The sequence below is a fragment of the Myotis yumanensis genome, unplaced genomic scaffold (genome assembly GCF_028538775.1).
Source record: "Myotis yumanensis isolate MYYU_CA2020_CCGP unplaced genomic scaffold, mMyoYum1.0.hap1 SCAF_8, whole genome shotgun sequence".
Classification (NCBI taxonomy): Eukaryota; Metazoa; Chordata; class Mammalia; order Chiroptera; family Vespertilionidae; genus Myotis; species Myotis yumanensis.
The window spans coordinates 10,235,914-11,369,651 of NW_027223759.1; the positions used below are offsets into that span (position 1 = coordinate 10,235,914).

Genomic DNA, 1,133,738 nt, shown 5'->3' on the forward strand with positions numbered 1-1,133,738 from the left:
CGCCGGCCCCACCCGGCCCTCGCGGGTTCGGGCGAGACACCCACGGAGGCCGCCGAGTCGCCCCGGCAGCCCCCGAGCGAAGGGCGGGGCCGGGCGGGGCCGCGCGCGCAGGCGCAGTGCGGGCCTCCTCGCGCCGCCGCCGCCGCCGCCTCCCGCGCTGCACCGCAGGCCCGAGACGGACGAGGTCGGGAAGAGCCGGAGACTGAGGAGGAGGCGGGGCGGCGGCGGAGGCGGGGCGATCCCGGGTCGGGAGCGCCGCCGACTGGCAGCTGCGGCGACTCCCCCCTTTGTGTCTCCTCTGCCCGGAGCCACTGGAAGTGCTTCCCGGAGGGGCGCTGCGTGCCTCGCCGCCTTGCCCGCCGCCTCCCCTCCCCAGCCGTCTACATCCGCTCTTCCGCCGCCCCCCGCCCGCGGCCTCGACGCCCCAGCTGCGCCCGGAGCCCAGAGCTGCGGGCTGACGAGGCGGCGGCGGCTGCTGCTTCGGGGCTTGTGATTCGCTGGTCACCGGAGCCATTGACGGGCGAAGACGCGGCTTCCATGGTGGCATTTACCTCAGGCGAGACCGAGCGGCCGCAGTAGGAAAAGAGCGAGCGAGCCGCGCACCGGGCGGGCTGGGAAGGGCAGCCGCCCGGCTCCTCGCCTCCGCCCGCGCTCTCGGGGGGCGCCGGGCCCCGCCTGCCGGCCCCCCTGCCCCCGCTCCCCACCGCCCCGCCGTCCCCCGGCCCGACCCTCACGGGATTCTTCCGCGGAGGCTGCGGGCTCGTCCATGGAGCCCGACCCCCGCTGCCGCCCGTTTGAGAAGGAGGGTTTGTTGTCGTTGAAGCCGGAGTGAAGGCAGCGCCGGAGCGAAACTCGGCCAGGAACCCTGCGCTCCCGGAGCCGCGGGCGATGCGCCTCGGGCCGCCGGGGGCCGCCGCCGCCGCCCGCCGGGCTTCGCCTTCGCCGCCGGGAACGAACTAGTCGCGCCCCTCGGCCCCCCACCCGCGGCGCCCCGGCTATGTCTTCTCCCCGACCCGGCTGCTTCTTCGACATCGTGAAACTCCGAGGGAAATAATCGCGGCGGCTCGCTTCTCGTCCCCCGGCGTCTCCCCCCACGGACATGCCTTCCGCTCGGGGGGCCGAGGCACCCCGTCCCCGGCGAAGGAACGCCCCCGGCCGCGAGGGCGAGGACTGAAGCGGGGATCCCCGCGGCGGCATGAGCGCTCTGCGGCCCGGCCCTCCCGCCTGCCGTGCGTCCTTCCAGACGGCGCTGTGACCCGGCCGGCCAGTCCGGCGGGGAAGCCGAGCCTCCCGGGCGGCCCGCGCCTGCGCCCGCCTCTCCTCCTCCCCGCGTTTCTTCGCTCCGCGCTCCCGCTTCGGGGCTCACCGCCCGGGGATGACGGCCTCGCGGCTGCGGCCCCGGCGGGTGCCCTGGCTGCTGGGGGCCGTCCTGCTGGTCAGCGCAGCGGCCGGTGAGTAGCCCGGCGGGCGCGTCGGGGCCACCCGTCCCGGGGGTTGGGGGGGGGTGCGGGGGAGAAGGGGGGGGCGCCCGCAGAGGCCGCGGCCTGCGCTCGCCCTTCGCGGCGCCCCGGGCCGGTGGGGAGGGAGCCGCGGGCACCGTGCTCCCTGCGCTCCTCGCCCATCCCTCCGGGGGGTCACCTTGTCGGGGGTCGTGTCGTTTCGAGTCTCCACTCCCCCATTTCCCACCCCCTCCCACCTCCCGCGGCGGGGAAAAGACATGTTGGGTGTGGTTTCTTGACATTTTTAGCCGTGAGGTAATGCAAGGATTAAAAATAATATTTTAATCACCAGTGGATGGTGTCTACGATGAGGTCTTTGGGAACAGAGCTGTAGTTCGTTGTGGTGGTTGTTTTAAATTTAATATAAAGAAGCGGATTTGGCTTACTGGAAAAAGGACATGGACTATGAAGCACACACTGGAACCTTAGTTTTAGGTTTCTGTAGATCACCCTTGGGGAATCCATGTTCCTTTCATTATTCAAACATGTTACTGAATGGGTTGAATACAACATTGAGGAAGCCATGACTGCGAGGTTCCTAATAGGTCGGATATTAAGTGTAGGATCATTAGTGTTACTTCACTCCAGAGTATTCGAGTCATAGTATGTCCGTCCATCTTTCGGTCCGGACCCGGGTGTTTTCTATGCTTTGGGAGCTGCTGTTGGGTTTAAAAGGGTTTTCGATCTCTTTACATTTAGTCGTCTGGCATTTATTGGCCGTCTTGTCATTGGGACAACTTTGACCTCGCTTCAGACTTCTACTTAGGAGATTTGAGTCTGAAAGTTCTTTGTCATTTTACCGAATTGTAAAGAGAAATGGTAGTCATCCTTTCCTTAGGATAGTTTCCTTGTAGTCCTCAGACATCTTAAAGAAAGCCTCATGTTCCTTTTGCAAGCAGTCTTTTGGTGATAGGTTTTTTTTTTTTAGAAAATTTCAGGAATGAATTGTACATATAATCCTTAAATTTGGTTTAGGGTGGCCAAATGGATTATGCCTTTAAAAATGAGTCAAGGACAACATGACAGTTTTCAATTACTTTCTTATTTTTATAAGTGTACTTTTCATATTCAATAAATTTCTCATCGCCATGTTAGGGATTGCTTGCTTATTTCCATTTAAGAAATCTACATTGGGAAAATACTAAAAGAAAATTTGAAGTTTCCTTTTGTGCTGTTGATTTTTTTTTTTATTAATGTCTATTATGTTTATGACACATCTATATAGTTGTGTTAAAATAACTGGAATTTCTGAATTGTATATATTTGGGAACTTATATTTTAATATTATTAGCCACTACAAGTTCTTTGGGGATAAAAAATGATTTTTATTAGATTTCTTTATATTGTGTTAGCTATTTAAATTCTCTAGCCATAAATCACGTGGTTGCTGTAAAATATGTAGAGAGTAAAAGGCCTTAAGCTTAAGCAGTCATTCTAAGAGCAAAAATCTCAGAGCATAGACTTTTAAGTGTTCTTTGTTATTTTTTACCTTTTTAGCATCTAGATTCTCATTTATGGTTGACAAGCTTACTATTTTGTGATCAGAGCTGATAAAAGAAGAGAAAGAACATTGATTTGAAAATAAACTTAATGTCTATTTGGTAAATAAAATATTAGAATAATGTCCCTTAAAAGGGATGCATTAAAAGAGTCACTGTTTAAAAAGTGGTTTAGACTTCTTTTTTCTTTAGTATTACATAGCAGCAGATGCCCACATTTGTGAAGCTTTATTTCAGAGTAATAATAATAATAATAATAATAATAGCAGCTAGTATTTATTAAGTGCTTGCTGTGTGCCAGCCAACTATTCTAATAGGTTTACAGGTATTTTCTCATTTCATCCTCAATTCTATACTGCAGGCTTAATTATGCTCTTTTTACAGAGAGGGTGAGTGAAGTACAGAGAATTTAAATAACTCACCACACAGTCAGTAAATTGTGGAGTCAGAATTATAGCCTGGACTCTTACTTAAAACATTAATGATAACAACTTCTCACTCTAATTGGGAACATGAGATAGAGTAGTGCCTTCACCAGATCAGCTTTTGCAAAGAAGTAGAGACACTTGACATGATCTTTGTACTGCAGTGATTATGTATGCAAATGTCATGGTTCTAAGTGTGAAAAAGTTTGCTTAATATTGGAGTGGCTAGTGCAGTTTCATTAAATGCAGGTGACTAAAGAGGGGTTGTGTAGATTTGGGGATATATAGATGCAGTGATGTAACCAAACAGGTACAAATAGTGCAGCTGAAAGGAAAAAATACTGGAAGGCACACTGATACCACATTCATCTTTGGGAGTCATGGTTAAATCTTTTATTTATTTACTAGAGGCCTGGTGCATGAAATTCGTGCACGGGTAGGGTCCCTAGGCCTGGCTGGTGATCAGGGCCGATCTGTGGGGTGACCAGTGGGGTGATTGGGGACCCCTGCTGGCACCCGCCTTGGCTGGTCTGGCACTGCCCGCTTGCCGGCACCGCCCCTGGCTGCAGCCGCCTGTCGCTTCCTTCTGTGGGGCAACTGGCAGGGTGATCTGGGGGGCCACTGCTTGCACCTGCCTTGGCTGGCCTGGGGCCTGTGGGATGGGGGCAGCTCCTGCGTTGAGCGTCTGCTCCCTGGTGGTCAGTGTGCGTCATAGTGACTGGTTGTTCCACCAGTCTTTCTGCTGTTCGGTCAATTTGCATATTAGGCTTTTATTATATAGGATTTAATTATTTAAAAAATATTTTTATTTCAGAGAGGAAGGAAGAGGAAGAGAGAGATAGAAATATCAATGATGAGAGGGAATCATTGGTCTGCTGCCTCCTGTATGCCCCCCACTGGGGATTGAACCCACAACCCAGGCATATGTGCCCTTGACCGAAATTGAACCTGAGACCCTTCAGTCTGCAGGCTGATGCTCTGTCCACTGAGCCAAACCAGCCAGGGCAATCCTTTATTTATTTTGAATCCCACTTTCCCACTTATTCTATCTAGTTCTTGGCTTCCTTAATTCTAAATAATGGGTATGCAAAACATTAGAATTTATAAAAATATGATGTGCTTTTTTGGTTTAAAATGAATTCTTTATTTTAATAAAAAGATACAGTACAATACCATACTTATTTAAGGGTCAGCTTCTGTAAGAAAAAAAATTTTTCTTTGAGAAAAAAAAGTTGTCACGCTTTATTTAGGTGGTAATAGTTAGAGATAACATATCTAACTCTATATCCCACCCCACCCAATGCAATCCCTTGTGCAGGTTTAATTACCCTTTACTTCCAGTCTTAGTTCCTGTCCTTCTTATTCATGCCATTGTCAGGATTTAGGAAATTTTCCTTTTATCCCTTTAGTTGGCTGGTTGAATAATTAAAATGATTTACAACAAATTAACAGGAGAAAATAATATTTTAGTACATGTGCATGGTAAATTCACATAAGCATGAAAATTCTGAAGACAGGCAAATGAGGTATATATGTCATTCTTTTTTTAAAATTGATTTTAGAGAGGAAGGGAGAGGGAGAGATAGATACAAACATCAGTGATGAGAGAGAATCACTGATTGGCTGCCTCCTGCATATCTCCCTACTGGGGACTGAGCCTGCAACCTGGGCATGTGCCCTTGACCAGAATTGAACCTGGGACCCTTCAGTCCGCAGGCCAACGCTCTATCCACTGAGCCAAACCGGCTAGGGCAGTGATGGCGAACCTATGACATGCGTGTCAGAGGTGACACGCGAACTCATTTTTTTGGTTGATTTTTCTTTGTTAAATGGCATTTAAATATATAAAATAAATATCAAAAATATAAGTCTTTGTTTTACTATGGTTGCAAATATCAAAAAATTTCTATATGTGACACAGCACCAGAGTTAAGTTAGGGTTTTTCAAAATGCTGACACGCCGAGCTCAAAAGGTTTGCCATCACTGGGCTAGGGCTATATGTCATTCTGAACTAAGGAGGGGGGAAGTAGACAGTTCATAAATGCTACGGTGAAAATGCTAAGGTTCCTTTCCTGAAGCAGGTTTTTCTATCTGAATCTTTTTAGGCAGGTAAAGGGGAGATAACAAACTCTTTTTGAGTTTGTTGGGCTTTAATTATCATATCGAAATAATCAGCCCTAACCGGTTTGGCTCAATGGATAGAGCGTCAGCCTGCGGACTGAAAGGTCCCAGGTTTGATTCCAGTCAAGGGCATGTACCTAGGTTGCGGGCACATTCCCAGTGGGGAGTGTGCAGGAGGCAGCTGATCGATGTTTCTCTCTCATCGATGTTTCTAACTCTCTATCCCTCTCTCTTCCTCTCTGTAAAAAAATCAATAAAATATATTTTTAAAAAAAAGAAGAAATAATCAGTATGCTAAGGTGGCACATTTTGGGGAGACTCACTCCTGACTCCTACACCTACCTCCTTGGTCAGCTAGGAGGCCAGGAAGCCCATGGCATTCTTTTCCCCCATGGCATTTGAGTGGCCTCATTGTTGGGATCCATACGTGGAAGGGCCTCCAGGACACTCTTAAGGAACTCAGGGTCCTACATCACATCATAATTCTCTTCCTTCTCGACTGGCTCAGATGTGTCCATGGCTGAATTGGCATCAATGTCAGCTGATTCTTCCTGCATTTGAAAGAATTCACTTGACTAGGTTTCAGTTTTAGATACATTTTTTAATGGAACACATACATTCTCAAAAAAGATTAACCTATTTGGTTAGTGTTCTTGAGCAATTAATGAATATTGTTGAGGAACTGGAAATTTAGTAGTTTTTATTTTAGTGTTTTTTAAGATGTGGGCACTACAACAGGATCACCTTTGCTTTTTTAAAAAAATATATTTTTATTGATTTCAGAGAGAAAGGGAGAGGGGGAGAGAGATTGAAACATCAATGCTGAGAGAGAATCATTGATCTGCTGCCTCTGCACTCCGCACACTGGGGATCAAACCGACAACCTGGGCATGTACGCTGACCGGGAATCGAACCATAATCTCCTGGTTAATAGGTTGACGCTCAACCACTGAGCCATGCCAGCTAGGCACCTTTGCTGCTTTTTAAATTTTTTAAATATATTTTAGTGATTTTTTTACAGAGAGGAAGGGAGAGGGATAGAGAGCCAGAAACATCGATGAGAAACATCGATCAGCTGCCTCCTGCACACTCCCCACTGGGCACGTGCCCGCAACCAAGGCTCATGCCCCTGACCAGAATTGAACCCGGGACCCCCGAGTCCGCAGGCCGACACTCTATCCATTGAGCCAAACCAGTTAGGGCCACCTTTGCTTCTTAATAAAATGTGTATTCCTGGCCCCACAGTCTAGATGTACTGAATGGATCTCTCTGGGGCCTATATATATTTTTAAAACTTAAACCCCTAAAGATTCTCACTCAGGCAAGTTTGAGGACCACTGCTGTATATAATTAATTAATCTTATTTGGACTTTGAAATATTGTGATTCAGTCAGCTTTTGCTGGATAATAATTGGAAACCACAAAATCATAGTGGTATATACAGCAATAAGCATTTGTTCTGCTTCGCTTGTCTCATTCTGGGGCCCAGGCTGGAGGGAAGGGTAACATCTCTCTGGGGAAACTTGTCTCATGGCAATGATAGTACAAGAGGATAACCCCAGTCCCACCAGCCATTTCCAGACTCTGGTCCTATAACATCTCGTTGGCCAAGCCCAAAGACAAGGGGTAGCAAAGTACACTTTGCCTATAAGGAGACGGTGGTATTATATGGATGTATGATACTATTGTGGGGGAATGAGGAAATGGGACCTTTGATCTACCACATATGATCAGGAATATGGTCCAGAAGGGGAGCTTCTCTTTACCATTTGAACAGAGTCAAACTCTTAATTAGGCCTTTGCATAAAAATTATATCAGCTTGGGTCTCTACAAAGCTATACATGCTTGTGGGATGTTGTGCTGGTAGTGATATTAGTGTTGGTTGTATGGAACATGGGGAGAGAGATACTTACTCCACACCTTTACTAAAGGTGAACCTTCTTATCAGTGAAAGGGGAGAATTTGTATTTTTCTCTAGTGAATAAATTCTAGCTACAAATAAAAGATACAGAGTGAAGTCAGTGTAAATTGGTTAATTTTATAATTGGCCAAAACATTTATTTTGGCACTTACTCATATATTGCCTTGCTGTTGAATATCAGTTTTATGTATTTGCCTTGTCCTCCTAACCAATAATTGCTTCTAGAGGACAGGGTTCATATCTTAGACTATAGGCCCAGTGCACGAATTTGTGCATGAGTGGGGTCCCTTGGGGTAGCCTGTGGGGATTGGGCCCTAACTTGCACCCCCAGGCTCACAGCCACAGCTTGCGCCCCCAGCCTTGCAGCTCTGCAGCCCTGCCTGGCACCCTGCTGTGGCCTGGCGCTGCCCCCTCACCTGCCCCACCATCCCACTTGCGGGGCGATCAGTGGGGGTCGGGGCCTCCTGCCTGGCTCCCTCAGCACCTGGGAGCCGGGTGAAGGCCCTGCCCCTTGCCGCTGCCGCTGGTCGCCATCTGCGGGGCGATTGGCGGGGCGATTAGGCCCCAGCTCGCACCCACCTTGGCCTGGCACCGCCCGTTCACCTGCTCCATCATCCTCCCGCGGTCCCGCTCTTGTTGGGGCCCATCAGGGCTGGCAGCGCCGCCACTGCCACCGGCTGTCAGCGCTGTGCCACCGACGTCTGCCATGTTCCATGCCTCTCACTGGTGGTCAGTGCACATCATAGTGAGCAGTTGAACTCCTGGTCTCCCGGTCGAACTTCCGGATGAATGACCGCCAGAGGGGACAATTTGAATATTAGGCTTTTATTATATAGGATTGTTTTGTAATCTACCATCTTGTTATGTACATAGATATTTAAAAAATACTAAATGAAGCCCGGCTGGAGTGGCTCAGTGGTTGAGTGTCAGCCTATCATCCAGGAGGTCAAGGTTTGATTCCTGGTCCGGACACATGCCTAGGTTGCAGGCTTGGTCCCCAGTGTGGGACATGTGGGAGGGAGCCGATCAATGATTCTCTCTCATCATTGATATTTCTCTCTCTCCTTTTCCTCTCTGAAATCAATAAAAATATCTTTAAAATTACTAAATGAATAAATAATAAAAAAGGAATTGGAGCCAGGAAGTATTCTAAGATTGCTCATTTACTCAAATAATGGTTTAGTAATTCTTTGTTCCTTCAGCTGTAAGGTAGTTTTAAGTGGAGTAGTAGGAAGACCATTGTCTTGAGTTCATGAGACCTGGATTCTATGTGATTCTACGCAAACAGATTACTTAATATAGTTTTCTCAATTGTAATATTATGGGGTTGAACTAAATTGTTTGAAATGCAAATTCTTGCACCACCCCAGACCCACTTAATCTGAATATATGGACAGTGAGTTTTAGAATCTACATCTTAAAAAAACATTTCCCAAGTAAATTTTATGTACTCTAAAGTTTGAGAGCTATTATATCTAAGATTCCTTTTAACTGTCAGGTTTTACTTTATTTTATTTTTTACTTTTTGTGCTAATTATAACCTATTGTGGATCTTTTATTCAGTCAACATTTGTATCAAATATTTATTATTTTATGCTTTAGGCAACTAGCATGTAATTCAGTGTTTTTGTTTTTTTAAATAAAATTTTTATTGATTTTTAGAGAGAGGAAGGGAGAGGGAGAGAGAAACATCAATGTGTGAGAGCAAACTATCCATTGACTGCCTCCTCTATGTTCCCCAGGGGGATCAAGGGTGAACCCGGGCATGTGCCCTGACTGGGAATCCAACCAGCAACCTTTCATTTCAGTGCACTGGTCGACACCCAACCAACTGAGCCACACGGGCTGGGGCTCTTGCAAGAAATCTTTTAATGAACTTTTTTCATGTATTAAAACTAATGTTTTAGAACATATCTATATTTAAATCCTCATCCTTCTCTCCCCTCCCCTTCCACCTCCTCTCCTCTCCTCTCCTCCCCTCTCCTCTCCTCCCCTCCCCTCCCCTCCCCTCCCCTCCCCTCCCCTCCCCTCCTCTTTTCACATTCACCAGTAGTCTGATAGCAAAAACTTTTGGCTCCACCTTTAAAATATATTTAGAGTCTACCTCCTTCTTACCACTTTCACTGCTTCCACATAATCTAAAATCCATCATCTTCCTGTCACTTGTTATTTTTTCAGTAGTCTCTGATTTCTCTAAAATCTTTGCTTTATTACAGTTGCTTTCTTTTTTCTTTCTTTCTTTTTATATTTTTAATCATCACTGGAGGATATGCTCTCATTGATTCTTAGAGAAGGATAAAGAGGGAGAAAGAACTAGGGAAACATCGATGTAAAAGAGAAACTTTGATTGGTTGCCTCCCGTACATACCGGGACTTGAGGTTGAACTCAAAATCTAGGTATGTGTCCTGACCTGAATTGAACCCACACCCTTTTGTTGCACCAGAAGAGGCTTCAACCTACTGAGCCACCTGACCAAGGCTACAATTGCTTTTCAATATGTATTCTGGGTCATCCTTTTCAACCATAACAGATCATGACATATCTCTGCTTAAAACTCTCTAGTGTCTCCCCATCTCACTCAGAATAAAAGTCATAATCATTAAAAATATTCTACACAAGCAGGCCCCTACTACTTTTTTTTTTCCTAAGGAGGAGAAATTAATATATTAAAAAAAATATAACTATGAAAAAGTAGTAACAGTATTATAAATGAAGAGTTTTCTGAGTTCATAGAATCTGTTATTCTTCACGCCTCAGTTTCCACCCAGTTTTTGTGGGTACAGTTTTCATATATAACATTTGTAAATGAATTTGAAACCTCTTAGGACAGCCTTGCCTTTTCGGTTTGTCATGTCCTGGGCAATCCTATTGGGACATGGAGCTGTCTGGGTCCAGGTTCTTCTCTAGGACACAGAGAATGTCCTGTGGCATCTTGGCAGTGGCTCCTACTACTTTTGACCACATCTGCTGATTTCTCTTCTTGCTAAACTTTTATTTGCTTTTAACTTTACAAGAATTACAAATTCAGCAAATTAAATGTATTTGAATAGGTTAGATTTAAGATACTTTATATAATTTGATAGTGGCTATAATTAGTGAGTAAATCTACATATTGGGAGATAAGAGAGGAGATAACATGAACATTTCTTGAGCCTTTGATGTAGGGTGGAGCAAAAGTAGGTTTACAGTTGTGAGTATGGATTAGTTTATTCTTGTATTATTATTTATTAATTATTGTATATTCCATATGTAAACCCACTTTTGCCCCACCCTGTATATCCATAAGTGCTTACTCTGTTATCTCATTAACCTCTAAACCAGTGGTTCTCAACCTTCCTAATGCCACGACCCTTTAATACAGTTCCTCATGTTGTGGTGACCCCCAATTTCATTGTTATAAATTGAACATAATTAAAGCATAGTGATTAATCACAAAAACAATATGTAATTATATATGTGTTTTCCGATGGTCTTAGGTGACCCCTGTGAAAGGGTCGTTCGACCCCCAAAGGGGTCGCGACCCACAGGTTGAGAACCTCTGCTCTAAACAGACTAATTAGAACTATTATTTTCCCTTATTTTAGAGAGGAGTAAACTGAGTAAAAGGGAGACTTAGAATTCAGGCTCAGGCCTCTATAACTCGAAAGCACAACATTAATATAATATATACAGTGTTAGCCTGAAGGTATAAAATACTCGGAATATTTTAGGCATCTGAAAATCTTATTGACATTTTAATCATTCAGCATTACTTGCCCAGACTGAACTCTGCCTCAGTTATGGTTTCTTATTTGGCTGTAAATGACAACAGATGTTTTAGGTTTTGTGTGCACTGTTCAAATGTTGATGGATAATAAAAATTTCACTGAAGATTCAAAGCTTCAGTTTTGGGAAGAAGCATCAGTTAGATGAGAAGAGTGATGATGACATATTTAGTTGAGGATAAGTGTTTAATGTTTCCATCTGTTGTTAGTGATTAGAATCCCTAGGGGCCTTTTTAGTGTGAAGAGTAAATTTTTATATTTAGTTACTACATAAAGGGCCATATTGTGGTGACAAGAAAGGCAAGATGAAAAACAGCCAAATGATATCAAGAGATGAAATTATTCATGTTACTTATTGAAACAACATTTTTTGTGGGAGATAATTTTTCTGGGATATTTAATTATTTTCCCCCTTTTCCCAATGTGTTAGCTAGATGAAATATCATGAAAAATGTTGATCTATAAATTCATTTAGCCTTTAGCACCAACTTTTTCCATTTATCCAGCTCTTCTCTAGTAATCATTGTTTTATCCATTTATTTAGGCTTATCAGATATTCAGTTTTACTGATCCTTGCTGCTAAGAGCAAAATAGTAGTCTTAGGTTTGTACTAAGTCAGTTTAGATTTGTACACTAAATAGCTAATAGGCTTTATATTTCACATCACCCTGTTAATGAAAATTAATCAAATTCACTAACTGAAAATAGATTAAATTCTAGTTACTTGCAAGTAAATGCCAGTGTGTTAAGGCATGGTTTATGGAAGTTTATTAATTGCATTGGCTAGGTTATTCTAAGATAGCAGCAGTTATTTCTTTTTCTTAATCTTTTAAAAAAATATTTTTGTTGATTTCAGAGAGAAAGGGAGTGGGAGAGAGAGATAGAAACATCAATGATGAGAGAGAATCATTGATCGGCCGCCTCCTTCACATCCCCCACTGGGAATCGTTCCCGCAACCTGGGCATGTGCTCTTGATCAGAATTGAACCTGGGACCATTCAGTCCGCAGGCTGATGCCCTACCCACTGAGCCAAACCAGCTAGGGTGCAGTGGTTATTTCTTGCTCACCCATTGAGGACTGGCAGGGTACTCTGTTCATCATTCAGGAATCTGGGATGATAGAGTGTTACCATCTTGAAAGTTGCTGGTTGCTGTGCTACAGGTAAAAAAGAAAGTATAAGAAAATCTTGCATGACAATCATGTGCTCTGCCCAGAAAAATTCTTATCACTTCTACTTACAACTCACTATTCAGTCTCATGGTCTCCCCCAACCTCTAGGAAATGTGATCTTTTTATTTGTAAAAGGAGTTTGGGACATAGAACTAATGGTGACTGTAGGAAATAATAATAAGATAAATTTGTATTGGCTTTGTATTTTAAGACTTGTTTTTTGCTTTTGGACTTTGACTTTATTTCTTTAAAAAAAAATTTTTTTTTTTTACAATCCTAAAGTTGTATTACAAAATATTTGTAATGATAGTGAAAATAAAAAGACCCATATCCTTCTTTACTTTTTCTCTAATCCCATTCTGATGTAGCCACTGTTAACAGTTTGGTGTATAATCTCTCACACTTTTTTGATATGCACTATAAATAAACATTTTTGTATAATTAGAGGTTTTTTATTTTATTTATTTTTTTAAATATATTTTATTGATTTTTTACAGAGAGGAAGGGAAAGAGATAGAGAGTTAGAAACATCGATGAGAGAGAAACATTGATCAGCTGCCTCCTGCACACCTCCCACCGGGGATGTGCCCGAAACCCAGGTACATGCCCTCGACCGGAATCGAACCTGGGACCCTTCAGTCGGCAGGCCGACGCTCTATCCACTGAGCCAAACCGGTTTTGGCTTTTTATTTTATTTTTAAAATTAAAATTATTGGGCTAACATTGTTTAATAAGATTATATAGGTTTCAAGTGTACATTTCTATGATACATGATATGCACTGAGTGCTCAACACCAAGAGTCAAATCATCTTCCATCACCGTATATTTGGCCCCCTTACCCTTGTCATCGCCAGTCACAATTCGATGCAAAAAAGACTTTCTTTTGTGCTGTTGAAGCAACATTTTACTGGTAACTTCTCTGGTTTCCATTTGTCTTTAGTCCAGTTGATATAGCACTCATTTTCCTTTTTTTAAAATCTTTCCCATTCCTTGTAAATGATCGGAAATTGTTTGCTGAGCAACGTTTAATCTTTCTGCAAATTGTTTTTGAGTTTGACTCTTATTTTCATCCAATAATGCTTTTAATTGTTGGTCTTCAAACTTTTTTGGTTGACCTGGATGTTCTTTGTCTTTCACATTGAAATCATCACTTTTAAAGCATTTAAACCAGCGTTCACAAGTATCTTGAGATGGAGCATGTTCACCATAAGCTTCCCGAAGTATATAACTTTTTCTTCAAAATAAAGTAATGAATTAAAACTTCTTGCACATGCTCTTTTTTTGGGGCACAAAATTCGACATTTTTAAGTGTAAAAATATCTATGTTAACACCTTCAGCAAATTTGACATGCAGTTTTGAAGCTTGCTGTCAATACAACAAAATAACATACATATCAAATTGCATATATATCAACATATGTGTAACTCCATCTATTGAAAAAAATCCGCATTATTTTTTATTTTATTTTTTTTTAGGAAAACATCTAACAAATCAAGGATTTTATTTTTTATAAGTTTTTGTCTATGTTTGAAATTTATATAAAAACTTAACTAACAAAGTTCTTTAAGACTAATAGAAGAATCTCTAAGTGAGGAGCAAATTCTTTCTAAAGAAACAGTAAGAAGAAAAAAAAGGACAACACCATGGAACTATGAAGAAGAAACTATTCTTTTTTTTAAAAAGCCGTTGATTTTTAACAATCACACGCACACACAAAAGGTTTCTCATCATTTGTGTATTTGGAAAAGGGATAATCTCTTGGCTTTCCAATTTCACTCTTGATTTTTTTCAACATTATGGCTGTGAAATACCCGTCGTCATGACCTGTAATAATCTCATAACTACTTGCTCAAAAATCCACATTATTAACTGGTACACCTAGTATATTGAAAAGAGAACTCTGAACAGTTAAGTAAATGGCAGTATCAGAGGGAAGTTTATATAGTCAGCAGTACTACAATTACTGTAGGTTGCATTTTTCATCCTGTTACTTGGGTGAGTTGATTCTTGAAATCTTTTCAGCTCATTTTACTTATTTAGGTCACTAATTAGAGAATTTGTTGTCTAGAAGGTGGCATCTAATTAAGGTGTTTGGAAAGATTCCTGTGAGACTCAACTGAGTCATGTCCTCAATAATTATCTTGAGAATTATGTTGGAGAAGCATTAAATTTCTGTAGCTAATGAATATTTCATTACTGTTTAAAGGAACCTGTTGTATAAAAAATTTATGGCCCTGACTGGTTTGGCTCAGTGGATAGAGCGTCAGCCTGAGGACTCAAGGGTCCCAGGTTCGATTCTGGTCAAGGGCATGTACCTTGGCTGTGGGCACATCCCCAGTAGGGGGAGTGCAGGAGGCAGCTGATGGATGTTTCTCTCTCATCGATGTTTCTAACTCTCTATTCCTCTCCCTTCCTCTCTGTAAAAAATCAATAAAATATATTAAAAAAAATTTATGAAAAATATGTGACATTAATAAAGTAATACTTGAATACAGAGGACTATATTAAATGCTATTGCAAGCAACAAAATGAAATAGCTATTGTTTAATAACAGTAACATCCCTCTTTATGAATGCCTACTGTATATCAATCATAACAGAGTATTTTTACATATATTCTTTTCTAATCAGAGTAGTTGAAAGGTAGGAATTTTTTCTATTTTAGAATTAGGAAAACAGACTAAATACTTTGTCTAGTGATATATACTTATAGTAATCACTAGTTACTTATTGAATTATTTATTGAATACCTCCTTGTGACAGGCATTATGCTAAGTTTTTAAACTTTATTTCATGTGATCCTTACATCAGCTTTGCTGAAATAGATACTATTTTTTTTTCTTTGATGAGGAAACTGAGGTGCACAGAGGTTAAATAAATCACCCAAAGCCATATACTTAGAAAGTGGCAGGACTGGAATTCAAACTAAGGTCTTCTTGATTTCCGAGAGTCTCTACTCTTAACCATATTTTCTCTTAAGACTGTTTTGTGTCATCAGAGAGAATCAATCGCATTGAAATGCCTTTCAAATTTGAAATTCTGTGAATTGTTCTCTGTAAAGTCATAAGGTTAGGATAAATTAATAACTTTACATCAGTTGTGTAATAAGAATATTTGATTCATTAAGAGACACTTGATCGCCGAAACCGGTTTGGCTCAGTGGATAGAGCGTCGGCCTGCGGACTGAAGGGTCCCGGGTTCGATTCCGGTCAAGGGCATGTACCTGGGTTGCGGGCACATCCCCAGTGGGAGATGTGCAGGAGGCAGCTGATCGATGTTTCTCTCTCATCAATGTTTCTAACTCTCTATCTCTCTCCCTTCCTCCCTGTAAAAAAATCAATAAAATATATTAAAAAAAAAAAAAAAAAAGACCTGGGCCTTTTTTAAAAAAAAAAAAAATAAAAAAGAGACACTTGATCACTTCTGTTTTCATGTGACATACATTGAATATGAATACCCCAACTGTGTTAGAGTATGAAGAAGTATGAATCATGGTGCCAATATTTGACAAACTTACCCTGTTATAGGACAACACCATAAATACAATGGTGTATGCTCAATTGCTGACAGGATCAAAAATGCAAATTTGAAATAAGATATACAGAATGCATATAAGCAGTAATAAAAAAAAAAGTAATAAATTGAGCAATGGTAAGTCATTGTGGCTGTAGAGCTCACAGTTCTCTTGAGGGTGGGCTAAGGGAACTAGCCTGATTATGGAGATACTTTTTAGAAGAGCAGCCAGGTGGCCAAGGCATGGTGATCGAATGTGTGGTAAAATAGGTGTGAGCAGGGACAGAGACTGAGAGGCCCAGTCAAATGGGCCTGACTGTATAAAAAATGAGGAGGGGAAAATTCAGCAACCTGAGTAAATCCTCTGTCATTCTACTGAGCCCTGGATGAGCTGAAGGTGGTGGTTAAGGATGAGGTTATTTGGTGTGTATATATTGTGCCTTATTTAAGATTGGCTCAGTTGTTCTGTTCAGCTCTGAAGACTTGAGATCTGCCTAATGCGTATCATCCTTTGTGTGGTAAAGTTTGTGAGGGGAGTATAGATGGTTAAGGAGGTAACAATAAAAGTAGTGGTCCCGAACAGAGGTATACATGTAAGAGCTTGCTGATACTTTTTAGAGTTGTAATTACCAACTGTGTTTCTCTCACTACTTTTATTCTTGATAGTTGGAGTTTTGGGGATATCTTGCTACATCTACTTGTTTGACCTCAGAATTTAAATCAGATAAGAAAGAGGAAACACTTGAAATGAAAAACAAATAATAAAAGACAAAGGATATCATAAAGAGATGTAGGAAAAGAAGTTCCATTTTAATTATTAGGTAATGTGTTTTATGATATATATACTAAATGGTTCATCAGAGATATTGTATGCTTGAAGTTTTGGGATTTTACAGATACAGCAACAATATATTTCCTTGAGGTGAGTGCCTTACAGTTTTCTTGAGCACAAAACTTTTATTGATAACTTAAATCTTTAGTATACTAAGATTGAGAACAGGGTAAGTAACTTTTCCCCTAAAAAGTACCATGTTTCACTAAACTTGAAAACGTTTTAAAAAATATTTTTAAATTCATTTTTTTCTCGCCCATTTATGGATAATAAAGACCATAATAAACTTTTGAACAAAAACAGATACAGAGGCAGAGCTGCCTCGAACAGACTGTCGAACTACAGCGGGAAGGCCGGGGAGGGTTGGGGGGCAGGAGGGGGGGGTAAGAGATCAACCGAAGGACTTGTATGCATGCATATAAGCATAACCAATGGACATAAGACACTGGGGGGTAGGGGAGGCCGGGGGATTGTCAAGGGCAGGGAAAAAAAAAAAAGGAGACATATGTAATACTCTTTGTAATACTTTAAGCAATAAAAAAAATAAAAATAAAAAAATAAAAAAATATTTTTAAATTCATTTTTAGACAGAGAGGGAGAGGGAGAGAGAGGAACATTAATGTGAAAGCGAAACATAGATTGGCTGCCTCCTGCATATCCCCCTACCAGGAATCCAGCTGAAATCCAGGCATGTGCCCTGACCAGGAATCAGATTGGCAACCTTTTGGTGTGTGGGGCAACACCCAACCAACTGAGCCACACCTGCCAGGGGTAAACTTGAAAACTTTTGATCTATAATCTCAGGTAAGCAGATCAAAATAATAAGAGAAAACGATTCTTTGGTTTCAGTGTCTTATGACTACCTTTCTACAGAGAAAAGTGTAGATAATTTAAATTAAAAATGCTTTTTCATATTGTCATGAGAATTTTCTTTTGCAGTGTTTTTGAGGAAATTTCTCACTCAGCTCTTTTAAAATTACATGTGAAAAAAATCTGACTATATAAAAAAGGGCTGTATGTGAAGCAAATTATATGCTGTGATGCACCTAATATTGCCAACTACACTTAATGAAGGAGGCGGGGAGGCTACTTAGCCATCCAGGGAGGCAACTCAGCCTAGTGCTTTTCTATCAGGAAGCAGTGAAAATAAGTTTGGAGACTTCATAAATTTAAGGAGAAGAAAAGTTTGTAATACTCCTGAAATGAACTAAAGATAAAATACCTGCTGATTTTTGAATATTCTTGTGGTTTTCTTATTTCTTATGGAGTATGAACACTTGTTTAGTAGTTTCGTAAGGAGATTCAGCAAAAACAGGTAGGAAACCTTACATTCTGTACTGTATGTAGCTTTTACATGTTGTGTTTATGAAGATTAGTGTTAGGTTAAGAGATTATCATAGTATCTTGTAGCTATTAACAAAGTATTTGGATCCCTGCCTCCAATAGCACTTACTTGTTGAGAAGACAGAGCATAAATAACTAGTAAATACATAAATGTACCAGGTAATAGAGATTATGATAAATGCCACAAGGCTATGTTAGAGGGTACTTGGGGAAGGCCACTTTAGTTAAGGTGTCAGTGAGCCTTCCTGACAGAGGTGATATCTAAAGAATTAAAATGAGCCAGATATGTGAATAATTAGAGGAAGAGCATTTCAGGTAGAGGAACAAAAAGTACAAAGGCTGGGAGGTAGGAAAGAGCTTGTTGTTTTATGGGATAAGAAAAGTGACTGGTATGGCTAGAGTAGTGTTGAGTGGAGAGAGCGGTGTGGCAAGGGGGTTAGGCAAACAGAAGCCAAATCCTGTGGAGTCTCTTAGGCCATGGCAGAAAGATGAAGAGTTTGAACTTCATTCGCAGGAAATGGGAAATGCTGTTGAAAGATTTTAAGCAGGGTAACTTCATGATCTAATTTTCATTTTTCAAAGATAGATTTGGCTTGTAGTGGGAAAAGGATTGGAGAGGAGCTACTGGTATAGGAGAAACAGGAAGACTGGTAGGCAGTTTAACAGTCAAGATGGACAAGGGAGGTGGCAGGTTGGAGTTTTCCCCCTGGTACTGTCAAGTAACATTTTAGTATCATTACTCTCCTACTTCTGTGATACACTGTTTTGTTTTTGAATATATTTTTATTGATTTCAGAGAGGAAGGGAGAGGGAGAGAGAGATAGAAACATCAATGATGAGAGAGAATCATCGATTGGCTGCCTCCTGCATACCCCACACTGGGGATCGAGCCCACAACCTGGGCATGTGCCCTTGGCTGGAATCGAACCTAGGACCCTCAGTCCACAGGCTGACGCTCTACCCACTGAGCAAAACCGGCCAGGGCTGTGATAAACTGTTTTTAAATAGGAAGGACTATTTCTAGATTTAGGATACATACACACACACACACACACACACACACGCACACATATATATACACATATGTATACATATATCTGTGAATTAGTTTTGAAAACCTATTTCCCTCAATGCTTGTGTTATTTCAAGTTTTCAGTAAACACTATAAATATGTATTAGTTTTATCTGTACTTTCTTATTTATTTAGAAAAGTGTAAACTTGGAAAATATTTTGCCTCAAGGAATAATTCAAAGTATGGGGTTAGAGTCCGTCTCCCTGGACTCCCTTTATGATGCAGAAAATACAGACTACAAAAATAATTTCTAGTCACACTGTCCTTTGTAAATGAGGACTTTCCTGTTTGTCCTGTTCTCAATAGGCTTATTATTGCAATGTTTGAAGACTTGGGTCACGTCTCATTTGTATTCTCATTTAAAGCACATGTAATCTTTTTTCTCCCCATGTAGGCATGTAAGCATTGTGTATCATTTTGAGATTTTTGTTGTTTTTTGTTGGTAGTCTTCTTTCCCCCTCATTTCATAAGGAAGTGTTCATTCATATATCCCTAGTAGTGTTTTATCAGTGCATCTTTTTCTCATCCTTAGTTACTTTCAAATAATATTGGAAACTACTGGTTTTCATACTTGAACTCTAGAATAAAGTTGACATAACTGCAGTCTTTAATTATAAAAATTCTTCTTACTAGACTTTAAATTATGGGCAGTAACAGAGTTTGACTACTAGTAAAGGTCTTTTATAGTAAATGAAAACCTTTATAAGGCAACAGAATAATGGGAGCAAGAATTAGGGTGAAATTTAAATGAAATGAAGGTTTTATGGTGAACTGCCTAAAGATCTCAGATAGCTGGCAGATCATTTGTATTACAGTTTTCTGATGCCTCAGCAGCAAAAGTTTACCATTTTAATTGTAGATTTCTAAATATTCACAAGAGAATATAGTTTTCTTCTATTATTTAAAAGCCAGATGATGTACAGAGAGTGTAAATTTAAAGAAAGGTTTTCCATCAGTTTTCCTTTTTAGCCTCTCAGAAGAAGCTTTTCTAGCCTATAATATCCCAATATATTAAGGTTTTTAATTGTTTTCTCTAAAGGAAATTTTCATATCCTTTTAAAAACTATCTTGAATTAAGAGAATTGTTTATTTTCTTTTTGTTAGTTGTTTACAATTAATACCTCTGTGGGGGCAGCATTATTGTTCATTTCCCAGACCTTTAATTTAAAAAATTTTTTTAAATTGATTTCAGAGAAGAAGGGAGAGGGATAGAGCGGCAGAAACATCAATGATGAGAGAGAATCATTGATTAGCCCGCAACCTGGGCATGTGCCCTGACTGGGAATTGAACTGTGACCTCCTGATTTGTAGGTCAATGCTCAACCACTGACCCACACAGGCCGGGCTCCCAGACCTTTAATTTAGAAAGATAAAGGTTATTTTATATATGAAAGTCTCATAAAGAAAAACAGTTAAGTCCAAACAAATTGAAGATTAACTTTTAAGAGCCAAATTCTATCCATATTTGACTTTTTAAAGTATATGGCAAGTGCATAAATCCTAAATACATAGATAGCATGATGAACATATCACTTAGCCCTCCTCCTGGGGATGAGGACTATGATTTGTGATTGTGCTGAAGTTTTACTGAAAAAACTAAATGGGCAGAGTCGATTAGCTTTTTGATGTCTTTGAGGGTATGAAGTAAAACCTGAAGATTAGTAGGTAATATCAGATATAACCAAGTGCTAATACCTTCAATATTCCTAGAAATCCATCCTTGGGAAACTTAAGAGATACATGAAAGAGTAAGAGTGAAGAAAACACCTTCATAGGCAGTTGTTATTTTAACAGAGGCAACATTTTCACATTTTATAACAGGTGTAAAATCTGTCAATTTTGCCAGTAAATGAAGCTTATATTTTTCTCTGCTTATATTTTCTGTTCTTACTTTAGTCAGACAACTTTTCCCTAATTCTTAGTTTTAAAAAAGACCAGGCTCCAAGGTGTAGTAGTTCTTTCCAGTCTCAAAATAACATTTCATCATGCTTTACTATATGATTAGTACCTCGATGGAGAGAGCTGCAGAATCCAATACAAAATGCATACTCTTTCCAAATTCTAAACAAAAAGGTTTTCAGCTATAATCATTTGTGATATCTCTGCTATTTGGCTCTCTTTTTCAACTTGCTATTTGTCCAGCTAAACTTCTATGTTCAGTGAAAGCTATTGCACTTCCATTTGCCACCAAGCCAGTCCTTTATATTTTGTTTATAGTTTCCATAATCCATAACTACTGCAGAGTTTGAAATGTTGCATGAAAGTATTTATTTAACATCCTGAACCCTCAACAGTCATACTCCCTGATATGCTCTTATTCTACTTTATCCTCCCATGAAATAATTCCTTGGCTATTCTGCTGATGCGGAGCCTTTCTGTACTGAGCCTCACTGCACTGGTGGAGGGGACTGTACTTCTAGGTCTAGCTAGCTATTAAGTGTTATTGTCGGGAACAACACTAAAAATACTTTATATTTTGTGGTTATTTTAACTTATAATAAGTTGCAGCAATAATAGAATTTCTGCATATATGGGGAAGAATTCCTAGCTTCCCAGATGTTAATATTTTACTACCTTTGTCTTATCATTTTCTTTATATGTTCATATTGCCTTTTTTTTCTTTAAAGTACTTGCGCCTATATATTTGCTTTCAGAGACAGGAAGGGAGAGGGAGAGAGAGAGAGAAACAGCCACTGATCAGCTGCCTCCTGCACCCCCTCTTGGAGATCGAGCTCCCAACCCAGACATGTGCCCTGACTGGGAATTGAACCAGCAACCTCTCCGTGCATGGGATGATAATGCTCAGCCAACTGAGGCAGACCAGTCAGTCATATTGTCTTTTTCTGAAACATTTAAGTGCAAATTGCAGAAATGACACCCACTTACCCCTAAATAATTCGTCAGTGTATTTCATAAGAAATGAAGACATTTTCTTTTTTTTTTCTTTCCCCAATCTCACCCAAGGATATATTTTACTGATTTTTAGAGAGAAGGGACTAGGGTCGAGGTGGGGAGAGAGAGGGAGGGAAGAGGGACACAGAGAGAGAAACATTGGTGTATGAGAGAAACATCGATCAGTTGCCTCCTGTATGTGCCCCCACTGGGGATCAAACCCGTATCCTAGGGAATCAAACCGAAGACCTTTTGATGCACAGGACGATGTTCCCAACCAGTTGAACCATATAGGCCAGAGCTGAAGACATTTTCTTATATAACCACATGCAGTGATCAAAATCAGGAAACTAACATTGATACAATACCATTTTCTAATCTACAGACCTTCCAATATCATTTATTGTTCTTATAGCTAAAGGAAAATTTTTTTCTGGTTCAGGAAACAGGATCATGCATTACATTTAGTTATGTCTTATTTATAGTTACTCAGTCTGTCTTTTATGACCTTGACGTACTTGAAGAGTACAGATCAATTATTTTGTTGAATGTTCCTCAATTTGAATTTATCTGATGTTTCCCCATGCTTAGAGTCAGGTAATGCATTTTGGCAGAAATATCACAGAAGTAATTGTGGGATCTGCTCAGTGCATCATATCAGGGGCACATGATGTTAATTTGCTTTATTACTCTTGGTGTTAACTTTTATTGCTTGGTTAAGGTGATATCTGCCAGATTAAGTTACAATTTTTTTCTTTGTAATTAAAAAGCAACTTGTAAAGAGATATTTGAGACTATGTGACTATCTTGTTTCTCATCAGACTAGTTTCAGCATTCATTGGTGATTCTTGTCTAAACCTAATATTCCTTCTACACTTATTAATTGTCATGCTACCATAAGGAAAAACCATCCTTCCTCCTCAATTATTTTATTCATTTATTTAATGGTTATATTAAATCTAAGAAGAAATTTTAAATTTGTGTTTTTATTCTTACATGGTGATTTTCATAACAAATGATACTATGCCCAAGTCTCAAAATAAATTAACAAAGTAGTGTGTATAGTTTTAAATTAAAAAAATTTATTATTTATTTTTTAATCCTCACCCGAGGATATTTTTCCATTAATTTTTATCTTCTTTTTTTAAAATCTTTTTTTAAAAATTGATTTTCAGAGAGTGAAGGGAGAGGGAAAGACAGAGAGAAATATTGATGTGAGAGAAAGACATCGATTGTTAGCCTCCTGCAGCCCTCGACCCGTATCGAACCCGGGACTCTTTGGTCTGCAGGCCGATGCTCTATCCACTGAGCCAAACCGGCTAGGGCAGTAGTGTATAGTTTTAAAATCTTTAACCTTACCACTAAAAATTCTCTTAATGTTTAATTTACTACTGTGAAAGTTACTTTTGATTAATTTTTGTGTGTCCTTTTATTGAGGTAAAGCAGTTCAAACTTTTTATTTAAATTAATTCTACTTCTATAATCTATAATTCTAATACCAAATTTTGAACTCCTCAATTACGCTTGATTTAGATAAAATAGTTTTGAACTAGTAACTTAAAAAAATACAACTATTTCAAAATAATACACATACATAAACAAATGAATTCAAATTGTATGAAAGGGCATACAATGATATGAACATCTTATAACATTCTTATTATCTAAGGCAAAAGTTGGCATCTTCCTTTCAATTAGATGTCACTCAACCTATTAGGTATGCAAATGTCTTTTGTTTGCTTGCGATCTAGGTCAGGGGTGGGCAATCCCTGGCACGCGTGCCAAACATGGCACGCCAGTAACTTTTGCTGGCACGCGAAACCTTCTCTTATAATCTTCCATTTACAATTTTTGTGAACATTTGAATGACTTAAATGTTAAATTACAAGGAACTGGCAAGACACTTGATGTTATGTTTGGTTACATAAAGGCTTTTGAAAAGATACTGGAAGTCTTTAAGAGGGATGTGGATGGTGAGAGATTTAGATATTTCCCAAACCTCAAGAGGCACATCAAAGGCCTCCCAAAAGATGACAGAACAGACTGTCAAAGTCTTCAAAAGCTGTTTTTATTTTTTTTATTTTTTATTTTTTTAAATATATTTTATTGATTTTTTACAGAGAGGAAGGGAGAGGGATAGAGAGTTAGAAACATCGATGAGAGAGAAGCATCGATCAGCTGCCTCCTGCACACCCCCTACTGGGGATGTGCCTGCAACCAAGGTACATGCCTTTGACCGGAATCGAACCTGGGACCCTTCAGTCCGCAGGCCGACGCTCTATCCACTGAGCCAAACCGGCTAGGGCCAAAAGCTGTTTTTAAACATCATCGAGTCAACTATTGAGCAGTTCTTCTCGAGATTTGCGAAATTCAGAGAACTGGAAGAGACAGCAAAATTCATGAGGTTTCCAGACAGCATGAAACTGGAGGAACTAAACTTACAAATGTTTTCATGGATAGACATGGCTGACTTTGAAATGCAGTTGATTGAATTTCAGAGTAGCTCAATTTGGAAGCAGAAATTTATTGACCTTAGAGTTGACTTGGAAAACATTGAAAAAAAGCTATTAGAGACAGGAGTACCAGAGAGAAGTGTCAAAAACGAACTATTGAGGACTTGGAATGCCATTCCAGAAAATTTTTTCTGTTTAAAAAACTTTGCAGCAACGTTACTCTCCATGTTTTCATCCACATATGCTTGTGAATCTTTGTTCTCAGTGACGAATTTTGTTAAGTCTCGTGATAGGAGTAGCCTGACGGATGAAAGTAGTAGCTCGTGCATATCTCTGAAGGTCATGAAATATAAACCTGATGTAAAATCTCTGTCATCCATGATGCAGCAGCAAAAGTCCCACTGATAATATCAAACAGAGTCATGAAGTTTTCTGTCGGACTATCAGTGTACATGTATACATTAAAAAATAAATGTATTTTTCATCATCATATACTGTGTTTTTGTCGCTCGAATGAATTTTATTATTTCTTCAAGGTTCTTCACATATGTACACCTTAAGAGATATCAAGTAGGCGTAACATGTTCTCAAAAAATTAGGGTTGGCACGCAGAAGAATTTTGAGTCAGAGATTTTGCTGGTTTTGGCACGCACTCACAAAAAGATTGCCCACCCCTGATCTAGGTCAACTGTAGAGTGAGGGGGAAATGGTGAAGATTGCCAACAGTGCCTCACATCTCATCTCTCCTGTAATCATAAAGTTGGATGGCACGTGGTGGCAATAAGGAACATGTTCTAAAAGTGAGTTAAATGAATTAAAGTGTTTTTTTTAATCAGTTGTCGATTTTTTTTTTTTACTGTATACTAAGAACTTTGCTGAAGCATTTCAAAGCGGAGGTTTTGCAAAAGAGAATAGATAACTAATGACTTTATTTTGTTAATGAATTTTGGAGCTATCTTTCAGTAAGGCCACATTTACTTCCAAGTTTTGCATACTAATTAAAATGGCTTCATCTATATAGGTTGCTAATTTTTTTAAATTTTTAATATATTTTATTGATTTTTTACAGAGAGGAAGGGAGAGAGATAGTTAGAAACATCGATGAGAGAGAAATATCGATCAGCTGCCTCCTGCACATCTCCCACTGGGGATGTGCCTGCAACCCAGGTACATGCTCTTGACTGGAATCGAACCTGGGACCTTTCAGTCCGCAGGACGACGCTCTATCCACTGAGCCAAACTGGTTTCGGCTAGGTTGCTAATTTTTAATATATTATGCATATTTAGTCAATGTTTTCTTTGGTATAAGTCAATAAGGTGATAAATCTTAATTATCTAACAATAATACATATAGTTTACAAAAATTTATTGAACTAACAGATTATGTGGCAGTAACCAAGGAGTCTCAACATATTAATTAAACCAGCTTCTTAAAAAATAAATATAATTTAATTTTTATCATTGAATGATTTTAAGACTATCTACATTTTCCTTTTAGGATTGTTCTGTAATTATGATGCAGTAAAATGTTGGAAATCACAGTGGTTGTTTAAAATGAACATGCAGCAAAAAGGATTCAGGGGTGCTTTTTGTAAAGAGTTCTGTTGTTAGCACAATTTTGCCTGTGGTTCTTCTCTTTTAGGAGAAGGCTGTAATGCCCCAAATTTGCCAGGACTTCATTAAGCTGATGTTGGATTTACAGCCAAACATTCAGTTGGTCAAGACCCCAGCCAGCCTCCTCTGAGATCCAAGAGGAGCAGGTGGGAAAAGGAGTGAGGTAGGAGTGGGAGGTAGTAACTTGTGTATTTATTATGTCAAGTGGGGTTTGTAGACTTTTAGAAATTAATTTAAATCTTTAAAGCCCTCTAAACTTTTTCTACATTAACATTTTTATGATTGGCCTTTCCATTTCTTCAGTTAATGAGAAACATTGGAAAGATTTGCATTTTTTCTTATGTGGTTTTGAACAAACTAATATTTATTTTTCACTTTAAATTGGAATTCTGATTAGATTGATATTCTAGAAAGTTAATTTTTAATTCATTTTAAGAAAGTAAGAGTATAACAAGGAAATCTTATTCAGATTCCTGGGATTTTATACACACACACACACACACACACACACTTAAATAATTTTTGAAATTGACTTTTAGAGAGAAGGATAGGAAGGGAGAGGGAGAGGAAGAGAGTGAGAGAAGGAGAGAGAGAGAGAGAGAAAGAGAAACATTGATCAGCTCCACCCCTGGACGACCCCCATCGGGTATGAAGCTCAAAACCCTGGCTTGTGCCTCAACCAGAATCGAACCAGTGGCCTCTTAGTGCATGGGGTGATGCTCAACTGAGCCATATCAGCCAGGGCTGTTTTCTTGAATTTGAATGAAGAGATCTTGTGATTTCAAGGGAATCAGCTGAAAGAATTTATTACCAGTAATAAAATTTGAGCTTTCAAAGTAAAAAAATACTAGTAGAGTTTTGGAAAACTTGTATCTCTCATCAAGATGTTGATAAGTAGTTAAAGACTTTTTTAGAGACTTCCAGTCAAGACAACAGAGTAGGTAAACTCTGTGCTCATCTCCTCCCATGACTTCATGAAAATTACAACTGAATTTTAAAACAACCATCATTTAGAACAGTGGTTCTCAACCTGTGGGTCGCGACCCCTTTTGTGGTCAAACGACCCTTTCACAGGGGTCGTTCAAGACCATCCTACATATCAGATATTTACATTACGATTCATAACAGTAGCAACACTACAGTTATGAAGTAGCAATGAAAATAATTTTATGGTTGGGTCACAACATGAGGAACTGTATTTAAAGGGCCAGAGGGTTGAGAACCACTGATTTAGAACCATCTGAAGACTAGCTGAACAGAATTCTTATAATCCTATATAATAAAAGCATAGTATGCAAATTGTCCCCTCGACCTGGAGGTTCAACCAGGGGACGGGGCCGGCTGGGGGAAGGGAAGGAGGCCCCGGTCAGTGGCAGCGGTGGCAGGCGGCCAGGAGAAGGGAGGGAGGCCCTGGCTGATGGTGGCTGCCAGGGGAAGGGAGGGAATACTCAGCCGGCAGCCACTAGGGACCCTACCAGTGCTCAAATTTCGTGCACTGGGCCTCTAGTGAAGGATATAAATAAGAAGCCCCGTTGAGACTGGTAGAATGGTCTTACCCCTGTGGTGATTAAGCATTAGGAGGGATATCTCAACTGTGAAGATTTCCCCTGAGGAGTGAGGGGCTCCAGCCCCACACTAGGTTCCCCAAATCGGGCCATCAGTGCCATGAAAAGGAGTCCCCATGACATCTGGCTGTGCAAATCAGCCAGTATTGCATGTGAGAAAGACAAAGGGCTGTGGGAAACCAAGGTGTTGGTCTTAAAGGGATCTTGCACAGACTCACTTGCTCACAAATTCACTTGCTTTAAGCTCCAGTGCAGGGGCAGCAGCTCAAAAAGTGTCAGGGACATACTAAAGTGATATAGGGGAGGAATTAAATTGACTAGCTTCAGGGTGAGGGCTAGAGGGGCCATTGTTCCTTTGTTGAGCCCTCCCCCCAACCAGCTTGCCAGGTGCAGGTGGACACCAAATCTTTGCTTCTCCATTAACCTGATTAATACTTTTTACCCTGTCCTGGTGATTCCCTGCGGCCCCGACTCCCTCAACTCTAACTAGAGCTCAAAGGGGTTCCTCTACACAAGCAGGCATGCCTTGGCTCACTGTTTGGACTTTCCCTAAGTCTCTCAAAGGTCCACAAACACCAAACAAGTGGCAGCCTGCCTCAGTGTGCCTTGTTGATCTTGCTAAGTGGCCCCAAGCCCAGCACAAATAGTGACTGGTCTCAACTTGCATTGTAACTCGCATTAGGCGGCCCCAAGCCTGGCATTAAGTGGCAGTCAGTCTTAGCCTGGAACGTGGTTTTAACTCAGTGGCCACAAACCCAGCACAAGTGGCCACTGGCCTCATCTCACATCATGTTGCTCTCCAAAAGGTCCCAAGCCCAGCATAAGTGGAAGCTGGCCTCAGTTCACAGTAGCTCCGAGTCCAGCACAGGTGGCAAGCAATCATGTATTACTTTGTAGCTCCTACCAAGTGATCCCAAGCCCCACACAAGTGGCTGCTGATTTTGGCTTTCATCAGAGCCCCTCCCAGGGGCTACAGGTCCAACATACCCAGGGCCTGCTTCAGACCATACCAGAGCACCACCCAACTAAGTAACACACCCAAAAGTGGACTTGGCTGTCACCAGAGCCCCACTAAGCGACTCATTCTTTGTGGGGTTACTCCCCATAAGACAGCTTATCCATTGTATTGGCCAGCCCTCACAGCAGCCACCTAGAGGGTCAACCTCACCCATTGACATGCAAACAGAAATGGAGGCCCAATTATAGCAGAAAGTCACAGAACCCACACAAGGGACACCCCTGGAGGATCCATCTCAGGTGACCAGGGAGACTGTGCCACTGGGCTCCACAGGAGACTTCTCCATAAGGCCATTCTGTCAAGACCAGGAGAAATAAACACAGGGAGTGGACCATAATCAGGAGACACAAAGGACATGCCCCAAATGAAAGAACAAGACAAGCCCTAGCTTGTTTGGCTCAGTGGAGAGAGTGTTGGCCTGTGGGCTGAAAGGTCCTGGGTTCGATTCTGGTCAAGGGCACATGCTCAGGTTGCAGGCTTGATCGCCAGTAGGGGGCATGCAAGAGGCAGCCGATCAGTGATTCTCATCATTGATATTTCTTTCTCTCCCTTCCTCTCTCTCTAAAAATCAATAATAATATAAAAAAAAGAATAAGACAGAAATCCAGAAAAAGAACTAAATGAAATGGAGACAAGCAGTCTACCAGATACAGAGTTCAAAACACTGGTTAAAAGGGTCTTAATGAACTTAGAGGAAGAATAGATGAACTCAGTGAAAAGTTCAACAAAGAGAACACATAAAAAAGAACCAGTTAGAAATGAAGAAGGAGGGAGTCAGTAGTTGATTAGATGAAGCAACAGATCAAATCAGCTATCTGGAAGACAAGGTAACAGAAAACACCCAATCTGAACAGCAGAAAGAAAATAAAATTTTTAGAAAATGAGATTTTAAAGGGCCTCTGGGACAACATCAAATTTATCAACATTCACATCACCAGGGTACCAGAAGGAAGAGAGAGTGCAAGGATTGAAAACCTAGTTGAAGAAATAACTACTGAAAACTTACCTAATCTTAGAAAGGAAATAGACATACAAGTCTGGGAAGTACAGAAAGTCCCAAACTAGATAAACCCAAAGAGGCCTGCAATTACAGAAGTAACAAAGGATATGATAGGGTTCCTTGGTTGTTCATGTTTCTTAGAACACATTGCCTTCTGTAGCCTCTTGAGGTTGTGAACACCCTCCTCCCAGGATGGGAATTAATATAATTTTCTTTATATTTGTGGCTGGGGAAGAGACTTGTTTTTCTAAGGATCCTTGCTCGTCTTTTTTTGTAGATCATCATCATAAGGACCCCATGTTGTAACCAGTGAGTTAAGGAAATTGACTATGTGCTATTAACCATTTGCACAGAATAAAATTGATTAATAGGAATATAAAACCAGTCCAGAACAGGAGACTTACTGTTCTGTTTTCTGGGACATGAACATAATTTCATGAGTGTGGAATATTTTTAGCAAGTTAAAATTGCACTCTAGCTACAGCTAACTAATCCATTATGGTTTGACCCTCATTTTAAGGGGAGATCATACAAAGCATCAATGAATAAATAAACCTCTGTGCCGGAGATTGGCAGACTTTTTGGGTTGTGGTGTCATTCCAACTTAGAGTTTAGTACATGTTAGGGGCTATGACTTGGTAATTCAAGTGTTTCACTTTATTACTATTGTGCCCTGGCTGCTATGCAAGGATGGCAAGAATGGTCTAATAAACTTAGAGATGTGGTGATGCTGTAATTGATATTAGTAGTAGCTGGGGTGTGGGTTAGTATACCTGAGCAATCCTGTTCAGTCATCATTTTCCATGCTTATATTTGTCCATTTGAGACAAGTTGTTGGTTATTGTAAATAAATACTGGTATGATCAAACTAGTTCAGGTACTTCATCCCCGCCCCCCCCCCCAATATATTTTTATTGATTTTAGAGAGGAAGGGGGAGGGAAAGAGATAGGAACATCAATGATGAGAGAAAATAATTGATAGGCTGTCTCCTGCATGCCCCACACTGGGGATCAAGCCCGCATCCCAGGCATATGCCCTGACTGGGAATCGAACTGTGACCTCCTGGTTCATAGGTCAATGCTCAACCACTTAGCCATGCCCACTGGGCTAGTTCAGGCACTTAAAAAAAAATTCTTTATTGTTGAAAGTATTACAAATGTCCCTGTTTTCCCCCATTAACCCTCTTCTGCCCACCCATGCCCCCAGTTCAGGTACTTATTAATACTGTTTTTACATTGTATTCTGCGTATATATTATACACTGGAGTTGTACAACTAGTGTTTTTTTTTTGTTGTTGTTAATCCTCACCTGATATTTTTCTATTTAATTTTAGAGAGAGTAGAAGGGAGAGGCAGAGACAGGGAGAGAGAAACATCCATGTGAGAGAGACACATTGATTGGTTGCCTTCCACATGTGCTCCGGGGATCCCGCTCTTGATAGGAATCAAATCTGGGACCCTTCAATCCGTGGGCCAACACTCTATCCACTAAGCCAAACCAGCTAGGGCAACTAGTGGATTCTTTTAACTCAGAATTTCATAAGGAAAACATAGAGGATTGATTGAGAAAAAATTAGTCTATTGTATAAAAATAAAGTATAACTCTTGACTATAATAGTATTTGGGATGATGAGTAAAATGCTAAAAGATTTAATGACTGGGTCTTGATGTCCAAAAGTTTGTGGGTTATAAAATACCTTCTGTGAAGTACTTTTTAAAAGCTTTGCAGTTTTAGGTGGCAAAATTATTTCATATGCTCATTTCCTCACAGAAACCGGTATTATGGTTTCTTCTTAGCTCTAACTATCCAATATTCACTCATCTGCACCAGTAGATTCAGTTGCTTCTCATAAAATATGGGTTTTGACAAATCTTTGCTGTTAGCTTTTCATTATCACTAGATGTTGATTGTACTGGCATAATAGTGTATAAAATCTAGGGAGAAAACAAATCAATTTGAACCATAACAGAATTAATGGGTCTTCCCAAATGCTCTCATTTAATTAGATAAATGTATGTAAAATATTTATCACTGCCTGGGACAGCAGATGCATGCAACAAGTGTTTTTAAAATAAACATTTAGATTCTTTTAGACATTAGTATTAATTATATTAGGATTTTCAGGCGCTAATCAGTGTTCTATCTTTGAGATTTGAAAGAAGCAGGAAATAGGGCGTAGGACCTACAAGGAAATAGGAAGTCTACCCATGTTTTTATTTCACATTCCACTTCAACTATCTTGGAAACACAGGGTAAGACATCAAACAATGGTTTTATAAGTTTTTTTGTTGTTTGTTTCTTTTTATCTATCTCTTTATCTACTTTGTATTATATTTGTATTTTAGGATACTGGGGATGGAATATCCTATGTCTAGACATGTCTGGAATGTCTTGAATTGATTCATTAATATCAGGAACAGTATGAGTGTTTCTTTGTCAAGGAGATAATGAGTTTTCTTCCTATTCCCATTCATTAGTCAAAGAAACAAAGTACTCTTCTTTTTTTATTTCTTTTATTTTTTTATTGTTTAAAGTATTACAAATCGTAGTACATATATCTCCTTTTTTTCCCCAATTGACCTTCCCCCAGCCTCCCCTACCTCCTGGCACATGCCCTCACCCCCCTCCCAGTGTCTTGCGTCCATTGGTTATGCTTATGTGCATACATACAAGTTCTTTGGTCGATCTCTTACCTCCCCACCGCCCCCCAACCTTCCCCAGCCTTCCCGCTGTCGTTTGGCAGTCTGTTTGATGCTTCTCTGCCTCTGTATCTATTTTTGTTCATCAGTTTATAATGTTCTTTATTATCCATAAATGAGTGAGGTCATGTGGTATTTTTCTTTCACTGACTGGCTTATTTCACTTAGCATAATGCTCTCCCAAAGTACTCTTCTTAAATGTTCATTAAAACAGATGTGTGATTCAAAAAATAAATAAGTTATTCAGATCAAACAGGATATGAAGAGAACGAAAAAATATATAAATAATAACAAATGAACCTAATTGTCCTGTAAATGAATAATATAATAACACCGAAGAGGGTTAAGAAGTAAAGAACTAGCCTAAGTTTCTTTCTGAAAGAGGCATGGGTTAGCATTTCTGAATTGTTATTAGCAATTTTACTTTAATATATACTTTTATTGAACAAATAAATAAAAACATTGTGGATAATAAGATCTAGGTTTTTAAATCTCCCCACTGAGAGGTAACAGTACTACAGAATCAGTGAACACACTGCTGCCCAGATCTTGGTTTCTAAATAACATTCTCCAATAAAAGGAATCCTGGAGAAATGATTGGTCCCAGGTCTGGGTCAGGGGAATAAAGAAGAACCTGGAATATTTAATGGAACCAGAATGTAATGATGAGGGTATGTTAGAAGGATATAGCCAGATTGAAAGCACTTGCACTGTCCAGAGCTGGGATGAAGTATGTAATGATAGCTTTGGATCAAAATCCATATAATAAACTATCTATGAGTCCATACTATCATAAGAATACAATGGAGGAACAGCTCTTTTTATTTAAAAAAATAATAAAATTCATATTTTAGAGCAGTTTTAGGTTCATAGCAACATTGAGGGACAGCTCTTTTTAAATAGAATTCCAGTCAATAAGTGGAGAATGAATGATGGAAATAAAAATGTCATCGTTGTGAATAGAGAGTATTTTCAACCTAGAGAGGAGAGGTGCTGTATTAGAGTACAGAAAGCAAATGGTTGAGAAGAAAGAACATCTAGATGTTTGAGTCATGTAAATGAGAGAGATGAGATTAGTAATTAGGATCTATAGGTGGAATGGTTTGAGGTTGTGGGGGAAAATTGGGAATATTTAACTTTCTGGTGTAGAGACTGCAGGATAAGATGGAGACTCAAGTTGTAAGGAAAGTTTTAAAATAAGACAGGAGGGAACTTCTGTGGGATATGTTGATCAAAATAGAAAGGTTTTGCTTAGAGAAGCAGAATATACATTTCTTTTAAAAATATATGTACTTTTTTTTTTTATTGATTTCAAAGAGGAAGGGAGAGAGAGATAGAAACATCAGTGATGAGAAAATCATTGATCAGCTGCCTCCTGCCTGCCCCCCACAGGAGACTGAGCCTGCAACCTGGGTATGTGACCTAATCAGGAATCGAACCACAACCTCCTGGTTCATAGTCAGTGTTCAACCACTAAGCCGTACCAGCTGGGCCTGAATATGCATTTCTGAGTATAATAAAGGCCAGTCAAGAAATTTCTAAGAGAATTGTCTGTGTCAGAAATTTTTGAAATGTAAGTTTAACCTGAAAACAAAAAAAGAATTAAATCAGTGAATCAGACATTGTAAGACTCTACCTGGTATGTCAAACTTTATAGATGGCTTCTCTTGTACTTGTACACATGTACAGGTGCTTTTGTGCTACGTCTTTGTCATTTTAGGATGGCTAAAATAAAAGCCTTTAAAAAACTTTGTGCTTTGGTATGGTATCCGTGCACAACATGAGTTGTCTTCCCATTATAGTTAAGATTTTAAAAGAAAAAAAAAAAGAGAACTCACAGACATTGTCACTAGTATGGTGATTGCAGGGATGGGCGGTGGTGGAGGTGGAAGAGGGCATAGAGGGGATAAATGGTGATGGAAAGAAAAGATTCCTTTTTTGTGCTAAATCTCACAAATCTTGGTGTTTCCAACAGTTACTGATTTACCAGTTTCTGTTTGATGCAAGAATCATTATAGATGTTGAAATCTATACTTCCTTTTCTGTTGTCTTTGTTTACATAGGCTTTTTTTCAGTTCAACTTGAAATTTTAGATTGAGAATCTGTCACATGTTGCAAGCATAGAATGATATTGTAGGGTAGGAAAAATTTTTTCCTTCTATTTTTCTAGGTTCTCTGCTCACGCTTTGTAACAAAAAAACAGATAAACTAGAAAAGCATACAAACTTAACATGAAACTTGAGCGTTTGTAAGGAAATGAAGGCCCAAAGAAGGTTTGATAGAAGAGTAGAAAGTTGAAAAAATGTGATAGGACAAAAGGAAAGAGCTAAATGTAATAACTTGAGGGAAACGTAGCAAAGGCCTATCTGTTTGGATTCCTCTTGGTGTCTCTCTGTCTGTAGAGATAAGGATGCTTCTTTACTAAAGGGAGGGTACCTCTCACATGAGGGTCTTATGATCTGCTTCAGGGGATAAGGGGCAAGTCAGAGAGTCCTTTCTACACCTGCCACTTCTAAAATTTCTTCAGCTTAAAATGTTCAATATGCCAAGGTACCATATTTTGGAGTAGCATGTCCCAACCCCATCAATATCACAGATGACAAATACTGTTTATGGTCAGCAACTTAGAACTCTTCACATTAAACTATTGGCCCAAAGATAGGTCATTAGAGTATAACTATTATTCCATAAGTTATGTATTACTAATTTAGTGTTATATGTACTAAAATTCCTCTATGTTGGCATCTGTCTAATACCTTTGGCTCTAGCTTTATTTACTTACTAGAGGCCTGGTGCACAAAAATTTGTGCGGGGGGGGGGGGTCCCCTCAGCCTGGCCCATGTCCTCTTGCAGTCTGGGACCCCTCGGAGGATGTCCACCTGCTGGCCTGGGGGATCGGGCCCAAGCTGGCAGTCAGACATCCCTCTGGCAGCCTGGCAGCCTGGCAGCCCTTGGGGGATGTCCACTTACCAGCAGGGAGCAGACCTAAGCTGCAGTCGGACATCCTTAGCGCTACTGAGGAGGCGGGAGAGGCTCCCACCACCACCACTGTGCTGGCAGCCATCAGCCTGGCTTGTGGCTGAGCAGAGCTCCCCCTGTGGGAGCGCACTGACCACTAGGGGGCAGCTCCTGCATTGAGCATCTGCCCCCTGGTGGTCAGTGTGTGTCATAGTGACCAGTCATTCCCAGTGGTTCTGCTGTTAGGGTTAATTTGCATATTACCCTTTTATTATATAGGATAGAGGCCTGGTGCACGGGTGGGGGCTGGCTGGTTTGCCCTGAAGGGTGTCCCGGATCAGGGTGGGGGTCCCGCTTGGGTGCCTGGCCAGCCTGGGTGAGGGGCTGATGGGTGTTTGCAGGCTGGTCACACCCCCTTCAGGGTGGGGGGTCCCCACTGGGATTCCTGGCCAGTCTGGGTAAGGGGCTGAGGGCCATTTTCAGGCTGGCCAAGCCCCCCGGTGACGGAAGCTCCCAGCTTCTCCTTTTTTTCTTTTTCTTTTTATTCTGGGATTTATTTACCTTGTATAATTGAAACTTTGTAGCCTTGAGTGGAGCTCAGAGCCGGCCAGGGCGGGCGGGAAGCTTGGCTTCCTCCATCGCCAGGGGACAACCCAAGCCTCCTGCTTGTTCCAGCTCCGTGGCCACGGCCAGCTGAAAGCAGGTATCTGGGGTTTATTTATCTTCTATAATTGAAACTTTGTTGCCTTGAGTGGAGCTCAGAGCTGGCCAGGGCAGGCAGGAAGCTTGGCTTCCTCCATTGCCAGGGGACAGCCCAAGCCTCCTGCTTGCTCCAGCTCGATGGCCATGGCCGGCTGAAAGCAGGCATCTGGGGTTTATTTATCTTCTATAATTGAAACTTTGTTGCCTTGAGTGGAGCTCAGAGCTGGCCGCAGCAGGCAGGAAGCTTGGCTTCCTGCATCACTGGGGCAACCAAGCCTCCTGCTTGTTCCAGCTCCGTGGCTGCCGGCCGCCAGCTTGGTTGGGTTAATTTGCATATAGTCGCTCTGATTGGTTGGTGGGCATGGCTTAAGATGTAGCGAAGGTACGGTCAATTTGTGTGTTTGTCTTTTATTAGTGTAGATTTATTTTTATTAAATTTATTGGGGGTGACATTAGTTAATAAGATCATAAGGTTTCAAGTGTACATTTCTGTGATATGTGATTTGCTTATTGCATTGTGTGCCCAGCACCCAGTCAAATCATCTTCCACCACCATATATTTGCCCCCATTTTCCCTTTTCTGCCCCCCAAACCCCTTCACTCTGGTAACCACCATACTGTTTTCTGTGTCTATGAGTTTAAGTTTTATAGCCTTATACTAGGGGCCCAGTGCACGAATTCATGCACCTTGAAAGGAACTGTGGGCTGTGAGGCTGTGGTGGGCACAGGGGCAGGTCTTGGCCATCCTCCGTGCACCCACCCGGTCCCTCCCTCCGTGGCCCCCGGTCCCCTGCCTGCCAGCAGCCCCACTCCCGCCGCCGCCGCTCCCATGTGCTGACGGTGCTGGCCCGCACCGCTGACAGCACGGAGCAATTGGGGCCAGCGCCAGCAGTGGGTGCAAGTGGGATTGGTGCCATCAGTGGGTACGAGCGGCAGCTGCTGCCCTGATCACCCCTCAGGAGCAGGGGGAGGTAGAGAAGCCCGCAGGGGCAATTGGGGCCAGCAGCGGGTGCAAGCAGGGCCAGTGCCGGCAGCAGGTGCAAGTGCCAGGTGGGACTGCGGCATGTGGGCCAAAGAATTTTCAGTAACCACTAGAGGCTTGCCCCGATGACAGCAACCAGCGCTCCACTTTGGTCTGGTGCCCCCGCTCACCTGCTCCACCATCCTGCCGCGGCCGACGCCCGCCATGTTCCGCATGCAACCCCTGGTGGTCAGCACATGTCATACCAGCCGGTTGTTTGGTTGTTCTGCCATTCGGTCTGTTTGCATATTAGGCTTTTATATATATAGATGAGTGAGCTTTTTCCGACTGACTTATTTTGCCTAGCATAATATTCTCAAGCTCCATCCATATTGTTACAAATGGCAATATTTCATCTTTTCTTATGGCTGAGTAGTATTCCATAGTGTATATGTACCACATCTTCTTTATCTGATCCTTTATTGAAGGACACTTTTGTTGTCTCCATGTCTTGGCCACCATGAATAATGCTGCAATGAACATAGGGGTGCATATATCTTTGAGAATAAATGTTTTTGAGTTTCTCGGGTACATACCCAGAAGAGGGATTGCTGGGTCATATGGTAACTCATATTCTTAAATTTTTGAGGAACCTCCATACTGGTTTCCATAGTGGCTGTACCAGTTTACATTCCCACCAGCAGTGAATGAGGGTTCCTTTTTCTCCACAACTTCTTCAATACTTGTTCTTACCTGTCTGGTTGATAATAGTCATTCTAACAGGTGTGACATAGTATCTCGTTGTTTTTATTTGCCATTTTCCTAATAGCTGGTGAAATTGAACATCTTTTCATATATCTGTTGGCCATTTGTCTAGAGGTTTCTGTTCAGGTCCTCTGCCCTTTTTGTTTGTTTGTTTGTTTTTTTAATTAAATCTTTATTGTTCAGATTACATTTGTTCCTCCTTTTTTCCCCCCCATAACTCCTCCTCCCAGTTCCCGCCCCACCCTCCGCCCTCACTCCCCACCCACTGTCCTCATCCATAGGTGCACGATTTTTGTCCAGTCTCTTCCCGCATCTCCTACACCCCTTTCCCCCACAAGAATAGTCAGTCCATTCCCTTTCTATGTCTCTGATTCATTATAATCACCAGTTCATTCTGTACATCAGATTATTTATTCACTTGATTCTTAGATTCACTTGTTGATAGATGCATGTTTGTTGTTCATAATTTGTATCTTTACCTTTTTCTTCTTCTTCCTCTTCTTAAAGGATACCTTTCAGCATTTCGTATAATACTGGTTTAGTGGTGATAAACTCCTTTAGCTTTTCCTTATCTGTGAAGCTCTTTGTCTGACCTTCAATTCTGAATGATAGCTTTGCTGGATAAAGTAATCTTGGTTGTAGGTTCTTGGTATTCATCACTTTGAATATTTCTTGCCATTCCCTTCTGGCCTGCAAAGTTTCTGTTGAGAAATCAGCTGACAGTCGTATGGGTATTCCCTTGTAGGTAATTGAGTCTCTTTCTCTTGCTGCTTTTAAGATTCTCTCTTTGTCTTTTGCTCTTGGCATTTTAATTATGATGTGTCTTGGTGTGGTCCTCTTTGGATTCCTTTTGTTTGGGGTTCTCTGCGCTTCTTGGACCTGTAAGTCCATTTCTTTCACCAGGTGGGGGAAGTTTTCTGTCATTATTTCTTCAAATAGGTTTTCAATATCTTGCTGTCTCTCATCTTCTGGCACCCCTATAATTCTGATGTTTGTACACTTGAAGCTGTCCCAGAGGCTCCTTACACTATCTTCGTAGTTTTGGATTCTTTTTTCATTTTGCTTTTCCGGTTGGGTGTTTTTTGCTTCTTCGCATTTCAAATCTTTGACTTGATTCTTGCGCTCTTCTGGTCTGCTATTGGGTGTCTGTATAATATTCTTTATTTCAGTCAGTGTATGCTTAATTTCTAGTTGGTTCTTTATCACAGCATCAAGGGTCTCATTAGATTTCGTGAGGCTCTCATCAAGTTTATTGGCAGCTTCTAGCACATTATTGCAAGCCCTCAAAATTGCGTTTTTTAGCTCTATATCCTCCATTTCTGTCATGTATTTTTGTCTCCGCATTTTTTATGCTTTCTTGGTGCACCCCCTTGTGGTCTTTATGTGCAGTCTTGTTCTAGTTAAGCCTTGATTGTTGTAGTTAATATTAGAGGGATTTGACCACCAGGCCAACTGGCTGTGAGAATCACCTTTATCTGCAGTGGGAAAACTTCTGTCCTCTGGAGAGGTGCTAATCTAGCCTTTGCCTGAGGCTATCCGGCAAATGGCTCTGCGCAGGGCTTGGGCGGGGCGGGTCGCATAGGATCAACAGGGCGGGCGGAGGGAGCAGTTATGGCTGCTCTCAGTCCCGTTCCCAGAGGCTCTGCTTCTCAGAACCCCAGCAACCGCTGCAAACCTCGGAGAGAAAGCTGCCCTCACATTCCAACTGATGCCAGACAATCCTGCCTCTCCCGTTTGAGTCTGAGTTCCTAGAGACTCGCCGGGATCTGGAGCTCAGAGTCTGAGACTCCCTCCTGATTGAAAACGACAACCGCGCCCTCAGCCACCAGCCTGCTTTGTGCGCGCACCTCCGCACCTTTGTATTTTCCACACTGCGCCTCCTCTGAGCCTCGGTATGCTGTTCTCTTTCCTTCTAGTTGAAGAGACTCTCCTCAGCCAGCTTTCCTGTGGTTCTGGGTGATGTCCATTCTCTCTTTTAGTTGTATTTTTGAAGTGGTTGTTTGCGGCAGCAATCTTCGGTGTTTACCTATGCCGCCATCTTGGTCTTCCTCTGTCTGCCCATTTTTAAATTAGATTGTTTGTTTGGTGTTGAGTTATAAGTTGTTTATATATTTTGGATATTAATCCCTTGTTGGAACTGTTTGCAAATATCTCCCATTTGGTTAGTTGACTTTTTGTTTTGTTGTCAGTTTCTTTTGTTGTACAGAAACTTTTTAGTTTGATATACAGTGGGGCCTTGACTTATGAGTTTAATTCGTTCCGTGATGGAGCTCGTTACTCAAATTACTCGTATGTCAAATCAAAAAGTGAACGAGTGAGACACGTGATGCTGGGCTGATGTTGTGGCGTTCACTGTGACGTTCGCTGCGCCAATGAAGCTGGCTCGTAACCTGAATTTTAGCTTGCAACTCAAAGCAAAAAAATCAGCCGAGAGATGGCTCGTATCTCGAAAAACTCGTTAGTCGGGACACTCGTAAGTCAAGGCCTCACTGTAGTCCCATTCATTTATTTTTGCCTTTACTTCCCTTGTCTTTGGGGTCAGATTCATAAAATGTTCCCAAAGCCAAGGTCCATAAGTTTAGTACCTGTGTTTTCTTCTATGTTATTTATTGTTTTAGATCTTATATTTATGTCTTTGATCTATTTTGAATTAATTTTTGTACATTGGGACAGACTATAATCTAGTTTCATTTTTTTGCATGTGGTTTTCCAGTTTTCCCAGCACAATTTATTGAAGAGGTTTTCTTTTCTCCATTGTGTGTTTTTGGCTTCTTAGTCTAAAATTATTTAGCTCAGTGAATAGAGCATCAGCCTGTGGACCAAAGGGTCCAGGGTTCGATTCCGGTCAAGGGGCATATACCTTGGTTGCAGGTTCCTCCCTGGCCCCAGCCCTGGTCAGTGCACGTGTAGGAGGCATCCAATCAATGTGTTTCTCTCACATCAATATTTCTCTCTGTCTTTCTCTCTCTCTTCCACCCTCTAAAAATCAATGGAAAAATATCCTCGGGTGAGATTAAAAAAATAAATAAATAAAAAATTTATTTGCCCATATACATGCAGTTTTATTTCTGGGTTCTCAATTTTGTTCCATTGGCCTGTGTGTCTATTTTTTTTCTTTTATCAGTACCATGCTGTTTTAATTGTTATAGCTCTGCAGTATAATTTGAAGTCAGGTAGTATGATACTTCCAGCTTTCTTCTTTTTTCTGAGGATTGCTTTGGCTTTGGAGTCTTTTGTGGTTCCATACAAACCTGATGATTTAATGTTATATGCACTAAAATTGCTCTATATTGGCACGTTTCTGTTTAACACTGTTAGCTCCAGCTTTAGAGTAGAATTTTGTTGGAGCCTGCCTGGGTATGCAAATGTAGTTTTCTGAATAGTCTCCATAGTGAGCCAACATCTTCTACTTGTTACAGTGTTATTTAAATGTCTGTGGAAATGGACTCCAGCATAGTTCAGGCTTCTCCATTATCTACTAACTTAATTTTGAAATGGCTAATTTATAACAGTGCTACCTTCCTATTGGCTTTATGCAAATAGGGTGAGTTTTCTTACTTTTAGCTTAGAATGTATGTCTTATTATATTTGAAGTCATATAAAATATCTATTATATTCTAGGGAACTTTGCTAAGATTAAAGATTATCACTTTGAATTTTAGTAGCATTTTATAGTATTCAAAATGTTCTTACATGTATTTTTTCATTTTTGGATTGTTAATGCACATAACCTAGTTTATTTTGACTCATGCAAAGGAAGTAAATGACTTTGAGACTGCGATGAGGATAGGCTTAAGTTTATGTCTGGTATACCTTTAAATTGTTATGTACTTGTATTACCTATTTAAAAAAGTACAGTTAGCCCTAGCTGGTTTGGCTCAGTGGCTAGAGCATCAGCCTGCGGACTGAAAGATCCCAGGTTCAATTCCAGTCAAGGGCACATGCCCGGGTTGTGGGCTCGATCCCCAGCAGGGGGCGTGCAGGAGGCAGCCAATCAATGATTCTCTCTCATCATTGATGTTTCTTTCTCTCTCTCTCTCTCCCTTCCTCTCTGAGATCAATCAAAATATATTTTTTAAAAAAGTACAATTACTATGGTTGCCATATAGAAACTTGTTTATGAGAGGATGTGGAAAAATTAGTAAATAGACTATCAAAGTTGTTCAGGCAAAAGATGAGGATAGCCAAAACTAGAATGGCGCATTGGATAGAGATTGATATATATACATGGAATCTAGAGATATTTTGGAGGTAAAATTCATTGCACTTGGTGATTAATTGGATGTTATGTATTTCTGCAATGGAAGTTTTATAGTGAGCATGTAATACTTTTGTATGCCCAAAATGAAGTTAAGTAAAAAGGAAAGAACTTCTAGCTAGAGGCCTATAACAAGGTTTCATTATCTCCTGAGGCTTGAAACTTTTTCATTCCTATATTATCATTTCTCTGGGATAGTTTCATTTCTTCACTTCACTTGTAACTTTATTTCCATTATCATAGCACCTCTCCAGTTAAGAATTTTATTATGGCTCCACTGCATCATTATACAACATACCTTTTATTATTGCTTCACCCAGCATCTATTTATTCCCACTATAGTTCTTCCATATTTTGAGCAGTCTAATGTTCCGTAGGTGTAATTGCAGTATCAGTTTTTACATGCTCCAAGAACTATAGCAGCCTCCTATCTAAAGTCCAAAGTTTAGGATAGAGTATAACATTCTACCTTACTAACCTTACCTTTTCCTGTTACTCCTTCTCTTAACACATACACACCCCTCACACTCTCTATAGTTCATCAGAATTTAATGATTTATTGTTCTTTTTTTCTTTATTGATTAAGGTATTATAAATGTGTCCTTATCCCCTCATTGTCCCCCCATCCCCCCAGTCCTGCCCTCACCCTCACCCTCACCCCCTGTTGTCTGCGTCCATCGCTTATGCTTATATGCATGCATGCAAGTCCTTTGGTTGATCTCTCCCCCTTACCCCCACCCTCCCCTACCTTCCCTCTGAGCATCTGATCAATGTTTCTCTGTCTAAAAATATGGAATGCTTCACAAATTTGCGTGTCGTCCTTGCACAGGGGCCATGCTAACCTTCTCTGTATCGTTCCAATTTTAGTATATGTGCTGCCGAAGCAAGCACGATTTATTGTTCTTATTCTGGTGGTTTTCTTTTCATAATGTCTTTGAATGATGTCTTTGTACCTCTTTTTAGTGATAGGTACTTATTTATTGCCATTTTTATTCTTTATGCCTATGTTTCTCTCCATCTCTGTTAAAATATTTTATTATTGATTGATAGAGAGAAAGGAAGGAGGGGGAGAGAGAGAGAGAGAGAGAGAGAGAAAAGAGAGAAACATTGATTTGTTGTTCCATGTAATTATGCATTCATTGGTTGATTCTTGTATGTGCCCTGACCAGGGATCAAATCTGCAACCTTGGCGTATCCAGACGATGGTCTAACCCAGTGGTCGGCAAACTGCGGCTTGCGAGCCACATGCGGCTCTTTGGCCCCTTGAGTGTGGCTCTTCCACAAAATACCGACTTCTGCGCATGGGCCACGAAGTTTCAATCGCACTGTACATTCGTGCCCACATGTGGTATTTTGCGGAAGAGCCACACTCAAGGGGCCAAAGAGCCGCATGTGGCTTGCAAGCCGCAGTTTGCCGACGACTGGTCTAACCAATTGGACTAACCGACCAGGGTGCCTTTTTACCTCTTGGCTATTTTTTTGGGTTCATCACAAATCCTCCATCTTTCCTCATGCCTTAGCTATAAGTTTTTGTTTGTTCCTATATTATCTTATTTACTTCTGTCATGGTACCTTTCCTTCCAAAATTATTCTTTCTTTATTTCCTGGCTAAATTATTAACACGACTACTTACCCTATAGCCTAGGCCACAAACACAGGGGTGATATTTGGATCTTGATTATTCTCTTAATTTTCATTCCTGTTTTCAGCAGAATGTCCAACTAGAAACCAAGGTAATTCTATCATTATTAAACTCAATAGTATATGTGGCATACAGAAGTTATTTTCTTAACTCTTACAATAACCTTTAGGAATTTTTAAAATTCCCATTATACAGATAAGGAAACTAAAATTCAAAGAGAGTAAGTAAGATTAAATGTTAAATTTTTTGTGTGACATCAAGGCCTGTGCAAAATTCATTTGACCCCATCAATATTTCTCTAATCCTTCTCTTCTCCTTTTTTCTCTCTGTTCCTCTCTTTATCATTTTTCTGTCTGGATTATTCCAGCAATAGCTTTCTAACTGGTACAGTGCCTCTCTTCTTTCCCTCCCCCAATCTTTTTTTCATACTCTGCCAAATACAAAGCTGTTCATTTTATTCCCCTGCTTAAAATTCCTCAGTGGTTCCCTGTGGCCCACAAAATGAAGATCAGACTCCTTATCATGGCACATCCATCATCTGGTTCCTGCTTACATTTTCAGCATCATTTCCTACTACTTTCCCTTTCCTGGTCTACATTCTGGCAATATTGAACTATTTATGGTTATTAGAACTTAATGAGTTCTCTCCAAGCTTTTGCTTTTGGAATTTTCCTCTTGCTTGGAATTTCCTTCTCTCCTGCTCTGCCTTTGGGAATCCTTCCTTAGCTATTACAATTCATTTTAAACAGTATTTCTGTGATGTGGACATTTAAAAATATTCCTTGATATTCCCTAGAAAAATGAGGCAGTATTAGGCTTGTCTAAGTCCTCTATTTTTTATTTTTATTTTTTTGCTTCTAGGAGAGCATTTATCACATTGTACTCTTACCTATTAGAGAGTGGAATCCTTAAAAGCAGAATTTTTTTCTTGAGCTCAGGATGAGTATCTTTTAACTCTAGTCCCTAATGTTGTTTCTGACACGTATTTGTATTGATCTGCTTAATACAAAATTACATAACAAAGTACCATAGACTGGGTGGCTTGTTAAACAACAGAAACTTATTTTTCCACAGTTCTGGAGGATTGAAGTCTGAGACCGGGTGCCAGCATGGTCAGGTTCTGGTGAGGGCTCTCTGCTCACTGTGTGCCACCGTGGCCTTTCCTTGGTATGTGTGTGTAGAGAGAGGAATTGTTCTTTTCTTATAAGACCAACAATGCTATTGGATTAGGACCCTACCCTTATGATCTCATGTAACTTTATCCGAAAAGCCCTATCTCCAAATACAGTCACAGTGGGGGTTTTTACTGAATTTTGGGGGGATTCACCACAGTTAGTATTCAATATTTGTTAAAATAATTGTTAAATTTTTTTTATTTTGTGATTCACTGTTTACACAATTGTTTTTGCCATTAGATTATACATTTCTTAAGAGGAGGGAGGGACTGTTTCCTCTTTTTGTATATTTTGGACTTTGAATATATAGATTTTCAAGAGTTGTTGAATGAGCTAAGTTAATTGCATTATAGAATGAGATTGATATTGCGTTATTTAAGTCAGGTGCCTAACAAGGGCTTCTGGGTTACTAATTTTCAGTGACTTTTTTTTCTACTCCAAATCTCTTATTCTTTGTCTTCATATTTCAAGGTAATTATTGTTACCACTTTCTTACATCCTTTCAGAAGTATCCTATTTATATATAAGTATTATACATATTTATCACTGTAGGGCAGTGGTTCTCAACCTTCCTAATGCCTTGACCCTTTAATACAGTTGCTCATGTTGTGGTGACCCCCAACCATAAAATTATTTTCGTTGCTACTTCATAACTGTAATTTTGCTACTGTTATGAATCGTAATGTAAATATCTGATAGGCAGGATGTATTTTCATTGTTACAAATTGAACATAATTAAAGCATAATGATTAATCACAAAAACAATATGTAATTATATATGTGTTTTCTGATGGTCTTAGGTGACCCCTGTGAAAGGGTGGTTCGACCCCTAAAGGGGTCGCGACCCACAGGTTGAGAACCACTGCTGTAGGGTTTTTAATCATTAAAGATAATAAGTTATAGAAAATAATTAGCATGATGTAGTATAGTATAGTAGATTTTATATAAAAAATGTTAGTTTCCTTCCACTTCCTTCCAGGAAGAGATGGCTTCTTAAGGAGACAGTCAGAAATTCCTTTAGGATTTGTTTTCATTTTATAGTTTAAAATACTCTTAATTTTCAGTCTACAAAGGTTCTTCATATTCACATATAAGTAGAAAGTAATACCTAATATAAGGTAATGACTTCTTACCAGTATTTGAAGTTATTCTGTATCATGATGTTTCATTTTATTAGCACGGTGCTTGGTACTAAACTAGGGGTGATTTTTGTTCCTAGGACAGCGGTTCTCAACCTGTGGGTTGCGACGTCTTTGAGGGTTGAACAACCCTTTCACAGGGGTCACCTAAGACCATCAGAAAACACATATATAATTACATATTGTTTTTGTGATTAATCACTATGCTTTAATTATGTTCAATTTGTAACAATGAAAATACATCCTGACTATCAGATATTTACATTACGATTTATAACAGTAGCAAAATTACAGTTATGAAGTAGCAACGAAAATAATTTTATGGTTGGGGGTCACCACAACATGAGCAACTGTGTTAAAGGGTCACGGCATTAGGAAGGTTGAGAACCACTGTCCTAGGACATTTGGCAGTATTTGGAGACAGTTTTTGGTTGTAACAACTAGGGGATGCTATTGACATTTATTTATTGGATAGAAGTCAGAGATGCTGCCAAACATTCTACAAGATGCAGGACAAACTGCCACAGCAAAGAATTATCTGGCCCAAAATACCAGAAATGCTGAAATAGAAAAACCCTGCATTAGCATTAATTGACTATAAGTCGTGGCCTCTCTCATTCTTTCTGTAATTATTGTCTGTGTTGACTATTCATTTTGTAATTATATAATTTTAAATCTAATGTGATACTAAATTAGATATCTAATGTGTAACAGATATGTACATGTTTCTCAGATTTTATTTTATTTTATTTTTTTAATTTTTACATTTTTAAAAAATTGTTTTATTCAGATTTTAATTTAAAATCATTTTATCAGATAGTGTTGGCATTTGCTTTGCAAGTTTTCACTTTAATTAAAAAAACATACTAAAGGCAGCAGCAGATCTGTCTTTCTTAAATTAAAACAATAAAGTGATTCTTAACTGTTCATTGTACTTTGCTACTTTGAAGTTTGACCTGACCGTATTCTATAGCCCAGTGAGGTTGAAATTATATAACCATCTGCCAGTTAGGTAAGGTAGCAGCTGTCTAGGATGTTAAAGAGTGTTGCTTTACTGGATTGGAGGCAAGCAAGGTTTATGTGTAAATGTTATCTTTATTGGACCTCCAGGTTCTTTAGGGCTATTAAGTGTAATTTTTTCATTGGATGTTGTCATTTTGGTGAAGGTGGTTCCTGGTGGAAATGAAATCATGAGGACTAGGTGACAGGAACATCTCTAGGTTGATTTTCAAGAAAATGAGAATTTCAGGGGGAAAATGAGGCAGAGATTAATGATGTCATCCTATATAATAAAAGCCTAATATGCTAAATGTCCAGCCAACCAGTCAGCCATTCAACCAATCAAAGCATAATATGCTAATGATATGCTAAGGCTGCTCAACCACACGCTATAAGTGCACTGACCACCAGGGGCAGACACTCCAACTGGTAGGTTTGCTTGCTGCTGGGGTCTGGCCGATCGATTGGGACTGAGCGAGATGGGCCAGACATGCCCTGGAGCCCTCATGCGGTCCTTCCCCAGCTGGCCAATCTCCCATGTCTCTCCCCGGCCCCAAACGTGCACCTGTGGGGTCCCTCGGCCTGACCTGTGCCCTCTCGCAATCCGGGACCCCTCAGGGAATGTCGGAGAGCTGGTTTTGACCCGATCCTGTAGGCCAGGCCAAGGTATCCCACTGGTGCATGAATTCGTGCCATGGGCCTCTAGTATAATATTTGGCTTAATTTTTGCTTTGAGAAAGATATACTGCTAAAACTATAAGGTCACACAACTAGTAACTGAGGAGCTGAGATTTAAATCCATGCAGTCTAGCTCTAAAGTCTGTGCTCTAACCTTAACACAACACTGTACTCCCTGGCAGTTATCATCCTCCCTATGACCTTTTCACACCTCCCTGCTCCGCCCGCCCCCCCACCCCCCATCTCCATTTGAAAACGGAGAGAGAGGGAAAATGATGAATTCATTGTGGAAAATTCTGAGTGTAAGGTGGTTTATGAATTACCAAGTTAAAACATCTGAACAACCCTAGCTAGTTTGGCTCAGTGGATAGACCATCAGCCTGTGGACTGAAGGGTTCCAGGTTTGATTCTGGTCAAGGGCTCATGCTTGGGTTGTAGGCTCAATCCCCACTAGGGGTTGTGCAGGAGGCAGCTGATCAGTGAGTGATTCTCTCTCATCATTGATGTTTCTCTTTCTCCCTCTTCCTTCCTCTCTGAAATCAATAAAAATATTAAAACAAACAAACCAAAACAAAAGATCTGAACAGTTATTTAATATACTAATCTGGAGTTCAGGAAAAAGGTTTAAGTTTGAGATTTGTAAGTCATTAGTGAACAGTTAGGGAGTTGTGCAGGGGATGAAATGTAGAGTAAATAAAAAACAATTCAGAGATTACCAACATTTATAGGAAGTTCATAGAGTTGGTGGAGGAGCTTGAAAAATAGGTTAAGAAGTGACCAGAGAGATAAGAAAATCAAGATTAAAAATTAAGGTTAAAAGCCAAGAAGGAATGTATGATGCCAGATGTCTTAAAGGCATGCCCTGCTGGCGTGGCTCAGTGGTTGAGCATTGACCTATGAGCTAGGAGGTCACATGATTCGATTCCCTCTTAAGGCACATACCCAGGTTGTGGGTTTGATTTTCGGTCCAAGTGCATAGAGGGAGCAATTCATCAAACACTCTCTCTCTCTCTCTCTCTCTCTCTCTCTCTCCCCCTCTCTTTCTCCTCCCTCCCCCCCCTCCTCTTTTTCTAAGAATCAATAAAAAATAATATCCTCGGGTGAGGAATTAAAAAAAAACTTGAAAGGCAATTTGGGGGCTTAAGAGCATCCATATTTAAAATTTTTTATATAAAACACCAAGTTGCTCTCTAGGAAAGCTGTGGCTAATTATGTAGATAAAGAATATTTTTAGGATATTCTATAATTTACTTTTCTTGTAAGAGTAGCTACTGGGAATGACCACTGATTGTAACATGAGAGAAAAACTGAGTCATGCAAAGCCTTCCCATGAAATTCTTATATATTTATTTGGTTATAATTTTCAGGGCTAGGAAACTTATCCTTTACCCTTTAGTTCCTCTGGCTAGTCAAATAATTTAAACGATATATAGCAAATTAATAGGAGAAAATAAAATTTTAATACATGTGCACGGGGCATTCATGTAAGCATTAAATTCCAAAGACAGTGAGGCAAAAAGAGGTATATGTGTCACTTTGGACAAAGGAGAAAAGTAGGGAAGAGGTTCCAGATTTGAAAGGGGCAGTAGACAATTCACAGGTAGCCAACTCAGAAACAGTGGGATAGAGGGGAATCCAGTGAACAGATATTTGCATAGAATTTTCCAGTCTGTCATATTTTTTTTTAAATTAAATCTTTATTGTTCAGACTATTACAGTTGTTCCTCTTTTTTCCCCCCATAGCTCCCCTCCACCCGGTTCCCCTCCCACCCACCTCCCTCACCCCCCTACCACTGTCCTCATTCATAGGTGCATGATTTTTGTCCAGTCTCTTCCCACATCCCCCACACCCCTTTCCCCTTCAAGAATAGTCAGTCCACTACCTTTCTATGCCCCTGATTCTATTATAATCACCAGTTTATTCTGATCATCAGATTATTTATTCACTTGATTTTTAGATTCACTTGTTGATGGATGTGTATTTGTTGTTCATAATTTGTATCTTTACCTTTTTCTTCTTCTTCCTCTTCTTAAAAGATACCTTTTTTTCATATAATACTGGTTTAGTGGTGATGAACTCCTTTAGCTTTTCCTTATCTGTGAAGCTCTTTATCTGACCTTCAATTCTGAATGATAGCTTTGCTGGATAAAGTAATCTTGGTTGTAGGTTCTTGGTATTCATCACTTTGAATATTTCTTGCCATTCCCTTCTGGCCTGCAAAGTTTCTGTTAAGAAATCAGCTGACAGTCCTATGGGTACTCCCTTGTAGGTAATTGACTGTCTTTCTCTTGCTGCTTTTAAGATTCTCTCTTTGTCTTTTGCTCTTGGCATTTTAATTATGATGTGTCTTGGTGTGGTCCTCTTGGGATTCCTTTTGTTTGGGGTTCTCTTCGCTTCCTGGACTTGTAAGTCTATTTCTTTCACCAGGAAGGGGAAATTTTCTGTCATTATTTCTTCAAATAGGTTTTCAATATCTTGCTATCTTCTTCTGGCACCCCCATAATTCGGATGTTGGTACACTTGAAGCTGTCCCAGAGGCTCCTTACGCTATCTTCGTATTTTTGGATTCTTTTTTCATTTTGCTTTTCCGGTTGGGTGTTTTTTGCTTCTTCGTATTTCAAATCTTTGACTTGATTCTTGTGCTCCTCTGGTCTGCTGTTGGGAGTCTGTATAATATTCTTTATTTCAGTCAGTGTATGCTTAATTTCTAGCTGGTCCTTTATCACAACATCGAGGGTCTCACTAGATTTCTTGAGGGTCTTGCTACATTTATTGGCGGTTTCTAGAAAATTCTTGAAAAACCTTAAAAGTGTGGTTTTGAACTCTGTATCCAGTAGTTTGCTTTCCTCCATTTCTGTCATTTGTGTCCTGTTTCTTTGTCTCGGCATTTTTTATGCTTCGCTGTGTCGATAGAGTGGCTTTCTGTGCTAAGTGTCCTATAGGGCCTAGTGTCTCAGCTTCCACAATTACCTGAGGTGGACACTCTTGGTGCACCCCCTTGTGGGCTTTGTGCACAGTCTTGTTGTAGTTAATCCTTGATTGTTGTAGGTAACACTGGGAGGATTTGACCTCCAGGCCAATTGGCTGTGAGAATCAGCTGTGTCTACGGTGGGAGAACTTCTGTGCTGAAGACACCCTTATGGGGCAAGACTTGCTTCAGTGGGGCTTTGGTGCTGAGTCTGCCCCCTGAGTGTGTCCCTTATGAATCTGAGGAATTGTAATTGGATGGTCCCACTCTGACCACCAGGCACACTGGCTCCTGGATCTCTAAGGAGGTGCTAATCTAGCCTCTGCCTGAGGCTACCCAGCAGAAACCAGCTGTAAAGCAATGCAAGTTGCCCTGGGGCCTTGGGGCAGCTTCAGTTTGTTAAGTAATTTTCAGATTACAAAGGGCCGGGCCTTTCATATGCAAAAGCCTCCGTGCACGGCTTGGGCGGGGCGGGATCCCAGGGGATCAGCAGGGCGGGCGGAGCGAGCAGTTATGGCTGCTCTCAGTCCTGCCCTCAGAGGCCCGGCAATCGCTGCGAGCGCCTCCGAGAGAAAGCTGCCCTCGAGTTCCGACTGATGCCAGACAGTCCCGCTCATCCCGTATGAGTCTGGGTCCCCAGAGACTCATCCGGAACTGGAGCTTAGAGCTTGAGACTCCCTCCCGATTGAAAAAGACAATCGTGTCCTCAGCCGCCAGCCTTCTCCCCATGCACCTCCGCACCTTTGTATTTTACTTCCGCACCGCACCTCCTCTGAGTCTCGGTATGCTTTTCTCTTTCCTTCTAGTTGTAGAATTTCCACTCAGCCAGCCTTCCTGTGGTTCTGGATGATGTCCGTTCCGTCTTTTAGTTGTATTTTTGAAGTGGTTGTGCAAGGTAGCAATCTCCGGTGTTTACCTATGCTGCCATCTTGGTTTTCCCCCCCAGTCTGTCATATTAATTCATATGTGCTAAAGTGAATATGCTGTGGTGATTATGCTAAGGTTCCTTTCTTGAAGCAGATTTTTCAGTCTGACTCTCTTTAAGAAGGAAAGAGAGGGGTAAAAAACTCTTCCTGAGTTTGTTGGACTTTAATTGTTTTCAGCCAAAATAATCTGTCTGTCAGGGTGGTACTGTGGGAGACTCACTCCCAATTCCCACACAGTGTTATAACTTGTCTCTATTACTAGGACTTAAGAACTTTGAGACTGGGGGCACTGTCTGTTTTGTTATGTATATAAACTGCATCTTATTACCATCATATCTCCAGGTTTAGGATAGTCCCTGGCATAGCTATAATAATAAAAGCATAATATGCTAATTAGACTAGGTAGCCGAATGACCTTCCAGACGTCACTCTGGACGTCCTTCCAGATGAAGCCGCTGCAGCGGGGGGCCGAAGTAGAGGTGGTTAGGGGGGATCAGGCAGGCAGGTAAGCAGTTAGGGGTGATCAGGCAGGCAGTCAGGCAGAGTAGTTAGGGGCAATCAGGCAGGCAGGCGAGCAGTTAGGGGTGATCAGGCAGGCAGGCAGGCGAATGGTTAGGGGTGACCAGGCAGACAGAGTGGTTAGGGGCAATCACGCAGGCAGGCAGAGTGTTTAGGGGTGATCAGGCAGGCAGGCAGGTGAGTGGTTAGGAGCCAGCGATCCTGGATTGCAAGAGAGATGTCCGACCACAGGCTGGATCGGACCTAAACCAGCAATCGGACATCCCCCGAGGGGTCCTGGATTGCAAGAGGGTGCAGGCTGGGCTGAGGGGGACCCCCCCCCCCCCCCAGGCCTCTAGTAACTTAATAAATATTTGACTGACTCTTTAGTAACTGATTGCCACTAAAGAGTCAGGCCCCAGGATGTATGTCTCTCAGAGGCTTGGGCCTAATTTATCTACGGTTTGCTGTTGCTCTAAATTAGGGGAGAACAATCTATCTCATCACTGTTTGGGAGAGCTTGGATTACCTGACATTTTATCAGCTCAGAGTTGTCGTTGAGTATGTGGGTTTTTGTTTGTTTTAATCAGCTTTTGGTTGCCTTTCTCTTTAGGTATGTATGCATGATGGAGTTAACATAGCCGGCTTGCTATCCTTAGAAAGATCTGCTTACAAGATTGGCCCTTGGCTGGCATCTGAGAAATTGGATTTTGGGAGCATTCCCACCATTTCATAACCGATAAGGGTTGTTTACTATGCCTGAACTGTTTGTACAAACAATATGATTTATTTTGAGCACCTCCTTTTCTTCCGAAAGTCTGGAACTTTTGTATGTGCTAGGCAGAGAAATGCCTACATAACCAGTCTCCCAATAAAAACTTGGGATGCCGAGTCTCTAATGAACTTTCTTAGTTAGACAACATTTTACATGTGTTGTCACAATTTAGTGCTGGATGAATTAAGTGCATTCTGTAGGGCTCCATCAAGAAAAGACTCTAGGAAGCTTGTACTTGGTTACCTCTGGACATAACCTCAAATGGCTTTTCCCTTTGCTGATTTTAGTTTGTTATTATTTTGCTGTAATAAATCATAGCTGTGAGCACAGTGATGTGCTGAGTCCTGTGGGTCTTCCCAGTGAATCACCAACTCTGGGCTGGTTTCAGGGACTCCTGACATAGCATAAAATTTAGAAACATCCCAAAGAAGCATCTTATGAAGACTGTAATCTTCTCACTCTACTCTCTCCTTGATATTACCAGAAGCAGAATGACGGTTTAACCTGTTGTAATCTGGATGTAGAAATATATACATTAAGGGACAGTTATTTCATTTTTGAAAGATTGGAAAATAAGGAACTTCCTTATTTGATTTATTATAGTTGAATTTAGAAATTTGAGTTTACACCACATTTTATATGGACATTTTTATTAGGTTAAGACACTTTGTAATTTTTGTAATAGAATTGTAGTGATACTTTGAAATCTCAATTGTGCTTGTCCTGAGAAATTTGTGTTCTAGGAAAGGGATACTATTGCTTCAGTTATTCAGTTATGCGTTCCATTACTGCAAAGTTCCTGTGTTGTATATTTTAGATAGTTTATTTTGACACTTAGATAAACAGAAGCCAAACACATGCATACCCAGAATTAGTCCCTGAACTTTGTTCCAGGGTAAAGATAAGGCATTTAGACTTCTCCAGTGCAGATAAATACATTATTGCTACTGAAAAATGAGTGTTATGTGATTCTTGGGTTGTTTATATAGACAGTGAAGGTCTTAAAAAATTCCTGCCAACAAAACTTAAGGAAAATTTATATTCATCCATAAAACCTGCTTTTAAGAGTATAGGTTAGGCACGAGATTCTGTAACTCAGTAAAACATTTCTCTATATAATTTGTTTACAACATGCATGAAAAATTCACCTGAACGATGTTGTCCTGTTCTTGTCCAGCTTTATATTATGTTTCTGCCTTTTAAAACATAGACTTAGTTAAGGTATAAATTGTATATGTCTAAGCTGTACAATTTGATAAATTTTTATAAGTTGTAATGCTTGTGAAAACCCCCACCACAGCCAGCATACAAAACATTTTCTTTCTTTTCTTTTTTTAATTAAAAAAAACCACGATTTGCCCTAACTGGTTTGGCTCAGTGGATAGGGCGTCGGCCTGCAGACTGAAAGATCCCAGGTTCGATTCCGGCCAAGGGCATGTACCTTGGTTGCGGGCACATCCCCAGTAGGAGGTGTGCAGGAGGCAACTGATGGATGTTACTCTCTCATCGATGTTTCTAACTCTCTATCCCTCTCCCTTCCTCTCTGTGAAAAATCAATAAAATATATTAAAAAAAAACACCACGATTTTACTTTTTTTTTTCAAGTATTATTCTAAATATGTGTTTTACAGACAAGGGTAAATATGGGTCATAAATGTACTATAGAAGAAAGTATTTTTATAGACATTGAAAATAATTTTTAAAAAGAAAACACTCATATTTATCTAGATGTGGCTATGTTACACAGGAAGATTTCAGCATCCAAAGTACAAAGACAAAATGACTGTGGCTTTTTTTGCCACACAAAATATTGACAGTCTCCCCTGTAGCCTACTCTTAATTGTTAGTTGGGATGCCAAATAGACAGCATACTGACCTCTAGGGCTCCATTGGACAGACAGGCTCAAACATCAGAATGAATTCAACTTATGAACAACCTGGCCTTGAACCCAACCAAATCCAGAGTCCAGCCAGAGGCCCATTAGAGATAAATACTAGTACAATTGTAGTGTCACTTTTTCAAGCAAAATATTTTTATCGTCCCTCAAAGATTGCACTTTGTAGTCTGTTTCCCCCCCTGCCCTAGCACCAGGCAACCACTGATGTGCTTTAGATTACTTTGTATTTTCTATAAATTGTATCATATGATATAGACTTCCGTGTAGTGTCTTGCATTCAGCACAGTGATACTGAGATTTATCCATCTTGTTGCATGTATCAGTAGTTGATTCCTTTTACTGCCCAGTAGTATTTTATAGATATATTTTGTTGAACCTGTCACCAATTTATGGGTACTTGAATTACTGGTATTCCATTTTGTGACTGTTGTAAATAAATCTATTGTATTAGTTTTTGCATGGACATAGAGTTTCATTTTGTTGGTGTGCCCTACCCTTTTTTATTTAAAAAATTAATGCCAGTAATCCTTTTTGTCCCTGGCAAAACAAGGGGAAGATAACACATCAATCATTCACTTATTCAATAAACATATATTAAATGCCAGGTATAATGAATGCAGTGTGCTGAAGACACAGTGGTGCACAAGAACTCAAGCTTTTTTCTCATAGAGCTCATAATTTGTTGAATAAGCCAGGCACATTATAAGTACTAAAAAGTGTGGAAATTGTGTGAAGTATAGGACGCTATGGAACATATGATAGATGTTCTACACTCCCTGGTCTGGGTTGATTAGGAAAAGAGTCTTTGAAGAAGAAATACTAATATAAATAGGAGTTAAGTACATAAAGCATTCTAGGTAAGAGGAAGAGAGTGCACGAAGGCTCCTAAGAGGAGTGAGGTATTCCGTCCATTAGATTTTCTTTTTTTTTAAAATATATTTTATTGATTTTTTACAGAGAGGAAGGGAGAGAGATAGAGAGCTAGAAACATCAATGAGAGAGAAACATCGATCAGCTGCCTCCTGCACATCTCCCACTGGGGAGGTGCCCGCAACCCAGGTACATGCCCTTGACTGGAATCGAACCTGGGACCCTTCAGTCCGCAGGCCGACGCTCTATCCACTGAGCCAAACCGGTTTCGGCTCGTCCATTAGATTTACTTTGTGGATGTGACTTTCAAAGAGTAAGCCTAGTTTATATTAAGAAGAATGTTTTATGGGGAATTTTTTCCATACAGCTTCAGGCTTTACTTTTGTGATATTTAAGACTTGTATAGTAGAATTAAATATTTGTATGACTGTATCTCTGAGGAAATTGGCATGTTGAATATATGTGGTAATAAGAAAGAAGTTGCTTTAGTCAGTTTGGCTCAGTGGATAGAGCATTGGCCTGCAGACTGAAGGGTCCTGGGTTCGATTCTGGTCAGGGGCACATACCTCAGTTGCAGGCTTCTCCCTGGCCTGGGCCCTGGTTGGGGCTCATGCAGAAGGCAACCAATCGATGTGTTTCTCTCACATCGATATTTCTCTCTGTTTTTCCCTCTCTCTTCCACTCTCCCTAAAAATCAATGGAAAAGATATCCCTGGGTGAGGATTTAAAAAAAAAAAAAAAAGAGGTTGATGTGAGGAAGAGATAAAGAGAGATGGATGGAGTGTGAGAAGGATAAAGTATATGGTTGGATATTTTGGTCTCTTATCTATCACTGATTATTACAACAGAAAGGATGCTCAATTTCACTAGTTATAAGGGAAATGCACATCAAAACCATAATGATATACCATCTCACATCTGTTAAAATGGCTATTATCAGTAAGATAATAAGAAATAATAAGTGTTGGAGAGAATGTGGAGGGAGAAAGGGGAACCCCCTTGTACATTGCTGGTGGGAATATAAATTGGTGTAGCCTCTATAGAAAACAGTATGGAGGTTCCTCAAAAAATTAAATATAGAGTTACCATATGATCTAGTGATTTCTTTTCTGGATATCTACCCCAAAATTTGAAAACACTTATTTGTAAAGGTATTTATACCCCTTTGTTCATTGCAGTTTTATTCACAATAGCCAAGACATAAAAATACCCTAAGTGTCCTTCAACTGATGATGATTGGATAAAGAAGTGGTATTTTTTTTTTTTTTTTAGCATTTTATTTTATTTTATTGATTTTTTACAGAGAGGAAGGGGGAGAGAGATAGAGAGTTAGAAACATCGATGAGAGAGAAACATCGACCAGCTGCCTCCTGCACATCTCCTACTGGGGATGTGCCCGCAACCCAGGTACATGCCCTTGACCGGAATCGAACCTGGGACCTTTCAGTCCGCAGGCTGACGCTCTATCCACTGAGCCAAACCGGTTTCGGCAAGAAGTGGTATTTTTATACAATGGAATACTAACCCATAAAAAAGATGAAATACTCCCATTTTCAACAACATGGATGGATCTCATCTCAGATATTTAATGACATATTTAGATGGTATTTATTTTGCTACATTTTACTTTGCTTACATATAAGGAATATTACATGAATAATTCTTTAACCCAAGATTCCATAGCAAAGCCAGTTTCTCCCAGTACTAGAAGTTCTTGATCTGAGGAAGTTAAAGAGTTTGTATGTTTTGTAAATGGACAAATGTATATGATGGGACACAATGTATTTTGTTTGTAGAGAACATGGTCTTAATGTCAAATTGCTTTTTGTGGACGTCATACTTTATTTTTCAAGGAAATTATTCTTATTTTAAATAAACAAAATTTCTGTTAAAATAGAAATATACACAGATGTTTATAGCAGTTTTATTTCTAATAGCCCCAAACTGGAAAATACCCAAATGACCTTGAAAGGGTGAAAAGTTAAACAGATTGTGGTACAACCATACCATGAATATTACTCCATGAAAATTAATGAACTATTCATACATACAACAACTTGGATGAACCTCCAGGAAATTTTGCTTGGTGAAAAAAGCCAATCTCGCCGAAACCGATTTGGCTCAGTGGATAGAGCATTGGCCTGGGGACTGAAGGGTCCCGGGTTCGATTCTGGTCAAGGGCATGTACTTGGGTTGCGGGCACATCCCCAGTGGGAGATGTGCAGGAGGCAGCTGATTGATGTTTCTCTCTCATCGATGTTTCTAACTCTCTATCTCTCTCCTTTCCTCTCTGTAAAAAATCAATAAAATATATTAAAGAAAAAAAAGAAAAAAAAAGAAAAAAGCCAATCTCAAATAGATATGTATTGAATGATTTCATTTTTGTAACAATCATGAAATAACATAATTATCCAGTTGGAGAACAAATTGGTGGTTGCTCTTGGTTAGGAATGGGATGAAGAGATGGTGACTATAAAGTTTTAACATAAGGGAGTCGTGATAATACAGTTAAGTATTTTGATTGTAATAATATGTGACAATTGCATATATTTACACTCACATACACAGATGAGTGCTTGTATAAAGTGAAATCTGGATAAGCTCAATGGATTGTGCTAATGTCAATTTCATGATTTTGATACTGTACAGTTACTGTGTCAGATGTTCACACTGAGGAGAGATGCATTGGACTTTTGTCAGGATCTATTTCATTTAAACTACCTATGAATTTGTAGATATTTCAAAATGAAAAAAATTGGATGTAAAAGTAAGTAATTCAAGGACACCTTTGATTTTGATATATATATATATATATAAAATACATGACTATATTTTCATGAAAATTCAAGTAATGTAAGCTTACTTGGTAAAAAGGGGAAAGAGCAAATAATTAACATTTTCAGAATAAGCATTTTTTTCTTCTCTCATAAAAGGAAATAAGTATTTTTCATTATATGCATAATACTTATTACAGATTTATGTCTATACTGACAGTTAACTGATACAGACATGATCAAATTATGCTATACCTTTACACTCTACTTTCTTGTGGTAGTGTTGTAGCATGGAGTGGGAAATTCAAGACAGCTGAGTATTCTAGACATGTTGCATCTGTTCCTGGGAATTAAATGCTGCATATGGTTAGCAAATACTGATTCAGTAAGCATATGTAAACAAAAAATGATTACTTTATTCTCAGTAATTTGGCTAGATATGAGAGGGAAAATAATATTGCCTCTACATTCATACTACATTTACTGTTTCATTTATTGTAGTATGGTAGAAGGATGAGATGATTATTGCTTAGATTTTGGTAACATTTGAATGGGAATGGGCTATTGAGTACAATATATGTAGATATGTAAACTGTCTGCTCATAACAATGTTGGAGATTAGTGCTATACAAAATGAGTTAAATAAACCCGATCTTGCTCTTGGAACAAATGAAGTCAGCCTCTGGCTTGGTTGGGGAGGCACACAGGTTAACAGATAAAATATAATGCTGAGACATATATGAGTTAAGTTTTGGGAATGCAGAGCACATCATTTAATAGTCTATAGACTTCACTGAAGAGCAGGGAAAATGGCATTTGGATAGTGGGAACATTATAGTAGGTCAGGAAAGGCCTTGCCATATTATGTGGTGGGAACTGAGTATAAAGAAGTGAGATGAATGGCAAAAGGTAGGTTACCCATTAAGACTGTAGGCACAGGGACAAAGACCCACAGTATTTGTGGCGGTCCATGAAAATATTTTCTTTTCTTTTAAAGTCAGAAGGAAAAAATGGACTTTTAGGTTGAAGAAAATGTTGTAGTATATAATACTAATACGTTCTCTTTATACCAATGCATTTATAAAATATAATTTTTTTAAAATATAATTTTCAATAGTTTTTATGGAGAAAGGGACTTATGAAAACAGAAGTTCCCAGGCCTCTAAAGTGATCAAGCAGCTCTGTTGGATATCCTCTTATATAATAAAGAGCTAATTTGTAATTAGACCGAACAGCAGACAACTGTCTGGACGACACTGGGGCTGCGAGGCAGCCAGGGTTGTGAGGTCTGAGCCCCTTGCACGAATTTCGTGCATTGGGCCTCTAGTATATCATAAAGGACCCTATATGCACACATAGTGTTTGGATTTAATTCTAGGAGCATCAGGGAGCTAACAGATTTTTAGCATCATCAGATCAGCTCTGTTTTTTATGATGATGCCTCTATCAGCAGTTTGGATGAGATTCTTTTTAGTTTAATGTAGTTATGTTAATCAAAATTGTTTTAATACTTATTATAACCAAATACCACCTGTTTAAAATGAGAGCAATTAAAAAAAAATCCATCTCTAATCAGTATACCTGGTTAAGGATGTCCCTTAAAAGAGCTAATCGACCATACTTGACTGAATAAAAGTTGTCTAGCTGTTAACAAATTTAGAACACTGACTTGTAAATGATCAGGTCTCTGTATGTGATCTGTGACAAAATAATGCTAGGCTATACTGTTTCTTGTACTCTTTGTTTCATCCCTACTTTTCCTACATTATTTATGAAGAATTCAAAACTTTGTACAGAGATATTGCTAGGACTCATTCCACAAAGAGCATTTAAAAAGCTACAAACACTGTTTTACAAAATAAACTTTCTTTGTTTTGACCAGGGCAGTTTAGTTAGAATTCTTGCTAGAATACCTTTATATTGTATAAGAATTTGCTGAATCATAATTTGGAAAGTTACTCTTAAAATATCACATTATAATTGACTTGTACTAATGTCACTATCATAAAATAATTCCTGAAAAGTAGGCTCAAGTTATTTTAAGAAAAAAATTATTTAGTGAAAACTGAGGGATATTAAAGATATAATTTAGTCCCTTCCAATTGTATCTCTATTGCTTTGATAATCAATTCAGCTTAGTTGGGGGCGGAGCAGGGGAGAGGGAAACACAGGGGAGATTGGATTTGTTTATTTTTGTCTTTTTTTATAAGGAGGAATTTTAGGTTTCAATCATCAAATTATTTAATAAGTAGAGGTCCGATGCACAAAATTCGTGCAAGGGCTCGGCCTTGACTGCCGCCGCGGCAGCCAGTCCTCTGCCTTGGTCCCTGCCCACCGCAGCGGCTGCCTCGGCCCTTGCAGCCCAGGCTTTGTCTGGAAGGATGTCCGAAAGGACGTCCGGTCTAATTAGCATATTATGCTTTTATTATTATAGATGTCACTAAAAAGTTTTGATGTATTCTGGCCTTTAGCTACTTTTCAGTTGTAAAGGAGATCCAGGAAGAGCAAAAATTTTCATTTTGTATCTATTCTTTCACAAGGATATACATTTTCTTTTTCTTTTTAAATTAAACGAGGCACTTATTTATGTATGATCTTTATACTTCCAAGTACAGTTAGATTCATTAACTCAGTAGTCAACGCAAAGTTCTAGTCAAAATGGATAACAGAAAAAGAGAAGGGAAAAAAGGGATATTTTGGTTGTGGAAAACAAGAGATATTGAGTTCAGAAGTTTATTCTGTCCTTTCTAACAATCAAGACAAAAAGGGAAAACGAGTGGGTTATATAGCTTCACTATCTGGTATTAGGTAAGAAGCATTTAACTTAAGAAATGGAGTGGGGAGTAGTACCTTCCGGCCTGGATGACCGTATTTCCCGTGCTGTACCACGGCCTCCTCTTTCTCTTCCGGTCCCTGGGGGTCTGCGGGCTTTGGTGCAGAGATGGCCAAGTCCAAGAACCACACCACGCTCAAGCAGTCCTGAAAATGGCACAGAAACGGCATCAAGAAACCCCACCACAAAGATACGAATCTCTTAAGGGAGTAGACCCCAAGTTCCTAAGGAACATGGCGCTTTGCCAAGAAGCACAAGAAGGGCCTGAAGAAGATGCAAGCCAACAAGGCCATGAGCGCACGCTGAGGCCATCAGGCCTGGTCAAGCCCAAGGAGGTCAGGCCCAATATTTCAAAGGGCAGCAGCTGCGAGCTCAGTCGACCTGCCTACATCGCTCACCCCAAACTTGGGAAACGTGCTTGTGCCCGCATTGCCATGGGGCTCAGGCTCTGCCGGCCAAAGGCCAAGGCCGAAACCAAGCCCCAGGCTGCGGATGCAGCTGCAGCTCAGGCTCCCAAAGGGGCTCAGGCTCCTACCCCGCAAAGTGTCCAGGCTCTCGCTCCCAAAGGTGCCCAGGCCCCCACGAAGGCTGCACAGTAGAAGCCTCTGACTGCCAATGTGAGGACAGAAGGACTGGTGGGCTCCCTGGGCTGCTGACTGCATGGAGCTGGTGTCCTCCTGTGCTATTTGTACAAATAAACCTGAGGCAGGATCTGTCAAAAAAGAAAAGAAAAGAAATGGAGTAGGACAGGGAAAAGAAATTATGCCTCATAGGCATGTTTTTTCACATTACAGAGTTTATGTTTGTAGTTTGAATCTTTTAAGTATGAATTTGTGTTACATGTACTTTGTATGTAGAAATATTTTTAATTTTTATAATTTGGTAAAGTTTGCAAATTAGGGGATAATCTAAGGAAATACTGGTATTTAATGTATAAGAGAATCTAAAATATAATTAAGATTGTCATTAAAGGAATTTGAATATGTGAGTACATGTGGTAAAAATATGGTAGAATTATAATTAGGTTCATACCTTAGAGTTATTTTTTACTATATTTTCTGGACATTTAGTTGATATTAATAAATATCTTCTAGAAGATTGCCTGAAGTGGTTTTAAATTGTTGAAATCAAGTCACATTTATTTTTCAGTAATTATCATCTGATTACTAAATTTAGTAATTATTGTCTGTGTCCAAAAAGACCATTATAAGGTACTTGAGAACTCTGTATTATCTACTTGTGAATACCCTAGTGCTCTAGCTCAACACTTTGAAGGTGCTTTCTGTTGTGATATGACAGGGCTAGGAGTCTAAATTGGCTTGGGCACACAGTTGTTGGCTTTTTCATTCCTTCTCCAGAGTTTGGTCCTTAGTTTTGTGGGTTCAGAAACGTTTTAATGAATCATCTCCAGTGCTCAGGTGCTAGTGAATTAAGCCACACTAAATAAGATACACCCAAAATTAAGAAATAAATCAGAAGCCCATGAGGAATATATTGGCCAAGTGTAATAGTTCTGGCTAGTTAAACACATTAGGAAAGTCTACTTTAAGAAACCAAATAAAGATCAGCTGTTGCTTTTGAAAACCTTTTACTTCTTTGGTATTCTCAGTAATGTTGGTAAATATTTGTTAGCTGATGAATTATGTGGCAAATGTTCTCTTGAAATTAGCTAAATTAGATTATGTTTATGGAAAAAGATTGATTGGTATTGAAACTAAATTGGGTTGTCGCTTCAGTATAAGTGATTATTGAGCATTTCTTCTTCTGGCTATCATATTGATATTTTTAATAACAGAAAGTCATTTTCTTTTGATCACTAGTAGCCATAGCTTTTTAAAACATACATTTTTTTTTTATTGATTTCAGAGAGGAAGGGAGAGAGAGAGAGAGAGAGAGAGAGAGATAGAAACATCAATGATGAGAGAATCATTGATGGGCTGCCTCCTGCATGACCCCTACTAGGGATCTAGGCTGCAATCCCGGCATGTGCCCTTGATCAAAATCGAACCCGGGACCCTTCAGTCCACAGGCCAACACTATACTGGTATCTACTGAGCCAAACCGGCTTGGGCAGTAGCCATAGTTTTTAAAAACAAATATATTAAGATATAATTTATATAACATGAAATTCACTCATTTTAGGTGAACAACGACTTTTTGTAAATTTATTTCTTTAGTTATTTTTAAATACGTGTTTTGTTGATTTTGGGGGAGGAAGGGAGAGGAAGAGAGATAGAAACATCAATGATGAGAGAATCATTGATCGGCTGCCTCCTGCACACCCCACACTGGGGATTGAGTCTGCAACAGGGCATGTGCTCTGACTGGGAATCAAACTGACCTCTTGGTTCATAGGTCAATGCTCAACCACTGAGCCATGCCAGCCAGGCACTTTTTGTAAATTTATAGAGTTGTGCAACCATTACTACAGTCTAATTTTAGAACATTTTCATCTCCCCCAAAGGAAATCATATATCCATTTGTAGTCACTCTTCTCATCCTTAGTTTACCATGTCTAATGATGCATATTTAGCTTCCCGTAGCTGACTGTAAAATATGAGAAAAGTGAATACTATATTTCCTGAATTTTTTTATTTTATTTTTATTTTATTTTATTTTTTATTTTATTTTTATTTTTTTTAATATTTTAATAATTTTTATTTCTTAAAGTATTACAAAGAGTATTACATATGTCTCCTTTTTTCCCCCCCTTGATATTCCCCCGGCCCCTACCCCCCGCACCCCCCGCCCCGTGTCTTGTGTCCATTGGTTAATCTTATATGCATGCATATAAGTCCTTCAGTTGGTCTCTTAATCCCCCCCCCCCCCCCAACCCTCCCCAGGCTTCCCACTGTAGTTTAACATTCTGTTCAATGTTGCTCTGCTTCTGTATCTACCCCTGTTCATCAGTCCATACTGGTCCCCTTTATTTGTCCCAACCTCACTGGAGTAGTCTCAACCTCACCAGGGCCGTTTCAACCTCACCGGGGCCGTCCCTACCTCACGGGGGCCGTTTCAACCTCACCGGGGTCGTCCCTACCTCACGGGGGCCGTTTCAACCTCACCGGGGTCGTCCCTACCACACCGGGGCCGTTTCAACCTGACCGGGGTTGTCCCTACCACACCGGGGCCGTTTCGACCTGACTGGGGTCGTCCCTACCTCACGGGGACCGTTTCAAACTCACCGGGGTCGTCCCTACCTCACGGGGGCCGTTTCAACCTCACCGGGGTTGTCCCTACCACACCGGGGCCGTTTCGACCTGACCAGGGTCGTCCCTACCTCACGGGGGCCGTTTCAACCTCACCGGGGTCGTCCCTACCACACCGGGGTCGTCCCTACCACACCGGGGCCGTTTCAACCTGACCGGGGTTGTCCCTACCACACCGGGGCCGTTTCGACCTGACTGGGGTTGTCCCTACCTCATGGGGGCCGTTTCAACCTCACCGGGGTCGTCCCTACCTCACGGGGGCCGTTTCAACCTGACCGGGGTTGTCCCTACCACACCGGGGCCGTTTCGACCTGACCGGGGTTGTCCCTACCAGACTGGGGTCGTCCCTACCTCACGGGGGCTGTTTCAACCTCACCGGGGTCGTCCCTACCTCACGGGGGCCGTTTCAACCTCACCGGGGTCGTCCCTACCTCACGGGGGCCGTTTCAACCTGACCGGGGTTGTCCCTACCACACCGGGGCTGTTTCAACCTGACCGGGGTTGTCCCTACCACACCGGGGTCATTTCGACCTGACTGGGGTCGTCCCTACCTCACGGGGGCTGTTTCAACCTGACCGGGGTTGTCCCTACCACACCGGGGCCGTTTCAACCTCACCGGGGCCATCCCAGCCTTACCGGGGAAACAGGAAGTTTGGCCCTCTGTCCCCTGCCGGCGGCTCCCCACCAGACAAAATCTCCAGGCGTTCCTGGTGGTTGAACATCCAGCACTCCTGCCCTCCACCAAGTGCACAGACTGCCTGTCTGCTGTCCCCCAGCGCCCCACAAGAGACTGGGACCAGTGGGCATGTTTGTGCGCTTGCTGGTACAGCAGTTCCACAGTGCCGGCCGAGTCAGGCCCAGCCCTGGCCGGCCCCGGACCCGACTCTGCCCCCCGATTGCGTCCCTCCCAGATGCAAGGAGCTGAAATCTGCAGCCTGCTGGGATGGGCTCTGTACTTGGTGCCTCTGCACATCCTACTCAGTCTCAATGCGCTTCTTTCTATGCGAGGAGTTGAAATCTGCAGTTTGTTGGGTTGGGCTCTGTACTTGGTGTCACATCCTACTCAGTCTCAATGTTCTTTCTCTCCTTCCAGTTGTAGAGCTTCCACTGGGCCAACTTTCCCATGGTTCTGTATGATAGGTGTTTGTCTGATATTTGGTAGTTTCGATGTTGTTGTGTGAGGTAGCACGCACAGGTCTCTTCCTTATGCCGCCATCCTGGTTCTCCTGGGTCTGCTTCTTGAGTGTGTCTCCCATGGCTGTGAGCAGTTGAAGTCTGCAATTTGTTGGGATAGGCTGCAAAAGCGCAGGTGGGTCTTTTTGTGCATCTGGCACAGCTTGGATGGGGATGTAAATTGATTAGGGCTGAGACTCAGGGAGTCGCCCTGGCGGAGCAAATAGCACTGGCTGAGTCTCCGCGGCCCCTTGAATCTCTGCCAGGGCTTTGTGTCCCCCAGTGCCAGCGAGCAGCTGTGCAACAGAGTCTCCCTCGCTTTCTAATGGCTGCAAGGCCGTGCTGCCTCTCCCGGTAGGGTCTGGTGCCTCATGATCCCGCCTGAACCAGCTCAGTGGATTTGAAAGTTTGCAGTAGCAAAGGCGTTTCTACTTGTGAGTCTGGCACAGCCCAGATGGGATTGTAAATTGCGTAGGGCGGGGTCACAGGGAGTCGCCGGGGCGGAGACTCAGCGGCCCCTTGCCTATCCAGGACTCCAGGACTTTGTGTCCCCCAGTGCCGGCGAGCAGCCGAGCGCCAGAGCCTCCCTCGCTTTCTGACCGCTGGAAGGCCGTGCCGTCTCTCGCCTTGGGACCTGGGGCCTCAGAGACCCGCCCGAACCAGCTCAGTGGATTTGAGAGTTTGTAAAAGCACAGTCATTCCCTCTTGTGCCTCTGGCACAGCCCTGAGGGTAGGGCGGGGTCACAGGGAGTCGCCAGCGTGGAGGAAATAGCGATGGCGGCGTCTCCGCGCCCCTCGCCTCCCCGGGACACCAGGACTTCTTGTCCCTCAGTGCCGGCGAGCAGCCGCGTGTCAGAGCTTCCCTCGCTCTCCGACCACTGCAAGGCAGTGGCCGCCTCTCCCTGTGGGATCTGGGGCCTCAGAGACCCGCCCCGAGCAAGCCCAGAGGATTCGAGGGTTCGTAAAAAACCGAGAATCCATTTGCAGCCCGAGTGGCGTGTGACTGCGTACCTCTGGTTTTGGTGCCTCCGTAGCTCCCACTCAGTCTCACTGCGCTTCTTTCTTTTCCTCCAGTTGTAGATCTCCCACTGGGCCAACTTCCCCATGGTTCTGAGTGGCGGTTGTTTACTTCATAGTTGATAGTTTCAATGATGCTGTGAGAGAGCAGCACATACAGGTCCGCTCCCTACGCCGCCATCTTGGTTCTCCTCGAGAAAAGTGAATACTATAGAATTTCCCAAAATTATTTAGCCCTCTTGGCTGGTTCATTTGTTTGTTTTAGAGGTTTGATAATTCAGAGCATGGACATTTTTTGTTGATGTTAATTCTCACTGGAGGATATTTTTTCCATTGATTTTTTTTTAAGAGGGTGGAAGGCGGGGTGGGGGAGAGAGGAGAGAGAGAGAGAGAGGAAAAAGGGGGGGGGGACATCGATGTGAGATACATCTATTGGTTGCCTGCAGCATGTACCCCGACCAGGGTGGATGTGCCTTTGACCAGGAATCGAACCCGAGATCCTCTGATGCACAGTCCAGCACTCTAACCACAGAGCCACACTGGCCAGAGCTAGAGCATGGACATTTTTAAAAAATATATTTTTATTGATTTCAGCGAGGAAGGGCGAGGGGGAGAGAGAGAGAGAAACATCAATGATGAGAGAGAATCATTGATTGGCCACCTCCTGCACACCCCCTACTGGGGATCGAACCTGCAACCCAGGCACCTGCCCTTGACTGGAATCGAACCCGGGACACCTCAGTCCGCAGGTTGATGCTCTATCCACTGAGCCAAACCAGCTAGGGCCATGGACATTTTTGGATATTTCTTTATTCAGACACAAATTATTTAATAGGAGAAAGTGGTAATAATTTGTGTAAGAGTGGAGTTGCTTTTGGGAAATGAATTTTCAAGTTTGCTTCTTGTTTGGAGGTTACAAATTAATTAATGGAAAGAGAGAAGTAATTGAATAAATATGAAACTACAAATTTATTCAACCCTTGTTAGGAATTTAGTAGGAAACTTTACAATGCCTTTTAAAAAGACTTAAGATTTTACATAATAATGTTTTGCAAATTTTACCATAAAATTAATGACATTCTTTTATTTTCTTTAATTTAGCTTCTCAGAATCAAGAACGTCTATGTGCATTTAAAGATCCATATCAACAAGACCTTGGGATAGGCGAGAGTCGAATCTCTCATGAAAATGGAACCATATTATGCTCAAAAGGTAGCACCTGCTATGGACTCTGGGAGAAGTCAAAAGGGGACATCAATCTCGTAAAACAAGGCAAGTACTACTTTTCTTACCTGAAATAACTTTGTGTTTCATAAAATTGAAGTTTATCTGAAAAGCATGGAGGTAGGTTAAAACCCTCTCCTGGAAAACAGTAATTTAGAAGAATATATCCATGTATATATATTCACTCACAAAGCCCAAATTTATAAATGGAATTGATTTTTAGGTGATTTAAATAATATCTTTCTTATTATAATAGCCTTATTGTATGAAATTTAGAAAATACAGAAAGCTAAGAAAAACAAACATGTACAATTTCATACTCCTAAGAATTTTTTTAATTCTACTAATTTATTCTATTAGGTGTGTTTCCTGTGTCCCTCTATGTTTACATGTGTGTGTACTTTTTGTTACCCAAAGTTAGGATAAACTATAAATAATTTCACACCAATTATATATTTTTAAAAATTTTTATTGATTGATTTGGGAGAGTTATATATCATGAATGTTTCACCAAGACTGTGAGTGTGTGTGTGTGTATGTGTATATATAAAGCATTTTTAACCTCTGCACAATATTTCATTGTATTCACATATGGCAATTTACTTACACATTACGCTGTTGGTCATTGTGTTGTTTTCTGATTTTCACTATAATACATACTACTTCAGTGAACATCTTTGAACATAAATCTTTGATCTTATCTAATTATTTCTTTGGAATCGATACCTCAAAGTAGAATTAATTAGATTTTAAAACATGAATATTTTAAAGGCTGTTCAGAAAAATTGCCATCTGGTTTTCCAGAAATGCTATATACATTTACATTCCCTCCAACAGTGTGTGAGAGTGTTATTGATTCCTTGTTACAGTAGTATATTATTACTTTTTAAACTTAGATCAATTTAATGTAGACAAAAATGAAATCTACTGTTGCTTTAATAATTCTTATATTAATGATGCAGTTAAACATTTTGTTGTTGGCTCCCCCGCCCCATGAAATGCCTATTTAAACTTTGCCATTTTCCTGTTATTTAAAAAAATTGTCTCCTATTGATTTGCGAAAGTATTTTATAACTGATGAGTACTCACTCTAACATTGATTGCAATTATTTCAATTATTTCTTAGTTTGTTTTCATTTAATTTTTTTTATCGTATTGACCCTTAACATTATAAGGGTCAATGTTTACATTTATATCAATTTGTAGGATGTTGGTCTCACCTTGGAGATCCTGAAGAGTGTCACCATGAAGAATGCATTGTAACTACCACCCCTCCCTCAATTCAGAATGGAACATATCGTTTCTGCTGCTGTAGCACAGACTTGTGTAATGTCAACTTTACTGAGAATTTTCCACCTCCAGATACAACACCACTAAGTAAGTAACTAAAGTAACTTATTTTTCCTTGTAATTCCTTTCTCCAGAAATTTGCAAAATTAAAAAATATATACAAACAGCCATGGCTGGTTTGGTTCAGTGGATAGAGCAATTGGCCTATGGACTGAAGGGTCCCAGGTTCGATTCCAGTCAAGGGCACAAACCTCAGTTGCAGGCTCCTCCCTGGCCCGGGGCCCTGGTCAGGGCACGTGCAGGAGACAACCAGTCTATGTGTTTCTCTCACATTGTATTTTTCTCTATCTTTCCCTCTCTTTTCCACTCTCTCTAAAAATCAATGGGAAAATATCCTTAGGTGAGGATATATATATAGATATATCATTCAGGTTTGGCAGGAGTGAGAGGGAGAGTTCTAGCATCATGAGACTATATTTAGGTACACCTGAAATCCAAAAGCAGTGCACCAGGATTTCCAAGGTTTTGGTATATTACCAAGTGAGTCAACATATAGTACATTCCAGCCCCTGAGGAGGAGAATTTGGCAATATTAAGAAAACTGCATGTGTGCTTACTCTTTCATCCAGTACCCCCATTTGTTAAGAATTTGAAGAGACACCTCCAAGAGTATGAAAATATATATGCATAGTGTTATCCATTACAGTATTATTTGTAACTGCATAATGGAAATTTTCCAAATGTCTAAGAATAGCAGATTACTTGAAGTACATTACGGTACATACCTGTAATGGAGTACTAACTATGCAGCTGTAAGAAAAAAAATTAGTAAGATCTTTATGAACTGATATGGAGTGATTTCTAGAGATAATGTTAGATGAATAAAAAGCATATACAGTATGCTGTCTTTCATGAAGGTCAGAAAGCTTATCTTTACAAAAAGAAGCAAAGAAAGGATAAGCCAGGAAATAATGAAGTTTATTACTTACAAGGGATAGAGGGGGTGGAGTGGAAAGGATACAGGAAGTAGTGACAGTTCTCTGAGTATAGCCTTTTATATGTAGTTTTGACTTTTGGAATCATGATACTAATATATATATATATATATATATATATATATATGCAAAAAATGAAATTAAATCAATAAGGAAGGGAAGGGAGGAACCCCCAAACTAAAATAAAACTGAAACAAATGAGCCCAATTGTATCATAATCACACTTAAGGAAAAAGGAAAGAACTAATATACGGATTTTTACAAAGATAGTTTTGGCTATATATATTCTTTTGGGTGAGATGGGATATAAGAGATGGGGGAAGAACTGCAAACAAATACTGAACTCTTTTTAGATTTGTTTTCAGTAATGTGGACAAAGCAATTCTAAAACAATTGTGGATGTATTATTATAGGATTAAGAAAATGACTAGCCCTAGCTGGTTTGGCTCAGTGGATAGTGTCAGCCTGGGGACTGAAGGGTCCCGGGTTCGATTCCAGTGAAGGGCACATGCCCAGGCTGTGGGCTCGATCCCCAGTCGGGGAGTGTGCAAGAGACAGCCAATCAATGATTCTCTCTCGTCAGTGATGTTTCTATCTCTCACTCTCTCCCCCTCCCTCCCTTCCTCTCTGAAATCAATAAAAATATATATATATATAAAAAATGACTATATGTGTTGATGTTCTTGGAGCCAGTGTTCTTACTGAAGAAGAGGAACACAGTTACATATGGGGAAGACAAGAGAATCTTATGAGGCCTAAACCGGTTTGGCTCAGTGGATAGAGCGTCGGCCTGCGGACTGAAAGGTCCCAGGTTCGATTCCGGTCAAGGGCATGTACCTTGGTTGCAGGCATATCCCCAGTAGGAGATGTGCAGGAGGCAGCTGATCGATGTTTCTCTCTCATCGATGTTTCTAACTCTCTATCTCTCTCCCTTCCTCTCTGTGAAAAATCAATAAAATATATTAAAAAAAAAAAAAGAGAATCTTATGAGAATAGATTTTAATTCAAGGTATCAGTATGGATTTATGACTTTAAAAATATGTATATGTATATATTACATGCATGTATATGTGGTCATGTATATATGTATATGTGTACATATATATTTATATACATGTGTATGTAATATATGCATATATATATTCACATATACTTCTTAGTTCAATTTGTTGAAAAGGACAAGAAGCAAAAGCACCCCAGTAGCAATGAACTTACATGAAACCCTGATTTAGTTTCTAATACAACTAACTCTCCACTCAAAGAAACTTGGACTTCTTGGAAAAGTGGCTTATTTTAGGACAAGAGTAGGATAGAAGCTAGATCAGTCTGAAACAGCTTCTAACATTAGAAAGTAAGGAAAGAAATGCCCCCAAATAGGATGGAGACTTGTCACAAGGACACAGGAGCCAGCTTGAAGGAACTCCCACTGGCCAAATTAGAGATAATTTGAGTGCTAAAACAGTACAGTAATAAATTGTAAGCTATCGGAAGGAAAACAAATTAATGAGTCTATGCTGGCAGTAGAGAAGGGAAAAGAGAGAGCCCTTGCTTATAGTAGAATGCCAAGTGCCAATGGATAGATGGAGGAGGGCAGCAGTTGGAAAATTATTATTCTGCAAATATCATTATAAGGACTGGATTAGGCAGGAATCATCAAGAGATCCAAATTTAGGGGCAGCAGGATATTTGCATTATTCTAAAGTATTTCCCACATATTAACAGAAAAATTTTAGTAATTATAAAGTGAGGAAATTGGACAACAGCATGATGAGGTAGTTAAGATTAACACAGTTAATGCAGGGCAGATGAAAATCCGTGATATCCAGAGCAAGACGCAGTGTCGCTCATATAGTACTATTTTTTAGCCAAGAATACATACCCTGAATCTAATCATGAGGGAATATTAGACATATATTTGTATATATAAAATTAAATTACAATTTCCATAATTGTAATTTCTGTATCCGATAATAAAAATAATAAAGTTCCTCATATATTATCAAATAGCTTTTGGTAAAAACAGTTCACATTTCCATCAGTGGTATACAAGAGTGCATATTTCATTTATTTTTATCAGCACTAGTATTATGAAAATAAAACTTTGCTGTGATCATTTTGAAAAATGATTTGCTTTGTTTTTATTAGTGAGGTTCACATATTTTTTGTTTGTTTTCTATTTTAAATTTTCTTATATTTATTGCCCATTTGTACTGTTATTTTTCAAGAATGAAGCTAACTAGCTTTGAAATAAATGATTTAAAATAGTCTGAAATTTAGTCATTTCATCCCTTCCTTGCCTGTTTCTGTTGATACTGATAGTTTCTATTGATAGGGATGACAGGAGCTACATTTTAAGTAATAGTTTAATATGTTCTCCCATTCAGTGGGTTGTCTTTCATTTTGTTGATAGTTTCCTTTGTTGTGCAAAAACTCTTTAGAGAACATATTCACCAGTGATACATCTGATAAGGGTTTAGTATCCAAAATTTATAAAGAACTTATGAAACTCAACACCAAAAAAAACAAACAATCCAATTTTAAAAATGGGCAAAAGACCCGAATACACACTTCTCCAAAGAGGATATACAGATGGCCAATAGACATAAGAAAAGATACTCACGTCACTAATCATCAGAGAAATGCAAATTAAAACCACAATGAGATATCACCTCACACCTATCAGAATGGCTATCAGCAGTAAATTAACAAACAACAAGTGTTGGTTAGGATATAGAGAAAAGGGAACCCTTGTGCACAATAATTTTTAAAACATGCAACACCTGACTGTTTATTCAGGGACACTGATCTCTTTTCCCTTAGATTGTCAAATAAAAAAAAATGACAATAGCCAACACAACAATAGCTGTCCAGTGTGAATGAATCAAAATTATACCTATATTTTTTTGTCAAGTTGGCAAAAATGTCTTTTCTGGGGAGCTGCAGAATTTTAGTTATTAGTTTATGTGTGCCATGAGATGGAAAAGGTTGAAAACTACTGCTCTAGGGAACAACAGAGGATACCTAATGTTCTCTGTTAATCTTCTTATGTCTCTACATTGTTTTCAGATGAACAGTTTACTTGCTGACTTCAAGCCATTCATTGCATTAGTGGAATTATATTGTTCTCATTAAGTATGCATTTACACAATATCCACCATCACATTTACTTGCCTTCTCACCGCTAGAACTTGCACATTCAGTAGGGTCAGACCCAGTAGCAATGAAGGAATGTATGGATGGCTGAGAATAACAAGATATAGCTCTCTTCCCTCAGAAAAATGTTGTTTTGTGTGTTTCTTTCCCACCCACAGTTGCAGGTGAAGATCATGAGATACGTAAGTGATACAAACCAAAGCATATGGTAGCAGTGGATCTTCTTTTCTTTTTTAGCAGTGGATCTTTAAGAATAATGAGGGGGGATTGTCAGGAAAAACCTGACAGACTAACCACATGACCATAAGTAAATGTATTTTGTTGAGCCACAGAATTTCACATTAAAATCATTCAAGGATACTTTGATGTAGAATTAGGGGATTGAAGCAAGGTTACTCCACTTCCATCCAGTTCTAAATTTTTTTTTTAATTACAGATTTTGTGCAGTCTTAAGAACTGCCTTACATAGTTTTTTTGGAGGTAATTAGGGCACAAATAAATGAAATCTCCTTAGACTATTTATTCTGGCTGTTGTTTCCTAAAAAATTTAACAAAATGGGAAGTCTGATGTTTTTTGTAGAGACATGAATGAAATGTTTGTTTAAACATAATTAAATAATTAATTATTAAAGTTGGAAAAAGGTATGTGAGCATTGTTATGTGCCATAAAAATTAAGGTTCTATTTGAACCATAAATCACCAATGACTTCTGGCAACTAGCTATCTGTTCTCAAAAAAAGCTTTTTCCTCTGATCTCAGCATCTGAAGTAGACTATACATGTTGTTTTCCTCCATTTAGAAGAATTATTACCCTTTAAAATAAAAAGGGAAATAATGGAAAAAGAACTTCTGATATTTAGAAATAGATGCCAGTTGTTTCGCTGATCTGAGGTTCAGGTCTGAGGTTTCCATCAGAGTCCTTATAGCATGTATTCAGCCAGAAACCACATTATCAGATAATTCTCCCAAGACAAAACTGACTATAAGTGAGGAGATTTATGGATTGATAACTCATATTCTAGGTCTTAATACCTCCATTATTATTTTTTCAAAGATTTCCTCTTATACTAGCAACTTTAAAAAATACTTGCTAGTAGTTCTGTGCCTATTTAGAATATAGTTAGAAGTAGACTTGAATCTACACGTAATTTTGGAATTAAAGGAGATTAGGTACTTTTCTTCTTTTTTAAAAAAAATATATTTTATTGATTTTTTACAGAGAGGAAGGGAGAGGGATAGATAGTTAGAAACATCGGTCAGCTGCCTCCTTCACGCCCCCTACTGGGAATGTGCCCGCAGCCAAGGTACATGCCCTTGACTGGAATCGAACCTGGAACCCTTGAATCCGCAGGCTGACGCTCTATCCACTGAGCCAAAGCGGTTAGGGCGGTACTTTTCTTCTTTTGAGATCTTATTTTCTGAGGCCTTTATTTTTTCTTAGAAAACCATTCCTCTTTGTAACCAGGTAACCTTTTCAGGCACTGTTCTTCCTTTCCCCATCAACAAACGCTGTTCTTAGTTCTCTTTCCCCTTGGCCTTAAGATACTGGTGTTAGATATTTATTTAATGGGTCTTGCTTCATAAAATACTTCAAGAAAATGTAAGATTCTTAGGAAATATTATTCCAGATGGGATAAATCTAGTAGTGAAATTTTAACTCACTTTATCAGGATTATAATTATTAGAATGAGCAGGCTTTTTAAAGTAAACATAAAGGGAATTCAGGCATTTAATATATAGTGAAATCAATACTAAGTAACATTTTTAGTACTCATTGTGTGCTTATAATGTTCTTCTATATGCCTTAAACCTTTCTACTTAACCCTTACAGAAGCATATGAGATGGTTACTCTTATGTTCTTATTTTACGTTGAGAACACTAAGGCACAGATACATAATTTACCAAGTCATACAGTTAATAAGTGGTAGAGCCAAAATTAAAATCTAGATGTTTTGCCTCCAGAGTATATTAGCCATTACTTTCTATTGGTTTTAGCCATTACTCTGTATACGCAGTTGTTATATAACCACTTCACTTAAACAGGGGACCTGTTTATATTTGTTTGTTAATTCATTTGGGAGGGGGAGAAAAAGGATATTTTGAAAATACTTGATTACATTTCCTAAAATTCAAGGACCACTTTATGATTTTTTCACATTACAAATGTTTTCTATATTTACATTACACATTATTTAATATTTTTGTTTGATCATCTCATTAAAAAGCATATATTTTAAAGGGAAACATCATCATACTGTAAATGTAAAGCCAATATCATAAATAGAGGGTAACTTTAAAAAGTATTTATTTAAAAATTAGTAAGATGAAAACAAAACCCTCTTATTAACTAGCCAGATATTGTTGCTTGCCAAATTGTGTGATACTTAAAGCTCCCGTTCTCTGTTAAAAGGGAGAATAGCAAATGTTTGAGAGTTATAGAGATCTACTGTTACCAGGTTGAGATTTTCTACCTCAGTAAGTGGACAAAAGAGAGAAAACTTTTACTGATACATGTCCACATACTACCTAAAACCAGAAATCTTGACACTTTAGGAAAGTGAACTGTTCCCTGCCAGTGTGGATCAGTGGTTGAGTATGGACCCATGAACCAGGAGGTCACGGTTCAATTCCCAGTCAGGGCACATGACTGGGTTGCAGGCTTGACCCCAAATAAGGGGTGTGCAAGAGGCAGCCCATTGATGATTCTCTCTCATTATTGATGTTTCTATCTTTTCCTTTTCCTTCCTTTCTCTGAAATCAATAAAAACATTTTTTTTTAAAAAAAGGGAAGTAAACTATATTATTCTAAGTCTCTTCCAACCATGAGAGACTTTGCAGTACCTACTCTGTTTAAAAAGAAAGTCAGCCTTTAGTTTAAATAAATGAATTTATATCTACAGTATTCTTTTACTTGCTTAATTCATCCTAATGTGTTTGTAACTTTCCAGAGTAGAAAGAAGTGTATAATATTGCAAGATTTGGACACTTATTTTGTAAGAATTCTTGATAAGATTTCTGGAGTTGGTATAATTAACCTCCCTAACTATAAAGTAAACAAAATAACCAAGTTAGAAAAGCTGGCAAAAAATTTGTCTTTTATAAAAGACAAACTAAATAAACCCAGTTCATTGCATTTAGTATTAAAGGTTTTTGGATGACCGTAGTATAAAAATATACTTTTATTTTAAAAGAAAATTATTCATTAAGTTGATGAGAAAAGATTGAATTGCATCTAGAACTGGGTTTAAGAAATTTATTTTTAAAAGAAAATTATTCATTACGTTGATGAGAAAAGATTGAATTGCATCTAGAATTGGGTTTAAGAAATCACATTCTAATTTATGCTGTGCTGTTAAGATTAGAAATTCTAATTCCAGTGTCTGGCAGCAAATGTCTTCATCTCACACCAAGCTGAAAAGAAAGCCTACAAAGAAGCTGATATTGGCATAAGGCCACAGATAGGTTTGTAGCTATTGTGAATATAGAATGATTTTTCAGTTTTTACTGCTTCTGTGATTGCTTTAAAGTGATTGAATAGATAGAAAATGGCTAAGTATAGCTAAAAAAAGACTTTGCTTAGTACTTTATGAAGCATTTTAGCAAGAGGCAAAATAAAATGTTTCTTTTTATAGTTGTTAAAAATATTAGAGGAGAATGTACAAGAGAAATAAAGAAGAGCATGTATCCTTTAAAGATATTCTTTAATGCAGTAGTAGCAAGATTCTATTTACACGTGTTATGTAGTGTTGGCCAGACAGTTTTCATTCTGAAGTTTAGTTAGCTCTGCGCTCTTGAATATCAATTCCGCCCCATACCTACCTGCTTTGCTCCTATTTCCTCAAAAAAGAGAGTGGAAGGGAGAAAGGAAGAGTGAGAGAGAGAAAAAACATCAGTGTGAGAGAGAGACATCGATTGGTTGCTTCTGACTTGCTGGGGATAGAATCTGCAACCTAGGTAAGTGCCCTTGACAGGGAATCGAACCCTCGACCCATCGGTGTGTGGGCTGACACTCTATCCACTGAGTCACATCGACTAGGGCAGTAATTTTTCTTTTTTGTTAGGTCAGTGTTTTTAGTTGATGATTTTTGAAAGTGTTGGATCTATCAAAGTATTGGAGCTATTGAACAATCACTCATTTAAAAAGATTAATGTGGTTTGTGTTGCTATTTGATGTAAAATATTTTTTTTTTAACTTGAATTGCTTTTATCTCACCTTTACCTCACAAAGATTGTAACTAAGGTTTTTTGTTTGAAAACCATGAAAGAGTTGGACTGAAAATAAAACTTCCTGGAATTGCTTCATTGCTTTTAAGCAGGACACGTGGGTGCCTCTAGGACAGGTTTTCAGACAGGAATATATACAGGGACAAAGAAGGGAACATAAAATAGAAAGTTAAGTTAAAAAGGGAGAGCTTAGGTTAAAGAAGAGCTAATGGGATGGGAAAAAGCAGTGCCTATGTTGGAGAATGATACAGTCCCAGCAGTAATAATTCTAAACTCCGTTTGTCTCACCACTGCCCTAGGTTTTCTCTCACTTTAACTCTCTACTCTTACTACATACGGAGTGGGATTTGTAGGAACTGAGGATTTATTTATGGACAGTCTGGGTTAGAATCATCAGTGGTGATCTGATGAAAACACTATCCCTTTTATTGTCCTTTCATGGAACACCAGATGTGTATGTTTAGAAGGTCCCTTTTAAAGAATTGTCAGATGAGGGCAGGGGATAACAGAATAACCTGGGAACTATGGAAGAGATGAATTTCAAGGATTCCAATGGTTTCAGATAAAGGTTTCCTCTGCTATCTGAAAGTATAGTGTTCCTATGAAATATTTTGTAGGCTGAACTGGTGTAAAGCAAAGAAGCAATTACCTTAGGACACATCTTGTTGCTAACAGATGCACAAAATAAATCAAGGTAAAGCACAGATGTTCACAGACATGGTTCAGAGCTATGGCAGTTGATGCTGAGCTGCTGAGTGTAGTTCCCGAGGAAGGAGGTTGGCAGTGCCACTCTCTGCTCAGGTCTGCGCTGCCTCTGTAACGGCTCACTGCACAACAAACGCTGGACTCTATATTCACTTACTGCCTTTTTCATAAAAGTGAAAATCCTCTTCAGATTTCTTTTGGCTAATGAAAACAGGTATTAATGTAAACATTTTCTAAAAGTAGAGTGGCATAAAGCAAACTTTAAAAAAGCTTTTATTTCTGCTCAGTCCCTATCCAAGAGTGTATCTTTTATTAACTCTGGCTTTCTTGGCTCCTAGCTACTGCCTCTGCTGCCCCAAAATTAGAAACAGCAAGAGGATATGCAGTCTTTTCATTTGTCTGCTTTGTTTAATATTTTTCTCTTACCAACAAAATTGGATACTTTAAAAGTACTAAATAGAACAATCTAAATATATTCATTTATGGAGTGTTTCTATGATGCTTAATAGGGATTAGCTGTAGTGATTATTTAATTAGCATTATAAATTCTAGATTCATTACAAGGAAAAATAACTGCATTTGTTACATAGAAAAGAAACCCTGATTGAATTTTATATGCACACAACAGCATGGTTAACTCTTCAAAGCATTATTAAACAAAAAGCAAGGCACAGAAATTCCATTTTCATAGAATTCAGAAATAGGCAAACTTAAGCACACAGAGAATGTAATATTATTAAGAAAAGTGAGAAAATGATTAACACAAGTCTGGCTATCTCTGGAGAGGAGGAAAGCTGTTATGACCAAGAAGGAGCAGGTAGGTGGGAAGGTGGTTTTGGGGATTATGGATGTTCTATTTCTTGGCCCAGCTGGTAGCTATGTGAGTGTTTATTTACTTCATAATAATTTATTAAACTGTACATTTGCATTATAAACACTTTTATGTGTATGGCTTATGTTTTATAATTTAAAAATGCTTTGAAAGAAGGAACAATATGGGAAAAACTAGAAAAAAAACTAATTTTTTTCTACATGTAGACATGCTTTCCTTATCAAAGTGAGTGCAAGTTGTTATCATAATTTAAAGAACATCAAATGGGGGAGGTAGTTATCTGTACAGTGCCAAACATATTTTTTGGTCTAGTCAGCAAATAACTAGAAAATATAACTTCCATTTTTTATAGTCAAATTATTTCATGGTCATTTTCTGAGAATAATGGTTTTTTGTATGATACTTTTTAAGTATCATTTTTATATAGACCAGTTAGGAAATTTGACTAGGGATCTCTGAATGATTCAATTCTTTGGTTTGATTCTGTATTCTAAGGATTTTTATTTGATTTTAATAACGAATAGTGCAGTGATTAGATTTCTATCTTTTCTAATTATAATGGATTTAAAAAAAATGTAGCATAGGCTGCAGATTAATCTTCTATTTTTTGTTTTTACTAAAAATTCTTTATATATATATTTTTTTTTTTTATTGATTTTTTTTACAGAGAGGAAGGGAGTGGGATAGAGAGAGTCAAAAACATCGATGAGAGAGAAACATCGATCAGCTGCCTCCTGCACACTCCCCACTGGGTATGTGCCCGCAACCGAGGTACATGCCCTTGACCAGAATCAAACCTGGGACCCTTGAGTCCGCAGGCCGACGCTCTATCTACTGAGCCAAACTGGTTAGGGCTTTACTAAAAATTCTTAATCTATTTACTTAAATGCTATTTTTACACTTATTTAATGACTTTATTCTGATGAAATATAATTAACTTTGTTAGTTTTAATCCGTTCTTGAATAAAAGAAACACAGTGCTGAAAATCAATCTCTTTTAATCACAAAACACCTATTTTAAAGAAATTAAAATTATAAACCTTACTAAGCTAGAAGTTAATAAGAAAGCTAGGCATTGAATGTCTTTCCTGTTGTCTTTTTAAACTTTTTGTTGTTGTTTAATTCAACTGTTTCTCTCTCTCTCCTTTAGTTTTCCATTTTATAATTCAGCCATAAAATGTCTGGACTTAGCAGATTATGGACTGTTTTTGTTTATTGTTGTTATTTGTTTCTAACAAACAAAGTCTATTCATAATGATTGAGGCAAGTTAACTTTAAGTCTTAAATAGTATTAAATACCAACTTGAAAAAAAAGAAATATGCCTCCTATTAATTTGTTTTTAGGACATTAAACATAAACATTACTGTGATCATGATTGCTGTATATTTGCCATTCTAAAAATAGTAATTAAAATAAAATTGTTTATTTCTTATAGAAATATTTGTTCAAAACATTGAACTGTGTAATATATCATTATCACAGACACAGTATTTGGCAATCTAAGTTATTTTGCTAAGGAATTAATTTAATTGTAATCACATTAATTGTTTTGATTTTAATGTTTTTCCTCTGCTTTTATGAAAAGTACATTGCTTAAAAAATTAAAAACAAGAACAGATTCCTAATTTGCTTTTTCATGCAGAGTTGTAAAAGATTTAGGAGCCAAATAACCATCAGTTAAACATTCTTTTGTTGCTTGCTGCACATGCAACGATGTTGTTCTTTCTTTCACACAGACCCAGACAAAGGCTGAGTGTAGCAAGGAAGCAAACAGCACTGACTCCAGTAGTGGCCCCTGCCTGGCTCCAGGGTTTGTAAACAGAAACATCCTAGGCTCCAATGAGGCAGACAGCAGTTCCCTGTCTGTTCTGCGTTCAGGAAGCGCTTGCTTGTATAATCTGAGCCATTGCACGCAGGCATACATAGCAATGTTTACATTTGGCTGAGTATTTAACTGAGAGAGCTAATAGGGAGGAAGAAGAGGGTTTATTAGAGCTAGGGGAACAAAACAATTTCAGATATAGCATATATATAGCATATATGCAAAAAAGAAAGAATTTAAAAAAGGAACAAAAATAAAGAGTTTTCTGGTTCAAGGCCTCTTTTATTGCACACATATATGAATATACATTGAAATATTTTTTTCTGGCAGTTTTTCAGGGGTCTCATATTTTTAGACCATGTGACATGTCCTGGAAAGTTTTCCATTTGAAACATTTAACCACTAGCATGTGTGTTTTTTTTTTAAATAGTTTAAAGATCTACTTAACACTTTTTCATCCTCCCTGTATATGAATTAACATTTCCTACTTCAGATTTTGGGTTAATGAATATTTTATGTAAAAGTTATGTTGCATTTTCTTTGTAAATTTGGGAATAAAAGTAAAGAGAATACTGAGGTTCAAGAAACATTAAAAGAGTTATACAGAATTTTGGGATTAGAAGGACCTTAAAGTCACCTAGCATAACCAACTTTTAAAAAATAGTTTAATAGGGGGGCAGGCAGTGGTGGGGAAGAAAAAAAAGTAGTTTAATATGTTTTAATAGTGAAGTTATAGGAACAGCATAGAAGAAAAACATTAAAGACATCTAGTTGCATGTAGGAAAACTCAGGAAAAGTATAGTGAATGGACAGAATTGATGTTATGATAAAAATGCTACTTAGTTGCTGTCATTAAGAAATTTAATTGTTTTTAAAAATCCAGTTGTTGTCATTCTCTAGAAACATTTATGGGAGTGGGGGGAAGGACGGGGGTGGAGGGTAGGGTTCCAGGTGCAACTGGAGGTCAAAATTTTCTCCTATGCTTCTGCTGTATGCTTTGTGGTTTTGGTCTGCTGTCTGGGCAAAGCAATTCAGTATCTTGTTAGAAACAGGATAGGTCGACTTTGAGATAGGTCTGTGGTTACACAGTTGACCTTCCATATTCCTAGATTTTACATCTGCAGATTCAACCAACCATGGATCAAAAACAGTATTTTCTGTGTGCTGTCCTTGGAACACTCACTAATTGGATCATGTTATTCTTTCTAGCTACAAATGTATTTTTCCACATGAAGACGGCTATCGTATGCTCTTAAATTTTCTCTTTTTGTATACCAGACACTTTCATTTTTCTCTGCCCATCACATTTCAGTGTTCTCATACCTTCATGTCTTCTGGACATACTCCAGTTGGTGGACACCCATCCTAAAGGGTGTTTCTCTGGGCATGATCTGATTGATGGAAGGAACTAACACATAAAATGGTGTACCTGCTCATAATAGCCCTGTGGTTTAGATATGTATGTTCCCTTTCTGCAAGTGAATAAACTTAGGCTCAGACAGGTGAAGAAATTTTCTGAAGGTCATACAATAAGTGAAGAACTGAATTTTTTTTGTTTGTTTGTTTTTAAGATAATTGATTTCAGAGAGGGAGGGGAAGGGAGAGAAAGATAGAAACATCAGTGATGAGAGAGAATCATTGATAGGCTGCCTCCTGCACACCCCCCAACCTCCCACTGGGGATTGAGCCTGCAACCTGGGCATGTGCCCTTGATCAGAATCAAACCCAGGACCCCTCAGTCCGCAGGCCGACACTCTATCCACTAAGCCAAACCGGAGAGGGTGAAGAACTGAGTTTTAAGTCCAGTTCAGGTTTAACTACCAGCAAAGCCACACTCTCTTAATCATAATATTAATATTGGTAAACATAACTACTATTATTGCATAGATAATACATTCTCAACACTATACCGAGTACTCAGATTTCCATCTAAGCCACATAGAAGATTTGTGAGGTAGAGATTATTATTTTTACAAATGTGAGAATTGAATATCAGAAAAGTCAAATAACTTGCTAAAGGTCACTGAAAGAGTGGTGTAGAGTCAAGATTTAAAACCAAATGTGAGTCCAGCCGGAGTGGCTCAGTTGGTTGAGCATCTCCCCATGAGCCGAAGGTCACTGGTTTGATTCCTGAACAGGACCTATGCTCAGGTTGTGGGTTCAATCCCCAGTAGGGGGTGCTCAGGAGGCAACCAATCAATGTTTCTCTCTCACATTGATGTTTCTGTCTCTCTGTACCTCTCCCTTCCTCTCTCTAAAATCTTATTAGAAAAAGACACCAAATGTGATTCCAAAGACTATTCTGTTAAATATACTCTTCTGTCTGTGCTGTTCCATGATGTAGTTAATCTATAGTAATAAAAGCATAATATGCTAATTAGACCAGATGTGCTTCCAGAAGACCTTTTGGACAAAGCCAAGGCTGCGAGGGAAGCCCAGATCCTGGGTGCCAGAGGGAAGCTGGTGCTGGCAGCCGGGGGAAGGAAGGCCTACTCTTGCATGAATTTCGTGCATTGGGCCTCTAGTATTTTAAGAATTAGGAATGTAACTAACAGGTATTTCAGTGTCCTAAATGTATATAATCTTATAAAATAATCTGATGAAATATATATTTTTCAGTTATTAAAATTTATTAATTTTTTATTTCCTTTGATGCAAAAACATTGCAGATTCAACTATATAGTGATACAGTCTTTCTGTCACTATTTAACAAAATACTAAAAAAACCATAACTATATTTTTACATTAAAAAATTTTAAATTACATTTGACATTCACTATTATATTAGTTTCAGGTGTACAGCATAGTAGTTAGACATTTATATAATTTATGAAGTGATCCCCCAATAAGTCAACTACCTACATGATACCATACTTAGCTATTATAATATTATTAACTATATCTCTTACGCTATATTTTAAATCACTGTGACTATTTTGTAACTGCCAATTTTTACTTATTTCCTTTACCATATTATTGTTTTGTTTTGTTAATCCTCACCTGAGAATGTTTTCCCAGTGATTTTTAGAGAGAGTGGAAGGGAGGGGGAGAGACAGAGAGAAACACTGATGTGAGACATATCGATTGGTTGCTTTCCGCATGCCCTGACCAGGGCCCGGGATCCAGCCTGCAACCAAGGTACATGCCCTTGACCGGAATCAAACCCGGGTCCCTTCAGTCCATGGGCCCAATGCTCTCTCCACTGAGCCAAATTGGCTAGGGCTCCTTCACTATTTTAATCATCCCTCTCAAACCCCTCTTCCATCTGGCAACCATCATTTTTTTCTCAGTATTTGAGTTTATTTCTGTTTTGTTTATTTTGTTTTTTAGATTCCACTTATAAATGAAATAACATGGTATTTGTCTTTGTCTGACTTATTTCCCTTAGCATAATACCCTCTAGGTCCACCCACCTATCACAAATGGCAAGATTTCATTCTTTTTTTTTTTTAATGACCAAGTAATATTCTATTGTAAATATGTACATCTTCTTTAATGATAACTATATTTTAAAATTTGTTTTCTTTTAGGTCCACCTCATTCATTTAACCGAGATGAAACAATAATCATTGCTTTAGCATCAGTCTCTGTATTAGCTGTTTTGATAGTTGCCTTATGCTTCGGATACAGGATGCTGACAGGTAAAAATATAACTTCTTATTCTGTTGTTTATTAAACATGCCATTTAGTTGATACTTATTTTCTCCTTTTTAAAATCTTTATGCTAAAAAACATTGTGTGGTACAGTAGCTCCCATTTTTCTCTCTTAACAATCCTTTTTCCTTTAGTGTTTATGAAAAGTTTCAAACATATACAAAATACTTATCACGCAATTTCAACAATTATCACATCTATACATCATCCATCTATAGCCCCACTCACTACACCTTTCTGTGCCACTGGATTATTTTTAAAAAATCACATGCCATTTATGTATAAATACTTTAGTATTATTGCTGAAATAGAAGGACTTAAAATATATATAACCACAATACCATTTCCAAATTTTAAAAAGTAACAGTAATTTCTCAGTATCATCAAATGTTCAGTTGTTTCTAATAAACTTTAGGTTCTATGAACTTTTAGGAAATCAGCACTCATTCATTTATTTGAATAACTAATAAAACTACCTTTAATGTCTTGGCAGTATTTTTGAAGGTTTTAAACTAGGTCTGTTACTGGAATCATCTCCCAGAATTCAGATTTCATGTTATTCATCACTCATCTTAATTTATAGATAATTCTTAGTTTACTAAATAGTTTTACACCCATTGACATTAGGTATAAGCCTTGCTGCCTACGCTTCTGTAGCTCTTCTTTTTAATGGTAATATAATAAAAAGTATAGTAAAATCTTCACTTTAAGAGAAGCACACAGTAACTACTTCTGCCTATTCCTATAGGAGACCGTAAACAAGGTCTGCACAGTATGAACATGATGGAGGCAGCAGCATCAGAGCCTTCTCTTGACCTAGATAATCTGAAACTGTTGGAGGTAAGATTGCTCTTAGATTATGGACCATTCTTCTGCTCCCATATCTGAGACAGTGACTTTATTCACTCACTGAATCATTTGTTTATTTATTCAATAAGCATTTATTGAATATCAGTTTAGTGCCAAGACTATTCTAGGCACTGAGAATATAGCTGAACAATATAGATAACCCTCTTGAGACTTACATTGTAGTGGGAGAGAGTCTATAAACAGGTAAACCAATGTATATTATTTCAAGTAATAGTAAGTGCTATGGAGAAAAATAAAATGGACAAGAAGGTTAGAAAGTTATGGAAAAGGGGTTATTAAATAAAGTATATTTAGTAAGGAATTGACCTTTGAGTACAGATTTCAACAGAGTTTGGGAATAAGGATGTGAAATTCTGAGAAGTATGTGCCAGGCAAGGAATCCATATTAGATTCAAGTAAATATTCCTTGTCTGTAAATATATTATATATTTTTATAGGCCCATAGGACTATTATATAATCCATAGAACTTAATTTTTATTTGGCAATTTCTCAGAAGTTATGTTAAAAGTTAATTTTTTTTCTTTTAATTTCAGAGAGGAAGGGAGAGGGATAGAGAGATAGAAACATTAATGATGAGAGAGAATCATTGATCGTCTGCCTCCTGCACTACCCCTCACTGGGGATCAAACCTGAAACCTGGGCATATGCCCTGGCCAAGAATTGAACTGTGACCTGGTTCATAGGTTGGTGCTCAACCACTGAGCCATACTGGCTGGACTTTGTTAAAAGTTTTATCATTACGAATGTTTTATTCTTTATTAGGATAAATAAATAAACTATGATCCCCAAACCAGAGACGGTAATATAATAGATATATAAATCTGATCCTCAAACTACAGAGACTGTTAAATAGTAGACATGGTAGATTTGATAATGTAAAACTTTTTAAGAACCTTACATTTGGGAGTAAAATATAACAAAGTTAAAAGCCAGATACAAAAAAAGTATTTCAACACAGAAACAAAAAATTGCTACAGAACTAGTATAAGTCATATGAAGAAATAATTCATTTAAAAAAATGGACAAAAGAAATGAACTGTCAATTCACAAAATAAATGTGGCTAGTAAATGTATTATAATTAAGTGTACAATTTACTACATTGAAAAAAAAAACAACTTATTAAAAACCATAGGATTTTATCCTGGATTGAGTAAAAGAGACACTCCCAAACATTGCTGATTTAACCAGGTATTGATAAATCTTTCTAAAAAACAGTCTGTTTGTTAAATTTTAACTTAGAAACAGTGAGTGAAATATAACAAATATCCTTAAATTGATGATAAAAGTGAGGTGTACGGGACACCTGCCCGGCCCCCGCCTGGGCACAGCCTGGGGGCAGCCGTGGGGTCCAAAAAAAAAGTGAGAGAAATCCCCAGAAGCCAAAAAATGAGGAGAACAGGTTGCATTTTGCTGGTTGTATGTGTATTAAGTAACTTTTAATTTTATATCGTGGGTATTGTGAATATGAATATGATGCAGACCCTATGTTCTTTAGATTCTTCTGAAGTGTGTTTACTTTCAATGTTTGTTTTAGTAGGCAGTTGTTTTAGTAGGCAGTTATCTTGGTTGGACACACTGCAAACTCTTAGACGGAAGCTCAAATCTCAGTTCAGTTACTTTGTCTCTAGCAGGAATTTGTCCCATGCATTCACTCCATTTCCCCTTCTCTGATTCTCCTTTCTGAAAATTTCCCTTCACTTTCCAGCAGCTGTGATTACCCCAAATTCTGTCCTCTGGTTCCTGGGGCCAGAAAGATTATAGATTTTCTGTTCTGTTTTTAGCTCCAATGCACAGAGCTGACTGCAGCCTGCCCTCAGGCTAAAAGCTATAAAAGGGGGTAACCGGTAACTCATGCCATTCCTTTCTTCTAAGTGTTGACTCCCCTCACTATCTAATTCCTTTTCTTCATTCTCCAGCACTTTTAGTTTCCTTTTACATTTTTTTTTCAGAGTTTATTGTTGCTGTCTTTGGGAAGGCTGGGTCTAGTAGTTGCTTCCTGAGCCATATAAAATGTGGACTTGATTAGTTCCTTGTCAGTGGCATAATTTAACCTTTAAGCAATAGAGAACTGTGGCACACTTATGGATGTACACTTTATTTAGTAAATTTGATTTTTCCATTGTGATTTGAATTAATACCTTGCTTGCTTCAAAACAAATTTGCAGCTGATTGGCCGGGGTCGATATGGAGCAGTATATAAAGGTTCCTTAGATGAGCGTCCAGTTGCTGTAAAAATGTTTTCCTTCGCAAACCGTCAAAATTTTATCAATGAAAAGAACATTTACAGAGTGCCTTTGATGGAACATGACAACATTGCTCGCTTTATAGTTGGAGATGAAAGAGTCACTGCCGATGGACGCATGGAGTATTTGCTTGTGATGGAGTACTATCCCAATGTAAGTTCTTCATTCAAATAAACTGAGATTTATAAAAGTAGTTAATCAGATATTCAGTAGAACATCGCTGGTTTGCAAACTAGTTTAAGGGTCTGCAATGAGAAAGGGATCTCACACAGAATGTGAATTAACTGTCACTAGTTAACTGTTTAGTACCCCTTTATCTCTCCATCCCTTCCCTCCCCCGACCCTCGCACCCTTCCACAAGACTTTCTTGATGAAGGAAGCAGTGCTTTGATTGACATTCATTCTGGTGCAAACTCCATATCCCAGGCTGGTTGATAATTAATACCTTGTGGACGAGCACTTTGAGTAGCACTGGCATATACATATTTACAAAAATCTATTCCCTATTTGTAAAACATAACGATATAATTTGTATTTGTACTGATAAGAGGTATAGTGTAAAGAAAGAGTCTAAAAGACTCATTTTCTATCTTAATTTGAAATTAAAGAAGTATTTAAAATGAAATAACTTCATAATTTTAAATATTGGAAAAATCAATATTGATCATGTTTAAATTCTTTTTTTTCCTTTCTCTCTACCCAAGGAAATGTCTTACTCCTTCGAGATCCTGAAATGCCATAATTTATTAGATATCCATGGAATCCTAACCTATGCAAGTCCTTTATAAGACTTATAACTTATCTTCTAATCAAGTAAATTAATTGCAGTTTTTTTCTCTTTTTTATTTTATTTTGTCTTCTAAATAGGGATCTCTATGCAAGTATCTTAGTCTCCATACAAGTGATTGGGTAAGCTCTTGCCGTCTGGCTCATTCTGTGACTAGAGGACTGGCTTATCTTCATACAGAATTACCACGAGGAGGTAAGACAGTGACTAGAAGAGGAATGATACTCATGTGGAGTCAAAATTAAAGGGAAACTTTATTCATATCTTCAAAGTAAAAGTATATTTTATATAGCAGATTTATTACCCAGCCATTTGAAAGATCTGACATCAGAACTGTATTTTAAATCTAATAGAAAGAATGAGAAAAAGAATTTCAGGACTCTAGAGGGGTCATGGATACCATTAAGAATTTGATTAAAGCTCTGAACACTGTCCCTGCAAAGATACTCGTATAGGTATACTTTAAAAAATGTTCTTTTAATACAGTTGCTGCCTGGCTGGCATGGCTCAGTGGTTGACCATAGACCTATGAACCAGGAGGTCATAGTTTGATTCCTGGTCAGGGCACATGCCCAGGTTGTAGGCTCAATCCCCAGTGTGGAGCATGTAGGAGGCAGCTGATCAATGATTCTCTCTCATCACTGATGTTTCTGTCTGTCTTTCCTTCTCCCTTTCTCTCTGAAATCAATAAAAAAATATTTTAAAATAAAAAAAATACATTTGTTTTCTGACTTTGTTACAAAATACACCTCATATCATAGGCAGCTCTAAATTAGCTTTGCTGTGAAAATCTGTCTTTGTGCTTTCTCAAGCTTTCATCCCTTTACAGCATTTTCCTGTCATAATACAGCCCAGAACATTGTTTTTTCAGTGTCTCTGACCTCTGTAGTGAAGAGAATTCTTAATGTAACAATTTCTTAGATCTTCTTCCAATGTATAATAGCATGGGTCATCTTTTCTAGCTGCTGCTTCATATATAAATAATTTCTCCTGAATAATTTAGCAATTCATTTATCTTGACATCTTGCTTTTCCTGAATACAGAATTGACCAATGTTATTACCTGTGTAGCAACTTGATGCACTCACTCACTTTAGTGCTTTAGCACATTAACCATCTGGACTGTGTTTCCTTATTCTTACTCTTAAATATTGTTATAGCTCCTTTAATAAGCTGGCTTAGCACAGAACTTAAAAGTATCTTCCTAATCCCTCTTGTCAAGGCTTGCCTAATTCAGCAAGGTTTCAAGTCAAACATTGGCTGAAAAGAAGGATTGCCATCAAGTAAGAGTTTTATTTAAGTGCATATCTTAGTCTTAAACATTACTTAATATTTTCACTAGTTTACCTTTTTAAAAAAATGAATATATATGTATATGCTATTGCAAGAAAGTATGGTAGCTGTGTGAACTTAAGATTTTACCTATTATTTTAAAAATAGTCCAACTATACTATACTGTTTCAAAACATTTAAGAGGTAATTTCATCCCCCTTTCCCCCCTGAGAACTCAGTATCTTCAAATATAACAGCCAACACAACACAATAGCCATCCAGTGTGCATGAATAAAAATTATACCTTTTTTTGGAGTCAGATTGGCAAAAATACATATTTTTTGGTGTGCCACAGGATATGTGTGCATAAGATGAAAAAGGTTGAAAAATCACTGCCCTAAAATGAAGAGGAAAAAAAAAACCAAGTATGTATTAAAATTAGAAGCAACAGCATGTTGGCTATTACTTACAGTTGAAGTTTAAAACTTCATTAATTATACATACAACAGGAGTTATGTTGTAAAATGTAACTTAAAATAATAATGATTTTGAGTTAAAATTTTGATTTCTTGTGTTCTTTTTTGTTATTAGGAAATAAATAGGTAGAAAAAAAAAACACACCACTACCTTTTATAGTTATGTTGTAGTCCCTGTTACTTGCATACTCATTTCATGTCCAGTAGTGCTATTTAAGCATTAATGAATATTTGAAATTATCCAAACAGATCATTATAAACCTGCAATTTCCCATCGAGATTTAAACAGCAGAAATGTCCTGGTGAAAAATGATGGAACTTGTGTTATTAGTGACTTTGGGTTGTCCATGAGGCTGACTGGAAATAGACTGGTACGCCCAGGAGAAGAAGATAATGCAGCCATAAGTGAGGTGCGTGTATACAAGAAGAATCATACAGACATACTTTGAAGACATTATGAATTGCATTTAAGAATCCACTACCTTGATAACTACTCGTGATAATTATCCTTATACTAGGGGCCCAGTGCACGAATTCGTGCACCTTGAAAGGCACTGTGGGCAGTGAGGCTGTGGTAGGCACAGGGGCGGGTCTCGGCCCATCCTCCACACCCCTGCCTGGCACCTCCCACTGTGGCCCCTGGTCCCCTTTTTGCCGGCAGCCCCACTCCCACTGCCGCTGCACTCATGTGCTGACAGCATTGGCCCTGCTTGCACCCACTGAAGGCACAGAGCGATTGGGGCCAGCGCCATTAGCAGTGTGAGCAGGGCCGGAGCTGTCAGCGGCTGCGAGCGGCAGCTGCTGCCTTGATCGCCCCTCAGGAGCAGGGGAGGTGGAGAAGCTCTCAGGGGTGGTCAGGGCCATCAGCCGCCACTCACACCCACTGATGGCGCCGAGCGATTGGGACCAGCATTGGGCACCGGCAGCGGGTGCAAGCGGGGCTGGCACTGGCAGTGGGTGTGAGTGGCGGTTCCGGCACTGTGTGCGAGTGGGGCCGTTGCCGGCAGCAGGCAGGAGAGGTGGCTGCCGGCCCTGATCTCCCCTCAGGAGCAGGGGGAGGTGTAGAAGCCCTAAGGGGTGATCTGGGCCAGCAGCCGCTGCTCTCACCCGTTGACGGCACCCAGCAATTGGCACCGAGTGGGGCTGGCTCCAGCAGTAGGTGCAAGTGCTGGGCGGGACCATGGTGCACGGGAGCAAAGAATTTTTAGTAACAACCAGAGGCTCGCCCTGATGGCAGCGACCAGTGCCCCGCCTTGGTCTGGCGCCCCTGCTCACCTGCTCTACCATCCTGCCATGACCGACGCCCGCCATGTTCCGCGCACATCCTCTGGTGGTCAGTGCACGTCATAGCTACTGGTTGTTCAGTTGTTCCGCCATTCGTTCTATTTGCATATTAGCCTTTTATTATATAGGATTCCACCAATTATAGCATTTTAGGAATTACAAAATTAAGAAATACCAAAGACACTGCATAGAGTTCATCAGTTTATTATGGAAGTCACTGCCATTCAAGTTCATTTTTTATAAGCATTAGGAAGAAATTTGTAGGAACTGATTTTTGAAGTAGGAGTAAAATTATCAAGGTGAGACAGGACCTAGTCACCTTCTGATAAATCACTATTACAATGTGGAGCATATCCTTCTGTGGCCTTTTTCTCTGCATTTACATATATAGGTCTATACATACATTTATATTTTTGTGACTTTTTAAAAACATTAAGTGGTATACATATTGTTTTGCATTTTTCTCACTGTGTCTTAAAGGTGTTGTTTTTTATATTGATATGCAATGGAAGATCTAGCTCATTATTTTTTATTGATTCTGTGCAATAGGATGTATTGACCACAGTTTAATTATTCAAGGGCATTTTATAGATTAAAAAAATCAGGTATGAACAGTTTCAGTAACATAGTTAGGGTACAATAACTTATTAACATCTTGTTGATATGAAATTGATGTATAATTTCTGTCTAATGTGTGTCCTTCATTCTCATTCTGAAAATTGTTGCTCTAATTTTTCAGGTTGGTACAATCCGATATATGGCACCAGAAGTTCTAGAAGGAGCTGTGAACCTGAGGGACTGTGAATCAGCTTTGAAACAAGTAGACATGTATGCTCTTGGACTAATCTATTGGGAGATATTTATGAGATGTACAGACCTCTTCCCAGGTAAGAGATCTATCAAAAATTGATATATGAATTTTATGCAAAGCAGTTATATCTGCTTTTTCTACCTATATTAAAAAAAGTCAACTTTGTGTTTTTACTTTCTCTTTTTTAATATTTTTTTAGTGTTGATGGTATTATAGATTTTTACTTGCATTTAAACCTTTAGTTTAGTGCCATCTAGTGTTCAGAAACATTATTAGCCAGAAGGAAAAACTTATTAAAAGGACTCCATGTTTGCATTGAGTGCAATTTAATTAATTGCTCACAATAGCTTATCTAACCATATTTAGTTTGGTCTCTGATTGCTTTAGCAGTCATAATTTTCCTTATGCACCCTCAGAGCATTTGATAAGCTACACTTACATTCTGTCCTAAATTGACTCAATAAGGAATTAGAAGCAATGAATAAACCACTGGAACACTTTTTTCTTTCTGTCTTTCTTTTTTTTATTCTCTCTTCATGTTTTCTTATATTCCTTCATCCTTTCAATGAAAGAACATTCATCTAATGTGAATGCTATGTTTTGTTTGAGGCTTACTTGAATTAACCAGATGAGTTTATGTTTTTTCCTTTTGTAGGTATTTTTTACATCACTATCATGTAGAATCTTAACTACATGGGGTACAAAATGATTTGATATAAATGGTCTCTATTTTATAGGAATAACACTATTAAAAATATAGAAAAAGGAAAAACAGACAATTGAATCACCATTGGACAAATTTATGAAATGGAACTATTTCATAAAAACAGAGATAAATAGTAGGGTTGAAATTTTTTACTTTAAAAACAGTAAGCATTTAACAATAGTTTATAATTCTAAAATATGATGAAATTAATTATTTAGATTAACCAGGGTCTGTTATTTCTTATTTGGAAGTATATTTTTTAGTTAATTGGAAGTACAGTGTACTCAGTTGAAGTATTTTTCTGCAAATTGCAGGAACTGTAATAGAATCATAGTATTATTGGAACTTTGGAACTTTTTATTTCTAGTATTGAAACTTAGGCCACAGATTTTTAAAAATATCATAACCCAGAATTGTTGTTTTATAGAAGTATGTCTGACTAAATGACTCTTAAAGTAGCAGCATTAGTATACTGCCATCAGCAACATTTTTAAGCAACTACTGCATTCAAAGAATAACTATTGCTTTTCATCTGGTAAATAATAAAGAACAATATTAGATGTTTATAAAGGGGAAAGGCAAAATTTTGGGAGAATTATAATAGAACTAGAAGGAGTTTTTAAAAGGAAAAAGAGATAGGGTATTATTGTTTAATAATACAGAGTTTCAATTTGAAAAGATAAAAAAATTCTGGAGATTGATGGTAGTGATGGTTGCACAACATCATGAATATTCTTAGTGCCATAGAACTGTACACTTGAAAATGGTTAAAATGGTCAATTTTATGTTATATATATTTAACCACAATAAAAATAAAGGGAAAAAAAGAGTTGCATTGAGATACCTTATAATCTTGGATATAGGTTTAATCTCCAACATTTATAGGGAACTCATACAACTTAACAAAAGGAAGATAAACAATCCAATCAAAAAATGGGCAAAGGATCTAAATAGACACCTTTCAAAAGAGGACATTCAGAAAGCCAAGAGACATATGAAAACATGCTCAAAGTCACTAATCATCCGAGAGATGCAAATCAAAACAACAATGAGGTACCATCTCACACCTGTCAGAATGGCTATTATCAGCAAATCAACAAACGACAAGTGCTGGAGAGGATGTGGAGAAAAAGGAACACTTGTGCACTGCTGGTGGGAATGCAGACTGGTGCAGCCACTATGGAGGACAGTATGGAGTTTTCTTAAAAAGCTGGAAATGGAACTCCCATTTGACCCTGTGATCCCACTTCTAGGAATATATCCCAAGAAACCAGAAACACCAATCAGAAAGGATATGTGCGCCCATATGTTCATAGCAGCACAATTCACCATAGCTAAGATCTGGAAACAGCCTAAGTGCCCATCAGTAGATGAATGGATTAGAAAACAGTGGTACATCTACACGATGGAATACTGTGCTGCTGTAAAAAAGAAGGAACTCTTACCATTTGCAACAGCATGGATGGAACTGGAGAGCATTATGCTAAGTGAAATAAGCCAGTCAATGAAGGAAAAATACCACATGATCTCACTCATTCATGGATAATAGAGACCATTACAAACTTTTGAACAATAATAGATACAGAGGCAGAGCTGCCTCAAACTGATTGTCAAACTGCAGTGGGAAGGCCAGAGAGGGTTGGGGGGCAGGAGGGAGGGGAGTAAGAGATCAACCGAAGGACTTGTATGCATGCATATAAGCATAACTAATGGACATAAGACACTGGGAGGTAAGGGAGGGCAGGGGATTGTCAAGGGTGGGGGGGGAGGAAGGACACATATGTAATACCCTTTGTAATTTAGCAAAAAAAAAGAGCAAGAAGATGCACATGTGAGAGAAAAGGTAGAAGAGGAATCTGTGGTTTTAATTAACTATTAGAAGAAAGTTTAAGGAATTGAGAAATATTCAGAGATATGAGAAATAGTGAGGATGGCAGTCAGGAACTTAGGAAAAATCGTGGCTTACACTGGGAAGATCAGTAAATTATGGAGGCTTTTGGATAAAGTATTGAAGACAACTTAAGAAAAATTTTAAAAGCATTTAAAAGAAGAGGCTATTGATAGAACTAAGGTTAAAATGATTATTTAGGAATTGTCTACACCAGTGGTTCTTAACCTTCTGGCCCTTTAAATACAGTTCCTCATGTTGTGACCCAACCATAAAATTATTTTTGTTGCTACTTCATAACTGTAATGTTGCTACTGTTATGAATTGTAATGTAAATATCTGATAAGCAGGATGGTCTTAGGCGACCCCTGTGAAAGGGTCGATTGATCGCCAATGGGGTCACGACCCACAGGTTGAGAACCGCTGGTCTACACAGACCTGGTCATTGGAAACTTAAGAATGGATGTACTTCTTTAAGAGAACATATGAAGAGAGGAAAAATTGTTGAATAAAGACTGAATATTGCCTGGCTGGCATGGCTCAGTGGTTGAGCGTGGACATATGAACCCATTCAGGGCATATGCCCGGGTTGTGAGCTTGATCCCCAGTGTGGGGCGTGCAGGAGGCCAGTGATGCTCTCTTATCATTGATGTTTCTCTCTCTCTCTCTCTCTCCCTTCCTCTCTGAAACAAAAATATATAAATTTTTAAAAAGACTGAATATTAGGCCCTCCCCAAATAGGTTAGTTATGAAGACAAATGGTCAGAAAAAGTGAGAAAACTGAGAAATCATAGTATCTGAAAAGTCAGTGTTAGAAAGTGTTAAGAACAAAGATTGATAGCAATAAATGTAATCGAAAGGTCAAAAGGAAATAGAACTGACAAATAATCTTTGAATTTGAATAATAGGAGGTCACTGATATTCTCAGAGGAGTTTCTGTGAAATAGAGAAGAGAGATATTACAGAGTATAGGAGGGGAACATATTAACACATTGTATGCGGGAAACGTATTTATACGTTTTACGTTGACTGTAAGAAGTAGAGCCACCTGTTAGCGCGCAATAAAAACTATCCACAAACAATGTATTAAGCACAGATAGAGGATACAGGGCACTTAAATTTTAACAATGAAATGGGGTGGAAGTTAAAAAAAGAAAGAATACCATAAACATATTAATAAGCCTAAAGAATAGCATCTAATCTAATAAAAGAGAAACATGCAAATTGACCATACCTCCGCTACACCTACAAACCATGCCCACAAGCCACATCCACCAGCCAATCAGGAGCGAATATGCAAATTAACACAACTAAGATGGCAGCGGCCACGGAGCTGGAGTGAGCAGGAGGCTTGGGTTGCCCCAGGTGATGGAAAAAGCCAAGCTTCCCACCTGCCCTGCGGGCCCTGAGCTCTGCTCAAGGCTACAAAGTTTCAATTATAGAAGATAAATAAATCCCAGATACCTGCTTCCAGCCCTCGGCCATGGCCAGCCTGAAAACGGCCATAAGCCCCTCACCCAGGCTGGCCAGGCACCCCAGTGGGGACCCCCACCCTGAAGGGGCTGTGGCCAGCCTGAAAACGGCCCTCAGCCCCTCACCCAGGCTGGCCAGGCACCCCAGCGGGACCCCCCCACCCTTGAAGGGGCTGTGGCCAGCCTGCAAACAGCTATCAGTCCCTCACCAAGGCTGGCCAGGCACCCCAGCGGGAACTTCCACCCTGAAGGGGGTGTGGCCAGCCTGAAAACAGCCCTCAGCTCCTCACCCAGGCTGGCCACATCCCCATGGGGTGAGGGTCCCCACTGGGGGGCTTGGCCAGCCTGCAAACGGCCATCAGCCCCTCACCCAGGCTGGCCAGGCACCCCAGTGGGGACCCCCACCCTGATCCAGGACACCCTTCAGGGCAAACCAGCTGGCCCCCACCCATGCACCAGGCCTCTATCTTATATAATAAAAGGGTAATATGCAAATTGACCCTAACAACAGAACCACTGGGAATGACTGGTCACTATGACACACACTGACCACCAGGGGGCAGATGCTCAATGGAGGAGCTGCCCCCTGGTGGTCAGTGCATTCCCACAGGGGGAGCTCTGCTCAGCCACAAGCCAGGCTGACGGCTGCCAGCACAGTGGTGGTGGTGGGAGCCTCTCCTGCCGCCTCAGCAACGCTAAGGATGTCCGACTGCAGCTTAGGTCTGCTCCCTGCTGGCAAGTGGACATCCCCCGAGGGGTCCCAGATTGAGAGAGGCCACAGGCCGGGCTGAGGGACCCCCCTGAGTGCACAAACTTTTGTGCACCGGGCCTCTAGTATAATAATAACAAAATTCTTGTAAAACATTAAAAACATTTTTTAAAATTTACTGGTTTTTGGGAGAGAAGAACGGAGTGGGGAGGAGACAGAGAAACTATGTACCCTGATCGGGGATCGAACCCTCAACCTTGGAGTATTAGGATGATGCTCTAACCAGCTGAGATACCTGGCCTGGGCTTGTAAAATATTTTTTAAATTAATATGATATATTTCCAAATGCAGTACATGTGTGTTTTTTTTTAAAAAAATATATTTTTATTGATTTCAGAGAGGAACAGAGAGGGAGAGAGAGAAATAGAAACATCAATGACGAGAGAATCATTAATCGGCTGCCTCCTGGGGATCAAGCCTGCAACTGGGGCATGTGCCCTTGACCAAAATTGAACCCAGGACCCTTAAGTCTGCAGGTTGACGCTTTATCCACTGAGCCAAACCAGCTAGGGCAGTACATGTTTTATTAATAAATGGACACACTATGGAAGCTGACTGCAAAATACAGGTGGAGGAGGGTAGGGGAGAATAAATGGTGAAGGATGGACTTGGAGGGGTGAATACGCAATTTAGTATACAGATAATGTGTTGTAGAATTGTGCACCTGAAACCTGTATAATTTTGTTAACCAGTGTCACTCCAGTAAATTCAATAAAAGGGAAAAAATATTAGCAAAACAAATGAATAAGGTATTTCTATTACAAAGGAAGAATAAAATGCTGCCAAATTTATACACAGGAGGGAGAAAGAAGAAAAAAAGAAGGCAAGAGAAAGAAAAAAGGAAGAGAAAAGTGTAATTTAAGTAAGGGACTAAAATGCCTAACTGCTTAGAGGCATAATTAACAAGTAGCAAGTGTTGTGAGAAGCAAGGAATGGCATCTGATAGTCTTAGATATTTATCTATTTTGGACAGTTTGAGAGAAAATAGGATTATAAAACTTCCCTTAAGCAATTCAGTGATTATAAAGTTTAAGGCAGTCATTCCAATGCCTGATACGAAGTTAGCTCTACACAACTACCTATGGAACAATTAGATTTAGAACCATGAAAATTTAGTAGAAATTTAATAATTCTTAATGTTATTCAAATCACAAGACAAGATTGTGCCTCAGATTCATTTAGCAAGTTTTCTCATTGTGATATAGACCTGATTAAAAAAAATAAGTAAAATTGTGTATTTTCACTTGTTCTACTAAACCAACATTTGAAGAAAAAAATAGCTAATAAATAACACTGGGAGGGTATTATGTGGGTTGTGTATATATGTCAAAGAGATAAGATATACTAGTAAATATCTTACAGTTCAAAGATGGTATGGATTGAGGTTTTATCATACGAGGATTCATGAAAGTTTTATACTAACTGGCAATGTTAAATCCTTTAGTTTTGTCTTTCAAGTTCATTGTTGATGGTTATTGATAAAAAATAAGTATCAGCTGAAATGTTTAGAGTATGCGAAAATATCACTTGTATTTATAGATAGTGCAATATTCCAAAAAATCTTGGGCTATGCTTTATAGATTATAGAATTATTCTTTGTAAATATCCTATATAATAAAAGCATAGTATGCAAATTGCCCCCTTGACCTGGAGTTCATTCGGGAGTTTGACCAGGGGGCGGGGCCGGCCAGGGGAAGGGAGGGAAGCCCTGGCCTGCGGCTGTGGCGGTGGTGGCAGGTGACTGGGGGAAGGGAGGGAGGCCCCAGCTGGCAGCCGGCAGCCTCTAGGGACCCTACCAATGCATGAATTTCCTGCACTGGGCCTCTAGTGTATATATATAAAAGCCTAAGTGACCAGCTGGTAGCTATGACATGCACTGACCACCAGGGGGCAGACACTCAACGCAGGAGCTGCCAAGCAATAGCAACTTTGTAGAGTGCCCTCTTGCACTCGGGGGATGTTGGACTGCCGGTTTCGGCCCAGTCCCTGCAGGCCAGGCCATAGGACACCACCTCTAGTTTCTTAATATTGGTGGAGGATAGTGTTTATAAGTTCTTTTTAGTATTCAAATTGAAACATAAAACTTAAATTACGTGTTTTTTCTATCTCAGTCATTATAACTTTTGTATTATTTCTAAGTGAGTGAAATAAGGAAGGGTGAATATTGCCATTTTGCTAAGGAGAAAACGGAAACACAGAACAGTTAAAAATGACTTTGCAAGGTAGAGAGGAAGCCAAGATTAGGAACTAAGTGCCTTATCATGGTGTCTTCCTTCTAAGTTATCCTGTCATTTTAATTGGGGTGGGGGGGTGGGGAGGGGGGGTGGCAGTGGCGAGGAGACAGAAAGGTCTTTATTTCCCCAGAGGTATTTGCCAAGATTTTTACTAGATGATTTGTTTTCTGAATGTTGGTCCCAGAGGTCTTCTGTGTAGCTCAATATGTTTATTAAGTTTACTTTGATCACATTTTGTAAAAATTACAAGCCTCTCATTACAAGCCCCAGATTGTGCTTCTTGGGCAGTGGTAGAATACTTAATGATACTTAAAAATCCTTGCTCTAAAAAGGAAAGAAAAATCCTTGATCTAGAAACTGTTTGATAAGAAACTGTTTAAATGCTTTTAAAGATCAGTATATTGATTTTCCTGTCAAATGGTCATTATCATACAAATTTTTGTGACATTTGATACAGATTTTATCAATCTAGCTGTATTATAATAGAGAAAATGATATAATTAGATATGATGACTGTACACCCCTCCCAGTTATGTTCGTGTTTGTTGTGCTAGATCCTGGGCATCTCCTCATATTCAGTATCCTTGATCCCTATATGCGATAAGAATTCAAGCGTATTAATATGTATATATGAAAAAATCTCTTCCCTCCAAATTTTGTAATGCTAGAACCATTTAAAAATACCTTTTCAACATTGAAAGTACTGTTTAACTTATTAAAAAACATTTAATTTATCAGAGACTATTCTAAGTGAAACATTTATTAATAATGCATTAAACCCACAAAGGGGTTTCTTTAGAATTTCCAAATATGGGAAAGGATTAAGAAAAAAAAGATTGTGAGTTTCTTTGCTTGCTTAGTATCTAATACTCCTGTATTTATATCATTTTATGATAATTGGACATTTTACTCTGTCCTTTTTAAAAAATTCACAGGTGAATCTGTACCAGAATACCAGATGGCTTTTCAGACAGAAGTTGGAAACCATCCCACTTTTGAAGATATGCAGGTTCTGGTGTCTAGGGAAAAACAGAGACCGAAGTTCCCAGAAGCTTGGAAAGAAAATAGCCTGGTAAGAAAAACTAAATTATTAAAAACATGACTTAACGACTATGTTTTAATGTTGTTTGAAGCAAAAAAAGACTGTTAATAATGTTAATAGTTTTATAGACTTGTCTAATGCCAAAAATCCAACCTACTTGATTTTATTTTTAAATCAACTTACTTGATTTTTGTTGTTATGTGTTTTAAAATTTTTCAGTATAAAAAGTCCCCTTTTTTGGTTCAGTTTCAGTTTTTTCCAAGTATAAAATTTATTTAAAGAGACTATTATGTGTTGTTCGTCAGATTGGGTAACAACTGGAATAATTAACAAGTTAATATTTGAAACGTTATTGAAATTCCATCTTACTCTCTTGAGAATGGTACTAAAAGTGTTAATTAGTGCAGACTTACCAATTCAGTGGCTAAGGGAAATTTAAGTTGCACCAAAAAGAAAGCAAGGTACAGCCTGTAAATACTGCATATTAAATGCAGCTCACAACATTGAAATATCTTCAGAGGCTCCTATCATTTCAGTAAATTATTGCCATGATACTGAAAACATCTTACAAACATTTACGTACACACACATACCCACTCTCTGTCTCATATAAGTTTTTATTTTTTTTTAATTATTTTTTATTATTGCTAAAAGTATTACAAAGGGTATTACATATGTGTCCTCCCCCCCCCCCCCCCCCGCCCTTGACAATCCCCTGGCCTCCCTTACCCCCCAGTGTCTTATGTCCATTGGTTATGCTTATCATATAAGTTTTTTACATAAGTGGGAGTATCTCATTATTTACTATAATTTCTGAAGCTTTATTCTTTTAATATGGACAGTTTTCATGTCAGTACATATAGATGTTTCTCTTTATCCCCATTTGACAGTATGCCATTGTGTGTTATATCATAATTATCCCTTATTGATGACAGTACCCTGGATTTCATATTTTAAACAGTTTTTTGAAAGAATTAAAGTTATGCTTATGCATAGTAAACGAAACCCAATTAAATAGAAGGGTATAAAAAAGAAAATGGAAAAGACTACCCGTCCCCACCACCATTCTTCAAAAATAACTCTCATTAACATTGTTCTGCAGTTTTTGTTTTTGTTTTTAATTTATTTTTTTGTTTTTAATGTTCTCTTCTAGAAGTTACCATTATAATGTTACTATATTTATTCTTATTTCTTTTTTAAAAATAAGTCTTTATTCAGATTATTACAGTTGTTCCTCTTTTTTCTCCCCATGTCTCCCCTCCACCCAGTTCCCACCCTACCCCATGCCCTTACCCTCCCCATTGTCCTTGTCCATAGGTGTTAGATTTTTGTCCAGTCTCTTCCCGCACCCCCCATACCCCCTTCCCCCGAGAATTGTCAGTCCACTCCCTTTCTATGCCCCCGATTCTATTATATTCACCAGTTTATTCTGTTCATTATATTTTTTAATCACTTGATTTTTAGATTCACGTGTTGGTAGATATGTATTTGTTGTCACTTTGTTGTTCCTAATTTTTATCTTTACCTTTTTTCTTCTTCCTCCTCTTCTTAAAGAATACCCTTCAGCATTTCATATAATACTGGTTTGGTGGTGATGAACTGCTTTAGCTTGTTCTTTTTTTTTTTTAATAAATCTTTATTGTTCATATAATTACAGATGTTCCTCTTTTTTCCCCCCATAGCTCCCCTCCACCCGGTTCCCAACCAAACCCTTGCCCTTACCCCCCGCCACTGTCCTCATCCATAGGTGTAAGATTTTTGTTCAAACTCTTCCCACACCCTTCACACCCCCTTCCCCCTGAGAATTGTCAGTCCACTCCCTTTCTATGCCCCCACTTCTATTATATTCACCAGTTTATTCTGTTCATCAGATTTTTTTTATTGACTTAATTTTTAGATTCACTTGTTGATAGATATGTATTTGTTGTCCCTTTGTTGTTCCTAATTTTTATCTTGACCTTTTTCTTCTTCCTCTTCTTAAAGAATAACCTTCAGCATTTCATATAATACTGGTTTGGTGGTGATGAACTCCTTTAGCTTTTTCTTCTCTGTGAAGCTCTTTATCTGACCTTCAATTCTGAATGATAGCTTTGCTGGGTAGAGTAATCTTGGTTGTAGGTTCTTATTATTCATCACTTTGAATATTTCTTGCCACTCCTTTCTGGCTTGCATGGTTTCTGTTGAGAAATCAGCTGACAGTCGTATGGGTACTCCCTTGTAGGTAACTGTTTTTCTCTTGCTGCTTTTAAGATTCTCTCTTTGTCTTTTGCTCTTGGCATTTTAATTATGATGTGTCTTGGTGTGGTCCTCTTTGGATTCCTCTTATTTGGGGTTCTCTTCACTTCCTGAACTTGTAAGTCCATTTCTTTCACCAGGTCAGGGAAGTTTTCTGTCATTATTTCTTCTAATAGGCTTTCAAAATCTTGCTCTCTCTCTTCTTCTGGCACCCCTATAATTCGGATGTTGGTACGTTTGAAGTTGTCCCAGAGGCTCCTTACACTATCTTCATATATTTGGATTCTTTTTTCTTTCTGCTTTTCCGGTTGGGCGTTTTTTGCTTCTTCATATTTCAAATCTTTGACTTGATTCTTGGGATCCTCTAGTCTTCTGTTGGATCTCTGTATATTATTCTTTATTTCAGTCAGTGTATGCTTAATTTCTGACTGGTCCTTTTCCATTTTTTTTGCATTCTCATTAAGATCCTTGAAGGTCTCACTAAGTTCCTTGGAGGTTTGTAGAAGATTCTTGAGTAACCTTATAACTGTGGTTTTGAACTCTAAATCCAGTAATTTGCTTTCCTCTATTTCTTTCATTTGTGACATGTTTCTTTGTGTCCACATTTTGGCTGCTTCCCTGTGTTGATAGAGTGGCTTTGTGTGGTAGGTGTCCTATTGGGCCCAGTGGCTCAGCCCTGCCAATCACCTGAGGTGGAAACTCTTGGTGCACCCCTTTGTGGGCTGGGTGTACAGTCTTGTTGTAGTTAAGCCTTGATTGCTGTTGGTATCCCTGGGAGGAAATGACCTCCAGGCCAATTGATTGCAAGGACCCGCTGTGTCTATAGTGGAAGAACTGCTGTGCTGGAGACACCCTTATGGGGCAGGACTTGCTTCAGTGGGGCTTTGGTGCTCACTGAGTCTGCCCCCTGAGTGTGTCTCTTATGGATCTGAAGAGTTGTAATCTGGATGGTCCCACTCTGACCACTGGGTACACTGGCTCTTGGATCTCCAAGGAGGTGCAAAGTCAGCCTCTGCCTGAGGCCACCCAGCAGGAGCTACAGAGATATCTGCTGATTCCTCCTCTTTGTTTGGGGTTTGGAGGTGCCCAGATAAGGCACAGCTGTGAAGCAATGCAGGCTGCTGACGAGCCTTAGGCCTTCTTTTGGAAGCTCTGGGGTTCTCTGACCCAGCTACAGTTTGACAGGTTTTTAGGCGGAGAAAGGCTAGGCCATTTGTATGCAAAAGCCTCTGTGCACAGCTTGGGTGGGGTTGTAAATTGGGTGGGGTGGGGTTTCAGGGAATCACGGGGTAGTGCAAACAGCAATGGTTGCCCATAGACCCTGCCCCGGATAGGTCCCTGGGTCTCTGTGTCCTGTGGCCCCGTTGCAGGAACAGTGAACTCTGTGAGCACCTCAGAGAAAGCTGCCCTCGTGGTCCGGTCAATGCCAGGCAGTCCAGTTTCTCCCCATATGAGTCTGGGTCCCCAGAGACTCGCCCGGAACTGGAGTTCAGAGCCGTGGGGAGCTTGAGACTCTCTCCGGACTGAAGAAGACCTCAGTTGCCAGCCCTTTCCGCGCGCCTCCGTACTTCTGCACTTTACTTCCGCACCTCCTCTGAGTCTCAGTTTGCTTTTCTTTTTCTTTCCAGCTGTAGAATTTCCACTCAGCCAGTCTTCCTGTGGTTCTGGATGATGTCCGTTTTGACTTTTAGTTGTATTTTTGAAGTGGCTGTGCGAGGCAGCAATTTCAGGTGTTTACCTATGCCGCTATCTTGGTTTCTCGCATTCATGAATTTTTTGAAGTTCCTTTTTAAATAATGTGTGTTAGTTATGTACATGGGTAGTAAACATTATGAATCCTTGCACATTAAAAAATGTTTCTATCTTGTCCTCACATTTGAGTAATAATTTGGCTATGTAATAGTTTCAAGATCAAAATCATTTCCTCACAACTTTGAAACCACTACTCACTTGTCCTCTAGCATCCAGATGTGTTAATGAGAATTCCAGCACCAACTAGTATCCTTCAATTGCTTTTTGTTTTATTCTCTTATTTTCTTTTCTCTATAAGCTATTAAGCCTTTTACTTCATCATTGGAATTATGTAGGCATGGATCTTTTCACACCTTTCGCTTTATACTGGACAGGTTTTCAGCTTGAAAATTGGGAAGTTCCTTCAATTCAGAGGAATTTTTTTATATTATTAAAAAAATTATTTCCTCTTATTTCTTCCTTATGGAATTCTCATTAGACAAATATTGGACCACCTGACATTTAGGTCTCAGTTCTTTTCCTTGCATTTTTCAATTTTTGTTGTTGTAAATTGTTTAAATTTACTCAGCTTTACCTTTGAAATCATTCATTTGTTTTCACCTTTTCCATTCTACTTGTTATCTGTTCATTAAAATTTTACTTTCCACAGTCATACGTATAATTTCTAGATATTTTTATTGTTTGCTTTTTCCAGAGCAATCTATTCTTGTTTTAAGAATATAATAGGCATTTTATTATTTCTGAAGGTGTACATTTGAATTTTTGACACTTTACGCAGTTTTCTTGATGTATAATTAAAGAACAAAAATGAAAACATTTTAATTATGTAATTTAAATCTTTTTACTATGTATTTTCACATTTTAATTTTAGGTTGTCTTGGTAGGATTAGAATATTTTCATTCTGGCCCTGTCTGGTTTGGCTCAGTGGCTAGAGCTTTGGCCTGCAGTCTGAAGGGTCCTGGGTTCGATTCCGGTAAAGGGCACATGCTCTGGTTGTGGACTTGGTCCCCAGTGGGGGGCATGCAGGAGGCAACCGAACATGATTCTCTCTTATCATTGGTGTTTCTGTCTCTCTCCCCCTCTTCCTGCCTCTCTGAAATCAATTAAAAAATATTTTTTAAAAGAATATTTTCATTCTGGATCATGACTTATATGGGGTGTTGGCACATCAGAGAGAGGCTAGAAAGATGTTATATGTTTCCATACAGATTTAGATTAAATATTTTCTCCATTGGTCATCTTTGTCAGTAGATTACCTTCAAGGAAGGCTTCTGCTTCAAATGAGATTGCAATTTTCTTCAAGTATGAGGGAATTAAAGATCTATTGCCAATCACGTATGCCCAAGATTGCCTCCAAACTGGAGTCCTGCTGTGGGAAGTGGGACAGATCTTAAAGAGGTCCCTGGCAGCAGGTGAGAGGCTGAATCCTTTACAGCCTCACAGTAGAGCACCCTCAAAGAAAAAAATCTTGTGAAATTTTACCTCATCAAATACTTTATCTTCCTTAACTTGTTTATTTCACCAGAGAAATTGGACTCTGATTTTGAAGTATTTCTTGGCAACCCTACCATTATGGGATATGCATCATATGCATATTTACTTGAAAACTTTTTACTCCAAATTTAGACTAGGTTTCTAAGTAAGGGATGAAGTAATTCTTGGTTCACTTGCAATGAATCCATTTAATGTGTTACAGTCTGTAGATCTGCCTATCTGCAGTGACAATCCAGTACTAGAGTTATATAGCAAGTGCATGGTTTATAAAAATAGAGAGGAATTCCCCTGTGTGGAAAAGAAAACACCTTTGCTTCATAGTTGCATTAAAATAAAAACACACACATTTTTATAGTAACAAAACTCAGACTCTTGCCAGAACTGGTTTAGCTCAGTGGATAGAGTGTCGGCCTGCGACTCAAGGGTCCCAGGTTCGATTCCCGTCAAGGGCATGTACCTTGGTTGCAGGCACATCCCCAGTGCGGGGCGTGCAGGAGGCGGCTGATTGTTTCTCTCTCATCGATGTTTCTAACTCTCTATTCCTCTCCCTTCCTCTCTGTAGAAAATCAATAAAACATATTAAAAAAAAAAAAAACTCAGACGCTTTCAAATATTAATGAATGTAAAAACTAGTTTTAAAAACTACCAGAGACACAAGCATAGTTCAGTCAGTAATTGGGGGAAGAATAATTTTCTGATGAAAATGAAAGTCTAGAAAATACTTTCTGAGAAAACAATATGGAAATGTTAGCTATAGTTACCACTGAATATTAGATTTATGAATAACTTTCCCCCTATACTTTTAGAATTTATAGTAAAAATGAACTATTGTAACAATTGCACAGATAGTTTAAGGCTGCTTTTTATATTAACATATTTTAAATTAGGAAAACAAAAAATTATAGGTCGTAGTTTTTTAAATAACTTTTTCTTTCATATGTAAAACAATAAAAATATTTATTTAAAAAAAGAATATTAGTTCCAGTTTTATAGTAAGAGTACCAGCTCAGTTAAAGGCCTGGTTTCAAATCTTGGCTCTACTTACTAGTGATAAATTAAAAGAAGATCTATTTTTACTTATCACATTAACAAAGTGTTGGTGATGGGAAAGCAGATACTTTTTTTGTTGTTGGCAGTGCCATCAATTTGGAGGGTAACCTGGCAATAACAAATTTTAAATGTATTTTACCCTTTGATCCAGCAATAATATCTCCAGGAATTTGTTCCTCAACTGCACTTACACACATATAGAAAAATGCATGTGTAAGATGTTCAATGCAGTGTCATTTATACCAGCAAAAACTGGAAACTATCTATCCTCTTATAAGGATCAGGCTAAAAACTTATGATATAATGGATACTATGCAGCATTAAAAGAATTAGGAAGATGTATATGTTCGTGATTGCTAAATAAAAGTAGTATGGCTAAGTGAGTATAGTAATTCTCATTTGTATGTTAGAAAAAAATATTAAAAAACATGTAGCCTTGTAATGCATAGAGCTTGCTCTTATGTATATTTCTTCAAGGAGTTAAGTTAAAGCTTCCATGCTTACTTGCTACTCACCATTTGAGAAATGTGACCCTTTATAAATCTCTGAAATCTAAAAAGTTTTATTATAGTTATGTAAAATATTTGTTAAAGAAAAATATTTTTATCCTACTTCATATCATTAAAAACTCAATACTTTTTTCGTTAAAGATACACTGTTTGACATGTGCTTTTTTACAGGCAGTGAGGTCACTCAAGGAGACAATCGAAGACTGTTGGGACCAGGATGCAGAGGCTCGGCTTACTGCACAGTGTGCTGAGGAGAGGATGGCTGAACTTATGATGATATGGGAAAGAAACAAGTCCGTGAGCCCAACAGTCAATCCGATGTCTACTGCAATGCAGAATGAGCGGTAAGACCCACAGGGATTGACACCCATCAGTCAGTATTGAAAACTGAGACCAAACAGAATAGGAAATAAACATTTTTATCAGTATAATAGTGCAGTGATTAATCCAATCTAAAGTCAAAATTTTTCTTTCAATATTCCTGCTATTTTACTGAAGATTTTTGATATAAATACAAGATGGAATCTGTGGGGTTTTTAGTATCTTAAAGATACAGTAAAAGAGGTTAGTTTTTCTCTATTAATGCTCCAGTTTCCCTACAATAATAAAGGTAAAACATTTTCGTAGTTCCAAAAGTTTATAAGCACTTCCTCAGATATTACATTTATTCTTTGTTATTAATCCTCCTGTCCCTGCTGTTTGTTTGTTTAATGAAAATGGAATATGATCTTGCCTACGTATTGAACCTGTTTCATTGGAGACTATTATTTCCAGACTTCTTATCCAATGTTCTTTCTTATAGAATATACTACTACTACTTTTATAGGAGAGCAGTTCATAAGGTCTTTCTATCCCATCATGAACGTTATTTTATACTTGTGTTTTTGTTAGAGCTATGGTGTTTGGTTCTAAATAAAAGGGCTATTTATTTATTTATTTATTTATGCAAAGGTGGAAATTTATTGAAGAACAGGTACAGACTCCCACGTGGGGAAGAGGAAAGAATCTCACAGCACAGACTCGCACGTGGGGAGTGGGAGAGTCCCCTAAAAGGGCTTATTAAAAGATTCCTAAAACTTGGAACTTTCAGACTATATCACCTGAGTTTCTTTGTTTCACGTTTGGGGAAAAGTGTTCTCACAAATTTGTCATTTTATCTAATATATGTTAAAAATGTTTAGAGAGGCATCAAGGAAAAAGTTACCAGAGAAAATTGAGATAAAAGTATACTTGAGGCCCTGGCAGGGTAGTTCAGTTGGTTAGAGCGTCGTCCTGATAAGCCAGGGTTGCAGGTTTGATCTCCTGGTCAAGGCCCAAACAAAACAAGGAACCAATGAATGCATAAATGGGTGGAACAACAAATCTCTCTCTTCCTCTCTCTCTCTCTCTCTCTCTCTCTCTTTTCCCCCTCCCTTCTCCCCTCCTTCCCTCCCTCTCACCCTCCTCCCTTCTCTCCCTTCCCCTTCTTTCTAAAAAAGCAATCAATCAATAAAAAAATACACCTGATTCTTGAATAATTTTCTGTGCTCTTTTCTATTCCAATTTTAAGAGCAATTTGAATAGGCCTCAAATTGGGTTTACACTACTTATAATTAGGTAAATTAACTTCAGCATATAAACCCTTATGCTTTATATATCAGCCAGTCAAGGAAGGTCGAGACTAGCAATTCTAAGTATACATTTTCTCACTTTGTACATACCTAAAGGTAGATAATCTGCTTTCTTCTCACCTTACCTTTGTCTTATCTGTGTGCTCTAGTATGCTATTTGTCTCTCTCTCAAGAGTCAGCTACTTTTAAGTGTTTTTGAACTTTTCTTGAATTGTAAGAAGAAACCCTTGATGCTCCCCTTTGCTTTGCCATTTTTTTTGCCTTCTGTGTCATTTAGTTCTACTCCTTACATGCGTTCTCTCATGCCCTGTCACTTCTAAGTAGTTTCCCCTAAATAGAAGTTCATGCCATTATATTCCACTCTAGGTTTCATTGTATTGACTCTTACCCTCCATACCTCCTAGACTTCCTTTTCTTGTTCAGTACAACACCTTTTTACTTCTCCCCTTCCTGTCACTCCCCTCACAAACTCATCAGTCTTTCTTTGTAGTACTTCCTCCTTTAGCTGTTGCTTTTCTCCTACAACACTTGTATCTATTAATGTTCCCAATGTTTATACTTTTATTGTTAAAGCTACCCCTGGTTTTTTTATTTTAAATAACATACACATATTACAGTGATGCTCAAGAACCATCACTCTCAAGGTGTGATGATGACTGAAGAACCCTTGATAACGAGAACATTTCTGAATCTTTGATCATTTATCTGAGTGTCACATTAATACTCTAGGACAGTGATGGTGAACCTATGACACGCGTGTCAGAGGTGACACGCGAACTCATTTTTTTGGTTGATTTTTCTTTGTTAAATGGCATTTAAATATATAAAATAAATATAAAAAATATAAATCTTTGCTTTACTATGGTTGCAAATATAAAAAAAATCTATATGTGACACGGCACCAGAGTTAAGTTAGGGTTTTTCAAAATGCTGACACACCGAGCTCAAAAGGTTCGCCATCACTGCTCTAGGATCTAGGGCTTTCATTGATATGGCTCAGTCTACCCCAAGGAATACATTCTATTGCTAGGCTAAGCCTCCTCATAGAAGCATTTTGGAACAACCTATTAGTTGTTGCTGTTTGGTCATTGGAACTTAACTGGTAACATATTCGTAGAGTAGCCACTATCTATCTAGAATTGTGATAGCACAAAGGGAACGTATGCCATGGTTCCTCCTTTCATGAAACTTTGTTGTGCACATATACAATTGATAAAGATAATTTGGTAATGTTCTAAAACTATAGGAGAGATTTTTTTAAAAAGATGTTTTTATTGATTTCAGAGAGGAAGGGAGAGGGATAGAGAAAGAGAAACATCAATGATGAGAGAGAATCATTGATAGGCTGCCTCCTGCACGCCCCCAACTGGGGACCGAGCCCACAACCCAGGCATGTGCACTTGACTGGAATTGAACCCAGGACCCTTCAGTCCGCAAGCCAACGCTCAATCCACTGAGCCAAATCAGCCAGGGCTAGGAGAGATTTTATAAGCCAAAGTAATGAACACCCATAAAAATCATATCTAGATCCACATAGGTTTTTCAGTAGGCTCAAATAATATAAAGCATTTAGTAAGTTATTGACAATTGATTATTTGATTAGAATTTTTAAATAACTTTGAGAATGATATGGGTTAGAAATAAAATAAAAAGCAGTTTATACTTTAAAAACAGATGATAGATGTGGAGAACCAGTTTGTCATAAATGTACATTCTCAATGTGGCACTTTTTTCTTTCTTTAAGCAACCTGTCACACAGTAGGCGTGTGCCAAAGATTGGCCCTTATCCAGATTATTCTTCTTCCTCATACATTGAAGACTCTATCCATCACACTGACAGCATTGTGAAGAATATTTCCTCTGAGCATTCGATGTCTAGCACACCTTTGACCACAGGGGAAAAGAACCGAAACTCAATTAACTACGAACGACAGCAAGCACAAGCTCGAATTCCTAGCCCTGAAACAAGTGTCACCAGCCTGTCCACCAACACAACCACCACCAACACCACTGGCCTCACTCCCAGCACTGGCATGACCACTATATCGGAGATGCCATACCCAGATGAAACAAATCTTCATGCCACCAATGTTTCACAGCCAATTGGGCCAACCCCTGTCTGCTTACAGTTGACAGAAGAAGACTTGGAGACCAACAAGCTAGACCCTAAAGAAGTTGATAAGAACCTCAAAGAAAGTTCTGATGAGAATCTCATGGAGCATTCTCTTAAGCAGTTCAGTGGGCCAGACCCACTGAGCAGTACCAGTTCTAGCTTGCTTTACCCACTAATAAAGCTTGCAGTAGAAGTCACTGGGCAGCAGGATTTCACACAGGCTGCCAATGGCCAAGCATGTTTAATTCCTGATGTCCCACCTGCTCAGCTCTATCCTCTCCCCAAGCAACAGAACCTTCCCAAGAGACCTACTAGTTTGCCTTTAAACACCAAAAATTCAACAAAGGAGCCCCGGCTGAAATTTGGCAGCAAGCACAAATCAAACTTGAAACAAGTAGAAACTGGAGTTGCCAAGATGAACACCATCAATGCTGTAGAACCTCATGTGGTTACGGTTACCATGAATGGGGTGGCAGGTAGAAATCACAACGTTAACTCCCATGCTGCCACTGCTCAGTATGCGAATGGGGCAATACCATCTGGCCAGACAGCCAACACAGTGGCACATAGGGCCCAAGAAATGCTGCAGAATCAGTTCATTGTTGAGGACACCAGGCTGAATATTAATTCCAGTCCTGATGAGCATGAACCTTTATTGAGGCGAGAGCAACAGGCTGGCCATGATGAAGGTGTTCTGGATCGTCTTGTGGACAGGAGGGAACGGCCACTGGAAGGTGGCCGAACTAATTCCAATAACAACAACAGTAATCCATGTTTAGAGCAAGATGTTCTTACACAGGGTGTTCCAAGCACAGTAGTAGATCCTGGACCATCAAAACCCAGAAGAGCACAGAGACCTAATTCTTTAGATCTTTCAGCCACAAATATCCTTGATGGCAGCGGTTTGCAATGTAAGTGAGGGGGTTGTGTAATCTCTCCTGCTTATCTTTTGGGACCATTTAAGTAACTACTTAGAATCAGATTGTGTTTCAACTAACAATTATCTAGTTTTGTACTTTCAGAAATAAAATAAGCCATTTGGCTGGACCTAAAAAGTAATTAGACTATTGTAAAGAAAAACTTTTTTTTGTTATTGATAATTAAAAAATCAGTGTCACAATAAGATAATTACCAATTCAATGTGTGTCTTAAGTAGCTACTAGTTTATAATGCAACTCATATTTGCTGTGAATGAGTAAGATTAAATAAATATCAGTTTAAAACCTCCAAGTAAAATGATGCCAGTAAAATGATACAACTTTTGAAAGTTTGTTGAACATATTAATATCTATTATATACACATTTAGATTTTATCAGACTTAATAAATCTTGAAAGTCCAGAGAGAATTCAGAAAAGTCACTATAAAGTTGCTCTTGGTTTTTTAGTGTCATTTTTTTCAAGAGTTATGTATTGAGTCTCTCACATGCCTACAGCATTGTGCTATGGGCCCCCTAACAATTTAAACAAATAACTTAAACAACTTGATACTTAGTTTCTGGCCCTAAAAGGATTATAACACAAAACAAGAGAGCTCACCAAAATCTTTAACAGTCATCATTTACAAAATAATTTCTCTTTTAGACCTTACGAAGAAAAACAAAGTCACGTTTTATGGTTGTCAAAGACTACAAAATGGGCTGAAAGGAATTTAGCTCTCAAAAATCAATCAGTAGAATCTAGCCCGTGCTTGAGTGGTTTCTATTGTAGACCACTTGACCTATGGCAGGGCTCCATGTCAGTAAAATGTTTTGTCATGTATGGGGAATTACTAGAAAGTTTGTATTCTAGGATTTCTGTCATTCTTCTGTAAACTGTCATGTGCCAGTGCCTTTATAATTTGATTCACTTTGAACATTAAATAGAATGATTAAATGCATTTTGCTAAGTTAGGATTGATAGCAGTAACCAAAGGATTTGAGAATGCAGCTAAGAACTTTGCATTTTCTCCTCTGTTTTTGCTTTTAGTGTTTTTTAAATATTTTCTTTCTTGTCCTATAGAATAATTCAATTATAAAAACATTAGGCTTAAAGAGCCTCAAAAATAATTTAAGTTTTGCCTCGAAAAATACTGCCTGGAGTCATCAACTTTAAGAAATGTCTATTAGCACCTCTTGTAGACATTAGTTTGATCTCTTCTTGAATTGCAACTCTAAGTTTTTACTTTTTTAGTACTTTCTTTATATATAGTTCATTTTTCTATACTTTTATTTTCAGTAGGTGAGTCAACACAAGATGGCAAATCAGGATCTGGTGAAAAGATCAAGAAACGTGTGAAAACTCCGTATTCTCTTAAGCGGTGGCGCCCCTCCACCTGGGTTATCTCCACTGAACAGCTGGACTATGAGGTCAACAACAATGGCAGTGACAGGGCAGCCCATTCCAAATCTAGCACCACCGTTTACCTTGCAGACGGAGGCACTGCCACCACCATGGTGTCTAAAGATGTAGGAATGAACTGTCTGTGAAATGTTTTCAAGCCTATGGAGTGAAATTATTTTTCGCATCATTTAAACCTGCAGAAGACGTTTTTTAAAAACTGCTTTATCCTCCTGTCAGTACCCCACCCTTGCAACAGGACTTGCTTTAAATAGATTTCAGCTATGCAGAAAATTTAGCTTATGCTTCCATATTTTTTAATTTTGTTTTTTTAAGTTTTGCACTTTTGTTTAGTCTCACTAAAGTTATATTTGTCTGTTATGACCACAGAATTATATGTGTGTGTATCAAAAGTGGTCTCAAAATATTTTTTTAAGAAAAAAAAGCAAAAACAATGTATTGCTGATAATCAGTTTGAAACGGTTTCTAAAGGTCATTAAAACAGAAGCAAATTAAGACAGATTTGACTTCAGTGGTGTCCGGTATCCATGTTTTATTTCTGGGCACAAGCTAGTTTATTTTATATGTTGTTCCGTTCCTAACATATTATCTGTTGGACATTCTTTTCTCTTGTGTTTTGTTTGAATGTGCAATAGTCTGTAGCCACAAATAAGCTTTCTTGTAAGCTCTCTTCCTAACAGAGCACACATTCTTCCATAATATGAACATTTTTCTCCCTCCAACTTTTGTCAGGTTTGTTTTATGACAGTGAATTTTGCAGAAGAGAAAGCAACTACCTGATTTTTTGCTTTCTTTCTCTTTGTGGAAAATGCAGAAACATTGTCTCAAAGGGCTCTAAAGAAGGAACAACCAAAACCTAATTTGAAATGCTATTTCTTTTAACCTTCCAAATCCTAAATGTTTCCTTCCAGGCATTTTAACAAATGTATTTGGTTCTGGTTTTAAAAGTTCATAAGAGAGCATAGAACAAAGTAGAAGAAGTCCTAATATTAGCCTTTTTCCATTTTATTTTATTTTTATATGTATGTTATGTTCCATTTTCATTTATTTAAGAAGCACATTTTTATCAGAAAACTTATAGAGCTATACTTATATGGAATTTTTAAGTAGGTAGATGGTTAAGACAATATAGTGTTATATCCTTTATTCTCTAAGTAGGCCACCTTTGACTCAAATAAAATTACATTTCCTGATTAAGATAACTTCAAAAGTAATTCCTAGTTTTGAACCTGCAGTGTCTTTTTAGCCTCTTCACAAGCAAAGCCTGATGACTGTCTGAAAAAGATTCCTCTCTTCTTCCCGTGACCTATAACACTGTGTGGAAAAAAATTGTTTGACTGGCATGCCAAATCCCTGTGGAAGGAAGGGTTGCTGCCAAACCTATCATCTCTGAGCAGACAGAGACTTTCCTCTCTCTTTTCAAAGCTGGGTGTGTGTTTTTTTCACTAATCCTATTTTCATAAATTCTCCTTTTGCCAATTTTTCACATGATTTTTGATATGTGAACAGCATTTGTTATTTACATTATATTCAGAATATACCTTTTAGTGATAACATGTTATGTATCCATCAAGTGATATTGTTTTTAAAGCTTCTTTTGCCTCTTCATTACTCATAATCATTTCTAAAACAACCTCTGCATTTTTAAAAATAAAGCACTTTATGTCAAATAAGGGACTGTTTTTTATAAGCACAAATTATTTTCTATCAATTTTCAAACAGCGATGATCTCACTTATTTTTTACAGATTCTCAGAGTACTTAGTACTTATTATCTAATTAAGTTCTGTGATTTCTCTGGGAGATAAAAAGCTAAGAGACAAACAAAAATTCTGAACAATATTTTCTCATTCAGATTCCTCTGTCTTCATCATTTAGCTAAAAACAACCTAAATTTCCCAATTTGACTTGTATCAAATTTCCAAAACACTTGACTTGTATATAAGCCTTTTCTTGTTTGCCATCTGCGATGGTCTTGAGTTGGGTGTTGCAGCACTTACCATTTATTCAGCTAGATGGCTGAGCACAGTTTTGAATTTTTAGAATGAAGATTCTTTTAGTAGTGCCCAGGATTTCTACCTTTTGTGTTTTAATGGCCCTTATCTTGATTCAGACTCTTAACATATTTTTCAGTCTTACAGCATAAAATATTTTCATCCAGTTAGTCTTTTATAATGTAACAAATTATTTATATCTTTCCCAGGAAATTTTACTTCGTTCCCTTGCCCTTAAATGTCTTTCAGTTGTGTTTCAGGGCATTATTTTCAAACATTTGTAGGACATCTTTGAATAAAAATAAACTATAGTCCTTCTTCAGTTGGAGGGTAAGTGACCATGTGAGGTCTGACTGATTTTTTCCTGACGGAAGAAGAGTTATCCTACATTATACTGTACTTTGTGTTCAAGCCAGTTGATTGTTTTTCAGCATTTTTTGATACTTAGTAATAAAATACTTTTAAAAGTTAACATACCAAATTAAAAGAACTCCTATAGTTTCCCATTTTCCATGATGTTTAAGACAAATAATTTCCTTTCCCCAGTTTGTTTAATAGACTCCTGAAAAAGTAGAAAGTGTAGGTCATTTTAATAAATTTTAAATTAAATTGTACATCAGACTCATTTACTTTTAGGATCTATTTATAATATACAAGCAAACAAAATGACTTAAAATGCTTGTTTGCCAATTTTTTTCATCTAATATTAAAGGTGTCTTAAAGCTAATATTTAACTGCTATCATAACATTTTGCATGTATAAAAACATTTGATTCCTTTTGAATAAAAGGCTATTAATGAAAAAATATTAAATTCATTTTCAGGAGAGTATTACAATCTTAAAAACATTATAATAGGTAATTAAAGAATAATATTAATTCCCTTAACTATTGTCATTATATGTCAGAACTAAGCCATTGAAAGAACCTGATTTGAATTGTGTTTAGTCAAAAATGACTTAATTATAATTCTTAAAAGTGTTCCCCCTTTAAAAATGTATAATTGGGGGAAACCCTGATATCAGTGTAAAAAGTTTTGGGAAGGTGCAGGAGTGAAATAATACTAATTGACCATTTGTTGTAAACGGAATGTTGGGATATGCATACACCATCTCTTTTAGTCCTCATAGCAACTATATAAGAATTACAGTTAATATATCCCCTTTACAGATGAGTAAACTGAAGCTAGGAGAAACTAAGTAATTTGCCCAAGGTCCACACCTAGTAATAGGCAAAGATGAATTTTAACTTAGGTTTGCCTGTCTCCACATCTCTCATCCATACCATATTGCCTACACACTATGACAGGATGTATAATGTCCTGACATTTTGTAAGAAATTAGTCATTATGGCTTATATATAAACCAAACCCAGATACCTTAATGACTTTAAAAGGCAGCCATAAGACGACGTGTGGACATACCTATGTTGATTGTGCTTGAGAAGTAATTACTAATTTAAGACAAAATTCAATCCCACCTCTGCCATCATGAATCTTCAAACCACTTCACTCCTAACATCTTTATATTGAAGAACTAAGGTAAAGTAAAATTTAAGGGAAAAGTGAAGATGGCTTATGGGAACAGACACTTTTTCATAGATTGATTCCATACTTGATTTGGAGAAGTTGATTTAACATAGACTTTTAGTCTAATCAACCCTTTCACTCCACCTTGAAAATTTCTGCTTTTAGTGACTTTGGAAAATGTTACTAATCCAGAAAACGAGTTAAGGGGGATGTAGGAAGGATACAAGGATAATGTCCTAATAAAGCAATTTGTATAGTTTTCTTACATGTATCCACGTGTTCCAGAAAATGTACGTTGGTTCTGAATGTGAAAACAATTTTAAAAAGGCACACATAAAATACGTGTTTCAGTGGGAATTATCACAAAATTTGGCAAGTATTTTCTTTAAAAGCTTTAAAAATTTAGATTCTATAGCCAAATGAAATACCTGGTAGGCTTTAGCTCTTTACTGAACTTTCCATTCCCTGTAAACCTCTTTTCAAAGTCACTTAAAATGGAAAAACATTTCAATAAACTTTTTGGTGTTTTCTCATATTTATGGAGATGAATAATATTTCATTGGAGGTGGTTAGATTTTAGAACTTGAGATTACTTACATTTCTATACATTTTATAAATTTATGTTGAACTTATTACCAATTAAATGCAGGTTATTACATAACTATTCACAGATTGCTTTATATAATACATTCTCTTCCAAGCTGACTCCTTAAAGTTACAATCAACATTAGTTGATTGTCTAGATCAGTGACTCTAGAAATTATATAACAGTCCTACGTACGCCCCAGGAGTCTTTTTCAGACTAGGATGTTTCTAAAGATTCATACCTTTTACTGTCAATTTGCTCTTCAGGAGGTAAAATTGCATTTTAACTTTTAGATTCTGAACTATGCAAACCAGCCAAAAGTACCCTGCGTGACCCGCTCCTACATATACTTTAGTAAATCTGGCAAATCACAGTTTGAGCTAGTTACGCAAATGTTACTCTCAAAAGAAGGTTTTTATGTAGGTTCCCAGATTAAACTTACATCAAGGAAGGGAGACCCAGGGCCCTCTGATGCACCTACACATTACTTTCCTTCAGTCACCTTAGTTTGTATCTGACTTACTCTATCCCTTGGTTATCTGACTTGTGATATGTGTCAGGAAAGGGTTTTTTAAAAAAATATTTATTCTGCGTACCTCCTGTTTTTATTTTTTATCCATTTTTCTTATCCAGTAGTTAAAAAAAAAATGTTGGTTATCTTCTTCAACATTGTCATTCTTCAATATGCTTCAGGCATCTCATTTAACACCTAAGTCTCAGTTTTTCAGACAAAATTGCTTTAGTTTCTTTAGCATTTTATCCTCAGTCCTATTTCAATAACTATTTATATTTAAGAACACCTAAAATTATATTTTGTTATATTCAAGTTCATTACTCTAGTTAATAGTTCAATAGGATAGAATTGAGAATTAAGATGTTACCATTTGACAATGGATCCAACCAACCGGTTGTCAGAAAGTCACTGAGTTCAAGTTTTGTATCTAACATTTTCTCAGTTGCTGAGTTTTATGATTTTATATTCTAATTAGTTACAACTAATGCATACAGAATTGTATATAATTTGCCATTAAAAAATTCTAACCTCTATTACAGCAAGCTTAGCCTTATGATTGAGCCACACAAAGCATATATATGTTTTACATATTTCTTTGTATCAAATATTAAGACACAAAGTGCAACCTTAAGTTTCAAAAGCAAACCCTACAATATCAGGTATTTATGAACATTTTTGCAGACCATTTTTGAAATATTTACCATTATTTTGCAACATAGACTAGACAGTAACTTTCATTTAATTTTTAAGTGACTGGTTAAATTGAGTATTTGTGCATGTAAAATTTAGGATTTTATCTCATGGCTGATACATTTTAAAGTAAATACTTAAGAATGTATGCTGTGTATTAAAATTATGCCCAAAATAAATCTATCATGTTTTGAAAATTCCAATTCCGTTATTAACTGTGATGTTCGTAGTATTACTATAAAGCATGTGACAGTCATTTTTTTAAACTTAACTTGAAACCCAGATTTTAAAATCTGGGTAAGAGAGGAGGAATCTTTAGAAATAAATCACGTCATTAGGATATCCAGTTTATGATTGAATTTTAAAGCAAATAACTTTTAAACTACAACTTGAGGTTTTTTGTTTTGTTTTAAAAGATAATGTGGGTTTAGATTTCAGAAACATCTTCATGTTTAGACTCACTCTATAGACATAATATTACTTAAAAACTCAGGGCCCTTTCATCCCTCTGCACATTGCAAAAGTTCAATTGGTAGTAAACAAGCAATTAGATCCAGTTGAATATTTAAAGTGTTTGTTGTACACACAATTCATTTAATGTTTCATCTTATGATTTGACTTAATTTACATATAGACAATATTAGATTTCATTAATCATAAAACGAGCCCAGTTCTATAATTACTGAAGAAAAATGGAAACAATCCAACTAGTTGACTACATATTGCAGCATATTTATGTCTAGAGTTGAAGCATCGTCTTCAAACTAATGTCCTTTGGTCAAGTGGTTATCATGATGTGACAAATTATTTTATATTATTTTTTAATGGGAGAACTTAGTAACATAGTTCCTCTGAGATAAAACATTTTTTCAGGAGGTAAACAGTATAAAACTGTGTTCTAAAAGTGAACTAAAGACTTTATAGCTTTAGTAATAGCTTGGGTGATTTTGAAAAGGTAACCTATGGTAACCTATTGTTAGGTCCAAATGGAATTTTTCTTTAAATCAGTTAAGTTCAAGCTCCAAATTGGTATGATGTACACTTAAAATCCTAGCAGTGAAGTTATTTGTAACCAGTCTCTTGTCTCAGGCTCTCCACCTTATTACCAATTCTTGTAAGTATGGTAGGAAAGCATTTTTAAAGAAACTTAATAAGAAAACTAAATTACTAAAATATGCAATTCAAAGATAAGTTCTGGTTTAACATTGAATTGCTTGGCTTCTGTGGCTTTTCTTTTTCTGGTCACATTTATTTATTTAAACAGTTTTGTATGCCTTGTTGTCATGGAGATTATATTGTATAAGTGTTTGTATAAGCTGGAATCATCCTTAATTTTCTGTTGGTAGTTTTTCAGATGAAGATAAGGGGATAATTGTATAATACACTAATGTAGGGTGTTGTAGCTGAAACATGGAGATGTGTAGCTACTATGCTTTTTTTCTGAGTAGACAGGAGAAACAAGCTACAGAGTATTCATTTCTGAGGATGCTTTTCTGGAATAAGAAAGGCTGAAAAATATTGTCAATTCCTCAGAACCCTCTTTCTTGTTAACGGGTATCTTTTGTTTGGTGTGTTTTGCTCTTACATTACAGATAGAACATCATATATGAATTTATGAATCAGTTCAGTTATTTTGCTTTTGTATAAGCTGTCTGAGACCTTGCTATGCTGTATAAGCTGTGTTTGATGGATCAGTGTATGAAATAAAGCAAATCACTTTTTTTTTGTATTATCTATGGATGCCACTATGAAAGCTGACATTAAGCCACTAAAGAGTTTTCTATGAATAATTGTAAGTAAATGCTTTGCTATATATAAACCTAAATAAAAAGGTTGTATTGATACAGATACATTGGAGAAGGAGATTTTAAGACAGTTCTTTAGGTTTAAAAAAGGCTTGCTGTAAATGGTGCATTATTCCATTTATTAAAGATCATATTAATGACAACAGTAATCGTATCTTTTTTTTTTTAATCCTCAGCTGAGGATATGTTTTACTGATTTTAGAGAGAGGTGAAAGGAGAGGGAAGGAGGGAGGGAGGGAAAGAGAGATCCATGCATAAGAGAAACATCAACCAGTGGTCCCGTCGTCCCCCCCCCCCCCCCCAGCCCCGTACTCACCCCCACCAGGGATTGAACCAGCAACCTTTCCATGCATAGGAGGACACTTCAACCAACTGAGCCACACCAGCCAGGGCAGTAATTGTATCTTTTGATTTTATCATGTCACCGGAAGTTATGATTGTTAGTGTGATATTTTAGGTATTTTACAACTAATATTAAGTGTTCTAATATGACTTTTCATTCAGTATGATACATAAGAAATCACCTAACATTAATAGTTGTATACCTACTATATGCCAGACACTGTTAGTTATTTTATATATGTTGTTAATTCTCACAGTAATCCTACAAAATACATATTACTGTCCCCATTTTATAAATTAAAAAACTGAGGCTCAGAGAAGTTAAATACATTACCTTAAGCCACAGAACTGGTAAAGATGAGATTCTAATGTATTTTCCATTTTTCTTTGAACTACAGTTTTCAAGCTCTGGTTATGGCACAAGAAACTCAAAAATGAAAATGGCTCAGTGGTAGTATCCAAGAACATGAAGCAATTTGAGGTTACTGAAATGCGACCAGGTACAAAAACAACTGTCTCTATTGGCCCAACATTCTGTTTGTGCTTCACACCATTAAACAATCCTTTTAGTTAGACCTTCGTACCTTTAGGGAGCCTTATTAAAACCGAATATAAATTTGTGAAGGGAACACATTGTTTCTGACTCTAGATTAATTCAGTATATTAACTAAGTGTCCTGGAGTAGAATCCTATGTCAATTCACAGGACAACCATGATTTAAAAGTGTTCTGGATCACTCTTACCTAGATGCCAAGGGAATTTTTGTTTGAGGAAAAGCATGGCCTACTCCCATAGACTCTGTTGTCACCTGAAATAATCTAGTATTTTAGAGATAATAGATCTGGAGTACCGTTTTGGTTTTGATTCACATGCCAAATCTTATAATGTAAGATCATGTTACAGGGTGTCATTGCAATTCTCTACAGAACCCACTACGTAACATTCCAGACGGTAACTAAATGTCCTCAGAAAAAATAGATAACCTGGGAGATAGGCATAACAGTGACCTGCTGGTTGTTTCAATAATGACTGACCACAAGGGACCTTACTCTCGCTGGCACCTACGCCTGTCTGACCCATCTTCCAAGTTTACATCCTTCCCTGCAAAAGGACTAACTTAAGCTAGCGATTAACCTTCCTCTTTACTTGCTAGTGTTTTTCAAATTAAAGGCCAAGTTCTATATGTGGACAACTTTCATTTTGTTGGTATAATTATTCACTTTCTTGAAATTGAATCTTCACTGCTATATCGATACCAAAAAGTATGATATGATTCCCCCCAAGAACTTAAATCACCTTGTGGAAGGGAGGCCTATCCAGGAAATGGTTACATCCCAGCAAGATGATATGCATGTGCTCAAATAAGTGGTAAGCTATATGTTCAATACGTGTTTGAAGAGCCAGGGAAGACTTCAGTGAGAAAATGATTACTGAGCAGGGTCTTTGAAAGGACAGGTGGGATTTCAATAGGAAAAGTGAAGGCAGGATATTTGAAGTGACCAGAGATAAGGGAGAATAGGGACTGGAAATAAAGTAGAACAAGTAGATCCAAACAGACAAAACTATTTTTTAAAAACAGACTATGATTATATTTAACGCACAACCTTATATTTGATACAACCAAAAAGTAAAACACCAGAGTAAAATAGTAACAAAAAACATGGTATATCATTTGCAATGCATGAGAAATGGTTATCATCTTTAGTTATAAACAAGCTCTTAAAATCCAGTGACACTATAATGATGCAAGGAAGCTGGAAAAAATGAAAAAGTACAAGTGATGATTAAGCAGTGAGCATATATGATTTTGCTGAGCAGTGATGGAGAATAACTTCTCTGCAGTGTCAGTGAGCAGAATAAAGACAATGACACCTAATAGTCTACAGCTTTGAACAGTGTTGTGCAGTTTGAAGTCTCAAACAGGGGGAGGCAGAATAAAGAGAAGGACCTAGAATGAGGGGAAAGCTAACTTTTACAGATAAAACTTTTGAAAGCTAGACCCAGGTGTCTGGATTTGCTGTCATAGACAATAGGGAGCCAAAGGTTTCTTAGGAAGGAAGACTTTGATAAAGGCAATTTGAAAAAGTTTAGCCTGACCAGTGTGCATGATAGATTAGAAAGGAGAGTGATTGGATGGGGTCACAAGAAAAATTGCAAATAAAATGCAATTTCCATTATGACCAATAAGTTCTTTTTTCAGAGGGGCATAAAAAATCTTTTTGAACACCTAATGTGTAGCAAGCACTGTAGTAGGAAATAAGAGACACAGTGTCTCCCTCAAATTGCTCTCAGTAGATTTGGAGAAAATGATAGTACAGATTATAAGTATTATGACAGAGCGGAAACCCAGGGTAGTATGGAAGTGCATGACAAAGAAACTTAGTCCAAAAAAAGAAATGAAAAAAAAAGAAAAGAAAAGAAAAAGAAAAAGAAAAAGGAAAGAAAAACATAAAACAAAAAGAAAAGAATAAAAAAAAAAAACCTAGTTCAATCTTATAAGTCAGAGGCAATTTCTCCTTTCTGAGTTAAGGTTCCTAACCTAATTCCTATTTTAAAATATGAAAGGAATTAGTTAAGATGAGCAGTGCCCCTCTAAACAGAAGTTGCAACATCACAAAGCCCTAGAGGCCTGAGAGGGTGGAGCTTCTTCAAGGGGATGGGAGGATGTTAGATAAGAGTAGGGGTTGGGAGGCTAAATGAAAATATGGGAAGAAGACCTAGAGGAGCCGAGATGACTCCGGTGGGACTATATCACAGAAGGACTTGCATGCTATGCTAAGAGTTTGGATTTATCCTGAAGTCAATGGAAGAATTAAACAGGGGGTTTCAGATTAGGTAACTCAGCAGGTAGTCTACAAAGAATGGATTGAGCCCAACTAGCATGGTTCTGTGGTTGAGAGTCAACCTATGAACCAGGAAGTGATGGTTTGATTCCCAGTCAGGGCACAGTGTGGAGTGTGCAGGAGGCAGCCGATCGATGATTCTCTCATCATTGATGTTTCTATCTCCCTCTCCCTTCCTCTCTGAAATCAATAAAAATGTCTTAAAGAAAAAAAAAAAAAGAATGGGCGAGACGGAGTTAAATATAGAGAAGGAGTTGTATAGCATCGACAAAAGATAATGAGAGCCCAAACCAAGGTTGAGTCAGTGGTGGTAGAGATGAGGATGTAGATTGGGTTAGGGTTAAAGAGAATCAGTGGGACCACTAAGATGAATGAACACAGGAGAGGTAAATACCTTAACTTCAAGGTCTAATTTGGCAAAACACTGATCATCCCTCAGAGAAATTAAAAATCCAAGGAGTGTGCAGCTAACAGAGGAAACTGCCTTTATAGGTTTTAAAAACAGAACAGTTTTGACATCATGTGTTCAAATACACGGGTTCCAAAAATATATGCAGACAGCTTTTACCTATTATCCATAGAAGTTCAATTTGTTCTTGTTGAGTTAGTGCCTTATTAGACCAATTTGTTACAGAATTTTAGTAGGACATTTTAAGGCTGGCCCTGTCCCTGCCCTATAAAAATGAGTATCAGAAACTGCCTTACAAGGAACAACAGAAACAAAAAGGTATCCTAAAATGGTGGGTGGTGGGAAGATAATGAGAAGGTTGTGTTGAATGTAGACATGTGATCTTCCAAGAAGAGCTACCCTTCTCTTGCCCAGTGCTTACCTCTCCCATCAAGTTCTCAACCAGCTTAACTTCTCAACCCTAGAGTTCTTCCTTTCCTCTCTACTTAATTAGAAGGGAGGTAGAAAAGTCCAGAAACTATTTCCTATTCAAGGAAACAAACATCCCAAATGTGTGGTTGTTTTCTTGGTAATTGTCATGAATGGAACAGATAAAAAGTGTTGACTGTAAACAAAAAGCCAGCTTTTATTCAGGAACAACAGAGTATTGCAATCTGCAACACACAGTGATGGGGCGGGAGGGGGGGTGGGGGGGGTGGGGGGGGGCGGGGAGCGGGGGACGGTGCATGCAAGTCTGGAGAAGCAAGGGAGAGGAAGCTCTTTTATGGACGGAAAAAAGAAACTGAAATGGCAGTTACATACAAAGAGATTCCCCCGTTGGGCTTTGTCATGACCTAGGGTGTGAGAGCTCCCCCTTCTGGCCTCTCTACTTCACTTTAAATGATTTTGTTTATTAATTTTTACAAAGGGAAAATGTCCTTTGCTTAGCAACCTTTCCCTAGATCGAAGCAATCAATAATTTATGTAAGAGGCCATGGGAAGAAACAAATTATTCTCTAAGAACATCAGAACTACTTGGGTTTTTAAAATAAAAATTTTATTTCGTTTTTAAAGTAAATAAATTTATTAAACTACCTTTCATAACATTGGTGATGCCTTCTAGGAGTCACATCTTCTTACATTTAGAAAAGAAAAATTTTTTTCAGTAAAATTTAAAAGTAGAGACTCTTACATCTATCTCTTCTTAACTCTACGGCACCAAAAAACCCACTCATTACATGCCAATGAGCTGTTACAATTGGCTTTCAGTCCTCCTGTTTTCATTTCTCCCTACTCCAAGCCAACTTATACTCTGCTGCCACTCATCTTGTCACAACTCTTGTCAGGTGACCAATGAATGATTCAAGCTCCTCAAGCTGAAATGCCAAAATGTCTACCATGCAGCAACCACTTACTTCTCCAACCTTTTGCCACTCCACCCTAGAGTGTATAGCTGCTGTTTACTTCATTTCCTTACTAGGTTGTCAGCCTTTCGCATCAGGAAAGGAGTCTTATCAGTTTTTTTTTCTGAAGTAAAAATTGTAATTGATTGATATGCTGATATCAAAATAGTTCTTATAGTTTTTTATTATTTTTTAAAATATGTTTTTATTGATTTCAGAGGGGAAGGGCGAGGGAGCGAGAGACAGAAACATCAATGATGAGAGAGAATCACTGATCGGCTGTCTCCTGCATGCCTCACACTGGGGACCAAGCCTGCAACCCAAGCATGTGCCCTTGACCAGAATCGAACCCAGAACCCTTCAGTCCGCAGGCTGATGCTCTATCCACTGAGCCAAACCAGCTAAGGCTCTTATAATTCTTTTTAAAAGTAGATTATCTTTTAATTTCTATTAACCAGGGATCTTTTTTTTTTTTTTTTTTTTTTTTTTTTTTATTAATAATTTTTATTTCTTAAAGTATTACAAAGAGTATTACATATGTCTCCTTTTTCCCCCCCATGACATTCCCCCAGCCCCTACCCCCCGCCCCCCCCCCCGCCCCGTGTCTTGTGTCCATTGGTTAATCTTATATGCATGCATATAAGTCCTTCAGTTGGTCTCTTAATCCCCCCCCCAACCCTCCCCAGGCTCCCCATTGTAGTTTAACATTCTGTTCAATGTTGCTCTGCTTCTGTATCTACACCTGTTCATCAGTCCATACTGGTCCCCTTTATTTGTCCCAACCTCACTGGAGTAGTCTCAACCTCACCAGGGCCGTCTGAGCCTCACCAGGGCCATTTCAACCTCACCGGGGTCGTCCCTACCTCACGGGGGCCGTTTCAACCTGACCGGGGTTGTCCCTACCACGCCGGGGCCGTTTCGACCTGACTGGGGTCGTCCCTACCTCACGGGGGCTGTTTCAACCTCACCGGGGTCGTCCCTACCTCACGGGGGCCGTTTCAACCTGACCGGGGTTGTCCCTACCACGCCGGGGCCGTTTCGACCTGACTGGGGTCGTCCCTACCTCACGGGGGCTGTTTCAACCTCACCGGGGTCGTCCCTACCTCACGGGGGCCGTTTCAACCTGACCGGGGTTGTCCCTACCACGCCGGGGCCGTTTCGACCTGACTGGGGTCGTCCCTACCTCACGGGGGCCGATTCAACCTCACCGGGGTTGTCCCTACCACACCGGGGCTGTTTCAACCTGACCGGAGTTGTCCCTACCACACCGGGGCCGTTTCGACCTGACTGGGGTCGTCCCTACCTCACGGGGGCCGTTTCAACCTGACCGGGGTTGTCCCTACCACGCCGGGGCCGTTTCGACCTCACCGGGGTCGTCCCTACCTCACGGGGGCCGTTTCAACCTGACCGGGGTTGTCCCTACCACGCCGGGGCCGTTTCGACCTGACTGGGGTCGTCCCTACCTCACGGGGGCTGTTTCAACCTCACCGGGGTCGTCCCTACCTCACGGGGGCCGTTTCAACCTGACCGGGGTTGTCCCTACCACGCCGGGGCCGTTTCGACCTGACTGGGGTCGTCCCTACCTCACGGGGGCTGTTTCAACCTCACCGGGGTCGTCCCTACCTCACGGGGGCCGTTTCAACCTGACCGGGGTTGTCCCTACCACGCCGGGGCCTTAACCAGGGATCTTAGTACCTCTGAGTTCTCTATGTGTTTGGAAGTAATTTAACTACAGGTCATTCAATAAGTTATTCTGTGAGATTTGTGGCACATTTTTAAGGTTAAAATTGACCAAATGATAGCACTGAGAGAGAGAGAGAGAAAGAGAGAGAGAGAAAGAGAGAGAGAGAGAGAATTTTGTGTGTGTGTGTGTGTTGGCTATTGTAATTTTTTTTATTTAACAACCTAAGGGAAAAGAGGTCAGTGCCCCTGACTAATCGGGTACTGCATGTTTTAAAAATTCTTGCAACAAACAGGTTGAAAATCGCTCATTTAAGCCATTGATTTGGGTGCCACTGATACTGGGAAATTTCCTACAACAAAAAGGGATTCAGAGCTTGATTAAGTCAAAGGTCTACTTTTGCTGGACAGCTCGGCCAATTCTTTCCTGATGTGCTGTATTGAAACCTCATCTCCTTTGAGCTCTGCTTGCTTCAGTGCGTCCTGGCAGATCTCTTTTGCTTGTGCATATGGTTCTCTGTGCATCAGAACTGCAGCCGGAGTACTCAGCACCATGTGCAGCTCAGGATGTCCTCCTTGTCTTGCCAGATCTGACGCCCTCTGCACGTACGCACAGGCCTCATCAAAGAGGCCTTGTGCATCCAGGGTGGTAGCCAGGTCACTCAGCACAATGGTCTGTGGGTGTCTTTCTCCTAGTATTTCTTCATAAATATGAAAAGCTTTTCCATACATCCTTTGTGCCTGCGACGATGCTCGGAGAACAGAAGGTAGCGAGCATAAGCATCTAAGCACGTGCCCAGGAGGAGGTGGGTGTGGGCTTTCTCTTCCACTGACAAAATGTCTTCGCTAATTCCTTTTCTCTTTCAATTTTTCCCTCTAGAGTTGAGATGCAGAATTCATAGCCAGCAAGAGCAAATTCCTGCCGATTCTGAGCAGCATAGATACTGGCCAACTTTAGAGAGATTTCAATTATTGCATTGTCTTCCTGTTGCATGCCCCCTCCAAGCAGGTAACTCATGGTTGCTTTAAAAAGTTTTTCTGCATTTTCAAGCTGACCCCGTATAAATGCTCAGTTGGCCATCAAATCGTAAGTGTAAACGATGGCCTTCTTGTTATCACTCTGAACGGCAAGACGAAGTGCCTCGTGCAAAATTAGCTCAGCCTCTTCTGGCTCATCTTTCATGATGCTCAACTTGGCTCGCTTCAGCAGCCGGATGAGCTCGGCCTCGGTCTCGTCCTCCTCCCCGGCTCCTCCGCCGCCGCGAGCCTCGAGAACCACGCAAGCGCTGCGGGAGGGACTCCGCGTCAGCGCCGCCCGGCCCCGCGCCCCTCACCTGCCAGCAGCGGCAGCAGGCCCGGCCCGCCCTGCGGAGTGACTCGGGGCGGCGGCACCCCCACCGCTGGCGCCTGGCCTCCTGCCGGCCCGGGGGCAGGTGCGCCCAGCAGCGCGGGCCCTGCCGCAGGAGCCGGCGCCCAGGAGCCCGAACAGGCCCGCGCCGCGTCCTCTGCGCCCGGCAGGCCCGGCCGGTCCCGCCCGCAGCGCCCAGCGCATCCCTAGAGAGAGAGAAATTTTAAGTAAATGAGTACCACTAGTATTACCATAAACTACATTCAGCAGGTATGGTTTTAATAATGAAGTAAGTGGGTTTAGGAAGTAGGTCCTTCACCGAAATGCTTTTCCCTTTTGTTTTTTTGCTGTCGTGTTTTTACTCCTTCCCTTCTCTGCCCTGTTAACCACACAGTAAACGCGCTCTTCCTCGGGGCCTAGCGGCAGGTCTGTGCACCACTTTGACCACCAGGCGGCTCTCCTTTCCTGTTCCAAGAACTGGAGGCCTCCATTCTTCCCAATGTCTAGGTGTCTCTTGTCAATTCATAATGATTCCTTATTGATTATGAGTAATCAGCAGGAAGGCTCTGTGAACACTCTTTACATTAGAAGAGTCCAGTGCTTTTTATTGGCTGAGAAGATTTGGCTAGGAGACAGAACGTCTACAGGTTACCCCTTATTGCCAGAACAGGACAAATACCATAGCCGGGACCTAACAAATATGATTTTCTTATGGCTTCACTTTAGTCTTGCAGTGAAACGTAATTTACAGTTCCTAAGACATTGAAAGAGGTGTCTAACCCAGAGTTGTTAGAATATTTTCATACTAGCATTTGCCAGGATTCTATCAAAGTTTAGCAGAATTCTATGAAGGAATTTCATAAGCAAACTTAGGTTTTAGATTTTTTAAATCATTATTGATTTTGGCTTTCTTGATATTTAATTTTTGAGAAAACTATTTCTGATTTTGTCTCCTTATTTTCTCTTCTCTGATTATTTTCTATCTTAAAAATTGCGTTCTTATCAATATTCAGAATTGTTTAACAGCCTTCAGTATTACTCTGTATATAATAAGAAGGGGAAAAGGAACCGCTTTTCTATTACTATAAAGCTTTTGTGTTCTTTAAGTTTCCATTAAGATGCCTTCAGATGCTGACAGTTCTCCAATTATCAGAACTTATTCGGAAATTTTAGGTAGTAAATGCATCTACTGATATTTCTTTTATGAAAGATGAAAATAAAATAGTAAGAGAAGAATGAGACATTTTGATAAGCCAAAATACCCCCAAAATGATCAGGGGAGTTTTGAACTATCATAGATCATATCTGACTCAAATATGACTTCAGGTTACCTATTTTAGAAGTGTTGAATAATTTTCTTTTCTTTTTAAAAAATATATTTTTATTTATTTCAGAGAGGAAGGGAGAGGAAGACAGAGATAGAACCATCAGTGATGAGAGAGAATCATTGATCGGCTGCCTCCTGCATGACCCCTATTAGGGATCGAGCCTGCAACCAGGCATGTGCCCTGACCAGGAATCGAACCGTGACCTCCTGGTTCATGGGTTGCGCTCAACCACTGAGCCACGCCAACCTGGCAAATGTTGAATAATTTTCAATATTATTTTGTTTTGTTTTTTTATGTAAATCTGAGCCACTATTTTCTTCTGTTCTTAAAAGAGAAATTATTTCCCTCATCTTCCAAAAGCAATGGATTTGAAGGCTATTTCTACCGTAACAAATTCAGAACTGCCATGTGATTTAAAACAGGACCTCTTGCCGAACCGGTTTGGCTCAGTGGATAGAGCGCCGGCCTGCGGACTCAGGGGTCCCGGGTTCGATTCCGGTCAAGGGCATGTACCTTGGTTGCGGGCACGTCCCCACTGGGGGGCGAGCAGGAGGCAGCTGATCTATCTCATCGATGTTTCTGGCTCTCTATCCCTCTCCCTTCTTCTCTGTAGAAAATCAGTAAAATATATTTAAAAAAAAATAAAATAAAATAAAACAGGACCTCTTTTAGCAGCATCAAGAATGATATCCTCCGCCAAAACCGGTTTGGCTCAGTGGATAGAGCGTCGGCCTGCGGACTGAAAGGTCCCAGGTTCGATTCCGGTCAAAGGCATGTACCTGGGTTGCGGGCACATCCCCAGTAGGAGATGTGCAGGAGGCAGCTGATCGATGTTTCTCTCTCATCGATGTTTCTAACTCTCTATCTCTCTCCCTTCCTCTCTGTAAAAAATCAATAAAATATATTAAAAAAAAAAAAAAAAGAATGATATCCTCCCATGTACTGTGTAGGCAAACACCAAAAAGGGCAGTAATTTACATTTGACCTATGGAGGGTGGGGTGAGAAGTGCCATCTCTTTCAAAGAGATTTACTCAAAATTATTTTCTTTTCCCCAGCTCAAAACTGATTTGAAGGATTAAAATAAGAAATCAGAATCAGGATTGCTTTAATTCACAGTTTGACTAAAATTCTGGAAATAGCCTCTCCCAAGGTATGTACAATCTCAGTAAATCATGCTCTATCTAGATCTTCCTCTTAATTACTTTTTATTTTCTACATACAAAAGGAGAATACTTTAATCCCTATTGTCTAGGAAAGGAATAAAAACCATGATGAGCCTAGAGCTCAATGTAGCCAGCCAGCAGAGTTATGTTTGGCCTGCAAATATGTACAATTTGCTGTTATTTGAACGTCTTTTAGGTGGGACCTGCAATCTCTCCAAAGCCAGTAATTCCCGTCTTCTACCCAATAAGCTTTACTCATTTCTATTACCTTCTGGTTTGCGCCCCCTGTTCCAGGAAATTCCAATTCAGCCATAACACGGATCTAGGACTTAGCGGAAATGCTTGGCATATGGGAATAAACTTGAGCAGAGAGGCAGCCTTGGCTAAAACTGTGGAGTAAGGCAGTTTGCTCCCTCCTTGTGTGAGCACTTCTTTTCCTCCATAGAAAAGTCCACAGCTGTCTTATTTCTCCATTCCTTCCCAATCTCCCATTGAAACCTGCTCATGGGTAAGGTCCAATATTCATTCATGGGATAAATGACGACTTAAAAAAAATTTTTAAAGCCATGCTATCCTGCTCCGCTGGAGTGACTCGGTTGGTTGAATGTTGTCCTGTACATTGAAAGGTTACCAGTTGGATTCCCAGTCATACCTGGGTTGGGGGTTCAATCCCTGGTCGGGCATGTGAGGAGGGCAACCCCTCTCTCTCTCTGTCTCTCTGTCTCTGTCTCTCTCTCTCTCCCTCTCTCCCGCTCCCCCCCCACCCTCCTCTCTCTGTCTCCCTTCCTCTCCCTAAGCATGTACTCACATGAGGATTTTTTTTAAAGTTATGTTATCCTGTCCCAACATGTCTTTCTTGAAGTCAAAACAAACTTTGCACCACCAAGCAAAATCATCCCATACTTGAACCCTGCTTGGTCGTTTTATAGAGACTTCTCTCTCTTACTATTGTTGTTTTTCTTTTTCTTCTTTAACTTGGTAAGAGAGATGGTTAGGAAAAGTAGAAAAAGAAGGCCACTCAATTAAGGAAAGTAGACAGAAGGAGTTTCAATCCAGCCTTTTAGAATGGTAGGAACAGAGAAAATAGGAATTCACAAATCATTTGCTTTAAGTCTCTTGCTTCAGGGCAAACAGTCAGAGAAGTGTGGAGCTGAGTGCTATACTGACCTTCTCAGAACTTACCTATGTGTCCTTCACTTTCACAGTCAAGACTTCTTTTTACTCTTTCTCACCTAAACTTTTTCTGGTTATATTTATCCTGGGATATTTATTCTTTTAGTTGTTCATGTAAAAGAAAACAGTTGGTGATAGTCTTTTAAATCAGCGTTCTCAACCTGTGGGTCGCAAACAATGAAAATACATCCTGCATATCAGATATTTACATGAGGATTCATAACAGTAGCAAAATTACAGTTATGAAGTAGCAACAAAAATAATTTTATGGTTGGGGGTCACTACCACACGAGGAACTGTATTGAAGAGTCATGGCATTAGGAAGGTTGAGAACCACTATATAGATATATTTCAAAACTAAGGTAAAATCTCCCCTATAGTTTTTCTCCAAACTGTAATATCCCCGTCTACCTTCCTGTTAGCCTCTTTAAAAATTTTTTTAAATCGATTTCAGAGAGGCAGGGAGAAGGAAAGAGAGATAGAAACGTCAATGATGAGAGAGAATCATTGATTAGCTGCCTCCTGCACGCCCCACACTGGGGATTGAGTGTGGGGCATGTGCCCTGACTGGGAATCGAACCGTCACCTCCTGGTTCATAGGTCAGCGCTCAACCACTGAGCCACACCTGTTCATTTTGAAATGCTCTCCTTATTTATTGCTATCCTACTCTGATATGTTTCCACTTAAATTGTGGGAGCCCAAATCAGACCTTTAGTACCTTCAACTTTAATATACAATAAATAACTTCAAGTTTCATTTTGGGGGAAAAGTTATTGATGCTACTAATCCTGCTAAACTGGCTTTTTAGACCAAAACTTGAGTGAAATTCAGTCTAGAATTCAAAATATGTATGTTTTATTATACAAAATACAGCTATGCCTTTGTTTAGTCAAATCTACCTGGAAACCTGCTTTATAAAATAGACAGTGATTCTTCAATTAAAAGGATTCACCAATACTTAAAAAAAATTGATTCTAGTCTTTTTAGTTACACATTTATCACTCAAATTAACATGTACTTCTATAAATTGAGAGTGAAAAGAAAACTATGTGAAAATTGAAGGGGTATCAAAGCTGGTAATTTTATAGAAAGTTATGGTATGTTTCTGTGTCATGTTACTCTACATTATGTTACTCTACACTTCTCCTTCCTGCACCTTAGTCTCCACCCAAAAGAAAAATTTAAAGGGCTTCATTTCTGCTATCCTCTACTTAAGTAAATAAATTCCTCCCCAAACAGATAGTAGGTAAATAGAAAGGAAATAAACTGCTTAATTTAAAAAAAGGAAAAAGTGGGACCTGCAGGTACCAACCGTGTGGACAAATGAAAAATGCCTTTGTCTGCAAATTGCAGTGATCCTACATAAACATGGAGGTCTCTGTCTGGCTTAGCACAGCTGGCTAAGTTTGATCGTTCCCCTCCATACAAGCAAAAAAAAAAAAAAAAAAAAAAAAAAAGGAAAAAGTAAACACAGTACTTATTAATCTTTCTTCCTTTTTAGGTTTCAAGATAATTAAGTTGATTTGGACTCTGACTTTACTTTTTAAGATTACATTTTAACTAAAACAGACAAAGCAAGAACTTGCCTTATAATTCAAACAGTTCCTTGAATTTTTCAGATAAGCCCCACCCTTGGCAGCACTGGCATCTCAAACGTGTGAGCCAACACCTTTGTAGCTGCAATGGGAGAAAAATATTTCCTTACCGTGTGTGTGTGTGTGTGTGTGTGTGTGTGTATGTGTGTGTATGAGAGAGAGACAGAGAGATAGACATAAAAACTGAGAGAGACAGAGAGACAGACATTAAAACTGAGAAAACAGAAACAGTGTGTGGAATTCATAAAGCTCAAAGCCCAGAACCCCTTTGAGCCCTAGAGCAGTGGAAAATCCATCTCATTTACATGGTTATCCAAAAGTTAGAAGTGACAAAACATAGGGAACTTACTATCCTGGAAACATAGCAGGGTACAGTCACAAGGGTAAAAGGAAGTGGTGGTTTGAGTAGGCTGCTGCAACCACCTACTTTTTTGCTGAAAACAAACAAACAAACAAACAAACAAACACAACCAAAACCATTTTCTCCCCATCTTTTCCCAGGGAACTAACTGCAGGAGATTCAGTGCTTCTCTCTCTACTCCCCAATTCTATACTTTTGTCTGGTAAACTCAGGAGAGTCCATTTCCAAATTGGGTGGCTTAGTTCACAGAATTTATGGGTCCTTTTAAAATAGTTGCTTTGTTGCATATAAGATTAACCAATGGACACAAGACACGGGGCGGGGGGGGGCGGGGGGTAGGGGCCGGGGGAATGTCAAGGGGGGGAAAAAAGGAGACATATGTAATACTCTTTGTAATACTTTAAGAAATAAAAATTATTAAAATAAAAAAAAAATAAATAAATAAAATAGTTGCTTTGTGATTATGGTCTAGGCCAGTGGTCAGCAAACTTCGGCTCGCGAGCCACATGCGGCTCTTTGGCCCCTTGAGTGTGGCTCTTCTACAAAATACCACGTGCGGGCGCGCAAGTACAGTGCGATTGAAACTTCGTGGTCCATGTGCCGAAGTCGGTTTTCGGCCTGGGCGAGTCTATTTTGAAGTGGCGTTAGAAGAAGTGGGGGGTGTCGGCAACAGGGGACCCGGCGCAGGCGGGCCTCGGGATATGCAGCGTGGGGGAGGTACATTGTTTTGAGGTACGTTCGCTGAGGTCGACCCCTTCCAACTCGACCATCCACACTTGTCTATCTGAAACAAGTATACAAGACGAGTGTGGATGGGAGATTTGGAAGGGGTCAACCTCAGCGAACGTACCTCAATCAGATTGAGGACGTTTTTAGCAAAGGCCAGCTTAGGAGTACCCTAATTAAGTTAATAACAATGTACCTACCTATATAGCTTAAGTTTAAAAAATTTGGCTCTCAAAAGAAATTTCAGTCGTTGTACTCTTGATATTTGGCTCTGTTGACTAATGAGTTTGCTGACCACTGCCCTAGACCTAGACCTGCACTAGGATTGGGATCCTTGCTTGACAGTAAAGCTTCTTCCATTCATTTCTCAACCCTTAGTTTCTTAGTCATTTTTTTTTTTAATATATTTTATTGATTTTTTTACAGAGAGGAAGGGAGAGAGAGATAGAGAGTTAGAAACATCGATGAGAGAGAAACACCGACCAGCTGCCTCCTGCAACCCAGGTACATGCCCTTTACCGGAATCGAACCCGGGACCCTTCAGTCCGCAGGCCGACGCTCTATCCACTGAGCCAAACCGGTTTCGGCAGTCATTTTTTTTTTTACAAGAGTTCTTCCCTGTTCCCTGATCTGATATTCTTTTATCCATTGTTGTGTCCTCTATCTGTGCCAGGACTCCATCCCTTCTCCTCTCTTCTATAGCTCCTGAGAATCTCCCACTCCCCACCCCAAATGCCATGATTTCTATTTCTCACTACAGGTCTCTCTAACACTGTATCTCAGGTACTTAGCACATGGTGGCAATTAGTATAAATTTTTTAGTGAATGAATAAATGAATTGTTGAATTTGAGTCATTGATGTTTTTCTAAAATGTATTATTTAAAAACACACACACACACACACACACATTATATATTATTGATTTCAGAGAGGAAGGAAGAAGAAGAGAAAGAAACATCAATGATGAGCTCCTGCATGCCCCCTACTGGGGATTGAACCCGAAACCCAGGCATGTGTCCTGACCAGGAATTGGACCATGACCTCCTGGTTCATAGGTCAACACTCAACCACTGAGCAACACGAGCCAGGCGATGTATTTTTCTTTTAGTTTCTTTAAGAGAGAAGGAAAGACAGAGAGAAAAGAATCAATTGGTTGCCTCCTACATGTGCCCTGATCAGGGCCCGGTTCAGGGAGGAACCTGCAACCGAGGTACATGCCCTTGGCTGGTATCGAACCCAGAACCCTTCAGTCTGCAGGCCAATGCTCTATCCACTGAGCCAAACTGGCTAGGGCTGTATTATTCTTTAGCCTCAGTAACATGGGGCTGCTTTTCTGTTTACAGGGTCATTCATTCATTGTCTTATCCCTGGGAATACAAAGATAAATACAAATAGAATAAACATTTTCTCCTATGCTATTCAAGAACTTAAGGCATTTCCCCTTTTGGGATAAGTTTTGCCAGCCCAAAGGGTTCTATAAAATTCAACATCTAGGAGTACAAGCTACTGTCAAATGTAATAATTAAGACTCCAGGTCTGCCAGTCCAGGAGTGATAGGATTCCTTTCTTTTGTGAAATACAGCATTCTCATTGTTTTCTCCTAAAAGAGACACTTAAATTTGCTTCCCACCAGGTTTGAAGCTGGTGCCTAATGTGGCAAAAAATATTATTGAGCCCAGCGAGGAAATCCAATGCCCTGGGCTGGGGGCTGAATGGCACCCTTGTTTCCAAGGGCACTCTCCTTTGTCTGCTGGGATCACAAATGACATGTTTGGACACAAAGCCTCTTAGGTAGAAATTACTACATTTGCAGGCGTTCCTAATTTGGAGCGAGGATTATTATTTCAAAGTCTTTTTTCCAGATTAGACTTCAATGAAATTTTACAGCTAAGTCTCAACCCTTATTTTAACATAAGTTTTTTCTCTCTCTCTCTCTCTTTCTTTCTCTCTCTCTCTCTCTCTCTCTCTCATCTTTGGCTGAATTCGAACCTCAGGCCCTGTAATCCCCGGGCCGATGCTCTATCCACTGAGCCAAACCAATCTGCACTCTTCTCCTCTCTTTTTTTTTAGGGCCTAAAGTAGAGGATTTCAATCACCTTCTTTTTTCCTGGTAGGTTCATCTAGGACCACTTGTGGAGGTTAAAGCACTCACATTTGCCTCTTGTTGATCACTGAGAGAGAAAGAATTCTACCGGGCCCCTGTATTTAAATTGTGAAATCCCTACATGAGAGAGAAAAGGAGACTATGTCATTTTGTTTCATGTCTCTAATATTCAGAAATATTCCCCCAAGAATATTGGGGAGAAGATACAGGGAATGAGGTTATGTGTGCCTAGCTCCTGATAAACCTTCTCAAACTCTGAAAGAATAACAGGATAACTCCCTGTGGACTAAAAGGCATCTCTGGTCAGCCTCGGTCTTGAAGAATGTCTTGGCTTAATAGTGCTTTTCCAGAGAGCAGGTTGCCTAACTTAGTGAAGAAGTTGCACCGTGTGCATGTTTTCCATCCCATTCCTCTGACCTCATCCTCTTAGATTTCCTCTCCGCAAAGCCAATTGAACAGTTGTATCTCAGACTCAGGCTCAAAAACCTCTCGGATGAGTTGTCACACCTGTATCCTACTCTCACCTCACCCTAGCATAACCATGTGTATATGTTTATCTAGAATAAAAGATGGTGAGAACATCAAGAGAGACTATTGGGAGAGCTATGGGTATATTGACTACTTATTATCTCATCCTAATCTCTAGTTTATTATTGCAGTTCTTCCAGAGCAGTCCAAATAAGAACCCAGAGGCTTGAAATAGTGTACAACTTGGGGAATTATGATGTGTTCCAACCATAAAGTGAAAGAAAGGATGGAAGGAGATGAGGTTGGAGAAAGGGCTCCCAGGGTGGCCATAACAAAGCACCACAGACTGGGTGGCTTACACAACAGAAATTTATTTCTCACAATTCTGTAGTCCAGAAATACAACATGAAAGCATCTGTAGGTTTGGTTTCTTCTGAGCCGTCTCTCCTTGGCTGTAGATGGCCATCTTTTCCCTGTATTTTCATATAGTCTCCCCTCAGTGTATGTCTCTGTCCAAATGCCCTCTTCTCTTAAGGACACTAGTCAGAGTGGATTAGGGCCCACCCAAATGACCTACTTTTTAACTTAATTATCTTTTTAACTCAAGCTCTAAATGCAGTCACACTCTGATATCCAGGGGGTTAGGACTTCAACATATAAATTTTAGGGGGACGTGATTCAGCCCATAACACAACCTCATCCAAGAATTGGGAATTAATTAAATAACTTATGATGTATTCACACAATGGTACATCCATGCTTTCTAGTTCATGTACAAATTTCCAATATTGCTATTAGAATAGCCCTAGAGCCATGGCTGGTGTGGCTCAGTTGGTTGAGCGTTGTCCCATGCCTGTTTGAGTCCCAGTCAGGTTCGATACCCTGTTGGGGTGTGTATGGAAGGCAACCAAGGCAACCGATGGATGATTCTCTCTCACGTTTCTCTCTCTCTCTTTCTCTCTCCCTCTCCCTTCCTCTAGAAAAAAAATCAATAAAAACATATTTGTAGCTCTAGCAGGTTTGGCTCAATAGATACAGCATTGGCCTGTGGACTGAGGGGTCCCAGGTTCGATTCCGGCCAAGGGCACATGCCTGGGTTGCGGGCTCGATCCCCAGTAGGGGGCGTGCAGGAGGCAGCCAATCAATGATTCTCTCTCATCATTGATGTTTCTATCTCTCTCTCCCTCTCCCTTCCTCTCTGAAATCAATAAAATATATTAAACAAAACAAAACATATTTTCAAAAAATAGCCCTAGAAATATATATGTATGAAAGAATTTCATGATCTATGTTGAACAGGATACAAAATAATATGTGCAGTATGATTCTTGTTTTTTCTGTGTGAAATACATGCACAAATGCACCGAAAAAATGGCTAGAAAAGTTAATGGCAATTAGATTTTGGGTATGATATGGGTGATTTTCCTTTGATTTACATATAAAGTGACCAGTTAGCCCTTATTACTTGTAATACTTGGGAGTTGGTGGAGATGTAAGAAGGAAAAACTAACCAGGAAGTTGCCTCCCAAGGTGCCTCTGGCAAAAACACTTCTTGTCTGATCTTTGGTCAGACAGGATAGTGCTTAGTTAAGAGACAGTCTGTGAAGAGTGAGTCTTATAGGTCTTTCCTCTGGGCTGATTGATTGCATAATTGTACATTTTTATTGATTCATTGATTGCATAATTGTACATTTTTATTTTTTTCACAATAAGTTTGTGCAATATTTAAAAAGAACCCTCTAAGATGACACAAACACCCCCAAAAAAAGAAAGAAGAGGGGAAATCTACCCAATGCCTAAAGCATGTTTTAGAGAACAGTTCTCAAGTGATATAGTTTTCCTGTAGCCATTTCTGCTTTCCTGCCACTAAGGTGAGTTTCAGTGGGATATGAAAGCTTACTCAATGTTCTGTCCTGTTGGTAATGGCCTGCTCGTTTAATGTGCAATGAAGTGCGCCGTGTGCTTTTATACTTTTTTTTTTGAGGCTGTTGGGAGATGTTTTTGCTCAATCAGAAGACATTGCTAAAGCCAGTGGCTTTATGACCGAATGACTCATATTGGTTTAGGGCTTATGATCAGACAAGCTCTGAACTCTATTTTCAAATCTGTAGAGAAAAAACGTTTTAGTGGGGTGGGTTCCCAAAAAGAGAGGAGGGTGAATATGTTTAGAGTCCTGAACTTCGTGGTTTCTAGCCTCTTTACGGCACCCTCTCATTCATGGGAGACTTGATGGTCAGGGTTTTTCTTCTCAAGTTTGTTATTTCCTCAGAGGCTGCACCTACCACTCCAGTTATTTTCTTCTAGGCCTGCCCGTCTTCCCCTTCCCCTCACTTCTGTAGCTTGGGTAATTTATGCACAAACTATGCACTGTTTGAATAAAAGGACAATCCCTAAGTTAAGACATAATAAAGTAATTTGAGGTGATCTGTGTACACTTTGTACAATATACCTACATGGCCATTAAAATTGTTGTTTGGTAAACTGAAATGTAGCTACTCCCCTACTAGTTACTTGGAGTCATAATAGATTCGTGTATAATGCATATTATACAGATCCCTGTAGAAGTAGGTAGTAGACAATAATAGCAGAACTTGTACATTTAGTCTCATAATAGAGTGGGTACCTTGTATGAAGCACCTTGCTTACACTCTGACAGGTTTTGAGAGCACCTCTAGAACTGGGAACCCTCTGCAGCCACATATTTCACATATTCCACAGGACACTTCCTGTCCTCAATTTCTCAAATGAGATGCTTATACTGATTTGTCCATTTTCAGAGCAGGGTAATGGACACCCATTCCAGATCCTTAGCATTTTGCTTTGATGCCGGATAAAATTTGAGCTAATGACTATTTGTAACTCTTATTTACAATACTCTTGGTGAACAGCTTTGATATGATAGTGTCTGACCTACCATGCTTTGGCCAGAAAACATGAGTTAGGGATGCTGTTCAGTGGGTTCTTACAGTGATCAGTTAGCCCTTATTACTTGTAATACTTGGGAGTTGGTGGAGTTGTAAGAAGGAAAAACTAACCAGGAAGTTGCCTCCCAAGGTGCCTCAGGCTAAAACACTTCTTGTCTGATCTTTGGTGAGACGGGATAGTACTTCGTTAAGAGACAGTCTGTGAAGAGTGAGTCTTATAGGTCTTTCCTCTGGGCTGACAGCTAGCTTCTCAAGAGCAAAGGCCATATCTTCTTTGTCTTGAGAGTCCTAGGCAGGGGCACAAAATAAATATCTGTTTAATTGAATGCACTATCAGCCACCTACATTTTATATATTTTTTCTGTTACTAAACTTGGATGTGATAAAAATCTATTAGTGTAATTATTCTTGAATACTATTCTAATATTTGAGGTGAAAGAGACCTTAAAATAATTTACAGTAGAATGCCTTCTTTTTGCAGATGGGAAACTGAGGCCCAGAGAGATTAAATGACTTGTCAAGAGATAGAAGCAGGTCCCCCTGGCTCCTAGTTTGCATCTAAACACCCCTAAGCCACCAAGAAGACTGCCTCTGCTGTAGGTTATACTGTTGTTATTTTTTCTTTTTCTTTCTCTTTCTTTTCACATGTGCCCCCCCCCCAACCCCCACATACTTGAACATGAGCTCAACATGCAAATCAGAGAACTTGGAAATTTTTAGCAAAACTGTGTTGTGTTGTGGCCCAGCATGGTGGAGGTGGAACTTTATCTTTCTGGAAAGATATGTATTTATCCATGTTCTCTTGGCTTTAGTTGAATGTGGGATGCTAAGCGCAGGCATCTTTACTGCTCAGTGAATGTACCTTGCACTGTAGCATGAGGAGACCTGGGCTCTCACCTTGGCTCTGTCACCACTCCTGTGGCTTGGGAGAGTTAATTTTCCTCTCCGGGTCTCAGTTCCTCTTTATAAACCGTGCTACTTGGATTCCATGAGCTCTAATAGCCTGTGATTCTACCTGTTTCTACTTCTGAACTATGAATAACTAATTTTTTTTTTCTATTTTAAAGTAATAGCCACACCTAACCCCCATGGAATTTGCTCAGCCTTATATTTTTGTGAGGGTTGACAGGCCTTCTGTGCCGTGTTTGGTGTAACTGGAACAATTTCATTTGCATTTTAGTTATTATCTTCCTCTTGTCATTCTACCAAAGAAGTGTTTGCCACCATTGTTAAAGGTGATCTGTGACTCAGTTCCTTTGGGTCTCGTTTCACGTGCTCCTCTGAAAACCTCCAGAGTTCCTCCTCTGGGTCTGTCCCTCATCTGGAGTTAGATGGTGTCCATGGATCCTGTCTTCTTTTGTTTCTTGCAGCACTGGGAGAGAGGACGTCAGGTCTCTCAGGATCGAGGATCCGGGGAGGTGCCTGGAAGGGGGAACGTTTTCTCTCAGTAGGGAAGAAAAAGCTGCCAGGTTGCTAACTGTGCTGTAGTAGGTAAGGAGTTAGTTGCAACCTGACTCCTCTCCCCTCTGTTATCACAGCAAAGTCCTTTAGACAAGTCATGGCAGCCTGTTCCTTGCCTTCTTCTGCCTGCATGCCTACACGCCCAGGAATGGAGAATCAAGAGATCAGCTTTCTGGCTGCTGTTGAAAGGATGCCCTAATTGTCAGAGGCAAATGGCTTGCCTTATTCTGAAAATTACCTTGATGTGCAAAGCTGCAGAACGCACCGCGTTTTGTTACCTGCACTTAAAGGAACACAAGCTCCAGTGTCGCGTTACTTTGTTTGCCTCTAACAGACCTTTCTCTTTTGCATCCACTGTTTCACGCCATCAATCACTCAACAGCATCTATGAAGCACTTGCCTTACTAGTAAGCAGGAAGGAAAGGTTGAAAAGGAAGGAAAACCATGAGAGAAGACAAGAATGCATAAAAACACTACCACACCAACCAGTATGAATCAACATGTTGCAGAGTATTTCCAGACATGTTTAGGAGTGCATTGGCATGATCAAGCTTGGGTGGAGTTAATCAGAGATGCCTTTTTAGACGGATAATCCCTGTATATTTAATTGAATAGATTAACATTGTTACCTAGAGAACCAGGGCCATTTTACAAAGGGTTTACATGATAAAGACCCACTGAATCATAGTCCAGAGAACACAAAGGATGCAAACTAAGAAAGCATACGGCAAGCTATGTGCAAAGGGCTTGAGTAGAGACAGGACGAGGACGCTAAACAAGGGGATTTGTAGAGACATACCTGGAAGCCAAGTTGAGAAATTTGGATCTGATAGAATTTGCAATAGGGAGCCACTGGAGGTTCTTGAGCTTGGAAATGACATACGAAATTGTCCGAGGATGATTACTCTTCCTGCTGTATGTAAACTAGTATGGAAAAGCTAGTGGCAGGGCCCATCTAAAGCTGCAGCTGTGAAAATGAAGTGACGATGAATTGCAGGGATGAGATGGAACCAATTAGCAGGACTTGGTCAAAGCTTGGACAGTAACAATAGCCAACATTCACCAAGTGTCTTCCATGTTCGGGTCACAGGGCTGAGAGCTTGTCCCGTGAATTAATGAGTTTAAGCCTCAACAGAACTGTCTGAGATGAAAGTAAATAACTTGCTCCAGATGGTGCAACTGTAAGTGTGAAACTGGAATTTGAATCCAGGTACTCTGGCTCCAAAGCCGCTATACTGCTATGCTAGACTGTGTTTCTGAAATAATTTAAAAAAAGGGGTGGGGGTGGGGGTGGAAATTGCTCTAGTGCAGTGGTTGGGAGTGTGTATGACCTTTAGATTCAGACTCCCTGCAATTTCATCCTGCCTGTGGCAGTGACTCCTGGACGATCTACTTAAAATTCTATCCCTCCTTTTCTTTACCTATAAAAATGGGGATAATAGTACTCATGGATAGAGTTGTTGTAGAGGGTAAATCTGTTATAGTGTGTACAGTACTTGGCCCAGTGCCACACACATAGCGAGTATTCAGTAAATGTTAACTGTCAATAAGATTGTCATTATCATCCTCTGTCTTACAATCTGCCAGAATAAGAATAAGGGGACATTTAGTTTAAGGTTATTTACCACCAACAACTCCCTTGCTCTTGGGTTACAGAAGCTTTTGGTTCAGTAGAATCACACGAAGGGAAGTTCCTAGTAGAAGAACGAACTGAAAATGCCAGTCTTGCCGAGGACTGAAGAAAAATCGTGCCAGAAGTGGAGGAAAGAGAGGGAAGCTAAGGCTTTGGTTAGTGTGGAGGGAGGAGTGGAATCGCTCTTTTATTAACATATATTGAGCATGAATTTAACTTTCCTTTTGGTTTCCGCTTTTTCATCCCTACTATTAATAAGCTATGCACATATTGAGAAGTAATCTATGCTGCAACTCTCTCTCAGAACTTCATATACTTAAAATGCAGTTAGGAGAGTAGATTTTAAAAAGGACATTGCTTTAAAAAATATCACAAAAGAATAAAATAATAGGCGAGTGTCATCCTTCATAGGTCAAATTGCTAGTCCTCCGAAGTCCTGTGCTCCCCAGAGAGATCTCTAAGAAGAGGTCTTTGTGCTCCAGTGTGTAATGAGTACTTAGGAGCTGAGTCAAACAAGGAGTCTTAGTTTTCTGGATACCAAGTCTGGGCAGGCCTATGCTCTCAATACATGGGAGAGACAGGTGGTTAAGTTTCTTCACCTGTTAGCTGCCTAAGTCATCTCACAGGGTATCATGGCTCAGTTAATTCTCCCAGCTCACTGGAGACACATAGTTGGGGGACTAAACCACTTCCCATTGTGTGTAACAGGAAGTAGTGTCTTGAATTCACTTTGCCCTTTGCCCTTTGAATTCACTCTGCATTATGGCATAGCTAAGAGATATTGAGAAAAGATACCAGAAATCATTGGTAATATAAGTGCTCTTAAAATCATTTATTCACAAATACAGGGGTGGGCAAAAGTAGGTTAATAATAATAATTAATAATACAATAATAAATAATAATACAAGAAGAAACTGCATACTCATATGCAGGGAAGGAGGGAGGAGGAGCGAGAAAGACAGAAACATCGATGTGAGAGAATTATATCGATTATCAACTGGGGGCGGGGGACCAAACCTGCAACCCAGGTATGTGCCCTTGACCAGGAATTGAACCTGAGAGCCTTAGGTCTGCAGGCCAATGCTCTAACCACTGAGATGCCAGCTGTAAACCTCCTTTTGACTACCCCTGTATTTATTGACAATGGTGAGTATATGCATAGGACTGGCATGTGGTACATAGTAGATGCAAAAATTTTGTTGCCTATGAACCCAGTGCTTGGCCTGTACATTTGCAGATATACAGAATTTAACTGCATTTCTTTAAGCAAAATTCAACGACATCTACAGAGTAAAAGAATAAGTAAGAAGGAATGATTAGGTACAATGTAGATTGGATGTTTTTTTTTTTCTCTTCAGTTTCCCTCTGTTATGAAATCCAAGCTCCAATGCAGCAATGGTAGAGTGATTGCTATTCCATAGCAACAACTGGTGTCTGTGAGTGCACGCTGAGTGGTTGTTACAGAATTTGAAAGGGCAAGGCGTATTTCACGTCCCAGTCGTTAACTCTCTCCATCAAGCTGTTACCATAGAGACAGAAAACTTAAAGACTTCCTTACAATCATTTTGGAAGGGAAATGTCTATTTCTGGATGAGACTTAGATTCCCTGGAGTAGAGTTTATAAAGAGTTTTCACTGTCTGCTATGTAGTGAGGAACCTAGGACAAAATATGGAGCAACCTTATGGGGTAAGATGATCAGCAATTTTTTAAAAAAAGAAAAACTTACTTTGATTAGCATGGAGCTAGTTCCTACAGGTCAGTTATGACCTGGATATAATTTAGGTACCCTAGAAATAATATCCTCATGTTCTGTGGACTGTCTCTCTCTGGACTGTGGTTAAATAGTTTCTTGCCCTAATTATTCTCATAACCTACAGAGCAATCACCATCCTGAGATAAATCTCCCACAAACCGTTGTCATAAACTCAAATATCAGTTACCAAAGATCATCTGGTTAAGCAACTATTTTTAGTTGCTACTTCCTTAGATCCTTATGATAGATAAGACCAAGTGCCTCTTTATAGATTTCAATTTTTGCCTCTATTGCAATACCAATCAAATGACATTGGGAGGGATCTAATTTTGTCTTCTAGAAAGATGGGAAATTTTCAAATAGGCTATGTTGGCACTAATTCTGAAGGTAAGTAGAACCATGGAAAAGAAGAATTCATTTCAGTCTATTTTACTTCTTGAAACATTAAGGAAAGTACTTTATTAAGTTCTGCTGACATTTACAGCTTATAAAATGTGTTTGCTTGTTTTTTTTTTAAACCACATTAAACTTTTTTCTTTGGATGCTTCCAAAATTGCATTGGAATCTATCAAATTTTAAAATGCATACCCTTGGATTCCACAATTTTACTTCAAGGAATTTCTTCCAGAAAAAAATATTCCCATTAAATGAAAGTCTGTTCTGAATTTGAAGCTGTAATTCCTGCACTTGGTTCCAAAAATACCAGACAAGAGATTGGTGGATTCTCTTCTGGAAAAATTTAACATCACAAGAGAAATGACATTTGGGGACCCTATAATGAAGGAGGTGGATTCCTGCTTGTTCACCCCCAAAGTAAAGCCCACCAAGGGACAAGCCCCATTTGAGTACACAGAGTTAACAATAAGCTATTATGTGAGAGTCATTTGACATATATCTCCATCATGAAAGGCAGACACCAAAACAAAAGAATTTTGGGAAAACAGAGACAATACAGGAAGACAAATAAATTATATCCATGAAATAATGGAACACTATAATAATGACAGGATAAAGGAGCTCTTGGAAATGAAAAACATGATTGCTGAAATAAGAAATTCATAGAGGGGTTGGAAGGTGAAGATAAAGAAATTCCCCAGGAGATTCATGAAAGAGATGACTTAGAAATGGGAAATAGAAAAAAAAGTTAGAGGGCTAGTGCAGGAAGCTCAATATTTCTTGGAAAATGGAGAGAGAAAGAGAGAGAGAGAGAGAGAGAGAGAGAGAGAGAGAGAGAAGACTATCTGTATCATTCAGAATCCCTAAAACAAACAATTCACCCCACATGGTTCAGATAAAGAGACTTTTACAAAGTGACTCTTATAGAAGTGTTAGCAGGAAGGATTACGGGAACACATAAGGGTGGTATAGTGTCCAGATAGCAGCAGTGAGAAGCTATTCCACTCCCAGGGCTGAAGGGGCAAGGTTGGAGGAGGTCGTGTAAATGCAGCCCAGTGAGAACTGGAGTCCAGGAGAAAGGACCTCCCAGTGGGAGATATAGCTACTGCCTGAGAGATACTGCAGGAGATTCAGCTCTGCCTCAGGAAAAGGAGACTCTGACTTCTCTCTCTTCCTGCATTTTGATCTCCCATTGGCCAAACCTAACCTGAAACCAGCTGATTATATATATACTAGAGGCCCAGTGCACAAAAATTTGTGCACTCGGGGTGGGGGTCCCTCAGCCTGGCCTGTGCCCTCTTGCAGTCTGGGACCCCTTGAGTATGACCACCTGCTGGCTTAGGCCTGCTCCCCAGGGGATTGGGCCTAAGCTGGCAATCAGACATCCCTCTTGCAGCCCGGCAGCCCTCAGGGGATGTCCACTTGTGAGTGGGGAGCAGACCTAAGCTGCAGTAGGACATCCTTAGCGCTGCTGAGGAGGTGGGAGAGGCTCCCACCACCACCACCACTGTACTGGCAGCTGTCAGCCTGGCTTGTGGCTGAGCAAAGATTCCCCCATGTGGGAGCGCACTGACCACCAGGGGGCAGCTCCTGCATTGAGCATCTGCCCCCTGGTGGTCAGTGTGTGTCATAGTGACCAGTCATTCCCAGTCTTTGTGCTGTTAGGGTCAGTTTGCATATTACCCTTTTACTATATAGGATAGAGGCCTGGTGCACCGGTGGGGGCTGGCTGGTTTGCCCTGAAGGGTGTCCCGGATCAGGGTGGGGGTCCCGCTTGGGTGCCTGGCCAGCCTGGGTGAGGGGCTGATGGCTGTTTGCAGCTGGTCACACCCCCTTCAGGGTGGGGGTCCCCACTGGGGTGCCTGGCCAGCCTGGATGAGGGGCTGATGGCTGTTTTCAGGCTGGCCACACCCCCTTTAGGGTGCGGGTCCCCACTGGGGTGCCTGGCCAGTCTGGGTGAGGAGCTGAGGGCCATTTTCAGGCTGGCCGGCTACTGAAACTCCCAGCTCTCCTTTTTTTCTTTTTCTTTTTTTTTTATTCTGGGATTTATTTACCTTCTATAATTGAAACTTTGTTGCCATCACTGGAGCTGAGAGCCACTCCTGCTCACTCCAGCTCTGAGGACACGGCCTGCTGAAAGCAGGTATCTGGGGTTTGTTTACCTTCTATAATTGAAACTTTGTTGCTTTCGGAGCTCAGAGCCAGGCCACGGCAGGCGGGGAACCTTGGCTTCCTCCATCACTGGATCAAGCAAGCCTCCTGCTCACTTCAGCTGTGTGGCTGCCGGCTGCCATCTTGGTTGGGTTAATTTGCATATCGTGCTGATTAGCCAATGGGAGGCATAGCGAAGGTATGGTTAATTACCATGTTTGTCTATTATTAGATAGGATATATATTCCAAAGAGGTCATTCAGGAAGGGAAGGGCTAGTATGTGAAGGGAAACAAAATGATTGAAGAATAATACAATAACATTTTCCCATCTGAAAAACAGCTGGTGTCCATCCTAGGATATTTAATAAAACCCCAGCATAGTGAGTTTTCAGAACACCATTAACACAGAGAAGATTCTAAAGAAAAACCACATCATACATAAAGGATGAGAAATCGCAATGGCATTGGATTGCTCAACAGCAACAATGAATGCTATGTGACAGTGAAATAATGTTTTCAACCGCCTAAGGAGATATTCTTTCTAAGCCATCTAAGGATGAGATAAAGACATTTGAAAACTTGCAATGTCTTAAAAAAAATTTACCTTCTGTACACCATTAGGAAGCTATTACAAAAAAAAAAAAAAAAAAAGCCATACACAGGAAATAAACAAACGGAAGACCTTGAGTAGAAGGGACATAATGTACACACACCCAAGAAGTGAAGGGAAATTCCAGGTTGGCAGCTACACAGAAGTCCTGGAACATATCTAGTTTAAAAAGAACGGAAGAAAGGAAGGCTCCATTAAGATTTCTTTCTTTCTTTCTTTTTTTTTTTTTTTAAGGAAAAAACAAACCACTAATCATTATCAAAGAGACTTAATCCTTTGGAGGGCTTGGGAGGGGCAATGACAAATCAGCCTTCTAAAGCTGTTTGGTTTCCTATTCTGTGCATACACATTGCTTTTATGCAACATTAAATTTTAAATGCTCTCAAAAGAATGCAAAATGTAAATGCGAAGATATCATTAGACTATTGTATGTTATATCAAAAAGATGAAATTAACCTAAATGTCCATCAATAGGAGATTGGTTAAATTATGGTACAGCCATGCACTGCATGGCAACGTTTCAGTCAACAATGGAAGCTGAAAGACAATGGAAGCTGAACAATTCCTATTGCCTAGTGCAGTGGTCGGCAAACTGTGGCTCGTGAGCCACATGCGGCTCTTTGGCCCCTTGAGTGTGGCCACGAAGTTTCAATCACACTGTACGTGTGCACCCGCACGTGGTGTTTTGTGGAAAAGCCACACTAAAGGGGTCGCAGTTTGCCGACCACTGGCCTAGTGGCATCATAGCCATTGCAAGGCTGTAGCACCAAGGATTACTCTTGTGTTTGTGGTAATGCTGGTGTAAACAAACCTACTGTGCTGCCAGTCCTATAAAAGTATAGGCATACCCCCTTTTATTGCAATATTTGCTTTATTGTGGTGGTTTGGAACGGAACCCAAAATATCTCAGAGTTATGCCTTTATATAGCACGTGCAATGTATTATTGATTAATGATAATAAATGGGGATTGGTTTTTGTATTATACTACACTTTTTATCTTTATTTTTTGATATATTATTATTGATTTCAGAGAGGAAGGGAGAGGGAGGGAGATAGAAACATCAATGATGAGAGAGAATCATTGATTGGCTGCCTCCTGCATGCCCTCTACGGGGGATGAAGCCCGCAATCCAGGCATGTGCCCTTGACCGGAATTGAACCCAGGACCTTTCAGTTTGCAGGCCAACGCTCTATCCACTGAGCCAAACCAGCTAGGGCATTATTTTTACTTAGAATGTACTGTTTCTACTTATTAAAAAAAAATGTTTGCTGTAAAACAGTGCCATATTACACCAGCAGCAGCCTCATGGATTTCATGTTTATGTGTTTCTTGATTGCATCACTTTCTTTTGTGCTTGATTTAATCTTGTGTTGTTTTGTGCAGTAACATGCTGTACAGGTTTGTAGCCTCGGAGCAATAGGCTATTCCATGTAGCCCAGGTGTGTAGTGGGCTACACCATCTAGGTTTGTGTACATGCAATCTGCAATGTTTGCACAGCGATGAAATTGCCAACTGGTGCATTTTTCAGAACACATCTCCATCGTTAAGCAGCGCTGGACTCTCCTGCCAAATGATGGAATACTATATATAAGAGAGAATCTAGATACAAACTGAGTGAAAGATGACCTAGATACATACAGTATTTAAAGGAAAAAGATGGGTTTTAAAACTTGTATGTGATCCTGTTTTTTAAAGTAAAAATTCTCATGAATGTAGGTTATTTTATACATAGAAAAATGAAAGCTTGGGGAACTGTGAATTTTATTTTCTAAGTAAATTTTTTTCTATTGAATTGTTTATAATGAGAATGGAATTTGTGTACTCAGAAAAATCAACATGTGAATTTTAAATAAGATTACTTTGGGGCTTAGAAATCAATTTTTCTATACTTGCAGTTAATAATATTCATTCATCAAACTATTGTGTTTCATAGTGGAGAGATAGAGGTGAGTAAAATATATTTCCTGCTTTCAATTTTATCACAGTCTAGTGGAATGGTTTTTTAAACTGCCCTGTGTTTTAGGGGTGGAATAAATGATTTGAATTTCATTTTCGAATATATTTTAAATATTGAAACACCTGTAATAAAATCAATTAATTTAATATAATACTACAAGTGGTTTTTTGGGACCACCACTGGCTAATGTCCACCATCAGGTAAACTATTTTTTTTGTGTGTGTAGCTGTTAGTGTTAAATTTTTCCTGTCATTGCTGAGCTACATTTAAATTTATTGTAAACCTGTCATTACTTAGAAAGGTTGCAGCTTTACATTGGTCTTTTAAAAAATCAGCCTGCATATTTCTGCTTATAGAAAAATCTACAGGTGACTATGCAACCACAGCACGTATATGCTGAGCACAATGAAATATACAGCAAAGTTCAAGTTCATCTGCTTGATATATAGTCTTATGTGCAATAACAAATAAATGTCTAACATGTCAGGTTGGGTAGATAAGGTTTTTCAGATTCTTAAATTCAGAGCTTTATAAGTTCTTGGTGTTTTTCTGGCTTTTATAATAAGGCATGGGTGAAGTTGTTGGCTATTTTTTGTGAACCAATTTTTAAAACATTTTATTATAGACACTTTGAAACAGACAAAAAGTAACCCCTAGAATAATGAACAAGTCTGTACTTATCACCCAACTTCAACAATTATCAATATCCTGCCATTCTGTGTCCCCCAAATCTCAATGTTTCCCACTTTATTACTTATTTCTGACAAACATTTTCCATGATTCCTGTTTCCACTTTTTGAATCTGCCTGGTTGAAGATCAATTAAAAGAACACTGCTACCATTTGCAATTACGTATTTTTGTGGACAAGGATTTTCTCAATATTATTTAACCTAAACAAAATCCAGAAATATTTTGGGTACTGATGCTTATATGAGACTGTGATGATCATTAATAAATCCCAATTTCAAACTTAAGGTTCACTAAAATAAACCGGTTTTCTGAGATTAAGTTTTTACATTCAATTTTTTTCTAAAACTAATATGTGAAAAAACATTAAAGAAAGCTAATATGTGAACGTGCATTGAAAACCTCAAAAATAGTAAAAAGGGTATGCATAAAAAAAGGATCTAAAGTCCTTCCCACCATATCTTTCTCTCCCCGCCTCTCCCAGTTCCTCTTTTCAGAGGCCAGTGTCTTGGGAGAATTTCCAGAAATACTCTATGCATGCACATACAAGCATGTATATAACTGTAATCCTTAAAGGAGGAGGAAAGCGCCGTTGTGTACCATGCCTTCGTTCATTAACATATCTTTTAATACAGGAAGATTTTCTGAAAGGATACAAAACTGCTGGTATAATGGGAACCATATCTCTGACAGCACAACATCAGTGAACAAAGGGAGGAGGGAGCCAATATCTTGCTTTGGCAAGTGGAAAAGGCCATATGATATTTCACCTGAATTTGGATGGAAAAGTTTGCATGGCAGAATAGCAGAAGATTGCTTTAAGTTGTAATACCACTTCCAAACCTATGTTTTTAGGTGTGTTTTTCCTCTCTCTTCACAGCCTATGCTAATTGGTAGGTACAACATATCTCCAGCAGCTGCTGGTCTGTTGAAAGTGAGTCCTACTCTGGTGAAGGAATGCTGGAATATAAATCAAAAGACGTAGGCTGTAGTTTTAGGCAAGCCATGGAACCTCTTTAGTTTCCTCTTTTATATAACGAAATACCATGAACTTGCTTTTCTCACCTAGCTTTTGAGACTATCTGCTGAACTAGAGAGAGCACCATCCTATGGTGAAAGCAAATGGACTTTGGTTTCTGAGGGACATGGGATTGAAATCACTGTTTTGCTGCTGTGAATGGTACAGTTGCTAAACCATTCATTCCATTCACAGGAAATTATTGAGTACCTACCATATGCCAGACCCTGTCCTAGGCATGAGGACACAAGGGAGAACAAGACAGACAGACAGGAGCTTAAATTATAATGTTTTTGAGCACTTAGAGTGTACCTGGCACTGTGCTAAGACCGAGAAGTAGCAGGAAGTCCTTAGGCGATCTCATTTGCTCACACAGCCACAAATAACATCTATCTGCCCCAAATCCCAAATTTATACCTCCCGGACTGACCTCTCAGAACTTGTCTTATATGTATAGCTGCCTTTTCAATGTCTCCTTTTAAATAATTCATAATAGACCCAAACATAATACATCCAAACCTAGACTGATTTTGATCCAAAGACTGTCCCTCTCTCCTCTCTTTCTATCTCCGTAAACAGGCCACCACCCACCAAGGTGTTCAAGCCAGAGACCTGGGGACACTCCTGACAACTCCTCTCCCTCACCCTATCACCTACAAGACAAATGAGTTCTACCTGGAAGGTGGATTTTTAATCCATCCACTGTTTTCCTCTCTGCAACGCCCCTTGCTCGAACTTCTTTGCAATAGGCGCCACATTATTTGCCTTGCTGCTTCTTGCTCCACTATAAGCCATTCTCTGCACAGTGGCCAGAGTGGATTCCCAGTGTGAAAGCAACATCAAACAGTAGTGATAACAAACACAAACAAAACAAATTTAAAAACCAGAAAATGTAAGTATTCTTTCATTCTTACACCTTTCTGGGAAGACCCTACTCCTGGGTTCTGGAGTAGAGATGCAGAAATGGTGAGGTCAGAAAGGATAGAGCAAGAATGGACTTTTGAAGGTGAGAGAATGAGGCCAAAGAAAGAAGATTCAGGTTCAGGTCTGACCTAGGTTTTTTGTTTGTTTGTTTTTTGTTTTTTGAGGGGGTAATATTTAGAGAGAAGAGAGATTGGAGACTATTGCTGTGCTGAGTAGAACTTAGATGGATCAAGATTTTTAAAATCATGTTTACTGAGACTCATGCCCAGAAATTTTCCTTTTGTACCTTTCATAGACTTCAGTAAATATTGGATTGCTTTTCATTTTTAGTTTTGTTATCTGTTGTTTCTTTTGAATGAGATGCTATGCTGATACAGGCAATGAGTGAACTCAGCTTTATTCAAGATCACCATTGCATTTATAAATGAATAAAATTTGAATCCATTACCAGGGCCTAAAAGTCTCTATATCATCTAGCCTCTTCAGTCTTATCTCTGAACTACTCTCCCCTTTGCTGACACTGGTCTTACTTGGGTTCCTTAAACACACAGAGCATTTTCCTTTCTCAGTCTCTATGCAACTATTTCCTGTTTGGAATGCTCTTCCCATGAATAGCACCTTCTTATATTTCAGGTCTCATCTTAAATGTCACCTTTTCAGAAAGTCCTTCCGACCTAGCTTAGCTATATCTCCATTGTTCTCCTTCTTGGCACTCTATGGCTTCCTTTACAGGACTTTGCAATCGGTACTTTACTCACGTGTGTGGTGATGTGTGCGCGCCCATGCCTGTTTTGTTCATTGTTTCCAACAGATGTATGTTCAAGAGGACAAGGAGCTTGTGGGTTGTTCATGGCTGTAGAGCCAATGTCTCTCACAGTGCTCTGCGCATAGAAGGCAGCCAAGAGCTTAACATTAAGAAGAAAAATAGAGACTGAACAGATCATTGTGTTATAATAACTACAACAGGGAAGCATGGCAAATGTTGTAAATGTGAGAAAGCTAGTTTAAGTGGCCTCCCTCATCTAAAAACTGATCAAGAGTTGGCCAAGTGACGAGAGTGAGGACTGTTGGCAGCAGAGGAAGTAAATGTGAAGGCCTCTGGATGGGAGTATGGAGTATTTGGGGGGAAATCACAGGAGACCAGCATGGCTGGAGCTCAGAGGGGAACAGGTGGGCCTATGGATTATGTGGTAAACCTCAGGATTGGGTGCATCTTCCTAAGAGGAATGGAAAGCTCCAGGCTTTAGAGTGAGGTGATTAAGTTCGTGTGTGTGTGTGTGTGTGTGTGTGTGTGTGTGTGTTTAATCCTCACTGGAGGGTATTTTTATTTATCTTAGAGACGGGGGTGGGGAGAGAGAGAGAGCAATGGGTTGCCTCCCATACACGCCTGACTGGGGACAGAACCCACAACCTAAGTATGGGACAATGCTCCAACCAACTGAGCCACCAGACTGGGACAAAGTTTGTGTTTTTAAAAGACCACTATAGATGTATGGGGACTGGATTGCAGGTGAGAAATGGGGAACTTGGGAAAGTTGGGTGCTTGGAGAAGTAAACTGGGGCATAAATGATCTAGGGAGACTGGCTAGGTAACTATAAGAAAGAGCACATGTCAGAGAAGATGAGAACCATGGCTAGAAGAGATGGTGAGTTTGGAGGATAGTGGTAGATTCACAAGAGATTTAGAAGCTAGAGTAGTTAAGAAATGAATCACTGAACCTGCCACAAGGGAGCCGGAGAGCCAAGATGACTTCAGGGTTTTAATTTAGACCACTGAGTAGATAGTGGATCCATATACTGAGATAATAGAACACTGGACGAGCCACCAGTTGTTGCTGGGTGAATGGTGGGAAGATGACAAATTCAGGTGTGGACAATATTTGAGGCATCTGTGAGACATACAAGGAGAGATGTCAAGCAGGCAGTTGAGTAGATGGCAATGTGATGGTTGTAAAATTTTATGTACAAATGAAGCTCTCTGGTTAGGGAATGAGTAGAGGGAAGACTTGGGATGGAGTCCTGAGGCACTCTCATCATTTAAGGGTCAGGTTGAGGAGGAGCCAGTGAAAGTGACCAAGGCGTAGTCAGAGAGGTAAGAGTAACACTGGAGTGTGTAGTGCTATAGAAGGCCTTGATGAACTAGTCTAGACCAAAGTCTCAGTAAAGTAGATTTTAAGTAGAGGATATCACTTTGCAATTTAAGTTCTGATAATTCTGCCCTTTTATTAGGAAATCATATATCAATATTTCTTGGGGGGAAAAACACCTTCCCAAATCCCACATAAAAAATGACTGTTTTATTTTCATATCAGTATTTTATCCTCCAATATCTACACTAATAAAAGAGAAATATGTAAATTGGCCATCACTCCACTACACCTACTGACCAATCAGGATGAGTATGCAAATCAGCCCAACAAAGATGGCGGGTTAATTTGCATATGCAGGCACAGAGCAAAGACTGAAGGCTCCGGCCTGAGCGAAGACTGAGGACGACTGAGGACTGAAGAGGCTTGGCTTCTCCGCTGCGGCTGGACCAAAGGCCTGGGTCCCAGGTGCTGGAGGAAAACCGGTGCCGGCAGCCAGGGGAAGGAAGGCCTATTGCGTAAATCTTCGTGCAATGGGCCTCTAGTTTGTTTATAATGCATGAACATTTTTGTATTATTGCAGCTACAATGAATTTTTGTATATATGCAGCTGAATGCATAATTTTCATTTTTTCTATTTTAAAATGAAAGGAACTTAAGACTTCATAATTATCATTTTAGTGGCTGTAGAGTGTTCCATTCAATGACATTAATTTAGAGATTTATAAAAGAATATGGCTAATTCTACTAAAACCATGGGAAGAAAAAAAAACCTACAAAGTTTTTCTTAAAATCCACCTTCCTTTACCATAACAAGATCATTTTAAAGAGTTAAAAAAGCACAGAAGCAAATGAGCCTATTAATTTTGCCTTCTGGAGTTTAAATATAGATAAACCAATTCCAATATGTTGCTTCTTCAGCTTCATATACTCACATTTCAACCCTGGAGAGCAAATGGAAAATCTGAATGATATCTTAAGAACAGGGTTAAAGGGTTAGGCCGGAGGGAGATGTTTATTTTGTTGGTCTTTGAAATACAAGGACACTCTTCATAGCTATACTAGCAAACTGAAGACTAATACATCACCTTGATGCATTGTTTTGAATCTTCAATGACAGATAATGAAGTCAAGTACATGATGCTTTTATGCATTGCCATTAAATCTTAAACTGAGACCAAAAAGTTCTAAAGTATCCGAGTTTTTTTTTTTTTTGCATTCTTGAATGATTTCATATCTTCCAAGTTTTGTTTACAAGTCATCACAAATATCCTTTGGTACAAAGGGGGCTGAAATGGCTAACACCTGCTTCAGCTGACATGCTCTCACTTAGGTAAGACCGAGACTGTCAAGATGAAAAAGAGCATTTTCTGGAGCTACAGAGTTTTCGGTTTCCACAGGAAACATGACTAGAAGCAAAAGGTGAACTCATGATTGAGCCAAGGACATTTTAATGCTTTAAAATATATATATATATATATATATATATATATATATATATATATATATATAATTGATTTTTTACAGAGGAAGGGAGAGGGATAGAGTGTTAGAAACACCAATCAGCTGCCTCCTGCACACTTCCTACTGGGGATATGCCTGCAACCAAGGTACATGCCCTTGACCGGAATCAAACCTGGGACTCTTCAGTCGCAGGCCCGATGCTCTATCCACTGAGCCAAACCAGTTAAGGCCATTTTAACTCTTTGATCTAACAAACTGCTGTGCTGACATTAGTACTTTAGCTCAGAAAAGCTAAAAGTCTCTTGCTTTCAACAAATAGGTCTCTAGTTTGGTAACATCAGAAGTGATTGATCAGGCATGGGGAAAGGGGCAGGGTAGAAGGTGTCAATGGAGGAAAAAAGGGGACACATGTAATACTTTTAAAGTACATATATTTTTATTGATTTCAGACGAAGGGAGAGATAGAAACATCAATGATGAGAGAGAATCACTGATTGGCTGACTCCATGCCCCACAGTGGGGATGAAGCCCACAACCTGGGCACATGCCCTGACAGGTAATCGAACCATGACCTCCTGGTTCATAGGGCAACACTCAACCACTGAGCCATGCCAGCAGGCTGTAATACTTTCAACAATAAAGATTTAATTTAAAAAAGTGATTGATCAGGAAGCCTAAGACACTAGGGCTGCTGAACTCTTGCAGTTTAATTCAGTAAATATATAGAGCTCCTACTTGGTGCAGGACATGAAATCCTTATTTAAAGGCTTATCGTCTCTCCTGTGTTAAGACTAGCCTTATCGCTCTGCCTGGATCTTGCGGGCAGGTTCCTGTATGTCCTGTCTAGTGAGAAGCTATTTTTGTTTTCACTCCAGGTTGTGGGAATGGTAGTGATGTCAGGTCTATCCAGCCAACGAGGTATTTTCTGGGACTTGGGGCCTCTCTGCGGTGGGAGAGAGGAGGAATAGGCAAAAAGGAGAGACGTGGACCCCTGAATCACTGGGAGACCCCAGAACGGCGAGTGCCTTCTACATACCACATGCTCCTTGACCCCGTGGCTGCTAATCACAACCATCGGATGGATGAAAGAGGAGGCGTTGTTTTTTTTTTTTCTTGTGTTTTTTTTTCTTTTTTTATTTTATTATCTGTGTCCATGTGTTGAGGAGGCATTGTTGAGCTGCATTTTACAGGTCAGGGAACTGGCCAGGGACCTGTGAAAGGTCACGGAGGCGGTGGTGGATCTGGGATCTGAGTCTCTAGGTCCTCACAGGCTTCCCACCGCAACGCACAGGGACCCAGTGGAATTTCGGGTCCAGAGCAAATCATCCCGCACCGTCCACTCTCACATTTTTACAAGATGAAATCTGTCTAGAATGGACATTTAATAAAGTCGCAAAGGGGAAGCAATCGATAGCCCGACAGGTGAGTATGTGCGGTAAGATTCCACCATTTTTTTTAAATTAATTTTTTTGTCTTCACGAGGAGCCCCTAAGGTTCTGTTAGCACTAACGTTGCTGCCTGTCTTCCCGAGTGCTTGCCCGGCACACAGAGACCTGCTTCCTGCACCAGACGACAACGTGGACGGCCCGCCCAGTTCTGCCTCAAATAATGACCGTGAAGATCAAACGAGGCCCTTGGTAAACCGAGGCCCTTCACAAAGTTGCAGGGTAGCGGACATCTTCCCCAGGAACCCGGGGACTGGGCAGCAGCGGATGAAAAGAAATTCCCGATGACTCGAGGTGCAGGGCGGGTGGTAACAGCGTTGGATAACCGGACCTCGTGGATACAACCTCCAAGTGCACGCTGACCAGCAGGCCTGGCCTCCCGGGGACTTGGCTCTTTGTAAAGATGAATTAAAAGGGACACGAGGTGCAACATGCCATTCAGATGAACGCAATCTTTCCTCCTGTGAGCCCTGCCCAAACGGTGATGGCTTTAGGACAGAACAAAAAGATCCAGAGAAAAGGCCAGGGACCCGGCCTCGGTCGGGGCACACGGAGGGGAGAGGAGACAAGTGAGGACAGACTCGGGACATCCCCGGGGACGGCTCCGGCTCGGGACATTCTCGTTGGCAACGTTCCAGCCCGAGCGCCCGGGGCTGCCCTGCGTGGACCGGAGGCGCGCGGGGCCAGGCGCGCGCACGCGCACTCACATGTACACACACTGGCGCGCGCGCACGCGCTACACATACACACGGCCGGCTCCCCGCTCCCCCCCACCCCTCCCCGGGGGCGGGCTGCTCTTGTTAAAGAGCGGACGGTATCCGCGCAAAGCCAGGCTCTGTTAGGCCCCGGGGGCCAGGGCCCGAGCTGCCGGCAGCCAATGGGCGCGGCGGAGCGGCTCGAGCGCGGCTGACGCTGCACCAATGGGCGTGCGCGGGGGGCGGGGGCAGCGGCGGAGACACTATTGTTGATGAGGAGAAGCGGCGGCGGCGGCTGCACCACCTCCTCGCTACCCGCCGCGGCCCCGGCGCCCCCCGCACCCCGGATTCCGGCTTCGTCACCCCATCGCGGGGGCCTTCACTTCGGCCTCGAGGACCTTTCCCCCTTCAACCCAGCAACGGCCCCCGCCCCCGCCCCCGCCTCGCCCAGTCACCGGGGAGGGTGGACCATGTCCCAGCGGATGAGGCGCAATGGGTCCCCCACGCCGGCCGGCGCCCTCGGGGGCGGTGCGGTCGCCACGGCCGGGGGGGCCGGGAGCCGCCTGCAGCCCATGAGGGCGACGGTTCCGTTCCAGCTGAAGCAGCAGCAGCAGCAACATGGCAGCCCCACGCGGAGCAGCGGCGGCGGCGGCGGCAACAACAACGGCGGCGGCTGTGGCGGCGCCTCAGGCCCCTCGGGCGGCGGGGGCCTGCGCACGGCCTCGCGCAGCACCAGCCCCACTCGTGGCGGCGGGAGTGCGGCCACGCGCACCAGCCCCACCGTGGCCACGCAGACGGGCGCGTCAGCCACCTCCACGCGAGGCACCAGCCCCACGCGCGGCGCCGCGCCCGGAGCCCGCGGGAGCCCCCCGCGGCCGCCGCCCCCGCCGCCGCTGCTGGGCACCGTCTCGTCGCCGTGCTCGTCGCCCACCCACCTGTGGACGGGCGAGGTGAGCGCGGCCCCACCCCCGGCCCGCGTCCGCCACCGGAGGCGGTCCCCGGAGCAGAGCCGCTGCTCCCCGGAGAGGCGGAGCCCCAGCGCCCCGGTCTGCAAAGCAGGTACGTGCTGGGGGCCGGGCGGCGCGGGGCAGGGGCCGGGGCGCGCGTCGCTACCGCGCGGGGACTGCGGCGCTGCGGCGGGGCCGGGGCGGCCGGGGGCGGGGCCCGAGTGGGGCGGACCGGCCTGCCCCGCGGCCCCCCCATCCCGCAGGTCCCCGCCCGCCTCATTCATCCCTCGCCGCAGCCAGTCCGCGCTTGTCCGCGCCCGCGGCGGGGCCGCCGCTCACCTGCGCTTGTTCTGATGTGTGTGGACGGTAAACCGGGGCCCCTGGCCGCTTCCTGCGGACCTGCCCACCCTCCGCTGGCGGTGGGGCGGGGAGCGGGCTGTCCCCTCGTCCGAGTGACATGGTTCATGTGAAGATGGCACGCGGCTGCTGAGTATTTCTCTCCCCACACAGCCCAGATTTGCGGGACTGAAAACGTCAGCGTGGCAGCTGCGGGTCCCCGCAGAGTCTGAGGCCGGGAGAGTGTGAGCATGTCCGAGCCTCGGAAGGGGCTGGCGCGGAGCGCAGGGAAGGAAGCAGCTTCCTCTGGAACAGTGGTTCTCAACCTTCTGGCCCTTTCAATACAGTTCCTCATGCTGTGACCCAACCATAAAATTATTTTCGTTGCTACTTCATAACTGTAATGTTGCTACTGTGATGAATCGTCATGTAAATATCTGATATGCAGGATGGTCTTAGGCGACCCCGGTGAAAGGGTCGTTCGACCGCCAAAAGGGTCGCGACCCACAGGTTGAGAACCGCTGCTCTGGAAGGTTATGGGCTTTGTCCGAGGGTCTACGTGTCTTTCTCGTATACCGACTGATTCTGTGCTTAGGATGTAAAACCATTCCTTTGTTTTTCTAAAAAAAAAACAACAACAAAAAAAACAAAAAAAAAAGAAAGAAAAAGAAAATCCGGGGTTTTTCTGTGATCATTTTCCGGACCTAAAATTGGTTGTTTTTCTCTACACCTGAGCAAGGTCCCTGGAAAGGTCCTGAAGGGAGTTGTTGGGTTCTCGTGGAATCATTCATAAAGAGAAACTCAATAGAGACATTCGGATTGGGGAAACAGAGGTAAAATTTATTATCTGATTGCCTTCCTGTTAGGACCTAGTGAAGAAAGATATGGGTGGTTTTTAGCTTGCATGTTAATACTGTCAACATAGACCTTTGTCTTTCCTTTTTCTGGGGAATTTCTGTTAAAATCTTTCAGGCAGAATGGCTGGGAATTTCAGGAAACTTTGTACAGTACTTCCTAACCAAATAAAGCAGATGAAGTGATTTCAAAGGTTCATTCAGAAATGCAGGGAGCAGGGTGAATCCTTCCTATTTATTTTATCAGATTTTTTGGAGAGAATTGCCCTGAAAAATGATCAATAGTGTTTTCTAATTAGAGCAAGAGTACTGACTTAAATATTTTGAAAATGCACAGTGCTTTTTAAAAACTGATTGTTAAAAGTACTAGAACATCCTCTTCTTCAAATAATAGCTACCACTTTACTGAGCTTCTGCTATAATGGTGGTGATTTACCTACAAGTTCTCATTTTAATTTTCACAGTAGGTTTTAAAGAGCTTAAGTAACAACTATTAGAGTTGATATTTGAACTCTGCTGCGAGATATTTCAACCTCTTTGACCTTATATCAAGGAGGTAGCTTTATGATGTATGAGATAGAACCTGGGAAATAATAGCACAGCAAAGTTGCATGTGCTTAGTTTTTAAAGTAACTCTTTGAGATACCTGGTGACCATAATTGCTTCAGTTTACCTTCAGCCCTCTGGAGCTGGCATAGTGCGTGGAAGGTAGAAGGGAAGAGAGCTGCTTAAGTGGGCATAGAGGTGGAGGTAGGTGGGTAGGAGGTGGTGACTGCATTCTGAGAATAGACTCTGGCTACCTTCTTAACGGTTTGACCCTTGAAGCAGAGTGGCAGTCTAGGGGGAGAGGGTAGACTTAGGTATTGGCAGTGTGTGGAGAAAGGTGCTCTTTCCTTCTGATCTCTAGAATGGAGTTGTTGGATTTCCAGGGATCTCAGGCTCCTGACGTGCCATTCTTCATGCTTCCCATAGCTCCCTTCCCTCAGATCTGTTAATCCTTAGAGTATTCATGCTGTTAAGTTAACCCTCTCTCACTACCCACCCTCCAAAAAACCCAGCAAAAGTAAAAAAAACTTTTTCCTCTAATGCAGCACTCTCAACTGAAAAGGGATACCATCTGTTACTAAGTTATGCTGAAGTGAATGTCTGATAGCTTCCTTCCCAGGATTGTGTTCTTGTTTCACGCTAGTGAACTTCCATGCAGAGTAGAACAAACAATTGTCAGATTTCAAGTCTTCGTAGCACAAACTAGACCATTTGCATTTTGCTTTTTTTCTCAGACTAAAACTAGAAAGAGAGAAAAGGAAAAAGAGTATTTATTTTGATTGATTTCAGGAAGGGAGAGGGAGAGATAGAAACATCAAAGATGAGAGAGACCCTAGCTGGTTTGTCTCAGTGGATAAAGTGCTGGCCTGCGGATTGAAGGGTCCCAGGTTCGATGCCGGTCAAGGGCACATGCCTGGGTTGTGGGCTCATCCCTAGTAGGGGACGTTCAGGAGGCAGCCAATCAAATGATTCTCTCTCATCATTGATGTTTCTATCTCTCCCCTCTCCTTTCCTCTCTGAAATCAATAAAAATATATTTTAAAAAAATGATGAGAGAATCACTGATTGGCTGCCTCCTGCATGACCCCTACGGGGATCGAGCATGTGTCCTTGACCGGAATTGAACCCGGGACCTTCAGTCTGAAGGCCGACACTCTATCCACTGAGCCAAACCGGGTAGGGCTATTTTACTTATTGATTGATTTTAGAGAGAGGAAGGGAGACAGAGAGAAAGAGGGAGAGAGAGAGAGAGAGAAAGAAAACATTGCTTTGTTATTCTACTGATTTATGCATTCCTTGGTTGTTTCATGTATGTGCCCTGACTGGAGATCAAACCCTAACCTTAGCTTTTTGGGATGATGCTTTGATCTCTAACTGAGCTAAAAAGCCAGGGCCTAAGGAAGAGTCTTTTAGATTAGAGGTCAGTTTACAGCCTCAGTGAAATTTAGAAATCTTTACTGGTAGAGGGGAAGTGTCCACCTTATATAGTTTTGTAAACCTCATCTGACTCAAATTCCAGGGTCCATGTAGATCAGGCTACCACTTTCTGGGTGTCTCTGAGATGAACTGGATGCCATAACCTCTATTAGGGATCCAGTATCTAAAAGTCCCTGAGTTGAAGGTCTCAGGATCCTTTTAGGATTGGATTCCTACACGGTTGCCTTATTCCTCCAGGTTTAGAGCTAATCATTGGCTCTTTGAGAACTCCCCTTTTCTTGACTACTATTTGGCAGTGATTTTCAACCAGTGTGCCGCAAGAATTTTTAAAACATGCAATACCTGACTAGTCACAGGCCCTGAACTCTTTTCCCTTAGATTGTGAAATAAAAAAAATGACAATAGCTAACACAACAATAGCCATCTGGTGTGAATGAATCAAAATTATACCTATTTTTTTTGTCAGATCAGCATAAAATATATTTTTTTGGTGTGCCACAGAATTTTAGTAATTAGTTTATGTGCCATGAGATGAAAAGGGTTGAAAATCTCTGTGATAAGGTAATCCAAGCACCCATCTCCGACAGATAATTAATTTTTTTCAATTGCATCCCATATTATTCTGTATTTGTTTCAGATGTACAGCAAAGTGGTTTGAAAATCATGTACCACTGCTTCAAGTACCCACCTGGCCCCATACAGTTATCATTGATATTACTGACTACATTCCCTATGCTGTAATCTACATCTCGGCGACTGTACTGTAACTACCAATTTCTACTTTTTCACCCAGCTCTCCAACCCCTCTCCCGTCTAATAACTGTCATTCTGTTCTCTGCATCTATGAGTCTGTTTCTATTTTGTTTGTTTATTTTGTTCATTAGATTTCACATATAAGTGAAATCATATGGTATTTCTCTTTCTGAGTTATTTAACTTAGCATAGTACTCTCTAGGTCCATCCATGCTGTCACAAAATGTAAGATTTCATTATTTTTTTAAGCCCGATTGGTATTCCATTGTGTAAATGTACCGCAGCCTTTTTATTCATCTCTGGATGGGCACTTGAGTTGCTTCCATAGCTTGAATGTCCTAATATATAAAAATCCAGGGGCTCTCATGACTGAAACAACTGGATGGACAACCAAACAGCAGGCTGCATGGGGCGACCAGGCAGGCAGGGGGTTAGTGAGGGACGACCAAACTACTGAACAAACAGCCTGCATGGGGCGATCAGGCTGGCAGGGGGGTTAGTGAGGGACAACCAAATGACTGAACAGCAGGCTGCGTGGGGTGACCATGCCGGCAGGGGTGGATATTGGGGATGACCAGGCCAGCGGGGGGGCAGTTGGGAGCGACCTGGCCAGCTGGGGGGGGGGGCAGTTGGGGCGACCAGGTCAGCAGGAGGGCAGTAAGGGGCGACCAGGCCCACAGAGGGGGGCAGTTGGGGGCGACCAGGCTGGGTGGCAGTTAGGGATGACCAGGCCAGCAGGGGATGGGGGCAGTTAGGGGTGACCAGGCTGGCAAGGGGGGAAATTGGGGGTGACCAGGCAGGCATGGGGGGGCAGTTAAGGGTGATCAGGCTGGCAGGCAGAGGCGGTTAGGGGTGATCATGCTGGCTGGGCGGGACAGGTAGGGTCAATCAGGCAGGCAGGCAGATGAGCAGTTAGGAGCCAGCGGTCCTGGGTTGTGAGAGGAATTTCCGGCTGCCGATCCCGGGGATCGGGCCTAAACTGGCAGTTGGATATCCTCTGGGGAGTCCCGGATTAGAGAGGGTGAAGGCTGGACTGAGGGGACGACCCCCATGCATGAATTTTGTGCACTGGACCTCTAGTCTATAATAATAAAAGCATAATATGCTAACTAGACTGGACAGCCGAACTATCTTGCCGATGTCCTTCTGGATGAAGCCGGGGCTGCCAGGGGCGAGGCAAGCCGCCTCAGCTGTGAGGGCCGAGGCAGGTTGCCGCGGCTGCGAGAGCTGAGCCCCTTGCACAGATTTCGTGCATTAGGCCTCTAGTTGTAAATAATGCTGCAATGAACATAGGGGGTTGCATATATTATTTTGAATTAGTGTTTTAGGTTCCTTTGGATATATTCACAAAAGTGGAATCACTGGGTCATAAGGAAATTTTGTTTTTAATATTTTCTTAAAATCCTCACCTGAGGATTTTTACTGATTTTTTTTTTGGGGGGGGGGGGGGGCGGGGAAGAAACATTGATTGGTTGCCTCCTGCATGAACCTCAACAAGGCCCAGGGATCAAACCCATAACCTAGGCATGTGTCCTAAATGGGAATCAAATCTGGGACCTTTCGATGACACTCCTACCACTGACCTACCACTGGCCAGGGCCCATTTTTAAATTTTTGATGAACCTCCTCAGTGTCATTTTTAATTTTTTGATGAACCGCCTCAGTGTCTTCCATAATGGCCGCAGCAATCTGTGTTCCCACCTTCAGTGCCTGCTGTGTCCATGGCAGTGTGGTTTGTCATTAGGAACTGAGAAAGGTAAGTTGGCAACAGTGTTAACTGTAGATAAAATAATGAAGAAGGTGAGGTTTGTTTTTGTGCCTTCCCTCTTTTTACCCCATTTTGTCTTAATAAAATGTCAAATATCCTGTCTAATAAAATAGTAATATGCAAATTGACCATCACTCCACACACAACATGGCCACCCCATGTGGTCAAAGATGGCTGTCCCCACGTGGACACAAAATGGTCGGCAGGGGAGGAGAGTTGGGGGGGGGACCAGGCCAACAGGGGACGGCAGTTGGGGACAATCAGGCTGGCAGGGGAGCAGTTAGGCGTTGATCAGGCTGGCAGGGGAGTGGTTAGAGGGTGATCAGACTGTCAGGCAGAAGCAGTTAGGGGTAATCAGGCAGGGAGGCAGGCGAGTGGTTGGGAGCCAGCAGTCCTGGATTATGAAAGAGATGTCCGACTGCCTTTTTAGGCCCGATCCCACTGGGCAGTTGGACATTCCTCGAGAGGTCCCAGATTGGAGAGGGTGCAGGCTGGGCTGAGGGACATCCCACCCCCCCTTTTGTGCACAAATTTTGTGCACCGGGCCTCAAATATATATTATAAATGGAGAGGTAGCATAACATGGAGGTTGGGAGCATAGGCTTTGGGTAGACAGTCTGGGTTTAATACCTGTGTTTTGCCACCTAGAAACCATGTGATATTGGAAAGTGAATAACTTTCTGACCCTTATCTTTCTCATCTGTATGAAAAAGGTAATGATGGATATCATTTTCATCTGGTGGTAAGGATTACATGAGAGAAAATTTTAAAATAGTACTATACCTCATCATAAAAGTTGGCTATTGTGTATCATATTAGTTTGCTTCTAGTTTTAGTGGATATAACATAAATTGCCAATGTAGCCTTAGTTTTCGTGGTTGTATGAAATTTCATGTTGGAGAGAATATTGCCTGTGAACATCCAGAACTGTTTCTCAGAGTGTGGTCTAGTTCATCTTTATCAGAATTACTTAGAGTCCTTGGTAAAAATGCAGGTTACCAGACTCTAGTACAGACCTTAAAAGTCTCATCTCTACCACTGTGATTTTGCTGTACTCTAAACCAAAAAAAGTGACTAGAAGCACCAAAAGAAAAATCTGAAAACTCATCATTAGAAAAAATGGCTTTAGTACAGTATGTGTAAGTTATTTTTTGCAGTGTGGCTGATACGTAGATAGCAAGTTGTGTTTTTGCTAATTTCTCCCTTACTTTGGATGTATTATGTTGTGTATGAATTTGGTTGGTTGTTGGGGTGGAGGAAGTGGCAAGAGCAACAACAAGAGATGGAGGTCTCTAGACTAATAATCAGGAGAAAGTAGGGTATCAGAACTTAATATTTGCAGCATTTAGACTTGTACTGTACTTTTGTTGTTTTGAATCCTCACCTGAGGATATTTTTCCTATTTTAAAAAAATATGTTTTTATTGATTTTTTTCTTTTTAGAGAGAGAGGGAGAGAGAAGGAGAGAGAGAAAAAGAAACATCAGTGATAAGAGAGAATCATTGATCGGCTGCCTCCTGCATGCTCCACACGGGATTGAACCCACAACCTGGGCATGTGTCCTGACTAGGAATCGAACCGTGACCTCCTGGTTCATGGTTTAACCACTGAGCCACACTTGCTAGGGTTTCCCCCCTTTTTGAACAAATAATTATGTCTAGTATATCCCTTCTTCTTGTTAAATGATTTTGTGGATAACAGGAACTACAGCCTTTAAATAAGTAGCTGATCAGGTTTCAGAACCTTTATAATGTAATACCTAGGGCCATGGTTTGGGATGCTCTACTGTTATTGAAGCAACACAGGAACCAGTTGAACTAGTACAGGTGGTTTGGGAGTTCCAAACTCCTATGACTGAAACTTATAATGCCACACCCTATTGTAGTTAACTTCTGTAAAGATTTGATTTTCTTTTTTTTTAAATTGAGGTATAATTAACAAAATTGCAAGACATTTAAAGTATACATTGTGATTTGGTATCCATTGTAAAAGGATTCCTCCAATCTAGTTTATTCGTCACCTCACATATTTTTCTCCTCCTCTTCCTTTTGCTATGCATCTTCCTCCTTCTTTTGTGAGAACATTTAAGTTCTATTTCTTAGCACATTTCAATTATACAACAGTGTTGTCACCATCTATATATATAGTGAGAGTCCACAATGTCCAAAACGACCAAAGGGACGACTGAATGCCAGGCTGCATGCGCAGCAGGCTCGGGTGGGCAGGGACTGGCGAGTGGGCTGAACTGCTCACCTCTCGGAGACAGAGAGAGGCCCCAGGCAGCAGCCGCCCTAGGCCTTGCCAGCAGCTGAGCATCTCTCTCTCTGAGAGGTCAGCAGTTCAGCCCTCTCGCTCGCCAGCCAGCAGCCTGGAGCGGCTGCTGATCAGCCCCGCCTCTCTGATCAGTCCCGGAGATAAGCCCAGAGGTGCTGACTGGCATAGAAACCGACCAATCAGAACCAAATCTGGGAGAACTGCGAGGAGCCAATGGCTGCCTAGGAGGCGGAGCTTTTGGCGCTGACTGGCATAGAAACCAACCAATCAGAACCTAATCTGGTTGAACTGCAAAGGCAGAACCTAAGGTTGGGGCTGAGAAGCGGTTTTAAGGGCAACAGCTGTGTGGTGTAAGGTGTAAGAAAGCAGTTCAATTGTTTAATGACCAGTTTGGCAGTACAGTGCATATGGCTGGCTATCAGTCCAGATATAGGGATTATGTATTTTTGTCTGCCAAGAGCATCTCCTCCTGCTGAAAAAGCCCCCCCCCCCCCCATTTAAGCAATCCTATCCCTATATAATCTATCTATACTAATAAAAGGATAATATACTTATTAGACCGGGTCGACCGGCCATCTTCCGGATGTCCGACTTCCTTCCGGACAAAGCCATGGTGGTGGGGGCCGAACAGATGCAGTTAAGGTGATAAGGTCTGCAGGGGAGGGCAGTTGGGGGCGAGATCAGGCTGGCAGGAGAGGGCAGTTAGGGGTGATCAGGCAGGCAGAGGCAGTTAGGGGTGATCAGGCAGGCAGAGGCAGTTAGGGGCGATCAGGCCAGGAGGGGAGAGCAGTTAGGGGTGAAATCGGGCTGGCAGGGGAGGGCAATTAGGGATGATCAGACAGGCAGGGAGGTGAGCGGTTAGGAGCCAGTGGTCCCAGATTAAGAGAGGGATGTCTGACTGCCTGTTTAGGGATCAGGCCTAAACCAGCAGTCAGACATTCCACAAGGGGTCCCTGATTGGAGAGGGTGCAGGCTGGGCTGAGGGAACATCCCCCCTCCCTGTGCATGAATTTTGTGCACTGGGCCACTAGTATTATACATAAGATCTCAGACCTTACGTACTTATAGCTGAAAGTTTGTACTCTTTCATCAACCTCTCCCTCTCACTTTGCCCCCTTTCACACCCTTCTGGCAACTTCTTTTCCTTCTCTGTTTCTATGAGTTTGACTTTTTTTTTCTTCTTATTTCATGTATAAGTGATACCATGCAATATTTGTCAATTTACTTTGGAATAACAGAATAGTATCTGAATTTAATGCATGTACTTGCCCTTGTTTGAGAAGTATAGTAACAGTAGAAGTCATTCTTTTTTCTGTCTATATGTTAAGTGCTGTCTTAGTTATTGGGATGAGGAAAAGTAAAACATCTGCTCTCCAATATCTATCTCACTATCTCGTGGAGCACTAGAACTGTCAAGAGACCATTTCAGTGATGGCAGCAAATAAGAGGGCTTTTGACCTAGAAGTTGATGTGTTTCCTAAACATGCATTAGCCAAACCAAGGAAAGGACATGAAAGTAATCTAATAGAGACAAAGGCCCGGAGGCCTGGAGGCATGCAAGAGCATGGCACATGTTGGGAACTGAAAGTTGATCAATGTGGTAGGGATTGAGGTAGTACAGCCAAGAAAGTGAGGCTGGAGAGGCCAGATGATAAAGGGTCTTGTCAGCTATCAGAGAGTCTCTTCCTCTGGGCTTCCTTATAAATACACCTTCTGTTCATGTAGGCTGGGAATCTTTGAGTTATCCTTGATTCTTGAAGTTCCGTTTCCCCCTTTTAACTTCCTCATAATTAGGCACCAAATCCTCTCAATTTTGAGAAACTGTATTGAAATGGAATAATGACAAGCTAGATGTAGACTGTGTGCTCTTTAGAGCAGACTTAAACTTAGTTTTTTTTTAAAAAAGTTTTTAGGGCCTAGTAAAATATTAGACCCTTAGTAAATGTTTAAATGAATGGGTTTTTAGGACGGTAGCTCAAAAGAGAAAATGTTTGGTATTTTTACGTGTGACCATGTATAACTTTTGTAAATCTCCATTTAATTATAGAAAATCTAATAGTCATAGGAGGCCTAGTTAAAAGGTCCACTCTTAGATTCGTAATTTTTAACTGGTGTGCCGTGTTGAATTTTTATATTTTTAATATATTTTAAAATTGACTTCAGAGAGGAAGGGAGAGGGAGAAAGAGATAAAAACATCAGTGATGAGAGAGAATCATTGATTGGCTGCCTCCTGCAAGCCCCCACTAGTGATTGAGTCTGTACTCCACGCATGTGCCTGACCAGGAATCAAACTTTGACTTTCTGGTTCATAGGTCGATGCTCATCTACTGAGCCATGTTGGTCAGCACCATGTTGAATTTTAAAACATGCAGTACCTGACTATTTAATCAGGCACACTGATCTCTTTTCCCTTAGATCAGGGGTGGGCAACCTTTTTGTGAGTGCGTGTCAAAACCAGCAAAATCTCTGACTCAAAATTCTTCTGCGTGCCAACCAGGCAGGCAGGCAGGTGGGCAGTTAGGAGTCAGCAGTCCCCGATTGTGAGAAAGATGTCCGACTGCCTGTTTAGGCTCGATCCCTGTGGGGGCAGTTGGACATTCCCTGAGGGATCCCAGATTGGAGAGGGTGCAGGCCGGGCTGCAGGGACCCCTGCCATGCACGAATTTCATGCACCGGGCCACTAGTCTCATAATAAGGTTGCATCTGATTGGTTAATGGGTGGTACCAGAAATCCTTATATACAATTATAGGCACTTGATTTTTTAAAAAAATCACTTTGGAGCGAAAAAGGTAGGTAATTACTGTTATTATTTACAGTATATAATTACCTATGTAATTTTGCTTTTGTCAGGTCAGCAAAAAAAAAATATTCTTTGGTGTGCTGCAGAATTTTAGTAAGTAGTTTATGTGTGTCATGAGATGAAAAAAGGTGAAAATTGCTGCCTTAGATCATTAAAAATCTTGAAAATTGAATCAGAACCATTAGTAAGGTCTGTTTGATTAGTTGTACTGGTGGGTGACTGACAAGATCATAGTTAGGGAAGAAAAGTGCCAAACAACCTTTTAGCAATTTGATTTTAATGAATATTTACCAATTTACAAGAGTGTGCCTTTTTTATCCCTAGCTAAGAACAATCTTCTTGTGACTGTCTCAATAGAGATTTATTTTAGAGGAAAAATGGTGAACGTGTGTGTATTTATTGCTTTTCACTTGTCACAGTTAATAATATGGGCACATATGTTTTCTTGAACTTATGGATATGTACTACATATCTTTTCTGTTTACTATAAAAGGGAAGACTGTATCAGAGATGGTTAATGTTTGCAACAATTGTTTTAGTGAAAGAATTGTGCCATTTTGAAAGCTAATTAAGTGACTAACGCATATCTGTAAAGTAGCCTTAATGATTATCAGCAACACAGCTGCTGTAACTGTTATGTTAGTGGAATTTAATCTTTTGTTATTTGGATCACATAACCAGCAACAGAACTTTTATACTTGTAACTGTGCAAGACCCTTATTAAGACATAATGTAATACAGGTAAAAGAGAGGTGTGTTAAGGTGTTTACATAAATGGCTTTCAGAAGTGCTAGGTATTTGTTATATGGAACTAGAATGATATCTAATATATATATAAAAGGCTAATATGCTAAGTGTCCCTCCGACTGTTCAACTGGTTGCTATGACGTGAACTGACCACCAGGAGGCAGACGCTCAACACAGGAGCTGTCATGATGCACCCTGGCCATTTACAAAGAAACGGCAGCACGGACCTGGTGCCAACAAAGCAACACTTGACTTCTCCCAAGTGGGACACAGAACTCACCACCACCCCGGAGCGATAGCCCACCAAATTGCATTCGCATTCAACGCTGCCGAGAATCCCACGGTGCAAAATGCCGCCCACAGCCCAGCCCAGCCGGGAAACGGTTCCTGTGGGCAATGGGTAATGATGTCATGAAGCAACGCCCGGCTTCCTCTCCCTAGTGACAACTAGCCTCCTTGCAGTTTCTTCAGCCCAGGAGCACCACTTGCTTTATAGCTAGGTGCAAACATTTCACAGTTTAACCAAATATCTGTGAAGCATTTTCCCATGCCTCATCTCATTTGGTCCTCACAGAAGTCCTGGAGTAGGAGTTGGTGGAATCCTATTTTCTTTTCATTAGCCAGAAAACGGAGATTTAGAAAGTTTAGAAACTTGACCCGACTGAAAAGAAGAAATGGTGGACCTCAAAAATGATTTCAGGTTTTCTCACTGTGCAGAATATAGTCAAATACTGCTGCAGTCATATATTATACCCTTTGTTCTCCCTGTGTGATCTACAGTAATAATCTGCTTCATGTTGATATTTACTGCTGTGTTGCTGACAACTGCCTGGACGAACACTTAGTATATTAGCCTTTTATATATATACTAGAGGCCCGGTGCACAAAAATTTGTGCACTTGGGGAGGGGGGGGGGGGTGTCCCCCAGCCCGGCCTATGCCCTCTCGCAGTCTGGGACCCCTCGGGAGATAACAACCTGCTGGCTTAGGCCTGCTCCCGGGTGGCAGAGGGCACGCCCAATCCCTAGGTGCAGCCCCTGGTCAGACTCAGAGCAGGGCCGATTGGGGAGTTGGGGCGCCACCCCGTCATGCACAGAGCAGGGCGGATCGGGAGGTTGCGATGCCACCCTCAGTCACGCTCAGGGCAGGGCCGATTGGGGGGTTGGGGCACTGCCCCCTGTCACACTCAAGGCAGGGTCGATGGGGAGGTTGCGGCGCCACACCCTGTCACGCACAGAGCAGGGCCAATCAGGGGGTTGGGGAGCTCCCCCCTGTCACTCACAGAGCAGGGCCCATCAGGGGGGTTGGGGCTCCGTACCCTGTCACACACACAGCAAGGTCGATCAGGGGGTTGGGGAGCTCCCCCCTGTCATGCACAGAGCAGGGCCGATCAGGGGGTTGAGGAGCTCCCCCCTGTCACTCACAGAGTAGGGCCGATAGGGGAGCTGGGGCACCGCCCCCTGTCACACACAGAGCAGGGCCGATCAGGGGGTTGAGGAGCTCCCCCCTGTCACTCACAGAGTAGGGCCGATAGGGGAGCTGGGGCACCGCCCCCTGTCACACACAGAGCAGGGCGGATCAGGGGGTTGGGGCGCTGCACCCTGTCACACTCAGGGCAGGGCCAATGGGGAGGTTATGGCTCTACCCTGTCACACACAGAGCAAGGCCCGTGGAGGGGGGTTGGGGCGCCACCCTCTATCACCCACAGAGCAGGGCCGATCAGGGGGTTGGGGCGCCACCACTGTCACACTCAGGGCAGGGCCGATGGAGAGGTTATGGCTCTACCCTGTCACACACAGAGCAGGGCCCGTGGGGGGGGCCGCCGCACCTTATCACACACAGAGCAGGGCCGATCAGGGGATTGGGGCGCCGCACCATGTCAAACACAGAGCCACAGGGCAATCAGGGGATTGGGGAGCTACCCCCTATCAGGCACAGAGCAGGGCTGATCAGGGGGTTGGGGCGCCTTCCCCTGTCACACACAGAGCCGCAGGGCAATCAGGGGATTGGGGAGCTCCCCCCTATCAGGCACAGAGCAGGGCGGATAGAGAGGTTGTGGCCCTGCCCCCTGTCACACACAGAGCCACAGGGCGATCAGGGGGTTTGGGCGCTGCCCCCTGTCACGCTGATCCCGAGGCCGGGAGACCTCACGGCTCCGCTGATCCCGGTGCTGGGAGGCATATTACCCTTTTACTATATAGGATAGAGGCCTGGTGCACGGGTGGGGGCTGGCTGGTTTGCCCTGAAGGGTGTCCTGGATCAGGGTGGGGGTCCCGCTGGGGTGCCTGGCCAGCCTGGATGAGGGGATTGATGGCTGTTTGCAGCTGGTCACACCCCCTTCAGGGTGGGGGTCCCCACTGGGGTTCCTGGCCAGTCTGGGTGAGGGGCTGAGGGCTGTTTTCAGGCTGGTGGGTGACTGAAGCTCCCAACCGCTTCTTTTTTTCTTTTTCTTTTTTATTCTGGGCCAGCTTTAGCTCTGAGGCTTGGCTTCAGCTCTTAGGCCTCGGCTGCTGAAAGCAGGTATGTGGTTTGTTTGGGTTCTATAATCGAAACACTGTTTCAACTCCAGCTCTGAGATCCCGGCTGTCCGAAAGCAGGTTTCTGGGGTTTTGTTTAGCTTCTATATTTGTAACAATGTTTCAAACTGCAAGCTCAGAGGCCGGCAGTAGCAGGCGGGGAACGTCAGAGTCCTCCGTCACTGAAGCAAGCAAGCTTCATGTTCGCTTCAAGCTGCCTGGCTGCCGGCCGCCATCTTGGCTGGCAGTTAATTTGCATATCGCCCTGATTAGCCAATGGGAAGGCTAGCGGACGTATGGCTAATTACCATGTTTCTCTTTTATTAGATAGGATGGCCTGTTGCTAGAGACAGGTAGTCCAGCGTTGCTATGTGACATCATTACCTTGCACCCAGGATGGGCCGGGCTGGGCTGTGGGCTGCAGTTACGCCATGGGGTTTTGGCAGTGTTGGCTGCAATTTGGTGGGCTGTTGCTCTGGGGTAGTGGTGGGGCCTGTGTCCCACTTGGGGGAAGCTGAGTGTTGCTTTGTCAGTGCCAAGTCTGCGCTACCGTTTCTTGGTAAATGGCAAGTGAACGTCATGGCAGCTTCTGCATTGAGCGTCTGCCCCCTGGTGGTCAGTGCGTGTCATAGCGACCGGTCGGACAGTGGGACACTTAGCATATTAGCCTCATATATATACTAGTAGCCCATTGCTCAATATTGTGCATTGTAGGCCACCCACTGTTTCCGCGGGAGTCAGTAGGAACTGCAGCCAGGAGCCGTGCTACTTCCCGTTCAGCTTCCCGTGGAAGCAAGCCACTGGTGCTCATGGGAGCCAGGAGGGAGCCGCGCCACTTTCACAGGAGCCGGGAGGTAGCTGTGCCACTTCCACGAGAGCTGGGTGGGACCCGCGCCGCTTCACTGGGAGGTGGGAGGGAGCTGCACTGCATTCTGTGGGAGGCGGGCCCGCCATCTCCTCTCTCGGCCTGCACTTGGCTGCAGAGGCTGCAGGCTGGACCCCCTGTCCCTGTCTGTGTCCGATCCAGCTCTGGGGGGCCTTCCCCGCCCTTCTCTGCCACTCCTACCCCACCTGTCTCTGCCATTCCTACCCTGCCCTTCTCTGCCGCTTCTCTCCCGCCTGTCTCCGCTACCTCGGCTCCCTTGCTTGGCTTCCTTCTATGGTGTCTTCAGTCTTCGCTCCCAGCCGGTATATGCATATTAGCCGCCATCTTTGTTGGCAGTTAATTTGCATATCACTCTGATTAGCCAATGGTGGGTGTAGTGAAGGTACGGTCAATTTGCATCTTTGTCTGTTATTAGATAGGGTACTAGTGGCCCAGTGCGCGAAATTCGTGCACATTGAAAGGGAATTAATTAGAGGAACGTAATTTGGACTCACCACCTAATATCAATAACATGTGAGTGTAAAGTAGTCCGCGTTTCTGAAATTCAATAACATGAATTTCAGCTATTACTCTGCCAAATAAATGGAATTTACAGATATCATTTAAAAGAGCATTCAGGATCAGAAACCAAGATGGCAGCATAGGTAAACACCGGAAATTGCTGCCTCCCACAACAAATTAAAAAATACAACTAAAAGACAAAACGGACATAATCCAGAACCACAGGAAGGCTGGCTGAGTTGAAATTCTACAACTAGAAGGAAAGAGAAAAGCACACTGAGACTCAGAGGAGGTGCGGAAGTGCAGAGGAACGGAGGCGCACGCAGCAAGGGCTGGCAACTGAGGACGCAACTGTTTGAATTGGGAGGGAGTCACAAGCCCCTGACTGCTCTGAACTCCAGTTCCGGGTGAGTCTCTGGGGACCTAGACTCATACGGGGAGAAACTGGACTGTCTGGCAGCGGGCAGAACTTGGAACTCGAGGGCGGCATTGTCTCAAAGGTGCTTGCAGCGATTACCGGGACACTGAGACGTGGGGCCCCTTAGGGCAGGGCTGAGGATCAGCCATAGCTGCTTGCTCTGCCCTGTTGATTCCCTGAGACCCTGCCCCACCCAAGCTGCGGCAGAGGCTTTTGCATATGAATGCCCTGGCCCTTTGCAATCTGAAAATTACCTAACAAACTGCAGCTGGGCCAGACAGACCCAGAACTTCCAAGAGAAGGCCCAAGGCCCCACAGCAGCTTGCATTGCTTCACAGCTGGGCCTCATTTGGGCACCTCCAAACCCCAAACAAGGAAGGGGAATCTGCAGATCTCTTTGTAGCTTCTGCTGGGTAGCCTCAGGCAGAGGCTAAATTAGCAACCCCCTTAGATCCAAGAGCCAGTGTACCCAGTGGTCAGAGTGGGACCATCCAGATTACAACTCCTCAGGTCCATAAGGGACACACTCAGGAGGCAGACTCAGTGAGCACCAAAGCCCCACTGAAGCAAGTCTTGCCTCATAAGGGTGTCTTCAGCATAGAAGTTCTCCCACTGTAGACACAGCTGATTCTCAAGGCCAGTTGGCCTGGAGGTCAATTCCTCCCAGTAATACCTACAACAATCAAGGCTTAACTACAACAAGATTGTGCACAAAGCCCACAAGGGGTGCACCAAGAGTGTCCACCTCAGGTAATTGGGGAGGCTGAGCCACTGGGCCCAATAGGACACCTAGCACACAAAGCCACTCTACCAACACAGGGAAGCATAAAAAATGCGGAGACAAAGAAACAGGTCACAGATGACAGAAATAGAGGAAAGCAAATGACTGGATATAGAGTTCAAAACCACACCTTTAAGGTTTTTCAAGAACTTTCTAGAAACCACTGATAAATTTAGTAAGACCCTCAAAAGAACTGGTGAGACCGCCGATAAATGTAGTGAGACCCTCAAGAAATCTAGTGAGACCCTTGAGGATATGAAAAAGGACCAACTAGAAATTAAGCATACACTGACTGAAATAAAGGATATTATGCAGAGTTCCAACAGCAGACTAGAGGATCACAAGAATCAAGTCAAAGATTTGAAATATGAAGAAGCAAAAAACACCCAACCGGAAAAGCAAAATGAAAAAAGAACCCAAAAATACGAAGATAGTGTAAGGAGCCTCTGGGACAGCTTCAAGTGTACCAACATCCGAATTATGGGGGTGCCAGAAGAAGAGAGAGAGCAAGATACTGAAAACCTATTTGAAGAAATAATGACAGAAAACTTCCCCTACCTGGTGAAAGAAATAGACTTACAAGTCCAGGAAGTGCAGAGAACCCCAAATAAACGGTATCCAAAGAGTACCGCACCAAGACACATCATAATTAAAATTCCAAGAGCAAAAGACAAAGAGAGACTCTTAAAAGCAGCAAGAGAAAGACAGTCACCTACAAGGTAGTACCCATACCACTGTCAGCTGATTTCTCAACAGAAACTTTGCAGGCCAGAAGGGAGTGGCAAGAAATATTCAAAGTGATGAATGCCAAGAATCTACAATCAAGATTACTTTATCTAGCAAAGCTATCATTCAGAATTGAAGGTCAGATAAAGAGCTTCACAGATAAGGAAAAGCTAAAGGAGTTCATCACCACCAAACCAGTATTATATGAAATGCTGAAAGGTATTCTTTAAGAAGAGGGAGAAGAAAAAGGTAAATATAAAAATTATGAACAACAAATACACATCAACAAGTGAATCTAAAAATCAAGTGAATAAATAATCTGATGAACAGAATAAACTGGTGATTATAATAGCATCAGGAGCATAGAAAGGGAGTGGACTGACTATTCTTGTTGAGGAAAGGGGTGTGGGGGATGCGGGAAGAGACTGGACAGAAATCGTGCACCAATGGATGAGGACAGTGGGGGGAGGGGGGGTCGGTGAGGGCGGAGGTTCGGGTGGGAACCGGGTGGAGGGGAGGTATGGGGGGAAAAAAGAGGAACAACTGTAATAATCTGAACAATAAAGATTTAATTAAAAAAATAAAAAAATAAAAGAGCATTCAGCTTAATATTAAAAACTCTGTCCACCATGTCAGGTCTGTTTTCAACTTTTTGCCAATGTTGTAAATTGTTTGCAATATCTGCCCATTTGGGGTTGCACGTCATAGTTATGAATGAACCGGGCTTGCCATACCTTGTTACAATTGCCATAGCATCCTGATATCGCCGCTGCATATTTCTGGGACTATCCTCAGAAGATGATGGAAGTATTATCATTTTACCAATTGGCACATGGTCGTTTTCAGATCTAGATTTGAGATAATCCATCAAACCACTATATTTTTCAATTCTCAACATAGATTGGTTGCTTTGATGAAATTTATCTGAATGGCCTCCATTTTTGAATATGAATCCACGATAAACTGTTGAGTTAATTTTCCTGCGTTTAAAATAGGACTGAACGTGTCCCGCACAGAGAGATGAATTCCATAATAATACATTTGTGTGACTCGTGTCCTTACATTTTGTCTAGCATTATTGTCTATTACACTGTTGTTTCTGAGTCTTAAGGCAATATCGTTTCCCCAGCCTTTTTCACCATGTGGAAAAAGAATAGGATATGTCATTGCATCTAATGTAGGAAACAGGATATTGATTTGTTTCATTTTAGTGGTGTTTGGATTATTGGGATCTGGTTTATAATGAATGAGCAAGTCTCTTTCAAAAGGAGGTTCTCCATCTTCATTTCTTAATATGACAGCAACCTCGGTTACACGGGGAGAATTATATCTACCTGGGTCACCGTTACGATTGTATTTAATCACCATTGTTACTTCTGTGTGAGCAGTACCTTTTGCTGCTGCTTCAGATTGGGCTTCCTTTTCTACCTCATGTAGCATCTTGTATGATTTTGTTAATTCATTGATTTCATGCATGAGGTTGTTGATGTTGATCATGAGTCTTTCTGAGCAGCCCTGGTTTTATGGCATTGCTAATCTTTTACTTGTAGCTTTGAGTGTGTCCAAAATATAGAGTTGAGCAAGCTTCCGAGAAACACCATCCGAAGGATGTAAGTTCCAGTACGGTGATAAACTTGTCTGTGTATTCTAAAACAGTATGGCCCATATCCTGATGGCGATGCAATGTTTGCACCCATGGAAGCAAAAGCAAGAGAACTATTTATGGAACTAATATTTTCCATGAAATCTTTACTTGTCAGAATCTTCGTTTGTCATTAATCTTTTTAAATATGCCAGGTAATCTGGAAAATGTATATCATTTGGACAGACTTTCCCTTTGCTACAACATCAAGTAAATTTCCCATCGGATGGTTTTTCATCAGAGAAATTTAGTGATAGGCAAAATTCACATCGAATAGTCATTCCACCACAACTATGTTCGAGAATTGCATCCTCATGTACTCCATTTTTGCTGAGAAGACACTGCATTCTGTCGCAGGTGCCGCCTTCTTTCAAGATAAGATGCCAGTTGCTCTTCAGATATTTTCTGTGGATAACGCTGGCATCTTTTGGCTGCAGAGCTACCTTGTATCAACAGTTATTCTTTAGACATAGTCCCACCTCTCTACTGTCATGGTCTGAGATGCAGGTGAATGAGAGTCCTGGCTGTCAGGCCACTGAGAGCTGTCTGACCAATGGCTGATTCTGGCTGATTCTGTGGGGGTGGGACTTCCTCCTCCCTGCTGTCAGTTTCCACAGTTGTGATGAGGAAGCTGGGTTGACAGAGGGAGCCACACCCTCCAAGCTGCCCTCTCTCTCGCTCTGCTCTATGTCCAGCAGCCTCCTCTGCCAAGTCCTCTAAACCTCCTGCTCTCCGCTTCCTCTCCCTTTCTGCTCTCCATCAGCGAAGGTCCCGGGAGCCCGCGGGTGTGGCTTGGCGCAGCCGACGAAGATCCTGGGAGCCCATGGCTCCCGTCGCCTTCCGGTGCGCTTGACACCTGTGTATGCAAATTAACCTGCCACCTTTTCCAGGTTAATTTGCATACGCACTCCTGATTGGCTGTTGAGCATAGTGGAGGGACAGTCAATTTACATGTTTCTCTTTTATTATATAGGAGGACTAGAGGCCCAGTGTGTGAAATTTGTGCGCTGGGATGGGGGGGTCCCCTCAGCTCAGCCTGCACTCTCTCCAATCCAGGACCCCTTGGGGGATGTCTGACTGACCGTTTAGGCACGATCCTGGGGATCAGTCCTAAACTGGCAGTCGGACATCCCTCTCACAATCCTGGACTGCTGGCTCCTAATCACTAACCTGCCTGCCGGACTGGTCGCTCCTAACTGCCCCCCTGCCGGCCTGATCACCACTCACTGCCTCTGCATGCTGGCCTGATCACCCTTAACTGCCCCTCCTGCTGGCCTGGTCATCCCTTACTGACCCCTGCTACTGGTCTGGTCATCCCCAACTGCCCCCTCCTGCCAGCCTGGTTGCCCCAACTGCGCCCCCCCTTGCCGGCCTACTCTCCCCTCACTGCTCCCCCTGCCAGCCTAATTGCCCCCAATTGTCCCCCCTGCTAGCCTGGTCGTCCCCAACTGCACCCCTCCGCCGGCCTGGTCACCCCTAACTGCTCCCCCTGCTGGTCTGGTTGCCTCTTACTGCCTCCCCTGCTGGCCTGATCACCCCTAACTGCCCCCCTCTGCTGGCCTGGTCGCCCCTAACTGCCCTCCCTGCCAGCCTGGTCGCCCCCAACTGCCCCCCCTGCTGGCCTGGTTGCCACTCACGGCTCCCCCGCTGGCCTGGTTGCCCCACGCAGCCTGCTGTTCAGTCATTTGGTCATCCCTCACTAACCCCCCCACCGGCCTGGTCGCCCCACACAGCCTGCTTGTTCAGTCATTTGGTCATCCCTCACTAACCTCCCTGCTGGCCTGATCACCCCTCACTGCCTCTGTGTGCAGGCCTGGTCACTCCTAACTGCCCCTTCCCCCCCACTGGCCTGGTCACTCCTTACTTCCCCCCTGCCAGCCTGGTGGCCCCCAACTCCCCCTCTCTGCTGCAGGTCACCCCTAGCTGCCCCCCCATCAGCCTAGCACCCCCAACTGCCCCCCCACTGGCCTAGTCACCCCTCCTTGCCCCCCTGCCAGCCTAATTGCCCCCAACTGCCTCCTCCCACTGGCCTAGTTGCCGCTCACTGCCCCCCCCCCCTGCCAGCCTGGTGGCCCCCAACTCCCCCTCTCTGCTGCAGGTCACCCCTAGCTGCCCCCCCATCAGCCTAGCACCCCCAACTGCCCCCCCACTGGCCCAGTCACCCCTCCTTGCCCCCCTGCCAGCCTAATTGCCCCCAACTGCCTCCTCCCACTGGCCTAGTTGCCGCTCACTGCCCCCCTCCTGCCAGCCTGGTTGCCCCCAACTGCCTCCCCGCTGACCTGGTTGCCCTAATGGCCCCCCATGCTGGCCTAGTTGCCCCTCATGTCCACCCCACCAGCCTGGTCGCCCCACGCAGCCTGCTGATCAGTTGTTTGGTCATCCCTCACTAATTCCCCTGCCAGCCTGGTCACCCCATGCAGCCTGCTGTTCGGTTGTTACTGTGAGGGCGTCCTGACCAATTTGCACATTACCCTTTTATTAGTATAGATATATAAATCCCTTATAGGCAAATAGACCGAACGGCAGAACAACCGAACAACCAGTCGCTATGATGTGCGCTGACCATCAGGGGCACGTGTGGAACGTGGCGGGTGTCAGCAGCAGGCTGCAGAGCATGGAACATGGCGAGCAGCAGCTGTGGCAGGATGGTGGAGCAGGTGAGCGGGGGTGCCAGACCAAGGCAGGGCGCACCAGTCGCTGTCATCAGGGTGAGCCTCTGGTGGTTCCTCAAAATTCTTTGCTCCGTTGGTGTGAGCAGCAGCTGGCAGCCCTGATCTCCCCTGGAGGCTTTTCTACCTCCCCCTGCTCCTGAGTGGCGATCAGGGCAGCAGCCGCCGCTCGCACCCACTGATGGCACTGGCCCCTTTTGCACCCACTGCTGGTGCTGGCCCCAATTGCTGCACGCTGTCAGTGGGTGAAAGCAGGGCCAGCGGTGGCAACGGGAGCAGGGCTGCTGGCAGACAGGGGACTGGGGGCCACAGCAGGAGGGGGCCGGGCAGGGGCATGGAGGATGGGCCGAGACCTGCCCCTGTGCCCACCACAGCCTCGCGACCACAGTTCCTTGCAAGGTGCATGAATTCGTTCACTGGGCCCCTAGTACATAGATAAAAGGCTAAGTTGACTTGCACATGCATGATACATATAAAGCTTTCGCTGGTGCCAGTTGCACGGGTGTGTTTCGATCTGTCATTGTCAATCGTGAATTTGGTTGACACTTCTATTATAAAGAGTGAATAGCGATATTAAAATATTTCTTCTAATTAATTTCCTTTCAATGTGCACGGATCCGTGCACTGGGCCACTAGTAGTATTATAATTTTATGAATGCATATATTTATGTTTAATATATTTAAGCTTCTTAATTTTCTTTAATTTACAGCATAAATTAGCTAAGTCTACGCCTAACCCACATCAAAAAAAAAAAGGAGATATGAGGGTGTTTCTTCTGCATCACCTCTAACTTCCTATTACCTCTAGTATCTTGCTTTTGGTTTACATCTAAGTATATAGCGATCAGTATCTTGAAATGCAAAAATTTTTACATATGTGGCTTTAATTAGAACTTTTGTAGCCTGGTTAATATGGTTTCTTGCAGTGTATTTATTGTAACAAAATCTCACTAAGATAATGGTTTTTATAGAAGTAGATTAAAATATAATTTTAACTTTATCTTAACTGCCTTATATCCTTTTGAGTATAGATGGTATAATGATGAATGAGTATTTTACATATCATACCAATTTAATTTTAAAACCCAGATGAACACTTTTTAAATTGATAGACATACCTTTGTCTTTTCTGTGTGTGTGTGTGTTTATAGGGATAATTGCAGTTGTAAGAAATTGCAGTTGTACACTTTGCCTGGGTTCCCCAAATGACACTTTGTAGAACTATTACTCTACAACGTTATATCCAGAATATTGACATTGTGCAATTCACTGCTTTTTCAGATGTCTTCAATTTTACTTGTATTCTTTTATGTGTGTGTGTAATTCTATACTTTTACTCTTGTTTGTATGCTTCTATATCTGCCACTTCAGTCAAGATACTGAATACTTCCTTATCACAAGGGTCCCTGCTTCTCTCCCAGTACTTTTATTTTTCCTCCCTTATCTCTAACCCCTGGCAACCACTAATCTTCCATCATTTCTAAAATGTTGTCATTTCAAAAATGTTAAATAAATGAAATCATGTATTTGAGATTGACTGTTTTCACTTAGTATAATTCCCTGGACATTCATCCAATGTTGTGTGAGTAAATCTATATATAAAAAGCTAATATGTAAATTGTCCCCATGGGAGTTTGACGGGAGATTAATCACTTGCTATGACGTGTGATGACCACCAGGGGGTGGCGTGGAACGAAGGAAGGCCCCAGCCGGCAGCTGGGGAAGGGAGGCCCTGGCCGGCCCTGATCTCTGGCCACGCCTGGGGACACTACCCATGCATGAATTTCGTGCACCATGCCTCTAGTAGTTTATAATTGTTTTTTGTTATATATATTTTATATTTTAGTTGGAAAACTCCTGACTGTTTTAAAACTTAGTTTCTACTTTTTTTCTTCTTTCATCTATTTTTAAAATAAATATATTTGCCTTAAATTTAGGTGACAAAACACGACCGCCTTCCTCAAGCCCCTCTACTATTATTCGCCGCACTTCCTCTCTGGATACACTTGCTGCTCCATACCTTGCAGGGCACTGGCCTCGTGATAATCATGGTCAAACTGCTCCTTGCATGAAGGACAAAGCTACACAGGTAGGTGTATTACAGGTCTTATCCTGAAGTGTTTTATTCTGAGACTGTTTCTCATAGTTTTTATTTTCGTTTCTCATAATTATTTGTTTTGGTCTGTGATCAAATTCTTAAAACATCCTCATATCTTAGAATAATCTGAAGCTTATCAAAAGAGCAGATTCCCAGGCCTGATCTCCAGATATTCCAGTGATGGCGAGCCTATGACACGCGTGTCAGGAGTGACACGCGAACTCATTTTTTTGGTTGATTTTTCTTTGTTAAATGGCATTTAAATATATAAAATAAATACCAAAATATAAGTCTTTGTTTTACTATGGTTGCAAATATCAAGAAATTTCTATATGTGACACGGCACTGGAGTTAAGTTAGGGTTTTTCAAAATGCTGACATGCCGAGCTCAAAAGGTTCGCCATCACTGAGATATTCTGTAGTAGATTTTGGTTGAGGCTTGAGAATGTACATTTTAAAGATTTCCCCCTACTGGTCTTAAACGGAATTTTTCATATATTGCTACCTCTGAAATACTATCACCGGCTAACTGCTTTTTGTTTATTAACAAAAGTTTTTCTACCTTTTCAATTGCCTATGGTTGTTGTTTTGTGAGCACTTTCACACCCTTTGTAACATTAGCACTCTCGATGGCCTTTTTATGTTTTAAAAGCATTCTCTCCTTTGTTGCCTGAGAGATGCTTCTTATCATGCATGAATGGGCTGTCACGTTGAAAACTGAAGTTTTGTTCCACAACCAAGATGTTTTTTCCGTGAACAACGTGGTCGAGAATGGAATTGTTCTAGATGGGAGACGTTTGACTGAATTCTATTACTTATTCTTCATTTCTGAGTTGTTCTTTTATGTGGTTTCTGTGTCCTTTTTGATGCTTATATCTTTTTGTTTAAAGTCTCACTGGGATATCCATTCTTCCCCTAAGGTCGAGAGCATCTTTAAAACCATTGTCTTAAATTCTGCCTCTGGTATTTTGATTGCTTCATTTAATTTAATTCTTTGGGTATTTTTCTTACTCTTTAACTTGGGACATATTTATTTATTTCCCCATTTTGTCTCTGAGTATTAAGTAGATCGGGTACAACTCCCAAACTTGTTATGGTGGCTTTATGATGAAGGTGTTGGGCTCAGTGGCAAAACCTTCCAGAGCACCTCAGCTCCGTGCTCCAGGAATATTTCTTGTTTGTTATGTGCACCCTCCTGTTGTAGTTTAGTTTTGAATGCTGTTTAGCCTTTTGTGGGTGGACTTAACCCTTCAGGCTGGCTGACTGTAAGGATAAACCTCAATCACTGTGTGAGGTGTTGTGCAGGGGCTGTCCCCTAAGGTGAAGTTGTTTCCAGCAGGGCCTAGTGCCTACCAGAATTCCCTTTTGGGTGTGCCAATTGTTTGGCTAGTTGGGTTGAGCTCTGGTATGGTCTGAAGTCCACCACTGGTTTTGTTGGTTCTGAGCCCACTTGGGTGGGGTTCATGTCAGATGTTATGCTTAACCAGCATTGGGCTACCTGTCTGGAGCTACTATGGTTTTCACCTTTGTGGCTGCATCTCCTTGGCCTGGGTGTTTGTGGGAGAAGCCAGTCTATATATATAAAAGCCTAATATGCAAACTGTCCCCACAGGAGTTCAACCAGGAGACCAGTCGCTTGCTATGACATGTGCTGACTACTAGGGGGTGGCACAGAATGAAGGAAGGCCCTGGCCAGCAGCCAGCAACTGGGGAAGGGAGGCCCCGGGCAGCAGCTGGAAGGCCCCGATCGGCCCTGATTGCCGGCCAGGCTTAGGTACCCTACCTGTGCACGAATTTCATGCACCGGGCCTCTAGTCTGTGTATAAGGATCAGTTTCCTTCAACTTTGAGCTGGGGGCATGTAAGAGGACAGGTTCTCTGAGGTCCACCTCTCCTTGTCAGCTACTCCACCTCTCCCTGGGGTTGTCTAATCTTCCTCCAGAGTCTTCTGAAGAATGGTTGGAGATTGTGCCCAGGCTGGCCGCAACCCACAGCCCCTTCCACAAGTTGCAAGCTTGGTAGGGGTGGGTAACCAGAGCTAGTGGGTCCCCTCTTGGAGGTCATGTGGTCAGGCACTCAATGAGAGGAAAAGTGGTCTCTACTCCAGAGCCAAACCACTCAGTCTCTGCCAGAGTCTCCAACTCTGGTTCACCCAGGAGGGGCACGCTGCAGGTTTAAGTTGGGTGCAGCCAGCCATCCTCTCTGCATGAGTCAGCTCCGCTGGGCAGAGCCACTGGACTCAGGAGGACCGATCAAGAGTCTCCCGTTGGGATTGATGCTGGCCCAGCTCGCAGGAATGGGCTAAGTACTTTTTCCTGGTCGCAGACAGTAGCCTCTGAGGGACTCACACTCTAATATTCCAGCTCTGAGCAGCTCTCCCTTCCCTCTGCAGAACTGAGCTCAGCCAGGTTTGGTGTCTGGGACTTGGAAGGGCAGATCCAAACAGACTCCCATTGGGGGGTGGTGCCTGCAAGCCTGTAGTAGGGGGGCAGGCACTTCTTCCCCTTCTTGGGGAGGGTGTGGTGAGTTTGCAGAGAAGATAAGTGGGGCTTCCTGTTGATATAGCTACACAGACCAGCACCCAACCTTCTAATTCTTAAACAAAAGCTTCCCTGGGAGCCCTGGCCTGCTGGCTTAGTTTGTTGGAGCGTTGTCTTGTACGCTCATTGAGTGCCTGACCACATGACCTCCAATCAATTGATGTCTCTTTTTTTCTTTCCTCCCTGATCTCCCTCTAAAATCAGTAAACATATCCTGGAGTGGGGATTACATAAAAAAATAAATAAGTAAATAATTTTTAAAAAGCTTCTCTGGGAGGCACACTATGAAAGTGCCAGCTCTGCACAACACTCTGATGCCCCTGCACAGCTGACCTCAGCAGGACAAGGCTGGCCAAGTAATTCAACAGGTGGGGTTGGGAGGCACTGGCTGTGCTCAAGGTGGGGGAGATTGGCCCCCTTTCCAAAGGCACACAGTCTAGTCACTGTCTAAGTCTGCGTCAAGAGCCTCCTGAGAAAAAGGGGGCCCAGCACAGCAGAGTGGTCTCGTCAGCAGTTGGGGACTAGGCAGTGTATTCCCCAGGCTGGTGCTATAACAACAGGAGTGCTCTTACCTGGGGAGATGTCTGTGTCTTTAGCAGACTCACTTGTCTCCCAGGCAGACTGAACTCCACCGATTTTCACCAGCAGATGCTCATCTGTGCAGGTTCCTCTTTCCATCACTGTTGCTCTGTGTTGGGGATCCTTCTGTGGGTTAAGACCCCACGCTCCTGGGGGAAAGGAGTTTCTGTTTCCCTATCTTTTTGTTGAAGTTCTCACTGAGATCATTGAGCATCCTTATTACCAGAGTTTTGACCTCTGCATCAGATAGATTGCTTGTCTCCAATTTGTTTAATTCTTTTTTTTGGAGTTCTGTTCTTTCATTTGGGACATGGTTTTTTGTCTCCTCATTTTGGCTGCCTGTTTTGGTAAGCGTGTTTTTATGTAGCAAGTGTCCTGTGTGGCTCAGTGGCACATGCTTTCAGTTCACCTGAGCCAGGCACTCAAGGTGTGTTCCTCGTGTGGGTCCTATGTGCCCTCCAGTGTAGTTGAGCCTTGATTGCTGTTGGCATGTCAATGGGAGGGAATTGACCCTCAGACTGGCTTGAGGACTGGTTGTGACTATTGCAGAGGAGATACTGTGCAAAGGCTAATCCTGTGGAGCTGGATTCGCTTTCGTGGGGTTCTGGTGCCTGCCCAGTCTGCCTTTTGAGTGTGTTGTTTGTGGAAGTGGTGCTCTGGTGGAGTCTGAAGTTGGGCACTGTGTATGTTGGTTCTCAGGCCTCTTGGAAGGTGCAGGCCAAGGTCAGCCACTGCCTGTGCCCTGCTTGGGGGCCTCCTGCTCTGAGCTATAAAGTGACCTGCCGATGGTTGCCCCTTGTGCTGGATTTGGTGGTGCCTGAGAGAGGCCAAGTTTTGAACCAAGTCTGGCTGCCACAAGTGTCTAGCCTGAGGCCACTTATCAAGCAATACAGGGCACATTGAGGCCAAATTCCATATGTTTATGGTTTGTGAGCCTTTAAGTGATTTTAGGAAAGTCTCCTGTATGAGCCAAGACAGGCCATTTGTATAGAAAACCACTGGAAGAGGCTTGCTTGGGCCCACAAGTTGGGTGGGTCAGGGTCTCACGGAATCACCAGGTCAGGGTCGATGGTGTTAGCCAGGGTGATGGATACTCAGATATAGTGCCTGCCTGCACCTGTAGGGGGAGAACTTAGCAAAGGAATAATGGCCTCTGTTAGCACTTCTAAGAGAAAGCTGCACCTCTAGTCCTTGATGTAAAGACAGACAATTTAGTACCTTCTTGTGTATCCCTGGTGCCTTTTGAGCTGCCAGAGCTCAAAATGAGTGAGCCTGTCAGCAAATAAGTTTGTGCTGGCCCTTTAAGAGGAATGACTGGGACTCCAGAAGCCCTCCATCACAGCCACAATCTCTGCTGATTTTCACAGCCAGAACTTATGGGAACTTCTCTTCCTGGCACTAAAACCCTGGGCTGGAGGACCTGATGGGGGGTTGGGAGCCCTCACTCCTTAAGGGGGAACCTCTGCCCCCAGGATAACCCTTCTGATTTATTTATTTATTTTTTATTTTTATTGATTTCAGAGAGGAAGGGATAGAGATAGAAACATTAATGATAAGAGAGCATCATTGATCAGCTGCCTCCTGCATGCCCCCTACTGGGGATTGAGCCCGCAACCCAGGCATGTGTCCTGACTGGGAATCAAACCTTGACCTCCTGGTTTCTAGGTCGATGCTCAACCACAGAGCCACACAGGCTGGCCTAGCTTCAGTTGTTTCAAGCTTTATACCTCACACCATAACATCCAGGACAAGAAAGAGCATCTCTTTTCCTTACCATCATACTTAAGAATCAGACTTCACCTTAGAGCAGATACCTAGCCCTGAACCATCACTCTGAGCTCTAGGATAAGTGAGGTCTATATGATGATTTGGCTTAAATCATAGGTTACCAGCCCGTCCTTTAGCCTATTACATTGTCAGGGATGCTTTCTCATATTTGCCTTAGGCTGATGAGGTTTAAAGTACAGATGAGAGTGGAATCAACCAACCATAAACCACATGGCTGCTCTGCATGGTGACAAGGTAGATTGGCACCTAGAGAAGCAACCAACCAGCCTAATTCAGTTAGGAAGAGTGTGGCGGTTCCACTGTTTACTCTCCCTGCCCCATTATTTTGACCTTTTCCTCCCTCTCCCATCTCAACTTTATTTTGCAAAAATTTTGACATGTGCAGGTGCACTAGGTTCATAAGGATGTTCTCTTCGCCAGTCCCCCCTATCTCAGCTCTCTAAACAAACTAGAACTCAGTCCCTTTTCCCTAGTTTAATCCTATAAGTTGCTGTACTAGGAAACTAAAATCTAACAATGAAAAGGGTAAACTTGTGGAATCAAATTAGGAAGACAAAATTTTCAAGCTCAGAAGGCAGTGATGATCTTTCTCTTCCTCACTACTTTATACTCAATATGTCCCTGCTGCATAGAAAGTGCTTAAGAATTATTTTTGGAATTAATTAATGAAGTGATTGAAGTCTAGTCATGGATATATCAACTTACACTGCAGTTTGTGCTGAAGTTGAACAAAGTGACACTCTGCCTTCTTATTTTAGTTCTCACACTATAAACAGGTGTCCCTTTCATGGTCTATTTAGTGCCACATTTTTTTTTTTTGCTTTGTGTTGGTAATTTAGATGTTTAAAATATCCCTAAAACAGTGCAGATGAGCTTTCTAGTATTCCTAAGCACAAACAGACTGTAATATGTCTTAAAGAGGAAATGTATAGGTAGATATGCTTTGTTCCGGCATGAGTTACAGTGTTGTGGGCCATGAGATCAGTGTTAATAAATCTACAATACAGTCAGTAGGCCTGGAAAAAAGCAAAGGAATTTGCTGATCTGTATGTGGAGCTGCTCACAACGTGCTGAAGTAACATTTATAATGCTATGATTAAGCTATGGAATAGATGCAGAAGGAACTGGATTTGTGAATTCATGGTAAAATGACTATTTTTGTTTTTTTAAAGCATAATAGCCCAGCTGTATGGCTAAAAGTAAAAAACACTTACAATTACGTTGCCCAGGGTCAGGAAAAGGTAAAACACACTTGGCTGGTGTTCTGTTATTTAAAAAATGCAACCCTCACACTGTGGTTCAGTGGATTGAGCGCCATGCCAGGCACCAGAAAGTCACAGCTCTATTCCTTGTGGGCTCGATCCCCAGTTGGGGTGCTTGCAGGAGGTGGCAGATTGCTGTTTCTCTCTCACATTGATGTTTCTTTCTCTCTCTTCCTCTCCCTTCCTCTCTCTCAAATCAATAAAAACATTAAAAAATACTACATGCAATAAATAAATTATTTGAAATTATATCTATGGTAAAAAAGGTGTCTTTAAACAGAAACACATATAAACAGCTGTGTGTGTATTTAGTTGATCAAATGGTTTAACCAGAAATTTATAGGAGCATAACCCTGTAACAAATGTTACCCTCACATCAGTGTTCCTCGGTTATTTCCCTAGGAGCAGTGGCTCAGCATTCATTAACTCAGTGATCACAGTGTCCTTAACACAACCACCATAAATAGCAAGAATGTACTGTATGTACTCTCCTTGCTTTGGTCTCACTTCAGTCCTGTCAACACGCTGTTCTCTTTTCTTGACCATTTTCTTTTTGCTTCTGTGACATGCTTATACTGCTACCTCTCAGACTACACCAATATCACTGCTTTTCAAATTTTAATGTACCTATGAATCCCTTTTGATTTTGCTAAAATGCAATTATGATTCAGTAAGTCTGAGGTGTGAGGTCCAAGAATATAGGTTTCTAACAAATTCCAAGGTGATAACTCAGCTGTTTGTCCCTGAACCACACTAAATAGCAAGGACTATATCCTTCCTTCCTCTTTTTGTTTAAAATACTTGGAGCAAAACTTTCACACCAGTAGGTCTCTACAGTTAAATTATAAGAATGGTCAGAGGTGCCCTAGCCCGTTTAGCTCAGTGGCTGGAGTATCAACCCGTGAACTGAAGGGTTTCAGGTTTGATTTTGGTCAAGGGCATGTACCTCAGTTGCAGGTTCAAACCCCAGCCCAGGTTGGGGCGCATGCAATAGGTAACCAATAGATGTGTCTCTCACATCAGTGTTTCTCTCTCTGTCTCTACCCTCCTCGCTCTCTAAAAATCAATGGAAAAAATATCCTCCGGTGAGGATTAACAAAAAAATAAAAAAAGAATGATCAGAGGCAAAATTGTGTTTCTCCTCAGAACTCAGAGAAGTAAGTTACTAAGGAACTAGTACACGGTGAAGACTAAACAAAAAGAGCATAAAATGTCCCAATTACAACAAACATGTCAGGAAGATAAAGAACAAGAAAAGACTATATATTTGGCGTAAATTTAACACAGACTTTTATTGAAAACATACTACATTCATTTAATACACTTTGTAAATGATACAAACTTTAAAAAAGATATAGACTTTGTTCTTAAGAAGCTTAAAAATCCAAAGAGGAAAAAGGGCCTACATAAACTGCAACAAAGGATAAAAAGTGAGAAGTAGATTCAGCAAAGTACGCTGAAAAGTATGGTGGGAGTTCAGACGCTGCTTCCACTTGTGAATCAGGGAAGGCCCCCATAGAGGCGTGACATCTGAAATGGGCCTGAGATTCATTAATGTTTCAATAAGTAGCGGTTGCTAGGATCTCATTTTATCCAGAGTTAAAATAAGACTTTTTATCTCTGAGCCAGGTCAGAAAGCAAGTCCTGCAAAATTACCTTTACCTTATCTTAATAATGGATCATTAAACAAACATAAATAAACAATAACAGCTGTACCAGGAGAGTTGAAAGCATATTATCACCATGTGCATTCAAATATGTCCTGAGTCCTTGGGCTGCTGGAATCTCATTCCAAAGGAAGAGTGGCAGGAGGCTCACAGTGTGACCTAATAAGAACAGAGATGAAAGTTACTCTGCATGAGGTGGAGGTGAGAATTGAAGAATAGAAGGAAAGGGACTGGGGAAAGAAGAACTAAGAAGAGAGAAGGGGTGGGGAGAGGGAGGCAAGGAGGGAGGAGGTAAGTAGGGAGTGGATAAAAGAACAGGAAAGATGGGCATAAAAAACTCACCAGCGCTTCCTAAGCCAAAATGCAAGACATGTCAAAAGCACCAGGGGCACCATCACTGCCAAGATGATCCAGCTCATAGAGCCTTGATGATGTTCTGTGGGTTTGGGTGCACACAAGGTGTCATTTCAAACCCACCCCTGTTTACTGCATTTCCCTGGTCTGCCTTTTTTCTTTGGAATGTTCTCATTAATCTCCTTTTTTCCTCTTTCTTCTCTCATCCCTCTTCAGAAATGAATCTTTCACCTCAACATCTTCCTACATCTGCAGGTCTCTCATTTTTAACTCTTCTATTTATTGAATTATTTTAATTCTTTTGGGTCTGGAGTCCATAAATCCCAAATCTTATTTGGCTCTCCTGCTCTGCTTGTAGACCGCTATCTACTCCCCTTCCCAGTGTGGGCCCCAGTTTTTCTTACCCAAGTAGAGGAGGATGTCCTGGCCTCCTAGGCTGCTATGTCTCACCCGGCAATACAGTCCAGATGTCTCAGTGGCTTCCACATCCAAGAAAACCTGAAGGTACCATGTCCCATCAGCATTGGGCAAGATACCACTTTGTTGAGTGCCCTGTTGTACCTGTTCACCTCGCATCCACTTTACCCAAATTGGCTTTGGATGGAAGCCAGAGACATGGCAAACCAGCATCTGACGGTCAGGACCAGGATTAGAGCCAGTGGACAGCCAGGCCTCAGGTTTTACTGCAGAGAACAGGAGAGATACTCAGATAAGGACTCTAACACAGACTTGGAGGTTCATATCTTCACATCAGTTTAGAAGGACACATCTGTCACATGCTGGGAATTGATAGATGTGTCTGTGTAAACTTATGTGAAGATATGAACCTCCTCAATGTAAAGGGGAGGTAGGAAGGTAAATTTTAGAATAGAAAATGCTTGGAGGAAGGATGTGAGACTGACCTTTTCTCTGAAGATCTGCCTTCCCTGCATCAAAGAGGCCCAAAAGGAAACGTGGGCAGGTGTCCCTGAGCAGCCTCTGTATTATTATGTTGACGACATGGCGCCGATTGAATAGTCTACACACCTCCTGAGCTCTTGTTCCACCCTTTGAAGATGGCAGCCATGAATTGTTCTGGAAGGTCAGGAGCTCTGATCCTTGGTAAGCAAATTGCAGGAAGACTACCTTGCCTTCCCGAGGGTGCAGCTCACAGCCTCCTGTCATCTGTACCTCAAAGGGATCTAGGGAAGAAGGCTTGTAAATTAGAGGAAAGAGGGAGTAAAGATGAAATTAGTGGAAGCGAAAAAAGGAAGTAGAAGAGAGAATTTTGGGGTATTAGAGGTAATGGAACAAAGTTTAGTTTGATCAGAAGTTCAGAGAAAGCATAATTGGTGGTAGTTGAAGGTGGGAAAAAAAAAAAGAACGACATATTTTTTGGAAATGGCAGGGAGCAAATTGAAAAAAGGTGACATAAATGATGAGAGCAAGAGAATAAAGAAGGCTTTGGTGTGAGAGAGTTATGATTATATCTAGGGCAGCGGTCACCAACCAGTGGTCTGTGGACCACTGGTGGTCCGTGAGGTCCAAAAGATTGGCGACCGCTGGTTTAGGGAAACCTTTGGAGCAGCGGTCGCCAACTGATGGTCCATGGACCACTGGTAGTCTATGAAGTCTGAAAGCTTGGTGACCGCTGATGTAGGGTGAATGTAATACCGTAGGTTACAGTGAATGTACAGACAGAGATTGCTGAAGTAATTGAATGCAGGGAAAAATCGGAATGGGAAACTCACTGAGACACGCACATCCCACCCACATGGCACCTCCCCATTTTGGGAATTGAACTTACACTCAAACTTCCATTCACTGGCATGTTTGCGAATTAAAGGCGGCAATTCGATGTGTAACCTTCGGAAGAACTTTTCCATTTCTGTTATTTCCTTGTTGCTGAAGTTGCCCTTGGACCAAGGCCGCAGGAAAATAACACTGTAAGAGTTACTGTTCCAGCCAAGAATCTGCAACTCACCCAACCAACCAGAGCCCCAATTTTGTGTCCAGGAATGATTGTAGAAGGATGAGATATGGATCATGTGGAAGGAGATCTGCTCCTGGAAGGCTGTGTCAAAAGAACAGACAGAATGTGGAGAAAAAATGAAGAAAGGTGTCAGAAAGGGAAAACTCAAGAGTCTGGATAAGGGAAGCCATTGTTACCTCAGCAAACATTCACCTGCCCAAGGCCCCATGCTTTACGTACAACCTTCAGAAGAGCACAGGGTCCTAGAGTATGGCATATTCAGAATGGAACTATGCTGACATATTCTCACTCTCCAGGTATGCCGTGAGGACAATGTGCGCACGCACGTGCAAACACACACACACACACACACACACACACACACACACACCATGTTCCCCTCACCCCCAACCCTGAACTGGGCAGTTGCTAGAATTCTTACCATCTTCATTGTCACCAGCTGCGAGGAGAACTGCTAGGAATGTAATCTGCAGAAACAGCATTTCAGTTACAGATGTTATTTCTTTCTCTCAGAAAGTTTGTCTTCAATTTGTGTTTTAAATAAACCTACCCCACAATACCTCTATTCTGACTTCCTTCTTCTACCAATAAACCACCAAAAAATACCACACACACACAAAAAAACAGTGCTCCTTCCCTAAACCCTAGACACCAATTCAGCTTCTCATTTCCCCTTCAGTTCTGACTCTCTTCTTTGGCTTTCAGCATCTCCCCTCATTATCATCCTTCATTCTGTTCATCTTTCTCTAATTCAGCCTCTGTAGAATAAATAAGTCTTATGTGGCATTGGAAAGCCAATTTACCTCTGGGGACATTCTATTTTCATTCATACAATAAAAGGATAAAACTAATTAGCTTTCCTATCCCTACCTGATGTTCTTATGTCCCTGCTCTTTTCTGTCACTCTGTCTTTTTCTTGCCAAATTTAAATATTCCCTGAATAATTTCTTCTATCTAAGCCACGTCCCACCTCATTCATATCTGACATCTCATTGGTGGCTTTATTTGATTTTCAGAATCTCCTGATTACCCTTTATAACAGTATAAACTACTACTCCATTATCCTTAGGGGAGAACCAGTAGCCATCACAGAGACCACAGGAACCTGGAAACATAAAGAAAAATCTCCTCTGACTTGCATTGATATATACCCAAATGAATGTTTACCCAAAAGTCACTTCACACCTGCCTGGATACAAACACCTTGCAACACTCATGAATATATAGTGGTATACAGGGCAATCACTTTATTCAAGGAGCTTTTATTCTACTTAAGAAGGAAGCACATAAACCAAGAATTATAAATCTTGGCATGCTGGATTTTATTATAATGTAGAGAATCTAGACTCTAGACAAAAACAAGCCTTCTCAAAACAATATTTTGTAAAGTGGCAATCCTTAACTGATGTTGCTCACTCAGAATCTTGACTTCAGTGGTTTGCTGAGGGTGTTAGATCTACCTACCTCTGCTGTACAGGGTCCCCAACGCTCACAGAAGTCCTCCTGGCAAGGTGCTGAATGAATAATTTTGAATGATTAAATAATTTGGTTCAGGCATCCAATTTTTTTAATTATACAGATTTTTAATAATTTTTTAAGACATCAGAAATCATTACTTGTATTTCTACTTGATGAAATGAGAATCTTATAAAGTTTTATTTTGAATTAAAATATATGCTAATAAGCATTATGTTTACACAGAGGGTTATGCTGTAAATCTCCCCCATTAGTAACACTTTTTAAAAACCAGTGATAAGCCCTAGCTGGTTTGGCTCAGCGGATAGAGTTGGCCTGTGGACTGAAGGGTCCCGGGTGTGATTCTGGTCAGGGGCACATGCCCGGGTTGCAAGTTTAATCCCCAGTGGTGGGCATGCAGGAGGCAGCCAGTCGGTGATTCTCATCATTGATGTTTCTATCCCTCTCTCCCCCTTCCTTCCTCTCTGAAATCAATAAAAGCATGTTTTACAAAAAACAAACAGTGATAATTTATGGGATGAAATTAATAGACTATTCTGGAGTTATTTGTCCAGGATATCATTCTTATTGGCCATGCTTGGATATTCCATGATTGTCTTATCATACATAAACTATTCCTTGTTGGGCATGCTGACCCTCCTCTCTGATGCTGTTTATAATGGTTAAAAGGCTCTAAAATTTTGTTTTTCTTTGTAACTTCTAGATAAATGTGCTTTGGCTATTATTTTGTTACTAGAGGCCTGGTGCACAAAATTCGTGCACGGGGGCAGGGAGGCGGGGTCCCTCAGCCCAGCCTGCACTCTCTCGCAATCTGGGACCCCTTGGAGGATGTCTGGTTGCCGGTTTAGGCCTGATCCCACCGGCAGTCAGACATCCCTCTCGTAATCTGGAACCATTGGCTCCTAATCGCTCATCTGCCTGCCTGCCTGCCTGTTCGCCCCTAACCTCTCTGCCTGCCTGCCTGATTGCCCCTAACCGCCTCTGCCCCCACGGCTTAGTTTGGAAGGACATCCCAAATGACACCTGGAAGGTCGTTCAGCTGTCCGGTCTGATTAGTGTATTACCCTTTTATGATAGACTAGAGGCCTAGTGCATGAAAATTCATGTACTAGAGGAGGGGGTTCCTCAGCCCAACCTCCCCGTCTCACAGTCCGGGAGCTCTCAGGGGTGGGAGGCGACCCAGTGATCAGGGGAAGGCGATGCCCTATCACACATCTGCTGCTGCCACTGCTGGCTGCGCAAGCCTCGACCAGCCCTGGTTACCTGAGCCTCAGGTGGCCTTGGGCAGCTGGCTTGCCTGCTCCTTGGGCCGGCCCTGGGCGGCTGGGGGGCTGAGGGGACTGGGGGACTCTGGAGGCAGGAGCGTGAAGTGGCTGGGCCCGCCCGGGGGTGGGCCTGGCCTTGCTGTGCCCCTGCCGCCCCAGTGGGGCTGAGGGGACTGGGTGCCACCATCTTGTGGCTGTGGGCACCACCATCTTTGAGGGTGGGGCAGTCACTTAGCATATTTCCTTCTTATTGGCTGTGGGCACTGCCGTCTTCGAGGGTGGGGCAGTCAAATAGCATATTCCCTTCTTATTGGCTGTGGGCGCCGCCATCTTTGTGACAGCGTGGGGGTCCATTAGCATATTCCCTCTTTATTAGATAGGATTTATTTTTGCACAAGTAAACAAATTATCTGAGGCTAATTTAAGAAATAGTATTTTGGAAAAAGTTAAGATTATCTTAATATATAACTTACAAAGCAAAATGAGATTCAATAAGGGTTTATTTGGGATCAAAGAATTACAACTGGGGGAAGCATAGATTCAAGCAGAAACCAACATAATGTCCTGATTATAGGGTGAGAGCAAGAGGATTTTATGAGAAAAGAATGGGATAATTTCATGAATACAAAAAAGGTGTTTCTATTGGTGCTAACAAGCTGATTAGCTAAATTACTCTTTAGCTATTTTAGGGGTTCAGAACACGTCTCCCCAAAATGTACCACTTTAGCATTTAAATTACTTTGAGCTGAAGGCAATTAAGATCCTGCAGGCTTATGAGAAACTTTTTCTCTCTCTTTAAAAATTTAAATTAGAGGTCTTGCCCATAATAAGCTACCACCAGAAATAACTTTTTGTTTTTAAACCAATATACATGGCAGGACAAACTATTAATTACTGAACATCTCTTATTAGCCTGCAACTGGAGGCCCAGTGCATGAAATTTGTACACTGGTAGGGTCCCTAGCGGCTGCTGGCTGCCGGCCAGGTACTCCCTCCCTTCCCCTGGCTGGCCCTGCCCCCTGGTTGAACTCCTGGTCTGGGCAACAATTTGCACACTACACTTTTATTATATAGGACTAGAGACCCGGTGCACAAAATTTGTGCACTTGGGGGGGGAGGAGGGGCCCCTCAGCCCAGCCTGTGCTCTCTCACAGTCTGGGACCCCTTGGGGGATGACCACCTGCTGGCTTAGGCCCATTCCCGGGGGGGATTGGGCCTAAGATGGCAATCAGACATCCCTCTGGCAGCCCAGCAGCCCTCGGGGGATGTCCACTTGCCAGCGGGGAGCAGGCCTAAATTGCAGTTGGACATCCTTAGCGCTGCTGAGGAGGCAGGAGAAGCCCCCACCACCACTGCTGTACTGGCAGCCATCAGCCTGGCTTGTGGCTGAGGAGAGCTCCTCCCACGTGAGAGCGCCCTGACCACCAGAGGGCAGCTCCTGCATTGAGCATCTGCCCCCTGGTGGTCAGTGTGTGTCATAGTGACCAGTCATTCCCAGTCCTTCTGCTGTTAGGGTCAGTTTGCATATTACCCTTTTACTATATAGGATAGAGGCCTGGTGCACGGGTGGGGGCCGGCTGGTTTGCCCTGAAGGGTGTCCCAGATCAGGGTGGGGGTCCCGCTTGGGTGCCTGGCCAGCCTGGATGAGGGGATGATGGCTGTTTGCAGCTGGTCACACCCCCTTCATGGTGGGGATCCCGCTTGGGTGCCTGGCCAGCCTGGATGAGAGGCTGATGGCTGTTTGCAGCTGGTCACACCCGCTTCAGGGTGGGGGGTCCCCACTGGGGTGCCTGGCCAGTCTGGGTGAGGGGCTGAGGGCCGTTTTCAGGCTGGTGGGTGACTGAGCTCCCAACCTCTCCTTTTTTTCTTTTTTCTTTTTATTCTGGGATTTATTTACCTTCTATAGCTGTCACTGGAACTGAGAGCCGGCTTTAGCTCTGAGGCTCGGCTCCAGCTCTGAGACCTCGGCTGCTGAAAGCAGGTATCTGGGTTTGTTTGGCTTCTATAATTGAAACACTGTTGCAATTCTAGCTCTGAGGCCTGGCTGGCTGAAAGCAGGTTTCTGGGGTTTGTTTAGCTTCTATAATTGTAACATTGTGCATCTAGAACAATGTGCATCATTGAAATGTTAAAAGTAATCTTTCCCAGACCCCTCTCTAAGGGGTAACCACCATCAAGAGAGCACATAATTTTGTTAATATCCTGTCCCACTTTCATGTAATCTTCTGTAAGTTTCCTCCTTGATTTGAAATTTATAAAAAGGACTCCAAAACTGTCATTCTCTGGAGCATTTGAGAGTTTGCTTCCCAGAATGTCATGCTATCAGTTTGACTTAAATAAATTCATAAAAATTCTCTACAAGTTTGGATGTTCTTACATCGACATAACTTTCCTTGAGTCTCTCATGTATGTGGGTTCTCTGACTCTTTCATGTATGTGTGATACCCATGTGTACATATTTATTAAATTTGATGATTTTCTCTTGTTAATCTGACTCATGTTAATTTACTTATTAGACCCACGGAAAGAACCTAGGAGGGTAGAGGAAAGTTTCTTCTTCCCCTACACTACACATAGATGGTTACTAATTCTGTCTTCAGAAAGAAAGTTTTGGACAACAAAAAAGGTCTTCTATGCAAAGTAACCTCAAAGGCTGATCTGATCATAAGTTCTTAGTTGAGCAGGTCCTGGTTGATAGTCATTTTCCAGGCATATAATCTCTTTAGTAAAAAGTGTATCTTTGCCTAAGTAAGCCCTGTCTATTGTTTCTGTACATCTAGGTTAATACACCTTTGAAATAAGCTGTAAACACCATCAAGAGAGCATACGATCATGTTAATTATCCTGTATTCCAGTCCTCCCGCCTCCATGTAATCTTATGTTTCCTTCTTAATTTTAATGCTTAAAAGAAGGTGCAAAACTGTTATTCTTTGAAGTATTTGAGATCTTGCTCCCTAATATATGTCATCAGTTTCACTCATACTTTTATAAAAATTCCCTACAGGTTTGGACATTCTTACATTGACAGAGTCTATAATAATTAGTCCTTGTGGTCAAAATGTCTGCTTTCTTGTTAGCTTTGCAAACAGTTATTTGAAAGACAATACTGGTTTGACCAGTCCAAAGATCTGGCCCAGTTCAAGCATTCTAAAGTTTTTAAGGAGTAAAATGTGAAATGTAGTACCTTTGGAATGGCTGCTCTGGTTTCATTTTAAAACTAGAGGCCCAGTGCATGAAATTTGAATATGGGGGGTGGGGGTTCCTCAGCCCGGCCTGCACCCTATCCAATCCGGGACCCCTCGGGGGATGTCCGACTGCCTCTTGCAATCCGGGACTGCTGGCTCCTAACCGCTCGCCTGCCTGCTTGCCTGATCTCCCCTAACCGCCTCTGCCTCGCCCCACACCCAGGACCCAGGATTCCCTCCTCCGGCCAGTCGCAGGCACCCGGGATCTGGACTTCCCTCCCTCTGGCCGGCCACAGGCACCCAAGATCCGGGCCAGCTTCGCCTGGGCCAGCTGAAGCCGCAGGGGACTGAGGGCAGGCAACTTCACCCAGGCCGCAGCTGCAGGCGCCCGGGACCGCGGGATGGGCGGCTTGTCCCTCTCCCAGGCCGCAGATGCAGACACAGCCGCTGGTGCCTGGGACTGTGGGGAGTGCGATTTGTCTCTCTCCCATGCCACAGGCGTAGCCACTGGCGCCTGGGACTGTGGGGTGGGCAGTTTGTCCCTCTCCTGGGCCGCAGCCTGGCTGGTCCCCATTCCCTCTTGCGAGCTCATTTGTGCCTGGCTGGTCTCCATTCCTCTCTCCCCAGTGTTGAGTGTCTGAGCCATTACGGCATGAGGGCATGATGACCATTTGCATATTAGCTCTTTATATAGGATGGCTCCATTTAGACAATTTTTCACAATTATAACATATATAGCTGGAAAGAGACTCATTCTTTACTTACAATTATAAAATAAGCTGGATAATCAAAATTACAAATTTTCTTGAACCATTGGAGAACTGAAGTGTCAAGGCAATCAACTCGAAATATAGGGACAAACAGACATCATCAAGGAAATAGGGATGCATATGCTTGCTTACTTATGCTAGATGCCAGATGCTATATAAGCTAGTAAGAATAACTCAGCTAAAATTAATACTGGGGTTCAGAGTTGGCTGCCCCAAGATTTTCCACAGAGACATATTATTTTGAACTAAAAATCACCTGAGTAGCAAAAAGAGCAGGAAGAGCTCTGTGACCCTTCTCTATCCACTTAAAAGAAGGACGCAAATTTCCATGATAGGTGCCTTCCCCATTCCTGAAGCACCAAGAGAGAACTTTTTCACAAGAGTTATAAAATCCAGAGTAAAAAAAGTGTGTATAAACAAATCTTGTAGTGCCTTTACTAATTTACTACCTGAGCTCAGATTTTGTTTAGTTTCCTCAAAAACAAATACTCAAACCTGCTTAGAATGAGCACTAGCTTTATTTTTCCTCTAAATTTCTGACAAATGAATGAACTAGGTACCATTTTATACCTTTTAGATGAAGAAACAATAAATTTGTCAGAAATAGGACAGAAAGCTCAATAGCAGTGGTTCTCAACCTTCTGGCCCTTTAAATACAGTTCCTCATGTTGTGACCCAACCATAAAATTATTTTTGTTGCTACTTCATAACTGCAGTGTTGCTACTATTATGAATTGTAATGTAAATATCTGATATGCAGGATGGTCTTAGGCGACCCTTGTGAAAGGGTCGTTCGACCGCCAAAGGGGTCGCGACCCACAGGTTGAGAACCGCTGCTCTATAGCTTTCAAGGTACAGGTAAAGATGCGCTGCAGCTTAGGAAAAGGAGAAAGGACAGTAAAACACCCTGTCCTAGACTATATGAGGTTTCATACTGCTGAGAGAAAGTCAGGACCCTTGGAAGACTTAATTCCAAAAATCAAAAATCAAAGCACCTGCCTAAAGATGAGAAATTTAAGTAAACACATAGCAAAGAGTTTCTTCACCCACTTTCTATTTTATATATATCCTATCTAATAATAGACAAACATGGTAATTAACCATACCTCTGCTACGCTTCCTATTGGCTAATCAGCAGGATATGCAAATTAACTGCCAACAAAGATGGCGGCCGGCAGCCACGCAGCTGAAGTGAACAGGAGGCTTGCTTGCTCCAGTGATGGAGGAAGCCAAGGTTCCCCGCCTGCCGTGGCCCAGCTCTGAGCTCCGGGTGCAACAATCTTGCAATTATAGAAGCTAAACAAACCCCAGGTACCAGCTTTCAGCCGGAAGCGGGCTCAGAGCTTAGAGCGCCAGTGATGGCAACAGAGTTTCAATTATAGAAGCTAAACAAACTCCAGATACCAGCCATGGCCTCAGAGCTGGAGCCGGCTCTCAGCTCCTGTGACAGCTATAAAAGGTAAATAAATCCCAGAATTAAAAAAAAAAAAGAAAAAAAAAGAGGCTGGGAGCTTCAGTCGCCCGCCAGCCTGAAAACGGCCCTCAGCCCCTCACCCAGACTGGCCAGGCACCCCAGTGGGGACCCCCACCCTGAAGGGGGTGTGACCAGCTACAAACAGCCATCAGCCCCTCATCCAGGCTGGCCAGGCACCCCACTGGGGACCCCCACCCTGAAGGGGGTGTGATCAGCTACAAACAGCTATCATCCCCTCACCCAGGCTGGCCAGGGTCCAGGACACCCTTCAGAGCAAATCAGCCGGCCCCCTCCCATGCACCAGGCCTCTATCCTATATAATAAAAGGGTAATATGCAAACTGACCCTAACAGCACAAAGACTGGGAATGACTGGTCACTATGACACACACTGACCACCAGGGGGCAGATGCTCAATGCAGGAGCTGCCCTCAGGTGGTTTGTGCGCTCTCACAGCGGGGAGCTCTGCTCAGCCACAAGGCAGGCTGACGGCTGCCAGTACAGCAGTGGTGGTGGGGGCTTCTCCTGCCTCCTCAGCAGCACTGAGGATGTCTGACTGCAGCTTAGGTCTGCTCCCTGGTGGCAAGTGGACATCCCCCGAGGGCTGCCGGGCTGCCAGAGGGATGTCTGATTGCCATCTTAGGCCCAATCCTCCGGGGAGCAGGCCTAAGCCAGCAAGTGGTCACCCCCGAGGGGTTCCAGACTGCGAAAGGGCACAGGCCGGGCAGAGGGATCCCCTACCCCCGAGTGCACAAGTTTTTGTGCACCGGGCCTCTAGTATATATATGAGAGGCTAATATGAAAAGTGTCCCCTCAGGGGTTCGACCGGGAGACTGGGAATTCGATGGCTTGCTGTGATGTAAACTGACCACCAGGAGGCAGTGCGGAACATGGCGGGCAACCAGCAGTGGCCGTGGGGTGCTGAGGGAGTAAAGGAAGCAGGAGGCTAGGAACCGTGCGGGCAGCAAGGGAAGGAGGAGGCGGGGAGGCGGGGAACTTGATCGTCCCTGATCGCCAGCCAGGCCTAGAGATCCTACCTGTGAATGAATTTCGTGCACCGGGCCTCTAGTATATATAAAACCCTAAGTGACTATTACAACCAAATGACCAGAACAACCGGTCAACCACTTGCTATGATGCACACTGACCACCTGGGGCATACGCTCAACACAGGAACTGCCCCCTGGTGGTCAGTGTGCTCCTACAGCCAACCTTCTTCAGCCAGCCAACTGCCCGCGGTCCCTCCCCCCAGCTGGCTGGCTCCCATCGGCCCCTGGTGCTAAACCATTCATAGACGACCTGCTTCTGGGTTGGGGTTTTGTACATAGCAGAGCAGCTCCCTCGCCGTGATCTATTGAAAGTCAACCCTCAACACAAGGGTTTGTCTCGCTCCCATCCTCTCCCTTCCCCAGGGAGCCTTGGCAATGAGGGAAGGAGAAGTGGGGAGGCGGGTAACTGCTCGGTGGCGAGGCAGCGTCGGCATCTGGTGTCTGTTCCTTCTGTGCCTGGCCCAGTGACCGTCGCCTCCTCTCCCAAGTCTGCTGGGGCTTTTAGGCCCCAGGCTGAGATGGGGAACCGGGGGTGGGTGGTGGCAGATGCAGCCCCTTCCCCAGGGGCGACGATGGCTGGCTCCCTCCTCGGTGCCACCGGCCAACCTCCCACGATTCCCTCCCTCTGTGCACAAATTTGTGCACCGGGCCTCTATTCTGATAAGAGCCATGACAAAATATATTAGAAAGAGAGAAAAGATTAAATGCAGTCAGTACTAAAAGAGGCCAAAATTAAGAGATAAAAACAGGGGTGAAGAAAGGCAACCAGAAGCAGTAAAAGAAAAAGAAAAAAAGAGTTGGTAGAGAAGGAGTTTTCTGTTCAGGTCACTATTAATTGTGTGCTCCCTTGACACAGAAAGCCCCAGAGGAGAGAACTGAGATAAATGGGATATATCCTGATTAGAACTTAACAAGGCAGGGTACCCAGCTACCCTAGGGAAGTCCATCATTTTCCCCTGTGTTTTCAGACCTTCCTGGGGATCCCTCCTTTTGATCCACTGCACTGGTGCTTAGGCTACAGGCATGCTTATGCTCTTTCTAACAGCTGCTATGTGGTGCTTCCTCAAACACCATCAGAGCTCTGGGATTTCTCTGTCCTCTGAAGCTCTCCTCAGAACCCAGACGGGAGCTCCCCTCCCACACAGTCTCACATTCATCTGAACTCCCCCTCCCCAGGAGCAGTAACCTCAACTTCCCTGCTAGAGAAACCCACTGCCTGTAACACTCATGTACCTTTTACTGAACTTCTTCTTTTCCCTCCCACTTGACTTCAAGCTTCTCTATCCTCTTTCTGGCCTCTAGTATCTCTGTGTATCTGATGTGAGTGCTTCTTGCCCTTCACAGCAAATCTCTTGCCCTAAAAGGATCTTAGGACGGAGAGTCAAGATACATTCCTGGATGAGACACCTGCTGGATGCAGTGAATTGGAAAAAACACATCAGCATTCTGGCCTCAGTTTTCTTATCTGTAAAATAACTGGGTTGAAAGAAGTAAATGTTTTCTAACCTTGAAACCTTTCCCTCTAGCATTCTGTGTGTCTTACTGGGCTCCCTTTTATCCCCATCCGTGTGCTCTTTTTTCCCACTCTACTTTTCCCTCCTTTTTTTAAACTTTATTTTTCAATTACAGCTTACATTGAGTATGATTTAGTTTTAGGTGTATAGTATAGTGGTGAGATAATCATATCCTTACAAAGTAGTCCCTCCAATATTTTCAGTACCCACCTGGCACCATACATAGTTACTACAATATTGTTGACTATATTCCCTATGCTGTACTTTACATCCTTGTGATTATTTTGTAACTATTGATTTGTAATTCTTTTTTTTTTTTTTTTTTTTTAAATACAGGTTTATTGATTTTGGAGAGGGAGAGAGAGATAGCAACGTCCATGATGAGAGAGAATCATGGATCGGCTACCTTCTGCACGCCCCCTACTGGGGATCAAGCCCACAACCTGGGCATGTGCCCTTGCTCAGGAATCGAACCAGGGACTGCCCAGTCCTCAGGCCGGCGCTTTTTTCACTGAGCCAAACCAGCCAGGACTGTTTTGTAATTCTTTTTTCTTTTTAATTGTTCCTTTTTTAAAATATATATTTTTTCTTTATTGATTAAGGTATTATATATGTGTCCTTATTCCCCCATTGCCCCCCCACCTCACCGCTCATGTCCTCACCCCCTTAGTGTCTGTGTCCATTGGTTATGCTTATATGCATGCATACAAGTCCTTTGGTTGATCTCTCCCTTCCCCCGACCCTCCCCTGCCTTCCCTCTGAGGTTTGACGGTCTAATCCAATGGTTCTCAACCTTCCTAATGCCATGACCCTTTAATACAGCTCCTCGTGTTGTGGTGACCCCAACCATAAAATTATTTTCGTTGCTACTTCATAACTTTTGCTAATATAATTTTGCTACTGTTAGGAATCATAATGTAAATATCTGACATGCAGGATGTATTTTCATTGTTCGCAACCCACAAGTTGAGAACTGCTGGATGCTTCTCTATCTTTGGATCTGTTTTTGTTCATTAGTTTATGTTGTTCATTATTTTCCACAAATAAGTGAGATCATGTGATATTTATCTTTCTCTGACTGACATATTTCGCTAATGCTCTCCAGGTTCATCCACGCTGTTGCAAATGATAGCATAGTATCCCATTGCATAGATGTACCACAGTTTTTACAGCAGCATAGTATCCCATTGCATAGATGTACCACAGTTTTTTTTTAAATGTATATATATTTTTTATTGATTTTTCACAGAGAGGAAGGGAGAGAGATAGAGAGTTAGAAACATCGATGAGAGAGAAGTATCGATCAGCTGCCTCCTGCACATCTCCTACTAGGGATATGCCCGCAACCAAGGTACATGCCCTTGACCGGAATCGAACCTGGGATCTTTCGGTCCGCAGGCCGACGCTCTATCCACTGAGCCAAACTGGTTTTGGCGTACCACAGTTTTTTAATGCACTCATCTGCTGATGGGCATTTAGGCTGTTTCCAAATCTTAGCTATTGTAAATTGTGCTGATATGAACATAGGGGTGCATATATCCTTTCTGATTGGTGTTTCTGGTTTCTTGGGATATATTCCTAGAAGTGGGATCACTGGATCAAATGGGAGTTCCATTTTTACTTTTTTGAGGAAACTCCATACTGTTCTCCACAGTGGCTGCACCAATCTGCATTCCCACCAGCAGTGCACAAGGGTTCCTTTTTCTCCACATCCTCGCCAGCACTTGTCATTCGTTGATTTGTTGATGATAGCCATTCTGACAGGTGCCTCATTGTCGTTTTGATTTGCATCTCTCAGATGATTAGTGACTTTGAGCATGGTTTCATATGTCTCTTGGCTTTCTGTATGTCCTCTTTCGAAAAGTATCTATTTAGATCCTTTGCCCATTTTTTGATTGGATTGTTTATTTTCCTTTTGTTAAGTTGTATGAGTTCCCTGTAAATGTTGGAGATTAAACCCTTATCGGAGATAACATTGGCAAATATGTTCTCCCATGCAGTGAGCTTCTTGATGGTTTCTTTTGCTGTGTAGAAGCTTTTTATTTTGATGTAGTCCCATTTGTTTATTTTCTCTTTAGTTTCCATTGCCCTAGGACAGCGGTTCTCAACCTGTGGGTCGCAACCCCTTTGGGGGTCGAATGACCCTTTCACAGGGGTCGCCTGAGACCATCGGAAAACACATATATGATTACATATTGTTTTTGTGATTAATCACTATGCTTTAATTATTGTCAATTTGTAACAATGAAATTGGGGGTCACCACAACATGAGGAACTGTATTAAAGGGTCGTGGCATTAGGAAGGTTGAGAGCCACTGCCCTAGGAGCTCTATTGGTGAAGATATTGCTTCGGCATATGTCTGAGATTTTGCTGCCTGTGGATTCCTAGATTTTTATGGTTTCCCGTCTTACATTTAAGTCCTTTATCCATTTTGAGTTTATTTTTGTGTATGGTGTATGTTGGTGGTCTAGTTTCATTTTTTTGCAAGTATCTGTGCAATATTCCCAACACCATTTATTGAAGAGACTGTCTTGACTCCATTGTATGCACTTGCCTCCTTTGTCAAATATTAATTGAGCATATTGGTTCGGGCTAATTTCTGGACTCTCTATTCTATTCCATTGATCTATATGTCTGTTCTTGTGCCAGTGCCAGGCAGTTTTGAGAACAGTGGCTTTGTAATAGAGCTTGACATCTGGTATTGAGATCCCTTCTACTTTGTTCTTCTTTCTCAGGGTTGCTGCAGCTATCGGGGTCTTTTTATATTCCAGATAAATTTTTGGAGAGTTCATTTGATTTGTAATTCTTAATTGCTTCACTTTTCTCACCCACTCCTCCAATCCCCTCCCCTCAGGCAACCATTAGTCTGTTCTCTATCAGTTGTTTCAATTTTGTTTGTTTTGTTTTTTAGATTCCATATATAAGTGAAATCATATGGTATTTATCTTTCTCTGGCTGGCTTATTTCACTGAGCATAATATCCCTCAAAGTCAAGGATTGTGTCAGGGGGTGTTAATTCCGACACATTTGCAGTTTTGAGCACCCACAAATGATCATCAGCTTCTCACAGGTGTCCCAACCACGTCATGTAAAAGCCTTAGTAAAACAACGAGAAACACATGCAGTGCAGCTAAAGTTCAGTTCCGTTGCCTTGTAATCACTAAGGGGGGGGAAGTGGACTGAGAAAATGTGAGACAGGACAGAAGAGGTGATTGATACAAGCAGGTTTTTTAAATTTATCTTCTGAGTAAACACATAAAATATATGTACACAAAATCATTTTTTTAATAGAAAATATTCGATATGCCAGTGTGTTCAGTAACTGTTTAACACACAGTGACACCTATTCAAATACAGAAAACTATTTAAATACAGACATTCACAAGCATCAAGTTTCATCTCTTTAATGCTGTCTAAAAAGAAGTTCCTGTGAAATTCTGTGTTGCTCACCTTCACTCTATTCTGAATTAAAAACCCAGTGTCTGGTGTGCAGCTGTTCACCTGCAGTAACAGCTGTTCATCTGTTGGGACCGTTACCCTAACCCACCACTCTGAGAAGATAAGGCAAACTCAGTATGGAACCTTGCAAATGAACTATATTGATGTGGGCAGCTTGACTCTGGTGTACTTACCCCATGTATTTTCCCCATACTTAAAGGCAGCCTCACATGAAATCTCTATATTGCACTGTAATCTGAAAGTCTTAATTTCTCCAGTTTTGTTACTCTCCTTTAATCTCCCAATTAAAGTATGTATAAGAAATTATACCAAGTAAATTCCTGTAACCAAGGTAATTTCATTATTCTAAAACCACAGTTACATAATTTCTGCTTATTTTATTAAAAGTATATTCAGATGAATCAGTCCTTTTTCATATAAAAAATTATACATGGTAAAAACTAATTGGAAATCAAATGTTGATATTTACCTGTAAAGGATTTGCTTTTGAAAATTATCTTTTGTAGCCATTATTTCTACAAAAATGCAATTTTCCCTGATTGGCTTGTATAGATCAAAATATTACTGTATGCAATTGTATCCATTAAGTATTTTATTTTGTTTTGGTTTTGCTGCTATTCATATTTAGTTTAAAGTTTATATAAAGCAAAAATAGTTTAGATCATTGTCCTTTGTCTTAGATTAGTTTATTATATTGCTAATTTGGTTTTCCAGCAAACTTTTCAAATTAACTATACAGGCTCTGAACTGATAAAAGAGCATATAGAATTGTTCTCTGTTATATAGACTATCATGTCCCCTACAAATAAAGATAGTTAAGCTACTTGTTATATATTTGTTTGTTTTGTTGTTTCAATCTTCTTGTTTTATAATCTTTATAACTTTAATTTCTTATTTTGTTACATTAATTCTTAAAAAGATTGGAACATTCACTACAGTGATTAATACAAATGGTGAGCACAGACAGACGTCCTTGCCTTCTTCCCAGCCTTGGAAGAAAAGCAAAAAAAGTCACCATTTAGTAGGATGTTAGCTGTTGTTTTTAAATTCTCTTTATGAAATTGAGAAGGTGCCCTTTCATTCCTAGTTTATTGGAAGTTTTTGCCTCAAAAAGGTGCTGAATGTTTCAAATGTTTTATTTCTACCTATAGAGATAAATATGGTTATTCTCCTATATTCTGTTACCATGGTGAATTATAATGCTAGATTTTTAAATTTAAAATAAATCTTTCTTATCTGGGATAAACCCACATAGTCACCATATAGTAACCTTTTTATACACTCTTTTTGTTCTTACCTTTTAATGTGGAAGCTTAGATTACTACTGATTTTAAACATTCCTTGTTGTTATTTGATGTAAACATTTGAACTTTGAGGTTTCTCTTGTACGTTTTGAAGTATCTCACATAGTTTAATATGTTACATTTTCATTATCATTAGGTTCAAACTATTTTCTAATCTCTTTTGAATCCGACTGATGAGTCAATTTCTTTAGAATTGTGTTGATTACTTTTCATATATTTTCTTGATGTCTTATTATTACTGAGTTCAAATTCAATTCCATTGTGATCAGAGAATATACTCAGTGATTTGAATCCTCTGATTATTTACTGAGACATCTCTATGGTCTAGCACCGTGGTCGGCAAACTGCGGCTTGCAAGCCACATGCAGCTCTTTGGCCCCTTGAGTGAGGCTCTTCCACAAAGTACCATGTGCGGGCGCACACAGACAGTGCGATTGAAACTTCGTGGCTCATGCGCAGAAGTTGGTATTTTGTGGAAGAGCTGGTATTTTGTGGAAGAGCCACACTCAAGGGGCCAAAGAGCCACATGTGGCTCGCGAGCCGTGGTTTGCCGAGCCACAGTTTGCCGACCACTGGTCTAGCATATGGTCTATGATGATAAATGTTTCATGCATGCTGGGATAAAGAAACCATATGTTCAGAATTTATAAGGTGTAATGTTCAATGAGTATATATTGGGTCATATTGGTTATAGTGTTCAAAACTTCTGTCTCATTGATTTTTTTAAATATTTTTTTTTCTGACATTAGAGAGGAAGGGAGAGGGAGAGAAAGAAACATCAACTTTCAAATATACTATACAGCTGTGGGAATTATAACCTTTATGTTGTACATTATATTTCTAGTACTTATTTCTCTTATAAATGTATGTTTGTACCTTTTGTGCACCTTCATCCAAGTCCCCTACAAACCTATCCCCTGGCTCTGATAACTACGAATCTGATCTCTTTTGTATGTTTGGGTTTTTTTAGAATCCACATACAGTATTTGTCTTTCTCTGTCTCACTTTTTTCATTTAGCATAATGCCCTGAAGGTCCATCCATGTTGTGGCAAATGTGGTATATATTATTGTTAAATGATTCTTTTATTAAAATTTCCCTTCCCCCTTTTTCTCATTATAGACAGAGAGTGCATGGGCCGAAGAATATTTTGAAAAGAAGAAAGGGTCTCACAAGCGTTCAGCATCCTGGGGCAGTACAGATCAACTTAAGGAGGTCAGGAAAATGATTCCAAGAAAGTGGGTGTGGAAACTTGATTCCTTCGTTGGCTAGTTCCTTGAAATTGTGGGCAGCAGAGATTTGTCAGTTTCCATTGTGTGTGGGGTTTGTGTGTTTGTTTTTATCTTAGTTCTGTTTACTTGAGAATTAACAACAGAAAAACAGTTATGTTAATTGAATAAAGATTTGAATGGAGAAATGTACACATTACTTATCTGATAGTGTGTTTTTCCTTTTTAAAAAAAGAGCATCTATACCTATTAATATAAATATCAGATATATAAATTTTAGTGATATAACAAATTCACATGTATTATTTCTGTATATTATGGTAGTGATTCTACTATTTAGTAACCCAGTATAACTAAGTTGATTTTGCCCCTGTGCTATGATTACCTGATTACCATTTTCTGTCTACAATTATAACATTTTCATTTTAGATATAATGTAGGAAAAAAGACCAGGAAAATTCAGTCCAGAAATAACATGGGATATTGATTAAAATTTTATTTGGTATTTTTAAAGATTATATCTGTGAGTGCATTTTGTGGCTTGAATTGATATTCAAATAGTTTAATTTTTGGAGCTGTTGAAGGTCACAAGTTTGATAAAGAAATCTAAATAAAATGTGACTTATGAGGGCAATGAGAGAATAAGTATGAATTTTTAATTCTTTGTGAAAGTTGTAATATAATTTATTCTAAATGCTGAAAACTTCACTTGTTTAGTACTTGGAATATCTCTTTATATATGCATGTGTATATACAATAAGATTTTGTGATACAGTTTAAAAATTCAAAACTTTTATTAAGACTGAATTTTTCTGGTTCTTAAGCAAGGATGCTTTATGTAGTATGGGAAACACTCTGATGCATGTGTTGTTTTTTCCCTTTGCAGATTGCAAAATTACGCCAGCAATTGCAGAGAAGTAAGCATAGCAGTCGACATCATCGAGATAAAGAAAGACAGTCACCATTCCATGGCAACCATTCAGCCATTAACCAGTGTCAGGTAGGAGCACAGATAACACAAGATGCAGACGAGATTTTTTATTTTGCAGGTGATTTGTTATTTTATAGGTGACTGTGGGACAGAATAGCCAAAAGCACATTTGAAACTGATTAGTACTGAATCATAACCTTCATAAAAATAAACTGAAAAAAAGAAACCAGAATATTAAATTGACAAAATGGTATTTTCCTTTGGTGATCTGTGATATGACTTCTAAGAGACATAGCTAATTTTTCATATTTTGACTTACTGTACTTTTGTATCTATCGATTTAGTATGTTGGAGGCAGAATAATAGAGATATGCACTGGCTGTGGAATCAGACCTTGGACAGGTAACCTGCTCTAAGTCTCGGTTTCCTCATCTGAGGATTGAGGATGATAACGATACCTGTCTCATAAAGTCATTTACTAGGGAACACGTTTAGCTGCTCTGCTTCCTTAGTAGAATCCTATAAACTACTCTTGATGGCTCGCACCGGGAACATTTCTCTTTAACTGAATTGAAATTGGATGGGGTCCTTAGGCAAGGAGAAACAAGGAAAAGTTTGCCAACACCTTTTCTAGGTTGATACCTTCTGATGATTGTCAAGTATATTCGGATTGTTTTCAAGAGAAAGTATTGGTAGAGGTATATATTTTTTCAAACTAATTTTGTCCTAAAATATTGGTACATGGGTCAAATTTGATTTCATAAATTTAAAGTTTGGTTGTAATTTCCAACAGCTCAGCAGGGCAGGGTGATGGAGTCATAAGGGGGGGGCTAGTGCATTTATCTAGGCTGATGCAGTATGGAGGGGAGTGCTTGACCCAGGAAAGATGTCATCTGTGAGTGTTGTCTGAGAGGAACTTGGCATAGAAGCCCTGGCAGCGGTCCCTTCAGCTCTTTCCCTGGAGCCTCACACCCTGTTTGTCCTCCCACATCTCCAGTTTGCTCTGATCTTCGCTCTCTCTGCTGGAGCCCAGACTAAGTGGCCACGAATGAGATTTTGTGTGCTGTTCCTTTAAGAGGGCACCTGGGTTTTGAGCAGAGTACTGTCTCTCCCTGGCAGACAGAATCCCCATTAATTTTCACAGCCAGATGTTATATGGGCTCATCTACCCGCATGCACATGCGTTTGATTGAGACCCCTTGCTCCTCAGGGGGTAACTTTTGCAGCTGAGATGTCCCTCCAGATTCCCAGCTGCTGTACATGGATGTGGGGCCAGCCCTTTTCATGTCTCTGCCCTTTCTACCAGTCTCAAAGTGGCTTCTTCTATAAATCCTTGGTTACAAGACTTCTGCTCAGCTAGTCTTCAGTTGGCTATTCAGGTGGAGTGTTCTGTAATTTAGTTGTAATTCCAATTTGGACCTGGGAGGAGGGTGAGTGTAACTTCCACCTACTCTGCCTCTTGTATTTTTATTTCAGCCATTCGAATAGATGTGTAGTGGTATTGTACTTGATAAAAATTTGCACTGTCACATTTTTCTAAGACTATTTGCTATATGTAAATCCTCTTTAATGAATGTATGTTCAAGTTTTTTGCCCATATTTAAATTGGGCTGTTTGTTTTATTATATATTTGAGAGATCGTTATATATTTTGGATACAAGTCCTTTGTTGGCTTTGCGAATTCCAAATATTTTCTCCCAGTCTGAATTAGTTTTTCATTCTCTTAACAGGGTCTTTCACAGAGAAAAAATTATTTTCAAATAATTTTGAAGAAGTCCAGTGTATCATTCCCCCCACCTCAGCTTTATAGCAATATAATTGATATTTAACATTGTGCATTTAAGCTATTCATTTTGATGACTTGATATATGTATAATATTGTAAAAATATTACCACAATAAGGTTAGTTAAGACATCCCTCATTTCACATAGTTACCTTTTTATTTCTTTTCTGGTGAGAACTTTTAAGATCTGTCTCAGCAAGTTCCAAGTATACAATACATTATTAACTGTCATCACCATGCTGTACATTAGATCCCCAAAGCATATTCATCTTATAACTAGAAGTTTGTATTCTTTGACCATGTTCACCCATTTCTCCTACCTATCTGTTCCTGGCAACCATCCATCTTCTCCTGTTTCTATGAGGTGGGGTTTTTTTTTGTTTTTTTTTAAGATTCCACATATAAGTAACATCACACAGTATTTGTCTTTCTCCGACTTATTTCACTTAACCTAATGTCTTCTAGGTTCATCCATGTTGTTGCAATTGGCAGGATTTCCTCTTTCATGGCTGAATAATATTTCATTGTTTGTGTGTATAATCCTATTTTTTATCCATTTATTTGTTAGTGGACACTTAGGTTGTTAACATGTCTTGGCTCTCAGAAATATTGCTGCAGTGAACACGAAGTGCAGATACTGTGAGGAGTAAAAAATGTTTTTGCCGATTAATTTAGCAGTATGAATCAAAGTCCTGAAAATCTTTTCTGTACATTGAGTCAGTAGTCCCTCCGGCTCAAGAATTTATCCTAAGGAAATATTTATATTTGTATGCAATATTTATTTAAGAGGATGTTCATAGTGGCATTTTTTTTTGAGTAGTGAAAAATTGGAAACTATTTGTCCAATAGCAAAGCATTTATTTCTTAATATATTTATTTATACAACAAAATACCATTCAGCTATGAATGTTACTTGGTAAATAATAATTTTAAAGCATAGAAAGATGTTAGAGATAGAGGAAATTAAAAAAAAATAACACGTTACAATCTGAGGTGGTTGTGTTCCCGTATTACGTGAGGAAAGTGGGACGCAGGGGCCCAGCAGTAAGCAGTGAAGAAGCGCTGCCTCGGCACTCCAGATTGAAGCTTCCCCTTGGATCTTTCTCACCAGTTCCTTGCCTGTTCCGAGGATTGTTAATGTGTTATGCTTAATTTTTAAAAATATCAATTATAATGGTGAGCAGGAATAAAAGAGGAGGAATACAGGTTTAACACTAAGTTCTATGTCAGAGGACAGGGTTGTCCATTGAATGGAACTAGTGATAATTGATCAAAGGCCCTGTTACCTTTTTGCTTACCCACCTTCCTCAGAAAGACAAGTTTTTCAAAGAAACCTCCAAGTGAATGGTGGGTTAATCACATTTTTTTACCAGGCAGCAGGGCAATTTACAAGAGATCTCAGGCACACTGTTGCATTGAACTTTGGCGGATATTTTTGCAATTCTTTTTTTTTTTAATCCTCACCCAAGGATATGTTTTTATTGATTTTATAGAGAGAGGAACATTGATTGGTTGTCTCCTGTACTCTCCCCCACTGGGTTTTGAACCCGCACCTAGATACGTGCCCTGACTGGGAATCGAACCCACAACCTTTTCAGTGTATGGGACAACGCTCCAAGCAGCTGAGCCAACCAGTCAGGGCCTTTGCAATTCTTGTCTCATATTTAATTTTGAGTATTTTGTCAAGAAACCAAGTAATGCCCTAACCGGTTTGGCTCATTGGATAGAGCGTCAGCCTGTGGACTCAAGGGCCCCAGGTTCGATTCCGGTCAAGGGCATGTACCTTGGTTGCGGGCACATCCCCAGTGGGGAGTGTGCAGGAGGCAGCTGATTGGTGTTTCTCTCTTATCGATGTTTCTAACTCTCTATTCCTCTCCCTTCCTCTCTGTAAAAAATCAATAAAATATTAAAAAAAAAGAAACCGAGTAATATCCTATAATTATGTTATCAGTTACTTCTTTTCAAAAGCAATAACTGTCAGTGAAAAAAAATGTTTTTTTAAGTTAGAGATAGGCTTTGGAAAAAAAAAGAAAATAAATCATAGCATTTTCATTCCTTAAAAAAACATTAAAATCATTACAATGGAAGTATAAGTAAGTAAATTTTACAGGAATATTCCCATCGAAGTCTTGCTATAAATACAGTTAATTGTGTCACTAGAGGACTTTAAAGTTATGTGTGAAATTAGAACTCTGTTACAATCATACAATAATTTGAGATTGAAATTCTTTTAGTATTCTTTTATCCGTTTTCCCTTTATAGTTCCTCATAGATGTGAATATACTTCTGAAAGTCTATCTTGATTGTCTGGGTCTTTATCTTTAAATTGTTTTTAATGTACAGTATACTGAGAAGGAGATTTGGTCACTCACACTTTTTACGAGGCCTATAGACTGTATTTTTATTTTATTTCAGAGTTACTCATGTAAATTAATAGTATGTTTTTTTTTTTTTTTTAATAGCTTAAACAAACCTCTTTATTATCTCAAAGGTCAGAAATCTGGGTACTTTATTTTTGTTTTGTTATTTTTTTTTAATTGCTAAAAGTATTACAAAGGGTATTACATATGTGTCTTTTCTACTCCCACCCCCCCCCCCCCCCCCCCCGCCCTTGACAATCCCCTGGCCTCCCTTACCCCCCAGTGTCTTATGTCCATTAGTTATGCTTATATGCATGCATACAAGTCCTTCGGTTGATCTCTTAATCCCCTCTCTCCTGCCCCCCAACCCTCCCTGGCCTTCCCACTGCAGTTTGACAATCAGTTTGAGGCAGCTCTGCCTCTGTATCTATTATTGTTCAAAAGTTTGTAATGGTCTTTATTATCCATGAATGAGTGAGATCATGTGGTATTTTTCCTTCATTGACTGGCTTATTTCACTTAGCATAATGCTCTCCAGGTCCATCGATGCTGTTGCAAATGGTAAGAGTTCCTTCTTTTTTACAGCAGCATAGTATTCCATCGTGTAGATGTACCACAGTTTTCTAATCCATTCATCTACTGATGGGCACTTAGGCTGTTTCCAGATCTTAGCTATGGTGAATTGTGCTGCTATGAACATATGGGTGCACATATCCTTTCTGATTGGTGTTTCTGTTTTCTTGGGATATATTACTAGAAGTGGGATCACAGGGTCAAATGGGAGTTCCATTTCCAGCTTTTTGAGGAAACTCCATACTGTCTTCCATAGTGGCTGCACCAGTCTGCATTCCCACCAGCAGTGCACAAGTGTTCCTTTTTCTCCACATCCTCTCCAGCACTTGTCGTTTGTTGATTTGTTGATGATAGCCATCCTGACAGGTGTGAGATGGTACCTCATTGTTGTTTTGATTTGCATCTCTCGGATGATTAGCGACTTTGAGCATGTTTTCATATGTCTCTTGGCTTTCTGAATGTCCTCTTTTGAAAGGTGTCTATTTAGATCCTTTGCCCATTTTTTGATTGGATTGTTTATCTTCCTTTTGTTAAGTTGTATGAGTTCCCTATAAATGTTGGAGATTAGGCCCTTATCAGATACGACGTTGGCAAATACGTTTTCCCACGCAGTGGGTTTTCTTGTTGTTTTGTTGATGGTTTCTTTTGCTGTGCAGAAGCTTTTTATTTTGATGTAGTCCCATTTGTTCATTTTCTCTTTAGTTTCAACTGCCCTGGGAGCTGTATCAGTGAAGAAATTGCTTCTGCATATGTCTGAGATTTTGTTGCCTTTGGATTCTTCTAGAATTTTTATGGTTTCCTGTCGTACATTTAAGTCCTTTATCCATTTTGAGTTTATTTTTGTGTATGGTGTAAGTTGGTGGTCTAGTTTCATTTTCTTGCATATATCTGTCCAATTTTCCCAACACCATTTATTGAAGAGACTATCTTGGCTCCATTGTATGTTCTTGCCTCCTTTGTCAAATATTAATTGAGCATATTGGTTCGGGCTAATTTCTGGACTCTCTATTCTATTCCATTGATCTATATGTCTGTTCTTGTGCCAGTACCAGGCAGTTTTGAGAACAGTGGCTTTGTAATACAGCTTGATATCTGGTATTGAGATCCCACCTACTTTGTTCTTTCTCAGGATCGCTGCAGCTGTTCGGGGTCTTTTTTTATTCCAGATGAATTTTTGGAGAGTTCGTTCTAGATCTTTGAAGTAGGCCATTGGTATTTTAATGGGAAGTGCGTTGAATTTATAGATTGCTTTGGGTAGAATGGACATTTTAATGATGTTGATTCTACCAATCCAAGAACATGGTATGTTCTTCCATCTCTTTATGTCTTCCTTATCTCTTTTTTCAACGTCCTGTAGTTTTCTGAGTAGAGGTCTTTTACCTCTTTAGTTAAGTTTATTCCTAGGTATCTTAATTTTTTTTGGTGCGATGGTAAATGGTATTGTTTTTATAATCTCTCTTTCTGAAAGTTCACTATTGGTGTATAGAAATGCCTCAGATTTCTTGGAGTTAATTTTGTATCCTGCTACATTGCCAAATTCATGTATTAAGTCTAGTAGTTTTTTGATGGAGTCTCTAGGGTTTTGTATGTATAGTATCATGTCTTCTGCAAATAAGGACAGTTTTACTTCCTCTTTTCCAATTTGGATGCCTTTTATTTCTTCTTCTTGTCTAATTGCAATGGCTAATACTTCCAGGACTATGTTGAACAGGAGTGGTGAGAGTGGGCATCCCTGTCTTGTTCCTGTTCTTAGGGGAAATGGTGTTAGTTTTTGTCCATTGAGTATGATGTTGGCTGTGGGCCTGTCATATGTGGCTTTTATTATGTTGAGGTATGATCCTTCTATTCCCACCTTGCTGAGAGTTTTTATCAAAAATGGGTGTTGGATTTTGTCGAATGCTTTTTCTGCATCAGTTGATATGACCATGTGGTTTTTTTTCTTTCAATTTGTTTATTTGATGTATCACGTTTATTGATTTACGGATGTTGTACCATCCTTGCATCCCTGGGATAAATCCTACTTGGTCATGGTGTATGATCCTTCTGATGTACTGCTGGATCCGATTTGCTAAGATTTTGTTGAGGATTTTGGCATCTATGTTCATGAGGGATATTGCCCAGTAATTCTCTTTCATTGTGTTATCTTTACCTGGTTTTGGTATTAGGGTGATGCTAGCTTCATAGAATGAGCTTGGAAGTGTTCCTTCCTCTTGAATTTTTTGTAGTAGTCTGAGGAGGATAGGTTTTAGTTCTTCCTTGAATGTTTGGTAAAACTCCCCTGTGAAGCCGTCTGGTCTGGGCTTTTGTTTGCTGGAAGCTTTTTGATGACTGCTTCAATTTCTTCCATAGTTATTGGCCTATTGAGATTTTTAGATTCTTCCAGATTGAGTGCTGGAATGTTGTATTTTTCTAGGAATTTGTCCATTTCCTCCAGGTTGTCTAGTTTGTTGGAGTAGAGTTGTCCATAGTATTGTTTAACAATCATTTGTATTTCTGTGGGGTCTGTTGTTATTTCGCCTCTATGGTTTCTGATTTGGTTTATTTGGGTCCTCTCTCTGCTTCTTGGTCAGCCTGGCTAGAGGTTTGTCAATCTTGTTTATCCTTTCAACGAACCAGCTCTTGGTTTCATTGATTTTCTGTAATGTTTTTTTGGTCTCTATGTCATTTATTTCTGCTCTAATCTTTATTATCTCCTTCCTTCTGCTCACTCTGGGCTTTTCTTGTTGTTCTCTTTCTAATTCTTTGAGTTGAAGAGTTAGATGATTTACTACCATTTTTTCTTGTTTTTTGAGATAGGCCTGTAGAGCTATAAACTTCCCTCTCAGGACTGCTTTCATTGTGTCCCATAGGTTTTGGATTGTTGTGTTTTCATTGTCATTAGTGTCCAGGATGTTTTTAATTTCTTCTTTGATCTCATTGGTAACCCAATCAATATTTAATAACATGCTATTCAGCTTCCAAGTGTTTGAGTATTTTGGGTTGTTTTTATTGTAGTTTATTTCTAACATTATGCCATCGTGGTCTGAGAAGATGCTTTTTATGATTTCAATCTTCTTGAATTTGTGGAGGCTTTGCTTGTGACCCAATATGTGGTCTGTTTTTGAATATGTCCCATGAGCACCTGAGAGGAATGTATATTCCGCAGCTGTGGGGTGAAGTGTTCTGAAATGTCAATTAAGTCCATCTGATCTAATGAGTCATTTAGGATTGCTGTTTCTTTGCTGATTGTTTGTCTAGAGGACTTATCCAGTGATGTCAGTGGTGTATTAAAGTCCCCTACTATGATTGTATTGTTGTCGATCTCTCCTTTGATATCTTCCAGGAGATTTTTTATGAATTTGGGTGCTCCTGCATTGGGTGCATATATGTTTACCAGGGTTATATCTTCTTGTTGTATTGATCACTTTAGTATTATGAAGTGGCCTTCCTTATCTTTTGTTATGGCCTTCACTTTGAGATGTATTTTGTCCGATATAAGTATTGCTACCCCAGCTTTCTTTTCCTTTCCATTTGCCTGAAAGATATTTTTCCATCCCTTCACTTTCAGTCTGTGTGAGTCCCTTCTAATGAGGTGGGTCTCTTGTAGACAGCAGATGTATGGGTCATGTTTTTTTATCCATTCAGCCACTCGATGTCTTTTGGTTGGAGCATTTAGTCCGTTTAAGTTTAAAGTTATTATTGAAAGGTACTTGTTTGTAGCCATTTCTTTTTTTGTGTGTGGCTGTTTTCTTTCTGAGCTTTTTATTTCTTCTTTTTACACCAGTCCCTTTAGCATTTCTTGCATGGCTGGCTTGGTGGTGATAAACTCCCTCAGCCTTTTTTTGTCTGTGAAGCTTCTTATTTCCCCTTCAGTTGTGAATGATAGCCTTGCTGGATAGAGTATTCTTGGATTCAGTCCTTTGCTTTGCATCACTTTGTAAATTTCCGTCCATTCTTTTCTGGCCTGATGTGTTTCTGTTGAGAAATCATTTGATAATCTAATGGGAGATCCCTTGTATGTAACTTTCCGTCTCTCTCTTGCAGCCTGTAAGATTTTCTCTTTGTCCTGAACATTTGCCATGGTAATTATGATGTGTCTTGGTGTGGGTCTTTTCGGGTTCACCTTGTTTGGGACTCTCTGGGCTTGTGTGACTTTTTTCTTCCCCACCACAGGGAAGTTTTCTGATATTATTTCTTCAAATAGGTTTTCTAATCCTTGTTCATCTTTCTGTTGTTCTGGCACCCCTATTATTCGTATGTTGTTTCGTTTCATGTTGTCCCAAACCTCCCTTAGGCTCTCCTCCTGTCTTAATTTTTTTCTCCAATTGCAGTACAGTTTGAGTGTGTTTTGCTTCCTTGTCTTCTAATTCACTAATTCGGTCCTCCACTTCTCCTATTCTACTGTTGATACTTTCAATGGTGTTTTTTATTGCAGCTATATCGCTCTTCATTTCTTCTTGGGACTTATTTAAGTTGTTGATTTTTTCATCTGTTTCTTCTAGCTTCTTGCATATGGTATTGATTTTTTCCTCCGTCCGGTGCATGTACTCTAGGACCCTTATTCTGAATTCTTTTTCCGTCATGTTGCATGCCTCTGTCTCACTTAGCTGCTTTTCTGGCGAGTCCTCCTTTTCTTTCCTTTGGGGGTTTCTTTGTCTACCCATGTTTGATCTCACTGACATCTAGTTGTTGAGTTGTTCAGTGGCTGCTCCCTGGGTGGCAGTGGCTGCTCCCTGGGTGGCAGTCACTCCTTGGGCTGTGGTTGCTCCTTGGGCGGTTGTGGTAGCAGCTGCTCCTCCGTTGGTAGCAGGGCCTCTGGTGGGTGCTGTTCACAGCTGTGGTGGCTCTTCTGGCTGGTGGAGGAAGGCTTCACACACTGTAACTGTTCCCCAGACAGAGCATGTGGTGATCAGGAGGCCGCTGTTGCTTGAATCTGCTGCGTTGATTTAAAGGCACAGAATACAACACAACAAGGCACAACGTACCAGGCACTGAACACGAATGTATTTACGATATTAATAACCCCAAATAAAGGTGGCCACCCGAGCTAAGAGAGTTAGGAGATAAGGAAGAAAGAAGAGAAAAAGATAGAAGAGAAAAAAGAAAGAAAGAAAAAAGAAAGGAAGAAAAAAAAGGAGTGCAAAAATGAAATTAGAAAAAGGGAGGGGAAAAAAGAAGAAGAAAAAAAAAGAGAAAAGAGAATGAAGTAGAAGAGGGGAGGAGACTATTTATATGAGGAGAAAACTCCTATAGAACCGCCACTAATCCCAACAAATTACAGCAACAGATTCCTGGAGATGAATACAAACAACCAATAATATCAAGTGACGCAAGGGAAAACAGAAGCACAGAAATAACCGGGGGGGGGGGGGGGGGGGGGGGGAGGGCAGAAAAATAAAAAGAATAAGCAGAATAGCCTCACAAACAATCCTAAAAAAAAACCCCCCAATATACTCGACAATCAAGCAAACAACAATAAAACAATAGAGAGAGAAAAGAAGAAGAAAAAATTTGGATAGTGAAGGAAGATAAGGGAAGGGTGTATAAGGATTTAGAGCAGGGGATTGGACATAGGATATATAAGTAGGGTGAAATTTTGACAGGGGGTAAAAAGAATAGGGAAAATCTAAAGCTGGAGTAGGGTAAGAGAAACAGGACAACAAAAGTGAAAAAGTGGGGAAGAGGGTTTTAGCACAGAGGCAAAATTGAGGTAGAGAAAAATGTTGCTAAAGGAACGATGAAAATAAATGGAGAACATTAGTCCCAAAATAAAATAAAGACAAAATAAAATGACACTTTAAAAAATGGTAAAATGGTAGCAGTAATAATACTAGTTAAAAATAAAAATGTAGTAATTGAAAGGGTAAAATCAGGTGATGGGGAAAAAAAAAGAAAAAAAGGAAGAAAAAGAAAAAAATGGTTTCTTAAAAGGTGAACAAATAATTTAAAAAAATAAAAATGTGCAGTAATGCAGGTGCTTCAGATCTTCTACTCTTCTTTTTGGCACGCCCGGAATTGAGGAGAATGTTGAATTTCCCTCTGATACTCTGTTCCTCTGTGTTGTAAGCCACAGTCCTGATTTTAAGGCAGGCCGTATTGGTTCCCCATACTGCCTATATCTGTATTTACAGAAGAGTCAGTTCGTGGCTCTGCCTCTGGGTGGCAGTGTGTTTGGATTGACCTCCAAGGCTATAAGTCCTCTCTGACCAGGAGTTCTCTATTGTACCTGACCCAGTCGCCACTCCCAGCTCTGTTTCCCAGGCTCCCCCAAAACAATCTTCCCCTACAGGCTCTATTAGCGACCCCAACTGGGTAATCCCGTGCACTGGGTTCAACAATCAAACTCACAGATTTAAGAGGAAGTGTCTAAACACGAGCCTGGGAACCTGTGTGAACTCGCAGGGCTCCACCTTCCATATCTGCGCGGAGTCTCTGCGCGCGCTCCGGCCCCTGGCACCAAGTAGCCGGCCAGCTGGCAGAATCTGAGGCTGCCCCTTTGCATCCAGTCCAACTATGGGCTTATTTAGAGTGTTCCCTTCTGCCAGCAGCCCTGCGGGAGCCCTTCCCCACTTGCGGGTCACGCTGGCCTCAAGGGGCGCGGACTTTGTGGGCATGCGCGCATCCCTCGCTCCAATCTGAATTGCATACCACACCTTTGGGGGAAGTCTAACCTTTCCGTGGGGGGAAGCAGGTCTCCTCTGAGTTCATGTAGTCGCGCTGCTTGAGAGCTCTTGCCTCCGGGTTAGTAGCCGATCTCTGGATGCAGATAACAGCTACTCAAGATGGCGCGGTCTCGCGGCTGAGCCGGCGCCCAGGGGGAGGTTTCAGCCTCAGTCTCTAACCGTCCCCATTTTCTAGGAGTTCGCTGTCTTTCCTGGCAGCAGACGGTCTCTCAGCTGAATCTCCTCTGCTTATTTGGGCTGTATGTTACCCGTTTCAGCTGCTCGCCCTTATCTGCTCTGGGACAAAGCATCTACACGTCCGTCTAAACCTCCACCATTTTTTCTCTCTAAAAGTATGTTTCAAATGAGTGTTAAACCTCTCTTCTCCCTGCTTTATTTCCTCTTCTCAAGGCTCCTGTTCCAAAGAGTACTCTTATTCCAGCAGTTCCCATCACCAAATCAACAGGCTCCCGGTTCCGGAACAGTGTGGAAGGATTGAATCAGGAGATTGAAATAATAATTAAAGAGACAGGGGAAAAGGAAGAACAACTTATAGTAAGTAATCCTTACTCATTAACTTTTCTACCTATTAAAAAATTTATGATTTTGTTTTTCATATTTACTTAGGTTTCTTCCTTCTTGTTGAGAGAAAATGACAATTTTTATCTTTTGAAAAACTAAGTGAGTGAAAGTTTTCATTTCTTTGCATGTCATAGAGACAACTGATATGACTTAAATTTGGATCCTTGAACAGAAGCTATTTTTTATTTATCTGTTTTTGAAAAGCACCAGACAGATGGTATAATTCTAATTATTATAACTCCATTTAAGAAAAGATTAGGCTACTAATTTGTTGGGGAGAGAGGGATATGACATCAAATTCTAAGCGTGAACTGTTTCTTCTTTTTTTAAATACTCTAGGATATGTTGAGAGAGAGAGAGAGAGAGAGAGAGAAAGGTTGAGAGAGAGAGAAACATTGATCAGTTGCCTCCCATATGCACGCGGACTGGGGATCAAACCCACAACCTAGGTACGTGCCCTGACCCGGAGTCGATCCAGTGCATAAACTTTTGATGCACTACAATGCTCCAACCAAGCCATCTGGCCAGGGCTACCTGTTTATTGTTTGTCACTTACTATTTCAAAGGTTAATGAGAACATCATGAAGTGTAGTTCTTACCTATCATGCACAGAAGACTGTGTACTCTTCTACCAACTTTAATACACATAAGAATGACTCATATGTAAGACAGAAAATTTCCTGTTTGTATTTAAAACCATGTCACAGAGTATACTAAGCTTTTTTCTTCAGTGAATGAATTGAAGAGTTTTAAGTAGTATTTCATTGATGCTTAAGATTAAAGGTTTGTTTAGATTAGAGAAAACACAACTCCTCACACCCTCTTCTCCATGCTGCATGGTAGGGAAACTTTCCCTCGTAATAAATGTCTATGAGGCACAGGTAAACACGTTCCTGGTTTCCCTCAAAAGTGAGCCCCGCAAGCTTTTTAGAATTGTTCCCCTTGATTCCCCCCTATAATTAGCACTGTTGTGATGAACTTTTTCCTCATGTAGCAGAGTTTCTTTGAAAAAACTCAGAATTGGCAGGGGAGAAGGTAACGGCCTAACATCAGGTATCTGAAGTTCCCACAATGGATAACCTTTTCTTCTAATAATGGAATTGAGTGTTACACCTAGAATTCTCATTTTACCACGGCCCCTCTTCATAAATTTTAAATACTATTTAGCACATGGTAAGTAACTTTAATTGATCATTCAGTAAGCATTGGCCACCTGTCAGGTGCCAGTTCCTGGAAAGAGAGTCTGCCCAGGCTGCTCGGTGTCCAGTGGGGGAGTCAGATTAGGCAGGGATGTCACTAATGGAGCAACACAAAGGCTTCTTTCTCATTAGGCTCATAAGTAGGGGATTTCTGACTAGGTCTTCTGGAACCACAGGGGAAGGTCAATATTGGGCGCATTTCTGGCTGAGTTTCAAAATCAGTGATAAATACGCATATTTTTACAACTTTTATAACAGCCACAAGATATTCCAGATGGCCATCGTGCACCTCCTCCCCTTGTACAGAGAAGTAGCAGCACACGCAGCATCGACACGCAGACTCCTGCTGGGGCAGACAGGGGGAGCAACAACAGCAGCCGCTCCCAGTCTGTGTCCCCCGCGTCATTCCTCACCATCTCCAATGAAGGCAGCGAAGAGAGCCCTTGTTCAGCTGATGACCTGCTCGTTGATCCCAGAGATAAAGGTACAGTACAGGAGTAATTTACCACCGGATGATAAGGCAATACCACCTGTGTTACCATTTATTCTATTTTCTAGCAGAACACACACACTTAAAGCTGCACTAAGGTAATTAGTTTGAGGTGTTTCAAAACAGATTTTTAAAAATTGGAGTACAAAACAGGTTTTATTGTGGTGTGTTCGTTGATGGTCAAGTTGGGTGAGTTTATGGGTTTTTATTCTTTTTTTTTTCTTCTTTGTGCTTATTAATACAAGTGTCTTATTAGTGAGAAACATTCTTTTGGGTATAAATGAGATGAACATTGGTCTTGAAGAGCCCTTTATTCTCTGTCGTTTAGTAGTAATGTTTTTACTACCCACTACTTTTTTTTTTTTTAATATATTTTATTGATTTTTTACAGAGAGGAAGGGAGAGAGATAGAGAGTTAGAAACATCGATGAGAGAGAAACATCGATCAGCTGCCTCCTGCACATCTCCTACTGGGGATGTGCCCACAACCCAGGTACATGCCCCTGACCGGAATCGAACCTGGGACCTTTCAGTCCGCAGGCCGACGCTCTATCCACTGAGCCAAACCGGTTTCGGCTACCCACTACTTTTTAATTAAATGTGAAACCTTTAAGTTAGTGTTTTTTAGGATCTATACTTGTGATATTTCTAGAAGGAGTAGAGCTGATTTATATCATGCAAAATGACTATTCAAGGGAAGCCTGGAGGGCTACTTACAGTATTAAACTACTTATGCAACTTGAAAAATAACATGGTGACCTAAGCAATTTGAATATTAATTACTAGTATTCTTACCTTTTAAAACAAATAGGACCTTTCGTAAGTCTGTATCAGGGCAATATTTTGGTCTGCGGAGATAGGGCCCCAGCTCACACCCCCAACCTTGCAGCCGCCTGGCATCCACCTTGGCCTGACACCATCCCCTCATCTGCTCCACCATCCCGCCTGTGGGTGATCAATTGGTGCCGGAGCCCCATACCCCCCCCCCCCGCCCCCCCCCCCCGCCCCGTGCTGCTGCCGGTTGCCATCTGCGGGGATTGGTTGGGGCCCGGCCCCCTCTGCTGCCCCCCTCTGCTGCCGCTGGTTGCCATCTGTGGGGCGATCGGCGGGGTGATCGGACCCCTACTCGCACCTGCCTTGGCCTGGTGCCGCCTGCTCACTTGCTCCACCATCCCACCATGGTCCCACTCTCGTCAGAGCCCTTTGGGGCCAGCAGCGCTGACACCCACTATGTTCCATGCCACCCCCTGGTGGTCAGTGTACGTCATAGCGAGCGGTCGAACTCCCCGTCTCCTGGTTGAAGGATCGCCCGAGGGGACAATTTGCATATTAAGCTTTTATTAATAGGATTCTACAGCTCAGTTCAGTAGTCATTTATTTAGGACCTCATACAGTGTGTTGAACATCCTAAAATGTTTCATTGTTACAGCTGACTGTTACTACCAAACACTTAACTTATTGAGACGTGCAGAGGACATAAGGTTTTCTGAAGAAGTCACTTCAAACTATGGGCCATTGTAAAATATTATTATTTGAAGCCTTTTATGCCAGCTTCTAGGTTAAATAAAGTATGACTGTTCCAGGCCAACACCCAGACCAATTAAATCACAGCCCCTGGGGGTTGTAGGAATAGGCACTAGGAGATGCTCCGTGATTCCAATGTGCACACAAGCTTGACACCCACTCAGTTAAGTCCCTTGATTGGGCCATGTGTTTCTTGTCAGGAATCTGCATAATAATTCTTATGTTTATTGTGAGGATTAAATGAGGTAGTGAATGCAAACCATTTAGCTAACTTTTGGTACTTAGGCTCAATCAAATGTACCCTCCAACATTTAAAAAGTCGTGGCCATTAAAATCTGCCCTTTAGCAGCATGTCAAAGTTTGTGTCCTGCTGCATTTGGTTTTAGGAGATTAGTGACTGACTAGCTGCTCTGAATTTCTTTTGTAAGAAAACAGAGCCACTGTGCTACTCTTGGCAAGGAATTTGTAGCTTAGCGAACACAAGCTGAAAACTCAGAACACTTACATAACGTATCAAGAAATTTTAAGTTAATACGTATAAACCGAGGACATCAGCACTGAACAGGAATACCAAAGTAAGAAGTGTTCCCTTTGATATAATTAATTTGGAAGGGTTTTAAAAACTTTGAGCCAGACTTTGAAGGCAGTTGTGGGAAATCAGCAGAGGAAAATCTCTTAGGCATGGAGAAGTTCATAGGCAAAAGGACAGTGCAGATGGCGTACAGTGCAGATGGCTCTGCCTTCCTGGAGCAGAGATGGTAACTGGAGGAGCCGAGAAATCAACTGAGAAATTCTGAAGGGTAGCACAGGAGAGCATGATAAGCAAACAGTTACTTGTACTGGAAAGAATGGTAGTGCGATTGGAGTCTGTGTGCTGTGTATGGAATAAAAATAAATCAGAGACGGGCCTAGGAGGTGGTGATTATAAGTGAAAAAGACATAAAAATCTTTGATTTGTTTATGCATTTATTTAACGAACATTCTCTTCTCTTTACCAGGAATTAGATATTGGGTTGGTGTTGATGAGTAAAACACTGTTTCTATCCTCAAGTGGCTCATGGGGGGTGGGGGTGGGGGCAAGAATAATTTATTACAGTATGACTAAGCATTTATGTAGTAGCATTTTTTAGTAATCCAGCATGTTGTTTATTGCAGAGAATGGGAACAACTCTCCTTTGCCCAAATATGCAACTTCACCAAAACCCAACAACAGTTATATGTTCAAAAGGGAACCTCCAGAGGGCTGTGAAAGGGTCAAAGTCTTTGAGGAATGCTCGTAAGTACACTCCTCCCCCCAAATTCAAGCTTTTATTGTGAGAATTTTTATTATGAAAATTGAAGAATAGTACAGTGATCACCCATATAACCACTCCCTATGTTCTGTAATAAAATGTTGCTGTATTTGCTTTGTTTGTGGTAATGTTTTTGCTGAACTGCTTGAAAGTAATTTGCAGGCACCATGACTTTACTACACCTTAAATACAATGTAATAGGTGTTTCTTAAAAGTAACCACACTACTCCTACATAACCAAAATACCATTATCACACCAAAGAAAATTAACAGTAATGTTTAATATCCAATTGTCATTCACCTTTTCTAACTTCTTTCCACTGTATCATTTGTGGCTGTTATTTTTGAACCTGTATGCAGTCAACATCACACTTTGAATTTAGCAGTATATTTATTCAAGATATACCATAGATCTTACCCAGTGTGGTTTCCCTCTTTCAAGAATTGAATTTCCTTTGGTTTTTATCTACTCTTGTTCTTCATTTTGTTAAATAGTTTTAAAAAATATTTTGTTTGCCAGTATAGGAAACAGGATCCTGTTACTTTGCCGAATCATGTTACTATGATGAAGACAGTAAGAAGTAAAATTTTCAACAGTGTCTGGTACTTTTGGTGTGTGATCACCTATGCTCCTATTCTGTTGACTGGTACTCATCAAGTATTCCAATTTTAGACTCAAAAGTTGCTCAGAAAGTATTATAGCCTTGGGTTTTCAGTAGCTGAAATGTTCTTTGCTTTATAAGTGGTGGCTGCAGGGTTGTAAGTGTAAATACGATGAGCAAATAGGTGATGAACATTATTTGGGAATATGGTGATAGTACTTACCTTCCAATCACACTATGGTTGCTAGTGTAAGAGGCTCTTTTCTGGCTTTTTCTCACTATGAAACCTAAAATACAATGTGGATAATATCCAACCTTGTCCGATTCACATAATTTATCTTTTTCCTCCATTATGAACATCTTGGAATCATTTTGAAATCTGGTATCCTTCTGTTCCTTTATGAGAGAATGAGGAGAGAAATGAGAGATGAGAGACAATTGAGTGAATGAGGAGAGAAACCAGAGGTCTGAGAAAATTGAGAGAATGAGGATTGATCAGAACACGTTGATTGGACCAGTTGATTGGATTAAGCTGTTCACTCAGTCCAATTGGATTGTGTTGACTGGATCAGCTGATTAGATTAAATTGCTTACTGGTCAGGCCACATGCCTGGTTTGTAGGCTTTCTCCAGTAGGAAGTTTGCAGATGGCAGCCAGTTGTTACACTCTCACATCGAAGTTTCTCTCCCTCTCCCTTCCTATCTAAAAATCAATAAAAATATTTCTTTAAAAAATAAATAAAATTAAACAACTCAGAATTTAAAAATTAGTCTCTTTTTGCACTAGCTATGTCAAAATTAGAGCAAATGCACTGGATTCACTGGCATTAAAGCAAAGGTCAATTATTGGCTCTAATTAAAAATGTTTTGCTTCATTATTCTTTAAAGAATACTCTTCTAAGTCTTACTTTTTGTTTAAGGGAAGTAACTGACTTCAACTAGAGGTTAGAGTGGGTATTTAAAGTATTGCATAAGTCTCCTTTCCCCCGCAGTGATCTCTCCCTGGCCACGCTTCCTCCCCTTCTGTGTCCATTGGTTATGCTCATATGCATGCATATAAGTCCTTTGGTTGATCTCGTACCCGGACCTCCCGCCTTCCCTCATAGGTTGGACACTGTATTCATTGCTTCTCTGTCTCTGGATCTATTTTTGTTCATCAGTTTATGTTGTTCATTATATTCCATAAATAAGTGAGATCATGTGATATTTATCTTTCTCTGACTGGCTTACTTCACTTAGCATAATGTTCTCCAGTTCCATCCATGCTGTTGCAAATGGTAAGAATTCCTTTTTTACAGTAGCGTAGTATTCCATTGTGTAGATGTATCACAGTTTTTTAATCCACTCATCTGCTGATGGGCACTTAGGCTGTTTCCAAATGAACATAGGGGTACATATATCCTTTCTGATTGGTGTTCTGTTTTCTTGGGATACATTCCTAGAAGTGGGATTACTGCGTCAACTGGATGTTCCATTTTTAATTTTTTGAGGAAACTCCATACCGTTCTCCACAGTGGCTACACCAGTCTGCATTCCCACCAGCAGTTCACCAGGGTTCCTTTTTCTCTGCATCCTCGCCAGCACTTGTCATTTGTTGATTTGTTGATGATAGCCTTTCTAACAGGTGTGAGATGGTACCTCATTGTCGTTTTGATTTGCATCTCTCGGGTGATTAGTGATTTTGAGCATGTTTTCATATGTCTCTTGGCCTTCTGTATGTCCTCTTTTGAAAAGTGTCTATTTAGGCCCATTGCCCATTTTTTGATTGGGTTCTTTATCTTCCTTTTGTTAAGTTGTATGAGTTCCCTGTAAATGTTGGAGATTAAACCCTTATCGGAGATAACATTGACAAATATGTTCTCCCATGCAGTGGGCTTCTTGATGGTTTCTTTTGCTGTGCAGGAGCTTTTTATTTTAATGTAGTAGTCCCATTTGTTTATTTTCTCTTTAGTTTCCATTGCCTTAGGAGCTGTATCAGTAAAGATATTTTTACAACATATGTCTGCTATTTTGCTGACTATGGCTTCTAAGTTTCTTATGGTTTCCCGTCTTACGTTTAAGTCGTTGATCCATTTTATTTTTGTATATGGTGTAAGTTGGTGGTCTAGTTTCATTTTTTTGCATGTATCCAATTTTCACAACACCATTTATTGAAGAGATTGTCTTGACTCCATTGTATGCTCTTGCCTCCTTTGTCAAATATTAATTGAGCATAATGGTTTGGGTCAATTTCTGGGTTCTCTATTCTATTCCATTGGTCTATTTGTCTGTTCTTGTGCCAGTACCAGGCCGTTTTGAGAACAGTGGCTTTGTAATATAGCTTGATATCTGGTATTGTGAGCCCTCCAACATTATTCTTCTTTCTCAGGATCGCTGCAGCTATTTGGGGTCTTTTTTTACTCTAGATGAATTTTTAGAGAGTTTGTTCTAGGTCTTTGAAATATGCTGTTGGTATTTTAATGGGGAGTGCACTGAATCTATAGATTGCTTTGGGTAGTATGGACATTTTAATGATGTTGATTCTACCAATTCATGAACATGGTATATTCTTCCATTTGTTTATGTCTTCCTCTATCTCTTTTTTCAGCATCCTGTAATTTTCTGATTACAGGTCCTTTACCTCCTTGGTCAGATTTATTCCTAGGTATCTTAATTTTTTGTTGCAATGGTAAATGGGATTGTTTTTTTAGTTTCTCTTCCTATGAGTTCTTTATCCATATATATAAAGTCAGGAGCCGTCACGACCGAAACAACCGGACGGACGACTGTACAGCAGGCTGCGTGGGGCAACCAGGCCAGCAGGGGTGCAGTGAGGGACGACCAAATGACTGAACAGCAGGCTGCATGGGGCGACCAGGTTGGTGGGGGTTAGTTGGGGGCGACCAGGCCGGCAAGGGGGGACAGTTGGGGGCGATCATGCCAGCAGCGGGGGCAGTGAGAGCAACTAGGCCGGCAGTGGGGGGCAGTTGTGGGTGATCAGGCCAGCAGGCAGAGGCAGTTAGGGGTGACCAGGTCAGCAGGGGTTGGGGGCAGTAGGGGCAATCAGGCAGGCAGGTAAGTGAGCGATTGTGAGAAGGATGTCTGATTGCCGATTTAGGCCCAATCCCGTAGGGTCCTGGATTGGAGAGGGTGCAGGCTGGGCTGTGGGGACCCACCCCTGTGCACGAATTTCGTGCACCGACCTCTAGTCTATCCTATATAATAAAAGTCTAATATGCTAAGTGTCCTACTGTTCGTTCGACCAGTCGCTATGACATGTACTGACCACCAGGGGGCAGACGCTCCACCCAGTAGGTCGGCTTGCTGCAGGGGTCCGGCTGGCCGGGAATGGGCGAGATGGGCCAGACACGCCCTGGAGTCCTCCCTGCAGTCCCTCTCCGGCCCTGATAGTGCACCCGTGGGGTCTTTCAGCCTGACCTGTACCCTCTGGCAATGCAGAACCCCTTGGAGGATTTTAGAGGTTTAGCCTGATCCCCACAGGCCAGGCCAAGGGACCCCACCAGTGCATGAATCTGTGCACCAGGCCTCTAGTTCTATCTAATAATAGACAAACATGGTAATTAACCATACCTCCGCTACGCTTCCCATTGGCTAATCAGGGCGATATGCAAACTAACTGCCAACCAAGATGGTGGCCGGCAGCCAGACAGCTGAAGTGAACAGGAGGCTTGCTTGCTTCAGTGATGGAGGAAGCCAAGGTTCCCCGCCTGCCGCAGCCCGGCTCTGAGCTCCAGTCTAAGCAACAATGTTGCAATTTTAGAAGCTAAACAAACCCCAGATACCTGCTTTCAGCCAGCTGGCCTCAAAGCTGGAGCCGCAACAAAGTTTCAATTACAGAAGGTAAATAAATTCCAGAATAAAAAAGAAGAAAAGGAGAGACTGGGAGCTTCAGTTGCAGGCTTGGCCCGCCTGAAAACAGCCCTCAGCCCCTCATCCAGGCTGGCCAAACATCCCAGTGGGGACCCCTCATCCTGAAAGGGGTGTGGGCAGCCTGAAAACAGCCCTCAGCCCCTCATCCAGGCTGGCCAGGCACCCCAGTGGGGACCCCCACCCTAAAGGAAGTGTGGGCAGCCTGAAAACAGCCATCAGCCCCTCATCCAGGCTGGCCAGGCACCCCAGTTGGGACCCCCACCCTAAAGGGGGTGCAGGCAGCCTGCAAACAGCCATCAGCCCCTCACCCAGGCTGGCCAGGCACCCAAGCGAGACCCCCACCCTCATCCAGGACACCATTCAGGGCAAACCAGCCGGCCCCCACCCATGCACCAGGCCTCTATCCTATATAGTAAAAGGGTAATATGCAAACTGGCCCTAACAGCACAAAGACTGGGAATGACTGGCCACTATGACACACACTGACCACCAGGGGGCAGACGCTCAATGAAGGAGCTGCCCTTTGGTGGTCAGTGTGCTCTCACATGGGGAGCTCTGCCTAGCCACAAGGCAGGCTGACGGCTGCCAGTACAGCGGTGGTGGTAGAAGCCTCTCCTGCCTCCTCAGCAGCGCTAAGGATGTCCGACTGCAACTTAGGTCTGCTCCCTGGTGGCAAGTGGACATCCCCCGAGGGCTGCCGGGCTGCCAGAGGGATGTCTGATTGCCAGCTTAGGCCCAATCCCCTGGGGAGCAGGCCTAAGCTAGCAAGTGGTCATCCCCCGAGGGGTCCCAGACTGCAAGAGGGCACAGGCCGGGCTGAGGGACCTCTTCCCCCCACCCACCCGAGTGCACCAGGCCTCTAGTCTTCACTAATAAAAGAGAAACATGGTAATTAGCGTACGACCACTACCCTTCCCATCGGCTAATCAGCATATCCTTATGCAAATTAACTGTCAGCCAAGATGGCGGCCGGCAGCCATGCACTGAAGCGAGCAGGGAGGCTTGCTTCCTCCAGTAACGACGAACTCCAACGTTCCCCGCCTGCCGCTGCCGGCCTCTCAGCTGCAACTCTAAGCAACTATGTACTATGTTACAAATAAGAAGCTAAACAAAACCCCAGAAACCGGCTTTCATTCAGCCAGGTTCAGCCAGCCGGACCGAAACATTGTATTGATGTTTTCAGCAGTGAAGCCTCAGAGCTAAAGCTGGCCCAGAATAAAAAAAAAAGAAAGAAAAAAAGGAGCAGTTGGGAGCTTCAGTCACCCGCTTCTGGAAAACAGTCCTCAGCCCCTCACCCAGACTGGCCAGGCACCCCAGTGGGGACCCCCACCCTGATCCAGGACACCCTTCAGGGCAAACCAGCCAGCCCCCACCCGTGCACCAGGCCTCTATCCTATATAGTAAAAGGGTAATATGCCTCCTGGCACCGGGATCAGCGGAGCAGCGAGGCTCCCGGCACCGGGATCAGCGTGACAGGGGGGCAGCGCCCAAACCCCCTGATCAGCCCTGCTCTGTGCCTGATAGGGGGGAGCTCCCCAATCCCCTGATCGCCCTGTGGCTCTGTGTGTGACAGGGGGCGGGGCCACAACCTCCCTATCCGCCCTGCTCTGTTCGTGACAGGGGAAGGCACCCCAACCCCCTGATCAGCCCTGCTCTGTGCCTGATAGCGTGGAGCTCCCCAATCCCCTGATTGCCCTGCGGCTCTGTGTTTGACATGGTGCGGCGCCCCAATCCCCTGATCGGTCCTGCTCTGTGGGTGACAGAGGGTGGCGCCCCAATCCCCCTTCAGGGGCGTTGCTCTGTGTGTGACAGGGTAGAGCCATAACCTCCCCATTGGCCCTGCCCTGAGTGTGACAGGGTGCAGCACCCCAACCCCCTGATCCGCCCTGCTCTGTGTGTGACAGGGGGCGGTGCCCCAGCTCCCCTATCGGCCCTACTCTGTGAGTGACAGGGGGGAGCTCCTCAACCCCCTGATCGGCCCTGCTCTGTGTGTGACAGGGGGGAGCTCCCCAACCCCCTGATCGACCCTGCTCTGTGTGTTACGGTACGGAGCCCCAACCCCCCTGATGGACCCTGCTCTGTGAATGACAGGGGACAGCGCCCCAACCTCCTGATCGGCCCTGCTCTGTGTGTGACAGGGTATGGAGCCCCAACCCCCCCTGATCGACCCTGCTCTGTGAGTGACAGGGGGCAGCGCCCCAACCCCCTGATTGGCCCTGCTCTGTGCATGACAGGGGGTGATGCCACAACTTCCCTATCGACCCTGCCTTGAGTGTGACAGGGGGCGGTGCCCCAACCCCCCAATCAGCCCTACCCTGAGCGTGACTGAGGGTGGCATCGCAACCTCCTGATCCGCCCTGCACTGTGCATGATGGGGCGGCACCCCAACTCCCCAATTGGCCCTGCTCTGAGCCTGACCAGGGGCTGCACCTAGGGATTGGGCGTGCCCTCTGCCACCCGGGAGCAGGCCTAAGCCAGCAGGTTGTTATCTCCCGAGGGGTCCCAGACTGGGAGAAGGCACAGGCCGGGCTGGGGGACCCCTCCCCCCCCCGAGTGCACAAATTTTTGTGCACTGGGCCTCTAATATATATATATAAAAGCCTAAGCGACCGGTCGACCGGCCAGTAGCTATGATGTGCACTGACCACCAGGGGGCAGACACTCATTGCAGGAGCTGCCCCTGGTGGTCAGTTTACTTCCACAGCCAATCTCCCACGGCCGGCCAACCTCCCGTGACCCCTTCCCCTGGCTGGCAGGGTGGTCATTATGCTCGCACAGCCAATCCCCTGCAGCCAGACAACCTCCCGCGGTCCATCCCTCCGGACTAGGGAAGATGGCCCCTATCAACCCCAATCGCTGGCCAGACTGAGGGACCCCATCCATGCATAATCTTGTGCACCAGGCCTCTAGTTGGTGTATAAAAAAAACCATAGATTTTTGGGTGTTAACCCTTTGCACTCCGAACCATTCTGGACATTGGCTACCAGCTACTCGACGCTACTTTGCGGCAGAAACGTGCATTTACAGACCCTCGTATTATTTAGTATAATTTTGGAACCAAGTAACGTATTATAATGATATTGGACTTATATGAATTGGGTGACATCGAGGAATGTATATTTGCAAAAAAACCAGTATTTTATTGTTTATAATTTTGTACAGTATGATAAGTTTTGTAACACTCCCCAATATGCATTGCAGGCTGATTAGTGCATGTTTGACAGTAATAAGTGGTTTGACGCCTGCCACCAGGTGTTTTCCTGTTAGAACACACAATGCAGTCCCGTTTTCTTTGTCCCACATCGGGAATATGTAGTTTATTGTTTAATCCGACACAAAACCCGCTGACATTTCTTGTATATATCTTAGTAATTTTACGATATTTTGATTTAATTTCTTGTGCCATTTCAAGATAAAACTTCAGGGAAACATGCATGTCTCAAAAAATTGAGTTGAAATAACTCAATTCCCCATAATCACTAATAAACTGCAATGTCCCCTGAGAGGGGACATCTGAGTGATATGCTAGAATTCCGATGTCCCCTGAGAGGGGACAGCGGAGTGCAAAGGGTTAATTTTGTATCCTGCTACATTGCCGAATTCATTTATTAAGCCTAGTAGCCTTTTGGTGAAGTCTTTAGGGTTTTCGATGTACAATATCATATCATCTGCGAATGACAGTTTTATGTCCTCTTTTCCAATTTGGATGCCTTTTATATCTTTTTCTTGTTTGATCACTATGGCTAGCACTTCCAGTACTGTGTCGAATAGGAGTGGTGAAAGAGGTCATCCCTGTCTTTTTCCTGTTCTTAGGGGAAATGGTTTTAGTTTTTGCCCATTGAGTATGATGTTGGCTGTAGGTTTGTCATATAAGGCTTTTATTATGTTGAGGTATGATCTCTCTATTTCCACTTGGCTGAGAGTTTTTATCAGAAAAGGGTGTTGGATTTGGTCAGGTGCCTTTTCTGCATCAATTGATGTGATTTTTGTCTCTCAATTTTTTTATATTATGTTTCATGTTTATTGATTTGCGGATATTATACCAGTCTTGCATCTCTGGAATAAATCCCACTTGGTCATGGTGTATGATCTTTCAAATGTAATGCTGGATCCAGTTTGCTAGAATTTTGTTGAGGATTTTAATTTTAGCATGTATGTTCATCAGAAATATTGGCCTGTAATTCTCTTTCTTTTTTTTTTTTTTTTTTTAAAGATACAAACAGTGTTTGAAAATTACTTTGTTCATTTTACTTTTTTTTAAAAAATATTTTTATTGATTTTTTACAGAGAGGAAGGGAGAGACACAGAGAGTTAGAAACATCGATGAGAGAGAAACATCGATCAGCTGCCTCTTGCACATCTCCCACTGGGGATATGCCCGCAACCAAGGTACATGCCCTTGACCGGAATCGAACCTGGGACCTTTCAGTCCGCAGGCCGACGCTCTATCCACTGAGCCAAACCGGTTTCGGCTAATTCTCTTTCTTTATAGTGTCTTCATCTGATTTGAGATTAGGGTAATGCTGGCTTCATAGAAAGAGCTTGGAAGTGTGCTTTCCTCTTGAGTTTTTTGGAATAGTTTGAGGATAGCTTTTAGTTCTTCTTAAATGTTTGGTAAAATGCCCCTGTGAAGCCATTGGTTCAGGGCTTTTGTTTGCTGGAAACTTTTTGATTTTTGTTTCAATTTCATCTGTACTTATTGGCCTATTCAGGTTTTTTGATTCTTTCTGATTGAGTTTTGGAAGGTTGTATTTTTCTAGGAATATGTCCATTTCGTCGAGGATGTCCAGTTTGTTGGAGTAGAGTAGTTCGTAGTATTTTTTTACAATCCTTTGTATGTCTCTGGGGTCGATTGTTACTTTACCTCTCTCATTTCTGATTTTGTTTATTTGGGTCCTCTCTCTTTGTTTCTTGGTGAGCCTGGCTAGACAGTTCATCATTCTTGTTTATCCTTTCAAAGAACCAGCTCTTGGTTTCATTGATCTTTTGTATTGTATTTTTGGTCTCTATGTCATATATTTCTGCTCTGATCTTTATTATTTCCTTCCTTCTGGTTCCTCTGGGGTTTTCTTGTTGCTCTCTTTCTAACTCTTTAATTTGCAAGGTTAGATAATTTATTACCATTTTTTCTTGTTTTTTTGAGGTAGGCTTGTAGAGCTATGAACTTCCCTCTCAGGACTGCTTTCTCTGTGTCCCATAGATTTTGGATTGTTATGTTTTCATTGTCATTTGTTTCAGGATGCATTTTCTTCTTTGATCTCTTTGGTAACCCAATCCTTGTTTAATAGCATGCTATTTAGCCTGCAAGTGTTTTATTTTTTTCATCGTTTTTATTGTAGTTGATTTCTGATTTTATGCCATTGTGATCTGATAAGATGTTTGGTATGATTTCTATCTTCTTGAATTTGAAGAGACTTTGCCTGTGTCTTAAAATGTGGTCTGTCTTTGAAAATGATAACTTCTTAAGGAAAAATGATAAATTTTTAAGGAAAAACAAAATTTTAAAACTGTTTCTGAGATTTTTTTTTTGGTAGTTAGGGTTCTTGAGTTGAGAAGAAAGGTTTTGTATAATATGAATACTTACACCTTCTATTACCAAAAGTATAAGTCATACACTCCCAGGGGTTGGTAGTGTGATTCTTAGGTAATATGTTTCTAGAAGTTAAGTGTTAGAGGTCAGGAATGATTCCTCTTGATGGTTTGGTGCTTTTTGGTGCTTTTTACTGTTAATGTCCTGTTTTCTTGATCTGGGTGCTAGTTAGACAAAGTTACTGTTTATATTATTTTGTGTAAATATTTTCATAAATGTTTTTATGAAAGCAACAGGAAATTAAGCTTTTTAGATTCTCTCATTAAAAAATATCAGTCAGGCCCTAGCAGATTTGGCTCAGTTAATAGAGCATCAGCCTGCAGACTGAAGGGTTCCAGGTTTGATTCTGGTCAAGGGCACATTCCTGGGTTGCGGGCTCGATCCCGGGAGGGGGGGGGAGGGGGGGAGGGAGGCGTGCAGGAAGCAGCTCATCAATGGTTCTCTCTCATTATTGATGTTTCTCTCTCTTCTTCTCTGAAATCAATAAAAAATATATATATAGTTCACACACTCCTGATTGGGGGTTTAATCAGCAACTAGGTATGTGCCCTGTACAGTAATTGAAACGGTGACATTCCGGTACACAGGATGACACTACAGCTAACTCAGTCATACCAGCCAGTGCTTGTCTTAGGTCATTTTTAAGAGGATAAACTCAGCCCTGGCCAGTGTGGCTCAGTTGGTTGGAGCATCGTCCCATATACCAAAACCGTGGTGGTTCAGTTCTGGTCAAGGCACATACAGGTTGCAGGTACAGTCCCTGATCAGGGTGCAAGGCAACTAATCAGTGTTTCTTTCTCACATCTATGTTTTTTCTCTCTTTCTCCTTCCTCCTCCTTCCCTCCCTCTCTATCTCTATCTCTATCTCTATCTCTCACCCACCCCATCTCTAAAAGCAATTTTTAAAAATAAAATTTAAATTTTAAAAGAAGATAGCTTCTACCTGAACCGGTTTGGCTAAGTGGATAGAGCAGCGGCCTGCGGACTGAAAGGTCCCAGGTGCGATTCCAGTCAAGTGCATGTACCTTGGTTGTGGGCACATCCCCAGTAGGGGGTGTGCAGGAGGCGGCTGGTCGATGTTTCTCTCTCATCGATGTTTCTAATTCTCTAAACCTCTCCTTTCCTCTCTGTAAAAAATCTGTAAAATATATTTTAAAAAATAAAATAAAAGAAGATAGCCTCAAACAAATTAAATAATTAAAAACCTAGGACTTGCCCAGCTGGTGTGGTTCAGTGGTTGAACATCGACCTATGATCTCTGTCAGGGCACATACCTGATTTGTGGGCTCAATCCCCAGTAGAGGGCATGTAGGAGGCAGCTGATCAGTGATTCTCTCTCATCATTGATGTTTCTGTCTGTCTCTCCCTCTTTCTTCATCTCTAAAGTAAAAAAATATATATTTAATAAAGAAAATTAAGCCTCCCCGGTTTGGTTCAGTGGATAGAGCGTTGGCCTGTGGACTGAAGGGTCCTGGATTCAGTTCTGGTTAAGTGCACGTACCTTGGTTGCAGGCTCCTCCCCTGCCCTGGCCCTGGTCAGGGCTCATGCATGCAGGAGGCAGCCAGTCCATGTGTTTCTCTCATATTGATATTCCTCCCTGTCTTTCCCTCTCTCTTCCACTCTCTCTCTAAAAATCAATGGAAAATATCCTCAAATGAGGATTTAAAAAAAGAAAAAGAAAAACATACTCTCAGATAGTAAAAATAGAGGAGTGTGTCCTCTTAACAGCAGCTATCCAAACACATTTGTGGGCCTAAAAGTACTCAATGAGTTAAGTTTCTATTTTATTTAAGAAACAATTTAAATGATGTAATTTTTAAATGTAATAATATGTTTCATGTAACCCAATGTACCAGACATATGTCATTTCAACATGTAGTCAATGTAAAACGTTATTCATTATTTTGCATTCCTTTTAGGTACCAGGTTGCCAGAATCTGGTGTATATTTCACACTGATGACACTTCTCAATTCTGACGGGCCACATTTCCAGTGTTCAGTAGCCACATTTCATGACTTTTCTGGTGGAGAGAGCAGATCTAGACCCTTCCAGGAGAGGCGTGGGCTAGTATATCCATATGTCCCACACTGAGAGAGGGCCTTGCCATCTATTGAACACTTACTGTGTGCCAACACTGGGATTTATCTAATTAAGTCCCAACAACAAGGCTGGGAGGTAGCGGGTGTTCAACCCATCTCATAGCTGAGACAACTGAGGCTCAGAGGGCTGAAGACACACAGTGGTGGAACCAAGGTCTGCTGCCCCAGGCTTCTGCTGCCAGAGCCCTCAGGGGGAGGCTTAGGCCAGGAGAGGACCAGTGAGGTGGCAGCTGGAGCTGGGCCTGTCTACATGAGCCCACTCCCTCATGTAATATCTTTATTCGTAAATTACTACATTTGTCAGAGCTGTTCACGCGCAGTATTCACTGTTCATCGATAAAATCTGCCACCCAAAGCGTTGTCCACTTGACACTCCTTTCTTTTTGCACCCACTCCCAAGGCCTGTTTATTCATTCTTTACCACCCAGCTCAGGTGTGACTTCCTTTGGAAGGCTGCTTCTCCCCAAACTCTCCCTCCTCCTTTGTGCACTGGTTGTCACTCCCTGTGCTCCTTGTAAGCCTTTTACAAGCCATTTTATCACATCTCTCAGCCCCTCCTGTAGGAGCTCTTTACCTGTTTTGTGCTGTGTACCCTTTTGGCAGCCTGGGAAAGCTTATGGTACACAGGGCTCGCCAGGGAACTGACAGCAGCAAGGTGAATGGTGTCCTCCCGGTGTTCTGAAATACAGATTCTGAATCATGTGTCTAATCCCCCTTTGGTCCATAACATTTGAAGCTTTTGACGTAGCTTGAATTTTGTGTTCCTTATGTGTGCCTGTTATCTGCTTTTAAAAAATAATAGTAAAGGAATGTATTTCCACTGTTCTGTGACTTAAATGCATTGGATTGTCTGTTCTATATCTAGGCCAAAACAACTTCATGAAATCCCAGCCTTTTACTGTCCTGACAAAAACAAGGTGAATTTCATTCCTAAAAGCGGCTCTGCTTTCTGCCTCGTCAGCATCCTCAAGCCACTCCTTCCCACGCCAGATCTTACCCTCAAGGGCTCTGGCCACAGCCTGACGGTCACCACTGGCATGACGACCACTCTGCTGCAGCCCATCGCCATGGCCTCCCTGTCTGCAGAGCAAGACCGAGTCTCCCGAGGAACAAGTACAATCATGCCATCGGCCTCGCTACTCACACCACCCGAACCAATTGAGGAGGCTGAAGGGTAGGTCCCAGTGCTGCGAAGCCACTGCTCCCTCAGATCTCCCGACTGTGATGGCACCTTGCGCTCGCGCTCAGTTGGCTGTGCCCTGCTCAGGCTTCCAGGGTGACTCCCAGCACAGCTTCTGGAAGAACACCCTCTGGTGGCCGGCTCGCTGAAAGGCCAGCCCTCAGTGCTTAGCCTGCTTTCTCCTAAAGCGCCAGTTGGAACAGAAAGGTCTCATTCTTTGCTTTTGGTGGGCTGATACCACTTTTTTTGTTGTTGTTGTTGTTTTGTTTTCAAATTAAACTTCGTTAGAAACAAAAACACAACAAAACACTGACCCCTGCAAATGATTCCTGGAGACGTGACTGATGCTGCAAGAACCATCTTTTATATGATAATGACTATTTTATAAAACCAATGTGACATTTTCTGAAACGTAGCAAACAGATGTTCAAAAGAGTCTTTGGTGGCCTCTGTTTCTTGTTTCCCTTTCTCAATGTGTGCTTTTCTCAGCTGTTTTCAGCTTTGGGACCAAAGGGATTGTTGACATTTTCCCAGCAATCTTATTCTCATGACTGTGTTCTCCTCCCAAACAAGAATTGATAAGTAAATGCGTTGAATAAGTATATAAAAAAAGAAATAAAAAGCAATATTAGTACATGATGTGATTTATGTTTTTTGATGTCAGAAGTTTGTGCTTTGGGTGAAATATTTGTAAAACTGCTGTTCTCTTCACTACTCCTGTGTACATTCCACCATGTGCTCAGAAAAATTGTAGTCTGGAGATGAGTGCTTAACAAGTTCTCACCCATCATTGGAAGTTGGTTTGAAAGTACATGAGCCAATAGGAAGCTGCGCAGTGTTGATTGCTAGCTAGGAGTAATAAGCCCCTTTGGTTTTCTGCACAGTATTTGTCATATGATCTCCTTTTACCACAGGTATCCTACCTTTCATCATCACTGTATCATAGTCCCAGAGATCCTAAAATGATGGTGCATGGATTTCCTTCTTTGCTTTTGTGATGTTGTTGTCTTGTGGACTTGGTCCGGGTTGGTAGTTTGCCAGGAGCCTAATCCATTGAATAGCAATCCGTAGTCACAGAATCTTGCGACTGACAGTTTATTTACGTAGTTGGCGCTGAGATGTTACCTACAGGTTTTGCTAGTTGTCCGTCCAACATTCCACACAGTGGGAAACAGGCAAAGAGAGCTTTGGGGCATAAGCAACAGGAACCTTCGAAAAATCCATCCAGTTTTGGATTTAGGTTCATCCTAGTACAGTTACTGCCAGTGTCATGTGTCAGCAGTATTTCATGTGTGGGAATGTGGTAGTAAAATTAAGGAGCAGCTCTTTTAAAAAGTGAGTTCCAGCAAACTGTGTTGGCAGCAAGCATCCTTCTGAGGTCTTCATATACTACCTTATGATGCAATGCTGTAATGTTCTTACACATATTAAAGGGAGAAAAATTTAAATACTTGTTAAAGGAGACAGTTTAAAGGGTTAACTATGTCAGTTTATCCAGACATATCCCATCAAGGAAAACCTAGTGGTAGCAATACATCTTCTGCAAGGACTTCATATACTCATGCAACTTTAAAATATCTAAGTAATGAAAAGCATGCCCTGTTAAAGTTAAAATGAAGATGTATTTAGGGAAGTTAGATAAATTCAAACATAAGTCTGTCAGGTTAGTTGGTGAGACTGATGAATTTTGGTACCTTTTTTGTTTAAAATTAATTTACTTGGAATTTGTACATGTGGCTTCTAAGTCAGTTATATAGGATCTAAATGTTCTGTTTGGTTTACTAAGAAGTTTGATTCTTTGCCTTTGACTTTACCATTGCACCACAGAGAACTGCTCTATCAGCAGTACAGGAAAGGTAAAAGTGAGGGTCAGGTGAGTTAGTGTAAAAGGCAGGAACAGGAAGTTAAAGACAAGGTTAAAAATCACGCACACAGCTGTTTTTGGATGACTTGAGTTCTGTTAAATCTGTGTTCTTTTCTTTGCCTCACACTTAACTTTCTTGTGTCTCCATCCCTAAACTTACAAGGGTATTTTACAGTTAGAATGCCTCTTGGTAAAGTTTTTCCTTTTACTCTGTTGTGCATGTTGGTCTGTTTCGCATTTTTCTGTAGAGTTTCATATATCCTTAATCTAAAGTAATTTAAATAGGAATGGGATAACTTTATTATTTACATAGTCTTGTAAATGGAACTTGTAATGTCTGGTTGTAAGGAGAATGTGAATTTGTAGGTAAATGAATTTTATGGCAACCAAGCATATCCCCTGGATTTAGGAGAGATAGAGCCTGAGATTTGAAGAAGAAGAAAAAAAAGGTAAAAATTAAAAACAACTCTAACTGCCAGCGCCAAAGGGCTAATTTTAAACATGGGAGCTTTATCGCAGTTTAGAAAAAATGCTAAGGTCCATTCCACTTTATTTAACCCATAGTTCACAAGGGGTTGATTTTTTTTTAATGGGTCTCAATAGGGTTTTCTAAAATTACTTTCTACAATTGTTATTCTATAGAAAACTGTACAGGAAGTCAGTAAATTAGAATAACTTCAATGGGAATATAATTTAATTTTTTTATAATTTTAAATAAATATGTTTCCATTGTAGTAAAAGAAATAGGTGGCATGTACATTTTTGCAAAAGGAGCTATTATGTGGTTAATTACTTTATCAGTCTTAAGTTATTGTTTTTTACCCTTAAAGAATTGGTTGTGGTAAAAACATGTGAATTTACTGGTTTTGATCATGACTGAGTCTGTTGCTTGTCGTGTTTCTGTGTGAGCAGTTATGTTTTTAAAAATATCTGTTTTTCCTTTTTGATTAATATGAGCATGGATGCCAAAATTGTTTTTACTCTAGATTCTTCTTGTGTAAAATGTTTCTTAACACTTATGACAAGCCAAATCCACATTTTAGAAGGTGCTATTGCTACCTGTGGGATAACTGGCAACAAGACAGGCTTTTTCTTTTCAATGGTTGGCTGTTACTCGAAGGTATTAAAAAAATGGCAGAATTTGTAGCCTTGGGGGTATGTCCAAGTTTAGGACTGAGTTGTCAAGATTTTCTTTTGTTAAGGAAATAACAGGAAAATTGCCACTACTGAATTTACTATACTATTCTAAACTTAAGATTCATTCCTTGATGCGTTGACCAGTGGAGGTATCCGGACCAGTGGAAGTGCTGAATTTGCATTAAACTAAGAATACTTAACTCCGCACTTTAAGGTTTAAGTTTTACTCTGCCTTAAATTAATGATAGGCAGAGCAGCCCTGAACAATATATGTTGTTTATGCAATCCTGTTGAAGAATATAATTTATTTTTTTTAAAGTTTGTATCTTTCATCTCTGTTGAAGCTGTTTAAACCTTTTTTAAATGCAATTTTTAAAATTTTTGTTTTTCTAATAAAATTATCTCTAAAAGAACAGCATTTCCAATGGTGATAAATATTGTTACTATATACTTATGTATTCCCTGTATCTGAACACTTGTTGCTGCCTCACAGGAAAATAGAACTTTTATGTTAAAATAAAGTCTGTCCTTCTTGAGTTTTTTCCTGTGTACTTTTATGGATATTGCCTCAAATTTTCTTTTCATACACCTCGAGGCTGAATTAACTTTAAATAGTATATTCTTTTTCACAAATTGATAGAAAAATGCGTTTGTGTTAAGTAGCAGGATATATAATATTGTCGCTTGTTACTTCCTTGTTTTCTCCTTCCTTGCTCTAGAAATTCAGGTACCTGATCTTAGTGGTAAAAGCTAAGCAAACTTAACACAGGCTTTTATTGAAAGCATATTACATACAGTTATACACTTTGTAAATGATACGAATTTCAAAAAGACATAGACTTTGCTCTCAGGCTTAAAAATTAGAAGGTGAAAAGGGGCCTACATGAGTATAAAAACGGATAAAAAGTGAGAAGTAGATTCAGCAACGTCCACTGAAAAGTGTGGCGGGAGTTCAGATGCTGCCTCCACTTGTGAATCAGGGAAAGCCCCTATAGAGAAGTGACATCTGAAGGGGGCCTGAGATTCATCAGTTTTTTCAATATGTAGCGGTTGCTAGGATCTAATTTCATCCAGAGTTAAAATATGACTTTTTATCTCTGAGCCAGGTCAGAAAGCAAGTCCTGCAAAATTACCTTTAGCTCATATTACTAACTAACCATTAAACACACAAATAACATATAAGCAACCAAAGGTGTACATGGAGAGCTGAACGGACATTGTCGCCATGCTGCATTTAAATATGTCTGGAATCCCAGGGCTGCTGGATCTCATTTCAAAGGCAGAAGATTGGCAGGAGGCTCACAATGTGACCTAATAAGAATAAAGATGAAAATTACTCTGCGTGAGGTGAAGGTGAGAATTGAAGAATAGAAGGAAATGGACTGAGGAAAGAAGGTCTAAGAGGAGAGAGAAGAAAGGTGGGAAGACAAGTAGGGAGTGGATGAAAGAACAGGAAAGATGGGCAGAAAAAACTCACCATGGCTTCCTAAGCCAAAATGCAAGAGCTGTCAGAAGCACCAGGGGCACCATCACTGCCAAGATGATCAAGCCCACGGAGTTATGAGGATGTTCTGTGGGTTTGGGTGCACACAAGGTGTCATTGCAAATCCACCCCCTGTTTACTGCATCCCTGGTCTGTCTGTTTTGTTATAGTGTTCGCCTCACTAATCTTTGTTCTTGTTTCCTCTCTCTTCCCTCTTCAGAGATGAATCTTTCATCTAACCCTCAACATCTTCCTAGTTCTGCAGGTCTCATTTTCAATTCTTTTATTTGTTGAACTAGTTTCATTCTTTTGGGTCTGGAGTCCATAAATCCCATTTTTTTTACTTGGCTCTCCTGCTCTGCTTGTGGGCCATCTACCCCTATTCCCAGTGATGGCCCCAGTTTTTCTTACCCAAGTAGAGGAGGATGTCCTGGCCTCCTAGGCTGCTATGTCTCACCCGGCAATACAGGCCAGATGTCTCAGTGGCTTCCACATCCAAGAAAACCTGAAGGTACCATGTGCCATCAGCATTGGGCAAGATACCACTTTGTTGAGTGCCCTGTTGTACCTGTTCACCTCGCATCCACTTTACCCAAATTGGCTTTGGATGGAAGCCAGAGACATGGCAAACCAGCATCTGACGGTCAGGACCAGGATTAGGGCCAGTGGACAGCCAGGCCTCTGGTTTTACTGCAGAGAACAGGAGAGATACTCAGATAAGGACTCTAACACAGACTTGGAGGTTCATATCTTCACATCAGCTTAGACGGACACATCTATCCCATGCTGGGAATTGATCACGCATTATCCTTCTCCCTCTTGACTCCTTATCTTTTAATTTAGAGGGAAGGTGGGAAGGTATAATTTTAGAAAATTCTTGGAGGAAGGATATGGGACTGACCTTCTCTCTGGAGATCTGCCTTCCCTGCATCAAGCATACTCAAGAGGAAACGTGGGCAGGTGTCACTGAGAATCCTCTGTATTATTTTGTTGGCAACATGATACTGATTGAATCGTCTGCTCATAAGCTGAGCTCTAATTTCATCCTTTACAGATGGCCACCATGAACTGTTCTGGAAGTGCAGGAGCTCTGATCCTTGATAAGCGAATCGATAGAAGGCTACTATGGCTCCCCCAGGGTGCAGCTCACAGCCTGCTGTTAGCTGTACCTCAAAGGGATCTAGGGAAGAAGGGTTGTAAATTAGAGGAAAGGGAGTAAAGATGAAATTATTGGAAGCAAAAAAAAAGGAAATAAAAGAAGTGTGCGGGATTTGAGGTAATGGAACAAATTTTGGTTTGATGAGAAGTTCAGAAAAAGTGTAATTGGTGGTAGTTGAAGGTAGAGGAAAAAATGAATGCTTCCCTTTTTTTGAAAATAGAAGTGAGCAAATTATTGAAAGAAGGAGACATAAATGCTGAGAGCAAGAGAATAAGGAAGCACGTAGTATAAGTTGTAAATAACCCAGACTGAATGATGCAATAGGTTACAATAAATGTACAGACAGAGAATGCTGAAGAGATTGAATGTAGGGGAAAATTGGAATAAGGAACTCATTGAGACGCACACCCCTCACCCAGCAGATTGCACCTCTCCATTTTGGGAATTGAACTTACATTTAAGCTGCCATTGACTGGCACGTCTCTGAAGTTCGATCCGCAATTCAATGAAGAGTGCATGGTTGAACTCTAGCAGTTCTTTTATCTCTTCCTTGCTCAAGTTGCCCTTGGACCAAGGACGCAGGAAAGTAATTCTGCCAGAGTTTGTGTCCCAGCCATGAGTCTGCAAGTCACCCAGCCAACCTGATTGCCTACTTTTCACCCAGGAATGGTTGTAGAAGGATGAGCTGTGGATAATTTTGAAGGAGATCTCCTCCTGGAAGGCTGTGGCAAAAGAACAAACAGAATGAGGAGAAGAAAAGGCATCGGGAAGGAGAGAGAATGAAGAAAGGTGCCAGGAAGGGAACACTCAGAAGGTGGAGATTAGGGAAGTCATGGCTACCTCAGCAGACATTCAGCTGCCAGGGCCCCAGGCTTTACAAACAACCTTCAGAAGGGCACAGGGTCCCAGAGTACAGGATACTCAGAACTGTGCTGACATTCTCCTCTCCAGGTATGTTCCGAGGACACCACACCACACAGAAACACACACACACACACACACACACACACACACACACACACACACACCCTTTTGCATCCAACAGGGCAGTTGCCAGAGTTCTTACCATATTCATTGTCACCAGCAGTTACGAGAAGAACAGTTAGCAATGGAATTTGCAGAAACGGCATTTCAGTTACAGATGTTATTTCTTTCTCAGGAAAGTTTGTCTTTAGCTTCTGTTTTAAATAAATCTACTCTACAATACCTCTATTCTGACTTCCTTCTTCTACGAACAAACCACCACCAAAAAAAAAAAAAATAGTGCTCCTTCCCTAAACTCTAGGCACTGATTCAGCCTCTCATTTTCCCTGCACTTCTGACTTTCAACTTCTCCCCTTGGTACCAGCCTTCATCCTGTTCATCTTTCTCTAATTCAGCCTCTATGAACTAAGTCTTATGTGGCATTGAAAAGTCAGTTTACCTCTGGAGACATTTTCTTCTCATTCAGACAATGAAAGCATAAAACTAAATGGTTTTCCAATTCCTACCTGATGTTCTGTTGTCCCTGCTCTTTCCTGTCACTCTGTCCTTTTCTTGCCAAATTTAAATACTCTTCAAATACTCTCTTCTTCTGTCTAAGCCCCACCCCATTGTATCATATCTCTGACATCTCATTGGCTGCTTTATTTGATTTTCAGGATCTCCTACGGTTGCCCTGTGTAACATTATAAACTGCTACTTCATTATCCTTAGAGAAGAACCGGTAGCCATCACACAGACCACAGGAACCTGCAAACATAAAGAAAAATCTCCTCTGTTTGACTGGCATTGATATATATTCATTTACCCAAGAGTCAGTCAGCACCTGCCTGGATACAAGCATCTTGCAACACTCATGAGTATCTAGTGGTCTACAAGGCAATCACTTTATTCAAGAAGCTTTTATTCTACTTAAGAAGGAAGCACAGAAACTAAGGACTATAAACCTTGGTGTGCTGGGTTTTATTATAATGTAGAGACTAGACAAAAACAAGCCTTCTTGAAACCAAGTCCCAACCCCTAACTGACGTTGCCCAGGCAGAATCTTGGCTTCAGTGATTTTCTCAGGGTGTTAGGTCTATATACCTGTGTTGTGCTGGGTCCCCAACTCTAGCAGAATGCCTCCTGGCCAGGTGCTCAGTGAATAAGTTTGAATGATTGAATAATTGGGTTCAGGCTTCCAATTATTTTTTTCATTAGACAGATTTTTAACATTATTTTTTAAGGTATCAGAAATCTTTGCTTGTATTTCTACTTGGTGAAATGAGAATCTTATACAGTTTTATGTAGAATTAAAATATATGCTAATATGCATGACGTTTACACAGAGGATTATGCTGTAAATCTATTAGTTATAATTTTTTAAAAACAGTGATAATTTGTGGGAAATTAAATTAATAGAACATTCTGGAGTTCTTTATCCAAGATTTCCTTCTTACTGGCCCCACTTGGATGGTCCAGCTTATTTTATCACACACTGGTCTTTGCTGGCCATGCTGACCCTGTTCTTTCATGCTTATCGTGTTTAAAAGGCTCTTAAAATGTTGTCTTCCTTTGTAACTTCTAGATAAATGTGCTCTGGCTATTTTGTTATTTATTTGTATACAAGTAAGTTATCTAAGACTAATTCTTAGAATATTTTGGGAAAAAGTTAAGATTATCTTAACCTAAAATTAAAAAGCCAACGGGAGGCAGTAAGGGTTTATTTGTATTTCAATTTGGGACACACAGATTCAAGCAGAAACCACCTAGTGTCCTGATTTCAGGGTGAGAGGAAGGGAATTTTAGGAAAAAAGACTGGGATAATTTCATGAATACAAAAAAAAAAAGATTTCTATTGGTGCTAACAAACTGATAAGATAAATTACTCTATGGCTATTGTAGGGGTTCAGAACAGGCCTCCCCAGATTGTGCCACTATGGCATTCGTATTATTTTGAGCCTTAGCATTGGAATTATGTTGAGCCAAAGACAACGAAGGACCTACAGGTGAATAAGAATCTTTTACTTCTTCCTTAAAGAATTTAAATGAGGGACTTGCCCATAATAAGCTTTTAGCAGAAACATTTTTTAACTAATCTTCATGGCAGGGCAGACTACTGGTTACTGAACATCTCTTATTATCAACATTTTGAAGCCTCAAGCTTTCCTACCTCATCTTTACCTCAGAATTGGCTCTCATACCTCAATTTAAAAAGTGCCATGTGGTAAATCTGACAAGTTCAGTGACAGAAAGTAGCCTCACTGGGTGACCTGTCATAACTTGCTAAGTAGGTAGGTCACAATGGGTAGTCATGCTCTTGGTTTATATAAAAGGTGTATCTTTGCCTTAAGCAAGCTCTGTCCATTGTTCTTGTGCATCTAGGTCAGTGATGGTGAACCTATGACACACCTGTCAGAGGTGACAAGTGAACTCATTTTTTTGGGTGATTTTTCTTTGTTAAATGGCATTTAAATATATAAAATAATTATCAAAAATATAAGTCTTTGTTTTACTATGGTTGCAAATATCAACAAATTTCTATATGTGACACGGCACCAGAGTTAAGTTAGGGTTTTTCAAAATGCTGACACACCGAGCTCAAAGGTTCACCATCACTGATCTAGGTTAAAACACCTTTGAAATGTCAAAGGTAATCTTTCCCAGACCCCTCTCAGGTGTAACCACCTCAAGGGAGCACATACTCTTGTTAACTGTCCTGCCCCCCTTTTGGTGCCCGGGACTACCCTCCATGAACTGAGCCACACTGGCCAGGGCAGGACGCCCTTGTTTTCCCCTGTGTCTTCAGACCTCCCTGGAAATCCCTCTTGATCCATCGGTGCTTAGGCTACAAGCATGCTCCTGTTCTAACAGCTGTTACGTGGTGCTCCTCAAACACCATCAGAGCTCTGGAATTTCTCTGTCCTCTGAAGCTTTCCTCAGAACCCAGACGGGAGCTCCCCTCCCACACAGTGTCACAGACTCGGAACTCCCACTCCCCAGCAGCAGTAACCTCAACTTCCCTGCTAGAGAAACCCACTGCCTCTTACAGTCAGGTGCCTTTTACTGAGCTTCTTCTTTTTCCTCTAACCTCTTTCTGGCGTTCAGCATCTCTGTGTATCTGGTGTTGCTGCTTGCCCTTCAAAGCAAGTCTCTTGCCCTAAAAGGATCTTCGGACTAAGAGTCAAGATACATTCCTGGATGAGACACCTGCTGGATGCAGTGAATTGGAAAAAACACATCAGCATTCTGGCCTCAGTTTTCTTATCTGTAATATAACTGGGTTGAAAGAAATAAATATTTTCTAATCTTGTCGTCTTTGGCTCTAGCATTCTGTGTGTCTTACTGGGCTCCCTTTTTTCCTCACCCATGTGCTCTTCCTCCCCATTTTGCTTTTCCCTCATTTTTAAACTTTACTTTTCAATTAGTTTATGTTAAATATTTAGTACTAGAGGCCCGGTGATCAGGGCTGTTCATGGGCCCAGTCTCGATCCCAATCCTGGGAGCTTCCTAATGGCTCTCACCTCACACCTCACTTTCCAGTACAGCCCACCAGTGCCTGAAGCAAGCTAACCTATTGGTTGGAGCGTCTGCCCCCTGGTGTTCAGTTTATGTCATAGCAACTGGTCGAGCAATGGAACTCCCAGCAGAACTTAAGTAGAGGGACAATTTGCATATTAGGCTTTTATTATATGGGACTAGAGGCCCGGTGCACAAAAATTTGTGCACTCGGGGGGGAAGGGGGGGAGGTCCCTCAGCCCGGCCTGTGCCCTCTCGCAGTCTGGGACCCCTCAGGAGATAACAACCTGCTGGCTTAGGCCTGCTCCCAGGTGGCAGAGGGCAGGCCCAATCCCTAGGTGCAACCCCTGGTCGGGCTCAGAGCAGGGCTGATTGGGGAGTTGGGGCGCTGCCCCCTGTCATGCACAGAGCAGGGCGGATTGGGAGGTTGTGATGCCACCCTCAGTCACGCTCAGGGTAGGGCTGATTGGGGGGTTGGGGCACTGCCCCCTGTCACACTTAAGGCAGGGTCGATGGGGAGGTTGTGGCACCACCCCCTGTCATGCACAGAGCAGGGCCCATCAGGGCGTTGGGCGCTGCCCCCTGTTATGCACAGAGCAGGGCCCATCAGGGGGTTGGGGAGCTCCCCCCTGTCACGCACAGAGTAGGGCCGATAGGGGAGTTAGGGCACCGCCCCCTGTCACACACAGAGCAGGGCTGATCAGGGGGTTGGGGCGCTGCCACTGTCACACTCAGGGCAGAGCCAATGGGGAGGTTATGGCTCTACCCCATCACACACAGAGCAGGGCCCGTCGAGGAGGGGAGGGGGGGTTGGGGCACTGCCCTCTATCACCCACAGAGCAGGGCCGATCAGGGGGTTGGGGCGCAGCCACTGTCACACTCAGGGCAGGGCCGATGGGGAGATTATGGCTCTACCCTGTCACACACAGAGCAGGGCCTGTGGGGGGACCGCACCCTGTCACACACAGAGCAGGGCCGATCAGGGGGTTGGGACACCGCACCCTGTCACACACAGAGTCGCAGGGCGATCAGGGGGTTTGGGCGCTGCCCCCTGTCACGCTGATCCGGTGCCAGGAGGCCTCGCGGCTCCGCTGATCCTGGTGCTGGGAGGCATGTTACCCTTTTACTATATAGGATAGAGGCCTGGGGGCAGGCTGGTTTGCCCTGAAGGGTGTCCTGGATCAGGGTGTGGGTCCCCACTGGGGTGCCTGGCCAGCCTGGGTGAGGGGCTGAGGGCTACCTTCAGGCTGGCGATTGACTGAAGCTCCCAACCGCTCCCTTTTTTCTTTTTTCTTTTTTATTCTGGGCCAGCTTTAGCTCTGGCTCTAGCTCTGAGGCCTGGGCTGCTGAAAGCTGGTATCTGGTTTGTTTCGGTTCTATAATCGAAACAATGTATAACTCCAGCTCTGAGATTTGTTTAGCTTCTATATTTGTTACAAAGTTTCAAACTGCCAGCTCAGAGGCCGGCAGCGCAGGCGGGGAACGTTGGAGTCCTCCTTCACTGAAGCAAGCAAGCCTCATGTTCGCTTCCAGCTACCTGGCTGCCGGCCGCCATCTTGGCTGACAGTTAATTTGCATAAGGATTTGCTGATTAGCCAATGGGAAGGGTAGTGGTCGTACGCTAATTACCATGTTTCTCTTTTATTAGTGTAGATTAGTTTTAGGTGTAGAACATAATGGGAAGACAATTATATCCTTATAAGGTGTTTCTATTTAGTAATATTAGTTTCAGGTGTACAGCATAGTGATGAGACAATTATATCCTTACAAAGTGTTCCCTCCAGTATTTTCAGTACCCACCTGGCTCCATACATAGTTACTACAGTATTACTAACTCTATTCCCTGTGTTGTACTTTACATCCCTGTGACTATTTTGTAACTATCAATTTTACTTCTTTAAAAAAAAATTTTTTTTTTATTGATTTCAGAGAGATAGGGAGAGGGAAAGAGAAATATAGAAACATCAATGATGAGAGAGAATCATTGATTGGCTGCCCCCTGCATACCCCACACTGGGGAGCGAGCTGACGACACTGGCATGTGCCCTAACTGGAATTGAACCATGACCTCCTGGTTCATAGGTCGTTGCTCAATCACTGAGCCACCAGAGCTGGGCTCAATTTTACTTCTTAATCTCTTTACTTTTTTCACCCACTCATCCAATCTTCCTCCCCTCTGGCAACTGTCAGAGTCTGTTCCTGTGAGTTTGTTTCAATTTTGTTCTTTAGATTCCATGTATAAAAGTATTGATTTTTCTCTGACTGGCTTATTTCACTTAACATAATACTTTATGGACCCACCCATGCTGTCACAAATTGTAAGATTTCATTCTTTTTTTATGGCCGTGTAATATTCCATTGTATATTTATGCTACCACCTTCTTACCCATCCTCTATTCATGGGCACTTGACTTGTTTCCATATCTTGGTCCTTCCTTGTTTCTCACTTCTGCATGTCTTAGCAGTCATTCTCCATTTAGCCCCAGCACAGCTCCCAGCCTCCTCTCCAGTTTTTCATAGTCCCCATCCATTCACTATCATCTCAGTCTTTTCTTTCTGACTCACTTTGAACACTAAAGCCTTGTTTTATTGCGTGGCCCTTAAATTCCTGTGTGTAATATGTAAATCACAGTTATGGATTTTATTTCTGGAATGATAGCACAAAACATAACTTGAGAAGACTGTGATAATTCTCATGTGAGGGAAAGTACAGGGATGGAATGAGTCTCAAATGTTTTATCTTTCCCGCCAGTGTGGCTCAGTGGTTGAGCACTGACCCATGAACCAAGGGGTCCCAGGTTCAATTCCTGGTCAGGGCACATACCCAGGTTGCAGCCTCAGACCCCATTAGGAGGACGTGCAGGAGGCAGTTGATTGATGTCTCTCTCATTGATGTTTCTCTCTCGCTCTCCCTCTCCCTCCCTCTCTCTGTAAAAAAAAATCAATGAAAACATATTTAAAAAAAATTTTTTTAATTGCTTAAAATATTACAAAGAGTATTACATAGGTCTCCTTTTTTTTCCCCTCCCCTTGACATTCCCCCGGGCTCCCCTATCCCCCAGTGTCTTATGTCCATTGGTTATGCTTATATGCATGCATACAAGTTCTTCGGTTGATCTCTTACCCCTCTTTCTGCCCCCCAATCCTCCCCAGCCTTCCTGCTGTAGTTTGACAGTCTGTTTGATGCTGCTCTGTTTCTGTATCTATTTTTGCTCATCAGTTTATAATGGTCTTAATTATACATAAATGAGTGAGATCATGTGGTATTTTTCCTTCATTGACTGGCTTATTTCACTTAGCATAATGTTCTCCAGTTCCATCCATGCTGTTGCAAATGGTAAGAATCCTTTTTTTTACAGCAGCATAGTATTCCATCGTGTAGATGTACCACTGTTTTCTAATCCATTCATCTGCTGATGGGCATTTAGGCTGTTTCCAGATCTTAGCTATGGTAAATTGTGCTGATATGAACATAGGGGTGCATATATCCTTTCTGATTGGTGTTTCTGGTTTCTTGGGATATATTCCTAGCAGTGGGATCACTGGGTCAAATGGGAGTTCCATTTTTAACTTTTTGAGGAAACTCCATACTGTCTTCCATAGTGGCTGCACCAGTCTGCATTCCCACCAGCAGTGCACGAGTGTTCCTTTTTCTCTACATCCTCTCCAGCACTTGTTGTTTGTTGATTTGTTGATGATAGCCATTCTGATAGGTGTGAGATGGTACCTCATTGTTGTTTTGATTTGCATTTCTCGGATGATTAGTGACTTTGAGCATGTTTTCATATATCTCATGGCTTTCTGAATGTCCTCTTTCGAAAAGTGTCTATTTAGGTTGTTTGCCCATTTTTTGATTGGATTGTTTATCTTCCTTTAGTTAAGTTGATGAGTTCCCTATAAATTTTGGAGATTAAATCCTTATTGGTGATTACATTGGCAAATATGTTTTCCCACGGAGTGGGCTTTCTTGTTGTTTTGTTGATGGTTTCTTTTGCTGTGCATAAGCTTTTTATTTTGATGTAGTCCCATTTGTTTATTTTCTGTTTAGTTTCCAATGCCCTAGGAGATGTATCGGTGAAGAAATTGCTTCAGCATATGTCTGAGATTTTGTTGCCTTTGGATTCCTCTAGTATTTTTATGGTTTAAGTCCTTTATCCATTTTGAGTTTATTTTTGTGTATGGTGTAAGTTGGTGGTCTATTTTCATTTTTTTGCATGTACCTATACAATTTTCCCAACACCATTTATTGAAGAGACTGTCTTGACTCCACTGTATGTTCTTTTCTCATTTCGCAAATATTAATTGAGCATATTGCTTCAGGTCGATTTCTGAGCTCTCTATTCTATTCCATTGATCTATATGTCTGTTCTTGTGCCAGTACCAGGCAGTTTTGAGAACAGTGGCTTTGTAGTACAGCTTGATATCTGGTATTGAGATCCCACCTACTTTGTTCTTCTTTCTCCGGATTGCTGCAGCTATTCGGGTTTTTTTTTTTTTTTTTTATTCCAGATGAATTTTTGGAGAGTTCGTTCTAAGTCTGTGAAATATGCCGTTGGCATTTTAATGGGAAGTGCATTGAATTTATAGATTGCTTTGGGTAGTATGTACACTTTAATGATGTTGATTCTACCATTCCGAGAACATGGTATGTTCTTCCATCTGTTTATGTCTTCCTCTATCTCTTTTTTCAATATCCTGTAGTTTTCTGAGTAGAGGTCTTTTACCTCTTTAGTTAAGTTTATTCCTAGGTATCTTAATTTTTTTGGTGCGATGGTAAATGGGATTGCTTTTTTAGTCTCATTTTCTGTAAGTTCACTATTGGTGTATCCTGCTACATTGCCAAATTCATTTATTAAGTCTAATAGTTTTTTTGATGGAGTCTTTAGGGTTTTTTATGTATAATATCATGTTATCTGCGAATAAGGACTGTTTTACTTCTTCTTTTCCAATTTGGATGCCTTTTATTTCATCTTCATGTCTAATTGCAATGGCTAATATTTCCAGTACTATGTCGAACAGGAGTGGTGAGAGTGGGCATCCCTGTCTTGTTCCTGTTCTTAGGGGATGAAAACGTATTTTTTAAAGATCTGTTTTATCTACTGTATATTTGTACTACTTATGTGGCTTTGCTCAATCTAAGCACCAGAATATTGGCTGCAATGATTATGTCAGACCTCGGCAGTGAGACCCGTAAATCCATGAAAATATTTCAACTGGTTTTTAATTTATAAAGATACCTAAAGTATTAAAACTAAACCTACATAACAAGCAACAATACCTGTATGTTAGATATAACCTAACTCCTCAATTAAAAACTGATGAGAATTCTTGGTTTGAAAATATTTATTGGTTATATTGCTTAATAGTTCTCACTGTTCTAGCAATCACTAGACAGGGATAAAAATTCACACCTGCCAGGTGCCTCTTTTGGTAAATTGCATTTAATATTTTCTTTCTTTTTCTAATTTATTTTGTCAAGGCTCTTATTATAAGATAGAAAGTAGGTGAAGAAACTCTTTGCTATATGTTTTTAAGACGATTTTGATATTTCCCTAATATGTTCTGAAAATGCTGCCTTAATATTTAATTATTATCCTGCAATGCCTGTTATATACTTGTTCCTACTTTGCTTAATGACTAATCATCTAGAAGAAAACTTTGCCAACACCCGATGTGTTGGTTTGCTAGGGTTGCCATAGCTACTTGCAGACTGAGTAACTCAGACACCAAAAATGTATTTCTTAGAGTTTCAGAGGATGGAGTTTAAGATCAAGGTGTCAGCAGGTTTGTTTCTCTTGAGGCCTCTCTCTTTGGCTTTTGGATGGGCCATCTTCTTGCTGTGTGCTCACATCACCGTTCTGTTGTTCACACCCTTCCCTGGTCCTGGTGTCTGTGTGTTCAATTTTTTTTCTTAGAAGGATACCATTCAGAATGGATTAGGGCTCATCACAAAGGCCTGGTTTTAATTGAATGATCTCCATAAAGGCCTTTTGTCAAAATACAGTCACATTCTTACATACTGGGGGTTAGGACTTCACCATATACATTTTAGGGAGAACAAATTCAACCCATACACTGGATATTTTCACTTTTCAAAATCTTATTTACTTTTCTTCTTTACTTTTCAAAATCTTCTTGACTTGCAAATGTGTTTTCTTTTTAACAGAGTTGTCTCACGGACATTTAGACTTCAGAGACAGTAAGTAACCCTTAGCTTCCAAAAAGCCTGTACTTCTGTATTGTTTTCTTACAATTTTTCCTCTTCTTTTACAAGATACACTCGAAGAAAAACAACAACAACAACATAGTAGGAAGAGTAGTGGTTATCAAGATTTATGAAATCTAAAGTAATTAAGATTACTCTATTACATTACATTGGCACAAAGGTAGACTCGCAGAAGAATGGAACAAAAGAAGAAGTTCAGCCCTAGCTGGTTTTGCTCAATGGATAGAGCATCTGCCTGCGGGCTGAAGGGTCCTGGGTTTGATTCCGGCCAAGGGCACATGCCTGGGTTGCGGCTCAATCCCTTGTGTGGGGTTTTCAGGAGGCTGCCAATCAATGATTCTCTCTCATCCTTGATGTTTCTATCTCTCTCTCCCTCTCCCTCTCTAAAATCAATAATTATATATGTATGTAAAGAAGTTCAGCAACAGGTCAGTATACATACAGGCACTTATATTACAACATATTTGGTGCTGTATATCATTGTTATTAGTCAATTGACTATCATGGAAAAAATTAAATTTTATCCCCATTTCATAGCACACACAAAAATTAATTCCAGGCATATTGCATATCTAAATGCAAAAGGTAAGCTTCTTAAAGATATTAGTAAAGTGGTTTTCAAAGTGTGATCCTCAGACCAACAGAATTAGCATCATCTGAAAGTTGTAAAAAAATGGAAATTCTTAGGTCTTTTTCCTGACCTAAAGAACTAGACATTCTGGAGGTATGTAAAAAATTTTTTTTTCTTTTTTTCTTTAAAAACAAAACAAAACACCTTCATGATGCTGCTGATTCCAACTCAAGTTTGAGCACCACAGTTTAAGGAGAATATCTCATGACTTTGGAGAAGGAGTAAATAATTTACAGGAGTAAATAACAATCATCGTAAAGAACAATATCAATCAATTGTATCGCATTTAAAATTCTTTCCATCACAATCCAAGTTTAAGAGAGTAAAATATAAACCAGAGACTGTTAGAAAATATTCACAATACATATATTCAGCAAAGGACTAGTATACAGTCATTATAAAGACCTTCAATCAATAAGAAAAAGACCGACATCCTCCCCCCACTCCCCCCCCCCCCCACCACAAATAGCTAAAAATTTAAACTGGTACTTCACAAAAGAGTGCATCTAAATTACTAATAGACATATGTTAAGTACCATTAGTCAACAGGAAATACAAACCATAAACAACAATTAGATAACCAAAAATACCCACACGAGAATAGCTAAAATTAAAGGGGTTAATAATCTATAATAATAAAAGTGTAATATGCTAATTAGACTGGATATCCTTGAAAGCCAGGGCTGTGAGGGAAGCCCGGGTCCCCGGTGCCAGAGGGAAGCAGGTGCTGGCACCTGGGGGAAGGAAGGCCTTCTCTTGCACAAATTTCGTGCATCAGGCCTCTAGTATCAAATATGAGTGAGTTTGTGGAGAAGATGAAAGGGAGACTGGTAGAAGCACTGTGAAAACCTGTTTCTATTAAATGTAAAAATATGTACCTCCTGTGACCCAGCAATTCTATTTCTATGCATATTCTTATGAGAAATGAATGTTTATGTTATCAGTATATACACATAAAAATGTTCAATGATCCACACCCTGCAAATTCAAGGACTGTCCTTGAGGTGTTAATCCCCCCACATCTGCAGCTTCGAGCACCCCCAGGTGATAATCCCTTCTCACAGGTGTCATTCCACATCGTGTAAAAACCTTAGGACACAATGGGAAAGACTTGCAGTGCAGCTAAAGTTCAGGGCTCTTGCCTTGCAGTCGCTGGGGGGGAAATGGACTGAGAAAATGAGAGGCAGGACAGAAGAGTGACTGATACAAGCAGGTTTTATTACTAGCAGGTCTTTATGAATAAACATATAAAATATAATATATACACAAAACCAATTATTTTTTATAGGAAATCTTCCATAGGCCAGTCTGTTCAGTTACTGTTTAACTCCCAGTTTCTAAAATACAGACATTCACAAGCATCAAGTTACAGCTCTTTAACGCTGTCTAAGGAGAAATTCCTGTGAAACTCAATGTTGCTCACCTTCACTCTATTAGAAATTAAAAACCAGTGCCTGCCTGGCTGGTGTGGCTCAGTGGTTGAGGGTTGACCTATGAACCAGGAGGTCTCAGTTCCATTGCAGTCAGGGCACATGCCCAGGTTGCAGGTTGGATCCCCAGTGTGGAGTTTGCAGGAGGCAGCCAATCAATGCTTCTCTCTCATTAATGTTTCTGTATCTATCTCCCCCTCCCTTCCTCTCTGAAATCAATAAAAGTATATTTAAAAAAAAATAAGGACAATGAGTTAAATACAAAACAAAACACCTTTGCCTGCTGTGCAGCTGTTCACCTGCAGTAACAGCTGTTCATCTGTTGGGACCGTTACCCTAACCCACCACTCTGAGAAGATAAGGCAAACTCAGTATGGAACCTTGCAAGTGAACTATTGATGTGGGCAGCTTGACTCTGGTGTACTTACCCCATGTAGCTTCCCCATGCTTAAAGGCAGCCTCACATGAAATCTCTATATTGCACTGTAATCTGAAAGTCTTAACTTCTCCAGTTTTTGTTAGTTACTCTCCTTTAATCTCCAAATTAATGTATAAGAAATTATAGCAAGTAAATTCCTGTAAACCAATTTAATTTCATTATTCTAAAACCACAGTTACATAATTTCTACTTATTCAACTTGCATTATATTTTATTAAAAGTATCTTCAGGCAGATCAATTCTTATTCATATTAAATTATACACGGTAAAAACTAACTGGCAAATCAACTCTTGAATTTTACCTGTAAAGGGTTTGCTTTTAAAAGTTACCTTTTGTAGCCATTATTTCTACAAAAATTCAGTTTCCCCTGATTGACTTGTATAGATCTAAATAGTACTATATGCAGTTGTATCCACTAAGTATTTCACTTTGTTTGGTTTTGCTGCTAGTTATATTTAGTTTAAGATGTAGATAAAGCAAACATAGTCCTCTGTTTTGGATTAGTTTATTACATTGCTAATTAGGTTCTCCAACAAACTTTGCAAACTGTGTACTAACTATACAGACTCTGAACTGATGAAAGAGCATATAGAACAGGAGTAAATGTTCTCTGTTATACAGACTATCATGTCCTCTACAAATAAAGATTGTTAAACTTCTTGGTTTATAATCTTATGGCTTTAATTTCTTACATTGTCATATTAATTCTTAATTAATAAGATTGGGGCATTCACTACAATGATGAATACAAAAGGACTTAGGAGAGAAGCCAAAAGTGTCACCATTTACTGGGATGTTAGCAGTTTTGGTTTTTTCCCCTCTTTATGAAATTGAGATAGTGCCCTTTCATTCCTAGTTCACTGGAAATTTTTGACATGAGAAGGTGCTCAATGTTTCAAATGTTTTATTTCCACCTATTGAGGTAAAACATGATTATTCCCCTCTATTCTGTCACCATGGAGAATTATAATGATTGATTTTTAAATTTAAAAAATCTTCCTCATCTGGGATAAACCCAAATAATCATCATATAATAAACTTTTTGTACAGTGCCGGATTCTATTACATTTGTTAGGAATTTTACATCTATGTTTATAAGAAATATTGGTGAATAGTTTGATTTTCTTGCAATTATCTTGTAAGTTTTTAATGGTAGCAATATGCTGACCTCATAAAGTAAATTAAGAATGCCTTCTTTGTTTTCTAAAAGATTTTAATATAAAACTGGTATTTCTTCATCTTTAAATGTTTGGATTCAACAATCTTTCTGAGCCACAGTTTTCTTTGTGGGAGAGTTTTAATAACAAATTATTTTAATATTTATTATTATTTATCTGTCCACTATATTTTTTATATAATATTTAACAATTATATTACATACTAGAGGCCCGGTGCACAAAAATTTGTGCACTCGGGGGGTCTCTCAGCCCAACCTGTGCCCTCTAGCAGTCTGGGACCCCTCAGGGGATGTCCACCTGCTGGCTTAGGCCCGCTCCCCAGAGGAGCAGGCCCAAGCTGGCAGTCAGATATCCCTCTGGCAGCCCAGGAGCCCTTGGGGGATGTCAACTTGCCAGCAGGGAGCAGGCCTAAGCTGCAATCGGACATCCTTAGTGCTGCTGAGGAGGCGGGAGAGGCTCCTGCCACCACCGCTGTACTGGTAGCCATCAGCCTGGCTTGTGGCTGAGCAGAGCTCCCCCTGTGGGAGCACTGACCACCAGGGGGCAGCTCCTGCATTGACTGTCTGTACCCTGGTGGTTAGTGTGTGTCATAGTGACCAGTCATTCCCAGTCATTCTGCTGTTAGGGTCAATTTACATATTACCCTTTTATTATATAGGATAGAGGCCTGGTGCATGGGTGGAGGCCGGCTTGTTTGCCCTGAAAGGGTGTCCTGGATCAGGGTGGGGGTCCCGCTGGGGTGCCTGGCCAGCCTGGGTGAGGGGCTGAGGGCTGTTTTCAGGCTGGCCACACTCCTTCAAGGTGGGGGTCACCACTGGGGTGCCTGGCCAGCCTCAGTGAGAGGCTGATGGCTGTTTGCAGGCTGGCCAAGCCCCCCTGCAGGGATCCTCAACCCATGGGGGTGTGACTAGCCTGGGTGAGGAGCTGAGGGCCATTTTCAGGCTAGCCATGCCCCCCGGCAAACCAAGTTCCCTGCCTCTCCTTTTTTTTTTCTTGGATTTATTTATCTTCTATAATTGAAACTTTGTAGTTTTGAGCATAGCCCAGGGCTGGCCAGGGCAGGTGGGAAGCTTGGCTTCCTCCATCACCAGGGGCAACCGAAGCCTCCTGCTCGCTCCAGCTCTGTAGCTGCTGCCATCTTAGTTGGGTTAATTTGCATAGTCACTCCTGATTGGTGGTGGGCGTGGCTTTTGGGTGTGGCTTGAGCATAGCAGAGGGATAGTTAATTTGCATGTTTCTCTTTTATTATATAGGACTAGAGGCCCGGTGCACAAAAATTTGTGCACTCGGGGGAGGGAGGGGGGTCCCCCAGCCCGGCCTGTGCCCTCTTGCAGTCTGCGACCCCTCGGGAGATAACGACCTGCTGGCTTAGGCCTGCTCCTGGGTGGCAGAGGGCAGGCCCAATCCCTAGGTGCAGCCCCTGGTCAGGCTCAGAGCAGGGCCGATTGGGGAGTTGTGGCGCCGCCCCATCATGCACAGAGCAGGGCAGATCGGGAGGTTGCGATGCCACCCTCAGTCACGCTCAGGGTAGGGCCGATCAGGGGGTTGGTGCGCCGCACCCTGTCAAACACAGAGCCGCAGGGCAATCAGGGGATTGGGGAGCTCCCCCCTATCAGGCACAGAGCAGGGCTGATCAGAGGGTTGGGGCGCCTTCCCCTGTCACAAACAGAGCAGGGCGGATAGGGAGGTTGTGGCCCTGCCCCCTGTCACACACAGAGCGGCAGGGCGATCAGGGGATTGGGGAGCTCCCTGTATCAGGCACAGAGCAGGGCTGATCAGGGGGTTTGGGCGCTGCCCCCTGTCACGCTGATCCCAGTGCCGGAAGCCTCGCTGCTCCTCTGATCCCAGTGCCGGGAAGCATATTACCCTTTTACTATATAGGATAGAGGCCTGGTGCACGGGTGGGGGCCGGCTGGTTTGCCCTGAAGGGTATCCTGGATCAGGGTGGGGGTCCCCACTGGGGTGCCTGGCCAGTCTGGGTGAGGGGCTGAGGGCTGTTTTCCAGCTGGCGAGTGACTGAAGCTCCCAACCGCTCCTTGTTTTCTTTTTTTTTTTTTTTCTATTCTGGGCCAGCTTTAGCTCTGAGGCCTCGCTGCTGAAAACATCGATACAATGTTGCGGTCCGGCTGGCTTTTGGGGTTTTGTTTAGCTTCTTATTTGCAACATAGTACATAGTTGCTTAGAGTTGCAGCTGAGAGGCCGGCAAGGTGGGGAACATTGGAGTCTGCTGTCACTGGAGCAAGCAAGCCTCCCTGCTCGCTTCAGTGCATGGCTGCCGGCCGCCATCTTGGCTGACAGTTAATTTGCATAAGGATATGCTGATTAGCCAATGGGAAGGGTAGCGGTCGTACGCTAATTACCATGTTTCTCTTTTATTAGTGTAGATTTTATTAATACCAGCCTAATCAGAGGTTATCTTCTTACCTCAGTTAAAACTGTGTTTTAAGGAACTTTTTAAAAAGAATTAAATCTTTATTATTGAAAGTATTACATATATTCCATATTTCCCCCCAGTGACCCCTTCTAGACCATTACTGTCCCCCAGGCCAATCCCCCTCGCTCCTGGCCTACATCACCCTATTGTCTGTGTCCACAGGTTATGCATATATGCATGCAAGGTCTTTGGTTGATCTCCTCCTACCCATCTATTCCCACCACCCCACCTTCACTCTGAGGTTTTGAAGTCTGTTCTATGCTTCTATATCTCTGGATCTATTTTGTTCATCAATTTATTTTGTTCTATAGATTCCAGTCATGAGTGAGATCATGTGATACTTGTCTTTCTCTGACTGGCTTATTTCACTTAGCATAATACTCTTCAGGTCCCTCCATACTGTCTCAAAGGGTAAGAGACAGTATGGAGGGACCTGCTGCATAGTATTCCATGGTGTAAATGTACGAAAGCTTTTTTATCCACTCATCTACTGATGGCACTTGGGCAGTTTCCAGATCTTAGCTATTGTAAATTGCCCTCCTGTGAACATAGGGGTGCATGTATTCTTTCTGATTGGTGTTTCTGGTTCCTTAGGATATATTCCTAGAAGTGGGATCACTGGGTCAAATGACAGTTTCATATTTAATTTTTTAAGGAAATTCCATATTGTTTTCTGTAGTGGCTGCACCAGTCTGCATTCCCAGCAGCAGTGCACTAGGGTTCCCTTTTCCCCACATCCTCACCAGCACTTGCCATACTTTTTATAATATCAATCCAGATAAATAATTTCATATGAATCTATTTTTGCAATTCTTTTTTTAAAATCCTCACCCAAGGATATATTTTTATTGAGTTTAGAGAGAGAGAAACATTGATTGCTGCTTCCTGCATTGGCCCTGACTGGGTTTCAAACGCGCAACCACGGTATGTGCCCTGACCATGATCAAACCCACAACCTTTCGGTGTATGGGACAACGCTCCAAGCAGCTGAGCCATCCGTGCAGGGTCTTTGCAATTCTTGTCTCATATTTTATTTGGAGTATTTTTTCAAGAAACCAAGTCCTATCCATAATTATATCATCAGTTATTTCTTTTCAAAAGTAATAACTGTTGCCCTGGCCAGTTTGTACAGTAGTTGGAGCATCGTCCCATACACCAAAAAGGTGGTGGTTTAGTTCTGGTCAGGACGCATGCAGGTTGCAGTTCAGGCCCGGATCAGGGTGCAAGGCAACTAATCAGTGTTTCTTTCTCACATCGATGTTTCTCCTTCCTTCTCTCTCTCTCTCTCTCTCTGCCCCACACCCCCATCTCTAAAATCAATTTTTAAAAATAAAATTTAAATTTTAAAAGAAGATAGCTTCAAAAAAATTAAATAATTAAAAACGTAGGAGTCGCCCAGCTGGTGTGGCCCACTGGTTGAACATCGACCTATGATCCCTGTCAGGGCACATGCATGGGTTTGTTGGCTCAGTCCCCAGTAGAGGGCCGCTAGGAGGCAGCTGATCAGTGATTCTCATCATTGATGTTTCTGTCTCTCCCTCTCCCTTCCTCTCTAAAGTAAAAGAATATATATTAAAAAAAGAAAACCAGCCCTACCCGGTTTGGTTCAGTGGATAGAGCGTTGGCCTGTAGACTGAAGGGTCCTGGATTTGATTCCAGTTAAGGGCACGTACCTTGGTTGCAGGCTCCGCCCCTGCCCTGGCCCTGGTCAGGGCTCATGCATGCAGGAGGCAGCCAGTAGATTTGTTTCTCTCATATTGATGTTCCTCCCTGTCTTTCCCTCTCTCTTCCACTCTCTCTATAAAAATCAATAGAAAAATAACCTTGAATGAGGATTTAAAAAAAGAGAAGGAACAACATACTATAAGATAGTAAACATAGAGGAGTGTGTCCTCTTAACAGCAGCATATCCAAACACATTTGTGGGCCTAAAAGTACTCAATGAGTTGAGTTTCTATTTTATTCACGAAACAACTTAAATGATGTAATTTTTAAATTTAATGTTTCGTGTAATTCAATGTACCAGACATATGTCATTTCAACATGTAGTCAATGTAAAACGTTATTCATGAGGTATTTTGCATTCCTTTTAGGTACCAGGTTGCCAGAATCCACTGTATATTTCACTCTGATGACACATCTCAATTCTGACTGGCCACATTTCCAGTGTTCAGTAGCCACATGGGGTTCATGACTTTTCTGGTGGACAGAGCAGATCTAGACCCTTCCAGGCGAGGCGTGGGGCTAGTATCTCCATAGATCCCACACAGAGAGAGGGCCTTGCCATCTATTGAACACTTACTGTATGCCAGCCACTGGGATTTATCTCCTTAAGTCCCAGCGACAAGGCTGGGAGGTAGGGGGTGTTCAACCCATCTCATAGCTGAGACAACTGAGGCTCAGGGTGGTGAGTCACACAGTGGTGGAACCAAGGTCCGCTGCCCCAGGCCTCTGCTGCCGGAGCCCTCAGGGGAGGCTTAGGCCAGGAGAGGACCAGCAAGGTGGCAGCTGGAGCGGGGACTGTCTTCATGAGCCCACTCCCTCATGTAATGTCTTTATTCATAAATTATTACATTTGCCAGAGCTGTTCATGGGTAGTATTCACTGTTCATCGGTAAAATCTGCCACCCAAAACATTGTCTACTTGACACTCTTTTCTTTTTGCAACCACTCCCAAGGCCTGTTTCTTCATTCTTTACCACCCAGCTCAGGTGTGACTTCCTTTGGAAGGCTGCTTCTCCCCAAACTCTCCCTCCTCCTTTGTGCACTGGTGGTCACTCCCTGTGCTCCTTGTAAGCCTTTTACAAGCCGTTTTATCACATCTCTCAGCCCCTCCTGCGGGGGCTCTTTACCTGTTTTGTGCTATGGACCCTTTTGGCTACCTGGGAAAGCTTATGGTGCACAGGGCTCGCCAGGGAACTGACAGCAGCAAGGTGAATGGTGTCCTCCCGGCGTTCTGAAATACAGATTTTGAATCGTGTGTCTAATCCGCTTTGGTCCATAGCATTTGAAGCTTTGATGTAGCTTGAATTTTGTATTCCTTATATGTGCCTGTTATCTGCTTTTAAAAAATAATAGTAAAGGAATGTATTTCCACTGTTCTGTGACCTAAATGCATGGGGTTGTCTGTTCCATATCTAGGCCAAAACAACTTCACGAAATCCCAGACTTTTACTGTCCTGACAAAAACAACGTGAATTTCATTCCTAAAAGCAGCTCTGCTTTCTGCCTCGTCAACATCCTCAAGCCACTCCTTTCCACTCCAGACCTTACCCTCAAGGGCTCTGGCCACAGCCTGACAGTCACATGATCTGCCTTAACCACAGGTATCATCCTACCTTTCATCATCACTGTATCACAGTCCCAGAGATCCTAAATGACGGTGCATGGATTTCCTCCTTTGCTTTTGTGATGTTGTTGTCTTGTGGACTTGGTCCAGGTTAGTAGTTTGCCAGGAGCCTAATCCATTGAATAGCAATCCGTAGTCACAGAATCTTGCGACTGACATTTTCTTTATGTAGTTGGCACTGAGGTGGTACCTACAGGTTTTGCTAGTTGTCCGTCCAACAATCCACACAGTGGGGAGTACAGGCCAAGGAGGGTTTTGGGGCATAAGCTACAGGAACCTTTGAAAAATCCATCCTTTTTGGATTTAGGTTCACCCTAATACAGTTACTGCCAGTGTCCTGTGTCAGCAGTATTTCATGTCTGGGAATGTGGTAGTAAAATTAAGGAGCAGCTCTTTTAAAGGTGAGTTTCAGCAAACTGTGTTGGTAACAAGCATTCTTCTGAGGTCTTCATATACTGACTTATGATGCAATGATGTAATGTTCTTATACATTTTAAAGGGAGAAAAAATTTAAGTACTTGTAAAATGGATACAGTTGAGAGGGTTACTATGTTAGTTTATGCAGACATATCCCATCAAGAAAACCTAGTGGTAGCAATACATCTTCTGCAAGGACTTCTTATACTCATGCAACTTTAAAATATCTAAGGAATGAAAAGCATGCCCTGTTAAAGTTAAAATGGAGATGTATTTAGGGAAGTTAGATAAATTCAAACATAAGTCTATCAGGTTAGTTGGTGAGTCAGATGAATTTTGGTACCTTTTTTGTTCAAAACTAATTTACCTGGAATTAGTACATTTGTCTTCTAAGTCAGTAATAGCCCAGTTATTCAGGATCTAAATATTCTGGTTGGTTTACTGAGAACTTGGATTCTTTGCCTTTGACTTGACCATTTCCCCACAGAGAACTGCTCTGTCAGCAGTACAGGAAAGGTAAAACTGAAGTCAGGTGAGTTAGTGTAAAAGGCAGGAATAAGAAGTTAAAGACAAGGTTAAAACACACATGCCTGTTTTTGGATGACTTGCGTTCTGTTAAATCCGTGTTCTTTTCTTTGCCTCACACTTAACTTTCTTGTGTCTCCGTCCCTACAAGTATGAGGGTATATTACAGCTAGAATGCCACTTGTTAGTTTTTCCTTTTACTCTGTTGTGCATGTTGGTCTAATTCATATTTTTGTAGAGTTTCATATACCTTAATCTAAGGTAATTTAAAATAGGAATGGGATAACTTTATTATTTACATATTCTTGTAAATGGAACTTGTAATGTCTGGTTGCAAGAAGAATGTGAATTTGTATGTAAATGAATTGTATGGCAACCAAGCAGATCCCCTGGATTTGGGAGAAATAGAGCCTGACATTTGAAGATAAGAAAAAAAAAGGTGCAAATTACAAACAACTTTAACTGCCAGTGCCAATGCGCTCATTTTAAACATAGGAACTTTATCGCAGTCTTGAAAAAATACTAATCTTAGGTCCATTCCACTTTATTTAACCCTTAGCTCACAAGGAGTTGATTTTTTTTTTTAAATTAAATCTTTATTGTTCTGATTACATTTGTTCCTCTTTTTTTCCCATAACTCCCCTTCTCCCAGGTCCCGCCCCACCCTCCGCCGTCACTCCCCACCCACTGTCCTCATCCATAGGTGCACGATTTTTGTCCAGTCTCTTCCCGCATCTCCCATTCCCCTCCCTTCACCCCCCAAGAATAGTCAGTCCATTCCCCTTCTATGTCCCTGATTCATTGTAATCACCAGTTCATTCTGTACATCAGATTATTTATTCACTTGATTCTTAGATTCACTTGTTGATAGATGCATGTTTGTTGTTCATAATTTGTATCTTTACCTTTTTCTTCTTCCTCTTCTTAAAGGAAACCTTTCAGCATTTCGTATAATACTGGTTTAGTGGTGATGAAGTCCTTTAGCTTTTCATTATCTGTGAAGCTCTTTATCTGACCTTCAATGGGGTTGATTTTTTTTAATGGGTCTCAATATTTTCTTCTAAAATTACAATCTATAATTGTTTTTCTATAGAAAACTGTACAGGAAGTAAGTAAATTAGAATAACTTCAATGGGAATATAACTTAATTTTTTTTCAATTTTAAATAAATGTGTTTCCATTGCAGTAAAAGAAATAGGTGGCATGTATATATTGGTAAAGGAGCTATTCTGTGGTTATTTACTTTATCAGTCTTAAGTTATTTTTTTACCCTTAAAGAATTTGTTGTGATAAAGACATGTAAATTTACTGGATTTGATCATGACTGAGTGTGTTGCTTGTCATGTTTTTTTGTGAGCAGTTATGTTTTTAAAAGTATTGTTTTTATTTTTTGGTTAATATTGTGAGCATGGATGCCAACATTATTTTTGCTCTAGATTCTTCATGTTGTTTAAAATGTTTCTTACATGTATGACAAGCCAAATCCACCTTTCAGAAGGTGATATTGCTACCTGTGGGATAACTGGCAACAAGACAGGCTTTTTCTTTTCAATGGTTGACTTTTGCTCGAAGGTATTTAAAAAAAATGGTAGTATTTGTAGTCTTGGGTATGTCCAAGATTGGGACTGGTTTGTCAAGATTTTCTTTTGTTAAAGGAAAAAACAAGAAAATTGCCACTACTGAATTTACTGTACTATTCTAAACTTTAAGATTCATTCCTTGATGCTTGGACCAGTGGAGAGAATCAGACCAGTAGAAGTGCTGAATTTCCTGTGTAATTTTATGAATATTGTCTCAAATTTTCTTTTCATACACTTTGAGCCTGAATTTACTTATAAATAGTATATTCTTTTGCACATAATGATAGAAAAATGTGTTTGTGTTAAGTAGCAGGATATAAAATATTGTCACTTGTAACTTCCTTGCTTCCCCTTTCCTTGCTCTAGAACTTCAGGTACCTGATTTTAGTGGTAAATGCTAAGCAAACTTAACACAGGCTTTTATTGAAAGCAAATTACATACAGTTATACACTTTGTAAATGATACAAATTTCAAAAAGACATAGACTTTGTTCTCAAGCTTAAGAATCAGAAGGTGAAAAAGGGCCTACATGATTGCACCAACAGATAAAAAGTGAGAAGTATGCAGGGACCCAGGCCCAGCATCTCGAAGTTGGGGATGGGAGGTGGGATTAGAAGCTCAGAGATAATGGCTGAACAACTGGCACATTGTTTAACGGTAGGTGTTTTTTTTTTTTTTACTACATAAAATTTTAATATTTCTGCATAAAAGGACAACGTTGATAAAGGCAAGCCATTGAGATAAAGAATATAATTTCAAGAACATGTAATGTAAACTACTATTACAAATAAACAAAAAGTCAAACAGGAGTTGTGTACACACAACAGAGAAGAGAACCTAAATGAGTATATGAAAAAAACACACAAAAATAAATAAACTTTGGCAAGTTCTGTCCAGATAATAACAGTAGAAAGATACAACTAAACAATGTTGGAGATAAGAGAAGAGAAAAAACTACATATATGAATATAATTTTAAATTATACAAGAAAACTACATGTGATTTTAAACTAAAAATTTGAAATTCTGATGAAATACATGATTTATTAAAAAAAATTGAGAAGTAGACTCAGCAAAGTCCACTGAAAAGTGTGGTGGGAGTTCAGACGCTGCCTCCACTAGTGAATCAGGGAAGGCCCCCATAGAGAAGTGACATCTGAAATGGCCTGAGATTCATCAATTTTTCAATATGTAGCGGTTACTAGGATCTCACTTTATCCAGAGTTAAAATAAGACTTTTATCTCTGAACCAGGTCAGAAAGCAAGTCCTGCAAAATTACCTTTAGCTCATATTAATAACTAACCATTAAACACACAAATAACATATAAACCACCAAAGTTGTACATGGAGAGCTGAACGGACATTATTGCCATGCTGCGTTTAAATATGTCTGTAATCCCAGGGCTGCTGGAATCTCATTCCAAAGGAAGAAGACTGGCAGGAGGCTCACAGTGTGACCTAATAAGAATAGTGATGAAAGTTACTCTGCATGAGGTGGAGGTGAGAATTGAAGAGTAAAAGGAAAGGGACTGAGGAAAGAAGAACTAAGAGGAGAGGAGAGAGAGAAAGAGAGGGAGAGAGAGAGAGAGAGAGAGAGAGAGAGAGAGAGAGAGAAGTGGGAAGACAAGTTGGGAGTAGATGAAAGAACAGGAAAGATGGGCACAAAAAACTCACCAGCGCTTCCTAAGCCAAAATGCAAGAGCTGTCAGAAGCACCAGGGGCACCATCACTGCCAAGATGATCCAGCCCACGGAGCCTTGATGATGTTCTGTGGGTTTGGGTGAACACAAGGTGTCATTTCAAACTCACCCCCTGTTTACTGCAGTTCCCTGGTCTGCCTTTTTTTTTTTTTAATTTTATTTTCTGCCTTTTTTATTTGAGTGTTCGCCTCACTAGTCTTTGTTCTTGTTCCCTCTCTCTTCCCTCTTCAGAGTTGAATCTATCATCTAACCCTCAACATCTTCCTACTTCTGCTGGTCTCTCATTTTTAACTCTTCTATTTATTGAACTATTTTCATTCTTTTGGGTCTGGAGGCCATAAATCCCAAATTTTACGGGGCTCTCCTGCTCTGCTTGTAGACTGTTATCTGCTCCCATTCCCAGTGTGGGCCCCAGTTTTTCTTACCCAGGTAGAGGAGGATGTCCTGGCCTCCTAGGCTGCTATGTCTCACCCGGCAATACAGGCCAGATGTCTCAGTGGCTTCCACATCCAGGAAAACCTGAAGGTACCATGTGCCATCAGCATTGGGCAAGATACCACTTTGTTGAGTGCCCTGTTGTACCTGTTCACCTCGCATCCACTTTACCCAAATTGGCTTTGGATGGAAGCCAGAGACATGGCAAACCAGCATCTGACGGTCAGGACCAGGATTAGAGCCGGTGGACAGCCAGGCCTCTGGTTTTACTGCAGAGAACAGGAGAGATACTCAGATAAGGACTCTAACACAGACTTGGAGGTTCATATCTTCACGTCAGTTTAGAAGGACACATCTGTCACATGCTGGGAATTCATCACGCATTATCCTTCTCCCTCTTGACCCCTTATCTTTAATTTAGAGGGAAGGTGGGAAGGTGTAATTTTAGGAAGAATATGGGACTGACCTTGTCTCTGGAGATCGGCCTTCCCTGCATGAAGAATACTCAATAGGAAACGTGGGCAGGTGTCAGTGAGAATGATCTGTACTGTTTCCTTGCTGGCATGATACTGATTGAATACTCTGCTCACATCCTGAGCTCTTGTTCCACCCTTTGCAGTTGGTAGCCATGAATTGTTTTGGAAGTGCAAGAGGTCTGATCCTTGATAAGCCAATCGATGGAAGCCTACAATGGCTCCCCCAGGGTCCAGCTCACAGCCCAATGTTACCTGAACCTCAAAGGGATCTAGAAAAGATGGATTGTAAATTAGAGGAAAGAGGAAATAAAAAGATTAAATTAGTGGAAGCAAAAAAAGGAAATAAAAGAAGTTTGGGGGTTTTGAGATCATGGAACAAAGTCTTGTTTGATCAGAAATTTAGAAAAAGTGTTATTGGTGGTAGTTGAAGGTGGAAGAAAAAATGATTTTTTTTTTTTGAAATAGAAGTGAGCAAATTGTTGAAAGAAGGTGTCATAAATGGTAAGAGTAAGAGAATAAGGAAGCACTTATTATGAAAGAGTTGTGATTATAACCTAGGTGAATGAAATTCAATAGGTTACAATAAATGTACAGACAGAGAATGCTGATGAGATTGAATGTGGGAAAAATTGGAATGAAGAACTCATTGAGACACACACCCCTCACCCAGCACATTGCACCTTCCCATTTTGGGAATTGAACTTACATTTAAGCTGCCATTCACTGGCATGTCTGTGAGTTACTTGAGGCATTAGAATGGAGAATCCATGGAAGAATTCTTCCAGGTCTTTTATCTCTTTCTTGCTCAAGTTGCCCTTGGACCAAGGACGCAGGAAAATAATTCTGCCAGAGTTGGTATCCCAACCATGGGTCTTCAAGTCATCCAACCAAGCAGAGTTCTGAATTTTCACCCAGGAACGGTTGTAGAAGGAAGAACTCTGGATCATTTTGAAGGAGATCTCCTCCTGGGAGGCTGTAGCTAAAGAACAGGTAGAATGAGGAGAAGAAAGGCATCAGAAAGGAGAGAGAATGAAGAAAGGTGCCAGAAAGGAAACACTCAGAATCTGGAGATAAGGGAAGCCATGGCTACCTCAGCAGACACTCAGCTACCCAGGGCCCCAGGCTTTACAAACAACCTTCAGAAGGGCACAGGGTCCCAGAGTACGGGATACTCAGAACTACGCTGACATTCTCCTCTCCAGGTATGTTCTGGGGACACTGCACCACACAGAAACACACACACACACACACACACACACACACACACACACATACACACACACATATCCCTTTTGCACCCGACAGGGCAGTTGCCAGAGTTCTTACCCTCTTCATTGTCACCAGCTGCGAGGAGAACTGCTAGCAATGAAATTTGCAGAAACAGCATTTCAGTTACAGATGTTATTTCTTTCTCAGGAAAGTCTGTCTTTAGCTTCTGTTTTAAATAAATCTACTCCACAATACCTCTAATCTGACTTCCTTCTTTTACCAACAAACCACCACCAAAAAAAAAAAAAAGAAAGAAAAAGTGCTCCTTCCATAAACTGTAGGCACTGATTCAGCCTCTCATTTCCCCTCCACTTCTGACTTTCAACTTCTCCCCTTGCTACCAGCCTTCATTCTGTTCACCTTCCTATAATTCAGCCTCTATGGACTATGTCTTATGCGCTATTGAAAAGTCAGTTTACCTCTGGGGACATGTTCTTCTCACTCAGACAATGAGAGCATAAAACCAAATGGCTTTCCAATTCCTACCTGATGTTCTGTTGTCCCTGCTCTTTCCTGTCACTCTGTCCTTCTCTTGCCAAATTTAAATTTTCTTCAAGTACTCTTCTTCTATCTGAGCCCCACCCTATCACATTTATATCTTTGACCTCTCATTGATTTTTTTAATTTTGATTTTCAGAATCTCCTATGATTGCCCTGTGTAACAGTATAAACTACTACTCCATTATCCTTAGGGAAGAACCAGTAGCCATCACAGAGACCACAGGAACCTGGAAACATAAGGAAATATCTTCTCTGACTTGCATTGATATATACCCAAAAGAAATTTTACCCAGATGTCACTTAGCACCTGCCTAGATACAAGGACCTTGCAACACTCTTGAATGTATAGTGGTCTACAGGCACTTTATTCAAGGAAATCTTATTCTACTTAGGAAGAAAACACATAAACTAAGGACTATACTCCTTGGTGTGCGGGGTTTTATTATAATGTATAAACTAGACAAAAACAAGTCTTCTTGAAACAAAGTCCCAACCCTTAACTGATGTTGCCCACTCAGAATCTTGGCCTCAGGGTGATAGGTCTGTATTCCGCTGTTGTACTGGGTCCCCAGTTCAACGGAATGCCTGGTAAGGTGCTCAATGAATAAGTTTGAATGATTGAATAATTGGGTTCAGGCATCCAATTATTTTTTTTCATTAGATTTGTAGCATAATTGTTTAAAGGATCAGAAATCATTATTTGTATTTCTAGTTGGTGAAATGAGAATCTTACATAGTTTTATTTAGGATTAAAATATATGCTAATAAGCATGAAGTATACAGAGAGGTTATGCTGTAAATCTCCTATTATAATATTTAAGAAACAGTGATACTTTGTGGGAAACTAAATTAATAGAATATTCTGCAGTTCTTTATTCTAGATTTCCTTCTTATTGGCCCTGCTTGGATGTTCCATGCTTGTTTTATCATAAGTTGGTCTTTGCTGGCCATGCTGACCCTCATTTTTATAATGTTTAAAAGGCTCTTAAAATGTTGTTTTCCTTTGTAACTCCTAGATAAATGTGCTCTGGCTGTTATTTTGTTATTTATTTATGTACAAGGAAACAAATTATCTAAGACTAATTCTTAGAATATTTTGGAAAAAAGTTAAGGCTATCTTAACCTAAAATTAAAAAGCCAAACGGGAGGCAGTAAGGGTTTATTTGTATTCCAATTTGGGAAGCACAGATTCAAGCAGAAACCACCTAGTGTCCTGATTACAGGGTGAGAGGAAGGGAATTTTAGGAGAAAAGAATGGGATAATTGCATGAATAAAAAAAAAGATTTCTATTGGTGCTAACAAGCTGATAAGATAAATTACTCTATGGCTATTGTAGGGGTTCAGAACAGGCCTCCACAGAATGTGCCACTTTAACATTTGCATTATTTTGAGCCTTAGCATTGGAATTATGTTGAACCAAAGACAATTAAGACCCTGCACGCTTATAAGAAATTTTTACTTCTCCCTTAAAGAATTTAAATGAGGGGACTTGCCCATAATAAGCTTTCAGCAAAAACATTTTTTAACCAATCTACATGGCAGGACAGACTACTGGTTACTGAACATCTCTTATTACCAACCTTTTGAAGCCCCAACCATTCCTACCTCATCTTTACCTCAGAATTGCCTCTCATACCTCAATTTTAAAAGTGCCATGTGGTAAATCTGACAAGTTCAGTGACAGAAAGTAGCCTCACAGGGTGACCTGTCATAACTTGCTAACTAGGCAGGTCACAATGGGTAGTCATGCTCCAGGTCTATAACAGGTGTATCTATGCCTTAAGCAAGCTGTCCATTGTTCTTGTGCATTTAGGTGAACACACCTTTGAAATGTCAAAGGTAATCTTTTGCAGACCCGTCTCAGGTGTAACCACCTCAAGGGAGCACATAATCTTGTTAACTGTCCTGCCCCCCTTTTGGTGCCCGGGACTACCCTCCATGAACTGAGCCACACTGGCCAGAGCAGGATGCCCCTGTTTTCCCCTGTGTCTTCAGACCTCCCTGGAAATCTGTCCTCTTGGTCCATTGGTGCTTAGGCTACAAGCATGCTCATGTTCTAACAGCTGTTACATGGTGCTCCTCAAACACCATCAGAGCTCTGGAATTTCTCTGTCCTCTAAAGCTCTCCTCAGAACCCAGACGGGAGCTCCCCTCCCACACAGTCTCTCAGACTCATCTGAACTCCCGCTCCCCAGGAGCAGTAACCTCAACTTCCCTGCTAGAGAAACCCACTGCCTCTTACACTCATGTGCCTTTTACTGAGCTTCTTCTTTTCCCTCCCACTGGCTTCACGTTTTTCTATCCTCTTTCTGGCAGCTAGCATCTCTCTGTATCTGATGTGAGTCCTTCTTGCCCTTCACAGCAAGCCACTTGCACGAAAAGAATCTTAGGACTGAGAGTCAAGATACATTTCTGGATGAGACACCTGCTGGATGCAGTGAATTGGAAAAAACACATCAGCATTCTGGCCTCAGTTTTCTTCTCTGTAAAAAAACTGGGTTGAAAGAAGTAAATGTTTTCTAATGTTGTCACCTTTCCTTCTAGCATTCTGTGTGTCTTCCTTGGCTCCCATTTCTCCCCATTCCCATGCTCTTCCTCCCCATTTTGCTTTCCCCTCATTTTTTAAAACTTACTTTTCAATTAGTTTATGTTAAATATTATTTAGTATTAGTTTTCGGTGTACAACATAGTGGTCAGACAATCATATCCTTATAAAGTGTTTCTATTTAGGAGTATTAGTTTCAGGTGTACAGCATAGTGATGAGACAATTATGTCCTTACAAAGTGTTCCCTCCAGTATTTTCAGTACCCACCTGGCACCTTATATAGTTACTACGGTATTACTATATTCCCTGTGTTGTACTTTACATCCCTATGACTATTTTGGAACTATCAATTTTACTTCTTATTAAAAAAATATTTTTATTGATTTCAGAGAGGTAGGGAGAGGGAGAGAGAAATACAGAAACATCAATGATGAAAGAGAATCATTGATCAGCTGGCTCTAGCTCGCCCTACACTGGGGAGCTCACAACCGGGGCATGTGTCCTAACCAGAATTGAACCATGACCTCCTGGTTCATAGGTTGTTGCTCAATCTCTGAGCCAAGCCAGCCGGGCTCAATGTTACTTCTTAATCTTTTTACTTTTTTCACCCACTCATCCAATCCTACCCCCTCTGGCAACTGTCAGTCTCTTCCCTGTACCTATGAGTTCGTTTCAATTTTGTTCTTTAGATTTCATGTATAAGTGAAGTCATGTGGTATTTCTTTTTCTCTGCTGACTCTTTTTACTTAGCTTTATACCTTCTAGATCCACCCACACTGTCACAAATGGTAAGATTTCATTCTTTTTTATGGCTGAGCAATATTCCATTGTATATCTGTGCTACCACCTTCTTACCCATCCTCTATTGATGGCCACTTAACTTGTTTCCATATCTTGGTCCTTCCTTGTTTCTCCTTCTGCATGTCTTAGCAGCCATTCTCCATTTAGCCCCAGCACAGCTCCCAGCCTCCTCTCCATTTATCATAGTCCCTGTCCATTCACTATCATCTCAGTCTTTCCTTCCTCCCTCACTTTCAGCTAAAGCATTGTTTTATTGTGTGACCCTGAAATTCCTGTGTGTAATATGTAAATCACAGTTATGGATTTAACTTCTGGAATGATGGCACAAAACATAACTTGAGAAGACTGTGATAATTCTCATGTGAGGGAAAGTACAGGGATGGAATGAGTCTCATATGTTTTATCTTTCCAGCCAGTGTGGCTCAGTGGTTGAGCACTAACCTATGAACCAAGAGGTCCCAGGTTCAATTCCTGGTCAGGACACATACCCAGGTTGACGCCTCAGTCCCCATTAGGAGGACATACAGGAGGCAGTTGATTGATGTGTCTCTCATTGATGTTTCTATCTCCCTCTCCCTCTCCCTTCCTCTCTTAAAAAAATCAATAAAAACATATTTAAAAAAAAATCTGTTTTATCTACTATATATTTGCACTACTTATGTGGCTTTGCTCAATCTGAGCACCAGAATATTGGCTGCAATGATTATGTCAGACCTGGGCAGTGAGACCTGTATATTCATGAAAATATTTCAACTGGTTTTTAATTTATAAAGATACCTAAAGTATTAAAACTAAACCTACATAACAAGCAACAATACATAACACCTGTGTGTTAGATATAACCTAGATCCTCAATTAAAAACTGATGAGAACTCTTGGTCTGAGAACATTGATTGGTTATACTGCTGAATAGTTCTCACTGTTCTAGCAATCACTAGATAGTGGTAAAAATTCACATACCTGCCAGGGGCCTCTTTTGGTAGAGTGCATATAATATTTTCTTTCTTTTCCTAATTTATTTCGTCAAGGCTCTTATTATCAGATAGAAAGTAGGTGAAGAAAACTCTTTGTTATATGTTTTAAGAAGATTTTGATATTTTCCTAATATGTTCTGAAAATCCTGCCTAAATATTTAGTTATTATCCCGCAATGCCTGTTATATACTTGTTCCTATTTTGCTTAATGACTAATCATCTAGAAGAAAACTTTGCCAACACCAGATGTGTTGGTTTTCTAGGGTTGCCATAGCTACTCACAGACTGAGTAACTCAGACACCAAAAATGTATTTCTCAGAGTTTCAGGGGACGGAGTTTAAGATCAAGGTGTCAGCAGGTTTGTTTCTCCTGAGGCCTCTCTCTTTGGCTTTTGGACGGGCCATCTTCTTGCTGTGTGCTCACATCACCGTTCCCTTGTGCACACACCCATCCCTGGTCCTGGAGTCTGTGTGTCCAATTTTTTTCCTAGAAGGATACCATTCGGAATGGATTAGGGCTCATCATAAGGGCCTGGTTTTAATGGAATGATCTCCATAAAGGCCTTTTTATCAAATTCATTCACATTCTGAGATATTGGGGCTTAGGACTTCAGGAGATAAATTTTAGGGAGAGCAAATTCAGCCCATACACTGGATATTTTCACTTTTCAAAATCTTATTTACTTTTCTTCTTTACTTTTCAAAATCATCTTGACTTGCAGATGTATTTTCTTTTTAACAGAGGTGTCTCACAGATATTTAGACTTCAGAGACAGTAAGTAACCCTTAGCTTCCAAAAAGCCTGTATTTCTGTATTGTTTTCTTACAATTTTTCCTCTTCTTTTACAAGATACACTTGAAAAAGAACAACAACAACATAGTAGGAAGAGTAGTGGTTATCAAGATTTATTAAATCTAAAGTAATTAAGATTACTCTATTACATTACATTGGCTAAGGATAGACTCACAAAAGATTGGAACAAAATAAGGAGTTCAGCAAGAGGTCAGTATACATATAGGCACTTAAATTACAACATAATTGGTGCTGCATGTCATGTTTAGTCAGTTGATTTACATGGGAAAATTTAACTTTTATCTCCATTTCATAGCACACACAAAAATCAAGTTCAGACATATTGTATATCTAAAAGTAAAAGTTAAGCTTCTTAATGATAAAATGGTTTTCAAAGTGTGATCCTCAGACCACCAGAATCAGCATCATCTGAAAGTTGTAAAAAAAATGCAAATTCTTTTTTTAAAAAATATATTTTATTGATTTTTCACAGAGAGGAAGGGAGAGAGATAGAGAGTAAGAAACATCGATGAGAGAAAAACATCGATCAGCTGCCTCCTGCACATCTCCCACTCGGGATGTGCCCGCAACCCACATACATGCCCTTGACTGGAATCGAACCTGGGACCCTTCAGTCTGCAGGCCGACGCTCTATCCACTGAGCCAAACCGGTTTCAGCAAAGCAAATTCTTAGACCTCTTTTCTGACACAAAGAACTAAACATTCTGGAGGTAAACAAACGTTTCTTTAAAAAAACAAACACCTTGCAGATGCAGTGGATACTCACTCAAGTTTGAGCACCACAGTTTAAGGAGAATGTCTCATGACCTTGGAGAAGGAGTAAATAACTTACAGGAGTAAATAACGATCATCATAAAGAACAATATAAATTAATTGTATCCCATTGAAAATTATTTCCATCACAATACAAGTTTAAGAGAGTAAAATGTAAACCAGAGACTGGTAAAAAATATTCACAATACATACATTCAGCAGAGGACAAGTATACAGACATTATAAAGAAGTTCAAATCAGTAAGAAAAAGACCAACATTCTCCCTCACCACACACACACACACACACACACACACAGCTAAAAATTTAAAGTAGTACTTCACAAAAAAGTGTATCTAAATGGCTAATAGGCATATGTTAAGTACTATTAGTCAACAGGAAAAAACAAACCCTAAACAACAATTAGATAACCAAAAATACCGACACAAGAATGGCTAAAATTAAAGGGGTTATAATATCAAACAAGAGTGAGTTTGTGGAGAAGATAAAAGGGAAACTGGTAGAAGCACTGTGAAAACCTGTTTCTATTAAATGTAAAAATATGTACCTTCTGTGACCCAGAAATTCCATTTCTATGATATTCTTATGACAAATGAATGTTTATGTTATCAGTATACATGCATAAATATGTTCAATGATCCGCACCCTGCAAAGTCAAGGACTGTCCTTGAGGTGCTAATGCCCCCACGTCTGAAGTCTTGAGCACCCACAGCTGAAAATCCCTTCTCACAGGTGTCCCGACCACATCATGTAAAAGCCTTAGGATGCAATGGGACAGACTTGCAGTGCAGCTAAAGTTCAGGGCTGTTGCCTTGCAGTCGCTGGGGGTTGGAGTGGGGGGGCGGGAGAATTGTACTAAGAAAATGTGAGGCAGGACAGAAGAGGTGACTGATACAAGTAGGTTTTTCAAAAATTAATCTTTATAACAAGCAGGTCTTTATGAGTAAACAAAAATATAATATATATACAAACCAATTATTTTTTTGCTTTATTTATTTATTTATATTTTTTTGCTTAAAATATTACAAAGAGTATCACATATGTCTCCTTCCCCCCCACCCCCGCCCTTGACAATCCCCTGGTCTCCCCTACCTCCCAGTGTCTTATACCCAATTATTTTTTTTTATAGGAATCTTATATAGGCCAGTCTGTTCAGTAACTGTTTAACTCTCAGTTATTCAAATACAGATGCCTATTCAAAAACAGACATTCACAAGCATCAAGTTACAGCTCTTTAATGCTGTCTAAAGAGAAATGCCTGTGAAACTCTATGTTGATCACCTTCACTCTATTGGAAATTAAAAACCAGTGCCTGCCTGGCTGGCGTGGCTTAGTGGTTGAGCATCGACCTATGAACCAGGAGGTCACAGTTCGATTGCAGTCAGGGCACAAGCCCAGGTTGCAGGCTGGATCCCCAGTGTGTGGTTTGCAGGAGGCAGCTAATCAATGCTTCTCTCTCATCAGTGTTTCTATCTCTTTCTCCCTCTCCTTCCCTCTCTGAAATCAATAAAATATATTTAAAAAAATAAGGCCAGTGAGTTAAAAAACAAAACAACACACCCTTTGCCTGCTGTGCAGCTGTTCACCTGCAGTAACAGCTGTTTATCTGTTGGGTCCGTTACCCTAACCCACCACTCTGAGAAGATAAGGCAAACTCAGTATGGAACCTTGCAAGTGAACTATATTGATGTGGGCAGCTTGACTCTGGTGTACTTACCCCATGTAGCTTCCCCATACTTAAAGGCAGCCTCACATGAAATCTCTATATTGCACTGTAATCTGAAAGTCTTAATTTCTCCAGTTTTTGTTAGTTACTCTCCTTTAATCTCCAAATTAAAGTATGTATAAGAAATTATACTGAGCTAACTGGTTTGGCTCAGTGGATAGAGCACCAGCCTGTGGACTGAAGTGTCCCAGATTCGATTCTCATGAAGGGCATGTACCCAGTAGGGGATGTGCAGGAGGCAGCTGATCGACGTTTCTTTCTCATTAATGTTTCTAACTCTCTACCCCTCTCTCTTCCTCTCTATAAAAAGTAAATTCCTATAAACCAATTTAATTTCATTGTTCTAAAACCGCAGTTACATAATTTCTACTTATCCAACTTGCATTATATTTTATTAAAATTTTCTTCAGACAGATCAATTCTTAAATAAAAATTATACATGGTAAAAAGTAATTGGCAAATCAAATCTTGAATTTTACCTGTAAAAGGTTTGCTTTTGAAAGTTAACTTCTATAGCCATTATTTATACAAAAATTCAGTTTCCCCTGATTGACTTGCATAGATCTAAATAGTACTATCTGCAGTTGTATCCACTAAGTATTTCACTTTGTTTGGTTTTGCTGCTATTTATATTTATTTTAAGATGTAGATAAAGCAAACATAGTCCTTTGTTTTGAATTAGTTTATTACATTGCTAATTAGGTTCTCCAACAAACTTTGCAAACTGTGTACTAACTATGCAGACTCTGAACTGATAAAAGAGCATATAGAACAGGAGTAAATGTTCTCTGTTATACAGACTATCATGTCCTCTACAAATAAAGATGGTTGAGCTTCTTGGTTTATAATCTTCTTGCTTTAATTTTTTATTTTGTCATATTAATTCTTAATAAGATTGGGGCATTCACTACAATGATGAATACAAAAGGCCTTAGGAGAGAAGCCAAAAGTGTCACCATTTAGTGGGATGTTCGCTGTTTTGGTTTTTTCCCTCTTTATGAAATTGAGAAGGTGCCCTTTCGTTCCTAGTTTACTGGAAGTTTTTGACACAAAAAGGTGTTCAATGTTTCAAATGTTTATTTCTACCTATTGAGATAAAACATGATTGTTCCCCTCTATTCTATTACCATGGTGAATTATAATGATTGATTTTAAATCTTCGTCTGGAATAAACCCAAATAGTCATTTTATACCTTTTTATACAGTGCTAGATTCTATTACTTTTTGTTAGGAATTTTGTATCTATGTTTATAAGAAATATTGGTATGTAGTTTGATTTTCTTGCAATTATCTTGTAAGTTTTTTTAAAAATTGGAATAATTTATTCTAACAAAAGTACAAAGTATGGAAAAATTAGTGTGTTTGAATGATTTCAGAGAGTAGAGAAAGGTTCACACTAGCAGGTTGAGTGTTTAGCACCTTTGAACAGAGATATTCAGAGTGCGGACACGTGGCAGTCCAGGTTCCGACTGCCCAAGAACGATCCGTGATTGAGGGTGTGCTGATCACAGGACAGTGTGGTCATTTGGGTTTTTCTCTGCATGTTGAGAGTGCCACAGAAAACAAAGAGTGGGAAAGCTGTTCACTGAATTCATGGCTGGTGGTTAGAAGGTCGGAGAGAAATGTTGAGACAGAGGAGAAAGAGCCTGGGGGGATGAGGTGGTCAGTCAGATGGACAGTCCGAAGGCGCTGATGATGCAGTACATGGTCTTGTTCTCCCATCGCACGGTGCAGCTCCCGTCAGTAGAGCTGTCCCAGAGGCAAGACCTTGCCGTGTGTAGTCCCGCTCAGTTCTTCTGCATAATTATACAGGTCACAATGTATTTGAATGGTTTTCCCAGCTTGGTGAGTTGGCTTAAAGTTTGTTCTACGACATTTGTGGTCCACTGATTGACTTTGCTGTGCTGATAGTCGTTGCCTCCGATGGCACTTTCTATAGCCTCTTTCACAATGTTGCTCACTTCGTCAACAACAAAAGTGGTCTCTTCGGCAGTCTGGTAGTCTTCCATCTTCCCCGGCCTCCGCCGCCCTCTTGTAAGTTTTTAATGGTAGAAATATGCTGACCTCATAAAGTAAATTAGGAATGCCTTCTTCGTATTCTGAAAGGTTTTAATATAAGGCTGGTGTTTCTTCTTCTTTAAATGTTTGAATTCAACAATCTTTCTGAGCCACAGGTTTTCTTTGTGGGAGAGTTTTAATAACACATTACTTAAATATTTATAATTTTTTATGTTTGTCCACTATATTTTATATATGATATTTAACAATTATATTACATATTTTATTAACACCAACCTATTCAGATGTTATCTTCTTACCTCAGTTCAAAATGTATTTTAAGGAATTTTTAAAAAACAATTAAATCTTTATTATTGAAAGTGTTACATATAACCCACTTCAGCTACCTCCTCCCTTATCCCTAACAGAACATCACCACCGCACACCGCCCGCCCGCCCCCCCCTCCCCCCCCCCTCCCCCGCCCACCCACTGCCCCAGGCCTTCATCACCCTATTGTCTGTGTCCACAGGTTATCCATATATGCATACAAGGTCTTTGGTTGATCTCCTCCTACCCCCAACCCCCACCTTCCTTCTGAGATTCTGCAGTCTGTTCTATGCTTCTATAGGGTGTCCCAAATTCACGCAAGATTTGCCATTCAATTCAAATGCAAATCTTGCGTGAATTTTGGGACACCCTATATGTCTCTGGATCTATTTTGTTCATCAATTTATTTTGTTCATGAGATTCCACACATGAGTGAGATCATGTTACACTTGTCTTTCTCTGACTGGGTTATTTTGCTTAGCATAATACTCTCAAGGTCCCTTCATACCGTCTCAACGAATAACAGACAGTATGGAGGGACCTGTTGCATAGTATTCCATGGTGTAAATGTACCCCAGTTTTTTTAATCCACTCATCTATTGATGGCCCTTGGGCTGTTTCCAGATCTTAGCTATTGTAAATTGCCTTCCTATGAACATTGGGGTGCATATATTCTTTTTGATGGATGTTTCTGGTTTCTTAGGATATATTCCTAGAAGAGGGATCACTGTGTCAAATGGCAGTTCCATATTTAATTTTTTAAGGAAATTTCGTATTGTTTTCCATAGTGGCTGCACCAGTCTGCATTCCCAGCAGCAGTGCACTAGGGTTCCCTTTTCCCCACATCCTCTCCAGCACTTGCCATACTTTTTATAATATCCATCCAGATAAATAATTTTATATGAATGTATTTTTGCAATTCTTTTCTTAAAATCCTCACCTGGAGATATATTTTTATTGATTTGAGAGAGACAGAGAAACATTGATTGCTGCCTCCTGCATTGGCCATGTCTGGGATTCGAACCCAAAACATTGGTATGTGCCCTGACCAGGATTGAACCTGAAACCTTTCAGTGTATGGAACAATGCTCCAACCAGCTAAGCTATTCGTCTAGGGCCTTTGCAATTCTTGTCTCATATTTTATTTGGAGTATTTTGTCAAGAAACCAAGTACTATCCAGTAATTATATCATCAGTTACTTCTTTTCAAAAGTATTAACTATCGGTCTAGCCACTTTTGCTCAGTGCTTGGAGCATCATCCCATACACCAAAAAGGTGTCGGTTCAGTTCTGGTCAGGGCACCTGCAGGTTGCAGTCCAGTCCCTGATCAGGGTGTAAGGCAACTAATCAGTGTTCTTTGCTCACATCAATGTTTCTCTCTCTCTCTCTCTCTCTCTCTCTCTCTCTCTCTCTCATCTCTCTCTATCTTAATCTCTCTTCCTCTCTAAAAAACCCCATATATTTAAAAAAGAAAACTAGCCCAATCTGGTTTGGTTCAATGGATAGAGCGTTGGCCTATGGGCTGAAGGGTCTTGAGTTTGATTTTGGTTGACAGGTACTTTGGTTGCAGGCTCCTCCCCTGCCCTGGCCCTGGTCAGGGCTCATGCATGCAGGAGGCAGCCAGGCTATGTGTTTCTCTCATATTGATGTTCCTCCCTGTCTTTCCCTCTCTCTTCCACTCTCTCTCTAAAAATTAATGGAAAATTATCCTCGAATGAGAATTTAAAAAAAGAAAAGAAAAACATACTCTCAGATAATAAAAATAGAGGAGTGTGTCCTCTTAACAGCAGCTATCCAAACACATTTGTTGGCTTAAAAGTACTCAATGACTTAAGTTTCTATTTTATTCAAGAAACAATTTAAATGATGTAATTTTTAAATGTAATAATATGTTGCATGTAAGCCAATGTACCAGACATGTCATTTCAACATGTACTCAATATAACACGTTATTTATGAGATATTTTGCATTCCTTTTAGGTACCAAGTTACCAAAATCTGCTGTATATTTCACACTGATGACACATCTCAACTCTGACTGGCTACATATTCAGTGTTCAGTAGCCACATGGGGTTCATGACTTTTCTAGTGGACAGTATACATCTAGACCCTTCCAAGTGACCCGTGAGGCTAGTATCTCTGTACATCCCACACAGAGAGGGGGCATTGCCATGTATTGAACACTTACTGTGTGCCAGGCATTGGAATTTTTCTCATTAAGTCCCAATGACAGGCTGGGAGGTAGGGGGTGTTCAACCCATCTCATAGCTGAGACAACTGAGGCTCAGAGGGGTGAGGTCACACAGTGGCTGGAACCAAGGTCTGCTGGCCCAGGCCTCTGCTGCCAGAGCCCTCAGGGGGAGGCCGAGGCCAGGAGAGGACCAGCGAGGAGGCAGCTGGAGCGGGGCCTGTCTACATGAGCCATGTGATCAAAAAAATTGTATTTTGGAAATAAGTGCTTAATAAGTTCTCAACCATCATTGGAAGTTGGTTTGAAAGTCAGTGAACCAATAGGAAGCTACCCAGTGTTGATTGCTAGCTAGGAGTAAGGAGCCCCTTTGGTTTTCTGCACAGTATTTGTCATATGATCTCCCTTTACCACAGGTATCATCCTACCTTTCATCATCACTGTATCACAGTCCCAGAGATCCTAAATGACGGTGCATGGATTTCCTCCTTTGCTTTTGTGATGTTGTTGTCTTGTGGACTTGGTCCGGGGATAGTTTGCCAGGAGTGTAATCCATTGAATAGCAAAACGTAGTCACAGAATCGTGCAACTGACATTTTCTTTGTGTAGTTGGCACTGAGATGGTACCTACAGGTTTGGCTAGTTGTCCGTCCAACATTCCACACAGTGGGAAACAGGCAAAGGAGAGCTTTGGGGCATAAGCAACAGGAACCTTTGAAAAATCCATCCTTTTTTGCATTTAGGCTCATCCTAATATAGTTACTGCCAGTGTCACGTGTCAGCAGTATTTCATGTCTGGGAATGTGGTAGTAAAATTAAGGTGAGTTCCAGCAAACTGTGTTGGTAACAAGCATCCTTCTGAGGTCTTCATATACTACCTTATGATGCAAAGACTTAATGTTCTTATACATATTAAAGGGAGAAAAAATTTACTTACAGCGGTTCTCAACCTGTGGGTCATAAACAATGAAAATGCATCCTGCATATCAGATATTTACATTACGATTCATAACAGTAGCTAAATTACAGTTATGAAGTAGCAACGAAAATAATTTTATGCTTGGACGTCACCACAACATGAGGAACTGTATTAAAGGGTCTCGGCATTCGGAAGGTTGAGAACCACTGAAGGGTTACTACATCAGTTTATCCAGACATATCCCATCAAAGAAAACATAGTGGTAGCAATACATCTTCTGAAAGGACGTCTTATACTCATGCAACTTTAAAATATCTAAGTAATGAAAAGCATGTCCTGTTAAAGTTAAAATGGAGATGTATTTAGGGAAGTTAGATAAATTCAAACATAAGTCTGTCAGGTTAGTTGGTGAGTCAGATGAATTTTGGTACCTTTTTTGTTCAAAATTAATTTACTTGGAATTAGTACATGTGGCTTCTAAGTCAGTAACAGCCCAGTTATTCAGGATCTAAATATTCTGGTTGGTTTACTGAGAACTTTGATTCTTTGCCTTTAACTTGACCATTTCCCCACAGAGGACTGCTCTGTCAGCAGTACAGGAAAGGTAAAACTGAGGTCAGGTGAGTTAGTGTAAAAGGCAGGAAGAAGAAGTTAAAAACAAGGTTAAAAAACACACAGGTCTGTTTCTGGATGACTTGAGTTCTGTTAAATCCTCGTTCTCTTCTTTGTCCCACACTTAACTTTCTTGTGTCTCCGTCCCTACAAGTTACGAGGGTATTTTACAGCTAGAATGCCACTTGGTAAAGTTTTTCCTTTTACTCTGTTGTGCATGTTGGTCTATTTCACATTTTTCTGTAGAGTTTCATATATCCTTAACCTAAAGTAATTTAAAATGGGAATGGGATAACTTTATTATTTACATAGTCTTGTAAATGGAACTTGTAATGTCTGGTTGTAAGGAGAATGTGAACTTGTAGGTAAATGAATTGTATGGCACCCAAGCACATCCCGTGGATTTGGGAGAGATAGAGCCTCAGATTTGAAGAAGAAGAAGAAAAAAATGTACAAGGTACAAACAACTTTAACTGGTTGTGCCAAAGGGCTCATTTTAAACATAGGAAATTTATTGCAGTCTAGAAAAAAATACTAATCTTAGGTCCATTCCACTTTATTTAATCCTTAGTTCAAAAGTGGTTGATTTTTTTTAATGGGTCTCAATACTGTTTTCTAAAATTACAATCTATAATTGTTATTCTATAGAAAACTGTACAGGAAGTAAGTAAATTAGAATCACTTCAATTGGAATATAACAAATTTTTAAAAATTTTAAATAAATGTGTTTCCATTGCAGTAAAAGAAATAGGTGGCATGTATATTTTGGCAAACGGAGCTATTCTGTGGTTATTTACTTTATCAGTCTTAAGTTATATTTTTACCCTTAAAGAATTTGTTGTGATAAAAACCTGTAAATTTTCTGGTTTTGATCATGACTGAGTGTGTTGCTTGTCGTGTTTTTTGTGAGCAGTTATGTTTTTACAATATTTGTTTTTCCTTTTTGGTTAATATTGGGAGCATGGATACCAAAATTATTTTTTCTTTAGAATCTTAATGTTGTTTAAAATGTTTCTTACACTTATGACAAACCAAATGCGCCTTTTAGAAGGTGCTATTGCTACCTGTGGAATAACTAGCAACAAGACAGACTTTTTCTTTTCAATGGTTGGCTTTTACTCGAAGGTAATTAAAAAAATGGCAGATTTTGTCGCCTTGGGTATGTCCAAGATTAGCAGTGGGTTGTCAAGATTTTCTTTTGTTAAAGGAAATAACAGGAAAATTGCCACTACTAAATTTACTGTACTATTCTAAACTTAAGATTCATTCCTTGATGCTTGGGCCAGTGGAGTGAACCAGACCAATGAAGTGCTGAATTTTCCTGTGTACTTTTATGAATATTGCCTCAAATTTTCTTTTCATACATCTGAGCCTGAATTAACTTATTAATAGTATATTCTTTTTCACAAATGGATAGAAAATGTGTTTGTGTTAAGTAGCAGGATATATAATACAGTGGGGCCTTGACGTACGAGTTTAATTTGTTCTGTGACCGAGCTCGTTAAGGAGCTTGTTAACTCAAATTACTCTGTCAACTCAAAGCAAAAAATCCGCTGAGAGACAGCTGGTATCTCAAACAACTTGTTAGTCAGGACACTCATAACTCAAGGCCCCACTGTATTGTCACTTGTTACTTCCTTATTTTCTCCTTCCTTGCTCTAGAACTCAGGTACCTGATCTTAGTGGTAAATGCTAAGCAAACTTAACACAGGCTTTTATTGAAAGCATATTACATACAGTTATACACTTTGTAAATGATACAGATTTTAAAAAGACATAGACTTTGCTCTCAGACTTAAAAATTAGAAGGTGAAAAGGGGCCTATATGACTGCAACAACGGATAAAAAATGAGAAAGTACATTCAGCAACGTCCACTGAAAAGGGTGGTGGGAGTTCAGACACTGCTTCCACTTGTGAATCAGGGACGGCCCCATAAAGAGGTGACATCTGGCCGAAACTGGTTTGGCTCAGTGGATAGAGCGTCGGCCTGCAGACTGAAAGGTCCTGGGTTCGATTCCGGTCAAGGGCATGTACCTCGGTTGCGGGCACATCCCCAGTAGGAGATGTGCAGGAGGCAGCTGGTCGATGTTTCTCTCTCATCGATGTTTCTAACTCTCTGTCTCTCTCCCTTCCTCTCTGTGAAAAATCAATAAAATATATTAAAAAAAAAAAAAAGAGGTGACATCTGAAATGGGCCTGAGATTCATCAATTTTTAAATATGTAGCAGTTGCTGGAATCTCATTTTAAAATAAGACTTTTTATCTCTGAACCAGGTCAGAAAGCAAGTCCTGCAAAATTACCTTTAGTTTATATTAATAATTAACCATTAAACACACAAATAACAACACATAAACAACCAACGTTGTACATGGAGAGCTGAACGGACATTATCGCCATGCTGCGTTTAAATGTGTCAGGAATCCCAAGGCTGCTTGATCTCATTCCAAAGGAAGAAGACTGGCAGGAGGCTCACAGTGTGACCTAATAAGAACAGAGATGGAAGTTACTCTGCATGAGGTGGAGGTGAGAATTGAAGAGTAGAAGGAAAGGGACTGAGGAAAGAAGGACTAAGAGGAGAGAGAAGAAAGGTGGGAAGACAAGTAGGGAGTGAGTGAAAGAACAGGAAATATGGGCACAAAAAACTCACCAGCGCTTCCTAAGCCAAAATGCAAGAGCTGTGAGAAGCACCAGGGGCACCATCACTGTCAAGATGATCCAGCCCATGGAGCCTTGATGATGTTCTGTGGGTTTGGGTGCACACAAGGTGTCATTTCAAACCCACCCCCTGTTTACTGCCTTTCCCTGGTCTGCCTTTTTTATTTGAGTGTTCGCCTCACTAATCTTTGTTCTTGTGTCCTCTCTCTCTCTTCAGAGTTGAATCTTTCATCTAACCCTCAACCTCTTCCTACTTCTGCAGGTCTCTCATTTTCAATTCTTCTATTTATTGAACTAGTTATTTTCATTTTTTTGGGTCTGGAGTCCATAAATCCTAATTTTATTACTTGGCTCCCCTGATCTCCTTGTGGACCATCTACCCATACCCCAGTGTGGGCCCCAGTGTTTCTTACCCAAGTAGAGGAGGATGTCCTGGCCTCCTAGGCTGCTATGTCTCACCCGGCAATACAGTCCAGATGTCTCAGTGGCTTCCACATCCAGGAAAACCTGAAGGTACCATGTGCCATCAGCATTGGGCAAGAATCCACTTTGTTGAGTGCCCTGTTGTACCTGTTCACCTCGCATCCACTTTACCCAAATTGGCTTTGGATGGAAGCCAGAGACATGGCAAACCAGCATCTGACGGTCAGGACCAGGATTAGAGCCGGTGGACAGCCAGGCCTCTGGTTTTACTGCAGAGAACAGGAGAGATACTCAGATAAGGACTCTAACACAGACTTGGAGGTTCATATCGTCATATCAGCTTAGACAGACACATCTGTCCCACACTGGGAATTCACGCATTATCCTTCTCCCTCTTGACCCCTTATTCACAATTTAGAGGGAAGATGGAAAGGTTTTAATTTAGAAAATTCTTGGAGGAAGGATATGGGACTGACCTTGTCTCTGGAGATCTTCCTTCCCTGCATCAAGAATACTCAAGAGGAAACGTGGGCAGGTGTCACTGAGAGTCCTCTGTACTATACTCTTGATGTCCTGGTACTGATCGAATAGTCTGCACATATCCTGAGCTCTTGTTCCACCCTTTGGTGATGGCAACCATGAATTGTTCTGGAAGTGCAGGAGCTCTGATCCTTGATAAGCAAATCGAAAGAAGGCTGCTGTGGCTCCCCCAGGGTGCAGCTCACAGCCTCCTGTTGCCTGTATCTCAAAGGGATCTAGGGAAGAAGGGTTATAAATTAGAGGAAAGGGAGTAAAGATGAAATTAGTGGAATCAAAAAAAAGAGAAAAGAAGTTTGGGGGATTTGAGGTAATGGAACAAAGTTTGGTTTGATCAGAAGTTTAGAAAAAGTGTAATTGGTGGTAGTTGAAGCTAGAGGAAAAAATGAATGACTTCTTTTTTTAGAAATAGAAGTGAGCAAATTGTTGAAAGATGGTGATGTAAATGGTGAGAGCAAGACAATAAGGAAGCACGTAGTGTGAAAGAGTTGTGATTATAATAACCCAGGGTGAATGAAATACAATAGGTTACAAAAAATATATAGACAGAGAATGCTGAAGAGCTTGAATGTGGCGAAATTGGAATAAGAAACTCATTGAGACCCACACCCCTCACCCAGCACATTGCGTCTCCCCATTTTGGGAATTGAACTTACATTTAAGCTGCCATTGACTGGCATGTCTGTGAAGTTTGGGCGGCATTTCAGTGGTGAGCACATGGTGGTACATTACCAGTTCATTTATCTCTTCCTTGCTCAAGTTTCCATTGGACCAAGGACGCAGGAAAATAATTGTGCAAGAGTTATCCATACCATGAGTCTGCAAATCACCCAACCAAGCTGAGTTATGACTTTTCACCCAGGAATGGTTGTAGAAGGATGAGCTGTAGATAATTTTGAAGGAGATCTCCTCCTGGAAGGCTGTGGCAAAAGAACAGGTAGAATGCGGAGAAGAAAAGGCATCGGGAAGGAGAGAGAATGAAGAAAGGCGCCAGGAAGGAAACACTCAAAATCAGGAGATTAGGGAAGTCATGGCTACCTCAGCAGACATTTAGCTGCCCAGGGCCCCAGGCTTTACAAACAACCTTCAGAAGGGCACAGGGTCCCAGAGTACGGGATACTGAGAACTACGCTGACATTCTCCTCTCCAGGTATGTTCTGAGGACACCACACCACACAGAAACACACACACACACACACACACACACACACACACACATACACATACATACACCCACCCATTTGCACCCAACAGGGCAGTGGCCAGAGTTCTTACCCTCATCGTTGTCACCAGCTGCGAGGAGAACTGCTAACAATGGAATTTGCAGAAACAGCATTTCATTTACAGACGTTATTTCTTTCTCAGGAAAGTTTGTCTTTAGCTTCTGTTTTAAATAAAACCACTCCACAATACCTCTATTCTGACTTCCTTCATCTAACAACAGACCAAAAAAACAAAACAAAACAAAAAACCAGTGCAACTTCCCTAAGCTCTAGACACCAATTCAGCCTCTCATTTCCCCTCCACTTCTCACTCTCTTATCTGGCTTTCAGCATCTTCCTTGTTCAGCCTTCATTCTGTTCATCTTTCTCTAACTCAGCCTCTATGGGATAAGTCTAATGCACCATTGAAAAGCTAGTTTATCTCTGGAGATATTTTCATCTCATTCAGACAATGAAAGTATAAAACTAAAAGTTTTTGCAATTCCTACCTAATGTTCTGTTGTCCCTCTGTCCCGTCACTCTGTCCTTTTCTTCCCAAATTTCAATACTCTTCAAATACTCCCTTCTTCTATCTGAGCCCCACCCCATTGTATCATATCTCTGACATCTCATTTGCTGCTTTATTTGATTTTCAGAATCTCCTGATTGCCCTGTGTAACAGTATAAACCACTACTCCATTATCCTTAGGGAAGAACCAGTAGCCATCACAGAGACCACAGGAACCTGGAAACATAAAGAAAAATCTTACCCTAGCTGGTTAGCTCAGTGGATAGAGCATCGCCCTGCGGACTCAAGGGAAACAGGTTCGATTCTGGTCAAGGGCATGTACCTTGGTTGTGGGCACATACCCAGTAGAGCATGTGCAGGAGGCAGCTGATCGATGTTTCTCTCTCATCGATGTTTCTAACTCTATATCCTGCCCCCTTCTTCTCTGTAAAAAATCAATATATTTTTTTTTTAAAAAGAAAATCTTCTCCGTTTGACTTGCATTGATATATATTTATTTACCCAAGAGGCACGCAGCATCTGCCTGGATACAAGCATCTTTCAACACTCGTGAATATCTAGTGGTCTTCAAGGCAATCACTTTATTCAAGGAGCTTTCATTCTACTTAAGAAGGAAGCACATAAACTAAGGACTATAAACCTTGGTGTGCTGGGTTTTATTATAATGTATAGACTAGACAAATACAAGCCTCTTGAAACAAAGTCCCGACCCCTAACTGATGTTGCCCAGGCAGAATCTTGGCTCCAGTGATTTTCTCAGGGTGTTAGGTCTGTATACCTGTGTTGTGCTGGGTCCCCAACTCTAGCAGAATGCCTCCTGGCCAGGTGCTCTGTGAATAAGTTTGAATGATTGAATAATTGGGTTCAGGTTTCTAATGATTTTTTCATTAGACATATTTTAAACATCATTGTTTAAGGTATCAGAAATCTTTGCTTGTATTTCTACTTGGTGAAATGAGAATCTTACACAGTTTTATTTAGGATTAAAATATGTGCTCATAAGCATGAAGCTTACATAGAGGGTTATGCTGCAAATCTATTAGTTATATTTATTTAAAAACAGTGATAATTTGTGGAAATTTAAGTTAATAGAACATTCTGGAGTTCTTTATCCAAGATTTCCTTCTTACTGGCCCTGCTTGGTTGGTCCAGCTTATTTTATCACACACTGGTCTTTGCTGGCCATGCTGACCCTGTCCTTTCATGCTTATCGTGTTTAAAAGGCTCTTAAAATGTTCTTTTCCTTTGTAACTTCTAGATAAATGTGCTCTGGCCGTTTTGTTATTTATTTATATATGTACAAGTAAACAGAAATTATCTAAGGCTAACTCTGAAAATATCTTGGAAAAAAGTTAAGATTATCTTAACCTAAAATTAAAAAGCCAAAACGCAAGGCAATAAGAGTTTATTTGTATTGCAATTTGGGACGCACAGATTCAAGCAGAAACCACATACGGTTTTGATTGCAGGGTGAGGGCAAGGGAATTTTAGGAGAAAAGAATGGGATAATTGCATGAATACAAAAAAAAGATTTCTAGCTGTAACCAGTTTGGCTCAGTGGATAGAGCGTCGGTCTGAGGACTGAAAGGTCCCAGGTTTGATTCCCGTCAAGGGCATGTACTTTGGTTGCGGGCACATCCCCAATAGGAGGTATGCAGGAGGCAGCTGGTCGATGTTTCTCTCTCATCGATGTTTCTAACTCTCTATCCCTCTCCCTTCCTCTCTGTAAAAAATCAATAAAATATATTTTAAAAAAAAGATTTCTATTGGTGCTAACAAGCTGATAAGCTAAATTACTCTATGGCTATTGTAGGGGTTCAGAACAGGCCTCTCCAGAATGTGCCACTTTTTTAAAATTAAATCTTTATTGTTCAGATTATTACAGTTGTTCCTCTTTTTTTCCCCCCATAGCTCCCCTCCACCCGTTTCCCACCCCACCCTCCGCCTTCACCCCCCGCCCCAATGTCCTCATCCATAGGTGCAAGATTTTTGTCCAGTCTCTTCCCGCATCCCCCACACCCCTTTTCCCCCCAAGAATAGTCAGTCCACTCCCTTTCTATGCTCCTGATTCTATTATAATCACCAGTTTATTCTGTTCATCAGATTATTTATTCACTTGATTTTTAGATTCACTTGTTGATAGATGTGTATTTGATGTTCATAATTTGTATCTTTACCTTTTTCTTCTTCTTCCTCTTCTTAAAGGATACCTTTCAGCATTTCATATAATACTGGTTTGGTGGTGATGAACTCCTTTAGCTTTTCCTTATCTGTGAAGCTCTGTATCTGACCTTCAATTCTGAATGATAGCTTTGCTGGGTAAAGTAATCTTGGTTGTAGGTTCTTGGTATTCATCACTTTGAATATTTCTTGCCACTCCCTTCTAGCCTGCAAAGTTTCTGTTGAGAAATCAGCTGACAGTCATATGGGTATTCCCTTGTAGGTAATTGAGTCTCTTTCTCTTGCTGCTTTTAAGATTCTCTCCTTGTCTTTTGCTCTTGGCATTTTAATTATGATGTGTCTTGGTGTGGTCCTCCTTGGATTCCTTTTGTTTGGGATTCTCTGTGCTTCCTGGACTTGTAAGTCTATTTCTTTCACCAGGTAGGGGAAGTTTTCTGACATTATTTCTTCAAATATGTTTTCAATATCTTGCTCTCTCCTTCTGGCACCCCTATAATTTGGATGTTGGTACTCTTGAAGCTGTCCCAGAAGCTCCTTACGCTATCTTCATATTTTTGGATTCTTTTTTCATTTTGCTTTTCCGGTTGGGTGTTTTTTGCTTCTTCGTATTTCAAATCTTTGACTTGATTCTTGCGATCCTCTAGTCTGCTGTTGGAACTCTGCATAATATCCTTTATTTCAGTCAGTGTATGCTTAATTTCTAGTTGGTCCTTTTTCATAACCTCAAGGATCTCACTAGATTTATTGAGGGTCTCACTACATTTATCGGCGGTCTCAGCTGACTTTTTTAGGGTCTTACTAAATATATCAGCAGTTTCTAGAAAGTTCTTGAAAAACCTTAAAAGTGTGGTTTTGAACTCTATATCCAGTCATTTTCTTTCCTCCATTTCTGTCATTTGTGTCCTGTTTCTTTGTCTCCACATTTTTTATGCTTCCCTGTGTTGGTAGAGTAGCTTTGTGTGCTAGGTGTCCTATAGAGCCCAGTGGGTCAGCCTCCCCAATTACCTAGCCTCCCCAATTACCTGAGGTGGACACTCTTGGTGCACCCCTTTGTGGGCTTTGTGCACAGTCTTATTATAGTTAAGCCTTGATTGTTGTAGGTATCACTGGGAGGAATTGGCTCCAGGAATTGTCCAGGCCAACTGGCTGTGAGAATCAGCTGTGTCTACAGTGGGAGAACTTCTGTGCTGAAGACACCCTTCTGGGGCAAGACTTGCTTCAGTGGGGCTTTGGTGCTCACTGAGTCTGCCCCCTGAGTGTGTCCCTTATGGATCTGAGGAGTTGTAATCTGGATGGTCCCACTCTGACCACTGGGTACACTGGCTCTTGAATCTAAGGAGGTGCTAATTTATCCTCTGCCTGAGGCTACCCAGCAGGAGATACGAAGAGATCTGCAGATTCTTCTTCCTTGTTTGGGGTTTGGAGGTGCCCAAATGAGGCCCAGCTGTGAAGCAATGCAAGCTGCTGTGAGGCCTTGGGCCTTCTCTTGGAAGTTCTGGGTCTGTCTGGCCTAGCTGCAGTTTGTTAGGTAATTTTCAGATTGCAGAGGGCCAGGGCATTCATATGCAAAAGCCTCTGCCGCAGCTTGGGTGGGGCAGGATCTCAGGGGATCAACAGGGTGGAGCAAGCAGCTATGGCTGATCCTCAGCCCTGCCCTACGGGACCCCGAGTCTCAGTGTCCCGGTAATTGCTTCAAGCACCTCCGAGAGAAAGCCGCCCTCGAGTTCCGAGTTCTACCCGCTGCCAGACCGTCCAGTCTCTTCCCGCACGAGACCAGGTCCCAAGAGACTTCCCAGAACTGGAGTTCAGAGCAATCGGAGGCTTGAGACTCCCCCCCGATTCAAAAAGACAGCCGCATCTTCAGTTGCCAGCCCCTGCCGCGTGCGCCTCCGTACCTCTGCACTTTCGCACCTCCTCTGAGTCTCAGTGTGCTTTTCTCTTAGAATTTCCACAAAGCCAGCCTTCCTGTGGTTTTGGATGATGTCCGTTTTGTCTTTTAGTTGTATTTTTGAATTTTTGGGAGGCAGCAATTTCTGGTGTTTACCTATGCCGCCATCTTGGTTTTCCATAATGTGCCACTTTAGCATTTGTATTATTTTGAGCCTTAGCATTTGAATTATGTTGAGCCAAAAACAATTAAGACCCTGCAGGTTTATGAGAAACTTTTACTTCGTCTTTAAAGAATTTAAATGAGAGGACTTGCCCATAATAAACTTTCATCAGAATCATTTTTTAAAATATATTTCTATTGATTTTTTTTACAGAGAGGAAGGGAGAGGGATAGAGAGTTAGAAACATCGATCAGCTGCCTCCTACACACGTCCTACTAGGGATGTGCCCGCAACCAAGGTACATGCCCTTGAACCAATCTACATGGCAGGGCCAACTGTTAGTTACTGAACATCTCTTATTATCAACCTTTTGAAGCCCCAACCATTCCTACCTCATCTTTATCTCAAAATTGCCTCTCCTACCTCAGTTTTAAAAAGTGCCATGTGGTAAATCTGACAAGTTCAGTGGCAGAAAGTAGCCTCACAGGGTGACCTGATCATAACTTGGTAACTAGGCAGGTCACAGTGGGTAGTCAAGCTCCAGGTCTATAAAAGGTGTCTTTGCCTTAAGCAAGCTCTGTCCATTGTTCTTGTGCATCTAGGTTAACACACCTTTGAAATGTCAAAAGTAATCTTTTCCAGACCCCTCTTAGGTGTAACCACCTCAGGGGAGCACATAATCTTGTTAACTGTCCTGCCCCCTTTTGGTGCCCGGGACTACCCTCCATGAACTGAGCCACACTGGCCAGGGCAGGACGCCCTTTTTTGCCTCTGTGTCTCCAGACCTCATGGAAATCCGTCCTCTTGATCCATTGGTGCTTAGGCTACAAGCATGCTCATGTTCTAACAGCTGTTATGTGGTGCTTCTTCAAACACCATCAGAGCTCTGGGATTTCTCTGTCCTCTAAAGCGGAAGTCGCCAACCTGTGGTCCATAAGGTCTGAACGGTTGGCTACCGCTGCCCTAAAGCTCTCCTCAGAACCCAGATGGGAGCTCCCCTCCCACACAGTGTTACACACTCACCTGAACTCCGCCTCCCCAGCAGCAGTAACCTCAACTTCCCTCTAGAGAAACCCACTGCCTCTTACACTCATGTGCCTTTTACTGAGCTTCTCCTTTTCCCTCTGCTTGGCTTCACGTTTTTCTATCCTCTTTCTGGCTTCCAGCCTTTATGTGTATCTGGTGTGAGTGCTTCTTGCCCTTCAAAGCAAGTCTCTTGCACTAAAAGGATCTTAGGACGGAGAGTCAAGATAAATTTCTGGATGAGACACCTGCTGGATGCAGTGAATTGGAAAAAACACATCAGCATTCTGGCCTCAGTTTTCTTATCTGTAATATAACTAGGTTGAAAGAAGTAAATGTTTTCTAATCTTTTCACCTTTCCCTCTAGCACAGCCGTGGGCAAACTACAGCTCGCGGGCCGGATCCGGCCCGTTTGAAATGAATAAAACTAAAAAAAAAAAAAAGACCGTACCATTTTATGTAATGATGTTTACTTTGAATTTATATTAGTTCACACAAACACTCCATCCATGCTTTTGTTCTGGCCCTCCGGTCCAGTTTAAGAACCTCGAGTCAAAAAGTTTGCCCACCCCTGCTCTAGCATTCTGTGTGTCTTACTGGACTCCCATTTGTCCCCATTCATGTGCTCTTCCTCCCCATTTTACTTTTCCCTCATTTTTTTAAACTTTACTTTTTCAATTACGGTTTATGTTAAATATTATTTAGTACTAGAGGCCTGGTGCACAGATTCGTGCATGGGTGGGGTCCCTCGTCCTGGCCTGCGGGGATTGGGCCAAAGCTGGCTCTCTGACACCCCCTGAGGAGTCCCGGATTGCAAGAGGGTGGTTCTCAAGTGACACACCCCAGAATCAGGTTCCCTCCTCTCTGGTTGTGGGTGCGTCACCCAAGAACTGCAGCTGCCAAGTCACCACAGCTTGGCAGCTCCTGCGTTGAGCATCTTCCTCCCGGTGGTCAGTGCACATCATAGTTACCAGCGGGCTGGTTCGCTGGCCAGTTGGTCAGTCACTTAGGATTTTATATATATAGATCAGTTCTAGGTGTACAACATAGTGATAAGACAATCATATCCTTATAAGGTGTTTCTATTTAGTAGTATTAATTTCAGGTGTACAGCATAGGGATGAGACAATTATATCCTTACAAAGTGTTCCTTCCAATATTCTTACTACCCACCTAGCACCTTATATAATTACTAGAGTATTACTAACTATATTCCCTGTGTTGTGCTTTACGTCCTTATGACTATTTTGTAACTATCAATTTTACTTCCTTTTAAAAAATGTATTTTTATTGATTTCAAAGAGGAATGGAGAAGGAGAGAGAGAAAGAAACATCAGTGATGAGAGAGAATCATTGATCGGCTGCCTCCTGCATGCCCCACACTGGGGAGCGAGCCCACAACCCAGGCATGTGCTCTAACTGGAATCAAACCATGACCTCCTGGATCATAGGTCAATACTCAACTACTAAGCCACTCCAGCGAGGCTCAATTTTGCTTCTTAATCTCTTTACTTTTTTCACCCACTCATCCAATTCTCCTCCCCTCTGACAACTGTCAGTCTGTTCCCTGTATCTATGGGTTTGTTTCAATTTTGTTCTTTAGATTTCATGTATAAGTGAAGTCATGTGGTAATTGTTTTTCTCTGATTGGCTTATTTCATTTAGCATAATACAAACTAGACTCACCCATGCTGCCACAAAGGGTAAGATTTTATTCTTTTTTATGGCCGGGTAATATTCCATTGTATATCTGTACTACCACTTTCTTACCCACTGCTCTATTGATGGGCACTTGACTTTTTTCCATATCTTGGTCCTTCCTTGTTTCTCACTTCTGCATGACTTAGCAGTCATTCTCCATTTAGCCTCCAGCACAGCTCCCAGCTTCCTCTCCATTTCTCATTGTCCCTGTCCATTCACTATCATCTCAGCCTTTCCTTCCTCACTCACGTTCAAACCAAAGTTTTGTTTACTTACATGACCCTTCTATTCCTGTGGGTAATATGTAAATCACATTCATTACTGAAATGGATTTCATTACTAGAATGAGGCATACACATAACTTGAGAAGACTGTGATAACTCTCATGTGAGGGAAAGTACAGGGATGGAATGAGCCTCAATTAAATGTTATATCTGCCTGGCCTGTATGGCTCTGTGGTTGAGCATCAACCCATGAGCCAAGCGGTCCCAGGTTCAGTTCCTGGTCAGGGCACATGCCCCAGTTGCAGGATGGATCCCCATTAGGAAAGTATTCAGGAAGGCAGTTGATTGATGTCTCTCTCATTGACGTTTCTATCTTGCTCTCCCTCTCCCTTTCCCTACCTGTCTCTAAAAAAAAAATTCAATGAAAACATATTTTTTAAAAATCTGTTTTATCTACTATACTAGAGGCCCAGTGCATAAAAATTTTTGCACTTGGGTGGGGGGGTGGGGTACCTCAGCCCGGCCTGTGCCCTCTCACAGTCTGGGACCCCTTGGAGGATGTCCACCTGCTGACTTAGGCCCGCTCCCCGGGGGATCAGGCCTAAGCTGGCAGTTAGATATACCTCTGGCAGCCAGGGAGCCCATGTGGGATGTCCACTTGCCAGTGGGGAGCAGGCCTAAGCTGTAGTCGGACATCCTTAGTGCTACTAAGGAGGCGGGAGAGGCTCCCACCATCACCGCTGTCCTGGCAGCCATCAGCCTGGTGTGTGGCTGAGCAGAGCTCCCCCTGTGAGAGCGCACTGACCACCAGGGGGCAGCTCCTGTTTTGAGCATCTACCCCCTGGTGGTCAGTGTGTGTCATAGTGACCAGTCATTCCCAGTCGTTCTGCTGTTAGGATCAATTTGCATATTACCCTTTTATTATATAGGATAGAAGCCTGGTGCATGGGTGGGGGCCACCTGGTTTGCCCTGAAGGGTGTCCTGGATCAGGGTGGGATTCTTGCTGGGGTGCCTGGCCAGCCTGGGTGAGGTGCTGATGGCTGGTTGCAGGCTGGCCAAGCCCCCCAGCGGAGACCCTCACCCCGTGGGGGTGTGGCCAGCCTGGGTGAGGGGCTGAGGGCTTTTCTCAGGCTGGCCACACCCCCTTCAGGGTGGAGGTCCCCACTGGGGTGCCTGGCCAGCCTGGGTGAGGGGCTGATAACTGTTTGCAGGCTGGTCAAGCCCCCCAGTGGGGACCCTCACCCCATGGGGGTGTGGTCAGCCTGGGTGAGGGGCTGAGGGCTTTTTTTCAGGCTGGCCACACCCCCTTCAGGGTGGAGGTCCCCGCTAGTGTGCCTGGCCATCCTGGGTGAGGGGTTGAGGGCCATTTTCAGGCTGGCCACACCCCATACAGGTTGGGGGTCCCCACTGGGGTGCCCGGCCAGCCTGGGTGAGGGGCTGATAACTGTTTGCAGGCTGGTCAAGCCCCCCAGTGGGGACCCTCATCCCATAGGGATTTGGCCAGCCTGGGTGAGGGGCTGATGGCCGTTTTCAGGCTGGCCACAGCCCCTTCAGGGTGGGGGGCCCTACTGGGGTACCTGGCCAGCCTGGGTGAGGGGCTGATAGCCATTTTCAGGCTGGCCATGGCCACGGGCTGGAAGCAGGTATCTGGAATTTATTTATCTTCTATAATTGAAACTTTGTAGCCTTGAGCAGAGCTCAGGGCTGGCAGCGTCGGCGGGAAGCTTGGCTTCCTTCATTGCCGGGGGCAACCCAAGCCTCCTGCTCACTCCAGCTCCGTGGCTGCAGCCATCTTAGTTGGGTTAATTTGCATATCTGCTCACATTCTGAGATACTGGGTGTTAGGACTTCAGCATATAAATTTTAGGAAGAACAAATTCAGCTCATACACTGGATATTTTCACTTTTCAAAATCTTATTTACTTTTCAAAATGCTCTTGACTTGCAAATGTGTTTTCTTTTTAACGGAGGTGTCTCACAGATATTTAGACTTCAGAGACAGTAATTCTTAGCTTCCAAAAAGGCTGTACTGCTATATTGTTTTCTTACAATTTTTCCTATTCTTTTACAAGATACACTTGAAGAAAAACAACAACAACATAGTAGGAAGAGTAGTGGTTATCAAGATTTATTAAATCTAAAGTAATTAAGATTACTCGATTACATTACATTGGCACAAGGATAGACTCACAGAAGAATGGAACAAAATAAGGAGTTCAGCAAGAGGTCAGTATACATTTAGGCACTTATATTACAACATAATTGGTGCTGCATGTCATTATTAGTTGACTAACATGGAAAATTTTAACTTTTATCCCCATTTCATAGCACACACAAAAATCAAGTCCAGGCATATTGTATATCTAAATGTAAAAGGTAAGCTTCTCAAAGATAAGTGGTTTTCAAAGTGTGATCCTCAGACCACCAGAATCAGCATCATCTGAAAGTTGTAAAAAAAATGCAAATTCTTAAACCTCTTTCCTGACCTAAAGACCTAGACATTGTGGAGGTATGTAAAAAAACATTTATTTAAAAAAATAAAACACAAAACACCTCACAGATGCTGCTGACGCCCACTCAAGTTTGAGCACCACAGTTCAAGGACAATATCTTGTGACCTTGGAGAAGGATTAAATAATTTATATGAGTAAATAACAATCATTATAAAGAACAATATACTGCTGTACCGATTTTTCGGTAATTTCCACACAAAGGTGAGATATTGGCGCTAGATGAAAGGTAGATGAAAGGTAGACCTATTTTCTGCAATGTCTCCAAGTTCCATCTTATTCTAACCACTTGTTTGCATGTAACTAACATTTTTCTATATCATGTTGGTTTTTTCTCTTTAATGCTCAGGAGCCCAGGTATAGGGGACAGTTAGGTTCAGGGCCTCAGGTCTGGTAGACTTAATCAATTGTATCCCATTAAAAATTCTTTCCATCACAATACAAGTTTAAGAGAGTAAAATGTAAACCAGAGTCTGGTAGAAAATATTCACAATACCTACATTCAGCAAAGGACTAGTATACAGACATTATAAAGAACTTCAAATCAATAAGAAAAAGACCAACATCCTCCCTCACTACACACACACACACACACACACACAAATAGCTAAAAGTTTAAAATGGTACTTCACAAAAGAGTGTATCTAAATGGCTAATAGGTATATGTTATGTACCATTAGTCAACAGGGAAATATAAACCCTAAACAACAATTAGATAACCAAAAATATCCACACAAGAATGGCTAAAATTAAAGGGGTTCACAATCTATACTAATCAAAGGGTAATATGCTAATTAGGCCAGATGTCTTCTGGTTGTCCTTCCAGATGTCCTTCAAGACAAAGCCATAGCGGCTGCAAGGGCCTAGGACCAGCATCCATGGAAGTTGTAAGGGCTGAGGGCCGGTCCAGCACTGCAGTCCCTTTTGCAGAGGTCGTGGGAGAAGGTACAAGGGGAAAGGCCAGCGCATGGGAGAAGGCAGAAGGGAGAAGGCCAGCGCTGCTCCCAAGAAGGGAGAAGGGAGAAGGCTGGCACCGCAGGAGAGGGCAGAAGGGAGGAGGCCAGTGACACGGAAGAAGGAAGAAGGGAGAAGGTGGCAGTTAGGGGGATCAGGCCAGCAGGGGAGAATAGTTAGGCAATTGGGGGAATCAGGCCGGCAGGGGAGAGCAGATAGGGGGATCAGGCAGGCAAGCAGGTGAGCAGTTAGTAGCCAGTGATTCCAGATTGCAAGAGGGATCTGGATTGTAGAGGGTGCAGTTAGGCTGAGGGACCCTCCCCCCATGCACAAATTTCAGGCACCAGGCCTCTAGTCTATAATAATGAAAGTGTAATATGTTAATTAGACCGGACATCCTTCCAGACGAAGCCAGAGCTGTGAGGGAAACCCGAATCCCGAGTGCCAGAGGGAAGACGGTGCTGGCAGCCGGGGGGAAAGAAGGCCTACTCTTGCATGAATTTTGTGCATCGGGCCTCTAGTATCAAATATGAGTGAGTTTTTGGAGAAGATGAAAGGTAGACTGGTAGAAGCACTGTGAAAACCTGTTCACCAGTATCTATTAAATGTAAAAATACGTACCTCCTGTGACCCAGCAATTCCATTTCTGTGCATATTCTTATGAGAAATGTTTTGTTATCAGTGTACACGCACAAAAATGTTCAATGATCTGCACTCCACAAAGTCAAGGACTGTCCTTGAGGTGTTAATCCCCTCTCATCTTCAGCTTTGAGCATCCACAGCTGATAATCCCTTCTCACAGGTTACCGACGATATCGTGTAAAAGCCTTAGTACACAATGCAGAAGACTTGCAGTGCAGCTAAAGTTCGAGCTGTTGCCTTGCAGTGGCTGGGGGGAAAATGGACTGAGAAAATGTGAGGCAGGACAGAAGAGGTGACTGATACAAGCAGGTTTTTAAAAAATTTATCTTTATTACCAGCAGGTCTTTATGGATAAACATATAAAATATAATATATACACAAAATCAATGATTTTTTAGCATTGTTTTATTATTTTTTAAATTTTATTTTATTGTTTAAAGTATTACAGATAGTAGTACAGATTCCCCCTTTTTTTTCTCCCATTGACCTCCCCCCAGCCTCCCCTACCCCCTGGCACATGCCCTCCTCCCTCCCCCCCAGTGTCTTGTGCCCATTGGTTATGCTTATATGCATGCATAAAAGTCCTTCGGTTGATCTCTTACCTCCCCCCAACCCCCAACACTCCCCAGCCTTCCCACTGTAATTTGACAGTCTGTTCCATGCTTCTCTGCCTCTGTATCTATCTTTTTGTTCATCAGGTTATAATGTTCTTTATTATCCATAAATGAGTGAGATCACGTGGTGTTTTTCTTTCACTTCCTGGCTTAATTCACTTAGCATAATGCTCTCCAGTTCCATCTATGCTGCTGCAAATGGTAAGAATTCCTTCTTTTTTATAGCAGCGTAGTATTCCATTCTGTAGATGTACCACAGTTTTCTAATCCACTCATCTGTAGACAGGCATTTAGGCTGTTTCCAAATCTTGGCTATTGTAAATTGTGCTGCTATGAACATAGGGGTGCATATATGCTTTCTGATCAGTGTTTCTGGTTTCTTGGGATATATTCCTAGAAGTGGGATCACTGGGTCAAATGGGAGTTACATTTTTTAAATTTTTGAGGAAACGCCATACTGTTTTTCACAGTGTCTGCACCAGTCTGCATTCCCACCAGCAGTGAAGGAGGGTTCCTTTTTCTCCACATCCTCGCCAGCACTTGTCATTTGTTGATTTGTTGATGATAGCCATTCTGACCGGTGTGAGGTGGTACCTCATTGTTGTTTGATTTGCATCTCTCAGATGATTAGTGACTTTGAGCATGTTTTCACGTGTCTCTTGGCTTTCTGAGTGTCCTCTTTCGAAAAGATTCTACTTAGGTCCTTTGCCCATTTTTTGATTGGATTGTTTATTTTCCTTTTGTTGCGTTGTATGAGTTCCCTGTAAATGTTGGAGATTAAACCCTTATCGGAGATAACATTAGCAAATATGTTCTCCCACGCAGTGGGCTTTCTTGTTGTTTTGTTGATGGTTTTTTTGCTGTGCAGAAGCTTTTTATTTTGATGTAATCCCATTTGTTTATTTTCTTCTTAGTCTCTCTCGCCCTAGGATCTGTGTCTATAAAGATATTGCTAAGACACATGTCTGCAATTTTGCTACCTATGGAATCTTGTAGGATTTTTATGGTTTCCCGTCTTACATTCAAGTCCTTTAGCCATTTTGAGTTTGTTTTTGTGTATGGTGTAAGGTGGTGATCTAGTTTCATTTTTTTGCATGTATCTCACCAAATTTCCCAGCACCATTTATTAAAGAGGCTGTTTTGACTCTATTGTATGCTCTTGCCTCCTTTGTCAAATATTAATTGAGTATAATGGCTTGGGTCAATTTCTGGGTCCTCTATTCTGCTCCATTGGTCTATATGTCTGTTCTTGTGCCAGTACTAGGCAGTTTTGAGAACCGTGGCTTTGTAATATAGTTTGATGTCTGGTATTGTGATCCCTTCAACTTTGTTCTTATTTCTCAGGATAGCTGTTGCTATTCGGGGTCTTTTTTTATTCCAGATAAATTTTTGGAGAGTTTGTTCTACATCTTTGAAATATGCCATTGGTATTTTAATAGGTATTGCACTGAATCTATACATTGCTTTAGGTAGTATGGACATTTTAATGATGTTGATTCTGCCAATCCATGAACATGGTATGTTCTTACATTTGTTTATGTCTTCCTCTATCTCTTTTTTCAATGTCCTGTAATTTTCCGAGTACAGGTCTTTTACGTCCTTGGGTTAAATTTATTCCTAGGTATCTTAGTTTTTTTTGGTGCAATGGTAAATGGGATTTTTTTTTTCATTTCTCTTTCTGTGAGTTCATTATTGGTGTATAAAAAGGCCATAGATTTCTGGGTGTTAATTTTATATCCTGCTACATTGCCAAATTCATTTATTAGTTCTAACAGGTTTTTGATGGAATCTTTCGGGTTTTCTATGTTTAATATCATGTCGTCTGCAAATAAGGATAGTTTTACTTCGTATTTTCCAATTTGGATGCCTTTTATTTTTCCTTCTTGTCTGATCGCTATGGCTAGTACTTCTAGTACTATGTCAAACAGGAGTGGTGAAAGTGGGCATCCTTTTCTTGTTCCTGTTTTTAGGGGAAATGAATTTAGTTTTTGCCCAGTGAGTATGATGTTGGCTGTGGGTTTGTCATATAGGGCTTTTATTATGTTGAGGTATGATCCCTCTATTCCCACTTTGCTGAGAGTTTTTATACCAATTAATTTTTAAAGGAAATCTTCCATAGGCTGGTCTGTTCAGTAGCTGTTTAACTCCCAGTTATTCGAATACAGACGCCTATTCTAGTACAGACATTCACAAGCATCATGTTATAGCTCTTTAATGCTGCTAAAGAGAACTTCCTGTGAAACTCTACGTTGTTCACCTACACTCTATTTGAAATTAAAAACCAGTGCCTGCCCGGCTGGGGAAGTTTAGTGGTTGAGCATTGACCTGTGAACCAGGAGGTCACAGTTTGATTGCAGTCAGGGCACAAGCCCAGGTTGCAGGCTGTATCCCCAGTGTGGGGTTTGCAGGAGGCAGACAATCAATGATTCTCTCATTAATGTTTCTATCTTTCTTCCTTTCCCTTCCACTCTGAAATCAATAAAAAAATATTTTAAAAAAATAAGACCAGTGAGTTAAAAAACAACACACACCCTTTGCCTGCTGTGCAGCTGTTCACCTGCAGTAACAGCTGTTCATCTGTTGGGACCGTTACTCTAACCCAGAACTCTGAGAAGATAAGGCTAACTCAGTATGGAACCTTGCAAGTAAACTATTGATGTGGGCAGCTTGACTCTGGTGTACTTACCCCAGGTACTTTCCCCATAGTTACAGTCAGCCTCACATGAAATCTCTATATTGCAATGTAATCTGAAAGTCTTAATTCCTCAAGTTTTTGTTACTCTCCTTTAATCTCCAAATTAAAGTATGTATAAGAAATTATACAACGCTAACCAGTTTGGCTCAGTGGAGAGAGCGTCAGCCTGCGGACTGAAGGGTCCCCAGTGCGATTCCGATGAAGGGCTTGTACCATGGTTGCGGGCACATTCCTAGAAGGGAGTGTGCAGGGGGCAGCTTATCGATGCTTCTCTCTCATTGATTTTTCTACCTCTTTATCCCTCTCCCTTTTTCTCTCTAAAAAATCAATAAAATATATTTTTTTAAAAGAAATTATACCAAGTGACAGTATGGAAGGACCTGCTGCATAGTATTCCATGGTATAAATGTACCCCAGCTTTTTTATCCACTCATCTACTGATGGCACTTGGGCTGTTTCCAGATCTTAGCTATTGTAATTGCCCTCCTGTGAACATAGGGGTGCATATATTCTTTCTGATTAGTGTTTCTGGTTTCTTAAGATATATTCCTAGAAGAGGGATCACTGGGTCAAATGGCAGTTCCATATTTAATTTTTTGAGGACATTCCATATTGTTTTCTGTAGTGGCTGCACCAGTCTGTATAAACAGTAGCAGTGCACTAGGGTTCTCTTTTCCCCACATCCTCGCCAGTACTTGCCATACTTTTTACAATATCAATCCAGATAAATAATTTCATATTAATGTATTTTTGCAATTCTTTTTTTAACCCTCACCCAAGGATATATTTTTATTGATTTTAGAGAGAGAGAAATATTGATTGCTGCCTCCTGCATTGGCCCTGACTGGGTTTGAACCCGCAAAATTGGTATGTGCCCTGACCATGATGGAACCTGAAACCTTTCGGTGTATGGGACAACGCTCCAAGCAGCTGAGCCATCCAGCCAGGGCCAGTGTAATTCTTGTCTCATATTTTATATGGGGGTATTTTGTCAGGAAACCAAGCACTATCCACTAATTATATCATCAGTTATTTCTTTTCAAAAGTAATAACTGTCGCTCTAGCCAGTTTTGCTCAGTGGTAGGAGCATCATCCCATACACCAAAAAGGTGGCGTTTCAGTTCTGCTCAGGGCACATACAGGTTGCAGTTCCAGCCCTGATCAGGGTGCAAGGCAACTAATCAGTGTTCTTTTCTCACATCGATGTTTCTCTCTCTCCTTCCTTCTCTCTCTCTCTCTCCTACCCAATCTCTAAAATCAATTTTTAAAAATAAATTTAAAGTTTAAAAGAAGATAGCTTCAAATAAATTAAATAATTAAAAATCTAGGACTCACCCAGCTGGTGTGGCTCAGTGTTTGAACATCAACCTATGATCCCTGTCAGGGCACATGCATGGGTTGCCGGATAAATCCCCAGTAGAAGGCATGTAGGAGGCAGCTGATCAGTGATTCTCTCTCATCATTGATATTTCTGTCTCTATCTCCCTCTCCCTTCCTCTCTAAAGTAAAAATATATATTAAAAAAAGAAAACTAGCCCTACCTGCTTTGGTTCATTGAATACAGCATTGGCCTATAGACTGAAGGGTCCTGGATTAGATTCCGGTCAAGGGCACGTACCTTGGTTGTAGGCTCCTCTCCTGCTCTGGCCATGGTCAGGGCTCATGAATGCAGGAGTCAGCCTGTTGATGTGTTTCTCTCATATTGATGTTCCTCCCTGTCTTTCACTCTCTCTTCCAATCTCTCTCTAAAAACCAATGGAAAAATATCCTCGAATGAGGATTACAAAGAGAAAATAAAGAAAAACATACTCTCAGATAGTAAAAATAGAGGAGTGTGTCCTCTTAACAGCAGCATATCCAAACACATTTGTGGGCCTAAAAGTACTCAATGAGTTAAGTTTCTATTTTATTCAAGGAACAATTTAGATGATGTAATTTTTAAATTTAATGTTTTATGTAACCCAATGTACCAGGCATATGTCATTTCAACATGTAGTCAATGTAAAACATTCATGAGATACTTTGCATTCCTTTTAGGTACCAGGTTGCCAGAATCCGCTGTATATTTCACTCTGATGACACTTCTCAGTTCTGACTGCCCACATTTCCAGTATTCAGTAGCCACATGGGGTCCATGACTTTTCAGGTGGACAGTGCATATCTAGACCCTTCCAGGCGAGGCGTGGACTAGTATCTCCATAGGTCCCACACAGAGAGAGGGCCTTGCCATCTATTGAACACTTACTGTGTGCCAGTCACTGGGATTTATCTCATTAAGTCCCAACAACAAGGCTGGGAGGAAGGGAGTGTTCAACCCATCTCATAGCTGAGACAACTGAGGCTCAGAGGGCTGAAGTCACACAGTGGTGGAACCAAGGTCCGCTACCCCAGGCCTCTGCTGCCAGAGCCCTCAGGGGGAGGCCGAGGCCAGGAGAGGACCAGCGAGGTGGCAGCTGGAGCTGGGCCTGTCTACATGAGCCCACTCCCTCATGTAATGTCTTTATTCGTAAATTATTACATTTGTCAGAGCTGTTCATGGGTAGTATTCACTGTTCATCGGTAAAATCTGCCACCCAAAGGAGTGTCAATTAGACAATGCTTGACACTCCTTTCTTTTGCACCCACTTCCAAGGCCTGTTTCTTCATTCTTTACCACCCAGCTCAGGTGTGACTTCCTTTGGAAGGCTGCTTCTCCCCAAACTCGCCCTCCTCCTTTGTGCACTGGTTGTCACTCCCTGTGCTCCTTGTAAGCCTTTTACAAGCCGTTTTATCATCTCTCAGACCCTCTTGCAGGAGCTCTTTACCTGTTTTGTGCTGTGGACCCTTTTGGCAGCCTGGGAAAGCTTATGGTGCACAGGGCTCGCCAGGGAACTGACAGCAGCAAGGTGAATGGTGTCCTCCCGGCGTTCTGAAATACAGATTTTGAATCATGTGTCTAATCCCGCTTTGGTCCATAGCATTTGAAACTTTTGACATAGCTTGAATTTTGTATTCCTTATGTGTGTCTGTTATCTGCTTTTAAAAAATAATAATAAAGGAATGTATTTCCACTGTTCTGTGACATAAATGCATGGGGTTGTCTGTTCTATATCTAGGCCAAAACAACTTCATGAAATCTCAGCCTTTTACTGTCCTGAAAAAAAACAAGGTGAATTTCATTCCTAAAAGAGGCTCTGCTTTCTGCCTGTCAGCATCCTCAAGCCACTCCTTCCCACGCCAGATCTTACCCTCAAGGGCTCTGGCCACAGCCTGACAGTCACATGATCTGCCTTAACCACTGGTATCATCCTACCTTTGATCATCACTGTATCACAGTCCCAGAGATCCTAAATGACGGTGCATGGATTTCCTCCTTTGCTTTTGTGATGTTGTTGTCTTGTGGAGTTGATCTGGGTTAGTAGTTTGCCAGGAGTGTAACCTATTGAATAGCAATCTGTAGTCACAGAATCTTGCGACTGACATTTTCTTTATGTAGTTGGCACTGAGATGGTACCTACACGTTTCACTAGTTGTCCGTCCAACATTCCACACAGTGGGGAATACAGGCAAAGGACAGCTTTGGGGCATAAGCAACAGGAACCTTTGAAAATCCATCCTATTTTGGATTTAGGCTCATCCTAATACCGTTATTGCCAATGTCACATGTCTGCAGTATTTCATGTCTGGGAATGTGGTAGTAAAATTAAGAAGCAGCTCTTTTAGGAAGAAGAAGAAAAAGGTAAAGATACAAATTATGAACAACAAATATGCATCTATCAACAAATGAATCTAAGAATCAAGTGAATAAATAACCTGATGTACAGAATGAACTGGTGATTATAATAGAATCAGGGACATAGAAAGGGAATGGACTGACTATTCTTGGGGGGAAAAGGGGTGTGGGAGATGCGGGAAGAGACTGGACAAAAATCATGCACCTATGGATGAGGAAAGTGGGTGGGGAGTGAGGGCGGAGGGTGGGGTGGGAGCTGGAAGGAGGGGAGTTATGGGGGGAAAAAAGAGGAACAACTGTAATAATCTGAACAATAAAGATTTAATTAAAAAAAAAAGAAGCAGCTCTTTTAAAAAGTGAGTTCCAGCAAACTGTGTTGGTAACCAGCATCCTTCTGAGGTCTTCATATACTACCTTATGATGCAAAGACTTAATGTTCTTATACATATTAAAGGGTGAAAAAATTTAAATACTTGTAAAGGTATACAGTTTATAGGGTTACTATGTTAGTTTATCCAGACATATCTCGTCAAGGAAAACCTAGTGGCAGCAATACATCTTCTGAAAGGACTTCTTATACTCATGCAACTTTAAAATATCAACTTTATATCTAATGAAAAGCATGCCCTGTTAAAGTTAAAATGGAGATGTATTTAGGGAAGTTAGATAAATTCAAACATAAGTCTGTCAGGTTAGGTGGTGAGTCCGATCAATTTTGGTACCTTTTTTGTTCTAAACTAATTTACCTGTAATTAGTACATGTGGCTTCTAATTCAGTAACAGCCCAGTTATTCGGGATCTAAATGTTCTATTTGGTTTACTGAGAACTTTGATTCTTTGCCTTTGACTTGACCATTTCACCACAGAGAACTGCTCTGTCAGCAGTATAGGAAAGGTAAAACTGAAGTCAGGTGAGTTAGTGTAAAAGGCAGGAAGAAGAATTTAAAGACAAGGTTAAAACACACACACGCGTGTTAAATTCGTGTTCTTTTCTTTGCCTCACACTTAACTTTCTTGTGTCTCCGTTCCTACAAGTTATGAGCGTTTTTTACAGTTAGAATGCTACTTGGTAAAGTTTTTCCTTTTGCTCTGTTGTGCATGTTTGTCTATTTCACATTTTTCTGTAGAGTTTCATATATCCTTAACCTAAAGTAATTTAAATAGGAATGGGATAACTTTATTATTTACATAGTCTTGTAAATGGAACTTGTAATGTCTGGTTGTAAGGAGAATGTGAATTTGTAGGCAAATGAATTGTATGGCAACCAAGCATATCCCCTGGATTTGGGAGAGATAGAGCCTGAGATTTGAAGAAGAAGAAAAAAAGGTACAAATTACAAACAACTTTAACTGCCAGCGCCAAAGGGCTAATTTTATACATAGGAGTTTTATCGCAGTCTAGAAAAAATACTAACCTTAGGTCCATTCCACTCTATTTAACCCTTAGTTCACAAGGGATTGATTTTTTTAATGGGTTTCAACATTGTTTTCTAAAATTACATTCTATAATTGTTATTCTATAGAAAACTGTACAGTAAGTAAATGAGAATAACTTCAGTGGGAATATAACTTACATTTTTAAAAATTTTAAATGTGTTTCCATTGCAGTAAAAGAAATGGGTGGCATGTATATTTTAGAAAAAGGAGCTATTTTGTGGTTATTTACTTTATCAGTCTTAAGTTATTCTTTTACCCTTAAGGAATTTGTGATAAAGACATGTAAATTTACTGGTTTTGATCATGACTGAGTCTGTTACTTGTCGTGTTTTTTTTTGTGAGCAGTTATGTTTTTAAAAATATCTTTTTTTCCTTTTAGGTTACTATAGTGAGGATGGATGCCAAAATTATTGTTGCTCTAGATTCTTTATGTTGTTTAAAAAGTTTCTTACACTGATGGCAAGCCAAATCTACCTTTTAGAAGGTGCTGTTGCTACCTGTGGAGTAACTGGCAACAAGACAGGCTTTTTCTTTTCAATGGTTGGCTTTTACTGGAAGGAATTAAAAAAATGGCAGAATTTGTAGCCTGGGGTATGTCCGAGATTAGGACTGGGTTGTCAAGATTTTCTTTTGTTTAAGGAATAACAAAAAAATAACAAGAAAATTGCCATTACTGCATTTACTGTACTATTGTAAACTTAAGATTCATTCCTTGATGCTTGGACCAGTGGAGTGATCCAGACCAATGGAAGTGCTGAATTTCCTGTGTAATTTTGTGAATACAACCTCAAATTTTCTTTTCATACACTTTGAGCCTGAATGTACTTATAAATAGTATATTCTTTTTCACATATTGATGGAAAAATGCATTTGTGTTAAGTAGCAAGATATATAATATTGTCACTCATTACTTCCTTGCTTCCTCCTTTTTTGCTCTAGAACTTTAGGTACCTGATCTTAGTGGTAAATGCTAAGCAAACTTAACACAGCTTTTATTGAAAGCATATTACATACAGTTATATACTTTGAAAATGATACAAATTTTAAAAAGACATAGACTTTGCTCTCAAGGTTAAAAATTAGAAGATGAAAAAGGGCCTACATGACTGCAATAATGATAAAAAGTGAGAAGTAAATTCAGCAAAGTCCACTGAAAATGTGGTGGGAGTTCAGACGCTGCTTCCACTTGTGAATCAGTGAAGGCCCCCATAAAGAGGTGACATCTGAAATGGCCTGAGATTCATCAATTTTTCAATATGTAGCGGTTGCTAGGATCTGATTTTATCCAGAGTTAAAAATCAACTTTTATCTCAGAACCAGGTCAGAAAGCAAGTCCTGCAAAATTACCTTTAGCTCATATTAATAATGAACCATTAAACACACAAATAACACATAAACAACCAAAGGTGTACATGGAGAGCTGAACGGACATTATCGCCATGCTGCGTTTAAATATGTCTGGAATCCCAGGGCTGCTGGATCTCATTCCAAAGGAAGAAGAGTGGCAGGCGGCTTACAGTGTGACCTGATAAGAATAGAGATGGAAGTTACTCTGCATGAGGTGGAGGTGAGAATTGAAGAGTAGAAGGAAAGGGACTGAGGAAAGAAGGACTAAGGAGAGAGAGAAGAAAGGTGGGAAGACAAGTAGGGAGTGGATGAAAGAACAGGAAAGATGGGCAGAAAAAACTCACCAGCGCTTCCTAAGCCAAAATGCAAGAGCTGTCAGAAGCACCAGGGGCACCATCACTGCCAAGATGATCAAGCTCACGGAGCCTTGATGATGTTCTGTGGATTTTGGTGCACACAAGGTGTCGTTTCAAACCCACCCCCTGTTTACTGCCTTTCCCTGGTCTGCCTTTTTTATTTGAGTGTTCGCCTCACTAATCTTTGTTCTTGTTTCCTCTCTCCTTACTCTTCAGAGTTGAATCTTTCATCTAACCCTCAACATCATCCTACTTCTGCAAGTCTCTCATTTTCAGTTCTCCTCTTTATTGAATTAATTATTTTCATCCTTTTGGGTCTGGAGTTCATAAATCCCAAATGTTTTACTTGGGTCTCCTGCTCTGCTGTGGACCATCTACCTCTACTCCCAGTGTGGGCCCCAGTCTTTCTTACCCAAGTAGAGGAGGATGTCCTGGCCTCCTAGGCTGCTATGTCTCACCCGGCAATATAGACCAGATGTCTCAGTGGCTTCCACATCCAGGAAAACCTGAAGGTACCATGTCCCATCAGCATTGGGCAAGATATCACTTTGTTGAGTGCCCTGTTGTACCTGTTCACCTCGCATCCACTTTGCCCAAATTGGCTTTGGATGGAAGCCAGAGACATGGCAAACCAGCATCTGATGGTCAGGACCAGGATTAGAGCCGGTGGACAGCCAGGCCTCTGGTTTTACTGCAGAGAACAGGAGAGATACTCAGATAAGGACTCTAACACAGACTTGGAGGTTCATATCTTCACATCAGCCTTGACCAGTGGTCGGCAAACTCATTAGTCAACAGAGCCAAATATCAACAGTACAACGATTGAAATTTCTTTTGAGAGCCAAATATTTTAAACTTAAAATATATAGGTAGGTACATTGTTATTAACTTAATTAGGATTCTTTTAAGGCTTAGGAAGAGCCACACTCAAGGGGCCAAAGAGCCGCATGTGGATCGTGAGCCGCAGTTTGCCTACCCCGGGCTTAGACGAACACATCTATCACATGCTGGGAATTCACTCATTACCCTTCTTCCTCTTATCCTCAATTAAAAGGGATGGTGGGAAGGTGTAATTTTAGAAAATTCTTGGAGGAAAGATATGGGACTGACCTTGTCTCTGGAGATCTGCCTTCCATGCATCAAGAATACTCAAGAGTAAGCGTGGGCAGGTGTCACTGAGAATCCTCTGTACTATATACTTGGCGACATGGTTCTCATTGAATACTCTGTACACATCCTGAGCTCTTGTTCCACCCTTTGGAGATGGCAACAATGAATTGTTTTGGGAGTGAAAGAGCTCTGATCCTTGATAAGCAAATCCATAGAAGCTTCCTATGGCTCCCCCAGGGTGCAGCTCACAGCCCAGTGTTACCTGAATCTCAAAGGGATCTAGGAAAGAGGGTTGTAAATTAGAGGAAAGAGGGAATAAAAAGATCAAAGTAGTAGAAGTGAAAAAAAAGAAATAAAAGAAGTTTGATGGCTTTGAAACAATGGAACTAACTTTGGTTTGATCTGAAGTTAAAAAAAGTGTAATTTGTCCTTGTTGAAGGTGGAAGAAATAATGACTTTTTTGAGAAATCGAAGTGAGCAAATGGTTGAAACATGGTGACATAAACAGTGAGAGCAAGAGAATAAGGAAGCATGTAGTGTGAGAGTTGAGATTATAATAACCCAGGGAGAATGAAATGCAATAGGATACAGTAAATGTATAGACAGAGAATGCTGAAGAGAATGAATGTGGGGGAAATTGGGATAAGGAACTCATTGAGACACACACCCCTCACCCAGCACATTGCGTCTCCCCATTTTGGGAGTTGAACTTACATTTAAGCTGCCATTCACTGGCATGTCTGTGAATTAATTGAGGCATTATAATGATGCCCACCCGGTAGAATTCTTCCAGGTCTTTTATCTCTTTCTTGCTCAAGTTGCCCTTGGACCAAGGACGCAGGAATATAATTCTGCTAGAGTTGTTGTCCCAGCCATGAGTCTGCAAGTCACCCAACCAAGCAGAGTGCCGATTTTTCACCCAGGAATGGTTGTAGAAGGATGAGCTGTAGATCATTTTGAAGGATATCTCCTCCTGGAAGGCTGTGGCAAAAGAACAAACTGAATGAGGAGAAGAAAAGGCATCGGGAAGGAGAGAGAATGAAGAAAGGTGCCAGGAAGGAAACACTCAGAATCTGGATATTAGGGAAGCCATGGCTACCTCAGCAGACACTCAGCTGCCCAGGGCCCCAGGCTTTACAAACAACCTTCAGAAGGGCACAGGGTCCCAGAGTACAGGATACTGAGAACTACGCTGACATTCTCCTCTCCAGGTATGTTCTGGGGACACTGCACCACACAGGAACACACACACACACACACGCACACACACACACACACACACACACGCACACACACACACACACACACATCCCTTTTGCTCCCAACAGGACAGTGGCCTACCTGAGTTCTTACCCTCTTCATTGTCACCAGTTGTGAGGAGAATTGCTAGCAATGGAATTTGCAGAAACAACATTTCCTTTACAGATGTTATTTCTTTCTCAAGAAAGTTTGTCTTTAGTTTCTGTTTTAAACAAATCTACTCCACAATACCTCTATTCTGACTTCCTTCTTCTACCAACAAACCACCACCAAAAAAAAAAGAAAAGGGGCTACTTCCCTAAACTGTAGGCACTGATTCAGCCTCTCATTTCCCCTCCAATTCTGACTTTCAACTTCTCCCCTTGCTACCAGCCTTCATTCTGTTCATCTTTCTCTAATTCAGCCTCTATGGACTAAGTGTTATGCGCTATTGAAAAGTCAGTTTACTTCTGGGAACATTTTCTTCTCATTCAGACAATGAAAGCATAAAACCAAATAGCTTTCCAATTCTCACCTAATGTTCTGTTGTCCCTGCTCTTTCCTGTCACTCTGTCCTTCTCTTGCCAAATTTAAATTTTCTTCAAATAAACTCTTCTGTCTGAGCCCCACCCCATCGCATTCATATCTCTGACATCACTTTGGTGGCTTTATTTGATTTTCAGAATCTCCTATGATTGCCCTGTGTAACAGTATAAACTACTACTCCATTATCCTTAGGGAAGAACCAGTAGCCATCACAGAGACCACAGGAACCTGGAAACATAAAGAAAAATCTCCTCTGACTTGCATTGATATATACCCAAAAGAAATTTTACCCAAATGTCACTTAGCACCTGCCTAGATACAAGGACCTTGCAACACTCTTGAACGTATAGTGGTCTATAGGCACTTTATTCAAGGAGCTCTTATTCAACTTAGGAAGAAAACCCATAAACTAAGGACTATACTCCTTGGTGTGCGGGGTTTTATTATAATGTATAAACTGGACAAAAACAAGTCTTCTTGAAACAAAGTCCCAACCCTTAACTGATGTTGCCCACTCAGAATCTTGTCCTCAGTGTGTTAGGTCTGTATACCTCTGTTGTACTGGGTCCCCAGTTCAATGGAATGCCTGGCAAGGTGCTCAATGAATAAGTTTGTGTGATTGAATAATTTGGTTCAGGCATCCAATTATTTTTTAATTAGATATTTTTCATAATTGTTTAAAGAATCAGAAATCATTATTTTATTTCTACTTGATGAAATGAGAATCTAATATTTTTATTTAGGATTAAAATATATGCCAATAATCATGAAGTTTACACAAAGGTTATGCTGTAAATCTCCTATTATACTTTTTAAAAAACAGTGATAATTTGTTAGAAATTAAATTAATAGGATATTCTGGAGTTCTTTATCCAAGATTTCCTTCTTTTTGGCCCTGCTTGGATGTTTCATGCTTGTTTTTTTCTTTTAAATATATTTTATGGGTTTTTACAGAGAGGAAGGGAGAGAGTTAGAGAGCCAGAAACATCGATCAGCTGCCTCCTGTACACCTCCTACTGGGGATGTGCCCCCAACCAAGGTACATGCCCTTGACTGGAATCGAACCTGGGACCCTTCAGTCCACAGGCCAACACTGTATCCACTGAGCCAAACCGGCTAGGCCCATGCTTGTTTTATCATAAGTTGGTCTTTGTTGGCCATGCTGACCCTCATTCTTATAATGTTTAAAAGGCTCTTAAAATGTTGTTTTCCTTTTTAACTTCTACATAAATGTGCTCTGGCTATTATTTTGTTATTAATTTATTTATGTACAAGTAAATAGAAATTATCCAAGGCTAATTCTTAAAATATTTTGGAAAAAGCTTAAGATTATCTTAACCTAAAATTGAAAAGCCAAACTGCGAGCCAATAAGGTTTATTTGGGATCAAAATATTGCAATTTGGGAAGCACAGATTCAAGCAGAAATCCACCTAGTGTCCTGATTACAGGGTGAGAGGAAGGGAATTTTAGGAGAAAAGATTGGGATAATTGCATGAATAAAAAAAAAGATTTCTATTAGTGCTAACAAGCTGATAGGATAAATTACTGAGTAGCTATTGTAGGGGTTCAGAACAGGCCTCCCCAGAATGTGCCACTTTAGCATTTGTCTTATTTTGAGCCTTAGCATTGGTATTATGTTGAGCCAAAGACAATTAAGTACCTGCAGGTTTATAAGAATCTTTTACATCTCCCTTAAAGAATTTAAATTAGGGGACTTGCCCATAATAAGCTTTTAGCAGATACATTTTTAAACCAATCTACATGGCAGGACAGACTAGTGGTTAACTGAACATCTCTCTATATCAACCTTTTGAAGCCCCAACCATTCCTACCTCATCTTTACCTCAGAATTGCCTCTCATACCTCAATTTTAAAAGTGCCATGTGGTAAATATGACAAGTTCAATGACAGAAAGTAGCCTCAATGTGACCTGTCATAACTTGATAACTAGGCAGGTCATAATGGGTAGTCATGCTCCAGGTGTATGAAAGGTGTATCTTTGCCTTAAGCAAGCTCTGTCCATTGTTCTTGTGCATTTAGGTGAACACACCTTTGAAATGTCAAAAGTAATCTTTTCCAGACCCCTCTCAGATGTAACCACCTCAAGGGAGCACATAATCTTGTTAACTGTCCTGCCCCGTTTTGGTGCCCAGGACTACACTCCATGAACTGAGCCACACTGGCCAGGACAGGATGCCAATGTTTTCCCCTGTGTCTTCATCCTCCCTGGAAATCCCTCCCCTTGATCCACTGGTGCTTAGGCTACAAGCATGCTCACGTTCTAACAGCTGTTACATGGTGCTCCTCAAACACCATCAGAGCTCTGGAATGTCTCTGTCCTCTGAAGCTCTCCTCAGAACCCAGACTGGAGCTCCCCTCCCACACAGTGTCACAGACTCATCTGAACTTTCACTCCCCAGCAGCAGTAACCTCAACTTCCCTGCTAGAGAAACCCACTGCCTCTTACACTCATGTGCCTTTTACTGACCTTCTTGTTTTTCCTTTTACTTGGCTTCAAGCTTCTCTATCCTCTTTCTGGCGTTCAGAATCTCTGTGTATCTGGTGTGAGTGCTTCTTGCCCTTCAAAGCAAGTCTCTTGCACTAAAAGGATCTTAGGACTGAGAGTCAAGATAAATTCCTGGATGAGACACCTGCTGGATGCAGTGAATTGGAAAAAACACATCAGCATTCTGACCTCAGTTTTCTTTTCTTTTTTAAAAAAATTTATTTTCCCTTTATTGATTAAGATATTACAAATGTGTCCTTATCCCCCCAATGTCCTCTCATCCCCCCAATCCAGCCCTCACCCTCACCCCCTGTTGTCCACATCCATCGCTTATGCTTATATGCATGCATACAAGTCCTCTGGTTGATCTCTCCCCCTCACTCCCACCCTCCCCTATCTTCCCTTTGAGTTTTGAGCATCTGATCCATGCTTTTCTGTCTCTACATCTGTTTTAGTTCATGGTTTATGTTGTTCATTATAATCCACAAATGAATGAGAGCATGTGATATTTATCTTTCTCTGACTGACTTATTTCACTTAGCATAATGTTCTCCAGCTCCATCCATGCTGTTGCAAATGGTAGGAGTTCCTTCCTTTTTACAGCAGCGTAGTATTCCATTGTGTAGATGTGTTAAAGTTTTTTAATCCATTCATCTGCTGATGGGCACTTTGGCTGATTCCAAATCTTAGCTATTGTAAATTGTGCTGCTATGAACATAGGGTTGCATATATGCTTTCTGATTGGTGTTTCTGGTTTCTTGAGATATAGAAGTGGGATCACTTGGTCACATGGGAGTTCCATTTTTAACTTTTTGAGGAAACTCCATACTGTTCTCCACAGTGGCTGCACCAGTCTGCATTCCCACCAGCAGTGCACGAGGGTTCCTTTCTCTCTGCATCCTCGCCAGCATTTATCATTTGTAGATTTGTTGATGATAGCCATTCTGACAGGTGTGAGATGGTACCTCATTGTCGTTTTGATTTGCATCTCTCAAATGATTAGTGACTTTGAGCATGTTTTCATATGTCTCTCAGCCTTATGTATGTTCTCTTTCAAAAAGTGTCTATTTAGGTCAGTTGCCCATTTTTTGATTGGTTTGTTTATTTTCCTTTTGTTAAGTTGTATGAGTTCCCTGTTAATGTTGGAGATTAAACCTTTATCAGAGATATCATTGGCAAATATGTTCTCCCATGCAGTGGGTTTTCTTGTTGTTTTGTTGATGGTTTCTTTTGCTGTGCAGAAGCTTTTTATTTTGATATAGTCCCATTGTTTATTTTCCCTTTAGTTTCCATTGCCCTATGAGCTGTGTCAGTGAAGAAATTCCTTCGGCATATATCATATCTGAGATTTTGCTACCTTTGGATTCCTCTAATATTTTTATGGTTTCCCGTCTTACGTTTAAGTCCTTTATCTATTTTGAGTTTATTTTTGTGTACGGTGTAAGTTAGTGGTATAGTTTCATTTTTTTGCATGTGTCTGACCAAATTTCCCAGCACCATTTATTGAAGAGACTGTCTTGACTCCATTGTATGTTCTTGCCTCCTTTGTCAAATATTAATTGAGCATAGTTGTTTGGGTCGATTTTTGGGCTCTCTATTCTATTTCATTTGTCTATATGTCTGTTCTTGTGCCAGTACCAGGCAGTTTTGAGAACAGTGGCTTTGTAATAAAGCTTGATATCTGGTATTGAGATCCCACCTACTTTGTTCTTCTTTCTTAGGATAGCAGCAGCTATTCAGGTTTTGTGTGTGTGTGTTTTTTATTCCAGATAAATTTTTGGAGAGTTCTTTCTAGATCTGTGAGATATGCCATTTGTAATTTAATGGGGAGTGCATTGAATCTATAGATTGCTTCTGATAGTATGGACATTTTGATGATGTTGATTCTGCCAATCCATGAACATGGTATGTTCTTCCATCTGTTTATGTCTTCCTCTATCTCTTTTTTCAATGTCCTGTAGTTTTCTGGGTAGAGGTCTTTTACCTCCTTAATTAAGTTTATTCCTAGATATCTTAATTTTTTTGGTGCAATGGTAAATGGGATTGTTTTTTTTAAATTTCTCTTTCTGTAAGTTCACTATTGGCATATAAAAATGCCATAGATTTCTTGGCATTAATTTTGTATCCTGCTACATTGCAAAATTCATTTATTAGGTCTAATAATTTTTGATGGAGTCTTTAGGGTTTTCTAAGTACAGTATAATGTAATCTGTGAATCATGACAATTTTACTTCTTCTTTTCCAATTTTGATGCCTTTTATTTCTTCTTGTCTGATCGCTTTGGCTAGCACTTCCAGTACTATGTCAAACAAGAGTGGTGAAAGTGGGCATCCTGTCTTGTTCCTGTTCTTAAGGGAAATGATTTTAGTTTTTTCCCATTGAGTATGATGTTGGCTGTAGGTTTGTCATATAAGGCTTTTATTATGTTGAGGTATGATCCCTCTATTCCCATTTTGCTGAGAGTTTTTATCAAGAAAGGGTGTTGGACATTGTCTAATGCCTTTTCTGCATCAATCGATATGATTATGTGATTTTTGTCTCTCAACTTGTTTATGTGATGTATCACTGCTGGGGTCCAGGCCCATGGGGTCCAGGGGTTCCCAAAGGTGTGGACGGAGTCGGCGAAGAAGGTTTTACACAGAGACAGTGTTCAGAACTCTCTAGCTTTCCTCAGTCTCCATGGATCTTCCCTGTGCCTGGTTGAGGCCACAGAGAGAGATTCCCAAGGCAAGCTGAGCCTTTATTTTATAGTGAGCGGTAAACAAGGTAGTGGTTTCCATAGTCACACAGTAAGTTACACTGTTGTAAGTTTCACTTGTTTTTGTTCTTGTAAGTTTCACTTGTTTACACTGCTCTTGTAAGTTTCACTTGTTTTTGTTCTTGTTGCACTTCCCTCAGCCCATTAACTTCCCGAGTAAGATCTAGGGAGCTTTATACAAGGTCAAGCCTAATTATGCTAAGAGGACTGTGCTCTCTAAGCTGGGAATTGTTTATGACTTTGCCCACAGGTCAGTCCGAGGCTTAACCCTATATCAGTTCCCCACATATCACGTTTATTGATTTGCGGATATTGTACCAGCCTTGCATTCCTGCAATAAATCCCACTTGTTCATGGTGTATGATCTTTCTAATATAATGCTGGATCCGGTTTGCTAGAATTTTGTTGAGGATTTTGACATCTATGTTCATCAGGGATATTGGCCTGTAATTCTCTTTCTTTGTGGTGTCTTTATCTGGTTTTGGGATTAGGGTAATGCTGGCTTCAAAGAAGGAGCTTGGAAGTGTGCCTTCCTCTTGAATTTTTTGGAATAGTCTGAGGAGGATTGGCTTTAGTTCTTCTTTGAATGTTCGGTAAAACTCCCCTGTGAAGCCATCTGGTCCAGGGCTTTTGTTTGCTGGAAGCTTTTTGATGACTGCTTCAATTTCTTCCATAGTTATTGGCCTATTCAGGTTTTTTGATTCTTCCTGATTGAGTTTTAGAAGCTTGTATTTTTCTAGGAATATGTCCATTTCATCGAGGTTATCCAGTTTGTTGGAGTAGAGTTGTTCGTAGTATTTTTTGACAATCCTTTGTATATCTGTAGGGTCTGTTGTTACTTCACCTCTTTCATTTCTGATTTTGTTTATTTGGGTCCCCTCACTTTGTTTCTTGGTGAGCCTGGCGAGAGGTTCATCAATCTTGTTAATCCTTTCAAAGAACCAGCTCTTGGTTTCATTGATCTTTTGTATGTTTTTTTGGTCTCTATGTTGTTTATTTCTGCTCTGATCTTTATTATTTCCTTCCTTCTGGAAACTGTGGGCTTTTCTTGTTGCTCTCTTTCTAACTCTTTGAGTTGTAGGGTTAGATAATTTATTACCAGTTTTTCTTGTTTTTTGAGGTAGGCCTGTAGAGCTATGAACTTCCCTCTCAGGACTGCTTTCATTGTGTCCCATAGATTTTGGATTGTTGTATTTTCATTGTCATTTGTTTCCAGGATGCTTTTTATTTCTTCTTTGATCTTTCTGGTAACCCAGTCATTGTTTAATAGCATGCTATTTAGCCTCCAAATGTTTGATTTTTTTCAATGTTTTTATTGTAGTTGATTTCTAGTTCTATGCCATTTTGATCTGAGAAGATTCTTGTTATGATTTTTATTCTCTTGTATTTAAAGAGACTTTGCCTGTGTCCTAATATATGGTCTATCCTTGAAAATGACCCATGTGCACTGGAGAAGAATGTATATTCTGTAGCTTTGGGGTGGAATATTCTGAAGATGTCAATTAAGTCCATCTGATCTAGTGAGTCATTTAGGATTGCTGTTTCTTTGCTGATTTTTGTTTAGAGGATTTATCAGGTAGTGTCAGTAGGGTATTAAAGTCCCCTACTATGACTGTATTGCTATTGATCTCTCCCTTGATATCTTCCAGAAGTTGTTTTATGTATTTGGGTGCTCCTGCATTGGGTGCATATATGTTTACCAGAGTTATATCTTCTTGTTGAACTGCTCCCTTTAATATTATGTAGTGGCCTTCCTTATCTCTTGTTATGGCCTTTACTTTGAGGTCTATTTTGTCAGGTATAAGTATCGCAACCCCAGCTTTTTCCTCATTTCCATTTGCCTGAAAATTTTTTTGCCATCCCTTCACTCTCAGTCTGTGTGAATCCTTTGTTCCATTGTAGACAGCAAATACATGGGTCTTTTTTTTTTTTTTATCCATTCAGCTACCCTGTGCCTTTTGATTGTAGCATTGAGTCCATTTACATTTAATGTTATTATTGAGAAGTACTTGTTTGTGGTCATTTTTATTCTTAATGTTTGTGTTTCTTTTTGTCTTTCTGTTTCTTCTTTTTACAGTGGTCCCTTTAGCATTTCATGCATTGCCGGTTTGGTGGTAATAAACTCTCTTAGCACTTTTTTGTCTGTGAAGCTCCTGATTCCACCTTCAATTTTGAATGATAGTGTTGCTGGGTATAATATTCTTGGATTAATTCCCTTGCTTTGCATCACTTTGTATATATTTTTTTAATTAAATCTTTATTGTTCAGATTATATTTGTTCCTCTTTTTTCCCCCCCCCATAACTCCCCTCCTCCCAGTTCCCGCCCCACCCTCCGCCCTCACTCCCCACCCACTGTCCTCATCCATAGGTGCACGATTTTTGTCCAGTCTCTTCCCGCATCTCCCACTCCCCTTTCCCCCCCAAGAATAGTCAGTCCATTCCCTTTCTATGTCCCTGATTCATTATAATCACCAGTTCATTCTGTACATCAGGTTATTTATTCACTTGATTCTTAGATTCACTTGTTGATAGATGCATGTTTGTTGTTCATAATTTTTATCTTTACCTTTTTCTTCTTCTTCCTCTTCTTAAAGGATACCTTTCAGCATTTCGTAGAATACTGGTTTAGTGGTGATGAACTCCTTTAGCTTTTCCTTATCTGTGAAGCTCTTTATCTGACCTTCAATTCTGAATGATAGCTTTGCTGGATAAAGTAATCTTGGTTGTAGGTTCTTGGTATTCAGCACTTTGAATATTTCTTGCCATTCCCTTCTGGCCTGCAAAGTTTCTGTTGAGAAATCAGCTGACAGTCGTATGGGTATTCCCTTGTAGGTAGTTGAGTCTCTTTCTCTTGCTGCTTTTAAGAGTCTCTCTTTGTCTTTTGCTCTTGGCATTTTAATTATGATGTGTCTTGGTGTGGTCCTCTTTGGATTCCTTTTGTTTGCGGTTCTGTGCGCTTCTTGGACCTGTAAGTCCATTTCTTTCACCTGGTGGGGGAAGTTTTCTGCCATTATTTCTTCAAATAGGTTTTCAATATCTTGCTGTCTCTCATCTTCTGGCACCCCTATAATTCTGATGTTTGTACGCTTGAAGCTGTCCCAGAGGCTCCTTACACTATCTTCGTATTTTCGGATTCTTTTTTCATTTTGCTTTTCCGGTTGGGTGTTTTTTACTTCTTCACATTTCAGATCTTTGACTTGATTCTTGCGCTCCTCTGGTCTGCTGTTGGGTGTCTGTATAATATTCTTTATTTCAGTCAGTGTATTCTTAATTTCTAGTTGGTTCTTTATCACAGCATCGAGGGTCTCATTAGATTTCGTGAGGCTCTCATCAAGTTTATTGGCAGCTTCTAGCACATTATTGCAAGCCCTCAAAATTGCGTTTTTTAGCTCTATATCCTCCATTTCTGTCATGTATTTTTGTCTCCGCATTTTTTATGCTTTCTTGGTGCACCCCCTTGTGGTCTTTGTGTGCAGTCTTGTTCTAGTTAAGCCTTGATTGTTGTAGTTAATACTAGAGGGATTTGACCACCAGGCCGACTGGCTGTGGGAATCACCTGTATTTGCAGTGGGAAAACTTCTGTCCTCTGGAGAGGTGCTAATCTAGCCTTTGCCTGAGGCTATCCAGCAAATGGCTCTGCGCAAGGCTTGGGCGGGGCGGGCTCAACAGGGCGGGCGGAGGGAGCGGTTATGGCTGCTCTCAGTCCCGTTTCCAGAGGCTCTGCTTCTCAGAACCCCAGCAAGGGCTGCAAACCTCGGAGAGAAGGCTGCCCTCACGTTCCAACTGATGCCAGACAATCCCGCCTCTCCCATTTGAGTCTGTGTCCCTAGAGACTCGCCCAGATCTGGAGCTCAGAGTCTGAGACTCCCTCCTGATTGAAAACGACAACCGCGCCCTCAGCCACCAGCCCGCTTTGCGCGCGCACCTCCGTACCTTTGTATTTTCCACACTGCGCCTCCTCTGAGCCTCGGTATGCTGTTCTCTTTCCTTCTAGTTGAAGAGTCCCTCCTCAGCCAGCCTTCCTGTGGTTCTGGGTGATGTCCGTTCCGTCTTTTAGTTGTATTTTTGAAGCGGTTGTTTGCGGCAGCAATCTCCAGTGTTTACCTATGCCGCCATCTTGGTCTCTCCCACTTTGTATATTTCATTCCATTCTCTTCTTGCCTGGTTTGTGTCTGGTGAGAAGTCAGCTGATATTCTAATAGGAGATCCTTTGTAGGTAACTTTCTGTCTCTCTCTGGCAGCCTTTAAGATTCTTAGTTTGTCGTTGGTGTTTGCCAATTTAAGTATGATGTGTCTTGGTGTTGGTCTTTTGGGGTTCATCTTGTTTGGCACTCTATGTGCTTTTTGGACTTGTGTAGTTTTTTTATTGCCAGTATCAGGGAAGTTTTCTGTCATTATTTCTTCAAACACATTTTCTATTCCTTGCTTCTCCTCCTCTCCTTCTGGTACCCCTATTAAGCAAATGTTGTTTCATTTTGCGTTTTCCCAAAGCTCCCTTAGGCTCTCTTCTTGCTTTTTAAGTTTTTTTTCCAGTTGCTCCTGTGTTTGTGTGTTTTTTCCTACCTTGTCTTCCAATTCACTGATGCGGTCCTCAGCCTCTTCTAGTCTGCTGTTTAAGCCTTTCATTGTGTTCTTTATTGCAGCTATGTCATTCTTCATTTCCTCTTGGTTCCTTTTCATGTTGGTGACATTCTCATTCAGCTCCTTATAATTCTCATTGAGTTGTATATATTTGTCATCCAGCCGTTTGAGCATCCTTATAACCATTACTCTGAATCCTTTCTCTGATAAGTTAGTAGCCTCAATTTCATTTAACTCCCTTTCTGGTGATTACTCTTTTCCTTTCCTTTGTGGATTGCTTTTTTGTCTTCCCATGCTTTGCTGTAATGTTTTAATTGTAGCTCCGATTGCTTTGCTACCCAGTTTCTTTTGGGTATGGTGCTACTGGTGTGACCTCTCAGGTCTCCTGGGCTTGGTAGTCTAGTGTAGCTCCCTACTTGAGCTATTTGGGTTCTCTTGATGTAGGCCTGCGAGCTGGAAAGGTGCAACTGAGGTGTCTAGAAGTGAGCAGCCATGGATGGGGTGTCCCAATTTTTGCTGTCTTGTGCCCTTGGTTGAAATCATGCGTGCCCAAGTGGGACTCACAGTGGCACCGAGGAACCATCTGTTGGGGTGGTGGGGCTCAGGAGGCCTGCGTTCTGGAAAGGCGTGACTGTGGTGTCCAGAGTTCTATAGTTGTGGGGTGGGCAGACTCAGCTTTTGCTGCTGCCTCCGTGGTTGGATACAGGGGATCCCAGCGGCAGTTCCCAGGGGCACCTGTGGTGTGTTTGCCTGCAGGGTGTACTGATACTCTCTGAAGGGCCCTGGCACTGAAGCCACTGGATTGCAGTGTCTGTGGGCAGGTATCCCAGAAGAGAGAATTCAGCGTTTCTACAGCCCAGCAGTGCACCCCTGTTTGTTTAAGTGTGTGTCCAGCAGGGCTCACAGCGGGGCCCCAGGCCTGCCTGTGGAGCGGTAGTCTTGGGAGACCTGGACACTGGAAAAGCATGCAACTGTAGTGTCCAGAGTTCTGCAGCTGTGGGGTGGGGAAACTCAGTTTTTGCTGATGCACCTGTGGTGGATTGGTGCGCGTTCCTAGTGGTGGCACACAGGAGCACCGCAGTGAGTTTGCTAGCGCAGGTGCACTGAAGCACTCTGAAGGGCCCTGGCACGCTTAATTGAGGCATCTTTGGGGAGGTATCCAGGATGGGTGAATTCAGAATTTCTACTGCCCAGGGGAGTGCGTCCCTATTTGTCCAAGATCGGACCCAGCGGAGGCTCACTGCGGCTTCCCAAAGTGCCCTGTGGATACATGGGCTCAGGGGGAGTGAGGAACTGTGGCAGTGCATTTGCTGGGTGCTGAGCTCTGATGTACTCTGAGGGGCCCTGGCGCTGAAGGACCCTGACACTTAAATTGTGTAGCTGTGTGTGTGGGGGCAGTTATTCAGGCAGAGAGAATTCAGAATTTCTACTGGGGTGTAATGCGCCTGTGTGTGTACAAAATCACACCCAGCTGAGGCTCACAGTGACTCCTAAGAGAAGTCTATGGAGTGGTATGCCTCAGAGACCTTCCTGCTGGAGACATGCGAATGTGATGTTGGAGTTCTGCCACTGGGGAGGAGGAGGCTGCACTTACTGCTGCGGGCACGGTGCTCCTTTGGAGGTGAGATCCCAGGGTCTGCAAGTCTGCGGGTGTGGCTGCAGGATTTTGGCTGGAGTGGCTGCTGGGTCGCGGGCAGTATCCCAGGCCTGTCTGGGTGGTGGTGCTGATGAGTTCCTAGAAGAGGCCGCTCTCCCCTTCAAGATGGCGTGGGCTCCGTGCCCGAGTCCTGCAGTCCGGGGAGTGCCACAGTGATGATAGTCTCTCCCTGTCCCAGGGAGCCTGGTCTGCCAGCCTCTGCTGCTCCTGCCAGATTTAACTGTCCCTCACTCACTCACACACACACCACACACATCCACACACTCTTTTCATCCCCTCACTCACTCACTTCCTATCCCTCACCTCTGTCCTACCAACTGCCATCTTTTTGGCCTCAGTTTTCTTATCTGTAAAATAACTGGGTTGAAAGAAGTAAATGTTTTCTAATCTTGTTACCTTTCCCTCTAGCATTCTGTGTGTCTTAGTGGGCTCCTTTTCTCCCCATTCATGTGCTCTTCCTCCCCATTTTGCTTTTCCCTCATTTTTTTAAACTTTACTTTTCAATTAGTTCATGTTGAATATTATTTAGTATTAGTTTTAGGTGTACAACATAGTTGTAAGACGATTATCCTATATAATAAAGGAGGAACATGTAAATGGACCAGCCCTTCACTACGCTCACCAGCCAATCAGGGTGAATAGGTGAATATGCAAAGTAACCCGACAAAGATGGTGGGTTGATTTGCATACATAGGCGCTGGGCGGAGAGCAGAAGCAGGAGAGCGGGCAGCTTGCGGGGACATGGCTTCCTCAGTTGCTCCCTCGGTCGTTCCCTTGGGGGGATGTAGCTCCCTCGGTTGCTGGGTGGAGTGCAGAGCAGGAGAGCCAGAGGCTTGGGGGGCTGTGGCTAACCTCAGTTGCTCCCAGTGTGGGGAGCACCAGGAATTCTGGGAATAGTAGTTCTGATGGCAGCCCCAGGACTGCAAGTGGAAGCCCAGAGCACAGGGAGCTCCAACAATGCTGGGAATCATAGTTCTGGTGGCAGACTGATTTCCTAGACACTAGAGGAAAGTGAGCCTGGAGCAAGTTACTGTTGCAGTGGGGGATGGAGGGAAAGCAAAGATGAGAGACATAAGTAAAATCAGAGTGTCTAGGAAAAATTAAAGGGAAGATATCCTAAAACTTCTAGGAAATCTCCACCAATGAAGCAAAAAAAAAAAAAAAAAAAAAAAATGCTTCTGTTATTCTGTGAGCAACAAACCAAACTGGGTTGGGGATCTCTGACAATTCATTCATATGATTGCAAAGACAGACAGAAACTCCTGGATATGAGAGGGCTCCCCTGAGGGCTCCCAGATTGGAGAGGGTGCAGGTTGGGCTGAGAGCCTCCCCACCCCCACCCCATGCACGAATCTTCGTGCACCAGGCCCCTAGTATCCTTATAAAGTGTTTCTATTTAGTAGTATTAATTTCAGGTGTACAGCATAGTGATGAGACAATTATGTCCTTACGAAGTGTTCCCTCCAATATTTTCAGTACCCACCTGGCACCTTATATAGTTACCACAGTATTATTAACTATATTCCCTGTGTTGTACTTTACATTCCTGTGACTATTTTGTAACTATCAATTTTACTTCTTTTTAAAAAATATATTTTTATTGATTTCAGATGCATAGGGAGAAGGAGAGAGAAATATGGAAACATCAATGAAGAAAGAGAATCATTGATTGGCTGCCTCCTGCACACCCCACAATGGGGAGGGAGCCCACAGGCCAGGCATGTGCCCTAACCAGAATTGAACCATGACCTTCTGGCTCATTGGTTGCTCAATCACTGAGCCACACCAGTTGGGCTCAATTTTACTTCTTAATCTCTCTTTTATTTTTTCCACCCATTCCTCCAATCCTCCCCTCTGGCAACTGGCAGTCTGTTTCCTGTATCTATGAGTTTGTTTCAATTTTGTTCTCTAGATTCCATGTATAAGTGAAGTCATTTGGTATTTGTTTTTCTCTGATTGACTTAATTCAGTTAGCATAATACCTTCTAGACCCAACCACGCTGTCACAAATGGTAAGATTTCATTCTTTTTTTTATGCCCGTGTAATATTCCATTGTATATCTGTGCTACCACTTTCTTACCCATCCTCTATTGATGGGCACTTGACTTGTTTCCATATCTTGGTCCTTCCTTGTTTCTCACTTCTGCATGTCTTAGAAGTCATTCTCCATTTAGCCCCAGCACAGCTCCCAGCCTGCTCTCCATTTTCTCATATTCTCTGTCTGTTCACTATTACCTCAGTCTTTCCTTCCTCACTCACTTTCAAACCTAAAGCATTGTTTAGGGTGTGACCCTAAAATTCTTGTGTGTAATATGCAAATCACAGGTATGAATTTTATTTCTGGAATGATGGCACAAAACATAACTTGAGAAGACTGTGATAATTTTCATGTGATGGAAAGTACAGGGATGGAATGAGTCTCAAATGTTTTATCTTTCCAGCCAGTGTGGCTCAGTGGTTGAGCACTGACCCATGAACCAAGGGGTCCCAGGTTCAATTCCTAGTCGGGGCACATACCCAGGCTGCCGCCTCAGTCCCTATTAGGAGGACATGCAGGAAGGCAGTTGATTGATGTCTCTCTCATTGATGTTTCTATCACGCTCTCCCTCTCCCTTCCTCTCTAAAAAAAATCAATAAAAACACATTTTTTAAAAATATGTTTTATCTACTATATATTTGCAATACTTACGTGGCTTTGTTCAATTAGAGCATCAGATTATTGGCTGCAATGATTATGTCAGACCTTGGCAGTGAGACCCGTATATCCATGAAAATATTTCAACTGGTTTTTAATTTATAAAGATAACTAAAGTATTAAATCTAAACCTACATAACAATCAACAATACCTGTGTGTTAGATATAACCTAACTCCTCAATTAAAAACTGATGAGAATTCTTGGTCTGAGAACGTTGATTGGTTATACTGCATAATAGTTCTCACCTGTTCTAGCAATCACTAGATAGTGATAAAAATTCACATACCTGTCAAGTGCCTCTTTTGGTAGATTGCATTTAGTATTTTCTTTCTTTTTCTAATTTATTTTGTCAAGGCTCTTATTATCAGATAGAAAGTAGGTAAAGAGACTCTTCGTTATATGTTTTTAAGACTATTTTGTTATTTCCCTAATATGTTCTGAAAATGCTGCCTTAATATTTAATTATTATCCTGCAATGCCTGTTATATACTTGTTCCTACTTTGCTTAATGACTAATCATCTAGAAGAAAACTTTGCCAACAATAGATATATTGGTTTCCTAGGGTTGTTAGGGTTGCCATAGACTGAGTGACTCAAACAACAAAAATGTATTTCTTAGAGTTTCAGAGGACAGAATTTAAGATCAAGGTGTCAGCAGGTTTGTTTCTCCTGAGGCCTCTCTCTTTGGCTGTTGAACGGGTCGTCTTCTTGCTGTGTGCTCACATCACCATTCCGTTGTGCACACCCATCTCTGGTCCTGGTGTCTGTGTGACCAATTTTTTTCTTAGAAGGATACCATTCAGAATGGATTAAGGCTTATCACAAAGGCCTGGTTTTAATTAAATGATCTCCATAAAGGCCTTTTCTCAAAATACAGTCACATTCTGAGATACTGGGGATTAGGACTTTGGCATATAAATTTTAGGGAGAATAAATTCAGTTCATACACTGGACATTTTCACTTTTCAAAATCTTATTTTCTTCACTTTTCAAAATCCTCTTGACTTGCAAATGTATTTTTTAAAAAATATATTTTATTGATTTTTTACAGAGAGGAAAGAAGAGGGATAGAGAGTTAGAAACATCGATGATAGAGAAACATCGATCAGCTGCCTCCTGCACACCACCTACTGGGGATGTGCCTGCAACCAAGGTACATGCCCTTGACCAGAATCGAACCTGGGACCATTGAGTCCGCAGGTCGACGCTCTATCCATTGAGCCAAACCAGTTAGGGCTGTATTTTCTTTTTAACAGAGATGTCTCACAGATATTTAGACTTCAGAGACAGTAAGCAACCCTTAGCTTCCAAAAAGCCTGTATTTCTGAATTGTTTTCTTACAATTTTTCCTCTTTTACAAGATACACTTGAAAAAAAACAACAACAAACAACATAGCTGGATGAGTAGTGGTTATCAAGATTTATTAAATCTAAACTAGGTAAGATTACTCAATTACATTACATTGGCACAAGGATAGACTCACAGAATATTGGGAAAAAATAAGGAGTTCAGCAACAGGTCATTATACATATAGGCACTTAATTTACAACATAATTGGTGCTTCATATCATCATTTTTAGTCAATTGACTAACATGGAAAAAATTAACTTTTATCCCCATTTCATAGCACACACAAAAATCAAGTCCAGGCATATTGTATATCTAAATGTAAAAGGTAAGCTTCTTAAAGATAAAGTGATTTTCAAAGTGTGATCCTCAGACCACCAGAATAAGCATCATCTGAAAGTTGTATAAAAATGCAAATTTTTAAACCTCTTTCCTGACCTACTGTAAAGAACTAGACATTCTGGAAGTATGTAAAATTTTTTTTTAAAGAAACAAAACACCTCCATGATGCTGCTGATTTCCACTCAAGTTTGAATATCACAGTTTAAGGAGAATATCTCATGACTTTGGAGAAGGAGTAAATAATTTACAGGAGTAGATAACAATCATCATAAAGAACAATATTAGTTAACTAGAGGCCTGGTGCACGAAATTCATGCAGGGGGCGGGCCCCCTCAGCCCGGCCTGCACCCTCTCACAATCCAGAACCCATCAGGGGATGTCTGACTGCCGGTTTAGGCCTGCTCCTGCTGGCAGGATCAGGCCTATATCAGCAGTCGGACATCCCTCTCGTAATCTGGGACCACTGGCTAGTAACTGCTCACCTGCCTGCTTGCCTGATCACCCCTAACCACTTCTGCCTGCCTCCCTGCCTGATCGCCCCTAACTGCTCCCCTTCCGGCCTGATCACCCCTAACCACATTTACCGTGGCCCCAGCACCCAGGACCCAGGTTTCCCTCCTCTGGCCAGCCACAGGCTCCCGGGACCTGAGTTTCCCTTTCTCTGGCTGGCTGCAAGCACCTGGGACCTGGGCCAGCTTCGCCCAGGCTGGCCACAGCCACAGGCGCCCAGGACCGTGAGTGGCTTTGCCCAGGCCAGCCACAGGCGCCTGGGACCCCAGATGTCTTCGCCTGGGCCCAACTTTGTCAAGAAGGACATCCGGAAGGCTGTCCAGAAGAGGTCTGGTCTAATTAGCATATTACCCTTTTATTAAATAGATGTATCCCATTAAAAATTCTTTCCATCACAATACAAGTTTAAGAGAGTAAAATGTTAACAAGAAACTGGTAGAAAATATTCACAATACATATATTCAGCAAAGGACTAGTATGCAGACAGTATAAAGAACTTCAAGCCCCGACCAGTTTGGCTCAGTGGATAGAATGTCGGTCTGCAGACTCGGGGGTCCCACGTTCGATTCCGGTCAAGGGCATGTACTTTGGTTGTGGGCACATACCCAGTGGGGGGTGTGCAGGAGGCAGCTGATCGATGTTTCTCTCTCACCGATGTTTCTAACTCTCTAACCATCACTCTTCCTCTCTGTAAAAAGTCAATAAAATATATTGTTTTTAAAAAAGAACTTCAATAAGAAAAAGACCAACATTCTCCCTCACCACACACACAAACACACACACACGCAAATAGCTAAAAATTTAAACTGGTACATCACAAAAGACTGTTTCAAAATGTCATATAGGTATATGTTAAGTATCACTAGTCAACAGGAAAATACAAACCATAAACAACAATTAGATAACTAAAAATACCCACACAAGAATGGCTCAAATTAAAGGGGTTAATAATCTATAATAATAAAAGTGTATTATGCTAATTAGACCAGATGTCCTTGCGGATGAAGCCGGGGCAGCCAGGGAAGCCCGGGTCTGGGCAGCTGCGGGGAAGGAAGGCCTTCTCTTCCATGAATTTCGTGCATCGGGCCTCTAGTATCAAATATGAGTGAGTTTGTGGAGAAGATGAAAGGGAGACTGGTAGAAGCACTGTGAAAACCTGTTTCTATTAAATGTAAAAATATGTACCTCCTGTGACCCAGAAATTCCACTTCTATGTATATTCTTATGAGAAATGAATGTTTATGTTATCAGTATACACGCACAAAAATGTTCAATGATCCGCACTCCACAAAGTCAAGGACTGTCCTTGAGGTGTTAATTTCCCCACATCTGCAGTTTTGAGAACCCACAGCTGATAATCCCTTCTCACAGGTGTCCGACCACATCGTGTAAAAGCCTTAGGACGCAATGCAGAAGACTTGCAGTGCAGCTAAAGTTAAGGGCTGTTGCTTTGCAGTTGCTGGGAATTGTGAGGCAGGACAGAAGAGGTGACTGGTACAAGCAGGTTTTAAAACATTTTATCTTTATAACAAGCAGGTCTTTATGAGTAAACAAAAATATAAAATCTACACAAAACCAATTATTTTTTATAGGAAATCTTCCATAGGCTGGTCTGTTCAGTAACTGTTTAACTCCCAGTTATTCAAATACAGACACCTATTCAAATACAGACATTCACAAGCATCAAGTTACAGCTCTTTAATGCTGTCTAAGGAGAACTTCCTGTGAAACTCTATGTGGCTCACCTTCACTCTATTCGAAATTAAAAACCAGTGCCTGCCTGGCTGGTGTGGCTCCGTGGTTGAGCATCGACCTATGAACCAGGAGGTCACAGTTCGATTGCAGTCAGGGCACATGCCCTGGTTGCAGGCTGGATCCCCAGTGTGTGGTTTGCAGGAGGCAGCTAATCAATGTTTCTCTCTCATCAATGTTTCTATCTCTTTCTCCCTCTTCCTCTGAAATCAATAAAAATATATTTAAAAAAATAAGGCCAGTGAGTTAAAAAAGAAAACAAAACACCCTTTGCCTGCTGTGCAGCTGTTCACCTGCAGTAACAGCTGTTCATCTGGTGGGACCATTACCCTAACCCACCACTCTGAGAAGATAAGGCAAACTCAGTATGGAACCTTGCAAGTGAACTATTGATGTGGGCAGCTTGACTCAGGTGTACTTACCCCATGTAGCTTCCCCATACTTAAGTCAGCCTCACATGAAATCACTATATTGCACTGTAATCTGAAAGTTTTAATTTCTCCAGTTTTTGTTAGCTAAATGCTAAGCAAACTTAACACAGGCTTTTATTGAAAGCATATTGCATATGTTTATACACTTTGTAAATGATACAAATTTTAAAAAGACAGACTTTGCTCTCAGGCTTAAATATTAGAAGATGAAAAGGGGCCTACATGACTGCAACAACGGATAAAAACTGAGAAGTAGATTCAGCAAAGTCCACTGAAAAGCGTGGTGGGAGTTCAGACGCTGCTTCCATTTGTGAATCAGGGACGGCCCCATAAAGAGGTGACATCTGAAATGGCCTGAGATTCATCAATTTTTCAATATGTAGCGGTTGCTAGGATCTCATTTTAACCAGAGTTAAAATAATAGTTTTATAATCTCAGAACCAGGTTAGAAAGCAAAATTATCTTTAGCTCATACGAATAACTAATCGTTAAACACACAAATAACAAAACATAAACAACCAAAGTTGTACATGGAGAGCTGGACGAACATTATCGCCATGCTGCGTTTAAGTATGTCTGGAATCCCAGGGCTGCTGGATCTCATTCCAAAGGAAGTAGAATGGCAAGAGGTTCACAGTGTGACCTAATAAGAAGAGAGATGAAAGTTACTCTGCATGAGGTGGAGGTGAGTATTGAAGAGTAAAAGGAAACGGACTGATGAAAGGGCTAAGAGGAGAGAGAGAGACAAGAAAGCCGGCAAGACAAGTAGGGAGTAGATGAAAGAACAGGAAAGATGGGCACAAAAAACTCACCAGCGCTTCCTAAACCAAAATGCAAGAGCTGTCAGAAGCACCAGGGGCACCATCACTGCCAAGATGATCCAGCCCACGGAGCCTTGACGATGTTCTGTGGGTTTGGGTGCACACAAGGTGTCATTTCAAACCCACCCCCTGTTTATTGCATTTCCCTGGTCTTTTTTGAGGTTTGCCTCACTAATGTTTGTTCTTATTTCCTCTCTCCTCCCTCTTCAGAGTCGAATCTTTCATCTAACCCTCAACATCTTCCTACTTCTGCAGGTCTCTCATTTTCAACCCTTTTATTTATTGAACTAGAGGCCCAGTGCACAAAAATTTGTGCACTCGGAGGGAGGGGGGGTCCCTCAGCCTGGCCTGTGCCCTCTCTCAGTCTGGGACCCCTCGGGAGATAACGACCTGCTGGCTTAGGCCCGCTCCTGGGTGGCAGAGGGCAGGCCCAATCCCTAGGTGCAGCCCCTGGTCAGGCTCAGAGCAGGGCCGATTGGGGAGTTGGGGCACCGCCCCCTGCCATGCACAGAGCAGGGCGGATCGGGCGGTTGTGATGCCACCCCTAGTCACGCTCAAGTTAGGGTCGATTGGGGGGTTGGGGCACCGCCCCCTGTCACACTCAAGGCAGGGTCGATGGGGAGGTTGCGGCGCCACCCCCTGTCACTCACAGAGCAGGGCCCATCAGGGGGGTTGGGGCTCCGTACCCTGTCACGCACAGAGCAGGGTCGATCAGGGGTTTGGGGCACCACCCCCTATCACCCACAGAGCAGGGCCCATCAGGGGGTTGAGGAGCTCCCCCCTGTCACTCACAGAGTAGGGCCAATAAGGGAGTTGGGGCACCGCCCCCTGTCACACACAGAGCAGGGTGGATCAGGGGGTTGGGGTGCCGCCCTCTATCACCCACAGAGCAGGGCGGATCAGGGGGTTGGGGTGCCGCACCCTGTCACACTCAGCGCAGGGCCGATGGGGAGGTTATGGCTCTACCCCGTCACACACAGAGCAGGGCCCGTGGGGTGAGGGGGTTTGGGCGCCGCACTTTGTCACACACAGAGCCGCAGGGCCGATCAGGGGGTTGGGGAGCTCCCCCCTATCAGGCACAGAGCAGGGCTGATCAGGGGGTTGGGGCGCCTTCCCCTGTCACGAACAGAGCAGGGCGGATAGGGAGGTTGTGGCCCCGCCCCCTGTCACACACAGAGCCGCAGGGCGATCAAGGAGTTTGGGCGCTGCCCCCTGTCATGCTGATCCTGGTGCCAGGAGGCCTCGCTGTTCCGCTGATCCCGGTGCTGGGAGGCATATTACCCTTTTACTATATAGGATAGAGGCCTGGTGCACGGGTGGGGGCCGGCTGGTTTGCCCTGAAGGGTGTCCTGGATGAGGGTGGGGGTCCCCACTGGGATGCCTGGCCAGCCTGGGTGAGGGGATGATGGCTGTTTGCATCTGGTCACACCCCCTTCAGGGTGGGGGTCCCCACTGGGGTGCCTGGCCAGACTGGGTGAGGGGCTGAGGGCCGTTTTCAGGCTAGCGGGTGACTGAAGCTCCCAACCACTCCTTTTTTTCTTTTTTTAAAATTCTGGGCCACCTTTAGCTCTGAGGCTCGGCTCCAGCTATGAGGCCTCCGTTGCTGAAAGCAGGTTTCTGGCCTTTGTTTACCTTCTGTATTTGAAAAAATGTTGTGATCCTGCTGGCTGAAGCCTGGCTGACTAAAGCAGGTTTCTGGGGTTTTGTTTAGCTTCTATATTTGTAACAATGTTTCAAATTGCAAGCTCAGAGGCCGGCAGCAGCAGGCGGGGAACCTGGCTTCCTCCGTCACTGGAGCAAGCAAGCCTCCCTGTTTGCATCAGCTGCCTGGCTGCCGGCCGCCATCTTGGCTGGCAGTTAATTTGCATAAGGATATGCTGATTAGCCAATGGGAAGGGTAGCAGAGGTACGGCTAATTACCATGTTTCTCTTTTATTGATTGGATTATTTTCATTCTTTTGGGTTTGGAGGCCATCAGTTCCAAAGTTTTTCCTTGGCTCTCCTTCTCTGCTTGTGGACCATCTACTCCCATTCCCAGTGTGGGCCCCAGTCTTTCTTACCCAAGTAGAGGAGGATGTCCTGGCCTCCTAGGCTGCTATGTCTCACCCGGCAATATAGGCCAGATGTCTCAGTGGCTTCCACATCCAAGAAAACTTGAAGGTACCATGTCCCGTCAGCACTGGGCAAGATACCACTTTGTTGAGTGCCCAGTTGTACGTGTTCACCTCGCATCCACTTTACCCAAATTGGCTTTGGATGGAAGCCAGAGACATGGCAAACCAGCATCTGACGGTCAGGACCAGGATTAGAGCCAGTGGACAGCCAGGCCTCTGGTTTTACTGCAGAGAACAGGAGAGATACTCAGATAAGGACTCTAACACAGACTTGGAGGTTCATATCTTCACATCAGCTTAGAAGGACACATCTATCCCATGCTGGGAATTCATCACACATTATCCTTCTCCCTCTTGACCCCTTATTCTCAACTTAAAGGGAAGGTGGGAAGGTGTAATTTTAGAAAATTCTTGGATGAAGGATCTGGGACTGACCTTGTCTCTGGAGATCGGCCTTCCCTGCCTCAAGAATACTCGAGAGGAAACGTGGGCAGGTGTCACTGAGCATCCTCTGTACTATTCTGTTGGTGATGTGGAACTGATTGACTCGTCTACACACAAGCTGAGCTCTAATTTCATCCTGTACAGATGGCCACCATGAATTGTTCTGGAAGTGCATGAGCTCTGATCCTTGATAAGCAACTTGCAAGAAGACTACCTTGCCTTCCCCAGGGTGCAGCTCACAGCCTCCTGTTATCTGAATCTCAAAGGGATCTAGGGAAGAAGGGTTGTAAATTAGAGGAAGAGGGGGTAAAGATGAAAGTAGAGGAAGCAAAAAAAGTCAATAAAAGCAGTTTGGGGGATTTGAGGTAATGGAACAAATTTTGGTTTGATCAGAAGTTCAGAAAAAGTGTAATGGGTGGTAGTTGAAGGTAGAGGAAAAAAATGAATGACTTCTTTTTTTTTGGAAATAGAAGTGAGCAAGTTGAAAGAAGATGACATAAATGGTGAGAGCAAGAGAATAAGGAAGCACGTAGTATGAGTTGTGATTATAATAACCCAGGGTGAATGATGCAATAGGATACAATAAATGTACAGACAGAGAATGCTGAAGAGATTGAATGTGGGGAAAATTGGAATAAGGAACTCATTGAGACACACACCCCTCACCCAGCACATTGGGTCTCCCCATTTTGGGAATTGAACTTACAATTAAGCTGCCATTGACTGGCATGTCTATGAAGTTCGTGCGGCATTTCAAAGGAGAACAAACGGTGGAACTCTATCACATCATTTATCTCTTTCTTGCTTAAGTTGCCCTTGGACCAAGGACGCAGGAAAATAAGACTGCCAGAGTTGGTGTCCCAGCAATGAGTCTGCAAGTCACCCAACCAAGCAGAGTTCTGAATTTTCACCCAGGAATGATTGTAGAAGGATGAGCTGTAGATCACTTTGAAGATCTCCTCCTGGAAGGCTGTGGCAAAAGAACACAGAGAATGAGGAGAAGAAAAGGCATCGGGAAGGAGAGAGAATGAAGAAAGGTGCCAGGAAGGAAACACTCAGAATCTAGAGATAAGGGAAGCCATGGCTACCTCAGCAGATATTCAGCTGCCCAGGGCCCCAGGCTTTACAAACAACCTTCAGAAGGGCACAGGGTCCAAGTACGGGATACTGAGAACTACACTGACATTCTCCTCTCCAGGTATGTTCTGGGGACACCACACAACACAGAAACACACACACACACACACACACACACACACACACACACACACACACACATCCCTTTTGCACCCAACAGGGCAGTGGCCAGAGTTCTTACCATCTTCATTGTTACCACCTGTAAGGAGAACAACTAGCAATAGGATTTGCAGAAACAGCATTTCAGTTACAGATGTTATTTCTTTCTCAGGAAAGTTTGGCTTCTGTTTTAAATAAAACCACTCCACACTACCTCTATTCTGACTTCCTTCATCTAACAACAGACACACACAAAAACCAAACAAAAAAAAACACAGCAAATAAACCAAAACAGTGCTCCTTCCCTAAACTCTAGACACTGATTCAGCCTCTCATTTCCCCTCCACTTCTGACTCTCTTATCTGGCTTTCAGCATCTTCCTTGTTCAGCCTTCATTCTGTTCATCTTTCTCAAAATCAGCCTCTATGCAATAAGTGTTATGCGCCATTGAAAAGTCAGTTTATCTCTGGAGATATTTCCTTCTCATTCAGACAATGAAAGCATAAAACTAAATGGTTTTCCAATTCCTACCTAATGTTCTGTTGTCCCTGCTCTTTCCTGTCACTCTGTTCTTTTCTGGCCAAATTTAAATTTTCTTCAAATACTCTTCTTCTGTCTAAGCCCCACCCCATTGTATCATATCTCTGACATCTCATTGGCTGCTTTAATTGATTTTCAGGATCTCCTGATTGCCCTGTGTAACATTATAAACTGCTACTTCATTATCCTTAGGGAAGAACCAGTAGCCATCACAGAGACCACAGGAACCTGGAAAAATAAAGAAAAATCTGTTTGACCTGCATTGATATATACTCATTTACCCAAGAGTTACTCAGCACTTGCCTGGATACAAGCATCTTGCAACACTTGTGAGTATCTAGTGGTCTACAAGGCAATCACTTTATTCAAGGAGTTTTTATTCTACTTAAGAAGGAAGCACATAAACTAAGGACTATAAAACCTTGGTGTGCTGGGTTTCATTATAATGTATAGACTAGTCAAAAACAAGCCTCTTGAAACAAAGTCCCAATCCTTGACTGATGTTGCCCACGCAGAATCTTGGCTCCAGTGATTTGCTCAGGGTGTCAGGTCTGTATACCTCTGTGGTACTGGGTCCCCAACTCTAGCAGAATGCCTCCTGGCCAGGTGCTCAATGAATAAGTTTGAATGATTGAATAATTGGGTTCAGGCTTCCAATTATTTTTTTCATTAGACAGATTTTTAACATTATTGTTTAAGGCAGGGGTCCTCAAACTTTTTAAACAGGGGTCCAGTTCACTGTCCCTCAGACCGTTGGAGGGCCGGACTATAGTTTTAAAAAAAACTGAACAAATTCCTATGCACACTGCACATATCTTATTTTGAAGTAAAAAAGCAAAACGGGAACAAATACAATATTTGTATTTGCATGTGGCCCACGGGCCGTAGTTTGAGGACCCCTCGTTTAAGGTATCAGAAATCTCTGCTTGTATTTCTACTTGGTGAAATGAGAATTTTACAGTTTTATTTAGGATTAAAATATATGCTAATAAGCATGAAGTTTACATAGAGCTTTATGCTGTAAATCTATTAGGTATAATTTTTAAAAACAGTGATAATTTGTGGGAAATTAAATTAATAGAATATTCTGAAGTTCTTTATCCAAGATTTCCTTCTTACTGGCCCCGCTTGGATGGTCCAGCTTATTTTATCACACACTGGTCTTTGCTGGCCATGCTGACCCTGTTCTTTCATGCTTATCCTGTTTAAAAGGCTCTTAAAATGTTTTCCTTTGTAACTTATAGATAAATGTGCTCCGGCTGTTTTGTTATTTATTCGTATAAAGTAAACAAATTATCTAAGGCTAATTCTTAAAATATTTTGGAAAAATTTAAGATTATCTCAACGTAAAATTAAAAAGCCAAAAAGCGAGGCAATAAGGGTTTATTTGTATTGCAATTTGGGAAACACAGATTCAAGCAGAAATCACATAGGGTTCTGATTACAGGGTGAGAGGAAGGGAATTTTAGGAGAAAAGAATGGGATAATTGAATGAATACAAAAAAAAGATTTCTATTGGTGCTAACAAGCTGATAAGATAAATTACTCTATGGCTATTGTAGGGGTTCAGAACACGTCTCCCGAGATTCTGCCACTGTAGCATTTGTATTATTTTGGGCCTTAGCATTGGAATTATGTTGAGCCAAAGACAATGAAGACCCTGCAGGCATATAGGAAACTTTTACTTCTCCCTTAAAGAATTTAAATTAGGGGACATGCCCATAATAAGCTTTCAGCAGAAGTATTTTTAAACTAAAATGTTTAAAATGTTTAATCTTCATGGCAGGGCAAACTACTAGTTGCTGAACATCTCTTATTATCAAATTTGAAGCCCCAAGCTTTCCTACCTCATCTTTACCTCAGAATTGCCTCTCATACCTCAATTTAAAAAGTGTCATGTGGTAAATCTGACAAGTTCAGTGACAGAAAGTAGCCTCACAGGGTGACCTGTCATAACTTGCTAACTAGGCAGGTCACAATGGGTAGTCATGCTCCAGGTCTATAAAAGGTGTATCTTTGCCTTAAGCAAGCTCTGTCCATTGTTCTTGTGCATCTAGGTCAGTGGTTCTCAATCTTCCTAATGCCAGGGCCCTTTAATACAGTTCCTCATGTTGTGACCCCCAAGCATAAAATTATTTTCGTTGCTACTTCATAACTGTAATTTTGCTACTGTCATGAATCATAATGTAAATATCTTATATGCAGGATGTATTTTCATTGTTACAAATTGAACATAATTAAAGCATAGTGATTAATCACAAAAACAATATGTAATTATATATGTGTTTTCGGATGGTCTTAGGCGACTCCTGTGAAAGGGTCGTTCGACTCCAAAGGGGTCGCGACCCACAGGTTGAGAACCACAGATCTAGGTTAAAACACCTTTGAAATGTCGAAAGCAATCTTGTCCAGACCCCTCTCAGATGTAACCACCTCAAGGGAGCACATACTCTTGTTAACTGTCCTGCCCCCCTTTTGGTGCCCGGGACTAACCTCCATGAACTGAGCCACACTGGCCAGGAGAGGACACCCCTGTTTTCCCCTGTGTCTTCAGACCTCCCTGGAAATCCCTCCTCTTGGTCCATTGGTGCTTAGGCTACAAGCATGCTCATGTTCTAACAGCTGTTACATGGTGCTCCTCAAACACCATCAGAGCTCTGGAATTTCTCTGTCCTCTGAAGCTCTCCTCAGAACCTAGATGGGAGCTCCCCTCCCACAGTGTCACACACTCATCTGAATTCCCCCGCCCCAGCAGCAGTAACCTCAACTTCCCTGCTAGAGAAACCCACTGCCTCTTACACTCATGTGCCTTTTACTGAGCTTCTTCTTTTCCCTCCCACTTGGCTTCAAGCTTCTCTATCCTCTTTCTGGCTTCCAGCCTCTATGTGTATCTGATGAGAGTGCTTCTTGCACTAACAGGATCTTAGGACGGAGAGTCAAGATAAATTCCTGGATGAGACACCTGCTGGATGCAGTGAATTGGAAAAAACACATCAGTGTTCTGGCCTCTGTATTTTATCTGTAGAATAACTGGGTTGAAAGAAGTAAATGTTTTCTGTCTTGTCACCTTTCCCTCTAGCATTCTGTGTGTCTTCCTGGGCTCCCTTTTCTCCCCATCCATGTGTTCTTCCTTCCCATTTTGTTTTTCCCTCATTTTTTAAACTTTACTTTTCAATTAGTTTATGTTAAATATTATTTAGTACTAGTTTTAGGTGTATAACATAGTGGTAAGATAGTTATATCCTTATAAGGCAGTGGTTCTCAACCTTGGCTGCACATTAGAATCACCTGGGAATCTTTTTAAAATCCTGATTTTTGGGCCTCATCCTCCAGAAATTCTGTTTCTTTGTTATGGAGAGGGGCCACAACATTAGTAACAAAGAAACAGAATTTCCATAGGATGAGGCCCAGAATTAGGATTTTATTTTATTTTTAAAAATATATTTTATTGATTTTTTTACAGAGAGGAAGCGAGAGGGATAGAGAGTTAGAAACATCAATTAGAGAGAAGCATTGATCAGCTGCCTCCTGCACACCCCCCACTGGTGATGTGCCTGCAACCAAGGTACATGCCCTTGACCGGAATCGAACTTGGGACCTGTAAGTCTCCCGGCCCATGCTCTATCCAGTGAGCCAAACCAGCTAGGGCGAAATCAGGATTTTAAAAAGCTTGCCAGGTGATTCTAATGTGCAGCCAAGGTTGGGAACCACTGGTCTAGACCCACCCATGCTTTCACAAATTATAAGATTTCGTTCTTTTTTATGGCTGTGTAATATTCCATTGTATATCTGTGCTACCACTTTCTTACCCATCCTCTATCGATGGCCACTTGACTTGTTTCCATATCTTGGTCCTTCCTTGCTTCTCCTTCTACATGTCTTAGCAGCCATTCTCCATTTAGCCTCCAACACAGCTCCCAGCCTCATCTCCATTTATCATAGTCCCTGTCCATTCACTATCATCTCAGTCTTTCCTTATTGACTCACTTTCAATGCTAAAGCATTGTTTCATTGCGTGAACTTTAATTCCTGTGTATAATATGTAGATCACAGTTATGGAATTCATTTCTGGAATGATGGCACAAAACATAACTTGAGAAGACTGTGATAATTCTCATGTGAGGGAAAGTACAGGGATGGAATGAGTCTCAAATGTTTTATCTTTCCAGCCAGTGTGGCTCATTGGTTGAGCACTGAGCCATGAACCAAGAGGTACCAGGTTCAATTCCTAGTCGGGGCACATACCCAGGTTGCCACCTCAGTCCCCATTAGGAAGACGTGCAGGAGGCAGTTGACAGATATCTCTCTCATTGATGTTTCTCTCTCACTCTCCCTCTCCCTACATGCACAAAAATGTTCATTGATCCACACTCCACAAAGTCGAGGACTGTCCTTGAGGTGTTAATACCCCCACATCTGCAGCTTTGAGCACCCACACCTGAAAATCCCTTCTCACAGGTTCCCGACCACGTCATGTAAAAGACTTAGGACACAATGGGAAAGACTTGCAGTGCAGCTAAAGTTCAGGGCTGTTGCCTTGCAGTCGCTGAGGCGGGAAATGGACTGAGAAAATGTGAGACAGGACAGAAGAGGTGACTGATACAAGCAGCTTTTAAAAAATTTATCTTTATTACTAGCAGGTCTTTATGAATAAACATATAAAATATAATATATACACAAAATCAATTATTTTTTATAGGAAATCTTCCATAGGCCAGTTTGTTCAGTAACTGTTTAACTCCCAGTTATTCAATTACAGCTGCCTATTTAAATACAGACATTCACAAGCATCAAGTTACAGCTCTTTAACGCTGTCTAAGGAGAAATTCCTGTGAAACTCTATGTTGCTCACCTTCACTCTATTCAATTGCAGTCAGGGCACATGCCCAGGTTGCAGGCTGGATCCCCAGTGTCAGCCAATCAATGCTTCTCTCTCATCAGTGTTTCTATCTCTTTCTCCCTCTCCTTTCCTCTCTGAAATCAATAAAAATATATTTTAAAAAATAAGGCCAGTGAGTTAAAAAACAACAAAACACCCTTTGCCTGATGTGCAGCTGTTCACCTGCAGTAACAGCTGTTCATCTGTTGGGACCGTTACCCTAACCCACCACTCTGAGAAGATAAGGCAAACTCAGTATGGAACCTTGCAAGTGAACTATATTGATATGGGCAGCTTGACTCTGGTGTACTTACCCCATGTAGCTTCCCCATACTTACAGGCAGCCTCACATGAAATCTCTATATTGCACTGTAATCTGAAAGTCTTAATTTCTCCAGTTTTTGTTAGTTCCTTTCCTTTAATCTCCAAATTAAGTATGGATAAGAAATTATACCAAGTAAATTCCTGTAAACCAATTTAATTTCATTATTCTAAAACTACAGTTACATAATTTCTACTTATCCAACTTGCATTATATTTTATTAAAAGTATCGTCAGACAGATCATTTCATATTCATATAAAAATTATACAAGGTAAAAACTAATTGATAAATCAAATCTTGAATTTTACCTGTAAAAGGTTGCTTTTGTCAGTAGCCATTATTTTTGTAGCCATTATTTTTGTAGCCATTATTTCTACAAAAATTCAGTATCCCCTGATTGACTTGTATAGATCTAAAAAGTACCATATGCAGTTGTATCCACTAAGTATTTCACTTTGTTTGGTTTTGCTGCTATCTATATTTATTTTAAGATGTAGATAAAGCAAAAGTAGTTTTCTGTTTTGGATTAGTTTATTACATTTCTAAGTAGGTTCTCCAACAAACTTTGCAAACTGTGTACTAACTATGCAGACTCTGAACTGATAAAAGAGCATATAGAACAGGAGTAAATGTTCTTTGTTATATAGACTATCATGTCCCCTACAAATAAAGATGGTTAAGCTTCTTGGTTTATAATCTTATGGCTTTAATTTCTTATTTTGTCATATTAATTCTTAATTAATAAGGTTGGGACATTCACTACAATGATGAATACAAAAGGCCTTAGGAGAGAAGCCAAAAGTGTCACCATTTAGTGGGATGTTAGCTGTTTTGGTTTTTTTCCCTCTTCATGAAATTGAGAAGGTGCCCTTTCATTCCTAGTTTACTGGACGTTTTTGTCACCAGAAGGTGCTCAATGTGTCAAATGTTTTACCTATTCAGGTAAAATATGATTATTCCCCTCTATTCTGTCACCATGGTGAATTATAATGATTGATTTTTAAATTTAAAAAAATCTTCCTCATTTGGGATAAACCCAAATAGTCATCATAAAATAACCTTTTTGTACAGTGCTAGATTCTATTACATTTTGTTAGGAATTTTGTATCTATGTTTATAAGAAATGTTGCTGTATAGTTTGATTTTCTTGTAATTATCTTGTAAGTTTTTAATGGTAGCAATATGCTGACCTCATATAGTAAATTAGGAATGCCATCTTTGTTTTCTAAAAGGTTTTAATATAGGGCTGGTGTTTATTCATCTTTAAATGTTTGGATTCAACAATCTTTCTGAGCCACAGTTTTCATTGTGGGAGAGTTTTAATAACAAATTATTTTAATATTTATTATTATTTATGTTTGTCCACCATATTTGATATACGATATTTAACCATTATATTACACTAGAGGCCCGGTGCATGAAGTTCATGCACAGAGGGGGAGGAGGGGGTGGAGAGGGGGGAGGTCCCTCAGTCCAACCTACACCCTCTCCAATTCGGGAGCCCTCAGGTGATGTGCTACTGACAGTTTGGGCCCACTCCCTGTGGTTCTCTGCTAGCTGTGGGGCCTCCCTGCTCCACACCACCAGGATTGGCAAGCAGGCCCTGCTGGGTGCTGACTGTAGGTCCACTTGCCTGCACGCCGATCACTGCCACCGCCCAGCAGGCCCTTCTGGTGCTGCCTGCAGGCCCAATTGCCTGCTGGGCTCATGTTGCCTGCCCAGCCTCTATGGGCGCCACCATCTTTGTCATGGAGTGATGGTTAATTTGCATATTATGCTTTTATTAGATAGGATATCTTATAAATACCAGCCTAATCAGAGGTTACCTTCTTACCTCAGTTAAAACTGTGTTTTAAGGAACTATTTAAAAACAATAAATCTTTATTATTGAAAGTATTACATATATCACACATTTTCCCCCAGTGACCCCTTCTAGACCGCCCCCCTGCCCCCCTGCCCGCCTCGCCCCCCTCCCCAGCCCCCAGGCCTTCATCACCCTATTGTCTGTTTCCACAGGTTATGCATATATGCATACAAGGTCTTTGGTTGATCTCTTCCTACCCACCTACCCCCCTCGCCCCCCTTCCCTCTGAGGTTTTGCAGTGCTCTATGATTCTATATCTCTGGATCTATTTTGTTCATCAATTTATTTTGTTCATTAGATTACACACATGAACGAGATAATGTGATACCTGTCTTTCTCTGACTGGCTTATTTTGCTTAGCATAATACTCTTCAGGTCCCTCCATAATGTCTGAAAGGGTAAGAGACAGTATGGAGGGACCTGCTGCATAGTATTCCATGGTATAAATGTACCCCAGCTTTTTTATCCACTCATCTACTGATGGCACTTGGGATGTTTCCAGATCTTAGCTATTGTAAATTGCCCTCCTGTGAACATAGGGGTGCATATATCCTTTCTGATTGGTGTTTCTGGTTTCTTAGGATACATTCCTAGAAGTGGAATCACTGGGTCAAATGGCAGTTCCATATTTAATTTTTTGAGGACATTCCATATTGTTTTCTGTAGTGGCTGCACCAGTCTGCATTCCCAGCAGCAGTGCACAGGGTTCCCTTTTCCCCACATCCTCGCCAGCACTTGTCATACTTTTTATCATATCAATCCAGATAAATAATTTTATATGAATGTATTTTTGCAGTTCCTTTTTTAAAATCCTCATCTTAGGATATATTTTTATTGAGTTTAGAGAGAGAGAAACATTGATAGCTGCCTCCTGCATTGGCCCCAACTGGGTATGAACCCACAACCTCAGTATGTACCTGACCATGATCGAACCCACAATCTTTCAGTGTATGGGACAATGCTCAAAGCAGCTGAGCCCTCCGGCCAGGGCCTTTGTAATTCTTGTCTCATATTTTATTTGGAGTATTTTGTCAAGAAACCAAGTACTATCCATAATTATATCATCAATTCTTATTTTCAAAACTAATAACTGTCGCCCTGGCCAGTTTGTATAGTAGTTGGAGCATCATCCCATACACCAAAAAAGTGGCTGTTCGGTTCTGGTCAGGACACATGCAGGTTACAGGTTCAATCCCTGATCAAGGTGCAAGGCAACTAATCAGTGTTTATTCCTCACATCGATGTTTCTCTCTCTCTCCTTCCTTCTCTCTCTCTCTCTCTCCTCCCCAATCCCTAAAATCAATTTTTAAAAATAAAATTTAAAGTTTAAAAGAAGATAGCTTCAAACAAATTAACTAATTAAAAACCTAGGACTTGCCCAGCTGGTGTGGCCCTGTGGTTGAATATCGACTAATAATCCCTGTCAGAGCACATGCCCGGCTTGCATACTTAATCCCTAGTAAAGGGCATGTAGGGGGCAGCTGTTCAGTGATTCCAATCATTGATGTTTCTGTCTCTCCCTCTTCCTTCCTCTCTAAAGTAAAAGAAATATATATTTAATAAAAAAAACTAGCCCTACCCAATTTGGTTCAGTAGATAGAGTGTTGGCCTGTGGACTAAAGGGTCCCGGGTTTGATTCCAGTTAAGGGCACGTACCTTGGTTGCAGGCTCCGCCCCTACCCTGGTCTTGGTTAGGGCTCATGCATGCAGGAGGCAGCCAGTCAATGTGTTTTTCTCATATTGATGTTCCTCCCTGTCTTTCCCTCTCTCTTCCACTCTGTCTCTAAAAATCAATGGAAAAATATCCTCAAATGAGGATTAAAAAGAAAAGATAAAGAAAACCATACTCTCAGATAGTAAAAATAGAGGAGTGTGTCCTCTTAACAGCAGCATATCCAAATACATTTGTGGGCCTAAAAGTACTCAATGAGTTAAGTTCCTGTTTTATTCAAGAAACAACATAAATGATGTAATTTTTAAATGTAATAATATGTTTCATGTAACCCAATGTACCAGACACATGTCATTAGAACATGTAGTCAATGTAACACATTATTCATGAGGTATTTTGCATTCATTTTACGTATCAGGTTGCCAGAATCTGCTGTATATTTCACTCGGATGACACATCTCAATTCTGACTGGCCACATTTCCAGTGTTCAGTAGCCACATGGGGTCCATGACTTTTCTGGTGGACAGAGCAGATCTAGACCCTTCCAGGCGAGGCATGGGCTAGTATCTCCATAGATCCCACACAGAGAGAGGGCCTTGCCATCTATTGAACACTTACTGTGTGCCAGGCACTGGGATTTATCTCATTAAGTCCCAAGGACAATGCTGGGAGTTAGGGGGTGTCCAACCCATCTCATAGCTGAGACAACTGAGGCTCAGAGGGCTGAAGACACACAGTGGTGGAACCAAGGTCTGCTGCCCCAGGCCTCTGCTGCCAGAGCCCTCAGGGGGAGGCTGAGGCCAGGAGAGGACCAGCGAGGTGGCAGCTGGAGCTGGGCCTGTCTTCATGAGCCCACTCCCTCATGTAATGTCTTTATTCGTAAATTATTACATTTGTCAAGCTGTTCACGGGTAGTAGTCACTGTTCATCGATAAAATCTGCCACCCAAAGCATTGCTACTTGACACTCCTTTCTTTTTGCACTCACTCCCGAGGCCTGTTTCTTCATTCTTTACCACCCAGCTCAGGTGTGACTTCCTTTGGAAGGCTGCTTCTCCCCAAACTCTCCCTCCTCCTTTGTGCACTGGTTGTCACTCCCTGTGCTCCTTGTAAGCCTTTTACAAGTCGTTTTATCACATCTCTCAGCCCCTCTTGCAGGAGCTCTTTACCTGTTTTGTGCTATGGACCCTTTTGGCAGCCTGGGAAAGCTATGGTGCACCGGGCTCACCAGGGAACTGACAGCAGCAAGGTGAATGGGGTCCTCCCAGCGTTCTGAAATACAGATTTTGAATCATGTGTCTAATCCTGCTTTGGTCCATAACATTTGAAACTTTTGACGTACGTTGAATTTTGTATTCCTTGTATGTGTCTGTTCTCTGCTTTTAAAAAATAATAGTAAAGGAATGTATTTCCACTGATCTGTGACTTAAATGCATTAGGTTGTCTGTTCCATATCTAGGCCAAAACAACTTCACGAAATCCCAGCCTTTTACTGTCCTTACAAAAACAAGGTGAATTTCATTCCTAAAAGCGGCTCTGCTTTCTGCCTCGTCAGCATCCTCAAGCCACTCCTTCCCATGCCAGATCTGACCCTCAAGGGCTCTGGCCACAGCCTGACGGTCACATGATCTGCCTTAACCACAGGTATCATCCTACCTTTGATCATCACTGTATCATAGTCCCAGAGATCCTAAATGACAGTGCTTGGATTTCCCCCTTTGTTTTTATGATGTTGTTGTCTTGTGGACTCGGTCCGGGGTAGTTTGCCAGGAGTGTAATCCATTGAATAGCCATTCATAATCACAGAATCTTGCGACTGACATTTTCTTTATGTAGTTGGCACTGAGATGTTACCTACATGTTTTGCTAGTTGTCCATGCAACATTCCACACAGTTGGGAGTATAGGCAAAGGAGGGTTTGGGGGCATAAGCAACAGGAGCCTTTGAAAATCCATCCTTTTTGGATTTAGGCTCATCCTAATATAGTTACTGCCAGTGTCCTGTGTCAGCAGTATTTCATGTCTGGGAATGTGGTAGTAAAATTAAGGAGCAGCTCTTTTAAAGGTGAGTTCCAGCAAACTGTGTTGGTAACAAGCATCCTTCTGAGGTCTAAATAAACTACCTTATGATGCAAAGACTTAATGTTCTTATACATATTAAAGGGAGAAAAAATTTAAATACTTGTAAAGGTATACAGTTTAGAGGGTTACTATATCAGTTTATCCAGACATATCCCATCAAGGAAAACCTAGTGGTAGCAATACATCTTCTGAAAGGACTTCTTATACTCATGCAACTTTAAAATATCAACTTTAAAATATCTAATGAAAAGCATGCCCTGTTAAAGTTAAAATGGAGAGGTATTTAGGGAAGTTAGATAAATTCAAACATAAGTCTGTCAGGTTAGTTGGTGAGTCCATTGAATTTTGGTACCTTTTTTGTTCGAAACTAATTTATCTGTAATTAGTACATGTGGCTTCTAATTCAGTAACAGCCCAGTTATTCGGGATCTAAATGTTCTATTTGGTTTACTGAGAACTTTGATTCTTTGCCTTTGACTTGACCATTTGATCACAGAGAACTGCTCTGTCACAAGTACAGGAAAGGTAAAACTTAAAGTCAGGTGAGTTAGTGTAAAAGGCAGGAACAGGAACTTAAAGACAAGGTTAAAAAACACACATGCCTGTGTTTGGATGACTTGCGTTCTGTTAAATCCGTGTTCTTTTCTTTGCCTCACACTTAACTTTCTTGTGTCTCCATCCCTACAAGTTACAAGGGTATTTTACAGCTAGAATGCCACTTGGTAAAGTTTTCCCTTTAACTCTGTTGTGCATGTTGGTCTATTTCACATTTTTCTGTAGAGTTTCATATATCCTTACTCTAAAGTAATTTAAAATAGGGATGGGGATAACTTTATTATTTACATAGTCTTTCAAATGGAACTTTAATGTCTGGTTGTAAGGAGAATGTGAATTTGTAGGTAAATGAATTGTATGGCAGCCAAGCATATCCCGTGGATTTGGGAGAAAAAGAGCCTGAGATTTGAAGGGAAAAATAAGGTACAAATTACAAACAACTTTAACAGCCAGCCCCAAAGGGCTAATTTTAAACATAGGAGTTTTATCACAGTCTAGAAAAAATACTAATCTTAGGCCCATTCCACTATATTTAACCCTTAGTTCACAAGGGGTTGATTTTAAAAATGGGTTTCAATATTGTTTTCTAAAATTACATTCTATATTTGTTATTCTATAGAAAACTGTACAGCAAGTAAATTAGAATAACTTCAATGGGAATATAACTTAAATTTTTTAAAATTTTAAATAATTGTATTTCCATTGCAGTAAAAGAAATAGGTGGCATGTATATTTTGGCAAAAGGAGCTATTCTGTGGTTATTTACTTTATCAGTCTTAAGTTATTATTTTACCCTTAAAGAATTTGTGGTAAAGACATGTAAATTACTGGTTTTGATCATGACTGAGTCTGTTGCTTATCATGTGTTTTATGAGCAGTTATGTTTTTAAAAATATCTGTTTTTACGTTTTGGTTAATATTGTGAGCATGGATGCCAAGATTATTTTTGCTCTAGATTTTTTATGTTGTTTAAATGTCTCTTACACTTATGACAAGCCAAATGCACCTTTTAGAAGGTGATATTGCTACCTGTGGGATAACTGGCAACAAGACAGGCCTTTTCTTTTCAATGGTTGGCTTTTACTAGAAGGAATTCAAAAAATGTCAGAATTTGTAGCCTTGGGGGTATGTCGGAGATTGGGACTGGTTTGTCAAGTTTTTCTTTTGTTAAAGGAAATAACAGGAAATTTGCCACTACTGCATTTACTGTACTATTCTAAACTTAAGATTCATTCCTTGATGCTTGGACCAGTGGAGAGAATCAGACCAATGGAAGTGCTGAATTTCCTGTGTAATTTTGTGAATATTGCCTCAAATTTTCTTTTCATACACTTCGAGCATGAATTTACTTATAAATAGTACATTCTTTTTCACACATTGATAGAAAAATGCATTTGTGTTAAGTAGCAGGATATATAATATTGTCCCTTGTTACTTTCTTGCTTCCTCCTCTTTTGCTCTAGAACCTCAGTTACCTGATTTTAATGGTAAATGCTAAGCAAACTTAACACAGGCTTTTATTGAAAGCATATTACATACAGTTATACACTTTGTAAATGATACGAATTTTAAAAAGACAGACTTTGCTCTCAGGCTTAAAAATTAGAAGGTGAACAGGGGCCTACATGACTGCAACAATGGATAAAAGGTGAGAAGTAGATTCAGCAAAGTCCACTGAAAAGCGTGGTGGGAGTTCAGACGCTGCTTCCACTTGTGAATCAGGGAAGGCCCCATAAAGAGGTGACATCTGAAATGGCCTGAGATTCATCAATTTTTCAATATGTAGCGGTTGCTAGGATCTCATTTTATCTAGAGTTAAAATAAGAGTTTTATAATCTCAGACCCAGGTCAGAAAGCAAAATTACCTTTAGTTTATATTAATAACTAACCATTAAACATATAAATAACAAAACACAAACAACAAAAATTGTACATGGAGAGCTGAACGGACATTGTCGCCATGCTGCATTTAAATATGTCTGGAATCCCAGGGCTGCTGGATCTCATTCCAAAGGAAGAAGACTGGCAGGAGGCTCACAGTGTGACCTGATAAAAACAGAGATGAAAGTTACTCTGCATGAGGTGGAGATGAGAATTGAAGAGTAGAAGGAAAGAGACTGAGAAAAGAAGGACTAAGAGGAGGGAGAGATAAGAAAGGTGGGAAGACAAGTAGGGAGTGGATGAAAGAACAGGAAATATGGGCACAAAAACTCACCAGCGCTTCCTAAGCCAAAATGCAAGGCATGTCAGAAGCACCAGCGGCACCATCACTGCCAAGATGATCCAGCCCACGGAGCCTTGATGATGTTCTGTGGGTTTGGGTGCACACAAGGTGTCATTTCAAACCCACCCCCTGTTTACTGCATTTCCCTGGTCTAACATATTTATTTGAGTGTTCGCCTCAGTAATCTTTGTTCTTGTTTGCTCTCTCCTCCCTCTGTAGAGTTGAATCTTTCATCTAACCCTCAACATCTTCCTACTTCTCAGGTCTCTCATTTTCCACTCTTTTATTTATTGATCTATTGTCATTCTTTTGGGTTTGGAGGCCATAAGTCCCAGATTTTACTTGGCTCTCCTGCTCTGCTTGTAGACCGTTATCCACTCCTATTCCCAGTGTTTCTTACCCAAGTAGAGGAGGATGTCCTGGCCTCCTAGGCTGCTATGTCTCACCTGGCAATACAGGCCAGATGTCTCAGTGGCTTCCACATCCAAGAAAACCTGAAGGTACCATGTCCCATCAGCATTGGGCAAGATACCACTTTGTTGAGTGCCCTGTTGTACCTGTTCACCTCGCATCCACTTTACCCAAATTGGCTTTGGATGGAAGCCAGAGACATGGCAAACCAGCATCTGACGGTCAGGACCAGGATTAGAGTCAGTGGACAGCCAGGCCTCTGGTTTTACTGCAGAGAACAGGAGAGAAACTCAGATAAGGACTCTAACACAGACTTGGAGGTTCATATCTTCACATCAGCTTAGACAGACACATCTGCCACATGCTGGGAACTCATCACGCCTTATCCTTCTCCCTCTTGACTCCTTATCCTCAATTTAAAGGGAAGGTTGGAAGGTATAATTTTAGAAAATTCTTGGAGGAAGGATGTGGGACTGACCTTCTCTCTGGAGATCTGCCTTCCCTGCCTCAGGGATACTCAGGAGGAATCGTGGGCAGGTGTCACTGAGAATCCTCTGTACTACATTCTTGACGACCAGGTACTGATTGAATCGTCTGCACATATCCTGAGCTCTTGTTCCACCCTTTGGAGATGGCCACCATGAATTGTTCCGGAAGTGCAGGAGCTCTGATCCTTGATAAGCAAATCCATAGAAGTCTACTATGGCTCCCCCAGGGTGCAGCCCACAGCCCATTCTTATCTGAATCTCAAAGGGATCTAGGAAAGACGGATGATAAATTAGAGGAAAGAGGGAATAAAAAGATGAAATTATTGGAATCAAAAAAAGGAAATAGAAGAAGTATGGGGGCTTTGAGATAACGGAAGAAACTTTGGTTTGATCAGAAGTTCAGAAAAAGTATAATTGGTGGTAGTTGAAGGAAGAGGAAAAAAATGACCTTTTTTGGGAAAATGAAGTGAGCAAATTGTTGAAAGAATGTGACATAAATGGTGAGAGCAAGAGAATAAGGAAGCACGTAGTGTGAAAGAGTTGTGATTATAATAATCCAGGGTGAATGTAGTGCAATAGGTTACAATAACTGTACAGACAGAGAATGCTGAAGGGATTGAATGTGGGGGATATTGGAATAAGGAACGCATTGAGACTCACATCCCTCACCCAGCACATTGCACCTCCCCATTTTGGGAATTGAACTTACATTTAAACTTCCATTCACTGGCATGTCTGTGAAGTTCGTGCGGCATTTCAATGGAGAAAGCACGGAAGAATTCTTCCAGTTCTTTTATCTCTTCCTTGCCCAAGTTGCCCTTGGACCAAGGACGCAGGAAAATAATTCTGCCAGAGTTGGTGTCCCAGCCATGAGTCTGCAAGTCACCCAACCAAGCAGAGTACCGAATTTTCACCCAGGAATGGTTGTAGAAGGATGAGCTGTGGATCATTTTGAAGGAGATCTCCTCCTGGAAGGCTGTGGCTAAAGAACAGATAGAATGAGGAGAAAAAAAGCATCGGGAAGGAGAGAGAATGAAGAAAGGTGCCAGGAAGGAAACACTGAGAATCTGGAGATAAGGGAAGTCATGGCTACCTCAGCAGACACTCAGCTGCCCCGGGCCCCAGGCTTTACAAACAACCTTCAGAAGGGCACAGGGTCCCAGAGTACAGGATACTGAGAACTACGCTGGCATTCTCCTCCCCAGGTATGTTCTGAGGACACCACACAACACAGCACACAGAAACACACACACACACACATGCACGCACACACACACACACACACACACACATATTTTGCACCCAACAGTGCAGTGGCCAGAGTTCTTACCATCTTCATTGTCACCAGCAGCTAGGAGAAGAACAGTTAGCAATGGAATTTGCAGAAACAGCATTTCAGTTACAGATGTTATTTCTTTCTCTGGAAAGTCTGTCTTTAGCTTCTGTTTTAAATAAATCTACTCTACAATACCTCTATTCTGACTTCCTTCTTCTACCAACAAACCACCACCAAAAAAAAGAAAAAAAATATGCTCCTTCCCTAAACTCTAGGCACTGATTCAGCCTCTCATTTCCCCTCCACTTCTGACTTTCAACTTCTCCCCTTGCTACCAGCCTTCATTCTGTTCATCTTTCTCTAATTCAGCCTCTATGGATTAAGTCCTATGCGCTATTGAAAAGTCAGTTTACCTCTGGGTATATTTCCTTCTCACTCAGACAATGAAAGCATAAAACCAAATGGCTTTCCAATTCCTACCTAATGTTCTGTTGTCCCTGCTCTTTCCTGTCACTCTGTCCTTCTCTTGCCAAATTTAAATTTTCTTCAAGTACTCTTCTTCTATCTGAGCCCCACCCCACTACGTTCATATCTCTGACATCTCATTGGTTTTTTCAATTCGATTTTCAGAATCTCCTGACTGCCCTGTGTAACAGTATAAACTACTACTCCTTTATCCTTAGGGAAGAACCAGTAGCCAACCCAGAGACCACAGGAACCTGGAAACATAAAGAAAAATCTCCTCTGTTTGACTTGCATGGATAAATACCCAAATGAATGTTTACCCAAATGTCACGCAGCCCCTGCCTGGATACAAACACCTTGCAATACTTGTATCTAGTGGTCTACAGACAATTTATTTATTCAAGGAGCTTTTATTCTACTAAAGAAGCAAACACATAAACTAAAGATTATACTCCTTGGTGTGCGGGGTTTTATTATAATATTAGTAACATATCGCACGATATCGCGGTCAATAGGCCACCCACCGCTTCCACAAGAGCCGGCGGGAACAGCAACTCGCTGCTAAGAGCCACGCTGCTTCCACGGGAGCCATGTACCTTAAGCGGCAGGCGGAATCGAGTTGCCCGCACCCATGGGAGCTGGGAGGGCGCTCTGCCGCCTCTGTGGGAGCTGGGACAGACCCACGCTGCCTCTGCCGGAGGTGGGCCCGCCGTCTCCTCTCCAGGCCTGTGCTCGGCCGCAGAGCCTGCGGGCTGGCCCCCCTGACCCTGTCTGTGTCCGCTCTGGCTCTGGGGGACCTGCTGGAGCCGGGGCCCAGCGGCTTGACAGCTCCTGTCTCTGTCTCCGTCTCTGCTCCGGGTCTCCCCTGCATGCGCAATCTCCTCCCGTCTGGTCGTGACCCGTTATGGCGTCCTGGTCTAATTTGCATATTTCCTCTTTATATAGGTAGGCTAGTATCCCTGTGCATGAATCCGTGCACCAGTAGCTCGCTGATGCCCTCCAGTAGCTCTCCACCTGCTGCCCTGCCCTCCTGTAGTGCCCTCCGCCTCCCCACTCTCCCTCATTGCTTGCTGTCCTGCCCCCTCCTGTAGCTCTCCGCTGCCGCTTGTAGCTTGCTGCCCACCCTCTTGCTGGTCGCTGATCTGGTCCTGACACAGTCAGTTGTTACGCCAATACATAATGATCATTTGCATATCACATCTTTATTATATAGGATATAGACTAGTCAAATACAAGCCTCTTGAAACAAAGTCCGAACCCCTAACTGATGTTGCCCACGCAGAATCTTGGCTCCAGTGATTTTCTCAGGGCGTTAGGTCTGTATACCTCTGTTGTGCTTGGTCCTCAAATCTAGCAGAATGACTCCTGGCAAGGTGCTCAGTGAATAAGTTTGAATGATTGAATAATTGGGTTCAGGCTTCCAATTATTTTTTTCATTAGATTTTTAACATAATTGTTTAAAGCATCAGAAATCATTACTTGTATTTCTACTTGGTGAAATGAGAATCTTGTATAGTTTTATTTAGGATTAAAATATATGCTAAAGGCCCTAGCTGGTTTGGCTCATGAATAGAGCGTCGGCCTGCGGACTAAACGGTCCCAGGTTTGATTCTGGCCAAGGGCACATGCCCAGGTTGCAGGCTCGATCTAGTAGGGGGCGTGCAGGAGGCAGCTGATCAATGATTCTCTCTCATCATTGATGTTTCTATCTGTCTCTCCCTCTCTCTTCCTCTCTGAAATCAATACATTTTTTAAAAAATTAAAATATATGCTAATAAGCATGAAGTTTACACAGAGGGTTATGCTGTAAATCTCCTATTATAATTTTTAAGAAACAGTGATAATTTGTGGGAAATTAAATTAATAGAATATTCTGGAGTTCTTTATCCTAGATTTCCTTCTCATTGGCCCTGCTTGGATGTTCCATGCTTGTTTCATCATAAGTTGGTCTTTGCTGGCCATGCTGACCCTCATTCTTATAATGTTTAAAAGGCTCTTAAAATTTTCTTTTCCTTTGTAACTTCTAGATAAATGTGTTCAGGCTGTTATTTATGTCAAGTAAACAGAAATTATCTAAGGCTAATTCTTTTTTTTAAAATATATTTTATTGATTTTTTACATAGAGGAAGGGAGAGGGATAGAGAGTTAGAAACATCGATGAGAGAGAAACATGGATCAGCTGCTTCCTGGACACTTCCCACCGGGGATGTGCCCGCAACCAAGGTACATTCCCTTGACCAGAATCGAACCTGGGACCCTTGAGTCTGCAGGCCGACGCTCTATCCGCTGAGCCAAACCAGTTAGGGCTCTAAGGCTAATTCTTAAAATATATTGGAAAAAAGTTAAGATTTATCTTAACCTAAAATTAAAAAGACAAAATGGGAAGCGCTAAGGGTTTATTTGGGATAAAAATATTGCAATTTGGGAAGCACAGATTCAAGCAGAAACCAACATAGTGTCTTGATTACAGGGTGAGATCAAGGGAATTTTAGGAGAAAGAATGGGATAATTGCATGAATACAAAAAGAAAAGATTTCTATTGGTGCTAACAAGCTGATAGGCTAAATTATTCTATGGCTATTGTAGGGGTTCAGAACAAACTTCCCCAGAATGTGCCACTGTAGCATTTGTAGTATTTTGAGCCTTAGCATTGGAATTTTGTTGAGCCAAAGACAATTGAAACCCTGCAGCTTTATAAGAATCTTTTACTTCTTCCTTAAAGAATTTAAATGAGGGGAGTTGCCCATAATAAGCTTTTAGCAGAAACATTTTTAAACCAATCTACATGGCAGGGCAGGCTACTGGTTACTGAACATCTCTTATTACCAACCTTTTGAAGCCCCAACCATTCCTACCTCATCTTTACCTCAGAATTGCCTCTCATACCTCAATTTAAAAAGTGCCATGTGGTAAATCTGACAAGTTCAGTGACAGAAAGTAGCCTCACAGGGTGACCTGTCATAACTTGCTAACTAGGCAGGTCACAATGGGTAGTCATGCTCCAGGTCTATAAAAGGTGTATCTTTGCTTTAAGCAGGCTTTGTCCATTGTTCTTGTGCATATAGGTGAACACACCTTTGAAATGTCAAAGGTAATCTTTTGCAGACCCCTCTCAGGTGTAACCACCTCAGGGGAGCACATACTCTTATTAACTGTCCTGCCCCCTTTTGGTGCCCGGGACTACCCTCCATGAACTGAGCCACACTGGCCAGGGCAGGACGCTCCTGTTTTCCCCTGTGTCTTCATCCTCCCTGGAAATCCGTCCTCTTGGTCCATTGGTGCTTAGGCTACAAGCATGCTCATGTTCTAACAGCTGCTACATGGTGTTTCCTCAAACACCATCAGAGCTCTGGGATTTCTCTGTCCCCTAAAGTTCTCCTCAGAACCCAGATGGGAGCTCCCCTCACACACAGTGTCACACACTCACTTGAATTCCCGCTCCCCAGCAGCAGTAACCTCAACTTCCCTGCTGGAGACATCCACTGCCTCTTGCAATTATGTGCCTTTTACTGAGCTTCTTCTTTTCCCTCCCACTTGGCTTCAAGCTTCTCTATCCTCTTTCTGGCTTCAAGCCTCTATGTGTATCTGATGTGAGTGCTTCTTGCCCTTCACAGCAAGTCTCTTGCCCTAAAAGGATCTGAGGACGGAGAGTCAAGATAAATTCCTGGATGAGACACCTGCTGGATGCAGTGAATTGGAAAAAACACATCAGCATTCTGGCCTCAGTTTTCTTATCTGTAATAAAACTGAGTTGAAAGAAGTAAATGGTTTCTAATCTTGTCATCTTTGGCTCTAGCATTCTGTGAGTCTTTGTGGGCTCCCATTTCTCCCCATTCATGTGCTCTTCCTCCCCATTTTGCTTTTTCCTCATTTTTTAAACTTTACTTTTCAATAAGTTTATGTTAAAATACTAGAGGCCCGGTGCACAAAATTCATGTATAGGGATGGGAGGTGGGTCCCTCAGCCTAGCCTGCACTCTCTCCAATCCGGGATGCCTCGGGTGATGTTTGACTGCCGGATCAGGCCCGATCCCTCTCACAATCTTTGACCGCTGGCTCCTAACTGCTCACAAGTCTGCCGGCCTGATTGCCCCTAACTCTGCTCCCCTGCCAGCCTGGTTGCCCCTGACCACTGCTGCCTCAGCCCCCGCCACTGTGGCTCTGTGAGCAAGGACATCTGGATTGATGTCCGGAAGATGTCCAGTCTAATTAGCATATTACCCTTTTATTAGTATAGATTATACAACATAAGCTTTAAGATAGAATTGCATTGGTAGAAATGAAGAGACACTTCATTAAAAAATGTATATTGGTTTGATATGATTCAAATCTACTTATTTCTGGCAAAAATCAAGTCTTTGAGAATAGGATTGCTTTCCCTAGCTGGTTTGGCTCAGTGGCTAGAGATTCAGCCTGAGGACTGAAGGGTCCCAGGTTTGATTCTGGTCAAGGGCACATGCCTGGGTTGCGGGCTCAATCCCCAGTAGGGCACATGCAGGAGGCAGCTGATCAATCATTCTCTCTCATCATTGATGTTTCTATCTCTCTCCCCCTCCCTTCCTCTCTGAAATCAATAAAAATCTATTTAAAAATAAAAGAATAAGATTGCTCTGTTATCAAAGCCAAGTAACGTGTGTCATTCATTGTCCCTGATGAAGTCTGAGCAGCTCATTTGCTAAGTGACTTCGCTGGGTTCTTATCAAATAAAATCCATGAAGAAGCAACTAAGCCCACCATGCATTTTTAGGCTGTAAAGACCGAAAGTTGGGGAGGACAGAGTGCTCCTGGGGTAGGAGACAGTGAGGGTCAGTGGCTGGGAGGCAGGGAAGACACAGGAATGCCCAGTGCCTGGAAGTACCTGAGGGTCTGGGATATGCAAATCTGCTGGGAGCAGAGTCATGCCTTGCGCTCCAACAGTTCAGGTCCTGAGGGAGGGCAGGGGTGAGGTTCCAGGGAATCCCCCTCCTGCAAGGCTCCTCCTCCTCCCCTTAACCCCCTACCAGTGGTCGGCAGACTCATTAGTCAACAGAGCCAAATATCAACAGTACAACGATTGAAATTTCTTTTGAGAGCCAAATATTTTAAACTTAAGCTATATAGGTAGGTACATTGGTATTAACTTAATTAGGGTACTCCTACGGCTTAGGAAGAGCCACACTCAAGGGGCCAAAGAGCCGCATGTGGCTCTTGAGCTGCAGTTTGCTGACCACGGCCCTAACCTGTCCATTTGGATAAAGGTGTGGGAAGCAGGTACACAATGCCTAGGCAGGACGCCCCTCAGTCCCGGTTCTCTCCTGAGTGGGGGAATGGTGTTTGCATTGGTTTATTTGACTCTTCTTACACATTGAAGGAGGTGGCAGGGGAGTGCCTGCCAGACATGGTTTCCTTCTGCTTGCTTGCCAGAGCTGCCCATGTGATGACTTTTCCCTTCCTTCCCCTCTGCCCTGAGGTAATGCGCATGAGATTGCCAGGGATGAAACTGAGGCCTGGTTGTATTGCATGGAGATTGTGCTACACAGGAACCTGCCTGATCCAGAGAGGGTTGGGGTCTTTCACTGGGGAAAGGCTCAATTTAAACCAAGCCTCTGCTTGCTGCCGCTTGCTTGCCGCTGCTTAGATAGGCGCCAGCTGAGCCATTTGTGGAGTCTTTATCATCCCTTCTGGCTATTTCCTTGGAAACCAAAAACTCAAGATAGCAGAGCCCTGCTGCATGCTTCTCAGTTGCTGAATTTTCTTGAAGGATGTAAAATAATTTTTAAATGATACTAAAGTGTGTACAATTAGGTCAAAGCATTATGCAATTGTTTCCTATTAATTTGTTCGATCGAGGGTCCTGAGTGTTTGAGGATGTCAGCTCTCACAGAGCATAGTGATTTTAACTATTGAATTTAACCAAAGTCTCCAGTGACTCTTTCAGCAGAGTGGCCTCTGGGCCAGCAGCATGGTGTGCCTGCTCACGCTTCTGCCAGTGGCCACTTCCACCAGGGACTGCTCCACCTCAGCACAGGGCAGGGACGCCGGGGGCCTGCTCGCAACCCCTGGTCAGGCAGCCTCGGGGCTGGGCAACCCCGTGGGTCCATGTACACTCCACCGGTGGCCACTTCCACCAGGGGCCGCTCCCAGGCTGTGCCTGACCGGTCGTGACTATTACAAACTTGACTGGTTGTGACTGCTAAGGCGTCCAGGCTAATTAGCATATCCCTCAATTATTATATAGGACTAGAGGCCCGGTGCATGAAAATTCATGCACTAGAGGGGGGCCCCCTAAGCCAAGCCTGCCCCCTCTCACAGTCCAGGAGCCCTCAGGGGTGGGAGACGACCCAGCGATGAGGGGAAGGCAACACCACTGCCGGCAGCACAAGCCTTAGCCGGCCCTGGTTACCTGAGCCCCGGGCGGCCCTGGACGGCTGGGCAGCCACCATCAAGGCTTGCCTGCACCTCGGGCGGGCCCTGGGCAGCGGAGGGAGTGAGGGGACTGGGGAACTCGGGAGGCAGGAGCGCAGGGGTGGGCCTTGCTGCATGCCTACCACCCCAGTGGGGCCCAGGGGACTGGGCGCTGCCATCTTGTGGCTGTGGGCGCCACCATCTTTGAGGGTGTGGCAGTCAATTAGCATATTCCCTCCTTATTGGATGTGGGTGCCACCATCTTTAAGGGCCTGGCAGTCAGTTTGCATATTCGCTCCTTATTGGCTGTGGGTGCCACCATCTTTGAAGGTGGGGAAGTCAATTAGCATATTCCCTCCATATTAGCTGTGGGCACTGCCATCTTTGTGATGGCATGAGGGTCAATTAGCATATCCCTCTTTATTAGCTAGGATTATTTAGTATTAGTTTTAGGTGTACAACATAGTGGTAAGACAATCAAATCCTTATAAGGTTTTTCTATTTAGTAGTATTAGTTTCAGGTGTACAGCATACTGATGAGACAATTATGAGCCATAAATTGGAGTGTTCGCTCCAATATTTTCAGTACCCACCTGGCTCCATACATAGTAACTACAGTATTATTAACTATATTCCCTGTGTTGTACTTTACACCACTGTGACTATTTCGTAAGAATCAATTTTACTTCTTTTAAAAAAATATTTTTATTGATTTTAGGGAGGTAGAGAAAGAGAGAGAGAGATATAGAAACATCAATGATGAGAGAGAATCATTGATCGGCTGCCTCCTGCATGCCCCACACTGGGAAGCGAGCCCACAACCCTGGCATGTGCCCTAACCAGAATCGAACCATGACCTCCTGATTCATAGGTCGTTGCTCAATCACTGAGCCACGCCAGCCGGGCTGAATTTTATTTCTTAATCTCTTTACTTTCACCCATTCCTCCAATCCTCTTCCCCTCTGGCAACTGGCAGTCTGATCCTGTACCTCTGAGTTTGTTTCAATTTTGTTTTTTAGATTCCATGTATAAGAGAAATCATGCAGTATTTCTTTTTCTCTGACTGGCTTGTTTCACTTAGCATAATACCTTCTAGACCCACCCATGCTGTCACAAATGGTAAGATTTCATTCTTTTTTTATGGCCGAGTAATATTCCTTTGTAGATCTGTGCTACCACCTTCTTACCCATCCTCTATTGATGGCCACTTGACTTGTTTCCATTACTTGGTCCTTCCTTTTTTCTCCTTCTACATGTCGTAGCAGTCATTCTCCATTTAGCCCCAGCACAGCTTCCAGCTTCCTCTCCATTTTATCTTACTCCTTGTTCATTCAGTATCATCTTAGTCTTTCCTTCCTGACTCCCTTTCAAACCTAAAGCATTGTTTCATTGCATGACCTTAAATTCCTGAGTGTAATATGTAAATCACAGTTATGGATTTTATTTCTGGAATGATGGCACAAAACATAACTTGAGAAGACTGTGATAATTCTCATGTGAGGGAAAGTACAGGGATGGAATGATTCTCAAATGTTTTATTTTTATTTATTTATTTTTTAAAATATATATTTTATTAATTTTTCACAGAGAGGAAGGGAGAAGGATAGTCAGAAACATCAATGATAGAAAAACATCAATCAGCTGCCTCCCACACTCCCCTACTTGGGATGTGCCTGCAACCAAGGTACATGCCCTTGACCAGAATTGAACCTGGGACCCCCTCAGTCCGCAGGCCAACACTCTATCCACTGAGCCAAACCTGTTTGGGTGAGTCTCAAATGTTTTATCTTTTTAGCCAGTGTGGCTCAGTGGTTGAGCACTGACCCATGAACCAAGAGGTTCCAGGTTCAATTCCTGGTCAGGGCACATACCCAGGTTGCAGCCTCAGTCCCCATTAGTAGGGTGTTGCAGGAGGCAGTTGATCGATATCTCTCTCATTGATGTTTCTGTCTCACTCTTTCTCTCCCTTCCTCTCTCTCTAAAAAAAAATTTAATAAAAACTTATATTTTAAAAATCTATTTTTTCTACTATGTATTAACACTACTTATGTGTCTTTACTCTATCTAAGCACCAGAATATTGGCTGCAATGATTATGTCAGACCTGGGCAGTGAGACCCTTATATCCATGAAAATATTTCAACTATTTTTTAATTTATAAAGATACCTGAAGTATTAAAACTCCATCTATATAAAAAAACTAAAGGCCCGGTGCACAGAATTTGTGCAAGGGCTTTGGGGTGGTCCCTCAGCCCGACCTGATCACTCTTCAGTCTGGGAGTCCTCAGGGGATATCCTAGTGACTTCTTGGGCCTGCTCCCCATGGTTCTCTGCTCTTTTCGGGACCTGCCTGCTCCACACCACAATGACAGGCAAGCAGGCCCTACTGGGTGCTGCCTGTGGGCTGTGCTTGCCTGCTTGTGGGTTAATGTGGTGACAACAAGCAGGCCCTGCTGGGTGCTACCTGCCAGCCATGCTAGCCTGCTCGTGGGTCGCCACAGCAGTGGCTGCTGGGCTCATGTTGCCGGGGTGACACCGCCTGCATCCTGCCCAGGCAGCTATGGGCACCGCCATATTTGTCGCGGAGTGATGGTTAATTTGCATATTTCTCTCTTATTAGCTAGGATAATACACAACACCTGTGTGTTAAATATAACCTAACTCCTCAATTAAAAACTGATGAGAATCTTGGTCTGAGAACATTGATTGGTTATACTGCTTAATAGTTCTCACCTGTTCTAGCAATCACTAGATAGTGATAAAAATTCACATACCTGCCAGGTCATCTTTTGGTAGATTACATTTAATATTTTCTTTCTTTTTCTAATTTATTTTGCCAAGGCTCTTATTATCAGATAGAAAGTAGGTAAAGAAACTCTTTGTTATATGGTTACTCAAATTTCTTCTTAAGAGCTTTCCCTACAAAAACTATTTTAAGATGATTTTGATATTTCTGTAATATGTTCTGAAAATTTTGCCTAAATATTTAGTTATTATCCTGCAATGCCTGTTATACACTTGTTCCTACTTTGCTTAATGACTAATCATCTAGAAGAAAACTTTGCAAACACCAGAGGTCTTGGTTTGCTAGGGTTGCCATAACTACTCACAGACTGAGTGACTCAAGCACCAAAAATGTATTTCTTAGAGTTTCAGAGGATAGAAGTTTAAGATCAAGGTGTCAGCAGGTAATTAAGATTACTCTATTACATTACATTGGCAAAGGATAGACTAACGAAAGAATGGAACAAAATAAGAACTTCAGCAACCGGTCATTATACATATAGGCACTTAAATTACAACATAATTGGTGCAGTATATCATTATTAATCAGTTGACTAACATGGAAAAATTTAACTTTTATCCCCATTTTATAGCACACACAAAAATCAAGTCCAGGCATATTGTAAAAGTATATCTAAATGTAAACGGTAAGCTTCTTAAAGATAAAATGGTTTTCAAAGTGTGATGCTCAAACCACCAGAATCAGCATCATCTGAAAGTTGTAAAAAAATGCAAATTCTTAGGCCTCTTTTCTGACCTAAAGAACTAGACATTCTGGAGGTATGTAAAAAAACACACAAACAAAACACCTCACAGATGCTGCTGATGCCCACTCACGTTTGAGCACCACAGTTCAAGGACAATATCTCATGACTTTGGAGAAGGAGTAAATAATTTACAGGAGTAAATAACTATCATCATAAAGAGCAATATTAATCAATTGTATCCCATTAAAAATTCTTTCCATCACACTACAAGTTTAAGAGAGTAAAACGTAAACCAGAGTCTGGAAGAAAATATTCACAATAAATATATTCATCAAAAGACTAGTATACAGACATTATGAAGAACTTCAAATCAATAAAAAAAAGACTGACATCCTACCTCACCACACACACACACACACACACACACACACACACAGCTAAAAATTTAAACTGTTACTTCACAAAAAAGTGTATCTAAATGGCTAATAGGCATATGTTAAGTACCATTAGTCAACAGGAAAATACAAACCATAAACAACAATTAGATGACCAAAAATACCCACACAAGAATGGCTCAAATTAAAGGGGTTAAAATCTATAATAATAAAAGTGTAATATGCTAATTAGACCAGATGTCCTTCTGAATGAAGCCAGGGCTGGAAAGGAAACCCAGGTCCGGGGTACCGGAGGGAAGCCGGTGCCGCAGGCATGGGAAGGAAGGCCTACTCTTGCACGAATTTCGGGCATCCGGCCTCTAGTATAAATTATGAGTGAGTTTGTGCAGAAGATGAAAGATAGACTGGTAGAAGCACTGTGAAAACCTGTTCACCAGTATCTATTAAATGTAAAAATATGTACCTCCTGTGATTCAGCAATTCTATTTCTGTGTATATTCTTATGAGAAATGAATGTTTATGTTATCAGTATACACGCACAAAAATGTTCAAAGATCCACACTCTGCAAAGTCAAGGATTGTCCTTGAGGTGCTAATGCCCCCACATCTGCAGTTTTGAGCACCCACAGCTGATAATCCCTTCTCACAGGTGTCCCGACCACATCATGTAACAATGGGAAAGACTTGCACTGCAGCTAAAGGACAGGGCTGTTGCCTTGTAGTCTCTGAGTGGGAAATGCACTGAGAAAATGTGAGGCGGGACAGAAGAGGTGACTGATACAAGCAGCTTTTTAAAAAAATGATCTTTATTACAAGCAGTACTTTATGAGTATATATTATATATAATATATACACAAAACCAATTATTTTTTATAGGAAATCGTTCATAGGCTGGTCTGTTCAGTAACTGTTTAACTCCCAGTTACTAAAATAGACACCTATTTAAGTACAGACAGTCACAAGCATCAAATTACAGCTCTTTAACGCTGTTTAAGGAAAAATTCCTGTGAAACTCTATGTGGCTCACCTTCACTCTATTCAAAATTAAAAACCAATGCCTGCCTGGCTGGTGTGGCTCAGTGGTTGAGCATCGACCTATGAACCAGGAAGTCTAGTTTGATTGCAGTCAGGGCACATGCCCAGGTTGCAGGCTGGATCCCCAGTGGGGGGTTTGCAGGAGGCAGCCTATCAATGCTTCTCTCTCATCAATAGTTCTATCTCTTTCTCCCTCTCCCTTCCTCTCTGAAATCAATAAAAATATATTTAAAAAATAAGGCCAGTGAATTCAAAAAACAACAACAACACACCCTTTGCCTGCTGTGCAGCTGTTCACCTGCAGTAACAGCTGTTCATCTGTTGGGTCCGTTACCCTAACCCACCACTCTGAGAAGATAAGGCAAACTCAGTATGGAACCTTGCAAGTGAACTATATTGATGTGGGCAGCTTGACTCTGGTGTACTTACCCCATGTAGCTTCCCCATACTTAAAGGCAGCCTCACATGAAATCTCTATATTGCACTGTAATCTGAAAGTCTTAATTTCTCCAGTTTTTGTTAGTTACTCTCCCTTAATCTCCAAATTAAAATATGTATAAGAAATTACACGAAGAAAACTCCTGTAATTCAATTTAATTTCATTATTCTAAAACCAAAGTTACATAATTTCTACTTATCCAACTTGCATTATATTTTATTAAAAGTATCTTCAGACAGATCATTTCATATTCATATAAAAATTATACACAGTAAAAACTATTTGTCAAATCAAGTCTTGAATTTTACCTGTAAAGGGGTTTCTTTTGAAAGTTATCTTTTGTAGCCAGGATTTCTACAAAAATTCACTTTCCCCTGATTGACTTGTATAGATCTAAATAGTACTATATGCAGTTGTATCCACTAAGTATTTCACTTTGTTTGGTTTTGCTGCTATTTGTATTTATTTTAAGATGTAGATAAAGCAAAAGTAGTCCTCTGTTTTGGATTAGTTTATTACATTGCTAATTAGCTTTTCCAACAAACTTTGCAAACTGTGTACTAACTATTCAGACTCTAAACTGATGAAAGAGCATATAGAAGAGGAGTAAATGTTCTCTGGTATACAGACTATCATGTCCTCTACAAATAAAGATGGTTAAACTTCTTGGTTTATAATCTTACTAGAGGCCTGGTACACAAAAATTTGTGCACTTGGGGGGGGGGCTCCCTCAGCTCGGCCTGTGCCCTCTCGCAGTCTGGGACCCCTCAGGGGATGACCACTTGCTGGCTTAGGCCTGCTCCCCAGGGGATTGGGCCTAAGATGGCAATCAGACATCCCTCTGGCAGCCCAGCAGCCCTCACGGGATGTCCACTTGCCAGCGGGGAGCAGGCCTAAACTTCAGTTGGACATTCTTAGCGCTGCTTAGGAGGCAGGAGAGGCTCCCACCACCACCGCTGTACTGGCAGCCATCAGCCTGGCTTGTGGCTGGGCAGAGCTCCCCATGTGAGAGCGCACTGACCACCAGAGGGCAGCTCCTGCATTGAGCGTCTGCCCCCTGGTGGTCAGTGTGTGTCATAGTGACCAGTCATTCCCAGTCTTTCTGGTGTTAGGGTCAGTTTGCATATTACCCTTTTACTATATGGTATAGAGGCCTGGTGCATGGGTGGGGGCCAGCTGGTTTGCCCTGAAGGGTGTCCTGGATCAGGGTGGGGGTCCCGCTTGGGTGCCTGGCCAGCCTGGATGAGGGGCTGATGGGTGTTTTCAGCTAGTCACACCCCCTTCAGGGTGGAGGTCCCCACTGGGGTGCCTGGCCAGTCTGGGTGTGGGGCTGAGGGCCTTTTTCAGGCTGGTGGGTGACTGAAGCTCCCAACCTCTCCTTTTTTTCTTTCTCTTTTTTATTCTTGGATTTATTTACCTTCTATGGCTGTCACTGGAGCTGAGAGCCAGCTCCAGCTCCAGCTCTGAGGCCCGGCTCCAGCTTGAGGCCTCGGCTGCTGAAAGCAGGTATCTGGGGTTTGTTTGGCTTCTATAATTGAAACACTGTTGCTTTCAGAACTGTTGTTTTCAGGCTCAGAGCTGGGACAGGGCAGGCGGGGAACCTTGGCTTCCTCCATCACTGGAGCAAGCAAACCTCCTGTTCACTTCAGCTGCGTGGCTGCCGGCCGCCTTCTTGGTTGGCAGTTAATTTGCATATCGCCCTGATTAGCCAATGGGAAGCGTATGGGAGGTATGGTTAATTACCCTATTTGTCTTTTATTAGATAGAATGGCTTTGATGTCTTATTTTGTCATATTAATTCTTAATAAGTTGGGACATTCACTACATTGATGATTACAAATGGCCTTAGGAGAGACGCCAAAAGTGTCACCATTTACTAGGATGTTAGCTGTTTTGGTTTTTCCCCTCATTATGAAATTGAGAAGGTGCCCTTTCATTCCTAGTTCACTGGAAGTTTTGGACATGAGAAGGTGCTCAATGTTTCAAATGTTTTATTTCCACCCATTGAGATAAAACATGATTATTCCCCTCTGTTCAGTCACCATGGAGAATTATAATGATTGATTTTTAAATTTAAAAAAATCTTCCTCATGTGGGATAAACCCAAATAGTCATTATATATTAACGTCTTTATACAGTGCTAGATTCTATTACATTTTGCTAGGAATTTTGTATCTATGTTTATAAGAAATATTGGTGTATAGTTTGATTTTCTTGCAATTATCTTGTAAGTTTTTAATGATAGAAATATGCTTACCTCATAAAGTAAATTAGGAATGCCTTTTTCATTTTCTGAAAGGTTTTACTATACGGCTGGTATTCCTTCTTCTTTAAATGTTTGGATTCAACAATCTTTCTGAACCACAGGTTTTCTTTGTGGGAGAGTTTTAATAACAAATTATTTTAATATTTATTATTATTTAGGTTTGTCCACTATATTTTATATATAATATTTAATAATTATATTACATATTTTATTAATACCAACCTAATCAGATGTTATCTCCTTAGCTCAGTTAAAACTGTTTTTTAAGCACTTTTTAAAATCAATTAAATATTTATTATTGAAAGTATTCCATATATCCCACATTTCCCCACAGTGACCCCTTCTAGACCGTGCCTGCACCGCCCCCCCAACCACCCCATCCAGGCCTGCATCACCCCATTGTCTGTGTCCACAGGTTTTGCATATATGCATACAAGTTCTTTGGTTGATCTTTTCCTCTGAATTCTGCAGTCTATTCTATGCTTCTGTATCTCTGGGTCTATTTTGTTCATCAATTTATTTTGTTCATTAGATTCCACACATGAGTGAGATCATGTGATACTTGTCTTTCCCAGCAGCAGTGCACTAGGGTTCCCTTTCCCCCACATCCTCTCCAGCACTTGCCATACTTTTTATAATATCAATCCAGATAAATGATTTGATATGAATGTATTTTTGCAATTCCTTTTTTAAAATCCTCACCTGAGGACATATTTATATTGATTCTACAGAGAGAGACATTGATTGCTGCCTCCTGCATTGGCCCTGACTGGGTTTGAACTCACAACCTCAGTATGTGCCGTCTGTGATGGAACAGGAAAACTTTCGGTGTATGTGAAAGTGCTCCAAGCAGCTGAGCCATCTGACCAGGGCCTTTGTAATTCTTGTCTCATATTTTATTTGGAGTATTTTGTCAAGAAACCAAGTCCTATCCATAATTATATCATCAGTTATTTCTCTTCAAAAGTAATAACTGTGGCCCTGGCCAGTTTTTCTCAGCGGTTGGAGCATCATCCCATACACCAAAAAGGTGGTGGTTCAGTTCTGGTCAGGGCTCATGCAGGTTGCAGTTCAGGCCCTGATCAGGATGCAAGGCAACTAATCAGTGTTCTTTTATCACATCGATGTTTCTCTCTCTTTCTCTTTCTCCTCCTCCTCCTCCTCCTCCTCCTCCTCCTCCTCCTCCTCCTCCTCCTCCTCCTCCTCCTTCTTCTTCTTCTTCTTCTTCTTTTTCTTCTTCTTCTTCTCTCTCTCTCTCTCTCTCTCTCTCTCTCTCTCTCTCTCCTTTCCTATCTAAAGTAAAAAAATATAGATTTAAAAAAGAAAACTAGCCTTACCCAGTTTGGTTCAGTTGATAGATCATAGGCCTGTGGACTGAAGGGTCCTGGGTTCAATTCTGGTTAAGGGCACATACCTTGGTTGCAGGCTCCTCTCCTGCCCTGGTCATGGTCAGGGCTCGTGCATTCAGGAGGCAACCAGTCGGTGTTTTCTCTCATATTGATGTTCCTCCCTGTCTTTTTCTCTCTCTTCCACTCTCTCTCTAAAAGTCAATGTAAATATATCCTCAAATGAGGATTAAAATAAGAAAAAGAAAAACATACCCTCAGATAGTAAAAATACAGTAGTGTGTCCTCTTAACAGTAGCATATCCAAATACATTTGTGGGCCTAAAAGTACTGAATGAGTTAAGGTTCTATTTTATTCAAGAGACAACTTAAATGATGTAAGTTTTAAATTTAATAATATGTTTCATGTAACCCAATGTACCAGACATATGTCATTTCAACATGTAGTCAATGTAAAACGTTATTCATGAGGTATTTTGCATTCCTTTTAGGTACCAGGTTGCCAGAATCCACTGTATATTTCACTCTGATGACACATCTCAATTCTGACTGGCCACATTTCCAGTGTTCAGGAGCCACATGGGGTTCATGACTTTTCTGGTGGACAGAGCAGATCTAGACCATTCCAGGCGAGGCGTGGGACTAGTATCTCTATATGTCCCACACAGAGAGGGGGCCTTGCCATCTATTGAACTCTTACTGTGTGCCAGGCACTGGGATTTATCTCATTAAGTCCCAACCACTGGGTGGTAGGGGGTGTTCAACCCATCTCATAGCTGAGACAACTGAGGCTCAGAGGGCTGAAGACACACAGTGGCTGGAAACCAATGTCCGCTGCCCCAGGCCTCTGCTGCCAGAGCCCTCAGGGGGAGGCCGAGGCCAGGAGAGGACCAGCAAGGTGGCAGCTGGAGCGGGGACTGTCTTCATGAGCCCACTCCCTCATGTAATGACTATATTCTTAAATTATTACATTTGTCAGAGCTGATCATGGCAGTATTCACTGTTCATCGATAAAATCTGCCACCCAAACCCAAAGCATTGTTACTTGACACTCCTTTCTTTTGCACCCACTCCCAAGGCCTGTTTCTTCATTCTTTACACCCAGCTCAGGTGTGACTTCCTTTGGAAGGCTGCTTCTCCCCAAACTCTCCCTCCTCCTTTGTGCACTGGTTGTCACTCCCTGTGCTCCTTGTAAGCCTTTTACAAGCCATTTTATCACATCTCTCAGCCCCTCTTGCAGGAGCTCTTTACCTGTTTTGTGCTATGGACCCTTTTGGCAGCCTGGGAAAGCTTATGGTGCACCGGGCTCACCAGGGAACTGACAGCAGCAAGGTGAATGGTGTCCTCCCGGCGTTCTGAAATACAGATTTTGAATCGTGTGTCTAATCCCGCTTTGGTCCATAGCGTTTGAAGCTTTTGACATAGCTTGAATTTTGTATTCCCTATATGAGTCTGTTATCTGCTTTTAAAAAATAATAATAAAGGAATGTATTTCCGCTGTTCTGTGACTTAAATGCATTGGGTTGTCTGTTCTATATCTAGGCCAAAACAACTTCATGAAATCCCAGCCTTTTACTGTCCTGACAAAAACAAGGTGAATTTCATTCCTAAAAGCGGCTCTGCTTTCTTCCTTGTCAGCATCCTCAAGCCACTCCTTCCTACGCTAGATCTTACCCTCAAGGGCTCTCGCCACAGCCTGACAGTCACATGATCTGCCTTTACCACAGGTATCATGCTACCTTTCATCATCACTGTATCACAGTCCCAGAGATCCTAAATGACAGTGCATGGATTTCCTCCTATGCTTTTGTGATGTTGTTGTCTTGTGGACTTGGTCCGGGTTGGTAGTTTGCCAGGAGCCTAATCCATTGAATAGCAATCCTTAGTCACAGAATCTTGGGACTGACATTTTCTTTATGTAGTTGGCACTGAGATGTTACCTACAGGTTTGCTAGTTGTGTGTCCAACATTCCACACAGTGGGGAGTACAGGCAAAGGAGAGCTTTTGGGCATAAGCAACAGGAACCTTTGAAAAATCCATCCTTTTTTGATTTAGGCTCATCCTAATACAGTTACTGCCAATGTCACGTGTCAGCAGTATTTCATGTCTGGGAATGTGGTAGTAAAAAGAGGAGCAGCCCTTTTAAAAAGTGAGTTCCAGCAAACTGTGTTGGTAACAAGCATCCCTCCGAGGTCTTCATATACTACCTTAGGATGCAATGATTTCATGTTCTCATACATATTAAAGGGAGAAAAAATTTAAATATTTGTAAAGGGGATACAGTTTAGAGGGTTACTATGTCAGTTTATCCAGACATATCCCGACAAGGAAAACCTTCTGGTAGAAATACATATTCTGAAAGGACTTCTTATACTCATGCAACTTTAAAATATCTAATGAAAAGCATGCCCTGTTAAAGTTAAAATGGAGATGTATTTAGGGAAGTTAGATAAATTCAAACATAAGTCTGTCAGGTTAGTTGGTGAGTCCATTGAATTTTGGTACCTTTTTTGTTCAAAACTAATTTACCTGGAATTAGCACATGTGGCTTCTAAATCAGTAACAGCCCAGTTATTCGGATTCTAAATGTTCTGGTTGGTTTACTGGGAACTTTGATTCTTTGCCTTTGACTTTACCATTGCACCACAGAGAACTGCTCTGTCAGCAGTACAGGAAAGGTAAAACTGGAGTCAGGTGAGTTAGTGTAAAAGGCAGGAAGAAGAAGTTAAAGACAAGGTTAAAACACACATGCCTGTTTTTGGATGACTTGCGTTCTGTTAAATCCATGTTCTTATCTTTGTCCCACACTTAACTTTCTTGTGTCTCCATCCCTACAAGTTACAAGGGTATTTTACAGCTAGAATGCCACTTGGTAAAGTTTTTCCTTTTACTCTGTTTTGCATGTTGGTCTAATTCACATTTTTCTGTAGAGTTTCATATATCTTTAATCTAAAGTAATTTAAATAGGAATGGGATAACTTTATTACTTACATATTCTTATTAATGGAACTTGTACTGTCTGGTTGTAAGGAGAATGTGAATTTGTAGGTAAATGAATTGTATGGCAACCAAGCATATCCCATCGATTTGGGAGAGATAAAACCTGAGATCTGAAGGAGAAGAAAAAAAGGTGCGAGGTACAAACAACTTTAACTGCCAGCGCCAAAGGGCTAATTTTAAACATAGGAGTTTTATCGCAGTCTTGAAAAACTACCAAGGTCCATTCCACTTTATTTAACTCTTAGTTCTCAAGGGGTTGATTTTTTTTAATGGGTCTCAATACTGTTTTCTAAAATAACATTCTATAATTGTTATTCTATAGAAAACTGTACAGGAAGTAAGTAAATTAGAATAACTTCAATGGCAATATAATTTAATTTTTTTTAAATTTTAAATAAGTTTATTTCCATTGCAGTAAAGAAATAGGTGGCATGTTTATTTTGGCAAAAGGACCTATTCTCTGGTTATTTACTTTATCAGTCTTAAGTTATTTTTTTTTACCCTTAAAAAATTTGTTGTGCTGAAGCCGGTTTGGCTCAGTGGATAGAGCGTCGGCCTGCGGACTGAAAGGTCCCAGGTTCGATTCCGGTCAAGGGCATGTACCTGGGTTGCGGGCACATCCCCAGTGGAGGATGTGCAGGAGGCAGCTGATCGATGTTTCTAACTATCTCTCTCTCTCCCTTCCTCTCTGTAAAAAATCAATAAAATAAAAAAAAAAATTTGTTGTGATAAAAACATGTAAATTTACTGGTTTTGATCATGTCTGAGTCTGTTGCTTGTGTGATTTTTGTGAGCAGTTATGTTTTTAAAAATATCTGTTTTTCCTTTTTGGCTAATACTGTGAGCATGGATGCCAAAATTATTTTTGCTTTAGATTCTTCATGTTGTTTAAAATGTTTCTTACACTTATGACAAGCCAAATCTGCCTTATACAAGGTGTTATTGCTGCCTGTGGAATAACTGACAACAAGACAGGCTTTTTCTTTTCAATGGTTGGCTTTTACTCAAAGGAATTCAAAAATGGCAGAATTTGTAGCCTGGGGTATGTCCGAGATTGGGACTGGTTTGTCAAGATTTTCTTTTTTTAAAGGAAATAACAAGAAAATTGCCACTACTGCATTTACTGTACTATTCTAAACTTTAAGATTCATTCCTTGATGCTTGGGCCAGTGAAGTGAACCGAATCAGTGAAAGTGCTGAATTTTCCTCTGCACTTTTATGAATATTGCCTCAATTTTTCTTTTCTTTAACTTAGAGCGTGAATTAACTTATAAATAGCATATTTTTCCCCCAAATTGATAGAAAAATGTGTTTGTGTTAAGTAGCAGGATATATAATATGGTCACTTGTTACTTCCTTGTTTTCTCCTTCCTTGTTCTAGAACCTCAGGTACCTGATCTTAGTGGTAAATGCTAAGCAAACTTAACACAGGCTTTTATTAAAAGTATATTACATATAGTTGTGCACTTTGTAAATGATACAAATTTTAAAAAGACATAGACTTTGCTCTTAGACTTAAGAATCAGAAGTTTAAAGGGGGCCTATATGACTGCTACAAAGGATAAAAAGTGAGAAGTAGATTCAGCAAAGTCCACTGAAAAGCGTGGTGGGAGTTGAGACGCTGCTTCCACTTGTGAATCAGGGAAGGCGCCCATAAAGAGGTGACATCTGAAATGGCCAGAGATTCATCAATTTTCCAATATGTAAAATTGATAGGATCTCATTTCACTAAGAGTTAAAAAAGGACTTTTTATCTCTGAACCAGATCAGAAGCAAGTCCTGCAAAATTACCTTTAGCTCATATTAATAACTAACCATTAAACTCACAAATAACATATAAGCAACCGAAGTTGTACATGGAGAGCTGAACGGACATTATCGCCATGCTGTGTTTAAATGTGTCTGGAATCCCAGGGCTGCTGGAATCTCATTCCAAAGGAAGAAGCCGGGCCAGTGGCTCATAATGTGACCTAATCAGAACAGAGATGAAAGTTACTCTGCATGAGGTGGAGGTGAGAATTGAAGATAAAAGGGAAGGGACTGAGGAAAGAAGAACTAAGGAGAGAGAAAAGAAAGGTGGGAAGACAAGTAGGGAGAGGATGAAAGAACAGGAAAGTTGGGCACAAGGAGAAACCAAGATGGCAGCATAAGTAAACACCTGAAATTGCTGCCTCGCACAACCACTTCAAAAATACAACTAAAAAAGAGAGAAACCTAGATGGCGGCATAGGTAAACACTGGAAATAGCTGCCTCATACAACCACTTCAAAAATACAAATAAAGATAAAACGGACATCATCCAGAACCACAGGAAGGCTGGCTGAGTGGATATTCGACAACTAGAAGGAAAGAGAAAAGCACACTGAGACTCAGAGGAGGTGCGGAAGTAAAGTGCAGAGGTACGTAGGCGCACGAGGAAAGGGCTGGCAACTGAGGAAACGGTTCTTTTTCAATCAGGAGGGAGTCACAAGCTCCCGACTGCTCTGAACTCCAGTTCCAGGAAGCCTCTGGGGACCCAGACTCATATGGGGAGAAACTGGACTGTCTGGCATCAGGTGGAACTCGAGGCGGCTTTCTTTCAGAGGTGCTTGCAGCGATTACCACGGGACATTGAGAACTGGGCCTCTTAGGGCAGGGCTGAGGATCTGCCATAGCTGTTTGCTCTGCCCTGTTGATTCCCTGAGACCCCACCCCACCCAAGCTGTGGGCAGAGGCTTTTGCATATGAAAGGCCTGGCCCTTTGCAATCTGAAAATTACCTAACGAACTGGAGCTGGGTCAGAGAGACCCAGAACTTCTAAAAGAAGGCCCAAGACCCTACAGCAGCTTGCATTGCTTCACAGATGGGCCTCATCTGGGCACCTCCAAACCCCAAACAAGGAAGGGGAATCTGCTGATCTCTTCGTAGCTCCTGCTGGGTAGCCTCAGGCAGAGGATAAATTAGCACCTCCTTAGATCCAAGAGCCAGTGTACCCAGTGGTCAGAGTGGGACCATCCAGATTACAACTCCTCAGATTCATAAGGGACACACTCAAGGGGCAGATTCAGTGAGCACCAAAGCCCCACTGAAGCAAGTCTTGCCCCAGAAGGGTGTCTTCAGCACAGAAGTTCTCCCACTGTAGACACAGCTGATTCTAAAGGCCAAATGACCTGGAGGTCAATTCCTCCCAGTGATACCTACAACAATCAAGGCTTAACCACAACAAGACTGTGCACAAAGCCCACTTAGGTGTGCACCAATAGTGTCTACCTCAGGTAATTGGGGAGGCTAAGCCACTGGGCCCTATAGGACACCTAGCACACAAAGCCACTCTACCAACACAGGGAAGCATAAAAAATGCGGAGACAAAGAAACAGGAAACAAATGACATAAATGGAGGAAAGCAAATTACTGGATATAGAGTTCAAAACCACAGTTTTAAGGTTTTTCAAGAATTTTCTAGAAAATGCTGATAAATTTAGTGAGACCCTCAAGAAATCTCATAAGACCCTCGAAGATATGAAAAAGGACCAACTAGAAATTAAGCATACACTGACTGAAATAAAGAATATTATACAGAGTTCCAACAGCAGACTAGATGATCACAAGAATCAAGTCAAAGATTTGAAATATGAAGAAGCAAAAAACAACCAACCAGAAAAGCAAAATGAAAAAAGAATCCGAAAATACCAAGATAGTGTAAGGAGCCTCTGGGACAACTTCAAGCATACCAACATCAGAATTATAGGGGTACCAGAAGAAGAGAGAGGGCAAGATATTGAAAACCTATTTGAAGAAATAATGACAGAATACTTCCCCTACCTGGTGAAAGAAATAGACTTACAAGTCTAGGAAGTGCAGAGAACCCCAAACCAAAGGAATCCAAGGAGGACCACACCAAGACACATCATAATTAAAATGCCAAGAGCAAAAGACAAGGAGAGAATCTTAAAAGTAGCAAGCGAAAAAAAAGTCAGTTACCTACAAGGGAGTACCCATACGACTATCAGCTGATTTCTCAACAGAAACTATACAGGCCAGAAGGGAGTGGCAAGAAATATTCAAAGTGATAAATAGCAAGAACCTACAACCAAGATTACTTTACCAGCAAAGCTATCATTCAGAATTGAAGGTCAGATACAGAGCTTCACAGATAAGGAAAAGCTAAAGGAGTTCATCACCACCAAACCAGTATTATATGAAATGCTGAAAGGTATTCTTTAAGAAGAGAAAGAAGAAGAAAAAGGTAAAGATAAAAATTATGAACAACAAATACATATCTATCAACATGTGAATTTAAAAATCAAGTGAATAAAAAATCTGATGAACAGAATAAACTGGTGAATATAATTGAATCAGGGGCATAGAAAGGGAGTGGGCTGACAATTCTCAGGCGAAAGGAGTGTGGGGAGTGGGGGAAAAGACTGGACAAAAATTGTACACCTATGGATGAGGACAGTGGGGGGGGGGGGGTGTGAGGGCAGAGGGTGGGGTGGAAACCAGGTGTAGCGGAGCTAAGGGGGAAAAAAGAGGAACAACTGTAATAATCTGAGCAATATAGATGGAAAAAAAAAGAAAGGAATTAAAAGATGGAAAAAAAAAAAAGATGGGCAGGAAATACTCACCAGCGCTTCCTAAGCCAAAATGCAAGAGCTGTCAGAAGCACCACGGACACCATCACTGCCAAGATGATCCAGCCCACGGAGTTATGAGGATGTTCTGTGGGTTTGGGTGCACACAAGGTGTCATTTCAATCCCACCCCATTTACTGCCTTTCCCTGGTCTGCCTTTTTTATTTGAGTGTTCGCCTCACTAATCTTTGTTCTTGTTTCCTCTCCTCCCTCTTCAGAGTTGAATCTTTGATCTAACCCTCAACATCTTCCTACTTCTGCAGGTCTCTCAATTTCAGTTCTTCTATTTGTTGAATTAGTTTCATTCTTTTGGTTCTGGAGTCCATAAATCCCAAATTTTTCTCTGGGGTCTCCTGCTCTGCTGTGGGACCATCTACTCGCATTCCCAATGTGGGCCCCAGTATTTCTTACCCAAATAGAGGAGGATGTCCTGGCCTCCTAGGCTGCTATGTCTCACTCGGCAATACAGGCCAGATGTCTCAGTGGCTTCCACCTCCAGGAAAACCTGAAGGTACCATGTGCCATCAGCATTGGGCAGGATATCACTTTGTTGAGTGCCCTGTTGTACCTGTTCACCTCGCATCCACTTTACCCAAATTGGCTTTGGATGGAAGCCAGAGACATGGCAAACCAGCATCTGACGGTCAGGACCAGGATTAGAGTCAGTGGACAGCCAGGCCTCTGGTTTTACTGCAGGGAACAGGAGAGATACTGAGATAAGGACTCTAACACAGACTTGGAGGTTCATATCTTCACATCAGCTTAGACAGACACATCTATCCCAAGCTGGGAATTCATCACGCATTATCCTTCTCCCTCTTGACTCCTTATCTTTAATTTAGAGGGAAGGTGGGAAGGTATAATTTTAGAAAATTCTTGGAGGAAGGATATGGGACTGACCTTGTCTCTGGAGATCGGCCTTCCCTGCATCAAGAATACTCAAGAGGAAACGTGGGCAGGTGTCACTGAGAAGCCTCTGTACTGTTTCCTTCATGGCATGATTCTGATTGAATAGTCTGCTCATATCCTGAGCTCTTGTTCCACCCTTTGCAGATGGTAGCCATGAATTGTTTTGGAAGTACAAGAGATCGGATCCTTGATAAGCGAATTGGTGGAAGCCTACAATGGCTCCCCCACGGTTCAGCTCACAGCCCAATGTTACCTGAATCTCATAGGGATCTAGGAAAGATGGATTGTAAATTAGAGGAAAGAGGGAATAAAAAGATGAAATTAGTGGAAGCAAAAAAAAGGAAATAAAAGAAGATTGGGGGTTTTGTGATCATGAAACAATGTCTTGTTTGATCAGAAATTTAGAAAAAGTGTAATTGGTGGTAGTTGAAGATGGAAGAAATAATGACTTTTTTTGGAAATTGAAGTGAGCAAATTGTTGAAAGATGGTGACATAAATGGTGAGAGCAAGAGAATAAGGAAGCACTTAGTGTGAAAGAGTTGTGCTTATAATAACCCAGGGTGAATGAAATGCAATAGGTTACAATACACGTACAGACAGAGAATGCTGAAGAGATCGAGTGTGGGGGAAATTGGAATAAGGAACTCATTGAGACACACACCCCTCACCCAGCATATTGCACCTCCCCATTTTGGGAATTGAACTTACATTTAAGCTGCCATTGACTGGCATATCGGTGAATTACTTGAGGCATTACAATAGAGAACCCACGGAAGAATTCTTCCAGTTTCTTTATCTCTTCCTTCCTCAAATTGCCCTTGGACCAAGGACGCAGGAAAATAATTCTGCCAGAGTTGGTGTCCCAGCCATGAGTCTGCAAGTCATCCAACCAAGCAGAGTTCTGAATTTTCACCCAGGAATCATTGTAGAAGGATGCGGTGTGGATCATTTTGAAGGAGATCTTCTCCTGGAAGGCTGTGGCAAAAGAACAAACAGAATGAGAAGAGCCCTCACCAGTTTGGCTCAGTGGATAGAGCATTGGCGTGCGGAGTGAAGGGTCCCAGGTTCGATTCTGATCAAGGAGATGTACCTTGGTTGCGGCACATCCCCAGTAGTGGTGTGCAGGAGGCAACTGATCCATGTTTATCTCTCATCAATGTTTCTAACTCTCTATCCCTCTCCCTTCCTTTCTGTAAAAAAATCAATGAAATATTTTTTTTTAAAAAATGAGGAGAAGAAAAGGCATCGGGAAGAATAGAGAATGAAGAAAGGTGCCAGGAAGGAAACACTCAGAATCTAGAGATTAGGGACAGTGGCTACCTCAGCAGACATTCAGCTGCCCAGGGCCCAAGCTTTACAAACAACCTTCAGAAGGGCACAGGGTCCCAGAGTACGGGACACTGAGAACTATGCTGACATTCTCCTCTCCAGGTATGTTCTGGGGACACCACACCACACAGAAACACACACACACACACACACACACCCCTTTTGCACTCAACAGAGGATTGGCCAGAGTTCTTACCATCTTCATTGTCATCAGTTTCGAGGAGAACAGCTAGCAATAAAATTTGCAGAAACAGCATTTCATCTACAGATGTTACTTCTTTCTCAAGAAACTTTGTCTTTAGTTTCTGTTTTAAATAAATCTACTCTACAATACCTCTATTCTGACTTCCTTCTTCTACCAACAAACCACCACCAAAAAAAAAAAAGAAAGAAAGAAAAAAAAGAGGGCTATTTCCCTAAACTCTAGGCACTGATTCAGCCTCTCATTTCCCTTCCACTTCTGACTTTCAACTTCTCCCCTTGCTACCAGCCTTCATTGTGTTCATCTTTCTCTAATTCAGCCTCTATGGACTATGTCTTATGCGCTATTGAAAAGTCAGTTTACCTCTGGGTATATTTCCTTCTCACTCAGACAATGAAAGCATAAAACCAATTGGCTTTCCAATTCCTACCTGATGTTCTGTTGTCCCTGCTCTTCTCTGTCACTCTGTCCTTCTCTGGCCAAATTTAAATTTTCTTCAAGTACTCTTCTATCTGAGCCCCACCCCACCTCATTAATATCTCTGACATCTCATTGGTTTTTTTTCAATTTGATTTTCAGAATCTCCTGACTGCCCTGTGTAACAGTATAAACTACTACTCCATTATCCTTAGGGAAGAACCAGTAGCCATCACAGAGACCACAGGAACCTGGAAACATAAAGAAAAATCTCCTCTGACTTGCATTGATATATACCCAAAAGAAATTTTACCCAAATGTCACTTAGCACCTGCCTAGATACAAGGACCTTGCAACACTCTTGAATGTATAGTGGTCTACAGGCACTTTATTCAAGGAGATCTTATTCAACTTTGGAAGAAAACACATAAACTTAGGACTATACTCCTTGGTGTGGGGGGTTTTATTATAATGTATAAACTGGACAAAAACAAGTCTTCTTGAAACAAAGTCCCAACCCTTAACTGATGTTGCCCACTCAGAATCTTGGCCTCAGTGTGTTAGGTCTGTATACCTCTGTTGTACTGGGTCCCCAGTTCAATGGAATCCCTGGCAAGGTGCTCAATGAATAAGTTTGAATGATTGAATAATTTGGTTCAGGCATCCAATTATTTTTTTTTATTAGATTTTTAGCATAGTTGTTTAAAGGATCAGAAATCATTATTTGTATTTCTACTTGGTGAAATGAGAATCTTATATAGTTTTATTTATGATAAAAATATATGCTGATAAGCATGAAGTTTACACAGAGGTTATGCTGTAAATCTCCTATTATAATTTTTAAGAAACAGTGATAATTTGTGGGAAACTAAATTAATAGGATATTCTGGAGTTCTTGATCCTAGATTTCCTTCTCATTGGCCCTGCTTGGATGTTCCATGCTTGTTTTATCATAAGTTGGTCTTTGCTGGCCGTGCTGACCCTCATTTTTATAATGTTTAAAGGGCTCTCAAAATGTTGTTTTCCGCCGAAACCGGTTTGGCTCAGTGGATAGAGCGTCAGCCTGTGGACTCAAGGGTCCTGGGTTCGATTCCGGTCAAGGGCATGTGCCTGGGTTGCGGGCACATCCCCAGTGGGAGTTGTGCAGGAGGCAGCTGGTCGATGTTTCTCTCTCATCGATGTTTCTAACTCTCTATCTCTCTCCCTTCCTCTCTGTAAAAAATCAATAAAATATATTTTTAAAAAAATGTTGTTTTCCTTTGTAACTCCTAGATAAATGAGCTCTGGCTGTTATTTTGTTATTTATTTATGTACAAGGAAACAGAAATTATCCAAGGCTAATTCTTAAAATATATTGGAAAAAAGTTAAGATTATCTTAACCTAAAATTAAAAAGTCACAATGCGAGGCAATAAGGGTTTATTTGGGATCAAAATATTGTAATTTGGAAGCACAGATTCAAGCAGAAACCCACCTAGTGTTTTGATTACAGGGTGAGAGCAAAGGAATTTTAGGAGAAAAGAATGGGATAATTGTATGAATACAAAAAAGGTTTCTATTGGTGCTAACAAGCTGATAAGCTAAATTACTCTATGGCTATTGTAGGGGTTCAGAACAGGCCTCCCCAGAATGTGCCATGGTAGCATTTGTATTATTTTGAGCCTTAGCATTGGAATTATGTTGAGCCAAAGACAATTAAGACCCTGCAGGCTTATAAGAAACTTTTACTTCCCCCTTAAAGAATTTAAATTAGGGGACTTGCCCATAATAAGCTTTCAGCAGAAACATTTTTTAACCAATCTACATGGCAGGGCAGACTACTAGTTATTGAACATCTCTTATTACCAACCTTTTGAAGCCCCAACCATTCCTACCTTATCTTTACCTCAGAATTGCCTCTCATACCTCAATTTAAAAAGTGCCATGTGGTAAATCTGACAAGTTCAGTGACAGAAAGTAGCCTCACAGGCTGACCTGTCATAACTTGCTAACCAGGCAGGTCACAATGGGCAGTCATGCTCCAGGTCTATAACAGGTGTATCTTTGCTTTAAGCAAGCTCTGTCCATTGTTCTTGTGCATCTAGGTGAACACACCTTTGAAATGTCAAAAGTAATCTTTTCCAGACCCCTCTCAGGTGTAACCACCTCAGGGGAGCACATACTCTTGTTAACTGTCCTGCCCCCCTTTTGGTGCCCAGGACTAACCTCCATGAACTGAGCCACACTGGCCCGGACAGGACGCCCTGTTTTCCCCTGTTTTCAGGACCTCCCTGGAAATCCCTCCTCTTGATCCACTGGTGCTTAGGCTACAAGCATGCTCATGTTCTAAGAGCTGTTACATGGTGCGCCTCAAACACCATCAGAGCTCTGGAATGTCTCTGTCCTCTAAAGTTCTCCTCAGAACCCTGACCGGAGCTCCCCTCCCACACAGTGTCACAGACTCATCTGAACTTTCACTCCCCAGCAGCAGTAACCTCAACTTCCCTGCTAGAGGAATCCACTGCCTCTTACCTGAACCCCCCCTCCCCAGCAACAGTAACCTCAACTTCCCTGCTAGAGAAACCCACTGCCTCTTACACTCATGTGCCTTTTACTGACCTTCTTTTCCCTCCCACTTGGCTTCAACCTTCTCTATCCTCTTTCTATGTGTATCTGATGTGAGTGCTTCTTGCCCTTCAAAGCAAGTCTCTTGACCTAACAGGATCTTAGGACTGAGAGTCAAGACACATTCCTGGATGAGACACCTGCTGGATGCAATGAATTGGAAAAAAACACATCAGCATTCTGGCCTCAGTTTTCTTATCTGCAGAATAGCTGGGTTGAAAGAAATAAATGTTTTCTAATCTTGTCACCTTTCCTTCTAGCATTCTGTGTGTCCTACTGGGCTCCCTTTTCTCCCCATCCATGAGCTCTTTCTTCTCATCTACTTTTTTCTCCTTTTTTAAACTTTATTTTTCAATTTCAGCTTTCATTCAGTATTATTTAGTACTAGAAGCCTGGTGCATGAAATTCATGCATGGGGGGGAGAGGTCTTTCAGCCCAGCCTGCACCCTCTCCAATCTGGGACCACTCGGGGGATGTCCAACTGTGGGTTGTGCACAGGGATCGGGCCTAAACCAACAGTCAGACATCCCTCTCACAATCTAGGACTGCTGACTCCCAATCGCTTGCCTGCCTATCTGCCTGATTGCTCCTAACTGCTTCTGCCAGCCAGCCTGATTACCCCTAACCACTCCCCTGTCATCCTGATAGATGCCAAACTGCTCTCCTGCCAGTCCGAATGCCCTGAATTGCCGTCCCCTGTTGGCAAAGTTGCCTCCAACTGCCCTCCCCTGCAGGCCTGGTTGCTCCTAACTGCCCTCTCCTGCTGGCCAAGACAGACACTTCTCATCACCACGCCCCAGCGGCCCAGAGCTCACAGACCTTACTTGCCCCTGTGCCTAGGTGGCCTGGGCCCACAGATCACGCCCACCATCATGCCCCAGACGACCCCAGCCCACAGACCACTCCTGCCGCACACCCCAGTGGCCAGGGCCCACAGATCGCTCCCGGGGCCCACAGATTGCTCCCACCATCATGCCCCAGAGGCCCAGAGCCCACAGACCCTGACCATCTGAGTGCCTCCGCGGCCAGGGGCCCACTGCTCAGTCCTCAGTCCTGTCCATGACGGCCCTAGCCTATTATTAGTATAGAGTAGTTTTAGGTGTATAGCATAGTGGTGAGATAATCATATCCTTACAAAGTGCTCCCTCCAGTATTTTCAGTACCCACCTGGCACCTTTTAGAGTTACTACAGTATTATTAACTATATTCCCTGTGTTGTAGTTTACATCCCTATGACTATTCTGTAACTATCAATTTTACTTCTTTTTAAAAAAAAATTTTTGGCGGCACAGCCTCCCACCCTCCCGGCTGCTGTTAAGGCCCGGACGGCGAGCTCTGCGCTCCGCCCCTCAAGTCCCCGGCAGCGGCAGACGAGTGGGGACCGATCCCCCGGTTCTCCATGATCCCGCTGGCCGGGGCCGTTTCCCCAGAGCAGAGAGGTATCTGCTGCGCCTGAGATGAGTAAACTGTCGTTTCGGGCGCGGGCGCTAGACGCCTCGAAGCCGCTGCCGGTTTTCCGCTGTGAGGATCTGCCCGACCTGCACGAATACGCCTCGATAAACTGAGCCGTGCCGCAGATGCCCACCGGAATGGAGAAGGAAGAGGAGTCGGAGAACCAAGATGGCGGCGTAGGGAGCGGACCTGTGTGTGCTGCTCTCTCACAGCATCATTGAAACTATCAACTATGAAGTAAACAACCGCCACTCAGAACCATGGGGAAGTTGGCCCAGTGGGAGATCTACAACTGGAGGAAAAGAAAGAAGCGCAGTGAGACTGAGTGGGAGCTACGGAGGCACCAAAACCAGAGGTACGCAGTCACACGCCACGCGGGCTGCAAATGGATTCTCGGTTTTTTACGAACCCTCGAATCCTCTGGGCTTGCTCGGGGCGGGTCTCTGAGGCCCCAGATCCCACAGGGAGAGGCGGCCACGGCCTTGCAGTGGTCGGAGAGCGAGGGAAGCTCTGATACGCGGCTGCTCGCCGGCACCGAGGGACAAGAAGTCCTGGTGTCCCGGAGAGGCGAGGGGCGCGGAGACGCCGCCATCGCTATTTCCTCCACGCTGGTGACTCCCTGTGACCCCGCCCTACCCTCAGGGCTGTGCCAGAGGCACAAGAGGGAATGACTGTGCTTTTACAAACTCTCAAATCCACTGAGCTGGTTCGGGCGGGTCTCTGAGGCCCCAGGCCCCAAGGCGAGAGACGGCACGGCCTTCCAGCGGTCAGGAAGCGAGGGAGGCTCTGGCGCTCGGCTGCTCGCCGGCACTGGGGGACGCAAAGCCCTGGTGTCCTGGATAGGCAAGGGGCCACTGAGTCTCCACCCCGGCGACTCCCTGTGATCCCGCCCTACGCAATTTACATTCCCATCTGGGGTGTGCCAGACCCACAAGTAGAAGCGCCTTCTTCTGCAAACTTTCAAATCCACTGAGCTGGTTCAGGCGGGATCATGAAGCACCAGACCCTACGGGGAGAGGCAGCACGGCCTTGCAGCCATCAGAAAGCGAGGGAGACTCTGTTGCACAGCTGCTCGCCGGCACTGGGGGACACAAAGCCCTGGCAGAGAGTCAAGGGGCCGCGGAGACTCAGCCAGTGCTATTTGCTCCGCCATGGCGACTCCCTGAGACTCAGCCCTAATCAATTTACATCCCCATCCAAGCTGTGCCAGGTGCACAAAAAGACCCACCTGCGCTTTTGCAGCCTATCCCAACAAATTGCAGACTTCAACTGCTCGCAGCCATGAGAGACACACTCAAGAAGCAGACCCAGGAGAACCAGGATGGCGGCATAAGGAAGAGACCTGTGCGTGCTACCTCACACAACAACATCGAAACTACCAAATATCAGACAAACACCTATCATACAGAACCATGGGAAACTTGGCCCAGTGGAAGCTCTACAACTGGAAGGAGAGAAAGAACATTGAGACTGAGTAGGATGTGACACCAAGTACAGAGCCCAACCCAACAAACTGCAGATTTCAACTCCTCGCATAGAAAGAAGCGCATAGAGACTGAGTAGGATGTGCTGAAGCACCAAGTACAGAGCCCATCCCAGCAGGCTGCAGATTTCAGCTCCTTGCATCTGGGAGGGACGCAATCGGGGGGCAGAGTCGGGTCCGGGGCCGGCCAGGGCTGGGCTTGACTCGGCCGGCACTGTGGAACTGCTGTACCAGCAAGCGCACAAACATGCCCACTGGTCCCAGTCTCTGGTGGGGCGCTGCGGGACAGCAGACAAGCAGTCTGTGCACTTGGTGGAGGGCAGGAGCGCTGGATGTGCAACCACCAGGAACGCCTGGAGATTTTGTCTAGTGGGGAGCCGCCGGCAGGGGACAGAAGGCCAAACTTCCTGTTTCCCCGGTAAGGCTGGGATGGCCCCGGTGAGGTTGAAACAGCCCCCGTGAGGTAGGGACGACCCCAGTCAGGTCGAAACAGCCCCGGTGTGGTAGGGACAACCCCGGTGAGGTTGAAACGGCCCCCGTGAGGTAGGGACGACCCCAGTCAGGTCGAAACGGCCCCGGCGTGGTAGGGACAACCCCAGTCAGGTTGAAACGGCCCCCGTGAGGTAGGGACGACCCCGGTGAGGTTGAAACAGCCCCCGTGAGGTAGGGACGACCCCAGTCAGGTCGAAACGGCCCCGGCGTGGTAGGGACAACCCCGGTCAGGTTGAAACGGCCCCGGTGTGGTAGGGACAACCCCGGTGAGGTTGAAACAGCCCCCGTGAGGTAGGGACGACCCCAGTCAGGTCGATACGGCCCCGGTGTGGTAGGGACGACCCCGGTGAGGTTGAAACAGCCCCCGTGAGGTAGGGACGACCCCAGTCAGGTCGAAACAGCCCCCGTGAGGTAGGGACGACCCCAGTCAGGTTGAAACGGCCCCCGTGAGGTAGGGACGACCCCAGTCAGGTCCAAACGGCCCCGGCGTGGTAGGGACAACCCCAGTCAGGTTGAAACGGCCCCCGTGAGGTAGGGACGACCCCGGTGAGGTTGAAACAGCCCCCGTGAGGTAGGGACGAACCCAGTCAGGTCGAAACGGCCCCGGCGTGGTAGGGACAACCCCGGTCAGGTTGAAACGGCCCCGGTGTGGTAGGGACAACCCCGGTGAGGTTGAAACAGCCCCCGAGAGGTAGGGACGACCCCAGTCAGGTCGAAACGGCCCCGGTGTGGTAGGGACGACCCCGGTGAGGTTGAAACAGCCCCCGTGAGGTAGGGACGACCCCAGTCAGGTCGAAACGGCCCCGGTGTGGTAGGGACGACCCCGGTGAGGTTGAAACAGCCCCCGTGAGGTAGGGACGACCCCAGTCAGGTCGAAACGGCCCCGGTGTGGTAGGGACGACCCCGGTGAGGTTGAAACAGCCCCCGTGAGGTAGGGACGACCCCAGTCAGGTCGAAACGGCCCCGGTGTGGTAGGGACGACCCCGGTGAGGTTGAAACAGCCCCCGTGAGGTAGGGACGACCCCAGTCAGGTCGAAACGGCCCCGGTGTGGTAGGGACAACCCTAGTCAGGTTGAAACGGCCCCCGTGAGGTAGGGACGACCCCGGTGAGGTTGAAACAGCCCCCGTGAGGTAGGGACGACCCCAGTCAGGTCGAAACGGCCCCGGCGTGGTAGGGACAACCCCGGTCAGGTTGAAACAGCCCCGGTGTGGTAGGGACAACCCCGGTGAGGTTGAAACAGCCCCCGTGAGGTAGGGACGACCCCAGTCAGGTCGAAACGGCCCCGGCGTGGTAGGGACAACCCCAGTCAGGTTGAAACGGCCCCCGTGAGGTAGGGACGACCCCGGTGAGGTTGAAACAGCCCCCGTGAGGTAGGGACGACCCCAGTCAGGTCGAAACGGCCCCGGCGTGGTAGGGACAACCCCGGTCAGGTTGAAACAGCCCCGGTGTGGTAGGGACAACCCCGGTGAGGTTGAAACAGCCCCCGTGAGGTAGGGACGACCCCAGTCAGGTCGAAACGGCCCCGGTGTGGTAGGGACGACCCCGGTGAGGTTGAAACAGCCCCCGTGAGGTAGGGACGACCCCAGTCAGGTCGAAACGGCCCCGGTGTGGTAGGGACGACCCCGGTGAGGTTGAAACAGCCCCCGTGAGGTAGGGACGACCCCAGTCAGGTCGAAACGGCCCCGGTGTGGTAGGGACGACCCCGGTGAGGTTGAAACAGCCCCCGTGAGGTAGGGACGACCCCAGTCAGGTCGAAACGGCCCCGGCGTGGTAGGGACAACCCCGGTGAGGTTGAAACGGCCCCCGTGAGGTAGGGACGACCCCAGTCAGGTCGAAACGGCCCCGGTGTGGTAGGGACGACCCCGGTGAGGTTGAAACAGCCCCCGTGAGGTAGGGACGACCCCAGTCAGGTCGAAACGGCCCCGGCGTGGTAGGGACAACCCCAGTCAGGTTGAAACGGCCCCCGTGAGGTAGGGACAACCCCAGTCAGGTTGAAATGGCCCCGGTGTGGTAGGGACAACTCCGGTCAGGTTGAAACAGCCCCGGTGTGGTAGGGACAACCCCGGTGAGGTTGAAACGGCCCCCGTGAGGTAGGGACGACCCCAGTCAGGTCGAAACGGCCCCGGCGTGGTAGGGACAACCCCGGCCAGGATGAAACGGCCCCCGTGAGGTAGGGACGACCCCAGTCAGGTCGAAACAGCCCCGGTGTGGTAGGGACAACCCCGGTGATGTTGAAACGGCCCCCGTGAGGTAGGGACGACCCCAGTCAGGTCGAAACGGCCCCGGTGTGGTAGGGACGACCCCGGTGAGGTTGAAACAGCCCCCGTGAGGTAGGGACGACCCCAGTCAGGTCGAAACGGCCCCGGCGTGGTAGGGACAACCCCAGTCAGGTTGAAACGGCCCCCGTGAGGTAGGGACGACCCCGGTTAGGTTGAAACAGCCCCCGTGAGGTAGGGACGACCCCAGTCAGGTCGAAACGGCCCCGGCGTGGTAGGGACAACCCCGGTCAGGTTGAAACGGCCCCGGTGTGGTAGGGACAACCCCAGTCAGGTTGAAACAGCCCCGGTGTGGTAGGGATAACCCCGGTGAGGTTGAAACAGCCCCCGTGAGGTAGGGACGACCCCAGTCAGGTCGAAACGGCCCCGGCGTGGTAGGGACGACCCCGGTGAGGTTCAAACAGCCCCCGTGAGGTAGGGACGACCCCAGTCAGGTCGAAACGGCCCCGGCGTGGTAGGGACAACCCCGGTGAGGTTGTAACGGCCCCCGTGAGGTAGGGACGACCCCAGTCAGGTCGAAACGGCCCCGGTGTGGTAGGGACGACCCCGGTGAGGTTGAAACGGCCCCCGTGAGGTAGGGACGACCCCAGTCAGGTCGAAACGGCCCCGGCGTGGTAGGGACAACCCCAGTCAGGTTGAAACGGCCCCCGTGAGGTAGGGACGACCCCGGTCAGGTTGAAACGGCCCCGGTGTGGTAGGGACAACTCCAGTCAGGTTGTAACAGCCCCGGTGTGGTAGGGACAACCCCGGTGAGGTTGAAACGGCCCCCGTGAGGTAGGGACGACCCCAGTCAGGTCGAAACGGCCCCGGCGTGGTAGGGACAACCCCGGTCAGGTTGAAACGGCCCCCGTGAGGTAGGGACGACCCCGGTGAGGTTGAAACGGCCCTGGTGAGGCTCAGACGGCCCTGGTGAGGTTGAGACTGCTCCAGTGAGGCTGGGACAAATAAAGGGGACCAGTATGGACTGATGAACAGGTGTAGATACAGAAGCAGAGCAACATTGAACAGAATGTTAAACTACAATGGGGAGCCTGGGAAGGGTTGGGGGGGGGATTAAGAGACCAACTGAAGGACCTATATGCATGCATATAAGATTAACCAATGGACACAAGACACGGGACGGGGGGGGGGCGGGGGGTAGGGGCCGAGGGAATGTCATGGGGGGGAAAAAGGAGACATATGTAACACTCTTTGTAATACTTTAAGAAATAAAAATTATTATAAAAAAAAAAAAAAAAAAAAAAAAAAAAAAAAAAGATAATTTTCACTAATAAAAATAAACAATGTAACTATTTTTAAAAAAAAAAAAAAAAAAAAAATTTTTTTATTGACTTCATAGAGGTAAAGAGAGGGAGAGAGAAATATAGTAACAACAATGATGAAAGAGCCCTAGCCGGTTTGGCTCAGTGGATAGAGCATCAGCCTGCGAACTCAAAGGTCCCAGGTTCGATTCAGGTCAAGGACACGTACCTTGGTTGCAGGCACATCCCCAGTGGGGAGTGTGCAGGAGGCAGCTGATCGATGTTTCTCTCTCATCCTTGTTTCTAACTCCCTATCCCTCTCCCTTCCTCTCTGTAAAAAATCAATAAAATATATTAAATTAAAAATAAACAATGATGAAATAGAATCATTGATTGGCTGCCTCCTGCACGCCCCACGCCCCACACTGGGGAGCGAGCCCACAACCCAGGTTGTACACTAACTGGAATTGAACCATGACATCCTGGTTCATAGGTTGTTGCTCAATCACGGAACCATCACAGCGGGCTCAATTTTACTTCTTAATCTCTACTTTTTTCACCCATTCCTCCAATCCTCCTCCCCTTTGGCAACTGTCAGTCTGTACCTATACCTCTGAGATTGTTTCAATTTTGTTTTTTAGATTCCATATATAAGTTTAGTCATGTGGTATTTGTTTTTCTCTGACAGGCTTATTTCACTTGGCATAATACCTTCTAGACCCACCCAGGCTGTCACAAATGGTAAGATTTCATTCTTTTTTTTATGGCCATTTAATATTCCATTGTATATCTGTGCTACCCCTTTCTTACCCATCCTCTATTGATGGGAACTTGACTTGTTTCCATATCTTGGTCCTTCCTTGTTTCTCCTTCTGCATGTCTTAGCAGTCATTCTCCATTTAGCCCCAGCACAGCTCCCAGCCTCCTCTCCATTTTCTCAGAGTCCCTGTCTATACCATATCACCTCAGTCTTTCCTTCCTCACTCACTTTCAAAGCTAAAGCATTGTTTCATTGCGTAACCCTTAAATTCCTGTGAGTAATATGTAAATCACAGTTATGGATTTTATTTCTGGGATGATGCCACAAAACATAACTTGAGAAGACCATGATAATTCTCATGTGAGGGAAAGTACAGGGATGGAATGAGTCTCAAATGTTTTATCTTTCCAGCCATTGTGGCTCAGTGGTTGAGCACTGACCCATGAACCAAGGGGTCCCAGGTTCAATTCCTGGGCAAGGCATATACCCAGATTGCTGCCTCAGTCCCCATTAGGAGGACGTGCAGGAGGCAGTTGATCGATATCTCTCTCATTGATGTTTCTCTCTCACTCTCCCTCTCCCTTCCTCTCTCTCTAAAAAAAATCAATTAAAACATATTTTTTTAAAAATCCCATTTATCTACTATGTATTTACACTACTTATGTGGCTTTGCTCAATCCAAGCACCAGAATATTGGCTGCAATGATCATGTCAGACCTCGGCAGTCAGACCCGTATATCCATGAAAATATTATAACTGGTTTTTAATTCATAAAGATAACTAAAGTATTAAAACTAAACCTATATAACAAGCAACAATACACAACACCTGTGTGTTAGATATAACCTAACTCCTCAATCAAAAACTGATGAGAATTCTTGGTCTAAGAACATTTTTGGTTTTACTGCTGAATAGTGCTCACTTGATAGTGATAAAAATTCACATACATGCCAGGGGCCTCTTTTGGTAGATTGCACTTAATATTTTCTTTCTTTTTTGAATTTATTTTGTCAAGGCTCTTATTACCAGATAGAAAGTAAGTGAAGAAACTCTTTGTTAAATGTTTTTAAGACGATTTTGATATTTCCCTAATATGTTCTGAAAATGCTGCCTTAATATTTAATTATTATCCTGCAATGCCTGTTATACACTTGTTCCTACTTTGCTTAATGGCTAATCATCTAGAAGAAAACTTTGCCAACACCAGATGTGTTGGTTTGCTAGGGTCACCATAGCTACTCACAGAGTGAGTGACTCAAACACCAAAAATGTATTTCTTAGAGTTTCAGAGGACAGAATTTAAGATCAAGGTGTCAGCAGGTTTGTTTCTCCTGAGGCCTCTCTCTTTGGCTATTGGACGGGCCATCTTCTTGCTGTGTGCTCACATCACCGTTCCCTTGTGCACACCCATCTCTGGTCCTGGTGTCTGTGTGTCCAATTTTATTCTTAGAAGGATACCATTCAGAGTGGATTAGGGCTCATCATAAGGACCTGGTTTTAATTGAATGGTCTCCATAAAGGCCTTTTGTCAAATACAGTCACGTTCTGAGATACTGGGGGTTAGAACTTCAGCATTTAAATTTTAGGAAGAAGAAATTCAGCCCATACACTGGGCATTTTCACTTTTCAAAATCTCAGTTCCCTTTCTTCTTTACTTTTCAAAATCCTCTTGACTTGCAAATGTGTTTTCTTTTTAACAGAGTTGTCTCACAGCTATTTAGACTTCAGAGATAGTAAGTAACCCTTAGCTTCCAAAAAGCCTGTACTTATGTATTGTTTTCTTATAATTTTTCCTCTTCTTTTACAAAATACACTTGAAGAAAAACAACAACAACAACATAATAGGAAGAGTAGTGGTTATCAAGAATTATTAAATCTAAAGTAATTAAGATTACTCTATTACATTACATTGGCACAAGAATAGACTCATAGAAGAATGGAACAAAATATGGAGTCAGCAACAGGTCAGTGTACATATAGGCACTTAAATTACAACATAATTGGTGCTGCATATCATTGTTGTTAGTCAATTGACTAACATGGAAAAAATTAACTTTATCCCCATTTCATAGCACACACAAAAATCAAGTCCAGGCATATTGTACCAGTATATCTGAATGTAAAGGTAAGCTTCTTAAAGATAAAGTGGTGTTCAAAGTGTGACCCTCAGACCACCAGAATCAGCATCATTTGAAAGTTGCAAAAAAATGCAAATTCTTAGGCCTCTTTTCTGACCTAAAGAACTAGACATTCTGGAGGTATGTAAAAAACATTTCCTTTTTTAGAAAAAATCACGAAACACCTCGCAGATGCTGCTGATGCCCATTCACGTTCGAGCACCACAGTTAAAGGAGAATATCTCATGACCTTGGAGAAGGAGTAAATAATTTACAGGAGTAAATAACTATCACCGTAAAGAGCAATATTAATCCATTGCATCCCATTAAAAATTCTTTCCATCACAATACAAGTTTAAGAGAGTAAAATGTAAACCAGAGTCTGGTAGAAAATATTCACAATACCTACATTCAGCAAAGGACTAGTACACAGACATTATAAAGAACTTCAAATCAATAAGAAAAAGACCGACATCCTCCCTCATTACACACACACACACACACACACACACACGCACAAATAGCTAAAAATTTAAACTGTTACTTCACAAAAAAGTGTATCTAAATGGCTAATAGGCATATGTTAAGTATCATTAGTCAATAGGAAAATACAAACCATAAACAACAATTAGATAACCAAAAATACCCACACAAGAATGGCTCAAATTAAAGGGGTTAAAATCTATAATAATAAAAGTGTAATATGCTAATTAGACCAGATGTCCTTCTGAATGAAGCCAGGGCTGGAAAGGAGGCCCAGGTCCCGGGTGACAGAGGGAAGCCGGTGCCGCAGGCATGGGAAGGAAGGCCTACTCTTGCACGAATTTCGTGCATCGGGCCTCTAGTATCAATTATGAGTGAGTTTGTGGAGAAGATGAAAGGTAGACTGGTAGAAGCACTGTGAAAACCTGTTCCCCAGTATCTATTAAATGTAAAAATATGTACCTCCTGTGATCCAGCAATTCTATTTCTGTGTATATTCTTATGAGAAATGAATGTTTATGTTCTCAGTATACACACACAAAAATGTTCAATGATCCACACCCTGCAAAGTCAAGGATTGTCCTTGAGGTGCTAATGCCCCCACATCTGCAGTTTTGAGCACCCACAGCTGATAATCCCTTCTCACAGGTGTCCCGACCACATCATGTAACAATGGGAAAGACTTGCACTGCAGCTAAAGGACAGGGCTGTTGCCTTGTAGTCTCTGAGGGGGAAATGCACTGAGAAAATGTGAGGCGGGACAGAAGAGGTGACTGATACAAGCAGCTTTAAAAAAAATTATCTTTATTACAAGCAGGACTTTATGAGTATATATTATATATAATATATACACATAACCAAGTATTTTTTATGGGAAATCATTCATAGGCTGGTCTGTTCAGTAACTGTTTAACTCCCAGTTACTAAAATAGAGACACCTATTTAAGTACAGTCACAAGCATCAAGTTACAGCTTTTTAATGCTGTCTAAGGAGAAATTCCTGTGAAACTCTATGTTGCTCACCTTGACTCTATTCGAAACTAAAAACCAATGTCTGCCTGGCTGGTGTGGCTCAGTGATTGAACGTTGACCTATGAACCAGGAAGTCTAGTTTGATTGCAGTCAGGGCACATACTCAGGTTGCAGGCTGGATCCCCAGTGTGGGGTTTGCAGGAGGCAGCCTATCAATGATTCTCTCTCATCAATATTTCTATCTCTTTCCCCCTCTCCCTTCCTCTCTGAAATCAATTAAAATACATTTAAAAAATACGGCCAGTGAATTAAAAGAAATACAACAACACACCCTTTGCCTGCTGTGCAGCTGTTCACCTGCAGTAACAGCTGTTCATCTGTTGGGTCCGTTACCCTAACCCACCACTCTGAGAAGATAAGGCAAACTCAGTATGGAACCTTGCAAGTGAACTATATTGATGTGGGCAGCTTGACTCTGGTGTACTTACCCCATGTAGCTTCCCCATGCTTAAAGGCAGCCTCACATGAAATCTCTATATTGCACTGTAATCTGAAAGTCTTAATTTCTCCAGTTTTTGTTAGTTACTCTCCTTTAATCTCCCAATTAAAATATGTATAAGAAATTATATGAGCCAAAGCCGGTTTGGCTCAGTGGATAGAGCGTCAGCCTGCGGACTGAAAGGTCCCAGGTTTGATTCCGGTCAAGGGCATGTACCTGGGTTGCGGGTACATCCCCAATGGGGGATGTGCAGGAGACAGCTGATCGATGTTTCTCTCTCATCAATGTTTCTAACCCTCTATCTCTCTCCCTTCCTCTCTGTAAAAAATCAATAAAATATATTTAAAAAATTATTTAAAAAATTATACAAAGAAAACTCCTGTAATTCAATTTAATTTCATGATTCTAAAACCACCGTTACATAATTTCTACTTATCCAACTTGCATTATATTTTATTAAAAGTATCTTCAGACAGATCATTTCATATTCATATAAAAATTATACACAGTAAAAACTATTTGGCAAATCAACTCTTGAATTGTACCTGTAAAGGGTTTGCTTTTGAAAGTTATCTTTTGTAGCCATCATTTCTACAAAAATTCAGTTTCCCCTGATTGACTTGTATAGATCTAAATAGTACTATATGCAGTTGTATCCACTAAGTATTTCACTTTGTTTGGTTTTGCTGCTATTTATATTTATTTTAAAATGTATTTAAAGCAAAAGTAGTCCTCTCTTTTGGATTAATTTATTACATTGCTATTTAGCTTCTCCAACAAAGTTTGCAAACTGTGTACTAACTATGCAGACTCTGAACTGATGAAAGAGCATATAGAACAGGAGTAAATGTTCTCTGGTATACAGACTATCATGTCCTCTACAAATAAAGATTATTGAACTTATTGGTTTATAATTTTACTAGAGGCCCGGTGCACAAAAATTTGTGCACTTGGGGGGGGAAGTAGTCCCTCAGCCGGCCGGTGCCCTCTCGCAGTCTGGGACCCCTCGGGGGATGACCACTTGCTTGCTGCCTTAGGCCTGCTCCCCAGGGGATTGGGCCTAAGATGGCAATCAGACATCCCTCTGGCAGCCCTACAGCCCTCCGGGGATGTCCACTTGCCAGCGGGGAGCAGGCCTAAACTGCAGTTGGACATCCTCAGCGCCACTTAGGAGGCAGGAGAGGCTCCCATCACCACCGCTGTACTGGCAGCCATCAGCCTGGCTTGTGGCTGGGCAGAGCTCCCCATGTGAGAGTGCCCTGACCACCAGAGGACAGCTCCTGCATTGAGCATCTGCCCCTGGTGGTCAGTGTGTGTCATAGTGACCAGTCATTCCCAGTCTTTCTGGTGTTAGGGTCAGTTTGCATATTACCCTTTTACTATATGGTATAGAGGCCTGGTGCATGGGTGGGAGCCAGCTGGATTGCTCTGAAGGGTGTCCTGGATCAGGGTGGGGGTCACGCTTGGGTGCCTGGCCAGTCTGGGTGAGGGGCTGAGGGCCTTTTTCAGGCTGGTGGGTGACTGAAGCTCCCAACCTCTCCGTTTTTTCTTTTCTTTTTTATTCTGGGATTTATTTACCTTCTATGGCTGTCACTGGAGCTGAGAGCCAGCTCCAGCTCCAGCTCTGAGGCCTGGCTCCAGTTTGAGGCCTCGGCAGCTGAAAGCAGGTATCTGGGGTTTGTTTGGCTTCTATAATTGAAACACTGTTGCTTTAGAAGCTGTTGCTTTCAGGCTCAGAGCTGGGCCGTGGCAGGCGGGGAACCTTGGCTTCCCCCATCACTGGAGCAAGCAAACCTCCTGTTTGCTTCAGCTGCGAGGCTGCCGGCCGCCATCTTGGATGGCAGTTAATTTGCATATCGCCCTGATTAGCCAATGGGAAGCGTATGGGAGGTACGGTTAATTACCCTATTTGTCTTTTTTTAGATAGGATGGCTTTGATGTCTTATTTTGTCATATTAATTCTTAATAAGTTGGGACATTCACTACAATGATGAATACTGAAGGCCTTAGGAGAGACGCCAAAAGTGTCACCATTTAGTGGGATGTTAGCTGTTTTGGTTTCCCCCCTCATTATGAAATTGAGAAGGTGCCCTTTCATTCCTAGTTCACTGGAAGTTTTTGACATGAGAAGGTGCTCAATGTTTTAAATATTTTATTTTTACCTATTGAGGTAAAATAAGATTATTCCCCTCTATTCTGTTACCATGGTGAATTATAATGATTGATTTTTAAATTTAAAAAATCTTCCTCATGTGGGATAAACCCAAATATTTATTATATATTAACCTCTTTATACAGTGCTAGATTCTAATACATTTTGTTAGGAATTTTATATCTATGTTTATAAGAAATATTGGTGTATAGTTTGATTTTCTTGCAATTATCTTCTAAGTTTTTAATGAAAGAAATACGCTGACCTCATAAAGTAAATTAGGAATGCCTTCTTCATTTTCTAAAAGGTTTTAATATACGGCTGGTATTTCTTCTTCTTTAAATGTTTGGATTCACAGGGACATAGAAAGGGAATGGACTGACTATTCTTGGGGGGGAAAGGGGAATGGGAGATTCGGGAAGAGACTGGACAAAAATCGTGCACCTATGGATGAGGACAGTGGGTGGGGAGTAAGGGCGGAGGGTGGGGCGGGAACTGGACGGAGGGGAGTTATGGGGGGGGGGGGAAGAGGAACAAATGTAATCTGAACAATAAAAATTTAATAAAGAAATAAAAATAAATAAATAAATAAATGTTTGGATTCAACAATCTTTCTGAACCATAGGTTTTCTTTGTGGGAGAGTTATAATAACAAATTATTTTAATATTTATTATTATTTAGGTTTGTCCACTATATTTTATATATAATATTTAATAATTATATTACATATTTTATTAATACCAACCTAATCAGATGTTATCTCCTTAGCTCAGTTAAAACTGTTTTTTAAGCACTTTTTAAAATCAATTAAATATTTATTATTGAAAGTATTCCATATATCCCACATTTCCCCACAGTGACCCCTTCTAGACCGCGCCTGCACCCCGCCCCCAACCACCCCACTCCAGGCATTCATCACCCCATTGTCTGTGTCCACAGGTTTTGCATATATGCATACAAGTTCTTTGGTTGATCTTTTCCTCTGAATTCTGCAGTCTATTCTATGCTTCTGTATCTCTGGGTCTATTTTGTTCATCAATTTATTTTGTTCATTAGATTCCACACATGAGTGAGATCATGTGATACTTGTCTTTCTCAGCAGCAGTGCACTAGGGTTCCCTTTCCCCCACATCCTCTCCAGCACTTGCCATACTTTTTATAATATCAATCCAGATAAATGATTTGATATGAATGTATTTTTGCAATTCCTTTTTTAAAATCCTCACCTGAGGACATATTTATATTGATTCTACAGAGAGAGACATTGATTGCTGCCTCCTGCATTGGCCCTGACTGGGTTTGAACTCACAGCCTCAGTATGTGCCGTCTGTGATGGAACAGGAAAACTTTCGGTGTATGTGAAAGTGCTCCAAGCAGCTGAGCCATCTGACCAGGGCCTTTGTAATTCTTGTCTCATATTTTATTTGGAGTATTTTGTCAAGAAACCAAGTCCTATCCATAATTATATCATCAGTTATTTCTCTTCAAAAGTAATAACTGTGGCCCTGGCCAGTTTTTCTCAGTGGTTGGAGCATCATCCCATACACCAAAAAGGTGGTGGTTCAGTTCTGGTCAGGGCACATGCAGGTTGCCGTTCAGGTCCTGATCAGGATGCAAGGCAACTAATCAGTGTTCTTTTATCACATCGATGTTTCTCTCTCTCTTTCTCTTTCTTCTTCTTCTCCTTCTTCTTCTTCTTCTTCTTCTTCTTCTTCTTCTTCTTCTTCTTCTTCTTCTTCTTCTTCTTCTTCCTCTCCTCCTCCTCCTCCTCCTCCTCCTCCTCCTCCTCCTCCTCCTCCTCCTTCTTCTTCTCTTCTTCTTTTCTCTCTCTCTCTCTCTCTCTCTCTCTCTCTGTCTCTCTCTGCCCCTCTCCCTTCCTCTCCAAAGTAAAAAAAACATAGATTTAAAAAAGAAAACTAGCCTTACCCAGTTTGGTTCAATGGATAGAGCATAGGCCTGTGGACTGAAGGGTCCTGGGTTCGATTCTGGTTAAGGGCACATACGTTGGTTGCAGGCTCCTCCCCTGCCCTGGTCATGGTCAGGGCTCATGCATGCAGGAGGCAACCAGTCGGTGTTTTCTCTCATATTGATGTTCCTTCCTGTCTTTTCCTCTCTCTTCCACTCTCTCTCTAAAAGTCAATGTAAATATATCCTCAAATGAGGATTAAAATAAGAAAAAGAAAAACATACCCTCAGATAGTAAAAATAGAGGAGTGTGTCCTCTTAACAGTAGCATATCCAAATCCATTTGTGGGCCTAAAAGTACTGAATGAGTTAAGGTTCTATTTTATTCAAGAAACAACTTAAATGATGTAAGTTTTAAATTTAATAATATGTTTCATGTAACCCAATATACCAGACATATGTCATTACAACAACATGTACTCAATGTAAAACGTTATTCATGAGGTATTTTGCATTCCTTTTAGGTACCAGGTTGCCAGAATCCACTGTATATTTCACTCTGATGACACATCTCAATTCTGACTGGCCACATTTCCAGTGTTCAGTAGCCACATGGGGTTCATGACTTTTCTGGTGGACAGAGCAGATCTAGACCCTTCCAGGAGAGGCGTGGGCTAGTATCTCCATAGATCCCACACAGAGAGAGGGCCTTGCCATCTATTGACCACTTACTGTATGCCAGGCACTGGGATTTATCTCATTAAGTCCCAAGGACAATGCTGGGAGATAGGGGGTGTTCAACCCATCTCATAGCTGAGACAACTGAGGCTCAGAGGGCTGAAGACACACAGCGGTGGAACCAAGTTCCACTTCCCCAGGCCTCTGCTGCCAGAGTCCTCAGGGGGAGGCCGAGGCCAGGATAGGACCAGGATGTTGGTCTAATTCACATTTTTCTGTAGAGTTTCATATATCTTTAATCTAAAGTAATTTAAATAGGTGGGATAACTTAATTATTTGCTTATTCTTGTAAATGGAAATTGTAATGTCTGGTTGTAAGGAGAATGTGAATTTGTAGGTAAATAAATTGTATGGCAACCAAGCATATCCCCTGGATTTGGGAGAGATAGAGCCTGAGATTTGATGAAGAAGGAAAAAAAAGGTGCAAGGTACAAACGACTTTAACTGCCAGCGCCCAAGGGCTAATTTTAAACATAGGAGTTTTATCGCAATCTTGAAAAAATACTAAGGTCCATTCCACTTTATTTAACCCTTAGTTCTCAAGGGGTTGATTTTTTTTATTGGGTCTCAATACTGTTTTCTAAAATAACATTCTATAATTGTTATTCTATAGAAAACTGTACAGGAAGTAAGTAAATTAGAGTAACTTCAATGGCAATATAACTTAATTTTTTTTTCAATTTTAAATAAGTGTATTTCCATTGCAGTAAAGAAATAGGTGGCATGTTTATTTTGGCAAAAGGACCTATTCTCTGGTTATTTACTTTATCACTCTTAAGTTATTTTTTTACTCTTAAAATATTTGTTGTGATAAAAACATGTAAATTTACTGGTTTTGATCATGACTGAGTCTGTTGCTTGTGTGATTTTTGTGAGCAGTTATGTTTTTAAAAATATCTGGTTTTCCTTTTTGGCTAATACTGTGAGCATGGATGCCAAAATTATTTTTGCTTTAGATTCTTCATGTTGTTTAAAATGTTTCTTACACTTATGACAAGCCAAATCTCCCTTATACAAGGTGTTATTGCTACTTGTGGAATAACTGGCAACAAGACAGGCTTTTTCTTTTCAATGGTTGGCTTTTACTCAAAGAAATTCAAAAATGGCAGAATTTGTAGCCTTGTGTATGTCCGAGATTGGGACTGGTTTGTCAAGATTTTCTTTTGTTAAAGGATATAACAAGAAAATTGCCACTACTGTATTTGCTGTACTATTCTAAACTTTAAGATTCATTCCTTGATGGTTGGGCCAGCCGAGTGAACCGAATCAGTGAAAGTGCTGAATTTTCCTCTGTATTTTATTGAATATTGCCTCAATTTTTCTTTTCTTACACTTAGAGTGTGAATTAACTCATAAATAGCATATTTTCCCCCAAATTGATAGAAAAATGTGTTTGTGTTAAGTAGCAGGATATATAATATGGTCACTTGTTACTTCCTTGTTTTCTCCTTCCTTGCTCTAGAACCTCAGGTACCTGATCTTAGTGGTAAATGCTAAGCAAACTTAACACAGGCTTTTATTAATAGTATATTACATATAGTTGTACACTTTGTAAATGATACAAATTTTAAAAAGACATAGACTTTGCTCTTAAGCTTAAGAATCAGAAAGTGAAAGGGGGCCTATCTGACTGCTACAAACGATAAAAAGTGAGAAGTAGATTCAGCAAAGTCCCTGAAAATCGTGGTGGGAATTCAGACGCTGCCTCCACTTGTGATTCAAGGAAGGCCCCCATAAAGAGGTGACATCTGAAATGGCCAGAGATTCATCAATTTTTCAATATGTAAAATTGATAGGATCTCATTTCACTAAGAGTTAAAAAGGATTTTTTATCTCTGAACCAGGTCAGAAGCAAGTCCTGCAAAATTACCTTTAGCTCATATTAATAACTAACCATTAAACACACAAATAACATATAAGCAACCAAAGTTGTACATGCAGAGCTGAACGGACATTATCGCCATGCTGTGTTTAAATGTGTCTGGAATCCCAGGGCTGCTGTAATCTCATTCCAAAGGAAGATGCCGGGCCAGTGGCTCATAATGTGACCTAATCAGAACAGAGATGAAAGTTACTCTGCATGAGGTGGAGGTGAGAATTGAAGAGTAAAAGGAAAGGGACTGAGGAAAGAAGAACTAAGGAGAGAGAGAAGAAAGGTGGGAAGACAAGTAGGGAGAGGATGAAAGAACAGGAAAGTTGGGCACAAGGAGAAACCAAGATGGCAGCATAAGTAAACACCTGAAATTGCTGCCTCGCACAACCAGTTCAAAAATACAACTAAAAAAGAGAGAAACCAAGATGGCAGCATAGGTAAACACCGGAAATTGCTGCCTCACACAACCACTTCAAAAATACAACTAAAAGACAAAACGGACATCATCCAGAACCACAGGAAGGCTGGCTGTGTGGATATTCTACAACTAGAAGGAAAGAGAAAAGCAAACTGAGACTCAGAGAAGGTGCAGAAGTAAAGTACAGAGGTAAGGGCTGGCAACTGAGGACACCGTTGTCTTTTTCAATCAGGAGGGAGTCTCAAGCTTCCGAATGCTCTGAACTCCAGTTCCAGGGCAAGTCTCTGGGGACCCAGATTCATATGGGGAGAAACTAGACTGTCTGGCATCAGGAGGAACTCGAGAGCGGCTTTCTCTCAGAGGTGCTTACAGCGATTACCACAGGACATTGAGACCGGGGACCTCTTAGGGTAGGACTGAGGATCTGCCATAGGTCTTTGCTCCACCCTGTTGATTCCCTAAGACCCTCCCCCCCCACCCAAGCTGTGGGCAGAGGCTTTTGCATATAAAAAGCCTGGCCCTTTTCAATCTGAAAATTACCTAGCAAACTGCAGCTGGGTCAGAGAGACCCAGAACTTCCAAAAGAAGGCCCAAGGCCCCACAGCAGCTTGCATTGCTTCACAGCTAGGCCTCATCTGGGCACCTCCAAATTCCAAAGAAGAGGAATCTGCAGATCTCTCCACAGCACCTGCTGGGTAGCCTCAGGCAGAGGATAAATTAGCACCTCCTTAGAGATCCAAGAGCCAGTGTACCCAGTGGTCAGAGTGGGACCATCCAGATTAAAACTCCTCAGATCCATAAGGGACACACTCAGGGGGCAGACTCAGTGAGCACCAAAGCCCCATTGAAACAAGTCTTGCCCTAGAAGGGTGTCTTCGGCACAGAAGTTCTCCCACTGTAGACACAGCTGATTCTCACAGCCAATTGGCCTGGAGGTCAATTCCTCCCAGTGTTACCTACAACAATCAAGGCTTAACTACAACAAGACTGTGCACAAAGCCCACAAGGGGGTGCACCAAGAGTGTCCACCTCAGGTAATTGGGAAAGCTGAGTCACTGGGCTCTATAGGACACCTAGCACAGAAAGTCACTCTATCAACACAGGGAATCATACAAAATGAGGAGACAAAGAAACAGGTCACAAATAAAAGAAATGGAGGAAAGAAAACTACTGGATAAAGGGTTCAAAACCAAACTTATAAGGTTTTTCAAGAATTTTCTAGAACATGCCGATAAATTTAGTGAGATCCTCAAGAAATCTAGTAAGACCCTCGAGGATATGAAAAAGGACCAACTAGAAATTAAGCATACACTGACTGAAATAAAGAATATTATACAGAGTCTCAACAGCAAACTAGATGATCACAAGAATCAAGTCAAAGATTTGAAATATGAAGAAGCAAAAATCACCCAACCAGAATAGCAAAAATAAAAAACAATCCAAAAATATGAAGATAGTGTAAGGAGCCTCTGGGACAACTTCAAGTGTACCAACATCTGAATTATGGGGGGGCCAGAAGAAGAGAGAGAGCAAGATATTGAAAACCTATATGAAGAAATAATGACAGAATACTTCCCCTACCTGGTGGAAGAAATAGACTTACAAGTCCAGGAAGCGCGGAGAACCCCAAACCAAAGGAATCCAAGGAGGACCACACCAAGACACATCATAATTAAAATGCCAAGAGCAAAAGACAAAGAGAGAATCTTAAAAGTAGCAAGAGAAAAATAGTTAACTACAAGGGAGTACCCATACAACTATCAGATGATTTATCAACAGGAACTTTGCAGGGCAGAAGGGAGTGGCAAGAAATATTCAAAGTGATGAATAGCAAGAACCTACAACCAAGATTACTTTTCCCAGCAAAGCTATCATTCAGAATTGAAGGTCAGATAAAGTGTTTCACAGATAAGGAAAAGCTAAAGGAGTTCATCACCACCAAACCAGTATTACATGAAATGCTGAAAGGTATTCTTTAAGAAGAGGACGAAGAAGAAAAAGGTAAAGATACAAATTATGAACAACAAATACACATCTATCAACAAGTGAATCTAAAATTCAAGTGAATAAAAAATCTGTTGAACAGAATAAACTGGTGAAAATAATAGAATCAAGGGCATAGAAAGGGAGTGGACTGACAATTCTTGGGGGTAAAGGGGTGTGGGGGATATGAGTAGAGACTGGACAAAAATAATACACCTATGGATGTGGACAGTGTTGGGGGGTAAGGGCAGAAGGTGGTTGGAAACCAGGTAGAGGGGAGCTATGGGGAGAAAAAAGAGGAACAACTGTAATAATCTGAACAATAAAGATGAAAAAAAAAGATGGGCACAAAATACTCACCAGCGCTTCCTAAGCCAAAATGCAAGAGCTGTCAGAAGCACCACAGACACCATCACTGCCAAGATGATCCAGGCCACGGAGACATGATGATGTTCTGTGGGTTTGGGTGCACACAAGGTGTCATTTCAAACCCACCCCCTGTTTACTGCCTTTCCCTGGTCTGCCTTTTTAATTTGAGTGTTTGCCTCACTAATCTTTGTTCTTGTTTCCTCTCTCCTCCCTCTTCAGAGTTGAATCTTTCATCTAACCCTCAACATCTTCCTACTTCTGCAGGTCTCTCAATTTCTTTTTTCTCTTTGTTGAACTAGTTTCATTCTTTTGGATCTGGAGTCCATAAATCCCAAATGTTTTACTTGGGTCTCCTGCTCTGCTGTGGACCATCTGCTCCCCTTCCCAGTGTGGGCCCCAGTATTTCTTACCCAAATAGAGGAGGATGTCCTGGCCTCCTAGGCTGCTATGTCTCACCCGGCAATACAGGCCAGATGTCTCAGTGGCTTCCACCTCCAGGAAAACTTGAAGGTACCATGTGCCATCAGCATTGGGCAAGATACCACTTTGTTGAGTGTCCTGTTGTACCTGTTCACCTCGCATCCACTTTACCCAAATAGGCTTTGGATGGAAGCCAGAGACATGGCAAACCAGCATCTGATGGTCAGGACCAGGATTAGAGTCAGTGGACAGCCAGGCCTCTGGTTTTACTGCAGGGAACAGGAGAGATACTGAGATAAGGACTCTAAAACAGATTTGGAGGTTCATATCTTCACATCAGCTTAGACAGACACATCTATCCCACGCTGGGAATTCACGCATTATCCTTCTCCCTCTTGACCCCTTATTCTCATTTTAAAGGGAAGGTGGGAAGGTGTAATTCTAGAAAATTCTTGGATGAAGAATCTGGGACTGACCTTGTCTCTGGAGATCGGCCTTCCCTGCATCAAGAATACTCAAGAGGAAACGTGGGCAGGTGTCACTGAGAAGCCTCTGTACTGTTTCCTTCATGGCATGATTCTGATTGAATAGTCTGCTCATATCCTGAGCTCTTGTTCCACCCTCTGCAGATGGTAGCCATGAATTGTTTTGGAAGTACAAGAGATCAGATCCTTGATAAGCGAATTGATGGAAGCCTACAATGGCTCCCCCACGGTTCAGCTCACAGCCCAATGTTACCTGAATCTCAAAGGGATCTAGGAAAGATGGATTGTAAATTAGAGGAAAGAGGGAATAAAAAGATGAAATTAGTGGAAGCACAAAAAAAGGAAATAAAAGAAGTTTGGGGGTTTTGAGATCATGGAACAAAGTCTTGTTTGATCAGAAATTCAGAAAAAGTGTAATTGGTGGTAGTTGAAGATGGAAGAAATAATGACTTTTTTTGGAAATTGAAGTGAGCAAATTGTTGAAAGATGGTGACATAAATGGTGAGAGCAGAGAATAAGGAAGCACTTAGTGTGAAAGAGTTGTGATTATAATAACCCAGGGTGAATGTAGTGCAATAGGTTACAATAAATGTACAGACAGAGAATGCTGAAGAGATTGAATGTGGGGGAAATTGGAATAAGGAACTCATTGAGACACACACCCCTCACCCAGCATATTGCACCTCCCCATTTTGGGAATTGAACTTACATTTAAGCTGCCATTGACTGGCATATCGGTGAATTACTTGAGGCATTACAATAGAGAACCCATGGAAGAATTCTTCATGTTCCTTTATCTCTTCCTTGCTCAAGTTGCCCTTGGACCAAGGACGCAGGAAAATAATTCTGCCAGAGTTGGTGTCCCAGCCATGAGTCTGCAAGTCATCCAACCAAGCAGAGTTCTGAATTTTCACCCAGGAATCATTGTAGAAGGATTCGGTGTGAATCATTTTGAAGGAGATCTTCTCCTGGAAGGCTGTGGCAAAAGAACAAACAAAATGAGAAGAGCCCTCACCGGTTTGGCTCAGTGGATAGAGCGTTGGCGTGCAGACTGAAGGGTCCCAGGTTCAATTCTGATCAAGGGCATGTACCTTGGTTGCGACACATCCCAAGTAGGGGTGTGCAGGAGTCAGTTGATCCATGTTTCTCTCACATCAGTGTTTCTAACTCTCTATCCCTCTCCCTTCCTTTCTGTAAAAAAATCAATAAAATATATTTTTTTAAAAAAATGAGGAGAAGAAAAGGCATTGGGAAGAAGAGAGAATGAAGAAAGGTGGCAGGAAGGAAACACTCAGAATCTAGAGATAAGGGAAACCGTGGCTACCTCAGCAGACATTCAGCTGCCCAGGGCCCAGGCTTTACAAACAACCTTCAGAAGGGCACAGGGTCCCAGAGGACGGGATACTGAGAACTACGCTGACATTCTCCTCTCCAGGTATGTTCTGAGGACACCACACCACACAGAAACACACACACACACACACACACACACACACACACACACACACACACACATCCCTCTTGCACTCAACAAGGGATTGGCCAGAGTTCTTACCATCTTCATTGTCATCAGTTGCGAGGAGAACAGCTAGCAATAAAATTTGCAGAAACAGCATTTCAGTTACAGATGTTATTTCTTTCTCAAGAAAGTTTGTCTTTAGCTTCTGTTTTAAATAAATCTACTCCACAATACCTCTATTCTGACTTCCTTCTTCTACCAACAAACCACCACCAAAAAAAAAAAAAAGAAAAAAAGAAAAGGGGCTACTTCCCTAAACTCTAGGCACTGATTCAGCCTCTCATTTCCCCTCCACTTCTGACTTTCAACTTCTCCCCTTGCTACCAGCCTTCATTCTGTTCATCTTTCTCTAATTCAGCCTCTGGACTAAGTGTTATGCGCTGTTGAAAAGTCAGTTTACCTCTGGGTATATTTCCTTCTCACTCAGACAATGAAAGCATAAAACCAATTGGCTTTCCAATTCCTACCTGATGTTCTGTTGTCCCTGCTCTTTCCTGTCACTCTGTCCTTCTCTTGCCAAATTTAAATTTTCTTCAAGTACTCTTCTTCTATCTGAGTCCCACCCAACCACATTCATATCTCTGACATCTCATTGGTTTTTTTTCAATTTGATTTTCAGACTCTCCTGACTGCCCTGTGTAACAGTATAAACTACTACTCCATTATCCTTAGGGAAGAACCAGTTGCCATCACAGACACCACAAAACCTGGAAGCATAAAGAAAAATCTCCTCTGACTTGCATTGATATATACCCAAAAGAAATTTTACCCAAATGTCACTTAGCACCTGCCTAGATACAAGGACCTTGCAACACTCTTGAATGTATAGTGGTCTACAGGCACTTTATTGAAGGAGCTCTTATTCTACTTAGGAAGAAAACCCATAAACTAAGGACTATACTCTTTGGTGTGCGGGGTTTTATTATAATGTATAAACTAGACAAAAACAAGTCTTCTTGAAACAAAGTCCCAACCCTTAACTGATGTTGCCCACTCAGAATCTTGGCCTCTGTGTGTTAGGTCTGTATACCTCTGTTGTACTGGGTCTCCAGTTCAATGGAATCCCTGGCAAGGTGCTCAATGAATAAGTTTGTGTGATTGAATAATTGGGTTTAGGCATCCAATTTTTTTTTCTTTATATTTTCAGCATAGTTGTTTAAAGGATCTGAAATCATTAATTGTATTTCTGCTTGGTGAAATGAGAATCTTATATAGTTTTATTTATGATAAAAATATATGCTAATAAGCATGAAGTTTACACAGAGGTTATGCTGTAAATCTCCTATTATAATTTTTAAGAAACAGTGATAATTTGTGGGAAACTAAATTAATAGAATATTCTGGAGTTCTTGATCCTAGATTTCCTTCTCATTGGCCCTGCTTGGATGTTCCATGCTTGTTTTATCATAAGTTGGTCTTTGCTGGCCGTGCTGACCCTCATTTTTATAATGTTTAAAAGGCTCTTAAAATGTTGTTTTCCTTCGTAACTTCTAGATAAATGTGCTCTGGCTGTTATTTTGTTATTTATTTATGTACAAGGAAACAGAAATTATCCAAGGCTAATTCTTAAAATATATTGGAAAAAAGTTAAGATTATCTTAACCTAAAATTAAAAAGTGAAAATGCGAGGCAATAAGGGTTTATTTGGGACCAAAATATTGTAATTTGGAAGCACAGATTCAAGCAGAAACCCACCTAGTGTCCTGATTACAGAGTGAAAGCAAGGGAATATTAGGAGAAAAGAATGGGATAATTGTATGAATACAAAAAAGGTTTCTATTGGTGCTAACAAGCTGATAAGCTAAATTACTCTATGGCTATTGTAGGGGTTCAGAACAGACCTCCCAGAATGTGCCATGGTAGCATTTGTATTATTTTGAGCCTTAGCATTGGAATTATGTTGAGCCCATGACAATTATGACCCTGCAGGCTTATAAGAAACTTTTACTTCCCCCTTAAAGAATTTAAATTAGGGGACTTGCCCATAATAAGCTTTCAGCAGAAACATTTTTTAACCAATCTACATGGCAGGGCAGACTACTAGTTATTGAACATCTCTTATTACCAACCTTTTGAATCCTCGACCATTCCTACCTCATCTTTACCTCAGAATTGCCTCTAATACCTCAATTTAAAAAGTGCCATGTGGTAAATCTGACAAGTTCAGTGACAGAAAGTAGCCTCACAGGCTGACCTGTCATAACTTGCTAACTAGGCAGGTCACAATGGGTAGTCATGCTCCAGGTCTATAACAGGTGTATCTTTGCCTTAAGCAAGCTCTGTCCGTTCTTCTTGTGCATTTAGGTGAATACACCTTTGAAATGTCAAAGGTAATCTTTTCCAGACCCCTCTCAGGTGTAACCACCTCAGGGGAGCACATAATCTTATTAACTGTCCTGCCCCCCTTTCGGTGCCTGGGACTACCCTCCATGAACTGAGCCACACTGGCCAGGGCAAGACGCTCCTGTTTTCCCCTGTGTCTTCAGACCTCCCTGAAAATCGCTCCTCTTGGTCCATTGGTGCTTAGGCTACAAGCATGCTCATGTTCTAAGAGCTGTTACATGGTGCTCCTCAAACACCATCAGAGCTCTGGGATTTCTCTGTCCTCTGAAGCTCTCCTCAGAACCCTGACCGGAGCTCCCCTCCCACACAGTCTCACAGACTCATCTCAACTCCCACTCCCCAGCAGCAGTAATCTCAACTTCCCCTGCTAGAGAAATTCACTGCCTCTTACATTCATGTGCCTTTTACTGAGCTTCTTCTTTTCCCTCCCACTTGGCTTCAAGCTTCTCTATCCTCTTTCTGGCTTCCAGCCTCTATGTGTATCTGCTGAGAGTGCTTCTTGCCCTTCAAAGCAAGTCTCTTGCACTAACAGGATCTTAGGACTGAGAGTCAAGATAAATTCCTGGATGAGACACCTGCTGGATGCAGTGAATTGGAAAAAAACACATCAGCATTCTGGCCTCAGTTTTCTTATCTGCAGAATAGCTGGGTTGAAAGAAATAAATATTTTCTAATCTTGTCACCTTTCCCTCTAGCATTCTGTGTGTCCTACTGGGCTCCCTTTTCTCCCCATCCATGAGTTCTTTCTTCTCATCTACTTTTTTCTCCTTTTTTTAAACTTTATTTTTCAATTACAGCTTACATTCAGTATTATTTTGTACTAGAAGCCTGGTGGATGAAATCGTGCACGGAAGTGGGGGCGGGGGGTGTGTCTCTCAGCCCAGCCTGCACCCTCTCCTATCTGGGACCGCTCAGGGGATGTCCAAATGTGAGTTGTCCACAGGAATCAGGCCTAAACCAACAGTCAGACATCCCTCTCACAATCTAGGACTGTTGACTCCCAACCGCTCACCTGCCTGCCTGCCTGATTGCCCCTAACTGCTTCTGCCTGCCAGCCTGATTACCCCTAACCACTACCCTGTCATCCTGATTGACGCCTAACTGTTCTCCTGCCAGTCTGATTGCCCTGAATTGCCCTCCCCTGCTGGCCCAGTTGCCCCCAACTGCCCTCCCCTGCAGGCCTGGTTGCTCCTAACTGCCCTCTCCTGCTGGCCACTACAGACACTTCTCATCACCACGCCCCAGCAGCCCAGAGCCCACAGACCTTACTTGCCCCTGCGCCTAGGTGGCCCACAGATCACTCCCGGGGCCCACAGATTGCTCCCACCATCATGCCCCAGAGGCCCAGAGCCCACAGACCCTGACCATCTGAGTGCCTCCGCGGCCAGGGGCCCACTGCTCAGTCCTCAGTCCTGTCCATGACGGCCCTAGCCTATTATTAGTATAGAGTAGTTTTAGGTGTATAGCATAGTGGTGAGATAATCATATCCTTACAAAGTGCTCCCTCCAGTATTTTCAGTACCCACCTGGCACCTTTTAGAGTTACTACAGTATTATTAACTATATTCCCTGTGTTGTACTTTACGTCCCTATGACTATTCTGTAACTATCAATTTTACTTCTTTTTAAAAAAAAATTTTTTTTATTGACTTCAGAGAGGTAAAGAGAGGGAGAGAGAAATATAGTAACAACAATGATGAAAGAGCCCTTACTGGTTTGGCTCAGTGGATAGAGCATCGGCCTGCAGAATCAAGGGTCCCAGGTTCCATTCCAGTCAAGGACAGGTACCTTGGTTGCGGGCACATCCCCAGTGGGGAGTGTGCAGGAGGCAGCTGATCGATGTTTCTCTTTCATCCAGGTATCTAACTCCCTATCCCTCTCCCTTCCTCTCTGTAAAAAATCAATAAAATATTTATATTTTAAAAAAGCAATGATGAAAGAGAATCATTGATTGGCTGCTACCTGCACGCCCCACACTGGGGAGCGAGCCCACAACCCAGGTTGTACACTAACTGGAATTGAACCATGACATCCTGGTTCATAGGTTGTTGCTCAATCACGGAACCACCACAGCGGGCTCAATTTTACTTCTTAATCTCTACTTTTTTCACCCATTCCTCCAATCCTCCTCCCCTTTGGCAACTGTCAGTCTGTACCTATACCTCTGAGATTGTTTCAATTTTGTTTTTTAGATTCCATATATAAGTGAAGTCATGTGGTATTTGTTTTTCTCTGACAGGCTTATTTCACTTGGCATAATATCTTCCAGACCCACCCACGCTGTCACAAATGGTAAGATTTCATTCTTTTTTATGGCTGTGTAATTTTCCATTGTATATCTGTGCTACCCCTTTCTTACCCATCCTTTGTTGATGGGAACTTGACTTGTTTCCATATCTTGGTCCTTCCTTGTTTCTCACTTCTGCATGTCTTAGCAGTCATTCTCCATTTAGCCCCAGCACAGCTCCCAGCCTCCTCTCCATTTTCTCATAGTCCCTGTCCATACCATATCACCTCAGTCTTTCCTTCCTCACTCACTTTCAAAGCTAAAGCATTGTTTCATTGCCTGACCCTTAAATTCCTGTGTGTAATATGTAAATCACAGTTATGGATTATATTTCTGAGATGATGCCACAAAACATAACTTGAGAAGACCATGATAATTCTCATGTGAGGGAAAGTACAGGGATGGAATGAGTCTCAAATGTTTTATCTTTCCAGCCATTGTGGCTCAGTGGTTGAGCACTGACCCATGAACCAAGGGGTCCCAGGTTCAATTCCTGGGCAGGGCATATACCCAGGTTGCTGCCTCAGTCCCCATTAGGAGGACGTGCAGGAGGCAGTTGATTGATGTTTCTCTCATTGATGTTTCTATCTAGCTCTCCCTCTCCCTTCCTCTCTCTCTAAAAAAAATCAATTAAAACATATTTTTAAAAAATCTATTTCATCTACTATGTATTTACACTACTTATGTGGCTTTGCTCAATCCAAGCACCAGAATATTGGCTGCAATGATCATGTCAGACCTCGGCAGTCAGACCCGTATATCCATGAAGATATTATAACTGGTTTTTAATTCATAAAGATAACTAAAGTATTAAAACTAAACCTATATAACAAGCAACAATACACAGCACCTGTGTGTTAGATATAACCTAACTGCTCAATCAAAAACTGATGAGAATTCTTGGTCTGAGAACATTTTTGGTTTTACTGCTGAATAGTGCTCACTTGATAGTGATAAAATTCACATACCTGCCAGGGGCCTCTTTTGGTAGATTGCACTTAATATTTTCTTTCTTTTTTGAATTTATTTTGTCAAGGCTCTTATTACCAGATAGAAAGTAGGTGAAGAAACTCTTTGTTAAATGTTTTTAAGACGATTTTGATATTTCCCTAATATGTTCTGAAAATGCAGCCTTAATATTTAATTATTATCCTGCAATGCCTGTTATACACTTGTTCCTACTTTGCTTAATGGCTAATCATCTAGAAGAAAACTTTGCCAACACCAGATGTGTTGGTTTGCTAGGGTCACCATAGCTACTCACAGAGTGAGTGACTCAAACACCAAAAATGTATTTCTTAGAGTTTCAGAGGACAGAGTTTAAGATCAAGGTGTCAGCAGGTTTGTTTCTTCTGAGGCCTCTCTCTTTGGCTGTTGGACAGGCCATCTTCTTGGTGTGTGCTCATATCACCGTTCTGTTGTGCACACACCCATCCCTGGTCCTGGTGTCTGTGTGTCCAATTTTTTTCTTAGAAGGATACCATTCAGAATGGATTAGGACTCATCATAAGGACCTGGTTTTAATTGAATGGTCTCCATAAAGGCCTTTTGTCAAATACAGTCACGTTCTGAGATACTGGGGGTTAGAACTTCAGCATTTAAATTTTAGGAAGAAAAATTCAGCCCATACACTGGGCATTTTCACTTTTCAAAATCTTAGTTCCCTTTCTTCTTCACTTTTCAAAATCCTCTTGACTTGCAAATGTGTTTTCTTTTTAACGGAGTTGTCTCACAGCTATTTAGACTTCAGAGACAGTAACTAACCCTTAGCTTCCAAAAAGTCTGTACTTCTGTATTGTTTTCTTATAAATTTTCCTCTTCTTTTACAAAATACGCTTGAAGAAAAACAACAACAACATAGTAGGAAGAGTAGTGGTTATCAAGATTTATTAAATCTATAGTAAGTAAGATTACTCAATTACATTACATTGGCCAAGGATAGACTCATAGAAGAATGGAACAAAATATGGAGTTCAGCAACAGGTCAGTGTACATATAGGCACTTAAATTACAACATAATTGGTGCTGCATATCATTGTTGTTAGTCAATTGACTAACATGGAAAAAATTAACTTTTATCCCCATTTCATAGCACACACAAAAATCAAGTCCAGGAATATTGTACCACTATATCTGAATGTAAACGGTAAGCTTCTTAAAGATAAATGGTTTTCAAAGTGTGATTCTCAGACCACCAGAATCAGCATCATTTGAAAGTTGCAAAAAATGCAAATTCTTAGGCCTCTTTTCTGACCTAAAGAACTAGACATTCTGGAGGTATGTAAAAAAAAATTTCCTTTTTTAGAAAATATCACAAAACACCTTGCAGATGCTGCTGATGCCCACTCACGCTCGAGCACCACAGTTAAAGGAGAATATCTCATGACCTTGGAGAAGGAGTAAATAATTTACAGGAGTAAATAACTATCATCATAAAGAGCAATATTAATCAATTGTATCCCATTAAAAATTCTTTCCATCACAATACAAGTTTAAGAGAGTAAAATGTAAACCAAAGTCCGGTAGAAAATATTCACAATACGTACATTCAGCAAAGGACTAGTATACAGACATTATAAAGAACTTCAAATCAATAAGTAAAACACCAACATTCTCCCTCATTACACACACACACACACACACACACACACACACACGCGCGCGCGCGCAAATAGCTAAAAATGTAAACTGGTACTTCACAAAAGAGTGTATCTAAATGGCTGATAGGCATATGTTAAGTACCGTTAGTCAACAGGAAAATACAAACCATAAACAACAATTAGATGACCAAAAATACAGACACAAAAATGGCTAAAATTAAAGGGGTTAATGATGTAAAATATGAGTGAGTTTGTGGAGAAGATGAAAGGGAGACTGGTAGAAGCACTGTGAAAACCTGTTCACCAGTATCTATTAAATGTAAAAATATGTACCTCATGTGACCCAGCAATTCTATTTCTGTGTATGTTCTTATGAGAAATGAATGTTTATGTTATCAGTATACACGCACAAAAATGTTCAATGATCCACACCCTGCAAAGTCAAGGACTGTCTTTGAGGTATTCTAATGCCCCCACATCTGCAGCTTTGAGCTCCCACAGCTGATAATCCCTTCTCACAGGTGTCCCGAGACCAGATCGTGTAAAAGCCTTCGGATACAATGAAGAAGACTTGCAGTGCAGCTAAAGTTCAGGGCTGTTGCCTTGCAGTCGCTGGGGAGGAAATGGACTGAGAAAATGTGAGGCAGGACAGAAGAGGTGCCTGATACAAGCAGCTTTTAAAAAATTATCTTTATTACAAGCAGGTCTTTATGAACAAACATATAAAATATAATATATACACAAAACCAATTATTTTTTTATCGGAAATCTTCCATAGGCCAGTCTGTTCAGTAACTGTTTAACTCCCAGTTATTCAAATACAGACAACTACTCAAATACAGACATTCACAAGCATCAAGTTACAGCTCTTTAATGCTGTCTAAGGAGAAATTCCTGTGAAACTCTATGTTGCTCACCTTCACTCTATTCGAAATTAAAAACCAGTGCCTGCCCGGCTGGTGTGGCTCAGTGGTTGAGCATCGACCTATGAACCAGGAAGTCTAGTTTGATTGCAGTCAGGGCACATACTCAGGTTGCAGGCTGGATCCTCAGTGTGGGGTTTGCAGGAGGCAGACAATCAATGTTTCTCTCTCATCAATGTTTCTATCTCTTTCTCCCTCTCCTTTCCTCTCTGAAATCAATAAAAATATATTTAAAAAATAATGCCAGTGAGTTAAAAACAAACAAACAACAAAAAAACACCCTTTGCCTGCTGTGCAGCTGTTCACCTGCAGTAACAGCTGTTCATCTGTTGGGACCGTTACTCTAATCCACCACTCTGAGAAGATAAGGCAAACTCAGTATGGAACCTTGCAAGTGAACTATATTGATGTGGGCAGCTTGACTCTGGTGTACTTACCCCATGTAGCTTCCCCATACTTAAAGGCAGCCTCACATGAAATCTCTATATTGCACTGTAATCTGAAAGTCTTAATTTCTCCAGTTTTTATTAGTTACTCTCCTTTAATCTCCAAATTAAAGTATGTATAAGAAATTATTCCAAGTGAATTCCTGTAAACCAATTTAATTTCATTATTCTAAAACTACAGTTACATAATTTCTACTTATCCAACTTGTATTATATTTTATTAAAAGTATCTTCAGATAGATCAATTCTTATTCATATAAAAATTATACAAGGTAAAAACTAATTGGGAAATCAAATATTGAATTTTACCTGTAAAAGGTTGCTTTTGAAAGTTATCTTTTATAGCCACCATTTCTACAGAAATTCAGTATCCCCTGATGGACTTGTATAGATCTAAATACTACTATATGCAGTTGTATCCACTAAGTATTTCACTTTGTTTGGTTTTACTGCTATTTATATTTATTTTAAGATGTAGATAAAGCAAAAGTAGTCCTCTGTTTTGGATTAGTTTATTACATTGCTAATTAGGTTCTCCAACAAAATTTGCAAACTGTGTACTAACTATGCAGACTCTGAACTGATGAAAGAGCATATAGAACAGGAGTAAATGTTCTTTGTTATATAGACTATCATGTCCTCTACAAATAGATGGTTAAGTTTCGTGGTTTATAATCTTATGGCTTTGATTTCTTACTTTGTCATATTAATTCTTAATTAATAAGATTGGGACATTCACTACAATGATGAACACAAATGGCCTTAGAAGAGAAGCCAAAAATGTCACCATTTAGTGCAGTGGTTCTCAACCTGTGGGTCGCGACCCTTTGGCAGTCAAAGGACCCTTTCAAAAGGGTCGCCTAAGACAATCCTGCATATCAGATATTTACATTACAATTCATAAGAGTAACAACATTACAGTTATGAAGTAGCAACAAAAATAATTTTATGGTTGTGTCACAACATGAGGAACTGTATTTAAAGGGCCAGAAAGTTGAGAACCACTGATTTAGTAGGATTTTAGCTGTTTTGGTTTTTTCCCCTTTTTATGAAATTGAGAAGGTATCCATTTCGTTCCTAGTTCACTGGAAGTTTTCTACACAAGAAGGTGCTCAATGTTTCAAATGTTTATTTTTAACTGTTGAAGTAAAATATGATTGTTCCCCTCTATTCTGTTACCAAGGTGAATTATAATGATTGATTTTTAAATTTAAAAAAATCTTCCTCATCTGGTATAAACCCAAATAGTCATCATATAATAAGCTTTTTCTACACTGCTAGATTCTATTATATTTTGTTAGGAATTTTATATCTGTATTTATAAGAAATGTTGGTATATAATTTGATTTTCTTGCAATTATCTTGTAAGTTGTTAATGATAGAAATATGCTGACTTCATAAAGTAAATTAGGAATGCCTTCTTCGTTTTCTAAAACATTTTAATATAAGGCTGGTATTTCTTCTTTAAATGTTTGGATTTAACAATCTTTCTGAGCCATAGGTTTTCTTTGTGGGAGAGTTTTAATAACACATTACTTTAATATTTATTATTATTTATGTTTGTCCATTATATTTTATATATGATATTTAACAATTATATTACATATCTTAATACCAACCTAATCAGATGTTATCTTCCTACTTCAGTTAAAACACTTTTATAAGGAACATTTTAAAAACAAGTATTTATTATTGAAAGTATTACATATAGCCCACTTCCCTTCCCCAACCCCGTGACCCCTTATAGAACATCACCGGCCCCCCAACCCCTACATCCCCTACACCCCCCGCCCGCTGCCCCAGGCCTTCATCACCCTATTGTCTGTGTCCACAGGTTATGCCTATATGCATACAAGTTCTTTGGTTGATCTCCTCCTACACACCTACCCTCCCCCCCCCCCCCCCCCCCCCCCCCGCCCCACACCTTCCCTCTGAGATTCTGCTGTCTGTTCTATGCTTCTATATCTCTGGATCTACTTTGTTCATGAATTTATTTTGTTCATTAGATTCCACACATTGGTGAGATCATGTGATACTTGTCTTTCTCTGACTGGCTTATTTCACGAATAACACTCTCCAGGTCCCTCCATACTAACTGAAAGGGTAAGAGACAGTATGGAGGGACCTGCTACATAGTATTCCATGGTGTAAATGTACCCCAGCTTTTTTATCCACTCATCTACTGATGGCAGTTGGGCTGTTTCCAGATCTTAGCTATTGTAAATTGCCCTCCTGTGAACATAGGGGTGCATATATTCTTTCTGATTGGTGTTTCTGGTTTCTTAGGATACATTCCTAGAAGAGGAATCACTGGGTCAAATGGCAGTTCCTTATTTAATTTTTTGAGGACATTCCATACTGTTTTCCATAGTGGCCGCACCAGTCTGCATTCCCAGCAGCAGTGCACTAGGGTTCCCTTTTCTCCACATCCTCGCCAGCACTTGTCATACTTTTTATAATATTCATCCAGATAAATAATTGTATATGAATGTATTTTTTCAATTCTTTTCTTAAAATTTTTACCCGAGGATATATTCTTTTTGATTTGAGCGAGAGAGAGAAAAATTGATTGCTGCCTCCTGCATTGGCCCTGACTGGGTTTGGAACCCAAAACATTGGTATGTGCTCTGATCATGATCGAACCTGAAACCTCTCGGTGTAGGGGACAATGCACCAAGCAGCTCAGCTATCCATCCAGGGCCTTTGCAATTCTTGTTTCATATTTTATTTGGAATATTTAGTCAAGAAACCAAGTACTATCCATAATTAAATCATCAGTTATTTCTTTTCAAAAGTAATAGCTGTCGCCATGGCCAGTTTTGCTCACTGGTTGGAGCATCATCCCATACACCAAAAAGGTGGCGGTTCAGTTCTGGTCAGGGCACAGGCAGGTTGCAGTTCAGTCCGTCATCAGGGTGCAAGGCAACTAATCAGTGTTTTTTTCTCACATCGATGTTTCTCTCTCTCTCTCCTTCTCTCTCTCTGTCTCCCTCTCTAAAAAAAAAAACCACCCAAAACCCATATATTTAAAAAAGAAAACTAGCCCAACCTGGTTTGGTTCAATGGATAGAGCGTTGACCTATAGACTGAAGGGTCTTGAGTTTGATTTCGGTTGGCATGTACTTTGGTTGCAGGCTCCTCCCCTGCTCTGGCCCTGGTCAGGGCTCATGCATGCAAGAGGCAGCCAGTCGATGTGCTTCTCTCATGTGGATGTTCCTCCCTGTCTTTCCCTCTCTCTTCCACTCTCTCTCTAAAAATCAATGGAAAAATATCCTCAAATGAGAATTTAAAAAAAAGAAAAAGAAAAACATACCCTCAGATAGTAAAAATAGAGTAGTGTGTCCTCTTAACAGTAGCATATCCAAATCCATTTGTGGGCCTAAAAGTACTCAATGAGTTAAGGTTCTATTTTATTCAAGAAACAACTTAAATGATGTAAGTTTTAAATTTAATAATATGTTTCATGTTACCCAATGTACCAGACATATGTCATTCAACATGTAGTCAATGTAAAACGTTATTCATGAGATATTTTGCATTCCTTTTAGGTACCAGGTTGCCAGAATCCACTGTATATTTCACTCTGATGACACATCTCAATTCTGACTGGCCACATTTCCAGTGTTCAGTAGCCACATGGGTTTCATGACTTTTCTGGTGGACAGTGCAGATCTAGACCCTTCCAGGCGACGCGTGGGGCTTGAATCTCCATAGATCCCACACAGAGAGAGGGCCTTGCCATCTATTGAACACTTACTGTGTCCCAGGCATTGGGATTTATCTCATTAAGTCCCAATGACAGGCTGGGAGGTAGGGGGTGTTCAACCCATCTCATAGCTGAGACAACTGAGGCTCAGAGGGGTGAGGTCACACAGTGGCTGGAACCAAGGTCCGCTGGCCCAGGCCTCTGCTGCCAGAGCCCTCAGGGGGAGGCCGAGGCCAGGAGAGGACCAGTGAGGTGGCAGCTGGAGCGGGGCCTGTCTACATGAGCCATCTGCTCAGAAAAATTGTAGTTTGGAGATAAGTGTTTAATAAGTTCACCCATCATTGGAAGTTGGTTTGAAAGTCAGTGGACCAATAGGAAGCTACCCAGTGTTGATTGCTAGGTAGGAGTAAGGATCCCCTTTTGTTTTCTGCACAGTATTTGTCACGTGATCTCCCTTTACTACAGGTATCATCCTACCTTTCATCATCACTGTATCACAGTCCCAGAGATCCTAAATGACGGTGCATGGATTTCCTCCTTCGCTTTTGTGATGTTGTTGTCTTGTGGACTTGGTCCCGGTTAGTAGTTTGTCAGGAGCCGAATCCATTGAATAGCAATCCGTAGTCACAGAATCTTGCGACTGACATTTTCTTTATGTAGTTGGCACTGAGATGGTACCTACATGTTTTGCTAGTTGTCCGTCCAACATTCCACACAGTGGGGAAAACAGGCAAAGGAGAGCTTTGGGGCATAAGCAACAGGAACCTTTGAAAAATCCATCCTTTTTTGATTTAGGCTCATCCTAATACAGTTACTGCCAATGTCACGTGTCAGCAGTATTTCATGTCTGGGAATGTGGTAGTAAAATTAAGGAGCAGCTCTTTTAAAAAGTGAGTTCCAGCAATCTGTGTTGGTAACAAGCATCCTTCTGAGGTCTTCATATACTGCCTTATGATGCAATGATTTCATGTTCTTATACATATTAAAGGGAGAAAAAATTTAAATACTTATAAAGGGATACAATTTAGAAGGTTTCTATACCAGTTTATCCAGAAATATCCCGTCAAGGCAAACCTAGTGGTAGCAATACATCTTCTGAAAGGACTTCTTATACTCATGCAACTTTAAAATATCTAACTAATGAAAAGCATGCCCTGTTAAAGTTAAAATGGAGATGTATTTAGGGAAGTTAGATAAATTCAAGCATAAGTCTGTCAGGTTAGTTGGTGAGTCCATTGAATTTTGGTACCTTTTTTGTTCAAAACTAATTTACCTGGAATTAGCACATGTGGCTGCTAAGTCAGTAACAGCCCAGTTATTCAGGATCTGGTTTACTGAGTACTTTGATTCTTTGCCTTTGACTTGACCATTTCCCCACAGAGAACTGCTCTGTCAGCAGTACAGGAAAGGTAAAACTGGAGTCAGGTGAGTTAGTGTAAAAGGCAGGAAGAAGAAGTTAAAGACAAGGTTAAAACACACATGCCTGTTTTTGGATGACGTGAGTTCTCTTAAATCCACGTTCTTTTCTTTGCGTCACACTTAACTTTCTTGTGTCTCCGTCCCTACAAGTTATGTGGGTATATTACAGCTAGAATGCCACTTGGTAAAGTTTTTCCTTTTACTCTGTTGTGCATGTTGGTCTAATTCACATTTTTCTGTAGAGTTTCATCTATCCTTAACCTAAAGTAATTTAAATAGGAATGGGATAACTTTATTATTTACATAGTTTTGTAAATGGAACTTGTAATGTCTGGTTGTAAGGAGAATGTGAATTTGTAGGTAAATGAATTGTATGGCAACCAAGCATATCCCATGGATTTGGGAGAGAGAGAGCCTGAGATTTGAAGAAGGAAAAAAAAAGGTGCAAGGTACAAACAACTTTAACTGGCAGCGCCAAAGGTCTAATTTTAAACATAGGAGCTTTATCGCAGTCTAGAAAAAATACGAATCTTAGGTCCATTCTACTTTATTTAACCCATAGTTCACAAGGGGTTGATTTTTTTTAATGGGTCTCAATATTGTTTTTCTAAAATTACATTCTATAATTGTTATTCTATAGAAAACTGTACAGGAAGTAAGTAAATTAAAATAACTTCAATGGGAATATAACTTAAATTTTTTAAAATTTTAAATAAATGTGTTTCCATTGCAGTAAAAAATAAAATAGGTGGCATATATATTTTGGCAAAAGGAGCTATTCTGTGCTTATTTACTTTATCAGCCTTAAGTTATTTTTTTACCCTTAAAGAATTGGTTGTGATAAAACGTGTAAACTTACTGGTTTTGATTAAGACTGAGTCTGTTGCTTGTCATGTTTTTGTGAGCAGTTACGTTCTTTAAAATATCTGTTTTTCCTTTTTGGTTAATATTGTGAGCATGGATGCCAACATTATTTTTGCTCTAGATTCTTCCTTTTGTTTAAAATGTTTCTTACACTTATGACAAGCCAAATCAGCATTTTAGAAGGCGCTATTGCTACCTGTGGAATAACTGGCAACAAGACAGGCTTTTTCTTTTCAATGGTTGGCTGTTACTTGAAGGTATTACAAAATGGTAGTATTTGTAGCCTTGGGTATGTCCAAGATTAGGACTGGGTTGTCAAGATTTTCTTTTGTTAAAGGAAATAACAGGAAAATTGCCACTACTGCATTTACTGAACTATTCTAAACTTAAGATTCATTCCTTGATGCTTGGGCCAGTGGAGTGAACCAGACCAATGAAGTGCTGAATTTCCTGTGTACTTTTATGAACATTGCCTCAAAATTTCTTTTCATACATATCGAGCCTGAATTAACTTATTAATAGTATATTCTTTTTCACAAATTGATAGAAAAATGTGTTTGTGTTAAGTAGCAGGATATATAATATGTTTTCTCCTTCCTTGCTCTAGAACCTCAGGTACCTGATTTTAATGGTAAATGCTAAGCAAACTTAACACAGGCTTTTATTGAAAGCATATTACATACAGTTATACACTTTGTAAATGATACGAATTTTAAAAAGACAGACTTTGCTCTCAGGCTTAAAAATTAGAAGGTGAAAAGGGGCCTACATGACTGCAACAACGGATAAAAACTGAGAAGTAGATTCAGCAAAGTCCACTGAAAAGCGTGGTGGGAGTTCAGACGCTGCTTCCACTTGTGAATCAGAGAAGGCCCCCATAAAGAGGTGACATGTGAAATGGCCTGAGATTCATCAGTTTTTCAATATGTAGCGGTTGCTAGGATCTCATTTTATCCAGAGTTAAAATAAGAGTTTTATAATCTCAGACCCAGGTCAGAAAGCAAAATTACCTTTAGTTTATATTAATAAGTAACTGTTAAACACACAAATAACAACACATAAACAACCAAAGTTGTACATGGAGAGCTGAACGGACATTATCGCCATGCTGTGTTTAAATGTGTCAGGAATCCCAGGGCTGCTGGATCTCATTCCAAAGGAAGAAGTCTGACAGGTGGCTTACAGTGTGACCTAATAAGAACAGAAATGAAAGTTACTCGGCATGAGGTGGAGGTGAGAATTGAAGAGTAAGAGGAAAGGGACTGAGGAAAGAAGGACTAAGGAGAGAGAGAAGAAAGGTGGGAAGACAAGTAGGGAGTGGATGAAAGAACAGGAAAGATGGGCACAAAAAACTCACCAGCGCTTCCTAAGCCAAAATGCAAGAGCTGTCAGAAGCACCAGGGGCACCATCACTGCCAAGATGATCCAGCCCATGGAGTTATGAGGATGTTCTGTGGGTTTGGGTGAACACAAGGTGTCATTCAAACCCACCCCCTGTTTACTGCCTTTCCCTGGTCTGCCTTTTTTATTTGAGTGTTCGCCTCACTAATCTTTGTTCTTGTGTCCTCTCTCTCTCTTCAGAGTTGAATCTTTCATCTAACTCTCAACATTTCCTACTTCTGCCGGTCTCTCATTTTCAACTCTTTTTTATTGAACTATTTTCATTCTTTTGGGTCTGGAGTCCATAAATCCCAAATGTTTTACTGGGCTCTCCTACTCTGCTTGTAGACTGCTATCTACTCCCAGTGCGGCCCCCAGTTTTTCTTACTCAGGTAGAGGAGGATGTCCTGGCCTCCTAGGCTGCTATGTCTCACCCGGCAATATAGGCCAGATGTCGCAGTGGCTTCCACATCCAGGAAAACCTGAAGGTACCATGTCCCATCAGCATTGGGCAAGATATCACTTTGTTGAGTGCCCTGTTGTACCTGTTCACCTCGCATCCACTTTACCCAAATTGGCTTTGGATGGAAGCCAGAGACATGGCAAACCAGCATCTGACGGTCAGGACCAGGATTGGAGCCAGTGGACAGCCAGGCCTCTGGTTTTACTACAGAGAACAGGAGAGATACTCAGATAAGGACTCTAACACAGATTTGGAGGTTCATATCTTCATATCAGCCTAGACCAGTGGTTCTCAACTTATGGGTCTCTACCCCTTTGGCGGTCCAATGACCCTTTCACACGGGTCGCCTAAGACCATCCTGCATATCAGATATTTACATTAGGATTCATAACAGTAGCAACATTACAGTTATGAAGTAGCAACGAAAATAATTTTATGGTTGGGTCACAACATGAAGAACTATGTTTAAAGTGCCAGAAGGTTGAGAACCTCTGGTTAACAGACACATCTGTCACATGCTGGGAATGCATCACCCATTATCCTTCTTCCTCTTCACCCCTTATCCTCAATTTGAAGGGAAGGTGGGAAGGTATAATTTTACAAAATTCTTGGAGGAAGGATATGGGACTGACCTTGTCTCTGGAGATCTGCCTTCCCTGCATCAAGAATACTCAAGAGTAATCGTGGGCAGGTGTCACTGAGAATCTTCTGTACTATTTTCTTGTTGGCATGATTCTGATTAAATAGTCTGTACACATCCTGAGCTCTTGTTCCTCCATTTGGAGATGGAAACAATGAATTGTTCTGGGTGTGCAAGAGCTCTGATCCTTGATAAGCAAATCTATAGAAGCTTCCTATGGCTCCCGCAGGGTGTAGCTCACAGCCCATTGTTATCTGAATCTCAAAGGGATCTAGGAAAGAGGGTTGTAAATTAGAGGAAAGAGGGAATAAAAAGATAAAATTAGTAGAAGCAAAAAAAAAAAAAAGGAAATAGAAGAAGTAAGGCGGCTCTGAGATAATGGAACAAACTTTGGTTTGATCTGAAGTTCAGAATAAGTGTAATTGGTGGTAGTTGAAGGTGGAGGAAAAAATGACTTTTTTTGGAAATTGAAGTGAGCAAATGGTTGAAAGAATGTGACATAAATGGTGAGAGCAAGAGAATAAGGAAGCACGTAGTGTGAAAGAGTTGTGATTATAATAACCCAGGGTGAATGAAATTCTATAGGTTACAATAACTGTAAAGACAGAGAATGCAAAAGAGATCAACTGTGGGGAAAATTGGAATAAGGAACATATTGAGACACACATCCCTCACCCAGCACATTGCACCTCCCCATTTTGGGAATTGAACTTACATTTAAACTTCCACTGACTGGCATATCTGTGAATTACTTGAGGCATTACAATAGAGAACCCATGGAAGAATTCTTCCAGGTCTTTTATCTCTTCCTTGCTCAAGTTGCCCTTGGACCAAGGATACAGGAAAATAATTCTGCCAGAGTTGGTGTCCCAGCCATGAGTCTGCAAGTCACCCATCCAAGCAGAGTTCTGACTTTTCACCCAGGAATTGTTGTAGAAGGATGAGCTATGAATCATTTTGAAGGAGATCTCCTCCTGGAAGGCTGTGGCAAAAGAAGAGATAAAATGAGAAGAAGAAAAGGCATCGGGAAGGAGAGAGAATGAAGAAAGGTGCCAGGAAGAAAACACTAGAATCTAGAGATTAGGGAAGTCATGGCTACTTCAGCAGACATTCAGCTGCCCAGGGCCCCAGGCTTTACAAACAACCTTCAGAAGGGCACAGGGTCCCAGAGTACGAGATACTGAGAACTACGCTGACATTCTCCTCTCCAGGTATGTTATGAGGACACCATACCACACAGAAACACACACACACACACACACACACACACACACACACACACACACTTTTGCACCCAACAGGGCAGTGGCCAGAGTTCTTACCATCTTCATTGTCACCAGTTGCGAGGAGAACTGCTAGCAATGGAATTTTCAGAAACAGCATTTCCTTTACAGATATTATTTCTTCTTCAGGAAAGTTGGTCTTTAGCTTCTGTTTTAAATAAAACTACTCCACAATACCTCTATTCTGACTTCCTTCTTCTACCAACAAACCACCACCAAACAAACCAAAAACAAAAAGCCAGTGCTCCTTCCCTAAACTGTAGGCACTGATTCAGCCTCTCATTTCCCCTCCACTTCTGACTTTCAACTTCTCCCCTTGCTACCAGCCTTCATTGTGTTCATCTTTCTCTAATTCAGCCTCTGGACTAAGTCTTATGTGGCATTGAAAAGTCATTTTACCTCTGGGGACATTTTCTTTTCATTCAGACAATGAAAGCATAAAACCAAGCGGCTTTCCAGTTCCTACTAATGTTCTATTGTCCCTGTGCTTTCCTGTCACTCTGTCCTTCTCTTGCCAAATTTAAATACTCTTCAAATACTCTCTTCTTCTATCTGAGCCCCACCCCATTGCATCATATCTCTGACATCTCATTGGCTGCTTTATTTGATTTTCAGGATCTCCTATGATTGCCCTGTGTAACACTGTAAACTACTACTCCATTATCCTTAGGGAAGAACCAGTAGCCATCACAGAGACCACAGGAACCTGGAAACATAAAGAAAAATCTCCTCTGTTTGACTTGCATTGTTATATATTCATTTACCCAGAGTCACTGAGCACCTGCCTGGATACAAGCATCTTGCAGCACTCATGAATATCTAGTGGTCTACAAGGCAATCACTTTATTCAAGGAGATTTTTCCTACTTAAGAAGGAAGGACATAAACTAAAGACTATAAACTTTAGTGTATGGGGTTTTGTTATAATGTATAGACTAGACAAAACAAGCCTTCTTGAAGCAAAGTAGCAACCCTTAACTGATGTTGCCCACGCAGAATCTTGGCCTCAGTGATTTGCTCAGGGTGTTGGGTCTTGTGGGAATAAACAAGCCTTCTTTTATGTCAAAGGACAGTTTAGACAGCTGCCATTTTGGACTGTGTGACTTGGCAGCCGCCATGTTGGCTGCACGGCTTGAGCTCCCCTGGGGGCTGCCATCTTGAAACAGCAAATGCCAGCTCCTCCCTTTGAATTAGCCTATTGCAAAAGACTGTGCACCTGAGCAAGGGACAGGTCACGTGCATCAGGGATTATAAATCCTGAGCAGACAGCCTGCTCGGTGTATGCATACTTCCAGACCACGTGTGCTCTCCCTTCTATGTAGATGTAAAGATGTTTGCCTTGCTGCATAGCTCCCGAGTATGTTTTGTGTTCTACTAGAACCCCTGACTTCGGGGGCTTGTCTTATTTCTAACAATTTGGGGGCTCATCCAGGATACCGTGTATTGCCACAGGGAAATTATACCCCTCTCCTGAGGAGGTGCACCCTGTTGCCAAGTTGCGGCGGCCTCGGCGAGGAGTGACAGCTATTACCCCTGGGCCAACTATGAGCTTGGGATCGAGAGTCAAACAGCAACGCAGGAAGGGCCCAAGCAAGACCCGTGGCAATCAGGTAACCTCATGCATGAGCCAAGGTGGGAAACTGGACTGAGTACTACTTTGGTGATTGGGTACCCTCGGAGGTCAGGAATATGTGACTGGAATGTGTCTTGGACATAAAGCGAGTGCAGAGTTCTGATCTGTGGTTCCATTCTCCTGCGAGGGAAGTGACCAGAGAGGGACAAAGCAGATCTCAGGGAGTATGAGAAACCTCCAACATGAGGGGTTGAGTACATAGTCACAAGGGTCCTGCCAAGGATGGGAAACAGAAATTCTAGGCCTAGGGAATACATTCCCCCAAAATAGTCCATTGGGAGAATGCTGAGGTTTTAGGGAGGCAAGTTCCCAAACCAGGGATAGAGACATTGCTCTCGATGTAAACTTTTATTGCTGCTCGTGCCTGTATGAGAGTGTATGTTGATGTTTTATGTCTGGCTTTTTTGTTTGATTTGTTTAAAGATGGGGCAGAACCTGCCTTGGGGGAAGCTCAGTTGTGTGTGGTGGGCCTGAACCCATGACAGAGATTGCAGGAAAGTCCCAGCAGCTGCCAAGAATCCTTATTCTTGGGGATTCATCCTGCTCTCCCTGGCAGGGTGTTGGTCCACCAGAAATTCTTAGCTAGTTAAGATTTCTGTCTTTATGTCTGTAAAGTAGAGACTTTAATTTGCTCTTCCCTGATTTATGATTTTCTGTGCTGGGGTTAAAATTTTAAGATTCTAAGATTAATTTAAAAGTGTAAAATTTGTAAAGGTTGCAATCCAGGGGAGTTTAAAACAAAGGCCAGCCAGTTCCAAGACTGCTTGTGGTTAACAAACCATTATCTTCCCCACCTGAGGCAAAGCGGGAGGGGAAAGGAAAAAAAAAAAAACACAAAGAAGCCAGAGGTTTCCAAGTGGCAGAATGGGAGGCGGTACTTGGGTGCTTGCAGAACTCGGCAGGGTGGAGAAATTTGCAAAGTCCCACCCAGCATCACGTCCATTAAACATCCAGTTGTCAGCGTTGGTATTAACTGGGATGGGACGGGAAGAGGGTGGCCTGCTTGTGATGTCACAAACCCGCACAGGCCAGCTGAGGTGAAACTAAGGCTGACCTTGGGGGCATGACAGCAAGAGAATGGGCGGTTCTTGAATGAGGATGGACCACATTCCAAGGGTGGTTCTGGAGGCATAAGACTCCCAGCCAGATTAGTGTGTCCTTTCTTTGAACAGAAAGGGCAATCATAGTTAACAGCATCTATACTAATAAAAGGGTAATATGCTAATTAGACTGGGTGACCGGCCATTTTCCGGATGTCTGAGTTCCTTCTGGACAAAGCCACGGTGGTGGGGGCCAAGGCAAAGGCGGTTAGGGGCAATAGGCCAACAGAGGAGGGCAGTTGGGAGCCCTCAGGCCAGGAGGGGAGGGCAGTTAGGGGTCATCAGGCTGGCAGAGGAGGGCAGTTGGGGGCCATCAGGAGGGCAGAGGTGGTTAGGGGCGATCAGGCAGGCAGGCAGGTGCATGGTTAGGAGCCAGTGGTCCTGGATTGTGAGAGGGATGTCAGACTGCTGGTTTGGGTCTGATCCCACAGGACAGTCTGACATCCTCTGAGGTTTCCCAGATTGGAGAGGGTGCCGGCCGGGCTGAAGGACATCACCCCCCATTCACAAATTTTGTGCACCGGGCTTCTAGTAATTCAAATAAAATGGTACTTTCACTTGCCATACTTTTTATCATATCAATCCAGATAAATAATTTTATAGGAATGTATTTTTGCAATTCTTTTTATAAAATCCTCACCCGAGGATATATTTTTATTGATTTTAGAGTGAGAGAAACATTGATTGTTGCCTCCTGCATTGGTCCTGACTGGGTTTCAAACCCACAACCTTGGTATGTGCCCTGACCATGATCAAACCTGAAACCTTTCGGTGTATAGGACAACACTCTAAGCAGCTGAGCCATCTGACCAGGGCCTTTGCAATTCTTGTTTTATATTTTATTTGGAGTATTTTATCAAGAGACTAAGTAATATCCAGTAATTATATAATCAGTTATTTCTTTTCAAAAGATAGTCAAGGCTGTTGAGCAGAAATCATCATAAAATTAGGTAACCCTTACTGATCATTTAACGAGACACTTTATATGTAACTGTTTAGCATAACCTTTATAATAACCCTCTGAAGCCAGGTACTGCTGTTTTTACTGCCTCATATAATAGAATTGGAATTAGATTCAGTGACTTATCCATGGCAATACATCTGGAAAATGTCAGAGTCTGCCCTTAACCAAGACTGACTGTAGAATTCAAACTTGACCACAGAGCCGTATGCCGTGGTGTTTTCCTGTGACAGTGACAGTGGTAAACAGAGGTGTTTCCGTTTCACTGCAGATGATGGGCCATTGGACCGCTGCCCTGTTTGTTCTCTGTGGCTTCTCGTTCAGTAGCTGGCAGCGCAGTGCAGAGGGCGAGGGAAAGCCAGCTGGGGAGATGCCGGTTCCTGAGCAAGCAGGTCAGTGGCACGGGCCCTCCAGCTCTCTGGGTTTTAATGTTGCTGGAGCTGTAAAATTTCAAGAGAAACCGTCTCTTTAATGTGGGGGCTCATCTTTTAGAGAGGCAGAAAGGGACTTCGGTTACATTTTTGGTGGGTTTTTTTTTTAATTTACTTTTCCAGGAAAAGCCTTACAAAAGTAATTTCTTCAATCTCAGTAACTTGGTATGCCCATGTTAGATGGAGAAAACAATAAAATAAATCATCTGGATCATAATTCAAATCCCATATGAGGTCAAAGGCAATACAGAGTAACGTGTGATGTAACAGTGGTTATGCCTGGATGACGGGGCTGTGGAGGACTTCTTTTTCTACGTTCCAGTGTTTTGCAGACTGTGGGGTATTACTTTGAAATGGGAAAAAGGAAACAACTTTCTTTAATGTAAAAACAATGCCCTTCAAAATCTTACCTGTATCTACATATAGGCCTTTGGTGTTTACACTTTGGGTACTGAACCGTTTATTTTTACATCACCGAGAGAAGAACCACGACTTCACTTTAAATGCCAAGGACAGTTTTTATTGAGATTTTTAGTCTCCTTTTCAATGGCACACAAAAGGTAGAAGAAGATATTTTATGTTGGGCTTATGGATATGACCCATCTGGACCAACAAACATTTTTCTTCCCATACTGTCCCATAGCTTTTCTTTGCCCACTTAAACAACTTATACATTGTACTAGAAGCCCGGTGCACAAAATTCGTGCATGGATACGGTCCCTAGGTGCAGCCTGCCATCAGGGCCATCTTCCCCAGCTGCTGGCAGCCAGCCCCGCCTCCCACCACCACCCACCCGGGTTCACAGTTTGCCATCAGGCGATCAAAGCCTGTGGGCTGGGGGGAGGGACCAAGAAGTCAGCCATTCCCACCCGCTCGCCAGCCCTAACCCCGCTGTCGGTTGTCCTCTGTGTATGGGGCAACCGGCAGGGCAGGGTCCTTGGCCTGGCCCCACCTGCATCCCCTGCCACCCACCCTCAGGTCCCCATTCACCACTGGGTGATGGGAGCCTGCTGGCCAGGGAAAGGGACTAAAAGGTGGTCAGTGCACCTCATAGTGACTGGTCAAGCGTTCGTTCTGGTCATTATGGTTGCTGGGCTTTTATTATATAGAATGTTTTAAGCACCTGAGTGCACTACTTTTTAAAAAAATCTTTATTTTGAAAGTATTACATATGCCTCCTTTTTCTCTTCCCCCATTGACTGCCTCCAACAATGCACTGCTTTCAATACTCCTGAGTTAATAATATTTTAAAGTTTGTATTTCCATCCTAGCTTAATTTGTTTTGTTTTTGTTGTTTTTCACTTGTTTGTTTGGTGTGGGTTTTTTGTTTGTTTGTTTTTTTAGTTTAATTTCTGTACCCGAAGATTCTGGGGCTGCTTTATTGCTCAAGGTAAGGAAATGCGATGCCCGGGGCCCATTCTGGCTTCCTTCTTTTTTATTTCCTGCCTCAGCAAATCAGGTTAAATGCTACGGCTTAGATTTCATTGGTTATTGCTTCTGAGCCCACGTTGTTGATATTGGATAGCTTGTATTTTGTTACTGAGAGTATTTATACAAAGAACACATTCTGTTATGTCCCATATCTTCCAGTGCCCCTTCTGTAAGGAGTAAATGAGAAAGAATGAGTCTCACAAGGATATTACTTGCCCTGGTTTTATTTTCATTCTGTGGTGGATACACACACCAGTTCAAAGGACCTTCTCACTCCTGCAGTCCTCAGGTAAAACCCATGTTTTGAAACAGGGCAACAATAATGGGATCTGCATGGAGTACGTTAGGAAATAAAGTTTTCCGTTTATGCCATCTCATACTCTTTGTTAAAAGAGGCTCAGAAAAATAGAGCACATTCAAACTTCATTTGTCCTTACGCTGTGAGACCTCTACGTTTCCAGATGGTCTGTAAAGATAGTTATGTGAAATAAACATCCATAGTTGAAATATAAACACTATATTGTGCAAATACTGAAACCTGTTTTGCTAAAATACAGTTTGTTTCTAACCATATCAGAACTATGTTTTACAATTAATGAAAGATTCCAAGAAATATAAAGTTTCACCTTCTGATCTTAATATGCCCTGGTATTCCTGCCCTTCTTGTGAAGTGGTTGTAGCGAGATTAGACAAAATTTCATTCTGTGGCTTGTCTAAGGTTAAATGCATTCTTATTTGGAATTAAAAGGTATATCTCCCCCCCCCCCCCCCCCTTAATATAGAAAGCATCCATTTACTTTGAAAGCCTACGCTTAGTTAAGGTTAATTTGCTTTTTATTCCATGGTTGATCTAGATTTAGACAAATAGTAACTGTTCTGTAGTTTCCTTCACTCTCTACTGAATATGTGGCTGTCTTTCTTTATTAGCAATCTAAGCATAAAAACAATCATATTTCTGTTTCTGGCCCCTAAATGAATGAATGAGCTTCAAATAAGTAATCTTGAGAAAAATAGGGTTACCTTCATTTTAATAACAAAGTTCCCAATGTGCTCTTCAAAAACATAGTTGCTAAGACCTGCTGAAGGTATAACTAGACTTGCTAAAAGAGCAGTTAACATTGCATTTGGGTTAAATGGACAGCTACATACTCTATTGTGTTGAAAATGTCAGAGACACAAGAACTGAATAATAAAAATCCCTTGTATTTTTCTTTTCTTGTCTTTCTTTTTGTTGTTGTGGTTTGTTTGTTTGTTTGTTTGTTTGAGAACCTTTGCTCTTGGGAAATTGAGGGCAGTATCTCCTCACTTTCATAGTCTGGTATTCGGGATTCTGGCTTGGAGAGACTAGTGCTTTTCCTCTGTGTCATGGTGTCTTCGTTTGCACGAGATAACAGGGTATGCATGTGAGGAAGATAAATATATTTGAACTAATGCAATAGTGAAATAAATTAGTAAAGGAAAAATGACACAAACTGAAGGCATAGAGTCAGCGTTTTCTGAAATACTCAAAGTGAGAGCAGAGTCACCACGGGTATAAAATTTAGATTGTGAATCGTAATCATAACCCCTGGTGACTGGATCTTGGCAGAACAGAGACAGTATTGCATTCTGGGAAATTTCACTGAATAAAAAAAGAAGAGTTAAAAAAATACTTCTGAAGGGATAAGCAAATAAAGAAACAGGAAGAAGCATGTGAAAAGATTTCACGGAAAGACGTCATAGCCTTTTCCTGGGTCCGTGTTTCTGACACTCAGATAAGATCTTTCCCGCCTACCCAGTCCTTGGCCACAGTGGTGGGGTGTTTTGGGGAGCCCGTGGGCAGTTCCATCGTGAGGCCTGACCCTCTGGGTGAGCTGTGGGCTGCATTTTACCTATGCCGGTCCATACAGCGACTCCAACTTGACAAGCAGTTCTCTTGTAAATAATAAGCAAGCCTCTTCAGAACTAAGAGCATACTGAAACTTCTGTGAACAGCTAAGCTCAGTGTTTTCCCATGGAGATGCAATGGTCTGGATGACAAAGACAGCACACTTGGGGAACTGCCCCCAAAAGAAAAGGTCAGAAGAAAAGAGAGCAGTTGAGTGATTGATGTGTGTGTACGGCGGCTCTGTGTTCATCAGCTTCCACTACCTTCAATGAAATACCCTCCCCTCTAGTACTTAGGCTCAAAACGCTCTGAGTTTAACAGGTTTTCCTGGGCGATCAAAGACACCTCAGATGGTGCCGCTCAAATGGAAAAGGGAAGGATAAGACACTCCCTTAGGGATCAGCTTTCTGTGATTCCGGCAGGAAGTACTCTGTGATAAAAACACGTCAAGAAATATGTAAACATGCAAATAGGTACGAGGATAGGGTGTTTAGGCTGTCTCCCTCATTCAGAGAGAAGTTCCTGGGTAATTTCAGGAACACAGTTGTTAGTTGCCTAGGGCGTGCCCCGCCGGCCCCCCCCCCCTCCCCCCCCCCCCCCCCCCCCCCGCATCAGGAATGTGAATACTGCCGATTACATTGGCAATGTGTCTGGACACTCTTGTGGTTGATGGCAGGGAGAGAGATTTTTGTTTCTACAGTGGATGGACCTAGCAAATAAGTCATCCTGCTACTTCCCCACGAAAACTGGATAATGGATTGAGGGGTGTCCATGATTTTCTATGAAGGAAATTTTAATATTACATTTTAGTCTCTTAAGTGGAGAAAACAAGCACCAAGTTTCTCTGTGAAATTAAAGCAAATTGAGTTCTCAAGCCTTATCCTACCTTTCTAACTAAAGACAAAACTGGCCTGGTTCTAGTGCTGTTTTCCATAACAGAGAACTCTCCTTGCCACTGTTTTATTTAAAATCCAACCCTAAATCACAACCCAATTTACCTGCTGTCCTTTATCCACATAAAGAATACTCACAGCCAGCAAAGCAGCCTGAATAAAAGGCTCTCCAGAGAAATAAGCCCAGCCCCTTACAGAAGAATTCTTCCCAGCTGTTCTTTCAAAATAAACTTCTAAATCTATTTCAAACTAAGGAGTTCCTAATATTTCCCACATATTATCAACAGCTGCAAATCCAAGCTGTTAAAGAGACAAGTGTATTCAAATGTGGTCCTTACCATCTGTCTAAAGCTGGCTGACAAGGGTTATATATTCACAAGCAATGCTTTTGTGTATGGATTCAATAAGAACTCCTTTCCACAAAGGCAATATGTGGAGAAATTGATGTCTCAAGGCCTCTGAAGTGGCATCGGAACGTCAGTCAAGCATTAAGAAGTTCATCATCCGAGTGTCCAATGGCATCTGGGTTTGAAAGCGGATCCATGTCTGCAAATAGGTTGAACCAGGCTGACATGCCTTGGTTACCATGGTTGGGAGCTATTAAAAAAACACACACATGTTAACGAGTCTCGGGTTTTTGAAATCACATTATTGTACCACTTTCATTATTTTAAAGTAGATGCTCCTTTTGAATAAAAAAAAAAATTTAAGGCAACTGATAAGAATAAACTACCAATTACATCTCCTTAAGGATAGTTTTGACAAACTAATGCAGATACCTGTACTTGGCTGAGGCTCTTATGTCTAAGTGATTGCATGCTGCTCTGAGAAAAGGCCTGATTAAAAGTGCAAAGGCAGCAGTAGTCAAGTCTTCTGTGGTAAGTTTGCACGGTGACAGACGATTGCTAGAATTAGTGGGGTGATCACATTGTAAGGTATAAAATGTCAAATCACTATACTGTACACCTGAAACTAATATTACCAACTATGCTTAAATTAAAAATTTAATTAAAAATTTGCAAAAAAAAAGAATACCTGAATTTAATCACATGGAGCCCTCGCTAAAATTGAAATAAGAAGCATTCCAGTAAAAACAAAAAACAGTAGGACAGATGGACTATATTCTATCAAAAAGCCCATATCCAAACATTTTTGAAAAGCTGTGTGTAACTGTTTCAGATTAAATAGGTTAGGGACAAGTGACATGGCAAACGAATACAATCCATGACCCTGAACTTGCTCTGCCAGAGAGGGTAGTGCTACAAAGGACGTTACTGGGCCAACTCACCAAACTGGAACACAAACATGGCAGATTATAGAAAAGTATTATCTTAATATGAAGTTTCCCAAAGTTTATCATCATACTTTGTTCGTGCAAAACAATATACCTGTTCTTAGGAAACACAAATTGAAGTATTTACAGGTAAATGGTCATGATGTATGTAACTTATCCTCAATTGGTTCAGAAATAAATAACACAGAGAGGCCTCCATAAAGAAAGTGGGGTAAAACACTAACAATAGGAGAATCTGAGTAATGGGTATACACGTGTTCTTTGTGGTATTTTCATTTATGCAACGTTTCTATACATTTGAAATTCTCTCAGATTAAAAAAGCTTTAAGAAATCAACATCAGTGCCTAAGATTAATATGTATCTAAAATTCTGCAAGACAGAATGTGTCTGTTTTCTATGTATACCCATATGGTAATTATAACATGGATACGCTCTGCAGACACCAATATGTCAGTATGCAATATGTTAGCAATTACTATATACCAGGCCCTATGCTAATGAGCGCCTTATTTGTCAACAGGCATCCTGTAATCAAAGAGCATCTTCTGTTCCCAGTGGTATTATCCACCATCAACGAACCTTCACACCAAAAAGAAAAGATTACAGAACTTAGTTTACCATGGCAAGATCACAAATTTCCATTCAGTTATTTCTACGGTGAGTGGTATTCAGGTACAGCTTTCATTATAATTTATAAAGTATTATTTTATTAATTTATATTTATAAAATATTTTTCTGGATACATTGTCTAAATTTATCTGAATTTGACTACTTGTTAATATGATAGCAAAGACCATAAATACATAACTTACCTTTTGTTGATTTCTTTGGACTCTGTGAAGGCACTGGCTGACTATCAGTGTGTGAGAGAGGAGGTTCGAATCCCCCTCTGGAGGCCCAGCCTGGGGGGCGGGGGAAAGGAAAGAATCATCCATTGCTAATCAAATAGGAAGCAGCATCCGAAAAACAAGAAAAGGTAAAAATATCTAATAAGTCCTCCAGTCTTCATACCAGGGTAAGATTCTACAGTATAAGAGGCATAAAACACTTAGAATTTATCTGCAATTATGTATTTTATTCAAATAATATGTTTAGTCCCAGCTAGATTTAGATTAGACTGCCTTCCATTTTTCAAAGTGCTTTTGAAATACGGTCACGTGCTACATAAGACACTTTGGCCACTGACAGAGACCCCATACACCACAGTGGTCCCATAACATTATAATGGAGCTGAAAGATTCATTCTTTCTGCTGCTTGGAGAGAGAACTGGAGGATGCGGGGAAGATGGACGAGGGTTTGGGAGATCTGTGAGGAGGACTGTAGCACAAACCCAGGAAGCCAAATGAGGCTCTAAGGGGCGCTGGTAGCAGAGGCAGAGAGGACCGTGGGAAACTTGAGACATGTTTCAGAAAGAGATCAGACGGGACTTAGCAACCAATATGAAGTGGGGAGCAAAGTGACCCCAAGGTGCTGGGTTGGACACAGGATGGAGGAACCGTGTGAGCAGAGAGAGTTCTCCATATATAAACAAAGCAGGCGACCCTTTCCTCAGGAAAACAGCCCGCCCCCAGCTCTCTGCTGCGGTCCCCATGCCGCAGGCTTGCCCACAAGGCAGCCACAGAGCCAGCCTCCAGAGCTGGGAACCCACAGACAGCACCTGCCTGCCCTTGGCCAGGGTGGCTTAGCAAGTCAAGAGTTTCAGACAAGACCCTGGTTTTCCATGTGGAGAAGATACCCGGGAACGTCAGAGAAGAAAGGGGGGGCTGGTGGAGGGGCAGGAAAGCAGCCCCCGTTTCACTCTTGTGCACAGACTCCAATGGTGGGGTATGTGTTACTTTCCCAGCTGACTGGTGTGACTGCAGATTTTACCTCGTAGTACTGAAGTCAACTAAAATCAGTCTTATCGACTTTAGCATCCATATGCACAATGGTTTGTTTCACAAAGATAAATAAGTCATGGGTGTCCAAATGTGGCCGAGACACTCACTGTTGAAGGCTCCAGCAGCATGAAGGCCAAGGTCGAAGAGCTGGGAAGGAAGGAATCGTTGGGAATGAGCAAGGGGCTCGGACCCCACGGGAGGCTCCTGGAACGTGAGGCTCCCAAAGGCAGTCTGGCATTCTTGAGTAAATTCACTAGAACTTGAAGAAGCAGGACTTAGGAGGTTGTTCAGAAATGAGAATTCCTTCTCAAAATCATCTTCCAGTGAATCTCCAGGTAAATCTTTTGCAACTGTCGAGTGACAACAAAAACAGATTGGCTTTTTTCTTTTTGAAGGAATGAGAGTAGGATGTAGGGCAAGCCAAATTTGTTTCATTGCTCTCATATTTTATTAACATAATTTTAATAAACTGATAGGAAGCATATATGAAAATTATTTCTAATTAGATCAAAATGACCACATTTCACAATGAAGATATAACAGTTATGCATATCTACATGTAAAATAATTAACCAACCACCTATGTAAGACAGACTACAGGAGATGCAAGGAGAAATACAGATTAATAATAGGAGACTTTAATATATCACTCAGTAAAAAATAGTCCAAGAGGAGAAAAGATCTAAACAGCATAATCAACAAAGGTAGTTGTTTTGAATATATATAAACCCTAGTAGAAAATATACCTTCTTCTCAAGCACACACTGAAATTCACAAAAATTAATTATACTAAGGGGCAAAAATCAGTGACTTTCATAAAGTAGAAATATTACAAACAACATGCTCTGATTACAATGCAATAAAATAAAATCATTTAAAAAACAAAACCAAAAAACTAAAAGGCTCTTCCTCCTATAAATTTTAATACGTTCTATTAACACTTGGTTCCAAGTGGAATGGAATTTCTGAAAAATAATGATAAAGAAGACATTTTATATTACAGGGTGGGGCAAAAGTAGGTCTATAGTTGTTCATGTGGAAAATAATACAATAATTAATAATAAGAATAAAACTTTGTTTTACATACTCACAACTGTAAACCTACTTTTGCCATACCCTGAATAATCCATGGGATACTTAAATAGCAATTAACAGAGGAAAAATCCTGACCCTAAACACCTTTATTAAATAAAAAAGAAAAAGAGGGGCTTCCAGCATGATAGTGAGGAGGCCTATGGACCTGCACACCAGTTTTTAAATAACTGGTGGAAATTATTTTTAAAATAACTATTTAAAATTCTCTAGAAATGGTTCCAAAAGCACACATCAAATGAAGAAAAATTTATTCAAAAAACCAATTAAAATTCAGAACAAATGAGAGACTGGCTCATGGGTCCACACTCAGTCACCAAGCCACACTGGCTGGGCAGCATATTAACTATTAATTAACAATTAATACTTGACAGTGGCTAAGAGAGTATATCTTAAATGTTCTTACCCCCAAAATAAATATGGTAACTATGAGAGCTGATAGATGTGTTGCCTAATCTTGTTATGATAATAATTTTGTGACATCTATATAGTCATCACAGTATACACCTTAAACTTACACAGTATTACAACTCAAAAAGCTAGAAAAAAATAAAGCTAACTCAAAAGTATTTGTACACAAGAGATTTGTAAAGTGACTTAAGGGGAGAGGCTTTCACAGACTGGGTGAATAAGGTGAAGGGATCGAGAAGTACAAATTGGTTACACAACAGGCCCGAGATGTAAAGGACAGCATAGAGCAGGGGTCCTCAAACTACGGCCCGTGGGCCACATGCAAATACAAATATTGTATTTGTTCCCGTTTTGTTTTTTTACTTCAAAATAAGATATGTGCAGTGTGCATAGGAATTTATTCATAGTTTTTTTTTAAACTATAGTCCGGCCCTCCAACGGTCTGAGGGACAGTGAACTGGCCCCCTGTTTAAAAAGTTTGGGGACCCCTGGCATAGGGAGTAAAGTCAATAATACATAGTGAAAAATATCGCGTTACCTACGTATGTATAGTCAATAATATCTTGCTTTATTTGTCAGTTTTTTTAAAAATGTGACAAACTGTTTTGACATTTAAAATGTGATCGTTTCACATTTTAATGAATTTACCATCTTACCTGATTCACTTCTCAAGTTCACTTCCTCATCTGACAAAACTAACCTAAAGTGAAAACCAAAAAATGTAAAGATTTTGGTTAAAATACATTTGGGACTCATATTCCAGTTTTACATTGTGTGTGTGTGTGTGTGTGTGTGTGTGTGTGTGTGTGTGTGTGTTGTTTCGTTTTCAATTTTAAACTGGTTGTCCGGTAGATCTCTTAAAATCGGTCTCAGACAAATCCTGTTTCTCTATATCCACACAGACTGTGAACATAACCTTTCACCCCTTATTCATCCCGTAAACATTTACTGAGAATTAACAAAGCGCTGGGCACATGTTCAGCACTGCAGGCACTATGCTAGTGCTATATTATAGAAAACATCTGTCACCAAAGCCATTGAGTATAAAGTTTAGCTTTCAAGCACTGGAGGGTTTTTACTCAACAACACTTGGGAACTAAAGAGAGGGGACGAAAACCTGTAGAAAAAATGGAGTACTCCAATTTGAACAACAAAGTGATGGTTGCAAAATAACGCATTTGCCTAAAATATTGTCAATCAATGCTAACTTTGAATGTTTATATCATCTATCTGGTGTAAAAATAAAAAACTGAGACAAAGATGCCCAGCCTGCGTGACTCGGTTGAGCATCGTCCCATGAACCAAGAGGTAACTGGTTTGATTCCCGCTCAGGGCACATACAAGAATCAACCAATGAATGCATGAATAAGCGGGTCAACAAATTGATGTTTCTCTCTCTCTGTACCTCTCTCTCTCTCTCTCAAGTCAATTTTAAAAAGAAGAAAAGTATGAAACAAAGAAATTGCACACAGATTTAGTCATTATTTCTGGAATATAGCCTGTTTTTAATAAGTTTTTCAGGTTATTTAAAATGCAATACGGTATTTAATTGCAAATATCAAAATAAGCCTACAGAGCCAATTCAATTCATACTTATGACTTAGAAGGAAACTTCCCGTCTACATACATGGCTGTTTAAGCAACTTGGTTGGGAGAGAAAGTGAGGTGCTTTGGGATCTGTTAACTCAAAAAGGAGGCTCTCATAACCTGAAGATACTATATGAGGAGATTTGGAATGAAAATTTCATGAAATGTGATAATAGAAAAAATTTACTAAGTTAATATATCTAAATATGTATGATTTAACATATGATTTTAAATGTCAATGCAGAAGTAAAATTTAATTTATAACTATACATTTGATTATTTAATCTACATCCTAATATGTTTATAAATTCAAGTTAGCCAGAAAATTTGTTTCCCCACAGAGAAAAAAAGGGAAATGCTTATATTACAGATCCCCTTCCACTCAACAGAAAATGGTTTATAATTGTTTGGGCCTTATTTCTGGGTTCCTTATTATACTCAGTGCAATCGGGTTAAAATGAGAAGTAAAGGGCAGCTCTGAAAGGAAAACAAAGAGAATGTGTAATGGCAGGGAGATGTGCACAGCCCGGCCTCCATGTCCAGGGATCCAGGCCCAGGCCCAGCTGTGGGTTTTGAGGATTTATTTTCTTTTTTTTCTTTATTGATTGAGGTATTACATACGTGTCCTTATCCTCCCATGCCCCCCCCCCCCCCCACTCATGCCCTCACCCCCTTGTTGTCTGTGTCCATTGGTTAGGCTTATATGCACTTGTATAGGCATATAAGTCCTTTGGTTGATCTCTACCCCTTACCCCCACCCTCCCCTACCTTCCCTCTGAGGTTTGATGGTCTGACCGATGCTTCTCTGTCTCTGGATCTGTTTTTGTTCATCAGTTTATGTTGTTCATTATATTCTATAAATGAGTGAGATCATGTGATATTTATCTTTCTCTGACTGGCTTACTTCACTTAGCATAATGCTCTCCAGTTCCATCCACACTGTTGCAAATGTAAGAATTCCTTCTCCCTCTCTCTCTCTCTCTCTCTCTCTCTCTCTCTCTTTTTTTTTTTTACCGCAGCATTGAGGATTGATTTTCAATAGCTTTTGTCCTCAGAGCTGCTGGCACCTGTCCCTGCCTTTTGCAAGCTGCCCCTTCTGGGAGTCACTGGGTGGAGACTCTTATTCAAGGCTCAGTCTCCTCTTAAACTATAGAATTTGAAGCTATCAGCCCAATCTGTTCGCACTCCTATCTTTGACTTTGCCCACCATGTTAAAAGCGAGAGGAAAAAATAAGGCTTCGAAACAAATTTTTAATGTTCATTGGAAGAATGACGTAGAAATAAGTATTCGATGAGCCAGAGAAGAAACAACTCCAAGCACACAGGGTGTCCAGGGCTTGCACGATACGATATGTAACTTTTGACTGCGTACCTGCTGAGGTTCTCAGTGAGTGGACTGTTTTCTACTTGTTCTTCTTTGTGGTCTCCCTCAAGCTTACTCGAAGTGTCTTGTAGTTGCTAAGGATAAGAAATTCCACGTTAAGTAGGTGAAAAGAGTTTGTTCCTCTTGTTGTGCAAAGAAAATGAGAATAAACATTCTAAAGAACGACATAAAATAGAACAGAAAACAAAAACACAAATTCAGAGGTATCAGACTGCAATATGCTATGTCAGAACACGACTTACAAAATCCAGACCAAGCCCCAGGAATATACAGTTGCAAAATGTGAATCCATCACAGATACCATATCTAGCTTGAACAGAGCTACCAACAAATTTTCAAGCTCTACTGAAAATAAGGTAGGAGGGTAAATTCGAAAGCGCTGAACCCTAGCCTACCAAGGTGATTACCACAGGGTGGTAAGCCAGCTGCAGAGAGGGTGGACAGGAAGATATGCAAATCTCAAAAGTATTCTAATCATAGGCCGAGGGTACCTTTTATCTGCAGGTGTCACAGAAAGAGCTGGTCTTGTCAGCCGCAATCACACATATATAATGACCCAACTGGCATAAGTTTCCTATCATGAATCATATCTAAAATATGAGTGTGAAAATAAAGCAAGAAATGTGTTCTTTAGCCTATAAAACTGTCAGATAGGTACTCTGATCATTTTGTGAACCATCCTCTTAAGTTTTTACTTTCCATAATCTTTTATCTCTTGCATTTTCTTTTTCTTTTCACATTCTACCTCTTTTTATTACCTCCTACTGTTATGTTGAGCCAACCAGCAATACTCCCAAGTATTTTTTTTTTATGTTGCTGATACATTTGGAATCAGGGAAGTGCAGAAAAATGACTGGCTGAAGGAGTGTGAAAAATGTTTGCCAATGTCTTGTAAATTTGAAATTAGGCTTAGCAAAAAATAATTTCAATGTTATTACTCAAATGAAGTGTAACATATCTAACAAATGAACATGGAAAGAAATGTACCTTGAGGGCCACAAAGTCATATGGATGTAAGCCAATGTAGGCCCCGTAGATTTGGGACATCGTTCGAGCTGTTTTCTCCCAGAATCCCAGCAGTGTTCTCTGCAGAAAAAGAAAGGTGACACTGGAGTGCTGCTTCTTCTCCATGATTTGTGATTTGTTTTGGTGCCATTTTTCCTCCCTAGTGTAGCAGGTGAATAGTTGCCGGATAATAGGCAGAAACTGAAATCCATTTCCAGGTTTGGGGAACCAGAAGATGCAGTAAATAGTAATTTTGCATAAGAATTGGCTCTGTATCTGCATGTGTGTGTGCTAGCTGTCTACAGCGCTGGAATGTACGTTAGAGCCAGCAGAGAGTAAGTACAGCCAAGAGCATGAAACTGGAGGATTAGAACACCTTCGGAGGAATCCAAAAGAAATGATAAAAACACAAAGACCCCCTATTTGCATTAGGGGTATGTGTAGATTTTTATGAGAAATCTTAGAGGAAGGTAATATGTACCACTAAATTTGGCCTTTCATTTAGGGTTCAAGAAAGACTTGCTCCAAAAATGTGTCCTCAAGGCAACACCATCCAATAGACCAATTTCCTTGCTGCTTTAAGGTTCCTGTTCAGAGTGAGGGGGGTGAATGGAGAGAATAAAGGAGAACTGAACTAGCAGCTACTGTGTTTCAGGCATTATGCTACACACTGTCAAACACTTTTATTTTCCAGCGCATCCTTTTTTTGGTTCTTGAATCCCACAGTGCTGAAGTGAATTAGGTAGAGTCCCTAGAAGCAGCAGTGAATGTCCATTTCCTTTCGTTTATTATTCTTTTTTATATAAATGCGGTTTGTGCTCTTATTTTGCCATTTACAAATACATGTTAAAATCAGTAACTGCTACTTATTAATATCTGTCTTATTCACTGTATGCTATTTGTGTGTGATTTGGGTTAGTCATATAAGCGCAAGCGAGACTTTTGAGGTTACAGTGAGGTAGATGGCAACCCTGGCAGGATAAAAAGAACACACAACGCCATAACCGGTTTGGCTCAGCAGATAGAGCGTCGGCCTGCGGACTGAAGGGTCCCAGGTTCGATTCCGGTCAAGGGCATGTACTATGGTTGCGGGCACATCCCCAGTGGGGGGTGTGCAGGAGGTAGCTGATTGATGTTTCTCTCTCATCGATGTTTCTGACTCTCTGTTCCTCTCCCTCTCTGTAAAAAAATCAATAAAATACATTAAAAAAAAAAAAAAAAGAACACACAACCTAGAATGAGAGAACGTAGGTTTTTAAGCCCAAAATTTCCATTCCCTTTCATTCTCATAAGTTGCACTTTCCTCATCCATACAATGACAGAAAATTAAAAAAATTGGGGGGCCACAGCATCTTTGCTTCCAATGAAATTATATGTAGAAGTTCAAAGTGGAGGAGCTGAAACCCTGCCGCCTCAGCGTTCCCCTCCCCTGCCCAGGACCGGCTCCAGGTCTCTCTTTCTCTCCTAGGACTCCGAAGAGAATCATGTGCAGCTACTGAATAGGCGATCCCTAACCAAGGTCCTTTTCGGTCTGGGATTCTATGATTTTCTGACTGCCACAACCTCCACGAGTCAATTCTAGCAAATAAAAGGAATTGGATAATTATGTATTCTGTTACATCCTTTGGACAACTTTTAAAAAGGAATCTCACCACTCATCTTTACTGCAAGGGCATGCTGGCCATGGGGTGGGTACCTGGTAGGTAGCGAGTGAGTGGGAGAGCATGTTGCAGCGACTGGCTCCAAGCAGATCCACTTTCTGACAAACATCCATCTTCAACTTGTCAAAAGAAACTTTGCTGCTTCTCACTTGGATCTGGACCTGGAACCACAAAAAATGTTCACTATGATTACTGATAATGCAGATTATAAATGTTCCATAAAGTTTCATGATATATATTTTCAGACACATCCTATCTAATAATAGACAAACATGGTAATTGACCATACCTTCGCTATGCCTCCCATTGGCTAATCAGCAAGATATGAAAATTAACCACCAACAAAGATGGCGATTAATTTGCATACGTAGGCGCGAAGCAGCAGAGCGAAGACTGAAGGCGGCTCCGGCTGGAGCAGCGAAGGCTTGAAGGCGGCTCCGGCCGGAGCGAAGGCCTGGGTCCCAGGTGCCGGAGAAAAACCGATGCCGGCAGTCAGGGGAAGGGAAGGCCTATTGCACGAATCTTTTCGTGCAACAGGCCTCTAGTGAAATTACAATAAAGAAACAAATTCATTTTCCCCATATTATTATTTCATGATTAGTGGTCAAGGTTTTGGCTATTTTTAGTAATTATATGAGATTCTTTCCTGATGTCTTTATGCTGAGAAAGTATTCAATGATAGATGGAAAGTATATAGTTATGAAGAAAAAACAGATTCCAAATAAAAAGTAACATCTAAAATTAATGATGGGTAATATTCAGGTAAGAGTAGAAGAATAAATGGAAAGGGGACATAAAGTATTGAGAAGCATTAATAGTAGTGCTAAGTCATGAAGATATATTTATACATTTAAATACATTCCTATTTTTTTCTATACATAAGTTGAGTCATATGTCACCAAGTAGTGTGAATACTCAACTTTTAAATATACGCACTCATTCAACAAATATGTATAAAGCAGCTATTAAGTGCCATGCTCCGTGCTGGCACTGGGATATTGTGGTGAACAAAACAGAGTTCATCCTCATCCTCACCATCCCTGAGTGTGAAGCATAGGAAAAAAAGAATAAATAGTGACGATAATCTCAAACTGTGAAGATAACAGATGAATGCACAGAAATGGTGACTACTTTTTAAAATATTTTTTTTTTCATTGATTTCAGAGAGGAAGGGAGAGGGAGGGAGGGAGGGAGGGAGGGAGGGAGAGAGAGAGAGAATATCATTGATTGGCCGTCTCCTGCACGCCCCCCACTGGGGATCAAGCCTGCAACCTGGGCATGTGCCCTTGACTGGAATCAAACCCGGGATCCTTCAGTCCACAGGCTGATGGTCTATCCACTGAGCCACACCAGCCAGGGCTGGGTGACTACTTTTGATAAGATAACCATGGAAGCCCTTGGTGGCTTGGTGGCTTGGTGTTTGAACTGGGACACAAAGGTGGTGAGCGGGCCATGCCAAGACCCAGAGGAGGGCATTCCGGGCCCCGGGACAAGAGTCCTGGGTGTGGGAGGTGGGTGAGGACCTTACGTTTGCCGAACAGGAAGGAACAGAGTAGAACGTACTCCTTGCTGGAGCATAAAAAGGAAGTTCAAGATGTGGCCGCAGAGGGTCCAAGGATCAGACTGCGCAGGGCTTACTGGGGTCCAGATAAGAGGTTTGGATTGTATTCTTTTGTTGGTTTATTTGTTTAAATTGAGGTGAAAGTCACATAACATAACACCTAACCATTTAAAAATTTACAGTTAACTGACATTAATGCATTCACAATGTTGTGCAACCCCTGCCTTGGACTGTATTCTAATTGCCAAGAATTATAAAGGGAACAGAATTACAGGTTGCCGTGGCCTGAGGCCATGTGTCCACCTACTTCCCAGATCTGTTGGGAGTAATCAGTGAGGCAAACCACTTGTAACTTCTGGTCTAGAACCAAGGCTTCAGCAACAGTGAATATAATTTTTACTATAGGTACTCCAAATATTTATGAAATGAGTGAATGAATTTTATTAATCGTGTACGGTAAATTTAAGTAATGCAATTTATAATAAGGAGTGTATTCAGAAAAACATATGTCTGTACATAGGTAGTTGCTTTAAAAGTTTGTGGTCAAACTACGTATTGTGGCAGAATGAAAAGTGTGATCACTTTTCTTATAATTCATAATCATTTTACCTGAATTTTTACGTATATATTTTTCCTCGTTAATAAACTATTTCCCTCCTGCAAAAAAAAAAAAAAAAAAAAAAAAAGCCCCGAAGTCCAGGTAAGCAATGTTTAAAAGGATCTATTATGAGGGAGATAAAGAAATTAATAGACAAGATCCACTGGTGGGGGATGCCACTCAAAAGGTAAAACAAAAAGTGTGGCAACCTTTTGTACTTTGATCAAAGATCTCCAAGCAACCAGGAATTTATAACATACCATTTTGTCAAAAGTAGTCTGATCTTATGAAGTGATTCAGTAGAAGTTAAACAGGTGTGTGCACCAGGAAAAGAAGGGTGTGTTTTCATACTTTTCTGAACTTTTCCATTTGCTTTAAGGTGTCTGGGTCCAGCTCCTGGGACACGTCCTTCATCCACAGCAGAGCCCCTCTGTACTCCGTGCGTGCCTGCTCCATGCGATTAATTGTCGTCAAGGTATCGGATACCGCCCTTTGACTGAATGTTGCTACTTCTTGCTTAAGACGAGACAGGGGAGTGTACAGGGCCAATCTAATGGCAAAGGGGTGAAAATCAGGGGGTTGTGCACGCCATAAGCCAAAAAAAGCAAAAACAAAGGTTTATAACAACCATAAAGCGTATTTGCTGTCCAGATGAGTCTGTACATAGTAAATTATTAAGATGCCTAGAGGGCTTTAGAAAGCAAATAAGGATCACATAGCCAAGTTGGAATTGTTAATAACGATGTGTCCATATCTTTCTCTTTTCTTATTTTAGAAAACATATCATTTTTTGCAACATGTTGGATGTTAATCCACATAGAAATAACCTCTCAAGTACATTTGCCATTTCTAAAAGAGTTCATGGGTAAAAGAGACCCTGTATTTATAAAGAATTATCTTATAAACAGAAAACCTTTTAATTGACAAATTTAGGGAAAACCTGGGTGTGGAAAAGCGGATAAATACTAGAAGAACTAATGAGGATTGGGCTCTTAGCAGCTGAGGATGAGGACAAAGAAACAAGGATTTAAGAAGCATCAGTGCAACCCGGCTCCTCTGGTCTGCTTTTGACATTAGATAAAGCGTCCCACTGTATTGAGTGTCTCTTTGTCACATCCTTAAGGATGAACTTGGGCACTGAGGTGGTGTTTCAGAATAAAACCGCTTAAGTTACATATGGTCATTGCAGGTCTGAGAAGGCCTGATTTTATTTTCTTTGGAAAGTGCAAAGATTTTGGCTGTCTTTAGTAACTGCTGGAGATTCTTTGCAGCACATATTTTAAGGTAAAAAACTGCAAGATGATAAATGCAAAGTAAATAATTAAAAGAAAAAATTTCCTCTGCTTAAAAAGAAAAGTTTGAATGTATTCATAGATAGTATAGTACCCAAAAAAGTGAAAAATATATACCTATATCTATTTAAATTTTAGCTATGCGATGCCGCTGTTACATTAAACCCCTTAAGAAATTTAAATACAGGCCTAAAGTCAATTTCTAGGAATTAAACAACTGAGTGTCAATTTTTAAATAATTATCTAAAATACAAAATAAATAAGAGTTAGGTTTCAAAACAATTACATACTGCAATATATTTCTCCTTTAGCCCTCGATTGGAATGATCAGTAACCTTTTCAACATGCACATTTAGGCACATACATCAAACCGTCACAGTGACTACAGATTTAAGGATGATGCAAAACCAGGTAACCTTTGCTTGGCTGAGGAACAGAGTGCCTTGCCAGTGGCATCCATCAGTTTGCCAGCTTGCGTTGCATCTCGTTCTGCTTGAAACTTTAAAAAGAGCCCTAGTTCATTTTCTTCCTCTGATACAACTAGGGAAAAAATTACAGTATAGTTAATTGTTTCATTTTTATCATCTGTTTAAAACACACACATCACTAAAATTCTCACAGAACTAATGATCTATGCATAAGAATTACTTGGGGGAAGAAGAAGACATTTTTAAGATGCAACTCCTGGGCTCCATTTCCAGAGATTCTGCTTTTTTTTTTTTTTAGAGAGAGAGAGGAAGGGAGAAGGGAGAGGGAGAGAGAAAATCGATAGGCTGCCTCCTGTATGTGCCCCGATTGGGGATCAAATGCGCAACTTGGGTATGAGGCCCAACCAGGAATCGAACCGGCAACCTTTTGGTGCATGGGACAATGCTCAATCAACTGAACCCACCGGCCAGGGCCAGATGGTTTGATGCAGTGACTCCATGGAACTTGTTTTGGGAAAGATTGGTCCTTAGTAAAACATAAAAATAAAAATGACAAAATAAAACCACAAATGATGCATTTTCAAACGTGCAGATATGCATTTTAGGATTTGACCATTTTTTATTACAAAAGCAACTTAGTAAGGGTTGGGGATGCAGACTTAACTGGAGTGAGTGCAGAGAAAGTGGAAGGACAGGAATTAAGACTGTGCATACAGACGATATGTCCAAATTTTCTGTTAAGGAGCAGAGGAATGGCATGGTAACTGCACAGGCAACTGGTGGGGGGTGTCGAGAGAGAGTTTTTAAGTGATGGAAGCAAATCCACTTAAGACTCTGAGCAGGAAAACCGAGCTCAGCAAAATGAATGTGTTGGAGAACTCTGGGACTTTAAGAACAGGTCCCCGTAAATATTTCTATGTCATCATAAGAAACTGTTCCTAAAAACAGCTCAAGAAACTATTTTTACATCAAACATTTCATTCAAATAAGGGTTTCCATTACATTGGGATTACAGGATATGTGTCTATGATTTCATACCATTGAGTCTTAGCTGGTACTTCTCAACTATCTTCAGAAGTTCAGTGCATGTCTCTTGAATGGAGTGAAAAACCTTGGAGACATAAATGTTGTTAGGACAGTTTAGAGAACCATAAACAAACACAAAATATCTGTTATAAGCACTTCAAAAGCGGAACCTTTTCGTGTACGTATTATGTCTATTTTCCTGGACTGGGATGCACTTCAGTTTGGGTTTTGTTTCTGATGTAGAAAGCACATTGAGATTTCCCTCAGCATGTTTGGGGAAGAAATGGTGATCAATACATGGGAGCTAATAGAAATTTCAAACTGTGGAGTTTGTCCTCCCCTCAGCTCCAAAATGGCAAATCCAATGAAAACCGCATCCAGCATTGCCAACCACAGATCAGAGAGTATAGATAACCTTAGCAAACGTTAACTCGGGCCCTGGCTCTTTTCCAATATTGGTCTAAGCAAGAGAGGCCAGTGAATTTACCATACAAATTAATAATGTGTTATGACATTACAAATAAATTACCTGTAAATTATTTTTGTTTAGAAGTTTCCGTGTAATGCCCTTATTACTGCTGTGGCTAACAGCTCACAGAAAAGCTTACCTCTAGTTTAGCATCCAGTTCTGCGTCAGATGCCACCACGTGCTCATCCTCCTTCTTCCCTGTGGCTTTGATGAGGACCTGTTTAGTCTTCCAGTATCTCTTTTGCATTCTGCTGACTACTGACTGGTTATCTTCTGCTCTAGGTTGCCCAAAGGAATCCATGGAGTGACTACAAGGAACAAACTAAAAGTAAAGGTATTTCTTTATTTAATTTATCTTTATTGTTGAAAGTATTACAAGTGTCCCCCATTTCCCCCAGTGACACCCTCCACCCTGCTCCTGCCCTAAAATTAAAGGTCTTTTAAAAATATTTTCAGCCCTGGCTGGTTTGGCTCAGTGGATGGAGTGTCGGCCTGCGGACTGAAAGGTCCCAGGTTCGATTCCGGTCAAGGGCATGTACCTTGGTTGCGGGCACATCCCCAGTAGGGGGTGTGCAGGAGGCGGCTGGTCGATGTTTCTCTCTCATCGATGTTTCTAATTCTCTATCCCTCTCCCTTCCTCTCTGTGAAAAATCAATAAAATATATTTGAAAAAAATATTTTCAATAATAAATACTTGTTAGCCAACTGTTAATCTAATTAAAAAACTAAAAAAAGATGCTAAGTAGAATATTCATGTTAATAGCTAAACATGCTAATGTTGGCTTTGTATGAGCTAAATAATTATAACTTGCACAAGGAGCAGGCAAAAAGATTAATGATACGTAAGTCCAGTTGGGTGACAAAAGCAATAAAACTGTTATGATTTTGCAGTAATGGCTGGAAATAATTCTATTTTATCTGACCAATTTTCTATTTGTTGACATTTATCAGTTTCTAACATTTGTAATAATACTGCAAAATGAACTTGAACACACATCTTTGCATATCACTATCATTTCCTTAGGAAAACACCCTTTAGTTATAACTATGTCAGAAGAATACACATTTTGTTTAAAAGATTTTTTTATTGATTTCAGATAGGAAGGGGAAGGCATAGAGAGAGAGACGTCAATGATGAGAGAGAATCATCCATGGGCTGCCTCCTGCACCCCCCCTATTGGGGATTGAGCCCTGACTGGGAATTGAACTGTGACCCCCTGCTCCATAGGTAGATGCTCAACCCCTGAGCTACATCAGCCAGGCAGAGAATATATATTTAATAAATATTCTCAGATATGCAGAGATTCAAATACATACTCTTCTTTAAAAATCACTCAAAGAGCCCTAACCTGTTTTGCTCAGTGGTTAGAGTGTCAACCCACGGACTGAAGGGTCATGGGTTTGATTCTGGTCTCTCTCTCTTCCCCCTCCCTTCCACTCTCACTAAAAAAAAAAAAAAAAAAATCAGTGAGTGGAAAAAAATATCCTCTGGTGAGGATTAACAAACAAACAAATAAAAAAAATCTCTCAAAGAAATACTTTAGTATCCAAAAATAAATATCTTAGGTACAAGGGACATCTCTTATAACAAGAGATAGAGATGGAAATTGTAACCTGTAAGATTAAAAATTAATGTTGAAGTGATTGTTCTGAACATGGTTAACATGACTATATAAGGAAAGGCACATGTGGAAAAGTGTTCCTTAAGGAGAAGTAAGTAAAGAAATAATAATAGTTTTTAAAGCCCAAATTATTCTGATAAATGGTGGGAAGTAGGACAAAGGGAGTTACTAAACTATGTGACTCATTATTTCCAAGGGAATCAATTGATACTGATGTATTCTTAATGTTGGTAAGGAAATAGAGGTTCACTTTCTTTTTTTAAAAAGTAATTACTAATTAAATAAAAATAGGATTCATTTATAAATTACTAATTTATAAATTACTAGGGGAAAAACAAGAAAAACTAGCAAAAGCAGGGTGGGAAAAACAGTACAAACTAAGATGACAAAATAAGAACAATTACACTATTTAGTATGATAAATGCAAACTTCCTCTTAAAGTCAAAGAACCTTAAATCATAGAAAACAAAATACTATATCCAACTAACTGTATGCTATTTGGGATCCACCTAAAACAGCAAACAGTATTATGTTGTTATAATGCATTAGACAGTATTAGACAGAGCAAGCAGCATTATACTGTTTTGACTCATAGTCTTGAGGGAAAACTTGCAGTTCCTCTTTCCCCTCCAATTTCTCTCGCTTTTGGTTGCCTTTGACTTGCTCTTGATTAGTTCCCCCACCCCAGATTGTTATTAGCGTGAGGATCAGTCCAATTGCATGACAAACTACTGATCTCTTCCTAAGTGGACTGCAGGCTTAGGCCCAATCAATGAAGAGAACAAAATCTAGGGAGGATCAGAAGAGAACATCTATTCCCTCCCTCGACTTCATGCGGATGGAGCTCAGGCAGTATTCTCCTGGCCTTTTTCCACTCCCTCACTATCTCCTTGGTGGGAAGAATGAGTCACTTATCTGACTAGGTTTGAGAGCAATAAACTTCGTCTTCCTTTTCCTCTCTGGAAGCTATCCTACTTGCAGAGTGCAGGCAGTCCCTGCAAGGGGAGGACATTAGCTGGTGGGTAAATCTGCAAACAGTGACATTTGCATATTTGTGTTTTTGTGACTGAGGGCAATGCTATATACGCTTGCCACTGGGGACAGGTTGAGCAGAAAACCAAACCTTGCTGGTTTGACATATCAGATGATAGAGGTTGTGGTTTTGACCTTGGTCAGGGCACATACAAGAATCAACCAATGAATGCATAAATAAGTGGCACAACAAAGCGATTCTCTTTTCTCTTCTCCCCTCCCCTCCCCTCCCCTCCCCTCCCCTTCCCTCCCCTCCCCTCTCCTCTCCTCTCCTCTCTTCTCCTCTCCTCCCCTCCCCTCCCTCCCTCCCTCTCTCTCTCTCCCCACTCTCATCCTCTCTCTCTCAAAAAAAAAAAAAAAAAAAAAAAAAAAGTCTGGGATCAAACTGTCCCTCCTTTAAAATAAGCTTTATTTTCCCCTTTAAATATTTTAGAGAGCTACTGTCCCCTCAAATATTTTCAGCCATAATTTCTTCTTTTTATCTGAGTCTATTAGGTATTATTCTTTATGTCTTAATGGCTCATTTTATGTGTCTCTGTGCTATATTTTTGAATAGATTCCTCACTACAATCTTCCAATTTATGAATTCTCTCTTCAACTCTGCTCAGTGTAGAGTTGATCCCAGCTTTTGAGGGGTTTTTTTTAATTCAGTGATTTCTTTAAAAAAAAATTCTGAGACATCTAAGTGATTCTTCTTCATATTCTCCTAATTTCTTATCCTTTTAAATGGCTTTTATTCCATAATTTTTCTCTTTGTACCCTAAATGTATAGAATTTTTAGACTTTCCATAAAATTATTTTCATTTGTAGTGAATTATTGTTTCAAATTTTGATTTTGTTGGCTAAATTTTGCAGGCTCATTATGAGTACAGGTTAATTTCTTCCCTTTTTCTTCTCTGTGGTTATTCCTCCTTATCTAGTGGTTATGAAGTCTTCTCTACTTCACTTTCGGGGGGTTCCACAGTGTATTACACTGATATGTTAGGGGCCCTGGTACAGCCATATCTGAACTGCTGCTTCTGTAATCAGCGAGTTGAAGGAACTGTTGCATGGGGAACATCTCATTTCCACTAGCCTGCAGGGACTGAACACGCAGGTGCCAGGGCCCACTCTTCCAGTGAGAGCTCAGCCCTCCCGCTGTAGCACCGCTCACCACTTTGTCTTTCTATTTTGTTTCTGGTGCATGTGTATCTTATTATCTAGCCAGGGCACATATTTTGGGTTTGTTTTTTGAATGACTATTATGAGTTTGGAGCAAACCTTACAATGTCATCTAAATAGAAATCTCCTTTATTTCTAAAAAGAGCACTGTTTGTTCTTTTACTTGAACGCAGTCATCACATAGAAGACTTTCATTTTTGTCCTTTATAATAGTTAAATTTTTAGCTATCTCCTGGCTTTAGAGTACAAATCTTTTGTTTGTTTGTTTGTTTTTGTTAATCCTCACCCAAGGATTTTTTCCATTGATTTTTAGGGAGACTGGAAGAGAGAGGGAAAGACAGAGAGAAACATCCATGTGAGAGAAACACATTGATTGGTCGCCTCCTGCACGTGCCCTGACCAGGGCCCAGGCCCGGGAGGAGCCTGCAACCAAGGCACGTGCCCTTGACCAGAATCGAACCCGGGACCCTTTGATCCTCAGGCCAATGCTCTATCCATTGAGCCAAACCAGCTAGGGCTAGAGTACAAATCTTAAAACAAATCAATATTCACTTTAGCAGCAGTTCTGTACTCACTTTACTTATAATATCCCATTACTGTGACAACACTGAAAAGCAAGCAAAACAGACTGAAGGTAATGTGCAAACTGAAGCGCCGAAATCCCCTTGAGTAATATCATCTGTGAAGGCTTTTGACTAAATATAACATTACTGTTTAATGCAATTAGGAAAATGCACTAGACAGGTTTGCTGTTTAATATTAATGCAGTATTCCTGATTACTCTGGCTCCCAAGCCATGAATTTTCTCATAAACACAATCAGCATTTCCTCAGAATCAGAGTTTGTTAATGATTCAACTTTGGGGTGGAGGGCAATTGTTGTATGACAATTATAATTGTTAAAGATGTTTACTTGATTGTCAGGACAGTTATATCTTTTTTATTTTGTCTTTTAATATTTTATTTATTATTACTATGCAACACTAGCACGCCTTTATTCAAAGATGAGAGTCACTCATTCATTCATTTATTGTTAAATATATCTTAAGTACTTACACTTTTATGTAGCAACTTTACTTATCTGAAAATTGACTAGAATTAGTAAGTTCATAAAAAGTCTGAGACATTAAAATAGTTATTACACAGACTATGTATTAAATCACATATATGTTACTTATAAGAAAGCTCCTATTCTCCTCTCCTGCCAACAATATCAAACCTAATTAATAACAGAAATAGGATTAGAATTCAGGTGTGCTGGCTACCATGAGTGAAATATTGAAGAAAAGCAGAGATTTTAATAGCATGAGGCAAGGAAATGTCATTCCAAATATTGACTAAAGAAGAGAAAGGTAGATTGATGATTGTAGAGATCTCTAAACTCTAACAGATAATAAAGGTTTTGAAGTCAATAAAGGTTTTGTTTTGTTTGTTTTATATATATTTTTTTATTTCAAAGAGAGGAAGGAGAAGGAAAGAGAGATAGAAAGATTGTTGAGAAACATCAATGAAGAGAGAGAATTATTGTCTGTCTCCTGCACACCCCTTATTAGGGATCCAGCCCACAACCCAGGTATGTGACTGGGAATCCAACCCTTGACCTCCTGGTGCATGGCGTGACGTTCAACCAACTGATTCTTAGGGGTTGGACCCAATGAAGGTTTGTGAGTAGCAGAAAGACTAAACAGAAAGTTCAAACAATCTTCCCATATTCTAGACATGATCTAGTAAGAGACTGGACCAAACCTGGCCCAGGCCCTGGGGTTGGGGGCTCGACCCCCAGTGGGGGGGCGTGCAGGAGACAGTCAACCAATAATTCTCTCCCTTCACTGATGTTTCTAACTCTCTCTTTCTCTCTGAAATCAATAAAAATATATTTTTTAAAAGAAAACAAAAGTCTGTTACACATCATCTGTTGTTAGAGAATATTAATTTTATTGTTTTATAATAAATATTTGTAATAAAAATGTGGCTTCCTAGTTTTCCCACCAGGCCATTTGCAGTTTTTGCACTTTGGACTGGCTGATCTGTATGCCCTCATCTGTCTCTAAAATTATAATGATTTGTTCAACAACTATAATTAGTTGTAATTAAAACAGTCTTCCACATAACTGTTTCAATGGCTAGATGTACAGTAATTTTGCACTATTAAACAGATACAGACATTTCAAAGAATACTCGGTATGTTAGGCACAACCATTATCAAACGATTAAAAATTTGTCACATAACAATATGTACATACCATTAGATGACTATTTTGCCCACAAATGTATAATTAAGTCCTACTAAAGGATGAGGCACCGGTGGCTACCATAAATATTCATGTGAAGACGATTAACGTAATATCATCTTACAGTACGTTGCCTAACTCAGAACTAAATAAATCAATACATAAATATTTAGAGAAAACCAAAAACCACGGGTAAACGTTTTCTTCCCAAGAAGCGATTTCACAGTGACCTACAGTTCATAATACCTTTTTTGCTCTGTGCCTCAAGATCATCTATTTAGATAATCCCACCCCCCCTACCGGCGAACCCGCGGCATTCGCAGGGTCGGTTGCTAGGATGGGTTTTTTTCTCTCCATCTTTCTCAGGGCATCAGGTATCTGACCAATGACATCATTTGGGCACCTGACCAGATGATCGGTGTTTCCACAAGCAGGATCCCTGCGTGCGGCTGGGTTCAGGGCCTTGTGTGTAAGATTTGTGCGCGGACCCCCACCCCCACCCTCACCCCCACCCCCGCTCGTGCATTCCGCTGTGCGCCGTAAACCGCTCATTCACTGATGTTTTGTTTGTACCCATCGCTTGCCACTTAGTTTCTGAAGACATATCCGAATAATGACTTAAAAATGAGCACAGCAGGAGGTCAGCAGGCCAGCACCTACAGGCTGTGAGCATTTGCCTCTAATGGAAGGATCTCCACCTTAGAGAGAAATCACCCAAACCAGCCTCAGGCCCCGCGCGCGCTCGCGCGGGTGGACGCGCCGTTGGTCCCGAGAGGACCCGGCGCCGCCAAACCCACTCCCTGCGGGTTCTGCCCAGAGGAGATCGGACCAGGAGGGAGGGCCCAGGGGCCGCGGACCCCGAGGGAACCGCCGAGGCCGGCGAGGCCCCGAGAGATCCCGTGCGTGCGGGACGGGCGCCTCCCGCGGCGTCTGCACCTTGGGGCGTCGCCATGGAAACCAAGGGTTTAGAAGAGGCTGGGCCCGGGTGGTCCGCGGAGGGCGCGGCCGGTGCCGCCGGGGGTGAAGCGGGCAAGGGAGGCGCACTCACCGCCACGCCGGAGTCTGCTCGTCGCGCACGGCCGCGCGGAGGTCCGTCCCCGCGGCCCCCGTTCCCGCAGCCGCCGCCCGCGAACCCCGCGACGCCGCCCGGTCGCTCCCGCAGGCCGTGGCCCGCCCCCCCCCACCCCCAACCCCCCCTCCCGCACCGCTGCGCGGAGGTGTCGGGCTTCGGTTGCGGGAGGCGGGAGATTTAAACCCCGCAGCCCGGCGCCCCCGCGGGGTGCCCGCCTAACCCGACGGCCCCACCTCGGGCTCTCAGTCGGTTCTCGGATAAACCCAGGACCCTCTCCGGCCTCTTTACTGAACCGGGTGAAATGACAAGTCAGAAGCCGGCAGAACTGAGAGTGAGACCTCGGAGCGGGTAAGTGGACGGGGTTCTCGGCTTCCTCTTCTGAGCCCATAGCGCGGGCCCCCCCAGCCCGCTCCCCGTCTCCCTAGGTCCCTCCTGCACCTGCCGGACACTCCGGGGGGCCCCCTCTCCCCCGAGCAAGGCCATGCGCTGAGCCTTGCTCATTCCTGAGTCCTGGGAGCTTTCGGTACCCGCGCCAGCACGTGGGAAATGTTCACGTGCTGTATCGGTATTTAACTCTAAAGATTTAACGGGGATTAAGTTAACAACGGTTAATAACTGATCTCGAATGCACATAATTTGTTGTCATAAATGTCTTCATGAGCAAAAAGTAAAATTTGAGCCTAAAAACCTCAAGGAGGAAAATGGAAATAAGGCAAAAGAATTACGTTACTGATGGAAAATAATTTAAATTCAAAGTGACTCAAAAAAAATTATCAGCTGTCCTAATGTCACAAAATATGAATTATTTACAACTACGACGACGTATAGGCTAGTAAGTGGAAAAAGCTTAGGTTTGAAGTGATAAGTCTAATATCATGAGAGGTAAGATGGGGTGATATTGTAGAATATTACAAAGTACTTACCTTAAGAACCTGAAAAAAAAGTAGTTTTAGAACAGAAAAAAGCGTAGGCTATTTATACTATAGAATTAATTTGGACTGAAAATACTAAGATGTCTTTAGGAATTTTAAAAAAATATGTATATTTTTCAGAGGGATAGGAACATCAACGAGAATCATTGATTGGCTGCCTCCTGCACGCCCCCTACTGGGGATAGAGCCCACAACCCTGGTTGGGAATCAAACCCTGAACCCTTCAGTCTGCAGGCCGCTCTATCCAGAGTCAAACTGGCTAGGCTAGGGCAAAATATTTTTAATAACACTGCCTGAAAGGCTCATTCAGAGACCACCCAGGACAGAAATATAAATTTATCCCTGTTCTCTGAAAATTAAAATATTTTCAGAAACGACAGATATAAAATTTACAGGTCTTCACTAGATGAGAAAAAAAAAATGTAACTGGAGCTCTAGCTCTTGGTCCATATTATGGGGGTAGAGGGTGCATGCTGGAGTCCCTAAGGAATGTGGAACAAAAACCACCGCACTAGCCCTGGACAGCTACACACAAGAGAATTAAATTTACACCTGGTTTAATCCACTGTTAATCTGGCTCTCAACTACAGCCAGATGGGTAACTAGATTTATTGGTGTGATTACTTCGTAAGTTCTCTCTCTAATCACAGAATTATGTACCTAAAACATATAATATTGTATGCCAACTCTAATTTAAAAATTAAAACAAGATTCAAAAAAAAGATATATTGTACCCTGGTTGGTGTGGCTCAGTTGATTAGAGCATTGTCCTGTGCACTGAAGGGTCGTGGGTCTGATCCCGGGCAGGGCACAAGGGAGGCTTTTGATCGATGTTTCTTTCACATTGATGTTTCTCTCTCCCCACCTCCGTTTCCCTCTCTAGAATCAATGAAAAACATCCCTTTGGGTGAGGATTAAAATATATATATATATATATATATATATATTGCATTAGAGTCTAATGATATGATCAAACGAATTCTCCATATATTACTCAGAAGGGGAAGTGCTCTGCTTGAGGAATGCCAATCCATTAAAGATGGAAGAGGGCATTTACTTTAAATATTTGGTATATCACACATGAATGTAGACAACTGCTATACCATTTGTAGAAAGTTTGTATCTAATACTGACTGAAAGGTTTGGTCCAAAGAATCTGTTCTTATACACAAGAGTAAGTATGGTAGACGGATTCCTTGTTACCATGAAATCTGTATGCAGTTTCTCGCAGTGGTTCTCAACCTTCCTAATGCCGTGACCCTTTAATACAGTTCCTCATGTTGTGGTGACCCCCAACCATAAAATTATTTTCGTTGCTACTTCATAACTGTAATTTTGCTATTGATATGAATCATAATGTAAATATCTGATATGCAGGATCTATTTTTATTGTTCGCGACCCACAGGTTGAGAACTGCTGTAAGGATGGTGACATCTTTAATATGAAGTACCTCACTTAGAATATTTCAAGAAATTAATAAATTGGCAACATCTACATGTTCTAATGTTCTGAATACCTTCAAAGTCTTTACAGTTAGACATCACTTATTTTAACAAATGCAAATTGCATTTCTAAATTTTTCTGTATTACATTTTATTTTTTAGATGCTTTTTAAAAACAACTAACTTTAAAAAGTTGTTTCTCTATCAGAAGTTAAAAAACAACCACCACTGGACAAGTACTGTATTTTTAATATATGCTTTTATAGTATTTCAAAAGCAAATTTTAATTCAAACTAGTACCTTTAAAAAGAAATAATAAACTCAGTTTTATTTCAAGAGTTTACATAGGTAGAGAATGCAAGCCACATTTTATATTTTATAAATGCACAATGTTATACAATAAATACAAAATAAAAAGACGGTAAGAACTATTATAAAGGGTGATCTGCACTGATGTACTCTGAGGATTCTCTATAATTACATTTACAGAATCTCTGTAGTCAAGTTTATCATTCACTTTCATGCCCCCACATGGGAAGTGGTAGGTGAATATCTGTAGGAATACAACTTATTGTCTGCTCCTCCACTCAGAAGTAACTGCATAAAAGGAGAGAAAAAAAAACACACAAATAGAAGACAGTTATTTCATATGATAGTAAACCTAAGTAAATACTGGTGGTTCAGATTACAGAGAAATTATGAATGAGCAGTTAACTTGCATTGTGAGTTTATACTTAAATGGACTGGTTACATCAGTTTTCACTATATTATAATACAGTATATTAAAGCTTTAAAAGTGATCATTTGAATTTGGTTAAGGTGTAATTTTCTATGAAGGATTTGCTAAGAAATATAATAAAAAGTTTGAAGGGTAATATAGTTTTATCCATTTAGAAAAATTAAGTTTTTAAAGGAAAGCACATTGTTTGCCAGTAAATGGATATTACAAATTATACACGTAGCCCTATGACCTATATTTGAAAAGAATTCTTAGGCAATAGAGCTAATGTATATACATAAAAATAATTAAACTATAATTATTTAAACACATTTTATAATCTAGATTCATTATATAAGATTTTTCTAAATGGGAAATACTTTGATCCAATTAGTCTAAAGTAGCAAGTTTATGGATTTGAAACATGTCATTAAAATACTCATAAGAACAAAAGTGCTTCATATTTTCTATTCCTAATATTAATGGACAAATTTGTTCCTTCTTTGAATGGAGTCTGAGATTTTATGAATAATATTAATGGAAACTTAGAATAGAGAATTATAAATATCAGATATATGAAATACAACAAACACCAGACTTATTCTAATGATATATTTTCCTCTTCACCAAATAACTAATAACATCTTACCCCTGTGTCTGTCCAGTCCACACTCAGAACTTTGTCTTCATGAGCAGCCAAGTCATAGAGAGGAGCCTTACAACTAAAAGATAAAAATGTTGACATGTTATGTGCATATCATAATACTAAAACAAATATATATGAATGATCAGCTAAACTTTCCTGGAAACTTTAACATTCACCATCCCTGCCTTTGTAACCACTAAGTATTAAAATTCTGGGTATTTACTTGACCACCTCTCCTGTTTTCTTACATCATTAGCAAGTGACCAAGACTTACTACAAACAAGTATATTCAGGAAAAATGCTATTTATTTATAAAAATTTATAATTAGGCCCATCTTCACACTTCCTTGACTACTTTACTTTTACTTCCGAATCATGGCTTTATATACCGTTGATCTATTCATCTATATCAGTGACGGCGAACCTTTTGAGCTCGGCTTGCCAGCATTTTGAAAAACCCTAACTTAACTCTGGTGCCGTGTCACATATAGAAATTTTTTGATATTTGCAACCATAGTAAAACAAAGACTTATATTTTTGATATTTATTTTATATATTTAAATGCCATTTAACAAAGAAAAATCAACCAAAAAAATGAGTTCGCATGTCACCTCTGACACGCGTGTCATAGGTTCGCCATCACTGATCTATACGCTGGTAACTCCCAAATTTATATTTTAGCCAAATTTCTCCCGAGTTTGATATGTATATCCAATTGGGTGACGGCTCAATGTCTGGGCACTACACATTTAAAACAACCAAAAAACTATTGATTTCCCCCTATAAACCTTTTTTTCCTACTCTTTCCCATTATAGCAAATGGCACCAATAATTACCCAGTTGCTCAGTAGAAAATACAGGCATTATCCTAGACCCGTGGTCGGCAAACTCATTAGTCAACAGAGCCAAATATCAACAGTACAACGATTGAAATTTCTTTTGAGAGCCAAATTTTTTAAACTTAAACTATATAGGTAGGTACATTGTTATTAACTTAATTAGGGTACTCCTAAGGCTTAGGAAGAGCCACACTCAAGGGGCCAAAGAGCGGCATGTGGCTCGCGAGCCGCAGTTTGCCGACCACTGTCCTAGACTCCTATTTCTACTTTCAGTTTCTGAGCCAATCCTGACAAAGTGCTATCTTGCCCTAGCCAGTTTGGCTCAGTGGATAGTGTTGGCCTGCGGAATAAAGAGTCCCGGGTTCGATTCCAGCCAAGGGCACATGCCTGGGTTGCAGGCTCGATCCCCAGTGTGGGGTGTGCAGGAGGCAGCCTATCAGTGATTCTCTTTCCTCACTGATGTTTCTATCTTCCTCTCTCTTCCTTCCTCTCTGAAATAAAAATATATTAAAAAAACAAACAAAATCCCAAAGAGCTATCTTTAAAATATACTTAAAATCCAACCACTTATCTCTAATGCTACCCCCATAGTCCAAATTACTATTCTGACTCGAATTATATTAGCCTCTCTGCTTTCATTCTTGCCCCCCTGCTCAAAAATTTCCAAAGCCTTCCTCATCATACTTAGAGTGAAATCTAAATTCCTTACCGTGGCCTACAAGGTCCTGCTCAATATCACCACCATCTGCCTCATGTGCAGCCACTCTCCTCCTTGCTTACTCCACTCTATCACGGACTCCCTTGCTATTTTGTCGATATGCAATGACTTTCCCGCCTTATCTGCTTTTTCCGCTCGTACCTTCACCTTGTTCAATTCATTATTAGAATACTGCTTTCAAAGAGAGGCCTCCCCCAAAGAGTGTCCCCTTTACTCTGCTTGATTTTCTTCATGGCACTTAACTATTAGTATCAGAAACTATATAAAGTAGTCAATTAAAAATATACACCTTCTAGATATTAATAATTCATGTATCATAAGGCAGTATAAGGATGTCAGAAAGCAGATTTAAGGTAAATAACAAGCATGCATTTTTATTAACATAATTTATAACTTGATCACAGTTCTATTTATTCAGAGACCACTGGCCTTCTTCTATAGTTATATTTATAATAAAGTTCAGGATAGTTTTTCTAACCTGTCTTTTCTTGTCTTACATACATATCAAGGTCAGAAAGATGTATTTTTATATACTTGTGGATTTTTTTGTGTGTCCAAAAACCCCCCACAACTACCACAAATTCTTTCAGTCTGCAAAAAAAACGTTAACAAAAGAAAATGCCTTTGATTCTGGTCTTTCTTTTTGACATCAATATTTATCATTTCAGTATTCACTTTGTATTCTCTGTATACAATAGGCAATTGACATATCTCTTTTGTGGACCGTAAATAGGACTTACCTCCTTGTATCCCACAGCTTGACAATGTTATCTAAAGAACCTGAGATCAGCTGCTGCTCATGGGTAGGAGACCACTTTACTGCTGTCACCCAGCCGGTATGTGAGGTTAGGGACAGCGACACCAAAGAACCATCTGAACAAAGCAAAAAAGATAACCATTACTGAATATTAGAAGCAGGCAGAAAAAAATCTAAAAAGAAATATGTAGAAAGTTAGCTTTTTATACACCTCTCTATTGAAAAGAGAAATTGATGCTGTTTATACATTTCTCCTCCAGTGGTTTACATGACTCACCTTTAGTCCGGGGATCCCACAGTCTGATATGCCTATCTGTACTTCCAGATGCTAAACGTTTACAAAGTGGAGAGTAGGAGATACAATTAAATACTTTATTTCCTGTCTGGGGAAAAAAAAAGGGAAGGACATTTAACCAGGGTGGGTTAAAATTAATCATCTCTAGAAGCTTATCACTTAAAAGCTCAAAGTTAATCCGAGAACCACTGAGGCTGTAAATCTTACCAAGGTTGACTTAAGACTGCCAGACTCAACATCCCATACTCTAATTGTGTGGTCCCAGGATGCACTGCAGATTTCTTCAGCATCTGACCACAGAACCGAGGAAATTGCTTCTTTATGACCAGACAGAGTCACGATGGGCGTCTAAAAATGAAAGACAGATGAAACTAATCTAAGGTGATACAAGTCACAACAGTGATTATCTTTAGGGTCTACTTATTTTAAGGGAGGCTAGAGGGAGTCTTCCGGGTATTGGTAATTCTCAATGTAGTGATTACTTGGGTATTGTAAAAATTCATTGAGTTGTATACGTAACTGTATGTATGCCAAACTTCAATGAAAGGAAAGGTTATAAAAAAAAAGAGGCCACCTTCGCCCTACCTGGTTTGGCTCAGTGGTTAGAGCATTGTCCCTCAGACTGAAGGGTCCCAGCTCAATTCCGGTCAAGGGCACGTACCTTGGTTGCAGGCTCGATCCTCAACCCTGGTTGGGCATGTGCAGGAGGCAACCAATCGACCTCTCACATTGATGTTTTTCTCTCTGTCTCTCTCCCTCCCTTCCACTCCCTCTAAAAAATCAATGGAAAATTATCCTTGGGTGAGGATTAAAAAAAAAACACAACTACTTCTATGTAAAGGGATTTTATAATTCAAGAAATTCTCTTCTCAGATATATTCTTTAGAGGTTGCAAAATCAAGGCAATGCATCAATAAATCACAACTGGCACAATATCCAAATTGGCAAGGCATTTACAGTTCTTTTTAAAAAAAATTTTTTTAAATATATTTTTATTGATTTGAGAAAGGGAGAGGAAGAGGGAAATAGAAACATCAATTTGTCACTACAGACAAATTGCCAAGGATAGCAATTCTCACAAATACTTACCCTTGTTAGTCCCAATTGCTCTGTTTTCTGTTTCTTCCTTGGTCGATTTGTGGATTCCTCCAATTCATCTTCTTCATCTGTAGGGACTGTATCATAGAAAATTAGATTGGATACTTTTAAAATTATAGTAAACATTAATCGCAGACAGTCTCAAAGAATTCTTACATTTCTGGGTACATATTTTCTCCACAGTATCTCATTTGGCTAGAATAGATATTCCTACCAATTTTCGTTAATAGAAAATTATACATAAAAACAATACCTGGGTTACCAATCTTCCAAACAGAAAAAGTAAAATACATTAAATCCTAGAAGCTAACCACTTTGATATCTCACTGTGTCTTTAAGATCATTAAGAATATTCACTACTTTACCATATCTAAGACCATAGTTGACCAGATTGGATTAGTATCATGAAGGGAATGCCACAAGATAAACACATGTTAAAAGGACATACATTCCAGCCATGTTTATTCTTCCTTTACTTTTCTAACAATGAATTTAAGTGTTTCACAGATAGTTATTTTTTGTTTGGTTAAAAAAAAAAAATCCTTGTTTTACATCATTTGGCCAGGTATCAAACTTCAGATGGAAAACCACATATTTGAATGCTTTATAACTGTTTTATGAATTTTGAAGTTTTTCCCAAACTGGACTGTAAGTGCCCTAAGGGTAACAACTAATAAACATATCTCATTTACCCAGAATTATAAAAAAATAAAATATGCCACAAAGGGGAAAATTTCTAAACTACTTTCTGCCTCAAAACTGATTATTTTAAGCATTTTTGGAATATCTACTAAAATGGATTATATATTTCCTGCCATCTTGCACATAATTACTTAAAACTCTTTAAGCTCTTCCTGATCTCCCTGACTCTCCTTTGTAAACCGTATTTAGGGTATTATGCTGTAATACAGCAGTTACCTCAGAAGTAACAGGTGTTCTGATCTGTTTACCTGTGCCATAAACAGCTCTAGGCTACTGTTTTTAAAATTTAAGTATCTGTGAGTTTCCCCTCCTTTTCTTCTTTCAGTGTCTTCTTACTACTCTGAAGGCACCTGCCTCTGAGAGTCCTCCCTCCTCCTCCTCTAATTGTTCCTTCTAATCTGTTTTCAAAGCAAGAGGTTTGATAAAACTGTATTAAAAAGTCTTTTTTTAAGTAAACCGGCTTTAAGAAAATTCCTCTAACAGTAAAGTATATAAAAATTACTCAAAAGATACTTTAGTTTATTTCCAGATTCCTGAATAAGGGACTTCAGACAGTTATGCCCCATTACACCAAACATGCTGTTGACATGTGCAGCAATTCAGTGACATTGTCCAATTAATAAGGGGATGCTGAGGTAGAAAAACATTGTGAAACACAAAGAAATATACGAATTTTTCTCTACACTATGATCCTTTGTATCCTACAAAACCCTGGCCCATTTTTATGTTAACATATGGGCTACATAGAATTTTCACTAAAATTCTTGAAATATTAATAAGTCAAAGTAAAAGAAATATTTACCTGTAGACCAGATCTTTAGCATCTTATCCCAGGAGCCACTGCAAAACTAGAAACAGATATATGAAAGGAAAAGAGTTTGTAATATAACCCATCATGTTATTTGCCTTGTTTCTCTCTGCTTTAGTCACCAGTTGTTAGGAAAGGTGGCCAATCACAATGAATATACACAGGAAACATTTTTCATGTAAGTTCAGAGTGGAACTCAACACAGTCCTGATGGCACAGTAGCTACTTACTTTAGTCCCTGAGCCATCAACAGCTATGGAGTCCACACTCCCAGCATGGCCTCTGCAGCAGTGCAGGGCTTTCACCTTGTTTCTCTCTACGTTCCACTCCCACAGGAGGACCGTCTGGTCCATAGAGGCACTCAGCAGCAGGCAAGACAGGTTGTCTGAAGAAAGGAGAGCACAGGAGTAAGAGACACGTAATCACAACAATGTAAAATCGATCATGCTCTGAAACCAAAGAACTGAATTTGTTGTTGTTGAGGAAAACGTTAAAAAGAAAAAAAGCTCATGTCCAGCTTTGAAAAGGAAGCTAATTTATAGTATAAAGATTCTTCAAAAAATACATTAAGAGAAATGAGTTTAACACACACAGTCTTAACTTGAAAATACATATTATCTATATATATATAAGCCTAATATGCTAAGTGTCCAGTCGTCTTGTCGTCCATTCAACCAAAGTGTAATATGCTAATGATATGCTAAGACTGTTCAACCGCTTGCTATGATGTGCACTGACCACCAGGGGGCAGACACTCTGACTGATAGGTTAGCTTGCTGCTGGGGCCCTTCCGATCAGGACTGAGTGAGATGGGCCAGACATGCCCTGGAGCCCTCCTGCGGACCCTCCCCAGCTGGCCAACCTCCCGTGTCCCTCCCCAGCCCTGACTGTGCACCTGTGGGGTCCCCTGGCCTGGCCTGCGCTCTCACAATCTGGGACCCCTGGGGGATGTTGGAGTGCCGGTTTCGGCCCGATCCCCCTCAATGCAGGAGCTGCCCCCTGGTGGTTAGTGCCCTCAGCCAGAAGCCAGGCTCATGGCTGGCAAGCACAGCAGTGAGGGCAGGAGCCTCTTCTGCCTCCACAGCAGCGCTAAGGATGTCTGACTGACGGCTTAAGCCTAAGCTATCAGTCGGACATCCCCTGAAGGTTCCCAGACTGCAAGAGGGCGCAGGCCTGGCTGAGGGACCCCCACTCCCCCCGAGTGCACAAATTTCGTGCACTAGTCTGATATAATTTTAGTAAGGGTTCACTTCTACTAAAGTGTGAATTTTTTATGTAATCCTTTTCTTCTTGAACACTATATTTTTGAAAGAGGTGAGAATAACTGAGGCATGAGACATTTCCTAAGCTGTCCATTTTATGCCCTAACACTGAAAATGGCTTATTTTCAATCCCTATCCAGGAGTGTTCTCCGTTTAGGCAGACTGCTTACCTTTTTTCACCCAGGCCACATCTTTTACGACGTCTGTATGTCCCACAATTGTCATTATCGACTTTCCTCCCAAGGACCAAATCCGAGAAGTCTTATCATAAGAACCAGTCAAGATCCTGCGATGAAATAGAAAAAGCTTTTTCAGCCCCTGAAATCAATTATATTTCTAAGGTAACAACAAAGTCAATTTTGAGGATTATACTTTAAAACTCTCCTTGAATATGATATTTCAAAACACACGAGAGCAGAACAGAGATATTACATTTGGCTTTTCCTGACCTGCTAAAAATAATAACAGAGCTACTGACAAATCCTATATTTCACTTTTACTATTGTTGTAAATACTACAACTATTAGGAAAGCTAAGCAAGTAGCTTGAAAAGCCTAACAGTCCTTGTAAAAACCATTAAACAGAAAACCACTTAAAGTAAAAACGTAACTTTGTGTAATAACTACAGGGAGAATTCTTTGCATGTAAGCTACCACTATACACCACTCTTTAGGTGTTTTTCTACAGGTAAGGCCAGTGGGAGTCTGCTCTGAGCCAGGCACAACTTCTTGATTCCAGTCTGCCCATTTTAGCCCTAATATAGCATGACCTGCACTTTCATGATAGCAGGCCAGGAGATATATAACTTATTATAAAAGGATTCCCCCCTTCCGCCTCTATAAAACAAATAATATCCTTGGTCTTAAAAACAGCAAATTAAATAAATGCCTTGACACTTAACCTATTCAGAATACAAATGTCACCACATCTTGACACAGAAGAGAAAACTTACTAATAGATATGTTTCTTCTAGACTATAGTGAATGTAAAGATCTTTAGTGTGGTCACCGATACATGTATCACAAACTATTTTTACAAAGAACAGAGAAATCAGAGGATATTCCCATCATGAGCTTAAGAAGACTATGGTGGCATAAGAAAAAGGGATATAAGAACATTCGTCTGCAATACCATTCCTCTGCCCCTTGGATTGAGCTGATCCAGTCGTCATGGAACAAGCATTGCTCTGGCTGAGGTGCAGTGTACTTCTCCACGTATTCTAGTTCCACAACCTCTTCCTAGGCACAGAGAGAAACCAGGCATCAATCAGGTGGTGCAGTCTTACGGAGATAAAAGACCCCCAGTTTAATACATCTCCTTCATGTTTGTCCCCTTCATAACCCAGAAAATCTGGAGCCATACAAAAGGTGAAACTTTATTTGACCTAACAGTATGCTATGAGTAACATTAAGAAATATTAATGACCTTGGAAAACTTATGCTAAAAGTGGGGGAAAAAAGAATATAAGAAGCCCGGCCGACATGGCTCAATGGTTGAGCGTCGAACTATGAATCAGGAGGTCATGGTTCAATTCCTGGTCAAGGCACATTCCTAGGTTGTGGGCTCAATCCCCAAGGGAGGGGGGAGGGGGGGGGGCATGCAGGAGGCAGCCAATCCATGATTCTATTCTCTCTCATCATTGATGTTTCTATCTCTCTCCCTCTCCATTCCTCTCTCTGAAATCAATAAAAATGTATTTTTTAAAAAAGAATATAAGAAACTTTAAATTATAAAATCACAAAAGCATATTGTTAAATGGATACAGAGCTTCTACTTAGGATGAAGTAGTAGTCTTGGAAATGAATAGTGGTGATGGTTGCATAATATTGTGAATGTAGTTAATGGCCACTAGATTATAAACTTAAAAAATGGTTAAAATGATAAACTGTGTATTTTACCACAGTTCTAAAAATTGCCCCCAAAATTATATTTTAAATGATAAAAGCAATATTAATAAAAGTTTGAAAATTAGAGGGTAGAAAAATCATTTTAAATCACAATAGCCCTAAGCTATAAAAGTTGTTCTAGGTGCACAATCATTTTGTACACCTTTATGAGAATTAAATATATATTTGCTATTGCCTTTTTTGACCATTCTTCCACAGATATGAAGGTATCTTTCCATATTCATTCATCTGTATTTCTTGAATAATATACTCTCAGAAGAGAGGATTTCAAACTTGAGTATATAAAAAACTGAAATTCAAATTTCTAGGGAAAAAAATAATCAAAAGGATACCGGTTACCGTAGATTCAGCCTGATTCTAAATGGAGTTCGCCTACATTATCTGGCAATAACTTGAGTAAAATAGAGCAAGTAAGCATTTGAACTTACCGATGAGATGTTTTCCAGTTCCATATGTTTGACCAAGGGCATTCGTAGAAACTGGCCCTTGATAAGGAAATCAAACTCCACATGTTTGTGGACCTCTAAAGAAAACACATAATAAAATCATCACTCTGAGGACCTGAAGTGGTATTGGCAGAGATGTATATGAGAGACTCCACAACAAACAGGTACCTATTATCCCAGTGTGGCCTCTGAGTTTCTCCAGAATAAAGTGTTTAAATCTTCTATTTCATGTGTGATTTTACTTTTTAAAAACCATCTTATTATAGAAAAATTCAAATATATGCAACAATGGAGAATAAACTTTATAATAAATCTTTTTTACCTATCATAAAACTCCAATGATCAATTTATGGCCAATCTCGTTTAATCAATATTGTTGCACACATTGTTTATATTAATTTTATGGGCTAATAACTTATATTTACACAGCATATGTTTAATATTTGTATCTTTATAAATGGTTTGATACTCTTACATGTTTTTAAATGTTTTACCCATTCTTATGAATCTTAAATAGTTAAAAAAAAAATACCAGTATGAACACTGGCATTTGTTACTCCATTTTGTAGAAGTATAGCAAGTGGGGCCCAAGCATCCAGATGTTTGCTCTCTGCCAACCCAGCTCGGCCGTCTTCAGCACAGTCACAATGTCTTGATTACCTTTACATCACAACTATTACACTAACATCTTTATTCCTAAATCTTAACCACCTTATCTCCTTAGTCCTAAAAATATTTTTTTCCTGGAAACTTTTATTTCAAAGCATTTTTTAAAGTATCAGCAGGGAACCCCATATATTATAATTTATAAATTTTACCATTATAAACTGTATGCAGTATTATAAAATAAGACCAAAATAAGGAAATAAAAGTGTGATGGAATTTACTGGAGTTAGTGGTAACTTTTCAGAACGTGTTACCTACCATTTTTAGCCTGCAGCAGTTTATTAATGATGTTACTAAGGTCAGCAACTTCAGAAGCTGCAGGGATTGAGAAGGGAACATCATCTACTGCATATCTACGAAACAGAAACGAAACATCAAGATTATGTCCACAGATTATTTTAACAAATGTGCGTTCATTCATTCAACAAACATCCACTGGGTATCTACTACATGTCAGACATTTTGCTACATGGGATTAACAAAATTAATTACCAGGTCAGCTCATAAAGCTACAAACACACCATAAGGCAGGATGTGACTAGGTTTCAAATGAATGCTACAGACCTGGGGGCTGCTGTTAAAAATGTTTATATATACACGTATGTATACACACAGATATATATATATATATATATATATATATATATATATATATATATATATCTCCACAAATCTGTAACCGAATGACTTCCCAGTCTTACCAACCCCCTCTTCAGAGCTCCACTTTCTAGCCTGGTTTAGGAAAACAGCGCCTACCACCTACTTAAAAAGAAAATGAAGCTGTGTTTTCAGAAACGGGCACATCATGGGCAGACAGCCTGCAACGACTTGGTTCACGGCCCAATGACAGAATGTGCCTCCTGCTGGAGGCAGCCCCGCAGCCCTCCGGCTCCTCCACGGTCACAATTTAAATGACGATACCAGCGGTGGGTCCCGGAGGAACCCCCGAGAGGTACCGCTGCCGCTTGGGCGGAAAACACGGTCCAGCGAAGAGTCCAGCAAAAAAAGAAGCGGGGGCGGGCGGGGGAGTGAGTGCGGCAAAGGCAGAGACACGCAGGGACCCCCGGAAGGGGCGAGGGGCGCAGCGTACTCACTTCTTGTTGTCAGTGAAGAAGCGGGTCTGGAGCTGGGCCATCGCGGGGGTGCACAGCAAAATGGCCCAGAGACGCGGGGGTACCGGTCCGACAATCCCTTCTTCCGAGACCTGATCCTTGGTTTTACAAAAAGAGGCGGCTCAGTTACCCTGCACCAGGGCCGGACCCGGCTTCCTCCACCACCACGCGGCGCCCGCCCCGCACCCAGGCCGCACACATCAACCACCGATTCCCGGATGAGGCGCCAGCGATTAGGGCGGTCGAGCCTTAAAGACACAGCGTCCCTTTCATCTCCCGGGAGTTCTTTTCACATATTTAGGCCTGAGATCGAGTGTGAAGATACAGACAGGCCCACTTCAAATCTGCTTCTCTCTCGCCTTCCCTTTTATTATATAACAGGGTGACTTTAGATCCGATATTTCAAACTCGGGTCCCAGATACTACAACCCCCAGAAAGCAGCGATTCTCAGACGCTGTGACAGCTGGGAATTGTAGTCTTTTTTTTTTTTTTTTGCCACCCTGCCCTCAGGATATCTTACTTGCATAATGAGATTACTTAAATATATTTCTTTTTGGTCTGGAATGCTTTTTCCCCCCTCATTTTTATTAAACCATCCCGACTCCAGCCAGCTATTTATTATATTTCTTCTTTATTCCAGCTTTGATTTACTAAAGCTGTTCCGCGTTTATTTGACCACGCATACTCACAACCAGAGTCACTCTGCCGAGATTATTCGTGGGCTCTCGCCTCTAGCTTCAGATTTTAAATCCTGATGAGAGAAAGGAAATACAGGAAGAAGAAAAAAAAAAAAAGGAACGCAATCCCAGTGGGAACCGACGACGGTGGCCGACAGCGGTCTCCTCTCCGGCCCGCGCTGCGCGCTCTGGGGGGGGCCGCGCCTGCGCACTGTGCCGGTCTCCATGGCGGGGCCTCGGAGCCCAGACGAGGTTGAGTAGACTCGTTTTGGATTTTCTCCCCTCTGCTCCGTGGACGCCCCTCCTCGCCCCGTAGAGCTCCCGGCGGCGGCGGGACTGGGGGAGGTGGAAGTCTAGCGGAGCTGTCTGCGCGGACGGACCGGACGCCGCTTCCCAACCCCCCCCCCCTTCCTCCCGCCGCCTCCTCCCATTACCTCCTGACCCTCCTGGTCCCTAAGCAACCGCCGGCCCCCGCCCCCTGCCGCCGCCGGACCTCGGTAGCGACCGCCGGACCCGCCTCGGGGCCTTTCCGGGGCCCTCCATGGCGAGGCCTGCCGCCCCCTGCCCGGGGGGAGGCTCGCGGGTCCCGGGGAGGCCGCTGGGGAGGGAGGCTCGGCGCCCTGCGGAGGGTCGCTGAGCCGAGGACGTGCCGCCGCCGCGGGGAAGGGCCCGAGCCCTCGGCGGGAGCGCCCCGATTGTGGCCCTCCGCGCAGCCCCTGGTCCCGGTTTTTAGGGTTCGGGTTTTTTTTTTTGATGAGCCCCTTTATATCTCATATTTAAAAGGGGAAAGGCGTCTTCCCACACCACCTCCTCCGCTTTTTTATTTTTGGGGGTCTACGTTACCCAGAAGGCTCATGTTTTATCAGTGACGGAGAATTATTCTAATTAAATGTAGTTGTTTTTGGAGGATGGATGGGTGGAGAGATCCTCTGCTATTGAGATTTCGGTCGCTTTTTGAGGCGTCCGCCAGGAAAGCTCCAAGAAACAGCAGGCCAGCATCGGGCAGAGCTGGATTGCAAAATTTGGGGGCCGAGCGGTGTGTGCACAGGTGAAGACAACTAAAGCTCTCCTTAAAAAAAAAAAGTTACTTAAAGTTGCACTTTAATTAGATGGGCGTCCGGTAGAATATGAGAAGCGATTGCAAGCGAGAACCAAACTGTTACTGGCGGACAGTGACGGCGGCCCGAGGGCTGTTTGGGAGCCGCGTGCCTGGGTCCTGACGCCGCCGCGGCTGCTTGGGGCGGGGGCGGAAGTAGGTTCACAGCTGCGACTGAGAAGCCGCTGAAGCTGTTGGGATGCTCCCGACGTGCACGCTGGGTCCTTGCAGACCACTGGCCGCCCCTTTGGCTCACCCCCGTTCGTATGCACCTCTGTGCCACACCTGGCCCGGCTGTAAGAACTAAATGCACCTAGGAAGTGTTAGCCATGGTTACCGTCGTTGTCCTTTAGATGCCAATCACACTCGCTCTGCCAACGTGAACAAGTAGGAATCGCCTCATGGTAAGAGGAATAAATAAAACCTCTGTGCTGAATCCTAGGAAAGGACGGGGCTGGCAACTAAAGCGGTGGTCAGTTCATCGTGCGACTCATTGTCATGGTGAGAATGGCATTCCTTGAAGAAGCCAGACCGCCTGAGGCTTGAAACAGTTGCTTAATTGAGGTCTCCCTGTTTCATTCATTCATTTGGTGGCAGTGGGTAGAAGTTTGACAGTTTTAAACATCATTCTTCTTTAACCATTAGTGATTTTTGAGTTACAGCAGTTAAAATTACCTGAATTCAATGTCATTGAACCTCAAATAAATCTTCAAAAAAGTTATTTTTCAGGTAATTTTAAAATTATTGATATCTTATTGCTCAAAATTCCTTTAGAAACATAGTTAATCAGTAGATTAATACATTTTAAAGTATCATTGATTTAAATTTATCAAAATAAAAAAAATATAGTACCTGGTAAGAGTCAATATAGGTTGCTCTTAATTTGAATGAAAAGTACCAGAAACTCTGGCCGGGTGGTTCAGTGGTTGAGCGTAGACCTATGAACCAGGAGATCATGGTTTGATTCTGGTCAAGGGCACATGCGGGGATTGTGGGCTCAATCCCCAGTAGCAGGGGGTGCAGGAGGCAGCAATCAGTGATTCCCTCTCATCATTGATGTTTCTATTTCTCTCTCCTGCTCTGAAATCAATGAAAAAATATGTGTAAAAAATAAGATACAGAACCTGAAGGCTTAATGAGATAAAACTTCAATTGTCAATGCAGAAATATTGAATTCACTAAAATACATTTTTCATTTGACTGAGAACTTTAAGGAAAAACTAGTTAACAGGTATTCCAAAAATTAAGTAAACACCTAGTATGATGGCTTTGGTATGTTTTCAGCAGTGACATGTCTTATATTTGGTGTTGTCTCCATGCAATACCTAAGGTAGTTAGTGTTTTTTCTTTGAGTATTTTCCTTGTTTACTTAGAATATTAACTGCACGTCTTTGGTTCTTAATGATTTCCTACATGATTTATTTACTACGGTCCTCATGAAGACACATTGTTATTGGGGGAACAGCTTGGAATATGTTTGGTGTGTTTTTTTTTTAGTATAGGGTGTGTTTTTTTAAATGTATATGATGATATGATGTGGTATGGTATAAAGACAGTTAGGACTTTGGAGTCCAAATTGTTCTGGGTTTTTGTTTTTTTCCTCCTAGTTTTGAATCTGAGCTCTAATGCTCTTTGTGATCTTAAGGAAGTTACTTGAGAGCTTTGGTTTTCTTATCTATAAATAGAGATAATAAAATCTGCCTCAGAGTCATTGTGAGGATTACATGAAATAATTTGTGAAGTTCTCAAAGAGCAAAGAGGTAAGAAGAGGTGTGTATATACAGGAAATGGATAGAAACCAAAATTACAAGGAAATTTATAGGAAGAACAAATCTTAGATAAAAGAGACACTGAATACTAGCCTTAAATTTTTTTTTTTCCACTGAAAAAAAGAAGTTAAAATATGTTATGGTTTCTATATAAATTTGCATACATTTAAATTTTTGATGTTGATTTAGCATGCTATAACTTTCACCCACCTTTAAAAAATTAAATTATTCTATAAAATACTTATGAACTAGTAGTCTTGATTTAATTTTGACACCACTGATTCATATTAATTTTGTATAGATCATAAAAGGTACATTATGTCATTTACCTACCCTAAAAGATGAAAGATATTTTCTAAAGTACTTTTGAGCAATATTTTTTAAAATATATTTTTATTGATTTTTTTTTTTTTTTTTTAGAGAGGAAGGGAGAGGAATAGAGAGTTAGAAACATCAATGAGAGAGAAACATCAATCAGCTGCCTCCTGCACACCCCCTATTGGGGATGTGCCCGCAACCAAGGTACATGCCCTTGACCGGAATCGAACCTGGGTCCCTTCAGTCCACAGGCTGACGCTCTATCCACTGAGCCAAACCGGTCAGGGCTTGAGCAATATTTTTAAGATGTAGTTAATAAGATCTGATACTGATATTTAATAGCTTTCAAGATCCTTTAAATCTTGAGACTAATCAAGGTACATAGAATTAAAAGAAACTCTTAAGAGTAAACCTCAAGTGGCTTTATTCTTAACCTGACCTCTTTGGGGATTTATTTCAGACTGTTGGTTTTAGTGGATAAATTTACACAAAAGCCTATGGGCAAAAAAAAACAGAATAATTTGATATTAAGACAGATTTTTAGAAATTGCAGCTGAGAATTGCCTCTAAATTTTTGAACAAATAGAAATGCAGCTGAGTAAAATCAAAACAGCAGTAGCCCAAACATGGCCTACAGAGATATGAGTGACTGTAGCCTGAGTAGTCACTTCCCCTCTGCCATGTATGAAATATGTGTAAACAATAAAAAGCCCCCTTCCCTATAAATTAAAACAACTTCTAACAACACTTTCTTCCTAATCTATCCACTTTTTTAATGTAATGTGAAACATTTTAGAAAGCAATTTGCCAGCAGAATTTAATGCCTTAGTGTGTGTTCTGAAGTCCAGTCATTAACTACATATAGTATATATTTAATACTTTCTCTTTTCTGTTCTCGTATCCAAGCCCAATACTACTTGATTAAGAAATAAGCTTGTCAAATCAATTCCAGGATATTATTGGGAGTAGGGTATGGGGAGGAGGGCTTTATAGCTTCTATAGCTTCAAAAGTTGCTATGCTCCATTAGTAAATATTTTTATTGTGGACAAAAATGTAATCTGCTGCGGAGGTCTTTGTTTCAGTAGTTCTAGAATGTGAGAGTTGAAACAAAAACTAAGTCCAAATGTCTGATTTTATATAAAGAAACAGAAGTTAGATCACCTACCACAAGACAAGGGCAGTTCTAGTGAAGTCAGTTCTAGCCTTCAGTTCATGTCAATTGAGTCAGCTGATGGTTCCACTATACCAGGCTTGCAATGGCTATTTTATAATAAATCTGTATAACAAAATCTAGTATTTTTCTTTATATGTAGGAAAATAAGATAAACATTGAATATGTTCTCATTACAGAAAAAAAATGCTGCTATGAAGACATAATTATATCTCTCATATAAATGAAGCTACTACTGTCATGATTTTATTGCTGCAGAAAGGATGAACTTCAGTGGACAAGAGGGCATTTTGAGGGGTAGTAGGATGCTTGAGGCCTGGAATTTAAATTTGAGCTACTTCCTGAAGGTAATAATTTTATTTTTAACTAATTGAAAGCAACAGCTGTCATAAAAGTTCACAATTATCTATTATGACTTAAGGGAAAAGTCACATTACACCAGCGGTTCTCAACCTGTGGGTCGCGACCCCTTTGGCGGTCAAACGACCATTTCACAGGGGTCGCCTAAGACCATCCTGCATATCAGATATTTACATTACAATTCATAACAGTAGCAACATTACAGTGATGAAGTAGCAACGAAAATAATTTTATGGTTGGGTCACAACATGAGGAATTGTATTTAAAGGGCCAGAAGGTTGAGAACCACTGCATTACATTCTATATAGGTACTTTGTTATGTTTATGGTTACTTGTTGGCAAAGAACATTTTATACCTAGATATTTGATATTAATATCCTCATTCTTTAAAAAACCTTTACTTTGACATGATAAAAGGCAATGCACATTGCTTAGAAGGATTAGGGAAGGAAGGAGTAATACTTTACACTGCATTCAAGTTATTTTTTAAAACAGTGGCATGTACCTGGGTTGCAGGTTACAGCTCCACCCCTTTCCGGGTGAGGATTAACAACAACAACAAAATCAATGGAAAAAAAGGTTATCTGTATCTTAAAAATGTACTTTTAATTTCCAATTCAGCAGTGGGTTAGGTCAAGAGATATTGAAACCCAATTTTACGTATAGAAACTACTTTAAGTAGTATTTCCCCAGTGTAATCAGAAAAAGTGATACTAACCCATAGAATAGGTATATTGTAGTACATACTGAAAGGAAATTTTTGAGTTTTGAGGTCCCAGAAGACATGAGAAAAATAAAGTACCTTTCTTCCATTGGCAAAATCCCAGTCTGGGCAAAGTTTGGAAGTAAGTGGTTTATGTTTGGCAATCTTCCTAGTTTTAACATCATCCCCACCGCTTTATGAGTGCACTTCCAGGCGTTCATCCTGCCCTACATCCTCACTGCAGCATCTAGCTCAGGCCTGCTGAGTCCCCCCCCCCCCCCCCCCCCCCCCCCCGCCCCCCCTTTTTTTTTAAATTAGTGCTCTGAGCCTCAGATGTACTTGCTGTCTCACCTCCGAACTTTTCACGGTAGCTGTTTTTAACTTAAAGGAAGAAAGCTATCTTTATGTAAATTAACACAAATTTGTTAATGACTGCTACTCCTTCCAAAGTTTTCTTTTTGAGAGAAAATGCTTATTAACTCCAATGAAAATGTCATTGATGAGCCCTGGCCGGGTAGCTCAGTTGGTTAGTGTCATCCCTGTACACCAAGGTTGCTAGTCCCATCCCAGTCAGAGCACATACAAGAAGCAACCAATGAATGCATAAATAAGCAGAACAACAAATCATTATTTCTCTCCCTCTCCCTACCTCTCTCTCAAATAAATTTCATTGATGAAATTTAAGTTAGGGTAAGAGAAATTAAATAAATGAAAAGAACTTTTAGGCCAGAAGGGATAATTTGTAATAAGACCAGGCACCTTAGGAAGGGAAGAGTAAGTTTTTAGAATTCTTGCCCCTTAGCTATTTGTAGTTTTTAACCCTTGAGTCTATTTACAGGATGTTTTCTCAGTGAGCAATGCCTGCATAATTAGAGCTCAGTTTTCTGGTGAAGTAAGAGATCTTAGATTTCTTGCTGGAGAGCTTTTGGGTATTAGGAATGCCTCTAATTAAATTATAACCAAGGAAAAGTTGAGAACAATGAACAAAGAACTTATAGCATCTTTAATTTGTTAACCTATCAAAAAAATATTTAAAGGGACTAATGAAGGAAGGAGGGAGCTTTGTTACCTCAAAAGAGTTTCTATTATAAGAATGAAGTGTAGGCTTTGAGATCACTACAGGTAGATTTGAGTGTTTGGCCACTTAATGTATTTGTAATCTTGGTAAAGTTACATAATTGCCTGAGTCTTATTTTTTATATGGAAATTGGAGAAAGTAACTGAATCACAGGGTTGTTGAAGAGATCAAATAAGTAAGCCAATCTGAGAAAGTTATAAAATAAAATTTTTCTCTTATAGCTTGAGAGGTAACTACAATTTTTTGGAATTTTGGTAATAAATTAGATTATAATACAAGTAATTTAAAATCTTTTTTTTTCTTTTTTTTTTTTTAAATTAAATCTTTATTGTTCAGATTATTACATTTGTTCCTCTTTTTTCCCCCCATAACTCCCCTCCTTCCAGCTCCCACCCCACCCTCCACCCTCACTCCCCACCCACTGTGTTCATCCATAGGTGCATGATTTTTGTCCAGTCACTTCCCGCATCTCCCACACCCCTTTTTCCCCCAAGAATAGTCAGTCTATTCCCTTTCTATGTCCCTGATTCTATTATAATCACCAGTTCATTCTGTACATCAGGTTATTTATTCACTTGATTCTTAGATTCATTTGTTGATAGATGCATGTTTGTTGTTCATAATTTGTATCTTTACCTTTTTCTTCTTCTTCCTCTTCTTAAAGGATACCTTTCAGCATTTCATATAATACTGGTTTGGCGGTGATGAACTCCTTTAGCTTTTCCTTATCTGTGAAGCTCTTTATCTGACCTTCAATTCTGAATGATAGCTTTGCTGGATAAAGTAATCTTGGTTGTAGGTTCTTGGTATTCAGCACTTTGAATATTTCTTGCCATTCCCTTCTGGCCTGCAAAGTTTCTGTTGAGAAATCAGCTGACAGTCGTATGGGTATTCCCTTGTAGGTAATTGAGCCTCTTTCTCTTGCTGCTTTTAAGATTTTCTCTTTGTCTTTTGCTCTTGGCATTTTAATGATGATGTGTCTTGGTGTGGTCCTCTTTGGATTCCTTTTGTTTGGGGTTCTCTGCGCTTCTTGGACCTGTAAGTCCATTTCTTTCTCCAGGTGGGGGAAGTTTTCTGCCATTATTTCTTGAAATAGGTTTTCAATATCTTGCTGTCTCTCATCTTCTGGCACTCCAATGACTCTGATATTAGACCGCTTAAAGCTGTCCCAGAGGCTCCTTACACTATCTTCACACTTTCGGATTCTTTTTTCATTTTGCTTTTCCAATTGGGTGTTTTTTGTCGAATCTTTGGTTTGATTATTGTACTCCTCTGGTCTGCTATTGGGTATAATATTCTTTATTTCAGTCCGTGTATGCTTACTTTCTAATTTCTTTATCGTAGCATCGAGGGTCTCATTAGTTTTCGTGAGGCTCTGCACAAATTTATGGCAAGCCCTCAAAATTGCGATTCTTAGCTCCATATCCTCCATTTCTGTCATGTTTTTTTGTCTCCGCATCTTTTATGCTTTCTTGGTGCACCCCCTTGTGGTCTCTGTGCGCAGTCTTGTTCTAGCCAAGCCTTAATTGTTGTAGTTAACACTAGAGGGATTTGACCCCCAGGCCGACTGGCTATAGGATTCAGCTGTATGGAAAACGTCTGCCTTCTGGGGAGGCGCTAATCCAGCCTTTGCCTGAGGCGATCGGCAAATGGCTGTGCGCAGGGCTTGGGCGGGGCGGGCTCCACAGGGCGGGCGGAGGGAGCAGTTATGGCCACGCTCAGTCCCGTTCCCAGAGGCTCTGCTTCTCAGAACCCCGGCAGCCGCTGCAAACCTTTGTATTTTCCACACTGCGCCGCCTCTGAGCCTCGATTTGCTGTTCTCTTTCCTTCTAGTTGTAGAGTCTCTCTTCAGCCAGCCTTCCTGTGGTTCTGGGTGATGTCCGTTCAGTCTTTTAGTTGTATTTTTGAAATGGTTGTTTGCGGCAGCGGTCTCCGGTGTTTACCTACGCCGCCATCTTGGTCTCCCTCAAGTAATTTAAAATCTTAAAGGAGAAGCAATTTAAAGATATTTCATAGTTATATATTAAAAATAAGAGTGACTTTATAGCCTGTTACAATTTATACTTGAGGTAGAATAGTTACAATATTTTGGAAATATGAAATGGCTAACCTTGTAGATTTTTAAAAAATGGTTAATTTTATAAATGAATATTTACATACTGTCACAGAAAAATATGTTTTTAATGTATTCAAATAGGTATACTACTAAATAAATCTAAAGTACAAGGTATAAATTTAAATTAGGATTTAGGGTGATGAAATTATTGTGTATCCTGATTGTGGTGGTGATTACATGGACATGTGTATTAAAATCCATAGATTATATACACATAGAAAAGTTTAATTTAGTACATATTAATTGAAAAAATAAAATTTTAATGATTTAAAAAAATGTATGCTGTCTTTTAAAAAATAAAATAAAATGGTGGGTTCTTAAAAAGATTCTATGAGATTTACTTTATATTATAAATTTTCAATGGTATTCTTTACCAGTTTCATTTTAACCTTACACCAGTTTTAAGACATAAAACGTTTGTGTGTGTGTGTGTTTAGATAATACAGAATCCTATACTCACTACAATATAGTAGGTCAGAGTTTGTAAACCTAAGCAACATTGGTCTTTTTGTTGTGGCGGCTGTCCAGTGCGTTTTAAGATTTTCAGCAGTATCCCATTAGATACCAGTAGCACTCCTCCACTCTTCCCCAGACCCCATACTGACAACCAAAAATGTTTGCAGACATTGCTGAATGTCCTAGAGGGGTGGGAGCGGGCAAGGAGACAAAATCACCACAGTTGAAAATCACTGTACTGGCCTTAGTAGCTCAAACTTTGGAATACATATTTCTTTATTTTCAAAGCTTGACTGTATATTATGGTGAGAGTTCTGTATACCTAATCTCCACCTATACCAAGAGATCTTTTTAAAAATTATTTAATGCTACAATATGGTACATCCAACTCATAAAGTTAAAAGGCTTTACTTTTATTAAATCTTTGTAAAATGAGAGTTTTAGAAGTATTTGAAGGGTATAACAGTATATGCCACATAACAGCAATCTTAATAAGCCAGTATGTGAGTGGAAAGATTGGAAGAAGGACCTGCATAGCACTATGTCCTGCCTTGAATATATTCTGGTGCCTTGGCAAATCATTTAACGAAAATGTTTATTATTTATAGAGTGGGAATGACTTAACCTAAATTGTATAGGGTAACAGAGTAGGGGAAGTGAGTGATTTGATTTAGACATAAATTATGTAAAAACATTAAGGCTTTAATTGATCAGATATTTGAACTCTTTCAGCTCTTAAATAATAGAAGAAAATGGAATTGAATATGATGTCAGCATGGAACAGTCTAATGATTCATTAATAGTCAACCATAATGATTCCGAAGATTCAAAAACAGATTCTCAGGTAATTTGAGGTAGGGATTCAACTGGGAACTTTTTCCCATTCTAAGGGAAAACAACATGCCATTTAACAACTTTTTATGCTGAAGGAATACCGTTATACTTAATGTATTCAAGAATTTTAACATTTTATTTTTCACAATTCTATCATATTTAGTTTTGTATATTCATAACATTTTATACCCATGAAATCCTATGTTGAATTATATTTCATCACTTGAGGTTGAATATAATAAAAATCAATTTCACTTAAGAACTGCTTTCTGTCTGTATCAGTCTGTGAATTGACAATTTTTGCAGTGTAAAGTGGATAATTAACTGAAAAAAAGTCTTCATTTTTATTATAAACATTCGGTTTTTTTAAAAAATTGTTATGTTTTACAAACATCCAAGTGATTATTTATTTTATTATTTTTTTGCAAAGCATTCAACCTGTATCGACTCCAGGGATCCTTCCTTTGGACAAAATAGTTCTGATAGAGTTTTGCCCGTCACTACTCATGAAGCAGATAATTCACTCACATCACAGAATATACCAGGGCCCCTGACTCAGGCACAGACTCTTTCTGCAGAGCAATTTCACCTAGTGGACCAAAATGGGCAACCTATTCAATATGAACTTCAGTCATTGGAGGATTCTAATGCACAAATGGTGAGTATATTTTATAAAGAACGAGTTTTAGCCCTAACCAGTGTGTTCAATGGTTAGAGCGTCGGCCCGCATACCAAAGGGTCGTAGGTTCGATTGCTGGTTAAAGGCACATACTTGCATTGTGGGGGTGCTGTGGGGGCAACCAGTCTATGTGTCTCTCTTCTCCCTCCCTCCCTCTCACTCTCCCTTTCTCTCTCTCTCTCTCTCTCTCTCTCTCTCTCTCCACCCCCTCCTTTCCACACTCTCTAGAGAAAATATTCTCTGGTGAGGACTAACTATATATATGTATATATATATATGTAGTTTTACTACTTGTGTTTGAAGATTTAAAAATTTGCATTTCCTATCAAACATTCAAGAGTCACATTGACTGGTTGCCTCCCACACATTGACATTCCTCTAAATTTAAGGCAATGGGTTCAGTATTAACCTGAAAAAAAGTATAATGTATACTTTTCTCTATGCTTTTAGATTTTTTGGAACTTTGTAGTATTCCCTATAGACCAAGACAGGACATATATAAATGCAGAGATATAAAAACAAATACTGTTTAATTAGACATCTAAAAAGTTACTGTTTTTTTAACTAATAAAATGACTTAAAATATAGACGATTACCACACAAATAGGACAAACATGTATGGGTAAGACAATAAATATAAAAAGTTAATACATTTGACATACAATATGACAATCAGAGCCTTGTCATATTACTGAGTCATTAGATCTCACCCATGTGTAATGACTACGATCATAGGTGGTTAAGATCATAAGACATAGGGTCAAACTTCCTGTTTTGAATTCTAGCTTTACCAGTTAACAGTTTGAGACTTTGGAAAAATTTTTATGTATCTCAGTATTTTCATCTATAAAATGAGGGAAATAATAGTATTGACCAAAGAGGCAGGCATGTCTTTAATGATTTAAATAATAACTCTTAAATTAGTAGCGGCTTATGCATTTGATTTCTTTTTTAATGAATCCAAGATGATTGTTGCCAGCTCATCAGAAAATGGACAGATGCTTCGTGTAATTCCATCTACCCAGACAGGAATGACACAAGTGACTATACCTCAGGGGCAACTTGTGGATATGAATAGTCCTCAGGGTGAGTAATAATGGGAGATAGGGGATTTTAGAATGTTTTGAAGAAAAAGATGTACACTTAGAAAAATCACCTCATGAAAGTCAGTGCTAAAATTGATTTCTTTGGGTAAGGTTGTGAACTGAATAATTAGAAAAAATTTCTTAGCCCAAATAAATTTTAAGTTCATTTTTCAACTCCTGTCTAGGTTAGCTGTCTATTTCATTTTGGAATTCTATGAAGCTGGTTGACTCTTGCTTCCTCCCAAATGACCAGTGAGCATAAAATAAATTCTTAATTATGATAATAGTAATAATACCAACAATGATAACAGGAATATAGTGCTAATAGCTACTGGAGAAGATTTTACATTTGTATTTTTATGTATTTTTATCAGTATTGTTGTTAGTCATATCACTTATTACTTTTTTTTTAAATTAAATCTTTATTGTTCAGATTATTACATTTGTTCCTCTTTTTTCCCCCCATAACTCCCCTCCTCTCAGTTCCGGCCCCACCCTCCGCCCTCACTCCCCACCCACTGTCCTCATCCATAGGTGCACGATTTTTGTCCAGTCTCTTCCCGCATCTCCCACACCCCTTTCCCCCCCCCAAAATAGTCCATTCCCTTTCTATGTCCCTGATTCTATTATAATCACCAGTTCATTCTGTACATCAGGTTATTTATTCACTTGATTCTTAGATTCACTTGTTGATAGATGCATGTTTGTTGTTCATAATTTGTATCTTTACCTTTTTCTTCTTCTTCCTCTTCTTAAAGGATACCTTTCAGTATTTCATATAATACTGGTTTGGTGGTGATGAACTCCTTTAGCTTTTTCTTATCTGTGAAGCTCTTTATCTGGCCTTCACTTCTGAATGATAGCTTTGCTGGATAAAGTAGTCTCGGTTGTAGGTTCTTGGTATTCATCACTTTGAATATTTCTTGCCATTCCCTTCTGGCCTGCAAAGTTTCTGTTGAGAAATCAGCTGATAGTCGTATGGGTACTCCCTTGTAGGTAACTGATTTTCTTTCTCTTGCTGCTTTTAAGATTCTCTCTTTGTCTTTTGCTCTTGGCATTTTAATTATGATGTGTCTTGGTGTGGTCCTCTTGGGATTCCTTTTGTTTGGGGTTCTCTGCGCTTCTCGGACCTGTAAGTCCATTTCTTTTACCAGGTGGGGGAAGTTTTCTGTCATTATTTCTTCAAATAGGTTTTCAATATCTTGCTGTCTCTCATCTTCTGGCACCCCTATAATTCTGATGTTTGTACGCTTGAAGCTGTCCCAGAGGCTCCTTACACTATCTTCGTATTTTTGGATTCTTTTTTCATTTTGCTTTTCTGGTTGGGTGTTTTTTGCTTCTTCGCATTTCAAATCTTTGACTTGATTCTTGTGCTCCTCTGGTCTGCTGTTGGGTGTCTGTATAATATTCTTTATTTCAGTCAGTGTATTCTTAATTTCTAGTTGGTTCTTTATCACAACATCGAGGGTCTCATTAGATTTCTTGAGGCTCTCATCAAGTTTATCGGCAGTTTCTAGAAGATTATTGAAAGACCTTAAAAGTGCGTTTTTTAGCTCTATATCCTCCATTTCTGTCATGTTTCTTTGTCTCCGAATTTTTTATGCTTTCTTGGTGCACCCCCTTGTGGTCTTTGTGGGCAGTCTTGTAGTTAAGCCTTGATTGTTGTCGGCAATACTGGGGGTAAATTGACCTCCAGGCTAACTGGCTATGAGAGTCAGCTGTGTCTGCAGTGGGAGAGTTCTGTGCTGGATCTCTAGGGCAGTGCTAGTCGAGCCTTTGCCTGAGGCTATCCGGCAAGTGCCTCTGTGCAGGGCTTGGGCGGGGCGGGTCCCAGGGGATCTACAGGGCGGGCGGAGCAAGCAGTTATGGCTGCTCTCAGTTCCATCCCCAGCGGCTCTGCAACCGCGGCAAACCTCGGAGAGAAAGCTGCCTTCCTGCTTCTCCCGTTTGAGTCTGGGTCCCTAGAGACTCGCCCGGATGTGGAGCTCAGAGTCTGAAACTCCCTTCCGATTGAAAACAACAACCGCACCCTCTGCCGCCGGCCCGCTCCACATGCACTCGGCACCTTAGTATTTTACTTCAGCACTGCGCCTCCTCTGAGTCTGGGTATGGTTTCCTCTTTCCTCCTAGTTGTAGAACTTCCACTCAGCCAGCCTTCCTGTGGTTCTGGATGATGTCCGTTCTGTCTTTTAGTTGTATTTTTGAAGTGGTTGTTCGAGGCAGCAAACTCTGGCGTTAACCTATGCTGCCATCTTGGTTCTCCTCCACTTATTACTTTTTAAATGATTCTTTTCATCCTCTTTGCTCTTTTCCTTCTTTCTTTGTTCCTTCAATTTCAGAAAGGAGATTCGTATTTCCAGTTTCTTTTTATTTTACTTTTTCTCCACATATTTAATGATAACACTATTCTCTTCCTTTTGCTTCCCTTACCATTCCATCTATTTGAATCTCTTTTCTAACATCATAGTTACACTCTTCTGTTGCTCGTTCATAGTTATGATTTAGGGTAGATATTTTTACCTTAATGTTTATGATTCTTTGTCTTTGTTAACAGTTCTTAAAACAAAAGCTTAAGGGAAAAAAACATAGTTTGCAGAAAACATAATAAACATGGTACAGAAACAAAAACAAGTCAGTTTTACATTTTCCTATTATGTATAATCGGAAATTATACAGACTCTAAATATGTATAACAATTATTTCTACCACTGTTATATCCTAGATGTTCAATATAAGTTCCAAAAACTTAATTACAGAATTTTAGTAGTCAGTATTAAAATTGGAAAGTAAACAAGTTTATCAGAGAAATTCTCAATAAAGCATTGTAAGGTTTATTGTCTTTAGCTTCAGAGCATATCTTCCCTTTCCTGTTTCAAATATTAAAGTTCTAGTTAGTTACATTCTCATGGTCTTATTCAAGATAGTGATGTTGTTTTGTTCTTGTGATTGTGGTTAAGATGCCTCTGAAGAGAAACCCAGCAACAGAAACTTACCAACTGCAAGACTCGATGCTCTCGCTGACCATAACAGTAGTTATATTCTGCATCCACAAGCATCCCTCACATTGCCCCAAAAGACAGTGACCAGGTGAGTCAAGGGGACAGTAGCTCATCTTTTGTTATCACCATGGAAATACAGTCTTTTAATTATTACATCTAAAGCTGGCTGACTGTAGAAAAGATCAGAAATTCAGGAAATACAATAGGCTGTCATCAAACATACCTTTATTTTAATGGCTTCTTGGCAGTAAGGAATCTAGTCTAAAAGAGGAAATGTCCAAAGTGCTGCTTTCCTATCGTATTTAAAACAACCTGGAAACACCTGACACTAATGGAATTTTTAGAATAAAGAAATATTCATTCTAGTTCCTAAAATTTTTAATGGTCTCATCACATTTTTATGCATTTAATTCCTCTGTGGTAAAGTGTTTAAAATGTGTTTTGTTAATATGTATTTCTGCTTTTACTTTTGCATTAAAATAACACTTTATAATAATTTAGGAAAATATAAACATGGCTTTTTAAAATATATATATTTTTATTGATTTTAGAGAGGAAGGGAAAAGGAGAAAGAGATAGGAACATCAATGATGAGAGATAATCATTGATTGGCTGCCTCCTGCACATCCCACACTAAGGCTTGAGCTTGCAATCTGGGCATGTGCCCTGACCGGGAATTGAACTGTGACCTCCTGCTTCATAGGTAGATGCTCAACCATTGAGCCATCCTGACCGGGCTAGACATGGTTTTTATATTATTAGTATTTTTTAATCTATGAAAATATTTTTAAATTCACATAATACTTATGACCTTTAGTCTTAGAACTTGACATAATATCATGCTATTCCTTTATGTTTTTATTTATTTTAAAGAGAAGGGAAGGGAGAGGGAGAGAGAGCTAGAAAAATCAATAAGAGAGAAACACCCATGGGCTGCCTCCTACACAACCTCTGCTGGTGATTGAGCCCGCAGCCCTGACATGTGCCCTGACGGGGAATTGAACCTCTTGGTGCATGCCTGTATACTCAACCACTGAGCTATACTGGCCAGCTATCATGCTATTCTTAACAAGTCACCTGAAGATGTTTTATTAGCTCATTTTTTAATAATTGAAAGTAACTATATAATGAGAAAAATATACGATTTTAACGAGACAGATAAAATACTTGAAATTGTTGGAACTACAGGTACTTGGAAGCACAAACTTGGGCATTTGTGTTAGCAGGTACTAAAATAGTCATGATTAAATAAAATTATAATTAATATACCCATCAGATCAATCTGTCATTATTCTAATTTCTTATTGATGACCTCAATAGTTTGTCTTTGATACTGCCTAAGAAAATAAAGCAGTTGAATGCCATGTATATGTGTAACTTGTAACGTATATTTAAATATATTTCTCCCCTCTCTCAGAATGCTTGAAGAACCATTTCTGGCTCCTCTCCAGCCACTTTCTTCTAACACACCTATATGGGCCTGCCGTCTTAGGAGTTGTGAGGTGAGTTAAAAACAACCCTTACCTAGATTCACTTAATGAATTACAATTCATCCCAAAATGTCCACCTTTTTTTGTTTCTTAATCCTCAATGGATGGTATTTTTCCATTGATTTTTAGAGAGAGTGGAAGGGAAGGGGAGAGATAGAGAGAAACACCCATGTGAGAGACACATTGATTGGTTGCCTCCTGCATGCACCCTGACCGGGCCAGGGATTGAGCCTGCAGCTGAAGTATGTGCCCTTGACTGGAATCTAATCGGTGATGCTTCAGTCTGCACGCCGATGCTCTATGCACTGAGCCAAACCAGCTAGGCCCCAAAATGTCTACTTGTGAAAACGACTAACAGAGGCTGTATCTCTCATCTATTCTTTTATTCCTTAGAGTTTGTATGATCTATTAAAGTAGAGATAATATAAATCTTCTCACTTCACTATCATTTTTTCCCTTGTCTTTCATGAAAATATAAACATGGCTTTTTAATATATATATACTTTTATAGATTTTAGAGAGAAAGGGAAAAGGAGAAAGAGAGAGAAACATCAATGATGAGAGAGAATCATTGTTCAGCTGCCATCATTTTTCTCTACTTTTGATCTTTTGACCATTCCTTCTCTTTCTTTGCTTATGCTTATTTATTTTCATCTTCTCAGTGGAAATTCTTCAAAGTTCACTGTTTGACCTTATTTTATTTCTCTACGTTTTATCCCTTGTACAGCTTATCAACTTTGTTGACTTTCAACTATCACTTTTATAAAAATCCCCAAATATATATCACCAGTTTCTTCTTTTTTTATTCCATTTTATTGAATTTATTGAATGACATTGATTAATAAAATTATATGTTTTAGTTATACAATTTTATAATACATTATATGTATATTGTGTTGAGTGTATATACATACAGAGACATATATATACTTGTCTATATTCTAAGCATCTATATTCAAAAGGGGAAACCAAGTTAATTAGTAAATTCTGTGTCCATTAGATAAAAGTATTTATGCTAATTTCCACAAGCTAAGGAAAAGAAAAACCAATTACTTATTTTTGGCACTTAAGGTCAGACAGGAATTCCAGAGAAGGGTCTTCATGAAAAGAATGCTGATATAATGAACAAATTCTTTGACATCATTTTTAAATAAGATACATCACAGTTTTCATAGGTTTTCAAACAGATTCATGGCATAATATCAAAATCAGTTTCATTAAAGAAGCTCCACAGGGAACCAGTGCCGTGTGGCTAGTTTTATGCTGATTTGGTTGGATATGGGGGGAGAATTTTAAGTATATGGAAGAATGGATACATGATATATTCTTCAAGCTATTTTCCTTAAAGATTATTTGTCTCTAACAAGATTTTGATAAAGTCAATGTGGCAGTGAGTTTGGCATTCTCTAACAAATACCTGGACAGTATCTATTTGATGACGCTAGTTGAATTCAGACCAGGTCTGCTGGTTGTAATAGACCATTGATCTGAAGGAGAAATCACATTGTCTTTTGAGAGCTGATGAGTCTTTTATCTTGGACAATCACCTCATTAAATTTTTTGTACAATGAAACATATTTGCTAATAATTTTGTTATTTAATTTTACTACATGCAGAAAATTGGAGATTCATACCGGGGCTACTGTGTAAGTGAGACTGAATTAGAAAGTGTTTTAACATTTCACAAGCAGCAAACACAGAGTGTTTGGGGGACTCGCCAATCTCCAAGCCCAGCCAAGCCAGCTACACGTTTGATGTGGAAATCCCAGTATGTCCCATATGATGGAATTCCATTTGTCAATACAGGTACTTTTTAAAAGAAATATTTTAAAAGGTTCAGCAGTAGCCATGATCCATTCTGAAACTGTGGTTTTCATTTTGGTAGATGATAACTAAATGTTAATTGATAAAAATGTATATTAAACTAAAAAGAATACTTAAAATAAACATAACCAATATTTGTAAAATTGCATTTTAATATATTCAACAAATCATGCTTCCTTTTGATATTATGCTGAAAATAAAAAATAATATTGAAATTCCAGGTACACCTCTTTAATAGAAATTAAACAGTAAGCAATTTTATTATCTTAAATATGTATATCTCTTGTGTTTTGTTTTTGTTTTTTTATCCAATCTCCAGATATTCTCTCCTCTTTTGATTTGTCTTGTGGTACAAATTTATGTCCATTTTATATAACCTATAAGTCTTGAGTTACTATATAGAATTGTGTATAATCAAGGGTTATATAGAATTTTAATATCAGGGTTCTCAAGCATCAGATGCATTATATACAGTATTCTCAAACACTAGTGTTTACTAGAGCAGTAGAGTTTCAGACAATTCCCAGAGATTTACCCTAAGACCAGTCAGATCCCACAGAACCTAAAAATAAGTGATTTATTCCAGGACTATGTGGGTACTGATTGAGCTGGAAGAGTTGCAGCCTCATCCTGGACCTCTGAGGGTAAAAAGAAATACTTAGAGGAAGATAAGATAAATGTAGCTTGTGCCCAGGTTTATCAGTATTGTACAAAAGAAATGCAACATTTTCCACTACCCTAGTTCTAATTCCTTTTTAACTCTTCACAAGTAGCCACTACGTGAATTTGGTGTGTATCTTTCAAGTCTGTTTTTATACTTTACCATACATGTTTGTATCTATGATTATATATTTTGTTGTTTTGAATATTTAAAAAATATATATAAATAATAAACTGTAGACATTATTATGTACATTTTTCACTCACCCTTATTTTGAAATCTATCCATATTGATACTTATAGATCCCAGTTAACTCAACTTAGTTATTATATAACAGTCCAGCATATGACCAAAACACAATTACTTTTCTATAAATAATCATTCAGGTCTCCAGCTTTTCAATATTACAAATGCTATAGTCAGACCTCCACAATATACATTTTTGTAGAAAAGATGTAATTATGTGTTAAAGTGGAATTACTGAGTGTGACTTATGCCCATTTCATCTTTACAAGATTCTCACAAGCTGTTCACTAAAGTGGTTGTATAAGTTCAAAAATTCCTTCTCTCAATTGTTTTTGGCCACATGTGTTTTAGAAGTTTGAATTTTTGGACTATAATAATGTAATGTTACAAAATACTTCTAGCATGTATTCTGTAGACAATCTATATATATAAAAGCCAAGCAACTGGAACGACTGGAATGACCGGTCGCTATAATGTGCACAGCTGCGGCCAACCGACCCCAATAGGCACCCCCAACCGCCTGCAGCCCCTCCCCCCGCATGGCCCCACCCGTGTTGGGTCTCTATATAAAAGGCTAATATGCTAAGTGTTCCTCTGCCCATCTGACTGGTTGATATGACACTCACTGACCACCAGGGGGCAGACGCTCAATGCAGGAGCTGCTGTGATGTGCACTGGCCATTTACAAAGAAATGGCAGCCATGGACCTGGTGCCGACAAAGCAACACTCAGCTTCCCCCAAGTGGGACTCGGGCCCCACCACCACCCCGGAGCAACAGCCCACCAAGTCACAGCCCATGCTGCCGTGGCGCAAAATGCGGCCCAGCCTAGCCCAGAAACGGTAGCCGTGGGCGCCAGGTAATGACATCATGTGGCAACGCCCAGCTTCCTCTCCCTAGTGACTACTAGCCTCCTTGGAGTGTCTTCAGCCCAGGAACACGACTTGCTTCATAGCCAGTACACTTTAACCAAATATCTGTGAAGCGTTTTCCCCTGCCTCATCTCATTTGATCCTCACAGAAGTCCTGGAGTAGGTAGATAGGACACTCGGTGGAATCTTATTCTCTTTTCATTAGCCAGAAAACAGAGATTTAGAAAGCTTAGACACTTGACCCGCCTGAAAAGAAGAAATGGTGGACCTTGAAAATGACTTCAGGTTTTCTCACTAATCAAACAGTAGTATTTTATGGATAGTCACACTAAGGAAGAAGTTTAAAAAGTTTGAGATGCCCTGGTATATAGTATATACTAAAGTATATGTCTCTAAAAGATAAGGACTCTTCCTCTCTTTCTCTCTACATATATATATATATGTATATGTATATATATATGTATATATCCTATATAATAAAGAGCTAATATGCTAATTAGACTGGATGGCTGAACAGCAGAATGACCTTCCGGACGACCTTCCAGACAAAGCTGGGGCTGCGAGGGCCTACTCTTGCACAAATTTCATGCATCAGGCCTCTAGTATATATGTATATGGAGAATCCCATTATCATGCTTTAAAAGAATTACCAGTAATTTCTTAATGTCATAAAATGTCCAGTGTTTCCATTCTTCCATTTATCTCAATTCTTTTTTCCATAGGTTTGTTCAGATTCACATCCAAACAGAGGTCAAAGAGTATATTTGGTTAACATATATCTTATATTTATTTTTATCTAAAAATTTCTATCCTGTTTCCCCTCAGATAGTTTGTTCTGTAGAGTTTGCCATATTCTGGATTTTGCTGGTTCTATCTCTGTGGTGTGATTTAACATGTCCTTTTATCTCATCTACTTCCTATAAACTGTTAGATTTAGAGGCTTAATTGAGTGAAGATTCAATTTTCATAAAAGTATTTTTTGCAAGAATACTTCGTAAGTTCTGCCTCCTTATTGCTACCTATGTGTCACACCTTTTAGTGATGTTAACTTGATCAGTGGAGTCAGTTTTTTTAGATTATTGTCAATTTTTGCCATTTGAGGAATGTGGGATAGTATTTTACTATTGTTTCAATTTGTATTTCCCTCTTTACTAGTGCAGTTGAACATCTTTTTGTTTGTTAGTTTGATATCCTTTTTCTTTCTGAATTGCCTGTTCTTAGCCTTTGCCCATTTTTCTGTTTGGTTGTTTCTTTATTTAAAAATTTTTTTTATGGTTCTTCATATTCTGCACTTTAATCTTTTGTTATGTGTCTTATAAAATACTGTTTTTCAAACTGTTGTTTTTACTTTACCTTTATTTACGGTGTCTTTTAAATACAGGTTTTACATTTTAATGTCAGCTTTATCAACATTTTAATTCATGATTTGCATTTTTGTTTTTATATTTTAGAAGTTTGCTGTACCCTAGAATAGGATATTCAACTTAAAATCTTTTTTTTTGTTTTATTTTTTTTTTTGTTACAGTAACAACTTTTTTTTTTTTTTTTTTCGCTTAAAGTATTACAAAGGGTATTACATAAGTGTCCTTTTTTCCCCCCCGCCCTTGACAAACCCCTACCCTCCCTTACCCCCCAGTGTCTTATGTCCATTAGTTATGCTTATATGCATGCATACAAGTCCTTCGGTTGATCTCTTACTCCCCTCCCTCCTGCCCCCCAACTCTCTCTGGCCTTCCCACTGCAGTTTGACAATCAGTTTGAGGCAGCTCTGCCTCTGTATCTATTATTGTTCAAAAGTTTGTAATGGTCTTTATTATCCATGAATGAGTGAGATCATGTGGTATTTTTCCTTCATTGACTGGCTTGTTTCACTTAGCATAATGCTCTCCAGTTCCATCCATGATGTTGCAAATGGTAGGAGTTCCTTCTTTTTAACAGCAGCATAGTATTCCATCGTGTAGATGTACCACAGTTTTCTAATCCATTCATCTACTGATGGGCACTTAGGCTGTTTCCAGATCTTAGCTATGGTGAATTGTGCTGCTATGAACATCTGGGTGCATATATCCTTTCTGATTGGTGTTTCTGGTTTCTTGGGATATATTCCTAGAAGTGGGATCACAGGGTCAAATGGGAGTTCCATTTCCAATTTTTTGAGGAACCTCCATACTGCCTTCCATAGTGGCTGCATCAACTTAAAATCTTAACTGTATAGTTTTTACATCTACATATTTGTATTATCTATTACTGTGTAACAAAGTACCCCACACTTGAGACTGAAAACAACAAGCATTTTTTACCTCACAGTTTCTGGGGCTCAGTCGTCCAAGAATGGCTTAGCAGGTGGTTCTGCCTTAGGTTCTCTTACAAGCCTGCAGTGAAGGTGTTGGCTGGAGCTGCGGTCATCTCGTGAGTGCCTGGGATGTCTGCTTCCAAGCTCACAGATGCAGCTGGTAGCAGACCTTATTCCTTGCCACAAGGGTCTCTACACAGAGCTGCCTCGCTATGTGACGCTGATTTTTCCCAGAGAGAGCAATCTAAGAAGGGAGTATTCAAGATGGAAGTCACAGACTTTTAAAATAACCTAATATAAGAAAAAACGTCCTGCCAATTCAGCTATGTTCATTGGAAGTTAGTAAGTCTAGACCATGGTCAAGGGAAGGGAATCACACAAGGACATGAGAACTAGGAGGCAGGGATCAATGGGGGGCATCTTAGTGACTGGTTATCACATTATTCTAACAGCCCAAATAGAAAAAAAGAAATAAGTAATTATAAAAGGAAATATAATTTTAAATGACATTATTTATTCACAAATACAGCGTGTACTAATTTCTATTTATAAAATGGTAAATTTTACTATTAAAATCATATGTATGTTGTAAATACTAGTTGACATTCAGTAAATGTAGTATTTACTCATTTACTTAACATAATGTGGTACATTTGCTAAATATTACAATCAACTTTTAAATTTATTTGTACATTTTTTTAAAATAAGTCGTATTGCTGTATTCTTTCCTTAAAGTTGTGTAACAAAGTATAGATTTTGATATAGCCACCACCAAGTTATTTTTAATCTAGTATCCAGAATGGATAGATACTTGATATAATAGCAGTAGTTGGTCTTGGCCCACAGGGAGTAGAGCCGTGGTAATGGAGTGTCAGTATGGGCCAAGGAGAAGAGGTTTCCAGTTAAAAAAGATCAGTGAGCAGGAAAGCAGGCCTTGTCACCTCTACAAAGCCACTTGTCCAGCCCGGTAAGCTTTCATTTCTTTTATTTCTTTCTTATTAAGTACTTATTTTTGAATAGCTAATATTCACTTTTTAATGTTTTAGCAGCTCCAAAAAATATACAGTGAGATCTGACTTTCTTCTTACTCTTGCTCCCTTATCCCTCTTTAAAGCAGCAACTCTTTTTTTTTTTTAATATATTTTATTGATTTTTTTACAGAGAGGAAGGGAGAGGGATAGAGAGTCAGAAATTTTTAAAATTGCCGAAACCGGTTTGGCTCAGTGGATAGAGCGTCGGCCTGCGGACTGAAAGGTCCCGGGTTCGATTCCGGTCAAGGGCATGTACCTGGGTTGCGGGCACATCCCCAGTAGGAGATGTGCAGGAGGCAGCTGATCGATGTTTCTCTCTCATCGATGTTTCTAACTCTCTATCTCTCTACCTTCCTCTCTGTAAAAAAATCAATAAAATATATTTAAAAAAAAAAAAAAAATTTTTAAAATTGAGATATAATTTACATATATTAGTTTCATGGCTCCTTTTTAATAACATATAATAGTCTATTTATAGATAAATTATCATTTACTTAATTAGACTTGTAAATTTTCAGCTGATTTTTACATAGGGTAATAGATCTAAAACTTTACATGTAACTTGGGAGAAAAATTTCTATATGTGAAGAAATAATTTTTTTAAAATGTATTTTATTGATTTTTTACAGAAAGGAAGGGAGAGGAAAAGAGAGTTAGAAACATCGATGAGAGAGAAACATCAATCAGCTGCCTCCTGCACAGCCCCTACTGGGGATGTGCCCACAACCAAGGTACATGCCCTTGACCAGAATCGAACCTGGGACCCTTCAGTCCGCAGGCCGACGCTCTATCCACTGAGCCAAACTGGTTAGGACTGAGGAAATAATTTTATTCTCTATTTTTCTATAAGTACTTCCTGAGTATCTACTCTGTGCCCAGCAACTACGTTTGGGTGCCATGGGAAGTAGGGAGACTAAAACAGGTATAAGATTTTCCTTAATCATGGAGAACTTAAAATATTGTTGGAGTAGATCAGCAAACAACACCTTTAGAGAACATAATAGTATATAGTATGGATTAGCTAACTATCTTCAGAGAGAGATTATAACCATGCAAACACATTAATAGGACAGAAAGTATGGAAAGCCTGGATGCTGAGGTTTAGATTGAATTTGGATAGAAAGAGAGTTAAAGGAAATAAATTGTAGGCTAAGAGGACTATATAAATAAAGATAGGCATGATTGTATATTTGGTACTAGTATTAGAGGAAAAAGGATGATTTCTCCATTGAAATGATACAACCTTCATAGGAAAAGCAATTTTATATTTGAGGTAATTGAAAGTAACATTAGGTAAAAAGTGCCTTAGCTGGTTTGGCTCACTGGATAGAGTGTCAGCCTGCAGACTGAAGGGTCCTGGGTTCAATTCCAGTCAAAGGCACATGCCTGGGTTGTGGGCTTGATCCCCAGTAGAGGGTCTGCAGGAGGCAGCTGGTGAATGATTCTCATCATTAATGTTTCTCTCTCCCCCTCTCCCTTCCTCTCTGAAATCAATAAAAAAATATCCTGTATAATAATAGAGAAGCATGGTAATTAACTGTAACTTCGCTACCCTTCCCATTGGCTAATCAGCGAGATATGCAAATTAACTGCCAACAAAGATGGCGGCCGGCAGCCAGGCAGCTGAAGCGAGCAGGAGGATTGCTTGCTCCAGTGAGGGAGGAAGCCAAGGTTCCCCACCTGCCGCAGCCCAGCTCTGAGCTCCGGGTGCAACAATGTTGCAATTATAGAAGCTAAACAAACCCAGAAACCTGCTTTCAGCCACCAGCGGGCTCAGAGCTTAGAGCGCCAGTGATGGCAACAGAGTTTCAATTATAGAAGCTAAACAAACCCAGATACCTGCTTTCAGCCAGCCACAGCCTCAGAGCTGGAGCTGGCTCTCAGCTCCAATGACAGCTATAGAAGGTAAATAAATACCAGAATTAAAAAAAAAAAAGAGTCTGGGAGCTTCAGTCGCCCGCCAGCCTGAAAACAGCCCTCAGCCCCTCACCCAGACTGGCCAGGCACCCCAGTGGGGACCCCCACGCTGAAGGGGGGTGACCAGCTGCAAACAGCCATCAGCCCGTCATCCAGGCTGGCCAGGCACCCTAGCGGGACCCCCACCCTGATCCGGGACACCATCCAGGGCAAACCAGCCGGCCCCCACCCATGCACCAGGCCTCTATCCTATATAATAAAAGGGTAATATGCAAACTGACCCTAACAGCAGAAACACTGGGAATGACTGGTCACTATGACACACACTGACCACCAGGGGGCAGACACTCAATGCAGGAGCTGCCCTCTGGTGGTCAGTCGCTCTCACAGCGGGGAGCTCTGCTCAGCCACAGCCAGACTGATGGCTGCCAGTACAGCGGTGGTGGTGGGAGCCTCTCCTGCCTCTTCAGCAGCGCTAAGGATGTGGACTGCAGCTTAGGTCTGCTCCCTGCTGGCAAGTGGGCATCCCCCAAGGGCTGCCAGGCTGCCAGAGGGATGTCTGATTGCCATCTTAGGCCCAATACCCTGGGGGGCAGGCCTAAGCCAGCAGGTGGTCATCCCCTGAGGGGTCCCAGACCGCGAGAGGGCACAGGCCGGGCTGAGGGGCCCCCCCTTCCCCCCCCCGAGTGCACAAATTTTTGTGCACCAGGTCTCTAGTATATATATAAAAAGACTAGGTAAAAAGCTAGAATCATATGGAATGCCTTGAATGCTGCTAAGAAATTTTATTTCATTAAAGAGCAGATAAATTCTTTAGTAGAGAAGTGCAAATGTGAAGAATTATTGTGGCATTGATGTATCAAGTAGATTTAAGTAATGAAAGACTGGATGTCCAGAGGCCAGAGGAGGCTAGTAAAGTAATCCTGGTATGAGATAATGATGGCTTCCAGAAGAATGAAGAAGTGGCAAATTCTGAAAAAAAAAGTTAATATCCAAAAGTATTTAGGTATTTTTACTGAAATTATGGTTATTGTTAATTTGCTAAGTATTATGAAGCACTGAGAATATAGCATGTCTTTCACATAATCCTCTGAATGCTTTCTAGAATAATTGAATTTTTTCTAAATTTTAATGCTTCAAATAAACTTCTGGTTGATAAATTAGGTTTTCTTGAGATTTCAATATAATAAAAAATTCTCTTTCTTCTTATAAAAAGAATTTACATTAAAAAGGTACAAAAGTTTCCTGAATATAGAGTTCCTACAGACCCCAAAATTGATAAGAAAATAATACGAATGGAGCAAGAGAAAGCCTTTAACATGCTAAAGAAGAACTTGGTAGATGCTGGTGGTGTTTTTAGGTATGACATTTATATGATGATATTTTATTTTATAAATTAATTAGCTCCATTTGCAAGAATTCCTTCTGTAAGAGAAATAATAATTATGGTTTCCAGTTATTTTATTAACGGTTTTTATAGGGTGGATGCCTCACTAGTAGTTCCCTAAGTATTAAAATGATTTGATACTGTATAAGCCAGAAGTAAGGAACCTTTTTTCTGCTAAGGGTCATTTGGATATTTATAACATCATTTGCAGGCCATACAAAATTATCAACTTAAAAATTAGCCTGCTAGAGAATTTACTAGTATATGTATATATGCATAACCCATGGATACAGACAATAGAGTTGTGAAGGCTTGGGAGGGGGTGAAGGTGGCGTGGAGGCGATCAATGGGGAAGAAACATGAACAAAGGGGACATATGTAATACTTTCAACAATAAAGATAAATTTTAAAAAAGAGAAACAAAGAAAAAAATTAGCCTGCTATATCTGGTCAAACATTTAATTAACTCACCCCTAATGTCTTGGTAGGAACAGACCAAATGATTTTGTGGGCCTTTTATGGCCTGCAGGCCATACGTTCCCCACCCCTGGTATAAGCCATTGAGTTTATCAGCCAGATATCATGGCTAAATTTTACCAAACAATTCTGTATACCATAAGGAAGTTTTTTTCCAAAATGACAAATACATTTTTAGCAACACATTTCACTATATACTGTATTTAGTACTTTGTTTTAGATACTTACTAAGAGCCAAACTTGTAGTTACTTGAATATTTTTTTAACCCACCTTTGATTACTTGTGGCAGCCAGAAATGCATCCTAAGCCCTAAAATTCTGTTTTATATCTTTTATACTAAGGTTTTAAAATATTTTAAGTTTAATTTAATTTTTTAGTAAATTTATTGTGTGACATTGGTTAATATAATTATATAGATTTCAAGTGGAGTTTTCTGTGATACTTGATATGTATATTACACTATGTGCTCACCATCCAAAGTAAAATCATCTTCTGCCCTCATATTTGGCTCCCTAAGGTCTTAAATAAGAAGAAATATTAGTTTTCTTTTGTGTATAAGTCTAGAATTTGCAATTGTATAATGAGGTCAAGGGTATGGGTCATAGTTTTTGTATGATCTTTAAAAAAACTTTCAGATGTATGAAAAATAAACTCAATAATTAGATCCTTCAGTTTGGAGAACATTGCATATAACTTTTAATTAAGTAGGTTCCATTTTATGCAATATCAGTCATTGCAAACATTTTGTACAAATATATCAATTAAAACAGTATCCTACCAGATCGTTTCATTTTCTTAGCATTTGTTTTGTGCACTGCACTATTGTATGAGCGACCTTTTAGTCTTATTCATTGGGTAACAGGAGCTGGAATGCTGTACAGGCAGTTTGTTGAGCCCCTGTCAGAGACAGTTCTCCCGCATAGCTCAATCTTGTGTCCACTTTTTGGTTGGAAGAATAATAGGTGCAACACAGGGGTTGTAATCTGGGGACAAAATGGTAGACGAGTGGGAAAGTACACAATTCAAAAGATGATGTTATAAAAAGTCTCATTATTTTGAGGTGAAATTTACTTAATAGGAGATTTAAAATACCATTTTCGTATATATTTAAATCCAGTGCCTTCCTTAACTTTAGGGCCATAGTAAAAAGTCTGTTAAAAAAAAAAGATTTTTATGTAATTGGGTTTAAAACTAATCTTAGAAAAGTTAAGCAGAGGGCAATTTAAATTTATGTTTAATATGATATAATAATATATATTTTTTCATAAAGGATTATTCCTTCTCTTGATAAGTATTAACAGATGTAATTATGATTCTTGCCTTTGTCTAGTAATATAATTTTAAATATTTTCTCTTGTTAGGTGGTATGTACAGTTACCTACACAGCAAGCTCATCAGTATCACGAATTGGAGACTCCCTCCCTCCCTTTGTCACCTTCCCCTTTTCCTGTGTCCTCTCTGGAAGAAGAGGAAACTGCAATTAGGGATGAGAATTGTACATTACCCTCACGTCTACATCCTCAAGTAGCACATAAGATTCAAGAATTAGTATCACAAGGAATAGAACAAGTGTATGCAGTAAGGAAACATCTAAGGTATTGTAGAAACAAATTGCTCGAATATGTTTTTCATTTTTGTTTGTTGCTTTAAGTAATACACTTAATATTATAGAAATTTTCAGTAAATATGCCATTAGAGTTCTTTCCACAGTGGCTTCACCCATCTGCATTCCCACCAACAGTGCATGAGGGTTCCCCTTTCTCAGTATACCAACCAATACTTGTTATTTGTTAACTTATTGATGTTAGCCATTCTGATAGTTGTGAGGTGATATCTTATTGTGGTTTTAATTTGCATTTCTCTGATAATTAGTGACATTGAGTATCTTTTCACTTGTCTATTGGCCATTGGTATGTCTGCTTTGAAGAAGTATCTATTCAGGTCATTTTCCCATTTTTTATTTGGATTATTTGTTTTTCTGATGTTGAGTTTTATAAGATCTTTATAAATTTTTTATTAACCCCTAATCAGATGTATTGGTGAATGTGCTCTCCCATTCAGTGAGTTGTGTTTTCATTTTATTGATGGTTACCTTTACTGTGCAAAAACATTTTAGTTGATTTAATCTTATTTGTTTATTTTGTATTTTTATTTTTCCTTGTCTGAGGGGATCGATCAGAAAAAAATACTGCTATAAGAAAGATACTAGATTTTACTGACTATGTTTTCTTGTAGGATTTTTATGGTTTTGAGTTTAACATTTAAGTATGAAACCAAAGATTTTAAAACCTTTAGGTCAAGGTACTTATTTTAAGCTATTTGAAATATAATATATTTTATTACAGCAGAAGAATATGGATAGTTCTTTTGTCTAGTGAAATTTTATATGTAGCACTTTGGTCTAATTTTATTGATACTCAGGATATAATAATTGCTAGTAACTATTATTGTCATGTGGCACTTACCATGTGTGTGCCAGGTGTTATGCTATGTACATGACATGCATGAACTCGTTTATTCTTACTACTATAAAATTGATATATTTTTCCTCGTTCTGCAGATGAGAAAATGGTTAAATAACTAGCTTAAGAGATAGAGGCAGAACTGCAACTTAGGTCTGAATCTACAGCCTGTAGTCTTTGCCATGATTTCTTGTACTTAATTGACCTGTTTGTACTTGTTGTTGTGTAGTCTGATCTGAATAAACTAATGAGTATTTTCTAGGATTATTCCTTAATTAATACATTACTTTATTATTTAGCAGATTTCTTAGACATTTTATATTTATTTTCATTGAGGCATTGTTAGACTAGAACCAGAACTTGGTAAAGCAATCCACTATTTACTAAACCTGAATTTTAAGAACAGGTATAATACAATTCTGCGATATGGTCTACCTAATGTAATGCACAAAATTTTATATATTAATTTCTTTTATGTATCTATTTTTATATAATTATATGGCAATACTGCCTTCTATTTCTATCTTCTGTTTTGTCTACTTGTAACATGCAAGGAGATCATATTTTATATGATATTAATTGATGCCTTTTAGAAGCAACATAACATGATATTTATGCAAATAATCTGAGTGAGAGCCCAAGCTCTCTTACTTACTAGGGAAGCGTACAATTTGGGGCAGATTACTTAACTTCTGCAACCTATCAGTTTCCTTATCCATAAAGTGGGAATGCAAAGGATTATATTAAGGGTTTGAATAGATACTTGATGTGAAGTGTTCAGTGCAGTGCCTGACATAGTAGGCATTCAAAAACATCCTTAAATTGAAAATAGTGATTCCTTTAAATCATAAAAATGTAAAGCTCACTCTAAGATATACAGTTGTTTAACCAATGTAAATATTACATTTCTTTAATTACATGAATTCTATGATTTAAGGTAGGGAAATGAAAATGGAAAAAGTTAAAGTACTTATAAAGCTATAAACCATGTTTTATACTATTTATGCTAAAAAGAGAACCTTCTCTCATGTGATCTAAAGTAAATCGCTAGATTATGTTTTATTCTATTTTATATTACCTACAGAAAATTTGTGGAAAGAGAACTGTTCAAATCTGATGAGGTACCTGAAAGACATAATTTATCCTTTTTTCCAACTGTAAATGATATAAAAAATCACATCCATGAAGTACAGAAATCCTTGAGAAATGGAGATAATGTATCTAACTCAGAGATTATTCCAGCAACGGTATGATTACAACTGTAATTCCTTGTCTTATTACATAATCTTTCTCAGCCTCCATTACTATTTGGACTAATAGGGATGATTGCAATTAGGCCATGTAAGTAACTATGATATAAGAGAAAATAGGGGTATTTTTCTTAAAACGTAAATACTGTGAACTCTTAAATGATGATTTAACTAAATCTATTTTTTGCTTTCACAAGAAGAAAAACCAGTGAATATCCAACTCTGACTATAATAATAGTAATAGTAACTTTATTTAAAAATCAGCTTAGTTTATCTCTGTAAAAAGTATACCTTATTCATTCAACAGACAGTTATTGATTACATGCTATGTATATTTTCCCCTCTTTAAGTAGATGGGTAAATTTAAATAGAATAGTTCACACTTGAATAAACAAAGTAATAATGTTCTATATTCCACCTATGGATATTAACCCTTTGCGGTCCAATGTTATTTTTGGAATTCAAATAGTCTGGTCCAAATTAATTGACGGGATTGAATGTTGAACCAGTTTGCGGTGTAGACCTCAGCCTTGACATTGGACCTGCTCCTAGCGCCTGGTCTGTTGAGTCAGCCTCGACGTTGACCGAAAAGGGTTAAGGTTACTTCATACTGTGGTAGTATCCCTCTGAATATTGGTAATTTCTATGAAAATTTTTCCTGCTCTGAAGAGATTAATATAATTACCCAGAACCTAGTCATTGTAATGCAGGTAGTGATTATGGCATTAAAATATCAGCAACAGTATTCTTTGTTCTCCACATTTTTACTATCCAAATTCAGTAACTGAATAGATTAATAGATTCAGATTTTTTTTGAAGCTAGAGCTACTAGTCTTTGCTATTCAAAACTCTTAATTATTCTTTATCCCAAATTCAGGAATGGAAACAGATTTGGTTAGCAATGATCTTTGCCACCTACACTTTCTAACCAAAGTCTTGCTATCTGAACTTGGGAAGCTAATGCATTTAGTTAGTGAAGTATACTTGTGCTTTGAGAATATAAACAAGTGAAGAGAATAATTACAGACTAAAACATAATTATACTATGATGGAATATGACAGTTGTATTGCTGTTTTAAAATATTTTTTAATATTCTACTGAAGTGAATGTTCCCTTTTTAGCTTCAGTGGACTACAGACAGTGGGAATATTCTCAGAGAGACTGTGACAGTAACATTTGCAGAAGGTAGGTTATCTTAATACCTTTAAAAATATAAAATCAAACAATGTTAAAACTGGAAGACATTTAAGATAGTATCTCATCTAATCAAATTTAATGGATAAGGAAATCATGGCTCAAAGAGAAAAGAGTAACTATGTTAGGACTTATCAAAATAATTCCAGCTATTTAAATTCCCTCTTATAATCAGCTCTTATGCTTCTTTATGATTGAAATTTGAGTCGGATTACTATCACAGTTTACTGTAAAGTTAGGTTAATTCCAGTACTAATACTGAGATACTCTGATCAGGAAACTGATTTTTCTCATATGTTCTAACTCCTGTGTTCTCTCAATAGCCCAAACTTATTTCAACCCCTTTGTTCTCTCTTTTGGAAATGTCTTCTCTCTCTCCTGCATGGCAAACTCCACTCACTACTCAAATAATAATCTCTTTGGCTGTAAGTGCTTTCTTAACTTCACCCCCTGTATAAAGTTAGCTATTTACTCCTTTGTATTTACCTCTTCATTTAACATGGTATCCTTTTGTTTACACATCTGTATCCTTCATTATGATTTGAGCTCCTCAGGGGTACAAGGATTGTATTTTATTCAAATTAATATACCTAGTTCATAGCATGATGCCTGCTAAAAAGTTAACACCTAAAAAATGCTTTAGAATAAATTTATGAATAACTATATACAATACAATTATTTCTTTTTTTTAATCTTTATTGTTCAGATTATTACAGTTGTTCCTCTTTTTGCCCCCATAGCTCCCATCCACCCAGTTCCCACCCCACCCCATGCCCTTATTCCCACCACTGTCCTCATCCGTCTATAGGTATAAAATTGTTGTCCAATCTCTTCCTGCACCCCCCACACCCACTTCCCCCCAAGAATTGTCAGTCCACTCCCTTTCTATGCCCCTGATTCTATTATATTCACTAGTTTATTCTGTTCATCAGATTTTTTATTCACTTGATTTTTAGATTCACTTGTTGATAGATATGTATTTGTTGTCACTTTGTTGTTCATAATTTTTATCTTTACCCATTTCTTCTTCTTCCTCTTCATAAAGAATACCCTTCAGCATTTCATATAATACTGGTTTGGTGGTGATGAACTCCTTTAGCTTTTTTCTTATCTGTAAAGCTCTTTATCTGACCTTCAATTCTAAATGATAGCTTTGCTGAATAAAGTATCTTGGTTGTAGGTTCTTATTATTCATCACTTTGAGTATTTCTTGCCACTCCCTTCTGGCCTGCATAGTTTCTGTTGAGAAATCAGCTGACAGTCGTATGGGTACTCCCTTGTAGGTAATTGAGTCTCTTTCTCTTGCTACTTTTAAGAGTCTCTTTGTCTTTTGCCCTTGGCATTTTAATTATGATGTGTCTTGGTGTGGTCCTCTTTGGATTCCTTTTGTTTGGGGTTCTCTGCGCTTCCTGGACTTGTAAGTCTATTTCTTTCACCAGGTAAGGGAAGTTTCTGTCATTATTTCTTCAAATAGGTTTTCAATATCTTGCTCTCTCTCTTCTTCTGGCACCCCTATAATTCGGATGTTGGTACGCTTGAAGTTGTCCCCTAGGCTCCTTACACTATCTTCATATTTTTGGATTCTTTTTTCTTTTTGCTTTTCGGGTTGGGTGTTTTTTGCTTCTTCATATTTCAGATCTTTGACTTGATTCTTGAGACCCTCTAGTCTGCTGTTGGATCTCTGTACATTATTCTTTATTTCAGTCAGTGTATGCTTAATTTCTGCTTGGTCCTTTTTCATATCCTGGAGGGTCTCACTAAATTTCTCAGATGTTTCTAGAAGATTCTTGAGTAACCTTATAACCATGGTTTTGAACTCTATATCCAGTAGTTTGCTTTCCTCCATTTCTTTCGTTTGTGACATGTTTCTTTGTCTCCACATTTTGGCTGCTTCCCTGTGTTAATAGAGTGGCCTTGTGTGGTAGGTGTCCTATAGGGCCCAGTGGCTCAGCCTCCACAATCACCTGAGGTGGACACTCTTGGTGCACCCCTTTGTGGGCTGTGTTCACAGTCTTGTTGTAGTTAATTAAGCCTTGATTGCTGTTGGTATCACTGGGAGGAATTGACCTCCAGGCCAGTTGGCTGTGAGGACCAGCTATGTCTATAAGGGGAGAACTGCTGTGCTGGAGACACCCTTATGTGGCAGGACTTGCTTCAGTGAGGCTTTGGTGCTCACTGAGTCTGCCCCTTGAGTGTATCGCTTATGGATGTGAAGAGTTGTAATCTGGTATAGTCTCACACTGACCACTGGGTACACTGGCTCTTGGATCTCTAAGGAGGTGCAAAGTCAGCCACTCCCGGAGGCCACCCAGCAGGAGCTACAGAGAGACCTGCAGATTCCTCCTTTGTTTGGGGTTTGGAAGTGCCCAGATGAGGCGCAGCTGTGAATCAAGGCAGGCTGCTGCTGTGGAGCCTTGGGCCTTCTTTTGGAAGTTTTGGAGCTCTCTGACCCAGCTGCAGTTTGTTAGGTTAGGCTGTGAAAGAACAGGCCATTCATATGCAAAAGCCGCTGCGCACAGCTTGGGTGGGGTTGTAAATTGGGTGGGGCAGTGTCTCAGGGAATCACCAGAGCGAGCAAACAGCAATGGCTGCCAGTCAGCCCTGCGCCGGGAGGTTCCTGCATCTCCTTGTCTCAGCATTCCATGCCCCGACGCAGGAACAATGATCGCTGCTGCAAGCACCTCTGAGAGAAAGCCACCCTCGTGTTCCTGTTCCGATGCTAGACAGTCCAGTTTCTCCCTGTATGAGTCTGGGTCCCCAGGGTCTCGCCGGGAACTGGAGTTCAGAGCAATAGGGAGCTTGTATCTCCCTCCCGATGGAAAAAAACAGCAGCGCACCCAGTTGCCAGCCTGTTTCGCACATGCCTCCACACTTCCGCCCCTCCTACCAGTCTCATTGTGCTTTTTTCTTTCCTTTTGGTTGTAGAACTTCCACTCAGCCAGCTTTCCCATGGTTCTGGATGATATTTGTTTTGTCTTTAGTTGTAGTTTTGATGTGGTTGTGAGAGGCAGCAAGTACAGGTGTTTACCTATGCCGCCATCTTGGTTCTCTCACAATTACTTCTTTATTCTTGGGCATATTAACCTTTGAGTCACTGACTACAGATAACTTTCAAATTCTTTAGCATTATTCATTTGTTCTGTGCATATTTCACTCAAGGTGATAAATGGCAGGCCTAATGGAGAACAAGTAAGTTTCTTAATTAAATTGAAAGTTTAGCAAGAGAAAAAGATACCAAACAATATGTTCTAATTAATCACTATTAGGGAAAGCATCATGAGAGAGTTTTGCAAAATTTTGTGGCAATAGTGATAGAGACATATAACAGTCCAGGGAGTAGGGAAGTGACACTTGAGAAAGTGACTTTTAGACTAAGAACTGAAGAATAAATAGGAATTTGACCATCAAAGGAATAGCATGTTCGAAGGCTAAGCAAGAAAGAGCTTGTCATATTCAAGGAATTAAGAGAGTTAGTGTGGTTTTCAGCATAGATAATGCTTGGAGATAAAATTGAATAAGCAAAACAGGTCTAGGAGGCTCTTTCAGCTGTGCCTTTGAAATATGACGCTGGTTTAACAGGGGGCATTCATATTGGAGGTGGACAGATTTAAGAGTTATTTTAAAAGTAGAACTAAAGGCCTTGGTTATCAATTGAATAGGTGCATGAGGTAAAAGAGTGGGAATAATCTAGAATGATTCCCGAGTTTCTTCCATGAGCAGCTGACAAATAGAGGCATTTACTGAACTCAGTAACACTGGCATAAGAATAGGTATTGGTGACCACAGGGGAGAGTGAAAAAGATCATGAGATCAGGTTTGGAAAGCTTTCGTATCAGAGCCCTTTCAGTAGAGTGGATTGGGTGGAAGCCATGTGGGTGGATGAAGAATGAATGGGAGATGAAGAAATAGAGACAGTGTGGCCTACATATTCAAGAAGTTTGCTATGAAGGGTTTATGGGGTTGAGAGAAGGCATTTTAAGACAGGAGAGATCTGAAGAAATAGGTGAAGATGAAGATATTTGATAGCTTTGGTGGTGGGAAGTTGAAGAAATTTCTATCTGATAGCTTTTCTTTTCTCTTTAAAGTAAGAGTGCTAAAAATGAGAGATCTCAGGAAGGGTGGCCAAGATTTTAAGACAATGGAGATTAGATACCATTCCTAATACAGAGAAAGAGAAACATTGTAAGGTTGTCACATACAGGTGACTGTCAGGTTGATGTTGATGATCATGAATTGGTTTTGGTAGTAGCCGTGAGTTTCTTCTTCAGTGGCATTTGGCTTCACATGTATAGGCAGTGGAAGCCATTTTCATCCAGAGTTAGGGTTTTACTATGTGGGTATGACCCAAGGACAGAGAGACAAGGGGGTTCAGGATATTTCCAAGAGTGTGGCTAAAATTATAAACCCAGCACGCTAAGCTGGATGGGGAGATAACTTTATTAAGAAAGAGGTTGATAGATCTGAAGAAAACTGAGGAATCACTTGACTGGAGGTTCACATGAGGTTGAAGAACAATTTGTAATGGAGTACCTGAGCAAAAATACCTGGGAGGATAAGAAGTTGTGATCAGAGAATGGGATGTTTGAATTAGAGATTTTAGATGTAGAATAGTCCAGGGTATGACCATAGTAGTCATAGCAGAATGAAGTAGAAGGACAATTAGAAATGAAAAAGGCAAGAAATGTGAGAGTCCTATTTAATCCTCTCAGTAGTCCTTTGAGGAAGATTCCCTTATTATCCTTATTTTACAGATGAGGAAACTGAAGTTTAGAAATTGGGTTAAATAGCATGTTGAAGGTTACAGAAAAAAGCCATCCTTGTCTGACACCAGTGCCATTTATGAAAGCAATAAATGGCTGTTGGTAATTGGTTTTTGATTGATTTAAAATGATGGATATACTTGGGTTAACATAAGAATTACATGAGAAGGAATCAAATTCCCTAAGGACAATTTACTTTACAAATTGAAATATTGAGAAAACATTTGTTCCTTAATGAATTATTGAAAGAAATTTTATACTGTTATTATTGAGGCCCTACTTTATACCAGGCATTGTCCTAGGGCTACCAAAGATGAGTTAAGTTTGGTCCGTATAATTGAGAGGTTCAATAGTTTTCTCAGATTTAGAGAAGTTTAGGTATGATCCAGAATCATGGCATGGAAAATGGACTTGATTAGAGTTACAGATGTAGAGTCTTTCAAGGAAAAAAAAAAATTATTTCCTTTTCCAGTATATCCTAGATGTACTGAATTAAATTTAATAGAGGTTGAACCTAGGAATTTATATATTTTTAAAATTCCCTTAGTGATTCTGATAATCTACCAAGTTCTGAAAATAGTGGACTAGATAACTTCTTAAAGTTCTTTTCAAACCTTTGACATTATTTCATGATAGTTAAGGTTGTAATTAAGTCTAGTATCCTAGAAGCCGTACATTTTTTTGTTTTAATAGTTTATTTTTTATATAATTTAGGAAATTCACCAGAAGAATCGTCTACCACCAAAGTGGAAACAAATCAGACAAGGGGTTCTTTGTCTCCAGAATCAGCCCATTTGCTCTCCTCCTCACATTCTTCATTTCAGCCAAAAATATTCACACAACTACAGGTAGAAATTCAGTAAAATAGCCAAATTTGAGACCTTTTTCTTCTTTCTTCAACCTCCCTTCCCCTCCTCCTCCTCTTCCTCCTCTTCTTACAGATTGGTTATAGAATTATAATAATGATCAAAGATGTTTTCATTGTTAATTTCCTGACTTTTTGTATCTTGATTTAAAATGATAATTTAAACAGTACATTTTGAAAAAGTTTGAGTGGACTATGCATGCAATAAAATTTAGTTTTCCTACTTTTCCTTTGGTTCTTATTTCTGTCCTCACATAATATTTGTTTACAACTGTACTCTTATATTTTATTTCGATTTTGTGTCAAAAGAATAATATAGCCTATGAGAACTTTTATATAGTAAATTCAAACGTTTTGATGTAACTCTTTTTGATTTAAAAGGGTTTACAGTTGCAACCAAGATTCACTTCTCCTGATGAATCACCGGCTCTGATATCAGTAAATGACCACCTCTCCTCTAGTCCTTCAAGACTTCTGGATTCAATACGAAGTACTGTAATAAATAATAATTCTCTACAGTGTGGTCAAAGTCATGGCCTTCAAACAGATACATGCCTTACCCCAAACAACAGTATTGCCTCTACCATGGGTAACCTTCCAGCACCAGATCAAAATGTGGCTGCAGTGGATCAGCTGGTGGACGTTGGAGATGCTGAGGATACAGAGAATCTGGAAGGAAGTGTTCATCGGTTTCTGTTGGGAAATGTACAGACCATTCCAATACAAATTATAGACAGCCACCCACCTCTTAGTAAGTTAAAATCATCTTAAGATTTTTTTTTTAAACACTTTATGAGCTGTCGTCACTACACTACAGAAAAAAAAACTATCATTTCTACTCAGTGGGTTTATAATATGTAAAGAAATCAAGTAAAGCTATGAGAAAAAGGGAAAACATTTTATGAGCATATGTTTTAATAGCAAACTTATTTTTTTTTTCAACTGTAATTATTCATTAATTACCTATTTTTACATGGAAAATCTGTGGTGATGTTAGATCAGGAAAATCTATGGTGATGTTAGAATTCATGAAAAATTAAACTTTAAAGGGAAAACTAGTGAAAAGGTTATTATAGAAAAATTAATATGCACATAATGAAAATGGAATGAAGTGGGCAGATATAAAGATTTAAAGGAAAATTTTGAGTTATAGACTTAAATGTTGAGTTCTGTGGAATTTGAAAGGGGACTTGGGTATAATACATGACTTTGTTACCTTCACTTTGTAATGAGCCCAGTCAACATAGTAATAGACTGTTAACTCCTACTTGACCTATGTCACTTCTTTTTCCACTAATTGTTCTGGATTGGGCAGTTTAGTGGGAAAAGATTTGCAGTTTGCTTTGAAAAGCAAAATCTTCATAGAAATTATCCTTAGAACATATATTTTCCCTACATTTTTAATCATCATTCTTCCAGGTAAGGAAAAGTGTGAAGTAGTTCCTTCCAGAAAGTAATTATTGTCTTTTAAATTTATTTGAAATATTATTTTTTTGGGGGGTGGTTAATCCTCACCCTAGGATATTTTTCCATTGATCTACTGGGGATCGGCCCGCAACCTGGCCATGTGCCCTTGACTGAAATTGAACCTGGGACCCTTCAGTCTACAGGCTGACGCTCTAGCCACTGAGAAACACCAGCCAGGGCTATTCTGAAATATTTTAGATCAGCAAACACATAGCTCATGCAGAACTATTGTTTTAAGTTGTGGTATTTTTTCTAAAGTACTTACATAGTGAAGTTTCTATAGAGAGGGAACATTTTCTTAATATATGACTACATGTGAAAACCATAGGGAAATGGAAACACATTTGTGAATTTATGATACATATGCCTGCTGTTTGCAAAACAAGTTATTTTGAAATAATGGGAGGCTTCTTAACTTTCAGTCACAGATGCTTTTACAGTTATGTTTAAATATTAGTTATTCCTTATAATTTTATCACATTATGGACTACGTTTTTGTCAAAGTATCTTTAGAGGAGAATAACTTCATAGCTTTCTTGTCTCTCCCTTTTTTCATTACTTGAAGCAAACTGAAGGAATGTAACATGAATGGCTATTAAGATGTCAGAAGCACTAAATTCTCAAATATACCAACTGCTTTTCTAAGTTACGTAGTTCTTTTTTCCAAACTATTGTTTTATGCTTTGCTTCTAATTTATATAATTCTAAAGATCCCTGTGTTATAAATTATATTAACCTTTAGGGTTTTTCTTTTATTTTTTGTTTTAAAGTTGAAGAAAACCCAGAAGGTACCATTTCTGTGAACCAAGTTAAACAGGAACCCAAAGAACCAGCATTGTCTATGGAAGCAAAAAAAATTTTTGGACTATAAGAAATTATCTGCTACATAAATTGTTGAAGCTTTCCAGAACTGTACAACTCTGGTGACTTCTGATGTCATAGAAAAGAAGGTGAATATTGTCAAACCTCAGCAATGTGATAAGTGGACTGAAGACTGATTTGATGAGTAGCTTTTATTTAAAACTGATATTTGTTGCCAATTTTATATTTTTACTTTAAGAGATATTTTACACTTCTTATTTTGTATAATTCTTATGCTTTTTGGGTATCTGATAAGGCCAGTATTTCAAAAGGCTATCTGAACTTATCCATGGTAATATAGCTTGAACACAAATAGTTATCTAACTTATTCCCTGGAAATACCTAATTTTGGCTCTTAAAAAATGAAAAAGAACAAAATACTCTGTGTGCGTGCGTGTGTGTGTGTGTGTGTGTGCGTGCGCGCGCGTGCGTGTGTGGTGCTTTTAAAAATTTCTAAAAGAATTTATTCCCTCTTTAAAGTTGTGAAGAAATATTTTAAATTGGCAGATAGGTGAGAGGAGATTTGTAGTCTCTCATTTGGAAAAATAAACAATAGATTTTACTTCATAACACGAAGCCCAGCACTCACATCTGTGGAAACTGTGTATAGTTGCATTTTAGCGTCTTTCATTCTGATTTTTATACTTGTAACTCAAACCAATAGCACACTAATGGTAATCTAGTAGAAATTTATAGGATCTTGGTAAGTACTGAGAATTTCAACTTGAATTAATCAGATAAGCAACAGAAATTAATGTATATTACATGGATTTATGCAGTATTGTAATACAACTCTACCTATGGGTAGAAAAATGTAGAAATGGAAAGAATTCTGAAAGAATAATAGAATTCCATGGTATTTACAGATAATTTGGGGAACTTTTTTATATCAGCAGAGGATTCCTTCTTATTTTATACTGAAGATTCAGCTCTGGTTAGGAAAGGATTTGAGTTGTATTTATTTTTTTATGCCAAAGTTTTTACTGAATTGATGGTATTAGAATTTATAGTACTTAAAGGTAAATATTAATAGTTTAAAATTTAGTTTATATTAAAACTAAAACAACTGATGTGTTATATATATTTGCTTGTTGAGTAAGTACATTTACTTCAAATATTCAATATAAGCTTCTGTTTTCTGGAAAGTCAATTATAACTATCAAGAAATCAACTTAAAGACTTGTTTCCTTCAGAGACCATCTCTGGGTATATTTAAAAGTAATAAGATTTTCAAATGGATTTTAATGTTTAACACTTAAAGCATGTGCAATATAATATGGAATTTAACCATAATACTTCATATGAGTATGAATTTTCTTTCCTTTTCTAAGTCCAATCTCCCATTTTTAATTCACTTTAATAGTTTCAGGTTCACAACATGTATAAGTATAAAGCACTGTTATATTAGGTGGAATTTTAAAATTCCTTGCTCTTTAGATTTGTATCCTATTTAATATAAAATTTATTATTTAAACCCCTATTTAATGCAAAATTAATATTCAATTACATATGTGATTTTTAATAAGACTTGCTTATCATTTTCCTAATAAATGAAAATATTTGATACCAGCATTTATAGATAGGCTGCCAGATCTGTTATGTTATGCTAAGTTAAACACAACTGTTAGTTACCTCAAACCCAGATTTCTCTTAGTCTGTGTGTACTAAGGGAATAAGTCCAAATTAATTTGTAGTTTAGTGTTCCATTGTAGGTAATGTTCTTTTCATTTGTTATTTCTACTTTTTATGGAACATTTTTGCAATATTTTATATAATCTTCACCTTTCATTAATGATAATAATTTATTATTAAATATTTTACCAATTGAACTGTATTTCTTTGGAAACATTCCTTTATTTTTTGATGTTGAGTTGCTAAGGAGAAATGCTTGTTAAGATACAAACTCCAGTCAGTTATGGATGAGGATGAGAGATGTCCAAGGATTCAGAGTTAATCAAGAACAAAACATAGTTTAGAAATATTTCTCTCACTTTATTCTCTGTGAATGTCTCTTTTTTAAAAAAAATTTTTGATTTCAGAGAGGGAGGGAGAGGGAGAGAGAGATTGAAACATCAATGATGAGAGAGAATCATTGATCGGCTGCCTCCTGTATGCCCCCTACTGGGGATCAAGCCCGCAACCCAGGCATGTACCCTGACCCAGAATGGAACTGTGACCTCCTGGCCATAGGTCGACGCTCAACCACTGAGCCATGCTGGCCGGGCTGTGAACGTCTCTTCAGATACTGTTTTTTTTCTCTTTTATTATGAGGATAGAAAGTTACCGTGCATTCTCCCCACAAACAAAAAACAAAAGAAAAGAAAAGTGGATGAAGGAAGTTTAAATTCCTAATTATATACTCTTTTGGTTTTTAGGTAGAAACTGGAACTATCAATATTTTCATGTAAGTATTTCAATGAGTAGCTCTTTAAAAATGGTTTTTAAATTAGTTTTAAAAAGTTCATTTGTCCTCTAAATGCATATTCAGTCACAATATATCAGTATTGTATTTTAAAGGTGCTTAGTATCACTTTTTTAAAAGTACGTTTACATATTTTAAATATTCAGTTATCTTTTAAATGTGCAGGATGTTGAATACAAGTGCATAAAATTTTCGGTATCTTTATTTGGCATTCTCCTAACAGCTCTACAGCAAAGTTGGATAAATGCTCTTTTGTGTCATGTATCACAAGGTCCAATATCTGTAGTAGTAAGTTGGACATTCAGAATAAGCGCTTAGAAATTCATAATTACAGATGAGCTTTTTTCTTCATTGTAGTTTTTATGTTCCAAGTCTCCAAGTGAACTTTATATACACTACAATGAATTATAGATAAACATAGCTATGGTGAGCATTTTCCTAAATACTGATTTTCTATATAAGCAGTTAACTTACTTAAAAGAAAAAAATGTTTATGCTTATACCAGGTAAATATTTTCTAAAAGTTACAAAAGTGACGGAAATCAGATTTTGGGGTCTGGTCCTGCATTAAAGTTTCTAATTTTGAGGTTCATCAGCTTGTATTTTATCTTTATATTCTGTCAAAGTACATACTTAATCATGTGAGTATGAGAAAGTTGTCATTTAATTTGTACCAGGATTTTTTTAAAAAGTTTTAAAAGTGTGTGTGTGTATATATATGTATATAGTAACTTAATGTATAGTGTCCTTGGTATAATGTAATTTTTTCATTAAAATGCTGTGCTTTTTTTCTTAAACTTGTTAGTTTTCTTTTTATACTTTGGGGATAGTGGTGATTTTGTTCATTTTGAAGATGCTGAATAAATACTTTAATATCTGAGAATTCTGGTAGTAGATTTATGTTTAATTTGGAATCTGAAAGTTTTTAAGCATAACTACGAGTAATAACTGTTATCATTACATTTGGGGAGAATATATATATTCCTCTCAGCTCAGCCAACCCTCAACATTTTAAAACAATGTGCAAAGTAAGGCATTAGTAATTCCTTTTCCCCACATTTTGGTGCTGTGACATTTTCAAGTATAGCATTATATTTTTTGAGTAATGACAGAGTATGCTTTTTAAAAAGGAGGCAGCATTAATTTTTCCCTCTTTGCTTTATTCCCCCATAATTCCACTCTGCCTGTTTTTCAGGATCATAGAAAATCTTTCTCCCTCCAGAAGATTTACTCTTTTTCATCAGCTGATTTAGGCTTTAGACATCTTAAATGGTGTATTGTTTTGATTCTGAATATCTGCATTTCTACTTAATTAACATAGTTGTAATGGCAAAGCCTTAGTATTTTGCCACATATATATTAACTATGAATTCTGTTTTTAAATATTAAAAATATTTGTTATTGAGTGAATTGTTAAAACTTCAGGAATAAAACCAGAATTTTTAAAAAACTCACTTATTAATGAATCCTAAACTGATTCATGAGAAAAATTAATAAATTGTATGGTTAATATGGAAAACCTTTGAGAATGTGATATGGGTGTAATAAGAGTGCAGGAGAGATGTTGTCTAAGGGTACAAGCTTACAACCAAACTCCTGAAGATCTAATGTACAGCACAGTGATTATAGTCAACAATACAGTGATTATAGTCAACAATACAGTGATTATAGTCAACAATACTGTGCTAAATTTCAAAGCTGTTCAGAGACTAGATATTAATTGTTCTCACCACGAAAAAAAAAATTTTGTGATGAGGCAGAGGTATTAGCTAACACTATGATGGTAATCATATTGTCCTATATAATAAAAGCCTAATATGCTAAGTGTTCGGTCAGCCATTCAACCAATCAAAGCATAATTGCTAATGATATGCTAAGGCAGCTCAACCACTTGCTATGATGTGCACTGACCACCAGGGGGCAGACGCTCCAACCGGTAGGTTAGCTTGCTGCTGGGCTCCGGCCAATCGGGACTGAGCGAGAAGGGCCAGACATGCCCTGGAGCCCTCCCGCAGTCCCTCCCCGGTTGGCCAACCTCCCGCGTCTGTCCCCGGCCCTGATCGTGTACTGGTGGGGTCCCTCTGCCTGGCCTGCACCCTCTCGCAATCTGGGACCCCTCGTGGGATGTCAGAGAGCTGGTTTTGGCCCAATCTCACAGGCCAGGCCAAGGGACCCCACTGGTGCATGAATTCGTGCACTGGGCCTCTAGTGATACATAAATTATAAAATCAGTATATTATATACCTTAAACTCAGACAATGTTTTATGTTAATTATATCTTCATAAAAATGAATTCTAAAACCAGAGGGAAAAGGGGGAGGCAGATACCAGCAGTTTTTAATTTAAATATCTTTTCTGAGGTATAATTGACATATAATAAACTGCACATATTTAAAGTGTACAATTTGATAAGTTTTTTTAAAAATATATTTTATTGATTTTTTACAGAGAGGAAGGGAGAGGGATAGAGAGTTAGAAACATCGATGAGAGAGAAACATCGATCAGCTGCCTCCTGCACAGCCCCTATTGGGGGTGTGCCCACAACCGAGGTACATGCCCTTGGCTGGAATCGAATCTGGGACCCTTCAGTCCACAGGCCGACGCTCTATCCACTGAGCCAAACCAGGGCCAATTTGATAAGCTTTGATATATGTATACATATATCCAACCATCATTCCAGTTAAGATAATGAACATATCTATCACCCCCAAAAGATTCCTAGTGTTCCTTTGTAATCAATCCATCCCCACTTTTCCTTTACTCCCACACCCACCCCACCGTCCCCAAACATACCAAACTGCTTTCTGTCACTAAAGATCAATTTGCTTTGTCAATTTTATAAAATGAAATCATATAGTATGAACATTTTTATTTGACTTTTATCAATCAGCATAGTTATTTTGGAATTTATGTCACAGGGTGAACAATTTATTCCATTTTACTACTGAGTAGTATCTGATTGTATGAATATACCATAATTTGCTTATTCATTCACCTGTTGATGGACATCTGGGTTGTTTATGGTTCTTGGCTATTACAAATAAAGCTGCTATAAACATTTGTGTAAGTCTTTGTATGGATACATACTTTCATTTCTCTTGGGTAATAAATAGGCCTGGAATGGCTAGGTTATATGTTAAGTATATATTTAACCTTTTAAGAAAATTTCAACTGATTTTTCAAAGTGGCTGTAGCCTTTTATATTTCTGTCAAGAATGTATGAGAGTTACAGGTGCTCTCTATCCTAGCCAACATTAGGTATAGACAGGCTTTTAAATTTTAGGCATTCTGATAGGTGTGTAGTAATAATATACTAGTAACAACCACATAAGTCATTGTGGTTTTAATGTTCATTTCTCTAATGAACACTGTTGAGCATTTTTTCATGTTTTGTTTTGTTTTTTGCCAACTGTATATCTTCTTTAGTGAAGTGTCTGTTTGAATCTTTTACCCATTCTTCAGCTGAATTGTTTTCTTATTATAGAGGTTTAAAAAGTGTATTCTAAATACAAGTCCATTATTAGAATGTGATTTACAAATATTTTTTTTCTGGTCATAGCTTATCTTTCACCTCTCTTAACAGGATCTCTCAAAGGGCAGAAGTTCCTGATTGTGAAAAAGTCCAATTTATCTTCTCATAAAATTAAATTTATTAGGATGGCATTGGTCAATAAGATTATATAGGTTTCAATTGTACCTTTCTATGATACATGATTTGTATATTGCATCGTGTGCCACCACCCACAGTCAAATCATCTTCCATCACCATATATTAGTATTTGGCCCTGTTTATCTTTTACTAGTCTCCATTCCTCTTCCCTCGTAACCACCATATGGTTATCTGTGTCTATGAGTTTCAGTGTTATATCCCACATATGAGTGAAATCATATTGTTCTTAGTTTTTTCTGACTGACTTATTTTGCTTAGCATAATATTCTCAAGGTCCTTTCATGTTGCAAAATGGCAGGCAGTATTGCATCTTTTCTTACGGCTGAGTAGTATTCCATTGTACATATGTACCACATCTTAATCTAGTCATCTATCAAAGGACACTTTGGTTGTCTCCATGTCTTGGCCACCGTGAATAATGCTCCAATGAACATAGGGGTGCATATATCTTTGAGAATAAATGTTTTCAAATTTTTCAGGTAGATACCCAAAAGAGGGATTGCTGGGTCATATGGTAACTCTATTCTTAACTTTTTGAGGGATGGCCAAACTGTTTTCCATAGTGGCTGTACTAGTAGTTTACAGTCCCACCAGCAGCAAATGAGTTTTCTTTTACTCCACAACCTCTCCAACACTTGTTATTACTTGTCTTTTTTCTGTCTCATTTTGTATAGTTTATTATGGCTGTGTCTTCAAATTTACTGATCTTTTCTTCTGCAATGTCTAATACATTGTTAATCCCAGATTAACTTGGTATTGTTAGTAATCCAGTGTATTTTTCAACACTGACATTGTAGTTTTCATATTTAGAAGTTTAATTTGGGAATTTTTTTTTGTCATCCATGTCTCTACTTGACATTCTGCATCTTCCCTCTAACTTCTTGAATATATGGACTACAGTTATAAAATTATTTTAATGCTGCCCTAACCGATTTGGCTCAGTGGATAGAGCGTCAGCCTGTGGACTGAAAGGTCCCAGGTTCGATTCCAGTCAAGGGCATGTACCTTGGTTGCGGGCACATCCCCAGTAGGAGGTGTGCAGAAGGCAGCTGATCGATGTTTCTCTCTCATCGATGTTTCTAACTCTCTATCCCTCTCCCTTCCTCTCTGTAAAAAAAATCAATAAAATATACTTTTAAAAATTATTTTAATGTCCTTTTCTACTAATTCTGTCAACTTTTTTTGAGACATTTCAGTTGATTGATTTTTCTGCTCATTATTTTTGTATGTTTTCCTGCTTCTTTGAATTCCTTATAACTTTTGATTGCACGTTCAATATAATTTTTACCTTGTTAGATACTGGATATTTTTGTATTTCTATAAATATTATTGAGTTTTGTCTAGGACACAGGTGTCTTGAAAACAGTTTGTTCCTGGAAAGGCTTGCTTTCAAGCTTTGTTAAGTGGGACCAGAGCAGCATTTAATCTAGTGTTCGTTTTGTCCCACTGTAAAAGCAAAACCCTTTGGAGTATTCTACACTGTGCTTTTGAGTTAATGCGGTTTTCTACTCCGGCTGGTGGGAATGGGCATCCTTCTGGTCCCTTGTGAGCCTCAAGAGTTGTTCCCTCAAGAATAAACTTTGTGCCCTGGCTGGTTTGACTCAGTGAGGGAACAGCTCTTGAGGCTCACAAGGGACCAGAAGGATGCCCCTTCCCACCAGCCCACCAGGCCTGTGGACTAAAGGGTCCTGGATTCAATTCCCGTCGGGGCACATGCCCGGGTTGTGGGCTCCATCCCCAGTATGGGGCGTGCGGGAGGCAGCTGATCAGTGATTCTCTCTCATCATTGATGTTTCTATCTCTCTCTCCTTCTCCCTTCCTCTCTGAAATCAATCAATATATATATATATATATAATACATTTTGTAATTAATCTGTCTCCACCTACTAGATTCTAAACTGCATGGGGCAGGGACCTTTGTCTTTTTTATATTCATAGATTTATCACAGTGGTAGATGCATGGGAAATATTTTTGAATGAATGACCATCCGCATTTAAGATTTTGGTGTGTCCTTATAGAAAATAATTAGAAAACAACCCAAAGAGAGTTGGGAAAGTCAAGGAGAGAGAATTGCTGAAGAAATGTCTTTGGGTAAGAGAAAAGGGATGGAATCTAGCACCCAAGGAAAGGGTCTGACTTTAGATAGACGCATGGATACCTCATCTATGAACAGATGACAAGTCAGCCTACATGGGTAAAGATGCTAGTAGGTGGGGACAAATGAGAGTTTGTGGAAATTATCTTTTGATTGCTTCAGTTTTCTCAGTGAAATAAGCAAGGTCCTTTGGTAAGTGTGAAGGTGAGTGTGGGGGAAGTTGACAAAAGCTAGTAGAGTAATTAGACTAAGGAAGTATAATCAAGGAGTTGGCAAAAGTAGGTTTACTGTTGAGTAGATGAAACACATTTTCTTCTTGTATTATTTATTTATTGTTGTATTATTTATTTGTATTACAACTATAAACCTACTTTTGCCCATCCCTGTATTATTAATGGGTGTACTTGATTAAGGGTTCATTTGAGGTTTATGTTCATAAATTGAAATTCAGATTAGTCAGCATGTTTGTTTTACTCCAGCTACAATCAACAGTGACTAAGTATTCATTGAGAACCAGACACTATTACCTGCGGACTGTAAGATATATTAACAAAACCTCATCCTAACCCCATGAGGACTCACAGTGTATTGGCAGACATATACATAATTAGCCAATTGTGAAATGGTGTGGTAAGTACTATCTACTCAAAGGTAAAGCATCGTATATTAAAGAAGTTCCAGGCTGGTGAGCAATGCAGGTTGTGGAGGGAACAGCAGATTACTGTGAGAAGGCAGAAGATTGCGAAAGAATCACTTCCAAACTCTCACCTCCCTCTGTCCAGTCAAAAACTAGGTGTAAACACTATTTTATATAAAATACTCTTATGTAAAAACTGTCCCAATCCCAACCAGATCCCCTGCTTTGAAACTCATCTTAAACTAGATCCCCAAAACTCATAAATATTGTACCTCTAACTTCTCCCATAAGACACTCCAAAGACTATTAAGATATCCTCCCTTACTGCAGTAAGCAAAAAACTGAGCTCTGCTCTATCAACAGGTTATTTTGGAGGTATTTTAAAGGAGCCAGCATTTGATGATCTTGGAGGTCCTATAAAAATCTGGTCAACTTGGAAATAGCGTGCTTTCTGAGGCCCTTTGAGTCTCCTGCACAGGGTCTCTCCAATGACGATGGTAAGGTAAGTTCATATTGAGTTTCAGCTTTGATTTCTTATTTATCTTCATCAACCACTCCAAATGCTGTTTAATTTGTTTAGTTTGAGAGTGGTATCTAGGAATAAGAGGCTCTTTTTAAAAATCCAGATTGATCAAGTTTGAAAAACGTATTTTTGGTAGAAATCTGCATTATTGCTCACAATACTTTTGTGTGTTTGTCCTTGTCATTTCTTCACTGTTAATCTGTAAGAAGAAGTCCAAAGGTATTAAGATGGGTGTAAGCTAGTTTACTCAGAAGACTTCTCTTCAGACTGACATCCTTTGGAAAAATGCCTCAGGTCATTTATGAAAATCTTACCAAATTTTACTCACTGTTGTGTTATTTTATCCATTAAGATTTAGTTCTCTTTCGGAGGGGGGGGGGTCTCCAAGATACAAAGGTGCACAAGATTTGACTGACTATTGCCAGACTCATAGGTTTATTTTTAGTCTAGTTCTGTACCCAACTGGGTTGAACTCCTGCATCTTATATGTATTTATATTAGAATCAAAACAAATCTTAAAGTTTCTAAATGATATAAGCATTATTTGGAATTATAGTGGTTACTTTGAGGAACTTTTTATATGAACAAAATCATTCCTTTGGGAGTCACTTTGAAGCACAAAGGGAGCAGTATCCCAAACATACAATTGTCTACACATTTTTTAATTTACTGATTTTAGAGCAAGGAGCAAGAGAGGGAGAGACAGAGGGAAAAAAACATATTAATTTTTTGTTCCTCTCATTTATGCATTCATTGGTTGCTTCTTGTATGTGCTCTGACTGGAGATTGAACCCACAACCTTGGTATATCAGGGCAGTGCTCTAACCAATTGAGCTAGGGCCTGTCCACATTTAAAGCAAGAAGAAACTTTCAAGATATATTCAAGGAATTATGAAATTGCCTCCTTAAAAGATTCCTTGGCAAAGGCAAGAGAAAATTGTGAAAATTTAAAAATGAAATCTTTTAGATCCCTTAAAATCAAATTTGAATATAAAGTCCTTTATTCTTCTTTTCCACTTTCCCTTATGTTCCTTCACTTTTCTCTTTTCTGTTTATCCTTCTGTTCTTCTCTCCTTTCCTCCAAAATACCTCATAAGAAGATGGTCTTGTAGGTCTAAAAGAGAAAAATCACTTTGTTTCGTATGAGAGACACCACTTTCCATACTCCAAGTATTTATAATTACTGCCTCCTGCACGCCCCCTACTGGGGTTGACCGGGACTCAAACTGACAACATTTTGGTGCCTGGGACAACACTCAACCAACTGAGCCACACCAGCCAGGGCGCTTAACTAACTGCCTTAAACTATCAATTTTTAAAAATCATTTTTATACATTATTCAACTTTTAATAAACTATTAAACTTTTCACTTATTTTGCTTTTACCTAAAATATGGTTGGTTGACAATACAAATTTTGGCTTTTAAAAGATGACTAGAATATCCTTCTAGTTGCTATCCTGTTCATGAATCGCTTAAAGCCAGTTAGATCTTGAAATTCTCTTTTTTTTTTTAGATCTTGAAATTCTTATGTAAATACACTCTCTTAAGATCTTTCCATCTTTTCAAGTTTGATTAACATTTGAAAATACATTGTAATGTTTTTAGTAATAAAAAACATGGGTATATTTAGACCTTCAAGAAGAATTTAACCAAGGGAAATAGGCAAGAACAAAACAAAAACATTAGCTTTTAGTAGCTGTAAAACAATGTGTGGCTTTCACAGTAACAGACTTCTATATCAGTTGCATAATAGTAATTCTTTATTCATGAGGTCTTTATTTCCATGGAAACACTGAGATCATTTTAATTTTTAATTACACTAGAGTTTACAGTTCCATAGATTTTAACTCTATCAGTAAGCACAGAAGCCAGAGCTTCACCCACTTCTAGTTAAAAAATGTAAAGGAAGAAAAGGTAGTTTAAAATGATCAAGAATTTCATGTAGCAGTAATTGGTTTTTTTCTTTTTAATTCTTACAACATTGTATTGCTCTAAGAAAGAAATATTCCTTGTTACATGACAAGTAAAGAAATCCAGATATTGATTAACATGAATTTGAATGAGAATAATTAAATTTCAAGAAAACCGCTTTCTGAGGACAAGAAATCTCTCCCAGTCTCAAAATTTTCTTTTCTTCACAGGAAATAAGAACTTAAAAAGAGAAAAATGCTAATTTCTAAATAAAAAATTTCCTGTAATTTCCTTTTTCTTCTTGATTAAAGAGTTTTCTCCACTGTAGATTGTGGAAGTCTTAACTTTTAATTAACTTCCCAGCCATGATAGAAAGTTCATTATACATGAAAGCAAAGTGGTTTTCTTTCATGTTTCAACTGAATTTTAAGTACTACAGTTTGTATGGTGAGGGGAGTGTATGATTACATGTCGCCTTGGGAAATACATCACAAGGTCTAGAACAACAAATACAGTTTTAATCTTGTCATGTCTCTACTTAAAAACTCTAATTTTATACAGAATGAAATACAAATCATTGAGCCAGCAGTCAGGACAATTGCAACCTGAAAGGGGGCCAGGCCAGTGGGCCTGCCTCTGGCTGGCCTGTAGTGTGTGGGTTCCTGACCTCATGCAGGAAAGAGTCCAGGTGGTTTTGAGTATGTTTATTCAAGCTGGGACAGTGAAACAAGGAAGGTCCTAGGATAGAAGCAGCAGCAGGAGACAGCCTAGGCGGGGCTGCTTTGGCTCTCTAGAAAGCTTATAGGAAAGAAGTGAGCCGAGGTGGGGCTGCTGTCAGCTCACTGGAGAGTCAGAAAAAGGGGGCCTTGGAAACAGGTTCAGGGGTTAGCATGGGATGAGCGGCTACTGGTTGCAAGTCTGGTGGGGTCCCTTAGAGCAGCGGTCGCCAACCTGTGGTCCGTGGACACTGGTGGTCTGTGAGGTCCGAAAGGCTGGCAGCTGCTGCCTTAGAGCTTAGGAGATGCACACCTGTGGGGGAAGAAGAGGGAAAAGAGAAAGGTGCTGTTGTGCTCCCGGGCGGGCGGGAGAGTAGGAGCAGGGTCCTTCATCTTGAGGGTTTTAAAGGCTGGGAATTTAGGGGAGGTCCTAGGGCAGGATCTCAGTAGAATATCCCTCAGCTTTTCCAGGTCTCCTTTCAGGTCATGGCTTCACTGATTGGTCGGCATCAGGGCAGGGGGTCACTAGTCATCACAGCTGGTCCTAGCATTGCCTACCTTGTTTTGCTGGGCCTGGATCCAAAATACAACTGAGGCCTAGATATTATCTCCAGGGAGGAAAGGTGTGTGTGTGGGGGGGGGGCAGTTAAGTAGAGGGGTGTCTATACCCCATGACTAGTGATATGAAAGGTCACGGGAATCTAAACCACATGGTCAGTGATTTGCCAAGGGAGGATATGCCAGTTTTGCCCATTGCTAAGCACCAGCGGCTTTCTGCCCTGGTGACCTTCTCTATCTGCTGTAAATTGCTCAGCCAGTGTGTTCAACTGTCTGTTTCCCCATTCCACTTGCCAAGGAATTTTCATAGCTTTTTACTATCCTGCCTCAGTTGGAGCATGCATTTTTAAATTTTTAATATAAAAATAAGTTGAAAAAAGATATCAACTACCAGCCTGGAGAAGGTGACAGTCCAAGTGTGCAACAACCATCCTGCTAGCCAAGAACCTACATGGCCTTCTTTTGGCCAAATATTGAAAATGTTTATTTTTTAAGAAAGATGACAAGCCCTGGCCAGGTGGCTCAGGTGGTTGGAGAGCCGTCCTATTGCAGGTTTGATTCCCAGTCAGGGCACAGACCTAGTTGTAGGTTCTCTTTAGGAATGTTTGGAGTAAAAGTGATTGTAGCTTCCCTGGAGAGACACTGATGAGAACTGGGAGAGCTAAGGGAACTGGGGATTGTCCAGTAGACACTTCTTATTTAAACCTATGTAGTGAAATATTGCACTTGTTTCCTTTTGGTGTAAGAAAAGAAATGACCTAAACAAAGACATAGCTCCTAACCTCCCCTGTGACTCTCTATAATCTTTGGTCGACTTGAAACCTTCAGCACAAGAACTGCGTAATCCTTCACTGCAATTCAGATGCTAAGTGTGTCTTTCATCTGAGGGAAAATGGAAAGGAGATATTAGAATGGGATAATCCTTGTTCACAAAAGTTTAATGGTTACCTGCCTACCCCAATATTAGAATGATTAGATGGGAAAGATCATCAACAGAGACAATACTGATAAATTCCCTGACTTTCTCCTCTTTAGTGCATAGCTAGGGACCTCCTGTGGAACAGAAAGGAGGAACCTGTCCCACAGGTTACATGCATTAGTCCTTGGTGAGTTTACTAGGGTAAGTCAGAGCCCAGGAGTCTCCTTACTGGTGACAAAGCTGAGGCCTGATCCTATGATGTGAACATTAAAACAAAATACCGCCACCCTTTGTGTCCCAACAGGAACATCCATATGCCAAATGATGTATCTATTTCTTTCTAGATGTAACTGCAATGATGTTGTGTTTGAAGACTCAGTGCCTACATGTAGCAATTCATTTGGTTTTGTGTCACAGATTACATCTCTTCAATATCTGTTTTATTAGTCACAAGGGGAAGGTGAAGAAGATGAGAATAGATGGATGCAAATTTATCAATACTACTCCAAAACAAAATTCATCAATACTACTCCAAAGCAAAATCCATCTGTATTAACAGTGGGAATGTTAATACTTAAAGTGTGGACTGTGGATCAGCAGCATTGGCATTAGCTGGGAGCTGGATAGACCTCAGACCTACTGAATTCCAGACCTACTGAATCAGAATCAGCATTTTACCAAGATTCCTTGAAAGTTTGTGAGGCAAACATTGAGAAGCAGTGTGTAGAACGTTATCATCTTTCCTTATGGACAACACATTTTTTGCTATAATTTACAAATTGATTACATTCGTGTCTTATAGTGCTATTATGATGAGTCCAACATGCTGTAAACAGTTTGTAGTGGGAGCAAAACTGGAGGTGAAATAGTATAGATAATATAGTGAAAGAGATCATTTATTTCTTTCATTATACTGTCTTCAAACATTTACTGTACTCCTATTGTGCATAAGACACTATTCAAGGACCTGAAGATATAGCATTGAATAAAGTCTCTGTTTTCATAGTTCTTACATTTTATTAGGGGGAAACTCATAATAGGCAAATAAATATGTCAGCTGATAAGTGCTAGAATGAAAAATAAAATAAGAGAGAAAAGGGTATACTATTTTCTAACAAAGGGTCAGGGACTGCTTCATGGATGTGTTAGTCTTTTGGGCTGCTGTAAAAAATACCAGACTGGGTCATTTCTAAACATAAATTAATTTTCTCAGTTCTGAAGACTGAAAGTCCAAGATTAGTGTTGTTGGAAGAATGCCCTCTCCCAACTCCCAGACTTCTGCTTACCTACTCACAGGGCAGAGAGGGCTGGGAGCTCTGAGATTTTATAAAAGCACTAATCCCATTCATGAGGGCACTCTCTCATGACCTAAGTAGCTCCCAAAAGCCCCCACCTCCTAACCCCATCATATTGGGGTTTGGATGTCAACATATGAAACTTGGCGTACACAAACATCCACACTGCAGGAATGGACAAGGGGATTCTGGAGTGGAGACTTGAAAATTGTGTGTGGACATCAGGGGAAAGAGCATTTTCGGTCCAGTGGCAGTTTATGTAAAATCCCTGAGACTGCAGTGTGCTTTGTGAATTTGAGGAGCAGCAAGGAAGACTTGTGTCTGGAGTGAAATAAGGGAAGCCCAGGATATTAGAGAAGTTAGGAAAGTGTGGGAGGAAAATACAGGTCCTTCCTGGCCATTTAAGGTAGGATGGGAAGCCACTGGAGAGGTCTTTGTAGAGGAATGGCATCTTATTTCTGTGTTAAAAGAACACTTTTGTTGCAATGTTGAAAATCAACCATGGGTGGGGAGAGTGCATAAGTAGAGGCAGGGAGAAAAATTGGCTTTGCAATAAACCAGAAAATATTATTTTTAAGTGTTTTTTTCTTTTTCTTTAATGTTTTTATTGATTTCAGAGCGAGGAAGTGAAATATAGAAACATCAATGAGAGAGATGAATGGGTACCTCCTGCACACCCCCTCGTGGGGGGTGGAATCCGCAACCTGGGCATGTGCCCCAACTGGGAATCAAACCGGTGACCTTCTGGTGCATGGGCTGACACTCAACCAACCGAGAGCCGCACTGCCTGGCAAACCAGAAAAGATTTAATGGTAACTCAGATCAGGGTGGTAGTGGTGGTGGAGTAGATAATGGTTAAATTCTGGATAGATTTTGAAGATATCGCTGAAAGGATTAGATTGAATGTGACATACTGTATATGCGACAGGTGGCAAGGATACCCCCGAGGTTCTGGGACTGACCAGCTGGAAGAATGGAACTGCTAATGACTATAATAGCAAGAGGAATTCCTCACCGTCCTTCTGAGTGGCACATGCCTGTTAGCCAGCCAAGGAGAGATGCTGAAAAGGCATAATTTGCAAACAACTACTCTATTTACTCCCAACTCAGTCATCTTGGAGGGGAAGTAGCTATTAATAATAAAGGAATGGGCATGGCTCTATCCCAACCATCTTTACAACACTGAAACTTGAATTTCACCAATTTTTCATGTGTCATGAATTATTATTTTGATTTTTGTTGTCAAAAAACCTAAAATATTGACTCTCTGGCTTTTAGTTTGCTGACTGCTGGTATATATGAAACAAGATGGGACATTAGTTGATAATTTTTAAAGATTGGTAATGGTATGTACATGGGGTTTCTTTGTATTAGTTCACTTTTGTATATGCTTGACATTTTTCATAATAAAACGTTTGAAAAATGCTTAGGCGTACCAACGGCGATCAATCTTAAGAACTATCCCCTGCCCGTTTAAAAAAAACAACACACCCTGAAAGTTGTATCTTGTAAATGCAGCCGTTTGTCTCTTCTTTTTCTGACAGAGTAAAATCCGTTTTAAAACTTTGGGTAGTGGTAAAAGGAGATTTTTAGGACTGGACGTTCGGCGACGGGGAAAGCACGTTTAAGGAAACGGAGTTTTGTGGCGTGTAGGGACCGTTGTCTGTTTTTTGACATTACTATAGACGACGAGGGCCAATTCCCCTTTTACAACAAGAAATCCAAAGAAAATACACATTAGCTGTCACCGTATTGCCCGCTGCCCTCCGATGATTTCCGGAAATGACGCCATCAGGCCCATGCTACGTCAGCCGGACCCCAGCAGTGCCGGGCGCCGACGTCAGCACGTAAGCGCCCCCCTGCAGGTCCAGGCCTGCGAGAGGACCGACTGGAGCGGCGCCCGCCGCCGGGTTTTCAGGAGACGGCGGGAGTGCGACTGCGCCGGCATTCCGGGGCGGGGCTTTCCTTCACCCCGCCCCTCCCCAGCATGAGCGACCAATGAACAGCGACTGCCCTGGGGCCGGGGAAATTTTCAGAGGCTGGAATGATTAGCCGAGGGGACAGCCCCGCCCCTGGCCCCTCCCAGCCCTCGCGCCCCGCCTCACGCCGTCGCCGCCCCGCCTCCCGCTCCCGCCCGCCTCCCAGCTGCGGGGTGACACGGGGCTTCGGGTTGGTCAGGGGGCGAGGCAAAGTTAGACGTGGGCCCGAGGCGGCGGCGCCGGCCCCAGCGCGAGCGCGGTGAGGAGGAGCGGGTCGCCGGGGCGAGGGGGCTGCGTGGCGGAAACGTGAGGGCCCGGGCGCTTGGTGGGAGCGCTCTGTGGCCCGAGGGGCGGCTGTGAGGGGGCGAGGTGCACCCGGGTGTGTCCCGGCGCGGTCCGCCGGGCGTGGGCCGCGGGTGGGAGCCGCCGCGCTCTCCTGGCCCCGTTTCCAAAGCTTTTCTCGGCGGCCCGGCCCCCGAGTTTGCCTCCCGTCCGGTTGTCTGGGATGCGAGGAGGAAATGTAAGGCGCTCCGAGAGCCCTTGGAGGCTTTCCCGGGGTGTGTTCCTGGCCGGTCGCGCGTACCTTTCTTCCGGGACGGGAGCGGCGGGGGCAGGTGGGCAGGTAGCTGTTCACGCTCGGAGGACAGTTCCAGCAACAGACAGACAGACAGACAGGGATGCCCCCCCCCCCCCCCCCCCCCCCCGCCCCGCGCCCCGCCGCCCGCGACTAACATTTCCAAGTTTAAAAAGCAGCAGGCTCGGGAATGCCGAGGGGTTCTGTACGTCAGGAGTACGATCGCTTTTTCTTTATTTACATAGAAAATAGGAGCGGCGACGTCGTGCGCTGTGCATTGTGACTGGGCGCGATTTTCGTCCTGAGCTCGCGCCTTCCCGAGTCTGCCGGGGCGGCTTCTGACTCGATATTCCTGGGAAATAATACTGTTAGCTGTCGGGTCTCCCTGCAACGCAAGTTTCCGCGAAATTAACTGTAAGAAAGGCTGAGGCTGCTGTTCGTGGGGCGTGAGGCAGAAGCCTCTCCCGTCCTGTAAATCTAGTGTTTGCGCTGCTCTCTCCCGCAGGTTTGTGAAATGACCGGCCACCGCCGAGGAGGAGAAGCGGGGTAGCCGCTGAGACGGAGTTTCAGTGACCAGAAGACAGCCCAGGGGCGTCGCGTCTTTTTTGCTGCCCCTGCCGCTTTGAGCTTTACTGTAACAGCTGAAAAACTTGGAAAATAAAATGAGCACGCTGTGGTCTTGAACATCCATTTTTATTTTTTATTGGAGGACACATTAAAAGCGCCAGAGTGACAGCCGGAATGGCATCCAGAGAGAGGCTCTTTGAACTTTGGATGCTTTATTGTACCAAGGTAACTGCTTGCTTTTTTTTATTTTTTTATTTGCACGTTTTAAAATACTTGGTTGTGAGATTTTTATGACTGGCCCTCTTAGCACTTCATTTCACGGATAATAACCTGTTTGTTGGTAGGTACGACCCACAATTTAAAAAGACGGATTTGCTGCTTGCCTTTTCTGCAGGTTCGAACACATGCACAGCACTGGCACACTGTTCCAAGCTCTGGGGTGTGGTTTTTATTTGATATTTGTCTCCAGTGATCCCCAAATTATATAAGTAACATGACGACCTTAAGAGAGAAATGAAGTATTTTCCTTTTTTGTTTGTTCACTTTCCTCTTTCTCCCACAAGTGGGAGCAGAGAGGGTTTCAGGAGAAGAGCCTTCGACATTTTTCTCCTGGTCAGCCTTTCACGTCGTATTATCCAGGTGACTGATGACAGGGGAAGGTCTTTGATTGGAGGCGGTCACTCTGAGCTGGCCGAGATACTCGCACCTGATGAGCGCCTCTCATCTCATCCTCACAGCCATCCCGTGCGGTGGGTGTCGTCATTACCCCCTTTTACCGACGAGAACAAGCTGGTGCTGAAGTTGGGGGGCTGATGAGGTGCAGGACCGAGCTTGAAACTCAGCACCGCCTGATTCACACCCATGGTCTTACCCATGATGACCCCTTACTATTTTTGGTTTTGTCATTCACAAATAATTTTCTTTTCTCTCTCTGCCTTTATGTGAATTTTTTACACGTTAGCTTTGACTTTAGGGTGATTGGGAGGAGAAGGGTACCACTCTAAGCATCTGCTTCAAGCGAGGAGCTGCAGTGCCACTTAGAAGATACTGGAAGGGTCAGAGAAGCGGCTTTAATCTACTTTAGTTACTTTAGGTCTCTGTTTTCAAGTCTCAGCTTCCATTTCTGTTACCCCTTCTGGCTTCTTTTTTATACTTTCAGGTCTTTAATGAACAAATTATTCTTTAACAAATAATCTCTGTTATCTGTAATATTAAATTTTAGAGGTCACACTGGAATTTCCTTTGACTTTCTGGCTTGGCATATATTTTTTAAAATATATTTTTATTGATTTTAGAGAGGAAGGGAGAGGGAGAGAGAGGTTGAAACATCAATGATAAGAAAGAATCATTGATCAGCTGTCTCCTACACGCTCCTCAGCCTGGGGATTGAGCTCACAACCTGGGCACGTACCCTTGACCGGAATCGAACCCAGGACCCTTCAGTCCACAGGCTGACACTCTATCCACTGAGTCAAACCAGATAGGACTAGTTTGATATTTCTTGCAATTATAGAAGGTCATATCCTTTGAAATGTTTAATATGGATTTTTAAAATAGCTTTTAGTCTTGTGTAATTTAATGCCAGAGATGTCTTTTTAAAAATAGACCCCTCTTCCAATAAAAAAGAATCCAAATCACCAGACACTTTTGAAAATAGTCACTAACACATTAGCCAAAAATTAAAATGCGTTTTAGTATGAATGCCTAGTAGTTTGAAAATGATTTTATTTAAAAATACCTCAAACTTATTAGGCTTTACTGTTTTCCGGATGACAAAAGGTAAATGGGATTATATTGTCTTATTAATTAGTTATGTTGTTTCTAGGTTGAGTTCATGTTTTATTTATGTGACACTGTGCTAATTGAAAAAATAGTATAGTTCGTTGGCATACACAGAATTTTGTTCTTAATGACGCTTAATATAAAGATGAACCCTTCTGTTCATTAAAATCTAAGTAAATAGTGAAGGCCTGTCAGTCAAATTTTGAAGCTATTCTTGGACAGGAATGTAAGTCCCATTTTTCTGTTTAAGATTTAAATCACTTGTGCACTTATTTAAAATTCTTTTCAAGTGTTTTTAAAAATTGTTACTTAATACAATGATTTTATGTTTCACTAGCTCATGAGTAAGCTACTTGTAAGCTAGACAACAGCATTCTTTCCCACAAACACCTTGACTTCAAGTAGCTTTCAAATATACTTCATAAATTTAACACTTCTGCTCCGTGGTGAGGATGATTACCATATATCCAGTTCTCTATACTTTCTCTCTAGCTTTATTGCTCTCCCTCTAGCATATAGCCCTTCAAGCCAGCTGACTTTTTTTTCACCTATTAAGACCTTTTTAAATCTTTGATGGGTTTTCGGACTATTTCAGGACTGCTTGCATCTTCTTTTAACTGAGATCCAACTTGGAGCTATTTCTGGGCTTGCAATTGTGGAGTCTAGTTTTGGTTCTGCTGGTGTTTTGTTTTGTGAACTTGAACAAGACTTATTTCTTTGGGTCTCAGTTTTCTCTTTTGTCAATTAGTAACAGTGTGTGTACAAGGAGAATGCTTGTCTAACTCACCATTAAGATTTTAGTTCATTTGTTTTGACCTCTGAGGGACATAGAATTCTTTTGTCCTTATTCTATGGGTTATCATACAGAACTTTTTAGTTCATTTTTCGTTTTTAATCTTTTATTATGGAAAATTTCAGGCAGTTAAAAATAGAGAAGATACTGTAGTGAACCCTTTTATATCTGTCACCCTGCTTCAGTAATTACAATTTACTGGAGGCCCAATACATGAAATTTGTGCAAGGGGCTCGGCCGGCCCTCACAGCCCCGGCTTCATCCAGAAAGTCGTCTGGAATGTCGTCCAGATGGTAGTTCTGCTGTTCGATCTAATTAGCATATTAGCTCTTTATTATATAGGATTTTCAATGATGTTTCATCTATAACCTTACACTCACTACACTATCTCTACCCCTGAATTATTTTGAAGCAAATTCCAGATAACATACGATCTTAGTCATAAAGATTTTAAAAATATATCATATATATAAAAGGCCAAGTGACTGTCCAACTGTCCGACCACCAGTAGGTATGACACACACTGACTACCAGGGCGGCAGGCGCTCAACACAGGAGCTGCCCAGCTGCGGTGACTTGGCAGTGGTGGTTCTCGGGTGACGCACTGAGGAACCAGAGAGGAGGGAGCCCAATTCTGGGGTGTGTCACCCAAGAACCTCCCTCTTGCAATCTGGGACCCCTCGAGGGATGTCAGAGAGCCGGTTTCAGCCCTATCCCCACAAGCCAGGTCTGCCAGAGGGACCCCGCTCACTCCACAGAGCCCTTTGAGCCACGGTGCCACCCCAGGTGCAGCCTGCCTGGGAGGGACAATGGGAGGTTGACACCAGGACATGTCCAGCATGTCTTGCCCAGACCTGCCCTGACGGCCACCTTCTAATTAATTTCCTTTCAATGTGCACAAATCCGTGCACCAGGACACTAGTTTATAAAATAAGAACTCTTAAAAACATAATCACGATATGATAATTCTTTAAATCGTTAAATATTTGGTCACTGTTCAAACTTTCGTGGTAGTATCATAAATGTTTTTATTTATTTTTTCCTGTTTGTTTGACCCAATATTTATACAAAGTATACACGTACTTTGTTGAAAATATCTGTTCAGTTTTTAATCTATACATTGCCTCTCACTATACTTCATATTTTTATTCCTTCTATATGTTGAAGAAACCAGGTTTTAACATTAGCGCTTTTCTCAGTCTGGGTTTTCTGGTCAAATTCCCTTGATTTGAATTATTGTTCCTCTCTACTGGTGTCTGCAAACTGGAATATCTAGAAGCTTGATTGATTCACATTCTATTTGGTGAGGGGGAGGCTAAATTAATTTATGACCATCTTGGTTATCAGTGGGTTTTGCCTACATGCACTAATTATTTTGTTAGGAGTTTGCAAAGCTGTGACATCCAATCTGTCATTTCTATATTTATTAGTAGCACATATATTGAGAAATGTCCCCTCATCAGTTATTTGATGACAGTTCTTTAAAGGGAAGTCAGGCAGAATAAATGTTTGATATTTCTCTCTGTTTTTAGAATGACTTGATATGTTAGCATCCTTCCAAGGTAACCAGTTATTTTTCTTGAATATCAAGTTCATCTTTAATGATTAAAATTTAAACATCATCTACTGTTTTGCTGCTCTAGTTGGTATGCTATTTATACCAAACAATGTATACACTCCTGACTAAAGAAGATGACTTTGAAGACTTTTGAAGGTCTGCTTCAGGGCATTAAGATTAAGAGACATCCCTCTTATTTGCTACAGTGCTAATCTTAACACAGGTGTTCTACAGGGTATTAGCAATAGATCAATATTAAGGTACCATCCCAGCCTTTGTATGTAATGTGATGTTTTAAAAGTTTAGTAGGTTTTTAAATAGAACTATATTAGAAATAACTCTTGGGTAATATTGTTCAGTCAAAGGAATATTACGAGAATATATAAAGGTCTTCTATCTATTAATCTGGGTTCATTTGCAAGCCTATATATTAGGATTGAAGTCCTTTAAATAGAACTAAAATAAGTTATTGGTTTTGGTTTTTAGCAGATAGATGCTCATATATTAAACTCAACATTTGAAAAGAATTTGGGTAAAAAAAACTTTGCAGTTTATTTTTTTAAACAAGCTAGCCTAACTTTTCACTTTCTCCTGCTGTAAATAAGATTTAATTGCATTGTTAGAAACATTCATTTTCTAGTAGGTTAACTGCAAGTAATTATCATTGCATAATACAGGCAGGATAATTTATGATCACCCAACATTCCTACTCTCTACAGATTATTTCAACAGTGTATGAGACTAATTCAAATTGCTTCTAAATGGTCATCCCCACCCAGGGTCAAGGATTCTATTAACAGTGGTTTTCATATAGCTCTTACAAGTTAAACATTAATTAGAACAGGTTTAATGTTGTATCTGGATTTTAGTTCAATAGTTAACCACTACTTCTTGTCTGAACATATTTTTCTTGAGTGTAGAATGCAAATTGATTTACTTCTTAATATCTAAAGATTTTAGCTTATATTATCTGCATTAGGCACCTTGTTATTATTCCTTGTATCTTCTGACATTGCTTCATTTAATGTGCTTGTGGTAACAGAGACAGTGCTGGCAACCATTTGGTCTCTACATTATCTGACAACTTTCTGGAATTTATGTATTGCATAGAATAAGACATATGTAACATAAAGTCCTCATTAGATAGGAATAAGGGTATATTTTTGTTCAACACTTAGTCTTTTGGGAGTGCTGCAGTTGGTCACCATAATATGCAGAAGAGAAACTGAGCCTTGAAAGGCTTATCAAATTCTTTGATAAGATTAAGTTATTTTCTGTCTGGTGGAAAGTATCAAATGTATTAACTCAGTAAAAAGATACAAAGTGACTCAAAAGCATTACATTTTTAAATGTGGCGATGTGGGATGAAATTTGTGGTTATTTTTGTCATTAGCAGGTTTATTTAATTTTTGGTAATTCAATTTACACAGAAAAATTTTGTGAAGCTAAAGAATCAGAGCCAAGATTAGTCCACATCTGCTTCTGATCTTAAGGACCTAAAAGCAAGTTACCTAATTTATTTATATTTTCAGATTTCTCATCTGTCAAATGGAAAAAAACAACTATTTTGCATACTTTTCAAAATTGTTGAGAAAAAAATGAGTTGATTATATTTAAATGCACCATAAGGGGAAGAAATATAAAGATGTAATCTTTTAAAATGTAATCTTTTATTACTATTTTAAAAATACAGATATGGGCATGAGAGTATATTACTATTACTTCCATTTTGCCTTTGTATTGTATAATAATAGAGGGCAGTATTTTGTTGTCTTTTTATCAGTAGTGATGAAGCTGTGCTCATGAGTGTTAACTTTTAATTTATCTTCTTGCTTTCAAGCATAGTGCTTAATTATCCTAATGATTTGTGGTTTTATTTATTTTTTTAACTCTAAACCAAGTTTGTTTTGGACCTTGATGCTGCTCCATTTCCTGCTGTTGCCCTTTGTCCTGCTAAATCTGGAATATGACTGAGATGGATAGTTTTGAAATGAGCTCAGAGTGAAGTTCCTTTTCAGAATAAAAGTTTTGTTTCGTAAAGAAAATAGGTTATAGAGGTGTTTCATTTAAATAAAAGAGCAAGCACCTCTTTATATACATATATTTGGGAAAAAATGGAATGAATGAATATTCTGAGAAAATTATAATTTATTTGTTCAATTTTGGTTCTAATCCTAAGCAAAGTTTTTCATAAGATACACAGTATACATCAACCCTTATAATTTAACCTCATTTAGTAAGTTTTAGTATATGCAGAGTGTTTTAATGGCTCTTAATTTTTTGTGGCTTAATCATTACTTTGTATGTAAGGAAAGTAATGTTAGATCTAAGCAAAACAAAAAATCATAGCAGCTCAATAGTAGTGGCTACCAATTGCATCTTTATTTGAGGACATTAGATGTAAAAGCAAGAAATGAATATTTGATATCTATAGACATGGGAGTAGCTTTTAGGAATATTACCTTTGTGGTTTGAATTGAGCTTATGAACTATAAAAAGTTAAGATGCTTGACAATTTCTTATTCTTTCCTTTTGAATATCAATTTAATATTTTCCTGGTGGAAGATAGAATTGATAGTACTTAAATGTGTAGATGTGTAACATGAGAGAAAAGAAACAATTTAAAATAATGACTAGTACTTGGTCATCTCATTCACCAAATTAGCTAGCACGGGTTCACTAGGTTTTCAGGTAAACATGTGAGTTCGCAGTGGGACATCTAGGTAGAGATACACTCGTAAGTCTGGAGTCCAGAAGGGTAGTCTGTGCTGGAAGTAAATATTTGAGTATTAATCATATTGGCAATTATTGAAGAATTATATGAGAGAAGAGGTTCAAAGTCAGGGAGTCCTGGAGAATATCATTTAAGAAGTGGATAGAGGCCCTGGCCGGTTTGGCTCAGTGGATAAAGCATCGGCCTGGGGACTGGGGGGGGTCCCAGGTTCGATTCCAGTCAAGGGTATGTACCTTGGTTGCAGGTACATCCCCAGTGGGGGGTGTGCAGGAGGCAGCTGATCGATGTTTCTCTCTCATCGATGATTCTAACTCTCTATCCCTCTCCCTTCCTCTCTGTAAAAAATCAATAAAATATATATTTTTTTAAAAAGAAGTGGATAGAGGAAGAAGAATTTGTAAGGAGTTTGAATGGGAGGAGAAACAGGAGTGAGTGGTTGCTTCAGAAAGTATAGAGATGTTATAAAGAAGGGAGTAGTCAGTAGTGTAAAAGTCAACAAAGCAGTGAAAAAAAACATTATGGAGCATGTGTTGGATTTGACAGTTAAGAGATTATTGCACATTTGTATAACCTATGGACATAGGCAATAGTGTGTTGAAGGCCGGGGGGGGTGGGGGGTGGGGGGGGGGAGGGAGGGAGATAGAGGCCAGGTGGAGGGAGTCAATGGGGGTGGAAAAGGGGGACATCTGTAATACTTTCAACCAATAAAGATAATTTTTTAAAATGATTTTCAGAGAGGAAGGGAGAGAGAGAAACATCAATGATGAGAGACAATCATTGATCATCTGCCTCCTGCATGCCTCCTACTGGGGATCGAGCCTGCAACCCCGGCATGTGCCCTTGACTGGAATTGAACCTGGGACCCTTCAGTCTGCAGGCTGACTCTCTATCCATTGAGTCAAACAGGCCAGGGCAATAAAGATAAATTTTAAAAAAGATTATTAGCAAAGTAGTTCTAGAAAGAGTGGGGGGAAAAGATGTTAAAAATTCAAGACTTTAAATTATTTCCAGATTGCTATTAAAATATTTAAGTGTTTACTCTTCATTTTTGTATTTATCTGGATAAGTACCTTTATTGGTCTTTGTATCACCCTTTGCATGGTACTAGTCGACAGCATCTGAAAATTTTCAGATTGCCATGAATCCATCTGTAATTTGAAAAAGACTGCTCTACAAATTGAAATCACAGATGATCCCTTGGTACCAAAGCATATGTGATCACTGGAATTGAGTAATAAATAGTACTAGTTACAAGGTAGTCAGCTCTAATATGCTTAAATTAATTTAAAAATTAATAGAAGTGTTAATGTAGACTTTAAAAATTCTTATATGGAATTTTTGGACTTGGGAAATGTTTCTAATGATCCCAGTGTTGTTTCACCTAGTTTCAGAAACATAAGCCTCAATCAGTATCTGATATACTGCTGCAACTTTGCTTTTTGTACAGCTTACTTTTTCCGTTGCAAAATTACATGGCAAATTTACTACAGAGGAGTGAAAAATTGGGACCAAGCATCCAGTCTACTACAGTCATATTTCTTGGTTACAGTTATTTGTATCCCTCCCATATGCAGTGTCTACTTCATGTCTATCTTAAGAACTCCAAAAGTCTCATCCAATCATGATACCAGTCTTAACCCCGAGATTTGGTGATATATTCAATTGTAATTTCTAGTCATACTGAAATCTTTGACCTCAGAAGGCACTTGATAATCTGGCCCCATATAGTGCTGAAACTGAGATAGGAATAACATAATAAAGACTTCTGAAAAAGAGAAGAAAGGTGCTTAAGAGGCATTGGTCCATGGCAATTCTGAAAACTGGGCAAGTGTTGTCTGGTGCTCCCTACCCTCAGAGAAGGAATATTCCATTATTTATTTGACTCTGGTTCTGTTCCTTGGGAGTAGCTGCACAGGCTGCTGTTCTCTATTGCTTTTGGCTCCATACTCTAGGAGAGTCTTTTTCTAACTTTATTTTTTAATTATATCTAAAATGGGCATTGGAGACTGAACAGCTCCCTCATCTGGCCTCCTGCATATAGAAAGTTCCCTGTGAAAACTCTTCTGCTAACAGTTGTTTTCTCATGTCTAATTATATGGTTTAAAAACTCCCAACATGACATTCTATAGTATTTGAAATAAGAGACATACTTGTCTTACTCCTCACTTTAGTGGGAAAAAGACTGGAGTTTCCTATTAGGTTATCTTCAGACTTTGGGGCCCCACCCTGCATGACTGGCTTCAATGAACTTTTAAAATCCAATTCATATATAAGTTGGGAGCTGCCTAATATATGGTTGAAATAGGTATATCTAAAAGTTTCAAGTTTTAAAACTTGAAGGAATACTGCAACCCAAATATTATTGCAAAGAGGAAGTAAGGTGTTGTCCTTATTCTTACCTGTTGCTTTATGGATAAGAACTAGGTGAAATTGTGTGGATTCCTTAATTTCATTACCTGCTAAAGCCTCCCTGCAGGAGAATGGATATTATCTATATATATAAAAGCCTGTTCGACCATTCGACCAGTAGCCATGATGTGCACTGACCACCAGGGGGCAGATGCTCAATGCACAGACATGGAAACATGGAACAGACTGATGAATCTCAGAGGGAAGAGGGGAGGGGGAGGCTGGGAAGAGATTAACTGAAGATCTTATATGCATACTAGAGGCCTGGTGCACAGATTTTTTTTTTTTCTTTATTGAATAAGATATTACAAATGTGTCCTTATCCCCCCAATGTCCCCTCATCCCCCCAATCCTGCCCTCCCTCTCCCCTCTGTTGTCCACACCCTTCACTTATGCTTATACCGGTGCACAGATTTGTGCACCAGTGAGGTCTTTTGTCCTGGCCTGCGGGGACCAGGCCGAAATTGGCAGTCTGATATCCCCCGAGGGGTCCCGGATTTCGAGAGGGCACAGGCCTCTAGTGAGAAGATAAAAGCCTCCTTTAATGTAATTTCAACCATATTTGGCTAGTGGCCACTGTATTGGACAGCACATCCCTAAGTGTTTAGATTTCATTTTATGGTAATGGGGAACCATTTGAGGTATTTGAACTGGAGAAAAGGGATAATTAGATTTTAATTTAACAAATTCCATTAGTAGCTGTATATAGGTGGAAGAAATTGAAGCTACAGAGACCAGTGGGAAGCTACATAGCAATTCAAATGAAAGAGTGTATTTATCTTAAACAGTGGCAGATAATTGGATGAATATTTGAGTGCAAAATCAATAGTTGATTTTGTAATTATTTTATAATTGCTTATTTTATTACATTGGACCATGACTGATACGATAGCACAGTCAATATTCTAATAGTGGTAGCCAACATGTTTTCAGCATTTGCTAAATGTCAAACCTTACACTTATTATTTCATTTAGTTCTCTCAACAGCCCTGTGAGATAGGAAATATTATCTTCAATTTATAGATGGGAAACATGAGTGTGATACAGATAGTAAATGCAAAAAAGATTTGAAAGGAAAAGAATACAAAGTAATGTGGCAAGCAGGATCATGAAATATTTAAATATGTTTATATGTAGCATGGAACATTTCTATTTTGTGGGAGCTTCCTAATTTTGGCACACAGGTTATAAAAATATTATTTTTATAATTATTAATATTTATTAAGCATATACTATGTGTTAGGCATTGTGATGTAATAAGCCTTGTACACATATTAGGTTGCTTAATTTTCACAATAGCTCTGTAAAGAAGGGCAATTTTCTATCATTATCTTCATTCTTATAGACTAGAGCAGTGGTTCTCAACCTTCCTAATTCCGCGACCCTTTAATACAGTTCCTCATGTTGTGGTGACCCCCAATTTCATTGTTACAAATTGAACATAATTAAAGCATAGTGATTAATCTCAAAAACAATATGTAATTATATATGTGTTTTCCGATGGTCTTAGGCCCTAAAGGGGTCGCGACCCACAGGTTGAGAACCGCTGGACTAGAGGAAGAAATTGATGTGCAATCATAGGATGACTTGTTTAAGAAAGTGACAGAGCAGGGATTAGGATCCACATAATTTGGCCCCAGTGTTCCTGTAGTACTTAATACATTTGTGTGCTGTGTTAATAAATATTGTACAATGTGGAGATAGATCATCCTGTAGTGTTTCAATATACCAAAATCTCTTAGCCATGAAAGTGACTAAGCTTGAGATTTAATTAATGTTGTTTCTGGGTATGTGTGTATCTTTCTTTTTATGGCCTCTGGCAGTAAAGTATAGATCCTCAAAGGCTTTACTCAGGCTGTGTGGAATGGGCTGATTTATGTGTTAAATTATTAAGGCCTTGAGTTTATTAATTCTGATTAAACGCTTACCTCTTTTTGTTCACTAAACTCCATTTTATTCCTGCTCATGGTTTAAAGACAGTGTAGTATAGTGGGACGAGCACAATTGGATTCGTATATCCTTGCATTTTAAACTCAGAACTATTGATTATTAGCTGTGTGATCACAGACAAGTGACATATCCTTAGAACTCCCCTTTTCTGACCTTCAAAATGGGGGAAATGAAACCTCAGATAGTTATAAGAAATACATTGGATGATTTTATATGCTAAACTCTTTAATGTTTGCTATAGTACTAGGCATGTGGCAGATGCTAAAAAGTTAACTGCTTTACTTCTTACTAAATGAAACATTTAAGTATCATATCTTATCCTTGTTCAACTTCCTAGGAGAACTCGGCATGTACCAAACACTTGGTCGCTCTGACCTTTAGACTTTAAACCAGATTCTGTGGAGTTCCTAGATAAACTATAAGGGAAAATGCATTAATTCTTTATGGCATTATGAGACTGTTTTGTTTCTAACTTTAACAGAGAGAATCCTCTGCTTTAGTAAAAAGAAAAAGTGATAAGGAAGCTCCAGTTACTTGTATTTCTGGAGGCCTATCCTGAATTGATGAATGAATGAATGCTCGAATGAATGAATGGCATGGTAGTTGGAAATGAAAAGGCAAGTAATGAAATCCTTGAGAAAATTGCCCAAGAGATAGGTTTTTTTCTCCCTGAAATATTTCCATCTTCTCAGTGATGATGAAGACAGTGGCAATTTATGATCTGATTTTGGAACAGTATATTAATAGAAAAACAAATACACAAAAGGTCAGCAGTCTGCATATTTTGAGAACATTCTTTTAGGAATTCTGATTTGTAGCGTAATACTTTTATTTTAGGGAAATAACTAATGATAAAGTAACAAGGACTCATGAATATCATGTTGAAATTGATTAAATAAATGTCAAGGATGTGAAGGGAACAAATTTGAGCATCATTTTAAAAAATATATGTTTTTATTGATTTTAGAGAGAGTAAGGGAAAGGGATAGATAGATAGAAACTTCAGTGAGAGAGAAACATTGATTGGCTGCCTCCTGTATGTCCCTCCAATGGGGACTGAGCCCACAACCCAGGCATGTGCCCTGATCGGAAATAGAAATAGCAACCTCTTGGTTCATGAGTTGACACTCAACCATTGAGCCATAAAGGCAGGGCTGAACATCATTTTTAATGATGCAATTGTAATTTTAAAACCCATTCAACAAATCATTTATTTTCCAAATCAGCTTTGAGGTGTAACTTACAGAGCACAAATGCACAGATTATAAGTCAAATCTGATGAGTTTGATAAAACACACGTTAATGTAACTGCTATTCTAATAAAAACATAGAAAATTTCTATCACCTAGGAAAGTTCCCTTTGTGTTCTTTTGTAGTCAGTCTTCTGAGAGACAGCCAATGATCTAATTCCTGTCACCCTGCTCTAGAATTTTGTTTAAATGAAATACACAGTGTGTTTGCTTTAATGCCTATCATCTTTTGCTGAACATGTTTTTAAAATTATTGTTTGTTGTTGTATCAGTCATTCATTCATTATTAGGGAACAGCATTCCACTGTGTGAATGTAGCACAATTTTTTATCAGTTAACCTGTTGATGGAATTTTGGTTTGTTTACAGCTTTAGGCTATTAAAAATAATTCTATGAAAATTTTTCTTATTGAATTTATTGGGGTGACATTGGTTAATAAAACTATATAGGTTTCAGGTGTATAATTCTATAATACATAATCTGTATATTGTATTTGTGTGTTCAATGCCCCAAGTCAAGTCTCTTTCCATCACCAGGTATCCCTCCTATACCATCTTCTACCTTCCCCCAACCTTCTTTCCCTCTGGTAATCATCATACTGTTGTCTGGGAATATGAAGTTGGTTTTTTCCCCTTAATCCCTTCACCTATTTCACCGAGTCCTACAACTCCCCTCCTTTCTGACAGCTGTCAGTCTGTTCTCTGTCTATGAGTCTGTTTCCATTTTGTTAATTTTGTTTTTTTGATTCCACTCATGAGTGAAATCATATGGTACTTGTCTTTCTTTGACTGGCTTATTTCACTTAGCATAATGCTCTCTTGTTGCAAAGGGTAAGATTTCCTTTTTATGGTTGAGTAGTATTCTATTGTGTAAATGTACTATAGCTTTTTTATCCACTCATTTACTGATGGACACTTGGGCTGCTTCCAAATCTTGGCTATTGTAAATAACACTGCAATGAACATAGATAGGGGTACATATATTCTTTCTAATCATTGTTTTTGTTTCTTTGGATACATTCCCAGAAGTAAAGTCACTGGATCATAATGCAGTTCCATTTTTAATTTTTTGAGATAACTCCATATTGTTTTCCATAGTGGTTGTACCAATCTGCATTCCCACCAACAGTGCATGAGGGTTTTCTTTTCACCACATCCTTTCCAACACTTGTTTGTTGATGATAGCCATTGTGACAGGCGTGAGGTGATATCTCATTGTGGTTTTAATTTGCAGTTCTCTGATGATTAGTCACATTCAGCATCTTTTCATGTCTATTGACCATCTGTATGTCCTTTTTGGAGAAGTGTCTATTTAGGTTCTTTGCCCATTTTTTAATTGGATTGTTGTTGTTTTTTGGTATTCAGTTATATAAGTTCTTATACATTTGGATATTAACCCCTTATCAGATGTATCATTGGTGAATATGTTTTCCCATTCAGTGGGTTTTCTTTTTTTAATCCTCACCCGAGGACATGTTCATTGATTTTAGAGGAAAGGAGATCAGAGAGACAGAGTGAGAGAGAGACACACAGACAGAGAGTCAAAGACAGAAACATTGATTGGTTGCCTCTTATATGCTCCCTGCCCAGGGACCAAAACCTGTGACCTAGGTATATGCCCTGAACAGGAATTAAACCTGCAACCTTTCTGTGCATGGAATGATGCTCAAGCAACTGAGCCACACTGGCTGGGGCGGGTTGTCTTTTCATTTTGTTGATGGTTTCCTTTGTTGTGCAAACATTTTTAGTTTGATGTAGTCCAATTTGTTTATATATTTCTTTTGTGTTCCTTGCCCAAGGTATCAGAGAATATTGCTATGGGAAATGGCTGAGATTTTACTGCCTATGTTTTCTTCTAGGATTTTAATGCTTTTGAGTCTAACATTCTGTGACCATTTTTGTATAAAGTTTTTTGTGGATATGTTTTCACTAATCTCAGGAGAAATGGATAGACCATGTGGTAAATGTATGTTTAACTTTAGAAGAAATGCCAAATTGTTTTCCAAGTGATTATACTATTTTATACTCTCACCAGAAATGTGAGTTCCGGTAGCTGTACATTTTCACTTATGTCTTATAACCATCTGTATGTCTCAGAAGTCACTTATACTTGTTATGGTTAGTCTCTTTAATTTTAACTATTTTAATGGTTGTGGAATGGAGTTTCATTTGATTTTAATTTGCATTTCCCTGAATAACTAATGATGTCAAACATGCTTTCATGTGCTATTTAGCCATTTGTGTATGCCCTTTTGTAAAGTTTTTGAGTCTTTTACCCATTTTTAAATTGAGGTATTGGTTTGTATACTCTTGATAGAAGTTCTTTATCAGATACATGTACTGAGAATATTTTCAGCTGATATATTGCCTTTTTATTTTCTTAATGTTGTCTTTTGATGAGTTTTTAATTTTGATTAAAACCACATAATTTTTTCTTTTTTTTTTTTGGTTTGTGATTTTTGTGTGCTAGCTAAGAAATTTTTATCACAAGGTTGCAAAGGTATACTCTTATTTTTTTTTAGAAGATTTTAGTTTTCATTTTATGTTTAGGTTAATGGTACATTTTTTTATTTATTTATGCATTTTATACTTCTCAGTTCATTGAACAAATATTTATTGAGCACCTGTTCAGTGCTAGGCACTATTTTAGACACTTGATGTCCATTAGTAAACAAAAACAGGTCACTCATGGTAGCCCCTTAGATAGGCCCTGCACTTGTGAAACCTACATTTTATAGGGAATGACAAATTAATAAATAAGTCAATTATACAGTATTTTAGAAGGCAAGAAAGAACCATGAGGTAGGGCAACAGAATAGGTAAAAGTAAAGGTGAGTAAGAAGGTTTGCAGTTTTAAGAAAGGGTGATAAAATTAGGCTTCATTGAGAATATGTCATTTAAAGATGAGGGAATTAGCCATTCACCTATTTGAGGGAAGAATGTTCTGGGTAGAGAAAACAGCTATTACAAAGGTCTTAAGGTTGGAGCATGTCTCACATGTCTCAGTAACAGCCAGCAAGCCAGTGTAGTACAAGGTAATAATGGATAAGGTCACAGAGATAGGGGAGGACAAATTGTTTAACAGCGGTTCTCAGTGTGTGGGTCGGGACCCCTTTGGCGGTCGAATGACCCTTTCACAGGGGTCGCCTAAGACCATCCTGCATATCAGGTATTTATATTATGATTCATAACAGTAGCAACATTACAGTTATGAAGTAGCAACGAAAATAATTTTATGGTTGGGTCACAACATGAGGAACTGTATTTAAAGGGCCAGAAGGTTGAGAACCACTGGTTTAGAATCTTATAGGCTATTATTAAGACTGTAACTCTGTGACACAAAAAGCCATTTGGGGGTTCACTATAGTTAGAACATATGTCTTCCTGAATGTCACTTAGAGATTTTATTTTATTTTTTCTTTAGATTTATCAATTTACATATGCATAATAGGGGTAAAATCTTTTTTTTTATTTTTTGACAGATATACTTAATACTCTAACGGTTTTCTTATTTCAGAAAGATCCAGATTACCTGAAGCTATGGATGGACAATTTTGTTTCTAGCTATGAACAATTCTTAGATGTTGACTTTGAAAAGCTGCCTACCAGGTATGTAGAAACACTTAATTTCTTACCCTGGGGTGAGTTTCTTAATTTTTGGCACAAAGACTTCATTGATGACATATACAAGAAAGGCAATTATGTGACACACATGATACTCCTTCCTGTATAACCCTGCTCTCATGGCAGACATTGCTCATTGATCACAGCAGCCCTTTTTGCTGATACTAGACTTGCTTCTAGAAGGTTCTTTTCTTTGTCAGTCCCTAGCAACTGTTTGTCCTGCAATTTGCTTCAGTTCTGAAACTACACTGAGCGTTAGATCCCACAATTTAAGGGGAAAGTCCTCCATAAGACTGCCTAAACTTAAACAGTTTGTAAGTCTTGGGAGCCACACATCCTACCAACCAGCTATAAATTTGGGGATTCTCACAACTCCCTCAGGTTCAATAATTTGCTAGAATGACTCACAGAATGCACTGAAAACACTATACTTACTGATTATGTTTTAATTATCAATGGTACATGTAGGACATGGCCTGGAAGGGTCTTGGATGCAGGGCTTCATGCTCTCTCCCTGTGGAGCCAGGGCATGTTGCCCGCCCTGAACATCAGTGTGTTCAAATAAGGAAACTCTTTGGGTTTTGGGTGTCAGAGTTTTATTGGGTCTTATACTTCATTGATCATGTGATTGAACTCAGTCACCAGCTTCTTCCCCTTCCAGAAAGTTGGGAAAGAGGGTCTTTTAGATGTGGCCAGCCTAGCTTTTCTCAAAACCTGCTAAGGGCCTACCCTGCGTCATTTCTTTTGTATAAAATTTCTTTATTATACCACAGTCATTTGAATTGAAACTTTTCTATTTCTGACCTTAGAGTAGGGCCTTAGAAAAACATCTTGGTAGATGTGAAGTATTTGTACTTTAAAAAGCTAGATTTGGAAATGGGGGGAAAATTCAAATCTATGGAGAAGTGTAAGTGAAAGTACAAATCTTCTCCCATTCCTCCTCCTGTCACCACTTCCCAACTCTCACAGTTCCAAGCCCACTTCCCAGATAAAGTTGTATCTCAAGTCATCTTGCAGACCCTAGTATAAGTCAGGTAACAGAGGTTAGGTTGGTTGGCTGGGTTAAAAAAGTTGGAGAAATGAGGAGACACTTTAATTACAAGAGAAACTTCATTTATAGAGATGTGTTGAGAGGGGAGGGGAAAAACGGATGGTGTTTGATGATGAGAAAGAATATCTGGAGAATTAAAAATCTTCAAGGAGGAAAGCATTTGCAGTTTGGGGGTGGAGGTAGGCAGTAAGAGGGTAGGCACAGATGAGTTGAATATGGAGAATCAAATGGGAACCAGATCATGAAGTTCCAGCATGAATTGTTAATGGACTTTGATTTTTTGTTATGGAAGATACAAATCTCTACTAAAGAATTTTCTGCATAAGAACATCATGATGAAGTGTTTTTAAAGTCGCTTTGGTGGAATTTGGAGGTTGGATTGGAAAAGGGTTAAGACTGAAGGTAAGAAGCCCAGTTAAGAGGTGATTGTGTAATAATTCAGAGAAAAAAATCAGTAGAGCTTTGGACCAATGCATTGAACTTTTTTTTTTTTTTAAGGGAAAAATGATTGTTTTGTTTTTGTTTTCAGTGCATTGAATTTAAGAGAAGATGTGGTTGTGCTTCGAAAGCAATAGTGCTACAATATTTATAAATACAGTTTCAGAATTCTTCCTCATTAGATTATTTATAACAGGTTTATAAAGGTTGAAAAGTATTAAGATTTTAACTCAAAATAAGGTTATATATTGAATCCTTCAAAGAGTATTCTTGTAGTTTGTGCTTAGAAGTGCTTTTAAAATAATTTATAGATCACTTTATATCTTGAACCTACGGATTTTATGGAGTTAAGATTTGGACTTTTGAATGCTTGGGATTTTCTAAGGGGCACTTGTTACTGTCCTTACATTATAAGTGTCTCTTTTTTGGGGACATCATTTCTAAAAACATTATGTACATTTATAGTACCACTACTATATTAAAGTAAGTGGAAGAATGCCAAGAACATTGCTTTATTTATAATTTTGTTGGCTCATTTAAAATTGTATTTTATATCTTCATCAGAAAACTGAACGATAGATTTTACTAGTAGAAAACTTTCACTTTTTCAAGTGAGTGCTATGTACAAGATGTATGAAATTAGTCTAGTCAACCATAAAGTGGAAACTCACAGATAACCATTTATAGTAAACTGATCTATAGAATTTACAAGTTAATTCATACCACAAGGCAAGGATTGCTTTTACTAGAATTTAAAGCCTTGACATGTAAGCTGGATTTCTTCCTGTGATAGAGACAGCAATTAGCAGCTCTTTACAATAAACATTCAGTAGCCAAATAGAGGAGTAGAACAGATTTCTGGAACAGATTTGGGAAATTTCAGGAAAAAGGAATATAGAATTTGGGTAGTAAAGTCCTAGAAGTGGGAAAATGCTTCTCAATTCTTAAATCCTCACCATATTAGGAATATGGCTAAAAATTTCAACTTTGTTTATACATCATGTTCTAACCAAGCCCCAATTTTATAATGAGTTAGTTAAAAAAAAAAAATCAAACATAGATTTCTCTTTTAGAAGCTGATTTGTTTCCTGTCTATTAAATACAAACGTGCAAATAGAGAATGGGGCAACTAAGAACAAAAAGGACTACTTCTTTAAGTAACTAGGATTGGATATTAGAAAATGTGGTGTTTGCTTATGTTTTTGGAAAAGTGAGAAAGAATAGGTGAGCTTAATCTTGAAAATCAGTTATCTTTAAGTATTTATTATTTTGAAGTTATTCTGGTTTTTCTAATCACCTCTTTTTCTTAGCTTTTCAGCAAGAAAAAAGTATATATACAAATGAGAGTTTCTCTGGTACCATCTATAAATAGAGAATGAAAGAATCCACAGCTACAAGTGAAGTAATGCCTAGACTAAAATAAAACATGTATTTTTGTAAGATGGTTGTAGAATTTGACAGTCTTGGCAATGTGACCTGTGATTTATTTTCTGTGTAATTTAATTAAAGTCAGGTGTTTATTTTATAAAACACTTCACGTTGTAGTGTGGTTCAGAAAGAGACTAATAATACTTATCATATTTTTTAATGTGACTACTAGTAATGTGCTTTACATTTTCTGGCCACAGTGAATTAATTAACCTTTTTTTAACTCAGAGTAAAAATAGTAGTAATACTTCATATTAAGCATTTTCAGAAGAGAGACAGTTATGAAGTATAATTGTTATTAGAAGTTTTTTAGGGTACTTCTTTGTGATTTGGGCATTTTTCTTAATAGAGTTAGGGAAATTAGTATACAGTGGCTTACAAAAAGATTCTTAGGCTTTAGTGATAGTACTTTTAAAATATATTACATTTTTAGAGTTATTTACATATTTCAAAGCTGAAAATGCACATTAACTTTCTGGTTTCAGAGCCCTGTGAAGTGAGGCAGATGATACTACAATTTTATAGATTAGGGAACTTTAGAGATTAATTGAAGTGCTTCATGTTACAGAGGTGGAACTTAGTAAGCAGGTCTTCTGACTGTGAATCTAGGGCATTTTTATTTAAGAGATACACAGAGGAGCCAGTCACATCTGGTGTTGGATTTGTCCTTAAAGAACCATATAGTTTTCTTACACAGAAACCAGTTGTCAAAAATATTGAAATATTATTTTAAAAAATCTTCTATCGATGTTCATGCTTGGGGTCTACATTCACCTCTTTATTCTGTCTGCTTTCCTTTTGCTGGTTATCTTCTCTGCTTCATCTGATTGCATAGATAGGTGAATATTATTTATTTAGTAGAGCACTTGACAAATATTAAACTAGGTATAAGTACTACATTTCTGTTTGCTAGTTATTTCTTTTAGAAATAGTATACACACAGTATTTCTAAGTAGAAAGTGAACTAATTTATATTCTAAATATTTTCTTTAAAAATAGCACAATTGAAAATATAAAAAGTCTCTTTCTCTGTCCTTTCGGTAAGCCTCCTCTGAAGTAAGGCTAACCACTCCTCTCTAATAATCTTCTCAAGTATCACTAATCATCTGGCGGTGCCTTGCAAAGAAGAAGGCATGGAGTGTCTGGAATAAAAGAGCTTCTTTAGGATTTGAGCTGAAAAAGCAATTCCTCTAAAGTACAAAACATTTTCTTCCTGTATCTAAACACTCTCCTCCTCTTCCTCCTATTCCTCCTCGTTTAAAGTATTACATGAGTCTCCTTTTTTCCCCCATTGACCTCTCCCCACCCTTCTTCTTTTGTTCTCCTAATATTGTAGGGTAGATGATGTGCCTCCAGGAATATCTCTGCTTCCTGACAATATTCTGCAGGTTCTGAGGATCCAGCTACTACACTGTGTTCAGAAAATGGAAGATGGGTTGGAGGAACAACAGCAAGCCTTATCAGTTTTGCTTGTCAAATTCTTCATTATTCTTTGCAGGTATCTAGTGCAAATAAACTAGTTATTTGTTTTAAGTAAATATTACCAAAATGGTAATGCATTTATTGATTATCAATGGTGTTTTACCATATGGAGCATTAAAGTATGAGTGTACCTTTTGCAATAGGCTTGTGGTTTGTTATTATATTGAAAAGCCTTTTTAGTAACTATACCTAGTTATAGAAAGATTCAGCCAAGATTTTTAAAAAATTGCTTTAGAGCAGTGGTTCTCAACCTTACTAATGCCGAGACCCTTTAATACAGTTCCTCATGTTGTGGTGACCCCCAATTTCATTGTTACAAATTGAACATAATTAAAGCATAGTGGTTAATCACAAAAACAATATGTAATTATCTATGTGTTTTCCAATGGTCTTAGGCGACCCCTGTGAAAGGGTCGTTCGACCCCCAAAGGGGTCGCGACCCACAGGTTGAGAACTGCTGCTTTAGAGTAAAGACAATGACAGTTTTTCCTAACCAAGAGTTTGTTGCACTGGTATTTTCTAAGTGGTTCTCACCTATAGACATATATACATTTTTAGTATTGTGAATTATTTTTGAAATGTATTTTTCTAATGTTTCATTTTATAAATGTAATAAGAAAGTATAGTTATTCTATAGCTTATATTTTCCAGGGTTATAGATAATTAGGTCTGTGGTACTTAAATTTTGGTATGTCTAAGTATCAACTGGGAAGCTTAATAGAAATATAGAACGTGAGCCTTACTTACAGAAATTCTGATACAGAAGAGCTCAGGCACGCTGTGTCTCAGTGGTTGAGGGTTGACCTATGAACCGGGGGTTGTGTTTCTCTTCCTAGTTGGGGGACATTTATATCCTGCTATGTTTCTGAATTCATTTATTAAATTTAGTGTTTTTTTTAATAGAGTCTTTAGGGTTTTATATGTACAATATCATGTCTTCTGTGAATAATGATAGTTTTACTTCCTCCTTTCCAATTTGGATGCCTTTTATTTCTTCTTGTTTGATCACTCTGGCTAGCACTTCCAGTACTATGTCAAACAGGAGTGGTGAAAGTGGGCATCCTTGTCTTGTTCTTGGTCTTAAGGGAAATGGTTTTAGTTTTTGCCCAGTGAGTATGAGTTGGCTGTAGGTTTGTCATATAAGGCTTTTATTATGTTGAGGTATGATCCCTCTATTCCCACTTTGCTGAGAGTTTCTATCAAAAAAGGGTGTTGGATTTGTCGAATGCTTTTTCTGCATCAATTGATAAGATCGTGTGATTTTTGTCTTACAATCTGTTAATGTGCTGTATCACATTTATTGATTTGTGGATATTGTACCAGCCTTACATCCCTGGAATAAATAAGCATACATTTTTCTCACTATTCATATGTAATAAATATATGTATATTATTTTCTTCTCACAGAAATCTATCTAATGTGGAAGAAATTGGGACTTGTTCTTACATAAATCATGTCATCACTATGACAACACTTTATATCCAGCAAGTAGGTGTGAATTAATATGTTCCTTTTTGTGGCTTTACTGAGAATAACTAAGTTTTACTTTTTCTGTAGTATAGTTACTAAAGTTAAATGTTTTCAGAGTACGTAATAATTGAGAAGAGAATTAAAATTACTATTGATACAATATATTTCAGGCATCTTATACATATCATCTAAAAGTAGAGATGCAATTATTAACATATTTAAATTTAAATAAGCAAATTATTTTATAAATGGCTTTTTAAAATGACACAACTTGTCATTTTATGTATTATTTATTCATCAAACATCTCTTATTGAGCACATAGGTTTTTTTGAAAAGATGTTTGGTTATTCATTGGAAAACCTTCCTAGGAAATAAATAAAGCTTGAGAGGTTACATTCAGTTCATCTGATTAATTGACTATATTTTTTAGATTCAAATGGAACTTAGACTTATTTGAATAAAAATAATTTATTATTAGATAATGAAACATAGTCCTTTAATGTTACAGGTAAGGATGTTAAACAGTTTAATATTTTTAACTAAATATAATTTTATGATTAACTTTATTCTCAGTTAAAAAGCAAAAAAAAAGAGAAGGAATTGGCAGATCAGACATCTATTGAAGAATTTGTAATCCATGCATTGGCGTTTTGTGAAAGTTTATATGATCCATATCGGAATTGGAGACATAGAATTTCAGGGTATGTCTTATAAGTCGTAATTTTCATTTGAACCTGAATGTCATAATATGTGCAATTCTTCAAAGCAGATTTTATTCTCTATCAAAGCATTTGGTAAGATGTGTATAAGATGACCCCCATTTCTGTCTCTGAAGTAGAGACTATATTGGAGGTAATGAATTCATGATAAATGCCACTTCCAGATAATCAGTTTACCCTGAACTTTCATTTTGTGATGCAATTGAGCGCTTATAATCAGATAGGGAAATTTCAGAGCACAGTAGCATTAAGTAAAGAGTACATATTTTTCAAGGAAAGGTCTCTGTTTTTAAAGCATATTTCATAATTTGAAAATGATTTTTAGCATTTTGTCTAGGGAGGGTGCGGGGTGGAGGGGGTCAATGGGAAAAAAAACAAAGGGGACATCTAAAATACTTTCAACAATAAAGTTAAATTAAAAAGCAGAAACAAAAAAAATAACAAACCCCACAACATTTTGTCCATTTATTTTTATTAAATGGAGCTTGTGTCAGTCACGGTCTAGTCAGGAAAACAAACCATACTAGTATTTAAAAAGAGAGAACAGCCCTAGCCGGTTTGGCTCAGTGGAACTGAAGGGTGCCAGGTTCGAATCTGGTTAAGGGCCCATGCCTGGGTTGTGGGCTTGATCCCCAGTAGGGGACATGCAGGAGGCAGCCAATCAATGATTCTCTCTCATCATTGATGTTTCTATCTCTCTCTCCCTCTCCCTTCCACTCTGAAATCAATAAAAATAAAAATATATTAAAAAAAGAAGAATATAGGATGGGCAAAAGTAGGTTTACAGTTGTGAGTAAGTGAAACAGTTTCTTCATGTATTGCTATTATATTTTCTACAGGAGCAACTGTAAATCTACTTTTACCCCACCCTATATAAATCAAGGAAATTGTTTAATAGATATTAGAGAACTAAAAAAGCATAGGGGGGCACTGATAATACAAACAGTGACTTCAGGAAGCAACTACTTCCCTGGGGCCGAGGGAACAAAGGGAAGAGATTGGAGTTATCAGAAACTAGAGGTTTGGAGAGCTTCTGAAGTGCGGCTTGGACCTCTGAGGAAAGAGCATTGCTTAGCCAGTGTGGGTACTGCTGAGCAGCCATAAAGAGGCTAGTTCTGAGACTGGCAAAAATAAGTGGAAGATAGGAACCAACTGCGAATGTTGCAGTTAAGAACTCTTGGCTGGTAAGGAATAAGGAATGAATCCCTTTTTTGCTCTTTAACCTTCTGGGCTCCATTTAGTACTCACTGTTGGGGAACTCAACAGTGGGGTTTCTTGGAAAAGTGAAAATAGTTTGCAGAGTGCCTGTCCCAGAATCACAAAGCAGATAGAATATAGGATGATGGGTTTGGAGTTTAGTGACAATAGTGTAATTACCAGTACAGAGCTCAAAGAGAAGAGTTGGTAAAAGTACATTCTATTTGTGTTGGCCTCACAGAAGTCTATGGAAATATTTCAGCTATCAAAACTACTGGAATTGTCATTAAAAACAAAACTGATCCCAGCCCATACTGGAGCTATATTCTTAAAATGGAAGAAGCCAGTAGTGTGGACTCTTTGTGTCCAAATAAAATTTCAAAAAGTGTCATAGAGTAGCCTGATTTCTGATGAATTTTAATGGCACTGTCGTAATAAACTATCTTAGGTACCAAATTAGCAGTACTGCTGAACAGTTCTTTTACAGATTGGAAATTTTAAATAGCTAGTTCCTTTTTTCATTTCTAGTTTGGAGACTTAACCTGGTAGCTATGTTTAACCATTAAGCATTTTTTAATTTTTGCTCACTTCAAGAGAAGAAATCCTTTCATTGGTGAGCATTTAAGTGATTGACTAGATTTCCTCTTTAAGATTATGTCAGTCCTGGAGATGTATTATTCAGTACACAAATTAAAAGTAAAATATTAAATTTATAGTTATTTTTGTAATCGTGCCATCTCTACTTGTCCATGATATAATATTGCATTAACTTCTTTTTAATGATAGACGAATCCTTAGTACAGTGGAAAAGAGCAGACAGAAATATAAGCCAGCTTCTCTCACTGTGGAGTTTGTCCCCTTCTTTTACCGTAAGTAACTGCTCTAATTTCTCTTACTTTGATTTGGTGTTAGTAGCCCTGTGACTTTAGGGAAGATATTAAATTCTGACTTTCCATTTGCTCATTCGTAAATGGGGGCATAATATCATCCTCATATGGAATATTATGAGAATTAAATAAGATGGCAAAAAGTATCTAATGTACTACCTGCAAGATCGTTTCTCTTTTCCTTTCCTGTGAAAAAATACATATCAACCTTGCATTTTATAGATATTAGCCTTTTCACAAATAGTTCTTGATGTTTCAGTGTCAGACATTCCCAAGATATAAGTCATATTATAAAAGAAAAATCTTATTTATTTGTTTGTGTATTATATTCACAGAGTGTTTTCAAGAAAGTGAACATCTCAAGGAAAGCCTTAAGTGTTGCTTATTGCATCTCTTTGGAGCCATTATAGCTGGTGGGCAGGTGAGGAAAGTGTTGAATGTTAATATATGAAACAGTGGTTAACAGTGCAAAAAGCTTTCCATGGATTATTTAATGTATTCTTTGTCTTTTTATAATTTCATGAACCTTACAAATATTTTTCTAAGTTTATATCTTTTTAAAAACTAATCTGCTTCTTTTGTTAACTTCCTAGAAACCTAAGTAATAATATTGTCACTAAAATTAAATTAATGCATAACCAGATTTAACAGTTTTTGGTATTATAAGTTCTTACTTGTGGTGACTTTTCAGCTGCTAGTTCTTTCTTTAGAGTATGGAGGATAGGCAGCCTTATTAGTCCACTTGATGAAATCAAGCTCTAGCAATTTGATTTCCTAAGACGTGAATTTAGTCACTCTTCTGTTGTCTTATAATTAGTAAATGCATATAAACAAGGTTTAAACAAAGCCTTAAGGAAAAAAAAGGTTTATTTTGTAATGTTTATTTCTTTTTTTTTAAGTTGAACATCTTCAAAGCTGTCTGGTAAACTTTTGAGTATGATTACCAGTTGAAGACAGGATTATAGTTCAGAAAGAACATTCCACATGTTTTCTTTAACCACACAGTTTAAATGAGAGGTTTCTAACACTTTTTGTATCACGTACCCCTTTGGCATTCTGGTAAAGCCCGTTATCAGAATGTTTTCAAATGCCTATAATAAAATACATAAGATCACAAAGGAAACTCATTCTACTGAAATACAGTTACTAAAATGTTAATAAAACAGCCCTGACCAGTTTGGCTCAGTGGATAGAGCGTCGGCCTGCTGACTCAAGGGTCCCAGGTTCGATTCCGGTCAAGGGCATGTACCTTGGTTGCGGGCACATACCCAGTGGGGAGTGTGCAGGAGGCAGCTGATCGATGTTTCTCTCTCATCGATGTTTCTAACTCTCTATCCCTGTCCCTTCCTCTCTGTAAAAAATCAATAAAATATATTTTAAAAAAAAAATTTAAAAAAAAATGTTAATAAAACAAATTTGTAACATAGTAATACGTGCTTTATAACACATTAAATAAAAAGATATACCAGCAAGTCTAGTATAATTAATGTAATTTCAGAGAAGAGATGAGGATAAATGATGTTTTTAAAACACTGCAACAACTATAATATATGAAAATGTGTTTGATTTCTGTTGGTGACAAAATCACAAGTATTACTAATAATATTACTTGGGTTTCCTAGTGGACTGCTTTGCCTTCTCTTCACTCTAGTAGAAGAGGGCGAGTCTCTTTGTAATGAGAAGAATGGTGATCAAAATTGTGTTTTTCAATTTGTTTTTTTATCACCTACCTTTGTTAGCTGATATCATTTTTTTGCTTTAGTATCTCCACTACTAAGAAGAATTAATAAGTATATGTGAATAAAATTGGAAATGACATTGTTTTTGACTAATGGAAGAAGCTGGTTTGATCCCATTTCCTTTTTGAACACAGAGACTTAATTGTTAGTGCCCAGGGGTAACCAAGCCCCGAGAAACCTCCAGTATTAAAACTAACATGGAAATCAAGTAGATACTAAAAGGCCAATTTATTATTTTATATACTGAAATTACTCAAAATCGTTATAATCAGATTATAGCTGTAAATACTGCTATATTGAAGCCAGAAGGTTATTTATTGACTACAGCATCAGTATAAGGATATTTAGATGAATCGAATATCTAAAGGCATAAGAATGGCCTTGTCATAAAGAACAGAAATATTGAATTCTGATGACTCTTCTCCCTTCCCAAGCATTATGCCTTACTATTGGTATATTTGTTCTATTCTGTGTTATATTAAGAGCAAGAGCTTTGGAGCCAGATACTAAATTCTAACAGCTTAAGTTAGAAGTTTACTTTTTCTTTCATTAAAAAAAATAAAACAGCAGTAAGCAGTCCAGAGTTAATCTGGTGGCTCTAGGATCTTCAGGTACTCAGGTTCCTTCTGAAAGTCAGTTTATTTTTTCTTACTATTTCTTATGCTACAAGATAGCTCTAGAACAGTGGTTCTCAACCTTCTGGCCCTTTAAATACAGTTCCTCATGTTGTGACCCAACCATAAAATTATTTTCGTTGCTACTTCATAACTGTAATGTTGCTGCTATTATGAATCGTAATGTAAATATCTGATATGCAGGATGGTCTTAGGCGACTCCTGTTAAAGGGTCGGTCGACCACCAAAGGGGTCACGACCCACAGGTTGAGAACCGCTGCTCTAGAAGAACTCTAGATGGAGAGGGGGATGAAGAAGACAAATGGCATGTGCCAGCTTTTTTTTAATGTGATACTGAAAAGCTGACACGATGTTGTTTATTTTAATCTCATTTGCTAAACTCCATCAGATAACTGAAAAAGAGGGCCAATACATCCAGATAAAAAATTTGATGAAACTTGCTTCCTTAGCAGCAGGGGAGGTTAGGAAATGTAATCTTTATTCCAAGAGCAAAGGGTTCTTTCTTTTTATTTGTAAAGTGATATAGTCTACTGACATATCGTTGATCAAAACTGTGTCACGTGGCTGTTCCGAGCTACAAGGGAAGGTGGTGAGTTTTCTATGTGGGGAGATTGCTATCTGAGTAAGAATTCTATTAGGAAATGAAGACATGTAAATCACTGGTAGTGTCTGTCAAAGTATCTGATTAAAAATGTTTTGTTTTTTTTAAAATATATTTTATTGATTTTTTACAGAGAGGAAGGGAGAGAGATAGAGAGTTAGAAACGTCGATGAGAGAGACATCGATCAGCTGCCTCCTGCACATCCCCCACCGGGGATGTGCCCGCAACCCAGGTACATGCCCTTGACCGGAATCGAACCCAGAACCTTTCAGTCCGCAGGCCGACGCTCTATCCACTGAGCCAAACCGGTTTCAGCTAAAAAAATGTTTTATATTTGATATACTAAAATAAAAAGTTGTCTGAAGACCTGTTAAATTCCTCTTTTTTTTGTAAACACAGAAATTCAGTTTTTTGGGTTTCATTTTTGTTGTCTCTCATGTTTCAGAAGAATGCTTTGCAAGCAATTTCTCCAGCCACCATGGAAGTTCTTATGAGAGTTTTGGCGGATTGTGATTCTTGGGAGGACGGAAATCCTGAAGAGGTGGGTAGGAAGGTAGAACTGACTCTGAAGTGCCTTACAGAAGTGGTGCATATCCTTCTCACGAGCAGCTCTGACCAGCGTCAAGTGGAAACCAGTACTCTTTTGGAGAACTATTTCAAATTGCTGAATTCAGATCATTCAGCTTTACCTAATCAAAGGAGGTCCAGAGAGTGGGAAAGCCGGTTCATAGCTCTACAGATAAAAATGTTGAGTAAGTATCACAAAGAGTTTATTATACCCATTCCTATTATTTCCTAATTAATTTACCTCTGTTTGTCATCTGAAAAGCCTAAATTTAAAGTATGGCTAGATTAAATGTTTTATGTTCCCAAATTTTCTACTTCATAAATGGATAATTTTGTTTTTATTCCCCTAGATACCATCACAGCCATGTTAGATTGCACAGATAGGCCTGTTCTTCAAGCCATTTTTCTTAACAGTAACTGCTTTGAACATCTCATACGACTGCTACAGAATTGCAAGGTATTTTTCTATTATTACTATTCTTGATTTTTAAGAAGTCATTTTATGTTTTGATTCAAATTTGCGCATATTATTTCCATTTATTTATTGTGGTAAAATACACATGAAAATGTAATTTTAACCGTTTTTAAGTGTACAGTTCACATCATTAAGTACATTCACACTCACATAGCTATGCAACAATCACTACCATCCATTCCCCATGTTTCTTTTCATCTGGTAAAACTGAAAGTCTATACCTGTTAAACAACTTCACATTTTCTCTTCCACTCAGTAACCACCACTCTACTTTCTGTCTCTGATTTTGACTACCCTTAAGTACCTCATGAAACAGGAATCATACAGTTGTTTTTTTTTGTTGTTGTTTATTTGTTTGTTTTGACTTGCTTATTTCATTTAGCATAATGTTCTCAAGAGTCATCCATGTTGTATCATACCTTCCTTTTTAAGGCCAAATATATTTTTGTGTGTGTATGTATGTGTATGTATGTGTGTGTGGTACTCCATATTTTGTATTTTTCATTCATTGCTTTGATTTTACCTTTTGGCTGTCGTGGATAATATTGCTATGAGTATGAGTATACAGATATCTCTTTGAGACCGTGCTTTTAATTCTTTTGGGTATATATCCAGAAGTGGAATTTAGTCTGTCTCAATAGCACATTGTCTTTTCTGTGAGACATTCTCTGCTGATTCTTTAAGAATTTAGGGATATTAACTAATTTAATTATTGCTATTTCTTATTTTAGTAACTTTGAGTTCCAACAGAGAGATAAATAATAATTATAGTATGTGAACTAATGGTTGTTATCAAAAATGAATAGTTGATTGTCATTTTAAAAGTGGTATACTTCACAAGTGGATTCTTGGATTTATTTTCAAGATACGTGGAAATCCATTTAAGCTTCATTTCTGCGTATGGGTTAACAATCCAATGTTTTTTCTCCATTATTCTTGTCTCTGTTTTTAACAGCTGTTTTTAAATGCTAACAATAAGGTGGCAGACAAGAACGAGAAAGACCTGGCCAACAAATTACTGACAGAAATAAATGAGGACCAGGTATCTACAAAGCCTGCATCTTGTTTCAACTGAAGTCCAAAATCAATCAATGGGAGCAACTATTCCTGTACTTTTCTTTCTTTTGTCTTAAAATACACAAACATTATCTAATTCTAATCTAAATTATTTTTGAAAATTCTTTAAAGTAATTTTTATTTTTAATTTTTTAATCTAAAGATAAGTCTATTAACATCTTGGTAGTTGATACAAATGATCAATAGCATTCCACCTGTGTATGTGTGTGTTCTTTTTAGTATGAGGAGATACAAAGTACAGGAATGGAATCCCACTATCAATGCTGTCCACCTGGTGGTGACTTCTTATTTTTGGGGCTTCCTTTTCTAAACATTGTGGTGTATTGGGACTTTAGGGCTTTGTTTGTGAAAATGTATGATCAGTTTTAATATCTTGATTCTTTGCTTCTTGTTGACAAATAATTATTATAATTCAATGGACAGCCTGAATCTTGGAGGAAGGGAAGAAGATGCCGAACTCTTTGAGTCTAAATTTAGAATAAGGCTTAACTTTTTTCTTTTCTAAATATTCAACTCTGTATAAGGTAGAAATATAATAGCTACGTTGCTTTTTATAATACATTAGGTAATTTAGTTTGGTTAGACCACCTACAAAGTTGCTTTGTCATTTTCTTTTGCCCAAAAATGTTTGTGAATGAGCTTATATGATGTCATTGTCTTAATGTTCAGGTTTATAGAGCTGTGATATAGAGAAGGACTTGATAATCTCTCATTTTCTGTTCTGGATGTACAATATCAATTACAGAGTATTGTTTTAGATTTCTCTGAATTAGTCCCTCTTAAGGCCTTCTTATAGATTAATAAAATAGTATTAATGCTAGTATTTCTAATTTTAGGTACTGTGATGCCTAGTCCTCTTAGACAAAGTCTAGGAAAGATCTTTTTTGTATGAAATTCTATATGCAGAATGTTTAATGCATATTATGTTTGTTAAATATATAATGTTTAATAAACAAAGAACATCAAGATAACTTAAATAACTTTCCTGAAAGTGTTAGAGCTTGGCTTTAAACAACAAAGATCAAATCAGTCCCCTTGTACTTAAATTTTTTTTTTAGTGGGAGGGAGAGGAAAATTCTCTTTGTGGAGTGACTAGCTTCAAGTCATAGTAATATATTCCCAAAAACAAATTTTGGGGACTCTTAGATTTTACAGCTTTCTGGTCCTTATGTTATGCTTTTGTGGTGGATGATTAATGTTCAGGTTTTAAAAAAAATATTGTTGAATTTATATTTGTTTTTGGTGGTGTTGTTTTTTTACTATAAATCCACTGATCTGAAATTTAACACATCTCTTTTTTATGATGAAGTTTAAACCGAAATAGGCAAAACACCTTTTGCATTAAAGGTTACCTTCTCAAAACATGACGATGCTTATAGATATATACTTCATTTTCTATTCTGCTTCAAATTCTGTATTTTATGTAAAAATAGATACACTTTATTGTTTGCACGTATGATTGATTGGTGCATGCACATATCATTTCAGGATTTGGAAACTAAGTAGACAAGACTATTTTAGACATCTCATTATACAAGCTAATGAAATTTAAATGTAGGAAGTTCATGTGTATTTTTTAGGAAGATTAAAACATAATAGAATTTCCAATGATAGACCTCCCTCCCTTCCTCTTGAGATTGTCCATTTTTAAATAAAAAGCATGTATTAAGCTTGGTGTTTTGTGTTGTTGATCCCCTCCCCCCCAAAAAACACATTTTAATGTAATGAGTGAATGTAACCCTATCCTTGACACATGGCTTATTTTCTCTCAAGTAGGTAACTTTTCTTGCAGGTTTTATATTGTTTCAGAAATCAATTTTATTGAAAGAGGAATGTATTGCATGTTAAGTAATTATTTTTTCAGGTTTTCAGAACAAAGGTTTCCTAACTGAATATAAATCTTGACTACATTTATTAATTTCTTGCTTTTCCCCCCTCTGGTAGGCATTTCAGGGACAGTTGGATTGTTTGGCTGTATCAACCATTCAGGCTTTGACAGCAGTAATGAGCAAATCTCCAGCTGCTAAGGTAAAACATATCCCTAAGTTCTAAAATGTTAACTTAGATTTATGAGTTTTCAATATATAATCCCCAAAGTCACATAGGAAAGTGTAATGCATAAAGTTTCATGCCTGAAATGAAATAGTTCACAAAATATCTCATCTTAGTGTAGGATTTTTTTTTTCTGATAATTTTCAAGACAGATGCCTGTGATCACTGCTTTGGGATTAAGACATAGATGACTAAACTGCAAGCTAGTAAGGATTTACAGTGTCAGTCAACACATGGGTAGAGAGCACTGGTTTTGAAATGGTGAAATGATTTTTTTAAGTGATTTTATGTAGTGCATTTAAAGAATTAAATCTTATAGTTTTTTTTAATTAATAAAATAATCACACTTTCACTATTTGGTCATTTCTGACTGATGAGAACATGGACATTTTTCACACGTCAATCTCCCTATCAATTCTGGACTTGTTTTTCCATATGGCCATGAAAACTTTGCTCTTTGATTGCGGTCACTTAGTATTTTCTTTTTCTTCTCATTTGTTTCACTACCATTGACTCTGTCCTGCTGTCCGTCTATGCTCATTTTGTGCTAGTAGTTTCCTCATTGAGTAGTTTTAAAGATAGTGAGATCATCTATATAAAGTGGTAAGCATAGTGTTAGGCACATGGTAAGTGCTTAAAATGTCTTTGTCTATTGTTATTACCACTAGAGGCCCGGTGCATGAAAATTCGTGCACTCAGGGGGGTCCCTCAACCTGGCCTGTGCCCTCTCGCAGTCCGGGACCCCTCGGGGGATGTCTGACTGATGGTTTAGGCCCGCTCCCTGGAGGATTGGGCCTAAGCTGGCAGTCAGACATCCCCCTGGCAGCCCGGGAGCCCTTGGGGGATGTCCACCTGTGGGGAGCGGGTCTAAGCCATTAGTTGGATATCCTTTGTGCTGCCGTGGAGGCAGGAGAGGCTCCCGCCACCGCTGCTGCCCTGGCCAGCCATGAGCCGACTTCGGGCTGAGCGGTATTCTCCCGGTGGATGTGCACTGACCACCACGGGGCAGCTCCTGAATTGAGCGTCTATCCCCTGGTGGTCAGTGCGCGTCATAGCAACCGTCATTCCCAGTCATTCCACCATTAGGGTCAATTTGCATATTTACCCTTTTATTATATAGGATATTATATAGGATTTACTTTTTTATCCATCACTTCTAATATGCTTTATGCCTCAATTACCTTTCTAATACCAGGAAGGAATGAATTACTCCTTTTTCCTTGAGCCATGCCTTCAGTTATATTCCACTCTTTGTTGTTTTTTGTTAGGGGACTAACTTTTGCCCTATATTCTTGCTATATATGAATCTTGGTTAGATTTCTGCTGAATAGGCTTTTACAACTATTACAGGCTGGCTTGGGGATCTAATCTTCATTTATGACAGTTTATGTAAGGAAAAAGATCATTTCAAGTTCTAAGTATTTTGGCGTATGAGTATAATGGATTGCTTGTATTTAAAAAATACCTTTTGGGAATATTTTCTACCCTTGATTCTCCTCCCCAGTTTTACTCATTTAGTTTAAATCTTTTGATATTATAATGAGTATATATATTTCTGCCTACTTTACTGGACCAGTTCAGTGTTGCTAGGTTTTTTTGTGTCTCACTAGTTCATAAATGTGGTTTAGACCTTACTAGAATGAACTCAATGTTCCACTTAATTCAGACCCTTTAGATCAGGGGTGGGGAACCTTTTTTCTGCCAAGGGCTATTTGGATATTTAAAACATCATTCCAGGACCTTACAAAAGTATCAACTTAAAAATTAGCCTGCTATATTTGGTCAGACATTTAATTAACTTATCCCTAATGCCTTAGCAGAGCCAGACCAAACGATTCCATGGGCCTTATATTGCCCACAGGCCAGACGTTCTCCACCCATGCTTTAGATAACAAAGTGTCAAAAGAAAACTACCCAGTTTTTTGTTTTGTTTTGTTTTGTTTTGGCCACTACTCAAAATTGTCAGGACTCTTTTGTCCTTTGAGGCTGCTATGTGGCTTCTGTTACTCCCAAATTCTCATTTTTTCTCCATTTTCGTTTTGACTTAATATAATACTGCCGTAATTATAAATCAGGTGAAGAAAGTAAAGTGTCATGTAACCTAACCTGTAAAATACAATCATTTTATGATACACAACTATTTGCTAATTTTATTTATTTTACATTTTGGTAGATTATTGTAACATTGTATTCCAGAAGTTATATGGAGTTTATTTTAAGATGAAGACATGTGATTTGAGAATACAGAAATGTTAAACTCATAATTTTTTAAATATTAAATTTATTAGCTTAAATGGATATTATTCAACATTTTAAAAAATACTCCAGCAAATTTGACCTTTGAAAATATGCTTTAATGTATTTATTTTTCCTCCCCTAGGAAGTATTTAAAGAAAGAATTGGTTATGCACATATGTTTGAAGTATTAAAGTCCCTGGGTCAGCCATCACTGGAACTACTTAAAGAACTTATGAATATGGTGAGTTTTTAGCTCTATTAAAAAATATTCTATTATTTCCATATCAAAGACAGTAACTAACCTTTTATCTCTTCTGTTGATTTACAGGCTGTAGAGGGTGACCACACTTCAGTTGGGATTTTGGGCATTAGTAATGTCCAGCCTCTCTTGCTTCTTATCCAATGGCTTCCTGAGCTAGAATCCCAAGACCTACAGATCTTCATCTCTGATTGGCTGAAAAGAATTTGTTGTATTAATAGGCAGAGTCGAACTACTTGTGTCAATTCAAACATGGGAATTAGAATCATTGAAACCCTTGATTCCCATTCTTCCCTTCATCGAACTTGTGCTGAGAACCTGATTGCTCTCCATGGTTCCTTGGGGAGTCAGTCAGTGAGCTCAGAAGAAATCCGTCGACTACTAAGATTGCTGAGAGTGGATGAATCTGAGTATATACACCCTTATACTATTCCTGTGACTCGAGCAATCCTGACAATGGCCCGAAAACAAAGTCTAGAGAGTGCACTGCAGTATTTCAATTTGTCACATAGTATGGCAGGAATTTCTGTGCCTTCCATACAGAAATGGCCAGGGTCTGCCTTTTCCTTCAATGCTTGGTTTTGCTTAGATCAGGATCAGTTGACTCTTGGCAATGCTAACAAAGGAGGAAAAAGGAAACAGTTGTACAGGTACTGGTACAAGTTATGGAATATAAGTGAATACTGTCATAGGATACATGCTGTGATTCTTAAAAAGCTTTTCAAGCACCAATTTTTAATATATTTTTAATTTTTATCAAATTTTATTTCTCAGGTAACTTGAATGAAAATGTCAGCAGTCCTTTCCCCCACAGCAGGGTGTGTGTGTGTGTGTGTGTGTGTGTGTGTGTGTGTGTGTCTGTGTGTGTGTGGTGGAGCTTAAAGCAGAAATGCAGCTCAAGCATCTAGTTTTAAACATACAAGTTACCTGAAGCTTCTTCATCCTTAGCGTGTATACAGTTTAATTCTAGGTGCTTTGTTGCTTCCATAATATTAATTGTATATCTTAAATATTTTTCTAGTTAAGTTCTGAGGTTAGTTTGGAAACAAGTTCCATCTTAAAAATATTGTAAAAATGGAGAAAAAAGGAGTAATAAATTTGAAATTGAATGGTAATCTCTCTGTCCCATTGAAGGTGCTATGTAATTATATGAAGGACCAGGAAACCTTTATGTACTAGTATGTACATCCAAAATTAGTTCAGTAATAATTTTTATATGCCTTTGATTTTTAAGACCTTTATTTATGCTTTCTGAATCTTATTTGGGCAAATTTTTAAGATTTGAAAGCTTACAGCTTTACTATTGTTTACTCATGGGATTCCACCTATAAGACTACCTTTTATAATTTACTCAACTCTTATGCCCCCCCAAAAAGACTTCAAAAACATTGTTGAAGCAAGATTGAACTGACATGTGATAATAGAATATAAGCCATGACTTGTTTGATAAAGATATTCATGATGATATATTTTTTTGTGCCTCAGTGATGATAAAACTGAAAACTGATTTAAAAAGTTCTGATAATATATATTTTTGTTAGCTTTTTTACAGGAAGTGGCATGGGTTTTGAAGCCTTTATTACCCATTCAGGTATGTTGGTTGTGGCTGTGTGCACAAAAAGAGAATATGCGACCGTTATGCTTCCTGATCACAGTTTCTGTGATTCTCTCTGGGTAAGGCTTTAGGGCATCACATTTAACTTTTTTTAAAAAAAATCTTTATTGTTGAAAATATTACATATGTTCCCCTTTTCCCCCATTGACCCCTTCTAGCTGTCCCCATACATTTCACTTCTTGATTTTTTTTTTCTTTTAAAAAGCACACATTTGGTGCATGTACATCAGGTGTTGTCATCTGCTTTTTTTTGTTAATCCTCTCCCAAGGACATTTTTTCTATTGATTTTTTTGAAGGGAGGGTGGGAGGGAGAGAGCGAGAGAGAGAGAGAGAGAGAGAGAGAGAGAGAAACATTGATGATGTGAGAGAGACACATTGATCATTTGCCTCCTGCATGTGTCCCAACCGGGGCCAGGGATTGAACCTGCAACCCAGGCACATGCCCTTGACCAGCAGACGAGATCCTTTGATGTGCTGGCCATTGCTCTAACCACTGAGCAACATCACCTAAGGTGTCATCTCCTTTTTGAGAATCGATTAATTTTCACTTTCTATTCATGTTGAAGTTCATCTATAAGGAAGTTAATACTCTTTATCATTATCATTGTAAATTTAGCAGTAATCATTTTTCTGCTAAAAAAATAAAATGCAATGTTACTTCTTTGATGTGTTCTAGACCTAAATTTGATTTTTGAATTCCAATTTAAAGTGACAACATAAATTGTTAAAAACTACATTTCTTTTGCTGCTCTTAAAATATAAAATGCTTCTCATTAGAAAAAATTGATTCTAAAGAATACTCATAGACTTGGAAAATGCAGAAAAGATACAATGTAACAGTTGTATATAGATTTTCTAGAATAGATGTAAGTGCTTTCATAGTACTTCAGGAAAGTTATTTAAGATCATTTTTTAAAAGGCATTTTTATTGATTTTAGAGGGGAAGGAAGAGAGAGAGAGAGAGAGATAGAAACCTCAGTGATGAGAGAGAATCATTGACCAGCTGCCTCTTGCATACCCCCTACTGGGGATCAAGCCCACAACCTGGGCATGTGCCCTGACAGGGAATCAAACTGACCTCCTGGTTCATAGATCGAAGCTCAACCACTGAGCAACACCAGCCGGGCAAGATCATCATTTTAATCAGCATTTAGTCATGCTTAAACTTAATGTTCTGCTCTTCACACAAACTAGTTAGAGAGTACTAAATACTCTGAAAACATTGTCATTCGAAAAACTTAATGTGATTTTCACCTTTAAATATGTGTTTTACTTTACCAGCACAACATAACCATTGTTCACATGCCTGGAAAAAGGCCCTTTGGTCAGAGCCTTGTCTATATCTACGATAATGGCCAGCAGAAGGTCTCTGCCCCTCTCAGATTTCCTGCTATGAATGAAGTAAGCACATCTAACCTACTCTTTATAGGACCAATTGATTGAGAATTCTTGAAAATTTTCAGTTTAATGTGGAAGGTTCTCTTTATTCTAAATATGTGCCCATAAATTTTAATGTTTCCTGTATACCAAGATATAGTAGGTTAATATTTAACTCAGTTAGCCTGTCATCATTAGATGAAGTCAGACAACATGTAATAAAAACAATTCAAGGAAGAAATAATGTAATTAAAGACTTAGAAAAACAAAAACAACACACAACAGCCAAAGAAAACCAAAGAAAATGAAGAGAGCAGAGCAAAGGATCCTTTAATAAAGCTCTCCAACTATACGAAATACAAACTGTTATGATGAACTTGTTTCATTTTCCTGTGAATTTGAAACAATAATGAAGAAACTTTACATCTTCACATTATAGTTGGAATTTATTTTCCAGGGTGACTCTTAAAGAACATTAGTGCAAAAGTTCTTTGAAAGTATTTGGGTAATTTTGAAAGGGCCTTTTCTGAAGGTAATGGTATGGATTAGATTGCTTCCCGAGTCCTAGGATTCTAGTAATTTCTTCTTGCTATTTATCTCAATAACCATTTCAGGGTAACCTGTAATTGGCATTATTTTACTGATGTATAATTCTCTGTTTATAAATTTGAAGGGAGAAAAGGAGTTTTCTCTATTTCATAATATAGTAAAGTTGTTAAAAATTTTGTTCATATACACTCATTAAAAATTAAAAATTTGCAAAAGGATATAAAGTGAGATTATAAAAGTAATGCATCCAAATCAAATAGGTCTAAGGTAACATCTGTAATGTTCTCTTACGTGTACACGTGCGTACACATTCATGATCCGGCAGATTATTTATTTGCTTAATTTTATGTACTGCTTCATTTTAAATATGAGGATAGAAATTTAATTAAAAGAGTGTAATTTGTTTTGTTTCCTAATTTTTAGCCTTTTATTTCTTGCTGTATTGGTTCAGCTGGGCAAAGAACCACCACTCCTCCACCATCCCAAATCCCAGATCCACCTTTTTCTTCTCCCATTACCCCTCATCGGACATCATTTGGTGGAATTCTGTCATCAGCCTCCTGGGGAGGAACAATTGAAAAATCAAAATTGATGACCAAATTGATATCTGCGGGAACCCAGGACAGTGAATGGGGATGTCCCACATCTCTGGAGGGTCAGCTAGGGTCTGTTATCATCTTCTATGAAGCAATACAGCCTCCTCAGGTGAAGGCATTATATTTAGCAGGTGCGTATATTAACATTCATACTGTTTAATTCAGCGGCTCTCCACCTGTGGGTCGCGACCCCTTTGGGGGTCGAACGACCCTTTCACAGGGGTCGCCTAAGACCATCGGAAAACACATATAATTATAATTACATATATTTTTGTGATTAATCACTATGCTTTAATTATGTTCAATTTGTAACAATGAAAATACATCCTGCATGTCGAGTAACACTCCCTCCACGTTCTGCGTGGAGTAGGGTTCGGTATCTGAAAGTGGAGCCGCACAACAAATGAGAGAAAAAGACACGAGATAATTTTGCAATATTGGGGGACCAGGCGGGCAAGTCCTGAAGGACTTCCACCCATGCTCAGGCTGCTCCAATCTTTTATTGATCTGGAGTAGCCCTTAGGGTAAGGAAGTTTCAATGACACACAGATCAGCAAACAATTTCCAGGAGTAGACAAAAGTATCTGATTAATTCATCAATAGATTTTCGAGTGTAGGCAGAGTATCTGATTAACAATAATCAACAAGGATCTACATAACTATCTAAGGATTAAGGGAACTAAGGTGGGAATGCTTCAACTATTATTACCTAAATTAACTGAGTGGTTCCTAGATTAACTGGGTGGTGCACAGCCCTGACCTTTGCTAGGACTTTCAATGGCTACTAGCTTTTGGGGGCTGTTTCTGTCTAAACTCAGCTAGTGAAGACAATGAATGGACTCCAGCACCTGCATATCAGATATTTACATTACGATTCATAACAGTAGCAAAATTACAGTTATGAAGTAGCAACAAAAATAATTTTATGGTTGGGGGTCACCACAACATGAGGAACTGTATTAAAGGGTCGTGGCATTAGGAAGGTTGAGAACCACTGGTTTAATTAAACTTAGTTTTTTTCTGTTGCCTAAATCTGAAAGGTATATTTGTTTTAATCAAAGTTTAAAGGGAAGGGGAAAAAAACCACCCACACACCATACTCCCCCCCTCCCCCCTCGGCATTATTGAGATGTTATTGACATATAACATACGTACATTTAAGGTATACAATGTGATGAGTTAATACACATATATATTGTACAATGATTGCTGTGGTAGTTAACACCTCCATCCACTCTCAGAATTACAATTTTTCATATGTGTTAATAATATTTAAGCCCTATCCAGCTTGACTCAGTGGATAGAGCATCAGCCTGCGGACTGAAGGGTCCCAGGTTTGATTCCGGCCAAGGGCACATGCCTGGGTTGCGATCTCGATCCCCAAGAGGGGATGTGTGTAGGAGACAGCCAGTCAATGATTCTCTCTCATCATTGATGTTTCTATCTCTCTCCCTTCCTCTCTGAAATCAATAAAGAAATATATTTAATAATAATAATCATATTTAAGACCTTTCTTAACTTTCAAGTATATTACATAGCATTCTTATTCTAAGAATTGCATTATAGTTATTTTCAAAATTATAACTATTTTAGTAGATTGTTCAGGAGTTAAGCCTTAAGTAGCCATGTATATTAACTCTGCAGAATAACTTATTAGTGTCAAAATTTCTTTTATAGATTACATGGGAGATTTGAGATGAATGAAAATGTCCAAACCTTCAAAGTTTTTATTACTTTAAAACTCACCAAAGTATTTGAAGTTGAACATTATAATCCATATAAATTCCAAATTAATAATAAGTCATTTAGTGCAATTATCACAGCTCTATAGTTTTGATTTTATTCTTACAATTTTTCCTACTTATAATTCTGCTCTTGTAAATAATAATTATTTGTAATATAGTGTTCGTAATGATTGTTCTTAATTGTTGCATATTATATTGGATTCATAATGCATGATTTACTTAGGCTGTTTATAATTTTTAATATTGATATAAACATAAATATTCAATATTATAGGCCTGGTGCATGAAATTTGTGCAGGGGGGGGTGTTCCCTCAGCCCAGCCTACACCCTCTCTGGGACCACTGGCTCCTAACAGCTCACCTGCCTGCATGCCTGATCACCCCTAACCATTCTGCCTGCCTGCCTGATTGCCCCTAACCCCTCTGCCTGCCTCTCTGATCTCCCCTAACCACCTGTGCCTGCCTGCCTGATCACCCCTAACTGCTCTCCTGCTGGCCTGATCACCCCCAGCTGCTCTCCCCTGCCAGCCTGATCACCCCTAACTGCTCTCCCCTGCCGGCCTTGTTGCCCCCAACTGCCCTCCCCTGCTGGCCTGATCTCGCCCCCAACTGCCCTCCCCTGCCAGCCTGGTCACCCCCAACGGCTCTCCCCTGCCAGCCTGATTGCCCCTAACCCCCTGCCAGCCTGATCTCGCCCCCAACTGCCCTCCCCTGTTGGCCTGATCACCCCTAACTACCTCTGCCTCGGCCTCCACCACAATGGCTTTGTCTGGAAGATGGCCGGTTGACCCGGTCTAATTAGCATATCACCCTTTTTTTAGTATAGATTATATAGGATAGGATTGCTTAAATGAGGGGGAAAAGTCTTTTTCAGCAGGAGGAGATGCTCTTTGCAGACAAATACATAATCCCTATATCTGGACTGATAGCCAGCCATATGCATTATACCGCCAAACCGGTTATTAAAAAATTGAACTGCTTTCTTACACCTTACACCAAACAGCTATTGCCCTTAAAACCCCTCCTCGGCCCCCACCTTAGGTTCTGCCTTCGCAGTTCACCCAGATTAGGTTCTGATTGGTCGGTTTCTATGCCAGTCAGTGTCAAAAGCTCTGCCTCCTAGGTAGCCATTGGCTCCTCACAGTTCACCCAGATTTGATTCTGATTGGTCAATTTCTACGCCAGTCAGCATCAAAGCTCCGCCTCCTAGGCAGCCATTGGCTCTTCTGGGAAATCCAGAATGGTCCTTCTGACAGCTGTCTCTCTCTCCGGGTTTATCTTCGGGCCTGATCCGCAGCCTCCACAGCAGCTGCTAATCAGGTCCTGCCTCTCTCTGGGCCTGATCCATAGCCACTGCTGCAGCGGTGAGGTCCTTAGGCCTCCGGCCCAGCACTAGGCCAAAGACTAACGATCTTGCCAGTGCCTGCCTCGCCTTTCTCCCCCCTGCCGCCCTGCCCACCGGCCACCAGCCTTGTGGGCCTCGGGCGAGGGACTGAGAGGTGCTCCATGCACTTCCTGGTGACCGTCATCCCTCTGGTAGTTAGGTCGTGACAGCCGTAGGCTATCATTAGTGTAGATGATGAACTGTTGTACTTACTGTTTTTTCTTATTTTGACAGATATACTTATGATATTGCAGGATAAATATTCAAAGTGTGCATATTATTATGGCTCTCAATGCATATCACCCAATCAGCTTCCAAAAGGGATATACAGTCCTTACCAGTAATGCATGAGTATACCAAATTCATCACAGCCTTTATACTGTTTCCTCCATTTTTAAATGTAAAATGGAACCAGTTTTAATTGTATTTCTTTGATTTGATTTTTTATTAGTAAAGAGTTTTGTCCTGCTCATTTGTTACTCCATTTCTATGATATCTATTCAGATATATTAAAAGTGATATAAAAATAAAGTACATTTTGGCTAGTGTGTTTTAACTGTGTTATATGAGTAGCTAGAAACAGCTCAATTTAAAATTTTGTTCTGATTACGCAGAACCCAAGAGGCCAAATCTATTCAATGATATGTGTGTGTGTTTGTGTGTATAAATAACTTTTAGGTCCAAACTGTTTAAGCCCTTGGAAATTTCAAGAGTCTGACATGGCGGACCTGCCTGGTAATGTCCTCCTTCATTATACTGCAAAGGTCAGAGTAAATTCATGGATTGTTTATCTAGTTGTTACTAACTATGCTATCTATGAACTAGAATTTCTTTTTATATTTCTTTTGTCATTTCAGTGGGTAATTGAGAAGGGGCTTGAATTGCCATTAAAAATTATTAATTTTCAAAGGAAGATGAGAAACATTAAAAATAAAGGTGCACCTCTCATCTACAGTTTAAATGTGATCATTAGTCATCCCAATAATATGAATAGGAATAGCTATAATGGGAATTTGTACAAATGAATCAACTTCAGTAAATGAAACTGTTTAAATTTTTTTTTCCCCTACTTTTTTGGAAGGAGCGAGGAAACAGAATTGCTCAGCATTTGCTTTGTTAATTTTTAAAATATGATGTTAGAAAACAAAAACAAAAAAGGAATGTTTACCTAGCATGGAGAAAAAAGCAACCACCTATAAGCATACCATTCTTAGTCATTTTTCCTTTGGACAAAAGGTCAGCAAGGACCAAGTGAATGAGATCAAAGGTAGAGCTGGGAGAAAGAAAAGGGAGAAGTTGCAAAAACAAACTATCAGTTGCCCTCATTATATTCAGTGTTACATTGACCAAGAAAATGCTTTTGCTGTGTGAGATTATACATTATAGAACTTTTTCCTAGTTTAGTCTTCTAGTTTAGTTTAGTCTTCTGGCCATAATTTATTACTTTGAATACTCATTTGTTATTTCTAGCCTAATAAAATTTACTTATCAGTTGGAATTTCCCCCCAACTTTTTATTTTGATTAATTTCAAACCTAGAGAGAATTTGAAAGAATTTGAGAGAATTTGTAAGGTGAAGTCTTATATACTCTTCACCTAAATTTCCCAATTATCAATGTTTTTAAAAAGGCAAAAAAGTCTTCTTGCATATATTGGTTTAAAAGAGAAAGAAATGTAAAACTATGTGGTTGGTGAGTGGTAAGTTCTAGCCTTAGCTCATCTGTCAGATGACAAGCAGCAGTGACCTGCATTTGATGAGTACTTTAGAATATAGTCCCTGATTCTTTTAAGAAACAATCAGAGACTAATAATACTAAACTTAATATTGTAGGCATTAATGGACTATGCTATATACCTTTTAAAGTTATGGTGAAATGTTCCATCTATAGTTAAAGTTATGTTTTGTCTTCGTTGTGCTTAGCTGTTTGCCATGTTTTTTTATTTATTTATTTATTCTTAGGCCTGCAAAAATTCAATCTGTCTTGATTTATCTACTAATTGTTTGCATGGAAGGTTAACAGGAAACAAAGTAGTAAACTGGGACATTAAGGTAAGTTAATGATAAATTGTAGGCAACATTTTTGTAAGTTTACTGATTCTTTAGAAGGGTTTATGTTTTAAGCACCACCAGATTTATTTGAATAATAAGTCACCGTTAAAATGTTTGCAGGATGAACAAATAAGTAGTTGAATGACTGATTTGCTTGAAATTTAGGTTTTAAACTATGCTGTCAGCTTAACAATTTTCATGATAAAAATATACTATCTTATTAATTAATTGCTCCACTTGTTAAGGTATTTAATCCCTAAAACTATGTGGCAGATTTCAACCCTTCTGGTCACTTTAACACCAATTGAATATGCTTATTCTTGCAGTGGAACAAATCATTAGGATAATTTTTCCTGTCTAAAAATAAATCCATCAGTTAGTATTAATCCTCATGTTATTTCTGTGGTATAAATAAATAAATATTTATTTGTTTATTTATTTATTTCAGAGAGGAAGGGAGAAGGAGAGAGAGATAAAAACATCAGTGATGAGAGAGTAGCATTGATTGGCTGCCTCCATACCCCCTACTTGGGATCAAACCCGCAACCCGGGCATGTGCCCTGACCGGGAATCGAACCATGACCTCCTGGTTCATAGGTCAACGCTCAACCACTGAGCCACACAAACGGGGCTATAAATCTTTTTTCTCTTTGATTTTAAGAACAGATATCAGCATAGTAAGATTTATGATATGCTTACCGATTTATAAGTTAACTTTGGCTGTCACTTGTAAGATTGGTTTTACAAGGCTTGTAAATATGAAGAGGTTGTATACAAAGTTTAGCTGGGTCTACATGGCAGTTTAGAACATTTTAGCAGTTCATATCAGCTAATGTTATGTAGATTCACTATATGTCAGGCACTGAGCTTACTTAATCCCTGCAACAACTTTACAAAGTAGGAATTAATATCATTCTAATTTTAGAGATGAAGAAACTGAGGCAGAGAAATTAGTAACATGTCAGAGGATTTTGAATATATTTTGTTAAGCTATTCAAAATAGTCACTTTGAACTTTGGTTGAAGCCACCTACTCCACCTTTTTTGTTAAGTAAAAATAGAGGAGTCAGTCATATTTCTCCTGTCAAATATATTCTTTTTTTCCCCATGATTTATTCCCCTGTTCATTATGCTTGATTGCCTTTAGACAGTTTCCTCTTACATCCTTAGTGTTACATTATAAAGTCAACTCATGTCATGTTTAGATTGCCTGTTTGGAATTCCTGAACTTTGGAAAATGAAGGTGCAGTAAAAATGACCTGGCTTAGTCTCAGTCGAGTATTGATTATGGTGACTTCTAAGGCTGCTCTTTAAAGCATGTGCCCATACAAGGGTTCCTGTAGCTTAGACTGTTCCATACATTGCCTAAAGATTTAGTAAATTATAACCTCATACATACTGTCTAGTTATCAAATGACAAAATTGCCCTTGTTTTAAAGATTAAAATACTATAATTTTTTTCCAGGACATCGTAAACTGCATAGGTGGATTAAATGTACTCTTTCCTCTGTTGGAACAAATTAGCCACTTCAGTGAAGAACAGATTCCCGAAGGAATAAATGAAATAACAGTTTCTGAATTGATAACACCTGTAGAAGGAGATTGGGTGATACCGACTTCCCCAAAGACATCAGGTATTAAGATGAAATTAATACAAAATAGTCATTGAAAAATTGGAGAATTAATTGAAAATAGATTAAGATGTCTATTAGGAAGAAACTTAACCATTTGTAGCTGAGGCAACCCATCCCTAATTTTACTAATGTTCAGAAAGTTTGTAATACTTTAGTCAGAAGACTTAAGATGTTGGTTTTACTCTTATCCCAAGTTTGTACTTTTAGTGGAAATATGACAACATTGTTAAATTTATGGTAGAGAAAATATTGACATGCGCATATGCAATTGCTTCTTTCTCTGATATTTGTGTTCTATAAGTGACCGTAGGAGGCAAATTTCTTAACTGGATTTTTGTATGTTACAATAGTCATTATGATATAGAAAATACGATATAAAGTGATTAGAGTAATTATGATAATTAATGACATGTTCATAATTCCAGAGTCAAGACTAGAGAGAAGTTTAGTTGCAACATTTATCTTGATTGTGAAACACTTGATTCAAAGACATCCTATTAACCAGGACAATCTTATTCACTCCCATGGAGTTGCCACTCTTGGTGCCTTACTTCAGAAGGTGAGCTAGTCTAACATTATGATGTGGCTGATGATTGTAAATAGCAGTTAATGTTGGAGGTTTTTCTTTCTAATAAGTAAATTTTTTTTAATTACACTATTATAGCTTGTTATATTAGTGCATATAATTTATTTCACAAGTAGGTTTTAAGAATCATTAAATCACCTTATACAAGAATTACTTATCTTACATACTAGGACCTTGTTTGTTAGCTTTGTTATTTGGGATATTTGATTAATTCATAACAGTAGGAAAATATGTTCTAGCATTACTTCAGAAAAATTGTCTTAAGTTCATGTTTTTCTAATCAACATTTTTATATTTAGTAGATGTTCTGGATAAATTATTTGAAATTATAGCTTAATAATAATGATTATTGCCGAAACCGGTTTGGCTCAGTGGATAGAGCGTCGGCCTGCGGACTGAAAGGTCCCAGGTTCGATTCCGGTCAAGGGCATGTACCTGGGTTGCGGGCACATCCCCAGTGGGAGGTGTGCAGGAGGCAGCTGATCGATGTTTCTCTCCCATCGATGTTTCTGACTATCTATCTCTCTCCCTTCCTCTCTGTAAAAAATCAATAAAATATATTTAAAAAACAACAACAACAACAAAAAATAATAATAATGATTATTTATACTGAACTTTACAGAAACCTTTTCTGTTTGGATTTCAGATGCCAAGCACCTTGATGGATGTTAATGTATTGATGGCAATTCAATTACTAATTGAACAAGTATCATTAGAGAAAAATATGCAGCTCCTGCAACAAATGTATCAGTATTTACTTTTCGACTTTCATATTTGGAACCGTGGAGATTTTCCCTTTAGAATAGGTGAGAGCAGGCTGTTAGATATAGTTTTATAGTTGTTTTGGGAATCTATAACTACATATATGACTTAATGATTGGTATATCATTTAAGAGTGAACTTTCTGTTTTAGGTCATATACAGTATCTTTCCACCATCATCAAAGACAGCAGGAGAGTTTTCAGAAAGAAGTATGGTGTGCAGTTTCTCCTAGATACCCTCAGGATTTATTATGGGTATGATGTCCTTATGCCTTCTCAGTTTAATATTTTCTGCCTGCTACTTGATTGGAATATCTAGATTGTTTATTTTCCAGCAATTCTAATATCCTTTAACTTCAGAGAGGCAGGATAGTGTGGAGGTCAAAATGAAAAACAATGGATCATATACTTTGGGTTTGAATCTTGTGTTTCATCAATTGATTAACCGCAGGCAAATTACTCAACTTTTTTGTGCTTAAGTTTTCTGTTCTGTGAAAAGGATATAATAAAACTGAGGTATCTTATGGTTGTTTTGAGGATTAAATTAAATGAATTAATAATGTATAAAGCACTTAGAATTGTGTCTGCTACATAGTGAGTGTTGCATAATATATACATTAATATCTTTGTCATTGAAACTCCTAACTTCAGAAGGTTTCCTATTTAGAAAAAGAAGCCAAAGATACCATAGATTCCTTTTTTTTTAAATTAAACTTATTGGAGTAACGTTGGTTAATAACATTGTTATGAGTACTAACCATAACATGGAAACATCTTTTTTAAATTAATTTTTTATGTAAAAACTAGAGGCCCAGTGCACAAAATTTGTGTGCTCAGTTAGTATTTGGAGGGGGGGATTTAGTCTCTCAGCCTGGCTTGTGCCCTCTCACAGTCCGGGAGCCCTCGGGGGATGTCTGACTGCTGTGGAGGTGGGAGAGGCTCCTGCCACCGCCGCTGTGCTCGCCAGCTGTGAGCCCAGCTACTGGCTGAGTGGTGCTCCCCCTGTGGGAGTGCACTGACCACCAGGGGGCAGCTCCTGCATTGAGCATCTTCCCCCTGATGGTCAGTGCGCATCATAGCGACCAGTCATTCCTCCATTCGGTAGATTTGTATATTAGCCTTTTATTATATGGGATACACAAATATAAGAATTTTAAATTTCAATTCTTGCACTTTTATTTTCTCTTTCAGAAGTGATTGTAAATATAGTGAGCTGTCTCTAGATGATATTCGGACAATAAGGACTTCTTTGTATGGACTAATTAAATATTTTCTGTGCAAAGGTGGAACTCATGAAGAGATACAAAGTATTATGGGTTACATAGCTGCTATTAATGAAGAAGAACAGGTATTATGCCCAAGATGATCTGATTTTTCCTTTTAACATTTAAGTTTCTGTATCATCATCTTTTAAACTTATATATGTACTAGAGGCCCGATGCACAAAGATTCGTGCAAGAATGGGCCTTCCTTCCCCTGGCTGCAGGCACCACCTTTGCTCTGGTCCAGAGCTGCCTTTCTGCCTTCCCACGCTGCCCAGAAGCCCAGAGTGGCTGGGGCGTGCGGAATGCCTGCGGGATGCAAGTGTCCTGCCCAGCCGCTCAGCGCCTGCGTATGCAAATTAACCTAACATCTTTGTTGGGTTAATTTGCATACTCACTCCTGATTGGTTGGTGGGCATCATGAAGGTATAGTCAATTTGCATCTTTCTCTTTTATTAGTGTAGATAATAAACATTCTAACAGTAAAATGTTTATAGTGTCGCATATAATATTATACAGTTAAATAAATAAAATTTATCTCCTAACTGAAAGTTTAATAAACTAGATGTCAGTATACTAAAATATTTTAATGAACTAGAAAGTAGGATGTGAAAATAGTTGCTTTGTCTGGCAATTCTGAGCCTATTTTCATAGGTCACATAATGTACATTTACTTATCATCAGAGTTACTGGGCAGATTTCTAACATGAATTTTAACATAGATTCATAAAAATTTTGCATAAAGTAAATTGTAAATGTATTTCTGTTTTTAAATAATTTTATATACATTATTTATTTATAGCTCAGAACTACTTTTTAATACAGTGGTTCTCAATGTTTAGTTAGCTTTACCTGGGAACTTTTTATAAATTAAAAGATACTTCTGAATCAAGCTCTCCAGGTGCTTGTGGTACATGGTAGAATCTGAGAACCACTTGTATGAAATATACAGATCAGGAATTCCTCTTCCCACTTGTACATTTGAAAATATATGTTCAGAAAGATTTGGAGACTTAAAAATTTGTCACACCGCTGATAAACCTGGAACTAGAAGAACCAAGTGTCTTTTCTGCTGTTTCTGTGCTCTTTCTATATCCCACTCTCAACATCAAATTTGAGGCGCTTTAATTTATGTTGACTTAAATATTTTTCCTTGTATCATGAAATACTCATTGTTTACTCAATGGTTACATGCCGTTAAAATTGGTATTATATAGATAAGTGAACTTTGGCAGTTTCCCTATCAGGTCGGACTACTTCAAAAGCTTCTCATCATTTAGAATAATGAGTAGCCATCTTATTAAATGTTAGCTCTATTGTCACTTGCTAGGATTCATTGCCAATGAAATTTTCTTGGCCAATTCAAAGAATTATTTTTTGAAAACTTAACTCTGTATAGAACAATACCAGCCATTCTAGATTTATACTGACGAACCAATTATCATTTTTACTTTTAGCCTAATGGAGGCAGGGGTAAGAAAAGTTTATAAATAATTATGAAACAAACAAAAAAAGAGCATGATAACATCTATAAGAGAGAAACAAAGTCCTATGAGGTTTTCATACGAGAGTATTACATAGTGAGGAGACCAGGAAAGGCTTTATGGAAGAGATTGCTTTCATATGGATAAAGCGGAATAGGTATGGTTCAGCAGGTAAATATGGTAGTGAGAAGATATACAAAAGGAAGTGGAATAAACCAAAAAGCATAATGGAGTGAAAGGCAGGGTTCAGAAGACATCAGACAGTTCAGTTAAGCTAGAATATTAGGGTATGTAGGATTTAGTTAAATAACTGTTTGTGGTTTATGATTTTGTTTGGCTTCCATATCTGAGTGTGGTCATTTGATTTGTGTTGTTTGATTTTAAAAGCTCTTTGGAATTTTGGATATACTCTTTAGTCTCCTGCGTACCAGCCCAACTAGAGGTCAGCTTTTCTTACTGCTGTTTGAACCAGGAAATGCTGACATACTTTATGCCTTGCTCTTAAATCAGAAGTACTCTGACAGACTAAGAGAAATCATTTTTAAGGTACATTTTTCAGATGTCTTTATATTTTGGGACAGTTATGGTATATGAATTTACTTGGAATATATACATTCTATGAATGTAAATCTTTTTTTATATCTACTTCTAATTTTAAATGTCACATTTGTTTTGATATATATTTTCCATGTTTTTGTTTGCATATTAAAAAAGCTAATTATATTGTAATCTTATCAGTAATTTCAGTGGAAAATGTACTTTGTTATACCATCCTCAATATAAAATCTCTCATCTCTATTTTCACTTGTGGTGGGTCTACATGGCAGATCATAATTAACCTTATATAGCACTATTTGTCAGGCACTTGCAACAACTTCATGAAATGTGTATTATTTTCATCCCCACATTTCAGATGAAGAAACTCGGCAGAAAAAATTGTAATTTGTCTTGTTGAAGAATATAGAACCTATTTTTATTAAACACTCTAGAATATTCCAAACTCCGAACTTTGGCTGAAGCCACCTACTACACCTTTTTTATTAACTAAAAACAGAGGCAGTCATATTTCTGTTGCTGAATACATTCTTTAGTTTTTTTCATGATTTATTCTCCTGTTCATTATGCTTAATTGCCTTATAACAGTTGTTTCCTCTTACAGCATTAGTGTTACATTGCAAAGTCTACTTATGGGACATATTTGGATTGCCTATGTTTGAAATCCCTAAACTTTAGAAAACAAAGGTACACTAAAAAGTGGTCTCTTGCGTATTGGTTGTGGTGACCCATGAAGCCACTCTTTAAAGCATCTGCCCATACAAATGTTCCTTTGTGGAGATGAAATTAAATGTTATTTCTTAAAAAAATGGCCTAGGAAGGATTCTTCATGATATTATTTTCAAGATTACCCTTTCCATATATGGTTTCAGTTTCTCTTTTTGAAAAATGTTGATCTCTAAGAAGTATGGGGTTGCTGATTTATTACCTATTTTAGCATATTGATAGGTTGCTTTGCAAACTGTTTCTTTGTTATTAAAAATTATTTTGATAACTGCTACATAAATGGATTACTAGACTAATCTAGAAGATCTTTGTTCTCTTTGAGAACACACTATTATTCCTCTTATAAGCTACAGGGTTTGTTTCCATATATACCTTAGCCATTAAAAGAAAATGTAAATTATTCCTTTCATCTCCTAAGAAGTACATGTAAACTAGAATTTTAAACATATTAATTATTCTAACACAGATGTGTCTTAGTCCAATTTATTTTTCAATTATTTTTGAATGATGATAAGATATGGAGCACTCCTCCCCATTAGTGCTGGGTGTTTTTTTTTGGGGGGGGGGGGGTTATACTTAAGAAATACAATTATGTTTCAAAAAACATATTACACCAATATTTTATTCAATATTAACCTGTGACACACTGTTCTTAGTTCTCTATATTAAGAAGACTCTATTACAATTGTGACCAGGTTATGGAACAAATGTTGAAATGTACAAATGTATATGAACGAAGTAAACAACGTATTCGACTCAGAGAAGTTGGCTATTCAGGATTGGGACTCCTTCTAAATGAAACACCTGTTAGTACTTCTCTCATTAAAAACCTCATCAATCAAATCATAAATACAGGTATGACTAAGGGTAATGGTACTGATGATATTTTTAAAATATATATTTTTAGTCCTCATCAGCGGATATGTTTTCATTGATTTTTTTAGAGAGAGAGGAAGGGGTTGGTTGCCTTCTGTACGTACTCTGACCAAGATCAAACCCAAAACATTTTGGTGTACAAGACAATGCTCCAACCAACTGAGCCACCCAGCTAGGGCAATCCTGATTATTTTTAAGGAATGTTCTTCATAGTAGCATAATTCTATTTGATGGTTCTCATCCCTCCCCCCCTTGAGGTTTTTCTCCCTCCTTCCTCAGCTCTTTAAATTACCTGTTGTTGTTTTTTAATATGTTATTATTGATTTCAGAGTGGCGGGGGGAAGGAGAGAGAGAGATAGAAGCATCAATGAGATTATCGATTGGCTGCCTCCTGCACACCCCTTACTGGGAGGTATCGAGCCCACAACACGGGCATGTGCCCTGACCAGGAATTGATTCACGACCTTACAGTTCATAGGTCGACGTTCAACCACTGAGCCATACCAGCTGGGCTCAAATGACCTGTTATTTGATTCAGCAAGGCTTTCCTTGGGTACTGTTTCTTATGTGCCTTTGTTTCTTATTTTCTTCCTAGGTCTAACACAGTGCCTTACTTGGTAGGCCTTTACTTAATGTTGACTGACTGATTAGTAAATAATTGAGTCTCTATAATAAGAAATGGACACTAGAGAAAATATATACAAAATACTTTATCCTTTTTCTTTTTGGAGCTTAAATTGTTAAAGGCAAAATTAAAACTTCAGATAATGCTTTTTTTATAAACTCTTTTTTTTAGTACATACTAAAAACTGTAAAATTATCAGATACTGGGGGTTTAAAAGGTAAGATAAGGTCTTTGTCTTGAGTGGTTTACCATCTTGCTGATAAGACAAAACATGTACTTAAAAATATAAGTAATAGTATAAGACCCAAGTAGTATGGACAGTATGTTCAGGCAAACAAAAGAAAATAATTATTATTTACAATTTACTCAGGAAGATGTCAAACATTCTAAACCTATTGTCTTTGTAAAATTTAAACATATCTACAATAATCAAAACCGTATGCTACAGGTATAAAAACAGACACATAGACCAAAGAACATAATCAATAAACCTATGCATGTATGATCAACTAATATTTGACAAGGTGTCTTAATAATCCTCAGTGGGGAAAAGGTAGTTTCATCAATAAATGGTGTCAGCAAAACTGAATATCCACATGCAAAGGAATGAAAATGGACCCTCATCTTATACCTTTCACAAAATTTAGCCCAAGTGGATTAAATATTTAAATGTAAGACCTGAGCCATAAAACTGCTAAAAGAAAACATACAGAAAAGATTCTTGACAGTGGTATTTTGAGTATGATACCAAAAGCTCCAGCAAAAAATGTCAAAACAGGTGAGACTACAACACAGGCTTCTGCACAGCAAAAGAAACCATCAACATTAAAAGGTAACCCACAGAGGGGAGAAAATATTTGCAAGTAAAAATCTGATGAAGGGTTAATATTCGAAATTTATAAAGAAACTGTACAACTCAATAGCAAAAAAATCCAATTAAAAAATTAACATAAGGACCTGAATAGCTATTTTTCCAAAGAAGATGTACAAATGGCCAACAGGAACATGAAAAGGTGCTCAACATCCTTAAATATCAGGGAAATGCAAATCAGGCCACAGATACCACTTCACACTTGTTAAGATAGCAATTATCAAAAAGACAAGAGAGGAGTGCTGGTGAAGATGTGGAGAAAAGAGAACCTTGTGACCTATTGGTGCTAATGTAAATTGGTACAGCCATTGTAGTAAATGGTATGGAGGTTCTTCAGAAAATTAAAAATAGAACTACTCTGTGACCTACCAATCCCACTTCTGGGTACATATCAAAAAGACATGAAATTACTATCTCTAAGAAATCTTCACCCCCATGTTAATTGCATCATTATTCATAATAGCCAAGACATGGAACCATCTTAAGTGTCCATTGACAGATGAATTGGTAGAGAAGACATGTTATATACAAATATACACAGTAAATATTAGCCATGAAAAGGAAGAAAGAATCTGGAGAGTATTCTGCTAAGTAAAATAAATCAGGGGACAAATACTGTCTGATCTCATGTGTGAAATCCAAAAAAATTAGCTCATAGAAACAGAGTAGATGGCGGTTACCAGGGCTGAGGGAGGGGCAGGAGGGAGATATGGGTAAAAGTGGTCAAAGTGTATAAAGTTTTAGTTACAAGATGAGTAAGTCCTGGGCATCTAATGTACAGCATGGTAACTATAGTTAACAATATTGTGTACTTAAAAGTTACTAAGAGCAGATCTTGAATGTTTCCACCATACACAGAAAAAAAGGTAACTGAGTTGATGAATCTGTTAACCTTATTGTGATAATCATTTTACAATATATACACATATCATCAAATCATTATATACCTTAAATTTATACAATGTGTTATGTCAATTATATCTTAATAGAGTTGGAAAAAAATAAAAAGGCATTTGTTGTTGACAGCAAAAAATAAAATGAAAATGAAGCAATTATTTCAACATTTATATAACTGTTACCTACAATTCTTTCTTTGGTTATCTCTGGAATTTAATTTTAACTTTTTCTTTTTCCCACCACAGATCCTGCTATTAATTTCAAAGATCTGTTATCTGTGGTATATATATCTCACAGAACATACATAAATGTCAGGGTGGTCATCTGCAGAAAGGTTAGTAAACTTTAAGATAGACTTTAAAAATAGCAGTGTCATTTGAATAACTTTTAGATTGAGTGTTTTGCACCAGATGTAAGTTTTAATATCTGTTATTTTATAAATGACATTTTATGGTTTCCTTTTTTGATGTGAGTTAACTTCATGTACAAGCATTCAGCATATGAATTTGTTCTTTTGAGCTCATTACATGGGCTCCTGGAAATATGCCCTTTCAGAGTCAAAAATTTACAGCCAGAGTAGTTTCTTTATTAAGGACTTTCAATGATTATGACCATTTCTAATACGTTTACTATATTTTCGAGTTTCTGAAACTTAGAACTTTGTGGAAATAATTTTCTATAATCTGTTCATGACTATTCCAACAATGATTTGCCTTCAGTGCACCCATTTAACCTTTAACTAAGTCAACAATTAGTTATCCCTTGAGATTCTTTATGATTATAACCTCCTCTCTACTCCACTGGGAACCACTGACCTGTCTAGCATTTAATTTGCTTCCTTGCTTTTCTTTTCCTGATTAGGTCACAGTAAATCAATAAATGTGGATATATATCTTTCTCTTGAATGGCTACTTAGTTTTTCAGTTTTGGCTATTCTATTAAGTATTATTTGGTTCTTTGTTGATGGGCATTTAGGTTGATTCCTCTTTTTTTCCATGTTAATAAACTTCTAGAGAGAACATTTCTTGCATATATCTTTATCTATTTGTGGTGATACATCTGCAGTACATAATCCATGAAATGGAATTGCTGTGTCATAGGATATTTATAGTTTACATTTTGATGGATTTTGCCATATTGTTCTTGAAACAGGTCTTGTAAATGGATCCTATCCTTTTAGTGAGTAATTAGAAACAGCTGTCCATGCAATCTAGTTTTTTTGTGTGTGATTTTTTAGTCGTTTTTTAAATTTTTTTCTTTATTAAGGTATTACATATGTGTCCTTAGCCCCCCATTTCCCCCCTCGCCTCCCCCCCCCCCCCATTCATGCCCTAACCCCCCTGGTATCTGAGTCCATTGGTTAGGCTTATATGCATGCATACAAGTCCTTTGGTTGATCTCTCCCCTTACCCCCACCCTCCCCTACCTTCCCTCTGAGGTTTCACAGTCTGATCGATGCTTCTCTGTCTCTGGATCTGTTTTTGTTCATCAGTTTATGTTGTTCATTGTATTCCATAAATGAGTGATCTAGTTTTTATCCAAGGAAAGCTTAATCTGGAAGAAAAAACAATTGGTATACTGCACCTTTAGAATAATGGTAGCTCACTGATTGATAGCATTAGTGAAGAAAGCTACTCCACATTTCATTGTGCCTTACTACTTTCTATATCTAGTTTTTATCCAAGGAAAGCTTAATCTGGAAGAAAAAACAATTGGTATACTGCACCTTTAGAATAATGGTAGCTCACTGATTGATAGCATTAGTGAAGAAAGCTACTCCACATTTCATTGTGCCTTACTACTTTCTATATCAGCATCAGTGTACATTAAAACTATTAATATTGAAGTTTCTAGCAAAATTATTCATCTCCTGGTGTGAAACCTGTCAGAGTTAGAAATTCTGATAAAAGAGATACTCTAAACACTAGGAGCCAAATTTCCTTTCATCTACAGAGAGGTTTATTGGCTTTGTGTTAAAAATGTCTTCAGGACCATACCTGAGTTTGACAGTGTTTGAGAACTTGTTTTTAATTTTCCCAAAAAGTGAAATCAGTTAGAGAGTGAAATCATACACATTGCCACATCTCTTTAATTTCAATTTCTCATTCTAGTTAAACAGCAGCTGCCATTTTATTGGAATTAGTTTTTCTGGAACTAAACTTTTGTTTTGTTTGCACAATATAGAGTGAATGAAAAAAATGTTTTTGCCAAAACAACCATCAACTTTGCCTGAAAAAAAAAATTGAGATGGGAAAACATTATTCTTGAGGCCCTTAGGTTCTAAGTATCTTGTTTGTCCTATTTACTCCCCTCACCCTAGTACCTGTGCCTGCCACATAGTAGATGTTCAGTATTTGCTAAACAAATGTAGTAGGCTCATGGTAAGTATTTAGTTAGGAGGATATAACTTTATTAAATTTTAAATATACCTTTATATTTTCTCTCTGACCAAATTAAATGAATAACATGAGTGTGTTGACATGTGGAGGATTGTTTATCTTTCTTTATCTTTCAATAAATATTTGAGTACATCTTTACTCTGTAATGAAATATGTGGATTAGTTTCAAACATAATGTCTGCCTTCCAAATAGTTTCTAATCCAGTTACAAACATAATTTTTTGAAAATATCTCATTAAGTTACTTTGTCATTAAAATAACTGAAAAGAAATTGTTTTTGATGTAAAGGACTGTGTACTTTTTGACAAATTTTGTGTTCTTAATCTCTTTGCAGATTTTACAGATTTTACAGTCCCAGCCAGATGCAGCACATCAAATTTCTCAACAAGTGGGTTGGCAAGACACTTTAGTTAGGCTTTTTGTTAAAGCAAATTTTGAAAATGGAAATACTTTTCATAAGCACAATAGGGCTGTTTCAGTGAAAGACAATGATAAAAATATATCAGCTGAAGATGTCAAGAGGAACTTTGATGAAAAGACAGACGATGAAAAAATCAACTCTTTTGCCTCAGCTAATGTGTCTTCTGATCAATGGAGTTTGGACGATAGACACTCTCTAGATTCAAACACACCATTATTTCAAGAAGATAGCTCTGTGGGAGAATTGTCTTTCAAATCAGAGAATCAGGAAGAATTCTGGCACAGTAACCCTTCACATTTGAGTTTAGATCTTAGTGGAATTGACTCATGTGAACTGAGTGATAGTGGCAGTCAAATGCCAGATAGCTTGCCTAGCACGCCATCCCCAATAGAGTCTACTAAATCATTTTCGGTGCAGTCTGACAAAGAAAGCAGCATCACAAATGATACGGGCTTTTGTGATGACTTCTCTTTACTTGAAAGCCAAGAGGTAAAATACCTTATTTGTCCAAATGTTGCTTTTATTTTTATATGTCTATTATATACTTCTAATCCTTAGAAATGTATAATTGTTAACAGTTCCATTTTATATTCCGGTTCTAAGTTTCATGATCTCAGATATTAGAAGCCTGTAAGTCATTAAATTGTCTTGAGAACAAAGCCAGTGTCTTACTTATCCTTGTATCTTTCTAGGACCTACTAGTAAAGTTCCAGGTTCATCCAGGCACTTGAATAATATGTTTAAGGATTACAGTCAGTATATGTGATGGTTCTTCTGTACTTTTAACACCCACTCCCTTTAATAATCTAATATTACTTTATATTTTTTATAGAGATGTGAGGAAGAGCTTCTTCAATTACTGACAAATATTTTGATCTATGTGATGTGTAAAGGACTAGAAAAGTCTGATGATGATACTTGGATTGAACGGGGACAAGTGTTTTCGGCACTAACTAAATCAGTAATATCCAGTGAGCTACTTCGACCATCAGATGAAATAAAACTAATGTAAGCATTCCGTTGGTGACTTCCCCTTTCGTCTTGGAGTGGACCGAAGTCTAAAATATTTTATTGAACATTTATCCAGTATCCAGTGGATGTAGAAAAAAGGAGAACCTTTGTTTTCAGTCCCTTTTTTGGCTGTTGCCCTTCTATTGGGATCTAGAGAGAAATCAAAACTAGCTCCAGTATGAAGAGATTTAAATCTTAAATTAATTTGGGTTTTAAGTCATTATATATTTCCTGTTGTTTAAATTGTTTTCTGCAGTACAAAGCACTTGGTGCTTGTGTTCTATGGCCTTGTCCATGTTTGAGGGTTTCCATGCTAAAGGAAGACAGTAGTGTTTTCATGAAAATTACTTCTCTAAAGCATTGAGTTCCCTCATGATAGATAGAACACTAGCAGTACACTAGAAGAGAGATACTTCTTTGTTTTTCCACAGAGCTTGACCCACTATAAGTCATAATAAGGCTTTCTTTTCTAACCTAACAATTTCAGCTTTACAGAAACTTTTAAATATTTCATGGAGACTTGAATGTGAATTATTTTCATAGCTTTTTAAAAAAAATATATTTTATTGATTTTTTACAGAGAGGAAGGGAGAGGGATAGAGAGTTAGAAACATCGATGAGAGAGGGACATCGATGAGCTGCCTCCTGTACACCCCCCACTGGGGATGTGCCCGCAACCAAGGTACATGCCCTTGACCGGATTCGAACCTGGGACCCTTGAGTTCACAGGCTGATGCTTTATCCACTAAGCCAAACCAGTCAGGGCTTCATAGCTTTTTAATAGTCAACAGGTAACTTTTACTTTGCCATTTAGTGTTAGGTATGTTAAAAATAGATTCTCCAGCCCTGGCTGGTGTAGCTCAGTTGGTTGGAGCATCGACTTGTGTACCAAAGGGTCGTGGTTTTGATTCCCAGTCAGGGCACGTGCCCAAGTTGTGGGTTTAATCCCCAGTTGGGGTGCATGCAGGAGGCTTCCAATCGATGTTTTTCTCTTCCTCCCTCCCTCCTTCCCTCTCTCTCTAAAATCATTTTTTTTAAAAAGATACTCCAGAGATTTAAAAGTTGCTTCATTATTACTAAATTCTATCCAAGTGTTCTGTGATACCTGCCAGTAGTAGTGTATCTTTGGAGGTACAGTCTTAGTAAACAATAACTGTTTTTTAAAATAACCTACTATTTTTCTAAGTTAAAAATGGTTTTAAGAGGGCTGTTTTACACTTAGTTTGCTGCAGAAGATGTTAGAATGGGCAGTCACAGAAAACAGAGAAGCAAAAACTAATCCAGTTACTGCTGAAAACGCCTTCCGACTCATGCTGATCATACAGGACTTTCTGCAGTCAGAGGGACTAGTTAATTCAAACACGTGGACTGAGAAGGTATAGTAATATTTCTTTGGTAATGAAAGACTCTTTTTTAAGGACTTTATTTATAAACAAATTTTGTATCCCCTCTTTTCAGAGTATTAATATTTAATCAGATGCAATAAACATGGATAAGATGTGATAGTCACAGATTTTGTTAGCTTGTTACTAGGATAAGTCTTTTGGCTTTTACTAACTGTACATTGAAGTAGTTTTGAAATATTTATAATTTGTATTAGTGTTGGGGAAAACTCATCATCAGTAGATTAAAGAACTGAATGTTTTTCTTTTTCAATTCTTCCTTTGCAATAGCTTTTAGAGGATATGATGCTGCTCTTCGACTGTCTGTCAGTGTGGTATTCTGAAAGTCCATTATGGGTAAAACTCTCTCAAATTCAAATCCAGTTGCTTCTAGGATTTATTGGAAGGGGTAATTTGCAGGTTTGTCAATTCTTTTACACATTTTCTATATTTGCAAGTAGTTTAGGAATACTTGTGTGATAACTAGATGATAATATGTTTTCAGTATTTTAATTTTTTAAATTAGTACCAAAATATTTATGATTTAATTCTTGTTTCAGTTTTGTGAGTCAGCTAATTATTTTTTCCTGATTTTTATGACTCAGTATATTTTTAAAATTTCCCTTTAAAGTATATATATATAGCTTATATTAGAAGGCATTGCTCATATCTATATTTAATGAAGCTAGAAGCTATACTGCTTGCATAGACTATTTATATATGTGCAGTTTAGGCAAATTATTTACTTTTTAAATAGATTTTTTATTGATTTCAGAGAGGAAGGGAGAGGGAGAGAGAGTTAGAAACAGACTGAACTTAAAACCTGGACATGTGCCCTGACCAGGAATCAAACCATGACTTCCTGGTTCATAAGTCGATGCTCAACCACTAAGCCACACCAAATGGGCTAGGCAAATTATTTTTTTAAGTTGTTCATTTCAAAATCATATTCTGTTACTCTACTAATCCACTAGTCCAGTTTACTTTCTATTTAATACTTTTTTATTCATCATACACCTACTGAATATCTACCAAGTATTAGCATTTTTGAGAGAGACAGAGAGACATAAATTTGCTGTTTCACTTATTAATTCATTGGTTGATTCTTGTATGTACCCTGACCAGGGATTGTACCAGCAACCTTGGTGTATCAGGATAATGCTCTAACCAACTGAGCTCTACCTGGCCAGGGCAGGATACTTAGATTTCTGATCAAGGACTTGGTCTCCTGTGTACCTGTCCTTTATGTATCAGAGTGCTTTTGATTGCAAATAGCAGAAACATCAAGTCCAACTGACTTCTTAAGATTTATTGGCTCATGTAATTGAAAATTCCATAGTTCAAATGAGTTCAAGGCATGATTCAGTCAAGGCTCCAGTTCCATTTATTTGCTGTTCTTGCAGCACTGCTCTCCATCACATGTCCTTTGGTCCTAAGTTTGGCTGCTCTTATTGTCGCAGAATGGTTGCCACAGCTCTTGGATCTACGTGCCTCCTTATTCATATTCAGAGAGAGAGAGTGCTTCTTCCTGCATCATTGTTGGTAGACAGTTCTTCATGGGTCTCTGTGTTTCTGCATATCATATAAATAGAGACCCTGGATGCCTTTGTTACGAATGGTCTTTCTGAGGATGCATGTATAAGGAACAGCTTTGGAAGGCAGAGATCATGTCTTCCCTCCAGAGCAAAAGGCAGGTTTGTTTACTGTCCAGCATAATAAAGATAATGTCTCCCTGCCAGGCAGAGCTTAGGCACAGTTACTACCACATATAAAATATTTGGGTTCCCTGTGCTCGGGGTTCCTCTCTTACAATGCAACCATGGTGTGTGCAGGCATCATCTAGTCCTATTCATCCCTCACCATGGGAATTGCAGTTGAGGGAACCAAGGTACATGCTGATATTCTGGCTTTTGCTAATGCTACAGATCTTTGTTTCTGACCCAGAAGTCTAATGTCTTCTGCCAGTATCTATGAAACTATGGTAGACTAACTTATTAGCTTGAAGGTGAGATAAATTCTGAGACCCTTCACATTTCTTAACAGTTACGTAAAAAAGTTCTGAACTTGCACTGATAAGGCTGAATGAATTCCTGAATGAATCCCTGTGACAAAGACAATGACATGAGTTGATTGAACTAGTCACTGTGGCAAGGGGTTGGAAGTTTGGCTTTTAACCTTTAGGACCTATTATTGGAACTAGAGATGGAATCATTCCCCTATCCTTGCAGACTATAAGAGGAGTGGAATGGATGTTGGATTAATTATCCACCACAACTTTACTGCATATTCCAAATTAAACATGTGATCGATACATTTATAATTTCTTTTTTTTTTTTTAAATATATTTTATTGATTTTTTACAGAGAGGAAGGGAGAGGGATAGAGAGTTAGAAACATCGATGAGAGAGAAACATCGATCAGCTGCCTCCTGCACACCTCCTACTGTGGATGTGCCCGCAATCAAGGTACATGCCCTGGACCGGAATCGAACCTGGGACCCTTGAGTCAGCAGGCTGATGCTCGATCCACTGAGCCAAACCGGTTAGGGCCATTTATAATTTCTTAAAAAAAAAACTTCAAGAGTGAAAGAACTTTTGCTAGCACTAAATGTTGGCTTTATTCTGCTCTGTCTTACCTATTTTCTTTAGGTTTGTGCAGTGGCATCAGCTAAGCTAAACACCCTTCTGCAGACCAAAGTGATTGAAAGTCAGGATGAAGCATGCTATATTTTAGGGAAGCTAGAACATGTTCTAAGTCAGTCAATTAAGGAACAAACGGAAATCTACTCATTTCTGATTCCCCTCGTCCGTACTCTGGTTTCCAAAATTTATGAGCTTCTCTTCATGAACTTGCACCTGCCTTCCTTACCTTTCACCAATGGTAGTTCCTCATTTTTTGAAGATTTTCAAGAATATTGCAGTTCAAGTGAATGGCAAGTTTACATTGAAAAATATGTAAGTTTTACCTTTTTTGAGTGAAATTTTTCTGCTAAATTATTATTTTTATGGACGTATATATTAAATTTTGTATATATTTTTATAAGATTATACCTTATATGAAGCAGTATGAAACCCATACATTTTATGATGGTCATGAGAACATGGCACTTTATTGGAAGGATTGTTATGAAGCCTTAATGGTGAATATGCATAAAAGAGACCGGGAAGGAGGAGAAAGCAAGCTCAAGTTTCAGGTAAAAATTGTTAAGTGTTTTAGTAGCTAGTGTTTTTTTTTTAATGTTGATTTCAAGTAATGACAAGCCTGAACTTTGAAAACAAATAGTATGTCTAATTGTCTACAATTATTTCAGAATTGGAAGGAAAACATTGATCAGTAACAAAAATTTAGTAGTGATTATGTAAAAAGTCTATTAAGCTGATAGTAGGTTTCTCTAAGGAGTCTGGATATAAATCAGTGCTTAGAGGGGAATTTGTAGCATGAAATATTTATATTAGAAAAAAAGAAGGGCCTTAAATTAATAATTTGTTTCCACCTTAAACTAGAAAAAGAAAAGTAATCTAATTAAATTAGTCTCTAAGTCAATGAAATTGGAAGTGAAAAACATAGAGAAAATCAATGAAACCAAAATCTAGTTATTCAAAATATCAATAAAATTGATAAATTTCTAGCCAGATTTACAAAGCAAAAAAAGAAAAGTGAAAAATAGCCAATACCCGAATAAAAGGGGAGGTATTATCACTGACTTCACAGATGTCAACATGATAATAAAAGATTACTACAAACCAGTCTATGAACATAAATGACATGACAAATGAAGTGAATCAATTTCTTGATAAATACAAATTTCCAAAACTAACACAGTAATAAGTAGATAACCTGGATAGTCTTCTGCATGTTAGCCCTTTGCACTCTGAACTATTCTGGACATTGGCTACCAGCTACTCGACGCTACTTGGCGGCGGAAACGTGCATTTACAGACCCTTGTATTATTTAGTATAATTTTGGAACCAAGTAACGTATTATAATGATATTGGACTTATATGAATTGGGTGGCATCGAGGAATGTATATTTGCAAAAAAAACAATATTTTATTGTTTATAATTTTGTACAGTATCACTTGGAGTGCGGGTGAATTTCCCGCCAAAATATAAGATGGCTCTGTCTTTTGGTTTTGTTCCATCCACCAAAAGGGTGGATTACAAACAAATATTTGGTAATACGCAGTTACAATCGGCCCGAGTTTACACGTTTCCCGCACTCCACCGCAAATCTATATGAACCGAGTTAATGACGGCTCCCGCGGAGTACGCGCAATTCATGCGAGCCGACTTAACTCGTTTCCCGCACTCCAAGTGGTATGATAAGTTTTGTAACACTCCCCAATATGCATTGCAGGCTGATTAGTGCATGTTTGACAGTAATAAGTGGTTTGACGCCTGCCACCAGGTGTTTTCCTGTTAGAACACACAATGCAGTCCCGTTTTCTTTGTCCCACATCGGAAATATGTAGTTTATTGTTTAATCCGACACAAAACCCGCTGACATTTCTTGTGTATATCTTAGTAATTTTACGATATTTTGATTTAATTTGAGTTTCAAGATAAAACTTCAGGGAAACATGCGTGTCTCAAAAAGTTGCGTTGAAATAACTCAATTCCCCGTAATCACTAATAAACTGCAATGTCCCCTGAGAGAGGACATCCGAGTGATATGCTAGAATTCCGATGTCCCCGGAGAGGGGACAGCGGAGTGCAAAGAGTTAGAGATAATTGAATTTATTGGTAAAAACAAATAAACAAACAACTTCCAAAAGGGCAAACTTCAGAAGTAGGTTGTTTCACTGTCAAATTTTACCAAACATAATGGAGAAATTACACCAACTCCTCACAATTTCTTCAAAAATAGAAAAGTGGGACCAACTCTAACCGGTTTGGCTCAGTGGATAGAGCGTTGGCCTGTGGACTAAAACGTCCCAGGTTTGATTCTGGTCAAGGGCATGTACCTTGGTTGCGGGCACACCTCAGTAGGAGGTGTGCAGGAAGCAGCTGATTGATGTTTCTAACTATCCTCTCTCTTCCTCTCTGTAAAAAAATCAATAAAATATATACATATATATTTTAAAAGTGGGATCAATTCCCAACTCATTATACGAGGGTAGTATTACCCTCCTGTTCAAGTCATACAAAATAGTACAAGAAAACTACAGACCATTGTCGCTCAGGAACATTGGTGCAAACCAAATACAGCAATGTATGAAAAAATAATATATCACAACCAGGTAGAGTTTATCTTGGGAATGCAAGGCTGGTTCAACATTTGATAATCAATCAATATAATGGACCACATTAGCATACTTATCAAGAAAAAAACACACGATCAAATAACAGATGCGGAAAAGTATTTTACAAAATTTAACATCCATTTGTGATAAAAGATTTCAGCAAACTGGAAACAGAAGGGAAGTACCTAAATTTCTACAGAAATCCTATAGCTAATTTTGTATTTAAGGGTGAACAACTAACAGTGCTTTCCTATAGGATAAAGAAGATAGAGAACTAGGCAGGAATGTCTCCTCTCACTGTTCCTAATCACTGTTGCTTCATAAGTCCTAGCAAATGCAGTAAGAACAGAAAAAGAAATAAAAGACATTTACATTGGGAAAGAATAAATACAACTATTTGCAGATAACATGATTTTCTATGTAGAAAATTCTAAGGAATCTACTGAAAATTTCTTATAATTAATGACTTTAGCAAGATTGCAGAACACAAGATCAATACACAAAATTCAATCATATTTTTGTATGTTAAGCAATAAACAACTGAAAACTGAAATTTAAAAAAATACTTGTAGCCCTGGCCAGCGTTGCCCAGTGGTTGGAATGTTGGCCCATGTACCGAAGGGTTGGGGTTCGATATCCTGGTCAAGGGTACATACCTGGGTTGCAGGTTCTATCCCATCCCCAGTCAGGGCACATGTGGGAAGCAACCAAATGATTTGTCTTTTTCACAGCAATGCTTCTCTTTCTTCTCCTCTACCTTCCACTCTCTCTAAAAATCAGTGGGAAAAAATGCCCTCACTCCTTGGGTGAGGATAAAAAAAATACTATTTAGAGTATCTCTTAAAAAAAATGAAATACTTAGGTATCAGTTTAACAAAATATGCATAATCGATATGCTAAAAACTACAAAATGATGATGAAACAAATGAAAGAAGACCAAATAAAAATACATGTTTATTTCATAACATAGGTTCCTTGTTGGTTATTTTCTCAAGTTTAAAAAAACCCCACAATGGATTGTGGCTAGAATCATACCATGCTTCATTAAAGTAAATTATTCCAAAAGAATAAGAAAATTCTGTTGATTACCAGCTTCTTTCTTTTGCTATATGATTTTATTGGGTCAAATTTTTAAAGCTATGGCATTAAAATTTCAAATATACCTGTAAATATATGATTCAGTGGTATTATTTATTGCTCTTTCTTTCAGGAATTTTTTGTGGAGCCATTTAATCGAAAAGCACGCCAAGAGAACTTGAGGTATAATAATATGCTTAAACAACTTAACACTCAACAGTTAGCCACTCTGAGACGCTGGAAGACCATACAGATCTATCTTACATGTGAAAGGGGACCTTGGGCTGAAAGGTATGAATGTATACCACCTATTCAGTAACCTTTTTCTTTAGAACTCTGGTCTAGAACTTTTTAAGCCAACGGCCTCTCCAATCCAATTAAAAAAACGTTCACTTTATAAAAGAACGTGAGAGATGGGAGAACAGGGTATGTGTTTATTTTTTTTTTATTAATTGTGAAGTTATCATACATCCTTTCTTTGGAATATGAATGATTGGAATTAGGCTTATAGTGTTTAAAGACCTGTAAAATGTTAATTCAATGATATTAAAGGGAAAAAAAAAGATTCAAAATATATGGGATAACATCAAGATATGTAAAATGCAGTTAAAGACCAGAAAGAAACACACTCAACTGTTACCAGTGATGACCTTTGGGAAACAAACAATGGAGGAAAAAAATTGCTGCCAGAGGTTGCAGTCACAAGTCTAGCTGCACAGCGTAGGCATTTTAAAATCCAAGTTAAAAAAGCATCTGAGTTCCTTATATATTTTGGATATTAATCACTTATTGGGTATATCATTTGCAACTTTCTTCTGCCATTCATTAAGTGGTAGTTCTGTTTTGTTGATGGTTTCTTAAGCTGTACAAAACTTTAGTTTGATATAGTCCGACTTTTTATTTTTGCTTTGTTTCCCTTGCCGAAGAGACTTATCCAAAAAGATAGTACTAAGAGCATTGGTCAAAGAGTTTACTGCCTCTGTTTTTTCTAGGAGTTTTATGAGTTTAGGTCTTATATTTAAGCCTTTAATACACTTTTAATTTATTTTTATATATGGTATAAGAAAGTGGTTCAATTTCATTTTTTTGCATGTATCTGCCCAGTTTTCCCAACACTGTTTATTGAAAAGACTGCCCCATTGTATGCCCTTGCCATCTTTGTCATAGATTAATTGATCATATAAGCAAGTATTTACTTCTGGCTGTCTGTTCTATTCCATTGATCTATATATCTCTTTTTACACCAGTACGAAATGGTTTTGCTTATTGTAGCTTTATAGTTTGATATCAGGGAGAGTTATATCTTCCACTTTGTTCTGTCTCAAAATTTATTTGGCCATTCGGGGTTTTGTGGTCCCATGTAAATTTTAGGGTTAGTTCTAATTCTGAGAAGAATACCATTGGTATTTTAATAGGGATTGCTTTGAATCTGTATATTGCTTGAAATATGTAATATTTAAGATATATAAGCAGCTCATACAACTTAACACCAAAAAAAAAAAACACCCCAAACAATCCAATTAAAAAATGGGCAGAGGACCTGAAATAAACATTTCTCCAAAGAAAACATACAGCTGGCCAACAGACATAGAAAAAGATGCTCAATATCACAATCATCTGGAAAATGCAAATTAAAATCACAATGAGATACCATCTCACACTTGTTAGAATGGCTATCATCAATAAATCAATAAATAACAAGTGCTGGTGAGGATGTGGAGAAATGGGAGGATTTTATTTACATTATATCCTGGGGTATTTTCAGGTACCCCAGGCTATTACTGGGTCTAGTTTGCATTTGTGTCCCTGGATCTATTTGTTGGGGAAGGGATAGTGAGGAAGTAAGTGAATTATAATCTGGAGCTTTTGCTGAATCTTCTGGAAAGCTGAGTTTAGGCACTACCAAGGGGAATGATGGTTCTATCCCACAACAGGCTTCAGATTATTTGTGGGTTTTGAGAGTTACCTTGAGGATGCCAGCTACAGGGAACCCTGTTATTTTTGTCTCTCTAGCACCACTTCCTCCTCCTGGTACTAAAGCCCCTCCTTTTTGTGAGGAACCCACTCTGATATGGGCCCTCCCAACTCACCTCATTACAAAGGTGCCACTGACTCAAATTGGGCAATTACTCTTCCCTGAGACTTTGCTGCTGGTGCTGTCAGGGAGGACTGTGTCTTTTGGGATCACTAAGCTAATAGAATGTCACCCATCATATGGAGAACCCAGTCAGTGAGATGGGAGAATGATTCCTGGTGACAAACCTTTGCATTCATCCAGACCAAATGCACTCCTAGACTTGCAAGTTATGAGAGCTAATATATGTCTTAGGTGTTTATAAGCAATTTGATTTTGTTTCATTTACTTATAACCAAAAATGTAAAATTGACCATTATACTGCAATACCTGAAAGAGCTATCCTATATAATAAAAGCGTAATATGCAAATTGACTGAATGGTGGATCGACCAGTCAGGGCGGGTGGGGGATAGGGCCGGCAAGCAGGCGGTGCCAGGCCAGCCAAGGCGTGTAGCAGCAGGCAGAAGGAAGGGACGGCGATGGGGGGGGGGAGGTGGCAGCGAGCCGCAGCGGCGCAATGTTGGGAGGCGGGGCCGCATCACCCAGCACTGTCCCCTGATAGGCCACCCGGTCACCTCCCGCAGAGGGAGGCCGGCGGTGGCAGCAGCAGCAGAGTGATGGGGGTGGTGCCTTCCCCTGATTGGTCCAGTCGCGTCCTGCAGAGGGAGGCTAGCGGCAGTGGCAGTGCCCGTCCCCTGATCAGCCTGCCTGGTCACCTCCCACAGAGAGAGGTCACTGGTTGTGGCAGCAGTATCGGGGTGATGGGGGCGGCGCTGTCCCCTGATCAGCCCTCCTGGTCACCTCCCGCAGAAGGAGGCCAGACTGTTAGCAATACTTGAGTATTCCAGTTCTCTACAACCTTACAGCGCTTGCAGTTTTTCGAGTTTTTAATTATAACTGTCCAATTAGGTGTGAAGTGTGAGGCCTTATGATGTGACATTTACCTAATGACTAATGACAGTTGAGCATCTTTTCATGTACTTGTTGGCCAGTTGTATATATCGTCTTTGGAGAAATCTCTATTCAAGTCCTTTGCCTTATTTTTTTATTGTATTGTTTGGCTTATTGTGCTTGAGTTGTAAGAGTTTTCTTTATAGTCTCAATAATAGACCCTTATTAGATGTACCAGAGGCCCTGTGCACGGATTCGTACACCAGTGGGGTCCCTTGGACTGGCCTGCACCCTCTTGCAATTTGGGACCCCTTGAGGGATGTCAGACTGCCGGTTTCAACCCAGTCCCTGCAGGCCAGGCCGAGGAACCCTACCAGTGCACGGCCGGGCCTCTGGTATGCATATAAGATCTTTGGTTAATCTCTTCCTACCCTCCCCACTCTCCTTTTCCCTCTGAGATTCATCAGTCTGTTCCATGTTTCCATGCCTGTGCATTGAGCATCTCCCCCCTGGTGGTCAGTGCGTGGCATAGCTACTGATTGGACGGTCGAATGGTTGCTTAGGCTTTTATATAGAGACTAGGGGCCCAGTGCACGAAATTCGTGCACTGGGGGGAGGGGGTGTCCCTCAGCCCAGCCTGCCCCCTCTCACATACTGGGAACCCTCAGGGGATATCCTAGTGACGGCTTAGGCCCGCTCCCTGCTCCCTTTGTGGGAAGTGACCGGGCTGATCAGGGGAAGGCACCAGCCCCATCACCCCACTGCTGCACCCACTGCCAGTCACCGCAGCCAGCAAGGTTTTTTCATCAACACGGACTCTAGTCCCTTAACCATGAAAAAATAACAACTTTCTTTAGGCATTTTCAAGATGTGTCTTTCATATAATAATAATTTCTTTGTTATTTTTTTTTTATCCTCACCTGAGAATATGTTTCCATTGATTTTTAAAGAATGTGGAAGAGAGGGAAAGACAGAGAGAAACATCAAAGTGAGAGGAACACTTTGATTGGTTGCCTCCTGCATGAGCCCTGACCTGGGCCCCAGCCAGGGAGGAGCCTGCAACCTAGGTACATGCCCTTGGTCAGAATTGAACCCAGATCCTGCCATCGGCAGGCCAAGGCATTATCCACTGAGCCAAACTGGGTAGGGCAGGATATGATATTTCTTAGCCCTCCAGCAGCGGGCCTTCATTTTTTTCGCCAGGAGTGTGGTGAAAAACCCTAGATCACCTTTTTGGATTCTTATTACCCAAGTTACTAAGAATATTACCAGTGGCATACAGGGAGCTTAGCCACTGAGTGGTCAAAAAAGGTGTTTCCTCTGTAGTTCACACCAATCGCCAGCTTGGCCCCTCCGGCCCAGGCCTGACTCCTCTGGCCCAGGCTTCAGGCCTGGGCAGGGGACCCCCCACATTCCCCCGATCAGCGGCTCCACCCTCGCCCATGCCTGACGCCTCGGCCAGAGGCGTCGACCCCCATCACCCTCCGATCAGGCCTGGGCAGGGGACCCCCATCTCCCCCAGATCACCGGCCTCTGGGCGGCTTCTGGGGCTTCTGGGGCCAGCCTGTGGCCACACACGGGGTCACACACGGGGTCACACACGGGGGCCTGGATGGCGGCTCTCGCGCTGGCGGCTGCACTGTCCCGCCCTGCCTGCAGTATGCAAATTAACTGCCATCTTTGTTGGTGGTTAATTTGCATATCACACTGATTAGCCAATGGGGGTGTAGCAAAAGTACAGTCAATTAGCATGTTTGTCTATTAGATAGGATAATTTGTAAATATGTAGGCTATCTTTTCACTTTCTTTTTTTTTATAATTTTTTTTATTGCTTAAATTATTATAAAGAGTATTACATATGTCTCCTTTTTTTTTTCCCCTGCCCTTGACAGTCCCCTGGCCTCCCCTACCCCCCAGTGTCTTATGTCCATTGGTTATGCTTATATGCATGCATACAAGTCCTTTGGTTGATCTCTTACTCCCCCCCCCCACCCCTTCGACCCCCCCACTCTCCCCGGCCTTCCTGCTGTAGTTTAACAGTCTGTTCCAGGCAACTCTGCCTCTGTATCTATTATTGTTCAAAAGTTTATAATGGTCTCTATTATCCATGAATGAGTGAGATCATGTGGTATTTTTCCTTCATTGACTGGCTTATTTCACTTAGCATAATGCTCTCCAGTTCCATCCATGCTGTTGCAAATGGTAAGAGTTCCTTCTTTTTTACAGCAGCATAGTATTCCATCGTGTAGATGTACCACAGTTTTCTAATCCATTCATCTACTGATGGGCACTTAGGCTGTTTCCAGATCTTAGCTATGGTGAATTGTGCTGCTATGAACATATGGGTGCATATATCCTTTCTAATTGGTGTTTCTGGTTTCTTGGGATATATTCCTAGAAGTGGGATCAAAGGGTCAAATGGGAGTTCCATTTCCAGTTTTTTGAGGAAACTCCATACTGTCTTCCATAGTGGCTGCACCAGTCTGCATTCCTACCAGCAGTGCACAAGTGTTCCTTTTTCTCCACATTCTCTCCAGCACTTGTCGTTTGTTGATTTGTTGATGATAGCCATTCTGACAGGTGTGAGATGGTACCTCATTGTTGTTTTGATTTGCATCTCTCGGATGATTAGCGACTTTGAGCATGTTTTCATATGTCTCTTGGCTTTCTGAATGTCCTCTTTTAAAAGGTGTCTATTTAGGTCCTTTGCCCATTTTTTGATTAGATTGTTTATCTTCCTTTTGTTGAGTTGTATGAGTTCCCTATAAATGTTGGAGATTAGGCCCTTATCAGATATAATGTTGGCAAATATGTTCTCCCATGTAGTGGGCTTTCTTGTTGTTTTGTTGATGGTTTCTTTTGCTGTGCAGAAACTTTTTATTTTGATGTAGTCCTATTTGTTTATTTTCTCTTTAGTTTCCAATGCCCTAGGATCAGTATCGGTGAAGAAATTGCTTCAGCATATGTCTGAGATTTTGTTGCCTTTGGATTCTTCTAGTATTTTTATGGTTTCCCATCGTATATTTAAGTCCTTTATCCATTTTGAGTTTATTTTTGTGTATGGTGTAAGTTGGTGGTCTAGTTTCATTTTCTTGCATGTATCTGTCCAATTTTCCCAACACCATTTATTGAAGAGACTATCTTGACTCCATTGTATGTTCTTGCCTCCTTTGTCAAATATTAATTGAGCGTATTGGTTGGGACAGATTTCTGGGCTCTCTATTCTATTCCATTGATCTATATGTCTGTTCTTGTGCCAGTACCAGGCAGTTTTGAGAACAGTGGCTTTGTAATACAGCTTGATATCTGGTATTGAGATCCCACCTACTTTGTTCTTTCTCAGGATCGTTGCAGCTATTCGGGGTCTTTTTTTATTCCAGATGAATTTTTGGAGAGTTCATTCTAGGTCTGTGAAATATGCCGTTGGTATTTTAATGGGAAGTGCGTTGAATTTATAGATTGCTTTGGGCAGTATGGACATTTTAATGATGTTGATTCTACCAATCCAAGAACATGGTATGTTCTTGCATCTCTTTATGTCTTCCTCTGTCTCTTTTTTCAACGTCCTGTAGTTTTCTGAGTAGAGGTCTTTTACCTCTTTAGTTAAGTTTATTCCTAGGTAGCTTAATTTTTTTGGTGCGATGGTAAATGGGATTGCCTTTTTAGTCTCTTTCTGCAAGTTCACTATTGGTGTATAGAAATGCCGTAGATTTCTTGGCATTAATTCTGTATCCTGCTACATTGCCGAATTCTTTTATTAAGTCTAATAGTTTTTTGATGGAGTCTTTAGGGTTTTTTAAGTATAATATCATGTCATCTGCAAGTAAGGACAGTTTTACTTCTTCTTTTCCAATTTGGATGCCTTTTATTTCTTCTTCTTCTCTAATTGCAATGGCTAATACTTCCAGTACTATGTCGAACAGGAGTGGTGAGATTGGGCATCCGTGTCTTGTTCCTGTTCTTAGGGGAAATGTTGTTAGTTTATGTCCATTGAGTATGATGTTGGCTGTGGGTTTGTCATACATGGCTTTTATTATGTTGAGGTATGATCCTTCTATTCCCACCTTGCTGAGAGTTTTTATCAAAAATGGGTGTTGAATTTTGTCATACGCTTTTTCTGCATCAATTGATATGACTATGTGGGTTTTTTCCTGCAATTTGTTTATGTAATGTCTATCTTTTCACTTTCTTGATAGTGGCCTTTAGTGCACAATGTTTTGAATTTTGAAGTCCAATTTGTCTGTTTCTTTTGTTGCTTGTGTTTTTGATGTCATAGCTAAGAAACCATTTCCAACTCTAAGGTCATGAAGATTTATCCCATCTTTTTTTCTAAGAGTTTTAAATCATATTTAGATCTTCGATCCATTTGCAATTATATTACTTTATTTTTAATAAAATTATTTTATTTTGAAAACTTTATTTGGGATAAATTTGTATAGCTAGTTAAAAACTTCCATATAACCATGAAAGAATTAAAACATATCAAGTTATACATATGAAGATTTATGTTCAGATATTATTTCTGCTACCTATAAACTACATGGCATTTTAGGCACACACACAAAAAAAGTTAGCTTGCCTTAGATACCTCATATATAAACTGTAGTTACGCATGCATTGGTTTTCTCTCAGGGTTGTTTTTGGATCAAATAAGTTAATGAATTTGAATGTTTTTATAAAATGGTGTTAAGCACATGTAAAGTACCTGATACTTTCTTATTCTATTTCAGTCTTTGTAACTTTATGTGTTTACTTATGAATATTCATAGGAAACGAAATCCAATTCACTGGAAACTAGCTAATGTAGAAAATTATTCCCGTATGAGACTTAAGTTGGTGCCAAATTATAATTTCAAAACCCACGATGAAGCTAGTGCTTTGAGAGATAATCTAGGTGAGTTCCAGTGGCTATTTATTTATTTGTTGAAGATAGTAAGGGTGTTGATGGGGTTCGTTATTGTTTTTATTAATTGTTTACTCATGAAAGAAGGATGATGTTTTAGAATTGACATTTAAGTGGTTATATATATTGAATTCTGTTACCGTTGGCCTAAATCTAACATGACTTTCTATTTAAATTGATTGTAATTTTTCAAACAAAAACATAATTTAAAACCATAAAATTATACTGTCATTCATGTGAAATGTGTTATCTCTAATATCCATTGTGGTACATTGAAACAGTGGTCCTTTCTCCTTAGTTTTGCTTACCAAGACTGATGCCAATGTTAAATATATCTAGAATTCTTGGCAATGCTAGGCCTTTCTTTTATAACGTGTTCTTACAGAATTCTAGATACTTAGAGTCTTAGATGGGCCAATGTCTTTTTCTTAAAAATGCATAGCCTTGCAGTAATTTGAAGAAACTTAAAGCAAGCATGTCAAAGTCGTGGCTCGCGGGCTGCAAGTTTGACATGCTTGCTTTAAAGATTCTATAATTCTTTAGGAAACCATTCTTTTCTAACCTTTTGACTTGGCATTTCTGCATTTTGAAGAGAGGTCTGTGAAATACTCCAAAATATAGATTAAGAGTCATTGGCCAGTTGTGTGTATACATAACTACCTGTGTTCCATTGTGTCCGTTGTGTTCTTTTGTGTTCAATGACTAAGTTACAGATGAAATTAGTACCAATTTTTAAATTTTTTAAAAGTTTCCTTAATATATTGGTCAGTAGAGTTGATGTCATAAAATTAATTAAGAAAGCTAAGTACCTTCTTTACTTGTAATGCACATTATCATATAATTAATAGTCAGAAGTTACAAAAGAGCTACAATATGATTTTTTTTACTTTGTGTTTAATAGATATTTTGTTTTTAAACAGGTGTCCAGCCCTCACAGCCTTCCAGTGATTCATTGCTTTTGGAAGTAGTGAAACAAGTAAAAGTTAGTGATATGGAGGAAGATAAGTTAGATCTTTCTGAAGAGGAAGTAACAGCCAGAGTAAATATGTATGTATATGTATTTGAAATAATTTAAAATTGTTTTGTTCTGAGAAATGGGATTATAAAATTGTGGAAGATAACTTGCTTGAAATTTTAATACTATACACTTCCAGGGTCCAACAGTTAATGCTATATCAGCTGTTAGGAGTGTGTCAGTGTTAACTGAGATTATTGAGGAAGGCTTCTTAGAACTGGGATAACTTCAAGCTGGACCTTGAAATTAGAAAGTATTTGATTCGAATGATAATGAAAATATAATATCCAATTTATGGTTTATAGTTAAAGCTGTGTTTAGATGGAAGGGTGCCGCATGAAATATAACTCTTAAGCAAAAGGAAGAAATTATAAAGATAAAAGCAGATGCCAGCCAGCATGGCTCAGTGGTTGAGCATTGACCTATGAACAAGATCATAGTTCGATTCCCGGTCAGGGCATATGCCCAGGTTGTGGGTTCGATCCCCAGTGTGGGCTGTGCAGAAGGCAGGCGATCAGTGATTCTCTCTCATCATGAATGATGTTTCTCTCTCAATCTCTCTCTCTCTCTCTCTCTCTCTCTCTCTCTCTCTCTCTCTTCCCCCCTCCCTCCCTCTCTCTCCCTCTCGGAAATCAATAAAAAAAATCGTTTAAAAAAAGATAAAAGCAGAAATTCGTGGAAAAGAAAAAGCAAAAAGATAAAAGAAAACCAAAGTTGGTTATTTTTGTTGTTGTTGTCATCGTTTGTTGTTAATCCTCACCTGAGCATATTTTTCCATTGATTTTTAGAGATAGTGGAAGGAAAGGAGGGAAATAGAGAGAAACATCAATGTGAGAGACATATTACTGATTGGTTGCCGCCTGCACGCACCCCAACCTGAGCCAGGGATTGCACCCCAACCCGGGGCGGGCATCAAGCATGCAACTAAGGTATATGCCCTTGACCAGAATCCAACCTGAGACCCTTTGGTCCACGGGCCAATGACCTATCCACTGAGCCAAATCAGTTAGGGCTAAAGCTTTTTATTAAAACACAGATAACAAAATAATAAACCTCTAGCCAGACTAGTTAGGAAAGAAAGAAAAACAACATAAATTACCAGTATCAGCAATGAAAGAGGAGATAATACTACAGATATTAAAATTATTAAAAAGAAATACTAATGGAATATATCCCAAGGAACCAGAAACACCAATTAGAAAGGATATCTGCACCCCTATGTTCATAGCAGCACAATTCACCGTAGCTAAGATCTGGAAACAGCCTAAGTGCCCATCAGTAGATGAATGGATTAGAAAACTGTGGTACATCTACACGATGGAATACTATGCTGCTGTAAAAAAGAAGGAACTCATACCATTTGCAACAGCATGGATGGAACTGGAGAGCATTATGCTAAGTGAAATAAGCCAGTCAATGAAGGAAAAACACCACATGATCTCACTCATTCATGGATAATAAAGACCATTACAAACTTTTGAACAATAATAGATACAGAGGCAGAGCTGCCTCAAACTGATTGTCAAACTGCAGTGGGAAGGCCAGGGAGGGTTGGGGGACAGGAGGGAGGGGAGTAAGAGATCAACCGAAGGACTTGTATGCATGCATATAAGCATAACTAATGGACATAAGACACTGGGGGGTAAGGGAGGGCAGGGGTTTGTCAAGGGTGGGGGGGATAAAAAGGGCACTTATGTAATACCCTTTGTAATACTTTTAGCAAAAATAAAAATAAATAAATAAATAAATAAATAAATAAAAGAAATACTAATGACCAATAAATTTATGCCAATAAATTTGTGAACTTATATGAAATGCATAAATTCTTAACAATGTATTTTGTGTAAATAAATCATTCAAATATAAATCTCATGTCTTATAAAATTAATATCCAATAGTTTTTTAATTATCTACAAAAATATTCTTCATATTTAAATTATTTAAATATTGTTTAATATTCTCATTACCAGTTTCAAAAAAATATGTTTTACATTTTAATTGTATATGACTTATTAAAACAAAATTCAGTGAATCTTTAATACTACTGGCAGAAGTCAGTTTAAACATGCAGCAATACTGGTCATGTCATTTTAGTTATATTTGGGAGACATAAATTGGCCCACAGAATATATTGTGAATAAAGGATTACAACATTAGTGGTTTCATAAATTACTATTAGAAGTGCTAATTATGATGGATTCTTAAACTGTGAAATGAGACTTTCCAAGAGTAAGTCAAACTTAGAGCATCATCATTATCATAGTATCCCCTGACAAGAAACAAGATAATACTATGTACTGCTAATCTCCATATCTTACTTAGAGTGAAGTGAGTTTTGATTGGTTTTTGTTTTTACAGTGATGAGAATAAAGAACAGGATCAAAAAGAAAAGTTGGTCTTCTCAGTAGACTGTGAACTCATTACAATAATTGACATAATTCCTGGCAGATTAGAAATCACTACTCAACACATTTACTTCTATGATGGCAGCATTGAAAAAGAAGATGGTGAGGAGTTCTGGGGGAATAATTTCTGTTGTTCAATATTAAGTATCCAGTTTATCAATCATTAATGTGAAAAGAGCAATCAAATGGGACTGTGGAATTATAATCTATCATGAAAAGGAGAATTGGAGAGTCATATGGGATTAAATTTATATTCAATGATGTATTGAAGGGAATGCTTTTGTTTTATCAGTGTTCTCAAAAGGTTTGGTTGAGGGGATTGCTATAAACTTAAGTTATAAAATACAGTATTAATTTTATTTGTATGTCCACTCATTCCTGTAGGCTTCTCACCTAATCCTTTATCTAAAAATAAAAGGATATTTAAATCTAAAATGTCAACATAAAGAGAGAAAAATGTTTCTGAGATATAATATTCAGAATTATTTTGTATTCTAATAGGAAGGAAGTACAATAGCTATAGCATTTTAAAATAGTTTTAAGAGAAACAATTTAAATATCCAATAAATTAACAAATGGTGTTTTGATATAGAAATTGAATTTATTTTTCCTAAGTGCTACTTTTGTTGGGAACTAGGAGGTATTTTCTGCATAGCATGAGTAACTTTTTATGGTACTTAGTCACAAGATTCCTTCTGTTTTAAGGAGTAGGCTTTGATTTCAAGTGGCCTCATTCTCAAGTTCGAGAGATTCACCTACGGCGTTACAACTTAAGGAGGTCAGCCATTGAGATTTTTCATGTTGACCAATCCAACTACTTTCTCAACTTCAAAAAAGAGGTATGTAAGATGCTACCTTTTTTGGAAGCCCCAAAGTATTAGCTTGAAATAATTTTCCAGTTAGTGAGCTATAATGAAACTTTAGAATCTATTCTTTCATCAAGTTAGAATGTTAGATGAAAAAGTATGTACAGGGTTGGGCAAAAGTAAGTTTACAGTTGTTCATGTGGAAAATAATAAATAAAATACAAGAAGAAACACTATATTTTGCATACTCACAAATGTAAGCCTACTTTTGCCCAACCCTGTACTTTGGAGGCTAGCCAGTATGTGAATTTTTGTTGAGATTATGTTTGAGCGTATAGTGCTTGTTTTCAGTTTTTATATATGGGTAAGTAGTGGAATGTTGAGTGTTAGCCAATACATAACTCACGGTATCCAATTGTGAAATAATATGGAATATAAATAACATGATTGGATTTATGCAATTAGGTTGGGTTCAAACTAAACAATAATGGGGCATGTATTTCGTCTGGAGAAGAGTACATTCTTAAGCAGCGTGAATAATTAATAGATTACCACTGAAGCCAGGTTCCCTGGGTCTAAGTATCTGCTCCACCATTAGCTGTGTAAACTTTGACATATTACTTGCCCCATCCTTTCTTCCCTCTGCCATTATCTTGGAGTCAGACTTGACATCACATTCTGACATCTGTCCCCACCTTGCTAAGCTCTCTCTCCATTCTCTCTCACAGATGTCTCTCCTAATAAAATTGTTTCATGTTCAAGTCTGTCTTGGGGAGCAATAGCTAGTGAGTAAAGTTTCTTTCGGGGATGATGAAAATATTTCAAAGTTAGATACTGCTGATGGATGCACAACTCAATGTACAAATAAGCCCACTGACTAGTACACTTAAATGGTGAATTTTATGGTACAGGAATTATCTCAATAAAGCTGTTACAAAAGCTTTAATAATCCTGGTTTGTCTTGATCAATTTTTAAGCTATAAAATGCTGTTTTTTTTTTAATAGGTCAGAAACAAAGTATATAGCAGACTATTGTCATTTCATTCTCCAAATAGTTATGGAACTAGATCACCACAGGAGTTATTCAAAGCATCAGGATTGACACAGGTAGGAAATGGTGTTCATTTTACAACTCAGAGTTTTGCATAAAAGTAAAACTTTCTTCTTCTGATTATTTTATTTTGATTATTATAACTGCTGTTCTTTCATTCAGGTTGATCTTTTGAATTATCTTTGAATCTTTGTTTTCCTCACACATACAGTGCCCTGTCTTGCAGCTCTCGTATTACTCAGTTTATAAGCATATCTTATGAATTCTTTTTTTCTTTTACTAATTTTCTCTTTTTAAAAAATATGTGTTTTTTCCTTAATAATAAAAGTAACCCATGTATGAGGTAAAAAATAGAGAAATATAAAAGACATCATGGAAAAAAGGTTTAAAAAAAAAAGCGTCATTCTTTTGACAGCCAAAGCTAATGCTTTTGTGTATTTTACCCTCACCTATATCCTAACATCTCTTTAATTTGTACTGCCAAAATCCAAGGAAGGGCCATTGTTTTTTGCAGTCCAGAACTGTTAGTAGTTTCCTAATTGGGGTCTCTGACCCTGGCTCTCTCCTTCACCCACATGTGCTTTAATAGTTTATTTTATTTTTCAATTGCAGTTGGTATTTAGTATTATTTTATATTGGGTTCAGGTGTATAGCATAGTGGTTAAACAAATATATAATTTAGGAAGTGATCCCCCTAATAATTCTAGTACTCACCTGACACCATCTATAATTTTTACAATATTATTGACCATATTTTCTATACTGTACTTTAATCATAATCTTAAGTGTTGTTCAAAAAGCCATCAGCCATTTCTTTTTTGTTGCTTATGGAATAAGCTTTATGTAATAAAATACAGTCTGTTTTCTGTGGAATAAACTTTATTAATTAAATTACTAATTTCTCAAATTGGCACTTAAAAACAATTATAGTTGAGCTTTTAATAAAATCTGTATACATAGATTAATTTCTCACCGTTTCCCATAAGTTACATACATACCTTGAATGTTAGTCTGTCAGCAAAATTCTCTAGCATACCCACACTGTGTAGAGTAATTGTAGCAGGCTAGGTGCAATAAGGTGGTAAAAGAAAAAAAATATGATTGTCTTTCTTCAGAAAATTTTGTATCCACTGTGTAGCAAAATCCTTCTACCATTGCTCTATAAAGACAGTTTTCTGAGGTTAATGTAATGCTCATATAAAATTTGTAGATCATTCTAGTACATTAAGGTAATTTTTAAAAATATGCACATATGAAAATTTCATTTATAAAAAAATTTTAAAATTTAAAGACAACCAATAAAATATTTAATTAAAATACAGAATTTGTATGAAGACCTTTTAGATTGAAGTATAAAATTTATGTGGAAGTTTCTGTTCCTTTTCTAGAGGCCAATTTTAAAAAGGAAGTGAATTTAGAAAAAAGTACTGATTTTATGTATCTATTTAGCCTTTTTTGAAGCCCCATTTCTTTTATCAGAAATATGATAGAGATGAGAAAAAAAAGATTGTTAGTAATCAGTAATAGTTACTGATTTCTAAGACACATGGATTAATTTTGTCTTTTTTTTTTTGTGCTGCCTAGAAATGGGTGAATAGAGAGATATCAAATTTTGACTACCTCATTCAAATAAATACAATGGCAGGGCGAACCTACAATGACCTTGCACAGTATCCCGTGGTAAGTTTTATATAAATATGGAATTGCCTTTCAGTTTTATAGTATACAAAATACATGCGTATGACAGTTATTTGTTATTTTTAAAAAAATTTAAAATGTTTTGTCTTTCTGTAAATTTTCTAACCTACTATTTTCAAGAGTTACATAACCATCCTATCTATTAAAGAGGTGATATGCAAATTGACCATCACTCCAGCACAAAGATGGCCACCACAAGATGGCCGCAGGGGAGGGCATTTGGGAGGGACCAGGCCTGAAAGGGAGGGCAGTTGGGGGCAATAAGGCCTGCAGGGGAGGGCAGTTAGGGGTGACCAGGCTGGCAGAGGAGGACAGTTAGGGGTAACCAGGTCTCCAGGGGAGGGCAGTTAGGGGCAACCGGGCTGGCAGAGGAGGGCAGTTAAGGGTCAGGCAGGCAGGCAAGCGGTTGGGAGCCAGCAGTCCTGGATTGTGAAAGGGATGTCCGAGATTGGAGAGGGTGCAGACTGGGTTGAGGGACACCCCACACACACACACACACACACACACACACGAATTTCATGCACTAGGCCTCTAGTAACAAATAATTGAAATATAGAGGCCTTTTTTTCTTTTGCTTCATTGAAAATATCCCAGTGGAATTATAGGAAATAATACTTCTGATTATTGAAACAAAGATGAATAAACATTTGCAATAGGTAAAGGATTTTTAAAGACTATTCTTTTTTGCTGTTAGATAAGCATTTGATGTTATATGGGGATAGTAGCTTCTCTAGGAAGGGATGTCTAAATTGTAAATTGTGTTTCTTAGTTCCCCTGGATTTTACAAGATTATACTTCAGAAGAGTTGGACTTTAATAACCCATCTGTATTTCGAGATCTTTCCAAACCAATTGGGGTAGTTAATGATAAAAATGCCAAAGTCATGCGAGAAAAGTAAGTGCCTTTTATCATTTTGAAAGATACCCATGGGTTGTTTGAATTTGTGTTTATTTCTATGGCCAACCAAGCATTACTCTATTTAAATGCACAACTACTTTTGCTAGTCAGTCTGATAATTCCTTCAGTAAGTTTTCTTGAAAATGTATCAGTTGTCCTTTAAGTATCTTAACTATAGGCTATTTCCCTTTGCCAGATTTAAATTAATAGTACTTGTAATTTCTTTTCACCTTGTAACAAGTATGTACAAAAGGGTAATAAGTTCTTGAAATTTTTCTTCCCAGGTATTATAGACTTAACTTGCTAATCTAACATGTAAAAATATCCATCTAAGGTAATATTTTAGTAGATATAAAATTAATGCTAACCTGTTACTTACAAATATTGTGATGAAGAACCGTGAAATGTGTGGACATTTTAAAAGTGCCATTTTAGTTAGAAAGTATTTTATAATTTTATATATTTACTAGAGGCCTGGTGCATGAAATTCATGCACTCGGGTTGGGGGGGCGGATCCCTCAGCCTGGCCTGCACTCTCTTGCAGTCCGGGACTGCTCAGGGGATGGCCACCTGCCGGCTTGCAATCCGGGATCCCTCGCTCCTTACCGCTCAGCTCACTGCTCCTTAGTGCTGTGGCGGAGTGGCTCCCACTACTGCCACTGTGCTTGCCAGCCATGAGCCCGGCTTCTGGCTGAGCAGCCACTCCCCCGTGGGAGTGCACTGACCACCAGGGGGAAGCTCCTGCATTGAGCGTCTGCCCCTGGTGGTCAGTGCACATCATAGCAACCGGTCATTCTGCCGTAACAGTCACTTAGGCTTTTATTTATATAGATCATGTAGATGATCTACCCTATAAATGTCTCAGGTTTTTTTTTTTTTCAAAGCCACCTGCAGACAAGTAAAAGTAATTTTCATTCCCTTTTTCTCCATGTGAACTTGTGGATGACTTGTCAATTATGACTTCTAATAATAAGGACAGAACTGTTTTGCCAACAAACTTACTTGTAGATTTATTTGGGTACAGATTTCTTTCTTTATTATTTTTATTTGCAAATCTTAAGACTTTTGTAGTGTTTAATATTTGATTTGATTTACTAGTGGAATTTGGCAGTGTATGTATTACCTTACTGCTATTAGGCAAACATTTTTTTCTGACAATAATAGAATAAAAGGTTTATTTTTAACACTATGCCACAGGAAATACTTATCATATAAATAACTTATTGATAATTGAAGGTACAAGTTATTTTAAATATCAATAGTACATTTTTAGCATAGTTACAAATGACTTTGACCTGAAAACCTTTTTTTTATTCCCCTGAATAATAATGATTTCAATATAAAAGAAATTGGCTTCAGCTTGAGGAACTTATTAGTATTTTGGTTGAAAAATTTGTGTCTGTTGCTTCAAAAAAACTGTTCACTCATATTTAAATTTTATACCCACTGATTCAGATATCACCATTCAAACTATTCAAAACAATTACACCTATAAGTATCAGTGATAGCGCTTGCAGAATCACTATATGTCCTTCTATAATGATCTGGTTGAGGCCTTCCTACTGTCCACTATTTCCTTCATTTTTTTCTTTTAGACTTTTAGGCATTCATTTTTATAATTCTTGACTGATTCACCATATGTTTCTTCTATTACCTTGGCCACAATAGGATGTCTAATTATTGCATTGCTTACAATAGCAAAAACAAACAAACAACCTAAATATCTAAAAGTAAGAAATAGTTATAAATTATCATATATCCATACATGTACCTGTTATAAATACCATGTACCTATTAAAGATAGACTATTTAGTCATTTGGAAAGATGTTAATAAAAAACTGTTAAATGATAATAAGTTATAAACAATATGTATAGGACTTTTATGTTAAAGTATAGTTGTGTATTAACCTATACATTAAGGATTGACTGATACTAACAAAAATGTTCATATAATAGCTGATTTTAAGCTTGGGGTTTTTTTTATCTCTGTATTTTCTCATTTATCTACAGTGAACATGTATTATTGCATAATACAGAACTGTTCCATAATCCAGTATTAGTGATATTTCATTGTTCAGAAAAAAATATTACTGAATAAATTTTTTTTTCTGTTTATTAAATGGTGTGATGATATGAGTACATACATCATGGAACATTAATAAGAATTTCTTAAAAACTGTTTTCAACAATGCAGTACAACCTTATGTCCTAATTTAATTTTATTGTTGTGGCCACAAAACTTTAGTTTCTTTTTTTTTTAGATATGAAAATTTTGAGGATCCTATGGGAACTATTGATAAATTTCATTATGGTACTCACTATTCAAATTCTGCTGGGGTTATGCACTATCTTATTCGTACAGAACCATTCACTACCCTCCACATCCAGCTTCAAAGTGGAAGGTATGTTTTGGGTAAATACACTATTTCCTTAAGACTACACGTTATTGTTAAAAGCTCTTTGCCTTCCTGTCACGTACTGTATAATAGGGCCATGTCTTTTTTATTCTCCTCTATTAGGTTTTGATTCATGTAGCTACTAGATAAATAGCCAAAGTAGTTTGAGAATGGGTAACTCCAGGTGACTTACACAAATGTCTGTTAAGGAGAATTTCTTTTTTTTTACTATTACCCAGTGCACCTTTGTGATTCATACCATAGATTTACTAAAGATTTAGAGCTAGAACTGATTTAGAGCTAGATCCAAATCATCTACCAGAGATTAAAACCTAACCAATGCCCACATAGTCCTCCTAAAATTATTAATTAATCAAGAGAAATAAAAAGAAGGAGGACTAAAGGGCTCTTACATTATTAGTAGCAGCTCAAACGGGTCTGTATGCCATTTTCTTATATTACCTGTTAGTTTTAAAATGTATCTATGTTACACATTTTCCTAATGATCGTGAAGAAACAAACTTCTTCATGAGTCTTCAGTTTCTCAGTGTATCCCCCAGTTAGTTCTCTCCTGATTCACATCTCTCCTGATTCCATGTTGCCGTATTCTTTAACATTACCATTGGCCTTTCCTACCCAATTAAGAGCTATGTAACCATTGCCTATTCTACTGTCTTTACATGTAACTTTTATTTCTCAAAATTAACCCTGGTCCCTTATTTCTGATTTTAGTACATTAAGCCTTGGTTTTTAGGATGAGAACTCTGTTCTCAAGATCACTATAAACCTCCAAATGTTACATTTATAATGATAAGCAAGTAATTTCCCCTCCAGTAAAACCTGTGTTTTTTTCAGCTTTTAATTTTATGAATAAATGATTTTTTACAAAGCTTCGAAAATAGATTCTGTTTTTGCTTCAAAAGACACCGTTAAGAAAGTGAAGATAGCCCATTTAGTGGGAGAAAATATTTGCAAATTGTATATCTGATAAGGGACTTGTAACTGGAATATACTACTATAGAAAACCCATACAACACAATAATAAAAAGACAATCCAATTAACTACTGTACACAGAGGATCTGAATAGACATTTTTCCAAGGAAGATATGCAAATGAACAATAAACATGAAAAGATACACATCATCATTAGTCATCAGGGAAATTTAAATCAAAACCAAATTGAGATACCACAAGGATGGCTGTAATCAAGACAGAATACCTAGTGTCAATTAGCATGCTGAGAAAATGGAACTCTTATGTACTACTGTGGAAAACAGTCTTCAAAAGGTTAAACAAAGAATCGCTATATGACCTAGCAATTCTACTCCTAATTATCTCAAGATAATTGAAAACATATATTTATGCAAAAACTGGTACACAAATGTACATAGCAACATTACTTATAATAGCCCAAAATGGAAACATCCAAATGTCTATCAACTGGTAAAAGAATATATAAAATGTGGTATATCCATAAATGGAATATTATTTGACCATGAGTGAATAAAAGGAATGAAAGCTTGATGCATGCATGCTATGACATGGATGAACCATGAGACCAGTATGCTAAATGAAATAAGCCAGACACAAAGGCACATCTTGTATGGTTTATATGAGATGTCTAAAATAGGCAAATTCATAGAGACAGAGAGGAGATTAGGGGTAGATGTAGGGTGATTGAAGAGTGACTGCTAGTAGATATAGGTTTCTTTTTGGAGTGATGAAAATGTTCTAAACTTGAATGTGGTGGTGGATGCACAACTCTCTGAATATACTAAAAACAATAAACCATTGAATTTTCTACTTAAGAAGAGTGCATCATATGTTAATTACATCTCAATAAAGCTGTTCTCTCTCACACAAACAAAAAGATTCTACCATTAAAACTACCTCTCCTTGAGTTTGGATACACCATTATTAGACTTTATTAATGACCCAGTCATTGACAATAATTAAATTCAGAGTTCTGCTAAGTTTAGCTTAGCCTCAATCCAAGATTGTTAAGCATAAAAAGAGTCAAATTAGTCATCAGTGTCACTTATTAAGTCATTATTTAATAAATCCAGGAAAACAATATTAAAGTTGATGAAACAGAAGGAGGTTACACTTTTTGTGATTAGAGAAAGCATAGTAAAATTGTAGCATGGCCACTTGGGTTTCTTTCAACTACCATAGAGCCATGATGGAACTTAAAAATAATGTTAATATAAGACAATAGTATATATAAAAGCTGTTTTCCTAAATCACCCTCTGGTTTTTAGTAGAAGAGCTTGTAAAGCTATTTATGTATCAAGGGTTAAGTCAGCAGCATTCTGATAGATCTATGAACCACATATATTAATACTATCATACTTTGATATTTAAACTGTAATTTTAAAATATTCAAATAACATTTATTCACTTTCTGTAATAGGTTTTACTCAGCAAAAATTATGCCTTTTTCAAAGGGATTAAGAAGTACAGATGGGTAGTTATATAATAGACATGAGGACATGAAGTACAGCAAATATAGTCAGTGATGCTTGTGGTGACTATGTATGGTGCCAGCCAGGTGCTGGGATAACGGGGAGCATTTTCAATATATGATTGTCTGACCACTAAGCTGTACACATGAAACTGGTGCAAAGTTGTATTGAATGTAAACTGTAATTGAAAAAAAAAAGTGCCATTTTTAAGGTTTCTTAGGTTTATATTTAATCTAATTTTTAAAATTTCACATTGTGATTGGGTTTTCATCTATTTTAACTAAGATGATACTAGTGATGACTATGGTAGTATTTAGTTCCTGACAACAGAGTATAACAGTCATAAGAAGGAGAGCAAATTGTGTTTTTAGACTTAACGGAGAAATGTTAAGAAAAGAGAAGCTAATCATTAGGAAACGTTTAAAGGAAGGTTAAAGGTTTGTTTCATGCCTGTTGTTGTTCTCATTCAGCATTCACCTTTCTCTTTCACTCTACGCGTGCAGGTTTGATTGTGCAGATCGACAATTCCATTCCATCCCTGCTACCTGGCAGGCTCTCATGGACAATCCAAATGATGTGAAGGAACTGATTCCTGAATTCTTCTATTTCCCAGAGTTCTTGGAAAATCAAAATCGTAAGAAATAGGAGATTAAAAATTTGACTATAATATTTTAGGTCCCAATGGAGGATCCTGAAAAATATTTTTCAGAATATTTTTGGGATGTTCTATTGATTAGTTAAGATGCATTCTGCCTGTATATTATTCAGTGACAGGGCTTACTGATGCCAGGGTACTTGTCTTACCTTCCAGGGAAGGGCTACAGTAAAGTAAGATAAATGAGTAAAATTTGAATTAATAAGAGATTTTTTCAGAGTACAGTGTTTATTAGAGAAGCAAAAATGACCATATGCTATTTCAGCCATATAGCAATTTGGTTAAACATGTTTGAGTTAGATAAAATAAGGATTTAGACCAGGGATCAGCAAACTGTAGCCCATAGGCCAAATCCATGGGCAAATGTATGTGTTTATAAATAAAATTTTGTTGGAACACAGCCAGCCAATTCATTTATATATACAGACTGTGGCTGCTTTCACAGTAAAAGAGCAGATTTGAGTAGTTGCAACAGAGGCCATAGGGATCACAAAGCCAAAAATATTTATTATTTGACCCTTTATTTAAAAGGTTTTCTGATTCCTGATTTAGAGCAGAAGACAGGAGGCAAACTGAAAAGAATTAGTTGTCACAATATTTGAAAAATCAGTATGTTTTTGAAGGAGAGAATCACGAAGCTAAATACAGTCGTTTAAAATATCCAAATATTTATTCTGTGAGGTAGTTTTAGATTTAGTTTAAGCACAAATAAGGAAATGAGCAAGATGGTTACTACTGTTGTTCTTTCAGGAAATTTCACAGTGTCAAAGAACCATCACCAACTTCTTTTTCCTAGCATGCAATGTTAATGTAAAGGTCATATACCTTTGCTTGCACAGTGGAATTATCTGTCAGGCCAGGGAGAACATATTCAGGGCCTCATGTCCTTGGTCATGCACATTGCGACAGGTGTTTGGAGGCAGGGCATCTGATTCTCAGTAAGGCAATTAGAATTGGTAACTTTAAGAAAATCAAGTGAATCTATTGAGTGAGTCTGATCCTATACATTCTTAGTCAGTCATAGGACTGGAGTCTCTTAAAGCAGAGTATCTGGGATAGGTGGGATGAGCAGATAAAATCTGAATGCAGAATTTAAAGTTTTCTTAGTTTGACAATTTCTAACATTCACCAGAGCCATTTCTAACTATACATTGCCTCTTTGTTTGAAATGAGCTAGTTGGGAGAAAGCAAAATATATTAGTTAGAATGCCAACAACCATTAGTTTATATTAGCATTACATTAGTAAAACAAATATTGGTAAAAAAACAACTCATAAGTGTGAGATTCAGAACATTTTAGTGTTTTCCCTCATAAAAACCCTGAGGTATGGTAGTTTCAAGTGGCTTAACAATATCATCCAAGCAAAGTTCTTTCTGTATTTCACTCTGCTATTCTGTGTTTTGGCTTTGCCCTTGGCTAGTTCCTCTTATGGTTACAAATAACTAAAGCAGTTATAGGTATCATAGGCAGACATAATGGTGTCTTAGAAAGAAGTGAGATTGTTAATTGTGTCATTTCTTAAGAACGAGAAACCCTCTTATAACTTCCCCTCATTCTTCAGAGCTGGGTCATATACCAACCCCTATACCAGTCACCTGCAGCAGACCTGAATTATAGGGCAGGGATGGACAACTTTAATAAAATCCAGGTTCTGCTACAAAATGAGGAATGGCTGTCAGGTGGCCGACACTATCTGCTATACAGTGGTTGACAAAGCTATAGACCCTGTGTGTCCTGTCATTCTATGACATTAAACCTCTCTTATACTTTGAGACACACTGATATTTTAAGGCAACTTCTTTTATGAAAGTCTTTTGTGTTAACATTGTTCCCTTTCCATACTTTATAAATGAGAAAATCTCATTTTGGGGTTCTAACTATATGAGCAAATCTTTATGATGTCAGTATCTACTTAGAATATTGGTATATAAATATTTTTCTTCCATAAGGCAAGTATAAATCTTAAAGTGAGTTTAATGTATGAGTTAAAAAAAGCTCTAAGGAGTTATGTTTTGTAAATTAACCATTAGAGTGACTATATTATTTTTAAATTTAAGAACACTTAATCTTGCATTTTTGTTCAGATTAAGTTTTTGTTCATAGCTATAAGTTTCCTTCAATAAAAAATTGCCTTAACCAGTTTGGCTCAGTGGATAGAGCATCGGCCTGTAGACTGAAGGGTCCCAGGTCCGATTCCGGTCAAGGGCATGTACCTTGGTTGCAGGCACATCCCCAGTAGGGGGTGTGAAGGAGGCAGCTGATCGATGTTTCTCTCTCATCGATGTTTCTAACTCTCTATCCTTCTCCCTTTCTGTAAAAAATCAATAAAATATATTATTTTTAAAAAGCAATTATTAATCTGATTTACCTTGTATTAACTAATTTGAAGTGATTTTATTTTTATATACCTTTTTAATTAACTGATAAACACATTCTAATAGATAAGAATTATTTTTACCTGTTCCGTAAATTTAGATTAAGAAGGGAACTTGATTCTCACCTTTCACTTTTAATGAAAGAAGGAAAAAACCTTACGTTTTGCCAAGAAATGTTTCTTCATATTTGTTCTACTTGATTTACTTAAATATAAAACGACTTGATACATTTTTATTTTATGTCTTAGAATTTAACCTGGGTCGTCTACAAGTTTCCAAAGAACTAGTAAATGATGTCATTCTCCCCAAATGGGCTAAGTCAGCTGAAGATTTCATCTATAAACATAGGAAAGCTCTGGTAAGATTTTTGTGTTTAGTTATTAGAGATTAATAAGATAAAGATGTATGTGTTTTCCAGAGGATGGAATTAAGTGTATCTGACTATTATTTTTCTACATTAATTTGTAATCTATTATATATGATGTTTGCATAATATAATAATTTATTCTGAGGGTAATGAATGTTCGGATGTAGGGAAAGTATAGTCAAGTCCCATGGGTATATGGCAAAAAAATGTCAGTTCTGTAAGGTACCTGCCTGTTGTATATGAAACTATTTCAGTCACCAGGCTTGGTATAGTTTGATTTATTGTAGTTCCCACATTTGTTTCAAATCTAATATAAGGATTAGTACACTTTTGTTTTCTCTGAAGGATTTTAGTAAGTTTTCAGGATAGCTAAATCCTAAATGCCACTTTTAAAAAATGTTACTAATTTTTAGCTAAATTTTCACTTTGGAATCGAAGTACTAGTGAGAGTTAGGCTAATGTTGATAATTGCATTTTATCTTGCAGGTGATGTGCCCTCCCCCCTCTCCTCGCAATAGCCCACCTTGTTCTCTATTTAAACTGAAATGTTGCATATTCCAAAACTAATTAGGCCAATACTTGGAAACATTCCCTGTCATTAGTATATAGTTTGTCAAATTTACAGTATTCAGGATTAGATTATAATAATTGTAAGCAATAACCTTATGCATGAATAAGGCAACTCTGAAAAAGAATCTGTTTCTTATAGCTAACCAGGAGCTTCTCAGATGCTTTCCTCTATATTATCGATGACATGCAATAGGGGCCCAGGATTTCAGGGAAGCATGCTTCCTACTAATAAGATGTTAGAAGTTTGTGTTTCAGTTATGTTTTTCTGCCTAATAAACTATTCCAAAATGTAGTGACTTTAAACTATAGCCATTTTATTATCTCTCACAGTTCTGTGAGTTGACTGGTCTCAATTAGATAATTCTTCTGGTCTTGTTTGAGGTTCTCATGCCCTTGGAGTCATATGATAGCTAAGGCTAGAGTCAAGTAGGCTTCATTGAGACGCTGGCATGCTGGACTTTTCTCCTTCTTCATGTGGTCTGAGGATATCGCTTTTTCATGTGGTCTCTCTACCTGGGTAGCCAGACTTCTTACATGGCAGCTCAGGGTTCCCTGAGTGCAAAAGTGGAAGCTTCCACATTTTCTCATGACTTAAGGTTGTGAACTGTCACAGCATCACTTCTGCCACCTTGTAATCGTTAAACAGGATCAGTGCAGATTCAAAAAGAGGGGAAATAAATTCCCCCTCTCAATGGTGCAAGTGAGAAAGAATTTGCAACCATCCTTAATCTACTATACAAGTCTGCCCTTGGGCCACAAATTATTCACTTTCCTCTAACATACAAATTACACATATTTCTTCTCAAGAGCCCCCAGTGTCTCATTTCTTTAAGACATGGATCTTTAAACTTTTTTCAGAAAGGACAGTATAATAAACTAGAGGCCCAGTGCATGAAATTTGTGCACGGGTAGGGTCTCTAGTGGCTGCCAGCTGCGGGCGGGAGCCTCTCTTCCCCGGCTGCCAGCTGCCAGCTGGAGCCTTCCTTATTTCCTTCCACACCACCCCCTGGTAGTCGGCACACGTCATAGCAAGCGATCGAACTCCTGGTCAGTTGAATTCCCAAGGGACACTTTGCATATTAGGCAAAAGTGGAAGCTTCCACATAGATATTTTCATTGGCTGTATGGTCTGTGTTAAAGTTCTGTCATGGAAGTGCAAAATAAATGGGTGTGGCTGTGTTGGACCAATCTACCAATCTGGCAACTAGTAAGATTTGGCATACAAGGAGTGGTTTGCTGATCCTTGCATTAAGGCATGAGGTCTAAAGTCCAGAAACTTATTATTCATCTAAATGTGGGGATGAAACTGTTCAGCTGTGTCTCTTGGATCAGAAGACTGAAGTAATGAAACAAGTTATCTGCCCTCACATAACAACAGTGATGTGACAAGGGCAGAATTTGATAGACTTTCTCATTCAAAGGGAAGAGAAAACAAGAGGCACCTAGCAGTAACTAGTTTGTAACTATTAAGAATTCTAGCAGGAACATTATCTCAGTTCCTTTATTAGGATCCAGTGCTATTTCCTGAGTGATTCTTTATGGCTCCTTTGTTCTACCCTTGGGTTGTTTTTGTGTTTTTTTTTTAATATATTTTATTGATTTTTTTACAGAAAGGAAGGGAGAGAGATAGAGAGCCAGAAACATCGATGGGAGAGAAACATCGATCAGCCGCCTCCTGCACATCTCCCACTGGGGATGTGCCCGCAGCCCAGGTACATGCCCCTGACCGGAATCGAACCTGGGACCTTTCGGTCCGCAGGCCAACGCTCTATCCACTGAGCCAAACCGGTTTCGGCTACCCTTGGGTTCTTGAAACCACCCCCACCCAGTCATTTGTTTTCCATTAAAAAAATGAAATTGTTTACATGAGTATTTTTGTCAGCCTCTTTCTTAACCATAGTAACTTGAGAGTCAAAGGTCTTCTTTTTTGAACAGTTTCTATCTTTTTCAGACTGAATTAATACATTTTCTTTTAAAATATTTTGGTTTTCATAGGCATCAATTCTATTGGACAAAAACCTTCCATATTACTTTGGGCTGAATGAGAGGCTCCTATGGGAAAATGCCCTTAAGATTCTTGTTAAAAAACAAAATTCAGCCCAGTAAATTTGAAGACTTAATAGACTTTATTCTATGATTCATGATTTGGGCAGCATCCCCTCTACCCTAGAAAGGAGTTCCCAGATGCTGTATAAAATAGAAGGCTTCTGTAGGCAGAAGGGAGCAGGAAAAGGAAGTCTAACATAGAGTGGGTTGTTTCTGGCAGCTCACCTTCCTTTGGGGAAAAGGCAAGGGTTTGTCATGCAAATTACCTCACTAGTGCTGATCAGGTGATTCCAGATTGACTGGTTAAAGCTCATATTCCTGGAATAGGCTGAAATTGTAATGAGTTTAGATATTAAGTCTTGGTTTGCACAAGTGACTCCATTTTTGGATTATTGTGTCTCTTTCTCTCTCTTTAACAGTCTTAAGATGCTCTATATTCTCTTGAGTGTGCCTATGAGGCGGAAAGACCTCAACAGATGGTTTGATAGCCACACTCCTGAACTAAACTTTTGACTGAGGCCATATTTTACTGGTGACATTGATTTAGGCCATTTGTTAACTTTGGGAATCTTTACTCTCTAATGACACTGAAAATGAGAAATAATTTTATTTTGAACCCAGCAAGACCTGGCTTTATATATTTTTAAAATTATGCTAAAACCTGAACAGTCTGTGCCCCCGCCTCCCCACCACCAAGTCATCTTATTCCTCCCACACTTTATCACAGGCAGCTAAAAAGAAACCAATCATCACTTTAAAATATTCTGCCTGGAGCCCTAACCGGTTTGGCTCAGTAGATAGGGTGTCGGCCTGTAGACTGAAGGGTCCCAGGTTTGATTCCGGTCAAGGGCATGTACCTTGGTTGCAGGCACATCCCCAGTGGGGAGTGTACAGGAGGCAGCTGATCGATGTTTCTAACTCTCTATCCCTCTCCCTTCCTCTCTGTAAAAAACCAATAAAATATAAAAAATATATATTTTTTTTTTATTTTTTTTTTAAATATTCTGCTTGGAAATCTTCATATCCAGATCCAGGAGTTCATTATTTACCCTTTATGTTTTTAATGTAACTAAAACATTGAGTCCTTTTTCTCCTGTCTGCAATAACAATTTCCTTACTGTCTTTTAAGCCATCTCAGAGGCTCCAGGAGATCCTTCAAGCCTCTGCCTGCCACCCAGTCCTCCTCTTAGTGGAATGGGATGGAGGGAGTGATTTGCAGAATCTTTCATCTTCCCCATTGTAGTTTTATTATTTCCTTGAATTGAATTTTAGACAACTATTTCAATGGAAATTTTACAACAAAGATGCATTCCAGAGCCATCATTAATTTTTTTTCATTAATATTTGGGCTGTTAGATGTATTATTTTTTCACCATTAGTTAAGAAATGCATATGTAGTAAATAGTAATAAATACATTGTGTACATTGTACAAGATATAATTCATATATATAGTAGATGATGAATAATTATTTAACTTGATTTTGAGATAATTTTATTTACAGTGGTAAGATTTTGTGTGGAAATGCTTAATTTACTCTTACTTTTTTAAAGGACCCATCTTTACATTGTACTTGGAAGGTATTTTATATTAATTACTTATTTGTTCTTTTCCTAGGAGTCTGAATATGTTTCTGCTCATCTTCATGAGTGGATAGATCTGATTTTTGGCTATAAACAGAGGGGGCCAGCTGCAGTGGAGGCACTCAATGTTTTCTATTACTGTAGTTATGAAGGTAAAACCTGTGCACTTTTTCTCTTGTATTATATTGCTAGAAAGTGTAATTTAATATGTGCTTATAACATGATATTTTGGACGTAACCATTTAACATGATAAAACTACATTTTAAAAAATAATTTTAAAACTATTTGAAAGATAAGAAATATCCTTTTGTAAAAAATAGTAATTAAAAGTATGTATGCAAACTAATTATAAGTGTCAGTTATTGGTGGCATAAAAGTTTTTGATCTCTGGCAGATATTTCCTATTCAGTCAGGTCTTACATTAAATATTTAGTATTAAGTTTTTAGCAGACTTTGAAAAAAGACCTTTAGAATTATAAATAATAATTCTTTAAATGATAATGATGACATTCTAATGTTTATTAGCTCAGGATCAAGAACATTTTTTGAGGGCTTTGAAAATCATACTAAGCAGTCCTTTTCTAATCATTCAGTAGAACTAATAGTTCTAAAGATTGTGAATAGTATGAAGTTATATGAATTATAGCAGAGCCCACATGACTTTCTGTACCTAGACAAGCATGTTTTCCTTCTATAAAAATTTGTAGGGAGGTAGTATAGCATGATAGTTAGGAGCATAGAAATCAGACCAACCTAGTTTGGCCAATTACTAGCCATTAACAATTCATGTTAGGTATGGCTGGGAATAATCAGTTAACCATATGTCACCTTCCCCAACATTTATTAGATAAGCAGTAATTTATAGCAGCATTTTTGTTAATCCTCCTCAAGGCTAATTTCCCCCCATTTTTTTTAGAGAGTAGAAGGGAGGAAGAGAGAGAAACATCAGTGCAAGCAACACATCAATTGTTTGCCTCCCACACACACTCTGACTGAGGCCATGGGTCAAGCTTGCAACCCAGCATGCCCTTGACCAGGAATCGAACCCAAGACCCTTCGGTGTGCAGGCAGATGCTCTAACCACTAAGCAATGCCGGCCATATAGGGCTATACCAATATTTTTGTGTGGTTATTACATTTGTTTCATCTTGACTATGATGAGGAAAACAATTCGGTATATTATGAGTATAGTTTGCATTTTTCTTAGAGAAACTTTTATGCACTATCTTAAATTTGTTTAAAATATTTTAGTTCTAAACAGTGGATAAAATTTATTCTTTTACATATTTAATTTTGATATTTGATGAAAATTTGCTAATCATTCTCTGATATATTATTCAGTTGTGTGGCTTACAATTTATTTTCACTCCATAGTGAGTTGATTACTTTTCCTGGTTTTAGGAGCTGTGGATTTAGATGCCTTAACAGATGAGAAGGAAAGAAAAGCCTTAGAAGGGATGATTAATAATTTTGGGCAAACACCTTGTCAACTGTTAAAAGTAAGTCATAAAAGTTATTGATTATATAAAAAGTGTAGAATTTAGTTGCTAAGGAGTATTACTACCAGCATTTTCAAGGATTTTGATGATTTAAAACCCTTTATCAAAGTTATTTAGAATTTGAGAAAAATATACTGTCCCTTAATAAAAAGTAGATTTAAATGATTGTTTCAATTTTGAAATAACAAAATATTGAAGTCAGTCCACATATACAGTCAATTACTCTTAAATCTCCAGAGGGCTTATATTTATTCAGAAAGCCAATTACTTTATTTTGTTATTTCTGAGAAAGAAAATGATGAGGTTGAAGGCTCCCTGTTAGATGGGCTATTACTCTCTCCTTTATTTTATTTTATTTTATTTATTTTTTAAAATACATTTTTATTGATTTCAGAGAGGAAGGGAGAGGGAGAAAGAAATAGAAACATCAATGATGAGAGAGAATCATTGATCAGCTGCCTCCTACACGACCCCTACTGGGGATCAAGCCTGCAACCCAGGCATATGCACTTGACTGGAATCAAACCCGCGACCCTTCAGTCCACAGGACCCTTCAGTCCAACACTCTATCCACTGAGCCAAACCAGCTAGGGCCCTCCTTTATTTTAATTGAATACCAGTTAGGTTATGTCATTAAAACAGCTCTTATATTGGGACTCGTTCTATGTGTAAGACTTTTTTTTTTTTTTTTGGTATAGCAAAGGTGGAGATTTATTGAAGAACAAGTACAGACTCCCACGTGGGGAAGGGGAAAGAATTTCACAGCACAGACTCCCACGTGGGGAAGGGGAAAGAGTCCCCTGTGTAAGACTTTTTTTAATAGCTGACATCTGCCCAAAAGGGGCACTTACCAGCCCGAGTCCAAACCCAGTCCTGAAACTCAAATTATAGAATATGAAACATATAGAATTAAATTATAAATATCACTGTATCTCTTTCCCCATACTAGTATCTGAAGTTGAATTGTCTTTCTGGTTGTATACAGCTTTGGATTCATAGAAGTTAATCCAGTGTTAGTTTTCAAAGATGTCTTGTTCTTTGTTAATATATGAATTTAGAAATGAAGAATACACAATAATATACTTAATTTTTTAAATTTAATTTTAGAGGAAGAGGTAGAGAGAGAAACATTGATGTGAAAGAGAAACATTGATCCGTTGCCTCCCATATGCACCTGACCAGGGATCGAGTCCTGGGTATGTGCCCTGACCTGGAATCAAACCTACCACCTTTTGGTGTACAGGACGATGCTCCAACCAACTGAGACACAAGGGCCAGGGTACAATAATATACTATTGATTATGTCTTTTTTTTTTAATGCAAGCACAGTGCTATGTGGTTTACCCAACTTTCACAATAAATATCTAATTATCCTCATTTTTCTGACGGTGAAGCCAAGTCTCAGATAAAATAATACCTAGCTTACAACACCTTAGAGAAATCACATACTAGTTTTTCCAAGTTTACACAACTAGAATGTGACTCTACCATGGCATATTTCCTCTGAACTTATAGCTGGAAGCTCCCTTGTTGAACAAAATCACTTTTTCATGTTCTTTGGGCTGTTATTTTATATCCTAATTTTGACACTTTCTGCCTTAGTTGTATATATATATTTTTTGCCTCACTATATTGTAAACATATAAAAGCAGCAACCTTCTCTTCATTATTCTGTATCTTTCTGGTATATGGTATGTGTGCAGTAAATGTTCATTGAATTGAAGTCTCCAGTTATTATAGCAATAGTAATCTAAACTCTGGCTGATAGATGTACTTTTGTTTTTTCAGTTATCAGACTAAATTTTATAATGGCTATTATTCCTTAACAACAGTTTATTTAAAGCTGCCAACATTGATTTTTATACAATAGTCATTTAAAGTCAGTGCTTTATTCCTTACCTGCTGATTGAAACAGAAGGCAAAAGTAACAATAAAACAGAACATTGGGCTTTGAAATAGATTTTTTAATGTTTTGAACCATTAATTTTTTTTAAATAAGAGTAGTGCTAATTTGTCTTTATTACCTTACAAAAATGACACAGAAATCAACCCTTTTTTAAAAAAAAATAAAGTGAATAATAATTACATGGATAATTGAGAGTTAAGAATTGAAGTACTTATGGCTGTCACATCTATTACCTGTAACCTAATATTTTGTGATGGAGATAGAAGAATCCCTTTCAGATAAAATTCTATTCTGCATTTTAACTGTGTTTTTGGAATGTTAACTTGATTTGTCATTTTCTTTTTATTTATAAAGATACTGTTCCGTGTCTCTTATATTAACCTTAAGAAAGAATATTTTATTTGAAAAGAAATGCAGTAATATCTATAAATTTATTCTGATAGTATTGACATTTTTATCTTATTTCAGGAAGTAAAGATTCACCCATATTATAATTTTTTATTTTTGAATAATGCATTTAATTTTACCAAAATTTAGGAAGACAGAGATCAAAAACAATTATATGTAATCCAACATAGAAATAAGTGCTAAATAAAATACCAAATAAAGTAATGTGCTCAGGAAAATAATATGAGAATAATTAATTCTGACTTAGATATCTAGGAAGATACCTGTAAGAAACACTTTAAAGTAGAAGCAGAGTTTTTTAGAAACGAAGATGGTAAGAACTCTACTGAGGGAGCAGTCTGGGCTATGACCTGGAATTGGCAATAGTGCATGGCATGTAATCTGTTGTAGCTAGAGCCCATTATGTCTGGAGGAATACAGTGAGAGATGTTTTAATAAAGTTATGAAATTATTTTTCCTTAAAATTATTTTAAAGGAACCACACCCTCCTAGATTATCAGCAGAGGAAGCAATGCAGAAGCAGACCAAAACCGAGACTTCAACCCTAAACCTATTTCAACACCTCCCTGAACTCAAGTCATTTTTTATAGAGGTAATATCCAACTTGGTAATGTCAAAGAGTTTTCTCTGTGAATTCTATACACCTCAGTGTTCCTTTTACTCTTCAATGTAGGGAGTGGATTATAATATTTAATCCAAAGTAGTAAATAATTCTGAATTACCTGTTCTTGGATTTTTAAAACAATCTTACTGAAAGCTTTTGTTTGCTACTGAATGGTAGTCTGAACTGTTCCTCTTGGCTTGTTTCTTCTAGTTCACATTTTCCTGGCAAGGAAGAATAAATACTTTTATTTAAATTGCTCTTTCTGACAATTGAGATGATGATAGAGGGAGTGTAAAATAACTCTTAATTATAATGTCTGCTCATGTATAAAATATGGCTTAATAAGTCAGATTTTTAATTGCTAATATCAGGAGTAGTCGGGTAAAACAAGATAGTTAATGATGTAATTGAAAGATTTCCTTCAAATTTAAATGTTTAAATATACATACTAAATTACTTTGAATAATTCAGAACATGGTTATGAAATGAATTTGGATAGGACAGATAATAGTAACTCTTTTGGCAAAAAAGTTAGTAAGAATCGTTCAGAGATGTATATAGAAAAAGCAGTAACTCTCATGCAGTACAGCAGAGGATGGTAAACTTCCTTAAAGGGCCACATAATAGACTCTGGCTATGTTCTTTGAAATTTACATCTCAAAGAACAGCAGAGTAGTGGAATACAAGAAGGTGGTGGGTTTCAGAAGTTACAAGTATGCCATTCAAACATGGTATATAATATCTTTCCTACATTTTAAATTAAATATGTTTTAATAGAGTAAAATACTGTATCACAGGGTTCATTCTTATTTACAGAAACAGTTTTCAATAGTTTGTGCCTAATAAAGATAAACAGAATTAGCCTCTAAACCTCTCTCCTATATTTTTTAGGGAATTAGTGATGGTATTCCACTAATAAAGGCCATTGTCCCCAAAAATCAGTCTCGTTCTTTTATGTCTCAAGGCAGTCCTGAGTTACTGGTAAGTTGATATACCTTTTGCACATTGTCATATATATATATATATCCATTACAACTTACCAAAAAAAATGAGAAAATAAAAAAATTTTAAAGCCTTTTAAAAAAATAAGAGAAAATTTTTATAGAATTTGACCAAGTATAGAAATGTATTTTTCATTTTTTATATAGCTTTTATTTTAAGTAGTTTCTATAATTTTAAAGCTTATCTGGAATAATAAATATGAGAATATTTTGTATAAGAAAAATAGGGTATAATATCTTAGGTATTAAAATTTATCATTCAGCAGTAATTATGAAAATGAGAAGTAATATAGAATTGATTACATTTACTTGCAGCACATGCTAGTGAGTGCTTTAAATGAATTTTGTCAACTAGTCCACCTAAATATCCTGTAGGATGAGCAGTATTATTACTTTTCTTCTACAGATGAGAAATTAAAACTCAGAAGTAACTTGCTCAAAGTCACAGAGCTAGCAAGTAAGGGATCTGGACCCTGGCATGTGGGCCAAATCTAGGTCTGGCTTACTCCAGTTTTGTCACTTAGGAATTATAAAAATGGAGTACAGCAGAGTGAATAGTAGAGATTCCAAAATTAGACCTGTTTTCTAATTATGCATATTATATATTTACTCAGAAAAAAAATGTTTGTAAAAGATACAAAAATAATAATAGTACTTTTTGAGTGGTAGAATTCTTATGATTTTTCAGATTTAATACCTGTATTTTTTTAAAGGTATTTGATTTTCCTTTTTGGTAATCTCCTACTTTTATAATCATAGGGGAGAAAACCTTTTCTTTCTTTTTTTTTAAAACATACTGTTATTGATTTCAGAGAGGGAGAGAGAGATAGAAACATCAATGATGAGAAAGAATCATTGATTGGCTGCCTCCTGCAGGCCCCCCACTGGGGACCGAGCGCACAACCTGGGCATGTGCCCTCGACTGGAATCGAATCCGGGACTCTTCAGTCCACAGGACGACGCTCTGTCCACTAAGCCAAACCAGCTATGGCTTTTCATTTTTAAAAGAAAATATTCACTTTGACTGTGAGATCTTAACAATTCATCGTAAGTTCTATTTCTGATTATATCATGTGAGCATTTGGTTATTCTTTGTTGCTTTCTTTAAACTTTCATTTAATTTTCATCTTCATATGTTCTTTTTCTAGATAACAGTGAGCATGAATTATGTTATTGGAACCCATGGATGGCTGCCTTATGACAGGAACATTTCTAATTACTTTACATTTTTCAAGGATCAAACTGTGACAAATCCAAAGTAAGTAAATGAACATTTAAAGTAAATCAGATATAATACCTTATTGTCTAGAAAAACAACTAGATTGATTGATTGGTTTATTTTTAAAGTAATATTGTATACATCCAGATTTTCTTTCCTCTCTCCTTCCCTCCTCTACCATTTATTTCTTCCTCTCTTCCTTCCCTCCTTTCTATCTTTTCTTCTTCCCTTCCCCTGACTTGACACCAGCTTAAAGAAAAAATAATTTCTATCATACCATTATGGAAGCACAAATTATTGGGAATAGTTTTTAGGCTTAATTGTAATTATTTTTATTGTTCAATTTTATCTCAATATGTTTTGTGTAATAAGACTTTATTATTTACCTTAGTTGTCTTTTAAAATATCCAAAGGACCCGCCAAACCGGTTTGGCTCAGTGGATAGAGCGTCGGCCTGCGGACTGAAAGGTCCCAGGTTTGATTCCGGTCAAGGGCATGTACCTGGGTTGCGGGCACATCCCCAGTGGGAGATGTGCAGGAGGCAGCTGATCGATGTTTCTCTCTCATCGATGTTTCTAACTCTCTATCTCTCTCCCTTCCTCTCTGTAAAAAATCAATAAAATATATTAAAAAAATAAATAAAATAAAATAAAATAAAATATCCAAAGGTTACATTCTAAGTTCAGTTGAATTCTCCCTTACTCTTGAGTTGTGTTCGCTATATGTTTATTAGGGTCAACGTCTTTTCCTTCTTATCCCACGTAGGACTTAGTACTGTTTTGCTTTGTGCAAAGTATACCTTCAGTAAATTAATACTGAATAATAAAGGTTTGAAGCTGAATGAAGGGTCAGAATTGGCCCTCATTATCCATAACACACATGAAATATAATCACTTCTTTGTGTCTTCCTGCAGAATTTAGATTGGCTAAGGGCACAGGTATTTCAGTGGGAAGCAGATAAAACCCATATGCTTTCTTTGGTTGGGATAGAAAATGATCTTCATGGGTATTGTTGGATACACATTTATCTCCCTGTGTTGGTAGATCCTAGTTTCAATTTATTTATGACTTTCCTGATCTTATTCTTTATACAGGGGTGGACAAAAATAGGTTTACTATTGTGAGTATATGAAACACAGGCAGCGTTTATTCTTTTATTATTATTTTTTAGTTATTATATTATTTATGTATTATAACTGTAAACCTACTTTTATCAAACCTGTACTTTGAGGCTACTATTTCTGACATCTTATTAATTGGCTTTAAAAAGCAAGATTTAAATCTTTTTTAACACCTTTACCAATCTCAGTTTCTTTATGCTTAACCCTTGAGGCTTTGTTATATAAAATTTTATTTTATGAAAAGTATAAATAAAGTAAGATTAATGTATTTACTGAAACTCTTAATCATTTATTAATAGACATTTCAAATTGAAGGTTGAACCGACATTTTTTATTTCTTTTTTAGAGATGTTAAAAAAATAGTTAAGTCTAAGTGATCTTTAAAGGAAAAGTCTAATATTTAATTGTGTTTACAGAACTCAGCGTAGTCTGAATGGTCCTTTTGCTCCAGGGCTGGAGATCACGTCTAAGCTATTTATAGTGTCACATGATGCGAAGTTGCTTTTCAGTGCTGGACACTGGGATAATAGCATTCAAGTGATGTCACTGACAAAAGGCAAAATTATTTCACACAATATCAGACATATGGGTAAGCATTAATGTTTTTCTCCCCAAACACAAAAATGTCTCTAATTTTTTCTAACTATAAAAGTAAAAAAATAAAGTAGTACATACTTCTTAGAAAAAAACATTACATTTTACCTTTGAAGCTGAGTGTACTTTTTGATAGAGCAGTGTTATGAATATTATATGCTTTAAGAGTGTCTAATATATTTTGGGTATATTAACCACCATATAAATTAAATACAGCTTTATAGTATCTTAAATATGTTAGGCTAAAGTCTTTTCTTTAAAATTTGTTGATAGAAATAAGAAATTTAAGACAAATTTGGTAAGAAAAAAATCTGTCATAGTTGAACAGTACATCAACTGCCCTTTGTTAATAGTAAAACATGAAAGAGGTAAAATTGTTGAATGTTCTTTAGCCTGGTACTTCTTAGTGTCTTAGTGTTTAATATAAGAATAAAATGAGTTGATTTTTCCCTAATAAACTTAATAGGAAAGGGAATAGAGTCTGCTAATAATTCTGTACCAGTGACTTCTAAGATATCACTGAGCTCAGATTCTTACAATTTAGGAAAGAATGTATTTTATATTGAGAACCTATAGTATAATATGTACTATGTTGGTTAAGGTCACATATTGTATAGGATTACAGTTCCAAATGAGAGTAGAAGGTTAGTAGGGATGAGAGAGCAGAGAAACATTAAAATTTACTGGGGCTTCATTTCAAGCTACCAGACCTGCTGCCATGATTCTGACAGGCATTTCCCTGCCCTATGTCTACACTTCACCCTCAAAGAAGGGTGGCCCCAAAGAAAGCTCTCGAATGTGCTTTTAATACTGCTGCCTTTCTGTGTCACTCTTTCCCAATGCCTTTCCAATGCCAGTTCTATATTTCTCCATTAGAACATTCCTCCATTGATTTAGTAATAATTTGCACATAAACTAAAATTGCCTGTTTCGTTCCAGCAAAACCAAGCAATTTAATTTAACGTTTTTATTTTTATTTTTTCTTGCAGATATTGTGACTTGTTTAGCTACAGATTACTGTGGAATACATTTGATTTCTGGTTCCAGAGATACTACATGTATGATATGGCAAATAACACAACAGGTAGTTACACATTTGAATACTCTGTTTAGGTCAGAGATTCACCCTGGAAATGCTGTTGAAATGTTCTAATAGAATATTGAATTGTTCTCTGGCATTGAAGGATTATTTGAGCTCCTTTGTATTCTTTTACCCTCATTCTGTCCTGTCCTAAATCACCACATTTTCTCCTAGGTTTATTGTCTGATTCTTTACCTGTTATCCCCTATTATTTTCCAAATACTCCCAAAGAGGACATCCAGGTGGCCAATAGACATATGAAAAAAATGCTCAGAGTCACTAATCATAAGAGAGATGATACAAACTAAAACCACAATGAGACATAACCTCAACACCTGCAAAAATGGCTACCTACCATTAATAAATCAACAAACAAGTGCTGGCGAGGATATGGAGAAAAGGGAACCCTAGTGCACTGTTGGGGGAAAACAGTATGGAGTTTCCTTAAAAAATTAAAAATTGAACTTCCTTTTGACCCAGTGATCCCACTTTTGGAATATATCCTAAGAATTTCAAAATACCAATCAGAAAGAATCTATGCACCTCTATGTGCATAGCAGCAGCATTCACAATAGCCAAGATCTGGAAACAGCCTAAGTGTCCATTAATAGATGAGTGGATAAAAAAGCTGTGGTACATTTATACAATGGAATACTACATGGCTGTCAAAAGGAAGGAACTCTTAATCTTTTGCAACAGCATGGATTGGCTTGGAGATTATTCAGCAAAATAAGTCACTCAGAGAAAGACAAATACCATATGATGTCACATGTGGATTCTAATGAACAAAATAAACTGATGAACAAAACAAAGCCAGAGACATGGATACATGGTACAGATTGACAGATGTGAGGGGGTGGGGGTGGGTGGGATGGACTGGATGAAAGAACGTGAAGAGAATAGCCGAAGAACATATATGCATAGCCCATGGACACACACAACGGTGTGGTGAGGACCAGAGGGAGGGGAGGGTGAGGTCTGGGTAGAGGTTACAAAGGGGGAAAAATGGGGGACATCTGTAATAGTGTCAACAATAAAAAAAAATATTGATTCAATAAAATAAAACCTCAGAAATTAAATTACAAAATAGCATTTTAAGATAAAAAGGGAAATTGCAGAAAAATCAAACTGAGATCAAAACCAATGCCATTACAAATATACTAAATCAAAAGCAGAAATAGTAAGGATCAGATTTGATGTGACTAAAAATAATATTAGCATGGAAGATAGAATTAATGTAAAAAACAAAATAATTAAAGCTATTAGATAAAGAGTGATTACTATAGAAATCAGCGAAGTCAACATAAAGATAATTGATGTTCCTGAAATAGGTACTCAAATAAATGAAAAAGAGAAAGTGTTAAGAAATATAATAGAAAACATTTCTTTGAAGTGAAGGGAGAATAAATTTGTAGGAAAGGGAAAACAATATACCTGTTAAAATTAATCCAAAATAATCAACTTTGAAACTATTCAGATCTCAATTTTTGAGTTACCAAATATTGAGAGTAATTTTAGAACCCAAGGAGAAACAAGAATGAGTACTGTGAACAGAATCAGTGGTAAGAACTAGTTGCAATGTTAGTTTGTAATTAGACAATTTAAATACAACATAAATTCTTTTAATAGGCAATAGTCTACAAGGCAATTACCTTTGTTTTTCTGTTTTAATATTAGGGAGGTGTTCCTGTGGGTTTAGCCTCTAAACCCTTTCAGATTCTTTATGGACACACTGATGAAGTATTGAGTGTCGGCATCAGCACTGAACTTGACATGGCAGTGTCAGGATCAAGGGTAAGATTCCACCTTTAAGAAATGCTAATTTTTCTATATATAATATTTGTTTAATTCTTGTCCATGGATATGTTTTTTTAATTGATTTTAGAGAGGAAGGAGAAGAGAGAGAGAGAGAGAGAGGGAGTCGTTGATGTGAGAGAGAAACATTGATCTGTTGCCTCCCATATACACCCCCACAGGAGATTGAACCTATTATCTGGGTATCTGCCCTGACCAGGAATTGAACCTCACCCTTTTGGTATACAGGATGATGTTCCAAACAACTGAGCAACCTGGCCAGGGGTAGAGCAATATTTATATTTAAATTTTTTGTGGGGGAATTGATAAAAGTATAGAACTTTTTTATTATGTGTAGGACTTTGCAAAAGTAGAAAACTGCAAAAAGGACAAACTTAAAGAGATAATTTTATTTTGGGAATTTACTGGTCTTATTATTTAATAATAATTAGGCATTTTATGAAATAAAAGACTTTGAAATTTCAGCATTGGGATTTTTCCTCAAGTACTTAGAGGAATAATCACTTTCTCAGTTCCTTTCCCATATTTCCTTATCCAGTCCACTTTCTTTTTTCTATTTTGGTGTCTTTTTTTTTTCTTTTTCTTTTTCATTTTCTAATATTTTCTGTGTAGGATGGCACTGTGCTTATACATACCATTCAGAAAGGTCAGTACTTGAGGACTTTACGACCACCTTGTGAAAGTTCTCTGCTCCTGACCATTCCCAATTTGGCCATATCTTGGGAAGGACATATTGTCATCTACTCCAGCACTGAAGAAAAGACCACCCTCAAGGTATCTACCAGTTTCATGCAATAGGGCTTGTTTTTTTCCTTCCCACATTGTATATATGAAACGTTTTGAGGAAGTAAAGAAAACATATTTTTAAAAGAATGTGTTTTCCTTTCATCATTCAGTTTGTTCATTCCTTACAATTACCTTACCCTATCACAATCTTGGCCTCATGTTTGTATTTTGTTTTAGGGATTTCTATTGGTCTACATAATATATTACTTCAAAAATAATTCGTTTATGTAATAATTTCTTTTTGCCAAGGCAAGGTATAAATATACAAACCATGAATTTTATATGTTTACTTTCCTTTCAGTGATAAAGCTTTTAAAAAATTAAGAGAATCTGTTTGTTTTGTTTTAAGAATGTAGAGGGGTTTTTTTGTTGTTTTTTACTGGATGAGGTTTTAATTCTTTTGAAGGAGTAAGAGTTCTTATTTAGCATTTATTTACTTGGCAGTCCGATTTGAAATCACTTGAATAATATTGTCTACACACTTTCTCTTTAAATATAGCCATGTATTTATTCCAATGTTTTAAACCTAATAATCGTTCTGTTATATAGTTTTAATTAACAGTATTAAAACTCAGTTTTAAATTGAGATAATTAAATTTTCTTCATCTAATCTTTGCAGGATAAGAATGCATTGCATCTGTTTTCTGTAAATGGAAAGTGTCTAGGGTCTCAAGTCCTGAAGGAACAAGTATCAGATATATGCATAATTGGAGAACACATTGTCATGGGTAGTTTACAAGGGTTCCTGTCCATAAGAGATCTCCACAGGTAAATAATAAGAATTATTGAAGTGAAAATCACTCTAAGGTTTCTAATATTTTGGTTCATAATTTATTATGAACATGTCTTTTTTTTTAGTAACTATGAAAAAATGGGGAAGCTAATTTATTTGTGGATTAGTAAATTACAGATGTGCATTTTTTAAATGTAAAAATTTTATGCTATGTATATTTTACCACAATTTAAAAAAAATTTTTTAATAGTCAGGAAGTGCCAACCCTGGATTATAGATTTGGAAATTTGTTCAATTACAGTTTGAATTTTTACAAACTAAAATTAGGGTTTTAAAAAATATTTTTTAAATTGTGGTAAAACTAAAGTATTTAAAGGCTAATATGTCTTTATGATTAAGTGTGTGTGTGGATAAATTGGTGGAGAATTTTATTTAATGCAGTGAAGGAGAAGGAAGTTTGGATGGTGGATATGTTTTATGTTTCCTATATGCCCACATATTCTTTTTTCTCTTTATAAAGAAACTTATTGTGGCTTACTTATAGTCCTCAAACTGTTTTGGCCTTTCCAAAAACCCTTTTATCTAAATTATTTCTTGATCCAAGATGTTCTATCTTATTGCCTTCAATCAGAATTACTTCTATAACCAACATCTCTTTCTGTTTTTGTATTTCCCTTCTCATTTTTATCTTCCGTGGTAGAGCATTCCAATAATGTTGTTCCAACATTTTGTTTTACAACCTTAGTTTCAGGGCATTTTTAAGAAAATCCCAAATTAGAAAAATCAATGGGCTATTTTAGCAGGTAGTGTAGAACATATTCATAACATTATAAGGTTCTTTATTCTCTATTATAAAAGTTGTGGGTATTTTTACTAATGGTGTATTATGTTTCATATGAAATTTTAAATATGTATTATTTTATCATATTATATTTATGTTTTACATATTATATCTTTTAAGGTAAAGTAAATAGACCAATTTTATTGACCTTATCCCCCACATATATTTTTTGAGCTTTTACCTTTCTTATTCAACTTTAACTTGTTAATCAGCAAGATAAATGTCATTTAATAAGAGCTCATATATATGGTTAGAAGAAAAACAGATGTTAAAAATAAAAGATCTCTCAAATATTTTAAGTAATGCTATAAATGTGGACCCATGTGTGAGGCACTCAGAATTTCTGAACCTAAATCCCACATCTGTAAAATTAAAATACAGAACTAGATTATCATTAAGTTAACTTCCAGGAATAAAATTCTAAAGCTCTATTTATATTTCCATGTAATTATGTGTGTGTGTTTTATTTCTCTTCTAGTTTAAATCCGACCGTCACCCCATTATCCATGAGAATGCCTATCCATTGTGTTTCTGTAACCAAAGAATACAGCCATATTCTGGTAGGATTAGAAGATGGCAAATTGATTATAGTGGGTGTTGGCAAGCCAGCTGAGGTAAAACCTAGTCAAAAATTTCATTTGCCGTATGTGGGGGATTTCTTTGGTTCTTCTTCATTCCAACTGAATCAAAAAATATCTGTTATAGCCCTAGCTGGTTTGGCTCAGTGCATAGAACATCAGCCTACGGACTGAAGTGTCCCAGGTTCAATTTCGGTCAAGGACATGTGCCTAGTTGTGGGCTTGATTCTTAGTTGGGGGCATGCAGGAGGCAGCTGATCAATGATTCTCTGTCATTATTGATGTTCCCCTCTCTCTCCATCTCCCTTCCTCTCTGAAATATGTATACACACACACACACACACACACACGCACACATATACTAGTATATATGTGGATAAACAAATTTTAAAAATGTGATTTTTCAAAGGGCAATAAAAAAGGGGTTAAAATTAGTATTCACGAGTGTTGCTTATGTTATGATGATTGAAAGCACACATTTGGCAGTTTTCATCTGTCACTCTATATGAGTAAGAAAGTTATTTTATTCTCTATCTTTCCTTCCTTAATAATAGTTATTCTTCATTTCTCTGGATTATTTTAAACAGATGCGTTCAGGTCAGCTTTCTCGAAAATTGTGGGGATCTAGCAAGCGACTCAGCCAGATCTCATCTGGAGAAACTGAATATAATACTCAAGATTCCAACTGATTGTTATTTCCATCCTCTCTCATGGGTAACTGGAACTCGATTTACTGCTTTGTCACTTTAACTACATCTACCAACTATTGGAAATGTTTCAGGGTTTTATCCCTGAAAATCACTTAGGGATTACCAAAATTTGGTATGGTATGTGTATAAAGATGTCTGTTGTATTATTATTCACGTTAAAAATTTCTGGTTAACATTATTCTTTTTCATTCTTGGCCTGCACTATGATAGATTTTAGAAAATTTACTTTATTATATTTAGTGGTCCATTCTAATGACCATTAGTCCATTTGGAAAAACAAACTTCTAAAATGTTAAGAAGTTATATTTAATATGCTTATTCTAAACAGCAATATTTAAGGTATATCTAATAAAAGTAAAAATAAGACGGTTGAGAGACATGGCTTTTAATATATTCTTTAATCATTTTCCTATTTACTGACCACCATATTTTTTAAAAAGTCAATTTACTTGGATCTCCTGATTGGAAGTAATATTTTAAAGGTATTTGTTGCATACTTGTATTTTCAAAACTCAGTATAAATTTCAGATTTTCCTGATAAGTTGAAAATAAGTCTATTGAAACTGGTACATTGGTTCATTCCACTACTACTAAGCCCATTACTAGTAAGATTTTATTGAAATGTATTATTATTCTTAAATAAAGGTTGAGTAGGAATAAGAGAAACTAGAGATACAAAATGCTGATCATGATTTTGACAGTTGGGTCCTTACTGTAGAAACATTTGCAGCACAATTTATATCTTCAAAGTTCAGAATTTCTTGACTTTTTCTTTACTAAGAGAATACTCCGTTTTCCCCTGATAATTAGAAGAGTTAGCAATAATACCCAAATATATTACGTTTCTCAGTAGGTCTTCCACATGATAAGATGAATGAATGAAAAAGACATGTATAACTTAAACTAGTCATTTAGATAATAGTAATTTTTCAAGATATACATTTCTGTTTCATGTTGTGTGTAACTTTTAGAATTACAATTATTTTTATTATGCATAGCTAAATGTTACATTATGCTTTATTTAAGATTTTATAGTAAAAGGTTGATAGATTTATTTTGGAATTCAAAAAGAATGTTAAACCTAGTGTTTTTATAAGGTCATCTCTTGAGTTAGATCAGAGAGCTTTTACAACTCTGAGTGTCCTTAATTTGAGATTCTATGGGTTTGGGGGCACTTATGAATGAGATTGTGCGAAAATTTTTTTGTGTTAATTGTATTTTTTCAGGAATGAATGGTTGCATGGCTTTCTTAAAGGGGTCTGTGGTCAGGAGAAAAAACAAATATTTTCTACACTAATAGTTTCTTAAAATAAGAATATTCTTTTTCATTTCACAAATCATAGATTTCCTTATATCCAATTGTCATCTCAGTTGAATCTTTAAAAAGTTTTCCCTTAGCAATTCTTCTCTCCTGGTGCCCACAGTATCTACTACCCTTTTCTTTATAACTCTATGAGTGCGTAAAAATGTGTAAGAAGCAAAGGATTCTGTGTAGGGAAGCTTTTTAAGTAGACTTGATCTGAGTCTCGACTAATAAAAGGTTGTGTACTCGAATAATTTCTTCCTATTTTAATTCCTGTTTTATGCAGTAAAAAACAGTTCTGTTTTAGGTAAATAACACTGAAATAAATTGGTGCAGCAACTGTAAAATAGAACACATGTGAATGTAAAGGTTTCCTTTCCGAGGAATTTTGTTGAAAATGTCTCAAAATAAGTCAATAGAGAAGTACGATTTTTTTGATATTTATTCTATTAATTTTATTCTATTTTAATTTTTATCTTACATTTTTTATGCGGTTTCAAGTTAACATGATTGCTTTTTGGTATTTTAAATGTTGATCTGTAAAAAAAACTTTCTAAATTAACACTTAAAATTGTTCTTCTACTTATTTATCCAAATATTATGGTATAAGGATGTCTTCTTTACTTTTAAGGTCACTTAAAAGTGGTTTTGAAAATTATTTTAGATGCTTATAAGTTACAAAAAGTTTAATTTAGATTACCAAGGGAAAATTCCTAAATTTATGGTTTTTTACTTTGCTGCTTTTTAGATGGAGGAACTGAACAAGGAGTACTCATTTTATAGCAATAGTAGGCAGCTTTGTTCACAGTAAAATAGATATCCTGTCTACACTGACAAATGTGCAGAACAGTGGAATTATACTTTATATTACTCTGTTCAAAAAGTAAAAACCCAAAATGTAGAATTTTGAAGTAAATCTTTGAGAATACTAGCAACAGTCTGGAGCAGGGGTCCTCAAACTTTTTAAACAGGGGGCCAGTTCACTGTCCCTCAGACTGTTGGAGGGCTGGACTATAGTTTAAAAAAAAAACTATGAACAAATTCCTATGCACACTGCACATATCTTATTTTGAAGTAAAAAAACAAAACGGGAACAAATACAATATTTGTATTTGCATGTGGCCCGCGGGCTGTAGTTTGAGGACCCCTGGTCTGGAGGAACAGAACTTAAAGTGTATCTATTAAAATAAGCAAATATAGTAGGACCATTGGTTGAATAATATATTTCTCCTTTAAATAGTTTAGTCCAGTGAATAAAAATCACTAGATAACCCTAGCTGGTTTGGTTCAGTGGATAGAGCATTGGCCTGCGGACTGAAGGGTCCCAGGTTCGATTCTGGTCAAGGGCACATGCCCAGGTTTGGGGCTCAATCCCCAGTAGGGGGCTTGCAGGAGGTGGCCAATCAATGATTCTCATCATTGATGTTTATCTCTCCCTCTCTCTTCCTCTCTGAAATCAATAAAAATATATTTAAAAAATAAAAATAAAAATCACTAGATAATCACTGGAAAGACGTACTTTGGGAGATTCTGGTGTATTTAGATGCTATCCATATAAATTATTTCTATATTGTATAGTGGGAGATATTAACAGTATCATTAGAATGGACTAACAGGTGGACATTTCAGTTAATGAATATATCTCAACTTGGCTGTTTTAAGTCTATAGAACTTTTCATTTGCTTTTGTTTCTTGACACTTGACAATGGTAATGATGGAAATAAAATTCTCAGCATCTATTGATGAGAGATTTATAGTAAGATGATGATTTTACTTTTAGAAAGTGAGGTTAGGTATAAAACATAATAGCTGTGCTCACTTAGAGAATAAAAAGGCTTTAGAAGCCTTTTTCCAATTCTCCTCAATTAGTATTGTCATTTTCTTAAAATTAGAGGACAGAAGATAAAATAATACGCCTCTTTTCGACTAGCCCCAGTTAGTATTTTGTCATTTGCTTAGTTAAAATTAGAGGAGAGAAGATAAAATAGACCGTTACATGAAAATTAGGAAAGTATATGAAAATGAAGCTTGGCCAGTTGGTTTAAAATATTTTAAGTGTGGACCATGGCTGGTTGTTCAGTTCGTTAGAGTGTTGTCCTGATATGCCAAGGTTGTGGGTTTGATGCCTGATCAGGGCACATACAAGAATCAACCAATGAATGCATAAATAAATGGAACACCAAATCTCTCTCTCTTTCTGTCTCTCTCTCTCTCTCTCTCTCTCTCTCTCTCTCTCTCGTCTCTAACAAATAATTAAAAATATTATAATCATGTGAAGCTCATATTAGCTATGAATAATTTCTATGTATTAATTTTCTTGAGGTCACAGTGCTTTTTTGTAGGATACATGCTTTTCTAGGAGATAAAATGCCCATTGTTCACTTGTCATTAGGAAGGAACATTAGTAAAGCTTTTTCCCCCCCTATGTAAAGCATATAAATATTCTTAAAGAGCTGTTATTAAAAATCAGTTTTATGCTTCTGCAGGAATAAGTGTGTCCTCATACTTAATTAGAATTTAGAATTGAAAGTTGAATCTTAACCTAAGATTTTTTTTTAGATACTGCTTGAGTAAGATAGGCAAAGAAATTTTAACTTGAATACCAGATTTTTATTTATTTGCCCTTAAGTATATTTTATATTGTTACTACTGAAGAAATCACTAATGAAAATCTTTTAATTGAATTTAAAGAGGTAAACTCCTTTTATATATTTATATTTAAAAATGAGTAGCATTGTCTATATCACCTTTCCAAGGAAAGATGCAAGTTTATGGGATATATTATATAAAAATTAAATACTATCTTATGTAATAGTATGGGTGGGGTGAAGGTTGGTCTCTTCAAATGCATCATTAAACTTGTCTTCCATAAATAAGTTCTTAAACCTGTCTTTAGGATACAATTTTTGAGTGACATAAGAAATGAAATACATTCTTTTTTTTTTCTAAATCTAATCTGTTTTCCTTTATCGGCCAGTCACATAGCTTGTCCTAATTACTGTTTCTCTCATCAACTGAAACTGTTCATTCCAAGTAAGTGACCAGTCTTAAGCATTTTTATCACCCTCTCAACAAAAACCAATTCTCATTATTCTTTTGCCTAATTCATTTAGCATATATATTCAACATTTGATTTGTTTTAAACTTGACCACATGTATAACATTGTTTTGGAGAGTTTTCCTGCATCAGAGTCCTGGTGGTACTTTTTCTGATGACATTAGGCAGTGGCAGTTTATTGTTACCAGTCATCATTTCAATATGATTAAAATGTTGGCCACAACCTTCTTCTTTAATTTGAATCTAGCATTTTCTAAGCCAGTGTGTCTTTTCTCTTTTTTTTGTTAATCCTCACCAAGGATATTTTTTCCATTGATTTTCAGAAAGAGTGGAAGGGAGTGGGAAGAGAGGGAGGGAGAGAGAGAGAGAGAGAGAGAGAGAGAGAGAGAGAGAGAGAGAGATATGAGAGGCACATCAATTGGTTGCTTCCTGCAAGGGAATCAAACTTGCAACCCAGGTAATCATACCTGGGAACCGGACCTGGGACCCTCTGGTGCACGTGCCAATGCTCTAACCACTGAGAAACACTGGTTAGGGCTCTTTTTCTTTAGTTCTCACCCAAGGATATACTTTTATTGATTTTTAGAGGGAAAAACATTGATCGGTTGCCTCCTGTGTGTGCCTTAGCTGGGGATCAAACTCACAACCTAGATATGTGCCCTGACTGGAAATAGAACCAGCAACCTTTTGGTGTATAGGATGACACTCTAATCAACTGAGCTTTTTTTTTTTTTTTTTAATATGTTTGTATTGATTTTTAGAGAGGTAGTAAGAGGGATAGAGAAAAAAAACATCGATTGGCTGTCTTCTGCACACCCCCTACTAGGGATCTAGCCACAACCTGGCCATGTGTCCTGATCCGGAATCCAGCCTATGAACTCTTGGTTGATGGGTCGACGCTCAACCACTGAGCCACCCTGGCCTGATTAGGCCACTGTTTCTTAATTGAGATTGCAAATCAGACTTAATGAGGTTTTATAAATGTACAGAAATCTTGGCACTACTCTGGACTTTCTGAATGACTTTACTTGATCTTGATATAAAATAATGTCTCAGGATTATATTAAATTTTAAAATACTTTATAAAAATTCATTCATTTTTATAAATCAAATCTAATATTCACAGGGTTATTTGAGAATAGTTTTAATCATTATCCTTAAATGAGACATTTTATCTAGAATTTGCTTGGAATGGGTTCTTTGTATTGCATGCTATAGAAACAGCTAAATTTCCTTTTTAGTTGCATTATTATTATAAGCCCTCTTAAGACCTTTCATATTTGAAACTTGTAACTAATAGTTGCCCTCAAAAGTATTCCTAGTGGCTATCAGTGAATACTTGCATATTGGAATTAGGTAACATTTAAAAGTTTTAATAAAAAGCGTGACAAAATAGAATTAGACCTCTATAACCTTGAAGCTCTAGTAATCAATAGAATTTTCCTAATTAAAAGGCATTGATAAAGTCCATCCACATCTGATGACTTTGGCAAGTATAGCTTCTATATGGAAATAATTTTTAATTTTTCATATGTAAAGTCCTAGTATTACAGAAAATAAAGCATTAACATTTAAGATATTTTTACCTGTAGCGGAAATGATTCAATTTTCTACATTAATAATATAAGGCCATGCTTGATTATGGGATTTAAGTTATTTTCTTCAATTTAAGAACCTTGTGTAAAAGTGGCTACGTTATCAAATATTTTTCTGGTACGTAATAGTAACTCTTCAAGACATACCTTGGATTATCTCACATTTGTCATATGTGGGTGATTTCTAAATACATTGCAGGATTTTGAACTATGAAACTAACGGTTTTATTGAAAAAAGATATAACTGTATTTACTTTTGTCTTAATGTCTATAATCTTATGAACTGAAAATACAAAGGAATAGAACAAGTAGAAAGTCACTATTTCAACTTGTTTTCCGTGGTATAGTTTTAACATGTTTCCTTGAAAACTTATTTTGCAAATATTATCATAATGATAATAACCAAAAATTTGTCACTGAAAGAAAGAATTACCCATTCATTTTTCACATTTGACTGTTAGTGAAATTGTGTGTGTGTGTGTGTGTGTGTGTGTATTTTCACTTAAAATATAGCTGTCGCATTATTTTAATTTATAACTATTTTTGAGTATAGAAAGTGATAAACTATTTTTAATATTTTTCAATGTCATGTTGTAATTTGGGAATAGAAGAGGTTAGGATTTAGATGAAATTGGAAAATAAAATTATATTTTGATTAAAATCTAACTTTTAAAAAAAAAGTCTTAATCAAATTGGACCTTTTAAAATTTTATTTTGGTAATAACATATTTCAGTTTAATTTGTATTGAAATTAGAGGTTCTCTGGTAGCCAGTATATTAATTATTGTTAAAATGCTATTTTTGATGTTCCTTCTCTTGGAAATATTTTGCAATATTCTATTAGCAATGTGTTTGGAGACTTAGTGGGCTCACCTACAAATTCAACAGATAGTTTTGCATTTTGAAGGGAAAAATCTATCTGAGATAGACATTATTTTGCTCTTCAGAATGTTAAAATCATATTAATGACACTTTAGAAACTGGTTCTGGTAAGGAAATACCAGTTTTGAGACTTAACTGCAAAGAATTCCAACCTCTTAGTTTCTTATTTAGGGATTACAGAGAATTAACTATTTCTTCCTTTGGGATTTTGATTGCTTTTCTTGGATAACTTTTAAATTATTTAATTATAATAGTTTCTATACCTTTCCCAAAATTATGGCATATAATAGATCTTACTGTTTAAAATCTTTTCTATTTTAGACTTTTTGTTCTTATTCTGTTTTATTACTGCTTTCTGTGATTCATAAATACCATAACCAAAATTTTTTTGTGGCGACTGTTTGTTTTATAGTTAGCTTTACATAAGAAAAATTGTTGGTAAATTATAGGGTTGGTCTGTTCTCTTTAGATCTCCTAACAGGTATGGCTTTTCTTCCCCCAACTGTTTGCTTTTAAAGACTTGGAGGAAAATTGTTGTAGAAGTGCATGCATTAAGACAGAAAATTATCAAACAAATTATTTGTCTTTTATGTCAGTTTTTTGGGACCCAGATTAAATGGAAGCATTTCAGTGTTTTCATAGATGGTGACAGTGACTTGAATATGTGTGTGTATATACATCATATACACAGTCATTTCAGAGGAGGATAACTGAAAATCTGAAATTACATTTAAAAAAACTTGCAATTTGTGCTGCTATTTAAATATTTAATTCAAAAAGTTATATAGTTAGCATAAAAGTTCCTTCTCATTTTTTCTACTGGAATGGACCGTGGAAAAGAATATTAAGCCTTATTTATATCTGATTATTGACTGTGCAAACTGTGACTCAATGAATATTTGTATGCCAAAAAAAGGTTTTAAAGTTGAGAAAGTTTTAAATGTAATAAAGATGTATAAATAATTTCGATTAATAGTCTCATTATAATGAAGTTACTGTTAATTTGGTGCAAACATTCTTCCCTTCCTCATCCTTTTAAATTTAAATATATAAGATGTATGTTTTGTTTTGTTACATCAAGTGCTGTTTTAAAATTTTTTAGTGTGTATATGAGCTAATGTTTTATTTGTTTCTGTATAGCATGATTGAAGATAATAATTGAAAATTTTGCACTTTTTTTAGTCCTTTGGAAATTTGTATTCTAAAAGTTTTTAAGAATGTACATTTATTTTGTATATAGTTAGCTTTGTACATGAAAATGGATTGAATCAAATTAAAAGATGATGTTACTTTCTTTGATTGATTTGTAATTCTCAATTCATAAAGTCTGATCTTAACCTTGGTTAAGTTATTTGAGTAGGCAAGGAATTGAATACAGCCCTGACCGGTTTGGCTCAGTGGATGGAGTGTCAGCCTGCGAACTGAGGGGTCCCAAGTTCGATTCTGGTCAATGGCATTTACCTTGGTTGTGAGCACATCCCCAGTAGGGAGTGTACAGGAGGCAGCTGATTGATGTTTCTCTCTGATCGATGTTTCTAGCTCTCTATCCTTCTCCCTTCCTCTCTGTAAAAAAATAAATAAAATATATTTTTTTAAAAAGGAATTGAATACAATATTTGTTAAGCAGCAAATTGATCACTGCTTCTTTCTCTTGTGAGCAGAATTTCTTCTGTAGCCCTGTGTGCATTAGAAAAATGTTATGTTAAATGACCAGTTTTTGTCATATGTAACAACAGATATAAAGTCTTTTTTAAAAAAATATGTTTTTATTGATTTTTTTTTAGAGAGAGGGAGGGAGAAGGGGGGGGATAGAAACATCAAGGAGAAACATCAAACAGCTGCCTCCTTCATGCCCCCTGCTAGGGACTGAGCCAGCAACCCTGGCTTGTGCCTTGACCAGGAGTCAACCGATGACCTCTTAGTGCAGTGGTCCGCAAACCGTGGCTTGTGAGCCACATGCGGCTCTTTGGCCCCTTGACTGTGGCTCTTCCACAAAATACCACGTGCGGGTGCGCACGTACAATGCGATTGAAACTTTGTGGCCCATGCGCAGAAGCCGGTTTTCAGCGTGGGCAAGTATCTTGAAGAAGTGGCATTAGGAGAAGTGGGGGGTGTCGGTCGGGCGACGGGAGACGCGGCGCAGGCAGGCCAAGGGACACAGAGTGGGAGAGGTACATTGTTTTAAGGTACATTCCCTGAGGTTGATCCCTTCCAACTCTCCCATCCACACTCTTCTATCTGAAACAAGTATACAAGACGAGTGTGGATGGGAGAGTTGGAAGGGGTTGATCTCAGCGAACGTACCTCAATCAGATTGAGGACGTTTTTAACAAAGGCCAGCTTAGGAGTACCCTAATTAAGTTAATAACAATGTACCTACCTATATAGTTTAAGTTTAAAATATTTGGCTCTCAAAAGAAATTGCAATCGCTGTACTGTTGATATTTGGCTCTGTTGACTAATGAGTTTGCCAACCACTGTCTTAGTGCATGGGTCGATGATCAACCACTGAACACACCAGCTGGGCGGTATAAAGCTTTAAAAGCCACCTTTTGTTTTAAAGCCACCTCAGAAACATGGTTACATTCCCCACCTCCCCACCCCCACCCCAGAAAATGTTCATAAGCCAGAAAATCTCCACTTGTAGTTAAACAACACTACATTAGGTTGGTATTTTATTTTCTTTCATAATTAAAATATTTTATTCATCAACTTTTGGTAGTCTAAGTGTTGACCTAATCTTTCTGTTTTTGATAAGGTTAATAGAACCTAATCCATAATAAGACAGAACCCAAGCTCTGTTTCAGGTTCTTGCTAGTACTTTTGTCTCTAGATCCAGAGTGACAGGACAATAGAAATGAGCATTAACCGTTTTCTAGCCTAGCACCATGTATGCACTGTTCTATACTTTATTTGAAGACACTTTGCTAGAATTGGAAACTTCCTGCATTAATTCATCTGGTAAAATTGGTCAGTCACTGGACAATTCAAGCAGGTCAGTTAAAGGCTTAATTATGGCCACCTTGCTTTTGTGATGTGAAATACGTCCATAACACCATCCCAAGCATCAAATAAATGTGTTTGTTTTTCACAGTAATACTGGGGCTTATATATTTCTCACCATATATCATTCAGTTAATGATTAAATGATTTTTAAAAACTATTATGAATTTTTTTACTTATTTTTAACTTTTTTCACTACTGAACTTTTAATAATTTTGAGTTTCTTCAATTCTTATAAAACCCTTTACCTACATAGTGTTTAGTGCATTTTCAAACGTTGCATCCATTCAAAGGTGATTCTATTGTAATTTTGCAAAGATTGGAAGAGTTAAGGGAAGGGTAAGAAAAATTATGAATTTTCATTATCCATGCTCTAGTGATACAAAATTCTTTTTTTAAAAAATCTTTATTGTTGAAAGTATTACAGATACCATCCTTTTCCCTCTCCTGTTGACCCCCTCCACCACACGCCTGCCCCCTCCTTATGCCTTTCCAGCACTTTTGTTTGTCCATGGGCTATGCATATAAATTGTTGGGTCAATCTCTTCCCACCCTCCCCTCCTTCCCTCTGCAATATGTCAGTCTGTTGCATGTTTCAATGTTTCTGGATCTGTTTTGTTCATCAGTTTATTTTCTAATAAAATTCTTTTTGAAAGTTGGTGCCTTCTTATATTATTCAACTTTAACTTATAGCCCAAATCTTTTTTTTTTTTTCCAAATCTTTTTTTTAATATATTTTTTAATTGATTTCAGAGAGGAAGGGAGAGGAGGCGAGAGATAGAAACATCAACCATGAGAGAGAATCATTGATTGGCTGCCTGCCTTCCGCATGCCCCACACTGGGATTGAACCCGCAACCCGGGCATGTGCCCCGACCAGGATTTGAACCGTGACCTCCTGGTTCACAGGTCGACACTCAACCACTGAGCCACGCCAGCTGGGTGATAGCCCAAATCTTTTAACATATCATGATTTTCAGAAGAAAAATAGTATGCCAAATCACTCACATGAATCTGTGATTAGAAAACGTGAATATGGATTTAATTCAACTTAGAACAATACTTGCAGAATTTTATTTAAGTTTTTTGGGTTTTTTTGGTCAGAATACTTTCAGGAAATATCACAGAGGCATCTTACAGATGGGAAAACACTTGAGAATGTGTTTACGTGAACACAGTGTCAAAGAGGTTGAAAAAAAAACACTAAAAACAATGCAGTAAATTTTACATCTGAAAGGAAATATGCAGATCATCTAGAACTTTTATTTGGGGTATAACAGTTTGAGGAACAGTATTGAGCAAGATTTTGAGATATTGTCATATATCTCTAATAGAATATGATAGAGTGGAAAGGGCATGCACCTGGAACAAAAGATCTGGCTTCAAGTTACCTTTCTGCTATCAACTAGCTCAATGACTTTGAATGCCTTTATCTGGTTCCAGTGACTTCATCTGTAAAATAGCAATGTTTATGATGGCTTAGGGATCAAATGAAATAATGTTAAAGGATCAGAGGTGAGAAATACAGCGTTGTAATAAATTTTATTTTCACTTTAATGAAAGAACTATTGGCATATTGTTAGTTTGCTTATGTGTGTTTAAATATTGGGCAACAGGTATGGAGTTCCATCGTAAAAGTGCACTGAAAAATTAATAAATTATAAATTATTAAACAAGGGACTATACATTACATGTTAAGCAACACAGATTTTAAATAAAGGGACAAATCTTATTCAAGAAACTCAGTACTGCCCTAGCTGGTTTGGCTCAGTGGATAGAGCATTAGCCTGTGGACTGAAGGGTCCCGGTTCGATTTCGATCAAGGGCACGTGCCGGGGTTGCGGGCTCGATCCCCAGTGGGGGGTGTGCAGGAGGCTGCCGATCAATGGTTCACTCTCCTCATTGATGTTTCTATCTCTCTCTCCCTCTCCCTCTCTGAAATCAATAAAAATATATTTTTTAAAAAAACAACTCAGTGGTTAGATTATCTCTTACAAAAGTGAAACCTGTACTTCCCTGGCAATGGGGTAATCTTTTAATAAGAGAGGCAATTGAAGTGAATAGCTTATATCCTAAATCTAATTACCTCTTTTATAAAGTATTTAATTGGTAGGTGGTATTGATTATAACATTAGATACCTTGCCTTGTCTCCCTTTAAGGTACATCATTGCATTTAAATATGACCATGTTGGCCCTGGCCAGTTTGGTTCAGTGGATAGAGCATCGGCTTGCAGACCAAAGGGTCCCAGGTTCAATTCCGGGCAATGGCTCCTCAGTTGCAGGCTCCTCCCCAGCTCGGGCCCTGGTCGGGGCTCATGCAGGAGGCAACCAATGGATGTGTTTCTCTCACATCGATATTCCTCTCCGTCTTTCCCCCTCTCTTCCATTCTCTCTAAAAAGCAATGAAAAAATATCCTCGAATGAGGATTAAAAAACAACAAAGTGACCAAGTTGTTCCTGTTGCTGGTGTACATTACCACAGATTTAGTGACTAACAACCCATAAATTTCCTCTTACAATTCTGGAGGTCAGAAATTTTTTGAAATCAGTTTCACTGGGCTAATGTCAAATGTTAGCAGGGATGATTTCTTCTGGATGTTCTGTAAGGAAAATCTATTTCCTTATCTTTTCAGCTTCTAGTGGTGTTCCTTGGCTTATGGCCATCATCCTCAGAGCATAACACTTTAACCTTTGCTTAAACCTACAAGGACAAAAAAAAACCCTACAAGGATAAAGGAAATAGGAGATAAACAATACAAATTTGGAAGATGGAAAATTAATGGATGAATGGTAAAGCAAATCCAAAATGGATGAATCTGGATTTATAGGGTGCCTAAGGTAATGACAGTTAACTATATTTGAATTTATCTTCATGTCCTGCAAAACACCTCCACACATACACATATACAAGAATAAGTACAACCTCACAGCAATCCCATTTCTTTAAGATATCTACAAGACAGATAACACTACAAATTGAGAAAGAGTAGGTGAATGGAGAACCTTAGATTGAACTAATAGTAAAAGGACTCCCAGAAAGAAAAAGCCCATCCTACATGCAAAAATACTGAAAAAGAGTTTGGGTGGATCAGAGTACTGTATACAGAAAAATGGACTTAGTGTGCGGCATTCGATGTGACAATCTCAGCAGGCATTGCTGCTAGAGAAGAGTATGAAAATGCAGTCACTTTGGAGACTGGATGGTGAAGGAGGAAAAAAGACTTGGGGAAATCTAGAATTTAATATTCTACAGCCATTAGAAAAAAATATTGAAAGGCATATAATCCTACCCTCACCCTCACCTCTGCAAAACAACATACAAAAAAACTACAGTCCATTATCTATCATGAGCAAAGATAAAAATACTTGAGAGAATATCAGATCAATTCTTGCAATATGTAGAAAGGATAATGCATGATGATCAAGTGTAGTTCATCTGTTAAGATTTTAATTTAAGATGGGGTTAACATTTAAAAATCAATGCATGGCCTGGCCAGCATGGCTCAGCATTTGAGCATTTACCCAGGAACCAAGAAGTCACTAGTTTGATTTCCAGTCAGGGCACATGCCCAGCTAGCAGGCTTTATTCCCAGTGTGGGGTGTGCAGGAGGCAGCCAAGCAATGATTCTCTCTCATCATTGATGTTTCTACCTGGTATCTCTCTATCCCTCTCCCATATTTTAAAAAATCAATGCATGTAATTCATATTATCAGAAAGAAAACCCATATAGTCATCTTAATATATGCAGGCAAATCAATTGACAAAAAGTTATCTGTTCAAGATAAAAACAATTCTTGCTCTAGCCGGTTTGACTCAGTGCAAAGAGTCGGCCTGTGGACCAAAGGGTCCTGGATTCGATTCCTGTTAAGGGCTTGTGCAGGAGGCAACCAATCGATGTGTTTCTCTCACATTGATGTTTCTCTCTATCTTTCCCTCTCTCTTCTACTCTCCCTAAAAATAAATGGGTAAATATCCTTGGGTGAGGATTAACAACAACAAAAAGATAAAAAATTCTTAGCAAACTAAAAATAGAAGGAAACTTCCTTAATGTAATACAGGGTACTTATGAAAAACCTATAGCTAACAATATTTAATGGCGCAAGACTGAACTATTTCTTCCTAAGATCAGGAACATGGCAAGAAGACCTATTCTCACTACTATTCACATTATACTGTAGGTCCTAACTAGTGCAATAAGGCAAAATATTAAAATATACATATTGGAAAAGAAATAAAACTGTCCTTTTTGGCAATTAACATGATGCAGATGTAGAAAAGCCTAAGATACACACAGACACACACTGTTGGAACTAATATATGAGCCTAGCTAGTCACAGGACTCATGGTCAGTTTACAAAAAGAGGATAGAGTTCTACAGATTAGTAATGAAAACTTGAGATTCAAAACAATACAATTTAATTGAAAAGTATGAAATACTTAGGAGTAAATGTAATAAAATATTTGTAGGACTACAAAATATTGAGAAATTTTGAAGAAAAACTAAATGACATTTGAAGAAACTGAAAAGCTGATTCTAAATTTTATATGGAAATGCAAAGGATCCAGATTAGCCAAAACAATTTGAAAAAGAAAAACAGTTGGAAGGCTTACATTCATTGATTTCAAGACTTACTATAGCCGAAGCCGGTTTGGCTCAGTGGATGGAGCGTCGGCCTGCGGACTGAAGGGTCCCAGGTTTGATTCCGGTCGGGGGCATGTGCCTGGGTTGCGGGCACATCCCCAGTAGGAGATGTGCGGGAGGCAGCTGATCGATGTTTCTCTCTCATCGATGTTTCTAGCTCTCTATCTCTCTCCCTTCCTCTCTGTAAAAAATCAATAAAATATAAAAAAAAATTATAAAAAAAAGACTTACTATAGAGCTATAGTAATCCAGACATAAGGAGAGACATCTAATTTGATGGGGAAAAAATAGAAGCCCTCTAGCCTTATTTATACATACATAATGAACTGATTGTCTACAAATGTGCCAAAATAATTCAATGGGGCAAGAACAGTGTTTTCCACAAATGGTGCTAGAACTTGTTATCCATATGGGAAAAAATGATCTCACCTTTACCTTACAAATTTGAAGTGAATTATAGACTATAACTATAAACTTCTAAAAGAAATTGTAAGACTGCAGTTCACAATCTTAGGTCACAGCCAAAGAATCTGAGTCTAGGAAAGTTGAATCTTTTATGATGGGATGCAACCAAACCTGCTTGACCTTTGCCCTGGAGGAGGCCTTCTATTCCAGAGTGAGACTCTCTCTACCTTCCAAGGTTTGCTGTACAAAATCCTTGAAAAGGTATGTCCAGAACTCAGTTTCCCCAATACTGCCGATTATCAGCGAGGTCTTGTTAATACCACCAAGCCTTAAGGATCGCAGGGTAGAGGCAAGCATGAGGAAGTAGCCCAGATCCCTATAGCATCACCTAGTGCTTTTTCCTCAGCTAACAAATTGGCTTTTGGGGGTGATCCTATGTGATCAGATGGAGGAGGAGAAAAAAACCCAAGTTTGATCTACAAATGAGATGGCTCAGTATGTGGGTAAAGCTACATTTGGGTAGCAGCTGAATTGAAGCCTTATTTATGGGCAGTCTTGAAACATGGTGGCAAGGGAAGACCATTTCAGTGGGCAGATCTTCAGTGGTGCAACATGTCATTCACCTAGGAAGAAAAGAGAGGAGGAGATACTATATATGGAATTATGGGCAGTGATGAAAGGTCTGGCCAACTGGTCAGAGGCATGAACTGAAAAAATACGATTAGGGACAAAAAGGTCTGGAACAGAGGTATATAGACGCATATGGGAGTGGGAAAGAAATATGAACATCTTTTAGTTATAAATTAACAGCCAACAGATGTTTCTTTCACATTGATACTTCTCTGTCTTTCCCTCTCTCTTCCACTCTAAAAATCAATGGAAAAAACATCCTCAGGTGAAGATTTTTAAAAAAGAAAAAAAAAGAATATGGTGCTATCCTTAAGGATTTACTATTCTCATTAAATCAAAGCCTTTTACATGGTCCTATGGCTTCAGTTAGAATAATGCATAGGTCTGGGAGTGGACACAGGAATAGTACCTCTGACTTTCACTCCTAATGATCCACCGGGAGACTCTGTGCTTCCCATTCCCACAAACTCTGGTTCTTCATGGCTACAGGTCCTAATCCCCAAAGGGACACAGAAGACAGAACAAGAATTCCAGCTTTGCACGAAGAGTTTATGTATTTAAAAATGCTTGATGACATTCATCACACCATTATGGTATTTAAACTCCTTTTTCCAATTTAATAGAGATAATTTCAAAATGTGAATATTTATAACAATTCTTTAAAAAAAATTTTTTAAATTTGATTTCAGAGAGGAAGGGAGAGGGAGAGAGAGATAGAAACATCAATGACGAGAGAGAGAATTCATTGATTGGCTGCCTCCTTCACACCCCACACTGGGGAATCGAGTCCACAATCCAGGCATGTGCTCTGAGTGGGAATCGAACTGTGACCTCAAGGTTCATAGGTCGACACAAAACTACTGAGTTACGCCAGCCAAGAAATTTAATCCTTTAAAGATAAAAATTTTAGATGTCAATACAAAAATGAAAGTATATACATATCTATGGTTGTAAAAAAATGCTTTTAGGAAGCATCTAGGCAAAAATTTTAAGAACAGACAAAGATGCTGTATAAAATACAATAGAATATCCGATTTAACCCTATAGACAATTCTGCGTGGTATTATTTTTACAGTTTTGCATAGAGATGAAAGTTTAGGGATTTCAATAAATTTTACCGAAAGTCTAGCGGAGCCAGGAAATCTTGTTCACCATGAGTGTCAGGGATTCACATCTCCTACCACTTCAAACATCAATTCTTTTCGAAACAAGGAACATCTAAAGGTGCTTGACTCTGGACACCTCCGAGTTCAGTTACCCTAGGTCAGTGGCTCTCACTGCGTTTTACAGCTTTATTAACACACGGCTTGCTGTGCGCCCAGGCCCTTCTCTCTCCCCCTTACCCTCTACGTCTGATCCTGTAGATCTTGAGTGGGATGGAGAATCAGCACTTCTAGCAGGTTCCGCGGCAATGCTGCTGCTGCTAGTCCCCGAACCACACTGTGAGAATCATTTGTTGTTCTAGAGAAGCGGTTCTCAACCTGTGGGTCGCGACCCCTTTGGGGGTCGAATGACCCTTTCACAGGGGTCGCCTAAGACCATCAGAAAACACATATATAATTACATATTGTTTTTGTGATTAATCACTATGCTTTAATTATGTTCAATTTGTAACAATGAAAATACATCCTGCATATCAGGTATTTACATTACGATTCATAACAGTTACAAAATTAGTTATGAAGTAGCAACGAAAATAATTTTATGGTTGGGAGTCACCACAACATGAGGAACTGTATTAAAGGGTGGCGGCATTAGGAAGGTTGAGAACCACTGTTCTAGAGGCTTTACTCTTAAATCCACTGGAAAAAGTGTTGGTCAGGGCAGAGCGATGATAACTGCTAATGGTTTTCAGAAGCCTGGGCTCTGCTTTCCACAGGAACTCGGTCCCCACGTGGTGGTCGTGTCCTGAAGTCCTGGAGGTACCCCCCGCCTAGGGTTGCGCTTCAGCTCCGCCGTCACCCCTTCACAATCCACCGCCCTTTCCGCCAGCCCTGGCCAGGCCTTGACCACGCCCCCACCAGGTCCGGACCCCGCCCATTCTCGCCCCTCCAGGCCTTAACCACGCCCCACCAGGCCCTGGCCTCGCCCCTCCCGCCCCGCCCCCGCCAGGCCCTCACCCCGCCCCTCCCGCCAGACCTTAACCACGCCTCCACCAGGCCCTGGTCCCACCCCTTTCGCCCCCGCCCCCGCCAGGCCTTAACCACGCCCCCGCCAGGCCCTGGCCCCGCCCCCGCTACCCATTCGCTGCTTCCTCAGGTCCGCCCTGGCCGAGGCGCGGCTGCGGGAGCTGGGGGCCCGAGACGTGGCTCCGGGCGGAAGACCATGTTGGACTTCGCGATCTTCGCCGTTACCTTCTTGCTGGCGCTGGTGGCAGCGGTGCTCTACCTCTACCCGGTAACCGCTTCTCGGCCTCCAGGGCTCCGGCCGCCGCCCCCGGCGCAGGGTGCCCGCGTCCACTTTATTCTGCCCGCGGTGGCCTCCGGGGGCGGGCGCGGCGAGCGCAGCGGGACTGGGGAGTGCGGCGCGGGCCCGGCCAGTTCTCAGGCCCCGGGAAGCGCGGGCCCGGGCGCCGGGGCGCCGAGGGAAAGCCGCGGGGCCGGGGCGGCGGGTGCTGCGGGCTGGTCCTCGGGTCCTTGTGACGGGGCGGGTCTCAAGTTCTTTGGGTGGCTCCTCGCAGGGACTCTGTCAACCCCAAATTTCATTTTCTGGCTGGGTCTGGGAGGAAACTCCGGGGCGCGCCCCTCCCTCCTTTCCCGAGGATTCTTCCGCCGCGTGTGTGTGTGTGTGTGTGTGTGTGTGTGTGTGTGTGTGAGAGAGATCGTGTGTTCCCCGCCTTTCGGTGCCTTTTGATGCGTTTGAGCTTGACTTGGGCACTGGCCTCTGTCTCGGGACCTCCTGCCCGTCTTGCTGCTCTACTTGCCCCTGTCACCCTCGGAGGGTGGCCCCGAAAGCCAAGCGGGAATCACCTCTGAAACGTGCTCTGCAGACAAGATAACGGTGTGGAGAGGCTGCTCAGCACCCAGATACACCACTGGGGATGGGGCACCGCAGACAGTTCCCAGCTGGCAAAAAGGCTGGAATAGTGCAACTGCACAGTCTGGAATTTCCGGTATATCTTTTTGTAAATACATTTTTTAAATTGATTTCAGAGAGGAAGGGAGAGGGGGGAGAGAGAAACAGCCGTGATGAGAGAGAATCACTGATGGGCTGGCTGCCTCCGGCTCGCCCCCGCTGGGGGTCCAGCAGAACCCGGCGGGTGCCCTGACCCGGAATGGAGCGTGACCTCCTGGTTTAGAGTGGACACTGAGCCACGCTGCGGGCTCCTCTTTATCCTGGTTTTATTTCTTCACTTTCATTTTAATGGGATTTCAGGAGCAAGAAATAATAGATGAATGCTACTGATCTATAATGTTTAAAGGGAAGTCAGGAAACTTGCTTCAGTCATTAATAATTTCAGCCTCGCCCCAGCCAGTTTGGCTCAGTGGATAAAGCCTCGGCCTGCGGACTGAAGGGTCCCGGGTTCGATTCCGGTCAAGGGCACATGGCCAGGTTGTGGGCTCGGTCCCCAGTAGAGGGCTCGAGGGAGGCAGCCAATCAATGATTCTCTCATCATTGATGTTTCTATCCTTCTCTTCTTCTCTGAAAACAATAAAAACATATTTAAAAAGTAATAATTTCAGCCTAGAAAATAAAAATAGGATTTAAAAAATATTCTCACCAGGGGATATGTTTTTCATTGATGCTAGAGGGGAGGGAAGGATGAGGGAGAGAGAGAGACCGAAAAAACATCTATCCTTACCTAAGGTAAACGCCTAGCCCGGGGATCGGATCTACAACTTGGGTGGGTATGTGACCTGATTGGGAATCAAACCTGTGACCCTTCCCGGCACAGGACCCATGACACTCTAACCATCTATGCCACACCGGCCAGGGCAATAATAAGATTTTTTATGTCATTGACTACCTTTTTCAATTTACAGGGTTTCTTCCATCCTTTTTCCCGCCATTTATAATAACCTTGAAAAATATTCATTATTGATGAGACGATTACAAAATTATACATTATAGGTTTCATTGTTATCCGTTAAATGCAAGGTACACACACTATTGTCTAGATAGCATTCTTGTAATTAGGAGAAACTATAAAACCCTTTAGTTAGTACCCTTCTACCTAGTATTTATCTTTTGGCATACATACAAACCCCAAAGGAGGAAAAAATAAAGTTGTACAAAGATTTTCATAGCGCTATTTGTAATAATGAGAAAACAAAAGAAAGAAAAGAGCCCAGATGTTTTCCTACAGTAGAGTAGGAAAATGATTAAGCAATTCTGACTCCATGATGGAACATAGTTTTCCTTTACATGTTCCAATAAATAAATAAGGTTCTTTTATTTACATAATGTTAAGTAGAATATGCCAAATAGATAAACTCTGATTAGTACTAGTAAAAATCATTGACAACATTCAGAATTGATTCTGGAATTGAATATTTTTGGTTATTTTTTTCTATAAACATTTAGTTTATTTAAAAATTATTTTATAAAAGTCTTATTATAAAAGTGATATGCTTGTTGTAAAATCAGAAAAAACACTGACCCCAAGCACAGCAACCATAAACCTGGTTCAAAATTAAAGAAAATTAAAATTCCCCAAACTTCTCCCCAGTTCATTTCTTAAAGTTTGTCCTTTGACCAATTTGCTATGAATTATTTTGTTATTTTGTTATTTATTTCTGTACCAGACACCTCCCTGACTGTATGACCCTGATAATAACTATTAAAGCAAAAGATGAATATCATGTTGTATTTTAGTAAATTCTTTGACATTTTAGGAATCAACTTTTTGTTTGTTTGTTTGTTAATCATCACCCGAGGATATTTTTCCATTAATTTTTTGAGAGAGAGTAGAAGGGACAGGGGGAGACAGAGAGAGAGAAACATCGATGTGAGAGAGACACACCGATTGGTTGCCTGTGCAAGTGCTCCCGGCCAGGGTCTGCCATTGAGGTATGTGCCACACTCTATCCACTGAGCCAAACCAGCTAGAGCAGGAATCAAACTGTTACCAACATGACATTGATTTATTTTTCAAGTCAAGCCAGTTGGGACCATATATAAAAACTGAACAAAGAAAAATGTGCTTGTTTATGTATTAATTTATGTTGAATGGATGTTAAATTGGCACAGAGGAAGAATATTAAGATACTCCTTTTAAATGACAAAGAACCCAGTTTTTGTATTTAACATAGGAATAATTCCTGCGATTCAACCAAATTGGAAAGCCATTATTTAAGGTCCTGCAGATGTCTTAGCAAAACACATCTGACTTATGGGTTGTATGATAATTCATTATACTAAATAAACTATTTCAAAATTTTTCTTTAAGGCTTCCAGACAAGCTGCAGGAATTCCAGGGATTACTCCAACGGATGAAAAGTGAGTAATTACTTTTTTGGAATTAAGTAGAGTCAATTCTTGATTTTTGGTATGGAAACTAAGTCAAATTTTTAGATTACTAGCTCATTTAATTCCTTATTTACTCTCTCTCTCTTTTTTTTAATCCTCACCCGAAAATATTTTTTGGCATTGATTTTTTGTAGAGAGAGTGGAAGGGACAGAGAAGGGGGAGAGAGAGAGGAATATCGATGTGTGTCATTGGCTGCATGTTGATTGGTTGCCTCATGCACGAGTCCCAACAGGCTGGGATGGAACCTGCAACCAAGATAATTGCCCTTGACCTGGAATCGAACCTGTGACCCTTTGGAAAACCAGCCAGGGCTCCTTTATTTACCTTTAACTTACCTCTTAGCATACAACCTAAATTTCATTTAAGAACAAAAAGGAGGGCTGTATAATTAAAAACCTCCCATTTCTTTCATTTCCCCTAGCCAGAGAAACTTGGCAATAGAAAGATAGGATTAAGATAGAAGGAATGAAGAAAAATTGCCTTAGCTTATCTGATGTTTTTCATCAGCCTCTGATGATGTTCATTGCTGTCTCAGAATGAGGTGCTGCAAAAATTGTTTTTTTTTTTTCCGTTTTCTAAATCAGATGTTTCTTGTATACCCTTCGTATTTGGTTTGAAGTATTATGAACTCTAAAAATATCAGACAAATCTATGTCTAAATATATCTTTAGAAAGCAAGAAGTCAAATATAATTGAGTTTTGGGTTTTGCAGTAATTGAATTTCTTATACCTTTGGTTTCATCTCTTGACACAGTTACTTTTCTGATTCTTCCAAGTTAATTTGATTATTTTGTTCAATGTTGCTCTTTTCTCAGGGATGGTAATCTTCCAGATATTGTGAACAGTGGAAGTTTGCATGAGTTCCTGGTAAATTTGCATGAGAGATATGGGCCTGTGGTCTCCTTCTGGTTTGGCAGGCGCCCTGTGGTTAGCTTGGGCACTGTCAATGTGCTGAAGCAGCATATCAACCCCAATAAGACATGTAAGTTTAATTTTCTTTCTAATTAGCTGATCCTTATCTTTTAAGAATAATTGTCTGTAAATAAAGAGCTATACATTGTTTTTGAATAGGAATAGCTAACATTTGTTGAATGCTTTATACTATGGGCCAAGCATTGTGCTGAAGTTTCTATATTTATTACCTGATTTAAGACACAATATTATAAAATGATTTTTTTCACATAGATATATTAATTATATGTCTCTCTATATAAATCCTATATAATAAAAGCCTAATATGGTAAGTGTCCAGTTGTCCAGTCGTCCATTGAACCAATCAAAGAGTAATATGCTAATGATATGCTAAGGCCGCTCAATCACTCTCTATGATGTGCATTGATCACCAGGGGGCAGACACTCCAACTGGTAGGTTAGCTTGCTGCTGGGGTCCAGCCGATTGGGACTGAGGGAAATGGGCTGGACATGCCCTGGAGCCCTCCCGTGGTCTTCCCCGGCTGATGTCTGACTGCTGGCTTAGGCCCATTCCCTGTGGGCCTTTATCTATAAAGTAAATAAAAACGAATAAGAAAGCCCGGGTTGGTGGTTCAGTTGGTTGGAGCATCGACCTGTACTCTAAAAAGGTTGTGGGTTCAGTTCTGGTCAGGGTACATACCTAGGTTGTAGGAACACATACTGGAGGCAACCGATTGATGCTTCTCTCTCATACATCAATGTTTCTCTCTCCATTCCTCTCTCAAATCAATAAACATATCCTTGGGTGAGGATTAAAAATAAATTATTAAAGTAAATAAAAAAAATTTTTTAAACCTAATAAGAAAAAAATAAAATGCAATTGTAGAAAAATGGGTAAAAACAAGGTAATTAAGAAAGAAGAAATATATAAATGGCCAATAAGCAAATTTCAACCTCATTGATAATCAGTAGTATGCAAATAAAAATGAGATCTTTCCCTTTCTAACTAAAGAGATGAAAAATATTGACACACTCTTTTCTTTTTTTTAAATATATTTTATTGATTTTTTACAGAGAGGGGGAAGGATAGAGAGTTAGAAACATCGATGAAAGAGAAACATTGATGAGCTGCCTCCTGCACACCCCCTACTGGGGAAGTGCCCGCTACCAAGATATATGCCCTTGACCAGAATTAAACCCAGGACCCCTTAGTCCGCAAGCCAACGCTCTATCCACTGAGCCAAACCGGTTAGGGCGACAAACTCTTTATTGATGAGGGAATGGAGAAACATGGAGTATAAATGGTTTACAAACCTTCTGGAGAGAAGGTTGGCAGTAACATTTGACTTAGCAATTATAATCTTTAAGAATTTATCATGAATTGATAATCACATAAATGAGAAAAGATATTAGCATTATTTATAATGAAAATTTGAAGCAAACATATACTTACCAATGGCTGCATAAAAGAATACTTTTAATATTGCTTTCAGGCCTTAATATGATGATACAGATGTATTTTATTTTGTTTACCAAATACTTGTATAGCAATTACTATATGCCAGCAATACTATTCTAAACCTTTTATAAGTGTTAAATCATTTAATTCTCAGAACAACCTTATGAAATAGGTATTATGGTTATTTCCATTTAACAGAAGACAAAAATTGAGGTTAAGAGAAGTTAAATTATTTGCCCAAGGTCACACCGCTAATGAGTGATGGAGCTGGGACTTGAAGCACGGCTGCTGGCCTGAGTTCATGCCCTGAATCACTGAGCTTTCCACATCATAGAAAGATGGCTCTGCCAGGACATACAGTGCTGAGTAAAACCAGATGTGGTCTCTGTCCTGTGGAGATTATAGTTTAGTGTTGGGGACGGGGAGCATGTAAACAGCGAGGAAATGATCACACTAATGAGCTGAGACACTGCTCTGAAAGAAGGGGCTGTAGTTCTTTGTGAAGTCTGACAGAATGTTCTCTCTATTAAGAAATGGTAACAGCTCTAAAGAAGATCTCTAAAGTGTTTAACTGGATATCTTTGTGGTGAGATTTAGATGTATTTTACTTTCTTTTTTAATTGTTTACCATGACAGCGTATTTTTGTATGTGTGTGAAAGCAGAGTTATTAAAGAAACACTTCAAATAATGGATAAAGGAGAAAAGAATTTTATGTTGAACTCATCTAAATAATTTTAACTCAAACACTTGACCATTACACAGAATCATCAATTTTGCTTTAAAATCAGTGGAATGAACTTTGTTGTTGTTGTTGTTAATCCTCACCCAAGGATATTTTTCCCATTGATTTTTTAAAGAGAGTGGAAGGGAGAGAGGGAGGCAGGGGAGGGAGGGAGGGAGGGAAGGTGGGAGAGAGAGAGAGAAAGAGAGAGAGAGGGAGAGAGAGAGAGAGAGAGAGAAAGATATTGATTGATTGCCGAGAGAGAGAGAGAGAGAGAGAGAGAGAGATTGATTGATTGATTGCCTCCTGCACATGCCCTGACCTGGGCCGGGAAAAGAACCTGCAACCCAGGTACATGCCCTTGACTGGGAATTGAACCGGAGACCCTTTGGTCCATAGGTCGATGCTCTAACCCCTGAGAACACCAGCCAGGGCATAAGGCTTTTTATTTTTATTTTTTATTTTTAGAAGTCAAAGATATTGTTATATAGGTAGAAAGTATATGCACATATTAATGGTTTATGGTGGGCTTCCCAATCAGGATATTGTATTTTTGACAATTTTCATTGCCTCTAACTTTTCCTATTTAGGAAAGACTTAAGGGAGTTGTGGCACTTACAATCCCATAATTCCCTGATCTCTATGTCCTTTTGCTGGAGGTTTTTTGTTTGTTTGTTTGTTTTTTTGAGTGATTACTTTGACTTAGAAATGTTTAATTTGTGTGTTTCAGTGGACCCTTTTGAAACCATGCTAAAGTCATTGTTAAGGTATCAATCCGGTGGTGGGAATGTGAGTGAAAACTACACAAGAAAAAAATTGTATGAAAATGGTGTGACTGATTCTCTGCAGAGTAATTTTGCTCTCCTGCTAAAGGTAAGGTGATAAGTAGTTTGGCCTGGAGTTCTGCAATCCAGATAACATATTTTTTAACTGTTGTGTGTCTTGTCCTCGCTACTTTTTCTTACCTGTCTTTCTAAGCTGATCTTTATTGTCCTGAAATTCTAAAACGAAACAAAAAGAAAAAAAACTTAACACCTAGACCCCCTGTATAAATGGAAATTATGGTAGTGGAGAGAACCTGAAATTTTTTTCTATATCAATAGATTTGTCCGTTGTTTTCAGGCCAGACTTTAAACCACTGTTTCCTAAAACATGGTCTGCATTTACCTGAAACTCTCTCTTGTTAAATATGTAGATTACTTGGAATCTACTGGGATGAATTGAATCACTGGGAAGGGATCTGACATTTTGGGGGAGAGGTGGATCTGACATTTTTAAGGAGCTCCACAAATGATTTACAGAGTGTGAAAATAATACTTATTAATACCATTTCCTTTCTGTCTGTAAAAGGAACCCTGTGTGCTTTCTGTTAGTTCTCTGTGTCCTCATAGGATTGTTCCAAACCTTCACCCTTAAAGTAGTATTGCTAGTCCTACCCACCCTTTTTGTTTGCTATGGATGTCCTTGCCTCCTGCTTTGCTGAGACAACAGCCCCTTTCTTGTGACTGAAGAGTACTGCTGTCTATACCAGTGGTTTTCTTTAAGAGAATAGCTGCTTACCTAAAGTTATCACCCCGAATTAAGTTGTGTATTTCATATTGACTTACTAAACCTTTTGCCTTTATTTTTTGGAGGGGGGCGGTCCAGATCTGAGTTCTGTTCTGACTCTTCTCTCATCTTCACAAACCTCATCCCCTGTGTTCTGACTCCTTCCTGCCCGACTGTCTCTGCTCCAAGGCTGAGTGTAAACCTCCACTTTAATTCTGTGAGTGTAACTTCTCTCTTCTGTGTGCTTTAATCTAATATTATGCTGTGACTTTGAGTCTAAATTTTGATTTAACAAGTACTTCTGGATTTTAGAATTTATGACTATCCTTTTAATTGACAACTTAGTAATAATATTAATAGCCAAAATTATTGAGTTCATTGGTTCAATAGCTTCTTGAGCTCATTTAATCCTCATAAGAACTTTATAGGTATGTATTATTATTTCTCTCTTTTTAGATGAAGAAACTGAAGCACAAAGTGGTTAAGTTACTTGTCCAAGGACATATAGCTGGTAAACAGTAGGACTAGGATTTGATCCCAGTCGGTCTGGCACATTGCTGCTCTATAGCTTGATTCTGCTACCCTGGAATGTGGTTTTGCTTGGCTAGCGATTTTTTTTCTTCTTTTTAAAAACCTTTTTGAGTATTGCAGTCACAGTAATATCTTAATGTAAGGTGGAATTAAAAAGAATTTGCTTTCTCTGAAATTCTAATATTTTTACAATAATTACTGATTAACTACCTAAAAACTTTTTTCAAAAAGAAAGTTTGTATTCTTTCAGAAAACTGATATATACTCTAAAATCTTATCTTTTGTATTGTAAGTTAGCTTCTAGGTAGACTGACTTGTTTTCTCTAATATAATTTTATGTTACTTGAAATTAATATGGTATTTTAACGTGAACATTCTGAAGAAGTAAGTTATTGTGTATCATGTGTCCTTATTCAGGATAAATGATAAGATTAATAGCATATATTTTTTTGGTTTTTATAGTTCATGTATCATATATATGTAATTTATTTATCATATAAATATAGCTGGTAAAAGAATATTCCAGCATAAACACATTCTTGTTATTCAACCACATGGTAGTTTTTCATATAAATATACATATATCACACATGGAAAAATTAGAAAGGATATTTTTAAAAAGTCTATTATGAATGAAAGCATTTATCATAGATTTGGACATTTCTACCAATAATAAGTTAATATATAACACTGATCTGACTATCCAATGAAGCTCATCAACAGATTGTTAGAATTCCCACCTAATATAAACTAGTCAAGATTCACATAATCCTCTAACAAAAGATCTAGATGTGTTTGCCTAGAGAAAAATCCTGTATGAGTCATTTATAGTATTTGCATTGATTTAGAGAATAAGGTGCAAAACAAGTGGATTAAGCCATAAGTAAGTCAAAATTCAGTTATGTGATACAAGTGACAGTATTGGTAACAAGATTTTTATGGTCATAGCTATTTTTAATTAGATACTAAGAAGTTAGCCTCTTAATTTCCATTAGCCTTAAGATTTTACCAGCCTTTGAACTTTTAAAATATATATTTTGTTGTGGTGGTGGTGGTCCTGGTTCTGTTCTGTTTTGCAAACCAACTCTTGACAGAATCTGAATCTGAACCACTGAGGATGTAATTTTAGGTGGAGCCAGTTAGCCTGACAAATTAACCAATCACTTGAATGCTTATTCAGGAGAGAACAATAAATCATGTGGGCTTCTGTTCTCTTTCAGCTTTCAGAAGAATTATTAAATAAATGGCTCTCCTACCCAGAGTCCCAGCACATACCCCTTTGCCAGCATATGCTTGGTTTTGCTATGAAGTCTGTTACACAGATGGTAATGGGTAGTACATTTGAAGATGACCAGGAAGTCATTCGCTTCCAGAAGAATCATGGCACAGTAAGTCCAGGACCAAATTTAAAATTATTCTCTCATCAGATTAAATAGTTAAATAATGTAGATTTTGCCTCTCAAGAATCAGGTTTAGCCCTAGCCGGTTTGGCTGAGTGGAGGCAGTAGGAAGGGCACCAGGTGTGTGAGACCAGTGGTGTCAGATCAGACCTGGGTTTAGCAATCTCAGTACTTGAGTGTAGCTAGGAAAGAATTCAGAGCCAAGACTCAAACTATAAGAGAACATTTATTTGGAAAATCACAGAGGTAGAAGTAATTCATAGAAGAAATGGGCTTAGGAAACAAGTTATAGAGGCAAAGGAGGGGCCCTTAGCGCTTAGAAGTGAGGAAGGTCAAGGTGATGCACCTGTGGGGAGGAAGAGAGGAGATGGGGCGGGGGGAGGGGCAGGTAAAGGGGTGCTCTGGGAGGAGAGTGCACTGGATCCTCTATCTTAAGGGTTTTAAGGGTAGAGATTCAGGGGAGATCCCAGGGGAAGATTTCAATAGAATATTCAGCAGCTTTCCAGGTGTGTCCTTTCAGGGTCCAGGTCTCCACTAATTGATTGGTCAGTGCCAGGGCAGGGGGTCATTATCCAATGTAGCTTGTCCTGAGGTCAGCCTTGGTGTCACTTGTCTGGTTTTGCTGCTTTTCTGGGCCTGGAGCTGAAATATAGCTGAGGCCTAGATGTTATCTCTAGGGAGGAAAGGCCAGGGTATCCAAACCCCATGCATGACCAGGGATAAGCTAGTGGAGGAAGGGTCGCCTTGAGGGTGAGGTCACACCCTACATTTGTCCTTTGCTAGGCATCCGAGACTTTTCACCCTGGTGACCTTCTATACCTAGCCCTTCCTCCCTACTCTGGTCAAGTCTTTCTAACTGCCTACCACATAAACATGTCTTGAAATCCTACCTCAAATGATCTAATGTTTGAAACACCAAGGGGTGCATGTCACCGGGAATAATAACCACGTTGTGAATGCAGAGGTGATAACAACTTCATCATGACTGCTTCGTGGCTGACAGCAGTTGGGAGCTGGCCTCAGTTGTAAGGTGCATACCGATTGCACAGATGTTGAGTGTGAAAAATGTACACCTCACATTCAGTCGCTGATTGTGTTTCTCCAGAAACATTGTCCCAGTTATTTTCTCACCAACATTAGTGTGCTCTTTCCTTGTGCTTTTGACATTTAGAATTATTGGTACTTTAAGTATTCCCCTACTTAATTGTTCAAAAATATTTCATGATTAAAATATATAATTATTCTCTTGTTTGTGAGGTTACACATTGTTTAATATTTTGTTGAATACTTGTGTTTTTTTCTTTTGTGGGATGCTTCTCATGTCTTGTGCCCATATTTCTTTCTTTCTTTTTTGTTTTTTGTTATTAATCCTTACTGAAGGATATTGTTACCATTGATTTTTAGAGAGAGTAGATGGGTGGGAGAGACAGAGAGAAGGAGGGAGGGAGAGAGAGAGAGAGAGAGAGAGAGAGAGAGGGAGAGAGAGAGGGAGGGAGGGAGAGAGAGAGAGAGAGAGAGGGAGAGAGAGAGAGAGAGAGGGAGAGAGAGAGATAGAGAGAAACATTGATTAGTTGCCTCCCACACACACCCCACCCGGGATTGAACCTGAAACCTGGGTATGTGCCCTGACCCGGAATAGAACCAAACTGGCAGGCTTTGGGTGCACGGCATGATGCTCAACCAACTGAGCCACACTGGCAAGGGCAGGAAAGGAACTTTGGACTTTTCAGTTATAATTAATTTGAGAGTTTCTTGGTGGAAATTATTAAAATATATTTGTCCTATTCTCATAGACTATGGAGTAAATGATTATGTGGCTTATTTAAAAGTGAGAGCTTAATTATAAGTTCTGTTCGTGAGGCCAGAGTTCTTCAATTATTAGCTTAGATTGTTTTATTATTTAGAAAATCTACATATTAGATAGTAGGTATGTTTTCCTATTTTTAGGTTTGGTCTGAGATCGGGAAAGGCTTTCTAGATGGATCACTTGATAAAAGTACAACTCGGAAAAAACAATATGAAGATGGTAAGTTTTGCCACTCTTAATTTCTAGTGAGGACAAAAGGATATGTGCTTTATTTTAATAGGGCTATTTTGGAACAATGAAATTATAAATCATGGTTTTTTTCTCTGTTCCCCCCCCCCCCCCCCCCCCCCCCCTACATTTCCCATAATGGAAGTTCTTAAACAAATGAGAGGAAAAAGCAGTGAATTTGTAAATGAAATTCTAGCAATCACTGCAGAATGAGAATGCTGTAGAGTTGGAATAGCCTACAGGATTAATGGAGAATGTAAGGGTACAACCCTAGGAAAGCATTTTGATGACACATGGTAAGATTAATAAATGATGGATTAAATTACTTAGAAAGAGAAAAATATTTCTTGAATATTTCTGTCCCTGCTATTTCTACAAGTAGAAAACCAGAAACAATATAAATATCCAACAACATAGGAACTGTTAAGAAAATCATATCTATATAATTAAATATTTTGTAATATTTGTAAAAAATGTAGCAACATAAAAATTATTGCCATTATAACATATATAATTTTGAAAACAATATTTTCAAAATTGTTTGGCATTGTTTACAACTTTGTAAACTCAGAAAAATAGCAGTTTTAGTTTAAGATGGCTCCCCCAAGTTATTCTCCCCATTTTTATTTTATTTTACATATTCTGTCAATAATTTAATGATTGTAAATGCTTTAATACCTTTATTCTGAGCTGCTTCAGTTCCTTTTTTTGGAGGTAGGCTGGGGTAAATTAAAATCCATAAACTGCATTGGAATAATGGGTTGTTTTCCACATATAACAGTATTGCCCCTCAGGATTCTCTTCCTTTATTCTTTCAACAAATGTTTATTGAGGCCCATATGTGCTGGGCCCTCTTCTCCGTATAGAAGACAACAATCCCTGTCCTCCTGGGGCTGACCATTTCAGTGATTCCCTTGGTGTCCAGACTAAGTCCAGAAAAGCCAATTTAATTGATACGTTTTCTGCTATTTAGTTTTTGTGACCATTCTGATTATCTCGGTGGATGCATTTAGAGTACTCCCCTTAATAAAAAATGTATTTCACAAACATTGATTCAATTAATATAAATGGAAATGAATAACTTATAATTTTTTAGATTCTAAATAAAGTAGATTGTATAACAAAGCAAACAAAAATTCCTGTCTTTGTGGCAGCACATTCTAGTGGAAAGAGGCAGACAATAATCTAAATAAATAAACGCAATAGTGTGTTAAAAATGCAAAGTGCTATGGAGAAAATTAAATCAGGAAGGGGGATAGGGAGTGCTAGAGGGGAGGAGGTTACAATTTTAAATAAAGCCATTAGGAAAGGCCTCACCAAGTTAGGTGACCTTTGAGCAAACAGTTGTAAGAGGTAAGGTAACTGTCATGTGGACATCCTACGTCCAAGGGAAGAATATTCCATGTAGAGGAAAAGTAATTGCCAAGTCCTTGAGGTGGGGTTCTGCATGGTATATTTAAGGTATAACAGGGTGTGTCTGTGGTGAAGTGAGTCAGAGAGGAATAGAAGGAGATGAGGCTAGAATGACTGGGGATAGGGACAGATTTTGTCTGGTTTGTAGACCATTGTGTGAATAGGTTCTTACTATGAGATAGGAAGCCACTGGAAGGTTTTGAGCAGAGTTATGATCTGAATTATGTTTTTTTTTTTAATATTTTTTATTGATTCCAGAGAGGAAGGGAGAGGGAGAGATAGAAACATCAATGATGAGAGAGAACCATCTATGGGCTGCTTCCTGCATGCCCCCCACTGGGGATCAAGCCTGCAACCCGGGCATGTACCCTTGACTGAAATCGAACCCAAGACCCTTCAGTCCACAGGCCGACGCTCTAGCCACTGAGGCAAACCGGCCAGGGCTGAATTCTGTTTTTAAAGGATCACTCTGGTTGCTATGGTAGGTTGGAGGTACTGAGAGCAGAAGTGGGAAGACTACTTAGGGAGCTATTGCAATGAACCAGGCAAGAGAAATAATGTGGTGTGGACTCAGTGTCAGGCAACAGAAAATGTAGCAAGAAAAAAAATAAGGGAGAATAATTCTGTATTTGGAAGACAAATCCACCAACATGGGTCGACAGATTAGATGTGGGGTATAAGCGAGAAGGAGGATACCCAGATTCTAGGCCTAAGTAATTGGAAATTAAAGCTATTGGGAAATAAGATGGACAGACTAGGAAGATCGGCTTTGAGGGGAAAGATCAAGGGTCAGTTTTGGATATGGTATGTTTAATATGTTTCAGACAGCCAAGAGGAGATGCTGAGATGGTTCTAAGATACATGAGTCTGGAGTTCAGGGGAAAGGTCCTGACTGGAAATATAAATTTTCGAGTGTTAAGTACATAGATTGTATTTAAAGCCTTGGGGCTGGTGATCACCAATCTAATTGAATGTAAATAGCAACAGAGAAGAGTCCCAAAAACTGATATGTGACCTTGGACATTCTACCATGAAAAAATTCTAGAGATGAGAAGGAATCAACAAAGGAGACTGAGAATGGGCAGGTAGGGGAGTGAGAGGAAAGCGTGGAGTCTGAGAGATTGTGAATCCTGGAAGCCAAATGACCAAGTGTTTCCTGCAAGTAAGTGGTCGACATCATCAAGTGCTATGATAAGCCAAGTAACATGGGAACTGAGAAATGATCTTTGGATAATTCTTTTGATTGTTGGATATCGGCTACTCTGTATCTTTTAGGTTTTAGGAGTTTTCTTTTTTAATATATAGATTTTTATTGATTACAGAGAGGAAGGGAGAGGGACAGAAAGATAGAAACATCAATGATGAGAGAGTCATTGATAGGCTGCCTTCTGCACACCCTCACTGGGGATCGAGCCTGCATCCTGGGCCTGTGCCCCAACTGGGAATCCAATTATGACCTCCTGGTTCATAGGTCAACATTTAGCCATTGAGGCATGCTGGCTGGGCCCTTTTCTTGTTATTTCACATCTGTTTCTGTCCCTAAACTGGGTGATGCCTGATTTGAGAGAAGAATAAAGTTAAGAGGACAGAAATTAGAAGCGAGGTGGATAATATCAGTGGAGAGGTATATGTGTGTGGAGGCCTCTAAGGTGCTGGCATTGTCCTACTTCTTGACCTGGGTGGCGATATTATAGGTGTTTGCTTTATAATTATTCCTTAGATGGTGCATATATGGCTTATGTACTTTTTTGTATACGTATAAAATTTAGTGAAGAGAAGGAAAAGAAAGTAGATGAATTTAAACATAAATTAGCTTTTAAAAAATTGTTGGTTACTACTTTACCTTTGAAAATTTTATTCTGTAGTAATAGCATTGTACAGAAATATTTTAAAGTTTAATCTTTACAAGTGCATATATTCTAAATTTTTTTTTTTTGTTTTTTTTCACTAAGCCCTTATGCAACTGGAATCTATTTTGAAGAAAATCATAAAAGAACGAAAAGGAAAGAACATTAGTCAACATATTTTCATTGACTCCTTAGTACAGGGAAACCTTAATGACCAACAGGTAATGTAATTGTTAAACATTTTTTAAATAAAAAATAATCACACATGTATAGAGTGTGGTTTTTATTCATTTAATCCAGATGGCCTCCAAAATCCAATGGCTTTCTTTTCTTTTACTGTACATCATCCATAAACAGTATTTAGTCTCCTGATATTTAGCTCTTTGAAGCAGTTGTTTATTATTTAATAACTAGAGGCTCAGTGCATGAAATTCATACACTCGGGCCCGGGGGGGGGGGGGGGGCCTTCAGCCTGGCCTGTGCTCTCCCATGGGGAGCAGGCCTAAGCCGTTAGTCGGACATCCCCTGAGGGGTCCTTAGCGCTGCTACGGAGGTGGGAGAGGCTCCCGCCACTGCCACAGCACTCGTCAGCTGTGAGCGTGGCTTCTGGCTGAGCAGTGTTCCCCCTCTGGGAGTGCACTTACCACCAGGGGGCAGCTCCTGCATTGAGCATCTGCCCCCTCATGGTCAGTGCACATCATAGCGACCAGTCATTGTGCCTTTTGGTCGATTTGCATATTAGCCTTTTATTATATAGGATTGGGAAGCAAATATTGAGCCAAAAATCTCTGATCATAAAATAGGAGGGCCTGTATAAGCCTGTATCAACTAAGCTGCTCTGCCTGCATGACCAGATGTGCAGCTTGGCTTGTTCCAGTGTGTGTCTGTTCCCCCCAGCGCACCTATGGTGTTGTCAGGCAAAAGACAGGAGGGGAGCCATTATTGCCACACCCTTTTATTCCGCACATGCAAGTCTTCATAGACAGAACTGGCTTTTTGGTGTGTGTGTGAGTGCAGGCTTGAATCAGGCTCCCAGGACAGTGAGTGGCAGGCTTTCCGTGGTTCCTGAAGCTTCATTGCTGCACCAGGCCAAGCCAGAAAGGGAGGACTGAGCCAGTTTATTTGCAAAAATTACCATGAGACAGTAATATAGATAAATGTTTACTGCATGGAAAAAGGCAAGACGATATTTAGATTGGTTCTTATATAGATTTTTTAACTGAAACATAATAAAGACTTAGTTATGAAACATAATATAGACTTTTCCCCTTACCTTGATCCCTATTATAGAATAGGTTATTTTAGTAGGGCCTGATATAGGCCACTTTGCATTTCATATTTTCTAAACTTTACTTTGTTTTCTAGATCCTAGAAGACAGTATGATATTTTCTCTGGCAAGTTGCATAATAACTGCAAAATGTAAGTATTCCTTGAATCCTTCTGGAGATAGAGTATAAAATATACAAGGCTAAAGCTATTCTAAAATAAAGGAAACACTTTTTATAATTTTCCCCCCTCTTCTTTTTTATTCTTGTTTGCAAGACTTGATTCACACAGGTACCTTTTAAAAACCCCAGGTGTTCTATGCCACCTCTGAACAGTGCCATAAAAATTTTGACACAGTTTATGGATTGTGAATTCTACTTAGTGCTTTAAAAATGAACTGCTATTGACACCTTTCCAACCGAGCAGTGAGCTTTTCAGTTTCCTGCTGGGGCATTTCACTTTGACTTGTTTGGGCTGCTATTACTAAGGTCTACCAGCAGAAGAGATGGGCCACAGGAATCATGATTCAGAAGCACTCTTTTGTCAGATTGAAGGTGCTTTTCTTTCAAAATCTAAAATGGGTGTGATATGTTTCTAAGTTTCCTTACTGAATTTTAGTTTAGCGGAGTACCATTCATTCATACAGTATTTATAAAAACTTGTGTATATCTATAAAATTATAATAACATAAAATGTTAAAGGAAGTATTAAAATATTAGTTTAAAATCCAAAAAACTCATGTAAATGAAGGATTCATTTACAACTCTTTCTGTTGAAGGAACTTTTCTTAAAAACAAAGACTACACATACAAACTCCCCATCAATTTTACTTGCTGTAAAATTTTCAACATTAAGAGATGTCCAGATATTATAAATTAAATGGAATTAAGGTAAGCTTGTGTAAATATGATGTATTGAACCTTTTTTTAAAAAATCCTCACCTGAGGATATATTTTTATTGATTTTTCATTTTTAGAGTGACAGAGAGAGAGCGAGAGAGACAGACAGACAGACATCAGTTGCCTCCTGTGTGAGCCCCAACTGGGGATCCTGAAACCTACGTATGTGCCCTGACCAGGAATTGAACCCAAAATCTTTTGGTGTAGGAGACAATGCTCTAACCAACTGAGCCACCCAGCCAGGGCTGTATTGGATCTTTTTTTAAAATGCTTAACTTGTTTTAACATTTTATTGCATTAAAATATATTTTTGCTAAAGTCCTTAGAATAAATCTGAATCAGTTGTCCTCTAGATATCACAAAAAGTGATAATTTCCAAGGTCGAGTAAATATTTTAATCTGATTTGCTGTTTTTAGGGGAAATTTTCAAAGGATTATTTATTTGCATTGGGCTGGTTATTTTTAAGTCACTTCTGAAGTTTTTGAGAGGCAAGATAGGCAGGAAACCATCAAGTTCCTCCTCTGCTGCTGACTTAGCCTTGAACCAAGGTACTTACCCTGCATTTTCTCCTTTTCTAAAATAAGGATTTAGCTGTAGACGACCTCCAAGGTATCTTCCAACTATAAAACTGTATCTTGGTTCAGTAGTATAATTAAAGAATGTTCAGTGGCTTAAAATCACACTTTTAAGCTGTCTCCATTCATACTTTATTTTTAATAGAGCTCTGCAAAGGAACCATTGTTTGAAATTATGAAGCTTATACAGTGATGTTAATTTTTAAATGACCATTTAGTCAAGCTGGGTGTACATGTGCCTACTATATTCAAATTTTTGTGCTAAATCTTTCAGTATTATATTTTACTATGCAATTTTGTAAAATTGCATACATATACATATTGTACACTATCTGCACTAGTTTTCATGTCACTCGTCTTTTTTTTTATCTTAAAGTCATTTTTATTTTTCAATTACAGTTGACATACATTATTATGTTAGTTTCAGGTGCACACCCCAGTGATTAGACATTACATAAGTTACTAATTTTAGTTTAGCAGAGTACCATTCATTCACACAGTATTTGATAAATCTTGCACCCATCTGATACCATACATAGTTATTAGAGTATTTTTGACTGTATTCCCTATGCTGGCTTTACATCCCCATGACTATTCTGTAACAACCAATTTGTTCTTCTTAATTTCTTCACCTTTTTCACCATACCCTCAACCCCCTCCCATCTGGCAACTGTCAAAATGTTCTCTGTATCTGTGAGTCTGTTTTTGTTCTGCTTGTTCATTTATTTTGTGAAACAAATTCTGCAGTTCACTCAAAAGCCATAATAAGGAAGCATATGTAGGAAAAAGTTAAGGACAGGCAGTTACTCATCATGTGCCTTTTTTGAACTCTAGATGTGAGCAATTATCAAAATATTTGAGGACCAGGTAGCTATTGATTTTATTAGTAACATTTAGTACAGAAAGTGAATTATGTCTTTTCTAGGCATGGGAATTGGATGATATGTGAGTTAAAATTTAAATTTGAGACAAATTTATAGCAGCCCTTACTAGCTCAGGAAAGAAATATTAAGTAGAGGTACAAATTAGTAAATGTATTTTGAAAAGTACTTGACAGAAAAAGTAGAGCGGAGTCAAACATAATCTAGGGGAAGAAGTACTATATAATGTGGATGGTTTAATTCTTTGAATAGTTGTAATCCCAGTGGATTACTAAAGAAAATCTAACTACTTTATTTTCTCTGTTTTATGTTCATCATGTAATTTTCTTACCTTTTCATTGCCACAGTGAATATAATCCATAAACCATTTTAACCAAAAGTAAGCATTACGCTAGTGATTTCCCAATTTTGGTGTTCATGAAAATAATTGTGGTATTTGTTAGATGCTTCGATCCTACCCTAAACCTACTAAATCAGAATCTGTGGGTGTGAGGGGATTTTTGAGAACCACTGTCCTAAGCAATAACCAGTCCCAGTTCTTAAGCCAGGGTATCTACACTCTTACAAGTGAAAATTTAGAATATTGACTTGTAGGTAAAGCTCCTGCTACTTTGATTTGTATGAGTCATTTCATTAGGGCTCCTGAGTGAACTGATAAATCAGTATTTTATTTTACAAGGTTGAGTGAACCCAGACAATTGACAACAGTGTGGTGATTGTGGGGGTCGGGGGGGCGTGGTGGGTGGAGGTGGAAGAGGGTATAAAGGGGATAAATGGTGATTGAAAAAATAAAATAGTTTAAGAAGTGGCTTTAATTGTTTGCCAGTTTAAGAAAGAAATCTTTCAAATTGCCTTATTTCTTTTGGGGAGTATTCTGTAGATATTTATGTTTTGTTCAGTGAAATACAAATCCTGTGAACAGTCTTGCTTTACTTTTTTGTTTTTGGTAGCATTTATTTATCTTCTGTATTAGGGGGAAAAAGGGAAAATACAAAAAAAATAAAGGTTTTTTTTTTTTCTTATTCTGCACCCAAACTGTGAAGTAGCTATTTTCATTGTTATTAATGTAAATCTTCACTTAGTGTGCACCTGGGCAATCTGTTTTTTAACCACCTCTGAAGAAGTGCAGAAAAAACTATATGAAGAGATAGACCAAGTTTTTGGGAAGGGTCCTATTACTCCAGAGAAAATGGAGCAGCTCAGGTAAGAACACAATAAAAGGAAGAGGAGATCATTAAAAGGTAAATTTGAGCAGTTTGACTACCTCATTTAAAGCTAACGGCTAATATCTTGGAAAGCTATCTATCTTTATAGGACTTAAAATATTTACATAAGATTTTAATAAATTAATTTACTTTCTAAAACCATTTGGTAGCTCTGGGAAAGCTTTACATTAGCCTGTAGAAAATAGTAGCAGTGATGTCAATCAAGTAAGTGGGACATTCATACCTTGGTGGTGGGAATGGAAAATGAAAGAGTCCTATAGGAAAACAGTGTGGCAGGACCTCAGAAAGTTAAACATATGCTTACCATTTGACCCAGCAATTCTTGTCTTAGGCATTCACCAAGAGAAATGAAAATAAATGGCCCCACAAACCTGTTTGCAAGTGTTCACAGCAATGTTATTTATAATAGCAAAAAACTGGAAGCAGTCCAAATGTTCGTGAACTGGTGAATAAACAAATTGTATTATATTTGTACTATGGAATATTACTAAGTAATAAAGAGTAACACAGTAATTTAAAAGGAAGTCTAAATTTTTCACTGGTCAAACATCTAATAAAGCAGAGAAATTGATTGTCGGAATACTTTAACCACTGTCTTAGGAGTGATGGGAGGGTCAGATAAAATACAAACTAGGGTTACTTTTTCATGTTAATGTTTGACAATTTGAGAAGCGGATTTCATCAGATCAAGAACAGCCTTACAGATATTACATCGGAAGCGTATACCTGGAATAAACTTTTGTCCTTCTGGGGATACGGCACTGAAGTTAAGCCGCCCACTTATCATTAACGGGAAGTCTTAGGCGTTGAGGTGGCCACACTGTCCTGGGCTGGCCTCTGTACAGACGATTCTCACCCTCTGCACACGTCATTGAACTGCATTTCTTCAGTGGTTTTATTACTCTGAAGAAAAACTTTTTATTTCTACCACATAATTTGACACTAAAAATTATTTAAAGGAATTTAACAAAACCAAAGCCACTAGGAAAAACCAATGTGTTGTGGTATGTATCATTTTTATGTTGGAGACCGGTTTTATTATTTTTGGAACTATTACAAGACTTCTGTTAAACATGTTGAGTGTTAAGAGGAAACAGACTCTTGGCAAATATGGAAAACCAATTACAGAGAAGGTCTCTGCTAGAGCTTCAAGAAACACCAGGGCGGCACAGAAGCTTGTCCTCCCTCCTCTAACTCCAAAAACAGGAGGGGCCGCCGTGAAGAAAAATAGTACAGTTACCCTGTTGTCCTTATTGTTATATTTACAGGAAAAAGACCATGAAATTATACTTCTCAGTTAAATCTACTTATAATGGGGTAGAACACACATAGAATTACTTTTTAAAAGACAAATCTGATGTAAGGAAAGTGATATTTTTAAAATAAAAAGTAATGCAGTATCAATACACACATAATGGAAATCTCATTATGCTAAGTGAAAGAAGTCAAACACAAAGATTGCCTACAGTATGATTTCGCTCAGGTGAAATTAGAGAAAAGGCAAAGCTAGTGTCATAGAAAGCAGATCCGTGCTTGTTTGGGGCAAGGAATGTGGATGGGATGAGCTATGAAGGGGCGGAATTAGAGGTTTTAGGGTGAAGGAAGTGTTCTTATTCTGTGTTTTGCTTGTAGTTTTGGTTACACAATTGTATAAACTCATCAAATTATACAACTGAAATAAATGAAAAATATTTTAGATTCCACATATAAGTAAAATCAGAAACTAGTAACGTATGTCAATTATAATTGAAAAATAAAAATTATTTTTAAAAAGATGAATTTTTTACATGTAGTAATTTAAAAGATTTTTTAAAATAGTGGCCGTGACTGCTTAGGAATGGATTGGAAGTCTGAGTCTGGGTAACAAACAGCCCTATCTCGGAGCATCTTTCAACCCTAGAAACGAAGATAGGGAGACAGCCATTGGCAAAAACTCGAAGCCATGGGTTTCTCAGGGAGGCTTCTGTTACAGAGTCTTCAAAGTGGTGGGAGTTTTATCTATCACATTGAATGTAGCTATCTTTAATTTTAAGAGTAATACATGCTTGTCTTTTGAAATTTTTATAATACAGAAGTGTATGAAGTAGAAGGTGTAGAAGGTACATTCTTTATAAATGTATCTTTAGGGATAAAAATTGTTAACCATTTTACTATTTTTTTCACATTTTTCTATGCACATATACTTATGTATTTAAAACAAAAAATTTAAAAACATTTAAAAATACATAACATATAACTCTTCTGTAAATTCTATTTTTTCTCTAAATATTATATGGACAGTATTATTCAATGTAGTAACTCCCAACACAAGCAATCAGTGATCAAGTTTTATTGATTCTGCTTTCCAAACAACTTCAGTTGGAAGTTTAGTTTTAGTTCTTGTCTGGGACATTTTAACAGTCTTAGATCTTGCTCCCCTCCAATTCATTCTTGAAATTACTACTGGAGCCTGTAAATCACCTCAGGTGCTTTAAAAATACAGATAACCTGGGAACAATCCAGAGACAACAAGCTCTGTCATTGGTAGTTTTCAAAAGCCTCTCAGATTATTGTAATGTGTAGCCAAAGTTGAGAGTCACTGAGCTAGTGATCTCTATATATATGGGGAGTCACATCTGATTAGATGACTCCCCACTTTAAAATCCTTCAGCGATTTCTGGTTGCTGTTAAGATAAAATTTAAACTCATGAGGCATTTCATGAGCTTCTGAGGCATTTCAATAGCTTAGCTTTGCATTCCTCTTCTACCTTATCTCTTATTACTTGTGCCTCTTCATACTCTTGGATTCAGCTGTACTGAAATTCTTTTGTTTCTTCAAAGGCACAGCACTCTTTCATATCTTCTGGGTTTTGCAAACTGTTTTTTTGTCTAGATTCTTTCTCTCTCTTCTAGCTACCTCCTGTTTTTGCCTGAAGGTCTCAGCCCAAGTGTTTACTTTTCTGCATAGTCCTCTCTCCAGTTAGGTGCTCCTGCCACGTGTTCCCCAATTCCCTGAATTTTCTTGGTCATAACAGTTACTGCGCTTTGGTAATTGTTCATCCTTGATGTCCCCACTTTTCTCCCTTCCCCTGTCAACTAGACTTTGAGTTCCTTTGGAGGTATCTGTCTTGTTCACTGCTTTAGCTGAGTATCTAACACAGAGCTTCTAAATGTAGGACGTACCCAATAAATATTGGTTCAAAGAGGAAAGGATGTTTCCTCTTTTGTTGTTTTTAGATATTATAAACAAAATTAGCATTCCTATGCTTACCTCTTTGCTAATATTTCTAATTGTTTCTATTAATAAATAATGAGATTAGTATTTAAGGATATATGCAATAGTATAGTGCCTCATTAAATTCTTTTTTAATCTGTAAACTTAAAATAATAATGGGATCCTTGAGGTTCTTTTAAGGATTAAAAGAGATACTGCATAGCCCTTGCCAGTTGGCTCAGTGGATAGTGTTAGCCCAGGGACTGAAGGGTCCTGGGTTCAATTCCAGTCAAGGGCATGTACCTGGGTTTCAGGTACCCCGGCCTTGGTCAGGGTGCATGCAGGAAGCAACCAATCTATGTGTCTCTCTCACATCGATGTTTCTCTCTGTCTCTACCTCTCCCTTCCACTTTCTCTAAAAATCAATGGAAAAATATCCTCAGGTGAGGATTAACAAAAACAACAACAAAAAAGAGATACTGCATAGAAACAATTTAACAGAACAGGTTCGTGGCAAGATTTCAGTACATTTTCTTCTCATTGTGATGCACACTTAATATTCTTATACTGTATGTTGCCAAATTATCCTTCAGAAAGGTTATACCAATTTATATTTCCACCAATTGACTATCAATGTCTTTCCCCCATTATTATTATTATTATTGCCTAATGTCATTCTTTTTCATCTTGGCAAATCTGCCAAGTAAAAAAAATTGCTCTGATTGGCTGTCTTTCCATTGTTGATCAGATTATCATTTCATGTGTTTTCAGGCCATTTGTATTTATTTTGTTAGTTGCTTTTCTGTATACTCTGTTCACATATCTGTTGGGGTGTTTAATTATTTTAATTATGAATTTTTAAAGAGCTTTGATACATTAAATATATATATATACTGTATTTTTTCTAGTCTTTTAAAATTTTTTTCTAGTTGTCTTAATTTTATGTATGATGATTATAAATATATAAAAAAATCCCATTATCAGATTATTTGTGTTTTTTGTTATGATTTCTGTCATTGTTTCACTATTTATATAATTTTTTATTAGCAAAGTCTTTTATTAAAATTTTTATTAATTACTTTATTAAAAATATAGGATTTTTCTACTCAGAAGTTATAAAAATATTGCTTTGAATTTTCTTTGATACTTTTAAAGATGTTTTTATTTGTTTAAATCTTTACCCACATGGACTTTACATATTTATATAACATATCTTCAACCAACAATCATCATGTGACTATTTCAAGTTATGAAAGTTGTTGAATGACATTTTGAAATATTTCTACATTTCAAACTGCCTCTCTCATAGTAAAGATCTTAAAAAAAAAATTTTTTTTAAACAGATATTGTCGACAAGTGCTTTGTGAGACTGTTCGGACTGCCAAACTGACCCCAGTTTCTGCCCGGCTTCAAGATATTGAAGGAAAGATCGACAAATTCATTATTCCTAGAGAGGTAGGAAACATTTAGTATACTTAACTCATTCAGTTATTCTTTTCAACTCTTTTAGTGTGTATTTTTAAATTTTATTGTTTAAAGTGTCCAATAAATGCTACCTATTATAAAATCAAAGACACAGCCATTTAAAATGACAAAATAATATATGCCTGTTCTAAAGTTCAAACTATATAAAAGAAAAGCTCTCTTCCCCATTGGTACTACTGTTAATAGTTTAATGTGTATTTTTTTCTTTATTTTCTTTTTTTCCATCACCCCTTCCCCCTCTATGCCCTCCTCCACTTCCACCCACCATCACACCCCCGCAGTCACCACACTACTGTCCATGTCCATGAGTTCTTTCTCTTTAGTGTATATTTTTATATATCTTTTTCTGTGTGTGTATATTATTCTGTGTATGTATATACACATAGATATGTGTATATGTTTTAAAAACTGAATTTATATGTGAAAGGTTACTCTTTCTATATTGTTCTTTAATTTTCTTTTATTGAGTATATCATGACTACTAGTACAGCTGGCACTTGATACAGATCCAACTCATTATTATTATTTTTAAAATATATTTTTATTGATTTCAGAGAGGAAGGGAGAGGGAGGGAGAGATAGAAACATCAATGATGAGAGAGAGTCATTGATCGGCTGCCTCCTGTACGCCCCAACTGGGGATCAAGTCCATAACCCGGGCATGCGCCCTTGACTGGAATCACACCCGGGGCCCTTCAGTCCGCAGGCCAACATGCTATCCAAACTGGCTAGGGCCAACTCATTTTTAATGGCTGCATAGTAATCCATTACCATGATTTATTTAAGCAGTTCTCAGAAATGGAAATTAGATCTATTTTTTTTATTATTTCAAATTATATACTTGGGCAGATATTGGATAGAGCTGTAGAAATGGGAGTTTTTTGGGTCAAAGTGCATATGTATGTTGAATTTAAATTGTTATCTAAAAGACAATTTATATTGTTAGCAATAATGTATGAAAAAGCTTTTTGTCTCCATATCCTCACCACCTATAGATTTATAAATCGTATATATTTTGTGAATTTTATATGAAAAACTGTCTTATGATTTTAATTTGCTTTTCCCTAATTTTTGGAGAGATTGAACAGCTTTTCATATATAAACAGTTTGTATTTCTTGTCTTGTGAATTATCTGCTTGTAACTCACTGTTCTTTCTAGTGAGCTTATATGCCTTTTTGTATATTATACATTTTGTATATTATACATGTCTTTTTGTATATTATACAAGTATTTTTTCTTTCTATTTGATATAGTTTGGTATTTTTTTTGTTTTGACAGGATGCAGTTTTTAAAATTTTTATATCATTAAATCTGTTATTACTTTATGGCTTTTGTGACAGGCTTAGGAATGCTTCCTCACTGTAAGATTACCAAAGTCATGGCCTCTGTTTTCTTCTGTTGTTTTATATTTTTATTTTGTATTCATTGTCTACATTAAAAGAGCAATTAGGATGAGCTGGCTTTCTGGGAGTCGCTTTGCTTTGTTAGGCCTTGACTAACTAGAAGACATTTATGTTTGTTTGCAGACCCTTGTTCTTTATGCCCTTGGTGTGGTACTTCAAGATCCCAGTACTTGGCCATCACCATACAAGTATGAAATATCTGTCACCGTCATTGTGATGATTGATTTTTATGTGTTTTCATGTGTTGCATTACTTTTCTAATTTTTGAGGAGAAAACAGTATGTGACAATGATACATTTATATCTTCCCTTTGTATCTTCTGCTCACTCACTACTTTTCCTTTCATGAATCTGCTGTCTGCTACTCTATGTGTCTCTCCCGTTACCACTTCTATCCTAAGATCTGTTTAACTACCTGATCTCTACATCTATCTTTCAATTTCAGTGAAATTTTGGAATTCTTTTTTTTTTTTTTTTTTTTTTGGTTAAGTTGTCTCAACTATTAAGTGCTTTAGTCAAATTCGGAAAATAGGTTTTGTGTGTATAAGTGTTGTATGTGAGAATGGTGAGGGAGGGAAAAGCTGAAGAACAGCTGCTTTTGTTTGCCTCTTAAATAGGCATCTAATAAAATCCTAAGGAAATGGTTAGGATTTACTGTCCTAGAAGAAGGTTATACATGGAGTTGATTGAGAGTAAAACAACTGTGTGAAAATCAGGAGGCAGGGTTGGTGGCATGGTTGAAGTACTAGGAAACCTTCTTTTGAAGGATAAGGATAGGACATATTAAGTGTTTCTATCATTTTGGCTTTTAATATTATAATGATATTAAAGGAAATCTTACATAATAATAGACAAACATGTAAATTGACCATACCTTCACTATGCTAACCAGCCAATCAGGAGATTATGCAAATTAACCTAACAAAGATGGTGGTTAATTTGCATACGTAGGCTCCAAGTGGTGGAGCAAAAGCCTCACGGCCACAGGGCCAGCTCTGGCTAGAGCCCGGCCAGAGCGAAGGCCTGGGTGCCGGGTGCTGGAGGAAAACCGGTGCCAGCAGCCAGGGGAAAGGAAGGCCTATTGCATGAATCTCTTCGTGCAACAGGCCTCTAGTCTATTAATAAATGAAATAGCAATCCTTTGAAATATGCTATAAGTAAAAATTAAGTAAATTTTTATATTCCAAGTGGCCTTTATAGCAAAAGTAAAGATATGCATTGGTAGATCAGAAAATCTAGGTTGCAAATTGAAAAACAGAGAAAGAAATTGAGGATGCGGAGAAAAGGGAACACTCGTGCACTGCTGGTGGGAATGCAGACTGGTGCAGCCACTATGGAAGACAGTATGGAGTTTCCTCAAAAAGTTAAAAATGGAACTCCCATTTGACCCAGTGATCCCACTTCTAGGAATATATCCCAAGAAACCAGAAACACCAATCAGAAAGGATATATACATCCCTATGTTCATATAAGCACAATTCACCATAGCTAAGATCTGGAAACAGCCTAAGTGCCCATCAGCAGATGAATGGATTAGAAAACTGTGGTACATCTACACAATGGAATACTATGCTGCTGTAAAAAAGAGGAATTCTTACCATTTGCAACAGCATGGATGGAACTGGAGAGCATTATGCTAAGTGAAATAAGCCAGCCAGAGAAAGATAAATACCACATGATCTCACTCATTTATGGATAATAAAGACCATTATAAACTGATGAACAAAAATAGATGCAGAGGCAGAGCAGCATGGAACAGATTGTCAAACTGCAGTGGGAAGGCCGGGGAGTGTTGCGGGGGGGCGGGTACGAGATCAGCCAAAGGACTTGTATGCATGCATATAAGCATAACCAATGGACACAAGACATAGGGGGTAGGGTAGGGGAGCGGGGGAAGGTCAAGGGGGGGAAAAAGGAGACATATGTAATACTCTTTGTAATACTTTAAGCAATAAAACAAAATTTTAAAAAAAGAAATATATGCTAAATGTGGAAATCATTTTTAGGAATCAAATGTAATTAAATGTAGGAAATGTTAGTAATGCTGTTGTATGCTAAGGAAAAGCTTTCTGAAGTTTGATACCTCCTTACCCATCCCTTTTGGAAAATCCAGAGGTACATTCTTTTTAAAAATATATATATTTTTATTGATTTCAGAGTGGAAGGGAGAGGGAGAGAAGAGAGAGAAACATCAACGATGAGAGAGAATCATTGATCGGTTGCCTCCTGCACTCCCCACACTGGGGAGCTAGCCCAAAACCCCGGCACATGCCCTGACCAGGAATTGAACCTTGATCGCCTGATTCATAGGTCAACACTCAACCACTGAGCCATGCTGGCTGGGCCATTCGTGGATATTTAACCAATCGTGCACCCCAGGAATGAATCCCACTTGATCATGGTGTGTGATCTTTTTAATGAATTGCTCAATTCGGTTTGCTATTACTTTGTTGAGGATTTTATTATCTCTGTTCATTAGAGATACTGGTCTATAATTTTCTTTCTTTGTAGTGTCTTTATCTGTTTTTGGAATTAGGATAATGCTGGCCTCATAAAATGAGCTTTGGAGTCTTTTCTCCTCTTGAATTTTTTGGATAGCTGTTAGTTTTTTAAATGTTTATGGACCATACAATTCACATCCGGTCCAAGACTTGTTTGTTGGGAGGTTTTAGATTACTGCTTCTATTTCTTTTGTTGTAATTGATCTGTTCAGGTTTTGTTTCTTCTTGATTCATTCTTGAAATATTGTATGTTTCTAGAAATTTATCTATTTTTTTCAGATTACCCAATATGTTGGCATATGGTTGTTCATAATATTGTTTTATAATCCTTTGTATTTCTGTGGTGTCAGTTGTTACTTCTCTCCTTCATTCCTAATTTTATTTATTAGGGTCCTCTCTCTTTTATCTTTTTGAATCTGGTTAAGTGTTTATCAATTTTGTTGATCTTTTCAAAGAAACATTTCTTTTTAAGATAAAATTTTATGATCTATTTGTTTTGTTTTAATATGTCCATTTTCCCTGCAATTTTTTACAGAGTGAAATTGTGTACAATAAAAAAACCTTAGCCTCCTTATTTCCTTCAGTTATTAGTAAGTCTGAGTGTAACATAATTGATGAATATAAGTTTTTAAGTCTGATGTCTCCAATTTTAAGCAATAAATTTAATTGAAAAGGCAATGTAGAATACCTTACATATTGATCAGATGGTCTCATGTAACAGATATGTTGAAGATACTTAAATGTAAATATTTACTATGTGATTTTGTATGATTTATCTTTATATCTCATACAATGATGTAAACTTGTGCCAAAATCTTACTCATTATTGGTTCCAGAGAAATGTATTTTGCATCTATTATTTTAGTAGAAATGGGGAACCTTTTTTCTGCCAAGGGCCATTTGGATATTTATAACATCATTCACAGCCATACAAAATTATCAACTTAAAAATTAGCCTGCTATATTTGGTCAGACATTTAATGAACACCTCTAATGTTTTGGCAGGGCCAGACCAAATGATTTCTCAGGTCTTATACAGCCGTAGGCCAGATGTTCTCCACCCCTGGTATAGAATAATAAAATAAGCAGAAAGAGACAAAAGATATATGTTGAATAATTTGGGAACATAATAATAGGTGAAATTTAAATATAATGTGACAGCAGTTTTTATTTTCAGTAGTTTTTAAAACATTATTTATCTGTGCTCTTACAGTGGAAATATGTAAAAGGCCAATGGCGTTCTATTGTAATCAGCCCCCAAACTTCTTTTTTTAAAAATTAATATACTGGGATGACTTTTTAAAAATTAAATTCCAATCTTCTTTTTAGGTTTGATCCAGACCGGTTTAATGATGAGTCAGTAATGAATACTTTCTCCTTGCTTGGATTCTCAGGCACACAGGAATGCCCAGAGTTAAGGTGAGATGATAAAGTGAAAGGAAAGGCGTCAGATATAATTAAAGTGTAATTGTTAATAGTAACCAGTCAACTTTCTTCCTGACTAGGTTTGCGTATATGGTGACCACAGTACTTCTGAGTGTATTGGTGAGGAGACTGCACCTGCTGCCTGTGGAGGGTCAAGTTATTGAAACTAAGTATGAACTGGTAACATCCTCCAAGGAAGAAGCTTGGATCACTGTCTCAAAGAGATAGTAAAAATTTTACATTACACTTTGGTGAGGAAAACGCCCACTTAGAAAATTTATATTGAATTCTTTTACAAACCAAGTAACATTGTGGAAAATAATACAGTTCTTTTTTATGCATTTTGTAATTTCCCTTCTAAGTGACACACTAAAATTGAGGCTTGTTTGTCCTTCTGTTTTGCTGGAATTCTTTTTTTTTAAATATTTTTGTATTTATTTTAAAGAGGAAAGGAGAGGGAGAGAGAGAAACATTAATGATGAGAGAGAATCATTGATTGACTGCCTTCTGCATGATTGAGGATCGAGCAGGCAACCTGGGTGTGTGCCTTGACCGAGAATCGAACTGTGACCTTCTGGTTCATAGGTCGACGCTCAACCACTGAGGCACCATGGCCGGGCTGGAATTCTTATTAGCACTAAATTACTCTACTAATTCTCAATTGTGGAAAAAACAGAATTTCTAAATTTATTTATTATGTCATATACTTAACATAATGAATTTATTATTAAGAAATGAGAGAGCACTAACCAAAAACCAAACCAAATTAAGAAGAAAACAAAGATGGGTGAAAATAATTGCAAAATATAGGATAGAAAGGGATAATAACTATATTACTTATAAAGAGCTTATACAGATTGGTAAGAAAACATACTATTGATAAATGGATAAAGAAGATGAATAGCAGCTTTTATAGGAAAAAATAGCTAATAAACTTTTAGAAAAATGGTCACTCTCACTAAGCAAAGAAATATTGGAGCTTTTTCAAAAACAAATTAAGTATCTTTTAACATTAACACTTTAGTACTGATAAGTTTTATATTTAATACTTTTTATTGATAGCATTGTATTTAATCCACTTTTTTTGTTTATGCTATTCTTTTTTTTTTAATATATTTTATTGATTTTCTACAGAGAAGAAGGGAGAGGGATAGAGAGCCAGAAACATCGATGAGATAGATCAGCTGCCTCCTGCTCACCCCCCAGTGGGGACGTGCCCGCAACCAAGGTACATGCCCTTGACCAGAATCGAACCCGGGACCCCTGAGTCCGCAGGCCAACGCTCTATCCACTGAGCCAAACCGGTTCGGCTGTTTATGCTATTCTTAAAGACTTTTCTAAAACGCATTTTTTCCTTCAGTCAACTGAAGGAAATGTGCCAAGTACAGATAGCGAGAAAGGAAGAAAAATGAAAAGTGTTGCAGGTGAGCTTATTTTTGACACTCCTGAATTTCATTTGTAAATTTAGTTCCAAGAATGTACCCTAGTTATTTTTTTTTTATATATTTTATTGATTTTTTACAGAGAGGAAGGGAGAGAGATAGAGAGTTAGAAACATCGATTAGCTGCCTCCTGCACACCCGCCACTGGGGATGTGCCCGCAACCAAGGTACATGCCCTTGACCGGAATCAAACCTGGGACCCTTCAGTCCGCAGGCCGATGCTCTATCCACTGAGCCAAACCGGTTTCGGCTACCCTAGTTATTATTATTTTATGCTGTGTTTATGGTTAAATAGCTAACATTTTAGACCTAGTTATGAGTGATGAGCATAGAATTTAATTAGGTGCAGGCTTTATTTCTGACAAAACATTTAACTTCTAGACTAATTTAAATTTTAAAACTTTAAGTCAAATTTAAGTATTCATAGCTCCTAGCACCATGTTTCTAAAAATAATAAATTGTTAAATTTATTCCCACCCCACCTGTCATTTTCTATGGTTTTGTGTAGGTAGCACATCTTCCTTTGTTGTCCAAGTACCTTAATTGGTTGGAAATTAGCAGTAAAAGGTAAGAGTGGGCAATTAATATGTAAATCAAGTGTCAGTAAAATTAGATGAGATAAATGTAATTTTTTTTAATCCTCACTTGAGGATATTTTCCCATTGATTTTTAGAGAGCGTGGTAGAGAGAGGGGAAAGACAGAGAGAAATATCGATGTGAGAGAAACACATCAAATGGTTTCGTCTTGCACATTCCCTTGACCAGAATTGAACTCGGGACCCTGGGGTCCGCCCGCAGGTCAACACTCTATCTACTGAGCCAAATCGGTTAGGGCAGTGGTCGGCAAACTCATTAGTCAACAGAGCCAAATATCAACAGTACAACGATTGAAATTTCTTTTGAGAGCCAAATTTTATCAACTTAAACTATATAGGTAGGTACATTGTTATTAACTTAATTAGGGTACTCCTAAGGCTTAGGAAGAGCCACACTCAAGGGGCCAAAGAGCCGCATGTGGCTCGTGAGCCGCAGTTTGCCAACCACGGGGTTAGAGCGATAAGTGGAAATTTAAAGTAAGTGAGACCTGATCAGCAATGATCAAGGCAAAAACAGAGTAGCTGAACTGGAGTCAGGGAGTACGCATATACCCAATAAATGAGGACCTATATAATTACTAATAATGATTGAAATCAAGGAAAATAGAGGCTAGAAGAATCAGCTAAATAAGCACATTTATTCATAGTTACATGACTAACTTGAAACATTAAAAAATCATCTTCAAGAGGATTAAAACAATAAAAATAATGTTAATCATGTATAAAATAAGTTGTCCATTAACTGTTGTTCTTATTTTGCCCTTTATCAAATGACTGAAACTTTAGTAGCCACAGTGTCACTGATGGCTCATAGCATAACTCTTGCAGGTCTCTTAAGTTTTGTAGCTTTTTGTTTTTTTAAAACTATTTGTTCACTGATTGTGATCTGCATTTTTTTTTTTTTTGATAGTTCAGAAGTGTATTGTTCAAGACATTAGCACAACACATTTTTATGGAACGAGAGAGCTCTTCCACACTTTGTGCTCATAACATTCAATATAGCATTAGTTCTGTGCATGTGTTTGGAAAAAATGGAAAACTCACATGATGTTTATTTGGCCCACAAATGTGCAGTTTCTTTTATTTTTATTTTTTAAATAAATAGATTCTATTTTATTTATAGACCCAATGTCAAAATTTATTTTTCTTTATCTTAAAAAAGTTTATATTTTAAAAACAAAATGTTCTGTTTGGTTTTTTTTAAATATGTTTTTATTGATTTTAAAGAGGAATATATAGAGAGAAAAATATCAATTCTAGAGAAACCTCAATCGGCTGCCTCCTTCATGCCCCTCCCTGGGAATCGGGCCCGAAACCTGGGCATGTGCCCTGACCAAGAATTGAAATGGTGACCTCTGGGAGTCAGGGGGTTAAGAGATCAACCAAAGGGCTTGTGTGCATGCATATAAGCATAAACCATGGACACAGACAGTAGGGGGTTGAGGGCATGTGCTGGGGGTGGGAATGGGTGGGGAGAGGTCAATGGGAGAAAAAGGAGTCATGTAATACTTTAAACAATAAAGATTTAAATTTAAAAAAAGAAAAGAAAAAGGCAAATCACACATAACAGAAAAAAAAAAAGAAACAGTGACCTCTTGGTGCATGGGACCACATTTAACCAACTGAGCCACACTGGCCTGGCAGAATGTTCTGTTTTTTTATTATGAAAACTAGAGGCCCGGTACATAAAATTTGTGCATGGGTAGGATTCCCTAGGCCTGGATGGCGATCAGGGTCAATATGTGAGGTGACTGGCGGGGCGATCGGGGGGAGGTCCCCGCTGGCATTCGCCTTGGCTTGCCTGGTGCCACCTGCTCTCCGGCCCTGCTGCCGCCGCTGGTCACCTCCCTCTGCGGGGTGACCAGGGGGCCCCTGCTGGCTGGCCTGGGGCCTGTGGGCTGGGGGCAGCTCCTGCGTGGAGCGTCTGCCCCCTGGTGGTCAGTGTGTGTCATAGTAACCAGTCGTTCTGCTGTTCGGTTGATTTGCATATTAGGCTTTTATTATATAGGACTAGAGGCCCGATGCACGAAATTTGTGCAAGAGTAGGCCTTCCTTTCCCCAGCTGCTGGCATCGGCTTCCCTCTGGCACCTGGGACCTGGGCTTTGCTCCGGCCGCCTGCAGCTTCGTCCAGAAGGACATCTGGTCTAATTAGCATATTATGCTATTATTATTATAGATTATTTCTATTTTTGTAGAAAAATCTAGGAAATACAGAAACACAAAAATAGCAAACTCAGTCAGTGATAGTCCTACTACTTGAAGTTAGCCAGTGTTAAGTTTATGAGATAGATCCTTCTACTCTCTTTTGTATCCACATATTTCTACAGACATATCTACTGTTCTCTTCATTTAGTATATTGTAAACAATAGCATTTCCAACCATTGGAATATTAGTATTCTTTTTTTTTCAGGTTTCTAAAAATATTTTATTGATTTTTTACAGAGAGGAAGGGAGAGGGATAGAGAGTTAGAAACATCAATGAGAGAGAAACATCGATCGCTGCCTCCTGCACACCTGCTACTGGGGATGAGCTCACAACCAAGGTACATGCCCTTGACCGGAATCGAACCCGGGACCTTTCTTTTTTTTTTTTTTTTTTTTTTTTTTAAATATATTTTATTGATTTTTTACAGAGAGGAAGGGAGAGGGATAGAGAGTTAGAAACATCGATGAGAGAGAAACATCGACCAGCTGCCTCCTGCACATCTCCCACTGGGGATGTGCCCGCAACCCAAGTACATGCCCTTGACCGGAATCGAACCTGGGACCCCTCAGTCCGCAGGCCGACGCTCTATCCACTGAGCCAAACCGGTTTCGGCAGAACCCGGGACCTTTCAATCCACAGGCCGATGCTCTATCCACTGAGCCAAACCGGCTAGGGCGGAATATTAGTATTCTTTTCACACAGAATGTAAGCACAGATTTTTGGCACGCTTACTTTTCTCCTCAGATATTCTTTTTATTCTTTTCAACTTTAAAAATATTCTTTCTTCTCCATCCATTCTAACAAAACAGTTGTATATTTGTACATCTAAGTTGCTAAAATCATAGAAGAATGTAAAATGAACAGTTGTTGGCTCCAGCTGGTTGCTCAGTGGTTAGAGTGTTGGTCCACAGACCAAAGGATCAAAGGTTCCATTCCTGATCAAGGGCATGTACCTCGGTTGCAGGTCCCCCAGCCCTGGTAGGAGTGCAGGTGGGAAGCAACCAATCAATGTGTCTCTCTTGCAATGATGTTCCTTGCTCACTCTCCCTCCCTTCCACTCTCTCTATAAATCAATGGAAAAAATATGCTCAGGTGAGGATTTAAAAAAAATGAAATTACTCTGTTGTCCTAAGGAAAAGTTCAAATGAGAAGGCATTTCATCTTTTAAGAGGAAATCATAAGCATCTTTGTTATTGTTTTTGGGCTCGGGCAAACAGGTTAAGATTCTTCTCTGAAGACACCTTTATTTTTTCCCCCCCAAATTCATAAAAAGCACTGTTAACTTTTAACATTTTTTAAACATATGATTATGCTGACAGATTGAAAACTGCTTAAAAACACAATTCTATTATGTGCCAAACTGAGGACATGACCAGGAGCAGCACCAAGGAGTAGTTCAGTAGTTGTGAGAAGATAGCTGTGAGAAAAGGACACTATTTTCAAGGGCAAGTTTTTATAATGTCAACAGATTGGTACCAGTGGCCTCATTTTTCTTTCTTCTTAGCTAGTCCTCTGCCTGTTTCCTAAGTTTCTAATCAGTGAATGATTAAGGTAGAAGGGGAGGAGTTGGGAGAGAGGATAGGACAACAAAGCAGTTACTGTTACTACAGAAGTCAGAGGAAATCAACACAGCCAAAAGGCTTCTTACAATGTTGCTTTGAAAGGTTGGGAGTGACCTGCAGTGATTAAAAGGAGTGAGACTGAAACTTGGATTAATAGTTAAGCTGAAAGTAGAACAGGGGCCTGGAAGGGCATTTGTTACAAACCGAATACTTTATATACCTATCTCATTTAGTCCTTGGGGCATAACATTCGGTTCAGTGACAAACTAAAATAGCTTTTCATTCTTGCTAGAAGAAATACTATAAAGGAAGACTGGGGGAAACTAACTAAAAAATGAAGTAAGAGATCTAAACTTCAACTTATCTTCATATCTTCAGTGGGGTTTATTGGTGTATTTGTTATTACTTAAAAGGGAATCAAGGAGTAGTTTTAAATGATGTACTATTCATAATAACTAAAGAAAATGATTAAAACCTGGCAGGGTAGCTCAGTTGGTTAGAGCATTGTCCCAAAGCTAGTATTGTGGGTTGAACACTAGTCAGGGCACATGCAAGAAGCAACCAATGATTGCATAAATAAGTGGAACAACAAATCAATGTCTGTCTCTCTCTCCCTCTCTCCCTCTCATTCTCCCTCTCTCCCTCTCTCCCTCTCTCCTCCCTTCTCTTGCTCTAGAATCAATAAATTAATTTTTAAAAATTTTTAGAAGAAAATGATTAAAAGAGTACTGTAACAGCAGTATTAAAATAAATAATTTTAAAAACCCCAAAAAACTAATGCTGCCCTAGCTGGTTTGGCTTGGTGGATAGAGCATCGCCCTGTGGACTAAAGGGTACCTGGCTCAATCCCCAGTAGGGGGCATGCAGGAGGCAGCTGATCAGTGATTCTCTCTCATCATTAATGTTTCTATCTCTCCCTCCGTTCCTCTATGAAATCAATAAAAATATATTTTAAGAAAACTAATGCTGCAAACTCAACCAAACTGTTTAAATTTTTTCCTGTTTACACATACATATTTTTACCTATTGCAATAATAACAATATGGTTTACTTTTCACTTAATGAATTTTAAACATTTTCCTTTGTTATTTTTGCAAGGGCTTCAAGGAATAGATAGATGTTTTTTGGGGGGGTGAATAAACTTTTAAAATAGAAATCAAGTTAGTGTTTAATTTATAAAATTTTATGACTGAATGAATGGATAATTGTAAAATTTGAGTTGGGAACCATTTTGTAAAACATCCAGGCAATAAACAAAAGGCAGGAAATGACATTCCTTATTCCAGTAGCATTCCCCAAATAATTGGTTTACAGTTTTGTGACCATTTTTCTAGAGATTGGGAATGGCTCTTGTTAGAACCTGTGATAAAATGCCATGAGCAAATAAGTCACAAATATATCCTGTTGAGTAATTTTAAAAGATACACATTTATTTACATCTAAAATACTTGCAAATTCTTGTTTTAATTTTTAACAAATGATAGTAATGAATGAAACTGTGCTACCTCACCACTATAACTACTTCATAGATAAAACTGTTAAGTGCCTGTCTACAAAAAGACAATAAATATTTTTGAATAAATGAGTGAAATATTTGTTGAGGTTTTCTATGCATGTAGAATAAAGTAAAAAAAAATTTAAATTATTTTACTGATTTGAGAGAAAGAGAAACATCAATTTGTTGTTCCACTTATTTATGTATTTTTTGGTTGATTCGTGTATGTGTCCTGACCAGGGATTGAACCCACAACCTTGGCATATCGGGACAACACTTTAACCAACTGAGCTACCTGGCCAGGGGAAATTATTGAAGTTACTAAATAGTTGAAAGATTTCCAGATAGCCAAACTACCTCTACTGCTAATAGTACTTTGTGATATGCTAAGTATCTCATTACTGGACGTATTTAAGATGTTATGTGGACCCCGTTCAGTGATGCCTCTGTTAGGTATAACTATCTATATGTAAAAGGCTAATATGCTAAGTGTCCGACCGTCTGACCAGTTGCTATGATGCGCACTGAACACCAGGGGGCAGATGCTCAATGCAGGAGCTGCCGTGATGCACACTGGCCATTTACAGAGAAACAGCACCACGGATCTGGCGCCGACAAAGCAACACTTGGCTTCCCCCAAGTGGAACACAGTCCCCACCACCACTCCGGAGCGACACCCCACCAAATCACAGCCAACGCTGCCAAGACCCAATGGCACAAAATGCGGCCCACAGCCCAGCCCAGCAATGGTGGCTGTGGGCGCCGGGTAATGACGTCATGTAGCAACACCCGGCTTCCTCTCCCTAGCAACTAGCCTTCTTGGAGTTTCTTCAGTCAGGAACACGAGTTGCTTTATAGCCAGGTGCAAACATTTTGCAGTTTAACCAAATGTCTGTGAAGCATTTTCCCGTGCCTCATCTCATTTGATCCTCACAGAAGTCCTGGAGTAGGTAAATAGGAGACTCAGTGGAATCCTATTTTCTTTTCATTAGCCGGAAAATGGAGATTTAGGAAGTTTAGAAACTTGACCCAACTGAAAAGAAGTAAGAAATGGTGGACCTTGAAAATGACTTCAGGTTTTCTCACTGCGCAGAATATAGTCAAACACTGTTATAACACTACGGTGTCGGGTGAATTTCCCGCCAAAATATAAGATGGCGGTTCGCATACGCAGGTAGGTATCTTTGTGAACGGCAAACAAACAAATATTTGGTAATACGCAGTTACAATCGGCCCGAGTTTACACGTTTCCCGCACTCCACCGCAAATCTATATGAACCGAGTTAAGACAGCTCCCGCGGAGTACGCGCAATTCACGCGAGCCGACTTAACTCGTTTCCCGCAATCCAAGTGATAATTAAATATTTTACCCTTTGTTCTTCCTGCGTGATCTACAATAATGTGGTTCGTGTTGGTATTTACTGCTGTGTTGCTGACAATTACCTGAAAGAGAAGTTGGGGTGCTTCACTGGGCTAGAAAAAGTTCAGCTAAATCAGAAAGCAGGTCTAATTAAGCAAGTTTATATGTATAAAGCTTTTGCTGGTGCCAATTGCACACATATGTTTCCATGTGTCATTGTCGATCATGAATTTGGTTGACACTTCTATTATAGAGAAAGGGTGAATAGCAACATTAAAATATTTCTTCTAAGTAATTTCCTTTCAATGTGCACGAATTCCTGCACTGGGCCTCTAGTGGGTTTATAATAGGTGGTAGTTATTAAAAATATCAACCAAAACAGTTAGTACTTCTTTGTTCCTTCTATATCATCAGATCATCATTCAACCAGGAAATGTTTAAGAATCAGGTGTTGTTTTTTTCAATTTATCTTGAGAGTATTACAGATGTCCCCCATTTGTCCCCTATTACCTGCCTTCCCCTGGCTCCGAGAAAGCATTCTTTCCCAAAGTATGTCTCATGGAACACTATCCCGTGAGTCACTCTGAGAAAAAAATTCCTGGATCATATTCATATTCATTCATACTCATATTCTCCCTACTAAGTTCTTTCTCAGGTGTGTGTGTGTGTGTGTGTGTGTATTGCATATTAATATATTGGTAGTACTAAGAAGTTCTAGTGTAAAGAAACCTATTTTAGTGCTTGGTTTGACACTTAATGTTCCAAGTGTATTTGAAGAAGATATCCCTCTTTTCAGGCACACCTATTACCCTATAAAACCAATGTTTCATAGAAGTCGTATTTTATAGAGCGATTTCCAACCAGTGTGCTGCACGGATTTTTAAAATGTTCAATACCTGACTATTAATTTAGGGGCACTGACCTTGTTTTCCTTAGATTGTCAAATAAAATGACAACAGCCAACACAACAGTAGCTATCCAGTGTGAATGAATCAAAATTATACCTCACTTTTTGTCAGATTGGTAAAAGTATAATTTTTGGTGTGATGTAGAATTTTATTAATTAGTTCACGTGTGCCATGAGGGGAAAAAGATTGAAAAATCACTGTTCTAGGGAACAGAACTCATTTTGTCTGATCTAGAGACAAGTAAGAATCTCAAATAACACCTGTCCTAGCTAGTTCCTCCGACTATACATGGTCCAGAGATTCTCTAGACTAGGAGTGACCACACTCTTAGAACCAACCACCTGAATTCCATGTTCTCTCGCTCCCTCCCCTCCACCTGTTTGCTCTGCCAGAGCACCGCATCCTGTAGATCTACTGACTCTCTCCTCTACCCCTGTCCTGACTTCCAAAGAAATGGGACCTATTCAGTCCAGCAGCAGGGTTTTTGCTTTTGTTTTCTTATTGAGCACTTAATGCGAGTCAGCTCTCATGCTAGGCACTGGGGATACAGCAGTGAACAAAACACGTGATAGTATTATGGTGTTCTCTCTCTCCAATGCTTCACCAGGAGGGAGAACCCAAAATTCTTATGTCCCAAAGCTTAATAGCACTCAGAGCTCTCAAGGTCCAGGGTTTGGGGTTTGGAAGCACCTCAAGGACCCTTTAGGTTAGTGCCCAAAAAGGAAGTAACTTGCAGTTAACTACTAGTATATGATACAGAACAGGAAGACTTCTGTTATGGGCTGTAGTGGGGGAAGAAGCAGAAGTAACTGTTGGGAATCAAACCATTATTTTTAGTGTGTGAGAAGATAAACTAGGTATCTTATCAAGGAAAACTTAACATTGATGCTAAATAGAAATATTGGAGAACTTTCAGATGGAGAACAAATAAAGCCAAGAATTGATTTGATGGCGAACCTTTTGAGCTCGGCGTGTCAGCATTTTGAAAAACCCTAACTTAACTTTGGTGCCGTGTCACATATAGAAATTTTTTGATCTTTGCAACCATAGTAAAACAAAGACTTATATTTTTGATATTTATTTTATATATTTAAATGCCATTTAACAAAGAAGAATCAACCAAAAAAATGAGTACGCGTGTCATAGGTTCGCAATCACTGGACTAGGTTCAAGAGCAATATTTATTACAGCCATTTGTATGAATTGTTTATTTTTATCAATCCTCTCCTGAGGATATTTTTCCATTGATTTTAAGAGAGAGGGAAAGACAGAAATATCGATGTGAGAGAAACATATTGATTGGTTGCCTCCTGCATGTCCCTGACTAGGGCCTGGCCCGGGAGGAGCGTACAATCCAGGCATGTGCCCTTGACCAGAATTGAACCCGGGACCCTTTGGTCCACGGGCTGACACTCTATCCACTGAGCCAAACTGGCTAGGGCTGAATTGTTTAATTATATGGCAGCACTTGGTGTGTTCAACTTTCAGGATTTGCTGCTTGTATTGGCAAGGTCATCTGCTAATAGATAACTGATTTTTCGAGCTTGAAAGGATCTTGTAAGGATTATATGGCATAGCCTGCTCACAATCTAAAAATTTAGACTCAAGGGAGAAGCTTGGGACTTCTGGGAGTAGTGACATTATTAGGACTTCGCTTTGGATTTTTCTCATATCCTTTTGAAAATATGTGCTTCAATCTATGCTGCTATTATATTTATAGAATTTTGTTAAGTGTTCAAGAAGGTGTCGATTCAGAAGGAATTGGGGAATTTAAAAAATACATGTTCTTAATACAGAACCTTTGAGGAAGATGCAAATGTGTTTTGAATGTTTAATTTGCTTAGATTTAAAAATACATATCTTCAAGCAAAGTTGCCATGACAACCTTTCGTAATGTGTGTATACATTTTATGTCTGTCTCCGAGGTTTTCATCTTTCCCAATACATGGTTTAATCATAAGAATTGGTCACTGTGGTCTATTTTTATCTGCATGGTGCCCTGTTGGAATTACATAATTTTGGAAAATGCAAATCAAGCAATAGAGCAATTCTGTACACAGTGATTCCAACAAGATAAATGTCATCCTGTCTCTCCATGATCAGAGACTGATCTGGTTTCAAATCCAAGATGACATTTTAGACAGAAGTAGAACCATGAGTTTGTTCTGAGTTTCTGTTTTTTCTTATTCAGAGGACTTATAGGAGGGTCCTAGGAAATTTTGGAAATTCTGGATTAAATCTCTTAGCCCCAGAATTGATCCAGCCTCCTGGGATCATCTAATACACTAAAAATCTCATTTGTAGACCCCTTTTCACTGAGGGAACTCTTACTTTCCAGTATTTTAATCGTCATTGCCGAAGATTTTTCTGCTGGAAGGTAAAATGGTATTTCCCCCTGAAATACCATCATAAAACCCTATGAAATATTTCAGTGATATGAGTCATTCACTTATTCATCTGGGTAGACATTTAGATAATAGAAGTAGCTAACAGAAGTCTGTGAGAAATATATTGTTAATTCCTGTGGAGGAGGAAGGAAGAAATCCTACTGATGTATTTTTAATGTAGTTAAATTCAGCATTCCCGGCCATTTTAAAATATCAAAATTATTCTGTTTTGCTCCTTTCTTTCCAAGAGGCTACATAAAATTTCTTTGACAAAGAAAATAATGAATCTTTTTTTTCTCTTAACCTCTTCTACGTTCTGTTTTATGAACACAGCAAAGAATAGCCTTGTTCTTACCAACCTTGTACTTACTACACAAGTAAAACTTATTAGCATGCACTATGGTGTTTAGTTAGCAATCTTGTCCAAGTGTAACCTTTTTGCAATATTACTGAAACTGACAAGAAACAGATTGTTATAAAAAAAGTGGCAGCTGTGGAAATCATACATGCTGTAGGTAAGTTAGTATTCAGCATACAAGTTCTAATGGTATTAATGTACAATCAGAAAAACTGGTACATTTCAAACTCTTCGCAATTCATATTATTATGTAAAAGAAAAGTTTGCTTGGTCCAATATGTCTTATTCTCTTGATTATTCGTAAGTGTCTTATTCCCTGAAGCAAGTTTATGTGCTATTTAAGTCACTACTACCCCATCCCATCACTCTGCTCTCTAATGAATCTCTGGAGAGTGACCCTGCCGCTTTCAGTTTTAAACAAGCTCATCACACTTAAGTTAGATAGTCACTAATACAGAAGATGTTTAACGTGATTAAGAGTAAAACTGGTTGGACTGGACCAACATTTTCAGTGTCTTTTCATTTGGGTTCCACAGTGAAAACTCAAAACAATTTTCTAACATGTTTATCATTAAGCCAATACAGTAACATCAGAGATTTCTCCAGAAATCTGTAGTGGTAAGTCATTGAAATAATTTTTTGAGAAAGTATAATATAGTTTCCTCATTATCTGGGGAAAAAAGGGGGGGTGCAGGGAATCACTGTAGAAGGAAGAAGAGATCACAAAAGTAAGAACACGAGTTGCAATTATGGATCTTGTTCTAAACTACAACCTTGACTTTGCACAGCACAAAAAAGGTCACAGACTTTATAAAAGCTCAGTGGTTGTCAGGAATTTTAGCTTAAAGAATAGTCAGACTTATGAAGATACAGCATTAGGAGAATAAGAACAAAACTGCAAGATCAAAATGATCTACCTTGATTTTTTCTAGCATTTAATGTTTTTCAAGGTGCTTTCACCTAAACTCGTATTTTATTCATGTCACAGCCCTGTGAGGAAGGAAATTAGTACCAGCAAAACCGTTTCCAAGACTTCACTGAATCTGTGGCAGGCAGCTAGACACACATGAGCAGAGTAAGGACTGTGGGCCAAGCACAGAAGTCACTGGGGCATAAAGCCCTGGGTGCCCAGCAAAGGACCATTGTGGGGTGGGACCCCGTCCCAGGTGCCTTTCCTCCCCTAGCTACTGGCATATTGCTGGCCATGTGGTTTGGACCCTCGGACCTTTCTTGCCTCAGGATAACATCTGGGCCTCAGTTGTATTTCAGCTCCAGGCCTAGAAAGGCAGCAAAATCAGATAAAAGCAACAACAAGCCCAGGCTGACCTCAGGACCAGCTGCGCTGACTAATGACCCAGCTGGTGCCTGCCAGTCCTTCAGTGGAGACCCAGCCCTGGGCGGACACACCTGGGAAGCTGCTGCCTGTTCTATTGAGATCTCCCCCTGGATCCTCCCCTGAAACTCCTCCCTTAGCCCTTCGGAAGGAGGACCTGCATGCTCTCCTGGGGGCAGTCCCGCCTTTCCCTCCCTCCCCCTCCCCCCAGACAGGTGGCCTTGACCTTGGTCACGTCTAAGCTCTAAGGGCCCTTCCTTTGCCTCTATAACTTACCTGCTATCTCCTAAGCCCTTTTCTTCTATGAATTTTCTCCTCTACGACTCTGTGACTTGATAAATGTTCTCTTACGGCTCTGAATTTTTTCCTATTTAGATTCCAATACTGAGGCTGCTGAACCCAGGCCTGGTCTGACCCCACGGGACTAACACCCGGTGCCCTTCTCAAGGCCCCCCCCCCCCCCGCCCCCAACAAATCAAGGAAGAAACGTGGAGAGAACCAGAGAGATGACAGAAGAGGTGGTCAGAGAGGGAGCGAGTCGGAGGCCAAGCACGAAAGGCTGAGGTCCAGGGGACGGGCGGAGCAGCTCCGGCGATAAAGCGCAAAAGCAGCTGGAGCGCGAGAAAGGTGGGGTTAGGAACCGGGAGGTGGTTATGCATCCCCGAGAGGACAGATGAGGTCGAGGATGAAGAGGAAATGCAGAGTCGCCCGCTCTCCGAGCTGCATGGAAGTTTGTGGGCGGACATCCCGCAGGCCAATGGCCGCGGCTTTCGGCCCCAGGCGGAGAGTCAGCGCGGGGCGCCGCGGAGCCGCCGGCGGGAAGGCTGCGGCCCCGGACCCGCCTAGGCCGCCGGGCGTCTCCGAGCCGCGCCACCTGCGGGGGCCCAAGGGTTAACCGCGCGCCTCCCGCCAGCATCCCGGCCCCGCTCGCCGTCGCTAGGAGACGCCGGAAGTGGGGGAGGGGCGCCGTGGGAATCCTGGCCCGGCGCCCGGCGCAGGGAGGAGCGCGCGTGCGCGCGCCCGGCCGGCAGTCGCCCGGGTGACCGTCCGCGGAGGCCGTGGGCTCGCGGCTCGCGCCCCGCCCCCGTCCCCGCGGCCCCCTCCCCCGTCGCTCCCGCCGGGTGTCCTCGCTCCTCCCGAGCGGCCGCCCCGGCCGCCGCTCCTCCGCTGCCAGGCGCGGGCTTCCCGGGCGCTGCGGCCGCCGCTGCCTCCGCCGTCTGCGCGAGGAGGAGGAGGATGTGAAGATGGCGGAGCTGCAGATGCTGCTGGAAGAGGAGATCCCGGGGGGCCGCCGGGCCCTCTTCGACAGCTACACGAACCTGGAGCGGGTGGCCGACTACTGCGAGAACAACTACATCCAGGTGAGGCTCCGGCCCGGCTCGCGGGGGCCTCGCGGGGGCGGGCGGCCGGGGGCGGGCGGGGGCCCCGGGGCCGGGGCGCAGGGCGCTCGGGGCGAGGCCGGGCGGGGACGCGGCCCACGGAGCCCGCGATGGCGTCGGGGAGGGTGGCCGCGGGGGCTGGGGGCGCGCGAGAACCCTCCGGTTGCAGGACAGTGCAGCTTTAAAAACCACGTTTAAAAGCCACGACCTGGGGGTGTGTGGTGTCCCCGCCTCGTCGCTCCTCTGCCCTCCGTCGCCCCCGCACGCGGTGCCTGTCCGTGTGCCGGGGGCGGAGGGAGGAGCGGACGGTGGCATTTTCTGTTTGACAGAATCCTGCTCCCCTGGGCGGCAGGGGTGTCGGGGAGTGATGGGTCCCCCCCGCACCCAGGCCCTGGAGGGTGTTTTAGAAGGAGCTATGCCGCTGCTAAGCGAAGTGCCTCCGTTTTCTATTGATGTGAATGCCTCTGCGTGCGTGCGTGTGTGCGCGCGCGCGTGTGTGTGTGCGTGTGTGTGTGTTGGGGGGGTGCTGTGTGTTGGGGGTGTTGTGTTTCCGGGGGGTGCTATGTGTTGGGGGTGCTGTGTGTTGGGGGTGCTGTGTGTTGGGGGTGTTGTGTTTCCGGGGGGTGCTGTGTGTTGGGGGTGCTGTGTGTCCGGGGGGTGCTGTGTGTCCGGGGGGTGTTGTGTTTCCGGGGGGTGCTGTGTTTCCGGGGGGTGCTGTGTGTTGGGGGTGCTGTGTGTCCGGGGGGTGCTGTGTGTTGGGGGTGCTGTGTGTTGGGGTGTGTGTGGGGGGGGTTGGGAGGATGCTGTGTGTCCGCTTCTCGCCGGGATGCAGGAAGAGCGGTTGTCTCCTGTTGGAAGTTGTGCTGCTTCCCTCCCTGCGGGGCCGCGGAGCTGCGGGATCCCCTCCCCGCCCCCACCCCCACCCCGCTGGGCTCGGTCACTGACTTTCCGGTGGGAAAGGGACTGTGACTGTGGCTGAGCGCATCGGGGCTGGTCCTCAGGCTTCCATTTCCCCGTGGCGCTGGGCCGGCGTCGGGACCCTGTGCGAGCGCTGCGTCTGCGGCAGGGAGGCCAGGGCTGCTGAGTGCGATGAGGCGCCGCTGCGCCTGGGTGAGGCCATCGACTCTGTGGGTTAAAAAAAAAATCCTTTGAAAATTATTTGAAAGAATAGGTTAAAACGCACAGGTTGGAAACTCAGCATCTTTTGTTTTCTTTATGGTTGCTTCTGAATCACAGGGTCTACCTCCATTTTTTCCCCTTCCCACTTAAATTCACTTGGCATGAAGGTGGAAATGGAAGAAGTAGGTTAAATTGTTCCTACACTAGGGTCTCCCCCCCCGCCCCCCCGCCCACATCTCCATTTCTCCTTTTTAACATCAGATATTGGGAAGCATTCTCAAGTCTTAGTTTAAATTTTTAAAAAAGGTGTTAAAATGTATAGGTTCATAAATTTCGTAAGGACCACGTGGTTAATCAAGGACGGTATTGTGAGATTTTACTTGCAATGAACTCTGTATTATCTTGTAGAGAATATTTTTATTGTAGAATGAACCAGGCACAATCCAAAGAGGCAGTTGAAAGTATGGCTGGTGCTCTGACCCAAGAATATTTCTTGGGTCAGAGATTCATACAAAAAAATACAGTTGTCCATGTTTGTAGGGTGCTTTTCTGATACTGAGTGGGGTAGGAGAGATTCAAAGGTTCAGTTGCTCAATTTCCACTAAATGTAGTCAGAAGTGTTCTGTGGCCTATGGCCTGGCCCTGTGTCAAGGGTTGATAGGCACCTAGTGTCTGCAGAATTGCATAGTGCAGTTAGCAGGAGAAGCTGCTCTGTGAGCTAATGAATACTGTATGCCGTGCCAGCTTATGCTCTGTGATGGACTTCAGGTGGGAGAAGGATTGGAAGCAGCTGTGCTGTCTCAGGGACTTCACATCCTGCAGGAGAGGCACTGAAGGGGTCATCCTATTGCCATGGGCAGCAAGCTACTGGAAAGAGTTAAAGGTCAGAGAGAAATTGAGGGTGGGCAACAGTTTGTAGTTAAGCTTAATTATCAGTGAGTAAAGGGAAGAAACAGATTTGTCTCTCTTTGGAAGATAATTTTTATTGTAATTTCAAGGTATAGTTCCTCATAGGTTACAGTTGTTACGTAAAGGTGCAAGTACCTGGATTAACAAAGCTGAGAGGTTAAAGAGATCAGTGATGGTTGTCTTTCTATACCTACACACCCTGTCTCAGCAGGGGGACTCAAAATTTAGTGGTGGCATTTTGAAATTCAAAGTATAAATATTGATTAATAGAAGTGGATTTGGATTTTAAAATATTTGTTCAGTTTTGGCATCTAAAAAAGATTTTACGATTTTACCTTAGATTCTCATCTGTTATAGGATCCAGTGGGTATATTATTGGTGTTCTTTCCAGATGGCAGCTCTTACATGAACTGTTGTGTAAAGTTGATAGATAGAACATGATGATAGTGATTTGTGCTGACCTAGCTGCACATTTGGCCGGCTCTCCTTGCAATCCAAAGAATTGACCAGCAGGGGTTTTGATGCTGCCTCTGACCCTGCAATAGATGAAAGTTAATTGGTGGGATCAGTGACCAAGTGGTTAATTTAGCCTTATAGCATCATGCCCTAACCACTAGTTTAAGTTAAGTAACCCGACACTGATTTTATTTTGTGGAAATGTAATTTTTGCTTGTAAAGCAGAAAAAGGACAGATCTGTTGATCATATGTAACAAAAGGTAACGGTTTTTTTGCTCAGTGTTTTTAACACAGTGTGGGCGGATCACGGGCATTCTCGTGTTTTCATATTACATAGTGTTTTACATAAATGTGAAAGGCATGCCTTAAAATTAAATACCCACTGCATTTTGAAGTTATTTATTACATGTTCTTACAAGCTAATATCTTTTTAAAGTATGATATTTTGTAAAACGTTTTTTGTACTCGTTCCATAGAAATTTATCTGGCCACTGGGCAATAAAACTACTGGTGCACAATGTGTTAAGTAGCTGGTTTTATGCAAAGGGGTATCCAAAATTTAAGAAAAATAAGTATGTTCTAAATGTGGGTTATATTGTGTGAAATTGACAAAGGAGGGAAATGATTGTGTAGTCTTTCTGAAAACCATTGTACTCTTTAAATTGTTTCTGTGTTATAAAAATATCCTTCAGATATATTATCAGCATTAGAAGTGAACAGACATTGTCTGAGCACACAACAGCTACAGGAAAAGCAGAGCAGGATTGTAAGTGGTAGTTGTCCATGTTACTAATGTGGTTAATAGAAACTTAAAAATCATCTGTAGTAAAATTTTAGGTTTTTGTTTTATTCAATCTCTAGAAACAATTTTTTCTAAAATGTGATGATAGAAAGTTATGACTATAATTTGCTGATACCTGATTATAAAAAAAGAACTTAGTAATCGTTAAAGATTTTTTTTGAGATACATGTAAGACCAATGTTTCTTTTCTTCATTTATTAATGTAAACATCTATGCCTAATCTAGGAAGTGTCCAGAAATTTAAAAAACTACACACATTTTTGATTAACTTGGAATCTACAGCTTTACAAATAGAAGAATTTTATTTTTTAATTTATTGTTTCTTAGAGAGAGAGAGAGAGAGAAAGAGAAAGAGAGAAACATCGATTCAAACATCCATTCGTTGTCCCACTTATGTATGCGTTCCTTGGCTGATTCTTATGCCCTGTCTGGGCATCACATCTACAACCTTGTAAATTTGGATGACACTGACCAACTGAGCTACCCACTAGGGCGAAGAATTTTATATTTGCTTTAATATTTTGGTAGATGAAATAAATTTATAGTTGTTACTTTCCTTAATTAAGACTGAAAAACCATCTTGTTTGTATTTACATTTTTTCCCTATTTTTAGATAAAAGAAAGTTACTGATTTTTGTGAGTGATAATTCACATACATAGTAAAATTCCATTGCTCATTATTTGGATATGGAGCAAAATTATCCAATAACATGGATTTGTTCAGAACAGAAATGAGGAATTTACCTTAATATTTTATCTGAATTATTTCTCTTTTGAATACCAAGAGAACTATCATTAATGGCTTCCTTTTTTTTCTTTCTATCAACAAAGATATTCCAGAAGTCATTAAAAATTTCATTGAAAGGTTTATAAGGAGATAATAGAGTCATGGCTTATTCCCAGCTAGTTTCATAAAAATGTAATCACTGAAATTATATTAAGATTTAAAACTCTTATTTAATAAAAGCTATAGAATACATGCACATTGTTGAAAGGTTATTAGAAAATACAAAGAAACTGAAAATTGTCTAATCATTTTGAATATATATCTGGTATTTATACTTTTAAACCTTTTTGATATATACAACATACAGTCTATATCTTTTTTATTAACTTTTTTTAGAGAGAGAGAGAGGAGGGAGATCCAGACATTGATTTGTTGTTTCACTTATTTATGCTTTCATTAGTTGATTTTTGTATGTGCCCTGCCTGGGAATTGAACCCTCAAACTTGCTGCATCAGGATGATGCTCTAACCAACTGAGCTACTGGCCAGGGCTAAAAATCTAAGTCAGATCATGTCACCTTTCTGTTCAGAACACTCAAGACTTCATATTGCCTACAGGCTGCAAGTGATGTAGCTTCTACTTCTTCCCTCTCCCACACTCACTCTACTGCAGCCACTTAACCTTTTTTTCTTCAACATACCAGGCATACTTCTGCCGCAGGACCTTGTTACTTTGCATTGCCTATGCCTTCTGCCAGAAGCACTCATTCCCAGATAGTAGTTGTATGACTGGATTTTTACCTCCTTCAGGCTTTTTCTCAAATGTCACCGTCTTGATGACCCCTTTTTGATCTATGTAAAGTAGTAACATACTCCTGCCCTTTGTTCACTCTCTTCTTTGCTTGTACTTCTATTTAACATAACATTTATTTCTGTGCCTATCTCCTTCCCCTGGTATATGAGCTCCATGAAGGCAGGGAGTTTTTGTCTCTTCATTGCTAGCACCTGGAACAGTGCCTGGGACAAAACAGTCATTCAGTAAATATTTGTTAAATGAATAAATAGGTACTTTTTAGTAAGCAGTAGAAAATATCTACTTGAAAACCATGAAGTAGTTTTCCAAATTTGAAGAGTTTGTAGATTTATGTATATAGGTAAATGAAGTAGTTCAATGCTTTTCATTTGTTCAGTATATTTAATGTAGATGCTACTGACAATTGACAGTCCTGTTTCACAAATGGCAGATCAATTACTTTCACTAGAGCAGGGTGCTCATCAATTGCCTGAGCTGATCTGCAGCTTCTTAGGAAGTGAGCAAGGGAGATTTCCTGTTTTAAAAAAAATCAGATAAGAGCTCTTCCGGGGATGGTGTCTTCAGGCATTTACAGGGTCCAGCATTTGACATATTGTCCAAGGCTGTCCTCCAGCACAGCCTCTAACAAAAACTAGGCTGTCCTGAAACCCTGTTAGTAGAATTGCTTACCTTTATATCAGGAAGGTTGGGAGAGCACCAGAATCTGCACGGGGCCTGTGCCCAGGCTGAGTTCGAGGAATTCCTGTGGTGAGACCTGAAGTTCTAATGCTGTTGTCTAAAACTAGAACACATGCCAGCAGGGCCTATGGTGGGTCCCCTGTGCCGAATGTGACAGGTCAGGTGTGCTTTCCTCACTGAGGCGCAGGAAATTGTTGAACGTATGGAAGGCACAAGCACAGAACCAAAGCTAAATTTATAAAAAATGAGGCTCTTTTGAATAAAAAACAAAACAAAACACAGTATACTCAAGCTTACCTTTGATTCTGCTAAACTCAGGTTCTGTTCAGGTAGGAATAGTGTTCTTTTTTTTTTTTTTTCCTGTGTCCCCTGTGTTTTGTTGAGTAAAACAATTGAACTTATGACTCACAGCATTTAAAAGTTTTTATTATATATATTTTGCTTGCTCAATAAATATTTTTTGAATGAGTATCTGTCTATGCTAGGAAATCAGTGATAAGTAATTAACTCATGGACTTGACAGCCTAGTTGTGTTACCATTTGATTGCTATGAAGAGCCTCTTTTGTAAATTTTGATTTAGTGGAGTTTGAACTAAATGTAACATGGTACTATTTTTTCTTTTGTCATTTTTGCTGACCGTTATTTGGCTTTGTCTATTTACCCACTGACAACTTTGAATAGAAGTAAGTAGATGCGTTGTTAGGAACTTCCAGAATCTACAAAACAAGATTAAATAGGGAAAGCCAACAAGATGCCAGCCTTTTGCAATATTTAGTATCACAAGACTGTAGCAGAAGCTAGATCTTGAATAATATTCTTTCTCTTCTCCCTTAAAAGTTTTTATTCTAAATACTAGTGACCCCATGCACGGATTCATGCACATTGAAAGGAAATTAATTAGAAGAAATATTTTAATATCGCTACTCGCCCTTTCTCTATAATAGTAGTGTCAACAAAATTCATGTTCAACAATGACAGATTGAAACACACGTGTGCGATTGGCGCCAGTGAGAGCTTTATATGTACAGTGGGGCCTTGACTTACGAGTTTAATTCGTTCTGAGACCGAACTCGTTAAGGAGCTCGTTAACTCAAATTACTCTATCAACTCAATGCAAAAAATCTGCCGAGAGACAGCTGGTATCTCAAAAAACTCGTTAGTCAGGACACTCGTAAGTCAAGGCCCCACTGTATTTCGCATGTGCGAGTCAAATTAGCCTTTTATATATATAGATAAACTTGCTTAATTAGACCTACTTTCTGATTTAGCTAAACTTTTCCAGCTGGGCAAGAAGCACCCCAACTTCTCTTTCAGTTAATTGTAAGCAACACAGCAGTAAATGTCAACACGAAGCACATTATTATTGTAGATCACGCAGGGCGAACAAAGGGTGAAATATTTAACTGCAACAGTGTTTGACTATATCAGGGGTGGGCAAACTTTTTGACTCGAGGGCCACAATGGGTTCTTAAACTGGACCCGAGGGCCGGAACAAAAGCATGGATGGAGTGTTTGTGTGAACTAATATAAATTCAAAGTAAACATCATTACATAAAAGGGTACTGTCTTTTTTTTTTTTAGTTTTATTCATTTCAAACGGGCCGGATCTGGCCCTCGGGCCGTAGTTTGCCCACGGCTGGACTATATTCTGCACAGTGAGAAAACCTGAAGTCATTTTCAAGGTCCACCATTTCTTCTTTTCAGTCAGGTCAAGTTTCTAAACTTTCTAAACTTTCTAAATCTCCTTGTCTTGCTAATGAAAAGAAAATAGGATTCTACTAAGTCTCCCATCTACCTACTCCAGGACTTCTGTGAGAATCAAATGAGATGAGGCACGGGAAAACGCTTCACAAACATTTGGTTGAACTGTAAAATGTTTGCACCTGGCTATAAAGCAAGTCGGGTTCCTGACTGAAGAAACTCCAAGGAGGCTAGTTGCTAGGGAGAGGAAGCCGGGTGTTGCTACATGATGTCATTACCCGGCACCACCCACAGCTACCGTTTCTGGGCCGGGCTGTGGGCCGTATTTTGCACCATGGGGTCTCAGCAGTGTTGGTTGCGATTTGGTGGGCTGTCGCTCCGGGGTGGTGGCAGGGCCTGTGTCCCACTTGGGGAAAGCTGAGTGTTGATTTGTCGCCACCAGGTTCGTGGTGCCATTTCTTTGTAAATGACCATTGAGCATCTGCCCGCTGGTGGTCAGTGTGCGTCATAGTGACCAGTCGGAAGGAAGGACAGGCACGTAGCCTTTTATCTATATCAGCGGTTCTCAACCTGTGGGTCGCGCCCACAGGAAAACACATATAGCATATCAGATATTTACATTACGATTCATAACAGTAGAAAAATTACAGTTATGAAGTAGCAACGAAAATAATTTTATGGTTGGAGGTCACCACAACATGAGGAACTGTATTAAAGGATCACGGCATCAGGAAGGTTGAGAACCACTGATAATGACAAGGCTTTATACCCCAACCTTTTCTTCTTTTTATGATTGATTTAAGACTGTATCTCTAGCGTTATTAACATGATTTTTAAAAAATAGTTTAAATTTTGATTAATTCAGTTTATTATTTAATTTTATTTGGACATAGGCTCTTTTGACTCAAAATATATCAATTAAATCAGGGCCTCTTTGGCTACTACTCTAATTCTGGTCTTGTCCCCTCTCTACCTTTCCAAAGTAACAATTGTTATTTCAGTGATTAAATTTTTTTTTAAAATTTAGGAAACATTTATATAACATAGAACTTACAATTTTACATTTTAAAGTGTAAAGTCCAGTGGTTTTTAATATATTTGCAGTTGTGCAACCATCACCAAATCTCCAGAAGATTTCATCACCCCAGAGAAAACGTGTACTGACTGAACAGTCACTCCACTCCCTGTACTCCCTGGCAACCACTCAGTTACTTTCTGTCTCTATAGATTTGCCTATTCTGGACAGTTCATGCAAATGGAAGCATAATATGTGACCTTTTGTGTCTGGCTTATTTCACCTAGCATAATAATGTCTTCAATGATTATCCATGTTGTAATGTGATTCAGTACTTCCTTATACTTGATGGCTGAATAATATTCCATTATGTGGATGTTACATATTTTGTTTATCCACACATTTGGGTTGTTTCCATCTTTAGGTCAATATGAATTATGCTGCTTATGAACATTTGTATGCAAGCTTTTGTGTAAACATAAATTTCTAATTCTCCTGGGTATATGACCAGGAGTAGAATTTCTGGGTCATGTGGTAACTTAATTTTTAACTTTTTGAGGGACTTCCAAACATTTTCCCACCGTGGTTGCACTATGTACATTCCTACCAGTGGTGTATGAGCGTTCCAGTTTCTCTACATCTTTGACAATATGTGTTATTTTCTGATAAAAAAAGAAAGTTACAGCATTGTAGTGGATGTGAAGTGGTATGTCATTGTGGTTTTGCCTTGTATTTCCCTAATGACTAATAATGTTGAGCTCTTTTCCTGTGTTTATTGACCATTGGTGTATCTTCAGAGAAATGTCTGCTCAAGTTATTTTTTTTTCTCTCCTTTGTTCACTTTTTTAATTGTGTTGTTGACCTTTTTGTTGTTGAGTTGTGAGAATTCTTTATTTTGGATAGCAGACCCTTACTAGATAAATTACTTACAAATATTTTATCCTATTCTGTGGGCTGTCGTTTCACTTTCTTGATAGTGTCCTTTGGTGCACAAAAGTTTTTGGTTTGGATGAAGTTCAAATTATGTATTTTTTCTTTTGTTGATTGTGCTTTTGGTGTCATGTTTAAGAAGCATTGCAATCTTTGGTGTACAGGACCAACTCCAGCCAACTGAGCCATCTGGCCAGGGCCCATTTTTAATTTTTTGAGGTAACTCCATACTATTTTCCATAGCACTGCACCAATTTGTATTCCCACCAACAGTGCAGGAGGGTTTTCTTTCTCCACATTCTCACCAATACTTGTTGTTTGTTGATGTATTGATGGTAGCCATTCTGACTGGTGTGAGGTGATAGCTCATTGTTTTATTAATTTGCATTTCTCTGATAACTAGTGACTGTCGAACATCTTTTTATATGTCTACTAGAGGCCCAGTGCATGAAATTTGTGCATGGGTAGGGTCCCTAGGTCTGGCTGGTGATCAGGGCCGATCTGTGGGGTGACTGGTGGGGCGATTGGGGCCCCGTTCGCACCTGCCTTGGTTGGCCTGGCGCCGCCCGCTCACCGGCTCCTGCCCGCCCACCGCCACCTCGGGGCATGCAGGCTGGGGGCAGCTTCTGCATTGAGCATCTGCCCCCTGGTGATCAGTGCACATCATAGCAACCGGTTGTTCTGCTGTTCGGTCGATTTGCGTATTGGGGTTTTATTATATAGGATTGGCTATCTGTATGTCCTCTTTGGAGAAGTATGTATTCAGATCCTTTGCCCGTTTTAAAAATAGTTTTTTTTTCTTTTTAAAATTTTTTTGTTGACTGTATTATAGATGAACCCCATTGCTCTCCTCCTTTGTTCCCCTCCACCCAGATCTCACCTCACCCCAGGCCTTCACCACATTATGGTCTGTGTCCATGGGCTATTCAAATATGCATATATGTTCTTTAGTTGATCTCTTCCTATCTCCCCCACCCTCTCCTCTCTCAGATCTATCAGTCTGTTCCATGTATCCAAGTCTCTGGACCTGTTTTGTCATTTTATTTTATTCATTAGATTCCAAATATAAGTGAGATCATGTGATATTTATGTTTCTCTGATTGGCTTATTTCACTTAGCATAAAACTCTCCTGGCCCCTTCATGATGTCACAAAGGGCAAGAGATCCTTCCTATTTATAGCTGCATAGTATTCCATGGTGTAAATGTACCACAGCTTTTTTATCAACTCATCAACTGATGGGCACTTGGGCTATTTCCAGATCTTAGCTATTGCAAATAATGCTGCTGTGAATATAGGGGTGCATTTATTCTTTCTGATTGGTGTTTTGGGATTCTTAGGATACATTCCCAGAGGTGGGATCACAGTTTTCTTTTTAATTTTTAAAAAAATATATTTTATTGATTTTTTTACAGGGAGGAAGGGAGAGAGATAGAGAGTTAGAAACATCGATGAGAGAGAAACATCGACCACCTACCTCTTGCACACCCCCTACTGGGGATGTGCCCGCAACCAAGGTACATGCCCTTGACAGGAATCGAACCTGGGACCCTTCAGTCTGCAGACCGACGCTCTATCCACCGAGCCAAACTGGCTAGGGCTGTTTTTAATTTTTTGAGGAAACTTCATACTGTTTTCCATAGTGGCCGCCCCAATCTGCACTCCCACTTGCATTTTATTAGTGTTTCCTTTTTTCCAAATCTTCACCAGTGATTTATTGATGGGAGGTGATACCTTATTATAGTTTTAATTTGCATCTTTCTGATGATTAGTGAAGTTGAGCATTTTTTTTATATTTCTATTGGACAAGTGTTTATTCAGGTCCTATGCCCATTAAAATTATTTTTTAATTGATTTCAGAGAGAGAGAGGAAGGGAGATGGAATGAAACATCATTTGGTTGCCTTCTGTGTGAACCCTGACTGGGAATTGAACCTACAACCTAGGTATGTGCCTTCACAGGGAATTGAACCTGCAACCTTTTGATGTATGGGATGACACTCCAAGCAACTGAGCCACCTGGCCATGGCTGTGGCACTGTTTTTTATAACTGAATTTTGTCTGGTATACACCCCTGGTGTATATTTAGTGTAATATGTACCATTTAACTGAATTTCCATTGTGTTTTTTCCTTGCCTCTGTACATGTTGTAATACTTATGTTACTATTAAGACATTTGGGTATATAGAGAAGCTATGATGCATTTATGTACTACTGCTTATTTCTTTATTATTGAGATATAATTGACATACAAATTATGTTATTTTAGGTACAATGTAATGATTGATATTTGTATATACTGAAAAATTATCACCATAATAAGTCGAGTTAATGTGGCCCTAGCTGGTTTGGCTCAGTAGTTAGCCCACAGACTAAAGGGTCACAGGTTCAATTGTGGTCAAGGGCATGCACCTCGGTTTTAGGCTAGATCCCCAGCCAGGGCTTGCGTGGGAGGCAACCAATTAATGTGTCTCTTACATTGATGTCTCTCTCTCTCTCTCTCTCTCTCTCTCTCTCTCTCTCTCTCTCTCTCTCCCCCCCTCTCTCTCCCCCTCTCTCCCTCTCTCCCTCTCTCCCTCTCTCCCTCTCTCCCTCCTTCCCTCCCCCTCCTTTCCACTCTCTAAAAATCAATGGGAAAATAACCTCCCGTGAGGATTAACAGAAAAACAAATCAAGTTAATGTGTGTCACCACATATAGTTACAGAATTTTCTTTCTTGTAATAAGAACTTTTAAGATCTACTCTCTTAGCAACTTTTGTATATGCAATATGGTATTATTAACTATAGTTGCCATGATCTATCTTTAGGACATATATGCTACTGCTTATTGAACTCTAATATCTCTTGTCTTTGAATTAGAATATAGTGTCATTGGGTTTCTTTCATCTGTAAGGCAGAGGTGCAGCAGCACAGTTGAAAGGCCTCCGATGTCTTACCTAGGCTGTGGGGGTTTCTAACCTAAATTTTTATTTTCATGTATGATCATCTGTGCTTTAACGTTTTTCCTCTTTATGGATACTTTGTATATAGAAAAATGTAAATATGAAAAGGGAAGTCAATCAGTAAATGTTCCAGTGTTTGTAATTGTAGTTAAAAGTATTTCAGAATTCTGGAGAAAATACATAGATTCTCATATGGCCTTATTTTGTTAGATTTCCGACTTTAATATTTTCAGATTTTTTTTCCCTTTTCTTACTTTTATTAACATCAATTTGATGCTGAATTTTCCAGGCCGTAAGTTTTGTTTGTTCAGTTTCGTCTGGGATCTTTTTCTTCCTGTGCAGCCTCCTCTTCTGATTTAGGAACAGTTTGCTCTTTTTCAGTTAAGTATCATCTCAGTGTGGCAGGGAGAGCTCATGTATGGTTTAATCCGCCCATGGCTCTGTGAGTTCTGAGCTACATCTTGGGAATTTTGTTCATCTGAATGTGTTCAGTGACCAGAGAATCTACCTCTAAACCCTAAGTTCAACATTACTCTCTGTATTTTTCAGAACGTGCAGCAAAAATTCAGCATTTAAAAAAAAACTTCATTGTTGAAAGTATTACATATGTCCCCTTTTTTCTCCCATTGACCCCTTATAGTCCCCTTTCCCCCACACCCCAGGCCTCCACCACCTTACAGTCTGTATCCATGGGTTATGCATATATGCATACAAGTTCTTTGGTTGATCTCTTCCCATCCACCCGCCTACCCACCTACCCACCTACCCCCGCCTTCCCTCTGAGATTCCACTGTCTGTTTCAGCACTCTTTTTGGCCCACCCATCCTGTGCCCAGCCCACTGTTTAGGCCTGGGCACACCTACCAGCTTGACCATTGTAACAACGAATGGCACAGACTGCTTCTGTAAAATGACATCCTCAGATACTTGGTGCTTTTGGATATGCATTCCTTTGGTGGTCTGGGCAGTTTCACGAATGCTCTTAAAGTGAACACAAGGATTTGAATCTCTTGATTTGTATGATTTTGTGAGGTTTTCTGTGCATCAAGTGAATAGCGCGAGCCATTTTCAGAGGTCACCTCATGCTGCTTATGGGAAGAGCAGATTTTTGTTCATCTATAAATAAAGAATTTAGAGGTATTTCTAATTTCCTGTGTCTTGAAATGCCAAATGTTACTGTTGATTTATACTTTTCCAGATGCGCTTAAGCTTTGTTTAGAAAGAATCTTACCTGGGAGCATAAAGTTACCATCTTGTATTTATAAGCAAAGACTGTAGTGAATATTATTCATAGAAGGGGAACTTAATCTTCAATGATAATTTAAAAGAACTCCAACTGTACCAGTCATTGCTTTTAAGTGGCAAAATTATATTCCAATGAAAACTAAAGAACAATATAATTTTTTATTATTTTAATTTTTTAATAAGGTATTGCTTGTAATAAAAGTTTGCTTGTAATGTAACTGTATGGACTTTCAAATAAGGTTTCAGAATACTAAGCTCCTTCCCAACTGCTTAAATCTGAGAAATTTAGTGTTTCTGACATGAACAAACCAGAGGAGTCTGCCAAATGCTATTTTTGTATTTGGCATCTTTTTCAGTTTGTGCTAATAAAAAAGAATACTGTGTTGAATCTTTGAGGAAAATATTTCAGTTTGGGGAAATAAGCCACTAATGTCTTTGACCAGTGTGTATAATATCATGTTGCTGGCTAGAGGAACACATCAACTGAAGGAAAGTGAGGAATTGAGAAATAGTTATCTGCTATATTTCAGGTTCATCCATTATTGGAGCTGTTATAAATACAGCATATTTGTTATTTTTTAATTCCTGAAGTCTTTGACTCTTCTGTCTCCTTTTTATTTTCTTAGGTTAAGTTAAATTCGTTTGTAAACTTGTGCTCTTTTTATCCTCATCCCATTTTTTCTGTTATCTTTTTAATTTTATTTTTTAAAATATTTTTTATTGATTTCATAGAGGAAGGGAGAAGGAGGGAGGTATAGAAACATCAACGACGAGAGAGAATCATTGATCGGCTGCCCCACACTGGGGATTGAGCTCTCAACCTGGGCATGTGCCCTGACCTGGAATCAAACCTTGACCTCCTGGTTCAAGGGTTGATGCTCAACCACTGAGCCACACCTGTTGGGCCTGTTATCTTTTTTAGTTAACATCTTGCCTTTGAGGGAAGTGATACTGACCTGAAAGTAGGAAAAGATGAGCTAGTTTACTCCTTTAGGGAGAGCAGGTATACAATAGTAAACCTTTGGCAGTTCGGAGGGCCTGTAGCATGAAGTGTCATTCCTTTATACAGTGGGGCCTTAATTTACGAGTGTCCCGACTAACGAGTTTTTTGAGATAACAGCTGTCTCTCGGCAGATTTTTTGCATTGAGTTGATAGAGTAATTTGAGTTAACGAGCTCCTTAATGAGCTCGGTCTCGGAACGAATTAAACTCGTAAGTCAAGGCCCCACTGTATTTTCATCGTCTACTCTTGCAGTATTAGATTATAAAATTAACCCATTAGACCCTATACTTAGTGCCCTTGGTTTTGCTACCCCACTTCATATGGTACAGTGAATTAAAAAAATGTTTCAGTCATTCATTTATTATTTACTGAGCCTGAATTTCATTAATTTTTTGTAGTTTTTTTTACTTAGGTAATATTTTATTTCTCTTGAGTATCAAATGGAGTTCTGTTCTTTTTTTACAGAGAGGAAGGGAGAGGGATAGAGAGTTAGAAACATCAACGAGAGAGAAACATCGATCAGCTGCCTCCTGCACACTCCCCACCAGGGATGTGCCTACAACCAAGGTACATGCCCTTGACCGGAATCAAACCTGGGACCCTGGAGTCTGCAGGCTGATGCTCTATCCACTGAGCCAAACCGGATAGGGCTGGAGTTCTGTTCTTTAAATCCAAGGCATACATCATGTACTTTTGTTGTTCATTTGCTTGGAGGCATTGCATGTCTCAGAGAGTAATGAGTCATCACATAGAATGCAAAAAAGTGATGGGTTGGTTCATGGCCAAACCATAGAAGTTAGTTGAGTGGAAAGCTTTTTTTTTAGTGTAAATATCATGAGATCTGAACTTGAGTTCTGCAGTTTTGCATCTAGTAATTCATTTGTTATTTTTTGCTCTTTTCATCTGAAAATGGGATGGATGATATACTGACTCTGATTTTATTCCAGTTTTGTTCATAGATCAAAGGTGCACTGGTTTCAACTAATACTTACTCTTTTGTGTGAGATTTGGTGGCTTGGGGAATTAAAAAGAAGTCAGTAAACTCTGACTCCTGTTCTCAAGATGCATCTAGGCCTATGGAAAGAGGATCAGTATACAGATAACCATAACTTCTCCTAAGTGGCATAATGAGATTATTTTCCAAGGAAAAAGTGCAGTGGGAAGTGGAAGGCCAACTCGGCAGACATTTGTTGACCTCCACCATGTGCTAGCTTTCTGGTCAGTTGAGAGAGCAGACATAAAAACAGTTCCTGTTTTAGAGAGCTGGGAATTGAAATTACATATGGATTGTGGTGATACTTTCAAAGTACTCTAGGTCTATTCTTAAACTTTGACTAAAACCAGACAGTTGTGTCAGAGCATTCACATATAGGAGTTATTTTTTTTTTTACAATGTTTTCAGAATGTGCAACTTGGATGCTTTCTAGATATTTAAAATTTGGTCATTAACCATGTGATCATATATAAGATGAAGAGAAATGATTTGAAAGAGAAAAGATTTAGCATTTTCATCTTAAGTAAAAATAAATGTAATTAAGGTTCAGTATAGTACTTTCAAGTGTATTCATTCCTGGTGAGTAACAGTCTCCACATTAAACATGAAAAGTTCTTTAAAACTCAATCATTATTTTAATTGGTATGAAGCATTCAGGAGGTAATTAGCTTGAGAAGAATGGTTTAAAATGCATAATTTATAAGCAAACCTTTTATATGAAGAAGTGACTGAAATATATTTTTTACGTGCTTAATTATGTGTTGACAGGATAATTAAAAGTTGGGTGTTAGTAGATTTATGAGCAAAATTTAATTATGATGAAATCTTAAGTTACTGGAGACTTTTTCTCAATTTTTAAAACTCACAGCAATTTAATATCACCCATCTAGATGAAGTAAGGGATTTCTTTTAGTTTTATTTAAAATTAAAGAACTTCTTGTTTTCTGAACCATTTGGAAATAAGTTTGCTGATGTCCCATCACTGCTAAACACTTTGTGTTTTTCCTAGAAATAATATTTTCCTAGTTAACCACAAAATAGCCAACAAGCATAGGAAGTAATACTGATATATTTTTACTATTAAATCCTCATATCCCTATTCAAGTTTTACTAACTTTCCTAATAATGTACTTTATTAAAGAATCCAGTTCAGAAATACATTGTATTTAGTTGTTATGACTCTTGGTCTCCTCTAGTCTGGAATAGTTCCTTATTTCCTCATTTTTCTTTGGTTTTCATGATCGTAACACTTTTATAGATTACAGGCAGTATTTTTTTTTTAATAGTTTCCTTAAATGTTTGATGTTTCCACATGACTAGATTCAAGTTAATGTATTTTTGGTAGGAATATTAGAAATGATGCTGTGTTATTTTCCTTCTTCCTATCAAGTTCTGATTTCAATTTGTTCCATTACTGATGAGTCAGTTTGTCCCGTTACTGATGATACTCATTTTGATCACTTGATTACAATTGTGTCTGACAAGTTTTTTCACTGATGAAGTTATTCTTGTAATATTCCTTGTTGTAATTAATAAGTACCTGTTGGGAAGGTACTGATACTATGCATATATTCTATTCCTTATTAAACTTGTAGCCCATTTTATTCATTGGGTTATAATCCATTTTATCAGTGTGATATGAGGAGTGCCAGGTGGTAGCTGCACATGCATTGGCTTGTATTATTGAGAAGCAGCCTGAATTTAGGGAACCTGAATCTTTTGTTTTGAAAAGCATGCCTGCCCTTTGTTCCAGAGGGAGATGCTCTTTCCGTCTTCTAAGACTAGTTTCTGTACAGACATCCTTGACAGTCTGGAACAAGCAACCAGTGCCTCTGTTTACACAATGTCAAGAAATGCAACACACCCATGGAGAATTGTCTCTCGGTATCAGTTTCATTTCTTCCTACAGGAGACGTATATCTTACATGTTGCCATCTTCTCCAATCTGGATTGTCTGCATTATTGACATTTTAGTCTACAGCACAGCTGTCATCTCAGAAATTTCCTTTGCAGTCAGTCTTGGACTTCCCTTTGATGGGCCTGCCTCTTTCATGTAGATCCTGTTTTCTGTTTCCCATGCTTCCTTCTTCCTTAGCTTTTTGTTTTGATGATGCACATCCTCTGGTGCTTCCTGAAGAAAAATAACTTGGAAAGTTTTAAAAAATTGACATTTTATGTGCTGAAAATCTTATTCAGCTTTCACCAGATTAATAGTTTGACTAGATAGATATAAATTATAGGTTGGAAATAATTTTCTCTCATATTGTGAAAGTATTCTTCAGATTTCTTCATCTTCTACTAGCCTTCTGTATTGCTTTTAAGAGGTCAAGTGCCATTTTGCTTCCTGATTCTTTGTATAGGATACCCCCCCCCCCCCCCCTTTCCTGTCTGGAAGCTTGTTGAAGCTTTTATTCCTCCTGATGTTCCTTGCTATGGGTCTTCTGTCAGTGACTGTACTAATCATTTAATGAGCACACTTATTGGATATTTATATTCGTTAGTTCTGCAAAATTAACTTGTTTCTGCTGTTTTCTCTTTCTTGTATTTTGATTAGTCAGATTTGGACCTTTTGGATTGCATCTCTATTTGCGTGGTTTTGTTTCCATTTAAAATGTCTCTTTATTGTTATTGTAATGGGGCGTGTGTGTGTGTGTGTGTGTGTGTGTGTGTGTGTGATTAACCTAAGCATAAATGTGATTAATTTGCTATGTTTTAGAACATATTTTAAAATGGAGTTATTTAGAAAATTTTTAACCTTATTTGTCAGGTAGTAGGATAGCACTAGAAAGATTGCAAGAGTTTTAAAAAATACATATATATGTATTTTAAAAATACATTTTTATTGATTTCAGAGAGGAATTGAGAGGGAGAGAGCAACATCAATAATGACAGTCATTGATTAGTTCCTGCACGCCCCACACTGGGGATAGAGGTCGCAACCCTGGCTCCTGGTTCATAGGTCAACGCTCAACCACTGAGCCAGATTGCAAGAGTTTTTGTGCTTACATTCTGCCTGTTTTTTGCAGGGACGGGGAGGCATCTGGAATACTTTTTAAAATTGTCGCCCAAGGATATGTTTTTATTGATTTGAGGGAGAGAAGGAGAATCCTCAATGTGAGAGATAAATATTAATTGCACCCTGACCAGGGAACGAACCTGTAACCTTTTCGTATATAGGACGATGCTCCTACCAATTGAACCACCCGGCCAGGGTCATCTGGAATGTTGTTAAGAGGTGAATGAGGCCCTAGCCAGTTTGGTCAATGGTTAGAGCAGCAGCCTGCCTGACTGAAGGGCAGGTTCTATTACCTGTCAAGGGCAGGCACCACAGTTGATCCACTCTCTAAAAATCAGTGGAAAAGATATCCTAGGGTGAGGAGTTAAAAAAAGGCAAGTGAATAAAGGTGAGCTTGTCTGCCTTTAAAAAGCAAGATTCATGTCAGATTTACCAAATGGACTCATTTTTTCCTAATCTAAAGTAGGTACTATTTTTTATTTTTTTATATATTTTATTGATTTTTTTACAGGGAGGAAGGGAGAGAGATAGAGAGTTAGAAACATTGATGAGAGAGAAACATCGATCAGCTGCCTCCTGCACATCTCCCACTGGGGATGTGCCCGCAACCCAGGTACATGCCCTTGACCGGAATCGAACCCGGGACCCTTCAGTCCGCAGGCCGACGCTCTATCCACTGAGCCAAACCGGTTTCGGCTAAAGTAGGTACTATTATAAAACTTATGATTTGTCACAGTTCAGTCTAAAATGGCCTACTTTCAAATTATGTTCCAAATAAGAATCATGGTATTTTATAGCTGAAACTGACATCTAGTATGGTATTTTCATTGTAACGTGTAGTAGCTGAGTCCTTTAGATTGTAGTTGACTTACTGACAGCCAGATATGATAGCAGAGTTAGAATAAGAGCCCAGATGCTCTATCTTTTCTATTCTCATTGTTTTTTAGAAACTCCACTTTGGCTTTAGCGATATAGGTTTTCCCAAAATAGTCAGCCACAGTCTCAGCAAATAACTCTTTTCTGAATCTCAAACAGATTCGTGTATGATCACTTATCTTATTTCTAAAGTAACCTGTCCCCCTCTGACACTTTAGGTGTGGAGGTGAATATCAAGTTTATTGCCTCCCTTGTTTCCAGTTAGCCCATACTAGCTTGTCTAGGTAGATGACATAGCAGCTTGACTATCTTAAAGGTGCCATGTTATTGAGAACTGAAGCCAGTATACATTAAACTACTGAAAAGATTTACATCAGATGATAACTAGTTTTCAGAACATTATTAGCTAGTATGTGTAGGTTCAGCGACAGAATTGTTTTGATGCGTGTCATTGTTGATTAGATTGATAGACTAGGTTATCTTTGATTAATGATTGTTTCTCTTTCCTAGTCAGCAGATAAGCAGCGCGCCCTAGAAGAAACCAAAGCCTACACCACCCAGTCCTTAGCAAGTGTTGCCTACCTGATAAACACCTTGGCCAACAATGTCCTGCAGATGCTGGACATCCAGGCATCCCAGCTGCGAAGGATGGAATCGTCAATCAATCATATTTCACAAGTGAGACCATACTGTTTTTCTGTATTGTTATGAGGAACACTTAATAAACACAGGTGATCTGTGATGTTGGCAGTGTTTATTATGTGAGTTAACTCATGTATGATTTGGAAAATACTCAGTATTCAAAATAAGTATTTTTTTTATTCTTTTTTTTTTTTTTGTTAAATCTTCACCTGAGGACATGCTTTTATTGATTTTAGAGAGAGAGAGAAAGGGAGAGGGAGAGAGAAAGAGAAACATCGTTGTGAGAGTGAAATATTGATGGGTTGCCTCCCACACAAGGTTCTCCTATTGTGGATTGAACCTGCAATTTGGGTATGTACCCTGACTGGGAATCGAACCCACAACCTTTCAGCGTAAGGGACAACTTTCCAACCAACTGAGCCACACTGTATCTTTTTGTGGAGTAATTTTCTACTCTGATTTTGTTAGGGAAGTAAATTTTAATGGTTCATTAAAACTCAGTTGTTATGTTAAAATTATCAGCCTTCAAGTGAAAATTTGTCTGTTTCTTCCACCTTTTACCAAATCACACATTTTATCTTTTGAAAAATATAAATGTGATAGCTGCTTGTAGGATTTTTGTTTACCAGGATGGTACCATACCTTAACAGAAAGAGTAATCTAAGTGACCTTATAAAATTATCTTTATATAGAACTTGAAAAAAAAATTAGGAATATCTTATTTAATATTATTTAACCTTAAATCTGAATTTTCCACTATAAGTGTTTCTTCACATCCTATATAAACTTCTGTAGACATTAAATGATTTATTGTGTGTTGTACTTTTGTGTCTCTTAAACTAAAAACAAACAAAAAATCCAGCAACAACAAGAATTTTAATGAATGAGAGAGAACATTTATTCTGAAAAGACCTAGTGGAAATAGTCAGTGGCATTTAAAAAAATGTTTTTATTGATTTTAGAGAGAGAGGAAGGGAGAAGGATAGAGAGATAGAAACATTGATGAGAGAGAAACATCGATTGGTTGCCTCTAGCACACACTCACTGGGGATTGAGTCTGCAATCTGGGCATGTGCCCTGACTGCGAATCAAACTGGTGACCTCTTGGTTCATGGGTTGATGATCAACCACTGAGCCACACCGGCTGGGCAGTCAGTGGCATTTTAAATTACTAAGTATATGATTAAATGATTTCCTATAGAAGGAGAGATGTTGATTAATAATCTGATATAGAATTTGTAAGTTATACTCGAGAGACTTAAAGTTTTGGCAAGTTTGCAGTCTTAACAAAGGACCCAAAAAAGAAAGCAAGAAGAAAGTACAAATGCAAAAGATAGGTTAATATATTAAAGTTTCTAAAAACGAGGTACAACTTTTAATAGTTTGTAGGAGTAGGAGAGATTGTGTAGGTAGGTAGATGATGACAACAAGCAAATGAGAGTGAACTATAATAATCTGTTTTCTGATCAGAATTCTGTAGTTCTTTGGTAGAGAAGAGTAGCAGCCTTAAAGAGGAAGGTGAATAAGTCTACTCTAGGTTGTAATTACGTATATTAAGTCATTCAATGAGAACATTTACTTTTGAGAATCACATAAATTTATATTTAATTTATGTGGTTTAATTAATACTATCTTTTAAAGTTATTCTAATGGAATAAGTAAAACATAGGAGAGATGAATGGATAGAGATGAGAGGGTCAGAAATAACAGGGGCCTCAGTCAGAGCTGTCCAGCCTATGTTAACTGTCCTCATTTGGACTTGAGTGTGTGGAGGGCAGTACCTGAAGGAGGTGTGGTCTGCAGGTGTAGCCGCTGTTAAATTTACACAAAATATGTTGGATGAAGGTTTGAGTAGGAAAAGTGGTCAGATGGAGGCTATATCTGTGAAATAAGAGTAAATCTTTTAAAAATTATATTTTTTAGCATTTTTTAAGGGTTAAATTTTTTTCAATTATGTTTAATGTATAGGTAGAGTTCTTTGGTTTATTATCGATTGATTGATTGATTTTAGAGAGGAAGGGAGGGAGAGAGAGACAGACTTATCAATTAGTTGTTCAGCTGTTCCACTTATTTAGGCATTCATTGGTTGATTTCTTGTATGCACCCTAATGGGGAATCAAACCCACAACCTTGGTCTATGGGGTCAGTGCTCTAACCAACTGAGCTAGAGTTCTTTCTTTTAAAAGTTAATTGAACATCAGAACTATTTGATGCTCCTTAGACTAAAAGATTATTCTATAGTTTAAGAGAAAATGTTTTCTGTTTACAAAGCAAATTCTCAGTAAATATTCAAGGATTGGCAAACTTTTCTATAAAAAGCCAGATATTTTAGGCTTTTTGGGCCACGTATGGTCTCAGTCTCATATTGTTCTTTGTATGTGTATGTTTTTAAACAACTATTTAAAATGTAAAAACCACTCTTAGCTTGTGGGCCATATAAAAGCAGGCTTGGGCCAGATTTGGCATTTAGGCTGTAGTTTGCAAGCCCTTAGTCTAAAATACTCCCCCCCCCCCCCCCCCAAATGTTTGGTATTTAAAATTTATTGTTATGCTTTATTAAAAATATTATGTTTTTAGAGGGAACCAGATGTTCTTAAGATACCTTGAGACCATATTTTTTTTTTTGCAATTTGGGCAAAAATACTAGGTTTGGAGAATTTGGAGGGAAGATTGAAGAGAAGTGGAGCTGCAGTCAGGTCAAAGATAAAGATCACATGATGTCTGGAATGGTAGTAGGTGTCAAGAGTTATATAAGGGTTGTCTGGTAGATTGGTTCAGGACCAGCCGATATCATATATCTGAGCTATTTAATTTCTTTCCTCATCAATATCTTTTTTCTGTCTCCTGGGTAAGAACCTTATCATTTTTCAGTCTCCTAGTGCTCTAGCTCTTTTCTCCATTTTAGTGGAAATGAACACTGAGTAGGATTGGGACGGGGGAAGGTAGGAGATCTAGGTTTCATCTTGGTTCTTTGGCTGACTTGTGTGACATTTGGTTTCTTTGAACTTTACTTTTCTTACTTGTAAAATGATAGGACTGATTAGATTATTTCTGAGCTATCTTTCATCTTGAATTCTTTATTCTCCTGAGATTCCCCCAAATGATACTTGATTTGTATTTGCTTTTCTCTTTATTCTGTTGGTTCTGCTATTTGTCTCACTCTGTGCCCCAAATCACTCTGAATTTGAACCTAAGGACTAGAATTCCATCGACTCTATCAACTATGTATCAGGGAGAAATACTTTAAAAAAACAACAAAGTAATAACCCATTCTCTAAATGTCAAACATTTTTAAATGCAAGACAGAATTATGAATATTTAGTATTAGACACCTTATTTTTTACTAAGAGGACAATGTAGTATTAGATAGTGTACTAAGGTATACCACACTCTTCATATCCATAAGGAAGTACAGGCATACCTTGTTTTATTGCACTTTATTGCTTTCTTAAAAATATATTTTATTGATTTTACAGAGAAGAAGGGAGAGGGATAGAGAGTTAGAAACATCCATGAGAGAGAAACATCGATTGGCTGCCTCCTGCACGTTCCCTACTGGGGATGTGCCTGCAACCAAGGTACATGCCCTTGACTGAAATTGAACCTGGGACCCTTCAGTCCACAGGCCGACGCTCTATCCACTGAGCCAAACCAGTTAGGGCATTGCTTTTTTTTTTTTGAATCCCATGTCAAGGAAGTCTGTCGGTGCCATTTTCCCAACAGGTTTAGGTGATGATTAGTATTTTTTCCAGCAATAAAGTATTTTTTAACTAACGTATATAATTGTTTGTAGACATAATGCTGTTGCACATTTAGCAGTAAAGTATAAACATAACTTTTATATGAACTGGGAAACGAAAAAATTCATGTGATTCATTTTATTGCGATACTTGCTTTCTGTGGTGGTCTGGAACCGAACCTGTAATATTTCTGAGATATGCCTGTATTAGGATAGGTTCTTGATGTGGTTTACCTTAGGTAATTTAAGGATGATAAATTTTTAAGAAATTCCATCTTTATCGTCCTTGCTGTTCTCTCAAATCTTTGGAAGCATATTTTAAAAAAGCTAAAAAATGTTAATCTTCAAACTGAGATTAGAATTTAAATTAACATTAAATATTTTCAAGAAAATATAGTTATCAGAACAAACATTTAATTTTATTGATACTTGTACAAGTACATATAACTACTTTTAAGTCAGTGTAGCATTATGTGTAAGAATGAATGCCGTTTGCTGTGTCCATTTCTGGGAAGTTTATAAGAAAGGTTTATAGAATATTATTCAAACTAAAATTCTTATAAACTAAAAATTTTTTAAGCCATTCCTATCTCTTCTCTCAACTACTGAAAACAGCTGGTACTGTCTGCTTTAGTTCCTCGTGTCTTAAAAAATTGCGAGAGATCAAAAGGCAATGTAAATGTAGTGTTTCTCCAATCTTCCCAAGAGCTAAACTTACTGGGCTTGGTGTTCAAGTAGTTAGTAGAAAGCAAGTAAAGGAGATCGAAAATAATGGTATAAAATAATAGCAGATTGTAGGTAATTCCAAAGTTAGGTACTAACAGAGAGTGGAAAATCTAAACCCTAAGAAACTCACCATGTAAGATAATATTTTCTTTAAAAAACTCTCCCTCTTGTTTAAAAATTCCCAAATTAAGGAAATCCCAAAGGTTATCAGTATGCATGGAAAGTAGGATTTATACAGTTCCTAATTAATTTCATATGTGTAGTTTACATCATTTTATAAAAAATGAATAACTGAAATTACCCAGTTCAGTTTGTTAGTAACTAATTTGTTTTATGAAAGGTGAATAATTTAAACCATGTTTGTTTAAATTTAAATGGTTTAAATAATTTAAACCATTTGAATAATTAAAGGCTTAGTTGATATATTAACTTACTAATGAAGAAACAGACATTTAAAGTATTTTTTATTTTATTAACATTTATTTATTTATTTATTGGGAGGGAAAGGGGTTGGCAAACTTTTTCTGTAAAGCCCCAGCTAATATTTTACACTTTACAGGCCATCAGGTCTCTGTTATAACTGGTCATCTCTGCCATTGTAGTGTGAAAATACTTAAGCAAGTAGAATGGCTGGGTTCCAATAAAATTTTATTTATGAAAACTGAAATTTGAATTTCACATAATTTTCATACATCACAACATTATTTTTTCAATCATTAAAAATGTAAACACCGCCGAAACCGGTTTGGCTCAGTGGATAGAGCGTCGGCTTGCAGACTGAAAGGTCCCAGGTTCGATTCCGGTCAAGGGCATGTACCTGGGTTGCGGGCACATCCCCAGTAGGGAGTGTGCAGGAGGCAGCTGATCGATGTTTCTCTCTCATCGATGTTTCTAACTATCTATCTCTCTCCCTTCCTCTCTGTAAAAAATCAATAAAATATATTTTTAAAAAAATGTAAACACCATTCTTAGCTTTTGGGTTGTAGAAAACAGATGGTGGGTGGTATTTGGTCTGTCAGTCATGGTCTGCCATACCTTGCTTTAGTCTAAAACTGGAGAAAGTCAGTATTGGTGCAAAGAGTAGCAAATTTAACAGTTGTGGTTAAAAATATAAATAACGATGTTAAATTTCTAAACATTTATATTTGATTTTTCTGCATATTAGAGCTATACATTTTTTTGTTTGTATTTAAATTTTGCAGACCGTTGATATTCATAAAGAGAAAGTTGCAAGAAGAGAAATTGGTATTTTGACTACCAATAAAAACACTTCAAGGACACATAAGATTATTGCTCCAGCCAATCTTGAAAGACCGGTTCGTTATATTAGAAAACCTATTGACTATACAATTCTAGATGATATTGGACATGGAGTAAAGGTAAATATAATTTTTGTCAAACTTTTAAAAACAATAGCCCATGATGGAACTAACTCTAGAAAATTAAGCTTTTATCTTTCTGTTTCTAGAGAACCAAGTCTTAGCCCAGTGTGGTTCTGAAGGGTCCTTGCTGCTTTAAACTCTTTTAACTTCCTTGCTGCTTCTTAGTGCTATGTTCTCAGGTTTTAAATAATTATTTTTGAATGAATTGCATTTGCTTGATCAGTTAATGATAATACCTCATATATATGATAGATAAATGTGGTATAATCTTATTAACCTTTTAATGATTTAATATGACTGATTAAAATCATTCATTATGTTATTAAGTATTTATCTTAAAATTTTTACCATAAAAATTTATTAGCAAACTTTGGGCATTAGTTTTCAGAAAGAACATAAATAAACAAAAATGCACTTTGATTTTTCTAAAATAAAATAAAAATCTTAACATTTTGGGTGAGAATAATTTAGATAAAAGTAATATGTGAATTAATATTTCCACCGCTTTTGCATATATGGTCATTGTATTTTTTGGCTATCTTCTAAAATTCATTTGAGTGCCTGCTATGTATATAAAGTACCATGATCAAAAATTGGGAGGTATATAAATTTTATTTAAATTGGTGTTTGTACTTAAGAAAATATTCAGAATTTTAACTAAGTATTAAGTTATTTAAAGTTTGCATCTCACCAATGATTTTAAAGTCAATAACTTATGAAATGTGACTTGAGTAAATATATATGCTTATAAGTAAAACTGTATAGTTTATGCAGTTGATTTATGACTATAAGCAAATTTAAATTAAAAAATACTCTGCTAGTATGGCTGGTATGTGCATGAAAATGTACAATGTAAATTTAAAAACTTTTTCTTCCTCAGAATTTTGATAATCACTATTTGGAATTTGATATTTAATTTTATAATTGACACCTACATATATTTGGATTACTGTATTAATTAGAACATGTTAATATAGGATGTGTAATTGGATAGATAATTAATAACTGAAATTTATTTCAGCTTGGGAAAACCTTTTGAGATTTATTCAAGACTAGCAACTGCTAATAGAAAATTTTAGGGTACTGCCAGAATCTAATGACAAAAAGGCACTTTGAATATAAAACTATTTGTACTTGCTCACTTATATAATAAAATGGTGATTCTCTGCTTCAATGCTCATTTAATTCTCGAAGTAAAATGTTATTGTTTTAGGAGTGTGCAGTCCCTTTCAATTGTTTGGACTTTTAGTTTTTAGGGTCACTAATTTGAAGAAATCTTTAATAAAGTTAAGGTTTTGAATAAAACAGTGTCATATAATTTCATCAAAAAACTCTTGTTCATGACACATTCTGCTTTAACCACTCTTTCTATGATCTACTGAAACATTATTTTTTAATGCTGAATGCTTAACTTGTTTTTTCTTTGTTTTTCCCTTTCTCTTTACATCCTGAAGTTCCAACTAACCTTTCAATGCTTTTTTTCCTTACCTCTTTTATTTGCTCCATTTATGCATTAAGTGGTTGCTTAGATTTAAGGTAAGATTCCAGGGCTGGATTTCCATTCTCTGTTCTTATATAGAACATTACATATGGGGAGTGAAGAGATATTTGGCAGTTGGCCTTTTAAAACCAAATAATTCCTGTTTTTATTTATTTGTTATTTTTGTCATGCAACTTTGTGGTGTCTTCATGTTCCATGAGGACAGTTATTTTTGTATGTTCATTGCCCTATCTTGTGTGCCTAGACTAGTGCCTGACTCTTCATTAGGTGCTTAGTAAATATTTATTCAATAAATGGCTAATATATTCTGTGAAACTGAAATGTAAGTTACCCTATCATAAACTGTTATTATGAAATAAAATTAGCTGGATTATGCAAATGTAGAAATTTTGTTAAGGGTTGGAGAGCCAACTAATGTGCTTTGTTTAACCCTCCCCCTGTGTAATAGCCTTTTTATTCTATAAATGGTGTGCTGTATTACATACCTTGTGGCCACTATATCATTGTCTTTTGATTCTCAATGTAAAGAAATTGAGAAGCAGAAAATATTCAGTGTTACAGGGTGTTTTTTTTTAAGTTGCAGTATCGTGTATTTTGCAAAAAAGAAAATTAGTCTTTTTCCTCAAATTGCTATGTAAAATATATGCTTCATTATAAAATCACTTTGGGTTTTCAAGCTGAGGATTAATTATATGCAAAACATCAAAAGTGGATGATAGTGTTTAACAAAATACAAGTTAAGAATTAGAAATATTTTCTTTGGTTATTTGTTTTAGTAATATTTTAATATTTTGGAGAATTAATGGTAAAAGACACTCTAGTTACAAGAAGCCTATCAAATAGTACGTTACTAAAATTATTTCACCAAATTGAGCTTGCATTTTCTTTTTTTTCTTCTTTTTTTCCTTAGGTGAATTTTATAATTTATTTTCAAATACATATTCTTTCTAATACCTAATTGTTTGCCATGTCTTCAATGTAGAAAGTAATAGCAAGAAGACAAAATCACTGAGATCTGAATTATTAATTAGCTACGCACCATGTAGCCACAGAAATTTCAGTAGATTGTGGTAGGGAGATGCGACTAGAGGAGCCGAGGCAAACCCACTTCTTGTGCTATTGATCGGCTCTGTGCTCTCAGGCTTGGTGAATGAGGCTTGTGGAATTGTGAGGAGATTTCCTTTGCATCAAACAGGAAGAGCCAGACCCAAAATAGTGTGTGGCTACCTTGGCTCTTTCTCTCTTAAGTCTGTATTCAAATTTTGGCTATTGATATGTTAATCTTCAAAATAAATGAAATACACAGAGATAACTGAAGGAAAAACACAGAAATGAATAAAATGGATCAATTCTTTTCCTTTAAAGATTAGACCAGCTTGCCTAAGCTACTATCCCATGCTCATTTCCTCCAAACCTACTATGATTTCTTCTTGACCTTTCTGGATTCAGGATCTTCATGTGGAAGATAGGGCAGAATGAGTGGGAAATGAGAGACTCCTTGAAAGAAAGATCTAATATGGAAACATCACACTTGGATAAGATTCCGTAACATCTTTGCACCAGATAGCTCCTCTCCCTAGTACAGTGGCTCTGTACAGTAGCTGTTTCTACTGTACCTGGGTGGAGTTGACAGGGTGAGAAGAGTCCCCTGAGGTTACTGTAGGATCTAGAGTGCACCAATGCTGTCTTTTCTTTCTTCCTATTCCTCTTTGAATATGTCTGTCTGCTGTATCAACTTGGGGCACATTAAGAATTTTGGGTGAACCAAAACAAAGTAGAGTGAAAAATAAATTCAGCATATAGCAAATCATTTCTCTTTTTATGGTGGAAAAAATGATTAGTGGTTTTGGAAGGGTGATTAATGGAATAATAGAACATATTGAGGTAGAGAATAGAATTAAAGGAAAAAAGGTTAAAGTTATAAGGGACTACAAATAACTAACTAGTCCCATAGTTTTCCAACTGAGCTTCTTGGTGCCCTGTGGATTTTATCAGGTGCCAGGGAAGTCTCCTGATATTAGGTGGTGGTATCTGCTGTTTTGATTTCTCCTCAGCTCTTCCTCTGCTCTGTTTTGCTCTCATTGCTGTCAGATTTGATGCCTTTGGGATAGACTCTAAACAAAGTTAGTACTTTGGGATCAGACACATGGGAATTGACTCAAAAGAGACTTCCATGCTTAAAAGTTGAATTTTAAACTTTTTATACCTCATATTCTGGTGTGTGTTTTAAATTTTATTTTTATTGTTGAGGTTATTACAGATGTCCCACATTTTGGGTGGTGGAGTAAAAGACCTAAAGAAGATACTGCAATTTAAATGAAAACACCTTACATACCAAAAACTTAAATCAGATTTGGAAAGCTGATTTCATGTATTTTAACTATTCCATGTATAGAATAAAATTTTCCTTTACTCTTTTTCTATCCCTGCTCCTTTTCCTTCCTTTATAGCAAATTGCTGTAGTTTAGTATTTGGTTCACCGACTTCTCCTTCATCACAAAGTAACTTTGGGGTCTGTGTTGTTTAAGGTTGAGCTTAAAGGACTTTGGTTACTATTTTTAAAAAATCTTGTCATAAATTAAAATTTATAGTTTTAAAAGCTATTAGTTATTTGTCATGTTACTTCTAAAATTTTCACCAAATGTGGATTGATTTTTTAAAAAAACTTCTGGCATTTTCATTTTAAGATATGATTAGTATACCCTCTGCTTATTGATGATGGGGAGAACAAGGATAAGTTAATCTTTATTTTATTCTTACTTGGTAACCAGTTTGTCTTCTATTGTTTAAAAGCAACAACAAAAGGATTACTGATAAATGCTTCACTTTAAAAATACTGACATTTCAAAGGTATCATTTGTCATTAAAGATTGTTTTATCATCACACACAACTTGTTCACTGGGCTTTCATTTGAAGAGTTTGCTTTTTGTTCTATTATTTCTTGCCTATTCACATGACAGGTAGTGTTTTAGGATTTTAAAAAATTCCATTTAGTTTTGATAGCCTCAGTACTCTGTATACAATTATGATTTATTTTCTTAAAATTTATTTTTGAAATTACATATTTAAATGTATTCTAATTCCAGCGGTGTAATGTCTTGAAGTTTCATTTTACTCATGTAATTTGAATACTGTAGACATTCTTATTAGAAAAGCTAAGATCCTCTTTTGAAGTGTTTAGCAATCCAAAATACCAGGGGCTTAAGATAGCGTCAGGCATGAGCCTATATGGTGAACATTACACTGTTCAAAACAATTTGAGATTGCACTTGAATTGCATTTGTGAATGACTTTTCTCAGCTCCTTAAAACATCCCGATTTCTGGGGCTGGCTGTGTAAGTGCTGACATACTCCTTTTGTGATATCTATTGTTCCCATCTTACCCAGCTCTTCTGCACTTGCATTTTCAGTTCGGGTAGGATAGTGAGGAGTCAGGCCCCAGCTCTGATTCAGGACTATGTTGCTCACATCTTTCCCGTGACTGAATTCATCTTCATTTGGGGCCTGAGTGGGTCTCATTCCCACTGGAACGAGGACATTGCCTGTGGCCCCTGTACTGCTCACAGGTGAAGGGGATAGCTCAGCCCTAACTTTCTAGTTCAGATGTTTGGGAACATGCCCTAACTTCTGGCAGTGTGTAGGTAGGTGATTCCTTCATAAGAGAACTGAAAGAAATCGGAATTGTAAGGCTGATCCACTATTAAAAAACTAAAATTTTATCTGTATATCATGCAATTGAACTTTATTTTGCATTCTCTAGTTACTGGATCAAAACTATAGTTGTATATTTTATTTGAGAAGCGTATTTTGTTTTGTATGATATACTTACTATCTAAAAAACAAGGAATTGTTTAAGGGTGTCATTGTTTCTGATTGAGTTTATTCTTTATTAAAACTGAAGTTTTTATAGTTACCCTGTTTAATTTCAATTGAGTGTAGTATCAGATGGTCCAACCAGTGATCTGTTGGTGTGATGGCCTAATGGCAAATAAAGTCTTTGCATACAAGTTTACAATCATTTGAAAATTTCACATTAGGAAGAGTCCTTTGAGTACAACTGTAGAATAATAGTGGAGTAGAAATTGCAATTGAAATGCATGGCCTCCAATTCTTTTCCCTATTTAAACCTTCCCCTTCTTTGTTAAATAGCATAACATTATTTCCCCAAAATGCTACTTTGTTTCACTGCATACAAATTGAATTTTCCTTAAAACTTTTTAGGTGAGTACCCAGAATATGAAGATGGGTGGGCTGCCACGCACAACACCTCCAACTCAGAAACCTCCCAGCCCCCCTCTGTCAGGGAAAGGGACACTTGGGTGAGTATGTAACTAAGTAATAACAAAACGATTTCGGTAGTGTTGTGGGAAAGTGAACACTACATATATTTAATTTATTTTTGAAGATTTGAAAAGATAACATTTTCCTTCCTAGCATTATCTTTTTGTGAATAATTTTCCCTTTTCTTGGGAAACATTTTAATACTTTAAAAAGATTTTCTTTAGAATTTATTTTTCTAATGAATTTTACATTTAAGATGAAATCCTAACTAAAGTTCCTGGGTTATTATAAATTGCACTCTAATTCTTATTTTCATAAAAGTTTGTCTTTTGTATTATAGTTGACTATCCTTATTTAGACTATTCCTCTGAAGAGCACTATGTAGATTATAAAATTCTATATTCTCAAGTTAGGAGAATATTGAGCTTTAATTTGATCCTACAGAAGTGGGCTCTGGATTTGACTTTTGGCAGAAATGTTCAGTTAATAGAAAAGCTTGACTTTTTTCTTCTGTAGCATCACAATATAAAAACTTGGTTTATCGCGGAGATTTGTGATCAGGTAGGCATAATGCACCTCAGAAGTCAATGACCAAGATTACGATCCAGCCTTGCTCCTGCTCTGTGGTCTTATATCGTCAGCCTCTTAGTAAATTCTGTTTTTTCATCTGTAAAAGGGGGTAATATTTGTCATCTATCAATTTTTCAGAGTCACTACCATGAATTGGATTTTTAAAAAAAATGTATAAAACAAAAACAAATTGCTTTGACAACCATTGTCTTTATGATATATGCTTAAACTTTTTTAATTGACAATCTTGTTTTGGGCCCCCTCACCAAAAAAAACCCAAAAACACACACACACACAAAAACAAACAAAAACAAAACAAATGAAAACCAAAAACACACAGAAAATCATAAGCAATGTGAATCAGAAGACGAAGATGAATTGGGATATAAAAAAGGATGATGTTGGAAATTATAGTTAGGACAGTGGGAAACAAAAGAATAACAATTCCAGCCAGAAGTAGGATTTTATTTAGGTAGACAAAAAAAAAAAAAAATTCTGATGAATTCCAGCCAGGAATAGGATTTTATTTAGGTAAACAACAAAAAAAATCTGCTTAGATTAGAGAGGAACGAATCTAGTAGATCAAATAAGATTTACTCCTCAGGCTAGAATGTAGATGACATGGTGGAGTATCATTTTGCAGAGGAAAGAGAGTCAAATCAAGAGGAAGTGCTTGCTTTATTTTCCTGTGAACATGTACAGTTCTATCATGTATAGTACCTAATGGATTTTGTTAGGTTTTAAATCAAGATTATTAGCAAGGTAACCCACTGTAGTCACTAGTAAAATAAAATTTTCTGTTGCTCTCAAATTTTGATGATTACTCATATGCCAATACTTGTTTTGCTTGTGTGTTAACAAGGATTCTGCAGGATCCTCAGTCTCTGGGCACCATAAACCGGTTGATGGTCATAGCCTGGCCATCTTGCAGTCTTTGCCTGACCACCACATTTTGTTCCTCTGTCCCTTGTTTTTTAGCTTGTTTTTGTCATTGCCTGCACTGTATAGTTCTTAGTCAGCAAAGGTTTTTTTCTTGCTTGAAACAGAACGTTTTTGTTGTCTGGGAAAAATTGTCTGGAAATCAGATGTTTGGAAATTAATCAGTTTTGTATTATGGTTTTTTATATTTATGCACAGTTTCAGAGATGCCTAAACTTTTTAGTATTTTAAGTGCAAAGTCCTGACATTCCTTCCCCCCCCTCTTTAACCCAATATCTCATCTAGTGCCCCTTATTTATTTTTCGTTATAAATGTACATATGTATTTATGCAAGGAGATTTTGAGGGCAGCGGTGTGGCTGGGGTCTTGCAAAGTGACCTCATCCCAAATTGGAGAACCATGATGTGAGTAACCCAAGAGAGCAGAACTTAAAGGAAACTTGGGGGCTTTGGGGGCGAGAATTGAGAAATTCATAAGTTAAGTGAGTAACATCATTTCAGGAAAAGAAAGTTAATTTTCACATCTTGAGATCTCACTTTTTATACTTAAAAAAAATAATTTCAGAGAGGAAGGGAGAGGGAGAAAGAGATAGAAACATCAATGATGAGAGAGAATCATTGATCGGCTGCCTCCTGTATGCCTCACTGGGGATCGAGCCCACAACCCAGGCATGAGCCCTGACTGGGACCTCCTGATTCATAGGTTGACGCTCAACCACTGAACCATGCCGGCCGGGCCCAATTTTTTTCTTTTAAAGATCAGAATCTCATCTACAAAATGTTAGTTGAGAATTTATCATTGTCTTAAAAAATTTGGAAACCATACGCTGAACACATGAAACTAATACAAAATAATATTGAATGTATGCCGAAACCGGTTTGGCTCAGTGGATAGAGCGTCGGCCTGCGGACTGAAAGGTCCCGGGTTCGATTCCAGCCAAGGGCATGTACGTTGGTTGCGGGCACACCCCCAGTAGGAGATGTGCAGGAGGCAGCTGGTCGATGTTTCTCTCTCATCGATGTTTCTAACTCTCTATCCCTCTCTCTTCCTCTCTGTAAAAAATCAATAAAATATTTAAAAAAATATATTGAATGTAAACTGTGATTGAAAAATAAAAAATTAAAAATATATCTAAATGTTAACACACACACCAAAAAATAATTTGGAAACTGTATTGCCTTTCTTACTCTTTTCATTCTCTTCCTTTAAAAGGAAATTAAGGCACATATGTAATACCTTAATCAATAAAGGAAAAAAAAAGGGTAATATTTTAATAGAATCCAATTTGTTTTGTACTTTATAGTTCAGAGTAAATAAGGTAGAAAGACTTAGGCCTTTTTCTACCTCCCCCCTTCCTTTTAAATGTTGAACTCTGAGGGAGGGTCAGAGGTAGAGAGATCAAGGTGAAAGTTAGAGGAGGAAGTGAGGTGAGAATGGAAGGAGGTGAGATTAAATTGTTTGTTTTAGTGTATGGATATAGTGTAATTTCTATATAGTCACTGTATAGAAAAGGAAATACAGGGTTATAGTTGCTACTGATCTTCAATGTGGAGTTGTGGAGCCTGTCTTTGCGTATCTTTGGTTAGGGAGAGGGGTGAGGAAGATAATTGGTGCATTCATGCAATGCAGTTGGGAGACTTGGACATGGTACTAAAATAATTTGAACTCATCCAAGAAGAGTCTGTGAAACACTGGCTTATCTGGTGGGAGAACCTTTGTGCTCACTGAGGATGAATGAACAAAATTGCATTAGCACAGGGAAATGAGGTTGGAGACTAAAAATAACAATTCTCATCACAATGATGGAGAAATTTTACTTAAGGAAAGACTGAAATGGTACCTGGGTTATGTAAAAAGCACATTTTTCTATCTCTCAGTACAAATTGTATTTCACTACTGGCAACTCTTTGAATTTATTGTGCCGAAACTTGCTGATCACACAATACATCCGCTCTTCTTTTTGTAGGCGGCACTCCCCCTATCGCACACTGGAGCCAGTGCGTCCTCCAGTGGTACCCAATGATTACGTACCTAGCCCAACCCGTAATATGGCTCCCTCGCAGCAGAGCCCTGTGAGGACAGCTTCTGTGAATCAAAGAAATCGAACTTACAGGTATTTTCTCTACCTCAGTGCAGAATGTGATGGTCACAGCACCATTATTTGTGCAGATCACTTCAGTTAAATCTCTCTCATTTTCCAAGCACTAAGTTCTTTTCCTCACTCTGCTCTCCCAAACCTCATCTAATTCCACCTCTCTCTCCTCATGTTCTGATGCAACTTTGAGCAGTCAGGAAGTTGGGGGGAGCGGTGGGGGGGTAGACATATTAAAGTATAAACTTCTCTGCAAAATTAATAGTTATAATTGACCTTAAAAAATATAGACCAGATATGGGAAATTTCAAGTTGTTTTTTGGTGGAACTTTACAGATGAAAAACTACATGCAGTAAAACATTAATATGGGATAGTATATCAAGATACTATGACAAATAAAATTAAATAGTCTGTTCAGAAGTTTCTTCAGACAGGCAATAAACTGGAGTAAAAGAAAGTCTTATTTTATATTTTGCGCCCCTTCACTTATTATTTATGTTTATAATTTTTTTCTTTAATATATGCTTACTAAACAGTGGTCAAAACAAGTTTCTTGAACTCTGCTTTTTCCTCTACTAATTAAGAAATTCATATTTGAAGCAGAAGGCTTGAATTATTTTATTGTTACTGTATTCATCAGAAAATGCTGGGAAGTGCTGGAGATCCCTCACTGCATATAAATACTCATGTCTTGGTGGCTCCCGTTTCTTTAGCAGCAGTGGGAGTAGTGGAGGAAGCCACCCCAGTAGTCGGAGCAGCAGCCGGGAGAACAGTGGAAGTGGGAGTGTAGGCGTTCCCATCGCTGTTCCTACTCCCTCTCCTCCCAGTGTCTTCCCAGGTAAAACATGGTGCTTCATCTTCACTTGTCCTTTCTGAGTTTAAATTCCGTTTCTGATTTCATTACAGTGGGCTTTCTTCATAATCACGATTTGTATTTCCTTTTGGACTCCATAAGTGTTGGGAAATCTTTATTGTGCTTTTGTTATTTTTAACCAAGTAATTTGCCAGTTGATGCTCACACACTTCTCTGTACTTTGGTTTTACGTCTTCAGTGCCGCAAGCTCTGTGGGTGCTTAGAGGTTTCAGGCCCCACCTTGGTGTGTTGTATGTTCCATTCCAGCTGTGTGATGGCAGTGCATGCCTTAGGACACAGGAGACTCAGTGTGAGAAGTCATATTTATAACAAAGGGTTGGGAAAATATCACAGTAGTTTTGACAGTTAAATTTAGTGGAGTGTTGGAATTTAATAGTCTCTGAAATGCTACCCTCTTTTCTCTGAAACAGAAAAATGTGCTTATTTAATCTGAGGACACCAAAGTGAAAATTCAGTTTTAAAAGCATGACACACAAGACATAGGGATAGACTGTCACATCATTAATTTACTAATTTAACTTACTTATCTTAATAACAAATAGATACTACCTTTTAAAAGACCATGGAAAAGAGAGATTCGTGTTTTTCTGAATGATTTTTTACCTGATAAGATATTTATGTCTGGAACATATGTTTGTTTTCTGATTTGGGTAATTCAGTCTGGAATGCTGTTGTTTCTTAGTATTTAGTGTTGTTGTATATCACTTACAGAATATTATGCTAAAGATTACATATGAAGGGAACATTTTTCTTACAGAATAGTGGCTTTCAGGTAAAAAGGAATGCTTGTTTCTTAATGAATTAAAGAATTCATTTAATTGTGTCTTGAATTATTTGCTGCACATCTAATAATCCTTTAACATAAGCTTTATTCATTTTGCTTTTTAACGCCCTCTTCTATTCTTTGGTTAGTGTTGAGCACTGAATATCTAACATTAAGTCCTCTTATGCCTTACTCGTCCTGCCTAATGGGATTGCCTCATTAATGCTGCCTCTTACTCCTCTTTCCCCTCAGCCCCTGCTGGCTCTGCTGGTACTCCTCCCCTTCCTGCTACTTCCGCATCTGCCCCTGTCCCTATTGTTCCTGCTACTGTCCCTTCCTCCACTGCCCCAGACGCAGCTTCTGGGGGTGCCCAGGCCCTTGCTGATGGCTTCGCTTCTCCAACTCCCCCTGTTGTTTCTTCTACTCCCCCTACAGGTGAGTATTGGCTTATTCCTTGGCAGGCTCACTCCAGTCATCTGGCTCTCTTATTACTTGGAACTCTGGCTTCGTGATGTTTGTTTGTTTGTTTGTTTGTGCTTTGTATATATAAGAATAATTTACTAACTAACTAGAAAATGGCACATGACCAAAATAAAATATTCTAAGGAAATTAGGGTAAAGTTTCTCATATATTTTTTCCAATAGAGCAGCACAAATATCAATTTTTTATTGCTTGAATTTCATTTACTAGAGATTTATGAATTTATTATGGAGATGTCTTATAAACAGTCTTGGAAAGTTGTCATTTAGAAATACTGTCTGTTACAGGTTAGGTTATTAAAAAAATCTATGACTAATTCTAAGGTATGTTTTATAGGAGATATTTGATATAGCTGTAAGTCTCTTATTAGTTTTTTATAACAGAATCTGTTGCTTATTATAGCAGCATTGGAAACATAGACAATGGACTTTTAAAGAATTTCACGTTTACTTAAGTTTTATTTAAGGTTGACTGGTGTTTTGTTGTTTTAAAATTATAACCTAAAATCTGTTTTTTGATGGGGAAGGAGAAAAGGGCCCAATTGCTACAAAATATATTTGCAAAGATAATAATGATGCTGGTGAGTAAATAAGTTCTTATCTGTGATAAAAATGTATGTGTTTGGTTACACATCACCTTAGTTTGCCAAGAACTTCATATCCTATATAATAAAGAGGTAATACGCAAATTGACCGTCACGCCCTCTCACAAGATGGCCAGCAGGGGAGGGCAGTTAGGGGCGACCAGGCTGGCAGGGGAGGGCAGTTGTGGGTGACCAGGCCAGCAGAGGAGGGCAATTGGAGGTGACCAGGCTGGCAAGGGAACAGTTAGGGGTGATCAGGCAGGCAGGGGAACAGTTAGGGGTGATCAGGCTGGCAGGGGAACAGTTAGGGGTGATCAGGCAGGCAGGGGAACAGTTAGGGGTGATCAGGCAGGCAGGGGAACAGTTAGGGGTGATCAGGCAGGCAGGCAGGCGAGCAGTTGGGAGCCAGCAGTCCTGGATTGTGAGAGGGATGTCCGACTGCCGGTTTAGGCCTGATCCCACAGGGTCCCAGATTGGAGAGGGTGCAGGCTGGGCTGAGGGACACCCCCCTTCACCCCCCAGTGCATGAATTTTGTGCACTGGGCATCTAGTATTATATATTTGGCTCTGCTGCTATGAGCAGATATTTAGATGTATTAAAAGACACTTTTAGTTGAGATGGATTTTGGATGGTGTTCAATAGGATAACTTCTGTAATAGCATTTTTTAAGAAAAGCTTCCTACAGTGTGCAGACGTAAACATGGGTTGTTCTCTGATCTGTAAACAGCTCTATTTGGTCAGACTGGCAAGTTAACTATGGGAATTTTGTTGTGCCCCTGCATTGATAAGGGTAAATGATACATCCTGAAATCATTGTAGGCCCAGAAAGGACAAATTACCCCACCTGGGAGTCAACATTTTTATAATTTAATAACAGGTGCTGGTTCATAGTCTGCACTGAATAAACATGTTGTATGAGTGCATAATTACAGGTTTTTTAAAAACAAAAAGTGAAGTATTAAGTGCCTCAATAACAATTTATATAGATTAAATCTTTTTTTATACTGTGTCTTCAAATCCCAAGTACTTTTTTCTTTTTATTAAGGTATAGTTTATGTACAGTAAAATTTATCCTTTTTAATATGTATTTCTGCGAGTTTTGAATTGTATGCATTGATATAACCACAACTACCGTCAGGATGTAGAAACAGTCTTAACACCTTCTGATTTCCTCCATGCTCTCGTGTAGTCAGTCCTTCACTTTCACTCCAAGCCCCTGACAACCAGGTGATCTGTTTTTTGGGGTTTTTTTTGTTTTGTCTCTAAAGTATTGCCGTTGTAAGAATATCATGTAAATGGAAGCATATGGTATATAGCTTTTTGGGGTCTGGCTTTTTGGCACATTGCATTTGATATTTATCCATGTTGTTGCATGTTTCATTATTTTGTCCCTTTTTATTACTGAATAGTGTTCTGTATGGATGCACACAATTTGTTTATCCCTTTCCTATTTGAGGGACATTTGGATTATTTCCTGTTTGGGGTGGTGATGACTAAAGCTGCCATAAACGTTTGCACACAGGTTTTTGTGTGAGCTTAGGTTTTCACTTCATTTTATTTCTTTAGTGGATTGTGCTTTTGGTGTCATATTTACAAACTCTTTACCTTGCATATAATCATAAAGATTTTGTCCTGTTTTCTTCTAGAGGTCATTTTAGGTTTTACAGTTAGGATTATGGTCACTAACTGTGGTTTTGTTTTGGTTTTCAACCCAAAGCAAAGTAAATGCCTTATTAATGGACTCTTTCATTTAGTGTCTCTGAGTCATGGAGGACTTATCACATATGGGACTTTAGACTGGATCTAACTAGATAAACTTTATAATGGTGTGAATTATCAGATGTGTTTAACTTGATCCTAGTCTTGTTTTAGTTTGTTCCATATTAACTACTAAAATGCCAATAATGTATTTGTATCTGGTGATTCCAATGACAGAATGTACCCTGTTAAATAATAGTTATTTTTTTATTTTTTATCATGGTTACAGTGAGTTGACAGTGGATTATGTTTAAGCTTTCTTACTCAAGATTTTTATACAATAGAATTGATTTTTAGGTTTCAATACTGTCATATGTAAAAAGTGGCATAGCAAATCTTTTTTTAAATTATTATTAATACTGTCTTTATTTGTGTTTCCTCTGTAAAACCCTGAGCCAACCACTTTCCCCAGGCTGCCCGGGTGGTCTAGGAAAAGGAACATACAGGGCAGACCAGACACGGGAGAAAGAACTGTGGGAGGTGGAGACAGCCCCTTCCCATGGCGAAGAGGATGAGAAAGGCCCCTCAGGCAAAGAGCCCCGTGACCTCCGTGACCTCTGAGCGGGCACAGCCCAGAGCACAGGAGAAGCGCTGCTGTTTCCTGGCAGAACCCGTGATGAGGCTCCCTAACCCAGCCCCAGCCCCAGCCCCAGCCCCAGCCCCACAGTTTAAGAAATTACAGTTATGAGACAAAACTAAAAGCAAATCAAAAAATGTGTCTTGTCTTTCTTTTCTCCTTTCACTTTCCCTTCTTTCCTCTCTTACCCTTTTTCATTTCCTTTCCCCTCCTTCTTTCTCTTCCCCTTATCCCCTCTCCTTCCCTCATCTTTTCTTCCCCTATACTTCACTCTTTCTCTTTCTTTTCTCCCTCCCATTCCCTCTCTTCTTCTCCCCCCCCAATTTTATTTTTAGAGAGAGTGAGGGGGAGAGTGAGAGAAACGTTGATTTGCTGTTCCACTTATTTATGCATTCCTTGGTTGGTTGCTTCTTGTATATGCCCTGACTGGAGGTGAACCTGCAGCCTTGGTGTGTGGGGATGACACTGGAACCAGCTGAGCTATCCGGCAGGGCCCTCTCTGCCTCTTGCCTGCTGGAGTGGTCTCTCTGGGTGCTCGAGTGCTTTGTCTGTCTGGACCAGTTGGCCCCCAGCCGAATGGTTTTGAGAGGGAGTGAAGACAAAATTTAGGAACTGGTTTGCATGAGGAAATTGGATGGTTAGGAAAGACTGTCTTCAGTTGGCATTAGTTATTGAAGTGCTCTCAGAGATCAAAATACAGTGAAATTGCTGAAAAATAGGTTAACGGATGTTATTAAAAATAAGGTATATTTTGATTTGCTTTTAGTTTTGTCTCATAACTGTAATTTCTTAAACTGTAATTTTAAAACAACAATCTAGTTTTAGAGATGGATGTCTTTGAATAAAGATGTGTTTGATTTAATTATGTCAATTGACCTTTTGCTAGAAATATTTTGTTTCCCTTTAATTGCTTTGCTACCTTACAGTTATTATTATTTTGGGATAAGTGTGTGTCAAACATTTTTTCTTTTGTTTTCCCAAATGGCATTCTTATCTTATTGAGTTTTAATTTTCAGTATTTTTAGTGGATTTGGGGTGGGGGGACTGGGCTGAGGAAGTGAGCCGTAAATTTTAATTAATTGTGATGATTTTGAAACCCTCTACAATTATTAATTTAATACAATTAAAATATTAATTAATAATCTGTTTACATGTAGCTTTTCTAAGCCTAATCATGAATCTATTCTCCTGTTTTTTCACTTTAGTATGTCTGCTGAGCAGTAACTGTTACCTTGCATTGTTTGTCAGATAACTAATTAGCTAAACTCTCATTTTCCATCATATTATTAAGATTCAAGCATACCTGAAGTATTTCATTGCCTGAGATAATTTTCTTTTAATGGCATATTTACGTTTTTTTCCTTTTCTAGGTCATCCTGTTCAGTTCTATAGCATGAACAGACCTGCCTCTCGCCATACTCCCCCAACAGTAGGGGGCTCGTTGCCCTATCGACGCCCTCCTTCCATCACCTCACAAACAAGCCTTCAGACTCAGATGAATGGAGGACCTTTCTATAGCCAGAATCCAGGTTAGATTTTCTTTTGCAAATTATAGAACATACCTGGTTAAAAATCTTCAATCACAGAGAGAAAAAACGCTTATTTACAAACTATTAGCACATGCTAGGTGGTTAGTACTAGTTTTTTGAATAAATGGAGGAATGAATACAAGGTTACTAATACTGTATTTTCCATTTCCTTTTTTTTAACTCAATAATGGTTTCCATGTAAAGTTGTAGAACTTAATTTTTTGAACAGAATCTTTTTTAATGTGCTAGTGATTATTTGCTTTTAAAAATAATAGTGCGGCAAACAATATTTTCTTCCTATTTATCAGATATCCATGCTCTATGAATAGCAGATAATGAAAATTGAGTGTACATGGACAGAGTTTATAAGTGGCGAAGTAAAAGGGACATTTTTGAAGCTGCTTTGTGCAAGGGAGTTGTACTGTCTTATTCAATTCTCCTACCAAACCTATGGGAAAACGGACTTGGACAGATTGATTCAGATAGAGCAATCACCTTTCAGTTGCATGCATACAGAAAACGTAATCTCACATGTATTTAATAGTATATGTCATAATTTTTGCTTCTTCTCCAGAGAGGGTAAGAGCACATCTTAGACTTTGTGAATGTTGTGGCCATGGTATGTCAGCCTACTATGTTCTTCTGGATTTTTGTCAAGAGGCCAGTCAGGCTCTAGCTGGTTTGGCTCAGTGGATAGAGTGTTGGCCTGCGGACTGAAGGGTCTCAGGTTCAATTCCGGTCAAGGGCATATGCCCGGGTTGCAGGCTTGATCCCCCAAGTAGGGGGTGTGCAGGAGGCAGCTGATCAGTGATTCTCTCTCATCATTGATGTTTCTCTCTCTCTCCCTCTCCTCCCCCCTCTCCCTTCCTCTATGAAATCAATAATATATATAGAGAGAGGCCAGTCAGTTCGTTCCATATTTGATAAACCCTGAATTTAAAATTATAGCCTCAATTTTATGGAGTGGAAATCTGTCTCCTATGGCTACTACCTTTTGGTGAAACCTTGTTGCATTTGGAGTCATGTAGAAGAAATATGCTCCCCCTTCATAAATGCAGTTTAAGTAATACAGTGGGGCCTTGACTTATGAGTTTAATTTGTTCCGTGATGGAGGTCGTAACTCAAATTACTCTTATGTCAAATCAAAAGTGAACGAGTGAGACACGTGATGCTGGGCTGATGTTGTGGCGTTCACTGTGACGTTCGCTGCGCCAACTAGCGGTGGGGTATTTGAAGCTGGCTCGTAACCTGAATTTTAGCTCGCAACTCAAAGCAAAAAATCGGCTGAGAGACGGCTCATATCTCGAAAAACTCGTTAGTCGGGACACTCGTAAGTCAAGGCCTCACTGTACTTTTATACTTATCATTTGATTCTTATAATTATGTGATCATTTTCATCTGTATTTTCACAGGTGAGGCAACTAAGACTGAAGTGATGATCAGGTTAGGATTTGAATTTAGGTTATCTGATTCCATGTTCTTTCTGTTTTAACTATGCTACCTACCTTAAGATTAAAAAACAATCCTTTGCCCGGCCAGTGTTGCTCAGTGGTTGAGTGTTGACCTATGAACCAGGAGGTCATGGTTTGATTCTCGATCAAGCCAGATGCCTAGGTTGCAGGCTTGATCTTCAGGGTGGGGCATGCAGGAGGTAGCCAATCAACGATACTCTCTCATCATTGATGTTTCTGTGTCTCTCTCTCCCTTCCTCTCTGAAATCAGTAAAATAAAAACAAAACAAAAAGTCCTTCTTTTACCCTCTCATTGTGTTCTCTTTTGTCTGGAGGAAGATGTCCACCATGTAAAGTGCATCAGAGCCTGAGACCTTGCCATTCTTTTATACAGTTACTAGAGGCCCGATGCACAAAATTCATGCAAGAGTAGGCCTTCCTTCCCCCGGCTGCCGGCACCAGCTTCCCTATGGCACCCAGGACCGGGCTTCCCTCGCAGCCCCTTCTTTGTCTGGAAGGCCATTGGTCTACTTAGCATATTACGCTTTTATTATTATAGACTAGAGGCCCGATGCAAGAAATTTGTGCAAGGGGCTCAGACCTCGAAGCTGTGGTGGCTTGCCTTGGCCCTTGCAGCCCCAGTTTCGTCTGGAAGGTCGTCCGGAAGGACGTTAGGCTGTCCAGTCTAATTAGCATATTAAGCTTTTATTATTATAGATATCCTGGGATAGTGCTCAGTAACTACTTGTTAAATGTAGAATGAGTCCCTTGTTCCTTTATTCAAATCTCTTTACTGGTTTGGGTTTCTCTTGTAGATTAAATGCCAAATTTATAGACTAATTACAGTGTGCACTGTAGTGTGATTACCAACTGCCTTACTTGAAATATATTTATCTTACTGCTATCTTTGATCATACTTACTGATTTTGGCTGCAGCGTTCTTTTTAACTCATTTTGAGCTTAATTTTGACAAACCTGCCTGTCTTTTCATCCATTCTCTTAAGTCACAGTGTCCCAAACCCATATTAGAATAGGAGATATTTTGTGCCTAAATGCATTTTTATTTTTAACTTGTAGTTTGTTAGATGTGGGTTATTTCATAGTTCTGAAGGTAAGCTCTCTCCCTGGCCCTCTGTACTGGGGCCAAGATGCTTCCCTGTTACAGCTTGGGACCAACTGTGCACAATGCACAGAACGTATACTGTACGCAAGGGTATTCCGTGCTGTGCACATGGGAGGGGAAGTTATTTGAAGGCTGTTTATGCACATTTATACATGTTTTAAATACTTATTTTAATACTTTTCTTTATAAGTCTAATTTTAACATACTTGAGAGAATATGTTAAAGTAGAAGAATACCTTACTCTATGGAATGATGTTAATGAAAGTATTTTTTATGCTCATGAAAGTTCAGTGAATTGAGATTTTGAGCCTTCTGCGTAATGTGTGAGACAATTTAGTTAGTTGGCTGCTTTGTTCCTGTCCTCTGTGTTAATTTCTGCCTTTCTACTCCAGGATTCGGTAACTATTTACAGAGGGTAGATATAGCTTTGCTAGCTGATTAATCAGTGCTTTTCCTAATTGAAAAAAAAAAAAATTGTTTTTTCCTAAAACATGTTCTTTGAAAAACATTTTTTTGCAAGACTTAATATCTTGCAAACCAGTGTTTAAGGCTATTAGATGCTCCTTTATTTCATTTGCTTTAGCGTATCATTTAAGTCTCATGTATTACTCCACTGATCTTACAGTGGTCCTTGTTTTTTCATCTTTAAAATGAGAAAATTTGTTGTGCTTTTCCAAGTAGCTAATAACCTGATTTAACAAAATGATCCCAGATATGTGTTATATGAGCTTTTTTGTGTGCATTTGGAGGCTGGACATGAATGCATGCTTCTGAAGAAGTGAGCTGACAGGCCGGGATTCATGTGAATATTCCCTGGGGTTTTCTCTGAGATGTAACTCTAGCATCACTGTTACTACATTTGGCTTGCGTTTGGAAGGGCATTATAACATAGGAATTAAAATCCAGAACACCCAGTGTCTGGAGTCTAGTCTTAGGAGCACAGGAATTTCTTTTCTAATGAGATTATTTCAGAAACAAGTTGATGAAAGTAACTTTCAGGGCCTAACTGAAATCCTTTGGTTCTCCTTGTTTCTTAATCTAATCCAGCCAAAGAAATAGCAGCACCAATTTATCATTCATCTTGTCAGCATTAAGTAGGGTCATTGAAACAAATAGGACTAATCACAAGTTAACAGTTTTTACTTTACTTTAAATATAAATATGAAGCACCTTGGTGTTAAAAAGGAATAAATATGTGTACTTATTTGTACACATTTATTTATATAAACCTAGTTTGGTAAGTGTCTCAGGCGCTGTAACAGAGTCCAGAGACTAGGTGGCTTATAAACAAGAGAGACTGCCCACTGCCCTGGAAGCTGGGAGTCGGAGGTCAGGGCGCTAATGGTGGAGTTCTGTGAGAACCCCTCCGGCTGCAGACTGCGGTCTTCATGTTGTGTCCTGTAGCCTTTCTTTTATGAGTCCTAATTCCGTTCGTGAGGGCTGCACCCCTGACTTAATCATCTCCCAAAGGCCCCATTTCTAAATACCATCACATTAGGAATTAGGATTTCAATGGATGAATTTTGAGGGAACATAAACATTCAGTCCACTCTCTCTGAAAATCAATGGAAAAAAATACCCTAAGAAAAGAAAAGTGCTAAACAGCCTACTTACAAAAAGACTGTTGTGAGTTAAGCACCTAATCATTCATTTTTTGGAGTACCAGAAGGTCTTCTTTTGTTTGTTTTTCATTTGGAGTAGAGACAATGACTGAAGTGGGAAATGTCCTGCTTTCCTGTTACAGGGAGGTTGGGACGGGTGCTGACAGAAGAGGAACTTTTCACCTTATTTGATATGAACATTTATGTAATTGCACTTTTCTAATGCCAGTTGCTGTCTGTTGCTGTTTCTCAGTTTTATCTGCTGTTTTGTCTGTTCATTGACTCTCCTTCTTACCCCCATTTGGGAAGCAGGGCAATGTGAACATACCCACAATTGTTTCGGAGGGTAGGAGACAGCATGCAGCTTACGGATTTATTACCAAGAAATACGACTTTAGGGAAAAACCTAACCAAAAGATATCTTTTGAAGAAGGGTATCGATTTCTAAGGTTCTACTACTCTGCCCCTTAAATCTAGATACGCTTCGTGATTATCTGCTTAACTCTTGTCTGCATAGTACATATGCTGTCCCTGCATCTACCCACAGCATGTCATCTCCTGCTGAGCTCTCCTCGCTCTTTACCTCTCAGTTTTTCTCTCAGACTTAACCCCAGCTTTCCAGTTGCCTCCCAGGTCTGTGCCCACATCACTGTCATGCATCCTAGTTATCACATCTCTCTCTCCCTGACCTGCTTCCTCACCAGCCCCTTCCCTGTACTACCTACCAAGGTTAATGTGGTTAAATGGCACCTCCACCTTCATAGTTAGGAAAACTAAAAAAATCTAAGAATCATCTTTAGCTGTTGAGCTCCTTCATGCACTAGCCAATCCTTGTACGTATTCTTCCTCCACACTGTGTTACTAAGTTCTCTCCTTCCTATTTCTGCTGCCCGCACCGCCCCCCCCCCCCCTTTTTTTTGGTGCCAGGCTTTCTGCATACATTTTTTGTTTTGGAAATTTTATTTGCAACCACTCTGTAAAGTAAGTTGCATTATCTATCTTTTAAAATATCACATTTATGGAATAGGCACAAAGAGGCTAATTAACTTGCTGTTCCAACATCAAAGAAATGGTGAATCAGGTTAATAGATGTTGGGTGACATTAAAGTCCAGTCTCTTTCCACTGAGAAGTCTTTCACCTAACACACAAGGTCTCTCACTTTAACATCCACCCGTTCTTTCTGTGCTTTCTGCTTCTCTCTGGAGTATCTTACGCTAGCCGTGCGGAATACCTCCGGGCCTGCGGGCTGCTCACCTGTAAGCCTCTGTCCTCACTTGGTTGTCAGCTTGTCTTTCTCAGCTCTTGTCTGCTTGTCAGTCCAGCTCCATTTCCTCAAGTCACATCTGGTCTTCCTCCCTGCTACCCCTCCACTGACACTACCATGTCTCACCAACCATCACCACCTGCCGGAAATTGCTACAAGTAATTGTTGGGTTAACATTGCTATTTTGTTTATATGCCCAGTTAGAATGTGATCTCTTTGAGGGTGGTGACTGTTCATTTTTTAAGTTTTATTAGTCTTAACTGTAGTTTGGAGTCATTAAAGATATTCTCTCTTTATAAGAAGATGCTTGCCATACTTTATACCCATTCTGAAGGAAACTATAACTGTAGAGTTAATCCTGGGAAATTGTTGGGCCCACACCTGGCTTATCTGTGTGTTCACATATGTCAGACATTTGTTGCAGGTTTACTAGTGCTAGACACTATACCAGGTGTTTGCGATAAGGGAAAGGCACCGAGAGGAGAGGAGAATGACTGGAATGAGGCCAACACTTTTCTGCAGGGTCAGGGAGAAAAATGTACCTGCTTGAGCAGGTGGTATGAATTGGGACTATGAAAAATTTTAATGACACAGACCTGACTCTCAGAGAATGGTTTTGGTATTGGTCTCTTAGTAGAGTGCTTGCCACTTAGTAGGAAGTCAGTAAATATTCATGTAATTAATGAGTAAAGAACTAATTTATTTGCCTGTTAATGTAATGAAATATAACTTTAGAATGTTGGTATGTAATGGGTTTTTCCCTTCTACTGACAAATAGTTAAATTTGTAACTATCAAGGTAATTTCCAGAAACCCAAATTATTCATTGTAGTCTGAAGAAATCCTTTTCTTTGAGAAGGCCTGTTATTGATATGAAAAGCTCAGTTTGCCATTATATGTTAGAGTAGGCCTGTATGGATGAATGACTGCTTCCTGTTGTAATTTTTAAAAACTTCCTTAAAACTCTCCTAATACTTTGTTTTGTGTGTTGATGAATTATCCCTCAAAAGAGGATCCTTAATATATCTTATAACATGTTCGTGCATAGTGGTTTCCCTCCTTATATGTTCGTTTTATTGTATTATCCTTTTCTTTTAATGTAACTCGCCCTTACCCCTTATCCTCCACACCTTTTTTGTTTTTACAGTATCTCTTGCTCCTCCTCCTCCCTCCATCCTACAGGTAACTCCTCAGTTACCTTTAATGGGATTTGTGGCCAGAGTCCAAGAAAATAGTAAGTTTATGTCTTCTTTATGCTGTAGATCAGATTGTAGGCATAAAATGTCATTTATATGTGATTGGCTAAGTATTCATTTGCTGATACCTCAAGTATTTGAATATTATGAATAAGTCACTATATGAGCAGCTAGTAGGGATGAGAAAATAATTAAGATGAAATTCTCTACGTTCCAATAACTTAAAATCTGGTAGTGAAAAAAAATTTAAATAAGGCACATGTAAGAAAAGAAAGATCACATCTGAGATGTTCTTTAATCACTAGCTAGCCCATTTTTTTTCCCTCTGGGATGCTCAAACAAGTAGCCTAGTGTTTTATTACTGGAATTTAGGGTTTTGTGGCTGGCCTGAGAATTTTCCTTTGGTCCTGATTTCAGATGTAAAAATGGCCAGGCCCTGGTAGGTCTCAGGGGACCAAATTGCCTCTCTATTTCCTAAGAGGCCTCATAGATTGGCAGTGAATTACCATTGGCCTGTGGTCTGGTGTTGAGTTATGCAGGATCGCATAACTAATTTTATTGACAAATTGAGTCTTCTCCCAGGGAAGTATTAGGGAATCTCAGGAGACTGATGTCTGCAAAGCAGGAGGCCTGTGTCAACATTCAGTGACGAATTGTACAGAGACCAGTGAACGTAGTCTGACTGGGTGATGACTCCTCTGCAAGCAGTCTGCCTGAGGAACTATATTGTCATCAGAAGGTTCTTGGTGGGCATGGAATCTGAACAAGGGAAATGGCATTAAAGGAAGAGTTAGTGTTGTCAGGCTGAAGTCGCCCATTGGCATCTAGTTAACAGGGATGGCCTCACCAATGGGGTAGAAGATGTGCACGCTGTTGCTTAGGACTCTTGCTCCTTTGGACGTGGGCATTGCCAGTGATAGAATGTAAGCTCTGTGAGAGCAGGGACTTCTGCCTGTTTTGTTCATGGGCTGTTTCTCCAGCACTTAGGAAAGCATCTGACACATAGCAAACACTTTTAGTCCCTCCTTTTTTGTGCTTCCCTAGTGAATTAAAGCCCCGTTTTTATTGACACATTTCTTCTTGTATTTTAACTGATGATAATCCAGTTTTACTAGCGTGAGGGCTCAATCTCTCTTCCAGGTGCCTTTGCACCTCTACTTGCTAGTTTCTGAAAATAGCTTATATTACTTGAGTGTATTGGAGGGTATTCCATGACACCTACAGTGTTTACCACAATGTGATTGCCTTTTGGGTTATCTTTTCTAATTTCTTTCCATAGTCATAAACATTTCTCACCTACAAAATGTATAAGAATAAGAAACTTTCTGTCTGAGGTGTGCTGTAGTTGATTTAAAGACATAGTAGGACTTATACATTCAAATGAATGTTGTCCTCTTCAAAACATTCACCTTGGAAAGATACATACCTATCTTTTGGGATTATCGTCATAGCTTTCAAATACATTATTTTGAAGTCCCTCTGAATTAAGATTGATGTTTGAAAGAAGTTTGGAATTATTTGGAACCAGTTCTACTGTGCTAAGTATTGTAGCAAGGATCCCGTTATTCTTCTTAAAACCCTTCCATGGCTCCCCTTTGCTCTTTGGATAAAGTTCAAACTGTTGCAAGGCCCTTCCTGCTTAGTCCTCTTTAGCTTCCTCAAGCTTCTTTGTGCTGAACTTTGGTCAGTTCTTGCTTTCTTACCTTTGCATTTGTTTTTTCCTTTACATCTGACACGAAATATCCACCCCCACTCCATCCCACCCCCTAGACATTAACTCTTACTCATTCTTTCAGGTTTCAGAAACCCATGTAAGAGGGTTAGTCTACTGCTGTATTTTCCATAACGACTTAAAGCACTTACTGCACTTAATTCTAAACAGAAGTTTGGCTGTCCATGTCTCCAAGACTTTTGCTCACTGCTCTATTCCCAGTGCTGAGTGTAGTAAGTACCTCACCATAGTGGCTTTCAGTTGATGTTTGTTGAGGGAATAATAATGAAACTTTACCTTCAAGTTAGTGTGTTAATCTTATCCCATAGTATTGTAAGCTTTTAAGATAATAAACATTGGCATTCCAATTTCTGCTCTTCCACTTAATTCTGTAGGCATGAAAGCCAGTTTTCCCATTCATAAATTGGCCCTCAGGTGGTTATTAGAAAAGGTAAAAATGAGCAGTGGCAGCATTTTTGAGTAATTTGGTAATTAATTTCTCAAGGTGATTGTTTTGAAAGACAGAGTTCATTTGGATGTATGTTTTTGTGGAATTGTTTAAATGCAAATAGGATATATTGTTGATTCTTACCCCAACTACATATAATTTGTCATAAACTTTATGTTAAAATCACATACTTATATGTTTTGTTTATTAAAAAAAAACATTAGGACTAAAAGAAATACTTGTAATGGGTAAAGTTTTAAAGTTCATAAAGTAGATGCGTTAATAAGTAGAGTGGCCCAGCAGATGGGAAGAATACTGGGATAGGGCAGAGTATGAAGTTGATAATCCTCACCAGGCCAGCAATCTTCTAAAATCCATTTGATTCCATCAGTAGGTTTAGAGAAAAAAATAGAAAATAAACAGACTGCTCAGAGAATTTCACAGAAACAATACTGGTACTTCATAAATAAGACTTCGTGCTGTTCATTAAAATGGGACAACTGATCAATGCAACTTTCTTTATTCGGTTTATTCTGTTGAGCTGTGCTCTTGTATATCAAGCATTTTAAAAGCTTTGAGTTCCTGAGTTTGGAGATAATATTTTAAACATTACTATATGTTGACACCTGAGCTGTGGAAGCAGATCTCAATAAAGAGATATTTAAAATATTTTAAATCACTCTTATATATTTACCTTGGAGAAATTCTGAAATAACCAAATTAAACACAAACATCTTCATGGATGAAGTTACCCAAAATTGTTTGTGATTTCCGCCCTGCTGATTTGGTAAGGTGCTATATTTAAGAATTTCATTGAGAGAAAGTAGCAGATTATTAAAATTTGACTTTTCATTGGAGTCATTCTAATTTTTTATAAACTAAATATGGTTATAAGTATCCAAATTATTAATATTTCTGATAACCACTTCTTGGATAGCATATAAAGCCAAACTATATTATATTAGCATAAACAGGTTCCAAGGCTCAGTTAATTATTTTGGCTAAACTTTATTTAGCATCCATACACACTAACCCATGGGGAGGAGAAAGCCATGCTTGGAGATTGGAAACATTATAGTTGGTGGAGGAATTCTCTTGCCCACTCATTTTTTTAAAGGTTATTTTCAAGTGTAGGTTTATAGTTCATGAACATAGAAGCTTAGCTTAGATAAGAAATATAGAACTTTGCATTAGGTGTAGTTTGTTATCAGCTTGGTACCTTCTTAGTTTCAGACACACCACCCCCACCACCACCTGCGGAAGAGCCAGTCTTTGACGAATCCCCCCCTCCACCCCCTCCTCCAGAAGATTACGAAGAGGAGGAGGCTGCCGTGGTGGAGTACAGTGACCCGTACGCCGAGGAGGACCCGCCCTGGGCTCCAAGGTCTTACTTGGAAAAGGGTAAGTTTCCGAGGGCGGGCTGGAGGGAGGGGAAGAAATCTGCACATAGGAATGACATTCACTGGTACTGAAGAGAATTTTTTGTTTTACTGATAAGAAAAGTTTCGCTTATATTACATGTATATTCTTACTTAGTTTACAGGTTTTATGGTTTTGAACGCATGCAAGTAAAATTCTGTGACTGATTTTTTATTGATAGTTAACGTATTTTTCCTGTTGAGCATGCTCTTTACAAATGGTTTCTGTGAAAAAGGAAAAAAAAAAAGAGGGTTTTTCTGGAATGCCTCAGGAAGAGGAGGATTTCTTCAAATTATTAGTTGTTTCTGCCCCCGTGGTTTATAAAGCTTTCTTTTGTGGCATCTTTTATCAGATATTTCAGTTTAAGTGTCTCCATATGAAACTTCCTTCCAAAGGAGAATGGTTTCTTCTTTACAAAGTAGTATTGGGCATTTCTTTCATTGAAAGTTTCTCTGAATGTACTAGCTAGCCATGCCATGGTGTTTTTGGGACACAGACTTCCAAATCTTATCAGTCCTAATCAGCTCAGGAAAAAGGGTGCTGTCGGGCAGGAAGTTTTAAGGAAATTAAAGCTACTCACTGATTTCAAAACTGACCCCATATTTAGAATCACCTGGGGAACTTATATTAAGAAATGGTAGACTTGCACTTCTGGTCAAAATAGAGCAACAGTAATTCGATTTACCCTCTCCGCTAAAACAGGAACCCAGAAAAAATTAAGGTAGCGGTTGTGAATCAGTAGACACTAGGCAGTGGTGGACTCTGACCGCAGAGAGAAGGAGCTCAAGGTGAGCCTGAGGCCCTGGCTTGCTACCTGGAGGCAGTTTCCAGGCCATAGTGCAAGGAGGATGTAACCAAACCAAGCGTGGGCGTTGACTTGTGTAGAGAAGGTAGAGATGAGAATTTTTGGAGGCCACAGAGGACAGTGCTCAGGAGATCTCCGGAAGGTCCCGTGGAGTCTAACTGAGCACTGATTTGTACATGCGTGTGAAGAAACAACCTGATATTGAAAGAACAAAACCAGAAAGGACTAGGCAGAAAAATTACTGCCCATGACACAGGCCTGGAAATAGTTCATGTTCCCAAACCCGTCAGAATAGAAAGACGTGTAATACACAGGCATAGAGAAGAGGCCTCAAAAGTGTGTCCCCTTAGTAATCGGGGCAGATTAGCCCTAGACGGGAGTGGCTGTGGACCGCCCTCACAGAGCTTACTGCAGACCTTTGAAAGATCCAACTGATTTCAAGTAACTTCACTGAGCTCCAGGACAAAATTCAACACTGTTCAACAGAAGCCAGTGCACTAAAAAGTCAGAATTATAGTGTCCAACAGCTAGTCAATTGCAAGCCATGTAAAAAAGCAGGAAAATATGTAAGTTATAACTAAAAGAAAAGACAGTTAATGGAAATAGACCAGAAATGACCAAGATAATAGAATTACCTGATAAGGGTGTAATATAGCTATTATAAATGCCACATATGTTCAAGAAGGTAAAGGAAAACATGAACATAAGAGAAAACGAATGCATTCTTAAAAAGAGAAAAACTCACTTTTTTGGTGATAAAAAAATACGGTATCCGAAGTGACACTTCAGAAGAAAAGATCAGCAACCTTGACGGTATGACAATACAAACTATTCAAAATGAGGCATGGGAAAAAAACAAATACTAAACACAGTAATAGATATGTGAGATAATATCAAAGAGTCTTCTTTTGCAGAAGATCTCATGTAGGAAATCCTAAGCAATCTACAAAAAGCTGGTAGAACTTAAGAGTATAGGTTACAAGGTCAATGTATAAAATTAATTGCATTTTTATACATCAGCAACAAACAGTTGGAGATTGAAATTTATAAAACTTTTGTAATAACATATTAAATACTTAGGGATAAATTGAATGAAATATATGAAAGACTTGCATGATGAAAACTGAAACATTAAGAGAAATTAATAAAAGTCTTAAAAAATTTGAGAACTGTATGATGCTCTTTGATCATTATTGTTGAGACTGGTTTTCCCCAAAATGGTATATATATGGAATGCAATACCAATAAAAATCCAGAAATCAGTCATATAGAAATTGACAAGACGATTCTAAAAGTTATATGGAAATGCAAATGACCTAATATAGTCAAAACAATCTGAAAAGAAGTCTAATGTTGGAGGAATTACACTACCTGACTTCATAGTTCTAGTGGAAAGCTGCAGTGTTCAAGACTGGTGCTGGTGTAAGAATAGGAATATAAATCAGTGGACTAGAACATAGAGAACCCAAATAATTCGGTGAGGGAAGGATAGTGTTTTCAACAAATAATGTTGAACAATTGGATATCCATATGCAAAACATGAACTTCCACCCTTCCCTCACAATACACATAAATTAATTTGAAATGTATTTTGGATCTGAATGTAAAACCTAAACTATAAAAATTCTGGGGGAAAATGTAGGAGAAAAAACTTTATGTTCTGGGGTCAGGAAAAAATCTTGTGGAGACCACATAAAAATACATGAAACTTAAACAGAAAAAAATCGATAAATTGAATTTCATTAATTAAACTTTTCTTCAAAGACACTGTGAAGAAATGACAAGGCAAACCATATTAGCCTGGGAAAAATATTTGCAAAATAATTCACTAAGGTGACAACTTGTAGGGAAAAAAATTTGAACACATTTTACCAGACACATGAATTGCAAATAAGCACATGAAAAGATGCTCAGTATTAAAATACGTTTTTTATTGATTTCAGAGAGAGCAAAAGAGAGGGGGAGAGAGAGATAGAAACATCACTGATGAGAGAGAATCATTGATTGGCTGCCTCCTGCACAACCCCTACTGGGGATTGAGCCTGAAACCTGGGTATCTGCCCTGGCCTGGAATTGAACCCTGACCTCATGGTTCATAGGTCGACTCTCAACCACTGAGCCACACTGGCCAGGCAAGATGCTCAGAGTTAGTTATGAGGGAAATGCAAGTTAAAGCCACTGTGAACCAAACTCAGTACCACTACACACCCTCTAGAATGGCTTCAGTTAAAAACACTGACAACACCAAGTGGGAGAGAGAGCGGTGCAGCAGGAGCTCTTATACATGGTTGGTAAGAATGCAACATGTCTCAGTCACTTTGGAAAACAGTTGGCAGTTTCTTATGAGGCCAGACATACACCTACCAGCTGATCTGGCCTCCTTCCTGTGGTGGTTACTTACAAGGAATGACGATTGTGTTCACACAAAGACTTGAATGTTCATAGTTGCCAAAACCTGGAAACAACCCAAATGTTTTTAAACTGGTGAATAAATTAATTGTGGGATATATCCATCTATTCAGTGAAATACTGTTCAGTGAAAAGGAACAAACTCATGTTATAAGCAACAATGTGGATGGATTTCAAGTGTCACCCTAATGAAAAAGGCCAAAAAAGACTCTTACTTTATGACTCCATCTACATGAAATCCAGATCAGTGGCTTTCAGGGACCGGTGCTGGTGGATGAAGGAATTCACACCGGGGCATAAGGAAATTGGGGGGTGATGGGCACGTTGTATCTGATGATTGTGGTCGTCGTTATACATTTATCATATATACAGGTGCATACATTTGTGAAAACTCATTGAATTCTGCAATTAAATGCGTGTGTTTTGTATCTAAATTAATACCTCATTAAAGCTGTTTTTTAAGGGGGGAGAAAAGAGCCCAAGGTACTACACTAGGCTGTGGCCTTAGGCATTGACATGTTTTACAGATTCCTTAGCTGGTTTTAACACTGTCCTAGACAAAGTGATACCATTCCAGCCGCGGAAAACTACCTCAGTTATTCAAGAGCAGAGCGCAATGAAATTTTGCTTTCCAAAAATTGACTCTTTAGTGAACATGTTGTAAAAATCTGGAGAGATTTGTGAGAAGAAAGTAAGTTTGTTTTGAGTCTAAGGAACCCTGTAAAGTTGTAAAGAACATGCCTGAATTGTTCCCTAAACTGTTTTTAAAGATTTGGCTTATTTCCGTTAAGTTCAAATCTTTCAAAACATGAAAACCAAATAAGCTCTTCCTTACTCTTTCTGGCAAAACAAAAACATAACCGACTGTGTTCAGCTTGTGCTGGCTCTTTTGCTTGTGTGTGTGTGAATGTTAAGGTGTTGCCCACTGACTTGTTTTGCTATCTTAGACCTTAGGACCCGGTCTTAACCCTGCCTGCATATGTGAGTCCCCGAGCGAGTGTTTAATGCGTCTGCCCCTCCAGGCCTATTAAATCAGAATCGGTGGGACTGCGTCAGAATTTTTAGAAATTCCTCAGGTAATTCCAGGGTTGAGAGCCACAGCCATAGGAGGCTTATTGTAACCCTTGATTACTGCCCGTCATGTGCCTGGCATAATGTAAGACTTAACTACATATGTAAGATAGTTTCCCCATCTTGCAGACTAGAAAATGATGTTAAAAGGTAATTTGTTATAGAATATAACAGAAAATGTTAGTGTTAGAGAAAAGACAGTATATCTTAATAGTTGCTAATGATAATAAAAGAAGCTAACATTTATATGGGCTGTTTAACATATACAAGCTCCAGGCTGGGTGTTGTATGTGCATTGCCTCATTTAATAGAACAGTGCTTTGAGGTGTTAGCACTATTCTAGTTTTCCATTATACAGGTGAGTAAAAAGAAGTTTAGGGACATTAATGTGTTCTGCAAACTAATAACTGGTAGAGCTGGCATTTGAACTCGGTGGTATAACTCCAGAGATCACATTCTTAGCCTTTCCTAAGCGGGGGCTTTGGCAGATCTGGGATTGATTGAGTCTTGGCTCTATAGTTTACTAGCATTAAATTCTTCAGTCCCTTCCAAGCCATCTGTTCTTGTATTCCTCCAGCTCAATGATATAACTTCTTGGTAGAGGTATCAGCAATGTATGGTAATTTATCAGATAACATTTCTGTCCTCATAAGACTATGACCGTTTGTCTTGTTCATCTTCCTATCTCTAAAAATCAGCATGAATGCTCCATTAACAATTGTCAGAAAATGAAGTGTTCCATTAATTCTGTCTGGGGATCCCAGGAAGCTTGTCAGAGGACCTGGCATTTGTGATGTACCCTGAATATGAAGATTTTCTCAGGCAGAGAGGGGAGCGAGCAAGGGGCCTAGGCTGAGGGATCCTAAGTGAAGGCATGGCTGTTCAGCATGGTGAGCAGTGCCATGTGCAAGAGGACGTGGGGGGGTGTAGGGAGAGAGGGCCTGGGGTGTGCGTGTAGAAAGTTGTAATTGGGATGGAAGTCCTCGAGTACCATGCTGAGATGTTTGAATCTTTTTCCTTTTTTAAAAAATCTGATGATAGAAAATTGTGAAAGATTTTTACGCAGGTTAATAAGTTCCCATGTATTATATCCTTACTTAAAAACAATTACCTGATGACAGTGTAGAGTACATTAGAAAGGAAAGCAGGGCCCTGGCCGGTGTGGCTCAGTTGGTTGGAGCTTCGTCCTGTACCCCAGAAGGTTGTGGGTTTGATGCCCAGTTGGGACATGTGCGAGAGGCAACTGGTCGATGTTTCTCGCTCACATCGATGTTTCTTCCTTCCTCTCTCTAAGATCAATTAAAATTTTTTAAAGAAAAGAAAAGAAGAAAGTAGGAGTTGGAAGACGAAGTTGGATACCTTTCTAAGGAAGAGCTGAGGACCTTAGCTACAGCAGTGGTGCTGAAAACCTTGTTCCCATTCATAAGTTGATACAAATGGAAGCATTTTCTCATGTGGCACTGTCACTCAATTCTTTTACCTCCTTCTGAGTTACCTGCCAAAAGTAAAATAATGTTCCATCTTTAAACATGTTTTACATGTCAGCTGATAACTCCATTAGTCTTAATGTTTGTCTAAAGCAGCAGTTCTCAACCTGTGGATCGCGACCCCTTTGGGGGTCGAACAACCCTTTCACAGGGGTCGCCTAAGACCATCGGAAAACACATATATAATTACATATTGTTTTTGTAATTAATCACTATGCTTTAATTATGTTCAATTTGTAACAATGAAATTGGGGGTCACCACAACATGAGGAACTGTATTAAAGGGTCGCGGCATTAGGAAGGTTGAGAACCACTGGTCTAAAGGAATGGAGCCACCTAACTTTCACTTGCAAAAAGTTGGGTTACTCAGTGAAGTAATTCTTTTTCAGTATCACACGAAGATTTTGAGTTGTTTCTTTGACACCCAGAAGTCTTTTATACTTTAAAACAGTGCACTGTACTAACAAGTAGGAGAATGATAGAGAGGAAATGAGAACTTTTGTGACTGATGCCTGGCTGAGGTATCATCTCAGGTCAGTTTTGAAAGCAATATTTATAAAACTTGGGGCTCTAGAAGGAGTTTCCCCTAATCATCTGACACTCATACTGCATGGAAAGTCTTCAGGTCCCCCTGGGTTAGGTATATTCCATAAGAAGACAGCTGCTGACAGACGGGCAGTGAGGGTGACGCTGGAGATGATGGAGGTGTTGGTTTTGAGCTTTAGGAGGTGGAATTAGCAGGACTTAGGGACAGTCTCATTTGAATTATTTTTTCATTGGGTTTGCATTTTGATAAGCATCGAATGTTAACTAAGAGTGATAAAGATTAGGTTGACTAGAAATAGTAAAGACTTTACATATCTTGTTTTCTTTTACTTTTATAGTTAAACTTTTTTGTCATTTAATATATATTTGTGTTTAGGGGTTTGGTTATGTTTTGAGAAATACACACTAATTTCCTCCTCGGCCTCTCTGAAGTATTTTCTGACATTTAACAGGTCACTATAATGGCAAAAACTCAGAGCTTAACAAAGCCATTTAGTTCTAAAGTAGGCCAGACACACAAATGAACTGGGGCAAGTTGCACTATATCATAAACTCCTATTGTAGTTTGTTTCTTATTTGAGGTTTAAAGTTACATGAGAAACAAAGTCAGTATATGCTTCTCAGAATGATGGGTAGATGGAGATTGTTGTTGAGTGAAATTCTGAGTGATATAAAAAGATACAGAAGATCTCTTTACAGAAAAGAGAAATCTGCCAGCCCAGCATAGCTCGGTGGTTGAGCATCAACCTGTGAACCAGGAGGTCATGGTTCAATTCCCAGGCAAGGCACGTGCCTGGATTACAGGCTCCATCCCCACTGGGGGGTGTGCAGGAGGCAGCCAGAGAATGATTCACTCTCCATCATTGATGTTTCTATCTCTCTGTTTCTCCCTTCCTCTCTTAAATAACAAACAATATATTTTTTTAAAAAGGTAACTCTTCAAGTGGATTTGAGCAATAGGCTCTCCCAGTTTAAATAAACTGTTGAGGTAGATGCAACAGGAGCCTGAGGCTGTCCCAGATAACATCTAAAGGCCCCAGTTACCAAATTATTTAAGCAAGGAAAGTTTCAGGAGAGCTTACAGGTACCTTGGTTTCCATGACACTTTTAGTGTGTTATGGGGATGTGTTAAATTGGTGGCATAATACCCCATGTGTTTGGAAAGAGTACATATATAATGGACCCCCAGCATTTGCACATAGAATTTGTGGAAACTCAACCACTATCGTACTCAGTGACTAGGCATGGGCTCCCATATCCCTTTAGTTCATCTCATCTTCTCACTTGCCTCTCATGGTGTGTGTCACTGCACTAGATAATTCTAATGTTGAAAGACGTGTTCTGACACAACACAAGCTCAACTGAATAGTCATCTTTCCCGATTCTGGGATTGTCGCTCCTCGGTGAGGTATTTCTCCATAGGCTGCTGAAAGGTAATTTCACTGATTTTTTTTTGCCATTTAAACTGCTTAGAACCTATCCTCCCCAAGAAGATGGGATCCCGTTACACAGGACTGGGTATCAGGAAAAGAAGGGATTTTGATCTGTATTTAGAAAGTCACTGAAGTGCTGTAAAAGTTGGGAAAGGATGGATATTCATTTGTTTGGTTCTATCTTTGTAGGAATATTACTTTTCACATCCTGTTTTTCCCCCTCTAGTTGTGGCAATTTATGATTATACAAAAGACAAGGAAGACGAGCTGTCTTTTCAGGAAGGAGCCATCATTTATGTCATCAAGAAGAACGACGATGGCTGGTACGAGGGAGTTATGAACGGAGTGACGGGGCTCTTCCCGGGGAATTACGTCGAGTCCATCATGCATTATTCTGAGTGAAGCTCCCTCGCCGTTTCCCTCCCAGGAATAGGCAGGACTTCCCAGACTATCCCGAGGCCCTGGCCTTCCCCTCAGTGAAGTGAATGAAGGATACAAGTGATAAAAACTACGTATGTGTTGTTGTTTTCGGTTTATCCCCCAGTATTAAAGCAAAAAGCAAACCTAATTGTGAACAAATGGATCTTTCTGTCATCATTTGTACTATGCTGAGCTGTCTGGATTGAAATAAAGTGACCATTTCTGAATATGTCAAGGAATAACAGCATAAGTGTAAAACAAATCAGGTTAAGACTGATTCAGAGCAAAATCTGGGATCTTTCTCAGGAATACTGTACACCATGGGATATCTTCTGCAGAACCTGTGGCACTGGCTGTTCTTCAGTGCCTGTGCCAAAGGGTTAGCCTGTGGCCTACTGCGTACCCCACTTTCTTCCACCTGTTAGAGGAGGGAACCGATATTTGAATGCCATACTGAACCATTTTTAGTTGTTTCGAGGGCTCATTTCCTGTCACAGGTAAATTCTGCACTCTCTCAGTACTTGCGCGTGCCAGAGTGAATGCTGAACTGACTTGCATCCCTTCATGTTTCTGTTTGTAGATGATGATGAAATGAGTCTCCCAACATTCTGAGGGTGGTTGGCAATGGCCAGTGTGACTTGAATGTGCTGCTGCTGCATGAGACTGCGTTGCACGAAGGGCCAGCACACCAGGTGTGTGACGCTGGCCGTAAAGGCGCTTAAGGTCCTGAAAAGATTGGACTGTAGAAACTGCTGCCCAACAGGCATCCTAAGGCTTTGCCTTAGGCACTGGTTTGAGGAGCAGGATTTTGGAAGTTAGACCAACTGTTTACTTTCACTATTGAGAAAAACATTCTTTTGGGGGAAAATAGCAGTTATTTTCAAATTTCTTGATAGTCACTGGGAATAAAAGGCTTGCTACTGTAATCTTGGTGATACTAATGGCCAGTGTTAGCTGCTGCTGAGTTGTTTACTCACTTGACTTTAGAAAAGGGAAATACTCGCTTGGTTTTGTGGTTGGTCTTGGAAGTAGCTTCCTTTGGTAAGAATTTGAACTTGTATCTCAGACTAAGAATAGTGGGGTAAGGCCAAATACTTATCCAATTACATAGATTAAAAACTGATAGGACTTTGCAATACAGCACTTTTTTTTATCTGCCCAATTATAGCTTCAAGTTCAGTGGAGTCGGTAAGTCAGATGGCTTCAATCATTTCTGTAATCAGTATAAGAAATGTTTTAAAAATCCAGGGCTTTGCTGCTCAGCAGGTGAAACTCGGGGATAAAGCAGCTCATGGTCAGGCCCACGCTGTGATGGGCTCTTCCCAGTCCCAGTGACTTGGCCAGAGAGAGCTTTGCCCGGCGACTTCCCTGTGCGGGGTTCAAAGGGGAGAGGTAATAGCTGCATATACAGTTGACCCTTGAACAACACCAACACGGGTTTGAACTGCACAGGTCCACTTACATGTGGATTTTTTCAAGAAATATATAGTCGGCCTTCCGTATCCCTGGATTTTGCATCTGCATATTCAACCAGTTATGAATGAAAGCAGTATTTTCAATCTGCAGTTGGGAACCACAGATGGGGAGAACCAGCTGTGTGCATTGTTTTGTCATTTTGTATAAGGGTACTGCGACATCCAAGGATTTTGGGGTGTGTGTGTGTGTGTGTGTGTGTGTCCTGGAACCAGTCCCCCTCAATAAAGAGGGCTGACTGTAGTAGTTAAGTTGTGGGGAGTCAAGTTATAGGTGGATTTTCAATTGCCTGGGTCTCAGGGTCCCTAACTCCTGTGCTGTTCAAGGGTCAACTGTGCTTCACATGTAAGCCTTGAACATGAACTAGTGCAGATAGAGGACTCGACTGAAAATGGATGGTGGTAGTGTGCGAGGGAACTCAGATGGTGCAGGCAGAATATTCCAGCCGTGAGTCTATCAGAGCACAAAACTTCACCATTTTACTGAGACCCAGATACACAGGTCCCTTGTCAAGACTCTTTGTTGTAAAGTTGAAGCCCCCCCCCGCCCCCCCCCCCCTCACACACACACACACATACATTGCAAGTCAGCTATTTTGCCTTTAGCTCTCTTTAACACTTAGAATTTGGCTTTGCCTCCATGTTTTCGTGAGGTCATCCCAACATCCTTTATCCTGTTTTCCTTTGAAGTAATGGCCTTGAGTGTCCTCCGAGCTGTCGGCTTCGTTATGAACCCAACCTATACTACACTTGGACAGATTACGCTCTTCTTGGTGTTGGTGTATAACTAGGAAAATCTTTAAAATTAGGTGTTCCAATTATTTATTTAAATACCTTTTTGCTGAGAAAGCTTAGTGGATTTAATAAGAAGGAATTTTGAAATCCAGCAAATAGTTCCATACCTCACACCGATGATGGCAGACAACCGTGCAACCAGAGTTGGTGGCGGCTGCTTGCCTGTTGGACTGAGGCGAGCAGAAGATGCTGGTGGTGACGGCCGGCAGCAGGGGATCCACGGGTCAGCTGACTTTTTCCTTTATTATTTAATACTAATGTGTGATTTTAAAAAACATATTTGATTTTCCGCATACCTTAAATTTTTGTACAGTTTGATTTCCATTATTGTCTTGGAAGGATACTATGTAACGATGGGCCAGGCCTACAGTAATGGGAGACTTTTAATGTATGTGATATTTTATAGGTTGCATGCTATTAATAGTCTGTGACGGTAGTATTTCTTGTTTTATTGTCAGTTTCCCCATTTATCTTTTTATAAACTAGATGAGATAGGGGGCAGTAGGAATTCCAAATGAATGTAGAAATCTCACATGCTACATGATATTGTGGCAAAGGGGATCCAAGTCTAAATCTGCTGACAAGCAAGCAACATTATCAGGATAGAATCTAATGGGAGAGGGAATTTTTTTTTCCTTTTTGACTTACTGTCCATTTCCTGTTTTCTTTAAAAAAAAAAAAAAAGGGAACAACTTTTAAGTCACTCCTTTTAATTAACTTATTTTTTGGTACAGTTGTTTGAAAGGCCATGGTGGTATGAATCAAAATACTTTTGTCATTGACCCAATGGCCAAGGCAGTAAATCAGAAACAAAAAGTATCAACGTGTCAAAATCTAGACCTAAGAGATTCAGCCCGCTGTGTTTAAAAGAAATAGGAATCTTTTCTTCAGTATTTTCCATCTTTTGGCTATTTGCTGTCTATCTCTCTCAGGGCCACTGTAGAGTTTGCAAGGGCCTGCTGCTGTGTTGTGTATTCCTGGAGGTCACCACGTGGGGCGTTTTTCCCTCCCTGTCCTTTCCCCTTCTGCTTATTACCCAACTAGAATGTCTTATTCGCCTTCCCAGGGATTTCTGTAATGTAGCTGTGCTCCTTGACAGTCTTGGGTTGATTGAAGATGATTTGAGAGGCCTCAAAATGATGGTAGTTGGCTTTTATCCTTTCGTGTCCGTTTTCTTTTAGCAGGTTACCATTCTGCATTAGGAACTATTTTCAAATTATTTTATTTCTGCTCAGTGGAGAGCAGGGCCCCCTTTCCCTTTGAAAAGGATTCGATGGAGGAATTGGCAGGTGACTGCCCAATCTCTGAAAGAATGGGGACCTGCCTGAATCACTTCTGAACTACTCGGACCAGAAATGCTTGATTGGTGATTTCCCTCACATGATTTATTTAGGGTCATAGCTTTAGAGCTAGAAGAGATTGTAGTTCAGTCTCATTTTACCAGAGGTTAGATGGTTCATTTCAGATAAGAGCTAATTAATAATGGTAGTTTCTGACTCTGCCGCTCGTTACTATTTCTAGTGTCTTAAATGAATATGCTGTATGTTTCTTCAAAAATTAAGATTCTCCTGGATGTCTTCAGGAAGATACTTGAAAAGCTATTATTTCAGTTAATACCACCACAGTATTCGTTAAAGTAAACTTGTTTGAAGGCGTGTACTAACTGCAACCTTAATAACTACTCAGTACAAATGGCCTTTTCCATTAGGTGGGTGTAGCAGAAACGTTCTTTCAGCACTGGCAGGAGCACAGCAGGCAGCCTTATAGAACTGGTTTTCGTTAAACAGACATTGCGGTCATTACCTTAGATTTACTTCATGCTGATTTTTGTTCCTATTTCTTATTGAGAATCAATCACATAATTCTTTAAAGGACAAATAATCCTTGCTAAATATCTTGAGATTTTTTTCTTTAGTAAACAAAAAAGCATCCCAAAACCAAAAAACTTATTTTCACATTAAAATGGAAATGTCTTTTGCAACTTCAGAATGCTATGAAAAAGCAGTTTTTATAATATTTTGTGTCCCTGAATCTTTTATCTTAACTAAATGGTTTACAAAGAGAAGGTAAACAATCTGTGATCTGGCCAGTTGTACTTTTAGCTCCCAGAGAGAAGGTTGGTGTTGTGAGTAAAAACCACGCAGGAAAACTTGAGGGAGCGTCGTTGCCGGTAATGTTCGTGTGTGTGCCATTAAACCACCTCCATGCGTGGGGGAGCATTCACTTCTTAATTTTGAAATTGTATTTGGAATTGTTGCTGTGTACTAAGAACTGACCTAAATAAAATTCCACAAAGTATCTAAGTGTTTTGTGAATTATTTATGCAAGTAACCTCCTTTCTTTCTAAGGTGGTATATAACAAGTGTGGAGAGAATCCTTCCCGTTGCTCCAAACCAGCAGCTCCTTTTTAGTAAGTCTTCAAACTTCAAATATTTTAAATGTTGAGCCTTAAAAGAATTTTCATCTCTGTGAAATTTCTTTTCTTCAAGACAGCTGTTTTCTATCACTATTTTTGCTGTAGGTGAACCTAGTTTTATGATCACTTTTCCCCTAGTTTTGGTAAATGATAAAGTGATTTGTAAATACACCTTTATACATACCTTGACATAGCAGTCCAACATAATTGTGATACCAAAGTTTGAACAAAAAGGATCCCTCCTTTTGTACTAGTTTGTACTTCTGTTTAAAAGAAAAAAACATCTATTTAACAACCAAAGCGCCCTAGTTTGTGTACTTAAAGATGAACCAATTGAACACTTCAAATTGTATTTTACTTTCACACTTAATTTGTTCTTACTGCACAACCTATTTAGGGTACCCCAACATAAACAGCAAAACCAGGTTCTTAATGGTGCCGATCCACAAACAGTCAAGTGAAGTCCCCATGTTTAAACGAAATCTATGTATTATTTTTATTAAGGGTTGGGTAAGCTGACATAGTGAAAACATGTAACTGGAAAACAAATTTACACTGACTGACTACTGTCCTAAGCCATTACAATACTTCACTGGCAAGAGTAACTTGGAAAATAACTTAATCTAGCAGTAGAACAAAAACATCGTCAGTAGTACTGTATATATCTCTCTCATATATATATCTATATATATATCTATAGGTTTGCACAATCAGGGAGCAAGGCACATAATGAAATGAGAGCGTACATTTAAACAAGAAAATAATAGCAACAAAGCTGAAAGAAAAATTGTAACTTCATCTTCACCGAGCTGTGCATAATCATTTGAATATTGTCCTCTATCGGCTACTTTATAATGCAGTTCCTTTTGTCTTCTTTTCATGCTTTAAAAAAGTACATTCCTATGTTGTATCTATTTACTTATTTATAGCAAAGCTTCCCACAGCCTACATGTCAATGGGAGCCTTGATTTAACTTTTTAAAGAAATGGGAAGAGAGGGAGCAATCCCAGTTAAATATTATGTGCAATTTTCCTTTAAAATAGTAAACAATGTTTTTACACCATTTAGCACAAGCTAATGATATTTTATTTTAAATGTACATTTCTATAAAAGGAGTTTACTAGTGACTGACAATAAAATTAAACATCATTTGAAACATTCCAGTTAATGCTTACCTTCTAGGAGAGATTATTTACAAGTGAAGGAAAAATATAGAGACGGCAATCATGGACAATGGCAGTTTTTGGTATTAGGTTACCATAAATTCAACAGTGGAAACAGTGGATAGTTCCAAAGATGCTGAGGTTTTCCCCTCTAAGTGCTGCAAGCATGTTCTGCCTAAGAAAGCTTCAGCATTTATGAGCTGAGCTAGGTGTCAACAGCTGTCTGTGACCAACACACTCACTTCTGTCTTTGGTAGAAAGCAGCCAGTCCTCGTTAGGCAGATGGAGCCATCTCTTGTGAGATAGTAACTTTTTCTATTTTTGCATAAACTAGAAATACCTTCCTTTTCACTAGCACCTCAAAATCTGCTTGTTAGGTTTTTTTGAATGCTATTCCTCCCAAAGAGTTCAAGGCACTGGGGATTATAGCAGATACTCTTTTCTCTTCAAAATGGTTCATTACTCGAACAAGCAAAGGGCAAACCAATTGGAGATTTTTCCCCCTTCTAGTGTTTATCAAGTATATTGTTTGCTTATTTTTGTTTAGCAAGTTTATTTTACAGATAAATATCAGATTTCTTTTACATATAGACCTTCCAAGGATACAACAATAACGGAGCACTTAGTTAAGGGATAGACCGGTAAGGTGTAGAAATGTACTTCTCTTGAATTTTTAAAGGAAAATAAACCTTAAAAGATAGTGGGATATTTCTGTTCTCCTCGCCTCTCTGTGGATCAGATCTCAACCTTATGAGCGGTCCCATATCCCTGCAGGATCAGGGATATCCTGCTTTATACAAACGTGCTTGCAACCTAAAGTGATTTTTAGAGATAGAATACTCTCATCAAGTGTATAAATCCAATTATTCCTATTTCACTTAAAGCAAGTCAGGGTCATTCAGGTTTACTTGGTCTAAATGTGAATAAAATCTGTGAGATTACATCAGTTTTCTAAACATATCTATAGATGACATGTTTTAAAAATTTGGTAACATAAAACTAAGAAAACAGTTTTTTACGCATTTAAAAATTTTAACGCGTTTATGTTTTTAAAATAAAATTACTTTTAAGAGAAGAAGGCGACAAACAGTTCTGTTGGTGACCTGATAGTCAAATCAAACCAATCCACATCATTACCTGAGAATTTTTTCAGGCTGTATTTATGACATCACATTTTTGACACAAGCTTATTAACAACTATTTTCCCAGGATAGCAGCTTCTGAAACTCTAATGGGATGCACAGCTCCTATGAACTTTGATCTGCGTTGTCGCTCTAATTTTATTTAAACTTTCTTGATAACCTCAGCACTGTTTTCAGTGCAGTAAACTTACATAGAGAGGGACTTCTAAGATAGTTCACAGCCCTTAGCAGAATATGCCCTCAGTGGCCAGCAGCACCTTGATTTCAGAGGACTAGAAAACACGGTGTCCACATTACTTTGTTTGAAATTTTCTGATTAAAATCGTGTCCTATAACTTGTAAGAGTCAGCAATCTTTCTCATTTTAAAAAGTCTCATTTTAAAAAATCCAATTTATCGTTAAGTGGGCATCTGTAAAAACCTTAAGAATAGTTAAAAAAGAAAAAAAAAATATAGTTACTTTTCCCAAGTGAGAATTATAGTAGCTAAGGGGAAAAAATGTATTTATTCGAGTAATAAAAGCCAAGCTGGTAACATTTCAATAGAGAATAGCCTAACATTTATATTAATGCCTATAAACCTGATCTAAGTTGTAGCTGACTTCAGAGTTGGTACCAAAATGTTAATTATAGGGTGATTGACACCCTCAAGTTAACCAAGTCACTAGCTCTAATAGGCAACTAACTGTCTGCACTACCTTCCACAGGATGTTCGTCCACATTCAGTACAGCCCAGTCAGCTGTCCAGACTTACTTCTTTGACCTGGGGAATCTATGCTGTTGAGCAGGAGGCAGTGGAAGAAGGCACAGAACTAGTGTCATCTGGCAGTAGGGTTTACCATGCACACACCAGAGAAAATAATAAAAATAGTCTCAAAAACAAAACTTCATCCCAATAAAAATCCAAATAAAAAAACTCCATCAGGGAGCTAAAATACTGGAAGTATAATCTAAAGTGTTATTATTTTTTAATGACTCAGTTGTTTCACCATGACATAGATAATAGCCTTTTCCATTTCTGGAGAAATGTAAACAGCCTGTTGTCAGACATGCCAATGGATTGGGGTATAAATGACAGTTCCTCCCCGACCCAGCTCTCTTCTGGGTGTCCCTAGTGTTGTTCTGCTCTTTCAGGAGAATGATGCACCAAAAGCATCAGTCTAGGAGGGCTGCCGTCAGCATTGACACAGCAAGAAGTCCCAGGAAAGCCCGCACTGAAAAAGAACGGGCTGTACCTTAGGGTTCAAATCACTGATTGAGGGTATGTTACAAAAGTTGAAATTGTCCACCTTCATGTAAAAATGACACCACCACAGTAAAAACCGTAGTGAATATGTCCTTGGATTCCTATTCCTAATAGCTCTTTTACTTCACAAATAAGGGTGATTCTTAGAATATAAAACTGCAGGCAGAGACTGGGAAATTATTTCACTCATGATTCACACTGAAGCTTGGCAATCTGTACTCAAATGTTATCCAAATTGCTGTGCATGCCTAAATCAACAATGCAGATGTGGTAAAGGTCACTTCATAAGCATAACGATATCAAGCACACAGACCTTGTGAACAATTGAAAAGACCCAAAAAGTATCTTTTAAAGAAGCAGGGCTTTAAAAAATGCACAATGGTATATGTTGCATTTTGTTAATGTTGCATTTGTTAATCAGGAATATATTGAACAATATCCTGCAGACGTGGCAATGGAGAGGTGGGTGCCATTTACTCTATGATGCAACCCTTCATTGGAGTGGGTTATATGGGTATCTGGGCACTGCATACTTAACTTTCACTTACTCTCTATTTCCTATCTGCTCCACTGCATGGGCACATTTTCCTTATGGGACAGTGTCAGGAGGTTTCTGCCCTGGTCATCCTGAGCCACAACAGACAGACCTTCATTACCAGATGTGCTCACTTATCGCTCCTGGGGGAGCTAGTCTTTGTTCTTTTGTTTAAGAGCAGCTCTGAGACTGCGTTTTATTCCTAATGGTCAATTTATCACATTTTTCTCAGATACAAAAGAAAATTCACAGGAAAAACAAAAGCACATGAAGTGTAGCATGAAGCATACAGGATTACTGAGTCAGAGCAATGATTTCTGTTATGCCAAACTGCACATGCATAATATGTGATGCCACTCACTGTGCTTGGACTACACTACTCCCTAGAACACCTGGGAACGGGACAACTCCCCACCTGGCTGCAGCAGGCGTCCATTTCCCTCCCTCTGTGATGGCCTCACACTTACAGAGACTCTTTGTATTACACGTTACAATCCCTGTACAACCTGATTAATGATACCTGCACAGGGGCCATTTGTTCCTTTTGTAATCACCCCAACCTTCTAGAGAGCAATACAGACATTTCAGAAGGTGATTTGTTTTTCATGATGATGCACTATATTGGACATAGGATGGGAATACTTGATATAGCAACGGTTACAGATCCCTAAGATCAACATCTACCTAAAGCACACACTTGGAAGATAACTACTGACCCAAAGACATCCTGGACTGAGCATTGCAGGGCACTGTGTCGGACAGTTCTTACATGAGTCAAAGCAAGGATCGTGAAGCCACGCTGATGAAGCTTCACAGAGCCCATGGAAGGATTCCAACAGCATAAAAACACCCACGATTACAGTACTACATTATCCACGTGTTGTAGGCAAAGAGCTTACCTGTGAGAACACGTCCCAGGTTCAGCGGTCACTGCAGCTGCACTGCAACTGGAATGGTGGTTCCTGCACAGCTGTGTAGTGGCTGAAATTTCCCCCCACCGCACTGGTGACCCGCTCTATGAAGCTGAGAGTTTCCTTATTAAAGTGCCCCTTTATGTACAGTAATGAAGTGTCAATCAAGCAGTTCTAACTTCAGCCAACTGGGGAAAAACAAAAGCCCTACTGAGACACCAAACGTCGTGGCTGTCTTCTCAAACTGAGAAACAGCACATTACACGTGTACTCCTCAGTACACAGGAACATGCACAGGTGGCCGCACATGGAGACTTACAATATACCTTCTAAAGTCACCAGAAGTTGTTTTGGTCCAATCCACATGACAGATAATAGAAATCGCAAGGGACAGGACACATCCCCTTCCACGCCTCTTCTGCCCCAAATACACAAAACCCACTTTCAGATGATGAAAAGGAATAAATAGAATCACTCCCAGCTATATATACGCATATATATACACACACTTATATACACACTGTAGAGGTCTGTACACACACACGCACACAGCTGGACACTACCTGAATAACATACCAGAAGGCTCCGACACCTGAATTCCTAGATGGCCAGGCGAGCTGATTGTAGAACTGATTACAGAAACCATGACAGCAAAGACCTGCGGTAGCTACCAGTCTCTGGAGAGCTTGGTGTTCTGGTCTCTCTTAGGGGGGGGCGGGCGGGGGTCCCCTCCGCAAGGTTGCATAGCCTGATATGTGGCTGCCGCCGTAGCCAGCTTTCCGCTGATCAGAAAGCAGTTCGGGGGGCGGCGGGGGCAATGCCATGTCGTCCATGGTGGCCGTGGGTTCTGCTCTGGACGCGCGGGACGAGGAGAGCGAGCCGTGCCGCGTGATGGACTTGCGCTGCAGTGTCCGGTTGAGGTCGGCCAGGAACCCGGGCTGGACCCCGAGGCCGGCTTTGGGCGAGCTGGGCACGGCGGCCGGCGGCTCCGAGGGCTCCCCCGGGGTGAGGCGGGTGCTGTCGTTCCGCTTGGGCCGCGTGGGCGGCGGGGCCTTCCTCGCCGCCGGCTTGGACCATTGCTGCGGCTGCGGGCTGACCACGGCCACCTTGGGAGAAGCGGCTCCCAGGAAGGCCGCGGGGATCTCTATGGGGGGCGGGGGGAGCTCCACCTCGGGGGGCGGGGGCGGGAAGTCAGAGTCGGACGGAGGAGAAGGGAACTCCCCCGCCGGGTCCTTGCCACGCGGACTCGGGGCCGCGGCCTTGGCTGCCGCGCCCGCCTGTGCGAGGACTCCAGGGAGGTGGACTCCGGAAAGGTTCAGTTTCCCAGGTTTGGGGGGCGCTGCCGGCGGCGGCGGGGTGTCCTTGCTGGGAGACCCCGAGGGTTCTGCGGGCGGCGCGAACTTGCTGACCAGACTGTCCACCGAGGGCCTCTTGGGCTCGGGGGGCGCCGCGCCGCCGCTGGACTTCATGCTGGAGTTGCGCTGCGGGGTCGGCGGGGGCTTCTTCGCCCCGGGGCTGGCCGTCTTGCCCGCCTTCTTGCCGGGAGACCCGCTTCTGTCCGGGGCGGGGGCGGTGGGGGTCGCTGGCGGCGGCGGGGGTGGGAGGAGGCGGGGTGGGCGGCGGCGGGGGCGGCGGGGGGAACACCAGGCTGCTCTCCGGGGGCGGCGGCGGGAAGTCCGGGGACGGGGCCGGCACCGGGCTGGGCTGCCACTTGGGCTTGGCTTTCACGGCGGGAGGGGACTGCGGGGCCACGTGCGCGGGCAGCGGCTTCGAGGGCTGCGGCTCCGCGGGCGCGGGCGGCGGGGGGAACTGGCTGACCATCTGCTTCACCACCGAGAGCCCGGGGGACGGCGGGGCGGGCGGCGGCTTCCCGCCGAAGCTCTGGTGCTTGGGGAGCGTGGGCGGGGGGACGGGACTCGGAGGAGCAGCTGGAGAGGGCGGGATGTGGGGGGAAAGCCGGCTTTTTTGCGGGGGGGACGGGGGGGAAGGGGCGTCGGGGGCACGGCCTGTGTCGCCACGGGGGGCACGGCCTTGGTGCTGGTGGGCGGCATGGTCACCAGCGGTTTGGGAGGCGCTTGGGGAGAGGCCGGCGGAGGGGGTGGGGGGGGTGGGAGGGGCTGCCTGAATACCGTGCGGAACAGGATGAATCTTCAGTGGAGGCGGTGGGGGGCTGAACTGTGGGAGGGACTGGGCGCAAGGCACGGGTCTGAGCTGGGCCATGGCAGAGCCAGGGGTGGGGGCCGGTGGAGGGGGCGGGGGCGGGGGCACAACTCCGTTGGGGGGCACCGGGATCTGAGGCTTTGCTGGCTGTGAGGTCGAGGACAGAGGCTGCATCGCCGAGGGTGGTGGGGGCTTAAACAGGGGTCCTGAATGCTGAGAGGCGTTCTGCAGCCTGGTGATGGTGCTGTACTTGACAAACATTGTAGCTGCTGAGCCCCCAGAAGGTGCAGACTGGCTGGGCAGAGGAGGGGGAGGTGGGGGCGGGGGTGGAGGGGGAGGAGGAGGGGGTGGGGGTGGGGGGTGGGAGAGGAGGCGAAGGCTGGGAGGCCGTGTAGGGGCTGACTAGTTTAGGTTGTGGGGATAAAGGGGGCATAAGTGAAGTGTAGGATCGATTCATAGAGTCCATTCTGGCCTAAAAGGAGTACAAAAGGGGGGTGAGAGAAAACATAGCAATAGTTACAGATGTCAGCTGTGAATGGGTAAAAATAAAAGGCAAGGACTCAGACATGCATGAAAGGGCGCAGAAGCTGTGACCATAAAGATGAGCAAGGCAGGAAGGCTAAAATCTGGCTCCCTGGGCAGCGAGGGCGCAGGGGAAGTCTGTTTATCCAACAACATTTTGAAATAGCTCGACTGCCCAACAATCTAGGAACAGCTTCCTGCTGCAGTGCTGTCTGATGGTGGCGGGCTGTTCCAAGTGGGGGCCCGCCCCCTGAGCACTGCGCCCTACCCAAACTCTGGCAAGGGGAGATGTGATGGCCGAGTTCAGTTTCAGTCCATGACTCATCCACATCAGGCAGGTGCCCTGGCTGGGTTTAGGAATGCTGATGGAGGGCCTTCTGAGAATGAGGATGGCTTTTGGATGCTAATAAGCTGACACTGAGTGTAAGAATGCTCAGCGGGCGTGCAGTCACACAGGAGTGAACGAGCTTGACACACACACACACATGCTCATGTGAGACACATCCAACATACACAGAAGTCCAGCAATGCAGGTAAAGAGGGGGCATTCTTTACATTTTACTGGAAAATACACAAAGAAATGCTTCATAAACATCACAGCAAAAGATCATAACAATATCCGACAGAAAAAGGCAGAAGACAATGAGAAGAAAGTTTGGAAGGCTAAAGGAAATGTATCAAGAAAGGGGAGCTAGAATTTGCCAACAACCTGCTGGCCAGCCTATCGAGCACCTCTTAGCATGGCCCAAATTATCAGCTTGAGTCACTGATTTCATGGAACTCCTCATGCATGGATGTGGTTCAAGGATGTTTGAAAAGAGCAGAGGAAGGACCCTTGTTTAATAACTTTGGGTACATCTTTTAGGCTCTTGAATATCCTATGTAGATCCAAGTTAAAACCATTTGTTTTCAATTATGAATGAAATCTAATTAGCATGTAGAAAGCTGAGGTTAGTGAACTACAAGGCTCATTACAGGGCTGAATTCTATTGCTCATCAGGACACTCGAATGCTTCTTTTAAAACTGCACATCAAAATAAAAGCATTAGTCTGCAAGACTTGGTTACAGGAGTCACCCAGGTTAATGTGTTTCCATAGAGCAGCCCCTGACCTTAACTTGACCCTGTCTTGAATGCTGCAGGGGTGTAGACCTTAGCTGTGCTGGCCTTCTCATTTGGCACCTGAGACTGAGGTAACAGAAGAAACACAAGAGGATCAAGACTCAAACACATCGTCACTGCTGCACCGCAGGGCGCACGCTCCTGAAACTGCAATGAGAGTGCCCTGCTGGATCACAGGCATGCGATCCTGTTTTCCTTGGCCTTTCATTTAAAATGCACATGGATAGCACCATTAAACACGTAGTAAGGTGAAGACTTTTCTCCAGATGTCTGCAGTGTAAACCTGCTTCTCTACTACATACATCGAGTAATTAGCACCAGAAAGGGGGCCACTCTATCCACATTAAGTGGAAGAAAGGAGAGGACTATTTCTTAAAGTTTCAGCCTCTGATAAGGAAGTTAAACTATAAGTGCTTTGAGAATTTAGGCCATTAGAACCACTTCTCAAATATTTACTTCTAAGAGGTCTCCACATTGGGTTACTAATGCCTCCTCCACCCTCCCGAGGACTAAATATTAAAATTAAGGAATAAACCGAGGGAAAACCATTTAAATCTCATTAGTGAATGTACTTGCATAAGTGATTCAGACCAAAAGAACAGAAAAATCAAAATTATTATTGGGTAAAAACAAAATGGTCAGGTCAAATGTGCCACTGGGTCCTCAGCAGTGGCGTGAGCAGGTGAATGCAGCCAGGACACACCCGCGCTCTCACATTTCAGAGGCAATTTGATATGGTGTTTTACAATCATCTAAAGAACTTCTCCATTTTTTTTTTTTTTTGCATAGTCTTGCAATAATTACACTTGTCCTTCAGTGGCACTGAACAAGCTATTATGCAAGGCTTAGGGATCCAAAATTTTAAGGGGATTAATTTCAATGTAGCCTTCCACATATACCATAATTGGAGAAAATTCATCAATGTGTAGAGAAATGTCAAAAAGCATAGAAGAAAAGAAGATAAAGGAGTCTGAATAAACTAAATTAATAATACATAAAGAAACACTCAACCATTCGCAGCAAGATCAGGGCACTGGCACTGAATGGTGTTGCTCTACTCAAACTGACTTAGGAGGAGGAGGAAATCAGTATTTCTTAAAATGTGAGCCACTGAAAAGGAGTTACACTGCCAGGGTTTTTTGTTTGTTTTTCCAAATCACAATCACTAGAGCCCATTCACAAATACTCATTTCTGAGGAGAAACCAAAGAAAGAATATATCATGTAGAGCCAAGAAAGATTCCTAATACAGTGGGGGCCTTGACTTACGAGTTTAATTCGTTCCGAGACCGAGCTCGTTAAGGAGCTCGTTAACTCAAATTACTCTATCAACTCAATGCAAAAAATCGGCCCAGAGACAGCTGGTATCTCAAAAAAACTCGTTAGTTGGGACACTCGTAAGTCAAGGCCCCTCTGTAAAGGAATAAAAGAGCAGCAAGCTAAACCCACTCAACACCACAGGTTTTTCTCTACCGATGACCACAGGTGTTACCTTGCTGGACTCTTCCAGCTGCGTGCCTCGTTTCCAGGCCTCGGAGAAGATGGAGCTCACGATGCTTTGGGAACGGACGTGTCCTGCTGGCTGGGAGTCGGACACCCCACTGTCAGACTGAGTTGAGTGATTTGACTGAGACTCTGTTTAAAATAGATTTTCAAAAACAGTATTACATATGTCAGTATTCTGACAGTATGAATATGTATGTTCAGACAGATCTTTTGCACAAGACCAGGTGCTTTATAGAAGAGAAAAAGTTACTTTTATGCATTTCATATAAAGCACCGCCCATATTTTCCACTAGAAAACTTCCCTTTACCTTAGGGGCTAATAGGAAATCTTGATTCTTTTAAAACAGTTCACCATGAGACACTGATAATTACAATAAAAGGCTCATATGATATTATTGGTATCCTGCCAATCTATCTTGGAAGAACTCCTAGCAAATAAGAAAATGAACCATCAATAGAGCAGTTAATTTTTTTTTCTTCAATTTTATCTTCACATCAAAATTCAATCTTTTTATATATCCCTACTCCAGGCCATCGCAGAGAGTACTCACTTATGAATTCAGATCTATACGTGATGTTCACATCCTGACCCAGCAATGAACAGTACTTAGAATTTGACTCCCAAGTGGGAAGTGTGTTTCCTAGGGCTTAGGTACTGGCACCACAGGGCAGCAGCTGCACTGACAGCCTGGCCTCCTGGCAAGGTGCGAGGGCAAGTCTTCAGGGGAGCTGGGAATGGCTGAGGATACAGTGTAATCTGAATGACTCCCAGGGCGAGGGGACTGGGAAGGTTATTTTACTGGACTCCAAGTCAGTAAGATTACCATGCAGAAGCCCCTAGCTCAGTGCCTGACATCTGGTAGAGATGCCAATGTTACAGCTAGTCCTATCCACTCACTCTATGAGATGTGGATATTATTAGATTGCCCAGGATATTGTCCCCTCTAGCAAGTAAAAAAAAAGCTCATGTACCTATTTATTATAATTTAGAAATTAGGTTGGCTGTTTTTTAGGAATCATGCTGAAGCAACCAGGTCTACTAGCACTCTACAGGGACACCTTCATATTGCTAGTAAACTGTGCACTGGCTTTTCACACTACCTGGGATGCTGGAAGAACTGGATCCTGATTTAATGCTGGAGCTGGATAAGGAAGTCCAATCACAAGCAGACTCTGTCCTCTTTAAGGCTTCTTGGTAGTTCATGTAGAGCTGCTTCCCATACTAAACAGAAGCAGTAAGTGAGGACATCTGAACTTCACAGGGCATGATACAGCCGGGTGAGGCAGGAAAGGGGGTACATTTCCGTTTACTGATTCATAGTCTGTACTAAAATTAATACCTAACAATCCTTCAAAAATACTTTTAATACCAGTAAATTATAATCTCTTATTTTTCTTCATTTTTACAAAGGCAGCAAGAAGTTAACACCTGATTGTATTCATTATCAATATAAAGTTTTTTTTTCAGTTATTCCTCAAGCAACTTTGATTTTATAGCTATAATAAATTTTATTTCCAGTTACTTAATATAATCATCTTCAAAATGTGCTTTAAAAGATTTATTTTAAGATTTACTTTTTTTTATAGAGCAGTTTTAGATTCACAGCAACACTGAGAGGAAGTTCCAGAGATTTCCCATACGCTCCCAGCCTCTAACATGCACAGCCTCCCTGTTACCAACACTCCCCACCACAATGTACATTTGTTACAATCAATGAACCTACACTGACATCATCATCACCCAAAACCCGTAGTTGATCTTAGGTTTACTCTTGGTGGTGTACATCCTATGGATTTGGACAAGTGAATAATGACATGTACCCATCATTATAGTATCATATAGAGCAGCGGTTCTCAACCTGTGGGTCGCGACCCTTTTGGGGGGTCGAACGACCCTTTCACAGGGGTCGCCTAAGACCATTGGAAAACACATATATAATTACATATCGTTTTTGCGATTAATCACTATGCTTTAATTATGTTCAATTTGTAACAATGAAATTGGGGGTCATCACAACATGAGGAACTGTATTAAAGGGTTGTGGCATTAGGAAGGTTGAGAACCACTGACATAGAGTGAGTATGAATATTTTCACTGCCCTAAAAATCCTGTACTCTGCTTATTCATCCACCCCCCAAAGCAATTTCTTTTGTCTAGGCTGAATTCTGAACATAAGAATCATATAATACATGCTCCAAAGCCAAAATAAATCACCTTTGACGCTATACAAGCTTTTACTAGCAGTATTATTCCATAGATACATACCAACTGTTAAAAGTTTATGTCTAGCCCCAAAGAAAAAAAGATATTTAAAACATAAGGCCTGAGAAAACCAGACACTGGCAAAATCATAAACATGAAACAACCGGAATAATTATCATGACAATCAAAACCATATAATTAAGTACTTCATTGTTCTGTCATCAAACTCAAAGAAAACTTACCTTTGCAATGCGGATACCATTGACCCACTGGTGCAGGGTCCTCACATCATCACAGCAAAGGTATTTGATGTACTGAGATTTCTTCTGGATCTGTGGGTGCTGCAAGGTTAAAGACAAAGTCCTACTAAGTCTGCTGGAGAACTAAGTGTAGTTTACAGGTGAGGGCTGGATGGCGGGTGACTGACCTGACCTTGACTGCAAAATGCAAGTGCTAGCACAGATTTAAGTTGTTTTAACTCCACTGGGCCACAACCACTTGTTCTCTGAGAAGAAAACCCTAAATCACACTCAGTTTTGGATGTAATGACTGTTTATTATGACTTCTCTTTTCAGTTATTCTGAACATTTTTTAAAATGGCTATATTTTACCTAAAGTATTTAAATTATGTTCAATTATAAGAGGTTTTAAAAATTCTCTAACCATATTCGTTTGTTGTGGAAACCCATGAAATCAATAAAATAAGCAATTTGAATAAGTTAACACTGCAGCAGGAATATGTGGCCACCACTGTAAGTTGTATATCTGCATTGTTAAAAGATCAGTCTCTGGTCTACAATGAGAGAAATGTAAATTCATTTATTCTATTCTACACATTGCTTTAGAGCTCAGTTCCTATGATAAGACATTTAACACCAATTTAGTTATTGAATGCTACAGTCAGTTTTAACCATCACCCTTCAACAATAAGAGGTTAGCAAAATAATATCTAACAGTTTTTTTCTCTTGATAATATAGGCTCCACAGCCTTGTCTTGGAATACATGCCCTTCTCCTCATGAATCACATTAAAATAAACCACCATAGCAACCTTGAAAGAGCAGAGGACAGGCAGGAGAGCGTGTACTTTTCTGTAAGAGGAGGAAGGGGAATTTCATTCATTCATTCATTCATTCATTCAACAAATTCTTATTGAGCTACAACTATTTGCCAGATGCTTCAAGTAGATGTTGGGATACAAAACAGAAGAGGCCACAGTTTGTGCAGAAGATAAAATGGGCTGACTGAAAAAGCTTTCTTTAGTGTTGCCAACTAGGGCTAAAAGAGCTGTTCTCCATCTCTGCTTCCCTGAGACACTGCTCACCAGCAGGGGTCAGACATCTGAACAAGGGGCTACAGGATGGCTCTGAACCTTTATCCCTACTCCTCCCTTTATGGTGATTTACAAACTGTTCTTGACTAATTCCTTCCATTTCCTGAGAGTAGGGCTAAAACCAAGGGTGTTCCACTGTAGTGGTGGCCCTGCCTTAGAAAGTGTGTCTTCTCTACACAAAGGTAATGTTTTTATCAAGACAACATCAGAGAATATCAAAGAGAAATTATCCTTTATCCTTCTCTCCTCATCTCTAACCTGAGAATCAAAGTAACACCCTGAAGAGTATTATGATATGATTGTTTGAGTATTTGCAGATTACTTGCTAGTTTAAAATGCATTTTAGGACCTCAAAAATTCTCAACCTCCCGTGTAATAAAGGCATTCATTCTATAGCCTTCATATGGTCATTCAGGCTTTGTGCCAATATCGCAGGAGAATGCCTGTTCCACTAATATAACGTTATTTTATTAAAAGTGGCGTTTATTGAGCACTTACCATGCACCAGCATTATGCTAAATATTAGCTCATTCCATCCTCATGAAAACCCTATGAGTCACATATAATTACCTCCACAATCTGAGAAGAAATGGAGGCCCAAAGGGGTGAGGACGCATTCAAAGTTATTTGCCAACAAGTGAAAGAATCAGGATTTGAAATCGTGCAATCTCGTTTCAGGATCCATGCTATTAAACATTATGCCACACTACTACCTCATAAATGGTGGAATCTTCTTCCCAATTTGCTGCCTCTCTTTTCCACCACTTTTAAAATTGCACAGGAGCTAAGAGCAAGTATGGAGGAGATAGTCTTTGCTAAAAATCAGAAGCTTTGCATTTAAATTAAATACTCCAAAGAGAACATACAATGAAATACTTCCAAAACAAATGAATAGCTACACCAAAAGTAATTATTTCACTTCTAAAATGATGTTGATTTGGAATGTTTGCATTCTTTAATAAAAGGTAAAAATTTTGAGAATAAAAAACATTTAAAAATATAATAAATTATGGATTACTATTGTGCTATTTGATTATTTTTTTATGTTTATGCCAAACATTAGATTGAGACTGATAATTTCTAAAACTCTGTAATTAAAAGTGATGCTATAAAATCACAGTCCAAGTGCCAAAGGAAAACCACTGAATATATACTCACCATTTATTACTTTGGAAACACATATAGACTTGAAAATTACTTCCCTCAACTAACATGCAAGTAAGAAAATAAAAACATGTAACATTCCACCCACTCTAACACTTTTGATCCTTCTAAACCTCAAAAAAATAACCCCTTAGAACAAAAATATTCTTAACCTAAGAATTTTATAAGCTGCAAAAGGAAGTAAGATAATACTGCAATAAATAACAACTGTTGGTGAGGATGTGGAAAAAAGGAAACCCTTCAGCGGTTCTCAACCTGTGGGTCATGAACAATGAAAATACATCCTGCATATCAGATATTTACATTATGATTCATAACAGTAGCAAAATTACAGTTATGAAGTAGCAACGAAAATAATTTTATGGTTGGGGGTTACTACAACATGAGGAACTGTATTAAAGGGTCGCGGCATTAGGAAGGTTGAGAACCACTGCATACTGTTGGTGGGACTGTAAATTGGTGCAGCCGCTATGGAAGACAGTATGGAGGTTCCTAAAAAAATTAGGAATACAGTACCATATGATCCAGCAATCCCTCTGCTGGGTATCTATCCAAAGAACATGAAAACACTAATTTGAAAAGATATATGCACTCCTGTGTTCATTGTAGTATTATTTACAATAGCCAAGATACGGAAACAACCTAAGTGTCCATCGACAGATGGGTTTTCCAGGTCACATGTGATGCCTGAACTGTAGTGGCCATCTGTGACTATAAAGTGAGCCAGCCTGAGAATAAGCTGATATGTGGAAAATGGGACAGGGAAAGACAGAAAGAATTTAGGTTCTCACTGACAATCTGAGTCGTTAAAATAACCAACTCTTACTGTCATGTAATAAGATCCCCCAAATAAATTTTACTTATATGGGTTAAGTTTATTAGTATTTACTTTACAAGAAATTAAAATACAAGAATATACAAATACACATTTTACTACCTAAGAGAGCAAAGATATCTTCACATGTCATATAACCCCTCTGAAAACTCCATTATATATCTGTGAGAGAATGTGAGTGTAAAAAGCAAACAAATTATGTTTTTATGTTTAAGTAATTATGAGGACCCCTTGTCAGGTCCTAGGGACTCCCAGGGGACCTTAGACCTCATTTGGAAAATTGCTGGATTAAGCTACTTTCTACTGACTTAAAAATCATTTGCTGCTGTAACCTAAAAGATACAGCGGTATTCTCCAAGAAAGGATTACCTACAAAAGGGTTACTGTTACAATACACCTAATTTTATCAAAGCAATAAAAACTCTACACCAAAACACTAAACCAACACCACTACCACAAACCCAAATGACAATTCTCAGAAAAGCAAAATCAAACAATGACATAAATATGTAGACCTAATCGCTACCAAAGGGTTACTAGGATGGAGCTAATGAGAAAGACATAATCATCTCCGTAATTATCCAGGATTTTTACAAGTTGTTTTTATTAGTGTCCCTACAGATCACTAAAACTTCACTAAAAATATCAGTTCTCAAAGTACAGATATAATTGGTGTGAGTAGCTAAAAATTTTGTATAAAGGAGAGGGGAAAAAAGCCCTAAAAACAACTCAGACAGGCAATAATACCTGCATGGACTACCTACATGCATGGATTACCAGGGTTACAGTTGTGTGTGTGTGTGTGGTGTGTGTTTGGTGGGGAGGTGGGGGGGTGGGGGGGGTGGGGACAATAATTATTTATGGACCAGATGAGAGCCAGTCCACTTTGACCACAGTGCCCTCTGATGGTTCTGCTGAGTAAGTACAGAAGAAAAACAAAACCACAGAAAAAAGCAAAACCAGTATACCTGATGAAGATCCAAACTATTCTAAAATGTCCAATAACACAGTCTATGCCTAACATCAATGAAAATTCCTAAAAAGAGATACATGTTTACCTTCAGCACCAGACAACAGTCCGTCGGGGCTTTGTATTTGTTCCGATAGTCCTGTCCGTAATAAACATTGACATGATCCAGCTGGAGAAAGCATACCAGATCCCGAGAAACCTAAGATAAAACACAGCCAAACGGATAAATTAACAATAATGTGTAAGCAAGCAAACATCATAACTGGTAACAGTTTCTAGTAGAAAAATCAAAATTTTACCACGTAGAAATTACTGCTATTTTACAGAGGACAAGACAGTGAGATTCTCTAGAAATGTTTCTTTTTTAACCCATGATGCAACAAAAAAGGCCATCCCTTTTACTGTCTTGCCATTTACAATTAACACTGACTTGCTTGGAAAAGGGTGGCATTTTAAACAAACTTTAACTATGGTATAGTACAGCCGTGGGCAAACTACGGCCTGCGGGCCGGATACGGCCCGTTTGAAATGAATAAAACTAAAAAAAAAAAAAAAAAAAGACCATACCCTTTTATGTAATGATGTTTACTTTGAATTTATATTAGTTCACACAAACACTCCATCCATGCTTTTGTTCCGGCCCTCCGGTCCAGTTTAAGAACCCATTGTGGCCCTCGAGTCAAAAAGTTTGCCCACCCCTGGTATAGTATATTAAAAATAATCTAATATAGTAGAGCTCTCTGGAAAGAACAAGAAAATAATGCAGTTCAGTGTCTGTCCACACATATCTCAAGCACAGTGATTCTCAAGTCGGGGTTTTCTTACCAGTTAAATAGGGGCAACAGTAGGTACTTCTCGGGGTGGCAGTAAAGACTGGAAGAAGTGATACAGTGAGGAGCTTAAAACAGTGCCTCGCCCCCGTAAGCACAAAAGCGACAGGTAAGGCTGAAACATCCATAATCCCAGAAAGCTATTCTCCCCAAACAACGAGCAGCAAAGACTACTCTGGTAGAAGTCCCAAAAAATAATACATATAAGGATGGTTTCAAATTTGGCAAGAGAATGGAGATTGGCCCAACTAATGGGCAGAGAGTGAACATTTTCAGGTTTCTTCTTCTTTATAAACAGATCAGTAAACAAAGCAATGTTCTGTGTCCTACAGAAGTTGAAACAAATCAGAGCCTGGATTCACCTTGTCAGCACACTCACTACAAATTAAAATCAATTAGCACAATGAAGAAACTCAAAAGCCAGCAGAAGGGACACACCTTCGCTTTTCCTTTAGGGACATAGTAAATACCAGATGCTCGCAAGAGAAAGTAACGCTTTTTCCAGGACTTCTTGCCATCATCTTTCAACCAAAGGACTCCTTCAATTTCTGGTATAGTTACAGAACTTCCACAAAAACATTCCTAAAAGATGATAAATTGGAAAGACATATAATTCTTGGATTCTCAGAACAAAGTTGTGTTTACTCTTGTAAAATGTATGACACTGTAATTAAACCAAAGTGGCTTTGTATTAAAACCATGCTGTTAATTATACCTCAATTAGAACTTTCCATTGTAACATAATATGGATTTATTTTAGAACTGCTATGGCAGTCCCTGTGAAATTTTACCTAATATACAGTTTTGAAGAAACAGATGAAATGTCAACTGAGTTGCATGTAATGACACTTAAATGCATTTGTAAACAGCACAGTTATACTAAATTTAATGAAAGTGTCAGAACTAACATAAGCATTGAACTTTATATTTATCCAAATTAATAACATAGATTAGCTGTCAAGCTAAATAGGAATGCATTTTAAAAGAAAGCAACATGCTAAGTGAATGATTACAAAAAGCAACCATGTATTTAGTAAAAGAATTTTAGAAATACTCACTAAAGATTAACATAGGACATATGGAGCCTAAATTAATTTCTCTCTCCCTGAAGTACAGAAAAATCAGGAATTATAAAAAGGATTTTTCTTAATTGTAGTGAGTACCATATAAAAAGCTGAGTGCTGATCTTCACTTTCCTAATTGCCTTGTTGTAAGCAAGCATTTATTCAGGTTTTCAAACATATGAACGTCTTTGGTCTTAATGCTCTTAAATTAGCAAAAGCCAAAAATTCAATATGAATTTGTTTTATTATTCTTCAAAATAAGGAGATGTATGTATTTTTAAAAATGATTATGCATGTAAACATTCAGTAAGACTACGGCTTGAAATATTTTGTAAACAGCTATTTATATTCAAATTTCTCTCTGGGTAAGCAGATAAACAGCACAATCATACGCTTCATTGCCCTGCCTTTTCTCCTACTCATCAGCTCCCAAAAAGCTCATGTCCCTTTTAGTACACCAGCTGAACTCTCTCCATCAGGCTATAGAAAAATAGAGTCTCCTCTAGTTACACTGCAAAAATAAACATACTGCATTGACATAACTGACTTAAAAAAATGGTGGTTAATATTTTAATATTATAATGGGAGAGTGAAGAGTCATACCTCCAACAGCACTTCTTTGTTTCTATCTGCCATCTCAGCTGTTTCCTTTTTCCCCAGAAGATAGTTCTGGAAAAATGAATACGTGAAAGTTAAAGGATAAACACATTCTATTATTCCCTTGGCACAAGAGCATATGTGATTTCTTCTAGAGACATAGCACCTCTGTGTCGGTTTCCGGCTGTGTAGAGGAGAAGGAACACTCTTTGGAAAGCAACCTGTGCAGGGACACCATCATTAAATGGCTAACAGTGGCTTCCTCCTTACCTTTCTCATTCATCTTGACCTACTCAATGTAAGTGCTCTCCCCCAAATCCTGAGGTAATACTACATGCAACAATATTATGTTTTGATATATCTAATGAAAGTTGTGTTTACAGGACCTGAAAGGTTTACAAATTAAGTATGACAAAGAAAGCAAATTTCCTTAAAATATGCTGAGCTTAACTGATCCAGATGCAGAAAATGTAATTCTATGTTCTGGGTTTTAAAGAAGAAATCCCAAATTCTCTGAGACTACCATAATCTCATTTTGGTGACTCAACTAAAATATGAATTCTAATTATTAGCCTTATGAAAAAATTTTCAACAATCACCCATAAAAAGATCTACCCATATTCCCAAATGTGTATTCTTCACTTAAAATGTCCAGTAAAGATGTGCCATGATTAAGCCACCTGAAGGATGACTACTCAATACCTTCAACACTGCTACTATTTTCCCTCATTACTACTTTTTATAGTGGGGTTGTTTTCTCTTGCCTATTGATTTTTATAAAATACTAGAGGCTCAGTGCATGAGATTCATGCACTGGGAGGTGGGGAGTCCCTCAGCCCGGCCTGCGCCCTCTCACGGTCCTGGACCCCTCGGGGATGTCCGCCGGGGACTGGACCTAAGTCGGCAGTCAGACATCCCTCTTGCAGTCTGGGGCTCTAGCAGTTTGGAACCCCTCGCTCCTTACCACCCGCCCATAGTGGAGGCAGGAGAGGCTCACGCCACTGCTGCTGCACTTGCTAGCTGTGAGCCTGGCTTTTGGCTGAGCAGTACTCCCCCTGGGAGTGCACTGACCACCAGGGGGCAGCTCCTGTGTTGAGCATCTGCCCCTGGTGGTCAGTGTGCGTCATAGAGACTGGTCATTCCGCCGTTCAGTCGATTTGCATATTACATTTTTATTATATAAGATAGGATTTTGGCAATAGAAAGTATTAACTTAAACACTGTTTTGAAATAAGCAAAGATGCCAAGTAAAGCAAGGTCGCATGTATTAGTATGTGGAACCATTTATAATCAAGATTACTAAGATCAAAAAATAATTTAAAAAACAAATCAAAATCTCAACTGGATAAATGGCTGAAATAGAGAAACTTAAATATGTAAGTACTTTTCTTTGATGGATAGAAACTCACCAAATAAATAGCTACTGAACACAGCTCTGGATTAGAGTAGAAACCTGGAAACTCCCTGGAGTTACTTCTGCTGCCCCAAGGGCTCACCCTATCCGGCTCTTTGGGCTGATAACCTCCCTCGGGCCTGACGACCGGGGCCCAGCAGTCCCTCCACCCTAGCAGTAGTGAATGCTCCCATGGGGTTTTACCACCACAGTATTCCAACCAGGTGGTTGCCAATCTTTTAACTCTATCAACTTAGTAATGACAGAACAATATAAGCATTTAAAAATACCAACCTCTGTGTTTTTGAGTCTCACCTGTGGATTTTTGAAAAGTGCATATTTTTCTATACGCTCCATAAACATAAGCCTGTTTTGACTATCTCTTGTCCAGTTAAGAAGATTTTCAACCAAGTTTTCATGGTCTTCAAAGATTCTCTCTGTCCCAAAATAAAATACCAGTACTTTGTTAGTATTCACCAGAATTGCATCAAATATATGAAACCATGCAAAATAATTCACAGCAGAATCACAGAATCCTTACTGACACTACAGTCCTGGGCCCTTAGAGATTTTCCACCTGTTTTCAAATAAGGGAACGTGCCCTAATGGTGGTAAGTGACTTTAGCAAGGTCACATGCCTGCTACATGGAAGAATTAGGACTGGAATCTAATTCTTCTTCTAGGTCTTCTTCAGCTTTCAGCCTTTTCCCATTCATCCTTAAAAAAGAATATGTTAGTTGCATATCATAAATTCTGATATTAAGTATTTCCAATAGTATTCAGTTCTTGTAATTTAAGAAATTTCCAAGATAATTTCTTCTTTGAGTCATGGGTTTTACTTTTAAACATAGACATATTTTCTAATTTCCAAATTAGGAATCAAAGCACATGACCTTTAGATTGAACATATATATTCAAAGAACCCATTTAGATACTAATTTTTTGAAATTTCTTGAAGTTGCTTATGGCCTCATACTTGAATTTTTAGAAATATCCCTCTTCTGCTGGAAAGAATGTATATTTTACTGTAATTAGATAGTGTTCTAAATTTATTTCATAGATCAAACAAATTATTTTTCAAATCTCCTGTATCCTTTTTTGTCTGCTTGATTGTACTGATCATTGAAAAGGTTCTACTATGAAGGCTGACATGAGTTTCTCCTCGTAGTTCTGTCAACTTTTGTTTTATACAATTTAATGCTATTAGATAAAATTTAGAAATATGGTCTCTTTCTAGTGAATATGTGTGTTCTCTTCATCTCTAGTAATGCATTTTGCTTAAAGTCTATTTTGCTATTAACAAAGTTAATTACCTTTGTTTTGGTTAGTGTCTTTTCACATTACTTTTACTTATGTGTCTTTAGATAATAGGTCTTTTTTATAAACAGCAAACAGTTGCATTTTATTTATTCATCCTTTCTAATAATATTTGTTTAATTGAGTAATTTACATTTATCATAATTTGTTTCTACCAACTTATTTGGGCTCTTAGTAGCCCCTTGTTTTCTTTTCTTTTATTCATTCAACAAATACTGAATGACTATATATATATATATATATATATATATATATATTTTTTTTTTTTTTAGTTTTATTTTTCAAATACAGTTAACATTCACTATTATTTTTTATTAGTTTCAGGTGTACAGCATAATGGTTAGACAACCATATACTACTTTACAAAGTGGTCTCCTGATATTTCAAGTACCCACCTGGCTCTATATATACTTATTAATATTATTGACTATAGTCACTATGCTGAACTTTACATCCCTGTGACTATTTTGTGACTACTAATTTGCATGTAATCCCTTCACCCTTTTCACCTAGCCCCTCAACCCCCTTCCCCTCCGGCAACCAACCAGTCTGATCTCTGTATCTATGAGTTCACCTTATACTATAGTTGAAGCACTGTGCCATGTATATATGATTAAACAATAGTTACTTAAAACGCCATAGTTAATTATATAAGAGGTAATACAGAAATATTACAAATGCGAGTCTTTAAAACTACGATCATAAAAATATTCCAAAACTAGCAACCAAACATTTTCTGTGTATCATAATGCTACTACATCTATGAACTCAAACAAGTTTTCTAATTAAGAAGAGTTATAGATGAGTATTACAAGAATACATTTTTATTCATGTTAATGATGGTCTAATAACTTATGACTTAGTTTTGGGAGTTGTGTACATATTTTCTGAGAGAAGGGGTTAATAATTATATTTTTTATTTATCTGTAAATTGCTGTGAATATTTAAAAATATAGTAAGTAGTAAGAGAAATGCAAATACATATTTTAAAATAGCAAGTTACCATTGATTACTGATTCAATTAAGTATGCTAAGAGAATTACTGCAAGATTTCTGTAATCATACAACTAATATTACAAAAAAAAATGTTTTAAAAGTCAAGAATGATATAAAAAATGAGGATGTTTATAATTAGAAGACATCATACCAAACTACAAATCTTAGGAAACTAAGACATAATACACCTAGCTAAAAATAAGATATTTGTGCTTTATTTGTCCCCTGAAAATCAAATGCAGGAATAAAGACTTCAATACAAATGTGAATAAATTGGTCTTCAGTAAATGTGTTGATCTATGCAGTTCTTATTTGAAGGGAAATAGTATTTTGTTACCTTAAAAAACACACAAAAAGTTTGTTCTATAAGAAAATCTAAACTCAACTAGATACCTCATATTCAAAGAAATCTCAAAATACTTGAAAAAAAAAAGATAATGTAAAAAGCCAAGTTTATATTATAGGGGATAAAATATAAATATGTCTCCAAGTGCTTTTACCAACACAAAAACTGTTAGAATTAAAAAGAAATTAAAAAGTAAGTGAAGCAATGAGATTACTAACCCATTTGTAACTCAGAGATGGTTTCTACCAGTGACCAGTCTAAACTGTAACCACAGTGGGATTTGTCCATCAGGTTATCCAGCACTTGTCTCACCGTCTGTCTCTCATCCACCATCATTGTTTTAGAACTATCATCAGACATGTGGACTCTAATAACCAGCTATAAAAGGCAAAAAGAAAATTAAATGCAAACCAAAAATCAGACATTTTAGAAACTTCTTCCAATAATTGAGTACTGCTCTTAGTAATGCCCTCAGTTAAATATAAATTAAAACAAACTTAAATTTATTATATAAAAATACTCTAAAATTAGGTATCAAATAACCTACATAAACAAATGTAAAGCCTCCTTAAAATTATAACGGGTAAGATCATAATAAGATTATTTTGTTTTACTGTTAGGGTAACTTAAAATCAGAAATTTACTTCTTTTAAAATGCATTTTATCCACAAAAAATACATGTGAAAAATATATTAGGAAGAACTACCCCTCTACCTCTCCATATCTTAGAGATACATTATATAAACAAGGCAATTTTTTATACATCTGTAAAACTGATTTAAAAAATCCAAGTATCACCTTTTTCACTTGTGCCTCTTTAATTTTCTCTAGGGCAACTCTGATCTTCTCAGCTTTCAATTTTGCTGCTTGTTCTTCCTGTGAACAAAAGCACTTCAGATAAACTAATGCTAAAATAATGAGATTTTTAAAAGAAGTCTTTTTATCCTTAAGGATGTTGCTAGCATTGAATTTCAGCAAGAATATAACTTCACACAATTATATAAAGTATATTTTAAAAATAACCGTGTTCAAAAGTGAGAGCTCACATATTATAAACTTTTTTAAAGATGCCTACTTGAAGATCTCTTATTAGACTAGATTCCATATTCCAGAGAAAAAGAAACCTATAATGTAGATTAATGAGTTTGATTCTGTCCATCTGAAGATGAATTTGGGGTTCTGGGCTAGGGGAAACATGAATGTATAGAGGTTATCTGTGAGATTGCCAATTTGTTACACCTGCACAATACTTAACTCTGAATTTATTACCCCTCCAAAGCATGGGCAATCCATTTTTTGCACACTAATGTTTTGTTCTCTTACAGTGAAAACGTATCATCATAAAAATAGCAAAAAAAAAAAAAAAAAAAACCAAAACAAAAAATCCTAGTATCAATTTATTTGCAACCATATATAACTCCTTAATTAAAAAAATGTAGGTACATTCTCATTAATATACCAATAAAAATAGAAGAGGCTACATTATATTATAAGTTTTACTCTGCTTTGGAAAAAAACACACAATATAATCAATGTCTCATGTCAATAAACTCAAATTTATTTCCATTAATTCATTGATAATTTTTAAGTTAAATATAATTTTTCAAATATTTAATTTCTACTAACTTCTACTTTATAAAATTTAGGTGAGTAGTAATAAAATTATCAAGAACTACAACTATACTTAAACCATTAGTCTATTTTTTTCCTAAAACAACATACAGTGCTCTAATACCAGTACTTACCTGCACTTTCCAGCAATAGGCCATAGTACACTGCAGCATTAATTACCAGTTGAAAACTCATGTAAGTAAACCTGTACTTATAAAAGATTACTTTCTAATTCTAAACTTTGATTTCTCTGGAAAATAACTAAGAAAAATATAAACTATCAGCTTGTAGATTCCTTTATTTAATATAAAATTTAAAAACACACACACTAAAAACAACAACAAAAGAAAAACCTAATTATATCAGACAAGCACTATTTACTGTGGATTCTAATTAAAAACCACAACCCGGGTGTTATTCTTCATTAAAAACCTAAAGCTATCAGGGTAAAGAAACTCCCCGCAAAAGAGATTCACTGCTCTCCTAAATTCTGTTGGCTTTCCTCTTTCTGAACTGCTTTGCTTTCCTCTTCACATTCTAGGCTTTCTCCCCTCATTTTGAGCTTAGTATTTACTCACTACTCTGTGAAACAGAAAAACCAGTGGTTGGGGAAGACAGTGGGGCTTGTTTGTCAGAAATCTGATCCTTGTCAATGAAAGGAGTCAGGGAATTAACATAATAACCACCAAGGTCTGGAAATACTATCTGTAAACCCAATTAGACAGAAAACAAAGAACTTTATTTTAACAATGGAGAGGAGTAAGATAAAACTGAATTCTTAGACTATTATAGATATTTTCATTTGATTAAAAGATTCGATCATCCTATCCACACTTTATGCAAATAAACAACAGAATTATTGTTGATTATATATCTGAACAAGATTTTTTAAGGCAGGTTATAAAATAAAACTAAATTACTACTATAAATTTAAACCTCAAAGTCTGATGAGGAAAAACTGGTATGCAGAATCAATGCTTTGCATATTTGGAATATAAACATGAACTTCTAAAAGGCCAAATTCTTTTATATTATAATCAATATGCAGAAGTTAAAAAAAATTAGATGTCCTCAAAAGCGTAATACATTTTTAGGATAAAACATATTCAAGAGAATGAGAAGACAGCTATATACACTAGGAAAAATATTTGCAAAATATCAGACATATCTGATAAAGAATTATGATCTAAACTATACAAAGAATTCTTAAAACTAACAAGTAAATGAACAACCCAATTTAAAAATGGGCAAAACACCTTAACAATGAGTTACACAGATACAAGAAGATACACATATGGCAAATAAGACTATAAAAAATGCTCAGAATCATATGTCATTAGGGAACTGCAAACTAAAACAATGAGATACCACTACACACCTATTAGAATGGCCAGAATTCAAAACACTGTTAACACCAAATGCTGGTGAGGTTGTGGAGTAACAGGAACTCTCATTCACTGCTGGTGGGAATGCAAAATGGTACACCCACTTTGGAGGACAGTTTGGTGGGTTCTTAGAAAATTAGACATGCTTATGATACGACCCAGCAATCATGCTCCTTAACACTTACCCAAATGAGTTGAACACTTACCTCCACCCAAAAACCTACATATAGATGTTTACAGTAGCCTTATTTATAAAATGACAAAACTTGTAAGCAATTAAGATATCTTTCAGTAGGTGAATGGATAAATTATACTGATTCCAGAAAATGAAATATTATTCAGTGCTAAATAAGAAATGATCTATCAAGCCATGAAAAGACATGGAGGAAATGGAAAAGCATATCACTAAGTGAAAGAAACCAATCTGAAAAGGCTATACATTCCAACTCTATGACATTCTGAAAAAGGCAAAACTATGAAAACAGTAAAAAGATTAGTGTTGTTGGGGGTTGGGTAGAGGAAGGGGTGAACAGGTGGAGCACAGAATTTTTGTGGGGGTGAAACTATTCTAATAGTATGATACTCTAATAGTAGATATATGTCATTGTACACTTGTCCAAACTCATAGAATGTACACCAGCAAAAGTGAAGCCTAATATAAACTATGGACTCTGAGTGATAATGATGTGTTAATATAGGTCCATCAACTGTAACAAATGTACCATTCTGGTGGGAGATGGTGATAATGGAGACTATGCATGTGTGGTGGTAAGTGGTATATAAGAAATCTCTTTACCTCCCTCTAAATTTTACTATAAAATATAAAGTCTATTCAAAAAAGGAATATAAGAATTCAAATATTACATCTGATATTGGTTATAAATTTTATTATGAAAATTTATTTTCACAACTCCCCTTTTAGTATATTATCTAGAACACAATCAGTGCTATCTTTTGAAGAAATGACATCAAAAGTATTTCAATTATAAGATTAGCTTAAACTCCCAGATCAGTTTCTGCTCCACAGGCCAACAGGAAAAAAGCTGATACACTGGAAGAAAGATTTAAAGAAACAAAAGACTCCAATAAATTCCATTTAAAAAAAAAAGGAAAGAAAACAAGATACATGCAACCAATGAACATACATTAAACCAATGAGATTTCCTAGCCATCAATAAGAAACCATTTTTCGGTAAAACAGCAAGGTAGGCTATTTGAACACCCAAATTTAGCTATTCTCCCATTTGCTTAACATATTACTCTTTACATAAATTGGTCTGTGTTAAAACTATCAAATTCAAGTTTAAAAGCTACCTTAATTTCAACCTAGGGAAATTTAAGTTCATTCTTCTCCAGTTTATTAACAAGAATGTCCTTGCTAGGAGCTTTTTGAAGAAACAATTAATCAAGATACCTCTAAGTTCTAGAGTTTGGAGCAAAAGTGGAAATAAAATGTTTATATCAAACTGCAAAATTCATAGTATTTTATTCTTCCTCAGAAAGTTTGATTTCACCTACTTTATTTAAGTCATCATCATATCTTTTAACCACAACAAGGAAGAAACTGTTATAAGCTTATAGAGTATTGTGCAATATAGGAAAGATCAATAAATCTTTGCTAATGTACTTAGATTATATACTTAGAAGATATCCAATAGTTTATTTATAAAGGCAATGCAAATCTATGTTTACTATCTGCAACTCAAGTTAAAACAAAGAACAGAGCTTTATTCATCTCATGTTCTCTCCTTTCTGTTAAAGCCAACAAACTCCGGGTTTAAGTCTTCTGCCCCTTATCTTTGGCCTATCCCTTTCTTCACCCTGTTTGTCCCATAACTATCCTAAATATATGTAAAAGATACCTCACACATATAATAACTGAACTTTCTTTCCTACCCCTTCTCTTACAAAAGCAAGAGACAACCTATTTTCTACCTGAAAAACCCCTGTGTGGCTATCAATAATCATCAAATGCCAAGCCTCCTCAAATTTACATCAAGGACAAAAACTCAGTGAAGATCTTACGATTAAATGAAAGCCAATGCTGTGGCCACAAAGTGTTAGAGCATTGTCTTCAGTGTAAAAAACAGAATACTTACAGAGTTACAGTTGCTAACAGACGGCTAGGGAATTCCTTCAACTAAGAAATTATTAAGGCTTTGTGGGTTCAGAACAAATCTTATTGAAATTACGGGGCTAAAGAGAAGTTAGCAGTTTCTTTGGGATCTAGTTTATTTCACAGATTATAACAATAAACAAGCTATGTAAATTAAAAGAATTAAAAGAAAACTTGTAGTAGTAAACAGTTTGATGCCCATGAAGTGGTCTATTCTAGAAAACTGTTTAGGGCCAAAATAGTAACTAGTTTACTTCTCTTAAAGAAATCATGCAACTGTCCTGACCATGTAAGCTCAGTTGGTTAGAGCGTGTCCCAATACACTGTTTTGTGGGTTTGATACTGGTAAAGGTATAAACAGGAATCAACCAATGAGTGCATAATTAAGTGGAACAACAAATCAATGTTTCTCTCTCTCTCTTCCTTTCTCTCTAAAATCAATTTAAAAAAGTAAAGCAAAGAAAGAAATCATGAAATTGATATGACTCTCACTGAGAAGAGAACCAACATTATCTGAACACCTTGAAACTTGTCACACACTAAATTAAGGCCCCAAAAGACTAATCTTTCTAAGATTATACTGGCAGCTACCAAGTGACTGCTTGCTCTTTACACTACAATGTGACAGTTCCTTTTGTCCTAAGGGCTATAACACAAACTTTGGGATAGCAGTAAATAAACACTGCTTGTCAAAAATAAAAATTTTCACTTGGCCTGGATTGGTGAAAACAAAACAACAAAAAAACCCACCCATTCTTTTTGCTGCCCTGGCCTAAGCACAGTGCTGCTATGTACTGACCACTGGGTGTGACAATGTCCTAGTTTGGAAGAGAGCAGGTCAGAGGTGTGTCAGTAACCTGGACACATGTCCTCTGGGTAGGGAGAACCAGACGACCACACAGGAGCTATCCAAGAGGTATAACCTCATTTTAGCTTCACGACAGCCAGGTGCTCTGGTACAGAGGGCACTGACATTGAGAGGCCCCTGTGGCTCAGATTATCTAGAAGTTCTGCCACTTCATCCTTGACTCCATTCATTACCCCACCCTAAATATTTAGGTTCTATGCTACAGAATCACATTCCTGCTCAAATTTCTTACTGTATGAAAGCAGGATATTGACTATATACACCAGTAATACCACCACTGGGGTAACAGGAGATGTGATCTGAGGAGGGAATGGCTCTGATGCTGCAGTTGGCATCACCATCACTTGGGCAGAGGGAGATGAGAAATTACTGACTGCATTTATCCAAAACCTGCAAAGAACCACTCATTCTATGATAGAAACTGTTTTTGTTCACTGGCATATTGGGTTGTAAATGCTGTGTGGCACATAGTAAATATTTGTTGAATGAATGAAGTTATTCTCTTCGACAGTTTTAGGGGGGGGGGGAAATTAAACTCCTTAGCATGCTTGAATAACCTGCTTCCTGGCTACCTCTCCAAATCCAAATAAAGACACTCATATATATATTTATTTTTTGACTACTGTGGCTCCAGCCCCGTTTTTCTTTCAGCTTCTCAAACGTGCCAAGCTCCATTCTCCCTGGGACTGTCTACATGGACCTCTTCCCTTGACCCTCAAGATGGCTTTTCATCCTTCAAGCTTTAGATTAAATGCTACCAGAAGGGCCTTTTCTGATTTCACCATCTAAAGGCAATGCAGCCTTCCTTCATAACACTTAAAACATGATTTAGAATTTGTCTACATGCTTGCTTGTTAATGTTTTTTAAATCCACCTTCATAAGACGACTGTGAGCTCCTGAGGGAGGCGGGGGATATATGGCCATTTTATACAATGTTATAGCTAGCATAGTGCATGACTCAACAAATATTTGTTGAATAAATAAGCCATGGATATGGTTAAAAGTTGCACTTAATCTGTGAGCAGTGTAAAAAATGGACAAGAGGAGGGACAGGCAAGAATAAAGAGACAAGTGTAGTGGCTCTGGTAAGAGATTAAGAACTGGTTTTAGGGTGGTGGCAATGGGAATTAAACGGTAGGGTGAACTCAGTAAATCCTCAAGATAGCAAGTCCTTCACTAGAGCTGAGGTCGTAAGTAAAAAGAAGAAAGGCACCAAAAATAGTAGAGGGTTCAAACCTGGGCAACTGGGAGAATGGCAGGATTCTGAATAGAAATTGTGAGGCCCCAGGGCAAGGAAGTTAAAGACCTTCGGGATTGGTACTGGTAATCTTACAGGAAATGCCTGATGGCTATCTGAAAATTTGTTGCTCTCAGAGATACGATCTAGAACAGAGATGCTAGCTGACGCTATGAGTAAATATTCCAGGTAGAGACAGTCAACAGAGAAGAGCTGAGGAAAAGGAAAGAATTTTGCTAAGGTTAGAAAGTACAAGTCTATTATCTGCTTAGACTTCTACATTCCCTGATATTTAAGCTACTTCTAACCCATTCCTAGATCTACTTCAAAGAGAGAAACTCAGGCAAGAGAAAGGGTTACTGCTGACTCTTGGATCTTCTCTTCGAGCTGCTTCTCACGGAGATTTTAATTTTAGCTTTACCATCTTTCACAAGTGTATATGGTTAAGAAAAAAATGAAATAAAAAATACCCTCTGATATAATAACTAACAAACATTACCTATCATTACTGTGAATATTTTTCAAAAACCAAGTCTGACATTCTTGACTTTAACATTATTTAAATAAGATAATAAAATAAAACCATGATTTAAAAAGAGGCAGAAAGCTATTTATAGTCAGCTTCCTTATTCTGTTTCCCTTAATTAATGATGACAATGGCTAAAAGATTTAAAATTGATGTAGAATACCAACCCAGTGAAAATCTAGCTGGACCAATTCAAACTATTCTGAAATTGAAGAACTGAGAAATTAAAACTCAACATTCTCTTCCAATTTGATGAAGCTAATGTAAAGTAAGATTCTGTTTATATAAACAAATGTTTTAATTAAATGAGGTGCTGATAATATAAACAAGAATTAGAAAACAAAGTCGGCTGAAAAAAAACCTCACAGCATAGATAAGCATTAGTAGTAAAAGTTAAACATTTTTAGACTTTCAAGTGAATTACAATGTTAAGCTAGAAAAAGTGCAATATACTTGTGAAGACTTTTAGGTATTTACAACAGTAAATTTTCAGTGAAAAACTAGTAAATTACTGCAAACATGTTCTATTCTTAATAGAACATATTAAAGTCAGTAAATAATTACCTTCAGTAAGAAAAAAAACAAAACTCCTGTTCAGCACAAAGGTGCTGAAATAAGAAAGCACAATCTGAGAAATCTGAGAGCACAATCAAACCCAGAAATTGTATTCTACCTATAAGGCAATAAATATTTACATACAGGTGGAAAGAAGAGGTTTCACCTTGGTCAGCAAATGAGAAGGTTTTCCTGCAATGTTTCTCAGAAGAAGGGAGGTTTCCCTGTCCAAATAGGAGTGCTTGTACAGAAAGAGAAAAACAAAAAAAGGCGATAGAAGTCAGTGGAGGTTTTATGTGTTTAAAATATAAAGTAGACAAAGAATGATTCTCTATTATTAGCCTCATATCTTTCCCCTATACTCACTAAAATGTGTCTAAAAGAAATTTTTTTCTAAAAGGGGAGGAAAAAAAGAAAAGGGGGGGGGTGGGTGGGAGCACAGATACCACCCATGCCAGCAGGCATGTCCTAGCCGACTCCTGCTGATCCTCACTCTGGGAAAAGGTCACACACTGCACAGACCACAGAGCCAGTTTTTTTTCCAGGACAGTGTTTTTGAGTGCTGTGCGTACAGCACAAATAAACAGGTGTCGAAGGTTAATGACAAACATATTCCTTCCTCTTGTAAAGCCCACATTAAATAATATAATCTTATGAAAAGAGAATGAAACTACATCATTTCCAAAACTTCTGCAAGTATTTCTGACAATTCAGTGATAGTCAAACCAAGAGGAAAAATGTCCATAAATATTTTGCCTAATAATAATCACCTATTTTCAGTAAAATTTTATTAATTCATTATATTAGGATACTAACAATGTGTTGCACAGTAAAGGACTTGCAAGGCAATTGAATGATGTAAGTAAAATATTAAGAAGTGCTGTTGCCTTAAAATGGTTAAATTAATTCAAGCAATTAAGATACTTTCATTAAAATGATTGCGAATAACATAGCCCTAACCGCCTTTTCCCCCTTAATAACGTTTTAGTAACTTGTTACAAGTTTAAGCAACTGTATTTAAACTCATGTAGTATAAATTATAGCTGTTTTGATATATATGTAATTCAGACTTCCATCTCTAAATAATTCCGAATTAGTTTTAATGCTATGTAGTTACTAACCACCATTTAAAACAATACATGGCACAGTTAAGTGGAGTTATAGAAAATATTCTGTAATTTATATTTTATAAACCTAACTGTATATCAAGTTATTCTTGAAACAAATTCTTTTTATTTACGTAAACAAATACTAGAGCAGCATCTACTCTCATAAAGTTCTTTGTCACAGATAATAAAACACACTACTTCCAGATAACAGAATATAATATTAACTTAATATTGAGTCATATCTACACTTGAGTTAGGTTTGCTATATGGTATTTCACTGCCTGTATTTTTTTTTTTAGCTATTTATTTAATAGTTGACAGTATTACAGATGTCCTCCATTTCCCTCACCTCCACCCAGCCCCTGTCCCACTCCAGGACTTCCCCACACTATTGTCTGTGTCCATGGGCTATACATACCAGGTATATGTTCGTTAGTTAATCTCTTCCTGTTCCCCTAACCCCCTTCTCCTCTGAGATCTGTCATTCTGTTCCATGTATCCATGCCTCTGGACCTATTCTGTTTGTCAGTTTCTTTTGTTCATTTGATTCTACATATAAGTAAGGTTTAAACTTTAAAAAAATCTTACAGGATGTACTCAATCAATCCTTAAATTCAAATTATTTCAAAACTTCAAATCACTAAAAAATAACCCATCTTACTCTGATCAGTAAGAATATCTAACTATTTAAAGGCTCTAAGAGTTATCCATGTAAAAAATTTTCAAGGTTTAAATATCTTAAAATAAAAGGGGTATAGTCATTATAGCTGGTTACTCCAAAATATGTTACATCTAAAAATGAGACCACAAGCACTAGTTGGACATGATCATAGACAGCTATTCACTGCTTAATCACTAGCAGGGAGGGAGGCCAGATCTCCATGCTCCCTCTGTCTAAGCTTCAAGTATTTGTTGCAGCCCCGCCCCCGCCCCCCCCCCCCCCCCCCCCCCGCAAAATCTAGAAATCAGAAGCAGCAAATTCCTCCCTTTAATAAATGCCTTACTTAACTACCTTCTCCTACTGGTGCCAGTCCCTACATCACTCTAGCATTCCTCAGAAAGGAGGTGCGGGGTGGCAGGAGAACTGGTTACTGGAGAAAGATGCAAGATGGATGAGAAGAGTGGTGTGCAATTGGAGGAGTGAGAAAAGTAAAAGACACTGCTTTAGGCATGTCATTAAATCGGCCTTTAGTCTTGGTACATGTTACTGGTAACAAAAATGTACAGAGCTTCATTTAAATGGGGCCTTTTTATATTTTCCTTCATTTATCACTAACAACACAAAGTCAATGGCTTAGTCTTATCTTAATCTATTTCACTGATTTATTATTAGCCCATTTTCTTACTCTCTTCCATCTTCCCCTCTTTCATTTATTCAATTATTTTTAGGTTTCAACTTTGAGCCTGCAACCATGCCAGGCACTGAAGATGCAAAGGCGACCAAGACAGGCATTTCTTACTCTCACAGTTTAGAGTCAAATAGGGAGAGAACTGACAGTTACAACAGCGGTTGTGAGGGGTATGGGAGCCAAGTATTAGGTGGACTACCTAACCCAATGTTAGGAGTTCAGCAAAGTATTTCCTAAAAAGCTTAGAGTCCTGGAGGATAAGAGGCAGCTGGGGGTTCCAACACAAAATTTCTCTGTTAGACATGCGACAACCTATATAACCTCACCACAAGTATTAATATTCAATGGTGCCATATTGTAGAGTTGCTCATTTGCTTTTGCTCATTTATTTTTAACCTTGGTTTAATTTTTAATTGAAAAATTGAGGTATATGATAAGGTTTCATCATCAAAAGTTCTGAAGAATGCATTCCTCTTCATTGATATTTAACTAGTTCCATGGACATGTTTATAGAACTTACAGGTGTCAGCTCAGCCTGTTCTTCTGTGAAGTCAATATGACGCTTGGCCGGCTTGCTGGGACATCTCAGAGAAATAGCATGCTGTGAAAATGCAGGAAGGAAGAAAATGATAGGTAAAGGAGGTGGAAAAGGGCAGTTCTCATTATCATGCAGGAAGAGAAAAGATCACTGAAATAAAATGCCAATGAAAAGTTGCATGCATCTTTCATTATATCATGCAAAAATAAAAAAAAGGAAGAACCAGATGATCCTAACCTTTGATAATTTAAGGATAACCTCACTCTACTTCTGGAAAGTAGAGCTCTAAGGGAGAGTTATGGAGAAACAGTGTCCATTACCAATTCATGCTCTGACCTCAATTGGGCCTTGACTGCTGTTTGTCAGCATTCTGTCTTTCCTCCTCACTCAAAGCTTGTTCTAAATAGTTACAAAGTTCTTCAAGCTTCTAATTTTACCCTTCCACCTCTTCACATGACCTCAATTCCCTCCGTAACTAAGCAAATCACATCCATCTACCACATCCATCCATCTTCACCACTACAATGCATCCTGTAGCTACACCCATATTCTCATTCTCTCCAGTTCGATATGAATATGCTTTCCCCTCTCCAAAGCTAAGCATGTTCTAGATCCCACTCACGCCCCCCCTCTCTAATAGCTCAGCCTCTAATACTCAACTAGTCCAGCTTATTGGTGGCAGGAAGGACAAAAAATAAAGTCTTCTGGGTTCCCTCCTCCTCTTAAACTCTATTTTCCTTTTCACTGCCAAATTTCCTGAACTCAGCTATAGTGTATCTCCTCCACTTATCCTTCAATCCCCTACCATCTAGCATACATCTTTCTTTTCCAGAGTCTTTATCCCGTGTGTTGTAATGCAGTCTATAATTCATTTTCAAAGTCATCAATGACCTTTTAACCAAGGTGGAACACTGTCTTTCCTATCACAGTACTCACCACATTGGCTGAAATTGCTTGTTTGGTTGTCTGTATTGACACCCATCTCCTCACATAATACATTATAATCTCAAAAAGACATTGTCTATTAAGTTCACAGTTTTTTCGTTTGTTTGTTTTTCTTCCAGTTTTTTTTTTAAATTAAATCTTTATTGTTCAGATTATTACATTTGTTCCTCTTTTTTCCCCCCATAACTCCCCTCCTTCCAGCTCCCACCCCACCCTCCACCCTCACTCCCCACCCACTGTGTTCATCCATAGGTGCATGATTTTTGTCCAGTCACTTCCCGCATCTCCCACACCCCTTTTTCCCCCAAGAATAGTCAGTCTATTCCCTTTCTATGTCCCTGATTCTATTATAATCACCAGTTCATTCTGTACATCAGGTTATTTATTCACCTGATTCTTAGATTCATTTGTTGATAGATGCATGTTTGTTGTTCATAATTTGTATCTTTACCTTTTTCTTCTTCTTCCTCTTCTTAAAGGATACCTTTCAGCATTTCATATAATACTGGTTTGGCGGTGATGAACTCCTTTAGCTTTTCCTTATCTGTGAAGCTCTTTATCTGACCTTCAATTCTGGATAGAGTATGCTGGATAAAGTAATCTTGGTTGTAGGTTCTTGGTATTCAGTACTTTGAATATTTCTTGCCATTCCCTTCTGGCCTGCAAAGTTTCTGTTGAGAAATCAGCTGACAGTCGTATGGGTATTCCCTTGTAGGTAATTGAGCCTCTTTCTCTTGCTGCTTTTAAGATTTTCTCTTTGTCTTTTGCTCTTGGCATTTTAATGATGATGTGTCTTGGTGTGGTCCTCTTTGGATTCCTTTTGTTTGGGGTTCTCTGCGCTTCTTGGACCTGTAAGTCCATTTCTTTCACCAGGTGGGGGAAGTTTTCTGCCATTATTTCTTGAAATAGGTTTTCAATATCTTGCTGTCTCTCATCTTCTGGCACTCCAATGACTCTGATATTAGACCGCTTAAAGCTGTCCCAGAGGCTCCTTACACTATCTTCACACTTTCGGATTCTTTTTTCATTTTGCTTTTCCAATTGGGTGTTTTTTGTCGAATCTTTGGTTTGATTATTGTACTCCTCTGGTCTGCTATTGGGTATAATATTCTTTATTTCAGTCCGTGTATGCTTACTTTCTAATTTCTTTATCGTAGCATCGAGGGTCTCATTAGTTTTCGTGAGGCTCTGCACAAATTTATGGCAAGCCCTCAAAATTGCGATTCTTAGCTCCATATCCTCCATTTCTGTCATGTTTTTTTGTCTCCGCATCTTTTATGCTTTCTTGGTGCACCCCCTTGTGGTCTCTGTGCGCAGTCTTGTTCTAGCCAAGCCTTAATTGTTGTAGTTAACACTAGAGGGATTTGACCCCCAGGCCGACTGGCTATAGGATTCAGCTGTATGGAAAACGTCTGCCTTCTGGGGAGGCGCTAATCCAGCCTTTGCCTGAGGCGATCGGCAAATGGCTGTGCGCAGGCTTTGGGCGGGGCGGGCTCCACAGGGCGGGCGGAGGGAGCAGTTATGGCCACGCTCAGTCCCGTTCCCAGAGGCTCTGCTTCTCAGAACCCCGGCAGCCGCTGCAAACCTCGGAGAGAAAGCTGCCCTCAGGTTCCAACTGATGCCGGATAATCCCGCTTCTCCCGTTTGAGTCTGGGTCCCTAGAGACTCGCCCGGATCTGGAGCCCAGAGTCTGAGACTCACTCCCGACAGAAAACGACAACCGCGCCCTCAGCCACCAGCCCGCTTTGCGCGCGCACCTCGGTACCTTTGTATTTTCCACACTGCGCCGCCTCTGAGCCTCGATTTGCTGTTCTCTTTCCTTCTAGTTGTAGAGTCTCTCTTCAGCCAGCCTTCCTGTGGTTCTGGGTGATGTCCGTTCAGTCTTTTAGTTGTATTTTTGAAATGGTTGTTTGCGGCAGCGGTCTCCGGTGTTTACCTACGCCGCCATCTTGGTCTCCCATCCGTTGTAATCTTCTTCCAGTTTTTAAAAGGAAGATTCATTTAACAGGTTTCACTTAGTACAATATGTCTAATGGAAATCACAATACAAGGAAAGATTTAAATCAAAGCTTCAGAATTTTATACAAATGACATGACCCAACTCCTAAAATATCAATTGGTATTACATCTCAAAATTGTCCCAGATCTTAATAAAAATAAGTGTACACTCACGTGCCTTATAGGATAGTAAACCAAAAAGCTAGAATTAACAAACATGCCAAATGTTTTCACTTTGAATTATAGACGCAGAGCTCCTATATTTGAGTTTTATAGAAAAGCATATTTCTCAACACACATCCAAAGTTTTCAATGTCTTGTGGTATAAGAGCAACATTTAACATAAGAGAATTGCTTTAACCTAAATATGCTTACTGCTTAGGTACACTCCTACAACATAAACTAACTTAAGGAAAGATGAAAATTGTTTTAACAGTTATAGTCAATACTGAATATTTCAGTGTTCAAAATTACTGAGCTTGAAAACAATTCTGACTCCCATTTTACAGTAAGCATAAATCACAAGCCTGTAATGCAAAAGTATTAAACGTAACCTTTTTCTTAAAAAAAAAAAAAAAAAGAGAGAGAGAGAAAGAGAAAGAAAGAAAAGTTGACTTAGAGTAATCAGAATCTATTTCCCATTTACCATATTGGATATGCTAGACAGCCCTCCCATTCTGTTCAACTCCCATAAATGCACCGCTTTCATTTCTGTAGTAGCTGTTTAATGCTCCTTCTCTACCTAGGCAAGGTTTGACTGATAGTCACTTGAATTTTCCTGCAGAACTTGGTCATATCCACTCATACTGCTCTGACAACCATAACTACCTCCATAACCACCACTAAGCTGCTGGCTAGCAGGACCCCCATAACTAGACTGGTTGGATAAGCCCATCCCTCCCATCATTTGGCTATCATAAGCACTGCTTCTTGCCCCTGCTGTAGAATTCAAAAAGAGTTCTACATAGCTGTGATCATAAGCGCCCCTACTTGTTCCTGCAGAATTCAAGAAGAGCTCCACATATCTGTGTTGCATATTAGCCTTGTCTTTTGCCATAGCTGCCACAGCATCTTCATCAGTAGCAAATTCAACATCTGCCTCCCCAGTAACTCTGCCATCGGGTCCAATTTCAATGTGTACTCTCATGGGGTAAAGAGGTGAGAAAAAATTGTAAATATCATTCTCAGTGGCTCTGTAAGGTGATCCCCTCATGTGTACACAGTGCCCTGTGGTGCTCTGGAAACTGGACCCACCATCTCCGTATCTATGATCAGGCATTCCTGAAAAACAGTAATTGAGGTCTCTTCCAAAGCCATACCCATCATTATAGCCACCATAATCATCATAGCCTCCATACCCTCCACCATAGGCACCCTTTCAAACCCAGCCCCTCTCCATACCCTCCACCATAGGCATCCTTTCAAACCCAGCCCCTCTGCCAATGCTATTATAACCTCTGCCAGTCCCTGGCCTATCATAGGGACCGGGTCGCTGCATAGCCACGAGCTTTCGAGGGGGGTCATAATGGGTTCGGACTTCAGCTCGGCTACTCTTAAAGATTTCAATGTACCTGTGCCCTATTCTTTCCTTGTGCTTCTTTAAGGCCTTTTCAGCTATCTCCTGTGAAGCAAATTGCACAAAGGCCTCCCCTGTGCTCCGCCCTTGAAAGTCCACAGGCAGTGTCATCCCATTTGGCATAATTTCCAACCCTGAAAAAAACTGAACAATCTCCTCCTTGCTACAGCCAAATGGGAGTCCTCTAAGACGGATGAAGCCATCATTGGCAGTATCAGGACTATTCGGACCTGTATGCTTCAACACCCAGTCCATTTCAACACTGTTGGACTTGAATACTTCAACATATCTGTGTCCCATGGTTTCTCTGTCCTTCTTCAAAGCCAATTTCACCTCATCTTCAGATTCAAGTTCGACAAATGCTTCACCACTTGGTCTGCCTTCTCTGGTGTAGATGAAACAAATACCTGATGTGCTATTTTGGATTTTGCAATCAGAGAAGAAGCGCAGCACTTCATCAGCAGAGCAGGACCAGGGTAGGCCCCTGACCTTCACCACGAAACCCCCCCCGGCCTTCCCTGCTCAGCATCATGGTGACTGTTAGGCTCTTGGTGGCAAGCTCGGATCAATGTAACTTCAGTGTAGCTCTAACGATGCCGGACGATGTTCCTCCTGCCCTCAAACGGTTATAGCCAAGTTCACAGTTTTATCTCTTACAGCCCAGTGCAATGCCTACGTGCTCATTAATGGAATATATGAATAACTATTTCTTTTTGGTCTTCATGCCACATGCTTGGCCAGATCAAGATTCTTTTTGCTTTCCTCCCTCTACATTTTCTCATTAAACATATTCTATAGCATGTTGTCAATCACTGCATCAACGGGAGGCCTATCAAATCTATACTGCCAACATCCTCATTCTTAGGAAACAAAGACTGACATTAAGGGCTAAAGGGGCATGATAAATGCAATGAACTCTCAAATAGTTCAGAAAAAAAGTGTACATAAAAACCCAACAAAATATGGCACAATGTTAAAAATGAGTGAATCTGAGCAATGAGTTTCCTGAGTTCTTTGTACTAATCCTTTCACATTTTTGTAAGTTTGACATTATTTCAAAATAAAAAGTTTTAAAAAATCTATACTCTCTAGACTCTCACACAAGCTCATGCCATATTTCTAAATGGTTATTGGTTAATTTAGTTTAAAATCTAAATCTAAAGTATTCAAAAAGAGATGATTGCCTATGCACCATGTTAAACAATATGATGGCACATTATAGTCATTGAAATTCAACAAGTCCTTATCAAAAGTGAATATATGTATGCAAACTGACAAAAAAAGAATAGAAAACAGGACATGCAAACAAAGATTACATGTTGTTACATCAACAAAGCTGAAAAGGGATTATGTAATGATATAAACTATTTCATGTTAATTAGGGTCCATTTCCACAAAATATTTACTTTCCTACAAAAAATTATCTCCCCCAATCCAATTTTTACTTACTCTTCATCATTACTTTAAATCTAAAAGCTGGGCTCAAAACACATAATAAAAAATGAAATTTGAGGATTGATTCTTCACATAAATTTTGCTCTAAAACATTCCCAATCTCGTAACTTCCATTTGTTATAAAACTATCAAATTCTTCATCAATCTCTTAAAAATTCTCCACAAAGATCTGCAAAGTAAGTTATGGATCACTACTTTTTTGAACTGATCTGTAACATGTTAGAATGTAGTAGCATTTATGAGCCAGAATCTTGGGCAGGGGGTTTGTACTAGTATATAGAAAAGCATTGATCTGAACATAGAAGCCAAAACATAAATCAAGACATGGTCTTGTACCAAAGTCATACAGTCCTCGGGTTACGCTGGACTCGACTTACGTCGTTTCGTGGTTACGTCACCATCTCCCATTTATTTATATTAAAAAAAAAGTTCTGTCATTTCAACGTATGTATATATGTGCTTTATGTTTTTTATTATTTATTTACCACAAGTAAAGGTCAGGAATTGTTATCTTTTAAATTTCTTCTACTATTTCACTTCATTACTGCTGTGTATGTGTTCCCTGTGAGTGACGTAGGTGCTTATGTAGGTGGGTTCCGACTTATGTAGCGCCTGTAGGATAACCGGAGGACCTACTGTAGTTACAAAACAAGACACTTCCTTTTGATAGCTAACACCTTAGATTATAACTGGAAGAAAGAATAGAGGTTTGTGACCACACATTAGTGTTTCAATAGAGCATATTTACATTCCTTTTATTGACATATGTATGTGCTTTTCACAATTTTTTTTAAAGCATAGCATAATGGTTAAGAATGTGGACCCTGGGGCTGGAGGCTTGAGTTCTAGCCCCAGGTCAGCTATTTACTGGCAATGTCACTCTTATTATTTAACCTGTTTCCTCATGTGTAAAATGGGGGTATAATAGCATTTATCTCCAAAGGTTGCTAGAAATAGAATTCTATTAGAATTAGAATTCAGCCCTCATCTGAATTTTATTTAAACCTCAATTCATTTAGATTAGAGATAACTTATAGTTATTAAATTTTAACTGTATTCAGGAATATACTAACCACCACCACAAGATGGGGATGTTACTGCATAAATCTTATCGCCTTTTTTCTCCCGCCCATGCAAGTCCTGTCTGTAAGGCCTGGAGCTGAGAGCCCTGGCCAGTCAGTCTAGCCTCGTCTTGATTCTCCTTCAACTCTGTAATGAAGCAGCAAAGCATTGCAGTATGAGCTCTACAACCAGAATGTCTGGGTTCAAATCCTTGGGAAAGGTATTCAGTCACTCTCTGCCTTAGTCCCATCCATTGTAAAACAGAGGCAGTGGTACCCATTCCACAAGGCACCAGGCAGATTCAGTGTTAAGATACGGCACAACGCTCACCACAGAGAACAAGCACTCAATATAGTAGCTGCTACTGTTTCTTTCCCCCTACTCCTCTATTTATTCCTTTTCTTTTCCTGGCCATTAATTAACCAGTAAATATTTGAATGCTTTTAAAACTATTTCTTTTGTATTTTATAGTTGCTCTTAATTTAAAAAACAGATGGATATATTTTTATTCTTGTTTAAAAGGGTCCTATACTAGCCCTCCACAACACAACTTAAAAAAACAAAGCGACCTAAAACCAAATAAAGATACCGTTTTACCTCCTCAAAGGAGGAAAATTGCACAGATTTCTAAGTAATACACACAAAAAGAATCAGAGCATTTATGCCAGAGTTGATTGGGATAATTCATGTGTTTGAAAAATGTTTGTGAGTGAGACCTAGACAATTCCCCTGGCTTTTGCCAAATCTAAGCTCTTCTTCCACTTGATACCTATTCTTTCCTATTAACCTCACTAGGCTAGGTCAGCAAAATCTGAAATTAAACACCACGCTGGTACATGTGAATGAATTTCGGTGAGATGTAGAAACATAGCCATCAGACTTTTAAGAGAAATGTAGCTGCAACAATTGAGAAATCAATTAACAACCCCAATCTTTTACATATGCAGGCCTCAAAATTTCAGAAAGCCTTGTGCTTCCCTCCTACCCAGTTAATACCCCAGACCAAAAGGTTGTTTGCTAAGAATATTATTCAATGAACTTCAATGCCTTTAGATTTTCCCCCTGATGCTACAATAAATACAATTGCTGTTTTCTTTCTAATACCTCAAAATTTCTGCACACATTAATTCTTGAAATAGTTCTGACAAGTAAAAGAAGTGGAGGAATTGCACTGAAGCTATGATATACTATGCTGATTATTATACTAGTTATAACAATGTATCCATGAAAGATTTCATTTAATAATAATGCCTATACATTTGAGGAAAACACGGATCTCCTACCCTTTGAGCTAGCATGTAAGGACCTGGAGAGTATCATGCTAAGTGAAATAAGTCAGTCAGAAAAAGACAAGTAATAAATACATGATCTCACTCATATGTGGAATCTAATTAATAAAATAAACTGGCAAACAAAATAGATCCCGAGACATTGAAGCATGCAACAGACTGACATATTTCAGAGGGTTGGGTGTGGGAAAAGATTAACCAAAGAATTTATATGCATAACCCATGGACACAGACAATATTGTGGTGAAGGCCTGGGGAGGGGGCGGGAGCAGAATGGCGGGGTTAACGGGGGGGGGGGGGGGGGGGGGGGGCGGGGGGGGGGAATAAAGGGGACATCTGTAATACTTTCAACAATAAAGATAAATTTAAAAAATAAAAAAACACTGATTGAAATTATTCTAGAATTCATTTTTACATTTATCCATGAAAAATATTTTTATGCTAAAACATTCTTTAACATTCTGGAAATAATCATTTTTAATAATCAGCTTCACTTTATTTTTAAAATATTGATAAAAATTGAAAGGCAAAAGTTTAGTTTTGAAATTCAAATACAGATTTCTCAGTTAATTAATCTCTTTAGAATAATGCCCCTACCAAAGGGATATTGGGAGGCTTAAATGAGATAACATATCTGAAGTGCCTGGAAGCACAGTATTTCAACAAAAGTAAAGAAAGAGAAAAAAGACAAAATTTTGGAAGCTAGGAAGCATATGGCAGAGTGGTAACCAACTCAGCAGGCCTAAGAAAAGCTGAATGCTAAGCCAGTGCTGGAGAAAAGCAGAGGAGCACTCCAATTTACATTATGTAATCTTAAAATTCTCCAGAAGCAGAGAAGTGAAGGTGAAACTAAAAGCAGGAGGATTGATTAAAGCATTTAAAAATGCAGTTAATTCTCAGATTCCCTCCTTTATTCACCAACCAGCAGCAATCTCTAGTTCAGATTGATATTCACTGCTGACCTCACTCATATGTGGAATATAATGAACAGAGCTTGGCACCAGGCTCAATTAAAAATAATCTGATTGGAAAGAAGGAATATCAATATATAAAACACAGGAAAACCAAGAAAGTACATCCCCAGTAAAATATTGGTCATTTCCCAATAGGTAAATCTAAAATACATAAATGACACATATTAATAAATAGCTGGTGCTAAATGTAATCCCCGGGTATCATAAGGTAGAAATCAGTTTTAAAGTTCTCTACAGAATATCTATCACTTTAAGTTTCATTTTAAATAAATGTTTATTCTTTAAACTGATATATTTCCTTAGAAGCAATAAAACTCATTTATCTCCAAACCACCATGATAAAGTGACATATTTCGTTAGAAACAATAAAACTCGTTTATCTCCAAACCTCCTTTGTGCTCCACATTACCTAGAACAAAGCTAGGTAAATGGAGTTGCCGAGTGATGAAAAGTAATCTAATAAATTAAATCAATGGGGGGAAAATCAAAACTGTCAATAGGTGTAAATTTTACATTTCTGTGCAATTCCTTAAACAATGTTTTATAAGGTTTACTTTTGATTATTCATGAATAGATTATTTTACCTTTTTTAGAGGACATTGTAAATACAAAGTGAATGGAAGGCTGGTTTTATTTTTGCTACCCTATAACAAAATTGCCTTCTTGATGAAAAAAAAAACCCACAAGAATTCACCTTCAGTAAAACTAAACTCAGTTTTTTCCAAACTTATTTTTATCACAAATCTATTCTTTATCCTCATCCTTCATCAAGAAAAACTTCATCTTTAAAAATCTGTTCATGTATATTATATCCTTTTGACTCTGAACCACTGAACAAGAAGACAGACCATGTACTATTCGCTCCCTCTTACTTTGAGAAATTGATGTTCACAGATGTTGGATAAACTCATTTAGGTTCTATGGATAGTGAGTGGCAAACACTTGGAACTGAGTTTTCTGATTCCAAGCCCAGTGGCTCTTTGCACTATACCACACCGACTCTTTCATAATAAAGTTCAGTGAACCCTAAAAACTAGAATCTTGGAGGACTACAATGGGAATATGAGTCTTAAGAAATTTAAGTTGTTAATTTATAATAAATACATATTAAGCAATTATTATCAGCTTACGAGCCATACTAACTTTGCAAATGTCAAAAAAACCACATTTTGAGATTTTGTGGGGTTTTTTCCTTTAAAATATATTTTTATTGATTTCAGAGAGGAAGGGGGAGGGGGAGAGAGAGAGAAATATCAATGATAAGAATCATTGATCGGCTGCCTCCTGCATGCCCCACACTGGGGAGGGAGCCCGCAACCCGGGCATGTACCCTGATCTAGAATCAAACCATGACCTCCTGGTTCATAGCTCAACCACTGAACCATGCTGGCCGGGTATATTTCAAGTTTTTTTTTTTAATTAATGTGAAACAAGTAACATCAATTCAAACACTTCAAAATAGTCACAAGAATAAAAATAAAGAAACTAAATATCCTCTTATTCTTCTTTGTGACATTGCCATAGTTGGTAATATACTCCTTTTGCAATGATTTTAAAACTTAGCTCAGAGGTATCCTTGATAAATTTTAAATGTAGAGAAAATAAGAAAGTTATTTAAAACTATATTTAAAAACTAGTTTTCTATTTTAGTACTAAAATAGCAAAAAAAAAAAAAAAAAAAAAAAAAAAAAAAATTCATCTACCTACCTCAGTAATTGGCTGCCCCTGATGTGTCAACTCCAGTTCTTGAGGGCGCGTTACTTTATCAATATCCAAAGAGTCCATGCTGGAAGCTGCAGAAGTGATGCTGGAGCGAGAGGAGTTACTCATAGAGCGCACTTCAGCATCACTCACCGTGCCTGCTGATGCCGTTCTTCTGTGCTGATTAGTTACTAAGGGCTTAGCATCCTCTAGTACAGATTGCTGAGCAGCCTCATCCATGCTCAAAGAGGCCTGGTCTAACTGTGCAGTAATATCATCCAGGGAGTAGTTGGCATGTGATGGTTTAGTAATCCTATTAGATGAAGAAGACAATCCTTTCAAGGTGCCATGTTTTGTTGTATGTCGGCTAGGAGGTAATTTCTGAGAGGCTTTTGTTTCTGTGATTTGACGCTTACTATTGCCTGCTCCGATACTGCTGAGCTCCCGCTCTATTGAGCAAAGATCGGCCATCAGGGCATCCAGATCCACAGTTTCTCCCTGACTCAGAGCTTCTGCAATGAACAATATACATGATGTTTCCAGAACAACTGAATCAGAATGTATACATTCTATTATAAATCAGTTAATGAATGCAGGGAAAGCAGCAAAAAAATTCATTCTATTGGTCCTAAAGCCTCTCAAATATAGTATTTCTAATAAGTTTTTAAGAGAAATTTTTAGAAGCAAACAGTCAATCTTTTAAGATTTTTAGCCATCAGAGAACACAACTTTAAGTTGAAAGTAAAAATAATGTAAAAATCGTACACCGTTCCTAGTTTTAACCTCATCCATAATGCAACTTTTGTTTTGTTGTGTTTTTTTAAATATATTTTATTGATTTTTTACAGAGGAAGGGAGAGGGATAGAGAGTTAGAAACATCGATGAGAGAGAAACATCGATCAGCTGCCTCCTGCACACTCTCCACTGGGGATGTGCCCGCAACCAAGGTACATGCCCTTGTCTGGAATCGAACCTGGGACCCTTGAGTCCACAGGCTGACGCTCTATCCACTGAGCCAAACCAGTCAGGGCCATAATGCAACTTTTTATCAGAGGATCTAAGTTGTCAATATTATCAGTGCCCTGGTAGAGATGTTACCTAAAAAGTTGAGGGCATAAAGAGAAATCTAAGGCCTAAAAAATTACAGATTGAAATATCAATTTCAAACACTATAAAGTTGACTCGGTAGAGGGCATTAAAGAAAGGCCAGAGGGCTGATTTTAAAATTACTAACAACTAACTTCACTGGACTTTAGGTTCCACCTGAGTATATACTTTGCAATTATTAATAACTCAACTAGAAAACTATTTTAGTTATGTTCCAGTTTGTTTTTTTCTGTGATCATTTGAAATAGTAATAAACAAATCAAGAAATATAAGAACTCAGTCAAGTTATGCATATCATTTCTATGTTGAGCTACTTGGTATTGTAGCTGCACTGCTCTTACATTATATAATTTAGTACACTATTTTACATTTTATTTCCAATTACATCTTACCATTCAAGTTGTATATGGAGAAGCGGTAAGAAAAATTGGCCATGTTTGTTTCTTGGCGAAGAGGAGATCGTTTTACTGGTTCCATGGGCTTGTCAGAATCCAAACTCTTTAAAAAGAAATAAGAAAGTTTGATAAGTCATATTATATCCACACTTCAATTATATAAAAAGATACAGTTTGCCCTGGCCTGTTTGGCTCAGTGGATAGAACATTAGCCTGTGGACCAAAGGGTCCTGGGTTTGATTGCAGGCAAGGGAACATATCTTGGTTGCAGGCTACTCCCAGGCTCAGGCCCTGGTGGGGCTCATGCTGGAGGCGACCAATCGATGTGTTTCTGTCACATTGATGTTTCTCTCTGTCTTTCCCTCTCTCTTCCACTCTCCCTAAAAATCAATGGAAAAAATATCCTCGGGAGATGATTAACCACCACAACAAAAAAAGATACAGTTTGTTTTATGATTAAGTGAATTGTTATAGAATAGGTAATAAAACCAAAGTTTTTGTTTTCATATTATTTTGGTTATACTTTTTAAAATTTTTAGATAATAATCTTACTGAAGGCACTTGAGAATGTCATATATCTTTTTCCAAATACATCAAGTATAGAGACTAAGTTCATATTACATAAATTCATTATAAAATAGTTATATGAATATGGGCATGGTAAGATAAATTGGAAGAAATGATGCAGATAATTCTGTTATCTCTTTCTTCAAAGTAATTTGTTTTAGATCCAGCATAGCGTCCTTCCTGGCATGAGGGACCCTGAAGATACGGTGCATTTCTAGACTCAAAATTAGTGTCACTCAAGATCTTAACAGAGTAGCTACAACTTTAAAAAATAATTAAATATCGTTGTTCTTTTCAAATTCTATGAGGGCACACTGTAACCCAGCTACACTGCTTGTGCAAAGTCTAGAATTATTCTATACTTCATGTTTGGGTATCTTGTAAGTTATCTCACCACCTTTTAAAATGATACTTTTTCTAACCTTTCTATAATAAGGAAAATAAGATGTTTACAACAGAGAAATTCAGGGTAAAGGTAGGTAGATATACAGCATTTATTTAAATAAATTTACAAATATTGGGATTAGTCTTTTAAAACTTTAGTCTCTACCTATAATTATCAAATAGATTTCAAATAAAGGAGAATGCTGGAGAGTAGAATCGTGGAATTAAAGTAGAATGCTATCTTCTTTATTCATTTATCTCAAGATAAAACAAATCCATTCAGAAAGTGTCCATACTGGTTTTAAAACTATCATATGAAGGACATTTATGACCATTCAGTGCCTTATTTCAAAATTGCACAAAACAGCCAGGAAATTGTCCTTTTATCTCAAACATAAGTCTTCTGCTGCAATTTAATCCCTAAGCCTCCTTCTCTCGGTGGAAATGAAGACTAATAGGTAGGTAATGATTACTGTAAAATAACTTGAATATAATTGAGGACATATTAAAAATCAATCTATTTACCAGTTTAAATAAACAGACATTTGATATAATTATCTGCTGTGTCCATGCTACTGGGACAACAAGGGAAAGAGAAAGAAATACTCCTTGATGCCAAGAAATTCGTAATCTAGAGGGGTGGTTTTTAACTTTTTTCTGCGGGGGGTGGGGGGGTGGGAGGTCATTGAGAATTTGAAAAAAGCTATATGCTATATGTACCTTCCAGAATAAGGCAAATACACACAAATTTTACAAATGATTTCAGAAGAGTCACCAACCACTTAAAACTTAAACCTGACTTAATATAAAATTGAAAATCCCATTAACATTGTATGTGTGATATAGGCACACAGATGACACATTGTAGTGAACTAAAATAATAAATTAAAAAACTTGAAGTTTAGCCACTAACTTAGTAAAAGTTTTTGAAACTTTCTGAAGTGTTAAAACGCAACTGTTAGCAGTGAGCCACATTACACAAGAGTTTTTTAAAATCTTTCTCTCTAATGACAGATTTGTATAATAAAAAGAACAGTCACAGCACTAGTTAGGAGCCAACTTTTGTGGTGAGTGGCTCTTTACATTTAGAAATCTGGAGATTTAAAATATAAAGAAGAATAAAAGGCACTGAACCAGTAGAAGCCCACCTGAAATGGAGTAGCGTGGAGTACTGTTCCACCTAGAGCAGCTGGAGTGATATCTACCTGTCTTTTCTTTTTTTGGCTCCCTTCCCAAATATGAGTAATAAAACCATACAGTCAAAGCAACCCCACACATGTCAGCTGGAACATATTATCATTTTCGATTTCCTTTATTTTGCTTCCTCATTCCTTTTTCTCCTCCGCATAGAAATGCATAGCCTAGTCATCATCTCTACACCAAAATCACCTTTTTAAAAAATTTAAGAATTAAACTGAAATGGTTTCACAATTACAGATATAAGAAAGACCTTTCTCTCAACAAGTATTTTATTTCTCCTGATTGGAGATGAAGGGAATGATTCTTTTGAGATCCTAGTAGAAGTGAAAGCACTCTCCTGAAAATTGAACATTAACAGACTATGGTCACAAACATGTCTGCTTTTCAAAACGATCCATCTTAGAATTACTCTTAGAATTATGTGAAGAGTTTATCAGTTTCAATTACAGACTGTTACAGAAAGGAACAAACCAGTACTTTAAGTTTCCAGCTTACTACCTACTTTTTTACTGGTTAAGGAATCTCAAATTTAAGCAATTTTACATAAAAGTTCTTCCCAGAGATATTAAGGATGAATGAAAATAATTTTTGTTCTAATGTTCTCAATGATATAAAGTTAAAGTTGTTTTAATAAACATAACCATCTTTATATATTGAATATAATATATCAACTGGGGTAGTAACAGAATTCCCTTTTATTATAAAAGTGACCTGGTTTAGAAGATAAAGTCATTCTTTAAATAAAAAGAATAAATAAAACAAAAAACTCATGATACAAGAAAATAAATAAAAAGGCTTTTCCACTGTTTTAAAATGCAGCTGGGAATGAAATTTTGTCAATACTCTGCAATCATGTAATAGAAAATATTTTCATGTGTGAAGATATTATTTATTTATGCTGTATTCAAAAATTCACTAAATTATGAAATAGGATGTGCTAAAATTTAGACTTTAAAATTTTAGGCTTTAAAGCTTTCTAGCCAGCAATCTCAATTTATGAAAGAGATTGTAAGTAATCCCTGTAGATAAACAGAACCTCAGTCAGTCACAAGTATATTTTAAAATTCCTTCAAATAACCAGAGAAGATAATATCTTGTCCTATAGCATTCATTTACTTGTTAATGTTTTGGACGTTTTATTTTTATAGCAATATTTTAAAATGTAACCTTTATCCACCATATCCTTATGATTATACTGTAAACTTTTAGCACACGGTGATGACTTAAAATCCTCAACCAGTTTTCCAAGCACTATTTCTAACCTGAGTGAGTTTGTCTAGCTCCCCCAGCCAGGCTCCAAACATTTTGTCCAGATCTTGATCTTCTTTGTCACTGTCTTCTTCAGCACCATGGTCAATTTCTTCATCTGATAGCTGCTCCATCTGAAACAGACATTTGTGTAGAATAGTTATGGGATAAACTTGAAAAAGTATGCAGTATATTTTCTGATATATGCTACAACTCTCTGGAGTCAAACCTTCAAAACTAGTAAGTAAATTAAAAGTGATGACTGGAAACAGGGCTGACAAGTGAGTAGAAAGGAGTCATTAAGTCTCAAATTTTAGAAAAATGTGAAAGAATGAGCAGTATCAAATTATGACCAGAATCACAAGTGGCAATAATTTAAAAATTGCAGATGACTCCCATTAATTAGAGGATATGACAGCAGATCAGTTCTCTTCACTAATAGATTCTAAAATACCCCAAAAACCACTGTGAAAAATTCCAGAAGACTGTAATGCAGCAACTTACCTTATTTATTTTGTAAAAATCTGTTTAGATATAAATATGCATGTATCTTGCAAAAGCTTAGTCCCATAAGCATTTCATAGAAAAGACAAAACAAAATTTTAAGTCTAATTTAGTCTGTTGAATTTATCCTATTCTCATTTTCTACCTCATCTATCTTTTACCTTATTTCCTCATTAGTTCCTACAAAATCCAAGGAACTAAAATTGAAATAAAAAACAAACAAAATTAAATTCTTTTAATTTTAATAAATCATATATGAAATTTCCCATATGTGTGACTTAATTATAAGTCCCTTGAATAAAAAGACATTTCCTTCTTCCCATTAATAAAATAATGTGATATCTGACATGGAACTTACATATTATTTTGTGAAGAGAGGAAAAGATTACACAAAACAAAATAAGATCAATGACTGACCAGTCCTTAAAATACTTACAGTCCTTAAAATAAGATTAATCTAATTTTAAAAAATATTTCAATATTAATAGCTCTGAGAAATCTTCAGTAAAGCTTAGCTTTGCTTAAAACAACGTGTCCTACATATTCTAAATTTATCTGACCACAAATCCTTTTCCTTCAACTAAAATACCTATTATATTTCCCAGGGACATAATGAATATCATCATTGTACATTCCATACTCTTGACTCACATTTCTGAAACACAGACTTTGTTCTAGTGAATCTAGGCAACATTTGTAATACAACCTGTCAATTGAATTAAAAATTCCTCAGAACTTAAAGATATCCTTAATCTCAAATAAGAATTTGCACACATCTTGCACCTCCAAAGCAGCAATCAAAAAAATTACCTCTGTGATACTTAAATAAGGTTATGAGATAAGCAAAGAATCTAATTAGCTGATGAGATGTCATGAAGTTCAAATTTAAACCTATTTTATTATATAAAAATTTTCAGAAAGGGTCAAATAATGTTGCAAAACCAAACTAAACTTAGTTCTAGCAATGTTAAAAATCAGACCATATCTCATTTAATCACTGAAGGGAAACAATTTTCTTAAGCTTAATAACAAAGGATAACAGCTTATCAATATCTCTAGTAGAAACTGATTATTTTGATTTCTTAACTTCACGCTCTAAGCATGTATTAATTTGGACATTCTACCTTGACAAAAGAAAAGACATCCACTAATTTTCCAACTCATAAATGTGGCTCTTGATTTGGTTTTTATAATTTACTTGTGTTAATACTATTTCTAAGATTTTTACTCATTATTAAATTATCCACAGATCAATCTCAATTGATATAATTCTTCATTAAGTTATCTACCCATGAAAAACATAAAATGTTAGTACAAAGAAAAACCTCATCTGATCAGGTGACTTACTCAAGTAATAGTTGCTTGTTTGTAGTAATACCCAGTATTCATAAGGAGGGCCAACAAGCAACACAACTGGGAAGATAAGAGTCAACTTCCTCTTCCTCCCTAATTTTCAAACCTAAACACACTGGAATAACTCAGAAGCTAAAATATTCTAGAGAAAACCTGCTCTGAGATAATGGTAATGCACTTTCTGAGTTCACACTCTAATTGCCCCCAAGGAACTGGGGAAAAAAAAAAAAAAAGAAGAAACAATAGGAATATAATTTTACAGCACACAAAATAGTTCAAAATGAGTATGAGTATTTTAAGTTATCACAAAACCAAATAGAATTATAGATTCCACATCAAAGTCTGCTGTGTTTTGTGAGTTTATTATTATTCAAACCCAATAATTATTTGGATTTTAAAAATCTAACTATTTTCATTAACAGTTTTATTTTTATCTAGACTACTATAGACTCAAGAAGAGTAAAATATGGATAGGAAACAATGACAGAGAGTCATAAAATAAATGTAAATTTTCAAGCAACTATTCAACTTTTATACCATTTATGTAACTTGCCAGTTTTTGCCTTTCTTGAATTCCTAATACCCCCTGGGTTATCTTATAAAAATTAACAAGACACTTATTCAGAGACTGTTCGAATAAAAATTTAGATTTTACAACATTTTAAGGATCTACACTCGAAAACAGCACTTTCCAGTCTCTTGAAGCTGATGTTAATCCTTATTCTCTTACCTCCCCTATGGCACCATTTCTGCTTATTATACACACCAAATGAGAAGCCCCCAGAAAGTTTTTGTTTGTAGGCTCTGCACTATCTAAAGTCATCAAATCTAGTAAGGAAATTCATTCTTTGTTATATAATCAATGCCCATCTCCAATTAAATCACAATTCTAAAACTGAATTTTACCAACACAATGCCCTTACTGAAAATGATGACAGCATAAAATGCAAATAAAATAATACAATAGTCCGTCAACTGTCCCTCCAAAGGGGAGAAAAATTATAGAAAAGAAAATAGAACTTATAAACTTTGTTTTTAAAATAATCTGGATTTAAACAGATAGCTTCTAATATGATTTTTTCCTTAATGATGTGGAAACAGTCCTAAGAAAACTATAATTATACTAGAACAGATACTATTATTCTGTGACTATATTCGGTTAGGTACTTTGGGAGAGCATATTAAAGTTAATCTTAAATTCCCTGTTCCATTATATCTATGTCCTGGAAGAATAAGTGTATCTTAACACAAATGAAAAGGTTTACTTTCCCCAAGATACAGACATATTGAATACAGACTAAAATCCAACACTGCTAGCAGATTGACAAGTCCTAGCATAATCCTGTGCTTCAAGGACCTCTCTGACCTCTCTTCCCACTCTCCCCTCCCCTCCAGCCTTCCTGTCCTTTGGAGCAGGTTCCCAGAGGGAGAGTGTGGATTCTGTTCTGAAGATAGACTGAGAGATATCGGGCAAACATCTAACTGGAAAAAAAATGAGGGAGAGTTAAGCTAATGAGGTTTAGTTAGCCTAAATATTATTTCAAAATCATGTTTATTACATAAAAATAATAAATTATAGTAATACTGACTTAACTAACATTTTAAGCTAATTTACATTTATTTTACTCGTGACGTAAAAATAGTAATGGAGTAATTCAGCCATTGCTTATATGCTGGTTGGTTTCATTTCATAGATAACAGTGAACAACCATGCTTCAATTATCAGAGGTTAAAACTTGTAATATATACAGTAAGCTCCACTACACATAATGAAACCATCCATTTAGTATGCTTTAGTATGAAACAGTATTATTCCCACTAAATTTTCCATTAAGTTAATTATTCAGGCATATTTTACCTAAAACCTTCCTCTTAGGAGATATTTTTGTTTACTATTCAATTTCCTCACTGTGAGTGATCTTTATTGAGAAGGCTGGGCTTAGATTAGGGTTTAAAAATTTGAATAAATACATTCCAGGTAGGGCAAATTACAAAGAGCAAAGGAGAAGGTCTGTGTTTTTGTGACTGTCATGAGAATGACTCATATAAACAGGTTAAGAGTGAGATTTAAAGGTCAAGGACTAAGGCAGGACCAGGTCATATAGAACTTGAAAGCCAAGCCCTTCCCACCCCCCCCAGCCCCGCCTCAAAGCAACTGGATTCTTAAACATAGAAATGAAAGGGGTAGGGAGAGAAATAGTATTTTATTCAAAGGACATGGTGCTAGCATAAGAGTTATTAGAAAAGGGAAAGACCATTAGAAGGCTACTGTATGTATTAGGTAGACATAATTACAGATAAGGAAATTACACAAGTCACATACTGAGAAAAATACATGATGTATAGCTAGGGTGCCTTATTTATTACTCTTTTTGTCCCTTTAATAATTCAAAAATAATTGCTTTTTGTGAAAATAAGTACTCTATACTTAAAAACACGTGAAAACTCTCAGAATACAGGAGTGCAGAGCTGCCACTATGGCATTTGTCTAAGTCTAGAATCTGCAGTATTCCAAAGAGGGAAGATAAGCTCTGATTGTAATATGTACTATACACCTACTATGTGCCAGACGCTGGAAGAACAGAGATGTCCTGAAGGCCAGTAGGGACAGACAAGGAACCAACAATGATGAAACAGTGTTAAATGCTATACTAGAGGTATGTTGTATGAGTGTGGTTAACTCAATTTGAGAAGGTCTTTAAAAAAAAGACTTCAACAAATTAAAAGGTAAAACCTGAGGAAAATGTTCCCACTTCTTATGTCCACTAAAGTCTGACTATAGCTGTAGTATCTTTTGTTATAATTATTGGGAGGACTTGCAAGACAAAGTAATGGAATTTGCGTAACCACAATTTGGTTAAAGGCAGAACCTAGACTGAGTTCTCCCTAAAACCATGAAGAAATTAGGCAGCATCAGGATCCCTAATTAACATACCCCAATTACCCCTCCTCCATTACCATAGTTCCATGCTTCTCAGAGTTATTTATTTAGAGATAAATTCTAGTTCCTTACATCCAGTTATGTTTTAGTAGCTCTATCACACACAAAAATAATAAAAATGGTGTTTTAAACACCTCCTATGCTGCTCTAATTAGATAAATAATTGTAAAGAAAAACAGGCACTAGAGAAGGGGGGCTGTGAAAACTTCCAAGTTCAAGGAGTGCCCCCAACTGTGCAAGGTAAAACTTGCAAAATAAAAGCAAGAGGAAGGAAACCTAAATCAGACAAAAGAGACAGTAAAGAAAAAACACACACAAAAAAACTCTGTTAAATTTAGTAAGGCACAAAAAGAGGAAGAGGACATCAAAAGGAAGCCAGAGGAAGCCAGAGCAGAGAAGGAAAAGGAGAGAAATGGACACAACATGATGTAAAATGGAGTGAGTTGTGGGGGGTGGGGCCCTGCAAGGCCATTAACTACTCATCTGAATAAGGCACCAGAGGTATGATTCTCTCTTGCCCTACAACACAGGACCTGTTGTGAACTAAATGGTTTCATGTGTAAACTGAGCAAATGGAAACTGGGAATTTAATAAACCAACTGAATTTACATGAGCTCTTTAGAGACTCAATATATTAGCCACGTTATGTATATGGCAACATTTTCCTCAGGTTTTACCTTTTAATTTGTTGGAGTCTTTTTTTTTTAAGACACTGGTAAATTTTATTTTTTAAAGTTATCAGAGCATTGACCTGCAGACTGAAGGGTCCTAGGTTCAATTCCCATCAAGGGCACATGCCCGGGTTATGGATTCGATCCCTAATAGGGGGCGTGCAAGAGGCAGCCGATCAATGATTCTCATCATTGATGTTTCTATCTCTCTCTCCCTCTCCCTTCCTCTCTCTAAAATCAATAAAAACATATTTCTTTTTGAATTCTTACACTATTTAGTTCAGTAAATTCTTTTCCACCCAGCAATCATCAAATAAATATTTATGTAAATTTTTAGTTTATTATTCATTCTTTTTAAAATATGTTTTTAAATTGATTTTTAGAGAGAGAGGAAGGGAGAGGAATAGAGATAGAAACATTGTTGAGAGAGACACATCATTGATTGGCTGCCTCCTGCACGTTTCCTTCTGGGGATTGAGACCGCAACCTGGGCATGTGCCCTGACCAGGAATTGAACCAAGATCTTTTGGTTTCTGGGTCGACACTCAACCACTGAGCAACACCAGCCAGGCTCATTCTTTTACATAGCTGCTACATTTTACATAGGTATCTTAGTTTGACACATAATGTGAGTGAGAATCTAAACTGAATTTCCCCAAATTTTAAAATTTCCCATTTCTGGTATGCTTCTTTTATTTATGTATCTATGTTCTATGCATAAACCAGTGTTCTTGTTTTGAAGATCCTCTTCCAGTTGTATCTATTCTTAAAGAAGCATCATTTAACAGCTGTTGTCATTAATTTGTAAAGATGAGTTGGTTTTTTGTTTTTCAAAAAAAGCCAAAACTGTCTTTTCATATATACATCATGAATTTTTCTCTGTAGGTTAGTGGCCCTCAACTGAAAAGGCCCAAGTTCTACTTAGGGTCTAACATTTTAAAATACTCTGTCTACAAACGGCATTACTCTAAAGTATTTTTCAGGATACAAAGGAAGCAAAAAATACCTTCCAGAACTTCAAAGAAATTGATCCTAACTGTGGGGGGATGGTAAACAAATTATCTAAGAATAACAAATTATCTAAGAACAAAGTTCCCTCCTTTTGTAAGCTCATACATGAAGCAAATTTAAAGTAAACCATGATCACCCCAGCCGGTTTGGCTCAGTGGATAGTGTCGACCTGCGGACTGAAGGGTCCTGGGTTCATTTCCGATCAAGGGCACATGCCCAGGGTGTGGGCTCGATCCCCAGTAGGGGGCAGCCAATCAATGATTCTCATCATTGAAGTTTCTATCTCTCTCCCCCTCTCCCTTCCTGTCTCTAAAATCAATAAAAACATATTTAAAAAATAAAGTAAACCATGATCTTTTAAGTGTTGAAAGGGTCTAGGAAGGAGGCATGTACTACATTATTCAAAGGCTTTGCAGGAGCAAGCACAGTAAATTGGCCATGAGGGACTTGGATGGCTTGGTCCTCTGGGAATGAGCTGACTCAGTTTTGTACAGTTTCCACATGGAACTGTACTTCCCTAATAGAGAGATGTGTTGTTTTTGGGCTAGACATGGTGAAACCCCCTAACCCAGAGGAAACAGAAATACTAGTGGAGGTGATGCACGCCTTTATGCCTTCTCCTTTATGTCTGTTTTTGACAACCCAGGATATAACTAATATATCCTCTTCATTATCATGTACATTAACTGTGAAGTAACTAAAGATCAAATAAGGAGGCATAAAAATAAATAAGAACTATTTTAACAGTTGATAGATGCCTAAGAACTATAAATCCAATCAAAAGCAATTGTTAATATTATATTTATCAATCACTAAAATGAACCACCTTGTAAAGGAGTTCCTTTTACAGAATGACGAACCCATCCATCAAGTATCTCCCCACAAAGCAGGGAGGGGCACTGTCTTAGCCCAACACCCACAAGTGATCTGCTCATACACCCATAGGGGTTCCTCGTGACATTCTGAGTTAAGTACAAACTCTTCATCAAATGATTTCAGACCCTCTCTGATATGGGCTCAACTTAAATTTTCAACCTTATTTTCTACCCTTCAATCAACCTAAACTAATTAGTATTCTCAGAAAACAAGTCATGCTTTCTTAACTTGGCCTTTGTTCATGTTTTCATGAACATGTTTCTGAGTGCACATTTCAACCTGTCAAAAGAATGACATTATATTTCTCTCATTCGATCACATCCCACTGAAATGAAAATAAACAATTACAAAAGGGAATAAACTCATAAAGACAGTGAAAGCTGGAGATGGCAAAGAGATCAAAAGACCAGAGATTTGGTAAATTTCTGGAAGAGAATGGTAGAATCATATAGCCAGACGAACCAGAGCAGGAGCCATAGCTCAAAGCAAGCATTTTTTACTCAGTATTATTCAACAAATATGGATTAAGCACATACTATGTGCCAAACAAATCAGACCATGACAAGTGTAGTGATAATTAAATGAGGACTGAATGAAAAGTGATTCAAATAGCTGCTTTATATTTGATGAACAGGGGAGGCTTGAGGAGCAAAATTTAAAGTGAGATATGAACGATGAGAAGGAATCAGATGTGCAAAGATCAGAGAGAAGAGCATTCCAGGTAGAGGATACAAGTTTGATGTGTCATGGAATAGAAAGATTAGTCTGATGGGAAGAGAGAGCCAGATCTTGAAAGGATTTGTAAACCAAGAAAAGGAGTTTGGAATTTTTTTTAAAATATATTTTATTGAGAGACCAAGATGGCGGCGTAGGTAAACACCGGAGACCGCTGCCGCAAACAACCATTTCAAAAATACAACTAAAAGACGGAACGGACATCACCCAGAACCAGAGGAAGGCTGGCTGAAGAGAGACTCTACAACTAGAAGGAAAGAGAACAGCAAACCGAGGCTCAGAGGAGGCGCAGTGTGGAAAATACAAAGGTACCGAGGTGCGCGCGAAAGCGGGCTGGTGGCTCAGGGCGCGGTTGTCGTTTTCGGTCGGGAGTGAGTCTCAGACTCTGGGTTCCAGATCCGGGCGAGTCTCTAGGGACCCGGACTCAAACGGGAGAAGCGGGATTATCCGGCATCAGTTGGAACCTGAGGGCAGCTTTCTCTCTGAGGTTTGCAGCGGCTGCCGGGGTTCTGAGAAGCAGAGCCTCTCGGAACGGGGCTGAGAGCGGCCATAACTGCTCCCTCCACCCGCCCTGTTGATCCCGCCCCGCCCAAACCCTGCGCACAGCCATTTGCTGATCGCCTCAGGCAAAGGCTGGATTAGCGCCTCCCCAGAAGACAGACGTTTTCCACACAGCTGATTCCTACAGCCAGTCGGCCTGGTGGTCAAATCCCTTTAGTGTTAACTACAACAATTAAGGCTTGGCTAGAACAAGACTGCGCACAAAGACCACAAGGGGGTGCACCAAGAAAGCATAAAAGATGCGGAGACAAAAAAACATGACAGAAATGGAGGATATGGAGCTAAGAATCGCAATTTTGAGGGCTTGCTATAAACTTGAGCAGAGCCTCACGAAAACTAATGAGACCCTCGATGCTACGATAAAGAAATTAGAAAGTAAGCATACACGGACTGAAATAAAGAATATTATACCAAATAGCAGACCAGAGGAGCACAAGAATCAAACCAAAGATTCGACAAAAAACACCCAACTGGAAAAGCAAAATGAAAAAAGAATCCGAAAGTGTGAAGATAGTGTAAGGAGCCTCTGGGACAGCTTCAAGCGCACTAATATCAGAATAATAGGGGTGCCAGAAGATGAGAGACAGCAAGATATTGAAAACCTATTTGAAGAAATAATGGCAGAAAACTTCCCCCACCTGGTGAAAGAAATGGACTTACAGGTCCAAGAAGCGAAGAGAACCCCAAACAAAAGGAATCCAAAGAGGACCACACATCATCATTAAAATGCCAAGAGCAAAAGACAAAGAGAGAATCTTAAAAGCAGCAAGAGAAAGAGACTCAATTACCTACAAGGGAATACCCATACGACTGTCAGCTGATTTCTCAACAGAAACTTTGCAGGCCAGAAGGGAATGGCAAGAAATATTCAAAGTACTGAATACCAAGAACCTACAACCAAGATTACTTTATCCAGCAAAGCTATCATTCAGAATTGAAGGTCAGATAAAGAGCTTCACAGATAAGGAAAAGCTAAAGGACTTCATCACCACTAAACCAGTATTATACGAAATGCTGAAAGGTTTCCTTTAAGAAGAGGAAGAAGAAAAAGGTAAAGATACAAATTGTGAACAACAAACATGCATCTATCAACAAGTGAATCTAAGAATCAAGTGAATAAATAATCTGATGTACAGAATGAACTGGTGATTACAATGAATCAGGGACATAGAAGGGGAATGGACTGACTATTCTTGGGCGGGGGGGGGGGGGAGGGAATGGAAGATGCGGGAAGAGAATGGACAAAAATCGTGCACCTATGGATGAGGACAGTGGGTGGGGAGTGACGGCGGAGGGTGGGGCGGGAACTGGGAGAAGGGGAGTTATGGGAAAAAAAGAGGAACAAATGTAATCAGAACAATAAAGATTTAATTTAAAAAAAATAAAAATAAAAAAATAAACAGTTAAAAAAAAATAAAATAAATAAAAAAATAAAATATATTTTATTGATTTTTTACAGAGAGTAAGGGAAAGGGATAGAGAGTTAGAAACATCGATGAGAGAGAAACATTGATCAGCTGCCTCCTGCACACTCCCTACTGGGGATGTGCCGGCAACCAAGGTATATGCCCTTGCCCAGAATCGAACCCGGAACCCTTCAGTCCACAGGCCGATGCTCTATCCACTGAGCCAAATCAATCAGGGCAAGGAATTTATTCTAAGGAAGCCCTCTTGAGGGTAATGAGAAGTCATCTCTCACAAAAGGCTGCAGCAGAGGTGGTGCCATTGTTGAAGGAGTCAGATGGTAGAGTCGGAAAAGGAACAGAGGTGGGAAAAAAGATAGATGCTCAGCAGGATAGCAGCCAGTATTATCCACATGGGCACCCAGAAGGTAATTGTGGCATTTGCTTCCAGGGTTAAGGAAACTTAAAAAAACAAAAACAATTCTTCTAAGCCTGGCAGCAAATTTAAATGCCTTCTGGCGTCAGGTGGCCAATAAAAATACCACTGGTAGACAGATGTAAACAATAGGGAGTGGGAGAGCCTGAGAACTAGAGGGCAAGCCTCAGTTAAAAACATTCAAATTTTTTAAAGTTTATTCTGGAATTAGATAGTAGTGAAGTTGCACAACCTTGTGAATATATTAAAACTCACTGAATTTTACACTTTAAAGGAGTGAATGTTATATATGTGTATTATATCTCAATTTTTAAAAACTAAAAAACCCCTCTAAGCACTGTGCTAGTTAAACACAAGAAAGTTATACACTACTTCCTCTGAAAGGCCCATGAACTTTGTACCTCTCTATGGCATTTATAGCTAATCAGCTTTGTATTATGTGGTGGTTATTTGTGTACTTGCCTTATCACCCTCCACACCCAACTAGGTCATAGGCTTCTGAGAAAGACATATGGTTCTCATTTTCACCCCAGAGCAACTAACAAACAATCATATTCCCTCTTCATCTGAATTTCAACTATTTTCTGCTAAATAGTTCTGCTTTAAGATGACACTTAATTTAAGATGACTCAAAGCTAAAGGTGAAGTACTTAAAAGTGGCTAATTTACCCAGTTCTCAATAAATATTACTTTAAAGGAACCAATACATTTAAAATTAATTTCCCTATCAATAGAGGTAGTTTTAAAAAACCAAAGAAAATTCTATAATGCACTTTAGTTTCAGCAGAACAGTTTTATATTTCTACTACAGGCCCGATGCATGAAATTCGTCCAAGAGTAGGCCTTCGAAGCCCCGGCTGCCTTGTGGCCCCACCCCCTGCCCACTGGTCGTTCTAGAAGGTTGTTCTGCAAAGGTCGTTCGCTGTCCGGTCTAATTAGCATATTAGCTCTTTATTATATAGGATAAGGTTATATGTTTCTAAGGACATGATTTGATTCAATAGCTGTGTTATAACATGACTTTCATAAAAAGTAATAAATGAGTATTAGTAAGGGTTCTTGCAAGTGACAGAAACCTAACTAAAATTAGTTTTTAGCCAAGGAAATTTATCAAAACATTTATCATAATGTATTTCCTCTCAACTTCCTTCATCTCCATTTCTCTCCTCTCCAAGGTTTCATTGCAAAATTCTGTACTGCTGCAACCTCCTTTACATCTCCATCCCTTTAGATTCTCTCTCCTCATTCTGTCCCATCAATCAATCCTTCCTCAGTATCCCTCAAAGAAGTTACTTTCTTTCTTTTTTTTTTTTTTTTAATATATTTTGTTGATTTTTTACAGAGAGGAAGGGAGAGAGATAGAAAGTTAGAAACATCGACCAGCTGCCCCCTGCACATCTCCCACTGGGGATGTGCCTGCAACTCAGGTACATGCCCCTGACCGGAATCGAACCTGGGACCCTTCAGTCCGCAGGCCGACGCTCTATCCACTGAGCCAAACCGGTTTCGGCTCAAAGAAGTTACTTTCAATTGCCACATATGAAAACCCAAAGTTCATACAGTTTTGTAAAAAAAAAACTTAGAGTTACATTACTAGTAAATGTAACTTCCCACAGACTATAGTAGTTCTTCCATCTTTGCATATCTTAGTATTTTATTCTGGCAGGAGACAGAAAACTAACCAGAGATGGTTCTTATTCCTGACATTAACCAGCCACAAATGAAAATAGAGGGTCAAGAATTGCTTTGGGTGAAATGGATAGGGCCTATATAAAGTTTTCAGAATAAGTTTGTTGGGTGTTTAAACTACAGATGCTAAACATTCTCTAATATTTTAATACAAATTCTGGTTAATAAGAAAATTCAGGTAAATCTTCTATTTTTATGCCCTAAGTTTTAATCAATGAGAACAGAACCTTCATTATAACACTGAAAGGGTCCATAAAGCCTGCAAGATTGGCTGCCTCCTGCACGCCCCCTACTGGGGACCGAGCCTGCAACCTAGGCATATGCCTTTGACCAGAATTGAACCTGGGACCCTTTAGTCCACAGGCCGATGCTCTAGAGCAGCCGTGGGCAAACTACGGCCCTCGGGCCGGATCCGGCCCGTTTGAAATGAATAAAACTAAAAAAAAAAAGACTGTACCCTTTTATGTAATGATGTTTACTTTGAATTTATATTAGTTCACACAAACACTCCATCCATGCTTTTGTTCCGGCCCTCCGGTCCAGTTTAAGAACCCATTGTGGCCCTCAAATCAAAAAGTTTGCCCACCCCTGCTCTAGAGCCAAACCCGCCAGGGCTTACCTACCACTTTTGCTCCACAGAAACTTAAAAAAAAAAAATCAGGTGACTATACTTGTATTATAAGGGTTTCTGGTACCAAAAATTAACCAATCAGATGCTACCTTATTACTAAGTGTACCGGTTAATAATGACGGATTTTGTAATCTAACACCATAATTTCAAGAGAAACATCAAAATTGCTTTATTCAAAGTAATGTCCATTGCTAGCTACTCATATTCCCCATTTATCAGGTAATTTGTGGATACCGTCCCAATAGAACTTTTCTGTTTTGAGGCAAACCATTCAGAGACCCAATTTTCTACTTGTTCATACGTTTTGAAGTGCTGCTCAGAAAGTGTGTTTGCCATTGATCGGAACAAGTGGTAATCTGAAGGAGCAAGGTCTGGTGAATACAGTGGGTGGGTTAATACTTCCCAGGCAAGATCTTTTAACGTGTCTTTAACTGGTCTTGAAGTGTGTGATAGTGCGTCATCAAGAAGCAAAATTACTTTGCCGTCTCTTCTGGAACATTCTGGTAGTTTCACGATCAAAGCGTGGTTCAAATTGATTATTTGTTTCGGTAGCGATCAGTATTAACGGTTTCACCTGGTTTTAGAAGCTCATAATACACCACACCTTCCCCATCCCACCAAAAGCATAACATTGTCTTCTTTCTGAAGCGATTTGGCCTTGCAGTCGATGTTGATGGTTGACCTGGATCAACCCATGATTTTGTGCATTTGGGATTCTCAAAATAAATCCACTTTTCACCGCCAGTCACAATTCGATGCAAAAAAGACTTCCTTTCGTGCCCTTGAAGCAACATTTTACTGATGACTTTTCGGTTTTCCATTCGTCTTTCGGTCAGTTGACGTGGCACCCATTTTCCTTCCTTTAAAACTTTTCCCATTGCTTGTAAACTATCGGAAATTGTTTGCTGAGCAACATTTAATGTCTCTGCAAGTTGTTTTTGAGTTTGACATGTATCTTCATCCAGTAATGCTTGTAATTGTTGGTCTTCAAACTTTTTCAGTTGACCTGGACATTCTTCGTCTATCACATCGAAATCATCACTTTTAAAGCGTTTAAACCAGGGTTCACAAATATCTTGAGATGGAGCATGTTCACCATAAGCATCCCAAAGTATTCAGCAGCGGTTTTCTTCAAAATAAAGTAATAAATTAAAACTTCCCACAAATGCTCTCTTTTTGGCATGAAATTCGACATTTTTCAGCGTAAAAATATCTATGATGTTAACATCTTCAGCAAATTTGACATATGAAGTTTTGAAGCTTGTCAATACAACAAAATAGCATACAAATCAAATTGCATATATATCAACACATGTGTTACTCCATCTATTGAAAAAAATCCGCATTATTAACTGGTACAACTTAGTATGTGATGTGACAGATAAGATGAAACTCTATTATATGATCTGTATATTTATGGTTTAAGATAGGGCATTCACAATGGATGGCTATTGTTGTATTGGCTGGGTCATTATTTTATTTGACAATGTAAGGGAAAAGAGGTCAGTGCCCCTGACTAAGTAAGTAGTCAGGTACTGCATGTTTTAAAAATTCTTGTGGCACACCAGCTAAAAATCTCTTATCTAGATTATCTATACAGATATCACAAAATAAAAGTTAATTCATTTTAGGCAATTCTCTGATATCCAAGAGTCTTACAGCCAGGACACCGTAAATAAACAACACTTTTATTAAAAACTCTTTAAAAACTTTAATTTGTGATTGGAAACATTTCTTAATGGACATTTGAAAGAATACAGTTTTCATTCATAAAAAGGTTCACTGAATATGCTATAAAATCTCATATTCCTTATCCTAATACCTATATTTCTAAAAAATTTTCTAAAGAAAAAATATTATCCATTTCATACCCATCAAGTTGGCAAAAATAGTAAGTCTGATAATACCGAAGGTTGGAGAGGATGTGGAGTAATGCTCACTGGTGGTAGGGACATATATAACTCATCACTTTGGAGAGCTATTTGGAGATTACATATCTTATGATCTCGTAATACCACCAAGTGTCCAAGCACTTATGAGACAAGCATCAGGAGAAATGTGAAAGGATGTTCATTGTAGGATCCTAATCATCTATCTATCCCTCAAAAGGGAAATGAAAAAAACAACCTTATTCTTATAAAAGAATGACCTGGATCTTCAAGAACCAGTATGAATAATGTCAAACCATATGGTTGAGTAAAAAATGCAAATTTTAAAAGAATAATAGAGTCTACCCTTCATATGAAATTCAAAAGTACAGACAGCAATAAGAAAATGTTTATGGATACATCTGCATTAAATGCACTAAAACATGCACCAGTGAAGCACAAATTGTTACCGGGGGAGGATTTTTGTTGTATCTTCTTAAACAAATTATTTGAAGCAAAATATATAAATAATTGATTACTACTGGTGATGAGTATGTAGCTGTCTATTAAGTTTTATACTTTGGTTTAGAATGTTTCAAAATTAAAAACAAATTTATTTTAAAAATAAATTCAAAATATAGACAAAGTATGTGAATAAGTATAAGTATGCTCATCAAAGCCAAATATTTTTTAAAATTATGGGGAGGATCAGGGCAACTAAATATCTTACAAGAAAAGAAAAACTATGTAAATTCAAGTGTGTTATGTACATCCTGGATTATAATGCAGACTTTGCAAATTATTCATAAAGCATTTAATGCATAGGAAAATGCTAGTGATGTTTAAATGAAAGAACTAAATTGTGCATATAGTAATGAGTTATATAAACACACACACACACACATACACATATATATACTTTCCAAAAAATTTAAAGTGATTTCTGGATGATAGGATTTTATTTTCTTTTTATACATTTATAAGGGTTACACATTTTCATTAATATTAATGAAAGAGGGGGAAAAAGAAGGCAAACTACAAAATGAAAATTCAAAATCCTCTGGCAAAAATTTATGCCCCAATTAATCTGATAAGTTTCTGTTTTACTTCTGATCCTAAAAATATCAGGCTACATTAATAAAATAAGCCTCTTAAAATACTAATATCCACAACCATACAAGCCAAAAGAATTATGCCAATAATTACATAGTTGTAAACTTCTGCTTTAATGTTTCTAAATATATGTTTTAGTCTCCTGTTTCTAGCACTGTCACATCAGAATAGATGACCCCTTCATATATGCATTAGATAACATTATCATATGGAAAACTCCATACCAAATCTTAATTTTTATCATAAAAATAACCATGTGTAAATAAATGATTTGACTGTGAGAAATGATCCACATAGAACACTATGCAGTGTTTATATAATTGAAAGATTTAAAATACTGCTGAAATTAAAGATCTAAATAAATGGACAGATATACCATGTGAATGGATGAGAAGATGCAATGTTAATTATCCCCATATTGATCTAGGTATTCAATGTAATTATAACCAGTATTTCAATATTTGATTCTAAAATGTATATGAAAAAACAAATGACCTAGAATAGTCAAAACAATCTGGAAAAATAACTGGGGGGGGGGGGGGGGGGGGGGGCGGTTATACTAACTTCAAGACTCACTATAAGGCTAAGTAATCAAGACAATGTAGTACTGGCAAAAGAATAGAAAATTACATCAATGAAACAGAATGGAGAGTCCAGAAACAGACCCACACTTATGCTGTCAAATGATTTTCAACAGGGATGTCGAAGTTAAAGGTAAAGAGGACAGATATTTTTTACTAATTGTATTGTGGTATGCTTGACAGATAAAAATGAAACAGATATAAATATGGAAGGCTGTTCTAACATCACACCATAATAAAAAGTTAATTCAAAATGGACCACAGACTGAAATGTAAAAGCTAAAATGATAAAGCTCCTAAGAGAAAACACAGGGAAATATCTTTATAATGTTGGTGTACGCCAAGATTAGGACACAGAAAATGTTAACCATCAAAAGAAAATACTGATCATTTTTATGAAGTCCAATAACCTCTGCTATTTGAAAGACATCATTAAAAAAAATAAACAAGCCACCAACTAAGAGAAAATATTCACAAATATAGCTGATAAAGGACTTGTATCTAGAATATGTAAAGAATTGCTACAATGCTCGGCCTGTGTGGCTCAGCGGTTGAGTGTCAACCCAGGAACCAAGAGGTTCCCGGTTAGATTCCCTGTTAGGACACATGCCTGGGTTGCCAGCTGAATCCCCAGTCGGGGGTGTGCAGGAGGCAGCCAATCAATGATGTTCCCCTCTCATCGATGTTTCTACCTCTCTATTACTCTGCCATCCTTTCTCTCTAGAAATCAATAAAAAACATATCTTTTATAAAAGAACTAGAGGCCCAACGCACGAAATTTGTGCAAGGGGCTCGGCCCTTGCAGTCCTGGCTTCATCCGGAAGGTTGTCCATACAGTCGTTCCGCTGTTCAGCCATCTGGCCTAATTAGCATATTAGGCTGTTATTATTATAGACTAGAGGCCCGGTGCACAAAAATTTGTGCACTCGTGGGGGGGGAGAGGGGGTCCCTCAGCCCGGCCTGTGCCCTCTCGCAGTCTGGGACCCCTCGGGAGATAACGACCTGCTGGCTTAGGCCTGCTCCTGGGTGGCAGAGGGCAGGCCCAATCCCTAGGTGCAGCCCCTGGTCAGGCTCAGAGCAGGGCCGATTGGGGAGTTGGGGCGCCACCCCCTGTCATGCACAGAGCAGGGCGGATTGGGAGGTTGCGATGCTACCCTCAGTCACACTCAGGGTAGGGCTGATTGGGGGGTTGGGGCACCGCCCTCTGTCACACTCAAGGCAGGGTTGATGGGGAGCTTGCGGCGCCACCCCGTCACGCACAGAGCAGGGCCAATCAGGGGGTTGGGGCACTGCCCCCTGTCATGCACAGAGCAGGGCCCATCAGGGGGTTGGGGCACTGCCCCCCCCCCCCCGTCACGCACAGAGCAGGGCCCATCAGGGGGTTGGGGAGCTCCCCCCTCTCATGCACAGAGCAGGGCCCATCAGGGGGTTGGGGAGCTCCCCCGTCACGCACAGAGTAGGGCCGATAGGGGAGTTAGGGCACCGCCCCCTGTCACACACAGAGCAGGGCGAATCAGGGGGTTGGGGCGCCGCACCCTGTCACACACAGAGCCGCAGGGCAATCAGGGGGTTTGGGCGCTGCCCCCTGTCATGCTGATCTGGTGCCAGGAGACCTCTCGGCTCTGCTGATCCCGGTGCTGGGAGGCATATTACCCTTTTACTATATAGGATAGAGGCCTGGGGGCCGGCTGGTTTGCCCTGGAGGGTGTCCTGGATCAGGGTGGGGGTCCCCACTGGGGTGCCTGGCCAGCCTGGATGAGGGGATGATGGCTGTGTAGAGCTGGTCACACACCCTTCAGGGTGGGGGGTCCCCACTGGGGTGCCTGGCCAGTCTGGGTGAGGAGCTGAGGGCTGCTTTCAGGCTGGCGGTTGTTGACTGAAGCTCCCAACCACTCCTTTTTTTCTTTTTTTTAATTTTATTCTGGACCAGCTTTAGCTCTGGCTCTAGCTCTGAGGCTTCGTATCTGGTTTGTTTCGGTTCTATAATCGAAACAATGTATAACTTCAGCTCTGAGATCCCAGCTGGCAATATTTGTTACAAAGTTTCAAACTGCCAGCTCAGAGGCCGGCAGCGCAGGCGGGGAACGTTGGAGTCCACAGTCACGGGAGCAAGCAAGCCCCATGTCCGCTTCTAGCTGCCTGGCTGCCAGCCGCCATCTTGGCTGACAGTTAATTTGCATAAGGATATGCTGATTAGCCAATGGGAAGGGTAGTGGTCATACGCTAATTACCATGTTTCTCTTTTATTAGTGTAGATTGCTATAATTAAATTAAAAAAGATAAACCCAATTTTTAAAATGTGCAAAAGACTCGGTCACTTCCTGAAGGCTAATAAGAACATAAAAAGTGACTCAAATTAAAAATACACCTACCCTATGTAACCAGCATGTCCTCATAGGTATTTACCCAAAATAAATGAAAACACATAGACATGGAGAAATTTATACACAAATGTCACCACAGTTTTATTTATTTGTAAACATTAGAAATGAGAGCAGCCCAAATATCTATTAACAGGTAAATGGATAAACAAAATGTGGTATCTATCTACTACACTAATAAAAGACAAAGATGCTAATTGACCATACCTTCGCTACGCCCAAGCCACGCCCACCAGCCAATCAGAGCAACTACATGCAAATTAACCCAACCAAGATGGCGGCCAGCAGCCACGGAGCTGGAGCAAGCAGGAGGCTTGGTTGCCCCGGTGATGGAGGAAGCCAAGCTTTCTGCCGCCTGCCCTGGCTGGCTGTGGCCTCCGCAAAAGGCAACAAAGTTTCAATTATAGAAGCTAAATAAATCCCAGATACCTGCTTCCAGCCAGCCTCCACTGGGAGCTTGGGTGGCTGGGGGCCGTGGCCAGCCTGGAAACAGCCATCAGCCCCTCACCCGGGCTGGCCAGGCACCCCAGCGGGGACCCCCACCCTGAAGGGGCTGTGGCCAGTCTGCAAACAGCCATCAGCCCCTCACCTAGGATGGCCACACCCTCATGGGGTGAGGGTCCCCACTGGGGGCCTTGGCCAGCCTGCAAACAGCCATCAGCCCCTCACCCGGACTGGCCAGGCACCTCAACAGGACCCCCCCACCCAGAAGGGGGTGTGGCTGCCTGCAAACAGCCATCAGCCACTCACCCAGGCTGGCCAGGCACCCCAGAAGAACCCCCCTCCCTGAAGGGGGTGTGGCCAGCCTGAAAATGGCCCTCAACCCCTCACCCAGGCTGGCCAGGCACTCCAGTGGGGACCCCCCACCCTGAAGGGGGTGTGGCCAGTCTGAAAACGGCCCTCAGCCCCCTCACCCAGGCTGGCCAGGCACCCCAGTGGGACCCCCAACCTGATATGGGACACCCTTCAGGGCAAACCAGCCAGCCCCCACCCATGCACCAGGCCTCTATCCTATATAATCCTATATAATAAAAGGGTAATATGCAAATTGACCCTAACAGCAGAGTGACTGGGAATCACTGGTCACTATGACACACACTGACCACCAGGGGGCAGACGCTCAATGCAGGAGCTGCCCCCTGGTGGTCAGTGTGCTCCCACAGGGGGAGCTCTGCTCAGTCAAAAGCCAGGCTGACGGCTGCCAGTACAGCGGTGGTGGTGGGAGCCTCTCCTGCCTCCTAAGCAGCACTAAGGATGTCCGACTGCAGGTTAGGCCTGCTCCCTGCTGGCAAGTGGACATCCCCCGAGGGCTCCCAGGCTGCCAGAGGGATGTCTGACTGCCAACTTAGGCCCAATCCTTTGGGGAGCGGGCCTAAGCCAGCAGGTGGTCATTCCCCGAGGGGTCCCAGAGTGCAAGAGGGTACAGGCCAGGCTGAGGGACCCTCCCGAGTGCACAAATTTTTGTGCACCGGGCCTCTAGTATATATAAAAGCCTAAGCAACCGAACGACCGGTCGACCAGTCGCTATGACGTGCACTGACCGCCAGGGGACAGATACTCAATGCAGGAGCTGCCTCCTGGTGGTCAGTGTGCTCTCACAGCCAACCTCCCATGGTCACTCCCCCTGGCTGGCTGGCCCGGGTGCGGGAGCCGTGGTGTTCCAGGGGGAGGATTGCAGGGAGAGTGAGAGCAAGCTCAGTGGACACCCTGCATTCACATCGCACCTCCATCCCCATCATCCCCGCCCCCAGGTAGCCAGCGGGAGGTTGGTCACCCGCCACCCACCCCCAGTTCCTGGTCCCAGACCCGATCAGGTGATCAGGGCCTGCCGGCTGCTGGTCGCTGTCTGTGGGATGATTGATCGGGGCCGAGCCACCCCACCCAGCTCCTTCAGTGCCTGGGAGCCAGGCAGCGGCCTCGCCCCCCACCGCTGGTCGCCGTCTGCGGGGCAATCGGGCTCCCACTCACACCGTCTTGGCATGCTGGGGCCGCCCGCTCACCTGCTCCATCATCCCAGTGTGGTCCCACTCTCATTGGGGCCCATTGGGGCCCATCAGGGCCAGCAGCGCCTCCACTGCCATGTCACTGACACCCGCAATGTTCCACACCACCCCCTGGTGGTCAGCGCACGTCAACCTGGGTCTGTGCGCTGAACCCAGGACTACGCTCCAACCAACTGAACCACCTGGCCAGGGTGCTTTTGTTTTGTTTTGTTTTGTCTTGTTAGCAGCTTTTAATGGTTCACTTTGCAGTCTCAGGATATGCTTCAATTATATGGATACAAGTGGGTTTTTTTAAATAATTTTTTCTTTCAAAATTTAGTAACAATATCTAACAACTGCTTAGAAGGCAAACATACAAAAAACCCCAAACCTTTAAAAAAGTTATAGAAACATCTAATATTATGACATGAAGACATAGTGTTATATGTTTATTTGTTACTAAACAAATGACTTACACAGAATTATACCCACAAAGAAATGGACTTGGGTCTTGCCCATTGTTTAACTAAACACAATGCATTTGCCATAGTGAGATATTATTTAAACAATTCCGTATGAATAGACACGGCTGAGTTTTTTTTTTTTTATTGATTTTTTTACAGAGAGGAAGGGAGAGGGACAGATAGTTAGAAACATCGATGGGAGAGAAACATCGATCAGCTGCCTCCTGCATACACCCCACTGGGGATGTGCCCGCAACCCAGGTACATGCCCTTGACCGGAATCGAACCTGGGACCTTTCAGTCCGCAGGCCGACGCTCTATCCACTGAGCCAAACCGGTTTCGGCTACACGGCTGAGTTTTTAAAAAATCTACTGCAATCTCCAACTTTCCTTATCGTTAATTAACCCATTTAAAATTCACAAATAAGCACAGAGATCGTAAGAGAAGCTGTATACTAAAAAATGCTTGCCCCCCCCCCCCCCCCCCCCCGCCAAAAAAACAACAACAACCATGTCTAATCATGCTGTTGCACTACGGTTTTCAATGTGTTAAAATTTTATATACATGTACATGAGGATGCCAAGACAATACAGTCCTTTCAACAAATGGTGCTGGGAAAACTGGATATTCACAAATAAAAGAATGAAGTGGGACCCTTACCTGACATTATATGCAAATACTAACTCAAAATGGATCAACGACCTAAACATAAGAGCTAAAACTATTAAAACTCTTAGAAGAAAACAGAGGAAAAGCTTCATAACACTAGATTTGCAATGATATCTTAGACATGACACCAAAAGGACAGGCAAAAAAAGACAAAAATAAAGTGGACTTCATTAAAATGAAAAACTTTGAACATCAAAGGACACTATAGAGTGAAAAGCACCCCACAAAATGGGAGCAAATGTTTGTAAATCATTAATCTGATACAAAGTTAATATCCAGAATACTTAAATTCTTGCAACTCAACAACAAAACAAACCAATTTTAAAAAGGGGCAAAGGGTGTGAATAGACATTTTTACAAAGAAGACGCACAATTGGTCAATAAGCATATGAAAAGATGCTCAACATCATTAATCATTAGAAAAATGTAAAAACACAAAGATACACCACTTCTCTCTCATTAGGATGGCTATTATAAAACAAAAACATAAAATAACAAGTGTTGGTGAGGATAGAAGAAATTGGAACCCTTGTGCACTGCTGGTGGGAATGTAAAAGGCCATGACTGCTGTAGAACACAGTAGGGTAGTTTCTAAAAAGAAATCAAACAAAATTACCATATGATCCAGCCATTCCACTTCTGGGTATATGCCCAAAATAATGAAATTGTAATTCATGCTACAACGTGATGAAACTTGAAGACATGCTTAGTGAAGAAAGCCAGATATAACAAAAAAATAAATATTGCATGACTCCACTTATGTGATGTACCAGGGTAGTCAAAATCATAGACAGAAGGAGAAAAGCAGTTCCCAAGGGTTGGAGAGGGAGAGGAGATGGAGAGTTACTGTTTAATGAGTAGTTTCAGTTTGAGATGATGAAAAAGTTCTGGAAATGGACAGTGATGATTGTTTCACAACCATGTGAATGTACTTAATACCACTGAACTGTACACTTAAAAATGCTTAGAATGGTAAAAATTACGTTGTATATTTTTACCACAATAAAAAGTACTTGTGTGTTATTTATTTTATTATGGTGGCAGTATAGGAATGTGATTAAGAATACAAACTTGCCCTGGCCCGTGCAGCTCACTGATTAGAGCATCCGCCCAAGCACTGAAGGGTCACGGGTTCAATTCCTGGTCAAGGGCAAGTACCTGAGTTGCAGATTGAGTGAAGGAGGCAACCTAATTGTTGTTTCTCTCTCATATTAATGTTTCTCTTTCTCTTTTTCTTTCTATCTCTCTTTCTTGCCCTCCCTCCCTTACACGCTCTCTAAAAACCAATGGGAAAATATCCTTGCGTGAGGATTAACAAAAAAAAGAAAAGAAAAAAGAATGCAAGCTTAAGAATTATGCTATAAAGCTCTACCACTTTATAGCTTTGTATTTTGTGCCTGTTTTCTTAGATATTAACAGAAGCTTCATAGAATTATTGCAAGGATTAAGTAAATTAATATATGTAAAAGCATTTTAAACAGTGCATGTCATATAATACTCACTTTTAAAATTATGGGTTTAAAATACATTTTTAATGAGGTTTAAATCAAACATCTGCAGAACCTCTGAAGGTCTTCTTCAAAAGTCCAGACTTCAGTAAAACACAGATTGAAAAATAGTGATCTAATCCAGTGAATTTCAACTGGTGGGCTGCAAGAATTTTTTAAACTTGCAATACCTAACTAGTTAGGGGCACTGACATCTTTTCCCTTAGATTGTTAAAAAAAAAAAAAAAAAAAAAAAAAATGACAACAGCCAACACAACAATAGCCCTCCGGTGTGAACGAATCAAAATTATATCTTTTTTTCTTGGGGGGGGGGGGGGGGCAGGGTCAGGCAAAATATATACTTTTGGGGTGCCACAGAATTTTAGTAATTAGTTTTTGTGTGCCATGAGAGGAAAAAGGTTGAAAATTGCTGATCTAATTCATATTTCTCAATTTATAGGTAAAGAAATTGAGATCCTTGATAAGTGATTTGCCTGAGGTCACATACCTGTTTCACTAATACTAATTTCCCTCAAATAAGAGTTTGGGATTAACAAAACTAATATGTTCACATTCAACTACTTGAGAACCAAGGCAAAGCCATGAGATTTTATACCGTGTGTCTAATTACCTATGAATAGCGTGACCGTCACCCACCATACCAACCTAATAAGTAACTACGCATGAGTGGGAACCAAAGGGAGCAAAACCAAAAGAACAGGCCTTTTTCATTATCTTCAAAGGCAAAGGTTAAAAATACCTCTGTGGTAAAATATTTGTGAAAACAAATAATGTGGATCAAAAGTTTGAGACACACCCAATATGTGCCCACTACTCCCTCCTTTCAGCCAGTTACTTAATATGTAACCTTAGTGAGACTTTTGAATCTGAAAAATCAGATGCTTTTTCTACCAAATAGAGGAATTATCTACAAATAATTCTTTATTAAATTCAAATAGAAGAGAACAGCAGTCCAAATAACACAAAATGTCTAATCCAAAAAAATCATGTATTTTAAGCTTTGTTAGACATCTCTCTGTACTTGCTTGAATACCCTAGATCTGGTTTCTGGGAAATTCACAACACAAAAAGCAAAATAACAGAGACAATCTGCGCAGGTCAGACTCAACAGGAACCTAAAAGCTTTGGAGAGTCTCAGTTTTGCCCCCGCCCCCCCCCAATCTTTCTCAAGAACAGCACCACCTCTACTTGGATCGTCCTCCCCCTCCAAATGCACATCAGCTGAAATCCTGCCCATTCTTAAAGGTCCCATTTAAATGCCGAAACTCCCATCAACCCCCCCCCCCCACACACACACCCCGGCTCCCAATCTTGAATTACGCTCTTCCCTCTTCGCTCCCCTATTTCGCACCTCTACTCCAACATTTTATTCTATCATTCACTGCATCGCAATGGCCTATGTTCCCTTCTTCTCCCACCTTCCCCCCAAGAAAATCCCCAAAGCGGCGGGCGAGGGAAGAAGGGAACTCACACTTGTTAACCCCCCCCGGTGCCCAGCACGGCGCTCGGCCCACGTGATCTCGTTTAACGCGCCCGGCGACCCTCGGGGCGGGAGGCAGGTGGTGCGCTCCGGGGTCCCGGCTGCAGCAGCGTCGCCGGCGCCGCACCGCTCGGCCAGTGACAGCGCTTCTGGAGCCGCCGGCGGCCCCGGCCGGCGCGGACGAGCTGCTTCCACCACGGTCCGCGGCAGGTCCTGTCCGCGGTACCGGGCCGACCCAGGCAGCGGGCAGGGCACAGGTCCCTGCTTGAATGCCATGTCCCCGCGGACCCCGTGCCACGCGTCCCATGACCCGACGGCCCCCGCCCCTCGCCGGCGCCCTGGACCGTGGACGTCCCCTGCACAGCCGGCCAGCTCTCCCAGGCGCGCTGCAGACAGCAAGCCTCGCGGGGGGCTCAGGGAAGACCTCCCAGCCCCCCTTCTCCCCGCTCCCGCCCTTCTCACGGAAAGTGAGAGATGCACGCACACGGCACGGGCTGGGACGCCGCACTCCCCCCGCAGCTATTCCCACGGAGCCGCGTCCTTGCGCTCATCCGCAGCGGGGCTTCTGCGGCTCCCAGCTCCCCGTGCGGGGTCACCCTAAGGCACCGGCTGCGTAAGAAACCCCACCTTCCAAGCCCGCTTCACACGGAGGCACCCCAATACTATTACACTGTCTGCTGCCCCCCCCACCCCCCCCCCATGAACGGCAGTTTGGATTTCCGGCGGGAACGCACACGGACCCAGAGAGGAGCCGGGGCTGGAAGCCCCGGAGCAATTACTTGGCTGCTTCATGAGAACGAAGGCGCCCCGCCTTTCCAGGTCTCTGCACCGAACTCCACCGCGAACGAGGAGGGGAGGTGGGAGGTGGGGAGGGGGCGCCGGGACCCAGGAAGCCCGGGCCGGGAGCGCGGCTTCTGCAGCGAGTGGGGGGCGTCGTCCCCGCCCCGAAGTCCGGACCACCAGCGCGCGGCGCCGCTCCGAGGAGCCAACCGCACCCTCCGCCGGCGGCCCTGGGCGCATTGTCTCCCTCCGCCGCGACCCTCGGGGGCGCGGGGTGCAGCCCAGGCCCGGCCTGCCGTCCCCCCGCCGGCCGGCCGCCCCGCCGGGCCGGGTCCACGCAGCCCCGGCCGCGACCCCGCCCCAGCTCGGCCGGCCGCACCGCGCCTGATGGCGGGGCCGGGCGCCGGGAAAATGGAGGCGGGAGAGCGGCCGTCCCTCCCAGCCCCGCGCCCGCCGCTTCCCCCGCCAGCCCGAGGGCGAGCTGGGCACTCACCGCGACAGCTGCTCGGGAGACCGGCGGCCCCGGCGACCGTAGCGGCCGGGCTGGGCAGCTCCTCTCAGCCGCCGCCGCCGCCTCCTCCTCCCAGGCGCGGCGCTCCCTCCCGAGAGACGCCGCGAGCGTCCGCAGCTCCCGCGCCGCGCGCTCCGGGACTGACTGACTGACGGGCGGACCGGGCGGCGGCCGCGAGGCGGGTCGGGAGCGCGCGGCGGACGGGGCGGCCGTGTCCGGCCGAGACGCCGAAGGAGGGGCTGAGGGCCGGGCGGCCCACAGGCGGACCGACTCGCGCCGGCCGCTCGCCGCCCCCGCCCCCGCCCCCGCCTATCACTCACTTCCGGCGCCGGCGGCCGCGCCCCCCGCCCGCGCCCCGCGCCCGCGCCCGCGCTCCCCGGCCTCCGCCCGCGCCCGCGCCCCGCCCGCCCGCCCGCTCACCTTCCCCTCGGGCGCCCGACCGCACCCAGCCGGCCGCCCTCCGCGCCCCGTGAGCCGCCGCGGGAGCCGGTGACTCCGAATGAATGGGGAGGAAGGGAAACCCCGGCGCCGCCCCGCCCCGCCCCCTGGAAGCAGGCCCGCGGCCCCTGTCCCGGGCCCTGGGGCGCCGGGGCCGGAGCGGATCCCGGGACCGGCCTGCGCGCACCTCGGTGCCGAGGACCGGGCACCCCGGCAGCACCCCGGATGCGGCTTAGGCGCTTAAAGGACTGCTGTCCTCGCAACCTGAGGCTTTTATTTAAAAAAAAATCCTTTCATTTTGGGCTACAACCCTCTACAGTTCGTGCACTATATTGGGAAGCTTTTAAAAATTGGACATGGCAGTTATCTGGAAGGACTTTTTAACTCGGGCATTTGCTTACCTTGGGTTCTAATAGCTGTCACTCCCTTCTTGAAATTGCTTAGGAGGAAGGTGGTGGCACGTTTTCTTAGTACCCAGCTCGAAACTACCCAGATACTGCTTATTTCGAGGCAGGCTTGACTTTTAAGTTCTAATTTATATCTTGATTTTTGACCTCTTAAAGTTGATCGCAGGAAGAAAAAAGAATTCAGTCCTTTTTGACTGGCTACGTGCAAGTTTGTTGACAGCATTAACACAATTGACAGGTCAGCATTAACACAATTGACCTGGAATTCGTTGCAGCAAACACTGCTTTTTCACATCTTTCCATCTGCTTGCGAAGTGAAAGTATCTGTATCTTGAATTTTCACAAATAAAGAATTGACTGTACATTTCTGAGATCTTGGCTCCTTTTCTACCAACGAGGGTGTTCATTTCTCTGTCCTGGGTCCAAATCTTGATTTGGCTAATTACACTCCTTCTTTCTGCTATTCTTGAGGACTTTCAAGTGGTTTTGGTCTTTTTTTTTTTTTTTTTTTGCACAATCTGTTCCAAAGTGGTACACAGTCTGCTTCAAACTGGTATTAAGAACCACACAATACAATCATGAGCTGCATTTCACACTTGAGCTATCTACTTTAGAAACATAACTTGCACTTTTGTATTTTAAGTTGAGTAGGTGCTTCAATATTCTTGTGCAGAAAGATGGTATTGCTGACCAATTCCTGTAGCCTTTGTCCCTTTCTTGTAGAATTCATCATTATCTCTATAATTATTTCAGTAAGTTATGATCTTCCCCAATAAATGTACTACAACTATGTATTCATCTTTATATCTTCCATAATATCTGGCATAATACCTTCCACAATAAATATCTTTAAATTAATAAATGAAAGTATTTTGATAAGTGATAATTTATACAAATCTGTCTACAGCCTTTCCCTTATGACCAGGTTTGTTGAGATTAGACACATCTGAGTGTCAAACCTAATAAATCCCTACTGTCATCGAATGCTATTAGTAGGTTGTGATACTACTGAACAAGGAAGATAATTCACTTCATTCGAAATCTCCTTTAAAAATAGACCATTGAGCCTGGCCTGCATGGCTCAGTGGTTGATAGTCAACCTAGGAACCAGGAGGTCACAGTTCTATCCTTCCCTCCAACCCGCTCCAGTGTGTGTGTGTGGGGGGGGGGGGGGGGGGGGGTGCGGGGGTGTTGCAGGAGGCAGCGGACCAATGAATGATTCTCATTATTGATGTTTCTCTCTCTCCTTCTCCCTTCCTCTCTGAAGTCAATAAAAATATTTTTTTTAAAAAATAGACCATTGAATGCTTTTTAGATAGCTCTTAGCCAACTCTCTCTCCTTCCAGTGCTTAGGTTGGTCAAAGCTAATTAGAAAAGGAAACATAGTAACTTTCAGCCATGGAGAAAAGTAAGCAAGTTCTCATTAGTTCCTTCAAACCATGAAATCATCCATTCCACAAGGGCTTATTGAGCTCTAAGACCTAGAAATACAAAGACAAGAAAGACGTGCCAGGTGATTCCTGCTCTCAAAAAGCACATGGTCTAGTGGGTAAAGGAGGGAGGAATATGGAGTCCATTCCATTGAAACATGAAATGCTTTTTCTAACGGAACACCTCACAAGTTATGTTTTCTACAGACTACACTTTGGGAAATGCTGACCTAAGCCACATTTTTGGTTTAGGGTAGAGAAAAGGATAGCCCCTAGAGGTGAAGTGACTTGCCGAAAGTTAGTGGAAGATAGTGGAGTAGAATCCCTATCTTCTGACCCCACTCACATGCTCTTTCCACTACACAATGCTTTATGAGCTACAAACTCATTCTAGCTTCATCAGCCAATCACAGGGAGAAAAATATTACAAAAGAATTATGGGATATATTCTTTTAAATGAGGTTTCAAATCAATAAGTTTTGAAGCTATGTTAATTTTTAATGATTACTCCTTTACATAAAGTGAAAAGATTTGTACATTGGAAAAATTAGGACCAGTTATTACCTTAGTATGATCTTTTGATAATCGGGCAGGAGCCTTGTAGAATTAAATTACCTAAGTGACTAGGATATCTATCTGGACACCCTAGCCCTGAGGTAGCTTTAAGTAAAACAGGCTTTCAGGAATGAAAACTCTTCCCAGAAATTTTCGTGTAGATTTCCTCCTACCCCTTCATATTGAAGGAAAGGACTATAAAAGTCCACACCAGGTTTTGACTTCATCTCTGGCATGATTCCCCTGATTCTGGATGGGAAGGTTTCATATCCTAAATTCATAGTTCTATTCCCCAAAGGATACATTTTGAGTACTTCCTATTCTTAGAAAAATGAGACAAATTGTTTGTTCCCAAGGGACTTCTTTGGACTGAACTACAGCTTTCATTTTAAGAGTAGTTTCTATACACATTACCTTTGAAACTACTTATCACTGTCTTAATTTATGACTCAGTAATTTTGTTTCATTTCTAACTGCTGGATTCACTTTCAGTAGGCAGAACAAGGACCATTGCATGTAATATAAATATGTTGAGTGAATGAATAATTATTAACTTGAAATATCAGTAGTCATAAGTATTGGCAAGAACACTATTTATTAATCAATTTATCAAAACTATTTTGTTAGTGCCCACTGTGTCCCCAGCTCTGTCGGATCACTTAATGAGTATGAGAGAATACTAGAAATAGTCTCTAATGATTAAATATGACCCCACCCTATTGACAACAAGGAAAAGAAACACACTCTCATATCCTGCAGGTGGGGATATAAATCATCACAACCTTTTTCTGGAGGGAGTTTAGCCATAGACATTAAAATACCTTAAAATATGCATCTCATGATTAAGCAATTTCTCTTCTATGAATTTTTTCCAAGGAGTAAGAACAAAAAATTAGCTAGGATATTGTGGGATGATGGCAAATAATTGGAAATTCCCTCAATATCCAGCAATGAGACTAAGACAATGATGATTTCTGGAAAAAAAATTTTTGATTTGAAAATATGTTCATAATATATTAACCAATAAAAAAATTACAAACATTATGCACAAGATGAACTCATGAAAAAACATTACATAAGAAAATCTAGAAAGAAATACAAGATCCGACCGGTTTGGCTCAGTGGGTAGAGCCTCTGCCTGTGGACTGAAAGGTTCCAGGTTCGATTCCAGTCAAGGGCATGTACCTTGGTTGCGGGCACATCCCCAGTAGGGGGTGTGCAGGAGGCAGCTAATCGATGTTTCTCTCTCATTGATGTTTCTAACTCTCTATCCCCCTCCCTTCCTCTCTGTAAAAATATATATTAAAAAAAAAAAACAAATACAACAAGAATACAAAAATGTTTATGGCAGAGTGGTTGGTTATAGTACTTTCTTTAATTTTTTTTATTTTTAAATGATGATTTTGTATTCTTTAACTGGCAATTAAAATGAATGAACTATATCAATATTTATGAAGTTAAATAAATCAGATCTCTAAAACAAAATGTTGAGGAAAACAATGCACAAAGCATATATTATTTAATAAAAAACAAAGTTAATTTTAATTGAAAAGGGGATCTCTGCATTCAAGAAACTGTTGATGAGAGAAGAACATGAAATAGCCAGAGGACAACTAAATACTCAACTCTGAAACAGACTGCCAGTACAATAGGAGTTAGGAAGAGAGAAATTGACTAGGTTTGGAGCAAGTTAAGATGACATCATGAAAAAAGTGAGATGTAGCTGGCACTGAGCATCTGAATGCCATGGGGAGAAACAGAGTCAAGGGCAGTAATATAAGGTGAGGCAAGGGCCTGGCATAGCCCATTTTGCACATATCTCACTCCTCCCAGTTGAACTTGAACAATTGCAGAACACTTGGTCTTTGACTATAAAGGTATTTCTGTTTCTTTCATACAACTGGGATTTACAAACCCCTGTCTACTATAAATATGAAGTATTACAGGTCTTTTGTAATATATTTTTAAAATTACAGTAGATGCTTTTTGCAAATAAGCCATTTGGGGAGCATTTTTTTTTCTTCTAAATCTGTAGAACTGGGTATTTCCAGATATTGACTTAGAACAAACACCAACTCTTATGCAACAGTAGTAATTACAACCTGCACCCTTGTGAGTGTTCTGACGTTCACGGTCAGACCACAAAGGAATTTAACCAATCAGAAACCAGCAATTCTCTGATTACATACGTATTATGGAGTGTTGTTTTTGAGTCAGCTTTTGAGCTCAAGTACTAAATTACTAATAGTAGTATTAGCTATACATATGAAGTGAAAGAGTGAATGATGTGTGTTCAGTGCCAAATAATAAATTAAAAGGGTTATGCCCATCTCGAAAATGTCTGTAATAGGAAAGAACAGGGCAGAAATGAACTGCCACCAAGTATTCCTTCAGTGTGGGGTATGACCAGGTCTGGGGGATGTTGTAGCAAATGTGTCAAGCAGAAAGTAGCAGGTTATTTTTGGTAAACAATGGGGGAAATGGTTTTACTAGAGCTAAAGAGGTCTGTTGAGGAATAGTGAGATGGGAAAAAGATCGATTATGAAAGCCCTTGGAGACCAAGTAGTAGGCGTGAGAATCAGTGCAGTAGATATAAATGGTCAAGTCCATTTTTCAAGGTACCAGCCATTTTCCCAATTCTGAGCCTTTGCAATTACCATTTTCTCTGTCTGGTCTGTTCCTATTCATTACAGTTCAACTGTATCCACCTTTATCCCCAACTCCTATAGATAAAATTATTTACTGTACCTTTGTGCTCCCACGAAACTTTGCACATTGGTATTATAACTTTTTGTGCATGTGTCTGACTCCTCCATGCTTGGTACCTTATACATAGAAAAGTTCAGCAGTATTTGTCAAATTAAAGGATGATGAGAAACAAGATTAAAAAAACATCTGGCAACATTTTGAAGAATAAGTTGGAGTAAGGGAAGTAACTGGAAGGCTGGAATGAAGTGATGAGAAATGAGGAAGGAGGTAAGTTAAAATATTTGGAAAAACTGACCGCATAGGTAACAGACTGGACAAAGGCATGAAGAAGAGAAGACCAAATAACTCCAGGGTTTCAAGGCCAAAAGAATGCTGAAAGCAGAAGACTGATATCATTGCAAAAAAACAGACTGTGCAAAATTGCAATGAACGTGGTACATTAAGGCAGTCTTTCAGACGGTTTGTGTCTCAGATTTTTATTGAATAACTAGAGGCCTGGTACATGAAAATTCGTGCACTGGGTGGTGGTGGTCCCTCAGCCCAGCCTGCCCCCTCTCACAGTCCAGGAGCCCTCAGGGGATGTCTTACTGACGGCTTAGGCCTGCCTAAGCCCCAGTCTGACCTCCCTCTGCAGGAGGTGACCAGGCCAATCAGGGGAAGTTGCCGCCCCCATCACCCTGCTGCTGCCGCCACTGCTGGCCCTCGCAGCCACCATGGCTGCCGGCCCTCCTCGGCCCTCGCAGTCACTGCGGCTTTGTCCGGAAAGACGTTTGGAAGATGTCGGGTCTATCCGGTCTAATTAGCATATCACCCCTTTATTAGTATAGATGTCAATTTTTAGCATGCCCCACAAGAGTAAGTTATCAAGGGTGTTCAATTTGTAAAAAAGTAAAACATAATCTAGGTTTCCAGTTTTCAAAATGATCTTGCATTACTTTTTTATTTGTTGAGAGTGACAATAACAAAATCAATAAATGTCACTATAGAGGACCTTTGCTATTTCCTCTGCCCAGTCCTCTTCTCTTCTTCTGGAGACAGTATGTTTCCTTTGGATTGCTCTTCCCAACCAGCCTCCAACTCAACCATGGGGTTCTAGGTTACAGGTGAGAGTATGTGCTCCAATCTGGGATAATCAGAAGTATTCCCAGCATCTTGTTCTTTCTTTCTTTTGACCAGGACTAGGAGAAAAAGTCAATTCTTTTCTGATGGGATACTCAGAAAAAGGCATACCAGAAGATATTGTTGACTGTGGTTCTTCTAATATAGGAAATATGAGAACCAAGTAAAGATAAAGAGAACAGAGCGGGAGAACCCTAGTGGTATTTGCATCCTTGGTTGTGGTTGTCTGAGAGCCAGCTAGCTATTTTTCTCTCCTTCCCTAGGTTTGGATAGATAAACCAAAAGATTATCATTCTGCCCAAACTGGCTGTTTCTGTCATCTGCAAGAGGAGTCGCGTGAAAACAGTCAGGACTGTTGTTAAGCCTGCCACGATTCCCTGTGGTCTGTTACTGCCTCAAATGAGCTCCTCTAACTGGCTTCAAAGTGTTCACAATCCCCACCTTCTCTGCCTCCACTTTACAACATTGCTTCACTCCGGCTGGCCTTTTCATTTTCCCTTCCTCACTGAATGGCATTTGCTTTTGTGGCTTTACTCCTTCTTGCTGTTCTCACTGTCTGGACTACCTTCACCTTCACTCCCTGCCTATCCATATCCTGTCCAACCTTCCCAGCCACCTCCAGGAAATGCCCCCCAAATTGGCCAGGGAAGGCTTCCTCCTCTGAATGTTGGTGCTATGCAGGCTATATGTCTATAATAGGTCACTCCCAATAAATGACAAACCTCATGAAAATAACCTACCATGTGTTATCAACTGAGCCCACAGAGCTAGCCATTCATGTTGATTGATGGAATTATATGTTTAGCAAAAGCTCAGAAATATTAAGGTCGAGTCCTCCTTGGAAGAAAGCACGATGGTTTGTGGGTATTTATAAGTTAGAAATGGCCTGGTACACGGGAGGACAGTTTCATGATACTAAGTTGTCATCCTTATGCTGCATGTTTTCTCATCATTTCCACAAAGATAATTTAGGAATGGGGAATAAGACCCGATGGGAAAAGATGAAGAAGCCAGAACATTTATCCATGAGAAAAAAAAAATGGAAGCGATTCCAACAATAGTCTTAACATCTGTGAAAATTTGGTATACAGAAGATAGGGTTCTTTCTCCCTAGAAATTAAGATTGAGGAGAGGAGTAAGCCTATAATCACACAATGAAATGTAGGTGCTTAGATAGATTTTTCACCATAGGGTATCAAATAATGAAATGAATTTTGAACTTTGTAGAGTGTAATTCTATAGCAGTTCTTTAAAAAAAGAAACTTTTGAAAATGGCTTATGGGTAATTTTGCCTAAAGGCAAGGAATTGAATCAGATGACCACAAAAACTTACTAGCAGCAAGGGTCTATTTTATAAGCCTTAGTACAGGGCAGAAAAATATTTTAAATGACATTTAAATTTTATAGCTATGTATTAGATGGTTTTTGGTTTTTTTTTTGGTTAATCATCACCTGAGAATATTTTTCTCATTGATTTTTTTTAGAGAGAGTGGAAGGGAGGGGGAAGAGAGAGAGAGCGAGACATCAATGTGAAAGAGACACATTGATTGGTTGCCTTCTGCATGCTACTGGACCAGGACTGGGGATGAACCTGCAACCCAGCTATGTGCCCTTGACCCAGAATTGAACCCTAAACCCTTCTGTGCACTGGCTGGTACTCTATCCACTGAGCAACACTGGCCATGGTGTGTATACAGGGGCTTTTATTGTTTTCTCCATGAAATGAGAATGTCTTGTTCCAAATATGTATAGGAATAAGATAAAAACCTTTGTCTGACCTATTCATCTGCTTTCTTCCAAAGGGAAACTTAACTGTGTCCAGATGTAACCCTATTTCTGCCTTTGATATGATTTCTGCCTTTTTTTGCATCAAATGAAAGTATAAATTTTAAGACCAAATAAGGTACTTAACCCTCAAAAATGTTCCCTACCTGGACAATGACTCCCTTCTCTCAATAATTCTAACATGAGCATAAAACAGAGCCCAATTCTGTACAGTACTGTCCATCAGGACCAGTAGAGCACCAATGATATGCCCATCACCAGGCAAAAAGTGATTCCAGGGGGAGTGAGGGGGGAGTAGGGGGAGTAGAGAGCATTTTTAGGGCAGTAAAACTATTCTGTGTGATACTATAATGATGGATATAGAGCATCATACCTTTGTCAAAACCCATAAAATAGACATATAACACAAAAAGTGAACCCTAATGTAAACTATGGACTTCAGTTAACAATAATCTTATATAATAAAAGGCTAATATGCAAATCGACAGAATGGCGGAACGACTGGTCACTATGATGTGCACTGACCACCAGGGGGCAGACGCTCAATGCAGGAGCTGCCCCCTGGTGGTCAGTGTGCTTCCACGGGAGGGGGGGGGGCGGGGGGGGGGGGAGGGGCGGGGAGCTGCTCAGCCAGAAGCGAGGCTCATAGCTGGCAAGCACAGCGGTGGTGGTGGGAGCCTCTCCCGCCTCTGTGGCAGCACTAAGGATGTCCGACTGCCAGCTTAGGCACAAATGGGCTTAAGCCAGCAGTCGGACATCCCCCGAGGGCTCCTGGAATTCTAGAGGGCACAGGCCGGGCTGAGACACACCCTCCCCAAGTGCATGAATTTCGTGCACTGGGCTTCTAAAGTGTGTCAATATTACCTCGTTAATTATAGCAAACGTACCACACTAATAAAAGATGTTAATAATAGGGGAAACTTTGGGAGATGGTAGAGGTAAAGGGGATGTTTGTAAACTGTACTTTCCATTCAATTTTTCTGTAAACCTAAAACTGCTCTAAAAAAATTCTACTTTTTAAGAAAGTGACTCTAAATACCTGAATTAGTCCTTAATTAGGGAAAAGAAATTAAGCATAAAATAGCTAGAGTACTATCTTCTGTTAAGAATATTACATATAACTAATACCTATTTGTAATAAATTGTCTCCGCATTTTTTTAAACACCCAGGAGAATCCTGTTGCTCTAACGATCAGCGTCTCTTTGAAAATAAGTTAAATTAGAAGCCATGAACATTTCTTTGTGGCTTTCCTTACTCACCATGAACAAATATTAAAGAGGATATGTAATTGTCCTCCATAAAAACCTGAAAGTACTTGTGACAAACTTTCCCCTTTCCTTTTCTACCCCAGCAATAACTTAGTATCCACTTTAACTTTTATTTTAGGGGAAAAACGTAATGGTATTACTGCTGGCTCATCATGGATAGAAAAATAGTTAATATTTTTCTTTACTGTTTTTGTTATTACACTGTATTTTAGAACTTGAACAAATAATGAGAATAACAACACTTTACAAAGAATACGTCCTTTCAAAGCCCTTTCTCTTATGAGCTATACAGCCGAGTGCAGAAGCTGGACACTGAGTATTACTACAGGCAATGTAATATGCTCAGGAAATGAATGTTGTGTGTGAGCTCGGGAAAAGGATGAATGGGAGGAATGAAATGATGGCTTAAATGAATGGCGAGGTTTGAGCAATGACATCGGACTTTGCATTTGAATGTACACAGGAACACCAAATGTTTCACATGTATTTCAAGATCCCATTCTCACGTTAACACAACTAGTTCTTATGTGTGGTTCTCTCCAGTAACAAAACTGGATTTTTTTCCCTAAAGAATATCAGTTGTTGGTGTAAGGGACCACTACCCTTTTTCAGTACAGAAAGGAGGTAGTAGATCTTCCTTTCTGTACTTCTTTAAGCATCCACATTCGGTCATTCTGGCTATCAATCTCGATCCTCAAACTCTAATGTGCAACAAAACCACAACCCCATCACATTTGTTTTCTTGAAATAATTTTGAGTTGGCGTCTATCCTTCCACGAGGTAGACCAGAAACTCAACCTCAGTCCTTTCTGGACTCTTCTCCCGGTTGTCCCCACCCCCTGCCAGGGAAGCCCAGAGACCTCACATAGCCGCCCAGCACTGGGAGGTCCTGTTAGTCATCCACCCACCTGGGTTCTGTGGAGGCGCCCACTACCTTTGTTCTTAAAGTCCCTTGGGTCCAGGACTCCTCTACTTTCATTCAACCCGTGGGCGCAGGAAGGAGTCTCTGGTGAACTAGAAATGTTTGGTCACTTCTTCAGGCTATTGCCAGGGAAGAGAGGACAAGAGTGCCAGGTGCACAGACATCTCATTTTCTTCACGCGCACTCTTTCCCCTCAGAGGCACACCCAGTTCTCTTCTTCCAGGGAATCCAGCAGAGACGACTTCTGTCTGTGGGGTGGTTTAGGCATTTGGAAATAAAACCAAGAAGGGAAGTATCTTGCAGTCAACTTCTGCTTTCCCCCTGATGACATATTAATACTCCCCCGAGGCAAAGAAGCACGAGGCCTACTACCTTCCTGAATTTAGGATGCCAGAAAGAGGGAAATACAGGAGATGGCCATAAATGCACATCTCAAAAGCCTCATCCTTCCACACTGTCACACGGCCCAACCTTGCTCAGCCCAGTGAGAATCCTTTGCCTGAAACCTTAATGCAAAGGCTCAATCACTAGTAAGCTACCGGATACCTAACTTCTTCTACAAATTCAGCCAGAAATTCTGACTGAGAAGACAACAAAAAATCAAAGATCTGAGACATGAAGAGAATGCATGCATGGAATTATTTCCATAGCTCACATTTATTATAATAAAGATTAATCCTGGTAGGTAAAATGTTAGAAGTAGCACTGCCTATAATATGGGTCAATAGATAAAAGTTAGAAAACTTCAGCAGTGACTCTGATTTTGAGAGCCTGATTCCCCCTTAAAAATGTTGATGAGAGTGTAATTTAGTTACAGTTAGACTGCAAGAAGAATCACACTAGACCATTTGTAGCAAATCCCCTCATGGATTTAAGTCTAACTCATTCACTGATTCCCCTGACCCCTAAAATCATTTGGTAAAGAGCAAGGCAAGTCACTACCAATAGTTTCTTCAGCGACATAGTGTATTTGTAACTTCTGCAATAATTTTTGCTATGTAATTACAGTTTTTCTTTTTCTTAGAAACTCCCAAGTTGACGAAGGGAAACACAGGAGTTTCCATTTTGCCTGGAGATTTCATATTCTCTGTTCCTCTGTGTCAGTTTTGGATACATGTATGCATGTGATAGCAATGCTAAGTAAAGGTTATAATTAGAATATCATGGTGATGTAGGATGAGTAATATCTATACATACAACAGAGTTTCTTTGCTGTTACCACAACAAATAATGGGAAACCACAAGGGCCTCTTAGGCATTTTTTCTATTTGAAGGTCTGTCCATGTAGAATATTTGTCAAAACTCTAAGTGAAAGATTTTTTTCCTAAATATTTTTATCATCTCTTAAATGTACATTTTATGCTTTTATTTGTGTAACAAAAACTGTATTTCCTTGAAGTGTGATCCAAAGGATCAAGACCTTTAAATATCAATGCGTGTTTAACTGTTCCTGAGTTAGATCAGATTTCCTTAAACTCATTCTGGAAGAGAAGATATGTACATCTGCCACCGATTATCCATGTCTATAGATCATGGTTCATAAAATCAAGGACATTAAACCTGCATGCATGGAAGGCCAACAAAAGAAGTTATTAGCTCTCAGTGTAATGTGAGGATGTGTGCCTGATTCTTTCCTTAAGGTTCCAAGAAGGGGAGGAAAACTCTTGTTCCTCCAGCTTTCTCTAAGCAGCGTAGCAACTGAAGAGCAAATCACATCTACATGTAAATTTTTGTCACATAGAAACGTGTGCTCCTAGCGCAGTAATGGCAAACCTTTTGAGCTTGGAGTGTCAGCATTTTGAAAAACCCTAACTTAACTCTGGTGCCATGTCACATATAGAAATTTTTTGATATTTGCAACCATAGTAAAACAAAGATTTATATTTTTGATATTTATTTTATATATTTAAATGCCATTTAACAAAGAAAAATCAACCAAAAAAATGAGTTCACGTGTCACCTCTGACACACGTGTCATAGGTTCGCCATCATTGTCCTAGCGCGTCACACAGAACAAAGAATCATCATAGATGACCCTCTCTAGATTTTTGGCTTTGCCTAACTGTCTCTCCCTCTACCCCATGTCTATCAGGTAGACCTGGGCATCATCATTCATTAAACACACACACACACACACACACACACACACACTCCTTTAATGAGGGCTTACCATGTATCAGGTACTCTCCTAGAAGAGCACACGCGGTCAAGGATTGAAATGCTGAATGATCTCTGAGGGTGAGTATGGAGGCTCAGCCCTACCGACTAGTTTGGCTTAAGGGGTGGGGCGCGGGTCTCATAGTTTCAGATTAAGCACCTGGGAGAGAGCAGGTGCTTTGAGGATGAGGTCAACGAAGGCCAGAGAAAGCTGTTTCGTCAGTCTCTTGAGAGTAAACAGCCATGCAGTCATGTCAGAATGATGAGTAGAACCGGGCAGGTGGTCAGCAGTAGGGAGGACTGGAAGTGGATAGTACTCCCCTGGTCATGGGTCTGAGCTTCAGGGCACTATTTTAGTTCCAAGGAGGACAAAAGCAAGACGGATCCCAGGCCCAGAATAACTCCGGTGGGAACTACAAAAGGTACAGTTGCTTGATACCCAAAACCAGCTTTCCTCCCTGGCAGTCAGGGGGCCGATGTGTGTGTGTGGAGGGGGAAATGTGATCCAATTCTAACATAAGACATATTAAGGAATGTATGTTGGGAGTAAGAAACAGGCTTTTGGGAAATGTGTTCCTTTACTGATAAATAGGGATAAACATTGGCAGGAACCTTTCCTTTTTTTGTTTCCCAGCCTTGCATACAAGCATGCTGCATACTGCCTCTGTATACGGGGATCAAAGGCAACGTGCTAAGGTTGGTGGAGCAAGAAAAGGGGAAAAAGCAGGTGTTGACATAGTGCAGTCCTGTCCCAGCCCTAGATGCCCTACCTCCAGAGTTCTTGTAATTTTTTTTTTTTAAGAAAGAACACTTGCTTGGTTACATCATTTTGGGGATTTCTGTTGCTTACCATCGAGTACATTCCTAACCGAAATAAATATCACGGTAGACACTCCATGGAAAATAAGGGTAAAGTGTTGTGGAATTGTGCACCTGAAACCTGTATAATTTTGTCAACCAGTGTCACCCCAGTAAATTCAATGAAAGTGGGGGGAAAGGACAATGAAAACAGCAACAACAAAAAAGAAAATAATGGTAGGGGTGGGAATTTAGTTACTGAAACAGGAGTAAGAAATGGGAGGTAGCTTACAGGAAACTAGGTCAAAACTCTGTGATGTGTCCAGACAGAGAATAACTGGCCGGAGGCTGATTTTTTTCAGGCCTCTTAAATCCCCTGTGGCCAGAAGCAGGGTTGGACGGAGGACTTGGAAATGAATTCTGTGATGCTTGAATCATTTTTGAAATCCCATTTAAAAGTATGATATGTGGAAATGAGGGACGTGACAAAAATAAAAGGAAAAAAATTATTAGTAAAAGGAATCTTAAAATAATTTTGCAGTATTTTGGCAACGTCCACTCAAAGTACCGAAGAGCATGACAACTCGAGAAGCCTGAATGAAGTGCTGTGGCAGAGGTCGCCAGCGCTGGCCACCAAAATCCCTTCTTCCCTTCATGGTTACAGCTGTTGCTGGGACGTGGCTGCTGAGCCAGGCTCTACATTTCCCAGCCTCCCTTGCAAGTAGGTGTGGCCATGTGAGAGTCCAGTGGCTTTTGTCACTTCGGGGTTAAGTCTTTAAAGAAGCAGGTATGCCTTTCTACCTGCAATCTCCTCTTGCATTTTCTCTCCCGCCTCCTCCATCTGGTGGGAGGCATATGACAGTGGGGGCCTAATGGAGGTGGAGCCACAGATGAACTGAACCTGGGTTCTTGAGTCACCACCTGCAAGAAAGCTGCCTGCCACAATTCACCATAGCTAAGATTTGGAAACAGCCTAAGTGCCCATCAGCAGATGAGTGGATTAAAAAACCGTGGTACATCTACACAATGGAATACTACGCTGCGGTAAAAAAGAAGGGATTCTTACCGTTCGCAACAGCATGGATGGAACTGGAGAGCATTATGCTAAGCAAAATAAGCCAGTCAATGAAGGAAAAATACCACATGATCTCACTCATTTGTGGAATATAATGAACAACATAAACTGATGAACAAAAACAGATCCAGAGACAGAGAAGCATCAATCAGACCGTCAAACCTCAGAGGGAAGATAGGGGAGGGTGGGGGTAAAGGGGAGAGATCAACCAAAGGACTTGTATGCATACATAAGAGCCTAACCAATGGACACAGACACCAGGGGGGTGAGGGCATGAGTGGGGGGTGGGGGGGGCAATGGGAGGATAAGGACACATATGTAATACCTTAATCAATAAAGAAAAAAAATTAAAAAAATTCAAACAAATAAATATTAAAAAAAGAAAGCTGCCTGCCAACCAGAGGCACCACACGAGCAAGAAATAGTCCTCAAACTGTGTCATATCTGTACGACAATAGAAGTTTATTTGTTACAGCTGCTAGTGTCCCCCCAGTATAAGTACCTTTATGACTCTCATTTACTGGAGGTTTCCAATAAGAGATCCTGCTGTATGTACTTATTTTAAAATTATGTTTTTATTGACTTTTAGAGACAGAGGAAGAGAGAAGTCTAGAGAGATAGAAACATCTCCTGCACGGGCATGTGCCCTGACCGGAATCAAATCGGTGTTCTCTTGGTCCATGGTTGATGCTCAACCACTGAGCCACACCGGCTGGGCTGTACTTACTTTCATGAAGAGATGAGACTCACTTGCAATTAACAGATTGGATACAGACCATTTGGATACAGATTTTATTTTAAATTGTGGTAAGAAACACATAACATGGTCTTACCCTCTTAACAATTTTTAAGTGTGCATTATAGTGCTAGCTATGTGCACATTGTTGGACATCAGATCCCTAGGACTTTTTCTTCTTGTACGACCAAAACTCCATACTCATTAAACAACTGGACACATATTTTTAAAGTCTTTAATAACAGTTTATGTTCTTAAGTAGGTAAACTATTTTCTTGAAGACTTAATTTCAGTATAAGTATAGCATCACGTTGCCTTGGCCAGAGTGGCTCAGGTGGTTGGGTGTCATCCCAGTCAGGGCACATGCTCAGGTTGTGAGTTTGATCCCTGTTCGGGGTGCAGGCAGGAGGCAGCCAATCGATATTTCACACTCACATTGATGTTTCTGTCTCCCTCTCCCTTCCTCTCTCTAGAAATCAATAAAGATATATTTTTTAAAAAGAATAGCATAACATTTAACATTGAATAGCCCTTCCTATGTGCCAGGGACTTCTCTGTTTTATATATATTATCTCAATCTGACACCAAAAAAAAAATGTGCAAGACCTCTATTGAAGAAAAAATAAAACTGCTATGAGAAGCAAAATTCCCTTTTATATATCAAACCTAGAATTGATGATCACATATTTTATATTTAATGAATCTGAAAGAATAAGGTTTAATATAAAGAGGTTTTATTTATAATAATTATAAGATCAATCATTGGAAATATGAATGTTCATTAAGATAGGTACTCAGACATGATGTTTCTGATGCTTCTGATATTTTACTGCTTGTGGTGGTAACTGTGCCAATTTTTCTTACTGAGATGCTTTTCTTAGTCAAGGCCGTCACAGTACATTAATGTTTCTGCCCTAGACTCAGGCATCCTATTAAAAGACTTGGTGAATGGAGCGATTATAACCTAAGATCAATCTTCATCCAGAAAGCATATCAAAGGCTTGCTAATGGACCTTGAACTAGAATAGAAGTTTTTTCCTCTGCTGTGTTGACTCCAGTACTACTCTCCAGCGTGGCAAATAAACACAGACAAATACCAGGCTCGCCCCAATTTATGAAAAGCGAATCATTATGATCATTTGGAGCACTCTCCAAATCGTACAAAAATGCTTACTCTAAAGGCACCATGACTGCTGTTCGACTTGGCTACATTTTCCAGATCAGTTGTATGGTGTTGGAAACAAACTCCCCAGTTTAAATTTAGATCAAGCTCCCATATCAAATTCCCACACTCCCTCTTTTTTTTTCCTCCCACAATAATGCTCTCTTTAATTCTTTGCTGTCCTTCCTGCTTATCTGCTTTCATTTTTTCTTATGTTGTGATCCACTTGATAAAATCTGTTTAGGCTTCTATCCAGGCTAATGCTTTAGTCTCCTCCTGGCTCTCTGCAATCTCCTCTCTGTTGGTTAAACAGTTGGGAGCCTGAAGTCTTCACTCACAGACTCAGCCCTCCACTTACGTTTGGGAACAACTCAGGGTCAGGTCTGGGTTAATTTCAAGAGCCCTAGACCAGTATCTGGACAACCCAGCCTGAAGTCCGTCTGTCTGCCGATGCCGTTTGAACTTTCTCCTTGTATTTATTCAACACCTACCCCACTACCACTCATCCCCTGACCATGTTCCAGGCACTGTGTGAAGCACTGAAGACCCAACTGATACCAAGACATAGTCCTTATCTCCAGGGTCTTGCAGTTTACAAGTGTAGACGGATAAGTTAACCTGCAATCATAGTAGAATGTGGTGACAGAGCCACCCAAAGGGCGCTGTGGGTGCCTGAGGAGAGGCATCAACCTTGGGAGCGTGGGGTGGGTGCAGAAGAAAGAGTCAGAGAAGGCTTCCCAGAAGAGTTGATTTCTATACAAAGATCTGAAGGGTAAGAGTTACCTAAGCACATAGGGAAGAAGTGTGTGTGTGTGTGTGTGTGTGTGTGTGTGTGTGTGTGTATGTGTGTGTGTGAGAGAGAGAGAGAGAGAGAGAGAGAGGCCAGAGGATAAGCATGCTCTGGGAACTCTAAGTAGCTCCATTTGGCAGGATAACATAGATCATAATCTCAAAGCCAGATCATCAGATCATATGGTTTTGAATTCAGACTGCTGCTATATGACCTTGGGCAAGAACATCTCTTTTGCCTCAGTTTTCTCATCTGTAAAATAGGAATACTAATAGAACTTGCTTTATAAGATTGCTGTGAGTAATAATAAACTTAATATGTACAAGTGCTTAGAATGGTGCCCAGACTATAACATAATAAACAAGGGCTTGTTATTATTTAGCTGTAGTATCAAATGAAAGATGGGGAGTAGCCAAAGAAAACTTATGTGTATGAAGGTAAGAAGTTTGGACTTTAAAACCATTCACTGAATCCCTGGTACCCTCAGGTTAAACAGGGAAATTAAGTATCAGGCTGCTGCTTTGAACACATCCCCCCGCTGGAGTGTAGACACCTGCTTGGAGGGGTCCAGGTGGGAGGAAATTCTGCTCTGCCCATAGTCCTTGCTGGGGAGATGAGTGTCTTGCTTCATTCCCTGCTCCATCGAGTAACTACTGGGAAAGGTGGTGAGTTTATAAATGACCTTTGAATTGCGTGTGTAAATGTCTCCTAAGGAGCTGGACATTTAGTGCTGAAGACAAGATTTGGAAGAAGTCAGGATTAAGAGAATACTTGAAGCCTAGAATAGAGTTGAGGTTATCCAGGGAGGCTGAGTGGATGGAGAAAAAGAGAGGCTCCAAAAACCCTGAGAAAGACCATCATTGAAGAGACACGAAGAAAAAGAGCCCTTGAAGGATGTTGAGAAGGAGTAACTGGAGGGGCAGGGGAGAATCCAGGAGTGCAGTGTCCTGTATGCCAAAGGGGAAATCACTGTAGAAGGCAGGCGTGACCAACAGTGTCAACTGCTGCAGAGAAAGTGCAAAAGTCAGGAGTGGAAAGCAGTCCATTTGTGACAGGGAGGACTCTGGCAAGAAGAGTTTTAGTGGAATGTTTGCCAGAAACCAGTTTATGATGGGCTAAGGGGTCAGTGGGAGGTGAGGAATGGAGGAGCATGACTAGAATTCAGAAGGGAAGGTTCAAGAGGACAGCGAGTTTGAGAGGCTAGTGAATTCAAGAAATGTAGAGGTGAGAAGGAAGAGATGGAGTGTGGTAGGTAGAGGCACCTGTGGAGTTGAAGGGTGAAGTGTTTAAATGCTGGTGGTAAAGAGCTATTAGAGAAGGAAGATAAGAATGGGAACAAGTGGAGAGAAAAAAAAATCTCTCCAAAGTGGGCCAGGGAGGGGTTGAGGGAATGTTAACCTTAGATAGGAGGAGGGATCCTTCTTGCTTTGGGGCAGGAGGGAAAGAAACAGAGATGGGTATGAATTCAGGAAGACAGGGGGACTGAAGTTGAAGGAATTCTCTTCTGGTGATCACTATTGTCTTGGGAAGTGGGGGGCTCAGTCTTTGGTTCAAAGGGAGGGGGCCAAGGATGGAGTAGAAGGTTTGAGAAGAGTGAGGAAAATTACCTACTTGGTGGGACTGTGGTTAGGGTTAAATGAGATAATATATTTGAAAGTTATTTGCAAATGTAACTTATTTTTCAGAAGGGATAATTTACTGAGTGGAAGAAAACCACGATGGCATCGTTTAATAGGTACATGAAGCGTTATGGTCAGAGGTTCAAGGTTATTTTTCATTTATTTAGATAACACTCCTAAAGCAAGAAGCAATAATGTTGGTCCAAATTCAATTAACAAAACAGTCTCACATTTTTCAGATTTTACTTTTCAGGAAGCTATAGGGCACTCCCGAGTTTCTGTTCTCCCTTCAAAATAGCATTGTGATTCCATTTGCAAACCAAACTTTGGGGTGGTGGTGGTGGTTTTTACTCCAACTAAGATATGCATTTACTTGTGTGGGAAGTATATTAAAGTGGTGAGAAGTTTTCAATGCTTATTTTGGGAAAATGCTATTTGTAAGAAGCAAATTTATTTTATATGTATTGGACACTAAAATGTTTACTAGAAGCACTTTAATTGCTCTATGTAAATCCTAGCGTGAATGTCAAGTGTGATAGGAGGAAAATGGTCAGAAGAATGTAGCTCTCTGAATCGAATCTTTCATGGGAAGGGAACCCACACATTGCTCTGGGAAGGCAGTACTTAGCCGTTTTGTGTTTATTAAACCCAGGGGATCTCCTAGGGGACCTACCCTGTGACAATGCTGTATGTAAATCATTAGTCAACAAATTTCAACACAATGGAACTGAGAACAATATAAAAAGACCCAGAAAGGTTCTCAGCCTTTCCACCTTCTGAAAGAAATGGCTTGTTATAAGGAAGAATAATTAGTTCTTATTTCTTAAGTTACAAATCAAACCATGTGGGTTTTCATTTAAGTCCAGAGACTATTAACATGGCAAGACATGAAAGTGCTGCCCAAGGTAAAAGTCATATTGCCACTGATTCGTTGCAATCACTAGCTAATTTGACTAGCTCTTTTTCCACTGAAAGCTCCCGGTGAGCTGGAAAGGGACTGAGCGATCATTCTTTTAACAGATGAAGAATCTTGGGTAATTTTTGCTAATCCAGAATGATGGTGATTGCATGTTTATAATACTTCACTCTGAGGCATCATTCCTTATTTTACACATGGAAAGAGAATTGCTTTAGGTGTGCTTTTGTCTGACTTATGGAGAGTCAACCATATCTTATACATATAATTCTAATTACAATAAAGGGCAGTGTCAATATTTAGTCATCTTTCTCATTTGCAAATAAAATAACTCTTATCCTTTATTTGAAGAAGAAAAAAAAAAAAGCTTTTCCCTGCTCTGCTTAAAAATGCCAATATCCAATGCCTGTTTCTTTCTGCAATGTTTTTTTTCTTTTTCCTTGCAACATTTTTCTAACCCTCTGCATATAAAATTATATCTTTGGGGATGAAAATACTTCTTTTATTTACTTTCCAAATAATGAAACCGACTTGGAAAAATAGCATTGGCACTAGTTGGAAACCCCACTAGTTACGAAATCATACATAATTTGTACAACCTTGAAGACTGGAACTGCTTTTAGAAACTCATGCCATCAAACCCTCCAACTCAATTAAATTCAAGTTTGTTAGCACCACCATTGGCTGTGTAACATCAGTGTATGCAGGCAAAGAAATAAAAGGAAGCATTGGTAACAGACAGCAGTGCTACCTATAATTCCCATTATTTGAGATTCACTCCTTTGAAGTAAAATATTTTATTCCAGAAGTAGAGGATTAAAATTCAGAAGCCTTGAATGAAATGCAACATTGGACCATTGTCTATGATCAGCACCTTGGAGATAAGCGATTTGTTCATTTTGGAAAGAGGCTGGGAGGAGGAGTAATGTGTTCAAAGTCACATAGGTAGTTATGAGCTGAGTGGCAATTAGAGTTTTGATGTCCTTAGTCCCCTGACCAGTGTTCTATTAAACAGTGGCCTCCTGTTCTTAGGTCTCTGTTCACCTTGGCAGGATGAATAAATTGTTCAGCTCTACAATTTTTATCCGCTCTACAAATTCTACAATTATAAGGAAGAGAATGCAGATTGAGGTTGAACTGGGTGAATGGAACAATGATGAGTTTTGCCCCTGATGTTTCTGTCTCTGCAAAGCCAGAGAACTTGAAGGCCAAGTCCCAAAGCAGCTTCTAATTCTTGCTCAGCTTTGTGCTTCTGTCTTGAGTTGTCTCAGTTGAACAGTAGTACCTAATTGGGGAGCATGGGCCCAGTGGTCAGATTCATCCATTTTGATCCCCACCTAGCCTGGCTTGTATTCGGCTTTTTAATTTTTTTGGCATAGCTGTGAACCCATTCCTTAATAACACTCTGCTCCTCAGTTTGAGTACGAAATAGCCCCAAATAGCCTCAGTTTCTTCTGCTCTGTTGAATTCTAAGTCCCTGATTTACTCCCGCCTTTTCTTTCAGAATTGGTCAGAATTGCCCTTCAAAGAGAATGCACTGACTTTACCGAGGTTGATTCATTATTTCGGTATGCTCTAATTTATTGAATCAGTCCCAATGGATGAACGTCCTAACCCTACTTTTTAATTTGTTAGATGGGTAAGTTAGAGAGTATAGATAAAGAACCCTCACTTTTTAGAAAGTTGGCTTTAGAAGATTAAGTTTGAGTAGAATCCAGGCCTTTTTCAGGGGAGAGACCCCATTTTGTATTGCTTGACAAGTAGTAGGTACAGTCTCTGTAGGCAAAGCTTTCTCTGCTGTGAAGCCTACATGATACTTGGTGTGGTCGCTTGTATTACCTGTGCTTGGAGTTTATTAACTGGTGATCATTTCTGTGTTTCGTTTTGGAGGGAAAAGTGATCAAGCTGCAGGAGGGTGGGAGTGGGCCACGAGCCAACACTGTTGAACTAGTTCTTTACTCACGAACTGTTTCTCATTATTTCAAGGACAGTTACTACTGTTACTATTAAAATAGCTGCTCTCACGCTGGCAGGTAAACATGCAGACAAGAAGACTGATAAATCTCAAGACACAAAAGTCTAAAAATACAAAAGATAAAAACAGAGGTCCACGTCAGAAAGTCAAAAATGAACTATGATTATTACTGGTATTGTGATGACCCAACTGAAGTGAAATGGTAAAAATTACATTGTCATTCATTTATGTACCGAAAAGAATGGAAAAACTGTGCCTTGCAGGATTGTTCCTTGGGATGAGCAAAACTACAATTTTACGCAAGATAATTCTCTATTCTTAAGTGCCTCTTCTATAATTCCAGGAAGATGTGATTTGCGGTGCAGTGAGCAATACCAATTACCACGTTTCTCTCGAGGGCTACAGCGAATGCTCATCTTCACCTTCCTCCTCACTAAGACATGGAGCAGACATCAATCATCATTACTGCACAGCCTGTCTGCATCCTTAATTAGGATGACACACAGTAGAGCTTAGTGGCAGAGCATGCAATATTATGCATTTAAAAAAAATTGCTGGTGGTAAGAAGCAATCTTAAATGACTTGTACAAGAGCTTGTGTATCATGAGCCCAGAACTCCACAAGGTCTTAGAGAGCTCAAACCATTTTTCTGGTAAAATTTCAAAAACCTAATTGAACATGTCCTGCTTGTCTAAGCAATTTGCAATTACATTTTTGAATACAAATAAGGATATTTTCGGGGTCATCACTCATCTTTTTATGGTACGCTTTCCAGGTTAAGTTACCTTGCCATGGTTGCTTCATGCTGTTTCTTAGGCTGTTGATTTGGCATTTGTGCAATTTGCTGTTGATGGTTCCAGCACAATAAGAGATTATTACTAGATGGAGAAACACCATGATTTATGTCTTATCATTGATTTGCTGCTCTGTTGTTGCATCATATCATCATGGTTCATCCTGGTTATTGTATTTCCTGATTCAAGGAAAATAAAAGCATTTAAAACTGCAGCAGGAAAGGGAAAGGGAGCTAACATTTACTGAGTACCTACTGTGTTCCAGGCAGTACTTCAAGAGCATTTCCTTGTTTTATCATCACAACTCATCTCTATTTTACAAAGGGAAAAAACTTAAATTCAGATTATATAATTGCTTGATGTCATGCAGCTCGCAAGCAGTGGAGCCAGGATTGGAATGCAAGTTAGTCTAACTGCTATAATTCAGGTTCTTCAAGCAATAATAGTACCTTATATGTGTACAGAGCTCTATAGGTTACAAAACATTTCCCCATATATTATCACCTTAATTTCCCCAACAGTTCTGTGAGGTATACACTACTACAAAGTTATATATATATCTTTGTATTTCAGAACAGAAAGAGTCTGTCCACCTGGCACTAGCAGAGCCAAACATTGCAGTGGAGAAATATTGGCTATTTTATTATGAATGCACCATTCAGGAGAATGAGAGGCTAATGCTCAAAAGCCCAAACTCCCCAATGGCATGTAGATTGCAGATTATATTGGGCAAAAATCACAAGACACAGTGGGCCAGAGGTTCCAGATTGTGATGGGAGCTGATTTGTCAAAGGTGAGGTAAGGGTGCTGAATCACTTCTTCAGGATTTCACTTCTTCAGGTCTTGATGGTAGCTCTGAGGTCTGTTCTGGCATCCTCTGTCTGGTTTCATGGGAAAGTGGTGGGCCCACCATAGATAGGGCTCAGGAACTGAAGCATAACTGAGGTCAAGATGTTATCTTTAGCCTTCCAGAGGTAGGGCAGTGTGACCATTTGTCAGCTCCAGGCTATTGTCTTCTGCTGCCTTGGGGTTGCTGATTATCTGAGGAAAAGGCTAGGTCTGGAGGGGGGTGGGGGTGGAGGAGGAGGATATATATATATATATATAGAGAGAGAGAGAGAGAGAGAGAGAGAAAGAAAGAGAATGAGAGGGAGAGAGAGAGAGAAGAGAGATGATTTTTAGTGCTAGAATTTAAAACTAAATTTAATTAACATCATAAGGACCCTCAGTTTTATTTGTATGTATTAAATATATAATATTAATTATAATATAATTATTATGACCTTTTACAGAGGAAAATGAAGCTCAAGGAAACTATGACTTGCTCAGGGTCAAGCACATAAAAAATAACAGGGCTAAGGACTTGGAGAATATAAGACCATCACTTTTTCCATGACTCCACTAAAGCCTTGGAGCAAACCAATTCTTATTTAGAAAGAGGCAGATTGTTTTGTACTATGTTGTATGTTTATCTATAACTCAAGGTTTCTATATCCCATGCACTTGGAAAAATAATTTGTGAAAATCATAGCTTCATACATAGATGTTGTTAAATAATTAAAGCCAAGGTAATAAGACCAAGTAGTGAATTAGTGAATTAGAAAACCTAGGCTAAGAATGCACATTTGCAGGTGTGCATAAAAGTAGCAGAAATTAGATCTGAGGTCATGTACAATTGGGGGCATCTCCCTATTGTAGCATTCATGGTGTCATTAGAAGCTTTTCAGTCTTGTTTAATAAAGGACTCTCTTGCCCAAGGAGACAACTCATTGAAAAGTTGGAGTGGAGTGGGGAAGACAATGGGGAGCAAGAGGAATCTCTCTCTACGTTTTCTTAGTTACACTTTCTAACTCCCCACTCCCTTTTCTTGGACTCCCCACCACCTCTCAAAGATGTTTACTTAATAAATCATTGGCATCATGATGGGAATGACTGCTATGTTTACCTCTTCAAAGAAGAACCTGTCCATACAAGTGAAGCTCCAAGTGGTAAAATGGTAGACTGTCCCTGAAAGGTTCTTTTGAGTAAGGGCAGTTTGTGTTACTCTATGATTATTTTGGGCAGCCACATCCCCAAACCTGCCCATACTTCCCTCAAAACACTCTTTCAACATGCTTTCAGCAACACATATTTATTGGGTACAATTTGTGACAGGCATTGTGCCAAGTGCTGGGGATATGCTAGTAAGAAAAACAGACATATTCTCTTACAAAATATAAACTCTAGGAAGGCAGGGACTGTAATATACAGAATTAGCATTGTTTTGTACCAGCCACAACCCTCTTCTCACTTTGGCAAATGGCTGTGTACTCCCTTAGACGCAGTAAAAACAGAGAACTAATAGCATGTAGATGGGTCATGGGTTCTCAGGTGGAATCATTAAAACCATGAAGAGTACAGACAATGGATACTGTATTGCAGCATCTCTTCTTTCCCTTCCTTCCTTCTTTCCTTCCTTCCTTCCTTCCTTCCTTCCTTCCTTCCTTCCTTCCTCCCTTCCTTCCTTCTTTCCTTCCTTCCTTCCTTCCTTCCTTCCTTCCTTCCTTCCTTCCTTCCTTCCTTCCTTCCTTCCTTCGTTCCTTCTTTCCTTCGTTCCTTCTTTCCTTCTTTCCTTCCTCCCTTTCTCCTCCCCCCTTTTTTTTCTCTTATCACCATTCAAATTATATTTGAAAACTGAGGTGGATTTATAGAAATCAGGCTCCAGGGAGGACCTTAATTTGAGTCTGCCACACAGCACAGGTGTTGCCCATTTACTAGCTATGTCTCTCCGAGGTTCATTTGTTCCATCTGTTAAGTGAGGATAGTTAATAGCTCCCTCAAAGTACGCACTACATGAACATAATTGGTGCTCAATCAACAAAGCTATTAAAATCACTACTATTTAGATTTAGAACTCTTCTTTAAATACCATAATTCATTACCTTTATGATATTGGAGGTGCTTTTCTTAAGGCATTATTTGTGGAAAGATGGTGTTTTTACTAATAATTTAGCACATTTCCAATTGCAATGTATTACTTGCAGGACTTTTATTTAGCATCTTCATAGTTTAGATTATTTTGATCATTCTAGGGAGGTAGGTTCCTTATACAGCCGTAGGCCAATGAAGCAGTTGAAAAGCCAAAAGGTGTTTGTGACATATATAATATTTGCAAACTATACATTTACACAACACAGGAATCTTCTCCACCTTTGGTCCTTGATCATTTTTCCCCTCATGACACAATATAATGTGACTAAATGGTGTGGCTCAGCTGTGCTTTCTCAAGTACCCTGTGAAGTCCATGGTGTTGTCTTAATGCCCCCAAGTTCAAGTGCCAGTTCCAGTGCTTACATACCAGATTTGGAGAGTGTTTTCCAAGATACAAAACATCCATGTTGGAGGCCCTAATTCATAAAACTTTCGGCATGATTTAGAAAAACAGAGAAATCCTATAGTACCAAAGCCAAATTAAACTGTACAACAGGAAAGAACTAAAATATGTGGACCATTAGCCAGCTACTACACAGATGTGTATCTGAAGGTTTGGCTGAGTCCAATTTGGCCCTCAGATCTATGTTTTGGCTCCTGTGTAGTTAATTTTCAGTAGAAGAAAGTATTAATTGAATACTTTTTCCCCCCCGCAAAAAGCTTGATTGTCTTATTTGGTCCAATGCAAGGGGGAGGGCTTCAGGGTGGTTAAAAGAATGGCTAGTACTTTTGGGAAGAGGCTGAGGTAAAAGCCAGACACCAGGGGATGCAGAGGGGCCCCTCAAAGGCTTCTGGGCTCCACAGGCTCCTAGTCGTGCTTGAGGGTGAGCTTTTAGAAGGGATACTCACCCAGCCCAGCCTGGGGGCCAGCAGCCTGTAGAGGTTGTCACCCATCTTCTTGATGAGTTTCACCTCCTCACCCCGGAAGTGGTTCTCCAGGAAGTCACCGAGCTGAGGGCCTGCAGCTCCTAAAGGGCCTGGTTCAGGCTCCTCTCCAAGGCCAGGGCAGCCTCCATGGCACCCTGAGTTTTGCCTCCCTCACCTTGGGGAGGCTGCAGCACGAAGCTGGTTTTGTATCTTTAAGAGACGCTCAGAGCCCTCCCTCTTCTTCTCTGCCAACTCTCGGAAGAAGCAGCCCAGGCCCTTGAGAGCCACATCTTCACGGTCGAAATAGAAGCCCAGAGAGAGGTAGGTGTGGGAGGCCCGCAGATGCAGGCTGGCCAGGCGGTTGACCGCAGCCTCCACGTCGGTGGGATAATTCTGAGGCATTTGGGAGCTCATGGTTGTTCGGCAATAAGGAGTAAAGGTAGAAAAAACCCTGGTGTGTTGGCTGGTCCCGGAGGTGGTTCTGAGGTGGTGACTGGATAAGACACAGAAGAGTGACCGGAGGCTGGAAGAAGGGGCATCCCTGGGTCTGTTCCGTCCAAACACTGTTGAAGCAAAGACAGATCTGGGATTGCTAAGGGCACTGCCTGAATACTTAATCTTTTTTTGAATACTTTCTTTCAAAGGCAGTACTATGCATAAATGCAAGAAAAAAACAAACAAATGCTTTTTCTATTTGCCTTTTATAGTTCTTTTGGGAAACATGCCGAGTGTGACTATATGGCAAACATGTCTAAACACAAACATTCTAAGTTTTCCCCCCAGTCCCAGTAAGATTATACATCTACTCTTATTATGCTGCTATTGATCAAAATATGTTCAGAAGAGCCTCGAGGGCCTCTCTTTGAAATGTCCTCAGTTGTAGAAAATCTTCACCTTTCAAAGATGGTTGTGATTTTCAAACTTACCTTCGTTCATTAGGAGCCAGGTCTGGGTAATCAAGCTGGATAATTCCACCTGAGGTTAAAACAAAAGGAAACGTGATAACATCTGATAAAAGGTTCTGATAAATATGCCATATAAATTGACTTTAATGGAGATGGCTGAAAAAGGTGAAGAGATTAAGCAAAAAGAAACCCCACCCACAAACAAACAAATAAAAACCCCACAGACACAGATAGCAGAGGGTGGGGAGAGGGGGAGAAGGTATTGGCGGGATGAATGGTGGAAAAAAAAAAAGAGAAATGAATCTAAAGAAGAGTTCTAAAATAACTTTAGGCAATGCCAACAACATTGGAATTACATTGCCTTCCAACGTGACTGCTTTAAAAATCTAACTTCTGATTCTTTTATGGAAATTTAGTTTTGTAACTTAGTGGTAACACTCCATGCCAATGTGCACTGACTCAGAAGGAAATTCCAAGAGCTCAGGGGCTGTGCTTTCAACAATGAAGGTACACTTTGACTCAAGTGCTTAGTGTGATGCCAAGCATCCTGTGGCAACTGACTAAGCAGTAGACGATGATGATGCCTGGCTTTGATATCAATGGACTTGATAATGTAAGAAGACTTGGCAAGACATGAGTGACCATGTGCTGGCTGTTTCAGGATTGCTGGCATTGCCTTAGAAAAGAAAGAGTAAAATTGCTACTTACCGAGAGTTTTTTGATACTTTATTTTCATGAACACTTATAAAACATGTGCCTCATGCTTGCTTCTAATGCAGTTTGTGGATATTGTGCAGTGAAGCCACTGTATGCTGAAGAACAACCACTAACAGTGGAGAAGCTCGGCACCGCAGGCATGGAGCGGCCTACTTTGAGGAAAGAAAGTCAGGAGCCGCCGTGCTAATCAATCAATGATGTTAACCCCAAGGGAGGACTCGGAGATTGTCGACCTACAAAGTAGAGTCAAGCCACCGACAGTTTTCCATTCTCATTAATACCTTGGGAAGCATTTGTTCTTTTTTTCCAAGGAATATTAATGGATCTGCATAAGCAATAACTAGAACATATGTTCTAAATATTAAAAAAATAATTCCTTCTGGATTTTTTTCCTGAGGGAGTGTACGTGTTAGCTGGGGAAATTAAGATAGGTGGAAATAGTGCACAAACAAACCATAAAAAGCAAAGTAGGAAGGAATGAAATTATTTGAGGTACAGATACAGCAGTGGAATAATTGGTTGGAAAAAGGCGAGTCAAAGAATGTTCTATGGAGGAAGGAACATTTGAACTGAGATTTGAGAAGATCAGAAAATGGCACATCAAACACATAGAGGCAGAAATCCGTGAGATGATATGGGGAAGAGGGAGTTGTTCAGTTGACTGGAATGTGAGAGTGTCAAGTAGGAGGCGCTGGAAATAGGTAGGAGAAGTAAGTGAGACTTAGACTGAGGGCATGGGGAGGAGTAAACAGATGAGTGATACCATTTGAATTCGGCTTCATTAAAAACAACCTGGCAGCACAGTTTTCCTGTGAGATCCTCTTCAGCGAATGTTCAAAAATCAGCTCGTGTCCAAACATGAGCTTGAGATGTTGTCAGCCATTACTAGATGTGAACCAAGCTCGAGTTCTAAATGGGTCTTTAATTCTGTGGTTGTGGCTTTCCTGATGGATTCAATACATTAAATTTCTCACACATGAATGGTTTTGATGTATGTGTTAGCTTTATACTGTCCACTAGCTGGACATTAACAAAAAAACTATTGAGCTGGATGAGGAGCTCTTAAAAGTGCAGGTTCTGGCATGAGTTGCCTTTTTTTTCTTCTTCTTTCTATAAAATAATGAATCTGAAAAAATTCCTTAGGGCAGAGGTAGGGCTCTATTTATTTACCTCTTTATAGCCCTTTCAGTAAGAAGAGGCCAGTGGAATGATTTGTTAAAATTTTTCTTAAACTTCTTCACCAGAGTGCAGGTTGGGGCAAGCTTCTGTTCAGTTCTCCAGGCTACAATAAACCCAACATCTGCTCTCTTCCTATTGGTGGATTTAAAGCCATGCATTTGGCATTGGAATGTAGGCCAGGATATCAGAAAGCTTGACTATGCTACCTTCCATTATGCTGTTTATTCTGATATTAAACAGAACAAAAACCAAGCCCTAAAATGAAAACTTGTGATCATGCTGAGTTAACATCAAACCCCAGAGTCAGTGAAGAGATCAGCAAGAGTAGGAGTGTGGGCCTCATTATAACACTGAGTCACCCTTGGAGGTGCGTGCTTTCACTGAATTAAAATTGCAATGTTTTGAGTGTAGCTTTTCACAATACAGAGCTCTCATAACCAAGTGTGGGAGTAATACCAGAACAAGCAAATTATAGGGAACTGGAGAAGGGATTCCACTACGGAGGAGGCAAATCTAAGGAATGGCTTTCACATGAGATGTGAATTTGGTTCCCCACACATTTCAGTGTCCCTTCTAAATATAGATTTTTTTTTCTCATGTGGAATCAATGAATGAAAGTGTGGGCTGCACGCACAATAAATTCAGTACAGCAAGAACTCCGCATGTTGTTGTAGTACTTAGAACGTGTCTTTAATAGTTTTCCTCAGAGAGTCCTGAGATTAAGAATAATTTTAGCTCACTGTTGTTGACTACAGATGACAAAGGACAGAAAGATGTGAATAAAATGTATCAATGAATGCTCAATTTCACCTTTTCAACTAAATATACCTATTCTGTACCAGACTCTGTGCTAGACTCTTCAGGGTGTACAAAGTTGGGAAAAGCACAGTCTTTTTCTCAAGGAGCTCACATCTAGTAGGGACCATGAGATAAATGTATAATTGACTAAATTGCAAGGGAGGATAACTTTAAATGAATGCCAGGAGTGAGCTTATAAGCAATATGCCACGATGGTTTGCAGCTGAAGAAGGTCCAGGAAAAGGTAAATGGAGGCAAAAGGTGTGACTCTCCAAAAATCTGGCTGTCTGGGAAGATGGTGGCCCCATTCATGGAAATATGGAAGTTAGGAGGAAGAGCCTGTGAATGCATTGAGTTTGAGAAGGCAATGAAACATTGATATCCTGGAGGCAGCGAAAAGCCTGTCTAAGAGAATTTGAGAGTAGAGATGTGAATGGACATGCAGGGGTAATAGTAAAAGTTGTGGAGGGGATAAGATCACCTAGAAAAGTCATTGGGAGGAAAAAGAGTATTGGGAACTTTTAGGGGAAAATCTGATTTTAAAGGACAGGAGAAAGAAGAGGAAGTGGTATTAAGATACTGAGGGAATGGTCTGAGCCATAGCAGAACCTGGAGAATGCAGTGTGATGGAATTTAAGAGAGGATTTTGGGAAGAATTTGAGCAACACTGAGGATTACCATTGAGGACTCAAGGAGGATATAACTGGAAGAAGAAATGGTATTTAGTGATTAGAAAGTGATTGATGCCTTTTAAGAGAGAAGCTTCAGTAAAATGACAGGAGCAGAAGCCAGATTAATAATTAAAATATGCTGCAATGTGCAAAACAAATTACACAAAGATCACAATTTTTCCTGTTAGAACAACTATGCTGACCTTTCATGTTAAGGACATTATGCAATATCGACAGGAAATTATTTCACAATGGATTAGCAAAAAAAAAAAAAATCACCTTTTGGTGAGGTTATCTGAGTCTTTCTCACACATGCCAGTGTAAACCCTTTGTTGAGCTAACTGAATGGCTTGTCTTCCATAGTGTTCACACTTGTTAATACTACGAATGGAAACTATATATAGCTAGGCATTGAAGTGGGGGATGTCTGGAGTAGGTGATGGAAAATAGCAATAAGATTCCACTTCAAAGGGCTTAGCATGTGAAGTCACTTTAGTCATTGATTTTTCTCTGTCTCAGAGTGCTGATTTCTCCTCCTGACTTCTGTGCTTCTCTTTGGACCCCAAGATTTCCTTTAGTGATGTTTTGAGTAGTGGTAGACTAAGCAATGGGACTATGGATACACAATTATATGACAAACCTCCCTTTTGTCTTCTACAGTAGGATTAACCAGCTGATGAGTATGGAAACAACAATAAGACTGCAACAACAATATCTTTTATTTCTCTATTGCTTTCTACCTCTGCAACCCTATTTGCACACACGCTCCCATTTTACCTCAAATCTGCTCTAGGGGGATAAACAGAGGTCTCTTGGATGGACACAAAGGGATAGAGCAGTTGTTCTCAACCTTTCTAATGCCACGACCCTTTAATACAGTTCCTCATGTTATGGTGACCCCCAATTTCATTGTTATAAATTGAACATAATTAAAGAATAGTGATTAATCACAAAAACAATATGTAATTATATATGTGTTTTCCAATGGTCTTAGGCGACCCCTGTGAAAGGGTCGTTCGACCCCCAAAGGGGTCACGACCCACAGGTTGAGAACCGCTGGGATAGAGGGAATATGAGTGTTTGTTTATTTTTTAAATTGACTCCAGGACCATTATAAACTCTATCTCCTATTTTAAAGGCTATTTTCCCATCTAGTTAAATTGAAGATATGTATATAGACAATATTTCTATGTCATTATTTTAAAAAGCATATGTGCTCATAGATATTGGGTAATTAGGTATAAATAATGGAAACATCATTGAAATAAACTTAGGTAATTATTTTTATTTATTGAAATTAATACCGAAAGTGGAATGTCCAGACACTATAAGAGGTTAGATGAGGCAATTTGTCTTTATCTTATTTCTGAAACATCCTCCCTTACTTCTAATTTGACAATCCTCTATAAAAGCTGTTATAGTTAACGTATAATAATAATCAGAGCTATTTAAATGTAAAGAAGGAATATTCAGGGGTTTGGAGATAAAAGGGAGAAGTTTCAGAGAAGGAGAATCATTCATTCAGAAATGCTTTAATTCATACAACTTTTTTTTATATCATTATATGCCAGGTGTCATGCCAGGTCTGGGATTCTTTTTTTTTTTTTTTTAATATATTTTATTGATTTTTTTACAGAGAGGAAGGGAGAGAGATAGAGAGTTAGAAACATCGATGAGAGAGAAGCATCGATCAGCTGCCTCCTGCACACTCCCTACTGGGGATGTGCCTGCAATCAAGGTACATGCCCTTGACCGGAATCGAACCTGAGACCCTTGAGTCCGCAGGCCGACGCTCTATCCACTGAGCCAAACCGGTTAGGGCTGGGATTCTTTTGAGAGGAAAAGTTTTCCCTGAAATCCTTGAAGCCACTCTGATGTTGGAGAAGAGTTTGCCAGCAGTCGGTGGAGAAAGAAAGGGACAGCTGACAGAAAAATTCCTGAATAATATGAGGAGTAGGCTGCTGCTGCCAACTTCTTGTCTTTCTATCAGGAATCTTGCTGAGCTCAGGAAGAAGGGCTGGTTGGCAGAAGGACTGGAGAACTGCCAGGTAGAACTTCCAGTTGAAACACTGCTGGGCAGGACAGAGTTTGGGAAGCTGTTCTCTGGTTATTCTGCACCATTACGACTTCACAGTAGGTTTGAAGAGAGAAAGTCAAGAGCAGCTTCCAATTTGAAACCATGAGAACATTTAGGAACGAATCAAGATATATCTTTGCTATCATAATCCTTTATTGAGCACCGGTGTATTTTTTTTTTTTAAATCAAACTACGCCAGGGACTGGAGGGTCATGTTTCAACTAGTGTGTTGATTTAATTCTTACTCAAGAGAGAAAATTGCCACTTGGATTATCAACCCCAGTTTCTGTGGAATCAGATTTTTTTCCCACCTCTCTCTGAAAGCTCTTATCTAAGAATTCCCAGAGTTCAATGAAGGGAGACAAGTTCATAGCCCAGAAGGAACATTGTGTCTCTGGGTTATATAAACATGGCTCGTCCATCCAGCTATGTAGCAGGGATTCCCTGGAAAATCTCCGGCTTCTAATAAACACTAAAAATATGTGAATGAAAAGACTAGATTTGGAAAGCCGTCTGTCTGAGAAGAAAGTGCAATGATGACAGAACATACGTGTGTATCCTTGAGTTGGTAGAAGTGTGTTGACGGTGTTGACAGTTGACAGAGTTGAGGACATAATATCTTTAAGCAACTGCTTTGAAGTTGGGTATATATATATATATATATATATATATATATATATATATATTTACAACAGAGTGAGGGGTCTTGGTAGCAGTGATTGTCAATTCTATACTGATAAGAAAAACATACCCTCTATAAAGTTTCCACTTTGCTGTCTCCACTCTTGGCTGATGAAGCAAGCTAGAATGGCTAGTTCTACTGGCAGTTATCTGAGCCAGTCCGCACAGGTCTGTGATTTCTGTGAATCAGCCCTTGTGTGGTTCCACAGGCAGTAAGGAACCAGAAATACTGGTTTCAACCAACTGATGGACTCCTAAAGACTCCAACTGTTGACTAAAAACAGCTTCAAACCCTTTCTGGGAGGAGGCAGGGTTTATAAATAAATAAAAAGCAAACACAACTGACTCAAACTGAATTCTGTGGCTTTGGTTAGACGTGGTAGATCTATTCAACTAGCCAAAGAGAGGAAGCTGAAGTCTATAAATATATGCGATCAGTGTTCAACATCATCTAAAAGAACTATTTACACTGCTGAAAATAACCAGGTGCTTAGTAGAATGATTATTATAGTGCTCTGAAAATGAGACTATAAAGTGATAGTGAATGAAGAAGAGTCTGAGGCATTTTAATAAAATAAATAAGAACATGCTAATACTAGTCATTGGAGTATTACTCATTGCATATGCTTCCAAATCCTGTTTTTTAATGGTAAACAATGTAGCATTAATTATAAAATTATATCTTCATTTTTTCCCCCTTTTTGCTCAAAGCAAAAAATTCCCTTTAAAAAATAGTAAAGGGGGGTGGGGAAAGGGGACATCTCCAATATTTTCAACAATAAAATTAAAAAAATAATGAAGTCTCTTTACAAGGAATCTCTCCTATTTTAAAAAAAGAATAGGAGCAACAACAGCTTAGCAGAAGACATGTTTTTTACATCTCATGCAATCTCAGAAGATATGTACGAAAGTGTACATATTTGTGTTTTTACTGCAGGTGACAGCCCTGGCTGCCCGAGGTTGCTGCTGTTTATTTCCCAGACTGACAGGGCAGAGATTGCAGCTCCAGCTCAGCCCCCAGATCCCCACGATTAGGAAGACAAAGGCTGATCTGTGGGGAGTTTTCTGGAGGCATGTGCACCTGTTGGTAGCACATTAGCCAATTAGACAGCAATGTTGACGTCCACCCTCAGCCTTGTACTTCAGGGCAAATAGAAGCAGACGAGGCCAAAGGGCCTTCTCTATCTTAACTGCGCACGTCCAAGGGTAAAGCTAGCGGGTTCCCACAGTCATTTTCATCCTTGGGGCCTTTTTCCTGAATCCTTAGTTGTCAATATCTTGGGCAATCATAGATTAACCCCTGTATGGCACCTGGATCCTTCTTTATTTTAAGCATAAGTAAAGAATTCCCTGTTAAAGATTGCTACTATTCTTTTTATGGTGTAGGAACATGAAGACGTAAGTGGGTGATTTTCTATCTTTTTGTGCTGTCTAGTCTTTTCTTATGTTTAGAATAGAGCTATACAAACAAGAATTAGGCGTTGTTTTGCTATTCCTGATACATTTAATAGTGTCTATTATTTTAATTGGCCCAGTCATTTCAGAATTTAAAACAGCAAATGCTCAAGCTTACATAAGATGTCTGGCACCTGGGAAACTAGAAAAAAAAAGGGGAAAGTTCAAATTCATGTACTAGTAGAGTTACTCAAATCACCAATACTAGCCTATGCCGTATCCCTTACACTGACCTTATCTGTGTTCCATAAAGCGGTCAACTACCCTGCATATCATACAGACGTCATGTTTTGGCTCACCAATTTTTAGACTTGGCTGTGAATACTCATAAATGTTTTCTTTAAAAATTTAGCTTACATTAAGTATTTCAGCAATAATGTTGCAGTCTTTGTCTACGACTGGAGAGCGGGAATAACGCGGCAGTGGAAGCCAGCGACTGGGAAGCAGCTCAACCATGGCTCTTTCCCCGGGCTGGCCAGGACTGAGGAACACAGACAGATTGTGCATTTCCTCTGGGTGGTGTCACAGAAAAGCAGGGAGAGTTTGCAAGCTGGGCCAGGCGGGGCTATTGAAGTGGAGATATTAAACATCGTCACTGTTTAAGTACTTCTGATAAAAATGTGCTTTTCCAAACACAATGAAATCTTTATAGACTCCAACAGAACATTTGATGTATTTCCCAACTTGTGCATTCCCCATTTGAATAGGGCTGGATGGCCTCCTCCCTGAATTTCAGAAGTGCTAGAATAACAAGCAATGTCTGGCTGGGTGATTTTCCACATTTGCCCTTTTTCAAGGAAGGAGCTTGCTCTACAGTAAACAGTTATGGGAACTGTTTGCTTTGGATGGGCTTGGTCCGCATGGGCCGAGGAGGGCCTTCTTACTCTGGTTTCTTGCCAAGATGGAAAGTTGATGCCAAAGGCTTCCTGGTTATGTAAAGGCATCCTCTAATTTGAATAAGTTAGGTCTGAAGAAAGCGTGTTGGGGAGCTCAGGGCTAGTAGTCATGGTTTGGAAAAAACAGTCCCTTGAAATAGTAGCGTGTGCTCACCTAGCATGGAGCAGAATTTATTGTCATATCTTGGATTAAATATTTCTTGGATCTGTTTTTGCTCCACCAATGACTAGGAAAAGCTCTATCCTAAGACTATACTGTACATCTAAGGAAGCCTTTGGGATTCTTATACTCCCTATTAAATCTAGAGGATAAGCATTCTGGGTGACTGAGCACAGCCTGGAGCTCCAAATAGGGTATGCAAAGGTGAACTGGGTGTGGTTACTAGAAGTTAGTTTCACGTTCTAGTCATTGCATTACTTGCTCTATTCAGAGCGCATGATCCCTATGGAGTCGTGGTTCTAAGCACAGGCTCTAGAGACAAACCGCCTTCAGTGTGAACTCTGCTTCTACCAGTATTTGACATGTGACCTTGGACAAACCGCCTAAGGTCGCCATGTTTCTTTCTTTGCCTCTGTAAATGGGGAATGTCATGAGGTCCCGATAGGCACTTAGAATAACACCCAGCACCAAGTAAATGCTCAGTGTTAGCTACTTTTATCTTCTCTTGAAATTACAAGTGATGCCCAGTGATTACTGACTCACTGTCTAGCTTGACGGTTCTGGTTGGAGAGGGCCTTATAGAAGAGGGAGATGTAAGTGGATATGCCATCTGTCCACCGTAACTCCTGTGTGTATCTGTACCTGCGTGCACAAGCATGATCGGGCCCATTGAATGCTCAAACATTTAGGAAGACTTCTCTCACGAGTGACCTCTCTGGCTTTTATGCAGTTAGGTAGACCAGTTCTGTTTTTAATATTATTCTGTCCCTTTGATGGTTGAATTCATGCTGTGCTAATTATAGCTGACTCTTACCCAGAGGTCGCTGTGTCCAATCCTGTAAGACTGTTGACAACGCCCTGAGGTAATAGTCATTTCCACACACAAATTGTGGTTGACCAACTCCATATATTCTCTCAGGTGTGGGGCTCTCAAAGACCACATAGCAAGAGGGATGTGGGGACCCTCCAAGTAGCATATTATTGTATAACCGTTTCCTGTGCCCCAGCCTCCTCTGACCTCACCTGTTTTTTAAGTGACTGGTCCACAGCTGCTGTTATGAGCCATATCCCTACACCTGCCCCAGGCAGCTTCACTGGCCACGCCCTGTCTTGGCTCCTGGCTGCCTTCCGTCACACAGTCTTGCAGATCACATTAACCAAATCCAGTATATTGCTGCTCCCTCCGTCCCTGGGGTTTGTGTGTTTGATATGCCAATAATTTGTTCATTCATTCATGTATTCATTCAAACCATCAGGCATTTATGTACTAGGCATTGCACTAGGCCCTGGAGATGCAAAGATGTGGCCCAAGTTCACTATAGCAGAGACCATATCTTAGTCTTCAGAGGGAACAGAAACACAGATAGATCATGACAAAGGTAGCAAATGGTGTGAGGTAATGGTTAGAAACATGGAATTTGAACCTGAGTTCAGATAGGGCTCTAATTCTTGCTCTGCCACTTCCAGTCTGTGTGACCTTGAACAAGTTACTTAACTTCTCTGTGTCTAGTTTTCTTATTTCTGAAGTGGGGAGTGTCACTGTACCTACCTCATAGGGTTGTCATAGAAGTTAATATTTATGAAATATGTGGGAGAATGCATGAAATGCTATATAAGTGTTTGTTAAATAAGTAAGAGCAACATAAAGATATACACAGGGATTGTAGGAGTACCTAGTTCCATTGGCAACATCAACATTTTGCTTCCACTCAGCCCTGTCCCAGGTTTGAGGACCTCTTCCCACTCAGATGAATAGAAAGAAAACCACAAACAAACAAAAATAGAGGCCAAAGTTTGGTTGTTAAGCATCAGGGTGACTGTTGGTGCAGGCCAGCTTGTCCTGATCTTGTACTTTATTTGTAGAAGTAAGGCTTTTGCCCCATTCCTTGCACCAAACTTTCACCTTGTATCTTTGGTGTAGTGACTGGGTCTTTGTCTTATTTTTTCTGCAGCCTAAGTCTCTGCCTTACTTTTTGGAGCAGAGGTTCTGCCATGACTTTGCCAGTCTGCCCTTCAATGCCATTCTCCAAGCAGGGTTCCACCTCCCTGCTGCCAGACCTGGCTGCCTGCATCTCTGAATTACTTGCTCTAGGATTCTCCATTGCTATGTTCCTCCCACTCGTTCAGGCACCCACAGGCCTATTCTACTCTCTGGACTCTATGCCCTGCTCACGAGACTGGTTTCTCATAAGTGCCTGCCTGCCCTTCAAAGGCATGTGTTTAGTCTCTTTTTTCATCTCACTTAAGGGCTGTTCTGCCATCACTTAACCTTCCTCCTGACAGAAAGCAGATGGCAAGGGAGAAGGGCTGAGTCATATATTCTCCGTGTTGCTCATGAAGTGACCTATGTAGTTTAGTTGGTTCAAAGGGGTTTTGGGTGTGTGTGTGTTAGAGGTAGCTATAATAAATAACGGCGTCTAGGCAAAGGTGTACTTAGGAGGGTGTTGCTGCGTGTAAAGTTTGTGACTTGTGGGCTTTCTCATCTTGATGGAAATTTCTTGACTAATTTATCTCCTTGAATAACCAGTCTTGTTCAATACCAGTCGTGCATGTTGTCCCCGTACTCCTAAATTAATGAAGTTACAGTTTTGCAGTTCTGGTTTTTGACTTCAGTTCTTTCTACATATTTTTCATTTTTAGTGTTTACCTGCAGGTTAAATGTTTCAGGAAGCCGTGGGGTTCCCCCCCTTTTCTCTCCCATTCCCATGTTTGCTTCCTCAGTTTTCCAAAATGTGAATATGGTTTAAATGTCAGCCTAAAGAGCTTCTCTTTCCATGGACTCACTTGTGTTGAACATGGCCACTTTCTTCTTGATAGAACATCCAGTCATCTCTATTAAGAGAATAAGCTCAAAGTTCCATTACTAACGAGGTGGTTGTGAAAGTGAGTCAATAGTAGGGGAAAAATAAAGGGCATGGTACAATTCCTGCGTTTAGCGATATGACCTAATTTTTGTTAGGCCCCATGTAGCTGTCTAATTTCCATTAGGCACCTGCTGATTTCTTTAGTCCCACGCACAGAAAACAATCTTATTTTCCCTTCAGTCCTATTTGGTACTTAGATTTAATTGAAAACTTAATTATAAGTGCTAGAAGTCATCAGCAGAGTATTTCTCATTTGTGAATTATGTTATTATCCATTTCTTATGGTATGCATTTATTTTCTTGGTTGAAATAACTTTCATTTTAAACAGCATCTGACATTTTCAGGGGGTTCAAAGCACATTCACATATATTACCTCATTAATTCTCACAACTGCCCTGTGAGGTAGGCAGAACTGTGGTTATTCCTATTCTACAGAAGAGAAAATAATGGCACCATGAAGGATTGAGGCAGGATAAGTAAAAAGTGCATGGAGGGGGAGGGTTGGGGTGTTCCCTGGAGGGGGAGCCTGAAGATCCAGTGCAGCTTGCAGCTCTGGCACTAAGTGTGTGCCTCCAGGGAACACTTTTCATCTGAAAAGTGAGGGACTTAGATTTGATGCTCCATAGGCTTTCTTCCTGTTCTAAGTCGGATGACATTGTGCAAACATGCATATTCATATTTACCTCCCCTACTCAACCTCTGACAAGTGAGGAATGTGAACACACACACACACACACACACACACACACACCCCAAGTATTTCTTTGGACCAAGAGTTGTGAGGGGTGTTGGCTGGGAGAACAAGAGAAACAGGATGCAGGAAGAGATGACTTGTTCTCGAAAAGGTGTAATACTCATTTTAGGTAGAGTGAGGTGGCAAGTCTTGGCTGGGACAGTGTTTGATCCAGTTCAATGCAAACCTGGAGGAATTAGAGGATGGGAGAAGTTTGAAAAATATGTCCTTTTAGGGGAGAAACAAACTGGATATCAATTACAAAATTTCACTGCATGATGGTCAATAGAAACATGGTAATCATTAGAATTTTTAAAAAATATATATTGTATTGATTTTTTACAGAGTGGAAGGGAGAGGGATAGAGAGTTGGAAACATCAATGAGAGAGAAACATCAATCAGCTGCCTCCTGCACACCCCCTACTGGGGATGTGCCCACAACAAGGTACATGCCCTTGACCGGAATTGAACCTGGGACCATTCAGTCTGCAGGCTGATGCTCTATTCACTAAACCAAACCAGTTAGGGCCAGAATTTTTTTTAAGAGAGAAGTTTTAGGTTCACAGCAAAATTGAGAGGAAGATACAGAGATTTACCATATACCCTCAGCCCCCACACATGCAGAGCCTCACTCAATATCAATGTAACTACAGTATTAGATTTTTGGAAACAAACAAAACAAACAAACAAACAAACAAACACCACACCTCAAAGTATAACTACTTCTATAAATGCAACACTATGAGAGGCCTTTGGAAAAAACAATGGGTTTATTAATCTTTGCATAAATATCTTGCCATAACGTTTCAGGGAAGGGAGCCTTTCTTTTCCTCTCATTGTGTTAGTTACAATGTTATGGCACTAATACTTAGTCGAAAAAGGGCGTGACCACAGAGCATCTGTTTCGTAACACATAATCTTGTGGGAATTCATTTCTGGTGCTTACATGGTGGTGGAGGTGGGGTGTGTGTGTGTCTACGTGTTATTATATTTTTAATAGCTTAGATCCTTCCTCTGATTATATAATGCAACTCATTGGTATCTCCTAGAGCCGTAATTGTCTTGATCACCAGTAATTGCTGACAGAAGTATGGCAGCCTCATTAGAATACCTCTTAACTGGAGGTGAGGTGAGGCAAAATCAGTAAGGGCAAGGAGACTGCCTATGTCATTCAGCCTTGGAACCTGTGTGCTCACTAACAGAGCCCCTCAGAAAAACTGTGGTTGAATAAAGGAATTCCTCCTAAAACTATGAAAACAATGTTTGTAATCATCAACCGTGGAAACAGTTGAATGATGCCATCAGGGGAGCAAAACAAAAAACAACCTACCTCTTCGTGTGAGGTTAAGCTACCAGAGCTTCATGTAATAGAGTCAGTCATGATACCTAGTGAATATCGTTCCGTTATTGCTGAGATCTCAAAGCAGTGGAGTGACCCTGTTTTTTGAATAGACAGGGATAGTTTCTGCAGCTATGTAGGCAGGGATTTCTACTTCTGAAAAACTTGAAAAGCGAATAGCCCATGTGAAGGTTGGTGAGGACACTAGTATATGCATCTTATTTCTCTTAGAGCCTGGAAATAAAATCCAGTGTGAAATTACTAGATGGGACTTTCCTGTCTCAGGTTGAGAGGCCAAAGCAGAGCACAATAGGGAGCAAGTATGGTACCTCCTTATTTGGGGGAGGGGAGCTAGACCAACACAGGAGCTTGCTAAGAGGGGCCCTAAACTGTTTCTGTGACCAGTTGTCCATCACCCAACTCCAACAAGAGCTTTTGGGAGAATTTATTTAAATAACAACTTTATTGAGATATAATGTACAGTCCATCAAATTCACCCTTTCAAAATATACAATCCGGTGGTGTTTAGTATACCCGCAGAGCTGTGCAACCATCACAGCTATCTAACTTTAGAGCGTATTTGTCACTACCAAAAGAAACCCGAACTCATTTGTTGTCACTCCCATGTCACCTTCTTCTGGCCCAACGCAAACATCAATCATCAATCTGCTTTCTGTCTCTATGGACTTGCCTATTCTGGACATTTTCATTTAAATGGAGTCACACAAAATGTGGCCTTGTGTATCTGGCTTCTTTTACTCAGCCTAACGTTTTAAGGGTTATCCATATTGTAGCATGTTTCAGAACTTTACTTCTTTTTAAAAAAAGAAAAAAAAATATGTATATACATATATTTTTTTTAGAGAGAGAGGAAAGGAGAGGGAGAGAAAAACACCAATCGGCTGCCTCCTGCATGCCCCTACTTGGGATGGAGCCTGCAATTGGGTCATAGTGCACAGGACAACGCCTAACCAACAGCTACACCAGTCAGGGCCAGAACTTTACTTTTTTTTTTTTTTAATGGCTGAATATTATTCCATTGTGTATATATCACATTTTATTTATCCATTCATCTGCTGCTGACCATTGGATTGTTTCCACTTTAGGGCTATTATGAATAATGCTACATAAACATTCATGTTCATGTTTTTTGTGAGGTCTTGGGACAATTTGACCTCTGTTGCCTGGAGTTTGTGAGCACAGGGCATAGAGTCTGCTCCTTGTCTATACATGAGGCTGGCTGGAGCTGCCCCTCGTAGCAAAGAGAAGACAGGAGGCTGTAGTGGGTACAAACTACATTCCATGGTAAGCAAGGCAAGGACTGTATTTTATGAGGACTAAGTGGACACTGTAGGAGGTGTAACCATCTTGAAAAGACCCTGACCAATAATACTGTGTGTGTGTGTGTGTGTGATTACTGTCTGAGCAGGAGCTAAAGGAGAATCATTAGTGGTCAACAGGACAAAATATCGTCCACTTGAGGGAACAGGAAAGTGTTGGGGATCCCCAGTAGGGTCTGGGTTTTTTTCTAAAGAACACATGTAAGTTCCTCACAGGAGAGAGTCAGCCAGAATTTGAACATCTATCTCAGAGGACACAACCAGCTAAATAATGAAGACCTTTTTGCTTCTTCACTTCTCCTTTCTCCTCTACCCCTCAACTGGAGAGGAACAACAAACATGATTGGGTGTGGTTGGAGTAAGTGTGTGACCTACTTCCCTACTGCAGGTTACTGGGACCTATTAAGACTTGGCCTGAAACGTAGGGGAGGAAGATGTGAAAAAGATAAAAGAGCTAAGTTTGGCTATTAAAGAAGATTGAACCTGTATAATATCTTGAGATAAGACTGTTACAAAAGTAAAAAGCAGCTGGAGAAGTCATGCAGTTTGCTCAATGTATTGTCTGGGGTCAGGCAAAGGAGATCTGACAGAGTAGGTTTGAAGCACCAGAATGGGAAAAAAATTAAAGCCGTTTCCTGATTGTACTCTACAGAATCCAACATGGTTAATAAACATATTTTTGTCAGAGTAAAGTTATCTCTGAATTTGGACTGCTTCGGACTTTTTTTGGATTAGGGTAGAGGTGCTTTGCTATAGTGGGTGGTGGTCTCCACTAGTGGGGCTGTCAATCAAAGGGCCTTGTCTCACCCATCAACAGGTAGGTGACCAGGCTGACCAGTTAAGAATAACCTGCTTCCAGGTGACAGTGATGGACACATGGCCCAAGCGGTGGCAAGCAGAGTCCTTGTAGGAATGTCGTAAATCTTTCTCCTCCTGAGATCATAAATTGAAAACAAACACACAAACCTGTTCTTTCCAGGATCACCTTTCCCTCCATGTGGTTAGAGCTTGATGTAGAGTGAAGCCAATCCAGAGAGGAGTGAATTGAGAGACAGAGACCATCTGATTCATGATTACATTGTTTGATGAAAAAAATTCTTTAAAAATGATTGGACCATTGGCCTCTGGAGTTGGGTTAATCATACTCCTCAGTTCTTGGCATACATCACTTGGTCTGTAAAAGATGCCTCTCATTCTAAAAATTACTTTTCATCCTCATCCCCCAGCCCTCCTCCCATTCTTTTCCCACTACAGGCACCTACTTAAATGTATTTGTCTATTTTCAAAGGTGCACACATGTCAAAGAACATATATTGGCATGGATTTTTGTGTATGTTTTAAATAAACATAAATTACATTGTATTATAGACTTCAGTACGTTTTTTTTTCTTTTTAACCCAATATTGTGTTTTTAAGTTCTAACTGCCTTTGTTGTCTATAACTCTAGACTTGACTGGGCTAGGGCTCCTGATTGATGACAACTCCCAGCTTCCATAAACAATGCTGTCATTAACATTTTCATATATGTCTGGCAGTGTACCCAGGAGTGGAATTGCTGAAACTAACTTCTGGATGTTTTAGTTACTACACAGATCAATAAATTATTATTTTTTTTGCGTAAGCCACTTGGCAATGGGTTTGTGTGGCTTGTGATCAAAGGACTCCTGCCTAATCCTTGCCCCGTGGAGGGGAGGGCCATCTCTAATTCCCTTTGGAGAAGCCAAGGATAATGTAGGATGTTTGATGTCCTTTCAGATCCATCCATCCATACTTTCAGCTCAGTAATTGGCTTCTCCTTTGGAAAAAGTCTCATCACTCCTGTGTCACATGATGGATAAAGTGTTACTTTACTGAAAAAGTATTTTCATTAAAAAATCCATGTTAAATGCTTAGAACATAGAAAAATGTTATCAAACATTGGAACTGCAATTATGTTTGTGACTTTCTAGAAGCGGAAATGTCTGTTAATGTTAAAAATACTCCACTATCAATCATTTTAATACTAAAATCTTATTAAAACAATCTTTTCTCACCACAGGAATGCTAGTTATGAGACCGTGATTAGGGAGGTTTCCTTCTGCGGTACACAGATCTTTCTCTAAGTGTTTTTGTTTACTGAACATTTTGGGACTTCTCAGAAGTCTTCCTGTCACACTCACAGAAACCCCCATTTAAGACGCAAAGGTCAGTTGAAGTCACTGAAGAATAATGGAATAGCATTCGATTCCTTGACAATAAGCTGACACCAATAAGATGACATTCAATAGAGATCAATTCCATGGAAATAACTATGAACTTATTGATATTCATCCTAACATTAATGAATTCAGGACAGGGTAGACCTGGTTTGACAGCAGTTCACGTGGAAAGAGACATAGAGGTGTTCGGTGGCCTTAACGTAATGTTTGGTGACAGTCTGAAGAGGCTGGGAGAAGCACCAATATGATCTGAAGCAGAGGTAATCACTGTGGTTCTGTGGTCAGCCTGGAAGGCAGGGGAGAAATCACTCCCTTCTCCTTTGCTGGCTTTATGCTGAGCACTAAGCTTAGAAGAGACAATGGCAAATTGGAAGCTTCTGCTGAAAAAGTAACCTAGAAACTATCATGCCAGCAAACACCAAGGTAAAACCCATTGTCTTCAAATACAGTGTGGGGCAAAAGTAGGTTTAGAGTTGTTCATATGGAAAATAACACAATACTTAATAAATAATAAAAGAATAAACTCTTGTTTTCGTCTACTCACAACTGTGAACTTACTCCGCCCTCCCCACCCCCGTATTTGGAGGGCTTGCACGTGAATAATGGTAACACCTTTATTCATTATTCATATTGCATCTCATGATTTTTATTAACTTGATTCTTACATTGGCTTTGTGAGGTAGAATAGGCAGATGCTGCTCTCATTTTATAAATGAGGAAACTGAGGCTCAAAAAGATTACCTTGATTTTGCTCGACATAGTATGGCAGTTGAATGGAGGCTTTGGGACAATAAATTAGGTTCCCTGGCTTATGTTTAGTGCTCTTTCAATTACCGTAAGTAACTGAAAACTTAAGCCTTCCACATTCTATGCTTTTGTGGAAGGCAAACCTAGGACCAATCAGTGTCAGTGAACCAGAGAGCAATAAATGCAATATAAAGAAGAATTAAAAAACATTAAGAGCTTTCCAGCAAGGGAAGGGGTGGCCCCCAAAGTTGTGAACTCTATTACAGGTACTCTTCCAGTGGAGATTAAATAATGCTCCTCCAAGGATATTGTAGGAAAGATTACTGTGTGGAAAAAGGCATTGGACAACCTCCTTTGTTTCCACAACTGTCACTCTATTTGTATTGGATTGGGAAGGAAATAAACATAAATATTCTGGCAACCTGCTATGTTTTCATCTGTTTGCTAACTAGAGCTGAGGTCTGAAAATAAAATTCCATTTGAAAAATATTATTTAGGCTGGTGGCAGATAAAAGACACATTGATCTATTTATGCCAATCTGATTTCCTGTTTATCCGCTGATAATTAGTACATTGGCGTTGATGTCTCTTACACTTCAGCCATTTCCCTTAACACCAGCTACACATGGAGACGAAAGATTAAGAGAATAATCATGAAAAATCACGCTCTGGGAACTGAGTTGCCTGGGCTGAGGAACAGGGCCAAGTCACCTCTGAGGCTCACCAAGTCCTATGTTTCTGCAGCCTCAAGTATCTTTATTTTTACTGTGTGTCTGAAGCTTATGACATGATCGGGGTTCGTAACTATGGAGACCGGAGTGATTTATTTACCACTGCGGAGGTTTAGCACTGACAGAATCAGAACAGGCCTCCTCATGCAAACAGTGTCTGCCCATCCTTTATGAAGAAGAGATGCAAAAAAAAGATGGGTTCATGGAACTGAGGAAATATTTTAAATGAAGGCATCTAAGAGCAAAAGAGAGAAAAAGGGCTTGAAGCAGTATGGGGACTGACGTTCCTTCTCACCTCCATATCTCTGCTTGTCCATTTTTCTTTTTTTGGAATGCCCTTTGCCATCCAGAACGGTGACCTTTTCCTAGTTTCCTAGTTTCCCTCACAGTCCAAAGCCCACCTTCTACACACAGCCTTCCCAATAAAACTAACCAACATCTACTTCTCGCCGCTATGCAGATAGTTTCTGAACCATGCCTGTTTGCAGTGGATTACACTGGACTGACATTGTTGTTATTGTTCCCAGCGTTAGCCCACATGTCCCACATGCATTCTGTGTTCTGCTCAAGAGCATCTGGACAACAGGCTGAGTCAGGGCTGAACTCCAGCCCATGTTCCTTTCTCCATGCCAACAGCCCCTCTAAAGGAAGGAGCGACTTTTCAGAGCCTCACAAGATGTCAAATGGACTAGTGGTGGTTCTGATTGTCCCCTAAGTATTACTCCTGTGTTTGCCATATCTCCCCAATGCATTTTTATCCTCCTTGAGGGCAGGGGGTCTGTCAGATCTTTATGTGCATTCCCCATAGGGCCTGCCTTAGGTAAATGCTCTTTTACTTACTTGAACAGAGACGAGGAATAGAAAGAGGCCTTATCTAAGGAAGTGAAGCAAGGAGAAGATGGTCCATAAAAGAGAGAAGGGAGAAGGGAAAGAAAGGAGAAGCAAAGAATTTGCAAATGCAGAGACCATTCTTACACCTGTTTTTTTTTTTTTTTTTCTTTTGTGCTTCAAGGGCACATCAGTTTTCCACAGTGTTTTTGGCTCCTAATCTTTAGTCCTGTCTAATGGCTATTGAACACATACGTGAACAAGGGCTCTCCACAAGCTAAGATGCTGAGCTTATTGGGGCTCTGTTAGCCACCTCTGGGTCCTGCTGGTTGCTAGGCCTGGGCTGGCAGAGGTGTAGGGGGTGGGGAAGGGTGGGAAGAGGTGGTGGTGGGGGTTAGGGGTAGGGTCAAATGATGAGGCCAGGGCTCAGCGTAGATTTGGAGTTTCAAAAGAGAAGCAACTGAGATCTATAGGAGATGACCAGACACGTTTCACTGGATCCTGTGGGGAAAACACTAAGCAAACCCTTCCCATCACAAGCGGCATCTCTCATCACTTTGCAAAATGAAGTTGCCCTTTGTCATCCCTCAGGCACAGCTGCGTCTTCTGTGAACCAGGTTTCCAGGGAGACTTATCTCAGACTCCTATGGCAGAGTCAGGCCTGGCTGACCTCCTTCCATTTAATTTTGCTCTTTTTAGAGTCAAAATGAGTTGTGCATGTTACTTAAGAAGAAATCACAGATGGTTTAGTGTTTCTTTCCCAAACTTCCCCTACCTCAAACCCCAAACCCAAAATACCATCATCTCATCACTCTTGAGGAAGTCACTGAGGAGCTAGAGCATGCCTGAGGAGTGGCTGCAGCCAGACACCAGTTGCAAAAACAAAGAAAAAAAAAAACTTACCAAAAGTATGGAAATCAAAGATTTGCTTTATTTTTTAGGCAGCAAGAAAACTAGATTCATTCTGCTGTCATGCTGATGGATAATGGAGTTCCCTCCTCTCTGACACAAGCACAGACCTCATTAGCTAATGTCTTTCACATCGGGGTGGGAGCAACACAAATAAGACCATGGTATGATGCAGCATGAGCAGGCAGGATTTCTATTAAACAGTTAAAAAAATAAAAATAAAGCACAGCATAGAACCTCTGCATCCTCCAGTAGATCCTTTTCATTTAAATATGCCTTGATATCCATAAACAGCAAAAATGAATATGGCTGGAAGGAGATGTTGCAAAAACTGTCCAAAGTTTATTCATTAGTAACAACCTAAGACATTTGCTCTATGATATGGGATGACTGAGGGTTCTTCCAGATGAGTAGCTTTCCTCTTTGTAGGCCTGGACCAAGTAGATCACTGGGGCCTTGGACAAACCAATCAAGGTTTCCAAACACCATGAACTCCTCTGTGAAAAGGGGATTACAGTGCTATCATGTGGGGTTACTATGAAGATTAAATGAGGTGATCCATGTGAAATAGGCATTTAGTGAAGTGCCTGAAAGAGAGGGTTCAATTAATGTCTGCTGTCTTTGTAGCTTAGCATAATGGTTAAGCTCACAGACTCCAGTGCCAGCATGTCTGTCTTGGGGTCTTGCCTTTACTACTTACTGGCTGTGTACCTTTCGGCAAGTTGCTCGCCTTCTCTATTCCTCTGTCTCCTCAGCTGTAAAAGAGGGCGGGGGGGACTACCTTGTAGGGTTATTGTGAGGATTAAATGACATAAGTAAGCCCTTAGAACACTGCCAGGTTCAGTGAGCACCACATAAAGTGTTATTTTCCCCCCATTATTCTGTAAAGAGAACTTTGTTGACTTACCTTCTCCCCACTCCCTACCCCCAATCTTGGGGCAGCTCACCCCCTCTTTTTAAATTTGAGCTACTAGAAAACCCTCAGTTCAAAAAACCCCATTCCCTCTCTCCTGGGGGATCTGAGCAGGAACATATCCACTGGTGAGAAAGTGGTAGCAGCAGAAACCTTAGCTGTGTAAGAGCCCTCATGGCTCTTGCCTGCCCTCCCCCTTCCCTGGTAGAGCAGAGCAGAGCAGAGCTCCCAGCTCCATCTGCTAACCAGGCTGACTTTAGGTGAATTCCATAGTCCAGGGAAATTCAAGACTTGGGAAGGTCATTTAGGGTTGGATGAATTGAAGAATTCCAGCCTGGAATTTCATCTAGGGGCAGAGACACTTTAGCTATTTCCTAGCAGTGGTATCAGAATGATTTGGATTTTCTCAGTAAATTGCACCATCAGCTTCTATTTGCTATTTCTTTCATATAGAAATCCAAGCTTAAAAACCTCTGGATCTTTCTGTTCCTGATCTGCAGGGAAACCAGCACTTTGCCCGGAGGGAGAATCCAGGGTAAGAAAATGAGCCAATTCTCGGCAGCACTGTAACTGTGTAGGAAGGAAAGCAGCCCTTAGTGAGAACCTGCTATGTGTCAGCCAATGTGCTTCATAGGCCGTGTCTTTCTGAACCCAGACAGGAGCCCTAAGAGGCAGGTCCCACAGTTATTCCCATTTTATGAATGAGGAGCTTAAGATGCCAAAGGGTCCTACTAACAGTGGTGTGACAGAGTCTGGAATTAAATCCCAGGTTTCAAAGCCAGGGTGAACAGTTGCCCATCTTCCCTCTCTGCTCTTCTCCCTTTGCACATATCATCTATTCCTCATTCCACCCTCTTCAAAATCTCCACCAGAAAGGAATTTAACCTTGACATTTAAGTCCTTGTGTGACTTTAAATCAACATGCCACAGTTCCAAGGAGATTGTCTCATTTTAAGATTCTTTACCGATCTATAATAATAAAAGCATAATATGCAAATCGACTGAATGACTGAACAGCAGAACGACTGTCCAGACAACCTTCTGGACGGCTACACTATGACACCCACTGGCACCAGGCCAGCCAGGGTGCTATGTGATTGGTCGGGGGCCCAGCCATTGCCCCATGATCGCCCTGCAGAGGGAGGTCCAGGCCACTGGCTAGTGGGGCAATCGATCAATTGGGGGACTCCATGATCGCCCCAAAGAGGGAGGCCCAGGCCAGCTACTGGCAGGTGGGCAGGGCCTCCCTCTGTGGGGCAATCCATTGCAGAACCCCGGCCGGGTGGGCAGGACCTACCTCTTTGGGGTGATCCATTGAGGAGCCCTGGCCAGCTGGGCAGGGCCTACCTCTTTGGGGCGATCAATCACGGGGCTCCTGGACTGGGAGAGGGCACAGGCTGGGCTGAGCTCCTCTTCCCCTGCCCAGTGCATGAATTTCGTGCACCGGGCCTCTAGTTCTAAAATAAAAGGCTTTGTTTTATTGAAGGCATTTAGAGCATTATCCAGTAGGTAGAGATGCATTTTGGGAACACTACTTTAAAAGTAATATAAGTCTTGCCCTGGCTGTTGTGGCTCAGTTTTTTGGAGTGTTGCTCCATATACCAGAAGGTTGCAGGTACTATTCCTGGTCAGGGCACATACCTAGGTTTCAGGTTCAATCCTTGGTCAGGGTGCCTATGGGAGGCAACCAATTGATGTTTCTCTCTCACATCGATGTTTCTCTTTCACTCTCTCTGTCTCTCTCTCTATTCCCTTCTCTCTAAAATCAATAAGCATACCCTCAGATTAGGATTAAAAAAGGAATATAATTCTTACTCTAAAGTTGGTCTGCTCTCACGAGCAGGCAGACAGCTCTGGTGAGAATTGTTGGTGTGGGGGTGGAGAGATTGAGCAAAAAAGAAAAAAGAATTCATGGACATGGACAATAGTGTGGTGATTGCAGGGAGTGGGTGGAGGTGGAAGAGGGCATGGAGGGGATAAATGGTGATGAAAAAAATAAAATTAAATTAAAAAATAAAGTTGGTCTGCTAATTATAGCAGCAAGAACAGCAATTATCATAATATCAACTGCAACAACCATTGGAAAGGCATGTATGAGGGTATAGTGTAAATCATTTATTTAAATAATTTATGTAAATTACTAGAATTGTAAATTGCAATTCGTGCAAGGCGCTTGGTCCTCCTCAGCCCCGGCTGCCGCTTGGCCTTGTGGCCCAGCCCACTGGTTGTTCCAGAAGGTTGTCTGGAAGGTCGTTCTGCTGTCCAGTCTAATTAGCATATTAGCTCTTTATTATATAGGATTCCATTCAATCCTCACTACAACCCCTGAAGGTGGATATTATTATAATTGATATAACTATCAACTTATGAATGAAGAAACTGAGGCTCAGAGAGGTTAAGTAACTTACTTAGGATCATACAACTAGTAATCGTTAAAGAGTTGGGATTTGACTCTAGGACTGTATGTCTTCAGAGACTGGTCGTGGACTCACCCTTGGTACCATACTGGAGAAAGCTAAGCTTTGGGGGGGACCCTTTTGAAATAGGTCAGAGGTCCTCTTTACCTTTCTTTCTTTCTGTAGATTTGTGTGCCCTTCTTGCACAGATGGCCCTATACATGAGATTAGGTGGTAGCTAATGTCTTGATTGAGTCTCCATCTCATAGAAGCAGAAATGGAATAATTCTGTTTCTGGCATCCCAGTGTAAGGACTGCCAAGTGTGTGATTACCAGATCATTAGCTTAGCCAGATTCTACACTGTTAATTTGTGCCTTGTCTCCATGGGTGATAGTTCCAGGCTCCTTTTTTAAATCTACATGGATGATTTATACTAAGTGACTTTTACGAGGAGAATTAGGCCAAGGGCTGGATTTTTGAACATGCTCAACTAAGTGATCCCAAACTGGAATTGAAACAGTTTATGGTCTCTAAGATTTCATAGCATAATCAGTCTTCCCTGTTCCAGGTCAAGTCCCCAAGACTAACACTCAAAATATACTTAATTATTCATGCTCTCTTGGAAGGCGTCAAAGTTTGTAAACTATAAGGGAAAGCCTGAAGACCATGCTGAGTGTTTCATTGCCTCTTGTGATGTTATCTTTCAGTTCTGTTGTTAGGTCTAGAGAAGGTCCAGATATAATATACATTTGTTGCACTGCTTGTCCACTTTGTATTCAATTCTGTATATTCAATTCTTCTGTAGAAGGCAAGAAAACAAATGAAGGCTAACGATAAAATTCACAAAAAATGGTGAGTATACATAGAAAGTAAACTAGCAGCTTATGAGACATTGGTAAAACTCCTAGAATGTTAAGTATAGAAAATGAGTAAGGAAATAGCTTGGGAGACAGGCAGATTCATAAAAAATAAGCTAACAATCTATAGATTGTGTTAAAGAAAGACAGAATGAAACATATGATGGGAAAAATAAGAATATTATTTATAGATAGAAAGGGATGGAGAGATCAAGTCATGACCCATTGGCAACACCCATTTTAGTTTCACATGTCCTCTACCCAAGAAACAAACATAAAACCAGAGCTACTCAGGCTAACTGGAAGCTCCAGCTGTGGCCAGATGAACTTGCCCCTGTGTCTCTTAACAAGAGATATTTGCCCAGGGCACCTTCTGTCTATGAGCCCCCTTGTTGCGACCTCATCTCTGGTCCTCATAATCATGCCATTAATGTGGAGGTAGGCTGATGTGGGACTGCGGGCGGGCGTGGGGGGGGGGGGGAGGGAGGGGAGTCAAAGGGTGGGGAGGAGAGAGAAAGAGAGAGAGATTATCAGTGTGATCTTTCCATTCACTTGCACCTTATTTTAAGTGTGTTCACTTACCCTATGTCGTTTCCTTTGCTTCTGCGATGTATTTTAAATTAGTTTATTAAAACATGCAACTTGAGCATATTCAATTTCAAGGCTTGAAATTGAGCCTATCTGTTCTGTAGCCTCAGGGATAATTTGCCTGGGAGTGTTCTCAGTGGCTACCTTCACGTCAAGGTAAATTCCCACCCGACATCCATATTAGGTTGTTCCCACTTGGATCTTTTCACTCACATCATCTGTTTCCTTGGATGAGACTCCAACTGTGGATTCTTTCACTCCATCAGCAGACCCAGGAAAGAGCTGCGCCAAGAGAGTTTGGAATGGAGGCAAAGCTAACTTTGGAGAGCTCAGTGTGTGTTGCAAAAGAAAGCAATCAAATGGATGTGTTGTATCACATCCTGGATATGGTCTCAGGCTCTCTGCCAGGTAGTCAGTGAACATTTTTTATGAATTTGATTTTTTGCCATTAGGAAAATTACCAAACCCCTGAATTAACCAGAGTAGCACAAGAGGGACAGCATGCGGGTCCTTCATTCAGAGCACATTTGGGAGGAAGGAAGAACATTGGTTCGTAAAAATGGGTCCATAAATAACAATGGGTCCATAAATAAGTCACTCAGAGTTATGGTTTTCATAACTCTGAGTGACTTAGTTGTTCACATTGAGTGACCTCCTCCTCAATCTATTATTTATGCCTTTTGTGTTTTTTTTCTCATATAACATTCCCACCTCCCAATCCCCCTTTCTGGTCACAGTACTCTGTTGCCCATTTACTGTGTTTTAACCACAAACTTCTTGCCACTATCAGTCACATGGCTCTACAATGAAATATAGATTATAAAAGGAAACACTTCCCACGCATTTACGAAATGGTTTCCAGCTGGTCTTGAAAGTGCCTCCAATTCCCTCTGGATGTAAGTGTTTATCTGCTAATGCTCAGCATTTGGGACTTTCCCTGCTCAGTTTTGAAAGTGGGAATATGGAGATAAAGTCGACATTTTAAGAGATTAGTATTGGAGAAACATAAAATTGGATGAAATAAACATCTCACATGTATAAGAAAAATGCTTTAATCACCATATAGTGAAATTACATGCCCCCTAAACAAACAAACAAACAAACGTAAAATAACACCAACCCAAATTGTCTCATTGTGTCAGAGAATACAAGGCCTGGTCCTTCTGTGGTCAGGAGGAATGAAGTCGTGTCCTCAGCAGGGTTAAGGTCATGGGTGGGTGTGATGAAATGCTAAACCATGTCAGTCCTTGCAGAGGACCCCGGGTTCCTGGGTGGAATCCCTGTGGGACATTGTCTGCTTGGCAAAGGGAAAAGGACCCATCAGGCACTCTAGACATACTCCAGAAGCGCTGCTGTGTTAGCGGTTCTGAGGGTTTTTCATGCCCCTATAGGTATTCAGGCCTTGGAGACGACTTCTGGGGTCTTGATAACAGGAAAGGAGTCAGGGAATCATCACTTCCAGACAACTTTAAGGAACAGGGAGATCACTGTGCCTGAATTTATGGGGTTAGATAAATATTCACTTTCCTTCCTCTGACAACATGCTCTTCCTGCTGTAGCGGCAGGTTTATATCAGTTACAGGGTTCACTTAAAGCAATCCAGTTTTAGACATCGACAAGACAAATGGTGGCATCTACCAGAGACATAGTGGAGAAATAACCTTCAAAAGAATAAAGCATTGATGTGTAAAGTAATAAAGTCCAGAGAAACTCTCCAAGCGACCACGTCGCTTCTAAAAGTCCTCTTCGATGCATCCATCAATCAAGGGCCTGCTTTTGCTTCATGTTAGCTAAATGGGTGGGGCTTTCCGGTTTCCTATTAAAGGGCAAAAGAGTACGATTTATGTCAGGAAAAGGATGGAGTGTCCTCCCAGAACCACCCAGTTTCTTAGCAATAACCTGCCAATTGAAATCAGGATGCCACTTCTCAAACAGGATTCCCTAGAACACTAGTTGCTAATATATATATATATATATATATATATATATATATATATATATATATATATTTCTTAACCATTGTGTATGGTAAAAAAAATAAAAGTGAAAAATCCTAAGTTGAACTAATTTCAAGGAATTATCTTTCTGCAGGGCATTAAAAAATATTTAATATGCTAATATGAATCAGATGTCTTGGAAGTAATGGTTTGCAGAACATCATTTATGAACATCAGAGTACCTGCAGAGAAGTGGCCCATGCCAGGTGGCATAACTGTGGGCATCATTTACTTCTTGACTGCCAATGGTTAAGCAGTGGCATTGGATGTCCCCAAGCATGACTGGGGTAGGAATGTGAAGAAGGGAGAAAGGAAGCAGAGACAGTGAGGTAGTAGAGGGATCCTGATGGACCTAGATTTCTGGCCCCTGTGTGTGTCAGATTAAGGGCCCCTTTTGGGTAAGAACCATTCCCACTACTCTTGCTATGGAGCGAAATTTATTCAGGGAGAAAAAGTATTTCCCTGACCCTGAATGAAAAACTTGGGCAGCTCGATGACTTTTCTGACTATAATGTCTTCCAACTGCTTTAAGTCTCATGCTCTCCATTCAGAAATTCAAATATCCAGTTTGAAATAAGAAGCCACACTAATCTTCATTTAAAAGTAAGACACCTTCACCCTGGCTGAGTGGCTCAGTTGGTTGGAGTGTCATCCGGACCTATGCACCAAAGGGCTGTAGGTTCAATTCCCGGTCAGGGCACATACCCAGGTTGTAGGCTTGATTCCTGGTTGGGGCGTGTACAGGAGGCAACTGATCAATGTTTCTCACCCTTCTCTCTCTCTCCCCCTCCTCCTTCTCTCATTAAAAATCAATTTAAAAACCTAGCCTCCAGAGCAGCAGTTCTCAACCTGTGGGTCGTGACCCCTTTGGGGGTTGAACAACCCTTTCACAGGGGTCGCCTAAGACCATCGGAAAACACATATATAATTACATATTGTTTTTGTGATTAATCACTATGCTTTAATTATGTTCAATTTGTAACAATGAAATTGGGGGTCACCACAACATGAGGAACTGTATTAAAGGATCAAGGCATTAGGAAGGTTGAGAACCACTGCTCCAGAGGATTAGAAAAGGAAAAAGAGTAAGAGGGCTTTCACTCCCAGGTAGGCCAGTGGTATATTGTAGCTACTTTCCTGACCTGGGGCAGGAAGAGAAATGAGAGGTCAGGGGGATGATAAGGGAAAGTTCTTCCTTACCGGGTACTCTCATAAAATGGCTCGACTGGCAGTTCACAGCTCAAGAAAGCAAAGCATGAAAGGAAGAGATGCTTTATTCAACAAGGGGGAACCGCTACTCCCCGCAAAGGAGATTTTTAGTTTTTTAGTGTTTTTATTTTTATTTATTTTTTATGTTTAGTGGCTAAAGGAAAAACTTTACTGTTATGTCAGAAATCCGGGCATGGCTGAGCTGCATGCCTCTGATCAGGGACCTTCCCAAGGCTGCAGTCAAGGTCTTGTCCAGGGCTACAGTCGTCTCAGGGCACCATGGAGGGAGGATCTGCTCTAGGCTCACCCGGGGCTGGAGGCAGCTCCTCTCTGGCTGTTCAGTGGCGGCATCTGTTTCTTGGCACATGGGCATCTCCATAGGGCTTCTTACAAACTGGAAGCTTGTCTTAATTCTCCAAGGGTTTGTTAGGCCTACGTGGCAGGTCCCAATAAATGACCTAGTTCCCACAAACACGACTTCTGAGGTTTCAGTGCCTGAGGGCAGTTGGAGAGCAGCTCTCCCTGGGGCCCCTGTGTTCGCAGTCCACTCCACACACTCTCTCTCTGCTGGGGTCTGTCGCTGCCACCAGGTGGTCGTGCCCAGCATCCCTTTTCACACACCTCAGGAGTTCTGCATCTGACTCCTGAGAGGTACACATGTTTAATCCACTGCATCACTTCCCTGACTGAGCCCTCCATCCTGCCGCCAGTCACTACAGCGTCCTCAAATGTGAGTGAGGAGCCAGTGCCTGGTGCCTGAATGCAGGGAGCACATCCCAAGCTTTATCAATGGTCCCTTTGAATTTCCTTCCTGGGGCTTGAAGGGAAGGGGAAGCACCACCTCCTCTTTTGCTGGGGAAGAGGGACCCACAACACGGTCTCCTCCCAAGTCCAAGTCTCTCAGTCTGAAAACCTTCCTTTTTCCCACTCTCTCAGCCCCTCCCCCTTTTAATCCTCACTTAAGGGTACATTTTTATTGATTTTAGAGAAAGAGGAAGGGAGAGGGAAGAGAGAGAGAGAGAGAGAAACATTGGTCAGTTACCTCCTATATGTGCCCCAATCAGGAATTGAACCTGCAACCTGGGAATCAAACCCGAGACCCTTCGGAGCAAAGGACGACACTCCTACCAACTAAGCCACACCGGCCAGGGCTCTCTCAGCCCCTTTTATATCTCCAATGTAACTCAGGAATTCAAAAGTTATATGACTTCAGCTAAATCCTTTCAACATTTTGCATTTGGACTCCCACCTCTTTACGGTAAAATGCAGCAACTATTACATTTTTGTGCCTCAGTTGAAGCTTCAGTTTTTTTTTGTTTTTTTTAAATATATATTTTTATTGATTTTTTACAGAGAGGAAGGGAGAGGGATAGAGAGTTAGAAACATCGATGAGAGAGAAACATCGATCAGTTGCCTCCTGCACACCCCCTACTGGGGATGTGCCGGTAACCAAGGTACATGCCCTTGACCGGAATCGAACCTGGGGCCCTTCCGTCCTCAGGCCGAGGCTCTATCCGCTGAGCCAAACCGGTCAGAGCTGAAGCTTCAGTTTTAATTCTTGTTAAAAATTTGCCTTAGGATGGTAATTTATCTTAGCTTGGTTTTCCAGAAGGGGAATCCTTGGCTCAAAGGCTTTGAAAAGAGTCTTTTTATTCTAAGCTCCTGGTTGTTTTTCTCAGCCTTGAGACTGAAGGAAAATGGCCAGGCTGACTCGGTGGTGAAACAGATCGTTATGGGGAAGCTAGACCCTGTGTTAAGTGGTGCCAGGGTGGGTACTGGGATTTTTCTAGGTACCTATAATTTGCTTTCCTGTTAGTGCCAGTAGTCTGAGGTTCTTCACACTATAGTTCTAAGCAACTCCCTGTGGAGGAGCAGTTACGGAGGGACAAGGCTCATGTGTGCGATGGAAATAAGAGAATCTTACATGTCAGTGATTAGTGGAGATTAAAGTGGTGATGGTATTTATATAGCACTGAGCATGTGCCAGGCCCTATTTGAGCTGCATCAACATATGTGAATTCATTTAGTCCGCACAGTGCTATGAAGAGGCACTATTATTATTTCCATTTTAGAGATGAAAAGGCTGAGGCACAGAGAAATTAAGTAATTGACTCAACTCGTAAGCGGTGTACCTAAGAGTTGAACCCAAGCCCTTGGGCTGCATAGTGTGAGTCTCACCATTGCATGAACTTCCTTGGACACAAAACAAAGTACTACCTGTCCTCATTATCCTCAGAGGTTTTGTTACCTTCCCAGGAAGAAGACTGGAAACATTCCGAGAACTCGCTTTCCAGGCAGACAGGCCTGAATATGCAAAAGCAGGACTGCAGTCTAGTTGGGCGAGTATTGGCTCCACCTGGATGGTATCTGGCTTTGTTTCTCTTGCCCTTGATGGGTAAGTGCAGCACACAGCACGACTGTGTTTGGTGCATAATACATGCTCCGTAAAGGCTAGTTATATGACTGAATGAATGATACCGTCTACATAGATCATAACACCAATGTCTGCTTTCTGCATGTGTATTTTCTATCTCATTTTATTTTTAATCATCATAGCAGCAGTATAAGCTATATATTATGTCCCCTGCATTACAAACGAGGAAGCTGAAGTTTAGAGTAATTAAGGGCTTTATCCTATCAGAGGCCGTTCAGCAGGTTCCAGACCATATCAGTCATGCTTTTCTGTTCAGCTGATGTCTGCTACTTAGGACCTGTTACAAGAGTAACATTAAATATTAGCTTATGTTTGTCTTCTTAAGATGATCTACTTAAAAGACCTCGCTAGTTTATCCCCATTTTGACTCGGCACACTCCAGCCTTGCCACTAAAATATGTCTTTGTATCTCCAAACTGATTGTTCATATCCCTTTCATTAAAATTAAACCAGAATAATTTCTGCATAAGTCAGAACACTACTGGCTTTGTTAGGGAAATCCTGTAATTTTTCTCATATGACATCTTTCTGAATTAATTATTCCATTCTGTTATATCCTCGCTCTAAGCACACGCCCAGCAGCTCTGTGGGGAGCCTGGGAGGAAGTTTCTCCCTCCTGCCTTCTGAGGTGAGTCTGTCCTGCCTCCATCATGGTAAGAGCAAATGCCTTGAGCTGGAGCCAGAGGGCCCGAGTCCTCGTGTTGTCCTGTCCCTCTCTAGAGCAGGACAGTATTGTAACTGCTCTTGACTTCAAGTTTCTCCTACATGAAATGAAGTGGTATGACTAGGTCGGAGAATGGGTTAGGTGTCCCCAGGCCAGTCATCACTAATCACTCCAGGAATTCCTGCAGTTCCCCTGGCAAGTGCTATGGAGCCACTGGAGGTGGCACCTAAGGTGAAAGGTGAAAGCTAGTCACTGTCTTTGGTAAATATGAATGCTCAGCTCCCACACAGGCCTACTCCTAACATTTGTGGTCTGGGATAAGAGTACAAATGGAGGCTATATATTATAAATGTCTAAATACCTTAAAGTTATAAATCAAGCCAATATACCCTCCTACTGTGAAAAATATAGCTTCATTTCAACCCCAAATTCTCCTGCTCCTCAGAGTTCCATGTTGGAATGTGGCAGCAGGGGGAGAAACGGTCATGGGCCACAGCTTACCACTTTCCTTCTGGTGTCTGAAAAGTATGAAGGAACTCGTGTGCGAGTGTGAGGTCACCTCAACCTACATCTCCAAGCTCTGCTCACACTGCTGTGAACAGCTTCCCACCTGCCACTGCTCAGGCCTAGGTGTGAACAGCCTGGTGGTGCAGGCCCCCTTCAGGATTTGGGCAGGGGACTTGGAAGGCTCTGTGGTTAGGGTATGCTGGGACCCTGGTCTTGGGCAGGTTATGGATTCAAGTTGATACACTCCATAGGCCTTGCAGACTCCTCACCTCTCTCCTAGACACCACAGGGTGAGCTCATCCTTTTCGCCACTGGTCATGCATGGCCACCTGTATGTTCATTACTCCCAAATTCATATTTCTGCAGAAGTCAAGGGAGTAGAGAGTTCCACAAAGGCAGAGTGTCAATGCCTCAAACGCAGCAGTGAAGTCTAGTAAGGGAGGGGCTGAACGTGTCCACTGAAACTGGAAATATGGCGGTCTTTGGTGGCATTATATAGAACAGATTCAAATTCAAGAGAGTTGAAAGGTGATGAGAAGTGAGGAAGTGAAGGTGGAGAGAGATGGAATGTAATGACTTTTCAACAAACCTGAGAAGCTAGTAGCTAGAATGGGAGTTAGGCTCAAATATATTTTTTTAATTAAAAGCACCAGATAATGTTTATGGGCTGAGAGAAGGAGCTACTAGAGAGAGAAAGATGAGAAATATAAGAGAGAAGGGACAACTGATGGTGCAAGCAAGGATTGGGATCAAGAGCACAGGTGGAGGGATTGACCTTGAACCAGAAATGAGATGATTTATTTTCTGAAGCTGGAGATAGTGGAAAATATGGGCAAGCTTGTAATTGGGATGTTCAGGTAGGTCATGATGGCTTAAACATTTTTTTTCTTCAGTGAGGAGAATAAGCTTCCTGACAATGAATGGAGAATAATGTGGCTTGGGGATTTAAGAAGTATTGAGGCTTTGGAATAACTGCTCAGGAGTGAATGCAGGAGGCTGCTGATCAATACAGTTAAAAGAATTTTCCAGTGGCACAAGGGCAAAGCTGAGTTTGTTGGTCATGAATGCTGAGTGGCAAAAATCTGCAAGGTTGTATGATTTTTCTTCCAGAAGAAGTTATCAGCCCAGCTAGTGGGCAGAGGAGGTAGAGTGTGGAAATGACCTGGGGTCAGGGTTTTAGTGCTCTGTAATATGCAAAGTAATTAGAAGAAATAGGTGTGCATGGGAGTGGGGGGTGCAGGTAATAGTGTAGAGTAGGCGATCCACTATGGGCTGTAGGCTTGGAGGTTGGATCAGGAGAGAAATCGATGCTAGCAAGGGATTGACCAATGTGAGCAAGTTGAAATCATGGAAGAGCATATGGAACTGGAGCGCAGGTATGAGAGATCTGGATGATAAGGAGAATCTTGGATATGTGTGCTCAAGAGTTCAGAGGTGAAACAGTTACAGGTTGATGCCAAGGCTCTGGATAAGGCCATTGGAATGAGCGACTTAGATGGAGTAGAAGTGCAGAGTACAGTGGAGATCATGGAAATTTGATGCCAAGGTTGATTAGATTTTACACATTGTTAATTGAAGAATAATACAGGGCTTGAAGAAAAGAGAAAAGCAAATAACAACATATAAAATTCTCTCTTCATTTAAGACATAAGCCCTTTGGGCATGCTACTCATGCTACCTTTTCATTTCCATCCCTTACAGAGAAGTGGAACACCATGGGGGTAATGGGATGAGAGTTCAAGGCCAAGAGGGGGATGAATTGAGAGGATTACACTTGGGCTCCTGTCACAGGATGGTAGGGATTCATGTAGCTTCCAAATGGAATGGTGTGCTTGGTGGTAAAGGTCAGATTGACCCTACCAAGAAAGCATGGCTGCAGGTCCCACATGGGCTCAGCAGCCTGGGAGTTGGGGATGTTGAGATGGGCAGTCTCTGAAAGCGCAGCTTTGTGCAGTTGGTTCCTTGAACTGGGATTAAACAGGGGGAGAGAGGGAAAGGGAGGAGGGAAAGAAATTCATGCTTATTAAGGCTCCATGTCAGGCACTTCATATACTTTCACTGAATTCTCATGATAATTCTGCAAAGGAAGCACGATTATCCTTATTTTAAAAAAATGTCAGCTTGCCCTAACATGATGTAAATTTCTATGTGAATGTCAATTTTTCTTCTCAAATTCAAAACTAAACAATGCAGAAATAGAAAGTTAAATAATATGGAGAAATGAAAAGGCAAGTCAATAATCAGTATAGGCTTTGTAGCTGCCTTTAGTTCTTAGATAATATTTTTCTGTACCCTTCCTGTCTCCTTTCTTTAATCTTGGCTCAGGGCCTATCTGTTTTATCATTTGACAGAATTCAAAGTACTATTTCTAACCTTCACCAATAAAAATATTCAAATTGCATGCTTTAAATAGTAATTCGCTTCATATTCTCTCTTTCTGAGGAGGCAGTTGTGATGAGCCGAAAATACTGGATTGAGAATTAGAATCATGGATTCTGATTCTGGTCCTTGCTACTGACAAATGGACCCTGGGCAAGAGACTCAACCCTTAGAGTTCCTGTCTTTAAAACAGGGATAATGAAACCTGTATTCCTTACCTTATAGGACTGATGTGTAGGTTAACTGAGATGGCATGGACTGGTGTTCCTGAGCCAGGGCATTTCAGAACCACCTACGTTATGTCATGCCTCAGACAGGGTGCAACACTGTGAGACGGGTCCACAAGTCTTTATCTGAAACCTTTGTGGTCAAATGTATTTCAGAATGAAGCCGAGTTTTTATGACTTCCGAAAGGAAAAGTACCTTCCACCTTGCATATTACCCAACACCCCCATTGAGGTCTAGAGCAGCACCCTGTGATCTCACACATGAATATTTCTTTAGCAAAACATGGCTGGTCATATTAAGAGGGATACATAAGGATCATAAATAGCTTCTTTTTCATGTAAGTCAGTATAGTAGGCTGAGCAATGGCCACCCAAAAATATCAGGTCTTAATCCTTAGGACCTGTAAAGTTTATCTTAATCCTTAGGACTTGTAAAGTTTACCTTATAAGAAAAAAGGATCTTTGCAGGTGTGATTGAATTAAGGATTTGGATATCTTTGCAGGTGTGATTGATAAGGTGAGATTATCCTAGATTGTCTGGGTGGGCCTTAAATGCCATCAGATGTACACTTATAAGAGAAAGACACAGGGAGATTTGATACGCATAGAAGAGGAGAAGGCGATGTGACCATGGAGACAGAGATTGGAGTGATATAGTCACAGTCAAGGTATGACAACAGCCATCAGAAGCTGGAAGAGGCGAGAAACAAGTTCTGTCCTGGAGCCTCAGGGTGGGTAGCCTTGCTGACACCCCGATTTGGGCTCAGTGAAAGCAATTTTGGACTGACCTTTGAAACTGTCAGAGAATAAATTTCTGTTATTTTAAGCCACCAAGCTTGTGGTATTTGTTACAGCAGCCACAGGAAACTAATACAGTCAGGTTTTGCTGCCAAATGATTTATGAAAAAAAATGCTGGGTTTTCAGTTTTATGAATTTGGGGATTACAAATAAGAGATTGTGGACCTGTATCTAGGACTGGCACCCAGGGATCTTTCAATGTGGTTGTTAATGCTGTCTTGGTCATTCACAGCCAGTCAGAATTATTGGGGGAGCGGGGAGGGAGGATGCAGGCCCTAGAATCATTGCTAGCATTGCTCGCTGACCTTGAGGAGGGTGGAGGGGGCCTATTCAATAGCAAAGTTTGAGCTGGGAGGGCAAGGTGTTTCACCTAAGGGACACAGCAATCTCACCACATATTAGGCAAATGGCTGGCTTCAGGGATTCAAGAAGCAGCAGGGTGTCTCCACAGGTAGGTGATTCTCCAAGAGCCCAGGTTAATAAACACAGGTAAGACACTCTGGGTACCAAGTGTCATCTGAGAGTCAGGGCAAGGGCTAGGACATCAAGGGACATGGGTTACTATAATAGAAACTGAAACAATACAGACTAATGCAGAAGCTCAGTTGTATCAAACTGTGTGTGTGTGTGTGTATGTGTGTGTGTGTGTGTGTATTTGTACACATGACACTGGCTGGGGTACTGGAATGAGAGAGGTTCTTGATTGGAGAACATCTTGACGTGGGGTGGGAATGATGATTTGGAAAGAACATGGGCTCTGCCAGTGTCCTGAGCCAGAGTAGCAGCAAGAAAAACTCGCGTGAACCCCACAGGAGTTTGACTCGGAGTGCAAAGCAGTAGCCTGGGTTATCACTGAAGAACTTGTCATGGGCCAGAATGACAGGAAAGTTCATCAGTGATACTCAGCCCAAGGAGAGGGGTGCTGAGCCCAGCCTACTCTCACCAAGCTGGACCAGGAAACCCAGGGTGGGGGAGTAGAATAGGAAGGGGTAAACTAATAGGCCCCAGCAATACAGAGCCACAAGCCCATGATGGGAAGACCTGTGGCCCTGGGGGAGGAGATGGAGGACGATTGGGGGCAGAGAGAGCAGCCTCTGATGTTGTCTTTGTTTGCTTGTTTGTTTTAAAATCAACTTCCGGATGATAAAATGGCCCTTGTATCATGACACAACAGTCAGTCTATGATGAAATGACTTAGTAAAATCTCCGTTTTGAAGCTTAGTAAATTTATCTGCAGGCTATTTAAGAAGTTATGCTCTAACTCAGTGGTTCTCAACCTGTGGGTCGCGGCCATCGGAAAAACACATATAGCATATCAGATATTTACATTACGATTCATAACAGTAGCAAAATTACAGTTATGAAGTAGCAACAAAAATAATTTTATGGTTGGGGGTCACCACAACATGAGGAACTGTATTAAAGGGTCGCAGCATTAGGAAGGTTGAGAACCACTGCTCTAACCTAAAGGGCCACCACAGGGCCTGGTTAAGTAAACCATGGGCATCTATGCAGCCAAATATTTTACAGCCATTAAAACCGTGTTTATAAAGAGTTTCTAAAGGCCTGGGGAAATGTTTATGCTATAATGGTGTGCGAAAAAAGGCAGGATACAAGGTTGTTTATAGAGTACGAAGAAACAAAATAAAAACTATGCATGAAAAACAATCCAGTAGGAAATCCATCGGGATGTTAATACAATAATAGCTTCTGGATAGTGGGGCTGAGAGTATTTTTGTAAAAAAAAAAAAATCATCTTTCTATTTTCCAAATGATCTGTGCATCACCTTTTCTTTGAGTTGTTTTACTATTTTATATACATTACTTGTGCAATAAGGACTCCATATGCCCCCCTGAGCTACCTGTCTATCTTATCTGAAGCGTTTTGTGTTTCAGAGGGCAATATATCTACAGAGAAAAATTATATTGTATTAACATTTCCAAGGACATAAAGTGGAGATACAAAACCCCCCAAAATAAACAGACACCCTTCCCCTCCCTCCAAATCAAGCCTAAGGAGAAACGGGCTTATGAACACTAAACTGGCAAGAAACGTCAGGCCGTGGAAAAGTACTTGGAGGAGAGCACGTTTCGGTGCAACATGGCTTTCATTTTGCCATTTAAAACCCTTTGGCTGCGGGAAGAGGCTGCTTTTAGAGGTGGGTGTGGTGGAGGCAAAGCTGTCTTTTCTCTGGCCTGCAGATGTCCCCTAGGGAGGGAGTTCTTCAAAACGCTTCCCAGGCATTATCTCTTCCAGGATGCCCTCTCCTAACCCTGAGCCGGGTCAGCGTCCTTCCTGCTCCCTCAAAGCTCCGTGCATACCCCTCACTGCACTTATCCATGACATCATTTCACTGACCAGGCTGCCTGGGAGTCTCAGAGGGGCAAAAACACCTTGTCACCTATGGCAGCCTCCATAACACCCAACAGAGGCCCTGGCAGGTGCCAAATAAGTGTTTGGTAAATGAACTGAGCAATTCTCCAAAAGTGTGAGAGAAACTGTATTGGCTTCCCAGGGTTGCCATGACAAAGTACAATAAATAGGGCGGTTGAAAATGACAGACATTTATTTTTTTTTACAAATCTGAAAGCCAGAAATCTAAAATGAAGTTGTTGGCAAGGTTGTTTTTTTCTGGAAGGCTCTGAGGGAGGATCTGCTCCATGCCTCTCTCCCAGACCCTGGGGTTTGCTGGCAACCCTGGGCCTCCCTTGCCTTGCAGCTGTCTCATGCAGCCTCTGTTTTCTGTGTGCCTCTGCCCCCATGTCCAAATTTCCCTCTTCTTATATGGACATCGGTCCTATTGGATTCAGTATGACCTTAACTCAGTGTGACCTCATCTTTAATTGGATTGCATCTGCAAAGACTCTCTTTCTAAATAAGTCACACTCACAGGATCTGGGGTTAGGACTTAAACACATCCTTTTTGGGCAAACAACTCAATCCACTACTAGAAGCTGTAGGGAACTTGACATTGAGTGAAGTGGCAATAACCAGCTAATGTACCCAGCATAACACAAGCACCGGGTAGAGAGGGCACCTGAGATACTATCAGCCCTAGTTAGCCAGGAGCCTGTCTGCGATCCATTCGGCACATTGAGCAGGGACATGCAGAGCCCAGCAGGTGGGTCCAAAAACAAGAAAGGAAGAAACCGAGTTTTAGAAATTGGACATGCTTGCCAGGCATGGGGAGACAGAAATGTCGACGTAAGATGGTCCAAACCTGTGAAGAATTTTTATAAGGTTTCACGTGAGCTAAGGCTGATGATAATTGCTGGGAAGTAAGATCTCAAATGCTCCTCAGCATGGCAGTTTGCAGCTTCTTGGAGGCCATTGGAATTAAGGAGCGGATGTAAGGAAGATCGTATGAAGGTGGGAGGAAGCAAGGCGGGGATTGGATGCAGGATCATTTAGAAGGTTATGTGCTCTCTAGAGGGTGGTCTGAAGGGTCTGAAAAGAGGTATTTCAAAGGTGTGTTAACCTAGATACACAAACACATTGGACAGGTCCTGCTTAAGGCAAAGATAAGTTCTTTATGAAAGAAGTTATATGCCTGGGGTTTGACTACCCAGCATGACCCATCCATTTAGGAATTTATGATCAGATCATCCTGTGAGGTTACTTTTGGTCGAACCCCTTTTTTATCCATAGGAATTTGGGGTTGGCGGGAGAGATGAGCAATTTGTTACAGTTTACCAATGACTTCTATTTTTCCCTAGACTGTTTATCATCAGCATATCCGGTGGTCTTTGGCTCATAGTATCTACTTTGTGTCTGACCCCAGATACACATTAGGGGTTTTGGCACTGAGTGAAGTAGGTAAGGAAAAAGCCAAGCATTTTTCTCTTCGGAGTCATAAAAGAGAATAATGTGTTTGTTCTGTATATCACAAGGTCTGTGGGAAACACATTGTGTTGGTTCTATGTATCATAGGGTCTGTGGGAAACATACTCTCCAATTGTCTTAATCATGTATTTTCTGACAAATAAAGCCCATAAAAATTGGTAGCATATTTGGGAGAGATTAACTTCTCCTAAGTGGTTTTGTGGCAAATTTGATGTACAACATGTAGCTCTGGGGTTTGAAGAGCCAAGGAAGATATGCTGTTGTTTCTCTTTGAAACCAGAATTTAAAACATGTTTATTATTCATTGTAAAAGAGCAATTAATAACAAAATTGGAAATGATCTCAGTAAACGAATACCCCAAAGTGAAATGTTCCCATAAGCTCTTCCTTTGTGAGAGTCATTTTTCCTGAAACTTCAAATGAACTGTTCACTGTTTAACCTGAGCAGGATGGAGGACAGACCTTAACATTTCCATGATAATAGACTTTAACTCTTGATCCCTTGCTATACATTTCTGATCCAAGAGTACCTAAACTTATGGAGACTTTCAGACTTGAATATTAGAAGGTAAAAGGAAACATTGATGAGCTGAAATGCTCTTGCTTTGATTAGGACCAACTAAAGTCACTTGAGATGAGTTTAGTTGAAGTAAACATATTACCAGTGGAGGAGAAAGACCAGGAGGAGGTGGCATGTGGGAATGCTGAACCTAAAGAAGGAGGGGATCTGGGATGGACATCTATCAGAATTCCAGGAAAGACTGTTTACTTCCCAGGCTCATGAACAGGGATGGGGATTCGCAAAGGCACAGAGATGAGAGCTGGTTCTTAGCAAGTGCAGCCAGGGTTTTCGGGTTCTCCATGCATGCTCTGGAAAACCAGGCAGCTGCTTTGATAACCAAGCGTCTCTTTCATGACCCTGGCAGAAAGGAAATATTGGTTTTTCTAAAGGCAAAGGATTGGGAGATGGGCACTGAGAATTCCTGCCTCAAAAATAATTAAGACCCAAGAAGTTTTCCTCTTGAACAAGAGTTCAAGAAAAGTTTATACTGATTTCACAATTGGCTCCAACCAAAAGTTTCAGCGGCCTTTTATTTAAGGTATTAACTTACTTGACTGCTAGTTTGTATGTGCAACTGACGAAAGAGAAAGGGGGCAAGAAGGCAGATTTAAAACATCTGGTTTTGAACTATGCCTGGTATGCTGAAATATTTAATTCTTCAAAACTTGGCATTTAGAGAAGAGGGTGGTTTAAGTAGAGGATGACCAGCTGGCTAATTACACGTTGCCAACATTTCCCGCTGGCTACTTACTGGATGAGTCCTGTTTATGTCAAAGGCCCACTCTGTCCTTTACCCTCTCCCATGACCAAGAAATAGAATGCCATGCATTTTACTTAAATGAAATGTCCTGGTGAAACCCAGAGCAACACAGCGGCTTCACTCTCTTGCTGGGCCAGACCAGGCGGGCGGTACCGGAGAAGCAGTGTGAAGCTTCTGGGCAGGCTGAAAATGATGAACTAAGTTTCCAGTTTACCATCCTCTCCATCTCCTTGTAGAGAAGGTAATGCCTTATTCTTAGGATATTTTGCGAAGCCAAAAGCTCTTGGTGGCACATCCAAAGCCCAGGTTTTTCAGCATGAGAGCAGAAACTAACTTATAGAAACCCACTGCCTAGTGGAGCCCTGTGGGTAAAGTGAGGGTTGAGAAAAGCAGAGTTGATGAGTGTGAAGTGGGGATGGTCTCCTATCATGGCATGATTTTAAAAAACAAGTGCCCAGGAACCTCTGAGGTGTAGTTAAGAAGAGCCAAGTATAAAATTGATAGAGCCTTGAAGACAATGATGTACAGAGGTAGAAGAGGAATGAGGATATGTGTGAGGGGCGCTTGCTGACATATTATCTAAGGCCATTCATAAGAGGGCTATCAAAGAGACAGACTCTTGTAGTAATAGCAAAATCAAATGCCTCTAGGCAGGGACTAGTGGATAATGTAAATGTTAGAGTGGAAGACCACAGGGAATGGTGGGGACTGTGTCAAACTGCAGAACAAATATTGGGTATAAAGGCAATTATATTTAAAAAATTAAAAACACCATGTGGACCAAACAAAGCACATCTGTGAGCTGTAGTTTTGCTCAAGGCCACCAATTTGTGACTGCTGTCTAGTGAGAGCTCAACATTGAGGGTCTGAGTTTTGGGGCATTTATTTGTTGAAAGTGGCTGGCAAAACTGTTTTGTATAAAGGAAAGCTATTGACCAACTTTTTGTCACAATTTAACATTATGTAAAATTATTTTCCCCCTGTCCCTTTTCTATTGCCATGGAAAGCAGAACATGTCCTTGGAAGGAAGGTGTTCGTCTTGCAAATTGTCAGAGGGGGTAGCCCTGCACTTCCTCAATGAATAGCTAGGAGTAAACACTCAGAGAATCCGCCTCCATTGTCCCACCCCAACCTCCAGGGTTATCAGCACACCACTCTGGGCCTCTCCTTAAGCCCAGGCACAGCCTGCTCTCTGCTATGTCCTCTCCAAATCCCAGTGGCACCATAAAGGAAGCAAGTCATCATAACAGTGAGTTTTAAGTCAGTTTTCTGAATGGGGCCGGAGGTTTTCGTTGATTAGAAGGAGAGATTACTTTGTAGCTTTGTATAAATAAACCAAAACAAATTTCTCTTTTTAAAAAATAATTTTTTAAAAATTTGTTTTTATTGATTTTAGAGAGACAGGAAGGGGGAGAGATAGAGAGATAGACACATTGATCAGAGAGAAACATCCATCGGCTGCCTCCTGCATGCCGCCTACTGGGGATGGAGCCTGCAACCAGGCATGTGCTCTGACGGGGAATCAAACTGGTAACCTCTTGGTTCATGGGTTGATGCTCAACCACTGAGTCACACTGGTTGGATAAAACAAATTCCTGTGTTGCCTCGAACAACCACATCAAAAATACAACTAAAAGACGGAACGAACATCATCCAGAACCACAGGAAAGCTGGCTGAGTGGAAGTTCTACAACTAGGAGGAAAGAGAAAAGCATACCGAGGCTCAGAGGAGGCGCAGTGCTGAAGTAAAATACTAAGGTTCGGAGTGCATGCGGAGGGCGCGGTTGTAGTTTTCAATCGGGAGGGAGTCTCAGGCTCTGAGCTCCAGTTCCGGGCTAGTCTCTAAGGACCCACACTCATACGGGAGAAGCGGGACTGTCTGGCATCGCTCAGAACCCTAGGGCAGCTTTCTCTCTGTGGGGCTTGCAGCGACTACTGGGACACTGAGAAGCAGAGCCTCTGAAGGCAAGACTGAGAGCAGCCATAATTGCTAACCCCGCCCTGTTGATCCATGGGACCTGCCCCGCCCAAGCCCTGCAGGGAGGCTTTTGCTGGATGGCCTCAGGCAAAGGCTAGATTAGCACCTCCCTAGAGATCCAGGAGCCAGGAAGCCCAGAGGTCAGAGTGGGACCATCCAGCTTGCAGCTCCGTGGAACCATAAAAGACACACTCAGGGGGCAGACTCAGTGAGCACCAAAGCCCCATCGAAGCAAGTCTAGCCCCAGAGGGGTGTCTCCAGCACAGAAGTTCTCCCACCGCAGACACAGCTGATTCTCACAGCCTATTTGGCCTGGAGGTCAATTCCTCACAGTGATAACTACAACAATCAAGGCTTAACCACAGCAAGACTGTGCACAAAGCCCACAAGGGGGTGCACCAAGAGTGTCTACCTCAGGTAATTGGGACATTTAGCACAGAAAGGCACTCAATCAACACAGCGAAGCATAAAAAATGCCGAGACAAAGAAACAGGACACAAACGACAGAATTGGAGGAAAGCAAACTGTTGGATATAGAGTTCAAAACCACACTTTTAAGGTCTTTAAAGAACTGTTTAGAAGCCGCCGATAAATTGAGTAAGGCCCTCGAAAAGACTGGTGAGACCGCTGGTAAATGTAGTGAGATCCTCAAAAAGACTGGTAAGACCGCCGATAAATGTAGTGAGATCCTCAAGAAATCTAATGAGACCTTCGATGTTGTGATAAAGGACCAACTAGAAATTAAGCATACACTGACTGAAATAAAGAAAATTATACAGACTCCCAACAGCAGACCAGAGGGTCGCAAGGATCAAGTCAAAGATTTGAAATACGAAGAAGCAAAAAACACCCAACCGGAAAAGCAAAATGAACAAAGAATCCGAAAATATGAAGATAGTGTAAGGAGCCTCTGGGACAGCTTCAAGCATACCAACATCAGAATTATAGGGGTGCCAGAAGATGAGAGAGAGCAAGATATTGAAAACCTATTTGAAGAAATAATGACAGAAAACTTCCCCTACCTGGTGAAAGGAATAGACTTCCAAGTCCAGGAAGTGCAGAGAACCCCAAAGAAAAGGAATCCAAAGAGGACCACACCAAGACACATCATAATTAAAATGCCAAGAGCAAAAGACAAAGAGAGAATCCTAAAAGCAGCAAGAGAAAGAAAATCAGTTACCTACAAGGGAGTACCCATACGACTGTCAGCTGATTTCTCAACAGAAACTTTGCAGGCCAGAAGGGAATGGCAAGAAATATTCAAAGTGATGAATACCAAGAACCTACAACCAAGATTACTTTATCCAGCAAAGCTATCATTCAGAAGTGAAGGCCAGATAAAGAGCTTCACAGATAAGAAAAAGCTAAAGGAGTTCATCACCACCAAACCAGTATTATATGAAATGCTGAAAGGTATCCTTTAAGAAGAGGAAGAAGAAGAAAAAGGTAAAGATACAAATTATGAACAACAAATACACATCTATCAACAAGTGAACCTAAAAATCAAGTGAATAAATAATCTGATGAACTGGTGATTGTAATAGAATCAGGGACATAGAATGGGAATGGACTGACTATTCTTGGGGCGGGGGAAAGGGGGGTGGGAGTGAGTGAAGAGATTAGACAACAATCGTGCACCTATGGATGAGGACAGTGGGTGGGGAGTGAGGGCAGAGGGTGGGGTTGGAACTGGGTGGAGGGGAGTTATGGTGGGAAAAAAGAGTAACTAATGTAATAATCTGAACAATAAAGATTTAATAAAAAACAAAACAAAACAAAACAAAACAAAAAACAAATTCCTCTTAAAGTGGGTGCTCCCATGGAGAGAAGCTTGAATGGATAAGATTTATAGTTAGGATAATATTTAGCCCAGGACACACTATGGCTTTTTCAAACCTCTAGGACTCTAGAGCCTTATTTTTAGATTTCTCACCTGAGAATTTCTCTCAAACTTCTCAATAGGGATATATATATAGCTTTAATAGATAATATGTATTTTTTAAAAACACTTTTTTGAGGCTAAACACTATGGTAGTTCTATGACAGTGGCCTTAGCTTACCCCTGTTACTGTTGCCAAGTTTCCCAGGATGCACTGTGATGAGGCTGGAGTTTCCGTGCAAACCTTTCTCTGGTTAGACCACAGCCTCAGGATCCTCTGCCGCAGTCAGACATAACATTTATACTCCAGGCTGCAGGAGCAAAAATAAGATCAGCAAAGAGGTACCAGCCACATGTTGCGTACGTAGTAGTGTGTGTACGAAACATGAAGTAGAAATATGTATCAGATGGCGGATACCAAGAAGAGAGCCATCAGTCTAGTTGGAGTAGAAGGCTGGTAAAGCAGATTGGAACCAGACTGTTTAGGCAGCTTTGCTAGGTGGACTGAGGAGTTGAGACATTTTCTTGGATGTAGGGAGTCCTTGAATGCTTTTGAGCAGGAAAGTGAAATGATGGAGGAGACTTTCTAGAAAGCTTAACATGGCAGACATCTGCAAGGTGGTTCAGAGAAGGGAGAGACTAGAGCCTTGGAAATCAAGCATAACAAATCTAAGTATTAAACTATCTAGAGCAGCGGTTCTCAACCTGTGGGTCGCGGCCCCTTTGGCAGTCGAATGACCCTTTCGCAGGGGTCGCCTAAGACCATCCTGCATATCAGATATTTACATGACGATTCATCACAGTAGCAACGTTACAGTTATGAAGTAGCAACGAGAATAATTTTATGGTTGGGTCACCACATGGGGAACTGTATTTAAAGGGTTAGGAGGTTGAGAACCACTGATCTAGAGTTATAGTGACAATGAGATACTTAGTTAAGTGATTAATAGCTAGCATTAACAGCATGCTCTCCATGCCAACTATGCCAACTACTGTTGTACATGTTTTATAAGCATTCATTGATATTTGCAACAACACTTTGAGATGGATGTTATTAAATATCACTCTTTTCAAACAAGAAAGCAGAATCTCAGAGCAGTGAAGGAAATTGCTCAGTGTTATCTGGTTAGGAAGTGTCCAAGCTGGGATGCAAACTAGCTGGCTGCAAGGCCCTCCCCTTCAACCATGAGCTGCACTGCCTTCCAGCAATTTGTAGCCAAGCTGCTTGGTCCCTGGCCTTTCCCTGCCATTGTCGTGAGGCTGGGACTCAGCCTGGGACCATTGACATCACTCTGCCTCATTGTCTGTTATGTTTATATACAGACCTCTACCCTAGGTGGCATGCTTGCCCAGGTGTTGACTTCAAGACACTCCAAACACTTGCTGATGCCTTGCATCTGTTTCAGAGGATACCTGTGAGCCAAGCAGGGAAAGACAAGGCGCAAACACTATAAAATATACTCCTCATGACTGTTCATCACATTCTAGCAGAGAAGTAAGGAAGTGCAGTTCTTTCTGCCCTGTTGCTTTTCATTAGATGTTAACGATGTTACTTGCCTGGCCTCCTTGGCCTTGGTTCAGTGGTTTGAGGATGCCTTCAATTTCAAAATGGGAGTTTTGGAACTCATCTGATGCCAAATTGTTTGGTGTTTTACTGGCATTCTTCAGTCACCATCGGATGCGGAAAATTTGTTGTGAATTCAAATTGGCTACATAATTTTCTCAAAGCTATAGTGAAAGGTCCCCAAACATTTTGAGCCTGCAGATAATCCAGGCAAATAAAGTTTAGAAGAACAAAACTGAGAATAGATGCTTGCCATTTAAATTTCTTCTAACACCATCTTTATAAATTAAAAATCTGATGCAGAGTCAACCAGGAGGTGGTCTATTTTGATCATGTTTAAATTAAGGTAATTCCATATAGGCTGCATACAACAATATATATATATATATATATATATATAGTAAGAAGGAAAAAAAAAATATATATATATATATATATTTTTTCTTCTTACTATGAAACTTTTCCTACATAGAAACAGCCATTAACTCAGACAACCTTAATTTTAGCTGAGATTCTATCAGGGGTGGGCAAACTTTTTGACTCGAGGGCCACAATGGGTTTTTAAACTGGACCGGAGGGCCGAAACAAAAGCATGGATGGAGTGTTTGTGTGAACTAATATAAATTCAAAGTAAACATCATTACATAAAAGGGTACGGTCTTTTTTTTTTTTTTTTTTTTTTTTTAGTTTTATTAATTTCAAACGGGCTGGATCCGGCCCGCGGGCCATAGTTTGCCCACGGCTGCTCTAGATGAATATATTTACTGTTTTTCAAAATACTACCTAATAATAAATACTACCGTGTTAAAGGAACTCTACTGTAGAAAAACAGATTGTACCTTAATTGTAGACCTACTAGTAAACTATTTACAAATGACTGTTATCATATCATATAATGGAGGAACTTTGAGATTTGATTCGATATCAATTTCAACAAACATTTATCTAGGACCTGAATATCACTTAATTCATATGATGCAGTTTTACTGCCAGGTTAGATTCTCTGTGCTGAATTATATCAAAAACACGTTGTTGACTGTTCTAGCAGGATGCCTTCTGGTCAGGCCTAACTACACTCTACTGCATCAGCAGATCAACCCATTGATTAACTGTTGAGTCTACTTTTAAGTTTAAACTTTGGTCAGGCAGTGATTGAAATGGGTTTATTTTTGTAAACTAGCGGGATACAAAAGCAAGCAGACTTAGAAGGACTATTGAGAAATCCTGAAACCCTTTTGTTTAAAAAGTTCAACAAATGTACTGATTTCATAAGAGAAACATCCAAATCAGAACAGCTGCATGATAGAGGTTCTCTGATGGTCAACCTTTAAATACGTATTGATAAGCTTGTCAGGTCTCTGTAAAATTGTGTTCTGAGACAGGTAAGGTTAAGATTGTTAGAAAATTCATGAAAGTAGTATTACATTTTAAAAGTAATTCTTATTTGATTTAGTATGGGTCCAAATTTAGTTAGAAATGGTATTAAAAAATAGGACTTTAAAAAAAACAGTAGAGAAAGTTCATCAAATTCTTGAGGGAAAGTTTGACATTTGGGTCACTCTTCCTAATCATACTGGGCTTGTAGAATTGATATCGATCGAGAACTAAGAATTCCATTTCTGCTTAGGCGCTTTAAAAATTGATTTCAGAGAATCTACTTCTAAAAGATAACCTTCCCCAAATCCACTTTTCTTACTAAATTTTACTTTATATTATTTTACTGTATTTTATTTAATATTTTGCCCACAGAAGTGAGTTTTTTTTTTCTATTTAAACAATAAAATTTCTTAAAACGAGTTTTGGGCAGATGGTATGTTAAGTACAATCTATTTTTAAAAATTTAATGTATATAATATGCAAACATCTTGTAACAAAACATTCAGATGGTATCGTTTGAAAGATGCCCCTCCCCCATTTCCCATACTGCCTCTCTCTAGGTTTTCACATGTCTGTACAGCTTTATTGGCACATATAGACAAATGGCTTTCAAGTACTCCCCCTGTTTCGATTCCATTTAATCATGAAATTCGTTTTGTTGGTAAAGCAGTAACAGACTTCATAGGACAAATAATGTTTATCTCCTCCAAACAGTCAGTAGTAGATTAACAGTTGCAAGACCTGATTAAATAAATGGATCTCATCAGGGAGTCTCCTGTTTCTCTGGCCCACAGTTGGGTAATTCTTTGTTAGTGTCCAAGGAAATGTAGGAGATGTGCCACACTCTGTCAGGGCCACTGAACAATTGGTCTCTGCCCCACATTATTACTTTCATGATCAGAAAGAATAAGGTGTTCGGGAGCCTACCAGAAGGTCACCGGAGACAGGTTTGGATGACCTTCCACTATGCCCCCTCTTTCCCTTCCTGTCTGTCTGTCCTTCTCTTTTACTTTCATCCCTTTTCCTTTTCCTAAGTCTGTCAGGCACCCATGCTTGCTATTGACTTTCAGGATAACTCATACATAGATTTTATAGGCAGAGTCATATTTGCTTAGTGAGTTACACCCAAATGCCAGTGAGCACTGGTTTCCCGGCATTGCGGTCCAGTGCATTCTGGAGTCAGAGGGACGGGAGTTTGAATCCTGTGGCCATAACACATTCCTTAAATTAGCTAACTTCAGGTTCCTCTTCCATAAAATGGGGGTAATAAGATCTGCCTCATATGGCTGTTGTGAGGAGATAATGAATTAATGCATGTAAAATGTCCTAGCATAATATCTACATAAATGGTGGTTATTATCACCTTATTGTCAGCACTTGCCTTGTGAATGGCTGGGGGGAGATAGAAAAAGAAAAAAAATCCCGGTAAATCTTGATCAATGGCTTGGCTTCTGGGAAGGCACTTCCTGTGTTTGCAAAATCTTCTGTGAGGAAGTGAGAAAGTAGGGATCAAATGCAAAGTGACCCAGAAACTTCACTGGGTAAGATATTTTGAATTTGATAAAGTTCAAGGGGGTAAGTGAAACAAGTTTACAGGACAAAACCCAAAAGCTGCCATGCCAGATGGGGCCAGGTTGACTGTAAGCCAGTGTGGCAGCCCTGTTAGAGTTAGCTAAACAAGTGCTGTTTACTTAGAAAGCCAACAAGATAGTGGGATGCATGCAAGGCAAAGGGCAGGAAGTGGCCCGTCAGCTTTTCCCAGCGTTGGTCTGACCCCAACTGTGACTACTTTGTGTCTCCCCTCTAAGGAGGATGTGGGGCACTGGCAGAACTCCAGAGAAGAGCAAAAATGTAATTAAGGCTCAGAAAATACGGGCTAAGAGGAAAGGCCAACAAGCTGTGGGCTCCTTAGCTCGGAGAATAAAGGTCTAACCGAGTTGAAGGGTCATTACCAAAAAGACATCGGTTGTTTTCCATCTCCATAAATAACAGGACAAGTGGAGAGAAGCTTATATGACACTCTAGAACAGCCGTGGGCAAACTACGGCCCGTTTGAAATGAATAAAACTAAAAAAAAAAAAAAAAGACCGTACCCTTTTATGTAATGATGTTTACTTTGAATTTATATTAGTTCACACAAACACTCCATCCATGCTTTTGTTCCGGCCCTCCGGTCCAGTTTAAGAACCCATTGTGGCCCTCGAGTCAAAAAGTTTGCCCACCCCTGCTCTAGAAGGTTCGGGGCTGTGAGAATTATTAATAAGGAGGCTTTCAAGGCTCTTGCTGGTAATTGTAGAGGAAACGATTAATGCACAACTGAGGGTGTGCCCACTCATTCACATTTAACTGCAAAGGAAGAACGAAGGTGCTTTTCAAATACTAGCTTTTGGATTGTTTTGAAAACAAACCAGCTACTCTTTGAAATGGTTTTGTTGTTGACTTCCTAAATCCAGTTATTAACAAAAATTTAGTCTGAAGGTATAGAAGCAAATTAGATAGGTTCGGGATTTTCTGAGACAAAGCTTTGCCCCTTTGCATTGGTTTTGGCTAACACCGACTAACATGCTCTTTGCAGCTACATTTATTCACCACAGCCCGGAAGAATCCACTTGGGTTGTGACTTTTAGGAAGAGTCTTATAAACCGCAGTGGGGTGCCCATGTTATGGCATAGCAAGACTGCATCGAGGGTGCCCTGCCTTTTATCTATGCTCTTTGGATGGAGATAGGGAAGGTGGGGCCTGGCAAGTACTGTGAGAAGGAGTCTCAGCGCAGGAAGTGGTGGTGTCCGAGTTAGAGGGAGAGGAGTGCATTTGCTGCGGTAAATATATGGTCCCACAGTGCTGCCTGCTTTCTTCCACTTTAGGTGGTTGGTGGCTGACTTCACTGTGGATGCTTCCTCTGTCATTAAGGGAGGCCACACTTGGTAAGGATTTCAAAAACTCAGAATAGCTTTACTTATAATATTTCTTTTCTCCTCTCCATCTGTCATTCTTTTTATGATCACTTCTGTTATTAATTTTCAGTTATACAGAACAATGTATTTTGGAATCTTTCCACATTAGAATGCATGAACTATTGCTTTTTAAAAAAATTCCTGGGTATGGATATATTATCATTTATTTTTTTTCTATTATTTAAAAATATTTGAGATGAGTGATACTTGTGGAAGTCAGAATAATCGTCACCTCTGGATTAGGTATTAATTGGAGGTGGCATGTGTAATGTTCTGGGGGCCTATCTATGTTCTATGTTTGGCTCTGGCTGCTGATTACATGGGTGTAAACACATAAAAATGGTCTTTTTTGTGCACTTTATATACTTTATTGTACATAAATTTACCTCAATGAAAAATTTTAAAATGTGATTAAAGTCATTATACTTTAAAGATATTATAAAGTATTAAATTATATTTCTGAAGAAATAGGACAGGGATATAGAAAAGAAGAATGGAGAAGGAAGTGATGTAACATTATTAAGTACCTTCTATCTTATAAGCATATTATATAATTTCTCATTATCAACCACAACTCTGTGAAGAGGGTATCCTTATTCCATTTTTGTAGATGAGGAAACAGACTCAAAGGGTAAGGAAACCGCCCAAATTCACACACACTTGGTAAGTAGCAGAGTCAAAAAAGAAAAGAGAATCATCTTATTTGGGAAAGAGGGGAATATATCTTCTTCTAGATTTACATCTCATAAAATAATATGATATAACACATTGCAGAAATAACATTCCAAATGTTGTTATTGAAATAGTCATGATTCACCTGGAACAAAACCCTTTTCTCTGTCAGATCATAGATTGGAACTTGCTTTGTGGATTTGCCATCATCGGAAAATCATGACGTATCACAGACAGATGACCTGAGGTTGGCCTTGGCTCTCTTGTTCTTCAATGCAGAGATAGTCAAAAAGAGCCATACACATCTGATGCATATTCTAGCAGGTAAACATAGGTCCATACCTTTTATTCATGTCCACTCTTGAAGCAACAAGGAATAACATATCACTAACTTGGAGGGCGTTTCTAAGGTGATTCTGCTGTCCTTTAACCCTGCTTCATGTAGAAGAGCCCACGCAGCTGGGGAAAAATGCTGTACATTTGTTCTTTTTTTCTTCTTCTTTTTTAAACCAGTGATTCTATGTTTATAAACTAAAGGACGAAAGGGCCTAAAGGCACTCCCAACTCCTCCCGCATTATAATACATATCTCCAAAACCAAATCAACCAAGGAAGCACGCGTTACTCATTTAATCAATGATGTAATGACACCACATCTTTTACTTTAGGTTCTATAAGTCATATCGCTAGCAGGTGAAAGAAACCAATTTGTACAAAGATCTCCAGGCTTTTGTTTCCTCTTGTGTAAAATTAGGCCTCTTCAACGGCTAATGGTCTAAGATTCCATTGTTTACAATTCTAGCAAATGGGCTTTTTAGGGTTTAAAAGTTGCCGGGTTCCCAATAGATAACATTTCAGAATAGGATTTTTTCCAATTATGGGAGTGAGCTGATTATATGAGGAGTATGTGTTCTGGCTACATTCCTGTCGTTACTAAAAGAGCACGATATCAATCTCTAAAGTATGGATAAGTGGATTTGATGTAAACAACCTCATGCCAAGTGCTGAGATGTAATGAAAACATTATATAATTCAGTGATGAGAAGTGGAAAAATTATCAACAGGAGGAGAATGAAAAAAAAAGAGTGTTTTTAATAGTGAAAAGTATAGAAAAAGGAGTTTTAAAAAAGTCTCGTGAATTAAATTGAGGGGAAATATGCAGAAAAAAGAAAGCCAGTCTCTATAACAAAAATGATACAGAGGTTTATGCAGTTTATACTTTTATATGAATATCCCTAAATTGTCCCAGATCATCTCCTATCATCCACAAGTTCCAAAACAAAGACAATCTTTAACACTCACACATTTCTGAGGTTAAAAACCAAAGAATTTTCTACAAAAGCATATAATTTTCATGTTTCCCCAGGACCAAAATGAAAAGAAAGTTTTCAGATGCTCAAGTGGTTTAGGTTATCCTTTCATAATGTTTCAATATTTGCATCTTTGACAGTAGGAAATCTCTAAAAGTTTCCCCACCAGTAAATCCTCACTGAACACATTTCCTTCCAGCAGATAAAAAAGAATAACTTGATCAAACTCTCTGAAAATTAAACAGAGAGGATGTAAGTTGTTGCACGAAAGAACAGTGGGCTAGGACCAGTGGATTTGCCACTTGCCTCATGGCATAAACTTGGGCAATTCGCTCAGCCACTGAGCTTTACCTTCAACTTTATAGCCTGTCATTTCTTTGTAAATTTTACCAGTTTCCATTGCTACCAAAGCATCTGCGAATGTAGAAACAGATTTTTTTTTTTTTTTAGTTCATGGACTTGGAAGCCTTCAAATATTCAATATAAATATTCATTAATTTTGGCAAACACATGCCAAATGTTCTTAATAAGAAGATTAAAACAGATGTGATAGTAATGATTAGTAGGCAAAACAAGTCTTCCCAACTGTTTGCTAAGCTGTCAGGAAAAATCCCTTCTTCCCCCACCCTCTCACGCACAATAATTGTGTATAACTTTATTGCAGCACTTATTTGGCTCTGACAGATCCTTAGGCATCTTTCCAGTTAAAACATTAGCACCCTGAGGGCGGGCACTGTGCTGCCACCCTGTAAAGATCTCGTAAAAAGTGTATGTCCCTCAGTAAACTTTGTGGGTAAGTAAACAGCACAAAAATTTCCATTCGCTTCTCTCCCAGTTAGCAGCTTCCACCTCCCTCTTTCCCTTGCCCTTTGAAATGTAAGTGTAATGTTTGCCCATCACAAACAGCCTTGGGAGGCTGCATTGCATAATGGATGTCAAAACCAGCCTGGCTTAGCTCTGAGCTCTCATTCATCAGCCCTCTGACCTGGGAAAATTGTTTAACGCCTCTAATTCCTTCTCTGTAAAATGAAGAGAATAGGTTCTACTTAAAAAATGGACAGATTAAAAGAGGTCGGTTTGTTTGTTTGTTTATTTGGAATTCCTTCCTAAGCTGGAGGCAATCTGACCCACCTGAGAACCTTGGTTAACTTCCTCCCTGCCTTTTTTTCCTCCCTGCCTTTTTATGCCTGTGATCTTTGGGTACCACACAAATTGCTAACTCTGGCTAGACGTCAACAATGCAACAATTCGTGTGATGCCATGCCTCTCTTCCTTTTTTTCTACCCAATCTTACTATTCCCCTCACAGTACCGTCTGGAAGGCGACCCTGTTTTAAAGACTTTAGCAAGGTGCCTAGCGTAACACTTGGTAAATGGTAGCTATGTCTATTATTATTTCCTCAAAGGTACAGATATACCGAAAAAGCAAAAACAAAACAAAAGATGCCATGCCATTAGCTATTTCTTGCTTTTCCCTCTAGTGGACACATCAGCTTCTGGATTGGAGGCCAGCAGAAACTAAATGTTAATAGCGACTAGGTCTGAGACGCAACAAAACCAATCTGGAACATACCTCTGCTGATAAAAATTAGGTTTCTATGTTTTCAAAGCTGAAAGAGGTGCTCGGAGTATTGAAATAGTGGAAGAACAGGGTTGGGCTAGGTCGTGGTAACCATGAGAATATTTTATTAGGGCAAAATATAACTTGAGGCCATCTCTAGCCTAAAGCACCAACCACAGTATACAACTCCAGGGAATAACCTATAGTGATCTTTGTTCTTTCCTAACTGGCAACCAACCCTTCGGAATAACAACCTGTTTTGCCCTAGATTTTCACCAGGGTTGCCTTACTGTACGTACTTAAGCACATGTGCTTGAGTTTAATGGGAAAACATCTTGTGGACATGCTCACTAAATTTCCACCAGGTTTCTGCATTCGCCGGCTCAGGGAAATGCGGCCTCACCCACGTGTCATGTTTCCAATACCTCCCCCCTCCACCTGGATTTCTTGTACATTAAGCCAGTTATACAGACAGCAAGTGCTCTTCTGAACTCTCTGGAGCTGGCACCATCTTCTGCACATAAGAAGCATTTTCAAATTGGGTCACATGGAGCCCCCACTGAAAGGCAGAATTTCAAAAATGATGAGCAAAATGTGTACTTCAGGAGGTCAAATGCATGTCCTCTTCTAAGGAAGCCAAGACGCACTTTTCCTCCTTCCTTCAAGGAAGCCAGATGCTGACTCTTTTTTTTTTTTCTTTTTTTTGTTCAAGACTCAGCAGGAACACAGTGCTTTATTATTAGATAGAGGCTTGTTACGACACAATGACAGCGCTGTAATTTCCGACAGGGTGCAGCGCTTCACGCGGCTTTAGGCTAGCTGAGCTCAGTGTCATTGAGCAGCCCTGTACCTTTGACACAGGCCAGTAGCTTTATGTTTAAGTATCTTGTATTCTTTTGGGAAGCATTAGAAGCAGCAGTCGGGTTTTGCCTGTGAGCAGATTTTTTTCCCCTGGGGTGGACGTTCACAATGTCTATAATCGATTGCAAGTGACCGCAGTGCCCACTTCTGAGGCCGAAGCAATGCTAAAATCAGTTCGGCGTGGAGAGGGCCGTTTGGTTCTTTTGTCAAAGGCAACCTGTAATTGTAAAATTCCTCTTGCGTTTCATCGTCCACATAGACCTAAATAATGTGCCCTTGTTTTGTTTTGTTTTCAGGTTATGTGGTATGTGGTCATTCTTGCTGTTGTTTTGAAGTTGTAGACAGTTAAGTAAACATCTCAGGGGAATAGCTAAGATCTAAAGCTAGGAACGCTTCATAATTTTTTTCTATTTTAGGAGAGACAAGGCCCGGCTGGCGTGGCTCACTGGTTGAGCGTAGACCTATGAACCAGAGGTCACGGTTCAATTCCTAGTCAGGATATATGCCTGGGTTTTGGGCTCAATCTCTAGTGTGGGGCGTGTGGGAGGCAGCCATCAATGATTCTCTCTTATCATTGATGTTTCCATCTCTCTCTTCCTCTCCCTTCCTCTCTGAAATCAATAAAAATATATTAAAGATTTTTCAGAAGTCTTCTGCCCTGCCCTCCACACCTGTCTCTTGTTATCACTATGGACTTTTGCCCCAGGGGACTGAGTCTCTACATAAAAGTTGTGTAATCCTTACTTCCAAGAATTACCTGGGTGCAGACACGTAATACTCACCTCCCATGTGGACAGGCGTGGTGGCTGCTGTGTGACCGGAGACCTGCCCAGGGTGGGGTTGGAGAAGGAGGGTGAGAGATGGAATCCTCTGCAGCAAGCACAGCTGTGTAACAGGCCTTTGATCCAACAGCAGAGCTGGCTCGGGCATATTGGAGCCATCTCATTCTCCTTTAGCAATTTGACATGACTTGCTGCAGCTACTTCCAAAAACTTCCCCTCGTTCTGCTTAGATTGGGGATGGGATGAGGACAGAAAATGAGAGGTCTACAAAAAAGTATTTGTTCCTTCATCCATTTATTGATTATAAATTCAAGCATTTACTAAGTGCTCTTTATGGGTCCAGGCACTGCGCTCAATGTCTTATGTGCATTCATTCTCTTAATTCTTACAATAACCATCAAGTGGATCAATTTTCAACCTCCATTTAACAGCTGAGGAAACAGCCTTTGGAGAGGGTAAGAAACTTGTCCAAAGGTCACATAGTAAGAGGCAAAGGTGGGACTTGATTCTCATGTGATGCCAAGGCTGTGCTCTTAACCACTGTACTATACTGCCTCCCTGTGTTAACATCTTTTCTCTTTCCTCCCCAGCACCGGGGAAGATAATAGAAGATAAGAAACCTGCTAGATGCTTGGAGGTACTCTTATATGCATTTGCCATTACATTAATACTGTATTATTATGGAATAGTTTGTTAAATTGTAATGTTTATATGAAACAACTGGGAAATTTAAATAGGCTCCAGAAAACATAATTCAAGCTGTTTGATCTCTAAAATATGATTATAATGATCTCTTTCTGTTGGCCACTGTCTGTCTGTCTGTCTCTGGTCTTCTGAAGTGATCTTTTGTTTTGCATGAACAGTTGTTACTGAGCAGTACCAGCTGCAGGAAAACAATTCATGACATTACTGCCTCCCCCCCACCCCCCCCGCTTCCTCCCCACAACCTCCGGTCCTGGCATGCGCTATTATTTTGAATGAATGTGACTGACAGAGACGGGAGGCTTTCACATTTATTTCTCATATAAAATTTATTGAAGCAAAAGCTTCTCTAAGAGAGGCCCCAGCATTGTATCTGGTTCAGACGAAAACCTTCAGGGGAGAAAAGGGCTGCCAATACAATTTAGTTGGAAGATAGAGAGGCAGGAGGAGAGGAACACTTTTGGGAATTTTGAGCACTCTCTTCTATTTCTGGCACCCTGAGGGATAGTTACATCTCAAAGCACAAATTAGAGTAAAGGAGAACATCTGAGATTATATAATGTCCTTTGTTAGACACACCAGCTTTAGGGTTGGTCTAATTTACTTTGACTACTCATTTCTGAAAATTGCCTCTGGGATGCAGAATCCGTCCTTAAATTAAGCCTTTCCCTTATTCCATATTTCATGTGAGAGAGAATGTCCAGATAACCAAAATCTGTATGTATTCTCCAGATCTTCAACAAAGGTATAAAGCTTTCTGTTATAGTCGAGGTTCTCAGCCTCCTGTTTGTATTCCATGTTCAAGAGCTAGAATTATTGGCAACGCAAATGAAGGGTTTCAAGGGACCAAAACACACCACCATCCCCATTATAATAAAACACTATCTCTTCATGTCCATAATAGTAGCTATAGCACGGGCATGGCTTATATGCTGGCCTTTCTGCATCATGTCTAGGTGTGAGGACAGTTGTTTACAGAAAACATACGCTCTTTCTTCATTGCTGGTCAGCTCTTTTGCCATAGCTTTAAAAAAAAATTAAATATACTTCTATTGATTTCAGAGAGAGGAAAGGAGAGGGAGAGAGAGAGAGAGAGATACAAACATCAATGATGAGAGAGAATCATTGATCAGTTGCCTCCTGCACGCCCCCTATTGGGGATTGTGCCCCAAACCCAGGCATGTGCCCTGACTAGGAATTTAACTGTGACCTCCTGCATTCAACCACTGAGCCATGCTGGCCGGACATATTATCTTTTTCATCGCTGTGTGTCATGAGAGCATGCTCAGGCTAACCTACTTCAGATATATGATAAGAATGTGGAGAAGAGCCAAGACCAGTTAAACCACCTGACAGCCAGCCAACCCCCAAACATGTGAGAAGGCTCAGCTAAGGTCAGCTGGAATGCCTCCCCAATGCACACTTCTGCCTGTAGACATGTAAGGGACTGTACTGGGCTGCATATCTGGCGCTTTAGCCAGATGGGTCATGCTGTGTTGTCTGTTCCTAAAACACATAGATACGAAGGTACTGACATCAGGCCAGGCCTTGAGATATGGTCTCATTGCCCCTTCCCAGCACGCAGGCCTTCTTTCTCAGAAGGCCCAGAAGTCTCATTCCAAATTTGGGAGACAAAGAACTGGAAAAAGTATAAATAAAGAGAGTTTCCTCCATATTGGGGGACCCAGAATTTGAAAGACACATTTTTCTCTGGGTCTCCACAGAATTTAATGATAAAATGTAACTCCTGTAGTCTGGGCTGCAGTTCAGCCTCTGCTTCAGCAGGGTGCTGTAACTGTAGTCAGCTGACCAGCTTAATAAAGGCTCTTAAATTTAAATTCTGAGTCGGTGGTCTATCTCGCTGAGTGAACCCATAACAGGATCCCAAATGAGACCAGGAGAGCCACCCTGCTGACTATAGACTTATGAGCAATTATAAATGGCTGTTGTTTTAAGCCTCACAGTTTAGGGATATTTTGTTAGGCAGTCTCATTGTGTCAACAGATGACTGATACAGGCACTAATGGTTCTTCCCAATGTGGCCTGTCTCCCTCTTTAGCTTCATGTCCCACTACCCTAAAAGCACTTTAGCCAGCCAGTGAGGCTCAGGGGTTGAGCGTTGACCTGTGAACAGGAGGTCATGGTTTGATTCCTAGTCAGGGCACATGTCTGGGTTATGGGCCTGATTCCCCAGTAGGGAATGTGCAGGAAGCAGCCAATCAGTGATGCTCTCTCATCATTGATGTTTCTCTCTCTCTCCCTTCCTCTCTGAAATCAATAAAAAATGTATTTTTTAAAAAAGCACTTTACATTCCAGGCACTTTACTTGAATTCCTGAAATTGGACATGGTGTCTCATGCCTTTTGATATGTGATTCTCTATTTCTGAAACGCACTTCATGACCCGATCTGCCTGGACAATAATCCTTCCTCCCAGGCTTAGGTGTTATTCCTCTGGAAAGTTATCCTGATGCGCCAGGCCAGGTTAAGGGCTCCTTCCACGTGCCTATGAGTATCTCTAGCATAGAAAGGCACACACATAATTACAATTTCTTTAGCTAGATGTTCTCTCTTTTCCCTCACAGGCAGAAGCTCCCTAAGGCAGAAACTTATATTCTCTATATCCTGAATATAGCATTTGGCACAAACTAGAATTTCTACACAAACTTGTAAGCTTATTAAAAACATGTATTTACCTTAGCGTAACAGAGTTCTAAGTCTCATAAAGGAGAAATTTCTAAGAACAAGGAAGGTTTCACAGGAAATGCAGAAATTGAAATACTTTTTCCATTTAATGGTAGAGAGGGTTTGGGAGGTGGAGAATATTTCAGGCAGAAGGAACAGCCATGAACAATGGCAAAGCGGTACTTTGGTGGTTGAAATGTTCAGTATTATTGTAGGGGAGGATTCATGGTTTCACACAGTCCACTTTTGGGCCATGCTCATAGAGATAAAATATCACAGTACATGATCAGCCACTTGACATGGTATGGCATTGTCATTTCTTAAACTTCTTATCTTAGAGATAAACGCTATCCCTGCATTTAAAAAACGAAATGTTAGTATATTATCTGTTCAACAACCCACTTGTTTATATGACCAAGAAATGTCTCACTGCTAAGAGGTTAAAAAACACACATACTCTCAAAGCACATGGTTTTCTAAAGCGTGGGAAATGAAGCAGATGACATTTATCAAATGCTTATTAATCCATTAATAACCAGTTTTGCTAGGTCTCCAAAATTTGGGGGTAATTGGAATAGATAATAATTTTGGTGTAATGTTGATACAATTTCATATGCTGTTTAAACTGATCATCCCCTTATTTGGCTTTAGTACTTTGCAAAATATTTTCACAGGTAGTTTCAAAAATAGACCCATAACTGTGTCTATAAATACTTTCTTGCTCATATAATTAACCCTGAAGAAAATACATACATATGAAAATATATGTACTAAAATGGTAGGAATTTATAGATAATTTAAACATATATTCATCAAAATTCCCTTCAATGTGGTTAATGCTTTTATGATATAACAAGAATATCAAGAATTGATGTTTGAACCAAGGTTTACTATAAGGAACAATTGACGTGGGGTTTCTCGTTGCTGTGTTGGTTTGGTTTAAGGTAGTTCCAATACTCTGAATCCGCTTTTGCAAAATATTTTATTAAAATATTTGGGTGACCTATTATTTTTTTCACTGGAGATGCCAAGATAGGGATGAAAAGAGACTAAGGGCAAACAAGGCTATTGCAGGTGGGTGGACATTCTCTCTAGTTGCTTTCCTGTCATTTGGCAGGAAGTGAACTGGCCATCCCCCGCCCCACCCCTCGCCTCCTTTCCTTTTGCCCTCACACAGACTGTTGTTGATGTTCTCCGAGGACAGGCTAGGGAGTTGAGAGGTTCCTCTGAAGGAGGGCTGCTTTGATCTCTGCTGGACCTGCAAGTGACCCTGATCTCTTGGGTCATGTCTGTCTTTTTTTGAGGAAGGTCATGTCTCTTATTCCTGATGGTGTCTGGACAAAGAAAAAACGCCATCCCTGCACTCCTGACTGTGGGGTGCTTGGCCTCAAATACGAGTTTAGATTCCAACACACCCTATTGAAGAGGAAGCCTTACAAGTCCGACCGTTGGTTTGGGCAACTGAGAATGAAAGCATTTTTCTTTTGAACGCTTTGTGCTTTACAAAATACCTCAAGGGGAAGGTGTGTAACACTGAAGCCCTAATAAAGAACAGAGGAAAGTTTGGTTTCTTTGATGAAGAAAAACCTTGATGTATACAAATGGATAATACAAGTAACCCTGTCTTCTTAAACGATGTTACTTTATCTATTTAATACATTGAGATAAAACAAGATATAAGCAAAAATAGGAGAGAAAGGAAAACAATAGTTTTTTTCTTCCATTACTGTATGGAGATACTAAGATATGGAAATTATTCTTGGGATATCTATAATTCTTAATAAAAGTTCCAAGAAAATCTACTTTAAAAATTGCACACAAAGCTAAAGAAGAGAAGAATTCCACTTTTCGGGGGAATTCTCAGGGGCAGACATCTTAATGAGGTATCACTTAGGTGTCAAAGAGAAAATTGATGTTTCACTCAAATTGAGCTGTCCTGCTCCTATTTTCTATAATTCTTTCTAAGAGCTGATAATGAAAATTAAGGGAGGGCTCCTGCTTTCTTTTTCTGACGGTTCCCAGGTCAAATCTCCATTTCCTCCAGCTCCTTTTGGACCTTGTCCCTCCTGCAGACAACTGGTATGAATTCCTCTCTCTTCATTCCCAGGTGTAGGGAGGTAAGACAACAATTACAAACCACACATTTCTACCCTCTGGCAGAATATGATCAATAGTAAGCTAAATCCCATGGTTTAGTTTTAGACTTCAAGATCTGATTGCTTTGGGGACTTCATTCTTGATATTTTGAATTTATTATGTATAACTATGTATATATGCATGCATACATATCGATTTAAGTCCATATCTCCCTTAAGTACTTTAGTGAATCTTATAATCCCATGATAAAGCCCAAGCTCTTAGCATGCCCGGGATCTCCTACCTCATTCTTTGTCTGGTTGACCCTTCTTCTCTGTATGGGTTCAGCTCAGCATACATCATTTACAGGAAACGTCTTAATATCCAGAAAGTGTACAGGTGTCTCATCTTTGTTCCTTATCACTTAGCACATTATAAAAAAGTAATTCACTGATGGATTGGTTCAGCAAATATTTATTGAGCACTTACTCTTATTGGCCTAGCACTATAAACTCCACAAGGTCAGGGTTGTTTTTTATAAAACAGACGTTAATAAACATTTGTTCACCTAAAATGGATATATATTATTTTTAGTTTTAGGTAAAGGCTTAAATTGGTTACTCATGAATGAAATTGCCAATAGAGAGGCAATGTGATGTGGTAAAAAACAACAACAAAAACCCTACTGGAGTTATAAGCAGAATAGTTATTGGTGGTGGCTAAGAGCCTAGATTTCAGAGTCAAATTTCTTGTATTTAAAACCTGGCTCTTCTGCTTGCTGGCTCTGTGACATCAGGGCGATCATCCAGTCTCCTGTGTCTCACACGTGAGATGGAAGTTGTAATACGTGGCCCACCAGGTACTGAGAGTGGTAAGTGAGGAAAGTAAATTAAATGAGGAAGAAGTACTTGTTATTTATTTAATTTATTTATTTTGATTATTGATTTTCTCAGTTTCATCCTTGATGGTGCTGCTCAAGCTTTAATGTATATACAGATCAGTTGGTCATCCTGTTGAATGTGGTTTCTGATTCAGTAGGTCTGTGGGGCCTGAGAGTCTGCATTTATAACAAATTCTCTGGGGATCCTGATGCCCTGGTCCACATACCACACTTTGGTCTAGTCTAGAGCAGTGGTTCTCAAATTTTACTGTGTACCAGAATCTCCTGGAGGGCCTGTGAAACATGATTGTTGGGCCCCACCCCCAGTTTCTGCATTAGTAGATCTTGGATAGGGCCTGATAATTTGCATTTCTAACCAGTCCGTAGGTGATGCTAATGCTGCTAATTTGGGGACTCCATACTTTGAGAACCACTGATTCAGAAAACAGGAGATTGTTTTACTTGGAGAATAATTTACTTTTCTGTTACAGAAAACAAGAATTGGATCCTTAAGACTTAGGTTCTGACTCTTAGATTTTAGTTCTGGTGCCTAAATACATTTAGCATTATTTTAAAAAAATAATTGGCACTAATCTGTCCTTTATGGCTTTGTATTTTCGAAGGCCTGCCACAGATGTAGCAGTAATAATTGATTCCTGACCTGGGACCCCTGACAAGGATTGCTCTTCAAGTCAACGAGATTTTGGCTCATGATCAGATGTCCTCTCTCTAACATGAAGTAGCAAAGAGAGGAAACTATTTTAGTAAGGTTCTTATTAGGCATTGTGAACACTGGCTCATGTTTTGATAGCCTTTACCATTATATATAAGTACACTAGGATAATGGATTCTCTTCCTGGACTTAATGGAAGAGTTGGTATATTTTGAGGATGGGCATGGGTTATATGACCCTTCAAGGATTTATTCACAGCAAATCATTAAAAAAGACGGGGGAGTGGTCAAATCTGTCTCTAACTAAAGCAAAATTAGAAATATGCAATATCAAATCTACTAAACTGAATCATCCTATGTTTGCTGGTCCTCTAGCTCTTTGGAGAGGAGAGATTTTGCTTGCACATTCTAGATAAATTGTCTTTCTATATGTGAGTCTAATATTATTAGGACAAGCAACCCCTTTAGTTTAAAGAAGAAAAATAAAATACCCATGAAACAAAATCATGCTTCCTTATCCTAAAAATGGACCAACAGTGTATATTTTATAGTTACTATTCCTTCTTCTATATAGAAGTGTGTGTTATATTATGGGAGAAAGTTCAAGAGTGGTTCTTGTCCCCAAGATGTTTATAATCTAAGACTTGAGGATATGTTTTCATTGATTTTTTTTTAGAGAGAGATGAAGGGGAGTGAGAGAAAAAGAAACATCGATGTGAGTGAGAAACATGGATTGGTTGTCCTGTACACGCCCTGACTTGGGATCAAACCTGCAACCTAGGTATGTACTCTGACTGGGAATTAAACCCGCAGACTTTTGGTGTATTAGTTGTTACAATTGGCATATAACAGTATAACATCCTCTCATATGTTGTTAACTGAAACAGCAAAAAAATGTATATTTTCATTTACTAGGTGTACCAGTTAATAATGCAGATTTTTTTCAATAGCTGGAGTTACACATATGTTGATATATATGCAATTTGATATGTATCTTATTTTGTTGTATTGACAGCAAGCTTCAAAACTTCATATGTCAAATTTTCTGAAGGTGTTAACATCATAGAAATTTTTATGCTTAAAAATGTCAAATTTCGTGCCAAAAAAAGAGCATTTGCAGGGAGTTTTAATTCATTACTTTATTTTGAAGAAAAAGTTATTGTATATTTCGGGAAGCTTATGGTGAACATGCTCCATCTCAAGATACTTGTGAACCCTAGTTTAAACGCTTTAAAAGTGATGATTTCGATGTGAAAGACAAAGAACGTCCAGGTCAACGGAAAAAGTTTGAAGACCAACAATTACAAGCATTATTGGATGAAGATGTGTGTCAAACTCAAAAACAACTTGCAGAGAGATTAAACATTGCTCAGCAAACAATTTCCGATCATTTACAAGCAGTGGAAAAGATTTTAAAGGAAGGAAAATGGGTGCCACATCAACTGAACCAAAGACAAATGGAAAACTGAAAAGTCATCAGTAAAATGTTGCTTCAAGGGCACAAAAGAAAGTCTTTTTTGCATTGAATTGTGACTGGCGGTGAAAAGTGGATTTATTTTGAGAATCCCAAATGCACAGAATCATGGGTTGATCCAGGTCAACCATCAACATCGACTGCAAGGGTAAATCGCTTCAGAAAGAAGACAATGTTATGCGTTTGGTGGGATGAGGAAGGTGTGGTGTATTATGAGCTTCTAAAACCAGGTGAAACCGTTAATACTGATCGCTACCGAAAACAAATAATCAATTTGAACCATGCTTTGATCATGAAACAACCAGAATGTTCCAGAAGACATGGCGAAGTAATTTTGCTTCCTGATGATGCACCATCGCACTTCAAAACCAGTGAAAGGCACGTTAAAAGATCTTGCCTGGGAAGTATTAACCCACCCACTGTATTCACCAGACCTTGCTCCTTCAGATGACCACTTGTTCTGATAGATGGCACAAGCACTTTCTGAGCAGCACTTCAAAACGTACGAACAAGTGGAAAATTGGGTCTCTGAATGGTTTGCCTTAAAACAAGAAAAGTTCTATTGGGACGGTATCCACAAATTACCTGGAAGATGGGGGAAATGTGTAGCTAGCAATGGACGTTACTTTGAATAAAGCACTTTTGATGTTTCTCTTGAAATTATTTTGTTTTCTTTGATTACAAAATCCACATTATTAACCGATACCCCTAGTAAATGTACTTTTCTCCCCTATTTCCTCCAAGGGTCATGTGAAAGACTATATAATTCAGAGGAGATATTTTTGCAGTGAAAAAAACCTCTCATATTTAAATCAATTCAAATCTCTTCCTGACATCTAAGCTGTATCTAGGACACATCTGGACATTTGAAAACATCCAAATTGGGCTTTTCCAGTTTTTAGCAGAACATTTAGTAAATACAAATACAAGGAACTTACTAATCTTTTTTTTTTTAAAGGCAACAGCATTTCAGTGGGACCTACTAGTATATCCCCATAGCACAGCCTTTATTTCTTGCACCATCTCAGACTTGTTGATGGAGGAAGCTGATATTCAAAGGGTGTGGTTTTTGAGGTTGCCACATGGCCTTGCCATGACTTAAAATATCTCTCTCTGGCGGCCAGATGCCTGGGGAAGCACCAAACACAGGATTCACTGACCTCAGAACTGGATGCTTTAGGACTGGAGGCTCTTTCATGGCATCTCAGTTTCTGTTTCTAAATATCTGGAACACTTTAAGCCTTCAACCAGGATCTTGCTCCTCTTTCCCTCTTCCCTTTAGTGAAGGGAGGGGGTAAGAATTAATTTTGGGCACAGAAAGTGAATGCTGATCTTTCATCGTTCCCCTGAGAACAACTAATCTTTAACTACTTTCCAGAAGAAAGTCTCCCTTCTTTAGCCCAAATCCCTTGGAAATTGTGTGACTAAGAGCTCTGGGGAACCGATTCTGGAAGTCTACAAATAGGCCAACAGCCTCAGATATCCTCTTCAGGTTCAATTCTCCACTTATGTAGATGCATAAAATGCAACTTACTTCTAGATATTCAATGATGATGTCTTGAAAAATTAGAGAAACAGTCATTTTGAAGGAAAGGGCAAAGTATTTAGAAAGGGAAATTATTTTTTCTCCTTATAGAATGGAAAAATGAGATAAATTGGTTTGAAAAGAGAAAAAATAAATGTATTGCAGGGAGATTTTTTTTTCATCAAACATTTATGGAACACCCAGTATGTGCTAGAGACAGCTCTAGGCTCTAGATTAGTGATTCCCAAAGTGGGCGCTACCGCCCCCTGGTAGGTGCTGCAGCGATCCAGGGGGGCGGTGATGGCCACAGGTGCATTTGGGGGCGATGAGTAACTGCTATTAAAATTTTAAAAAAATTAATTTCCAGGGGCTGAGTAATATTTTTTCTGGAAAGGGGGCGGTAGGCCAAATAAGTTTGGGAACCACTGCTCTAGATATGTAATAGTCAGTATACTAGGTAGACATGTTCTTTGGCCTCATGGACTTCCCACTCTAGTGGAAGGTACATGGCAGGAATCCTATCCCAGTGTGTGTATATATCAAGAGGGAGCAGAGAGTTCTCTGAAGGAGTGATGTTCAAGCCAAGAACAGAAAATGGTTAGATGGACAAAGTCCTCAGTTTAGTTTGGATTCATTTTCAATGGTCCTGTTACAAAAACAAAACAAAACAAAAGTTCATTTTAAGTATTTTATTTTTTCTATGCTTCTATGGTTATCCATCAGAGAGAAAATTCTGATTTCAATAGAAAACAATTGGATTGCTACCTCTTTCTCTACCTCTTACATAGATATTTATTTCTCATATCTCACTATATTATGATTAATTGTCTGTCATTCCCTCTAGATTGTGAATCTCTTCAGGTTAGGGATTATATCTTGTGGTTTCTGTTCTGGCACATTACAGCTCTCTGATGAGTAAACAATAAAATCAAGATAGATGAATAAAAGAAACAGATGATTTTTAAACATCATTTTGCATTGAGAAAAGTCTTATATCAAAATATATCTCCTTATATCCAATTTATTCAAATTTTAATACATTTATTGAGCATCAATTGTGTGGAGGCTCTGTGTTTGTCATGGGGACGTAAGAGTGACCAAAATGCACATGACACTGGTTCTTGTGGACTGTGCAGTCTGATGGAGGAAGACAGACTTTATATAAATGATCGCTCAAGCATCTAATTCCTAACTCTATCAAAAGAGACAATGTAGGTAAAAATATTGAAATAAAAGATTTTAGCTGAACATGGCAGAACATTTTGAAATTTTGAAAAAAAAAAGTATTATAGATATTTTAGCTGCTTGGCTTGGATCAATTGCTTATGGAAAAACACTTTTTTTTTTGTAAACACCAGTCTGATTCCCCCAAAGTTATTTCCCAATGGTCTTGATAGCTAGTGAGTCTGCACCTTACTTTGCATGAAAGTTTTTGACTTCTAAAAAATTGCTGATACCTATGATCAGGGGTGTATATTCTTGCACATTAAGAATATGAAAAGACAAATAGATGCAGGAGGGAGAAAAGAAGAGCACCAGTCATTTGGACTGCTCTCCAAATGTCAGAAAGACTACTCATGAAATAATTGTACACAGCACAACATATATTTTTTTTTTCTGGCTCCAGATCTAAGAAAATAACTTACATTCACTTTTTAGTAGTAGAAGGTGAACACTGGAGGAGCAAGCTGACCTCTTTTATATAGTAGGACAACACACTTTATTAAGTTGATGTTTCATAGTTCCCTTTGCAATTTGTAGGCATACGTTAGAGGCATGCGACCATGCTTGCATTAGAAGAACTCCCTCAGCACTTTTTTTCTTTCTCGTCTTCTCTTGTTTACCTTTTTCCCTTTCCTTTATGCATATCTTCTTTTCCCTGAATGATACCATGTGAACCTCTGGGCTGCATTGCTAATATTAATGGCATATGCTATTGATGATAAAAAAAATTATGGAGCCAAGTGGGCACATGAATGGTATGATAATACTGAAGAATACTTTTTACAGATAGTTAATTTCTTAGGTCAAGGACACTACTAATAATCTGAAAAGGAAAAGCTTATTTGCAACTGTTGGTGAATATTGTGCTATTCTTGATGAAAATCTTTAGTCCTAGTCTGGGGTTCAATTGCTTACCGTTTTAATAAAAATATGAGAGCTGAATCGATAAGAATAAAGATAACAAGTTAAGAAAGATAGAATAAAAGAATGAAAAAAAAATGAAAGTGTGAACCGCTACTGATAGCCTCACCACTAAGGCAGGCCACTTCCTGAAATCAATTTTCCCTGTGTTCCCCTTGTCAGATAACAGCCAAATAAGAATGGTATAGGAGAAGCAGAGAGTAGAATGGTGGTTACCAGAGGCAAGGAGGTGGGGAAAGTGGTGAGATGTTGATCAAAGTGTGTAAGTTGCAGTTATGTAGGGTCAATAAGTCTAGAGACCTAATTCACAGCATGATGACTAGAGTTGATAATACTATATTGAGTATTGAAAATTTGCTCAGAGAGTAGATTTCAGGTGCTCCTACCACACATACACAAAAGGTAACACATACACAAAAGGTAACATTAATTAGCTTGACTGTAGTAATCACTTCACTATTCTATGTATATCAAAGCATCATGTTATATACCTTAAATATATATAATTTTTATTTAAAAAATGAATTTTATGTAGGATGCCCTAAATCCTGCAGTTTCAACAGGGTGATAATTGTCTCCAAGGAGGAGACAATTGGTATGTGTGTGTGTATAATACTACTTTCTTAATGTTTTAAGTATAGATGTACAGTATATAATCAGATGCACAATATACCTATTATATTAACATTTCATGGTCAGGGAGGGATTAGAAAAACAGTTCCTCAGAGGGAAGGCAATAATGAAAACGAGAAACATTGCTCATAATGGTATCTTTGTTCGGCACAGAGGAGATAATTTACTTCTCGGTGAAGCTTCTTAATCTTAAAGAATTTTATATTTATGTTATAGCGTCAATTAGGAAATGACCATGAGGGGATAAAGCCAAAATGGCTAATAAATGATGAAAGAGTCTGAGGCAAATTGACAGGCTTCTTTCTCAGTAGCTTCACTCTACTAGTAAATCAATAAACCTGGGTCAAAACTGACTCTTCATATTGTCAATAAAGAAGTACTAGGAGGTAAATCCTGTTTTGCTCATTTTCAGAATGTCACTGACAGGTTTTTATTTTCAGAGCCCATAGTTATCATGTGTACATGTTCTATACACACTCTCTTACCTGACCCCCAGTTAACAAACTTGGCAAATTAATAGAGGTTCTCTGTGCCCTCTGTTATACGTCCTGGCTGAGGCCCATGGCACTTTGAACACCCCAGTCTAGTAGGCTACACATGCTTCTCTCCTTCCCCATTGATTTATATGCTTACAAAGAGTCGGCTTGGTTTATTCCCAACCTGTTAACTCCACTTGCATTTGTTACTATACTTTGTTATTATTTAGTGAGATCGCAGGTAGGCTGAATGCAAAAAGGAAGAGGATTATTGTTTCTACGGAACCAAAGTTAAATGCTTCAAAAAGAGTCAATAAGGAGAGTCACAACTTTACATCGAGAACAAAGTGGTGGTGTGATTGACCCTAGCCATGTTCAAGTACAGGTACAAAGAATGTAGAGCTTTGGATTTAGCCAGGCTTGAGATTTGCAAGAGGAGCACGATGGAGAAGGTCCAGGCAGTTAAAGGTGTAGAATGAATAAAAAGCAGTAAGCTGGAGGAAGCAGAGGATCAGATCAGTGATTTGGAAGACAAGGTAGCAGAAAACATCCAATCAGAGCAGCAAAAAGAAAAAAGAATTTTTAAAAATGAGGATAGGTCCTGGCTGGTATTGCTTAGTGGTTAAAGTGTTGGCTGGCACATTGAAGGATTTGATCCCCAGCTCTGGTGAGTGCTCCTATCTATGTCTCTCTCTCACATTGATGTTTCTCACTCTCTCTCTTTCTTCCTTCCACTCTCTCTAAAAACTCAATGGGAAAAACATCCTTGGGTGAAAAATGACAACAACAACAAAAAACCCCCAAACCCCAAAATACTAAAAACCAAGGATAGTTTAAGGGAACTTTGGGACAACATGAAACATAACATCTGCATCATAGGGCTACCAGGAGAAGAGAGAGAGAGCAAGGGACTGAGAACATATTTGAAGAAATAATGGTTGAAAACATCCCTAATTGTGTATCTCACAGAACTAGAACAAATATTCTAAAAATTTATATGGATACCATGGATTACTACTCAGCCATAAAAAGAAGGAAACCTTACCTTTTACTACAGCATGAATGGACCTGGAGAGTATCATGCGAAGAGAAATAAGCCAGCCAGAGAAAGACAAGTACCATGTGATTTCACTTATATGTGGAATCTAATGAACAAAATAAGCTAACGAACAAAATAGAAACAAACTCATATATACAGAGAACAGAGTGACATTTGTCAGAGGGGAGAGAGTTTGGGGGGCTAGGTGAAAAAGGTGAAGGGATTAAGAAAAACAAACAAACTCATAGATGCAGACAATAGTAAGGTGATTACCAGAGGGAAAGTGGGGTGGGAGGAGGTAGAAGAGGATAAAGGGGGCATAAATTGTGATGGAAGGAGACTTGAGTTGGGGTGGTGAACACGCTATATGATATACAGATGATGTATTATAGAATTGTACACCTGAAACCTGTATAATTTTATTAACCAGTGACAACCCAATAATTTTAATAAAAACCCAGCCAATTAAAATATTAAATATCCTCCTCCCTCCCAAATAAAGCCTCCAGTTGGAAAATATATTGAAATCACCAAGAATTTACCCCAAGAATAAGGTTGGAGGGACCAAGAATTTACCCCAAGAATAAGGTTGGAAGGAGACAGTCAATGGTTCAGGGAATAAAGAGTGAAATACGATTCGGTAAGTGACAAGTATTGAAGTTGCTCAGAGGACAGAGAACGTTGTGAGCTGGCACATCAGGGAAAAGTGTTGTGGAAGAATGGGGTTGTGTCAGGGTGCTGAAGGCTGAAGAGTGACATTGGGATAGACAGAGAGGACAGGGACGGCATTTCAGGTTGTGGGTCATAGAATAAGCAGAGGCCAAATGGCAGGAAGGAGCATGGTGTTTTTGGTGTTTTGAGTTTACAATGTATGGTGGTTTTTAGATTGTGGAAGGTTTGGAATACTGGACTAAGGATTTTTAAAAATATATATATTTTTATTGATTTCAGAGAGGAAGGGAAAGTGAGAGAAATAGAAATATCAGTGATGAGAGAGAATCCTTTATCAGCTGCCTCCTACATGTCCCCTACTGGGGATTGAGCCTGCAACCCTGGGATGTGCCCTGACTGGGAATCGAACTGTGACCTCCTGGTTCATAGGTCGGCGCTCAACCACTAAGCCACCAGCCAGGCTGGACTGTGAATTTTTGTTTTTGTGTTTTTTACGTTTTCTGTAGTAAAGTAATTATAGTTTGGCTATTGCCTTTTAGAATTCTCTCAAAGAACTAATCTCTAATGGTGTTATTCTGTGAGCGAGAGTTCATTCTTACATTGAAGTTTTGAGGCTGTGAGCAATTGCCTATATTAAGATATAAAAGAGCAGATGAAAATAAATTAGAAAATTAGAATACAAAATTTGAGTTTGCCTCCAAGTAAACTATGTTTTCAGAAGCTTGTGTCTGGTAAACCTCAGAGTCCTTATCTTTGAACCCTGATCTTAGAGCTCTTTATCTTAGAATGTCAACCCTTCAAGCTTCTGATTTTTTTCCATAGAACTAAAAGTAAACCCAGTTAATTCTGCCGCTTCCACTTCCTTTTGACTTTCCATTCACTATTTTCATGAAGCACAATAACAATTGACTGATTTGAGATGAGATATTGAATGGTCATGACCAGGGTCTTCTATTTCCTTAGCTAGAACAGGGAAAGGCATGTTAGCAGATTCTACTTGAAGTTTCATCAGAATAAAGGTAATTATTTTTGAATGAGACAAATGGTTAGTGAACTCAAGCTATGCATGCTTACAATGTCCATCTCCAATAGGGTCTTTCTTTAGTTTTCATCCCTCATTTCCATCAGGGTCCTAATGGGAAAGAGATGACACATTCAAAGGTTTACTTAAAGAGACTTTAACTAAAGGACTCTTAACAGGGGTGTGTGCAGGGTTAAGGGAACTAAGATGATGAAGCACTGAGGGGATTAGCAATGTTACTGCTCCTAGTCCTGAAGGGATAAGGAGAGTGAGTGGTGTTAGAGAACCTAGCAGGAGCTATTGCCATGAGAGGGAAGCATCTAACAAGAGCTGTGGCTATCAGCGGAGGAATGAAACCACAGTCAGGGAGAGAGCGGAGTAAATACTCAGGTCTCTCTTCTCACGCTTCAGTGTTCTCTAACTTGTGAAACCCACCTGGAAGCCAGATGGCAAGTGAGCCCTGATGATACAGCCAAAGAGGTCAACCTCTCGAGGTACAGCAAAGAAGAGAAAGGCCAAGAATAGGACTGGAGAGGACCAAGGAGAATAGCCAGCATCCTAGTTACTTAACTCTTCAATTCCTTAGAAATTCATGTACTTTCAGTTTCTTCCAAGAGGAACATTTTATTAAAGTTTGCAAATTAGAAAAATCTGGAGAAGTTATTATTGTTTTAAATTGAGCCATGGTGAGGGTTTTGGAGAGGGCTCAATAAGTAGAACATACTGGGGAATAATCCAAGTAATGGCAGGTAGAAGCTGAGCTACCATGTGTATGTTGGATCAAGTTAGGTTGGAGGGAAAAATTGAATTTGTTTTGTTAGTCACACAATTCACAGTCTTCTCCACCTGGTCTTAGATGGCACCAAACTGTGTATGGGAGAACCTGTTTCTAGAGGAAAGTAGAGAATGTGTGCTTCCTCTGGACAGTTTGGCCTCCCCATCCTTTTCATAAGAAGATGGGGAGAAAAGAGCAGGCCTACCCACCAGGGCAAAGCCGGGAGTGTAAAGTCCAACATATGCCCTTGGAGAGCAACTCATGCCCAAAGGAAAGATGAAGCTGGTCCACACATGCCTCCTTATTCTTCCCAAACGTATCAGGCGAGCAAGTCTCTCTACTACCTTGGGGCAGAGTGAAGGGAGAGCATTGGAGGGGACTGTCTTTTTTTCCATCTCACTTTCTCATTCCTTGGTTCACCCAACTTACGTGCTTTCAGCAGTAGACACCCTATAGATGCTGGGAATGCAAAGATGAATAGGCTGCGATTTTCCCCAGATGGTAATAACAAGAACAGCGAACGGTTACTGAGGATGTTCCTCAAGGCAGGACATGTTTTTATTCATTTCTCATGGAACATTCCCAGCTACCATAGAGACAGATACTGACTTTATTTTACAGCAGAAGAAATGGAGGTTTGGCCAGGTTTAAAGGACTTGCCCAAAGTCACAGGAATGAGTGGCAGAGCTAGGATTCAAATCGAGGCAGTTTGGCTCCAGAGCTAGTGTTCTTAATTCCTTCCCGTGTCATAGGCCAGTGGTGGAGACAGGCCTGTGAACAAATAATTACAGTGTAATGAATGAGGTAAGTGCTAATAGAGGGATGCACAGAGTACAGAGGAAGGAGTGACTAAACAGGCCTATGTGTGTGACATTTGCGTAATTTCCTCTGTCTATTGCCAGAAATTAACAAATTGAAGTCTTCTGGGGGCTTGATTTATTATTACTATACATGGATTCAGATAGAGAGCTCAATTCATGTTTCCCTGCTGCCCCTCCCAAGCATAGCAGCACTTAAAATAATTTCTTCCTGACATCTTGGCCCCGCTCCAAGAGTTCTGCTCTAGCTTTTGGACAAGGCAGAAACAGGAAGAGGACATCCTAATGTTCCCCGATGAGAGACTTAAATTGGAATTTGGAATCGTTTTGTGATTAAAATCACTGTTAAGATTCGATTGTCCTATACCGTCCATGCATGTGTGTATGTATGTCAGTTGCATCAGCCATGATACGTATGCTATATAGAATCACCAAAAACAGCTGTGACATTGGTTAAATTTCTATGCTTCTATAGTTTGCAGGTCTTATATCAAATGAAGACGATTTTCTCACCTCAAAGACTTTTTTTGGTTATGACTTTATCATAACTTAGTAGTAATATATCACAATTTCTGCTAATCACACACGACCAATTACATTTCTATTTCATTCCTCTAGGTAGGAATTGTTTAGATTTGACCTCCTTTCTCGCAGCTTATCTTTGAGGTACTGAATACCCATACATTTGGTTTTTGTATCACTTAGAACTACAGTAGGCATCATTAAGCTTATGTGACCAGATTGGGTACTGTAAACAGCTGTCTGCTGCCGCCCAGTGATGGCCCATTCATGCCAGGATGTTGAGCACATCCTGTGGTTTGGTGTAAACACCAGGTGGGATTCTAATCCATTCAGCACAGAGCCCCTCAGTCTTTCCTCCTTAATAAATGAAAATCGCTGGGAAGTCCCTCCTCAGGAATTCTCTATTCCCTTTGAAGTCAGTGAGTCTCACTCCAAAATGACCCAAGAAGGGGGCTGGATCAGCTCCTCCCAAGCTCCCTCTGGTCACCATGTATTTCTTGGAGTGACCGCAGGAACTCACAGAGAAGTTCCAAGGTAACATGTAGCCCTCTGGTCCTAGGTTACTCTTCACTGACTTTGGTTTTCAGTAGAATAAAGTCAATTTTAGTTGAGAACATGGCCTTATTACATCAACTCCTCTCCTTCAACGGGTAACATTACTCCTCCCAGAGTTCTGTAGCTTCCATTTAGGGTGCTGCCTTTGGGGGCTACCCAGGAAAACAAAGGGCTCTGAAATTAGGCCCAACTAGAATAGGGAGTGGAGACCCAAACTTTTCACTTGGACTCAAAAATCCTGCCCAGAACTCTCATTTACTCCCAACATGGCCATGTTCCTCTGGCTCTCCTTGTGATTGATGTCTGTGGAGCAGAAGTGCTTTCTCAGACATGAGGACAGTGTTTGAACGTGTTGCTAGGACATCGGTGGAATTTCCATATTCTATCCCAGGAAAGAATATAATTTTTCTTTGATGCCACATTCTTCTTTAGCCAGAAATACAAGGAAACCACTGTTTGCAGTGGGTTTTTTGGCAGAACTCTGAAGTGTGGCCCGGGTCTGGGAACCCACAATCCAAGAATAAGGCACCATTTATGTACAAAATTGTTGAATTTGGGTAGAAACTAGGTTCAGCTATGTTTGTGAAGCCACTGTCTTGCAGGGTCAGAAAGAGCTTATTTTTCAAGTAAGTGTGTTTCACTGTTTACTGGCGACTCTACCAAAATAATTATTTCCTGTGTGGGTCACTGGGAGTGAGGTAATCCTAAGGAAAATGTTCCATTGTGCTTACTGGGCTGGGCAGAGCAGCAGCTCCAGACTTTCCATTAAAGCAACAGTAATTGTGTTGAATGGGAAAGTCTGGTTCATGTGCCTTTGAGAGGGAGATTCATTTTCTAATTGATACTTTCAGGATCTTGTGAAGATATCAAATATGAAGGAACACATACACATATCTTTGCGTGCCCTTATTATGTTGGTTCATTTAAGCAGTTTTACAGAACTGTTCCTATCAATATAAAAGCAGAAACTTACCCTGAACAAGTTGTTAATTTGCTTGTCTGTCTTGAACCACTTGAGGGCATGCTTCATTTGCCTTTGTCTGTCATCCTGGCCCATAGTGATAGGCTGATCACTGAATACAATGCTCATTAGTCATCGGAGGATGAATGCATGGCTTGCAAAGTAAATGAAGTCCAGGGAGGGAACTAATAGCCCAAAATTGACTTCCCTGGCACAATGACACCAAGATGAGAGAGATTTCCAGAAAAAGGGCCTGGCCAGCCAGGACTAGAGCATCCCTGAGGTGCTGAACCCCATGGTTCCAGAGATTAAACAACTCTGTACTTCCTACTGTCATCCTCTCTGGAGGCAGAGAAGTTAGGCACAGAGTTATCCACAGCAGTTGCCAGAGATTGGCACAGCAAGTACAGTGAGCTGTGGCAGCTGGATCAACAGGTGACAAACTAGGCCAAACAGAATAGCACTTCTGGTCTATAAAGCAGAGGAATGCTTTTGAATATACATCATCTCATACTTTACTCTGCCTACGTACCACTCTGGTATAGGAGCTTAGTGTGTACATTACAGATATAGAGCTTTGTATTTTAAAAAAAAACAATGTTCATTACTGGTTAATCCACTCACTAAATTTTTTATTGAGTGCCTTCTATATACCAGGCATTGCATTTATGAGACACAGAGGGGAACAAGCCAGATATAGGGGTCCCTTCCCTTCAGAATTTCAGCTGCTAGTGGAAGAGATGGATGAAAGCACAAATATATATATATATATATATATATATATATATATATATATATATATAGTGATCATTTGAGAAAAATTACCTGGATATTGAGGTAGGGAATAAAGGAAGTACCTAAATTACACAGGGTGGCCAGAAATGATTGTCAGGTGGAGAAGAAAGCTTTGGAAAGAGTGAAGAGGAGGAGCATTCCAGACAGAAGAAAGAGCTCATGTGAAGGACCAGACACCTAAAAGAAAGTGGTGTTTTAGAGCATAAAAAACACAGTGCTCATGCGTTTGCAGTAGCGTGAGTGAAGGGGAGAGTGTGCCCTAGATGGCAGAAGTCCTCCAGGGATTTTCAGCTCTACAATCAAGGACAGAATATCAAATGAAGAATGTGGGGTAGTTGCAGAATCACCAGGGGGTTTGACACCATTATCCAGAGCAAGAGGTCTGAGCATGAGAGTGGGTCTTCCACTGTATGCTGTGTCTCATCTCAGCACCATATGTCCCACACAGCTGATGATTTTGGCCCAAGTTTCAGGCCCAAATGAGAAAACCCTGGTTGGGAGTGGCCATCCACACCCAGCTGGTTCTTGGAAATGGAAGTGGAGGCTAAAGAGAATGCTGATATTGAAGTGTGCAATGCTTTCTGCACTTTCTGCTCCTGATCTTTCAGGGTAGAAGACATCTGGGAAGTGTCCTTTAGGAATGTCATTAAGAAGCTACGAGTGTGTGTGTGTGTGTGTGTTTGCAATCCACATGTAGGTAGATGGATGCTGATAACTGCCAGATGTATTGGCTTATTCAGGTTTTAAAAAAATATATTTTATTGATTTTGGAGAGGAAGGGAGAGGGAGAGATAGAAACATAAATGATGAGAGAGAATCACTGATTGGCTGCCTCCTGCATGTCCCCTACTAGGGACCAAGCTCACAACCTGGGCATGTGCCCTTGACCGGAATCAAACAGGAACCCTCCAGTCCACAGGCCAACACTCTATCCACTGAGCCCAGCTGGCTAGGGCTTATTCAGGTGTTTTTAACCAGGGGTCTGACATAATCTTGGGCAGGAAAAAAATTATATCTTTATTTTCACTAACTTCTCTAACTGACATTTAGCATTTCAACAATATATTTAGGCAATGAACCATAGTAATTTTAGCATCAGTAGAAATCACAGGTATTTTCATATCACATTATAGCTTTTGCAGGTATCTCAAAAAATATCACTTATGCTTGTCACTACTTCAGAATTATAGTAGTTATCACACCATAGCTAGATCTTGTTATTTAATGTGCTAATAAGGCACATATATTACTACATCATGTTTTAAAAGAGATTTGAAAACTGCATTTCAATACTCTGGTTTGTTTGCAATCCTATGCAATCCTTTGCGTTTCAAAGTGTGGTTGTGAGAAGGGGTTTGCAGGTTCCCGGATGACCAAACAGTTCCTTGACATAAAAAAAGTTAAGAACCGCTAGACTTAATGGGTCATCTTGCCAATTTCATGTAATAGGAATATTGGGGACAGACTCCCACATGTCCACTTTCCTGGGAGGCATTTTGCATTCTGACTGAGTAGAAAAAGGCAAGAGGCAATAGTCCTTGTCAACCCCATGTTTGTGCCCAAGCATACATATTTTTATCCAGTTTGTAAACCAATTCAGAGCCTGAATTTCTGAGAAATAGAAAGAGAGTCATACATCAAGAGAGCCAAGAGCGAGAGGTCTGAGAGAACCGTGCCCACAATCTTGGATACAAAGAATGCATTACCACAAGCCTTTGCTAAGTAGAGATCTGGGAAAAGAACAGACATAATTTTCTCCCAACTCTAACCTCCAGGGCCTACAGGAAGTCCATCCAGCCAGCCTGAGCCTTCCCCATTCCCTAGGGCTGTAGCCTTGGGGTCCTCAGAGAGAACATCTGTAAGCACAAGGCAAATCATTAGCCAGTCTGCCACCTCCCATGGCTGAGCCACCTGATGGATGCTATTTTTAGAAAGTCTAATTTCTGGCAGAGACATAGCAGCCACAGCAAGCCCTGAGAAGTCAGCCTGGTTTCCCAAAGGTCTGAGGTGGCACCCCTGGATAAGAACTGCTGAAAGAGGTGTTTGTTCACTTTTAAAGAGATTCTAGAAATAGAATTTAAAGCTCAAGAGGCCATCCACTCCCCACCATCCTCCACTCTCCACCACACAAACAGAATGAATAATAGTTGCTGAAAATGCCTCTCCCATCATATCACTCGGTCTAGTGGAAGCTCCTTCTGAAACAATGGTTTAATGAAATGATGCTTTAATGGCAAAGAGCAAGGAGTCAGAGAAATCAACTTTCCCAAGATCACAGTCTCAGAGCTGGAGGAACTGTGTTTCAGTCCTTGCCTGCTGCTTTGTAGGTCTTCTCATCTATGAAACGGACCAATGAGAAGGGCTCATACACAGGGTTTTTAGGAGTGTATGTGTGTGAATGGAAAAGTGGCTCTTCAATGCTGGCTAATCTCTAACTGCTGTAACTTCTTTTTTTCTAGACAAGTGTGATAGTCTCAAAAAGGTTCCCTCCTCCTCCTCCATCCCCTCCTCAACCTCCTCCTCCTCCTCCTCCTCCTCTTTCTCCTTCTTTAAATCCTCGAGCAAAGATACGTTTTTATTCATTTAAGAGTGAGAGAAAGGGGTTGGAAGGTAGAGAGAGAGAGAGAGAGAGAGAGAGAGAGAGAGAGAGAGAGAGAAACATTGATATGAGATAGAAACTTCAATCAGTTGCTTCCGTACTTGCCCTGACTGGGTATTGAACCTGCAACCTTGGTATGTACCCTGACTGGGAATTGAACCTGCAACCTTTGGTGCACAAGATGATACTCCAACCAACTGAGCCACCCAGCCAGGGCTGTTCCTCCTTTTTAATTAATACTGAGGTATTAGTTGATGTCCAGGCCTATTTCCTGTCATCTCCTTTCTTTCCCCAAGACATTATTCTCTCTCTTATCTCTTTAGTCTTTCTCTCTGTGATGTCTTCCTGGCTGGAGCATGAGAACATGCTCACCTGTCTCTCCCTCTTGAAACAAACCCTCCCCTGACCTTACGTATCCCTCTGGCTCCTGCTGCCTCATCCCACCTTTGGGACCTGTCTTCCTGCAGTGAGCCAGTGTCCTGCTCTGGGCCCAGTGGTAGCTTTGTGGTGAAGACTGCCCTTGTAGGTGGGGCCCACATTTTTCTAACAATGTTTGTGACTGATAGGTAAATCTGCCTAACTCTGGGGTGCTTGCTGTGGCCACAAATCTTTGTTTTTAAATATATTTTTATTGACTTCAGAGAGGGAGAGGGAGAGAGATAGAAACATCAATGATGAGAGAGAATCATTGATGGGCTGCCTCCTGTACACCCTCTACTGGGGACTGAGTGCACAACCCAGGCATGTGCCCTTGACTGGAATTGAACCTGCGACCCTTCCATCCACAGGCCCATGCTCTATCCACTGAGCAAAAATGGCAAGGGCAATGTGGCCACAAATCTTTGCCACGTTCTCTGGTAGCTCTCTATTCATAATATTTGCATCTCCATCAGCATGACTCATTTTTCTTTCTTAGTCTCACTTCTTAGATTTAGAACTGAATTAGCAAGGAGAAGGAAGTGATCTGTTGGCCTCCTGAAATCCCAACTGTGGAAAAATGCCACGATTTAAGGGACAGGTGGGGGAAAAGCGGGCTGAAATCTGATCTATGTTCACGGCTTTTTTATAATCCTGACCAGGGAGCCACAGAGAGCCATGACTAGCCTCCGCCTTGCCCTTTCCATGTTCCCATTGAACCAGTATGAGGCCTCAGAAATCCCATTCAACATTGTGATTCAGGTAGCTCATATCAATCAATTGGAGTTTATGTCAGAGATGAAACCTTTTGAAAGCCTCGGTCTCACATGCTGATACCTCCTGAATCTGTCACAGCAGCCCAGACCTGTGTGCTGACCCATCTTAGGAGGGTTTCTCATTGTCCTCAGCACAAAAAAGAAACTTCTTACCATGGCCTGATTGCCCCCGACTGCCTGTCACCTCCCTTGCCTTTGCTCAGTTCCTTCTGCTTCAGCCACTCTGAGCTCCTTGTGGTTCTCTCGGGACTTTTAGATTTTTGCAAATAGTACATACTTTGCCTGGAAGGAAAGTCCCTGCTTTTAGTCTGGTCAGTTTTGCTTCTTCAAATCCCTGCCTCCCTGCCCAGAGAGCCTCTTCAGGCAAGTTAGGGGTTTCTTCTTCAGTGTTTCTTCCAGACTTAAATTCTTGGGGGACAAGGGGACTGCCTTAATTTTCCTAGACCCTCGGGATGTAGAACAGGCCTTCTCTATCATGGGCACTGAACGCATGTTTGCTGAGTGAATGAGTGCATTTTCGAGGTCATCCTGTATGATTCTGCTACACTTGTTTGTTACACTTTGATGCCTGCTAAATGATTCCAAATTTTCTAGAAGAGTCCTATGACAATTTGGCACAGCAAAGCTGGGCAAATTACATACAGTGACCAACAGCATGAGAGATCAGTGTAGATTAGATTCTTGATGTGGATGAGATTTCCTCGTGTTTCAATGAGGGAAATTATGACTTAGGTTGCAGTCATTCCAAAACTGAGCAGCCTGTAATATAAAGGGAGCTAAATGCGTGGGGACAAGTTTAGTCTGGAATTTTCCTCAAGACCATGCATAAAAGACATCACATGCACTGTGGTGTAAATGACTATTTCTGGATGGATTCTTAGACAAATACTAGATTTGTCTGAACCTTGCCTCAGGACATAGCCTCTTTAATCTTGCCCCTTATTGTTACTATTGGGCTTCTTGTAACATCTGGTACAGCTTTTTCTCTCTCTCTAATAGTTCACGTGTGTGTGTGTGTGTGTGTGTGTGTGTATTACAATGTGGAAGTACAGTGACTTAGAGAGAAAGAAAAGTGCAGTATTTTCCAGGACTTAAAGAAAAAGTTAAGGCTTAAAAACTTGGCATGTTTTAGGTTTGTACTAAATCTGGCACATGGCAAATGCTTAATGAATTTTAACTACAATTATTATTTAAATTACTCATATTATTATTAGCAGTAATAAGATCCAGGACGTGAAAGCAGGTTGTTTTCTACCAAAGCAAGTGTGGGGAATATACTCTCCTGGCTCTACATTCTCCATAGGAAGTAGAGATTGTATATATTAGCTGGAGTTCACCCAAACTACTTTTGGGACAAACAGGATCATGTGTTTGGAACAGAGGTCAACAGCTGTTACTCCTCTGTGGCATTCCGGAGATGTGGACAGATGTATTCAGATGACCTTCCTTATTCAGTGAGTGTGGGAACTGGTGGAAGAGGGTGGGGAGGGGGGAGATACAGCAGTGGGGAGGGTGAGAAGGCTCCCATGGGGGCTCAGTAACATGAGCGACCATTGAAAGCAACGTTGAAGCTAACAGTTTTATTTCCTGGGGTTTCCGTACTAAACACACGTTAGGGGATGAGGGCCCTTAAAATTTTTCTGAAAGGATGAAAACCAGGCATGACCATTTTCCCAAGGCTGGGACAAGATTGCACTTCCTGAAGAGGTCAGAGGTTGCCTGTTTACCATTCCACTGATTGCACAGTAGGGAATAGAAGAGAGTCAAATCAGGTTCAATACAAGATGTGGAGTGAAATACATTCCTTCCCTAGCCCTTCCAACCCCAGTCATATTTAATTAACATTCCTATTTCTAGAAAATATCCAACTGTGTCAGTGGCTTCAAAAAAGTAAAAATTCAGCCTGGCACAGGGCCCTTGGTATATTTGTATAATGCCAGCAATAAAGCAGGCAGCTGGTCTTCCATGAGCCAAAGAACATGGCCGTGAGACCATTCGTTTTTCAGAATAATAGGATTTGAGAACACCACAGAATAATAGGATTTGAGAACACCACCGTAGACTTTCCTGATAACAATGTCTTTGGGTCCTAAGACCTCTAAGTCTACACTGTCATAGTGGTTTAGCCAGAGTCTGCTTGGCAGTCGTCTTTCTCAGTCTTTCATGATGGTGATTGATGTTTTCTGTATCTGCCACTCTCCTTCTGCTTTCTGTCAGATTACCAAGTGAATAAACCCATTGTCAAGGAACTGTCTAAAGCTCCCATCAGCATTGCCTGGGCACATGATGGATCTTGCTGACGGTATACACATTCCTCTAGGATCTCGTCAGCATTAATTCCTCTAGGATGATGTCAAAACTACACGAATTTTGCTTCTTCCTCTTGATGGAGTCTGCATGAGTATAGAGTCAGCAGGGAAGCAATGAGGACTGCATCCTCCCGATTGAAGGAAGACACTGCAAGTCACATAGAATCCCTGCTGAATTCGTATGAAGATGGCGCGAAAGGTCAGGCGTGCCTACCAAGAAGATACATTCCTCTTTACAAACCTTGTTCCTAAGCACTGCACTATCAATCACATATTCCAGCTGTTGGTTGATCAGGATTGTATCAACTTCCACCATGATGCTCTAATCTGGAGTTCAGTTTTTGAGTCAGACAGAATCAAGTTTAAATCTTTGCTTTACTTCTTACTGTGTGATTGCAGGCAGATTACTTAACCTGGCTAAGCTCCTGTTTTCTTATCTATAAAATACAGATGTTAGTATCACCGACCTCTTAAGGTCATTGTGGAAATTAACTGAGATGATGCAGGCATAATGCTGAGCCCAACACCTGCCAGCACGAAGCCTCCAGGAAGTGTTAGTGACTGCTTTTACCACTTGGAGCCTTAGACCTGCCTCTCTTGGTAAGTGGTCAAAAGGTTTTTAGGTTATTGTTTTAAGCTATTTTTCACCATATTTTTCATGTAATCCTTGATAAAACCTCTGAGATTGTTCCTGCAAATATATTTTTCTCTAATATTTGTTTACTCAGTGGGATTAGTTGATCAATATGGCAGTTATTTCTCGCCTTTTCATTTCTTTTAGGCACAACATAATTTTTTTTCAGGCTTTGGTCCTGCTGGTTTGTGATAATATGCATGAATTTCTTTTTAACAGTCTTTGTCTGTTTTTGGAATAACTTTTTTATACCAACTTCATAACTCAAAGAAAGAATCTCAAGCTTCGTTACTTTCCCACAGTCACCGTGTGAGCATTTGAACCTCTGTATGACAGACCTTTATGGAAAATTAGACACAAGTTTCTAGCTGAAATTTAGATAAAAGAAAATATTATCCTGGTAGGCTTGCTCAATATTAATTAGAGATAGCCAAAGGGTTTCCCATCATTGGCTGGCTTGGCAACTATAATTCTTGAAGTCTCTTCAATGATATTTTGTAGTTTATACTGGTGTAGGTTATAGTGAAAAGAACTATGCACCAAGGAGGTACTATGCTAATTTGTAAAACAGAGTTCTGGTGGCACTCATGCTATGAAGTAAAATCAATCTATGTAAACATATCAAACATATATTCAACTAGAGGCCCGGTGCACAAAATTAGTGCACGGGGGGGAGTGGGAGGGTGGGTTGTCCCTCAGCCTGGCCTGCACCCTCTGGCAATCTGGAATCTCTCCTAAACCAGCAGTCAGACATCCCTCTCACAATTCGGGACTGCTGGCTCCTAACAGCTGGCCTACCTGTCTGCCTCATTGCCAGTAACCACTCACCTGCCTGCCTGATTGCCCCTAACTGCTCGCCTGCCTGCCTGATCACCCCTAACCACTCTGCCTGCCTGCCTGATCACCCTTAACTGCTCACCTGCCTGCCTGATTGCCCCTAACGGCCTCTGCCTCAGCCCCTGCTGCCGCGGCTTCATCTGGAAAGATATCCGAAATGATATCCGGAAGGTCGTTCGGCTGCCTGGTCTAATTAGCATATTACCCTTTTATTATTATAGATGATCCATTTTGGTTGATCCAACAAACATTTGCTCAGCCCCTTATAATAAGTGTGAAATGGAGATTCATTAAATCTTATTTCTATCTTAAGGGTGTGGAAATTCACACATTGTGTGAGATATGAACAATTTATTGTGTGAGTTATTTTATTCCTACTTTACACATGCAGATTTGAGGGTATGACTTTCTAAGATCTTATGGCTACCAAGTGGCCCAACTGGGACTTGTCCCCTAACCCTGTGGGACTTCAAGTCCTTGCTTTTAGCTACTAGAATTCTCAAAAATCTCCCCCCACCCATACTGACTACTTCTCTGACACCAGTTGGTTGTCCTACAATTTAATTTAGTTCTGACACTATTTAATTAGAGCTAATGTCAGATCCCACGAGTTAAGGGCTCAGTCCCATAAGATTGTCCCTCCTACAGATGCCAATTGCAAGTCCCAGGTTGCCATTTGTACTTCTGATGGACTGGCTATAAATTGTGTTCCCATGACCCGCCTCTCTGATTCAGAGGATAGGGAGAGGGGCCAAAAGTTTCAAGCTTCTAATCATGGCTTGGTCTTTCTCGTGACCAGCCCCATCCTGAAGCTATCCAGGAGCTGACCAAGAATCACCTCCTTAGAACAAAAGATGTTCCCATCACCCAGGAGATTCCAAGGCATTTAAGAGCTCTGTGTCAGAAACTGAGTCAAAAACCAAATATGAAAACAAAATGCTCCTAAAACCTTTATTAATTAGGAACTTACAGAGGTTTTAGGAGCTCTTGCCAGGAGCCATGGATCAAGGCCACAATATTACAATATTATATCACAATTTTACATGCCCCAAGATTTTTTCTTTTTAAGTTTCTTAATCCCAAGTGTAATTCCTATGATGTTCAAAAAGCTCAGAGAATTTGGTCATTTGTACTATATTTTTTCTCTGACAAGTCATGTAATTGGGACTTCATTATACTTCTTGATTGATTACGGTCATTTGTTTCATCACAATGCACATGTCCTTGAATTTCAAAATCATGTGTGAATTTCAAAAATTCCGGCATTTCTCCAGAAATATCCAGGTGCATTTTTATGGAACATAGTTTGATTATGTCTTCACGGCATCTTGGGGCCAACCCCTTTCCCTCTCACACTCCAGTCACACAGGCTAGATGTCAGATGCCTTGCAAGAGAAAGATAATGCACGTTTCTTATTCTTTTGCCCCGAAGGAGTTTACAATACTGGAGAGGCTTGACAGTAAGGAGGCAGTATAGTGCTGTGATTAGGGCATAGCAGTTCAAGTTAGAAAGATCTAGATTCTAATGCTGACTCCACTGCTTCCGGAGACTGCTCAACTCTCTCAGAGTCATTTTCTCATCTGTAAAGTGGGGATAATAGTAGCATGTTCCTTACAGGTTGTGTGAGTATTAAATGAGATCAGGCATGTGTTGTGCTTGCTACACAAATGCTAGCTACTTTTATTATGGGAAACGCAGTAGAGACTCAGAAATCTCTGCATTGATGGCTTTAATGTCCTTTATTTCATCTCTATCATTTCCACTTCTCAGTACATGTGAATGCCATTGCATTTCAAGAGCAAATGTGAAAGGACCCTAATGAAATGATTTGCTTCTTTAGTGCATACATGTTTATAAAAAAGAAGGCAACTGCCAACGTTTGTATTTCCTTTCACTCTAATGAATGAAAACCAAATAAGGTTAGTCAAGTTATAAAATCAAATATAGTTATTTATTATTTTGTGAGTTTCTATAAATTAGCTAACCTCTGTGGGCTTCAGCATCCTCCTCTGCAAAATAAGGAGTTAGACCAGATAATTGCACTGTTTCTTTCCAGCTGAGTTTGATTCAACCAAGCATTAACATATACATAATATTAGCTTGATGTTATACAGTTATCTTTCATATGCTCAACAATACTTATTCATTTTCTTCTTAGCTTTTTGTTACTAGTCAGAGGGAAATTCGGGAAGTCTTTGTTTCTCCTGTACATATTCTCAATCTCTATGATGAATTTCAGAGCCTCTTTTTCTAGATCTGGGTGGTCTGGTAGCTCCAGAATAGGGGTAACCTTTTAGAGAAGGTCAGCAGGCCTCCTTGAAATGGTTCCTGGAAAGATATCAGGGCCCTGGGTAAGCTATAGGCCCCCCTAACTGGGGAGAGGGTCAGAGCCAGGAATACTGGGTCAAACTAGAAGTGAATCTCCTCCAGGACTGGGGGCTTTAACTTCATTATTTCCCTTTAGTTCAGAAGTGTAAATGAATCATTTTCAAGGACATGTTGCTCCAAAGGGCAGAAAAATGTGTCAGTATGGGCGGGTCACAAAGACTGTGTTGGTGAGAAAATTAAAATGTGGACAAAGGAGGTCTATCAGGAGGGAAACTTTTTATCTGTCATTCAACAGGTGAGGAGGGTGGGACTTAGAGCTAGGTCATCAAGGATGTTCACAGTAGCATTTTAAAGTAGCAAAAATTGGTAACAATACTAGAGGATGCTTAAACAATTTATGATATGATTATAAGATAGCGTATTATTCATCAATTACAAATGGTGTTGATAAAGAATACTTATATGTCATGGGAAAATGTTCCAGATATAACAGATAAGAGCATATATCTGTTGAAAACTCTAAATAAAACATGACTTCAAATATGTAAAAATCTTAATAGAAAAACACATGGAAGACAATGGACCAGAAAATTAAAAGCATATCAGGGTGGTAAGATTATGGGAGATTTTAGTTTTAGTGATTATTTTTTACATTTCAAAAGGTAAATGTAATTTTTTTCTAAATTGTCTATATGAAATATGTCTTACTTTTAGTCAGAATAGAAAGCAGTACAAATTATCTTAAAAAAAACACCACCAACAACAAAACCCTTCCATATACAACCCAAAACCTAGGGTAATTATATCAAACTTAGATGACCAGGAAAACAGAAAAAATGACTGGGAAGGTTTTGAGAAAGCCAGCAAGTACAAGAGCCTGAGTCAGGAGCCAGACGAGGAAGCAGAGTGGGCCACACCAGTGGAAAGATTCAAATGCAGAAGGCATGGCTGAGGGAGAGGGCTGGGGGCGAGGGGCCGGCCTTGGGGAGCCTGCTCTGGAGCCTCCCTTCCTGCCTCTCACTTAACATTGAGTGATTCTTTGAGGGACATAGAGAGCATTTGATACCAAAGGGCTTTTGGTCACTTTACTGTCCCCCTCAGGACTTGTAATGTTATTTGACTCTCCCTTTGCTTAGGGAACCTCCTCTTCTCAGTGGGCTGTGAGGTTGCAAGGAGGGTGTGCCTCTCAAAGTTCCTAGAAGTGAGCTTGGTGTAAACAAAAGGTGCTTGTGTTAAGTTCTCCAAAGGGCTACCTATGTCTAACACACAAGTTCAAGTCCTAATATTAATGACTCCTTTCAACACTGGTCTGAATTTTCCCAAATCCTCAGTGTAATTCTTATTGTTGTTATTTAACTCTAACAATACGTCTATCCCCATCTCTCCTCTGTGAGAGGCTTTATCCGTTCTTTAGAATGCCTTGTTTGTCTACCCTTACATTCCTGCTGGATTCCACGCACCAGTTTTCCCCAGCTGTGACCCCAGACTATGGAGAATAATTCTCATGAGCCCATCAGAGAGTGACTGGCAATCTTTTTCAGTAACAAGAAAAGGATGCCTTTAAAAGAAAAGTCTAAAGTCATCAAAACAATGGTATATCCTGTGTGAAACAATGCCTTGAAGTTTGAGGACATGTGGTTTGATCAGGTGCCCCAGCGAAGTTAAGTTGGGGGTGGCCACAGATGACGGAGACTCACAGGCCTTGGCAAGTGCGTCCTCAACCCACCTCACACTTAGGGCTCCTCCAGGAGGAGGGGCTGCAGCTCGGACCCACCATTAGCACAATGATCCTCAGGCTGCTCCTGGCTCTCAACTTCTTCCCATCAATTCAAGTAGCAGGTAAACGATTTTGATTTCTTTCCTTCTCTGAGTTTTACCCGTGAAATTTGAGTATTTGAAGTGTAGTTTTGCTATAAAATGGCAATCTGCTATTTAGAAGCTCACTGGTTCTCAGACTGTATTATGATATTTTAATGAACATCTTTTTGGAATGAAATAAAATTTATTTAGCTATTATTTGAAAATGTCATATATATATTTTTTAATTTAAGAAAACTACGAATAGCAGTTTTGTTCTGAATGCTCTGGAATTAGACTGCCTGCATTCATGTCACAGACCCATTTCTCACTAGCTAAGAAAGCTGAGGCTAGTGTTTAACCTCAGTTTCCTTATGCGTGGAACGACGGTGATAATAACCTCATCTCAAGGTCATTGTGAGGATAAAATGAAATGATCCATGTAAAATGCTCAGTGTAGTTAGTGCTTGGCTGGCACGGTAAGTGTTACTTGTAATTACTATGTCTACCAGAATTGCAGGAGTGCCAAAATGAATTTGGAATCATTACATAAACGGGCACACTACAGATGCTAATAAATTAGGTTTTTTGGTTTTGTTTTTATGAGGGGCTGGAATCCATTTTCTTAGATTAAAATCCCTTAGGGTCCCAGTGATGAGGACAAGGAGGATGATACACCAAACACTATTACAAACCCTGTTTCAGATGAAGGGATGGAGGGGTAGGAATGCTAATTTGCCCAAGGGTATGCAGGTACTAGTTGTTGGAACCAGGGTTTGATGCTAGAGCTTATCTATGCTCTTGACCATTATGCTATCCCACCTCACATGATGTGGGTTATAATTTTATAGCTGCAGACACACCCAAGGTTCAATCATCTTTAGAAAAATCACAATTCCAAACAGAAGGAACTTGTTGCTTTGGTGGGCTAGGGTGAGGTGTTTGTTCAGCTTGGTCTTAGAGTTGGAAAAGGGTCCTGTGTGGCTCAAAAATTGGACTGACAGGGGTTGATGGGATGTTTAAATAGAGTTATTTCTTTCCCTTGAAGATACATTGAAAACCCGGTACCTTCAATTTTCTATTTCATTTATTTTGGTGTGAGAAGACCGCATTATTTGTTGTTCTTAAATATCACGTGCACGTGCTCCAAAGGGTATAATTTCCCAACCTGCATAAGTACAATAGTTACATATATGCCCATCTGTTTCATTGTTTGATGTGCCAGTGAGGACACTTACAAATTGTGTGTATTTATAAAAGGTGTTCATATAACGAAACACAAGCTGGTGATGAGACAGGCTTTGCCCCAGTGTCTAGGACCAAGCATTTAGAGCTATTAAATTCATTTAAAAAGTATTACATTTATTTTTAAAAAGGTCTTTAAACTCTATTTTAAAGGGATCTTTAAAATTTATTTTACAATAATATTTAAAATGCCTTAGTTTGTTAGACAGCAAAGAATTGGCAGAAAACAAATGGGTGGTTGTACACAAAGCACTTTGCTGAGTGCCTTGTGGACAGCCATCTGCCATCAGTTCGTTCACTGTCCTTTGAAGGTATTTTTTTGCACGACTCAAAGCTTCATATTTTTCCTTTAGAACATCTGCTAAAAGGGGGGAGCTAAAATGGCAGCCAGAGGGTTCACACACGCAAAACCTTTGTTTTTTTCAACTTTAAAATACATCTGCTTTTCAAACACCAAATCACCCTCCTAATAACTTTTCAGGTTTGCTGCTGAGTGGTCAGCCAGTGAAGTAGGAAAGGGTTTGGGGTAGAGAGGGCACTTCTGAAATGCTTCTTCCAATGAAAAAACGTTTGAGAAAACACAATGACAACATGCACAAGTGTATAGTCCATTCACATCAGTGGTGCCAACCCTTCCATGCGCTCTCTGTTTCTCTGTATTTACCCTATAAGAGGAAGGAGCAAGATCATTCTCTGGTCAGAGTGTAATTGTCCTCCTTAGGATTGTGAGAGGCTACTGGTATGTCTGTGTTGAATGTATGTGTGTGTTTAAAATACAGAAGAACAGTTCCCCCCCCCCGCCCCCGACCCATGAATTTAATAATCCTAATGCATTGGCTCACAGTGTAGTTTAAAATACTTATTCTAGGAAGGTTAAACCTACCCTAATTCTTCATGATTTTAATGACACTCTAGAACAGTGGTTCTCAACCTTCTGGCCCTTTAAATACAGTTCCTCATGTTGTGACCCAACCATAAAATTATTTTCGTTGCTACTTCATAACTGTAATGTTGCTACTGTTATGAATCGTAATGTAAATATCTGATATGCAGGATGGTCTTAGGCGACCCCTGTGAAAGGATCATTCTACCGCCAAAGGGATCGCGACCCACAGGTTGAGAACCGCTGCTCTAGAAAGATCTTTATGGCCAAATTAAAGAAATATGACCTAGAAAGTGTGAGGAAGCCTTAACTTAGACAATTCCTTTGCTCAAGTTACATGTTTTCTACAAGATTTGGGTAATTGTACCGTTGAGATCCATCACAGGATTTCTCTGGGCTTTGGAATATGAGTCCAGCTCAGAACGGTAGGCCGTGGAAAGGGGCCTGACTTGGGACTGACGATGGAAGAAGTGTGCATATTGTTCGCAGATGTGCAGCCAATATTGGCTATTTTTCAGCAAGCTAGTTATTCACTCTGAAGACAAAATCAGGACGACACCACTTATTTTCTCCATGAGAGCATTTATTGTCATTTAATCTTAGCAAATAAACCATCAAAATGGCAGTTTGAGCAGGATTGGTTCCTCCAGTGCTGTTGCATTTCCATTAGCATGTCTTTTTCTGAGCGAGCCAGGAAGGCAGAAAGATGGTATTTAATCGTCTCAATGATCAGCAAAGCAAGGTAATTAAAAACTTTATTTTTAGTTCAGCAAATGACCCCTCTGAGGTAGCTGTACACGAAAGGGAGTAAGCCACCTCACAAAAAAAGGGCTGCTCTGAGGCTGGACGTGGGAAAGAAAGGTAAAAAGAGGAACATCAAAAATGCGATGTAACCAGCAAATTGCTGAATCTACATGACATTCAATACACTGTAGCCAGTTTTCCCGACTGTTCAGAAATTGATTGGGTGTTTTTGTCTTTTCAAGTAAATTTGATGGACATTTCCAAAGTATAGAACTTGCTTAAGAATTGTCTTTTAAAAAAGGTAAAGATACAAATTATGAACAACAAATATGCATCTATCAACAAATGAATCTAAGAATCAAGTGAATAAATAACCTGATGTACAGAATGAACTGGTGATTATAATAGAATCAGGGACATAGAAAGGGAATGGACTGACTATTCTTGGGGGGAAAAGGGGTGTGGGAGATGCAGGAAGTGACTGGACAAAAATCATGCACCTATGGATGAACACAGTGGGTGGGGAGTGAGGGTGGAGGGTGGGGTGGGAGCTGGAAGGAGGGGAGTTATGGGGGGAAAAAAGAGGAACAAATGTAATAATCTGAACAATAAAGATTAAAAAAAAAAAAAAAAAAAAGAATTGTCCTTTACTCTACCACCATTCCCTACAATAAGGTACTACTTTTTATGTTTTTCAAAGGCAACCACCCAGAAAGGACCTTTACGGCAAGGACTGTAAAATTAATATCGATATATCAATGTCAGGAAATAGAATGAGTCATTTTCACAGACAGACTAGAAATAGAAATGAATCTGTGATCCTAACTTTGAAGCTCTCACATTCAAACCTTTACTAAGGGTAGGTAGGAGATCTCACTGTCTCTCTTTCTTTAGACATAGACTGTCCTCCTTCTTAAGGTCTTTACTCTATGCTCATGAGCATACAAGTTCCATATGACTATTTTTTCAGCTTTTATTATGTGTGACTATACCCCTCCCAGTATTTCCTGCATGCAGTGCATACTCACCTGGCTACTGCCAGAGGTAGCGTGGGGAGCACCCAGCCATCTTAACCAAGATCTATGAGCTAAAATGTTCAGCACTATCTACTCACTTTTTTTTTTCCTTTAAGAGGGAGAAAAAGAATTCATACAAGCAGTGAATACTGGAGTAGATTCGTTGGGTGGCCATGGCCCTTGGCCCCTAAATCATTCCTGACTAGTCCCAGGAACCAAGGAATGCCTCCCCACAGGCCCTCAAAGCTCACCTCAAAGCTTGCCTTCAGAAACACAGAAACGCCCACCCCCATCCAACAGACCATCTGCAGAGAAAGCAGAACCTGTGGGCCTGGGAGGGAGCCATCTGTGCTACGCCTGTGCTTCCCCCTCCCAGGCACTAAAGGGGTGTAATCTGCTAGGCAGGGCGGAGGCCCTCATAGTCCTCACGAGGGAGAAAAATCAATGGAGTCCCTTTCCCCCATCGTTTTGAATTTTGGCGCATCTCCGTGTGGCAAAATCCTCACGAAATTTCACCATCAGCACAATTCTTAACTCAGATAAGCAGACATAAGGTCACTTACAATGCCTTACGGTTTGTCCCCGCTGGCTACCCTCCCTGCCCACCAGCATGTTTTGGTTCCTATTCATTTTGGATGCTCTCCTTTAAAGCAATGACAAAAAAAGAGATAATGATTATAAAACATTATTTACAGAGGCATAAGACAAAGCAAAACACTCCAGGAGAGCAAGAATAGTAAAGACAGAATGCCCACACCAGGGCAGGGAAAACGGGTTACTTTTAGGATGACCAGGGCACCCTGTCACCCAGACTTCCCCTGAGTGTTGGCTGAGGACCTAACGCAGGGGTGTCAGAGCATGGAGAATGGTGGCATGAGGAAGGGAGAGATGGGAGAGGGGACTCCTGCTTGGGGCTGTGAGAAGAAAATCCTGAAAGAGACCCAAGGAAGCTGAGGAACATAAGTTGTCATCCCCACCCCAGCTGGGGATGACAGGGCCACTCCCCGAGGGCGGGGGTGCATGTTGGCTGCAATGATGGGAATCATGTGGCTTGGCAGGGGCTGCCCAGGCACCATGGAACCTGGGCCTGGTGTGATGTGGCTGGGGTGGGTGGGGCGGCGGCATCCGCTGCTGCATCAGAGGGTGGGGGTGGGGGGGCACTGCTGGCGAGGCATCATGTCGGGGTGCCCTGCTGCTCCCCGCGGGGCCGGGCCAGGCCCCCTGGAGTGCTAGTGTGCACGTGAAGGGTTCTGCCCATGCTGCTTTCAGCTGCTCCACGTGGAAGTCCTGGCGTTCAGTAAGCAGGACTGAGCTGTTCTAAGCCTCCTTCTGTCCACAGTCATTTCCGGCCCCTCACCATGCCGAAGTGTGATCTCCAGTTTCGTCACCCGTGTCTCAACCAGGAGAGCGACCTTGATCTTTCTCTTCCAGGCAGCCAGGTGCTTGGCTTTGGTGGCAGCCGCGGCCAGAGCAGCTGCTGTGGCTGTGGCTACGTTTCCTTCAGAAATGTTACGCTCTGCTCTGTTGCTCCCAATGTCACTTTCTCTTTCTTGAGGAGTGGCACCAAGTTCCTTGTTCTCGGCCTCCTTTTCCTGGGATTTGGTTTCCCCGCTAACTTCCCTATTCTCCTCCTTCTGGGTATTTTTCGTTGTCTAGGTCTTGTGCTTTCTCACCGTCATCCTTTTCATTTTCCCCTCTGTTTCTGCCTTTTCCGGCTGCTGACCATCAGGATCTATTCCCACTTTCCCCTCTTGATCTCCTTCAAGTTCTGCTGGCTCATCAGGCCCATGCCTGAGATGCAGCTGCTCTCCAGCCATAGGTGGGATCCAGCTACTGCTTGTACTTCCTTGATAGGAACTTCAGCCAATTCCTGGGGTACCTTGTCCCTGATTCACGAAAACTCCTGTAAAGATGTTTTTGTTGCAGCAGATGCCACACAGAGGGTCCACCCCAGATACCAAAAAGGCAGCAGTGCTCATGACTCGGTTTCCTGACTGACAAAAGGGGACAGGCTGGTAGGCCAGGGGCCCAAGGGAAGCATCTGAATCCTCAAGGGATGGGTCCTCAGTGGAAAGCCTCAAAAAGTGGAGGATGCATTCATCCTGAGTATGACTTCCAACATGTTCTGACACTGTTCCAACCATCCCTGTACATCTCCAGGGCCTCCAGGAGTAGCCAGTCTCCTGCTCAGTCCACTCTCTTCCGGCATGAGTAAATGTCAGTATGGAGACCACAGTTCTGCAAATCAGCTGGTTTTTCCTTGTTCTTCTCAGGACCTGAGATGATTGAAGATGTGGAGGCACAAGCCCAGAGGGTGTATCAATCAGTACACTGAAATGAGGAGTAGGAGGGACGTCCCATTGCCATGGGTTGAATTTCTGGATCCACTGGGTGATTAACAAACCCCCCACTGCTCTAGAAAGACATGAACCCTCATCACAGCACACACATCTCCAGTCAAGTTCCTCCAACATGGTCAAATATTCTTGGGGGTTTAGGCAATATCTGTCAATCATAAAATTTTGATATGCCAAATATATCTCTGGAGTCTTGGATTTGTTTTTTCCAATGAAAAACTCAGGAAGAGCATGTTGTTCAAGGTGAATGCAGTTATAACCAAACCACGACCATAGCTAGGAATAGTAATGTGATTGGTCTTCTCTGTCTCATTATCTTTACCAAAGTCAATTGTATGACTCTGATCACCTTTGAAGGGATCTTCATCTTCCTTTCCTCCCGTTGTGACTGTTTTTTTCATTCTTATCCAGGTCAGCTAAGTGCCTCATTCACAGGTGTATTTTCACTATTTTTCTTTGGACTACATTTTTTTTGGAAGTACCACTTCCTCTATGTTGGGTACAGGTAGTGGGTCTTTCATATCCTTGGTAAGATCTTCTTGGTTATCTTCCTCTTTTTGATATCTGCATTTCCCATAAAGATTAGCTTGGCCTTTCTTTCCACTTTTCTTCCGTGAGTCTGTGGGTGTGGGAGGTGGAGAGGAAGGTGAATGTTGCCTCTTCAGAGCATTAGCTAAGGCCTTTCTATCCCTTCTCTCTGGACTTCTGACTGGCTTTTCACTCTTCATTGAAATTTGCTGTCAAAAACTCATGGGCTTTGTGTTCTGTCCACCTCATGATCCTTCTCATTCATCCATTCATTGAAAACATTAGTGTCTCAAATCCATTTTGCATGAACCTTCCATGGATCTTCTGGAATTGGTAGATCTTCATTTTCTACATTAACATAATTACTATGGACCCAAGTATCATAGCTGTCCAGATAAAACCCCTAATGTACTAATACCTGCTTGTCTTTTCTCATCATGGGTCTCAACCACTCTTCATCTTCTTGTGAGGAAGGATATGGATAAATGTGGTGGGAAGCTTAGACTTCTCATCAGTAAATGTCCCCTGATGTCATTTGATGATATCTTTCAATTTGTTAGCCAACCTCAGATCAATTTCTAGAATTATGTAGATGTTGGGTCTGGTCAGACAATTGCTCAGCACCAATGTCTTTTTTTAATATGTATATATTTTTTATTGATTTCAGAGAGGAAGGGAGAGAGAGAGATAGAAACATCAATTATGAGAGAGAATCATTGATTGGCTGCCTCCTGAGGGGGATTGAGCCTGCAACCCTGGCATGTGCCCTAGGCCGGAATCGAACCTGGGCCCCTTTAGTCTGCAGGCCAATGCTTTATTCATTGAGCCAAACTGGCTAGGGCTGTACCAATGTCTTTTCAGTGTTCATAAACATCTCAAGGTTATGATCCATTTGGGATGGATTCTGTAGATCAAGCCTCTACTATCCCTGTTCATTTTTATGTGTGTAAGCAGTCACAAGAATGTGACGCAAGGTGCCTCCAGCTTTGAAATCCAGAAAACATTTTGCCAGGAGTTTGGTAAAGGCCGGGTTGGTGACACACTTCCTAAAGGCATCTTCCTTGAAGTGAAGAAGCTGCACCGCAGCCTAGCCAGCATTTTATTAGTAGGTGCATCCGCATGAACATACTTTCTTGTAGTGCTTGCCCAGCCAGATCTGCACTAGTACATCCAATTCATACTGTCTCTGGGATCTCCCAAAACTTGCTAGCTGGGTCCCTGTGCTTCCATTGATAAATGTCCAGGCCCACCGCTGTCCCCTGGCCCGCTGCCACCTCCTGCTGTGGCCATTATTGCCATCTGTCGTCCCCACCACTTGGCTTGCCCTGGCCCAGGCGGCATTCCTGTTCGCACCTGCCAGTGTATGTCTCTTTTATGCTGATTTCTTTGACTCCTTTGGCCAATGACATGGCGTTGTCATCAAAAAATGTACCCAGAGCTTTCAGTCTGAGAATCATTGCATGAGCATTGGTTTCTGAAGCTGGAGGGAAGGTAGCCCAGGCCCAACTGAGAAGTGGGAAGTAGGTGTCTAACTTCTTGCCCGTTACTCTCATTTTGATGACTATAGAAGAAAGATGTGCTGAATGGGATCAACTGCTACTCAGTCACTCCTTTACAGGGTGTGAAAAAGAGACTCGAGACTTCTTTGGCCTCAGTATTTCAATCCTAATTTCATAGGCATTTTAATTTAGTCTGTGTGTGTCACCATGTAGCTTAGCTGTGTTTATGTTTTCATTGCTGGAAGAGAGCCTGTACCATGGTGGAGAATTTCTTACATAACTTCGAGCTGCAACTTTATCTCTGCATCATCATGACTCTCATCCTTTTCATTCGTCATCATCTTCGTTATCTTGGGGACTCTGGCTGCCAGGGAAACCAGGTTAATGGTTCCTGATGGTGTCATCAGAGTTACTCATTCACTGTTCACTTGACCTCTGATCTAATGCTGAGCCCCTTTCTACAGTGTCGGGGTCACTTCGTTGGCTCACCATCTGCAGTGTAATGTATTGATCACAGCAGTAACTTCTATTCATCACCCACTCATTCACATAAGAATCTGAATTACTGCTGAAACTGGTTTGGCTCCATGGATAGAGCATCGGCCTGCGGACTGAAAGGTCCCAGGTTCGATTCCGGTCAAGGGCATGTACCTGGGTTGCGGGCACATCCCCAGTAGGAGATGTGCAGGAGGCAGCTGATCGATGTTTCTGACTCTCTATCTCTCTCCCTTCCACTCTGTAAAAAATCAATAAAATATTTAAAAAAAAGAATCTGAATTATTGAAATGTCTTACATTTTAACAATGACATAGATTTCCTTGCTATGAACTTAGGTGGGTGTTTGAGTTTGACTTTTTTTTTTTTCTTATCGAGAAGATAACAGGCTGTGCTTTTCATTGCGGAGGGATACTTGACTCGTGGTGAAGTGTTAGAATGTCGCTGTGGCTGTGTTTGCAACTTCCACGTGACCTGAGGACTTTCCTTGACATTGAGCACTACTAATAATCAAGATCCATAGTTTAAAATCAGCTTTAGGAAGGTGGGTCTAGGAGGGTTCCATTTCTGAGCCATAGACTCTATCGCATGAAGTGTGGTTGAGAGTGGGCACACATGAGGAGACTGTTTCTTTCAACTATGAGGCTCCTTGGGGGACTAAATAGGGTGTTTGTAAATGGCAGGTCTTGAAAGTACTGGATTCCTGTTTTCTAAAGTGCTTGCTTCTTCTGATGCTTTGGTAACACAGGCCTTTATTCATATGCTCATTCAGGTATTTATTAACATCTTCTATGGGCTATTCTAGGTTCTGTGACAGATACAAAAACCCACTTTCAGCTTCAAGGAAGTAAAAATGGGAATTGTGAAATCTTTCTAAAATTCCGCCCCCCCCCCCCCCCCCATTAAGGACTACCATCATGATACTCTGTTTACATTATTTATTTTGTAAGAAATGGTTATAAGCAGAAGAATCCATTGAATTGGTAGAATTTAACCACAGATATTTAGAGATGGGAGGGAACTCAGACAGCTCTCAATGTATAGGAAAGGAAGTTGTGCTGATGGTTCCTAGAAGATGCTTATAGAAAGATGACATTGCAATGTTTCCTGGCATTTTTGAATGCTTTTAGGGTGGACCCATCTTACTTATCCAATCTTTTCTCCTTCCTTCCTTCCCTCCCTTCCTTCCTTCCTTCCTTCCTTCCTTCCTTCCTTCCTTCCTTCCTTCCTTCCTCCTCTCTCTCTCTTTCTTTCTCTCTCTCTCTGTCTTTCTTTTTTTAAAAATTGATATCAGAGAGAGGAAGGGAGAGGGAGAGAGAGACAGAAACATCAATAATGAGAGAGAATCATTGATCAGCTGCCTCCTGTAAGCCCCCTACTGGGGAGTGACCCTGTGACCCAGGCATGTGCCCTGACCAGGAATCGAAACACTTTAGTAAGATTAACATAGAATAGTAAGCCTTTATGAAGGGTTGGGAATTGAGCTGGATTTTAAAGAAAGATAGGATGTAAATGGATGCTGTTAACATTTATTTTGCGCTCATAATGTGCCAGGTACTGTTCTACCTGACTTTTTCTGTATAAAATCATTTACTTTCCCCTAAATCCTATAAGGCAGTTTCTATAATTATCTCCATCTTATAGATGGGGAAACTGAGGCACAGAGTAGTACAGCAACTTGCCTATGGTCACACAGCTAATGAATAAATCCAGACACTCTTTCTCCAGGGTTCATGTCTCACCAATGCTCTGTTGCCTCAGGAAGGAGCCACAATACAAATAAAGACATTAAACAAGGAATATTGTTTTATGTTTTGGAACCAATGGACAGTCTGAATGTTGGAAGACTTGGAAAGGTAGGGTAGAATCAGGTCAAACAAAGAATTGAATATTGATAATAGAAGTTTACAGTTTTCAAGGCATTGTGAAGAAGCTGAAAGGTTTTGGAAGTAGGACGGTCTAGAATAGGTATGGTTGTAGAGACAAATGTCCAGGAGATTATATCATAACACTGTCATTTTACCAAGAAGAGGGTAGTAGGTTAGAATTTGGGTGCCGAAGGTGGGATTAGAAAGAAGTGATTATTTATGAGAGATGTTCTGAAAGTAGAAGCTTCAGGACTTAGAGCCTAGTTTGGGATGAAGGCAAAAGAGAGGGAGGGTCAAGAGTAATGTCAGGGTTTTTGGCTTAACAGAGGAATGGTGGTATCTCCACCTGAAACCAAGGGGTTGTGAAACTGAGTTTTGGAGAAAAATAGTGTTTAACTTTAGACAAATTCAGTTTGAAGTAAAAAGCTTGAGGTGTCAGAAAAATGTCCAGTACAAAGCTGAAGATATGGGAACTGGGTAACTAGAAAAATAGTCTGGTTAGGAGTCAGCTGAAGAGAATGGTGGGCTAGTGAAGGAGACCAAGAATGTGTTTGAAGAGGCCAGGGGAATAAGGCTAGTGAAGTATTAAAGTCAAAGGGGGAAAGAGTTAAAAAACCCCACAGTAGTTAATAGCATTAATTGGCTAAGGAAAGGAGAAGTGAATAATAACTTGGGAAGGCCAGTGGTTTGGCTCAAAGGAGGGGAGTTGGGACTTTTGAGTTTAGGCAGAGTGGTGGGGAAGGGAGATAAGACTTTTAAAGGGTTAAAAAAAAGGGCAGGAAATTACTAAAGTGAAAACAATTAGGAACGTTTATCAGCTATAATGTTTACCACTGTATTTTGTACATAGTGGGTATTTAATAAATATCTGCAAATGAAGTGACTATTATGTTTGACATGTGGAAGGAACTAAATGTTGGTCTTGAGTGTGAGTGAGTGTGTGTGTGTGTGTGTACTGTTGCAAGTTAGAGGGGAAAGGGAGCTGTTAGGGAAGAAAGGAGGAGGTAGAAGAAAAAAAGGAGGATGGAGGCAGTTTTCTCTAGAAGATGAAGAGGGGGATGATTTGGAGCATGAGGGATTAGCCAGAGGAGGACCAATATCTAAGAAAAATGGGGAGGAAGAAAGGAGATTTATAGGGACAGAGATGTGTGAGGATGAAGCTAGGGGAGATGAGCAATTTTGTACTGGCAAACCTAATGTTAAAGACTGTATAATTCTCTCAGAACAGGTCTTCGTGTTAAACTTATATATCTGCAAGGGCCACTGGGATAATACAGACCTTGACTTTGAAGCCCATGCGTACTTGAATTTGCTTAAGCCTTCAAAAATGCACATTGTAGCTGGCCGTGGCCTTGGCTCATGGATGAGATAACACACAAGGTTCAGCCCAACCCTGCCCACCATCAGGGGCAGGGCTCTCTTTTCTAGTCAGGAAAGTTACTCTCAGCATCTCTATGTGTTTTTTTGGAACAAAGATGTGGCTGCTTGCCCTTGGCTTTGGAACCGCTATGTCTTTTATTCTTTTCACCTTCTTTTTTTTTTTTTTCAAGCTCAAAAGTCAAAGCTACTGATCTTTCAAGGTAGGAGGATGTGACTGGGAGTTTTAAGTCTGTCACACTGAGGCACAGCTTTTCTAGGCCTTTGTTTTCTCATCTGATATATGAAGGGGTTGGACTTGAAGACATCACAGGTATATTTCTGGCTTAAAAATGCTGCTTTAGTGGAATAAAAACTTTGGCTTTTATCAGCTCTATCAAGGTAACTCAACCAGCCTCCCACTTTGTAGATGCTCTTATGATCTGATAGAGAAATACGAAGAATTGCAAGCCAGCCATTTCTGAAATCTCCTGGAGAGATTGCAAACCAGGATCTGAGATACTAATATGCTTTGAAATGACTGCAAGAGTTTAAGGGACATATTGTCTTTGCACTCTCTCTCCCCCATTTTGTTATGTAATGTTGATTTTCAACACATCAATTGTTTTCAAACTTCTAGAAGATTCGGTATGTGCCAAGGTGGTCCTGAGCAGGTTTTTTGGAAATAGAAGATTTAAGGAGAATGAGACAGACAGGATATATGTACTCTCATCTTTTTTAGAGTTACTTTAAATGAGGGCTCAGAATGATGTGACTCAAGAGAAAAACATATTTCCCAAATATGGTTACTGGTTAAAATACACATTTAGAAAATAATATATTAATATAGGAAGTCCTTTGATACCCATGGGATTTCTTTTTATCTATTAGCTGAATAACTATCAGGACATTTATGTAGAAAACTATACAATCATTTTTGATTCCTGTCCACCATCACCAAGCATTACTGAGCACCAATGACTTGTCCATCCTTTCTATCCCAGCTGCCACCCCCAGTTCAGACCCCGTGAGCTCACATTAACACTATTGCAGCAGCCCCAATGGGTCTCTGCCTCCACTCTAGCCTTGCTCCAAATCATTACATTCTGCCCTAATGTGCTAACGTCCCAAAGTAGCATTTACCACTCCGTTCTGAACTCAGATGTCTTTAATGTCTCCTATTGCCTTTCTAGTAAAATCCACTTGCCTTTTCTTGACATTAAAGGCTCATCCATCCTCACTTCCTTCCTTGTTAAGTAAACGGGATGCTCTGCTAGTCTCCAGTAAACCCTTACACTAAAAGTTCTTTCCTTCATTTTAGCCTGTCTAGATTTGACCCAGACTTCATATCCAGCTAAAGCCCAGTCTACTCAAAGCCTCCAGAATCATGTCAGCTGGCAACAAGGCCTCTTTCGTGTGACTGTCAGTGAATCTCTATGGGACTCATGCACCATACATGGCTTTGGAGTGTAGCTAATTGTGCACCTGCCTTAGAATTTCTCCTAGCAGGAAAAGGCTGTGTTTCTTACGTCTTCCCATCTCCCAAGAACCTAGTACATTAGGTCCCATTATTTATTTGCTGAATGAATGCAGGACTTTGTCACGGTAAGAGTTAGAATGCCAAAGAACAATTTTCTGACACATCAAAATTTATTTTCAGAAAGTACCTATTGATCGTTTTGATAATTTTTTCTCTCTTAAGAATTAATGGCTTAGATAGGACTGAGAAGGAGAAAGTGGTCAGATGGTCACATGTTGAAGGGTATCCTGGGCCTGTGCAGGAAATATACTCGGAGGGAAGTTATGGTAACTTCACCAGCTCTGTGGTTGGGAGGGAGGTGTCCTTCTGTGCTAGGGAAACCAGTGTTACCTTCACAAAATAATCACAAATATCATAGGGCAAAATGGTTGAAAACAGAAAGCTTTCATTTTCTTCGTTTCCTGCCTAACACGTTGAATTCTGTACAATCAGAACTTAAAAATGGAATAAAAGTGATTAGGATTTTCCAACCTAATTTTTAAACTGCAAAAGAAACTCAGATGTGCTGAAATGGAACCCAAAAAAGTTCTTAAGAGGTTCTGAAGGGAAGTCAGATTGCTAACTAAATATCTACTGTATATTTTCTACTGTGTCTTTAACTTCCCAATACAGATTTAGGTACTGAGTGCTACCTACTCTACTCTCTGGTTCATGAGCCTCCATGTGGTATTTTATTCCTCTATGGTGCTATGATAAAGAAAAGGAAATATGAAATATGGAACTTAAACATGACAAATAAATGCAATTCACAGAGACTGAAGTTAAGGATTTCCCCAAATGAGGTTTAGACTGAAAAGGGACTTTATTATTGACAAATGTTCATGTTCAAACCCTTTTGTACACTTGGGCAAGCTGAAATGGAAGAGCTGCCATCGTATAATTATTGCTTGTGGATCTGAAATAATTTATAAGAGAGGCATTTCATGTGACCATATTATCTGTAGGCCTTATCTGGGATCCATCTATGCCCTTCAGGAAGTCTTTGCAATGGTAAGCAACATGTTTTCTGTATGTGCATTAGAGGCACAGACTGTTTGGAGACATACTTTTTCTAAAGATGACCAAGAAATTAAGTCAATTTTGCTGAATTCACAAAGCTGGTTTTCTATTCATTCATGTTTCAAAACATTGCCCCTAGAATCATTTTTAAACAAACAAACAAATAAATAAAACCTTAGCTCTTCCACCATTTGTGTGACCTTGCTTAGAGAGTTATTTACTTAATTTGTTTTCCGTTACCTTCCCTAGAAAACAAGGGATTGGCATAGATCACCTCCAGCTTTCCTACAGCTTAGTACTTTTTGCAGGATGGGGCTCCAGCAAAATGGTGGAGAAAATGGAATTTATCTTGGTCCTGTCTTTTCCCACTCCATTTACTCCCCCACTCAATGGTATTCTTCTTCCTAGCTCTCAATTTAGATATGTTGTACCTTCCAATTATATCAAGCCCAACTTTTAGAGGATCTAAAATCAATCACTGAAATTGTGTTGAAGTTTTGATGCAACCTGGCAGAGAGAAAATAACAGTAGATTAGAAGTCATGAGGTATTAGCCAAGTCTTAAGGGTCACTTACTTGTCCTATAACATTGGGAAAGTCATTGACTTCACTGAATTCAGTTTATCCACATATAAAATGGTCATAAAGATGAATAACTTGCTGATTTACTTCACATGTTAATATGGAGTTCATATGAGATAAAATAGGAGAAAATACTTTGTAGCCCTATTTAATTACTAATTTTTTTGTAATTCCCAGGATATTTTTTCCATTGACTTTTAGAGAGAGTGGAAGGGAGGGGGAGAAACAAAGAGAGAGGGAGAAAGAGAGAAACATTGATGTGAGAGAGACACATTGATTGGTTGTCTTCTGCACACACCCTGACCAGGACCAGGAATTGAACCTGTAATTGAGGTATGTGCCCTTGTCTGGAACTGTTCTCAGGATCCTTCAGTCTGAGGGCCAATGCTCTATCCACTGAGCAAAACTGCCTAGGGCTATAATTACTAACTTAAATCAACATGCAGATCCTTTCAGGGTCAAGGTTCTTTCTCTGGTACTTTGAGCAACACCTTACAGATGGTTATCCACTCCACCTGTGCAGAGGGCTGATTTGGTTAGTAATATAGTAATTGACCTACTTATAATAGGCATAAAGGGGAAGGTTTTTGTTGTAATCAAGCTTTCTCTTCCACTCCATTCTCATGGAAGCACAAGCAACTTTCAATTTTCCAGAAGTCAATTATAGCACAAGATTCACAGATTATCTGTGAGAAATCTTTTAGCTCTCTATGCCTTGCTCATAAGCAGCAGATAAGTACCGTCTTACCTCCAATCTACTCTCATGTTGTCTGTTGTCAAGGAGGAGTTGTGAGGGAAAGAGGTTTGAGGTTACTGCTTCCTGTCTCCGCACCTTTAGCTGGTTTAGCTGAAGGAAAGACTTTGAAAAGCAAAGCACTAAATTCATCATCAAAACAACTTGTCAATTCAGTTATAGAAATGTCAGTCAAGGCAATTTTTTGACACCATAAGCAAATACAATAGATGGGTTGACAATGTTTCTCTTTTAACCTAGTAGGTCTGACCTAGGTAGACTCACAAGAGGGAATATCAAAATGGGGAGACAAAGAAACGTGCCCCAAATAAAAGAATAGTAGAAATCTTCAGAAAAAAGAGCTAAATGAAATGAACAAGCAATTTATCAGATATATAGTTCAAAAAAATGGTTATGAGGATGCTCAAGAAACTTGCTGAGAACTTCAAAAAGAGATAGAAAGCATAAAAAGGACAGAGAAACCATAAAAAAAGAACCAGCCAGAAATGAAGAATGCAAGATCTGAAATGAAGAACACACTAGACGGAATAAACAGTAGGTTGGATGAAGCAGGAGATCAAATCAGTAATATGGAAGACAGCTAGCTGAAAATACACAATCAGAGCAACAAAAAATGGAGGCTAAATAACATGTCACTAAACAATGAATGGATTAATAATGATATCAAGGAAGATACCTTGAAACAAATGAGAATACAAGAATCCCCAAATCATTGGGACACAGCAAAAGCAGTCCTAAGAGGGAAATTCATAGCATTGCAAGCCTACCTCAAGAAACAAGAAAAATCTCAAATAAACAATTTAACTTTAATTTAAAGGAACTAGAAAAAAGAGCAATAAACAAAGCCCAAAGGGAGTAGAAGAAAGGGAATAATAAAGATCACAGTAGAAATAAATGAAATAGAGGAAAGAGAAAGAAAGAAAGAAAGAAAGAAAGAAAGAAAGAAAGAAAGAAAGAAAGAAAAGAAAGAAAGAAAGAAAGAAAGAAAGAAAGAAAGAAAGAGAGAGAAAGAAAGAAAGAAAGAAAGAAAGAAAGGAAGGAAGAAAGAAAGAAAGGAAGAAAAGATCAATGGAACCAAGAACTGGTTCTTTGAAAAGATAAAAAAGACTGATAAACTTCTAACATGACTCATCAAGAAAAAAAGACAGAGGACCCAAGTAAATAAAATAAGAAATGATAGAGAAGTAACACTGACATAAAAGTAATACAAAGATTTCTAAGAAAAGATTACAAACAGCTACTAGTATATGTCAACAAATTGGACAATCTGGATGAAATGGGTAAATTCCTCAAACACACACACACACACACACACACACACACACACACACACACACAAAACAATCTTCTAAAACTGAATCAGGAAGAATCAGAAAATCTGAATAGAAAGATTACAACTAATGAAATTGAAGCAGTCATCAAAAATCTCCCAACACACATCAGTCCTGGACTGGATGTTTTCACAGATGAATTTTACCAAACATTCGAAGCACTAACACCTATCCTTCTCAAACTATTCCAAACAATTCAGGAGGAGGGAAAACTCCCAAGCTTATGTTATGAGGCCAGCAATTAGACAAAAAGAATAAAAGGGATCCAAACTGGAAAGGAAGAAGTAAAACTGCTATTATTTGCAGATGACATGATATTGTATATAGAGAACCCTATAGATTCCATAAGGAAGGGAAAATACATTTACAGTATTTATCTAAAAACTCAGCATATAAACAGCATATAAGTGGACCTGCATAGTTCAAACCCATAGTGTTCCAGGGTCAACTATATCTTTTAAAACACCATTTTGAAAATACTAGAATGTTATTGTCCATTTTCTATATTATCAAGATCAGTTAAACTACAACTCCCTGAGAATATTGCTTATTTGAAAGTATTATGTCTGTAAAATTGAACTAAAAAGTTGCAGGAATTAATTGCTTTCAACGATTTTTTTTTGTAAATTAACTATATTTCCACAAGCTTTGCTAAGATAATGGCCATTAATATAATGACAATGAGACCACTTGAATTCTAAGTACTCACTCATGATAGTGCCACAAAATTATTTAATTCCAGCTTATGCGTTTGCTAGTTTTTAAGTTACAGATAATGATATCTCTTAGGGTAAATGAATGCGCTCAATGAACCATCAGTCTTCAATCTTTTCATTTATGTTTATTTTATTTATACTTTCAAAATACAGCAGGTTCTACATTTTGAACACCTCGTTTTATATGCTTCAATTCATTCAGCTTTTGATTTGTATTTTCTCAAGATCCCTAGTTTTCAAGCCTCTTGAGAGCAAGGACCACATGTTACATTTCTTTGTATACTGCTGTGAAAATAGTAGGATCTCATTAAATAACCAATAAGGGAAAGATGGTGATCTGGCTGTATCATTATCCGCAGCTAAGCCTAACAGCCATCTCATTAAATCCTTATTCAAAATGTGTGTCTCAACAATAAGTTTAGCTTCATTTATTATTCATTCAACAAATACTCCCTAAGAGCACTAAAAAGTACACATGTAAAGAATCAAAAAGTTCAAGCTGTCTCCACAGAAAAATCCAACTTGTCTTTTGTGTGGCTTTGTTTTGCTTGGCCTTTTTCTTAGTGTACTTAGACGAAATCATTGGGCAGGTTCTGATTGGATGAATCAACCCCAACAAGAAATGTCAGCATCTCCCTCCTTTACAGGAAGTTTGGGTTAGGCATTTGTATTTCTGTTTACTGAGCCCTCCAGGAATTGTGTTTCTGTTACTAATTATTTGGATTCTGTTGTAATGGGCATTCAAATTCTTCCTGATCTGACTCTGAGAGCTGATGTAAGAAAAAAGATGAGACTAGGATTCCTTTGCAGAAATTTTTAAAAAGGAGGACTTGGTCAGGGAAACTGAGTAAGGCTGGAGAGAAACCCTAGATGGTTACCCAGTTTGGTTTCCTTCTCCTGGCACCCACAGAGAGAAGGAGGAATTGAAGGGAGAGGAAGGGAAGAAAAACAATGTTACTATACTCCGTAGCATCTATATACTCCAGTAGTTTGCCTAACATGTCTTGTCTAGCTCAGGGTGTGATACCTTCCCAAGATGCATGTAGGAGATCTGTTTATTTTGTTAATTGCTTTACTTTGATTTCAGAAAAAAGTCTCTATACCCTGTTCTAAACAAATTATTTTTCCTCCTCCAGAAAACAAGATTTTGGTGAAGCAATCACCCATGCTTGTGGTGTACAACAATGCTGTCAACCTTAGCTGCAAGTATACCTACAACCTCTTTTCAAAGGAGTTCCGGGCATCCCTTTATAAGGGAGCAGATAGTGCTGTGGAAGTCTGTGTTGTGAATGGCAACTACTCCCATCAGCTTGAGTTTCGCTCAAAAACAGGATTCCACTGTGATGGGAAATTGGGCAACGAAACAGTGACATTCTACCTCTGGAACTTGTTTGTTAACCAAACGGATATTTACTTCTGCAAAATAGAAGTCATGTATCCTCCTCCTTACATAGACAATGAGAAGAGCAATGGAACCATTATCCATGTGAAAGGTAACATGCAACTCTACGAATGTACCACTTTAAAGGAATGGTTTTCAACTGTAGCCATGAAAACTAGGTCCTGATGAGTAGTGGGATTGGATAAATCCCAAAGAGAATAGACCAAAGAGGAAGTCTGCACATTCTAAGCTTGTGATATTTTGCATATTTTTGGTCCCTCTCACATTCTTCCGTAATGTTCAGAAGGAAGGAAATGTACTCAAGTGCCACTCCCATGTCATTTAATGCACTCTATTCTATTTTTCAGAGAATCATCATTGTCCAGCTCACCGAACTCCTGAATCTTCGAAGCCATTTTGGGCACTGGTGGTGGTTGTTGGAGTCTTGGCTTTGTATAGCTTGCTAGTAACAGTGGCTCTTTTTACTTACTGGGTAAGAGAAGCAGCACTGCTTTTATGTAAACTTTTCTGCCACATACGATCTGATCATATTCAAGAATGTTGCCTATGTAGTTTATTTTCTGTTTAACATGTGGTATTTATTAGTTCCTTTTCCCTTGCAAGATTGAAGTAGGTTCTCTGTTAGCCTGTCCAGCTTATTCTGGGATACAAATCTGATGGGCATTCTATTTTCCAGAAGGCACTGGTTAGGTGGCCAAACAGAATAAAAAGCTAAATGGTTAAATAAGGGTGGGGTACCAAGGGCAGTTACTTTTTTTTCTCCCCATTTGCAGTATCATTATGACATATAAAATAGTTTAAATGTGTACATATGTATAAAAATCTAAGCAACTTGGGAATCTAGACAATTGAAGTCAATGAAGAACTTTGGCTCAGGGTAAAAAAATCATGAGAAGTTTGGCCATTGAAATTATGCATTCAAACCTAGCAAAGAAACTAGGTCTGTTTTTCTGAGTCATATTTTTATCTCCTCAGAAGCAGTTGAATTTTGTGAGACCAACTATGGTACTGTCATTATGAAACTATAATGAGAATTAGACTTTTCTGAGCTCTCATCACTGAATTGGAGTTTACCAGTTTTTGCAAATTTCATGCCTAAACTTGGTATATATTTTTTTTACCTACTTCAGCATTGAATTTTTTGCTGAGGTCTGAGGATATCATGATGATCATATCTACTGTTAAAAAGGGAACCTCCTTATCAAGGATCTTTCCCTTACTCGGGGACTTCCTGTTCTTATATACACATTATTCTTATATAGAATAATCATGTATTGATTTCATTTTGTCTTTGAAATGTTTTCTAAAAGTCATATGCATGTATGAGTCGTTCACTCCTTCAACAAGAAATGTATGCTCCTCAAGTATAAAGGACTATTTCTCTTTATATTTGTCATCTATCTAGGATTAAGTACATTTAATACTTAGTGATGCTTAACCTCATAACCTTCATGGAAGCCAAATTAAGGACTTAAATAAACATGTCTGAAGTATAACACCCATCTTCAAGGCATATTCCATTCATTTAACTAAACCAGACATGGGTCAGAGATTTCTGGGAGCTATGCCATGTGTAGCCATTGTACTTACTACATACAGTCTTGGTGTTGGGCCGAGTTAGGCAGCTATGGGTTCACAAATCATACCAGTGATAGATACAACTTGGGCTTCTGTCAATCTCTTGTTGATCTGTTTCCAAAGTTTACCTCTCGATTGTTCCCCACATATTTCTCCCATTTTGGAAGATTCTTGGGGTATTCTGAACATTGGTCATGCTGCCTGTTGCCCAATCTCTACCTTCTTCAGGGGAGGGAACAAAGTGGCTGCTTGTTCCTGGAAATCCTTTATACTAGGTATCATCTTGAGAATGTGCCTGTCAGCCTTGCCTTCTTCAAGTTGCTTGAGCCTGATGGGGGCCTTTTATGCAGTGAAATATTGCCTAAGTTCTTCCTCAGATGTTAGCCGAGTCCCTTATCTTTCTGGATCCTTGTGTCTTCATCTAAGGTCCCTTCCAGCTTTGAACCACTGTGGTGTTGGCTAATGATTTAAGAATTTAGACTCTTAATTCTTGGTGTGCTTTTTTTTCTGATCCCATTGGGAATCTCAATGTCTTAATTTAAAAGCCAGGTATAGTGGCTTTTTGGGTACCTTTCCAGGACAGGTGCTCCCCTATAATATGCTGACCTAGGTCAATGTAATTTACTAGCTTTGCAAGAAGTAGTTTTGGGAACTGCTTTGACTTTTTGTGGCCAGAAGGGTACAAATTATTAACCAAAGGGACAAAATTAGCTTCTCGTTTTTTTTAAAAATATATTTTATTGATTTTTTTTACAGAGAGGAAGGGAGAGAGATAGAGAGTTAGAAACATCGATGAGAGAGAAACACCGATCAGCAGCACTGGGGAAGTGCCCGCAACCCAGGTACATGCCCTTGACCGGAATCGAACCTGGGACCTTTCAGTCCGCAGGCCGACGCTCTATCCACTGAGCCAAACCGGTTTCGGCAGCTTCTCGTTTTTAAGGAGTTTTTACAGTTTACTTTCAACTTGGAAACAACATAGACACTATGGGTTTTTCTTTGGCAGTACCACTAATTCCCAGTGGGATTCATCTTGCTTTGTCTTAAAAAAATTATTTTTGTCTTATTCTGTCTTACAGGATCCCTATAAACTGGGAAATTAAAGTGCTTTGTATATCTTATCATCTGTGGCCTCTTATAGTCAATTTGGTTACCCCATAACATATATCTATATTTCATAGAATAATACAGCATTTTCACCCTGGGCTCATCTTTTCTTGCAACTGTTACTGTTTAAGCAACTAGCCCCTTGCTGAGCTAGGCAGCCAGGCCATTAGGGATCCTTAGAGGTTAGCCATTTCCTGGGTACTTTTTTGAGATCCCATTTTTTGCTGGTCTGCACTGTACCTTGGTATAAATTGCTGTTTTCCGGAACTTCCTGAGGGCTTGACGTGCTACTGTAGGCAGTTCTAGGCTGAGTGGGCTTTTGGGAGCAGCTGCAGATTCTATCTCAGTTCTTGACCTATTGCTGACATTTGAATAAATAAAGAGTTCCCCTTGGCCAGGCTGCCAGAGACCAGCACCTGTTACTCTCACTCAATCCTCTATTTACCGAATTACCTTGTGTCATGCTGCTGCTCCTAGGAAACAAGTGGGTAAGGGCTGCAGGGAAGGGCAGGGCAAGGGAGGTGGGTCCTGAAATCATATGCCTTTAGCAGACATTTGATGGCGAAGGGTCAGAGAGGTGACCTAGTCACACAGATACATCAGGTGAGTACTCTGCAAACATATACGCAAATGCTAGATGCACATGGACACTGTGGGTTCTGTATAGTGTTTTCAGTCATGCATGTGTCATTTCCATCCTACTGTTGTTTAAAAGTAGGGTGATAATGACTAAACCCACCATCTGATAACAGTGTGAGAGTAAGCATGGGAGTTATTGCAGCAGATCTTTCATAGTCTTTGTGTGAACCCGGAGAACCCAAAACCAACACATCTTCATTGTTGGGCCTTCTCTACCAGCTATAGTTTTTTGGGGTGTCTGGAGACAAAGACTGTCATTTGGGAATCTGGCAAGGGGAGTCTTCAAGGTTGGAATAAGTACTAAAATGCTTCCCAGGGCATCATCAGAGCCTTCTACACTTCCACATTGATTTGGGAGCAGACATTTTCATGTCCTCATTCTTGTCCTGCTGTAACCCTGTGCCCAAGAAAACTCCTGCCTTTCTTTTGTAGAAAGGATATAGAATCAAGATGTTTGAAGAGCAGCTTCCCTCCTGCACTTGGTTTCCATGACTACCTCTCTCTGAACAAATCCTCCAATTATGTGTGTTTAATACTATCCTCTTCTTAGTTCCAGCTAGATAACCCATCCATCATCTCAAGTCCCAAATGACTAAAGCAGAATTTATAACCTCTTTCAAATATGCTTTTCCTACTGCCTTGCCTAATGTCTATGGATGGAACACCATCCTCCTAAGTCACCCAGGCTCAAGTCCTCAGTCATCTTGGGTATGAACAAGAAAGAGGAGTCAAGCAGTCTCACAATACTCATGCTAATTTGATGATATGTTTTGTATCTGTTGCTCCCTTTTCATTCCAGTTTCTTTTCATGACCAGATTCTAGATTAGAACATCTCAGTCTTGGAGCTGTTGACATTTTTGGCTGAAAGATTCTTTGTCATTGGGAGCTGCCCTGTGCAATGTAGAATATTTAGCAGCATCTTTGGCCTTTACCCACTAGATGCCAGTAGCATTCCTCCCAGGTGTGTCAACCCAAAATGTCATCAGACATTATCAAATGTCCTCTAGGACAGGGGATAAGGAGCTGGAGGTGGCAAGGCAAGAATGAGGCTTAGGAGGTCTGGCTTGGGCAACTCTATATATGTAGTGTCACTCACTAAGATGAGAAATCCTCGGAGAGGACCTGAGTTTAGGGGAAGATCTTGAGGGTTTTTTGTTGTTGTTGTTTGTTTAATCCTCAACCGGGGCTATTTTTCAATTGACTTTTAGAGAGAGTGGAAGGGAGATGGAGAGACAAAGAGAACAATCTATGTGAGAGAAACACATTGATTGGTTGCCTCCTGCAAGCACCCTGACCAGGGCTGGGGAACGTGCAACTGAGGTACATGCCCTTGACTGGAATCAAACCTGGGACCCTTCAGTCTGCAGGCCAATGCTCTATCCACTGAGCCAAACTGGCTAGGGCTCTTGTTTTAGATGTGTTGAGTTTAAAATGACTTTGAACTCTAGTCTAGAGATATAAATTTGGGCGAATAGGTGATAATTGAAGCTGTGACTGTTGATGAGATTGCCTAGGGAGAGTGAGAATGGAGTGAGTAGAGGAGAAGGCCTAGAACAAAGCTGTGAGAAACTCTAACACTGAATGGCTAGTTAGAAAAGGATGAGCTTGCAGAGGAGGCCAGAAAGCATGTTCAGAGAGGCAGGATGAAAACCTGCTTCTCTGACCATGGTACCACCTCATGGAAGGCAAAGTGGAAGAGTGGTTCAAAAGGGAGAGAATAATCAATCATAAAGAATGCTGCTGAGAGTTCAAGAAAATGAGGTCTGAAAACATGTTACTCATATATAGTAATGTGGGGGTCAGTGTTTTTCCAACCTTTCTTTACTACTTACTCATGCCCCTTTGACAAGGAAGGTGTGAAATGCTCAGGTAGAAGTGCAAGGAAATAAGGCCAGAGCTGAAGCCATTTGCTTACTTATTTAAGCAGGAGTTCATCTCATTCATGCCCAACATTTCTACTTATGCATCAGGCCTATGTGCCAGGAAATCGGCATTTTTTTTTTCCATAATAGAGAATTCTGAATCCAGAAATCTGGATGACTTTCTAATTTTAGAATTTTGAGGGTCTTTTTTTTTCAAATACATAAATTTTACCCTCCTATTGATCCAGAGAAGATGCTCCTTAATCCAAACTTTGCTAAGATTTATGGAAGAATATCTCTTGCTCCAGGTTAAGTATCATCTTACTTTTCTCTCCCCTCATAGAAATTCTTCCAGAGGGAGCTGAGCCTGAGAACCAGGAAATGTAGATACATATAAAGGAATAGAAATACAACTAGTAGCCTAGAACTATCTTCCCATTTGGAATCCACTGCTATAAATTTATGATTACTCCAACCTCTGAAGGCTGAAGGTCCTCTCTGGTTAATTATGGAAAAACAGCTTGTTAAGCAAATGATTAAAGTAAGAAGATTGCAGTGGGGATGCTTAACCTTTGCAAAAGAGGAAGGACCTTCAAGAGTATTTATATATCAACAGCAGATATGTAAATGAGATATGCTTTTGAAATTCAGGTTAAATGACTTCTTTGAGAATAACAGGGGTGCATTTCTCTAAGATACCTTCTCTGATTCAGATTTTTCAAGTTAATTTAGAAGAGTCCAAAGTAGTTAGGTTTGATTAGTCATGATTCAAGTCCAAGGTGCTTAATGAATTCTGGTGTTTAGCTTCATGTGACAGTCTATGGTCTGAATAGTTGCCTCCAAAGTCTTAGAACTGACATCTCCCTCCATGTCTCTGGCGCTTCACAATGACACTTCTCTTTTCTGCAGATGAAGAGTAAGAGGAACAGGGTCCTTCAGAGCGACTACTTGAACATGACCCCCCGGAGGCTGGGGCCCACCCGCAGGCACTACCATCCCTATGCTCCATCAAGAGACTTTGCGGCCTACCGCTCCTGACATGGACCCCTATCCAGAAGCCAGCCGGCTGACACCTCTTCACCTGCTCAACACCACTGCTCTGGATAGGAAAGGACCGCCTCATCTTCAGCCGGCCATCTCAGGCCCCTGTTGGGCCACAAATGACAATTTTTCTTGACGGACTTGATCAAATGACATCACTTTGAGAAGCTGAAATGAAGTTTAAAAATATTACCATGGCAGACTAAGTCTTGTAGTGTCATGACCAAAATTCAAACTTGCTATATATTTATTGACTTGATTGAGAGGCTAGGGTAGAACATAAAAAGTGAGTGAATTCTGTTAGCCTTAAAATCTGCTTACAGTTTTACTCCTTTCTTACCCCTCTGCACGTGGTGGTCAAGTAAAGTGTGAAATTGAAGGACTTTTTACTTTATTTTTCAATATGTTTTTATTGATTTTAGAGAGAGGAAGGGAGAGGGAGAGAGAGATAAAAACATCAATGATGAGAGAGAATCATTGATTGGCTGCCTCCTGCATACCCCCTAACTGGGGATCAAGCCCACAACCTGAGCATGTGCCCTGACTGGGAATCGAACTATGACTTCTGGTTTATAGGTCGAGGATCAATCACTGAGCTACACCGTCTGAGCCTAAAACTTTTTAGATGGAGAAGAAAGGTTAGAAAATCATTCTTTTTGGTTAAATGGGGGTTTAGGGTGGGGATAGGTTAGAGTGGGAGGGGAGGATAGAGAGATTTAAACATTTTTAAAACACAAAAACACTGTCTTTCACTCATGAAATGAACCACTGAGTTCCTATTTAATGTTGTTTTCCTTTTAGTTTAGAAATATGTAGACATTATCTTTGATGATTTCTGGTCATATTTAGTCATTTTGACCAATGGAATACCTTCAAAGCAATGCAAGTTAAACTGACTTGCTTTCCTTATTCCCTGTGATGGAAATTCAATGTAATTTTCACAATATGATTAAAAAAAAAATAAAGTAGTCTTCCCACACCAAGGAAGGATATATTTGGAAATAAGGCCACTTGATGTCAAAATTATTTAAGTAGTATGAACATTCCAGTCAACTTCTATAGGGGCTTCTCTGTTCTATAGATTCCAGGTTTGCATAGCTGGTCTCTTGATTGTCTGCATGGAGATCTGAAGTGGAATGCTGAATGCACATCCATAGGGATGTGATGATACTGTGAAAAAGGGATGTTAGCCTTCATTGGGGCGTGGGGGATGAGCCCCAGGAAACTTCTTCTGAAGGAAGGAGAATAGAAAGGAATGACTTGATTCTTGTCATGTGCTGAGGGACTGGCCGGTGGCAATTTCTCAGCCAAGGGCAGGCAGGAGGAGCCCTCATGTAAGCCTCTTTATAGGATCTTCAGTGCTTTGGGGCTCAGAGCTCCATAACAGTGTGGGTGCAGGTGCCAGTTTACCCTGGAGGTCCATCGACGTGGAGAAGTATTTTGGAGGATGTCTTTTGAGACAGCATCAAAGTTCTCAAGATACCCTGTAAGGTCTGACCCTGGAGTGACCATGGACATTTTTCTACCTCCAGTTTGGGTCACCTGGAGTATGCCTGGGGACCTCAGAGAATGGCTCTACTGCTGCCTTTTCGGTTGTTCCGTGCTTCAATTGATTCAGATGTTAGGGGAGTCTAGGTTTTAGAGGCAGAGAGACCTGGTTCAAGTCCCATTGCTAGTTGGCCTCAGGCATGTTGCTGCCTTTCTAAGACTCTGGTTCTTCAACTATAAGATGGAGATAATGATCACAAATGTCAGTCCCTATCCTGTAATTTCCTTGAGGACATGGCCCTAGTTCAGTGATGGCGAACCTATGACACACGTGTCAGAGGTGACACGCGAACTCATTTTTTTGGTTGATTTTTCTTTGTTAAATGGCATTTAAATATATAAAATAAATATCAAAAATACAAGTCTTTGTTTTACTATGGTTGCAAATATCAAAAAATTTCTATATGTGACACGGCACCAGAGTTAAGTTAGGGATTTTCAAAATGCTGACACGCCGAGCTCAAAAGTTTCGCCATCACTGCCCTAGTTTGTCTTTTTCTCTACTTGTTCCTGGCACTTACTACCATGCCTGGCATATAATTTTAGCTATTATTATTATTGCCATAGAGATAACTTATGTGTAAAAATTAAACTGGGCAATGACCTAAGAAGGGAGAGAATATTATAACACAAATTTAAACCCATTATCCAGGAATGAGGTGCTATAAAATTTGAGAGCCTCTTAACTCCCACAATTATCCTGTTTCAGATTATTTTGGCTTGTAATGAAAAAAATGTACAGGGTTCCACCTCCCACTTTTATGTATAGAAAGAGGCTTCTTTAGTTTTTTTGTGTTGTGGGGAGAGATAAGAATATTATGATTCCAGACAGAAAATATTGTATTTTAGTTGATTTTTAAGTGGGCTCCTTTTCCATTAATTTAATTGATCTAAAGAAGGCCAAACCCAGCAGTATTTGAGTGACAAAGAACAGTTGAATTTAAGTTGGCAACTATCTCCCATGGCCAGTCTCTTGGCACACAGAAATCTGTAATCTAAGTTATCAGATTGGATTTGAAAATGACAGAGCTGTAGAATTTGTTGAAAGGGCAATGGCAAAACATAAATAAATAAAAAATAAAAATGGAAAGATTTGATCTTTGGCAATACCCAGTTTTATTTTCTGATGGGAAAAACAGGTTTACTAAAGATGAATCACACTTTAGATTTTTCTTACTCACTTTGAACAGAACCAAAGTAGAAGTGTTAACAGGGAAGTCCTTTTTCACTATTAGTGTGAACCAAGAAATGGTTGAAAAACAGTGGTTGGAGCCATGCATTTACGGTTTCAGATATGGTACTCATGAAGAAAACAATGTCCTTTGCTGCTTTTATTCTAAAAGTTTTATACTTGGTATTTCTATAAGTTTTTTTTTTTATTGTGAGCTTCCTTATTTTGGGCTGAGCATGCCAAATCAAAGAGGCCAAGTGTACATTATGTTCTGTGTATTCAGTGATAAAATTACTGAACTATCATGTGCCTGCTTTTTAATTTGTGCTTTAGTGTTGACATTCAGAGCAGAGATGCTTCACTTTTGGCAACAAAACTAGAGAAAACTTTCTATGTTTTTAAAATGTGGGCTAAATCCTTTTCATAAATCTTTAATTTTAGCCTTTAAAAAAAAATCCAGACTTTCAAATATTTTCACTTCAAGCAAGGTATACTTCTACCTTGGCTTCAGTTACGGTTTTTCATCAAAACAATAGTTTACATCTCTGTGATGTGAATCTCTCTCCTATAGGTAAATGAATACTTTCTGACAGATTGCTCCTCAATAGCAGACATGTTCCCTCTTCAGAGCCTTTACCCATATTTTTTCCTTCTAGAATGTCCTTCTCTAGTTATCTACCTGGCTTGTTCCCCCATTTCTTTCAGGTCCCTGCTCAGGCATCACCTTCTATCCTAGTTAATTTTCCCCAAACTCTACCTGCTTTCCTTGCTTGTTTTTTCACCCCCACCATCTCTTACACTAGATTTTTTACTTATTTATTTATTGTTTGTTTCTCCAAGCTAGAATGCAAATTCTATGAGGAATAGAACTTTGCTTTGTTTGTTGCCATGTCCCCAGTGCCTGGCATGCAATAAGCATTTATTGACTGACTGAATGACTCTCACATCCCCTAATGAATTAATGGGTAATCTAAATGTACCAATCACACTCTGAGATGGAGGGAAGTGGTTCTGTTTTCCACTTTCCTATTAATAAGTTCAAAGATCCATTTGTTTTAGTGAAATAGGAGGTAAAATATATACAATTAAACATGGCAAAAGAAAATTTGATGGATATAAGGTTAATTTATATTTTAGAAATTTATGTGCAGTGACTAAAAACAAGACTGTTAGAATCATCTTAAAAAGCCACGCTAAATAACCCACAGTCAAGAGTTAAGTTGATTTCCCATTGAAGTCCCCAAATCTCCTCTTCATGGAGTGTTGACAACGTTTTAAACATGCCTTTCACCTAAGACTTCTAAAAATGTTGCCTTTGTAGTTAAAATCCTGTACTACTACTGAACTGCTGCTCTTTTCTATGGAGTGATTTTTGTCTCAACAAATTCTATAAATGCCTTGCCTGGCTGTGATTCAAAAAGAGCTCAAAGATGGGAAAGCTGGGAACAGACAATTTCAGCTGCTTCATCTGTCATGCTCATGTCATAACGGAACACTCTAATGGCTTGCAATAGTTTAAAAATAAAAGAAAAACAACAAACAAAATTGTGGCTCTTGGAACAAGTTGAACATTCAAATCAGACATGTTAATCCTTACACACACACACACACTGATATAATCTTATGGGTAGGAGAAGGCCCTCAAGAGACACAAGGGCTGGTCTGATAATTCATGTAGGAGCTCCTATTTATTTCATACAAATTGTGTTTTGAGGATGGCCTGAAGTCAAATGCGTGTACAATGAGCTCATCTCCATACTTGCTTTTTTCTTTGTTCAAATGGAGCTCATTAAACTTAAAAAAAGGTGAGCTATATGTTTTCTAATCCAAGAAAGACTGAACTCAGCTACTCATGAGTTCAATAGGACAGATCTAATCAATTGAAAAGGGACAACCTTGGTAAAAATCAGCTATTAAATGAATCTGTTCAATAAGCACTCCTTTATTGGAATAATAAAAATAATACAAACTGCTTCTGTAAAAAGGTTCCAGTACCTTGAAACTCAAGTTCAAAATGAAATAAAATGCAAACTTCTTGAGTTTACCTAACAGACCTCCTACTATGTTCTAGCTACACGACTATGTAAATATGTAATTGCCTGCAGCCCTGAATCTACTTTTCCCCCCTCCAGTCTGAGAAAACAGATTGATTGCTTTTAAAGCAGTACCTTCTCTCCTCTCTCATCCGGTGTGGAACAGATAATGGACGAGTGAGAAAAATCCAAGAACTTCTGGATCCATCATAATGGTGCCTGACCACCACATTAAGCAACAACAAATGAGACGATCTTGCAACCATACCAAACCTTGTTTGGTAACTTATTTGTGTCTCCAAAATGGAGAGGCACTGGGTAACTCCTGACTTTTCAAGAGTGGTGCTCAGAGGAAGCTTAGTTCTTCAGGAATGAATCTGAGGGGGTGGATCTCTCAACTTTCTCTGATTTGATAACCCCCAAGGAACTGGTTGGTGTTTCCCCTTCAAACATTCATGGGCTCTCAGCACTTACCACTGTCCAGAGCAGAATGTGGCCCACTTTCTCAGTGTGCCTTCTGTTCATTTGAGGGCGTGGACACTGGGCTCTACACTTGAAAGGCTCTTGGGATGAAATATGAGTGATCCAAGGATATATCACCTTTTCCAAGCTGACCTATTATTGAGGCCACTCTAAGGCCTCAATAGAATGTGTGCTTCTCGAGCCCTGTTCCCTATCAGAGTCACCTGTTTCAACTCCGTGAAAGGTTTTGGGGTGCTGGGAATTTGAGGGGACAAAAAGTCACAGCAAGGTGAATTTACTTTAAAATAGGGGTGGATTGGATTCTATATATATTTCATCTGGCAGAGCTATGTCAACGGCAGGCTTAAACACTCCTCTGGCTCCAAAGAACAGATTGTGAGAGCTGGGTGGAAATGTCAGTTGAGACAGAAGAGCAGCAAACAGCTCTGTTTTCCTATAGTTGTGGTTTTGCATGTTGATGATGACACACGAAGATGAAAATGTGCAGCATGAACTCCAATTGTTATCTGAGTGAGCATCTCTGCCAACACTGAAGGATATGTGTGGGTGTCACCTGCAAGGAGAGAGAGAGAGAGAGAGAGAGAGAGAGAGAGAGAGAGAGAGAGAGAGAGAAAGAGGCCCTGTTTCGGAAAGAAGAGCCAGTTAATCAAAGATCAACAGTGACAAATGGTGCTGTTTATTTCATGAGCTCTATATTTGATTTCCTTCCTCTCGCTAATCTCCAAGTCTTAATTTACTCTCTGGACTAAATATATAAGTGTTTGGTGGCTGAGAAAGGGGGTGGAAAAGATGGTCTTGAATGGGCGTTATGGCAGTTACTATAGTTATTTAGTCATTTCTTTAGTCTCTTCGGTGCACGCTGAGCATTCACTATGTTAGCTTCCAGAGTGTGAATGTTTGCTAACTTGGGAATTCGTGACGTTAACACAAGCGTAGACAAACTTGAGGCAGTAATTGGGGACCCTCTTTCACTCTCAACCCTGTGCATCCTTTATTTCAGTTGTTTTATATTTCTTCCTCCTCCCTTCCTGCTCATTTATTTAATAACTAATGAGCACCTGCCCTGTTCTAAGAAGTGGGCTAGGTCCTGAAGACATTATTATCTCCACACTTACCGAGTGTAGAGTGTAGGCTTTGTATATCCCCCCTTTTATTTAATATCCTGTTTCTCAGGGTAACCACTTAGTCTTAATTATGGGTTTAGACCTTCATGTGGCTATTTGATAGCCTTTGCCTTGGTTTGCCTGAAATTTATTACATTGAGATGTTCTTATTTAACATCTCTAACTTGCTTAATGCCTTAGGTTAGGAACTGACAAGTTTTTGTTTGTTTATTTGTTTGTTTTTCTGGAAAGGGCCAGATAGTAAATATTTTAGGCTTTGTGACCATACAGTCTCGTAGTTACGCAGCTCTGCCATTGTACTGTAAAAGGAGCCAGACACGATAACCAAACAAATGAGCTTGTGTGTGTTCCAATAAACCTCCACCAGTGGGTATTGATATTTTAATTTCATACAGTTTTCACATCACACAACATGCTTAGCTCATGAGCTGTTCCAAGGCAGGTGATGGGCTGGGTTTGGCCTGCAGGCTGCAGAGTGCTGACTCCTAACTTAGACCCAAGGCCACAGTTTTAGCTACAAGTTTGTCTTTGGGTTCCAGCCACCATCTACATCTGTAAGGCTAGAAGGAAGCAGTTCGGATGTGTGTAGAGGCTTCTGGGGGTGGTGGTGGTGGTGGTGGTGGTGGTAAATGTTAACTGTTTGAAAGAAAGACATGGACCAACGAAGAGGAAGGAAGAAGAAACTTTATCCGAAGGAAAGTCATGTCAGGCAGGAGAAACAGGAAAGCATAAGAGGAGAAGCTGATTCAAGGTGATGGAGTCCAGTGTACATCGCTGCGGAAAGCCTCCAAATCTTGGGAATTATGGTTACTCTTCTCTTAAGTCCCGTTTGTCCTTTCTCCTCTTTTCTAACCATCAAGTGTTTTTTGTTTTTTAGAGAGAGAGGAAGGGAGAGGGAGAGAGAGAGAAACATCAATGTGACAGCGAAACATCAATCGATCCTGCACATCCCCCGCCCGCCCCCCCCCCCCCCCCCCCCCCCGGGGAAAGAACCCTCAGCCCAGACCTGTGCCTTGACTCAGAGTCAAGCTGGCAATCATTTGGTGCACAGGACGACGCCCAACCAACTAAGCCACACCAGCCAGGGCAAATGTGCTTCATCTCTAAGGAAACAAAATAAATTTCAAGTCACAGCAGGCAGAGAACTAAAAATGGCCTGTCTCTCCCTGCAAAGTTTTCCCCACACAGCACACTCAGATCCACCTTAGGGCTGGTGCAGCAGGATCAGGAGCTCTCTCAGAACTGGCCTCCCTTTTTCCGTCTGTCACACCCTTTCAGCCTGCCCTTGGCTGCTGTTCTATGGGTGACCCAGCGTGAACTCCTCTCACCCCCAATTTAAACTAAGGCTCAGCATTTCACCGGTGACTGGTGAAATCCATTTTATTCAGTTAAGATAGGCACTGACTCGGCATTTGCCATTCTTTCACCTCCATCCTCCCCTCCTGTCCGCAGCTGCTGGTCACACCCAGGGTACAAATAGTTCCTGGAAGCAGCCCAGTGTAGTGGGCACCCTGAGCTACACACCCATTCACACCTTCTGGGCAATATAAAAATAGGGCTGGGTGTAGCATTTAGCCTGAGCTGCTCTGCTAAGATCAGGAAATTGCCTCTGAAAGGTCAGATGATTAATATTATTGTGCCAGCGTTTCGGGTGTCAGCAATGAAAAAAGATTCTGGCAGAATGGATTTATCCTGACTTTGTACATGGCATTCAAGTTCTGGGTCTGGGCAAACAGCCTCAGGAATTCCAAGATTTTCCTTTCTCAGCATGCACGCTCACTCTGTACAGTTATGCATGCGATGCCCTGCACACGGACTCCTAGGCAAAGGGACAGAAGGGGCCGAAATCCAGCCAGGATCCCCTTACTAAGATATGCACCTGCAAGAGCGATGCCCACCTGAAGAGGGCACCTTTCCTTAATGTCCCATATGTCGGCTATTGAGGCCCTGGCAGGATGTTTGCCTTTTTGCCACTTGGTTACTGGACTCTTTATAGAATAAACTAGAGGCCCGGTAACACAAAATTCATGCATGGGTAGGGTCCCTAGGCCTGGCTGGAGATCAGGGCCGATCGGGGCCTTCCTTCCCCAGCTGCCAGCCTCCAGCCGGGGCCTTCCTTCATTCCGCGCTGCCCCCTGGTGGTCAGCGCATGTCATAGCGAGCAGTCGAACTCCCAAGGAAACAATTTGCATATTAGCCTTTTATTATATAGGATTAGATCACAATTCTCAACACAGAAACCATCTAGGAAGAACAAAAGTAAAAAAAAAAAAGAATGGTTCTTACTATCATAAAATGTCTTTCCTGGGTCCTTTCTTTAGCCATTTTTTCCCCCTTAATTCTTCTTCTCCCCCCCCCCCCCCCCCCCAATTCTTTAAACTTTAATTCAGTTTGTCAGATTTTCCTGGCATACAGCTGGTGGGGTTGTCTTTTAGGAGTAATGTGAGAAGAAACATTCTGGTTTGGATCTTAGAGGAAAAACAAGTAAGTTTTTGTGACCTGGAGAATACTGAATTTGGGGTTAATTCAATATAGCTATGGATGCTTAGAAAGACAGAAAGAGATTTAAATATAGTCCTGACTCAAAAATTTACAATCTGGTTGGGAAAAAAACTGGTAGAAAGGCAGTACATACTGAGTTCCAATTTAAGTTCAGTGGTGAAAGATTATTGTGGACTGGAATTCCAGATCTGAAAGATATTGCATATACACTTCTTAAAAATTGTATAAAGTAGAACTGCCCTGAGGAGCAGTATTTGCGTTTTAAATTTTAACCAATATTGTAAATTTGCTTTTCAGAGAGGTTAGGCTGATGTATACTCCCATCAGTCATGTACAAGAGAGCCTGTTACCCTATTTAGTCTCAATAACACAGTGTTATCAACACTTGATCTTTGACAATTTGATCATTTAAAATGGTACCTCAACACTGAGTTAATTTGCATTTAATTTTTAATGAATGATACTACCTTTTTATATGGTGACTAGCCATTTGTATCTCTTTTTCTGTGAACTGTCTATTCATATTTTTCAACCATTTCTTTTTTCAGTTGTACTATTGGCTTTTTATCATAGGACCGCTTTAAGGAAACTAGCCCTTTGCTTTCAACAATTTCATTTTAGAGATGAGTAGATGTAAGCTTATTGCTTCATTGTTATGCAATCAGCATTTATTAAGTCCCCATTTTGTACCAGACACTGAACTTGGCATTGGTGTTAGATATAACCTCTGTCCTCAGGACGCTCCCAGGCTATGGGAGATATGGTACTTTTCCCATGGTTTTTTTGGGGGGTCTATTATAGACCTATGCCTAGGGACTTGTTGGAGCTCAAAGGTCCTCTGTTAATGAGTTGAGATGATTGGATGAACAATAAAATTAAGATGGATCTAATGTTCTGCTTCTTGAACTGGGCACTGGTCACTATTCACTCTGAAAATTCACTGAGCTGGACAAGTATGATTTGTGCCCTTTCGTGTATTGTTATACTTTAGCAAAGAATTTTAAAAATTTACCATATACTTATGCCATAAAATGTTTTTCTTCCTTTTATTTCAGCACAAATCTTGTTATTATCAAGATATTTTACATAATTTGTGTATTGTTGACTGTAATATTAGAGATTGAGATTGTGCCTGCATCTCAAATGGCCAGAAAATAGTCTTTAGAGAAATTGGTTTTAGTATTATTTATAGAAAAATGTTCTTCACACCCATGGAAACAAATATTTTTGTTCTAATTGCTTTATAGTTTATTAAAATTTTACTTCTGTTGCATTTTTGCGTGTAGTTTCATTTGGAAAAATAATTTACTCTAAAATAAAAAAGACTTTGCCCTAGCTGGTTCGGCTCTGTGGGTAGAGCATTGGCCTGCAGATGGAAGGTTCCTGGGTTTGATTCCAGTCAAAGACACATACCTCAGTTGCAGGCTCCTCCCTGTCCACCCAGGCTCTGGTCAGGGTGCGTGCAGGAGGCAACCCATTGATGTGTTTCTCTCACATTGATATTTCTCTGTCTTTCCCCCTCTCTCTTCCACTCTCTCTAAAAGTCAATGGAAAAATATACTCGGGTAAGCATTAAAAATAAATAAATAAATAAATAAATAAATAAATAAAATACTTCAAATTTCTTTGAAAAACAAAACACCTACATTTAGATCTGTTTCTTTTTGTAATAGATGACAAGTAATAGTTCACACCAAATAATTGTAGTCAGAACAAATACAGAAGAAATTTAATTTTCTAACAAAGACCACAATCTGCTCTTTTTTCCCCCCCAAATCTTCTGTTGTTTCACTTAATTCTTCTAATGTGTTCTCTATCTTGTCAATGTGAAGTCTAATTGCTTCAATAATATTTAGTTGGCTTCCCTATAATGTATTCAAAAGCTGTTGTAAGGTCAAATTTGCTATGTATGTGTTTCATTAAGATTTTTATCTCTTGGCAGATCCATAAAATATTGTGTATAATCTTTGAATTTTTCCAAAGAATGTCATCACTCTCAGCACTACGTGAAGTCATAGTCTCCTGGTGCCAAATACAAATAATGAGTCATATGTGACTTCTGTATTTTTGACCGGCATTCAGGCTTGTCTGCGTTTGTCTTTCCAGTCATGTTAGTGTCATTCTCATAGACTTCCCTTTGACAATTGAAAAAAAAAAGCCACATTAAAATAAAACTAAAATTGTTTCCTTTACTTTTTGAAGGCTTAGGTATTTATTAATTACTAGAGACCCAATGCACGAAATTCGTGCACTCAGTGTGGGGGGGGAGGGGTGTCCCTGAGTCCAGCCTGTGCCCTCTCGCAATCTGGGAGCCCTCGCAGTTGGACATCCTTAGTGCTGTTGTGGAGGCAGGAGAAACTCCTGCTACTGCCGCTGTGCTCACTAGCCATGAGCCCGGCTTTTGGCTGAGTGGTGCTCCCCCTGTGGGAGCACACTGACCACCAGGGGGCAACTCCTGCATTGAGTGTCTGCCCCTGGTGGTCAGTGCGCATCATAGCAACCGGTTGTTCTGCTGTTTGGTCAATTTGCATATTAACCTTTTATTATATAGGATTAATATTAATGATATTAATGTCTTTATAAATATTACAGAATTTATCAGTCTACCATGCATTGTCCACTTATTTGCCCATGTAAATGTGATGAGCACTAAGGTTTGCCATCCTAATCCCCGGCAGGTCCAAGTCCTCATTTCCACAGCTGCTGGAATGTTTGCTTCTGAGGGCCCCCTCCCCAGGAATTTCTGTCTACTGACCCACAGTTAAGCCTTCTCCCTGGCAAGAGCCTTTGTTCAATGGTGGATCAATCTAGAGGTACCACCATTGGGACAATTCTGAAGGGTCAAATCTCTGCTCTAGAGCTTCTAGTGGTATTGTCTGAAGTTTCTATTTTAACAGTAGCTACATCACTGTTCAATTTCTTCCTGTGCCCAATTCTGCTTCTCTCACTGCCCCTCCCCACTGAATGATTTTTTTTTCTTGTAAAAACTCAAATAAATTTAGAGTCTCAGAATTTGGTCTTATGAAACCAAACCTATGATAGTAAAGAACCAACAGCAACTCTCATGCTTGTTGTCTAGGCTTACAGATACATTTTTGGAGTCATTTAAATTGTTTAATATTGTAAAATGTTCCAAAATATGTGGAGCTCTTATAAATACTGTGCTAATTTGTGAGCACTTCTGGAAACACAAATTGGAACTCAAATAGAAGCAAGGAACAGGATGTTTAGCAATTGTGGGAAATGCTATCTTGTTGCATAAGAATCTAAAGCATTCATGCTATCTGAAAGGAAGGATTTAAAAGGTTAATTTTTTCTTTCCTTTGATGAAAAGTTCCTGGCACTCAGTCCTCTCCAAACTTGGAAGCAGCTCTGCAGCTGAGATTGGAGGAGGTGCAACCTACAACCTCTATGGCATGTGGAGACAGTCGCCCAGGGTTTCAGGGTCATAGGACAAGAGATGTGGAAGAGCATTTCCTGAAGCCTGATATGCAGGATCCTCAGGACAGCAGCCTTTTCTTCTGGGGTTTAAGAGTAATAAGGAAGCATAGGACCCCGGAGAACACCACAGTGAAGAAAGGGACTGAGGGAGGTAAACGTGGGGAGGCCTAGAAGGAGCTGCCAGGGAGGAAGAGAGTAGAACTGTTATGTTGAACTATGTGCAATTACGGAGATTTGACCTTTAAAAAACAAAGATTAATGGACAATTTTTAGATGGAAGTTTTAGGTTCATTGCAAAATTGAGTGGGAAGTACAGAGGATTCCCATACACTCTCCCACTTCCCCCTGCTTCAGATAGCCTCCCCCATTATCAAGACATCCTACCAGAGTGGTATATTTATACAATAAATGATCCTCCACTGACACATCGTTGTAAGCCAAATCCATAGGTCACACTGTGGTTCACTCTTGGTGTACATTCCATGGGTTTTGACAAATGCATAGTGACATGTATGCATCATTATAATATCATACAGAAGTTTTAGTGCCCTAAGAATTCCTTATGTTCCACCTACTCACCCTTCCCCACCCAAATTCCTGTTTATTTTATTATTTGATTTATAAAAACTGCTACTTCATTCATATGGTTCAATACAAAGAAGAGAAAGGATTACATTTACTCTAAAGGAGAAGAAAAGTTTGAGTCTGCGAGTGTGGTCAACAGTGTTTCATTAGATAAGTAAGATGAGGGATGAGATCAGCTGTTGGATTTAGCAACTAGGGCCTTGGCAAGACTAGTTGCAGTGGAATGGTGGGGCTGGAAGTGAGGTCATAGCAGGGAAAACTGTGATCAGAGTGAAGAACAGGAGGTCAAGAACGTAGAACTTTGGGGCAAGAAGTTTCCTTGTGAAGAGGAGCTTCTTGGCATAGGTTCCTCTTTTGGACCTGCGTTCCTTGACAGCATCTCCAAAGTCTAGCAAACTATGAAGCAACTGAGCCATGGTTGTCTTTCAAATGTCTGACTGGAGAGCAAGAGAAAGACAGTCAGGTAGAGGAAAGTTTTGTTGTTAGAAGACAAAGATTTGAGCTGTTTAAGGAAAGAGGACATCTAGCAGGAAGGAAGAAATGAAAGCTGAAGGAATAAGAGGAAATAACTGACAGTGAAAGATCCTTGAGCAATGAGATGGAGTGGTAGGGCTGGGGAAGGTGAGAGAGTGGAGGACTGAGGAGGGGGATCCAGGGTTGGGTGGAGCAGGAAATCTTGGTTTGGAGAGGGATGCTGGTCTCCTCACACATACACATGTGTGCAGAGTGCACTGAGTACCTCTTATTTGTAGAGTGTGGGGAAAGGCTATTTTGATCTTCTACTCCTGAACTTTTTACTGCACTATGCACAATGGAAAGGAATGAACTACGGGGGATCTGAAGTTCCAAAGTGCTCACCACCCCCTACCCTGTCACACTTTTGCTAGCCACTAGATGGTCAAATTCTTTCAACCTTCTTTGAATAAGCTTAGGGGGCTTGAGGGTAGGGTGTGTGTGTAGGAGGGCTAGTGAGCACATGTTGACTCGATTGAGCCTGAACTTTTATTTTTCTCTTCCTATCTATCTGATTCCACAGCCTCCTCTGTTAATCATTAAAATAGCCCTTGCCACCATCTACTGCTGGCTTCTTCCTCCTTGGGCAGTTGGCAATTCCAACAATAAGGACACACTTGGTAACTCTCAGAGGACTTTCAAAGACAAAATGGCCTGACAAGAGAAACAATGAGTTTCTCATCTCTGAAGAGGAGTTAGCTGGATGATCACTTGTTAGGTATATAGGAATTAAGTAAGTAAATAATTAAGATCACAGCTGCCATCTGTTTGGCACTAGGCACAATCTTAAGCATCTCAAATACATAACCTCATATTTTCATAATAACCCTGCATATTGTCCATTTTTCTTCATTTTTCAGTTCAGGGAATGGAGACGCAGGTTAAGTAACTTGTTTAAGGCCATGTGACCTGGAAGTAGTAAAGCCAAACATTTCTTCTAACTTCAAAGCCCACTCTCTTTTCACTCGTTTGCATGCCAATTTCATTCTGGTCTAGGTGCTTAAACCATCTTGACCTTAAGATCCCTTCTAAGTGAGAGATTCTACAAGCTTATGAACATTTGTTTCAAGGTATCGTAGCAAAAGGAGATGAAATCATACTGTATGAAGTTTCCTTCTCACTTGTTTTTTCTTCCTCATTTTTTTAAAAAGGGGGGAGCAGGAAGAAATTGAAATGATTAACACATCTTTGTAACACTTCAAGAAAACAAGTGAGTACAGTGGTTTTCACACTCACATCAACCCTGAGGTTGTTTTCTGACTCCAGAAGGGCCTTTGCAGAATCTAGTCATTTATAAATTAGGTGAAGCTTGTGCCTGGCTGTGCCAACTAGAGTGGAGAGAATGAGCTGTGGAGGTCTGTGGGAGTGTGGGGGCCCTGCTGGGGGAGGTTTAGAAAGACAAGTACCACAGTCAGCCATATCTTATACCTGTGTGGCCTGAGTGTTTGGGAAGAATTATAAGTACTAAATATAATACAAAAGGAAAAAAAAGAGGGCAGGGGAGTTGGGTTTGGTCCTAGGTCTTATGATCTGACTCATAGAATCATAAAAACATTTGAGAGAAAGGGGAAAAGGTGTGTACTTTAGGCAGATATGAGTGCACATAAATAAGACATCAAACTTGTGATTTTGAGAGGGTACTGGAACTTTTTCATAGCCCCACTGAGGAAGTGAGTGCCACCCGGTGACGCTAAGGCCTAAAATGTGCTAAGTGAAAAGCTTCCTTTGCATTCTGTTCTATCTTAGCATGCATACCTATGCCTGTTGAACCCATGTGAGAGTACAGGCACCCAAAACTACCATGTAACTTGAAACTTCCATGTAAGTCAGAAAACTGAGGTGTTGGGTCTTGGAAATCTATAGTTAAGGGATCTGTGATTAAGACTTCATATCATAGTATTATTTCATAAGAAAGTAATTAAATATAAATGATGATGAATAACTAACTACCTTTATGAAAATCTACCTTGTAGGTCAGGAAGGGGTAAGTTTTGCTGCAGTAGAATTTGTTGTTTTGGATTCCTGTTAATATTTTTGTTCCCTTGAGTTCCTATATACTATATTTGGTTATATAGAGTGGACTTAGCCATGTGGTTTTTTTCTCTAATAAAACATTGTTTTGGAAAATCTGTTATTCTCTACCTGTTAACAGAGATCCAATATAACAAAAATTAGAGAGGGTGCAATAAAAATTAGGTAACAAAAATAGGAGTGCAGAAATAAAAAGGAGTGGGCAAAAGATAAAGTTGTACTTTGTAAAAAGAAGACAGATGGGGGTCAAACAATTGGGGGACACCACAGATGATATCCCTTTCATAGAGTCACAGTGTATATTAGCTTATTAATGGTTCTGAGAAGTCCTGTGATAAAAAATAATTTCCCTTTTAAACAAATGTTTCTCGAGTAATTTTTATATTTCATTTTTTTAAAGCATACAGTATCTATTAATAACACATGGAACGAGTGTTCTGTACCACATTTTGTGATGTTGGCCTATGATGCTTCTTGGTTCTACCCTTGGCCTCTACAGAAGGTTGCTAATACCTGCCTTAACCAGTTTGAAGCTGAGAATTAAAATAATAATAATAATAATAATAATAATAAGCAACCCTTAGTCCTGGAAGTATTAGCCATTGCAATTAGGCAAGAAGAAGAAATAAAAGGCATCCAAATTGGAAAAGAGGAAGTAAAACTGTCCTTATTTGCAGATGACATGATATTATACATACAAAACCCTAGAGACTCCATCAAAAAGCTACTAGACTTAATACATGAATTTGGCAATGTAGCAGGATACAAAATTAACCCCAAGAAATCTGAGGCATTTCTATACACCAATAGTGAACTTTCAGAAAGAGAGATTAGAAAAACAATCCCATTTACCATCGCACCAAAAAAATTAAGATACCTAGGAATAAACTTAACTAAAGAGGTTAAAGACCTCTACTCAGAAAACTACAGGACGTTGAAAAAAGAGATAGAGGAAGACATAAACAGATGGAAGAACATACCATGTTCTTGGATTGGTAGAATCAACATCATTAAAATGTCCATACTACCCAAAGCAATCTATACATTCAACGCACTTCCCATTAAAATACCAATGGCCTTCTTCAAAGATCTAGAACGAACTCTCCAAAAATTCATCTGGAATAAAAAAAGACCCCGAATAGCTGCAGCGATCCTGAGAAAGAACAAAGTAGGTGGGATCTCAATGCCAGATATCAAGCTGTATTACAAAGCCACTGTTCTCAAAACTGCCTGGTACTGGCACAAGAACAGACATATAGATCAGTGGAATAGAATAGAGAGTCCAGAAATTAGCCCGAACCAATATGCTCAATTAATTTTTGACAAAGGAGGCATGAACATACAATGGAGCCAAGATAGTCTCTTCAATAAATGGTGTTGGGAAAATTGGACAGATATATGCAAGAAAATGAAACTAGACCACCAACTTACACCATACACAAGAATAAACTCAAAATGGATAAAGGACTTAAATGTACGACAGGAAACCATAAAAATTCTAGAAGAATACAAAGGCAACAAAATCTCAGACTTATGCCAAAACAATTTCTTCACTGATACAGCTCCTAGGGCAGTTGAAACTAAAGAGAAACTGAACAAATGGGACTACATCAAAATAAAAAGCTTCTGCACAGCAAAAGAAACCATCAACAAAACAACAAGAAAACCCACCTCTTGGGAAAACATATTTGCCAACGTCATATCTGATAAGGGCTTAATCTCCAAAATTTATAGGGAACTCATACAACTTAACAAAAAGAAGATAAACAATCCAATCAAAAAATGGGCAAAGGATCTAAATAGACACCTTTCAAAAGAGGACATTCAGAAAGCCAAGAGACATATGAAAACATGCTCAAAGTCACTAATCATCCGAGAGATGCAAATCAAAACAACAATGAGGTACCATCTCACACCTGTCAGAATGGCCATCATCAACAAATCAACAAACGACAAGTGCTGGAGAGGATGTGGAGAAAAAGGAACACTTGTGCACTGCTGGTGGGAATGCAGACTGGTGCAGCCACTATGGAAGGCAGTATGGAGGTTCCTCAAAAAATTGGAAATGGAACTCCCATTTGACCCTGTGATCCCACTACTAGGAATATATCCCAAGAAACCAGAAACACCTATCAGAAAGGATATATGTAACCAGATGTTCATAGCAGCACAATTCACCATAGCTAAGATCTGGAAACAGCCTAAGTGCCCATCAGTAGATGAATGGATTAGAAAACTGTGGTACATCTACACAATGGAATACTATGCTGCTGTTAAAAAGAAGGAACTCCTACCATTTGCAACATCATGGATGGAACTGGAGAGCATTATGCTAAGTGAAACAAGCCAGTCAATGAAGGAAAAATACCACATGATCTCACTCATTCATGGATAATAAAGACCATTACAAACTTTTGAACAATAATAGATACAGAGGCAGAGCTGCCTCAAACTGATTGTCAAACTGCAGTGGGAAGGCCAGAGAGAGTTGGGGGGCAGGAGGGAGGGGAGTAAGAGATCAACCGAAGGACTTGTATGCATGCATATAAGCATAACTAATGGACATAAGACACTGGGGGGTAAGGGAGGGTAGGGGTTTGTCAAGGGCGGGGGGGAAAAAAGGACACTTATGTAATACCCTTTGTAATACTTTAAGCGAAAAAAAAAAAAAAAAAAATAAGCAACCCTTGCTGGGTTGGCTGTGGGCTGCGGGCAGTAGGCCTCTATCAAAGGTCACACACGGCTTCTGTTGGGGCTATCCTATATACTATCACCGATATGGACCCTAGCAACAGCTCCCTCCACCCACTCATTCAGGCTTAGGGGATATTTGCCTCCCCTGCTCTTACTAGTTTCAGGCGAAACACTGCCATCAATAGACCTGATCATCCCAGAACAGATACTTTGTGAGTGTTAATAATAATAATTTGTTAAGTGCCAACTATGTGCTAAGTTATTGAGATCTAATTGATATACAATATTGTGTAAGTTTACACTATACGAAATGTGGATTTGATACATTTACATCTTGCAAAATGATTACTGCCATAGCATTAGCTAACACCACCATCATGTCATATAATTACCATTTCTTTATTGTGGTGAGGAAATTTAAGATCTACTCTCATAGCAACTTACAAGTGTGTAATACAGAATTAACTATAATCACCACGCTGTACATTAGCTCCCCAGAACTTACTTTATCTAACCAGATGTTTGTATTCTTCGACCAACATCTCCCCAATGTGCCAAATTCTTAAGTAATTTCATCGTAACAACCACTCTTGAGATAGTACTGTTATAAATATCTTTACTTTGCCGATGAGGAAACCAAATCTCAAAGAGATTAAGTAACTTGTGGTCTGTGGTGACCTCTGAACACAGATGGTATATGCAGGGCAGTGCCAGGATGTGAATCTTGGTCTTCTTGAACCTAAAGCCCATTCATTTAAACCCTATGCCATCTGCCCTACGGAAGTTTGTTATCAGGTAGTGCGATAGCAGTTCAGAAGGGATGCTTCAAACAGGACTTTTTGTTGTGTCTGAACTGGACAGTCATGGAAGGTGCTTCATGATAGGAATGTGTAAAACCAATTCTGGGAACACTGAGAGCCCCTATTCAGTAATTTGTGCCTTTGTGTTGCAGGGTACAGAGAAAGCCTAGGAACCCCACATGGAGAGGAGTTAAAACAAAATCCAGTTAAACAAAATCCATTGCTGGACCAACCCAAACTTTGTCATAAGTGTGTGGTTGCCATAAGGGATGAATAATAGCATTAGGAGATTTGGGGGTTGAAAATGACCCATGGTGCTGTTTCCTATGCATGAGGGTTTAGCCAGCACCCAAGCAAACCTTGATATAGCCACGTACAGAAATGTTGCTGGGCTTCCTTTGGATGCTCAATATCTCCCTCTACAGGGCTTGGAGGCGCAGATTCTCTGTCTTGTGTTGGCTGTAGCAATTTGTTTAGTTCACACTCAGCCACATAGAAGCAGGCTCTGGCAGTCTTAATACTTTTGTCAGGTAGCCATGGAGACGCTGTGTTGTTTCAGAAATTCATAGCCTACAAAGGGAGATGGATTCTGAAAGCATTGGAAATGCATCATAATGCCTCGTCTCTGGCTTGTATTCATAAAAATAGATGTGTAAAACAAATACAGCTGGACCCAAGTGTCCAATCCAACTAAGAGACTCAACTGGACAGAGCGTAGTACTACTAGTCCTGCACTTTATAACAAACAAGTTTTACATCTTGATTCAAGTGGCCTTTCAGGGATTGCTGCATGTCAAGTATTAAACACGGCCAATACATGTACACTCTCTGCTTTGTAAAAATTTATAGCCTGTCTAACCTGGTTCAAAGGTCGCCAGAGACCACAACAGTACAATATGTCATTTAAATGTAAAACAAAACAAAGTTCACCTACAAGGAGGTGAAAGGGTAAATATATTTAGACCACAGAGCAGAACAGATTGCCTCATTTGAGCAAGAAATTTGCTGTAAGATTTCTAGTGGCTAAAGCTACAAGAAAAACAGGGAGCTATATATTTTTCATTTTCTGACAACAGGAAGAAAATAAATCTATAAACAGCTAGATACTACACCCTCCTCCCCCCCGACACCATCGCCCTGCAGCTAAATAAAATCACAAGTGAATGGCATGGCGTCCTTCAGTGAAGCACAGAGATGTATGGAGTGAAAGACTCTTGGCTTCAGTAGTATAAAAGATACTGAAGAAACCTCAGCTGGCTCTGTAATCAGCCATCCATAAAGACAGAGGGCATGACTTTAGGAAGTAATAATGAAGCCATTTTTGCAACAAACTGTTGATACGGAGCAAAAATTCTTTTTCCAGGGTCAACATTAACAGAGGGATAGAACGGTGAAGCTCTCTATCGGGGACTTTTTCCAGGGTTAGTGAATCACCTTGGGAGTTTGATAAAAAGGTGGATTCTTAGGCCCTTTTCCCAGAGATTAAGTTCACTAGGGCTGTGACAGGACCCAGAAATCTGCATTGAGATGATGATTCTCTATGGATCCAATTTGAAGAAACAAAGATGGGAAGACTTTTGTGGATTTGGGGCAGGTGCTGGATCAAGATCTGTTTACCATGGGTGGGAAATGAACTGGAGTCATTTCACAGCCTCCATGGAGTTGAAGTTCATCTGACTCTCTTAACGAACCAAGGAGCTGCAGGCATCATTTCTCTTCACAACTCATTAGCTTACATGTCTCTTTAAAGTAGCTGTCATGAAATGCTTAGAGCAAAAAGCCTACTCTATCATTCTAGCTACAGAATTACGTGAGCTTGGTGCTATGTCCAGAGAACCAAGAATGTTAAGTGTATCCTTAAGTGGTTCAATTTTTTTTATTGCTCACAGTTACGAAACACAGTAATTTATAGGCTGTGTCCCCATGAAAAGAATTCATGCTTTGAAGTTTCTTTCTACATCTGAAAAACCTAAACATGCCCGTGGTCATCATGAACTAACCCCGTGGGTGTGGAGGGGCACAGGGGTGATGGGCAGGGAAGCTGGGGGCAAGGTCAGAGAGTTCCTTCAACTTTTCCCAATGCTGCCACCACAGCTTTCTGGGCTTGGTGCTGATGCACATTCCTATTCATGATGGTCAGAGAGCATGCGTGGGAAAGGGAGCCATTCATGATGGCTTCTGGGAGTCAAATCCACGCCCCAGCAGTGGTGGTACAACATGAAACCTTTGAAGGTCTGCATAAGAGATAGTCATGAAATCTTATTATTATTATTATTTTTAAAAATCATCACATCAGAGCACAGGACATGGATCTAGGGGCAGTGGAAAATAAGGAAAAGTCCAGTCTTTTGGATTCAGACCGAACACTAGACAACGGCAATATATACACAATACTACCCTTATACCAAAATGAAAGTTAAAAATCTTATCAGAAACTTATTTTGTCTTCACAAGATAAAACAATTAATTGGACCAGCTTCCCCCTTCTACTAAATGGCTGATTAAACAGTTGTTTCAGCTCGACACTCTGATCTTCATTGTTTATTGTTTAACATCTGGCCCTGATAATATTATCAATCCTAAGCGCTAAGAATATTTTTAAGTCAACTAAAATATTTTTGCTATTTTTTTATATAGGGGATTTTTTCTCTCTGCTTGTCTTTTAACCTCCTAAAAGCAGGCAGCCAATGTATTAGTTCATCTATTTTGGCACAAGGAAATGATGAATGGTTTTAAAAGCTTGGAAAATGTAAAACTGTAGAGACATCACAAGAATATCCAGCTTATAATGCTGTTTATGTACTTTCTATGGGTGGCATAGTTCATCCTGTGGAAGGATTTCCTTCGCTCTGAATCCCCAAGGCCTCCGGCTGATTTCCCTCTTCCTCTGGTCTGTTTGTGTTTTAAGAAATGATGCCCAGGAGAAAGATAACCATCTTGCTGCTGCTTTGTGGAAACATACGCGTTTTCATACAATTTCTATTCCCTCTTCCTCCTGAGTGATGAGATGAAGAACTGAGTTTAAGCACATCATCAAAATTGCACAGTAAGTGGCCAGGAGTCTTTCAAATGGCACTAAAAGAAGCTGAATTACCCGAGGAGGAAGGCGCAGCTGGAGGCTAGAGATTGCATCATCTGGCCTTCCTCTGCTGAACAAAGACAATTATTTTGTAAAGTATTTACAGATGCTCTTATTTCAAGTGACACAACGCATTTGTTTCAATGGAGGTTTCCAGTCTGCAACTTGGAAATTTTCCTTAGCACGGAAAACCCCATAACAATTCATTGTACCCTAGAGTGTAGTTGAGGGGAAACAGTTGAATCTTAAAGCTACACTAGCAATTAGGATAGCTTCAGAGGCTGTTTTTTCTGGGATGTTTCCATGTTATATTACAGCACAGAAGTTCTGCCTTTGTGTGGAAAGGGGAGACCTAGGAAAAGGCTTGCTAAAGCCAGGGCACTGGTCAGGCTGTGTGATTTCAATTCTTCAGTGCGAGTATTCAAGCTCATATTCTCAGGAATGGTGAATTTGTTTAGAAAGCAAGAATTGAGATGGGCTTCTAAGAATAAGGCAATGTTATCCTTCATTAGGTTATTAGTTTATTAGGTTGACGCTTCCTTCAAAAATCCAGAGACAGATGACAAAAATGTAAATATTTTCATATTTGATCTAAAGATTAGTGGTAAATGTTGGTTGTTTTATGGCCATAAATCCATTGCTCAAGACATAATCCTCAGATTTAATAAAGGAAAAGAGGAGGTTCTACATCAGCTAGTTCAAATTATAATATGCCACCGGTCACCCTTCCCAATCCTGTAGGAGAGTAGCTTGTGGAAAGGAGAGACATACAAATGTTTAAGCAGGTCCAGGGACGGAAAAAGTGGAAAAGGAGAAAGTTATCTCGCCCAACATCTCTTGTATCTTCCTGATTCAGAATCTTGGGGGAATTTCTCTATCTCCTGGCCTTTACTTGACAGACCAAAATAAGCAGGAATACCCCAAAGAATTTGCTCAGCTATTTTAGTTTAGCTTTGGTTTCCCAGTGTTCAGAATTGATGGCCAACAATATTTCCCTCACATGACAATTTACCCCTCCAACCCCCTCAGGTCTCTTTAGCTGCATTTCTTATGACCTTAAAAGGTCTGCTTTTGTCTTGTGATGGATTAGTCTAAAATTGTGCCCTAAGACTCCACCAAATTCAGTCAAACAGTTGATATTTTAAACCAGTGCTTCCCAGTCACAGGGCAGGAAATGATAGAGCTTAGGGAATTATGTCAACAGGTGCACAAATCCATACATTAAAGAACATACAATGTGAAAGCTTTCATACATAGTTGCAGGGGTGACACAGAAAAATCAAAATGGGGTGAGTTTCACCTGCAAAGGCTTTTTGAATTCATTAAATTTTGAGCAGATCTTGAAGGATGTGAACTACGAGAATGAAGTGGAGAAGTGAATTGACTTGGCGAGCAGAACACAAATGCAGAGTGTAAAAATCTGGGTTCCTTATTGGAAAGGATCATTGCACTTCCATGTGATCCCAACCTAGGACTTAGCAGCACATTTTCCGAGCAGGTAATGAATAAGTTCTTGTTAACTGATCGATTCTACCTGGCTCCTGTATAACACATATTTTATCCAGCACTTTCTTTCAAGACGTGGACCAAAATCTATTCAGTTTTGTGCCCTTGGTGCCAAAAGAAAGCCCTTAAGAAACTCCATAAAAATGATAACTGTACTTTGTAATACTTTTAGCAATAAAAAAATAAAATAAAATAAAATTAAAAAATGATAACTGTATACCTTTATTTATTTTCAGTGAATGGATTGACCTGAAATCTGAGCCTGTCATTATTGGAAATAGAAGGACAAATCTCTTTTAGAATATCGTGTACCTTGATCTTCTTATCAACTTTCCTGCATAATAGTATCTTTAGCTGGAGGAAATAATGACAAGAAGCCTCTAAGACCTTAGGAATACTTTAAAGCAAACTTGTTTCTTGTTGATGTGTATGTATATATGAATATGAATATAACTATCAACATCTTTTATTGATCGCTGAATAAAGATAAAAGTGACCATCTCTGGATCTATGGATTTGTGCACCTGTTGACATAATTCCTTAAGCTCTACAGTTTTTTGGCCCCTGACAAGGAAGCACTGGTTTAAAATATCAACTGTTTGACTGAATTTAGACAAATTCATAACAAGATAAATGCAGACCTTATAAGATAGTCTTTGAACTTTAAGTCTAGGCTCTGGATTTTGTTTCTTTTATTTCTCCATCCCTCTTTCCCCTCCTCCCCCCTCTTTCATTCTTTCTCTTATTTGCAAAACTGGATATCTTGACCCTTTAAACAATGTATTAAGTCTGGTTCATTTTGGCTAATACTAAAGGCAGGCTTGAACTTTAAATTAATAGTAATATCATTTACACAAAGTTTACAATGTGTTAGGCAAAGGCTTTACCTGTGTTCCCTCATTTAGGCCTCATACCTGTAGGAGGCAGCAATTACTATGATGATGATGATGATGCTTTTTCTCCTTTTATATGTCAGTCTGAATCCAGGTTCTCTTCTCTTCATTATACAGGTTGACCTTCAGCCCGCAGATTTAGCAGTTGTTGAAAGCAAAAATCAATCCAGCTCCTGTTTCTGTCCCAAGCTGCCAACAATGGTCGGCAAAAACATTTTCAGGCTGACAATTGCTGTCAAAAGCAGCTTTTCCCTTAGGTTGCCTGGCAGGAGCAGGAAGGCAGGTGGGGTCTCCCATGATCGCCGGAGCAAGGGCTCTGGTTGGAATGGAGGTCTGTGGTACATTTCCTTCTGGCTGAGCTACTCTCCTACTGCTTCTCTTTCCCTGTCATTTACTCTGGGTCCTGACCTGCTTCCTCTCATTTGTCTCCAAAACACACGGGAGCTCTGTCCATAGAGGTAATTTCAAAAGTTTATTTAGGGAGCCCCAGGAGGGAGCCATAATGATATTTTATGAATCATAGAGTAAGTTAGTGAATAACGTTTTGATAGCATCCTTAACAACTTTACTGTAACTATAGTAACAAGTTTCATAGGGCAATTCTTTTTTTTTTCATTCAACAAATATTTATTTATTAAAAAATTGTAATTATATTTATTAAATTGATTGGGGTGACATTGGTCAACATGAACATGTAGGTTTCATGTGTGGATTTCTATGTTACAAGATCTGTATATTGCACAGTGTGCTCATAGGGCGGTTCTTTACAATATATTTCAATATCTGACTGTGGCATAATGCCACAGATTGCATCAGTAAAATTAATTCTCTGAGGGGCAAAACATAATGTGCAAGTTTCTGATGCTTTGATTTAATTTTAGGATAAATTTTTAGTGTATCTAGTGCAGAAGTCCTTCACAAATATTACTTCTTCAGTTTTTTTTTTTTTAATATATTTTATTGATTTTTTACAGAGTGGAAGGGAGAGAGATAGAGAGTTAGAAACATCGATGAGAGAGAAACATCGATCAGCTGCCTCCTGCACATCTCCCACTGGGGATGTGCCCGCAACCCAGGTACATGCCCTTGACCGGAATCGAACCTGGGACCTTTCAGTCTGCAGGCTGACGCTCTATCCACTGAGCCAAACCGGCTTTGGCAACTTCTTCAGCTTTGATGAATTCTAGGTTACACCCTCGGAGAAGTGAAGATATTTTATGTTGATTACTAGAGGCCTGGTGCACGGATTCATGCACCAGTGGGGTCCCTTGGCCTGGCCTATGGGGATTGGGCTGAAACTGGCTCTCTGACATCCCCTGAGGGGTCCTGGATTGTGAGAGGGCGGTTCTCGGGTGACACACCCTGGAATCGGGTTCCCTCCTCTCTGGTTCCAGGTGCATCACCCAAGAACTACAGCTGCCAAGTCACCGGAGCTCAGCAGCTCCTGCTTTGAGCGTCTTCCCTCTGGTGGTCAGTGTGCATCATAGCTAGTGGTTGGACGGTCGAATGGTCAGATGATCGCTTAGGTTTTTATATACATAGATTGCCAATAAAGCAATGAGGAACCTGAGAAACTCTCTGAGGATCTAAATAAAGCCATCCCCCTTCTTCAATCAGGTGAGAGGGGATAATTCTGGTCTGCAGAGAGAGTCTCTAGATTTTTTTTTTTTTTTTTTTTTTTTTTTTTAGTTTAAGTGATTTCTTTTATAAAACAATTTGTGTGCAACTCCAGCACACAGAAGAATGGATAATTGTAGAACTAAAAGAAAGACGCAAACCCCAAATTCATTAATTCAGCCTTCATTAAAATTAAGCTGACATCAGAAACTGGAAATATTTAGTAATAGGACCTTTGAAATAATGAAGAACTGTTAACACATGTGCTTTCAGAATGCCAAACACTGAGCTGGCTTCTTACATCTTGTTTTGAAAGATAAGAAAATATGTCAGAAAATATTTGCACACGAGGCACCAAATATTTGGTTTAGTTTAATCCCTATTCTCTTTTAGCATCATGTTGAGTGCCTACGTATTGCTATTTAAGAAAAAAAGAATTTTCCTAAAATATTGACATTTTAATAGTTTTAACAGTTTCAAAGATTGTTGATTTATAATTTTAAGGGTTTGAGTGATTGAAATAAGATTATATGTAGAGAATCTTTGATAAAGAAAGTTGTTAAAGTAGAAAACTATGTTTACCATAGGAAGTTTTATTTATCTAACTGTGAAAGACTGTTGTACCAGTATAACAGTCTGGTACTTACCCCTTCTTTTATAGCAACAGGATTTTTAGCTGGATCTAAGGATATCTAGAATAGAGGCACTGAGATATAGGCATGGGATAAAATTATGGCCAATAGGATGTGAGCAGAAGTAATTTATAAACTTGTGAAAATATTCTCAAAGGGAAAGGATATACCTTCCTTCTCCCCTTCCTCCTTTGTGATACCTGGAATGGGGATGGAGGCAAATCATCTTGGAAAATGCAGACAAGGATCAGACTCTAGTGATACAGAGCAAACATAGAGGGATCTGGGCTTCTGACCAGAGGTGGTTATACCTGCCTCAGACATCTTATCTCCAGACTTCATTTACATACGATAGAAATGAACCAATATGTCAAAAGTACAAGCATCACTAGAGAAGCTCTAGAACAGTTCCCTTTCCTTTTATTTAATTAGTTAAGTAATTTCATTCATTCATTCTCATTTATTTATTCGTACAAATCCTCATTCGTTCATACTAAGTCAGGCAAGTTAAACTCTCTGAATGGCTGTTTCTTTATGTCTCAAACGGGAATCATATGGAGTACTACTTAACCTTCCTTCCAGGGTATTTCTGAAGGTTAAGGATAATGAATGTGACGTTCCTGGTACATAACAGGTAGCCCCAAAATAGAACCTATTGTTGTTGTTACTATTATTCTTATTAGCTCAGTGCCAACCACTCTTGGCAAAGGCATTCACAACTCTTCTATTGAAGAGGAAATGGCAACACAGTGTGTTAGATGCTACTCATAATCAACAGTGTACCAAACTTTGTGCGTTCTATCTCTCTACATAGATTCAGAATCTCTCAATAAAATTTTTAGACTAATTTTTGTTGTCTGTGTCATCCATATTTGAAAGATGCCTTTGGCCTCTAACTCAGGGCAGCCTGACCCATCTTTTCACTAATTCTCCACTAAGACAACCCAGACCCCTTGACTAGTGGTAGCTGAAAGGCTTCTTGCTGGTAGGTGAATCACCCCTTACCCACATGTGATGTCAAACCTCAGTTGGAAGGCAGGGGAGGGTGGGAAGGGGGAAGAGATCAGCCAATGAGCTCAAATTTTAAGAGGAAAAACTGGTGAATTAGATGTCTCAAGGGGGTTTTAAAAGCTCTGACGTATTCCTGCAAATCTAGAAGGATGCACAGTGCTACACACTTACTCAGGAAAGGCCTGGAAGGCCCTAAGCTCTCACCTTTGGCTGACCTTAAAGCTCAGTGCATGCTGGAAGTGAAAGCAAAGGCAGAGTTGGAAATGGCCTACTGGAAGGTTGAAAGTGTGCCCCAACACACACACACAGGACCTGTGGGCTAAGGCTGAGAGACTCATTGGTTTAAGGCATTTAAGTACATCTCTGTCCAATTATTAACTGATCACTGAGCTAACAGAGCAAAGACTTCAGTGACTACATAGGACATGCATAACCCATGGACACAGACAATAGGGTGGTGAAGGCTTGGGGTGGGGAGCGGGGATGGGGTGGGAGAGGTCAATGGGGGAAAAAGGGGACATATGTAATACTTTCAACAATAAAGATTAAAAAAAATACAAAACAAAAGAACATTTGGAAGTTTGGGGATACACAAGTACTCTATGTACATCTCAATTCAATTTAGACAAACAACCCGGCCTTCTGGCACCCAATAAGGGAAGGCAACTCAGATGCTTGTTCCCATCAGGGGGTAACTCTCATTAGCTGGAATAGCTTAAGCTTTAAGTGGTTATAGTGAGTGCGTAGCATGGTCAGCTGTCAATAATGGTAACTGTTATTTCTGTGTTGTCAGTATCATAATCATCATTATCATGGCCCTGTGGTGATATGAAAACTCAACCAAGAAAGAATTCGCTCAGACCTCATTCTAGTTAATTGCAGGATAAATGTGGAGCACGGGGACTGTGTTCTGGTTATAAAATCTGGTTTAGGTAGCAAAGGGATGGTGAAACATATGGAGACAGCCTTCTTTTTACCCCCAGATCCATAAGTGGGCAGCTTTTTATCTGTCCTAGAAATCATAATGCTTTAGAACAGCCCTTATGCTGGTTGTGATGTACCCCCTTAAATGTATTCAGATTTGATTAAAACTCAGAAAATTGAGGTGAAGCAAAGCACACTAATTCACGAGTGCCACACCATGTACAGTTCGCCAGAGCGGATGGCTGTTTTAGTCTGGGCCTTCCATGAGGCAGAGCCTGAGACAAGGACTAGGGTGTGGGTAGTTTATTTGGGAGGCGATCCTCTGAAGCCGGGGTGAAGAAATAGAGAGTGTGAAGCAAGGAAAGAGGAGAAGCTGAAATAAGGGTACATCATTGAGGTTGTCAGATTAAGCCATGGGGGCTAGATTCTCCCAGAACCTTGGAGAAGCATACAGAATGCCTCTCAGCAGCACCCATCTGAAGGACTGGCTTCTGTCACCCGTATTTGAGGATTTCCTGGGAGCTTAACTGTCCTGAAATTCTGGAATTCTGTTTACACATAGCTGGGGTGGAATTCAGAGAAGGCCACGAGGTATAAGAGAAACAAATACAAACAAACCAGGGATTAAAGACCTCCAAAAAGCTGCTCTTCTATACAAGCAGCAAGAGCTGTCAAAATCAACTGTTCAGAACTCTGGAAATTAATTAAAGGCTTGCAATAATCTTAGGAGTGTTTATTGAAGAAAAATAGCTGAATCTCATTAAGAACAGGAAGGCTAGCATTCCAAGGGTGACAACAAATTTTAAGAGGAAAAACTGGTGAATTAGATGTCTCAAGGGGGTTTTAAAAGCTCTGACGTATTCCTGCAAATCTAGAAGGATGCACAGTGCTACACACTTACTCAGGAAAGGCCTGGAAGGCCCTAAGCTCTCACCTTTGGCTGACCTTAAAGTTCAGTGCATGCTGGAAGTGAAAGCAAAGGCAGAGTTGGAAATGGCCTACTGGAAGGTTGAAAGTGTGCCCCAACACACACACACAGGACCTGTGGGCTAAGGCTGAGAGACTCATTGGTTTAAGGCATTTAAGTACATCTCTGTCCAATTATTAACTGATCACTGAGCTAACAGAGCAAAGACTTCAGTGACTACATAGGACAAAGAATATAGACTTCACAGGATCAGTCCAGGCAAGCCACCAAACAAACAACAGGAACAAAGACAAATCCTGGGAAAAGAGGGGAATCTTGTTTCCAGAGTTGACACATTATATTATTGTAAATGTCCAGTTTTCAACAAAAAATTGTGAGACGTGCAAAGAAATAGGAAAGTATGGCCCATACCTAGGAATAAAAGCAGCCAATAGAAATTGTCTCTGAGGAAGCCCAGATATTGTATGTATTATACAAAAACTTTAACTTAGCAATCATAAATATATTTAAAGATATAATGGGAACCATGTCTAAAGAGTTAAAGGAAAGTATACAGATAATGTTTTACCATATTAAGAATATCAATAAAGAGTTAGGAACTATAAAAAAGAATTAAATAGAAGTTCTGGAGTTAAGAAGTACAATAATTGAAATGAAAAATTCACTAGATGGGATTGACAGTAGCTTAGAACTGGCAGAAGAAAGAATCAGTGAGCTTGAAAGCAAGTCAACTGAGATTATCCAGTTTGTAGGACAAAAAGAAAAAAGATTAAAGAAAATTAATAGAGCCTTAGTGAACCATGGAACACAATCAAACATACTGACATACACATAATGGAAGTCCTAGAGAGAAAGAAAGAGATAGAAATAATATCTATAAAATAATGGCTTAAAATTTCCCCAATCTGATGAAAAACATTAATCTGTACATCCAAGAAACTCAAGAAACTCAACAAATTTCAAGCAGGATAAATTAAAAAATACCCACATCTAGATACACACATCATTGTCAAACTTTTGAAAGACAAAGACAAAGAGAGATATTGAAAGCAGCAACATAAAAGCAACCCCTTATGTACCAGGGCTGTTCATAAGAGCATTATTCATAGTAGTAAAAAAGTGGAAACAAATGTCCATCAATCAATGAATAAACAAAATGTAGCATATCCATACAAAAGAATATTATTTTGTCTTAAAGAAGAATGAAGTTTTGATACATATTACAACATGGATGAACCTTAGAAACATTGTGCTAAGTGAAAGAAGCCAGTCACAAAAGATCACATATTGTATGATTAATGTGAAATCTTCAGAATAGGCAACTCTATAGGGAATGTGAATTTTATCTCAATAAATCTGTTCTTAAAAACCAAGCAAACCAGTTAGTGAATGTTGAAGTCCGACATTGCCGGCTGAAGATGAGTTTGAGCTCACATGCACTACCTACTACTGACTGCCACGTGGAAATCAGAGTTGGGTGCGGGGATATGATGTCCAGCATCAAAGAAATCCACTACAATAGCCTGTTAATAGATAAAATACATTGCACGTATGTGCTATTCCTAGAGTTTGAGGGGTGAATTTGTTCTTTGCTATCCTACTCAAGCAAATAAAAGGGGCAACAAAGAAATGGAAATGATGCAATTTAGAGTGATTACTTTGAATTCCCTATAATTGATTTATAAATACAATCCTAAATTTTATTTTCTAAACATAATTCTAGAGTTTAATAATTAAACACTTCCCTACACATCTCACAGCATATAGAAACCTAGAACTAACTTATGTGATGAGAACATGAAAGAGAGCCACTGCTTATGAAATCATCTATTTCAGTGGATCCCAAATCTTAGTAAGCACAGGAGTTACTCAATATTAAAAATGCTGACTTTGAGCCTCTCCTCCTCTCTGAATGCCACCTCCCACTTCGACTCTTTCCACCCAAGATAAAGAGTATGATTCAGTTGGATGGAGAGGGGCCCAGGTGGCCGCATTGCCAAAAACATCCCTGGTGATTCCGATATAGGCAGTCTGTGGATTCCAGTTGGAGACACACTGATCTTGTCCAACTCACTAGTTTTTACAGATGAAATAATTGAGACCCATGACTTGTTGAAGGTCACACGATAGAGGCAGAGGTGTAGAGCAAGAATCTAAATTCAGGACTTGTCACCTGCAGTCTTATGCTCTTTCCACTATATCATAGTTTTTCTCATATTTGGGATTAGAACAGCCCTGCAGTCACTGCTCGGGGAGGCCGTGGTCCACATATCAGAGAACATTAAAGCCACCGCACACCTGCCCACAGCTTGGGCAATCAGAATGTGTGCTGCTATTGCACATCAAAAGCACTCTGTGCAGAGCATCAGAATGTGAGCAGTGCTACTGTGACCACTGAGAGAGGGCCAAGGAAAGTCCTTGGAGATTTCAGAGTGGTGAACCAAACACCCACTAATTACTCATTTCTTCTTGAGCTAGAGCTATGCAGTGATACGCATCCACATATTTCCAAACATGTGGACCACTAATTTCAGTGTTCGGTCTCCTGCTGGCATCTGACATCAGGAAATCACAACTGTAGAGCATTCCAATTCACAGTTATAAATAAACTTGGCTACAAAGATCAGAGACAGCAGAAGGTATGAGACAGGGCGCTATGTGCGCTCTGCCAGGATGAAAGATCAGCTTTGAAACTACATTATTGTAAGTGAATACCATTGGGCAGGGATGGGAGACAAGGAAGAGAGGAGGTCTCGGCTGGCAGAACCTCATGTGCAAAGGCCTGGTGGCATGGAAAACGGTGCATTAGACTGGGAACTACAGGGAGTTTGGTGTGTCTGGGTGAAGAAGTGTGTGTGTGTGCGCGCGCGTGCGTGTGTGTGTGTGTGTGTGTGTGTGCGCGTGCCCGTGAGCGCGCCAGGGGTGGGGAGGTGTGTGGACACAGAGAAAAGGTGAGAGTGGGAGCCAGGATCTAGATCACTATTTGAAGGAGGTTGGGCATCGTCTTACTAACAATGGGGAACCATGGGAGTTTTTCAAGTGACAGAATTTCAGCTTGGATCGCTCCAGTTGGAGTAAAGAGAGAAGCTGGAAAGGGGGTGCAGGAACAGAGACCAGTTAGACATGATAAGAGCGTGAACTAAGTGGTTAACAGTTCTTCCCACGCTTGAGGACACCCAGTTTCAGTTGTTGCCGCCCGGTCAGTCCTTAGGAGGCCTCATCCTGGGAATCCTTTGCCTACTGCCTTTTTACATCTTAGGAGACATTCCGGTGATCAAATCTCAGAGATACAAGCTTGAAAAATGAGTATAAATGTTATCAGAAAAACTGATACAGAGAGGAGATGACATGAAAAGAGGAAGGGGAGAAAAAGATAGACAAGATATCTGAATGTGTAAAACTTAAATCATCCAGAGGTCATTCTTAGGCTGCAAACGTATTTGGTAAGCATTGCTGTATGAAACACCCCAAATTTCAAGACAGATATCTTCTTTAGTGATACATTTATTTCTAAATGTATTTTAAAGAACTCATCATTAAAATAAACGAATTATCTCATAGTGATCTCATGTGTTTATATATCATGCCAAAGAGGTGAAAGGTTATTGAGGAAACTGATTAGTGTTCTGTGGTTTGACAACGTGTATTTTGAGCAGGAGCCAGGGCCTAACTTCGAATCTCAGGGGCTTTCAGATTTCAGAGAAGGGCTGAAAAATGTGCAGCCACTGGGGCGGTGGAGGAGGCCAGGGCTAGTGGCCAGATTACCAAATCCCCGACCGGAGCAGGTGGGCAGATGTGAAAAGTGGGAGGAATGTTCAGACCACACCATTCCCTAGTGAAAATGCCAACGCAAACTTGCAACCATAGCAACACAGTAGCCTTTCAGTACAAAAAATCCATGTCAATTGCAATTAATTGATAAAAAATCACAAAAAAACCCTCTCCACTTTGTACTTTTTACTAACAAGTCAAGTTTTATATTTATTCTTATTTCCTTTTTATCTCTTTGATGAAGACTGCTTTGTTAGAAGATTTCAATTTCTCCCTGACCCTTTTTAACATAGAGACAAAAGTTTTATAAATGCAATCAGTATTTGAAGAAGATAATTCTTTTATGATTCTTTCAAAAAGGGAGAAATAAAGAAAATACAAACTAATAAAAAGGTAGGAGATGGCTTGAGACCCTTGTCTAGGCACCAGCATGAAATCAGAGGGGTGGGTGGGTATGGACCTGAGTTTACAGGGGCCACACAGAGGAAGTGCGCTGAGGATTTCAGGATTTCTGAAGGGTAGGACTGGGCCTGGTATATTTTTCCCACTTAGTTTTTTTGTGTTTTTTTTTATTAATTCTGAGGGGGAAGGTTAGTTAGATTCTTATTCCTCTACTTTGCCTGAAGCAAAAGTCTCCCACTTTATGGCTTCTGATGAGTAATATATTTGGAGAACAGAATAAATTACATCTTGAATGATCAATTAAAGCTTTTTAATAATTTAGAACACCCTAATAAAATTTATGTCATTTCAACTGTCCAAATATAATTCTCATAATTTTCACATAATTGTTTAGTGAGCAAGTGTCCAAGTTTTATTTCTCATTAATGAGGTTACCAGAAAGATAGTAAAGCTAGTTTGGAATCTGAGACACAGAGAAGGTAAATGATCTATTACTAGGAAAGGAGGGTAAGAGGGAAAGGGAAAGGGAAAGAGAGAGAGAGAGAGAGAGAGAGAGAGAGAGAGAGAGAGAGAGAGAGAAACTAAATGGAAAGACATATTGGAATAAGATTGCTAAATTATATACAAAGCTGGTTATAATGCCCCACAGGCCAATAAAATCATAACTTTTTGGACTATCTTCTCAGCTGAAAATAATTTTTATTTTTAATATACAAAAACTTACTTGCGTAGTAATTATTTTCCACAAGTTAACATCTAACCTTTATAGACTTAAAAATGTCTGGATCTTAATTAGAATTGTGTAAGTGAAATAAGATTTATTTCCCCCTAGAGAGTCAAATGGTCCTTGGTTAGGCTTAATGGTCATGCACTGATTGGGGGTAAGTCATCTTTTTTCTTTATTTCCAAATTTTGGAAATCTTTTTTAAAATTTAATATTTTATTGATTTTTTACAGAGAGGAAGGGAGAGGGATAGAGAGTTAGAAACATTGATGAGAGAGAAACATCGATCAGCTGCCTCCTGCACACCCCCTATTGGGGATGTGCCTGCAACCAAGGTACATGCCCTTGACCAGAATCGAACCTGGGACCCTTCAGTCCACAGGCCAACGCTCTATTCACTGAGCCAAACCAGTTAGGGCAGAAATCTTCTTAACATAAGAATTATCTGTAAGTCAATGAGATCTGCTGTTACCTAGTTGGTCACTCTGAGCCAAAATTTGCTCACTGAATGAAAAGATGAAACTAGAATAATGGTTACATATTAGAATGACCTGGGGGAGCTTTTTAACAATATTAAAGACAGTTGATTGATTTATTATCTTTGTAAATATTTTTTTATTGATTTCAGAGAGTAAGGGAAAGGGAGAGAGATAGAAACATCAGTGATGAGAGAGAATCATTGACCAGCTGCCTCCTGCACTCCCCCTACTGAGAAATGAGCCCGGAACCCTGGGCATGTGCCCTGACCAGGAATCTAGCTGTGACCTCCTGGTTTACAGGTGGACGCTCAATCAGTGAGCCATCTCGGCGGGGCAAGCAGGTTGATTTAGACAAAATAAATCAACTCTTTGGGGGAGAAGCCTGGGCATCGTCAATTGCTTAAACACCCTCTAGTTATTGTAAGGTGAAGCCAGAGTTAAAACCCACTAGTTAGACTGGGTTGCTCAGACCCCTTTCAAAAATGCTCTGCGATTTTATGGCTTGAAATACAGACAAATCACTTTTATACTGAAGATAGTAGACCTAAAGACAAGCCTGCGAACTCCCCCGCTTTACCGGTGACTTGGAAATGATTCAGGGCTGCCAGCATTCATTCCATGATGTAGAAGCAATGGGAAAGGCCAGGAGGCCAGGGGTGGGATCGCTGAATGACTGGCCTTTGTGTGTTCCAACTAGATATAGTCAGCTTGAACTGTTAGACAGAGACAGGAATGTCTGAAATCCATTTTTTTAAAAAAGAAGAAATAAAATAAATACAAAAATTAATTTTGTGCCCTGACTCTGTACAGTTGAGATCATCCCTACTCCCAGAACAGGGGTTCTTTCACACACTTATTATTGGAGATTGCATTTCTGACTTAAGACTGTGTGTCAATAAATTAAGGCCATGGCCAATAATATCCACAAAAAGCAAACAATGCAACAAGTATGAGCCTCTAAGATGATTTCAAATAATAAAATTCTATTTCACACTCTATTCTTTCATGCTTGTTGTCACTGAAAAGCATGTTTGGTAGCTTTTTCTTTTTTTAATTGAAAAGCAATTCTGAAAGCAAGCACTTTTGAAACTCGTCATCCTAAAACTACACTTACTAGAAAGACATAGTGAATGTAACTGAGAAAGCCAAAAATTCAAAGAAAAGTTGCTTAACTTGGTAAGAGGGTTTTTTTTTTTTTTAAATTCTATATTAATGTTGAATTTTTTCCAATGGTGTTTGGACAGCTTTCTCAGTAATTATATGTCTTCTTTACTTTGGTATGTTAATGTAGTGAGTAATATTAATCTGTATTCAAATATTAAGCTATGTTTATACTAGTACTCCTGACATAAACCCTACTTGGTCATGATCGGTCATTATTTTAATATTCCATTTGATTCTATCTATTTCATCCCTGACACTTTTAATGATAATAGGCTTCTTTCTTTTTTAGTGAAACATCCCTGTGAGTTGGGTAGAGATGATATTAATTTTCATAGCTGTTTGAAAGATTAGGAAACTAAGACACAAAGTTAGTAAATTACTTTTTCTCCATGAACAAATGGCAAATACATGACAAAGCCTATACTTAAATGTTTGGCTCCTGTTTTATGGCCCAGGGATTTTTTTTCCTCTCTGCTCTCCTCTAGGAAACTTATGTTTTCATCAAGCAAATATCCCAATCACCAAATATTTCAGATAACCTTACAATATTTCACATAACCCTAGAATAATGTCTTAAAAACAGAATTTTAAATTCTAGCTGAATTATTAATGCTGTTTAAAAACATAATCCCTAATGCTTTTTTGTTTTATTTTCTGCAGTAACAGTTCTCACTATTACACTTAACAATCATGGGACTTGGGGGGAAATGTGAGGTGGAAGTGGGAGGAGATAACAAGAGAGGTCAGGTGGATGGCTGACCATTAGCTACGCTAGAGAAGCCACTAGAATGAGTAGATTTGAGGGTGAGTCTGCATGGATGGGCTCAGAGAGGCTTGGATACATTAGCTTGAATTTCCAGGTGTGAAATCTACAAGTCAGTTGAAAATACAGTTCTGGAACTCTGGGGAGAGACTGGACTGGATATGTACAGTTGTAGTGATTAGCATACAGTTGGTACCAGAATCTTGGGAACGGAGGAAATCATCCATTGTGTGGGGAACAAGGGGAAAGAAACATGAAATGCCAACATTTCTGTGGCTAGAGAAAGAGGAGCCAAGAGGATACCCAGAGAGAAGAGTCAGAGAGAGAAGGAAAAAAGCACGAGTGGGCAGTATCCTGAAAGCCCAGGGGAGAGAAGAATTCTCCCTTTCCACAGCAACCTTGTCTTCTCCCAGGCTTCCCATTGCAGCAAGTAGCTTACCATCTACCCAGCTGCTCAAAGAAGCAACTAGGTGTCTTTCTGATTTACTCCTCCAACATCCTCCCAACAGCAAGTCTTACCAATTCAAGTCCTAAGTATACCTGAATTTGTTCACTTCTTTCCCTTTCCATGAGCACCTCCTACCCCACAATTCCAAGGCACCAATTCCTTTCCCCTGGACCACTTCTATAGCCTCTCCAGTCACCTCCAGCCTTCTGATCCCATCCCCCATTTTACCTAGACCACTCTCCACCCAGCAGACAGAACGCTTTTACGAAAGCACAAATAAGATCTTATCAATTCTCTGATTAAAATCCTCCAATGGTTTTCCATTGCACTTTAATGAAAATCTAAACTTTCAATGGACCCACATCTGGCCCCTGTTTAGCTCTCTGACCCCATCCTGTACTATTCTCTCCTTTCTCATGAAATCCAGACACTACAGCCTTCTTTCTGTTCTCCAAATCCCCCTTCCCTCTCTGGGCCTTTGCCTTTGCTGCTCCTTTGTCTACAATGCTCTGCCTTAGACCTATGCAAGGCTGGCGCAGCCTAAACATCACCTCCACAGAAAGGTCTTTCTTGACCACCTCATCTAATTAGCAGACACCCGCTGTGGTAGTTTGAGAGAGTTGCTGTAACAAAGCACTACAGAGTGGGTGGCCTAAGCAACAGATTTATTGTCTCACAGTCCTGGAGGCTAGAAGTCCAAAATCAAGGTGTTGGCAGGGTTGGTTTCTTCTGAGGGCTGTGAGGGAGAATCTGTTCTTGGCTTTCTCCTTGGGTTGTTGCTGGCCATCATTTTCCTATGTCTCATCACATCATCTTCCTTCTATGCAAGTCTCTGTCCGGATTTCCCCTTTTTATAAGGATACCATTCACTTTAACTTGGTCACCTCTAGATGGACTCTATCTCCAAATAAAGTCACACTCTGAGGTAGTGGGGGTTAGGACTCCAAAGTACATGAGAGCACAATTCAACCCAGGGCGCCCACATCCAATTGCTGTTATATTGCAGTTTTATTTTCTTCATAGCATTCGTCCCTATCTGAAATCATATAATTCTTCTTCTTTTGTTGTTGCTGCTGCATTTTATCATTTGTCTGTAGAATCTGCATAGAACAGAAACCTTGCCTGTCTTTGGAGCAGGCTCTCCCGGGCCCCTGATATATGCTCTGTTACCATAGATACCTGGACATCTCACTGCAAGCATCTGCAGTGTTTTGTCTGAGGCTTCCTCTTACATGAGGCAGCTGGAGATGTTGGGAGGTCACTGACAGGTGAGAATTGGCGGTGGAATACTCGTTTCCTCACCCCTTGTGAGGCACAGTGCTGAAGTTTGCTTTCTGCCGTCTCTGAGGGGTCCGAAACAAGACTGAACCAAGTCACCTATACTGCTCATGAATGTACCTCTGTTGGCTCTCCCCCTTTCTCTGCCCACTTTCTCACTTCCTTACCAATGTTTCCTGGAATCCCTTCGCAAATAAAGTACTTACACTGAACTCCTATCTCTGCTTCCTGGGGAAATCTGACTTAAGACAATCTTTATCACGGTATACTTGAAGCTTAGATCAGTACATAATCAATAATGGTAAATACTCAACAAGTTATGATGAATGAATCAATAGAGGGAGGTGGTTCCAAACACTGTTAAATGCTGTAGAAAGAGGTCCAGTAGAAGAAAACTTTAAAAAAAAGTCAATTTGATAATTGTGAGGTCAGTGGCAACTAGAGGAGCTTATTAGAATAGTAGCAGGGTGGGGGTGGGGGGTGGGGGGGAAGCAAGTCTGATTTTGGCAGATGATGAAGTGAGAAAGGTAGGCAGTAAGGGACAGGAAAGCCTTAACTTTATATGACAGCAAGGTGAAAGGAAGTTTGTTGTTTTTGTTTTTTTATGAGAAAAATTTGAACATATTTGAGGCTGATTCAATGGAAAAGGAGAGAATGAAGATAGAAGTGAGAAGGAGGAGGAGCACAACTAATGGGTAAGTCTTAGGTGATAACTTAGAGGCCGGCTTAGTGAGTACAGATGAAGGTCTTAGCATGGGGAAATAGAGACCTCTGTTATTCCAAGAAAGTAGGCAGAAGGTAAGGACTGGTAACCAGAAATATGAATATATGTTTACTTATGTAGTTGTACATATAATAATGCTCTTTATCTGTGATTTAATAAGTAACCCGTATTCACTGCATAACATTTGGAAAATACTCAAACAATATCATTTCTCAATCTCTGGTCTTTGTGTCCATGTTATAACTCATTTACTCCTTGAAACATCACATGAACTAGGTGCCATTACTATCTTTTTTTCTAGAGGAGACAGATTGAGTCAATTGCCCAAGGTCACAAGACTGGAAAATGGCAGGCCAGTCTACACTGTCTGTTTCCAGAGCCGTCCTGTATCGTACATAAAGAAAAACCCAAAGAGGAAAACTTATCCATCAGAGAAAATAAACATGTATTGAATACTTAAAACTATAGATATAAAAGCCAAGTGACCAAAATGATGGAATGACCAGAATGACTGGTCGCTATGACACATACTGTGGTGGCCAACTGGCCCAATCAGGGCCTCGATTGGCCCCTCCCAACCTCCCAAGGCCCCTCCCCACAGACAGCCCCGCCCCCAATCGGCCCTCATCAGGGTGGGCTGGCCAGACCCCACCCATGCACGAATTCGTGCACCGGGCCTCTAGTATCTATATAAAAATCACCAGTTCACTGCCAATGCTTCTCTTTTCTTGGGGAAAGAGGGAAATGGAGTAAGTAGGACTCTAGACTAAAACTTAATAGTAAAAAAAAAAAAAAAAAAAAAAAAAAAAAACTTAATAGTAACAATTTTAAGATGTTGCTTCTGAGAAAAGAGAAAAGGATTTGATTAGAAAGTTTGGGCAGCAGTGATGAGCCAGCTTGAGGTTGAGGGTGCAAGAACTACATTTGGGGAGGGTCCATTGGCATGGCTGAGTGATTTTCTCAGGGGCACTATACTGTTGGGGTTGGAGCAGTTGGTTTGCTGTGGGAGGTACACAGAAAGTTAGCAGAAGTTGAAAGTTCTAAAGAGAGTGGGGTTGAAATGATTGCATCTTCATCTGAGATTCCCAAATGCAGACCTGAGGACAGAGAGCAAACCTCGAGGTGATTCAAGGGAAGATGCTGGTAGAGGAGAGGAGGAGCAAGATGGGGAGAGTGGTGGGGAGAAGCCGATAAAAGGAGGGCACTGCAGGCAATGGGAACTTAATCCTGCTGGGTTACTCCGGGAGCCAGTGAGGAAGTGCATTTCAGGGGGCTGGTGTCCTTACACACCACTTCCCATTAGCTGTTGGATTGCTCCAGGGTGACCAGGGGCTGAGAGCTGCCACACATGTGGACAGAGAGGACGCTGGTGGCCAGAGAAAGACCTCAGGCAAAGAGATGTTCCAAGTCTGGTCAGTGTGCACTGGAAGATAATGCCTGAGGAGATGAGAACCAGGCGTCCAGTGTCTGCTACAGATGGGCCACAGCTTTGCACCTAGGTCAGAGAGGCAGCAAGGGGCAAGAAGACTAGGACAAGAGGGGAACAGTTCTGGGGTGAATGCCTTTTAGAAAATTATTTTGAATAGGTAATATTGGCACATGGCGTAAAATTCAAGTATGAAAGAATATATCTTGATATCCTTTTAGAGACAGTATGTATATTAAAGATATAGATATTATATATGTGTATATATATAGTATAGGAATATGTTTTATGTATATCCAAATATATTACAGGTATAGTGACTGTGTTCTTTATTTTTACAAAAATTACCCCACACAAGTGGTAGCATATGATGAAGTATTCTTGTATGCGTGTTATTGGGCACCCTCCTGTGATCTGTAGGATAAATGTCTAGGAATAGAAGAGCTGGGTCAAAGAGCCCGTGCATCTAAAATATTGATAGATAGTGCTGAATGTCCTTGTAACCAGGTGCACACCCATGGTTTGGCCAACATAATGAGGCCAGAGAGTGGACGTGCCGGGAATAGGGAGTAGAAGAGGGAGAAGCAATCTGACCATGAAACGTCAGCGATCAAGACTCTGATGGGGCAGTTCTCCCTTCTGCTCAGGCCCAGGGTGTGGCTGCACCAGGAAGTTGTTGGTGCGGGCAGTGTGTCAGCAAAGGTCAGTGAAGTAGAGGAAGTGAACTATGAGTTGTCGGAATGAGTCATCCAGATGACAAGACAGCCAGTCCGTGCTGGCGAGTTGTCAGGAGCTTGTGAAGTGTGATTAGAGACATCGTCAGCTTCCCCTAAACTCTGGCAGTCCTTTCCACTCTCGAGCTCGCGGGGGAGGAAGTGTACCAGTCCACATGGCTGCCCCAGGTGACACGTAGTGATGGCCCCAGGTTTTCCTTGTGGCATCTGCGACAGTGAGATTGGCAGGCTGTGCTCCTAGATCCTCTGGCTTTAAGTATGAGGTGCCCCTTTCTTGATCATAAAACCAGTAACAGCAATAATACCAAACGAGGCGAACATGCTGAACCAGTTAGGAATTGTGTTCGGCAGCAGGCAGTTTACATACTGGTGTAAACCAGAGATGGGTTCTCTCTTCTCTCCTGTAACATGAAGCCCAGGGATAAGCCTTCCACAAAAGGCACAGCAGCCCCACAACACCTTCATATCTCAGGCTTCTTCTCTCTTTCTGCCCTGCCGCCCCAGTGAAGACTTCTACTCTCATGGTTTCAAGAGGGCTGCTGGAGTTCTAGCTCTCTTGCTTATGTTCCATGCTGGAAGACGGGAAGGATTGTTAAAAAAAACAAAAACAGCCGAAACCGGTTTGGCTCAGTGGATAGAGTGTCAGCCTGCGGACTGAAAGGTCCCAGGTTTGATTCCGGTCAAGGGCATGTACCTGGGTTGCGGGCGCATTGCCAGTGGGAGATGTGCAGGAGGCAGCTGATCGATGTTTCTGACTCTCTATCTCTCTCCCTTCCTCTCTGTAAAAAATCAATAAAATATATTTTAAAAAAACATAAAACAAAACAAAATTCAACTGAGTAGATTTGAACTTCTAATTGGCTTTCTTAAGCAATGCATGGATCAGGCAGCTTCCCATCTAGCAATTAGACCAGCGGTTCTCAACCTGTGGGTCAAAACCCCTTTGGGGGTCGAACGACCCTTTCACAGGGGTCGCCTAAGACCATCAGGAAACACATATATCATTACATATTGTTTTTGTGATTAATCACTATGCTTTAATTATGTTCAATTTGTAACAATGAAAATACATCCTGCATATCAGATATTTGCATTACGATTCAGAACAGTAGCAAAATTACAGTTATGAAGTAGTAACGAAAATAATTTTATGGTTGGGGGTCACCACAACATGAGGAACTGTATTAAAGGGTCTCGGCATTAGGAAGGTGGAGAACCACTGAACTAGAGGGTTATAAAATGGAAGGTTTGCATAGAAAAGAAGGGTGGGGCAAGGAAACTATTAGCAAAAGAAAAGAAAGGATTATTTGGGACCAGGACGTCTTTTGGGGGAAAGGGGAAAGAGTAGGGGAAGGGTTTTTTTTTTTTTTTGTTTTTTTTTTTTTTTTTTTTTTTTATCATGCAGACTACATTTTCCCCCTATGGGGTGGGGGAGGCATGGAGACACACTACCTCATTGGTATTGACCAGAAAATTCCAGGCTGGGTGATGAGGATTATGTCTCTGAGAGAGGATGAAATAGCAATTAGGTCAGGTATTAAATCTAGGTTTGGTATCCTGGGCTTTAGTTAAAGCGACACCATTTGGGGCCTGTGGTTTTCTCTTTAACAGAGTCAAAGGCAAAAGGGAGCATGGCAGAGGAATCAGCCTCCCCCTTCCTGACCTTGTAATGAACTTTCCCAGAATCCACCCTCAGTAACTGGAGTTTACATCTAATTACACAGCTTAGAGTCATGCCATCACCCCTCTCTCGGGGAGTCTGGAAACATACAAAACAAGGTTGTGTTAGTAACGAAAAAGAGGAGAATGGATATTGGCTAGGCACCTGGCACTCTGTCCCTGATATCCTAAGCACTGTATATTAAAAAAAAATTTTATTGTGGCAAAGTACACACGACATAAATTTACCATTTCAACCATTAAAAACTGTACAATTTAGTGGTTCTAAGTACATTCACTGTGTTGTGTAACCATTGCCACCATTCATTTCCCCCCTCATAACCACATCACCTCCCAAAGATCCTGTCTTCTAATGCTATCCTATTGAGCATTAGGATTTCAACATACGGATTTTGCAGAAGCACAGATATTCCTACCACTGCAGGTTACTTCCTGCTGTTGGCTATTGTGAATAGTGCTGCTATAAACACTGGTGTCTAAGTATCTGTCGAGTCCTTTCTGCCATTTCTCCTGGGTATATACTTCAGGGTGGAACTACTGGGTCAGGTGGTAATTCTATGTTTAATTTTTTGAGGAGCCTTCAAAAATACTTTCCATTTTGTATCTTATTTAATCTTCACAAACTTGCAACGGTTGAAACCACACATTGAACTTCTGATAGAGAGACCCAGGTGAGCCCCAGCAGGTGGATGCCGCCCACTGTCTCCGCTGGGGAGCTCCTGTGTAGTAGATGGCAAAGTGAACTGGGTGGCATTATCTCCATTTTAGAAATGGGGAACAAAGGTAAGAGGCTGTGTCAGCCGCTTGGTAATGATACAGCCCACTCTTCTCTTGGTAAAAACTCCACTTTCCCTGGCTCTGCTGATAGGAATTCTCACCACGTGCTTGCAGGCAGCCTCGTTGGGTCTACACTGGGTTCCCTTGACCAGTGTAGACTTGCAAAGAGGTCTTCCAGGCAGGAACTATTTGCACCCCTATGCATGACCTCAAGCCAACGTGTCACGGGTTTGTTAAGGAGAGGAGAGATGAACTTCAATAACTCTGTTCCCCATTGGTGGTTCTAAGGGCACATTAGTTCTGTTGGTAAGAGCATGGCCTCAGAGCAGGATGGCTTGTGTTCAGACCCCAGCTCTATAGCTGTTGTGTGATCTTCACTGGAATTATTGAACTTCTCGGTGCCTCAGCTGCCTCATGTAAGTTGGGGATTCATAACAGTGCGTTATTTATTTCACGTGATTGCCAGAGGGTCGCCTGAGCTGACATGTTTCAGCAAGTACTTTAGAAAGGTGCTTGGGGTGGCATTAGTGGTATTGACATGATGAGTATACCCGGGAAATGTTAATTCTCTAAACCGAAATTGTTAAATGGCAAACTGACGATGGATCACCATTGTAGTTCTAGTAATTTTTTAAAAAGGAACAAAATTAGGAGCCCGCACATGAGCAAAGCATGGAGAGACACAGCCAGAGGGGTTGAAAAAGTCACTGGACTTTGACTATCTTTGGTCTGATGTTAGAAAATAGCTTAGAAAATGCTAACCACTTGGCCTCTTAAATTTGTCTCTCGCTTCCAAATTGGAGATAATTCTACTACGTTCACTGCAGCATTGTGAGGACTTACTGAGGCAAAGATAAGGCATTAGAAATTGCTGTCACTAAATAAATGTAAAGACTTAGGTGAACAACCCAAAGTAGCCCTTTAGCTCCTATGATCTCTGTCTAAATGAATTTGGTGTTTGTGACCAGGTCTTGGCACTAAAACCCAGGGAAGTTGTGGAAAACATGGAGAAGGCACAGAAGCCAAGGACAGACATTAGGAAGAGTTGGAATCCCTAGTTAGTTCGCTTGGACCGGATGAATGTCTGTTCACAAAGATGGGAGTAGGAGGAGCTGCACCAGAGTGTGAGAAATGTGGGCTAATTTCTACAGCATTGAATTTAAAATACCAGCAAGAGTTCTTGAAGAACATGGTGAAGTCTGAGTCTCTCCTCTATGATCATCCAACTGTAATGGAGACGTGGAAGACACGCAGCTAATGGTGGCAAAGATGGGGATGAGCTGAAAGCTCTCCAGGCTTTACACAGCCGGGTCCCACCTGACTGACGGAGGTAATGCGGAACTAGGTATTCATTTAGCAGTCACCTAGCGCCATCTATGGGAACTGTGGTTTATTGCACTTTCAGGAGCGTAGGCTGTGATACCTTCAGACACAATAGGGTGGATTTGATTTTAAAAACTAGACACACCTCCTCTTTTTAATTTTTTTAAAATATATTTTATTATTTTTTTACAGAGAGGAAGGGAGAGGGATAGAGAGTTAGAAACATCGATCAGCTGCCTCCTGCACACCCCCTACTGGGGATGTGCCCGAAACCAAGGCATATGCCCTTGACCGGAATCGAATCTGGGACCCTTTAGTCCACAGGCTGACGCTCTATCCACTGAGCAAAACTGGTCAGGGCCACACCTCCTTTTTGCTCACGAAAGCCATTCTCATTTGGGGAGGGGTGCGAGAGGCGCTTTTTTTTTTTTTTTTTTTTTTTAGATTTGACATGGCCACTCTCAACAATTCTGTGTTTGGAACAAGGGGAGGAATTTTGCCTGGAGATGTACATGAGGAAGGAGCTGGAAGCCTGGATTCCATTGGCTAGTGTTTTTCCAATAGCCAGGAAATCCTTCCCGCTGCATTACAGGACCAAGACGTCATTTCAAAAAATCCCCTGAAGCTTGTATTTCCCCTTATCTTGCTGGAAAAGGGGATGGACCGGGAGCGGAAGTGATTTCTGCTTTCTATTGTCCCAATGTTTTATTCTTAGCACCAGCCGGTGTAGGGAACATTACTGACTGGGACAAAGGGAACCCCAAGTGCTGTGAAGGGCAGGACAAGGAAGTCAGGGAGGACTTTTTGGTGGGGTGATGTGGGTTCTGGATTTTTAAATAAATGAGTCACCGGAAAGGGGGATGGGCTGGGGGAGAAGCCCCTCTGTCCCTGGTGTTCTGTGTCTTCAGTTTAAGACAATTTCACGTGGAAAGAGGAAATGGGTTTCTCAAATGGTTGTCTCATTTCAAGCTTCTTTCCTTTCATTGCCCATGTCTATTCCTTTCATTTACCTGCCTATCTCCCCACTTGGCTCCCTCAGACCCTCCCTGGTCCAACCATGCTGATCTCTTAGTTCCTGGAAAGCGCTTTCTCTCCATCGCTAGGTGCCTTTGTGTCGCTGCCTGCCTCTGCCTGGACCTCCCCTCCCCCCCTTATCCTGAAGGATTCTTTCAAATTCTCCAAGAAAACAAATCCTTTAAAGAGTACGTGCATTTTATAGTTTTCTGTTCTTGAAAGTGTGTAATCTATGGGTTAGATATTTTTCTATATCCAGAATACTTGATTTTCTAGAATGTCTGGGAAGTCATTACGTAAGTGCATACAATATTACATAAACATACTTGATCTATAAAGGAGGATAAACTTTTTACGTACTTTGGAAGCATTTAAGAAACAACATTATCTTGCTAGTGAAAACATATCGTAGGAAGTACCAAAAGCACCTAACATTTAGAAATGATTGGAGTACTGTGTGAGCGTGTCACATGACATTTTGGTGTTGAAGTTTGCACTTAATTCACTTCTGAATTATTGACAAGCCCCACCCTGTACTACGTACATGGTACATCCTTGTTAAAATTTTGTTGAATTAATTTTTTTAAATGAATAATCTGAACCACATATTTGAATTGCTCTAGAGTTACCTTAACAGAAACGGGAGCCTTATTCAAAACAGACTGAGAGAAGGCCCAAGGGAGCACAGATTTTCAATTTGTGGTTTCAAACATTCACAGTTCATTGGGCACCTATTGCTCGCTCTCTTGACACTTCCACATTCAGTGTGGTACAGTTCACGGCTTTGACTTGCTTTCTTTCGCGCTTCACTGAACACGTGGGCTGAGATGTTCAAGCCCCTACAGGCGGCCTGCTCTCTGTGGTGGGTCTGAAAAGAAGACATCACTACCTGTCCGAGGCTCCCCAGAGGTGGCAACAGGCCAGCTCCAGCTTCCTGAATCTTTTCATTTTCCCCTGACGCCCTCAGAATTTGCCAGCATTCTTAGTGGTAGGCAACACAAGCAGACTCCAGCTGACTTAACCTCGTTTATTAAAATGACGTTGGGTTGCTTGTCAGGTTGCCAGGGGAGCTGGAAAACCAGGCCTGGAGCCACAGTGGCAGGGCACACACACTACCTGCAATCATGCCACATGGTGAGCGGCTGAGAATGCCATTGCCTCTGCCCTTGCCAGATGCCAGACTCCTTCACTGAAGCAGCATCCCTTCTGCTCCAGGTACAGGCTGGGGAAAGCATGCAAATGCTGCTGCCATGGTAACAGGATCTTGCTGCAGCTGCTGCTACCTCTACTGAGGGCTTCAGGGCCAATGCTTGTGTCACTAGCACTTGATTCAAACTCCAGAATGACTGCTTCTGATTGGTGGATCCTGGATCCCATGTCCATAACTACCTGCAAGGGATGCTGGGAAAGGTAGTGTCTGGTATTTCAGCTTTTGTAGTGGAAAGTGGGCTTTGCCTCTGAGAAAGAATCCAAAGAAAGGCAATTCTTCAAATATAGGCAGGACATTCAAATAGTAGGCAGCCAGCTATGAACCAAGAGGTCACTGGTTCAATTCCCGCTCAATCCCCAGTGTGGGACATGCAGGAGGCAGCCAATCAATGATTCTCTCTCATCATTGATGTTTCTGTCGCTCTCTCCCTCTCCCTTCTTCTCTGAAATCAATAAAAATTTTTTTAAAAAAGCAGTAGGCAGCCAAAAGGAATGACAATTGTCCCTGTTATGAAATAAACTATCCAACCTTCCAGAAAGAGGATAACAATCTTGATGAACACAGACAATAAAAACCATACCAACACAAAACAAAAACTGCCAATAGTAACCATGATACCAGGAGATACTTTATCCCTTTATTGCTTACCTTGAACATCCTCGCTACTGTGAGAATTATTTCAAACGTAATTGCTTAAAGTTTACTAGATTAGGAGCTTTAGCTTCATACCAATATCATCTTTAAGGAAGTTTTGTTTTTTATTTTTTTTCCTTTTTAGAAGCCTATGTTATTAGTGTGCAATTGGAATGGGTTACTTTTCCTTCATGGAGATCTTGAATTCGTACATAGAGATTATGTTTCTAGAAACTTCCAAACTGGAGAGCATCAGTCCTTCATACTTTTGTGGGGTTAATCAGCTTTTCCTTAACCCAATATAGCCCGCATTTCTGGTATTTATAAGAAATCAGGAATAGAGCCAAATGAGGCACTTCTACTTAGATTAAAATAACAAGGTGTCATATCTTACTAGATTTGTACTGTGTCACTTTGTCACCAATGGTCTCCAGTTTATTTCATTTCACTCTTACACAGACATGCAGTCTCAGAGAGCAGGGAATGTGGCATATTGGTGCGAAAAGGAGAGAGTGATGTGGTGGGAAGAGTGAGAAGCCAGGGAGCTTCTTGAATCGTGTTGGATGAGCTATTTTACCCTCCAGAGAGCACCCACCTGGCTTAATCCTGCTGATATTGGTCCAATTATTTCAGATAGCTCAGCATAGTCCAAACACTATCACAACGAATGAATTGGGGATTGTTCTAATATAATTTTCATCTTTCCATTGACAATAGCAAGTCTCAACCAAGGTAGCATAGGGAGTAGGTCAATGAGACAGAAGACAATTACCTTCTATACTTAGTTTACAACATTGTTTAATTAGTCAATTAATCAATTCACCGTATAATCATTTATTAAGAACCTTGTGTGTACAGGTGCTACACTAAGTGCTTTACATTTATCACACCATTTAAGATCCCTCTAACAATCCTATCCAATGATGTAGATCTAATTCCTTCCCTCATTGGAGAGATAAGAAAAGGCAGAAGGAGGATTTGGTTCCATATCATTTTGACTCCAAAATCTGTGATTCTATTCACTGTCCCTCATGATTTTTAGTGCTTTGGGTAGTGAGGTGACTGAAAGACAGTGTTTACCCGCAGTGGTGGGTGGGTATCATAAAAGAAAAGAGACATCACCACACTGTGAGGTCCATCTTATAAACACTATTATAAACAGGAGCCCAAAGGAGAGATTCTAACCTGGCCTGAGGTCTGGATAGGAGGGTATTTTTGTAAGAGTTAAAACTTGAGCTCATTGATGAAGGATGACCAAGATGTTTCCACAGGAAGAGCATTTGTGCAAGCCTGGCGGTGTGAGAGCCTGTTGGCATGGCTGTATTTTGTTTGGCACTACGAATGGCTAAGATAACAGAAATTTATTTTCTTATAGTTCTGGAGGCTGGGTGTCCAAGATCAAGGTGTTGGCCGGGTTGGGCCTCTCTTTCTGACTTGCCCATGGCACCATCTCTGTGTCCTCACATAGCCTTTTTTCTCTGCATGAGGAGAATGAGAAAGAGATCTCTGGTGCCTCTTCCTCTTCTTATGAGGACTCTAATAACTCAAGAGAGGAGAGAGTTTCAAGGACTGTTTAAGGAAAGACAAATATCAACAAAGATAAGGGTTGACATGTGTTCTTTGAAGCTGGCAATCCTGTGACCTTGGCAAGGGCAAGGAAGTGCCAAGGCTGGAAATTAGACTGCAGTGAGTTCAAGGATGAGCAAGAAGAGGGACCACATGTCTATACGAAAGCATGGTCTCCAGGAGTTTGGTAGCTCCTACTATCTCTGTCTGTAATCCTAGGTAAACCATTTTGGGCAGACTCCCCCAGGGATGAACATAGTATGTGGCACAGCAGGTTCACAAAAACACTGCTGGAGGGCCATACTCTGCTATGCTGCTAGCTTAGGCATAGAGTTAGGTCAACCCTATCTGACTAGCGAGGCAGCCTTATACAGTGGCATGAGCAACATTTATTTAGAGCAGGGGTCCTCAAACTACGGCCCGCGGGCCATGCGGCCCCCTGAAAACATTTATCCGGCCCACCGGGTGTTTTTGCCGCCGCTGCCTGTTGCTTAGCAGCCGACTAGTTTTTTTTTTAAAACTATAGTCTGGCCCTCCAATGGTCTGAGGGACAGTGAACTGGCCCCCTGTTTAAAAAGTTTGAGGACCCCTGATTTAGAGCTTTCTAGGTGCCAGGCATTGTGCTAAACCCTATACATATATTTTCTCATGCAATTTTCATAGCAACCGTATGAATTAAGGCAGTAATATTGTGATACTCATTTTTCTTTTGGAGAAACTGAGCTATAGTTTCAAACATAGGTAATCTGACTCCAGAACTCAAGCCCCCAGCTACCATGCCTTGTGGCTCCTGTTCTACCATCTGCCAGCACTGGGTACAAACACCTGGATCCGCCCTGCGGAGACTTGAGAAACTAACCTGAGCTGTCTGGGCCTCAGTACCCTAATATGCAACTTGTGGTCTTTGGAGCAGATGATTCTCTCAGGTGCTTTTTGCCTCTGATGGGTTATACTAAATTACACCCTAGTTTCGTGGCCTGGCTTTAACCTCTACAGAAAAGTCAACCAGAAGTTGTCAGTCAAGACCAGTCATCAGAAAAAATTAAAAAAAAAAAAAAAAAAAGACCAGTCATCAGGACCATGAGAAGGTCCTATACACCACTCCTTAGTTATGTATGTGGAATCCCTCCCAGCAGTTGATGGATGACTGAGAGGGTTGATGTAGCGTCCATTCCAGATGGGGTGGTTGTGGGGTAGAGGGAGGCCCTGCCTCTGCCCCATGTCGCTGTTTTCATTCATTGGCTAGGTTGTGAGGAGTTGTCTGGCTGAGGGTTGGCGATTAAATATTTCATTGAGGAGAACAATCACCTTGGTCATCAGAACAGTTGTTGAAGGGTTTAACACTGCCAAGGCTGCCATGAATATGCAAGGGCCTGGGCTAATTTTTCTTGCAGGGCCCCTGTCTATATAAAAATTTTGACTAAAAACATACCACACCTATCTATGGATCCATGTGAGGCCCATATGATTTGTCAGTAAAGATTTAGAACAGTGGGTAGAGAAGAGATGTATGTATTTACTTATTGTCTAATTGGTCACTTGAAGATCCTTGTTCAGGTGTGGGAACCATCTCTTTGTGGTCTTTATGGCCAAACGTTCTGTTCTTGGCTAAGTTTGTATCTTCCATGAGGAAAAGGTAGCAACACTGTTATTAGTCACAATGCCATGTCTATTCAGAACCTATTTGGGTTGAAACAATATAGATCTCTCAGTCTCTGCAGTCCTCCAATTCCATTTGTTCAATGCTGATTACAGCATTACTCATGACCCTGCATCATCCATCATGCTGCCTATAAATATTGGCTTCCAATGACTGGTTCAGAGGTTGTTATCGTGCCTCATTGAGGGTGAACACAAATGCAAAGTCATACTCAGGGTACGCAGGAAAATGTGAATGATAATTTGGTTTTTGGTCATGCACAGAATTTTATAGCACAAGGTGAACACACCTTCCAATTGTGTCTTCTTTTGAAGTTTTTAGGTCATTAACACTGCATTTCTAGAATATGATCTCCTTCAGCAATGAATGCATCTCTGTCTTCCGTACACCACCCAAGCTGGGAGGAGAGGCGAAGATCTCCTGGGCAGATAGAGAAGAGTGGTAGAGTGGTCTCATTCATGTAAGAAACGTGTGTCCCATGCCAGGCAAAGCTTAACACTGACCTAGGAGAGCGTGATGTCACCACTTCAATTGGAGGCAGGGGATGACATCCCTTGGAACTGCCTGTTGGTGGTGGGAGCACAAGCGGTGTGGGAGGGGGTGCACTAGATACAGCACACCTGCTTCCACTCCTGCTTCCCTCAGTGCTGTTAGTGGAGGCAGCACTTTGGTCAGAACATGCACAGGCTAGAGGCCGTGCATGGGCCTGCACATGTGGCTCAGACCCTAGGTCAGTGGTGGTCTGTATTGTTTTCTGTTGCTGCCATAACAAATAACTACGTATTTAGTGGCTTAAAACAGCACTCATCTATTATCCCACAGTCACATGGGTCAGAAGTCCAGGCAAACATGGCTTGGCTGGTTCTCTCTTCCAGACCTCACACGTCCGAAATCAAAACGTGGCAGGGCTGTTCCTTTCTGCAGACTCTGGAGATGAATCCACTTACGAGCTCATTCAGATTGTTGGAAAAATTCAGTGCCAGGCAGTTAGAAGAATGGGACTCCATTTCCTTGCTAGTTGCTGACCAGGAGTCAGTCTCAGCTTCTGGAGGCCACTGCCTCCAATGGATGTGGTGACATCACGCTCTCCTGGGTCAGTGTTAAGCTGGCTCATCTTCAAAGCCAGCACACCAGGTCGAGTCCTCTTACTTTGAATCTCTCTGATTTTCCCTCCTGCCTCATTTCTCTTCTGCTTCCAGTGGGAGGAAGTGCTCTGCTTTTAAGGACTCATGAGATTAGATTGGGCCCATCTGGATGATCTAGGACACTCTCCCTAGGTAAGGTCTGTACCTTAATTATATCTGCAAAGTCCCTTCTGCCATGTAACATGACAGATTTAGGGGTTCCAGGGACTGGAATGTGAACATCTTTGGGAAACATTATTCCACTCACCACAAAGATTGCCATTAGTCCTAGGCCCTGAATTTATCCTGAACTCATCCTGTATTTGATATGAGTGAACTTCACCCCAAATCAGCATGTCAGTGCCATTCTGGCAGTCCAATACTGTGTGAACACATGAAAGAGATATCCTTCTGGCCAGCAGGGAAAATCCACCTGCCAGGCCACCCTCTTGGAATGAGGCCTGCCCATGGGGCCTGGGACTGATACATGGGCATGATCCCAGAGCTCCTTGGACCACGTGGTCCTTTCCTCATGTAGGTAGGGGGTGGGGATAGAGGGTTAGGAAGTTGGATAATATCCCAAAAGGTAGAAATAGGAACTGGGGTCAATAGGTCCTGTCTGGGCTCCTACTGATGATTCTGGGTGTTCCCAGATGATTCTGGGTGCTCCCAGACAATGGAGGAGAACTCAAGGAAGGCATTCCAAAGTGCAGGGTAGATGGCCAGGGTAGAGGCCCTGCTTGCCTGGTTTTAAGGCAAGGCAGTACTGCTTCTAGCATAAGCTGATAGGAGCTTAACTTTCTTATTCTTTGTGTAATATCTCTACAGAGTGAAACTCAATGTCCTGTTGGGGTTTTGTCCTGACCAGCAGAGGTGTTGCCAGAGAGCACAGGGGCTTTCATTTCAGCCAATCTTGGTTCAAGTCCTGGGTATCCTCCATATTTGCTGGATGCCCTGGGGTAGGTTACTTAGGTGCATGGAGCCTCATCTCTTTACCTGTAGAGTCAACTGAAGGCAACCACAGTGAACACTGGCACTCACAGTGCTGGCAGATACCAAAACTGCTTTCCACTCACATCTGCCCCTTATTTCCACCTTTTAAGGCTGTGATGATCAGGCGAGATGGCGTGTGTACAAACACCGGGAATACAACAAGAACTCCATAAATCTCAACAACAAGCATTGACTGAGCCTAGTGGTGGGCTGATAAAAGGTTGGCAACTGGCTTTCTGGGGGAGGAGAGGAGGTGAACTTGTAGCATTTGACAGTTTTCCTCTCACCACGGCTAGTTTCAAGCTACCAACATGGCGTCACTGGATGGGGATTTGGGAAGAGAAGCTAACAGTCAGATCTTTTGGGCAGATGGGAAGCAGCTTCAGTACCCCCTGGGCGAACTCATATTATGTGCCAGGACTGTGTTCAGGGCAGGAGACACAGTGATGAATACGGTGGATTTTATAGTTCTTTTTTGAGCACTCTTTTCCTTTCCTCAACCAAGGGTGCAAGCCTCCGAAATACTTTGTAAATAAGATGTAGTTCTAGGTAGAGAAGCAAGAACCCAATAACCCCTCAAGGTGTCTCACAGCTCTTGCCTGAATCAGTAGAGGAAGTATTTCTGGCTTCTTTGCAAGCCAGCAGTCTTGTTTTCATAGAGCTGAGTGGGGATATGATTGAGGCCAGAAATGCTGCTCCTCTCATTGGTTTGGGGTTTGGTGTTGGTGGAGACATGTCATTTCCTGGAGGCCCACTCAGCAATGCTAAGAGGGGAAGGTGCTGGCTCATCCGTTTATTAGCACGGGGACCGAATGACCCTGGTGAGAGCCAGTCATTTCCCAGTTGTATGAGGTCGCACCCCTAACCACGTCCACGCTTCATTCTCCCAGGGCCCTTCAACGATGCTGGGGATTCCATTATGACTAGCACCTGGTATTCTTAATAGAATTTAACTGTTCTCAAAGTGGAAAGAATATTTTTTGAAGATTGTATAATGTTTAAAAAAATCTATGTAGAGTAATTGGAAATGTGTAAACTGGTAAAACTAGAGGGCAAGGAGTAGGTTGTCTCTACCTCATTATCTTGAGTCACTTGAATTCATATACTGTAAGTTGCTTTATATCATTTCTCAGAAGCCAATATTTTTTTTCTGGTTAAGTTTCCATATAAGGTGATATGAAGGGGAAAAAAAGCATAATGCAAGTATTATTGTTATTGGTGTTTAAAAAGTGCCATAAAAAATAGAGTTAATATCTGGCTACTTAATATTATACCCAATTGGAATTTTAAAAATATTTTTTAATCTTTTTAAAAAATATATTTTTATTGATTTCAGAGAGAAAGGGAGAGGGAGAGAGAGATAGAAACATCAATGATGAGAGAGTATCATTGATTGGCTGCCTTCTGCATGCCCCACACTGGGGATTAAGCCCACAACCTGGGCATGTGACCTCCTGGTTTATAGGACGACATTCAACCAATGAGCCATGCTGGTCAGGCTTAATCTTTATTGTTGAAAGTATTACAGATGTCCCCTGGGGTCCTGATGGATGTGTGTGTGTATGTGTATGTGTGTGTGTGTGTGTGTGTGTGTAAAGTTATAATAAACTTTATTTGGGATTTTTGAGATTACTTAATTCATTTTTAAATCACATTTAGAAAATTAAAATGTGTGTTTAATATGACTTAAAGCTACATACCCAATTTTTGGAATAAAGGACAAACCCAGAATTTCAAAATGGATCTACAACCTAAATAGAAAGAACAACTTAAGACGTAAGAAGAAGAGAAAGTAGAAAACAGCTGCAGTTTATTTTTGGAGCAGCCTGGGTATGGGTGAGGGTGCTCTCATTTCACCAATGTACAGTTGCCAGGTAATTTGCTTCTAAGTTTTTCCGTTTTAGACAACTCTAATTGATTTCTCAGGTGTCAAGGATTTGACACATTGTGAGTTAGTTTCTGCATTTATTATAGAAAATATATCCTTTTCCAGGTTAGAGCTTTTGGGTTCAATATAGTATATGTATAGTAAGAATCAGATCAACATTTTGCTCCAATTTAAAAAATCTCATTCACTTTCATGTTGTTGCTTAACGTCTCAAGACAATGTTGATAATTATGATTGTATAATTACAATAAAAAATAAAGTTATCGAGTACTTTTTGTATAGGTATTATTACTCTCTGTTTCTGATATGAACATTTAAGGGCGAAATGATATTCTAGAATTTGGCCAAGATTGACAAGATATGGAAACAGGAAAACATGGTGTTATGAGGTCAGTGAATAGTATAAATTTAATCAAGAACAACCAAGTTAAAATGCCAAAATGTCATTTTAAGAGGATAGCCTTGAATGCTAGGGTAAAGTGCTTGCATCTTAAAATCATCAATAATTTCCTTTTGTCTGAAAAGTTAAAAGGAGGGAGAAGGTGGTAATGATGGTGTGATAGGATCAGGAGAATATTTTTTAGATATATGTAGAAATATGTAAGTGGAAGACTGGGAAAAATCTGAGAAAAAAAGATGAGTTAGGTCATCAGGTAAAATAGAAAACTCCTGGTTATATTTAAATTTCAGATAAGCAACAAATATTTACTTTTTTATTATTTTTTATTTTTAAAAAAATATTTATTTTATTGATTTTTTACAGAGAGGAAGGGAGAGGGATAGAGAGTTAGAAACATTGATGAGAGAGAAACATCAATCAGCTGCCTCCTGCACACCTCCCACTGGGGATGTGCCCGCAACCCAGCTACATGCCCTTGACCGGAATAGAACCTGGGACCTTTCAGTCTGCAGGCCGACGCTCTATCCACTGTGCCAAACCGGTTAGGGCAACAAATTTTTTTTTTTTTTTAATATATTTTATTGATTTTTTACAGAGAGGAAGGGAGAGAGATAGAGAGTTAGAAACATCGATGAGAGAGAAACATCGATCAGCTGCCTCCTGCACATCTCCCACTGGGGATGTGCCCGCAACCCAGGTACATGCCCTTGACCGGAATCGAACCTGGGACCTTTCAGTCCGCAGGCCGACGCTCTATCCACTGAGCCAAACCGGTTTCGGCCAACAAATATTTCTTAACAATAAGTATGTCTCATGTGATATCTGAGAAATATTTGGGACATACTTATACGAAACAAGTATTTGGCCCTGGCCAGTGTGGCTCAGTTGGTTGAGCATTGTCCCATGCACAGAGAGGTCATCGGTTCTATTCTTGGTCAGGGCACATGCCCAGGTTGCAGGCTCGCTTCACAGTAGAGGGTATGCAGGAGGCAACCGGTCAATGTTTCTCATTGATGTTTCTATCTCTCTCTCTCCCTTTCTCTTTCTCTGAAATAAATAAGAACATATTTATTGTCTGTGTCCATGGGTTATGCATATATGCATATAAGTTCTTTTGTGTGGTGAGGGCCTGGGGGGCAGATGTGGAGTGGAAAGGGTCAATGGGAGAAAATGGGGACATCGGTAATATTTTCAGCAATAAAGATAAATAAAATACGTATTTTTAAAAAAGTATTTGTAGTTTATCTAAAATCCATACTTATTTGCATTTCCCGTATTTTTATTTGTCAAATCTGGCAACCCTATTTGGGAGGCTACTGCAAGTAAGAGGTAAGAAAGGTGAACCAGGCCACTGCAAGAGGAAACTGACAGAGGAGTGTGGATACGAAAGAACTGAAAAGTAAAATTGATAGAATTTGGCACCTGATAAGAGAAAATGATGTGGCTTGAAGTGCTATAATGTGGAATTTCACAGAAATGAGCCAGAACCTAATCAACTAATTTTCTAATGAAACATTCATGTATTTCAAGGAAAAACATTGGCTAACTTGACATACAATCATGATTCTGTGAACTGATAGCCTTGATGAGTACGTTGAAAAACATCATTGCAATTTTAAGTTAAATCAAATTAAACATTGAATAAAAGTTTCATTATTTGAAGAGCACAATGTTCACAAATGTATTGTGCAGTTTAAATATTTTATTAATAGCATTCGGGATATAAGTTTGCTTTTTCATAACCCAAAATGAATTATTGTGGCTTGCATTCTCTCAATGCATTTAAAGTTGTACCCTAAATCAAACAACAGCTGTGTGTTCCATTTCTTCTGAGAAAACAATCTTTGAAAATGAATCTGTTATCAAGCTGGGCAAAGTTACTTGTGCCTCATATAAATCAGTAGTAGGATTAAAGGATTTTTCACAAAAATCCTGCATTAAAATTATTAGACAATATTCACATGTTATTTTAAGATAGTAAACTGGACCATAAAAATTTAAGACTCTGATTTCTAGATATCTCTATTTCTGAACATACATAGATATATCTTATATTTCAAGATGTTAGAATTAATTAGAAATTACAACAATGTCCCAAGGACCCTTTAAACTCTCATAAAGCCCATTAAAATTTATCCAATAATATTTATTAGTTACCTTTTGTGGATACAGTCTCTACTGACTACTTGCAAGGAAGACATTCCTTCTCCTCATAATCTTTTTTATTTATTTTTTTATTGACTTCAGAGAAGAAGGGAGAGGGAGAGAGAGATAGAAACATCAATAATGAGAGAGAATCATTGATTGGCTGCCTCCTACATGCCCCACACTGGGGATCAAGCCCACAACCCGGGCATATGCCCTGACGGGAATGGAACCGTGACCTCCTGGTTCATAGGTCAATGCTCAACCACTAAGCCATGCCAGCTGGGCTCTCCTCATAATCTTAAAGAAAAAAATCAATTATGAAGCAGTGAAGTTATTTTAGAAAATTCAGATACAAAGCTACGTTTCCCCATTTTCCTGCCATCTCTTCCCCTGTCTGCTGCTATAGCCAGTCACCTGTCACAGAACAGAAACCACACCAACTATTTGAGCAGAGATTTATACCTAAAGAATTGCTAACTCTGGGAAATGGGGATTGGGGCAATGAAGCTGGTTCCGAAAGTCTTGGGAAAAAATTGCCAAGCGGATTTAGCTGATGCTAATGGAAGTGAGTCTGGAGTGATGTTCACACAAACATGGAGCAGACAGGAAAGGGCAAGTCCCTTCTTCCTGCTTCAGCCTTGCAGTCTCTTTTTAGCACCTTCTATTGGCAGAGCCTATCATGGATCTGGTCATCAAAAGTAGAAATGTAGTTTTCAGACTCCTAGCCTCAGCATTGTTGTGCCCAGATTTCAAGATTCCCAAGAAACCACATCAGGGAGCCAATTCGATGTAAAAACATAAGAATCTGTATTCAAGCTAGCTAGCTTGGGCCCCCCATCCATATCAAGGTAAAACCAAATGGCTGAGCGCCCCAACCCCCCCCCGAAGACCGGTTATATAGGGGGGGGTTGGAGAAAGGGGAGGAGAAAGAACTGTGCTCTGCCGCCTGGGTGTGGCTAGCAGAGTAGGATGTGGCCCCCTACCCTGGGGCAACCTAGCCCTCGCCCTTTCATTCCCCCCTTTGTCTTGGAACTTCCGGCTCAATCATGAGACGGACTGATTCCACCGTTGCTAGAGGCCCGTACTGGGCATATTTTAACAAATGGTCTGGTGGAGGGGAAAGAAACCATTTTAGCTTTAACAATTTCTATTGAAATAGGATTTTTCTTCTTAAAATTCCTCCATGGCTATTAAAAAGCCAAATCAAGATTAATTTATTTACTGTCCTGATGTTTGCATAAACACAACAAGAATGGTGATTGACTACCTTTGCTGGAATCTCATGGTTGAATCTTAATGTGCCCCGTAGGGCCAGGAAGCCACGCCATCCAGCTGCCATCAGGCCCGCCTGCAGTATCTGCTGAGTTAGGTGAATTCTTCACCTGTATTCCACCTGAGCCCACGCTCCAGGCTTTAAGGCCCATTTCAGTAGCTCTCCTACCCATTGCGGTCCAGAGTGTGTGGGGGTTTTGCAGGAACGTAGAGGCATTCCTACTGCTCCCCTTCTTACCAACCGCCAGTGATGGTAGGGTATTGGTCTGACACTCCAGCGCCAGCCATCTTCAGGGCTTCCAAGCAGGATACCAGGCTTTCTTCGTGGCATTCTTACTGGCTTCAAGTCTTTAGAGCTCAGATAGGGCTCTTTAAAACATGATACTCCAGTCAAAGTTTTCCGTTAATAAAACCACTATTCGGAACCGGTTTTATTGAATCTATGCAAAGAAATGTATTGCTATGTTAGCATTGCCAAATTTCGGAGGAATTGCATAAGAAGAAAGACATATTGATCTACTCTAAGATTTGCTGACTTTTCTTGTCAATTTCTTTTAATTGTTGGTATTAAATTTTCTTTTTATGCATAACTATGCCTTAGACCTTCTATTCTAAACAGGCTGTTTTTCAGACTACCCCTGACATGGGCATGGTCATAAAGGCCTGCAAGCAGTATACAGGCTGCCAACTGTTAGCTGTCTCTCAACAGAGACCAAAACCTGATGGGCACTGTTCCCTGCCCAGGTGGGCACCTGCCCTCTTGGCAGCTAGGCACCTTTTACTTTTTGGGGTTCACCCCACATAGTATTCTTCCAGGACAGCCAACATACATTCAAACCTGCAAGAGAATTAAAGGTCAATATAACACATCAATACAATGAAACATAATATAGGCATCATGGCCGCTTTAGGCAGCCACATCTTCTGCTACTAAATATGTGATACTAAAGTCTATTTTTTGACCTTCCTATGAATTGTCCTTGTCTCTTTGGAGCCATGTCCATGAAGATGCAGGCATTATCTAAGTCTATTCAATGTTACTAGCATCGGGCAGGTCGAGCATGCCATAGCAGGTTGCGTTGATCTCGATCGATGCTCCATTTGGTAATGAAGTCTTTCCGGATCATGGATGGGTCCGCTGACCGGACGTGGGTGTGATGGACCCAGGTCGCACGTGCAGGGCTGCCAGGGCCTCGTCTATGGCAGACAGTTAGTCAGGCAGCAGGTCCAGGAGACAGGTGGCCAGAAACACACCCCCGGCAAAGCAGCTTACCAGGCTCAGGACTTTCTGGCAGAAGGCTGAGGCTTCCGGGCTGGCTCCCGGTCGGCGTAGCACACAGATGGGCACCAGACTGCAGATGAGTGTGAGCACCAGCAGGAGCACCAGGGCCCCATGGTGGCCGGCTGCTTCAGTGACTCTCAGATCTTGCGAGGGTTTCATTCCATGGCCCTCACCAGGTTCAGCAACCAGGCCTTTTTTAAGGGAATGCGCTAGGATCAAACCCTTTCAGTACATTAGACCAGCTTCATTCCTGCCTATTTTTATGGATTTTAAGGTCCATTGTTTTCCTTAATTAGTATTGGCCTGTATTATCTAATTCAGTACAGGCAGGGGGAAGGGCCATTAAATCTTTGAACTGTGAGCTTCATCCTTAAATGTTACTAGAAAAGCCACAAAATACCTTTTAAATTACCCCAGAATTCCAAAATCCCAACCCAGCACAGAATATCACATAGAAAATCAAAGTTCCCAGTAAACAATAGAGATGCTTATAAACATTAAATAAACATTTACACTTACACCTTTTTAGTGAACAAGTATTTTTACAGCCTTGGGCTCTTGAGCAGATAACAGGAACACCACCCGAGTCCCCTGATTGGGGGCCTGACAGGAACAGATGTGAGGGTCTTCCCTTTCCCACATCTCAGGACAGGATTCTTGACCTATGTCTTATTTAGATAGAAATGGTATTTATCACAAACAAACAAACAAATTCAAAACCAAGAAAATCAAGGCCAGAAGTACCCTCTGATGTTTTAGGGGTACCAAGGAAGGAGAAGTTAGGCAGTGTCCAGCCTTTCTCACAATCCACCACCAGTGACCAGTTCCAGCTTACTGGTCTATTATCCATTTAACATTTCTTTCCTCCCATTACACTAAAGCCATGCTTTCCAGTTAAAACTTTTAGCCTTAATTTTTAGGTGACATGTAAATAATTAACATTCCTCAGATTAACAATATATTCAAAATTTTTAAGAGACATAGAAATTTTCAAAATGCAATGTTTAAAGATAAAGTCCATCTGTAATAAAGTGAAAATAAGCCCTAAGCTCCAGTTAGCATTGTTAGGCATGCCCATGAAATTAGCGGTACCCAGGAAATAAACGCCTGGGGGCCATTTCTTTCTCCACTTCATCTGACATTCAAAATATACTAGGCTACATAGCCAATCGGCTTTCTATTTTGACCAGCACCCTCTTGTGTTGCTCCTTGGCTGCCTCAGGCCAGGCCACTTGGTGCAGCCTTAGAATGGAAAACGCATTGACATCCAGAACTAATGTCAGCATTTTACCAGAATTTACCTTTTCTACCTGAAATAATTGTACTTTAGAAATTGGATTACTGCTATCAGTTCCTTTTAAAGACTTGGTTATAACCTTTAATTGTCTTTAGTTTAAGGAAAGCAGGGTTTTCTAGATTTAAGAGATTAGTTTAAAAATAAATCCGCGAAGCAGGCACGCTTGCAGCCTCCGAAAATTTTGCTTTAAAGCTCCACCCCCGACTAAATCAGAGGGCGGGGCCTTTGCTGTTTCAAGATGGCGGCCCCCAGGGGCACGGCAATCCATGTGGCCAACATGGCGGCAGCCAAGTTATGCAGCTTCTAAACTGTTCTCTGATAGCAATACTAGTAGAAAGCTGATTTCAAAGGAGCCACCTCTTGGCCGCTTGAATGTTGGTTGGCAAGAGGTGTAGCCATTGAAATGCAAATTAACATTTCTAAAGATGACTGCAGGCGGAATTGGACCACCTGCATGCTAGGGAAAGGGCGTGTCTGCCCTGCTCTCCACCAAAAAAAGGTGTAACTTCAGATTTAAAAAAGATTTTAAACTTTTAGCTGGTAAGTTAAACATTCAGTTCTTTAGATTTTTCATCAGGTAAACTAGAGCAAACCATTTCTTTATCTCCAATGGGCTCTGGAAAACCACATTCGAGTCCGGTAAACAGACTCTGGCCCCTCTGGTCTTTTTTTTTTTTTTTTTTTCCCTTCTTTCAGATGTAAATTGATTACATTCCCCAGGACCATCCCTTCAAGACCAAAATAGTTCTGGGCCTCTACTCTGCATACAGCAAAAGTTCGGCCCAGCCCAAAACTATGCTCATTCGTTTTTAAACTGGCCCTTCTCCCTTTACACGTGCACAGAAATCCCGGATGCATTTTAAAACTTTTACATTTCTAGCTGGGGCGATCTCCATGGGAAGAGGCCAGCTCGCGCGGCCGCCGCCGCCGCTAGGTGTCCGGCCCTCAGGCTCCGCGGGGGACCCTTCCCAGACCTTCCCCCGGACCCGACGCTGCCGGGGGCCTCGCTGCTCCGGCATCCCGCAAGCGACCCGCCGGCCTTGCTCCCCTGTGCTCCGCCCAGCTCCACTCGCTCGACACAAGCCCCCAGGGGTCAACACCCTGCCGCCGCCACCGCGGCCATGCTCCGCGAACGAGCTTGTCCGCGCCCGGCCCGAGCCTCCAGGGCCGCCCCCCGAAGGCGCGCCACCGCTCAAGGTGCTGAGCGCAGGCTGCGGGGCTCGGGCTGCCCGGGCTGCCGCCGCCTCTCCCGGCCTCCGGCCTCTTCCAGGCCACGCCGCTCGGGCTCTGGCTCCGGCCCAGCGCCTGCCGCCGACCGGGCCGGAGGCCGAGCCTCCAGGGCCGCCGGCGCCGCAGCCGAGCCACCCGGCCCGCGGCGTGGCCGGGCTCCGGGGCAGCCGCGCGCCGCTCCCGCACGCCTGCCCCCGGCTGCAGAGCAAGCGGCTCCCGGGGCCTCAGGCACAGTGACACCCGATCACCCTCCCTGCCTGGGAGGCGCGCGGGCGGGCAGGGACCTCTTCTCTGCTTCCACATTCACATATTTTCACCAGACATTTATTCAGAATAACTTCCCAAAGTGAGTCCACAGAAAACAAAAACACAGACAACAGGGCCCGAAACAGCCTTCCAATTCCATGGAAGAAACAGACGGCGGCATTATGCCAAACCTTTTCAGATTGGGATTTCTACAGACCCCTCGACCTCGGGAGCAAAGCTACCAATACAGATGGCGAAGCTACTCGCCTACAGATCCCCCGACCTCGGGAGCAAAGCTACCAATACAGATGGAGGATCGAGGCGTCCCCCGACTCCTCCCGCCCTTTGACCTCCATGTGCGTCCACGGTCAATGTGGGCGAATACAGATTTCAGAAGTGAGCTCACACAGAACAGACAAACACAAGACACTTACCGCGGTCATGCAGATTCTACGAATTGGGGAAGTCCCTACATGGTCTTGGGAACCCCGGGCGAGCCCCCAAATGTTGTGCCCAGATTTCAAGATTCCCAAGAAACCACATCAGGGAGCCAATTCGATGTAAAAACATAAGAATCTGTATTCAAGCTAGCTAGCTTGGGCCCCCCATCCATATCAAGGTAAAACCAAATGGCTGAGCGCCCCAACCCCCCCCCCGAAGATCGGTTATATAGGGGGGGGTTGGAGAAAGGGGAGGAGAAAGAACTGTGCTCTGCCGCCTGGGTGTGGCTAGCAGAGTAGGATGTGGCCCCCTACCCTGGGGCAACCTAGCCCTCGCCCTTTCAAGCATCACAACACATAGTATAGTTGAGCTGAGTTGAGTTGAGCTGAGCTGAGCCAAGAGACTGTAACTTAATGACTGGCACAGCTCCTAAATGCCTCTCTTGACTCACCTCTGGCCTTCTCCAATGGGAGCTCCACCCTGCACCACAGTAATGTTTCCAAAGCCCTACAAAGCTTCCTAGGATCTCAGAATAAAGGCAAAGATCCCCACTGTGACCCACAGATCTTGCATGATTTGCCTCCTTCACACACATCCTGGACCACTATCTCTCTTGCAGCCTATTGGCCTCCCTTCCAACCCTTGAATGTGCCCCATTCTCTTCTTTTTCTGGGCTTTTGCACTTACTACTCCCTGTGCGTGAAATGGTCTTCCCCTTCTCTTTGCCTAGTTTTGTCCTGTTCAATGTCGATATCTCAGTTTAAGAATAATTATTTCTTTAGAGGAGTGCCTTTTGCTTCCTAGACTAGATAATGTCTCTATAGTATAAACATTTCCAGGCTCCCTTGCTTCTCTTTATGATTTGAAATTGCGTTGTTGTATCTGACTAATGTCTGTTTCCTCACTATATTATGAGCAACAGAAGTGTAGGGATAAATGTTTGTTTTGCTCACTACTATTTTCTCAGTGCCTACAAGGTATCTGTCAGGTAGTAGGTACTCAACAAATATTTATCACTTGGTTGAATGGCTAAACCAAATTATTTTGTGAGGAAGAAGGATTTATTATCATAATTCAGGATGATATTTCTGCAATGCCTGTCATTTCATTATAAAGAAAAAACAGGTGCTAAGGAGCACTCTGAAAATGTCAAGTTTTTAGAGTCTAGGTTTAAGGCACTGTTCCAAACAGTGGGAGACTTTTCCTCTGCAACTCATTCCTATGTTCAGTTTCCCTGTGCTCTTTTTATTTCCTAGGTTGGCTTATTTCTAGAGGAGATCACCTCATCCACTGGGTTGATTATAGGCAATGAAAACAGAACATAATAGGCCCGTATTCTATAGTATAGACAATGCACATACAGAGGGTGTGTGTGTGTGTGTGTGTGGTCTTACATTTTCCCTTCTAGAAGTAAAAGGCTGCTCTTTCTCCTTCCTTCCTTCCTTCCTTCCTTCCTTCCTTCCTTCCTTCCTTCCTTCCTTCCTTCCTTCCTTCCTTCCTTCCTTTTCTCTTTCCTCTCCTTTCCCTCCCTCCCTCCCTCTTATGCATCACCCATTCATCCATCCATCCATCCATCCATCCATCCATCCATCCATCTAATTCAGTGGTTCTCAACCTTCCTAATGCCGCGACCCTTTAATACAGTTCCTCATGTTGTGGTGACCCCCAACCATAAAATTATTTTCATTGCTACTTCATAACTGTAATTTTGCTACTGTAAACAATATGTAATTATATATGTGTTTTCCAATAGTCTTAGGCGACCCCTGTGAAAGGGTCATTCCACCCCCAAAGGGTTGTGGCCCACAGGTTGAGAACCGCTGATCTAATTGGACCTTTCTCAAAGCCTGGGTTGCTCAGGCTTTAATAGCGCCACAAGTTGGGTTGTAGTGGTAGAGTCCTGGTCGTGTGCCTCTTAGCCCTGGCCAGTTTGCTTTTACATGAAGTGAAGTAAAATCTGTACATCCTGCATTTTCAAGGTTCCAGTAACAGATCTTCTGCGTGCCTTGCTTCGTACAAAACACTGCTCCATGGGAACCAGGGCGAGTGTGCAGGCTCAGAACCATCTGAGCTCATTCTTAGAAAAGAAACATATCTTCAAAGAAAGCATGGTATGACCACCATACAGACAACTTTTTATATTCTCAGAAGAGAGTTTGCTTTCCTCGTGTGACATCATCTCAGACATCTGTATTTATGATTAGGGTCTATTCTATAAATGAAAGGCCTTCTCCAGTGGTTTTCCCAGAACAACAGGTTGATCTGTATCAAAGATTCATTTGAGTCTCCACCTTGAAAGACAGAAAAGTGCTTACAACATTGAAATCCGTAGTTCCATTTCAAGGATGTTTTTACCTTTCCCATCAATGCTCAAAGATGTGAAGACTAAGTTACGGTCAGCGTGTAGGTTAAAAGTACCATGAGTAGCACATCCGTGTAGGTTTAAAGTACCATGAGTAGCACATCCGCCCAGCAGTCTCTGCAAGAAGTAAGTTTCTTACAAGCACGTTTATCCATTCAATTATCCACTAATTCAACACACATTTACTGAGTGTTTACTAAGTCTAGAGCCTTGTTCTAGGCCAGCGATTTTCAACTGGTGTGACTCCGCACACTGGTATGCTGCAAAAGGCACACTCGTGTGCTGCAAGAATTTTTAAAACATGCAATACCTGACTTTTAGTCAGGGACACTGAACTCTTTTTTCTTAGATTGTCAAAAAAATAAAATAAAACGACAACAGCCAACACAACAATAGCGATCTGGTGTAAACGAATCAAAATTATACCTGTATTATTTTTGTCAGGTAAGCAAAAAATAGAATATATATTTTGGTGGGCTGCAGAATTTTAGTAATTACTTTATGCATGCCATGAAGTGAAAAAGGTTGACAATCGCTCTGCTAGGCACTGGAACTATTGAGTTAATAGGGAGAGTTAGATCATAAATAAATAAGATAATGTCAGGCAATGATAGTCCTATGATGAAAATAGGGAGTGACTCCAGGGCCTGCATTGGGATGGGTGGTCAATGATGTCATTAATGAGATGATATTTAAGTAGAAATCTGGATGATAACAAGAAACCAATCTTGCTAAAGTATCAGAAAAGAGCATTTCAGGCAGAGGGGACACATTGTGCTGAAGCCCTCATGTGGGAATGAATTTGGCTAAGCGTGGCTGGAGTGTAGGGATCAGGGGGCCTATGAAGAAGAACCCAGCCCTGAGGTAATGGCATAGAAGGGCTGCTTACCTCTTCCACACTCTGCACCACTTGCCTCTCCCCTGTGCTGGGACTAACCGCATTTTCTGTTGTGTCTGTTTGACTTCTGCTTAGGTGCCATGGAGTTCCTAGTAATTCTACTCCTAAACTATGAACTTCAAATATAATTTGAGAAAATGATAATATAGTTCTGAGCTTAAGCTTGGAATATTTTACAAGGCAACTACTACATTATACGCTTTGGGTATCAGAAAATATGATTATAGGGCCATGTGTTCTGCTAGGTAACCCTCCTCCTCAACTTGAAAAAAACTAGCCCATTAGTAAATGTTATAAAAACTTAACTAGAAAGGAGATGTCATGATGCACCTGTTAGACTGGCTAAAATAAAAAATACTAACAATGCCAAGTGCTGGTTAACATGCAAAGCAACCAGAACTCTCATACTTCACTGGGAGAAAAGCAAAATGGTACAGTCAGTTTGATATTTTTTAATGAGGTTAGACACAAACTTTTCATATGACCCAGCAAACGACTCCTGGCTATTTATTCTAGAAAAGTGAAAACTTATGTTTACACAAAAATCTGTACATAAATGTTCATAGCAGTTCTATTCATAATCACCCAAAATAGAAACAACTTAAATGTCCTTCAGTGGGTGAATGGATAATCTGTGGTACATCCATGCAATGAAATGCTATTTAGCAATAAAAAGTAAAAAACAATTGATACACAAACAACTTGGATGAATCTCAAATTGTTGGCTAAGTAAAAGAAGCTGGTCTTAAGAGGTTACATAATGTATGATGCTATTTATTAGACATTCTCCAAAAGACAAAACTATAGTGATGGAGCGAGTGGGTGCCCATGGTTAGGGCAGAGCAGAGGGTGTGACTGCCAGAGGACAGTATGAGGGAGTTTTTTGAGATGATGCAATTGTTCTGTATTTTGATGGTAGCGATGGTTATATGAGTCTATACCTGTGTAAAAATTCATAAAACTGTACATGAATTTAAAAAGTACAGTTTGTCATATATTAACTTAGAAAATGACATTAAAATAAAAAATGTAATAAATGTTTGTGTGTCTGGTTGGGGAAAGCAAATATTTACATTGATGAACAACTAAGAAAAACTCTAAAATCTTGGTGGTGATGATTTCTGCATATAATAAATTGTTAATCTTTTCAAACTGAGAGGTCATCACATTGAATGAGGATTCAGAAGGTACTAAAGGCAAGTAAATAGGAAATAGTAGTTGAGTGCTAACAGTTGAGTGCTACGCTGGATGTGCCATGGGAGAAGAAGAAGGGAGAATTCTTTTGGATTGGAGAGTGTGTTTATTTCTGGAGGCTATTTCAACAAATGACCATAAACTTGATGGCTTTAAGCAATAAAAATTTATTCTTTCACAGTTCAGGAGGCTAGAAGTCTGGCAGGGAGGCACTCCCTATGGGGGTACAAGGGGAGAATCCGTCCCTTGCCTCTTCCAGTTTCTGGTGGCTGTCCCAGTATTCCTGGGTTTGTGGCCTCCTCACTCCAATCTCTGCCTCCCTCTTCACATGTCCTGCTCCTCTCTGTGTCTTTATGTTACCTCTCTTTGCTTCTCTCTTATAAGGACACTTGTGGTGACATTGAGGGCCCACCTGAATAAGCCAGGGCAACCTTCTTGTCATCACAAAATCTTTAACTTAATTACATTTGCAAAGTCTCTTTTTTCAAATAAGGAAATTCCAGGGATTCAGACATCATATCTTTAGCGGCTAATATTTAACCCATGATGGAGGAGTAAGGATGAAAGAAGGCTCCTAGAGGAAGCAATGTCTAAACTGAGACATGAAGAGAAGAAAAAGGTTTTCAGGAGGAGAGGTGGCAAGAGTGGCCAGAATGTTCCAGGCAAAGACAATAGTGCATGGCAAAGACCCAGAGGTGAGATGAATGGTGAATCCTAGAATCTGAAAGGAGTGGTTATCAGTGGAGCACATAGTAGGTGTGTGTGCATGTGTGGAGGGAAGGCACCTCACATGACCAGATTTGTACTAGTCTCTGCAGAAGAGGTGAAGGGAACTAGCAGAGGCAAAAGCGCCAATCAGAGGGCTACTGTGGTCATTCCTGCTCCTCCTATCACATTCCAGATCCATTGCGACCCTTGTCATAGAAATCAGACTTCATTTACTGCTATTGTGCTTCCCACTCATCCTTGACAGAGTTGAATTAAGATCTTTAGGGTGTGACCAGGGATTGCTTGGACAGTTTTTTTGTTATTTGACTTCCAATAAGCCATGGGATTCCAAGCCTGACTGTGGAAGAGAAGCATACACAAAAGACTCCATACATGGCACTTGTCCATCTCCCTTTCTCTGCCAGCGCCTTCCCAGCACCATACCAAAGACTGAGGTGAGAGGCAGTGGTGGAAGGAAGGACGACTCAATGAGACAAACAACAAAGGAGCTTCCTAGTACATTTTCTGACCTTTTGGACTTTTGTGGGCTAATTGGAGGTACAGTGTAACTGAACATACACACAAAGGCATCTATGAAACTGGAGTTAGGTTAAAATTTTATTGGCACTTCCTGGGAGGGGTCCTTGTGTCACTGGTTAGTAGCAAATGCTTGGCTGTTTTCAGAAGACACACAAGTGACAAGGGCTGAATGTTTCTAACTGACTATATATTGACCCATCCTTATGGCTAAGAATCTATATGCACTGAGTTCTTTAATTTAGAACTCTGGGTCATGGGAGTAGTAGACCTTAGCATATCTTCTGAAAACATGGCCAAGGCTTCCAAAAGATGTGTGTGTGTGTGTGTGTGTGTGTGTGTGTGTGTGTGGTGGGGTGAGGGGTGAGGGTGGGGGCTTGCAAATAATGAGAAGGAGTGAAAATATGCTCTCAATATTTGTAGTTTGGCAAAATGGTGATTATCACAGTGTAGTCTCACAAATAATCTGGAATCCTTTTTAAACATACAGGTTCCCACGTTGTACTTCAGTCAAATGAACTGAGATTTGTAGGGGTGGGCTACAGGAGTCTGAATGTTTAACCAGTTTTTTCAGGAAACCATAATGCCCATAAAAGTTTGAGAATACTTTTATTAGAGCTCAAGAAAAAGAAGGAACAGAGGAAGGAGCAATGGTCCTGATTAGAAGAATAAGAAAAAAAAATAGGCCTCATACCAGTGAATTCAGACAGAAAAGGAATCCATTATGTAAATTATGGTACAAATCACCATGATAAAACACAGCAATCAAATCCTGTAGATGAATATATATTGACATGAAATGTATCTAGGATATATTGTCAAATGCAAAATAGTGTATGAGATCATTTCATTTTATATGTATATATGCATAGAAAAATCTCTCAAATTCATTCATCCAAAGGATATTCGTTGAGTTAACACTGGTGAACAAGATTGATAGGGTCCTTTGTCCACAGTCTAGTTATATATCTATATCATTTATTATACTAGCACACTATTTATGGATATAGGAATTTCTATTGCCTATATGAATTTTTAACTTATATGTAGTTAATATGCATTGTTTTTATAATAAAAACAATACAAATTGAATATAATTGATTCCTCACATATACCTTTGATTTTATGAATCATGTTCCTTGTCAGTGGCTAAATTAAAAAAAAATATATATATATTTTATTGATTTTAGAGAGGAAGGGAGAGGGAGAGAGAGATAAAAACATCAATGATGAGAGAGAATCATTGATTGGTTGCTTCCTGCACGCCCCCTACTGGGGATCCAGCCCGAGACCCAGAATTGAACTTGAGACCCTTCAGTCTGCAGGCCGACACTTTATCCACTGAGCCAAACTGGCCAGGGCCCTAAATTTTTAACAGAGTTCTTTTTGCTCTTAGCTTCTTTTATACTGGTTTCTTTGGACCATCGTCTACCTTTTCTTTTCTATATCCAAGTCATCAGTAGTATTCCCACTATGTGTGAAGAAAAATTAAGTTCATTTAATTTATTGCTCATATACTATACTAGAGGCCCAGTGCACGAAATTCATGCACTGGTAGTGTCCCTAGCAGCTGCCAGCCAGGTACTCTCCTTTCCCTGAGCCGACCCTGCCCCCTGGTCGAACTCTTGGACCAACTCCTGGTTGAGAGGACAATTTGCATACTACACTTTTATTATATAGGATATGGGAATATAAATATGTGGTTGCACAAGTATTATTCACAACCAATTTTCCTGTTGCCTCCTCTCCACTATGGTGCATTTTTCTAGTTCAGACTACAAGATAAACAAATGAGTAATAATTCCTAGTAAAGAAGGCAGGAGTCAGCAGCAATAGGTCTCAGCATATTTTAGGTAGGTCTATAGTGGTGAGTACTCCCTGTGATTTTATGTCCAATTCTGACCAGTCTGTCTTCCAAGACCAAACAAGGCTGGGGGAACTAAAGGTAGTCAAGTAACTTTAATACGTAAGCACTTGAACTTGGATGTATTGGCTAAGAAAGGGGCTATAGAATGAAAGGGGAGAAGCAGGAATTGAGTCGGCAGCCCTTTTGCCTTCCCCCTTTCTCCTGACCAGACCTGGTTTAAAGACTCTCTTGTTTTATAGACATAGTTTCAATAACCCTCAATTTTATAAGCTATTGGAAGACTGAGTAGGTGCCCCCCTTTTAAATTCAACTTTATCAGAGCCTGAGACCTGAGGAAACCTTTTGGATAAGTATTCTGTTACTCCAGAAAATGAAAATCTATAAATGATAAACACATTTTCTTTCCTTCTTTTCCTTCTTTTCTGGTAGCAAAGCCACCCTAGGTTATCACGTTGTAATATGCCTTCAACATATTTTCAACTCATAAATGCCTTTGCTTGATTTCCTTCCAGTAGACCCAGTTCCTCTTGCATTTCTAATGTTAAGTATGGCCTGCAGTCAAGCATATGGTAAGCCTTGTGTTTCTTCCAGACCAGTGTGAAGGCTTAGCACTGTGGGAGAATGTAGTGGAAAGAGGGGTGAGGGGCTTTTCCTTGGAGCTCCCTCCCACACCTCATGCTCACTATTAAGCTACTACTATTCTGGGAATGATAGGGAAAACATTGCTGAGATGTTTGCTTTGTGTGACCAGGGTGTGCGTGTGTTCATGGGAGTGATAACTTCACTTCAGAGTTGTTTTCACCTGGAAAGAGGTTGTGATTCAGGAATCTTAAGAATAGTATTTTAGCCTTGGCTGGTGTGGCTCAATTGCTTGGGCATCATCCATGCAACAAAGGGTAGCTGGTTTGATTCCTGGTCATGGCACATGCCCAGGTTGTGGGCTCGATCCATAGTAGGGTATTTTCAGGAGGCAGTCAATCAATGTTTCACTCTCACATCAAAGTTTCTCTCTCTCTCTCTCTCTCTCTCTCTCTCTCTCTCTCTCTCTCCCCCTTCCTCTTTCTCTAAAATTCAATAAAAAAATCTTTAAAAAAGAATTGTGTTCTATTAGTGTTTAACCCATTTCTCAGCCCAAAGCCATTGAGAGTCTTTTCCACAGACATCTGGAAACTATTTAGGACCTCTGTCTTATGCATACTGGAGGCTCAACAAATGTTGTCAACTCTAAAGTAATCTGGAAGTTGCAAATTCATAAGAGCAGCTGTGATCTTTACCAACATTCCTTCCAAATTCCTAGTAAAAGTAGGGCTGCATCCAGTTTAAATGGAAAGTTCTGATTTGGCATCCATGTTTTCCAATTTAACATTCCACATCTAGATTTTTAAAAAGTCTAGGTGCCTGACTGTTGGAATATTCATTGTGATTTTTGATACCTGCCAAAAGCATCAAAACATGTGAACTCAGACTGTTTACACATTTGCTAAGAATTCAGTGTTGTCTTTGAGAAGCCAACATAATGAAAGGCAGTCTGGTAGGATGGATGGACATCTGAGTGTGCTGGTTGACCAAAGAAAAGAAATGCAAATAAAAAATACGAGGAAATAACTAAACATGAATGTAAAGCTACATTTTTTTTCTCTTCTCCTGGAGATAATCCTGAGGCAAGTTATTGATTTATTATGTGCATACTTAGTGTTCAAAATGCTAATGGCTGGAGATAAAAGTGACATGGTCCCTGTCTTTAAGGAATAGAACATGAGGAGAAGACCTGCAAATTAGCAAAGGCAGTGGAGTGTTGTGGATGCTGACAGAAGTGTCTATATGGTACAGCAGGGGCAGAAGGAGGAGTGGCTAATCTATTGGGGCGGAGACAAGGGAGGAGGAAAAAAGGAAAGATTTTCTGGGAAAAGTAAGTATTCACCAGGCTAAAGAAAAGGTAGGGGAGCCCAGGAAGAAGAGTTCCAAGTTCCAAGAAGCCTGGTAGGTTCAATAGATTGGTCTGATGAAAGAGCAGAGTGCAAGAGGAGGGAAGATTCAAGAGCCAGGCAGAACCTTCAGAGACGGCAGTCCTCCACCCTCCTGGCCTTCCTGTGGAGTATCATTAAACATTCCCCAGGCAGCAGCACCTCAGGTTGTTGTTGCTCTTTAAACACTTAAGGCTCAATTTATGACAAAAACTAATTAATAAAAAGAGGCTAAAATAATGAGAAAACTTTCACATTTATGAAAATAGCATAAGTATTTTTTTAAAAAAATATATTTTATTGATTTTTTACAGAGAGGAAGGGAGAGAGATAGAGAGTTAGAAACATCGATGAGAGAGAAACATCGATCAGCTGCCTCCTGCACATCTCCCACTGGGGATGTGCCCGCAACCCAGGTACATGCCCTTGACCGGAATCGAACCAGGGACCCTTCAGTCCGCAGGCCGATGCTCTATCCACTGAGCCAAACCGGTTTCGGCAGCATAAGTATTTTTTTAAAAGATAGCCATGCCAGAAAAGCTACAGAATCTATGTAGTAATGATGAGAATGTAAATTGGTACATTTGTCTAAAATTTTATATATGTACTAGAGGCCTGGTGCACGGGATTTGTGCACTGGTCGGGGTATGACCTGTGGGGATCGGCCGGCTGTGGGAGCACCACTCATCCCAGTAAGACAAACAGCGTTCCCACTGTGGGAGCGCACTGACCACCAGGGGGCAGCTTCTGCATTGAGCGTCTTCCCCCTGGTGGTCAGTGTGCATCATAGTGACTGGTCGACTGGTCGTTTGGTAGTTTTGCTGTTTGGTCGCTGGGCTTTTATTATATAGGATGTCAAAAGCCATAAAATTCCTTACTCATAGTCCCACTGCTGGAACTTAATCTAAAAGAATAAAATTAATATTTAATTTTAAAATATAATCTGGGACTTGGTTTCTTGCATACATTTAGGAGCATAAATAACTGTCACACCCACACATGAAGAAGAGATGAGGAAAACGATTCCTTGTTTGGGGAAGCTGCAAGGCAGCCTACATATGAGTGTGTGGTGTTTGAATTAAAACTAGCTACGTGGAGTAAGTAAACCAAACCAAGAGATAACATTAGAAGTGTTTTTTATCTGATACTTAGGGTTCCAGCCGAAGTAGCAAACTAGAAATAGATCAATGGGATGGGGATAGCTCCACATCTGAATGCCCTGGAATGCCAAGTAACCAACTCCATGGAAGATGAGCAAAATCATTACAAACTTCCAGGTGTCCAGACCTTCAACCACAAGAGCCCTCAGATGCTTCACTCTGAAGTCCATCATGCATTTGTGCTGAAGTCACACTTCATGGCTGCTTCCAGCCAATGAAAAGATGTGGCAGGGATATTGAGGGAGGCCCCCTTTGGGGAGATGCAGGCCCCTTTTGGGGAGATACAGGACTCCTTTGACAGCTGTCTTTAGGATCCTCACAACGGTTCTCAACCTGTGGGTCGCGACCCCTGAAAATACATCCTGCATATCAGATATTTACATTACGATTCATAACAGTAGCAACATTACAGCTATGAAGTAGCAACGAAAATAATTTTATGGTTGGGGGTCACCACAACATGAGGAACTGTATTAAAGGGTTGTAGCATTAGGAAGGTTGAGAACCACTGCTCCAGAGGCTTTGCTCCGTGGAGCCATGGGAGATGCTTCCATTTAATCCTCCTGCCCTCTCTCCTCCACTCAGAGTTAGATTTGCATATCTGATGGCTCTCCCACTCTTCTCCACTTCATTCAAGATAATAGACCAAAAAATTGTATCTTGGGGTAAAGAAATGATGGTGATTAGTGCCATCATTGAAGACCTAAAGGGTGCAGGGATGGTGGTTCCTACCATATCTCCATTTAGTTCACTAGTTTAGCCCCTTCAGAAACTGGATGGGTCCTGATAGTTCTGTCGACTACCATAGTAGTAACACCCCCAAAGCAGCTGCTGTAACAGATATGGAATCATTCCTAAACAGATTAATAAAGGTTCCAGGCTCATGGCCTGCAGCCATTGTCTTGGCAAATACAGTCTTTTCAATTCAAAGTCGAAAAGAGGATCAGAAACAGCTTGCATTCACCTGGGGTAGACAATAATATTCATTTACAATTTTGCCTCAGGCCTATGTTTCTCTTGTCCTCTGTTATACCATAGTCTGAAGAGCTCGGACTGCCTGGGCATCTCCCAGAATATCACAGTGATCTACAAACGCTCCTCAACTTGTGATAGGGTTACATAGAGAAAAACTCATTGTAAGTGGAAAACATCATGAGCTGAAAGTGAATTTAATACACCGAACCACCAAACATCATAGCTTACCGTAGTCTACTTTAAACACACTCAGAACACTTACATTAGCCGAAAGTTGGGCAAAATCATCTCGCTGCTGCCTCGAATCATGAGAGAGTATCTCACTGCATATTGCTAACCCAGGGAAAGATCAACATTCATAATTTGATGTATGGTTTCTACTAAATGCATATTGTTTTCACACCATTGTAAAGTCAAACAATGTTAAGTCAGGGACCATCTGTATTTCATTGACATCAGGATGATTGGACAGGTTGAGCAATAGGTGACTAGTATGCAGGACTTTGGTAAACCTTATATGCTCTAGTGAGTGGAGAGATTCAGGGACAGTCACGTTAGTGAAGATCTAGGGGTTCAGTGCTCAGGGGTAAAGTAAAAGACAAATTTCTGCATCTTGCATCTCTTATCAGAGAGAGATGGAGATCTGGAGGGCCTCTTTCAGTTCTAGAGACAACACACCCCATATCTAGGGATATTTCTACCACCCTTGTACCAGGTGACATGGAAAGCTCCAGCTTTGAGTACAGTTCAAAACACAAAGGGAACTGCAGCAGATCTATGTGCAATCAGTCCTGCCACTTGGGTGACATGATTTGACAGACCCTATGGTGTAAGGTATCAGTGGTAGAAAAAGATGTAGTATGGAATTTATTGCTAGTTCCAGCATGCAGGCCTCTGGGGTTCTAGAATGAGGGCATGTCTTTTGTAACTTACCTTCTGATAAATAGCTATCAGACTCCAAGTATCTATAGGTCTGGAACTGCCCATTATGAGATGTGTTCTGTTAGATCCACCAAGCCATAAAACCAAAAGCAGTCTATCATAAGAAAAAAATGGAACATCCAGAATTCAGCCAAGAAGAACTAGAGGGCAGGAGTAAGCTGCATGAGCAGATGGCCCAGATCCCAGGTCATCTACTACAGCTGTAGTAGTGCCCCTCCCTAAGTTTGCACCAAATGGATGTTCCAATATGATGAACCAAAAAAGGAGGAAAAAAGCCAGAGTTTTGTTTACAGGTGGCTCTGCTTGGCACTTAGCATCAAGCTCAATGTTGAAAGTAGCTGCATTATAGGCTTATTAAGAGGTGGCTCTGAAAGACAGTGGGAGGAAAAATCTTCCCAGTGGGCAGATCTGTGAGCCTGTCACAGTCATCCACTTTGTATGGAAGAATAAGTGGTCTAAAGTGTTATTATAGATCTTGAAAGGTGGCCAATGTCTTGGACATCTGATCAAGGATTTGGAAGGAAAATGATTGGAAGACTGGAGAAAAGGAGGCTTGGGGTAGATTCTTGAGCCTCATATAGTGGCACTAAGTGCAAAGATTTTCTTTCGTACATTAATGCTCACCAGAAAGCACTCGCCATGGAAGAAGCACTGAAAAACCAAGTGGACAAAATGATTTGGCCAGTTACATCAACCAGCCTTCATCTTTGGTCATCCTATGTGTCCTCACTCCATGTTTCAGGACTCCATATTTCCCATCAAATCCCTAACCTTTGTATGACAGACCTGCCTTGACTGAGCATTCTTGTCTCTGCAGCTCTGTAACTCTAACAATTAGATCTCTAGATTGCTCCTCAGTAGGTCCCACCTTCTACTACAGGGGATATAGGCCTCTTTGAGAGGAATACTTCCCTCCTTCCCTCCCTTCCTTCCTTCCTTCCTTCCTTCCTTCCTTCCTTCCTTCCTTCCTTCCTTCCTTCCTTCCTTCCTTCCTTCCCTTTTCCCTTCCTCTTTTGTTCTTTGAATCCTTCATTTCTTCTCTCACCATACCCCTGCCCTCTTCTCCTTCTCTTTTCCTTCTTTCTTTTTTTCTGGCCCAAGTCACTTTTTTGTTTTTTGCTTCAATATTGTAGTTAGTAAATGACAATGATTACTCGATAGTTCCATCATGCAAGCAGTTTACAACAATTTTAGCTTGAAAGTTCTCATGGTTTATTTTTGGATAAAGGGTGAATGTTCTTGGAAAGTTTGAACCTAATCAGAAAAGTTATTTTAAAATTATAATCTTAGAGTAATTTCTGGGCTTTTAGATCTGGAAACATTTTTCTTACCAGTTCTTGTCTACTCATTGCTCAGCGATTTGGGTTAATAAATTTATCATTTAATAATTTTTTCCTCCTCTTTAATTCTTATATATTTGCCCATATTTAGTTTCACTTCTACTCTTAGCATTGAACCCCAAGTTAAAGCTGAATTCGCTCCAACTTTAAGTTTTAACTGGGTCAGGTTTGCTAAGAAGCAGTTTTACCAACTCTTTTAATAAAGTTGATCTGGGTTTCAAAAACGTAATGAAACCAGAACGTGGGGGAGTTTAGAATAGTCTGGTCTCAATTTGTCTGCTCTTTGAAACCATGGTCTGGTTTCAACCCAACTAAACTTGGATATTTAATTTAAAAAATAGTGACTGGAAAATCCCATCAATCTATGGAATACAATAGCTACTTCCCAAGGACAGTAAGCCCAGAGGGGGAGGAAGTATGACATTTTTCTTACTAGTTTTGCCATAGAGTAAAGGGGTAGATGAATAAATGTATCAGAATTTATGAGTGCTGCTCTCTTCAGAAAGTGACATTGGCCATCCAATCAGCCCTTAATTATGTCTCTTATCACTATTTTGATCAGTTTCTTTCATCTGTGTTCTCACCTACAGGCTCTGTTGTACCTCAGTCCTAAATGAAGTTATAAAGACTTAAAAAGTTGCAGTCCCTCATTGAATGAGGTTTAGCATTGCTCACTATCCAAGACTTGGATCCAAAAAAGTCCTGACCATTGGGCTCTCACTTTGAGAAATGGCCACTGGATTCCCTGCACACTCAGGTAAGGCCCAGCTTTCCTCTAAGTCCCTGTGTCTGGGTCTCAGAGGACTGAGTGTTTTGACTGTATTGCTCTGTCCCATTATAATTTGTCATTTGTTTTTCAATCTTTATTTATTTTATATTTTTAAAAAAATATTTTTTATTGATTTCAGAGAGGAAGGGAGAGGGAGAGAGAGATAGAAACATCAGTGATGGGAGAGAATCATTGCTCTGCTGCATCTTGCTTGCCCCCCTACTGCAGATTGAGCCCCAGCCTGAGCATGTGTCCTTGACTGGAATGGAACCAGGACTCTTCAGTCAGCAGGCAACGCTCTATCCACTGAGCCAAACCAGTTAGGGCCTGCTTTTCAATCTTTAAAGCTTCAAATTGAGGCCTCTGCAGAAACAAGGGGTTTGAGGCATTGTATCTTGGCAACACATCAGACTTCTAGAAATGTATAAAAAGTTACTATTACTATCTAACCCAGTGTCAACAGAAATATGGTTAAATCTAAGTAAGAGTTTCCTGACTTTTAAGTTAGTGACTTAAAAAAACCATTTACACTGCAGAAATTTCAGTTAAAGACTTTCTAAAAATGTTCTATGAGTTTTATCAATTACAATCAATTTTATCTACTAAATTTAGGACTAGAGTGACATTATCTGTACAGTCTTTGTATAAAAATATCTAGCAGAACATCTTTTTTGGGGTTTTGTGATATTGAGAGGTATTTGGAATTTTATGACAGTACCACCCACAATCAAAATCAAGATTCTCTTATCATTGATTAATTCTGTCAGATGGGTCAGAATTGGTACGTCTTTGAATATATGCAAATTATCCTTCATTTAAGGTTTCTGTTTTGTCTTTTTCCCCTCTTCTTCATTTTTCTTTTTTCTCTTATTCTTCTCTCTTCTCATTTTCCTCTTTATTCCCATTCTCTTAAAATAAAAATCTTGTCCTAACCCGTTTGGGTCAGTGGATAGAGCATTAGCCTGTGGATCAAAGGGTCCCGGGTTCAATTCCAGTCAAGAGCAGGTAACTCATTGCAGGCTGCTCCCCGGCCCAGGGCCTGGTCAGGGCTCATGCAGGAGGTAACCAATGGATGTGTTTCTCTCACAACGATATTTCTCTCTGTCTTTCCCTCTCTCTTTAACTCCCTCTAAAAATCAATGAAAAAATATCCCCAGTGAGGATTAAAAAATAAATCTTGAGGGATTTCCCCCAGTTTTTCTTTGCTATAGGAGATATTGAAGTCAATGAATATATTTAGATTATACAAATGACATTCACTTATATAAACATTTTATGATGCTAATTAAAAGAAGGCTTGGATCTCTAGAGAGAGCCAGAGGATTTGGAAGTGATTTATTTTCTTAAAAGAAAACAGTGGCTCTAAATGATGAAAAAGGAAATGCATTTACTCAATATTATTATAAACTTGATTACTAAATTTATCTTATAAATTGGGATAAAGATTTAGTAGCAAAGATTTAATTTTTAAAAATTAGAACTTCCTTTAGCTTTTTAAAAAATGTCATGAGTTAAACATTTCATTTGTTTTTAAACACACATCTGTCTATTTTATCCAAAGGGTAAAATGCAGGGCTATAGTTCAATGATGCTTCTTGACTTGCTTATATTCTTGGAGGACAGGAAACAAATGTTTCTGATATATTCTACCTGTCAGCATTTCTTAACCAATGTAACAGAAATGGTTGGAACTGCCAAATTTACATGAGGCAAGGACTTCATGTGATCAGCCTGATTGACATAATGTTGAGCAATAATAAGAACATAAGCAGTGGATTCCTCAGCATTTTAAAGGCAATGTCATTGTAGTAACATGGTTCTCTTACATGAGTGCAGAGCCTGGGCTTTCTATACATGCCACGCAAAACCTAAAAACCCTGCGTTTTAGCTACAGTGCATTACTCTTACTGCCTTCAGCAGGCCCTGATGTGACCCTGTAAGTACAATTTAGTTTCCTACTCATGAGTGAAGCACTGGCCTAGAGATTTTCTTCTTAAAGCATAATCCATGAAATGAGGCCTGCTAAGGAAAGCTGCTGAATGTAACCTGCTCCTTCTAAATTATATTCTCCTCAAGCGTGCTTGAATAATACAGATCACTGAGCCTAAGTTTCCTAACATGGCCTCCCTCCATCTCATTTAGTTACTCTACATCTGAGTAACCAGTTAGAAATCTGTTCCTAGGGGAGGGTAGAGCCAAATGATCCATATCTCAGATTCTGGCTCAGTGCGATGTGTGTTCAGAATTGTAGATGGTGAGAGATAACCAGAATCTTTCTCTCTTGCCTCAGCCATTAAGAATATGTTTACCAGTTCATTCTTTTTATATTTGGAAAGAAGTGAATTTGACTATAGATTTTGTCTAGATTACATTTAGAGAAGAGCAAAAAGTATAGTCAATGCATACTGGAAGACCAATGGTATATTTTTTAGGATGGTGGATGCCTACTGAATCCATTAGCATGGCCATATGTTTTGTGTGTGTGTGTGTGTGTGTGTGTGTGTGTGCTAAAGCACATGTAACATATAATTTGCCACATTAAACATTTAAAACTGTATAATTCATTGGTATTTAGTACAGTCACTAAGTTGTGCAACCATCACCTCTATCTACTTCAAACACATTTTCTCCATAAGGAATCCCATACCCATCAGCCATTCCCCATTCACTCATCTTCCTAGTTAGGGTAATTAATGGTTTGCTCTCTGTCTCTATGGCCTTGCCTATTCTGGATATTTAACATAAATGGAATCATATGACCTTTTGTGTCTTGCTTCTTTCACACAACATAATGTTTTCAATATTCATCCATATTATATCATGCATTAATACTTCTTACTTTTAATGGCTGAATAACATTCCATTGTATGGATAGAACACATTTTTAAATCCATTCATCAGTTGATAAACACTTGGGTTGTTTCCATCTCTTGGCTGTTGTGATTAGTGCTGCAATGAGACCATAATTTTTTTACTTAAATAAAATCTGATTTGCAGATTTGTGTTTGTGGGTACCCAAGACCTACCAAATCCCTTGGTAGTTCTGGGTTTGAAGTTACGAATGAGCAGGCAATTAGAGCCAGAAGCCATGTTAGTTTAACACGTCTTGGGAAGATAACGAATGATGGTAAAAGCAAATAGTGAGAAGAAAATTACACCTGAGTTAAGGATTTTGGGGCTCTGATCTTGGTTCTGTTCTGCCATCAACAGGTGTGCATGTGATTTTGAGTAGAGAATTTCACAGACCATAGTCTTTGTTCCCCCATCCATAAAGTGGGAGAGCAGTACTCATTAAGTTTCTTCTCGCTCCAGGATTTAATGTTTGCAACATGCTGTATTCCTCATCATCTAACACACTTTTCTCCAGCATCACCACTGCTATCACTAACACTGCAAAGGAGTAGAGATGCTGCTTTTCTATACTCAGGGTGTGAACATAACAGTTTCTTGTGAACTGGAGGAGTGAAGGGGTCATGGCCTGAAATCACTCAAATGCTGCAGTAGCAGAGGGCCTTGAAATAACAGCTCAAAATACGAAAACAGTGATTGTCTCTAACCAAGAAACTGAAATAGGTGCTTGAGGCTGAGATTACATCAGCCACGAATATCAATGGAGAAATGGGTTCCATCCAATATTTGACATTTTCAATGTCATTCCTTATAGATAGACAGCTAACAACTTTTTGGGGTTGGGTGAGTGGGTTATTCAACAGTAAAGAAAATCTCCAGTTACTTTCCAAGGTTTCCTCTTCTTTACATTAAGACGAGATAATGACTTGTGAAGTTTCCTCTTTTGTAAAATGGAGATTGTACTGGGCCATCTCAACTTGTCCTACAGGGAACCAGGTACACCCTGATTGTACCATTCAGGTGACGTGAGCTGGGGTACATCATAGGTCAAGTAATGGGCTATTTACCCTTCATTTTCTGTCCATTTTTCTTTGATGATGGTATAAAATCTAAATGTGAAGGACTAAAATCTAAATGTGTGACTCTGGGAAAGTCAATTAACCTCAGTATCAGGTTAATTGTAACATAAAGCTGTTACCTCTTTTGAAAACATATTTTCTTGGCCTTTGATAAACTCACTTACCTGAATTTACTTGTGTCTGGCTGTATTACAATAGGGGTGAAGGATTAAGCATAAAACAATCCCACTTTAATTTGTACTTTTAGATATGAGAAACTAGAGAGATTGAGAAATAATCAGAGATGGTAATGGCTAACACCAGAAATATCATAAAAAACTATTATCCATAAATAGAGATGAGATATCCAAAAGAGTTTATCATATAAAGTAAGGAGCTTGGCAACGTAGGTCATCCTGCAAATTGCTTTGTGACCATAGTTGACTTTGTCATTTCTTCATTCAGAAATGCTCTTTGTTTTCATCTCTACATTAGTAAAGCTCTGAGAGGTAAGGATTAACCTTCAAATGAAAGGACCTCTGCATTTCATTTCCAGAACAGCAAATAAAATTTGGCTTTCTTGACAACATTTTCCACTTTATACTCCAGCGAGGGGACAATGTAGACTGAAAAGCCAGGAGGAGCCATTTCCCCACTAAGGGATTGGCAGCAAGTCCATAGCTCAAAAGCATTCATTTTTACCTGACTTGATTATATCCATTACAGTTTCCTAGGCACCAAAAACTCACCTACCACATTTATTTAAGTGAATTCTTGACCAGCCCATAGTTTCACCCTTTAATGGTAATGAAGCTAAAATTTCTTTCCAGTCACTTTGCATATCATTTCCTTTCTTTTTAACTCTCTTTGAAATGAGATGATTGATAGAACCTTCTTACAGCAATCATTTACTTTGCTAGATGATTTTCTTTTTCCTTTGAAGTCGGTTTGAAAGGAGTTGTACTGTGATGAGCTAATTAGCACAAAAACACAGAGTATATAACCTTAATTAGGCATGATTATAGGCTCAACGTAATGGGATGTCCTGAAACTGCACACTATGCAAATATTAGACTTTTCATTCTTCCTGTTACATCTGAAACCATCAAGCAAAGGATGTTTTGCAGTAGGTACCATAGTCAATGCCAGGTGCAAATCTTTTAACAAAGGTTTTTTTTTTTGGGGTGTACTAGTTGGGGAAAGGATAATATGAGGGCATTTAGAAAAAAAAGCTTTAAAAACTGAACAGTTCTATTAAGCTCAGAATTAACTTTACAAATTCAGAGTTTTATAACTGAGTAAAACAACCCAGTTACCCTGCTGAAACCAAATCACATCTGGAATTCTGAAGACACTACTGTAGGCATCGCTGTGAATTATGCAAATCTTGAGAGATCTTTCAAATCCAGAAACCACTAAGAATACTACAAACCAATTTGGGGTTTACTCAACCTAGTAGGATATAGGAAGATAGTAAGAAAATGAAATCACAGTGAATCCCCTTGCCCTAATTTTAGCCAATTATTTTTACATACTTTACCATCTTTAATTGGAGTAGTAAAAGTAAAAATTGACTTTTCCCTTCCTATTTTGAAATGAAACTATCCAAGAATGTGGTACCCTCAGACATTTGAATATTCGACCACTGAATAACTGAGAGCTCCCAATACATAATTCTTAGATTATGTCTAGAATTGTGATTTTTTAGACTCAATAAGGAGGCAAATATTAAGTTATTGGAGTTACAAAACATATTGAGCTATTTGGAGACACTGACGAGGCATAAATTCAATAAAAGTGTGAGTATTCAAATAGTATCTGATTTTTAGTGTAACTTACCATCCATTCACTATAGCAGTGGTCGGCAAACTGTGGCTCAGCAAACCGTGGCTTGTGAGCCACATGTGGCTCTTTGGCTCCTTGAGTGTGGCTCTTCCACAAAATACCGGCTCTTCCCCAAAATACTGACTTCTGTGCATGGGCCACGAAGTTTCAATCACACTGTATGTGTGTGCTTGCATGTGGTATTTTGTGGAAGAGCCACCCTCAAGGGGCCAAAGAGCCACATGTGGCTCGCGAGCCGCGGTTTGCCGACCACGGCACTAGAGAGTATAAGAAAAGAAGGGTTTACTAGCATATAATAGTTGAAGTTTGAAATCCATAGTTTTCTCAGTATTCAATATATAAGTTAACATTTTACTGAGAACATACTAGACACAGTTTTCAATATTTCATTGGTATAGTCTCATTGAATCATTACAATAACCCTATAAGATAGTTACCATAATTAGTATATTTTACAGATGAGGAAACTGAGGATAATAGAAGTGCAAAAACCTCATCCCAGACCACACATTTAGTAAGCAGTAGAGCCAGGACTTGTACTCATGTCTGTCTGACTCCAGTAATGCTCTTATTCACTGTGCTGGGCTCATTATTGCCTCTCTGTCTTCTCATTGAATCCTTACTTATTAACACTTTCCCTAGAGCTGGGAATGAGATGCAAGAGAAATAAAAAGAATTGAGACATAAATAGAAATGCAAAGATTCTCCATCACCTGTAATATACAAAGGAGGTCCTACTTAAATGCTATGTGAGAGATAAGGGTGTGAGTGCCATGGAAATAGAATTTGAAATAGGGGAGACAGAATTCCACATGACTGGCTATAATACATCCATATGATACAACATGTTATTGCACTTATGGCCATAGGGAAAAAAATAAGTACTGCATGGGAATGAGACCAGGATTTAAATTTTTTTTTTTTTTTTTGCCACTTACCAGCTGTAGGACTGGATCAATCAAAAACCTACAGGCCCTGACGGTTTGGCTCAGTGGATAGAGCGTCGGCCTGCGGACTGAAGAGTCCCGGGTTCCATTCCAGTCAAGGGCATGTACCTTGGTTGCGTGCACATCCCCAGTAGGGGGTGTGCAGGAGGCAGCTGATTGATGTTTCTCTTTCATCAATGTTTCTAACTCTCTATCCCTCTCCCTTCCTCTCTGTAAAAAAATCAATAAAATATATTAAAACAACAACAACAACAAAAAACCCCTACAGGACACATGTGGTTCAAATAAGATACTCAGTGAAAGGACTACATTTTGAGAGGTTTAAAGAGGACAAGGGGCAGAGGATGTTGATGCACTCAGGTTCTATCAACAGTGGGAAATAATACCGTTCTGAGAAATCAAAGAATCAGGGGAAGAAATAGTGAGAACTGATATCATAGAAGGAGGTTTGAGGCCACCCAACAAGAGTTATCATTGAGCAGAGCTACTGTTACTGCCAGAGACAGCCCCCTGAATCTGGGAGAGAGCAGGGAAGAAATACCCTGACCTCCATTCTCATGCCCTCTGATCTGTTGGTGCCTCCCATCAGCTGATCTCTCCCAAAGGCCAACCTGCCAGGGAACCCAATTATCCGCAAGGGTCTGTCTCCCACGGATGTGAGGAAGGGGAATGAAGAATAACTCTAAGCAAGCCACTTCCTCTCTGTAAATTTCAGTGTGTTTATCGGTGCCTACCATATTAATAGTGATTTTATAATTTTAACTTCCCACTTTCTATTCGAAAAACCTCAATCTTACAAAGAATTTATAAGAATAGTACCATGAACACACAGATATATTCTTCACCTAGATCCACCAGTTGTTAACATTATGTTACTGTTTCCCTCTCTCTACTAACACAAACATACACACATATTTTTGTTGAACCATTTGAGAGTTATTTGCCAGCATCCTGAGACTTTATTTCTAATACTTATATAAATATCACCTAAAACCAAGAATGTTTCCTTGCATCACCCCAATACAATGATCACACTCAGCAAATTTAACATTAATACAATGCTATTATCAAATATAGTATAATTCAAATTTCCCCAAATGTCTCAATATAATGTACTTTATAGTTGTTTCATTTTTTTCAATCAAGAATCACACATCAGATTTTATTTTGTGTCTTCTTAACCTCCTTTAAGAAGGAGTTTTTAAAGTTTTTTTTTCTTTTAAAGTTTTTTTTTCTTTTTAATCTTTTATAAAATTAACAGTTTTGAGGAATCAAAGTCCAATTCTGATGGTCAGTTTTTCTGCAGAAAGATCCCAATGTGGATGTGTCCAATTGTTTTTCATGATTAGATCTAGTTTAAACAGTGCTGGCATTAACACTGCAGAGGTGCGGTGTCCTCTTCGGTGCTTTGTGTCTGGAGGCACATCCTGTCAGAATGTGCCATCATGGGTGATCTTTGCTTTGATTGCTAGGTTAAGGCAGTAGTTGCTATATTTTTTAAAAATATATTTTTTATTGATTTCAGTGAAGAAAAGAGAGGGAGAGAGAGAGAGACAAAAACATTCATGATGGGAGAGAATCATTGATTGGCTGCCTCCTGCATGCCCAGTAGCTGCTAGATTTATCCTTTATGTTTTCCCCCTTTGTAATTATCAAGTAGTCTATGGGATAAAATATGTGAATATATATTTTTTCACCAACATTCTTTCACCCAGTGGTTTTCACAACCATTAAATTTTCTTGCTGTGGCAGATAGCCTATATAATAAAAGGTCAGCACAACCAGAATGACCAATCGACCAATTGCTATGAGGTGCATTGACCACCTCTTGTTTCCTCCCCCTAGCCCGCAGGCTCCGATTGCTGGATGGTCAATGGGAAACCACGGGGGAACCAGGGTGGGTGGCAGTGGGGCGGGACTGGGGACTGGCAAGCAGGTGGAAGATGGCCCTGATTGCAGGCTAGGCCTAGGGACCCTACCCGTGCACAATTTCATGCACTGGGCCTCTAGTAGCTTCATAAAAGTATAATTGGGGGACATTGTAAGACTTCTTTGAAAGTTCCTATTACAACCCTTATCTCTTATTATGTTAAATGTTTCCATACATTTGTCTCTTCATTTAACAAACGTTTATAGAGTGCTTTGACCTTCTGAAGTTTTCATCAGTTGCTTCATTATTGCCTACACTAGTTAGCGTCTCTGGATTGGATCTTTATCCTATGTTCCAGATCCATATTGGCAATTGCTTTTATATATCTCCATCTGATCATCTATGGATACCTTCAACTCAAATGCCCAAATTGTACTCATACCAATATATTCTTCTTATGTTTTCTATTCCAGTAAATTGCACCTCTGTTTACTCAGTGACTGAAATAAAAAGGACCCCTGTTTATTGAGTGGCCAGCTGCCAAAGTAGGTCTTTTATACATGTCACATGCATTATCTCATTTAATCCTTGCAATGACCTTGAGAGGTAGGCACCATTTTCTGGAGGACATTGGGCTCTCAGCCACAGATCAACAGCTGGCAAGTCTTTGTGCTGGGATTCAAATTTACTTCTCTTTGACTTTAAAGTCTTTGCTTCAGTGGGGGATTGGTTAAGTCTCTTTAATGCTCAGTGCCTTGGTTTATAAATTGAGAAAAACAATAATCCCTACCTTGTAGTATTGTTTTGGGACTTGAATGAGATTAAACTTGACAAACAGTAGAACAATTCCTGGCAGCACCACATTACCTCCTAAGCCATAAGTCTCGTGTCATCCTAAACTTCTCCATCCACTCACTGCTTGTGGATTCATCTCCTTAGGAACCTTTCACTACTGCTATCATTGCCTTAGTTTAGACCAGGAGTTGGTAAACTATTGCCCATGGGCCAAACCCAGCCTCTACCTGTTTTAGTAAATTATGTGTTTGTTTTGTAAGTTGAGGTATAATTCACATTGCAAATAATATTTTATTGGAACACAACTGAATTTATTCATTTGTGTATTTTCTGTGGCTGCCTTCACCCTACACAAGCAGAGTTAAGTAGTGGGAACAGCAATCATAGGGCCTGCAAAGCCTAATGTATTTACTGTCTGGCCCTTTACAGGAAAAGTTTGCCAATTCCTGGGGTATTGCGATAGTCTCCTCCCCGGTTTTCCTGGCTATATCTTATATCTCCCTGAACCCATCCTCCCCATTCCTCTTCCTGTGTGAGGTGAAATTTCTCAAAAATGTGAATTCAGTCATGCCAATTTGCTCCTTAAGGTGCATTGGCTCTCACTCCTAAAAACATCAGCTGCCGTCTGTGGCTGATCCCTGCATTGGCCTTGTCCTCTGGCCTTACTGAATGCTTTCTGCTCTTTCCAACCTTGGCACATGCTGTTCTTTTTGTCTGAACACCCACCCCTTGCCTTTGTCCTCAATAATAAACTCAGGCTTTACTTTCTCCAAGAAGCCTTTTCTGGCTTCCACAGCCCAAACCAATGGTTCCTCTACAGCTTGTGCAATACCTCAAATCCAGCATTGATCCACTCTCTCCCGACCCTGGGGTTAGCTGTCTGCCCGTCACTGCGGCGAGTTACTCTCAAGGGCAGGAGCATACATTTTTCACTTTTGTATCTCCAGTGTCCAGTCTGGGATCCAGCCCTTAGTACATGCCCATTAGGTTGCTATTGCCTCCTGGCATTTCAGCTGGGATTTGAGGGCTTAAGGTGCTAGGGGAGGACAGCAAAAAGGCAGGTCAGGGGAGGAGCTGACACCTTAGCTAACTCCTAGAGGATGGGAAGGAGGATAAACAAGATAAAGGGAGAAAAAAAGGCAGTGATGAGGCGTGTTGGAGACAAGCAGAGGAAAGAGACATGTGAGGGAATGCTGGGAGACAGGGTAAAAAAGAAGGCATTCGATGCCTGCGTACTCTAGAGCCCCCTCTGCTGTGCGGAGGTGTGTGCACAGTGGGGAACCTGAAGGGCTTGGGCCGGCAACACCACATTCCACGTTGTCACTGTCTGTTTGCCTGCCAGCCTTCTACGAGTCTCTTAAAGCACTGACTCTGTTTTTATCTTGTCATTATTCAGTCCTTGGTGTACACACTTTCTGGAATATCATGGATGTTCAATAACTATTTCTTTCATCATTGACATATGTGACAATGCCCCAGTTTTAAAGAAGGTCCTCAGGGCTCAGTATTTATTCTCTTAGAAGATGAACATGTGTCCTGTCTAATAAATTGAAGAACTCCAGTCATATTTGACCTTGGTTCTTGGATTTTCTGCTTGAGAAACATCCCATTAAAACAACGTCTGTCCACTTATGGAAGGTTTGAATCTCTGGAACTTTTTCTGGACCTTCTCCAACTCTGGTTCCTCTTTGTTGAGTGAAGGCTTTCCAGGGCACCTGAGTTCTTTCCTAATCTGTAAAACCAGAGGCAGAGCAGTTTATTTTTTATTTTTTTGTGATTTTGGTATTTTCTTTCAAAGAAATGCTAAATGGAGCTTGGAGAAATGGAAACTCCTAGCTGTAAAGCCAGGGATGCAGAGCTTTTCTTCATGATGTCTCCAGACTAACTCTGCCCTTAGCTTAAGGGCGGGCAGCATGGCAGTTTCGGGGTGTCACTGAAATGTGCTGGGTGCTAACAGGTGCCTAGACAAGTGGATACCACTGGGATCCAGGGGGACGCCTGCACTCCAGGAAATTTTCCAAGTCTCCACCGAGTTATCCTCAAAGCGAAGAAAAAGCTTCAGTTTCAAAGTGAGTGCATTTTTTTCCATCCATCGATTGGCTTGTTTTGTTCAGTTTTACTTTGAGTGTTTGAGGTTATGTTTCGACGTAACAGCTAAACCCACGGCTTCCTTTCTCGTAAAACCAAAACAAAAAGCCTTCTTTTATTCAGATGCCCTCTACTTGTACTGAATGGGGAAGACTTCTACCTCAAGACAAGCCCGCTATATAAAGTCCGTGATTCTGTGTGGGTTCAAACACATTTCAAAGCTTCGGGATCTCGACAGGTTTCGCTCAGCTTCCTGAAGCCCAAGCTCCGCTCCCAAAGCGCCATGGCCGGCTTGGGGTTCCAGAGGCGCGGGGCTCCCGGCGACCTGCCTCGCAGGACCTGGCCCTGCACCGCGCTCTTTTCTCTGCTTTTCATCCCTGTCTTCTCCAAAGGTGAGTGAGCACGAAGGTGGAGGAGGTGTTTCTCCCACCGGGTTTCATTTCTCTCAGCAGTCGAGGGCAGTGATTTCTAGCAAAGCCAGAAGCCGCAGGTACCACGGGGCCTCCGGGCTGGGGGAGCTCTGTGTCCTCCAAGCTGGGGAGGGCGCGGCGGGCAGCAGCGCAGACACACAGGTGCAGCCGGTGGGTCGCAGAGCCAGGCACCAAGGAGAGGGTGAGGAAGTACCTCTGAGTTGGGTTCTCAGGCACTTCGGTCAGACTGCAGGCAAATACTGTAAAGTTAATGAAGCGATTTAAGAGAGAAAAGATATCTGCAGTCCTGAACACATCTGAGCTTGGAATCAGGACAAGCTCAGGATTTTTCTTAGCGTGCGGGCACACACACACACACACACACACACACACACACACACTCACACCACTAATTGGAGCAAATCATGGAAAGTTTCTTCCCTGCCCAACTCAAGGTCTTAAGGTCCTCAAATTCAATCTTATAAACCAATTAGCCAGCTTGTTTAAAATTTAAGCCTTACTTACTCTTATTCAGGGTTTTAAGGTCCTCTGAATCAACTCTGTAAACTATTTAGCTAATTTAAGAGTGAAAGCAGCTTGAAATTGTAAAACAGAGAAAGGAAGCAAGCCAACAGTCCTGCATAAGACACTTAAGAACTACCTGAGTTACCTGTGGACTTCCAAAGCAGATTCTCCAGTTTTCAGATGAAATAAAGCTCATTAGAGGCTGAAACCAGGTTTGTTACCTGGTGTAGAATGATGAGCATCCCCACTGAATTTCCATCTTATCTCTCGCTAGACCTTCTTGCGAAGAAACCATGAGGCTGTATACAGTGTAGTCAAAGATGTTCAACAATTTAATTTTTACTGAATTATAAATACTCAGATGCCTTTTATTATTTCACATTAAAGATTAAATACCCTTAGAAATATTCAAATTTCCTTTTTAGGGCATTTATCTCAAACTGTAACTGAAATCTTCCCATGGTGGACACTGGGAGATTGAATGTGACCAGACTTAGTAGTGATCAGTGGGAGCTTGCCAGGGGTGGTCTTCTTTAGGCTTAGAGTCAACTCAATAATGATTACTGAGTGTCCATTTGGGCAGGATGTAATGGCTGCTCTCAAGACATAAGCTGGAGGAAGTGTTATTAGTGCACAAAAAAAAGTTTAATGCAGGGCAGAACTTAATTTCTGTAATCAAGTTATAGCCCTGCAAAGGGTGTTCAGAGGGCATCTCTGACAGACGAAGATGAGGGCTTAGGAAGGAAAATATTGTCTAATCAAGGCTGCTGGATTAACTATGGCAATGGCTGCTGCTATATTGCTGTCTCTTCTGAGGACGGATCTTGTCCAGCACAAGTTCCTGGGGAAAAAGACGAGCACCTTCAATACAGAGTAATGTATACACAGGAAGAGGTGTCCTGGAATCTCAGACTGGAATGATAGGTTGGGATTAGATCATGAAGGTTATTTACATTATTTGTTTTTGCAGTAAGTGTTATGCAAGCAGCAAAAAGTTTGGACAGAACACTGGCCAGTGCGGCTCAGTTAGTTGGGAATTGTTCCATGCATGCACTGACGGGTTGCTGGTTCAATTCCCAGTCAGGGCACATGCCCGGATTGAGAGATCCCCAGTAAGAGGTGTGCAGGAGGCAGCTGATCAATGTTTTGCTCTCTCTCCCTCTCCCTTCCTCTCTCTCTTTCAAAACAAAACAATAAAAAAAAATCTTTTTAAAAAGTTTGAATAGAATGAGTGACATGATGGTTCAATCCAAGTTTTGGATGTCACTTGTATGATTGCCTGGAGAGCTGGCCTCGCTTATCCTGTAGAAACCAGAGAGAAAAAGAGCAGAGCACCCTGTGAGGATGCTCAAGTGAGGAGAGAGGGAGGCGGAAGATGCGGTGGCAGTGGCAGGGAAAGCCCACAGAAGTTAACAGCAGGGATGCCTCAGCCTGGAGAGGAAACGACCCGGTGCCCTCTGCTCTGTGGCTTTCTTCATCTAGCAGCTTCCCTCATTCTATGATAATAATGTCAGGGAAGGGGGTGGCCGATTCAGTGAACCAACGTGCAGCTACTCATGGGTAATAGAGGTATAGGGCCAGGGAAATGTAGGCAAAAGTTTTTGAGGGATGCTTAAAGATAGAAGGCAATATTCTGTATCTCAGCCTCCAAAATTTTCTCTAGTACTCTGAACTATATTTCCTCTACTTACATTATAATCTTAGACTACCAGAGTTGGAAGGCACTCTGATACTATCTAACCATTTTCCTTTTCCTACATGTGAGGGAAAGTGAAGTCCATAGGGAGGCATAACAAATCATATATTTCATGGAAGAGCCAGACCTTCTGTTTGTCACATCAATGTTCTTTCTGGCACAACCAACTGCCTTAAAAAACTATTTCCCAATATGAAACACCCTTAAAAAATATGTATTTTTATTGATTTCAGAGAGGAAGGGAAAGGGAGAGAGAGATAAAAACATCAATGATGAGAGAGAACCATTGACCAGCTGCCTCTTACATGCCCCACACTGGGGATAGAGTTTGCAACCCAGGCATGTGCCTTTGACCGGAATGGGACCCTTCAGTTCCGGGGCCAACATAGGTACCCTGTCAGTCCTCAGTCCTCTATGCACTGAGCCAAACCAGCCAGGGCCAATAAGAAACACCTTTGTGGAGAGTAGCTGGAAGATAGCTGAGAGATAAAGGGAAAGGTGGTGGTGTTGGGGGGGCAGGGGTTGGATAGTGGGTGGTGATGGGCTGGTTTAAGGAGAAGAGAATAACTGAAAGCTAATGGGAGGGTGCCTATCAAAGATAAATCTTCTCTGGCTTTTACCTGGGCCTGGTGGTGGGTGAACACGGGTTCACAGAGTTCCTTTGGGTCTTCCATGTTAGGGATGCACGTGACCCAGCCTGCAGTGGTGCTGGCCAGCAGCCGGGGCGTAGCCAGCTTTGTGTGTGATTATGGATCTTCCGGCAAAGCTGAGGAGGTCCGGGTGACAGTGCTGCGGAAGGTGGGCAGCCAGATGACTGAAGTCTGCGCCACAACGTACATGGTGGAGAAGGAGTTGACCTTCCTAGATGATTCCACCTGCATTGGCTCTTCCAGTGGAAACAAAGTGAACCTCACCATCCAAGGGCTGACGGCCATGGACACGGGCCTCTACATCTGCAAGGTGGAGCTCATGTACCCACCTCCCTACTATGTGGGCATGGGCAATGGAACCCAGATTTATGTCATTGGTGAGCAAAGCCATATCACTACCCTAACACCTTTTGCACTGCTGTCTTCTTTGCATGAAAATAGATACGCTCCTTAATGTCAGCTGGTTCATGTATAGGATTGTTAAAATTCTCTTTAAGAGTTCTCTGGCATACTACCTGGTAGCCTTTTTGATAGTATGGGTGGCAACCCAAACAGCATTCTGACTATAAAATAAAATGGGTTGGAGAAGGTTTTTTTTCCATTGGTATGTTGGCGCACTCACTCTGGAATGATAACTATCATTCAGTTTACTCTTATGCCTTTGAGATGCCATTCCTGGGGCAGTAGCCCCGAGTAGTTGGATTTAATCTATGGGTAGCAATATTATTAAGGTCTGGAAGCTCAAATTTCTTCAGTTTTTTATCAATGGAAGTAAGGCCCTACTGTTTAAAGAGTGGCTCAGGGAGGCTCTGCTTTGTTTTCTGTTGCAGATCCAGAACCATGCCCGGATTCCGATTCCCTCCTCTGGATCCTTGCAGCAGTTAGTTCGGGGTTATTTTTTTACAGTTTCCTCATCACAGCTGTTTCTTTGAGCAAAATGGTGAGTGTGATGCTGACAACGCACCAATTTGGCTGGGGATACCTTCAGTGATAGCGACTGACCAGGTGACGCTTTTCGTTTTCTTGAGATGAAGCAATAGGTGAGGAAGGCGAAGGACAGTGGTAAAGAGCACACTAGAACCCGAGGCACTGGCCTTTGAGGTTTCAGGATGACTAATATTTTAGATGAGTGCATTTGACATCGAATGTTTGTGTGCTTCTGAAGAAGGTTTCAGTTTGAGTAACCTTTTGAACAACATGGGGCAGTTGTTTTGCTCTTTATCTTCATGACAATGTGCTTTGGTGAATAACCCTGAAACACAAGATTAAGTTGAGCAAAATGCTGCTAGAGAAGGCCATCCATCTGGATGAATTTCACTCTCTCCCTTAATGTCCCTCTACCTCACCAGGAAGCCATCTCTCTGTGAAGCCAACTGTGCCTTCTTGGTCTACACTGTAGCTGTCCACATACACTTCTCTAGGGCGCTCTGTTTCCCAGTCAGCTTAACTGGGAAACTTTGGGAAGTCTTGACCTCCCTTCTAGCCCAGCAAAAGTGAACCCCATTTTTTATTTACTACAATTTGTTGGTAGAAGAGAAGAAGGTATGGAATCTGGCCCCCATCAGGATTTCTTTCTGACAGTCATTTTCAGCCACCTCTGCCTAAGGCTGGCTTTGTCACAAACTTCTCCCTCTCTTTCCTCCCTACTCCCTCTCTCCCTCCCTCCACCATTCTCTTTCTCTCCCTGCCTTCCTCTCTCCCTCTTCCCCCTTCCTTCCCCTCCCCTTTCTCTCTCTCCTGAAATCCTCTATCAATCTCTTCTGTTGCTGTAGTTTCTTCTTACCTCATTTGCTACAAATCACCTCACAGAATAGTATGCTGGACCTGGAGCTTAATTTACTAGATGATAAAAACTGGGAACTGATGCGGACAGAAAGAAAGTAATAAAAAGTAGACGAGGACTAGAAATGAGAAATACGGCTCTCAAACAGAATAACTAAAGTTCATTATCTTATCAAACTCGTTCCCCACAGACAACATCCAGTCACTTACCATACACATTTGGGGTGTTTTTTTCTGAAGCTTTCTCAAAATCTTTTTCTTCTATCTTTCAGTCAGGGAAAAATAATTGCTATTTTGCATTCATAGCACAGAGTTATTTATCTAAACTGAATTTTAATGGCTCAATCAAGAAGATCTCCTGCGGCTTATAATTCAGTATGCTGTGAACATTCATTTTCCAACAGGAGAGGGACCCGATAGTTGTGGAGTCCTACCATGGTTAGAAGTGACTTTTGTATTCCTCAAGAATAACTACTGTTTCTTCTTGTGTTTGGCAGCTAAAGAAAAGAAGTCCTCTTACTACAGGGGTCTATGTGAAAATGCCCCCCACCGAGCCAGAATGTGAAAAGCAATTTCAGCCGTATTTTATTCCCATCAATTGAGAGACCATTACGAAGAAGGAAGATCATTTTCTGATTTCTAGGAGCTGAGGCAATTCCACCTTTTTGCTATCCAGTTATTTTCATTGATTTGTGTACTTTGGGGGGATTCATCTCTCTTTAATGTAAAGCTGGATGCAGAACCCAAATTAGGTATACTACAGTTTAAAGCAAAGGAGCAGAAAAACAGAGCCAGGATGTTTCTGTCACATCAGATCCAATTTTAGTAAAAGCATCACTTGGGAGCAGTATGCGGATGCAGCATTATGATGTGGAATCAAGGAAGTAAGTGAAGGGATGGTACAGTCCTGGGAAAGCAAAGGATTTCCATGTGAGACTTTTCTAGCTGAAATGCTGTTTTCAAGTTAAGTTTTTATGCTGTGGTATTTTTTCTAGCAAGTGTATAATTAAATGAATAGTTTAAGAATGCTCACATGGCTATATTTGAGCCGGTGATTCCAAGGGTTGTATTGTACCAATATGTATTTTTTATATGATAGTAATGTGCATGGGGGCCACACGTGCTTTTGTGTACTTGCTGATAGTTTGAATATAAACACTATATGGCAGTGTCTTCCCACCGTGAGTTCAGGGGAAGCTGGGTGAAGGGGCTCAGGACACTAATACACCAGATAGAATATAAGATCACCTTCTAACTAGCCTGGAAACTGGATACGGTCATAGCAGATTCTTGCGGACATGTTGGGCAGAATTGGTGTTGACATGTGCTTTGGGCTTTTATGCCAGCTCCTTTTAATGGTTTTCAAGGAAACCAGAGTTAACTTGATAGAACACCACTGTTGAGAAAATAGCTCATTCTGGGAGTCCTGTGGGTGTGAGCTTCAAGGGAGCTCCAGTTATACACACGGTTAATACCATGGACAGAACAGAGAAGCAGGTAGCCGAACGGGGTGCATTAAGGGTTCTGAAAACTAACACTGTTGGTGTTTTTTAACTCAATATTTTCCATGAAAATGCAACAACATGTATAATATTTTTAATTAAATAAAATCTGTGGTGGTCGTTTTTTAGAGTTCTTATTTTCCTTGTAATTTGAGTATTGTGTTTGAATTTGCTTTTGATTGATTCATTCAGCAGTAGGTGGGGTCTCCAATATTAGAAAAACTGGGAACAAAATGAAAAAAAATCCCAAAGGGCAAATGCTTCATGAGTTAGCTATCTACCAGCCAATTACCTGTAAGCCATTCTTGGAAGAATTCAGCCTCTGTGCTTTTGATTTCTTCACAACTATTTGAGATATTAAGTGGGCTACCACAGGCATAGCAGTTCTTGATAAATCACACTGCACTCTCTTTAGCACAGGGTTTTCACCTCTTCTTTCTTACCCACAGCTTTCTCAACTCTACTGGGCCACCCATTACAATTGTCATGGCAACTCCAGGGTTGTGAACCGTGCCCCTTGCAGCCACTTTGATCTGCTTCCATGACAAACAGAACTTTTCCTTGAAGCTTCCCAATGAACTATTTCACAAATGTGGGGAAAACATACCTGTGATACTATCAGCTAACGGGCCTGGCCCACTGAGCCTTCTGTGATTCTTGGTTAACCAATTGTAGCCTCAGCCTGCTTGGTTTCCACACAAGGTTTCTCATTCTTGACCTCCACATCCTGTTTTTGTCTTGTGAAATGTTTCTCAGTGTGGCCAGGGACCACCAGTAACTGAATGAACTTGCTGAAAATGATGATTCAAGTGCTTAACTTCAGATGTACTGAATCAGAAACTTGAGCAATGGAGCCAGGAATTTGAGAATCACTGCTTAGGCATCTCATTACTCTCTCTCTCCAATAAGTGCTAACAAACAAATGAGTCAGCCCATAGTGGATATTCCATACATTCCATAAAGATTGTTAAATAAAAATGAATAGGTCTTTCAACATATGGTAATAACAGTTACCTAGAATGAGCTCCTGCTCTGTTGCGGTTAACTCTTGCTCTCTTGGCTTTTGGTTGGAAGCCATAAAGAAACACATAATTTAGGAGCCCCCAATAGATAGTATGATATCATTTCTATTCCTCCTAATGTCTTTAGAAAGATCATTCTTTTTCATAGTTGATGGCCAATGTAAATGACAGAGAGGGCCTCTCAGGTATCTTTCAGACACCATTAGATGATGGACTATTTATTTAAGCTTAGTATTTCCTATACTATTACTTGAAATTCTACTATTAGCTATTCATTGAGTTAAGCATTATCCTCTTCATTCAGTCTCAAAAAAGTAAAGTACTCTTTAGCTCAAAAATTTTCCCTATAGCAGAAGAAATGGGCAAGAAAGAGTATGTCCTGAGATTCCACTGAAAGAGGAGAAAGAAAATGTGGGGTGAGGGCATCTGGTCACTAGATGAAAGCTCCTTCTAATTCCCAGTTTGTTTAAAAGGGTAGATTACAGGTTCTTTGCCTGCAATACTCAGAGAGTCATTGCCCCCCAAATCAGAGGACCAACTGTTTCATGGCATTCCAGCCTTCATCACTATCTCCATGTCTGCAATCAGGGTCCTGCAAAGACCCAAAGATTCTGCTCATCTACCTGGGGTTTGGTCTATCATGGAAGGGGAGTCTGGGCACTATAACCTTTCTCACTGGAACCGCTGGTCCCAGGTAGGATAGAGTTACCTGGGTCAGCCCCAACGCCTATCAGTTCCCAGCATATACCTCTGCTCATCTTCCTTTATCTCCCAACATGGTACTCTCATTTCTGCTACTTCTTGTTTCCACATATTTTACCCCCAAATATCTTTACCCCTCATTTTTACACCTACTCGGGCTCATCTCAGATGCTGCTTCCTCCATCATATTTGCTGGTACTTCAAGCCCACGTGGATTTCTCCCCTTCTGTATTGCAACTATATTTGGTTTCATCTCTAATTTCAAATGTGCATGTCTTTTCTCCCTAGCTTCAGGGGAAACTTCTCCAAAATAGGAATCATTACAGGTTTAGGCACACAATAGATGCTCAAATAAATTTCCTGGAGACTTGGGGAGCTAGGATATCTGGGATTATGGGAAGGACAATTGTCTTTTTTTTTTTTCTTTTTTTCCAGAACATGGCTGTGTTTTCTTAGGTGGCTTCAGCCTAATATCTTTTCCCTTTTCCCTTTGACCAGTAGAACTAAGTGCAGGTCAATCTATCTCGTGGCTTAAACATTTAAGACTCTGGAATGTGACCTCCAGCTGGCTGCCCTGTCCCCATGTTCTACTTTTATCTCAATCCAGAGTCCAGTTTCTTCCAATCGTGTGTGTGTGTGTGTGTGTGTGTGTGTGTGTAAAGGCAAAAATGCTCATTTTTACTCTCTCTGTCTCTTTTGAACTGTGGGGTTATTACTAAAACAGACTATATTTTTATATCAAGTCTGAACCTTCTTCCATCTCCACAGTTGCTACACACTTAATTTACTTGGAATTGAACTTGCAAAATGTTGCTGTCACTGTGCTGTTAATGGCAGCAAAGCCAGTTAAGAAGTTGGAGAATTTACAAATTTAACTTATTCTTTTGGGAGGTCTCAAAGCAAAGCAGAAAATATGACTTTCCATGGAAAGTTATTTCTATTGCTTCATTTCTTTTTGGCACCTGGTTAGAGCCATGAATCGGGTGTCTTAAAGGCTTTGTTATGTTTTATATATAAGAGATTTATCCAGATGCCTCGACCAGGGAGAATGGTGGACACCCATCAGAAAGACCATCCTCCTATTCGGCCCCCCCCCCCCCAGCCCCGCCTTTCCTGCTCACCTGTGGTTCTTATAAGGATAGAAAGGGGACAGCTGTTTTTCCTATTCAATTATCTTATTAACTTTTGTCATATTAGGGCCTTGTCCATTCATCTTTGTAGCTTTTGGCACACTTGGTATAAGAACCTTCCCTTGCAACATCTTGGCCAATTGGGGAGACGCCCCAGGGCTCCCTGATTGTCCATGGTAGGACCTGCCATCAGGAAGTCTGGAGATGCCACAGCCCTTCAACCCACCTCCCACGTTAGACATGCTACCTGCACATCAAAGGGAGTCAGTTGGAGTTTTGGAGGCACCCTGAATCCTGGCCCACCCCTCCGAAGTACAAACTTGCAAAATGTTTGTATAGGGCTAATGGTTTCTGCAAAGGGCGGAAGCTATCAATCTTCTAAATTTTTTTTCTTAGAAGAATTCAACCTGCTCTGATCTATATGGCAAGAAGTCTGACATTCAGCCTTTTCTTGGAAATTGTTACTTTCACGGGTGCACTCTATTATAGGCGTTCTTTCATTTACTGTGCACAGTAATTGCCTGGAGCACTTGGGAGACATGCAGATTGAGGTGCCTCAGATGCAGAGCTTTTCATTTGTAAAATTGGAGGCAGGACCTGGAGATTTTCATTCTCCAATGAGTCTTTGGGTCATATTTTCAGAAGCCCTGGTCTAACTCAGGAGCCTACCATCATAGATGATTAGGACCAGAGAGGGAAGCTTGGAAATTATTTTAGAAGAAAATGAGGCTCAGAGACATTAGGAAACTTGTCCAAGGTCACAGAGGGAGGCAGGACTGGAGCCAGGCTGAGAGGCCAGGTCTGCTGATTTTCACATCCGGGCTCTGCAGTGGGCAACACTCTGAACTGTCTGCCCAGGAGATGTTCTTTTCAGGCTGCTTTCCCTCTCACCTCCATCCCAGCTGCTGTGTGAAGCCTCAGTGAGACCATTGCCATTGTTTCTGGCCTGATGTTGGCTCTATCTTTTCTATCTCCCCCTTAACCTTACAGGGCTCTAGCAAGAGACTCCAGGTGACTCAGCCTGTCCTCAGCCATCCTACTGAAGAATGCTGCAGAGGAACACACAAAACCAACACTGGCCAACAGTCTGTCAGTGATGCTTGCAGTACACTGAGAAGGAATTGAAATTCTGCTGGAAGTCATGCCGCAACCCAGGGAAAGGACAAATGCTCTTTTTATCACAGGCAGTCAGGTTACCATAGCAACCAATGCTGTTTTCAAAACACATTAGTCACACAAAGTGATTTCATCTATTCAAACAACAACAACAAAAAAAAAGGAGGCTCTCTCTGGGAAGAAATTTAGGAAATACATTTCAGGAGGTGATTTGAAGTTTTAGACAGCAATGCAAGCAATTTCTCAGGTACAGCAGCCCTTTTCTTAGGATGTTCCCTTTTTCTCCTTGCTTCACTTTGACAACATGTTGCTCTGTCCTGCAGTCGTCTTAGCAGTAACTTACTTTCTTCACTTTGTTGAAAATGAGGCGTGCTTTCCTCTTTGTTGTTGACTTGCAACTCAGATATAGTCTCTAGTCTCCTGGGAACATTTCTTTTGCCCCTGGCACATCAAAGTTATCTATAACTATGAGTAGACTTTAAGGACAGAAAGCTTGGATCTGTGAATAAAGATGAGCATTCTCTAGTATTCCTTTCCTACTTAAGAAGCCACCATGCTGGATTCAGTTCATGAGCTCCTCATTTTGAATGAAGTGGGAGAGGAAACCGACTTGGAAGCCTTTACCATTGCATGGGTGTACTTAGCTAGAACAATTCTCACGGCAACCTTGCAGGAAAAGTGCTGCCATCATCCTCATTGTACAGGTGAGGAAACGGAGGCTCAGGGAGTTCTATTATTCTCCCAAAGCCATGCAGCTAGTAACCAGCAGAGTTAAGAGTAGAACTGATGTTGAATTCCAAAGTCCACATTCTTTTCAAATGACCATACCCAGAGGGCTACTTGCAGAAGGAAAAGGGGGAAATGAAAAGTGAATGGAAAGTGCTAGAGAAGTAAAGCATGCATCATGGAGGTTACAAATGGGTGTTGGAATAAGCAAATAATCTTTGGACAAATGTTTTGAAAGATTTTTTGAAGATGCTCATGCTTGAGATTACCTCCAGCAGCTGAGAGTTGTAACCAGTGAAAGAAGAAAACAGGAATTAAAGACATGTAAAAGTGGACCACTGACTTCAACCCACACAGTTAGCCATCGCTGTTTCCCACTCACTGGTGCCAAAATCAGTGAGCAACATGGCTTCCCACTCAGACATGGGGAAATGGAAACCATTGATAAAGCCAATGGCAAGCTTTGATTTTCATCTAACCTATAGGATGTTCCCTGTAAATGGGGTCATTCCCAATTCAAAACAGGCTGGAGGTAATAAAAGCAGTGACTGATGAAAATCAGTGGGAGTTACCTTGCATACATATCTGCGACCCTTGGAATGGGGCTAGTTTATAAAAGAATAATAATCAACCAAGAGCAGAAGGCGAGGTTGGGAGGTGGTGGTAAAGAGAAGGGAGAGTCTGAGTTGGGACTGAGGGGTGCTGGAAAAAAAGAAATGAGTTCTTTTGAGAAAAAAAGTAGGGAACAAAAGCAGAAGACAGACCTGAAGATCCCCCAATGGCAATTAAAAAAAATAAAATGGACTGGTATTCTGTGAAAAATGATCAAGCAAGGCTCAATGCCACATAGAAAACTAAAGATTGAGAGAAGCCCAGGTCAGAACCAGGGGATTATCCAGCCGAAACTGTGATGGAGGTAGCTGCACACAAGTAATTTCTACTAAAAGTCAAGGTGTGGGAACATCTAGGGCCAAAATAAAAAAAAAAAGGCCATCCCTGCAAGGAATGGACATTAAAGGCAATGGGTGGGTGGTGGTGGAGGCAGGTGTGTGTGTGTGTGGTGTGGGAGTGGGCACTGTGCAAGGGTGAAAGCTGATTTGGAGGAAGTAGTGTCAGGGAGCATCACAAAGCAACTGCTGAGTGCTTTAAGCCTGTGCAAGGCTGAGCAGCATGGGCTGCACATGTGCCAAGTTGAGTGTTTATAATGTTTGTAATTTGTGCCTGAAAAGGTGATTCATGGAGGGCATGATATCTGTGTGCAAGATGTGAAGGGCTGTCATATGAAAGAGGAATTAGATTTGCTTTGTGGGTTTCCTGGAGCACTCAGCTCTGGTGCTCCACAAGAGAACATGATAGAGAGGGGGATTTGCACGATTTTTCTTCCTATATGAAAACTTGGGTTCAGAGACAGGGAGAGTGCATTTTATTTGGCGATATTTCAGGTTCCTCATCAACATCAGCTGGTGGGGAAGGGAAAGAATCAGGGGATTGGGGTGGGGGCAGAGGCTGGGGAAATGGACCCGATTTGGAAGGACCAGCTCCTGCTGGGCAGGCGGCACTTGTGCGGCTGGGACTTGTGACAGGTCAGGCTCCATTAAGGCAGGCATCACCGTCCATGGAGGTGTAACCTGGCAGGCAGGTGCTGCAGCAGAAAATGATATGGTAGAAAATACCCACAGCCAGGTGGCTATTGATGTGCTGGAGGGTCTGCTGGTTCACATTGAAACTCCTTCAGACATTTGGAATTACAGAGAATAGGACCCCAGGCTTGGGGAAGGCTAGGAAGGTGTTGGGAGAATTGGCATTCTGAGCAAATAAACTGAGGCCATAGTCCAGGCTAATTTAACAAGTCAAGGAGGACTGTATTCTCCTTGAGACCTTGCCTAGAGCTACTGCTGCAGATTGGGACTGGGATTAACCACTAGGCCACTGATCCTGGGAATAACCTCAAAATCCTTTTCAACACAGTTCTCTAGGGAATCACAGAGAGTCAGAACAGATAGCATTCAAGATGTCATGGGTAACCTCAGGGATTTTAAGCACTTTTACCTTTTCCAGAACTCAGCTCAAATGTCCATTCCTCTGAAAAGCCTTCCTACACCCTCAGACGTGGGCACTATTTACTGCCCTTGGTTCCTCTTCTTTTAGCTATTTACCCTTCCGCAGAATCAACATTTGTTTATTGGCTTTTCTCTTCTCTCAGTGGAGCTCACTATGGGCAATGGGAGAGCCCTTCTCAAATGTGTCTGCTCAGCCTTTCATGGGAAGATATCATTTCTATTTTTGTTAAATAACTTGGCCAAGATCTCATCACAAAAAAAGTGGTAGAGATGGATTCGCATTCAAGTCAATCTTTGTTGAAACCCTCTGCTCTTTCCATTAAACCCTGCACTCAATGGTGTGCCCTTCAGCACATTGGCACCAGCTTAGGTAGAAGGAGAACAAGGCTTCATTTGTGAGCATTCACAGACATATAAGGAATTTCATGACTGTTCTGAAAGTGGCGTCCCTGGCTCCACCCTCAGAAACTTCCATCTTCTGTGGCGCATTATGTAAACTGAGATCAAACTAGTCTTGATGAATCTGACTTTTGACAACCATCCTAACACTATTGCCTTTATTCAGCTGCAGCTGAACTATTTCTGTCTAACTTGGCTGCCTAACCCACAAACTTTTTCAAATCAGATGTCTTTATGCCTAGTGAAACTGAGAGAATTATTTTATAATCACACTCGTTGGAAAAAAAATAGTCAATGGAAATTTTTAATAAAAAATGTGGTAAAAATACAATTTTAAGTCACGAATTGGAAAACATGCAGCAAAATCTTTATCCACTAGACTACTCAGTATTCTGCGACCATCTGTGGAAATTTATAGGTATCAAATTAGATACAGGCTGGTTTTTCTGTTTGTAGAACATAACAGAAACCAAATTGAAAACCACACAGTAACATTATAAAACCAAATGTGGTGTTTATTCCCTTCAAGATCAAAATGCATGTGCAAGTGTAAAGAAAACTACTTGCTTTGTCCTTGAATAAAAAAAAAAAATCCCTGTTAATATTTTTATTAAATACTAGAGGCCTGGTGCACGAAATTCATGTACTTGTGTGTGTGTGTGTGTGTGTGTGTGGGGGGGGGGGGGGGCGGTCCCTCAGCCTGGTCTGCTCACTCACAGTTGGGAGCTCTCCAGATGTCCGGCTGACAGCTTAGGTCTGGTCTTTCAGTCAGACATCCTTAGTGCTGCTGTGAAGGCGGGAGAGGCTCCCGCCACTGCTGTTGTGCTCACCAGCCTGTGAGCCTGGCTTCTGGCTGAGTGGCGCTCCCCCCATGGGAGCACACTGACCGCCAGGGGGCAGCTCCTATGTTGAGCGTCTGCCCGCTGGTGGTCAGTGCGCATCATAGTGATGGGTCGTTCCACCGTTTGGTCAATTTGCATGTTAGCCTTTTATTGTATAGGATTGCATGTTTCTAAGAGACAGATAGTGAAGAAAGTAATTGTAATTGTTCACTCCAAGAATCTAAATTGTACTCAAAAGTGATGATAATAGAGACAATTGTGTAATGTGTACAAGGTTAGTCTTTGTTTGCTTATATGCTATTGTTTGAATGTTTTCCTGTTCATAGATTTATAAGTCTATGTTCAGTTCCTTAAAAATATTGATCCCTGCTTTTTTCACAGACTAGAAAATGATGCATAAAAATTGCTTCCTTTGGCATAAGGGCATATCAGTATATCCTGGCTGGAGGGCAGGATTCTGGCCAAGATGACACCTGAGATTTGTGGGGTGAGGTACCAGGTCTGAACTTTGGAACCTTGTCCCAGAGGAAACTTCTATAGAGCTCAGAAAATGAATATTCAAAGGCAAGAGGACTAGTAATCCTCATTCAGGAGAGCCGGTTCTGCCCTTGGCCCTGCCCTAGCAGGTTTGCAGTTCCCTAAAGCCATTTCTGGTTTAGACACTGTTTTATGGTCACTGGGTCTCTTTGCTGGTTGCTCCAGGCCAGGCTGACCTCCTGGACTCATTTCTATGTTGTCTTGTAAAGATGTAATTTGCTATTGTTTAACCATCATAATTAAGTTCTCATGCATTACTATTACTATCTCCCCAGTACCTACTAGATTCTGTGAGGGACTTCTTTTGCTTTCTAGAAGCAGTGTGGAATAGTGGTTAAAGCATGACATCTGCAGCAAGGGGATTGAGTCATCTTATGTCTTTGATTCCTCATCTGTAGAATGAGGTTGCAGATTAAGTGAGCTAGTGTATATAAAGTGCTTTAAATGGCCTGGCATGGGGAAAACACTGTATTATGTTGTGATATATATATATATATATATATATATATATATATATATATATATTAAGCACTGTATTTACTAGAGAATACGTTTATACCTGATTTCTTTGTGAGCCTTCATACAGACCCTTGATACAGTTCTACCTTTTTTTCTGCTTGCCTTACTTTTTTCACCTTTTTTTTTTCATTTCGTCTTCAGCAATTCTTCATTAGGTAAATAGGACTTTTGTAATAAGACAAACACAGGCTAAAATGGAGATGCACATTAATGCGGGGTAATTGAATTCACTGTATCGGCTGGTTATTCTCCATATCTATTCTCGCATCTCTGCTGCTCCCCTCTGTGCTGGAGAAGCTGACCTGAATGGACCACATCACCTGCCTTTCTTGCCCTCTGGCAATCCACCAATGGAAGGCACCAGCAGAAAGTGGGAGTGATAAGAAGGTGATTGGGGTATTTTACATGCCCCTGATATTTCCAGTACTCACCTCACACCATACATGGTTATTATAATACTAGAGGCCCAGTGCATGAAACTCATGCACTGGAAGGGTCCTTAGTGGCTGCTGACTACCAGCTGTGGCCTCCCTCCCTTCCCCAGCCAGCCCTGCCCCCTGGTCGAACTCCCGGACGACCTCCTGCATAAGGGGACAATTTCCATACTATGCTTTTATTATATAGGATTATTAACTACATAAGGAATGGATGATTCCCTATGCTGTAATTTACATTCCTGTGAGTATTCTGTAACTGCCAATTTGTATTTCTTAATCCCTTCACCAAGAATTTTCACAAATATTGCATTGTACTTATAAATAGTAACAAAGAAGAAAAGAATAAATGTCTGAGAAATAATATGAGAAGGTAATTGGGGTATTTCTTCCAGTTATCCCTGTTTTGACACAGAATCTAGGGCAGTAGTGTCCTTCCCTGACTACAGCTCTGGTTGGGTGTCTTCCTCTCATTTCCTGTTCTCACTGACCTCTGTTACTATATTTTGCCCTTCTCTATTATCTTCAGAAAAAGGATAGCACTGCTATTGTTGCTGGTCGCTGGGGATCCCAGCTTCCACTGTTGTCCCTTAACTCTGTCCACACCTCTGTAAGCAGTTCCTTTATTTAAGTTTCTTCAGTTGAAGCACCTGCAATGAATTGTTTGGGGTTGAGGTTCTAACTGATACACCTCACATCCTGTGTTACCAGAGGGAGGGGGTCCTCATCCCCAGCTGTTGCTCATGGGAGTGAAATTCTTGTGATATCCTGAAGAAAATAATTTTCTGAGACTTGCGCTGGTAGAATGAGTGACTTTTATTTGCATGGAATTAAATCCCCGAGTTTCCAAGGTCCCATTTCCCTCGGCCATGCCAAGGAAGAAGTATAGCTGTGGCTTTAATAGGGCCCGAATTAAAGCCAGTGTCCTGGAAATAAACTATATGTTGAGCAAGTTGCATTTTTGGCTAATTATGAGTGTAATCCTGGACATAAATTACAATGGTTAGGGATTTGTATGTTGCTAATGGGTTTCTCACTGGTGGTGTTAGGGTCTTGAAAACATATTCTGCCATTTTTTTTTTCCTACTGTAACCACTTAGGCACTTCTGAGCAGGCAGGCATAGAGTAAGTTTCCAATGAATATCTCTGATAGAAAAAGTTCCTTGGTAAACATGAAAATAGGGGCTAAAAACACCACTGAATGAACTAAAGATCAATATAAGGAGCAAACCTCAAAGGGTTATAGAGTACGTACTTACTAGATATGAACCCACAACCCACTTCTCAGGAAATGATATAAGAATAAGCTGTATTCTGAATTCTGCATATTTTCAGAACAAATCTCATCTACAAGATTCCATCAATAATATCCCTCAAGTTGCTGGAAGCAGACCTGGCCTGTGGCCTATTCCAGACAAGGGGTTAGGTAGAGAGGTGAGCGGGCAGAAATTCACATGCCTCCTTGGTGAATGATTTAGGGAGGAGGATATATCACTTATAGAAGGACAACCTAGGGCTGTGTCTATGTGTTCACCAATTAAAACCAAGGGTCTTATGACTTTGAGGAAATAAGTTTTAAATCCTAGTTCTAGAAATTGTATGTCTCTCTGTTGATACCCCTTAGAGACCTAGCCTTTTTCCTGAGCCCTAAAGTGGGACCCCCTCCCATTACCCTCACCCCCTCCAAATTCCCCACTCCCCATCCCAGGAAACTGACAGAGGGATGATGGAAAAGCTGTCCTCAAGACCTGAAGAAATGATTCTTCACCCTTACCTCACTTCCAAAGAATCAGCTCCCAGCACCACCCCAAACCCCTAGCCCACCGTGTCTTGTGATTTTACCTTATATAATCTGTTAGGGCTTTTGAGCATTAACCTCCTCTTCTGGATGATGCCATTAATAATAAAAGAGTCACTATTTCTCTACTGCAATTCTCAGTGTTTAGTGTTGGCTCTGCTAGTGCTGGGTTGGACAAACTCTTTCTGTTCTGTAACACAAACTTTGGTTTCAAAGCAGATATTCAGTCATTTTATTAAGAAGAGGATCATTCAAATAGATCTGTTCCACATTTTGATGTTAAACTCTTTCAATTCCTTTCGGGTGATAAAGGCTTGGGTATAGTGCTTATTTTTAAAGCAAGTCTTAAAATTGCTATCTTGGTAACACAATTGGTTCAAAGGAGAAACTGGAAAGGTAATAGAACCTAGTGAGGAAATACTGCTGGATAACGAAGACTGGAGTCCTAGACCCATCAGTAATTAGCTGCCAGTTTCATTCCAGTCATTTAACCTCTGGGCCTGAATTTTCTCAATACCTTCCATTTGAGGAACACCTTTCTATTTTAAAAGCATTTTCATGTATATTGTTGAAAGGCAGTAATCAAAGGAATTGGTAGTTCCTTTGACCATCATAACTGCCCTAAGAAGTTGGTAGTGCCAGGTTGGTCATGATTTATAGACAAGAAGGTCAAGGTTTAGGGATGTTAATTAACTTATTTAGAAACTAAGAATCCCAGACCTTTTTATAGGATGCTTTTAATTGTTCAATCTCTTTTCAGCTTTATTATTGTGGTACTATTTCTATGACGTATTTGATATAGAACATAAATGTTAATATGATTATTGTCCTATAAGTTTTAAAACAAGCAAGTAAATGTATTCAACACAGGCTGTATTCCTAGTTCCTTCTTTATTTTTAAAATATTTTTATTGATTTCAGAGAGTAAGGGAGAGGGAGAAAGAGATAGAAACATCAATGATGAGAGAGAATCATAGATCGGCTGACACCTGCACACCCCCCACTGAGGATCAAGCCGCAACCCAGGCACGTGCCCTGGACCAGAATTGAACCCGGAATTCTTTAGTTCGCAGGCCGATGCTCTATCCACTGAGCCAAACTGGCTAGGGCCCTAGTTCCTTCTTGTAGAATGTTAGTTTTTATTATTGAATGAAAGGAAAGTCATGTGATTTTTAATAGATGCTCTTCTCTCCTCCCCCGCTCTCCAACCCCCAAACCTCAGAGTTTTGCTTTCTGGAAAGAACTCAACACATAAGCTCCACAACAAATTAGACTCAAGACCGCACACTTGGAACAGTCAGAATGGGGTTGGTGAGGTGTGCTAATCAAGGAAGGAAAGGAGCATAATTCATTTCTGAATTGGTTATCAAATTCTTCTTGTAAGTGACATGACTGAAACCGCCAATTGGCTTTACAACCTGCTGAGTCCATATTTCTACATCTGTGAAAGCTCAGCAAATGAGGCCTTCTCAGCAAAGCAAGAGGGTTTCGACAACCAGAAATTTGATGAGGTGTCGTACCCTGTGGCCAACCATTTCTCAAGAGACCTCTTTCTGTTTCACCTATTGAATTCCTTTATGATTGACAGGCAGCTTCACTCATTACTCAGTTTTTCCTTTGTGTTATCTCCTTAGCAAATCTGGTCACCGCAGTATTTTTTAAGAGAGAAACACAGTCACGTTATTATTATGGAATCATTCAACACAAGAGCTTGAAGGGGGGCTCAAGAAATCATAGCTAAAGTCCCTTCTCCCAAGAGTAGTCATTCAGTTTTCCCATCTTGAACCCTTATCAGATAGACCCAACAATCCTTCTCTTTATTACTGTTAAAATATTCCATCAGGAAGTGCTCTAATTTCTTTCCATACTGCCATTCAAAATCTTTGACTCCCTTCACTAAAGAATGATGCCTTGAATGTAAAGATATTGTATTAAAAATTATGATAACAAAACTATTTATTTTCTTTGAGCTGGAGGGTTTGTTTAGCCATTTTTAGCATTATAAGATGAGTAGAAGCATTATTCTGTCTTCCGTAAGGGCAGAGGCATCAGGTGAAGGTATAGCAATGTTAGAGCAATAAGGACTAGAATCTTGTCCACCTAGACTCAATCTTGGAATAGTCTTCTATTCTTTTTGTAACTACACCTTTTATAAAGATGTTCTAAGGAGTATGATTGCTTAATATTTGTGTAGGGGGGAAAGACCATTAAGAAAAAATGGTATCTGCTTTTTTTTCTTCTAGGCGTTTTCCTTCCTTCCAGACATTATAATTCTGTTTCTAATAAGAGAATAGCTGCAGCTACATGAATAAACACATTGTCCATCTGAGGGAACTCCATTCAGACTGCTGAAAACAGAGCCAAGTTAAACAATAGGTATATAGAACCAGTCAAGTGGCATTTTGCCACTTAATAAATTACAAGAAACAGATGTTAGTTTTTTAAAGGACACATACCCTGAACTTGGCCCATTTGCCAAGAATTAGCAAAATGACTTCAAATTCATAATTCAGAGAAAGGCCTCTAATTCATTTGTGTATACATATGCATTTGACAGCCCCATCATGTGATTTGATGGCCTTTCTCATTCAAAGACCCACTTATTATTGGAGATCCTTAATGCTTTTGCAGGGCTGGGGCTGGGGAAGAGGAGAATTTATTTAGCATCTACTTATTGTCAGCATATTATGCCATAATATCATTCCATACACATGGAATTTACTAACCATTTTCTTAGAATATAGGAAAGTGGAAGGTGTTGTGGATTAGAGAAGATTAATAATAATTATAAATTTCCTAAGGTCAAGCTCATGCCTTATATTTCTGCTGTATTTCTTATAATACCTAGCATAGCGCTAACAGAATAAGTACTGAATAATGCTTAATAAAAACATGTTGAACAAACGTATTCTTGGTAACTTCTCTCTGTTGAGCAGCTTATACACAATCTGATCATCTACCTCCACAACGCCATTAAGTTAAGACAACTTTGGGACTGGGAAGGATGGAGAAAAAGCAAAGGCATGCAATCTTGTAGAAAGATGAGAAGAACTGAGATGGGGCTAATGGATGAGGAATGTTGAGGGGAGTGAGCAAGAAGAGATCATTTGGTAATTTGTGGCTGCTTGCCTAAACTATTGTATTTGGTCCACATCTGGAGTTATAAGGAGAAATGCTCTGATTTCAGGATCAGAAGGAGCTGAGAGATAGGCCACACTGAAAAAATACTATCAAATGTTTGTCAGAAATGAATTGGGCTGCCTATTGTCTAGAACCCTTGGAAACTTGCAAAAAGTTGGACTGGGAACATATGGGGTCTACTCAATGTGCTAGCAGTCATTTTTTTGAGTAGGAACAAGCTCCATTTTTGTAATCACCTTGGAGGTGTGATATCTGTCTCAACTCTATACATTTTCTGTTTATTTTAACAACCGCTTTGAAGTGGGAATTATAGCCTCCCTGCCATAGAAATCTACTGCTGTTATAACTCTTGGTAGTCTGTTTGGCTCCAAGTCCTAGTTTAAGAGAAGAGGGCAAAAAGAGAAGAGGAGACAAACACTTGTGTTGAGATGCAGCCATGCTTTGAGAGTCCTTGGGACAGCTTCTACCTGTAAAGGCGCACCTGAAAAATCTTCATTAGCTACCTCCTCACTGATGACGCATGTAGTTGGAGAGCCCTGAATTGTCTCTGTCCAGGTGCAGAGTCAGCATTTTCCATTGTTGCTGGTTGGTTGACAAGAGAGCATGTTCTCAGACTGAGAACAGGGGGATGGCTTCTGGGTCAATGGGTCTAAGCTTAGATTCAATTGTGATACCTGTGAATTTCTTATTGACTGTTTGATAAAGAAACAATAAGTGACTCCTGACTGGCATGGCTCAGTGATTGAGCTTCATCCTATGAACCAGGAGATCACGGTTTGATTCCTGGTCAGGTCATATGCCTGGGTTGCGGGCTCGATTCCCAGTGTGGGTGTGCAGGCGACAGCTGATCAATGATTCTCTCTCATCATTGATGTTTCTATCTCTCTCTCCCTCTCCCTTCCTCTCTGGAATCAATAAAAATATATTAAAAAAAAAGAAACAGGGTGGGTGATCACAAAGGCTGCCCTGTCCAAGGAACTTCCTGGAAAATGATGGTGGACTCACCGCACTAAGACAAGTCCCTGACGAAGAACTTGTAATTAACCTACAGGTTCTGAAATAGTCATGATATATCTATTGAAAATGGCATTTCTGTAATGTTGGCAAGTGGTACCTTTGTATCTGAGTGTGTTTAAGAAAAATCTTTCAGGGATAATAATTACAAATATTTAGTGTAGCTCTGCACCAAAACCTGTTTTCAACCTTTAAAATTAAATTATTAGTTTATCTTTATAAGATGAAATAGAAACTTATAATATCAGATTGGGGTGTGATGAGCATCACACATAGAGTAAAGAGCTGTGTGACTGTGTTGGGCATCAGAGCAGGACAACTAATTTCAAATGACCTAACCAAGCTGTGGAAGAGCATCTAGGTGAGGTATGCTGAGAGCATTCCTATTCTTATCCCATAACCGATCTTCAGGTTTCTGACTTGTTAGAAATTCTTGGGTCTGTGGCTCCTTCTTTTTGAGTTGCCCCTTTGAAATGTAGACAGAAGGTTTTTGTTAGCCATTTAGTACCTGTGGAACCAGAAGTGGAGAGTAAACATTGCTCTCTCTCTTTCATTCTTTTTACTTTGGGTTTAATGTATACAGCAACCAGTAACATCATCTGTCCAGGGAGCTAAATATAGCTAGGGTTTGAAACTTCAGTAAGGAAGGCTTTCTTATGAGGCATCGGGATTCACATGGAAATAAGACCCAGTATCAAAACCCTGACATTTGTGGTGGAGGATGGAAATCATATCCCTTCCCTGTTTTCTTGCTTACACTTTAAATTCCAAGCCCCAATAAAAGCAGTATTTGTCAAGAGGAAGGAAGCAACAAAACAGGATTTGTGGGTGGTGAGTTATTACTTTGAAGTAGTGACTGTTAGAAATCTGAAGTATGAAAAATCATGTCACTTTCAGATGAGAAGAGATGTAGAAGCTCTTGTTTGAAATGTATCTTGGCCAGGAGGAGAGAGACCTCTGCAGCCTCAGACAGAATCCAGGATGGCTGCCACTCAGAGGGCATCTGAGCCTTCACTGGGGTTTATTGGTTATTATTCAGCTATTTCCCAATTCAATACCTCTCCTTCCTAATTATCTAAAGGCAGAGACCTGGGAATATTTTTATTAACTATAATGTTAAAAATAAGGAGAACGTAGGGCTGTTGAAAAAGGTATTTTCAAAACTGTGAATGCCCTGACAGTCCTTGTAAAACCACATATAGTAGCTGTTTGCCGCCCAGGGCTAGTTCTCTGGTGAAAATGATGGCATTTTTGCAGGCTAGATCTTTGGAGTAATCTGAGGAAATGGATCTGGAAAAAGCTATTATTAAGGGTCCACTCTTAGCTCACATTTTACTGATTCAAATAGTTTTCTATCTTTCTCTATTTAAACTAGCGCAATAAAATAAAGGAGTCATTTCAGTGCTTCATTAAGCACACTGGTTTTTTCAGCCAGCAAGCAATACTCATGGAGGCTGCTGTACACCATGCATTGCTGTGCTTCAAGGACACCTGGCTCGCAAGGAATACTGAATGACTATGAATGACTAATCATTGGGATTCTCCGGGAGTTCGAAGAGTAGGTTCCAACTGGATTTGCTTGTGCAAGGCAAGGCAATACAACACCCTATGGATGTAGGGCAAGTATGAATTTAAGAAAGGGATCTGTATATTTCAGTTCATGTTCATAGCTCAATTTCAAGTTTTAATTTCTGACTTTATGCTTCATTTTGCTAGGCTAGTGGAAAGAAACTTTAACCTCAGCCCTTTTCTGGGGTTTCCCCATCGCTCCCCAGGATTGTGTCACACTTCTGGATCTTGCGCAATGTTAAGAGAACGGGGGTAGGTTGTCAGTATGTCCTCTCACACCTGCCCAGCTCCATTGTTGCTGTCTTCTTTACCCTTCAGGAATAGTGACTCCCACCCACTCAGTTTGGGGTATCTTGGGTGAGGCCATCTCTAGTCCCTTTGTACAGCCTACAGTCATTCCTTTTTTCTCTGAGGTCTTTTTGCCTTTCAGGTGGCTGCACCCAGGGGTGAAGTATATAGGTACCCTCTGCTTCCCGACCTATGTTCTCTCCCCATTACAGCTGGGGAAGTCTCTTTAGGGGCTGAGGAGCAGCCTTCTCTGTTCAGATTTTTTTGAGAGACTTCCTTACCTCGAGGATTTTAGTTAAACAAAAGGCAGAAAGACTAATGGGAGTAGTTCTGCCTTTTCCTCTGGCACATTCTTTCCCTGAGGCAAAGAAGAGCAAGTTATGGGAACCTGCAAGATGGGTAGAGAGAAGTGAAAGGGAATAATGCTGGGAGGGAAAGTAAACTATTATATCAAAATAGTATCCTTTAACAACCCCATGGAAGTGAATGTACATGCTCATCAAAAAGCCTGCACAGGGAGGGGCTAGGGGGACTAAGAGGAAAGGAGAATCCAACTCAAACAGAACTGAGAGGATCTCTGGTGTGTTCAGACATAGCTTTCTCAGTGCATCCTCAGTGGTGCTTTTAAAAGTTGGATGACATAAAATGGGCAGCTCTTAAAAATGACTGGTACAGCCACTATGGAAGATAGTATGGAATTTCCTCAAAAATTTAAAAATGGAACTGCCCTTTGATCCACTAATCCCACTTCTGGGAATATATCTTAAGAAACCTGACACACTTATCAGAAAGAATATATGCACCCCTATGTTCATAGCAGCATTATTTACAATAGCTAAGATTTGGAAACAGTCCAAATGCCCATCAGTAGATGAGTGGATAAAAAGTTGTGGTACATGTATACAATGGAATACTGCACAGTTGTAAAAATTAAGGAGCTCTTACCCTTTGAGATAGCATGAATGGACCTGGAGACTATCGTGCTAAGCAAAATCAGCCAGTTAGAGAAAGACAAATCTCACTTACATGCGAAAACTAATGAACAAAATAAACTGATGAACAAAATAGGTCCACGGCATGGATGCATGTAACAGAATGAGAGATCACAGAGGGGAGGAAGAGATTAACTAAAGAATGTCTATCCATATATCCATAGTCCATGAACATGGACAATAGTGGGGAAGACTGGGGTGGGGTGGGGTGGGGCCTGGGTGGAGAGAGGCAACTGTGGGGAAAATGGGGGACATCTGAGCAATGGTCAAATGGCCTGTGGGGCAATTGGAATGTAGGATACATTTGCGGGGGGATGAGTTAAGTAGAAGGAAGAAAGATAAAATTTTATTGAAATTATATCTCCGTTTACTTTGTGAAGATAGAACCACTGAATCATACAATATTAGTACTAAAAAAGATTATTGAAGAGCCTATAGCAGGGGTCCTCAAACTTTTTAAACAGGGGGCCAGTTCACTGTCCCTCAGACCGTTGGAGGGCCGGACTATAGTTTTTAAAAAAATATGAACAAATTCCTATGCACACTGCACATATCTTATTTTGAAGTAAAAAAACAAAACGGGAACAAATACAATATTGGTATTTGCATGTGGCCCTCGGGCCGTAGTTTGAGGACCCCCGGCCTATAGTTTCACCATTTAATTATTTGAAGTAGGCAAAGGTCATAGCGTTTATCCAAGTTGTCTAGTCCATCACAAAAATGGAACTAAATCCAAATCTTTGGGTCCTTTTCCTTCTATTGTTGTGCTCCCTAGGACATTCTTGTATATTATAAAGGTATTTAATAATTGGGTTATAATTTTAAGGATAAGAACAAACTGAAAAAGAGCATTATCAAAGTCAATACAATACTATTTTCATAGGTTTCAAGATAAAACCCTTTGTCAATATAACTGTTCCTTGGAGTTTATTTCCAGGAACTGAAGATGTCATCTAAGGACTTGGATTTCATGCGGTGAATCACCACTGTGTTCTCAGACTCGGAAGCCCAGGCCAGCTGCATGGCCAGATGGCCCGGTGGCCCCACTGGGACTATCTTGTTGGCCTGAGAACTAGAGCAGAGAGAGAGAGAGAGAGAGAGAGAGAGAGAGAGAGAAATTATGGCTAGTGGCTGCTGCAACCCCAGCTGTTGATCTGATTCCAGACATGAGCACGATAATGATTTGGCTGCCAAAAATATAACACATGTTCTAGCCAGAGGGAGAACTCTCAAGCATCTGATGATTTGCTTCAGTAAAGTGTGCGTTGTCTCATGAGCCATGAGAAAATGGGTGAAGCTCAATTTACTTCTTTTCTTCAGTATTATTTGAAGGGACATATTTTGTGATTTTGTTATGACTTTCTTATTCAAAGTATGGTTCATGGACTAGCATTCTCAGTATCACTTGGAGCAGGTTAGAGATGCAGCGTCTCAGGCTGCACCCCAAACCCAGTGACTCAGATTCTGCATGTTCACCGAGATGCCCAGGTGATTCACATGCACCTTAGTTAGGACTGAGAAGCATGGCGAAAGGTAAACAAAATCAGGTTGCATTACTGGGTCAGTGGGATTAGAGAGCAAATTTGGCAGAAGGTGGGGGCAGCAGAGGGGGATGTAAGGATATGAGATCCTTACATATCTTACATATCTCATATTCTGAGATATGAGACCTGGTTCAGACCCATTTCTGCCATTTCCCCTCAGTGCAACCCTGGGGAAATCACTCCCTGTCTTTAAGCATTGATTTCCTCATCTTTAAAATGGGAGCATAACGGTTGACTTGTTTACCTCAGGATTGGGTTGGGATCGAATGAGAGCGTCAGGAAAATGAGCTGTAAAGTACAATGCACTTTTCAAAAGCAAGATAATGAAAATGGTTGTAGTCGTTCAGATCTACCTAAAATGGAATTTGGGCTTTTTTTGACTTTTGAGAAATGAGTCATAGTACTAATCTAAGTCAATTATGAAGAACACGTACGTGACAGGCAAGAGCAGCCCATGAATCAAGGAAATATCTCCTCTGAGGCACTTTCCGCAGAGATGAACATAGAATTCTGACTGATAAAAATGGATTCAGTGAGGCACTGTTCTGGAGTTAGCAGTGGTTCTCAGCCAGAGCTGTTCATTACAGCCACCCCGGGGGATCTTTCAAAAACTGTGGTTGCTTGGGTTCCAACTCAGACCAACTGGAATCAGAACCACCAGGGCTGGGACACAGGCACTAGTTTTTAAAAGCTCCCCAGGTGATTCTGATGTGTAGCCGGGGTTGGGAACCACAGATAAAGTGCTCAGTCAGGACACGTTCTTATGTACAATTGAACCTTTATTGTCACGGACAACTGTGGAATAAAGCTGGAAGGGTAATGCTTCTGTGTTTCCTCCTCATGTTCCCAGACTCCTACTTAAAGTAATTCATTTAAGAATGTGGGCTTGGATTTTGAAAAGCTAAAGGTGATGCTGCTGCTGCTGTTTCAGACACCACACTTTGAGAACCCAGCTCAGCAAAATAGGCATCATCATCCCCACTTTATGGTCACAGAACTGGAGACTAGGAAGGTTTCAGGATGTGCCTGAGGTTTCACGCTGAGAGAATCAGATCCAAGCCAGGTTTATCCATACTCAAGTCAAAGGCCTAGTCCCTAACAGATATGGGGGAAGGGGAAGGCAGGACAAGGAAAGGGAAGAAACCTACTTTGAAATTATTGGTTTTTTTTGTCCAGAAAAGAAATAAAGGAAAGAACAAGCCCTGGATTCAGAGTCAGAAGCTTTGCTTGAGGGACCTCATGCTAGCCCTGAGCTTTGGGTTCCCCATCCATAAAAGGTTATTGTAATGATCAAATATACGTGAGATGGGAAAGTGTTTTTGGAATATCCAAAGCATTCCACAAATGTGAGAAATGAAATAAATTTGTAACGAATGAAATAAAGGAAAAGGTCAAGATCTTGCTTGATAGGAAAAAAAATAAAATGTGGATTTGGAGAAGTGAAGAAAAAGATAATTTCATTTTTCAGCACCAGAAATGTTGAACATAAGGAATTCTTTACGTCATATATTATGATATGATCTGGTCAAATGAGGCATTGCAGTTCTGGTTTTTTAGGCTTGAAAAATAGGTCCAGTCCAAAAGAGGGATGCTGAGAGCTAAGGAATGGCTTAGAGGACACCCCAGCAAAAAAGAAAACGTATTGGTTAGGAAAGGCTGATGACTGTGAGTCAGGAAGAGAGACTCTGGAGCTTGGAGATTACTCAGCAACATCAGGAATGGCACAGCTAAGTTCCCTTTTCTTTGTTCTGGGTCACTGAGGACACAGAGTCTAAGTTCTTGTTTCTCTACAGGAGGAACCACCTCTTTCTGACTAGGGCTCCAGCTGAGCTGAGGATGTGATCAGCCTCTTTCACACCATTTCTGAGGAATGTGGTCAGAAAGCCTCCATCCTTTTAGTGTAAGCAAGATCCTTTAGATGGGAGTGATCTGCCAAGAGGAGGAACCAGAGTATAATGGTTATACTCTCTCACCCACCTAAAATGCTTCATGTTCTGAAGCACAAAACATGGGGACTTGAGTGTGTCGAGTGCCAGTCCTTGTCTCACATGTACACAAACAGAGAATTACTTCAGTGCCCTTTTCCTGAACAGCCTTCGCCTATCGCTCCAAATACCCCAAGATCTAGTTGGTCATCCATTGTCAATGAGACTAGCTGGTCTTTCTGGAAGAGGGCCCTCTCCCAGCCCATCATCTGCACCTTGCTGGCCAAGAACCAGACACCTCAACTTGTCCCTTTGAGAATTGGTGCTGGCTCAGGCGCTGAACACACTGGACTGGGACTGACCGGCCTAAGACTGCAGAGGCAGCACATAACGCCTTTCCTGCTGAGGGTTATGGACTCAGCTTCTCCCACATTTCCTTTCTCATGGGACTCTCTCACTGGCTATCATGAGGACCAATGGGATGTGGGAGCGATAGTTCCTTTAAAGTCATCTTTAATGGAGCACATTTATTAGTAAAGCAAAAGAAAGCTGTAGCTGTATTTTCTCTATACTTTTGACCCTGAAAAAAAGAAAACTTGATAGATAAGCAGTTATTGTAGGGATTGTTTAAAAATGTAGGATATCATTAGCACTAGATTTCTTACACCTATGCATATTAAATGTTATTATTTACAAAATATCCGGCATTTTCCTAGGAGATTTAAAAATTCGAGGAAAAAAAAACAAAAAAGGAAACAGTTTCCTGTTTGTTTTTTTTCTCCCTTTCTTCTTCTCTTCCTCAATTTTGAAAAAAAAAGTATAATAGTAACTGGAGGAATAATCTAAACCCTCTGGAATCAGAAGCTCAGCCTTACCTCCCAGCCAAATCTCTAAATTACTGCTTGGCAATTTGATTCATTTCTGAGTCCCACTCTCCTTTCTTCTTTAAAGGGCAGAGAAGATCATTGTATCTACTATCCAATGTTATTGAGTGGATTCAGTGTAGTACTGCCTTTGGGTGTGTCAGTAATTTTAAGTATTTTAAACAGTCAGATCATGCAAGATTTTTTTTATCATATAAAATTTATACAATCATGTGCCCAAACAGCTTAGTACTTAATTATTGTAAAAAAACAAAAAACAAAACCAACCTTATTTCCTAAGGTTAATATCCTATATAATATAAGCCTAATATGCTAAGTGTCCAGTCGTCCATTCAACCAATCAAAGAGTAATATGCTAATGATATTCTAAGGCTGCTCAACAGCTTGATATGATGTGCACTGACCACCAGGGGTAGACAGTTAACCAGTAGGTTAGCTTGCTGCTGGGTCCCGGCAGATCAGGACTGAGTAAGACGAGCTGGACATACCCTGGAGCTCTCCTGCATTCCCTCCCCAGCTGGCCAACTTCCCGCATCTTTCCCTGGCCCCTACTGTGCACTGAGGGTGGGGTCCCTCGGCCTGGCCTATGCCCTTTCACAATCTGGGATGAGGGGCCCCCCTCCCCCTTAGTGCATGAATTTCATGCACCAAGCCTCTAGTATATATATATATAATTTACTGTAATAATATAGCTTGGCAAACCATCCCCTTACCCCCTACTACAACTCCCCTGACCATTCAGTTCCCTTTGCTTAAGGCCTGTGATTCACCCTGCTGGACCCTGGAGATATGTGCCAGTTATGCAGGTGATGAGATTGCTCCAGTGGAGGGAATCTTGAGTGGCTAACTCTGCTAAACTGATAATACTTCAGTTCCTTGACAATGGCCTGAATAGTAAGTAGATACTGGGTGCTTTTACTTCTGCCTCTCCCTCCACCCCCCATTTATAGCCCAGTTCCAAATATGCTGCTTCTAATCTTTCTACCCCTTGCCACAGTTCTGAAGGAGGCCAGGCTAATGTGCCAGGTCTGTGGTCTCAAAAATCAGATTCCCCCCCTCTTTTTTTTTTTTTTTTTTTTTTATCTGGCAGAAGATGAAGAGATAAATTCTCAGGTAAGATGGAAGCCACATGCACCTTTTTGGGGAGGTTTCCAGATACATTATTTGGTAGAAAAGGTTAAAAGCCTAGAAGGGTGGAACCAGATTTGATCTAAAAAATGTGGTAATTAACCGACTTCTCTTTAATTTTTAAAAACAGGATATTGCTACTCAGGTGTGTTACATTTGTGGTCTTATTGGGTGTTCTTCCTAGCATGGGTGCTGGCACAAGCCATAGAATCACATTCTCAAATAATGGCCACGCCTCCTTCCAGGCAAAGAAATTGCAAAACGTGCTTTTCCTAAAAATCATTCCAGTTCATCCCTCAAAAGTTTGAGAGGACACTTTATGTAAGGCTGTGAACAGAGCCTTCATTTTCATGAGGCCTCTCTCGATTTCTTTAAATAGTGAGTTCCTCATCTGTCTTTCACTTCCCATTAGAAAGTGCTGACATTACTTTTATTTTTTTCGTACACTTATTACTCGTTGTGACTTCTTTAGAGCTCCTTCTTATTTTTTCTTCCTGTTATTTTGTTTTTTTGAACATTTGGAGGGTGTTGGGTGTCAACACCAATGAATTGCAAGCATAGGCTTTTAATCTTTTCATAGTGGGGAACCTATGGTCTTTACAACCACGAGCAGGGAGCTCTGTGGTTTGCCAAAATTCCAACCAGTAAGGAAGAGCCCCTTCCTCCACTCTATTCCATAGTACGGCTTTCCCCCTTCTGGCTGCATGATACTTGGAGAGCACAAGAGTTTGGGGAAATGCAAGATAGCTCCTGTCGTCAAATCTCACGGGGACTCTTGCTTTCCATAAAACCCACACAAACATAGTTCTATTCTCATAAAACTCTCCACCTTTCCAAAATCCTTACGATTTAAGAATACACTTCTTTAAACCACATCTTTCCTTTTTATTATATTTTTCATTTCATTCTTTTAAAAAAATTTATCTTTATTGTTGAAAGTATTACAGGTTTCCCCTGTGTGTGTGTGTGTGTGTATGTGTGTGTGTGTTTTAATCCCATTGATCCCTTCCACCCCGTACCTGCCTCTCCCAGGCCTTCTCCACCCTATGGTCTGTATTGATGGGTTAAGCATATATGCCTATTCTTGTGCCAGGCTGTTTTGAGTACAGTAGCTTTGTAGTATAACTTGATATCTGATATTGTGATTCCTCCAACTTTGTTCTTCTTTCTCAAGACTGCTGTGGCTATTCGGGGTCTTTTTAGATTCCATATAAAATTTTGAAGTGTTTGTTCTAGATCTGTGAAGTATGCCTTTGGTTTTTGAATAGGGATTGTATTGAATCTATAGATTGCTTTGGGTAGTATGGACATTTTAATGATGTTGATTCTACCAATCCATGAACACTGCATATTCTTCTACTTGGTTATATCTTCCTCTATCTCTTTTTTCTACATCCTGTAGTTTTCTGAGTACAGGTCTTTTGCCTCCTTAGTTAAGTTTATTCCTAAGTATCTTTTTATTTTATTTTATATTTTATTGATTTTTTTTACAGAGAGGAAGGGAGAGGGATAGAGAGTTAGAAACATCGATGAGAGAGAAACATCGATCAGCTGCCTCCTGCACACTCCCTACTGGGGATGTGCCCGCAACCAAGGTACATGCCCTTGACCAGAATTGAACCTGGGACCCTTGAGTCCGCAGGCTGATGCTCTATTTACTGAGCCAAACTGGTTAGGGCTATTCCTAAGTATCTTAATTTTTTTGTTTCAATGGTAAAGGAATTGTTTTTTCATTTCTATTCTGAGAGTTCATTATTTGTGTATAAAAATGCCATCAATTTTGGGGTGTTAATTATGTACCCTGCTACGTTGCCAAATTCATTTATTAAATCTACTAGTGATCCTGCGCACGAATTTGTGCACGAGTAGCTCACTGCCCTGCCCTCCTGCTGATTGGTCGTTACATAAAGGTGTCACAACCAATTTGCATATTACCCTATTATAAGTATAGATTAGCTTTTTGGTGGAGTTTTAAAGGTTTTCTATGTACAATATCACATCATCTGCGAATAATGACAGTTCCACTGTCTGCACTGCCAAACTGAAGCACTGGAAATGACCTGTCAAATACAAGATCTGAAGAAAGCATTTCTGAGAATTCAGGTTCCCACATGGAAAGTATTTTGTCTCCTGAATGTTTTTTTTCTGCTTATAAACAGATTTTCAGGTAATGATCAGCTCTGCTTTTCCTCTGGAGACCTGAAGAGAGTATTCTCATAGGCACTCTCTGAGGCATACACTCTCACACACATATAGACACAATGACATATAGAAAGACATAAAAAGAGACACACCCCTGAACTGGTCACTCAAAGACCATTTAATAAATCTGTGCACACTATCATCATGGATTTTCAAGGTAAAAGCTAACTTCAGGTCCTGGTTTAGTTTTGGGTCAGCCCAGGCTGTATTAGGACTATCTGAGCCTGCATTTAACTGATAATACTTCTAATTAGGCACATGTTCTCTTTTCTGAGTTCCTAGTAACCCACTGAGTATAATTGGTTGTTAAATATGCTCAGAAGCATAGAAGACCCTGTAAACACCCTTTGAAAGTATTGGTCTTTGAGCGTTGTTTCTGACCCTAAAAGAGTTTGTTTTAGGGATTAAAATTCACAGGCATGCAGAGTTGAATACCAATAAACACTCATTTTCTGTAAGCTTATTCTTGACTTTGGCATATCACTCCCTATTCTGCAGTGCTATAAATTCCTAAAACTAACCGAGGACATCATCATCACAGCCTCTGCATAGCTGGCCAAGAATAGTGAGAGTGAAATAGACTGGCTATGCCACAAGAAATTCGTAGTTGAAATTTATTCAGCATATGCTCAGTATGATGAGCAAGGATACGGTTTTATCTGCCCTCTAATAAGACATTCAAGAGGAACATAAGTATTAAACACTTTAAAGAGATTATTTATAAAGCAAAGCATCTTCTAGTTATTTATTCATTCACTCAACAAATATTTATTTACTTCACTGATACTGGCAGTTCCAGTTCTAGGCACTGAATTCGCATCAGGAAAGAAACAGACAAGGATTCCTAGCCTCATAGGATTTACACTCAGTAGGCTGGAAAAACATTTGGGAGTTGCAGTATCTATATGGTATTATAGATATGAGACTGGAGAATATCACCAAGAAAGTGAATACAGATAGAGATTTCTAAGGACTGGGAAGCACTCCAATATGCAGTGAGGACGCTAAGGAGGATGGAGGAAATCCAGGAGAGTGAGGTGTTTTGTAAATTAAGTGAAGTGTTTCAAAGAGGAGAAAACACACAAATGCACCATACTAACAGGTGAGCACAACGAGGGTTCAGAATTAACCATAGAATTCAATGAAACGGAAGACATTGTTGATTCTGGTAAAATCAGTTTTGATGGAGGGGTGGGGAGAAAGAATTTGACTGAAGCATGTTCAAGATAGAGAGAATAGAGAGAAATATATGGAATAATAATCTATACTAATAAAAGACAAACATGCAAATTGACCATACATTCACTATGCCTTAAGCCACGCCCACTAGGCAATCAGAGCGACTATATGCAAATTAACCCAACCAAGATGGCGGCTGGCAGCCATGGAGCTGGAGCAAGCAGGAGGCTTGGTTGCCCCAATGATGGAGGAACAACAAAGCAACAAAGTTTCAATTATAGAAGGTAAATAAACCCCAGATACCTGCTTTCAGCCAGCCGTGGCCACGGAGCTAGAGCGAGCAAGAGGTTTAGGTTGCCCCTGGTGATTGAGGAAGCAAAGCTTCCCTCCTGCCCACCCTGGGCGGCTCTGAGCTCCTCTCAAGGCTACAAAGTTTCAATTATAGAAGCTAAATATATCCCAGAATAAAAAAAAAAGAAAAAAAGGAGAGGCTGGGAGCTTCCGTCGCCAGAGGGGGTTGGCCAGCCTGAAAACGGCCCTCAGCCCCTCACCCAGACTGGCCAGGCACCCCAGTTGGGACCCTCCACCCTAAAGGGAGTGTGACCAGCTGCAAACAGCCATCAGCCCCTCACCCAGGCTGGCCAGGCACGCCAGTGGGGACCCCCACCCTGAAGCGGGTGTGACCAGCCTGCAAACACCCATCAGCCCCTCACCCAGGCTTGCCAGGCACTCCAGCGGTACTCCCACCCTGATCTGGGACACCCTTTAGGTCAGGGGTCCTCAAACTACAGCCCGCAGGCCACATGCAAATACAAATAATGTATTTGTTCCTGTTTTGTTTTTTTTACTTCAAAATAAGATATGTGAAGTGTGCATAGGAATTTGTTCATAGTTTTTTTTTTAACTATAGTCCGGCCCTCCAACGGTCTGAGGGACAGTGAACTGGCCCCCTGTTTAAAAAGTTTGAGGACCCCTGCTTTAGGGCAAACCAGCCGGCCCCCACCCATGCACCAGGCCTCTATATTATATAATAAAAGGGTAATATTCAAACTGACCCTAACAGCAGAACGACTGGGAATGACTGGTCACTATGACACACACTGACCACCAGGGGGCAGACGCTCAATGCAGGAGCTGCCCCCTGGTGGTCAGTGCGCTCCCACAGGGGGAGCTCTGCTCAGCCACAAGCCAGGCTGATGGCTGCTAGTACAGCGGTGGTGGTGGGAGCCTCTCCCACCTCCTCAGCAGTGCTAAGGATGTCCGACTGCAGCTTAGGCCTGCTCCCTGGTGGCAAGTGAACATCCCCTGAGGGCTCCGGGGCTGCCAGAGGGATGTCTGATTGGCAGCTTAGGCCCAATCCCCCGGGGAGTGGGCCTAAGCCAGCAGGTGGATATCCCCCGAGGGGTCCCAGACTATGAGAGGGCACAGGCCGGGCTGAGGGAACCCTCCCCCGAGTGCACAAATTTTTGTGCACCGGGCCTCTAGTATATATATATAAAAGCCAAGTGACCGAATGGCAGAACAACCAGAACAACCAGTGGCTATGACATGCACTGCAGTGGCCAACAGGCCTGATTGGAGGTAGGGCCGGCCAGCCAACCACCCGCGGCTCCTCCCCCCCTAATAGCCCCACCCCTAGTCACCCCTCCCTCATCCTGATCACTAAAGTGTGACCTTCAGTGATTCTAAGTAAGTAAATGCTCTCCAGCCTTCATAGACCAGGGACCTGAATGCAAGTGATCAGGAGGAAAACTGCTCACGGTTTGAATGTCAGTCAGGTGTCCAGGAGAGGTGCCCAGCACAACTGCCATCTTCCTGCGTTCTCTCTCCACTGCTTCCTACCAAAGGGGGCAGCCACATCACACCACGGCCTCTCTTTTGAGGGGTTGTCAACAAGGAACTAAATCTCATTACCTTTCTAGGGAGAGGCTTAGAAACGGAAGTGGTAAGTGTCTCTGACACTAAAGCGCCTCTGAAGCTTCAACTCATCCAAAAGCCAGCAGCAAACGTGTATATACCATGCAAAGATCTTTGACACTAATAACTCCCCCCGGCCGGCTCCAACCCCCGATTGGACTCCCCCCACCCCAATCAGGGATGGTCAGCTGGACCCTACCAGTGCACAAATTTGTGCACTGGGCCTCTAGTAATAATAATAAATCGGTATCAAGGTAACATTTAGTTAAGGATATTACTTATTTGGTCTTTTTGTTCATTTATTTTGCAATGCCAATATCATGGTTATAACTAAAATCTGCAGCCTATTAGATAAAAATACTAGTCTTTAACAACTCTCTAAGTTGTTTTTTTTTTTTAAACCTGGAATTTTAGACAAAGATTGTATTAGTTAGGATACTAATTTGGCTGCTGCAACACAGGCCAAAATAGCAATGGCTCAAACAATATGAAAATCCCTCTCTTACTTAATGGTCCCAGTGAAGGAAGTCAAGATGACCAATAATGTTGGGGTCCTTCTTGCTCTACATGCTCAGCACAGGGCTTCCATCTTGTGGTCTATAATGCTGCGCTAACTTCCACCATGACTTCCGCGTTCCAACAAACAGGAATAGGGAAGAGGATATTTCTATCTTTTTAAGGGTGTGACCTGTGAGTTATACATCACCTTCTCTTACATCCTATTGGCCACAACCTAGTCTCATGGCCATACCTAGGTGCAAGGGTAGCTGAGAAATGTAGGCTTTGGTTGTGTAGTTATGTGTCCAGCTAAATTTTACTATTACTAAAAATGAAAAGGGACAAGGTTATGGGGGACACTTAGCAATCTCTGTCACAAAGAATGATTGAAAAAAACTGAACTATGAAATGAAGACTTTATATGTTTTTTTCTATACAGTTAACTTGAGCCTAATGATATTTAAGAAATAACTTAAAATTAAGTTTTTCCCCATTATGAATTAGCCAAAATCAGTCATTTTCTGTGCTACAATGGTTATTTCCTTTTCTCTAGCTTGTATCTTATATCTACCAATTATGTAAAATTCTTATTTTATGAAAATACATTTGGTTATGGTATAGTCTACAAAATGTCTGCTGCCAGCTATTTGTTTAATAAGGCACAACTTCTCTTTATTTTCGTATCTCACCTGAGATCTTTCCATTGTTTCTGCCCATCGTTTCTTGCTTCAGTATCTCCCCAAAGAACATTTTGTAACCATTTTAAGAGATCAGTATTACCGAAATACCAAAACTGGACAAAGATATCACAAGAAAAGAAAATTACAGACTGATATCCCTTACAAATATAGTTATAAAATCTTTAGCAAAGTAATAGCAAAATGAATCCACCACTATATAGGAAGAATTATACACTGGGACTAAATGGGATTTGTCCCAAGAATGCAAAGTTGGTTCAACATACAAAAATAAATCAATGTAATGAACCAATAATGGATTAAAATATTGTCCCAATAGATGCAGAAAAAGCATTTGATAAAATCTAATATCTTTCATGATAAAAACACATAACAAACTACTAATAGAAAGGAGCTTCCTCAACCTGATAAAGGTCATCTATGAAAAACATCATACTTAATAGTGAAAGACCAAAGGCTCTTCTCCAAAGAACAGGAGAAGACAAGGATATATCTTCTTGCCACTTCTAACCAACATTGTACTGGACATTTTAGCCAGAGAAATTAAGGAAAAAAATGGAATAATGGAAATAGAAGCACCTAAATTGGAAAGGAAGAAATAAAACTCTCTCATTTGCATATGACACAATCATATGTATATATAGAAAACCTGAAGAATCCCCAAGAAATCAATAGTGCTAATATACAAGTTCAGCAAGGTTATAGAATATATGATCAATATACAAAAATCCTGTGTCTACTCAAAGCATGATGAAGGATGGTAGTTTGCTTCTTTTGGAAAATACAATCACTTTCTGATGGGTACTCTAAGAAGGTTCTTCAGAGTTATACACACCATGGCGCTTCCTATGTAGTACTATGAAACCACCCTCTGTCTGCAGCATTTTGAGTTTTTCTGTCTAATTTCATGTTCACAATGGAGTAGTCTAGTGGTTTTCAAATGTCAGAACTAGAAGGAGGAGTACTTTTCTTTGACAAAGTTTCACTTGTCTGAAGTTAGATGAGAAAAACATGATTGATGTAGTGTACTTTTAATTCCATTTAAATAACCTTTGTTACTTTGAGAATATGTTCTTTCTATGAATTTGTTTGGTAGCTTATACTATGATCATTGTTGTTTAAAAAATTATTTACTTAATTTTATTACTTGGCAAAGTGAAAGTTAACAAAGTTTCCCACTGATTAATCAATTTACTTTGAAAATTTACTTGGTCAAATTCAAGACTCTAGAAATCATATGTGGAAACGACATTAGCTTTTTTAAACTATGTTTTTTGGGCTCTCTTCTTAATTGTATCTCTCCTCTTTCCTAGTCTCATCTTCCTCTTTCTCTTCCTCTTTTTATTTTATCTAATAAGCTAGTCTTCTCAATTCTGTTATGAACTAGGGAAATGTTGGGGTGGGAAGAACCAGAAAATAGCTTGAAGGGTTTGAGATTGCTTAACTTGGAATCTTAACATCATTCCTCAGAAACAGAGAAGTTGTAATGTGAAGGGTATGGATCTTAAATATTTTTAGTCATTAAAATAGGAAGAACTGGGTTAAAATTGTTGAGCAACAGGAAGGGATTCATGAAATGGAGCAGTTCTTAACCTTGGAACAGCCTTCTGAGATCCAGTTTGGAGTTTTCGCTCTATGGAATGCTGGCCCGGTCAATTTACATCTGTCCAAATTTCAGACATTAAAGCTTGGCCTGGTAACCTCTGGAGAATCATTCCAGCTATCTAATTACACAACATTTTGATGACTCACCCAACATTCCTGCATGGTTTTTACATCACTACATGTGCTCTCAAAATATCCAAGTTTTTAAAGTAAGGTCTATATAGCAGCACTGACCCAGGGGCTTAAAAATGTGTGCTGCAACCAATAAAGTGACAAGCAAGCAAGCAAACAAACCTAAAAACCAGTAGCCAGAGTTTGAAGTACTTCATTTTCAATGTTCTATAGACTTGAATTATTTCATGATTATATCTTGTTCATAATGATAAAAGCCAACAGAAGTTTTGGAGATTCCAAAGTGCTTTTTCTGTGTCTTCAGTAAAGTGAAATAAAAGGTTAAGTATTTTCTAAATATATTCTCTATCTAAAAAGTTATATATTTTCACAACATTAGACTTAGAACCAATAAATGCTTTGAATGGCACTCTGTTTTTTTTTTCTTTTTGAGCTAAGAATATGTTCTCCAAGTCTCTATGTAAGGCAGTGGTTCTCAACCTTCCTAATACCTTGATCCTTTAATACAGTTCCTCATGTTGTGGTGACCCCCAATTTCATTGTTACAAATTGAACATAAGTAAAGCATAGTGGTTAATCACAAAAACAATATGTAATTATATATGTGTTTTCTGATGGTCTTAGGCGACCGCTGTGAAAAGGTTGTTCGACCTCCAAAGGGGTTGCGACTCACAGGTTGAGAACCGCTGATGTAAGGGAAAGAATGAAGTTCTGTAGAGGTTAACTCTCTTGCTTAAGGTAATGCAATAAGGATTAGAAGCCATATTTCTGGATTTCCAGCCTATTATTCTTTCCATATCATCAAATGGTCAGGATTTGTGCTCTGAAAAAAAAAAAAAAAAACCCCACACAAACAAACAAACAAACAAACACAAAAAAACTTTAAAGAGGAAGAGTCAAGCAGGATGAGAGAAATTGTGGCATGTCTCTGAAAGCCTTTTTATTTTTGATGAAGGATGCCATGATTTAGTTTGCAAAATGGAACTCTGCCACTCCACATTTGAACAAATGATATTGTTTGCTCAAACTCACCTGTGTTCACAGACTTGTGAAGTGTTGAAACCTGGGGAATGTTTGAGATTGTCTAATCTAGAAGCTTCCAAGGGAGTCAAAGCTGCAGAACTCTTTCTTCAAATGAAAAATGCCATAGAAATCCATTCTAAAAAGCACTTCCAAGTGACACTCCTCCCATTGAGATGGGGGCAGGAAATGGGGGGCTGTATCACTCTCTCTGTCATTCCTCACCCCAGGAACCTCTGCGTTAGAGTATTGGGCTCTATGTTAGCAGTTTAAAGACCAACAGCCTAGTCTTTGGCCCTCATTTTACTCTGAGGAAATTGAGAATATGCCTTTGTTTTCTTAAATTATATCCTCAAGTAAATTCTTTTTATTATTGTTACTAAAGGCCCAGTGCATGAAATTCATGCACTGGAGGAGGGGGGGAGGTCCCTCAGCCCAGCCTGCACTCTCTCCAATCTGGGACCTCTCAGGGGATGTCCGACTGCTGATCCCTGTGGGATCAGGCCTAAACCAGCAGTCGGACATTCCTCTCACAATCCGGGACTGCTGGCTCCTAACCACTAGCCTGCCTGCCTGCCTAATTGCCCTTAACCGCTTCTGCCTGCCAGTCTGATCGCCCCCTAACCGCTCCCCTGCAGGCCTGATTGACACCTAACTGCTTCCCTGCCAGTCTGATTGCCCCCAACTGCCCTCTCCTGCAAGCCTGGTCCCCCCCAGCTGCCCTCCCCTGCAGGCTTGGTTGCCCCCAACTGCCCTTCCCTGCTGGCCATCTTGTGACAATTTGGGGGCAGCCATCTTGTGATGACGTGGGGGCGGCCATCTTGTGATGCGAGGGTGTGAGGGTCAATTTGCATATTACCTCTTTATTATATAGGATTGTTTAAAGTATTATATATATTTCCTTTTACCCCCATTGGCCCCTCCCTGGCCACTCTCACCTCCCAGGACAAGCCCCCACCACTCCAGTGTCCATGTCCATTGGTTATGCTATCAAGTAAATTCTAAGAAAGGGTGTGTGTCAGGCAAATACTTGATCCCTTTGCAAGTCTGAAAAAGTTTTTATTTGGCCCTCATACTTGATTATGTATATATAAGTTAAAAATAATTTTCCTTTAGAACTTTGAAGACATATTATCATTGGCACAGTAGTCCAATGCCATCTGATTTTCTCTTTTGGATGAATAAGAATTTGTAGGGAATATATTTTTCCTTTCTCTCGGACAGAATCTGATTTAAAAATATTTTTAAAATTTCCTTTTGCTACATGCTTGGCCTTCAATATTTTTAATTATTTGTATGATGTGTAAAAGGCACACATATATAAGTTTGTGTATGTAAATAAATATGTGCATTCCTTATCACCCTTAACATGTTAACGTTCCATATAGTCTTTACAGTTTGGATCTTATTTCATCTCTGTTTCTACAGAGAAATGATTAACTTTCATGGAAGCCAGCATTGTCAATCCCCTCCTGCTGTTGACTTAGAACCCACTTTAAAAAAACACCTGGAGCTTTTAAAACATCTGTGGGTTCAGAGACACAGAAAGAGAGGGCAGGTACCATGAAAGCAGGAACTACCAGAAGCTGATTCTGAAGCTAGAGTCATAGCAAGAACCATTTTTCCTTTGCCCATATGGTTGTGATGGTTAATTTTATGTGTCACTTTGACCATGCCCTAGGTGCTGAGATATTTGGACAAACATTATTCTGGGCATGTCCGGTAAGGTGTTTTTGAATAAGGTGAAGATTTAGATTGATAAATTGAGTAAAGCAGTTTGTTATACTTGACAATGATAATAGATAACAATGTTACTGACTTTGTATTTACTATACTATACATTTTGGTCATTATTCCATAGTGTACTCTCTACTGATAAAGAAAGTTTGCACCTGGCAGGTGTGGCTCAGTGGTTGAGTGTTGACCAGGGAACCAGGAGTTCAGGGTTCAATTCCCAGTCAGGGCACATGCCCTGGTTGCAGGCTCAGTCCCCAGAAGGGGCATGCAGGAGGCAGCCGATCAGTGATTCTCTCTCATTATTGATGTTTCTATCTCTCCCTCTCCCTTCTTCTCTCTGAAATAAATAAAAATATATTAAAAGAACAGTCTGCTGTGAACCAGTATGCTGTGTTACACTGCAGCCCCAGACATCTTGTATTTACCACCTCTCTTTATTATCATTGATTATTATTATTATTTAAATCTTTATTGTTGAAAGTATTACATATGTCTCCCTTTTCCCCCTATTGACTCCTTTAGCTTGCCCTTGCCCCCCACACCAGGCATTCACCACAGTATTTTCTGTCTTCATGGGTTATGCATATATGCATACAAGTTCTTTGGTTGATCTCTTCCTACCCATCCCTGCTTCCCTCTGAGATTCAATAGGCTGTTCCATGCTTCTATGTCTCTGGATCTATTTTTGTCATCTGTTTATTTTGTGCATTAGATTCCACATGGGTTAGATCATGTGATAATTGTCTTTCTCACATCTCTTGCATCACGTTCTCTTGTGCTCGATTTAATCTTGTGTTGTTTTGTACAGTAACAAGTTGTACAGGCTTGTGGTCTAGGAGCCATAGCCTAGGTGTGTAGTTTGCTATACCACTAGGTTTGTGTAAGTACACTCGATGATGCTTCCTCAACAACAAAATCGTCTAATGATGCATTTCTCAGAAGGTAAACCTTCATTATTCAGCACATGACTGTAGATCAACGGAATGGAATGGAGATCCCATATAGACCCACATAAATGTAGTCAAAAAGTCTTTGACAAAGGAGCAAAGGCCATCTATGGAGCAAAAATAATTTTTCAACAAATGATGCTGAAACAACTGGACATCCCCATGAAAAAAATTAATCTAGACACAGACTTTAAGACTTTACAAAAATTAACTAAAAATAGATCATAGACCTAAGTGTAAAACACAAAACTATAAAACTGCTAGACAATAGCATGGGAGAAAAACCTGGATGATTTTGGGTATGGCAATGACTTATTAGATACGACATCAAAGGCATAATCTGTGAAAAAAAATTGGTTATCTAGTATAGTAATAGAATATGATAGATTCCCTCATTAAAATTAAAAACTCCTGCTCTAAATTTCTTTTCTTGTCTTATTACATTAACTATAACTACACTAGAATAATGTTGAGTAACAGAGAATAATAGTTGGATTCTGAGCCTTGTTCCTGACTTTCATTTGAATACATCAGGAGTTTTAATCTTAAGTGTAATGCTTACTTTTTATTTCTGTTAATAATCCAGGGTTAGAAAGACACATATATAAGAATAAAGTATACTGAGAGCTCTTATTATAAATGACTATTGAATTTTATCACATATCTATTAATTTAAATTATTTAATTTTATTTATTGTATCTTTTGTGTAAGTTTCATAACTATGTGTATATTTACTTACACACATGCATAATTTTCATAGATGCATAAATGTATAATGTATGTACTTTTTACATCCTCACCACATCTTCTCCTGTAACCTTGATTCGCAATCTAAGATGTACCCTTCCATCTTTTCTCATTCTTTACATATGTGCATTGTCTATTCTGTTTTGGAGTTTGCTTTTTTCACACAGCAATATGTCATGGAAATTCCTCCAACTTAAACCGATGTCACATTTCAGTCTTGCCCTCGCTCTTTATTAATTGCATGTCCTTGGGTAGGGTCAGTAACTTTTCTGGTACATGAGGATAATTATTCCTCTGTCCCAGGACCATTGTGAGGACCAGATGGCACCATATACATAAAGCGCCAAACATGGAACCTGGCAGGGAGCAGGCTCCAAACAAGTGTGGCTTAATCTCAGGCCCAGCTCGGGGACAGCATCCCTTTTCCTTTCCCCTTTGGCAGCTGTGGTTTGGGCCTGGTAATTTATAACTCAGCCAATGTCTGATAACCTGCTGCGAGGCCGTGAGGGTACCCTGGTGGTGTTTTGGTTCAGAGCAATGGTTCCGGAGCCTCTGGCCTGGTTTTGAATCCGTGCTGCATAACTTCCTCACTATGTTTGTTACCTTGCACAAGTTATGCTTCAATTGCCTCATTTTAAAAATGGAAAGAATAACAGTACCTACCCATCCCACCCATCGTGGGTGTAAGTGAAAGGATGCGTGTGACACATGTGAGCGGGTGCCTGGTACACTGGAAGCACTCAATAGGAACAGGTGAGTCAGTGAAAGGGCACAGCTTGGAAGTCAATTGGCTTATCCCTGCCGTTTGCTGGCTGTGTGATTTGGGGTGAGTCTTGATGAGCTCTCTAATCACAATCTTCATCTGTGAAACAAGGATAGTAATTCCCACTTTAAAGCGTTGCTTTGAGAGTAAAATAAGGTAAGGTATGGTCGGTCGGAGAGATATATAGTTAGAATCCAGGGCAGTCTGCTTTCCTCCATCCATGTTAGTTATAGTCCAGCCTATGGATGGGATGCGTTTGAGTCATCCTTCATAGTTCTCTCAATTCCAAACATGGGCCTGCCAATGGACCCTCAGGATGTATGTTCTCAGTGAGCTGGGGCACGCCTCCTCCTGACTGTCCACTCTCTCAAGTGGTTCATGGCTTATCCCAGCGGACACTGGGGACATGCTCTGTTCTCAGCAGCCTCTGCTACTTCCTTTTGTTTCACTCTTGCATGTGGGAATATGCATCTTATTTCAAGTTACTCATCTTGCTCTGTGGGGTCCAGGTTTACTGCTGGTCAGACAGGCTCATGGGAAAGATAAGGTGTGTTTTCACTTAAAGGATGTGGGAATGGGACCAAGATGAGCCTGGTGGATGTGTATCAATTTCAGCTGGCTTTCTTGCTCTAACTGGGATATGCAATTCTCCAAGGATATTTCCGCTTCCTTCTCAAATATCTGCAGAGAAGCTCTCTCACAACCCCTTACCCCCAAGGAAAGCAAGACAAAACATGCACAGGCAGTCATCTCCTTCAAAGCAAACACAAAATACTTTCAAGAGAATCATTCACTACATCCGATAATTTGTCCATCTCTTCTTGCCGAGATTTGCTTGCTTCTGATGGCAATACAGGAATTCACAAAATTTGCTCTATGGGCCTGTATTGAAACTGTTTTTTCCTCAAATCTTGCCCCTTAACACTGCACTGCACACAGTGCCTATGAAAGAAACTAGTTTCCTTCTACCAGAAAAGAAACAAAGCATTATAAAGCTGTGAATTTTGCATGAAGTATGGTTCAGCAGCACCCCCTAGTGGCCATATTTGGGAACTGTAGAAGGCTCTGAGATGTGAAGGAATCTTGGGACCTCAAAGCAGGAAACTAACAATTTTTTTTCCTCTTTTTAACACCTAGTAATAAGAGCTATGCACGACTATTCCAAGTATGTTTAACTACATAAAACTCTTTTTAACTACCTCATTACTTTTTTAAAAGGCAACTCAGTTGAACCAAGAGAAACAATTGCATCTCTCTGCTTTGGGCCCAGGAGTCATTGAAATATTCCATCTGGGCCACAATTCCTTCTGTCCCATTTAAGCAGCACAGCCTGAGCAAGTGATGCCCAGTTCTACTCTTTTATTAAAGAAGGTTCTGTCATTCAGCCACCGGGGTGGGTCTTGATGAACACAGTGGACTCTGTATTCAATCACAAGGCAGCTCCATTTTGATACCACTGTCCTTGCTTTGGATGCTAAGCATTCATACGACTTGCAGAAGGAATTATCCCAGATAATTACAAATAGGCCCAATGCTCCGGTTTCTCCATTAGACATTCTAGCTCATTGAGAGCTACTTTATATTCCCCACACAGATGGCTACGGTTCCCATACTTGGAGCCTAACCCATTTTGTACTTTGTACTAAAGTGACACCATTTTCTCCCTTTGGTAACTGAATAGGCACACGAGGGTCATTATCTTTTATCATAAAAGCTGCGGATGGATACACCTCTACAGTATAGCACTGATTTAATTTTTTAAAAAATATATATTTTATTGATTTTTTTACAGAGAGGAAGGGAGAGGGATAGAGAGTTAGAAACATCGATGAGAGAGAAACATCGATCAGCTGCCTCCTGCATACCTCCTACTGGGGATGTGCCCGCAACCAAAGTACATGCCCTTGACCAGAATTGAACCTGGGACCTTTCAGTCTTCAGGCCAACGCTCTATCCACTGAGCCAAACCGGTTAGGGCTGATTTATTTATTTTTAATTAAACATTAAAATATGACAAAATGGAACACTTAAGTGGTTGAGCCAACTGGAGAATATGTGAGTATAATGGAAAGAGAGTGAGTGAATTATGTGAATCCCAGACTCTGAAAGTTGCTATTTTCTTGAGCCTCAGTTTTCTTATCTGTGAAATGGAACTGCTGTAAGCATTCAATGAGATAAAGTGGGTTGAATTCTTAGCATAGTGTATAGAAACTTAATGTCAATTCTCCCATGGTATGTCATGTAGCAAAAGAGAGAAAAGAAAAACAGAGTTTACTCTTGAGAGAGCATGACTTGTGGATTTGAATTAACTGATGCTGTGGCTTTTAAAAAGTGTAGCAGTTATAACCCTGGATGTCTCTTCCTTTTCAAATTCTGGGTCTGCCACTTACCAAGCCAAGGGACCTTGTGCAACATACAATTTCTTTGCTGCTCTGGCTCCTTGGCTGCAAAGCAGGGATAATGACAGCATCTACCTTATTAGATTGTTTAGGGATTAAATGATTTAATAGAGGAAAGATTGTTTAGGGATTAAATGATTTAATAGAGGAAAGATTGTTTAGGGATTAAATGATTTAATAGAGGAAAGTGTTTACAAAGGAGTCTGGTGTAGAGTAGGTTCTCAATAAATGTTAGTTGTTGTTAGTATTAAAAAGTGAAATATGTCAAAAGGATCTAGAAAAAACATAGTTAAATCCATATAGTATTTCTGTTATGAACATGCTCTTTTAAGTCACATACTTATTATTTTATGTATGGTATCAACCAGCACTGTGCGCCAGAACAGTATTGTGAGCTACTTACATAAGTACAATGTTTATAGTAGCCATCCTATATTTTAAAATGCCAATATGCAAATCAACTAAATGGTGGAGCAACTGGTTGCTATGACGCACTGACCACCAGGGGGCAGACGCTCAATGCAGGAACTGCCCCCTGGTGGTCAGTGTGCTCCCACAGGGGGAGCACTGCTCAGCCAGAAGCTGGGCTCACAGCTGGTGAGAGCAGCAGCAGTGGTGGGAGCCTCTCCCACCTCTGTGGCAGCTCTACGGATGTCCAATTGCTGGCTTAGGCCTGCTCCCCGAGGGCTCCCGGACTGCAAGAGGGTGCAGGCCGGGCTGAGGGACCCCCCAAATGCACAAATTTAGTGCACCAGGCCTCTAGTGTTAAATAAAAGTAAAAATCAGCAGTAACAAGACATGGTGACATCATGAACTCCTTGACAAGAAGCACTGATAAGGACTTTTCTCAGCTGTGATTTTTCTTTCCCAAAAGCCATAACCTCATTCCAATCATGATAAAATATGAGAAAACACCAACCTCATTTGAGGGACATTCTGTAAGATAACAGGCAAGTACTCTTCATAAGCATCAAGATCATGAAAGACAAGGAAAGACTGAGGAATTGGTATTGATTGGCAGAGACTAAGGGAACATGACAACTAAGTTCGATGTGGTATCTTGGCTTGGACCCTGAAACCACAAAAAGAACTTCAGTGGAAAAAAGTGTGCAAGTTGATCACAGATTGTTGTTTTGTTAATAGTATTGTCTCGATGTTAATTTCTTGGTGTTGATAACTGTACGGTGGTTATGTAATATATTAACCTGAGAGAAAACTAGCTGAAGAGTATATGGAAACTAACATTTGTGCAACTTTCCCAGAAGTCTAAAATTGGTTGAAAATAATTTAAAAGTTAAAAAAAACAAGTAATTTAGTTGTAATATTTTATTTAACCAAACGTATCCCAAAAATCACTTAAACATGTAATCAGCATAAAGTTGTTAATAGGAGATTTTATATTTTTTTTCACTGGCTTCAAAAATTGGGTGTATTTTATACTGACAGTGCATCTCAATTTGAACTAGCCATTTTCAAGTGTTCGGTAGCCACGTGTGTCTGAAAGCTGCCAAAGTAGACAGCACAAGGGTAGATGCAGTGATGGGGTGTCATCCAGGGGCCCGTCGATTCTGGTTAGCATTTCTCTGGGGTAACATGTCTCTTGGCTCTCGTCCTGGTCCTTCCCTTTTACTCTTAGAGGCATTAGCTCCTGGGCTGAGGAGGGTTCAGGCGAACTAAAGTAGCCTAACACTGCTGGCTGGTCTCATGAGAAGATGCATTAATTTGTAAAGAGCATGGCCCTTTCCAGGGAATGAAATGCTCACAGCCCTAGTGCTGGCTAAAGTGTGGGAGAAACACCACTAGTTTAAAGAGGGGTGTAAGAAAAATGACTTCAGGTTGTACTTGGACATGTCATTAAATTACATTGACTCACAGAGTGAGAATATTATTTTTCCCATTTAAACTCTGTTTTCATTCCTTTTTTTTTTTTTTAAATCCTCACCTGAGGATATTTTTTCATTGATTTTTAGAGAGAGTGGAAGAGAGAGGGAAAGATAGAAACATCAATGTGAGAGAAACACATCGATTAGTTGCCTCCTGCATGAGTCCTGACCAGGGCTTGGGCCTGGGAGGAGCCTGCAACCGAGGTATGTGCCCTTGACCAGAATCGAACCCGGGACCAAACTGGCTAGGGCTTTTTTCATTCCTTTTGATTACACGTAGGATCAAGTCTCATTTGGTGCCCCTGTATCTTCGCACATCCCAATGTTTGCTAATCTCAAACTCTCTCTGGCTAGAATTCAATGCAATACTTGTTTCTAGTTTATTTATTTTTGTCATCACCTTTCATTTATGGAAAATAATATCAGCTTTCCATTTAATGACTGATAAGAAATTTCTTTAAGTTTTAAATAAAAACATATAAATATAGAAACATTTGATAAAGATACAAATATTAAGATAATTGTAACCCAAGTGGCCCTGGGAAATAGCAAAAACAGAAACAAAAACAAAACAAAACTCCCCTCCCCAAATCATCAAGTGACCACAAAAATGTCTGAAATTTGTGGAGCTTGTAGGTCAAGTCTCAGAGGTTCCCCCTTGAAGAAACTTCTAAGAAGACAATTAAGTCGGTGGAGGCAGAATGGAGCGTTACAATAAATCAGCTCCCTCATTAAATCTTTCCTTAGAAAGATTGCTTTTCCTCTTACAGTCCTCTCTTCCTCTGGTTGTTGTCTCTCTTCCCCCTTTCACGTTATTTCTCATCCCTCTCATCTTTTCTCTGCTTCCTCTCACTGCCTCCTCTTTTATCTCCCACCCTTCGGCCAAAGGTCTGGCTCTCCTCACCCACTGATCACTGCTCACTTCTGACATGTGTTCTGACACCTGACCAGTCAGGATGCAGCTTCTGAGTCCTTGGGCTTTCGGCTTCCTTGTGGCCTCTTCCAAGGAGGCCCCAGGCATACACAAGACATTTCCTGGATATTCTTTAATCCCCTGAAGGCTACGTTAACAAGTTCTGGATTAAAATTCTGGGCAACTGGAGGGTTCCATTCTCCACAGAGGGAAACGTTTCCCATGGCTTTCTTGGATCAGACAGGCAGGGTATGGTGTACGTACATTGTTTTTCCTATTTTATGCACCAAGGGGCGGCAGAATGAAACTTCTAGAACATGACTCGGATAATTTATGTTCTTGAAGAATATTATTGCATCGAATTCTGGGGGGATTTAGGGAAAACATTGCCAATGTATCCAAATGAACTCTAACCAACAAGGCAGTCAGTTTAAAGATGATTTGGGAAAAAGTGATTTTCCCCTCTCCTCTCCCATTGTTCTGGCTGGAATTTGATAGGAAGGAAAGAGTCAATGGAGGTTTTCCCACTAGGAGATAGTATAATACCTCAGATCCGAAAATAATGTCAAGTCCTGCTCTTAGCTTCTTTCAGGACTCTTCTCCTTTCTTACACCTCATATCAGTTGTCATTTTTATATTCAGCTTTTGAGCACACATAATAAAAAATACTTTAACATTTTCATTAAGTCTTACAAGTCAAGGAAGAGAAAGTTTGAAGTAAGTTGTTGTTGGTTTAAAGTAATTAACCTCTACAGCAGTGGTTCTCAACCTGTGGGTCGAACGACCCTTTCACAGGGGTCGCCTAAGACCATCGGAAAACACATATATAATTACATATTGTTTTTGTGATTAATCACTATGCTTTAATTATGTTCAATTTGTAACAATGAAATTGGGGGTCACCACAACATGAGGAACTGTATTAAAGGGTCGCGGCATTAGGAAGGTTGAGAACCACTGCTCTATAGCTTTAAAACAAAACCCAGCAAGCAAGCTGGTGCCACTAAACCTCACTGTCCCTCATTGACTGCTTGACTGACGTAGGGGGTAGAACTGAGGCCTGCAGATCAGGGGTGAGAACTCATGTTATTTCTCTGCTCCCTTAACACCAGCGGCAGCCAATACTTACTGAGCAAGTAAACCATATTAGACACTAGTGGGAGTCCTTTGCTTGTGTTAAGTTATTTAATTCCCACAAACCAACGAACAAGAGAGATACTGTCATTGTCTTCATTTTGCAGATGTAAAAACTTAACTTAGTCCTGCCACTCACCCACGGGCCAGCCGCTGGTAAAACCAGAAGCTCCGGTTCAGATCCAGAAGCCCAGCTCCCAGTTTCTGCACCGGGTGCCCCCCCCTTCTGGATGAAGCACTGTTGCTCCAACAGTTTGGAGCCAACAAGAGTCTGTGAAAGGAATCCAGTTCTTGTGTCTTGAAATCAAGTTGTATTTTACTGCAAAAATTTCTGGGCGGAAGGTGTAAAAACATCCCATTTAAGAATGCAGCAAAATGTCTAATTTTATGTATTTGGGAGAAAAACTCACTCCTATAAATTACTGTTAAGACCACGGAGCCTCACTAAATTAAATGCAAATGAACAACTCTGGAATTTGGAACTAAAATGAGACAGGGAAACAAATGACTCCATTAATGGGGTTTCTATCACATATGATATTCCATCTTTGAGTCTGAGTTCTCTGAAACTTCAGCATTTTGGTTTTCATTTTCTTTGCTTTTGAATCTGTCCCAAACCTACTTGGTGCTTTTACATTTATTTCTAAGGCAGTGAGTTCCCAAGGACAAATATCAAAGGCGAATTCTATTACTTTTTAATAATTGCATTAGAAGCAGGGGGCATGCTGGCAGTATTTACTCCTATAGAGGGAAGAAATAAATGTGACTGTGTGGGGCTCTTGCTTTGCTTTGCTTTCTGTTAATGTTTAGATAGACTTTCCCTGTTCATGTAAGATACTGCCAACAACGAACTGGATAGATCAATTTTTAGCAAACAACACCTACAAATTAAGGGGTTTGGGGTAGGTCAGGGTATGAACTCCAGGGGACTCAGAAGTTTTAGATAAGGCTTTATAAGTAACCTTCGTTGGAGTAGCACCATCTACCGGTTAGCTATGGAACTAACCTCTATACTCCAGGAATCCTATCTTACCTATTTTATGTCTTGCTCTTCACATCAGTTGAATTTCCATACCCTTTGTTCCGTGATCCTTGCACAGTATCATTGTGTGAGAAGAAATAACATGTTAAGCCCTAATATGCCAGATTCTTGTTGAGAAATGGAGCTTTGTCCTAATATTTGGTAGGATGGGTAAGTAGTCCAGCCATAATTTAATTCCCCCCCAAAAAAGGCGAGGAAATAAATGCACTGGCAATTTTGCTGCCTAAACTAATAGATCTGATGGCACATATTGATTGATAGATTTTAAAACATGGTCACCCCCCTAAGTTGCAACTTCATGATGCTGAAACGATTGATTTGGTTTTCTTGGTCTGGTGGAGGAGGCATTTTTTTTTTTTTTTCCTGAAGAGAAGTCTTTAGCTTAGAAACCATGAAGGTGGGTGTATTACTTTGCTAGGGCTGCCATAACAACATGCCACAGATGGGGTGGCTTAACCAATGGAAATTTCTCATAATTCTGGACACTGTACGTTCAAGATCAAAGTGTTGGCAGGATAGGCTTCATCTGAGAGCCACGAGGAAAGGCTCTATTCCAGGCCTCAATACTTGGCTTTTATTTTAATTAAATACTTTTTTAGTAACTTTATTTTCTGTCAATCTTATTTCCATTTTCTGCTTAAGAGTCTGTGGAAGAATAGCTTCAGACCACTCAGTGGCTGTTCCTACCCCTTCAGTGGCCTGCGTGGTGGGGGCTGCAGGCCGGTCTTCTGTGGCAGGCTGAGCTCCAGGCTTCAGTGGGAAATGGCTGAACAGGCACAGAGGGCACCTGTATCTTCAGACCAGTCTGCAACCTCGGGCTGAGCAGCAGTGAACTTGGGAGCGGGAGCAGTCCATCCACCCTGAAACTCCTCCTTAGTCACAGGCTTTTCAACAGCGGCCTGCTCTTCCTTTTGATTTTTTGGGAAAAAAATTATTTCTATTGATTTCAGAGAGGAAGAGAGAGGGAGTGAGAGATAGAAATATCAATGATGAGAGAGAATCATTGATCAGCTGCCTCCTGCATGCCCCCTACTGGGGATTGACCCACAACCCGGGCATGTGCCCTTGACCAGAGTCAAACCCGGGAGCCTTCAGTCCGCAGATCAATGCTCTATCCACTGAGCCAAACTGGCCAGGGCTGCTCTTCTTTTTGAATCTCTTCAAGATCTCTATGGAAGTAGAGACCAGGAGCCCCAGCCCAACCACATGAGCTAAGAGTTGGGAAAGAGTGGCCCCTAAAGGAAAATCCAGGTGCTGTTACCGGAAAAGAGGAAAAGGAACCCTGGGCAGATGAAGGCAGCAGAAGTCTGCAAAGATAGAAAGATGTTTCCTCCGTTGTGACACCGGGGATAAAATAAGTGCTCAAGACACAGTGTGAAAACTCACTGTGATAGGATGTATACCCAGACTTTTAGACTAAACCACTGACAGTGATTAACAGAAGCTTTTTCATTTCATCATTGAAAACAAAGGAGAAAAATGAGAGTCTATAACACTCACTGTTTGATAGTTTGAGGTAACTATCCAAGGCCTTGAATAGTTACCTCATTTGCAACAAAAAATGAAACACATTGAGTGAGAAGGACCTTTCCCACTCTGCTCTGTGTTTTGGGAGGCTGAACCTACTGAGCACTCAACCTCTGGTTTCCATTAGCTTTCAGCTGTGAGAACTCTGGTGGGAGAGTGTAGGGCAGGAGGAAAGTAAGGTTGAGGAGTTATTCCCTAGGCTTCCCTTCAAAACCATATCTTCCATCAGAAAGCCCTTCTCACAGCTACAGCTACTCCCACAACTGCAGATTCTGGTAACGTTCCCTCTCCTTGGCCTTCAGATCTAGAGGTGGTAATGGCTTCCTTCTGTTGCTTGCCCTGGTATGTTTCTCTATCACATACTGGTTTTCTTGAACCCTGTGTACACTTTTAAAATAATCTCTTTATTAAACTTTCTTCAGTTGCTCCTGCTTGAGTTTTCTGCCTATTTCCTTTGAGGAGGGGAGGTGGCCCATAGATCTAAGGACCAATTTTGTAAAGAAATTAATAGTAAATGCCTGACTGTATATGTATTGTTAGTTCAGGAGTAAGGCAAGGAAAGGCCTTTATCTCACCCCATCCCTTACCTATTAATGTTACTCATTGATGGGTAAATTTCCTGTAAGTGGAGATAAAGCCTTTCGTTACAATATTAAGGAGAGGAATGTAATGTGCAAATCTTCCTGTTTTAAAATTCCTTCACTCTATAAATAATTGATATCAGATCCTTTCCTGAAAGATAACGCTGGTGATAGAGGGAAATGGAACATTGAGGCAGAGTCTGATAAGGATAAAGAAAATGGTGACAACACAATGAAGGATCCATGGAGGGAAAGACTTTGTGTACCCAAGATAGACTATTGCAATTTATAATTTTGAAAACTAACCCTAATCACTTATAATACTAGCAAATTAATATTCTGGTGCCTATTCTTTGAATTTTTTCTATGTATAGTTTTTACTTACGGCATTACATATTTTTGTTGGTAAATTTTTATGGAAAAAATTTATATATATATATATATATATATATATATATATATATTATATGTAATACATATAAGTTGCTTTTTTCCACTTAGTGTATCATGAACATTTTCTAATGATGTCAAAAAATTCTTAATTTGTACATCTGGCAATTATACTTTTGATAGCGTTGGACTCTGCTGGATATAACCTTCTCTTTCTCTTTTTTTTTCTTGGCTTAAAAGATGAACATTACTTTTTTTCTTAAAAAGAAAAAGCAGTTTTTCCACCAGTAGGTGTCACCAGTCACAAAAAGCTCACCCAGGAAACCTAATATAATTTGACTTAACCTCTGTACTATCTACTGAATTCCAGTATTATGTTCTAGTCAATCTGAGCCACTGGGAAGAGCTGCTACCTTTGCCCTTAAGAGAGAGAGAGAGAGAGAGAGAGAGAGAGAGAGAGAGAGAGAGAAAGTTTTGGAAGGCAGCTATGCTCACCACTATACCACCAACACCAACTAGAGAGAGAAAGTTTTGAAATGGAATGCATTACATAGGCTTGGAGTGATGATTTTATTTCCTAAAAATACATCAATTACTCTAAGAGGTTATTAAAATCCTACACTGAATAGCCACCCAAAGAAAGCCAATGAAGCTATTGTTATGTTTTTCTCCAAGAGGTTTGCCAATCTTAATCTCATGCATAAAAATTTAAGATGAGTCAAAATGTAATGATATTTTAAAACATAAAAAAATTATTAAAAAGTCATGAAATTTTAAGCCAGTAAACTATGATTATACGAACTAGATTATTTTGCTATCATGCAATAGTTCTTAAGAGCTTGCCCATGCATTACCTTTTCGTCTGCATTAGAATCCTCTGAGGTTACAAATGAGTAAACTTCTATTCAGAAAGGCCCTAGATTAGCTCAGGGCCACACAGCTGGTAAATGATAAAGACAGGTCTGGAGCAAGGATCTTCTAATTTTATATGCATATGTATATGTATATGTATGTACTGTAAATGCATGTTATCCTTTGAAGCAGAGGTTAAAAATTTGGTAGTGCATGGCCAAACTGGACCTTCAGATATGTTTGTTCACCATCTTAGTGTTGGCTCACACTGTATTTTAAATGTTTTGAATAAGTTGCAAAATGTAAATGTTGGGATATTTCCCACAAAGACTTGACTTTCATATTTATTTGGAAAAAATCAGAAGATATGGCTATATTGGACTCACATTCCCTTGTGGCAATGTACACTGGATCTGATTGGCTGCTTCTCTTAATTTGTGTGCTCTGAAATTTTCCCCAATTTCCACCACTCCTTATTGCCTTATAGCAGGTCTACTTCATTCATTTTTCTCTATCCACCTGGCCCTTGTATGTATATAAGTTTGTGAGTCTTTTATGAGTTTTAGTCTTTTGGAAGGATTATGTATTCATTTTAACAATGTTATTGTGGTTCAAAACATTTTTGAAATAGCTTTCAGAATCAGAATAAGAGTCACAGAAGAAAAATGGTGTTGGTATTTTAGCCCATTTAATTTTTTTAAATTAACAAGTGACTTTATCTGCTTGATCACTCAGGAAGAGTAGATAGAATGAGGAAAGCCGAGGATCTGAAGCTCAATTTCTGGGGAATATCAACATCAACATTTAGGAGAAGAGAGGAATTACAACTGGCAGGAACACCCAAGCTGGAAGGGGTCTCCGAGATGGGAGTTAAAAAGAAGAGAGCAATGATTCTGATCATACATGGGGACCACAGAGTAGCTCCAATGAAGTGTTGTTTGAAATTTAGAGGATAAAGATCAGAGTAGAGGTATACAAAACAACCTAAAATAAGCAGAATGGTCCTTTGTTCTGGTAACTCAGTTAGGAATGGATGGAACTGTTTTAAGATAAAGTATAACACCAACATGAAGTGAGTATAGCTTCAAGTGATTCACAGAGGCCAAGGAAGGGAAGGATAGAGAGTGTTGGTTGGGGTTGGCAATGTGGAATCCATGAGTGGGCTTTGGGAAAACAGTTTCAGTAGAATGTTAGAGACAGAAACCCATCTACAATGGGTTGAAGAGCATCGAGGAAGCACTGAGGGGCAGAGATTGGGTATGGACTTGTCTTTATTAAGAAGAGAGAAATGTCTGTGACAGGGGTTACAGTATCTGAGGAAATGTGCTTGTATGTGTTAATGATTAGATAAATTATATCATTAGAGGATTTATAAATGAAGAGAAGGAGCTATAGGAAGGCAGTCCAGGACCAAAAGACAGGACTGAGGGAATGGGGTCCAGGGGTGTTTTATAATGGTTTGAGCGATGGCACCATCATCAGAATGAAAGCATTGCTGCCAACGTGACTAAGTTGGATATTTATATTAAAAGTATCAATCATATTACTTTATAGTCATATCTTACACTGAGATTTATTTATCATTCGTGAAAATGTGCAATTGGTTTTCTGAGCTTTATGGGTTTAATTAATAACTTTTAAATGAGAAAATATGATTTGGCTGTTAAAATAGGAGGTTCTTTTGTTTGATGACTTGGATGGACAGATGACAGATAAGAGCTAAGTGAGGATGATTTTTTTTTGAGGATGATTATTTTTTATATTTGTTGGATTAATTTCAACGTGAAATACAAAAACATCTTGATAATTTTCTGCCCTCACATTATGCATTCTGATTCAAAGAGAAAAGTGTTAGTTGGCAATAGTTCCTTCAAAAGTCAAAAATTCTTCAAATACTCATTCAGTTGAGACAGTTAGGGAGCATCTGCTGTGCCCCAGGCCCTGTGTCGGGCATTGCAGATATGGCTGCAAAGAAGGCATCTTTGGTCTTTGTACTGATGCTGCTCACAGTAGGGGCTGTAAGAAAGCAAACAGGCCTTTACAGTAGCATGATGACTTCTAGAATGGGAGACACAGAGGGGCCTTAGGAGGATGCAGAAAAGCTACCTAATGGACACCAGTTATGGAAGTGGTTTGAAGTGAAACGAATGGATCAGAACAGGCTTTTTTGATGAATTAATGGGCATGTAAGCAAAGATCTGGAGAATGGTAGGATTTCTGCAGAAGAAAAGAAGCTGGGCTGGTGAGGAGGGGGAGTTGGGCAAGAAGAGGGCTCCTGGCAGGTGGGGGAAGCCTTAGCTCGGGAATGTGGAGAAGGCAGCATCATTCAATAGTTCTGGCACTGTCAGTGCAGGAGGAAGAAGGAACAAATGTGTCAGGAGAGGAGGCTGAGCTGGGGGCCTATCATAAAGGGTCCTATGAGGAGTTTGGGCCTTACCTTAGACTGACAGGATGCTAAGCAGGGAAGCACAGATGAGGTAGATTTACATTTTACAAAGATTACTTTCTCTGGTTGGTGTGGAGGTGGATTGAAATGGAACAAGACTGGGGACAGAAAGACCAGGGGAGACATGCTGGAGGCCTGATCTAAGGCAGTGACCCTGGCAAGAGAGAGAGAAACACATGGCAGACAGAAGAAAATAGAAGAATGGGGCTTATTGGTAAACTAGAGGCCTGGTGCATGAAATTCAAGAACAGGGAGGGTCCCTAGGCCTGGCCGGCGATCGGGGCCTTCCAGTTGCTCGGCCAGGGCCTCCATTCGTTCTGCGCTGCCCCCTGGTGGTCAGTGCATGTCAGAGTGAGCGATCAAGCTCCTGGTCTCCCAGTAGAACTCCTGAGGAGACACTTTGCAAATTAGCCTTTTATATGAACAGATTAGTGGAGAGTGGAGAGGGCCGACACACAGATTCCTGGCTAAGTGTCTGGCTGGTGTTTCCACTCAACAATCAAGGGAATGAGTGAAGAGAAGCAATTTTGATGAGGAAGAACCCTCTCTTTCCAGGCTTTTCTATCTCAAAAAGGCAAGCCAAGTTCAGGTGACACACAGGTACTTTGGGCTGCTTTTTAACCCATTGTTTGGATTCAATGGCCTCCGTGTGTGGGTCCCCTAAACATGTAGATGTTGCTCTCCGTGAGTTTCAAGCAGAGCAAAAGAAAGATATTTACCGGTGAAACTTCAGAAAAGCAAGCACACACTATTTTGAACTCTGGTGCCCACAAGATAAGTCATAATAAACATTCTACTTTTAATGTAACAGATTTTCCATTCCCCACCTTTGCACCAGGCATCTGCACACACAAATCAAAACCTTCTTAAGTCATGGAATAATTAAAAAAAAATAACATAAAAGCAAACAAGAGTGCTTCCTGTGCGGTAAATGGAAATTTTTTGCCCATTTTATTTTGCAGGCACACGAAAAGTAGTTCTGAATATTTAGAACCGTAAGTCATTGTGTTTATTGTTGTGTAATTTTCTCCTCTTGAGATAGAAATGTCACACCTAAATTTTGTTAGGAAATCTCTTGCGTTCAAATATATTTGAACTTCGTCTAGGACCTAAAGGTACCCTTCTTCCATCAAAATATGAGGCCAAAAAAAGTCATGTTTCCAGTAATTTCTGGCTAGATAAATGAAGACTAACATGAGAGTATAGTGTGGTAATTAAGTGTGGAATTCAGAGTTTCCTTCTCTGGGACTGACGTGCGTGGTTCAATCACTTATCGACTGTGTGACCCAAGGCAAGTGACTTAATTTCTCTATCAGTTTCCTCACCTCTAAAATGGGAATAATAATGGGGCCTATCTTATAGCAGTGAGATCTAAATGAGGTAATTATGTGAGGCACTATGTCTGGCACATAGCATGTGCTCAATAAATGTTCATTACTCCCTGTCCATCTTATTACCCCCTGCATAACTAGTTGAACTCTAGATCTGTGGCAGCTTTTATCAAATAAAGTAAAAGCTCTCCATACTGTACTTAGTTCCAGAGCTCGACCACAAGAAGGTTAGAAAAAGTCAGTTCTCCTTCACTGCCTGTGTCTTTGCTGGAAAAAGACTCCAATGTAATGACCATGCATCTGGAGGCATTTCCTCTTGATGCTGCCCAGGGTACAGTGGAAGGGAAAGGGAGGAATCAGGGTAGCAGGTTCCTAGGAGCTCTGGGGGTCCTATCTTTACTGTTCAGGCCAGCTCAGTCTCTCACATAGCTTCTTTCACACCCATTACTGAGGCCCATGAGCCCTAAAAATTGTGCCTGGGAAAACAGCAGCAGCAGCTTAGGGAAATCACTGCAGAATCAGCCCCCTACTTTGCCTCTGGAGCCCCTTGGCTCTGGTCCAGTATCCTTAATGACTCCTCTATGGCCCCAAACCTGGGTTCTACTTTAACGTCTGGGCATTTTAGACCGACACCTCGGCTGCCCTGCCCAACTGATTCCAACTTTACCTGGATGTCACCTCTGCAGGCTAAGAGTTGGTTCTGCCTGGTCACTTCTCAGAAACCCAGCGTGGATTCAACCTCCTGGAAGCTGGGTTAGACGCTGGGTGGTATTCTCAGAAGCCTTGGCACTAACAGTTCCACCTGCTTGGTTAAGACTGAGGATTCTGGAGATAGTGACCCTGGGGCCAGTGGCTCCTCATATCCCAGCCCTGCCTCTTACTAATCATACAAGGTAGGCCAGGTACTTTACACTCTTGAGCCCCAGTTTTCTTTATCTGTAAAATGGGTGATTAGTAGTTCCCATTTCATAGGATGGTTAAGAGGATTAAATAGATTAATAGATGTATAATATATGTATATATTATATAATATGTAATATATATGTATATAATAGACACACACACACAACGAATTCACTGAAATACTTGTGAGACAATGTAAAAATATTAGCTATATTTATATTACATTTTATGCATGTTAAA

General features: G+C 40.1%; 21 protein-coding genes, 2 non-coding genes and 6 pseudogenes across 70 annotated transcripts; 11 read left to right on the forward strand and 18 right to left on the reverse strand.

The window, feature by feature from the left end:
- The first annotated feature begins 302 nt into the window (after positions 1-302).
- Positions 303-120,742, forward strand: BMPR2 (bone morphogenetic protein receptor type 2). 2 transcript variants are annotated; one of them, XM_070421876.1, is made up of 13 exons: positions 303-1,451; positions 67,729-67,899; positions 69,058-69,228; positions 84,405-84,515; positions 85,277-85,368; positions 87,566-87,796; positions 88,511-88,625; positions 90,427-90,587; positions 92,201-92,348; positions 100,277-100,413; positions 107,596-107,768; positions 110,779-112,058; positions 113,366-120,742. In XM_070421876.1, exons 1-13 carry the CDS (start codon positions 1,376-1,378, stop codon positions 113,611-113,613), a joined length of 3,114 nt encoding a protein of 1,037 aa, XP_070277977.1. In that variant the 5' UTR covers positions 303-1,375; the 3' UTR covers positions 113,614-120,742. The 2 variants fall into 2 exon arrangements, with proteins under 2 accessions (XP_070277977.1, XP_070277976.1); XM_070421875.1 differs by having other exon boundaries at positions 305-1,451; positions 113,363-120,742.
- LOC139015845 (U6 spliceosomal RNA) lies at positions 42,837-42,943 on the reverse strand. The gene has a single exon (XR_011472502.1). It is a non-coding gene; the product is annotated as a U6 spliceosomal RNA (small nuclear RNA).
- On the forward strand, positions 60,950-62,142 carry LOC139015506 (large ribosomal subunit protein eL29-like; annotated as a pseudogene).
- Positions 120,743-127,636: 6,894 nt separating the features above from the next.
- Positions 127,637-128,495, reverse strand: LOC139015507 (tetratricopeptide repeat protein 19, mitochondrial pseudogene; annotated as a pseudogene).
- Positions 128,496-133,559: 5,064 nt separating this feature from the next.
- On the forward strand, positions 133,560-133,698 carry LOC139015905 (small Cajal body-specific RNA 3). The gene has a single exon (XR_011472553.1). It is a non-coding gene; the product is annotated as a small Cajal body-specific RNA 3 (non-coding RNA).
- A 25,312-nt stretch (positions 133,699-159,010) lies between these two features.
- Positions 159,011-457,968, forward strand: FAM117B (family with sequence similarity 117 member B). 3 transcript variants are annotated; one of them, XR_011472381.1, is made up of 13 exons: positions 159,011-159,795; positions 183,275-183,426; positions 210,214-210,306; positions 211,207-211,320; positions 223,021-223,164; positions 224,649-224,874; positions 227,560-227,680; positions 393,163-393,215; positions 413,751-413,803; positions 437,653-437,789; positions 448,692-448,787; positions 451,810-451,861; positions 457,939-457,968. XR_011472381.1 is itself a non-coding variant. In XM_070421877.1 (8 exons), the coding sequence occupies exons 1-8, from the start codon at positions 159,207-159,209 to the stop codon at positions 241,034-241,036; spliced, it is 1,752 nt and encodes a 583-aa protein (XP_070277978.1). In that variant the 5' UTR covers positions 159,011-159,206; the 3' UTR covers positions 241,037-244,575. The 3 variants fall into 3 exon arrangements, 1 of the variants encoding a protein (XP_070277978.1); XR_011472380.1 differs by lacking the exon at positions 457,939-457,968 and having other exon boundaries at positions 451,810-451,922; XM_070421877.1 differs by lacking the exons at positions 393,163-393,215; positions 413,751-413,803; positions 437,653-437,789; ... (1 more) ...; positions 451,810-451,861; positions 457,939-457,968 and adding an exon at positions 240,724-244,575.
- LOC139015408 (T-cell surface glycoprotein CD1a-like) lies at positions 244,900-247,999 on the reverse strand. Its single transcript, XM_070423230.1, has 6 exons — positions 247,748-247,999; positions 247,137-247,403; positions 246,424-246,702; positions 245,934-246,212; positions 245,517-245,610; positions 244,900-244,918 (listed from the first exon to the last, which is right to left on the reverse strand). Exons 1-6 carry the CDS (start codon positions 247,809-247,811, stop codon positions 244,900-244,902), a joined length of 1,002 nt encoding a protein of 333 aa, XP_070279331.1. The 5' UTR covers positions 247,812-247,999.
- Positions 270,787-273,369, reverse strand: LOC139014936 (T-cell surface glycoprotein CD1a-like). The gene is made up of 6 exons (XM_070421882.1): positions 273,309-273,369; positions 272,689-272,955; positions 271,973-272,251; positions 271,497-271,775; positions 271,046-271,139; positions 270,787-270,829 (listed from the first exon to the last, which is right to left on the reverse strand). Exons 1-6 carry the CDS (start codon positions 273,367-273,369, stop codon positions 270,787-270,789), a joined length of 1,023 nt encoding a protein of 340 aa, XP_070277983.1.
- Positions 282,956-283,400, reverse strand: LOC139015508 (dynein light chain Tctex-type 1 pseudogene; annotated as a pseudogene).
- Positions 289,875-292,387, reverse strand: LOC139015509 (T-cell surface glycoprotein CD1a-like). The gene is made up of 6 exons (XM_070423278.1): positions 292,327-292,387; positions 291,708-291,971; positions 290,991-291,269; positions 290,505-290,783; positions 290,084-290,177; positions 289,875-289,917 (listed from the first exon to the last, which is right to left on the reverse strand). The coding sequence occupies exons 1-6, from the start codon at positions 292,385-292,387 to the stop codon at positions 289,875-289,877; spliced, it is 1,020 nt and encodes a 339-aa protein (XP_070279379.1).
- Positions 312,717-316,913, reverse strand: LOC139015510 (T-cell surface glycoprotein CD1a-like). Its single transcript, XM_070423279.1, has 6 exons — positions 316,682-316,913; positions 316,055-316,321; positions 315,341-315,619; positions 314,643-314,921; positions 314,219-314,312; positions 312,717-314,052 (listed from the first exon to the last, which is right to left on the reverse strand). Exons 1-6 carry the CDS (start codon positions 316,752-316,754, stop codon positions 314,010-314,012), a joined length of 1,035 nt encoding a protein of 344 aa, XP_070279380.1. The 5' UTR covers positions 316,755-316,913; the 3' UTR covers positions 312,717-314,009.
- LOC139015409 (T-cell surface glycoprotein CD1a-like) lies at positions 335,903-340,468 on the reverse strand. Its single transcript, XM_070423231.1, has 6 exons — positions 340,408-340,468; positions 339,796-340,059; positions 339,081-339,359; positions 338,592-338,870; positions 336,523-336,616; positions 335,903-335,936 (listed from the first exon to the last, which is right to left on the reverse strand). Exons 1-6 carry the CDS (start codon positions 340,466-340,468, stop codon positions 335,903-335,905), a joined length of 1,011 nt encoding a protein of 336 aa, XP_070279332.1.
- On the reverse strand, positions 354,153-356,957 carry LOC139015511 (T-cell surface glycoprotein CD1a-like). Its single transcript, XM_070423280.1, has 6 exons — positions 356,693-356,957; positions 356,072-356,338; positions 355,353-355,631; positions 354,864-355,142; positions 354,455-354,548; positions 354,153-354,285 (listed from the first exon to the last, which is right to left on the reverse strand). Exons 1-6 carry the CDS (start codon positions 356,754-356,756, stop codon positions 354,243-354,245), a joined length of 1,026 nt encoding a protein of 341 aa, XP_070279381.1. The 5' UTR covers positions 356,757-356,957; the 3' UTR covers positions 354,153-354,242.
- Positions 376,212-382,697, reverse strand: LOC139015512 (T-cell surface glycoprotein CD1a-like). Its single transcript, XM_070423281.1, has 6 exons — positions 382,504-382,697; positions 381,687-381,953; positions 380,969-381,247; positions 380,480-380,758; positions 380,063-380,156; positions 376,212-377,428 (listed from the first exon to the last, which is right to left on the reverse strand). The coding sequence occupies exons 1-6, from the start codon at positions 382,562-382,564 to the stop codon at positions 377,386-377,388; spliced, it is 1,023 nt and encodes a 340-aa protein (XP_070279382.1). The 5' UTR covers positions 382,565-382,697; the 3' UTR covers positions 376,212-377,385.
- Positions 402,826-409,452, reverse strand: LOC139014935 (T-cell surface glycoprotein CD1a-like). Of its 2 annotated transcripts, none has more exons than XM_070421880.1 (6): positions 409,205-409,452; positions 408,359-408,625; positions 407,641-407,919; positions 407,155-407,433; positions 406,736-406,829; positions 402,826-404,150 (listed from the first exon to the last, which is right to left on the reverse strand). In XM_070421880.1, exons 1-6 carry the CDS (start codon positions 409,263-409,265, stop codon positions 404,108-404,110), a joined length of 1,023 nt encoding a protein of 340 aa, XP_070277981.1. In that variant the 5' UTR covers positions 409,266-409,452; the 3' UTR covers positions 402,826-404,107. The 2 variants fall into 2 exon arrangements, with proteins under 2 accessions (XP_070277981.1, XP_070277982.1); XM_070421881.1 differs by lacking the exon at positions 409,205-409,452 and adding an exon at positions 408,741-408,819.
- On the reverse strand, positions 424,905-427,622 carry LOC139015513 (T-cell surface glycoprotein CD1a-like). Of its 2 annotated transcripts, XM_070423282.1 has the most exons (6): positions 427,562-427,622; positions 426,955-427,221; positions 426,232-426,510; positions 425,525-425,803; positions 425,114-425,207; positions 424,905-424,947 (listed from the first exon to the last, which is right to left on the reverse strand). In XM_070423282.1, the coding sequence occupies exons 1-6, from the start codon at positions 427,620-427,622 to the stop codon at positions 424,905-424,907; spliced, it is 1,023 nt and encodes a 340-aa protein (XP_070279383.1). The 2 variants fall into 2 exon arrangements, with proteins under 2 accessions (XP_070279383.1, XP_070279384.1); XM_070423283.1 differs by lacking the exon at positions 424,905-424,947 and having other exon boundaries at positions 425,056-425,207; positions 427,526-427,622.
- Positions 435,563-458,694, reverse strand: ICA1L (islet cell autoantigen 1 like). Its single transcript, XM_070421879.1, has 12 exons — positions 458,621-458,694; positions 451,667-451,849; positions 451,071-451,143; positions 450,021-450,144; positions 448,664-448,862; positions 446,189-446,314; positions 444,475-444,573; positions 443,476-443,561; positions 441,173-441,216; positions 439,121-439,363; positions 437,945-438,034; positions 435,563-436,434 (listed from the first exon to the last, which is right to left on the reverse strand). The coding sequence occupies exons 2-12, from the start codon at positions 451,826-451,828 to the stop codon at positions 436,319-436,321; spliced, it is 1,362 nt and encodes a 453-aa protein (XP_070277980.1). The 5' UTR covers positions 451,829-451,849; positions 458,621-458,694; the 3' UTR covers positions 435,563-436,318.
- A 2,601-nt stretch (positions 458,695-461,295) lies between these two features.
- WDR12 (WD repeat domain 12) lies at positions 461,296-474,036 on the reverse strand. Of its 2 annotated transcripts, XM_070421885.1 has the most exons (14): positions 473,684-474,036; positions 472,976-473,091; positions 472,140-472,234; positions 471,198-471,292; positions 469,994-470,100; positions 469,033-469,148; positions 467,831-467,985; positions 467,595-467,640; positions 466,082-466,167; positions 465,200-465,340; positions 464,975-465,080; positions 464,681-464,813; positions 462,387-462,459; positions 461,296-461,616 (listed from the first exon to the last, which is right to left on the reverse strand). In XM_070421885.1, exons 2-14 carry the CDS (start codon positions 473,014-473,016, stop codon positions 461,539-461,541), a joined length of 1,272 nt encoding a protein of 423 aa, XP_070277986.1. In that variant the 5' UTR covers positions 473,017-473,091; positions 473,684-474,036; the 3' UTR covers positions 461,296-461,538. The 2 variants fall into 2 exon arrangements, with proteins under 2 accessions (XP_070277986.1, XP_070277985.1); XM_070421884.1 differs by lacking the exon at positions 473,684-474,036 and having other exon boundaries at positions 472,976-473,180.
- Positions 474,037-474,167: 131 nt separating this feature from the next.
- On the forward strand, positions 474,168-529,555 carry CARF (calcium responsive transcription factor). Its single transcript, XM_070421883.1, is given in 20 exon segments — positions 474,168-474,719; positions 483,472-483,583; positions 484,004-484,231; positions 485,218-485,338; positions 488,295-488,424; positions 489,754-489,838; positions 491,443-491,632; positions 496,568-496,688; positions 499,886-500,029; positions 501,896-502,129; positions 504,081-504,243; positions 505,369-505,432; positions 510,916-511,049; positions 511,448-511,817; positions 513,304-513,392; positions 513,394-513,483; positions 515,770-515,798; positions 522,584-522,722; positions 528,761-528,955; positions 529,072-529,555. Coding segments are annotated over 15 exon segments (2,172 nt in total). The 5' UTR covers positions 474,168-474,719; positions 483,472-483,514; the 3' UTR covers positions 513,424-513,483; positions 515,770-515,798; positions 522,584-522,722; positions 528,761-528,955; positions 529,072-529,555.
- Positions 529,556-530,300: 745 nt separating this feature from the next.
- NBEAL1 (neurobeachin like 1) lies at positions 530,301-640,082 on the forward strand. 6 transcript variants are annotated; one of them, XM_070421889.1, is made up of 56 exons: positions 530,301-530,381; positions 531,202-531,488; positions 547,256-547,347; positions 551,616-551,777; positions 553,169-553,250; positions 553,807-553,934; positions 555,936-556,018; positions 556,372-556,457; positions 559,458-559,764; positions 559,930-560,036; positions 561,010-561,096; positions 563,076-563,159; positions 565,564-565,662; positions 565,750-566,330; positions 567,222-567,354; positions 568,578-568,697; positions 569,646-569,949; positions 573,626-573,711; positions 574,907-574,996; positions 576,461-576,629; positions 577,055-577,188; positions 577,862-578,021; positions 578,129-578,231; positions 579,168-579,324; positions 581,110-581,268; positions 582,699-582,858; positions 585,518-585,606; positions 588,006-588,581; positions 588,925-589,100; positions 590,326-590,479; positions 590,777-590,905; positions 593,134-593,439; positions 593,529-593,678; positions 596,940-597,097; positions 604,543-604,667; positions 605,597-605,723; positions 608,050-608,198; positions 608,802-608,935; positions 609,908-610,009; positions 611,538-611,633; positions 612,421-612,545; positions 614,811-614,951; positions 617,915-618,045; positions 620,691-620,800; positions 625,042-625,159; positions 626,410-626,507; positions 629,297-629,413; positions 630,317-630,406; positions 631,575-631,684; positions 633,183-633,355; positions 634,350-634,444; positions 636,119-636,235; positions 636,869-637,030; positions 637,662-637,810; positions 639,095-639,230; positions 639,782-640,082. In XM_070421889.1, exons 2-56 carry the CDS (start codon positions 531,438-531,440, stop codon positions 639,881-639,883), a joined length of 8,169 nt encoding a protein of 2,722 aa, XP_070277990.1. In that variant the 5' UTR covers positions 530,301-530,381; positions 531,202-531,437; the 3' UTR covers positions 639,884-640,082. The 6 variants fall into 6 exon arrangements, with proteins under 6 accessions (XP_070277990.1, XP_070277992.1, XP_070277987.1 ...); XM_070421891.1 differs by lacking the exon at positions 561,010-561,096; XM_070421886.1 differs by lacking the exon at positions 639,782-640,082 and having other exon boundaries at positions 639,095-639,771.
- A 17,622-nt stretch (positions 640,083-657,704) lies between these two features.
- On the forward strand, positions 657,705-688,011 carry CYP20A1 (cytochrome P450 family 20 subfamily A member 1). Of its 2 annotated transcripts, XM_070421894.1 has the most exons (13): positions 657,705-657,820; positions 660,813-660,862; positions 661,709-661,875; positions 664,717-664,859; positions 667,286-667,453; positions 669,413-669,491; positions 672,866-672,981; positions 674,126-674,180; positions 677,466-677,586; positions 682,146-682,257; positions 683,815-683,879; positions 687,521-687,610; positions 687,697-688,011. In XM_070421894.1, exons 1-13 carry the CDS (start codon positions 657,749-657,751, stop codon positions 687,842-687,844), a joined length of 1,386 nt encoding a protein of 461 aa, XP_070277995.1. In that variant the 5' UTR covers positions 657,705-657,748; the 3' UTR covers positions 687,845-688,011. The 2 variants fall into 2 exon arrangements, with proteins under 2 accessions (XP_070277995.1, XP_070277996.1); XM_070421895.1 differs by lacking the exons at positions 657,705-657,820; positions 660,813-660,862; positions 661,709-661,875; positions 664,717-664,859 and adding an exon at positions 665,709-665,751.
- A 14,346-nt stretch (positions 688,012-702,357) lies between these two features.
- On the forward strand, positions 702,358-767,259 carry ABI2 (abl interactor 2). Of its 34 annotated transcripts, XM_070421926.1 has the most exons (14): positions 702,358-702,626; positions 722,381-722,548; positions 728,180-728,356; positions 729,878-729,895; positions 734,083-734,180; positions 737,618-737,764; positions 738,461-738,582; positions 739,634-739,816; positions 744,152-744,310; positions 750,897-750,983; positions 754,332-754,505; positions 762,501-762,593; positions 762,774-762,786; positions 762,834-767,259. In XM_070421926.1, the coding sequence occupies exons 1-14, from the start codon at positions 702,510-702,512 to the stop codon at positions 762,898-762,900; spliced, it is 1,623 nt and encodes a 540-aa protein (XP_070278027.1). In that variant the 5' UTR covers positions 702,358-702,509; the 3' UTR covers positions 762,901-767,259. The 34 variants fall into 34 exon arrangements, with proteins under 34 accessions (XP_070278027.1, XP_070278026.1, XP_070278032.1 ...); XM_070421925.1 differs by lacking the exon at positions 762,774-762,786 and having other exon boundaries at positions 738,458-738,582; positions 762,501-762,597; positions 762,819-767,259; XM_070421927.1 differs by lacking the exons at positions 729,878-729,895; positions 739,634-739,816 and having other exon boundaries at positions 702,360-702,626; positions 738,458-738,582.
- A 589-nt stretch (positions 767,260-767,848) lies between these two features.
- Positions 767,849-844,344, reverse strand: RAPH1 (Ras association (RalGDS/AF-6) and pleckstrin homology domains 1). Its single transcript, XM_070421933.1, is given in 19 exon segments — positions 767,849-773,084; positions 773,086-773,973; positions 773,975-774,321; positions 774,324-774,481; positions 774,483-774,892; positions 774,894-775,004; positions 777,667-777,809; positions 778,782-778,902; positions 780,126-780,224; positions 784,273-784,383; positions 785,453-785,596; positions 786,682-786,747; positions 788,384-788,505; positions 790,946-791,105; positions 791,526-791,603; positions 813,029-813,534; positions 814,523-814,628; positions 817,939-818,058; positions 844,056-844,344. Coding segments are annotated over 18 exon segments (3,735 nt in total). The 5' UTR covers positions 844,056-844,344; the 3' UTR covers positions 767,849-773,039.
- LOC139014945 (heterogeneous nuclear ribonucleoprotein H2-like) lies at positions 805,586-807,325 on the reverse strand (annotated as a pseudogene).
- A 26,163-nt stretch (positions 844,345-870,507) lies between the features above and the next one.
- LOC139015515 (ferritin light chain pseudogene) lies at positions 870,508-870,980 on the reverse strand (annotated as a pseudogene).
- An 87,927-nt stretch (positions 870,981-958,907) lies between these two features.
- Positions 958,908-987,559, forward strand: CD28 (CD28 molecule). Of its 2 annotated transcripts, none has more exons than XM_070421934.1 (4): positions 958,908-959,035; positions 978,042-978,398; positions 978,655-978,779; positions 984,404-987,559. In XM_070421934.1, the coding sequence occupies exons 1-4, from the start codon at positions 958,981-958,983 to the stop codon at positions 984,530-984,532; spliced, it is 666 nt and encodes a 221-aa protein (XP_070278035.1). In that variant the 5' UTR covers positions 958,908-958,980; the 3' UTR covers positions 984,533-987,559. The 2 variants fall into 2 exon arrangements, with proteins under 2 accessions (XP_070278035.1, XP_070278036.1); XM_070421935.1 differs by lacking the exon at positions 958,908-959,035 and adding an exon at positions 974,414-974,437.
- Positions 963,733-967,606, reverse strand: LOC139015410 (SWI/SNF complex subunit SMARCC1 pseudogene; annotated as a pseudogene).
- A 50,695-nt stretch (positions 987,560-1,038,254) lies between the features above and the next one.
- LOC139015442 (cuticle collagen 2C-like) lies at positions 1,038,255-1,047,697 on the forward strand. Its single transcript, XM_070423242.1, has 2 exons — positions 1,038,255-1,038,398; positions 1,047,203-1,047,697. Exons 1-2 carry the CDS (start codon positions 1,038,255-1,038,257, stop codon positions 1,047,695-1,047,697), a joined length of 639 nt encoding a protein of 212 aa, XP_070279343.1.
- A 26,771-nt stretch (positions 1,047,698-1,074,468) lies between these two features.
- CTLA4 (cytotoxic T-lymphocyte associated protein 4) lies at positions 1,074,469-1,080,993 on the forward strand. Of its 2 annotated transcripts, XM_070423284.1 has the most exons (4): positions 1,074,469-1,074,708; positions 1,077,627-1,077,974; positions 1,078,428-1,078,537; positions 1,079,877-1,080,993. In XM_070423284.1, exons 1-4 carry the CDS (start codon positions 1,074,600-1,074,602, stop codon positions 1,079,979-1,079,981), a joined length of 672 nt encoding a protein of 223 aa, XP_070279385.1. In that variant the 5' UTR covers positions 1,074,469-1,074,599; the 3' UTR covers positions 1,079,982-1,080,993. The 2 variants fall into 2 exon arrangements, with proteins under 2 accessions (XP_070279385.1, XP_070279387.1); XM_070423286.1 differs by lacking the exon at positions 1,078,428-1,078,537.
- The last annotated feature ends 52,745 nt before the right edge of the window (positions 1,080,994-1,133,738 follow it).

Bases quoted from the DNA above. Each gene is read 5' to 3' on its own strand.
- CTLA4 (XM_070423284.1), top strand. From the start codon at position 1,074,600: ATGGCCGGCTTGGGGTTCCAGAGGCGCGGGGCTCCCGGCGACCTGCCT. The intron at 1,074,709-1,077,626 runs GTGAGTGAGCAC...CTTCCATGTTAG, and splicing joins CATCCCTGTCTTCTCCAAAG to GGATGCACGTGACCCAGCCT. The intron at 1,077,975-1,078,427 runs GTGAGCAAAGCC...TTTCTGTTGCAG, and splicing joins AACCCAGATTTATGTCATTG to ATCCAGAACCATGCCCGGAT.
- LOC139015442 (XM_070423242.1), top strand. From the start codon at position 1,038,255: ATGGCGTCACTGGATGGGGATTTGGGAAGAGAAGCTAACAGTCAGATC. The intron at 1,038,399-1,047,202 runs GTGGATTTTATA...GACCCTTCCCAG, and splicing joins GAGACACAGTGATGAATACG to ACCTTCCCCCGGACCCGACG.
- LOC139015409 (XM_070423231.1), bottom strand. From the start codon at position 340,468: ATGCTGTTTCTGCAAATCCTATTGCTAGTTGTTCTCCTTACAGGTGGT. The intron at 340,060-340,407 runs GTAAGAACTCTG...CTTTTGCCACAG, and splicing joins AGGTGGTAACAATGAAGATG to CCTTCCAGGAGGAGATCTTC. The intron at 336,617-338,591 runs GTAAGAAAGACT...CCAAACCCACAG, and splicing joins GGACATCCTCCTCTACTTGG to AACATCGTCAAGGCTCCGTG.
- LOC139015408 (XM_070423230.1), bottom strand. From the start codon at position 247,811: ATGCCGTTTCTGCAAATTCCATTGCTAACTGTTCTTCTCGTAACTGCT. The intron at 247,404-247,747 runs GTAAGAACTCTG...CTTTTGCCACAG, and splicing joins TGCTGGTGACAATGAATATG to CCTTCCAGGAGGAGATCTCC. The intron at 245,611-245,933 runs GTAAGAAAAACT...CCAAACCCACAG, and splicing joins GGACATCCTCCTCTACTTGG to AACATCCTCATAACTCCGTG.
- LOC139015510 (XM_070423279.1), bottom strand. From the start codon at position 316,754: ATGTTGTTTCTGCAAATTCCATTGCTAGCAATTCTCCTCACAACTGGT. The intron at 316,322-316,681 runs GTAGGCCACTGT...CTTTTGCCACAG, and splicing joins TGAAGAGGGTAAGAACTCAG to CCTTCCAGGAGGAGATATCC. The intron at 315,620-316,054 runs GTAAGTTCAACT...CCTCTTTCCTAG, and splicing joins CAGTGAATGGCAGCTTAAAT to ATCCCTTTGAGATTCAGGTA.
- CYP20A1 (XM_070421894.1), top strand. From the start codon at position 657,749: ATGTTGGACTTCGCGATCTTCGCCGTTACCTTCTTGCTGGCGCTGGTG. The intron at 661,876-664,716 runs GTAAGTTTAATT...TGTGTGTTTCAG, and splicing joins TATCAACCCCAATAAGACAT to TGGACCCTTTTGAAACCATG. The intron at 687,611-687,696 runs GTGAGATGATAA...CTTCCTGACTAG, and splicing joins CAGGAATGCCCAGAGTTAAG to GTTTGCGTATATGGTGACCA.
- LOC139015513 (XM_070423282.1), bottom strand. From the start codon at position 427,622: ATGCTGTTTCTGAAAATTCCATTGCTAGCAGTTCTCCTCGCAACTGGT. The intron at 426,511-426,954 runs GTAAGTTCAATT...CCTCTTTCCTAG, and splicing joins CAGTCAGTGGAAGTTTAAAT to ATCCCTTTGAGATTCAGATA. The intron at 425,208-425,524 runs GTAAGAAAAACT...CCAAACCCACAG, and splicing joins GGACATCCTCCTCTACCTGA to AACATCCTCATAACTCCATG.
- ABI2 (XM_070421925.1), top strand. From the start codon at position 702,510: ATGGCGGAGCTGCAGATGCTGCTGGAAGAGGAGATCCCGGGGGGCCGC. The intron at 750,984-754,331 runs GTAAGTTTATGT...GTACCTTCTTAG, and splicing joins GGCCAGAGTCCAAGAAAATA to TTTCAGACACACCACCCCCA. The intron at 762,598-762,818 runs GTACGAGGGAGT...TTTATCCCCCAG, and splicing joins AAGAAGAACGACGATGGCTG to TATTAAAGCAAAAAGCAAAC.
- NBEAL1 (XM_070421886.1), top strand. From the start codon at position 531,438: ATGGCATCCAGAGAGAGGCTCTTTGAACTTTGGATGCTTTATTGTACC. The intron at 631,685-633,182 runs GTAAGTAAATGA...TTGTGTTTACAG, and splicing joins CAAACTGTGACAAATCCAAA to AACTCAGCGTAGTCTGAATG. The intron at 636,236-636,868 runs GTAAGATTCCAC...TTTTCTGTGTAG, and splicing joins TGGCAGTGTCAGGATCAAGG to GATGGCACTGTGCTTATACA.
- FAM117B (XM_070421877.1), top strand. From the start codon at position 159,207: ATGTCCCAGCGGATGAGGCGCAATGGGTCCCCCACGCCGGCCGGCGCC. The intron at 159,796-183,274 runs GTACGTGCTGGG...CCTTAAATTTAG, and splicing joins CGCCCCGGTCTGCAAAGCAG to GTGACAAAACACGACCGCCT. The intron at 223,165-224,648 runs GTAAGTAATCCT...CTTTTATAACAG, and splicing joins AAAAGGAAGAACAACTTATA to CCACAAGATATTCCAGATGG.
- LOC139015511 (XM_070423280.1), bottom strand. From the start codon at position 356,756: ATGCTGTTTCTGCAAATTCCATTGCTAACTGTTCTTCTCCTAGCTGCT. The intron at 356,339-356,692 runs GTAAGAACTCTG...CTTTAGCCACAG, and splicing joins TGCTGGTGACAATGAAGATG to CCTTCCAGGAGGAGATCTCC. The intron at 354,286-354,454 runs GTGAGTTTTTGT...TGTTTTTATCAG, and splicing joins TTTTGGCTTAGGAAGCGCTG to GTCACACTGTGAGCCTCCTG.
- LOC139015509 (XM_070423278.1), bottom strand. From the start codon at position 292,387: ATGCTGTTTCTGCAAATTCCATTGTTAGCAGTTCTCCTCGCAGCTGGT. The intron at 291,972-292,326 runs GTAAGAACTCTG...CTTTTGCCACAG, and splicing joins AGCTGGTGACAACGATGAGG to CCTTCCAGGAGGAGATCTCC. The intron at 289,918-290,083 runs GTGAGTTTTTTG...TGTTCTTATTAG, and splicing joins TTTTGGCTTAGGAAGCGCTG to GTCACACTGTGAGCCTCCTG.
- CD28 (XM_070421934.1), top strand. From the start codon at position 958,981: ATGATCCTCAGGCTGCTCCTGGCTCTCAACTTCTTCCCATCAATTCAA. The intron at 978,399-978,654 runs GTAACATGCAAC...TCTATTTTTCAG, and splicing joins AACCATTATCCATGTGAAAG to AGAATCATCATTGTCCAGCT. The intron at 978,780-984,403 runs GTAAGAGAAGCA...TCTTTTCTGCAG, and splicing joins TGGCTCTTTTTACTTACTGG to ATGAAGAGTAAGAGGAACAG.
- ICA1L (XM_070421879.1), bottom strand. From the start codon at position 451,828: ATGGATTCCTTTGGGCAACCTAGAGCAGAAGATAACCAGTCAGTAGTC. The intron at 446,315-448,663 runs GTATGAAAACAC...TTGTGGTTCCAG, and splicing joins AAATGGAAAAGTTCAGAAAA to GTCCAGATCCAAGTGAGAAG. The intron at 436,435-437,944 runs GTAAGTTATGTA...TTTTTTTAATAG, and splicing joins TCCAAAGAAATCAACAAAAG to CTCCCAACCATGGTAACCAA.
- BMPR2 (XM_070421875.1), top strand. From the start codon at position 1,376: ATGACGGCCTCGCGGCTGCGGCCCCGGCGGGTGCCCTGGCTGCTGGGG. The intron at 1,452-67,728 runs GTGAGTAGCCCG...TCTTTAATTTAG, and splicing joins GCTGGTCAGCGCAGCGGCCG to CTTCTCAGAATCAAGAACGT. The intron at 87,797-88,510 runs GTAAGTTCTTCA...TCTTCTAAATAG, and splicing joins TGATGGAGTACTATCCCAAT to GGATCTCTATGCAAGTATCT.
- LOC139014935 (XM_070421880.1), bottom strand. From the start codon at position 409,265: ATGCTGTTTCTGCAAATTTTATTGCTAGCTGTTCTCCTCGCAACTGAT. The intron at 408,626-409,204 runs GTAAGAACTCTG...CTTTTGCCACAG, and splicing joins AACTGATGACAATGAAGATG to CCTTCCAGGAGAAGATCTCC. The intron at 406,830-407,154 runs GTAAGAAATACT...CCAAACCCACAG, and splicing joins GGACATCCTCCTCTATTTGG to AACATCATCATGTCTCCGTG.
- LOC139014936 (XM_070421882.1), bottom strand. From the start codon at position 273,369: ATGCTGTTTCTGCAAATTTCATTGCTAGCAGTTCTCCTCGCAGCTGGT. The intron at 271,140-271,496 runs GTAAGAAAAACT...CCAAACCCACAG, and splicing joins GGACATCCTCCTCTACCTGG to AACATCATCAAGGCTCCGTG. The intron at 270,830-271,045 runs GTGAGTTTTTTG...TATTCTTATTAG, and splicing joins TTTTGGCTTAGGAAGCGCTG to GTCACACTGTGAGCCTCCTG.
- LOC139015512 (XM_070423281.1), bottom strand. From the start codon at position 382,564: ATGCTGTTTCTGCAAATTTTATTGCTAGCTGTTCTCCTCGAAACTGAT. The intron at 381,248-381,686 runs GTAAGTTCAATT...CATCTTTCCTAG, and splicing joins CAGTCAATGGCAGCTTAAAT to ATCCCTATGAGATTCAGGTA. The intron at 380,157-380,479 runs GTAAGAAATACT...CCAAACCCACAG, and splicing joins GGACATCCTCCTCTATTTGG to AACATCCTCATAACTCCGTG.
- WDR12 (XM_070421885.1), bottom strand. From the start codon at position 473,016: ATGGCCCAGCTCCAGACCCGCTTCTTCACTGACAACAAGAA. The intron at 471,293-472,139 runs GTAGGTAACACG...TGTTTTCTTTAG, and splicing joins ACTGCTGCAGGCTAAAAATG to AGGTCCACAAACATGTGGAG. The intron at 467,641-467,830 runs GTAAGTAGCTAC...ATCTGTTTCTAG, and splicing joins TTGATGGCTCAGGGACTAAA to TTTTGCAGTGGCTCCTGGGA.